The sequence below is a fragment of the Odocoileus virginianus genome, chromosome 23, assembly GCF_023699985.2.
Source record: "Odocoileus virginianus isolate 20LAN1187 ecotype Illinois chromosome 23, Ovbor_1.2, whole genome shotgun sequence".
Taxonomy (NCBI): Eukaryota; Metazoa; Chordata; class Mammalia; order Artiodactyla; family Cervidae; genus Odocoileus; species Odocoileus virginianus.
Genome location: NC_069696.1, coordinates 34,006,554 through 35,159,986, shown reverse-complemented (window position 1 = coordinate 35,159,986; position 1,153,433 = coordinate 34,006,554). Strand labels below are relative to the sequence as shown.

General features: G+C 38.6%; 5 protein-coding genes, 2 long non-coding RNA genes, 2 other non-coding genes and 1 pseudogene across 19 annotated transcripts; 7 read left to right on the top strand and 3 right to left on the bottom strand.

The window, feature by feature from the left end:
* Positions 1–316,313: 316,313 nt before the first annotated feature.
* On the top strand, positions 316,314–605,202 carry TMTC1 (transmembrane O-mannosyltransferase targeting cadherins 1). Of its 2 annotated transcripts, XM_070453868.1 has the most exons (20): positions 316,314–316,805; positions 338,327–338,504; positions 346,252–346,325; positions 349,435–349,611; positions 355,653–355,844; positions 447,586–447,667; positions 451,485–451,588; positions 469,858–470,047; positions 500,602–500,723; positions 515,835–516,002; positions 525,002–525,115; positions 542,447–542,590; positions 567,049–567,157; positions 584,794–584,896; positions 586,952–587,087; positions 587,682–587,826; positions 588,755–588,892; positions 590,219–590,341; positions 592,682–592,759; positions 599,250–605,202. In XM_070453868.1, the coding sequence occupies exons 1-20, from the start codon at positions 316,504–316,506 to the stop codon at positions 599,388–599,390; spliced, it is 2,820 nt and encodes a 939-aa protein (XP_070309969.1). In that variant the 5' UTR covers positions 316,314–316,503; the 3' UTR covers positions 599,391–605,202. The 2 variants fall into 2 exon arrangements, with proteins under 2 accessions (XP_070309969.1, XP_070309970.1); XM_070453869.1 differs by lacking the exon at positions 525,002–525,115.
* Positions 605,203–609,055: 3,853 nt separating this feature from the next.
* OVCH1 (ovochymase 1) lies at positions 609,056–675,787 on the top strand. The gene is made up of 19 exons (XM_070453069.1): positions 609,056–609,190; positions 609,478–609,575; positions 610,315–610,487; positions 613,183–613,278; positions 613,885–614,036; positions 615,357–615,543; positions 626,836–626,910; positions 628,176–628,356; positions 636,708–636,780; positions 637,425–637,620; positions 644,615–644,769; positions 652,589–652,745; positions 653,068–653,163; positions 659,456–659,680; positions 664,689–664,814; positions 666,484–666,619; positions 667,366–667,505; positions 675,008–675,153; positions 675,611–675,787. The coding sequence occupies exons 1-19, from the start codon at positions 609,056–609,058 to the stop codon at positions 675,785–675,787; spliced, it is 2,724 nt and encodes a 907-aa protein (XP_070309170.1).
* A 13,514-nt stretch (positions 675,788–689,301) lies between these two features.
* LOC110146598 (chymotrypsinogen A) lies at positions 689,302–704,174 on the top strand. The gene is made up of 7 exons (XM_070453068.1): positions 689,302–689,305; positions 692,008–692,181; positions 694,564–694,822; positions 696,378–696,538; positions 701,509–701,607; positions 703,018–703,151; positions 703,823–704,174. Exons 1-7 carry the CDS (start codon positions 689,302–689,304, stop codon positions 704,039–704,041), a joined length of 1,050 nt encoding a protein of 349 aa, XP_070309169.1. The 3' UTR covers positions 704,042–704,174.
* Positions 704,175–719,817: 15,643 nt separating this feature from the next.
* Positions 719,818–759,314, top strand: ERGIC2 (ERGIC and golgi 2). Its single transcript, XM_020907512.2, has 14 exons — positions 719,818–719,923; positions 728,586–728,728; positions 730,432–730,540; positions 732,395–732,441; positions 733,677–733,747; positions 738,999–739,039; positions 745,092–745,193; positions 746,268–746,363; positions 748,430–748,485; positions 749,314–749,412; positions 752,527–752,624; positions 755,857–756,019; positions 758,575–758,657; positions 758,819–759,314. The coding sequence occupies exons 2-14, from the start codon at positions 728,623–728,625 to the stop codon at positions 758,879–758,881; spliced, it is 1,134 nt and encodes a 377-aa protein (XP_020763171.2). The 5' UTR covers positions 719,818–719,923; positions 728,586–728,622; the 3' UTR covers positions 758,882–759,314.
* On the bottom strand, positions 735,421–735,492 carry TRNAC-GCA (transfer RNA cysteine (anticodon GCA)). The gene has a single exon. It is a non-coding gene; the product is annotated as a tRNA-Cys (tRNA).
* Positions 759,315–765,095: 5,781 nt separating the features above from the next.
* FAR2 (fatty acyl-CoA reductase 2) lies at positions 765,096–934,818 on the bottom strand. Of its 9 annotated transcripts, XM_070453861.1 has the most exons (13): positions 933,844–934,272; positions 818,829–818,916; positions 815,335–815,563; positions 799,812–799,987; positions 796,740–796,919; positions 786,896–787,073; positions 785,581–785,625; positions 783,276–783,394; positions 782,108–782,175; positions 779,205–779,376; positions 773,645–773,774; positions 767,957–768,084; positions 765,096–767,066 (listed from the first exon to the last, which is right to left on the bottom strand). In XM_070453861.1, exons 3-13 carry the CDS (start codon positions 815,521–815,523, stop codon positions 766,904–766,906), a joined length of 1,548 nt encoding a protein of 515 aa, XP_070309962.1. In that variant the 5' UTR covers positions 815,524–815,563; positions 818,829–818,916; positions 933,844–934,272; the 3' UTR covers positions 765,096–766,903. The 9 variants fall into 9 exon arrangements, with proteins under 9 accessions (XP_070309962.1, XP_070309963.1, XP_070309965.1 ...); XM_070453862.1 differs by lacking the exons at positions 818,829–818,916; positions 933,844–934,272 and adding an exon at positions 934,479–934,818; XM_070453864.1 differs by lacking the exons at positions 818,829–818,916; positions 933,844–934,272 and adding an exon at positions 934,494–934,818.
* On the top strand, positions 790,073–831,686 carry LOC110146595 (uncharacterized). 2 transcript variants are annotated; one of them, XR_011483011.1, is made up of 3 exons: positions 790,073–790,298; positions 794,828–794,925; positions 831,405–831,686. It is a non-coding gene; the product is annotated as an uncharacterized lncRNA (long non-coding RNA). The 2 variants fall into 2 exon arrangements; XR_002316596.2 differs by lacking the exon at positions 831,405–831,686 and adding an exon at positions 799,613–799,818 and having other exon boundaries at positions 790,074–790,298.
* LOC110146597 (large ribosomal subunit protein eL32-like) lies at positions 849,037–879,636 on the top strand (annotated as a pseudogene).
* LOC110146594 (uncharacterized) lies at positions 928,024–935,163 on the top strand. The gene is made up of 4 exons (XR_011483010.1): positions 928,024–930,800; positions 931,252–932,979; positions 933,220–933,347; positions 934,932–935,163. It is a non-coding gene; the product is annotated as an uncharacterized lncRNA (long non-coding RNA).
* A 79,002-nt stretch (positions 935,164–1,014,165) lies between these two features.
* Positions 1,014,166–1,014,237, bottom strand: TRNAF-AAA (transfer RNA phenylalanine (anticodon AAA)). Its single transcript has one exon. It is a non-coding gene; the product is annotated as a tRNA-Phe (tRNA).
* Positions 1,014,238–1,153,433: the final 139,196 nt, after the last annotated feature.

Sequence of the window (1,153,433 nt, the reverse complement as noted above, 5' to 3'; positions counted from 1 at the left end):
GATTGTGCTTCATCCAGTCCAGCATTTTGCATAATACTCTGCATATAGTTAAAAAAAGCAAGGTGACAATATAGAACCTTGAGGTACTCCTTTCCCAATTTTGAACCAATCAACTGTTTCATATCAGGTTCTGTTTCTCATTGACCTGCATACAGATTTCTCAGGAGTCAGGTAAGGTGGTCTGGTATTCCAATCTCTTGAAGAATTTTACACTATTTGTTGTGATCCACACAGTCAAAGACTTTAGTGTAGTCAATGAAGCAGAAGTATATGTTTTTCTGGAATTCTCTTGCTTTTTCTGTGATCCAACGGATATTGGCAATTTGATCTCTGGTTCCTCTGCCTTTTCTAAATCCAGCTTGAACATCTAAAGTTCTCCATTCACATACTGTAGAAACCTTGCTTGGAGAATTTTGAGCATTACTTTGCTGGCATGTGAGATGAGTGCAATTGTGCAGTAGTTTGAACATTGCTTGGCATTGTCTTTCTTTGGGATTGGAATAAAAATGGACTTTTCCAGTCCTGTGGTCACTGCTGAGTTTTCCAAATTTGCTGGAGTAAGGAGTGCAGCACTTTCACAGTATCATCTTTTGCGATTTGAAAGCTCAGCTGAAATTCCAGCACCTCTACTAGCTTTGTTCGTTGTGATGCTTCCTAAAGCCCACTTCACTTTTCATTCCAGGAAGTCCAGCTCTAGGTAAGTGATCACACCATCATGGTTATCTGGGTCATTAAGATCTTTTATTTGCATAGTTCTTCTGTATATTCTTACCACCTCTTCTTAATATCTTCTGCTTCTGTTAGGTCCACAACGTTTCTGTCCTTTATTGTGCCCATCTTTGCATGAAATGTTCCCCTGGTATCTATAATTTTCTTAAAGAGCTCTCTAGTCTTTCCCATTCTATTGTTTTCCTCTATTTCTTTAACTGATCACTTCAGAAGACTTTCTTATCTCTCCTAGCTATTTTTAGGAACTCTGTATCAGATGGGTGTATCTTTCCTTTTATGCTTTGCCTTTAACTTCTCTTCTTTTCTCAGCTATTTGTAAGGTCTCCTCAGACAACTATTTTGCCTTTTTGCATTTCTTTTTCTTAGGGATTCTCTTGACCATCATCTCCTATACAATGTTACAAACCTCCACCCACAGTTCTTCAGGCACTCTATCAGACCTAACTCCTTGTGTCTATTTGTCACTTCCACTGTATAGTTGTAAGGGATTTGATTTAGGTCATACCTGAATGATCTAGTGGTTTTTCCCTACTTTCTTCAATTTAAATCTGAATTTTGCAACAGGGAGTTCATGATCTGAGCCACAGTCAGCTCCTGATCTTGTTTTTTGCTGACTCTATAGAGCTTCTCCATCTTTGGCTGCAAAGAATATAATCAATCTGATTTTGGTATTGACCATCTGGTGATGTCCATGTGTAGGATCGTCTCTTGTGTTTTTGGAATAGGGTGTTTGCTATGACCAGTGTGTTCTCCTGGTAATACTTCATTTTGTACTCTAAGGCCAAACTTACTTGTTACTCTAAATATCTTTTGACTTCCCACTTTTTCATTCTAGTCCTCTATGATGAAAAGGACATCTTTTTTGGGTGTTAGTTCTAGACGGTCTTGTAAGTCTTCGTAGAACCATTCAACTTCAACTTCTTCAGCATTAGTGGTTGGGGCATAGACTTGGATTACTGTGATATTAAATGGTTTGCCTTGGAGACAAACAGAGGTCTTTCTGTATTTTTGAGATTGCACTCAATTACTGCATTTCAGACTCTTTTGTTGAGTATGAGGACTACTCCATTTCTTTTAAGTGGTTCTTGCCAGCAGTAAGATTTTGCCAGCAGTAAATTTAATGGTCATCTGAATTAAATTCACCCATTCTGGTCCATTTTAATTCACTTATTCCTAAAATGTCTATGTTAACTCTTGCCATCTCCTGTTGAACCACTTCTAATTTACCTGGATTCATGGTCCTAACATTCCAGGTTCCTATGCAATATTGTTCTTTACATCATTGAACTTTACTTCCATCATCAGTCACAATAACAACTGGGCATTGTTTTTGCATTGGGTCATCCTCTTTATTCTTTCTGGAGCTATTTCTCCACTCCTCTCCAGTAGCATATTGGGCCCTACTGACCTGGGGAGTTCTTCTTTCAGTGTCATATATTTTTGCCTGTTTATGGTGCTCTTAAGGCAAGAATACTGAAATGGTTTGCCATTCCCTTCTCCAGAAGGTCATGTTTGGTCAGAACTCTCCACCATGACCTGTCCATCTTGGGTAGCCCTACATGGCATGGCTCAGAGTTACATTGAGTTAGACAAGGATGTGATTCAAGTGATCAGTTTGGTTATTTTTCTGTAATTGTGGTTTCCATTCTGTCTGCCCTCTGATAGATAAGGGTAAGAGGCCTGTGGAAGTTTCCTCATGGGAGGGACTGGCTGTGGGGAAATCTGGGTCTTGCTCTGATGGGTGGGCTCGGTAAATCTTTAATCCAATTTTTTGTTGATGGGTGGGCTGTGCTCCCTCCCTGTAGTTTGGCCTGAGGCCAAACTATGGCAGGGGTAATGGCAGTAAGGGCAACCTCCTTCAATTATGCCAGGACTGTTGTATTTAGTGCCCCTGCCACCACAGCAGGCCACTGTTGACCCACACCTCTGCTGGAGACTCCTGGACACTCACAGGCAAATCTGGCTCAGTCTCCTGTGGGGTCACTGCTCCTTTCTCCTGGGTCCTGGTGTGCACAAGGTTTTGTTTGTGCCCTCCAAGAGTCTGTTTCCCCAGTCCTGTGGAAGTTCTGTATCAAATCTCACTGGCCTTCAAAGTCAAATTCCCTGGGGGTTCTCAGGCCCTTTGCTGGAGCCCCAGGTTGGGAGATCTGTTTTGGACTTAGAACTTTCACAACAGTGTGAGGACTTCTTTGGTTTAATTGTTCTCCTGTTTGTCAGTCATCTGCTCCGTGGCTCTATGGTGGGGCTCACATGCCGCGCCTCCCAAATCTGCTTCAGCCAGAGGACCTGTCTCCGTGGCAGGCCACTACTTACCCATGCCTCTGCAGGAGACACTCAAACACTCAAAGGCAGGTCTGGCTCAGTCTCTTGTGGGGGCTCCCTGGGACCTGGTGTGCACAAAGTTTTGTTTGAGCCCTCTGAGCATCTCTGGTGGGTATGGGGTTTGACTTTAAATACGATTTTGCCTCTCCTACCATCTTGATGGGGCTTCTTCTTTGCCCTGGTACTCAATAGATTTAGACATTTTTGTGTATCTTCTTGTGTTATTTGGGGCACAAGAAGCAAGTAATTTCTGTAGTCATATAGGTTGAAACAGTTATCTAGTTTTAAACTTTGTCTTTCATGAAGTTAATATTTATTTTCTGATATTTTATCATCACATTATTTTGTGTTGTGCATGTGTGGCTTTTAAACATAAGTGTGTTTTAGGCATATATCTGCCTTGTTAGACATTTAGGGTACTATTCAATCAATTTCTGTACTTGCTGAATTAAATCTTTTAGTGAGAACTATAGTTCACTGATAGAATATTATGAAAATCAAATTCTCATGGTTATTCTCACTCTTTCATCCAAAGCTTCTTTAAGAATATGTGGAATCTGTTTCTATTTCATATTCTAACATGATATTTGCGAGAAAATCTGTGATCTCTTAATATCTCATGACTTTTTTTCTCTTTTGAATATCTTCCCATGTTGCCTTCAGGTATTTTTAGAAGACAAAATGTAGAGATTTTGTGGCATTGTTATATCACCTTGCAAAAAACAGGGAGTTAAAAATATCATTCTCAAAGAGACTTTCCCCCACTTTTTGTATCAATATAATGTAGTATTTCTCAGTGCAGTTCCTGTTTTATTTATACCTCAATTCTGTACTAAGTTGATTATTTAAATACGAGAGCATCTGAATCGTTATCACTCTGTTTACCAGCTCTTTTAAATGTGTGCAATTTATTTTAATACAAAGCAGCTGGAGAACAATCAGGTGAAACCTCTGTTGGCATGAGAAATAATTACATCATCCTCATGCTAATACCTACCATCCTCTGTTGCAGATGGCAACGCTGTCACCCTCCAGTGAGCTTTCTCAGAGATGGCTCTAAATGTGGAATCTCTGCTTGCTTGTATCAATCTGACTTATTTCAAAGGGTAAGTGGAAAAGAGGACATGATAGCATCTCCTTGTCTTTAGGTCTGTGTATTATTTTGTTGAAATTGTAGACAGATGTGTAACACAGTTTTGTAAAGCACTCAAGCCCAGAATTGTAAGTGGTCTAAGTTACTAATAATATACTCAGTGTAATCCATCAGCCTCCTATGTGAAGAAATGTGGCTGCTTTCTATGAAATGCATTTTGAAAAAGTCAACTTGAAATTTTGTGTGTGGTAGTTCTTGAGAAGATGGTGAGTTATGCTACATACAATCACCGGATCTGATAGGCAAGCTACTAGGACATTTTTGTGCTCATTTCAAAATCTCATTTGCCCAGATGAAATATTTTGTGTTTCAGTGAATCAAATCAATGAATCAAAAAACTTTGATTCGTTAGATAAGAATAAGTGAGTTTATATGGAAATAATTATACTTTTTTGTTTCAGCTTATATTACCCTTCACCCTCCCTCTGACTGTCAGCTCCCCTCCCCCTCCCCCATTATTGATTCCAGGAATATTTCTCTTGTGTGGCTTATTTATTCCACACTCTTCTGTGAGTCATTTCAGGAAAATCTGCAACATATAATCATCCAACTCTTTCCCACCTACCTGGGAAAGTCTCTTCATGTTGAAAAAATGGGAAAATTTTAATATGAAAAGCAAATATGTTCATCCATGCAAATGAGTGCCAGGCACTGGGCTAGGTCCAGAATATAAACCTGTAAAGTTGGGGTCTTATTCTCAGTGGTGGAATCATCTTTGGCACAGAAATAGACACAAAACCAGATAGAGGCACAGTGTGGTGGCCACAGTAATGGCAGGAAAGAAGACACACTCAAGTTAGGATAATTGGAGGAGGGTTTGTTCACAGGACTGGAAAAGGTCAGTTTTCATTCCAATGCCAAAGAAAGGCAATGCCAAAGAATGTTCAAACTACCACAAAATTGCACTCATCTCACACGCTAGCAAAGTAATGCTCAAAATTCTCAAAGCCAGGCTTCAACAGTACATGAACCATGAACTTCCAGATATTCAAGCTGGATTTTAAAAAGACAATGGAACCAGAGATCAAATTGCCAACATTCATCGGATCATTGGAAAAGAAAGAGATTTCCAGAAAAACGTCTATTTCTGCTTTATTGACTACATCAAAGCTTTTGACTGTGTGAATCACAACAAACTGTGGAAAATCTTAAAAGAGATGGGAATACTAGACCACTTCACCTGCCTCCTGAGAAATCTGTATGCAGGTCAAGAAGCAACAGTTGGAACTGGACATGGAACAATAGAATAATTCCAAGTTAGGAAAGGAGTATATCAAGGCTGTATATTGTCACATTGCTTATTTAACTTCTATGCAGAGTACATCATATGAAATGCTGGGCTGGATGAAGCATAATCTGGAATCAAGATTGCTGGGAGAAATATCAGTAACCTCAGATATGCAGATGACACCACCCTTATAGGAGAAAGTGAAGAAGAATTAAAGAGCCTCTTGATGAAAGTGAAAGAGGAGAGTGAAAAAGTTGGCTTAAAGCTCAGCATTCAGATAACTAAGATCATGACATCCAGTCCTATCACTTCATGGCAAACAGATGGGGAAAAAATTGAAACACTGAGAGATTTTATTTTGGGGGCCTCCAAAATCACTTTGGATGGTGACTGCAGCCATGAAATTAAAAGAGACATTTCTTTGCCAACCAAGGTCTGTCTAGTTAAAGCTATGGTTTTTCCAGTAGTCATGTATGAATGTGAGAGTTGGACCAGAAAGAAAGCTGAGCACCAAAGAATTGATGCTTTTGAATTGTGGTGTTGGAGGAGACTCTTGAGAGAGTCCCTTGGACTGCAAGAAGATCCAACCAGTCAATCCTAAAGGAAATAAGCCCTGAATATTCATTGGAAGGACTGAGGTTGAAGCTGAAACTCCAACACTTTGGCCAACTGATGCAAAGAACTGACTCATTGGAAAAGATGGTGATTCTGGGAAAGATGGAAGGCAGGAGGAGAAGCGGACAACAGAGGATGAGTTGTTCGGATGGCATCACCAACTCAATGGACACGGTTTGAGCAAGTTCTGGGAGTTCGTGAAGGACAAGGAAGCCTGCAGTCCATGGGGTCACAAAAAGTCGGACATGACTGAGCGACTGAACTGAACTAAACTGAACTTGTTCACAAAGGCAGGTATAGACCCCAGAGGAGTGGTACCCCAGGGTAGCGAGGGCAGAGTTACTGTTATCACCCCCAGGCCTGAAGGGAAGAGGGGTGACACTTTCTCAAAGCCAGAGGAGAGAATCCTGTAGAAAACCTGAGTCTTGCAAAGAATGACACACCCATCCTGAGGAAGGCTTGCAGGACTCTTCCCTGACCTCCCTTCCTCCCGCCTCCTGGCAGAGCTCCCCCATGAAATCAAACTAAAAGGCAGAGGCCACAGGGACCAGTTGTAGCAAACAGGGCAGGGTTTCTATATAGAACAGAGAGAAGCAGGATGCAGAAATTGTCCCGGGGATCATGGAGACCTGGAGCACATACAGGTAAAACTTCCTGTCAGTAGGAGCTCTCGAGCATAGAGGAGGAAGAGTAAATAGAAGTGGGCCCCCAGCTCCATATGTGTTTAAGGAGGATGCATGCAGTGTGCAATTGGAGCACTGAAGACAGACATCCAAACCTGGGTGTGGAGGGCGGTTCACAGGTGCACTCCTGGGTTTTAAGGGAGGAGGGGCTTTCTTGTTGGAAAAACTAGCCACTGCCAGCTGGTCACTGGCCTGTCACTCACTGTCAGGCCTGAGTGTCTTGCTGCATATAAATCATTTCCTAGAACAGCAACATCTGAAAATGTTGACAGATCTGAGCTCAGATGAATCAAGTCAAAAACAAGGGTACTCTAAAATCACATCTGAGCCAGAACATTGTCTAAAGTGCAAGATGACCAAATATTCCTCCATCCTAGATAATATGGGTGAATGCTGCTTCCTTAACAAATTACAGATTTAGTTTTGCTTCAGTTCTTCCCCATTGTTAATAAGGTACACAACAGCAAGTCTTGAGCAATGCCCTTCCTTGCTACCTGTATTCACCTAATACTAATTCCAATCCTTTGATAGGTTCCTTGAAACCCTCTTCCTAAGGCATCCCAGAGTTCCAAGGTGTCATTCCCCTTTCTGCAATGAGCAATAGGCTCAATTGTCAATAGTTGAGTATTCCTTGTAGTTTTCCATGTAGGAAAACTTCCTTGTAGGAATACAGTGTATTCCTTGTAGTTTTAAGCTGAAAAGTATCCACAACAGTTAAAACTGAGAAAGAACATGTTAAGTATGTAAAACAATCCATAAGATGGAGAGAATCTGATAAACTGAAAAAAAAAAAATCATAAGCAGTTCACAATGACTGGAGCTATCTTAGTCTGTGAGAGGCTGTAAACATGTCCCTATGTCTGTAATCAAATCTGAATTTCACAGTTTTCCGGTTTGTGTAATTTGGTGAGGAAGAAGAATAACACGCATAAAAATTGGAGAAAGATCTTATATTTTGACATAACACCAAAATTACCTGTGAAGTAAAGTGAAAGTCACTCAGTTGTGTCCAACTCTTTGTGACCCCATGGACTATACAGTCCATAGAATTCTCCAGGCCAGAATACTGGAGTGGGTAGCCTTTCCCTTCTCCAGGGAATCTTCCCAACTCAGGGTTTGAACCCAGGTCTCCTGCATTGCAGGAAGATTCTTTACCAGCTGAGCCACAAGGGAAGCCCAAGAATACTGGAGTGGGTGACCTATCCCTTCTCCAGTGGATCTTCCCAACCCAGGAGTAGAACTGGGGTCTCCTGCATTGCATGCAAATTCTTTACCAACTGAGCTGTGAGGGAAGCCTTACCTGTGTACCCATATTAAATACTTAATTATCTGTGTGGACATGTTAAAATAGCTTTATTCCCCTTAGATTTTCTGAGTGCAAAATTGCAACAGATTCATAGAGCAGTGCTTCATAAGTTTTGTGGAGTGAGGTGGAAATGTGGCTTGTTTGTGGGTATCTTCAGCATGTTCAGTTGACCTACACTGGGTAACCAGGACTTGGGGACACTTTGGGAGGAGAGATAGTGGGGAAAAAATCAATAGCATCTCCTGGTCTCTAAGGAGTTGGTATTTTAATGAAAGTTTCAGGCAGTTGTGGAAAGATGATTTTGCAAAGCCTCAAGCTCAGAATTTTAAGTGACACATGTTGCTAATGAGACATTTGGCTTAATCCATCTGCCTCCTAAGAAATGTGGCTGTTTTTGTTTTTCTCATTGTGGCAAGAAGAGACTGGATTAGGAAGCATGGATAAGATACTCAGGCACCCTTTTATATGGAGCCTGGGAGTTCTTGGTTCTTTGAAGACACCAAGGAGTCTATATCAAGTCTTGCAAAATTGCCTTTTGCAAAAAAGCAGAGGCATTCCCTGACAGCTCAGTTGGTAAAGAATCTGCCTGCAATGCAGGAGACCCCAGTTCAATTCCTGGGTTGGGAAGATCCGCTGGAGAAGGGAAAGGCTACCCACTCCAGTATTCTTGGGCTTCCCTTGTGGCTCAGCTGGTAAAGAATCTTCCTGCAATGCAGGAGACCTGGGTTCAATCCCTGGGTTGGGAAGATTCCCTGGAGAAGAGAAAGGCTACCCACTCCAGTATTCTGGCTTGGAGAATTCCCTGCGCTGTATAGTCCATGGGGTCGCAAATAGTTGGACACAACTGAGTGACTTTCGCTTTCATATATATGCAGAAGTTGATAGCTGATAACTTTCAGATGTTTTTCTTGTCAAATCGTCATAAATAAAACTAATACTAAAAAAATAATTGCTGAAATTTTGTAGAATTTATTTTATGCCAGGAATCATACTTGGCACTTTCCATACATTCATTAGTTTACTCTCAACAAGAACCTTGTGAAGTAAGTATTGTGAGGATTTTGCATAAGAAATTGAGAGCCAGAGAGTTTAAGCAGTTCACCCAGGATTACACAGCTAGTAAAAGTTTGCTGGTGAAGTCTGAGCTTTGCTGGATTGCAGGAATTAAGTTGTGTGGTGTGGAGCAGTGCTTTCTTTCCAAACCTTAATATACATGAGAATCTTTGGGGCTCTTTGAGAATAACTCCTGGTTCAACAGATCCTGTCACAGGGCCTGAGAATCTGCATTTCTGCCAACTGCTGTTGATCTGCTTCTGGCAGCGAGGGATCCAGGACCTGCAGTTAGACGTGGAGTCCGTGTCCTAAGGGTAAGACTCTCAACCTGTGGTCTCTCTGCTCTTCCTTTTCTGATGTGTCACATGAGCAGGTCAGGTGATATTCAGGCCCAGCCAAGCTTGTGAACCCCGCGCCCCCTGATTTCAGCCTGGAAGCTCCTTCCAGCTGTCCTGGTGTGGTCTCCTGGGTGTGACGGCCTAGGAGGCCCTGGAGGGGAGCAGGCGTGGCAGCCTCCTCCCCACGGGCTGAGTTCAGGTGACAGCGCTGGAGCTTTTGGCCACATAGGGGCTGCTCCTTCTCAGCCATTCCTTCTGGAACCGAGCCCCCCCCAGCATCTGGCGCTGCTCCCTTTTGCCTCTTGGGTTCTCATTCCTGTCACACTGATGAAGGCTGGATCTATAAATGGAGCCTGATACTCAAGGTACCACATTGTGTCATTTTTGTTGCGCCTTGTAAATGGAGCCCCAAATTGTAATATTCCTGTGAAGAAACCTCTAGCATCTGAATAAAACTCCTTCTTCTTTTAGAAGGTTTTCTACTATCAGACTAAAGGAGAATACTTAATTCAGTGTGACCAGTCAATGCTGTGCTTAAAGCCCATAATTTTGAAACTCCTTTTGCTTTTGTAATAGCTGTGAGGACCTGTGAATAGAAAGTGATAAACCCTGTTATAACTTAAGCTTCAAAGAAGGTTTCATTGTTATGGTTTCCTAAATCTCACAGTCTTGTACATGTGGTTTAGGGTTCCACTTCCCTGTAATCCTCATTCCTATATTCACTATGCAAATCACAACTCTGTGTTTTAGATGATCAGTCAATGTCCACTGTTGTGGGCCTTTCTGCTTTTTCTTTCTTTTGCTTTGATCATGCAGTGCTGTAGCACAGGCTCAATAAATTATGCAGAGAATTTCTCCAGATGCAGAGCTTCTATGACATTATGCATTATGGTTTCCTTTGCTGCATTTTGACATTCATGGAATTTAATTGCATTCAATGATGCTCCTAGCCTAGCTAGACCAGAGCAGCAGTATTATCCCCCTGCTGTGCTCAGCAGTGCTTTCTGGAATGTTGTGGAGTAGGGTGTTTGCTGTCCTGTTACCATGTTCATGTAATTCATTGTCTTAACTACATCCAGGTTGGTTACAAGTCATGAATGGACTGGGTAATCTTTTAAGCACATGTTTAACTTCCAACTACAGAAACAAGTCTTTCCATCTTTAGAATGATCTCTATACTAGAATTATTGAATGATCTGGCTTCTGCACTTTTCCTAATCTATGGTTCAGGATGCTTTTCTTATGTGCCATTGATACTCAGTGATTATTCCAGTCATGATTTAGGATGAATATGTATAATACTTAACCAGGGATGAGATGTTTAGGATAAAAGGCACAGAGTTTCAGAAATTATTATAAATCTTGTGATGACCATGGTGAGATAAGGATGGTGGTTCTAAAAACCCCGAAGAGAAACACAGTTGGTCTGTATTTTTTTCTGTATATCTGTCTTGGCTAAAGGCTCCATTCCCACTTGTATTGAAGATCTGGAAGTTTTTTTTTTTTTCTTTTCCAGAAGAAAGCTATAAAAATCCGTGAAGCGCTTCTTTGGGATTTTCTTAATATTGGAAAGATGGTGGAATCCTTGTTACTAACAGAGTAAGTACTGTATTTAAATGTCCCCCATGAAAGCAAGAAGCTTTCATGTTAATTGCTTTTGGATTATGGTAAAAACATTAAAAAATACCTATTTAAACAGGCCAAAGTTAGGGCAGAAATTTAGGCAACCTCACAAGACAGGCTGCCTCTCCCTTCCCAGGCCTTACTTCCTATATTCCACCCACCCTTTGCCTTGCAGCTCAGGAATTTAGGCAGTAGCTCTCTCGGGTTCGTGGGGTTGAATGGTACTCCCTGAGATTCTACTGTGTTTCCTGGAGCAGTGTTAGATGAATCAGAGCACAGTATATGGTTTTCCTTTTCCTTTTGGACCAATAATTGGTTACTCAGTCAGGCCATGGAATCCTGGCTCTGTATATGAAAGCTTATGAAAAAAAGTAAGAGGTCATTGTGGGATTTGTCTCTCTCTACCAGATGGCCTATTTGGATTCAGATTCCTTTTCTGAAATGTCACTTTCACATTTGCGTGCATTCATGCTCAGTCGTTCAGTTGTGTCTGACTCTGTGATTCCATGGACTGTAGCCTGCCAAGCTGCTCTGTCCATGGAATTCTCCAAACAGGAATACTGGAGTGGTTTGCCATTTCCTCCTTCAGGGGGTCTTCCTGACCCATGGATCGAACTTGTGTCTCTTGCATTGGCCGCTGACTCTAAACCACTGAACCACCCAGGAAGCCCCACTTTAATGATTATGTACCTGCATTTTGAATTTGAGTATTTGGTTTACAAAACTGGAACTCATGTACATTGTTCCCTCCCCACCACATCAATTCCAGTGTAGTTCTGATGACTTTGAAATGTTATACATGGAAAATGGAATATACTTTCACATAATGTGAAAACAGGTGGATCATGTGTCCTAATTTTTTACTTTACAATATTGTAAAATATTAATATTTTACAATATTTAACAATACTTAACAAATACAATATTTGTTAAATATTAAATGTATAACAAAAATTAAAATAAAACATTTGATACATTTTAGAGTTTCAAATGAATTCAGTGAATATATCTGTATTGTGTGCCCCTCCCCCAAACCATTCTGCCTCAGAGGCACTGTTATCCAGAATTTTATGTGTATTTTTCCTTTATGGCTTAACCATGTGTTTGTATCCTTAAAAATATTTTTTAGTTTTTCATATTCTTGAAAGTTATATAAATCAAATCATCATTTTTAAGTGTTTTTTTGAAATTGTTTTTTTTTCACTTACCTTTATGTTCCTGAAATTCATCTACATTTTTGCTTTTAGCTGTAATTGATTCCTTTCAGTGGATGTTGAATACTTCATTATAGGATTGTACTATAATGTATTCATAGTGCCATTGATAAACTTTGGTTTTCCATTGTTTTGTTACCTACCACAAATAGTCCTAGTATGAACAATTTTTACATGCTCATTGATGTAAATGTAAAGACTTTCTTTAGTTAATATTCCTAGAATTCACAATCCTGAAACTTAAGGCATAGACACCATCAGTATTGCTGATGGGCGAAAAAATTAAGGTCATTAGCTTAATTTTCAGTCTTATCCTTGAATATATGCAATCCAATTGGTCCATATCTTTGCCAATACTTGATACTACCAGCTTTAAAATCCTGACCAATCTTGTGGGTGTGAAATGGTATGTCACTGTGGTTTTTAACTTGTTTTTCTATGAATATTAATGAGATTCAGCATATTTTGATAGTGCACTATCAGTCACTGGGGTTTCTTTTTTTGTGTGTAGGGCTTAAGTCTTTGCCCATTTTTATAGGCTAAATTGTGTCACTCCAAAACTCACATGCTGAAGCCCTAACCCCTAGTACTTCAGTGTGTGACCATATTTGGAAACACAACCTTCAAAGAGGTAGTTAATAGGACCTTGCTAGGGTGAGCCCTAATTCCATTCAACTAGTGCCTCAGTGAGAAGAAATTTGGACACAGACAGGTTCAGAGTGAAGGTAATGTGAAGAGCAAGAAGATGGCTGTCTGCCAGCCTAGGAGAGAGGCTTGAGAAGGAACCAACACTGATAATGCCTTGATTTGAATTTCTAACACCCAGAACTGTAAGAGGATGCATTTCTATTGTTTAAACAATCCAGCCTGCGGTTCTTTGTTATGACAGCAGGAAGATGAAAACTATTATTAATTTTAACAACTTCCTCTATGGTTTATACTTATTGTGTCTTATTTAAGAAATCTTTCTCCATTCCAAATACATGAAGGTCCTCCTATATTCTATTTCTAAAAGTTTTTAGCTTTGCTTTTTCATAGCTGTTTTTTTTTTTTAATTTCTTTTTTATTGAAGGATAATTGCTTTACAGAATCTTGCTATTTTCTGTCAAACCTCAGCATGAATCAGCCATATGTATACATATATCCCCCCTCTTTTGAAACTCCTTTCCATCTCCCTCCCCGTCCCACCCTTCTAGGTTGATACAGAGCCCCTGTTTGAGTTTCCTGAGCCATCCAGCAAATTCCCGTTGGCTATTTATTTACTCATTAAAGACCGTGTAATTGACTTTTTTAGTACACACAGTGTAACCTTGGAGTACAGTTCCTTTTCCACTATGTCAAAAATCACTGATCATCATGTGACTTAGAAAAATGTCCAGCCTTTCCTCACTGAAGTTTCCATGCATCTGTGATTCTCTTTTTATTTTCCCTGTGCTAATATTACATGGTTTTTAATATTATAGCCTTATAATAATTATGAATTTGGTACAATAACAACTATTTATTTCTGTTTTTTTCCATGGGTTCTTAGCTATTCTTAGACATTAAATATTCCACATTTATACAGTTTTGATTAAAATCATATTGAATTCGTAGGTCATTTAAGGAGGCTTGATTTCATTAAGATATTCAGTCTTTCTACAACTACAAAGTTAATGTAGGCTGCAACTTGTAGTGTCTCAAGTAGCAGTAGTCAATAGCTCTTGAACCAAGCATTCCGATCTTAAACAACAGTTCCATTTTGGTGAATCAGCAAGCTGATTGATTGCCTGGAAATGAATCCCAATCAAGAGCCCTGGCTGTTTAAAGTATTTCAGGATCCGCTTTCTCCTGTTGCCTTTCAAAGCGTTCTGTATTTTTGGACTAATGCAGTTAGGGTCATTGTGATGTCAGGAATCTATGCAGTGCAGGATAGGTATCTTTGTCACAATGAAGCTTTTTACTTCTATTTTAGAATAAGTTACCTTTTCCACTGAGCTTTCATTCATCTTGAATCTATAATTTTTTTTCTTTAAATACCCTACACATATTTGTTTCCTTAGTCCTTCAGTTTGGGCATCATGGAGCATAGACAGACATGAGGGCAGCTTGGTTGCCTTTTCACAGAGTGGTAGGTCATAAACATTCTAAAATCTACCAACTTTTCATCTTATCTATTAATTCAGATATGCAAAGTCTAATCAAGTGCCTAAAAATTATAAAAGAGCAAAAGATCTGTTCACAAATTGTGTCACTGGTTTTTAAGCTTGGGATTCATGTCAACACTGTTAACCCTTAACAATGATAGCAGGCAGCTATCAATTGCTTGTTGTGTGGCTGGGCTGTTTTGCATTTGATGTATACTTCCTCATTGATCCTTGCAGCCACCATATTAGGTAAAGTTTGCCATTAGTCTGTTTTCCTGATCTGGAAATGTGGGTGAGAGGAGTTAAGCACTGTACCCAAGGCCACTTAATAAGTGACAGAGACTTAATTTGAACTTTAAGGGCAATGTTCTTAACCTCTACACTTGTTTTCTTGCAAGATAATCATCTGAGGGAAAAAGGTACTACTGAGAGTTAAGCTGAATCTTTCAGCACTGAAACCACCATTTTTTCCCAATCAGCCTCCATATACCCTCAAAATAGAAAGTGATGAAACAATGAGTAAAAACCCAGATTTCTTTCTTAATTCCACATTATCTATTTTTTAATTCACATTGTGAATTAAAACTTATCCTTTTCTTCTTACCAGTATTGTTTTTATTTTGGTTTTGCTGATTCCCATTACCTATCTCTTGTTTTCCTTACATTGATTTACTAATGTTCAAGGAGATCCAACCGGTCCATCCTAAAGGAGATCAGTTCTGGGTATTCATTGGAAAGACTGATGCTGAAGCTGAAACTCCAATACTTTGGCCACCTCATGAGAAGAGTTGACTCATTGGAAAAGACCCTGATGCTGGGAGGGATTGGGGGCAGGAGGAGAAGGGGATGATGGTGGATGAGATGGCTGGATGGCATCACTGACTTGATGAACATGAGTTTGAGTAGACTCTGGGAGTTGGTGATGGACAGGGAGGCCTGGCGTGCTGCGATTCATGGGGTCACAAAGAGTCGGACGCGACTGAGCGACTGAACTGAACTGAATTGAACTGAATGTGTATTCAAAAAACAGTAGGTAATTTCATTAGAAATGTGACACCTGAGTTAATAAGAAATATGTCTTCATAACAGATAGAAGATATTTTCCATCATTTTATACTTTAAAATTATTTATTCTTTTGGAATAGTTAATACATGCATGTGACATTTAGAAGGTAAATTCTCACTATCCAAAAAAGTAACAAGTGAAGAATGAGGCCCTCTTTGGCCCTTTGTCCTCCAACTACCATTTCTCTAAGAACCACTTAGACCATGTTTGGGCACTTACTGAGCTGTAGAAAGGAGAAATTCACTACCTTGTAAAATGCATTTATCTCTTTTATAAGCTTTAATGTTGTTGCTCTATATTTGTTTTGATACTTTACATATCTCCTGCATAGTAACTAGTACAATAATGAGATTTAACTCATCATCAGTGATCTGCAACTTCTTTAGAGTATTTAATCTTGGTAAGTGCCTGTTGTTACTTTACCATAAATCTCTTGAAAGCTGAGGAGGCAACTTGCCTAACTAAAGTGCAGTTATTGGTCTGTTAGACTGTAATAAAACACATATTTTAGAAAGAGTTGTAGACCCCAAACATCATAAATTTTTGAAAATTCCAGAATAATTGCTAAATGACTGTTACTTGCTACTTTCTAATTTTAAGTGGGTATTAAATCATATGTATAAGAACAGTCTTATACCTAATAAAAAACATCAAAACTAAAGAATGCAATTGGTAGCCTAATTATAACCTTTAGAAAATTTTAAGAGTATTCAGTTCCTATTTTGTGTGTGGGCAAATTTAAGTAAGATGTAATAGGATACAGAACACAACTATTTTTACTAAAGCTGTGTCATTCTAGGAAAAATCAGCAGGCATGATTCCATTCAGACCTGGCATATTTCAAATGATTATGGGACAGTTCTCTAGGCCTAGGACTTTGATCTTGAAGCTTTTCTTTTATCTAGGGCTGGGAGTTTAAACCTTTAAACTTTTGGTTTGTGTACCTACTAAATTTTTACAAACTGCACATGCCCTCACAATTTTTACATTGGTATCTTAAATTTTTAATCATGTTAATAGTTAAAGTATGTCATTTCCTGTATACTTTTAATGTTGATGATTTACACAAAGCTGTTTTTATCTCTCTTTTAAATATACCTAATAGAATATAACTACTGGAGTGATTTGTTATCCATTAGCATCCATTTTAAAAACACACAAATAAGAGGGCTTTCCAGGTATGGCAAAGTGAATAGTTTGGAGAAATGCCTCCAAAACAAGACAGTATAAAACCACAGATAATTAAAATAAAAAAACAACCACTTCCAGGTCCATGCAAATTCAATGGAACCAGACAGAAAATTGAGAAGCATTTACTACTGAAATAATTCTAGAGCTTCAGGTAATAACATCAGGATATCTGCAGCCTTCTTGCCTGGGGTCTGTCCCAGTCATCCTTCCAGCTGTAGTTTTGTCAGCTTATCAGAGTAAAGATGGATGCAAAATAAACAAACAAACAGCTTCACTGCTAGAAGGAGCAAACAATTTGAGGTAGAGTGGAAAATCACTATTTTGTCAACTAAAGCTTACAGACTCAGTGTAAACTTTGATGGTCCAAAGTCCTGTTGAGTGAACTGTGGATCATCCAGAGAATTAACAGTGAGAATCTGCAAAAGAGAGTGTCATAGAAGGACTGACACAACCTCTACACTTGTGCCCATGTAACCAAAACACTATATGCAAACAAGCAGTAAAAGGCAAGGCAGATCTAAGAACAGGCTGTAATTTTGAATGTGCTCCCCAAATCTCACAAAGATTGACTCATGGAAGATGGAAGGTGTACAGTTCAAGGTAGTTAGGCAATATCTGCCCAAGTCATTAGGTAACCTCTAAGGTATGCAGACCCAGAAGCAACTCCTAGGAAACAAAACCAAAAAATAAAGACAGAATTATAAATTAAGCAGAAACATCAGTGGCTACATACTGCAGGGAACCAAATTCCAAAGTCCAAACAAGTTACAACAAATAACAACAATGAGACCTTCAGAAAAAATAAAATAGAGTTCATGATTTCTACAATATATCATCAGAAATGACCAGTTTTCAACTGAGATCTCGTGAAACTTACATTTAGGGGAAAAAAGGACATAACAATGAGAAGGTCCAAATATTGGATTTATCAGAAAAATACTACAAAGCAGTCCTTATAATTCTAAGAATTAAAATAAACTATATTCTGAGAACTACAATATGACAAATATGGAATATCATTAAAGAAATAGAACCTAAAAAAGGAACCAAGAGATATTCTACAGTTGAAAACAACTTAACTACTCCTAGATTGTCTCAATAGCAGATTTCAGATGACAGAAAAAAGAATCATCAAACTTGATGGTGGATGAATAGGAATCATTCAATCCAAAGATCATGAGAAACAAAGATTGAAGAAAGTGAGTGAAAAAAAAAAAAAGTGAACAGAGCCTCAGGGATTTATACAAAACTGTCCTGTGGGTCAGTATATGCTTCATGAGTGAGACTTCCAGAAGGAGAGGAGAGAGAGAAAGAGACAAAAGAAAAACTAGAACTTAATGATTGAGGGATTCCAAGTTTGAAGAAAGATAATAATCTGCAGATGCAATGAATGCCAAGTTTAAAAAAATAGAAAGGAATTCACACCCAGATATATATTGTGAAACTACTGAAAGCCTGCCTGGTTTTAAAACTAACTGCATAACACCATAGTAATTAAGATCATGTATTATTGGTATAAGGGCAGATGTATAAGGACAGATGTATAGATCAAGAAAGAGCTTCCAAGGTGGCTCAGTGCTAAAGAATCTGCCTTCCAGTGCAGGACACACAGGAGACCCAGGTTTGATCCTTCAGTTGGGAAGCTCATCTGGAAATGACAACCCACTCCAGGAATTTTCTTGCCTGGAAAATTCCAGGGACAGAGGAGCCTGGCAGGCTGCAGACCATGGGGTTGTGAAGAGTCAAACAAGACTGAGCGACTGGTCACACACACATGTAGATCAAGAGACAGTATAATGAGTGCAGAAAAAAAAAAAAAGACTTGTTTACAGTGAATTGACCCCTTCATGGATCGTAGTCTTATGGTGATGGGACTTGCGAAACTCAGTGAAGCACTGAGCCATCTGTGCCATACAGGGCCACGCAAGATGGGCAGGTCATGGTGGAGAGTTATGGCAAAACATGGTCCACTGGAAGAGGGAATGGCAATCCACTCCAGTATTTTTGCTTCAAGAACCCCATAAAGAGTATGAAAAGGTAAAAGAAAAAAAAAAAAAAAGAAGAGCATGAAAGGTGAAAAGATAAGCTCCCAGGTGGAATGTGTCCAATATGCTACTGGGGAATTGTGGAAAAATAGCTCCAGAAAGAAAGAAGAGGCTGGGCCAAAGCAGAAGTGAGGCTCATTTGTGCACGTGTCTAGTGGTAAAAGTAAAGTTTGATTCTGTAAAGAACAATATTGATAGGAATCTGGAATGTTTAATCAATGAATCAAGGTAAATGGACATGGTCAGCAAGAGATGGCAAGAGTGAACGTCGACATTTTAGGAATTAGTGAACTAAAATGGGTATGAATGGGAGAATTTAATTCAGATGACCATTATATCTATTACTGTGGGCAAGAATTCCTTAGAAGAAATGGAGTAGCCTCCATAGGTAGCAAAAGAATCCGAAATACAGTACTTGGGTGCAATCTACAATAAAACAGAATGATCTTGGTTCTAAGACAAACCATTCAACATCTCAGCAATCCGAGGACATGAGTCAACCACTAATGCACAAGAAGCTGAAGTTGAGTGGTTCTATGAAGACCTACAAGACCTTCTAAAATTGACACCAAAAGAGAAGTCCTTTTCATCCTAGAGGATTTCATCCTAGAGGCCTAGAATGCAAAAATAGGAAGTCAAGAGACACCTGACATAAAAGGCAAGTTTGTTCTTGGGGTACAAAATGAAGTAGGGCCAAGGCTAGCAGAGTTTTGTGAGAGAATACACTGGTCATAGCAAACACCCTCTTCCAATAACATGAGATGACTCTCCACATGGACATCACCAGAGTATCAAAATCAGGTTGATTATGTTCTTTGCAGCCAAAGATGGAGAAGCTCTATGCAATCAGCAAAAACAAGACCTGGTGCTGACTGTGACTCAGATCACAAGTTCCTTATTGTAAAGTTCAGTCTTAAATTGAAGAAAGTAGGGAAAACCACTGGGCCATTTAGGTAAGACCTAAATAAAATCCCTTATAATTATACATTGGAGGTGATAAACAGATTCAAGGGATTAGATCTGATACAGAGTGCCTGAAAAACTAGACAGAGGTTTTTAACATTGTATAGGACAGTTCAGTTCAGTTCAGTTGCTCATTCGTGTCCGACTCTTTGCGACCCCATGAATTGCAGCACGCCAGGCCTCCCTGTCCATCACCAACTCCCAGAGTTTACTCAAACTCATGCCCATCGAGTCGGTGATGCCATCCAGTCATCTCATCCTCTGTCATCCCCTTCTCCTATTGTTCCTAATCCCTCCCAGCATCAGGGTCTTTTCCAATGAGTCAACTCTTCTCATGAGGTGGCCAAAGTATTGGAGTTTCAGCTTCAGCATCAGTCTTTCCAATGAATACCCAGAACTGATCTCCTTTAGGATGGACTGGTTGGATCTTCTTGCACTCCAAGGGACTCTCAAGAGTCTTCTCCAACACCACACTTCAAAAGCATCAATTTTTTGGCACTCAGCTTTCTTCACAGTCCAACTCTCACATCCATACATGACCACTGGAAAAACCATAGCCGTGACCAGACAGACCTTTGTTGGCAAAGTAATGTCTCTGCTTTTTAATATGCTATCTAGGTTGGTCATAACTTTCCTTCCAAGAAGTAAACGTCTTTTAATTTCATGACTGCAATCACCACCTGCAGTGATTTTGAAGCCCCCAAAAATAAAGTCTGACACTATTTCCACTGTCTCCCCACCTATTTCCCATGAGGTGATGGGACCAGATGCCATGATCTTAGTTTTCTGAATGTTAAGCTTTAAGCCAACTTTTTCACTCTCCTCTTTCATTTTCATCAAGAAGCTTTTTAGTTCCTCCTCACTTTCTGCCATTAGGGTGGTGTCATCTGCATATCTGAGGTTATTGATATTTCTCCCGGCAATCCTGATTCCAGCTTGTGCTTCCTGGCCAAAGTAATGCCAAAGAAAAAGAAATGCAAGAAGGCAAAGTGGTTGTCAGAGGAGGTTTTAAAAATAGCTGAGGAAAGAAGAGAAGCAAAAGCAAGGGATAAAGGGAAAGATATACCCAAATGGATGCAGAGTTCCAGAGAATAACACAAAAATAAGAAAGCTTTCTTTCCCTCCAAAGAAACAGAGGGAAACAATAGAATGGGGAAGACTAGAGATCTCGTCAAAGAAATTGGAGATATCAAGGGAACGTTTCATGCAAGGGTGGGCACAATAAAGGCCAGAAATGGTATGGACCTAACAGAAGCAGAAGATATTAAGAAGAAGTGGCAAGAACACACAGGAAAACCGTACAGAAAAGGTCTTAATGACCTGGATAACCATGATGGTGTGGTCACTTGTTGAAGTCCTTTAATGGACCGGAACTTGGTGGTCTGGAGTTGATAATAAGAAAGTAAAAGAGAGAGAGAAAGAAGCTGATATATCTTGGTTTACGCAGAAAACCAATAAAACCCTTGATACAGGGCTTGCACTGCTTCACGTAGGCACAGAGCGCCCTCTCGAGGGGGTCTTACAAGCCCGGGCAAGAAAGTGAGCTCAGGGGGCTTCTGCACTCCAAAGAATTAGCCTGAGAGAGAGAGAGAGAGAGGGAGAGAACAAGAGAGAGAAAGAAAGAGACACAGGGACCCAAGCTCTGATGGAATAAGGGTGTTTTATTCAACGTAGTGTGGGCATATATACTGTCTTACAAGGTAGCTTTTTTCAGCAAAGATAAAGATCAAAAGTCCAGACTTTAAAATTATCAAGGAAACATAAGATGATCCATATCAAAGAGAGAGGGTTGTAAATAATCACTTTTACCATATGGCCCATAAAAAGGAAGAGGGTCGTAAATGGTTACTTTTCACCTTATGGAAAAGCTAACAAAGGAAATGCATGCATTCCTCAGCCTCAGGAGTGGTTTGCCGCTCCTCTTAATTCCTGAGTATTCAGGAATTAATAAGGAACAGAGGATTCATGACAGATCCAAAACAGCACACAGGACGCCTCCTGTTAAATGCTTCCTGAGTCACTCACTTAGTGCAGACATCTGGAGTGTGAAGTCAAGTGGGCCATAGGAAGCATAACTATGAACAAAGCTATAGGAATTCCAGCTGAGTTATTCAAATTTCTAAAAGATGATGATGTGAAAGTGATGCACTCAATAATATGTCAGCAAATCTGGAAAACTCAGCAGTGGCCAGAGGACTGGAAAATAACCACTCTAAAGGCAGAAAGCGAAGAGGTGCTCAAGAGCTTCTTGAAGAAGGTGAAAGAGGAGAGTGAAAAAGCTGATTTAAAACTCAACTTTCAAAAAACAAAGATCTGGCCCCATCACTTCACGGCAAATTGAAAGGGAAAAAATAGAAACAGTGACAGATTTTATTTTCTTGGGCTCCAAAATCACTGTGGACAGTGATTGCAGCCATGAAACTAAAAGATGTTTACTCCTTGGAAGGAAAGTTATGATGAACCTAGACAGTATATTAAAAAGCAGAGACATAACTTTGCCAGCAAAGGTCCCTATTAGTCAAAGTTTTTCCAGTAGTCACATACAGATGTGAGAGTTGGGCCATGTAGATGGCTGAGCACCAAAGAATTGATGCTTTCAAACTGTGGAGCTGGAGAAGACTCTTGAGAGTTCCTTGGACATCCAGGAAATCAAACAAGTCAATACTAAGTGCAATCAACCCTGAATATTCATTGAAAGGACTGATGCTGAAGCTGAAGCTCCAATATTTTGTCTACCTGATGCGAAGTGCTGACTTATGAGAAAAGACCCTTATGGTGGGAAAGACTGAGTGGAAGAGGAGAAGGGGTGACAAAGGATGAGATAGTTGGATGGCATCATTGACTCAATGGACATGATGTTGAACACACTCTGGAGGATGGTGAGGACAGGAAAGCCTAACCTGCTGCAGTTCATGGAGTTGCGAAAAGTCGGTCATGACTTAGTGACTGAACAACAAAATTAGAATCTTTTATCACCAAATGTTGGCAAGAATATGGAGAAACTCTCCTGCATTACTAGTTAGGAATAAAAAATGCTACAAACTGGAAAACAGGCACACACAGTTTTTTAAACAGATGTTAATAAATACACATTTCCCATTCTACCAGCAACTACACTCCTAGGTATTCATCAAAGAGAAATGGTAACATATATCCACAATAGACTTTCATGTGAGTGTACCTAAAGGCTTCATTCATTGTTACCAGTCAAAAACTGGAAACAAACTAGTTATCCTTCCATCATTTGGTGAACGAGTACACAAAATATGGAATATCTACACCATGAAGTACTACCCAAAAACAAAAAGGAATGAACTACTGAATAATCTACAATCTGGATGAGATTCAGACATCACTCTAAGTGAAAAAAACCAGCTGTGAAATACACATAATAGATGAGTCAAATTTATTGAGATAATAGGAGAATGGAAAGTTATACAGGTAGAAAGCATGTCAGTGTTTGCCAGTGACTGGAGGTGGAATTGAGGATTGGTTGCAGACTGTGCATGAGGATTTTGGACAGATGATGGAAATATTTTAAAACTGGCTTGTGAAAATCATTGCAGAATTTTTGTAAACCTAATAAAAAAAGACCTCATACTTTCCATTTAAATTATTGTATTCAATAGAGCTTTAAAAAAACAAATTGAATGAATCGACGCCTTTGTGATAAGAAAGTATAAAAGTATAATAAAATATTAATGTAGAGTGTATGTGGTGGGTTTATGAATACTCCAATAAAAATTCTTGTTTTTCATCATAATAGCATTTTATTTTTTAAATATTTAATTGGGGGAAAATTGCTTTACAATGTTGTGTTGGTATCTGCCATACAACAATGTAAATCAGTCATAGTTTGATATAAATATAAATATATAAATATATATATCCCCTCCCTCTTGGGACTCTCTCCCCTGACCCTACCCCATCCCTCTACACCGTCACAGTGTTCCCAGGCTGGGCTCTCTGTGTTATATAGCAACTTTGCATTAGCTAGCTGGACGTCACAGGTAGCTCAGTGGTAAAGAATTACCTGCTAATGCAGAAACTGCAGGAGACACTGGCTTGATCCCTGGGTGGGGAAGATCCCCTGGAGGAGGAAATCACAACCCACTCCAGCATTCTTGCTGGGATAATCCCATGGACAGATGAGCCTGGTGGGCTATAGACCGTGGGGCCGCAAAGAGTCAGACACAACTGAGCAACTGTGCATGTATGTATGCACTATCTATTTTACACATGATAGTGTATATATATATATCAATACTACTTTCTTCATTATTCCCACCCCTTCTTATCCTGCTGTGTCCACAGGTCTGTTCTCTACATCTGTGTCTCCATTGCTTCCCTGCCAATAGGATCATTAGTAACATTTTTCTAGATTCCATTTGTATGTGTTAATAAACGAGATTTGTTTTTCTCTTTCTGACTTACTTCATTCTGTATAAGAGGTTCTAGGTTCATCCACCTCACTACAATTGACTCACACTCATTTCTTTTTATGGCTGAGTAATATTCCATTGTATAACTGTACCACATCTTTATCCATTCATTTGTCTGTGGATATCTAGATTGCTTCCATGTCCTGGCTATTGTAAATATTGCTTCAGTGAACATTGGGGTACGGGCAGTCCATTTGTGGTTTATTTAGTGTATATGCCCAGTACTGGGATTGCTGGATCATATTATAGATTTATTCATTGTTTTTTAAAGGAATCTCCATACTGTTCTCCACAATAACTGTATCAGTTTACATTCCCACCAACAGAGCAAAAGGGTTCCTTGTTCTCCACATCCTTTCCAGCATTTACTGTTTGTAGATTTTTTGATGATGGTCATTCTGATCAGTCTAAGGTGATAGCTCACTGTAATTTTGATTTGCATTTCTCTAATAATAAATGATGTTGAGCCTATTTTTATGTGTTTATTAGCCCATCTGTATGTCTGTTTTGATTGCTTTTCTGATATTGAGCTGTATGAGTTACTTATATATTTTGAAGATTATTCCTTCATCAGTTGCTTCATTTTCAATTATTTTCTCCCATTCCAAGGGCTATCTTTTCATTAGGTCTTATTTGTTTATTTTCATCTTTATTTCCGTTACTCTAGGAGGTGGGTCAAAGAGTATCTTACTGCAATCTAGAGAGTGTACTGCCTATGCTTTCTTGTAAGAACTTTATAGTTTCTGGCCTTACATTTAAGTCTTTAACCCATTTTGAATGTATTCTTGTATATAGTGTTAAGAAGTGTTCTAGTTTTATTGTTTTATAGGTGGCTGTCCAGTTTTCCCAGCACCACTTATTGAAGAGACTGTCTTTTCTCCATTGTGCAGTCTTGCTCCTTTGTTAAAGATGAGGTGCCCGTATGTTTGTGGATTTATCTCTGGGCTTTCTATCTTGCTCCATTGGTCTATATTTCTGATTTTGTGCCAATACCATACTGTCTCAATGACTATAGCTTTGTAGTATAGTCTGAAGTCAGGGAAGTTGATTCCTCCAGTTCCGTTTTTCTTTCTCAAGATTGCTTTGGCTATTTGAGGTCTTTTGTGATTCCATTCAAATTGTGAAATTTTTTATTCTAGTTCTGTGACAAATGCCATTGGTAATTTGATATGGATTTCATAAAATCTATAGTTTGCTTTGGGTAGTATAGTCATTTTGACAATATTGATTCTTCCAATCCAAGAATATGGTATGTCTCTCTCCATCTGTTTGTATCATCTTTGATTCATTTACTGAGTGAAGTAAGTTAGACAGAGGAGAAGAAATATCATATGACATACCTTATATATAGAATCTAAAAAATAAAAGATACAAATGAACATACAAAACAGAAAAAGTCTCATAGACTTAGAGAATGAATTTATGGTTGCTAGGGGGAAGGATGTGGGGAAAGTACAGTTAGGAAGTTTGGGATGGACATATACACATTGCTATATTGAAAATGAATAACCAACAAGGACCTTCTGTATAGCACATGGAACTCTGTTCAATGTTATGTGGCAGCCTGGATAGGAGCAGAGTTTGGGGGTGAATGGATATATGCATATGTATGGCTGAGTCCCTTTTCTGTTCACCAGAAACTATCACAACATAGTTAATGGCTATGCCACAATACAAAATAAAAAAGTTTTTTAAAAATCAAATGACTTTCATTGACTACTCTATCATATTTATTCACAATAAAAATTTGTATATACATTTTCAAATTTTAAATTATGACTGTAAATTTCTAAATATGGAAAAACATTTGTGGATTTGGTTATTAATACAAGTAACCTAAATATACTTATTATAAATGCTCTGAGACAACACAAAGGTATGGTTAAGAACACACACTCTGGAATCACACTGCCTAGATTCAAAAGCTAGCTCTGCCCAGATATGTAGCCTTAGAAAAGTTTCTCAACCTCTCTATGTTTGTATTGCCTCAACTGTAAAATGCAGTAAAAATAATATCAAGCTTGGAGATCTTAACAGAGTCCAATGAGATAAAAATATATAACACTTAATGTCCATGGTAAGCACTATATATATATTATTTTCATGTTGATACTTTTACACAGAAAATAAATTTTATTGGAAATGCATGATAAATATCAGTTATTTCTCAACATCAGTGTTATCCCTATTTTCCATTGCAGTATTACAGAGAGAAACTTTTCTCATAAACCAGTAAATGGTTTTTAAAATTTTCTAAATGTATAATAAAATAATCCAAGTTACATGCCCAAAAAATCACTTCCCATTTTCGATCAAATATTTTAAAATGATCCTTCACTAGATGACCTGGTTCAATTATATTGAAAACAAGGATTTGGAAACCATCTGCCTTGCAAAGCATTTCTTCTCCATGTTTCCAGTCATTTTTCCTTGTAACGACAACAGAAATTTTCTTTGTGATGACTCATCAGCTTTTACCCTCCAGGGCAGTGGACTTTTGTGATGTTCTTGAAGAGGGGAAGTTTTGCCTTCCCTCTAGCAGGTGGTAGGAACAGCTATTGGGAAAGAGAAACAACATAATACATGGACTGCTTACTATCTCAGGCAAACCTAAGGAAATAATATATGTAGAAAGCCTTTATATGTGGTCTGAGGACAAGGACTTCAGTCTAAGGACTCACTCTACAGGGCCTCTTTTCTGTCTCATGTTGAATTAGGAGCAGATCATGCTCAGCATCTGCAAACTTGAGTTTCCTGTTCTTGTTCCCATTGGTTGTGGACACTGAGGGTCACCTGTGAGCCAACAGTAGGGAAATGAAGTTCGGAAGAAAAGAATTGCTATTGTGGCTGAGAACATATTGTGGTTTAAATTTTGTCTTTAGGATTAACCTATTTGGATGTTTTTGCATAGAAAATAGTTTCTTACACAAAACAATACTCTTTTTTTATGTGTATATTCTTTTTCTGTGCATAAGTCAGTAGCCGCCCAGGCTCCTCTGTCCATGGGATTTCCCAGGCAAGAATACTGGAGTGGATTGCCATTTCCTTTTCTAGAAGATCTTCCTGACCCAGGGATGAAACCCGCACCTCCTGTATTGGCAAATGAATTCTTTATATCTGAGCCACCAGAGAAGCCCCTATAATACTATTATCACCCTAAAAGAAAAATTCTGATTTTTCTATTAAAGTTATATTTATACAATTTATTTATTTTCTTTTTGATGATCTTAAATTTAAAAAAAATTGGGAATATTTTTGACTTACAGGAAAGTCATTATGACAGCCCAGTGTTCCCATATACCTTTCACAAGCTTTCCCCTAATGTTTCCTCCCAGGTTTCATTAAGGTAAAAATGACAAATTAAAATTATATATATTTTACCAAACCAAACTTGGGTCTGCTTACCTGTACACAGTAAAGCCAATTTACTGGCACTGGGTTGTAAAGGAAAGTGTACGGTTTATTACAAGTGCCAAAGAAGGAGTCTGTGTGACAAATGCTGAAAAGACCCTAACTCACCAATGGATTTCAGGGAAGAACTTTAAAGGCAAGGTGAAAGAGGGGAGGTGCAGGTGTGTGATCAGCCCACACATAATTCCCTGGTTGATGGTGAGGTACTAGGGTGGTTTCACAGGGACAATCACCAATCTTCAGGCTCCAATCTGTCTTGGGACTACATGTGCATGATCATCATGCAGTTAATTTCTTTCATCAAGTACGGGTTTGGGGATCTATAAAATAAGTGAAGAATGTGTATCAGACACTAGTATCTATGTCCTTCTGGGAGGAACTAAAGATTCTGTGACTCTACCATATGGCTGATCTGTTTAAATTGTCACCAGTTCTTCTGGCCCGAGTACTATCTTTTGTTACTACATGTTCACCGTCTTCCAATCATTAACTCTTGAGCCAGGTTTTTGTGACTCAGGGGAAGTCTGAGTGACTAAAGCTTGGGGAAGGTCCTGTCCTGGGAAAGCCCCATAGGGTCCTGCTTGGTTGCATGTATTTAAGGACAACTTGATGATTTGATGTACATATATATAGTGAAATGATTGTCACAATCAAACTAATTAAGAAATCTATTACCTCACATAGTTACCAGTTTTCTTTTTTGTGATAAGAACACTTAAGGTCTATTATCTTAGCAAATTTCAGACATACAACACAGTACTCTTAACTGTAGTTGCCATATTACACATTAGATCCCCGGAATTTAGTCATCTTATAACTGGAAGTTTGTACCCTTTGTCTGATGTCTCTCCATCCTCCAGCCCCATTCTACTCTTTGTTTCTATGAGCTCACCTGTTTTAAAATCCACATGTAAGAGAGATCATACAATATTTGTCTTTCTACACTGTTGATTCTCTTAGTGTGTTTTCTGTTTGTTGTAAATGATCTGAAAGTGCCATTCATTTTTAGGATTCTCTTCCATGTATTGTTTTTTCCCCAGGGCTGGCTGCAGTACATTTGAGAATGGTGGTGCCTTTTGAAAAGAGTATCTTGAGATGAGCCAGCAGATATAGGGCAGCTTTGTAAAGTGGCTTTGGGAGAATTTTGTCAAGAGCATGCAGAAGCTCAACAGTTTTTCTTTCGTGCCCTCCCTCTCAACCCCATATCCCTGAGTATTTCCTATGTATACTCCTCTGATTTCATTAACTTCACTCATTTTAGCCATGTTAGAAATATATTATCATTTTTAGTTTATAACTTGGGTTAAAAAAAACTAGGGGGCTTCCCACGTGGCACAGTAGTAAAGAATCTGTGGGTTCAACCCCTGATCAGGAAGATCTCCTGGAGAAGGAAATGGAACTCACTCCAGTATTCTTGCCTGGAAAATCCCATGGATAGAGGAGCCTGGAGGGATACAGTCCACTGTGTCACAAAGATCTGGACACAACTTAGCAACTAAAAACAACAAAAAATTGACCAAACCCTAGCTCAATGTGTTTAATTTTTTAGCATTAAAATTTATGGAGCAATGAAGAACATTTCATTAGGTTAAAGGGAATAGAAAAACAACATTTGGACTAAAACCCAGAAATCTATTTACTTTGAATGCTTGTTTACTCCATCCACATCCCACAATCATCACATAAAACTTCTAGTGTAAATACTTCCTCTTCTTACCTTGTAAAATAGGTAACTTTCATAGTACCTATTTTGAAAATGGTCTGCTAAGGGTTCAGGGTTTGCCAAGGCCATTTGAGGTCCAGGTTGATGACAGATACTGGGCATCAGCTTCATTTGGTATCTCAGTCATGTGGTTCCTGACACATCCCTGATTCAGGAGTGTGGTTCTGATGGCTGCAGAGAAAGAGAAGCCTGCAGACTAATTGGCATGCCGCAGGAACACGAGCAGCCAAGTGACTTACAAGGCATCCGCTGTGTCCTAACAGGCCTACTGATTCCCGGTAGACCCCAGCCAGGGGGTGCAGGCTGTGTTTGGAGTAACTCAGTCTGGAAGCCAGCTAGCTGTGTGGCAGCTGCTTGATTAAGGAACATTGTTCAGTAGAATCAACAGGAACAGAAGTCAGCTATAAACTCTGCTTGCTTCTCTGAAGAGGGACAAAGTGTGCTCGGCACAGCAGACCAGTGAGGGGCCCAACTTGTTTAGTGCAAAGTTGCCAAAATAGCCTTTAAGCTGGTCCTATCATAATGTTGGTCCCTCCCTTAGCAAATCAGCCATTTCAGACTTACTCAAGATACCTTGCCTCATTATGGGAGTGCCTGTCTTTTTGTGCATAATTTTCTTCACTTATGTTTTCATAAGATGGTGAGACATTTGACAGCATTTTTAACTTTTCATTGTGATTTATGTTCAATTATGTATATTATAAACCTCGTACATTTATGTATATTGTAAATCTTACATGTCAGCATCAGTAAACATAAAGCTGTTCAAGCTGTTTTTTTTTCCTTAGTGGAGTGTTAGTTGCTCAATTGTGTCTGGCTCTTTGGGACCTTATGGACTGTAGCTTAACCAGGCTTCTCTGTCCGTGAAATTATCCAGGCAAGAATACTGGAGTGGGTAGCCATTCCCTTCTTCAGAGGTTTTTCCTGATCCAGTGATTGAACCTGGGTTTCCTGCATTATAGGCAGATTCTTTACAGTCTGAGCCTCCAGGGAAGCCCCAAGAATATTGGAGTGGGTAGTCATTTTTGTGGCTCAGACGAGTTCAACTATCAGGGCTCTCTGGTTTCTTTTCCATGTTTTGCTTCTTTCTTTTGGACATCTGTGAAATTTCATTTCCTCAACCTTTGTTTCTGATATTTTAAAAGTGTTTTAAAAGATACAGTTTTATATGGAAGCATCTTATTCTCTTCTTACTCAGCTCTCTCTATTGTGGAAATATTTTTTCTTTCTTTTTTCTCTTTTCTACTTTCTTTCTTGCATTTTTGAAATGTGTCAAGTATCCTTCTAAGTATTTTATGTGGATTATTTTTTATTTAATATTTACTGAGCTCTACATGAGGCTATTTTATTGTTATTGTTATTATTATTATTTTTCCCATTTTGCAGAAGAGGAAAGTATGCTCTGAAATGTTAAATGCATAGGCCAAGGCTGTTCAATTCAAAAAGGATTCAGATTTATTTGTATGCAGCAGTTTGGGTCCAAAACCTATGTCTTTATAACCACTCTATAAAATGGGTTCCCTACATTTTGAAACTTTTCTCTAAATTTGAAACTTATGTTTTTCATTATGTGTTGTAAAAAGAAACAAAAACAATGATTTCATCTCTCTCATTTTGTGTTTCTACACTTGTTCAGTATCCTTTTATGATGATTTTTTTCTCCTACTAGAGAGAACTAGTCTGGAAGCATGTACCCTTGGCAGACACAGTAATCTCTTTTATTCCCATGTTTACAAGAGAAATAAAATAACTCACTTTACTCAAAAGAGAACTAAGATAACGTTTTGTTTTGACTTGTTCCTACTTAAGGTATGGATTTGATTTGTAAATGTTCCAAATATCTTGAATCTGTCTTTTTAACTGATTTTTCTCCTTTTTAGCATCTTCCCCCTGCCAAACAAAGTTTAAGAGAATATATTCTAGATTTGTCTTTAGACCCTTGTGGATTTTTTTTTCAAGGAAAGCTTCTTTTCTTAGGAGTTTATTGAACAAATCAAAGTTTTGGGGAGGACCTGATCTTCTGGGTATGCTATAGCTCTGACTAGAAAACTATTACCTACCCTGACTGTATATATGTAATATATCTAAAAGTATTGTGAGAAAAATGCTTTTTAACTCATCATGAGCTTTAGTGGGGGTCTGCAATTATCTGCAAACATTTGTTTGTCTTAGAATTCTAAAGTGTCCTTCAAATGCTAATAGTACAGATTTGGATGATGTCTAAAGTTGCAGCCATGAAACTAAATGACGCTTACTCCTTGGAAGGAAAGTTATGACCAACCTAGACAGCGTATTAAAAAACGGAGACATTACTTTGCCAACAAAAGCCTGTCTAATCAAGGCTATGGTTTTTCCAGTGATCATGTATGGATATGACAGTTGGACTGTGAAGAAAGCTGAGCACCAGAAAATTGATGCTTTTGAACTGTGGTGTTGGAGAAGACTCTTGAGAGTCCCTTGGACTGCAAGGAGATCCAACCAGTCCATCCTAAAGGAGATAAGTCCTGGGTGTTCACTGGAAGGACTGATGCTAAAGCTGAAACTCCAATACTTTGGCCACCTCATGCGAAGAGTTGACTCATTGGAAAAGACCCTGATGCTGGGAGGGGTTGGGGGTAGGAGGAGAAGGGGACGACAGAGGATGAGATGGCTGAATGGCATCACCGACTTGATGGACATGAGTTTGGGTAAGCTCCAGGAGTTTGTGATGGAGAGGGAGGCCTGGCATGCTGTGATTCATGGGGTTGCAAAGAGTTGGACACGACTGAGCGACTGAACTGAACTGAAAGTTACTTCCAGTCAAATTATCTATTTTATGATTTTTATTGATTATGATTAGTAGTTTTTCTTTTTGAATTTCACATGGGTTTTTTAATAAAGAAAGTGTGTTAGAGTTGTTGGGAGCTTCCTTGCACATATTTCCTGCTCTTCTTAGCTGTATTCATTCATTCATTTGTTAAATTCACACTGTGCCAAAGCAAAACACATTCACTCAAACTAAGTAAGGTGACCCCATTACAAGCTCATTATAGCATTCTATAGCTTTTTGAGGTAATCTTACCACTCTTTGTAAATTAAATATTTGTATGGCATCTCCATCACTGGACTGAAAGCTGCAGGAGGCCAGGGTCCCTCAGTGTTGGCCATACTGCATGACACATAAAAAGAATTTAAAATATCACTGTGGAACGAATTTATCTGTCTCTTTACAGTGTCTTGTATCTAACTGAGACTCATTCTATATCTGTTGTAAACAAGTTATCACCTGGAGGGGTAGAAAAGAAGACACATAAAATGATTGCTACCTCAGGGTGAATACAGTTCATCCCAGGAAAATGAAGCATCAAACCCATAGATATCAGTGTAGTGATGTAGGAGTTGGAAAAAAGGGGAAACGGGACTAGGCAGCTAGAAAGAAGGCTTCTCAGTGAAGGGAGGCCTGACGTGGAAAATAAGTTGTGAGGAGAAACCCTGTCAAGGTCACCTGAAGAGCAGAATCAGCAAGAAAGGTGATGATAAAACCAATGCAAGGATAACATAAACATCAGAGGAACTTCCCCAATTGCTCTTTTGTCTCAACTTCTCCCCTTGTGGGGCTTCCCAGGTGGCTCAGTGGTAAAGAATCTGCCTGCAGTGCAGGAGACCTGGATTCGATCCCTGGGTTGGGAAGATCCCCTGGAGAAGGAAATGGCAACTCACTCCAGTATCCTTCCCTAGAGAATCTCCTGGACAGAGGAACCTGGTGGCTGCAGTTAATGGTGTTGCAAAAGAATCACACACCATTTAGTGACTAAACAACAACAACAGCTCCTCTTGTGAGAGAAACAAGTGCTTTGCCCAATGTCAGTAGGTGAATAGCTGCAGCCATAGACAAGCTGGGAAGAGGAGGCTGTTGGAAATTTGTGATGGGGACAAAGGCTTTTAAAAAGAATAAAGGGCAGCCCTGAGACCAGTAGCAGGGCTCTGAGTGATAGCCTTGGAGCACAGGATGTCCTGGGTGGAGAGCAGAGGAGGGTGAGATTTGTGTGGGAGCACAAGGGTGAGAGGCTAAAAGAAATGCATAATGGCAGCTAGGCAAGCTCTGTTCTAGGAGACACAATACCCACGAGCCAAGCATCATCTTTTTGTCTCATGAATCTCATCAGGATGAAAATAAGCATGGTTGGTGAAGAAGCCAAGCCAAGGAAGGACCATCACTGTGTCCATCATGGGGAGGGCCCTTTGGTGTTAGCTGACTTGCATATGTGATTGATACTGCAGAGTAACTAAAACCAACACATCCCAATATCACCCCCCAAATATTTACTTTGTATCTGTTCGGGATCATTTTGCCTTCAGTCCAGTAACTGTTTTCTCTCTAATCCTCCCCACTTCTCAGTTCAGTTCAGTTCAGTTGCTCAGTCATGTCCGACTCTTTGCAACCCCATGAACTGCAGCATGCCAGGCCTCCCTATCTATCACCAACTCCTGGAGTCTACCCAAACCCATGTCCATTGAGTCAGTGATGCCATCCAACCATCTCATCCTCTATTGTCCCCTTCTCCTCCTGCCCTCAATCTTTCCCAGCACCAAGGCCTTCTCAAATGAGTCAGCTCTTCGCATCAGGTGGCCAAAGTATTGGAGTTTCAGCTTCAACATCAGTCCTTCCAATGAACATTCAGGACTGATCTTCTTTAGATTGGACTGGTTGGATCTCCTTGCAGGCCAAGGGACTCTCAAGAGTCTTCTCCAACACCACAGTTCAAAAGCATCAATTATTCAGTGCTCAGTTTTCTTTACAGTCCAACTATCATATCCATACATGACTACTGGAAAAACCATAGCCTTGACCAGATGGATCTTTGTTGGTAAAGTAATGTCTCTGCTTTTTAATATGCTGTCTAGGTTGGTCATAACTTTCCTTCCAAGGAGTAAGCGTCTTTTAATTTCATGGCTGCAATCACCATCTGCAGTGATTTTGGAGCCCAAAAAAATAAAGTCAGTCACTGTTTCTCCGTCTATTTGCCATGAAGTGATGGGACCATACCATGATCTTAGTTTTCTGAATGTTGAGCTTTAAGACAACTTTTTCATTCTCCTCTTTCACTTTCATCAAGAGGCTTTTTAGTTCTTCACTTTCTGCCATAAGGGTGGTGTCATCTGCATATCTGAGGTTATTGATATTTCTCCCAGCAAACTTGATTTCAGCTTGTGCTTCTTCCAGCCCAGCGTTTCTCATGATGTACTCTACATATAAGTTAAATAAGTAGGGTGACAATATACAGCCTTGATGTACTCCTTCTCCTATTTGGAACCAGTCTGTTGTTCCATGTCCAGTTCTAACTGTTGCTTCCTGACCTGCATACAGGTTTCTCAAGAGACAGGTCAGGTGGTCTGGTATTCCCATCTCTTTCAGAGTTTTCCACAGTTTATTGTGATCCACACAGTCGAAGGCTTTGGCATAGTCAATAAAGCAGAAATAGATGTTTTTCTGAAACTCTCTTGCTTTTTCAATGAGCCAGTGGATGTTGGCAATTTGATCTCTGGTTCCTCTGCCTTTTCTAAAACCAGCTTGAACATCCAGAAGTTCAGAGTTCATCTATTGCTGAAGTTTGACTTCTAGAATTTTGAGCATTACTTTACTAGCATGTGAGATGAGTGCAATTGTGCAGTAGTCTGAGCATTCTTTGACATTGCCTTTCTTTGGCATTGGAATTAAAACTGACCTTTTCCAGTCCTGTGACCACTGCTGAGTTTTCCAAATTTGCTGGCGTGTTGAGTGCTGCAGTTTCACAGCATCATCTTTTAGGATTTGAAATAGCTCAACTGGAATTCCATCATCTCTACTAGCTTTGTTCGTAGTGATGCTTCCTAAGGCCCACTTGACTTCACATTCCAGGATGTCTGGCTCTAGGTGGGTGTGAGTGATCGCACCAGTGTGGTTATCTTGGTTTATGAAGATCTTTTTTGTACTGTTCTTCTGTGTATTCTTGCCACCTCTTCTTAATATCTTCTGCTTCTGTTAGGTCCATGCCATTTTTGTCCTTTATCAAACTCATCTTTGCATGAAACGTTCCCTTGGTATCTCTAATTTTCTTGAAGAGATCTCTAGTCTTTCCCATTATATTGTTTTCCTTTATATCTTTGCATTGATCACTGAGGAAGGTTTTCTTATCTTTCCTTGATGTTCTTTGGAATTCTGCATTCAAATGGGCATATCTTTCCTTGTTTCCTTTGCTTTTCATTTCTCTTTTCTCAGCTATTTGTAAGGCCTCCTCAGACAGCCATTTTACTTTTTTGCATTCTTTTTTCTTGGGGACGGTCTTGATTCGAACGGTCTTGTCACGAACCTCCATCCATAGTTCATCAGGCACTCTGTCTATCAGATCTAGTCCCTTAAATCTATTTCTCACTTCCACTGCCCCACTCCTCACACACACACACATATTCACTTCATGAGACCCAACATGGCCCCCAGGTATGTTTTATCTTCTCAAGGACAGAAATACTGACATCTTCCACAACTCCTAATCACACTTCCCACAAAAAGGTCCACTTTTCTGCTAGCAGTGTTTTATTTTCTCTCATCATTGCACTTCCCTCCACATCACATTTCATAAATAAAGCCTGATCTATAGCCTTCATTTCCTTTGCATGAATGCTCAGTTGCTTGAGTTGTGTCTGACTCTTTGCGACCCTATGGACTATAGCCATTCAGTTAATGTATCCCTCAGTTAATGGGATTCTCCAGGCAAGAATACTGGAGTGGGTTGTTATTTCCTTCTCCAGGGAATCTTGCTGACCAAGCAATCAAACCCCTGTTTCCTGCATTTCAGACAGATTTTTTACCGACCTAGCCACCAGGGAAGCCCTCAGTTCCCTTACTTTTCTTCTTACTTTTTGATCACAATTTTAAAAGCAAAACAAGAATTATTGCAAAAAACTCCATCAACTTACAAAAAAAGGGAAGTGGTGCTTTGCAAAGTGAGAAACCACAGCACAGAAACTAAAGTTTACCAAAAATGCCTTTAGAGAGTGTCATCAGCAGTGTCAACAATACAATCCAGGGAACTGGGAATCTGATTCTAGTCATTAATTTTGCACAGAAATAATCATTTTTATGGATAATCATCCCTAAGTGTTTGATGATTCCTGGACTCAGTGTTCCAGATGAAAGCATCTGTGCTAAATCCTATTAAAGTACTTCCAGAATCACTTCTTCACATCCCCTTTTTTCAGTAAAGAAGCCAAAATGTACCTCAAAGTAATTACTTCAGACTAAGCCCTGATGCTTAATGGCACTACCTAATTAGCATTGTGGCTCAGTGAGGAGCCAGAGTGTATTTTTAATGGCTTTAGAATGATGATAAAATTAAAGTGGAATTGTGCAGAGGGAATATGTAATCCTATTACACTAATGTCTCAACATAAAGGGAATAGTGAGGAGGGTTGTATAGAATTGCATTACTTTTGCTCTTGTCTCTGCCTTTAATATTCCCAGTTTCTTGAGCTCTTGCCCTTTGGGAAATACACACCTCCCCCCACTAAATCCCTTCTTTCCTGCAGGTGTCAGGTCAGTTTCAGTCTCTCCATGAAGCTCTTTCTGACTATTAGGTGCATCTTTCTTTGAAAGCTGGTGGTGGCATTATTTGGGCACCAAAAACTCAGTTGTTTCAAGCCACAGTTCTATCTCCTCCTGTGGTAGTGCCTCATACAAGACAGCTTCAAAAATTGATTTCTGGGGACTTTTCTGGTGGCCAAGACTCCACTTTCTTAATGCAAGAGAGCTGAATGTAATCACTGGTCAGGTAACTAGATACCAACCACATGTTGCAAATGAGAGTTCGCATGTCATAACTAAAGGTTCTACATGCCACAACTAAGACTTGATGCAGCCAAATAAGTAAATACATAAAAATAAATCTTAGAAAAAGACAAGAAAATTGATTTCATGTCTAGAAAGCATATGAAGAGGATACGTAGAAAATAGCAGAATTCAGTTTTGTTCAATCTTTTTGAGAATTTATTGTGAATAGAGCACAATAATTAATTAAATTAAATTAAAACAATTAATCTGGAATTCTTGCTCTTATTCAAAATGTTACTGAATTAACAGGTATGCAGATAAATCAAATTTCCCAGAATTCCTTCCAGAAGAATGAAATTATCCTAATAAACATCATATGAACTCTTTCTAATGAGAGTGCCATCAATGAACAATGAACAAAGTCCTCAAAAACTTGAAATTACTCATTCATTCACTCATCCACCCATCTATTTAGAAGCATTAAGTGTTTGTGCCAAGTGTTAGGACACAGAAATAAAAATGTCATGGGTAGAATTCTTGACCTCATAAAGATACTGCCTCTGTAAATGCAGGAAGACAGAAATGCTGTTAGAACCAAATCATGAAGGATGGTGTATGCCATGGGAAGGTATTTGAATTTTATTATGAATTCTATGGGGAAGTGTTGAAGATGTTAAACAAGGAAGTAATGAAAATGATTGATGTTCTTGAAAGATCCTTCTGGGACTTTTTGAGAGTGAAGACATGACCAAACAATTTTCAATATAGGAGGATTAGAAGGAGACCATCAGATATTTAAGATATTTTCTCCTAACAGAATTAAATATAGGGATCTGGACCACTGGTTGGGAAGCTGAAAATATTTCTTGATGAATACTCAACCAGTTTAAAAACTTTTTGGTCATGAATTAAAACAATCATGGACTTCTTGGCTTTTGAAAATAATTTGTTTAAAAACAAAATTTTGGTTAGTTATATGAATTTTTATTAAACTTATGTGCAAAAAGAAGCTATATTTATCTGATTTGTTGACTTAAACATGGAGCCTTTCAGAATAAATGATCATTCAAAGGGAATTAAAAGCGTTTTGAAAGTGAAGTGAAAGTGTTAGTCACGTCTGACTCTGCAACGTCATGGAACTGTAGCTCGCCAGGTTCCACTGTCCATGGAATTCTCCAGGCAGGAATACTGGAATTAGTAGCCATTCCCTTCTCCAGGGGATTTTCCCAATCCAGGGATCGAACCTCAGACTCCTGCATTGCAGGCAGATTCTTTACCAACCACCACAGAAGCCTATATGATTTAATAAAATTTTTTGTTCTTTCATATAGGTTCTTATTAAGAACAAGGCACTCTTAAAATTTCATCTGTTTCCTTCACCTTTACTGTGTTCTCTGCCAAAAGCTGACATACTATTTTCATGTAGAAGAATGTATACAAAACAATTCATAAAATTCAGTGAAACTAATAAAATCTTGTCTAGACATATAAAGGAAAGAATTTACATAAGCAAAAATTCTTTGGTTGACATGCCAGAGAAATTACAGATTTTGCTTTGCACAGCTGTTACCTGCCCTATTGTAAATTTGGTTAAAATAAGATAATTTCTTAGTCCATATCTAATTCTTTCATCTCCTCTCACTCCTACCTTGGAACAAAAAGGACATTCCTAAGTTAGCATCTTGTGGGGTCCATAAAGATTGTGCTTGTGCACATAGCTCGTCCTTTCCAGTCTTAATGTTAGATTTATAGCCCCAAGTATCAAAGTGTCAAAATTCCATTGCCTATTAGTCCTAATAAAGCAGCAGGCGTTTCCTGAAGGGAATGCTGACAAGCCTAATTGTTCACAACTGGAGGGTGAAGGGTTCATTCTAACAATGAGATTTTAACCCTCTCTTTACTCATTTCCTTCTTGACTTTACAGATAACAACTGGATTCATAACAGAGGTATTCAGATTTTCAAGATAATGAAAGACTGTAGCAAGGCTGAGATATTTATTTGGATTTGGCAATACAGTGATGGGTAATGTGCAAGAGTGTCAGTGTCTGAAACAAGAATCAGTGCTGAAATGTGACTGTTTTGGAGGGTCAACCAAATGGGATAATGGATCAGCTACAGAAGAAAGGTCTCTTCCTGGTTTTCCTAAGAATTCTGAACAAAATATAAGAATGAAAAGATAGCTTATATATAAATGTCTTCAGAAAAATATGTATCATGCAAGTAGAGGACTTTGGAGACCAAATTTCTTAGAAATACTAGAGAAGTCTTCACAAACTACACTTTCTGTCATCCTTAAATACTTCCTGATATCTGTTGTGAGAGGATGCTGTGCTGGACACTGACAATGCAAAAAGAGTCTTATGATAGAATCTAGGGAGGCAGGCTGTGTTCATGTCAAGTTAGGAGACATAACAAGGTATAACCTATGACAAGTGCTACAAATCTAGAGGAAAAGGGGGTACCCATAGTAGACTCAAAGGACATCACAGAGAATGATATGTATAGTACAAGGAAGGTCAGGAAAGCAGAGAATGGGAATTTCAGGAAGGAGAAGATGACCAGCACTATCGATTATTCCAGAAAGTTAGTGAGACTGAAGACTAAAAATGAGTAAGAAAATTGTGACAGGAATATGTGGTTTTGGTTGAATGGGGATGATGAATGAGAAGAAGTAAACATGGTTTGACATGGGACAAATTTGAGAGTATAGTCATCATGTGTAAAAAAATATTAGCAAATAGAATTCAATCATACATATAAAGATAATACACCATCATGATCAAATTGGGTTTATCTCAACAATACAAGATGGTGGTAAATACACATACCCATACACAAGGACTCACATATGTGTAAATAATTGGTTTATCTATTAATGACCATATTAATATAATAAGAAAAAATTTAAACATACTCACATGATCATCTGAATAGATGTAGAAATACATTTGACAAAAATCTATTATACATCCATTCATGATTTAATGAAACAACTCTCAGAAAATCAAAAAATCAAAGGGAACTTTCCGATAAAATGCATCTATAAAAACTATACAACTAATATCTTCTTGGAAAGTCTGAACAAAATTAGGGAAAACATGAGAATGACTACTTTCATCATTTGTATTCTGCATTGTACTGGAGGTCCTAGCAAGTGTAAAACAACAAAGAAAAACTAAAATGCATACAAACTGGTAAAGAAGTAAAACCAGATTTACTCACGGACAACGTGATCATGAAATTAGACGTTCTAAAAAAAATCTATATATAAAAAAGCTGTTACAACTAATAAGTGAATTTAGGAAGGTGACAGGATAGAAAATGAGTGAAGTATTTCCATATACTAGCAATGAACAACTACAAAATGAAATTAAGATAATATCATTTACAGTAACCCCAAACATGACATATTTAGGGATAATTTTTATCAAAATATATGCCAAAGCTATACACTGAAATTTACAAAACATTGCTGAGCGAAATCAGTGAAGAAAAAAATAGATGCAGACATATACCATGTTCATGATTCAAAACATCAAATGTGGTTAAAATGTCAATTCACTTCAAATTGATCTAAAGATTCAATGTCATTCTAATTAAAATGCCACCAGGCTTGTTGACAAATTTTTTTTTTTTTAATTTTACAATGCAAATTTTGGGAATTCAAAGGACTTTGAATGGTTAGAGCAATTTTAATGAGAAGAAAATATTGGAGATCTTATATGTAATCTCAAAACTTACTGATTTGGCCTATGACACATGGACCAACACAGCAGAGTAGAGACCTGAAGCAGACCCACACATGATTTGTCAATTGAAATACCAAAGTGCATTACGGGGAAAGGATTATTATGTCAGTAAATAGTGCTAGGAAATGGATAGCCTTATAGGGAGAAAACTTCAACCCCAGTTATTCCCTTATGCCATGCCTGCATGTATGCGAAGTCGCTTCAGTGGTGTATGACTCTTTGTGACCCTATGGACTGTAGCCCACCAGGCTCCTCTGTCCATGGGATTCTCCAGGCAAGAATACTGGAGCGGGTTGCCATGCCCTCTTCCAGAGGATCTTCTCGACCCAGGCAATCTTTACCTTTGAGCCACTGGGGAAGCCCTCCCTCACCTTATATCATATTCAGAAATTAACTCTAAATGGATGATAGACATAAATGTAAAAGCAAAATCTATAAAACTTTTAGAAGAGACCAAAAATGGTGTTTTTGTGACATTGAAGTAGGCAAAGATTTCTTAGATAAGAGAGTTAAAGCCCTAAACATAAAAGAAAAAGAAACTGATAAATTATCTTTCACTAAAGTGTAAAGCATTATAAAGAAAATAAAGATGAAAAGGCAAGACTTAGACTGGAGGAAAGAAGACGGCAACGGCACCCCACTCCAGTACTCTCACCTGGAAAATCCCATGGATGGAGAAGCCTGGTAGGCTGCAGCCCATGCGGCCACCAAGAGTCAGACATGACTGAGGCGACTTGGCAGCTGCAGCAGCAGACTGGAGGAAAATACCATAGAGTAGATATGTAGGACTTGTATTCAGAAAGATGAAGACAGTTTACAGCATGATAGTAAGAAGCCACACAACCAACTTGAAAAAATGGTCATAAGATTTGAACAGGCATTTCAGAAAACTAGACCTAAAAATGACCAATAAACATATAAATGATGTTTGACATCATGATTCATCAAGAAAATACAAATTAAAACACAAGAGCACGATTTGCCTGCTAGAATGGTCAGATTAAAGACTCACAATATTAAGTGTGAAGAGGTGAGGCAATTGGACCTCTCAGGCATTCTTAGTAAAGGGTAAACTAGTACAAATATTTAAAAAATAAATTGGTCGTTTTCAATGAAGTTAAATATACACTTAGCATAAGACTTGTCCACAAAAAGACACATAAATGTATATTTATGAAAGGTTTGTTCATAATATCCAAAATGGAGACAATCCAAAATGTCCATCAACAAGAGAATTTATGAACAAATTGTGGTATATTCATGCAATAGAATGCTACTTAGCAATAAAAATCTATGAAATGCTGATACATACATTAATATGAATTCATCTTAAAAATATAATGCTGAGTGAAAAAAGCCAGACCAAAAATGCTGTTTGCATGAAGCTGTTCCTCATGCAGGGGAAGATAGGAATGAATATAAAGGGACACTTCTAAGGGAGATGGAAAAGTATATATCTGACCAAAAGTATCTAAATGTATGCATAAAACTTGTACATTCTATTTCATGTAAATTAGACCCAATAAAGTTGACTCATAAGTAAAAACATGGTATACACAAATGGTATGGCTTGGTTTTGTCTTTTAAAATAGGATTAATATTACAGGTACCAAGCACAGTGTTCAATATAGCAAGATATGATGTATTTAAAACTAATGGGAGAATCCTTTAGTTGTTCAGTTGTTCACTAGCTAAGTTGTGTCTGACTCTTTGTGACCCCTTGAACTGCAGCACACCAAGTTTCCCTGAATTCTTTTAGTCCATGATGTATATTATATTTGAGTTCAGTTCTGAAAATGTGAACCTCCACTGTAAATAACTAAGCAACTTTTTGGTTCACTAAGTGAATGTTTTTTAAAAAATTTGTTTTCCATTTATTTTTATTAGTTGGAGATAAGTGAACTCTTAAAACCATTGGATTGTACATAATAATTCATTCCAAATAGCCTTAGAAGTTATGAAACTGTTGTTTCTTTCATTTCTTCTTGTTATTTTTTTAAGATTAAAATGTAAAGTGTGTTATATTGGATAGCTTCAGTGTGCTGAGTTTGTCTGATAGCAATAAAGTATGGATGAGTACCGGACTTCCCTGGTGGCTCAGGCGGTAAAGCGTCTGCTTACAATGCGAGAGACCCAGGTTCAATCCCTGGCTTGGGAAGATCCACTGGAGAAGGAAATGGCAACCCAACCCAGTATTCTTGGCTAGGAAATCCCATGGACAGAGGAGCCTGGTTGGCTATAGTTATGGGGTCTCAAGAGTTGGACACGACTGAGCGACTTCACTTTCACGTTCATGAATGAGAAAATTCTAGCTCTATTTGCAGAATGAATGAGCTGAAACCAGTTAGTATTTACTTTTCACCAGAGAAACACTTGCTTTTGGTACATTTTTTAATAGACAGTGGGTGAACTGCAGATCCAAAAGACATGTTCAAGGAAAAATGAAGGAAGTACTGTTGGTTTTTTATTTGCACTTTTGGTTAGTCTTTATTGCTTGTGTTGTACCTGCTATTGGAGGATGGCAATTTAGTTTCACTAGTAACCTTTTAGAAGCTACAACTTCATGGTAGAAATTTTTCAGAGAAAATTTGATTATCCATGGACTCAGATTTAGGCCAAAAAGTGCATCTTTTTAAATATGACTATTTTAAATATGATCATGATATTATTAAGATTTTGAAAGACAGGATATGAATGAAATTTTTTTCATAAATTCAGATGAATGAATTAAATGCTTACTGTGTAAAGCCCTGGGTTGGAATGGAAACACAGATAAGACACTCATTGCTCCTACATAGCTAGAAAAATTAAATGATCTTCTTATTTGGACATTAATTTACACATGGTTTGGTGATTGGAAATACAGCAACAGTGTGATAGCATATCAGTGAGAAAATGAAATTGGCTGTAAACACAATGGAAGCTTCCCCAGTGGCTCAGTGGTAAAGAATCAGCCTGCAGTGCAGGAGACGCAGGTTCGATCCCTGGGTCAGCAGGATCTCCTGGAAGAGGAAATGGCAACCCACTCCATTCTTGCCTGGAGAATCCCATGGACAGAGGAACCTGGTGGGCAACTGTCCATGGGGTTTCAAAGAGTCAGACACAACTTAAGAGACTCAACACACACACAAACAAACAAGCCTCTGTGAAGTCGTTAGTAATATGAAGCTGTCTAGTCCCTAAGCGTTAAGCGTTAAGGTCAGGACACCCATATGTGCTTTAGAATGAAGTGTGGGCACAGAACCCGTGATTGCTGTGTGGAGGACACCTTTTGTACATTTAGTATATGGGCTTCCCTTCTCCAGGATAGATGCAGGTTCTGCCTCATTTGTCCCCTCAGCAAGGCACAACTGCACTGTGATGGTCTGACCTCAATATAAATGCTGAATTAACGAGGAGAATGTTGAAAGTCAAATAAAATTTTATCTTTTGGAACAAAAGTGTGTTTCATTGCACTTTTCCTTCCAGTAAAGAGAAAATTACTAGGTTTTTGAGAGCTTAGAATGAGAGGAAGCAGTAGAGATCACTGTGGAAACAGGCCCAGAAGGCCTAGGAACTTACCCAGATTCACAGAGCACTGAAACTAAAAAGTGTCCAAAAAAAAGTCCTGATTAAAGTATTTTAAGAATCAGAACACCACCATCATTAGGAAGCCCAGTCAGAGAGTAGCTTGGACCAGTATGATGTTATTAATTCAGGGCTAGAAAGAGACAGATCACAGCCATGGATAAAGGCTTAGGCTTCTGGGGTCAACTGGGCCAGAGTGACATTTCAGGTCTTCTGTTCAATTGCTGTGTGACTTTGGGCTGTGTGACCATCTGTTTTCCAGCAGAGGATGGGATAACAGCTCCTGCCTGCTTAGAGTGAAGATCACTAATCACTACTGTTATTTGCAGTCTGAATCATACAGGAAACCAGAGACTATGTCTGAATTAAAAACTCAAAAAACTACTTTTGATAAAGACACAAAGGTTTGGGGGAGAAATTTGGTTTTTGTTTTCTTTTTATCTGCATTTGCATTTTAGTGTGTGCCCTTTGACTTTGCAGCCATGTAATGGCTATTCACTCCCACACCCAGACCGCCTGGAGGACCGGGGTGGGGGCTGGGGCTCTGCAAGCAGGATTTGCTCATTCTCAGGATTCAGCACAGTGTGGACCACTACAGCTGGACAAACTGGGGTGTTTTCTACTGATTCCTGGTTTTCGCATTGGAAATATACTTTGGTTAATTTGATCAGAAATGTGAAAAGCAAATATGCAAACATACAGCATAATAAAATAGGCCAGAATTTCTAGATTTTTAACAGCTTTCCAATGTATACTTCCTTTCCACCAAATACAGACTTATGGGTCTATGGAGGAATTAGGTTTCAAAAACTGCCTAACCTAAAGAAATGTATGGTTTACATGTATATAAGCCAAGATTAAGCTGTATACATTATTTCTGCAATACTGATAGCCATGGTAACCAAAGTTTTATATCCTGACATGAATAATGTTTGTATGTATGTCTTGAATACTCAGTGCTGGGCTCAATGTGGTTCTCGTTTCTACTTCAAAATGTTATTTATGGCATTCCTCTAAGGAGTTAGCTTTCCACGTGAGTGAAAATTCAAAATAGAAGAAAAAAATCAAATTGAATATACATTAGAAAGTAAAGCCTTACAAAAAAAATCTACAGGCTGTTTTTAACATAACACAAGTCTTTATCCTCAAGGTAAAAATAATCTGAGGTTCAAGTGAAGACCTACAAAGCACTTTGTCCAGGTAGCTCTCACCTCCATGTGCCCTCTGCCCACTGTCAACTGCTGGGATGTCCAGTTCAAGTCCAGCTCAGGAGACCTTTCTCACTCTCCACTGTGGTCTGGATGCATTTTCCAGGCCAGTAAGTTGGGATGATTGCTTCCGTCTCAGGAGTCACTGGCTTTCATTGCCTAATGTTTTAGGTGGGTTTTTTTTTTTTTTTTGGAGGAAAAATTAACTTTAAAGGTGCTGGCAAGATTGTGTAGAGAATGACTTATTCCTGACTTTCTAGCCCCATCTGCAACAATGATCAAGTCATCATACCTTAAATATAAACCTTAAACACAAAGCTACATTGAGAGCAAGATGGGGAATGTGACCTGTTCTTCCGATGAGTTTTGTTTGGGCTAAAAAAAGATATATTTCTTCTTGTATCAGCATTATTTATACCCTTTAAATTGCACTGTGTTCTGTAGGGGCTGCCTCTGCTGAAGGACTTGACCCAGCTATGAGGCGATCTATTTGAGGACAAGCTGTGGTCTGTGGGAAGCTGAGGCTGCAAAACATCTTCCATGGCCCCTGCGTGAACTCAGCTCAACAAACTGATGGGTTTTAGTTTTTTTTTAACTCTTCAGTTTGAAATTATTTTAGCCAGAAAAAAATTGGGAAAAAAAATCATACCAACTAAGAAACTAGCACTGATACAATGATATTAACTAATCTACAGGTCTTATCAAAACTTGGCAGTGTTTCCACTAATGTCCTCTCTCACTTCCATCATGTCCGACTCTTTGTGACCCTCTGGACTATAACCCACAAGAATGCTTTGTCCATGGGACTCTCCAGGCAAAAATACTGTAGTGGGTTGCCATGTCCTCCTCCAGGGGATCTTCCTGACCCAGGGGTTGAACCTGCCGCTCTTATGTCTCCTGCATTGGCAGGTGGGTTCTTTACCACTACCGCACATAAAAATGCATCCATCCTAAGTGCATATTTCAATGAACAAATTTATATACTATGTGACCACAACCAAAATTAGTAAGTAGAACATTTCTACCCATCCCCAAAGTATTCCTTATAGTATTCCTTATACTTCCATCACCCTGCAAAGTCTATTGTATTCCTTCCTGGCTAGTCTCCACCGACTTGCTGCCCTGGTAACCACTGGCCTGCTCTTTGTCACTACAAATGATTTGTCAAGTATTTCAAATAGGTGGGGTCATATAGCATATATGCCTCAGCATCTGGCTCTTTATGTTCAGTGTAGTTACTCCTTGTTGGAATTACTGATGCTGAAGCCGAAGCTCTAATATTTGGTCACCTGATGCAAACAGCCAACACATTGGGAAAGTTCCTGGTGCTGGGAAAGATTGAGGGCAGGAGGAGAAGACAGCATCAGAGGATGAGATGGCTGGATGGCATCAGTGATGCAGTTTACATGAACTTGGGCAAACTTTAGGAAATGGTGAGGGACAGGGAGGCCTGGTGTGCTGAAGTCCACAGGGTCACAAAGAGTCAGACACAAAAAGGCAACTAAACAACAATACAGTTACTTAGAGATTCATCCATGTTGCAGGATCAGTAGTTCTTTTCTTTTATTACCAAGTTTGGAAATACCCTACAATTTATCTATTTGCTTGCCTGCTGATGAATTTTTGGCTTGTTCCTTTAAGATATCCAGAGGTGGAGTCATAGGGGAAGTGAACCCTTCCATGCCCTTCTGCTTATTCCTCTAGGTAAAATTTTTGGCTAACAAACATAAGTAGAGAGAACAGTAATAGACTGGACATCAGAACACCATTAGATACCTCTGGTTCATGTTCCTCTCTTTAAGGTTGCATTGAGGTGAAATTGCTTTGGGTTTAGGGCTTCTTCTTCCCCTGCTTCAAATCTGAGATGTAGGGGCTGGGAGGCAGGGGGAGTGTACATACAGCCCCAGACTAAATGATTCACACAATTGCAAGTGTAAAAGTAGGACAAAGAGAAAGAGTGTGGTTTCAGGAAACTAGACCCACACAGGTTCTGCTCTCTGTTCTGCTAATTACTGAACAGGTGAATTCATGGGTCTGTGTCTCAATTTTATTTTCTCTAAAATGAGGATTACAATAGCACCTGCTTCCTCAGATTTTTATGAGGTTTAAGAAAATTATACACATGTGTTTAGAACAGTGACTGGTCCCAGTGTGCATTCAGTAACTTTTAGCTATTGCTTTCCAAATACTCAATGTGTATATCTCTTTCAGGTTTTCCTGGATGTTCCTGTGGAAGAAATTCATTGATGTGTTTTTTATCTTTTGTATTACCTCCAGGTCCACCACAAGGCTGGGCAGACAGTAGTGTTTATAGAATATTCATGTTTGAATTGTTCATCATTTTCACAGTGATAAAGTAATAGCTGTTCCTTTGTTTCTCAGCTTGAGCAGTGATATCCTGTTATCCTGAGTTATAATTCTTTCCAAAATATTATCATTGATCTATGTTTCTCAGAATAGTATTTGAAGTTCAAGTACCCTCCTGGGAAGGTTGAAGAAAGAGAAATTTGTTGATAATTGAGAGGTAGCAGTGTATCGGACACAAGTTCTGGTTCAACATGGCCCAGGTTTAAATATGACTTTCAGTTCAGTTCAGTTCAGTCACTCAGTCATGTTCGACCCTTCAAGACCCCATGGACTGCAGCACGCCAGGCTTCCCTGTCCATCACCAACTCTGGGAGTTTACTCAAACTTGTGTCCATTGAGTCGGTGATGCCATCCAACCACCTTGTCCTCCGTCGTCCCCTTCCCTTCCCGTCCTCAATCTTTCCCGGCATCAGGGTCTTTTCCAATGAGTCAGTTCTTCGCATCAGGTAGCCAAAGTATTGGAGTTTCAGTTTCAGCATCAGTCCTCCCAATGAATATTCAGGACTGGTCTCCTTTAGGATGGACTGGTTGGATCTTCTTTCAGTCCAAGGGACTCTCAAGAGTCTTCTCCAACACCACAATTCAAAAGCATCAATTCTTTGGCACTCAGCATTCTTTATAGTCCAACTCGCACATCCATACACGACTACTGGAAAAACCATAGCTTTGACTAGATGGACCTTTGTTGACAAAGTAATGTCTCTGCTTTTTAGGATTCTGTCTAGGTTGGTCAGAACTTTTCTTCCAAGGAGCAGATGTCTTTTAATTTCATGGCTGAAGTTACCATCTGCAGTGATTTTGGAGCCCCCCAGAATAAAGTCTCTCACTGTTTCCACTGTTTCCCCATCTATTTGCCATGAAGTGATGGTACCAAATGCCATGATCTTAGTTTTCTAAATGTTGAGTTTTAAGCCACCTTTTTCACTCTCTTCTTTTACTTTCATCAAGAGGCTCTTTAGTTCTTCTTCACTTTCTGCCATAAGTGTTGTACCTACTCATCTACTAGCTGACAGACATTTGAGCAAGTTATCACTCAGAATCTTACTATCACCTCTGTAAAGGTAATAATACTGTCCATGTCATTGATTTATACTGAGGATTGACATATGAATTCAAGTAAAGCACTTAGAAAAGTCCCTTGCACAATGTAATCATTTGATAATGTTATTATAACATTTGATAAATTATTATAATAATTATTATTATAAAGTGGTATATATCCAGATTTACAACAACGTCCCAATGTCAAATAATCTGTTTCATTAGCTTAATTGTCCTGTATCCTAACTAAGGATTCAGAAACTATCATTACAATGGTTTTCACTATTTTTAATCTTCTTAGCACTGTTTCCTTACACACCTGTGTGAGAATGTGTTGCAGTGATTTTATTTGCATGGATTCCTTGAGTCCATGCTGTGTAACAAGGTTAGACAGATGGAGATAAAAGAAAAAGCATGCTCTATTCCATATCTTTATGGTCATATAGCTAAGAGAAATATGTTCAGAAGACTCAAATTCTTGTTCACTGTTCACTGCCTCTGGCCATTTTAGCTCTGTGAGCCTCACTTGTGATATGGGAACCACGCTTGCTGTCCTGCCAACATCACAAAGATCCTTCAAGGATAACATAAGAGGGATAGAAAAGCCCTATATAAACTATGAAATGATATACAAATACATAATGGGTCTATTTATGTATGTTTAAATATTCTAGCAAATTAAATGTTACAATAATAGAGAATTTTTATACAAAACAGGTTACTAACCCATTAGCAGAACATTATTTTGAGAAAATACTTAGAACCTAAATCATATTGGTATATACATATTATATAATTTTCTCATTTCATTCTTTTCCACAATTAAGGGAGAATTGTGCATGTTCAGTCACTTCAGAGGTGCCTGACTCTTTTCGACCCCATGGTCTGTAGCCTGCCAGGCTCCTCTGTCTGTGTAATTCTCCAGGCAAGAATACTGGAGTGGATTGCCATTTTCTATTCCAGGATCTCCCCAACCCAGGGATCGAAACTACGTCTTCCACATTGGTAGGTGGATTCTTTACCACTGAGCCACATGGGAAGCCCAAGGGAGCCTTTGCTTCCTAAAATTACAACATTCTCAATATTTCTAAAAGAGTCCTTGATGTTTCCCCAAAGCGCTGCTGTCTACTTTGTTTCTGGCTCTCATCCCTGATGTCTCTGGTCCGTGGGCCTTGCTTTGCCATATCTTGTCCTATACCATGGCGATTCTTTCTGCCATGGACCCAGAGTGGCTGTGCACCAATGTTGTACGCTGCAGATGCTATATTGCTTGAAATCTGATTGTGTCATTTATGTGCTTAAAGTCCTTTCCTGGCTCCTCACTGCCTTCAGAATAAAGGGCAGACTGCTCAATAGGCCTCAAAGGTCCAGTTTCTTCTAACCTTTCTCTTTTTCTTTCCCTGGCCTCACTTCTCACATTTAGCCAGTGGTTGATACTCCCACTATATTTGATCTCCTTGAGTTATTCCCTTGTTCCCTGCTTTCTTTCAAGCCTAAGCTTTTCTATATGCTCTTCTCTCTAAGTCACCTGAAGTCATCTCATGAATTCTTCATCATCCTTCTTGTGCTAGCTGCAACCTGGGTTGCAGATTTGAGTCTTTGGGGCTGGTTGGCTGATTCCTCACAGAAATTATAATGCAGCCAACTGGCCTAGGGTTTGTCTTCTCCTCTGTGTATACTCTCTGTGTTCAGCTGTTTTCACTTAGGGGTTCTGAATCAGACTCTTTGGATTCTGTTTTACCTTTCAGTATCCAACATGTGAGGCTTCCCAAGTGGTGAAGAATCTGCCTGCCAATGTAGGCAATGTAGGAGATACAGGCTCAATCCCTGGGTCAGGAAGATCCCCTGGAGGAAGAAATGGCAACTCACTCCTGTATTCTTTCCTGGGGAATCCCATGTCCATGGGGTTGCAAAAAATTGAACATGACTGAGAGACTGGGCACACACGCGCACACATCCGATAAGCATATTTATACTTTAAAATAGTTTGTAGAAGGCCTTTCAGGGCTGCACACTGCCTAAGTTCATTCTTTTTTATTTTATTTTATTTTTCCATTTATTTTTATTAGTTGGAGGCTAATTATTTTACATCATTCCAGTGGTTTTTGTCATACATTGAAATGAATTAGCCATGGATTTACATGTATTCCCCATCCCGGTCCCCCCTCCCACCTCCCTCTCCACCCAATCCCTCTGGGTCTTCTTTTTGTGATAAACTTTTATTCTGTACTAGCTATGTGTCAGGGACGATTCTCATTTTGGGAGGCATCAAAGATACATGAATGATACTGCTGATTTGCATCAACATGAATGGACCTGGAGGGCATTATACTAAGTGAAATAAGTCAGACAAATACTGTATGATATCATTTATATGTGAAATTTAAAAAATAAAACAAATTATGAATATAACAAAAAAAATAGACTCAGATATAAAGAGCAAATTAGTGGTCACTACTGGGGAGAGGAAAGGAGGGAGTGGCAATATAGAGGTAGGGAATTAAGAGGTATAAACCAGTAAGCATGAAATAAGGGATAAAGATATGTTGTACAATGCCAATATTTCATCACTATAACCTTTTAAAAATTGCAAATCATCCTATTGTAGACCTGTAACATATATAACACTGTACATACATCATACTTTTTTTAGGAAAACAAATAAATAATAATCATTGTATTATAGACACTCAGAAATACCAGTGAATAAAAACATGCTAGATAAGCAAAACTTTGTTTTATTTGCAGAGGGTATAGATTAGTTGATGGCTTTGTGTCCTACCTCCATCACTTTCCAGAGTCCTGATAAGAGTTTCTTAACTCTATAACTCAAAACTCTGAACCTCATAACTCTGTGAAACAGAGTTATGACTCTGTTATGACTCTGTGAAGTACATTTGCTTCACACAGGGACCAATAAATATTAAATGCAGTAAATATCAGATTTTCTAATTAAATTGAAGCTTCTCTGACAGAAGTGGTCAGCAGCACCAAACTGATTAAATCTATTAACTAAATTTTTGGCCATGCCATGAGACTGGGGATGGAACCTAAACTCCCTGCTGTGGAAGCTTGAAGTCCTAACTACTGGGCCTCCCAGGAATTCTCTAAAGCTATTAATTTATAGAGGATAGATATTATTATTTTGGCATCTCTGACTAAATTGATCATATAGTATATTGAGGAAAAAAGCTGAAATAAACATAAAAACCTGAACCCCAGTTGACCTTTGACACTTTGACAATAAATGATGAAAGTTTCATGCAAGTCATTTTTCATTTTTCTTACCTGTAAAACTACAAGAGCTTATATGGTCTCTTCTAATTATACTAAAATTTTGTCATCTCTTGAATGATTTTCAAATTGGATTAGAGAACTAAAATTATATTCTACTTGATACTCACATCTATCTCTATATTTCCTAGTAGAATAAAGGGAAATATTTTCTTATACATAATCCTTTCTCTGTAAGTAACTTGCTAGGATAAGAGTTTCACAGTCCAGGAAGAAACTTAACTGTAGCCGTGGAACAATATATTGAAGGTTAATTTGAGCTTTGGTGCAGTGGAGACATTTACGAGTGCATTCTTTGACTGGTTGAACAGCTTCTTACCTTCAGACTCTGCCTTTGACTATCAAAGGAGACATCAAAGGTCGTTCTGCCTCTCTGTAGATGCTACTGGTTATTAAGGTTTACATGAAGCACTTCATTTCTTCAAGGGAGTGAGTTCCAGGGAGAACCCATAGACACAAATTCTCTTCGTTGTTTTTGTTAAACTGTAATTTTTCTCAATGTGAGCTGTGTCTTTGTTACTTTGGTCAGCTGAGAAATCTCTTTTCCTACTGTTGAAAAGGAAATCATATTTTTGAACTTTTATTCTAAAAACTTTGAATTCAAATTGCTTCTTAAAGCTCTGAGTCTCTTCCTATTCTTTATTGTGTAAAAGAACAAAGAAAATAATCTTACTATGATTCATATTTTAGAAGAAATTTTATATAAAGCTATATTGCAATTTATGGGTATAATGTAGTTACAATTCTTTGCAATGTGATTATTTTGGTTACTGTGGGCACTATTTAGGCAAAAAGTTATTAAGTGTTTATATATTCTGTGAAGGGCTTGAGACTCTAATAGGATATTTTCATTTCAAACACCAGAATTAAGATGAGGAAATGATACTTTCCAAGTGGTTCTCCTTGATTCTTCTGTCCATATACCAAACTTAATTAGCCTTAGATGGTAAGAAAACATAAAGGGAGAGCAAGACAGAGAGAGAGAAAGAGAGTTAGCAAGGGTGGTGAGAGAAAATTTTAATTGGAAGAGCAATAAAGGTCATGTAAATTCATTTCAGCTTGGTAAATATTCATTGATCGTCTTGTTATATTTAAGGTATATAGCCATCATTTGGGAGTGCAAATGGATAAGAAAGAAAATTCCTTGATTACCCAGGTACTCACAAACTTGTGAGAGAGATGGATAGACACATTTTTTACTACTACCATGCTGATTATGGTAAGGGCTGTTATAGACACTGAGGTGTCTGTACGCAAAAGTTAAGGGCAGAAGCTCTTAAAGATAGACCTGGCCAAATCAAACTCTGTGCTATATATTTTGTGCAACCTTGGCCAAGATACTGACTATTCTAAAGACCCAGTTTCCTTATCAATAAGTGGAGATAATAATGTTGACCTCTAAGGGTCAGTGTGAGGATCACAGGCATAAAAAGATTATATAATTTTACACACAGAAGATTATAAGCATAAGTAGTTACACGCATTGGCACAATGTCACACATTTAGTAAGAGTTCACAAAATGGTAACTGTGGTGAAACTCCAGAGAAGGAAGAGATCAAGTCCTACTGGGGCTTTGCAGACACCTTCTCAGAGAAGGTGATGTCAACTACAAACTGGCGCTTGTCAAGAGCATTTGCCAGTGACTGAAAAACAACAAGGGCATTTGCCATCTGCCTCTGCAGAGACTGAACCTTGTGCTGCTGCAGCTGCCAACCTTCAATGCCTCCTGAGGGGAATTCAGGGTGGAGGGTGAGGCATTTTCCTGTGTTCCAGGGAAACTGGTGGAACACGTCGTTAGATAGTTAGATATTTTCAGGAACTGATATCATGATCCCAATCCTTGCATCTCTTCATATCTAGAAAATCACTGAATCCCTTCATGGTTACATCAGCTCCTCATGACTAGCTGAGAAACTTTTGTAAAGTAAGCACTTGATTACATTGAACTCCCCTTCACCAAAATCTCATATATTGCTCTTCCCCCACTGCCCCTTTGGATCTGGGTCTCAGAGCTCTGGGAGGTGCTGTCTCCTGAGCTGCAGCCCTCGTTTTGCCCCAAAAAACTTAACTTGCAACTCTCAAGTTGTGCATCATTTTAGTCAACAGTGAGATTTTATTTTGGTCCTAAATATTGAGCAGGTCTCAGGAGCCATGGAAGGGAAAGGAATTCAGGGCACAGGAAACTGTGTATTCAGAGGCAGCAAAATATACAGAAGAAGAACCTAGACAGCATTGGTAGAGGAGATTTGGATGTGTCTGCCATTTGGATATATAGCTCATGGTTAGATTTTGGAGGCTTTGAATGACAATGCATTCAGTCCTTAGTGAGAGTTACATATTTGGGATGAGTTTCAAAGCTTTCAAAGAGCCTTCTCAAACATTAAAAAAAAAAACTTTATGAGGTAGGTCAGGCAAATATTACATAATCTCATTTTATGCCTAAAGAAACTTAGCTTCAGAGAGGTTAAACATCCTGTTCCAGACCACAGAATCAGTACATGGTAGATCTAGAGCTGGGTCGCAAATCATTTGACCTAGATAAATGTTTTGCCCAAGAAGCTACCTGTGATTGCTGTGAGGACTACGGCAGGTGTTAAGGGGGGAGATAACAGGGGCCTGAAATAAGGAACTTCCATGGAAAGTAGAAAAGGAAGCACAGACTGAAGAGCCTTTGTGAAGGCAGAATCAACAAGCTGGAAGGGCTGGTTAACCATGGAGTGTAAACTAAGAAGAAGCAGTTTAGGGCTCTGAGGCTTGGAATCTGATTAACTGAGAAGGTGAATGTGAATGCTCAGGGAGTTTGAAGTGCTTTCATTGTTGGAATGCTGGCTGTCTTTTCAGCAGCAAATCTTGGAGCAGTTGGCAGAAATTGAAAAGTAACTAATGGCATTTGAATAGTGTCTTATGTTTACACATCACAATCAGGTTCTTTATCTCGTGATTTATTTAAGTAGCTGAAAACACCTGATATAATGATTAAGTATTGTTTCTAGTTTTTTGTTCTTCTCATCTATAAAATGGATATTATAATGATTTGCCCCCTGGAATTATATTGTATGAGAAATATATTTGAATTACAACAGTGTCTGGCACATAGAAATTATTTTCCTTCATTGCTTTGATTTTGTTGTTAAATTCCAGTTCTGCAAATCATATATAATGGATTGATGAGGAAAACCCCAAAGGCCAGTTTTTATAGGGGTGAGGGGCAGAGTGAAGAGATTAAGCAACTCAACTCCTGGAGGGTTCTCTGTATTAATTTATGAATTTCAGCCTCCAACTAGAGGGGGGAAGCCAGATCATTTTTGACTTATTTTCTGTTTTACTATGGGTTGAAAAAGAGAAATAGAAACCTTGAAACAGAGGTTGTTTATTTAACAATTGATCACTCTACTCCTTCATTTCTATGAGAAGCTAACTTTTAGTTGAGAAATTATTTGATCCCCTTAGATTCACTTCTTGAGGGAATGGAATTTTTCATGGAGGAAGAACTGTCAAATAAGGGAGAGCCTCATACATAAAATTCCTTAAAATAATACCCCCAATATACTTTCCGGGAAGTAGAATACAAGAAATTTACTTCAATACCACATTTTAAAAGAAATCACCAAACCTGGAGTTTGTTGTTTTAGGAAAAAAGAAACCACTTCTGATTTCATCCGTTATGTTAAAATTAACAGAAGTTGAGAAAATGAGCCTTCAGGGGCTCTTATCCATTCAGCTCCACCCTTTCGAGCACCTTATCCCACCCTGTCATTCTCTCTCTTCCTAGTGTTTAGCTCCTAAAGAAATTTCAGGAATATCCAGAGTTTAGTCTTTGTGGTGTTGAGCCAAAAACAATGCCCATAAGGGAGTCTGGGCTGAGAGGGAGATTATGCTTAGGAGAAGTTTAGCAATTTAGGATCACAGATCCTGTTTAGACTGAAAATCAAAGTTAGACTTTTATCTCAGGAAAATGTGTGTGTGCACATACATGCAAAATGTTACTAATCACTTCAAGGGCTGTGGACTCCCTTACCCCTTCTTTTCGCAGGAACTGTGCCTGTTTCCTGAGTGCTAAGAGTATCTCAGGGCTTGCCAAGCTCACAATTAGGAACTAACAGAGAAGTGCTAAGTCACTTCAGTTGTATCTGACTCTTTGCAACCCCATGGACTGTAGCCCATCAGGTTCCTCTGTCCATGGAATTCTCCAGGCAAGAATACTGGAGTGGGTTGCTATTTCCTTCTCCAGGGGATCTTCCCAACCTAGGGATCGAACCTGTGTCTCTTATGTCTCCTGCATTGGCAGGCAGGTTTTTTTTTTACCAGTAGCGCCACCTGGGAACAGAGAAGAGAGGAAGATAAAAAGTAAATATGGTGCTGATGGCTGAATCTAGTCCAGGTCTTGCTGAAAGAGACTCAGTTTGGTGTATTCCAGATTCTTCTCATTTTCTCCATTCCCTAAACACTTGGACAGTTTTCTCAGTACATACCACTTCTGTCAGAATTGTTGCTATAGTAACAGAGGACCTGATGTTAGGAGAGATATGGAGAAAAATGGGGAAAAAAGACATGATCTGAGTTGGTCATTTGCTCTCTGTGCCAGTTAGGCACATTTAACTATTAGAAAATATATGAGGCCATGGATATTTTCTAAGTATCAAAACAAGTTTCTTTTGGAGTTGTTATTTCATTAGGCCTTACAGGAGGATTTTCCCAGAGGATCTCATTCAAGTTCAAAATTTTGAGGGAAGCAGAAAAATATCCTCTGAGGAAAAATATTATTGAAAAACAATAAAAGGATAGAGGAAAAGTAAAAGTAGGTGGACTGTAAGGGTGAGGGAAATGGTTACAAGATTTTAGGATTAGATACAATTCTTTCTGTCTCCTCCCTACCCTTTCAGTTCAGTTGAGTTGCTGAGTCATTTCTGATTCTTTGCAACCCCATGGACTGCAGCATGCCAGGCTTCCTTGTCCTTTACCACCTCTTGGAGTTTGCTCAAACTTATGTCCATTGGGTTAATGAAGCCATCCAACCATCTCATCTTCTTTTGCCCCCTTCTCCTCCTGCCTCTGTCTTTCCCAGCTCCAGGGTCTTTTCCAGTAAGTTGTCTCTTTGCATCAGGTGGACATCTACCCTTTAATATGTAGCTAATTTGCATGCAGTTTGTACATGGAAATTACCTCTGGATATAACCAAAGAACCTATGCAAAATTTGATATTGAATAGAGAGTAAACAGTCACATATTCTAAAGTCGTGAGGCTTGCAGCCTCCTGCCTCTCCCCTTTACTTGCCCTTGGTCAGTTGGCAAGCCAATATATAGACATGGACTGAGCCAGTGCAATTATAGACTTGGGGGCCTTACCCTCTGTCTGCCCATTCTGGAAGGTCATATTCTGGTAACCAAGGAGGAGAATTCTCTGCATATCATCAAAGAATTTATGCAAAAGTTGACATGGAAAAGAAAGTAAATTATCACATAATTTAAAGTTGTGGCCTGAAGATCACAGAGAAAATGACACATGATGTAAAGCAGGCGGCCACTGAACCCACCTTTGATGCTTATTAACTTTGTGATTTTGTAGAAATCACATAACCTCACCTGACCATGGTACTTCTTCCTTTTTTAGTATAAGATAGTGAACCCCCAATCTTTTTGGCACCAAGGACTGGTTTCATGGAAGACCATTTTTCCATGGACCCAGGAGGAGGGATGGTTTTGGGATGATTCAAGGGCATTATATTTATTGTGCAATTTATTTCTATTTATTATTGCATCAGCTCCACCTTAGATATCAGGCAGTAGATCCCAGAGGTTAGAATCCCTGGTATAAAAATAGACTATTTGGAAGCTATTCAGTAATATAAAATAACTCATTTACTCTTCTGAACAGAATTATCCAGCAGATGCCATTTCAGAGTTGAGAAAAATATGGAGGTGTAAAGAAATTATGAAACTTGCTCAGGTCTCCTAGACAGGGCTGGGGGGCTGAAACTCAGGCAATCTAGCTTCAAAGGCCATGCTCTTACCTTTGGTCATTGGTTGGTTGGTTTGAAAATTGAGCACAAAGGCAAGTAAAGAAAGATATGGATCACTCTAGATGGGAAGGCATTGAGTTTAATAAGTAAGGGAATTCAGGTTCAAGACTTGTCTTAGGTGGCTGCAAGATGAATAGATCTCTGTCCCCACCTGCCAGAAACTTAAAAAAAAATAGAGATACCTGAATTGGGTTCAGTCCACATGGCCTCAACAACACTTTACACTCTCAGGGCTGTGTCCTTGGAACATCTCCCACTGTGGGAACCCTGGGCAGAGTGTATATTCCAAGCACAGGGGTTGGGGGGACAGCGAGGGGATGAGCCTATGACTGCCTAGGTCTAGTTCATGGTCAACCATCAGTTAATCTTCCAGTGACCTCCTGTGATGGTCTTTTTCATTAACTGCAATTAATGCAGATTGAATGAAACAGTTTTCAAGACCAAGGTATACTTCTTTTGAAAGAAGAACATTACATATGTGGTAGACTCTTAGCATTATTTCGGGGAAATTTTTTCTTTCCTGTTTCAGACATATGGCTAAAAGCAGCATGCATGCTAAGTCGCTTCAGTCATGTCCAACTCTTTGTGACCCTATGTTCTGTAGCCCACGAGGCTCCTCTGTCCATGGGATTCTCCAGGCAAAAACACTGGAATGGAATTGTCATACCATGACAATTGGAATGGGTTGTGATACCCTCTTCTTCCTAGGAGTTGCCATACCCTCATCCTCCTAAGGGATCTTCCCAACCCAGGAATTGAACCCCTGCCTCTTTCATCTCCTGCAGGTGATCTCCTTACATCTTACATCTCCTTACATCTTCTCTTACATTGGCAGGTGAGTTATTTACCACTAGTGCCACCTGGGAAGCCCAAAAACAGCATGAGACTGTTTTTAAAAAGACTGTTTTGGTCATAAGCCATGTAAATACATATATGTTTTTGGACTGATAGAGACTGTTTTTAATTTAATTGATGGGGTGGAGAGGGAGGTGGGAGGGGGGACCGGGATGGGGAATACATGTAAATCCATGGCTAATTCATTTCAATGTATGACAAAAACCACTGCAATGTTGTAAAGTAATTAGCCTCCAACTAATAAAAATAAATGGAAAAATAAATAAAAATAAATAAATAAATTAATTAATTAAAAAAAATTTAATTGATTCAGAGACATGACCCAGGGTATTTAATAAACTCTACACTGGAGTCCAATAACGTGATCTAGTAACATGATCTAATAGCAAACGATACTTCCACATCCACTTCAAGTTGTTAAATCAATAAATAGTCCTATAGACCCAGTCACTGTCTTCTGCTGTTAGAGTATCTTAATTGACCAGTTCAGGAGACCAGCCTCATGAGATGCTGCTCTTTATCATAAATTTCCTATTAAAAGTTATACATAAAAGCATCCTTCTGGTTACATGTAATTGCAGCCACTCACATAATTAATTATTTACCCAACATTAAAATACATTTGTGAGATAAGAGGATTATCCTAAAAATGGAATAAAATGAAGATTTTTTTTTTGAGAGACATTGAATTTATTTATTTATTTTTAAATTTATTTTAGTTGGAGGCTAATTACTTTACAATATTGCAGTGGTTTTTGCCATATATTGATATGAATCAGCCACAGGTGTATATGTGTTCCCCATCCTGAACACCCCTCCCACCTCCCTCCCCATCCCATCCCTCTGGGTCATCCCAGTGCACCAGCCCTGAGCACCTGTCTCATGCATTGAACCTGGACTGGCGATCTGTTTCACATATGATAATATACGTGTTTCAAGGCAATTCTCTCAGATCATCCCACCCTCGCCTTCTCTCACAGAGTCCAAAAGACTGTTCTATACATCTGTGTCTCTTTTTCTGTCTCGCATATAGGGTTATCGTTACCATCTTTCTAAATTCCATATATATGCGTTAGTATACTGTATTGGTGTTTCTCTTTCTGGCTTATTTTTTAAAAGAAGCAGAAACATGTGTCTAGAGAATACTCTTGCAGATAGAATTAGGATGCCACTGCCTGCACTAAAAATCTTTATTGTGTTTGCTTGTGTGTGAAGTGGGAATGTGTGTGTTATGACGATGAAAACTGTCAAATTTCAATCCATCTGTTCATTGAATAGCTTGTGTCTCAAAAGCCCCTTTTCTACTTGATTTTCATTCACGTTTTTGCTTCTATTATCATATTTTTTCATACTGTTTTCAGTGAAATCATGTTCTTTGAAGATACTTTTCCTGACAGTTTTGTAGTTGGTGTTGCCTCTAAAATGTCTTAAAGAATTTAAATTTAATCTGAAAATTTGTCAATTATTTCGATCCACCGTAAAAGAGGACTTTGCATAAGTGTGAAATTGAGATGATGTTAAATTTATGCATACCCACTGTTACACTGATGAGAATTGGATTGATGCCACATATTTATTCCAAGTTTTGAATTTGGGCCACTTATTCAAATAGGTCTATGATATTCATTTTTAAATATCTAGTCATGACTACTTCAAAATATAATTTTTTACTTTTATTCCACCAAACATGGCCCAGTGACTTCAACATTGGCAGTGTAATTGGTCCTGACTGAAATGAGAAGAATGTCCAGACACTATGAACAGAATTTATCCTGGCATCACTCTCACCTCAGTCTCTGTAGTTTTCTTGCCCAAAGTGGCCACAGGGCCCCATTAGTCAATGAGGTTAAAAATGAAAAGAAAAATCTTTCCTTGACATCTGTTGAAATAATGCTTTGCTAGTGTTTTGTCTCAGGACATTCAAGATTTGGAGTTCTTCCAACTGTTTTCATGCAAAAACAAAAACAATCAATGTTATGAATCACATTAAAATTACTTTCAGAGGCTGTGTGAGCAGAATGGTTGAGAGCTTTGTCTTTGAGTTTTAAAGACTAGCCCCTGCAGTTTACTAGCACTGTGCCCCTGGACACATCACCTAACTTCTCTATGCCTTGATCTGTTTGTAAGAGGGAGGTAGAAACAATGGTACTTAGCTTCTAGAGTGCTATGAGGATAAAACAAAACATGAAGCATTCAGCACACTGACCGCAGGGGCAGAGTGACCAGCAGCTGTTCCCTTGACTCAGCTTTGCCTTTGCTCCATCACCTCATTACTGATTCTCTTTTGGCCCAGCTACTTCCACTTTTCCTACCCAGTTCATCATTGGGATAGAAATGCTCACCATAAGAAGTGTTTGTAAAGTGTATTGAAATGTCCACTGGGTGGTTATTTACTCACCACTTTTTTTGTTCTCTGCTGTGATTGTGCTCAGGATATTTTATTTCTGCCTGTAGGTAATGTAAGGGTCCATTCTACTCTTTCCAGAGAATCCAGTCTTTCTGACTTACATTTTTGCAAAGTCATTAGAAATCACATTTTTGGAAATTTACCTTGGTATTCATCAGATAATCTTTAATAATCCTCCCATGTTATCTTTTGGTTTTGTACTTTGAGGAAAGAAAAATCACATCCTATTCAAGGTGAGGAAAGATTAGACTGGCAAATAAAAATGAATAGTTATTTTGTAAGATACATTTGGTTATGTTACCATTTGTCTGCAAGAGTTATAGATATACTAGGACAAGGGGGAAATGTCTGATTCAATGACAAGGCTTTCATAGAAATTGATGGCATTATTGGTTTGGTTAAAGGGCTATTTGAACATTTAAATATATAGTATACCTAGCATATGGTATTTATGTGGGAAGCTGTATAAATAATGCAAAACGAGTTTATTTTGTGGTACTTTTTGTTTCTTTACCTTTATCCTCATTTCCAGGTTAATCTTCTAAAAATAGGAACTCAAGAGTTTTTTCTGTGGAGTAGATTATTAACTGCCAACATGCTATCAATATTGATTGTAACAAAAACTATGAAAAATATGTTTAGGCTCTTTCTTTCACATTCTTTTGAAACTTCTAAAATCAGTTTTGAAGAGCATATGGAGAGCTAGAGACAGTTATTTGAAGTGAGACTAAAGCATAGTTGAAATTCATTTGAGAAAGTGAAATATTAATGAATATCAACATCTTAATTTCTGTACCATTGAAACTGTTTATAAAAGCATGGTGTCTAATACAAACAACATGATGTCATATTTAATAAAATGCCACACTTCAGATTCTTTCCCTTTTATCTTACAACCAGTTTCTTTTTATGTTTGTTTTAGCTGCTTTAGAATGACTTAACTTTTCTGTTTGTCATTCAAATTTATCATTTAACAAATGCCCCCTGGCAGTGTAATGCCAGCCTTCTACCCTTCCTCTCCTTCATAGGCCAGTTTCTATCACATGTTATTTGGTAGAAGCTGAGAGTAATAAGTGGTATAGGTAATGGAGAGTTGGATGATAATGAGATAAAAATGAAAAGTGTTCAGTACTGTGACTGGTCTAGATTAAATGTTTCATATATGAGACTTCTATTGCTTCTTCTTATAAATACATTTATAATATTTTTTGTCTCCAAAGCCTTGATAAATCTTATGAAATACACTCACACAGAGCAAAGAAATTTGCCTCCTTTGGATCTTACTTCCACAGGACTATACTCTGTGATTTTTAATAAATTTAAGCACCTCACTAGGAAAAAAAATAAAACAATGAGCCTTAGATTCTATTTATATCTCTTTAGCATTTACTATGGAGAAGGCAATGGAAACCCACTCCAGTACTCTTGCCTGGAAAATCCCATGGATGGAGGAGCCTTGTAGGCTGCGGTCCATGGGGTCGTTAGGAGTCGGACACGACTGGGCGACTTCACTTTCACTTTTCACTTTCATGCATTGGAGAAGGAAATGGCAACCCACTCCAGTGTTCTTGCCTGGAGAATCCCAGGGACAGGGGAGCCTGGTGGGCTGCCGTCTATGGGGTCACACAGAGTCGGACACGACTGAAGAGACTTAGCAGCAGCAGCAGCATTTACTATCCGATGATAATATTGTATTATATAATATCAATATATACCTAGTAGTATGTTTCTTATTCTGTATGTAAATTTTATATACATATATCCTTTAAATGATACTTTATTATAGTCTGGATTTTTTCCATGACATAGACATTAGGGTATAAGTTTTAAATGCTTACATAGTTGAACAATTTTAGAGTCTGCTTTTGTTATTTATCATATGGCAAGGTAATATAGGATATATATATATATATATATATATATATATTCTCTCTTTCTGATATTTATTGTATTTTTCTTTTCTAAGCAAGTCTAAAAAATAATCTGTATGGACTTAATTTAAAAAGTTATTTTTCTGTCTTGTCACTAAATTTTTACTATTACAGGGTTAGTTTTATGTCACTTGTTATTTGATACAGATTTTAAAATTGTATTGACCTTCACTTTTAATTTCATATTTACTAAAGTTGATATTATAAACTGATAAGGCTTCCAGGTAAAACTATATTTTTCATTTTTAATAAATAATTCTTCAGAATATATTATTATATTGTTTGGAACTGACACATGTAATATTGTTAGATATTCTCTTATTTAATATGACTTCATGAAAATTTATTTAACATAATTATAACCTTATTAATTTGTCATAGTTTTTTGCCATAATAGAAAACTCTAGATTTTTCCTTTTTGTATTTGCACAGATACTGCATGCTTTAAATTATTCTGTAGATTTTAGCCCACATATATTTTCATGTGTCTAGTATAGGCATTAGATTGTTGGATTTTGTTTTAATGCCAATCAGTAAGCTGTGCTTTATATTAGAGTTTAGTTCATTTGCTTTATACACTTTAATTGATAACTTTCTTCTAATTCCTTTGTCCTGTAAGTTTTTCCTCATTGTGTCTTTTTTATTCTATTTTATTATGATGTTTCTGATTATTTCCTATTGAAAACTCACATATTTTCAGCAACAGTACATTTTGACACAATTGTTATCATTGCTTTTAATATGTATTTCAATTAAATAAGTTAGTATTGACTACACTTTGTGGGATGATATGATATCTAAATTCTTTTCTGGCATTTCCATTTAACATAATCTGAAACACTTTATTAAGCATTGTTTATATTTTATTCTTCTCAACATGTGGTTGAATTAACCATTTTGTGTGGTATTTCTAACCTTCCCTTTTATTAATCTTACAATCCATTAGTTCTTAATAGTTATCTGTCATTCTTTTTAGGTCTTCGTTTCTCATCACTGGAATATTTCTAGCTGTGAGACTTCACTTCCCCACCCCCCCGCCCCGCCCCCAGTTTTCTGAGGTTTTCTGTTACCTTCAAAAGCTATCTTTTGTCACCAAAGAGAAAAATCATATTTACTAGATTCTGTTTTTATTTTTCGTGGAACTAGCCTCATGTCTCAAGTTTGAGCATCAGGGCATTCTTAATTTTATAGTAATATACGCTACCCGTCTTTCTTGAGGTTACAGTTCCTAGAAAAGTAAAACGTGTAGGCAAAAAAGACAGGAGGACTGGAACAAGTATAATCTGCTATACCAGACTGGTCTCAACTCACCAGAGTGATTTCTATCAAATGTTCTGTCATCAGTATGGAAGTGCTTGCCCTACACTCCTTCGAGCTCCAGCTTACTCTTCTCTAAAACATCCCATCTTAGCGGCTCAGGTGTTGTGTTGTGGCTTCTTCCCATATGGAGACCTAAAAAGAAAAAAAAAAACACAAAACTCTTTTTTTGGTGAATCTCATGGCAAAATTAATACCTCAGGACATACACCAGGCCCTGGTCTTTATTTCTCAAGAATCCGGACATAAACACACCCAAAGGGATCGGGTGGAGAGGGAAGTGGGAGGGGGGACCGGGATGGGGAATACATGTAAATCCATGGCTAATTCATTTCAATGTATAACAAAAACCACTGCAATGTTGTAAAGTAATTAGCCTCCAACTAATAAAAATAAATGGAAAAAAAGAAATAAAATTTCTTTTCAAGACCTCAGATTCTTTTGTTTATGTGTTTCATTCAAACTTTAAAAACGTGACAAGTAGGCACCCAGGTATATTTCAGTGAAGATCATGCCCAGCTGGTTTTTCATACTTCTTCAAGATCAATAGATATAATATTGATATCTATTAATATAAATTAATATTCTATTATTAATCTATATTAATAATCTATTAATATCAATAAAACTAATAATGATCCTAATAATTCTGTATTAGAATTCTATATATTGACACTCCAAGTAATTTATTTCTTGGGTAAGACTTCCCACTTTGCTTGCATTTTTACATCCTTTAGTACACAGATTATTTTCAAATTGGATATGCTTTTTTCTTAAGGTTTCTCTTTCTTTACAATGGTGTAATGGTGTTGTGTTTTTACCGGTTCAATTAACCTGTTTTTATTATCCACAGTTTTTTCATTCAGGATGTCAGTTCTCCTCCTAATGGTCTCCTCTATGCTTCACTTCTTTTCTAGCGTTTGTAAATTTCACAAAAATTTTAATATCCTTGCCCCTTGTTTTGGTAATAATTATCTCTTCTTTTAAAGTAGAGAGAGTAAATTGCTCTACAACCATATAAAGCAGATTCAGAAGATGGATGTTTTCTCTGACTTCCCATCCTTTTAGTAGTTGCTCTACTATTAAACTTGGGTTTTCTAAAATCTTTGTTTCTGTATGTAACTTGTTGACACTCCCTATTATATTTTCCTGGTTCAAATATACTTTTATGAGTTTCTCTCTGAGTTTCCTTCTCCTTTGGATTTTCTCTTTTTCTGAATTTAGCTAGGAGAAAGTACTCTGTCATTTGATAGTTTTTCTCAGAAAAAATTTTTTTTCTTTTGCTTTAACTGAACTGAGGAGAAAGAAAATATGGGGTATGTAGAAGGCAGAGAGTATTCCCTCACAATTAATCTTTCCTTCATAGTCATCTTAAATGCATTTATGTGATGGATTCTAGAATAATCCCTTCCACCATATTACTTTCATTGAAAAGGTCAAGATAATAATAATGACAATAGTACTTATGAAAATTTGTCAACAATGAAAAATTATGTAACTATAGAGTGCTTTCCATTTATCATCTACTTTATAATCTTGGGTGGTAAGATACATGGGTGAATGATTTCCCAAATTTACCAATGTGCAAACTGAATTCAACAGTATATTGAAAGGATTATACACCATGATCAAGTGGGATTTATCCCTGGGATGCAGGGTGATTCAGCAGTAAGACTGATACACTCATTGGTAAATTTGGTTCAATGACTTACTCTTGGTTACTCAACCTGGCCTGACTGTGAACTTATATATTCTGGCTATAAAGATTGATATCTTTCTACTCTAACATCCTAATTTTAAATTAATGCTAGGACTCACTACTAAGCAGAAAAGATTCTCTCTTAGTCCAGTAAAGATAATGTTTTCCTAGTAGGGTCATTCTAATGCGTGGATATCATGCTGAGCTAGTAACTAATCACGTGGCTTATAAGTAAAACAGTCTGAAGATCAACCAGCATAAGGCTTACCTAAAAAGAGCATGATTGAGAAAAATTTATGTTACCAAAAAGTTTGGATGCCTTTTGGAACTTACTCCTTAATTTTGATCAGTTGGCCTGTCAAGTCACACAGAGACCCACTACTAATTAGGGATCACCATTCAAGATATGCTAGTGACAAGAATACTTTTATCGTTCACATTTCTATTTTATCTCCAGAGGCCAACTGTAGGCTGTCAGCACTTCTATGTGTTTGATCAATAGCTTTTCTGGCCTGGAGTGAATAGAGTGTGCTGATCAATTGAATAATGTGACATTGAATGGCAAATGTGTCTACTTTCAAGTTGTGTAGGAATCTGTAATTAAAAGTTAGAGGATAAAGGAGTCATTGCATTTTGATTGAAAGGAAAGTGAAAGGCAGCCTCTGCTTTTATTGCCCTATGAGGAGTGAGGTATAGTCTCTGAACAACTTACCCCACCCTATAGAAACCTCTAAGGTTCAGATCACGATAATGGTTGTTTTACTAGAATACCTGGCAATCATTTTATCAACTGTCTCTTTCACCTCTCATAGTCAAGAAGTCACCAGGCCTGTGGTTCTGATCTTTCAGTTTCTCCAGAATTTGACCACTTATCTCCAACACTCTGGCATCATCTTGGTTAAGGCCCGCATCCAATCAACCATCTTACCTGGGTTACTGCAAATAGACTCCTACCTTGTCTCCCTGCCCCCAGTTTTGCACCTCTTCAGATCCATTCTCCACACTGCTAGTACTTGATCTTCCTAATTATCTTAAAATAGTGAGTGGTTTCTAGTAACATTTAGAATGGAGACTAATACTTCTGTGCAGGGTATATGATTTTGATTTGGCCCTTGCTGATTTTTTGGCCTTACCTCTTGACATCTCTCCTTTTAATGTTAGGCATTATCCATCCTAAATTACTTTCAGTTCCCCAAATATACCAAATTTCATTTGGCTCAAAGCTTTTTCATAGGCTTCTTCCTTTTTCTGGAATGCCCTTTTCTTCAACCTTAGCTCATACTGCTTCTTTAGGTATTGTTTCTAGGACTCCTTGCCAAAACTTTCTTATCCACAGTGTTTGATACATCTGATGCTCCGATAGTGTTTACTTCTATCTTATTATACTTATCATTGTTTCATTGTTTCTTAATGGCTGTGACTCTCTTCTGCTTTGAGTGAAGTCTTCTAGGGCTGGGACCATGCCTTCCTTTTTATCTCCAATAGATATTATAGTGTTGAACCCAGAATAGACCTACAGTAAGTGTTTTTTCCCCAGCTTTATTAAGCTATAATATACAAATAAAATTATATATATTTAAAGCATACAATGTGATGATGCATATACATTCTTATACATTGTTAAATAGTTACAAGAGTCAACATAATTAACATAGCCATTACCATCACCTCACATAGTTAACTTTTGTGGGGGGAGTGCAAACACTTAATCTCTACTTTCTTAGAAAATTTCAAGTATACAATACAATATTTTTAACTATGTTCAGGGCTTCCCATGTGACACTAGTGGTAAAGAACCTGCCTGCCAATACAGGAGACATGAGATGCAGGTTCAATCCCGGAGTCGGGAAGATCCCCTAGAGGAGAGCATTGCAACCCACTCCAGTATTCTTGCCTGGAGAATCCCATGGATGGGGGAGCCTGGTGGACTACAGTCATAGGGTCGCAAAGAGTCAGACATGACTGAAGTGACTTAGCACAGCACAGCACAACTACATTCATCATGCTGTACATTAGATTCCCAGAACTTATTCATCTTATAACTGAAAGATTTTACACTTTGACCAATGTCTCCCCATTTTACCCACTGCACAGCCCCCTGGTAGCCCCCATTCTACTCTGTTTTTATGAATTTGACTATTTTTAAAGATTCTACATGTAAGGTAGATCATACAAATTTTCTTTCTCTCTCTGGCTTATTTCTTTTAGCAAGGTGTCCTTCAGGTTCATCTGCATCATTGCACAGGACACGGTTTTCTTTTCTCTATGGCTGAATAATGTTCCACTGTGTATATATCTATATCTATACATCTTCTTTATCCATTCATCCATTGACAGGCACTTAGGATGTTTTCATGTCTTGGCTGTTGTGGCTAATGCTGTCATGAACATGGAAGTGTAGATCTCTCTTCAAGAGAATAATTTCCTTTCCTTCATATATAAAACTAGAAGTGGAATTGCTGGGTGATATTAGTTCTGGATTTGTCACATGTGACCTTTCTTATGTTGAGGTACATTCCTTCCATGTCTAATTTTTTGAGACTTTTTACTGTGAAAGGATACTGAATTTTGTATTGACTGAGATGCTCATCTGAATGTTATCCTTCATCCTCTTAATGCAGTGTATCACTCATTTAATCTGTGCATGTTGAATCACCCTTGCATCCAGGCACAAATCCCACTTGATCATGATGTATGGTCCTTGTGCTGTTGAATTGTTTACTTTGTTGTTGTTTTCGTCTATGTTCACCAGTGATATTGGGCTGTAGTTTTCTTTTCCTGTAATATTCTTATTTGGGTTTGTTATCAGGATAACATAGGCCTTGTAAAATGAATTTAGGAATATTCTCTCCTCTTCACAGTTTTGGTAACAGTTTGGGAAGGATTGGTATTAATTCTTATTTAAGTATTTTATAGAATTCACCATTAAGCCATTCAGCCCTGGGTTTTTCTTTGTTAGGAGGTTTTTGATTACTGATTTAATCTCCTTACTCTATTGATGTGCCAAGATTTTCTGTTTCTTCATTATATAGTCCTGATTGGTTTTATGTTTTTAGGAACTTATTTGTTTCCTTTAGATTATCTAATTTGTTAGATAGTTCAGTTTTTTAAAGTTTTTAGCCACCCTTGCCCTGGGTTATTTCTTGGTTGATATATTTTTTTTTCTGTAAGTCTCTTCACTTCCATATGCTGTCCAGCTTTTCCCTCTTGCCATCAATCCCCTTCTCTGTGCTGTGCCTTCCCAAATTCCTGCTAGTTTCTTATGCAGTCAGTTATTTTATATATTATCTTTTTGTCTATCTCCAGACCATATAGGGTAACTATCTTCAAAATCAGCTCTGTCTACGTGTTATTCAGGTTAGGATATACCGACATATCAAGCAACTCCCAAATCTCAGAGAATAACACACAAAGATTTCGCTCCTGTTCACACTAGATCCACTTTGGGTTATCACAACTACTCTGTTCTAAGCAGTGATCTGGGATTTCATGCTGTGATGTCCTACAGCCTTGCCTCTGAAATAGATAGTTTATTGGTTATAGGAAGGTAAATATTTCCTTCTATTTAGGCAGTATTGCAGAAGGGGAAGGCAAGAGGGTCTCACACCAGCTCAGCTTTTAAAAATGTTTTATGATAGTAAATTTCAATTATATACAACAGTAATCAATCCAGGGCCAATTTTGCTTCACTTGTACTCCCACTTACCCTTCTTACTCTCACTGGACTGTTTTTAAATTGGTCCCAGAAAGTTCTTCTGTATCTACCTTTAAAAGATATGGAGGAACTTCCCTGGTGGTCCAGTTGTCAAGAATCCACCTGTCAATGCAGAGGACATGGGATTCTATCCCTTGTTCAGGAAGTTGCCACAAGGCAACTAAGCCTGTGCTCCACAACTGAGACACATCCTAGAGGCCAAGACCTGCAACTACTGAAGTCCCTGCACCCTAGAGCCCGTGCTCTGTGATGAGAGAAGACACCATGATGAGGAGCCCATGCACCGCAGCTAGAGAGTAGTCCTCACTCACCGCAACTACAGAAAGCCAGTGAGCAACAACGAAGACCCAGCATAGCCAAAAATAATTAAATAATTAAAAATAAAAGATATGGATTCTTTCTAAAAGCATCATCTGGATATCATTATCACACCTAAAAGATGACACAATCTCCTAATATTATTAAGCATTCAGTTAGCCCCACCAGCTGTTAGATATTTTAGCTAGGAAGGGACACATAACAGTTCTGCTCACATCTATTGACTAAAACTAGTCACATGGCTCCAACTAAATGCAAGGATGCTGGGAAATGCAGTCTTTTGGTGTACCCGGGAAAAGCATTATGAAGCAAGACTTGGTGAATGCAACCTAACATTAGACACATTTCTGAGCTAGCATTGCCCCTTTTCAAGTATGTTTTTCTTCCCTTTTATTTAGATATCAATAAATGTTCTCAAACATGTAGAGTGATGCTGGATTAACTACTGGAACAGTCTGTCTCAGAGATTTGGGACAGACACACATTGTTTATTTAATCCATAGGTATTCCATTCTGATTCCTGCCCATAAGTTTCACCCATTCATAACGGTCCAATTCGAGTATTCACCTCTTTCAGAGAAAGGTTTTCCTGACATAAAACTCATAGCGAACTTTCACTTCCCGATTGTTGAAACACACTAGTTATTTGTACCACTTGTGAATCACTTCAATCAGATTGTTTTCTTTTTGAAGTGCATCTAGGATCTGATCCCTGAGTATCAGGGTGTTCTAGTTGGTGATTTTGCAGCATTAGCCCTCTCTGGGAGAGCAGGTCGAGGCATAGGTGATGTGATAAGAGGTCTGGGGCAGGCATATGCTCTGAGGGAATGCAAGTCTTAAGAGAAGATACCCTCCCATTCACAGAAACATATCAGTAAGTTAAGCGGGAGGGTGTGCTAATGACAAACATATTGCTCAATTTTTCTTATATTCCTAGAAGTAGCAGTAGCACTATAGGCACCCAAAACTTAGAATACTTATTGGTTTTGGCTAATTGAGATGATTTAGCTGATTATGCAGTGACTAAATCCTCTGTCTTATGCAGTGAAGGAATGATGACACCTGTGATACATCTAGCACCAAGACAGGGGTGAGATTTGTAGAGATATTTTCTGAAGGAATGTCACCTACCTGCTGTTTCATGCTGCATCAGAATTTTGATAATAATTTAAAATGTAATATCCTATTCCTTGTCCTGTTTTCTGTCTTAAAATATAGTATCTTACAGAAGTTTGTGCACTTGTAGGTTTGTTTGAGAGTTCCTAAACTTATGCAATGGAAAGGGAAACATGACTTTCTAATTAAGCTTAATTTCATACAAAACAAGGTAAAAATTCTCTAGAGGTTTGGTGGTCCCCTCTGGCTAACCCAGTCTGTCTTGATCTCTGCTTTTGTCAGGCTGTTTCTGTGAGACTCACCAAGTGGGTTCTACAGATTTCTCCCATCTTGAAAGACTGAAGAAGTGAGGCTGCTTCTGTCTAATAGCATGGTTAAATTAATATGAGATTTCTGTATATCTTGCATGCAGTTCTTCATCAATTAGCTATTAAGTCATTTTTTCCTAATTAAAATGTTTAACTCTCACATGTCCAAAGATCTGTATCTTTCCTACCCCAGAAGGATTTTTTTTTTTAAGAAGGAATTTCTATAGGAGCAAGTGCTAGGTGAGAAATTTTCACCAACAACAAAGGAAGTGAGTGGGGGAAAAGAAATGCATGAAGACTGAGGGAACAGAAAGCCCAGATGCTTATCTGCAGACTCTTGAGAGTGCAAGGAGGTGAAAGCCAGCTGTTGAGAGTGAGTATAGAGTCAGTAACCCTGAAGTAAAAATTTGGAAAAGGGCCTATAAAAATGACTAAAAGTGGAGGATAAGGATGAGAGCTGGGTGATTGTCAAGAACAAACTCTGGGGTTCTTGGTTTGAGTTTATGAGCTGGAAGGAACTTGGTAAGTGGGTGGGCCGGCAGGTGAAAAAGTCAGTGGAGCAGACACAGTATGCTCTTCATTCCCATGTCTCCCTCTGGTTTGGATGTTCTATACTCTGCCAGCTTATGCTTTGTTCAGTTTATTCTGGGTGGGAACTTTGGGTTTCATTGCTGCTATTGTTGTGATGAATAACTCAGAATTATAGTTCCATCTGAAAATGTTTCTTTCATGACCCAGAAACATGGTACAATGCCACTTCCTGAGCCTGATCATCCAAAATCACGCTGTGGTCAAAGCCACACAGGCGCTCTGATTCACTTTCTAAACAACCACAGTTTAGAGAGTGGTTTCCAAAGTTGCCCGGGCCTCTAACTCTGGGTGCTGTGCCTAGAGATTCTGACAATATACTCAACGGACTTGAATTTGGGAACTGACATCATAGATTAATTGTGTAACATGTCCTGTTTAAGTAGTATCATGTAATTGCTGTGGTTATTAATCTTTAGAAACTGGACACTTAGAACTTAACTGTGGAAATCCGAGATATGGATGGACCTTAGAGCACCCATCAGCTCAGGGTGTGGTGATGACCTAGATGGGTGGGATGCAAGGGGAGGTCTATGAGGGAGGGATATTTGTATACATATGGTTGATTCACCTCGTTTTATAGCAGAGACTAGCACAGCATTGCAAAGCAACTATACCCCAATTAAAAAAATAAAGAGCCTGAGTTAACTACGAATCTTCAAAGGATTACAGCCTGCAGTGGTTGATGCAGTTGGCACTTTTCCAGACTAAATGTTGTCCAAGTAGTAGTCAATCTCTGCCTCCTAATACTTGAAGGAAAGGAGTAATGCAGTGTATGTTTGATAAAAATGTTCTGCTTTTATAGTACTGAAAGTCTTGGCTTCCATAATGGGTAAAATTGGACCTATAGGGAAAGAACAGAAAGACCTTTTGTCAGCATCATGCTATTTTCATGAAGTGTGATATGGGAGAGAAGACAGTATGTATATATTGTGTATATATATATATATACATATATATATATATGTGTATATATATATATATATGTTAGTGGTCAGATCTGTTTCTGCTGTAGAGAAATGGAAGAAAAGACATTGCTACTCTTTAGGAAAAGAACAGAATAGGAAGTGACCAAAAAGGCTATTTAAGACAGAATCAAACATTTTTCTTTTCAAAAAACTTTCTCCTGACTTTTAAGTTTCTATTGATGACATTACAGAGATTTTCAAACCCTCAGACTTCATTAGTTACTGCCTTACTGACTTTACTTTAAAGGGAACTACCATCAAAGGACAATTCTGTCCCCTACATGTTTATGCAAGACTTTTAAAATCATTTTTGCATTTTTAAATTTTTGGGAAAAAATTCTGAGATGAGTGATATTTCATGACATATGAAATTGACTACATGAAATCCAAATGTTTGTATCTATAAAAGCAGTTTTATTGGAATGAAACCAAGCTCATTCATTTACATGTTATCTCAGACTGCCTTGATGACGGCAGAACTGAGTAGTTACACAGAGGCCAGGTGGCTCATAAGCCAGGAACCGTTTCTCTCTAGCTCTTTACAGGAAAATTTTGTTTAGTAGATTGTAAGCTCCTTGAATCCAGGAACTATGTTTCAAATCCTAAGAAGCCTCTAACAGAGTGTTTAGCACAGAAAAATTTCAACCAATGTTTGAAGAACTATACTTCAAAAGTATAAAATGAGCTGCTTTTTTCCTTGCAGCAACCAACCCGGGGACTTTACCCAAGGGGATTTCAGTATATATTTCTTTTAATTGAAATTTAATTACTCTTTTTCTTAAGTCAGTGGTCCTCAAACTTTACCTTGCACCAAAACCACTTGGAGGACTTAAAAAAACACAGATTCTGTGGCCTTGCCCTGAGAGTCTGATTCAGTAGGTCTGGGGCAGGACCCGAGAATTTTCATTCCTAAAATGTTCCCAGGTGATGCTGCTGCTGCTAGTCCAGGCATCACACTTTGAGAACCATTGATTTCATTAATACTTCCCAAACCAGGATGAAAACCAGCATCACGTGAGGAAGTATGTTAAAAGTACAAATTTCTAGGCTTCCCTGCCAGATATTCTGATTCGGCACATATAAGATTGGGGCTGGTAGTCTGTTTATTTAACGAATCATTCAAGTGTTTTTGAGATTTCTGGAAGGGTCACTTTTTGGAATCAATAGGTGCAGCAACATCTTCTGAGGCATGATTTCTGCTTAATATTCATACTTAGTGTTTTATTCATAGAATAATAGTTTCACGGGTTTAGAAGAGATCATCTATCTAGTTTACTAGTTTGGTTTTCAAAACTCAAGTGACAAAATGGTTGGGTGAAGTATTTAATTAAAAAAAATCCCAATTAGAATTGAGATGAGAGGAGGTACTATGAAGTAGAGTGAATAGGAGGGCTGAGCAACCTATCTAGTCTCTGGGAACGGTGTCTGAGAGGGAGCTGTTATGGGTGACAAAATGTGCCTTCCAGCAGCTGGGAAGTACTGATTTAGTCTAACAACTGGCTTTTTAATTTTCAGAGAAAAATGACATAATCCTACATACTAATATTTTCATTGAATTTTCAGTTGCTGAGAAACCAATGGAAGTTAAGGGAACAATTCTTTTCTTCAAAAATTGGAACATAATGACAAAAATAGTTTTTATAATGACAAAAGTGCCAGGCTCTAGTGAATGCTCTGTAGAGCTTTTAATTTACAATTTTGTTTCTGGCTGTGTGATGCTCTAACACAAATTTTCAGCAGGGTAGACGTCTATTGACCATGCTGTTTGAAAAGATTATACACTCATTGTAAGCTCACGTGAGCCCTGATTTAGGCCACATGGAAGCTCAAGTTCACCTGGGCTGCACTGCTGGACAGCCTGGGGCTCAGGCAGGTGCTTCTGCAGAAGCAGCATTTGACACAATATATTCCCTGTCCATTCTCCACATTAATAAAGAAGTGAGAATGAAAGACCACGTGAGGCAGCACAGAACTGGATTTGGAGCCAACCAACCCAGCGGGACTCTGCTGTGCACTTGGAGTGACCTCAAGAGAATCACACAACCTCTTAGCTGTCTCTTCCATCATAAGATTGAAGGGATTTGTTGGCATCACATGATTCTTACGTGAAGGTGCTTCATAGACCAGACAGCCTTGTCCCTGCTTATAGCGTTGCTGATGTGCTCCAAATGTGTCACTATGAGATATGCAAGGTTCTTGTCTGGAAGTCTTAGAAACATGTGTCTGGTGCAGACTATACAATCTGTACATGTTTCCTGAGTGCAACTGAGAGAATAAAAGGAGAGAAAGAAAACATATCAGTTTAAAACAAACTTAATAAAAGCTTTATAGAACAGAACTAGACCACAGGTAAGAAATGGACCAAGTGGATATTTTGAAGAAGGGTTCATTTACTTTTTTCAGGCCTGTGACTTAGAATTCATGGTTAGCAGTGTTAGATACAGAACTTCACCTTTTAAAAATCCCTATGACTCTGTCTCTGTTACTAAGATAATTGTATTACTGTCATGTTAGAAAAGTCAGTCTTAATGGCATTTCAGTTCCATTTTAGATTTACCCAGGGTAAGAAAAATTCTCATTTAGACTATGTTTTTGTTCAGTGAGAAATAAAAAAGAGTCTGGCATGTTTATTTATATGTTGATATTTCTGTAGCCTGTAAAGGGAACTGCATCCTCACTCATTGCTCACTGGCTAATGCTGCTGAGCAATAAAGGGCTATACAAAAGAAGCAGGTCTTCAATATGTGCTCTCTGCCAGGTGCCCAAACAACTGGAAAGATAGCAGGTGCTTTGGTAGAAATATCGAGATTTACAAGGTGGCCTCAGCAAGAACAAAAAGTATAGGTAAAGTATTTCTGTATTTGTAAGTGTTGCTTTAATATAGGTTAATTTATCAAAACATATTGAATCTATATTTAGTTATTCAAAGATCTCGGAGCTGGGAAGATAACTATACTTAAGACATAGTTCCTGTCCCCTGAGCTCCTGATTTAGTGGGGAGACAGGCACATTAATAGGCATTTATGGGGCTGTTTGTATGCCTCGAGCCTGTAGGAACTCACAGTGAGGACACCAGCAGGGCTAAAGAGGGGGCTGTGACCAGGAAGGTTGGTCAGAAGAAGTGACACCTATGCTGGCACTTGAAAGATCAAGAGGAGGTGATGCTTAGCAATCTGTGAGATATGTTTCCAGATGAACTGAGCTAATGCGTGCTGCTCTTAAGAATGTGAATCCTAGGAATGAGCTGTGAGGACAGTAGTGACAGGTGTGCAAAGACAAGAGGAGAAGAGAGAGGCTAGTAGAAGCCCAGAGGACCCTGCTCCAGCCTTAGTTATGAAAAGGAGGAAGCCTATGAACAGTTCAGTTCAGTTCAGTCGCTCAGTTGTGTCCAACTCTTTGTGACCCCATGAACCACAGTACACCAGGCCTTTCTGTCCATCACCAACTCCCGGAATCCACCCGAACCCATGTCCATTGTGTCAGTGATGCCATCCAACCATCTCATGCTCTGTCGTCCCCTTTCTCCTGCTGCCCTCAATATTTCCCAGCATCAGGGTCTCTTCAAATGAGTCAGCTCTCCGTATCAGGTGGCCAAAGTATTGGAGTTTCAACTTCAGCATCAGTCCTTCCAATGAACACCCAGGACTGATCTCCTTCAGGATGGACTGGTTGGATCTCCTTGCAGTCCAAGGGACTCTCAAGAGTCTTCTCCAACACCACAGTTCAAAAGCATCAAATATTCTGTGCTCAGCTTTCTTTATAGTCCAACTCTCACATCCATACATGACTATTGGAAAAACCATAGCCTTGACTAGATGGACCTTTGTTGGTAAAGTAATGTCTCTGCTTTTTAATATGCTATCTAGGTTGGTCACAACTTTCCATGAGCATAGGGAGAAAGTAAAGCCAGAGGGAAGTGGGTGGCATGAAGGAGGGAGAGTGCTGCCTAGTGTTTGCAGGGACTGCCCAGTTTGATTCCCAAGATAACTGGAGTTACTATTATTCCCAGTCTTTGGCTTCTGTGAGATTCCTCAGTTCTCAAAGCAACCTTATCTGTACTTGAACAAGCTTGAATAGACCTTTGTCCTCCATGAGCCAGAAGATCTTGAACTGAGTGGGAAGCCAGTCAGAATGTCTTATCGTGTCTCTTTCTGAACAGTCTTGCTTTCCCTACCCAGATGCAGAGGCAATATGCTCCTGTTGAGTCACGACCTTGGAAGCCTGCCCACCCCGCACCCACCCCCGACTCCAGGAGAGCTGCACCTCATGTCTGGACCTGCTCCTCCTCTCCAAGGGTTCCAGAGACTCTTCTGCACCCTCCTGGGGGATAGGTCTCTAAGGACCTCCTTCCTCTATCTTATCAGTTGACAGGGGATCACCTGGCCTGTGACCCTGCGGTTTGCCTCACTCAGGCCAACGTTAGCTATATACCACTTTCCTTAATGAGCATCCTTTGTTGCACATTCATAACCTGTTCCCAGAGCTTCCAAAGTACCATGGTCTGTGCCCTTCATCTTGATGCCTGATTTGTGGTTGCTAGAATCGGCCATGGCTCTACTTCAACTTTATTTATGATTGTTACCCCCTCTCAAGGTGACATTGCTGCTGCAACACTGCCATGTGACCCTTACAAAGTCCCTAGGAGACAATCTGAGCACCACTGTTTTCCCAGTTTAACCTTTCCATGTCAGTTGATTAAGCTTATTATAATATATAAAACTCTCAGATATATAAAATTTCAGCAGAAAAAATTATATATATTATAATATATTAAAACTCTCATATCTATAAAGCACCACATTTATTTCTATTTTTCTCTTCCAAAATAAGAATGGAGCAAAAGGGCAATTATCGTTGGTCACTGCACGATGTGAGATAGTGTCAGTGAGTGGGGAATGGATAGATGACAGGTAAATGTGAGGCCAGTCAGCATAAAGACACAGGCTGGGACATTCCCAGTGAGAACAGGATGGAAATAAAATCTCATGGTTTGCAAGAAGGGAAACTTGTGCCCAACTGAAATTGTGATTTGATTATCTATATCTGACAGATTTAAAAGCCTGGAGGTGACAGAGATTTAGTCGGTAACAGAACCCACATCTTCTGGTTCTTGAAGCGACTCAAACTTCTGAGAAAATCAAGAAAACAACTTCTCCTCTAACTCCACACACACCAACTACTGGGCTAGACATGTAAGAATTAGGCAGGACCTGGGGTGCATCTAGTCGGATACATGTACTGTCTGAAGCAAATATTCTCACTACAACATCCTTTAGCAGTAAGCTTCTTGCCATAATTCCATAATTCCTGTAATTCCAAGCTCAGGTTACTAATGAGAGAACCTTTTCTCTTCCACCATGCTCTATTCTATAAACTTGAATTTCCTTCCCATAGACTCTATTTTGGCAATACACTACCCATTCCCAATCACCTAAGCCAGAAACAGCCATCTCTGATAAACTCTTTTACTTTTCTGTATGTTAATAACAGAATCCTGGTTTGATTTGTTTTGTCCTGTTTTTTTTTTTTGGGTGCAGTTTTTCTCCTCTTCCCTTTTCCTCTGTTATTGTTCTCTCTCCCTATCAAGAACTTCATTATTTTGTGCTCTGTTGATAAATTTCATGCCAGACTGATTTCTCTATCTCAATGATAGTCAGAGCTCTCCTGTTCTTTTCAAAATCTCCAGAGAAAGGTGCCAAAATCAGTTTTATTGTGCCATCTGGATTTTAAGGCTCTTTGTAGCTTTTATAAATGGCAACCTGTCCTATTTAATTTCGCATGTATATAGTTTACAATTTGACAATATTTTTACTATTTCCAGAAAAATATCACATTTGTTCATAATAAGAAGCCTTTTTTACTCAGTGGTTCTTGCTAGAGCTGGCTGTGTCCCGCCCTTCCAACTAAATTGTCTAGGAAATTGACAGATCTTCTCATAGTCTCCCTTTTTTCATTGATTTCTCATTTCTTTGTTGACAGCTGATGTTGGTGACATCCAACCACTTAGTTATCCAGTGAGAGTATGCGTGTGTTTGAGATCATTATCACCGCAGTGTAAGCGTGAGCATAAAGGGGGCAGATTCGGAGTTGTGCTTCCATTGAGGAGAGAAGTGCTGAGTAACTTTCTTTAGTCCTAGAGAAGACAATTGACAAGGAAATGGGAAGGGAGAAATGTAAACAAGTAGAGGGCAGGTGATACCCGCATAGAGTTATTGTAGCTGGGACAAGGCCTGGAAGCCCTCTGAAGCATCGGTGCTTAACTCAGGAGGACTGGGGGCAAAAACAGAGGACAGTCTTGGCAGGTAGCTCAGATCACCAATACCTGGTAAGTAGAAAACAAGGAGGTGGGGCAGAGTGGTGGGCTATATGCTTGTCTTAAAGGTTTTAGATATTGAGACTGATGTCTTTTCCCAAGAAAGCAAGTTTTGTGAAAAAGATCAACCTTCTGTGTCTTTATAGAAGAAAGAAGTTTTCAAGTGAAAGAATCAGAGGGATCTTTTGGCTTTAAGCAGTAACATTCTGATACAGGACAAATGTTGATGTTTTTGTTTTTTCATTTTTTAACATCACAGGCATCTTCCTATGCTGAGGAAGTATTTTGGGCTCCTATAATTTCTTCCCTGAAAAGAGTTTCTCAAAGGCAAAAGAACAGAGCTCTGATTACATTTCTTAAGTTAATGCATTCTGGAATTTTTAAAACTTTCTTGATTAAAATGACAATTTGAATTCAAAGGGGCACACAATATTACGTGCCAACTGATGGATGAAATTGCCCCATAGTCTCATCTCCCCTTTCCCATTCACATGTTTTTGTTATGAATTCCTTTACTCCTTCCTGATTAATAAATGGAAACACATGACTAAATTGTTTAAGCTTAATTCATGGCTTATTTTTGCTGTATATTCTATTTTATTGGAAGATATTTTAATGGTTTTTCTTCCATTAGCAGAATTTGTGGTAGAAACTTGCTTCTGCTTTGAAAAGGAGACCTGGCAGAGCAGACATTTTAAGCTGATCACTTAGTTTCTGAAATTTTAGAGGAAATAAACAAGATGATTAGTTTGAAATGTAATTCATAGTCAGTGAGTTAAAAAAAATACTTGAGTCGCTGATTACAGCTAGCTCAAGCAGATCTTCTGAAATGCCATTCACTTTTGGAGAGATTCCAAATGGATTCTTTCTGCTTAAATTTGCAAAATTTCCCAATGCTGTGTCAATATTTCAAAGAGCATTGAAAAAAAGTTTGTAAGCAGAATTGATCTGACTTCAACTGCTCTGAATGTAGGCGGTGTCTTGCATTTTCTGAGCACAATATTCACAGGTTGAAAAAATTTTGAAACAGATCACCAGCCCAGGTTGGAAGCATGAGACAAGTGCTCGGGCCTGGTGCACTGGGAAGACCCAGAGGGATGGGGTGGAGAGGGAGGTGGGAGGGGGGACCGGGATGGGGAATACATGTAAATCCATGGCTAATTCATTTCAATGTATGACAAAAACCACTGCAATGTTGTAAAGTAATTAGCCTCCAACTAATAAAAATAAATGGAAAAAAAAATTAAAAAAAATAAATAAATAAAATAAAATAAAAAAGAAAGAAAGAAAAGAGACTCGAGTTTAGAGAAATAGTTCTGATTCTCCCGGCTGCACTTGCAGCTCTATTGCTGCCCTCCCATAATGCTTTTCTTTTTCTTTTTCCCTTTTGAAATTTTTATTATGGATGATTTCAAATATATACAAAAGGAAAGACAACAGAATAGTAAACCTCCAAGTAACCAGTGCTCAGCTTCAAGAATCATCGTCTCGATGGCTGTTTTGTTTCATCTGTACTCCAACCAGTTAATATTTTCTCCTTTCCCCTATGGTCAATTATTCTGAAGCAAATTCTAGACATTCAAGTCACTTCATATTTAAGTATTTTAGCATGGTCTCTAAATTAGGATTCCTTTAATATTATTACCATATCTTTAAAAAATTCAGAGTCATTTCCTTCAGGAAATATCCAACTAAAATTCTCTGTTTTGTCTCATATTGTTTTTAAGAGTGTATTTATTCAGATCAGGATCTAAACAAGGGCTCGTATGTTGTATTTGGTCAGTATGTCACTTCAATCCTTTTCAGTATAGGTTTCCCTTTCTTCTTTTTTCCATTACAATACATTTGGGGGGGGGGGGTGGAAGAAACTGGTCATTTATTCCTGTAGATATTCTCACAATATGGATGTTTTTATTTAACATCTTGCTTCGCCTCTTGCATTTCTTTAATAATCTGATCATTGCATGATCTACCCCTGCCTGATTCTTCACTCTCATCTTACACAGAACTGTCTGCACTCCACCCACATCAGCACTTACTCACCTGTACTTGGAAGGGTCTTTGATTGCTTGGCTGAATCTCTTTTATTTGTTTATTCATTTGGTTGCATTGGGTCTTAGTTGCATCATGAGGAATCTTTCGTTGTAGTGCATAGACTCTATAGTTGTTTCTTGTGGACTCAGTAGGTATGGCACATGGGCTTACCTGCTCCATAGCATGTAAGATCTTAGTTCCCTAAACAGGGATCAAACTCAGATCCCCTACAATGCAAGGCAGATTCTTAACCACTGGATCATCAGAGAAGTTCCTGAAATATCTCTTATAGTTTAGTTGCAAAGTCATGTCCAACTCTTAGCAACCCCATGGGCTGCAGCCTGCCAGGCTCCTCTGTCTATGAGATTTCCCAGGCAAGAATACTGGAGGGGGTTGCCATTTCCTTCTCCAGGACTTTACCTTATTAAACTATATTTAATACAAAGGATGGAATCATGAGTTGTGTTTTGATTATTTTTTACTTTACTCCTATCTCCAGGCCTTCTACTTGTGGTCACTGTGGTTACTTTTTATTCCCAGTATCCTGTGGTACTACTCACAGGTAGTTAGTATTCTGGCAGAGATCATAACTGACATGTGGAATTCAGTCACTTCTTCAGGTCTTGATGGCTTGGGGCCTACGTTGCTTAACTGTCTTCACAGAGTTTCTCAAAATTCAAATAATTCTCCATGTTTAAAAGGAGATGCTTATGCTTATTTATTAGTCTGCTCGGGTTGCCATGACAGAATGACACAGACTGGGAAGCTTAAACAACAAAAGTTTATTTTCTCAAAGCTCTGGAGGCTGGAAGTCCAAAATCAAGGTGCTCGGAGGGTTAGTTTTTGCTGCGACTTCTCTTCTTCACTTGCAAACAACTGCTTTCTGTTTTTCCTGTGGGCATGCAGAGAAGTCTCTGGTGTTGCTTTCCTTTTTTATAAGGACAACAGTTCTATTGGATTAGGGCCCCACCATCATGACCTGAATTAATTACCTCCTGAAAGACCCATCTTCAAATAAATTCATACTGTGGGTTAGGGCTTCAACACATGAGCAGCCACAATTCAGTCCATAACTATCCAAATAACACATTCCCCAGGAGTCTGGGTCTAAACCGAACCTACTCTGCTAGCTACAAAACATTTCATTTCATTGCAATAGGTGACTCATATTTTATTTTATTTCATTTTTGAATTCAGCTTAATAATATACTTCCATGGCTATTCCTTTTAATAATTAAATTGTCCCAAAGCAGCCTGTTCAAGGAGGTTTCCATTGTTTTTGACACAGATTTTTCCACCACTACTTCCTTATTTTTGCTTTCTGACACAAGATGTTCCAGAATCGACTTCTACTTTTCTCAGTCCCAGCCCTAGAGTCAACCACTTCTCCAAGGAACCCTGATTCATTTTAGTGAAGAATGATATTTAGAAACCAAGATCTGAGCACTAGATGGACTCATCATTACTGGGATGGCATTTAGTTAGTGAACCTCTGTTCACTGACAACTCTTTTCTGAATCGTGGAGTCATAATGTTACAACCAGTCCAATCCATTACTATTGGATTATGTTCTTTCTTTCCGTATTCATATCTCTCCTTCACTGAGAATCCTGATTTCCAACATCAACATTCTCATCCCTTTGCTCAAACTGCATCACACAGTACAGTTCCAGAATTACACCAATGTCACTACTAATGAATACTAAGTTTGAATTTTCTCTGTAATTTTTTTTCTGTCCTTAGAATATATCCTATTCACAATACGCAAAGTGCTATGTTCTAAAGTCTGTGAATTAATTCTTTCCTCCATGTGGTCAACAATTTGACAAAAAGTTAGGTTAACTTGTTTCTGCTTGTATTCAATTTTAGGGTTTGCTTTTCTTCATTCTTTTAGATTTTATATTTTGAATATGTTGAACAGTTTTCACAGTTTAAAAGTTAAATGATATAGAGAGGTATATCAGGAAAGTGTCACTCCCATTACTATCCCCTACACCCCCAAATCCTACTTGCCCATCACTGTTAACCATTTAATTAATTTCTATCTTATCCTTATTTCTTCAAACATACATACACACACTGTTTGCAACTTACTTTTTCAGGATATCCTGGAACTTTATACCAGTTCATGAAGATATTTCTCATTCTTTCTCAGAGCTGCATAGTAATTCATTGTGAGAGTATAGTAGCCAGTCTCCTACAGATGGGCATTTAAGTTGTATTAAATATTTTGCCATTACAAATTACACAGTTGTAAAAATATTTTTGTATTTATTTTGCAATTATGAGATTATATCTTCAGGGTAAAATTTCTAGAAGCAAGCTTGCTGGATCAAATGGTAAATGCACATGTGCTCTAGATATTGCAACATTCCTCTTCACAGAGATTGAACTATTTTCACTCCCGACAACAGAATGTTACAGTGCCTGTTTCCTCACAACTTTATCATCAGAGTGGCTTGTCAAAGTTATTTTTTCTCAGTCTGACAAAAGAGAGAAATGGTATCTCAGAAAGCTTTAGTTTCTACTTCTATTATTATAAGTCAGTCTGATGATCCTCTCATATAGCAAAGAATCACCATATAACATTTTTGTGAACTGTCTTTTCATGTCTTTTGCCTTTTTTCTAGACAATTTTTGATGTTTTTAACTTTGATTTTTAAGAGTTCTTTCTATATTAGTCACATTAAAACTTATCTATGGTATGTGATACTTTCTTCAGTTTGTCCTTTTCATGAATATTTTTAAGATGCAAAGCTTAAAATTTTGAAGATATTTAATGGCATCAAATTGATCACCACTTTATTGTTCCTGGATTGACTCTCAGTTAAAAAGTCTTTCTACTTAAGAAGGAATGTACCCTTGTTTTATTCTAGTGGTTATATAAATTCATGTTTCTTACACTTGGATCTCTAATCCATCTTGAGTTGATTCAAAGAAAACTTTTTTACTGAAGGCAAGTGTAACCTTTATTTTCAAGGCCATGGTATTCTAGTCTTACCAGTAAATATCAAAATTATACCAACCATATCAGTCAACACCTCCAATTAGGTACACTCCTCAGCAGGAAGCAGCCCACCAGCTCCTCTCCCAGCTCCACCCAGGAGGCATCTGTCCAGACAGGGCACAGGGATTTGGGGGGCTGGTTGGGTACAATTTTGATAACCTCCTTTTTAAGCTATCAGCTATTTCAGGTATAGTGTCAACTATTTCAGGTCAAGAATTTATTTTACTACTTAATAATCTAGCCATTAACAGATAAGCACTAGGGAATTCTTTGGGGTGTAGCAATGCCTTGTTTGTTGTGGTGGTGGTTTTTACACATGGATAAAAACTCATCTAACTATACATGTGAAAAGGGGTAAATTTAGCTGTATGTCAATCACCCCTCAATAGATAGGACTTTAAGAAACTGTGTCTATAAAGTGTCTTTATGGTAGAGGAAATGGGGAGAGGATGATAACATATTTCTTAAAACACTAGAGCTATGTCAAAACAAATAGTTAACAACAACAACAAAAAAAAAGCCACAAAATTAAAGAAAAGGAGAAAAGAAAGAATAAAGAGTATCTCTCTGGGTATTTGATGAGAGGCTCTGTTGTTTACTCCCTGTTCAGTTCAGTTCAGTTCAGTTGCTCAGTCCTGTCTGACTCTTTGCGACCCCATAAAACGCAGCACGCCAGGCCTCCCTGTCCATCACCAACTCCCGGAGTTTACTCAAACTCATGCCCATCAAGTCGATGATGCCATCCAGCCATCTCACCCTCTGTCGTCCCCTTCTCCTCCTTCCCCCAATCCCTCCCAGCATCAGGGTCTTTTCCAATGAGTCAACTCTTCACATGAGGTAGCCAAAGTATTGGAGTTTCAGCTTCAGCATCAGCCCTTCCATTGAACACCCAGGACTGATCTCCTTTAGGATGGACTGGTTGGATCTCCTTGCAGTCCAAGGGACTCTCAAGAGTCTTCTCCAACACCATAGTTCAAAAGCATCAATTTTTCGGTGCTCAGCTTTCTTCACAGTAGTGCTGCTCTATCCCCGCGCACCTTTCACCAGGCAGTCACCTGCCTGCATCCAAAAGTTGTCTGCAGCAAACTTGTGATACTAATGCAGAAGAAAATGGACCCACTGAACTGGCTGGAGGCCCATTGGTCACATCCCACTCACATGGATTTGGCCGGTAGAAAGGGTATAGCGATCACGACGCTGAAACCTGTCAGGTAGGTCTACAACCCCAGAAATATGCACAGGTACCAGGGAGGAACGTCTTCTATGGTGTAAACCATGTCCAGTCTCTGGGAGTCTAGACTGCCAGTACTATCCAAGGACTCTCAGCGAGAGAGCTCTTTTCTATGATGCTGTTTTCCATGGGGGCATTTGCCATGAGCTTGGGGTCTTCATTTTCATGTTCACCATTGGACGTGGCACCCTGGTTGATCACCATTGGTAGAGTAAAGAAAGCGGGGCACTTCACTCCATCTTTGTATTTCCCTTTAGTCGAACTTACAGCCTCTGTGGATTTGGACGTAGTGTTATTAATACTCACTCGCAGTGTACTTACTAATATTACTAATATTTTTACTAATCATTAAGAGAAAAGGAATAGCCTGGCGTTTGGACTGAAGTGGCTGGAATTTGTCTTGCTTAAGCGAGGAGCCCAGGATCAGAGTCCAGTCCCTGGAGCCTTCGATTCTCAGGCAGAGATGAGCCCTACTGCAGGCAGGCTGGGAGGCTCCAGTCCTGCTCCTGCTCCACAGTCCTGCCGCCACCTCCAGGTGACTCATTTTAAAAGATGCGATTGGAGGTTAAAAGGCCACGTTAAGTATAGCCTTATTTCATCTGTTTCTACCAACCCTAGGAAAATTGGATCAAAAATTTAAATTTAATACATATGAACTATATTTTTCTGTGATTAATTTTTAAGCAGTTGATTTAATATAATGGTCAGATTAGTTTTAAGTACTAAAAGTACTTCCCAGGTGGCGCTAGTGGTAACGAACTCGCCTGCCCAAGCAGAAGATCTAAGAGGGTCGGTTCCATCCTTGGGTGGAGGATATCCCCTGGAGAAGTATACGGCAACACACTCCAGCATTCTTGCCTGGAGAATATCATAGACAGAGGAGCCTGGCAAGCTACCTTCCATGGGGTCCTAAAGAGTGGGACAGGATGGAGGGACCATTACTTTCACTTTTCTTCAAGTAATAACAGGGATAAATTTACAAATTTGAATACAAAACATAATGTGTATTTCTGAGACTTTTTGAAAGGTACTTAAAATATACTTACTTAAAAGGAACACTGACATCAATACATCTGTAATCAATTTATAAATGGGCCTTATAAAGATGATATAAAAAAGCTCTAACAAACTCTGACATACTAGTTTTATGACCCAAAGTTCAACTTTCACCTATTCAATAATGCACATGCTGACCACCTTATTCACGCTTCTCATCAATTTCCCATCTTCTTTTCATTGCTTTATTTCTTCCACAACAGATCATCTTCTGAAATACTGTATATCAGATGTGTCAAGATTGAACTTGCTTATTTTGTTTTTCTGCCTACTTCAACTAGAATGTAAACTCCATGAGGTCAGAGTTTGTGTCTGTTTTGTTCACTGGTATATCTTGAGCCTCCAGAACAAGGCTTATCACATGATGGGCACTTGATATATATTGGTTAAATACATTAATGAATTAATAGGATGTCAAATTATTCTGTCCAATAATTGTCCATTATTGACACACAGATCTTTTCTTTTAATGTAAGCTAAATAGAAGCATGGCATCAGAATCAATTGAAGAACTTGTTACAGCACAGATTATTGAGCTTTACTCCCAAATTTTGGATTCTATAACTCTGGCATGAGGCCTGAGAATTCGCATTTCCAATGAATTCCTCCATCATGCTGATGCTGGAGGTAGAAGGAACACTTCAAAAAACACTGCTTTACATAAACCAAAACTCAATAGCATCATGAAATTTTGGGGATGGATGTGAATTACTAGCATCTGGCCTTCGCTTCGGGCTTAGTACATCTGCTATATTGTGATTAACCTGCAGGAGCAAATGTGGTGGGGCATAAGCTTGGTATGGTAGTAACTAGTTTCCTTGACTCTCTCCCAACAAATTAAGAAGCATGCTGAGTCCCCACAGGCTGTTGTCTTGTTCAAGTGTGTTTTGAGCCTTCGTGATGGCAATAGACTCTCATAAGGCAAGCCCTGGCCTTCCCTGGAGTGTCTTGGTTAACATGATGAATGATTGGGAATTTTCCCATTGGAAAGTTGTTATGGCTTTTCTTTTGGTGAAATCTTCTTAAAAGATTCTCTAATGCAACATAAAAAAAAAAAAAATGCATTCCAGTTACTGAGACAGTAAGCCCTTCCACAGTGGCTTTCATCCTGATAAGTCTTTGCAAACATCAATGCCTCAGGCAATCTTTGGAGGCAAGTTATACTCTCTACATTTTGTTCTTTTAGAGATTGGAGACAGAGGTTTGGCTTCCAGCTAATGTATCTGTGGTCTGGCTTCTCTCCTTTTTGGTCTGTTTATTCGCTGGAAGAGGGCTGAGAATTAGGCCTTAAAAACCAGATTCTCTGCTGCTTAGTAACCTCCTAAGGCAGGTTATTTCCTGCCTTAGTTGTTATTTCCAACAATCCTGTTTTTCATGTGCAATGATTAATTACTAATGATCTGAAGGACTATGACACTGTTTATTATTCAGTAGGGATGAAGTTACAAGAAAACAGAAATATTGGTTTTATGGACATTCTTCTGTGTTAAATAGAACAATGAAAGAGATATATGCAAAATTGTCAGCAGAATAAACACAACTCTGTTGACCTAGAAGTGTTTTCAGTAACATCAGTACATATTCAGTAAGTACCAGGTTAAATTTATCTTATAATTTCTAAATATGTTCTTAAATTTTAATAAGGTGGCAAGTCCATTACTAGAGAGAATACCTTTTATTGGGTAAGAAAGCACATACACTGAGTCTAGAGGATCAGACAAAGTATTTCTTTGATTCTCAATCACACTAAATCCATTATTACCAGTAAAGAGAAGGCAGCCTCTGTTTCTAGTCTTTCTTCTTTTTTCTTCCCTCATGTAATATTTTTTAAGTGCCTTGTATAGGCTAGGTCCAGTTGCTAGGATTAAAGCAGTGAAAAAACAAAGTTCTGACCTCAAGGATTTAGATTATAGTAAAGGGAAATCACTAAACAATACCGTATATGTATATCCGAATGAAGAGTGATAAATACTGTGTAGACATCAAGAAGGAACTCGCAAGTAAGATGACACTTGGCACACGAAGGAAGTGTGGGCATGAGCCAATGAATATATGAGGGAAGAGCATTCCATCAGAGGGAAATTAGGTGCCGGTGCTCTGAGGGAGAAGCAGGGCTGACATGTTCAGGAGCAGCAGGGTGGCAATGGGTTGCCGGAGAGTGAGTCAGGGGTGAAGAGGCACTAGATGAAATGAGAGAGGTGCCTTAAGTATACCGAGATACAGATCAGGCCTCCCATTCTTTTTAAATTTCCTATGAAAAACACTTGTATTAGATGGAGTGTTAGCGTGGGTAGGCGATCCAATGAGTAGATATTTGAATTTTATAAGATACTGTCCAGAATTGGGTAGAAGAACTAAATTATGTTAGTTTTTCTCTAGAATAATTACAGATTGAAAATAAGTATTGTTTCAAATATGTGTTATATTTCATAAAGTCAGAAATTTAAGACCTCAAGCTTAACTTATTTATCAAAAAGCTCAGTTTGCTTCTTTAAGGATTATGCCCCTTAAAGTGAAGTGAAGTCGCTCAGTCGTGTCTGACTCCTTGCAACCCCATGGACTGTAGCCTGCCAGGCTCCTCTGTCCATGGGATTTTCCAGGCAAGAATACTGGAATGGATTGCCATTTCCTTCTCCAGGGGATTTTCTTGACCCAGGGATCAAATCAGGGTCTCCTGTACTGCGGGCAGGCTCTTTCCATTGGAGCCACCAGGGAAGCCCATGCCCCTTAAAGGGAATCATAATGAGAATTTGTGTAAAGAATTTGGCCCATTCCGTGCCTTTCCATCATATCCTCCTACTATTGCCATTTTGCATTCACTAAGATTGAATTTGAATTTATATTAGCACATGTGCTAACTTATAGCACAAGGGAACATTTCATGCAAAGATGAGTTCAATAAAGGACAGAAATAGTTTGGAACTAACAGAAGCAGAAGATATTAAGAAGAGGTGGCAAGAATACACAGAAGAACTGTACAAAAAAAATCTTCACAACCCAGATAATCACGATGGTGTGATCACTCACCCAGAGCCAGACATCCTGAAATGTGAAGTCAAGCGGGCCTTAGAAAGCATCACTATGAACAAAGCTAGTGGAGGTGATGGAATTCCAGTTGAGCTATTTCAAATCCTAAAAGATGATGCTGTGAAACCGCAGCACTCAATATGCCAACAAATTTGGAAAACTCAGCAGTGGCCACAGGACTGGAAAAGGTCCGTTTTCATTCCAATCCCAAAGAGAGGCAATGGCAAAGTATGCTCAAACTACCGCACAATTGCACTCATCTCACACGCTAGTAAAGTAAGGCTCAAAATTCTCCAAGCCAGGCTTCAGCAATACATGAACCGTGAACTTCCAGATGTTCAAGCTGGTTTTAGAAAAGGCAGAGGAACCAGAGATCAAATTGCCAACGTCCACTGGATCATCGAAAAAGCAAGAGAGTTCCAGAAAAACATCTATTTCTGCTTTATTGACTATGCCAAAGCCTTTGACTGTGTGGATCACAATAAACTGTGGAAAATTCTGAAAGGGATGGGCATACCAGACCACCTGATCTGCCTCTTGAGAAACCTGTATGCAGGTCAGGAAGCAACAGTTAGAAATGGACATGTAACAACAGACTGGTTCCAAATAGGAAAAGGAGTACGTCAATGTTGTATATTGTCACCCTGCTTATTTAACTTATATGCAGGGTACATCATGAGAAACGCTGGGCTGGAAGAAGCACAAGCTGGAATCAAGATTGCTGGGAGAAATATCAATAACCTCAGATATGCAGATGACACCACCCTTATGGCAGAAAGTGAAGAGGAACTAAAAAGCCTCTTGATGAAAGTGAAAGAGGAGAGTGAAAAAGTTGGCTTAAAGCTTAACATTCAGAAAACTAAGATGATGGCATCTGGTCCCATCACTTCATGGCAAATAGATGGGGAAACAGTGGAAACAGTGTCAGACTTTATTTTTGGGGGGCTTCCAAATCATGGCAGATGGTGACTGCAGCCATGAAATTAAAAGATGCTTACTCCTTGGAAGGAAAGTTATGACCAACCTAGATAGCATATTAAAAAGCAGAGACATTACTTTGTCACAAAAGTCCATCTAGTCACGGCTATTGTTTTTCCAGTAGTCATGTATGGATGTGAGAGTTGGACTGTGAAGAAAGCTGAGGGCCAAAAAATTGATGCTTTTGAATTGTGGTGTTGCAGAAGACTCTTGAGAGTCCCTTGGACTGCAAGGAGATCCAACCAGTCCATCCTGGGTGTTCATTGGAAGGACTGACACTGAAGCTGAAACTCCAATACTTTGGCACCTCATGCGAAGAGTTGACTCATTGGAAAAGACCCTGATGCTGGGAGGGATTGGGGGCAGGAGGAGAAGAGGGTGACAGAGGATGAGATGGCTGGATGGCATCACCAACTCGATGGGCACGAGTTTGAGTAAACTCTGGGAGTTGGTGATGGACAGGGAGGCCTGACATGCTGCGATTCATGGGGTCGCAAAGAGTCAGACACAACTGAGCAACTGAACTGAACTGAACTGAACTTATATTAGCACGTGTTCCTAAACAATAATTTAAGAATTTAGTTTTGGATTGAATCCTTTGTTAGCAATACATTTTTAATTAAACTAATTTGTTGCTGACCATTAGGATTAGAATAATCACCCCATTGGAATGTATGTATAGTAGAGATAAAGGGAATTAAATCTATGAAGGCTGATTATTCCACTTCCTTTCACAAATAATTAATGTTATACCCCAAGAGGACCATAGTCTGAAAATACACTACGGTTTGTTTTATGACTTGTACATATTGAAGTTGGACTAAATATGTTGGTTTGTAATAAATAGTGACATAAATCAGGAAAATAGCCAGTTTTGATTGGCAGCCAATTTTGATTGGCAGAATTAATGTCCTTAAATCTATTTCTTATAGTTCTCTGTTTCCTATGTCTTCTAGTGTGGTTTCTCTGCATAACATGAAGAAATATCATTGAATTTTATTTATGAGTATTTTATTTTGTATTAATTTTTCATTGTATTCTCACAGGGTGTCTTGAGGTTGTTTTCATTATGCATTTACATTATTATGTTTATTTATTAATTATATTATAAAATATATATAATTTATATTATATTATTTTCATTACATTATTATTTTCATTATACATTAACATTCATGTGGTGTACTTATAACTAGAGAACTTTGAGTAGGGTTGTGTGTACAACAAAAGGCTTAACTTGCCTAAAACAATGATATGTCCTTTGATATAATGATATCCTTTCAGTCTCTGTCACTGCAACACTAACTCCAGTTACTATCATTGCCTGAGACAGTTTTGTGAAATGGTTGGCCTTTTACATTTTCACAGCAATGTATAAGAGTTCCAGTTTCCTAACTGATATTTGCTTTTATCAGTTATTTTCATTTGGCCAATTTAGCTTGCAAGAATTTTTATTTAATTGTGCTTTTAATTTCCATTATAAATAATACTGTTGAGCAGGTTGACCATCACATTTAATTGCAACTCATCCATGCCCATGCTACCTTCCAGATATTCTTTATCTATTTAATTTCTATTTTTGTTCATAGCACTTATCACATTCTAACACATAATTTACATATTATATGACATATATATATTCTTTCCTTTTTGGATTGATTTTTATTTATTTTTGTATTGAAGTATAGTTAATGTATGATATCATGTTAATTTCAGGCATACAGCTCAGTGATTCATTTATACATACATATATGAAAGTGATCCTTGGGTTGGGAAGATCCCCTGGAGGAGGAAATGGCAATGCACTCCAGTATTCTTACCTGGACAATCCCATGGACTGAGGAGCCTGGCAGGCTAAAGTTCATGGAGTCGCAAGAGTTGGACACAACTTATCAAGAGTCAGACACAACTTAAACCACTACCACCATATGAAAGTGAAGTGTTAGTAGCTCAGTCACGTCCAACTCTTTGTGACCCCATAGACTGTAGCCCACCAAACTCCTCATCCATGGAATTCTTCAGGAAAGAATACTGGAGTGGGTAGTCATTTTCTTCTCCAGGGGATCTTCCTTACCTAGGGATCGAACCCAGGTTTCTCACATTGCAGGTAGATGTTTTTACCATCTGAACTACCAGGGAAGACATATATGTGTGTGTGTGTGTGTGTGTGTGTGTGTGCGCGCGCGCTTGTGTGTGTATACTCATTGATACATATATTCTTCAGATTCTTTTCCTTGTATATTATTACAAAATATTGAGTTGTATTTTTTACTTGTCTATTACCTTGACAGCCTCCCTTCCCAACTAGAATGTTAACTTTTCCCATTTTGCTCACTGATGCAGCCCAGAGAATCTAGAATAGAACCTGGCATTTATTTTATATTTGATGTATACTGGCTGGGAAAATGAATGATCGATAGCCTTGTATTACTTGGAACACCATTGCTGAGAAGGGAACATTTTCAGGAGATTATTTCCCTTCATCATCCATCTGTTTCTTGTGCTTTCTGTGTCTCATGAGCCGAGGCCAGGTATCTGAGTTGTGTGACTGGTGGCAGTTAACAGCTATGTATATTGCTGTATGTACTAAACCATACAGGGATCCTCACTTGGTGGAAATGAAAAATTAATGTGAAAATGGCAAAGTAGTCAAATAAAGCAGAACAGTTTTTGCTGGGCACTGTCTTTGCAGAAAAATAAAAAGGTAAAATATAAGACAAAATCTTAGATATTTTTCTGACAGTGGTGATTAAAGTTAGAATAAGACCTAGTAGCTGCCTTGAGGAACTTGGCTTTCCCTACTTATATTCCATTCATTCTACTATGGATATGATCTGAACATACAACACTTATCCCAAGAAATTGCCATGGTCTCTTTGTTCTCTATTAAGTCCACATTCCTTAGCAAAGTTTTCAAGGTCTTTCACAACCTGAGCTCAGCCACCCTTCCAGTTTCAGTTCTTGTTGTTCCCTTACAACAGCATAAGGAGCAAAGTTATAGATTGTGGGCTCTTCCTTTGACATACTTTTCACTTCAAGTCTATTTGTCTTTTCTCTTGCTTCATTGGTATAAAATTTGTCCCCTCCCTATATATTTGGACATGAACACACATGCGCGTGCGTGCACACACACACACACACACCCCTACCTCTTTCTGTATTTAGAAAAATCCTTCTCATTGTATAAGGCCTGACTGAAAGGTCACTTCTAAGGGCAGTATTAGACTTAGATAGAATGAATTTCTTCCCATTCTATACTATTATGATACTTAATGCAATCCTATTTGGATTTTGGCTTTTATAATTTTGTCCATCAAATATGAAGTACTAAACCAAGGGTTGGGTCATGTTCATCTTTTTGCCCAACAAGTCCCCCACTTTTTACAAACAATAATTTTTAATTGAATATTTACTGAAGGAAAATAAAGCTAAATAAAAATAATGATTCTTCTTCCCTTGTATTTCAAAGATATTGAATAGGTTTTTAAAAAAATTAACTACAGTGATAATCAATACATTTTGACATATAGCTATTTGCATCATAGGTACACTTATACAAATTCAACTACACGATCAAATTGTTTTGTTTTTTTGCTTTTTAAATTTATTTATTTTTAAATTCACGGATAATTGCTTTACAGAATTTTGTTGTTTTCTGTCAAACCTCAACATGATATACATAGGTATATCAAACCTCAACATAGGTATACATACATCTGCTCCTTCCTGAACCCCCCACCCATCTCCCTCCACATCCGCTCCCACCAGGTTGATACAGAGCCCTTGTTTGAATTTCCCGAGACATACAGCAAATTCCCGTTGGCTATCTATTTTACATATGGTAATGTAAGTTTCCACGTTACTTACTCCGTACATCTCACCCTCTCCCTGTATCCATAAGTCTGTCCTCTATGTCTGTTTCCTGATTGAAAGTTAAAGAAAGTGAAAGTTAAGTCGCTCAGTCGTGTCTGACTCTTTGCGACCCTGTGGACTGTAGCCCACCAGGCTCCTCAGCCCATGGGATTCTCCAGGCAAGAATACTGGAGTGGGTTGCCATTTCCTTCTCCAAGGGATCTTCCCTACCCAGGGATCGAACCCAGGTCTCCCACATTGCAAGCAGACGCTTTAACCTCTGAGCCACCAGGGAAGCCCATTTCCTCATTGATGCTCTACAAATAAATTCTTTGGTACTATCTTTCTAGATTCAATATATATACGTTAGTATATGATATCTACCTTTCTCTTTCTGACTTACCTCACTCTGTATAATAGGCTCTAGATTCATCCACCTCATTAGAACTGACTCAAATGTGTTCCTTTTTATGGCTGAGTAACATTCCATTGTGCATATGTGCCACATCTTCTTTATCCATTTATCTGTCGATGGACATGTAGGTTGCCTCCATGTTCTAGCTTTTGTAAATAGTGCTGTAGTGAACATTGGGGTACGTGTGTCTTTTTCAATTTTGGTTTCCTCAGGGTGTATGCCTAGGAGTGGGATTGCTGGGTGATATGGTGGCTTTATTCCTAGTTTTTTTTTTTTTTTTTTTAAGGATCTCCATACCATTTCCATAGTAGCTGTATCAGTTTATACTCACACCAACAGCACAAGAGTGTTCTCTTTTCTCCACACCCTCTGTATCATTTGTTGTTTGTAAACTTTTTGATGATGGCCATTCTGACCAGTGTGACGAGACTCATTGCAGTTTTGATTTGCATTTCTCTAGTAATGAGTGATGTTGAGCATCTTTTCATGTGTTTGTTAGCCATTCGTATGTCTTCTTTGGACAAATGTCTGTTTCGGTATTTTTCCCTGTAAATTTTGATTGGATTGTTTGTTTTTCTAATATTGAGTTCTATGAGCTGCTTGTATATTTTGGAAATTAATCCTTTGTCAGTTGTTTCATTTGCTATTATTTTCTCCTATCCTGCGGGTTGTCTTTTCACCTTGCTTATAGATTCCTTTGCTGTGCAAAAGCTTGTACATTTAATCAGGTCCCACTTGTTTACTTTTGTTTTGATTCCCATTACTCTAGGAGGTGGGTCATAGAGCGATCTTGCATTGATTTATGTCATCAAGTGTTCTACCTATGTTTTCTTCTAAGAGTTTTATAGTTTCTGATCTTACATTTAGGTCTTTAATCCATTTTGAGTTTATCTCTGTGTATGGTGTTAGGAAGTGTTCTAATTTCATTTTTACATGTAGCTGTCCAGTTCTCCCAGCACCACTTATTGAAGAGGCTGTCTTTGCCCATTATGTATTCTTGCCTCCTTTGTCAAAAATAAGGTACCCATAGGGGCATAAGTTTATTTCTGAGTTTCCTCTCTTGTTCCATTGATCTATATTTCTGTTTTTGTGCCAGTATCATACTGTCTTGATGACTGTAGGTTTGGAGTATAATCTGAAGTCAGGAAGGTAAATTCCTCCAGCTCCATTCTTCTTTCTCAAGACTGCTTTGGCTATTCAGGGTCTTTTGTGTTTCCATATGAATTGAGAAATGTTTCGTTCTAGTTCTGTGAAAAATGCCATTGGTAATTTGATAGGGGTCTCATTGAATCTGTAGATTGCATTTGGCAGTATAGTCATTTTCACATTATTGATTCTTACTACCCAGGAACATGCACTATTTCTCCATTTCTTTGTGTCATCTTTGATTTCTTTCATCAGTGTCTTATAATTTTATGTGTACAGTTCTTTTGTCTCCTTAGGTAAGTTTACTCCTAGATATTTTATTCTTTTTGTTGCAATGGTGAATGAGATTGATTCCTTAATTTCTCTTCTGATTTTTCATTGGTAGTATATAGGAATGCAAGTGATTTCTGTGTATTGGTTTTGTTTCCTGGGACTTTTTGGAATTCACTGATTAGCTCTAGTAAATTTCTGATAGTATCTTTAGGGTTTTCTATGTTTAGTATCATGTTATCTGCAAACAGTGAAAACTTTATTCTTTTCCCATCTGGACTCCTTTTATTTCTTTTTCTTCTCTGATTGCTGTAGCTAGGACTTCCAAAACTGTGTTGAATAATAATGGTGAAAGTGGATAACTTTGTCTTGTTCCTGATCTTAGGGGGAATGCTTTCAGTTTTTCACCATTGAGAATAACGTTTGCTGTGGGTTTATCATATGTGGCCTTTACTATGTTGAGGTAGGTTCCTTCTATGCTCATTTTTTGGTAGAGTTTTCATCATAACCTAGATAGCATATTAAAAAGCAGAGACATTACTTTGCAAGAGATGTCCGTCTAGTTAAGGCTATGGTTTTTCCAGTAGTCATGTATGGATGTGAGAGTTGGATTATAAAGAAAGCTGAGCACTGAAGAATTGATGCTTTTGAACTGTGGTGTTGAAGACTCTTGAGAGTCCCTTGGACTGCAAGGAGATCCAACCAGTCCATCCTAAAGGAGATCAGTCCTGGGTGTTCATTGGAAGGACTGATGTTGAAGCTGAAACTCCAATACTTTGGTCACCTGATGTGAAAATCTGACTCATTTGAAAAGACCCTGATGCTGGGAAAGATTGAAGGAGGGAAGAGAAGGGGACGACAGAGGATGAGATGGTTGAATGGCATCACTGACTCAATGGACATGGGTTTGGGTGAACTTCGGGAGTTGGTGATGGACAGGGAAGTCTGGCATGTTGCAGTTCGTGGGGTCACAAAGAGTTGGACACAACGGAGCGACTGAGTTGAACTGATTCATAAATGGGTGTTGAATTTTGTCAAAGACTTTTTCTGCATCTACTGAGATTGTCGTATGGCTTTTATCCTTCAACTTGTTATTACCGTGTATCACATTGATTGATTTGTGTATATTGAAGAATCCTTGCATCCCTGGAATAAACCCAGCTTGATCATGGTGTATGAGTTTTTTAATGTGTTGAATTCTGTTTGCTTAAATTTTGTTGAGGATTTTTTCATCTATGTTCATCAGTGATATTGGCCTGTAGTTTTCTTTTTTGAGTTGTCTTTGTCTGGTTTTGGTTTCAGGGTGATGGCAGCCTTATAGAATGATCAAGTACACTAGATCAATTTTTTAAAATCAGAAGCAAAAATAAATAGAGAAGGAGAAAAAGAGAGAAAAACAACAACTTCAATAGTGTGGGGTTGATCTCTCACTATTGCCTGCGTTAAGCACAGTCCCAGGGGAGAGCAGAATATGAGAGATATGGCTTTGTCCTCTTAGTCAGTTTCAGTTCCTGTGATGCCTCATGGTGTGAGCCTCTGCTGTGGTGAACAAGATTCTATTGTTTAAAGATGCACATTTTTCATGCTACATGGCCTCTGAGAAGAAGCCAACTACTTTATTTGGTACAGTCATCTAACCCAGATCTGGACAGTGACCCATCTCTTTGATTCTTTAGAGATGGCTTGTCCTAATCCACCATCAAGAATTTTGAACAGGATTTAGGAGTCATTTTGACTTTATATAGGCTTCCTTGATGGTTCAGATGGTAAAGAATCTTCCTGCAATGTGGGAGACTCAGGTTTGTTCCCTGGGTTGGGAAGATCCTGTGGAGAAGGGAATGGTTACTCACTGCAGTATTCTTGTCTGAAGAATTCCATGGACAAATGAGCCTGGCGGGTTACAGTCCATGTGGTCACATTCAGACACGACTGAGTGACTAACACTTTCACTTTTTTGACTTTATATAATTTTGCTTCATTTCCTGACTTTTGAACTCAACTCCCACACAATATATTCAACTTCACAGTAATCTGTAAGCACCATGGTGCAAAGAACAGGTCATATTTTGATAGGGTAACTAAAATGGTTTTTATAACTTAAAAACATAATGGAAAAAGTAGGTAATTTTAAGTAGAGACACAGAAATTGTTAATAAATAAAAATTATGGAGGATGTATATCTAAGAAAGATTTAATAATTGTACTTGTTCCTTCTGTTTTGGCAAAGAAGGTTAGATGGCTGTCCCAAGAAAGGTCTCTAAATGGATTATGATTTCTTAGACAGAAAGTGGTGACCAGCTGTTTTTCTTCATTAAAGACACAGCAGCAGGAAACATTTAAAATGCAGCGTGAAGGATTTATCACAGATACAGAACAGTTTTTTGTTTGCTAGACACTGAGACAACTTCTTGAGAGATGTTATAGAATCTCCTACTGTGGAAACTTCTATTTAACCTCATTCTGTCTGGAATAGTTTATGTCAACATTTTTCAAAGTATGTTTTAGTGTTTTATGGACTGTTAAGGGAAGTTACTCAAAATAAAGGTTCTGTTATCAAATACATTTCAGAAACACTACGTTTAATATAAACAAACTTCTTTTCTTTGGGCTTCATGGGCTTTTATTCTGCTTTATGTTTTATGAGTATCTAATGGAAAGTAAAGGTATGTGTAGTAAAATGCATTTATAAAATTTATTTGATAATACAACCAATGTAAGAGGCTTTTACAAAAAGGATTGCTATTCTGTGTTACTTTTTTGGAGATATATTGATGTATATTTGAAGTGGTAAATTAAGTGAACTTTTGTAAAATGTTTAAAAAAAAATTTCTCACCTGCTACATTCCTCCTCTTAAAACAGTAAATATTTCCACAAAATATCCCTCATTTAAAGATTTAAATAAAGGTGATGTGCAGTATTATGTCAGCATCAGGTGTACTAAATGCTGACTTGACATTTGCATACTCAATGATATAATCACAAGTCTAATAACCATCGATCCCCATGCAAAGCTATTGTAATATTATTGACCATGTAATTTATGCTTTATATCCCCATGACTTATTAATTGTATAACTGGAAGTTTGTAATCTTAATCCCTTATACCTATTTCAGCCAACCTCTAATCCCTTGCTTCAGGCAACCACCTCTTTGTTCTCTGTATCTATGATCTATTTTCATTTTGTATTATTTGCTAATTTTTTATTCCAACTTAAGTGCAGTATTTGTATTTCTCTGATTTATTTCACATAGCATAAAATCCTCTAGATCCATCCATGTTGCCACAAATGGCAAGATTTTATTTTTCTTTACGATTGAGTAATATTCCATTGTATGTGTATATACAAATAACATCTTATTTATTCATTCATCTATCTATTGAGGAACATTAAGTTGCTTCCACATATTTGCTTTGCACATAATGCTGCAGTTGGTGGATACAACTGCAGTGTGTCCAGCAAAAGACACACTAATCTTTTCAAATTAGTGTTTTTCACTTTCCTTCTGTAAGTACCCATAAGTACAATTGCTGTGTCACATAGAAGTTCTATTTTTAATTTAATAGATGAGCCTCTATACTGTTTCCAATAGTGGCTGCACCAATTTACAATCCCACTAACAGTGCACAAGGGTTCACTTTTCTCCGTATCCTCACCAACACTTTTTATTTGATGTCATTTTCACAATCATTTTGACAGGTGTGAGGTGAAATCTCCATGTGGTTTTAATTTGCATTTTTCTTATGATCAGTGATTTTGAGTATCTATTTATATGACTGTTGACTATCTGTATTCCTCATTTGGAAAAATACATATTCAGGTCCACTGCTCATTTTTTAATTGGGCCATTTCATGGTTTTGATGTTGATTTGTATGAGTTCTTATATAATTTGAATATTAATCTCTTTGGGGATATATTATTTGCAAATATCTTTTCCCATTCAATAGTCTGCTTTTTCATTTTGTTGATAGCTTCCTTTACTGTGCAAATGCTTTTTAGTTTGATGTACTTTCACTTGTTTGCTTTTGTTCTTGTTTCTCTTGACTGAGAAGATATCCAGAAAAATATTACAAAGACCAATGTCAAAGAGCATACTGTCTATGTTTTCTTCTAGGCATTCTGTGGTTTCAGGTCTTACATTTAAGTCTTTCATCCATTTTGAGTTTATTTTTCTATATGGTGTGAGAAAGTACTTCAGCTTGATTCTTTTGCATGTAACAATCCATTTTCCAATACAAGTTCATTGCCCATATAAGCATGGGTTCACTTTTGTACTCTCTCTTCTCTCCTGCTGATCTATAAGTCTGTTTTTATGCAAGTAACATTTTGTTTAGGACTTCCCTATAGCTCAAATAATAAAGAATCTGCCTGCAATGCAGGAGACCAGACTTCAGTCCCTGGGTTGGGAATATCCTCTGGAGAAGGGAACACCAATCCACTCCATTATTCTTGCCTGGAGAACTCCATGGACAGAGAAGCCTGGCGGGCTACAGTTCACGGGATCGCAAAGAGTCAGACACGACTGAGAGACTGACACACATGACATCTTGTTTTGATTCCTGCAGCTTTGTTGTTGTTCAGTTACTAAATCGTGTCCAACCTTTTGCGAGCCCATGAACTGCAGCACATCAGGCTTCCCTGTCCTTCACTATCTCCCAGAGTTTGCTGAGACTCATGTCCATTGAGTTGGTGACGCTATCTAACCATCTCATTCTCTACTGCCCTCTTCTCCTCCTGCCCTCGATCTTTCCCAGCACCAGGGTCGTCTCCAATGAGTTTGCTCTCTGCATCAGGTGGCCACAGTCCAAGGGACTCTCAAGAGTCTCCTCCAATACCACAGTTCGAAAGCATCAATTCTTCAGGTGCTCAACCTTCCTTATGGTCCAATTCTCACATCTGTACATGACTACTGGAAAAACCATAGCTTTGACTATATGGATCTTTGTCAGCAGTGATGTCTCTGCTTTTTAATATGCTGTCTAGGTTGGTCATAGCTTTTCTTCCAAGGAGCAAGTGTCTTGTAACTCCATGGCTGCTCTCACCAACCACAGTAATTTTGGAGCCCAAGAAAAAAAAATCTGCCACTATTTCCACTTTTCCCCTGTCTATTTGCCATTAAGTGATAGGACTGGATGCCATGATCTTAGTTTTTTTTGAATGCTGAGTTTTAAGCCAACTTTTTCACTCTCCTCTTTTGCCCTCATCAAGAGGTTCTTTAGTTCCTCTGCTTTCTGCCATTAAGGTGGTATTACCTGCATATCTAAGGTATTGATATTTCTCCCAGCAATCTTGATTCCAGCTTTTGATTAATCCATCCCAGCATTTTGCATGATATACCCTGCAAGTAAGTTAAATAAGGAGGGTGACAATATACAGCCTTGACATACTCCTTTCCCAATTTGGAACCAGTCCATTGTCCCATGTCCTGTTCTAATTGTTGCTTCTTGACATGTATATAGGTTTCTCAGGAAGCTGATGAGGTGGTCTGGCATTCACATCTCTTCAATAATTTTCAACAGTTTTTTGTGAGCCACACTGTCAAAGGTTTTTACAAAATCAGTGAAGCAGATTGAGATCGAGAAGCATGATATCTCCAGCTTTGTTCTTTCTCAGGATTGTCTTGAGCTATTTGGGGTCTTTTGCATTCTCTTACAAATTTTAGAATTATTTATTCTAGTTCTGTAAAAATGCCATTCATATTGCATTGAATCTGTAGATTGCCTTGGGTAGTATGGTTATTTAATGATATTAATTATTTCAATCAATGAGTATAGTATATCTTTCTGTTTGCTTGTTTCATTTTCAAATCATTTTTATCCATGTCTCATAGTTCTCTGACTACAAGCCTTTTACCCAGTTGGTTAGATTTAGTGATAAGGATATGACTCTTTTTGATGCAATCATAAATGGGGTTGTTTTCTTAATTTCTCTTTCTGATAATTTGTTGTTAGTATATAGAAATGAGACAGATTTATGTATACTAATTCTGTATCTTGAAACTTTACTGAATTTATTTATTAGTTCTAATAGGTGGCAGCTCTAGGATTATACACACACACTCACATATATGTGTGTGTGTAAATATATATATATATATATATATATATATATATGTTTAGTCACTCCCGTTGTGTCTGACTTTTTTGCAATCCTATGGACAGTAGCCCACCAGGCTCCTCTGTACATGGGATTCTCCCTCCTGGCAAGAATACTGGAGTGGATTGCCATGCCCTCTTCCAGGGGATCTTCCTGGCCCAGCGATCAAACCCTCGTATCTTATGTCTCCTGCATTAGCAGACGGGTTTTATATATATATATATATATATATATGTGTGTGTGTGTGTGTGTGTGTGTGTATACCATCTAAACAGTGACTGTTTTATTTCTTCCTTTCTGATGTGCATTCCTTTTACTTCTTTATCTTGTCTGGTTCCTATGAGTAGGACTTCCAGTACTAAGTGGAGTAAAAGTGGTGAAAGTAGGCATATTTGTCTTGTTCTTAATTTTAGAAGAGATGCCTTGGAACATTAATCCATTTACATTTAAAGTAATTATTGGTGGGTATGTACTTGGTGCTTTTCTTCTTTTTTTTTTTTTTACTTGGTGCTTTTCTTGTTAATTATTTTCTAGTTGTTTTTGTTTGTTGCTGTTGTTCCTGTCTTCTTTTTCTCTCTTTCCTTTTGATTTGATGACTGTTTTTAGTGCTACATTTGGAGTCCTTTCTTTTTTTCATGTGTTTATCTATTATAGATTTTTGGTTTGTGGTTAGCAATCATGTATACCAATCTATGTATATACGTAATTAATTTAAGTAGTTGATCTCTTAAGTTTGAGTGCATTCTAACAGCCCTTCTTTTTTTACCCCCCCCCACCTTTATGCTTTTGACATAATATCTTAATTCCTTTTATTTTGTGTGTCCCTTAACTATCTAATGTGGATATAGATTATTTTACTACTTTTGTCTTTTAATCTTCTAGCTAGCTTTATCAGTGGTTGATCTACCAACTTTATATATTTGCCTTTGCAAATATATATAAAGTCCCTTTAACTTCTTGTAAAGCCAATTTAGTGATACTGAACTCTTTAAGCATTTGCTTATCTGTAAAACTCTTTATCTTTTTTTTTTCTTCAAAGCTGAATGATAGCCCTGCTGGCTATATTGGCTTAGATTATTCTAGATTATAGACTTTTTTTTTTCCCCATCATTTTGAATATATCACATCACTCTCTTCTGACCTGCAAAGTTTTGGCCAAAAATTCAGCTGATAGACTTGCAGGAGTACCTTTGTGTGTAATTTGTTACTTTTCCCTTGCTGCTTTTAATATTTCCTCTTTAATTTTTGCTATTTTAATTATAACGTGTGTTGATGTGGATCTCTCTGGATTCATCTTGTTTGAATTCACTGTACATCCTGGACCAGAATGTTTCTTCTTTCCCACCTTAAGAAAGTTTTCAGGTACTATGCTTTCAAATATGTTCTCTGTCCCTTTCTCTCTGTCTTCTCCTTTTGGGGCCCCTATAATGCAAATATTAGTATACTTGATGTTGTCTCAGAGGTTTCTTAAACTAGCTTCATTTTTTTTTCTTTTTCCTGTTCAACTTGTGATTTCACTACTCTGTCCTCTAGTTTGCTGACCTACTCCTGTATATCATCTAATCTACTGCTGATTCCATCGAGTATATTTCTAAATTCCTATTATTTTGCTCTTCAGTTCTGTTTGATTCTTCTTTATGCTCCAGCTCTTTGTTAAAATTCTCACTGTGTTTGTCCATTCTTCTCCTGAGTTCACTGAGAATCTTTATAAACATAGTCTTGCACTATTTATTGGGTAGATTGTTTATATCTCAGTTGGTAAAGAATCTGCCTGCAATGCAGGAGACCCTGGTTCAATTCCTGGGTCGGGAAGATCTGCTGGAGAAGGGATAGGCTACCCACTCCAGTATTCTTGGGCTTCCTTTATGGCTCAGCTGGTAAAGAATCAGTCTTCAATGTGGGAGACCTGGGTTTGATCCCTGGGTTGGGAAGATCCCCTGGAGAAGAGAACAGCTACCCACTCTAGTATTCTGGCCTGGAGAATTTCATGGGCTGAATAGTCCATGGGGTCACAAAGAGTCAGACATGACTGAGCGACTGTCACTTCACTTCACTTGTTTATATCCATTTTTATTTATTTATTTTTCTGAGATTTTGTCTTATTCCTTTGTTCAGAATATATTCTTCTATTACCTTATTTTGCCCAATTCTCTTTCTTTTTTCTATGTATGACGTAAGTGTGTTACATTTCCTGATTTGGAGAAGTGGTCTTCTATAGGGGACAACCTATGGAGCCCAGCATCAGACCCCATCCTGGGCTGCATAGGTCCTTCTTTTGTGGCAGGGCCAACTACTGTATGTGTACTGATAAGCAGTGATGAGTCCCAGCCTAGCTGGCTGTCAGACACTGACTTGTGTGGCTGTTGCTGGGTTCCAGTGTGACTGGGTGTGTGGTTTGGAGTTCCTGGGACTTGTGTTGACTTGGTAGTGAGCAGGTAATTTCTTAGCACTAATAGGCTAGAAGGAGGATTACCAAATGGTACTAACCAGCATCAGGATTTTTATGATAGAATTACTTCTCTGTCTTCTCATTTTGCCCAAATGTCTGTGTTCATTTGCATGTTTTAGGTAGGTCATTACATCTCCTGATATTGGAGAAGTAGCCTTGTGGCACAGATATTCTGTAGGCTCCAGCAGAATATGCCCCTCTGGTCACCGGAACTTTATGATCAAGAAATGGCCCCTATTTGGGGTGCTTGGATCCTTCTTTGGGGGCCCAGGTCAGCAAGGCCGACAACTCTGAACAACTCTGAGTGAGGCTGGTTCCCAGCCTGGTTGGCTGCCTGGTCTTGCCTCCTACGGAGGTTGCCAACTGCTGATGGGTGGGGCCAGAACTCAGCCCTACTGGCTATGGTGCCAGGAGGTCCAAGTGCTGTTGCTGGCCTACTGGTGCACAGGGTTAGGGCCTTGAAAGTCCCAGAATTGGTGCTGGTCCTCTGGTGGGTAGGACTAGGTCCCCATGCGATTGGCTGCTGAGCCTTTGAAGGTCACAGGGCTAGTGCCAACCAGCTGTTAACATTCTAGAGGAATGATTCCAAAATGACACTCACCAACATTGGTGTCCTTGTGCTAGAACAAGCCCCCCAAATAGCTGCTGATATTGTCTGTCTCCATAGAGAATCGCTCTGGCCTCCTTCTTCTCTGAGAGTTTTCTCCAAGATCAATAAATGGACCATATGCAGACTCCTGCAAATTACTGCCTCTGAGCTGGGTCTCAGAGTATAGAGGATTTTGTTTGTGTCCTTTAAGAGTGAAGTCTCTGTTCATCGCAGCACTGTTTATAATAGCCAGGACATGGAAGCAACCTAGATGCCCATCAGCAGACGAATGGATAAGAAAGCTGTGGTACATATACACAATGGAATATTACTCAGCCATTAAAAAGAATACATTTGAATCAGTTCTAATGAGATGGATGAAACTGGAGCCCATTATATAGAGTGAAGTAAGCCAGAAAGATAAACACCAATACAGTATACTAACACATATATATATAGAATTTAGAAAGATTGTAACAATAACCTTATTTGCAAGGCAGAAAAAGAGACACCGATGTATAGAATAGACTTTTGGACTCTATGGGAGAAGGCAAGGGTAGGATGATCTGAGAGAATAGCATTGAAAATGTATACTATTAAGTGTGAAACAGATCACCAGTCCAGGTTGGATGCATGAGACAAGTGCTTGGGGCTGGTGCACTGGGATGACCCAGAGGGATGGGATGGAGAGGGAGGTGGGAGGTGGATTCAGGATGGGGAACACATGTAAATCCATGGCTGATTCATGCCAATGTATGGCAAAAACCACTACAATATTGTAAAGTAATTAGCCTCCAACTAATAAAAATAAATGAAAAAAAAAAAAAAAAAGAGTGGTCTCTTATTTCCCAAAGCCTTCTGAGTCTCCCATTTGCAAGCCCTGTTGACCTTCAAAGTCAGAGATACTAGGGACTTGTTTACCTGGAAGGACTCCTGAGCTGGGGAGTCCAATGCAGGACTTAGATGCCTCACTCCTTGGGGAGAGCTGGTTAGTACCATTTTGTAATCCTTCTAGCCTATTAGTGCCAGGAAATTATCTGCTTATTAGCAAGTCAACACAAGTCCCAGGAACTCCAGATCACACACCTAATCACACTGGAAACCAGCAACAATCACACAAATCAGTGTCTGGCAGCCAGCTAACTGTGATTATCCAGTCCATACTTTGGGTTATAGATCTTGACTCTACTGAGTCTCAGCCCCTCCTATCCTTCTTGTTGTGGTTCTTTTTATATCTTTTGTTATGGAAAATGATTTCTGTCTATGTTCAGTTTGCTCATTGATAATTGCTCTGTAAACAGTTGTAATTTGGTGTGCTTTTGGGAGGGTGTGAGTCAGGGTCTTATTTCTCAGCCATATTTGAAAGTGAATCAAAATATCCTTTTTAATAAATCATCTAAGTATCTATCCCTTTGGAATGATTTCTTTTATAGTGTTAACTATTTTTCAGTGAGCCATAAAGAAGTGACATCCAATAGTTTTCAGAATTAGAAGTTGATTCATGGAATCTTAATTCTTATTTTGGTTTCTGAACATATTATTTTTGTTTTCAGTGGAGGCAGAGGCTATAATTAAAATTTGCATATTTTTTTCTAATGATGAATGCAACTCTGAAGTCTCCTAATGAAATGAGACATAAGTACAAGGCCATTCATAAGATGGCATAATTTTGACAGAATTTCACCTAGAAATCCTACTCATCAAAATATTAAGTGACAGTGTCCCCATTGAAAGTGAAAGCATCATAACTCTTTACATACTTACAGTTACCTTAGCCATATATTTATAAGTACCTTAATAGGTTCTCAAGTTTTTGAGTGCATCTTTCAGAAGCTATATATAAATAACAGAAATATCTTCTGGGGAGAAGTTATCTCTGCATCTACCTGTGTGTCAATTTGAAATAAGGCAGAAGCATTAAATAGAAGGGACAATGAGGGAAAAGACCCATAGAACAAGGTGATGTATTGTTTGGGTGGTAATTTACTTTAACATTGTGTTGAATATGTATGAAATTAAGTGAATTTTAGTGTTAACTCTAGAGACTGTGTATATATTATATATATATATATACATATATATGCATATATGTGTATACTTATATATATGTGTGTGTGTATACTTTTATATGTATATATAAAAAGTATATATATATACTTTCATATATATATATATATGAAAATGTTAGTTGTTCAGTCATGTTCAACTCTTTGCAACCCCATGGATTGTAGTCCACAAGACTCCTCTGTCCATGGGATTCTCCAGGTAAGAATACTAGAGTGGGTATTCATTCCCTTCTCAGGGGATCTTCCTGACCTAGAAATTGACCCTGGGTCACTCACATTATAAGCAGATTCTTTACCATCTGAGCAACTAGGGAAGCCATATATTTATATATGAGAAAGATTTATAAATTTATACATACATATATATATGAGAAAGATTTATACATATTTATATATATGTACGTGTGATATATATATATATATATATATATATATATATATATATATATAGGAAAGCTTTAAGTAACTGGCTTATGTGATCATGGAGACTAGAAAGTTTGAAATCTCCTGTAAAATAAACAAGAAGAATTTCTATGTTGCAGTCTTGAGGCAGAGTTATTTCCTTTGGAGATTTCGGCTTTTACTCTTAAGGCCTTCAACAGACTGGATGAGGCCCACCCTCATTATGGGGGGTAATTGCCATTACTTACAGTCTACTTATCATAAATGTTAATCACACTTAAAAAATTAACTTCACAACAATATATAGACTTATGTTTAAGCAAACACTGGACATCATAGGTTAGCCAAGTTGCTGTATGGACACTATAGCAATACAGTGTTATATATCAATTATATCTCAACAAAAAAGAGTTAGTATTTCAGTAGAATTTTATTTAACACTTGCTTCATGATTACATCCCATCTAGCTTTTATCTTTGGGGGCTTTTATAAAGACTATGGTTGTTTTTAGATGGCCAAATTGGTCTATCTTATCTATCTTTGACAACAGGAGGACTTCAGAATGCAATATCAAAAGGCAGCCCATTGGGTTTGCGTCTCCATCCCAGTCAACTGTAGTCCGTTTTTTATGTAAGTGACTTTGGTCATTGAATACTATTCTTTGTCTTCTTTCATATTTAGTTTCATCACTATAAATAGGTCTTCCCATAGGAACGACTGAATGCCAAGAGTTGTAGGAAAAACAGTTTCACTCTTTTCATTCCCTGACACTCTTAAAATTCCCAAAAGAACTTATCAGGGAAGAAATAACTCTTAGTTAATAATTAATGTTATGGGCTTTCACTCTTATCTTTAATGTCATTTCAAGCATTATATGAGTCATACAACCTCCTTTTGATTGGATTTAAGAATATATTCTCCATACCATGCAAATAAGTGTAATGATATCTGAATTCAGAAAAATATAGATATTTAAACAATTTTAAGGCATAGGACTTTTACCATATTTTATTAGCTCTTTGGAATTTCTCTTTTAACCTGTGGAAGGTGGGCATTTTCAGTTAAAAGTAGAGAAAGGGAGCTATTTAATCAAGTAAGTTTTCTCTCAAAGTAGTGTTTTAACCAGTCTTTTAAGAAGCTAAATAATCCATCATGCTTTATCACCATAAACTTGGAAATCAGAAAGTGGATATTGTCCAAAGAGACACACTGTATTTTGATTTAGAAGATATTTTACTTTTGAATGAATACATTGATTGATAACAAGAATCAACTACTTAATAATAGTTCTCTCAAAGCTCCACTATACAAATAAATCTTTCACATAGTTTTTAGCAACTAACATAGATGCTTACTAAATTTATCTCTCCTTTCATATATTGTGGCCTTGAAGTAAGCCAAGAATTTCACTGCAAGTTTGTTTGATAAAGTATGGAGAATTCTTATCTGCCTTCAGGAAATGTTGCTATAAACTATTTGGATCTTGGGTCTTCATTAAGTGAGTGGAACTGTGGAGGTTTTGCCACTTTCCTTTATTTATTTTAGATAATAGAACAACATTACCCCTTTCTATGTATCAAAATTTAGTGACAGATGAAAGAGAAGTCATTCCTTGAGTAAGGTTGACTGGGAAGATTTTGCTTGACAAGTTTTTTCCTAAAGCAATGCTAAGCATTGGTAGAGCTACTTGTCCAGGTATATAGCTTTTCATAGAAAGAAAACTATTAACACCTGCATTTGATTTACATAAATATATGTTGGCTCTCTTCTCATTTTCTCTGCCCCTGTTTTCTTCATGTCATCAGAGCTAACTTCACTGATGACTCCATATTCAAGCTTAAGTGTCTGGACCTAGGAGTCCATACCCAGGTCTTACTTAAGCCATATTCATCTCCAACCAGAACCAAGGTATGGTGAGTGAGGTGCAAGGTTGGGCTTCTGGGAAGCCCTTGAATTGTTGCACACCCTCCTCTTCCCTCTCAGCTCTTGATGGGCTCTGAGCACAGGAATGGGGCTTTGTTTAGGCTTTCTCTCCTTAGTCCTCATGGGTTACCCTGTAGAGTGCCCTGCCTGGTGCTTATGCCATGGCTAAGCCTAGTGGGCCTGATGGGGGTCCTGCTTGACCACCAGTTCACCCCAGTTGGCTTTGATACTGCATGAGTCTTCAGGGATTGCTTGGATTTTACAGCTCTGCCTACCAGAATGAATACCCAGCACTGGATACTCTGAAAGTAATATGAAAACCTAGCCATCCTCACCCAGTGAAAGTTGGTAGCTGAGTGGATTTTCTCTCCCCACATCTGTCTGGTTTCATCTCCTCCCCCAGTGGCTTCCTGTTGCCTTAGGAACCATACTGCTTATGATGATTAATTTTAATTGCTAACTTGGAGGGGTTTTGGGATGAGACTAACATTTAAATTAATGATCTCTGAGTAAAGCAGATTGTCCTCCATAATGTGGGTGGATCTTATCCAATCCATTGAAGGCCTGAGTAGACCAAAAAGATAAGCCTCCCCAAGCAAGGATTCTCCAGCAGAATTGCCTTTGGACTTCATCTGCACCACTAGCTCTCCTGGGCCTGGAGCCTCCCAATCCACACTGCAGGTTTGGACTGGGCCACCTCAGTAACTGCATAAGCCAATTCTCTATACTAAATCTCTTTCTGTAAATATATACATCCTATTGGTTCTCTTTCTCGAGATTTGTTGTTGTTCAGTCACTAAGTCGTTTCTGACTCTCTGTGACTCCATGAACTGCAGCATGCCAAGCTTCCCTATCCTTCACTATCTGCCTGAGTTTGCTCAAACTCATGTGCATTGAGTCAGTGATACCATCCAACCATCTCATCATCTGTCACCTCTTCTCCAGCCCTCATTCTTTCCCAGCATCAGGGTCTGTTTCCGTGTGTCAGCTTTTTGTTTAAGGTGGTCAAAGTATTGGAGTTTCAGCTTCAGCATCAGTCCTTTCAATGAATATTCAGGATTGACTTCCTTTAGGATTGACTGGTTTGATCTCCTTGCTGTCTAAGGGACTCCCAAGAGTCTTCCCAAGAACCACAATTGAAGGCATCAATTCTTCGGCAATCAGCCTTCTTTAAAGTCCAACACTCATATCCATACATTACTACTGAAGAAAAAACATAGCTTTGACAATACAGACCTTTATAGGCAAAGTAATGTCTCTGCTTTTTAATATGCTGTCTAGGTTAGTCACAAACAAAACCATGCAGGAACAGATAAAAACTTGAGGGCACAGACAAGACCTTTTGCACACCAGGACCCAGGAGAAAGGAGCAGTGACTCCACAAGAGACTAACCAAGGTTTGCCCGGGAGTGTCCAGGAGGCCCCAGTGTAGGCGTGGGTCGGCGGTGGCCTGCTGCAGGGATGGAGGCACTGGGTGCAGCAGTGCCAGCATGGGGCCTTTTGAAGGAGGTCACCATTATCTTTTCTCCTGTGCTTTTGGCCTCTCTTCTTTTCACAGCTATTTGTAAGGCCTCCTCAGACAGCCATTTTGCTTTTTTGCATTTCTTCCTCCTAAGGATGGTCTTGCTCCCTGTCTCCTGTACAATGTCATGAACCTCCATCCATAGTTCATCAGGCACTCTGTCTATCAGATAGAGTCCCTTGAATCTATTTCTCACTTCCACTGTATAATCATAAAGGATTTGATTTAGGTCAAACTTGAATGGTCTAGTGGTTTTCCCTACTTCAATCTAAGTCTGAATTTGGCAATAAGGAGTTCATGGTCTGAGCCACAGTCAACTCCTGGTCTTGTTTTTGCTGACTGTATAGAGCTTCTCCACCTTTGGGTGCAAAGAATATAATCAGTCTGATTTCAGTGTTGACCATCTGGTAATGTCCATGTGTAGAGTCTTCTCTTGTGTTGTTGGAAGAGGGTGTCTGCTGTGACCAGTGCATTCTCTTGGCAGAACTCTATGAGCCTTTGTCCTGCTTCATTCTGTACTCCAAGGCCAGATTTGCCTATTACTCCAGGTGTTTCTTGACTTCCTACATTTGCATTCCAGTCCCCTATAATGAAAAAGACATCTTTTTTAGGTGTTAATTCTAGAAGGTCTTGTAGGTCTTCATAGAACTGTTCAACTTCAGCTCCTTCAGCATTCCTGGTCAAAGCATAGACTTGTATTACTGTGATACTGAATGGTTTGCCTTGGAAATGAACAGAGATCATTCTGTTGTTTTTGAGACTGCATCCAAGTACTGCATTTCAGACTCTCTTGTTGACTATGATGGCTACTGCATTCTTCTAAGAAGAATGCATACTTCTTGCCCACAGTAGAAGATATAATGGTCATCTGAGTTAAATTCACCCATTCCAGTCCATTTTAGTTCGCTGATTCCTAAAATGTCTATGTTCACTCTTGCCATCTCCTGTTTGATCACTTCCAATTTGCCTTGATTCAGGGACCTAACATTCCAGGTTCCTATACAATATTGCTCTTTACAGCATCAGATCTTGCTTCTATCACCAGTCACATCCACAACTGGATGTTGTTTTTGCTTTGACTCCATCTCTTCATTCTTTCTGGAGTTATTTCTCCACTGATATCCAGTAGCATATTGGGCACCTACCAACCTGGGGAGTTCATCTTTCAGTGTCCTGTCTTTTTGCCTTTTCATATTGTTCATACTGTTCAGAGCAGGAATGCTGAAGTGTTTTGCCATTCCCTTCTCCAGTGGACCACATTTTATCAGAACTCTCCACCATCACCCGTGTGTCTTGGGTGGCCCTACACGGGCATGGCTCATAGTTTCATTGGGTTAGACAAGGCTGTGGTCCATGTGATCAGATTGGTTAGTTTTCTGTGATTGTGGTTTTCAGTCTGTTTGCCCTCTGATGGAGAAGGATAAGAGGCTTATGGAATCTTCCTAAAGGGATAGACTAACTGAGGGGGAAACTGGGTCTTGTTCTGATGGGCAGGGCCATGCTCAGTAAATCTTTAATCCAATTTTCTGTTGATGGGTGGAGCTGTGCTCCCTCACTGCTATTTACCTGTATGCAGGTCAGGAAGCAACAGTTAGAACTGGACATAGAACAACAGACTGGTTCCAAATAGGAAAAGGAGTACGTCAAGGCTGTATATTGTCACCCTGCTTATTTGACTTATATGCAGAGTACATCATGAGAAACACTGGGTTGGAAGAAGCACAAGCTGGAATCAAGATTGCTGGGAGAAATATCAATAACCTCAGATATGCAGATGACACCACCCTTATGGCAGAAAGTGAAGAGGAACTAAAAAGCCTCTTGATGAAAGTGAAAGAGGAGAGTGAAAAAGTTGGCTTGAAGCCCAGCATTCAGAAAACTAAGGTCATGGCATCTGGTCCCATCACCTCATGGGAAATAGATGGGGAAACAGTGGAAGCAGTGTCAGACTTAATTTTTCTGGTATCCAAAATCACTACAGATGGTGACGGCAGCCATGAAATTAAAAGACGCTTACTCCTTGGAAGGAAAGTTATGACCAACCTAGATAGCATATTAAAAAACAGAGACATTACTTTGCCAACAAAGGTCCATCTGGTCAAGGCTATGGTTTCTCCTAATGGTCATGTATGGATGTGAGAGTTGGACTTGAAGAAAGCTGAGAGCCAAAACATTGATGCTTTTGAACTGTGATGTTGGAGAAAACTCTTGAGAGTCCCTTGGACTGCAAGGAGATCCAACAAGTCCATCCTGAAGGAGATCAGTCCTGGGTGTTCATTGGAAGGACTGATGCTGAAGCTGAAACTCCAATACTTTGGCCACCTCATGAGAAGAGTTGACTCATTGGAAAGGACCCTGATGCTGGGAGGGATTGGGGGCAGGAAGAGAAGGACAAAAGATGAGATGGCTGGATGGCATCACTGACTTGATGGGCATGAGTTTGAGTAAACTCTGGGAGTCGCTGATGGACAGGGAGGCCTGGCGTGCTGTGATTCATGGGGTTGCAAAGAGTCGGATATGGCTGAGTGACTGAACTGAACTGAACTGAAACTATGGTGCAGGTAATGAAGATAATGGTGACCTCCCTCAAAAGAACCCTTGCATGTACTGCTATGGTCCATGGCCCCAACCCTATAGCAGGCCACCACCAACCCACACCTTTGCCAGAGACTCCTGGACACCCACAGACAAGTCTCCTGTGGGGGTCACTGTTCCTTTCTCCTGGCTTCTGGTGCAAAAGGTTCTGTTGTGCCCTCCAAGAGTCTATTTCCCAGTCCTATGTAAGTTCTGGCAGCTCTGTGGTGGGGTTAATAGTGACCTCCTCCAAAAGGACTTAAGCTGCACCCACACCCAGAGCCCCCGTCCCTGCGGCAGTCCATTGCCAACCCATATCTCCACAGGAGATGCTCAAACACAGTTCTGTCTCAGTCTTTGTGGGGTCCCTGGGTCCTGGATGCACAGGTTTGTTTGAGCCCTCTGAGCATATCTGGTAGGAATGGGGTTTGATTCTAAACATGAATTCGCCCCTCCTACCATCTTGCTGGGGCTTCTCTGTTTCCTTTGGATGTAGAGTATCTCCTCACAGCCATTCCAGTGCCTACTGTCTTATTGGGATTTCTCTGACCTTGGACATAGGGTTATCTCCACACTGCCGGTTCAGCAAAGCACAGGCACCGCTCCTGACCTTGGACATGGGGTATCTATTCATGGCTGCACCAGCGAAGCCCTGGCACCACTCCTGACCTTGGACATGGGGTATCTGCTCATGGTCGCTGCTCCTGACTTTGGACGAGGGGTATCTCCTCTAGGCCGCTGCTGCTCCAGCAAGGCAAAATGGCTGCCTGAGGAGGCCTTACAAATAGCTGTGAAAAGAAGAGAAGCCAAAAGCAAAGGAAAAAAGGAAAGATACACCCATTTGAATGTAGAGTTCCAAAGATTAGCAAGGAGAGATAAGAAAGCCTTCCTCACTGATCAGGCAAAGAAAAGAGGAAAACAATAGAATGGGAAAGACTAGAGATCTCTTCAAGAAAATTAGAGATGCCAAGGGAATATTTCATGGAAAAATGGGCACAATAAAGGACAGAAATGCTATGAACCTAAAAGAAGCAGAAGATATTAAGAAGAGGTGGAAAGAATACACAGAAGAACGGTACAAAAAAAGATCTTCACAACCCAGATAATCACGATGGTGTGATCACTCACCTAGAGCCAGATATCCTGGAATGCGAAGTCAAGTGGGCCTTAGGAAGCATCACTGTGAACAAAGCTAGTGGAGGTGATGGAATTCCATTTGAGCCATTTCAAATCCTAAAAGATGATGATGGGAAAGTGCTACACTCAGTATGCCAGCAAATTTGGAAAACTCAGCAGTGGCCACAGGACTGGAAAAGGTCAGTTTTCATTCCAATGCAACAGAAAGGTAATGCCAAAGAATGATCAAACTACCACACAGTTGCACCATCTCACACGCTAGCAAAGTAATGCTCAAAATTCTCCAAGCCACGCTTCAACAGTATGTGAACCATGAACTTCTAGATGTTCAAGCTGGTTTTAGAAAAGGCAGAGGAACCGGAGATCAAATTTCCAACATCTGCTAGATAACTGAAAAAGCAAGAGAGTTCCAGAAAAACATCTATATCTGCTTTATTGACTATGCCAAAGCCTTTGACTGTGTGGATCACAATAAACTGTGGAAAATTTTGAAAGAGATGGGAATACCAGACCACCTGACCTGCCTCTAGAGAAACCTGTATGCAGGTCAGGAAGCAACAGTTAGAACTAGACATGAAACAACAGACAGGTTCCAAATGGGAAAAGGAGTACTTCAAGGCTGTATATTGTTACCCAGCTTATTTAACTTAAATGAATAGTACATCATGAGAAATGCTGGACTGAAAGAAGCCCAAGCTGGACTCAAGATTGCTGGGAGAAATATCAATAAACTCAGATATGCAGATGACACCACCCTTATGGCAGAAAGCAAAGAGGAACTAAAAAGCCTCTTGATGAAAGTGAAAGAGGAGAGTGAAAAAGTTGGCTTAAAGCTCAACATTCAGAAAACAAAGATCATGGCATCTGGGCCCATCACTTCATGGCAAATAGATGGGGAAAAAATGGAAACAATGACAGACTTTATTTTTTGGGGCTCCAAAATCACTGCAGATTGTGACTGCAGCCATGAAATAAAAGATGCTTACTCCTTGGAAGAAAAGTTATGACCAACCTAGACAGCATATTGAAAAGCAGAGACATTGCCAACAAAGGTCTGTCTAGTCAAGGCTATGGTTTTTTCCAGTAATCATGTATGGATGTGAGAGATGAACTATAAAGAAAGCTGAGAGCCAAAGAATTGAGGCTTTTGAACTGTGGTGTTGGAGAAGACTCGAGAGTCCCTTGGACTGCAAAGAGATCCAACCAGTCCATCCTAAAGAAATCAGTCCTGAATGTTCATTGGAAGAACTGATGTTGAAGCTGAAACTCCAATACTTTGGCCACCTGATGTGAAGAGCTGACTCATTTGAAAAGACCCTGATGCTGGGAAAGATCTAAGGCAAGAGGAGAAGGGGATGACAGAGGATGAGATGGTTGGATGGCATCACCGACTCAGTGGACATGAGTTTGAGTAAACTCCGGGAGTCGGTGATGGACAGGGAGGCCTGGTGTTCCATGGAGTCTCAAAGGGTCTGATAGGACTGAGCAACTGAATTGAACCATTATTGTCATTACCTCCACCATAGTTTGGCCTCAGGTCAACCAATAGGGAGGGAACACAGCCCCATACATTAAGAGAAAATTGGATTAAAGATTTACTGGGGGGGGAGGAGCCAAGATGGTGGAGGAATAGGACGGGGAGATCACTTTCTCTCCTACAAATTCATCTAAAGAACATTTGAACGCTGAGCAAATTTCACAAAACAACTTCTGATCGCTAGCAGAGGACATCAGGAGCCCAGAAAAGCAGCCCATTGTCTTCGAAAGGAGGTAGGACAAAATATAAAAGATAAAAAGGGAGTCAAAAGAGCTACGGACGGAGACCCATCCCGGGAAGGGAGTCTTAATAGAGGAAGTTTCCAATCACCAGGAAACCCTCGCACTGGTGGGACTGGGGGAAGTTTTCGGCAATCTAACTGGGAGGAAAAATTAAATAAGGCCCGCAGATTACGTGCCTAAAAGCAACTCCCAGCAGAAAAGTACCCCAGATGCCCGCACCCGCCAGCAGCAAGCGGGGGCTGAACGAAGAGGAGCGGGCGGCATTGCTTAGGGTAAGGACCGGCCCGAAGACCCTGAGAGCAATCAGTGGGAGTTTTTTTAAAAAGCTATCCCTGCGGGATAGCAAGGGACAAAATTAACCAGCCCGAACACACTGCCGGCAGTTCGCAAAACAAAGGGACTGAGAAACTCCAGAGAAGAGCCGGCCCATCCCCGCTGGAGGTAGGAGGCAGGGGGGAGGGGAAAAGGGCAAACTCAGCCCCTGAGAAGCCACCCCCTCCCACACTGCAAACAGGCCCCCGGTTCCTATCTAAAGACTTCCTGAGACCCGACTGGCGGCGCGCGCTGGGGCCACGGAGGGAAAAAGCGCGCCGTAGCCGGGGAGAGTGCACCCAAGCCTCTGGCTGCCTGGGCCACTCGACGCAGAGGGAAAAGGTGCGCTGCACCGGGGAGAGTACGCCTGAGCCCCTGGCTGCCTGAACCGCTCAGGCCGGGGAAGGCACAAAACGCAGGCGCAACCAAATCCGCGCTTTTGTGGAGTACCCGAAAACTGGAACCACATTCAACACAGGGCCCGCTCCATATAGAGCAGCCAGGAGCCTGAACAGTGTAGACGGGGAAAGCACTGACACCCGTGAGCGGGGCAAACCCAGTGTGGCCGGAACACGGTGAGTGCTATCCACACAGAGCGGTATCTGTCTGCAGCGCCCTTCCCGCCCCGTAGCAGGACTGAACTGAACTGGCGAACCTAAATAAGAGATCACCTTCGCCCGCCTGTGTCAGGGCGGAAATTAGACACCGAAGAGACGGGCAAACAGAAGCCAAATAAACAAAGGGAACCGCTTCAGAAAGGACCCATGCAACAGATTAAAATCCCTGAAGGTAACACCGACTACACCGGAAGGGGCCTATAGATATCGAGAAGTGTAAGCTGGAAAGAGGAGCTATCTGAAATTGAACTGAACCTACGCTGACCGCAACAACTCCAGAGAAATTCCTAGATATATATGTTGGTTTTTTTTTTTTAATTAAAAAAAAATAAGGTATTTTTCTTTCCTTTTTTAAAATTTTTTATTTTTCTCTTTTATTTTCTTTTAAAATTCCCTATTACTCCCCCATTACTCAACTTTCATTTTCATATATTTTTACAATTTTTTTAATTAGGGAAAAATTTTTTTTTTCTTTTTCTTGTTTTTCTCTCCTATTTCCTTTTAAAGCCCTCTAATACTCCTCTGTTATTCCTTAATTTTCATTTTCGTTTCACTATAACCTTGCCAAAAAAAAAAAAAGAGAGAGAGAGAGAAACCCTATTTTTAAACCAAACTACATATACAAATTTCTAAATCTTTTTTGTGTTTTTGTTTTTGTTTTCAAATATTGTATTTCAAAGAGTCTAACCTCTACACTAGATTTTTAATCTTTGTTTTTCAGTATGTGATATACATTTTGGACATTTAAGAATCCAATATTCAGTTCCCATTTCTACTCAGGAGTGTGGTGATTACTCTCCCACTTTTGACTCTCTGTTTTCTACCTCAGAACACCTCTATTTCCTCCTTTCCCCTTCTCTTCCCAATCCAATTCTGTGAATCTTTGTGGGTGTCTGGGCTACAGAGAACACTTTGGGAACAGATAACTGCGTAGATCTGTCTCTCTCCTCTTGAGTCCCCTTTTTCTCCTCCTGCTCACCTCTATCTCCTTCCTTCTTCTCCTATTCTTCATGTAACTCTGTGAACCTTTCTGGTTGTCTCTCATGGTGGAGAATCTTTTCACCATTAACCTAGAAGTTTTATTATCAGTGCTGTATAGTTGGAGAAGTCTTGAGACTATTGGAAGAATAAAACTGAAATCCAGAGGCAGGAGACTGAAGCCCAAAACCTGAGAAAACCAGAAAACTCCTGACTACACGGAACATTAAAGAATAAGAGACCATCCAAAAGCCTCCATACCTACACCAAAAACAGCCACCACCCAAGAGCCAATAAGCTCCAGTACAAGACATACCACACAAATTCTTTAGCAATGCAGGAACATAGACCTGAGTGTCAACATACAGGCTGTCCAAAGTCACACCTAACGCATAGACCCATCACAAAACTCATTACTGGACACTCCATTGCACTCCAGAGAGAAGAAATCCAATTCCACACACCAGAATGCTGACACAAGCTTCCCTAACCAGGAAACCTTGACAAACCAATCGTCCAACCCCACACACTGCGTGAAACCTCCACAATAAAAAGGAACCACAGACCACAAGAATACAGAAAGCCCACTCCAGACACAGCAATCTAAACAAGATGAAAAGGCAGAGAAATACCCAACAGGTAAAGAAACATGAAAAAAGCCCACCAAGTCAAACAAAAGAGGAGGAAATAGGGAATCTACCTGAAAAAGAATTTAGAATAATGATAATAAAAATGATCCAAAATCTTGAAAACAAAATGGAGTTACAAATAAATAGCCTGGAGACAAAGATTGAGAAGATGCAAGAAATGTTTAACAAGGACCTAGAAGAAATTTTAAAAAGTCAATTAAAAATTAACAATGAAATAAATGAGATCAAAAACACTCTGGAGGGAACCATGAGTAGAATAACAGAGACAGAAGATAGGATAAGTGAGTTAGAAGATAAGATGGTGGAAATAAATGAAGCAGAGAGGAAAAAAGAAAAAAGAATAAAAAAAAATGAGGACAACCTCAGGGACCTCTGGGACAATGTGAAACGCCCCAACATTCGAATCATAGGAGTCCCAGAAGAAGAAGACAAAAAGAAAGGCCATGAGAAGTTACTCGAGGAGATAATAGCTGAAAACTTCCCTAAAATGGGGAAGGAAATAGCTACCCAAGTCCAAGAAACCCAGAGAGTCCCAAACAGGATAAACCCAAGGCGAAACACCCCAAGACACATATTAATCAAATTAACAAAGATCAAACACAAAGAACAAATATTAAAAGCAGCAAGGGAGAAACAACAAATAACACACAAAGGGATTCCCATAAGGATAACAGCTGATCTATCAATAGAAACCCTTCAGGCCAGAAGGGAATGGCAGGACGTACTTAAAGTAATGAAAGAGAATAACCTACAACCTAGATTACTCTACCCAGCAAGGATCTCATTCAGATATGAAGGAGAACTCAAAAGCTTTACAGACAAGCAAAAGCTGAGAGAATTCAGCACCACCAAACCAGCTCTTCAACAAATACTAAAGGATCTTCTCTAGACAGGAAACACAGAAAGGTGGTATAAACGTGAACCCCAAACAACAAAATAAATGGCAACGGGACCATACCTATCAATAATTACCTTAAATGTAAATGGGTTGAATGCCCCAACCAAAAGACAAAGGCTGGCTGAATGGATACAAAAGCAAGACCCCTATATATGCTGTCCACAAGAGACCCATCTCAAAATAAGGGACACATACAGACTAAAATTGAAGGGCTGGAAAAAAAAATATTCCACACAAACGGAGACCAAAAGAAAGCAGGAGTCGCAATACTCATATCAGATAAAATAGATTTTCAAATAAAGGCTGTGAAAAGAGACAAAGATGGACACTACATAATGATCAAAGGATCAATCCAAGAAGAAGATATAACAATTATAAATATATATGCACCCAACATAGGAGCACTGCAATATGTAAGGCAAACGCTAACGAGTATGAAAGAGGAAATTAATAGTAACACAATAATAGTAGGAGACTTTAATACCCCACTCACAACTATGGATAGATCAACTAAACAGAAAATGAACAAGGAAACACAAACTTTAAAGGACACAATGGACCAGCTAGACCTAATTGACATCTATAGGACGTTTCACTCCAAAACAATCAACTTCACCTTTTTCTCAAGTGCACACGGAACCTTCTCCAGAATAGATCACATCCTGGGCCATAAATCTAGTCTTGGTAAATTCAAAAAGATTGAAATCATTCCAGTCATCTTTTCTGACCACAGTGCAGTAAGATTAGATCTCAATTACAGGAAAAAAAATTATTAAAAATTCAAACATATGGAGGCTAAACAACACGCTTCTGAATAACCAACAAATCATAGAAGAAATCAAAAAAGAAATCAAAATATGCATAGAAATGAATGAAAATGAAAACACAACAACCCAAAACCTATGGGACACTGTGAAAGCAGTGCTAAGGGGAAGATTCATAGCATTACAGGCCTACCTCAAGAAACAAGAAAAAAGTCAAATAAATAACCTAACTCTACACCTAAAGCAACTAGAGAAGGAAGAAATGAAGAACCCCAGGGTTAGTAGAAGGAAAGAAATCTTAAAAATTAGGGCAGAAATACATGCAAAAGAAACTAAAGAGATCATAGCAAAAATTAACAAAGCTAAAAGCTGGCTTTTTGAAAAAATAAAAAAAATTGACAAACCATTAGCAAGACTCATTAAGAAACAAAGGGAGAGAACCAGATTAACAAAATGAGAAACAGAAATGGAGAGATCACAACAGACAACACTGAAATACAAAGGATCATAAGAGACTACTACCAGCAGCTCTATGCCAATAAAATGGACAACTTGGAAGAAATGGAAAAGTTCTTAGATAAGTATAACTTTCCAAAAATGAACCAGGAAGAAATAGAAGATCTTAACAAAACGATCACAAGCAAGGAAATCGAAACTGTAATCAGAAATCTTCCAGCAAACAAAAGCCCAGGACCAGATGGCTTCACAGCTGAATTCTACCAAAAATTTAGAGAAGAGCTAACACCTATCTTACTCAATCTATTCCAGAAAATTGCAGAAGAAGGTAAACTTCCAAACTCATTCTATGAGGCCACCATCACCCTAATTCCAAAACCAGACAAAGATGCCACAATAAAAGAGAACTACAGGCCAATATCACTGATGAACATAGATGCAAAGATCCTTAACAAAATTCTAGCAAACAGAATCCAACAACATATTAAAAAGATCATACACCATGACCAAGTGGGCTTTATCCCAGGAATGCAAGGATTCTTTAATATCCGCAAATCAATCAACGTAATACACCACATTAACAAATTGAAAGATAAAAACCATATGATTATCTCAATAGATGCAGAAAAAGCCTTTGACAAAATTCTACATCCATTTATGATTAAAACTCTCCAGAAAGCAGGAATAGAAGGAACATACCTCAACATAATAAAAGCTATATATGAGAAACCCACAGCAAGCATCACCCTCAATGGTGAAAAATTGAAAGCATTTCCCCTGAAATCAGGAACAAGACAAGGGTGCCCACTCTCACCACTACTATTCAACATAGTTTTGGAAGTGTTGGCCACAGCAATCAGGGCAGAAAAAGAAGTAAAAGGAATTCAGATAGGAAAAGAAGAAGTGAAACTCTCTCTGTTTGCAGATGACATGATCCTCTACATAGAAAACCCTAAAGACGCTACCAGAAAATTACTAGAGCTAATCAATGAATACAGTAAAGTTGCAGGATATAAAATTAACACACAGAAATCTCTTGCATGCCTATACACTAACAATGAGAAAACAGAAAGAGAAATTAAGGAAACAATACCATTCACCACTGCAACAAAAAGAATAAAATACTTAGGAGTATATCTACCTAAAGAAACAAAAGACCTATACATAGAAAACTATAAAACACTGATGAAAGAAATCAAAAAGGACACAAACAGATGGAGAAATATACCATGTTCATGGATTGGAAGAATCAATATTGTCAAAATGGCTATACTACCCAACGCAATCTATAGATTCAATGCAATCCCTATCAAACTACCAACGGTATTTTTCACAGAACTAGAACAAATAATTTCACAATATGTATGGAAATACAAAAAACCTCAAATAGCCAAAGTAACCTTGAGAAAGAAGAATGGAAATGGAGGAATCAACCTGCCTGACTTCAGACTCTACTACAAAGCCACAGTCATCAAGACAGTATGGTACTGGCACAAAGACAGAAATATAGATCAATGGAACAGAATAGAAAGCCCAGAGATAAATCCACGAACCTATGGTCACCTTATCTTCAACAAAGGAGGCAAGGATATACAATGGAAAAAAGATAACCTCTTTAACAAGTGGTGCTGGGAAAACTGGTCAACCACCTGTAAAAGAATGAAACTAGAACACTTCTAACACCATACACAAAAATAAACTCAAAATGGATTAAAGATCTAAATGTAAGACCAGAAACTATAAAACTCCTAGAGGAGAACATAGGCAAAACACTCTCCGACATAAATCACAGCAGGGTCCTCTATGACCCACCTCCCAGAATTTTAGAAACAAAAGCAAAAATAAACAAATGGGACCTAATGAAACCTAAAGGCTTTTGCACAACAAAGGAAGCTATAAGCAAGGTGAAAAGACAGCCCTCAGATTGGGAGAAAATAATAGCAAGCGAAGCAACAGACAAAGGATTAATCTCAAAAATATACAAGCAACTCGGCCAGCTCAACTCCAGAAAAATAAATGACTCAATCAAAAAATGGGCCAAAGAACTCAACAGACATTTCTCCAAGGAAGACATACAGATGGCAAAAAAACACATGAAAAGATGCTCAACATCACTTATTATCAGAGAAATGCAAATCAAAACCACAATGAGGTACCATTACACGCCAGTCAGGATGGCTGCTATCCAAAAGTCTACAAGCAACAAATGCTGGAGAGGGTGTGGAGAAAAGGGAACCCTCTTACACTGTTGGTGGGAATGCAAATTAGTACAGCCACTATGGAAAACATTGTGGAGATTTCTTAAAAAGCTGGAAATAGAACTGCCATATGACCCAGCAATCCCACTTCTGGGCATACACACCGAGGAAACCAGATCTGAAAGAGACACGTGCACCCCAATGTTCATCGCAGCACTGTTTATAATAGCCAGGACATGGAAGCAACCCAGATGCCCATCAGCAGACGAATGGATGAGGAAGCTGTGGTACATATCCACCATGGAATATTACTCAGCCATTAAAAAGAATTCATTTGAATCAGTTCTAATGAGATGGATGAAACTGGAGCCCATTATACAGAGTGAAGTAAGCCAGAAAGATAAAGACCGTTACAGTATACTAACACATATATATGGAATTTAGAAAGATGGTAATGATAACCCTATATGCAAAACAGAAAAAGAGACTCAGATGTATAGAACAGACTTGTGGACTCTCTGGGAGGAGGCGAGGGTGGGATGTTTCAAGAGAACAGCATCGAAACATGTATATTACCTAGGGTGAAACAGATCACCAGCCCAGGTTGGATGCATGAGACAAGTGCTCAGACCTGGTGCACTGGGAAGACCCAGAGGGATAGGGTGGAGAGTGAGGTGGGAGGGGGGACTGGGATGGGGAATACATGTAAATCCATGGCTAATTCATTTCAATGTATGACAGAAACCACTGCAATGATGTAAAGTAATTAGCCTCCAACTAATAAAAATAAATGGAAAAAAAAAAAAAAAGATTTACTGGGCATGGCCCCGCCCATCAGAACAAGACCAGTTTCCCCCCCAGTCCTTCCATAAACCTCTTATCCTTTTCCATCAAAGGACAAAATGAATGAAAACCACAATCACAGAAAATAAGCAATCTGACCACATAGCCCACAGCCTTGTCTAACTCAATGAGACTATAAGCCGTGCCGTGTAGAGCTACTGAAGATGGACCATTCATGGTGGAGAGTTCTGACAAAATGTGGTCCACTGGAGAAGAGAATGGCAAAGCATTTCAGTATTCTTGCCTTAGAACCCCATGAACAGCATGAAAAGGCAAAAAGACAGGACACTGAAAGATGAACTCCCCAGAAGTCGGTAGGTTCCCAGTATACTACTGGAGATTGGTGGAGAAATAACTCCAGAAAGAATGAAGAGACAGAGCCAAAGCAAAAACAACATTCAGTTGTGGATGTGACTGTTGATGGAAGTAAAGTCTGAGCAATATTGCATAGGAACCTGGAATGTTAGGTCCATGAATCAAGGTAAACTGGAAATGTTCAAACAGGAGTCAGCAAGAGTGAACATCCACATTTTAGGAATCAGTGAGCTGAAATAGACTGGAATGGGTGAATTTAACTCAGATAACCATTATATCTACTACTGTGGACAAGAATCCCTTAGAAGAAATGGAGTAGCCATCACAGTCAACAGAAAAGAGTCCAAAATGCAGCTCAATTCAGTCACTCAGTGATGTCTAACTCTTTGCCACCCCATGGACAGCAGCACTCCAGGCTTCCCTGTCCAACACCAACTCCCGGAGCTTACTCAATCTCAGTATCCATTGAGTCAATAATGCCATCTGACCATCTCATCCTCTGTCTTACCCTTCTTCTTCTGCCTTAAATCTTTCGCAGCATCAAGGTCTTTTCGAATGAATCAATTCTTTGCTTCAGGTGGTTAAAGTATTGGAGTTTCAGCTGCAGCATAGTCCTTCCAATGAATATTCAGGACTGATTTGCTTTAGGATTGACTGGTGGTATCTCCTCGAAGTCCAAGAGACTCTCAGGAGTCTTCTCCAACACCACAGTTCAAAAGCATCAATTCTTTGGCTCTCAGCTTTCTTTATGGTCCAACTCTCACATCCACACATGACTACTGGAAAAACCATAGCTTTGCATAGATGGACCTTTGTTCGCAAAGTAATGTCTTTGCATTTCAATATGCTGTCTAGGTTGGTCATAGCTTGTCTTCCAAGGAACAGCGTCTTTGAATTTCATGGCTGCAGTCAACATCTGCAGTGTTTTTGGAGCCCCCCCCCAAAAAAAAGTCTGTCACTGTTTCTATTGTTTTCCCATCTATTTGCCATGGGAAGTGATGGGATCATATCCCATGATTTTGACTTTCAGAATGCTGAGTTTGAAGCCAAATTTTTCACTCTCCTCTTTCACTTTCATTAAGATGCACTTTAGTTCTTCTTTGCTTACTTGGAGGCAATCTCAAAAATGATGGAATGATATCTTTGTTTCCAAGGCAAACCATTCAGTATCACAGTAATCCAAGTCTATGCTCTGACCAGTAATGCTGAAGAAGCTGAAGTTGAACAGTTCCATGAAGACCTACAAGACCTTCCAGAACTAACAGCCAAAAAAAGATGTCCTTTTCATTTCAGTGGAATGGAATACAAAAGTAGGAAGTCAAGAGATACCTGGAGTAACAGGCATATTTGGCCTTGGAGTACAAAACGAAGCAGGACAAAGGCTAACAGAATTTTATCAAGAGAGCACACCAGTCATAGAAAACATCCTCTTCCAACAACACAAGAGAAGACTCTACACATGGACATTACCAGATGGTCAACACCCGAAATCAGATTGATTATATTCTTTGTAGCCAAAGATGGAGAAGCTTTATATAGTCAGCAAAAACAAGACCAGGACCTGACTGTGACTCAGAGCATCAGCTCCTTATTGCCAAATTCAGACTTAAATGGAAGAAAGTAGGGAAAATCACCAAACCATTCAGGTATGACCTAAATCAAATCCCTTAAGATTATACGGTGGAAGTGAGAAATAGATTTAAGGGATTAGATCTGATAGACAGAGTGCCTGAAGAACTATGGATGGAGGTTCCTGACATAGTACAAGAGGCAGTGATCAAGACCATCGGCAAGAACATAAATGCAAAAAGGCAAAATGGTTGTCTTAGGAAGCCTTACAAATAGCTGTAAAAGAACAGAAGCTAAAGGCAAAAGAGAAAAGGAAAGATATACCCATTTGAATGCAGAGTTCTAAAGAAGAGCAAGGAGAGATAAGGAAGACGTCCTCAGTGATCAATGCAAAGAAATAGAGGAAAACAATAGAATGGGAAAGACAAGAGATCTCTTCAAGAAAATTAGAGATACCAAGGGAATATTTCATGGAAAGATGGGCACAATAAAGGACAGAAATGGTATCAACCTAACAGAAGCAGAAGATATTAAGAAGAGGTGGCAAGAATACACAGAAGAACCATACAAAAAAGATCTTCATGACCCAGATATGTGATGTTGTGATCACTCACCCAAGAGCCAGACATCCTGGAATGTGAAGTCAAGTGGGCCTTAGGAAGCATCACTATGAACAAAGCTAGTGGAAGTGATGGAATTCCAGTTGAGCTATTTCAAATCCTGAAAGATGATGCTGTGAAAGTGCTGCACTCATTATGCCAGCAAATTTGGAAAACTCAGCAGTGGCCACAGGACTGGAAAAGGTCCATTTTCATTCCAGTCCCAAAGAAAAGCAATGCAAAAGAATGCTCAATCTACAGCATAATTGTACTCATCTCACATGCTAGCAAAGTAATGCTCAAAACTCTCCAAGCCAGGCTTCAAAAGTACGTGAACCGTGAACTTCCAGATGCTCTAGCTGGATTTAGAAAAAGCAGAGGAACTAGAGATAAAATTGCCAGTATCTATTGGATCATTGAAAAAGCAAAAGAGTTCCAGAGAAACATCAGTATCAGTTCTTACAATGACTATTCAGGACTGATTTTCTTTAAAATGGACTGGTTTGATCTTGCAATCCAAGGGAATCTCAAGAGTCTTCTCAAACATCAAAATTCAAAAGCATCAATTCTTCAGCGCTCAGATTTCTTTATAGTCCAGCTCTTACATCCATACATGATTACTGGAAAAACCATAGCTTTTCAAGAGAGACCTTTGTTGGCAAAGTAACGTCTCTGCTTTTTAGCATGCTGTCTAGGTTGGTCATAGCTTTTCTTCCAAGAAGCAAGCATATTTGAATTTCATGGCTGCAGTCACCATCTGCATTGATTTTGGAGCCCAAGAAAATATAGTCTGTCACTGTTTCCCCATCTATTTGCCATGAATTGATGAGACTTGATGCCATGATCTTAGTTTTTTGAATGTTGAGTTTTAACTCAGCCTTTTCACTTTCCTCTTTCAGTTTCATCAAGAGGCTCTTTAGTACTCTTCACTTTCTGCCATAAGGGTGGTGTCATCTGCATATCTTAGGTTATTTATTTCTCCTGGCAATCTTGATTCCAGCTTGTGCTTCATCTATCTGGCATTTAGCATGATGTACTCTAGAAGGCAAAATGATAGGGTACTGAAAGAGGAACTCCCCAGGTCGGTAGGTGCCCAATATGCTACTGGAAATCAGTGGAGAAATAACTCCAGAAAGAATGAAGGGATGGAGCCAAAGTAAAAATAATACCCAGTTGTGGATGGGACTGGTGATAGAAGCAAGGTCCGATGCTGTAAAGAGCAATACTGCATAGGAACCTGGAATGTAAGGTCCATGAATCAAGGCAAATTGGAAGTGGTCAAACAGGAGATGGCAAGAGTGAATGCCGACATTCTAGGAATCAGCAAACTAAAATGGACTGGAATGGGTGAATTTAACTCAGATGACCATTATATCTACTACTGTGGGCAGGAATCCCTTAGAAGAAATGGATTAGCCATCATAGTCAACAAAAGGGTCCGAAATGCAGTACCTGGATGCAATCTCAAAAACGACAGAATGATCTCTGTTCGTTTCCAAGGCAAACCATTCAATATCACGGTAATCCAAGCCTATGCCCCAACCAGTAATGCTGAAAAAGCTGAAGTTGAACTGTTCTATGAAGACCTGCAAGACCTTTTATTTTATTTTTTTTCCACTTATTTTTATTAGTTGGAGGCTAATTACTTTACAATATTGTAGTGGGTTTTGCCATACATTGACATGAATCAGCCATGGATTTACATGTATTCCCCATCCCGATCCCTCCTCCCAGATCTCTCCACCCCATCCGTCTGGGTCTTCCCAGTGCACCAGCCCCGAGCACTTGTCTCATGCATCCAGCCTGGGCTGGTGATCTGTTTCACCCTTGATAATATACATGTTTCGATGCTGTTCTCTCAAAACATCCCACGCTCTCCTTCTTCCACAGAGTCCAAAAGTCTGTTCTGTAAATCTGTGTCTCTTTTTCTGTTTTGCATATAGGGTTATCGTTACCATCTTTCTAAATTCCATATATATGTGTTAGTATGCTGTAATGTTCTTTATCTTTCTGGCTTACTTCGCTCTGTATAATGGGCTCCAGTTTCATCCATCTCATTAGAACTGGTTCAAATGCTTTGTATGGTGAGAGTATTCAAGAACAATTATGTAAGACAGCAACCCTGAGAACCATGAGGCCTGAGGCCCCTGAGGCCCCTGAGAATGTAAAGATGATCTATATGAACTTCATCAGGCAAAGTGCCCCAGAGATTAAAAATTATGGAAATTAGATGGTGTATTTGAGATGAATCATTCTCAATTAGTAGATTTGTTTTAACAAATCTAAACAGATCTAAGTACTCAACCATAAGGGACAACAACAGAAGCAAGAGGATGCATAATGGAATGCAGCTTGTCCGGTAGCAGCTTTGAAAGTGAGTAATCTAAAGGAAGGCTCACAGGCGGCTCAGTGGTAAAGAATCTGCCAGCAATCGAGGGTGGGATGTTTCGAGAGAACAGCATCGAAACATGTGTATTATCTAGGGTGAAACAGATCACCAGCCCAGGTTGGGTGCATGAGACAAGTGCTCAGGCCTGGTGCACTGGGAAGACCCAGAGGGATCAGGTGGAGAGGGAGGTGGGGGGGGGACCGGGATGGGGAATACATGTAAATCCATGGCTAATTCATTTCAATGTATGACAAAAACTACTGTAATGATGTAAAGTAATTAGCCTCCAACTAATAAAAATAAATGGAAAAATAAAAAAATAAAAAAATAAAATAACATTCTCCATCACCCTGTAAATTCTTACTTTAATTGATATTTCTTCATAGTGCTTACAGCTACTTGACATTTTACTATGCATGTATTAATTTCTTTGTTGTCTAGCTCTTCACTTGTATGTGAAGGCTATGGTCTTTATTCATTGCTGCCTCCCTGCTGGCAGGATAGGGTCTTGCACAGACTAGATGGTTGGAAATTGTTTGTTAAGTGAATGAATAAATGTTCTATATAATAATAGAGGAATTCACACGAGGCTTATGAGTTTATGTACTACTTAATTTTGAACAAAGTCAAAATTCTATTACAAATACTTTATTATTTCAGTGAAAAATATAATTTATTATAGCAAATACAAGCTTGAGAGATCATGATAAGATTACATTGCTTAGTAGTTATAGGAAGTTTTTGGAGTATAGAATTTTGTATTAAAGAGAAACACTGTGGTTGTGATGACAAGGAATAGAATATGTATGAACTTAGAGTGTAAGGAGAACTTTGACCCACCTGGCTGATTTCCAACTGTGTGGTTTGTTCATGGGCCCTCTGTGGTCCCTGGAATGTGAATGTTCTCCAGCCTTCTCTGGCTTTTCTTACTGATAAGTGCAATTTCAACAAAGCATTTGAATGTGTAAGTTGAAGTAAACTGGGGGCAGGGAGAAGCATTTGAATGCTCAAGTTGAAATGCCTGGGAAGGGATACACACACACACACACACACACACACCTGATTCACATCCTTATACATCAGAAATTAATGCAATATTGTAAAGCAATTATACTCCAATAAAATAAATGTATAAATGAGAGAAGGATGTTAGTATGTAATTTTTTACTCCTAAGGTAACATATTTTGGCTAGTGCATAACATGGGTCTCTATTATTCCAGTGCTAGAATAAGCAGATGATCCATACAAAATAATGGAGTTGCATCTGTCTAGGTATAGCTTTGTTTACATTCAGTCGGCAAAGTGAAGCAGTTGATTCTCCATGTTAGAGACCCAGAGAGTGGATATAGTCCTAAAACATCACTGCAGTCTTACCTGGCAGCCTCTGATCACTGCATCTCATCCGCTGGCAGTCAAGCAGTGGAAAGGCTAGAATTTCTTCCCATATTTGGGAGTAGCTTTGGGGTCCAATGCTAGATGAGCTGTGGGAAGAGTATAGGCTTTAGAGTCAGTCAGACATCTGATTGAAACTTGGACTTGCCTCTCACTGTTTGGGTGAACTTGCCTCATGCCTAAGTTATTAGGTCTCTTTGAGCTGTAATCTCTTCATCTTTATTATAGAAATAATTGTACTTACCTGGTAAGATTACTATGAGGATTCATCTGGCATATGGTAAACACTTGAGAGATGATAATTTTTCTCCTATTCTACAATCATTTACAGTTTATTAGGTGTCTTGAGTTTTTGTTTGTTTTTCCTGTGACAAGTCTACCTCTCACAGCACATATAGAATAGATAATGTGAAAGGGATCTTATAGATCATCAAGGCCAACCATTTCTTTCCATCCATCACCTTTTTTCCATTCTTCTCTTAAGACACACATACACACAAGTTTTCTACTTCCTTTCCCACAACTGGTCATAACCATAGATGATAGAGAAAGTTCGTGTTGTCAGATACCCTCCAGATGTCCGTAAAGCCCTATAATGGTTTCTTTCCAACTGGAATAAGATTTATTTGTTTCTAATTCCCTGAAACTCTCTTCCTTCTAGCAATTGCTTGCTTCACACCATAACTGAAGTTCAACATAAGCCCCTGTATTTTTCCCATCTTGCTGCTTCCAAAGAAGTGATTTTTTAAAAGGGGGTTGACTTGTTTTTCTTTGAATATTTGAAAGCCTATAAGCAGAATGTATCCCACATTTCCAAAGAGAGCCTGTTCATTTATGTTTATAGTATAAATTTTTGTTCATAAAGTTGTTCCTTCATGTTTATAGTAAAAACAAAATCTTAGAGCTGCAGTATTCTACCTCACTTAACCCAGAAAAGTAAATTTTTGTTCTTGTAAGATTAAAGAATTCTGCTTTTAATTGAGTTGTAATTTACACACAATAAAATGCACTGATCATAATTTTTATGACATAATAATTTTTAACTCATGGCCTAGTTTTTGGGAGATTTAAGACTACCAATTAAAAACAAAACAACACCAAAAGCACAATGTAAAGCATCTATGCCAGAACTCCAAACCAAAAATGTAAAATAGTATATGAACACTCAGAATTTTCCTCTGCATTCAGCTCCTTGAACATTACTGCATGGGGTTGTGCCTCTTGCAAAAGAAGTTGGCCTTTGAAAAGTTCATAGTTGTAAATTATAAAATCTGTAGATTGTAAAGGCTTATTGTAATCCTAATTAGCTTCACCACTGGTAGTATTAACATGAATAAAAAGTTTCTTGGATTCAAAATTCTGTGCTGTCTTAAATAAACCTGACCCCCTGATTTGCTCCATTAAAAACTCCCTGTTTCATTTTCTGTGTTCAAGACAATAAGGGGATTGGACTGTGGAAAATTTTGAACAAGGACACAGCAGTTCCTGAGTTTTTCTGTTTTCAGAACTTTCACAGTCTTCTCATTTGCTGGCTTGACATTTGTTATTAAAACTATCTGTGAGGGACCCAAAGCTCTAAGATATATATTAGTTTTGAATGGTAATAATAATACTTACCTCCATCACAGAGCTTATGTGGATTCTTTTTTGTACCTGGCATGAATTTGGATTGCTATGCTCAAGATTCACACATGAAAGCATTTAACTATTGAATTCTTATCTGATGGCCCATTTTTTTAAAATTTATAAAAAATGTTTATACTTTTGCTTTATTGAATCCTTTTAACAGTCCCAAGAATTAAAAATAGTTCAACACCCCCACCCATCTAACTGGGATCAGAATACATTTCTCATGAGTTTCAAAGAAGGACTGTGCAATCATATGTGGTATACAGATTTCAGGTGAAGAAGACTTAAGATTTTCTAATTTAAAATTATTTTTATAATGAAAACAGTAAATATCTCTGAAATACGTTGGTTATTCCAAGCATGAAAATTAGAAAACAAATAGTAACAAGGAGTAATGAATGTAATTTAAAAATTTCAGACAGTGGACATTTTATCCTGATGAAAAACTCTCCTAGAAGCATCAAATCTCTCAGACTGTCTGAGACATTCCTGTGTGCTCAAGGCCTAAGAACTTGCCGCCTCAGCTTCATGCCCCATCTACTGTGGTATTTGTGGGTTATCAGTAATAGATTAGCTTTATGGAAAGACCTGTAAAGTCACACATATGCCTGAAAATAATCCCAGTGATAAACATGCAGCATTAATTGTGAATTTTTCCTAACACATCACACTTATTTCTTGAGTACCTATTTTGTGTGTGCCTGAACCTGAGATAACAGATTTTAATACATTGGGCATATCCCTAAGGAATTCAAGTGTAATGGGAAAAACAGCCACATGGATACAAAACAGGGGGTTAAGGGTAATGATAGAAGTTTGTAGAGGATGGAGAAAGTATTCAGGAGATGGACATCGAATCTCGACCATGGGTAAGGAGGTGTGTATAGTGTAGTCAGCGAAAGTTTCTTGGGGAAGAGAAACTGAATCTCGAAGGATGACTGGGAGACCAGAAATGCCCATGATTTATTTACTCAAAATTGCCAACTGTCTTACAAAGCATAAAAACATAAACACAGTGATAGAAAATACCCATAAATTTATATCTGTGTCTACCATGTTTCACTCTGGATTATAACAGAAAGCATGAGGAAAGACACAGTATGTTTATTCCCAGAGGACAGGTAGAAAGGAGAGGAAGCCCCAAACAGGGATACTGGGACCCTTAATTGCAGATTTGGCTGTTTCCTGGTTTGTCTCACACCTGTTGGACACGCCTTTCCTGGATGGCTGAATCTAATATTTGTCAGTGGGAAAGATTATGAGTTTTCTGAATCTGTGAAATGCTCTGATGTGAAGGCAGCAGGGAGTCTAAGTAAGCAGAGATGCAGCCCTGCCAGTTGTCAGCTTGGCAAGTGTCTTAATCCGGGGCTAAAGTGGGGAGATTGACTGTCATCAGCTTCCCGGAAGATTGATAAATTAGATGCAGACAGCTAGGGCCTAGGGCTGCCAAACTCATCTTTAGTATCAAAATATAACTGCTATATGTGGAACTGTGAGAAGCACCCCCATGCCCCAAATGCATGAGGATCCTGTTTAAAGTTAAAACGTGTTATATTAGAAATGATAATAATCAACAGCCTGCAGAGGAGGGCATCTGCACTGGGTGGGCAAGAGGCCTCTTCCTCTCATGTACACTCACCCCTACACTGCCTACCACAGCAGCATCTGGAGAGAAAGTATCATGTGTGCACATGTGTATTTGTGTGTGTCTACCTTTGTGTAGGTGTATACTCTGTGTGTGTGTGTATGTAGAGGATATTGTGTGTATATTGGGTGTGTGTGTATATATGGGGAGTGTGTGTGTATTTGTGTGCATCTGTCTGTGTACACATGTGTGTGTCTGTCTGTCTTGTCTGTGTGTGTGTGCATCTGTGTGTATATCTTTAGGTGCATGTGTGGGGACTGGGCATATATCTGTGTATTTGTCTTCATATACAAAAGTGTGGGTGCGTATGACTCTGTCTCTGTCTTGTTTGTGGGTATATGTGGAGGACTGTGTGGGTATCTGCATGTATATGCGTGCACATCTGTGGACCTATATGTATGACTGTGAATCTGTCTGACTACCTCTGTGTGTGTGTCTGTATTTCCCCCACCTTGCCCCATGCTCCAGAAGCTGAGCATGCAGCCCCAGACTGGGTTTCCTCTGTGATCATTTACAGCACAAGCAAGGCCACTGCTGTTCTATTTGCTGCTTGGCCAGATGCACGGCTGCACCAATGGCAGCTGAGATGCTTTCTGTGCTGACTTTCCATCAACCCAGAGACTCTAACAGGAGTGCTGAGAAAATGTATTTACCTCCTTACAGCCCAGAATGACCCACTGCAGCCAGAAAATGAAATTCAAGCTGAGTAATACCTGCTACAGGGAATCTTAATATCTCACCAGTTGTTTTCACAGGTTTGCTAGGATGTAGACTAGGTCTATAATTACAGTATTTTTTAACATGCACTATGTGATAGAAAGTATAGAAAGTCTAAAGCCACATAGGTAATCAAAGGCAGAAATACTGTGTGCCATTGGTGGCAGTGCCGTTAGCTGTCTTAATTCTAATGTTTCTTCCATTCCTTGTAGTTGGAATATCTACCTTTCTTTTGGTCTCTTTTCCTAGAAACAAATGCACTATGTTTATTTTGAAGAATGTCACAAATACCTCATTTATGGTCCTTTGCATTTTGTTTGAGTTTCATCACAATTTATTTGGTTAAAATAAGCTATAATTTTTTAGACAATTTTGTCAAATAAGCTACAAAAAAGTTCAGCCAATGTTTGATTCCCCAGTTTTAAAACTGGGCTCCTTTCCCAGTCTTTCTTGTCCTTAGAAATTCAGACTTATCTCAGTGACATGTTTTTGCTTAATTTTCCAACTTTCTACTTGGCAGATGCATGTGCAATTTAAAGAAATATCACCTTAAATATTTTAAATCCAACTTGGGGAGAGAGGTGGGCAAATAGTGTTAAGAACAGTAGAATTTGAAGTTAAAGAAACATTGTTGAATATTATTGTTTTCAAAATTAACCACATGGAATGTGGGTATTTTGTCATGGTCTTTAATATTTTAAAAAGAAAAAGAAAAGCATAGATCTGTTCCTCCCCAATCAGGAAGGTGCTCTGTAAAGTGTAGACATGGTGCCCTGTAGCTTACAGTCATGCTGTACAATCTCCACTTCCTTCACCCCTCCTGTCTCAGGGTAACACCTGAGGGTAACACCTTATAGCTCAGATAAGGTGAACTCTCAGAGCTGGAGAATCTTTGCAATCACTTAGCCTCACTGAGCCCTGAGCCTCATCAAACACCTGAAACAGGAAGAACCAGGAGTTGATTCCCAGTCTGCTGACCCTTGACCTGGACATTTTCCTCCACTGCTCATGGGACTCCTCTGTAGCTTATGAATGACTCCAAGGTGGGAGCTGACGGCACCACAGAGCCTGCGAGACACTCCCTGTCAGTTGCCCGCCCACATGTCTAGTCTGATTTCCTGCCATTCCTCCCTCGTCGTAGTACACTCAAGAAATACAGAATGGCTTCTAAAAACACTTTTGCGTTCTAAGTCTTCCTGTCTTTGTACTTTTTGGAGCTTCTGCCTTAAATGTTCCTGGTGGAATTTGAAAAGTGCCAAGAGAACTCTCCAGCTTAAACACTGGGCACCTGAAACAGCCATTAATTAATTCTCTCTATACTTAACTTTTATTTTTTATTATTATTTTATTTATTTTTTAATTTTAATTGGAGGCTAATTACTTTACAATATTGTGGGTTTGCCATACATTCAGATGAATCAGCCATGAGTGTACATGTGTTCTCCATCCTGACCCTCCCTTCCACCTCCCTCCCCATCCCATCCCTCAGGGTCATCCCAGTGCACCAGCCCTGAGCACCCTGTCTCGGGCGTTGAACCTGGACTGGTGATCTGTTTCACATATGATATTGTATTTTGCTTCTCTTTGTCCTCCCCACCCTCCACCCCTACACCCGCAGCCCCATAACTCATCTTGTTGCTGAGAAGGACCTAAATTTTTGCTTGTACCTTCATGTGATTGACTTTTCCAACTGCTTTATTGCTGAGGAGGACTAGTGCCTGGTGGCTGGGGTGCTCAAAGGGGCAGAAAGCAAGAAACAGGAACTGCGGAAGGCCATCTCTCTGATTAGGGTTTTGCGCAGACCCAGCCCTAACTCTCCCATAAAAATATCATATGTTTCTGCCATATTTCTGCCATAGAAATATTGTATGTCTCTGACTGCATCAGAGGTACAGCGTGTGAATGTTGTGGTGTGCCGAGTTCTCACAGTGTGGACTTTCCTATGTTAAATTCAGCACACTGATCTAATCTATTCATTCCTTCAGTGAGAATTTTAAAATGAGAGAGATGGTTAAAAACCAGTAGAAGAGAATTCAATGAAATGGTAACTTGGATGGACCCAGAGAGTGTCATATTGAGAGACGTCAGACAGAGAAGGAGAAATATCATATGACATCCCTTATATCTGGAATCTAAAGAGAAATGATACAAATGAACTTACTTACAAAACAGAAAGAGACTCACAGACTTAGAAAATGAACTCATGGTTGCTGGAGGAGGAGGTGATAGTTAAGGACCTGGAAAGATCATGTACACATTGCTATATTTAAAATGGATAGCCAACAAAAACCTATTGTATAGCAAATGGAACTCTGATCAATGTTATATGCCAGCCTAGATGGGATAGGGGTTTAGGGGAGAATGGATACATGACTGTGTGTGGCCAAGTTCCTTCGCTGTTCACCTGATACTATCACAACATTGTTAATCAGCTATACCCCAAAACAAAATGTTTTTGGTGTTAAAATAATAAAAATTAATTTTTAAAAAAAGAATTCAATGGAAATTCATTTGTAGTTCATGATCGTGTCTTTCAAAAACTAGGTGCTCTGGCTATCTATTGCTGACTAGCAGACCACAAAAGCAGTGGCTCACAAAGACATTTACTTTGCTCAGAAATCTGTGAGGTGGGCAGTTCCGTGGGATGAGCTCGTCTCTGTTCCACTAGGTGTTAGCCAGGCAACTGGAAGGCCAGGCTGGAATTATCCAAAGGCTCCTTCCTCATGTGTCAGCAGCTGATATCGACCGTCAGCTGAGACCTCCGCTGGAGCTGTCACTTGTGTCACCTACAGGTGGCCCCTTTCTGTGGCCTATGCTTCCTCACACAATGTGGCTGGATTCCAAGGTGAGCATTATGAGGCAGGGAGTCAGGCAGAAGCATGTCTCTTTTATGATCTAGCCTGAGAAATTATACAGAATCATTTCTGCCACATTCCATGCATCCTGGCTGCCACAAAGCCCTGCTCAAATTCAAGACGAAACATGTGGGACAAGAAATATTGCCATGGTCGTTTTTAGAAATTACAATCTGCTACCCTGAAGCATAAAGAAATTTTAATTGACGTGTTATTCCTGGTTTTCTTGTTCTTTCCAGCCAAACTCTTTTTCAGGGTGGGTTTTGTGGTGGCCCAGAATGTTTTTTACATGCCTAAGTGATTACTATATTTTGTTTCTTTTTTAATGAGACCTGCCCTCCATAACCAACATCCATTTGTCCAGAGAGAAAAACCTTTGTGCATGGAACAATTAGATCCATGTGGAGCTAAGGTTTTTATTACAGCAGCTTTAAGAATAACATCACAAACTTTTATACAAGATTAAATTCAGGCCCATCCACTTTAGTTTTTAATGTTTTGTACAATTAAAAGATTTCCAGGAAATTTGAAATATTGATTTGAGTACATATATGTTCTTAGCAGCAACAGCTTAACGCAAAGTCTTTGACCAAACATCTATGTTTTCTGAAATGCAATTAAAGTAGTTGTCTAGAAACATGTTGATTTGCATAAAATCTTTAATTGTTTTTAATTGAGCAGCTTAGTTTTAATGAAACTTCTCTTCTTTAAAAATTAAAGGTAAGAAAGTCTCATAAGACTTTAAACCTTACAAGGTTTAAAGTTTTTAACAGTATACAGGTATTAATGATTAGATAATTGCCACTATTGATAATGACCATTATCAATGTCAATTGACTATTGTGATAGATTAAATATGACTTCAATGAATATTCATGATCATTCTGGACAGCTTTGACTTCAACCGATATTTATAGACTACCTACCTTAAAGTAGGTGCTTAGTGTTGGAATCTGAGCAACAAAAGTAAATGCTATTCCTTGTGTTTCTAAGGAATCTAGTCATTGTCAGTGTGTAAGCAGAACACCATATAAGCTGTAATATCCCTTAAAATGTTATTTTATTAATTTTCCTTTTATCAATTGAAACATTCTTTTGATATTAACAAAAAATAGCAAAGTTTTACTGAGTCCTTATATATGTCAGATATGCCATGCATTTTATATTTATTGTCTCATACAATACTCAGTTTAAGTCATCTTTTTCAGCATGGCTTCTAGAGTCAGAGATTTCAGATTTGAATTCCAGCTTAAACACTAATTGTGATAGCTTCAAACTTCATTGTGCTGAATATAAAATATTAACATTCAACAATATCTGGAATACAATTTAATAGATTTTGGATATTTATCATCACTTTTGTCATTGTCAGGCTATTAGATAGGTAATACAAAAGAGAAAAGTATAGTTTTGGATAGTGAAATAACTTACCCAGTCACACAGCTCTTAAACAGCAGAGTTTGGAGCGTTAACTGGTATTTAATGACAGATTTCTTACGTTCTACGGTACATTTCTATCTAATAGTGAAAAATGATAAAACTTTAAAAAATTATTTTATTTATTTTAATTGGAGAATAATTACTTTACAATATTGTAATGGTTTTTGCCATATGTCAACATGAATCAGCCACAGGTATACATATGTCCCCCCATCCTGAACCCCACCTCCCACCTCCCTCCCCACCCTGTCCCTCTGGGTTGTCCCAGAGCACTGGCTTTGGGCTCCCTTCTTCATGCATCAAACTTGCACTGGTCACCTATTTTACATATGGTAATATACATGTTGCGGTTCTATTCTCTCAAATCATCATCCCAACCTCGTCTTCTCCCCCAGAGTCCAAAAGTCTTTGCTTTACATCTTTGTCTCCTTTGCTGCCCTGCATGTATGATCACCATTGCCATCACTCTAAATTCCATACATATGCATTAATATACAGTATTTGTCTTTCTCTTTCTGACAGACTTTACTCTGTATAATAGGCTCCAGTTTCATCCACCTCATTAGAACTGCCTCAAATGAGTTCCTTTTTATAGTTGAGTAGTATATATGTGTACCACAACTTCCTTATCATTCATCTGTTGATGGACATCTAGGTTGCTTCTATGTCCTAGCTATTGTAAACAGTGCTGCAATGAACATTGGGGTACATGTGTCTCTTTCAATTCTGGTTTCCTTGGGGTGTATGCCCAGCAATGGGATTGCTGGGTCATATGGCAGTTCTATTTCCAGTTTTTTAAGGAATCTCCACACTGTTCTCCATAGTGGCTGTACTAATTTGCATTCCCACCAACAGTGCAAGAGTGTTCCCTTTTCTCCACACCCTTTCCAATATTTATTGTTTGTAGACTTTTTGATGACAGTCATTCTGACCCATGTGAGATGATACCTCGTTATGGTTTTTATTTGCATTTCTCTAGTAATGTGTGGCGTTGAGCATCTTTTCATATGTTTATTGCTATCTGTATGTCTTATGTCTTCTTTAGAGAAATGTCTCTTTAGTTCTTTTGTCTATTTTTTATTGCATTGTTTGTTTTTCTGGTATTGAGTTGCATGAGCTGCTTGTATATTTTGGAGACTAATTCTTTGCCAGTTGTTTCATTTGATATTATTTTATCCCATTCTGAAGGCTGTCTTTTTACCTTGCTTATAATTTTCTTCATTGTGCAAAAGATTTTAAGTTTAATTAGGTGACATTTGTTTATTTTTGTTTTTGTTTCCATTACTCTGGGAGGTGGGTCATTGAAGATCTTACTGTGATTTATGTAAAAGAGTGTTCTGCCTATGTTTTCCCCTAAGAGTCTTATAGTTTTTGGCCTTACATTTAATCCATTTTGAGTTTATTTTTGTGTATGGTATTAGAAAGTGTTCTAGTTTCATTCTTTAACACTTGGTTGACCAGTTTTACCAGCATCGCTGTTGAAGAGAATGTCTTTTCTCCATTGTACATTTTTCCCCCTTTGTCAAAGATAAGGTGTCCATATGTGCGTGGATTTATCTCTGGACTTTCTATTTTGTTCCATTGATTTATATGTCTGTCTTTGTGCCAGTATCATACTGTCTTGATGACTGTAGCTTTGTAACATAGTCTGAAGTCAGGCAGCTTGATTCCTTCAGTTTCATTCTTCTTTCTCAAGATTGCTTTAACTGTTCAAGATTTTTTTGTGTGTCCATACAAATTGTGAAATTATTTGTTCTAGTTCTGTGAAAAATACTTTTGGTAGTTTGATAGGGATTGTGTTGAATCTATAGACTGCTTTGGGTAGTATACTCATTTTCACTATATTGATTCTTCCAATCCACAAGCATGATCTGTTTCTCCAACTATTTGTGTCATTCTTGATTTTTTTCATCAGTGAGAAACAATAAAATTTAGAGAAACATTTCAGTTTTTTAAGTTCAGTTAAGTGATCAAAACTTGATACCTCCTAGTATGTTGCCATCAAAATCCTAGTGGTCTAGTTTTGTATAACAAAGATTTGAAAGTGAACAATCTCAGCTTTCTCATATAGAGTTTCCATATCCAAGAAAATGGTTTGTGATGGGGGAGAAAGAAAAAGCAGGAGACTTTGTGGCTTGTATTATTCTTTCTGAAACTTTTGATCTCTTATTCTTTCCCTAAGAATAAAATATATTTAAGCTCCTTTTCTGTCTTTTAAGAAACTCATGTTAGAATAGGTCAAATGTTTAAAATTTCTTAGGATTAGTGAAACAGAAATAGCTGATGGGAACTGTCAAAATAAAGTCATAGAATGTGGTCAGCTATTTATTCACATGACAAATTAAGGGTGATTTACTCATTTTATGGCTCATGAGCAAATTCCTAAACTACTTTTTAGGAAAACATGAATGAGAAGAATGTGGAAAAATAGACTGGAAGGAGAAAAGCTGAATTCATATCTCAAGATAGAACTGCTCAGAAATAACATAGAATATGGTAGTGGAAATTAAATAATGTTGTTAGGGAAAGAGAGGAAAAATTAAAAATAGCCCTAAACTTACAAAAAGATGCTGTCTGACTGCTCAGTCCCCTAGCCTGCATTCATATAAGATATGAAAAAATTTGAAAAGAATTGCCTCTGTTATTTTCAGCTTTGAGTAAAATCTTCAAATCATGTTGCTCAATTTAAAAAGAAAATTTTTATCAAATAAGAATCTCTACTAAAATGATTCTGCAGTATTTATTCCTCGGAATTTCAAGACCAGGGGTGTTGCTATTAAAGTCACACTATTTTTGATATCTAATATGTGAGATCCCATCTAATGAAATATCTATGGATATGAACTTCTGATTCTCAAAGTTGCAGTGATTCTAGAGAAGAGAGATGGGTAATTCAGGTTAAATAATGTTGTTCATTTAACGTGATGAGAAATTTTACTTAGCAATGTTGTAAAAAGAACATTGAACTTTTGAAATTGTTATGCCTCAACATGCCATTGACTGGTTAGCAACCTTTGGTAAGTCAGTCATTTTCTCATCTGTAAAACAAGAACCTTGGGCTTACTCAGTGGTTCCTAAATACTGGTTAGGCCCATGAAAGAGTTTTCATGAGCATGAGACCAAATAAAACAAAAAAAGAAGAAAAAGTAGGACAGATGTTTACTAGATTGCAGTGGTAATCATTTCATAATGTATGCAAATATCAAATCACTATGCAGTACACCTAAAGCTAACATAGTATTGTACATCACCTATATTTCCATTTTTAAATTGGTAGTAGCAATTTTTGCCTGGGATTTCTGGCCAAGGTAGGGTACTTATTGTCTCATAGTGTCCTGTCTTGCCAGGGTGCCCCTTCCTGATCCTTTGGCTGGAGAGAGTAGATTTTGGTGGACATTTTGTGTCTGTACTGTTAGCATTTCTGAGTTGCTGCTTTCTCCATTTCTAAAGTGGGATACAAAAGGCAAGGAAAGAGCCCAGGAAATTATTACCAGCCATTCCCTGGGTCTTGAAGTCCCTAGACAGTCTGTCTTCTTCTTAACATCTTTCAGTTTTACTTGTTTTATTTATAAAGCTTAGGAATTTTAGTTGTACTTAACAAGCAGAATAGGGAAAAGCGTGTGTATTCCATTTTCCCAGAAGTGGAAGTCAGTTGTTTACATTTGATATGAAATTAGTTAAAAGACCCATCCTTCTCCTTGCACTGTTTATTTACTTACTCAGTCACTCCAGTGCTGATTGAGAGCAGCCACTTAGCGCCTGTCAGTATAGGAAGTCTTTGTGCTGGGAGGAATAGCCCCGGGAATGGGGGAGGCCATGTTCTGGCCTCTTTCTGCCCAAGCGTCTTGATGTCTCTGGCTCTGTTGCTAGCTGCCATTGTGACTCGGCCAGGCTTCCCCAGACTCAACTGAAACTAATAGGATTATAGTAGGGCAAGGAAAGTAAATATTAAATATTTACTTATAGTACATAGCTAAGCTTGTGAATAATGCATGAAAGAATTTTCCAGGGGGAAAATGTTCTAAGGGTTTTTTTTCTCTGTAACATGCCATTTAAAAAACTTCCTACTAGAAAATAATCTCCAACTTACCAAAACATTGCAAAAATGAGAATAATAAAAGGAAACTCATAGTGTCTTATCCAGATTCACCTCTAACTAATACTTAACACTTTATTCTATTTTCCTTATTATTTGTATTCTCTCACTTCCTGCACGTGCACCCACCCACACACACACACACACACTAATTTAACAAGCCACCTGTGCTCCAATTTTGTCAGTTGATCCAATAATGTCCCTCTGGTACAGGGTCTAGGATAACATTAAGTATTGCACATATTTGTAGAGTCTCTTTAGTGTCCTTTAATCTGGAAAATATTCCTGTGATTTTTTTTTTAAACAATAAGATGGTAAAACTGTATCTATCTCATGTTATTAATGTTATTTATAGGTACTCTCAGCACATTGTGAACTTATTTACATGCATAAAGGTAGGATTTCAGTAATCTGTGGAAGAAAGAGTCTCTTTTAACAGCAGGTAATTAACTCAAAAGTGAAGCCACAGCAAAACCATGAAAACCATAATATGTCTGACCCAAAACTAGAAAGTTGTTTATGTAAGTTAGAATGGAAATCGTTGTTCTTTTATTGCTTAAAAGCTTCTGGAGATAATTAATGAAAGTGTCTTTGTATGATTTATACAGAAACTAAGTGTTCACAAACTTCTAAGATGACAGATTTTAAAACTTAGCTAGAAAATTTGTTTTATTCTAACTTGAACTGTCAAACGTTGCTAATTTGCTTGTCGTGATAAATCCCTTTTTTGGTATTACTGTAAATGTATAAGCCAGAGAAGCACAGTATTCTTATTTATTCTAAGTGCTTAATTCTGAGCAGCCTGTTGACACAATCATGTTCAACATTAGAGGCACCATTAGCCTGCAAAGCAATGATCACCTCCATGTGCCAGAGACAAGCTTCATTCCCTGAGACTGCAGTGGTGTTTCTTGAAATGCTTTGACAATGCATCTTATATCCATATTCTTTATATGGAGCAAAACCAAACATTTGCAACCAGAGTTTATTTATGGTTCTCTCGTGTCGGTGGCTTTCACGGGCTCTTTTGTGCTCTGGACAAAGATCTCTGGCCAGAGCCCAAAGTTTTCCTCACAATCAGAACCAGCTGAAGTCTGGTTTCATCTCCCAAGGGGCTAGAAAAGCACACTGTTGCTTATTCACTTGAATTTCCATTTTCAAGAAGAGGCCCTGCTCCTACAGATGGAGAGAGTACTTCTGTCAATACCTTGGGCTTATGAGGTCTGGATTAAATCAGACATTGAAATATCTTTCGTATTGGAAAAGCATCTTAATCTCTGTTATTTATGCTTGGGTTTTAAGCCATGTGACTCCCATAAAGATATTTTCAAAACTGAGTAGTGATTATTTTATTTTAATTACAGTTTCTTTAAACCACATCTTCCATATCTCATCTCAGTGGTTTTGAAAAAGTTGTCTCAGTTTTACTCTCTACATACTTCTCTAGGTTATGTATTGTGTTGGGGCAGGCTCTGGAAGTGAGACTGCCATGATTTCATCCTACTATCAGTGGGCATCTAATTCTGATTCATTGACTACACTAAAGCCTTGAGTGTGGATCACAACATACTATGGAAAATTCTGAAAGAAATGGGAATACTGGACCACCTTATCTGCCTCTTGCGAAACCTGTATGCAGGTCAAGAAGCAACAGTTAGAAGAACGGACATAGAAAAACACACTGGTTCAAAATTGGGAAAGGAGTACATCAAGGCTGTATAATGTCACTCTGCTTATTTACCTTATATGCAGAGTATATCATGAGAAATGCTGAGCTGGATGAAGCACAACTTGAATTAAGATCGCCAGGAGAAATATCAATAACCTCAGATATGCAGATGACACCATCCTTATGGCAGAAAGTGAAGAGGAACTAAAGGGCCTCTTGATGAAGGTGGGGAAAAAAAAAAAAAACCTGGCTTAAAACTCAACATTCAAAAAACTAAGATCATGGCATCTGGTCCCATCACTTCATGATAAAAACATGTGGAAACAATGGAAACAGTGACAGACTTGATTTTCTTGAGCTCAAAAATCACTGCAGATGGTGACTGCAGCCATGAAATTACAAGATGCTTGCTTCTTGGAAGAAAAGCTATGACAAACCTAGACAGCATATTAGAAAGCAGAGACATTACTTTGCTATCAAAGGGCCATATAGTGAAAGCTATGGTTTTTCCAGTGGTCGTGTATGGATGTGAGAGTTGGACCATAAAGAAGGCTGAGTGCCAAAGAATTGATGCTTTTGAACTTTGGTGTTGGAGAAGACTCTTGAGAGTCCCTTGGACTGCAAGGAGATCAAACCTGTCAATCCTAAAAGGAATCATCCCTGAATATTCATTGAAAGGACTGATGCTGAAGCTGAAACTCCAATACTTTGGCCACCTGATGTGAAGAGCTGACTCATTAGAAAAGACTCTGATGCTGGGAAAGATTGAAGGCAGGAGGAGAAGGGAATGACAGAGAATGAGATGGTTGGATGGCATCACTGACTAAATGGACATGAGTTTGAGCAAGCTCCAGGATATGGTGAAGGTCAGGAAAGCCTGGCATACTGCAGTCCATGGGGTTACAAACAGTCAGACACAACTGAGAAACTGAACAACAACAACTATTACTGGAAAAACTATAGACCCCTCTAAGTTTCCTCATCTGCAAGCAGATAATAGTTACGATTTCATGGGAGGTTAGGAGTAATAAATATTTTAAATTAGAAGTGAAGTGAAGTGAAAGTAGGTCAGTTGTGTCTGATTCTTTGTGATCCCATTGACTATACAGTCCATGGAATTCTCCAGGCCAGAATACTAGAGTGGGTAGCCTTTCCCTTCTCCAGGGGATCTTCCCAACCCAGGGATCAAACCTAGGTCTCCCACATTGCAGGGAGATTCTTTACCAGCTGAGTCACAAGGGAAGCTCAGGATGCATTTAAAGCCATTGTACCTCAAACCCAAGCACGATGTCCCCATCCTTGGCCTTAGACTTCAGAGACTCCACTCTGGCCTTCCTGTAGCTGAGCTTTCTTACAATGTGAGGAATCTGGGAAGAGTGGAGAGGAGGCAAGGAAGTGATCTCTCCGTGCCAGTCTCCAGTTCATGCTACCCCTTCTGGAACTCTAGACCCCTGCCCAAATGTCCAACACCTCCTTGCAGGGCCTTGCTGCCTTCTCTTCTGCATTCATCCTCCTGAAGGCTCACCCCTACTGTTGGCAACACAGCCCCTCCTGAGAGGAGCCAAAACATGGCAGCTGGCAAGGTTGTGGGGGATGGTGGATGGGGGAGGTTTGGCCTGACGATGTGGGTGTTCAAGTGTCACATAGTGAGTGGAGGAGAAAGGGGTGAGATGGAGGTTGCCTTTTCCTGGGCCCCTTTGATCCACAGAATGTCAGGGAGTCTGAGCCTTATAGCCCCCCAGGTTGTTATGAGGGTTATGTTATGTCCTCCTACTTGACAAATAGGAGAACAGTCGTATTTTAAGGGTTTAGCTTGATTAACAGTTTTTTTTTTTAATACACAAACACAGAGCATATGTCTGCTATTTGTACTCTCACCCTGCACCCTACAAATGTGGGGCATGAGTACATGCTGAGTCAGTGACTGACTCTCAGCGAAAACTCAGTAAAAACCAGCTACCACCATCAGCATCAGCACTGTCATCTTCTACCACATGTGGCATATAGTTATTTCTCTGAGATGGGTGGAAACCAGCTCCTTCCCTCATCCTTGCATTATCAGATGCCCATTTGGTTTCTTCCAAGAGGCAGTAAATGACTGCTGAGACTCCAGGGATGTAGAGAAGGCAGTGGGAAGCTGTGTCATAGTGGCTGGAGTGAACAGATCACCCAGGATGGCTCACCCAGCCCTTTGCTCTGGGTTCTGTTCAGTCACTATGGTCCTGTAGGTCTCTGCTCAGCATGGTTCTCATATTTAAACACCGGTTTCTTTAGACTGTGCCTTAACCAACGTCATTCAGTAAACAGTTATGCTGACATTCAGTACTTCAGCCTCCTCTTAACTTCTGCTTAATTTTTTCTTCTTTAAGTATTGGTGCTTTTAAAAGAAACTTAAAGGTGGTTCTGTCCTGGGGCAGGCTGCAGCCTGAACAAAAGTACCCAGAGTCTAAAAGCCGCATTGCCATGGGGACTGAATCTTTGTCAGACAGCAGTTTATTTAAAGGATCAAGGATTGGGGTTCAAGTCCTCCACAGAAGATACCAGTAACCCCAAAATATCTCACTGATATCTCAACATTGCATCTAGGATGGCTCTGTACTAGAAGCAATCTTACAGAATACCCTGGCATAATCCTTTGTGTGGAAGAACATACAAAATTTCAGATCCCAGCCATTTTCAAATGACCTTTGCACAAAAGAAATCCTTCTGTCTGATGCATTTTCAGGAGAAACAGATATAAGATCTGTCTCCTCAGCCTTGTGAGTGATGTGCCACCAATGGTAAGAACAACAAGGACAGGAACACAGCACTTAGGGATTATCAAGCTGGGTAATGCTAATGACAGAGACCATTTACAGGGGTGCTGCCTGCGTGCCAGCCTTGTGATCAATGATGTACACAAAGCGTTTAATCAATGAAGGCAATTAACAGTCCAAATTGACAAAGCTAGTAAAACAAGACACCAAGATTTGAACCCACATCTGATTTAAAAGCTAAAAAGATGTTAACTCTCACCCCTTTTTGCTTGGGAGAAGGGCATTTTCCAACCAAATCTATGCCTGATAGAAATAAAAGATTTTATCTTCCCTCCTGGCTGCTCTCTTTACTACCTCAGTCTGCTGGGTACCAGCTGTGTGTCCTCAAGACAAATAACTCCATCTCTCTGTGTTCAGTTTTTGATCAGTAATTCAGGAATGATAGTACATAGTTCATGGGGTCAAAAGATTAAAAATAGATAATATATTAAAGAACTTGGCATGTTGCATAGTATAACTGTCTCTAGCCTCAGAACTACAGTCTTATTAAATCAACTAATTACTCAAAGCCATTTTAATTTTTACCTCATTTGCCAAGAAAATTATCTAAGACTTATAAGTGGGCAAATAAAGTTTGCTGACTGCCCTTTCAGTGGAGTGCTGGTATCTCGTCCAGTGGGCCCTCCAGGGGTCTTCTGACTCTAGAGCTGTGGACAACTTTGACCATTTGGATTGCTTAGACCATTTCACAATATTGCATGGAGAGAAGTTACAGAAAACTCAACATCTTTGTAATCTAAACATCTTTGTCATCAAAAATGGCAAAAGATTTTGTCTTATGACTTCTTCCCTATGGAAATGATACCCTCAAAATATTTTATTTCTCTGCCCTATATGGTACTAACCACTTTTGCCTCTATTAGCAAATATATTTCATCCCTGATTTATGTGTGTGTGTGTTTGTGTGTGTTCATGGAATTCTCCTTTGAAATAGTTTTAACTTCTACTAGTACCTTCATTAATTATTGAGTTAAATAAAATATTTGAAATGTGCAAAGCTCCCAAACAACAAAATTCAGCCAAATGTGTACCTCTGATCAAAAGATTTTAAATATTTTTAAATCTCACCATTTTCTAAAACCCATGAAAGGGCCCCAAGATTGGCTTAAGGCAAATAGAACTGGTAACCTTACTGTTAGTACAGTAAATCCCAAACATGAACTTTCAAGTTGCAAACTTTCTAAGATGCAAACATGCATTCATTCCATCAATGTCAAGCGTGAATGAAATTGTAGCTTGCCCTCTGTCCCCTATTGCTGATGACCCTTCAGCTCTACCATCTCTCACCTCCTCTCTCTCCTCCAGTCAGTAACTCTTCTTATCTGTTCACTCAGTGCCAACTTCTGTATACCAGATCTTGTACTGTACTACTGTACATTTCAAGGTACTGAACTGTAAGATTAAAAATGTTTTTTTTTATCATCTGTGTTTGTCTTTTGGGGCTTCCCTCATAGCTCACTTGGTAAAGAATCCGCCTGCAATGCAGGAGACCCCGGTTTGATTCCTGGGTCAGGAAGATCTGCTGGAGAAGGGATAGGCTACCCACTCCAGTATGCTTCGGCTTCCCTTATGGCTCAGCTGGTAGAGAATCCTCCTGCAATGCGGGAGACCTGGGTTCATTTGTCTATTATGTATTATTTGTATGAAAATGTATTATTATAAACCTATTATAGTACAGTACCATAGCCGATTGTGTTAGTTGGGTACTGAGGCTAACTTTGTTAGACTTACAGACATATTGAAGTTATGAACACGCTCTCAGAACAGATCTTGTTCATATGTATGGAACTTACAGTATTTTTTCCTTTCTTTCTGTGCTCTACTCCTTCCTGCCAACTAAAAATTGGCACTTGCCAACTGCCTCTACAAAATTAAGTCACACACTATTGTAGTTGCTGACCTTCAACACCCCCTGAACGGAGTTCAGGGTGGAGATCAAGAATGAGGCACTCTGTGCTCTGGAAAACACTGGCAGAACAAGCCTTTAGATAGTTCAATACTTACAGCAGAAGATTTTATGAACCTAATTCTTACCTCCCCTTATTTAGAAAAGCACCAAAATCATTAATGGTGACACTGCTCCTCATGACTAACAGCAAGCTCCTGCCAAAATTTGTGCTTGACTGCATGTACCCCCTTCATCAAAATCATATTGACTGCTCCCCCTGCCTATTCCAAGCAGTGTCTCAGAGCTATCTGAAATGCTTTCTCCCTCAGGGTTATAGTCCTCATTTTGCCCCAAACGAAATTTAACTCACAGTCCTCAGGTTTTTCTTTTTTCTTTTTTTCCAGTGGGCATTTTCATGTTGCCCTTCTTCTCACAGAAGATGCCTCGTATTCTCTGGGACTGAAGAACACCCCATTCACTGCAGTGACCCAGCCCCCACCCGAAACCCACCAGGTGTCCCTCCTGGATTCTCACTTTATAGCAATTTGTGTCCTGAATCTTCCCTCATCAGCAGCCTCACCTATCCCACAGAGTAAGACTTACCAGTTCTGATCCTCACTTCCACAGATCCTTCATACCTGAGAAATAATAAGAAAGAACTCTCCATTCATTGAGCTCCTACTAAATGCCAGGCACTCTGCTAGGTGCTAGAGACAGAAGAGTGAGGAAGATAAGAGTTTGTAGCCCCAGGAAGCTTCCTGCCTATGGATGGATGTAACAAACCAGAGATTTGGCTAGTCTCTAGGGACTGACTGTGGTGGGGACAGTAATGTGTGGCAGCAAAGGGGCCAGTTTCATGGAGGTGACACTGGGACCTGAAGACAATGGGAGATGTGGAAGAGGGCATTCTAGGAAGTACAGATTCTAGGACTTGGTCCCCAGGAAAAGGCCAACGGGGTCCTTGAAGCTGAAGCATCTCCAAATGACCTGCAGACCTCTCTTGTGTTGTCTTCAAGAGCTCAGACTTAACACGTAAGTAAGGACTTAGCACATTAATAGGCTTCCCCAATGGCTCAAGCGGTAAAGAATCTGCCTGCAATGTCAAAGACTCAGAAGCAGCTTCAATCCCTGGGTCGGGAAGATCCCCTGGAGAAGGAAATGGCAACCCACTCCAATATTTTTGCCTGGAGAATCTCATGGGTGGAGGAGCCTGGTGGGCTACAGTCCATAGGGTCGCAAAGAGTCGGACACGATTGAGCATGCACACATCAACACATCAATGGGTTAAAGACTTAATGTATATTTTATCATTTAATCCTCACAACAACTTCTGATGTAGAAACTATTTTTCTTCACCCATCTTACAAATCAGTATCTCTAAGACTGAGGCACAGAGAAGTCAAGTTACTCATTCAAGGTCTCACAGCTAGTAAGTGATGAAACCCATGGTCAAATTCCAGCCATCTGGCTCCAGGACTGTGTACCCAGACACTGTGCTACTAGATGGGTGGATGTATCTAATACAATGTCTTGAATATACTGAGCATTCAGTTAACTAGATCTGAACAATTCAAGCACAAACCTAGCATTCCTATACAACCCAAAGACCTCAGCACTCAATACCAGGACTACCTGTGCTAGTCAATGAAAATATATTTTAATAAAAATATATATTATTAACAAAATACCATGCTGTCACACCTGGACTAAAATAAATTCACAATAAACCTTCACATAATAAAATACAAAAAGGAAAAAAAACGAGAGAGAAATTAGTCCCTCAGCAGATGGGCTCAGCCTGGAGGAGCAGAGAGAAAAAAACCTGTAGACTCCTATTTTTGTTCTCATGTCTCAGTGTCCGTCCTGATGAAATATTCCACAAGAAATGAGATGAAAATGGAACACTTGGTTCTGTGTGACCTGAGAAGAGCCTGGAGGAGGGTGGTTCCTTCACTTGGGGAGAGCTTTAGATCCCTCTTCTGCTAGGAGGAAACTCCAGTGGTATTTGGGTGACTGTACTTCTGTGCTTGACTAGAGAGCATTTTGCTCTTGCTACTAGGTAAGGTAGCTTCCCAAGTGGCATAGTGGTAAAGAATACACCTGCTAATGCAGGAGACACAAAGAAGTGGGTTCTATCCCTGGGTCAGGAAGATCCTCTGGAGTAGGAAATGGCTACCCACTCCAGTATTCTTGCCTGGGAAATTCCATGGGCAAAGGAGTCTGGTGGACTATAGTTCATGAGGTCGCAAAAGAGTCAGACACCAACGAGCACACACACATAGTAGATAAGGCTTCAAAATAAAAATGAGGTTCAGATCCTAATCTCTCATTTTTCGGTTGGTGATCTCATTGAGTAAGTCATTAAACCACTCTGAGAAAAGTCTCCCTTTCCTTACCTGCAACTCAAGGGGTGATCATACCCACCTTTATGAAGGTGCGTGGCACAGTGCCTAGCACATGGGAAATCATATTATGCCACCTTTCAGATAAAACCTTATCAACAGTCTACAACAACACAATCTGTGCTGTGGTTTGCGAAGTTATGTCCAAACACCCACACAGAGCCATTTTTCACATTTACTAGTTTGGGAATATGAGGTGGTAAGTTCAAAATCTCTATGTCTATGTGGATGGCAGATTCTAATGTACTGAGAAATTTAGTGATACTGAAAACTTCATCTCCTACACCGTCCAGGTGTTTTATATCCCATTCAAAACTAGTCGCCTCCATGTTCTTTTCCTGTGTGTCTCAGCCCAGTGCATTCGTGGTCCATGGCAGAGAAGAGCCCGTTCACAGCTCTGACTGTCTGACACTCATGTCCCAGGTCATTTCACTAATGATGTAAAGGGATTCAATAGGACTGCTGCAGGACTTGTGCAGTTTCTCTTTTTCCTCCAATTTTATTGAGATAATTGACATATAGTGTACATAAGTTTGAAGTACCATATAATGATTTAACTTATGTACATCATGAAATGATTACTGTAGTAAGTTACTGAGCATCATCTCATATGGGTATAAAATTAAAGAAATATAAAATGTTTTTCTTGTGAGGAGAAACTCTAATAATTTTCATACATAACATATAGCAGTTTTAATTATATTTATCATGCTAAACATATTACATAACATCCCCAGTATTTACTTATCTTAAAACTGGGAGTTTGTACCTTTTGACTGTTTTCATCTAGTTTCCTCTCACCTCAGCCCTTCCTTTTAACAAATCTAGTCTCTTCCTATATGTTTGCTTTTTTGTTTGCTTTTGAGATATAATTGACTTATAACACTATAATAGTTCCTGTTACTTCCTCTTGTACTACATAGTGATTCCATATTTCTACACATTTCAAAATGATCACCATGAAAATCTATTTACTATCTGTCACCATACAAAGACATCACATGATTACTGACTATAATCCCCACACCATGTATTTTACACACCCACGACTAGTTTATTTTGCAACTGGAAGGTTGCACCACTTAATCTCCCTCACCTATTTCTCTCCTTCCCCTCTACTCCCTCCTTGCTGGCAGTCACCAGTTTGTTCTCTGCATCCATGACTCTGTTTCTGTTTGGTTAATTTATTTATTCTGTTTTTTAGATTCAACATATAAGTGAAATAATTCAGTATTTGTCTGGTTTATTTTACTTAACATAATATCCTAAAGGTCCATTCAGGTTATTATAAATTGTAAAGTTTCATTCTTTTCTGTAGCTGGCTATATTCCATTATATATATTCTATATATTTTTCACATCTTCTTTATCTGTAAATTTATTGATGAGCCCTTAGGCTACTCCTGGACTTTCCTGGTAGCTCAGTGGTAAAGAATCCACCTGCAATGTAGAAGACATGGATTTGATCCCTGGGTCAGGAAGATCCCCTGGAGAAGGAAATGGCAATCTATTCCAGTGTTCTTGCCTGGAAATTCCATGGAGAGAGGAGTTTGGTGGGCTACAGTCTATGAGGCCACCAAAGAGTTGGACATGACTTAGTGACCAAACAATAACAGGTTATTTCCATATCTGGCTATTGTAAATAATACTACAATGTACATAAGGATTCATGTATCTTTTTTCTTTTTATTGAAGTATAGTTGATTTATGATATTGTGGTAATTACTGCTGTACAGCAAAGTGACTCAGTGATACACACACACACACACATATATACATTCTTTTTCATGTTCGTTTCCATTATGGTTTATCATAGGATAGTAACTGTAATTCCCTGTTATACAACCGGATCTTGTGGTTTTATGTATCTTTTTGAATTAATGTTTTCATTTTCTTTGGATAAATACCACAAATGGAATTGCTGCAACTAACACACACACACACACACACACACACACACACACACACAGTGCTACTATTCTTAATTTTTTGAGGAATCTCCATCTTGTTTTCCACAGTGGCTACACCAATTTACTTTCCCACCAAGTGTGCACAAGTGTTCCCTTTTCCCCACATCCTTATCAACACTTGTTATTTTTTTATTTTTTGAAAATAACCATTCTGACTGTTGTGAGGTGACTTTAATTTGCATTTCTGTGATGATTAGTTATGTTATTTTATGTGCATGTTGGTCATCTCTATGCCTTCTTTAGAAAAATGTTTATTTAGGTCCTTGGCCCATTCTTAATTGGGTTATTTGTTTATTTGATCAGGTTGCATGAGTTCTTTGAATTTTGTGGATATTAACCCCATATTGGATAAATTGTTTACAAATATATCTAAAAGTACAGCTGAATCCAGGTGAAATCCCTGGCTGAGTGAGCAAGGAAGACAGGAGGAGAAGTTGAGGGTGTTCACAGGTGAAGTCCAACATCTCAATACAGGGTAAAAGAAGTTTTCTGAGAGCAAGAAAATGAGGTAATTAAGGCCCAAGAGAAAAGCAATACATATTTAGATAGTTGATTTGGAGAATTCAAAATATAGCTGGTGGAAAGTGCAGAAATAGCTGACCAGCATGTGTGCACATGTGATAAGTTGCTTCAGTCATGTCCAACTCCTTGCAACCCTATAGACTGTAGCCCAACAGGCTCCTCTGCCCATGGGATTCTCCAAGCAAGAATACTGGAGTGGGTTGCCATCCCCTCCTCCAGGAGATCTTTCCGACCCAGGGATCGAACCCACATCTCTTATATCTCCTGCATTGAGGGGGGCGGTGGGGTAGGGTGGGGTCTTTATCATTAGCGCCACCTGGGGAGCCCAGCTGACTAGCATTGATGTCTAAAATGAAATGTGAAACCATGGGGTTTTTGAGTGTCATGCTCTTCAAGTATATAGTTTCTACCAATGCTGTTTGACCACTGAGGAGAAAGCAGAAAGTTGGACTGATTCAGAGCTGGGGACTGATCAGGCTTGTGCTACAGAAAATCAGGTTGAGTTTTCTACTTATGCCACAGTGTGTGATTTCAGTGTTTACATAGCCATCCCAGATGAAGCTATCTAGCTGTATTAGCAAGAAATATGTGACTGTGTGACAAAGGAAAAAACTCAAACTGATTAAGATAATAGGAGGAATTTTTTTAAGTAACATGATTCAAGGCTTGCAACATATCTCACTGGATTGTTATGGGGATTAAATAAATTAGTCCTATAAAGTACATCAAATATCTTCTGGCTTCCTTGGTGGTTCAGCTGGTAAAGAATCTGCCTGCAATATGGGAGACCTGGGTTTGATCCATGGGTTGCAAAGATCCCCTAGAGAAGGGAACGGCTACCCACTCCAGTATTCTGGCCTGGAGAATTCCATGGATTGTATAGTCCATGGGATCACAAAGAGTTAGACTTGACTGAGTGATTTTCACTCAACCTTGTATTCATCACGTAGCACATAATAGCTGCTCAATAAAGAATCTGTTTCATCAAAAATTTCATTGTGAAACTATATCTTTGCATCTTTCCTTTCTGTTGACCATGTTGTTAGCCTTTTCCTTGTTCATATCTAGTAGGAAGTTACCTGCCTCCTAGTTTCTCTCCCAGGATGGAAAACTATCTAAATGTCTCAGAATTCATCAGTCTGATTCGGGTCTATACTAACTTCTTTGGCAAAGGGAATGTCATTTGCTTATTAACACAATCTGCCTTTACTAGGATAATCATTGTGATTGAAGAAACGGATTTTCAACCTGGATAGAAAAAGAAGAGCTTACACTGAGTTTGAGAGGGGGTCCAGTTTCTAATCTAGATTACACGATTAAAAATATTTTTTATTAATTTATTTTAATTGGAGGGTAATTACTTTACAATATAGTAGTGGTTTTTGCCATACATTGACATGAATCAGCCATGGGTGTACATGTGTTCCCCATCCTGAACCCCCCCCACTTCCCTCCTTTTCTCATCCCTCTGGGTCATCCCAGTGCACTGGTTCTGGGATGCTCTGTTTCATGCATCAAGCTTGGACTGTGATCTATTTCAGATATGGTAATATACATGTTTCAGTGCTATTCTCTCAAATCATCCCACCCTCAGCTTCTCCCACAGAGTCCAAAAGTCTGTTCTTTACATCTGTGTCTTTTGCTGTCCTGCACATAGGGTCTTTCTAAATTCCATATATATGCATTAATATATTGTATTGGTGTTTTTCTTTCTGACTTATTTCACTCGTATAATAGGCTCCAGTTTCATCCACCTCACTAGATTTGACTCAAATGTGTTCTTTTTAATAGCTGAGTAAGATTCAATTGTGTATACATACCAAAACTTTCTTATCCATTCGTCTGCTGATGGACATCTAGGTTGTTTCCATATCTTAGATATTGTAAAAGTGTTTCAATGAACACTGGGGTACATGTGTCTCTTTAAATTCTGGTTTCCTTGGTGTGTATGTCCAGCAGTGGGATTGTTGGGTCATATGGAAGTTCTTTTTCCAGTTTTTAAAGGAATCTCCACACTCTTCTCCATAGTGGCTATACTAGTTTGCATTCCCACCAACAGTGTAAGAGGGTTCCCTGTTCTCCACAACCTCTCCAGCATTTATTGTTTGTAGATTTTTTGATGTCAGCCATTCTGACCAGGGTGAGATGGTTTTGACTTGCATTTCTCTGAAAATGAGTGATGTTTAGCATATTTTCAGGTGTTTGTTAGCCATCTGTGTGTCTTCTTTGGAGAAATGTCTGTTTAGTTCTTTGGCATCATTTTTTGATTCAGTCATTTATTTTTTTGGTATTGAGCTGCATGAGCTCCTTGTATATTTTGGAGATTAGTTCTTTGTCAGTTGTTTCACTTGATTATTTTCTCCCATTCTGAAGGCTGTCCTTTCACCTCACTTATAGTTTCCTTCGTTGTGCAAAAGCTTTTCAGTTTAATTAGATCCCATTTGTTTATTTTTGCTTTTATTTCCATTACTCTGGGAGGTGGGTCATAGAGGATCTTGCTGTGATTTATGTCAGTGAGTGTTCTGTCTATGTTTTCCTCTAGGAGTTTTATAGTTTCTGGTCTTACATTTAGATCTTTAATCCATCTTGAGTTTATTTTTGTGTATAGTGTTAGAAAGTGTTCTAGTTTCATTCTTTTACAGGTGGTTGGCCAGTTTTCTCAGCACCACTTGTTAAAGAGATTGTCTTTCCTCCATTGTATATTTTTTCCTTCTTTGTCAAAGATAAGGTATCCATAGGTGCATGGACTCATCTTTGGGTTTTCTATTTTGTTCCATTGATCTATATTTCTGTCTTTGTGCCAGTACCATACTGTCTTGATGACTGTAGGTTTGTAGTATAATCTGAAGTCAGGCAGGTTGATTCCTCCAGTTTCATTCTTCTTTCTCAAGATTGCTTTAGCTGTTCAAGGTTTTTTGTGTTACCATACAAATTGTGAAATTATTTGTTCTAGTTCTGTGAAAAATACCATTGGTAGCTTGATAGGGATTGTGTTGAATCTATAGATTGCTTTGGATAGTATACTCATCTTCACTATGTTGATTCCGCCAATCCATGAACATGGTATATTTCTCCATCTATTTGTGTCATCTTTGATTTCTTTCTACATGTTTATTATATCTCAGGGGGCAGTGGGATTTTTGCTAGAGAGACAAACATGAAATTTACTGTGATCCCTGAAAAATTTTTTTTTTTTAAGTACAGTTAGCTTAATTAGGATTGAACAGTAACCATTCTCCTAGGCCTCCAAGGACTCATTTTATTGTTGCAAGATAGAGACAGGATTGTTCTAAACACACACCTGGTCTTGCTGCATAATTACTGTCAAGAAAACTTGTATTAGTTTTCTGTGGCTGCCATAACAAATAATCCAAAATTTGGTGGCTTAGATTTATGTCCTCACAGTTCTTTAGTCTAGAAATTCAAAATCAGTATCACTAGTCTGAATGAAAGTATCAGCAGGGTTACACTCTCTCTGGAGTCTCAAAGGAAAAATCTTCTTGCCTCTTTCAAATTCTGGTGACTGCAGGCATTCCTTGGCTAGTGACTGTATCACTTCAATCTTCAAGGTCTACATCTTCAAATTTCTCTCTACTTTGTACTCACATCACCTTCTCCTCTGTGTTACATCAAATCTCCCTCTTATACAACTACCTCGGTTGCATTTAACCACCTCACTTGCCCCACCCTACTCCAGTTATTCAAGATAGTCTTCCTTGCCTCAAGACCCTTAACTTAATTACATGTGCAAGGATTTTGCCACATGAAGTAACGTTTACAAGAATGGGGGATGGGGACCTGATACATTTTGGGGCCAAAATTCAGCCTATTACAACTACATTTAGCTCAATCACTTTAAAATAATTATCTTCAGTGTGGCAGAAATCCTTATATAACTAGTAACCCAGTAAAGCAGGACAACTTTAGAAGGGCATTTCATGGTTACTATATTTCCTTAATTGTAAGATAACATCAGCTGAAAATAGCTTCTGAGAGGAAAAAATAGTAACCACATTAAATGTTTGCATTCATTTTGATCTCAGAAATATTATAGTGTAGGGAAATTGTGTGTTTTAAAATCGAGGCTTTGTGGTCATTTATCTTGGTTATATCACCAGGAAATTACATTGTTTAAAACTAAATGTTTCATGGGTAATTTATTGAGATATTTCCAAAGAATTATCAAAGGTGAGTGGTAATGTTTCCTTGAAAAGTTCTCAGAGTAAAATCATCATGGCTATAAGTGAAGCATAGAAACCACTCCTTTGTTGGGAATATCAGAACTATTGCTAGAGGTAAATTCAGACTTTTCCTTGAGCTGCTTCTGCTTTCATCTCTTTTTCTACATTTCCCTTTTGTTAATGATTCTGTCAGCCACCTTGATTTTTTTCCACCAAATAATGTGAGGCTATAGGTGAATGAAGGAAACAAGAGAGGAACAAACCATTGACTGAGGATAAAATGTTGATCTCTGAGGAATCATTTATCACCAAGTGGTGTTACTTCAGCTTCCTGAATATTTCCTGAATCCTTCTCCCAATACTCCCTGTGGGAAGAGGATAATCATCACCCAAAGATGCTGACATCCTGATCCCCAGTATTTGAATGCATTATGTTTCATGGCAAGGGAAGATTAATGCTAAAGATGGCATTAAAGTTGCTTATCAGCTGGCCTTAAAAATAGATTCACCTGAATTTTCCAGACTTCCTCAATGGCTCAAGTGGTAAAGAATCCTCCTGCAATGCAAAAGACACAGTAGACACGGGTTTAATCCTTGGGTTGGGAAGATCCCCTGTATGAGGAAATGGCAACCCACTCCACTATTCTTTGCCTGGAAAATCCCATGGACAGAGGAGCCTGGTGGGCTACAGTCCAAGGGGTCACAAAGAGTCAGACATGACTGAGCATGCACTCACACTTCATTATCCAGGCAAACCCAGTGTAATCACAAGAGTCCATAAATGGGAAGAGGGAGAGAGAAGATTCAGAACCAGAGAGATGACATAATGGGAAAGAGTTGACCAGCCACTGCTGGCCTTGAAGATGGAGGAAGGGGGCCATGGCACAAGGAATGTGTCAACCTCTAGATGCTAGTTAAGGCAAGGAAATGGGTTCTTCTCTAAAGTCTCCAGAAAAGAACACAGCCCTGCTGATGGCTTGATTATAGCCCTAGGGGACATATTTTGAACTCCAGGTCTCCAGAAATGTAAGATCATACATTCATGTGGTTTTAAGTAACTAAGGTTGCAGTAATTCTTTACAGCAGCACTGCTGTAGTTCTGGACTTTCTCTTTCGTAAATTACAGAAGCAAACCCTGATGTAACTTCCAATCTTGTCTCCTTCTGATCCATTTCCACTCTGCACTCAGAGCTGTCTTTCTAAAATGTTTACAGTTGGTCTCACTCATCTGTTCGTCACCTTCCACTGATCATTCCATCACCTTCCACTCTCCATTGCTCTTAAAATAAGGCCCAAGGTCTCAAATGTGACCACAAGGCTCCTCCAGGACCACTGCACTTCCAGATTGTCCTTTAGAGCCAGCCAGCCTGAATTCCTCAGTCTCTCAAACCCTCAATACTCTCTTCTCCCTGGATTTCCTGTCCAGAGAATGCTCCGCCCTCCCTAGGTTCTCCTGCTTCTCCAGAGGCCAATTTCTACCTAAAATTTCAGCTCAGTTATCCCTGTCTCCTGAAAGGCTTCCTCAGTCCTCACATCTAGTTAGATGTCCCTCTCTTTGCTCCCACAAGGCTCTGGTTACCCTTCCTGTAAGCTCCTTGAGGGCAGGAGCCAGACTGTCTCCAGCACCTAGCACAGTGCTTGGCACATAGCAGGCTCTGAAAAAATATTGTGGCTCAGTTGGTAAAGAATCCACCCGCAATGCAGGAGACCTGGGTTCAATCCCTGGTTTGGGAAGAGCCCCTGGAGAAGAGAAAGGCTACCCACTCCAATATTCTGGCCTGGAGAATTCCATGGACTGTATAGTTCCTGGGGTCGCAAAGAGTCAGAAACAACAGAGGGACTTTCACTTTCACACCTATTACTCAGATCCCACAAATGCTTGAAATTAACTTGACCAAGCCATTTCAACTTCGGAATTTCCCCCTTTTAATGGCTTTGTGATGGCTCACAGATTTTTTTTTTTTTTACCTTTTTTCCTCCTTTCTCCATAACTTAAACTGTACTCTCCCCACTATTGTCCAGACAAGGCACATGATAATTACATCAGCTAAACCCAACTCTATCCCCTACCATAATTCTGTACTTGGGTTGCTTTACAAATTCCCTGCACAGCCTCTGCTCTTATATTTTCTCTCCAAGCATGATCCCCTAAGATTTATACAAATAGAAGTGAAAACATGGAGAGGAAGAGAGTGAAACTTGAAACTTCATATATGCTAATTGAATTTATCCTAATGTTGAAGGAACTAGAATGAAGGTCAAGAAAGCAGAGAAGGAAGACAAACTGCTTATTTTTGGTTTGCAGATTTTATGCTATTTTCATGTTGTAAAAACCATTTAATCCTTTTTTTCATTGTGCTCACATCCATCAACTGAGGCTATTCTTCAAATCTCCATGATTAAAAAGCTACCCTTTTTTAATGAATAGATATGAAAGGAAGAAAGTGTTTGCCTAATGCCAGCTCACCTAGCAGGATGATTACTTGTCATTGACCTCTGCAGGGTCTAGCTCTGCAGCACTGGAGACCCAGTGTCATCATGTTTTCTGCTCACCATACTCTAAGTTAAGAAAGCCAGGCTGGCCAGATAATTTTGAGTTCCATGCTGGTTGTGTGATGTACCCTTGGGTCTGTAACTGGGCCCCATTCTGCTCCTGGAGATGCTCAGGAGATCTTTGGATGAGACAACAGAGTACTGAACAGGCTCCAAGGGTGTTTCTGGCACATATAAACCCTTGTATATACATGCTAGCAGCATTTTGTTTGTATGCAGTCAGCATGTTTGTTCAGATGGGCACTCTTGCTTTCACACTTTTGAGCATGGGCATATTTAATAATTCAGGTAGCTCACTCTTTTGGGAAGTCTTACCTTAGCTAGAGATAATGACTCATTTCAAATATAAGTACACAAAGCCATGAATTTAAAACAGAGGTAAAATGACAAATTCCTAATTTCACTCTGTTTTCATTATTTTCAGCTCAGAAGTAATTTATGCCTCACAATGCCCAGGTACACTACTTATATGATAATTTCCTAAAAGCTCAAGGTTGAAAGAGTGAAGTAGTCTTCCACTATCCTCTAATAAGCACATGTTAAAGATTAATGCTTTTCAGACTTTGTTTATTTCATTTGCTTCCTATCAATATAGGGGATGATTTTTGTTTGTTTCTCTTGACAGTGAACTTACCCTTGCAGGTGGTATAGTTCTAGGGCCCCAAGTCTTTTGCTCAAGTTTCAAGTCTATTATTAAATACAGTTGTATTTAATAACTTTAAATTATATTTTAGTCCTTTATATTTACTTACAAAAGTTTATGTACTTATAGCTTAAGAAATGAAGAAGTAATAGTTTAATACATGGAAGTAAACAGAAAGTGGTTGTCAAAATATCTTGGTGAGTTCTCTGGACATTTTTTCCCCAAATCACTAACACAAATATGATGTAGTTTAGGCTTCCACAGTTTGATAAGGATTTCTGTAGAGATATTTGAAAACAGTTGAAATGTTTTATCTTGCTAGTTATATTATGTCAAAAATAAAATGAGACAGCACTTTGTTGCCATAATGGGAATATGAAACTTTAAAAAAAAATTATTTTACCTTTATAAAAATAAATAGTTCTTATATCTCTCTTATAGTCTTCATTGGGAGTCAAGACACCAAGCCAGCTCTGACTTTATTGGGGAAACAAAGACTTAAAAACTGTGTTAGTCCACAGCTAATGTAGTGCTCATGAGCACTCCACTCATATCATGACACTGACTTTTCACAATAATCATCTCAAAAAGATTTCAGATTAGAAATGTATTTACCCTTAAACATGTTAGACACTTGATAAAAAACATAGTCTTTGAATGTTGCAGATGTGAGCAAGACAAGGCAAGATAAATCCTCTTCTGTACTTAATAATATGTAATAAATCATCTATATTTAATACGTTTGTATGCTAAACACTAGAGCAGTCCTTAAAATTGAAAAACAAAGAGCTACTAAGCCAAAAGAAGAAATGAAGTAGAATTCAAAAGGGCTTCAATTATTTCAAAAGAAAGCAGGACAAGGGAGTGGGATGCAAAGAACAGAGAACAGAAGGGGTAAATAGAAAGTACAGAAAGATAATAAGTTTCAATCAAAAAAATGATAATATCACTAAAGGAAAACAGTCTAAACACTTATATTAAACAGCAGATATTGTAAGATTGGGCTTTTGTTAAATCAAGGCCAATTATATGATATGTATTAGAAACTTACTTTGACTATAAAGATACAGATCAGTTAAAAGAAAAAGAATGGAAGGAGATATACTGTACATATATAATCAAAATAAAACTGGATTGACTTTATTAAAATCAGACAAGAGTTTAAAACAAGGAATGTTACTAGTGATAAATAAGGAATCTTCAGAAATGATAACTGGATCAATTCAGAAGACACAAAAATTCTAAATAGCTTTGCACCTAATAAAGAAACTTAAAAGAAGAAATTAGACAAATCATAACTTTAGCTGAAGACTTCAGCTGTCTTCTAGCAATCAATATTTGATAGATTACAAAGACAAAAAATAAGTTCTTGATCTGAAAGCCTTGAACAACACAAATAATTTTACTTAATAGACATTTATATCAATAGTACACTTACCTCAGCAATAGCAGAAAACAGATTTTTCAAATGCACATAGAAATTCTCTAATAAGGTACATAATCTGGGCCATAAGATGATTCCCAAGAAATTTAAAATACTTAAAATTATATACAGTATGTTCTTTGACCACATCAGAATCATATTAGATACCAATAACATCTAGTAGGCATGTACGGATGTGAGAGTTGGACCATAAAGAAGGTTGAACACTGAAGAATGATGCTTTTGAGCTGCGGTGTTGGAGAAGACACTTGAGAGTCCCTTGGACTGCAAGGAGATCCAACCAGTCAATCCGAAAGGAAATAAATCCTGAATATTCACTGGAAGGACTGATGTTGAAGCTGAAGCCCCAATACTTTGGTCAGCTGATGCTAAGAGCCAGTTCATTGGAAAGACCCTGATGCTAGGAAAGACTGAAGGCAGGAGGAGAAGGGGGGTGGCAGAGGGTGAGATGGTTAGATGGCATCACTGACTCAAAGGACATGAGTTTGAGCAAGCTCCAGGAGACGGTGAAGGACAGGGAAACCTGGTGTACTGCAGCCCAGGGGGTCACAAAGAGTCGAACACAATGGACTGAACAACAACAATAAACAGAAAGACATACAAAATTACCCAAATATTTCAGAATTAAATGATTCACTTCTAAATGATCTATTTGTCAATTTTTAAATATTTCAAAATAAATGATTAAGAAACATAAAAGCATATCATGATTTGAGTTAACATTTAAAATGTTAACTATTTATGTTAGAAAAGAAAAAAAGTCTAAAGTTAATTATCTGAAGTTCCACCTTAATGAACTGCAAAACATTAAGCCCAGGAAAGGTGGGAAAAGATTAAGAAAAATGAAAAGAAATATCAATGAAGTAAAAAATGAATTTAAAAAAAAAGGTGAGGAATTGTCAGAGAAACCAAAAGCAGTTCTTTAAAAAGATCATTAAAATGTATACACATCTAGCCAGACTGATGAAGGAAAAATGTGAGGAAACACAAATTAGCAAGATTAAAAGAGGGAGCATCCCTCTAGATCTTACAATGTTGAAAGGCTATTAAGGGAATACTATAAACAATTTCATGACAAAAAATTTTACAAATTATACGACATAAGCAAATTCCCTAAAAGACATAGACTATCAATATTCTTTCAAAATTAAATGGATAATTTAAATGGCTCTATATCTCTTATAAAAATTGAATTCATTGCTTAAGATCTTCCCAGGAAAACCTCCAGGCCCAGATAACTTTACTGATGAATTGTATTAAATAATAAAAAGATATAATCCTACTTCTTCACAAAGTCTTTCAGAAAAATAGAAGACAACAGAATTCCCAACTTATTTTATAAGGCCAACATTTCTCTGACAACAAAAGTAGACCTAGACTGTTGAAGAAAATGGGACTACAATAAATATCCCTCACGAATATGAGGGCTTTATATTAATTTTAAAAAAAAAATTATATCCAATAACACAGAAAAAGACTAATGCACTTTGAGCAACTGGAGTTTATCGCAGGTATACAAAGTTGGTTTACCATGTATAAATAAACCATAGTTCAACACATTGAGATAGAAATATCATATAATCATCTCAATACATACAGAAAAGGCACTTTACAAAATTCAACACTTATTTGTGAAAAAATTCTCAACAAACAAGGAATAGAAGATAATTTTTACAACTTGATGAAGAATATGTCTTTTAATAAAAACACTTGAGTGACAGACCGCATATTTTCTTGATAAGGTTAGAAGAAGGTTAGGATGTATGCTCTTTCTACTGTTACTCGACATTCTACTGGAGTTGGTAGCCAGTGCAACAAGGCAAGGAAAAACAAGGACATTCATATTTATTATAAGACAGAAAAGGTGACTGTCTGTGTACAAAATCCTAAGAACTAAAAAGTAAGTTTAGCAAAATACTGGGACACAAGTTCAGTATACAAAAATCAATATTACTATATATTAGCAACCAATACTTGGAAATTACAATTAAAAAATAATATTTATAATAGTGACAGAAATAAATAATTAGGGTATTTTTAACAAAATATATGCAAAACTTTGTACACTGAAAACTCTAAAACATTGCTGAGAAAAAATTAAAGTAAATTTAAAGAAATGGAACAATATAGCATATTCATTGAAGAAGAGTCAATTTCATTAAGATGTTATAAAATCTCTCAAATAGATTTACGAATTTAATGCAATCACAATAAAAATCTCAGCAGGGCTTTCTGGAGAAATTTACAAGGTGAATGTAAAACCTATACAGAAATGCAAAGAAACTGGAATAGATAAAATCTTTCTGAAAAGCAAGAAAAAAAAATTGGAAGAATTACACTATCAAGTTTAAAGGCGTCTAATGAAGTCACATTAATTATACAGTGTGGTGTTGATTTAATCATGGATATATAGATCAATGAAGCAGAACAAAGTATCCAGAGATAGAGCTAAACATATAGAGTCAATGGATTTTTATAAATCACTCCAGGGTAACTGACTCGTGGAAAAGCTTGTCTTTTTGATAAATCTTTTTGATAAATGATACTGATAAAGGGGACGACAGAGGATGAGATGGCTGGATGGCATCCCTGACTCAATGGACATGAGTTTGAGTAAACTCTAGGAGTTGGTGATGGATAGGGAGGCCTGGCGTGCTACAATTTATGGGGTCGCAAAGAGTTGGACACGACTGAGTAACTGCACTGAACTGAACTGACAAATTGGGTATTTGTGTCAAAACAATGAGCATTAACCTTTATTTCATACCATATATAAAAATTAACCAAAGAAGAGATATCAATGGCCAACAAGCACATGAATAATTGTCGACATCTTTATTGGTTGTGTGCATGCATATTCAGTTGCTTCAGTTGTGTCTGACCCCTTGCAACCCTATGGACTGTAGCCCATCAGACTTTCTCCGCCCATGTGATTCTCCAGGCAAGAAACAATGGAGTGGGCTGCCAGGCTCTCCTCCAGGGGATCTTCCTGTCCCAGGGATTGAATCCATATCTTTTGCATCTCCTGCCTTGAGAGTCAGGTTCTTTACTGCTAGTGCCACCTAGGAAGCCCCTTTAGTTGTCAGGTAAATTCGAATTGGGTTTCCCTGGTCAGTATTAAAAATTAGCCTGCCAGTGCAGGAGATGTGGGTTCAATCCCTGGGTCAGAAAGATCCCCTGGAGAAGGAAATGGCAACCTACTCCAGTATTCTTGCCTGGGAAATCCTATAGACAGAGGAGCCTGGGGGGGCTGCAGTCCACGGGGGGTCACAAAAGGTTAGGACACAACTTAGTGACTAAACAGAAACAACAAATTCACATTAAAACCCTAATGATATAGCACCGTACACTCACCAGAATGGCCAAAACTTTGGGGAAAAAATTCTAACAAATATATTTCTGATGAGAATGTAAGTGGCCTGCATCACTTTGGAGGTCACTTTGGCAGCTTTTTAATCCAGTCAGACACATATTTACCCAGTATTTGCACCCAACAATTCCACTCTTAAGTACTTACTGAAGAGAATGAAACAGAATTCTCCACACAGAATTTTTACAGAAATGTTGATGGTAGCTTTAAACATAATGGTCCTAAACTGAAAACAACCTAAATGTCCATCCACTTGCGAATAAATAAAACATTGTATAACCATATAATGGACTATTACTTACTAATGAAAATAACCTTGTACTGCTGCATGCAACAATATGGATGAATGTCAAACTAGATGTCAAGTGAAAGAAGGCAGACACAAAAGATCATATACTCTGATTTCATTTATGTGAAACTCTAGAAATGGCGAAGCTACAGCAATAAAAGGCAGATCAATTGTTGCCTGGTGCCATGAATGAATAAAAGAGATTGGCTGCAGAAAGGCACAAAGGGATTTAACAGGGGTGATGGAAATGTTTTGTCTCAATTGTGCCATGATTACATGAGTGGATCAAGAGTTATCCTTTCCACCATATTCCACATGAGATGTTGTTAAGTCAGCCTGGCAAATAATTTAAAACTGCATTCACTAAAACTTTTCTCAAAGATTACAAGAAATATAAATCACAAAGAGATAATCAGACCAAAGTTTGATGTTTTATTGAGGAATAAAAGATATGCTTAAGATTGAACAAACAGTCATATTCCCTCACTGGGAGACAGTTTATCAAAATTTACAGTGATTAACTCAGTTATGAGATTATTTTTGGCTTTTATTTTCTTTTTAAGATTTTCTTATTTTCCAGGCATTCTATAATGAATGCCATTACTTTAGCTATTGGAAAATGTCATTTTGAAGTGAAAGGACATAGATTAGGTAATGTTGATTTTAACAATTAATATTTAATAATTTTAGGTGGTATTCTAGAATGAAGAAAAAATCCTAAATTTATATAAAAACTGTAGGGTGGAAGGAAATGTTTTAGTCATTTCCTTTTATTCTACAAGTTTATTTTTCTGTTAGACTAAAACAGAAAAATAAAGCAGCCCTTAAAGCAAGGCTAAGAATAATGATATAAAATGAAAGAAAATCACTGGCAGTTAATTTTACAGGATTATTGAAGCTGGCTAGGTATTTTCAGCTTCTTTCTGCTGAAATTATAAAAATAAATCATGTTTTGTCAACTGTGCTTCTGGAAGAAACATGACTCTTGAGAAATGAAAAAAATATAAATGAAAAAAAATACTGCATAGTAATTTTTGAAATATTTTATCTTCTCATACCAGGCTGAAAATATTTTCTGCTTTGAAAATATTAACATTTTGGTATAAAGCCCCCTGTTGCATATATTCAAATGATGTTGGTCATTTTTGAAATAAATTGTCATTTTTTAATGTGCACTGGAGAGAAAAGAGAAAATGCAGGTGGTTCATCATTTTAATGATTATTTACACAAATGATTAGAAGATTGTTTTTACTTTGATATTGCTGGGATTTGTAGCAGTTCCTGAAGGAGGGATTCCTCCTCTCCCATTTGTCCCATTCCAACTCTAATTGCAGGTTTCTAGTGTTTTCCATATTCATACACAGCAGGGAGGAGAATAATTGGAGAATACAGGGATGAGGTGATAATATGAAAATTACTTCTAACAATGGTCCTTTGCTGCTGCAGTGAGCACACTGATTCCAAAAACAATAGCTACATTTGTCATCAGGGTTGTATTTCTCTAGCAACCAGTCTATTTTGTCTGACTTATATTTTTCAAATTAGCACAATATTAAATTGGCATTCATAGATTACATGGCTATTCTGCTTCTTCATCTTTTTCGTTCTAAAATAATGTAGAACTACCACTGCCCCCTCTCTTTTTAGCATAGCACATTTTATTTCTGCAGTTTAAGCAAAATCACTCTTGGAAAATGCTGCTGCTAAGGTTATGGATTTAATTTTAAGCCTAAATCAAAGAAAAATGTCAGAACCCTTTTCTTAAAACTTCAACAAACATGAGTGCTAACTTTCTTCATTAGTGAGGCAGCTTTCCTATTTTTACTGTAGCTGGTGCATTAAACCTTGTGATTATGTATTTCTGGAAATCAGAGAAGCACCGGAAAATCTGCCATCAGCTTCCAATATTTGTGACAGTTACTTATTATTGTCTAACAAACCAGCCCCCAAAATCAATGGCCTAAAAGAACAACAAATCATTTATTTGCTCAAACTTCTGCAAACAGACTGGGCTCAGCCAGGCAGCCTGTTTCCACTCCATGTGTTATTAGTTGGGCAAACTCATGTGTTTGCAGTCCACTGGAGTTGTGACTGGGTCCATCCAAGATGGACTAACACATGTTTGGCATTTCATCTGTGATAAGTGGAACAAATGGATGCTAGTTTGGCCGCTGTTTCTTCAAACTGGTCTTTTATCTTCCAGACTCTCTCTTTACATGGTTTGCAGTCCATGAGGAAGTTGGCTTGGCCGTTCTAGTATAGCATCTCATGACAGCAAGAGAGCAAAAGATTTGAGGCTTCTTCAGGCTAAGGCTGAGTTATGCAGCATCGCTTTTGCCATATCCTGGCAGTCCAAGAAATTAACATTTGAAGATAGTTACACCGAGAGCATGAAATCAAAGAGGAGTAACTCAATTGGAGCCATTTTGTAACAATAAACTCCAGTTATCCTGAGGAATGTTTCTATCATTTCATTACAGTGGATGGAAATAATGTTTTACATATTTTCTCTTTCAGTGACCATCTAAAATCAACTAACTCTTCCAACACAGAGCAGTCCTCCAATAAAACCACAAAAGAAATTCAATGAGCCTGCCTGAATAAAGTACAGCAGGAACTCTCTAAGTGAAGGGTACTTGGCCCATAGTCAATTGCTTAATTTTAAAAGTCAGTTAAAAATGTGGAATCATAAAACAAATTGTACATAATCTTACACATTTTGTTGTAACTTCAAATGAGCACATATGCATTCATCCATCAATATTTTAGTGTCAGATCAAGGGCTTTCCATAAGAGTCTATTGCTTAGAATACACTTCATCTTTCTTGTATTAATATATACCACTGATAATGATAACTAGTGATTATCAGTCTTGATAGCTTTGAAGTAGAATGAAAACTTAAGCACAGTTGCATATCAATCTGTTTAGAGAATCTGAGATTTTCACATTTTCTTCTAGGCTCTTACAGTTGTCTCTCCCATACCTTATTCAATAGCAATTATTTGACCAACTTCCTCATCATGATATTATCTTTCCATACCACTTATGTAGTTTTTGTGAAAATAGCAATGGTCCTTTTCATATGTATATTTCATCAACTTATGGATAATTTAGCTTATTAAATTTTGATCGAAAAGTACAACCAGGATAAATTCAGGAATAAATTCAGCTGATGCTGAGCAGCCATGCAATTTAATACATTGGGAGCAAAAGTGCACAAGCTACTAGAAAATATTTATTATATTAACACTGAGGCCTTCCAAACACCAGGCAATAAAGAATTTTATTTTACACTCATAATGCAGGGTTTTTGATTACCAGTCCACATTAATACATTAATAAGTAAGGCATGCAGGAGTTTGAATAATAGTAAAATTCAGAGTTGGTATTAATTTACCTATGATAGATGCATTTCACCCGTAGTGAAAACTCTTTTAAAAAATCTCTCCTTCATCATGTCACCAGGTGAATAGACATTCCTTGCATGACTCAATTATTGATTTATTAATGTGCGCTGGTCATCAAACACCCTGCATCTAAGAGTGTAAAATAAAATTCTTTACTGCCTGGTGTTTGGAAGATCTCAGTGCTGTCACCATAAAATTATCCACGTTTCCTTGAATGTTTGTTCACCTAGACACACTTTCTCCAATCCCATTCCCAAAGGCCTTGCTGCACCCAATGGTCTGAGGCTGGGTGGTACTTCCCAGTTGTTTGGTTATCAGCTATGTGGAGGATTCCTACCTGAGGAAAGGGCTGTGATCCTCAGTTAAACCTGAAGGCCATTTTCTTCTGCCAAAATATCGGTTTCAGGATAAAAATGTGTAAATCAAACAAGATTTATTTCTTCCCTGCTGTTTTGGACACAGCAACAAGTTGTGTCACATCTTGAAGGAAACACAATTGTACTTACACAGTCAAAGGACTGTGGAAATGACTGATCAATTTGAGTAGAAACTACAAACTGAAAGAAAATGTGTTTGATGAGTCTGAAGTCCTTGATATATTATTAGTAAACTAAAGGAAGGAATGTTCTCCTGCACTAAAAGAATTCTGCTTCAATTTTTAATTTGCTAACAGCGGAAAGGACTCCAAGAGTTTTGATTACAATTCACTTAGTACATAGAGACTTGTCCTGAGAATGGTGCCTCCTATTATCCTATTGTGTCATTACTCTGTGTGTGCTCCGTCCTGTCAGACTCTTTGCAACCCCATGGACTGCTGCCCACCAGGCAGTCCTCTGTCCATGGAATTATCCAGCCAAGAGCACTGGAGTGGATTGCCACTTCCTCCTCCAGGGGATTTTCCAGACCCAGGGACTGAACCGGCATTTCCTGTGTCTCTTGCATTGGCATGAAGATCCTTTACCACTGAGCCACCTGGAAAGCCATTGTGTCATCCCTGCTGTATGGAAATTTCACTAGGCTAAAAAATGTACATTGAGTTAACAAAGGAACATATGAATGGATGTTGAAGAACCAGAGTGATTTGTGTTGTAATGAAATCCTTGAAACTCAACATTCAGAAAACTAAGATCATGGCATCCAGTCCCATCACTTCATGACAAATAGATGGGGAAACAGTGGAAACAGTGACAGACTTTACTTTTTGGGGTTCCAAAATCACTGCAGACAGTGACTGCAGCCATGAAATTAAAAGAAGCTCGCTCCTTGGAAGGAAAGTTATGAAAACCTAGACAGTATATTGAAAAGCAGAGACATTGCCAACAAAGGTCTCTCTAGTCAAAGCTATTATTTTTCCAGTAGTCATGTATGGATGTGAGAGTTGGACTATAAAGAAAGCTGAGCACTGAAGAATTGATTCTTTTGAACTGTGGTGTTGGAGAAGACTCTTGAGAGTCCCTTGGACAGCAGGGAGATCCAACCAATCCATCCTAAAGGAAATCATTCCTGAATATTCATTGGAAGGACTGATGCTGAAGTTGAAACTCCAATACTTTGGCCACCTGATGCAGAAAACCGACTCATTGGAAAAAACCTTGATGCTGGGAAAGATTGAAGGTGGGAGGAGAAGGGGATAACAGAGGATGAGATGGTTGGATGGCGTCACTGACACAATGGACATGAGTTTGAGTAAACTCTGGGAGTTGGTGATAGACAGGGAGGCCTGGCATGCTTCAGTCCATGGGGTCGCAAAGAGTTAGACACGACTGAGCGACTGAACTGAACTGAAGTGAAATCCACAAAAAATATTTAGTCTCATGTATAAATTACCCTACTGCTCAATGATATCTTATGATATCATTTATAAGATTACAAATGAAATAAAAATGAGAATTTATTGAATATTTTTTAAAAACCCACTTCTTTACATTGCTTACTTGAAAGAACCATGTGCGTCAGCCTGGTACTCACTCTTCAGGGCTGTGGAGCCAGCTGAGTATCAGTGCCCAGAAGTCCTGCATCCAAGGGTCCTCCCTGCAGGGGGCAGGTTCAGAATAGGCACAACTACAGTTAATGCACATACTGTAAATGTGGAAGAGTGAGTGGTTTTACATAAATCATATCATTTGTTCACAAAGCAGCCCAATGAGATGTCATTGGCTCAGTTTTTCAGAGAAGGAGTCTAAATTGCAGACACAAGCCCAAATCATGTAACCCTAAAGTGTTATAGTCAGAAAGATTACTTAGGGCTTCAGAATTCAAATCCAATTTTCATTTTACTGTTTCACCAAAGCAGTTTTCCTTCATCCTGTCACAAAGATGGAGGCTCATTATCCTCACCCCAAGTCACCAAGAAAAGGTTAAATTGGTGGTCACCATCATCTGCTTAAAAGAGCAGAGAATTTGTGTAATTTAGAAAAAGTTTCACTCAATGAAATCCCTGTGCATTGGTATTTACAGGATTATGCCCTCAGCTCTCAGCCAACTCAATTACCTATCAAGACTCATTTCCTGAGGAAATATTGTGGTCTTACTGTAAATTATCTTGAAAAACAAACAGGATAGAGTCTTTTTAGGTAATTCCTAGAAGTCATCTCTATTTCTGTGAGGTCAGGCTACTTAGCAGACTCCTCATTTGAGAATATGTCACATTTCCCTAAGTCATCTTATAGTTCTTTCAGGTCTATCCATTATGGACCAAAAGTACAATTAGAGCTGAGAGTGACTTTTGAATCGTTCACAGGAATTCCAAATTGTGTAAGAAGGAAGCCAGTAGGATTAGCTAGGTTTATCAATAGATATGATAATTCAAATGTTATGACAGGAATTTAAGTTCAGGTCAAAGTCATAGATCAAATGTTAATCAAGGAAAAGGAAATATGCAAGTGTCTAACAAATGGCAGAGACTAAAATGAATGAGAGAATTTCTTTTTTAGTTTTTTAATCCTGCGAAAGTCAAGTTTATGAATTTCCAGTCATATTTTTCCTTTGATTTATTTTTTAAAAATGAAACAAAAAATAAGTATCTTAACTTTGTTGTTGTTGTTCAGTCACTAAGTCATGCCTGACTCTTTGCCACCCCATGGGCTGAAGCATGCCAGGCTTCTCTGTCCTTCTGTATCTCCCAAAGCTTTCTCAAACTCATGTCCATTGAATCAATAATGCCATCCAACCGTCTCATCCTCTGTCGTCCCCTTCTCCTCCCGCCTTTAATCTTTCCCAGCATCAGGGTCTTTTCCAAGGAGTTGGCTTTTCACATCAGGTGGCCAAAGTATTGGAGCTTCAGCTTCAGTATCAATCCTTCCAGTAAATATTCAGTATTGATTTCCTTTAGGACCAACTAGCTTGATATGCTTGATGTTCAAGGGACCTCAACAGTCTTCTCCAGCACCACCATTTGAAAACATTGATTCTTTTGCGTTCAGCTTTCTTTATGGTCCAACTCTCACATGCATACATGACTACTGGGAAAACCATGACTACTGGGAAAACCATAGCTTTGATTATACAGACTTATATTAGCAAAGTGATGTCTCTGCTTTTTAATGCTGTCTAGTTTTGTTATAGGTTTTTTCCAAGGAGCAAAAGTCTTTTAAATTTACGGCTGCAATCACTGTCTACAATGATTTTGGGGCCCAACAAAATAAAATCTGCCACTATTTCTACTGTTCTCCCCATCTATTTTCTATAAAGTGTTGGAACTGGATTCCATGATCTTAGTTTTTTGAATGCTGAGTTTTAAGCCAGCTTTTTCACTCTCCTCTTTAACCTTCATCAAGAGACTCTTTAGTTCCTCTTCGCTTTCTGCTGTTAGAGTGGTATCATTTCCATATCTGAGGTTGTTGATATTTCTCCCAGCAATCTTGATTCCAGCTTGTGCTTCATCCAGCCCAGCATTTCGCAGGATGTACTCTGCATGTAAGTTAAATAAGCAGGGTGACGATACACAGCCTTGGTGTATTCTTTTTCCAACTTTGAACCAGTCAGTTGTTCCATGTCAGTTTTAATTGTTGCTTCTTGTCCTGCACACAGGTTTCTCACATACAGTTAATTTCAAACAAATTTATGTGTAAGAATGGAAGTAAAATAAATGATAATGGGCTACACATTCAGAAATAGAATCGCAAAGAAGTGCACACTTTGCAATAAGGAAATTATGAAAACAATAAAAAATTGGCTACAATCTTTGAACTTTGAACAGAGGATAAAAATGCCTAAAGGAAATCACCTAAATAAAACATTAAATTGAACTTTTAATCATATAAATTTCACCACTGTTTTCTTTGTCTGTTGTCTGAATTATATACAATTGTATTGCTTTCCAGACTTCAGCATTTGGACCTTTGTTTGAGGTTAAGTATAGTAGAGTTGAATTGTGTTATATTTTAATTCTTACTTTCTATAATACTTATGAAGCTAAATTTTATACACTTTCTAAATATCACCTATTTTAAATGGCTTTTAAATAAACAGCTTCCATAATGTCATACTTTTCAGAAATGTTGATTTCATTTAATAGGAAAGAAACATTTTACTTAAAAACAATCTCAGTATCCCAGTTTTCTGAAAATTCACTTTATTTGACTTCTGTGTTTAAGAACTTGACTTTAAAAGCTGAATAGACTGGCCAATAGATTGGCCAATGAAACAAAATGAAGCAGTTATCCCAGTGGAAGTTCTAATTAGTAACTACATGTTTCCTATTTCCTTAATGAGCTATTATCCCTGAAATTTTAACTGAATTGTTTTCTTTTTCTTTTTTTTGAAATTTCTTAGATTGACAGGAGACACTGGCCTCCTTGAATTTTCTTTTAAGGACATCAATTCTTAATAATATAGTTGAAATAATAATTATTTGGGATTCTTTGGTGGCTCAGATGATAAAGAATCTGCCTACAATGCCAGAGAACCAAATTCAATCCCTGGGTCAGGAATATACCCTGGAGGAGGGCACAGCAACCTACTCCAGTATTCTTGCCTGGAGAATCCCATGGACAGAGGAGCCTGATGGGTTATAGCCATGGGGTCACAAAGAGTCAGACATGACTGAGTGACTAACAATTACAATAATTATTTATATGCTTTTTATTTTACTTTATCTTTTTATGACTTCCCTGGTGGCTCAGATGGTAAAGAATCTACCTGCAATAAGGGAGACCCAGTTTTGGACCCTAGATTGGGAAGATCCCCTAGAGGAGGACACGGCAACCCACTCCAGTATTCTTGCCTGGATAATCCCACGGACAGAGGAGACTGGAGGGCTATAGTCCTTAGGGTAACAAAGAGTTTTACACAATTGAGCTACCAACACTTTTCCAGACATTAAGCTCCCTGCTGAAAGTAACAAACAATAGACCAATTGTATTGCTTCCCAGACTTCAGCCTTTGGACCTTTGTTTGAAATTAAGAAGAGTAGAGTGGAATATGTGTTTTATTCTAATTCATACTTTCTCTAATACTTAGGAAGCTAAGTTTAATATACTTTCTGAATGTCACCTATTTTAAATGGTTTTCTTAGTGTCATACTTTTCAGAAATGTAATGTTCATTTTATAAAATAGAAAGGAAACTTTCTACTTAAAAAAACTCACAAGCCCAGTTTTCTGAAAATTAAGTTTATTTGACTTCTGTGTTTGAGAACTTGTCCTTACAAGCCGAATAGATTGGCCAATGAAACAAAATGAAGCAATTATACCAACAGAAGTTCTAATTAGTAGCTACATGTTTATTGTTTCCTTAATGGGCTATTATCACTGAAACTGAATTATTTTTTCTTTTTTTTGAAAATTTTTAGATTGACAGGAGACACTGGCCTCCTTGAATATTCTTTTAAGAACATCAATTCTTAATAATATAATTGAATTAATATCTATTTATATGTTTTTCATTTTACTTTATCTTTTTAATTGCAGGATAAATGTTTTACAATTTTGTGTTAGTTTCTGCTGTACAACAATGTGAATGAGCTATAAGTATACATTCATCCTCTCTCGTGAGCCTACCTCCCACGGAACCCCATGCCACCCATCTGGGTCATCAAAGAATACCAAGCTGAGTTCCCTGTGCTGTTCAGCAATTTCCCCCATCTATTTTACACACGGTGGTGTACATATGGGGGGGTGGGGTTCCTAGTGTATATATGCCAATAATCTATAGTTTACTTAATTTCTTCCATCAGTGACTTCCTCAAGGGTAAAGTTGTTGTTCATTTGCTAAGTTGTATCTGACTGCTTGTGATCCCATGGACTATAGCTCGCCAGGCTCCTCTGCCCATGGGGTTCTCCAGGCAGGAATACTGAAGTGAATTGCCATTTCTTTCTCCAGGGTATCTTCTGGAACCAGGGATTAAACTCATGTCTCCAGATTTGGCAGGCAGATTCTTTTTTTACAACCAGGGACGCTCCAATAAAATTTTGCCTTAAAAAATGTGAAAATTATATAATCTAATGAATGAATAGCACTTCATAAACTATAAAATAGAGTACAAATATAAAGTGTCAGCTCTGCTAACCTAGGTTATTTGGACCTATTATTTTGTCGTCATTCTTGCCTTGAGTTTTTCCTGGCACATGCTCCCTCCCAAAGACTGCCCTATTCACACATCACAAACTCAATAGTTAGGGTGGAAGGGAGTAAACGTGTCCTTGCCTAACAATGTAAATGCTATTTGATAGAAATTAAGAATTCTCTTAAATGATCAAATAGTTGTTGTAGGTATTAGACATTTAGGTTTTCTAATGTTTTAATTAAAAGGGTTAAAACTCAGTGGATTAGAGATTATTTCCATGACAACTAATTTTTCCCTTTCCACTTTAGCACATTAAACTGTATTTCTGTATTTATTCTTTTATTTTTTTTTTATTCTTTTAAACGAAAATTAACTTTTTTTCATCTCGGACTACTTAAACATCAAACACTGCACCATATAATGAATTTGAACTTCAATCCTACTACAGAAATCTTGGCAATTGCTTCAGAAAGCATGAAAGAAGCAGTCAGACTGGTCCATCTTCCTTCCTTTACAGTATTTTCAAACTTCCCAGTTGTTAAAAAGAAGAATATTTCTCTTATTCATACCATGGATTTTTCTCCCAGAAGTGGGTATTTTGCCTTGGGGAATGAAAAGGGGAAGGCCCTGATGTATAGGTTGCATCATTACTCAGACTTTTAAAAAGATCATTCAAAATCCAGTTGAGCCACAAGAAAAACCCATCCTGAAATCTCAGAGACTTTCCAGAGACTTTCCATGATAATATATAGATAATGATATATTGAGTCAGATGTGCTTTTCTTTTCTTTTCTTTTTTTTTTGTGTGTGTGTGCTTTTCTTAAGTTACTAGGAATGTTTTAATAAACTCACACTAACTTTTGTTTGAAAAAAAAAAAAAATTCAATTCACAAGAAAGAGTGGAAAAAGGGAGTCCCCATAAATAATATAAATATTGAATAAAACTGTAAGAAGGAAAATACAGTGAGGTCTGTTTACTACTGTTCACACTGTCTTCAAAAGAGGGCCTGAAAATCTCTAATTTGCTGCAGTTTGGTGAAGTTTTTGTTAAGTTATATCAATAGGACTCTGCTTTGTGTATGAGGGCAGCTTCCCTGGTGGCTCAGATGGTAAAGAATCTGCCTACAATGCAAGAGACTGAGATTGATCCCCAGATCAGGAAGATCCTGGAGAAGGTGTCTACCCACTCCAGTGAATTCCGTGGACTGAGGAGCCTGGTGGGCTACAGTCCATGGGGTCACAGTCAGACACAACTAAGCGACTAACACTTTTGCTTTCTTCAGGGAATGATTAACATCAGAAATTTTTGTGTGACACACCTATAGAAATCAAAATCAAGAAGAGCTTCAATTTATTCAGAAAGACATTTTTGCATTAATCATCTTTCCAAAAGGAAATACCCTTACTTGATGCATCTTGGAGAACTCAAGTCCTATTCCAGCTCAAACACATGTGTAAAAGGGAAACACAAAGTGTGTTTTGTTTCTGCCTGAGTCTGTGGTAAATAAATAAAATAAATAAATGTGTGCATATGTTTTAAGAAAATATAATATAAAATCAAAATAAAATGTGATACCTTTCCTGACATGATAGTTAAGAATTCTTTTAATGAAATTGAGCTTGGTTTCACAACTAATACAATGCTTTCAAGTGAATAGATGAACCCCAAGGGAATTTCCACCTAATTAGATACCTGGTAAGAAGCCATTACTTCCAGACCTTTACAGTTACCAGGAACAAAAAATACCTGCACTTTATCCATATGGAGGGCTACGCTTGGTAACAGAATCACTTGTTTGTGTATCCTCAGTCATGTCTGACTCTTTGCAACCCCATGGAGTGAAGCCTGCCAGGCTCCTCTGTCCATGGGATTTCCCAGGCAAGAATACTGGAATACGCTGTCATTTCCTTCTCCAGGGGACCTTCCTGACCCAGGGATTGAACACACATCTCCTGCATTGGCAGGTGGATTTTTTGCCACTAGTGTCACCTGGGATGCTTAGGGTCATAATGCTGCTATGAAAACTAACAATCCCACTCTGACAGTTTGAGGCTATTTATTGAAACAAAGTCTTTCCTTCACTGTGGTCATCCTGAAGTCCGCACCGTGTAAATTTCATGATTCAGCAGCTGCAGACCGTGTCTTTGTGCAAGCCATACATGAAAGACCTTCTCTGCTGTCAGAGTTTACATTTGTTTCCCTTCTAAGGAAAAGATTAGCCTTTAAGAAGCTACTTCTGTGATGAGGGAGCAAAAAGTCCCAGGCAAGTTTCTATTACTGCTTGTAATCCAGGAAGCTATCAGCATGGGAATAGCCTCACCATGCTCACTGGACATTTCTTAAATCTGTCAGTGGTCAGAGAGCTTAGTTTAACTAGGAAGGTAGATTGATATAGATAAGATAGATAGATAGATAGATAGGAGAAATTTTGAGTGACAATCCTGGCTGTGCTGTGGATTCCAAGACATGGCAAGGTAATTCATAGACACAAGCTGTCCAGGAAAGTTTCGAGGGCAAGGGTTGTGTGATTTAGCACAAGGGCATTTTGAGCTGCAGTTATAGCCTCTCAGAGAAGGCACCAGGGATTTGCTGTCCCCTAGTTATTGCCCATAGTGTGGTTGGCTAAGAACTGTCTCTGCCAATTACAGATGTCTGGAGAGAAGCAGCAGAGCTCTCTGAGGCTCAGTGTGTTTGCTTTGTCCAGCTGCCTCTCACACTTCTTTCAAAACAGCTTCCTAAGCTTTTGTGTGGGCCTTTTAAACTAATGCAACTTGTCTTCCTTGGCCTTTTAATAGAAACTGCTTCTGCTCCTTATTAAATTGATCTTCTTAGATGGGGCAGTGCAGGGAGCAAGCTTGGTATTTAATTGTCCAGAGACTTGACAAGCCCTAATCCTGCTTTTATTACTTGGGCATTGTCTGTCTTGGCTTGTTTACATTAAAAGCCTTGTTTCTCCTGCTTTGAGTGAGACAAATGGAGAGAACCCATTAAATACTGAATATGTCTACTCTAAATGTAACAAAAACAGCTAAGTCACATAGGAGTGCTGATTTGACTTTTTTCAAAGTTTTGAGTTAAGGAAGTAGGTAATTCTCTTGCTTCCTTAATTGGTACAATCTTTCTTTACTGATGTACATACAACCAGTCCTTATTTGTAATTGCTTCTGAACTTGGGGAATGTTGGCCTAGTTTTGGGTTTTGTTTTTTTGTTTGTTTTATTTTTTCTCCACATAATTGTGCATTGCTTAAATATTTTTAATAATGTTTTGCCAGAATTTCAATGCTAAAAATTATATCATGCCAGGCAGAGTCTACTGGCAGAAGAAGGGGGAAATAAAACAAAATAGGAAATCAAGAGAAAGAACCATTTTGGCAGAAAGTTTCGCCACTTTTTCTTCTTAATGTAGATCTTTTAGCTAAGGAATTTCTGCCATCTTGTGAAAACAGAGAGCACTGTATGAGCAAGTTGCCAGCAGCCCTGCAAAAGCCAGAAACTCAGGATCAGAAGCAAGGGGACTTTCTAATGTATGGACTTGATAGTAATGTTAATACCAAGTGAACTAAAATTTATTTAATGCTGGTAGCTTTTGCCCAGTAGCTCCAAATCATGCATGTAGGGAAAAAGCAAGTTAGCCAAGATGGCATAGTCAGTCTCTCTCTCTCCACAGCCTCTGGCTCTTGCCCCAAGTTTTGTAAATAATTATTACGTAAGAGCTGAGGTCACTTACATCACTGTGCATGCGCATCACGAGGTACTCACTAGGCCATGGGCTACTTTTGTCCTGTAAGTATATATGAGAGTCACCGGGAAAAAGCCCTGAAGGGTTGTGTGCAGTTATGTTGTGTTATGTTATGTCTGCTGCTGTGGCTGCTACGCCTGCCAGGAGAGAATAAACACATCTGCAGTTCCTATGGCTCCTTGCATTTTCTTCAGCCTCCTAGCTCATGCCTTGCCTACCACAGGTTCAGCAAATAGTGCACACAGTGAGATACAACTGGACAACTGGTGCTGGGAGCAGCATCAACAATACACTGCATTATTGAATGGTGATTTATCTTAACACTCTGTGTCAATTGGTTTTCTCATTGAGGGGAAATTTACCAATGTTTTATTTTGATAATGGAATATGTCAGGATAAAAGAACAAGCAAACCATGCCTGATTTAGAGCTTTTTGTACAGTCAAATGACCTAACATGTTTACTTGAAGGGTATGTCTCCCTCAGGTGAGTGCCCTGAACAAGCATGGGCACCTTAGAGAAAGACAGGTACCATCAGAGGGCTCCCCAGCTAGATCCATAGCATGACCAGGCCATTTTAAATCTTGGAAATATCCTTCAGGAAGTAGAAGATCCAGGGGCATTGTAATTTAAGTGCCGTTTTAGTTATGATGTCACAGCCTCTGACTAGGGCAGAATAATTCAGGTTTTCAAACTTTAGGAGGATGTGATGTCCATCTGGATTCTTTATTTTCCTTGTGGGTCAACATTTCTCAAAATACCTTCCTGAAAATACTAGCTTTGAGGGATTTTTACAGTTATTCTTAAATGGGCAGAGTGGGAGCGGGCCGTTTTCCTGTCAAAAAAACAAAAAACTTAGCACATGTTAGGTTAAGCAAAGATAAATAGATTTCTTTATTGCAGGAGCCTTTAACATACTAATGAACTCTGCAAAACTTTAAGAAATATGGATACAGGGTCTCCTGAAGAATGATTTTAAGGGAAAGCATTTCTCAAGACCAGCATTCCATTTGGGGTCAAACATGCAGGATTATGTCCTGTCCTGTGTGTGTGCTCAGTCATGTCTGACTCTTTTGTGACCCCATGGACTGTAGCCTTCCTCTGTCCATGGGATTCTCCAGGCAAGAATACTGGCGTGGTTTGCCATTTCCTTCTCCAGGGGATCTTCCTGACCCAGAGTTGGAACCTGGGTCTCCTGCATTGCAGGCAGATTCCTTATCACCAGCGTCACCTGGGAAGCCCATGCAAGATTATAACTCAGTTATAATGCCTAGTTTATGCTACAAAAAAGAGTGAGCTGGAATTAGCAGTATAACCTTGACTCTTAGGAATAATGTTTGGTTTTTGCTTGCTGCCATGTTATGCATTAGGAATACAATCAGGTCACTGAAGACTGGATTAGAACCGGATGAATCTTTTGTATTTATTAATACAAATCTTAAGATATGTGGGTATTACTGTTAGGGATGGTAGTGGTGGTGACGGTGTTTCTTCCAAGCTAGTCAAAACAACAAAAAAATAGAATTTTTTAAAAAATGATTAGAATCAAAGAGAAGTAATGAATTCTTTTTTATATGTCTTATTTAGAAGCCAAGAATGCACACAAATGATAACATTTTCTGAATTTATAAATTTCTGGAAAGCAAAGAATATTCTTACTCATATTTGTACATCCTATAATGCTTACTCTGGTCTCTTGCATCTATTATATAATTGATGATGCTTTTAACTGAATTTCTCATCAGAAAATAGTCAACACACATCATACTATTAGAATGTCCTAATTTATCTGCAAAGATGAAAAACTAAAATTAAACTTTTCTCTAAAACATTTTGAGTTTGAAGTTTCAGAAATAAAAGCTAAAACATTTTGAAAGATTTTCTTTTAAAATTTGAAATGTACCAAACTAATTTTAATGAGACAATAGGATTACTTTTTATTTGCTGTTATAAATGTTTTTGTGCCATCAGCATAAGTAATAATCCTAAGCCTTCTGGTTATTCTAAGTAGACGTAATCCTATCTCATTCCTTCTTATAAAGCCACAGACACCCAAGAGAGATTTGTGCTTCTTTATGTTTTCCTTTAATTCTATTAAATGGAAGCATTGAAAGAAAGTGAAAGAGTGAAAATGAAAGTCTTATTCTGTGAACCCATGAACTATACAGTCCATGGAATCCTCCAGGCCAGAATACTGGAGTGGGTAGCCTTTCCCTTCTCTAGGGGATCTTCCCAACCTAGGGACTGAACCCAGGTCTCCCGCATTGCAGGTGGATTCTTTACCAGCTGAACCATAAGGGAAGCCCAAATGGAAGTATTGGTGTTTTTCAGTTATGGGATAATTGTAATAGAGTATATGGTGATAACATTTATCATGGATATGAAGTAAGTTGTATGCTTAACCTAGATCTCAAGATGGAATACAAAATAAAGGGGACATATGACACAAAAAGTGAATGCCATTATTATTTGATTGAAGAACATTTTAAAAGTAAAAATAAGTTAACACTAGGTACAATTTATTAATAACAGAAGTTGAGAAAGACTAACACTGAGGATGATTGAAGAATTAGATACTGAGGCAGAAATGTCATTTTAGCACCATGAAGCACCTTAAAAAAAAGAAGAAGAAGAAGGAAATTTAAAAATGAAAGAAAAATAAGTATAGTTATTGTAGTATTTATTTAGAATTCAGGACTAGGTGGTATTTATTATTTTACTTTACTATTGATACTTTAGGATTTTTATAGCCACTTATTTCTTTGGATATAGTTCTAAGGACTCATTTTTTAAAAATTATTGCTGTTTTTTGATCTGCTTTATTTAAAGCTGAAACAATAGAAAGGCTGGGAAAATTCCTTCTTATACTTTCTTGGGTCTCTAGATCATATAATACAATAAAAAATTGATCTCAAGTATCATGTAGATGTGTATTTTTTTTGTTGTTGTTGGCCTTTTTTTTTTTTTTCCAGGAAAGTGAACTTTAGTGGCCTGAAATGAAAATAATGTTTCATTCTAATGAAGGATACCCTGCGGTTATATTATAACATTGTGCTACATGTGACTCCCCAAGAGAAGGATGGCAGAGATTCTTTTAAATTTCATTTTCCAAGACCTAAGCAAGAGATCAATACTATAATCTTCCCTTTTCAAGTCACATAAATTTCCAGTAACTGCTTTCTTGAATTAGTACATATGAATTCAATTTAGAAAAAAAATTATTTTGAAAGTTAGAAGAGACTTCTTTTCACAATAAAAGGAGTTCAAGAAAAACCAACATAGGAATTCTTTTCTCCAATTCCACTGCATCAGTTCCTGATGACTATCCCAGCTAATGACTATACTGTACACTTGTACAGTACTTTATTTTCAAACTATGGCATTTTCTTTATTTCATGAGAGCTGCACAATGAGTGTGCAAAGCAGATCAGAATGAAGAGAAAGTGAGGTCCTGAGAGAATAAACTGACTTGTAGAATGTCACAAAACTAATTGATGACAAGACCTGGATTGTCACCTTGGTTTAAAGTCTGGTTTTTTTGTTCGTTGCAAGCAGAATGTCTGCATTTCAGGGTAGATAATTCAATCCAGTAGTTTAAAATAATTATAATAGTTAGCATCTATATAATACCTTCCACTTTTCAGAGTTTCTCTTATTTAATGTTCAAGGCAATGTTAGCCATAACAAGGTTTTCATCCTCATCCCCATTTTACAGATGAGGGAAACTAGGCTCAGAGATCTCATATGACCTTAGCCTAGACTGGAACAGACTTGGGATTGAACTTCTGCATTTAAAGTTCTGTTCGCTTTTCATTACTCAGCTGGCCAGTAGCTCAGTAATCCAAAAAAATGCTTATACTCAAATTGAATGGTGTGCGTTTTTCATGTTGGAGAAAAAGTACACTCCTAAGTCTGTCTTTCTGAAGGAGACATTAAATTTGGTTTACATTCCCCTGAGCCACTGTCTCTAAGTGCAGAGAGAACTGACCCAGAAAATGACAGGACTAAGCCACATTTAGATAACTCTGAGCTTTATTTCCACTTTCCTTAAGATATTTATATTTCTAAGTAGCAAAGGGTCAGAGTCTAGAAGCCGGGGATAATATTTCAAATTTGACTTGATTTGTTTTAGATGTGTTTTGTCTCTCTGCCTTACAACACCACACTGATTTTGCTTGGTTTCTTTCTTTAAAGTATGTCCTTTAAAATTGTTGTTCTTTTTAAAAAGTTTTTTTGAAAATTTGTTCATTCTAAGACCCAATGTTTTTTAATGAGTGAATTAGATTAGATACGAGCACCTCTACAAAGTAGAGACTATCTTTATTCCTGTTTTAAAAATAAGCAAACTATGCCCCAGACTCCAGGAAGAAGACCAGGGTGTAGAATCCAGAGCTATTCACTCTGAGGACTCACATTCTTTACTACCTCATCCCACTGCTTCCTGGGAGTCACCCCAGAGCTGAAATATTCCCCAGAATCCTTTATTAATGACTCTCACTGAAATAAATGTGAGATTTTTGACCAGCCCAAATGCTCTAAAAATGAGGGCCTAACAGAACATTCCATTCCTGTGAGGAAAGTTCTGTAGTGCTGGGGACATATTGTATTTGGATCCTTGGACCTGTAAGACAGATAACTATGTTTGAGTCTTTTCACATCAAAAGATTTTCTGAATATTATTCTAGTACTTTGGCATCTTCCACAAACATGGTTCTTCCATGAACCTAGATCAGACAAGATTCTGTGCAGTAGTGTTCCAGTGGAGAGATTGATAAGGAATATCTTTTTGTATGATATTCTTCATTTATATTAATTGCCACTGGCTTTGTTTAGAAATTGAAATATAAAACAATGTTTGTTTTTTTTCCTGAAAACTGACAAAATTAGAAATTGTTTTTATAGATAAGCAGAAGCGCATATATACCCAGGTGGATATAGTAGACTATTGCAAATTGGGATGTTAGAAAAGCATTTTGTGGATCCTCGGATGAAGTATTGCTGCTTGTTTTTGAAGCCAAAGATGAAAGGTACATGATAGAATCACATCTTCCCCCACACCTAAAACTACCTTTTCACTATATAAAACATGGTCATTGTAATATATTAGAAGCCAAACTTAGAAAAAAATATAGTAGTTTAATAATTGAAAAATACAGGCATACCTTGTTTTATTGTGCTTCACTTTATTATGCCTTGCAGATAGTTTTATTTGTTTATTTTACAAATTGGAGGTTTGTGGCAATCATGCATCAAGCAAGTCTATTGACACTATTTTTCCAATTGCATTTCACTTTGTCTCTCTGTATCATATATTCATAATTTGTACAATATTGCAAACCTCTTCATTATCATTATATTTGTTATGGTGATTTGTGATCAATGATCTTTGATGTTTCTATTATAATTTTGGGAGGCATCCCGAACTGCATCCATATGAGATGGCAAACTTAATTGATAAATGCTATGTTCTGACTGCTCCACCAACTGGCCATTACTCTGTCTCCTTCTCCTTGGGCTGTCCTATTCCCTGAGATACAACAATATATGACATTAGGCCAGTCAATAACTCTAAAATGACCTCTAAGTGTTCAAATGAAAGGAGGAGTTGCACATCCCCTATTTTAAATCAAAAACAAGTGTCAAAAACTTAGATAGACTAAAAGTGAGGCCTCTTGCATTGAACCATTAGCCAAGTTGTGAATGAAAAGGAAAGTTCTTGTAGGAAATTAAAAGTGCTACTTCAGTGAACACACAAATAATAATAAATAAATAAAGTGAAATAGCCTTATTGATGATATGGAGAAAGTTGTAGTGGTCTGGGTAAATCAGACTGGCCACAGCATTCCCTTGAATCAAAGCCTAATCCAGAGCAAGGTTCTAACTCTCTTCAATCTAATAAAGGTTGACAGAAGTGAGGAAGCTGCTAAAGAAACATTTGAAGCTAGCAAAAGTTGGTTCATGAAGTTTAAGGAAAGAAGCCATCTCCATAACACAACAGTGCAAGGATGAAGCAAGTGCTGGTGTAGGAGCTGCAGCAAGTTTACCTAGAAGATCTAGCACAGATCATTAATGTAGGTGGCTGCCCTAAACAACACATTTTCAATGTAGACAAAAAAGCCTTCTATTGACAGAAGATGCCATCTGAGACTTTCATAGCTAGAGAGGAGAAGTCAATGCCTGTCTTCAAAGCTTCAAGAGACAGTCTAACTCTCTTGTTAGAGGCTGATGTAACTGGTGACTTGAAGTTGAAGCCAATGCTCATTTATCATTCTGAAATTCCCAGGGCCCTTCAGAATTATGCTAAATTAATTTACCTGTGCTCTATAAACAAAACAACAAAACCTGGATGTCAGCACATCTGTTCATAGCATGGTTTACTGAATATTTTCAGTCCACTGTTGAGACCTACTGCTCAGAAAAGAAAAAAAAATCCTTTCAAACTAATACTGTTCGCTGACAATGTACCTGGTCATTCAAGAGATGAGAGTTATACTGCTTTCATGGCTGCTAACACAACATCCATTCTGTAGCCCATGGATCAAAGAGAAATTTTGGCTTTCAAATCTTATGATTTAAGAAATTCCTTTGATGGATCTGGGCAAAGTAAATAAAAACTTGCAAAGGATTCACCCTTCTAGATGTCATTAAGAACATTCATGATTCAAGGAATAAATCAAAATATAAACATTCACAAGAGTTTGGAAGAAGCTAATTTCAATCCTTATGATGACTTTGAGGGGGTTAAGATCTTAATTGAGGAAGAAACTGACAATATGGTAGAAATATCAAGAGAAATAGAATTAGAAGTGGAGCCTGAAGATTGGACTGAATTGCTAAAATCTCATGATAAAACCTGAATGGATGAGGAGTTGCTTCTAATGAATGAGCAAAGAAAGTAGTTTCTTGAAATGGAGTGTACTCCTTGTGAAGATGCTATGAAGACTGCCAAGTATTTAGAATATTATGCAGGCTTAGTTGATAAAGCAGTGGCATGGTGTGAGAAAACTGATTCTTCTTTTGAAATAAATTCCACTATGGGAACAATACTATCAAACAACATTGCAGTCTACAGAATTATTCATGAAAGGGTCAATAGATGCAGCAAAACTCATTGTTGTCTTATCTTAAGAAATTGCCACAGCTATCCCAACCTTCAGCAGCCACACCCTGATCAATCAGCAACCATCAACATCAAGGCAAGATCCTCCACCCACAAAAGGATTACTGGTCTCTGAAGGCTCAAATGATGTTTAGCATTTTTTAGCAGTAAAATATTTTTAAATTAAGGTATATAAATTGCCTTTTGACATAATGCAGTTACACACTTAATAGACTACAGTATACTGTAAGCATAACTTTTATGCACTGAGAAATAAAATCATTTGTCTGACTTGCTTTATTGTGATATTCACCTTACTGCAATGGTCTGGAACCAAACCCATAATGTATCCAAGGTATGCTAGTATAGAAAATTGATTTGATAATTAGATATACTAAATGTTTCTTAATCTCATTCTTTGGTAAATTGATTTTCAAGAGGATAAAAGATTAAGAAAAGGATAGCAACCATTCAATTTGGGAGAAATTTTTAAATATATCTTTGGAACAAGCCACACCACTTTTCAGTTTAAAATGTATGTTCAGAGACTCAAGACAGCAGATCTCTCTTTTCCAGCTCTTTCCCTGAAGGCTCAAAGAATCTAAAACTCCAGTCCCAACTGATATGACCAGATTGCAATGCTGATACTCCAGCTAGAATCTACGCTTGGCAAGTTCTGCACATATATCACCACTTGATGGAAACATTAATATTCAAGCTACATCCAACCTTCCTTCTCCTTCTTCTCACCCTCCTTATGTTCTTTTCATTTCTTCCTTGTCCACATTGTATATAGCCCTTGACAGGGCTCTTTGAGCAAATTTTTGAAGTTTACACCTCATAGCATCCCATCATCCTCTTCAATGACATCTCACACTGTCCTGAACTTACACATATATCTTCAAGCATTCAGCCTCAGGGCCACCATATTCTGTTGCTATCCATCTTATGCCGTTGTCCTTGATGACTGTCAATACTGATCCCCCCTCCTCTTCTGCACCCTTCACTCTGGGGCCTTTCATTTCTATTCTTTCTTAGACACTCACCACTATGGTCAAGCCGTTGACTTCTTTATCACTGAATCACTGAGACCTTTTATTCTTTTAATACCTGAATATTGAAATGTTCCTTTTGACCATAACATCTTTTCTCTTGTGTTCCTTCTTTCCAACACTCCTTATCCCATACTGACTGGTATCTGGGTCATGATTAAGATTACATCCTCCACCAGCATGATAGGACTTGGCCAACCTGAGATGGTAACTCCATGCATGCCTGGAGACAAAACTGAAGCAAATAAGCAATATATGTGAAATGTCAGAATGTTTAGAATTCAGACATTGGATTTATGAATGTGCATGGGGGAAAAATACCTAGTTGGCTGTTAAGAAGAACAGTATTAAAGAAACTTTAAAAGAAAAAAATAATTGTTACAACATAGCTTGGAAAAACTAATGTAGAAAGACAAAGAAAAAAAGGGTCTAAGAGCCTATCAGTCCCTGTAGCCATTGGCAGTGACAGCTCACATAGTGACTTTTTAAAAAGATAGTGAAGAAACATCTACCTCATTCTTCTCAGAGGACACTGACACAATGAAAACTCCTCCAATTTATCATCTTCTTCCACAAGCTCTTCTTTCTTCTCTGATTCTGATGCAGATCCCAGCTCTCTCAGTAGCATCAGCACCAGCACAGATGACAATTCCAAGAATGAACCACCAGAAAGATAAAGACCATTACAGTATACTAACACATATATATGGACTTTAGAAAGATGGTAACGATAACCCTGTATGCAAAACAGAAAAAGAGACTCAGATGTATAGAACAGACTTGTGGACTCTGGGAGAAGGCGAGGGTGGGATGTTTCAAGAGAACATTGAAACATGTATATTATCTAGGGTGAAACAGATCACCAGCCCAGGTTGGGTGCATGAGACAAGTGCTCGGGCCTGGTGCACTTCCCTCTGGGAAGACCCAGAGGGATCGGGTGGAGAGGGAGGTGGGAGGGGGGACTGGGATGGGGAATACATGTAAATCCATGGCTAATTCATTTCAATGTATGACAAAAACTACTGTAATGATGTAAAGTAATTAGCCTCCAACTAATAAAAATAAATGGAAAAAAAAAAAAGAATGAACCACCAAAGAAGAGATGAAATTGCTCCAGCCATATTGGACTCATGAGCTGAAAACACTCATGTGATTCTAGAAGGGAATTTAAATGTGCGTTAAGGCCAAGTAGGTAACTGCTCAAAATTTCTAGAGTTTAAAAGTTTCTAAATTTTTGCATAGTAAGAGCATAATAATAATTAATAGTGGAGTACTTATATACTTTTTATTTTAAGGGTAAATCTTGATTTTCTTTTTCATCTTTAAAATGTATCTTTAGAACTTAAAACTGAATTCCAGAAAATTTGTTTTTCTGATGAATTGTTATCTTTTCTCCCTGTGAATCAAATGTTATTGGTATATATCAAACATATGTTTAGTATATCTTAGTGGTATTTATCTGATATGTTTTCAGGATAATACATCAGAATATCTGGCAGTGAATTCCTAGTGAAAGGCTGACTATTTTTTCTCTAAAATGATGAGCAAGACTAGGGCACTCACTTTCAACACTCCTGTTTAACGCAATGCTGGAAATCCAAACCGGAGCAATTAGGCAAGAAAAAGAAAGACTTTCAAATTAGGAAAAAAGAAGTAAGATTGTCTCTGTTTCTAAAGGATATGATCTTATATATAGACAAGTCCAAAGATGCCACCAAAAAACTGAACTAATAAATTCAGTAATGTTGCAGGATATGAAAACCAGATGCGTATTATTCAATCATAAAACGAAGGAAATCTTGCATTTGAGACAAGATGGATGAACCTTGAAGGCATTATGTTAAGCAAAACAAGTCAGGCAGAGAAAGATATATACTGCATAATCTCACTTATATGTGGAATCTAAAATTTCAAACTCATAGGAACAGAGTGGCTGTCACCAGGGTTTGAGAGGTGGGGAAAGTTGGACGATGAGAGTCGAAGGGTAAAACTTTCAGTCATAAGATGAATAAGTTCTGGGGACCTAATGTACAGCATGGTGACTAAAGTTAACAACACTGTATTAAATACTTGAAATTTTCTAAGAGAATAGATTTTAAATGTTTTTAGCACAAATACATACACAAGGTTTAAGGAGACAAACTTCCTAGATGATTAGTTTTTTAGGAGTTACTGAAATCAGAAACAGGAGAGGGTACTAAAAAGACATACAGGAAATTTCAGATAATTATTATGCTCTTTCTTAATATGAAAGAAGCATTTACTCTGACAACAGAGACAATCCCTGAAATGGCATCAGCACTATGAAAAACTTATTAATGCATGTGTTTAACTGTGCAATAAATAATTTAGGGAAACTGGAAGCAAGTATTGACTTTGGCTTCATCTATAACTAAATATCATGGAGAAGGAAATGGCAACCCACTCCAGTATTCTTGCCTGGAGAATCCTATGGACAGAGGAGCCTGGCGGGCTACAGTCCATGGGGTCGCAAAGAGTCAGACATGAATGAGCAATACACACAATAACTGAGTATCATATGAGCCGAGTGAACTGGATTGAGAGATATATTCAGAAAAGAAAAATAATAAAATATAACTTTCCCTGAATTAGTCAGGTGCTTGTGATATGTAACAAAATCTATTTTCTACATTACATTGATAAAGCCTGAAATCCATAGGTGATATGTGTTGAACAAATGGAAAAAATGAAAATGAATGAAACTACTGTACAAGTAGGTAACACTATAGCGCATATTCAGTCCAGTTAGTCATGGATCCACTTTAGTCTGAAGTTAGAGAAAAGAATGCTTGAATCCCTTGTGAAAAGCATGTGAAATTGAGGGCAATATACTCTGAACCCATACTTCTGACTCTAAGGACTTCTGTTAGGGATGTGCAGTTGGCACTGAATGGACCTAGGAAATTCTAGTTGCTATGGTCTGAACGTTTGTGTCCTCCCAAAATTCATGACCAACCTAGACAGCGTATTGAAAAGCAGAGACATCACTTTGCTGACAAAGATCCACGTAGTCAAAGATATGGCTTTTCTAGTAGTCATGTACAGATGTGAGAGTTGAACCATAAAGAAGGCTGAGCACAGAAGAATTGAGGCTTTTGAAATGTGGTGCTGGAGAAGACTCTTGAGAGTCCCTTGGACAGCAGCAGGAGATCAAACCAGTCAATCCTAAAAGAAATCAACCCTGACTATTCATTGGCAGGACTGAGGCTGAACCTGAAGCTCCAATACTTTGGCCACCTGATGTGGCCAAAGTGCTGACTCACTGGAAAAGAACTTGATGCTGGGAAAGATTGAAGTCAGGAGGAAAAAGGGGATGACAGAGGATGAGATTGTTGGGTGGCATCACCGACTCGATGGACATCAGTTTGGGCAAACTCTGGGAGATGGTGAAGGACAGGGAAGCTTGGCATGCTGCATTTCATGGGGTTGCAAAGAGTCAGACATGACTTAGTGACTGAACAATAGCAACAAAAATTTCAGACTCTGAAATCCTAATTACCAACATGATGACAAATAGACAGGAACTTTGGGAAGTAATTAGGTCTTGAATGAGATTAATGCTCTCATCAGTTCTGTCAGTTCAGTTGCTCAGTCGTGTCTGACTCTTTGTGACCCCATGAACCACAGCACACCAGGCTTCCCTGTCCATCACCAACTCCTAGAGCTTGCTTAAACTCATGGCCATTGAGTCGGTGATGCCATCCAACCATCTCATCCTCTGTCGTCCCCTTCTCCTCCCGCCTTCAATCTTTCCCAGCATCAGGGTCTTTTCCAATGAGTCAGTTCTTCACATCAAGTGGCCAAAGTATTGGAGTTTCAGCTTCAGCATCAGTCCTTTCAATGAATATTAAGGACTCATAAAAAGCTCATTAAAAACACTTTCATAAAAGAGACCTAAGAGAGCTCCCTTTCCCCTTCCACTGCATGATGATGTAATGAGAAGTCTTCTACCCAGACAAGAGTCCTCACCAGTCCACATTGGCACCCTGACCTCAGCCTTTCAGCCTTCAGACCATTTGGAATAAACGTTTGTGTATTATAAGCCACCCAGTCTGTGGGGTTTTGTTATAGCAGTCTGGACTAAGTTGCTGGTTAAATAAGATAAGCAAAGAAAAACAATTATTCTAGGTTAAAGCAATATTACTTTCCTCTAGTAACCTCTGGCACTTCCTTAGCCAATAGTGCAAACAGGTACTAATACATAGTTATCTTTGCCCTTTCCTCTAGATCTGCATTTACCAAATTTTAGTGTCATAAGTATTACTTAGAGTGCGTATTACAACTCCTGGCTCTAGGCTTTTCAATGATATAGTGGAAGTGGGGCAGGGCCCAGAAATCAGTATTCATCATCAGAACCAAAGGGGATGGCTATGGAAGTGTATTTAGGCTATATTTTGAAAAACACTAGTATGTGGGATTTCCATGACCACTTAGTACTTGATATCTTACAAAATTTATCAAGATAGTAAGAGCAGACACATTAAAATAGATTTCCCAGGAGAATTTGAGTCAAGGTCAGAGTGATTGGTCCACATTTCATGATCATAATAACTGTAGTTACTTGGTGAGGTGAGGAGGCTGGGTATGAGATGACCTTGGGAAATTTTTCAATGATGAGAACTTTCTCTCTGTCATAAAAATTCTGTCCTGACTGTTCACTTTTATTTAGGTGAGAGGCAACCAGGTCTGAGCTGTCATGGATCCAAATGTCCACCACAACATAAACAAAATTTTTAATATTTTGGTAGTAAACCCCACGACCCACCTCTATATTCCTCCCAGGAACCCCTAAAAGGTCACATCTCTCAAAGAGGGTTACTGGAACCAAGAACAACTTTATCACAAATTTTTTAAGAGGAACGTTTACAAGAAATTAGATTGCATTCAAAGCATGCACATTTTCCCAGTGAACATTTGTGGCTTCAGAGGGAATTTTCCATTTGCTTATCATCAGTGACACCTCTTTCTCATGTGTTGAATAAAAGCATTTGCCTCAACTCAGTTTCCTGGCTCCATCATAAAGACAAGAAATTTAGTGAAAGCAAATAAAGCTTTACCACATATTTTCAGTAATTAAGGATAAACTTGTTAGTTTATCTATTTAGATCAACTTTTCAGCTCTCTGTCTAAAGTGTTTGACACATTTATTTAAAATGAAAGCAGATGCTTGTTTTCTAAAATTATTGACATTTGGGGAAATTTTAAGAAATACCAGTCGCAGAAATAAAGGACTTTCATAATTCACTCAACAGCAGTGATCCTTTTGTGCTAGAAACTCCCTTAATTACTATGCCTTGGTTAATTTTTGTTACTGTTGTGGCTGGAGTTCAAAATAGCATCTCTCAGTTGTAAAATATTGTTTTCTTTTGTCTGACTGGCTAAACTATATATAGACTTAGACATTACCACTTTTCTAAATTACTATTTTTTGAGAATTAAATTCTAAATAGTCTGATAAGACCCAGAGGGATCGGGTGGAGAGAGAGGTGGGAGGGGGGACTGGGATGGGGAATACATGTAAATCCATGGCTAATTCATTTCAATGTATAACAAAAACTACTGTAATGATGTAAAGTAATTAGCCTCCAACTAATAAAAATAAATGGAAAAAATAAAAAATAAAAAAAATTAAAAAATAAAAATAAAAAAATAAATTTTAAAATATAAAAAAAAAAAGAATATTTTTCTAAAGCATCCATTTTTTTCCATGACTGGACCACACAGTTTGAATATGTTCTCCTGTTCAGAAAGAGGAAAATAGAATCATACTCTATGCAGCTTCCTTCAGGTTCAAGTTTAGTGAGTGCATTTTGAGACATGCCATGGAAATAAAGCATTTGCCCCAATGTTTCTGCTTAACTCTTTATGGAATTGTGTTGAGGATGGCTCCATTATTACATGAATTCGAAGCCACACTCACTATAGTTAGCACTGAGAGCAGATCACCTGCACAATTCCCCCCACCCTGGCAGTGGGGGGCAGTGTGGACTGCCCACAATGAGGGGCAGTAAAGGCACCTGACCTGTGTGGTGTGGGTGGTCTTTAACACCTCTCTCCCCAGCTGAAAGCTGAGGGAGGAAATGATGGACAGTTCTGACGCTGTCTAGTCACCAAGCTGCAGACAGAGATACCAGAGGCAGGATGCTTCCACCCGGTTGGCCTTGCAGTTCTGCACCACAAGCACATGGAGCTGGGCGAGGGAAGAGTTCCAAGCCAGCATCTCTTCAAAGCACACAAAATATTTATGCTAAGCTCTTTAGTGATATGAAGGAAAGTGTAGAAATAATGTCCCCAGGTTGGTTCCTGGAAGAGAAGGCAGTTGAGACCAGCCTGATTTACCTACCCAGTAGATAAAGAGTCATTTGAAAACACGCCCATGGTTTTGGCTCAGGAAGATTGCTGCCAAACCCCAGCTGTGCTCTCACCAGATGTAGGATTTGGGGTAGGTGTTCCACCTCCATGAACCTCAGTGGCTGAATCTATGAAAGATGCACACTAATCTCTACCTCTCCAGGTTCCTCTAAGAGTGCAATAAACATGCACACACGGTGCGCTTAGTGGGCGTGGAGCACGTGAATCAATGTTAGTTCAGTGTGCTCCACTCACCCTCTCCACGTGCTCTACCCACCCTCTTCACCAATTCATGCTGAAAATTTCTGCCAGAAGCTTGATTAGCTGATTGCCCCCACCGCAAAGGAAGAGGCTCTTATTATAAAGATGCAAATGTTGCTCCTTGAAATGGGATAAATATTCCATTTTTCCCTAGTATCAGAGCCAAATATTTTACATCCATTCCTTTTTAATACTTAAAACATTTTTAGGATGCAGGCATTTTTATTATTTCCTTCTGTAGACTTTCTTCAGGCTCTATCTGCTGTACTTTATTTTCCTGAGATGAAAATTAAAATCACTGATTTTCAATCTTTTTTCCTAACATACATTTAAAACTTAAATTCCCTCTAACACTTTTTTAGCTGTATTTGACAATTTTAATCTGTCAATCTTTATTTTTACTGCTTAAAATATTTGCTAATTCCCAATGTGATTCTTATTTGAACCAGTTGTGAAATTTAGCCATGTATGCTTAATTGCTAATCAGTTGGAGACTTCTAGTTATGAGATACCTAGCTAATGATATTTATCTTAATTTCTTTTTTATTAGAAAAAATACCCTAAATGATGTCGAGCTTTTAAAATTTGTTGATGCTTGCATTATGGCCTGGCATATGGACTGGTTTGGTAAGTGCTCTATTGTGTACTTGAAAAGACTGTTATCTGCCGTTGTCAGCTTTGTTGTTCATTCATTCAGTCGTGTTAGACTCTTTGTGACCCCATGAACTGCAGTACACCAGGCTTCCCTGTCCTTCACCATCTCTCTGAGCTTGCTCAAACTTATGTTCGTTAAGCTGGTGATGCCATCCAACCATCTCGTCCTCAGTCATCCCCTTTTCCTCCTGCCTTTAATCTTTCCTGGTATCAGGGTCTTTTCCAATGAACTGGCTCTTTGGGTCAGGTGGACAAAGTATTGGAGCTTCAGGTTCAGCATCAGTCCCTCTAATGCATATTCAGGATTGATTTCCTTTAAGATTGACTGGTTTGATCTCCTTGTAGTACAATGGACTTTTAAGAGTCCTGTTCAACTCCACAGTTCCAAAGTATAAATCTTCAGCACTCAGCATTCTTTATGGTCCAACTGTCACATCCATACATGACTACTGGAAAAACCATAGCTTTGACTAGATAGGCATTTGTTGGCAAGTGATGTCTTTGCTTTTTAATATGCTGTCTAGGTTGGTCATTGCTTTTCTTCCAAGGAGCAAGAGTCTTTAATTTCATGGCTGCAGTCACAATCTGCAGTGATTTTGGAGCCAGGAAAATAAAGTCTGACAGTGTTTCCACTGTTTCCCCATCCATTTCCCACAAAGTGATGCGACCAGATGCCATGATCTTAGTTTTCTGAATGTTGAGTTTAAAGCCAGCATTTTCACTCTCCTCTTCCACCTTCATCATGAGGCTGTTCAGTTCCTCTTCACTTTCTGCCATTAGGGTGGTGTCATCTGCATATATGAGGTTATTGATATTTCACCAAGAAGCCTTGATTCTAGCTTGTGCTTCATACAGCCCAGCATTTTGCATGATGTTCTCTGCATATAAGTTAAATAAACAGGCTGACAATATACAGCCTTGACGTACTCCTTTCCCAATTTTGAACCAGTCTGTTGTTCCATGTCTGGTTCCAACTGTTGCTTCTTGATCTGCATACAGGTTTCACAGGAGGCAGTAAGGTGGTCTGGTATTCCCATCTCTTGAAGAATTTTCCAGTTTGTTGTGCGCCACACAGTCAAAGTCTTTAGCATACTCAATGAAGCAGAAGTAGATGTTTTTCTGGAACTCTCTTGCCTTTTCCATGATCCAACATATGTTGGAATTTGATCTCTGGTTTCTCTGCCTTATCTAAATCCAGCTTGAACATCTGGAAATTCTCAATTCACTTACTGTTGAAATCTCACTTGGAGCATTTGGAGCTTTACTTTGCTCATTTCAGCATGTGAAATGAATACAATTGTATGGTAGTTTGATCATTCTTTGGCATTGCCCTTCTTTGGGATTGGAATGAAAGCTGACTTTTTCCAGTCCTGTGGCCATTGCTGTTTTCCAAATTTGCTGGCATATTGAGTGCAGCACTCTAACAGCATCATCTTTGAGGATTTGAAATGCTCAGCTGGAATTCCATCACCTCCACTAGCTTTGTTCATAGTGACGCTTCCTAAGGCCTACTTGACTTTGCATTCCAAGATGTCTGGCTTGGTAAATTTGTTAATGTGTTATTCTGATTGTTGTTTTCTTCTTGATTCTATGTGGTGCTTGCTCCACAGCTATTGAAAGAAGTGTATCAAAGTCTTAATTTGAGTGGACTGCATCCTACTGAATTTGAAGTGGTATCATCTTATGGTTTGGATTTATGTTTCCTTGTGACTAATGATTTGGGCATCATTTCACATGCTTATTTACTACTTGTACATGTTCTTTGGAAAAATATCTGTTCAACTCCCTTGCCCATTTTCATTGTTTTTCTTACAGTTTTGTACAGATTTTCCTTGATTTATGATGAGATTATATCCCAGCAAATTCACTGTAAATTGAAAGTGTCATAAATTGAAAATGTGTTTAATATACCTAGCCTACCAAACATCATATCTTAGCTAGCCTACATTAAATGTACTCAGAACACTTGTTTAATCTACAGCTTTGCAAAATCATCTAACACAAAGCCTACTTTATAATAAAGTAGTAAATACTCAAAAAATGGAAATATTAACTATTATTATTATAATAAGTGAGGCTAAAGATTACTCTATTTTCTTTAGGAGCATGTATCTATGATTTGCAGTGTACTACAATCCAGACAGATGAATTATTAAAATGTTCCTCAACAGCATTCAAAGATAGGAAAACATACATAGGAAGATTTATGAGGAGCTGCTGCTGCTGCTGCTAAGTCACTTCAGTCGTGTCCGTCTCTGTGCGACCTCATAGACGGCTGCCCACCGGGCGCCCCCATCCCTGGGATTCTCCAGGCAAGAACACTGGAGTGGGTTGCCATTTCCTTCTCCAATGCATGAAAGTGAAAAGTGAAAGTGAAGTCGCTCAGTCGTGTCCGACTGTTAGCTACCCCATGGACCGCAGCCCACCAGGCTCCTCCGTCCATGAGATTTTCCAGGCAAGAGGACTGGAGTGGGCTGCCATTGCCTTTTCCATATGAAGAGCTAGAAATACAAAAAATTATAATATTGTATTTTATTTGTTTAGCAAATGTTTATCAAATTGCTACTATGTGGAGATCACTGGAGTAATCTCTAGATTAGAGAGCTAGATGAAATTAGTATGATATGGATCTTCCCCTTGTCAGAGTTTATCCCCTAGCAAGGATCATAGATAAGTACATAACAAAGTAAGAGAGTAAATGAAAGAAGGGAAATGCTGAGTGTGGCCTGCCCATGAAATTGGTAAGATTTGATGTTGCAGGTGAGAATTGTGATGCTGTAGTATTTAGGGAGTTACTGCCATGCAGTGGTTATGGAATTGGAGTCAGACGTGCCCAGGTTCAAATCCCAACATTTTCACTAAGTAGCAGGGTTACTGGGCAAATGCTTTGACCTCCTAAACATTTTCTTTCTAATTTTATAATGAGAATGATCTTTCCAATTTCAAAATGTTTAATGGGAATTAAAACATATTATGTAATACTAAGCATGATACCTGGCAGAAAGAAAATAGTCAGTGATTAGGGAAATTTCTGGAGTGCTGGAAATGACTGGGATGATGGTCACATGGGTGGGTGGATGGGTGTGTGTGTGTGTATCAAAACTCATTGAACTGTAGTTGTTCTTAATTGTATGTAAATTATCTAAATAATTTTGATTTGAAAAATTATCAGTTATCTCTCATAGAGGTAATTCTTGGGCTTGATGACATCTTTTTAGAAAAGTTTTATAAACCATTTCCAAAGTGGCATGGACCAAATTTGTTAGCCTGAGTCTTCCAGTACCTAATGACTCCCTAAAAGCTCCCAGGCAATAATAGAGTCTTCCTGCAGTGCAGAACCTCCACACCTCAAGGCTCTACATCGGGTAGCACTGCTACACTGTGATGGTTTGTCTTATGTGTCAACCAAGAGGGTGTTTTTGGATGAGATTAACACTTAAAAAGATGAACCTTGAGTAAAGCAGATTGCCTTCCATAACGTAGTTGGGTCTCATCCAATCAGCTGAAGGCCTCAATAGAACAAAAGACCAGCCTCTCCCAAGCAAGAGGAAATTCCCCAGCAGACTGCCCTCAGACTTGAAATGGAACATCAACTCTCCTGGGTCTTCAGCTAGCTGACCAAAACTACAAATTTATGAGTTTCCAGCCTCATTATATGAGCCAATTCTCTTCTTTCATATATACACAAGCTATTGGTTTGTTTCTCTAGAAAACTCTGACTAATCCATATACTAAATTAAATTACATTATGAGCTGCATAACTTTGAGGTGGTTCAGTCCCTTAGGACTTTTAGAAGCAAAGCTTCCTGGGAAAAAGTAGTTTCTAGTGAATGACTTTGATGACACTTTATGATTTGGAAAATGAAGGTGAAAGGGGGACCTGAAATATTTAAGTTCATCATCTGTGTTTACTGCCAGATACTCTACTAGAGTCATTATATAAAAAGTCAGTTCATTGTATAAAATCAAATTAAGCACTATTAATGGCTTCCCTGATACCAAAGAATCTGCCTGCAATGTAGGAGACCCCAGTTTGATCCCTGAGTCAGGAAGACCCCCTAGAGAAGGGAGAGGCTACCCACTCCAATATTCTTGGGCTTCCCTGTGGCTCAGCTGGTAAAGAATCTGCCTGCAATGTGGGAGACCTGGGTTTGATCCCTGGGTTGGGAAGATCCCCTGGAGAAGGGAAAGGCTACCCACTCCAGCATTCTGGCCTGGAAAATTCCACGGAGTGGCAAAGAGTCAGACATGACTGAGCAACTTTCACTTTCTTTTTAAGCACTATTAAACCTTTACTGTCAAGTTACTATCTTTTCTTGTTTTCCTACTGATTTTGAAAAATTTACAAAATATTATTATAAAGACAATAGACTTCAGGAATTTTCAGCCCTGGTTTTCTAGGTCTACTCCTCCTTAGAATAGATTTCCAAAGAAAAAATTGATTAAAACTTTCAAAACACTTAAATTAAAAAACTCAGCCGTAAAACCCATGATAAATTTACCAGCACTTTAAAAACAATAACAACAAAACTTCACTACAAAAGGCTATTCCCAGTGAAGAATTACTTCAGGGGATATTCTAGTGTAAAAGCTGAGTATGTATAAACATGATGAATTTCTACAATGCTTTCTTTGCATGCACACACTCTTTAAATATTTGTTGACCAAATAAATGAGTGAGTCCATAAGAAAGCAACATTAAGAGAGCTGCAGATGCAATTTTATTATAAACATGCAACTTTAAAACCAGGAATTGGCTGAATCACACAAGCAGCGAGTATGGCCACTTCCCATGGGAAATTACTAGGACCTGCCTCACAGACAGCGCCTGGCAAGCTACAGACAACAATAAATGTTTGCTAAACTGAGTCATGAATATAAAATCTGTGTGGGAAATATATTTTTTCAATGCCTGTAATAGGAAACTGCCTCCTAGGTGATATTGCCTTGTAATAAGCTGCTCAGCTCTCACAAACCAAAATTTATGGAGTCAAATTAGTTTTCCCTGTATATAACTTCATCCTGCAGAGACTGGAGCCAGAGGAATTCTGTAGCAGTAGGTGCTCCCTGCTGCCTTGATGAATCTTGGGACAGTTCTGCTGAAATCAGTGTGCAGACCAACTGCCTGGAGTTTTGTTAAAATGCAAGGTTTGAGTCGCTAGGTCTGCATGGAGCAGATTCTGCAAGATTCTGCATTCAAACAAGCTACCAGGTAGTGCTGAAATGGAGTCTACAGGCCATCCTTGGAGCATCAAAGTCAGAGCAGGGGAGAATTTCTTAGTAGCCAAGCAGAATAAGCAGTTATGGGGTGACTTGTGGTCTGAAGACTGGTTGTATGATCTGAGAAGAGTCATTTAACATCTCCGTATCCAAATTGTCTCATGGGAAGAGAGAATCGTCATAATAATAAGGTGATAATAACCACTTTATAGGATCCTTGTGAGAACCGGTGGGTGCATGTGTGAGAAGTCACTTCAGTAATGTCCAGCTCTTTGTGACCCCATGGACTGTAGCCCACCAGGCTCCCCTGTCCATGGGATTCTCCAGGCAAGAATACTGGAGTGGGTTGCCATGTCCTTCTCCACGGGATCTTTCAAACCCAGGGACTGAACCTGAGTCTCTTAAGTCTCCTGCATTGACAGGTGGGTTCTTCACGACGACCACGACCTAACTTACTGTAAACATGTAGGGGTGCACTCTAGACGTAGGCAGTGCTCAGTAACTACTTGCTGAGTGGATGGTAAACACAGGTCCTTCACCATCTGTTGTTCTGAGGGCTCTGCTTCTCAGAGCATGTGCCCAGAATAGTCCTGGCATTAAGCAAGTGCTCAGGCAGTGCTTGGTCAACTCAGGTAGTAGCAGAGCAATGGATGTCTGGAAAAACATTACAGCCTAGAGGGGGGCTCCCTGTGGCACCAGTAAGAGGGCATCTTCACTAAGAGAGCAGGAACTTAGAGGCCTTGGGTAACTTCCAGGCTCCTCTGAGCCAACAATGGGAGAACAAGGCAGCTTGTTCCAATAAAAATGTAGTATTCAAAGAGCTGATCTTCCACATTCTTCAACATAAATTGTGTATAAAAAAAAATCGCCAGCCTGTGATCCCTGGCCACATTGGTCCGAAGCAGGTAGTTCAGCCTCCATGGGGCACAGCCTGCAATGATGTTATCAGTACCTTAGGGACCTATTCATCCTCCACATCACCATGACTCTGACTCTAAGCCACTGGGCCTGCCCCGAACAATGCTCTGCTGAAGGTCAAGTGAAAGTATAGTGAACAACTTGTGGAATACTGAACAAAACTTCCAAGCAGCACAATAGGAAGGCAGATAGAAAACAGAAAATAACCTGCAGCTCCACTTAAATCTTAATCATCTTTTTCTAGTGAGGATTTGGAGACAGACTCTATTGACCCCTTAAGAAAGCCTGTTAATCAGCTTTCAGTGAAAATCTAGACTAAATAGCTTAATCTTTGCTAAAAGAAATTAGATATTGAAATCTAATCAAAGTATTTAGACTAAATGTTTTAAAAGTTTCTCTTATCCACCTCTCATAATCTATACATCCCAGTAGAAAAAAGAAGATGCTACCATCTTACTGAAGGATTCCACTAGATATGGTCTAGGGTTGGCAGATAGTATTCAAGTTTCAATTCAAGCTGGGCAAGAAATTTTTTCCATTTAATTTTACACAAAATTAAAAAAGAATTCTTTGTCAGATTTATAATCTAAGATTGCAAACACATTTTCATAGAATGGCTTTAATTTGTAAGCTCATAACTGGCATCTAATCTACATGGCTGTTTTCTTTTGATAAAAATTACAAACAGGCTTTTTATATACAGGGTAGGTCAGTCTCAGGCCAGTACAATCCATTATACTGATGTATTCTCTAGCACCTTGGGGAAAAAGTACTTCATGAAAAATATGAAATTGTTTGCAACTTTTATTAGTCTTTCTTTAGACTTTGCTTAGAAACTAGTGATGTCACAATTCAAATGAATACAATTACTGATAATCTTACAGAATCTCTTTCTTATTATCCCTGAGAAGATTAAGAGCTGATGTGATGATTCTTTTTTACTTTCATCCAAATTATTTCACACTGCTTTTCAATGTCCTGAACATGTCTCCTGCTATTGAAATTAAAAATATAAATTGTCTTCATTGTTGCCTGCATTATAATTGCATAGTTTTCTTAATGTCTAGAAGTGCCCAAACAGACAACAGATCTTTTTTCTTTCTTGTTTTTGCAGAAAGAATATCTTTAAAATCAATCTCAACATTTTGACAGAGGCCCACAAATTCAGCTGGTTTAGATCAATGGTTCTATCTCTCGGATCAGTTATGCAGGCTGCGATCTGTTGCCAGTTAATCCTGGAAGAATCACCAGGAAGCAAAATATCTTTGATATTGCAGGATATTTGTCTCTGACTGTGTATGTGATTTTAAAGAATGAGGATTTTAAAAAAATATTTTAACTGAAATAATGTTGGTTGTGCTCCATGGTAAACATTGTCAGGTGTCCTTCCCCCATTTGTTCCTGTATTGAAGCAGACACAGAACTTCAGAGGATGAGATAGCTAGATGGCTGTGGATGCAATGGATGTGAACTTGGGCAAACTTTGAGAGATGGTGACAGACAGGGAGGCCTGGTGTGCTGCAGTCTGTGGGGCTGCAAGAGTTGGACTGGGAAACTGAACAACAACATATATATATATATGTGTGTGTGTGTGTGTGTGTGTGTATACACACATATATATGTATACACACACATATATATACATATACATATACATATAATAACAAGTGTATTTTTATATATACACTATATATATACAGTGTGTGTGTGTGTGTGGTATATATATATATATATAGTGTGTGTGTGTGTGTGTGTGTGTTGTGTAAGGATCCATTAAGTAACCTAAGGATCCACCCTAATGGATACTTCGGTAGTTTCTGTATCCTAGCTATTGTAAATAATGCTGCAATGAACACTGAGGTACATGTATCTTTTTGAATTAGTGTTTCTATTTTCCTTGGATAGATAACCAAGAGTGGAATTACTAGATATGGAAGTTTTATTTTTAATTTTTGAAGGACATCCATACTATTTTCCATGGTGGCTGTACCGATTTACATTCCCAAAAACAGTGTACCAGTGTTCCCTTTTCTCCATATGCTCACCAACACTTGTTATCTCTTGTCTTTTTGAGAATAAGAATTCTGACTTGTATAAGGTGATATCTCATTGCTGTTTCAATTTGTGTTCCCATGATGATCAGTGATATTGCACATCTCTTCATTGCCTGTTGGCCACCTGTATGTCTTCTTTGGAAAAATGTCTATTATTTTTAATTGGATTGATTTGTTTTTGGATTGCTATTGAGTTGTATGATATACATTTTGGATATTAATCCACAATCAGATATACCATTTGCAAATATTTTCTCCCAATCAGTAGGCTGGCTTTTGGTTTTGTTGATGGTATCCATCCCTGTACAAAAGCTTTTAACCTTGATTACATTCTTTGTTTTTGCTTTTGTTTCCTGGTCTGAAGAGACAAATCTGATAAAACTGTATTTCTAAGATCGGTGTCAAAGGATGTACTGCCTATGTTTTCTTCTAGCAGTTTTATGATTTCAGGTCTTGCATTTAGGTCTTTTAATCCATGTTGAGTTTATTTTTGTATGTGGTATAAGAAAGTGTTCAAATTTTGTTCTTTTATAAATAGTTGACCAGTATTTCCAACACCTCCTATTAAAGAATCTCTCTTTTTCCAATTGTACATTCTCGCCTCCTTCTTTGTTGATTAATTGACCAGACATGCATGGGTTTATTTCTGGGCTCTCCATTCTTTTCCCTTTATCTCTATGTTTGGTTTTGTGCCAATACAATACTTTTTTTGATTACTATAGCTTTGTAGCAGTGATTCCTCCTGCTTTGTTCTTTTTTCCCTAAGATTGCTTTGGCTATTCAGGGTGTTTTGTGATTCCATATAAATTTGGGGGTTATTTGTTTTAGGTCTATTAAACATGTCCTGTGTACTTTGATATGAATTGCATTGAATCTGTAGATTGCTTTGAGTGATATGGACATTTTAACGATATTAATTTTCCAATCCATGAACATGGGATATCATTCCATTTATTTGTATTATCTTCAGTTTTCTTTATCAATATCTTACAGTTTTGAGAATATAGTTTTTTACCTCCTTGGTTAAATTTGTTTCTAGGTACTTTGTTCCTTTTGATGCAATTATATTTTATTATTTTAATAATTATTATTTATTTTTATTATAATTGTTTTCACTTTCTTATAGTTATTAATGTATAGAAATACAATAGATTTCTATATATTGATTTTGGATCCTGTAACTTGACTGAATTCACTTGTTAGTTCTAATAGTGTTTCTCTGGTGGAATCTTTAAGGTTTTCAGTGTATAGAATATTGTGACATCTGCAAATAGTGCTATTTTTCTTCCAGTTTGTATGTATTTTATTTCTTGTCTAAGCTCTGTGGTTAGAACCTCTAATACTATGTTAAATAGAAGTATTGAAAATGAGCATCTTTGTCTTGTTCCTGATTTTAGAGGAAAAGCTTTCAGCATTTCTCCATTGAGTATGATGTTAGTTGTGGGTTTGTCATAAGTGACCTTTATTATATTGAGGTATGTTCCCTCTATTACAGCTTTGATGAGAGTTCTTTTGATGAGTGGTTATTGAATTCTGTCAAATGCTTCTTCTGTACCTGTTGAGATGGTCATGTGGCTTATATCCTTCCTTTCATTGATGTGTTATATCACATTGATTGATCTGCAGATATTGAACCATCGTTGCATCTCTAAGATAAATCCCACTTGATCATGATGTATGGTCTTCTATGTATATTGCTGAATTTTATTTACTAATATTTTATTGAGAATTTTTGCATCTATATTCATCAGTTATATTGGCCTGTAATTTTCTTCTTTGTATTGTGGTTGATGGTTCTGGTATCAGACGAATGCTGGCCTCATAGAATGAGTTTGGAAGTGTTTCCCTCTCTTCAATTTTTGGAATAATTTAAGAAGAATAGATATTAACTCTTCATTAGATGTTTGGTAGAACTCTCCTGTGAAGCCATCCAGTCCTGGGCTTTCATTTATCAGGAAGTTTTTTAATATCTGATTCAATTTCAATATTATTAATAAGTCTGTTCTGATTTTCTGTTCTTCCCAATTCAGTCTTGGAAGATTGTGTGTTTCTAGGAACTTTATTAATTTCTTCTTGGTTGTTCAATTTGTTGACCTATAACTGTGCATAGTGTTCTTAATGATTGTCTTTCTGTAACATCAGTTGTGACTTCCTTTTTCATTTATAATTTTATTTATTTGGGGTCTCTCTTCTTTCCTTATTGAGTCTGGCTAAAGATTTATGTTTTGTTTGTCTTTTCAAAGGACAAGCTCTTAGTTTCATTCATCTTCCCTATTTTTTCTTATCTCAATTTTATTTATTTCCACTCTGGTATTTATTATTTTTTTCTTTCCGATGAATTTTGACCTTTGTTTTGTTCTTCTTTTTCTAATTCCTTTAGATATTATTAGAAAGATAAATTGTTTTATTTGCAATTTGTCTTGTTTCCTGAGGTAGGACTGTATCACCATAAACTTCATTCTTAGAACTGCTTTTGCTTTTTTCCTATGGTTTTTTTTTTCTTTTCATTTATTTTTATTAGTTGGAGGCTAATTACTTCACAACATTTCAGTGGGTTTTGTCATACATTGACATGAATCAGCCATGGAGTTACATGTATTCCCCATCCCGATCCCCCCACCCACCTCCCACTCCACCCGATTCCTCTGGGTCTTCCCAGTGCACCAGGCCCGAGCACTTGTCTCATGCATCCCACCTGGGCTGGTGATCTGTTTCACTATAGATAATATACATGCTGTTCTTTCGAAACATCCCACCCTCGCCTTCTCCCACAGAGTCCAAAAGTCTGTTCTGTACATCTGTGTCTCTTTTTCTGTTTTGCATATAGGGTTATCGTTACCATCTTTCTAAATTCCATATATGTGTTAGTATGCTGTATTGTTCTTTATCTTTCTGTCTTACTTCACTCTGTATAATGGGCTCCAGTTTCATCCATCTCATTAGAACTGATTCAAATGAATTCTTTTTAACGGCTGAGTAATATTCCATGGTGTATATGTACCACAGCTTCCTTATCCATTCGTCTGCTGATGGGCATCTAGGTTGCTTCCATGTCCTGGCTATTACAAACAGTGCTGCGATGAACATTGGGGTGCACGTGTCTCTTTCAAATCTGGTTTCCTCAGTGTGTATGCCCAGAAGTGGTATTGCTGGGTCATATGGCAGTTCCTGTGGTTTTATCTTCTTCTTTCATTTGTAACATAGTCCTTTATTTTCTTATGATGTTTCTATCAATTATAGTTTGTTTTCTTTTTAATTAATTAATTTATTTGAATTGGAGGCTAATTACTTTACAATTTTGTGGGGTTTTTGCCATATGCTGACATGAATCAGTCACAGGTGTACATGTGTACCCCATCCTGACCCCCCTGCTACTTCCCTCCCCATCCCATTCCTCTAGGTTGTCCCAGTGCATCAGCTTTGCAATTATAATTTTTAAAATAATTATGCTATTCCATAGCAGTATCTTGCATAATAGCTGAATATTTCCAAGTATTTTCTCCCATTTATCTTTAATAATATTTAGAAATTCCATGGAAATAAGTGTCAAGATAATCTGGAATAAATTGTCATTAAATTGACAGGTTTGAACAAGAAAGGGTCAAACAGGTGGATGGGTGCACAGCGTGGGGGTAACCTAGAAAATGTTGCTTGGCCAAAGTAGAGAATTTCTAATAGAAAAATTCTTAAAGTAAGGTAAGAGATTGAAGAAATGTTATGTAAATGGAATAGTAAGACACACACTGGGTCCAAATTTGAGTTAGCAGAGAACAAAAAGCAAAAGTATGTTTTTAGGAGGTAACTTTGAAGCAATATACGAGGAATAATTTGTCGTTCAGTTGCAAAGTCACGTCTGACTCTTTGGGGCCCCATGGACTGCAGCATGGCAGGCTTCCCTATCCTTCACTGTCTCCTGAAGTTTGCTCAAACTCGTCAATTGAATCAGTGATGCTGTCTAACCATCTGATCCTCTGCCATCTTCTCCTTTTGCTTTCAATCTTTCACAGCATGAGGGTCTTTACAAAAAAGCCATCTCTTTGTATCAGATGGCCAAAGTATTAGAGCTTCAGCTTCAGCGTCAGTCCTTCTAATGAATATTCAGGGTCGCTTTGCCTTAAGATTGATTGGTTTGGTCTCCTTGTAGTCTAAGGGGCTCTCAAGAGTCTTCTCCAGCACCACAATTCAAAAGTATCAGTTATTTGACTCTCAGCCTTCTTTAACGTCAAACTCTCACATCCATATGTGACTACTGGAAAAACCATAGTTTTGTCTATACAGACCTTTGTCAGCAAAGTAATGTCTCTGCTTTTTAATATACTGTCTAGGTTTGTCGTAGCTTTCCTTCCAAGGAGCAAGCATCTTTTAATTTGATGGCTGCAGCCACCATTTGCAGTGATTTTGGAGTCCAAGAAAGTAAGTTCTGCCACTGCTTCCACTTTTTCGCTTTTTATTTGCCATGAAGTGATGAGACCAGATGCCATGACCTTAGTTTTTTTAATGTTGAGTTTTAAACCACCTTTTATTCACTCTCTTCTTTCACCCTCATCAAGAGGGTTTTCACTTTCTGCCATTAGAGTGGTATCATCTGCATCTCTGAGGTTGTTGATAATTCTCCTGGCAGTCTCGATACCAGCTTGTGCTTCATCCAGCCCAGTATTTTACATGATGTACTCTGCATAGAAGTTAAATAAACAGGATGACAAGACACAGCCTTGTCATACTCCTTTCCCAATTTTGAACCAGTCAGCTGTTCCATGTAAGGTTCTAATTGTTGCTTCTTGACCCATGTAGTTTTCTCAGGAGTCAGATAATGTGGTCTGGTATTGCCGTCTCTTTAAGAATTTTCTAGTTTGTTGTAATCCACACAGTCAAAGGCCTTAGTGTAGTCTATGAAGCAGAAATTCATGTTTTTCTGGAATTCCCTTGCTTTCTTATGATCCAACAAATGTTGGCAATTTGATCTTTCATTCCTCTTACTTTTCTACATCCAGCTTGTACATATGGAAGGTCTCAGTTCACATACTGCTGAATTATAGCTGGAAGGGCTTTGAGCATAACCTTAGTAGCATGTGAAATGAACACAATTGTATGACAATTTGAACATTCTTTGCCACTGCCCTTCTTTGGCATTGGAATGAAAACTGACATTTCCCAGTCCTATGACCACTGCTGAGTTTTTTAAAGATGACATATTGAGTGTAGCACTTTAACAGCATCATCTTTCATGATTTTAAATAATTCAGCTGGAATTCCATCACCTCCACTAGGATTGTCCTAAGGTCCACTTGACTTCACACTCCTGGATGTCTGGCTCTAGGTAAGTGACCACACCATCATCGTTATTCTGGTCATTAAGACCCTTTTTGTATACTTTTCTTAATCTCTTTTGCTTCTGTTAGGTCCTTACCATTTTGTCCTTCATTGTGCCCATCTTTGCATGAAATGTTCAATAATATCTCCAATTTTCTTGAAATGATCTTGAGTCTTTCCCATCCTATTGTTTTCCTCTACATTTTTATTGTTCATTTAAGAAGGCCTTCTTATCTCTCCTTGCTATTCTCTGGAACCCTGCATTCCATTGGATATATCTTTCTTTTTCACCCTTGCTTCTCATTTCTCTTCTTTCCTCAGCTATTTGGAAAGCCTACTCAGACAACAACTTTGCCTTCTTGCATTTCTTTTTCTTTGGGATGGTTTTGGTCACTGTCTCCTTACAATGTTACAAACCTCTGCCCATAGTTTTTCAGGTACTCTGTCTACCAGATCTAATCCCTTGAATCTATTTGTCACCTACCCTGTATAATTGTAAAGGATTCAATTTAGGTCATACCTGAATGGCCTAGTGGTTTTCCTCACTTTCTTCAATTAAGCCTGAATTTTGCAATAAGGAGCTGATGATCTGAGCCACAGTCAGCTCCCAGTTTTGTTTTGCGGACTACATAGAGCTTTTCCATCTTTGACTACAAAGAATATATTCAATGTGATTTTTATTTTTGCTTCCCTTTATGGCTCAGCTGGTAAAGAATCTGCTTGCAATGTGGGAGACCTGGGTTTAATCCCAGGGTTGGGAAGATCTCCTGGAGAAGGGAAAGGCTACCCACTCCAGTATTCTGGCCTATAGAAGTCCATGGGCCTTCCCTAGTAGCCCAGACAGTAAAGAATCCACCTGCAAAGCAGGAGACTTGGGTTCAATCCCTGGGTAGGGAAGATCCCCTGGAGAAGGAAATGGCAATCCACTCCAGTATTCTTGCCTGGAGAATCCTGTGGACAGAGGAGCCTGGCAGGTTACAGTTAATGGGGTCGCAAAGAGTCGGACATGACTGAGTGACAAAACACTCAAATAGTCCATGGGGGTCACAAAGAGTCACAAAGATTTTGATTTTGATCATCTGGTGATATCCATGTGTAGAGTCATCTTTTGTGTTGTTGGGAAAGGGTGTTTGCTATGATCAGTGTTTTCTCTTGATAAAACCATTAGCCTTTGCCCTGCTTCATTTTGTACTCCAAGAGATACTCTGGGTATCTCTTGACATCCTACTTTTGCATTCCAATCTTCTAGAATGAAAATGGTGTCTTTCTGGTGTGAGTTCTAGAAGGTCTTGTAGGTCTTCCTACAACCAGCCAATTTCAACTTCTTTGGCATTAGTGGTTGGGGCATAGACTTGTATTACTGTGATGTTGAATGGTTTACCTTGGAAATGAACTGAAATCATTTTGTTGTTTTTGAGATTGCACCCTTCTACTGCAATTTGGACTCTTGTTGACTAGGAGGGTTACTGCATTCTTCTAAGGAATTCTTGCACACAGTAGTAGATATAATGGTCCTCTGAATTAAATTTGCCCATTCCTGTCCATTTTATTTCCCTGATCCCTAAAATGTCGATGTTCACTCTTGCCATCTCCTGCTTGACCACATCATGGATCTAACATTCCAGGTTACTATGCAATATTATTTGTTACAGCACTGGACTTCACTTTCACTGCCAGACACATCCACAGCTAAGTATTGTTTCTGCTTTGGCCCAGCCACTTCATTCTTTCTGGAGCTATTAGTAATTGCCCTCTGCTCTTCCCCCGTAGCATACTGGACACCTTCTAATGTCATATCTTTTTGCATTTTCATATTGTTCATGAGGTTCCCATGGCAAGAATACTGGAGTGGTTTGCCATTCCCTCCTCTAGTGGACCATATTTTGTCAGAACTCTTCACTATGACCTGTCCATCTTAAGTGGCCCTGCATCATATGGCTCATAGCTTAAGCCATAAGCTTAAGAAGAATAAGATACTTTGGAAATATTTAGAATATGTGGAATGTGTTAAACACATTCTGGTGAGAGTGGCTAAAAGGTTTGCTTTAGGCAGAAAGTATTGAAATGGATGGAATCCATTATGGAAGATTTGGTTGCACTTGAGGAGTTTGAATATGAGGACAGAAAAAGTAAGAAATAGAAAATCAGGACAAAGAAGGAACTTAAAGAGGACTGAGAAGAAGTGCAGCCAGTGATGTCACTGATGGGGAGACTAGGGAGGGGCAAGGTTTTAGGAAGGAATGAAACAAAATAAGAATAGGTTTTCATTTATACAATAATATAAAAACACAATGAAATATTTGAAAAAAGAGAAAGTAAAATAAATAGCCCTCCCACCAACAGCAATATATGTATACATAACATTTATTATTGCAGCTCTTTCCTATGGAATATAAGCATGTGTAGCATCATTAGCCCTTCCATCTGAATCAAATTTTACATGTGGTGTCACTGCTCCTTTTATGGGGAAATAAAACTAAGTAACTAATCAGTCAGGGTTCTCCAGAGAAGCGGAACCAATAGGATATATAAAGTGATATAGATAGCTTGATTATAAGATATTGGTTCACACTATTGTGGAGGTTGAGAAGTCCCCCAATCTATCTACTGCATGCTGGAGACCCACAAGACCCATGTTTGGGGTCAACAAGAAGTCAGTGGTACAACCGGCAGTCTTGAGAGCCAAAGAGCCGAGGGTGTAAATTTCATTCCAGGTCTGAAGGCCTGAGAACTAAGAGCACTGAGGGCAGGAGGAGATGGACATCCTGGCTCAAGCAGAAAAGGACAGACAGAGCAATTCCACCTTTCCTTTGTCTTTTTGTTCTGTTCAGGCCCTCAGTAGATTGGATGCTATCAACCCGTATTGGAGATGATCTTTTGCTTTAGTCATTCACCAATTCAAATGCTGATCTCCTATAGAAACATCCTCACAGACATCCCCAGAAAAAATGTTTAACCAGCCATCTAGACATCCTTTGGTCAGTCAATTTGACACACAAAATTAACCATCTCTTGAGAGATAGATAAGATTCTACAAAGATAGCCCTGCTAAGTTATCCACCCCCAGCTTATTTAGTCAAACACGAATCTAGGCAGTGCTGCTGAGATGGGATTTTACACACTTAATTAAAGTCCCAAGGTGCTTGACCATAAAACACAGAGATTATCTGAGTGAGCCCAATCTAATCACAGGAGACCTTCAAAAAGCAGAAGGCAAAGTCAGGGAGATTTGAAATGTGACAAGGATTCCATGAACCATTGCTTGTTTGAAGATGAAAGGGTTCACATGAGAAGAAATGTGGATTTTCTTGCAGAGAGTAAGAAAACGGTGAAATTGATCCAATAAACACAAAACCTGAATTCTGGCAAATACTTGAAGTAACTTGTAAACCACTCCTATAAACAGGAATCCATGCAGTCGATATATTAACTTTGACTTTATGACTCTAAGCAGAAAAGTCAATTGAGCCCCAGACTTGTGACCTAGAAAAGTGAGAAACTAAATGAGTTGTTTAAAGCTGCTAAAAGTGTACTATTTAGTCACAGTGCAGTGTAAACCGGATATTCTCTTTATATATGCAAACATAGATATTAAATTGCTTACAAATTTATGTCCTTTTCTAGTCACTTGTCATCATATTATATAAAATATTGCACATCCTTCATATTGCTACATGGCCTTCATAAATACTATCTTTGTGGCTGTTTACTATTTATCAAATTCATGTATTAGAGATTATTTAATAACCCCCCTATTGTTGATCATTTAGATTTCTTTCCACTTTTTGTGGAAATGAATATCTTCATGCATATGTCGACTGAAAAATGCACAACTTAAAAGCTGAGGATATTGTTTTATTCGACAGACTAAACTGAGGACTTAAGCCTAGGACACAGCATCTCAGATCACTCTCAGATACTGCTCTGAAGAAACAAGGGAGAAGCCAGGATATATGCGAGTTTTTGTAACAAAGACCAACTAGTAGAACATCAATAAATTATTGAAAATCAGATATATCAAGGAACTTAGCACTTTTCTATATATGGGAAAACGTACAGAAATTATTGAAACAATTCCTTCGATATGCACCTCTGCTATCTGGAGCCAGTATCCTGTTCTCTCTCACCCTGAGGCTCCTCAGGGTATACTGGCACTGTGAGCATCGGGAAGAGGGGTTGGCTGCAGCTACTGACTGCTAGATGGTGGGCATCCTGTCTCCGTCCTGAGTTCCCTCAGAGTTCAGGATCTGGGTGACTGTAATACGGTGGCTCGATGGATACAACAGCCTTTGTTTACTGATACAACAGGCGACATTTTTTCATTGACACATAAGACTTAATAATGGGTTGAGGATGATCACCTTAAGAGAGATTACTAGAGAATTCCTGGGTTAGAGGTATATATTTAATAGTCCTTCAAATCACTATACGAATGACCATGCCAATCTAATTCTTAGCTAAAGGTATTCAGGAGTACAAACAGTTACTGTGCCTGAAAGTAGAGAGAGAATGAAAGTGCCTTGAGATGAATCTGGAGAAATAGAAAGTTGCAAGTGTATGCAAATTGCAGAAAGCCAGTTTTGTTTTTTTACCTCTTCATGGATTCCTGGTAGTACTGTAGTCCTGTGCTGCTGGTTTATATCACACCTTTTCTTGAGCTTTTGCTCCATAATGGTTGGCATTTCCTCTTTAAGGTGATAATTTTCACTTCCTTAAATTGTCACAGTTTGATATTGATCACACTCTGCTAGCTGCTGAGAAAAGCCCAGACTAGAAAAGCACCAGTATTTACTGAGTAGCGGGTGAGGAGAATGCCAGATTAAACGATTCATTTCAGACATATGTGAAAGATAAACTAGAGAGGGAATACAGAAAATGCCCACATTGATCACAGATGAGTTTGAGAGCTATTTTGTAGAGGAAATTAGTGCAAAGGTAGAGGATATAAGAGGATGCATGCCTATTGCATCTTTTGAAAAAATGGATCTTGAGGGGGTGTTTCTTAAAAAAAAAATTAGAATAAATATTATTCCCATTGGTCTTTGCTCTAGTTTCCTGTGGCTGCCACAACAAATCACTGCAAGCAAGTGCCTCAGAACAACTCTAATTTATTATCACAGATTTCTGGAGGCCAGAGTCTGAAATCAAGTGTCTTCAGGGCCACAGTCCCGCTGGAGACTCTAGGGGAGAATCCTTCTTGCCTCTTCTAGTTTCTGATAGCTCCATGCATTTCTCAGCTACCTTGGTTGATTCAATCTTTGCCTCTGTCTTCACCTGAACGTCCTTCCTGTGTCCTCTTCTGTATCTTGAAGTATGCTCGTCATTTGATTTAGGGCTTACCAGGAAACCCAAGATGATTTCATTCTAAATTCTTTAACCAATTACATCTTCAAAGCCTTTATTGCAGATAAGGATATATTCAAAGATTCTAGGGACTGGAGGGTGGAATTGTCTTGGGGGGGGGGGGGGTGCAGCCACAGTTCAACACACTACAGTTCTTTAGTTTACCAGAGGGCTATTATTTCAGGGGAAAAAAAAAACTGTTTATGGGAGATAATTTATGGCTCATCACTAACTAGGGTGAAAAATACTTCCAGAAACTGGTTCAGCACCAGAACAGATTCCCAGTGGTGGCAGGCCAAGTCTCCCCTCTACAGCACCTTCAATATCACCTCTCCTCTTCTAGGCAGGAAGCATGTGTTATCAGAAATGATCCATTAAGCAATATTTGTATGTACACTCAACATTTCTGAGTGTAGCATCTGTCAAGTTCCATGGTGTAAGCACTCACATGATGTCACTGAACACAAAGTTGAAAGTGATATGCCCAGATGGATCCAGCACACCACTATCAGTAGACAGTACTACTATCAGAACCAGTTTCTATGTCACATGCATTTTTAATTCAAGGTGACTTGTAGATGTTTTATCATTTTTTTCCTGTGAACTCACAATAAATGTAGAAAGCAAGAATGGCCATGCTTAGTTCAGGAATGTCTAACTTGATCAATTAAATAGAACTGCCTGAAATTAAATTTCAATGCATAGATGACACTATTATTTAAGATAAGTGCACTTCCTGTATAGAGAACAAAGGAATAAATTTATTTTCAATATATCATGTATTTTTCTCCTGCAGTAATTTCTATTCATATTTTTTAAAGTGAAGTTTTAGGGGAGGGAGGCGGGAGGGGGAATCGGGATGGGGAACACATGTGAATCCATGGCTGATTCCTGTCAATGTATGGCAAAAACCACTACAATATTGTAAAGTAATTAGCCTCCAACTAATAAAAATATATAAAAAAGAAAAAAAAAGTGAAGTTTTAATGCCTCCTTGAAATTCAGAAGCATGGGCAAAAGGAAAAGAAAGACAAGTGTGCAAGACTGTTCTTTGAGTCTAAGGATTTTAGAGATGTAATTACATGATACTGATACGTGTGCTAATTTGAATACCTTTGTTAAAATTCTGGACTTCAAAATTTTCATTTCTAGTTAAAACCTAGTTGAATAATTCAGTGTAAGAAGGAGGAATAGCTCAGTTTGGGAAAGAGAAGTTTTAAATGGAAAACAGTGCTCTCTTTGATGATTTCAGGGAAGCAAAAAAAGTCAGTGAAGTAAAGTTAATTCAGGTAGGAAAGTAATTGCACTAACATTTACTATTATATTCTGTCTCAGTAAGTTACTTTGTCAGGGAATTGACTTTAATTCTTTCAGGAAAATACTTCCCCTGAGTCTATAAGGATGCTTTTTGAGATCTGAAGCTTCCACGGGGTTTTTTAAAGCAGGTATTCATACTGCACACGATGCTGGGATTAGTGTGCCCCAGAAATGGGAGGTGGGTCTCTGCAGAGTTTGGTGGCCCCTTTGTTCCTTTCTACTAATTAGTCTGCAGATATGGAGTGGTGACTGCTCTCCTCCCCCTGCAAGCAGTATACAGAAGGATTCTCCTATTTCTCTTCATCATCTCTCCTGTGAAATCCTAGTCTGGTCACTACCTTGTCCTAGTTATAAAACTGAACAATCTCATATCCTGGGGTCCCATCAGTCCCAGGTAAAATGGGAGAGGAAATCTGGTCACCCTAGAGCCTGGTGGGGTTCCTGGAGGTAAACCCAGCAAAGAGATCAGGTGTTCCCCATGTCTTGGATCCCCAGAAGGCCCACCCTGTCCGAGTTAGCCCACACTCAACCTTAAGCAGTTGCTGACATTTCTGGTTTAATGTTCCTACACAGGTGGCACAGTGGTAAAGAATCCACCTGCCAAGCAGGAGACGGGTTCGATTCCTAGGTCAGGAAGAGTCCGTGGAGAAGGAAATGGCAACCCACTCCAGTATTCTTACCTGGAAAATCTCATGGACAGAGGAGCCTGGTGGGCTGCAGTCCATGGGATCCAAAAGAGTTGGATATGACTGAGTGCGTGTGTGTGTGTGCACATGCGCGCGCACACACACACACACACACACATATACTGGTTTATTTGGTGTTTGATAGCATCTTCCCTCATGCTTCAAGCATCTGTCTCTTATGTTGGTTGTTTGTCCTAGGACCTCAGTCATCTAATAGGCACAAGAAAAGTCATTAATTTGCAGTTTGTCCAGGTTTCTTTCTTCCTGTTGCAGCAATGGGAGTAATGTTCTTTCCAGCTCTCTACATCTTCCAGCTGACACCAGATATCCACTCCCATTGCTGCAACAGGAAGATATGAACTGTAGGTATCTTTGCATGGTTAAATTTACATCAATGCATCCAAATATTTAAAGCATGGACCATCATGCCTGGCATAGAGTAGATGGTCTGTGCTGCATGTTTATTTGGTCATGTCTGACTTTTTGCAACCCCATGGACTGTAACCCCCCATTCTCCTTTGTCCATGTAATTTTCCAGGCAAGAATACTGGAGTGGGTTGCCATTTCCTACCCCAGGAGATGCCCTATAAACATTAGTTTTCTTCTCATTTTACCCACCCCTCAGTGGAGATGATAACGTTAAAATCTTTAATCTCTCATGTATTTTCTCTGTTATTCTCTTTTAAAAGAGTAACTTAAGGAAGATAATGAAATGAATTAGGCTGGAATAATGAATTTTCTAGGGAGCTCAGACTTATACAACTATGGGTTTTCTTAGTTGACACTGGCAAGGGAGACGAATGAGAGCCTGTTCTGTTGAAATGAGATCTTGCTGATCAGGTCTACCTATCAAACAGATGACTGTAACACAAATAATGCCCCAGAAATCAAATTCATGGGGCCTGGCAGAAAGCTCACAGTGTTGACAACCATATTGAATCTTGGGACCACGATTTCTCTAGCTCTCCAAATTCATCTCAAGAAAATCTGCCCAGTGCTTGTAATAATATCTCTAAGGAAAACTCTCCAGAGTGCAGCAAGTAGTATTGATGATTTATTGAGTGCCAGACTTCTTTTTACATCATTTATAGAAGCTTTTATAAATCCACAATGAGGAAATGTTCCTGTACAGTGATAGAAAAATTTCATCTACACTAGACACAGAGTAGAGACTAGCCTTCTACAGATGTTTCAAGCCTCCATTACTGTTTTTTCTTTATTTAATATACATGATATAACCACATTTATAATAGACAGAATGCTCTTAGATGGCAGGCACTCTGTAAAATGCTCTCTTGTAGCTTATTTAAAGCAACACAGTATGAAAAGCGATTCTCTTTTCTTTGTTATTTGGGCAGGACCACAAATAAGGGCATATAATGAATACTTTATAAATAATAAAAGGAAAAACCTCAGATTTAATGCAAAAACATAACATAATTCTCATTGCCCAGTAGACTCTCGGCCCTGCAGTATGATTTCTTATTAACTGTTTTTCCAAACTGAAATGCACACAAGGTTTTTTACTATCTGGTAAATTTGAAAGTCTTGTTTTCAAGAATATAAAATTATATCTTGAATTTATTTAATATAGATATGCTTGAAAGTGAAAGTGAAGTCACTCAATCATATACGACTCTTTGCGACCCTGTGGACTGTATGTAGCCTACCAGAATCCTCCGTCTATGGGATTTTCCAGGCAAGAATACTGGAGTGGATTGCTATTTCCTTCTCCAGGAGATATTCCCAACTCAGGGATTGAACCCCGGTCTCCCGCTTTACCTTCTGAGCCACCAGGGAAGTCCCATAGATATGCTTAAATTTGCTTAATTTATACTTAAAATTATTCTATAATCCTATTTGCTGACCTATTAGCAACATAATACAAGTTAGGTGTTACACACATTAAGAAATTAACAGAATTAGCACATTAACAAAAAGCAGAAGAGAGTTCAGAAGGGCTTGGCCCTCTTCTTTTTTATTGTTGTTGTTTAGTCTCAAAGACACGTCACAATCTTTGTGAACCTGTGGACTATAGCCCACCAGGCTCCTCTGTCCATGGGATTACTTTTTCTTCTTCAGTAACAAATAAATGCCCCCACACAGTCCTCTAACTGCTCTACTTATCTTGACAACAATATTTTTTGTCTTTGTGTATTTAGACTTGTGAAGTTCCCCAATTCTTACCCTGCCACCAACTGTGTATCTGTATATAGATTTCACTCTTACCACCTGCCAGTCAAACTAGCATTCTAAAATGGCAACCCTGATAAGATTACTATGTAGAGAGTAAACTTCACACTAGGGCAAATGTACACCAAGTTCAGTTATCTCTGTATAATCCCACTTGGATACTTCTTTGGAGAAAGTTATCTAGACTAGAGAAATTGGTTTCTACTGTTTCTCCTGAAACTCACTTGTCCTGGGATCTTTGCCACAACATTTAACCTCTTTATGTTTTAGCTTCTGTGTTTGTAAAATTGTAGTTTTGTCTAGGCAGGTAAGTGATTTTAAAAAAGAGAAAAAATTAGGATTTTATGAGATCACATAAATGAAAGGTTTTTAATCCATATATTTCACTAGACAACTGTAAGTTGGCTTATCAATGGCTAAAAGTCCTGTCAAACTGAACACCAGCAAAACAAAAATGTACAAATAGAAAAGAAATTTTCAAGCTTCAACTCATATACACTTACTTAGCACAATGTGTCAATTACCATGTCCTAGTTTAGTAATTATGGCAGACTCGTAAAATTTTCTGCAAGATGATTTTCTTTCCAGAGTAGTCTATTGTTTTTCTTAATGTAAGATAAGAACAATGTGTACACATAACAGCCACTGATAATTTAAAGTATATTTGCTAGAACACTGGTGAGCAAACATTTTTATTAAACTTCCACAAATAAAAAGAGATATCGAGGTTTTGTTGTTGTTGTTTTATTTTTGTTATTATGTTCTTCAATGATTGAATAGTGAATGGTCCAAAGTTAGGCACTGTCAAGGAGAAGAAACTGATAATGTGACCCCCTAATAACAAGTAAACATCATATAACAAGAGAGATCAAGGAGTTGTTTTATCGTTAAGAAAGCTCTAGTATTACCAAACCTTCACTGGTACAAAGTTTCCAAAGAAGGCAGTGGCCCCTTATCAACAAGCCATCAACCTTAGCTCAAGTTAATAAGTGTCTACCACATTACTAGGAAAGTTACATCCAGTGGGAGAGAACTGCCGAAAATGGTGAAGATCATTTTCTTCACTTTGCAATTTGCTCAGAAACCTACACAATACTGCATTAACTTTGATCAGCCTCCTAAGTGTTAGCAGATTTCAAAAATTTAGGTGACACTAACTCTCTTCCTCAAAAAGAAAAATTAAACACTATGAATACAATACTAATTAATAATGACTGAGCAGCTTGCTGAGTCCAATATGGAGTTAATGAAGCTCAAATTGGAATTTGTCTATATTTCACATAAGCCCATTGTTTTCTACATCCCCAAGAAAAACTATCAAGTTTTAAAATTGGAGTAGATGAGAGACTGTGTATTAGCTAACAAGTCTATCATCACTGGTGGGAATGACCCTTCGTTCCATATTAATCACCCAGTAGAGGGATCCACTGCGTGGATCACAATGAACTGGAAAATTCTTAAAGCAATGGGAATGCCTGTCCACCTTACCTATCTCCTGAGAAATCTGTATGCACGTCAAGAAACAATGTGTAGAACTGGACATAGAAAAACTGACTGGTTCAAAATTGGGAAAGGAGTACAACAAGGCTGTATATTGTCACACAGATTATTTAACTTCTATGCAGAATACATCATTCGCAATGCCAGGCTGGATGAATCATAAGCTGGAGTCAAGACTGCCAGGAGAAATATCAACAACCTCAGATAACGCAGATGATACCATGCTAATGGCAGAAAGTGACAAGGCTCTAAAGAGCCTCCAGATGAGGGTGAAAGAGGAGAATAAAAAAGTTGGCTTAAAACTCAACATTCAAAAAACTATGCATGGAATCCAGGTCCATCACTTCATGGCAAATAGAGGGGGAAAAGTGTAAGCAGTGACAGATTTTGTTTTCTTGGGCTCCAAAATCACTGCAGATGGTGATTGCAGCCATGAAATTAAAAGACATTTGCTCCTTGGAAGGAAGCATTGCAGGTGACTCTTCACTGTCTGAGCTACCAGAGAAGCCCAAGAATACTGGAGTGGGAAGCCTATCCCTTCTCCAGGAGATCTTCCCAACCCAGGGATCAAACCGGGGTCTTCTGCATTGCAGGCGGATTCTTTACCAGCTGAGCTACCAGGGAAGCATCACAAACCTGGACAGCATATTAAAAAGCAAAGACATCACTTTGCCAACAAAGGTCCTATAGTCAAAACTATAGGTTTTCCAGCAGTTCTGTACAGATGTGAGAATTTCATAGTAAAGAAAGCTGAGCACCGAAGAATTGATGCTTTTGAATTCTGGTGCTAGAGAAGACTCTTGAGTGTCCCTTGGACTGCAAGGAGATCAAATCAGTCAGTCCTAAAGGAAATCAACCCTGAATATTCATTTGAAGGACTGATTCTAAAGCTGAAGTTCCAATACTTTGGTCACCTGATGTGAAGACAATTCATTGGTAAGGACTCTGATGCTGGGAAAGATTGAAGGCAGCAGGAGAAGGGAGTGACAGAGGATAAGATGGTCAGATAGCATCACCTACTTAATGGACATGAATTTGAGCAAACTCTGGAAGACAGTGCAGGAGAGAAGAGCTTGGTGTGCTGCAGTCTATCAGATCACAAAGAGCCGGACTCGACCTGGTGACTAAAGAATAGCAATAAGATGGAGGCATCCTTATATCCAGAGAATAGTACCATAAGTTTTTACTCTTTTCTTCATGAAAAACTCAAAAATCATGTTAAAGCATAGTTTTAGTCTCTGGATAGTTCCCCAAAATTTTTAACAGCTTTTAAAAATGTACTCTTTGAAAGAAAAGTATTGATTCTTAAAATTTGCCACACCAGAATTTGCACATGGTTGGGTGACGTTCTCTGGGAGCAGTCTACCACAGCACTGGCAGTACAAACGAGCTTTGCAGATTTACTGGGAAGTTGCAGCACACTGGGACCTTGGTCTGATACTGGTGAGTGGAGAGACTGCAGAAAATAAAGCTAGGAAAATGAGCAATATAGGGAAGCCTTAATGAGCCTCAAAGCCTGGAACCAAAATGTTTACAGTAAATCTATTTAATAAATATTTATGTGACACCAGTATTAGGTTCATTCACCAATATCATAGACACCAGAATTGCTTTTTTATCTGTTTTCAGTTCTGTGCACTTCCTTCTCATTAAATATGCAGTCTATGAATTTTTTCCTCTACAAATGTGCTCTTCTCTTGAAAACATGTGAAATAATTTGGTACTGCAGCTCTGGATCATGATTTGACATACTTTGTCAATTTTTTATTAAAAAGCACAAGTAATTTTTCTGAGTTTCCTTTGGGCATCCTTATAGTCACACACACACACACACACATGCTATAAACATGGTAATTCAATCTCCTCTAGTGTCACAAACAGATGCTGAACACTTTTGTTGAGAGAATTTCCTGAATGTTGCTATTCAGGGATGATTTGTTAAGCTAATAACCAAGTGTCTTCTAAGCCAAGGTCAGTGTGGTTTTGCAGCCTCAAGTTTTGGCCATGATGGGTTAGACGAAAGACGTTGGAACGATAACCAATGACTTTGCGTGTCAGAGGAGTCTGATGTCTTGAATGCTATTGTCTGTTGTCCATCACCTACAGCAATCAGGAGCAGCACAACAAGGTAGAGGGTAATTTTAGAAGTTGTTTGGATTCATAGGTAGAAAATGGGTTATATCTGAATGATCCTTTGATCTACACACTCACAAGACTGAGCAGTCTTGAAAATCATCAGTTGGCAAAACCTATTTTATAAACACTTTTGACAGATACCCACTTAATTCCTTAGTCTTCCATCTTGAAATAAAATTTTCTTGGCTCATGTTTCGTACAAAATTTTATGGGTTATTATTTCAGTTTGGTTTTAGCTATTTCCATTACCAGAGATGCTCACATTTGTTTGCTTTATCACTTCCCATGTTTCTCCTAATATATTGTCTCATTTTTCCCTTACAAAAGACTTGTAAAAATCTTGTTAGGCAGATGAACCACTTTGTGTAACAGCTATTATCATCATCTCCACTTTAAAAGGCACAAAACCATTAAATTCATGAAATAATTCAACAAATGTTTTCTGAGCAAATGTTTTCCACTGTGCACTCAATATTGCAGGAAGCAATAGGAATAGAGTAGCATCAACAACAGCAACAAAACAAATGGCACATGTTGTCCTCATGGAAGTTATAGCCCAGATGGGGACAGATGTCAACCACAGAATCACACCCTAGCTTATGTAAAATTATGACCACATTCAACCATGACATGAAGAATAGTGCGATCTCCAAAGAGCAGAGGCAGTGGTTTAACATTTCAGGCAAAGACACGAGTCCTCACAATGCCCTGTTGGAGGAACTGAGGGTGAGGAAGGTGAGACGCAGGGCTGTCAGGGGGTGTGTTAGTCATCCTGGGAACAATGGAAAGTTTAGGAGTTTGAAGAAGAGAAATGTAAGCAATTTGTGCTTTGAAGGATCTCTGGCTGCAGAGGGTGGGGCAGTGGGTGCTGGGGGCAGAGTGGGCACTGGGATCCCCAGGAGGCTGCTCGAGTAGTCCAGATGGACATGTGGTCATGGCAAAATGTCCAACCCCAGATCTGGTCTTCTTTCAGTTTTATCACATTAGTTCAGTTCAGTTCAGTCACTCAATCATGTCCGACTCTTTGCAACTCCATGGACTGCAGCACGCCAGGCCTCCCTGTCTATCACCAACTCCCGGAGTTTACCCAAACTCATGTCCATTGAGTCGGTGATGCCATACAACCATTTCATCCTCTGTCGTCCCCTTCTCCTCCCAATTTCAATCTTTCCCAGCATCAGGGTCTTTTCCAATGAGTCAGTTCTTCGCATCAGGTGGCCAAAGTATGGGAGTTTCAGCTTCAACATCAGTCCTTCCGATGAACACATTATCTCCTTGTAAACTGATCTATACATTTCACTGTCACTAATTTATAGATGGGGAATCTATGAATTTGTCAGGACCACATCTCAAAGAGAAAGACAAGAACAGTATGAGTGTTCTAATGCTCACTTCATTGCATTTGTTTCACACCATGACAACTAATTTATTTTCTTTATAGGAGATTATAGGTGCAAATGTAGAGAAATTTCTATACTAGGAGATTATATATATACTCATATGCATTATGATTATGTGTATAATATAATCTAATACAATATATGTAATTCCCTAAACAGGACCAGAAATTCCATGAGGAGACAGATTCTCCCTGTGTTTATAAAACTGTTCTTTCACATTATAGTCTTTGCATCTTATAGAATTTAAATAAAGTTCATAGGGATTCCTTGGTTGTCCATTTGCACTCCCAATGTAGGGGCCCTGGGTTGGATCCCTGGTCAGGGAACTAGATCCCACAAGCCATTAAAGAGCCTGCATGTTGCAACCGTGATCAAAGATCAAAGATCCTGGTCCCACGACCAAGACCCACTGCAGCTAAATAAATACTTTTTAAGAAAAGAAATAAAATTCACACAAGTGCATATTGATATTTATATGTGTGCTCAGTTACTCATTCATGTCCAACTCTTTGTGACCCCATATTCCATAGCCCGCTACGCTCCTCTGTCCTTGGGATTCTCCATGCAAGAATGCTGGAGTTGCCATTCCCTACTCCAGGGGATCTTCCTGACCCAGGGATTGAACCTGCTCCTCTTGTGTCTCTTGCACTGGCAAGTAGATGCGTCACCTGGGAAGCCTCAGGATATTTACTGCTCATGCTCAGTGACTTCAGCCATTTCCGACTCTATGTAGCCCACCAGGCTCCTCTGTCCACGGGATTTCCCAGGCAAGAATACTGAAGTGGATTGCCATTCCCTTCTCCAGGGGATCTTCCTGACCCAGGGGTCAAACCCACGTTTCCTGTGTCTCCTGCATTGCAGGCGGTTTGTTTATCACTGAGCCGCTGGGGAAGCCCCGTGATATTTACAAATAAATGTAAATGTTATAAAATACCCTAGCTTTTCCATTTTTTTTTTTTTTTTAGTGAGGTAACTAGTCGAAGTTATTCAAGTCACAAGAACACACAATTACTATAGGCAAGGAAAAATCCCAAATGACAAACTATATCATAAAATTGAGAATAGATTTACTTTTAAAGTATTATTTAAAAGAAAGTGGGCTTCTCTGATGGCTCAGCTGGTAAAGAATCTGCCTGCAACGCAGGAGACCTGGGTTTGATCTCTGGGTTGGGAAGATCCCCTGGAGAAAGGAAAGGCTACCCACTCCAGTATTCTGGCTTGGAGAATTCCATGGATTGTATAGGCCATGGGGTTGCAAAGAGTTGGATACAACTGAGCAACTTTCTCAAAAAGAAATGACATACACTTCAAGGTGAAAAGGATTTAAAATTGAATGCTCAACACAGAAAAACATGACAGACTTGAAACAAATTATCTAAATATTCCTTACCTAAAAAATCTTTTTAACACCTGCCCTTTTATGTCCTATAACTAACGGTATAATTTTCTTTTTAAATATCTATATCTATCTATATATATACACACACACATATGTTACTAATTGCATTAATACATTGCTTGTGAAAACAAATATATTCGTGATCATTATATAGAGGACAGATACATAGTGATTAGCATATTGGGCTATTAATAATAAAGTATACTTACTGTGTATCAGGCACTAATCTAAGACTTTTACATGCATTAATCTAATCTTCACAAGAGTCCTGTAAGATAGGTATTACATTATCCTCATCTTAGAAATATATACCTTATCTAAGAGAGCAAACTCTGGGAGATAGTGAAGGACAGGGAGCCTGACGTGCTGTTATTCTTGGGGTCACAGAGTCAGACACGACTGAGCAACTGAACAATAACAAATAGATGTATCAATTTATAGAGAAGTAATTTGTCCAAGGTCACACAATCAGGGATACAACTAAGATTCCAATCCAGGATTTTGCCTACTATATTCTACCCCCAGTCTTGTTCAATATTTGTTAACCTAAAAATACACATTTCACAATCTATTTTAACAATTACTTTTAAATGAATGTTTTCTCATTTGTTTGCTTTATATAAAACTAAAGGGGGTGGATTTGATTTTGTTTATTTGATGCATCTGTTCAGTTATATGTCTGATGATTAAAATATAAAGAACATTAAAGCATATTACTAATTTTTTAAATGTATAATCTATATTTCAATTGATAATAATGATTAACCTTTGGCTTTAATCTGAGTTAACATGTTTATGGTGATCATGCTATTAAAATTGAACACTATTTGAGTTTCTTTACTGCGAGTCAAAGGAACTATTTAAAGAAACCCTCATAGATATTACATTTAAGATATTTGTTCTTTAGATAAAACTTTAACAGAAAGATATAACATATTGCAAACATTTGAGGATGTTTCACAAGAAAGGAAAACTTCATTGCATATTGATTTGGACCGAGCAATAAATTTTGGCTTAAAATGAAAATGTTCTAGTAATTAGCACTTCCCCCAGTGATTAAACAGGCGTATGGAGTAAAGAGCATGAGTCCATGGAGACACTCTGCACAGACTGGATAACCACGTCAGTGATGCTGTTAAAGGGTGACTGCATTGAATGCTGAACTGGGTTAGGCAGCTGCTCTAAGATTCTATGGTATAATAATAAGAAATTTTGATTACAAACTCCATTTATATGAAAACAGTGGGAAAACCAGTTTTCTAACAGGTCAAATCCAGTGGGAATTGATGTACTATAATAGAAATCACCTGCATTCCCTGCAGGCAACCTCAGCCTCTTTTCATCCACAAGGTTAGCTCTGCAGGGAAATGACACATTTCAGCTTCCTCCACTTTGGAATCAGCAACTTATGCTGTGTTTGGGACTTTAGAAAATAATAGAAAGAAAATGGGTCATTTTGTGAGCTGGTGGTGGCTGGTTCCATCATGATGATGATTTGTGTTCATCATTTAAAGTTTTGCATGTGAGGAGAGGGCTTTCTACAAACCTGCAGGAATCTAATTTTGTGACACAATCTTCATGTATCTGTTTTACAGTTTTTATTTAGAGTTATAAAGCAGTCATAGAAACAAATCAAGATCAAGCACAAACCCGGATGAACATGGGTAGACTCCAACATATCAGGTCTATAAGAAATGATTTTTATACGGAGTGAGTTTTCTTGGTTTTTCCTTATATCTTTCTCCTCTCAAAAATTTAAAGAAATAGATTTTTTTCTTTGACTTATTTTAAAACCAAAAAGAGATTTCTATAAAGTAAATATAGTGCAGTTTGTGTTTTGCCACAGGTTAATTAAGTACTGAATATCGTGACTCCCTTGTCTTGTTTTGTTTCAAATATGTCTGTGTAAATTGAATACCAGGGTATCATGATTTTACTGATCATAAAAGGAATTGTAGGTACTTATGGGAAGTATCACTTAACATCAGTTAAGATCCATTATATTGAACCAAAGTCTTGTTAGGGCAGTGATCCTCCACTAATGGGGTTTTGGCCCCCAGAGAATATTTGGCAATATTTGGAGACATTTGCGTTGTCATACTTGGGAGTGCTAATGGAATCTAGTGTGTGGAGGTCAGGGATGCTACCAAACACCCTAAATCACACAAAAAGTCCTATCCAGCCCCCAACATTTATATGCCCAAGGTTGAGAAACCAAGTATTAGAGCTTGACGTGGTTCCTTTTCTTCACTTCTTGACTTAAGTGTTACTTCAAATATTGTCTTCCCATTTCTTATGCATAGAATAATTGTTCTTCCTGATAAATGATCTTTATTCCATAGTAAAAGCTATTCTTGATGAATCTTTCTGTCCAGGAGACATGAAAGCAGGTGGACCACATTGGTTATATCTAATAAAAGCCAAGCTTCCTGATTCCTTTATTTATCCATTTACTCAACTAACATTCATGAAAAGTATTCTAAGTATAGAGAATACAGAAATGAACACAATTCTGAGTTCATAGGGATTTCATTTAACAGAAGAGGACCCAGCAATCAAAATTTATGTGCATGCAGTCAGATGTGCTTGCAGAGATACAGACACAAATGCCACAGAGAATCATAAAGCAGAGCAGAGGGATAGGAAGCAATGGAGGTAGGAGGTTGCAGTTAAAATTAGGGTGGTCGAGGAAGACCTCGGGGAAAAGCACATCTTAGTAAAGACCTAAGAGCTACAAGGAAGCAAGGCATTTGCTTCCTAGATTTCTTTCCCTCTCTATTTTCCACCTTCTTGAAGAGTGAAGCTATAAGGAACAGACACTTTGATATAGTGCCTGGGCGGTGATGACAGGACCAATGATGATAGCAGAACACTGTGTGCTCTCTATGAGTCAGGCTCTGCTCTGGACCGTCACATGTGGTCCCTCCCATACAAAACAAGCATCAGTAAATGTTAGTCCTTAGTCACACAAAGCACTTTTACTCCAAGATATACTGTTACAGTCTATGGTTGAAATATAGGAAATTAGTATTTCATATCCATAGGGGAGCTTTAAACAGAATAAAGTGGAGAGAACTCATATTTCTTTGAAATAGGGAAAACTAAGAGGCACTCTTTGAGACTTTACAGGAAATGGAGGGTAAATCAGATAATGGAGAAAATGGATTTAGGGCTGGACAGGGCTTGGAGAACACTAACAGTTGCCTCTGATTGGCAATGACCTAGGGCCTGGAAGATCTGATGATGCTGGTTAGAGCGGCAGTTAGGTGGGGCCAACAGAAGGTGGTGCAATGTGTCTAGTAGGTCAGGGGACAGATGGGATTAGAGCACCGTGCCTTCCCTCCTGCATCAGGCATCCTGTGTGTCCACTGCAGACTTCCCAGGTGGTACTAGTGGTAAAGAACCCACCTGCCAGTGCAGGAGACTTAAGAGATGCGGGTTCAATCCCTGGGTCAGAAAGATCTCCTGGAGAAGGAAATGGCAACACACTTCAGTGTTCTTGCCTGGAGAATCCTATGGACAGAGAAGCCTGGTGGGCTACATAGTGTTGCAAAGAGTCAGACATGACTGAAGTGACAGCATATACACATGCAAGTACATTCCACCACATGTCTTGGGAACTGGACAAATATGCTACTGTTATTCTATATAGTCTTTTCATTTAAGAAAATGACATTTCCAGTTAAACTATACCATGTAAAAATTGCTTATATGTACAGATTTTTAAGTGGAAGATTAGAATAACTCCACTCTCCAGGTATGATACTTAGATGCTTTCATTATCTTCCAGTTTCAGAAACTATTTTCTCCCTTCCTTCCTTCTTTCCTTCCAATAATATGAATCTCTAGCCAAGACTCTAGCTGATGAGAACTCTATGAAATGTTAGTCCAGCTGTTACTTCCAAAAGTTTCGACTGATGTCCTTACACCTTTCATAAGCAGAATAAAAATCTGCTCCTCTGTTGCTTAACCTTGGCGTATAACTCTTTTTCTTCACATTCTCCAGCTGGTCAGGGACTTAAACTGAAAATGAGTTTTTCAAGACTTAAACTGGCCAGGATAACATAACTCATACAGTCAGCATTTTCTTGGTTCACCCCATCCCATTGTGAGAACAGTCTGAGGGATCAGGATATAGCTGTTCTCTTCCTCTTCTTTCTCAAGGGGTCCAGGTGTCTGCAAGGGATCATTATAAGAAAGTCTTACCTCTGATTTCAGATGGCAAATTACTAAATGAAAATCTCGCCAAACTGGAATGCCTAGGGGGAAAAAAAATGGTAAGAAATTTTTTAAAAAGAGTCAGACATAGCAGTTACTGTACCTAGTCACATGAGAAAAGGGATAGCAGGTCTAGTTCTGACATGCACAAGGACAAAAGCAATGAAGATTGCTTCTCATACCGAGTTCAAGGTGATATATTTTGGAACATGTGCCCAAAATCCTGTTGCTGAGATATTTACATTTCTATGGCAGAGTATATAAAATGCAAGAAAAGATAAAAGATAGAGGAGGACTGAAAACAATTTTTTTTTAGTATGATTTAGCTTCTGGTTTACGACAGACATTACTCTGCACTTGCAAATGAGACATAGAATTCCATTTCTGAGTAATTTATGTCCAAAAATGCAAAAGCTTAGAGGATTTTAGAGGTTTGAACCTTTACTTTTTATGTAGTAAGATATTTCCAAAAAAAGCAGATCATCCAGGGATAAGTCATTTGGGAAATATTATCAAGAAGAAGTGCATGCAGTTCTCTAGCACCAGAAGTAGTGTCTACAGTCTTCGTAGAAACTTTGGGATGACGTGGGGTGAAGGGATGATGTTAATTGAGCCAGGAGTATATTATTAGAGCCTGTTATGAAGTAAACTAAATTTCACTCTAACAGAAGCTTTTCCATTATCCCAATATATCATAAGGAAATTACAAAATCATAAACGAATGTCAAAGAGCTTGGTATCACTAATTCTTTATGGAAATGTTTCAACTTATTTTAGGCTTATTACAAGTATCACTGGAATATTTTTTTTCACCTGGAGTTTCAAAAGTGTTTTTAAGATCATAAATATTTCTCCTCCAACATATTATCTTAAAAGGAAAATAGTGTAATTCCACAACAAAAATATACTATAAACTATATCTATAGTTATAACTCTGATTTCATTCCTAATGATGTTTCTTTGGACCTTCCTTGTGCTTTCAAAATTATTTTGGCAGAAGACATTGATCTTTATTAATCTTTATTCAAAACACCAGCTTTTATTTGATCCTATTGTATTAGTTTTTCCTGCTTTATTAATTTATGTTCTTATTTTCATTTATTATTTCTTTGAGTCAATTCTATCCTAAGTTTAACTACTTCTTGAGTTGGACTTTTAGCTCATTGACTTTATAGCATTTCTTAATTTCTAATACAGTCAACCTCTATTATCTTAGTCTTTATTTTGGGAGCTTTCTAATTTTTACCAATTAAGAAAATTGGTAAAAAAAAAAAATCCAAATTTTATATCTGAACATGCTCATATATACAATGCTCATTGTTTATAGCAGTGAAAAGATCTAATAATAATAAAACTGCCTAGTGTATTTTTTATTCACCTACTAAGTTATTATGTAATCTAAAATGATCAGAAAGCCCATGTGGTAAAATGGGGAACTGTTTTTAATTGAAAAGTAGAGAATATTAATTTATGTTTACCTTTATGAGAAAGAATTATATGTAGACAAGGAGTTAAAAGAACCAGGAAAATTGTCTCATTGAATAGAAAGTTAATTTGTTTTTAAATCATTTTTTGGTTATAAATTTTAGATGAATAATTTTCAGAAGTATGTGGAAAATTTCTGCCTTCCAGGGGAAATGCTAGTTATCTGCACAATTGTTATAGTGCTTATATACTTCATTTTTCCAAAGATGGAGAAGTAAATTATTGTTATTCATTTTTATGGTGTTAGACTAGAGAGGATAGAAGGACTTTTTATTTTGATTTTCCCTCTTTGGGTTGCAAGCTAAACTTGCAAAGCTAGGAATCTTTTAACTAAGAATATGTGAGACAAGTGCTTCACATGAAGTTGGTTAAGCTATATGTAACTTCTAGTAATTACTCAGATATCAAATGAAGATACAGGAAAAGATGCAGAATGCAGGCACTAATAATAGGAGACTAGAAAACACCATTTGACACGTGGATAAGAAATAGGTATAGATATCAAACATCTTTAGAACTTAGTAGGACAAATCTTTTGGATTTATATAAAAGACTACACCTTGACAATAAAGAATATATCTCTTCACTGTTGGGGAAAGAAGTTACAAATATGGTAATGGGGAAAACTAGAATGAACCCATCTAGGGCTGGAAACAGTGATGCCTAACAATAATTTAAGTGCCTTAAGAGGCACTGATCTAAATTCTTCCAATTCTATACGCGTGGCTTAAATTCCTTCTCCACAAGACTTCTTAGAGAATCCCTTCCTCCAAAATTTTTGTCTTTGGAGTTGATAGTGCTTATTGCCTTTACCAGTCGCCTGAGAATCAGGTGCTCATTATTTATTCCTAGTGAAATTTGACTCTCACTCCAAACTGTTTCCTTGGAAGTTTTCACCATCACCAAATTCAAGAGTGTTTTTCTCAAATCTTAACCTCTTAACACCATTACCTCTGAAGGCTCCTTTTAAAGGTTGCTGATTCCAGACTGCAGAAGGGTAAGTAATAAGACAAGGAATATTTTGTTATACAACGAAGTAAAGAAATAAACTGATGGAAAACATTGTAAGCATAGAGGGTTCATTTTGAAGAGACTCTTGATGACCAAATATGAAATAACTTGAACAGCAAAATAATTAGGCAATGAGTTATAAACTACTAACACAGAGTTATAATTTATTAAAAAATTAAAATTTATACTAATGACGGGAGGGGAGGGAGAAGAAAGAGGAGGAGGAAAAGCTAGAAGGGAGACAAGGAGGAGATGGAGAACTCTTGTGTATGTTACAATACCATGCATCAATGGTAAATATGGAGAGAATGCTAGAGCTCAAAAATCATCATTTTGCAACTGTCATTATAAAGCTTGGATCAGGCAAGGATCACCAATAAAAGGTAAACCCAGGGGAAGTTTCTGATAATGAAGGTAATATTTGTACAGTCTTAAAAGTGTCTCTCCACAGACTACTTATAGTTACAAGAGAGAAAAATATAGTCATATATTGGAGACATTCAGCAATGCTGACAGGTTACCAAATGAAATCATCAATAAAGAAAATGTAGACACCATGTGTCTACCCACAGATGTGATACCTGAAAAGACTGAAAAATGAAAGTGAAAGTCACTCAGTCATGTCAGACTCTTGGACAGTATAGCCCGCCAGGCTCCTCTGTCCATGGAATTTTCCAGGCAAGAATACTGGAGTGGGTAGCTGTTCCCTTCTCTAAGAGATCTGCCCAATGCGGATCAAACCCAGGTCTTCCACATTACAGGCAGATTCTTTACCATCTGAGCCTCCAGGGAAGCCCACCTGAAAAAAAGATGACATTAAAGCAGTTCTCTGAGAGAGGAAATATAATGTGAACATTTCTAGGTATGTATTTCATATGGAGGCTATATAAAAATGTATATTTTATTTATTTGGAATATATACATACATACATATATATATATATATATATATATATATATAGTTCAGTTCAGTTCAGTTCAGTCGCTCAGTCATGTCCAACTCTTTGCGACCCCATGGAATGCAGCACGTCAAGCCTCCCTGTCCATCGCCAACTCCCGGAGTTTATATAAACTCATGTCCATGGAGTCAGTGATGCCATCCAGCCATCTCATCCTCTGTCGTCCCCTTCTCCTCCTTCCCCCAATCCCTCCCAGCATCAGGGTCTTTTCCAATGAGTCAGCTCTTCACATGAGGTGGCCATAGTATTGGAGTTTCAGCTTCAACATCAGTTCTTCCAATGAACACCCAGGACTGATCTCCTTTAGGATGGACTGGTTGGATCTCCTTGCAGTCCAAGGGACTCTCAAGAGTCTTCTCCAACACCACAGTTCAAAAGCATCAATTCTTCAGCACTCAGCTTTCTTCACAGTCCAACTCTCACATCCATACGTGACCACTGGAAAAACCATAGCCTTGACTAGACGGACCTTTGTTGGCAAAGTAATGTCTCTGCTTTTTAATATGCTATCTAGGTTGGTCATAACTTTCCTTCCAAGGAGTAAGCATCTTTTCATTTCAAGGCTGCAATCACCATCTGCAGTGATTTTGGAGCCCCAAAAAATAAAGTCTACACTGTTTCTACTGTTTCCCCATCTATTTCCCATGAAGTGATGGGACTGGATGCCATGATCTTAGTTTTCTGAATGTTGAGCTTTAAGCCAACTTTTTCACTCTCCTCTTTCACTTTCATCAAGAGGCTTTTTAGTTCCTCTTCACTCTCTGCCATAAGGGTGGTGTCATCTGCATATCTGAGGTTATTGATATTTCTCCCGGCAATCTTGATTCCAGCTTTTGCTTCTTCCAGCCCAGCATTTCTCATGATATACTCTGCATATGTATATATATATACACACACATATATATATGTATGTATGTATGTGATATATATACCATGTCTTTTTTCTAACTTTCAGTTCAATTCAGTCACTCAGTCATGTTCAACTGTTTGCAGCCCCATGGACTACAGCACACCAGGCTTCCCTATCTATCACCAGCTCCTGGAGCTTGCTCAAACTCATGTCCATTTAATCAGTGATGCCACCCAAACATCTCATCCTGTCGTCCCCTTCTCTCCTGCGTTCAGTCTTGCCAAGCATCAGGGTCTTTTCTAATGAGTCAGTTATTCATATCAGGTGGCCAAAGTATTGGAGTTTCAGCTTCAGCATCAGTCCTTCCAATGAACACCCAGGACTGATCTCCTTTAGGATGGACTGGTTGGATCTCCTTGCAGTCCAAGGGACTCTTAAGAGTCTTCTCTAACACCATAGTTCAAAAGCATCAATTCTTCAGCACTCAGCTTTCTTTATAGTCCAACTCGCACATCCAAACATGACTACTGGAAAAACCATAGCCTTGACTAGATAGACCTTTGTTGGCAAAGTAGTGTTTCTACTTTTAAATATGCTGTCTAGGTTGGTCATAGCTTTTCTTCCAAGGAGCAAGTGTCTATAATTTCATGGCTGCAGTCAACATCTGAAGTGATTTTGGAGCCCCCCAAAATAAGATATGTCACTGTTTCCATTGTTTCCCCATCTATTTGTCATGAAGTGATGGAACCAGATGCCATGATTTTAGTTTTCTAAATTTTGAGTTTTAAGCCAATTTTTTCACTCTCCTCTTTCACTTTCATCATGAGGCTCTTTAGTTCTTTGTTTTCTGCCATAAGGGTGGTGTCATCTGCATATCTGAGGTTATTGATATTTCTCCCAGCAATCTTGATTCCAGCTTGTGCTTATTCCAGCCAAGTGTTTCTCATGATGTACACTGTATATAAGTTAAATAAGCAGGGTGACAATATACAGCCTTGATGTACTTCTTTCCCCATTGGAACCAGTCTGTTGTTCCATATCCAGTTCTAAATGTTGCTTTTTGACCTCCATACAGATTTCTCAGAAGGCATGATGGTAGTCTGGTATTCCCCTCTCCTGAAGAATTTTCCACAGTCTGTTGTGATCCACACAGTCAAAAGGCTTTGGCATAGTCAATAAAGCAGAAATAGATGTTTTTCTGGAACTATCTTGCTTTCTCGATGATCCAACAGATGTTGGCAATTTGATCTCTGGTTCCTCTGCCTTTTCTAAATCCAGTTTGAACATCTGGAAATTCATGGTTCACATACTGTTGAAGCCTTACTTGGAGAATTTTGAGCAATATTTTGTTAGCGTGTGAGATGAGTGCAATTGTGCAGTAGTTTGAACATTTTTTGGTATTGTCTTCCTTTGGGATTGGAATGAAAACTGACCTTTTCCAGTCCCGTGGCCTCTGCTGAGTTTTACAAATTTGTTGGCATATTTATTGCAGTACTTTGACAGCATCATCATTTAGGATTTGAAATGACTCAACTGCAATTCCATCACCTCCACTAGCTTTGTTCGTAGTGATGCTTAATAAGGCCCACTTGACGTCGCATTCCAGGATGTCTGGCTCTAGTCCAGTGATCACACCATTGTGGTTATCTGGGTCATGAAGATCTTTTTTGTATAGTTCTTGTGTATTCTTGCCACCTCTTCTTAATATCTTCTGCTTCTGTTAGGTTCATACCATTTCTGTCCTTTATTGTGCCCATCTTTGCATGAAGTGGAGAAAAGAAAAGATATAAGCATCTGAATGCAGAGTTTCAAAGAATAGCAAGGATAGATAAGAAAGCCTTCCTCAGTGATCAATGCAAAAAAAATAGAGGAAAACAGTACAATGGGAAAGACTAGAGATCTCTTCAAGAAAATTAGATACCAAGGGCTTTAGGTAGTATGAACATTTTAATACTAAGTCTTCTGATCCATTAACATGGGATATCTCTCCATTTATTTGTGTCTTCAATTTCTTTCATCAATGTCATAGTTTTCATCATGAATCTCATCTCTTTGGTCAAATTTATTCCAAAGTATTTTATCACTTTGATGTTATTATATATAGATTATTTTCTTTATTTTTTTTCAGATCAGTATTAGTGTATAGAAATGAAACCAGTTTTGTATGTTAACTTTGTACCCTGCAACTTTATTGAATTTGTTAGTTTTATGAGTTTTTAGTGGGTTCTTTGGGGTTGTTATATATTATATACCATCTATGAATAGAAACAATTTTACTTTCCTTGTTGATTTGAATATCTTTTATATCTTTTTCTTACCTCACTGCTCAGTTCACATCTTTTTATATGGTGTATCTATTAACAAATTTTTGGAATTATTTCTATTTTTAATACTTCAGTCATTTAACCTTTATACCATAGTGACTAACAGACCACAATATTACAGTATTAGAATATTCTGAATTTGACTATACAGTTACCTTTACCAGTATATATTTTTTTTCATATGTATATTACATGTCTTCACCCTCACATTGTTGCTGTCATTTCTGGAAGATATTCCCCAAATTTACCTCCCAGTGTTACATTTAATTTTTAATTTTTTGCTAGTATATTTTTTAAAACCTAAAGTTTTTTTGGTTCTTTGATAATCCTTTTATATCATCTCCTCTTGTTTCATGTATGCAATATCTATTCCTGTCTGTCTGAGGACATGAATGAAATTTCAAAGCTATCTTTTTCTCCCTGAATCATCTGCTTCTGTCATGATCCTTTCATTTGCTGGTCTTGGTCTGTGTCTTTTATGTTAGAAGTTTTCTTTTCTAGTGTCTCAATTGTATCTCACAAAACTGTCTCATTGTGAAATATTTTCAGCATATTACTGATCGCACAGTTTGTACCATATGTACCATATGTACTCTACAATGTACCATAGAGGATATGAGAAAGAAAAGGAAACCTAATCTCTATGCCAATGCAGTAGCTGGAAATCCAGGAAAAGACACATGTAAAACACAAACCAAGTGGCTACACAGGAAGCCTTCTTGCATCATATACTTTGTTTATTAAAAAGGAGGAGGACATAAATAAAGAAGAAGAGGGAAAAGAAGGAAGAAGAAAAAGATCTTTTAAAAATGAAAGCTAAGTATAGAGTTTTACATATTAAGTGAAAAATGAGTAATCTCTTATGTACTATAGGAATCAAAAGCTGAGAGAAATTTTTATGGCTTGGCTGATTGGTGGAATTAGGTAGCAAGCCAGGTTTAATCCAGTCGTTGAAGGACAGATACACTTAAAGGCAGAGAGCAAAAGGAATGATATTTCAGAACATGAGGGGAAATAAGTTTATATATGAATTTGGGATTAAGAAGTATTTGTTATAAGATAGTGGATTCCAATCATTGAACCATTGAAAATCAGGAGGCTTTTAAATTATGAGTGAGGCTTGAAAAAATGTGTATTTTAAACATATACACCATGGAATATTACTCAGCCGTTAAAAAGAATTCATTTTAATCAGTTCTAATGAAATGGATGAAACTGGAGCCCATTATGCAGAGTGAAGTAAGCCAGAAAGATAAAGACCAATACAGTATACTAATGCATATATATGGAATTTAAAAAGATGGTTACGATAACCCTATATGCAAAACAGAAAAAGAGACACAGATGTATAGAACAGACTTTTGGACTCTGTGGGAGAATGCGAGGGTGGGATGTTTCAAGAGAACGGCATCGAAACATGCATATTATCTAGGGTTAAACAGATCATCAGCCCAGGTTGGATGCATGAGACAAGTGCTCGGGGCTGGTGCACAGGGAAGACCCAGAGGGATCAGGTGGAGAGGGAGGTGGGAGGGGGGATCGGGATGGGGAACACATGTAAATCCATGGCTGATTCATGTCAGTGTATGACAAAAACCACTACAATATTGTAAAGTAATTAGCCTCCAACTAATAAAAATAAATGGAAAAAATATGTGTATATATATATATATATACACCTCAGATGCTTCTTTGGTTGACAGCCAAGAATGGGTTCTTGTAAAAGAATGGAATGAAATTGGTTTGGAAAAGCAATTTGGGGACATATTATAGCACGCTTGAATTCTGGACTGAGAGGATCTTATGCTACATCCAAGAGAGTACTGATGATGCTTTTCCTAAGGACAATGACTTTATGCCCTTGTGACTGTTACCAGCACTGTTATCAGGCAATTTTATGCAAGAGGAACTAAAGGGACATAGACTAGGAGGCCAATAGCTAGGGGGTTACTTCATTAATTTAGGAATGAGCCAATAAGGAACTACCCTAGTATTGGAAGCGTAATTGATAGGAAGAAGCATATAGGAGAAAGACATTTTAAAGCTCAAGGTGAATGATTGTGGAGAGGATATTGTTGAAGATGAAAAATATTTAGACTCATTTACTGGGAAGATGATAAAACTAATGACAGAAATGGGGAGAAAGACAGTTTTGGGGGTTAAAAGTTAAATCTGGGTTTAAATGTGCCAAATTTGATGTGACTAGGAAAACCAGAGTTAACTAGCAGCACGTTTCCAAAGTGTGAAGTGGAAGTAAAAGTGTTAGTCCCTCAGTCTTGCTTGACTCTTCGCAACCCCATGGACTAGAGCCTGCCAGACTCCGCTGTCCATGGAATTCTCCAGGCAAGAACACTGGAGTGGGAAGCCATTCTCTTCTCTAGGGGATCTTCCCGACCCACGGATCAAACCCAGGTCTTCCACACTGCAGGCAGATTCTTTACCATCTGGGCCACCAGGGAAACCCTTCACTTTTCCAAAGTGAAGGAAAAAACAGGTTTTAGACTCATTGGTTGATGCCCCAGGCTACTCCTTAGTAGCCCAGTCTTATAATTGGGTTGTAGTTGACATTAAAACCCTCCATCATTAAGAGGCTGAACATCATTTTGGAAGGCAGAAACAAATGGACAGAGTTCTTATACATGTTCAGGTGTGTCCACCTGAAACCTGAGCTTTCTACCAAAAAGATGAGGTATCCTAAAGCAGCCACACCTGAAGGTGGTTCTCTTCTTTCCCCACTGCTTCTTCATGATCTCACCCACCCCACCGGTGGGTATCCTTTGTTTGGTTACTACACTACAGACTTTGGTGAGATGGGATGCCTTGCCTTTCAATAAAGTCTGAAATACTGATTAATCTTTTGGACCAGATGTTCTAATTGCTGACTCTATATCATGCTTTGCAAATTAAAGTGATTTACTACTGCTTAAGAGTGACAAGGAAAGTCATTGAGCCTGCCAGAAATTTTATCCAATGGAAAGGGATAAACAACTGCTAAAGGGACCATGGAAGGCAGAATTGCATTTTGAATATCTACCATGAGTTGTACTCACTTAATGCACCTTCTACAATAGTATAAATAGTGTCTAATGCAAAATACCATGTTGTATTTTAAATTTAGTGTACCATTCAAGAAGCGTTTTTTGAGTCTCTGCTCTTTGCTGAGTACCATTTAGACACTGCAGGTACCGTTGTGAACGAAACAGACTCTGTGCCTACCCAGAAGTATTTTATCTATTCAGGGATTTCACATCCAAGTGCCCTACCACCTAACCAAACTTGAGAACCACAGTAGGCAGGTAAAAAGGGGATTCTTCTCAAGTCCAGCTTGTCTGAATTGGGATCATGCTTGGGAATAGAAGCAGTTGTTCCAGTTGGAAAAATCTGATAGAGCTGACTGTTTTAACAGGTGACTTTCCCCTCCAGAGGAGACAGCAAAGACTACAGTTTTCTCCTTATCTAAGAACTCTAAACTGTATATCAAAATTTGGCTAACTGTTTCTGTGAGAGCCACTGAGGGGATGTAGTTGACATCTGCCACTTTGACAACTAGGAAATCCCAATTTCAAGGGAATGCATGAAAAATTCAAGACTCATTAGAAATTATTCATGGCAACAGCATCAGAGGTCAAGCAGCAGAATCTAGCAAAAGCAGCATGGAGTGCTGGGCAGCATCAAGGGCCCCAGGCAATGAACTTCAGTGACAGGAGGGGAGGCGATGCCTCCAGGGCATCCTGTGCTGCAGTCTCAGTGCTGGCTCTTGCTGCCCAGCTCTCATACTTCCAGACATTTTGCAGGCCTTGTTTTCCACCTTCCTTTCACTTCTGTGAACAATCTCAAGCCTTTCTAGTAAATTCCTTTTGTACTACATTAGCCAGCATTGGTTTCTGTTGCTTGCAATCAAGAATGCTATAGGAAACAAACTGGTACTTTGCCTCTAGATGGGTGGCCCCAGATGAATTACTGTTTCTGTTCATAAACTCAATTCAAGATGAGACAAAACAGGAGCATTTTCTCCTTCTCATGGTTCTGGAGGAGCAATTTGTCATGCATGCCAAGTATAAAGAACTGGATCGAATCATTATCTTTAGGTTTGGGCAGCCTGTTGCAGACTGATGTATCTGACAACTTAATAAGGGTACCAGCATTTATTGAAGACCTACCATCAAATAAGCACTTTGTTAGATGTTATCTCAAAACTGCCTGAGTTCTTACCTCTATTGTTAACTTAAGCATTATTTTTTTTATAGAAGCTCAGAGAAGTTATAGTACTTAGATAAAATCATGCAATTAGCATGTGGTAGGAAACTACTTCAAATTATATTCTCTTTCACTGCATCTCAGTGTATACACAGAAAATTAGGTTCACCCTGTTCAGAATGGATCTGGTCTGATGCATCAGACTAGTGCTCTAAAGTTAATGTTCAAACCACCTCTGAGGCATGACCTCAAGGACAGATTAAGGATGGGCGAGAGTAGACAGTTCTCCCAGTCTGCAAATATCACAATCTTAAGGTACAGGAATGATTCTGGGGGTTGGTGATTCCATCAGTCTGTGACTCTGCTTCCTGGAACCTAATTTGAAGAAAAAATGCAAGTGTGAGTTGCTCAGTCATGTTCAATTCTTTGCGACCCCATGGACTATATTCCGCCAGGCTCCTCTGTCCATGGGATTCTCCAGACAAGAATACTGGAGTGGATAGCCATTCCCTCCTCCAAGGGATCTTCCCAACCCAGGGATCAAACCCATATTGAAGGCAGATTCTTTACCGTCTGGGCCACCAGGGAAGCCTCCAATTTGAGGGAAACTGGTTTCTTATCCTCCCATTTCCTGAAATAGAAATCTGTAGTAAACAGAAGTCCAAATGCCTTATAGTATGTTTCTGCCTCTATCATTGCTATTTATGTTTCTTTTTAGAAATGATCAGATCAACTTTAAGAAAGTCTATTCAGTGTTAATGACCTGTGGCATTTTAAGAAATATGAAATTCTGGAGCTTTAACATTTTCTTCAAAAATTTATGGAAATGTAGATATGTATGAGAAATATGGAGTTGTCAATATTAGAAATAAAATGGGTCAGATTATTGTCTTTTGAAAGAGAGAAATATTAAAAGATCATTAGAAAATGGACAACAGCAAATGAATTAGCCAATGTATGTATGACCAGCATGGTTTTCATTTTGATATGTAAGGTAGCAGTTAGCTTATTTGAGAATACAGAAGGGATAGCTTGCATTGCTTGAAACTGGGTTCTTCTTAATTAGGGTCATGTAACCTCTCCTACACTTTCAAACATAAATAAAGACGTACACACCCTGAACTATTAATAAAAGTGTAGGTGTTGCCTGCACAGGAGAACAAGAAAGGGAAAGTCAGCTTCAGACCTGAGAAAGAAATAGCTTATCTCTAAGATTCCACCCCCTGAGATACTGTGAGGGGTTATATAGAAAGAGTAAATGATACCTGGATTTTTCTAGAATGGTGTATCAAGTGTACTTGTAAACTATTGTGCTGAAAAATAGCTCTGACACGAGCCCTTTACATCTGTTCAGTGTTTGATCTTGCGGACCCTCCTTCTCCACCCTCACCATTTTTTTTATTGTCACTTACATTTTTAACATACAAAACTTTCTACAATTGAGAAGGTATCATCAAATTTATAAGTTATATTTATATGGCCATAAATACTCTATTTGGAAACTTTTTTAAAAAAACATTTTCAGGTGTTATTGCAAGTTCATACTTGTTGATGTACTCATTTGTAGCAATAATAGATGTGTTTGCTCTTGGCTCAGTGGTCACCTCCACCACCACAGGTGACTGAAACTGATAACTGCAAAAGCTTATAAATGCAGAACAAAAACAATTCCTCAGTAGATCAGTTCAACATGTATGGAGGTCTTGCATTGCTGCAAAACTGTTCTTCAGAATGATTCAATAGCATTTGTGAATCTAGACATGCCTTTCTGCCGTTTGGTTATATTCTCAACATCTCATGTTTACATTCAACTTGAAATCTAATTTTCATAAATGTCTGGGTTCAAAATAGGCTGCAGGGTTTAAATATAAGAACAAGATTGTTTGTATAAAATGATAACCAGGCATATGACTCCCCAGGTCTTTTATTGAGCTGTCATTTTCTGATAGCTATTAGGTGATACCATTAATTTTATTCTGCCTTTAAGACAAGCAGTAAATTAGAATAATAGATTCTGCTTTCAGTGAGGCTCCAAATAACCTTGTATACCTTAATAACTGAATATGAGAAAATGCTGTAAAGTACTATTCCTTACAATGGATCTATTTTCCTACTGCTTGTTTTCATAAGATTATAAATATGATCCCAAGGGAAAGTAGCCCCATGACACTCTCCCAGTGAACATTAAGTGTTGGATTCTGAAACCTTTGGTTAATAAACAACAAAAAAAATCAAGTCATAAGAGAGTATGTTGGAGTAAAACATACTTTGGCTTAATTTGCTCTCTTTTCAAACAGGTAAAAATGAACAAGCATCACCAGACTTAGAGATTATTTATTAAGGAAGAATGTTATTAAATAAGAATACAGAAGTGACCTTGGCCAGCGCTGATTCTGCCCTGTGCCCCTGCACACTGTGGGTGGCAGAGAAGGACCCATCTTCACCCAGGATTCAAATCTGTGTCACTGGTATTGCAGGCAGATTCTTTACCATCTGAGCCACCAGGGAATGGTAATAAGAGGTAATTACTGCTTTCAGATGAGTTTCCCTGGCGACTCATCAGTAAAGAATCTGCCTGCTAATGCAGGAATCACAGGTTTGATCCCTGGGTTGGAAAGATCCCCTAGAGAAGGAAATGGCAACTCACTCCACTGTTCTTGTCTGAAGAATTCCAGGAACAGAGGAGACTGGTGGGCTACAATCCATGGGGTGGCAAAGAGTCTAACATGACTGAGCAACTAAGATTTTAAATCTTTAAAGATGGAAAGCTTCTTAATCTGATAAATACATTCTGAAAATTGTACTTTAGAGATAAAACAAGGAAAAGATCCAGAGAGAAAAGTGGGGGAAATAAAGCTGGTGAAAATTATAAACACTAGGAAACTAGGAACAGTGTCAAATCTTTAAAGTAACTAATAGTAATAATAATTTAAATGATTTCCAAAATTCTGCATATTTTTAGCTCTAAAGTCAGGCATGCAATGTTATATAATGACATCATGTTGAATATGCAGGGACTGGAAAATGGTACTGATGCTGGAAATTAAATGGTAAAGCACCTTGAAGATCATACATATATTTCTTCAAGATATATATATATATATATATATATATATATATATATATATATCAGTTCAGTTCAGTCACTCAGTCATGTCTGACTCTTTGTGACCCCACAGGCTGCAGCACGGCAGGCTTCCCTGTCCATCACCAACTCCTGGAGCTCACTCAAACTCCTGTCCATTGAGTTGGTGATGCCATCCAACCATCTCATCCTCTGTCATCCCCTTTTCCTCCCTCCTTCAATCTTTCCCAGCATCCGGGTCTTTTCAAATGAGTCAGTTCTTCGCATCAGGTAGCCAAAGTATTGGAGTTTCAGCTTCAGCATCAGTCCTTCCAATTAATATTCAGGACTGATTTCCTTTAGGATTAACTGGTTGGATCTCCTTGCAGTCCAGGGGACTCTCAAGAGTCTCCTCCAACTGCTTACCTGGTGACTCAGTGGTAAAGTATCTGCCTTCAATGTAGGAGTCACAGGAGATGCAGAATTGATCCCTGGGAAGATCCTCTGGAGGAGGGCATGGCATCTTGCTCCAGTATTCTTGCCTGGAGAATCCCAGGGACAGAGGAACCTAGTGGGCTATGGCCTGTAAGGTCGCAAACAGTTGGGCACAACTGAAGCAACTTAGTATATATATAACCTTCTCTCCTTCATTCTTTAGTGTGTTTATACATATATATATATATATATATATATATATATATATATATATATTTAACCTTTTCTCCTTCATTCCACCTTTTACTCCAGTATTTAGTATTGGGCTGGGCCTGGACACACACTCCAAGTATTTAGTCAGTACTTGCTGATTTCTGATTCTTTAATTCTCTGTTTACTTTTCTCAGTAACTACAGAACACAGCCAAGAAAGTGATCATTTCTATTTCCCTGAAGGGCAAAAAATGTAATTGACTTCATCCATTTCTTATGCACCTCAATCTTTGGAAGATGAAAAGAAGCTGGAGGGTAAATGTATGGCAGAGTTTTGTACATGACGAGAATGCCAGAACTGCTGCAAGATTTCTTTTTTATTATTAGCTATTTCAGATGACAAAAAGTGTTGAGGACAACACCTGAAAGTCACAAGTTGTGCATGTGCTAAGTCACTTCAATCATGTCTGACTCTGTGCAACCTCATGGACTCCCCTGTCCATGAGGATTCTCCAGGCAAGTATACCTGCTTTTATTCCTCTGGAAGCTCATAACTCCTCTTAACTCTGCTCACTGACACAACAGAAATCAGCAGAATGTGCATAGTTTCAAATTTTAGGTGGACTCGGTAAATCAAATTAAGAGCAGCAATATAATTGTGAAAAAAAAATGTCTATTTAACACTTCATTTAGTTGAAAAATAGAAGTGAGGTTGGCATTATTATTGTGTAATTACACTAGAAAATGAAAGCTTTTGCATTTTAAGTGCAAAATTAACCTCTCATCTTGTATTTGCTTTGTAGCATGTGCAGAAGAAGCTGGTCTCAGTACACTGGTCCTTATGACTAGGTGATGCAGGAGGCAGATATGGGGCCGAGTGTACTTCTAGCCATTTTATATAAGGGCTTGAACATATGCCAGTTTCGGAATCCAAAAGGTCTCCTGGAACCAACCCCCTGCAGGTGCTGAGGGCCAACTGTGTGTGGAGACTTAAATAAATCATTGCAATGATCTTCCTTCTAGGCATGCTGGTTTTATCGGAGGTGTTTCCATTACTCCATAGTTACTTATCCATCATGAACCTAAAGGTTCTCAATAAATGCCTGTTGAATGTATCTGGATGTTAAAGGCACCAAGTAAAGGAATCAGGCTAGAAACTGTCTCCCTATCCTCTTTTAGAATGGCTGCCCTTGGAGTAGGTGCTCATTTGACAAAATAAAATCAGAGGACATCACACCACGTGAGTTTGGTTTGGTTCATTCTGACAAGAAAATTCCCAGTGATTCATCTGAGCAATATTTCTCTTTTTATCACAGCTCTGATGAAAGACAGTTTCTATTTATAAATGTTTTTGATCCACTTGCTTAAGCAATGGTGTGCTCAAAAGAATGTTATCAAAGATGCACAGGGTGTATCTACACAAAGGGTGTAGTGCGTTCATCCATCCATTAGCTTCACTACAAGTTTTCCTACTCTTGTTAGAAATTATAAAAAGCATGAATAAAAAAATGTCTAAGTCAGAATCAGAACCCCATAGAGGTCTAGAGATAGAGTCCTAAATTGTTGCCAGTGTCAAAAACAAAGAGTAACTCAGGGCAGGAGGGTTAATTCCTTCATAATAATCTCACAAAGTTTATGTGGAGCCTAAAAAGCATGATTCATTATTCTAATTTAATGGTTCTGAGTACAAAAGAATAAGTTAACAACTAAGTGGATTTAGGATTTGCTAGGCCCTGAGGTCATAGCAGGAAACAAAGAGAAAAATCCTGCCCTTTTCAAGTGTACCAGCTCATACAAGGAGAGTGGCAATAAACAGATAACTAAAATATCATACTTCATTTATTTTAAGGTTATATTTTTGCACATTTTCACACCTCAGACTTTGTGTCTTACAGTTGCTGTTGGCCTGGTGTCAGTCAAGATGTAGTTGTTACTGCCTGTTCATGTGCCTCAAAAATTATCAAGTCAGCATTTGGGGACAAAATCTTGCATTCACGTGCAGAGCACCTTGAAAACTGGTGCGGCACCAAAGCTCCTGGTGCCACAAAACATAGTAATGAGTAGAGACACACAACATCTACAGGTCTGAGTTATGTGAGCCAGAGCAGTTGAACTCTGAATATATTGATGTTTTAGGAATATTTTAAGCAATGTATTTTGCTGATATCTTCCCATTTTGTTTGCACAATAGTGATTCATAATAAAAACCAATGTGTGGATAAGTGTAAAACAGTTCCCTCAGTGAGTGTAAAATAATTTTGAAGTAATAAAAAAACAATGTGTCAGTCTTATAGGTAATAATTTTTAATTTAATTAATTTCCTGGTGGTACATAATATTATAATGTTGCTTCTAATGGATGGTTTCTTTGGTGTGAGGAAATAAAATATTTGTATATTATTTGGTAATAAGTGCTTTAACATGAGTTTCCCAGGTGGCTCAGTAGTAAAGAATCCACCTGCCAAGCTGGTGATTTGGGTTCGCTCCCTGGGTCAGGAAAAATCCCCTTAAGAAAGAAATGGAAATTCACTCTAGTATTCTTTTTTTTTTTTTTTCAATTTATTTTTTAATTGAAGGATAATTGCTTTACAGAATTGTGTTGGTTTCTGCCAAACATCAACATGAACCTGCCATAGGTATATATATGTTCCTTCCCTCTAGAACCTCCCTCCCACCTTCCTCCCATCCCACCCCTCTAGGATGTTACAGAGCCCTGATTTGAGTTCCCTGAGCCATACAGCAACCTCCCATTGGCTATGTATTTTACTTATGGTAATATAAGTTTCCATGTTACTCTAGAGAGTGTGGGTATAGAGAGAGCAACATGGAAACCCACTCCAGTATTCTTGCCTGGGAAATCCTAAGGACAGAGGAGCCTGGTGGGCTACACTCCATGAGGTAACAAAGAGTTGGATAAGACTTAGAGACTAAACAATAATAACAAAAGACAGGGAAGGTCTTGAGAAAGTTATATTTAAATAAGACTTGAAGAAAGACTGGGCTGTGCAGAGGGCTGAGAAGAGCATTTCAAGTAGAGTGGACAACCAGTGCAAAGGCCCTAGGCAGGAGTATGCCCAGTTTATTTGAGAAATAGCAAAGAGGCCATGCAGCTGAACTGGAAAGAGAAAGGGATAGAGTGGTAGATGAGGTTGCAAGTTAAGGGGAACCAGCTCACACAGGACCCTGTAGGACATTAGAAAGATGTATTTTGAGAGTATAAGGATTTTCACATTTAAGTTAGATAGGAATCCATCTGCGCATTTAAAGGATCACTGAAGTGCTAGATGAAGAAAAAGACTGAAGGGAGATGAAAAATCAGGGAGAATGATTGATGGCTATCATCATGAAGCAGATGGAAAATTATGGTGGCTTGGACCAGGCAATGATATGGAGATCATGAGAAGTGATCTTTCTAAAGTTGAATCCAAAAAGTTTTGCCGATAATTTGAATAAAGTATGTGAGCAAATGAAGATTCAAGGTGACTCCAAGTTTTGCTGTCTTAACACCTGCAAAGATGAGGCTGGCATTACCTAAGATGAGAAGACATCTAGAACAGACTTGGTGGGGCTAGGAGAAGTTCATCTTTAAACATGTTATGTTTCAGATGTCTATCAGTCATCCAAAGGAAGATGTCATGGAGACAATCAGATATGTGAAACTAGAGTTCTAACTACCAGTCCTTTGCCAAAATTTTCTCAATCATCTATTCATTGGCTGCAGTGTGCCTTCTTGTAGTCTCTTTTGCAACAGTAGTTTTCCACTGAATACCATGTTCATATGAACAACAGTCCCTGGATTCGTACGTGTTCAAACTATCTGATAATACCACATCCTGGATATCTTACAGTGAGATCTATTAATTGCGGGTTAAAATGTAGTGTTACAACTACTAAGGAAGGCTTGGTAAAATATTTTAAGATTGAACATTTACAAACTCTAAGAGCCAGCAATTCACAACACTTACAACCAAGAGAAACTCTTGACAAGTGTATGGGAAGACAAGCTTAGAAATATTCATAATATTTACAGTAGCAAATCCTGGAAACAATACAAAAGCATTCCAACAAGAGAACAAATAAGTCACAGTTTATTCCCATAGTGGAATATTATATAGCAGAAAAATGAATTGTCTACAGCAAAATCCAACAATATGAACCAATCAGCAATGTACCATGTTTCATCTATTCTAACATGGGCAATATTTCTCATGACATCTCAGATATCTTAGCTTACTTGGCAGAACTTTTTTTAAATTAATGGTTGTGCCTCATTAATAAAATGTGCTATACAGTGAAGGAAAGTTACATGGCTCAAAATAGCCTGGAGTTAAAACTCCGCTCCAGGTCCTCCTCACCATTCTATGCAAAACAAAGAACTCTCTCACCCAAAGGCAAAAAAAATGGGACTTTAAGGTTGATTATGCCCAGCTCCCAGTCTGTCCAGCTTCTGGTCGAGCTCCAAAATTCCTTGCCCCAGCCGTTTCAGAGATAACTACTCCAAACAACCTTGGAGAAGAACAGGATCCCTTAAGACAGTAGCTTTCCACACATATGCCTATATATACTTACTCTTTCCTTGGGTTAGTGCAGCAGCTCACTCCTCTGACAGCTGCCCCTTCTCTCCTCATTAAAGGTGATCTATAAAGTGCCGGTCTCGTTCTTTTTCTGAACCTCACCTTCTCTAACTCCCTTACCCTACATAAAGATACCGTCCCTGAGCTCCAAATTCACTCTTCTATAATCAGTCTCGTTATACAGGCACTGAGAGACTGCAAAACACACTGTGCTTTCCTAGAGGTCTCCACTAAAAGTTTTGTCAACAGAGGGGAGTAGACAGGGATTCAGTGCTGGAGGAAGAATGGACTCCCTCCTCCTGTCGGCTTCCGGTTTCCGGTGCCTGCAACCTCACCCGCAGCAATCTTCCTTCACAGCAGCAGTGACAATTCACTCCCATGGCAGTAGCTGAATCTGTCTTGTAGTTTTCCCATCACTTGAAGAACCAGTTTGATAACAGCGCCTCAGCAGAAGCAGCCACCTCCTCAGAGGCCTGGAATACCCTTCTATGGGCTCAGAGACGCCTGCATCACCCGAGCAGCACTTGCTTCCTCCTCAGAGATCTCTGTTTCAGACCCAGAAGATCCCTTCTCTAATCTTGGGCCTTAGTTTCCTTTGTTTTCTTAGTCATAAGGGAGGGTAGCACCCTCCTACAGTTTCCACCTCCATGATACCTTGAAATTCTTTTACCCTTTCAGTGGAAAACAACGTTATACCCGATACCAGTGGTTTAGATCAAATCTCTGTTATCAAATATCTGCTGTGTTTTCTGTCTGACTAATACAAGTTAGGTATATAGTTACAGTTAGCTATAAAGACTAACTGTACATGCACGCATGCTTGGTCGCCAAGTTGAGTCTGACTCTTTGCAGACCCTATGGGCTGTAGCCTGCCAGGGAAAATCCCTACCCATGGGGTTTTCCAGGCAAGAATACTGGAATGAGTTGCCATTTTCTCCTCCAGGGGATCTTCCCAACCCAGGGATAAAAACCGCATCTACTGTGTCTCCTGCATTGGCAGGTGGGTCCTTTACCCATGAGCCACCAGGGAAGTCCATAGAGACCAACAGTACCCCTTAGAATTCTTGGGTATTTTATTTGAGATCTCAGAAGATCATATACAAAAAATAGCTCTTGCACAAAGTTAAAAGCAAATAAAACTATATGTTTTAGGAATACACACTCTCACAACACACAAACATACACACATGATTTAAGATAGTTTTTACCTCTGGTCTAGGGAGACACAGATATCACACCTATATATCTATGCTTACATACATGTGTAAGATACTGTGTCGAACTTTGATGAGACTATAAAGAAACTCTGACTAATCACATTCCCTAAATATGACCTCAAAATAAAGTTCTTTCCCTTTTTACTTTAAGTCTTGGTGGAGTTAGGATTCTTTTTTATCATTCTTTTTAATTGGAGGATAATTGCTTTACAATGTTGTGTTGTAAATGTTGTGTTTCTGCTATACAACAATGCAAATCAGTCGCAACTATATATAAACCCCCTCCTTCTTGAGCTTCCCTCGAACCCTCCCCCTATCTCACCCCTCTAGGTCATCACAGAGCGCCAGGCTGGATTCCCTGTGTTATGCAGCAGCTTTCCAAAGAGGAGCATGAAAAAGCTGGCTTAAAACTCACCATTCAAAAAACTGAGATCATGGCATCCAGTCCTATCACTTCTTGGTAAAAAGAAGGGGTAAAGGAGGAAACAGTGACAGATTATATTTTCTTGGGCTCCAAAATCACTATAGATGGTGACTGCAGCCATGAAATTAAAAGATGCTTGCTCCTTGGAAGAAAAGCCATGACCAACCTAGACAGTATACTAAAAAAAAGAGACATTACTTTACTGACAAAAGTCCGTATAGTCAAAGCTTTGGCTTTTCCAGTAGTCATGTACAGTTGTGAGAGTTGGACCGTAAAGAAGATTGAGCACAGAAGAATTGTTGCTTTTGAACTGTGGTGCTTGAGAAGACTCTTGAGAGTCTCTTGGGCAGCAAGGAGATCAAACCAGTCAATCCTAAAGAAAATCAACCCTGAATATTCATTGGAAGGACTGAGGCTGAAACTGAAATTCTAATACTTTGGCCATTTAATGTGAAGGACTGATTCATTGGAAAAGACCCTGATGCAGGGAAAAATTGAAGGCAAAAGGACAAGGGGTTAGCAGAGAATGAGATGGTTAGATGGCATTACCAACTCAATGGATATGAATTTGAGCAAAGTCAGGGAGATATTGAAGGACAGGAAAGCCTGGCATGCTGCAGTCCATGGAGCTGGCAAAGAGTTGGATCAAGTTAGTGACTGAACAACAACAGTGTGCATATGTCAAGGCTACTTTCTCAATTTGTCCCACCCTCTCCTTCCCACGCTGTGCCCACAAGTCCTTTCTCTACATTTGCATCTCTATTCCTGCCCTGAAAATAGGTTCATCAGTACCATTTTTCTAGATTCCATATATACGCATTAATATATGACATTTGTTTTTCTTTCTGACTTACTTCACTCTGTCAGGCTCTAGGGTTATCCACCTGAGTTTAACTGATTGAGTTAGAATTCTCGACTCTCTTTTTTGAATGTAGTGTAGATGTTTCTTCACTGCTTTTGGTACTGAATGTTTCTGTAACAGAAGTATAATGCCATTCTGTTTTTATTTCCTTTAAAAATGAGTTCATCCTATTGTCTGGCTTCTCAAAAAGCAAGGATTCTTTCCACATCTTTAAAGGATTACAAAAGTGCTTTGTTCTGTATCTTTAGACAACAATTTCAGAAAAGGGTGACTTAACATTGATGATTCTGGGCCAAATCCCTGTTGCTTAGTGTGCCCTGAACTTTAAATATATGTTAAAATATTCATTCTGTTGTTTTCTTTTGGGTTTCTTCTCTGGAATTCCAATAAAGAATATAGACTCTGCCTTGTGTCTCTTCTTCACTTCTATAACTGTCATTTATTGCTGATTTTCTCTCTTTATTTCTCTTTTATTTTGTTTGTTTTTCCCATTTTTATCCTCTGTGTCCTTCATTGTTGTCAAAGCTCCCTTGTGCCCTTTCTAATATTTTTATTTCTCTAACTTTTTCTCTTAGCTTTCTTTCCTGAGTTCTGACATCACCATCTATAGTCTGTTCCTCTTTTCCTTGGTTTTATCTATCTTGGCTTCCATATTTGGTATTCAATTTTTTTTTCAATTAATGATACATTGTTTAGTTATGACTCTTGTCTACAGCAATTTTCCCTGAGAACTTTTCTTTGTCTATAGAAATATATTGCTATTCTTTCTCAAATAATTTCTTAGAGGATTTTTTAATTACTGCCATGAGAGCCTCATGCTAAGTAGCCTCAGTTCAGTTCAGTTCAGTTCAGTCGCTCATTGGTGTCTGACTCTTTGCAACCACATAAATCGTAGCATGCCAGGCCTCCCTGTCCATCACCAACTCCCGGAGATTACTCAAACTCATGTTCATCGAGTCGGTGATGTCATCCAGCCATCTCATCCTCTGTCGTCCCCTTCTCCTCCTGCCCCCAATCCCTCCCAGCATCAGGGTCTTTTCCAATGAGTCAACTCTTTGCATGAGGGGGCCAAAGTACTGAAGTTTCAGCTTCAGCATCAGTCCTTCCAATGAACACCCAGGACTGATCTCCTTTAGGATGGACTGGTTGGATCTCCTTGCAGTCCAAGGGACTCTCAAGAGTCTTCTCCAACACCACAGCTTCAAAAGCATCAATTTTTCAGCACACAGCTTTCTTCACAATCCAACTCTCACATCCATACATGACCACTGGAAAAACCATAGCCTTGATTAGACAGACCTTTGCTGGCAAAGTAATGTCTCTGCTTTTTAATATGCTGTCTAGGTTGGTCATAACTTTCCTTCCAAGGAGTAAGTGTCTTTTAATTTCATGGCTGTAATCACCATCTGCAGTGATTTTGGAGCCCCAAAAATAAAGTCTGACAGTGTTTCCACTGTTTCCCCATCTATTTCCCATGAAGTGATGGGACCAGATGCCATGATCTTAGTTTTCTGAATGTTGAGCTTTAAGCCAACTTTTTCACTCTCCTCTTTCACTTTCATCTAGAGGCTTTTTAGTTCCTCTTCACTTTCTGCCATAAGGGTGGTGTCATCTGCATATCTGAGGTTATTGATATTTCTCCCGGCAATCTTGATTCCAGCTTGTGCTTCTTCCAGCCCAGGGTTTCTCATGATGTAGTCACGTCTAACTCTTTGCAACTCCATGGACTGTAGCCCGCCAGGCTTTTCTGTCCATGGGATTCTCCAGGCAAGAATACTGGAGTAGGTAGTCATGCCTTCTTCCAGAGGATCTTCCCAACCCAGGGATCAAACCAGTGTCTCTTAAGTCTCCTGCACTGGCAGGTGAGTTCTTTACCAGTAGTGCTGCCTGAGAAGCCCCTGAATTATTACTACACAGTTCCTCTAAGCTTTGTTGTTGTTTTGCTGTATCGTACTGAACCAGTTTTTGTAAGAGATTAGAGGTGGAGGGATAAAGAGGAGGAGCAAGGGTTAGGGTAGCTTTCCTGGCTTAGCAGCTTAGTGCTCCACCACGTGTGAGTATGGTGAGGAATGTTTCCTTGCAACAATGACACTTCTGTAGCCACATCTTGACTGCCCCTCTAAACTTATTCTGGTTCAAGGTAGCTCTTCCTTCACCAACTGCAACTAGGAGACAGAATCTGCCTTCCACTTTCCAAGGTGGTCCACACAGTTTCTGTCTGCTTTGTTACATTTTCTGATGCCAACAGATCCCTCAGGTGCTTTAGTAGTATTAGTCGCTCAGTCGTATCTGACTCTTTGCAACCCCATGGGCTGTAGCCCACCAGGCTCCTCTGTCCATGGGATTTCCCAGGCAAGAATACTAGAGTGGGTTGCCATTTCCTTCTCCAGGGGATCTTCCTGACCTAGGGATCAAACCCTGGTCTCCCACATGTGAGGCAGATTCTTTACCATCTGAGCCACTGGGGAAATGCTTTACACACCTTTATTTCTCACCCTTCCCCAGCATTTCCAATCTTTCTGATCTAATCCCGACCTGCAGCCGTTCCTTAGTGCACTGGGTGGAGCATTCCCCTCTGAGGGAACAATTCTCTGGACCTTTCTGAGGTTCCCTTCCACAAGGCTCCCTGAAGTTCCCCACCTGGCTTCCAGTGATGCTGTACTGGTCTCAGCTGTACACGCAGCTCTTACATGTGAATGGGGTGAACAGGTTTTCTCTGTCCCCTGGTTTCACTGAAAAGAAATTTTGGGACTTTTCAAAAAATTCTCTGTGTGGTTTCCAAGAGAAACTGAAGCAAGATTCAGAATTAAACTGGCACCACATGCCTACCACAAGTTCTACAGCCGTATTTAAAAGGGAAAAAAACAAAAACAAACCTGCCATTATATTCTCTTCAAAATCTGTTTTCGATCTTTCAAAGAAAGATGTGAAAAACAAATTTGGCCTGAGGCTTGAAGCAGCAGACATGGAGACTGACTTCTGTTCATCTTGCCAACTGGTTGGGTTGTTGTTGGTGTTGTTGTTTGAGGGTTTGGGAGCAGAGGGGTGTGGCAGGAATTGAGTGGGCTTGGCTAAATGGAATTTGGGGATGGATGGGCAAATGGCTTCACAAGACCAAATCTGGCACACCATTAGCATGATTTGTTGGTGATTTTCTTCAAGTAAATATGGTGAGAGAAATCAACGGAGCAGAGAAAGAGAGAACACAGGGGGACTTTGCCATTGAGCTTGTGAAAGAGAATAGAAAAAGAAAAGTGCCAGAGGAGACTGGGCTCTGAGCCTTAATGCAGTCAGAAAAAAAAAAAAATCTCTCTCAGTTGCATAAAACTTTGTTCAGAAATATAGTTTCAGAGCTGTACATTCTTTAGGAAAATTTTGTCTTAATTTTGGAAGCCAGAGGAAGTAAAATTGCAATTGATAAGACATTTTAACGTAAACAGTTATCATGCTATTCATTTGAATCTACTAAACAAAGTAGCTCTTGCATTTACTAGTATGTTTTTTGGGTTTTTTTAATCAAATGGTGGGAAAGGGTTAAGCACCTGGATCATTAACCTCATCACACCTTAGGGTTGTCCAGGCTGAAATCATTGCATTAATTATGTGCTGAGCATATATCACATGCTTAGTTCAATCACCATCCATCTAGTGACAACAGTTAGAATTGCAAGCCTGGTATCATGAGGAAAGTATCAACCAGTCTCTTTAGCAAGAGAAACGTTGAAAAATCTGGAAAACTCATAAGGTCCAAAGGCCTATAATCCTGTCAGAGGGCAGAGGATATTATTTTGTTAAGAGGCTCTTTCCAGAATCTACTGGATCACAGTTAGCTAGTTGTCTACTCACTTTCTGCCTCTAAGTAGGGCCCCTAATAACGCTGACATTCCTGGCCAGATGCACTGTTACCACATTCCAGGGGCCAATGCAATGGGTGTCAGTGTGACAGACAGCAGGAAAGTTTAGCTGAAATGGATCTCCCAGTCCCAGGATTGTGTTCTGCTTTCAAAGGCAAAACTTTGCAAAGGCAAAGGCAATGCTTGAATTTATTGTAGGGATTAAGTGATGTAACATCAACAATTCTCTGATAATCCAATAATGATTCAACAACTGCTCTTAAGATCCTTTGATTTAGTGAAATGTAATGGGGGAGTTTGTAGATTCCTGAGTTCCAACCACATTAATTGCTATACTTAGACTGCAGCTGTCGAGCCTTTAATCCTTCTTTACTGCAATGATATTTAATTGAATTGAATTAGATTAAATTACCCTGAGTTTGTACTATCTTAATTAAAAACTTTTTTTTATTTTGAAAGCAACCAAACTTTGAACTATTGACCAGATTGTTTCATGTTTTCTTATATAAACATAAAATATAGGATATAAAATAACACACTGGCAAGACAAATAGGACAGTTTCTAAATATTGCTTTTTTTTTTTTTCAGGGAAATTTCTCACTCTAATAATAACTCATACATTTATGTATGCTGTTTTCAATTGCTACTATGATCATTAAAAATTAACATATATCTCTCCTTACTAGATGAAAACTGCAACAACACATTGTGAGTTGCAAAACAGAGGGACAGAAAAGGAGAAATAAAGACTGAAACTAGTGCTGCTGAGAAGGCGGAAACCTAAGAGAACATGAGGAACTGAGTTTCTCTTGCGCTTGGGTAAGGGCTGAGGCTACGACAGTGATTTCATAGAGCCCAGCACTATGGCAGGGCTTCTGGGTGCTATTCAGCCTCTGGGACACAGTCTTCCTTTCCTGTCCCTCACTGGTCTAGTCCCTAGAGAAAAGTCCACAAGGTCATCTGCACGGCCACTCTATGCCCTCTTCTGAAGAACACAGCTCCAGAGCTCTTTCTCTTTCCACAAGTTATTATGGCCTGAGCCAAGTCTGGGGAGTGAAACCAGCCCTGCCCCTCTTGGCACCATCAACTGACCAGAGACTGTGCCTAAACCAGAGTCACCCATGGGGCATGAGGGAGGGCAAAACCTCCACCGGGCTTTGGCCAAACTCCACCCCATCGAGTACTTCATGTGGAATGAGAGACTGCCGCTATCAGATCTTCTTTCTCCCGAAGAGGGAATTCCCAGAGTGAGCAGAGATGCGGATAGAGCCCAAAGCTCTGGAGATACTGGTCTTTCTCCATGGTGCCTGCTCCCCACCCAAGTGTTAAAGTGTGTGTGTGTGACCAGGAGTCAAGAAGGAGGTGACAACACAGCCCAGCATCCCCACCCTTGTCACAAAGGTAACCTGAGCACCTCTCTTTCTTGTGATCTTTAAAACCCCACCTGGTACACTAGCAATTAGCCCGCTGTCTCAGGTCCTCTGTCCATTTCCCATTTCCCTGCCAGACTGTGGGAAGTATGAGAAAGCAGAAAGGGACCAGTGGACAAGGGATCTATGTATAACCTGCTGCTTACAGGTGACAGCCACCATCAAGTGTTCTCTGACCTTCAGATTCCTAGCTCAAAAGTGGGAATAATCTACATATGACCAGGGCTATAAGGTTCCCTTTCAATCATTTAAAATGGACAGCTTTGTAAGCTCTAAACTCATGGATGGATATTGCTCTTTCAATCCTTCCCTAAAACACAAAGTGCCTCTCACACTGTCATTTATTTATTTTTATCCCCTATGTTATATTCCTGTATTTGAGATCACCAGGTAAGTTTACCACATGCTTGTTGCATATGTAATTGTGTTCTAACCATGACCCACAGAGGTCATTAGAGAGGCACCACATCCAAAGATAGTCCGACAGAAACACCAACCTTCCACTCAATTTCTTGAAGCAGGGAAAGCTGAAAAGTGACTCGCCAAAATTCCCTTCCCCTCATATGATTTCACGTCCCACGTCTCCCAGGGCCTATCACCTGCCTTCCCACCTTTAATCCCCCATGACCCTTCATAGTCACCCTTTCTCTCACCCTTCCCAACCTCTACCCCAAGCTCATCATCACCATCACATGCCTCCACATTTTCGTAGTGCCAACTCCTGACACTCAAGGGCCTCTGAGCAAGTTTGTTCCATGTTCTCTTTCAGTACTATTTATAGGAATGGGGTACTTATCCCTCAGCCCATTATCCTGATTCTGGTTCACAAAAGGACCAATCAGTGAGTCCTTCAGAGGAGGAGGAGGGGACGGAAATGAGCTGTGGCAAAAACAGAGCCTAATTGACCTGGCAGAGAGAAAAGCTGGAAACACTCACCTACATTGTCACTGTAATCCTATCCCATGTAGAATAACTGGGTGAGAAATAGGCAAGTTATTGCATTCCCAATGGGTCTCAGGCTCTAGTAACGGCATGATAAAATTGGGCTACCTGCCCCTGTCCTTGAACGCCTTGAGTATCAGCGATGTGTCTGCCTTATACGTGGTCTCTAATGGCTTGAGAGAGTCATGAGAATGAGATGCTTTCGTGGGTCCAATCTGCAAAGGGTTTTCTGGGGAACAGGAGTTTCTGAGATCACAGTGATTTCTGGGAATCTTTAGGGAGTTTTCTGATGTCTGTGACAATTAAGTTGTCAATGGAGTAAAGAGAGTCTGCCTTGTTTGCCAGCAGAGAGGAGAAACTAATTTGGGTGAAATAAAAATCTATAAAAGTTTGGCATATGTCCCTCTGTAATTTGATGGGTGGAGAAATGCAAATTTTTTTGGATGAGAAGCTGCTGAACCATCATTTTTTTGGTTCTATTTGAATAAATTTCGCAGCTTGTTCATAGCTGGTACTCAACAGAAGTATTTAGAATTAAAGAAGAAAGTGCTAAGGGAACAACGGCTGCAAGCTGAGGACCCAGTAGCATCCTTCTGGTAGCATCTTTCAGCTCAACTGATTTTGTCATAAATGTGTTCAAGTAAATTCACCTAGAATTGATGATGGACTCACTGTATACCCAGAAATGTGGGAGATGCTGAAATAATTTCTTCTTTATAAATTGGGGACAATGATACATCTCAACAATACAGTGATTGAGATGCTTAAAAGGATAATGGTAAAAATGGTAAGAACAGTACTTTATACAGAGCAGGAGCTCAATAAATATTTGGGAATGAATGAATGAATGAATGATAGGAGTGGATTAGCCTTATTGCTCTCTAAGCAATACAGCTTTTTGATTCTCTTAAATAAATCTGGGCCTGATGAGTCGTCATGAGTTTTGAACTGATATCAGCTTAGAAAAGTCAGCTCTAAAGTCAGGTTGTCTGACCTGAATTCAGGACCCACCGTGTCTCAGCTCTATACTTGGGGAAAGTTACTTTACTCCTTCACCCTTTGCTTTTATCACACATAAATAAGAATAGCAACAAAACCTACCTGGTAAGATTATTGTTAAAAGCATTTGGAAGGTCTACCATAATGAAAACTCCCCTGTCCACTGGGAGCAGTCATCATCCCGCCAAGTCATGTTCTCTTCATTGTCCTGTCAGGCTCAGATGCCTCCCTCCCAATCATCAGACTTGAACACCATGTTCACAGTCTGTCAGGAACCTCTCCTACCATAATATTTTCCTGCACACAGAGCTCAGAGCCAGTAGCCTGGCCTCACAGGCCCCTGGTCACTCACACTGGTGACCTTCACCTCTGGTCCACGTCAGCAATCCATTCTGATGGTAGCACCATGGACAGTTTTATTGCCAGCTCCTTCCCTCTGAAACTTTGAATTCCAGTCATCCCCTGCGGTCTCCCACACTTTACCCTCCCAAATGTCCAACATCCTCCTCCTTCTTTACCTACCATTCAACCTCTAACTGGTCTCAGTAATCTTTTCTCCTCGTTTATTCCTAGTCCAGTATTCATTTACTCAGTCTCATGAATTGAGTCCTCACTACATGTCAGACATTGTTCCAACCCTGGGTTTGCAGAGATGAACACCACTCATGAGGCCCCTGTATTAGAGCAGTTTACCTGAATAACAAGGAGAGGAAACAAAACAAAAATAGCAAGACTTTTCCAGGTGACAGTTTATGCTATGCACATAGTAAAACTCAGAATGGAGTTTTAACAGTGAGATTTGGGGAAAGAGTAGTCCAGGAAGTGAAAGAGCTATGAAGTAGAATAAGCTTGATGGGTCCTAAAAACAGAAATAATGCAAGACAATGGAGTATCGTGAATGCAGAACAGGATGAGAGAGGAGCATGATTCTGCCTGTAGCACCTGGGGATTCATCCTTGAGTAGTCTCTCAGCCTAATTTTCAACACTGAATTCACAAGTCCTGCCAATTTCACCCACATCTGCAATAGTTCTCAAATACATCTGCTCTACCTCAGCCCTCTCATCATAATCCCATTTGATGCCCTCAGCCCTCATCATCTGTAATCTAAACTCTTATAAGAACCTCCTAAATTGCTTCTTGCTATTGGTCTTACTTCCCAAATCCAATCCAATAGCCAACTAATGTATCTGAAATGAAAATCTGATCCTGTTACTTTCCATCATCTACAGGATATAAAGCAACCTTCTCCCAATAGGAAGCTGTTCATAACCTGGTAGTAAAGTATAATGGTTAAAATTATGGGTTTTAGAAACAAATGGACCAGAATTTCAGCTCTTCTTACTTGTGAGGACTTAGACAAATCACTCAACCACTCTGTGGCCCAATTTATTTTTCTGATGAACAAGGACGTAACATTTGGTTGACTAAAAATTTCTTTTGGGTTTTCCCAAACACCTTATGGAAAAAACTTGAACACTTTTTGGCCAACCCAATACTAGTGCCATAGTGAACTGACTCTTAGACCTATCAGTTCCCATCTCCTGGCACTCCTGGCACTGATGTAATCCACTCCTTTGAAGGTGGGTGAGATGGCAGTGATTCTAACCAATAGAGTCTTTTAAAGGGACAAGATGCCACTTCTTTTATTACATTAGATGGCAACATCAGCCTTTCTGGGAGATTCTAGCCCTTGCTCACTTTAAAGAGGGAAGCTGCTAGGTTGGGAAGATCCTTTAGGCAAAGGACCAAGGGAGGCTTCCGACTGAACAGCCAGTGAGAAACTGACAACCTCAGCCAAAGACCACCAGCACCTGGATTCTGCCAACGACTGGTTGTGCCTGGAAACAGACCCTCCCCTAACTAAGCCACAGATCCCCAACCCCAGCCAACACCCGGACTACAGCTTCTGAGACTCTGAAACAGAGGATACAGTTAAGTTGTGCTTGAACTCCTGACTCACAGCTAGAGAAATAATAATATGGATTGTTTTGAACCACTAGATTTGTGGTAATATTGTTGAAAATGAAAGTGTCAGGTCTGACTCTTTGCAATGCCCATGGACTGCAGCCAGCCAGGCTCCTCTCTCTATAGTGATATTGTTATGTGGTAGTAAATTACTAATGCAAGGACCTGCCCAGACCAGGGGCAGTTAGTGTTTGCCTGATATCCATGTGCTTCTCTGTACTTCCCAGCCTGTCTTGAAGTGAAGTCAGGGCTATGTGACTTTTTGACTGTACATAGTTAGGAACCAGAGCGCCTCCCTTGTCTTTCTCTTCCTCTGCTGTGGTAGCCCAGGAGATGGTTCAGATATCATGGCTAATAGATGTAAGAGGCTACTTGGCTCACACTGAACTTTATGAGATGGAAAACAGACCTTTATTGTTTACCATCTGAGAGAACGATAGCAACGAGGTTCCAGAGTTTATATATTAAGGTTGAATGAATTATCTTGACTAATAAAGTGATCCCACAAATGGTATCATAGGATTAACCAAGATAATGTACAAAATCAACACTTACTAAATTATATAACTTTACCTTGTCTTGTACTCTACCTGCCTACACTTTAGAGATATTCTTCAGTTCTACAAACACTCCATGCCATCATGCTGCTCCTTCTGACTGAAATGTCCTTTCCTGACTGACATATTCTTCAAAATAGCATCTTTCCCGGGTTAGGTTCCCTTTCTTTCCATAGCAGAATGTTTAGTTCACCCTCAGCACTGACCACACTTTTCTCCCCACCTCCCTGAACAGGTGGTGAGCACTTGAAGTGAGGGGTAACATTCTGGGCACTAGATAAATGTCAGATTGACACCCTTCCTTATTACATATCTAATTTAACTGTGTTTATTTAAATTTAAACCATTCCCTTAAAGTATCTTCCTATGAAACCCCCCTGCCCAGGTATAGGGCGAGAGATTTTATTTACATGAAGATTATTAATTTCCCTTTTTTTTTCTGTTGCTTTCTACATTAGACTGAGTTTAAGTTCTCTTTTCAATCTTTCTGTCATAAATCCTCAACACTATAGTCATCTTCCCAAACTCTCTACTTATTTGTGAACATATGAATCACACAGTTTGTTCTAGAAAGAGTCCATCATGACAAGAGGGACTGGCAGATTCTGAACTCTCTGTGACTTCTTGTTCTTGAAGTCGAGGATACTGTTTCAGTCAGATGCTCGTCTCTGGAGTCCCAGCACCTGTGTGTCTTGTATCTCCTTCCTCCAGCATCTCAGGCTCAAGGTCAACTTGTTGAGGAGAAAGTTAATTTGATTTCTGCATTTTCTCTAATTGAGATACATAATTTGAAAGTCTAATTCTAAACTTCAGTGTGTTCCTTCCATAATGGCCCTTGATAATTATGAGCAGAATCTCATAAAAAAGATTTAGCTTATATTGTGCTCAGTCTCCCTGAGTCTCAATTTTTGCACCTCAAAGTTAGCATAATAGTAATTTGCTAATCCTCGTGTAAAACTCACAATGTTCTCAGGAGCTTGAAAAACAAGACTTGCAAATGAACCTTACAGGCTTGTGAATGTGTTTGCAACAGATTCTCAAGTAGAAATCAAGACAGCTATTTTGACTTTTTGCTGCATTTCATTTCGGTGTTGGATGTGACAGTATTTTCCTCCTTAAGATGCGTTCATTTTCTTAGTCACTGTTCACATCAGCTATGCATTTAAAATAGTGTTCTCTGTAGACCTGCCATGGTCAGTGACCAGGGAAAAGGGAAAGTATCTCTCATTTAGAAAACTGCTCTCCAAATATGATAAATGACACTCAAGTATCAGTGAAGAGCTGAGATGTGTCTAAAAGCACCTACATCATGCTCTGGGAGCTTAATAATGGTAGAATATTATCTTTAATAATATTAATGAAAATAACTTTAAGTAGCATTCTCCAATTTTCCAAGCATTTTCACATTATTGCATTAGATCTTTGCGTAAGTCCTGAGCTTAGGCATATAGTGTAATTCCTATTTTAAGATGTGGACCCAAAGAGAGAACTTCTTCATGATGTGGACTCAAAGAGAGGACTTCTTCACGTTCTCACAGTCAGAGCAAGTAGCCTAGCTGAAAAGATCGCCCAGTATTCTCCATCCTGAAGCCACTTCTATTTTTGCATACTATTTTTTTCACTATCTTCTCTAGTCACTAATAAAACTCTTTCCATGTTATGTTTAATTTTGTTGTACAGAGACACCTCAGCAGTGATCTGTCACTGGAGGTTTTATCCAGTTTCCATTGGCCATTGTTGACTTGTGCTGAGGGCTACAAAGCAGCGGCCACCCTCAGCTTCTGGAGACTGCTCTCTGGGCCCTAGCTGAGGTCCTGCACTTCAGAGTCAGCATGTTGATTCTTTTTCATTCCAGTCTCTCTGACCTACCTTTCTGCCTTATCTCTTCTGACTTCTTCCAGCATAAGACTGTTTTCAGTTCTTAAGAGCAGAAATTTTTCTTTGAGTTGGCTCTTCCAAGGTTTCAAAATGACAGCAGGGACAATTAGCAAGTCTACTTGGTTAGCAGATCCAAGCCCTCTTCTCCAATATCTACTTTACAAATAATACATGACATTAATATTGTCATCTCTTTATATTTTTAGATTCCCGCTGCCCAGCTCCTATGTCTAACTTGCAATTGGTTCTGAACTCCAGTGAGGAAAAGAATGTTATCTACTGTTTTCCCATACATAAAACATGAACAAGACCAGTATCTTCTTTAGAATTTTTTCATGATTATTTTGTTTGTTTGCTATGCCCTCTTATTAGTTTTCCATTGCTGCTGTAACAAATTAGCTCAACTTTAGAAGCTTAAAATAACAAATATTTTGTGATCTACCTAAGAATTTCTGTCTACTATGAGGTCATCCATATTTTCCCATATGCTTTCTTCTAGAGTTGGACCATAAAGAAAGCTGAGAGTTGAAGAATTGATGCTTTTGAACTGTGGTGTTGGAGAAGACTCTTGAGAGTCCCTTGGACTGCAAGGAGATCAAACCAGTCAATTCTAAAGGAAATCAGTCCTGAATATTTATTGGAAGGACTGATGCTGAAGCTGAAATTCCAACACTTTGACCACCTGATCCAAAGAACTGACTCACTGGGGAAAACCCTGGTGCTGGGAAAGATTGAAGACAGGAGGAGAAAGGAACAGAGGATGAGATGGTTGGATGGCATCACCGACTCAATGGACATGAGTTTGAGCGAGTCCGGGAGTTGGTGATGGACAGAGAGGCCTGGTGTGCTACGGTCCATGGGGGCGCAAAGAGTCAGACACAACTGAGTGACTGAACTGAGTTTTATAGTTTTCATTTTTATGTTTAGATTTATGACTCCTTTTTAAATTGATTTTCATGTGTGACATGAGGTAATGGTATGGTTTGGTAAAGGGCAAAATTCATTTTTAATTTTCTAATGTGTATCTGGGGCTACCCTGGTGGTTCAGTGGTAAAGAATCTGCCTGCAGTGTAGGAGACATGGGTTGAATCCTTGGGTTGGGAAGGTCTCCTGGAGAAGGAAATAGAAACCCACTCCAGTATTCTTGCCTGGGAAATCTTATGAATAGAGGAGCCTGGCAGGCTACAGTCAGTGGGTTCACGAAGTGTCATTCATGACTTAGTGACTAAGCAACAACAATAACAATGTGTATCCAGTTGTTCTATCATCATTTATTGAAAAGACTATTCCTTTCCTGTTGAATTACCATGACAGTTTGTCAAAATTCAGTTGACTAAAATACAAAGAATATGTCTAAAATACAAAAAGTATGTCTGATATGCCACCCTTTAAGAAAAAAAGGGATATGAGAAAGTATACATGTACTTGCTCACTTGAACAATAGACACACAGGAAGGATAAACTGGAAACTACTGAGATTGACTAAAGGAACAGAAGAGAATGGAGTGGAAAACTTGGAGGAATGGGAACGCGTCAGTAGGGACTGGGAGGAGAGGACTTTCAAATCATAACTTCCTGACTCTTAGATCCATAACTGTGCTTCACATAAGGAACACAAAAGTAATTGAAAATCACAGTGGATACAGGAGAACTCAAAATGGAATATAAACAGTAAGCACTCAAACTTAACTGTATTACAAATGAATAACATAATTACCCTAAAGGGATATGGGAAAAATACCTAAGCAACTTTGGAAAATAGCATTTTGACTGTTTACTCTAAGGCCCAAAGCAAAAAAGAACTGGAACTATACACAAATACTAAAAGAAGTGTCAGATTAAAAAATGCAAGACCCCATGGTACAGGATTGGGATTACAGATGTCAGAATGTGAGCTCATGATTTTTATATACATACATATAGAAAGATATAGAATGAATATATGCATGTGTGTGTGTGTGTATGTGTTTGCATCTATATATATATTCATGTGTATGGGTGTATCTATGTGTGCGTGTGAGGGTGTATGCATGTCTGTGTGTCTGTGTACTCTTCTGGAAAGGGTCAGGACTGGAAAGCTGCACTTGGGTCTCCCACTACAGACCCCACTCCCTCCCTCAAGTACCCTGCACCCCCTCTCTGCCCACACCTTACCCTGCTCTCTGTTATCCTCCACATTCTTGGTGATGTAAACAGATCTCCCAGACTCCAATGCTAAAGACAAAGAGTTGAGGAATATTACTGGGGGTGGAGAATCTTTTGCAGTGTTTTTGGAGTAAATTCTGTTTTCCCTTAGATTGATTAGCTGCAAGTTTAAAATTTCCAAGCATAATTGCCTTTAAAAATTGGTTAAATCTGGAAGAGGGTGGGAGACTTCAGCAGGCTGGCAGTTGTTTGCAGATTGTTTGACTTTAATATATTTAAAGAAGCTATGTCTGTCACCAGCCCTCTGGGAACACTTGTACTATTTAAAATATAAATTGGAAAAATATGCTGATGTAATTGTCTGCCCTAAGGAATTTTCCCCTAATCACAGTCTTCATGCCAATGTAAAAATTCCCATTTGGCTGTCCCTTTCTTGACAGAAGTTGGAGTATGCAGATAAAACTTTAAAGTTAGCTTATGCCTAAAAGTTAGCCTGAAATTCTTCATCTTACACAAGTTCACTTCACAGAAGAGCTCCCAGTAGACAGCATGTCCATCCTGCCATCTCCTGTTTTTCCCCAACCAGGAGCCAGGTCCACCACCCACTCCCCTTCCCTACCTGCATGCATCTGTGACTTCACTGTGCTGTCCTCTCTTGGAATCCATAGTAGTCCTCTGTACCCCGACTCCTCCGGCCATAAGATTCCACCAGGATCTAAATCTAATCAATTCCGTAGGCTTCTGGTTGTCCCTGGTCTCCGCATTGTTCCCACATTGTGTCTGCACTCTCCAGATCCCCAGTTACTTCTGAGGTCTGGGATCCACTGCTGCTGTCTGGGGTTCACTGCTCAGCCCTCCAGTTTTGGTGAGGACTCAATGGAGCCCCTATCAGAGGAGACCTGAAATGGATCACAAAGAAATCTGGAAGCCAAGGTGCTTTATCTGTAAGATCTGGCATCCTTTTATAGAGTCCTCACTGCTAATTGATGCACGTTATATTCCCTATTAACTCAAAGCTCTAGGAAAGCGCAGACTCTGAGACAGCAGAGATGAAGAGCCTGGCACCCCACCTGGCAGGCGCACAAAAGGCTTTTTGATAGATAGCAGTTTTCACTTCTTTCTCCTTCTACATTAAAAAAAAAGTTACCCACAATGTCTGGCTTTTAGTGAATGATCAATAAATATTTTTAAATGAATAATGTGTTGTGGCAGAACTTACTAGAGAGAAATATGAAACAAGTAGGTATTTAAAAAACAATCTCTGGACTCAGATTTTCTATTTGTAGACTCCAGAGCCTAGATATGAGTCAAGTACTCTTCTCAACACAGTAGTCATGTAATGTTGTTAAAAATCACAATTTTAGGCAGATCACAATTGAGTTTTAACCCCAGAACACACCAGTGCCAAAGAGACCCATATGATTTGGCTCCCCATCCTCTCCAACCTCATCTCTTGCTTGTTGCCCTCTTTTGCAGTCTGCCCCGGCCATTCTGGCCTCTTTGAATTTCCCTTAACCTATTAGGCTGGGCTTCCCTGAGAGCTCAGCTGGTAAAGAATCTGCCTGCAATGCAGGAGACCCTGGTTCGATTGCTGGATGAGGAAGATCTGCTGGAGAAGAGATAGGCTACCCACTCCAGTATTCTTGGGCTTCCCTGGTGGGTCAGATGGTAGAGAATTGCCTGTAATGCGGGAGACCTATATTCGATCCCTGGATTGGGAAGATCCCCTGGACAAGGGAACGGCTAGCCCACTCCAGTATTCTGGCCTGGAGAATTCAATGGACTGTATAGTCCATGGAGTTGCAAAGAGTTAGACATGACTGAGCAACTTTCACTTTACTAACCTGTTAGGCAAGGTTCTGCCTCAGGGCCTTTGCACATTCTACTTTCCACCCACAATACTCTCCTCTAAGAGATTTACATGACTCTATCCCTTCCCTCAGTTAAGTCTTTTTGCAGTGTTACTTTCTCAGTGAGGTCTTTTGTGACTATTCTGTTTAAATTTGCCCGTACATATTCATACACACACATTCCTTATCCCTCCTTTCACGCTTTTCTCCCTAAAAGTGAGTGTTGGTTGCTCAGTCGTGCCCAACTCTTGGCAACCCCATGGACTGTAGTCTGCCACGCTCTTCTGTCCATGGAATTCTCCGGGCAAGAATACTGGAGTGGGTTGCCATTCCCTTCTCCAGGGGATTTTCCTGACCCGGGGACCGAACCCGGGTCTCCCGCATTGCAGACAGATTCCTCACTGACTGAGCCACCCGGGAGATCCTAGGGGTCCTGGAGTGTGTTGACAGTGCCCTCCCCCAGCGGCTCTTCCCCACCCAGGGGTCACACCTGCGTTTCCACCTCTGCCTGCGCTGGCGGGGCGGTTCTCTACCACTAGTGCCGCCTGGAAGCCCTATAGTCTACCTAATGTATTTATATTGCATATTTCTCTTTACCTTCCTTTCACTTCTGTGAAGGCTCTCTAAGAAAAGTGATTTTCTTTCCCACTTTATCATCTTCTCTATCTGCTAAACTGTACCTGGAATGTAGTAGATCACCCATAAATATATATTTATCACATATAGATGAATGAAATAAATGAAAGCAGTCAAGAAGAATACCAATTTCCCCTAGTTCTCTAAAGAGATAACCCTGTCATACATGGCCATCTCTGTGTTACTACTATAGTCTCCCAATTGCATTGACTAAAAAGCAGCATTTGCACTGTATTCAGATAAATCACTTTAATTAATTACCTTAAATTCATTTTACTTAAATTAAGATAAATACTTTCTCACCTCCATGTGTCTAAGCATTGCTACCCAACTTTATTGTTACAATCATAAGTGATAAAACAGAAGTCCAGAAGATGTCAAAATTGTAGAAAAGATTATAATTTCAAGGAAGGCCATAAACACATAAAGCAGAATAAAATATACAGTATTCATCAATTCAAAAAATATTTTCTGAGAGCCCATCATAGGCCAGCCCTGGTTCTGGTTGGAGTTACAGTGGTGAGCATAGCAATTTTAGTCCTCATGGAACTATATCTACAGTGACCCACCATGATTCAGGTAGGAGTGAATTCTGGAAATAAAATTAATGTGATGAGGAAGACAGAGGGTGATGGAATGGAAAGCAGAGAGAATCTGAACAGAGATCTGAAAGAAGTAAGGCAGAAAGTCCTGTGATGATAAGGGTAGAGGTGTTTTCTGTTTGTTTTTCATTCTATTTTTGGCTAAAGAATGGGCTTGAGGCAGGAATGAGCTTAATGTGTTTGCCAATCTCATCTCACTCACTGCTACTAGGAGTTTTGTATGTGCATGTTTAGTTGTGTCTGACTCTTTGAGACCCCATGGACTATAGCCCAGGAGTTTTGTGAGGGAGGCACAAAAGGCTAAGGGACCTGCCCATCTTCAGGGTAGAAACAGAGCCAGTCTCAGCCCTTCATCTTTAAACAGATGAAATCAGTGCCTTTCTAATGTAGTCCTAGGGCTTGCAGCATCAGCATCAGGACCACTTGAGAGCTTGTTTTACAACAAAGCCTCAAGCCGCACTCCATGCTTAACTGGATCTGAAACTGTGGGGACCGAAATTGTTTAAGCGTTTGTATTATTTGTTTATGCATTTGGCTGTGTCAGGTCTTAGTTGCAGCACACAGGATCTTCACTGCATCACATGGAGTATTTCCTTGCAGGGCATGGACTCCCCAGTTGTGGTGCAAAGGATTAGCCACTCTACAGAAAGTCGGATCTTATTCCCCGACCGGGTATCAAACCAGTGTCCCCTGCATTGCAAGACAGATTCTTAACCACTGGACTACCAGGGACATTCCAGAGCTTTTTAAAAACTTAAGCAAGTCTTCCGCATGATTGTGATGCAACAAAGCTTAAGAAATTTTTAAATTGATAATCTCAAATATCTAAGATTGAAGTAGCCTCCATACTAGAATGGCAGAGAGGAAGATCTGGAAGGCACTGTTAACTCAATTCCCACTCTGCATTTCTCTGCTGCTTCTCTCAAGAGGCATCATATAGATCATTTCTAGACAGGCGCTTCCAGTGCTGTCTTTTTAGAAGCCCTCTCTAAATGCACAAATTATGCAAATATCCATATATGCTTATAAGTAGCTTTAGAAAATGAACAAAAATTAAAGAGTCAGAAAAACTGGATGTATCTCTGGAATCAGCTGGCCTGTTGAATAACCCTCAACATGTACCTAACCTTCCATACCCCAGGGGTGTCATGTTGCTTTGTTCATTTGGGTCCATGGTGGTTCAGAAAAATGATAAGCTCCTTGAAATGTTATGCAAAATGGTGTATGTATGTTCATTTTTCAGAGGAGAGGGTCAATAGTTTTCATACAATTTTCAAAAGGGCCCATGATTCAAAATGTTTACAGACCACTGTATAAAAAGGGTGGTTACTGAACTCTGGCCAAATTGTAAATACAACGTGAAAACCAAAAAGACTGGCTTTCTTATCCCAGAGTGTTTCAGCCTAAATTCAAACATGGAAAAGAATCAGCTCCGTGGGTGGCATTTTTTTTTTTTTTTTTGTACATACAGTATATATCCTTTTAGGACTTATAACCTCATAAATAGCAATTTCATGCCTGTCAGTATTGTTTTGGCTTAAGAGGGTGGGGTTACAAATTCTGCGGTCTTCCTTCCAGACCCACCTTCTTCTCAAGGTTTTTGGGGATGACAATAGGCCTTAGAATCTACCTTTAAAAAAAATCTATCTAAGGATGGAGAGGCTCACAAAAAGTATTCTTTTGGTCCTAATGCTTCTTTTTTCCTCCATATATAAATTCCCCACCTTCTTTTATTCCATTGTTTCCCCTCTGTAGTTTTTGTGTTCCATGCTTTTCTCCCTAATGCCTTTATTTTCTTCTTATTGTATAGTGTTTTAGAGTTTTCCATGTAAAATCCAAGTGTCATAAGCAGGCTTGGTATTGCCTTGTGGTCATATAAGAATTCTTTTTTTAGGTAACAGACGCGGGCCACTAGAGAGGGAGTTATTGGAAAAACAGTGGTAAAATTTTAAGGGTATGGTCTGTACTATTTGTGGTCTGATTCAGAATCTCTTCCCCAGTAACTCAGACAGTAAAGAATCTGCCTGCAATGTAAGAGACCAGGGTTCTCTCCCTATGTCAGGAAGATCCCCTGGAGAAGGGAATGGCTACCTACTCCTGTATTCTTGCCCGGAGAATTCCATGAACAGAGGAGCCTGGTGGGCTACAGTCCATGGGGTCACAAAGTGTTGGATACAACTGAGTGACTAATACTCAGACATCTCTCATTTAATGTCTTAACTGAACAAATTTCATTCCTTATTCTGTGCCAGATTGATCTAGATTTCTGGGAGGAAAGACATGATCAGGCTATTAGCTATGGATATTTATTGTGGAAAAGAACAAGGAAAAGATGTAAGCTGCTGCATCCATAGGAACCAGAACCATATTCATAGTTGTTTATTTATTTGCAATTGTATTAATGGGCTAATGGTCCAACAGCCACTTTGGAGAAGATGTTGCTGATGAAAAGAAGCCAACCCAAGGTGTACAAGTCCACTGTATCTCTGATGAGCTCTTGGGTCCCTAGTCCTCCCTCTCCCGCTCTGTCTTATGAAGCACCTGTAGCCTACCCAAGCTTCTCTCAAACCCAAGGCTTCTAGTTACGGCCTTCATTTCTTGCATCTCCACCACTCTAACAGACCAACCTCTTTGTGTGTCTGCACTTCAAGCAGTGAAAAGGACAGAGTTTGTTGGCTTGATCTCTCTCCTTCTTGAACACAACGTCTCCACTGGGAAGACCTCTAGAAGCAGTCGTTCTGTGGACAACCACTGAGTAAGAGGCCCATTCCTGAGTGAGTGTGGCTATATTTATCCTGATTAAAACACCTATGAATACTCCTACCATCCCAAGAAAGAAGTTATGAATGGAACTAAATGCATGGCAAGCTGTGATAGATAGAACAATGTCCCCCAAAGATGTCCATGGCCTAATTCCAAGAACCGTGAATATATTGCCTTAAGTGGCAAAGGGGACCTTGGATATTTGATTAGGTTAAGAATCTTGAGGTGAGAATATTAGGCTAGATGATCTGAGTGAGCCTATTAAGAAAGAGAGAGAGAGAGAGAGAGAGAGAGAGAATTCTGCAGTCTTGGCTTTGAAGATGGACGAAAGGTTCATGAGTCAGATTTCTGATCCGCAGGTCACTGCAGCCTACTACCTGGACTTCCTGCTCTGCCATTGTTCCTCTTCACTCTGTTCTCAGCCCAGCAGCCAGGAAGATATTCTAAAATCTCAGATCACATCACTCCTCCATCATGTCCTCATTTTACTCAGGGTCAAAGTCCTTGCAGTATCCACAGGACCCCATATCATTGACTCTCCCCTGCCTCTTACCTCTCTGACTTCACATCCTTCCAGTCATTACTCAGAGACTATGTTGATCATGCTTCAACTTTCTTTACAGTACTATTATGATCTAACACACTAACTTTATTCTTTTGTCTTTATAGACATATTTGGTGCCTTGCTGCAAATTACGAAACAGTGACCTTTCCTCCAGTCTAACAGCGCAGCCCACTGGGATTCAAGTGTGGCTGTAGAACTCACATCTGATTTCAGCCCCGAGTACCCTGTCATCTGGGTGTCATACTGAGCATCACACAAATTGTACAATGTGTAGTTATAGAGATAGATCTAGAGATAGACATGGAAATAAAGATATATATCAGCCTATATATTTTTTATTATGTTTCCCTACTAGAATGTATACCTCATGAGATCAGAGATACTTGAATTTTTTGTGTTCTGTTAATTACTATATCCCCAATATTTAGAATAGTGCCTGATACATGGTTGGAACTCAAGAAATGCTTTGTTAAAACAGTATGTTTGTAAGTTTTCTAGTTTGCTTAAGCTAGCCTGAATTGTCTTTCTGTCACAACCAAAAGAGTCCTAATATACCCATGAAATACTTAAAATATTTATGTTGAACAGCACTAGTGATATAGATTGCTGTCCTTCTGAACCATTCATTTAATGTTTCAATATTTATGCTTCTTTGAAAATTCTTTTTGATGTTGAACTGAAATCTATCTTCCTGAACATTCCATACATTTTTTGCTTACAGATTAGGCAACACAAAAGAAATTTAATTACTTTACCATATGACAACCCCCTGCATTATTTGAAGGAACTCCTTCAATATTTGAAGGCAACTATTATTACTTTGTTTCTTTTTTCTTGATTAAAACTCCTACTTTCTTCAACTATTTCTCCTACAAAGTTGTCTTAAAAAATCTCACTGTCCTTGTTAACCCTCTTTGAAAGTCTTTTCTTTAAATTCCTCCAAATCAGAACTGAAGGCAATAATCTGAGTGATATTTGACCACTATGGCAAAGAGCAAAATCATTACCTCTGATCTTGAAGATATTCTACTTTGATTAATTGCAATCTATGACTGAGTTAATGCTTTCGGAAAGTCAAAACATAGTAATAAATTATTACTGTATAATGTATTAAATTATATACAGAACTATATAACTATTAAATATATTATATATTATAGTATTTGGTAGAGTGTCTCTCATATCTGCAGAGAGAAGTGTTAATCCCAATCTTCAGTACAATGGGGCCTAATCATCTCACATCTTGAATACAGGTTCAAAGCTGTCACCTTTGTTGGATTGAGTCAGTCTGTCCTTGGCACAGCTACACTGACCTATCCCAGGGAATCACATCAAACCTCCAAAAGAATGTAATAGAAAACTAGAATTACTATTCATTCTGACTACCTGCAATTGACAGAATGAGTAAACTATTGCTTGCAGGAGACAGAAAATATCTAGAAACTCTTACACTTATTCTACATAATTAGTATACTCATGAGTCTGTGAGAGAGATACAGGCTCATCAGGACTTCTCAAATCTAAGCACGAAGGAAAAGGCAAAGAGCTGCTAATGCAGGTCCAGCATAACAAGCGATGTTCTCTGGAAGATGCCTCTGGGAACAGTAGCTTCAGCTGGGGCATTAGCAGGGTTGGGTTGGAGGGGGATGCAGTGGGTATTTAGCACTTTTCTGCTATGCAACATCTATTTTTTCCTTTTGATAACACTGTCTGCCCTCATCCAGCCAAGGGTGGAAGAGTAGTTCATACAGAAACTTTGACTTTTTTCCCTGAAATTTTGAATCTTGAATGCAGTATAACAAAGATTGAAAAAACAAACAAAACCTGCTGATGTCCATTCATTGCTCTGATAGAATTATGAGGTTGTCCGGGCTCCTGACCGGCTTAAGGCTTCTTTTTCACCCTATCTATAAGAGCTACCCACTATTCTACTAATATATTTATTCCTGCATGATAGTCAGAGTTGGTTCTGTTGCTTGCAGTGAAAGAACCCTGACTGACACAAATACCACACCAAGAAGTAGCTTCTTTTTCATGCCCCAAACCCCAACCTGTACTGCCCTTAAGGAAGCCTAGAGAACAGAAAATCCAGAGCTCATCCTCCCTCCTTCTTCTGCTCATAGTATTAAAGCAGCTGTTCCTCCTCTGACCCTGATTCTCTTGAAGCCATTATGCACTCTTTTCTCACATGTTGTAGCTTAAGCCACAGCAGAAAAGAGAAAGCCTGAAAATCATTTAAACATAAATTGAATTTGTAAATGAGACAAAATTAGATATACATCCATGCTATATACAAGGGTTGGTAATGAAATAAGAATAAACCACATGAGTCAAAAACAATATAATGTGTTCCAGAAAGAAATAAGGTGATAGTTTTACCAGAAATCCCAGCTATAAAGAGTACATCTTCATTATCACTTTTCTGGCAGTCATAAACAGCCAAATTCTGAATGAATGCTGGAATATATTACGTTACTTTCTTTTTGGATTATAGTCAGACATTGTTTCTGTTTACAATTATATTTTTGGAAGGCCTTGTTAATTAGCACTGCCAAAACCAATCATCTAACCCCAAATCTGATCAAGCTACAGTATGCAATTGTGGTAGATCCTAGGACACATTGACTTTCCATCCAGATTACCCTAAACTTAAGCGGCATCTGTTTGATCAGTGAACATCCAGAGGGCATACTCAATGCTCAGGTTAATTAAAATTTGTATGTTTCATCTTGTCAACAAATTTGTAAGCTTTGAGAAGACAGGAACCATAGCATAGTGGGAAAAGCATAGACTTTGGAGACAGACCTGAATGTGAGTCTGTGTTCTGTGCTCTGCTACTTATCACCTGTGTTAAATAAACTAAGGCAGGTTACTTAACCATCTGAGCCTCTGTTTCTTCATCAGGAAATGGAGAAAACAGTCACTGTGTGGTTGTCAGCTATATTACTGTATGTTAATCCTCATCCTGCTTCTTCTGTTTTCTTATCACAATGCCTGATGTAGTCCTAAGTAAATATTGGGCATCATCCATTCAACATTTATTGAATACTTTGTTCCAGAAACTGCTATTGGTCTTAGAGAGACATCCATGAAAAGAGCAGCCTTTGATCAGCCTGCATTCTCTCTCCATCGTCAGGAAACATGGCTTGTGTTTGTGGTACACAGACTTACATAACATCTGTCAAAATGAACTGAAACTTGTTCTCCATAGTGAGATTCAAAACATCCAAGGATTTCAACTGATCAAACTTAAGTAGGGTTTCCACCTGGTTCTAGTTAACTGTGACTAGAGATTTAAGCTTCTTTATTGACTGTCTCAACTTGGATCTGTTTCATACCTCATAGATAAGTAGTGTCTATGAAACAGCAGGTTCCATAAGAAAATTATGCCTCCATTTGATTTGTTCAGCAGGTAAAGGGACATGTCCCAGAAGAAGGGGTGTGTATGAGGAGAATAGGCTGATGTCCATGTCATGTCAGCATTTCTTTAGAGTGGGAACTTTGTCTTGTTGAGCTTATTCATCTCCATTCATCTAGTACCCAGCACAAAGACACATGCATATGTGGATTTGTAAGTGTATGTGGAATGGAAGAATATATAAAAACAAGAGAAGAATTGCTAATTAATTAATTAAGCAATTAATTAATTGCTACAGGGTGATGACTGTAACTGCAATGCAAGTTCAAGGAAAGGAAGAACAGTGTGAGACTGAACAGATCAAGGATGGGACTGTACTTTCATTGGGTCTTCAAGAACAGTTTAACTAAGATTTGGTTAAGTAAGGGAGAGGGGAGAAGGCATTATAAAAATGAGCACAGTGTGTGTGTTTATGTGAAAGGGGAAAGTGTTAGTTGCTCATAGGTGTCTGACTCTGCAACCCCATGGACTGCAACCTGCCAGGCTCCTCTGTCTATGGGATTCTCCAGGCAAGAATACTGGAGTGGTTAGCCATTCCCTTCTCCAGGCAACCTTCTCAATCCAGGGATCCAACCTGGGTCTGCTGTATTGCAGGCAGATTCTTTGCCATCTGAGCCTCCAGGGATGCCGTGGTGAGAAGTAGGGGAAAGCAATCGGGGTGCAAATAGGGCTTCCTGGAACAGTGAGGAAACAGTAACTAAAGATGAAGAAACTGTTGGAGGCAGACTATGGGAATCCCAAGAAATAGGCATAGGAGTCTGTTCTGAACATATTAGAGAAGGGAGCCATGGGAGAGACACAGAAATTGGAATTTAAGAGGAATTGCAGTTGCAATGGTAAGGAGATTGGTTACAGAGATGTTAACCTGGGAAATAAGTGAGCCCTGAGGTGAGGCCCTGAAGCAATGACTGAATTTAAGACAGATTATATTTAGATGTTCTACTATTTCAGCAAAGGGAAACTCAAAAATAAGTACCAAGTTTCTAAAATAAACACGGTCCCATGGGTAAGTGTTGGATGGTATGAAAATGAGCCAATCTTGTAAGGATTGGTGGGAGTAACAAACTGCATGTTCAGCATGCTGAGTTCTGGGAGCGGAGTATCCGAATGGAGAAGATCAATAGATAGCTGGAAATACTAACCTGAATTTCAAGGAAAATCTGAAAGTTTATTTTAGGAGTCAAAATAATTTTCATAAATTTTTTTGGCCTACAACATGCAGAATTTTTGTTCCTTGACTAGGGATCAAACCCATGCTCCCTGCAGTGGAAGATCAGAGTATTAACCACCAAAGTGCCAGAGAAGTCCCCTTGATAATTTTATTTCACAACAATGCATTCAGTCTTTACTAAATGGAAGCTTCTGGACTAGGTGTCTTGTCAATACGAGAGGATACAATCTTTGCCTTTCAGTCACTTCTCTTGAGTGGGGGGATAACCACATACTAATAAGACTTTAGCTTCAGGCATAGGTCTGTGCATCTTATTTTTTAACTGAAAAGTGGGATTCTACACTAAAGGCAACATTAGAACGGGTTCCTAGAAACAATAAGGCAGCAACATTTATTTTCATTAGTTGCCATGGCAATTGAACTTAGCATTTCCTGAAAAAAAATGTGCACTTAAGACTGAGCTAAGGCATTCTGAAATGGCCTTTGTCTGGCTCCAGTGATTTCTTAGATTTGCTATTATCTTTCACATCATGACCCCAAGTGTGTGAGCTACTCTGATAAAAATAGTTTCCATTTATTAAGCTCTTGATTTTTGGAGCTATACGCTCTATGTACACATCTCTTTTAATCCTTGGAATAGCCCATACTATTCTCAAAAGTGAATAGTAGCCCATACTAGTCTCAAAGTGATGTGTAGCTAGGTTTAGATTACACAGATAACCTTCCATTCATCCACTCACCCAGAAGATATATATTAAGCACCCACTCCTAGCAGGGCACTGTAATAGGCCCTAAGGTTAGATGCTCTCTGCCCTTGCAGTACTCACTCTCAAGGGGGAATGAAGACATTAAAGAAATGAATTACAGCCCGTAGTATACTGGGTACATGTATGTTCCAGGGAGATACAGGAACATGTATCAGGGGGAATCTAATCTGTTGAGCAGAAAGGCTTGCTGAAAAAATAAGTAACCTTCCTATAAGTTGAGACTTGAAGGACGAGTGATATTAGCTGAGCTCAAAGGGGCAGAAAGAGTATTCCAGGCAAATACATTGAAAAACATGTCTGCAAGCTTGGATGTGAGAAAGGACCTGTCTGGTTAAAGAAAGTGAAAAAAGTTCTGTGTATTTAATTGTATGATTGGAGGGAGAGAGTGGGCCCAGCTGAGCCAACAAGTTATTGAGCCAAGATTAGAATTTATTCTTGATGGACACAAATGTCTGCTTTTGACACTTCTCCCCAAAACCCACTGAAGCTTATAAAGAATCTGGATTAAAATGCCATTTTCAGATATCTTTAAAGCCAGGAAGAAATGGATTTCTCATTTCAGGATGGCAGTATAGCCCCACTGTTCAGGTCTGAAGCTCTGAAAAGCAAGAATGAGTTTTTGAATAATGCCAACTCTGGTAAGTCAGGACTTGCCACAAGCAACCATACTTTAAAGTTCAAAGAAAATTCCAATGGGTTGTAAGAAAATTCAAAGAGGAAGTATCCGATATCCAATGTTTTCTCCTGTTGATCATTTGAAACAACTTGCTGTCTATGTTCACTGTAGAGATGAATACTTTAAGATTGAAGTTCTAGTTAATATTTTTTTCCTCTGTGAAAATTATTCTCTTTTCAGAGTGGTCCCTCTGAAAACTGATACCTTATATCAGATGCCATTCTGGTGTCTTTAACCAAGAAAGAAAGTGAAGTCGCTTGGTCGTGTCCGACTCTCTGTGACCCCATGGACTGTAGCCTGCCAGGCTCCTCTGTTCATGGGATTATCTAGGCAAGAGTACTGGAGCGGGTTGCCATTTCCTTCTCCAGGGTATCTTCCCAACCCAGGGATCAAACTTGCGTCTAATTTGTAATGATAATATGATACTTTTCACAAGCAATGTTTTTATAGATGTAGGTAAAAAAGGTTTAGATAAAAAGATTTTATACCATATCTCTCTTTAGTCACTAAGTTGTGTCCAACTCTTGCGACCCCATGGACCATAGCCTATCAGGCTCCTCTGTCCATGGGATTCTCCAGGCAAGAATACTGGAGTGAGTTGCCATATCCTTCTCCAGGGGATCTCCCTGACCCAGGAATTGAACTGGAGTCTCCTGCATTGTGGGCAGATTCTTTACCAACTGAGCTACTATGCATTATGATTAATAATTGATTAAAACATATTCAGTAATGAATATCTCATTTTTGATTAAAACATATTCAGTAATGAATATCTCATTTTTAGTAGTAATATCTACATTGAAGATTTCATTTTTGTTTTGCCCTCACAGTAAATGAATAAACCTAATATCACAAATTCTCAAGGCAACTTAGGGAAAGTTCAGTCATTAATCATATTGTGAAAGTAGACATATCAGAAAAAGAATTGAAACAAAACTCACTGGACCAAAAGTAATCCACATTGGAAAGTGTAGATTTGCCTAATCAGATGTGAGCATTGGGTAATATTTGTTTTTCTGAGCCATCTCTTGCTCTAAAATAGATAGCCACAGTGAACAAAACATTATACATTTCTTTTCTGGGCCCAGTAAATTGGGAATTTTTTTTTAAAAGCTTCATAAGCTGGAAGCACTTAGTCAAACATTCTTATAAAATTCAGCAGTTTAAAGTTAAGGTAAAGTGATCATTCATATTGGCAGAATTAAATATTATGAGTGTTAAATAAAAGCAATGATTTGTACTCTGAGGTTAAATATATAATGTAAATACAAAGTGATGGATAAAATCAGAGATTACTGAAATAATTAAACATAATAAATGGATTCTTCAGAGATTTTCACTATCAATGAGCTTTAGAAATTTTAGCTTTAAAATTGCTAGAAAGGATTTCTAGATAAAAGTATCAACTATTTTAGGAATGTCATAAATGTAGAAGAGCTTGATAAAATTGGGACTTGCCACAAGTAGATTTCCTGTAATATTCCTAACAGTTAATGTGCTTCAGAAATAACACATCAAGAAAGGCCTATTGGCTTCATTCCCTCCTCAGTGACGGTCCTAAGACTCATGAAATCATTGTGAATAGTTTTATTTCCCTTTTCCTTTCATTCAACCTTTCTCCAAACCCCTAAATTGTCTCCCAGAGAATGTTTCTTGTTCAGCTACCTGGCCACTCAGAGCAGCCCCGCCCTCGAGGGCAGTCCCTGTCCCTCTTTTTGTGCTAGCATTTTCTACACAAAACATTTGGAAGTAGTTTTTCTCAGACAGTTTTTATCATGTCACTTCCTGGCTGAGTCTCCACTATTTATTCTCTCCCCTACACCCACCCATCACTTCGTTTCACCAACGATCAATTCACTGACAGATGGACTCTAGTGCACTTTTCCATGCATTCATTTAGCAAATATTTATCAAGAGATAGGTGACATCAGATCATCTTTTGGAAGGGTAAGCAGGAATTGGCTAAGTGTGAAAATTGCCTAAGGGACCCGTGGGGTTGTCTGTTGGAGGTCAGTGTAGGAGCCCCAGCATGAAGTGGCCATGGCTTGAGGTGGGGTCTGGGTAGTGGCAGTGGAGTGAAACAATCATTTTGCCATCTGTTTTGGGGGGGGGAGGGGGACGGTGTGCATCCCCTATTACTACTAAATGTGACTTGCCAAACATTCAGGAGTTTGTCTCCCCAAATTTTTACCTCCAAGATCCTCTTTAAAAAATTGCTATTAGATACATGACCCACCATTCTGGGTAACCTACAGAGAGGACTTTAACCCCCCCATACCTAGTTTCTTTATCTGTAAAGTGAGCCTAAGGACAAAACCTGCTTCATAGAAATGTTTTGAGGATAACATGAGACATTTTTAAAGTATTAAGCTCAGGGTTAGGCCCATAGTAAGAGCACAATCAATGTTAGTCCCTATATAAGTACTGCTACTAAATTTAACTCTGATTAATCCGCAATATCCTGGATGTTTGTTTTTAATGCCTTCAGCTATATTTATCCTGTTTTAATTTATGTTCCTTAAATGTAAAATAAAGCAACTTGAAGGTGTGGCTCCTCTTCTGGTGGTTGGCCCAGGGCTCAGCCAGAGGCCTCACACATATCTACTTCCCTGTATGATAATGTGGAAATGAACTCTGATGCCTTATGCTACAAATTAGGTTAAATGGATTTAGGGGTTAAGCCATTTTCAAGTCCTGCTCACCTAATGAGAGAGATTAAAGTATCATAAATGATTAATACTTTATCTAATGATCATCTTACCTGGAGTTCAGTCTTCTTAAAATAATCATCTAACGCTCTCAGAATTGAATTATTCCTTGGGCAATCTAAGGCCGTGAAGATAACTCAGTGAAGGCACTCATGTACTCAGATCAGCACGTCCAAATGGGTTCTTCCTATTCACTGGGCTCTGATAGAAAATCGGGCTTCCAGTCTTTACATTGGCATAGTTCTTGTGAAACAAGAATTCTTTGCAAAACACAGACGCATGTCACACTTCACTGGGGCAGAGGCTGCTTTCTAATAACCTTAACTGTTCAGCTTCTTCAACCCATCAGGAGTGTCCTTTCAAAAGTTACAGAAAGAATCCAATAGCGGGTTCTCCATTTCGAAAATTTGGTTTTTCTAGCATAACAAGTTATTGTTTGCCTTTTGTAATCATGCAAAATATTCCTCTTAAGTGGCCTAATTGGAAGAATGTTTACTTTCCCCCTGGCCTCAGACCAGCAGGTAAACCGTCATTGAATCAGTTACTTAAGACACAGCAATAGAATCGATAGTTTTGAATCTCTTGGTGAAGAATTAAATATAATCACAATGTCTTCTTGGAACACCAGTAGACCACAGTTCACTGTGGTTTCATAATTTTTATATTATTCATATATCTGTTTTGACCCACTCACCCATCTTTCTTCCTTATTCTCATTTTCTTAGATTTAAACTTAATTTTTCTTTTACTTCATTTCCTCACCTGTTTTTAACAATTTATCCTGATGAAACTTTGTTGTTAAGAAAGTCCTCTACTATCTTTCAAATTATAATGCCAATTAAAACAGGAAAATAAAATAACCGTCATCTTTTTTATTGGCCACACAACGCAGCATGCAAAATTTCCCCAACCAGGGGTGGAAAACCTTGAATTGGAAGCATGGAGTGTAAACCCCTGGTCCAAAATTACCATCATCTTATTCTTAAAATATGTGGCTCAGGAAACATCCATTTACTTAGAAATATAAAATTTTTAAAATAAAAAGGAGTCTTAGAAAATTTGACAGTTAAAACACAATTTGGAATAACTAGAATGTTTTATGAACATTAGTTGCTCAGTCATGTCCAACTCTTTGCGACCCCTTGGACTATAGCCTGCCAGGCTCCTCTATCCACAGAGTTCTCCAGGCAAGAATACTGGAGTGGGCTTCCATTCCCTTCTCCAGGGGAACTTCCCAACCCAGGGATTAAACCTGAGTCTTCTGCATTGCAGGCAGATTCTTTACCATCTGAGCCACCAGGGAAGCCCTTTTATGAATAGATCATTTTAATTCAGTGGAGAAGTTTCATTTCACTTGTCAGAAAAGTTGTCAAACCTTGGAAATGGACAAGAGAGATTACTGAGGTATCCATGAAGCGCTTGTGGAATTGCCTACCAGAATTTCCAGGAATTTCTGATTCTACAGGGTATGGATCTTTGATTGTATTTTACCAGACTGTTCACAAACCTGTGGTGATAGAGTTTTACTTGGATAAAAAAGTGATGATAAGGCAAGCATTTCTTGTCCATAACAAAGTGATGCAAATGAGTTTTATCCAGTAGAGAATACAGATATCTGTAAGTTAATTCCTCCTTTGACTCAGTTTTGATATCTTACTGGTTTCCTCATTTATCAACGAATTGAGTAAAATATTTAACAGGGGCTCATTTTGTACTTGTATGAAAATGATGATTTGGCCACTTTGAAAGTTATGCTTTTAACACAATTTGTTCTGAATAAGTATGCTCTCTTAGATTTTCAAGGATTTTGCAATGTTTCAGAGTTTTCATGATACACACCAATTTGCAGCTACTTAGGAGCAACAGTATAACGTAATCGCAGGTTAAAAATCCTGAATCTGTTCCCTTAACAGCTGCTCTCTGGCCAGTTTCTTAGCCACTTTGTGTTCCAGTTTATCTTTAATATAAATGTGGTATGATAAATAGATATATGTAAAGCACTTGGGACAATCACACACTATTTTATTGTGATCTGTATTAAGTCATTGTGGGAAACTGTGGAGTCTTATCAAGCATCCTAGATGCTTTAACTTCTGAATGCTTAATCCTGTTATAGGCAGAGAGAAAACCATTTTTACTATGTGGGGGATTCTTGCCTGCCCAGGGCCGTGTGAACAAGTGTGTCTGATCTGAATCCAGGGTCAGTGAGCAGGCAGCCCTTGGGTTCTCACCTGAGCTACATACCAATTTGGCCTCTGTGATAGCTTTGCAATGTGTACACTTGGCTTCCATGAAATACATACCCAAGGATTCTTCTTGTGTATTTCTGGATAAGGAAGATCACAGGGAGAATCTGGCAAGATTGTCAGCAAGCAGAAGGGAAGCTGCAGCCACATGTAGTTGACATACATGGATGCTGACCTGCTGACATTCCACTGAGACAGCTCCTAGGCCTGTAGAGGCTCTACCTTCCTCTGAATCCTCCTTCAGTTTTCCCAGAGGTGGATGTGTTCAATTCTATGACAAAAGGCCCCACCTCCTGCAGGATACCCTCATCAGCAAGGAAAGGCAAGAAGAGACACAGGCTTCAGTTCGCCCTTGTGGGATTCCAGCCAGTCGGTGAGTGACCCTTCCTGACTGCCTGTCCTGTGAACTTCAAACTCCAGTCCTGGTCTGGAAAAGAAGTGAAGTCACTCACTCGTGTCCGACTCTTTGCAACCCCATGGACTGGGGCCTGCTAGGCTCCTCTGTCCATGGGATTCTCCAGGCAAGAATACTGGAGTGGGTTGCCATTTCCTTCTCCAGGGGATCTTCCCAACCCAGGGATCAAACCCAGGCCTCCCACATTGTAGGCAGATGCTTTTACCATCTGAGCCACCAGGGAAGGGTTTACTTAAACAGTCTCCATAAGGCTGTATGCCTGTTTAAGCAAGACTTGGGATAGCATAAGACAATCTCCTGTAACAAATCTCCTTATTTATAGTTTATAGATGATAGATAGATGGGTGGATAGACAGATTTCAATATTGATATGCATATATCCTGCTGATTCCACCCTTCTTGGTGAGCTATGACTCATGCAGAATTTGATACCATAAGTAGGAAAGCCAAGGAGAGCTCATTTAATTATTTACCTACTCACTTAAAAATGGAATCGTGCTACACACACATACATTGCACCTTTTTCACTTAAAAATGTATGACGAATATATTGTTCCATGTGAGTACCTCATCCATTTTTAATAGTCAGATAATCCCTTTCAAATAGGTACTATAATTTATTTGATAAACTACCACTTCATGTAAGCAGTTTGCTTTTAATGACAATACCACAACAAACAATTCTATGTATCTATCTCTGTATATTTTTCTGATTATACTCTTAGAATAAATTCCTAGAAGATAAATTACTTAGTCAGATGATATGCACAATTAAGTTTTTGATTTATTTCATCAGAAGAGTTGTTCCAATTTACTCTTCTACTAGCTGTGTATAAAAGAATCTGATTCTTCCAAACGTCCTCAATATTTTAAATTGGCACATCCCCCAGTGCATTTCAGTGGTTTGTTTTATGGACTAAGCTAGATTTGCTGGTTCTTTTAGAGGTCTCTTAATTGCCAAGAATTCTTATTAAGCCAGTTGCCTGCTTTCCATTCAGTTGACATCCCTATAACCAATCTTTGAACTCTCGGGGTCAGGGACAGAAGCCAGAACCACTCAAGTTTCAGTTCTCCGGTTCACCTACAGGAACTTCCATCAAGGCCATCTCTGAGCCTCCCAGACTGTGCTCATAGTGAGCTGATAGCCCACTGCTAGCTGCAAACGTTTGTCGAAAGCAGCTTACTTGGGTTAGTGCTGATGTGCTTACATTCACCAGTGTTTGCAAAGTACTAAAGTAATTGGAGATCTTTAGCAGAAAATTCTTGCTGACTGAGAGAGGAGGAACTGCTAAAAATCCTCTCAACTCCCACAGCTCTTACTCAGAAGCATGTGAGTGCATTTAGAGTATCTTTTAGAGGATGCTAAGAGGAGTTTAAAAGTTATCACCAGAGCCTACCCTGATGGCTGTGCTCACACAACTGTTTATTTTCTATCCTGTTCAAAGGGATGTTTTCGCACTGCAGGTTTCGAGAAGGCGAGGGGTCTCAATAAGACTAATCTGTTTTAAATGTAAACCACAAATATCCTTTAAAATCTGATCCCACCCATACTCTTTTCCTTTCCAAATGTCAAAGAAAACAAGCCTACTCTTACAAAAACTCACTGTGAAACCTATTCCGTATTAAGTATATAGCAGTTGAAATAGATTTACCCCATAATCCATGGCCTTTTCTCCTCAATCTTTCTTCTCTGATTCTTGATTCAGGTGAAGAAATTCCTTATCTGTTCTATAGACAGCCACATACAGAAGAACTTCACATGGGAAATTACAGTGTTTTAGTGAGAAATGGCTTAAGGAAGTACTGTTGACCCCATGAGTACAATTAAGTGATTAGTCACTGGTATCGATGTTAATATTAGATGAATACATTTAAGAGGTCTTATATCTGTCTTGACAATCAGAAAGAATACTGAACCGGTAGACTAAGACACTGAAAGCTAATTAAAATAATGGATACACGACAAAAATACAGTAGCACTTTTTTATTTCAGAAATGTGAATCAGAAAGTCTTAGCAAGTGAGATTTATTTAAGACACTTGGGAAGTGTCCTACTCCTGAGTGCCTTCTTGGATGTAAGCCTGCTGTGTAATTATTAAGATGAATTTTAGGGCATATCATTCTGTGTGGATATGTTTGCGTATTGGCAATCGTTTAGGTGAATGTGTCCCTTCTTATCAGAGGAAAGCTCCTCTGTCATTTGGAATCACCTGAAACATCTTTTTGGTTTCCTTAAAAATTTCTGATCTCTGTTATCCAAGTGATCCATAAATGAAGTGCTTTTTCTTCTAACAGCTTTTCTACTGAGCAATGGCTTTCAAGTTGCAATCTGTCAACAATATCAATTATTTCTGAGACAAAACTTTCAGCTACAGAAATAAAGGGGCTCCTTCATTCTCAGACATGCAGTGCCACGTGGTCAGTTGGTGGTCAGCTCTGGAGACAAAGCAACTTCTCATTGTCTTGGGGGGACTGTTGTTAACAGGTGATAATCATTAGGATATTTCAGGATCTGGATCCAGTCACATTTTAAGAAGGGCAGTTAGGCAGGAAGAAGGAAATGGGTTGAGAAGAGGGGACTTTACATGATTATTTTTTAAATATTTATTTGCTATTATTTATTCATTTGTTTGGCTGCATCGGGTCTTAGCTGTGGGATGCAGGATCTTTGTTGTGGTTCACCGTCTCTCTAGTTGTGGTGCACAGGCTCAGTAGCCCCATGGCATGTGGCATCTTACTTCCCCAACCAGGGATCAAACCTGCATCCCCTGCATTACAAGTCAGACTCTTAACCAACTGACCACCAAGGATGTCCCTAGATGATGATTATTTTTTTAACTTCAGAGCTTAACTAACTTGATTAATCGGAAGGCAACTGGGCTGAGTGCCAGAAACAGATCTCTGTTAGGAATTTTAGAGGGCACTCTAGTTCAATTCCCTCACTTTATAGATAGGTTATAGAAGTGAGGACTTTGACATTCTATTCATCTATAAGCTTTGCCTGTTCACTCAATAGGTGTTCAGTAAGTACGTGTGCAGTGAATGAAGACATGGATGGAGAGATTGGATGGGTGATGGAACAAAAGAAATACAGAAAAATGTGTGCTAGAGGAAGCACTCAAGTTAATGAAATTGTTTTCTAAAATAGTGCTTCACTGTTCCAAGAATATATAAAACAGAGCAGTGGAAATAATCTGCAATCTTCTGGTTTGACTGAGGAGGTAGTGTGACTGTATAATCCTTCACTTGTGAACATGCATCATCACTCTATTGGTGGAGCTCTGAAGTGTAGATACTTCTGCTAGGCAGGATGTGGGAGTTACAGTCAACTATCAAGCCAGAGCCCTGCCCTCTAGGGATGACCAGCTAGGGTGAGTGACTTCAGTAACCCTATTTACTCAGGGTATGTAAGCACGGGCCTTTAGATCTGGTGCCAATGATGTGGACTCATTGTTTAAGCAGGAAACATGTTCTACTAGGGTACCTTCAATTTCTTACCATCTATAAGATGGTAGTGAATGGTGGAGTAAACACAGCCTATGATTTTGTGGCACAGTGTCCCTATTTGCAGAACTATAATGAGTAGGGGACAAAGTTATAGTCCTGATCTCTAAACAACTATGCTCTAACCTCATGATCACCAAATTTTTTGATCATGTATCCTTATCACGCTTCTTCAGCATGAACTCTGTTGTGACTGTACTTATCTACTTAGAAATTGTTGTTCAGTCACCAAGTCATGTCCCACATTTTGCGAACCAATGAACTGCAGCACACCAGGCCTCCCTGTGTCTTACCAAACCCAGAGTTTGCCCAAGTTCATTGCATAAGTCAATGAAGCTATGAGCCATGCTGTGCAAGGCCACCCAAGACGGATGGGTCATAGTGGAGAATTCTGACAGAACGTGGTCCACTGGAGAAAGGAATGGCAAACCACCCCAGTATCTTGTCATGAGAATCCCATGAACTTAGAAATTATAGGTGTTTTTTTACTCATACATAATATGCTTCCAAAGCAGAAGTTTAAAAAAATAAGGCAAAAATAAATATAAGTAGATATCTAATGGTTTCTTCCTGCACACAATGGAGTGGGTAAAATCCATGCTATAAACAATTTCTAGTCATCTCTAAAGCACAGTAATTATACCTTACTTTCAATCCCAATCATATATACATATTTTGTTCCCTAAATATCAAATCATGGATTTAACCTTTAATAAAACATGTTAAATAGGAAAAGAAAGACAAAGAAGGATAAAATAGGTAATATACTCACAGGATAAAGAAGGATAAAATAGGTAATATACTCACAGACCACAGTAAACAAAGAAGAATCTATGTGAAGCTGCTACAGTACTCATGTCTGTAACTCACCACAGCTGAAGCTGATATCCATAACTTCTTTCTTCCATTACTTGGCTCACATTTCCTCCTCCACCAGTTAGGACCTCAATTGGTGAAGGTTTTCCCCTCAAAATCAGTGGGGCTTTCTTTTATCAGTTGATGTACTTTTCAGTTAACTTTTACTATAGGAAATGATGATATTAAGGGTCATCACAGAGAATCCCCCTGGGTTCCAGAAATGGTCCTCTCTGGTCACATTTTCTGGCATCAATTGAATGTTCTCTTGATAATTAGGATCAACCACCTAACAGAGCAGCCCCTTTCTTTAACTGTTGGTGTAGTGGTAAGAGGAACTCAGAAAGATACAATAGCAGAGCAGAGCTCCAGTTCCATGGAACCAATGTTCTAAGGATTTCTCTTTTAGAAACCAAGACCTCCAAACTTCAGAAATGAAATTGTAGACATGGATATAAGGACTCTGTAAAGTGGAATATTAATGAGAGGAGCCATTCCTTCTTGAAAGCACTGATTCTTAGACAATCCATGTATTCTGAGAGAGACAGCACCCATTATTGTTCCCTGATTAAATGTACTAAATCATATATAACAGAATCATAACTCCTCCAAGTTTTGTGGGATTTGATGCTATTGTATATGGAATACTGAGATTTAATTATCATTTTGTTTGCTGTATTATATAAAGATATAACTGATTTTAGTATACTAAGCTTCATCTTGTGATTCTGACAAGTTCATTTACTAGTTCTTGGCCATTGCAATACAGTAAAATATAAAAAATGATCAAGAAGGAAGAAGTAAAACTCTCTGTAAATAATCTGATTGTTTCTATAGAAATTCCTAAAAATCTAAAAAGCAACAACTGCCTTGTGATGTTGGATCTGGGACTCTGCAAGCGACATCTCTTTTGCTGGCTGATTCCATGTTAGACTCTGTTTGCCAGTAAGGGACCTGAGGGAGATGAAATTTTGTTTTATAGATTCTGAGGAATTTCTGTAGAAACAATCACATTATTTGCAAAGAGAGAGAGAGAGTTTTACTTCTTCCTCCCTGATCATTTTTCTTTTATATTTCTTTTTTATGGTTTACCATATTGCAATGGCCAAAACCTCCAGGATGATGTTGAAGAGAGGTGGGGAGAGTGAGTATGCTCAGTTGGGTCTAGGATCTCTGAGCTCAGAGAAGGGGTCTGGGATCCAGACCCATAAGGGGAGTGGGTGCCGACTGGCACAGGTGTCTGCAAGGGGTCTTAGGAATCTGCATCTGCAAGTGTTACATATTTGCAAGAAGAAACTGCCACCACTAAAGTGAAGAAGGTTTTGGCAGGTGATACTCATAGGAATAGGAAAGTTGGTGGGAAGCAAACGAGTCAATCCTTTCTTCCTCCTCAAGCTTGCATCCCTACTGGCAAACAGAGCCTAACATGGAATCAGCTAGCACAACAGAAGTATTGCTTGCAGAAACTTAGTCCCTCCCAGCTTTCCTCCTTCATCCACCCCTCCCCAACTTTCCCTGATTATTGTAACTCCCTTCGACAAAAGTGTTTTATTCTTGGCCCTAAAAGCATTCTTTTTAAGCAATTCCCATGTTAAATAGTATGTTCCATTCAATATTCTATTAGTGCGGCCCTTCCAGCCCCACCCTCCTCCTCACATATGCCTGCATACACATGCATGTACACCACAAGCGTGCACACACATGGAAACTTCAATATAAAGCTTGACAACTTTTGCTCAAAGAGTTTAAGAGAATTTCTCAGTCATACAAGTACAGAGAGGCAGAGTTGATATCCAGCCTCCACACTGGTTCTTAAGCTCTTACCCTTCCTATTTCCTTATCCTCTCTCTTCTTTTTAATACTAAAAATAATAACTCCACTTACATCATTTCATTTTTGAAGTGTTTTCACATATCTTGCTATCCTGACAATCACAACTCCTCTGGAAAGTAGGACAGGTCATATTATTTTCTCTGTGTTACAAGATATGAAACTTGGCTTATAATATTTCCCAGTGGAAAGAGGAAAACATTTCTAAAAGGAAACATCCAAGCAGTTTTGATTCTGTCTTCATTTCAATGTACTTTTCATTAAAGCTCCTTTAAAATTTTAAAAAAATAAATCCTACCTTTATAACACCTGTAGTCTGTCACTTTCACTGTATACTGTTGACCACTGTTTGTATTTTTATGGATGGTTTTACTTTCAGGGGACTGGGGCATGTGTAGAATGTGAATATATTTGCTGAGTTCTTTTAAGCCTGAAATATCAGATTCAGGCAAGATCATTATCAGTAATCAAATCAGGATGAAATGTGTTTGTTTCCTTGTAGGAAACTTTAATATTGCAAAAGTTGGTTCCCCACGGTGCTAATCGGGGCATTTACATCTTTGTTTTGTATTTTGTACTCTGTTCTCTACTTGCACAATTTGGGGGCATATCTTTTGTAACATCTTTTTGGTGGTTCACTTTGTGTACTATTTAAAAAAGAATAATACAAATGATGAGTATGTACTTATTTCTTACTATGGTGTTGGCCTTGCATTACTTCAGAGCTAGGAGCATACAGCTATTTATCTCTGATAAATCATCTTAAACACTCTTTTTAATTGAAGTAAAGTTGAGTTACAATATTATATTAGCTTCAGGTGCACAACAGTGGTTCAATAATTTTATAGTTTATACTCCATTTAAAGTTATTATAAATACCTATATTGCCTTGTGCCTTACAATATATTCTTGTGCTTATTTATTTTTTATGCAGTAGTTTGTATTTCTTAATCCTTTACTCTAATCTTGCCCCTCTCCCCTCCCACTCCCCGTTGGTAACCTCTAGCTGTTCTTCATATTTGTGAGTTTGCTTCTGCTTTGTTTTGTTCATTTGTTTGCTAAGAATCTTCTCTTTTGTTTTACATTAGTTATGTGAGAATTTGTAGTTCCACATTCTTCCAGGGTCTTCTTTTGCTTTGTGAAATGTATTTGTTCAGTTACAAACAACTCTGGTCTTAAGCAGTAAATTGGCCATTGCTCCACCCTGTCTTAGGCATTGCCAGCTGATCCTTATCAGAAACTTTGAACAAAACACTTCTCTTAAACCAGCAATGTTATCCTCATCCTTATTCCACTGGGATACATAAAATAATAAGTTTGTATTGAATGCTTATTAACTATCTGCTCCTCCCTCTTTTAAAATGTGCTGGTTCATTTTAATATGTCACCTTGGCTGAGCCACAGTACCCAGATATTTGTTCAGTCTTCTGCATGTTGCTGTGAAAGTATTTTATTAAATGAATTTTTAAATTTGTATATTTTGAGTAAAGCTAATTGCCCTCACTAATGTGGGTTGGCCTCACCTAATCAGTTGGCAGCCTTTACCAGAACAAACATTGACCGCTCCCAAAAAAGAAACAATTCCCCCAGAAGACTGCCTTTGTATTTGAACTGCAATTCTTCCCTGAGCCTCCAGTCTGCTAGCCTGCCCTTTCTGATTTTGAATTCTCTCCCCACCCCCCCTCTCTCTCTATATATATATATATACACACACACATACACACACACATATATATTTTTTTCTCTCTCTTTTTTTTTGCAGAATCCTAATGTGTGCTCAGTCACTCAGTCATGTCCAACTCTTTATGACCCCAGGGACTCCTCTGTCCATGGAATTTTCTATGCAAGAATACTGGAATGGGCTGCCATTTCCTCCTCTAGGGGATCTCCCTGACCCAGGGATTGAACCTGTGTCTCCTGCATTGACAGGTAGATTCTTTACCACTGAGCCACTTGGGAAATCCCACTGGCATCTTAACTTCCAGAATAATTTTTGAGTTACATGCTACAACACACATACTATTTGGCATGAAGTGATTGAACAGTAATATCAGAGGTCCTGTTTCCTAGAAATGCTTAATGGTACCTCTCAGGAAATGCCACTTTACTTGGTTGGGAGATCCACTTTCAGCTTGGACTCCAAACAGAAAGAAACTATTTCCCCAAAGGTTTTAAACATCACTCTTCCTCACAGATTTCAAAATAAACTTATAACCATCTTACTATATAAGAGATATGACAGATTATATTAATCATACTAAATTTTACTAAAATTATAATACTCTAGAGAAAAATTTGTCTCCAGTTTTGCTACTCCAGCAAACCAAAGGTTTCATCTTATAGTCTTTCTTTCAGTTTGCCTCCAAAAACATTTTTTCAAGTTATAGTGATAATAGAGCTATAATTTTATATTTTCCTTTTATCAAAAAAAGTATCTAAATAGAGAGAAGAAAAATGTTTTTCTTTTTCTGAATTTCAGAAGGAAATTCCAAACAAAAAAGAAAAAGTTGGTGTTGAAACTTGATTACTCTGTATGACTAGGTACCAAGGGATAAAATAAAAATGAATTGACCACATCCTGGCTATTATAAACAGTGCTGCGATGAACATTGGGGTGCACGTGGCTGATTCATGTCAATGTATGGCAAAAACCACTACAATATTGTAAAGTAATTAGCCTCCAACTAATAAAAGTAACTGGAAAAAAAAAACAAAACAATGAATTGACCTCATTGACTCGATCATTTTCTTTGATTTAGTTCACATAATTGGAACCTGATTTACACTGGGAGTGGGTAAAGAAAAATCAGGAAACAATGCGTGCTCTCCAAGCCATTGAGAACATCATCTTCTCTAAAGTTAAATTTTTAACCATTAGGTAAGCCTCACAGTCATCCAGTAACCTACTGATCTGCATACAGCACCCTAATGCTAACCAAGTAGATGAACTGAAATTAGAAGTTTCTGTCAAATTGATTCACTTTACTGCACACCTGGAACTAACACAAAATTGTAAATCAACTTTACTTCAATAGAAATTAACTTTAAAAAAGAAGCTTCTGTCAAATAGAAAGGGTAAATCAATGGAAAGGTGCGATGATGGAAAGGCATCAAAAGCTTAGAGGATTATAGCAGAAGGACATAATCCTTCTGTTCTTCCAGAGACAAAAGAGAGGGGGTAAAGGAGCCTGCACTGTCTGGTTAGTGGGCCGAGATTTTGTGGCTGTCTGTTTTTTGCTGTTTCATGCAGCCATCTGTTCTGATCCTGAATTAGGGGTTCCTTGGGAAAGCACTAATTTTTACAACATTCTAAGTGTTTCTTGCAAAATAAGCTAAAATTGGTTTGGAATAATGAAGGCACCTGTATAAGAGTGATGAATGTCTCCCCAGGGATTCTCAGGGATGCCAGGCCCAAGCCCTGGTAACTGGTACCAGGTCCAGTCAGAAGCTGACGTCTCCACTAACGATCTGGAAGAAGGAGTCAGTGGCTGATTAATGAAATTCACAGTTGAAGTGAAATGATGGATTGGATGCAAGAAAGCAAAGAAATTAGTCATGTTGGTCAAATGAGATGCATCTTATGGAAATGCTTGCTCATCCTTTAAACAGAAAATCAGCATCTGAAACTCATTTAATGGGATCAATCAGTCCAGAAAGCACCACTTCCAGCAGAGGCGCTGGAGGCGATGCCAGGAAGCAAATTAGACAGGAGATGGGAGGCTGAGCCGGCACAATAGGAGCTTCTCTGGAAAGACCGCAGGATATTTGGCCAGTGTTCACTTGCTTCCCACAGCTCCTGACACTGAGCCACAGCCTCTGAAGTCCACTCTGCTTCTGCCTTGTCCAGCCTGTCCTCTGCCTTCTAGTTCTGCCTGGAAAGATGGCTCCACATGGGCTTCCTAGCCTTGTTTTCAACAAGACAAAGTTGACAGTGTGCAATGTCTCGTTCCTCTGCGGGTAATGACAGGGCCAAGGCCAGAGGTGTGGGTCCAGCATCAAAATGGAAGCCTGGCAAGTATTATGGTGGGAATTGTGGTCTTCATCTCTGGCCCATCCTCCATTCTAAGACGAGTGTCTATTCACAGTCCTTCTGCTCATGGAGTTTGTTGCTTTCAGGCTCCCAAGGTCGGGGCATTTTGAATTCATTTCCCTGAATCCACACGCACCCCTTCACTGTCCTGTGAACTTCTGTGGCAACATGTGGGACTAAAGAAAGTAAGTGTCCTTCAGTGAAAACCTATGGTTTTTGAAAGTCCTATAGTTTCAATCATCTGTTTTCTTTCAGTCTCATAAGAACCTAGTTTATATCCTCAGGTCTGGCTGCACCCCTCCCTCTCATCCCCTCACTCCTTCACTGTCTCCAGTGTGAACTTAACACGGACTCCTAACCTTGCCCTGAGGTAAAGGGAGCTCAGGCTTCATGGATTAATAGTCCCTTTTCCATCTTTAATAATGTCTCCATCACCTGTAGGGTAATATGGCACAGCAAATTTCCCTATCACATTATAGCATTGTATAAATTAATCTCATATTAAGTTTTTAAATCAAAATATAGCTCCTTTTCTTATGAGAACAAAAAAATTATTAAAAGAGACTTTTCCAACATTATTTTGGGGGCCATTCAGAGACCTTAAGTTTATATTAATAATTATTTAACATTCAGAATAGTTATGGATTACAGGCTGAAACTTGAAAGCAAATTGTTACATGGTTGTAAGGTTACCCAAGAAGAAATAACAGTGGTAGGCAGAATTATCATTTGATGTATTTAAAATCAGACAGTATCCCATGGGCTATGGATTTAGATGGGGGACCCAGAATCTAGGTTCTTCAGGGTTAAAGTTAATTGATTATTATTACAAAACTGTATTGGAAAACCAGAATCTCACTAGTAACCTCTCACATCACTTTGGTCTAATTTTCCTTAGTGTGAATCTCTCTTTAGGGTGCTGAGTTCATCCCTTCTGGTAACATAAAGAGACCCAGTTTCGAGGCACAACCCTCTAAGAATGCAATGGTGTGGACGACCCTCAATACGAACTTCAAACAGTCTGGCTCAGCTGTGACTGACTTTAACTATGGAGATCCTTCTATTGTTTTCTAGCTGCTACTGAAGCCAAAACCATTACTTGTCAAATCATGATTGAATCATCCTATCCAGCTTCTGAGAGAAAAGATCTGACATACCCCAATGCCTGCAGCCTTTGCTTCTGTTGTTCATGACGGGAAGCCTCCACTCTAGTCAGACCGTATCCCAGCTCTCTGATTCCTGCTTCAGTGTCTTTCCCTAGGAGCCCTCACAGCGGCTGCTGCTGAGATTACATTTAATGTCACCCTCAATTAACCTGACAGGATCCAGGCTTCCCTAACCCCTCCGGAACTGAGAGAAAAGAAGAGGCTTTGGGTGGGAAGCTGAAACAGGCTTTTCTGTTGCTGGCTCTTTTGCAGGTAAATCTCTCAGAAAATTGCCATTTTATTGTTTCCAGGCCCTGAGCTCACATTACACCAACCGAAGCCTGGAAATATCTGTCAGGTCATCCATCAGCTTTTACAGGGTGAAGACCTTTGAGAAACATGGAAAGCACTCAACTAGTTGGAAATGTTACTGACATAGTCCAAGTAAACACCAAGTCTTCATGCCTGGATGTTACCTTCCAATTTCTTCTTTCAGATAAAAATAACATGGAACTCTACTGCAACAGCAAAAACCAGGATGGTGTCAGAGTAAAATGCTTTGGAAACTTTCCAAAGGAAATTAAAATGCAGTTCCTGTCAACCTTTCTCAGAGAAGCCATTCTTTCTTCCTGGAAGTTGGACCATACGCAATCCAGAATCATTACAGTCTCTACTGAAGTAATGGGGTATTGGATATTTCTTCACATACAAATGTTTTATTACTTAATTACTTTTTATCCATACTACAGTTGAGTAACATTTGTTATCCAGAATACATCAACAAAATAGCTGAAAAATAAGAAAAGAATTCTGCTGGCTTGTTCAACCCCTTTTAATTTAGGAATACATAAATATATTTTACAAAATCCTTGATGAATTATGAACTATTATTTCACTCAGTTAGATTAATCATTACAAGAGCAAGAGATAGAGTTGACAGATAAAGCAAATGAAAATACAGAGCACCCAGATATTTTTGATTTTCAGATGAATAACAGACGTTTTTACGATATACAGATATTACATGTGATATACTTATAGTAAAAAAAATGTTCTGAAATACAAACTTAACTGGCCATACTGTACTTAACCTAGCAAACCGAGAAGAAACCAATTTTATCAGAAAGACTTAGTGTTTCAAATACTCTGGCTTGCTACTCCTTGACAATTAAACTAGCCACTTGGATGTCAACAAAGAAATTTTTAAGAATGAATTGAAAAAGATTAGAGGCTGACTATGTAGTCATTGTTTTCCAGATTGTCAAGGTCACTTTACGGCTCTTAATTCTTCATTCTTTTTTACAATTGCTGCTTTTTAGTCGCTAAGTCCCATTCTCTGTGACCCCAGGGATTGCAGGACTGAAGGTTTTTCTTTCCTTCACTATGTATGTCCTGGAATTTGCTCAAACTCATGTCCATTGAGATGGTGATGAGATACAACCATTTCATCCTCTATCACCCCCTTCTCCTCCTGCCTTCAATCTTTCCAGCTCTTCACATCAGGTCGCCAAAGTACTGAGGCTTCAGTGTTAGCTCTTCACATCAGGTCGCCAAAGTATTGAGGCTTCAGCATTAGCATCAGTCCTTCCAATGAATATTCAGGGTTGATTTCCTTTAGTATTGACTGGCTGGATTTCCTTGCTGTCCAGGGGACTTTCAACAGTCTTCTCCAACATCACATTTCAAAAGCATCAATTTTTTGGCACTCACCCTTCTTTGCGGTCAATGCTTACATTCATACATGACTACTGGAAAAACCATGGCTGTGACTAGACAGACATTTGTTGCCAAAGTAATGTCTCTGCTTTTCAATGTGTGGTCTAGATTTGCCATAAGTTTTCTTTCAAGGAGCAAGCATCTTTTAATTTCATGGCTGCATTCACCATCTGCAGTGATTTTGGAGTCCAAGAAAATAAAGCCTGCCACTGTTTTCACTGTTTCCTCACTTATTTGCCGGGAAGTGATGGGACCAGATGTCATGATCTTGGTTTTTTGAATGCTGAGTTTTAAGCCAGCTTTTTCACAGTCTTCTTTGACCCTCATCAAGAGGCTCTTTAGTTTCACGTTACTTTCTGCCATTAGAATGGTATCATCTGCATATCTGAGGTTGTTGATATTTCTCCTGGAAATCTTGATTCCAGCTTGTGCTTCATTCAGCCTGGCATTTTGCATGATGTATTCTGCATATAAATTAAATAAGCAGGGCGACAATATACAGTTTTGAAGGACTCCTTTCCCAGTTTTGAACCAGTCCATTGTTCCATGTCTGGTTCTAACTGTTGCTTCTTGACCTGCATATAGGTTTTGCAGGAGGCAGTTAAGGTGGGCTGGTATTTCCATCTCTTTAAGAATTTTCCACAGTTTATTGTGATCCACATAGACAAAGGTTTAGTGTAGTCAGTGAAGCACAAGTAGATGTTTTTCTGGAATTCTCTTTCTTATTCTGTGATGTGATGGATGTTGGCAATTTGATCTCTCGCTCCTCTGCCTTTTCTAAATCCAGCTTGAACATCTGGAAGTTCTCAGTTAATGTATCGTTGAAGCCTAGTTTAGAGAATTTTCAGCATTTCTTTTCTGGAGTGTGAAATGAGTACAATTATGTGGCAGTTTGAATGTTCTTTGGCATTGCTTTTCTTTGGGATTGGAATGAAAACTGACCTTTTCCAGTCCTGTGGCCACTGCTGAGTTTTCCAAAGTTGCTGGCCAATTGAGTGCACCACTTTAACAGCATCATCTTTTAGGATTTGAAATAGCTCAACTGGAATTCCATCACCTCCACTAGCTTTGTTCGTAGTGATGCTTCCTAAGGCCCAGTTGACTTTGCACTCCAAGATGTCTGGCTCTAGGAGAGTGATCACACCACTGTTGTTATCTGGGTCATTAACATCTTTTTTGTAAAACTCTTCTGTGTATTTTTGCCATCTCTTCTTAATATCTTCTGCTTCTGTTCGGTCTATACTGTTTCTGTCCTTTATTGTGCCCATCTTTGCATGAAATGTTCCCTTGGTATCTCTAATTTTCTCGAAGAGATCTTTCCCATTCTATTGTTTTGCTCTATTTCTTTGCTTTGATCACTTAGGAAGTCTTTCTTATCTTTCCTTGCTATTCTTTGGAACTCTGCATTCAGATGGATATATCTTTCCTGTTTTTTGTTGTCTGTTTCTTCTCTTCTTATCTCAGCTATTTGTAAGGCCTCCACAGACAACCATTTGGCCTTTTTGCATTTCTTTTTTGTTGTTGTTGTTCTTTTTCTTGAGGATGGTTTTGATCATGGCTTCTGGTACAATGTTACAAGGCTCTGTCCATAGTTCTTCAGGCAGTCTGTCTATCAGATCTAGTCTCTTGAACCTTTTTGTCACTTCTACTGTATAATCATAAAGGATTTGATTTATACCTGAATGGCCTAGTGGTAGTCTCTACTTTCTTCAATTAAACCTGAATTTTGGAATAAGGAGCTCATGATCTGTGCCATAGTCAGTTCCCGATCTTGTTTTTGCTGACATATAGAGTTTTTCCATCTTTGGCTGCAAAAAATATAATCAATCTGATTTCAGTATTGACCATCAGGTGATGTCCATGTGTAGAGTCTTCTCTTATGTTGTTGGAAGAGGGTGTTTGCTATGACCAGTGTGTTATCTTGGTAAGACTCTGTTAGCCTTTGCCCTGCTTCATTTTGTACTCCAAGGTCAAACTTGCCTGTTACTCCAGGTATCTCTTGAATTCCTACTTTTACATTCCAGTCCCCTATGATAAAAAGGACATTTTTTGGGGTGTTAGTTCTAGAAGGTCTTGTAGGAATTCATAGAGCCATTCAACTTCAGCTTCTTTGGCATTAGTGGTTGGAGCATAGTCTTGAATTACTCTGATATTGAATGGTTTACCTTGGAAATGATCAAAGCTCATTCTGTTGTTTTTGAGATTGCACCCAAGTACTGCATTTTGTGCTCTTTTGTTGACTATGAGGGCTACTCCATTTCTTCTAAGGGATTCTTGCCCATAGTAGTAGATATAATGGTCATCTGAATTAAATTCACCCATTCTGGTCCATTGTAGTTCACTGATTCCTAAAATGTCAATGTTCACTCTTGCCATCTCCTGTTTGACCACTTCCAATTTACCTTGCTTCATGGACTTAACATTCCAGGTCCCTATGCAATATTGTTCTTTACAGTATTGGACTTTACCTTCACCACCAGACAAATCCACAACTGGGTGTCATTTTCACTTTGGCTCCATCTCTTCATTCCTTCTGAAGCTATTTCTCCACTCTTCTCCAGTAGCATAATGGACACCTATTGATCTGGGAAGTTCATCTTTTCAGGTTATATCTTTTTGCCTTTTCATAATGTTCATGGGGTTCTCAAGGCAAGAATGCTGATGTGGTTAGCCATTCCACATCTCCAGTGGAACTCCAGTGGAGTTCCTGTCAGAACCCCCCACCATGAGCCATCCGTCCTATGGGGCCCTGCAAGGCATGGCTCCTAGTTTCACTGAGTTAGACAAGGCTGTGATCCATGTGATCAGTTTGGTTAGTTTCCTGTGGTTGTGGTTTCCATTCTGTCTGTGCTCTGATGGATGAGGATAAGAGGCTTGTGGAATCTTCTTGATGGGAGGGACTGGCTGTGGGAAAAACTGGGTCTTGCTGTGGTGGGCAAGGCCATGATCAGTAAATCTTTAATCCAATTTTCTGCTGATGGATTTGGCTGTGTTCCCTCCCTGAGTCTTCTTAATTTTCAGTGACTTCTTATGGCAAAGATTAACTCAGGCAATATGAGGTTCTGAGTGAAGAAGGAAGTGTTATGTAAATCACAATACATTCTGAGTTGACAACTGCACACTTAACAGAGATGGTACTGTAGTTTTAGAGCCCCCTTTTAGCTATTCTCTGACCTGTCCAGAGGTTGGCCATAAAAGTAGTCTCACTCCAGATTTTTGCTATTGTCAGAACATGCAGATGATCCTGCACCTCAGAATAAGAGTTTGGTAGTAGAAAGTGTTCTGCCCTTATTGATCGTTTTGTCAAATGACAGTAACTGCATGGCAGCACTTAAAACTCTAGGTTCTATACTAGGCAATTGTATTAATAATACAACATGAAGAATATAAGAAAGAGGATGATTAACCTTTATAGAATTCTTTGAAAACACACTCCCAAACTAGTGAACACTTCTAGAACACTTCTCCCAATGTCTATTTGGATTTCACCTTGGAGATTCAGACACCACCTCCTTTAATTTAGAGGTAGCTTTTTCTTTCTGACCAGTGCATCACAAATTGTTAGCAAAGCACAGACCCTGCCTAGATTAGCTAATAGGAAGTCAAAAGCAATTGGATTATCCAAAACTATGTGTTTAACTGCAAAGTGTCTTTTATAACTTTGGCTAAGTTATATTTATTTCTGACAATTTTTCCAGTTATATCACCCTCCCACACAGTATGTGCATTAAAAATTGGCAAATCTCTAGAGTATGTAGTTAGTTCTTCACTTTGTAAATTACTGGATACACACTTCAATGAGATATGGTCCATATATCATGGAGGGATCTGGAATATGTTAGCGTCTCCAAAAATTGGGGCTTCCCAGATGGCACAGAGGTAAAGAATCCACCTGCCAATGGAGAGATGCAAGATACCCAGTTTCAATTTCTGGGTCAGGAAGATCCCCTGGAGGAGGAAATGGCAACCCACTGCAGTATTCGTGCCTGGGAAATCCCACAGACAGACAAGCCTAGTGGCTTATAGTCCAAAGAGTTGCAAAGAGTCAGACAAGACTGAGCACACACTCCAAAAATTGCCCCATAGTCATAAATCAGATTTGTGTGTGGTAGATAAGTAAAGGCTTAGTGTCTTTACATAAGAACAGTATCCTAGAAAGGTACAGGTACTCTTGGTGTTATAGGTATTGTTTAAGATGATTGACATTTGCCAGTTGTCTATCTCTCAAGGAGAGCAGAGTTCTTGGTAAAGTTGAAAGCTCTGAGGATAACAAGTGAAGAAAAGATAGTTCCATTATTTATTCCATACTCTTGTGTTATCCCTAGCTTCAGAAACAGTGCTATAATTATTTTTGCAGTACTTTACTGTTTGGGGTCAGCATCCAGTATGTATGTGTTTGGAGTGTAAGGTTAATAATACGGGAGTCAGGAGAGTCTGAGGACAGTAAGAGATGCCTACTATCTTGGTCTCCGATTTTTAGGGTGAACAGAATAGTTGGTTTTATTATCAGCAGTGTAGCACTCATTGAAAACTGTCCTTAATAGTTAAGGATAAGTCTTCTCTAAGTTTGAGAGAAAAAATGAAAGTCAGGTTCCACATTATTAAATTAGTAAAGCTATTATTACTTGTTCTAAGAACATCTCAAAATATTTGCCCTAATCTGATGAGTGTATTAGGGAAGCAATTCTAACTTTTGCTTATGTACAAAATTCCAATTCCCTATTTCTAGCTAGAGGCCATGCACACAACGGAGAGTAATGCAGCAGAAGCAACTGCCTGTGGATGAATGCAGAATGTTGTCAGATAAAAGTGAAAAGATGATTTTCAAAATTTCCCATGGATTTACCCTTTCTTTGCTTATGAAGTAAGTTAATATCAAATCAGTCTTTACTGGAAATGCAATAAGCCTTGTCCCACATCTTATGTCTTCTAATGTTTCTCTTCTGTCTGAAGAAACCAGGAGATGCTAGAACCTTTTCTAAGCCTTCCACTCAACATTATAGAACCAGATATTCGCATTTAAAAAACCTACTAATCTATTTCAGTTGATTTAGTTCAGGAGGCTAGAATTCTTAGTTTCCAGTAGTGTAAAATCTTGGTAATTTTTTGTCTTTTCTCTTGGGAATTGAAGAAAACTTTTTGCTTAAAATCTACCTATTACTCATCCTATTTTGGTAGATTTATTTTTAGAATAACTTGTTACTCATCCTATTTTGGTAGATTTATTTTTAGAAGAACTTGTACTTCGGGGAGGAAACACAGAAGAAGGATGTATAAGGATATTGGGCTTTGGCAAAAGGGAAAAACTTGTGGAAGAAGTGAGACAGAAGGAGTCGGCAGCTGGGGGGCAGTATTTAAAGGAAGAAGAGTTAGGGTGGGGTTAGGAAATGACAAGAATTTAGCAGAACCAAAAATTCTTAAGTTGTTCCACAGTTTTTCGTTATCTTTGGACAAAAAAAATCTTTTAATGAAGCTATATTGAAGTCTGAATTTTGGTTAGAAGCTTTTCACAAAAGGCAACACAGTGGATATTAGAAATTGTCTTGCCCTTTTGCCCTTAAGTTATGTCCAAGATGAATAATTGTAATCATACTAAAAGTTCACTAAAGTGACCACTTACATTCCAAATTATCCTTAGTGAAATCATTTCATTTTATAAGATATGCACAAGAATTTCGGTTATGACTGGAATACACATCGGATGAAGACATTTGGCCTGGGAAGTGTTAATATGTCATGAGAGGGTCCCATCAGACTAGAGGTTAGTAACAGGTGCCACCTCTGCGACTCCTGTGTCAGGCCGCCTCCAGTCTTCAGCTATCTCCCACTTTAGACCTGACCACTGTCGGCCTCCAGTAGGTGGAGAGTTTGGAAACTTCACCTCCCAGATCAACTCACAGGAACACAAAGATGGATCTGAAAGAAAAACAGAATTTGCAAGGTTTCCAGATAGTGACCCAGAACAAAACTTATTAAGGGATGCTGGCCTGACCAAACCTTAAAATTGTCAGTTATTACAACAGGTATTGAAAAAAAAATGACCAAGGCTCACATCACTGAGTTCTAGTAGGGACTTAACTAGCCAGACTTGTGAGAGTCCTTCCCTTTTGTTTGTCACTGATATACTCATGCTTTGGATACATACTGTGGTCAGGTGGGGTTAGGGGTGGACTAGAAAAGAGTTGGCAAACCCATGGCACTTATTATTGCCATTACTCTTTCATCGCCTGTGGAGTGTATTGTTAATTAATCACAATCATTTTTTTTTTCTGGTCTGGACAGTTTTCCAGATAAGCAATACCAATAGATAATATTGGCTAAAGCAAGACCTTACTATGTGTCAGACATTCTTCTAAGCACTTTATAGGAATTAACTCCTGTAATTTTGACCTCAGTGCTCTTTACAGATTATGGAACTTGCCCAGAGCCACACAGCTAGTCATGGCAGGTCTGGGGTTCAATCCCCAGTGAGCTGTACCCAGAGTTGATGGTATCAGGGTGCAGTGTAAAACAGGTTGTTAAAATATTTAAATTATTCTGTAAGGTATTGCAAATAGCACCCCTCTCCTGCCTTAGCCTAGCACCCGTCTTGGGACCTCCTCTCCTAATTCCCTAACAATAAGGAGTTCATTTAACCGGCACAGAGGAGGCTTGCGGATGCCAGATCCAGAACTAAGGCCGGATCCTCTTCTGGTTGTACAGTGTTGGCCACTGCCCATGTCTCACATATCATTAAAGATGGAATTTCAAATATCATCTCTGGGTGTGACCCTTTCAGATTTTGGCTGATACAGTATCAGTATTGCTTACATAAACTATTTTTAAAGTAACATTAATTCACACATCATACTACATTAAATAAAACCATAGAAAATATAGAAAAAATTTAAAGTAAACATATGAGAATATTACTCTTTTCTAATGAACCCTTTTCATTATGTTCATGGCCATCTGATGTGAAGAGCCAACTCATTGGAAAAGACCCTGATGCGGGGAAAGATTGAGGGCAGGAGGAGAAGGGGGCGACAGAAGATGAGATGTCTGGATGGCATCACTGACTCAATGGACATGAGTTTGAGCAAATTCAGGGAGATGGTGAAGGACAGGGAAGCCTGCTGTGCTGCAGTTCATGGGTCACAAAGAGTCAGACACAACTTGGTAACTGAACAACAGCAACAATTCCTAATTCCACTGATTCCAAATTCCTCAGTGGAATGAAATCTCACTTTTAAGACTTTTATTTGTGATGTAGACTTTCCTGTTCAGGATGATTTCCCCATGTGTCTCTGAGCTGTGTCTTATTGTTTATCAGAACCTGTTGGGTATCTTTGAGATGCCTGAGGACATTGTCCTTCAAGCCAGCAGGTCACTGAAGGCTGGTCTCACTACAGCCCTGGGAGGCAAGGTAGATCCTGGTGGCATGTTCTGGAGTTCACTCTGCTTCTGTTGCTCTGAACAAACACCCAGCTCTGTTTCTCTGCACAAACACCCAGCTCCCCTTCTCTTCCAAGATTCCGCTTCATTCCAGGGCTCTGATTTTCTGGCTCCTGCACTGAAATAACCACTGGCATTTCCTCCTGTGAACCTTGGCTGTGGACCCATTCTCTGTCTTAATTCTTCCACTCCTCCGTTTGCTGCGGACCCCTTCTTGTGGCAGCTCCCACCACTGACCCAAGCAGGCCTGGACTCCACTTTTGCCAAGCCTTGTGGGGCAGAACTGGCATTCTTTGAGCTCATTCCTTTTGAGATATAGTTTAGAGATGGTAAAGCTTCTATGAGTTCAAACTCCTCAAGTTGAGGTGAGACTGACAGCTGGCAAAACTGAATTTTACAAAGACCAAGTTTATTTTGACATTCAAGCAACATTGTTATATAAGAAGAGAACCATTTAACAATAACTGGAAAAAAAAAACAAAAAAATGCATATTAGGAATTGTTCTCTTTTAACACTTGAAGAATAATGAGAAATGCTGTTAAACTGGAGATATTGATTAATGTGAAAGCTTCTCTTTAAGTTTTTCTTTTGAGTAAGAAATTGTGAATATTCTTTCTTTGGAGCTCTTAGATTTGCAAGGTATCTGAAATAAAAGCACTGATTTTAAGAGATTCCTTCTAAAATGCATGTATAACCAGTTCTAAATCAGAAGTCAGGATTTATATCACTCAAAAGAAGTAACAATGTGGAAAATGAATCGTATTTCTAGTGTGGCCTATCTCCAGAATATGAATCAATTCAACTTCACTTAGAAATTTATGAAATTATATAAATGTGTCACTTTCCCTTTTTTTTAACTTTGATGATCTTTATAATATACATTATAATAAAGACAAAAGTGAATTTCCCTCATGCCTTCAGGAAATCCTGAATATCCAGCTTCAGAATATCCTGTCTTCTATCCACTTACTAATGCATTCAAGCATTTATCCATTCCATCAATTAACAACTATCTGATTTGTTATGGTGTGCAAGCAATTTGCTAAACTCCAAGGGCAGACCAAACAGTGTTGGTCCTGCTTCTGTTAATTTAAAGCCACTGAAAATGGTTTACAACAGTAAAACTTTTATAAAATAGTTAAATATTTGTATAAACCTAGCTGTCCTCCTGTAAGTCAGTCATCTTATTTAAGACTTATTTTTCCTTGTCTATGGTAATCTGTACCTACTATGTTTACTAAGGTTATTCCTACTGTACTGGTTGACTCATATATACTATTTTAGGCAGAAAACATAAAAATTTTATCTTTCTACTCTGTATACTTGGAATCCGCATCACTGTTTTCTTAGGGACTCTTTAAGAAGGAACTGACTAGCAAACTGGACTGTTTGTTGTTATTAACTCCTTTGGCTTAGTTGCCTCTCATTCTTTTTAAAAAGTGTGTGTGTGGCATGACACTCCTATAGAATGAGCATAAAGCATAATTGTAAAGCCTAATGACTGTTTCCAGACAATTTAGTGACCTCAGAACACTTCAAGTACCTCCTTTTAATTTGCATGCTATTGATGTCATATATTTTGTCTTCTTTTTAAAAAAGTGTTCCATTGGGAGATAATTTACATACCATCAAATTCACTGTTTTAAAGTGTAAACTTGATGGATTTTAGTGTACTCTCAGAATTGTACAAGCATCACCAAAATATAATTTTAGAACATTTTCATGACACTAAAAAGAAACTCTGGGCTCATTAGCAGTCACTCCTCATTATCATGCTCCCAGCCCCTGGCAACTGGTAATCAGCTTTCCCTCTCTGTAGATTTGTAAGTAGGCAATTTTCAACTAGATTTAATCACATAGTACCACATTTACCATTTAGATTGCATTCTTTTTCTCCCTCTATCTCTATACTTTCATCTAGAATCATTTTCATTCTGCTGGAACACCACCCATACTTCTGGCTTTGTTAGTAAAATCTTCTTTCACCTTTACTGAGATGACCCAGATCCCTGGAAGCTGGGCTGGAGTCAGAAGCAGTGGTCGACTTCCAGTTCCCCTTATTGCTAGGGTGCCTCTACAGGGCCCCACCCTTATGCACAGCTAGGGTCACCAGTGTGGGTGGAAACTGAACTCTTCTTTAGTTCCTAGAGCACTAGCTCTTCCTCTCACTCATCCCTGGATGAAAAGGACCCCAAGTGCTAGGCTTATCCTTTGTCTTCTCCTGGTGCTTCTCTACTCCTTAAGATCTGCTGTTACGAGGCAAGTGCTGTGACTTCGTCTGAATGTCTTAGCCTCTTTGGACCTGATCCTCCACCACAGTGAGGAAAAGTCAGTGGTGTTTTATATCCACAACTCTCCTACTTCCTCCAAGGTTAATAAGGATACCAGTTCACTGTCTCCCACCTCAGAGTTAACAACAGGATCTAAGGTGCACAAGCTCCAGACCTGTAACTTTAAAGAAAGAAATCCAGGATTTACTTGAAAATCCTAGGAAAAGAATATCCTAGGAAAAATAGGTCTTTTTAGTATCTTCTTAGCTTTTTACTAGTTCATTTTCACTATACCTACTTAATTTTTTTCCTAGTTCATTTTCACTTTAAAAGTTTCACAAGGATTTTAAAAAAATGTTTTAAGCAGACTGAAGGAAAGGGTAAGCATTAATGATAAAATGACCAAATAACTGCTAGTAATTCCTTTGTAATGATGATGAAATCTAAAAAATTTCTTAAGAAGTAATTTTTTTTAATGTATGCACTATGATGTTAAAAATTAAAGATTTGGAAAGAAAATGATTAAAGTTTCCCTGAGAAGCAATTTGATACTGGCAGTCAGATTAGAAAAAAAAAAAATGAATAGCTGCGTGACTCATTGGTGAGAGAGGCATTCTCTGGCACCAAGATTTGAGAGGATTGATAATCTTGATCCTTCAACTGCAATGAGGCAACGGTGAGCAAAGCAGACTATGGTTGTCCAGAGTAAACCCAAGTTTGTCTGATAGCCACATTCTCAGAATAAATGAATGAATGAGATGATCAGTTATTGGGGAGCAGATATCTAAGAGTTGCTTGACAGTGGGTTTTCTATTTTTCCATAATGGAGAAAAATAGAAATAGCAAGAAATTACTGAGAGAAAAATCACCACCACCATTATCATAATCTTTCATTTTAGCTAATTTCTATTGAGCAGACTTATTCTGTGTCCTTTACAGCAGGCACTAGGAAAGCTCTTGATTAAGCTCATTCAGTCTTCTCTATTGCCCTCTGAGGCACTTTCACCAGGTAGGAAACTGGAACCTTGTACAGTTCTGGGGCCCAGTTTTCTGTGCACATTTTTGCTCCTCCCCAACCCCCACCCCCACCCCGACCCCCACCCGACTCGGGAATCTCAGCTCCCTGACCAGAGACTGAACTCAGGCCATGGCAGTGAAGCCCTAAGTCCTAAGCACTAGGCCACCAGGGTACTCCCCATTTGTGCACATCTTGACTGTAAACCATTTGAAGCAAAATACAGTGATCCGTTCAAGAACCAGTGTGAGTAGCTGGAGCATCAGATTGTGCTACTTCTAGAGAACACAGATTAAGTGGAATCCTCCTTTATTCATAAGTGAGTAATTTTCAATTTGGGGACAGACAGTAACACTCGAGATTAGACCTAGTGATGATAAATTACAGCTAAAAGTGTATGCACCATTAGGGTACTTGTTTGTGCCTAAGTTATTGACTTCCTTTACAAATGGCTCTAAATAGCATTTTTTTTTCATGAATTTTCACATTTTCTAAGCATCATAGTCATAGAAATACTCCAATATGGCAATTTAGTTCTTGTGTGATGATTTTCACTTATTTGGTAATATACTTTCAAAATAGCGAAAATTGTTATGGGAAACTCCTAAGAAACACTCCAAAATACAACAGAGGTATGATCTTCTTAGACCTACTTAAAAATTAATCAGAAATACATTTGTTCAAATAGAAGTCATAACATCTAAAGCTAAAAATGCTGTATATATATTTACTTCATTATGAGATTAATATAGAGAACATACTCATATATTATATTTATATATAAACATGAAACCACTTTTTAATGCTAAACTTTTATTTTTATATGTTCACATTATTGTTTTGGTTTCCATGCTGCCAGATAGCCATATTCCACTGGCTCAGTATAATAGAGGAGTTTCAACTCACAGGCCAACTTGTCCACAGAGTGGCAGCCTGGAGGGCTGTATTATGGATTCTAAGATTGCATCTGGAGTTCATGTGCAAGACTATCACAACTGATTAGTCACGTTTTTTCATGACCATAGAAAGGAGGAGGATTTATGGTGAGTTTCCTGAGTTTGTCATTCATGATACCACCTCTCAGTAGCTGTTACTGGAATTTTGGGTCAAGTATGAAGGAAAAAAACAGCATTTGGGTGTTTCCATAAATACAATTCAGCATTGCCAAGACATTCTGATTGTTAGATGGTAGGTGTAATTTTCATTTTCTTTAAAAAAACTTTGCCAGATGGATAAAACTGTCTCCTAATCCTTCCAACTAAGAGGGAAAGAATGAAATCACTGAATGAATGGGAAATTAAAGTGACGGTGTTTGTGAAACAGACTATGAAGCAAGAATCGTCTATTTTGTCTTCTAACAGGAAAGGGCACAATATTTAGTAGTCATCCAAGATGTACAAAGAAGACTCAAAATTATTTAAAAACCACCACCACCTCTAAAACCACCACAACAAACACCTCTGGTTATCTTATTCATAGAAACATGGCCAACAATAAAATCCAAAGAGTATTTTTCTTATTTTTTTGTAAGCTGCAGTGGGGCCTGAAAAGATTCATTTATCCCTCTAGATAAATTCACATGTGGAAAAATAGGCTAAGAAATAAGACTTAACAGCACAGTGAGGAAAGACGGGAGACTGTTATTTCTCGAGGGAAACTGTTTATCTCCACACATAACCTTCACTTCTTGTCAAAGCAAAACTGGCTTGGTAGGTTCTCCAACTACTTTAATAATATATGATGTGAGCAAAGAGGGCTTTTACAGGTATTTTATTAAGTCCCTTGTGCCATGAACCTACTAATTTTGGCGGTCCCTAGACCCTCTAAAAAAGGTGGGGACAATCTGTGAGGTCAGGAAATTCTTAGCAAACTAATTTTTATAATTTAATAAAACATAAAGAAATGTAACACAGAAGCAAAGTGTTACTGTACCATACAAAATGCAAAACACTTACCACTGATGAACAATAAATAGTTCATATAGAGCAGCCAACTCTCAGATTCTTCTCATTATTTGTCATCTCTTTTCAAAAATAGTCATTAGTTTTGAGCCTCATCCTCTACAAACTGACAATCACACAGAAGTTCCTGAGGTTAACCCCCCAGCAGTATTTATACAGTGGTTCCAGGTTTTTATCGTTTTCTTGATGAATTCACTTCCTTTCCTTTCTTCCTCTCTCTGTCCTCCCTTTCTTCCCTCTCTCTGTCCCTCCCTCCTTCCTTTTTCACTCTCTCTCTCCCTCCCTTCCTCCCCCCTCCCTTTTTTCTCCCTTCTTTTGGTTTTGTTTTGTTTATTAAGCTTTTTACTTTGAAGCTTTTTAGTGAGAAAAAGAAGAGAACTTAACATTACAGCTTTGAAGATGCCTACCATTTCTTTCATTCTTCTTGGATGACAGCTATTACATCTTTTAAAAGAAAAAAAAATTGTATTAAAGAAAAATTTAAAAGTAGAAAAATAGTATTAAGGGGCATTTGGGCACAATCCTCACAAGAGTGTCCTCACTTTAACAATTGCAAGTTTAGGGGTGAGTCCCCAGACCACCCTCAATTTCAAAATTTGCTAGAAGGTTTCACAGAACTCACTGAAAACTTCTGGATTATTACAGGGAAAGGATGCAGACGGAAACGAGCAAGCAAAGTTCAAGAGGCAGAGCCCATGAGAAATGCCAAATGAAGCTCATGTTGTCTTCTCTCCATGAAGTCAGGACATGTCCCACTCCTGGCATTAATCTGTGACAAGAAGCATGGAGACAGCCAACCAGGGAAGCTCACTCGAGCCTTTGGCACCCAGAGTTTTTATTGGGACTCATCACATTCATTCTGCCCGCATGGCTGACCTTTTGGCATCAGTCCTTCCCAGAGGTCAGGCTAATGTCTTTCGTTTCCGGTTCCCCCAGCAGTCAGAACTGATCTTGTGTGACCCAAAGCTCCCATCACAGACTGCATTATTAGGCTGCCTGGCACCCAAAGCCCCCAGCAAAGATCCTCCTGTCAAGTAGGACATTCCAGGGACCTAAAAATTACCTCCTAGTAGCCCAGGGTAAAGGCTAGACCTCTCTCAAAAGTGAAAGTGAGATCACTCAGTCATGTCCGACTCTTTGAGACCCCATGGACTGTAGCCCGCCAGGCTCCTCTGTCCATGGGATTCTCCAGGCAAGAATACTGGAGTGGGTTGCCATTTCCTTCTCCAGGGGATCTTCCCAACCCAGGAATCAAAACCGGGTCTCCCGCATTGCGGGCAGACGCTTTATCCTCTGAGCTACCAGGGAAGCTCTCAAGGTAAGGTTAATTCCTCACTACACAAGTATAATGACCTCCCTGCCTCTGCCCATACTTATCACTGAAATTCAAAACGATAATACCAACAGTGGCCAATCTTATTTCATCTAAAAGTGTGCCAGAGTCAAACTCATACTAGTTCACAAAAGCTGTTAAATATTTAGGAATTCTGTCAGCTAGTTGTTAAACACAGACATTATACAAAGTTTAATTACATAAACGTATAACTGTTGGGTTGGCCAAAAAGTTCATTCAGGTTTTTAAACCCAAACAAACTTTTTAGCCAACCCAATATATAAATTGGGCTTCCCTGGTGGCACAGTGGTAAAAAATATGCCTGAAATTCAGGAGATGTGGGTTTTATCCCTGGGTCTGCAAGAACACCTGGAGAAGGAAATGGCAACCCACTCCATTACACTTGTGCCTGGGAAATCCCATGGACAGAGGAGCCTGGTGGGCTACAGACCAATGGGATCGCAAAAGTCAGACACAATTTAGTGACTAAAAGAACAACAGCAAATATATAAATTAGATTAAACACAATGGTAATAAATGTTCAAAACTCATCTTTTTCTAATTATTTTACTATATTATATTATTAATATGCTCTTGATCTACATCTAGTGTAACTATATGGTGAAAATTCTGTAGAATCTCATATTACTATTCATCTCTTACTATCTCTGTGTGCAGTGATGTCCCATTGGTAGCATGAAATTAATGATGATTAAAATATTTACACCATGAAATTCAGCAAATGCTAGGAATCAGACTTTTTTGGGTACTCTTTGATTTTGAGAAGCATCTTTCTGCTGATCCAACTCTTACTAGAGATGTTAAAAGTATTTTGTAGGTTGTAACAACATTGGGATAAATTTCTGATAAATTATTTCAAAACATAGTATTTCTAGAGCTGATGATTCTGATGGAATGATTTTTCTAAAAAATTAACTCTTCATACAAATGTTTTAAGTTTGAATTTAATTTTATGTTTCCTCTGACATTACCTGTAAATTGTGCAGGTTATACCAGAAACCAGAAATGACTTTAAAAAAAAACACTTTATTTTATATTGGAGTATGGCTGATTAGGGGCTTCCCTGATGGCTCAGATGGCAAAGAATCTGCCTACAATGCAGGAGACTGGGGTTTGATCCCTGGGTCAGGAAGATCCCCTGGAGAAGGGGATGGCAATCCACTCCAGCATTCCTGCCTGGAGAATTGCATGGACAGAGGGCCCTGGCAGACTAGCCCATGGGGTCACGAAGAGTCAGACATGACTGAACGACTAACACACACACACACACACACACACACACACGGCTGATCAACAATTTTGTGATAGTTTCAGGTGGACAGCAAAGGGACTCAGCCATGCATATTAAAAATGACTTTTTGATTTGTAAATAATTAAAATGTGAAATAAAAATGTATGCAAGTAAAATTTCATTCATATGAAAAGTTGTCTTTCTGTTGTATACAATAATCTTACATTTTAATTTCCATTTCTAATTGTGAGGATATGTGGTTTGCAATGGTGTGGCAGTTTTCAACTAAAGGTTCTAGACTCTGAAGTCTAGTGAGTACTTCATATGCTTTATCGCAATGTACATATGTATGCTTTTGTCTTGTAGTAATTTGTTGACAAAATTTATTGCCTGAGAGACAGAAATTGCAAGATCACAGATACTTTTTTATATTCTTTAGTTTTAACTCTGTGCAGATGCCACAGTTGTATTGCAGAAATGGAAAGGAAAGACAGTTTACCTCCATGAGGAGGCCCTCCTGTCTCCTGGGGCCAGTCTGGAACCAGGTCTGGGAGTAGGCATTCCTCAGATCGTTTGGCAACCCTGATCCCCCATTTGCCCTCCAGGTGCTGGGTCAGCTTCTTAGGGAGCATGTTGCCTGTGCTACCGTAACCCAGGGGTAATGGGTAGCTATATTTCCATTTTCTTTTTTCCCTATTTCCCTTCATTTTCTTCAAGAACAGAAGAAATAGTTAGTAGGTAATAGTTAAATAAGTTTGCAGGTAATAGTTAAATAACTAGGCGACAAAAATTTTTTGATGTAAATTATGTTATCAGCTCTTTTCTTGAATTTTTATTTTGTAACATTGCATTTGTCCTGCCAACTATAGAATGTTGCTCACCACCCAGTTCTAGGGAAAAAAAAACATCAAGTCTTTAGCCACTATAGTTACTGACCCACAAATCACCTTGAAAGGAATTCAGGGTGAAGCTCAGGATGAGGCACTCTGTGTTCTGAGAAAACTGGCAGAACAGGTCTCAGAAAGTTGGATATTTTTAGGAGAACATTCAATAGACCAAGATTCTTGCATCTTCCCATATTTAGAAAAGCACTAAAATTATTGACTGAGATATGTTTCTTGTGACTAGCGGTAACCTTCTACAAAGATCTGTACTTGATTGCATATACTCCTTTTTTTAAATTGATGCCTTTTAATTTTTATTTACTTTCAGTAATTAACTTTTTATTGGAGTTAGTTGATTTATGATGCTTTGTTAGTTTCTGCCATACAGCAAAGTGAATCAGTTAAAAATGCACATATATACACTGTTTTTTAGATTCTATTCCCGTATAGTTCATTACAGAGTATTGAATATAGAGTTCCCTGTACTATTCAGTAGGTTCTTAATAGTTATCTATTCTATATATAGTGGTGTGTATATCTCCATCCTAATCTACCAATTAGCCTTCCCCCTACTTTCCTCTCTGGCAATTACAAGCTTGCTTTCTACATTTCTGACTCAATTTCTCTTCTGTAAACAGGTTCATTTGTGCCATTTCTTTAGATCCCATACATGTGATATCACGTGTCTTCTAGGTCTGACTTACTCCTTTGCACATACTCCTTTGCCAAAATCACATGTATGTGGACTTCCTCCCACACCCCCGCCCCGCCCGTCTCCCACTCCACCTAATCTGAGTAGTTCCTCAGAACTATCTGGGAGGTTTTCTCTCTGGCTATAGTCCTCAGTAAGTTCCCAGATAAAACTAAAACCCATAGCTCTCACATCATGAGTTTTCACTTCAGTCACCAATTTCTTTATATCTGTGTTCCCAAACAGGGTGTAATGTGCAAAATAGCACAATGGGCAGTCCCTTGAAATTTATTTTATTAAATTATCTACTTGTCTTTGATTTCCTTTTAGTTGTTAGTTGTGTCCTATGTGTCCATGGTCTTTCAGAACTATGGTTCACTTTAACTTTCCTGAGTGACTTAATCTGTATGAGCCTTAGAGAAGCCCTTTGTAATAATTTATGTTTTAAATTGCTCTGAGTGGACAAAAGGTGTCTTAGAAGGTAGTATTGCTCTAATTATAAATCCTTTAAAAATAATCAGAGACTAAGTAATAAGAATTAACTTAATTTGCTTTGGGACCTCTTCATTAGGCAAGATGAGTACTTTACACCTTAAGAGAGAAGCAGAGGGATGACATGTCAGCATATCAGTGTAAACCTCCTCTTGGTGACATCAACACTTCCACAGTTTTTCGGTAACACAGAATACTATTGGATCAGGGAATGATGGGACTGCAAAGGAACTGTTTACTTTTAAAATGTATGTACTTACTTGCTTGTCTTTGAGAAGACTTGAGGTATCTCATTATTTCAAAGTACATTAAACCCAAATTCATCATCTGAACTAAATAGAATGGAGATGACAGTCAACCTAGAGCAAACCTGGAGCAAAGACTGATGAAACTCTCTGTGCTCAGAAACCTGGAACCCCACTTCCAGGTTTCCTTCTTTTCTCTGTAGAGTTCAGTTTTGCCTTTCTTCATTTCTCTCCATTGTCATGGAGAATTATGGAAAGTGTTTTCTTCTAAAAGAGAAAATAACTCAGAAGAGGAGGCGGGCAGGCTGTACCTACTACAAGAGAGATTTAAGGGAGAAAAAACTTTACAAAAATCTACCATGAGAAGCACTCTTTGGGACTAAAATAGTGTCTCAAGAAAGCCTTTATTAACTGTAGATAATGACTGATACATTGGTTTATTATAGTTACTATCATTTCAGTCAGCACAAGTTCACTGTCTTTTATGGTGTTGATCTTACATATCACCACAATTTGAGAAATTCTGGTCATACAGTGCAGTACTTAGCATAATGTAGTACAACATAAACATTCACACATTTTAATTAAGTTAATGGGCAGGCAAAGAAGAAAGACTGTAATGTGTCCTGTGGGGGAGATGGTAGACTCAGGTGTGTGTGGGGTCTGGATATGAAGGCTACCCAAGGATTAAAAAGTTTTGATGCAAGGATGAACACACTTCTCAGTCACTAATTACCAAGTCACTAAAAACCAAAGTGAAATGGATAAAAACATCCTGACTTGGAATATGTCGTCTTAATTCATTGAGTTTTCAACTGCTCAAATGTAGCTTAACTTTAGTGGTGTCCTAGAGTCACATAAGCTTTTAGTCAGTGCAAGAATTTTTGGTGTTCCCCCCCCCCCACCTTACTCTTCTTCCTTTCTAGATCATCAAAACTCCTAGGGATTTTGGAAGGATAAGAAGAATACGGTGAATTTTGTATTTAAATTTCTCTATCTGGATGTGTCAAATTACAGGTAACTTCAATATTACATAGCAATAAAAATTCACAAGGTCCACTGAAGAGTTCACAGATATTTCAAACATGGAGAAATTCTACTGAACTTCATCACAACGGTATACTTAGCTTATTAATATATTATAATTAGCAATATTAAAAAAAAAAAAAACCGAAAACAACCTTTCAGAGAAACGGTAAGATGGGGAGCCAAAGCCAGAGGCCTTAAAGCAGTTTGGTTTTTGTTTTGAATCCTACTGACTTATCAGGAAGAGTTCAAATACACTCACAGAGTCGGAAGTAATAATCAGACCCAAGTGATCCACTCATATGGAGACAAAAAGTAATTTGCTTGGCATCTCCCGGATTGCTTTAAGAACCGCAGTAAAAAACGAACGAGGAGAAATGTTTCAGAAGCCAACTCGGCTCCCAAACCCAAACCCAAAGTCGAACCTGAGACTTTTTATAAAGGCGAGCAGAGCAACGGGCGGTAAAGGAAAACAGCCGGTGAACAACCCCGGGCAGGGCGGGCAGGAAGCCCACCTCAGGGAGACCCACTCTTGGTTTTCAGAAAGACGTTTCGGAAGCTCCATTTCCCTGCGGTTTCCACCCCTGCCCCGAAGCTGCAACAGCGGGACGCGGGGCGGCGGGGACAGAAAGCCGGGGAAGCAGACAGCAGAGGCGGAGACGGGACAGGAGCGCGGAGCCGGACAAAGAACGTGGCCCGGGGCCGCCGCTGTTGTCCGGGGTGCTGAAAAGCCGGGGACGTCCCGGGCGGCGGCGGCCGCCACTTGCCTCTCCCGGAGCGCGGGCGGGGGTTCCGGCTGCGCACCTGCTAAGCCCGTCCTGGCCCGGGGCCTGGAGGTGCCCGCCGGTGAGGTCCTCACAGCAGACCCTTAATGGGGAAATCATGAGGGGGGGAGGGCATCGCGGGCACAGCGGAGAGGACCCCGGTGCCCCTTCCCCGCCGCTCCGGGCGGCCCCACGCAGCGACCTCTCCACCTGCACGCGGACTCTCGCCGTCTCTTACCGCCGCGCCGGCAGGCTGAGCGCGAGACCAGCCCGGCACGGGCGGAGGGTGCGGGGCGTTGGGGGGAACCGGCGCCGGTCCCGGGATTGGGTGGGGGGCGGGGGGTGGAGGCGATGGCGAGCGGGGCATGCGCAGTGGGGCGGAGGAGGTGGCGATGGCCCGGGGAGGCGGGGGGACTGCTGTTTATCTGCAGCTGGGCCAACTCGGCGGCGCAGGCGGCGGCGGAGCGCGGGACGCCAGCGGCCGGTCCAGCTGCCGCCGGCCATGCCCGAGCCCATCTCCCGGCAGCTGCCGCGCACCGTCCGGGCCCCGGCCGGGGAGGATGCCAGACACCCGGGAGAGACCAGGACAGCGGCGGCGGCGCGATGGTGGTGACCAGCTCTGCCCGAGGCGGCGGCGGGGACCGCGCGCCCTCCCGGCGGCGGGACTGCGGACTCGCGCCGGCGGGAGCCGCGGCGCTGCTGGCCGGGGCGAGCTGCCTGTGCTACGGCCGCTCCCTGAGGGGCGAGTTCGTGCACGACGACGTGTGGGCGATCGTCAACAACCCCGACGTGCGGCCCGGGGCCCCGCTGCGCTGGGGCATCTTCTCCAACGATTTCTGGGGCAAGGGCATGGCCGAGAACACCAGCCACAAGTCTTACCGGCCGCTCTGCGTCCTCACCTTCAAGTGAGTCCCTCACCCTGGGCTCGCAGCCGCCGTTTCTCCTCACCCTCTACCCGGTCTGGGAGAAGTTGAGGGACCCGCTTGGGGGGCGCGTTTCTTTTCTTGCTGCCCCTTGCCCTCCACGCCTCCCTGCTCTCCAGGTTGCCCACGCCTCTCTGCTTGGTGGTCCTCGGCCCCGCTTCTCCGGGCTCCCGGGGCGGCTCGGAAGGCGCGGGCTGCGAGTTGGGATCGAGTTTCTGGAGAGTCTGCGCTCAGGGCGGGCTGGTCTCTGGGGCCAGGGCTGGAGGGGCCGTGGAGCCGCCTGCGCACACCTCACTCCAGTGGGACTGTGGGCAAGTGAGACCAGCGCGCGCCCGCCGAGGCGGTGGCTGTGGTGGTGAAGCCCCCAAGTTGAGCATTTCTCGGCGGCTGCTCGGCAGCTTTGCAGATGGGGAGTTAGCAGCCCTGAGCTGCCGGGGCGCGGGGGTTTGGGGAGGAAAGGACGGCGGGCAGAAGCTCTCTCCTGACCTGCAGCCTTGACTGTTCCTGGCGCCTCTCGGATCTTTGGGAAGAGCTCCAGATTTAGACTTTAAAAGATGCAAAGCAAAGGAGGGCAGGAAAACGTGGGGTCCTCTCGGGATCCCGGCGTCCCAGTCGAAGTAGTTTTTCTTTTACAACCTCAGAGTCATGATTCAGCATTTCAAGTGTGAATGAGGTGCAAAGGGAGTCAGATTTCTGATGGATGGAGTATTTTCTTGAATTTAAAAAGAGGGCTAGCTTCAGATGGGAGGGGAGAAAGGCTGATTCCAGGGAGTGCTGGCTCGTGTGTCATGAGCTTGACTCAACCCATTATGATTTGGCTCAGTATTTAAGCTTATAATGTGCCGGACAAAACTGTTGACATAATTCTGGTTCAGTATCATCAGCGTTTTAAGCCTTCTCCAACGGGTGTAATATGAACCCGTCCTTATGGTAGTGGTCATATGAGACAGGGTAGGCAGCTTGAAAAGCCTGCTCAGACCAGGAGGCCTAGGTCTCTTGACAGGTGGCTGATGACTTAGAAAAGGAAACCAGAGCGATTGGACTTAATTCTTCTACTGAAAGTTGAGTGTTTTCAGGAGGGTAAGGAAATTCCACATTTGACTCTGAAGATTATTTTATCAACATTTATCCTGTTGGAAAGTGGTCTTGTTTTTCAGTTGAAGGATAACCTCAGCTACTAAGTTGCTCATTGCTTTTTCCCCTAAATGCTTTTCAAAATGGCACGTTCTCAGGTAGCACAATGTGTGTACCTTCTAAGCCAGCTTGCCTTTTCATTTATTACAGAGAGAGTTGTTGGTTACTTTAAGGTGTGGAAGCTCACAGCAGGAGGTGTGCTGGGCTTATCCTAGCCTTTGGAGACTGCCTAGGTCCCTCCTTTGAATGTTCTCCATATACAAAGTGAAGTGAAGTGAAAGTCACTCAGTCCTATCCAACTCTTTGCGACCCCATGGACTGTACAGTCCATGGAATTCTCCAGGCCAGAATACTGGAGTGAGTAGCCTTTCCCTTCTCCAGGGGGTCTTCCCAACCCAGGGATTGAACCCAGGTCTCCCACATTGCTGGCGGATTCTTTACCAGTTGAGCCACAACGGAAGCCCATATACAAAGGTCAGGGTCAAATGCTTGTGCCCGGTTGGTGGAGAGAGGAGTGTCTTCACTTCTTGGCTTTCTAAAAACTTTGTTTAAAATTCGTGCAGGAAAAAAAAAATAAAATTCATGCAGGAAGTGGCAGAGGCAGAAGACAGAGGAGGCGAGGAAAAGAGTAGACAGTGAGGCAGGACCATCGATGAACAGGAACAGGCATTGAGCAGAACAGGGGCTAAGGAGGAGAATTGAGGGGGCAGAGGGCAACTTCACTTGTGATACTCACTGGTTAGAAAAAGCAGTCTGGTTGCTAAGATGCATTGCTCTTTGTGGAGTATATCCTACTGACTGTGTAAGATACACTGTTTTTTTTTTTTAAGATGATTGAGTTGCAAATCTAGAGTGCAACGGAGCACTAACTGGAAAGGAATAGTGCCTCCTCAGAAAGAGAAATTTAACTAATCTTTTTGTTCTCATAGGCATTGATTTGAAGAAGTTGTGAAGACTTTCTCATCACAGTCACCCCTGGTGCAACTGCATATTCTAGTGCAATAGTGCAATAGTGTGAGGCTGGGCGTATATAAAGGATGATGTTAACAATGTTAGGCCCACACAACTCTGAAGATTGTTTGGAAGAAGGACAGAAAATCATGTTTATTAACTGTTTAGTGTGAATCAAGCATTGGCCTAGGAACTTTACCTAGGTCATGTCTTTATGATTTTTAATTTAGGTAATAGGGCTTCCCAGGAGGCTCAGTGGTAAAGAATCCACCTGCCAATGCAGGAGGCACAAGAGACTCGAGTTCGATCCCTGGGTCAGGGAGATGCCCTGGAGAAGGAAATAACAACCCACTCCAGTATTTTTGTCTGGGAAATCCCATGAGCAGAGGAGCCTGGCAGGCTATAGTCACAGGAGATCCCAAAGGGTTGGACAGGACTGAGCACATGAGCACAATTGGTGCAAACACAAAGTGGCCTTTGAGATATGTGCAAACTATCTTACCTGTATCTTAACCTTTTTAAGCAAAAATTTTGAAAATTTAAAGCCATTTAATTAGTAGCTAATTAATTAATATTGTAAGGACACCTAACATGAGATCTACCATCTGAACAAGTTTTTGAGAGCATAATATAGTATTTCAACTGTAGGTCCAATGTTGTGCAGCAACTCTCTAGCACTTATTCCTCTAGTATAATTGAAACTAGGTACCTGTCACAGAGCAACTCTGGATGCTGCTCTCACCTCACCCTGCCCTTGGCAACCAGCATCTTAGTATCTGTTCCTATGAGTTTGACTATTTCAGGGACCTCACATAAGTGGACTCCTATGGCTGGCTTGTTTCATGTAGCATAATACTCTCCAAGGTCTTCTGTGTTGTTGCACATTGCAGGATCTCCTCCTTTTTAAGGCTGAATAATATTATATATAACTTTTAGTATATATCACTTTTCCTTTATCCATTCATCTGATGATGGGCACTTGATTTGTTTTTTATCTTGATTATTGTGAATAATGCTGTAGTAAACCCAGGAGTACATATATGTTTTCAAAGTCATAATTTCATTTCTTTTGGTTGGATATAGACCCAGAAGAAGAATTGCTGAATCATATAGTAATTGTATTTTTAATTTTTGAGGAACCTCTATCCTGTTTTCCATAGTGGCTGTACCATTTTACTTTCTTACCAATAGTGTACAAACATTCCCAATTCTTCACATCTTTTCTGATGCTTACCTTTTGTTTGTTTTCATAAAAACCAATCTAAGAGGAATGGCATGGTATCTCATTGTGGTTTTGATTTACATGATTAAAGCACAATTTGCCTGATTAGTGATGTTAAGCATCTTTCCCTCTACCTATTGGTCATTCGTATGTCTTCTTTAGAGAAATGTCTATTCAAGTTGTTCTTTGCCCATTTTTAAAATCAAGGTATTTCTTTTTAAGTTGTAAAACTTCCTTATATATTTTAGATATTAACAACATGTCTGATATTTTGTTTGCTATATATTAACATCATGTCTGATATTTGGTTTGCAAAATTTTTCTGCTATTCTGTAGGTTGTCTCTTCACTCTTGATTTGTTTCCTTTATTCTGCAAAGTTTCTTTAGTTTGATATAGTCCCACTTGTCTAATTTTTGCTTTTATTGTTTGTACTTTTGTTATCATATCTTAGGAACCATTGCCAAGCCTAACATCATGAAGTTTTTCCTCTCTATTTTTCTTATAGGAGTTTTATAGTTTCAGGTCTTATATTTACATTTTAGCTATATTTTGGGGTTGATTTTTGTATATGTTGTTAGAGTCTAATTTGATTCATTTGTATGTGATTAGCTAGTTTTCCCAATACCATTTATTGAAGACTATCCTTTCCCCATTGTATATTCTTGGAATCCTTCTCAAAGATTATTTGACCATATATACATGGGTTAATGTCTCTGTTCTTTTCCATTCATTTGTAAGTCTGTTTTTATGCCAGTACTGCACTGTTTTAATTCTTACAGCATTGGAGTATATTTTGAAGTCAGGAAGTGTGGTGCCTCCAGTTTTGTTCCTGTTGATCAAGATTGCTTTTTATATTCAGGATTTTTTGATTCAATGTAAAATTTATGATTTTTTTCTTTTTCTGTAAAAAATGCCTTGGGATTTTGATACGGATTACATTGAATAGATAACATATGGACATTTTAACAACATTAAGTCTTCCCATTTATGAACGTGGCATGTCTTTCCATTCATTTGTGTCTTCTTTAATTTCTTCCATCAGTGATTTGTAGTTTTAAGTGTGTAAGTCTTTCATCTCTTTGGTTAAATTTGCTGCTGCTACTCAGTGGCTTCAGCCGTGTCCAGCTCTTTGTGATCCCATGGACTATAACCCGCCAGGCTCCTCTGTCCGTGGAATTTTCCCTCCAAGAATGCTGGAGTGGGTTACCATGCCCTCCTCCAGGGGCTCTTCCTCCCGTGTCTCCTGCATTGCAGGCAGATTATTTACCGCTGAGGAGACACCTGTGGTTAATTTTATCCCTCAGTATTTCATTCTTTTTGTTGCTATAGTAAGTGGGATTTTTTTTCCCTTAATTTTGGATAGTTTATTATTGTGTGTGCTTAGTTCTCAGTCGTGTTTGACTCTTTGTGACCCCATGGACTGTACTGTAGCTTGCCAGGCTTCTGTATCCATGGGGATTCTCCAGGCAAGAATAGTGGAGTGGGTTGCCATGCCCTTCTCCAGGAGGTTATTATTGCTGTATGGAAATACAGCTGGTATTTTATGCTGATTTTTGTATTCTGTAACTTTACTGAATTATATTAGTTCTGATAGATTTTTGGTAGCATCTTTAGGGTTGTCTATATATGACATCATGTCATCTGTAAACACAGATAATTTTATTCTTCCTTTCTGATGTAGATCCCCTTTATTTCTTTTCCTTGCCTAAGTGCTCTCCCTAGGACTTCCAGTTTTATGCTGAATAGAAATGACAGGAGTGGGCATTTATACCTTGTTCCTAATCTTGGAAGAAAAGTTTTCAGTTTTTTGCTGTTGACCATAATGTTTCCAGTTTTTGGGTATTGCAAATAAAGTTGCTACAAACATTCATTTGCAAAGTTTTGTGTGAACAGAGTTTTTCTTTCTCTAGGGTAAATGTCAGGAGTACAATTGCTGGGTCATGTGGCAGTTACATGTTAGTTTTTTTGAGAAACCGACAAACTGTTTTCCATCCCATCCCATCAGGAGTGTATGTGTTATCCAGTTTCTCTGCTTCCTCACCAGTTTTTTGTCACTGTTTTTGATTGTAGCCATTCTGATAGGTGTGTAGTGACATGTCATTGTGTTTTTAATTGGCTCTAATGGCTAACTGATGGTGTTAAATATATTTTCATGTGTCTATTTGACTTCTGTATATCCTCTTTGTTAAAATTTCTCTTCATATTTTTGTCAATTTTCTAAATAGATTTTTTTAAAGTTGAGTTTTATGATTTCGTAATATATTCTAGATATAAATTCTTAGTCAGGATTTCCTTCTATTCTGTAGTTTGTTTTTCCTTCATCTTCTTCACAAGTTTTTTCCCAGTGCAAATCTCAAACTGATTTATTTCATTAAAGGTAGTTTGTTACCTTCGAATAAGTGAATGAATGTCACACATATTGACAGACAGAAATTCCCTTATAGTAAATGCTACATAAATTTATTTATAAAGAAATTAATGCTTGTTATTGTAAAGGTGCTTGCTTGTATAGAAATATATTAATACTAATCACAGTTTTTCTTATGTAAGAAATGGGTAGAAGTTGAAGTGGGGAAGTGGATTATTAGAGTGTCTACTTTGACCAGTTTGGGGGTCCAAGCACAATGGAAGATGAAGGCAGCTTCCCAAGATGCGGTAACTGTACCGTATCAGTTTAGCTAACTGGAACCTCATCTTGGAAATTTCTTTCCTGTGTTGTACTGGGTTAGAGGTGGACAGGAGAAATTTGTTCGAGGTTTGGACAGTGTAAGTGAAATGGCTGTGTTACCAAAAATGCAGTCCTGCTGCTCATTGGTATAAAGCCTATACTTGAGAGACAAGGTTGGTTGAAAGGAAAGTTTGCTTTATTTTGGAGGCAGCAACTTGAAGAGAGGGTGGACCTATGTCCAAAGGCTGACTCTTCACTGACAAATATTGGGCAAGAGTTTCTAAAGGGGCATTTCAGGGGTGTATAGGTGGAGGGAGGTGGCTATTTGTAGAAATAGCACAGTCAGCTCTGATAGTCATCTTGAAATTGGTCATCACATGTCTGATCAGCTTCATTTTGATCGTTTGAAGTACAGTTGATCTTCATTTCCAGGTCGGTTTGTTCCCATTTCCTTGAGGCCCATTCTTGGAATCACGGCAGCTTCTGTCCTGGCTATAGTCTGGTCATCATGTAATTATCTTCTTCCACCTGGTGGAGGGTTTCAGTATCTGCAAAGGATATGGCTTAGAGTATCATCTATAGCCCTTGAGGAGGAACTAAAAGTCTTTGACTTGTTTAATGGCTAAACTATTTAGTCTTGTTTGACTGCTTTCCTTTGTTTGTACATTCTCTCACCTCTGATTAAATTTATTCTTCAACTGAAGTTTTTCTACAGACAGAAGGCAGGCTGAGGACACTGGAGGTGGGAGTCTCTCCTGGGAACGTCCCCCAGTGCCCTGCTGTTTCAGCCATGTCCTCACTCAGAAGGTGGGGGTAGGTTTTGGCGTGTCACAGCTCATGCTGGTTGTCCCAGACTTGCAGACTCATCTGCTCTGCCATGCAGCAGAGCTGATTCTGCAGCTCCTCCAGAGTTTTCCGTATCTCCCGTAGCTGCTTGAAATCCTGGTGCCCGTGTGTGGTCAGCTGTATGGAGACTGCTGGCCTGTTTGCAAGCCACCTCCCATCATTAAAGTTGGAGCCTAGGAGGCTGCAAGAAAGAGAAGTGTATTCTAGTTCTTCTTTGTGGATTCCAGCCCCTTTTTCTTTCCCCTACTTCAGGTTCCATCGCTCCTTCTGGAATGCCTGCCTCCTGCTGGCTTTTCACTTGTTACAGACAAAGTAGCAGCAGCCCTGCATAGGCTGTTAAATGAGTTTCTCTGGATTGTGAAAGGTCAAATCTCTGTAGCAGATTCCTTTAGCTGTATCATTCCTGGTGGTTCTGCTTCTCTGGTCAAACTTTAACTGATACAAATGATCATTTCTTTGTGTTGCTTGGAGTGAATGTAGAATTCTAATGAATTTCTGTCTCTAGTCAAATCTTCTATTGAGTCTTTCATAATCTCATTTCCAAGGGCACACAGGAATATTTTTGGGCTGTTGTAGAGCAGAATCAAAACATCTGTGAAAACTTAATCTGCAGCAATAATCTTTTTTATTTTCTTTCTTTATCCTTCACTGGCCATGACCTGTTTTTAACACTGGAATCAGGAGGAGCACATGAAGTCACTTTGTAGACGCTGAACTGACCCAGAACCAAACCCTGTAATGCCCGCATTGAAAAATGGTCCTGATTGATTTAAAAGGTGCTTAGCTTTTTAACTTTCATGGAGAAGCAGCTCCTGCTGAATTCTTGGCTGTGCCATTCCATATTGAAAAGCAAGGAGAAGCTTCCTTCAACAAGAAAGAACTGGTTTTTCCATGATAGAGAAGGAGAAGGAAGGCAAATAAAAGACCTTGATCTCTTCCATGCTCAGGCTATTAGATCATAGTGTTCTACTAGTTTGCTGTAAAGTTTTATTTTATTGAATGCTTCTGATGGTAATATAAACCATATGAGTGAAAGTGGGTGGTTTAAATGTCAGAGTTAAAAAATAGAATATCTTAATATGTGCAGCTGTAAGGATTTTCAACATTTTAATATTTGGATCTTGAGAGGTTTTTTTTTTTCTTTTTTGTAGCACTTCGCAACTTTAAGGCACAAATGATATGCCAACCATGAAAGTCAGCTCTAGCCTCTATGCCCACAACCTAAAACAAATAGTGGCATGTTCCTTTTGGTTCTCTTCCTTTTGATTTGACCTCTCTGGGCATTCATTTTGAAATAGTCTATTGCTACAAGACTGATAATCTTAAGTCTGTGATAGGAGACAAGTGAAGACTGTTTAGGATGTTTGACTAGGTTTTCTAGGATGTTCGGTAATGGATGTAGGTGTAGCTAAGAAAAAATGTGATTGGAGGCAATGAAGAGTTTTATGGAAAAAATGAAAAAAAGATCTCTGAAAATTTCATTCCAAATGAAGGTTATCTTAGAAACTCCAACAGAAGAAGATTATGATCCTTGTCTGTTAGAATATGCTTTAGATGTAAAATAGACTTTAGACTACAGTCTGATGGTGTAGGAGGGATGGAAAATGAGAGGAATATATTTCTGAATCATGAGAGCTTTTAATAGGTAAGTTCTTCAAATCATTGAAGGTTTGGAAAACATCTTCTGAAGCAGTCATTTTTGTTTTAATAAAAAATGTATTTTCTATCATCCTTAGGAGCTACATTCAACTTTTTCAAACTTTGATTATGTAATCTCCCCACTTAAAAGGGGGATGAGGAATGCTGATCATGCCTTGTTCCTTTTCCAAATGATAAGAGATGGTTCCTGTTTGATCTGACCCTGACCACACCCTGACCTATAGTCTTCAGTCTCTACCTCATTCTCTCTGTGTCACATTGTAGAGTCTGTATTCCTGATACGGGCCAAACTTTTGGCTCCCAAGGGATTTTGCACTTGCCTTCTTCTTCCTGGAATGCTCTTTCCCCAGGTCCGTGCATTGCTGCTTCTCTCACCACCTTCAGTCTCTGCTCAAATGTCGCTTCATCCCAGAGGCCTTCCCTGGCCAGCCGATCTGAAATAGCAGGCACTTCTCCATGCGCCATCCTTACTCTCAGACTCTCCTACCCTCTTTGCCTTGGTAGCCCTACTGTTACCTGGCATCATGTATTTATTGTTGCTTTTTGTGTCTCCTCACTACTATGTGAGCTCCGTGAGGTTTATCTTAAGCACCTGGAACAGTGCCTGACATGCAACATAGGAGCTTGATAAATTAATTGTTTAAATCATGTTTGTGAATGCCCATCTTCTTCAGGTAAGTGTTTAGGTAGGTAAATATTCAGGTAATGATTTAGGTAGGGCTACACCCTTACACAGAGAAGGCAATGGTACCCCGCTCCAGTATTCTTGCCTGGAAAATCCCATGGATGGAGGAGCCTGGTAGGCTGCGGTCCATGGGGTCGCCAAGAGTCGGACACGACTGAGCAACTTCCGTTTCACTTCACTTTCATGCACTGGAGAAGGAAATGGCAACGCACTCCAGTGTTCTTGCCTGGAGGATCCCAGGGACAGGGGAGCCTGGTGGGCTTCTGTCTATGAGGTCACACAGAGTCGGACACGACTGAAGCGACTCAGCAGCAGCAGCAGCACCCTTACAGGGCTTCCCACGTGGCTCAGCAGTAAAGAATCTGCCTGCCAATGCAGATATCCCTGGGTTGGGAAGATTCCTGGAGAAGGGAATGGCAACCCACTCCAGAATTCTTGCCTGAAGCATCTAATGGAGAGAGGACCTGATGGGCTACAGTCCGTGGGGTCACAGAGTCGGACATGACTTAGCGACTAAACAACGGCAACAACACCCTTACAAGGTAGAGGGAAAAGTCTGCTGGACTTATTTCTTGGCTTATGTGTCTTTTTCCCTTCCTCTGTCAAAGACAAAAGTAGGAGCAGACGGGGAATGTGCTGGACTCGCAGAGAGTTGCAGTGGGTCCTACTTACTAGGAGGTGAAGGGGCAGCTCTGCTCCTGAAAGGACTCCTATGGGTCTGCTGTAACCTGCTGAGACTGTGATCCTCTGTGGAGAATGAGATCTTTAGCACTTTTAAATCATGAGCTTCCTTTGTGGCAGATTGAAGCATTATGTTTGGGGGGTGCTTGCTGGAAACTGGACACAATGCTGGCAAACCCCAGAATTACACAGGATTCTCTCCATACCCTGCTTGTGGAGACCCAAATTCCTCCATGTCAGTGTCCTGCTATCTGTAATGAAAGGCCATTTTTGTTTCCAGTTAATGAGTTAGACAATGAAATATCATTTCTGGTTGGATTAAATGGAGTATGCATGCATGCATGTATGCCAACTTACTTCAGTCGTGTCTGACTCTTTGCGACTCCACAGATTATGGCAGCTCGCCAGGCTCCTCTGTTCATGGGATTCTCCAGGCAAGAATACTGGAGGGAATTGCCATGCCCTCGCCTCCTCCAGGGGATCTTCCCGACCCAGGGATCGAACCTAAGTCTCATGTCTCGTGAATTGGCAGGCGGGTTCTTTACCACTAGGGCCACCTGAGAAGCCCACATGGAGTGTAAGGACCTGAAAATACTTTCTCAAGGGTGCTAGGGTTAAGTGGGAGAGACTGCCTCTTCCCCGCAGCTGTGCAAGAATTTGTCTGGCCTTTCCCCAGGTTTCTGGGAAGATGCGTCTAAACCATTCGAGTTTCCAGAGTGATAGGAGTGATTTTGTTGTTCTTGGGGATTCTCTGGGACCATACCTGAGTTTATGCTAAGGAGGAGTTGACTCATGGTGGGCCTCCAGATAACTTTAGAATGCAGCTGTCCTGCTGGAAAGACTAGTCTTATGATTAAAGAGTTGGGACTTGGAGCCAGATGATTTTTGTTTCTAAGCCAGGCCTGCTGGTAATGATGCGGTGGCACTGGCTTTTGAGAAAAGGACATTATTGTGAGGCCAAGCAGCAAGGAGACAGCAAGCAGGGTTCAAGCTTTTAGGGTTAGTGGAGGAGGGTCGGTGTGCAGAAGCACTGTTGGGTGGTTTGGATCGGAGGACTTTGTTACTTGGCCACTGATGCTAAGGTGTGGTGAAGGGGTGTCATACTGGATCTTCCTAGACAATGGATCGTTCATTTCTGAAAGGCGTTCAGGTTGCAGTCATATTCCTGTCCTTTAGTTCCCTGTTGGGGGTTGGGGGGTAGGGTTGAGGGCAGAGAAACTTTGGTTCTGGGTGTTATCTGAGGTCACAGTTTTCTCCTCAGAGCATGCTTCAGCTGCATGACTTGTGGTTTTATTCTGTTGTCTCTGAAAAACAACTTGGTGTCTTGTTAAAAACAGCATGGGGCCAGTTTGAGTTGGTTCTGCAGTTCCAGTATCTAGGAAGGCCCTACCTTCCAACCTCTGGGAAGGGAAAGGGGTGCTGAAGTGGCCAGTGGTGGAATCAGTTAGCTTCCCCACTGAAACCCTGGTTAAGCTTGATTGTGATTTCCTGGCCAGCATTTCTACATCAGTGTGCTGAGGGGCTGATGTGTCTTGAAGACACGGAAGGCTCATGCTTAGGACCCTTTCAGATTGTCCCCATGGGTCTTTTTTTTTTTCCTATCAATTTTGGTTCATATCTTTTATATTAAAACTGTAATCATAAAAGTATCATGCTTGAAGTGGGAGGTAGAAGGGAGGTCCAAGAGGGAGGGGACATACGTATACCCTTGTTGTTATATGGCAGAAACCAGTACTATATTGTAAAGCAATCATACTCTAATTAAAAATAAAGACATTAATTAAAAAAAATAAGTATCATGCTTTCCTGAATTCTATGAGTCATTCTTACAAATTGTTGAATCTAAGGGAGTCGTGGGGACCCCTGAATTTGTGGCTGGGAGGTCGGATGTGCAGGTGGTCTGGTGTCTGAAGTAAGGGAGTCTCGTGCAGGGCTGTGTCAGGTAACTGGTGTCTGAATGGCATTGCATCCAAGAATTCCACCAAACATACATACCTTGAAAAGAAAGAAACCCATTTTCTTAAAATTGACAGGTCAGTTCTAACTAACTATACTATTTTTGGTATTGATCTGTTAATTTTTATTCTTTGCAGACCCACATTTTCTGGGACTCCCTTCCTTCTATGGCCTCTGATGATCTTCCTGCCCTGTTTCCCCACCCTTTCTTTGTTCAGTTTCTATTCTGAATACTCATGTGACAACAGTGACTGTGGCCTCCTTCTGACCAGCTCCACACAGCCTGGTCCCTCCCTACAGCTTTTCCTCGGAGTTGGAGCCGGGGTGGGAGGCGGGGTGGAGGGGGTAAATCTTGCTTTTGCCTCAGGGCACTGTCTCCTCTCAGCACTCTTGTTTGCACCGGTGCCTGTGAATCACATCCTTTGGTTCTTTAGAGACATGAAGTGATGCTGATTTGTTGATTTATTCCCGGTACTGGGGGAATGCAGAAGAAAAGCAACCAAAATGATGAAGGGCCTAAGGGACAGGCCTTAGAGGAAAAACGAGAAGATCCAGATGTTGTTGTTTATTGGCTGAATGATCTAAGAAGACTATGGGAAGCACTTAGAAGCATTTGAGAGCTGTAATGAAGGCAGGAGATGAGAAGAAGAAAAATGAGTGGTGAGAGAGGAAGACAGGAAAATTAGTACTGGGCTGTGGAAAGTCACCAGGGAAGTGTGGGAGAACCAATCACTTGAGACATCAAAAACAGAAGACAAGGGGTACATTTAGTTTTTTCTTTCCCCCATTTATGGTTTTTACTGGAGAAGAATGTATGTTATGTTATTGCTGAGAAAACTGGATTTTTTCTGGTAAACATAGCAACCATATGCAGCTTTCCCTTAAGCTTTGAGACCTGAGCATTACAGTTCTGAGTATCACCTGTCTTGAATTATTGGGTTGCTTAGGGCAGATCTCTGGGCCCTGTCTCAGATCTATTGGCTTAGAATATCTTGGGATGGGATCAAGAAATCAGTGATTGTAACCAGCACACTGGTGATTCAGAATCCCGGGAAGCACTGCGACTCAGTGGGGCCTATGTTTAATGAGGTTGAGATGCCAAAGTCTGCCTGGCATAACAGAGAAAGGAATCCAGAAGCTCGTTGAGGTCCATTCATCACATTGTCTACACACCCCTTCCTGGTACCCCCTATCCTGCATCCCCTGAGAGGGCCAAATGCTTCTCTCTGCACTGAGGCATTGAGAAATATATAAACAGGAGAGTGCCTTCAAGGTTGGAAGCCCTGTGGCACTTCTTTTCGGCTGGCCAAGTGTGATATGGGAGATGCTGCCACTGCGGGGGGCTTTCTGACCAGTGGGGGTGATGGGACCCTGGAGTTCCAGAGGCCAGGTGGCAGAGCTAAGCAGCCTAAGTCTAGGTGAGAGCATTGACATGGCAGGTATGAGGGTGTGGTGAGAACTGGAATGTTGTGACCCACAGGAATGGTGATGTGAAGGGGATAGGCAGCCCTTTTGAATGTTATTTGGCCTATTTATATAACCAGGAAAACTCCAGGTTCAGGGCCCCAAACTAGACTTGAGTCCCCACAATGGAGAGCCAAGACCTCACGAAGTTTCCATACCCCTGCCAGTTCACTAAGGTATGGCTTTTTGACTGAAATAGAGTTAGGGTCCCCTTGAGGATGGACCCTAGTATATTCTCGAGTAGAAGTCTCTTCCAGAGATATACCTGCTTTTATTTTCTTCTAAACCAGAGGTGTTTTTCAAGAGGAAAATTAAAGTGATGGGCTTTATCTGGAGCTCTAGGCTGTAAGAGTGTGCATTCAGTTCAGTTCAGTCGCTCAGTCTTGTCTGACTCTTTGAGACCCCGTGAACCGCAGCATGCCAGGCCTGTGTTCATCACCAACTCCTGGAGTTTACTCAAACTCATGTCCATTGAGTCGGTGATGCCATCCAACCATCTCACCCTCTGTTGTCCCCTTCTCCTGCCCTCAATCTTTCCCAGCATCAGGGTCTTTTCAAATGAGTTGGCTCTTTGCATTAGGTAGCCAAAGTACTGGAGTTTCAGCTTCAACATCAGTCCTTCCAATGAACACCCAGGACTGATCTCCTTTAGGATGGACTGGTTGGATCTCCCTTCAGTCCAAGGGACTCTCAAGAGTCTTCTCCAACACCACAGTTCAAAAGCATCAATTCTTCGGTGCTCAGCTTTCTTTATAGTCCAACTCTCACATCCATACATGACTACTGGAAAAACCATAGCCTTGATTAGACGGAATTTTGTTGACAGAGTAATGTCTCTGCTTTTTAATATGCTATCTAGGTCGGTCATAACTTTCCTTCCAAGGAGTAAGCGTCTTTTAATTTCATGGCTGCAATCACCATCTGCAGTGATTTTGGAGCCCAGAAAAATAAAGTCAGCTACTGTTTCCACTGTTTCCCCATCTATTTGAAGTGATGGGACCGGATTCCATGATCTTAGTTTTCTGAATGTTGAGCTTTAAGCCAACTTTTTCACTCTCCTCTTTCACTTTCATCAAGAGGCTCTTTAGTTCTTTTTCGATTTCTGCCATAAGGGTGATGTCATCTGCATATCTGAGGGTATTGATATTTCTCCCGGCAGTCTTGATTCCAGCTTGTGCTTCATCCAGTCCAGCATTTCTCATGATGTACTCTGCATATAAGTTAAGTAAGCAGGGTGACAATATACAGCCTTGATGTACTCCTTTCCCTATTTGGAACCAGGCTGTTGTTCCATGTCCATTTCTAACTGTTGCTTCCTGACCTGCATACAGGTTTCTCAAGAGGCAGGTCAGGTGGTCTGGTATTGCCATCTCTTTCAGAATTTTCCACAGTTTATTGTGATCCACACAGTCAAAGGCTTTGGCATAGTCAATAAAGCAGAAATACATGTTTTTCTGGAACTCTTGCTTTTTCGATGATCCAGTGGATGTTGGCAGTTTGATCTCTGGTTCCTCTGCCTTTTCTAAAACCAGCTTGAACTTCTGGAAGTTCACAGTTCACATATTGCTAAAGCCTGGCTTGGAGAATTTTGACCATTAGTTTACTAGCATGTGAGATGAGTGCAATTGTGTGGTAGTTTGAGCATTCTTTGGCATTGCCTTTCTTTGATTATTCACGTATGACCTAAATCAAATTCCTTATGATTATACAGTGGAAGTGACAAATAGATTTAAGGGACTAGATCTGATAGATAGAGTACCTGATGAACTATGGATGGAGGTTCGTGACATTGTATAGGAGACAGGGATCAAGACTATCCCCAAGAAAAAGAAATGCAGAAAAGCAAAATGGTTGTCTGAAGAGGCCTTACAAATAGCTGTGAGAAGAAGAGAAGCGAAAGGCAAAGGAGAAAAGGAAAGATATACCCATTTGAATTCAGAGTTCCAAAGAATAGCAAGGAGAGATAAGAAAGCTGTCCTCAGCGATCAATGCAAAGAAATAGAGGAAAACAATAGAATGGGAAAGACTAGAGATCTCTTCAAGAAAATTAGAGATACCAAGGGAACATTTCATGCAAAGATGGGCTCAATAAAGGACAGAAATGGTATGGACCTAACAGAAGCAGAAGAGTGTGCATTACTTGGGGGGCAAAACCAATGAGTCTTTTCCTCCCCTCCTCACCCCTCCTCCTGTGACTCTTCGATGTCACCCCTTGTGACCCTGTGGTCTTTCTTGGGAATTGGTCCTCCTATTGCTGTGTGCTGCATGTGCCCCCTCCCTTTTCTGGGCAGTTTTACAAGGAGGCAGAGGAGCTCAGAGGAGCTCAGAGGGAGAAGGGGCTGTTTGCATTTTATCTGCCAAAGTCTGGAAGGCTTTCAGTCAGGCAGACATGACTATTAAGATTTTTTTAGGAAAAAAGTTTTATTTCCTACTGCTTGGCCTAGTTTTAAATTAGAAATGAAAGTTAAATCAAATAAACTTAGAGATTATTTGAGTTGAAAGGAAAAGATGGTTTTTTTTCCAACTTCCAGCTTAATGTCAGTTTATTTGTTCATTCATAAACCTCCATTTAGAATCTACTGTGTTCCAACTGAGATAGATACAATGACAAAAAAGTTAATTTCTAACAATGAATGAAAAATTCTCATAACACTTGAAGAATATAGTAAAAGAGTTAAAAACTGATTAAATGCTGTAATGGAAGTACATTCATGGTGACATGAAAACTGAGATTGTTCTCTGTAGATGGTATTTAAGGTAGGCTGTTGTCAGGCTTCTCTGTGAACATTCCTGCTTATCCCACCACTGATTTTAGTTTTAGATTACATTTTTCTTTGAGCTGAAGTCTGCCCCCCAGCAGTTGGAAGACCCCGTGGCAAATTATGAGTACTTGACCCACCTAAATTGGCACCCAGGTATTTCCATGTGACCATGGAGGCCCAGAGTTGCCACATCTTTTAAGATTTGAAGAAAAGTTGGAAATTTTTATGTGAAATCACATGTTTTATTGCGTAATAGCACATACCAGGGATAGACACTGGGGATAAAGCTATAAATTTGCCAAAGAGCCTTTCCCCTGAAAAACTTGGTTTCATATGTGTCTGTCATCTTTCTGCAGGCTGAGCATTACCCATTCCTCAAACCTACCTCCCTGAGACATCACTTTGAGACTCCCTCCCCCAGCATCCTGAAGCTGTCCTGTGAAGGTGCTCCAGCATTTAAGTAACACCTTGAGGGGCTGCTGCCCCATGTTGGATATCACCCCCTTCCCTCTCCCATTCACAGGGAGAACGCCTTTATCTTCTTATCTCAGTACCTGGTAGGTTCTCCTGCTGGAATTCTCTTATATGAATTACTTTTCTCTCTTTCTCCTACCGTGCCATTAACTCTTTGGTGGAAGTGCCATGTCTTCTGTTTGTTCATGTGGGCCCTGCGTTACACCCAGCAACTAGCAGGTGTTCAGTAAATATCTGTTAGAGTGCATTGATGTGAAAAATACTGACTTTGGCAGTTCCCTGACTAACGGTGTTGGTGCTTTGGTCTGTTTTGATAGCTAGGACACAGTAACTCTGACTTTCGGGTAGACTAACAACCCTTGGACAATACAACGTGTAGAGTTTTAATCTGGATTGCAAAGATTTTGTTCTATTTTGTGTCTAAATGTGGGTCTTTACTGTTACCCATATTCTGTCTAATTCTGTTAGAGTTAGCTCTCAATTTTAGTCATTTAAGCTCTTTGTGAAGCTCAGTCTTCAGTATAGTTACTCTCCTTCCCTGATACAGGCCATGTGCAGGCTTGGTTAGCATACACTACGGATTCATTTAAGCCTTTGATAAAAATATTGGACAGACCAGAGATATTATCAGAATGCTGTGACATACCCTGGAGGTCTCCAGCCAAGGAGATATTGATTTAGTATTCACCACTCTCTGTTAGCTCATATCTGTTTTATTCTGTCTTGTATGCCAGGAGATTCTGAGAGAGCCTATTTAATGACATTGTTAAAGATGTAACATGTCTATCACACCCCTCTCCCGAAGTTAATCAGTTAAATCCCTTTTTGTGAACCTGTAGTAACTCTCAGAATTAGAGATTCTTTTTCTAGTGCTCACACATAGGATATATTCAAAAATTTTGTTACCATTTCATCTTAAGCTCACTTATCTATCATTTAGAGAGTTCAAGCTCCATGTTTTTAGATATTTGGGAAATTCTCATAACTAGATTTTTGTTGATTTCTCAAAGCTTAGATTAAGGTACCAGGTGAGGGGCTTTCACACTGTTACCTTATCTCTACAGTGGTTCCCCATTCACCAACTTATTTTATACTTTTGGATCTAATTGAATTCATTTACAACACCAAGCACTCACTCCTAATCAATTTCCAGAAATAATCTATATGGATAACATCTGCCCATTTTTAGATATGATACATATAGACACATGGATGAGTCATGCCTCCTATTTTATATCATTTTGGAAGGGGAAAGGAGTGTATGTTAAGTATCTCATAAACATGTCATAACATAGTAATAACATCATCTTTAATGATGCTTTTGCTTGTTAAATGGTTGAATAACAAATAAATTGGAAAAATAACAAGTCCTTTGTCTTTTTTTAAAAAACAGTGCTATATTTGTAATCCAGAGTTATGATCTAAAGTATATCATCGTGGGAATGTGCTCAGTCACTCAGTTGTTTCTGACTCTTTGTGACCCAATGGACTGTATATAGCCCACCAGGCTCCTCTGTCCATGGGATTTCCAGGCAAGAATACTGGAGTGCATTGCCATTTCCTTCTCCAGAGAATAGATAAATACATAAAGGTTTATTAGATGTTTTGCCATCTCTGTGTTGCCATTTTTTATAATTAACACAATGTTTGTACATTGACAGGAAAATTCCTCTTTCTGCCTCTACTTAAACTCACAAGATTTCTAACACCAGATATGTGGGTTTATCCTACACCAAACAGTTCTCTCACACTTGCTGGGTGTCCTGGAATTCAGTCAATTTGGACACTGTCTGCCTGGAGTTAACATCAGAGCCCCCAGGTCAGGGCTCAGTTCTACAAGAGTGCCCCCTCTTCAGACAGCAATCACAAGTACTGGTCCTCAGGTTACTCACATTTATGCCTGACTTGGTTGCAAGTTGGGTCTTCCCTGGTGACGCAGATGGTAAAGAATCTCTCTGCGATGCAGAAGACCCAGTTTGATCCCTGCGTAAGGAAGATACCCTAGAGATGGGAGTGGCTACCAGCTCCAGTATTCTTGGCCTGGAGAATTCCATGGACAGAGGAACCTGGCAGGCTACAGTCTCTGGGGGTCTCAAAGAGTCAGACACGAATAAGAGACTGACACTTTCACTTTTGGGCTACAAGTTGGGGTTTCCCATGACCTCCCCCTTCAGACCTGATAAGTTGCTATAATGGCTCACAGAACTCAGGGAAACCAGTCTATTATATAAAGGAGGGTGTGATAAACGGTACAGATCATAGCCAGATGAAGAAATGGATAGGGCAGAGCCTGGAGAGTGCTGAATACAGGAGCTTCTGTCCCTCTGGAGCTGGGTTCTGTCACTCTGCTGGCACGGTGAAGTGTTCACCAACCTGGAAGCCTTCCAAACCCCACAGTTCCGGGAATTTTTTTGGAAGTGTCATCATGTAGGCGTGATCAATTATTAGCTCAGCCTCCCTCAACTCTCCTCTTCCTGAGGATGGGGGTGGACTCAAAGTTCCAAGCTTCTAATCGCTTGTGGTCTTTCTCTTGACCAGCTCCCATCCTGAAGCCACCCAGGAGCCCGCTAAGAATCAGCTTGTTAAGACAAAAGTCACTCCTATCTCCCAGGGAATTCTAAGAGATTTAGGAGCTCTGGGTCAGGAACCAGAGCCAAACACCAAGTATTAAAACAAAAGGTGCTTCCAGTGCTCTTATCACTTAGGAAACTGCAAGGAATCTAGGAGAGTGGTGCCAGGAACTTGGGGGCAGAGACCAACTATTAAAACAAAAGATATTTCTTGCACCTTTATCGCTTAGGAAATTACAAAGGTTTTAGGGTCTCTAACCAGGAGTTGGGATGAAGATCAAAATACATATTCTTACTGCATCACAGTATCACATATGTATATATATATATATGTATCTTTGAATACTTTTCTGTTTTTTCCTTACAGAAAATTTCTAGAAGTGGAATTTTGGGGCAAAGGGTGTGCAATTTGTAAAGCCTCTTATTATATATATTGACAACCTAGAGACCTATCGCATATGAAATTGCCTATTTTCTCTCACTGAGATGAATGTGAATGAATTTTAAATGAATGGCTTAGCTGGTCTGGAAAACTCAGCCTGGTGAAGTGGAAACAGAATAGAATCAACGTCAGGGGAGTGGGCTGTCAGGGGACCACCCCACCTTCCCCAAGGACAGGGACTCGGGCTTATCCTTCTCACAGCTCCTCCATCCTGTGCTTTCTTTCTTTTTTTACATCTTATTTATGTAATTTTGGCTGTACTGGGCCTTCATTGCTAAGTGAGCTACTCTCTAATTTTGGTGCAGAAGCTTCTCATTGTGGTGGCTTCTCTTGCTGGGAGGCTTGGACTCTAGGGATCACAGGCTTCAGTAAGTGGGCTCAGGAGTTGAGACTCTTGGGCTCCAGAGCACAGGCTCAGCAGTCGCTCTGCAGCATTTGGGATCTTCTCGGATCAGGGATCAAACCCACGTCGCCTGCATTGGCAGCTGGGTTCTTTACCACTGAGCCAGCAGGGAAGCCCCATCCTGTGCTTTCTGATTTCCAGCAGCTCTCTCACCATGTGTATGTAGGTCCTCGTGTCCTGGAATGGCAGGGATGCTGTTCTCCCTTCTTTAGCCGACATACCAGTCCCCTTGTTCATGGCCCTTTCTTCTTTCCCTCTGAAGGAGGTATTTCACACCAGGCTCCTATCTTAAGCACCTTGGGGTGTACGCAGATGCATAGGTCTGCAACACAGCTGTCTTGGATTTTGCATTGGGCCCCTGGAGTTGGCCAGGAATTCATTTTTTTAGGCTTAGTTGGGACCATGATTACTTCAGTGGAAATGAAAATTGAGTTGATTAGTAACTATGACATTTAGATTCGTGTGTCCAAATAAAGCTTGAGATGTTTAAAATTCTGTAAATTAAAGCTGAATCAACTCAAGTATTTAGAATATGCGTATGCCATCGCTAAAGTTGACTTTTAGATTCTCAGCTGTTTTTGGCAAAGCGGAGGTAGCTGTGTAAGAGAAGCAGATCAAGAGTGTGAGGATAAAGATATGGAATTACTGTTTTGGTAAAATGGACTGGAGTCTAGATGGCTATAGACAATACCACTTAGGGTGTGTGTGTTCTCCCAAGAGAACCATTCCCTATGCAGTTGCATTTTTTTCTATAACCCCACAGACTTATTTGAGGACATGATGTCCTATTCTTAACTTAAAGGCTACCTTCAGAAGTCTCTCTGTGAAAGTGTTTAAAATTTTGAACAACAAATTTCTCTTCTGATTGTGGTTCTCTTTTTATTTTCTTTTTGTTGTAGTCCTGGAATTCAGATTCTGAGATTCTATAGGAATTGCTGTTAGAGAACATTTAATACAAATTCTGAAATGCTATGCTCATTCTCACCCTTATATTAATAATTTCAGCTACAGCTGGTAATGGTGGGTAGATACCCTAGAGATGCCTTGTGGGGTGGTAATTAACAATGATTCCTTGTGCATAATCTGGAAATTTGTTTCCTGGTGGCACTGTGGGTGAGAGAACACAGTCATACCTGGTTTATCCCAACCTTGACCTAGAGGTGCCAGTTTCTTGGTCTCTTTCTCATCGCTGGTGACCATGGCTCCAAGCTGCAGCACCGAGGACTTGCCTGTGAACACTCAGCTGCTTAGGAAGAGGTGTTAGTGAAACAAGAGTACTGGGAGGTGTTTGCACCAGCCAGAGAGTGAGGGGAAAAAGCGAGTGAGGGAAGAAAAGCATTCCACACCTGTCTGCCTTTTCAGTGAGGCCACCAAGTTTTCTGAAGTAATATCATAATGCATTTACAAAGATTTCTGCAGCTAGAAAATTTTTTAGATAGGAAAAAACTTAGATATATAGAGTAACCTGATAGTAGAATCATTTAAAAATAATTAAATAACTTTCCTTTTAAAGCGATGGATTCCTTTGCTTTCCTTGTGCTTGCCTTCTGTTTGTAGCTAATTCAGTTTTTATTTGTTGTCACAGGCTAAACATCTTTTTGACTGGCATGGACCCATTCTACTTCCACGCAGTAAATGTCATTTTACACTGCCTAGTGACCCTTGTGCTGATGTACACCTGTGACAAAACTGTCTTCAAGAATCGTGGACTTGCTTTTGTTACGGCGTTACTTTTTGCTGTGCATCCTGTTCACACAGAGGCGGTGAGTGTCACTGGGGCTCAATGAAATAATGAAACCAAAAGTCATCTTTTTCTCCTCTCAAAACCATGTGAATTTAAAGCTCTCCTGAAGTGTTTATCTTTATATATAAATCATTTCTGCTTGACAACTTTTCTTTTTAAATGTTCTAATGGCCTTTATTGCACCTCCAGGACTTAACTGCTTTTCTAAATAGCCACTGTCATTATTACAGGTAGTCATAAATGACCACAGTTCTTTATTTGTGGAAAATTTAAGTCCTAATGTGTTTTAAAGAGCGAGGGGCATTTTGAGATACTTAGCATGCTGAGTTTTTGTTCCTGCTCTATGATTTTTTAACCTATTCTTGCTCTGCTTAATATTTATAACATTTATGATCCAGAACTCTTAAGTGCTAGAGTTGTTTAGTCGCTAAACTCTTGGCGACCCCATGGACTGTAGCCCACCAGACTCCTTGTCCATGGAATTTCCCAGGCAAGAATACTGGAGTGGGTTGCCATTTCCTTCTCCAGGAGGCTTTCATGACCCAGAGATAGAACCCATGTCTCCTGCTTGGCAGGTGGATTCTTTACCACTGAGCCACATAGGAAGCCCAGGAGCTGGGGGAAGACCATAAAAAGTTGAACTGACATTCTTCAAATTAAACACACTTTCGAGACTTCCCAATAGTTTTCCAAGTTATTTAGTATGAGCTAAGTTATTTGGAGGATGATGAGAAATGTGTTTAGAAAGTATAGATCTGGAGTCTTACTTAAAATATGGGCTTAATTATGCACCAAGATGGTGTCATCTAGCCTGGCTTCACATCTCAGTAGCCACAGCTGGTTTAGTTTATGTATTGCTCAGGGTGGGTGAAGACTTTGCAAGAAGTACATGGGTACCACAGTTTTATAAGAATTGTCTCAAGAGTCACAGATTGCATCCGGACATTTTCCTACAGTTCACATCCTACAGTTTACATCTAGGTCTGAGAACCTGGGGGAAAAGTGTCAAGTTGATTCTCCTCTCCCTCTTCCCCTTTCAGTTGCCTTTTTCTTATATTAAAAAAATAAGGAATGTCTTGCATACATCAGAATCTTACCATGCCCAGGGGTACAAATGGCACCATACAGTGAACCAGTTTGATATTTTGGTGTCAGCCAAGTCTCCTCTAATTAAGGCATCATAAACCCAAAGTAGGTTTATGTCCTTTTCTGTCTATACATGTTTCTGTGAAGAAGGCAGCATGGTATTAGAAGTAAGGTATGGTGGCCTGCAAGATTCTTGTCATGGGGATGCATAATACTTTCATTTGATCTGAAGCAAGATGTCTGATTTGGCCAATTGGTTTGATAATGAGGGCTGGTAAGGCCATGTGATGGACATTTGCCACAAACAAAATTCTAAATCTGTAAGCCCCAGGTTTTGACACAAGTATATTTAGAGTGATAAGGGAGAAAATTATTTTATAAACAATTACTTTGTTAAGTGTAATTTTCCCAGTTCTTCCTGAGTATTTTGAACTGAACAAGGTGCCTGTAGGTGGAGAGCTGTAAAGTATAAGTAATAATCCTTTTCAAAGTCTCAGTCAAGGCTTTTTTCCTTAGTTTTGAGAAACTGTGAAAGCAAATGAATCTAATGACAGGTAACTCTAATGATTGGTACACTTCATTTATTTACTTTCAACAAGGTTAAAGGAGAACCTGGTAGAGTTGTCAGCTCGTAGATCATTAAACATTATGCAAAATGATAGATTGCTATGATTTTGCAGAGAACTTGGGTGTTCAAAGAATTGTCACTGCTTTAACATAGTTACTTCTGTCCTCATTTATGTGAATTGTGTTTAAATACAAAAGCTACAAATAGAATTTGATGCCGCATACTTCCTTTTTCTAACAAAAAGTAATATTCAGTCATAGATAACTGAATTTATTAAAAAAAACCTACACCTATATATTGAGGACTATTCTTTATTCAATAATTTTCATCATTTTTTCTAACTTACAATATATTTAGCAATTGAAAATAATACTAATTGGAATAATAATACAAAATTGAAAATTCAACAATTTTGAAAATTCAGAAAATTTAGGTGCTTTTGATCACAGGAACTTTAAAAAATTAATCTAATTATATATACATTTTTATTATAGAGTGAGATGATAAATAGAATTTTTAAAATGTAATTACAAAGCATATTAAGAAAAAATTGCTGAGGGGGAAATAAAATGGAAACATGATTTCAAAGGGAAAGGGCACGTGAAATGTCTCATTTAAAGAAGAGCCTGTTCATATTTGTGTAAATGTAAGATGGTGAGCTTCAAACTGCTGTGGTATGTTTCAGGTTCATTTGGTACATTAAAAACAGTAACTTTATGGCCCATTTAAAAATATCAATTTCTAAAATGCACAGGAAGTTAAATCCTTTGAACTATTTAAAGTTATGATGAAATATTTTAGATATAAATTTTAAAAGATAAAAATGATGCATAAATTTTCAATATTATTGTTAAATGAAGAGAAATAATCAAGCACCACCTACTCCTAGCCATATAGAACATATGACACTGGGTCAATGGCAATGTTTTAATCTAAGCCCATTGACTTCATTATGTTTCTGACAGTTTCTTAGATAGATTTGAAAATTCATGCTTAGAGGGTCTTGGAAAAAATTTGTGTAGGAAAGAACAAATGAGTAGAATAAGACCAGTCCTAATTCTGTGCTTGCAGAAAAGGAGAGCATAAAATTCAGTGTGATCATGAGCTGATAGAGTTAGGTTGAAATCTAAGAAAAAGGGAAAATTCTGTTAGCAAAATGACCTTTAAGAAAGAGTTTCAACCAACTTTCGTACTAATCGGAAAAAAAGAAAAAATCCATGGTAAGACAATTATGGGGACAAAAGCAGCCTGAGAGATGGACATTTATTTAGGGAAAAATATTAAACTATTTGCATTTACAAGGAGATAGGGGAGGCATAAGAAAGTAAAGAAATTTGACCTACATAATACACTATACTGGAAAGTAAAATCTAGAAACCATTATTTAATTATAGATATTAGTTTAGGTTTCTAAAAAGGAGAACAGAGGAATAGTAAAAAAAGAATTGTGCATTATGAACACAGTGATAAATGGTTAAAAAAAAGAAAAACAGACCATAGTGTGGTGAAAGAGGGATTTAGTAGAATATATCCCCCCTCTGTTAAACAAGAATAAAAATGGGACCATCAATTATGACAGGAAGGATAGAGGGTTTGAATTGGAGGGGAGGAAGGTTTAGTTTAAGCATGTTGATATGATTAACAATTTGCTTTCTTAATTATATAGTCAACAAATTGTTAATGAGTCCTTGCTTGGTACAGGCCCTTTGCCAGGTGCCAAGGGGATATGTGAGTGGGCAGTGGATTCCCTACCCACAGTTTGTTCATAAACCTCTAGAAAGCCAAAGAGCATACACATAAAAACATAGAAGACAAAGCAATATGTTGTGGTAAAACTAGAATTCCAGTGAAGGGAAAAATTATTTCCAACTTAAGTAGAGATGAACAAATTCATTTATTAATTTTTAAATAAATATTTGAGTGACCAGAATATAGTCAATCAATGCAGGACTATACAGTGAATAAGGTAGACTTTCCTCATTGAAAATCTGTGATTCTTGGGTTTCCTGACAGTATATTTCTTGGTAAATTTATGGGTTTTACTTAATTCTGAATCATGAGAAAAATCAGTGGAGAAAGTAGGAAGATGGGGGAAATCATTGAAATTCTCCTATGAGAATTAAAACTTAACAGTCATCACAAGACATTACTGTTTGAAGGAATGTTTATATGTCAAGTCAAAAACAAGAACAGGAAATGCTTACACATGGAGCTGAAAGTTAGGATGAGCATTTCCAAGGCTGGAACAGAGTACTCAGGGAAAAAATTGGTCATGATCTAATCAGCCCGTCTAGCTTTCAGCTGTGGCCCTGTGTTAAGTGTGTGTTCCTGCTCAGTCTGATACCGGGAGAACTCATTTTGCAGATAACATAATTAATCACTTTATACATATAGTATACTTCATACAAATCCTACGAGTGATAGTCCAAGCAGTAACAAGTTCTAGGGGCAAATGAAGTCCTTAATTGGCAGCTCCCCCTTGTGATTCTGTAAAGCTTTCTAGGAGATCTGAACATTACATTATTTGAATTCAACTCAATTAGGTTCACTAATGTTTTTCAAATGTTTAAATATTTCTTAAAGGAATACATTTCCCAGGTTACAACTTCCCGATTGGTGATGGAAACCTGCAGTTTGAGGGCAGAAATAATTGCTGTCCGTCTCTGTATTGATATCTTTGACCAGTCTTTCTGTACTTCCCAGCACCCTATGGTTCAGCCTACATTGTTGTGGAATCAAGCCCAAGGGGATCCAACTTAACATTTCATCTTTGCTTTCTGTTGCCCACTGCTGCCCCCCTTTCACTAATCTATGCTGTCATCACTGTCTTGGCTCAGTGGGTAAAAATCCTCCTGCTATACAGGAGATGTGGATTCGATCCGTGGGTCAGGAAGATGCCCTGGAGAAGGAAATGGCAATCCACTGCAGTATTCTTGCCTGGAAAATCCCATGGACAGAGGAGCCTAGCAGGCTACAGTCCATTGGGTCACAAAGAGTCAGACATGACTGAGCGACTAAACACACACACACACACACACACACACACACACACTCTCATCACTTTATGCCTTCCCTGCCAGAAACACCCACACGCTTACAGACCTCTCTTTCCTCTCCCTGGAATGCTGCATTCCCTTTCTGGCCCAGAATTCACATCTCCCTGTCTCGAGTTTCCTGAAGTCCTCCGTGCCAGACCTGTAAGTCCTGGTGAATACAGCCAGCCTTTCCATGAAGCCTTCTCGGATCCTGCAGTCCAAATTAATCCCTTCAGTCTTCTCATGGCTGTGATTTCTCCCCTTTACAATGCATGCAGTTTCCTTGTAACCTCTTAATACCCTTTTTTGACTCCCCACCAGATACTAACTGCTTGGGACAGGCTTTATCCCTCCAGCTGGCCTAATACCTGGCAAAGAGGAGGCGTTTGGAAAATGTTTGTTGAAGGGAGTGATACATGCAATTACTGAACAAGATGACATTGACAAATTGACTTGCAGCGTTTGGCTGGTCTGGACATATACTAGCTGATGACAGTCACTTTGTTTTTAAGACACTAGCCTTCTTGCCCCCAGAGACCCCAGCTTAACAGGGATGTAGAATAGGGGTTCAGTGACTACATGGGGGTTTGGAGCTGGCAACAGAGTCTTCGATGTTAGCACCAACTTTTCAACACCCCTTCTGAGCTTCTGCTCCAAGGGACACTGCATTCTTTATATCTGGGCACGTCCAGCTGGCACATGCTGCTGTTGCTGCTGTCTCCCAGCAGAGCTGACTGACTACAGCTCGAGAAGCAGGGCTCCAGGCGTCTTCCCAGTGTCGGTTTCACTCGCCCAGCTTGTGATTGCCTCGTTCCAGCTTGGTACCCCCACTACCAACCTGGGAGTCTCGCTGTGTCCGAGTTGGCCACAGTCCATTCTGCTGTGATGGCTGTCCCTCTGGGCCCAGATGCCTGGCCTCATCCCAGGACTTTGCTGCTGGGGAGCTGGGCTCGCTGTTGAACCTTCCAGAGGTCTTGCAGGTGATGCTGAGCTCAGGGCTCTAGGAGGCAGTGGTGTAGATGAGCAGAGCTAGGCTTCAGAAATGAATCGTATGCAGTGGTAGCTTTACAGACTGCGAGGCTGAGCCGGGCCTTGACACTGAGGTGAAACCACACTGTCACTGCCTACTTCCCTCACGCATTCTTCCTGATGTGTCACTCAAGTTCCTTATAGATTAAGGGATCAATGAACAGCCTGAACAGCCACTTTAGGTAAGAGCTTTCAGTTCTGTATTGACAGTGAAATTCTTTGGCCATGTCCAGGTTTCTCTTGATGTGGATTAGACTAGAATTTTTCTCAATTATGTGACTCGCTATCCATCCAGATGCAGGTTTTTAATTGAATTATTTTTTATTTAGATTTTAACTAATAGATATATTGGATTATCTAGCAAGGTTAACATAAAATATCACACAGGTAAACCTTAATGTAAAAAGATGATTTCTGTACGTCACACGGGAAAACCTCAGTGATAAGAGTCTCCCTCCCTTGCTCTGCAGAGAAAAGGAAGACAGAAGGGCATCAACACCGAGTGGGCACTTTATGTATATTGGGCTGGCCAAAAAGTTCATTTGGAAAAACCCAAAGAACTTTTTGGCCAACCCAATATATCATTTTACTTATTACAGCAGTAACATGAGGTAGGGGGTGTAATACTCATTTTAAAAATAACAAAACCAAATCTCAGAACTTAAAGATGACAAAGTTGAGTCTCACTCACATGGCAAGAGGAGTCTATATTCAAGCCTTGGGTGGTCTAGCTCCATGGGTGTGTCATCACCTCTCCTTCATGACTGCAAAGTTTGCTCATTATTTGAGGATATTTATAGGTATATTTCCCAGAAATCTATTTTCTGCTATGAACTGTTGATTGACTCTTCAACAAACCATGGGCTTCAGGTCCTCTGTGATTTGGGTGAAGCTGTTTTCTGTGCCTGAATGTCAAATCTGTTCATTTCTCTTGCAAACTCTTCCTCCCCATGTGAGCTTTTCTTTGAAACTTTCTTTGAACCATACCCCAGTTTTTCCTTCATAATTTTATTTCTTGGATTTAAAAAAATTAAGAGAAATGTACACATGTTTTAGATAGTGGAATAATACAAAGATATATAAATAGGCATTTATCCCCCCACCCGTCTTCCATTTCAGTCCCTTTCTGAAGTAACACATTAAAAACAAAATTTCAAACTTAAGAAGTGTAATGACCATATTACTCTTTATCCAGAGTCACCGATTTTTAACCTTTTGCAGCATTTGCTTTATCATCCTTGCTCTCTTTCTCCTTCAATATATAGAAATATTTTTTATTGTCTGAAACATTTGACAGTAGGTTGCGTAATTCATGCTACTTTATACCTTAATAATTTAGTTGTGATGTGTATTTTCTAAAACCATGGTCATTAGTCACTGTTTCTTTTTAGCCTTTTTCAATCTTAAGTTTGTAACAGTTACCAGTCTTCATTGTCTTTCTATTATATTATTTATATCTTTAGATGTAATTAAAATGATATATTATGATGTATATAATGTTATTATATGTTATTAATGTGATATTTGTTATAATAATGTATACTGTGTTGCATAATTATAATATAAATACATAATCAAGTTTATAGTATATAATTTATAACATGATTTACATGTATGGCATATTATATTAAAATTTTATAATATAAATAAAATAATGAAATATATGTAGGTACAAAAATGTAAGAACATCTGAATATAAAATAGGAATTTATAATGTATATAGTATATTTTTAAGTATATGTATGATATTGAAAATATGTTATATGCAATAATATATTATGATAGATTATGAGTTGTATTATAGTCAAGAAAGGTTAAAATAAAGTTAAGCATGAAAATCTTGCCCCTTTCTTCCTCTCTATCTCCTTCTCTAAAGTTATTGTTAAATGTTTAGGATAACCAGAAGTGATTAGTCATATATCAGAAATTGAAGAATAATGTATTTTCTAATTTATTGTTTCTTTCATTCCTCTAAAAACAAATACATTTCTGTTATGGGTCTCTGAAAAAGTGGTTTTCTAAGGTTTTTATTTTTTCAAAATTTGTAGGTAGCTGGAATTGTTGGCAGAGCTGATGTGTTGGCGTGCCTGCTGTTTCTTTTGGCCTTTCTCTCTTATAATAGGTATGTATGGCTAAGAACGCACTTGTCTGTGTTTACAGGCATGCTCTTGCCTGGGAGTTTCTGCTGTGTGTGTGTGTTTGTGTGTAGATTCTGAGCTCCTTCCTGAGAGAGGAGGGAAGCTTCTTGGCTGTGAGATAACTGTGAGCTTCCTGGAGACCTGGCATAGGAAACTGTCTCTTAACCAAAGACTAGGCTGTTCTGTTTTCCAGCCATATTCTGAACTATGTCATAGCCTCTTAGAAGGACTGCTCTCCCAATGCTGGGAAGATAAGCTCTAGCTTCTTGATTCCTCTTACTGAGAATGGAATTTGAAATCAGCTCTGAGCCAAATTATACTGGCTATAGTCCTCTCCTCTATTTAACTATGATTTGTTTAATTTGTCCTTTTCATTTTGGTCTTAGTCTTTTGCCCCCTCTTTATTATATTCATTAAAGGAGCTTAAAGCTTAAAATGACAAGGCTGAATTGAAAGTACTATTCTCAACTGTGATTTTCTAATTCGCACATCCTTTCATCAAAATACAGAAGCTTCTTGCTTTGTGAGACTGAAAAGCAATAAAACAATCTCCCATTATATTGCCTCTTTCCCCGCAAGATGATCAGATTCTCACCTGAGTTGTGACATAACCATATAGGCAAAGGGGTGGGTTAAAAATGGGATGTAATACACAATGGAATATTACTCAGCCATAAAAAGGAATGCATTTGAGTCAGTTCTGATGAGGTGGATGAACCTAGAACCTATTATACAGAGTAAAGTGAGTCAGAAAGAGAAAGAGAAATATCATCTTCTAACACATGTATACAGAATCTGGAAAAATGATACTGAAGAATTTATTTACAGGGCAACAATGGATAAACAGACATAGAGAATAGACTTATGAACATGGGAAGAAGGGAGGAAAGGGTGAGATGAATGGAAAGAGTAACATGGAAACTATGTTACCATATGTAAAATAGACAGCCAATGGGACTTTGCTGTCTGGCTCAGAAAACTCAAACAGGGGCTCTGTATCAACCTCTAGGGGTGGGCTTGGGAGATGGGAGGGAGGTTCAAAAGGGAGGGGATATATGTGTACCTATGGCTGATTCATGTTGAGGTTTGACAGAAAACAGCAAAATGCAGTAAAGCAATTATCCTTAAATTAAAAATGAATAAATTAAGAAAAAATCTTAAAAACAAAAAAAGAATGTAATGGGGGCAGTGACTCAGTGGCTGGCCCTGATAAAGGGGGACATTGAACCATTGTCCTGCTTCATGGAGTGATGCCTGGTTAAGGATTTATAAACCTTGATCTTTGGGTCAGTTCATTGGCTTATAGTCTTACAAAACACAGTGACTGCGAGGAACACTGTTCTAAACCAGTGGTTCTCCATATGGGACAAATTTGTCCATGTTGTCCCCAGGGACATTTGCAATATCTGGAGATATTTTTGCTCACCTGGCATGTGAGTGGAGGCCAAGGATTCTGAAGCCTGCAGGACAGCACTTGTACCAAAGCATCATCTTCCCTGAGCTGTGCTGAGAATCCTTGTAAAACAGCTTAGACTTTGGATCAAGGATGAACTGAATTAAACCTTACAAAGTTTTGGTTTAAGAGCAGAACCTTTTCTTAATGTATTAAGACCAAGCTTCTAGTCCTGACTCTGTAGCCTCCCACTTCATTGCATGAGTATGTGCTTAGTCGCTCAGTTGTGTCCTATTCTTTGTGACCTCATGGACTGTAGCCCACCAGGCTCCTCTGTCCATGGGATTCTCCAGGCAAGAATACTGGAGTGGGTTGCCATTTCTTTCTCCAGGGGATCTTCCTGATCCAAGGATCGAACGCATGTCTCTTGGGTCTCCAGCATTGCCAGGAGGATTCTTTACTACTGTGCCACCTGGCAAGTCCCTCATGGCATTGTTAGTTATATATGAGTGTTGTGAAAATATTAGAAATGTAAACCCAAATTCAACAATTGTTTCCTGTTTGCTCTGGTATCAAAACAAGATTAACCATCACTTTTGAGTGTGAACTTGATCTCTCAGGCCTTTTCTGTGTGTTGATAAACTTGGGAATGTGAGTGGGCCTGCAGCCTATCCGTACCTGTGTGATAATAAGCCACATTGCTACAGCTTTCTGTTGTGCAGGTCACTCGCACTTTGAGTAATTTAAGCTGTCAACCAGCTTCGGAGAAAAAGCCTGTCTCCTACAAATTTGGAATATAATTTAGGCAATTATTCCAAGACATAACAATAAGGGGGAGACGTCACAACTGCAGATGTATTGGCCTACCGAGGAGAGGGAACAAATTGGTGTGTCACCCGCAGAAGGAGCTGTGAGGTTTCATGCTGAGGAGCCGATTCTTTTTTGTAAGGTTAAAAAAGACTTTACAGCAACTGGAGGGTTTTAGAAAATCCCTGCTGGAAATTATGCTGAGAAAAAAAAATGTTTTCCCTAAATATTCTCACATAAAATACACTTAAAACTACAGATTAGAAACTGATACAACATTGTAAGTCAGCTATACTTCAATTAAAAAAAAAGAGAGAGATCAGCCAGAATAAAAGAAAAATACTAAGGTATCTATATTTTCATCACATTAATGATGATTGTGTTTTGGTATCTATCCAGTGTTTTCTTTGTACAGAAACATATAAAACACCTTCACAATAATAATAATAATAATGATAAACAGGATGAGGTACAGGGAGGCATTGACCTGCCCCCAGTTACCTTGTTAGTTAGCAGATCTGTGATCTGAACCCAGGAAACCTGGCACCAGAGTTCATGCATGTGGCTTATACTCTTCACTTTATATATATTCACCTAAACATCTTTCCATGTCACTAAGTATATCTCTATATACTAGCATTTTAAATTGCTTTTTAGTGTTCCTGTTATATGCCATATTTTACCATAACTTATATGCTTTTATCTAAGTACCAAATTCAGCATTATCAGTCATTTACTTTTCCCCATCTTTGCAAATTTTATTCTTAAAGATATCTTTGCTCATCTACTTAGAATAAAGTGAAATCTGTGTTGGCTCTTACCTTTAAAAGGTGGCATTTCTTAGCAACCCATATTTCTTCTTGGAGTAAAACCATCTCAACTTTATTTTTCAGGAGTGTGGACCAGTGTTGTGTTGGGGAAAGTTTCCCTGCCACGGCTTCTCCCTTCTTCCTGCTGCTCAGTCTGTTCCTGGGGACCTGCGCAATGCTGGTCAAAGAGACGGGCATCACGGTGTTTGGCGTCTGCTTGGTTTATGATCTCTTTTCTTTATCCCACAATCATGATAAATCGTAAGTCATGTCAAAGTTTTGCTGTCAAGCAGTGCACGATGTGCAGAGAAAAATTACTTAAATCAATAGTTTGAAAATTTTCATTAAAAAAATAGAGATACAACATTCTGTTAAATGTAACCTCATCTTGGGGGCTTTCCTGGTGGCTCAGTAGTAAAGACTCCATCTGCCAACACTGGAGACACAAGAGATACAGGTTTGATCCCTGGGTTGAGAAGATCCCCTGGAGAAGGAAATGGCAAGCCACTCCAGTATTCTTGCCTGGAAGATCCCAAGGAGAGAGAAGCCTGGTAGATTGTAGTCCATGGTGTCACAAGAGTCAGACAGGACAGAGCGACTAAACAAAAACAAACCTCACCTTAGACCATGATATAGTAAGGCTTATTTCCTTAAGATAGATGCATTGTATGTGTTCAAACTCTTCACACTTGTGTAAATGAGGATTATAAAGTTTTTGTGAGCACCAAATTTGGAATTGAAAAGTACCTATGCTAATTGCAAGTTTATATCACTAGATTGTTTTGGTTGTATAATACTGAGAAATCTTGATTCACACAGGAGAGTGGTTACAAATGGTAACAGTTTGTTAACAGCTTGCCTGGAATCTCTGCATTCACATAAGTGCTATCCTTCAAAGAACACCGCTAAATTGGAGTCTGTTTACTAGCTTGAGGGGTGGTGTATTTACCTAAGTTTTGAATGGGGCAGGGTGGTGGTGGGGGTGTTGTTTTTGGAATTCCACAACAGACCAGTCTAAACCATACAGGAATAATTAATTGCATATCATATTCAAGTTAAAGAACAAGTTTAGTAGCCTGTTTTCATTTAAAAAATGTAGGCACTTCCATATTGTCCTGTGGGTTATAGATGCTAAGAATGACTAAGGCATTTTAAAAGTTCAAGCACATACTGTAATTTTCTTCCTCAGGGTTACTAACAATGTGATGTGCAAACCCCATTTTTCAGTAATTATAAGGTCCTTACATTTGAACTTTTAATAAATGCAGCTGATTTATTCTCCGGCCTTGTCTGGAAGAATTTTATCTTAAAAAAAAAAAAAATCCTGCCTTTTTATCCCATTCCCTACCTCTTTATACTTCTTGACACAAAGATAAGAGCAGTGCTATTGCATGTCAACAAGCTGAGATGAGTCATTAAATTCCTGCCTGGGCATACTTGGAGATAATTTAAATAGATTTTAGTACTCTGCTAGCTCTCTGTGAATCTCAGAGGCGTGTAAAAGGAAGGAGCCTAGTTATCATTTTGACCCAAGCTTAGACCAAGAAAGCTGTGAGCCAGAGGACCTCCCCGTGGCTTATATGAGCGTGCCTCTCCTCGATATCCTTTTAACCAATCGCAGTAATTGCATTCCTGACCTTCCCATCAGCTCCTCTGGCTTTCCACTTGCTTCTGCCTCCTCTTTGTGTTTGCCGCCTTTGCTCTGTGACAAGTGACTGCAGACCTTCCCCTCTGGTCCCATCCAGAGATATTTTAACCTCATATCGACTGAAAAAAAAACACCCACAGAACTTGAAAGTTGAGAATTACGTTTTATTTGAGACCATTACTAAGGATTTATAACCTGAGAAAGCCCCTTAGATAGCTCTAAGGGAACTGTTCCATAGAGGTGAGGGAGGAACTAGGATGTATGAGTTTTTGCTGCTGGGGGGAAGAAAAAACCTATAGTTGAAACTCAAAGGAGTGCTAATCACAAAAAATCAGACATCTCAAGTTAGTGATTTAGTGCTTTTCAATATATTAAAAGATGCAAGAGTCTGGGTTCATTAAAATTTTTCCTTTGATATGCATCTCAGCTGTCTAGGGTCAGTATCCTGTTTTTCTCCATTCTGAATTCCCTCAGTATGCACCCTGGAGCCAGCTGCAGTGGCTGATAGCTTGATGGCAGGCAGCATTCTTTTGTCTACATTCAACTTGAAGTCTTATCTCCTTTGGTCTTAGGACTCCCCAACACATGGTTGCTTATAGTCCTTTCTTCTTCATCTGGTCACTATTGAGCTAGGCTTTTTTCAAAGAGGATAATTATCTCTTTTAGTCCTTTAGTAATTTTCTTGACCTTCATCATACCAGACTGCTGGAAGTTTTATGAAAAAATAATAATTGCTGATATGTAGCTTGGAAGTTGCATAGTTCATAGTCTATGGATTTTTGTTTGTTTGTTTTAGTAACTTTTAGCTCTCACAAACACCAGCATCTCTGCATAGGTGGAGGCGTTCTTTCTTTCCTGCATCGTTTTCTCCACCTGTTCAATGCATTCCCATTTTGTGCCTGGCCACAAATAAGACAGATAAGATTCCTTCCCACAAAGGGCAGTGCTGGGGAAGACAGACATTACGTGAGTAATTACATGAGTACCTGAGTGCAACTGTGAACTTGGTAGGAAGGGACTGAGAACAGGTAACAGCGACTCAGTTCAGTTACGTTCAGTCGCTCAGTCGTGTTCGACTCTTTGCAACCCCGTGAATCTCAGCACGCCAGGCCTCCCAGTCCATCACCAACTTCCAGAGTCTACCCAAAACCATATCCATTGAGTCAGTAATATCATCCAGTTGTCTCATCCTCTGTCATCCCCGTCTCTTCCTGCCCTCAATCTTTCCCAGCATCAGGGTCTTTTCAGATGAGTCAGCTCTTCACATCAGTATTGGAGTTTCAGCTTTAATATCAGTCCTTCCAATGAACACCCAGGACCCATCTCCGTTAGGATGGACTGGTTGGATCTCCTTGCAGTCCAAGGGACTCTCAAGAGTCTTCTCCAGCACCATAGTTCACCAGCATCAATTCTTCGGCGCTCAGCTTGTTTTATGGTCCAACTCTGACATCCATACATGACCACAGGAAAAACCATAGCCTTGGCTAGACGGAACTTTGCTGACAAAGTAATGTCTCTGTTTTTTAATATGCTATCTAGGTTGGTCATAACTTTCCTTCCAAGAAGTAAGCAATTTTTTAATTTCATGGCTGCAATCACCATCTGCAGTGATTTTGGAACCCCCAAAAGAAAGTCAGCCACTGTTTCCCCATCTATTTGCCATGAAGTGATGGGACCGGATGCCATGATCTTAGTTTTCTGAATGTTGAGCTTTAAGCCAACCTTTTCACTCTCCTCTTTCACTTTCATCAAGAGGATCTTTAGTTCTTCACTATCTGCCATAAAGGTGGTGTCATCTGCATATCTGAGGGTATTGATATTTCTCCAGGCAATCTTGATTCCAGCTTGTGCTTCCTCCAGCCCAGCGTTTCTCATGATGTACTCTGCATAGAAGTTAAGTAAGTAGGGTGACAATATGCAGACTTGATGTACTCCTTTTCCTCTTTGGAACCAGTCTGTTGTTCCATGTCCAGTTCTAACTGTTGCTTCCTGACCTGCATACAGGTTTCTCAAGAGGCAGGTCAGGTGGTCTGGTATTCCCATCTCTTTCAGAATTTTCCACAGTTTATTGTGATACACATAGTCAAAAGCTTTGGCATAGTCAATAAAGCAGAAATAGATGTTTTTCTGAAACTCTCTTGCTTTTTTGATGATCCAGTGGATGTTGGCAATTTGATCTTTGGTTCCTCTGCCTTTTCTAAAACCAGCTTGAACATCTGGAAGTTCATGGTTCATGTATTGCTGAAGCCTGGCTTGGAGAATTTTGAGCATTACTTTACTAGCATGTGAGATGAGTGCAATTACGTGGTAGTTTGAGCATTCTTTGGGATTGCCTTTCTTTGGGATTGGAATGAAAACTGACCTTTTCCAGTCCTGTGGCAACTGCTGAGTTATCCAAATTTGCTGACATATTGAGTGCAACACTTTCACAGCATTATCTTTTAGGATTTGAAATAGCTCAACTGGAATTCCATCACCTCCACTAGCTTTGTTCATAGTGATGCTTCCTAAGGCCTTCTTGACTTCACATTTCAGGATGTCTGGCTCTAGGTGAGTGATCATATCATTATGATTATCTGGGTCATGAAGATCTTTTTTGTACAGTTCTTCTGTGTATTCTTGCCACCTCTTCTTAATGTCTTCTGCTTCTGTTAGGTCCATACCATTTCTGTCCTTTATTGAGCCCATCTTTGCATGAAATGTTCCCTTGGTATCTCTGATTTTCTTGAAGAGATCTCTAGTCTTTCCCATTCTGTTGTTTTCCTCTATTTCTTTGCATTGATCACTGAGAAAGACTTTCTTATCTCTCCTTGCTGTTCTTTGGAATTGCATTCAGATGCTTATGTCTTTCCTTTTCTCCTTTGCTTTTCACTTCTCTTCTTTTCACAGCTATTTGTAAGGCCTCCTCAGACAGCCATTTTGCATTTTTGCATTTCTTTTTCTTGGGGATGGTCTTGATTCCTATCTCCTGTACAATGTCAGGAACCTCCATCCATAGTTCACCAGGCGCTCTGTCTATCAGATCTAGTCCCTTAAATCTATTTCTCACTTCCACTATATAATCATAAGGGGTTTGATTTAGGTCATACCTGAATGGTCTAGTGGTTTCCCCCACTTTCTTCAATTTAAGTCTGAATTTGGCAATTAGGGGTTCATGATCTGAGCCACACTCAGCTCCCAGTCTTGTTTTTTGCTGACTGTATAGAGCTTTGGCACCGTTGACTGCAAAGAATATAATCAATTTGATTTTGGTGTTGGCCATCTGGTGATGTGTAGAGTCCATGTGTAGAGTCTTCTCTTGGGGATACCTGATTGATAAGGGTATCTCTTGAGTGAAGGCTATGCTCCAGGAATGGGACCATGCCATTTACAGGTATGAAGTGACTTACTGCTGACAGCTGTTACCCTTGTTTCACAGAGCAGAAAGTACAGACATAGAAAGTAACCTCTCCAGGGTCACCCATCCCTGATTTGGATTCTGTCTGTGTAACTCCAGAGTCACAGGGTTACCCCTGAGCACCTGCCTCCTTGGGGCACATGTGACTGGGGCCAGTAACCTCCTAGGGCATCTGCAGCTCAGAGCCTGGGCTCACATTAGTAGCAGGAGATGATCTCAGAGGTTCTGCCTATATTGGAGGGTCTTGACTCATTGAGAATCTCACATAATTGTGTCTCCTTTTCCCAGAAATTCTTATCTGCTAGTTTAGAATAAGGGCTTCCCAGGTGGTGCAGTGGTAAAGAACCCATCTGCCAATGCAGGAGACATAAAAGATGTGGGTTCAATACCTGGGTGGGAAAGATCTCCTGGAGGAAGACACAGCAACCCACTCTGGTATTCTTGCCTGGAGAATCCCATGGACAGAGGAGTCTGGCGGGCTACAATCTATAGGGTCACAAAGAGTCGGACAGGACTGAAGTGACTTAGCATGCACGCATCTATCCTTTTGGATTCTGAATTTAGGTTGTTTTCACTTTTTTGGTTATTATATACCATGGTGGAGTTAGGTTTTGTGTGCACATACCTGCCGGTTTTCCAGGGCATAACCACAGAAGTGAGGTTGTGGGCCCACAGATAGATACATAGTCACTGTGTTGATGTGGAGCTATTCTCTTGAAATAACTGCAGCAGTGGATGAGAATCCTCTTGTTCCACATTCTCCCCATCCCTGAGTAGTGTCAGACTTTCAAATTTTTGCCCAGCTAATGTTATGGAATATATCTCAGAGGATTCATGGAAGAACATGTGAGAATAAGTTTCATGGATCATCTGTAAACACAATTTTACAAGAACATAATAATGTAAATCCCAAATATCCCTTCAGCTAGGTTATGAGAATTCAACTTATATATATTATGAGAGAAATGTATGAGGAGGATGAGAAGTGGAGAGTGTCTGTATGTGTATTGGTGACCACATGAAAGGATTGAATCTTCATCTTCTCTTGTAATGAGCCAATGTGACAAGTTCTAAAATTGGAAATAAAATTATTTAGTGTTATTTTAAAAATATCATGATAAATATCAGAAACAGAAGAGCTCAAAGATTTAGGAATAGTTGCTTCCAAGGAACAGGGCTTGGGGAGGGGATGGGGACCGCTGTACCTTGTTGCAGGTCTTGTCGCTCCTTTTAACGTTGTTTCCTCCTCACAATTAGGAGCAACGGGGTCATCCATCAGCGCAACCCACAGCAGCCTGGAAGCTCCCCGACAGCACACCCTTTCCGGGAGAATGGGAAGCAGCAGCGGTTCCCTCACAAAGGAGCTTGGGGTGGCTGCCATGCCATGCCGTCTGAACCCAAGAGCAGTGGATTCCCCGTGTCTCCTGGAGCTGTGTGGTCCTTGATGAGGTACTGGACTGGGCTCCTTGACCTTGTGTGATTTTACCATCCAGCATCACCTGTTGCAGGGGGATCACTGGAGAAGTGAAGCGCCGAGTCAGTTCTTTGTGACACCCCCACTCTTGTCAGCCTCCTTTCTTTTCCCTTCCCCATTTCCCTTCCTCTTTCTTCCTTCCTTCTCTTCCCTATCCCGGGCCTTCCGTGTCATATCAGATAAGAAAGGAGTAGCTGGAAGAAGTAGAAGCCCTGCTGGCTGCTGTTATTTGGAAGGAGAGATGAGGCTGTGAAGCCTCAGTTAAGCAGTACAAGCATTCTGCTGCTTCCCTGGGGGAAGAGCCCTGCACATCAGAGCGCAGGCCCCTCGGTTTTCTTTGGGAGAGCTCTGCCTTCCCCTGCCCAGACTCCCTGCTTTTGGTGTATGATAATGAAAGGTTGTTGCTGAGCCATGAAAAATGCCAGGATTCATTTTTGGTCTTGGATTCAAAAATAGCCTCTGGAGGAGAGGAATCCAGGGCCAGTGACGAAGCTTGATCACTCAGAGCTTTTGTATATTAAAGTTTTATTAAAGTATAAAAGAGAGAGCTTCTGACATAGACATCAGAAGGGGGCAGAAAGAGTGTCCTCCTGCTAGTCTTTAACAGCAAGTTATATACCTACTCGCAGGCTGCTAATTAGAGAAAGGAAATGTCTCGTAACTCAGAGAATGGCACCAGGCCCCTCACCCACAACATGCATTTTGAGATAGCATTGGCACAAGGTGAGTCATCCCGGGCCATAAAATGTTTGAGATGAATCTTGAAGAGGCAGGTTTCCAAGCAAATACATGGTCTCATTAACATAGATTAGGAGAACAATGTATGAGTAAAACATATTGCTTTTTTGAGCCATTATCATTTCTGAGTCTTAGTCTTAGGCGGAACCAACTTGAGGAAAGACAGAGTTTAAGGTAAATACATTGTTCATTAACATAGCTCAAGAAAAACATTTCCATAGGAAAAAAAAAAAACTGCACTAGTTAGCTCAAAGTTTGAGAAAAGTTAAGTTCAGGTGGAACAAGGTGTTGTCATAGCAACACAGAATTTTGAAAGAAACCTCCTTTTAATTTTGTATAAAGAAGGGAAAAAAAAATCTGACACTTGTAGTTTGTTTATTCCTGCCACTTAAGAGAGATTAAAAAGTCTGACACTTCCAGCTTTTTCCTCCATTCGGGGCCCCTAGTCTTCCTGCCTATTACCCTCTCAATAGGAATTTATTACAGCGCAGGTATATGAGGTAGCCCAGGGGACACTGCCTCTCAGGAATGTTTCTGAGGGTTCAGGAAGATCTTCTTTAAAGGACAACATTTTCTTTCTTTAAAAAAAATCTTTGGACCTAGCCATGAAAATTATCATAGATTTATCAGAACAGGTACTTGGCTAAATTAGCTTGCCACTAAAAGAAGGAAATGGCAACCCACTCCAGTACTCTTGCCTGGAGAATTCCACGGACGGAGGAGCCTTGTAGGCTACAGTCCATGGGGTTGCAAAGAGTCGGACACAACTGAGCGACTTCACTTTCAAAATAACTCAAGCCATAGGCAAGTAAGAATTTAATAAAGATGGAAATTTGACTTATACTATTAGCACTTAAGTAGCAGATTGCTATTCTTACTCTTCTCTCCAGTCCCAGAAAACTCCCTGTTTTGGGGTGTCTTTGTTTCCAATTAGTCCTGCTTTTACCTGTCTCTTAGATCATACTCCATTTATTCATTCATCAGCAAAGATCTACTGAATGTCTGCCATGTGCCTGGCATGTTCCAGGCAGGCACCAGGGCTGTACTGGGGTTTAAGGAGGACGAGATCCTTGGCCCTGTGTAGCTTTCCTTCCAGGAGAAGAAGACAGACTAAGTAACCAACAAGGTGCGAACAGTGTGGTGGAGAGTGGTGGGTGAGCCTGGCTGGGGCGAATTCCCATTGGTTGGTCAGGGAAGGTCTTTGAATTCTTGTGGATGAGAGGAGGCGCTCACCCTGCCCAGATCTGCACAGAGGGTTCCAGCCCTGGGATAACTGGCAAGTGGGGATGGGAAGGGGCTAGTTCAGGGGGTGGGCAGGCCTAGATGGTGAAGAGTGTGTTGGCCATGGGAGTGAATTTGGATTTTATTCTGAGTGGAATGGGGAGACTTTGGAGGGCATTGCTGTTGTTTGCTTGTTTGTTTAATGTGGCAAGATGTGGTTATATTACAAATGTTCAGTCTTGTTTCTTGTGGTGCTTTATTTAGGGGCAAGAGCAAAGCAAAGAGACTTTCATACAGACTGAGGGGAGAAAAGAGGTCTTGGCTGAGGGTGATGGAGCCTGAGATGTAGGCATACGGTGGATTTTGGAGACGTTTTGTATATAGATTTAACAGGACTTGCCGATTTAGGAGAAGGGGGTGAGGGAATGGCAGGAAACGAGGGTGTTCAGGTTTCTAGCTTCAACAGCTGGGTGGGTGGTACTGAGATGGAAAGGCTAGAGGAAAAGTTGGTTTGGGAAAGGATAAAGTCACAGAAATGCATGAAATTCCTGAGCAAGAAAGAAGAGTGATAAGCTGTCAAAACCTTGAACTAATCTTGACTTTTTAGTACAGGGCATGAAAGAAAAGAGGGTAAAACATTTGGGGGAAATTGTAAATTTTTTTAAGGAAGGCAAAGGAGAAGAAAAAAGAACAATAAGTAGAGCATTGGAGACTCTCATGAAGGGACAGAAGGCAGGCTGCAGTGTGACTGACTTCCACCAGTCAGACTGGGTACATACAGTGACTGAGTTCCATACAGATATGACTGTACTGGCTTCTGCTCTCAGTTGTATCCCCAGATCCTCTTATAGTGTCTGGTTAATTGTAGTTGTACAAGTATTTGTGAAATGAATAAATTAATGAGTAGATGGTAAGAAAGTATTGAAATTAAGCAAAAATAGAACATTTTAGTAAATTTGGCAATAAAGAAATGCGGCAAAGGATGTTAACTGCAGGCATGTGAGGTTTTTGTTTTTATTTTTATTTTAAATTTAATGGATGTGTGTATGTGTGTAAATAACTTGTAGAGAATATAGAGGTAGGTGCAGGAGCAAAAAGGAATGAGATGAAGTATGCATACCAGTGGTGTGCTGATAAATGCTTAATCATTGGCTGTCCAAAGAAAGTAAATCCCCACTTGTTGTGTTTACAAATTTCCATGTAACTCCTACCCTGGCTGATTTCAAGCTACAAACGTGACATAGCTGAAACTGGAGTTGGGAGAGGTGTGCCTTAACCCTCCATCTTGAAGCATTTCCACTGCCCAATAGACTGTAGATGTAAATAATCTCAAGAGCACAGACAGAAGTAAAATGAAGGAAACTGATTAGGAAATGATATGATTTGTGTACTTATTACCTTTATTTTTAGCTTGATTTATTTAAGCTTATATAATTCACTTTATTATAAAAGTTATAATATTATAATTGATATAAATATAGATTATATGTACATATAATTTATTATAAGTTATATAATTTAATTTTAAATAATGGCTGTCTTTAATAACTGGCCTGCAAAATTCCTGAAAATTTAATAGTCATTTCTTATAGGACAGTATGAGCTCTAGTACTCCAGTGAAGACCGTCCTTCAGGAGGGGAAGAAAGCGTTACATCTGTTATCTATCACTATGTACCAGGAAGCGGGCTTGCACTGCCCACGTGTTATTCCATGCAGCCATCACAACATTTGTTTAGGGTAAATCTTACAGTTTGCTTATCAGGTGGAAATGGAAGATCTTAGAGAGGTTAAATGGTCATTTAACACATTTACATCGTGGGTAAGTGGTAAAGTCAGGATTGGAATTACAACTGCACAGCCACGAACCCCGTGTTTTGCTTGTTTGCTGTGCTCTGAAGTCTAGAATCCCAGGTGAGAACTTGGCTTTGGGGAGGAGGCAGGACAGCGGTGTCATGCTCTGTGCAGCTGGCCTCCCTGCTCAGCTCTCAGGGATAGAAGATTCTTGCAGCCATCCATGGGTCCACAAATAAGGCCTCTCCTGATTGGCTTTAATGTAGACTGTTGGTGCTTATACATTGAATTAGGTGCTATGCTTTTTAAAAAAGTTTTTTTAAACTCTGAGCCTCAGCCTATTTAGAAAGAATGTTGCTTGGAGAGCAGTGCACAATACAAGTGGAACTGGGTCAGGATCTTACTAAGTGAACATGTTTGTGAGCAAGAAGGACCATTATCCTTCCTTGAGAGGAAACTTGTCATAAATTTTCCTTCTCAGGAAAGGAAAGGTATCATGTATTTGACTACAAATTTGATTAGTGTCAAAATTAGTTTTAAAAACTATGCTTGCCCTTTTTTCAGAAGGTGATCAGGTAAAGAAAATAAAAGCTCAAAGAGGCAATGTTATCTTAGTTCTGAAGATATCTGCGGACAGTGTTTAAATCAGGAATCCTTCACTTACCAGGTCCTGGACAAGTTCTTTTATCTCTGTGAACATCAGTTTTCTCATCTCCCAAAAAGGGGAACTAATTGTAACATCTTACTCTCAGATTGCTTGTCAGGACTCAGAGCTACAGTAAAAGCAGGTAATAAGTCTGTAAACAAGTGCCTGGCACACAGTGGCCATTTGGTGCGGCAGCCAGCAGCATCATTAGTAGTAGTTCAGAATTATAAATACTATTATTCCTTATGACTTTCTAAACACTGGAATGTGACTTCCTAAACACTGAAACTGGTGAACCCTCAGTATACAGGCAAGGAATGTGTTTTTATGGAATTTTTTTTTTCTTGCTAGTATGTATTTGCATTGCATGGATGGCATTAGGCTGTCAGAAATTAGTCTGCATACTATCAGATAAAATGTATTCAGAAGTTACCAAACACAGGGGGACCATCCCAACCCAGGGAAAAATCATACTGTAAGTCATTTATTTAGTTGCCTGTTTTTCTGCATGGCTTAGTGATTGTCTTATAGGTAGCAAGTGGCAAGTGCAGTGAACCTAGGACTTAGGGTAGACACTCTGGAATCAGATGAAATTTCAGTTCATTCCATCTTTTGCTCAGTTGCTCCATGTGAAGTGAGAAGTGTAAATCTTCCTTCTCCCACCCTCTTCATTACATACAGTTCATTCACACATGAATATCCTTTCCCTTTCACCTTAGAAAACTCAGTGAATTCTACCTGAAATCTTATTCTCATAACTCACATCTGTTTCTATAACTATACATAGTCATTTTTCATATATAGACCTGATATTTAAATCACAGTGATTGCAATTGGTATTGAAGAGAGTTCTTGGCTCAAGAGCTGTCTCCTTTATTCTGCTGCTCTGCGACATCTGTCATGAATCATCCATTCTGTCAGTATTTACCAAATGCCTCCTATGATCAGGCACTGTTTTGGGTGTTGAAAATATATGATAGTGAAGTGAACAAAGCCCTGCCTTTATGGAACTTAGCTGGATGATGATCATGGTGTTTTCACTTAAAATGGGCTCATTTTCAATCTTTGTGGGCAAGACAGTGGTTAGATTTTTCACTTCCATGTGTTTTAAAAGTCTTTATTGTATTCCTTGCACAGAGGCCTGCAAATAAAGGCAAGCTTTAGGACGAGAGAACAGGTTGTCACTAAAGTGAAACTGTGACGTCATTAAATTCAGGGGAATTAGAAAAGCATATAAATATTTTGACCTTCACTGATGGAATGGATCACTGACCTTTTAAGTGTTGTTTTAATACTTTGGGGTTTCCCTGGTAGCTCAGATGGTAAAAAGCCTGCTTGCAGTGCAGGAAACCTGGATTTAATCCCTGGATCAGGAAGATCCCTTGGAGAAAGGAATGGTAACCCACTACAGTATTCTTGCCAGGAGAATTCCAGAGACAGAGGAGCCTGGTGGGCTATAGTCCTACTTCTGCAGACACTGCACTGTACTCTTCTTCCCTGAAGTAAGAAGTGTTTTGTAGATTAAACTCCTGAAGTCGGATTTTGAACTTCCCACACATTGATCTTGTGAGTAGGGCAAAAGTGTTTCAGATCATTATTAATAGCCTCATGTCAGCTTTGAGAGAAACTTAGTAAGCTAGTGAAATGAGATTTTTAGGTGACAGCAACAGATCTATGTTGAAAGCCATCTGTATTACTTGTGAATAATTGGGCTCTCCCCCCAACCATTTTACACACTTTTCTGGCTGACTGATCTCAGGTGAGCCATTTTCAATTTCATTCAGTTACTGCTTTAATAAATGAAATAACCAAATGAAAGAGGGGTGGAGTTAACTAATAGATCTACAGGGGAAATACCTCCAAAAGTAAAAAGTGAAGTTTGTGGGTTCATAATGAGAAATCCCCTTTCCTACTTTAAAATCTCTTAATGCAAGTGTAAACCTAGTGATGAACCCACCTTAAGAACACAGACACCTCATGGAAGTAGATATGAACTCAGATCTTATTTTATAGAGACTTGGTGAATTATTCCACTGCTGTTGATCATTTTTCCTCATTTCCTTTGCCTTGTTTAAAGGTGAATTCTTTCACTGCTCTTCATTTTTCCTCATTTCCTTTGCTTTGCTTTGGAATTTTATGTCTTCTTCAATGGTGTAAATACTTCTGTCTTCAGATGTAGTTCTTACGTGGCTGCAGCCAGATCACTATGACTTATTTGGCACATGATGATAGTGGACCCAAGAAAGCAGTAACTCCCAGGCTATATTTTATAAGGACACTGACCAGCTTAACTAGCCTAACTAATGTCAAAGTTATTTCCTATTAAACAACTTTATAACTGTTTACACTCATGATTCTATCTTTTGTATATAACATCCAAAGGATATCCTCTTCTTACCTTTGTTCCATACACCCCTGAACTTTTTCATAGTTTGTCAATTTCTTTTTAATGTACTGAGCTGACTGTAGCTTTTACTGAGACCCTATAGTGGCTCTTGGCGTGACTGAACTGCCGGCATGCTTAGTGGCTGGAAAGGGTCTGGAGAAGGAAGGTGGGTAATGACTGCATGCATTTGTCCTACCGAGGACACACTTTACCAGGAAGGGTGAACAGTGCTGTTTTGATATAGGAATGATGGAAATAGTGGGGAATTTATTTTTAAAAACTGAGGTAAAAAAGTTATTTTTCAAATGAACTGTCAGTGTTATCAGGCTTCTTAATTTTGAACTGTTTATTGATACAGTGTCATTAATATGGCTTTAATGTTCTTTGGGAGTTTAATTTACCAAAGCTTGGCTCCCAAGTTCTTTTAAAGTAGCTTTTCTAGAATCTGGAATTTACCAGAGAGGTGTTCACTTCTGTGCATAGAGAATGGAGTTTTTTCATTTCTGTTTCCTAACCACTAGTTGATGATGATGTTATTCCTTCTGAACCAGACCCAGAGTATATGGGAGAGCAGGAATTACTTTGATAAGTTTGTCTCAAAGCTTATTGAAATCTTCTTTGCTTCTTGAACCGAACTGAGCACTAAAATGAATCATTTCAATAAAGTGTCTCTTGGCTTCATTCAGAACGTAGCACTAAAATCTTCTTCCAAATAAATCACATGCTAAAGAGGTAAAATTCCTTTTAATTTATGGACAGCACTTTGTCGAGTTCCTAACTGCTGACAGACCCTGGTTCATTCTGCTTAATCTTGACTGGGTACCAATTCTTGGCAGTCTTCTATCCCCTGTGAATTTGAGTCAGTGGATGATAAGTTCTTTCCTTTCTCAGTGTAGAACAATCAAGCTTGGGCATCTGCTTTCCAGTTGGATGCATGGGGACATATGTTGAAAGAGAAAACTATCAGAATGTAGGCATTTCTGGTTGGCATCCAGTTGTGTCACTGCCTCCGTAAGCTCTTAGAAGAGGATGCCAGGCCTCGTTTTCCATCAGCTCATCAGTCACCATATGGATACTCGATCTCTGTCTTATGTGGGTTAGAGCTTGGGTGACTTCAAGGACACCAAACATCTCTCCCTTCTTTTGCAGAACACAGGTAGGGCTCTTAAGGTGTTGTAGGGAGTTTGCTGCCAGTTTCTTTGCTCTTTTAGTTAATGCAACTGTCATCCAGCTAAATTTTTTAAATTTATCTTTTTTAATGTAGCCTGCTGAGAGGTTGTAGAATGACTGTAATAAAAGCAGTATCAGTTCATCTTAACTTTGTAAACAGAGTGTACATAAATAATTCTTTCATAGGAACATTATTCTACAGCAGGCAATAGATCATGATGGTTTCAGGTAATTTGGTGGGATTTCCAGTTTTTTGCTGTGAAAATTGTCTGCCATGAGTTTTGAACTGGTACTATGTTTTCTAGATTAAATGTGATGGAATTTTTAAAATGTAAATGCTTGGAAAAAATGCAGAAAAAGTGCTCTATTGGGTTATTGTGAGGAACGATGAGTGAATACATGAAAAGAGCTTAACATGGCTTTTAGTTGTGGTTTTTCATAAATGGTAGGGCTAGGACTTAGCTTTCCTGACCACCATGTTTTATGCCAAAGCCAGTGTGGAAGAATTACTGTTTAGAAATCTTTTTATAGTGATCACTTTTCCTTTGCTGTATTTATGAAAGTGGTATAGTCTTGATTTTATTTGTTTATGATATTTAGTTATTTTTTCTCTTTTTATGAGCTTACAGTACTTTAGGAGAAAATGATTGTAAAAGAGAAAAGCATTCTTATAGCAAAGATGAAAAGTTCATCAAAATTTAGCAGGAAAACAGAATGCCTGTGTTAACACATTCATAACCGATGAATACCATCCTCATTATAAGTTGTGTACTTAGAGTTATTATTCATTTCTGGGACTAAGAGTGGGCTTTTTTAATTAAAAAAAATTATGTATTTAGAATTACTATTGAATAAAACATTGCTTTAATAAAAACAATTCACTAGGTTTTAGATTGATGACCTTATAGCCATATAGGAAAATGTGTTTCATGTTGTAGATTTATGAATTTTTAATACTCTTTGCATTACTGAAACCATGATCTTTACTACTTTATATATAACCTAGAAAATGCATATTGATTTTGAAATCACCCTAAGCAACAGTCTCCATGAGGAACCTGGCATTTAAGGTTTGCTCTTAATGATTTAACCTCTAAAAGTATTGGTAAAATGTTTACAGAGAACATAGTATGGGTTTTTAGGGGATGAAGGCAATTCATATATAATAATTTAGGGAAAAAAAAACAACCACATGCAAACAATCAGCCAAAGTTGAACAGAGGGAAGGAATAATGTTTGTGTCTTATGTTAAGAGCTAGACATGCCTCAGTTCCTAATGAATAACCAATGTGTTTCAGTTTTCAAGTGGTAGAGCTTTTATTTCCTGACAGTTAAGTCTTTATCATAGATTTCTTTTTATACTCTACCTTTGGTTCCCTTAAGTAATTTTCTCTTTATGAGTTTTGAGAGGAATGTCACTTTATGAAAGCACTTATTCCATACTGCATTTATAATGAAAAATTTTTTATTTAAAAGTTGTTTAATTATAAAACTGTACTTTTGGTTTTCATGTAGAGTCAGGGAGAAACTTTACATATAACCTCAATACAGTTTGTTTCTCTCTTCTTTAAAAAAATTTTCTATTAAAAAACAATTTTTTATTAAAAATCTTTAAAAATTGAAGTATAGTTCACTTACAATGTTGTGTTAGTTTCAAGTGTATAGTAAAGTAATTCAGTTATACATATATATATATATCTATTTTTTTCAAATTCTTTTCCCTTATAGCTTATTACAAAGTATTAAATGTAGTTCCTTGTGCTATACAGTAGGTCCTTGTTGGTTATCTATTTTATATATAGTAGTGTACATCTGTTAATCCCAAACTTCTAATTCATCCCTCCCCTCCCTTACCCTTAGTAGCCATAAATTTGTTTTGCCTGTGGATCTGTTTTTGTTTTGTATATAAGTTAATTTGTGTCGTTTTTTTAGATTCCACGTATAAGTGATATCATATGACATTTGTTGTTTCTCTGCCTGCCTTACTTCACTTGGTATGATCTCTACATCCATCCGTGTTGCTGCAAATGGCATTATTTCATTTTTTTTATGGTCGATTGACATTTCATTGTATAAATATACCATGTCCTTCTTAACCCTTCATCTGTTGATGGGCACTTAGGTTGCTGCCATGTCTTGGCTATTGTAAATTGTACTGCAGTGAATGTTGGGAGAGCATATATCTTTTTGAATTATAGTTTTCTCCAGATACGTGCCCAGGGGAAGTATTTCAGGATCATACAGTAGCTCTATTTTTAGTTTTTAGGAACCTCCATACTGTTCTCCATAGTGGCTATAGCATTTTACATTCCCACCAACCCTGTAGGAGGCTTCTTTGTTTTTCTCTTCTTTACAGCACTTAAATTATAGCCACAGTGGTTTAGGTAAACTTTTAAGACAAGTTGAGGTTGGATACCAATTCCCAGATATTTTTAAACAGAAAACACATGTGTGAACATAGTCGATGACTAGGAGTACATGATGAATTGAACAATAAAACTCACATCATGTGCTCATAGTTGTTTGTGAAAAATCTGAATATTGTATAATTGCTGAATTCTTCAAAAGAGAAGAACTATTTCCTACTTCATGCTGGATGTAAAGAAATGCATGGTAGTGTCAGTAGCCATGGCTTGGTTGGAAGTAAACTGAGTTCTGCTCTGATTCTGCTTTGCTCTGGTCCTTGGGCCGGTTGTTTTACTTCCCTGGATGTTTGTTTTTCTTATCTGTGAAAGGACACGAGGAAGACAGGTAGTCTCATGTCATTTGGTACTCTGGTCAAACTCTTATGAGGCAATGCTGTCACTTTTCTCTTTAATTGCTCCACTCTGTTGGTGTGCATGTAGTTGGAACTTGTGTGGGAGTTGGAGGCTGGCCCCGAATTGATATACCATAATGGTACCCCCTTATAAGTGACCAAGCAGACTGTGGAGGAAATTTCACTAATGTGCATTTTGCTATTTTCTTTTCCTTTTCCATCTTGAATTCTTAAGTACTTAGGTCTTTGGAATTTTAGTCAAATGTATTGATGAAAAACATTAATATAAACAAGATTAAATTTTGCTTTCTAAGTATTTTTGCCTTCAACCGTCATAGAGGTCGTTAAAGCTGTACATTCACAAACTGATAACTGTTGACTCTTCAGAGACAGTTGGTTGATTCATTTGATTAATAAACATTTATTAAACACTTACTGTATACAGATGTTATAGTGATCATTTGCTTACAAAGAATAAAATTTTTAAAGGAATTATTTCAACAAATTGAGGTTTTCATTAGAAAGATACATTGGACTCTAATGGCACCCCAGTCTGGTTATTGAGCCTAATTTCTGGACATAGGAACTGGCAATCTTAAAACTTTTTTTTTTTTTTTAAACCTTTGGGGCTTCGTGGTCTTTCTTTTGCTTTTATAAATCCATGTTGCTTTCCTTTCCTCCTGTTTTTAAAGACTGACTTTTCTTAGGGCCACCTCAGTCCTGACTCAGTAGAGCCTCTCAGTTCAATACTCTGTACAAGATGGACTGTAATTAATGTTCTGGCTCCAAATTCTCAAACACAGAAATTCACACTGGCCCAGCATGGATAAGTCTACATCCCAGTGGGGAAGTCGTGAAAATAAAAAAGATAAACTTACTGAGGGTGGCAGGTGTGTATACTGAATCATGGGACTCATAGAATAGGATACCTTAGTCAGCCTGGGAAGTTTTGTAGAAACTGAGTCTTTAACAGATGTGAAGATGAGCTAAAGAGAGGGTGGTCTTTCAGGCGTAAAGCACAGCAGGCGGGAGAACACAGGAGGCATGTACCGGTAAAGTGTGCATGCCTGTGTTTGTGTGTGAGTGTGTAACTACAGACAGCTCAGAACACAAGGAGTGCAGGTGACGCTGGGAAGGTAGGCAGGAGCCCTGTTACGGAGGAGCTTGGAGAGATGCCAAGGGGCTGACTGGCTCCTGTAACAGAGGGCAACCAGTGCAGGGCAGGCTCATCTTGTTTTCAGATTTATAGGTAAGAAACGACTGATGGTAAAGCCAATTATTAAAGTATAAAGGTTTAAAAATTCAAACTACTTCATGTTAATTATTACACTTTTGAGAATAAAAAACGATAATGCTGAGATTTTTAGCTTAATTGAATCCTGAATCTATGTTTGTGAAAGTTCAGTGTTTTCTCTTTGTCTTTTGAGACAGTATCTTATATAAATATTTTTGTACATTTTTGTAATTTTAGAAAAAATTCTCATATTTAAGAAAAATTGACAGGTGACCCAAGAGTACATTTGCCCATAATAGGGAGAAACAATGCTGTTTATACACACCTTAATTAATTTAAAACTTTTCATTGTATGATTTTCCTCCAAAGGACAGAAATTAATGAAAAACTTCATGGAGGTAATAATCTCTTTCTGTTATGCATTCAGTATGCTAAGCTTATAATTTTGACTTCCAATTTCTGATTAAAATAATGACTTCTTCTTGTCTGTATTGTGCCCAAGCAGTTGCATTTTGTATTGCTGCAGATAATTGCTTTTCTACTCGGCAAAGAAAATGAGCAGATGCCAAATAAGTATCTTTTTCTGGCATGATCGATTGGTAGCTCTGCAACCTAATGTTGACTGTGTTTTCAGAAGTGATGTAGCAAGCACAGTTTAGCATTAAACTGCAGCTGTTAGCTGTCAAGAATTCACTTTGGCAGAGATAATTTCTGACCAAATCTATATATTAGACTCTTAGAGTTTGAATATAAGAAACAGTTAAGTTTTCACACAAGGAAAATTGTGTGCTGACTTGAAGGCCTATATTGATGCAGTTTTCTCCAAAAGTAATTCTAGAGTTCTTACCTTGTTTACCTTTAATGATGAAACAATGGCATGCTCAGGGGTTAGGTGCATGGTTCCTAGAGTTACAAAAAGTGGATTTGCATTTGAAATTTACTGCCCTAAAAATCCTCTGTGCTCCACCTAGTAATCCCCTCCCCTCCCCAGCCCTTGACAATCATTTATTTTATTGTCTCCATAATAAGGTAAGACAGTTTTCTTATTGTCTCCATATTGTCTTTTACCTTTTCTAGAATGTCATACAGTTGGAATCATATAGTATGTAGCCTTTTTAGATTAGCTTCTTTCACATAGTAATGTGCATTTAAATTTGTTCCGTTTTCATGATTTGATACTTTTATTTTTTAGAGCTCAAATGATATTGTATTGTCTGATTATACCATAATTATATATCCATTCATCTACTGAAGAACATCCTGGTTATTTTCAAGTTTTGGCAATTATGAATAAGGCTCTGTAGTATTTATGTGTAGGTTTTTATGTGAACATAAATTTTTCACTCTTTTGGATGAATACTGGGGAGTGCAATTAGTGGATCATATGGTAAGATCAGGGCTTCCCAGGTGGTGCTAGTGGTAAAGAACTCACGTGCCAATGCAGGTAGATGTAGGAAATGTGAGTTCAATCCCTGGGTTGGGAAGATTCCCCTGGAGGAGGGCACAGAAACCCACCATAGTATTCTTGCCTGGAAAATCCCATGGACAGATGAGCCTGACATGTTGCAGTCCATAAGGTTGCACAGAGTTGGATATAACTGAGTCAACCTAGCATGCACACATGGTAAGATCATAGGAAAAGACCCTGATGCTGGGAAAGATTGAAGACAGGAGAAGAAGGGGATGACAGAGGATGAGATGGTTGAATGGCATCACCGATTTGATGGACAGGAGTTTGAGCAAGCCCCAGGAGTTGGTGATGGACAGGGAAGCCTGGAGTGCTGTGGTCCATGCGGTTGCAAAGAGTTGGACACAACTGAGCAACTGAACTGAACTGATGATAAGATCATGTTTAGTTTTGTAAGAAATCACCAAACTGTTTTCCAAAGTGGCTGTACCATTTTGCATTCCCACTAGCAATGAATGAGAATTCCTGTTGCTCCATAATCACCATCAGCATTTGGTTATTGGACAGTGTTGTTGTCAGTGTTTTCAGTTTTGGCTGTTCTAATAGGTGGTATCTCATTGTTTTTATTTTCATTTTCCTGATAACATATGATGTGGAGCTTCTTTTCATATGCTTGTTTGCCATTTGTGTATATTTTTTGGCAAGGTCTCTGCTAAGACCTTTGACCAGTTTTAAATTGGGTTGTTTTTTAATTGTTGAGTTTTAGTAATTCTTTGTATGTTTTAGGTAACAATTTTCTACTAGCTATGTCTTTTACAAATATTTTCTTCCAGTTTGTGGCCTGTTTTCTTATTTTCTTGACATTTTTCATAGGGAAGAAGTTTTTAATATTAACGAAATCTAGTTTATCAATTATTTCTTACATGAATTGTGCTTTTGGTATTTTATCTAAAAAGTCATCACTGTAACCAACTGTCATAATCTCGGTTTTCTCCTATGATGTCTTCTGAGAGTTTCATAGTTTTATATCTTACACTTAAATCTGTGATCCCTTTGAGTTAGTTTCTGTTAAGGGTGGGAGATCTGTCTGTATTTATTTATATTTTTTGCATGCAGATATTTAGTTGTTTCATTACCATTTTTTTTTTTTTGGCAAAGATTATCTTTGCTCCGTTGTAGGCTCTTTTGTCAATCAGTTGACTGTATTTATGTGGGTTTATTTCTGAGCTCTCTATTCCATTCCATTGTCTAATTTTTTTTTTTTAATTAGTACTGTACTGTCTTGACAACTGTAGCTTTATTGTAATTACTGAAGTTGGGTAGTGTCAGTTCTCCAATTTTATTCTTTTCCTTCAGTGTTGAGTTGGCTATTCTGGGCCTTTGGCCTCATATATAAACTCTAGAATCAGTTTGTCAGTATCCCCAGTATAACTTGCTGGAATTTAAATCAGATTGCATTGAATCTATAGGTAAATTTCGGAAGAATTGAAATTTTGCCAATATTGAGTCTCCTTGTTTGTTGATATAGGCTATCTCTCCATTTATTTAGTTCTTTGAATTCATTCATCAGAGTTTTGTAGCTTTTCTCATATACTTCTTGTACATATTTCATTATATTTGTATCACAGTATTTCGTTTTTTGGTACTTATGTAAATGGTATTGTGTTTCTAATTTAAAATTCTACTTGTTCATTGCTGGTATTGATAATATAGGAAGGCATTTGACTTTTATATATTAATCTTGTACCCTGCAACCTTGCTATAATTGCTTATTAGTTTTAGGAGTTTTTTTGTCAGTTCTTTCAGACTTTCTACATAAACCATGATGTCATTTTTTAGGCCATTAGTCTTTTATTTTTATTTTTTAGGAAGGACACTTTAAGTAATAAAGGCTGCTTTTCTTTTTTCCCTGTTTTTGGTCTGAGAAACTTAAAATACACAGGCAGACATGAATAATAATATAACAAACATCCATACTATGTATGGTCATATTTATTTCCAATCCTTTTTTTGCTTCATACCTAAGGCATGAAGCTGTATTGGTAGAGTTGAAGTCTATCTTAATATTATCTTTGATCTCATTCCCTTCACTGTCTCCTCAGGGGTTATGCCTGTCCTGTGTTTTGTATATATCTAAGATGTTTTTTTTATTACCATATCTATTCCACCTAATTTATATGTCAGCCTCCAGTTAATCTGGTCATATAGTCAGTTTTCACACAGAAGGGAATTAGCGTTATCTATGTACTACCCATAACAAGCTCCAGTTTCACCTTGTCTTGATCTCCTTAACTCATAGTCTATAATAGACCTGAAGAACATCTGAAAGGTCTGGATAACCTAGGGAGCTTCTCTTATCAATACTCATCTCATGTTTTAAGGTTTTGCACCTGAGTTACGGGTATAGTCAACTTTCTTTCATGCCCATCAACTTATATACTAGAGTGTTTTATGAAATGTCATCAATTTAATGAGTGTAATTTCACAAGTATTTATTGAACACCTGCTAAATGATGAGGTAACTGTTCTCTTATTGGATAAACTACTGAATTCCAATACTTAACCCTCCAGAATATACTGAGTATAATTAGTAATAATAGCTAACATTTATTATATTCAAACACTGCTTTAAGAGTTTTATGTATGCTAACTCACCTAATCCATGTAACAACTCTGTGTGCCATTTGACACCATTATCCACATTTTCCAGTGTGATAGTGGAGATACAGGGAGGGTAAATAACTTATGCTACATCATCAGTGAAGAACCTGGATACCACACTTGTGCAGTCTGGCTCCTGAATCTTTGCTCTTAAAACCAATTCCTGTATGTTTCCTCTACAAAGAGAAAGCTGGTTTTGGTGAGAAATCTCATAAAAGTGATCAGGTTGTCAGTGTAAGGATAGTACCTCCTTGCAGAAAGCTGAGTTCGCCATCATGAGGATCCAGCCTTCTGAGTGGGTCTTGGTATTTCCTTCTGTCTTGGCCTTTCCTCTGCTTACTTAATCTGGACTCAGTTTAGTTCTGGGGTTTAATGAGAATATGGTGGGTATTTTATTGGCTGCTTTACAATTAGATATTTTTAACTAGCATAGAACAGGCTAATTCTTATGATGGAACTGAAATACTTTTGAGAAGCAGAGCCCACACAAACAGATCTACCCAATTATGTTCTGACTATTTACTTAGACTTGGAGCTGCCCGAGAGGTTTCAGGTAATCCCCTTAATCACACTACAGATTAAAGTGCAAATAGATGTCTTGAGGCAGAGGGATTCCTGCCTTCTAGAAATATCTGTCATAACAACTTCTCTTGTAAAAAGGGAAAGAAGATAAAAATCTCAAGAAACCAATTATTGAAATTAAAATTGTTACTTTTTAAAATGAGCTTTGTGAAAAATTGCTAGTGCCAGTCTAACATGAAAGGCATGGTAAATGTATATTCTTAAAATCAAAAATTGCTCAGACTTCTCTATCATGTGATTCATAATGCATATATTTTCTACATTTGGATTGTAGAACTCTCAAGATAATATAGAGTCTTCTGGCTTCTTGGTGCAGGCACTCATCTGCTTGCTGGGCCAGCTCAAAGGAAGGGCGTGCCCAATGTGAGGAAACTCAGGGGAGGGCCCAACACTGTGGGAAGGGGTCAGAGGTTCAACCTCATGAAAAATATCAGAGCTTGCCAGTTATTCTTCAAGTTAGAAAAGGCATGTGTCCTTGTTAGCGACAGGCAAACTCAGCAGGATGTTCAGGACAAACAAATCGCCCCTGTGGATGTCACAATTGTTCTTTCCTGAAGTTTAAGAGACAGGTGAAAATGTAAAAAGACAAAAGGCAGTACTGGAATAGGAAAGAATGAATCGTACTTTAAATAGATGCCTTTTGTCTGCTCAGTGAAAGCAGACCTAACAACATGTATTTTAAAGAGCGTAAAGTTCCTCAGTTAAGTGAGAGAGCAGGGCCTCTTTGCACGGTGAAAAGGTAGAAAGACTCTAGCAGTAATATCAGAAGCAAATTATTTTTCCCAGTGAAGTGTTGATTATATGTTCTCAAAGGGAAATAAGTAAACAACTTCATGTGCATTTATATTCTGTGGAAACTACGTTGAAAAAAAATGGCCTTGGGTTGTCAAAACAAAGGAATGGGAAGCTTCTCGAGAAAAACAATAGAGTGAGCAGACCAATATTGAAGCAGGTAAAGAAAAGAACATAATGTGTTGAGTAGAGAAAAATTATTGATGGCACAGACTGAGGAAGAGACTGATAAGGAGTGAATAGAGAAGTAGATCATAAGAAATTCAAGCTCACACTGAGGCATAAAGCCAACCTGATTACCATGTTTTGTCAGGTTGCAGCTCAGAGAGGAGAAGGCAGAATGTGTTCAGAAGACGAAAATTTTTATCAAAATATGTTAATTCTGAAAGAAAAAAAAAAAGAGACATGAATGTGGTAACAGTTGGGAGTTTAGCTTAACTCTTAAGTCCTCTCTATACCATCGAAATGACTCTTAGTCTTTTGTATAAGGGATAAAAAAAATGTGATAATAAGTAAGCAGCTTCCTAGAGAATGTTAAGGATTTCCCTCTGATTATGGCTTTTATGTCAACCAAAGACATTCTCACAGAGACTGAATGAAGTCAGGGCAGTCCTGAGCCTGGTGAGGTTGACACTGGTCAATGTAATTACCTTTGTGGAGTTTTGAGAAGGTGGGGAGGAGTGAGACAGCTTGATTCTGCTGCTCTGCCCTGCATATCATCTGTGACTGGCAGATTAATCTCTTTAAGTCTCAGCTGTATTCATAAAATGTGAGTAAACAGAAGCATGTACCTCATAGCGTTGTTCTCAGTGTTGACTAGATAACAGTACCAGAGAAGGTACTGGCAACCCCCTCCAGTACTCTTGCCTGGGAAATCCCATGGATGGGATTAATCCCATGGATGGAGGAGCCTGGTAGGCTGCAGTCCATGGGGTTGTGAAGAGTCGGACACGACTGAGTGACTTTACTTTCACTTTTCACTTTCATGCACTGGGAAAGGAAATGGCAACCCACTCCAGTGTTCTTGCCTGGAGAATCCCAGGGACAGGAGCCTGGCGGGCTGCCATCTATGGGGTCACACAGAGTCGGACACGACTGATGTGACTTAGCAGCAGCAGCAGCAGATAACAGTACATGCCTAGCATTCTGTGTTAAATGATGTGCTGGTTGCTTTTGCTTTACTTATCTTATTTAAGCCTCACAAAAATATATCCAGGTTAGTTTTATTATTTCCATGTATTACATGTGAGAAAAATTGAGCTCATAGGAAATTGCTTGTCAGGAGGAACACATATAGTCAGCATTTGAATCCAGGTCTTTCTTGCCCCATGTTCCGTGTTTACTGCAGCATGAAGGTTAGCAGATATTGGAGCATATTGGGAACCTACAGTTGTGAGTAGGTGGTAAGGGGATAAGAGCTTGGTACTGGAGGCCTTTGGGTGTAATGGGGTGATGTGGCTGGGTAAGAAGTTGGTTCAAATCTCTGTTGTTGGATTGACTTTACACTGTGTTAAGAGAGCTGCATACAGTGCCTTTATGAAGAGTGGCCCCCTCCCTTTGGTCAGGACAGTGCTCATTATTGGTCAAATGAGTGCTGCATCACATTGCTCTACACCAAGACCTCTTTAACAGTGACACATGATCCAGGCCCTTCAGCGTGACTAACAGTAAGAACAGATTTAACATTAAAAAAAAAAAAAGAAAGAAAAACAAAAAAAAAAAACCCTCTTGATATGTGATAAGCACTGTGAGAAGAGTGTTAAAATTTATTGCTTAGAGAATCTCTTTGAGACTGGTGCTGTTATTATCAGCATTTTATGGATGTGGAAACCCAGGTGGTAGGTAGCTGAACTAGATTTAGAACCGGATCTTTTTGACCCCAGAGGCAATTCCTGAAGCTCCCATCAGTTCAGTTCAGTCGCTCAGTCGTGTCCGACTCTTTGCAACCCCATGCAATGCAGCACGGCAGGCTTCCCTGTCCATCACCAGCTCCCGGAGTTTACTCAAACTCATGTCCATTGAGTCAGTGATGCCATCCAACCATCTCATCCTCTGTCATCCCCTTCTCCTCCCTCCTTCAATCTTTCCCAGCATCAGGGTCTTTTCCAATGAGTCAATTCGTCGCATCAGGTGGCCAAAGTATTGGAGTTTCAGCTTCAGCATCAGTCCTTCCAATGAACACCCAGGACTGATTTCCTTTAGGATGGACTGGTTGGATCTCCTTGCTGTCCAAGGGACTCTCAAGATTCTTCTCCAACACCACAGTTCAAAAGCATCAATTCTTCGGCCCTCAGCTTTCTTTATAGTCCAACTCTCACATCCATACATGACCACTGGATAAATCATAGCTTTGACTAGATGGACATTTGTTGGCAAAGTAATGTCTCTGCTTTTTAATATGCGGTCTAGGTTAGTCATGACTTTTCTTCCAAGGAGCAAGCATCTTTTAATTTCATGGCTTCAATCACCATCTGCAGTGATTTTGGAGTCCAAGAAAATAAAGTATGTCACTGTTTCCCTTGTTTTCCCATCTATTTGTCATGAAGTGATGGGACCAGATGGCATAATCTTAGTTTTCTGAATGTTGAGTTTTAAGCCAACTTTTTCACCCTCCTTTTTCTATCATCAAAAGGCTCTTTAGTTCCTCTTCACTTTCTGCCAAAAGTGTGGTGTTATCTGCATATCTGAGGTTACTGGTATTTCTCCCAGCAATCTTGATTCCAGCTTGTGCTTCATCCAGTTCAGCACTTCTCATGATGTACTCTGCATATAAGTTAAATAAGCAGGGTAACAATATACAGCCTTGACATACTCCTTTCCCGATTTGGAACCAGTCTGTTGTTCCATGTCCAGTTCTAACTATTGCTTCTTGACCTGCCTACAAATTTCTCAAGAGGCAGGTCAGGTGGTCTGGTATTCCCATCTATTTAAGAATTTTCCACAGTTTGTTGTGAGAAGCTCCCGTAATACTTTTGTTTTCGTGTTAATAAATTGATTGGCTTCAAGCCCATCTGTTTATCTACATCTCCCAATTCTTTCCTACTGGAAAGATTTATTTCAGCCAAATGGCTGTCTCATTTCCACTGAAATACACTTTGTGTTTCTGGTTGCCATCATTTTCTTCTCTGGTCATTCACCTCTGTGCCTTCTCCTTTTCCACTCACCCAACAATTTCTTCCTGCCTTTGAATATCCTTTCCTGAGTAATACCCAAAGGCCCATGGCATTTGGTAGTGCTTTACTGATTTTGCACTTATCACTGGCAACCAAATATTTGCAACATTTGTTATGTGTGCCCTTTTCGAAAAGGTTTCAAAGTTTTGTGTGAATCATTTTTTTTTTAATCCCAACAGTGTTTAATACCATACTCTGCCTAGATAATATTGACTAAGTGTTCTTCAGTTAGCCATCTGGGAAGCCTGAAAGAAAGAATATTCTGAGCAAGTGAAATAATCACAATACATATCTTATTTTATGGAAATTAGAAAAAAGTTGCTTGAATATTGTAGTAGAGAAAAAGGAATGAACAAAAGAAAATAATAGCCAAGATGGGATTTTCCTGGAGGTGCCCCGAAAGAGTCCGATTCCCTGTCAGGGAGCTAAGATTCTGTAGTGCCATGTGATGTGGTTAAAAAAAAAAAAAATAGCCAAGAAAAACTGCATAGAACTAGAAAGAGTATGCCGGAACCACATGGGAATTGATATTCTGGTTTAGAAGAATTAAATTAGTTAACTGTGTGCCCAAAATCTTTAAACGTATAATAAAAAGTGGTAACAAAAGTGACTGGAAAAATCGGTATCCATTTGTAGTGATACAATGCATTTTCCTTTTTGTATTTTAATGGATTCCAAGCATAAACATTTTTTATATATTAATATTATTTGGTTATCTTCTTTCAAGTGAATGATAGGAGAAAATAACATTAATATCAGATGCAGAGATCTTAAAACACTTTCTTTTAGTCCTTATTTTATAAAGGATCAGTTTCTGAATAGCTTTTTCTTTTCTTTTTCTTTTTGTTCCAAGGACATAAGCTTTACTCTCCATTGCTTTGCTATTATGTTGTTAAAAAATCCACTTTGCTAGACTTTTAGACTATTATTCAGATTGTTCCTCTGTTGAATTAAATTCTCCTGTAGTAGGAGCTAGAGTTCCCTGACAGAAAACTGCAGAAAATATAGATTTTCATTAGTTTAAATTTACTACTAACAAATTATTCCTTCCTCCAAATTTTCATTCATTACCGTCCTCAAGAATATGCAGAATCCACTCCTATTTCATTTAGTGTTAATAGAGATGATCCTTGCAGAAAGACCTACTGTACTTACTGCATAAATCCATTGCATAAAGTAGGGAGTAAAAAACTGTGTTTAATGCTAACAAATTCGAACAAAATACCAACAGAGTAAGAACCTTCCCTCTTTTTTGAACAACTACTAAATGAAATTCCTCGTTATGATTCTTCCCCCTTTTATATCCCAAGTGAGCCAGTACTAAGTTGACCTTTAAAAATTTAGAACCTAAGAAACATTTTTACAGGTTTATTGGCCTTTATTCAGATTTGGGAACAGCCAAAGGAGGAGCTGGTGAAAACCTTTGCTGTCATCAGGAAGTAATTACATGGTCTTAGAGCTAATCCCCACCAGCCTCTCCTGCAGGTGGCAATGCTGTCAACCTCTGGTGATCCTTCTCAGAGACGGTTCTAAGGGTCGAAACCTCTCTCTCCCTCCTAGGAAGTGTGGCTTTTTTCCACAAAATACATTTTTTTTTTTTATAAGGCACCAGCCAGGATCTTTGTGAAAGGGATTCTTCTTTGGCAGATCATGGGAATTATGTAGCTTGCAATGGTTTGATATTAGGGAAAAGCTGCAAAACTCACCTTCTTGTGGTGTTTATCTTTTAAGTCTCACTTTCTCAGGTAAAATATTTTCACAGCCTTTGATTTTATTAAATGAAAATAGCGGATTTGGATTCAAATCTGTAGAGCACTTGCTTTCACTGTCGCTTCCGTGAGACTCTGATTCCCTTGTTTGGCTAATCCCCTGCCCTCGTTTGGGTCTTGTTGGCATGTCTGCTTTTGTAACCAGCAGGCTTTTGGTGTGCTCTGGGGCAAGTGCTTCTGATACAGGCTTAAGGAAAAGAGGAAATTATATTTATCCATTTAAAAGATTGTCTTCTCTGTGTCAGTCACAGTGTGAGATCCAAAATATAACTTCCACGAGTGCCAGGATTGCCATTTTAATTTTACTTCTGTGTCTTCAGCCACTAGCATGGGTCTGGCCGGGTTGACATGCAGGAATAGTTATTGGATGAGACTTGGTGTGCTGGTCAGAGTCACACCAGTAAAGAGATGACACATTCAAAATAGGACGATAGGGGGAGGATCATTGACAAAGGCACTGTGTCCTCAGGTGAGGGCAGTAACATCAGAGGAGCAGTTATCACCCAGAACCTGGGAAGCGAGTGTCCTACAGGAAAGGTCACCTTGAGACCAGCACCCACCCACCTGAGTGACCCTGGGCAATAGGCAGACTTAGTCCAGGGCTCCCTGCTTCGAACTGCTATGAACGGTGGGGTGCGGGGGGCGGTCAGGCAGCTGACTGATGTAGACCATACAGGTGAGCCTTCTAGGAAAGGTGGGCTGGAGGACAAGTGGGAGAGATCTGGAACACACAGATGAACTGCCCAGCCACTAAGATGTTCCTGATCCATCAGGGAGATAGAGGAGTAAGCAGACATTTTAATGTAGTTAGAATAATATTTAAATTATTGAGTACCCTCACAAGATCCCTATGAGATAGGTATTGTGGTGATTTTTACAGATGACGGAAACTGAGGGTTTAAGGGTTTAACTGAAGGTTTAAGAGTTTAACTGAGGGTCAGACTGCTAGTGAGCTGAGACTTGAACCCAAGAAGTTTGTCGGTAAAGTCTGAGCTTTGCTGGATTGCAGGAGTTAAGCTGTGTGGTGTGGAGCAGTGCTTTCTTTCCAAACCTTGATGTACGTGAGAATCTTTGGGGGCTCTTTGAGAATAACTCCTGGAACAGATCCTGCCACAGGGCCTGAGAATCTGCATTTCTGCCAACTGCTGTTGATCTGCTTCTGGCAGCGAGGGTTCCAGGACCTGCAGTTAGACATGGAGTCCATGTCCTAAGGGTAAGACTCTCAACCTGTGGTCTCTCTGCTCTTCCTTTTTCTGATGTGTCACATGAGTAGGTCGGGTGATATTCAGGCCCAGCCAAGCTTGTGAACCCCGTGCCCCCTGATTTCAGCCTGGAAGCTCCTTCCAGCTGTCCTGGTGTGGTCTCCTGGGTGTGACGGCCTAGGAGGCCCTGGAGGGGAGCAGGCGTGGCAGCCTCTTCCCCACGGGCTGAGTTCAGGTGACAGCGCTGGAGCTTTTGGCCACATAGGGGCTGCTCCTTCTTAGCCGTTCCTTCCAGAACTGAGCCTCCCCCAGCATCTGGCGCTGCTCCCTTTTGCCTCTTGGGTTCTCATTCCTGTCACAATGATGAGGGGTGGATCTATAAATGGAGCCTGATACTCAAGGTACCACATTGTGTCATTTTTGTTGCTCCTGTAATTGGAGCCCCAAATTGTAATAGTCTGGCAAAGCCACCTCTAGTATCTGAATAAAGCTCCTTTATTCTTTTTAAAAGCGTTTCTACTATTGGGCACGCCTAAAAGATGCCTAACATTGTGTGGCTTAAATTTTAAGCAGAGGCATGCTTAAAACTCATGATTTTCCAGTCCTTTTTCCTTTTGTAATAACTGGAGTGTGCTGCAGCCGGCACCAGCACCTGTGGATGGAGAGGGATAAACCCTCTCACTATATAGCATTCATAACAGTGTTTCGGTTCCCCAGGTCCCCAAGTTTTCTACCTGTGATCTGGGGCTCCAATTTCTCTGTAATCCACAGCTGTATACACAATATGCAAAATTGCAGACTTCATGCTTCAGAAAATCAGATGGGGCCGCAATGCTGAGCCCTCTTCTCTTTTCGTTTCCTCTACTTTGATCATGTGGTGCTATAACACACATTCAGTAAATCATGCATCGATTTTTTCCAGGTGCAGAACTCCTGCAACATTATGTGTATGGTTTCCTCCTCGTATTTTGACATTTGGGGTGATTTAATTGCCTCTGATGATGCTCTCAGACTAATCAGGCTGGAGCAGTGGTGTTACTCTCCTGCTGTGCTCAGCAGTGCCTTCTGGAAGGTTGTGGAGAAGGATGTTTGCTGTCCTGTTACCATGTTTACGTGACTCATTATCTCTTAACTGCATCTAGTGCTACTTGCAAGTCAAGTAGATATTTGGGAGGCATAATCATTATGTGTACATTTAATTTATCAATATAAACAAGTCTTTATGACTGTCGAATGATCTCTATGTTAAGGATTTGGCTTTCCAATTTTTTTTTTATCTGTACTTTGGATTGGTTTTATTTTATGCTGTTGTGTGTGTGTGTTAACTGCTCAGTTGTGTCCAACTCTTTGTGACCCTATGGACTGTAGCTTGCCAGGCTTCTATGTCCATGGAATTCTCCAGGCAAAAATGCTGGAGTGGATTGCCATTCCCTTCTCTGGGGATCTTTCCAACAGGTATCCAACCTGGATCTCCTGCATTGCAGGCAGATTCTTTAGTCCGGGCCACCAGGGAAGCCCCATTTTATGTTGTTGACACCCAGTTAATCATCCTGTTGTGGTTGGAGAAGACCATGTTGTTATGGCCAGCACTTTACCAGCCACGGGGTTTTTAGGTCCTTGAAGAACAAGAGGTGCAGTAGTGTCAGATATCCTTCCAAGGCTTGTGATGAGCGTACAGTGAAAGCAGGAAGGATTCCAAAAGAAGCGCAGAGAGTCTAGGGCTGGCTGCCCTCCTGGGGAAGCACAGTTGGTCTGCACCTCTGTTTATGTTTTTGTTGGCCCTTGCCTTATTCCCTCTTGAGCTTAAAGAATCAAACTTAGGTGGAAGAGAGCTTTATTAAAAATCTAAGGAGAGGTTTTCTGGGTTAATATTAAGATTGGGAGATGGCATAAAACCTCTATTATTTAGTGAATCACTGGTATTTACTAAGAAAGTAAATACTCTGTTTCAATGTCCCTGGTGTTTATAAAAAGCAGCTTTCATGTTAACTGCTGCGACTTATGGTAAAGATATCAAATACAGCTGGTGAGCTGGTTGAAATAATGAGCAGGCACAGGACAGAAACCTGGGGTGTTGTCCTGAGACAGGCTGCTCCCCTCCACCCTCCTTAACCCTCTGTCTCTGGCTCAAGCGCTCAAAGTGCAGGCTGCAGCTCCCCCAGACTTAGGAGGTGGGTGGTGTCCCCTGGGACCGCATTGTTTCCCAGAGCAGTGTTGGAGGAACTAGAACATGGTGTCTGTTTTTTAATTCCACTCAGGCTGAATACTTGGCAGCCAGCTCAGTCTAGCTGTGAAATTCTGAGCTTAGGTGGGTCTGTTTATAAAGGCTTAGGTCTTAAAGAAGTTGGAATTCTGCCTCCAGCTGACAGCCCATTCTTTGGGGTCAGATGCACTTCTTTTGAAATGTCATTGACAAAATTTAAAGTTTTGAATTTAAAGACTGGGTTTTAACAATTGGGGGTCTTAAATATCATGTTTCCCCCCTGGAAGTTAGCTCCAATGATGACTTTGAAATGCTATTTATGGAAGATTAAATGCTTTAGCAAATAGTAGACTACTGTGAAATGGCAGATCAAATAAATATCTTTCCCAAAGTGACAAAAAACTTTATTACTGGAGCATCTTGTCTCTTTAGGGCATATAATTAATTGTGAACCAGACGTAAATAATGTATTTTATAGTACTTTTGTCATTTATCTGGTTTCTGTTTTATAAACACAATTATTCACTGGTAGTCTTTCAATTCTGCCTTTATTACATGATCTGATAATTCAAAATGAGAAATTACTATATTAAGAACTTGGCAGAGACACAGCCAAGTTTTATAATGAATTTTAGGTTATCATTTGTAATAAAAAATGTGCACTACCTGTCATTTTAGCTTGTTTGTTGGTACACTTTTATGTAATCTTTCTATTCTACTTTAAAAGTTAACTTTTGATTAGATAAAGAGTTTTGTTAAAATTTATTGAAAGAAGAAGGAATTAATAATACAGTGTAACTGTGTGTGTAAGCCGCTTGGTCATATCCGACTCTTTGTGACCCCATGGACTTCACAGTCTCCAGGTCAAAATACTGGAGTGGGTAGCCATTCCCTTCTCCAGGTGATCTTCCCAATTCAGGGATCGAACCCAGGTCTCCCACATTGCAGGTGGATTCTTTACCAGCTGAGCCACAGGGGAAGCCCAAGAATACTGGAGTGGGTAGCCTATCCCTTCTCCAGTGGATCTTCCCAACCCAGGAATCGAAGCGGGGTCTCTTGTATTGCAGGCAGATTCTTTACTAACTGAGCTACCAAGGAAGCCTAGCAATACAGTGGTTCCTATAAATTGGGCATCCTTCTTTCAACCTATTCTCCCTCCAGCCTCCTCAGAGGTAACATTATCCTGAATTTTGTGTTTATTTCCCCCTTTCTATTCTTTATGATTTTACCACATATGTTTATATCCCTAAACAAGAAATTTTTGTAAATTGAATCATACTGCATATATATATATATGTGTGTATATATATATACACACATATATATATATTTTTTTTTTAACGAGGCTGCTTGTGCTTTTTATGGTTAGTATTTTTGAGCAATGAAGTACTTTTTAATGAAGGTATCTACATTGTTCTTTTAGATATAATGCTACTGCATGCTTAATTACAGTATAGGGAAAATAACTTTTATACATGCACTGGGAAACCAAAAAATTTGTATGGCATACTGTGTGATATTTGCTTTTATTGTAGTGGTCTGGAATGAAGCCCCAAGCATCTCCAAGGTATGCCTGTGCCTGTAGGCCATTTGTATATCTTCTTTGAAAAAATGCTGACTTTTGTTAAACATTATGTTTTTATGGTTACTCTTTGTTATTATCAGTAGCTATATTCATTTTCATAACTGTATAATATTCTGTATCAGTTCAGTTCAGTCACTCAGTCATGTCCAAGTCTTTGTGACTGCATGGACTGCAGCATGTCAGGCCTCCTTGTCCGTCACCAACTCCCGGAGTTTACTCAAACTCATGTCCATTGAGTCGGTGATGCCATCCAACCATCTCATCCTCTGTCGTCCCCTTCTCCTCCCTCCTTCAATCTTTCCCAGCATCAGGGTCTTTTCCAGTGAGTCAGTTCTTTGCATCAGGTGGCCAAAGTATTGGAGTTTCAGCTTCAACATCAGTCCTTCCAATGAAATTCTGGACTGATCTCCTTTAGGATGGACTGGTTGGATCTCCTTGCTGTCCAAGGGACTCTCAAGATTCTTCTCCAACACCACAGTTCAAAAGCATCAATTGTTTGACTCTCAGCTTTCTTTATAGTCCAACTCTCACATCCATACATGACTGTATTCTGAAATATTCTGTATAATGTTGTATAAATTGTGTAATGATTCTATTACTATTTATCTAGAGTATGATGGAAAGAAATTCAGATTTCTAGTTTTTTCTATTGCAAATAATGCTTTTGTGAACATTTTTGACATATGTAATGCATATATATGCACATGAATTTGAGTAGGTTGCGTTCATACAAAGGGTGATTTTCAGGGTGTAGGGCATTTGTATCTTCATCATTAATTAGGCCATTTCCCCCCAAACTGATTATAACAATAGATACTACATTCAGCAGAGTGTGTATAATCAGAGTGCTTTATATTTTTGTCCACACTTGATATTGTCAGACTTTAGCATTTTGCCAAATTAGTGTGTTGTAAAATATTGTCTCACAGTGTTTTAATTTCTCTCCTAAATGCTAATGGGATTACTCTTGTGTTTTTATGATTATTATTGTCTACTTTTTTTTCTGTGAAGTACCTTTTCAAGTTTTTTGCTAATGTTTTAATAAAGTGGTTAATTTTAATATAGTTGAATTTATCAATCTTTTCTTTTTATGGAAAACCATCTCTACTCTGAAGAAACAGAGAAATCCTTCTCTGCCCTGAGAACATGAATATGTTCTATGTTATTTTCTAAACATCTTTAAAATATAATTTTGACTTTTTATATTGTCTTCACTTTAGCTAAATCCTCTCTCCTAAATCTTATTTTTCATGCAAGTGATCAAGTATTGCATTATGATTTGTTGCAAAGTCCAGCCTTTAACATTGATGTACAAGGTAAGCTATTCTTGCCTGGAAAATCCCATGGACAGGGGTGCCTGGTGGGCTGTAGTTCACAGGGTCACAAAGAATCGGACATAACTGAAGTGACAGCAGCAGCAACAGGGCCAGGACTGTCACAAATTAAATTTCCACATATTTGTGTCTGTTCCTGGTTTCTTTGTTGTGTTCGTTTGTCTTCCCAATGTTAATACTACCTACTCTTAATTATTGTAGCCCTAAAATAATTCTAATATCTGTCAAAATAGCTACTCTGTAGTTCTTTATCAGTTCAGTTCAGTTCAGTCGCTCAGTCATGTCGGACTCTTTGCGACCCCATTGAATTGCAGCACGCCAGGCCTCCCTGTCCTTCACCAACTCCCAGAGTTTACTCAAACTCATGTCCATCGAGTCAGTGATGCCATCCAACCATCTCATCCTCTGTCATCCCCTTCTCCTGCCCCCAACCCCTCCCAGCATCAGGGTGTTTCCCAATGAGTCAACTCTGCATGAGGTGACCAAAGTATTGGAATTTCAGCTTCAGCATCAGTCCTTCCAGTGAACACCCAGGACTGATCTCCTTTAGGATGGACTGGTTGGATTTCCTTGCAGTCCAAGGGACTCTCAAGAGTCTTCTCCAACACCACAGTTTAAAAGCATCAATTCTTCGGCACCTTAGCTCTCTTCACAGTCCAACTCTCACATACATACATGACCATTGGAAAAACCATAGCCTTGACTAGATGGACCTTTGTTGGCAAAGTAATGTCTCTGCTTTTTAATATGCTATCTAGGTTGGTCATAACTTTCCTTCCAAGGAATAAGCATCTTTTAATTTCATGGCTGTAATCACCATCTGCAGTGATTTTGGAGCCCCAAAAAATAAAATCAGCCGCTGTTTCCACCATTTCCTCATCTGTTTCCCATGAAGTGATGGGACCAGATGCCATGATCTTAGTTTTCTGAATGTTGAGCTTTAAGCCAACTTTTTCACTCTCCTCTTTCACTTTCATCAGGAGGCTCTTTAGTTCTTTTTCACTTTCTGCCATAAGGGTGGTGTCATCTGCATATCTGAGGGTGTTGATATTTCTCCTAGCAGTCTTGATTCCAGCTTGAGCTTCTTCCAGCCCAAAGTTTCGCATGATGTACTCTGCATAGAAGTTAAATAAGCAGGGTAACAATATACAGCCTTGACGTACTCCTTTTCCTATTTGGAACCAGGCTGTTGTTCCATGTCCGTTTCTAACTGTTGCTTCCTGACCTGCATACAGGTTTCTCAAGAGGCAGATCAGGTGGTCTGGTATTGCCATCTCTTTCAGAATTTTCCACAGTTTATTGTGATCCACACAGTCAAAGGCTTTGGCTTAGTCAATAAAGCAGAACTAGATGTTTTTCTGGAATTTTCTTGCTTTTTCGATGATCCAGTGGATGTTGGCAGTTTGATCTCTGGTTCCTCTGCCTTTTCTACAACCAGCTTGAACATCTGGAAGTTCACAGTTCATGTATTGCTGAAGCCTGGCTTGGAGAATTTTGAGCATTACTTACTAGTGTGGGAGATGAGTGCAATTGTGTGGTAGTTTGAGCATTCTTTGGGATTGCCTTTCTTTGGGATTGGAATGAAAACTGACCTTTTCCAGTCCTGTGGCCACTGCTGAGTTTTCCAAATTTGCTGGCATATTGAGTGTAGCACTTTCACAGCATCACCTTTCAGGATTTGAAATAGCTCAACTGGAATTCCATCACTTCCACTTTATAGTTTTTGATAAATCCATCTGTCTATATACACACCCCTTCAATATTTGATGTCAGTTCTTTATTTCTTATGGACCTCAATCCTCCTATCTATAATCACGTTTTCACCTGAAAAATATTGCTTAGCATTCCTGAAATAAGTGTTTGATGGTAGCATACCCCTTTGAGTGTGCATGCTCAGTCACTTCAATCATGTTTGACTCTTTGTGACCCCATGGATTCTTCAGGTAAGAATACTAGAATGGGTTGCCTTGCCCTCCTCCAGGGGAGATGCCTTGCCTGCCTCCAGGGAGGATCTTCCTGATCCAGGGATCAAACCTGCATCTCCTGTGGCTCCTGAATTGCAAGCAGATTCTTTACTGCTGAGTCCCTGGTGGAGCCCTGGCATACCTCTTTGACGTGAAGTGTAGTGAAAGTTGCTCAGTCCTGTTAGACTCTTTGCAACCCCATGGACTAATACAGTCCATGGAATTCTCCAGTCCAGAATACTGGAGTGGGTAACCTTTCTCTTTTCCAGGGGATCTTCCCAGCCTAGGGATTGAACCCAGGTCTCCTGCATTGCAGGCAGATTCTTTACCAGCTGAACCACAAAGGAAGCCCAAGAATACTGGAGTGGGCAGCCTATCCCTTCTCCAGTGAATTTTCCTGATCCAGGGATTGAACCAGGGTCTCCTGCATTGCAGGAGGATTCTTTACCAATTGAGCATACCCCTTTAGTTTTCTGTAAATTATCTTTATTTCAGTTTAATTTTTAAGATATTTTTATCTCATTTATCTAAACATCTATCTTTCTGGATTGAGAGTTATTTTTTCTCAGCAGATTGAAGATAATGTTCTAACTTCCATTTTTGATTGTAAGAGGTCACCAGTCTGTCACTCCTTTGCAGTATAATCTATATTTTCCTTTTGCCTGCTTCTAATACTTTTTATTTGGTCATCTGCATTTTCATCTTGATAGTTTAAATGTGGATTTGTTTTTACTTATGCTGCTTGGGATATGTTAGGAGTTCTGAACCCATGGATTAGGCTTTTCAGCTATTTGTATGTTTATAATATATGTATGTGTATGTGTGTGTGTTTATATGTATGTGTTTGTGTGTGTAGATGAATTTGTAGCCATTATCAGCTTAATTATTATCTCTATTTCATCTTTCTTATCTTTCCTTTTCCATCTCCTATTGTTAAACTTTTTTACTCTTCCATTTTGGTTAACCCTGCTTTCATATATTTTTTGTCCCTTTATATTCTGGATACTTAGGTTCGATTCTACTTTACCAATTCTCTTGTTATTTTGATTTTTTGTGTTTGTAAAACTGTTCATGGAGTTTAATATTTCAAAACATACTTAAAAACATTTTCCTGAGATATAATGACATATATAGAAAGTGATACATATTTAATATATAACTAAGTCAGTTTGAGAATAAATATTTACCTATGGAACCATCGTTGCCATCAAGTCCATGAACACCCACCACCTCCTTTATTATAGTTAGTAATTTATGTGTGTGGTAGGAACATAAAACACAAAATCTACCCTCTTTGCAAATTTTAAATATACAATATTCTATTATCCTTTTCCAGAAGTTCTCTTTAGTTTTTCTTCAAATCTTCTTAGTCTTTTAAGTATGCTTTTTCTTCTTACAATTATTTATAGATTCCTTAGACATTACAGGGCAAGAAAATGTGAAATACCTGAGAGTACACACCTCAGACTTCCTGGCAGCATTTATATTGGGGGATATTCGCAGAAGAGGATTCCATGTAGACATGTTCATTCCCCCGCCTTGCCCATTATTATGCAGTATGCTCCAGGATCTAGCATGGAGAGTTATAAGACAATAGGAAAAAGAATATGAATCTAGGGCTGTGAAATGTCTAGGCTGCAAGATTAGAGTAATACCACTCCCCTGCTAATGTGATAAATGAATGGCGTTCAAACCTTTGGGTATAGCATTATGACAAGGCTAAACCTTGACCTTCATCTCTGTTCTGCCACCTCAGTATTCAAGGGTCAGGGGAATACCAGTTCCTTGCTTGGGCTGATGAGGAAGGAGTCTGAGGTCCAAGCCTGGTTCCCAGCTTGATAGCAGACCATTGTGTTGATCCATAGCCTCAGTACTGTACCAGGATTGACCCTGAAGTCAGTTGTAAAAGGATTTGATTGAGCTTTGCAGGAAGTCAGCCTTCAGGGAATCAGTCATAAGATCATTCTTACTACACTCTACTAACGTGTGTGTGTTCAGTCGCTTCAGTCATGTCTGACTCTATGTGACCCTATGTGGCCCTATCGACTGTGTAGCCCACCAGGCTCCTCTGGGATTATTCAGGCAAGAATACTGGAGTAAGTTGCCATTCCCTCCTCCAGGGGATCTTCCCAACCGAGGGGTCAAACCTGCGTATCGTGCATTACAGATGGATTCTTTAGCCACTGAGCCACCTGGGAAGACCCAGTACTAACATACTGACATACTAAGTGCATATCAGTCATCCTAGGATAAGTATTTTCCCCCTATGTTTGGCATCTCTGAAGTTGAGATGCAGCTTACAGTTATAGTTGTCAGTGTTGTTTTCCTCTTTGTTTTAGATAAAATAATGATGCATTTTAAAATGGATGGCTTTTTAGATTAATAAAATATGGAAGTTTGTATTCTGATTCAGATAATTTTTATTTATGAAGCCTTTGTGGGTCTAATTTTGGCTTTTTTCCCCTGCAGGCCCTCTCATGGTGCTTTGTTTACTTGCATATTTTTTGTGATTTACTCTGAGCGCATCTTTCTTGGAACATTTTCCATGTGAATACTTAGATGCCTGGGTTGCATAATCTGTATTTGCTTCATTTGCTTGGAGGACAGTACAAAACCCAGGAGTACTTTAAATTTCAACTTGTAGTTTTTTTGAAAATGCAGTGATATGAATTCAAGCTGTGAAATCTTATGCTTGTCCGTTTGTGATTATGAATTCTCAAAGGAGATTTTCTTCCCCTATTCATTGCCATTGTTTGTATCAGTTAAGTTTTCTTGCAGTGCCCTTACCTGAGAGCACAATCCTTTAGAATCCCAGCTTTATGCAGGGGAAGAGTCCTTTGGGGCTTCCCAAATAAAGAATCTGCCTGTCAGTGCAGGAGCTGCAGGAGCCACGGGTTCAATCCTTGCATTGGGAAGATCCCCTGGAGAAGGAAATGGCAACCCACTCCAGCATTCTTGCCTGGAGAATCCCATGGACAGAGGAGCCTGGCGGGCTGTAGTCCATGGGGTCACAAAGGATCAGACGTGCACTCAGCACGTGTGCACAGAGTCCTTTACTGACTTCCCATCTTGGGTGGTCACTGGGTTATTTTCTTTTATTCTTATAGTACCTATAAGACTAAGGACTAGAAAGTTCTACTATAATTTTGCTTGCAAATGCTTTCCTAGTCCCCTCACCCTTTTGATGTTCCATTTGCACCTAATATTTGGTCTCTGAGAAGTTCTTAATGCAGCTCATCAATATATTTACAAACTGGATTTTAAAAATATTTTATCTGACATTTTGTTTTTCCATGAGAGGATCTAACTTCCGCACTACCAGAATGAGAAATTCGCCTCTATCTGTTCCAAACTATGGAGACAATGCGGACAGAGCCCTGTACTGTTTTACGTGGGAGCTTCATGGCTTTGAATCAGTTTCCTGTTTGAAGGAATATTTGAATCTTGGAAATCCCATCTGCAGTCTTGAAATTGGGACACTTTAAACACTTTGAGTTTATTTATGTTTGAGAAAAGCCCTGATGGAGGGTATATCTGGCACTGTGTGGCAAGGGAGTTTCCTTTTTCTAGAGCAACAAATTGTAGCCATTCTAAAACTAAAATAACTTTTGTATGTTATTCCAGTAGCTTATACTTATCAAACTTAATCAAATACAAAGATTATTGAAGATATTTTACAGAAAAGCGAACTGATTTTAAGCAACAAAGTTTATATTTAAACTTGTAATTCTTAATTATTATGTAACATTTATAAACATATAGAAACATTTACACTTTATTATGTGTCAGGTACTGTCTCAAAAACTTTAATACTCTGCTACCTCATTTGGTCTTTACAGAAACTACATCAGATAGGCACTATTATTATTCTCCTTTTCTTTCTTAAAAAATTAATTAATTTATTTTTAGTTGCTCTGAGTCTTTGTTGCCGCACAGGGCTTTCTTTAGTTGTGGCAGGCAGGGGCTACTCTCATTCAGGAGAACGGGCTTCTCCTTGCAGTGCCTTCTCCTATTGCAGAGCACTGGCTCTAGGGGCGGGTTTCAGGAGTTGCGGCTTGCAGGCCTATTTGCTGCAGGACCGGACTAGGGATTCAACCTGTGTCCCCTGCATTGCCCGCACTCCCATCCACTGTACCACCAGGGTACATTCCTATTCCTATTCCTCATTCCTATTTTCTGAATGAGGCAACTGAGGCATTGATTCAAGGTTGCACAGCTAATAAGCAACAGAACCATGATCTGAAGCCATTTGGGCCAGCTTAAAACTGTGCTATCAACCATTCTGCTAAGCTGCTTCTCTGGTAAAATAGTACAGGGGATTAAATTGTGGCTTTTAAATATGAAATTATACTTTTTCTGAGTCTGTTATACATCCTGTAAATGGAAGTTATTGTTAAAATTGAATGCAGGTTAAGCTTCCAACCCAAATTCCCACCTCTCACTATCACAGAGCTTCACAAAGTTTGTTCTTGTATTATGCCCCCTTCCATTTTGTTGACTTTTCTTATCTGTGAGGTGCTTATTTTCATTATTTCTAGGTTTATTAAGGCATATTTTAATTGGGGAGCATGTCACTTGAAAAGGCAAATTCATAAGGAACATAGTTTTTATATAACAGAGAGAAGCACTAGTCTCCCTATTCTGAAGCTCAGGCTTGTTTTTTTCTTGTGTGGGTTTTTTTCCTTGCCTCAGTTTATGGACTTCACTGACTTCTCCCTTGGATGCTTACTTTCATTTCCTTTAGATTTATGGATATATATTTTAATAACTCTTGACCACATCGCTAGGCATGAAGTAGCAAATTAAAAGGAACAGAGGTTTTATAACAGATATATGATGTATTTTTTATTGTTAGGCTTTAAAATATTTAGCATTTTTGAATAGCTGGATTGTATTCAGAAGCCTGTATGAAAGGATACAGAGGGGCATTTGGTGGAAAATGAGTCCCCTTGTTGTTTCTGTTCTGCCCCTGATAGAATTGACCACTGTTACTGTGTTATTACCATATTGTGGGAGAGAGATTTTATCTTCGTGAAATCATTTTGTCCTTCGCAATTTCTTAGACTTGCTTTAAGATGACTGCTCCCTACTTGTTTTGTTTCAGCATTTTAATGGTAATAGTGCATTGCCTTATGCTCTTCTTTCTTTTCAGTAATAGATCATCGGATATTATATTGTTATTCTCTTGTACTTATTTTCCTCTAGGTGTGGCTTTCTTTGCATTTATACTATATTGCATTTACCGAATTCCTTGAATCTTAAATTTATACCGTTCACAAAATTTGGGAATATTTTAGCCATTATTTCTTTAAAACTTGTTTTACTACTATATTCTCTCTCCTTTTTCTCTGGGGCTTCAGTTATACTGATCTTAGATGTTCCATACTATCACTGAGATGCTGTTGATTTTTCTTTATTTTTTCTTGTTCCTTCAGATTAGATCAATTTGATTAATTCTTTGGATATATCTTCAGTTTTACTCTCTTTAACATATCATTCAGCTCATTCAGAAAATTTTTGTTTTATGTGTTTGTGTGTGTGTGTGTAGGTATTTTAGTCATAGAACTTACATTTAGTGCTTTTTAATATAATTTTGCTTAGGTGTCCTATTGGTTCATTAGTTATGAGCATATTTTCCTCAGTTCAGTTCAGTTCAGTTCAGTCGCTCAGTCGTGTCCGACTCTTTGTGACCCCATGGATTGCAGCACGGCAGGCCTCCCTGTCCATCCCCAACTCCCGGAGTTTATTCAAACTCATGTCCATGGAGTCAGTGATGCCATCCAACCATCTCATCCTCTGTCATCCCCTTCTCCTCCCGCCTTCAATCTTTCCCAGCATCAAGGTCTTTTCCAATGAGTTAGTTCTTTGCATCAGGTGGCCAAAGTATTGGAGTTTCAGCTTCAACATCAGTCCTTCCAATGAAATTCTGGACTGATTTCCTTTAGGATTGACTGATTGGATCTCCTTGTAGTCCAGGGGACTCTCAAGAGTCTTCTCCAACACCACAGTTTAAAGCATCAATTCTTTGGCTCTCAGCTTTCTTTATGGTCCAGCTCTCACATCCATACATGACCACTGGAAAAACTATAGCCTTGACTAGACAGACCTTTGTTGGCAAAGTAATGTCTCTGCTTTTTAATATGCTATCTAGGTTGGTCATAACTTTTTATCCAAGGATCAAGCATAGTTTAATTTCATGGCTGCCATCACCATTTGATTTTGGAGCCCCCAAAAATAAAGTCTGTCACTGTTTACACTGTTTCCTCATCTGTTTCCCATGAAGTGATGGGACCAGATGCCATGATCTTAGTTTTCTGAATGTTGAGCTTTAAGCCAACTTTTTCACTCTCCTCTTTCACTTTCATCAAGAGGCTTTTTAGTTCCTCTTCACTCTCTGCCATAAGGGTGGTGTCATCTGCATATCTGAGGTTATTGATATTTCTCCCACCAACCTTGATTCCAGCTTGTGCTTTTTCCAGCCCAGCATTTCTCATGATGTACTCTGCATATAAGTTAAATAAGCAGGGTAACAATATACAGTCTTGACGTACTATTTTTCCTATTTGGAACCAGTCTGTTGTTTACATGTCCATTTCTAACTGTTTCCTCCTGACCTGCATACAGATTTCTCAAGAGGCAGGTCAGGTGGTCTGGTATTCCCATCTCTTTAACAATTTTCCAGAGTTTGTTGTGGTGCACACAGTCAAAGGCTTTGGCATAGTCAATAAAGCAGATGTAGATATTTTTCTGGAACTCTCTTTCCTTTTCGATGATCCAGCGGATGTTGGCAATTTGATCTCTGGTTCCTCTGCCTCTTCTAAATCCAGCTTGAACATCTGGAAGTTCATATTTTCCTAAAAAAGAGCATGTTTTCCTAGCATAATTATAATAACTGCTTTCAAATTCTTGTCTCCTAATAATACTTGGGTGGCCATGGATTGCTTTTTGTCTTGTATTTGAATCACATTTTCCTGTTTTTCATATGCATAGTGATTTTGGATAGTATTCTTGATATTGGTAAATGCATTGTATAGTAGCAGTTAGCATGGCTAAACAAACTTTTCAGCTCTTTTGTCTGGTATGGGATGTCAGCTGAAATCTTTGTATCAATCTTATAGTCTTAAGGTCTGTTTGGAGATCTGCGTTGCATGTGTACACTGGCTGCCAGCCAGAAGTTTGGGCAGAAGTTTTTACACAGAATTTGGGACAATCTTCTGGGATTCTCCCTGACATCATGGCTACCTTGGTTGTCTTGGACTCTGTCCTCAGCTCTTCAAGTTAGTAGGGCTGGGGCTTTCTGTCAGCATTTCAGCTGCTCCACCAAGCAGAGCTGGTTTTCCCTCCCTTCAGATGAAGAACCATTAAAAAAAAAAAAAAACAGGAAAAATAATACAGCATAAAAAATGTGTTGTTCCCTTCAAATTTCCCTCTGATTTCTGCCTGCTTTTGATCACTCTCTAGTGCCTCCAATAGTTATTTTTGGTATTTACTAAAAAATTTTAAGTTGGTTTTCGTGGAAGCATTGGACCAGTACAGAGTACTCCACGACTGTTAGAAACAGAACCTTCCTGTACTTGACATTTTAACTTAGAACATGCATAGTAATTAGGAAAACAGTTGTTTGAGTGGGCTTAATTTATTGCAAGTGATCTACATTGTGTTATAGAGTATTTCCTTTTGTTAAGTGCCTGTCATTACTTAATCAGAAATCACTTGCAAGTTCAACATTGTTGCCTAACTGAAGAGTAATTATTGGACCATTAATTTATAATGAAGTGTGCAAGCTTCCACTTACAGAAGGAATTATAAGTCCCAATATGACAAAAGTTTTAAAATCCCAGTTTTTACCAATGATTTTGCTGCTATCTAATTAAAAGTGAAGGGTATAGGATAGTACTACTTCATATCTAATATGAACATTTAAATTAAAGATTATAATTGCTAACTCTCTTCAGACTCAGACCTTGTTAAATTTATTTAATTTTTATTTAGGAACACAGGTGCACTGAACTTTGATCATAAATAAAGCTGATCCCATTTCCAGTGGAACCACAGTTGGTAAATAAACAGTGATGGGATTCGTAAAGCTGAGCCATCCCATATGAGTTCCACAGACCTCACTCACTTTAGACATGTGGACTTCAAGTCAATCTACCAAAGCTCTTCAGGAGATGATTCTGGAAACGTACTCCTCATCGAGGACTGTATTATAAACATTTTGATCCACTTACTATCGAAATTAACTTGGAAAATCCATGGACTCTCTCTACATTTAGATTAGCATCTAACATTTTTCTGCATAAGTTTGCACCACTTACAAAGACTGTAAAATCCCTGTTGTTGCTGTTGAGTTGCTAAGTTGTGTCCAACTCTTGGCTAAGTCTTGTTTGACTCCATGGACTGCAGCACACCAGGCTCCCCTGTGCTTCACTGTCTGCCAGAGTTTGCTCCATTGAGTTGGTAATGCTGTCTAACCATCTCATCCTCTGCCACCCCTTTTCCTTATACCTTCAATCTTTCCCAACACCAAGGTCTTTTCCAGTGAGTCATCTCTTTGCATCAGATGGCCATCCCACATATTATATATATCAACAATTAAAATAAAATTATCACTATTTTTAATATGTCCAATGGAATATAAATGCTAAAAGTGATTTGTCATCTACCATCATGCATTTTTAAAACACATCATTAAGCTTCCTTTTTATCACTTGAAATTTTACATTATTATTTTTCACTTTGAGTTCACATTTCCATTCCATTTGACATATAAAGTCTCATTCTAATGTAATACAGTTTTATGTTTTTATTAATCACTATATCATATTTCTTTGCAATAAAAATCTGCAAATATATTAATATGATTTAAAAATTTTCCATTTCCCTAGTGTCTTAGTATTAAAACTGTATATTAGTATTAATATTCAGTTTATCAAAACATTTTAACTAATGTTTAAAGTAGCATAAAATAGTAGTTGAAAATAGACTCTGCCTTCAGTTGCCTTATCAGTAAAACAAGGATTAATGTAATACAAGTGTTATAAGGATTAAGTGAATATATATTTATATATAAAATATAAAAATTTTACATATAAATACATGCTCATAATGAACAAACAAACAGATCTAGTGGAGGTGATGTAATACCAGCTGAGCTATTTCAAATCCTAAAAGATGATGCTGTTAAAATGCTGCACTCAATATGCCAGCAAATTTGGAATACTCAGTAGTCGCCACAGGACTGGAAAGGGTCAGTTTTTATTCCAATCCCAAAGAAAGGCAATGCCAAAGAATGTTCACATTGCCACACAATTGCACTCATTTCATATGTTAGCAAGTAAGTGAGTGTGTGATTGTAAGTCGCTCAGTCGTGTCCGACTCTTTGCGACCCCATGGACTATACTGTCCATGGAATTATCCAGGCCAGAATACTGGAGTGGGTATCCTTTCCCTTCTCCAGGGGATCTTTCCTACCCAAGGATCAAACCCAGGTCTCCTGTATTGCCGGCGGATTCTTTACCAGCTGAGTCACAAGGGAAGCCCACGTTAGCAAAGTAATGTTCAAAATTCTCCAAGCTAGGCTTCAGCAGTATGTGAACTGAGAACTTCCAGATGTTCAAGTTGGATTTAGAAAAGGCAGAAAAACCAGAGATCAAATTGCCAGCATCCACTGGATCATAGAGAAAGCAAGAGAATTCCAGAAAAACATCTGCTTCATTGACAATGCTAAAGCCTTGGATTGTGTGGATCACAGCAAACTGTGGAAAATTCTTCAAGAGATGGGAATATGGGACCATCTCACCTGCCTCCTGTAAAACCTGTATGCAGGTCAAGAAGCAACAGTTAGAACCGGACATGGAACAATGGACTGGTTCCAAATTGGGAAAGGAGTACATCAAGGCTGTATGTTGTCACTTTGCTTATTTAACTTACATGCAGAGTACATCATGCGAAATGCCGGGCTGGATGAAGCACAAGCTGGAATCAAGATTGCCGGGAGAAAAATCAATAACCTCAGATATGCAGATGACACCACCCTATGACAGAAATCAAAGAGGAAATAAAGAGCCTCTTGATGAAAGTGAAAGAGGAGAGTGAAAAACCTGGCTTAAAACTCAGCATTCAAAAAACTAAGATCATGGCATCTGGTCCCATCACTTCATGGCAAATAAACGGGGAAACAGTGTAAACAGTGGCAGACTTTATTTTTTTAGGCTCCAAATTCACTGCAGATGGTGACTGCAGCCATGAAATTAAAAGATGCTTGCTCCTTGCAAGAAAAGCGATGACAAACCTAGACAGCATATTAAAAAGCAGAGACATTACTTTGCCGACAGAGATCTGTGTAGTCAAAGCTATAGTTTTTCCAGTGGTCATGTTTGGATGTGAGAGTTGGACCATACAGAAGGCTGAGTGGTGAATTGATGCTTTTGAACTGTGGTGTTGGAGAAGATTCTTGAGAGTCCCTTGGACTGCAAGGAGATCCAACCAGTCAATCCTAAAGGAAATCAATTCTGAATATTCATTGGAAGAACTGATGCTGAAGCTGATGCTCCAATACTTTGGCCACCTGATGTGAAGAACTGACTTACTGGAGAAGATCTTGATTCTGGGAAAGATTGAAAGCAGGAGGAGAACAACAACAACAGAGGACAAGATGGCATCACCAACTCAATAGACATGAGTTTGAGCAAGCTTTGGGTGATGGTGAAGGACAGGGAAGCCTGCCGTGCTTCAGTCCATGGAGTCGCAAAGAGTCAGACATGACTGAGTGACTAAGCAACAACAACAAACAGCTTAGAATAATTTCTAGCCCCAAATTAGCATTATAAGGTGTTGCTATATTTATTCTGTTCATACTTATTAAAAATTGAAAGTAAAGTATTATTGGAAATGCATCTCTTAATGAGATGGAAATATCTTCTGAAATTATTTTACAATGAAATTCGTGTATTAAATGATGAAATTATTTGTTAACCAGAAAGAATCTGGGTTCAGAATCATGTTTATACTAATTTTTCATTTATATGCTTAGATGAGAAAATTTTTTATGTGAATGAGTAGATGAGATGAAAGGAGTCTTGCTGTAACAAACTTTCTCAATTCCTTGAACTCTTTTTGGATTATGTGCCAAAAAATCACTTACTGATCTTTTATCAGATATTTTAAATAATCCTTCAATGAATGACTCCATTAGATCCTGCTTCAATTTGTTGAAAGCGTTCAGTTGGAAACCTGCTCACTTGTAAAATGAGTTTTCTCTTGTCTTTATAGTCCTTTTCTTTTGCAACACAAATACCGGCATTTCTAATTATACTTTTGTTGGATGCCCAGAGAGGACATACCATCCGGACAGTATATTATTCTAAAACAGGTACTGTTTCTTTTATAAAGAAGGAGTCAGAAGTAATGTGAAAGGAATAGTGGACCCCGAGAAATAGAAGTACCATCTGGCCTTTAGTGCTTCTGAAGGGAAGTAATCTTAGAGAATTTTTGTGTACCCTGGTCTGTGTACCCCGGTTTAGAGATGATGGCTCCTAGGGCCATCCGCTTTCAGTACACAGTATGACCAGGAAATTACCCAGCCCAGCATCTGCATACCAGCTTGAGTTTCCCCTCTGGAACTTGGTAGGTAAACTCGGGGGAGGGCCGGTCACTTCTGTGGTTCCTAAACTGCTCTGAAGATCCAGGCCCTTTTAGGGGTCTGTGAGGTCCCACCCATTTTGATAATAATAAAAGCAGCTTTTTGCCTTTTTTACTCTGCTGATATTTGCATTGATAATGTAAAGGCTGTGATAGGCAGAACAGTTGGCCTTTTATCACAGATCAAGACAGTGGCACCAAACTGTGATAGCGGTCATTGTACATACTGCTGCACACTTGCAGTTTAAAAAAATATGCTCTTTTCACTCAAGAATGTTCTTGATGAAGCAATAAAAAGTAGTTTTGTATTAAATGTCAACAATGGGGTATATTTCATCTTAATATTCTGTGTGGAGAAATTGGCAGCCTGCACAAAGCTCTTCTGCTATGCACAACAGAGTGATGTCTGGAGGAGAAGTGTGTGATTGAGTGGAAAGCCATACTAACTTCTCTTTTAAAAATGAAACATTGTTTTTAGTAGAAAGACTTACTGATATGGTTATTCAGATTCTATTTTTTAATAAGCATTTTCTCCAAAATGGGTAGCGAAACCCATAGTTCGAAGAAAACAACTAGCAATGTTTATTACTAGTGCTAAAATTCAAGTTTTCCAGCAGAAATCAAAATTTTGGAAAACTTTAAGCTGACATTGTGAGCTTAACAAACTTTCCAGTATCAAAAAGCTTTCAAAGATTGGTTGTGATGGTAGCAAATAGGCTTTTCAAAATGTTGTATAATGTGTAAATATTTTGAAAGTTTGTTTAATTCAGTGCTAGGTCACTATTTTCCAAATGACCTATGCATGATATTATAAAATCATGCATATATTTGTCAGAGTTCTCCAGAGAATTGAACAAATAGAATATATTGATACATAGCTAAAGAAAGAAATTTATTTTAAGGAATTGGCTCATGCAGTTGTGAGGGCTGGGTTAGTCTGAAGTTTGCAGCAGGCTGGTAGGCTGGAAATTCAAGAAATCGTTTGATGTAGTTCTGAGTACAAAGGTTGGAAAACTCAGGAACAGTTTTCATGCTGCAGTCTGGAAATAGAATTCTCTTTTTTTTCTGGGGACCTCAGTCTTTTTCTCTTAAGCTCTTCAACTGAATGGATGAGGCCCACCCACATCCTGGAGATTAATCTGCTTTATTCAATATCTACTTATTTAAATATTAATCAATTTTACAAGAAATGTTCACAGCAAAATCTAGACTGGTGTTGGACCAAATAACTCAACATCATAGCCTAGACAAATTGGCAATAAAATTAACTATCACAGTTGGTGAAAAAGATTTATTCAGAGTTCAAGATAGACCAGTGAAATCTACATTGCAACTAAGCTCTAAGTAACTAACACTTGTTGACTGATGTAGTATCAAAAGATACCCACGATTACCTAGAAAACTATGAAAATGCTCTTTTTCCAGACACACTTAAGGAAGGACAGACTGTCTTCCCATACTTCCACCCAAACAGCATATAGCAGCAGATTGAATGTGGAAGGAAATATAGAAATTTAGTTTCTGTTCTCTTGTATTGAATCAACTGTTTTAAAAGATTTGCAAAAAATATTTTTAAAAATTCTACTCTTTTCACTAATTCTTTTTGTTTAGAAAATTAGATTTTTAAACTAAAATATCTTAATAGGCAATGGACTTATTGCTGAGGATTAAAAGTTAATTTTTTCTTCTTAGATACAAAATGTAAAAGTTTTTTTTGTTTCTTCAGTAATTTTTGAATGAAAGGTGTCCTCGGGTAAGAAATTGTTTGATAATTGCTACTTAAATAAAAAGGAGGTGATAGGTTGGGGGAAAAAAAATTCTAATTAAGACAGCAGCACATGTGAGGATTAAACTTTCGAGATGCTCACCTGTCTGAATACCTGAGTGTTTAGTGAGTGTCTTTACGTAAGAGTGATTTGCATGCCCCACAGTAGTTTTGGCAATGGTGCTGCCTGATGTGAAATGATGAGTCTGCTCTGAGATGGTCAGGCTGGTCAGTTGGGGGATTCTCTTCCAGGTGGTATTTGTTTGAGAAGTCCATGTTCTTCTAGAGGTAGTGACCTCCCATGAAAAGCCTCCCAGATACTAGCGCACCGACTAAAACAGGGCTGCTTTGCAACGTGACTCCAAAAACGTTTGCCACGTGCTTGCAGAATGTCAGCAGCTTTTTAAGGTCCTGCCCCCAAGACTCAAATCCCTGACTCTCTGCTGCTTCAGTCTTTCTCAGTCCTCCTCACTTCATTAAAGCAATGTTAAAAATAAGTTGCCATGTGCAGTTAATAGCTTGAGTTAAACTGGTGACACCAGTGTTCCAGTTCAATGTCCATACATTTTGGTATTAAGAACATAAAGGATGATGTAGATAGCAGTGATATATTTCAGAGGAAAGGAAAGCACAGTCCTAATGCATGGGAACTCATGGAAACCCGTTAATAATCCTATATAGTGTTCCTTTCTAGATCATCACATAAAACTGGCTCCTGTGTAGAATATGTTTCCTTCTGACCTTGTAAAATATCTAACTGTTACATTTTCTTCCATAAGAATGATCTTTTAAGGGTTCAGGTGTGTTGTGCCAAGGCCGTTGGAGGTCCAGGTTGATGACACACACTGGGCATCAGCATCATTTGTTGTCTCAGTCACGTGGTTCCTGACACATCCCCGATTCAGGAGTGCGGTTCTAATGGCTGAGAGAAAGAGCAGCCTGCAGACTAATAGGCCTGCAGCGGGAACACGAGCAGCCAAGTGGCTTACAAGGCATCCGCTGTGTCCTAACAGGCCTACTGATTCCCGGCAGACCCCGGCCAGGGGGTGCGGGCTGCTTTTGGAGTAGCTAGGTCTGGAAGCCAGCTAGCTGTGTGGCAGCTGCTTGATTCAGTAACATTGTTCAGTAGAAATAAGGGAAACAAGTGAGAAAACAGAAATAGGCACAAATTCTGTTTGAGCAGAGGTAGAGAGAAACATGTTTCAGTGATGGAGTGCAGGAGAGCCCTGGCCGATCCTATCCCTCAGTCGACGCCTCTCAGCAACTCCTCTCAAACTACTCCTCTCGGTGTTTTGCCCTCACGTATAGATTGTCTCCATGATGACAGGGTGACTCCCCTTCTGCCGTTGGATCGCACTTCTGGCTTTGTGTTGTCTCCACTGTGTCGTTAGACTGTAGCAGAAACTTCGAGAAGCCCCCCTCACAAGTGAGTGTGCAGGAAAGAACAAGACTTAAATTTGTAGAAGCACTTTTTAGAACGTGACTATAAAGGTATTATAAAATTTTTAAGCACGTTTTAGAAGGCATGTGTGTACCTGACACAACGTGCTCCTGTTGTGACTGGCTCCGTTCGTCTGGCATTTAATTCCTGCAGAGGAGAGAAGGGCAGAGAAAGGTAGGCAGGCTCTAGGAGGTTCAGAGTTTCTCTGATTTCTCTTCCATTTTTTTTTCTCTCTTTTGAAAGTCTTGAGAGATTTCATTCACAGTTTTTCTTTTAAATGTACTTGTATTTTAAAAAGTAGAACACGGAAGTGACTTGTCATTCCTTACTTGTATCTAATGTGGAAATTTTTATTTTTATTTTTTTAGTGGTTTTTGCCATAAAATGTAGAAATATTTTATCTTTACTTCCTTTTTTCCTATTTCACGCTCCTGCCTAAATTAATTTCCTGACACACCAGGTATTGAATATAAAATCGTTTACATAGATTCTGGATGGATGTTTGGTTTGGTCTGGTGTGTGTGTGTATGTGTGTGTGTATGTGCTCTAACATGAAATGTATCTTGTCTTTAGAATGTATTCTCCTGACCCAAGTTTTCCAAAGGACCTGCCAGTCTGGGTCCACTGGGGTCTGCTTGGAAATGTATAGTGTGGTACTGCCCTGAGTGGGATTATGGGTAAAATATTATTAAATTACAAGTCCTTAATGGGGTCCCAGGGCCTGGAGTGTGCCACTGAAGTTCTATGCAGCTTTGGTTTGTTTTCAGATTGTTAGAGGGGCCTGGTGGTTAGTAACCACTTTTGGTGGTTTTAGGTGGCCTCTGAAATAACTTCCAACCAAATTATTTGTTCCTATGAATTTCAGTGTTCATTTTAATTGGATTTGCTCTGTGCCTTTCATATATATTTATTTAGTAAATAAAGTATATTAAATTGTTGTTACCTTTCTTGTCTTTAATTATTCATCCCTTAACCATACTCATTCATTCACTTATTTATTAAATCCGTAATGTGTAGGCACTGTACAAGAACAAAGTCTATGTCTCCTTAAAGTAAGTCAGGTCACCTTCTTATACAGTCATTATGCAATCCTGTATCCTTCCATTTCAGCTCTTAACACAGTCCTTGATTGTGTATTTGTGTGACATCTGCTTCAGGAAACTGAAAGCTCCCAGAGGTCAAGGCCTGTGTCTGCTTTCTGCTTTGGTGTGTACCTCACTGCTGGGCACGCTGAAAGGTCTGGGTTAGTGTATGTTGAATGAAGACATCTTTGTGTTACTTGATTGAGCCAAGTATCTGAACAGATATCTGAACAGCTGTTTTCAACCTCTCTCTCCTCTATTCCCTTCCTCCCGCCCAGTGTTTTTTTTTTTTTGGACATAAACACACAGGCAACATCATCAACAAAATTTCTCTTTATGTATGTAACTAAATATATAGAAATGAAAGTTTACCAAAAACACCTACATGGAATGTCATCTACAGAATTAACAGAATTGACAGTGAACTGATTCTCGCCATACAGTGTGAAAATTATTTTTGTGGATGTCTGTCTCTGTGTGGTGTAAGATTCTTGTAGTGGGTGTTTTCAGATGAAAACATTTGCTCCAAAGACTGTTAAAGTACTTCCAGAATCACCCCCTTCACTTTCCCACGTTTCAGTGAAGAAGTCAAAATGTGGAAGTAATTACCTCAAACTCCATCATGGCACTAACAGCACCACCTCACTGGCATTGTGGCTCATTCACGAGCCGAGATACACTTTTCTTTTCATTCCTTTCGAGCAGAGAGAAGATGAGAGTGGAACAGTTGGGCAGAAGGAAAATGCAGTTCCTTTAGATCTCAACATATAGGGAACCACGAAGTGGAGTGTGTTAGTTTTGTTCTTGTCTCTGCCTTTAATGTCCCTGGCTTCCCTTTGGGAAATGCATGTCTCCTTTCACCGTTTTTTCTTTCTGCAGGTCCCAAGTCAGATTTCACCCTCTCTATGAAGCTCTTTCTGTGAATTCTGGTGGCATTGTTTGGGTAACACATGCTGACTTAATGTGGGGATGACAAAATTCTCTGCCTCCCTTTGAGTCAACATCCCTGGTAGATTGCTTGTATTTCTGGGACATTTAGGGAGAATTGTAGGACAGATATCCTGGGTCCCAGGGGAGCCTGTGAAAACTTTAAAAAGAGAGAAATGGTAATGAGAATTACAGTGCTACTTTTTATAGCATTTTATAACTTATATGATGCCTTTTTTCTGGCCAGAAGCAGACACATCTTCGGTATTAGAATGTCAGTAATGCAAGAAACAGATCACATGATTGTGATTCTTTGGGATCAACCTGTACATGGTTATGGTTCTTTGGAACCAACCTGCACATGCTGAGGTTTCTCTCGGACAGGCTGGATCTAGCAACCAATAACCAGAGGAGAGCTCCCTGAGTTTGCTCAGTGCACCAACTGTAGACTCTCAGGCTTGGAAGAGACCTTGGTGGTTGATCATAGCGTTGACCCCTCCCATAGGACCGTCTTCATCTGTGTTTTTCCTCTACTCTGAACTCTGAGCAACCCTGGCCTCACTGCTTCCTGAGGCTGCCCATTCCTCTGGGGTGAGGAAAAGTTGACCCTTCTTCTACCAATAGCTCTGCACATGTTTTCAGGCAACATTTTCTCCTCCTATATCATTTTTTTTTTTTTTAAAGGAGAAACACCTTCACATTCTTTAGCATTTCTTCGTATACCAGTTTTCCGTATTCCATATGCCATATCCCACAAACCAGTTTTCTTCATATACTAGTTATTATTCTAATCACTCTTCCTTTGACATGCTGTAATTAATGAACATCTCTAGTAAGTGAGATGACCAGAGTTGAATTCTTCTCCAAGAGGAATAGAACTTTCATTTTCTTCCTTATGGACTAGGATTCTATTCATGCAGCTATATTGGAGGAAAAATAATGTTCCTTCTACTTTTCTGAGTTCTTGAATGAGACCCTACAGTACCAGACACGTTAATAAGAGAAAAGCAAATGGAAGTTTATTAACACATATACCTCACATATTTGTGGAAGATATCCAGGGAAAACTGAGTAATTCAAAGCAGTTGCTTAGAACTGTGGTTTATATAGCATCTTCAACAAAAAAAAGTAAGTTCACAGAGAAATGATAGAATGAAGGAAAGTAGTTTCAGGATTCCAAGGGCAACAAACTATAAGGTAAATATACTGGAGAAAACTAATGGTGGAAAAAAGCTAATTAGTCAAGTTTGTTATATAGTTTCCTCCCGTGCTGTCTCCAGGTTGGTAAAGGTCTGCAGTTGTCTCCAGTGATGAACTTTTGTCCTGGAGAGGGGAGGAAGCATGCCTTTGAAGATTTATCTGCTGCTTTTAGGCAGATAGAAGGAGAGCAAGGAACTTTGCTTGCATCTGCTGCTTTTCAGTTGCCTTCAGCTCCAAATAATTCTTTTGCCAAATGGCACATTTTGGGGTGTTATATTCTGCTGTTCTTTGTGGTCTACTCTTAAGTCCTGGGGCCAGACACACAGATCATTTGAGGATTACAGTAAATGTACTATCTGCAATACCATCCCCTCAAGATCTTCCATCCCTGTTAAACTTCATTTTCCTTCACTTCTTCTCATTGCCTATAAAATTATAAAGTCTTAAATTTGGATACTAAAAAAATTGTCCTATTAAATTTCAGCATTTTAGATTCAGCCTCATTCTTGTCTATTTGAGATCTCTTTGAATTTGGATTTGATTGTAGATTTTCATTATGGTAATTACTGCCATCTCTCCCCCAACCTCCAAAGTTGCAGCATCTCTAAGAACTGGGGTGTTCAAGTCACCAGCTAGGCAATTTCCTTGTGAAATGATTTTATCGTCTACACCCCTGAGATTCATTCCTTTTCATTTTGACTTTCCATCATCAATTCACTTTTTCATTTGTTTATATTAGTCCTTCTGGTTGTGTGGTTTGAAATTAAGCCACTTTAGTTTCTGATGCTACAAAGCTGTACTTGGCATTACTTTCTATTGTATTTTTAAAAAAATATTTATTTATATTTACTTAGCTGCTTTGGGTCTTCGTTGCGGCATGCGGATGTTCGTTGTGGTGCATGGACTCTCTAGTTGTGGCATGCAGGCTCAGTAGTTGAGGAACATAGGCTTAGTTGCTGCAAGGCATGTGGTATCTTAATTCCCTGACCAGGGTTTGAACCCATGCCCCATACATTGCGAGACAGATTCTCAACCGCTGGACCACCAGGGAAGTCCCTGCTGTTATATTTTTAATTAAAATAATTAATATATTTTAATAAAAGAGAAATATTTTTTCATCAACTGTCATGTTATTATATTTGGTTATATATAACCATTAATTGGTTATGAAAACCAAAAATTAATTCTCAACATAAAATTGGTTTTAACTGAGATCAGTGAAATCTATAAAATTATCATTTTTAGCTGATAATCAGGTACCAATTATTATAACAATTCAACCTAAGTAAAGCCAGGAGTCTTGGACAAAAGTAATAGTGACCGCAGATTTAATGTTCCCCAACGGTGGCAGGAAATTTAAAAGGGTTTCAAAGAGTTTGTACAAGTTTATGAAGAACTGAGCCATGAAAGTTTAAAGAGAAGATCTGCTAAAGGTAACCTCTAAGAGTGACATCCAATACATCAAACAAGGGGGCTGGACTGGGCAACTTCTAGTCCTTCTTAGCAGAATAAGTTATGATAATTATACAACTCTCATTGCTTCTTCGTGGGATTTGTTGGCAAAATAAATGCAGCTTGGGGTTGAGCAAAATCTAATCCACATTAGTGATGCTTTTGACAAACCAACCAAATTCTTTATCAACTTATTTTAAATCAATAAAGCGAAAAGTTTACCATATTTTACAGGCTGAATTGGATGCTGCCAACAATAAAAAAATGCTATAAGAATTCTTAAACCAATCATGGACATTTGCAGTGAAATAATTACTTTTTAAAAAGAATATTCTCTTGATAATGACAAACTTCTGGGCTTAATCGATTAAGAGAAAATTCTTCCCTTTTGAAAGAAGATTTTCTAGGTTGCTACGTTTGAGGAAAACACTGACTCCCTGAGGACTTCACATGACTTGTTCATGCTTTTGAGAGGCAGTTTTCCTGATTATGTTTCTCCTCCTACAGGTTCATGTTGTACATCTGGATCTCTGGCTGTTGGTTCATACTGTTGGTTTATTTTTTTAATTTAAAAAAGGGCCACAGTCTTTCACTGCTTGGTATGTCTGTTGTTGCAGATTTCACTGAATGCATTGTGCTATGTTCTGGATATTGCTGCCATTATGTGATGAAGTCTTAGAAGCCAAAAGGAAAAGAAAGAAGGTGCACAAGCAGTTCCCATATTAGAAAAATTGTACTTTATATTGGTAAAATAGAAGGATTCTGTCTCATGGAGTAGAGATTGGGAAGTTTATTGATTAATCTGTAGTCAAATCCAGGTTCTTGGTATGTCCTCCTTTGAAAAATTCAAATTAAGTTGCTTTCACCTTTACTATTTTCCTTGAACTGTATCACACATTTTCATGTCAAAGAATAATTTTTTTCTTTAAAGATTAGATACAAAACTCAGAGAAAATCATAAAATCATAACCAGGCAGAATTGTGTATGAACAAAACTTGCAGATTGACACAGCATGAATATTTAGGGACCTTGCTTTGCACAGCTGTTACCTGTCCTTTTATATAATTCCATTTAAAGAAAGTATTTCCTTAGTCACAAACCTAGTTTCTCCATCTCCTCCCATTTCTGCCTTGGAGCACAATATGACATTCCTAAGTACAGCATCTTGTGGGGTCCAGAATTAGAGATCCAACTTGTTCAGATAAACTCTGAACTCCTGGCGGTCTTCATGGTAGATTTATAACCCTACCTATCAAAAAGTCAAAATTCTGTTTCCCATTCAACCTAATAAAGCCGCAGGAGTTTCCTAGAAGGAATGCAGATCAGCCTGATTGTTCACAGCTGGAGAGTAGAGGGTGGTTCCAGGGAATGAGATTTTTAACCCCTTCTTTCCCAGTTTCCCTCTTAATCTTATAGAGACTTGTCAGGGCTCCAAGGGTGAGTAACAGAAATCATTCAGTTTTTCATGATAGTAAGGGTCTGTTCATACTTTGGCAAGACTGTGGGATGCTGATTTGAATTTGATAATATGGTGGTGATTAATACCAGAGATCTATGTTTTAGGTAAAAGTGTAGGTGCTGAAGTACAGCTGTGTTTAAGGGGTGAGGGGGTGTGTCAGATGACACATTGGAATGGCAACCCTCCCTTCTACAACTTAAAAACATGAGAAGAAAGAGGGCATTATTTGTAAGCATCTCTAGCAGAGATATGGTGGGACACATATGCTAGTTTATCTGTAAAGGTGGTTGTATAGACACTGCACCCCTTAAACGTAGAAAAAGTTTTCCAGCCCCCCAGCATTGTCATCATCTTTGGATACTGTCTGAGATGTGAGAGGGTGCTGTGGTGGACACTGGGAATGCAAAGAGGCTTACAGTAGAATCAGGGAGGCAGGATATACATGCTCACAAAAAGGAAAATAATCTATTCAGGCAGGAGCTATGCAGAGTACTAAGGGATGAGGGAAGAAGTGAAAGTAAGTTAGTGTGCAGTAGAGAGTGGAACCGGTACTCAGACTGAGTGCTCCACGCCTGTGCTCTTGGATTCTTTCATTTCTTCCTTTGTTCATTTGGCACGTGCATGGTGAGACCCTAGCACCAGTCAGGCACTGCTCGTGGTTCTGGGAATAAATTGGTAAACAAACCTATGAAGTCTGCTTGCATGAAACTTCTAGTTCTAGTTTTTATAGGGCATGTGTGTGATTTCTAAGCAAGCTTTCAGTGTACTTCAGTAGACCTTTATGGTTTTCAGAAACCCTTTTACATCCTTTCATTTTGTTTTTCTATAAATAAAAGTAATACTTCTTATGTGTCAGTGTATTTATAAAGCTCTTTTATAAAATTCTTCAAGTGCAAATTAGAAACAAAAAAATTAAAAATTTAAACATTTAAAAATAAATAATGTTAATTTGCACAAAATAACCTTTTCCATGTGTTAAGGGTTTGTTTGTTTGTTTCCTTTCTGTATATCATCCTACCCAACCCCAGCAGAACTTAAGCATCTAATCTAGCAAGTTAATGATCCTAAGGAAATACTAGCATATGTATTTATAAACTTTTAAAATTAAAGGTTATAGATTGATAAAATATAGTAAGTTTCTATCTTTTTAAATAAGAAAAGTAAATTGGCAAATAAAAATAATGTTTTAATAGTAATTTTTAGGTTTATTTAACTCTTTCATTATGTATGTTATAGTACTTGAATCATGCAAATTAGAGGCGATCACCTGCTATCTTTGGAACAAAATGAGGCAGAAGCTTTAAAAAAAATTTAAGATTAATGACTTTATCTTTAGTTTCCTTGGAAATGTGTATTATAGAAAGCTTCAAGATTATCTGCAAATAGTGGTGAATTTGGTGGTGTAATTGGGAGAAAAGAGAATAACATTGAGGATAGAGATTGCCTCTTTACAGACAAAAAGTTTTCTTTTGAGTTTCTCAGGATTTTTAAAAGTTTAGATGGGGAATTCGCTGGTGGTCCAGGAGTTAGGACTCTGTGCTTCCACTACAGGGGGAACAGGTTCCATCCCTGGTCCTGGAACTAAGATCCCACAAGTCTTGCAGCACAATCAAAAAAATAATAATAAAATTAAATTTAAAAATAAAAATTTAGATGAGAAACTGTACAAATGCATTACAGTATTGGCAAGGTTCCTTGTTTAAATGTGGGGTAGTCAAGGTTGACTGTTTTTGACTTCTAGATACATCCAGAAGTTAGGTTTATTAATAAAAAGCTGTTGGCTCATTTTAAAAACATTTAATAATATGTTATTCTTCTGTTCTCCGTTCATCCCCATTAAAGCGGTAGAACTCTGTGCTCATGTAAACTGCAGTGACTCAGATCTAGATGTATGTGACTGGGCCCATCCTTTCCCCAAACACAAACTAATATATATATAAAAGATTGAGATAACAGTGCTTCTGATCCTAAAGGCTGTGATAAAATGTCCAGATAAAGAGAAAAATTTCTTTTTATATTGCTCCACAGTTAATTAAATTATTTTATTTCAGTCCAAGATGATTTCAAATATGCCTCTTTGGAAAAACACCTTCAGAAACTTATAAGAACCACAGAAAATAACTGCTATCAATAAAAGGAAAAATTTGAAAAGAGCTAAAAGCATGGGAGAATATCTGCCTCATGCTTCAGTGAATTATATTTGTTTCAGTCATGGAACAGCTCGCCTCGTATTTTCCGTTTAGGCCAAAGTCAATGTCATCATAAAATCTACCATCAGGCTTTAGGTTGAAGATATAGGTGAAAAAAAAAAGAAACTATTTTCCAGTCAAAACTTAATCAGTAAGGTGGCAAAACTGCTTTGTTTTAATGTGGGTATTGTCAAGTTCTTTAAAAGACTTTTAAATTAATCTTTGGATTATGTAGTATAATGAGTAGATTGTGGCTTTCCTAGAAAATACATCCTCATTCAAATCCCTGGAACCTGTGAATGGGATTCTTATTTGTGAAAAGTGTTGCTCAGTTGTGTCCAACTCTTTTGCGACCCCGTGGACTGTAGTCTGCCAGGCTCCTTTATCCATGGAATTCTCCAGGCAAGAATACTGAAGTGGGCAGCCATTTCCTTCTCCAGGGGATCTTCCTGACCCAGGGATCGAACCCATGTCTTCTACACTGCAGGCAGATTCTTTACTGTCAGTGCCACCAGGGAAGCCCATTCATGAAATGGGTCCTTGCAAATCTAATTATCTTCAGATGTGGTCATCCCAGATTATCCAGGTGGGCCCCAAATCCCATGATAAGCATTCTTATAAGAGACCTAAGAGGAAAAGATCCTGTGAGATTGGAGTGACAGAGCTTGGAGTGATGTGGTTGAAAGCCAAGGAAGACAAGGAATGTTGACAGCACCTAGAAGCTGAAGACACATGAAGAATTCTCCCCCAGAACCTTCAGAGGGAGACTGGCCTTGCCAACACCTTGAATTCAGACTTCTGGCCCCCAGAAATGTGGGAGAATAAATTTCTGTGGTTTTAAACCAGCAGATTTGTGGTTATTTGTTGTTGCAGCCACAGGAAACTAATACATAAAGGGTTAACCAAGATTCATTGAGTAGCAATGATGTGTTGTTAGTTGTGATACAGTCCATTGAAAACTGTCTCTCCTGCAAGAAACTTACACAAGATTAGTGAGTCAGATATGGGATGTACCATTATAGCACAATGTGAAAAGGTTTATCACAAAGGTAGAAAGATACACAGGGGAACATGGAAAGAATGCTGCCATTTTTCTGAAAAATGCTGAATTTAGGTCAGCGGCAAGCAATGCTTTATTTTAAAATGAAAGTATTTTTTATAAAATAAGCTATTCATAGTATATGTTAATAATATGAAAAATGTTTCTGTTATTACATACATAACCTTCAGTTTTGAATTTGATGAACTTATAAACTGGGGTATATATCCCGCATGAAGGGGATATTTCAATCTGCTCTATAAATACTAGGAGAACTAAAGTGTAACATCCAATGTGCTATGAATCTGCCTGGGCATTTTAAACACCTTTTGGAACTCAGGTTGTCAGATTTTTTTTTCCCATATTTTTTTTCAAATATATCTCTAATTTTACAGTGGAATTCACTGAATAGATACCTGTCATAGTAGTATTTATCACCACTATATAAAAGTTGATATAGAGTATTTTTAAAGCCATATTGAGACATAATTTACACACTGTAAAATTCACCTATTTTAAGCATGCAGTTACAATCTTTTAAATAAATTTGTTGAGTTGTGCAGACATTACTACAGTCTAGTTTTAGGACATTCCCACCTCCCCAGAAAGACCTCTTGTATTTATTTGCAGTCAGTCCAGTTCCAGCCCCAGGCAACCACTCATCTGCTGTCTTTTTGTATTTACCTTTCATAGACATTTACATTAATATAATAATTAAATTTTTATTTGTATCAGATGTCTTTAACTTAGATAATATTTTTTAGATTTTTCCATGTTATAGCATATTTCATTATTTCATTAGTTTTTACTGTTGAATAGTATTCAGTTGTATTTTGTTTATAAACGTCTTATTTATCCATTCACCAAGCAGTGAATATTTGGATGGCTTCCTTTTGGGTCATTATGAATAATACTGCTATATGTATTTGCATACAAATATTTGTGTGGACATATGTTTTTATTTTTTTTTTTTTTGGAGCAGTAGATAAATATCTAGAAGGGAAATGGCTGGATTATATAGTAAGTTCATGTTTTCATTTTTGCAAAACTGTTTTACTAACTGACTGTGCCAGTTTACGTTTCTCACTAGTAACGTAAGAAGATTTCAGTTACTCTGCATCTTCAGTGATACTTATTTATATTGTCTGTCTTTTTGATTATGGCCATCCCAGTGGCTGTGAAGTGGTATCTCATTTTGACTAATGGCTAATGATGTTGACTGTTCCTCTAAGGCTGTTCAGGTGAACTTTGGCTCTTAACCTCTGTCACTGGTCTTTAAGACTCAGTTTTGTATTGTTTTTTAACCAAGAATGCCATAGAACACACAATAGGAAAAGATAGAAGAGAAATTGAGGAGAAAAAATGAAATAAGAGAGATGGTGAGAGAAGAAATGATAATAAAGTAGATACATGTTATGGAAAAGGAGAAGAGAAGGAAAAGTATATTAAAAACTTAAAAAAAATTGTTGTTTGGAAAGCCAAGTCGTATTATAATGGTATCAGTGAAATAAAAAACATATGAGCACGTTAGAACCATTGGTAACACTTTGAACATTCTTTGTCTAGGGTAATGACAGTGTCATTAATTTAGATCAAAATGTGCTCAGAAACTGAGAGTGCTTTTGAGTTATTATCCATTACGCTTGTCTAGTTTTGCAAAAAGAGCATTCTCATTTATTTATAGCTTCTTTCCTTGATGTATTAACGCCTTCTTCTGTTACGACTTTCCCTTTAGTGACCTGTCACTTTTGGATACAGTGTTAGGCCTTCTATGGTCATTAGTGTACATCTGAGCTTCGTAATGTCAAGCCTGAATAATCTTGAATTTCATGTCCTTTCTTTTCACTAACACAAATGCATCTGGGCAGCCCACTTACTCTTGCTTTTTTCTCTGCTTCTACTACCTTCATCAAAGACCCAATTATGTGATTTGGGGAGCATGGGATTTATTTTTACTTTTAGGCTTAGGAGGTGTTAACACATAACACAAACTCCCCTATGAATACAAATACTTTATTGATTGAGAGTAGTTTCTTCAGTTTTAGCTTCAAGTGATGGCCAGTTCAAAAGTCATGGTGAATGAGTAATCCAAAACTTAGCATTTTCATTTTAGCCAACTGTTTAATCCTGGTCTCAAAGGGTTATATAAAGATTTTTCAAAAATGTAGTTGAATAAAATGTATATTCACATTTGAAAGACTTCCTTAAAAATCTCAAAGTATACCAGGAAAACACACATATTCTTCAGTGTTTAATTTTGTCACCAAATTAGCAGTACTTGATCTTCACAGTTCATTATATATGGTTTTAATAGAACAGAGCTTACATATATAAATGAGTGCCGTGTATTTTCAAATAAATGATCTTGGCTTTAAACCTGTTTCATCATTTTGCAATTCCTCTGTCTTATTTTGAACTTTCCATCAGTGCCAGTTTATGAACCAAATTAAAAAACTTATCTCATTATTGTCACGCTTCTTATATAAAATGTGAAAGCAATATTCCTTAAGTAATTGAGATTATAAATAAATTGAGATTCTTATCTCATATATTGCCTGGTGCTTGGTTCAGCCTGTTTTGAGATATGAACACATGTTTTCCTTCCATTTTGTATCATAAGAAGAGCAATATAATTCAAACGACATATGCACTGATTCTAGCAGTTACTTCCTGAGTCTATTGCTGTCTTTAGAATTTAGTCCCAGGACCTGTTTATCCACATTACTAGAAAATTCTCTAAGGGGTTATAAGATGAGTCAATATGCATTGTGATGATAAACACATTATTGTCTTTATGGGAGGGATTGGTTTCAAAAGACATGCATTCATTCCATCTGTTTTATCTGTTAAGTTATCTTTTAGATTATTAAGCAGGGCCAGCTTTGATATTTGTGAGTGGCTGTTGGGAGATGCAGTCTTGTTCAGGTAAAGGTCTTGGTTAAATATGCACTGATAGATCCTACCATAGTCAACAACATTTTCAAGAAAACAGTTGTTACTTTGAGATAGAGATGAGAAGATTCAAGCAAGGTCATACCATTTCCTGGTAACTGAGCAAGCTGTTGGTGAATGACTGACTTCAGAGCAGACAGAAAGGGGTACATTTACTCATTTATTCGTCATAACAATCCTGGAAGATAATTATCACTTAATTTTAAAACATCCAGCATTTTATTATACATTTATGTTTCCAGTATTCAGGGAAGTATTAAAAATCTCTGTGCCTTGAGTTTTCTCAGTCGTATGTTGTAAAAGTTGTCACAGTTAGATAGCAGAGAGAAGAAATTCAGGGTCCAGGGTCAGTCACATTGTATATATTTCACTAGGGAAAGGGTGTTTTTGGTAGAAGTTCAATTGCATATATTAAACGTACACACATGCTGTGGATTAAAACAAGATAGTAGCTTATTTTTCTTACATTTAAATAAAGTCTAGATGTAGGCACTGTAGGGTGTGTATGATGGTGCCACAAAGTCGTCTAATGCTCTTTGTTCTGCCAAGGGTTTTGAAGTTCTGTTTTTCTTCTCCTTATTTGGTCATATTGTGTGGCTTGCAGGATCTTAGTTCCCTGACGAGGGATGGAATCTCTGCCTGCTATGGTGGAAGTGTGGAGTCCTCACCACTGGACCACCAGGAAATTCCCAAGGCCTCTGTTCTTTGACTGCTAGCCCTTATAGTCTAAGGGCTTCCGTGATGGCTCAGCTAGTAGAGAATCCACCTGCAATGCAGGAGACCTGGGTTCAATCCCTGGGTTGGGAAGATCCCCTGGAGAAGGGAAAGGCTACCCACTGCAGTATTCTGGCCTGGAGAATTCCATGGATTGTATAGTCCATGGGGTCACAAAGAGTCAGACATGACTGAGCAACTTTCACTTATAGTCTAAAATAGTTGCTAGCACTCTGGCCATTACATCCAAGTTCAAGGAATCAGGACTGATGCACATAGGCTCTTCTCTGTTCCTTAAGAAGATTTCTTAGTAGGTCCTCCTAACATTTGTGTTTATGTTTCGTTAGTCACATGCCACACATAAGGGAGGGAAATGTTCATCTTTTTAGTTGGTCAGTGAGTTTAGTAAAAATTGTTGCTGTTACTAAGAAAATAGGGAGAATGGGTACTAGACGGAAGGGTATAATCAATCATAAAATATAACTATTATTTTCCTGCTTTTTTACTTAGCAGCTTTGTCAACTCATTGAGCCTTAGTTTTCTCATCTATGAGGTGAGTATAGTCCTAACCTCCACGAGTTGTTACAAGTAAGCAGTAAAAGAGATTGCACATGCAAAGCACCTCTAGGTAGCTGCTCTATCCTGTAACTGGTGGTACCTGACTTAGGAAAGGCCCAGACTTGGAGCTTCCTGATAAGGGGCCACACTGGTTGGGTGGGGACATGGATGCGGAGACCTGGCAGCCCCGAGGCTGGAAAATCCATGGACAGAGGATGCAAAGAACTCATTGGAAAAGATCCTGATGCTGGGAAAAATTGAGGACAGTAGGAGAAGGGGGTGACACAGGATGAGATGGTTGGATGGCATCACCGACTCGATGGACATGAGTTTGAGTAAGCTCTGGGAGTTGGTGATGGACAGGGAAGCCTGGCGTGCTGCAGTCCATGGGGTCTCAAAGAGTTGGACGTGACTGAGCGACTGAACAACAACCACCTTAGCAGTGGAAGTTGGGATTTTTTGTCTTTTTGTATCTTGTTGTTCATAAGTTGCCCCAACAGCACATTCATGTATAGTTGTGTTTTGTTTTGTTGCTCAAGGAGATGCTTTTCAAGGTGCAAGCACTGCAGCAAAGGGTCCCAGGTCCTAGTCTTTCTCAGGTTGACATTGTGAAAATCCTAATCCAGGGAGAGATGGTTCGATGTGTGAAACCGAAGCTCAGGGATCATGCCTGGCAGGAGATACAGGTTGGAGAGCAGATGTGTGCCAGAGAAGAGAAGGAAGTGGAATTGCCAGTTGCTCAATCCTGTCCGTCTCTGTGCAACCCCATGGACTGAAGCCCGCCAGGCTCCTCTGTCCATAGGATTTTCCAGACAAGAATACTGGAGTGCATTGCCATTCGCTTCTCCAGGGGATCTTCCTCACCCAGGGATAGAACCCAGGTCTCCTGCATTGCAGGCAGATTCTTTACCATCTCAGCCACCAGGGAAGCTCACCAGAGGAGGGAGTGTCCTGCTAATTCAGCGAGCAGTTTGCACATTTCTTCTCAACTCCATTTTAATGCCATCATGTGGAAGGCTTGAACTAAAGTCATGGAGATAGTGTTTACACCACATAAATCAGCAAATGAAACAAATCAAGTCTTTCTGTCCCCCTTCTCCTCACCTCCCCACCAGAGCAGTATACTGATCGACCACTGTTGGGAGGCATTGGCATGTCTGTGAAATCTAAAGTTGTGAAACTGAATGAAATCATTTAGTGATCGTGTTTATTAATTTGAGAATGAAACATGGTAGTGAAAGAAGTCTGGGAATGGTGTTATTACGGGAGGGCAGAAGAAGAAAAGCTGCAGAAGAGTTTCAGGAGAAATGCAGAAATGTTTAGGGGGAACCCAAGGGTATAGCGATTTCTAAGAAAGATTGATAAATACTGTCATATATAGGCACGATGTCCGTGTGGGTTAGCCCAGCAGTCTCCAGCCTTTTTGACATGAGGGACCTGCTTCATGGAAGACAATTTTCCATTAATGGGGAAGAGCATGAGGGAGGGGGTTAATATGAGCAATAGGGAGCAGCTGTAAAACTTGCTCACCCTCTGCTCACCTCCTGCTGTGTGGCCCAGTTCCTAATAGGCCACAGGACAATACCGGTGTATGGCCTGGAGGCTGGGGACCCCTGGGTTAGACTATTAGATTGTTTACGGACTTTAGTAGAAGTTTTAGCTGAGTGACTTGAGCAGATGGCAGATGGTATTTAGTAAAATTCAGTAGCTGTGGATTGGTCAATGGATAATAATGGAGCTTTGGGAGCTGAGTAAAGTGAAACTTTTTTTTTTTTTAAAGTCTACTATATAACATAGTCTACAGTTTTAGATCATAATAAACATGAGGTGAAAGAATGGTTTGTTCACTTTCTGTAGATGCTGTAAAGTGAAAGGGTTAGTCGCTCAGTTGTGTCCAACTCTTTGTGACCCCATGAAGCTGTCCTGCTTTGCTTATAAAGGAGGGAACTGATTTAGGAAGTTTGAATTTGCTAAATTTTAACCTTGGAATTGTGATTCCCCATCAATGTTGTCAGCATATACAGAATAACCTTTAAAGACCATTTTCAATAAATAATTATTCTCATTTACCAAGCTTCTCAGTAGTATTATTTGCTATATTGCCTACAAGACTTCTTTGTCTTTTTTTGTTTCCAATTGGAAATAATGGTCCTTAAAACAGTAATTTGCACTTTTAAAAATTAGTTGTCAGGTTTGTGAAAGTTTTTTTGAAAATCGTTAAGTGTATAGAATGAAATTCTGTTCCTTTTTTTATTTTTTTAACAAAAACAAGTTTTAATTTAGGTGGCAAAGCAAAAATGAGTCTTAAAGCATAAAGATCTTCATGTATTACATTGTTTTAATATTGTGTCTTCCTGGAAAGTTTTCCCTTCTAAAGTAAATTTGGAAATAATGGATACTATCCCATTGCATTTGACTAGAGAAGCACAGGAAAAATTACATAAATAGAGTAATTTTAAATTCTAGAATAGAGACTGTTTTGTACCATGCCTGGGAATTGGTTTTCTGAATCTCAGTGCCGACAAAATAGCCTTAGTTGATTTATTTTGATGTTGTTGAATGATACTCTCAAAAATATCATTGAAAATCTTTTCCTTGAGTTGAACTAAGTTTCACTCATAGTATCTGCGAAAACATTTTGATTTAAAAGTAAAAGCACATATTGTGAAGAGATGATCTTTTCATCCTATGCCCAATTACTTTAAAAAAAAAAATAGTTTCTCCAAATGGCAATGGAAAGTACTGTTTATAGTAGAAAAAAAAAGTCTGGAGTTTTATTAAAAATAGCATGACATATCTGAACAAAACGAGGGACTTGTTAATGCATTCTCTATGTAATTATTGAGTTGGAAATTTCTCTGTGTTCACTGTAACCTGTCATTTGCAATAACAGTATTAGAAAATGATGATGATTCCCCTGCCCCGTGTGTGTGTGTGTGGAGGCGGGGTGGTGGAGGGGGCACGCCTTGTGCTAAGTGTTCTCACTGTGTTTTCTTTCTTAATCCTTGCAAGTTCAGCTCAGAGCTAGGAAATAGCAGAGTCAGTATTTGAATACAGGTCTATCTGTCTCTGGAACCAGAGATCTTATATACCGTTCACTCCAAGGTCTGAGTGGTGTATCTTTAGCAGAGTGAGAAAGAGGGTCAAAAAATAATTAAACAAATGAAACATTTCTCAATGACCCTAATCTGATATATCTTAATGTTAGAAAGTGAATAGATATGAATTTGTTCAGAGCAATTTAGGACTAATGTAGGGCTAAAAAGAAAGACAAGGCCATCTTTTTTTTTTGTTATAATTGTAATGTTTGGATGTGATGTATTGAATATACATTCTAATGAGATAAACTATATATATCTACTAATATGAGAAAATATGGCTGAAATTTTTTAATAATAGTTTCGCTCAAACCTTTAAGAATTCACAAACATTTGAGGTTCAGATTTTCTTTTTATCCTTCTTTTTCTGTAACTAGTCAATAGCAATAAGACTGCTCTGGAAATCCCATATTTTACTCAGAAAAAGAATAAAAATGAAAAATTGACTGGATGTTTCTTTTTTTTAACCATTCTATGACACCAATACTGTATTTTTCCTGTTTAAAGTGATAAGAAATTAATTATTTTCAGTATAATAATCAACTAGCTGCCCTGTTAATGAAAACATTGCAGTTTTTTAATAGGAGAGGTTATTTGCAAGTTTTGCTTTTTTTCAGGTATGTTAAATTCTTTTTATTTCTCATCTTTTGTTGGACTTTCTGCTTTCCATGAACTTAAATATATCTAATATATATATATTATCCATATATATATATGGACATGTTTAGCTGTTGAGGTTTATGTGGAGTTTTGGTGAATATGATTTAGGTTCAGACATTTAAAGGTTTTCTTTAAATTATTTCTCTCTGGTTTAGAATAACCATGCTTATCACAATTTTACACAACTTCTCTTTTCTATTTTTGCGGGTCTTACATTGAGTTTCTGAATGCTTTTCGGAAGAGTGATGCACATAATTTTGACTTTGCTTCTTGGAAGTCAAAGTTTCCACGACTTCAGTTGTAAACCATCTGGGCAATTGAATCCCAAATCTGGTATATTAAGGAAAGGAAGCCAGGAGTTCCAAAGATTCATTTGCTTACAACAGTAACCAAATCCAACTTACACTAAGCTTCTCAAAATAAATTAACTGCAGATGCTGAATCTATGATTTTTTAATACTTGTCATGAGTGAGTGAGTGAAGTCGCTCAGTCATGTCCAACTCTTTGCGACCCCATGGACTGTGGCCTGCCAGGCTCTTTTGTCCATGGGATTTTCCAGGCCAGAATACTGGAGTAGGTTGGCATTTCCTTCCCCAGGGGATCTTCCCCACCCAGGGATCGAACCTGTGTCTCCCACATTGCAGCAGACTCCTTCTGCTCCTTTGTCTAAGCCACCAGGGGAGAACACCACTGTCATACTTTGAGCTTAATGCTCTTCAGTGAAGCATCATGACACGGAAACAGACATGGGCTTTAGAATTGGATTAACTTGATATTTCTAAATAAACTTTTTTGTTTTAAAATACATATAAGATTAACAGGAAGATCCAAGGATGGTACAGAGAGGTCCCTTTCACCCTTCACCCAGTTACCCCCAAAGATTACACTGTAAATAACTGCAGTACAATATTAAATCTAGGATTGACATTGATGCAATGTGTATATAGTTTTATTGTGTCTGTAGATTCATATAAGCACCATCACAATCAAGGTACCCAATTATCATGTCAATACAAAGATGTCTATTATGCTGTCTCTTTGTAGTTGTACCCTCTACCCTACCACCAACCCCAAACCCTGGCAGTCACTAGTGTATTTTTCATCTCTATAATATTGCCATTTTTGGGAACACTATACTGTGAAATTGTGTAGCATGTGGCCTTTTACAGTTTTTCTTTTTAGCATAATGTCTTTGAGATCCATCCAAGTTGGTGTGTATATCAATCATTTGTTCCTTTTTATTGCTGTGTAGTATTACATGGTGGAGAAGGCAATGGCAACCCATTCCAGTCCTCTTGCCTGGAGAATCCCATGGATGGAGGAGCCTGGTAGGCTACAGTCCATGGGGTCGCTAAGGGTCGGACTTGACTGAGCGCCTTCACTTTCACTTTTCACTTTCATGCATTGGAGAAGGAAATGGCAACCCACTCCAGTGTTCTTGCCTCGAGAATCGCAGGGAAGGGGGAGCCTGATGGGCTGCCGTCTATGGGGTCACACAGAGTCAGACACGACTGAAGTGACTTAGCAGCAGCAGTATTACGCTGTATGGACGTATGGACTTACTAGAGTTTGCTTTAGCATCGTCTGTTGATGTTCTAATGTCCGTCTGTGGTCAGTGGAAGCTTGCTTCAGGTTGGTTCCTCTGTCCTTCTGATGAGGCCTCAGCTGTCCTCCCTGATGTTCCAGACATTCCATGTTTATCTTATCCATTTTCTACACTATTCATTCTTCCAAATGCTTTTGGTTCTTCCAAGATGGGAGTGATGTTTAGGACCAAAATTAAGGCTTTTGCAGTGCTCATTGCTACTGAATAATTACTGTTTCTAGGACTTCCCAGTGGCAAGTTCTGTCAAAATCAATTATCTTTCAAATATGAAACTAGGTAATGAGTTCATCCTGATACTTTCGATTCACATTTAGAACTACAAGGATTTTGACCTCACCTCTTCCATGGTGCATCTCTGTCTCCCTTTCTGACACTGAAAATTGTAGTTCCTAGGGACAGAGCATAATTACGTATTAATATTTGTTTTGCCCCACATTATTCACATGATAGTCTCAAAACAACAAAACCAATGTTACCAAGGACAAAATGATTATTAAAAGTAGTTTGTGACTTTTTAATAATTCTTTTTGTTTTTCAAGGATATGTATGAGATGTGTGGGCTTCCCAGGTGGCACTGGTGGTAAAGAATCTACCTGCCAATGCAGGAGAAATAAGAGACATGAGTTTGATCCCTCTGTTGAGAAGACTCCTGGAGGAGGGCATGGCAACCCATTCCAGTATTCTTGGCTGCAGAATCCCATGGACAGAGGAGCCTGGTGGGCTACAGTCCATAGGGTTGCAAAGAGTCAGATACGACCGAAGTGACTGAGTATGCGTGCATGAGATATATAGGGTAAAATTGCTATTTCAGACTCACTTGATATAGTTCCTTTTGTATAGTTATGGCTCATTTGTTTCATGCTGCTTTTGATTTTTAGGGTTTGTTTTTTTCTTGCCTTTGATTTTGTTTTATAATCATGTGAACACTGCTTCTGAATCTACAAGGCAGTGTCTATTCAGGCAGATCTGTCCAATGCTCTCTACCCCATTGCCTCCCTCCATCTGTAGGTAACTCTTGCTTCTCTTTTCCTCCTTCATCTCCTTTTCCTTCTCTTTTCAGTTTGCTTTTGCTCTAATTTAAAATATCTTTCTTCCCATCTTAAATAAATGCTAGCATATTTTATACCTTTTTCTCAGTGAATAATATATCCTAGAGATAACTCCATAGCACTAGGTTAGGGTCATCACTACAGGCTTTGGTTATTGAACATTTATTATACTGTAATAGCTCCTTAAGAATTGCTGATGTAGCCCAAATGATTTCATTTTTGTTTGCTCTTTAGCCTTTAATTCTCATACCTGCTTTTGAAAATTCTATCTTTTCATATTTTTCACTTACTTTTAAAAGCACTTTGTTTAAATAATAGAATTAGTTGATTTTTCTCTGATTTAAAATATTTTTAATTAACTGTTGAAAAGTTTTGAACTGCAGAAAATTATGGGGAAGAAATTAAAGGATGCATAATATCATATCCAAGGATAGCCTCTATTTACGTTTTGCTGCTGCCTTGATCAGGCTTCCTTGGTGGCTCAGTGGTAAAGAATCTGCCTGCCAATGCAGGAGATGCAGGTTTGATCCCGGGGTCGGGAAGATCCCCCGGAGAAGGGAATGGCAACCTGCTCAGAATTTTTGCCTGGAAAACTCTATGGACAGAGGAGCCTGGCAGGCTATAGTTCACAGGGTCACAAAAGAGTCCGACATGAAAGAATCCGACATGACTTTGCAACATGACTAAACAACAACAACCGTAACAAGTGTCATAGACTAGGTGGCTTAAGCTATAGACATTTATTTCTTATAGTTCTGGGGGCTGGGAAATCTAAGAGCAAAGTGCTGGCAGATTCAGTTCTTGGTGAGGGCTGTTATTCATTTGCAGATGGTCATCTTTGTATTGTATCCTCATGAGACAAAAAACAAAGAGAGAAGCTTTCTCATGTCTTTTCTTATAAGGGCACTAATTCCATCATGAAGGCTGCACTGTCATGACCTAGATACCTCCCAAAGCCTTCTTTTTCAAACACCATCACACTGGAGATTAGGGTTTCAATATGAATTTTGGGGATTATAAGCATGCAGTCTGTAACAGCTTACCAGTTTTGACATTTTAACAACTGAATTCATATTGTATAATGCTGCTTGTTCTTTTATTTTTGGTCATGTTATTTTATTTTTATTTAAGAATATATAGTGAGTCTTTACACATGTCTTTAAATATTCTTCTAAATGTAATTTAAAATAATTTAATGGTATTATTCCCTTACATGGTTATGCTAAAATTTATTTAAGCTTTCCATTATATATAGGTTATTTCCAGGTTTTTACTAATAATTCTTTCTGTGTGCCTCTGATTTGAGTGTGATTACTAAAGGCTGAGCAAATGTTTTAGGCTTTGATGCATGATGCCAATTGCTATTCAGAAAAAAAGTGCTCAGGGTTATATAAATTATCTCTCACATGAGAAATCCATGATTTTGTCTGTCTCGTCGTATCCAAGCCAACATGGTATTCTGCTCTTTTAAAATTTAGCATTTATAAAAAAAGAGACACTAGTGTAAATCTCTCAGAGTGTCTCAGATCTGTTTTCAAAAGGTGAATCTCTAGATCTCTCTTTGCTTGTGAGAAGATGACGCTTCTCACTCCTGTCAACATCTGTATGAGTTAACGTAACAGTGGCTCACATGATACAGAAATGTATTTCTTGTTCTCATAAAGTCTGAAATAACTGTTGCTGATTGGTGAGCAGCTTATCTCCATACTGTGTGCTGGGAAGAAACCAGGTTTCTTCCATCTGTGGCTCTTAGCAATAGCGTTAGGTCCATGCTTGTCTTCATCCAGCAGGAAGAGCAAAGTGCATGGGTATTCAGATTTTATACGAAGAGTATAAGGACCAGGCCTGGGAACAGTGCCTGTCACTTCTAGTCACCTTCCTGTGGCTAGAACTTAATCTCATCGTCATCTCTAACTGGAAGCGAAACAGAGAAGTTACGTTCTCAGGAAAAAGAAAAAAACAGTTTGAGGACCAGCAAACCAGTCACTGCCACAACACACTTGTCTGCAGCAGCACTTCTGTGTGGCTTGATTTAGCTTCAGGAATGAAAACTGAAATATTGGAAACCTTGGTTTTGGTTGCTCAGAAGCAATTTTTGTTCACCTCTGCTTTGTGTATATATAACCAATAGAGGACATTGTTTGGTAAATGTTTCTGAGTGTTGCTGAAATATTGGTTTATTACATTTGAGAGTGTAATGATGGAAATAGTTGTCTTTGGAAAATGAAAAGTCAAATTATCTAGTTGTGGAAATGACTCATCTAATATGGTTTAACTTACATACTTTATTTGGATTACTTGTGGTCCTGTGCATATTTTACGGCACATATCATGTATGGGGATAGCTATAGGGTCAGTGTGTATTAGTGGGTAGGCTCATAGGTACTGTTCAGATGTGGTAAATACAAAAAAAAAAAAACACAATGAAAATACAGTGCACAAAGCAGACATACAAGAAAAGGGTTATTTATGCTGCAAGTTTGATTTCACTTTTATTTGCATTAACGTCAATCCTGAAATCCATTAGAACGCCTAGCTAAGAAAGAGGAACATAATAAAATAGGAGGCCAGTTAGGCTTCCCTGATGGCTTAGCGGGTAAAGAACCTGCCTGTAATGTAGGAGACACCGGAGACAGTAGTTCGATCCCTGGGTCGGGAAGATCCCCGGAGAAGGAAATGGCAACCCACTTGTGTATTCTTGCTTGGGAAACCCCATGAACAAAGAAGCCTGACAGGCCACGGCCCAAAGTGTTGCAAAGTATCAGACCTGACTGAGAGACTAAGCACATCTTAATATGTTCATGCTGTTTTCTAGGAGGGTAGGCCTGAAAATTCTAAGGGCTGAGAGTAGTAAAGGATTTTAGACAGATGGATATGGGTCCCAGTTTGTACCTCTTATTTCTGCAGAGGGACCAGATTTGAACCTCTGTGTGTGTCTCATCTTGAGGGCCTCATGTAAATCATGTTACCTGAGGACAAGATGCTTTTCTTTTTCATACACAGTGTCTTACCAGGCAGCTCTGACAGGAGTTTTTGATTCACCAGTTGTCCATGCTGCTGGGGCCCAGGTTCAGGTCACCTTACAGCAAGTCCAGGGAATGCTTCATTTGGCCATCTCTGGGTGCCACCTTCTATTAGTTTCTCATAAAGTGCTAGTTGGGGAATTTGTGATCAGGCATGATTCTTAATCACCTGTCTTATAGAATTAGCACTGGCTGCCACCTCCTCACGTATTTTTAAAAGTTTTTTAATTACTTAATTAATATTTGGCTGCATTGGGTCTTCATTGCTTGGAGTGGGCTTTCTCTAGTTATGGTGAGCAGGGGCTTACCTTCACTGTAGTGCACTGGCTTCTCATTGTCCTGGTTTCTCTTGTTGCAGAGCATAGGATCTAGGGCACACAGGCTTCAATAGTTGTAGCACACAGGTCCGTAGTTGTGGCACACAGGCCTAGTTGCTCCACAGCATGTGGAATCCTCCCAGACCAGGGATCGAATCTGTGTCCCTTGCATTAGCAGGCGGACTCTTATCCACTGCTCCACCAGGGAAGTTCACCTCCTCACATCTTAAAAAGTCTCTGCCTAGTCTATCACCCTTGGAATTGGCCTTTCTTTGCAGACAGAGTGCAGATGAGACTCCTGGGAATTGATTGCCAACTGACTATGACAGGGATCAGGTTTCCTACTTGAACAAAGGACATATCAAAATAGATTCTTCTGGAGTTTCTTTTGCTCATGATGAATGTCTGTTGTTTTTGTCAGTCTGAAGTATTTGCTTAACTTTTATTACATGGTTCTTCTACATGAGTGGATCATCAAACAGTGGGAAAATGTGCTTTTAGCTTTATTAACTTGTGTTTACAGTAGTAGAGGGGCTTCCCTGGTGGCTCAATGTTGAAGAATCTGTCTGCCAATGCAGGAGAAAGGGTTTGATCCTTGGATCAGGAAGGTCCCCTCGAGAAGGAAATGGCAACCCACTCCAGTATTCTTCTCTGGGAAATCCCATGGACAGAAAGCTTCGTGGGTTGTAGTCCATGGGGTTGTAAACAGTTTGGCACAATTTAGTGACTAAATAACAACAATGATAGTAGGGTCGAGAATATTGAAGCTTTAGTGTTTAAAGAGTGAGAATGATTTTAGATAATTTATATGGAAGTCATTAATCCTTGCATATAAAGAAAAGACAATAAGAGAGTCATGCTGCTGCTGCTGCTAAGTCGCTTCAGTCGTGGCCAACTCTGTGCGACCCCATAGAGGGCAGCCCACCAGGCTCCCCCATCCCTGGGATTCTCCAGGCAAGAACACTGGAGTGAGTTGCCATTTCCTTCTCTAATGCATGAAAGTGAAAAGTGAAAGTGAAGTCACTCAGTCATGTCTGACTCTTAGCGACCCCATGGACTGCAGCCCACCAGGCTCCTCTGTCCATGGGATTTTCCAGGCAAGAGTACTGGAGTGGGGTGCCATTGCCTTCTCCAAAAGAGAGTCATATAAGATAGGAAAACTTTCATAAGCTTTTAAACTAAATTTTACCAATATTTAAAAATAAGGATGAACATACAATATTTACCTATAGCAGAATATAAATAAATGTATCAAAATTTCAGGTTATGAGGATTTGGAACTCTAGTTTTGTTAGTGTTTGATTTTGTTTACAGCTAAGATTGATCATTTTAAGTACCATTTATAGACATGGGGCTTCCCAGGTGATGCAGTGGTAAAGAATCTGCCTGCCAGTGCAGGAGACGTCAAGAGACCCATGTTCGATCCCTGGGTCAGGAGGATTCTGGAATAGGAAATGGCAACCCACTCCAGTACTCTTGCCTGGAAAATTCCATGGACAGAGGAACCTGGAAGGATACACTCCATGGGGCCACAGAGTCAGACACAACTGAGCAACTGACCACACATTTTAAAATCAAGATTGTCAAATTCCTTTTGATTCTGGTGCAAGCTTGATTTGAATTTAGTTTTAATATATTAACCTCTACTACAATCAGTTAGGCAGCTTTGTATAGTCCAGTAATTACAGTGATTGCAATTCCATTGACTGTACATATAGGGGACTCTGTACAGTTTTAATGATTGTAAACTCTTGCTTCTTTCTGTCCTCCTATTCTTTTTGTTGTTTTAACAAAATGATACTATAAAAAATAACTTATATTGGCTTATCCAAGTAGAAAAGATTTATCTGACAGCTAGAAAATATGGGTGAGAAAACTCTAGTTCTCATGTTTTCAGAATTAACAGTTCAACCAATTAGTAGATATCTTCCACCAAAGAAACACTTGTTTTTGATTAAACTCTTACTCATGAGGAACAGCAAGTCATGGATTAAGACTGTGTGTGTGTGTGTTTGCGTTTGTGTGTCTAGAGAAAGGGGAAAAAGAGCTAATTCTTTCCCTTTTAATTTTGCAGAATTTGTGGTTTGTTTACTCCTTACCATTTTATTCTACTGTACTCTACCAACCTGCTAGACAATGGCATATGGGGTGACCTACTCCTACTTTCCCAGGACATTTCCATGTTGAACCCTGAATGTCCTATGTCCCAGCAAGCTGCTCAGTACTAGGAAGATTGGATTGGTTGGTCACGCTTGATGACAATCCAGCTTTGTTTATGGAAATCTCTTGGATTGGGAAATGTCACGCTGGACAATTTTCAGAAGGCTTATAGCTGGGCTTAAACTTAGTTCAGGAGAGAAAAAAAATGCATTTGTTAAAATAACAGTCTCAAATTGGGCCCTGATGTCTATCAGTGTGGTTTGTAAAGGGAGTATTATATAATTAGGATTCTAAACATTTCATTTTGATGAATTGAATGCCTACTGTGCAAAACTGTGCTAAATCTGCCTGAAAACTTAGCTAACACAGAAAAAACACTATTTTTTAAATTGAATATTAAGTTACTTTGCATATGATTTGATGACTAGAAATAGAGCAACGCTGTGATAGTATGGCAGTGAGAAAATGAAATTGGCTGCAAAGAAAATGGAAATATGAGATTTAACAAGTTGTTCTGGAAGTCGTTAGGACAATGAAGCTGTTCTCAGTTCAGTTCCATTCAGTTGCTCAGTCATGTCCAACTCATGGCAACCCCATGGACTGCAGCACCCTAGGCTTCCCAGTTCATCACCAACTCCTGGAGCTTACTCAGACTCATGTCTATCAAGTCGGTGATGCCATCCAACCATCTCATCCTCTGTCATCCCCTTCTCCTCCTGCCTTCAGTGTTTCCCAGCATCAGGGTCTTTTCCAATGAGTCCATTCTTCACATCAGGTGGCCAAAGTATTGGAGTTTCAGCTTCAGCATCAGTCCTTCCAATGAATATTCAGGACTGATTTCCTTTAGGATTGACCAGCTGGATCTCCCTGCAGTCCTAGAGACTCTCAAGAGTCTTCTCCAACACCACAGTTCAAAAGCATCAATTCTTCAGGGCTCACCTTTCTTTATAGTCCAGCTGTCACAGTCATATGTGACTGGATCAGGGCTGCTGCTGATCAATAGCGAAATTTATACTAAGTAGAGAAAGCTGTGCGGGCATGAGATGTGGTGGGTGGATGATGCTTTAGTCAGGACACTGTTTATTGTTTGGGGCAAATTGGGAAAAGGCTACCTTCCTCAGGGCAGAGGCAGTTAGTACTAGAGCACAGAGGTTGTTGAACTGAGCGTGAACTGGATTTCAGTCCTCTCAGTCCCCTCAATTCCTCCTCAGCCAGCTCCCTCTTGCACAGACAACCTGCATTTGGGTATCTGCCTTCAGTACCCAAGCTGTGTTAAAGGAGCCCCATGAACAAGGAGAATGCTAAAAGCCAAATTAAAACTTTGTATTCTAGGAAAATATTTTGCTCTCTTTCAGGAAGGAGGGAGATGATAGAACTTGAGAGAAGAGAAACCCTTTCTTATCCTTATCTTAGAGGAACTTCGCATTTTTTTTTTTTGTAGCCATGAAGGATAAGTCACAGGGTCTTCGTATTTTCAGCTGAGTTGTGGTCAGTCATAGTGGTGATGACTTTGGGTGCCTTTATGAGCTGGGCACTCTGTTGACCACCTTATATACCTCACCTCATTGAAATCCTGCCCACAACCTTGTAAGGTAGAAATTATGATGAGTATCTATGGCTGAGGTACCCAAGACCTAGGGTGCCTTATCTTTTAGGTTCACCACACCCAGTAGCCCCTGTAATATTAAGGGTGCCTTACTTGGAGAGCTTAGGGCAAAGGACTCAGAGAGATCCTTCTGCAACCAAGGCATTGTACACAGAGGTAATGAAAACCTAGCAAATTGCTATTATAACATTGTTTTCTTAATGGTAAATGGTTAGTTTGGAAAGTATAAGCAAAATAAAAATAAATGTAATTAAATATGTGAATATATGTATGAATTATTTGACTGGGAATGGAGTTTCTAGTTCCTTTGGTGACTTTTCTAGTTAGGCTTTTTATATTATGTTTTAAAATGGAACTGTTAGATCCAGAAGGATATTAAGAGAAAGTTTTAAAAATTATATAACCAAAATAAATATTCATTTGAAAAAAATATAGGCTTGATTATTATGGATTCCTAACTTATACAGTAACAATAGACATTTTATGCAAACATTAAAACTCTGACAGTTATCTGAATAATGGTTGTTTCTATGTTATGTGTACTCTGTGCTAAGAACCACTGTGATTCATATTTTTACTGTGAAATCTTAGTTATAAGCTGTCTCCTCAGGAATTTTTAGTGTGCATGAGCTTTGGAATTTAAAAACAAAACCAAGTTACTCAGAGGTGAAGCATTACATTTTTGAATTTTTAATAAATATCCTGTTATGTTTACTTCAATGTAAAAAATAGAGTTCCAAGGGAAATAAAGCTTGATCCCCCGCAAAATAAGATTCTTGTAGGAAAAGTGAATTTTTGAAGATGTTTGCCCAAGTCATGCAGGAATGACTGACATTCACTTTTTGGTCTTTGCAAATCTGACAGTCAACCCCCCTGCCTTACATATGAAAGGCTTGAGGAGTTGGAGCCAGAGCAATGGGCTGTCTCTGGATGTTTGTTTCTCTTCTCCTGTGTCAACACTGCTTATGTCCCTGTGAATGGTGTTGTGTTTCCTTAGGCCACTTACTCTGCTGCAGGCCTTTGACCACATTAAGGGCAACGCTGCAGGGAGGTAATCTATTTCAGGAGAAGCTGTGGTCTGCAGGAAGCCCAGGCTGCCAAATGTCTTCCTTGGCCTCTACATGAACTCAGTGCATAGCACCTGCGTGCTTGGGACTTTCTGGATTTACTGCCGTTGTTACAGGTTGCTACAGAGCATGCGCATGAGGATGGGGGAGGAGTGATGAGTAGGCCATGCAAGGCCTTAGATGGAAAGCTGGATTGGAGAAAGTGGCCTTGTTAAGGTCCTCTCCCTACCCTAAATCTAAGCTGCCTGGATCTGTAAAACAGTACCCAGCCTAAACTACTTCCCCAGTTATACAAGCTTGCAAGTGGAACAGAAAAAGACCTGGTTGAGCCAGCCTGTCCTATGTTCTACATGGATGGAACAGTAGAGGAGACACCAAGAAAGAATACTGATGTTCATCACAAGCTAGCCTCTACTATTAGCGATGGTGGCCCTTTTATGTTCTGGGTACTTAGGAAGCAGGTCAGAGTTGAGACTATAGAAAGAGGTGATCTTGCTCCAGATACTAAAGGGGCCTTGGTGACAGGGGTAACACCAGGTAGGCAAGTTTAGGGGAAATGGAGTTGCCTGGGTGAGATCTTTTTGCCCATATGTGTCTGAGCAAAAGGCAAATGGAATCAACATCAATCATATTTAGATATATTCTTCTGCTGTTCAAGTCATCAGGGTTTTATGGTTTCAGTTTAACTTTTCGTTATGCAGATTTCAGACACTCGACTTTGACACTGAGGAGTGTACCAGGGAGAGGAGTAGGGGCTGCTTGGCTGTGTTTTTGGGGAGACCCCATGCCTAGGGCAGGCTGTGTTCACTCCAGTGCCTGTGCAGCAACGTGGGCAGTTCTCCTTTTTGCCCCTCCTGCCTTCCCCTACTCTCCCATCTTTCGTCCCTCTAGATCCAGGTCAGGGTCACCTCTTCCCTGCATCCTCCCTTCCTTTCCCAGTCCATGTTGATTTCTTCATTTTCTGAACTCCTTTAGTCCTTTAGCATGTGAGCTGCTCACTGAGGCTGTGAAGAAAGTACAGGAAGGTTGGTGTAATGATGAGAGGTGGGCTAGAGAATTAGGATGCATAGGTTCAAGCCCCAGTTCTGCTAATTACTGACTTTATGACCTTCAGCAAGTTCATTCACTTTTTTATGCCACAGCTTCCCCATCTATCAATATAAAATGAGAATAGATATAGCACCTGCTTCATAGTTTTTATTTGTTGTTTTTGTATATTTAAAGAGCTAATACATGTGCTTATGACAGTTTCTAGTTATGCACATAAATGTTAGCTGTTATTTAAATGTTGAACATATGTATTTATTTCTTTCATACGTTGATTCTAGTGTTCAATATTTACCTTGTTAAATTGAATATTGCTGGGGAGAGGACTTAAGATGGCAGCATTGAAAGACCCTGAACTCACCTTCTCCCGTGGAAACAGAAAATCTATAAGCACATGTAGAATAATTCCCTCTGAAAGGGACCAGAAAACTTGATGAACAGAGTCTCAATAATAATAAAGGGTGAAAGGACACTTGGATTCTCTGAGGAGCCAGGGATCCAAACTCCACATCAGGTGCCCCAACCCTCTGATTCTGTATAGGAAAGACAAGGCCCCAAACACCTGGCTTTGAAAACCAACTGGGAATACATCCAGGAAAGCCATAGAGCTACAGGGAATGGAAATGTGCTTTGCAGGGGCTTGTATATAGACTTGTCTAATAAAAAACCAGTGTAAAAACACTAAATTTAAAAATGTGTGGGACATAGGTAAGGGCTTCCCCTGTGGCTCCACCTGCAAAGCAGAGACACAGGAGACCTGGGTTTGATCCCTGGGTTGGGAAGATCCCCTGAGGAATGTGATGGTTACCCACTCCAGTATTCTCACCTGAAGAATCCCATTGACAGAGGAGCCTGGCAGGCTACAATCCATAGGTTCACAGTGTCTGACATGGCTGAAGCGACTGATCACACACACACACACCCACACACACCCACACAGACACAGGTGAAAAGAACTCACTTAGTAGGCTTGAAACATCTGCTGGAGAGGAATACTCCCTGAGAACTAAGACAATGGTGGGAATCATTTGTTTGACTTCAGGCTACCTTGCTAATACTGGCATTGGCAGGTACCATTTTGGAAATCACCATCTAACCTGTTAGCGCCAGTGCACAAGCCTTACTAAGAACCCCATCCACCCTTGCACAGCCAAGTCTCATAGTCCACCAGGCCCTGCAAATATTTGGGGAGCCAGCCCTAGCCACCAGCATACCGCAGCAGCAGCCACAGCTCCACCTCAGCTGAAGGACATATCACCCACATAGGGTGATTCCTTCCCATTCCTTGAGTGGGAAGATTTAACGTTTATAAATATATATGCATTCAACCAAAGGATACCATGATGTATAAAGTTAATATTAACAGTCTTAAGGGAGAAATTGAAAGCAATACAGTAGTAGTAGAAGACTTTATAACACTCCATTTACATTAATGAATAGATCATCTGGACAGAAAATCAATAAACATCAAAATAAATGATACACTAAATCTCATTGACTTAACTAGGTATATAGAGAATTTTCCTCCTAAAAACAGCAGAATATAGATGCTTATCAAGTAAATATGGAACATTCTCTAAGAGAGATTACATGCTAGATAACAAAACAAGTCTGAATAAATTCAAGACTGTTGAAATCGTATCAAGCACCTTCTCCAGCTACAATGGTATGAAATTGGAGATCAATCACAAGAAAAAAATGGAAAAAAACACAAATCTGGAGATTAAGCAATGTGCTACTGAATAACCAACAGTTCATCAAAGGCATCAAAGGCAAAATAAGAAACCTAGAGACTAAAGAGAATATAAATTCAACATATTAAAATCTGTGGGATGTAGCAAAAGTGGTTCTGAGAGGAAGGTTCAGAGCAAAAGTTTCTTCAAGAAACAAGAAAAATTCCAAGCAAACAATCTAAATTTATACCTAAAGGAGCTAGAAAAAGAAAAACAAATGAAGGAAATAAAGATCAGAATGGAAGTAAATGAAATAGAGTCTTAAAAAATAGAAAAGATCAATGAAACAGAGAGCTGTTTTTGAAAAAAATGAACCAAATCAATAAGCTATTAGCTAGGTTAACCAAGAAAAAGAGAGTGAGCTCAAATAAATAAAATCAAGAATGAAAGACAAGTTACAACTGATATCACAGAAATACAAAGAGTCATTAAGAGACTACTACAAGCAATTATACACCAACAAACAGGACAAAGTAAAAAAAAAGAATAAATTTCTATAAACATATAGTTTTCTAAGACTGAATCATGAAGAAACAGAAAATCTGAATAGGCCCACTACCTAACAAGGAATTTGAAACAATAATCAAAAAGCTCCTAACAACATATGCCCAGGACCAAATAGCTTCACTGGAAAATTCTATAATATATTTAAAGAAACTTTAATGCTTATTCTTCTCAAACTCTTCCAAAAAGTCGAAAAGGTGGAAAACCTTCCAAATGCATTTTACAGAGCCAGCATTATCCTAATTCCAAAACCAGACAATGACATCATAAAAAAAAGAAAATTACAGGCTAGTATCTTTGATGAACATAGATGGGAAACTCCTCAAGAAAATATTAACAAAGTGAATCTAACAATATATTCAAAGGATCATATACCACGATAAGGTGGGATTTATTCTAAGCAAGCAGGGATCATTCAACATATAGATCAGTCAACATGATATACTACAATAACAAAATGAAGTATAAAATTATATGGTCATCTCATTAGTTGGAAAAAAGCATTTGACAAAATTCAACATCCATTTATGATAAAATCTTTCAACAAAGTGGGTGTAGCGGGAATGTACTTCAACATAATAGAGGCCATATATGACAAACCTATAGCTAATATCATAGTCAACAGTGAAAAGCTGAGAGTGCTTTCTCTAAGATTAGGAACAAAACAAGGATGTCAACTCTTACTGCTTTTATTCAACAAACTATTGGACGTCCTAGTCACAATAGTTATATAACAAAAAAAAATTTAAAAGGCATCCAAATTGGAAAGGAAGAGGTAAATCTGTCACTATTCACAGAGGATGTGAGTTACTAAGTCATTGTCCGACTCTTTTGCACCCCCATGGACTGTGTAGCCCACCAGGCTCCTCTGTCCCTGGGATTTCCCAGGCAAGAAGACTGGAGTGGGTTGCTAGTTCCTTCTCCAGGGGATCTTCCCGACTCAGAAATAGAACCTGTCTCCTGCACTGCAGGCGGATTCTTTACTGCTGAGCCACTGGGGAAGAAAATTCTAGACTGCACCAAAAAACTTTTGGAACTAATAAATGAATTCAGTAAAGCTACAGGATACAAAATCAATGTACAGAAATCTGTTGTTTTCATACACTGACTAATAATGAACTGTGAAAAAGGGAAATTAAGAAAATAATTCTATTTATAATTGCATCAAAAAGAATTAAATATTAGGAATAAATTTAACCAAGGAGATAAAAGACCTGTACACTGAAAGCTATGATACTGATGAAAGAAATTGAGCAAGATACAAAATATGGAAAGATATTTCATGTCCAGGGACTTCAGGAATTAATATTATTAAAGTACCTGTATTACCCAAAACAATCTATAAATTTGGTGCAATTCTTATCAACATTTCAACGGCAAATTTCACAGAACTAGAAAAAAATCATTCTAAAATTTGTATGGAAACACAGAAGACCCCTGTTAGCCAAAATAATGTTGAACAAGAAGAACAATGCTGAAGTTATCACACATCTTGATTTCAACCTATACTACGAAGCTATATTAATCAAAACTGTAAGATACTGGCGCAAATACAGACATAGATCAGTGGAACAGAATTGAGAGTTAAGGAATAAACCCACTCATCCATAGACAATTAATCTACAACAAGGAGCAAAGAACAACATATAGTGGAGAAAGGACAGTCTCTTCAATAAGTGATGTAGGGAAAACTGAACAGTCACATGCAAAAAAAATCAAATTAGACCATTATCTTACACCATGCACAGAAATCAAGTCAAAGTGGATTAAAGACCTGAAGGTAAGACCTGAAACTATAAAATTCCCAGAAGAAAACACAGGCAGTAACTTCATTGATATTGGTCTTAACAATGTTTTATGGATATGATTCCACAGGCAAGATAAAAAATAAACAAAATACAAAATACAAATACAAAATACGAAATAAAACAAAACAAAAAATAAACAGGACTAAATCAAACAGAAAGCCTTTACATAGTGAAAGAAACTATCATAGAAACAAATAGGCAACCTATGGAACAGGAGAAGATAATTGCAAATTATATATTCAATAATCAGTTAATATCCAAGATATATTAGGAACTCATAAAACTCAACAGGAAAGCAAGCAACCCAATTAAAAAATTAGAGAGAGGATCTGAATTGACATCTTACTCAAGATGACCAACAGACACATGGGAAAATCTTCAACATCAATAATTATCAGGTAAATGAAATCAAAATCACAATGAAATATCACCTCCCACCTATTAGAATGACATATCAAAAAGACAAGATATAGCAAAATGTTGAAAAGAATGTGGAGAAAAGGGAGCCCTTGTACATTATTGGTGGTCTGTAAATTGGTGCAGCCATTATACAAAAGAGAATGGAGATTCCTCGAAATAATTAAGAATAGAACTGCTATATGACCCACCTATTCTATTTGTGGATATTTATCTGAATATCACAAAAACACTAAATCAAAAAAATTAATGCACCCTTCTGTTCATTGCAGCATTGTTTACAATAGCCAAAATGTGGGAGCAATCTAAGCTTTCAGCTTAGATTTTAAAAGATTTAGATTTTAAAAGTGTTCAGCTTAGTCATTAAAAAGAATGAAATCCTGCCGTTTGGACCTTCTTGAGGGTATTTTGCTAAGTGAAATAAATCAGATAAATAAAAGACAAAAGTAATGTATGATTTCACTCATGGAATTATTTTAAAAAGAAATGAACAAGCAAAAAATAAAAGCAAGCATAGATACAGAAAACAGATTAATTGTATCAGCCAGAGGAGAGGAGGAGTTGGAGGGTAGGGGAAACAGGTGATGGGGGTCAACTGTATGGTGATGGATGATAACTAGACTTGTAGTGGTGATTACTCTGTAGTGTATACAGATGTTGAACTATAATGCAATACACCTGAAACTTATAAAAATATTGTTGTTGGAATAACTTGTCATTTTTCATAGTTATATAGTTGTAGCAGCTTTTTTGTTAATTTCCTGAATTAATCCGGTATCTTCTGGTATCTTGAATTAACATCCTTTAAAACATGTAATTGATATGTTTGTACTTCTGAGAGTAGCTTTTGAAATTTAAGCATACCCCTGGAAGGTGAAAACAGATTTAGTTGGCAATGACTAAAAGGCAGCAGAGTTGGTGGTAAGGTCACCGGGTGAACTTTCTGAGTCTTCTTGCTTCCTACATGTGGGACCTTGGGACAAGTTACTTGACCATTTCTGCCTTAGTTTCTCCCTGTGAGAGGAAGATATTGAGAGTTTACATCTGATAGGAATGTGCTAAGGGTTATACATGTAAGAACTATGCACAGTGAACTTTCACTACTATTATTGTTGTTAACAGAATGTGTGTTTCTTCAGTTTACCAGGACAGTCCGATAGTAAATACTGCTTTTCACTAGCTTAACTATACTTGATTTATCAGCCCGTTTTTCTTAATTGTTGTTAGTTGCTGAGTCATGTCCTACTCTTGGCAACCCCGTGTATTCTAGCCTGCGGCTCCTCTGTCCATGGGATTTTCCAGGCCAGAATACTGGAGTGGGTTGTCATTTCCTTCTCCAGGGGATCTTCCCAACCCAGGGATGGAACCCAGGTTTCCTGCGTTGCATCTGTTGAGCCACCATATAAGCCCCATTTATCCCAATACAGGGGATAAAACCAGTAAAGTATTATTATTGTTTTTTTTAATCTTTTTCTTAGTGTAAAAGTTTACTTGTGTGTCTGTACAAACATGTATTGCAATTAGCAGTGATTTCATTTCCATGGATTTCTTAAAGACTCCAGTGTGCAGCAAGTTTGAAGGATGGGAATAAGAGACAACCTATAGCAAATGTTGCCTTTCAGCGTCTTTGGAGAGGAGACCACAGGCACAGCTAAGAGACATAGAATCAGGCATCAGCAAAGTCATTTCTGGTTGGATTCACTAGGTCTCAATCTGTAAGATGGGGCCAGTGCAGTCTGTTCTGCCAACTGCATGTGGATCTTTCAAGGATTAAATGCTAGACTGGATTGAAAGACCTTTTGACATAGAAAATGCCATAAAAATATTTAATATGCATCTGATGCAGGGAGGAAGCCAATTCTGATACCATGTTGGATATTGTTTCTTTGACTTGCTTTTCGTTGCTTTTGTACACCTTGTCTGGAGGACCCTGCTCCTCTGCCTGACTGTAAAGTGCCTTTGTTCAGCTGATAGGGAGATAAATTGCCCCAACCTACCTGGTGGCTCAGACAGTAAAGAATCCACCTGCAAGGCCAGAGACCTGGGTCTGATCCTTGGGTTGGGAAGATCCCCTAGAGAAAGAACGACTTACCCACCCCAATATTCTGGCCTGGAGAATTCCATGGACAGAGGAGCCTATCAGGCTACAGTCCATGGGGTAGCAAAGAGTCAGACATGACTGAGTGAATTTCACTTTCTTCACCTGTGAATAGAAGAGATTAATACACCTCTTCCAAAGGCTGGCTGGCCATTCACTTGGAGATGTTTTGCAAGACTGAAGACTCTTTCACTCTACTTCCCCACTGTCTCTCCCTCTCTATTCCGCCTTTTGAATTTAGTTCCTCATTGCTTCTTTCTCTCTGATCTATTAAAGAACCTGACATCCAGACCCCAATGAGTTGGCTGTTTTGAGGCACTAGCCTCATCTTCTCAGTCTGCTAGCTCCCCGATTAAAGTCTCTTTCTTGCCTCAATACCTTGTCTCGGATTTATTGGCCTGTTGTATGGCGAGCGGAGTGAACTTGGACCTGGTTAACACATCTTCTTGTAATAAGTGCTTATTTTGGCAAATTGAATATCCTAGTTAGTAAAAAGATTTTATACCAGCACTACATTAATGACTGATTAACATAAACTTAAAAGTATGTTAAGAAGAAACTGAACACCTAAATCATGTTGCTAAGTGGATGTAACAACACAAGCTTTTCTTATTTATCCTTATGAATGGTCTCCCTGATAATGTGGATTAGATCTTCCCACTTAAATTTGATATCTCAGAAACTTCCAGAATAAATTCTGTCCATCATTTGCCCATTTGGGCTTTTGAGCCCTTTGTTCTTTGTTACAGATCTCAGTGTGGATACAATACCAATGTCACACAATGCTGATGCTCCTCTTCTAGAAATCAGATTAGATCATCTCTGCCTTAAGCCCTACATCTGGTGCTCAGGGCCATCAGGACAAAGCCCAAATCCCATAATGGGATAAGGCCTGTAGTGATGTGGTCCTGTTGCTGGTGAATTTGAGGTTCTTTCTTCACTGTGAAAGAATTCAGAGATGAAGTAGAGTGGTTAAGAAAGTAAAGTGAAAGTTTATTTAAACAACGATACACTCTTAGAGGGGGCTTCCCAGGTGGCTCAATGGTAAAGAATCTGCCTGCCAGAGCAGGAAACACAAGAGACTCAAGTTCGATCCCTGGGTAAGGAAGATCTCCTGGAATAGGAAATGGCAACCCACTCCAGTATTCTTGCCTGGAGAATCCCGTGGACAGAAGAGCTGGCAGGCTACAGTCCATGGGTCACAAAGAGTTGGACGCAACTGAGCAAGTGGGCACACATTCACATGCTCTCAGGGAGAGCTGGCAGGCAGGTGAGGAACTGCTGCTCTGGGTTTCTTTGGCAAGCATGTTATGAGGGGTGTACAAAAGAAGGGATGGGGAAGGAGTTCATTCACTGGGGAAGGAGTGTCATTCCTAGGCCTCTGTAGATGCGTGTTTCACCTTTTTGCCTCACCCAGTTCACTCTTGCTCTTCCTCACATGTCAATTTCATTGTGCCTCCCTTGGGGCATCCTTATCTCCCTCTCTGTTTCTGCTTGCTGCTTCTTCCTGTGGAGTTGGCTGATGGTATCATACCTTCTCAGTCCTGTTCACCTTCTTCTTGTAGCCATTTCTTCTCATTTAGAGTTTCTGAATCAGTCCAATGAATATGGAGTTTGCATTTTGACCTGTGGCAATCACTACATACATTAACCTTTAAATAGATACTTCTTCAAAGATCTCTCAAGAATTATTCACTGCCTCAGACTGTTCATTGGTATGAAAAACCTTTATTGTAGGTTTCATTGTAGATCTGTACAAACGGATGAAGGCATTGAAGTTTGTAAACTTTATCATTTTTAATTAATTAGAAGTCATTTTGCTGTTAACATGCAGAAATGTTGTTTAATAAATGATTTATGTTGTAAGTGTGCTGAATAAGCAGCTCCAGTTTATGTTTAGGCCTTTTCAAGTAGTGGGTGCTGTGGATTTGGGTTTGGGTATCACATCTGCTCCAAAATCACTGCAGATGGTGACTGCAGACATGAAATTACAAGATGCTTCCTCCTTGGAAGAAAAGCTATCACCAACCTAGACAGCATATTGAAAAGCAGAGACATTACTTTGCCAACAAAGTTCCTTCTAGTCAAAGCTATGGTTTTTCCAGTAGTCATGTATGGATGTGAGAGCTGGACCATCAAGAAGGCTGAGTGCCAAAGAATTGATGCTTTTGAACTGTGGTGTTGGAGAAGACTCTTGAGAGTCCCTTGGTCTGCAAGGGGATCAAATCAGTGAGTCCTTAAGGAAATTAGTCCTGAATGTTCTTTGGAAGGACTGATGCTGAATCCAAAGCTCCATTAGTTTGGCCACTTGATGCGAAGAGCCAACTCATTAGAAAAGACCCTGATGCTGGGAAAGATTGAAGGCAGGAAGAGAAGGGGGTGACAGAGGACAGGATGGTTTGATGGCATCACTAACTCAATGGACATGAGCTTGAGCAAGCTCCAAGAGATGGTGAAGGACAGGGAAGTCTGGCGTGCTGCAGTCTGTGGGGTAGCAACGAGTTGGACGCAACTGAGCAACAACAACTCACCTCTGCCACTTGCCAGCTTTGAGATCTGGAGTGAGTACTTCCTTCAGCCTCACTCACAAGATGGGGACAAGTTTGGATTCACAGACTGGTATGCAGATTAAATGAAATGATAAAGTCACTTAGCACAGTGACTGACATATATTAAATGCATTATGTATCTCCTATTTTTAATGTGTATGCACACATGCCAAGTTGCTTCAGTTGTGTCCAACTCTGTCAGACCCTATGGAATGTACCCTACCAGGTTCTGCGGGCTCTTTACCACTCATGCCACCTGCGAAGCCCATTTTTAATGAATTGAAACTAACATGGAACTTAGACAACAAGCAAGAGTGATAATCACCAAAACTGAATTTTTGCTTTATATGTAGAAAGAATAAGAATTGGTTCCTCTGACTAAATTCATTGCAGCAGCAATATAAATTAGCCCCTCTGACTAAATTAATGAAGCCTAAACTCATTGACCTTTGACCCTGAAGGGATGTGACCTTTGGCAAGTCAGATAACATTTCTGGGCTTCTTTTTATTCACCTGTGAAACTACTTGAACTGTTTTGATCCCTTTCAATTCTATCTTTGATTTTCAGAATGGTTAAGAGAACTGAAATCATATCCCTCTTTCCTTTCTCTGTCGGTATTTCCACTGTTCTGTGTGTGATAATCTAAGTAAATATTTCTTTGTAAGTAGCATGCTGAACTAAGAGTTTAAAACTTCAAGAAGAAATTTTACCACAGGTATTGGGGTATTGAAAGTCAATTTGGGCTTCTGAGTAGATTGAACTTAGAAATTATTCATTGTCTTAAAATAGCTCCTTCTCTTTAGAATCTGCATTTGAAAAACAAAGAAAATACCAAAAGATAGTTCTGCTCCTCTATAGAATGCCATTGGTTATTGATGTATAGAGGAGGCAATTTATGGGTTCAGAGAAAGTACATCAAAGAGAGAGACTAAAGGCTGCTTAAATTTCTTTTGTTGTTTTTGTTAATTTTTTCATCTTTTCTAGTGTGAGCAAAGTCTTTGTGACTTTGGTCAAATGTGAGATCTTTTCTCTCTCTGTTTCAAAGAGAATCAGGATTTCTAAACTCCTGAAAATCTCTGGATTCAAATTCATTTTCTTTCTTTCTGCTTTTGGTCATATTATATGACTGTGGAAAATTCTTAAAGAGATGGGAATGCCAGACCACTTTGCCTGCCTCCTGAGAAACCTGTATGCAGGTCAAGAAACAACAGTTAGAATACCATACATGGAACAATGGACTGGTTCCAAATTGGGAAAGGAGTACTTTAAGCTGTATATTGTCACCCTGTTTATTTAAATTATATGCAGAGTACATCATGCAAAATGCTGGGCTGGATGAAGCACAAGCTGGAATCAAGATTGCCAGAAGTACCAATAACCTCAGACATGCAGATGACACTACCCTTATGGTAAAAGGGGAAGAGGAACTAGAGAAAGTGAAAGAGGAGAGTGAAAAAGTTGGCTTAAAACTCACCATTCAAAAAACTAAGATCACGGCCTCCAGTCCCATCACTTTGTGGCAGATATATAGAGAAACAATGGAAACAGTGAGAGACTTTATTTTGGGGGGCTCCAAAATCACTGCAGATGGTGACTGCAGCCATGAAATTGAAAGATGCTTGCTCCTTGGAAGAAAAGCCATGACCAACCTAGACAGCATATTAAAAAACAGATTTTGCTTTGCTGATAAAGGTCCATCTAGTCAAAGCTATGGTTTTTCCAGTAGTCATATATGGATGTGAGAGTTGGACCATAAAGAAAGCTGAGCACTGAAGAGTTGATGTTTTTGAACTGTGGTGTTGGAGAAGACTCTTGAAAGTTCCTTGGATTACAAGGCAATCAAACCAGTCAGTACTAAAGGAAATCAATCCTGATTGTTCATTGGAAGGACTGTTGTTGAAGCTGAAGCTCCAATACTTTGGGCACCTGATGAGAAGAACTGACTCTTTGGAAAAGATCTTGATGCTAGGAAAGATTGAAGGCAGGAAGAGAAGGGGACGACAGAGGATGAGATGGTTGGATGGCATCACCAACTTGATGGACATGAGCTTGAGCAAGTTCTGGGCATTGGTGATGAACAGGGAAGCCTGGTGTGCTGCAGTCTGTGGAGTCGCAAAGAGTTGGACACGACTGAGCAACTGAACTGACTGATTGACAAATCTTTTTCATTACCTTGAAGGAGCAAAGAGAGATTAAGTTAGTATGACAGGTGTTACTGAAGTAATTTTGTTTATAGTTTTTAAATAATTTATTGGTACATTATTAAATGGTAATAACTTGTAGCTGAGATGTTTGCCACTGCAGCTGTTGTTTAGGCAAAAAATTAGGAGGTTTTTGAGAAGAACCAGAAAATCTAATGTAATATTCTTATGTAAACCACCAGGACTCTTTCAGCTTGCTGTCTACATCCCAAGCTGTGAGTTTTTATTTTGTATCCAGTCTAATACTTGAGGGTAAGAAAAATACAGACAAAGAAAAGAGGTTGAGTGGAGGCATATATTTAAAATTTTATTTGAGTCCATGAGCATTTATTGATCATCTTGCTATGATATATCAGCTATCTATTAACACAATAATTCTATGTTAACAAAGTTCAATGACTTAAAATAATAAGCATTCATTTTACCCTCAAGTTTATGGATTGGTTACTTTGTTACCAAACTCAGATCTGGATACAAGGAATGAGTGCTGTTAGAAGGGAAATAGTTGCTCTGATCAAACAACTGGCAATCTGGAAGAAAGGTGGACTAGTGTCCCAAAACCATCTATGAAGTTTCTGTGTGGCTATGAAAGACTTTCAAGGGAAAAAGGGGAAGTAATCTCAGTTGATCATTGAGACAGGTGGTTAGAGTCATCACCATCCCCCACTGTGTGCAGGCTTGTCCACTCGTGTGATCTTTTTATTTTATTTTTTTTCCATTTATTTTTATTAGTTGGAGGCTAATTACTTTACAATATTGTAGTGGTTTTTGCATACTTGACATGAATCAGCCATGGATTTACATGTATTCCCCATCCCAATCCCCCCTATGATCTTTTTTTAGATGCTATCTTATTCTCACAGTTTATTTGTGAGAGTCCTGAAGGGGAGGCTGGGGAAGAGATCTGTCATCTGTTAGTTACATATTATTCATTTCTATTTCTTTGATCTAAGGAAAGAACCAACAGATTAGGCAAAGTATTCTGTGATCAAAAATTTGAAAGGTGTTTTAGGGCCAGAGTTTAGTTAAAATATAGCTTTGCTAAAGTGACAAGACAAAAGGACCTCCTGCAGACAGATATTTCCTGCAAAGAGCCCTTTCCTAAAAAAAAAAAAAAGCCTCTCACAGCTTTGGATGGCTGGTTGTCCTGGCCTCAGCTGAGATCTCTCAGTGGGATTTGAGGACTGAGTAACTATGGAGGGTAACTTCAGGAAGAAGACCCATTTAGCTATGAATATTTGAACATGATTAACTAGGGAGGTAGATGTTAGTAGTTAGTAAGTTTGCAGTCGGAAAAATTAGGGCGTGGGGAGCACAGTTTAGAACATTTATTTTGGATAGTTTTGATCTTTTGCTTTTATTTTCCTAATATCAGAAATTGTTAAAAATACAGAACTTGATAATGCTACTACCCCTGACTAATGTTAATGTATTTTTTTAATGTGCAACAGCAAATTATCAAAGGTCTACCTAAAAGTGAAGCAATCATCTTTTTGCCCCACCTTAATATTTGTTTCACTTTTATCACTTGGTGTTCCTTTTAAAATTTTTCAGTAATTTTTCTGTTTTTCTTTAGTTGTCATCTTTGATGTCATCTGTTGGTGAGAACATCCAAGGATCATAGTATTTTAGACCTGAAAGGGACCTTGAAACCATTTAGTCAACTATCACTGATGTAGGAAGGAAATGAAACCCCTGTAGATTTGTACCAACTACTTTGCCAACAAAGGTCCGTCTGGTCAAGGCTATGGTTTTTCCAGTGGTCATGTATGGATGTGAGAGTTGGACTGTGAAGAAAGCTGAGTGCCAAAAAATTGATGCTTTTGAACTGTGGTGTTGGAGAAGACTCTTGAGAGTCCCTTGGACTGCAAGGAGATCCAGCCAGTCCATCCTGAAGGAGATCAGTCCTGGGTGTTCATTGGAAGGACTGATGCTGAAGCTGAAACTCCAATACTTTGGCCACCTCATGTGAAGAGTTGACTCATTGGAAAAGACCCTGATGTTGGGAGGGATTGGGAGCAGGAGGAGAAGGGGCCGACAGAGGATGAAATGGCTGGATGGCATCACTGACTCGATGGGCATGAGTTTGAGTAAACTCCGGGATTTGGTGATGGACAGGGAGGCCTGGCATGCTGTGATTCATGGGGTCGCAAAGAGTCGGACGTGACTGAGTGACTGAACTGAACTGAATGTGAGAGATTAGCTGGATGCACAGGGATAGAATCTTGGACTCTTGCTTCTATTTTAGTGGTTTCCTCAGTGGTTCAGTTTTGTTGTTGGCATGTTCTCTGGCTTTGCAGGGAAAATAGTGGAGAATTTAAGTGAAGTTGAAAATTATCAATGATGACATTTGCATAGTTCTTTGTGTTTGTAAGGTACACTCAGCTATATTAGCCTGTGATTGAAATGAGTAGCTGAGGTAATCTGATATTATGGTTAAGTATTAGTTCTAATTTTTCAGTATCTTCCTCTATTGAAAAGGAGTTATAATGTTCTTCCTCAAGGAATTGTTGAAATTACAAAGAAATTGTAAAGGGATTAGTACATTTATTTCACTTATATTTGTGTCTGACATATTTTTTACTATTTTTACTATTGCTACTATTTGTTGTAGTTTGGTTCTAATTCACAGGTGTTGTGGACTAAGGAGGAAAAATTCTACTCCAATTTTTATAGTAGGAAGGAGAGGGAAAGGAGTTGCAGAAAATTCAGCTCTCTGTATGAACTTAGGAATCTCAGCCTCTGACCTAGTGTTTACCAAAAAGGAGGACCATGTCATTTTGGCTCATTTTCTCGTTTAGTTTTGGTCAACAGCTGGAAACGGAGGTCTTGAAAGGTCATTTTTTTCCAACTACTGTCCTCTGTATCATCCTAGGCTTTGTTACATTTTAAGAGTAAATTATTTGGTACTTTTTTACGGAAATAAGAGTTTTTCATGGAGGAAGAATTTCCAAACAAAGGGCTCTTTTAAATATATCTCACTGAACTAGCCATCATATTGAGCTTTCAGTGAAACAAAATACCAATTACCTAAGTTTGACTTCTAAAACCCTATGATTTGTTTTATAGAGAGGAAACCGCTCCTAATTTTTCCACTGTGTTAAAATAAACAAGCAACAGGGGGAACCTGAGAAGTGTAGTTTCTAAAAACAGGCCAATCCAAGAAGGGCTTTTTATCCAGATGTGTTGCCACTCCAGCCCTTTTCCTTCCCACACTGCCATTCCCTTTGTCTTCCTGTTGCCAATTATCCACATCCCGTCAAGGAATAGTGGAAATGTCCACGGTTGGTCTTTGTTGAATTGGTCCGAAAATGATAGTGATGGTAAAGGCAAAACTAAGGAAAGGCCCAGAGCAGTGTTTTAACCGTTTTGGAATCACAGACCTGAGCTGACACTGAAGATCAAAGCCAAGGACTTTGCTTCAGAGAAATGCACAGATGCAAACATACATGAAATCTCGTGTACAGTTTTAGGAGGTGATGGACTCTCTCAAGCCCATTTTAGGGTGGAAGAGATCACCAATGTCATGAAAGCTGACAGTATCCCTGACCTTCCTCCTCGCCGACTCTCTCTTGAGGGCTAAGGGAAAACAAAGGATTCAAACGTCATGCTTGGGGGTGCATCCAGTCCAAAGCTTGCTAAAAGGTGACTGTGAATTGCTTTTTGGAAAAAGAAAGGGAAAGCAGAAAGGAAGGGATCTGCCTTGGAGTGATACTGTTTTCTCCTTACAGAGCCACTTGAACACATTTAGCTGTTACAAAATGGGAAGCACATGTATTTAGTAAGGAGTTCAAGTTAGACATTTTTGTGTGAGATACTGACCAACCTAGATAGCATATTAAAAAGCAGAGACATTACTTTGCCAACAAAGGTCCATCTAGTCAAGGCTGGTTTTTCCAGTGGTCATGTATGGATGTGAGAGTTGGACTGTGAAGAAAGCTGAGCGCCGAAGAATTGATGCTTTTGTTTAGTTTTGTTTTGTTTTTGAATTTTTTTTTTTTTTTGAATTTTGTTTTGAATTGATGCTTTTGAACTGTGGTGTTGGAGAAGACTCTTGAGAGTCCCTTGGACTGCAAGGAGATCCAGCCAGTCCATCCTATAAGGAGATCAGTCCTGGGTGTTCACTGGAAGGACTGATGCTGAAACTGAAACTCCAGTACTTTGGCCACCTCATGCGAAGAGTTGACTCATTGGAAAAGACCCTGATGCTGGGAGGGATTGGGGGCAGGAGGAGAAGGGGCCGACAGAGGATGAGATGGCTGGATGGCATCACTGACTCGATGGACATGAGTTTGAGTAAACTCTGGGAGTTGGTGATGGACAGGAAGGCCTGGCCTGCTACGATTCATGGGGTCTCAAAGAGTTGAACATGACTGAGCAACTGAACTGACTGACTGACTGAACCCACTCAGGTCTCACAAACAAAGCTTTCTTTTTGTAGAACATCCTTACTGTGTGAAGATAACACATTCATATACAGATTTTAAGAAATTCTTGAGGAGGATACCTTTGAGGAAAAATTAGACTAAAAGAAGTAAAAGCAAAAAGTGAAAAAGGGCCAGAGAAATAAAGATGAGGTGGGGAAATGTTTGCTGGATTATGCGGTTTGATTTTTTCCCTACAGTTTGTATTTTAAAATGCAGAAATTTGTCTGCAGGTGAAAAGGACTTGTTTTAAGTTTTTCTGTGGAAGTTTGTTGACAGCTTCCTCTTGCTTCCCTGTGATCATCTTTATTAAAATCAGCCAATCACATGTCTTCTGTGTGGACATTTAGTGCTTCCACTTTGTACAAGTGGCAGATGCAGGCTCCACACAAGTTGCTGCCCCAAAGAAGTGGCATTCTCATTACCTGGTTTGTTTCTAAGGGTCTTAGGCACATGAAGTAATTTTCCGTTGCATATTCATGAGGTCTGATCTGACCGCTGATGTTCATAACTTTGTTTTTCTCTTGTTGTTGTTCAGTCACTCGGTCCTGTCTGACTCTTTTGCAGCCCCATGGACTGTAGCCTGCCAGGCTCCTCTGTCCATGGGATTTCCAGGCAAGAATACTGGAGTGGGTTGCCATGCCCTCCTCCAGCGGATCTTCCTGAGCCAGGGATTGAACCTGCATCTCCTGCATTGCCAGGCGGATTCTTTACTACTGAGCCACTGGGAAAGCCCAATAACTTTGTTACTTTGGATAAGTTACTTAATCTCTTACAACCTTAGCATCTTTTTTTAGAGGTAAAACATTTGTGAGATGTTTTGTGGGTGAAAGACACTGTCCGTCTCAAGTTACATTCAATAGGCAAATGAACTCTTGTTTTGTTTAGGATCATCCCTGTGACTAGGGTCATCATATATTAATAGTTGCCAGAATGCTTCTGTTACTTGGGGTTAAATAGGATAGTAATATTTATAGCTAACTGTACTAGGTTGTATTCCCTGTATTATTGTACAGCTTATTATTCTTCACAACTTTCCTGTGAAGTAGACACTACTCTTATCCCCTCTTTTATAAATGAAAAAAACAGATGTGCAAAGGGATTAAAAAAAAAAAACTTGTCCAAAATCTTCCAGACAGAAACAGAGCTGGGGATTGAAACCTGCGTGGTCTGTTCCAGAAACCATTCTCTTAGCAGCTATCTTTTCCAACTTTCTTTTGAGCTAGAACCTATTCACATTGAAAAGAAAATGTTACATATAGTGAACTCTGACACTTATTTAATATGCTTTTTCTTTTCTGTTTCAGGTATCTGACAGCAAGCAGCAATAGAAATTTCCTGCTTACCATGAGGCCCTTCTTAAAAAGGGCCACTTTGGTCATAAGTTATGTAAGTACATATATGCTTTTAAAATATCTAATAAGAAATATTTTACTTTGACTCAGAGACATGATCCAGATTGTTTAATAGAATCAGCAATCGAGCCTAACAATATGATCTTAAGATCAAACAGTTTACATATCATAAATGTTACAAGGCCTTGGAATGTACGTATGGAAGCATTCTAGGGATATGTGAGTTCAGTGACACCAACAGCATGAACTGTACCTTGTGAGTCCTTTTTAGGATGCTGGTGCTGAGCTGTTTCTGCAACACAAACCTGGCTGTATCAATTATCTGTTCCTGCATTACAAAACACCCAAAATGTAGTGGCTTAAAACAAAACCACCACATTAGCTTCCCTAAATGCTTTAGTTTGGGTCACATCCAGCTGGCTGGTTCTTCTATGTTTTTGGCTGGAATTACTCAAGCAAGTTTGTGCAGTTATGAGTCAGAGCAGGTAACCTCTCTGTGATAACTCATCCTCTTAGGCCTCTCTCTGTGGCTGCTCTCTCTAATTGGATGGACAGAATCTTTTTACAACCTGACAACTGGATTCTAGAACAAACTAAATGTTGCAAGACCTGTGAAATTTCCACTAGATCCTTTTGTTCAGTGCAAGTCACAAGACCAGATTTAAAGGAAGGCGAAGTTGACTCCACTCTTGGTAGGAAGAGCAAACAGAAGGTGCATACACAAAAGATAGGGGTTCTTGGTCCTGATCTTCAGTGACTATCACATTGGTCATTTTCTTACACAGTTGAATGCCTCTATTCAAAGAAACTAGGAGATCAGTCTCTTATGCTGTTGCTGTTTTTCATAAATTCTAAGTCCAGAATTATAACAGTTTGATTGGAAACTTATGAAAATATTTTTAAATTGTAATATTAACAATTAATGATATTTTAAATCAACATTAAGGCACGTTTAAGCACTGCAGATGGTGACTGCAGCCATGAAATTAAAAGACACTTGCTCCTTGGAAGAAAACCTATAACCAACCTAAACAGCATATTAAAAAGCAGAGCCATTACTTTGTCAACAAAGGTCCATCTAGTCAAAGCTATGGTTTTTCCAGTAGTCATGTATGGATGTGAGAGTTGGACTATAAAGAAAGCTGAGCACCAAAGAATTGATGCTTTTGAACTGTGGTGTTGGAGGAGACTCTTGAGAGTCCCTTGGACTGCAAGGAGATCCAACCAGTCCATCCTAAAGGAAATCAGTCCTGAATATTCATTGGAAGGACTGATGCTGAAGCTGAAACTCCAATACTTTGGCCACCTGATGAGAACTGACTCAATGGAAAAGACCCTGTTGCTGGGAAAGATTGAAGGCAGGAGGAGAAGGGGACGATAGAGGATGAGATGGTTGGATGGCATCACTGATGTGATGGACATGAGTTTGAGTAGGCTCTCGGAGTTGGTGAAGGACAAGGAAGCCTGGCATGCTGCAGTCCATAGGGTAGCAAAGAGTTGGACACAACTGAGCAACTGAACTCAACTGAACTGAAGCAAGAAGGTGTGCAAAAACTGAATGAGATGGAGAGCTTTGACTGGACAATTTCAGCACAAGGGGCAGATTTCTCTAAAGAATGCCCCAGTATCTTTGCATAGAATAAAGACAATTCAACTTTCATTTCAGAAGTGATTTATATTCTTTGTGTTGTTTGGGAATGCAAGAACTTGACAGTACTGCTGTGATGCCCTGTACTTCCTTCTATAGAACAGTTATTTCATTTAGGCCGTTAACGGAGAGGTAAAAAGCTTTTCATAAGTCTCTTGAGTCTTAATTGCTTTCAGTTCAAAACTACCTATATGCCAAAGTAGCATATTTGGGGATGACATATTCTGTTACCTCTCAGTAGTTTACAGAATTCATATTCTTTCAGGATATTTTTCCTGTTACTTTTATAGTTGACATTTTCCATTGCAATATCTTTAAAATTTTAAATTTAGTTTATGTGAGTGTTAATTAAAATGATTTTTAATTTCTTCTTCGGCATTATTTACTGCTGATATGCTTTTGACTGACACAGTATGTTCATTTTAGATTTTTGGATTTTGGATTTGGATTTGGGGTCACTTATATAAAAAAGCATTCATGAAATAAGTCAGTGATATTCCTTGGGAAAAAAAATCCAGCCTTAATTCCCTCCTCATATTAATCTTTTAGCTTTTAGTGAAGCAGAGATTTCCCTCTGACAGACACAACATAATTGGTCCTGCTTAAGTGAGAATTGCATCTAGAAGGTCTGTGTGGGTGAATTCTATAAACAAATGTCATCCCTACTGAAGTGTCTTTGGCGTCTGGTTTTCTCAACCCATCTTTGGAACGGGATAGCACCATTCCGTGATAAAATTCCATTGAGTGGCACAAAAGTTGTTTCTTGGGGTTGTTGAAATAACTCTGTGTGGGTGGTCTGCTTCAGAGCTTTTGAGGGTTGAGCATTTCCAAATGTGTTTGTTCAGGGCAAGGAAGTATCATCTACTGTAGCTGAAGTTAAGTTTCATAGGGTTGTATGAGACCAATGGTTAAGACACAGGGCATTGGAGACAAGTGACATGAGTCCAACTCCTAGATCCGCTAGTTTACTAGCTGTTGGATTCTGGGCAGATTACCTTTAAGCTTCAGATTCCTCATCTTCCTCTAGGACTGGGAGGCCTCAGGTGGAAAAGTCTTTACAGTAAGTCCCCTACATATGAATGAGTTCCATTCCAAGAGTATGTTCCTTAAGTGCACTTTTTTGTAAGTCCAACAGAGGTAGCCTAGGTACCCAGCTAGGCCATATAGTACTGTACAGTGATAGTTTTATACTTTTCATGCAAATAATACTTTAAAAAAAACACTAAAAAATAAGGGAAACATATTTAATCTTACAGTACCTTGAAAAGTACAGTAGTACAGTACAATAGCTGGCATACAGCAGCTGGCATTGAGCAAACAGGCTAGAAGAGTACTGTCTGGAGGAGGGAGAGAAGGTGGGAGATGGTATTGAACTACTATTTTTTGTACAATACTATACAGTTGTTTGTTTTAAAAGAATGAGAACTAAATATGAATTTAGATATATCTTAGTGACTATATATTAATGTTCCTAAATAGTGGCTTCCCACATGGCTCAATGATAAAGAATCCACCTGCCAATGCAGGAGACATGGGTTCGATCCCTGGGTCAGAAAGATACCCTGGAGAAGGAAGTGGCAATCCACTCCAGTATTCTTGCCTAGAAAATCCCATGGACAGAGGAGCCTGGCAGTCTACAGTCCAGTTGCAGACAATTGGACATGACTTAGCAACTAGAAAACAACAACAAAAGTGCACAAAAGCCCAACCACTTGTGGAGGATGCACACACACGACCCTGTACACCAGACATGTGAACTAACTTACATGATTAGACATACAAATGCATGTCACATCTTTGAAATTTCACAACTTGAAGGTTCATATGTAGGGGATCTTGTTGTTGTTCAGTCACTAAATCATATCCCACTCCTTGCAACCCCATGGACTGCAGCACACCAAGTTCCACTGTCCTTCTTTTGCTGTAGTGGATAGCAATGGATGAGAACTAATAACTGCTGGGAACTGACAGCTCTTATTAAGATTTATGTGCCTTTTCCTCATCACCTTCATTGTTTTCTCTCTCCTCTACCTATTTCCATCTTTCCTACTCATCTTCAATGATAGGATTTTATAAAAATGCTCACTAGAAAATGTGCTTGTAGGACATAATATTTGTAAAGCATCTGAAAGTATTTTCCATAAAGACAGGGCTTATTTCCAACAAGCAACAATTTTCTCAGCAAATCTTCCTTTCTCCAAAGGTGATCGTTGTTCTGTACTTTCGTCTGTGGATAATGGGAGGATCTATGCCCCTCTTTTCAGAGCAGGATAATCCGGCTTCATTTTCGCCTTACATTCTTACAAGGTCAGTAGAAGTGAATTTTTTTAACTTTACTTGGTATTTATCTGATTGTTTTAAGTAATCTTAAATAATACATTGGCTTTGCATTTTAAGAAAAGAAAGGCTGTGTTCTAGCCAGGGTGTATGGAAAAAAGAAACCACTGTTTAGACACTTGGAATTCTTTTCAATAAATGGTGCCATTTTGCCAATACTATTATAATTTTGTCATTATTATTGCTCTGATCTTGGTATATGTTTGTTTACTCAATAAGCATTTTATTGAGCACTTAATAATAAATATCTAGTGAGTGGCTCATAAGGCAAATATTACAGAACAATACACTGAGAGGTATTTAGAGGTTAATTGACCATCATAACTATTTGTGAGATTGAAATCAGTTGGAAAGTTGAAAGTAACAAACAGAAATCAACAACAATTTTTGCCAAGATATAGTCAGTTATGTATAACCATTTGTCCTTAAGAGATTTAGGATAGTAAGTAAGAAGTGATGATGACCAGTGGATTTTGTTCATCTAAATTCCTTATCCAACCTGCTGTGATGTACTTCTGAGGCTCTCAGTTATAATTATATTTGATAGTTTTCATAACTTTACTTCAGGAAAATATTGCTATAATATTTGTACATTAAGGTTACTACTCTTAAAATTTCATAGTTTTAAATACTTTTTTAATATCTAATAATTTTCAAATTAGTAACTTACCTTCTCTTTTTTGTGTTTGCAAAGACATAATAAATCTTAAACCTTGACTGATAGCACATATGTATTTTAGCTGGTTTGTATATCTTAGGTATAGAATATTGTTGGATTTTGTTTTTATAAAGCCAGACAGTGATCTCTGTTTTACTTCACTTATTTAATTCACATGTTTTAATTGGTAAATTTCTAGTCTCTTTGCATTTTATGTTTTCCTTCTTTATTCTTAGTGTTTTCTTCTTTTTAAAGAATATTTTCATTCAAAAAGGATACCTTCCAACTTGATTGACCCTTTTTTATAGTAAATATTGTGTCACAATTGTTTTCATTACTTGCAATATCTATTTGTATTAAAAAATCTTGAATCTCCTTTAGAAACCATATGGTATACAGCCTTGAGTGTTGACTTATCTCTTTGAGGTAATCTAGAGACTTATAAATTATTGTTTATGTCTTATATTCTTCAAAAACAATTCAATTAGTCCATTTACTAAGCTTGACATCTCTAACCCAGATTTTTGTTAATATTTCAATCTACTTGTCCCTTTTAGGTTTCTCTCACCGGCTTTCAACCTCTCCAGGGTTCCTTGTCTGGGTATTTTTAGTTCATTGATAAATTGTTTCAGGTTCTGCAGCTCCTTCAGTAGCTATTTTCTACCTTTAAGAGAAAAAAGCAACTTTGACAGATCCTGTTCTTGCTTATGGCTCCATTTCCCTTAGCCCTCTTTTGGTCTCCCTCCAAGCTTTCTTGTCTGATGAATTTAAGTGGTCATTCCTTATAGTTGGATGTAGCCTATTCATCTGGAGATTGAGCATACCAGTCTCCAAAAGCCAAGCTTCATGAAGGAGATAGACAGACAAGAACTAGAACAGATTGCTCTCAACTCACCAACCAATCATTTCATTTGTAACTCTGTCATCAGCAAACACATGCCTGCCCCACAGTCCCTGGTGTCTGGACAAGGTGCCTTTGGTCTCCGGCTCACTTGTCCTCCTGCCTATACCATCTTAGCTGCCAGAGTGGTCAGGTTGCATTTTTATTCCTGCCAGTGGTAAAAAAAAAAAAAAAAAAAAAAAAATCTTTAGTGGAACCTCTGGCAGAATTAGGATCTTGGGGGCCGTCATTTGCTAGATTCTGCCTTTCACTTCCAAGGTATTTACATATGTTTTCTGAGGCAGCTGATATACCTTTCATCCAGGACTTTCTGTCTGTGAATCTGTCTGAGTTTATCTAAGTTTATCTCAATCACTCAGTTGTGTCCAACCCCTTGTGACTCCACAGACTATAGCCTGCCAGGCTCCTCTGTTCTTGGAAGTTTTCAGGCAGGAATACTGGAGTGGGTTTCCATTTCCTCCTCCAGAGGATCTTCCCAGTGTCTCCTGCGTTAAAGGCAGATTCTTTCCGACTGAGCCACTGGGAAAGCCGAGTGACTCCTCAGGCAATTCAGTCAATACAAAGTGATAGAACAGAATGTCCTAACACCTTTATTTTATTTATCTTAAAAAGAACAAGCAAACACATATCTTTTAGTTCTTGTGTGTCATACTTAAAATACTCTTTCAATGATAGTTGCTGTAAATGGCCTTTCACATTCCTCTAAGATAGCTGCATTATAACTGACTCTTTTGAGCATCCAGAAAATTGTCTTTAGTACCTTTCCTGAGTAAAGTTTGTACACTGCTTGCATAATTGTTTGACTTCTAGTACAATGATGATTTTAAACTGGGTTAGCTTAGTCTGTTTCCAGTTCTCTTTTTTTCCCCTCTTCTCATCAGCTGTACAATTTAGCTATGACTTGGCTGGCTTTGTGAGTCTGTCTTTACCAATTAGAGGATTGTCAGTCAGCTAAGTCTTGTTAATGCTTCACCTCTTTTAGTGGATTTGTAAACTGAATAACTTTTATAACATCTTTGCTTCCATCTTGCAAGGATGAAAGTGAAAAGTGAAAGTGAAGTCACTCAGTTGTGTCTGACTCTTTGTGACCCTAGGGACTGTAGCTCCCCAGACTCCTCTGTCCATGGAATTTTCCAGGCGAGCGTACTGGAATAGGTTGCCATTTCCTTCTCCAGGGGATCTTTCCAACCCAGGGATTGAACTCGGGTCAGGAAGATCCCCTGGAGAAGGGGATCTTAATAACTTTATTATCAGGTGAGAGTTTTCAAACTACTTTTCTCTTCCCTTAATAATTGTTGAAGTTAATGATTACAGATAGTTTTTAAAGTATCCTAAAAGCTTTTAAGGGTTGCTTGGTCAACTTTGTTTTTTGGTTTCTTTTAAGTGACTTCTTATGACTTAAGTTCTGAGATTCCTTCGCTTTTAGATGATCTATTCCCATGTGTTTAGCTAAGAGGAAACACCTGCCATTTTCTGCCTAACAAAACTGAGATTCAAAATCGTGGTATACTCTTGGGAAACCTTTGTTAAGAAAAAGTATCTAAGACTTGGAAAAGCAAAGTGTAACTGTGGCATTCACTGTGATGCAGAGCATTAGCTAACAAACCTAGAGGCATCCAACTTTGGTTGACTTGCTACTTACATTCACTGTATTTTACAACTCTATTCACTTAGAATTTTACATATAGAAATCTGACAGGTGTGATTACTTCTTTTCTCTCTAGTAGACAATAAAATTTCAAATGTTAGTTTTATTCTTTGCATCTAATTTGCCAATTTCATTACTTTTTCATGAACTGTGAAAACTTTTTGAAATTAACTTTATATAGATACATATATATTATGTTTCTGGAGTTCAGTTCAGTCTGACTCAGTTCAGTTCAGTTTGCTCAGTCATGTCTGTGACTCCTTGGACTGCAGCAGACCAGGCTTCTGTGTCCATCACCAACTCTTGGAGCTTGTTCAAACTCATGTCCATCGAATTGGTGATGCCATCCAACCATCTCATCCTCTGTTGTCCCCTTCTCCTCCTGCCTTCAATCTTTCCCAGCATCAGGGTCTTTTACAATGAATCAGTTCTTCATATCAGGTAGCCAAAGTATTGGAGCTTCAGCTTTACCATAGATCCTTCCAGTGAATATTAAGGACTATATTTCTTATACAAACTCAGTTTGTATCTGTATTTAATAATAGCTTTATTGAGATATCATTTACCTGCCATACAATTCATCTATTTCCAATGTACAGTTTGGTCATTCTCAGTATACTCACAAAGTTTAGTGCAACCATCATCACAATCAAATTTAAAACATCTCTCTAGAAAGAAACCTCATATCCATTAGCAGCCACCTCCCATTTCAGTCCAGTCCCCCAACCCTAGGCAACCACTGATCTATTTTTATCTCTATAGAATTATCTCTGTAGAGTTACTTATTCTGGACATGAACCAGTGAAAATTATATGAAATGTGATCTTTCGTGACAGACTTCTTTTACTTAGGAAAATGTGTTGGTGATTCATCCTGTTATAGCATACATAGATAAGTATTTTTTTTTATTCTACAGTAGTATGCCATTGCATGGATATATCACTTTTTATCATTCATCTGTTGATGGACATTTGGGTTGTTTCTACTTTTTAGCTGTTACATATAATGCTGCTATGAACATTCAGGTACAAGTTTTTGTTTGAATATAAGTTTTTGTTTCCCTTACATATGTAGCTAGGAATGTAATTGCCAGGTCATATATGTTAACACTGTATTTTACCTTTTGAAGTACTGTGAGACTGTTTCCCAAAACAATCTCTACCAGTAGTATATGAACATTCTGGTTTTTCTACATCCTCTTCAACACTTGTCTTTTTGATAGTCTTTCTGTTGTTGATTTGATTATAGCCCTACAAGTGGTATGAAATGGCATCTTATTGTGGTTTTGATTTGCATTTCCCTAGTGAGAGTGACATAGACAACATTTATATGTGCATGTTAGCTGTTTGTATATCTTCTTTGGAGAAATGTCTATTCAGATCCTTTGACCGGTTTTTAGTAGGGTTATTTGTCTTTTTGTTATTGAGTTATAATAGTCTTTATGTATTCTAAATGTGATATTTATATAGTCTAGTTATATGATTTATAAACATTTTTTACCTTTCTGTGGGTTGTTGTATCACTTTCTTGATGCACAAAAATTTTAACTTTTAAGCACACCCACACAAACAATGCTTTGAATCACAAAAGATTTTAACTTTGATGAAATCCAATCTATCCACTTTTTGGTTGTTGTTCCTTATGCTTTTGATGTTATATCTAAGATGGTTTTTGCCTAACTCAAATTCTTTTTTAAATTGGCTTTAAGGGTCTGTTTCCCTAATTAATACATTATGTAAGTGTTTAGTCTTCACTGTGCATTTGTACAGGATTATGTTTTTAATATTTTAAATTGTACTTTGGTCCAGTTAACATTAACAGCAGTTCAGAAGTCATTTAGAATTTGGCTTTATATTTTTGACTTTTGGGTGTATCCAGCCGACAAGATAGATCCATACAGAATGGAGGAGTCATGATCATTTACCATATGCTGTCAACAAAAACCCTTAATCTTTTTCCTTTTCATTTTATCCCAGGCATTCAGATTGTTTGGAGATCATACTAACTGTCAGGAATTCTGTGACTGATCAATGACTTTTCCAATCTGTAATTGAGATTGTGTGGGTCAGCTAAATGACATGATGTTGAATTGTACATGTTTCTGCTTTTGACTTGAGAAGAAACATATCTGTATAAGTTGAAGAACAGGGAGAATATTGCATTTTGATTGCCCAACTTTCTCTTGACAAGCAAATTTAAGAAAATTTTTGCCTCCCATCCCACGTGGAATTTCTATTGTAACAAGAGCTGGAAGTTTTCACCAGAGGTAGAAGGAAGTGAATGGAGACAAAAGTCATGTGCTAGAACAGAGACAACAAAACAAAACAGGTTAGCAATTTGGGACACCTGAGATTAAAAAATTTTGAAATGGGATTTGAATGTAGAAAGGGGCTAAAGCCCAGGATTGCAAGTGAGTTTAGAGTAGAAGTTCCAAATTAAATGTTAAACCAAGAACAACTGTGTGTGGGGAGAGGTGGAGGGTGGGACTAAGGGCCAGAGTGATTATGTAGATCTGTGGTGTCTACTACTAGGGCCACGTGAGGTTACCAGCTAGTCTGAATTGAGATTTGCTTTAAGTATAAATCAAATATGCACAAGATTTTGAAGATAAAATCCTATAAGAATGATAAGATGCAAAACATCTCATTAATAGTTTTATATTGATTATATCCCATTAAATATATACATGTTGAAATGATATTTTGAGTATATTCTTGAAACAAAATATACTATTAAATTAATTTGGCATGCTAATTTCCGCTTTTTATCATAGCTAATAAAATGTTGAAAATATGCACACTTTATTATATTTCTATTGGATAGCACTGGCCTAGAACAAACGGTTGGGTTCTCGGCCTAGCTCTTAGAAGGATGTGTAGGCTGGTGAGTGGAGTTAGACACAGCCTACTCTGCAGCCTGCCTCTGCCTCTGATTTGGCTGTTTTCCTCTAATCTGCCAACATCTGTTTTATTCAGCTGATTCTCAGTGGTGGAGATTTTGCACTCTGCCTTTTGGTGTCAAGACTGACTTAGTGCCATCTGAAAAAGAAGTCCTTTGGGGACCAAGACTATGGATGCTTATGTTGCTTCTTATAAATTATAATACCACCCAAATTTATGCCCTGGTTACAGCTGTCCTGGGCTTTATGATTTTACTCCAAACAGCTTGCGAAGCCTGCATGTGTCTCAAAAACACTTGTAAATCATGTTGAAACATCAGTGCTTGGGTCTGGTACCCAGAGATTCTGTTTCTGTGGTTATGGAGGACTCACATTTGAGGAGTGAGAGAGTAGGTCTCTGAGCAGCTTGTTTTGTCAGAGAACTGTCATTTAGCACAGGATTTAGTCATATGTTTTATATGTGTCTCTTTAGAAATGTGGTGCTTTGACTTTCAATTTTGTGACTTAACACACTTTTGTAAATCTTGGATTAAAAATAAAAACAAAAGCCTGAGTTAAGTAAGGCTTCCGCATCGGGCTACAGCCTGCAGAAGAGATAACGTTGTTTTCACTATTAAGGTACCGCCTGCTGCCTAGTAACAGGTTTTCTATTTTACCTGATTCAAAGGAGACAGAACATAAAGCAGTATATCCTTAACCGAAGAACTGTGGCCTTTCTAATATTGAAAATAGTTGTCTTTCAAATCCAGGAAACAGATAAAATTGGATTTTTCAGTGAATTTAAGGCCTCCTATCAGCATCATGTTTTTTTCATGAGATGTGATTCTGGATAAGCAGGTGAAATATATCCATTTAGGTGGGTAGATCTGTTTCTGCAGCTCAGCTATACAAGAAAAAGCATGTATTATTTTGTAGAAAGACATTAAGATATGAAATAATGAGATTAAGATAGAAGTCAATATCATCCTTCAAAAGAAGCTTTTTTTCTCTGTCTCCATTTTTAATTGGTAATTTCAAACAGGCATGAGACCTTAGGTTTTGATAGTTACAGCTTTAGTGCACTATGCCTTACAATGTTTGTAGTTCTTTAAGTCCCTAACATGAGTACTAATAATAAACTCTGAACAAGTGAAATTTTAAGTTATTTTTAAAAACAAAACAACTGGGTGCTTAAAGAGAGGTAGGCAAAAGGCATTGCTCTGTTCTTGCTTCAGCAACTAGCAGTGTCTCCATACATGAAATGAAACTGAAGTTATTCTGATTTTTAAAGCAATAGTCACTGAACTAGAATGAATATCAAAATCAACCTGGCAAGTATGCTAAAAATAAGACTTTCTGCTTCAGGTTGCAGAAATTCTATTTGAATAGGTATAACATTGGGTGAGATAATTCTTTATTTGATCAGCACCTTTGTGGTGGTGGTGGGGTGAGGTGTTACTCTTGAAATCTTCAGGTATGAACTGTGTCCTCTGTAGCTAAAGAGCTCTCTACAAGGTGGGCGTTGTCCCATTATATATTTTGTATTATGTTCTTAGAAAAATAGCTTGGAGATGAAAGAGATGATCAAAGTCACTGAGTGTAGTTTCCCCAACTGAAATGACACTGTGTAATAGTAATTCCTCTAATTTGTCTTGGACCCTGGGAATGAAGGGGAGAGAAGCAAGGAAGAAGAAAGAGGAGGGAATCAGAAGGGGAGCCTGTGGAAGTGGAAGATTCTACCTGTGGACTAGGGAGTGGGGTTGAAAATGCTGGATCACTGATTGACACTTCTTTGCTTCAAGAAAAAATACAATCCTTTAAATTGACTTATTGTGTTTCCATTATAATATTAAATCCATGAGAAGCTGATAAAAATTAGAGATGAATCTTCTATTTTTTTGCTAACAATGGAACATAAAGGCAAAAATTGCTTTCCTTAATGAATAAAATGCCAAAGCCAAGCTTTTAAATTATGGATCCTGTTTCTTGCTGTGTGATGCTCTAACAAACATTTCCATCAGTTCAGGCATCTGTTTGCTGTGCTATAGAGAAGACTGCATGCTGGTTTTAGGTTTGTCAGCCCTGCTTCGACTAAAAGTTAATGGCTTAGGTTTTGTGGTATACATACTCAGGTTCTCCCAGGTGGCACTGTCCAAGGAATAAGTCAGAATCTCAAGCAGGTGTTTCTCCATGAAATACCAGTATTTGACAATCATGTTTCCATTCAATTTTCTGCATTGTACGTGGGTCAGAAAATCCTGCCTACTAGGCAGGGTCTCCAGAGGGTCTCTTGCAGTGAACTGAACAATCTGCCTCTCTGTGGCTGTTTCCCTTGCTGCAAGAATGAAGGTAACACTCACCTCATAGAGAATGAGTTGGGATCAGATAATCCTTATATGCAAGCACTAGAAAATCCTGTTCACACTTAAAGTACGTTCAGTGTAATTGGATGTAGTTCATTAGTAGACCACCAGGATTCTGTGTGGAATATGGAACCTGCACCTGATGTAAGATCAGCGGCTCATGTGCAGATTGTTGACACCTGCTGTTTATACCTGTGCTCAATGAGAAGCAAGCATGTTGGTCTGAAATAAAGATGTTAAATGCTTTATAGAGAGAAACAGACTCTAGATAAGAAATGAACCCAGTATTTACTTTGCAGAAGGAATTATTTAATTTTTTGCAGATAAATGAGTAAGAAGTTGTTACTGACAACCTTGGATGTTGAAATTCATGTTTTCTGCTCTGAGGAGACTGTCTCTGTTAATAAGATAATTGTATTAATGGTGCATTAAAAAGATCAAAGAGACTTAGTGACATTTTAGATTCACTTTATATAGTTTGTCATGTAGCAGGAGTTCTCATTTGAACTATATTTATCACAGTTTAATGCAAAATAAGAAAAAGTTAGCCTAGCCTAGTTTTATGATGATGCTGTGTGACATGTGAGGGGAGTGAGTGCCTTTACTCAGATTCTTCTCAGTCCTGAATGGTGTCCCAGGATCCAGTTTTGCACAAGGTGCTAAGGGGGCCACATGAGGGCAGAATCTTCAGTCTGTGCCCTTTAGCTATAAGCCTGGACAACTAGAAGCCTAGCAGGTATGGTTGCCTCAGGTCAAAATAAAATAATCAAATTTAAATATTTTTAGATTTTTAGGCATTATTTTACTATCAGACTAATTTCTTAAGACCTATTTCTTTAAAGAGCTGGGTGCTGGGGAGATAACTATCAGTAAGACCCAGCTCTGTCTCTGAGAGGCTTCTGTTTCAGTGGGAAGTCAGGCATGTTAACAGGAACTTACAGAAGATGTGTACGCCCCAAGGCTGCGGGCACTCACCTAGGGGACTCCAGCCTGGCCCTGGGAGGGGCAGTGACAGGGAACACTTGTCAGGAGAAGTGACATCTTCACTGGGACCTGAAGGATCAGGAGTTAGAGTTCAGCCAACCTGTGAGAGTTGATTCTAAGAGATGAGGTGACCCAATCAGGTCTTAGGGCTTTGAAACCTAAGAGTAAGGCAACTGGCCACAAAACTGAAGTGACAGATGCGTGAGGGCAAGAGGACAGGAGAGCTGGGCAGCCTTGATGGTCACACCAGCCCCAGTTATGAGAAGCGTGAGTGAGGAGCCCAGGAGCAGAGGGAGGAGGTGGAGCAAAGACCGAGAGAAGCAGTGCAGCCATGAAGACGGCCTGGGGCCTAGAGAGGGGCCCACCTTGTAGCCACTTGGTTCTGGTTCCCAAGAAGTCTGGTTTAATTCTTAATTTCTGATCTTTTGATTCTTACAAGGGTTGTCTAGCACTTTCTACTCTGTTGATACCAAGGAGCTAGGAGGTGAGGGCCATAGACAAGCTTCTACTCCAGTCATTCAGCTGGACTTGGCTTTCGGTCCCAGCCCTAGGGGGGCTGTGTGCTGGGGGTCAGGTCATGCTTCTGGTCACCCCATCCTTATCTATAAGTGGTTTTCCTGATTTCCTTTTCTTTTGTGTCATCTGTTTTTGTTCCACATCACCCATGATAACATTCATCCCTGTTGCATTTGTTGTCATTGCTGGATGGATTTCCATTTAGTGAATATATAGCAATATAGGTATTGATCTTATTGTGGATGGACATCAGTTTGAAAATGTTAATATATACTCATGCACACACATCATGGAATATTACTCAGTCATAAAAAAGAATGAAATAATGCCATTTGCAATAAGATGGATGGACCTAGAGATTCTCATACTAAAGTGAAGTAAGTCAGACAGAGAAGGACAGGTGTCATATGATACCACTATGTATAAAATCTAAAAAGAAAATGATGCAAATGAACTTATTTATAAAATAGAACTGGAGGCACAGACATAGCAAACAAACTTATGGTTACCAAAGGGGAAAGGAAAGAAGCGATAAATTAGGAATTTGGGATTAACAGATACATACAACTATATATAAAATAGATAAACAACCAGGACCCACTGTATTGCACGAGAAATGTATACCTGTAATAAACCATAATGAAAGAATCTGAGAAGGAATATATATACACATAATATAAGTATGTGTAAATATATATACATCAAATCAGTTTGATGTACACCTGAAATGTAAATCAACTATAGTTCAATAAAATTTAAAAATAATAATAGTACTGCTGTGAACAATGTTGTAAATGTCTTTTGCTTAAAATATATGTATATCACTGTTGGAATAAACTTAGGAGTAGAATTGCTGGATCATAAAGTAGACTCAATTCACAGTAGTGTTTCAAAGTCCCAGTTTTCCCACATCCCCACCAACACTCAACATAGTATTTTTCATAATATTTTTCATTTTAGCAGAGGCAGCTTATCATTTTTATATTAATCATTTTAATCCTACACTCTAGTTTACCCATGGGCTTCCTTGATGGCTCAGATGGTAGAGAATCTGCCTGCAATGCAGGAGACCTGGTTTCAATCCCTGGGTTGGAAAGAGCCCCGGGAGAAGGGAATAGCTACTCACTTCAGTATTCTTGCCTGGAGATTTCCATGGACAGAGGAGCCTGATGGGCTATAGTCCATGGGGTCCCAAAGAGTTGGACATGACTGAACACCTAGCACTTTCTAGTTTACCCATATTTTTAACTGTCCTCAGAAAGTCATACTCATTTACAATTTGAAGCCATTTTTATTTGTGGTCCTGCCTGGATTCTCTGTCTGCTGTCTTTCCACTTATTTAAGTTCCTCATAGATTATAGGAAGGCATTCCTTAATCCTCTGTTTTCCATTACATTTCTTAGAACTCCATTGAAATTTGCTGTCTGTATTTCACTATTTCCCAACCATGTAATATGTACATGTCTTCTCACCACTGATGCTGTCCATATGGAGGACAGGGGCTAGCTCTGATTACCCTTCAGTACCTCTAAAAGTGCCCAGAGTAATTATTCAACATTTACTGAATTCGTGTGAGGGTCTCCTATTCACTGAGAACTTAGTTCAGGAAATGGCTTTCTTTGGCTCGTCCTGGAGAAAGTTATAAGCAGGAAAATATGCTAATAATGGTAATAAGCAGGTTTTGCCTATAAAGGCCTGTCGTTAGACCCTTTTGAGGCATCAGTGGAATAGAGGAATTATGAGGATGAAAGTAAGGGACAGTCTGGGGAGGGGTAAGACAGATCACCAGAATCTGGAGGGCAGAGGCAGAGTCAGAGAAAGATGGGGTACTCCACTGTGGAGGTACCATGGTTTACACCTCAGCTATTTAGACAGTGTTAGCCAGTGCCTTAACTGAGAAGATGCACTGTGTATACAGCAGACCCAGTGACCTGTATTTATGAAATGATGGAGGATTTTGTAAATGAAAGAAAAAGGATCCTTTGAGCAGAAACATTTTATATAAAATAAACAAGTGCTGTACATTTCTGCTTGCAGTGTATGATTTTTTCAAATGTACCTATCACATGCATCTTACTAGAACAGGGAAATATGTTAAGCTCATGATATTTACTTGCCAAAAGGTTTTTTCAAAGACAAACAACAGATTCTATGTGTATTTTTTTGCACTTCAGTTCAGTTCAGTTTAGTTGCTCAGTCGTGTCTGACTCTTTGTGACCCCATGAACTGCAGCATGCCAGGCCTCCCTGTCCATCACCAACTCCCAGAGTTTACCCAAACCCATGTCCATTGAGTCGGTGATGCCATCCAACCATCTTATGCTCTGTCGTCCGCTTCTCCTCCTGTCCCCAATCTCTCCCAGCATCAGGGTCTTTTCAAATGAGTCAGCTCTTCGTATCAGGTAGCCATAGTATTGGAGTTTCAGCTTCAATATCAGGCCTACAGATGAACACCCAGGACTGATCTCCTTTAGGATAGACTGGTTGGATCTCCTTGCAGCCCAAGGGACTCTCAAGAGTCTTCTCCAGCACCACAGTTCAAAAGTATCAATTCTTCAGCACTCAGCTTTCTTTATAGTCCAACTCTCACATCCATACATGACCACTGGAAAAACCATAGCCTTGACTAGATGGACCTTTGTTGGCAAAGTAATGTCTCTGCTTTTTAATATGATGTCTAGGTTGGTCATAACTTTTCTTCCAAGGAGTAAGCATCTTTTAATTTCATGGCTGCAATCACTATTTGCAGTGATATTGAAGCCCAGAAAAATAAAGTCAGCCACTGTTTCTCCATCTATTTGCCATGAAGTGATGGGACCAGATGCCATGATCTTAGTTTTCTGAATGTTGAGCTTTAAGTCAACTTTTTCACTCTCCTCTTTCACTTTTCTCAAGACACTCTTGATATTCTAGTGAATTTCCTCTTGTTTGTAAAATTCATGGTAGAAAATTGATAAATAATTCATTTTATTTTTGTTCCTGTTTTAAAAAAGAAAACCCAACAGGACAAAGATACTCAACAGATTGTTTCATATCTGAAATTTTAGCAGAAATAAGCAAGATGATTAGTTTGAAATGTAATTCATAGTCAGTGAGTTAAAAAGAAATACATCAGTTGCTGACTACAGCTAGCACAACTAGCCTCCTAAAATGTAATTAGCTTTTGGCATGATTCCAAGTGACTTCTTTATACCTAAATTTGGAAAAATTTTCCAATGCTGTTTCAGGATTTCAAATAGTATTTAAGGAGTCTCCTTGCAACATTGATTTGAATTCATATGCATAAAAGGTAGGTGGATGCCTCAGAGTCTCTGGAGACAATGTTTATGTATTAAGAAGGGCAATCCCATTCCTGTGTATATATAACAAAAAAAACCCAAAAACACTAAATTGAAAAGATACATGCACCCCTATCTTCATAGAAATATTATTTCCATAGCCCAAATATGGATGCTACCTAAAGTGAAGAAGTGAAGTGAAGTTGCTTAGTTGTGTCCAACTCTTTGCGACCCCATGGACCGTAGCCTGCACCAGGCTCCTCCATCCATGGGATTTTCTAGGCAAGAGTACTGGAGTGGGCTGCCACTTAAGTGTATATCAAAAGATGAATAGATAAAAATAAAAAAGCTGTGGTATATACATACAGAGCTTCCCAGGTGGCACTAGTGGTAAAGAACCCACCTGCCAGTGCAGGAGACATGAGAGACTCAGATCTATCCCTGGGTCAGGAAGATCCCCTGGAAGAGGGCACGGTTGCCCACTCCAGCATTCTTGCTTGGAGAACCCCATGGAAAGAGGAGCCTGGTGGGCTATGGCCCATAGAGTTGCAAAGAATTGGACACGACTGGTGACTTAGCACGCACACACCCATGCCTATACCTACAATGTAATATTACTCAGTCGTAAAAAAGAACAAAATTGCCATTCACAATAGATTAGGTATGCCTGGAGCGTACTATGCTTAGTGAAATGTCAGACAAAGGAAAACAAATACTGAATGTCGTCACTTATATGTGAAACCTAATAAATAAAGTAAAACAACCAGTATAATGAAACAGACTCACAAACGCAGAGAGCAAACTAATGGTTGCCAGTAGGAAGAGGGAAGGGGAGGGGCAATTTAAGGGTAGAAAATTAGGTACAAACTATTATGTGTAAAATAAATAAGTGGCAAGGATACACTGTATAGCACAGGGACTATAGCCAACATTTTATAATAACTTTAAATGGAGTATGATCTACAAAAATTTGGAATCACTGTGCTGTACACTTGAAACTAATATATTATTATAAACCAGCTATACCTAACAAAAATAAAGAAGGGTTAAGTTAATAGTCTTGAGTCAAGTGAATAGTTTCTAGTATTATAAGAAAGGGAAGTTTGTTTTTTTTAGTTCCATGGTTTGCTTTTATTTTTAAATCTATTTTTGTTATAATCCATGTAAAAAGTCAAAATTGAGCATTTAAAAAATATGTAAGTAACTATATTGAAATTGTAACTTTTTAAAAATGTTATCCTTAATATTTGTTTTTTATCATTCAGTTCAGTTCAGTTTAGTCGCTCAGTCGTCTCTGTTTGCGACCCCATGAATCGCAGCATGCCAGGCCTCCCTGTCCATCACCAACTCCCGGAGTTTACTCAAACTCATGCCCATTGAGTCGGTGATGCCATCCAGCCATCTCATCCTCTGTCGTCCCCTTCTCCTCCTGCCCCCAATCCCTCCCAGCATCAGGGTCTTTTCCAATGAGTCAACTCTTCGCATGAGGTGGCCAAAGTACTGGAGTTTCAGCTTCAGCATCAGTCCTTCCAATGAACACCAGGACTGATCTCCTTTAGGATGGACTGGTTGGATCTCCTTGTAGCCCAAGGGACTCTCAAGAGTCTTCTCCAACACCACAGTTCAAAAGCATCAATTCTTTGGCACTCAGCTTTCTTCACAGTCCAACTCTCACATCCATACATGACCACTGGAAAAACCATAGCCTTGACCAGATGGACCTTTGTTGGAAAAGTAATGTCTCTGCTTTTGATCATTATGGTATTGCAAATCTAGAAAGTATAAGAGACTGAGCACAACTTTCAGGGCAATGGCAAAATGTGGCCTGAATATTAAAAGTTTCTGCATAGCATTTGCATCTACTCCATAATCAAGTTGCAATCAAATACAAGATAAGAAAGCATTCCTGCAGCAATTCTGTTACCTTTACCACTACTTAAAATTAATTTTTATTATGAAAATATTAAGTAAGTACAAAAGGAGAGAAAATAGTGTAAAGAACCTGTACGTACCCACTATCCAGTTTCAACAATAATAGTTCATGTCTTATTTTATTTCATTCATATTCCCACCCAGTTCTTCCCCCTGGTTTTAGTCTATAATTTTGAAGCAAATCCCAGTCATCATGCCGTTTAAATGTGTATATTTTATGTGTATTTCTAAAAGACAAGAACCTTTAAAGAATAGAACTATAGTACTGTCACCACACTTACAAATTAACAATGATTCCCTATTAACATGTTTCATCAGCATTTCAATTTTGTCTGTCTCATAAGCAGTTATTTTTAAGAGCAGTTTGTTTGAATTCACAGTTAAACAAAATCTGCGTTTTGTTTGATATGTCTCATAAGTCTTTTTATTTATTTGTGCCCTCTCCCATTTTTTCTTTGCCACTGCAATGTATTTGTTGAAGAAACTGCCATATTTTGTTCTGTAACACTCTGAATTTAGTGTGTTGCTTCCTTGTGGTATAATTTAACATGTTCTGGTGTTTTCTGTATTTGATATAAACTAGTAATACAGGGCTTGATTATATTTAAGTTTAATTTTCTTTTTTAAGACTGTATTATAGATGGTGATGCACATAATCCATCAAGAGGACATCAAGATGTTAGTTTCCTTTTCTGTGATTTTAAAATTGATTAATAAGTTTTAGGCACCTGATACAGCCGGATCATCCATTATACAGTACCCATCAACTTTTCATCTAATAATTTCAGCTGTCATTTATAATCATAGCCTAGATCTATTACATCAAGAAGGGGATACTGTTTTTTAAAATAATTTCTTAAGAGCCGGAATGTAACTGAGTGACACAGCTGCATAATTTTCCTGCTAAGCTTGTTGGTTGAACATTCTCCTTTAAAGCCAAGTCGTGAAGAATCTTTACTGAGCTAAGAAGTAAATAACATCAGCTTAGAATCTCTATGAAAAGAAGCCTTAAGTAACCAAATCATCTTTCTATGGAATTGACATTCTCATAGGCCCAAACCTAAATGGGATATGGTGAATTTTTGTTTGTATTTTTGTTAAATAACAAAGCATGGGCTTCATCAAACCACATGGACTGTAACCCACCAGGCTCCTCTCTCCATGGAATTTCCCAGGCAAGAATACTGGAGTTGCCATTTCCTTCTCCAGGGGATCTTCCCGACCCAGGGGTCGAACGCACGTCTCCTGCATTGGCAAGTGGGTTCTTTAGCATTGAGCCACCAGGGAAGTCCCTTATACTGCACTGTCTGTGCATTAATATTTTATTTAAAATAACAACAGAGAGGAGAGTTTTGAAACACCACTGAAACATCTAGTGCATTTCTCTGCTGGGGTTTGACAGTGAAGGCAGTGAATAACCCCTATTGCTGAGCCTCTCCTGATCATTGTTAATGATTTTTCCACTGCCAACCTTGGAACAAGAGGGAAGGAAAGGAGATACTTTGGGAAGGCCTGGGAAGGGTATTTTAATCCAGAGCTACTTAATTGAAAATTTAAGGTGAACTAACTCTTAGCATTGGATTTGGCCCATTTAAGATTTCCTCTAAAAGGACCTGGTGATACGGGAGGTCTTTTCTTCACATTCTGCACCCTCATGACTCTTTAATTCTATATATCTTGTTTTCAGTATTGGATTTTACATTCCTTAAGAACAAGGGATTTATCTAGCTCTTTGGTTTAGTTCCATATAGAATTTTAAAGATAAACCCAGCTAGACATGAGTCAGAGCAGTAAGAGCACACTTTATTTAGTAATTCCTGAGAACAGGAGCTGAGCTCCATCCTGATTTGCTCAGAGGTGACTAAGTATTTTAAAGAGAGAATGGTCGGGGGCTAGGGGCAGTTTGCAAACTGGGACTGATCCTCTAAGTGCATTCAGGCTGTGTCTACTGGCTGGCAGTTATCAGTTAGGATTTTGTCCTCCAGCAGACTGGAAGCCAGGCCCCATGCTCCTGGTGATCACATTTTAAAGGAACAAGTCTCAGGTCCTTGAGAACTACTTCTGAGTTTTAGGAGATACATATCCCCAGTCACAAGTGCTTTGCAGTAAATACTCTAGGAAATGGAAGTTGGGGGCCTTTTGTCATGGTTTGGCCAGAAAAGAAGTCAATTCTCCAGGCAATGATGATCTGTCTTTCTCAGGCTGGCATTTTAATGGAGGGGCTGGGGTCATCCTGCGGACATGGTCTTCTGCTGCTGGAAGCCATACTAGGGTTCAGTCATCCCTTAGTGCAGAGATGTGGATGGAGCTTGCTGTATGCTGGGGTTCTGCAGTTCTCGAGGGTCTTGAACACTACTTAATGATTTGTGTAGATTGAACAAACTTAAATAAATTCCATTTCCTCTGTGCAGAAAGGAAGGGGATCAGTTCGGATGCCTTCTGCTTTACCTTACTGCCTAGACACAGTCAGGAAACGGGAGTAATATCTCCATTCATTATTTTCCTTCCTGAGGTCCACCTGGCTATTCTTATTATCAGGGACAGCTGTATGTCCCTCCTCTTGAAGGTTAGCCCCTTGATTTGTGAGAGACTTTATCTCCCTATTAGAGATATTTTGATTTTTTGAGATGGTTCAAAATGGATCACTCTATTTTAAATCGTTAATATTTTCATGTCTAGTGCAGGATTTGAGGCATTATTAAAAAGAGACAATCCAAATGTCTCTTACCCACGGAATTGTACCCAACGAGGCAGCATTTCATGTCATATATTTTCATCAAACTTTTATACCATTTATCTCAGTTGTTATGTATGTATTTATATGATAATTTTTAAAAATAGGTCATGAAATCTCTGTATTCTTCATCAGTGAAAGGCCAGCACCTACCACAGTGACTAGCAGCTGTTAGATGTATTCCAGGATGGTCAATTTCATGACTAAATGAATGAATGATCTGCCATCTTACCTTCTCTTTTTATAACATTCTTAGCATAGACTATTCAGTAGAAACATGGTGAATGAATGTTTTCAGAATGTCATGGATCTAGAGTTGTGTTTTAGTGATTCTTCTTCTCTTTGTAGATTCCTTACTTATTCCTACCTCTTGGCCTTCAACGTGTGGCTTCTGCTTGCACCAGTTACCCTGTGCTATGACTGGCAGGTGGGCAGTATTCCTCTGGTAGAGACCATATGGGACATACGGAATGGAGCTACCATCCTTCTAGCAGTTGTGATGGCCTTACTGAGTCTTCATTGTTTAGCAGCCTTCAAGGTAATTTTCTTAACATTCAAATGAACACTGCATTGGAAGAGAGATTCTGTATACTCAGTAATGCTTTTTTTCCTCAAGGAAATGTGGGTCTAAATTGAATTTATCCTTCTGTCTAAAAAAAGCTTTATATTTAAAAATTTTCCAGAAAGGTAATATTTATTTTGAAGACTTTAATGGGGTTAGGAGATCAAGGCTATCTTAATTATGTATTTTATTGTTTCCACGAACTATTTAGAAATTGGATCTGAAATTTAATGTTCACAAATGAGAAATTTTTTTTCCTTCAGTGGTTGACTATTTTTTGATGCAATTGTTTTATTTCATGTAATGATAAGTGAGATATTGACAACATAGTCGTAAGTGCTTAAAATATGGTTGAGACTCTACTTACATTAATGAATGCCTGTCTGAGTTGGTTGGGTGATTCTCATTACAAAAAATACTACTACAAAGCTTTATTAATAGTTTTATTATTGGAAACTTGGGAAAATATTGGAATATGGAAAATTATTAACTGTAACATTTAAAAATGATCAAAGATGGCAAAGAACTCGAAAATATTTACTTGTTAAAAATGGCTACAGCCTTGGGCAAGATGCTTCTTGTTTCAAGATGTTCCTATACCCCCAGAGAAGATGTTAAAAATCCACAGGTTTACTGACTGAAGGTGGCTGATTTGGTTGGAAAAACAGCAGAGCAGCTAAAAATTTAAGGCGGAGGTTTAGGAGGCAAGAGAGCTATAGAAGGGCTGAGATGATACACTCTCCACACATTCATGGATGACTGTAAAAACAATTAGTGCACATAGGATGCCCTAGAAAGCACAAGCAAAATTGAAAGCCTGGGAAGGCTTACTTATTTGCTGCAAATTTGAATGAATTCTTTAGCACATATACAGGTTGGGTGGTAGAGGGTAGAACTTTCACTGGCTGGAGTTGTCTATGTTTGATCTCTGTTGAAATCATTGGCTGATCTCAAAGATATGCTGGCACAAAAGATACTCCCCCAGAGATTCAGGCAGAAGAAAGAAAGAAACCCAAAAGAAAGTCAGTATACTTCAGTTTGCCCCCAGCACCTGATACAGGATGCTGATATCCATGCTCAGCCTAGTGATGGGACAAGACATTTGTGATGTTGGGCAACCCACTGCTGATCAGGGGAAACTAGCAAGCCCAGGAACAAATTGTACACAGCTGGGAAAGACCATAAGCAGAGACGGAGCTCAAAACCTATGCCAATCCACTACAAAGCATCAAATAAAGGTAACCCAGAATCAAATGTGGTTTTACTTCATAGTTCCCAGGATCCCACCTGCAAAGATAGAATAGCAACCCAGCACTGTGTTGGTGTGGCTGTGGAAAACTTTAAACTGGATGGAATAGCAGTTCAGGCCTGCCTCCTGTCCCTACCATCACTGATGCCTCACCTGCTCCAGCAGAGACCTCAAGGCCTCTCTAGTCTTACTCTAGTTGAGTTTTTCCTATGCCCCTGGTATAGGATTCTTGTCAAAATCAGCTCCAGTGCATGGCCTTTGGAGGCACTGAGCTTGCTATTCACTGGTCCCCAAGAAAAAAATAAACGCTGACAGCTCCAGTGGTTACTAGAACTGAATGTCCTCTAATGCATGGTCACCCGCAGGATTTCTCTGTCTCACTCAGGGCTATGGATGAGTATGGAGGGCAGATGGTTAGTCAGCAAAGTCACAAAAAAAAAAAAAGAAAAAAAAATTTCAGCTGTCTATAGATTTTCAATTTGTGTCCAGGCAAGTTTATCACATATTAAAACGGGAAACCATCAGGTTTCAGAAGAGCAGACTAGAATAGAGTTCATGGACAGAGGAACCTGGCAGACTGTAATTCATGGGGTTGCAAAGAGTCGGACACTACTAAGCGACTGAGCACACAGCAAAAACAGCATAGTGTATGGCATACTATATATGGTTTTTAATCAGATTACTGGACATGTAAAGAAATAGGATAGTATGACCCAAAGTCAGGAAAAAAGAGTCAGTAGAAAATGGCATAGAATTCAGATTCCAAAGTGTAAATGTAAGTAAACTCATACAAGCTTAATTGTTTTTTGACAGTTACTAAGGTAATTCAATGGGGAAAGGATAGTCTTTTAAATAGCAGATACTGAAATACCAAATTAATCCTTACCTCATACTATACATTTAGAAAGTAGTTTTAAGTGAATCATGACGTGTCTTGTGTCGTCACTCAGTCGTGTCCAACTCTTTGTGACCCCATGGACTGTAGCCAACCAGGCTTCTCTGTCCATGGGATTTTCCAGGCAAGAGTACTTGAGTGGGTTGCCATTTCCTCCTCTAGGGGATCTTCCTGACCCAGGTTTCGAACCCAAGTCTCCCGCATTGCAGGCAGACACTTTACCCTCTAAGCCACCAGGGAAGCATAGTCCTAAACAAAGGAGTTAAGCAGAACCAAAGATTCTAAAAGGAAATAGATGAAGATCTTTGTGAATTTGGGTCCAACAAAGATTTTTATGATACATAAAGTGTAAATTATTTTTTAAAAGTTGGTAAATTAGACGTCGTTAGGGTTAAAAGCTTTGTTCCTCAAATGATAATGTTAATTAAGTCAAATGGCAAGCTACAAATTGGGAGAAAATGTTTGCTGGGATATTTAAAGAGTTGTTAAAATTTAAGAATAAGAAAAACAGCTCATTTAAAATGTTCAAGAGATACAAATGGATACTATACAAGAAAAGATACACAAAGGTTAATAAGCACATGGAAGGATGCTTGGCATCATTAGTCATTAGGGAAATTCAAATTAAAACCACAAACAGAACTACTCTACATCCTCTAGAATAATTATAATTTAAAAAATTCACAATACTAAGTGTTGGCCAAGAATGGGGAGCAGCTGGAGGCCTCATGTATTACTGGTGAAAATGAAAAATGGTTCAGTCATTTTGGGAATATTCAGCAGTTTGTTATTAATAAAAAGTTAAACATAAAAACAGATAATTCTACTCAGTATTTACTAAAAGGAGATGGAAACTTCTGTCTATACAAAAGTCTTACAAGTAAGTATTCATAGAAGCATTATTTGTACTAACTGAAAAATAAAAATAATCTAATGACTTTACTTTGTAAATGGATAAACTTAATGCAGTAAATTATTGAAAATTTTAAAGGAACAAATAATGTACTGATGCATAAATTAACATAAATGAACCTCAAATACTAAGTGAAAGGAACCTGGCATATAAGATCACATACTGTTTAATTCCATTCATGTGAAATGTCTGTCATTATAATTTTACCTTTCCTAGAGTTTTGTATGTCTAGAAAAGGCAGAATTATAATGACAAAAAACCTGGGTTTGGGGATTGACCATAACTTTTGAAGGAACTGTTGGGGTGTTGAATGCTTTCTAAAATTTGACTGTTGTGGTTGTTGAACTACATACATTTGCCCAAACTCACCAGAATATACGTATAAAATGGGTAGATTCTATTGTATGTGAATTGTATCAATAAAGCTATGTTAAAAAAACACTAAAATGTTGCAACTAGATTAAAGATTGAAATGAATATGTAACTGAAAGTAAAATATAAAACATACTATGTGATCCTAAAAAAAAGTCTTTATTTTTTCATTTGAGGTGAAACTTGCATGACATGTATTTAACCGTTCTAAAGTACACAGTATTGTGGTACTTAGTGTGTTCACAGTCTTGAATACTTCACTGCTCTATTTCAGAGCTCTTTCATAACTTCATTAAAAACACCCATGCATATTAAGTAATAACTCCCAATTCTCCATACCCCATCACCTGGTAACCTCTAATCTGCTTTCTGTCTCTATGGATTTGCATATTCTGGATATGAAATAAATTATACAATAACTGCAAAAATATAATATGTAACCTTTTATGTCTGACTTCTTTCACTTGGCATAGTGTTTTTGAAATTCATGCTAATTATAGTGTGTATCAATACTCTGTTCCTTTTATGGCTGAATAATATTGGATTTTGTATTATTTTGTTTAAAGTATGGTGGGCATGAAGAAGTATCTCCCAATAGCTCTGATTTGCATTTCCTTAATGATCAGTGATGAACATCTTTTCACTTGCTTATTGGCCATCTGTGTATCTTTTTTTGGAGAAATGTCTATTCAAATCCTTTGGTCTTTTTTTTTTTTTTTAATTGGGTTGTCTTTTTGATGTTGAGTCATAAGAATTCAGAATAGTAAATTCCCAACAGATAGATGATTTGGAAATATTTTCTCCCATTCTTTAGGTTGTCATTTCACATTGTTAATAATGTCCTTTAATGCACAAAAGTTTTTTTAATTTAATGAAGTCTGATTGCTTTCTTTTGTTATTCATTACTTTTGGTGTTAAATCTAAAACTCAGTTATCACATTTGAGGTCATAAAGATTTCTGACTTTGTTCTCTTCTAAAAGTTTCATAAGTTTTAGCTCTGATATTTAGGTTATTAATCCATTTTGAGTTTATTTTTTATATGAGCACAAATTTTTCCTTCGTGGTACCATAACTACTCTGTTTAAAATGCCAACATATACCCTCTACTCCACATCTTATCTCCCTTTCACTAAACTTTTTCTTCACTATACTTCCAATTTCTAAAATGTTATATAATTTTGTGATTTTATATAATGTGTTTCTGCCAATTAGAGTAGTAAACTCCCTGAGAACAGAAATTATTTTCTATTTTGTTTAATGCCATGTTTCTAACACTAAGAGTTGCTATCTTCAAAATTTATTATCTAAATTTTATTGTTATCTAAATGAATAGAACCATAAAAGTTAGCAACTCTATTTATATTTTGGTAGGCAGAATCTTTTTCTTTTTTTTCTTTTTTCTTTTTTAGGCTTTATATCTAAAGCCTATAAAAAGACCATACTCAATACCAGTATGAAGTGTTAGGGGGTCAATATAAGGTTTGTTTTATTAGAGTCAGCCTTTCCTTGTGGTTTGACATGCCTGCTATATTGGTATTGATCTGCAGGAGCAAATATAGTGGAGTGCTGGACCGGTATGTCAGGAAGGGTTTTTCTTGGCTCCCTCCTAACTAATTAAAAGGAGTGTTGCATGCCCACAGGCTGCCGCCTTGATCACATTATGTTAAAGATGCACCTTCATGATGGCAATAGAGCCCTACACACAGGCAAGCCTTGGCTGTCCCCAGGGTGTCTTTGATAACATCATAAGTGAGTAGAAGCTTCTCTGTTGCAAGACTATTAGTCCTTTTTTTCATGGAATTTGTTCCAAAGTCACTTTCTTGCATTAGGAAAAATATTAGCAAAGCAGTCCAGCTGTGGTGATAGTAAGATTTAGCTCTTCTGTGATGGCTTTCATCTTGAAAATTCTTTGCAGACATAACTAAAGCCTCGGGCAATTCTTGGAGGCTACTTGCACTTTCTACATTTTCTTCTTTCAGAGCTTGAAGTCAGAGGTTTGGCATCTAGCTTGTGTTTATGTGGCCTGGCCTCTCTGCTCTTGATCTACTTACACACTGGAAGGTCTTAAAAGTCAGATTGTCCTGCTAGTTAGTAACTTCTTGAAGTGGGGATAATCCTGTTTATTCTATGTGATGATCAGTTACTAAGGATATGATCCTCAGGGCTTTGACTCATGACACTAAGCAGTAGAACCAAGATTTTATCAAAATAGAGGTACTACTTACAGATATCCTTCTGTGCTAAAAAGGAACAGTGGATGAAATGTTTGCATTAATATCAGCAAAATAAACCCAACTCTCTCCACCTAGAATATTTCCAAATGATGCGTGTACTATATTACTGTATTGAAATTATTTTATAATTCCTGACTATTTCTTTAAATTTTGAGATAATAAGTCCATATGATACATTACTAGGGGGAAAATGCTTGGATAAACAAACATAGACATTGAGTCCTGGGAATCATGGAAAATATTTCTTTTATTTTTACCTTTGTTTGATTCTCAATCATACAAAATCCACCCTGACTTATACTCAGAGGAGAGTATGTTCTCTTTAGCCTCACTACTTCTTCCTCTTTAATTCTCATAATGTTGATTGAATATCTACTTTTTGCCAGGATTACAGCAGTAAACAGAATGAAGGTCTTGCCTACATGGAGCTTACACTTAATCACTTGAAATTTGTCGTTACGTGCCAGGCATCGGTAGGGGCTGTGAGGAGGTCAGGGTTGAGCTCACAGATGTTATGACACTTGAGCAGAGACATAAAGGAAGTGAAGGAATGGGCCATTTGGTTGCTTGGGGAGGATTATTTCAAGTAGTAGGAAAGCAAGTGCCAAGGCCCTGAGTCAGGAAAGTACTAGAGAGTTTACAGAGCAGCAGGGAGGCTGACATAACTGTAGCAAAGTGGGCTGAAGTCGAGCCAAATGAGATGATTTCAAGGAGATGATGGTGTGTGCGTGTGTGTGTGTGTGTTTGTGGAAGGCAGGAGGCGAGGGCTGAAGTTAAAGGGCAATTTTAGCATCCACAATGCATGTGTAAGACATACACAAATTTCTTTTGCTAATATTTATTAACCAGTTTTAGGGGGAGGGTATAACTTTGGGGCAATATATATGCTTACGCTCTTTTTTCTCCTCCAGTTTACCAACATCACTTCTTTTGTCTTACCTTGTCATCAACCAGGACACTGGAGGAGGGGGACATAACCTACCCTGTTACAGTTGTATTTACACTTAATGAATTTTTCTGGAAAACGTGTTGACATTACAAAGCTACAAAGTACCACATGTTAAGAAATAAAACAGCCATTATTTCCCAGCCCCCATTCACAACCAGAGTCCCACTCTCTGCAGGCCTGCTTTGAATATTTGTCCTTGCACATTTCTTGCACTTATTGAAAGCAAAAGCAAATTCTCTCTCATGCAAGTAAGTTAAGTTGCACATCATTATAAATTGGAGGCCTTTCCAGGCCACTTCCACAGCCAGTTGGAGTGTCCCTGTAGGTAAAGGAACTCAGAGCTCCTATGTTAGAATTTTTTTGTTGTTGTTATTGGAATATCATTGTTTTATAGTGTGATGTTTCTGCTGTGCAACAAAGTGAATCAGTTATACATGTGCATATATGCTCTCTTTTTAGAGTTCCTTCCCATTTAGGTCACCGCCGAGCACTAAGTAGAGTTCCCCGAGCAGTGTCGTAGGTTCTCACTGGTTATCTATTTTAAACATAGTGTTAGTAGTGTATACATGTCAATCCCAATCTCCCAATTCATCCCACCTCCCCTTTCCCCCCTTGGTATCCACACGTTTATTCTCAACATCTATGTCTCTATTTCTACTTTGCAAATTGGTTCGTCTCAGATGTTTGAATTTTGACAAGCTCTTGTCTAGGGTTGAGTGGGAGAACTAGGGCTCAGAATCTAAAGGTTTAAAGATTGTTTCTAATTTGTCCCATTTTTATGGCATAAGAAATGTAAGACCTCAGGAAGTCTCTTATTATTCATCATAAAAGAGCTTTCTTTTGTCTGAGAGTTTAAATATGAACTTCATCTTATTCTGTGTCTTTCCATCACCTTTTCCTATTTACACCCTTTGTTCATGAGGAATGCATCTGGGTCCATATTCCCTAATGTAGAGAACAATCGAAAAATTCATTATTGGATTGAATTCTTTTTAACAATGACTTTTAAAATGAACTAATTTGCTCTCACTCATTGTGATGAGGATACTCACTCTGTTGGAAGGTGTGTACAGTAGAGATTAAGAGCGCTTAAGACATGAAGGCTGGTTATTCCATTCTCACCTGTGATTAGTGTGTCTGTATACCAGGAGAATAGGCCGAAAATGTACTTAGTTTTTTCTTACAGATTGTGCATCAGATTATTGACTTGTAATAAATAGTGACATAGATCAGGAAAGTTTGGATTAATTTGGATTGTTTAAAGGAGTTAATACCATCGGTCCTGCTCTTTAGGCTTGTCCTTTCCCATGTCCTTTCATGTTACAGAGGAAACACCACTAAATTATATTAAAGAATAATTTATGCTATTGATTCTCCATTACATTTTCAGAAGGAATCTTGAGATGTTAAGTTTTTGTATATTTTATAATAATGAGGATGCTTGTAAAAGTTAAAACCTAAGGGAAAAAAGAGGGAAGTTAATGATAGCCAGCTTTCCTAATAATGACCTCAACAAAAAGGTGTGCTTTGAGAACACACATTAAGCAGGGAAGTCTCCTCCCTCAGGTATGAGTTTTTAAGGATTGGTTTTGTTTGGTTGTTTTGTTTTCATTTTCAGTAGGGATCACAGCTTTGTCCCAGGTTTTCCATTCATAGTCTTCCACATCACTCTCTTGAGACAAGCACAAATCACTGGCTGTATCTCTGGGCCTTGAAAACCAGTCAGATTCTCAGGTTTGCCTGGGAATGAATGTGCAGCCTGCCCTGTGAAGGTGACCACTAGTGATGACTTGATGGAAATGGAAAGGTGGGGCTAGGTGGGGTTCTCTGGGAGGCAGCTGTGGGATTTCTGGGATCTCCCTTCATGCCCGTTTCTAACCTTGCTCTTGAATAGCCACGCTAGCAAAGTAATGCTCAAAATTCTCCAAGCCAGGCTTCAGTAATACGTGAACCGTGAACTTCCAGATGTTCAAGCTGGGTTTAGAAAAAGCAGAGGAACCAGAGATCCAATTGCCAACACCCACTGGGTCATCGAAAAAAGCAAGAGAGTTCCAGAAAAAAAAAACCTACTTCTGCTTTATTGACTATGCCAAAGCCTTTGGCTCTGTGGATCACAGCAAACTGGAAAATTCTTAAAGAGATGGGAATACCAGACCACCTGACCTGCCTCCTAAGAAATCTGTATGCAGGTCAGGAAGCAACAGTTAGAACCAAACATGGAACAATAGACTGGTTCCAAATCGGGAAAGGAGTACGTCAAGACTGTATATTGTCACTCTGCTTATTTAACTTATATGCAGAGTACATCATTAGAAATGCTGGGCTGGATGAAGCACAAGCTGTAATCAAGAGACTCAGATGTATAGAACAGACTTGTGGACTCTGGGAGAAGGCGAGGGTGGGATGTTTCAAGAGAACAGCCTTGAAACATGTATATTATCTAGGGTGAAACAGATCTCCAGCCCAGGTTGGGTGCATGAGACAAGTGCGTGGGCCTGGTGCACTGGGAAGACCCAGAGGGATCGGGTGGAGAGGGAGGTGGGAGGGGGGACCGGGATGGGGAATACATGTAAATCCATGGCTAATTCATTTCAATGTATGACAAAAACTACTGTAATGATGTAAAGTAATTAGCCTCCAACTAATAAAAATAAATGGAAAAAAAAAAGAGGAATATTGATAACCTCAGATATGCAGATGACATCACTCTTATGGCAGAAAGGGAAGAAGAACTAAAGAGCCTCTTGATGAATATGAAAGAGGAGAGTGAAAAAGTTGGCTTAAAACTCAACATTCAGAAAACTAAGATCATAGCATCAGGTCCCATCACTTCATGGCAAATAGATGGGGAAACAATGGAAACAGTGATAGACTTTATTTTGGGGCTCCAAAATCACTGCAGATGGTGACTGCAGCCATGAAATTAAGAGATTCTTGCTCCTTGGAAGAAAAGTTATGACCAACCTAGGCAGCATATTAAAAAGCAGAGATATTACTTTGCCAACAAAGGTCTATCTAGTCAAAGCTATGGTTTTTCCAGGAGTCATGTATGGATGTGAGAGTTGGACTATAAAGAAAACTGAGCACTGAAGAATTGATGCTTTTGAACTGTGGTGTTGGAGAAGACTCTTGAGAGTCCCTTGGACAGGACAGGTAGGAGATCCAACCTGTCCATCTTAAAGGAAATCAGTCCTGAATATTCATTGGAAGGACTGATGCTGAAGCTGAAACTCCAATACTCTGGCCACCTGATGCGAAGAGCTGACTCATTTAAAAAGATTCTGTTGCTGGGAAAGATTGAAGGCGGAAGGAGAAAGAGATGACAGAGGATGAGATGGTCGTTGGCATCACTGACTCAATGGACATGAGTTTGAGTAAGCTCTGGGAGCTGGTGATGGACAGGGAGGCCTGGCATGCTGCAGTCCACGGGGTTGCAAAGAGTTGAACATGACTGAGTGATTGATCTGAACTGAACTGAATTGATGCTAGTGTTACCACAGGCCCCATCAATATACTCAGTGAAAGAGCAAGCCGATGGACAAACAGAAGATCTCTCTTTTATTAAACCCCCCACACATGTCAACAAGGAAGGAAGATTGGAAAGTGATTATTTTCTCATTGACATTCTTGCCTTATTCCCCAAAGTACTTGGAACAGGAGTAACTTATGAGAATAAATATAATACAGTATGACAGAGCAAGAGGAAATGGCAAACTTTTCTCTCTTTTTGCCAAAGAACTAGGTATAAATATTTGAGGCTTTGTCATATAGTCTGTCACAACTATTCTACTCCACCATTGTTGCATAAATTAGCTGACCCCTGGTATACTACTGTAGATTCACATGGTTGAACTAAAACGTGCTTTCAGATTTCTGGAAGTTAGTTTTCATTTAGCTTAGCCAAACAGTATGTTAAGGTATTATTGTGTCATATAGATCACTGTGAAATAACTCTTTTAAATTCCAGAATAGCCATTATGAAGCCTGGTAAAATAAATATCATGTTTTAATATTCCAAATGGTAAAATAAAATTGAACTTGAGGAATGAAGATTGCAGTTAATGGTGAATGGTTCTGTGCCAATATTGATGGGTATTTTCCTTTTCTTCTGGCCTACATTTCTCCTTTCCGTTCCCATTCTCTGAAGTTTTCAGAACTTCACGTTCTCCATCCTTTTTCTGTCCTCAGTTTATGAGAGTCCTCCTCATACTATTACAGGTCCAATCTTTCCAGCCTGGTTTGTCCTGCTCAGGGTCCCCTGCAGGCGCTGAGAGAAGAGGCCCTGTGGCGTCTTGCCGCGGTCCATCTGTGTGTGACCACCAATACTTCAGGGCAGCCATTGTCTGAGAGGTCTCCCTGTCTCAAATTTGGCCAGCCTAGTTGATCCAGCCTCCTCTTACTGCCCTCAGCTGACTTCTCCACTTGCCTCTTTTTGCCTGTAGTGATAACAGCCTGCTACTTGGGTCACAGTTTTCCAAGTCTGCTGTTGTTCAGTCGCCCAGTCCCGTCTGACCCTTTGTGACCCCGTGGACTGCAGCACGCCAGGCCTCCCTGTCCCTCACCTCACCTAGCGAAAGTTGTTCAAGTCAGTACTTGTAGTCAATTTTGACCGTGATCTAAAGCTCAGATTTCAGCTTCTACCACTTTTCTGATGAAAGTTGGAATTAGTTTACCGCTTCCTCAGATGTGATGTTGGAAAGTAGAGAAGTTGAATCTGCACCTTGTTTTAAAATGAAACACATTCATAGATCCATTGCTGCTGCCTCTTCCCACATGCTTTTACATCACTGCTTTGCCATATATGATACAAGTTGTGACTTATGTTCAGTCATTATAATTTCATCTGGTAGTCTAAGCTAAATTCATAATGACCATCTTCAAGTGGGAGCTAGTCCCCTCCAGGTTGGAGGCAGCCCAGATATGGAGGAGTACTGCCCCAAGTTCCAGACCCAGAGTCCCAGGGCTGGGATGAGAGAAGGCTGCAGACTACAGTGATTAGTGCTGACCTGAGTCAGGCCAGGCTGTGGCCCTGCCCACTGTGAGCTCACCTTGTTTAGCCCTGTTCTTACACCGTAGTGTCAAGCCATTGTGAGGTTGAACCAGGGCAAGCCATGCTGGACACTCAGCACAGTGGCCGGCACGTGGGGGACACTGAGTACCTGGCAGTTGTTTTTTTTTTTTCTTTGTCATCATCATCACCATTATCATCATCTAGAAATTGTCACAGTTCAAAGTCAGGAGCACAATCAGGGCTCTTATTTCCATTTTGCAGGAATAATCAGATTTGAACAAAATGTAAGCCCAGTTGACTGCTTTTTAAAAATTATATATATTTCAACTTACAATTACACTTTAGATCTTCAAAAATATTTATAGTACTACCACAGATTGATCCTGCTCTCCCACTCCCCCCTTTTCCCCCATCCTAGGTAACAGGTCAAATTCTTGGCCTGAGATCTAATAGTAGTAACATACTTGAAGATTTTTCATGATTAAGCATATTTTAGAATTTGGAAGTAGGTATTTTCAAATCTAATAGAAAGACAGAATCCTAACATAAAACTACTTAGTTAAAAAAATGAATATTAATCAAGAGAAAGAAAATAGTGACAAATATCACCAAGTTATTTACAAATGAGCATTGGAGTCATCACCTAAACCTCCAAATTATAGAAATATTATCGATTTTAAAGATATTTGAAAGTTTACCAGAATAGGCAAGATAATAAGAAAAGAATCATTTTCTTTTATTGTTGTTTTAAAACCTGTTACTGTCATTGCTAGATGTCTCCATTCCACTCATTCCTGGGTACTGAAACAAAATAGCCTTTGGAAATGCAAGATTTTATTCAGTGGCTACCTGAAAATCAGAGATCCCTGTGCAAAGTCTTCCCAAGGCATGCTTGGTTGTCCATTCTTAGTACCTCACCTGGGAAGTCATTTCTCTTTGTGGTGTATCTGAACCGTGTGCAGAGTTTTCCTACAACCAAACTGTAGGAAACAGTTTGGTTGTAATGCTCTGCTTGGCTTTTGATTCGGCCTGACAGGAGTTTTTTCATATCATTAAATAATTTGTTTTATTCTTTGCCTTCACAGGGCAGTTACATTTTCACAAGTCACACTCTTTAATAAGAAAGTGACTTTCTCACTCCTCTGATGTTTACACCTTAGTTTGAAACCTCACTGACATTATTAATGAAAGAACTAGATAGTTGTGTAATGGGGAAAAGGAGTTTCAGACATCAGTAACAGTTTTATTTTTCTTGATTGTATGCTTTATGATTCTCAGCACGATTTTATAGTCTATATTATTATTTGCTTTTACTCAGAATAATTGTCACCTTTTAAGTGATAATCTTAATTTTTAACACATCCTATTATTTCTTTTAACTTAATGATTCATACTGCCATAAAAGCAATTTATTACCACCTAGCCTTGCAATACTTCTGATTGTTTTAAACACTTAAAAAGGTCAAAAGACATTTTTGTAACTCCTGGAGTCATTCTGTCCTTATTATTTCCATTGAGAACATGACATTTCTGTTTAAAGGAGCCTACCCTTTCCATACTGTTTGAAGAAAACCATGAAATATGTAATTAGGATGACCTGAGATAAAGGCAGCTAAAGTAAGTTTCTCTAAACAGAAAACCCATTGGGAATAGCTTTTCTGTATTAGAAGATAGAAAGGAGGCTGAAGTGACTGATAGCCAGATTCTGTAGGTGGTTTGCTCCAAGTTCTATGCACAAGGAACTTATAAAGGGATCGCAAAATGATAAATGCAACCTGGGGAGAATCACTCACCCCATTAAAAAAATAAATAAATGAAACTAAAATGCCTTACTTTTGCACATGCTTCGCCTAAAGAGGCGGCACAGGGTATGAGGAGGAAAACAAGTTTGTCATATGAGCTTCTGCATTTCTATATTTACATTATTACACATTAAAGTGTCGACAAAGGGTCTTCAAACTTTTTTTCTCATCTAAAATGTAATAAGTGAAATAATATATATGATACCTGGGGTTGTTCAGCAAGGAAATTGCTGTATAAATGCATTTCCACATGGCATTTCAAACCAACATTCTGAAATTCAACTCCTGAACTGACTTGTTCATTGTTTCCCTGACAATTTTCCACCTCTGTACATTCTACTAGTTGCCAAAGCCAAAATTCTTGGGGTTTTCTTGTTGCCTCTCTGTCTCACTCTCTAATATCATATTCAACCCATCGATAAATCTGGTCAACTCTTGTTTCAAAATATATCCAGAATCTGACCATTTCTCACTGCCATCACTCTGGGTCCAAGCCATTCTCTCACCTAGATTGTTGGCATAACCTAACTAGTTGGCCTGCATCCACCCTAGTGCCAGTGATCCATACTACTCTCAATACACTGACCACCATGATTCATTAAAATGCAAATTAGATCCTGCCCTTTTTGTACTTAACATCTTTCAGTGGCTCCTTATTTTTCTCAGTGTAAAAGTCATAGTGGTCAGTATAGTGGCCTAAAGATTCTACATGGTCTTGTCCCACCCCATTGTTTTTCTTGTGTCTTGAACTCATGTCTTCCTATGAAGTGAATACTGCAGCTGACTTCATCTTTTGAAGTCTTTGCTTAACTGCCACCCTCTCAACAGGGCTTACTCTGTCCACCATGTTTAGAATTGCATCCCCCTTCTTGTCCACTCACTCTCCGTTTCAGATATCCCTCACCAGATTCTTAATTTTTTTCCTCTCTGGAAAGGCAAGAGTTTTGTGTGGTTGGTTGGTTTTGCTAACTGATGTATGCCAGAGAGCCTAGAATAGTGCCTGGAAAATACAGAGAAGATGGAAGTGATTGACTGCTAAATTGTTTAAGTGATTGTCTATAAGCATATTGCCCAAAGGGATTATAAAAGAAGGCAGTAATATGTTTGTTGAATGAATGAGTAATCTGTGATAGTGTTATACCAAGAGACTCGTTGTTGAGGATGGAAAAGTTACCAAGAACACATTGAGGAAGAAAATTAATTAGAGGAGGTATCCTGTGGTAGCCTTGATGCTCAGGCACTTTGTCTGTCTCATGGCAGAGGCCAGGGGTCTGAGCAGCATGACTAGCTGCAATTAGCAGCTACCTATATATAGCCGTGTGTTGGAAATGGAAGCTGGTCTTAAAAGCTAACAAGGTATTCAGAGACAAGCAGAATAAATTTGTAGGTGCAGGGTGGTGTGTTTAGGAAAGAAAAGCCTAGAAGAAATGATAAGTTGAAGTAGTCAGTATTTAATTTATTGATCATTCATTGGTTTCCAACAATATGCTGAGTATGGACAATAAAAATAGGAGAAAATCAGACGGTAAAGAATCTGCCTGTAGTGCAGGAGACCTGGGTTCGATCCCTGGGTCGGGAAGATCCCCTGGAGAAAGAAATGGCAAGCCTCCCCAGTATTTTTGCCTGGAGAATTCCATGGACAGAGGAACCTGGTGTGGGCTACAGTCCATGGAGTGGCAAAGAGTCAGATACGACTGAGCTACTAACACTTTTTTCAGAATAAATTTGTAGCTGAAGGATGGTGTGTCTAGAGAGGAAAAGCCCAGAAGGAATGATAAGTTGAAGAATTCAGTTTTTAATTTATTGATCATTCATTGGTTCCAAACAATATGCTGAGTATGGAAAATAAAAATAGAGGAAAACTCTATTTTTACCTTGAAGAGCTGTTTTCTCCACTTTCAGTCCATTACCCCACCTCTGAGAGAATTATCCTTCTAAACACAGACGTGCTTCTCCACTGCCAAGAAACCTTCCTAGTCTCAGGATTTATCCTGGCAGAAACCAAGGCTATGCTGATGGATGACTCAATAAAGTTCTTTAGATGTGTAGTGATTTTTTTTTTTTAACATGGAAAGTGACAATCAAGTATTCTACATCTATGAAGGATAAATAACAGAAAATGTGTTTCACCTATAGTGTGAAAGCTCTAAGAAGAGATGTAGGGAAAATTTCTGTTTGGCAGAAATTTGATGAGATGATTTGGGGGACAGGTTGCAAGGTGGTACAGAATCTACCTGCGATGCAGGAGACGCAAGCTTGATCCCTGGGCCAGGAAGTTTCCCTGGAGAAGGAAATGGTAACCCACTCCAGTATTCTTGCCTGGGAAATCCCATGGCCAGAGGAGCCCGGCAGGCAGTACATGGGGTTGCAGAACACACGCACACACACATGTACACACAGAAACTCCTAATATGGAAGCTTTTCTTTCTAACTTCATTCTGCTTGAGCAGTTTTTTACTAGCATTTCTCAAAATACGTTCTATCATCATACAGATCATTAAGTAAGGTTACTCTAAGCAAAGATTCTGCATTTCAGATACATTTGGTTTAGAGTTAAACATATTTTTCTCTACTGAGGGACTTTATAAACCCCTTTACCTTGTTATAAGCATTTTGAGTTTCTAAATGGGGTATATGTAGTAAGTGGCACTTCTTAAATTTATTTGAATTTGGAGTCTTTTTTAGGGCTTTCTTGAAGGATCAGTGCTCTGGTGGCATGTTTTGGGAAATGTTAACTTGGAGATATCAGGGTGGGTGGCTAAGTGAATGCTGAGAGTCCTTTCTTGGACAGTGTTAGAAAACTTTCTTGCTGCCAATATTTGTACTGTCAAAAACAATAGCCACCACCACAGCATCAACAAAACAATTTTTGTATTACAATCCCTTTAGCAATACCATCTGTGAAAGGATTCCTTTGAAACCCTTCCTTTTAGAGGTATAGTTTCTGAATGTCAACAGCAAGGGAGAGGTAAGACCTTGGAACAGATTCCTGGAGCCTTGAATTTTCATCAGATTGAGGTTGTAGTTAGATTTGAGGCAGTGACTATCATTTCTAAGGGTCATGATGAGATGAGGACACTGCATGGCCATCCATCAGATGCCACAGTTTGGGGAAGTGAATAGCACATCAAGTAGACAGTTTCCCAAGGGAGACCAGAGTGACGTGCATGTATCTCTGCACATATGCTGCTTGTAACTGGAGCAGTTTAAAAAATATCTTTATTTGCTTCACGGTTGTTTTGTTTTTGTTGTTTTAGTTATTTAATTGAAGGATAATTGCTTAGCAATATTGCGTTAGTTTCTGCCATACATCAACATGAATCAACCATAGATATACATATACCCCTCCCTCTTGACCCTCTCTTCCGTCTCCCACCCATCCCAACAGAGCACTGGATTTGAGCTCCCTGAGTCATTTAACAAATTCCCACTGGCTATCCAATTTTGTATATGATAGTGTATGTTTCCATGCTACTCTCTCCATTCATCCCACCCTCTTCTTCCCTTCCTGTGTGTACAAGTCTGTTTTCTATGTCTGTGTCTTCATTGCTGCCCCACAAATAGGTTTATCAGTACCATCTTCCTAGGTTCCATGTATATATGTGTTAAGTGTTAATATGCAATATTTGTTTTTCTTTTTTCTTACGTCACTCTGTGCCATTGTTTTAAAAAGTAGGTGCTTGACAGAAGACTATGTGCCCTACCTAAGTGGAAAGTGAGCGGTTCTTCCTCGGAACAAAGCTCCTTTCATGGTAGGTTCTTGTAGAAAGACTGGAGGACAGAGAAAAGACTTCCTGGAGCTTCATGATAAGCCAGTGTGTGACTGTTTGATATAAATGGTTGCACTTTTGGCAGAATTTCTTGTAAAACTTGTGTTCATTTTTGTGTCCTGTATGGCTCCGATTGCCAGAGGCCAGGGTATTTTACAGAAGGGCCTGGCAACTTTTGATGACCAAACTGGCCTAGTCAGTTTGTGCCCTGGCATTTGGTATTAAGAAGTGGTTAACTGGGAATAGCATTATTAACATCAGCCTCCCTGGCGTTGCCTTGAACGTTCTCTCCTTCCAGGGCACCGCAGTTCCTTTTGATGTGGGTGACTCGGGCCAACGAGCTCTTAGATTTCTGCCTGTTGCAGAGGTGCTCGCTCTGTCAGTGTCTTCACTTGGAGTTAAAACACTTTTACCCTTTGTTTTTCCATCTGAAAGGTTTCTTCTTTTACCTTGTAAGAATTTCTCAAGGAAAAACTGACTCTTAGTCCGTGATTGGGGGTGGAATTCGTACTTTTATGTCCAGATTCATATAAGTCCTGTGCTGCTTCTCTCTTCTCTGCTGTTTAGAGATTCATGCTGTTGTGGTTTAATAGAAAGGCGGCTTTATCGAAGCAATGATAATAGGTGTTGGAATGTCTGAACTTCGAAAATTACAAGCACTTGATACTATATTAAAACCTCGGGCCTCTGTTTCCATCCTTTGTTGCATTCACTAATCCATTAAATTTGCCCTTTTAGGCTGTGGTAAATAGGCTGTTCAGATGCACAGTTCAAGGTAAGGGAAGAACATTATTTAATCATGTCAGTTACTTGTTAAAAAAAAAGAGAGCTTTAACAACTTCTGATAAAGCAAAGTGATCCATCAGGCTTTTATTGCCATATGTTTCAGAAGCAGGAAAGTGGGTCTTATCAAAGAAATCCAACATATTTTGATTATAGAAGATGCTTTGATTTTGGAGGAGTACACTAATGGATAGTAGGATCATATCCATTATTAGTAGCAGTTACTTCAGAAGCTCAACTGGACAAGTTAAAACCCACTTTGTTTTTAGCTATTGAGAGAAGCCACTAACTTTCTTATTACTTTCACGTTTGTAACCTTGAAGTAAGCCAAGCTACAGCTTGGTAAAATATGATGAATTATAATTGTCTTTAAGGAATGCTGCTCTAAAACTTTTGCATCTTTACTGTGTGGAACTGTGTGGGGTTTTTGTGGTTCCTTCTCCTTGTTCATTTTAGATTACAGAAGGGAGGGACTGTCCTCTGTGTGACAATCCAAAGTGGGAATATGAATCATACCTCTGAGTGAGTGTGAGTCACAGTGTGAAAAAAGTAAAATTCGTGTCTCTTTTTTTTTTTTTTTCGTGTCTGTTTCTTAACAGAAAATAAGTCTATAGCATCCTGCTTTGAAAAGTTTTGGCAGAGGGACATCTTAGAAATGTTTAAACAGTAGTCATAGGTGGAAGAGCACTTCTGCCAGGTGTGTATATTGCCATAGGAACAAAGTTATTTATAAAAATGCATCTAATTTATCCTCTGCCTCCGTTTCCTTGTCATCAAAACTGAATTCACTGATGACCTCACTTGCAAGGTTAAATCCACCCTGGTTCTTAACTGAATTCTTACAGAGGGAAAAAAATGGTTAATTGTTTCTGCCTCCCTCCTACCTAAGGTCACTTACTGTTCTCCACAGAGAATTCAGTAGCATTACCTGAGACATTTTTGTTTCACTAGCCGGAGCTGGATGCGGGGAGCATGATGGAAGATCCAGACCCCTAAGTGGTGGCTTTTTCTCCTTTCTACCCTGGACAAGCTCCAGGCACAAGAGTGAGCTTCTGCTGACAGTTTTCTCTTCTTGGACCCGCAGGGCCCCTGTGTAGTACACCACTCACCCTCCCCTGGACAGGGCCTCCCCGGAAGCCAGCAGCGTCTGCTGGGCATTTTTGGTGCCTCCTCCCAGCTCCTCCTTTCTTCTGAGTCCACCCAGGTAGCTTTAGTCTCAACACATATGAACATATAGCTTTTAGAGCAATACTACTCTTTTGATTTTCCAAATTTACCCTCCTGAGCAAATATCTGATATAAATATGAATATCACAGGTGTTACAAGAGTAAGTGGTTATCAGACAAAGAGAAATACCACATGATATCACTTTATTTGGAATCTAAAACTTCAACAAACTAGTGTTTACCAATGAGGAGAGAGAGAAGGGAGGGACAACATTGGGATAGGGAGTTAAAAGATACAAACTATTATGTATAAAATAAGCTACAAAGCTATATTGTACAACACAGGGAATATAGCCAATATTTTATAACTATAAATGGAGTATAAACTGTAAAAATTATGAATCACTGTATTATACACCTATAGCTTTTGTAATGGGCTTCCCAGGTGGCTCAGCAGTACAAGCTTGATCCCCGGGTTGGGAGGATCCCATAGGGAAGGGAATGGCAACCCACTCCAATATTCTTGACTGGAGAATTCCAAGGAGCCTCTTGGGCTACAGTCCATGTGGTCGCAAAGACAGACACAACTTAGTGACTGAGCGCAAGCATTGGCATGAACTTATATAATATTAACCACCAATTATATTTCAGTTAAAAAATAAATTTAAAACAATTCAAAAAGTAAGTTGTTATGACAGTATTACTTTCTTGCAAGATTTATACATAAAATAGTTCATAGATCTTAACTCAAGCCAAACTACAGGGAGGGATCACAGCCCCACCAATCGGCAGAAAATTGGATTAAAGATTAACTGAGCATGGTCTTGCCCACCACAACAAGACCCGGTTTTCCCTGAAGCCAGTCCCTCCCTTCAGGAAACTTTCACAAGCCTCTTAGCCTCTCCATCAGAGGGCAGGCAGAACGAAAACTGCAGTCACAGAAAACTAACCAAACTGATCACATGGATCACAGCCTTGTCTGACTCCATGAAACTATGAGCCATGCCTTGCAGGGTAACCCAAGACTGATGACTCATGGTGGAGAATTCTGACAAGAACTCCACTGGAGTTCCACTGGAGAAGTGGAATGGCAAACCATGTCTGTAATCTTGCCTTGAGAACCCCATGAACATTATGAAAAGGCAAAAAGATATGACACGGAAAGATGAACTCCCTAGAACTGTGGACAGAAGTTCACGATATTGTGCAAAGATGGGCACAATAAAGGACAGAAATAGTATGGACCTAACAGAAGATATTAAGAAAAGGTGGCAAGAATACACAGAAGAACTATACAAAAAAGATATCCTTAATGACCCAAATAACCACAATGGTGTGATCACTCACCTAGAGGCAGATATCCTGGATTGCGAAGGCAAGTGGGTCTTAGGAGGCATCACTACAAATAAAGCAGATGGAATTGATGGAATTCCAGCTGAGCTATTTCAAATCCTAAAAGATGATGCTGTTAAAGTGCTGCACTCATATGCTAGCAAATTTGGAAAGCCCATAGGCCACAGGACTGGAGTAGGTCCATTTTTATTTCAATCCCAAAGAAGGGTGATACCAAAGAATGTTCAAATTACCTCACAATTGTACTCATTTCACATGCTAACAAAGTAATACTCAAAATCCTTCAAGCTAGGCTTCAACAATATGTGAGCTGAGAACTTCCAGATGTTCATGCTGGATTTAGAAATGGCAGATAAAACAGAGATCAAATTTCCAACATCCACTGAATCATAGAAAAAGTAAGAAAATTTCAGAAAAACATCTACTTCTGCTTCAACAGCTATGCTAAAACCTTTGCCTGCGTGGATCACAACAAACTGTGGAAGTTTCTTAGAGAGATGGGGATACCAAATCACTTTACCTGCCTCCTGAGGAACCTGTATGCAGATCAAGAAGCAACAGTTGGAACCGGACATGGAGCAACAGACTGGTTCCAAATAGGAAAAGGAGTATGTCAAGGTTGTATATTATCACCCTGCTTATTTAACTTATATGCAGAGTACATCATGTGAAATGCCAGGCTAGATGAAGCCCAAGCTGGAATCAAGATTGCCAGGAGAAATATCAATAACCTCAGATACGCAGATGACACCACCCTTATGGCAGAAAGTGAAGAGGAACTAAAGAGCCACTTGATGAAGGTAAAAGAGGAAAGTGAAAAAGCTGGGTTAAAACTCACGCATTTACATAAAACATTTACAGGGATCGTAGCATCCAATTCCATCACTTCATGGCAAATAGATGGGGAAACAATGAAAATAGTGACAAATTTTATTTTCTTGGGCTCCAAAATCACTGTGGACGGTGACTGCAGCTATGAAATTAAAGGACGCTTGCTCTTTGGAAGAAAAGCTGTGATAAACCTAGGCAGCATATTAAAAAGCAGGGACATCACTTTGCCGAGAAAGGTCTGTAGTCAAAGTTATGGTGTTTCCAGTAGACATATACAGATGTGAGAGCCGGGCCATAAAGAAGGCTGATGCTGGGAAAGATTGAAGGCAGGAGGAGAAAGGGATGACAGAGAACAAGATGGTTGGATGGCATCACCTATTCAATGGATATGAGTTTGAGCAAACTCTGGGAGATGGTGAAGGATAGGGAAGCCTGGCATTCTGCAGTCCATGGGGTCACAAATAGTTGGACATGACTGAGTGACTGAACAACATCAAGTTCATAGATAAATAGGTGAATATAATAAAAGGAGTTTAGAGCAACAAGCTACAGAGCATGTATAGATTTAACATTTAGAAGGTCTTTTTCCACTCAGCTTATTCACTGTGTCTCTCTGGTCACTAGAATATGAATGCACTCTTATTTTCCTTAATAAAAAGGGCAATCTCATCATAATATTTGATTTCTTCTGTCAGAAATAATCCTTATTCTTTTCTCAAGCCTTCTTAAATATAATTTTGACTTACAATTCAGTAACTAAAGAGCAGTCAAATGAATGGCATCTTCCCTTATTGTGGCGGTGGACACAGATATGTCCAGAGGCAGGTTGTAGGGGTGAGTACGTGGGCCACCTGAAAGTAGTTTATTGAAATGGAATCCGTGACAAGGAGTACACGTTTCGTGCCACACATCCTACTTGATCCCTGCAAACTGGAAATTTGTGTCTGTGTTTATGTGTCAAAGGGGCTCAGTGGTGCCCTCTGTCACAGACCTCAGTGGTGAGATTTCTGGATCAGCCTAGCAATACCTTGCTAGGTAACCTCCAAATTGCTAGGTCTTGTCTTCTCTGTGTGTTTCTGCTACAAACCTAGGAAGAAGAAAAGGGTTGAAATCTCTCCCATGCACACTCCCTTGACCTTGTCTTTGGATCCCAGAGCCCTAGGGATTGTGGGGAAAGAACAGGCTTTGGGCTGAATCAAACCTCAGTTTGAACCCCTTGATTTTCACTAATTGGATCAGCATAGATGTGTCTTTAAGACCTCTGAGCTTCAATGTCCTCATCTGTATAACTGGGGATAATTACCTATCTTGTAATAGTATCATGAAACATCAATGGGACAGGCCAAGTCAAATGTCTGGCATATGGTATTGCTTAAGAGTATCATGTTTTTCCTTTACCCTCTACCATTTGCAGCTTACCAGCTGGCTTTTATTTGCCCTTCTGCATGAGCCTTTCCCATAGCACATGTATAATAATCTATATGTTGAACACAATCTGAAAAGAGATCTTGTCTTGCCCCTACATTTCATCTCTCTAGTCTTCCTCACAATTTAAAAAAAAAATACACAGCTTTATAGTAAGTACTTTTCCATTTTTGTTCAAAACCACAGATAGAGATGAAGAAAGTTCATTCTTTTCTTCTCCCATGTCTCTATGAATTCCTATGATATTTACATTTGAATCAGGAAAAAGATTTCTTGAACAATATTTTTCTAACTTACTCAATTCCCTTAACTCCTTACTAGTGCTTGTTTGTGAAAATGAATGGTGTTTTCGTGCATTAGACTGGTGTTTTCCAATCACGCTTCTTCTAAAGTGCCTTTTAAAAGATGTTTGCTTTTATTTGCCTTTGAACATTTAAAACACACTTACACAGAATGTAAGGCACATTTCCAAATAAAGTTTGAATTAGTTTATTCTCACTTGAGTAAAACAATCTGAGTGCTTCAGTCTTCCACCTGATTTGACTCTGAAACAACGTAATTGTGTGCTCTTGTGAGATAAGAAGTTTCAATCCCAGGAATTTGTGTTTGCAGGAAGATTCAGACGATTGATTAAAAGCAAATGAAACAAAAACTCTGCAAAAAAAAAAAAAACAACAAAAACAAAGTCCAGAACCCAAGACCAGAAATCAGAAGTGTTGGTTTAGAAATGCTCTGATTTTAATCTCCCTTCGACTCTGTTCATCAGCGCGACTGGCAGAGCTCCTCGGTGAGGAAAGCTTGGCATGGGACAAGCAGTGTTTAAATTGGCTCAGAGAAGACAGTGTACAAATCTACTTTTGTCTCCAAGGAGATATAATTTCTTCATTCATTTCCCCTTTTAAAATTTTTTTCCCTGAGCATTTATGAGTAAATTTTAGAGCACATGAAAATGAGGAAGTGATATCACCAGCTCGAGCCAAGTGTAGAATGTGGGTTGGCAGCTATGTTATTGAGATCCTGAATCAAAGCTATTTTTTCCCCCAGCCTGGCTTATTCTGTTGATTTCAGACCAGTGAAGGAAAAATTTGCAAGTGGTACCTTTCCACACTTCTTTATGAGATGTGAATTGTGTTCATGTCATGGGCAGACTGTCCTTCAGTCTCTTGAGCATGACACTGTGGTCTAACTTGGGGTCCCAGTTAACTGTATAATCACCAAAGAGTTTGGCAGCTGTAACTGAAGCTCTGAGAATAAGCTTTCAATTTTTCTTATTCTCCTTGTCTTTAAAACTGTCCCAAAATTCCTCTCAATTCCTCCATATGTTGATCATATTCTAGATCTTGTTTGAATCATTAAGAAGTGGACTGTTGCATTTGATATAACAATAGCAGTAAAAATTCAAAACTTTCTCTTCTCCCACTATTTGGTTTCCTTTCTGTCCAAGAGACTCTCAAGAGACAAAATGTAGTCCCCTGGAAAAGGGAATGTCAAGCCACTTCAGCATTCTTTCCTTGAGAACCCCATGAACAGTATAAAAAGGTGGAAGAAGGAGGGGCTGTCCAATTCAAAGGAAGATACAGACAAGAGTGAAGATCAAGCAGACAAGAGAGCAGCCGGGGGGGAGGAAGGAAGTTCAAGATACATTCGTACAGAGCTCAGACAGAACCCCATTGCCCCAGACAACCAAGCTCTTTCTGTCCTTCCACTTCTGACTTGCCCCTTCTCATGCTGGTCCCGAGTTAGCCTTCTGAGGCCAGCTCTCCATCCACTTCATGCAGTCTGTATTATCATCATTTGAAAGCATCGAAGGACATCTGTAGATTCAAAGCTCATGATGATTTAAATAAGCCTGAGCCTCTGATTTGCTCAAGTGGAGGCTCACCGATGCATTTCCTCTGGACAGTAATATAAGGAGTTGGGTTTTCAAAAAGCTATTAAAATATACACAAGCAGCACAGAGAGAGCCCAGGTTTCCTCTTGCAGGAAGGAGACCTGGAGTCCTGTGCAGCTGGGAGGAAAATTTCTCACAGAAATAATGCAATGCATTTTTGCTGATTTGTAGTTGCAGTTATTTGTGAAGGACCCAAAGGTCTCAGCATTTGAGTTTACAACAAGGATAATAATACTCATCTCCACAGAACTGTTGCGAAGATGAAAGAGAATTTTTTAAACTGGCATAAATGTGTTGCCTGCTACTGGGTGGAAATTTGAGAGTCACTTAGCGAGAGAATGAGCGTAGCTCACTGCCCAGCGCCCCCAGCTCAGTACAAGAGATGAGGATTCAGAACAAGAGATGAGGCAGTGAAGTGCGGTCAGATAAAGCAATGGAGAGTTCAATTGATTAAATAACTTGTCTTCCTCAATTAAAAGAATTTCCATAATAATATAATAGTGATAAATTATTGAGAATTTTAATACACTGAAATATTCACAAAATTAAAATTGAATTTCAGTAATGTGAAAGATGTCATTTTCCTGAGCATGAAAGTCCCACAGCCTTTCAAGAGCAGGTAGTAGTTAGTAGCAATGAATGGAATGAGAGAGGCATAGAAGGGTATGCATGCATCCTGATTAAAAGTACCTGATTAAGAATGCAGTTGGCCAACTCTGGCAGACGATCATAAGACACTTTGGATATTCAAAGACTGAGGACTTCTCAACCCAAATTAGCATTGCAAATATTATGTTTCAGAGGGTGGCAAAAAGTGCAAGATTTCCATAGTGAGAAGTCTCTAAATTGAACCCCAGAGATATATATGCAGCTTCTGTCACTAATCTTTCTTATTGCAACAGTTTGGTGAATGCCAACTATGTTTGTGCAGAAATCTGGATAAATTTAAGTAGGATGGTGACTCCCATCAGGGAAGGCATAGTCTAATGGAGGAAGTAGACCCATGAACAGATGAGAAAAGAGGGCCTCATATATAGCCCTGCCAGTTGTCAGCTTGGAGATACCTTACTCCAGGGCTGAAGAGGGAGCTTTATGGTCATCATCTTCCCTGAAAACTGATAAATTAGATGCAGACAGCTAGAGCCTCGAACTGCCAAATGCATCCTTAGGATTGAAATATAACTGTGCTGTTTGTAGAACTGTGAGAACATGCTGAATGCACTGTTTTATTTATCTGTAACCTGTTTAGAGGTAAAAGAAAATATGATACTAGGAATGATGGCAATAATTACTATAATGAGGCCTGTTCTCTGCTGCTCTGGGAAGGAGCAGACTATGGTTGAGGTTGTCTAGGTTGAATGAGAGAGGAGTTGTCTTCTTTTCATGACCACTTGTGCACACAATGCTGGCCACGTGCATGTGCATCTATCTGTGTGTGTGTGTGCGTGCTGTGTACGTTTCCTCATCTATGATTTGTTCTTTGAAAAGGAAACTAAGGGTAGGAAGGGGATGGGATAAACCAGAAGCCACTAGGCTAGGCTCACATTTTGGAGCTGGGACTTCTCTGTTTCTGGGGAGGTCACTGCTTTTCCATTAATGACTCCCGCAGATACATGGCTGTGCAATGGTGGCCGAGTGATTCTCTGGGCACCCTGACAGGTGTGTTAAGAGATTGTCATCTCTTTGCAACTCAGGGAAATGCTTTTCTGTCTCCCCTCGAGCTAGAAGAAAATCAAGCCTAACACCCGCCACAGTGAATCTATCACACGTTTTTTTCCACAGATACAGTAGGTATCGATAAACTTTCTTTTGTTTAACTGATCAGAGAAGTAAATTAATTTGTTGGAAGTTGCACAGTTAATCAGACAAGTAACATGTATTTTTAATGGCTATATTACTAACTGTTTTAATTCTTCTGTCTTTTCACTCCCTAGTATATTTGGGATAAATTTCCAGTTACCTCTTTCCTAGAAATGAATGCACTTCATGTGCTTTGGAAAGTGACACACATCTTATTTTTCCGCCACTCATATTTTGTTTGCATTTCATCTGAACCTATTAGGTTGAGATAAGCCATAAATTATTTAGCCAACTCTGTCACATCTGTGATCCACAAGATACAAAATTGGATTCCCTTCCAGTCTTTCCCATTCTAGGAAGTTCAGCCACATCCATGGCATGTTTTTCCCTAATTTTACAACATTCTGATTGGCCGATCAACTTGCAGTTTGTATCAATATTTAGTATATTCTTGCATATGTTCTATCTCTCTTGACTGAATGGGGAGGAGAGAAGATTATCATCATCAGTTTGATTTGAGAATCAAGAACTTTTTTCATATATATTCTTTCTCTTGAGATAAACAGTGGAACTTCATTGAGTTTGGGCACTGTGCCACTGTCTTAAGTTGAACATTTTGAAAATAAAGAAAACACCACATAAGACAACTCTTCTGGTAGCACATTCTGTGGAGTGGTGGCCTCTGGACTCACAGCTCCAATGACACGGACTTTAACTGATCAAGAAATCTTTGTGCTGATCCAGCCAACCCCACTGAGCCGTGAACTGCACTCATGTCATTTTATAGTTGAGGCAAGGAAGGGCTAATTACTTGCCTGCCCAAGGTGGCTAATGATGGCAGGGCCCCAACGTAAATCTGGACATCAGCTTTGGGTCACTGACTTGCTTTCCCTTCTATGTGTGTGGGATGATTAACTTGTTCCTTGTTGCCTGTAGGTAAAAATCAGCTCCACTCAGGGAATACCAAATCCTTAGAATTTGTCACCTGCTAACATGCACAGGGTTATTCCCTGCTTTGTACTTTCTCCATCTTCTGCCTGAAATGCACCTCGCTGTGACCACTTCCTTCCTCTCCTAACACCACCACATCTACCTTGTGAGCATTCACTACTCAGTCTTCAACCCCAGATTGTCCCCTCCCCCAGGAAGCCTTCTCCATCCTCTCTCTGTTTCACACCCAGGTTCCTCTCTCACCTGGAACATTTATTCATTTATTGATTTATTCAACAAATGTTTCTAAACACTCACTAAGTGCCAGGCACTGAGCTGAGCAGAAACCACACACCTCTGAATACAGCTGACCAGCTCCTGTCCTCATAGAGCTTAGAGTCTGGTGGAGACATTAGAAAAATATGGTGAGCACACAGAAAAATATGTAATTACAACTGGGATGAGGGCCAGGAAGGAAAGAAAGTTGGTGCCTGGAGCCTGCAGTCCCCAGCTCAGCGTCACCACCACCTGCAGCAGTGGCATTCAGACTATCCACTGCAGAGGCTCCAGGACTGAGAGGGGGGATGGCCAAGGGGGCGTCTGCATGCCCAGGATGCCCGCCTCCTCTCCACCTAGTGGCTCCCAGAGCCTCAGGCTTCTGCTGAGTAAAGGACATAAGCATGTGCCACCACAGTGAGGAAGGCCTTTGGTCAGGCAGCAAGGGGTGACACTGGGGGTGTGAAGGCGATGCCTCTTTCAGAGCTATGAGAGATGTTCACCAATAACTGCGATCAGGTGGGGAGGCATCTCATAGAGTAAAACACAATCAGGGACGTGGCTTATGACCTGGTCAGAATTCCATCAGTCCCTCCCCTTGCCTTCATTCTTAGGATTAATGGAGATTTTACATTCTCTTTACAAATCTCTTTAGGAAGACACACTAATACTTTTGTAAAAGTATTTCAGTTTTTGAATAGTCCAAAAAAAAAGAGAGAGAGAGATCATCAGTAGTAGGCTCAGAATTCATAAGGAACACTGGGCAAGAGACTCATTCTCTGGGATTTATTTTCAACTTTGTCAAGAAATACTTGGCTTTGTCGACTTAAAAAAATAGTCACAACCTAAAAGTTGAGAGTTATGTTTTAATTGGTGGGAATTTTTAGGACTTTAAACACAGGAGACAGTGTCTCATGTAACCCTGAGAGAATTGCTCTGTTGAAGCAGAGGGAGTGGGAGGGGGGTGGTGGGCGGAAAGGGAAATGAGGGGAAGTTGGTTATATAGAAGTTTGCAACAAAGGACAAAAGTATTGAACATTGAAAGTATTTTATGAATTAAAGAAAACCAGATAGCCCAAGTTAAGGAATTTAGTACTTTTCTATCCAAGGGAAGAGGTAAGAGTCTGGGCTCATTGAAATCATTCCTTTCATATGCATCTCAGCTATCTGGGTCCAGTATTCTGTGTTTTTCACATCCTGAGTTCCTCAGTGCTCACTGTAGGGAGTGGCTGCAGCTTCATGGCTGCCAGATCGCACAGGTATTTTCTTCCTTCCTGAGTGACCTTAGGGCTCAGGGATTCATATTTGGAAGGCCAGAATCACTGATGACAGTGATATCCTTGTTTACTGATATGAAGGAAATATTCCGTTTCTCACCTTCATATTATAGGATTCTTAGGGTGTTTGTTCCTTATATAAACTTTAAGTTCTTGCACTGAAATATACTTTGTAAACTGAAAGAATAATCTAAATTACAAAGAGAGTTTTCAGCTTTTAAATATAATGAACTTGCCACTTCTTACCTGTGTTTTTCCTTCAATTTAAATGCACCATAGAATATATAACATGGCATTCATTTGAGTTGAAAGCTTGTTATGCAACTTTTTTTTCTTTTTCTTTCATCTTTTAATTCTAAAGAGTATGGTTACTTTAGGTAAGTAAAAAAAAAATGAGGTAATTACTTACAGGACCATTAATTGTTCAAGGGAAATAGTCCAAATCACATTTGCTTACATGGAATTACTCTCAGAAATTTTATTATTCAATGTATTGTAGTCAGCAAAACAAAGATTTTAATAAAGTCCAGGTATCAAATGTCTCAACATGCTTAAAACCTTTTACTTTGTCTACTTAAAATTTTAGTAGTTTGTGTTAGGGAGCCTTATTTATGTTTTTGAAATTTTTTGTTCAGTGTTTTGCAAATATTTAAAGTATTAGGCTATTTAAAATGTTTATAAGAAAAAGTTCAAAACATTAATATGGAAAGTTCTATTTGGTTTTCCTCTTCAATTATTTTTAAAAGAAAAAAATAATACCATCCAGTACATCTAGATTTGTATTAAATGGATTTTCTTTCAAATGTGTCTATTTGGAAATACACACTACCTTTTACAGTGCCCATTACACTACATTATTAGTAATAAATAAAAAATTTTTGTTAGTTGTGACAAAAATCTGTACAAATTTTTTATATACAATATAAGAGAAAGGTATTCTGTCAGTTTAATGAATTATTGTAATGAATTTTTATTCCAAAAAATGTCATGGAATCAAGTAATTTCATGGAATCAAACAAGTAAATGCTTACTGGCTTACTTTGAAAGATGCTAAAAACACCTCAGCTCAAGGGATCTCCCTCTCTGGTGCCCCTTATTTCACCCTTTGCATTTTATTTCCTTCATGCGAAGATTTGCCTCCTCTGGTGGGCTTTGTGTGGGTTTTTTTCTTTGTTTATTCATTTGTTTTTAATGTGTTCTATTTTGAGAGGACAGTAATTCTCCATGATGCCTTAGTGAGCTTTATCCTACCCAGCTGCCTTGCTCCCTGGAATGAGTTGCCTGAGGGCACAAGACTCTGAAAGAAACCAGACCAAGCAGTGTTGCTGTAGGGCCAGCCCAGAACAAGGAGTAATGGTCACTGATTATGTTATGCAAATTGCAGATGTTCTGGGTGGCAAATATGTGTCAGGCAAACATGCGAATGTTTCCATGAGCCAGAGGTTTTAGCCTGAGGGCTTTCTCTGATGAATCAGTACGCTGATCAAAAGGGCCACATTGGTCTAGTTTATTCATTCCTTGAATAAAAACTTGATGGTTAAATGCTGACTGAAGTGGAATTAAACCCAGATTAATTTGTCCTCCACTGTTGTGTGTTTCAGAGACTGGAGCACAGGGAAGTTTTGGTGGGCTTGTTGTTCCTGGTTTTCCCGTTCATCCCAGCCAGCAACCTCTTCTTCAGGGTGGGTTTCGTGGTGGCCGAGAGAGTCCTATACATGCCTAGGTAATTACTGTTTCTGGTTTCCTCTTTACGAGACCAACACTGATGGTTCCAGAGAGACTGTTCTTTGCGAGCATCACAGTTAGATCCTTGTGGAGCTCAGGTGTTTATTACCTCAGCTTTAAAAACAGCCACAGAGGAAGCTGAATAAGAATATTAACTGGAGTATATTCAGGATTTTAGCAGCAATCATTTTACCGTAACTTCTTTGTTCAAGTATCTGTGCTTATTAAACGTAATGAGTTACTTTCTAGATATATTTGTTAATATGCATAAAATTATTAACCGTGTTAAGTAGCATGAATTTAATTGACTTCTATCTTCTTTCTCTGTCTCTCTTTCTTTGTCCTTGAATTTAAAAAGAGGAACAATCTCAAAGAAACTTGTCCTTGAGAAAAACATTGGTTAAAAGTTATAAAGGGCATTCAGACATGTATGATTACATAATGCCACTTAGCTTTGAATATTTGAACTGTGTGGCGCTTGTCTGTTCTCTTTGTCTTATTCAAATGTCAGCATTGCAAGGCCATGTTTCTTTTCAGAAGCCTGAAAATGTCCCTGAAATGGTTCTGCCATTTATCCATTGTGTGACCTTAAGCAGAACATGATTTTTTTACACTCATTTTTTTTTTTAACTTTAGAAAGTTATTTCTTTATTTTTATTTTGGCTGTGCTGGGTCTTCACTGCCACACGTGGGCTTTATTGCCACATGGCACGTGGGGTCTTAGTTTCCTAAGTATTTAACCCCCATCCCCTGCATTGGAAGATGCATTCTTAACCACTGGACCACCAGGGAAGTCCACAAACTGAATTTTTTTTTTTTAATTTATAGAGCTTTATTTATTTATTTTATTTACTCTTAGCCACATTGTGCAGCTTGTGAGATCTTAGTTCCTGGACCAGAGATTGAACCTGACCCTTAGCAGTGAAAGTACAGAGTCCTAATCACTCGATTGCCAGAAAATTCCCTCTCATTTTTAAAACAGAGATTTTAATAAGCTTCCTAAAAGTAAGTGATTTTATGAATTATAAGTAAGAATGAACTTTTCTAAAAGGCAACAAAATAAATACAACAAACCAAAATATTATCAGGAAATTATTCATGTATTCATATTGAGTTTGAAATTTGTTAACTTTAAATTTAATTTAAATAAAATTAATTTAAGTAATAAATAAGAAGATTTAATTTCATTTATGGATATTGATTGAGAATTTTTAAATGCATATATAATTAGAAGTGAATTTCATAACCCTTGACTCCTCTCAAACTAGGTACCTCACAGCATTCCTAAGACTTTACTTGTTTTGACTTGGTTAGTGAAAAGGTGGCCTTTAATTTTCTTTATGTGTCTACAGCACAATTTGGGAAGGAGATCATTCCTTGATAAGAACTACTTGATAAGACAAAAATACAGCACAATTTCTTTGCATTCTGTGTTGCCTTAAGATAACAAGCTTGTGAGGCTTTGTCGGTACTAAGGAATATGGTCAAAGGCAGACTTCAGGGTCTCTTCTGCATGTGTTTGTGCTTAGAGCAGCTGAGAGTGGCTTCAGTCAGCTTTTGTCTGCAGTACTTATGATTCCAAGTAGAATCTGTATTCATTCTTCACTTAACAGATACTCACAGAGCACCTGTCCCAGGCATGCTCTACTAGATTTGAGGCTACAAAAATTAAATCTCTGGGTTGTTTTTTTTTCCTACCAAAGATTTTAACTGCTGATTAAAAACAAAATGGTACCTTTCATTCTAAAACTTGATGGTCTGGATATTTTTTTAAATAATATCAGAGTCTAATTGTATCAGAACTTTTGTTGAATCTTTATTGTATGTCAGTCACAACACTAAGTGTGTTATATTTATTTTCTTAGTTAATTCATGCTGTATGTGGTGGTTCAAGACATGGTCCTGCTGTCATAGTGTGACATGAGTGTGACATCCCTAGGTCTGTTTCCTCATCTATGTAAAATGAAGATAATGGCACTGAACTCAATGAGATATTATAAACATTAAGTGAGATGGTCATATAAAAAACTATAAAATGCTTTGTATTGTACATGACTAGTAAGTATCAAGTGTTACTATTGTTGATATCAGCTGAGGTAGCTGATACCATTATACCCATTTTACAAAAATAATGCCTGGGCTCTAAGTTAAGTAACTTGTCCAAGTGACATAGCCAGTAAGTGGCAAAGTGGTAGATTATGGATCCTTGTCTACTGATCTGTCTTGTCACCTTCCAGATTACATTGCTTCTCTGAGAGTAACCTCAGGATTCTGCTCAGTTGAACAAGATGAAGAAAATCTGAGCATAGTTAAGTACTCTCAGCTCAACTCCATTTGGAATCAGCACTTGATACTTTAGGAGTCCTGAGATCTGAATCCTCAGCCATTGAGGTTCTGAGTGCATGGGCAGTGAACTTTTCTAATCCAAATACAAGAGAAAATCTTTTGAGGAAATGAAGGGCTGGAATTTTAAACAAGAGGTTAAATTTCATTCTTCTGGAAGAGAAACTTAGGTAAACATTATGAAAGAAAAAGTGAAAGTTAGTTGCTCAGTTGTGTCCACGTCTTTGCAATCCCAAGAGCTGTAGCCCGCCAGGCTTCTCTGTCCATGGAATTCTGAAGGCAAGAATACTGGAGTGGGTTGCCAAGTCCTCCTCCAGGGGCTCTTCCTGACCCAGAGATTGAACCTTGGTCTCCTGTGTTGCAGGCAGATTCTTTACCATTTGAGCCACCAGGGAAGCCCATAATATTGTCATCAACCACGTGTAAGCTATCTTATTTAAAGTCAGCAGTTTCTGTCGCCCCAGTAGATGCGTCCTCCACCCACAGAATCATCCAGCTCTGGCCCTCCCTGCGCCGCCATGTCATAACTAGGCCTCTCTCTGACTCCATTCCTTTTCTCCAAAATAGTCAGAGTTGTACCCCGGCCCTTTTCCCACTAGGAATAAGCTGATTTGGATTAAAAGTTTGAAACATAAAGAAAACATCAATATTACCAAGAGCAAGTGCCTGCCTCTCAGAACCTATTTGAATGTTGCTGCATTTGGCAAACTGGATGCAAAGTCATCCAAAAATCAGTTTCAGGAAACTGATCTTTAATAAAAGATGACTGGTCTTTCCTCTCCAAGTTCCTGCATCTATGCATTGTAGTGCTGATGCCAAGTCATCGTTTTCTGAGGGTTTGTCTTTGCTGCCCAGCGTCTCCTGTATTCAGATCCATATTATCAGTATGTCCAGCCAGGACTCTTTCCCCTCCAAAGCGGTAATCTCAGCAGATGCCAAGGCCATGTGAGAGGGAGGTGGTCCTGGGGCTGATGAAGGGGGCAGGTGACCAGGCCAGGTACACAGCTCTGAACACACACCTGAGAGTTTAATTCTGATTCTGGGAGCCCGGGGTCGGAGGAAGCTGAGGAGTTTTTGACAGAGACATTGTACCTCTCATGGACCCCAACCTTCATGGTCCCTGTTGTAATGAGTACCACAGGGGAGCCATTTTAATTATGGCACTGGATTTCATTTTATCTAAAGTTGTACAGCTGAGTCAGAAATGAAAGTTTTTGTGGTGAAATTTCTGTACTATGATTTAAGAGACTTTAATAACTTCATTGGAACTAGTTACCCATGTTGACAGTTCTCATGAAAACGGGGACTTTCTCCTAAAAAGATTTTACCCAGCAGAGACCAGCTGCCCCGTCTCAGTGGAATATGGTAGACAATTGGATAAGGAGCTGCTGGAATCTTCCTCAGCGCTGCGGAGAATGTTATAGACACTGCAAGTGTCCCTTGGAAGGTGCCAGAGCACCAGGTGAAGCCGGTGCATTTAATAAACCTGCAGGCTGGCTTCCACGATGCGGAAGCATGTGTCCAAGCTTTTTAAACACACAGGAAACCTCTCTGCATGGCTCTCTCCCATTATTGAGCTCAACAAGAAAAAGCCATTTCCCTCTGCATTCATACCCAACTGCTTTGAGGAAAATAGGCACCGCATATTCTGGCCTTCTTGAAGATACAGATCATCATCTTTAACACAGAAAATCATCAATGCAGAAAATCTGTGGTATCTCCAAAACTTTAGCAAACAAAAGGAAGATGAAATTAAATGTTCAATTGATAGGTGAACTTCCTGCTCACTGAATGTTCAAGTTAAGGATCCCATTCCGAGTTTTAAGATCCCATCCATAAACACTACAGAGGTCATGTCCACCCTCACTGAATCCCAGGTGGATCCCAGTAGCCCCAGGGGGCTGGTTTGGCCATTTTACAAGAAAAACCCAGAATGAGTCATATTCACAGTTCTCTTTCATCCTCCGCCTTTCTGCCTAACAACGAACAAGTCACTTAAATCTTTTGGCTTCTGTTCTCCCTCCATGCTAAACTAGCGAAGACCCAAAATCTCACCTTCCTCTCACTTGCACTTTGAAATCTGTGGATAAAAGGAACAGAAATTGGCTATCTATTTAGCACACTGTTGCATGGCTTAAGGGTCAACGTTTTACCACCAAAAGCAATTGGAATAATCTTTTCTTCTGGTGATAAATGCCAACTTTATGGATATCTTTTTTGAACAGGCAGGGGAGTTCGGGGCTTAAATCATTCTTTCACAGAAGTTTTGATCTCTTGTTCTTATCTCAAAAGAAGCATATAATTTAATGGCTACTTTTTGTATTTCATAAAAACCACTTTATAATGCTTCAAAGGACTAAAATTTCCTAGAATCGATGAAGCAGACATAGTTGTTGAGAGCTCTCAAATAAAGTCATAGGATGTGATCAGAGATCCATTCAGATGCCGGATTAAGGATGATTTATTTACTTTAGTGTCAAAGAGCAAATTCCTGAACTATTTTAAGAAAACACGTATGAGGGGAGAGGGAAGAACAGAAAGGGGTAAGTGAAGGCAGAAACAAGAATGTGGACAGAACTGATCAAGAAAAACTGCAACCATGGAAGGAGAAGTTAAATAGATAACATGTGTTTGAGGGGAAAAGAGATACTATTTGAGTTGTGTAGTTCTTCAGTTAATGGACACATCAGACATGGAAAAATGGAAAAAAGGTGACTCTTTTCCATTTTCAGTTTTGACAAATACTTTCAAATCATACCTACTAATTCTAAATGGAATTTGTAATCTTACACAAGTTATTTATTTCTCAGGATGCAAAATGAGACATGGTACCTCTAAAGGAACACTAGTTCTATTATCTGACATTGGGGACCCCTACTGATATGCCCTCTATGGGTATGCTCCTTCAGATTGTTGGAAGAGAGTGATGATTGAGAGTGAGTCAAAATTTTGCCAAATACTCAAATCAACAGAAAAATAATTTGCTATCAATAAAATCTTACTTTAGCACATTCAGTGGAAGGAAGACTTACCTGGGAATCAACACGCTGCCTGGCCGTCCTGGGGAATGCTTTCCTATCTGTAAAACCTGAGTATTGGCCTTGCCTAGTGGTCCCCAAATGTTGCTTATATCTTCATGCCACAGTTATCCCTGCCTATGGCCACACTGGGGATTGAGAGTGCAACCCTCCATTCGTTCCTTCTCCCCCACTCAGCTCCTCCTTTTTGGACATTTTGCACTTTGGGAGATCTAAACTCCAGTTATCAGGATCCCACATGGTCTCGAAGATCCCTTTCAGCTCCAAAGTTCCACTCTTTGTAACTTGGAATGACCTTGGGTAAAGCATGAATTTTCCGTCTTAAGGTTTGAAACACATGTTTGTCCTGTATTGGAAGGGGACCACTTGTGTCTGCTTAATTTCAGCATGATGCCCAAGGAGGGAAAGGGAGACGTGTCCCCTGAGGGTGGGGCAGGAAGAGGAGGAAGTCCATCTGCCATGTGGATAGGCCCTCTGCAGGGTCCGGCAGAGGGCACTGGGAGACGGTCCGGGCAGCCCTGGCGCGGGGCCTCCTCGTGAACTGATGGGGAGTCCTTGCTTAGCAGCAATAAGGAGTACTTGCCAGGAGGAAATAGGACCCTAATCACTGGAGTGGGACAACAAGGGGCGATGGCAGATGCGCCTGTTCAAGCGGCGATGTGCAGGCAGCTTATCAAGAGAAGTTGCAGGCATGAGAAAGGTCAGATATGTGCATATCCATACCAAATCATGAGAAGAGACTCAGGAATTGTGCTGAAGCCTAATATCTAAACCCAGGCTCAAAGCACAGGTCAGATTGCTCACAAGCAGACTGGTACTGAATCCAACATGTTGAGTCCCTCTGCCGCCCTGCATTGGGGTTTCAAAAGTCAATTAACGTTGGTCTTCAGAATACCACAGGGTAGGGATGGGAAGATTTGACTTCAGTGTGTTTGTTTCTCTGCTCTTGCTGTGCCAGCATGGACTACTCCATCCAGCCCCTTGAGACCTCAACTAAGAAGAGAGGTGAGATCTAGAAGCTGGATCTTGTCTTGTGAGGGCTACTCTCCAGAGCAGGGTCCAGGTAGGGAGGGTACTGGGCTGCACCAGGCTAGTGGTCAGTCACAAGTCATCATGGGAGTGAGTGGGCTAGGTGACTGTCGTGACCAGAAAGGAAGCAGCAGGACTCTGCAAAAGGACTCAGATGAGTGTGTTATAAATCTAGAGACTGTAGATCACATATAACAGAATAGTAGTGAGAGGGAGTTAGTGAGCTGAGAGGAGGTCAGTGTGCTCCTGGGCTGAGAATCAGCTAGTCAGTTCTGTTGTGTTCAATTAATTGTCCTCGGCTATTGGCATGGAGGGAGGATAAACTTGAACAGTTATTTGTTAGGCTGGAATCAAAGCCTTAATATTATAGAATCTTCCTTGTTAGTTATAAAAGATAAATGTTTATTTCTGAGTTTTAAATGGAGAGCAGTAAATGTCTTGGAAACCATGATTTGAAAATAAAATTTGGAGAGTAGAATCTGAATTCAGATGAGACTGAATGGAATAATATATGTGCAAAATGTTGTAAGCTATGTCAGGTAATTGCAAGTCATTATTTCAGTCTATCCTGTACAAATGACGAGACTGGGGGAATCAAAGTGGAAGGAAATCAATGCAACATAGTATAGGCCTCTCCTTCCCCAGCACTTTTCTTCCTCTTCCTTTACTTCTACAAAGCTCTTTGTCTCTTTTCTAATCTCATGTGCTCAAAAGTAAACAGCCCTAAAAAGAAAAAAAAATTAATATGTTGAATCTAGACAAATGGTACAGATAAATCTATTTCCGGGGCAGGAATGGAAACTCAGGTGTAGAAAACACACATGCGGACCCAGAGAGAGAAAGAGAAGGTGGGAGGAATTTGGAGATTGAGATTCACGTGTGTGCACCACCGTGTGTAAGAGAGCTGGTGGGAAGCTGTTGCATAGCTCAGGGAGCACACTTAGTGTTCTGTGACAGCCGAGATGGGTGGAATGGCCGGGATGGGGGTGATAGGAGGGAGGTCCGAGTGGGAGGGGATATATATATGCCTACACACAGCTGATTCACTTTGTTGTATAGCAGAAACTAACGCAACACTGGAAAGCAGTTATACTACATTAAAAAAACTGAGCTCACAGACACAGAGAACAGATGGGTGGTTGCCAGAGATGGGGAATGAAGGGTGGGCCAAATAGGTGAAGGTGGGCAAAAGGCATGAACTTCCAGTTATAAGTTAAGAAGCCTGGGTATGTTATGTGTAGTTAATAATACTGTATTGTATAACTGAAAGTTGCTGAGAAAATAGATCTAAAAAGTTCTTATCACAAGAAAAAAAAATGTTGATGTATGTAAGCTGATGGATGTTAACTAGACTTATTGTGGTGATTGTTTTACAATATATAGAAGTATCAGATCATGATGCTGTATATTAGATGACACTAATATATCACTCATATCTCAAATTTTTTTAAAAAGTGAGCAGCCCTAGCTTAGCCGGCTAGCGTTCTGAAACATAATACTGAAGGAAGTTATGAAATGTTCCTCTGGGAGTGGAAGGGAGAGTAACATGTAGGTGTCACACACCCAGTGTCCTGCAAGGTTTGCCTGGAGGATGTAAGTGGACTTAAGTGTTGCTATTTCAACCTCCCCTCCATTAAGACTCCCTCGTCTTTATTAGTGAATCTGTTTCTTTCCTTTGTGCCTGGATTCTGTGCTGGGAAACATCTCAAATCAGGGACTTCTATAAATTTTAGTCACAGTCACCTTAAAATATCCTCTCCACTCATTTAGAAACCCCAGTTGTCAGAGGTGGGACCACCATTTTGTACATCTGTGTTTTCTCATAATACCCAGAAAAAGACATGCTTCTTTAGAGAGTATTGTGTAAAATTAAAGAACATTGGATGCTCAGAGGTAGAGTCCACCTGCCAGTGCAGGAGATGCGGATTCCATCCCTTGGTCGAGATCCCATGGAGGAGAAAATGGCGATCATACTAGTATTCTTGCCTGGGAAATCCTATGGACACAGGAGCCTGTTGGACTACAGACCACGAGGTTGCAAAGAGTCGGAGTTGCCTGAGCAACTTAGCATGCATACAGCGATATGTGACACAGCCTATGCATTCAGGTCTATGTTAGTGTGGGGAAGAAACAAGGGTGTAACAGCAGCTAGTGAGTTGTCTGTCCATTATGCTTTTGATTCAAAGGTGAAGATGCTTGACTCTAGAATATGGTGGTTTGTGGAAGAATTAGTGGCAGAATTCAGGTCCTAATGCTGAGTATGCTGTAGGAGGGTTGAGAAGGTTGTTTTTCTGACTTTTTAGATGTAGATTCAGTTACTTTGGAGGTGTTTGCCTTTGATCAAAAGGCCTTTCAGTCCAGATGGAAAATTCGGTTGTGGCCACTTGAACCAGGGTGAGAGGGAAATAAGCCAGGCTCGGGTGAAGGCGCCTTCAAAGGGAAACATGACACCTTGAGTATGGACGGTTCCCCTGGTGATAGTCATCTTTGGGCTCCACTTTGGATTGATGCATTTTTAAGTTCACTTTTGTTTCCATGTTAGCTTTGTTGTCAAAACTTGGCTTCTGTTCACTGGTGCTGAATAGAAACACGGAGACAGAGTTTTGGGTGAGGTAGAGAAGAGCAGCTTTTGTTGCTCTGCCAGGCAAAGGGGACCACAGTGGGCTAATGCCCTCAAGGCTGTGTGACCCACCCTGGAAGGGGTAGTAAGGAGTTTAACAGTGTTTAAGGAGAGAGTGTGATCAGCTCGTGGACAGTTCTTGAATTGGCTTGCATCAAGGTGAACTTTCAAGAATCATCAATCTTCTGGTTTCAACCAGTCAAGGGTCTGTGTTCTGGTCGTCAGCAGTTTTCATCTGGAGGGGGTCTGCTTCCAGTAAAAACAGCTTAAGAATGTATGTCAGACCTTTATCTATATATTTTAGGGAACTGGGAGTTGGGTGATTCTGCTGTGTGGCAGAATCATAGTCTAAATTTTTACCAGTTCCCTAGCCCAAGAGTTCTTCTTTGTTTCTATATCTTCCTATTTCCCAGTCATTAACTCTGAGTCAACATTTTACTTCAACAGACAAGGACACAGGGGCTTGTGCACAATTTCAGTTTCTGATGCCTTCAACCAGTGTTCAATCACACTTATGAGGCAGGTCCTGTTATCTGCCCAGTACTTAGTCTGAAAAAAGGAATAAAACAATATTCTATCCTTAAAAACCAGCCCAAACTTCCAGTTAATACTTTGTCTCATCAGAGTTGAATACAAAAGCTTTCTCATTACGCATTAATTCACCGAAGCGTTTATACTTTTCTTTTCCTTCACTTTCACAAAGATAGACCCAATAGAGGAGGGTTTGACATGGGTCTAAGGGAAGATTTGCTTAGTGTTTTTTGTGTTCAAAGTCTATGGATGTTCATTGTTGTAAATACATGGCCACATGTATTTCACATAGGACCAGTGTACCTTATTTTCTGCAGTATTATGTTCTATAAAAATGATATGTAAATCATACCTTTCAGAAGCAAACAATGTTGTATAAAAGTATTTTGAAGTTTTAAAGGTGTTCTTGTTGAATGCTCTTAAAGACTTATAACTGGTCTGTAAATTAGACAGTTTGGGTCAGTCTAGGCTTTGATAAATTATGTTTCTTGAGGTGCATTTACAGATCTACCACATTTTATTGATGTATTAGAGTTCTAAAATACACGCATGAACACATAGACATTGTCCTTGAGAACACTGATACCTGTATGCAGTTCAGAAAACACATCCATGTGTTATTTCATTTACTGTGTGCAACAGCCTTTCAAGGTGATTGTAGTACAAACAACTTCGCTTCATGGATCAAAGCCTTGTCATGGCAAAGGGACATGCGCAACTCAGCAAAGCTAGGAGGCATGCTGTGCAGGCCCACCCAAGACAAATGGGTCATAATGCAGAGTTCTGACAAAACATGGTCCACTGGAGAAGGAAATGGTAATCCACTCCAATATTTGTGCCGCGAGAACCCAATGAACAGTATGAAAAGGCAAAAAGATATGACACTGAAGATGAGCCCCTGCCCCTAGGTTGGAAGGTGTCCAGTATGCTACTGGGGAAAGCAGAGGGCAATTACTAATAGCTCTAGAAAGAATGAAGCAGCTGGGCCAAAGCAGAAACAACACTCAGTTATGGATATGTTTGTCAATAAAATTGAAGATATCAAGGGAACATTTCATACAAGGATGGGCACGATAAAGGTCAGAAACAGTAAGGACCTAAGAGAAGCAGAAGAGATTAAGAAGAGGTGGCAAGGGTACACAGAATTATATAAGAAAGGTCTTAATGACCCAGATAACCGCAGTGGTGTGGTCACTGGCCTAGAGCCAGACATCCTGCAGTGTGAAGTCAAGTGGGCCTTAGGAGACATTACTATGAACAAAGCCAATGGAGGTGACAGAATGAACATTAAGAAGTTTCTCGATACCTATCCCAGCACCCCTGGGATGCGGAGCTAAGGAAATACACAATAGATGCCTTTCTCTAGACTATGAGTAAACTTTCACCTCCAGATACATTCCATCTTTTGGGATATTTCCCCATCCATCAAGTGTTTGAGATAATAAATGAAGTGGCAATAAATAGGGACACTGATGAGTCTGGGCTCACAGAACTTCCAGCTTCTGGATTCAATCTGATCTGAGGAGCCCCCATTGACTCCTGGTGCTTCCTTTGCTAGAGCATCAAACACTTGTTTTGGGTCTAAGGTTCCAGGGCTTTGTTGTTGGGGTCAGCATTCGTGAGACCAAAATAAGATCTTAAGGCCAAATAATTTTCCAGACAGGGATTCAACAGATCAGTTTGAAGTTAATCAGGGATGTGTTTCATTTAAACTGTCTAAAGTTGGGACTTTTTTAGAGTAATAAAATAGGAAGAATGTGTCTGTCTTGTATCATTAATGCTACTTATAGGTACACCCAGTGGGTAATTTGAGCTTGTTAAGTTAAAAGGTAGAATTTCAGTTCTACCTTAACAGCATAAAGATTCTCTTTGCTGCATATAATTAAACAAAAAGTGAAGCTAAAGCAAATTTCATTAAATGTTTGGCCCAGTCATAGAGAACTGTCATCTCTCCAGGTTGATGTAAATGGGAAGGGAAAATGTTCTTTTATCACTTAAGAACTTCTTTCACTTAAGGTTCCTGAAAGTACATTTGTACTATTTACAGGATGATTAACTGCTCACAAAGTTCTCAAACAACTGGTGTAAACATTTTTTTTATTCTAATTTGAAAGGACAGACATTGTTGCTTCCTATTTCCTATTCAGCTCTCTTTGGATTTGCATCTTTTAAGGGAGAGATGCAAATTTCTTTCCTTACTACAAGTGCTGCATGCTGAGTGGCTTGTCAATAAAATCCATTCAAAATTGGAGATACCTGTGGCCTGTGAATGAGAGAGCATTTCTATGCTGTCTTCTCTGGGACAGTCACGGTGCTTCTCAAGCGTGCTTTGAAAATGCCTCTCTGTACTGAGCTAAGCCTTTCCGCAGCCAGTTGGGTTCTTGGTTCTCCAGGTTATGATGTTGTCAGCTGTCAATGGTTTGCACTGACTCCTTTGAGCTCTCTGTGGCCATCTCTAGTCAGAGTCCACATTTTCCTTCAACAGGTTAACTGGACCAAACTGGAGTCTGGTTTCATTTGCCTGGAGGCCAGAAAAGTATGTAGTTTCTCATTTGCTTGATTTTTCCAGTTTCAAAATGAGGGCTTGCACTGCCCCAGCAATGAAGAGAGCAGTCGTACCCCCTGCAGCTGAGAGCTGCCATAAAGCAGATGTTGAAAGATGAAATGTCATAACAGAGAAGCATCTTAATCTCTGATATTGTGTTCAAGTTCTTAAGAATGTGATATCCTCTAAGAAATTTGCAAACCTAAATGGAGATTATTTTATATGGCTTAACATTTCTTTAAACCATATGTCAACACAAGGACTTCTGAAAAGAAAATGACTGTGTTACTTGATCCCAAGGCCTGTGCTGAGTGGAAGGAATGCTGTTCCCCTTCGTGTTGGCTGTAGCAGGTCTCAACGACAGGCCTGAGAGTGGAATCTGGCCAACCGCCTGTTATTATAAATATATTTTTTTGGAACACAGCCATGCTCATTCGTTTACATAAGTGTCGATGGCTGCTTTCCTGCTACGTAGAGTTGAGTAGGAAGGACAGAGGCCATATGGCCTGAAATATACTCTCTGGCCCCTTAAAGAAAAAGTGTGCCAACTCCTGAATTACAACAGAATGTTAGGGCCGTGGGACCTCTGATCTGACTCTATTCCTAGCTTTTGGAGCTGTGGGCAAGTTATTTAAATTCTCTAGGACTCTTGAGAGTCCCTTCAACAGCAAGGAGATCAAACCGGTCAATCCTAAAAGAAATCAACCCTAAATTTTCATTGGAAGGATTGATGTTGAAGCTGATGCTCCAATACTTTGGCCACCTGATGTGAAGAGCCGACTGATTGGGAAAGACCCTGATGCTTGGAAAGACTGAGGGCAGAAGGAGAAGGGGACAACAGAGGACGAGATGGTTGGATGGCATCATCAACTCATAGGACATAAGTTTGAGCAAACTCTGGGAGATAGTGAAGGACAGGGAAGTCTGGTGTGCTGCAGTCCATGGAGTTGCAAAGAGTCAGACACAACTTAGCAACTGAACAACAACAATGAAAGCTTTAGTTTCCTCATTTATGAAGTTGAAGATACTGAAGGTTAGGTTTTTTAGTTAGATAATATATTTAAAGCCAGTACTATCCTTGTTCCAAGCCCCACAGATATTGTGGACAGGTCCACATAAAGCTCTTAGCACAGCACCTGACGTGTAGGAAACACTCAACAAGAGTGCAAACGTATAAAATAGTTCATTTGGCTGCCGTTATCTCAGTCATCCTTGTCTTCTGCCACGTTCCCCTGGAGTTGTTGGGATCCCGGTGTTTCCCTTCCCCACCGCTGGCAGCTCTGTTTCCCACAAGGAAACGGTTAACAACCATTGAGATTTCGTGAATGGAGTGCTTGGGAAGGGAGTAGGCAAAGCTATGTGATGAGGTGTGAGGAACACAGGCATCCACCAGTCAAGGCAGAACCCCAGTGTCAGGACAGTAGATAGAGTGTGGACGCTGGAATCCAGAATCCCTGGGGTTTTGTGCATGAGCTGCGTGACCAAGTTCAGCAAATGTCTTTGTCTCTCTTCTTCGGTATCAGGAATTCAGCGCTGCTAACAGTGAACCCTAGGGATGTGAGGATGAGCTGAGTTCCTGCCAAGAATGTGCTCAGCACATCAGATGTGCTCAATAAATATTGGGCCTCTGTGGTGCTGCTTTATGAAGGCAGGGGGAGAAGACAGCTGGTCTTGGGGACAAGGGTGCCTTCAGAGTGCACCTCCTGCGTTTCAGCACCTGGTCCGCATGTCACCTTTTCAGTGAGGCCTTCCCTAACCATCCCTATGAACAGCTCATCTCCCCTGCAGCCTGGTCTCCTGCCTTCTCTTTCCTACTTGATTCTTCTCTGCTTAACGTATTGTATCCTGTGTGTTCTGTTCTGTGTTTTACTTGCCTCTTGGCTATTTTTTCCTTCCATGTGAGTTCCAGGAGGAGAGGAATGATTGTGTTATCCACTGATATGTTCTTGATGCTTGTAACTGTAGGAGGTACATATTCTGTGTTTTACCTATAATTGTATTTTTAGTGCCCAGCATACTGCCTGTCACATACTAGTGAGAGAACAAATAAATAATTGAGCCAAGTAAATGAGTTGTATTGATCTAGGGCTTCTTATAGTATTAGTGTCTGACTCATATAGGATTTCTTTATACAAGCTCCCTTCATTGTTAAAATATTCTGTAATAATTTATATTGTCATCTTAGGAAAACAATGAGTATTGACTGAAATGTACAGGCTAAATGTTTCTGTTTTTCTGAGGCCAGTCAGTAGGCAGGAAGCCTCTCTGCGGGTGCATAGATGATGGGAGGGATCATGTTCCATCCACCAGGCCGAAGCTTTCAGAGATGTGACAGCAATGTGCCAGAGTCCCACTCTAGGATTCTTCTTTTCTCTTGGGAAAGCCAGGCCACATAGTCAGCATGAGAATCAGATCAATGAAGCTTGTCCATGATGAGCTCCAAACTGCCAGGCTCTAGAGCTGGCCTGTGGGAGGGTTTTCCTTCCCACAGGAAGGAAGGCTATAGGACTTTGGCCAGAGTGGGGACTTACCAGGCCGCATTTTCTGGAGACCAAACCCAGTGCTCGTTAGTGACCAGAACCCCCCTCAGGCTCTGAGAGTCCCTCGGGGACTGGGTCTCTCCAGCCTCAGGGCCCAAACTTGAAACATGGCGCCCGAAGGGCTATACAATGTTAGGAACACGAGGGAGATTGGACTAGAGGGTCCAGTCAAGACCCAAGAGCGTACAGGATGGACTTTTCTGGATGCATGAGCTGATGACATATAGGAGCGGGAGCCTACAAGATGAACCTGTGGTTCTCCACACTCGGGCAGAGAACTAGCAAATGTGCTGGTGGAGCCCACTGGAGCATTGACGTGGAAATGTTGTATCTGACCAGGGAGGTTATGTCTGTTTTTCTATCATAGCACAGGCTCTGTTTGAAAGTTAGTTGCATGGGATGGAATGCTCAGAGGCCTCCGTCACACTCTCAGACCCACCTGCTTCTCCACTTTCTTTTCCAGCATGGGCTACTGCATTCTTTTCGTGCACGGACTGAGCAAGCTGTGCGCGTGGCTGAATCGTTGTGGCGCCACCACCCTGAGCGTGTCCACGGTGCTGCTCCTGCTGCTTTTCTCCTGGAAAACCGTGAAACAGAATGAAATTTGGCTGTCGAGAGAGTCCCTATTCAGGTATGACTAGCGGGATAAAAGTGAATCTCTTCCCCTTTATGTCTTTGCTTATGTATTTGTTTCCAAACAAACCAGGTGACATGGATCTGGTGGTATTTACTACTCCAGAACTGTTTTTCAATGAAGTTATAAATGGAAGGTGTCCTTTTATTTGGGGTTTTAACTTCAGGTTTTTTTTTTAATAGTATATAAAGTTTTATGGGAGCTCATTCTAACCGAATTGATGAAAATAAGGATCACGGGAAGTTTTGGGGAGGTCTGTGAATTGAGATGGAAAGTCTTAATGATAAGCTGGGCTGTAAAATCAGCTATAAACAAAATGAAACAATAAGTCTAATTCCATTGTTCAGCCGAGTGAATGGGAAAGGTGAGCGCACAGCAAGAAGGAAGAGAAATGCAGTACATTTTCTTTAAAATGTTTCAGGACATTAAGTCATGATCTGTGATCTAGTTGCTTTATTTTGAACATTAATTGTGAACAGGAAATGGTTTCTCATCTCCTGGTAGGTTTTCATATGGTGTAGAAGCTGTTTCAGAATATAGTGAAGTGTTAGTCACTCAGTCGTGTCTGCCTCTTTACAACCATTGACTGTTGCCATTGACTGTAGCCTGCCAGGCTCCTCTGTTCAAGAGATTCTCCAGCCAAGAATATTGGAGTGGGTAGCCATTCCCTTTTCCAGGGGATCTTCCCAACCCAGGGACTGAACCCTGGTCTCCTGCAATGCAGCCAGATTCTTTACCATCTGAGCCACCAATATAACAATGTCCTAAATTTTGTAAACTATAAACATCCTTTGGGTCACTCATTATGCTGTGTTTCTGGACTTGATTTGTCTCACTGATGCCACAGTCCTGGAAACCTTCACCTGGGCTCCTGGCTCAGCCACACCTGACCTCCCAGGAGTATTTCCCAGTCTCTAGGAGTTCCTAGTTTTTGCCTGCCTCCAGCTTCTGTCCTCATTGTGGCCCAGTTGGCCAGTTCAGTCAATGTGGTTTTATTTGGTTCCCTGACCACCTAGTACCCTACACTTACTCTTTGGAGGCAAACAACTGAAAGTGTGTAGCAGACTGGTTGTCTGAAGAGTCTGTCTTGAGGGGACCTGAAAACTTGCAAAGAAATGAATGGAGGGTAAATGAATGAATGAAGAGTCGGGATTACTTTTTAAAACAAGAAAATATAGGAAGAACATAGGGGAGCACCCAGAATTGGGGAGCAAGTGAGGAAACTGGTGTGTAGCAGACTGGTTGTCTGAATAGTCTATCTTGAGGGGACGTGAAAACTTGCAAAGGAATGAATGCAGGGTAAACCTACCCCAGTTTTCTCTCTTCACATCACAGTCCCGGGAAGATAAAGTCTTCTAACTGAGTCTGAACTTAGGTCATGTGCCTGCCCTTTGTCCCCCATCAGGGCACTGAGATGACAGAACTGGTCAAAAACTCTCCTCTGACTTCCATGGGGGGTGGCGCGGGGAAGTTAGGGCAGGAAGAGCCCCTGGGCTTCCTCTGAGATAACACAGCAAAAGGGAATTCTCCACAGGAAGTCCACTTAAAACAATATATCTGATTTTGCTTCTTGGCAGTTTAACTTTTTTAATAGAAAAAAATGTAATTTGGCATGCATGTCTTTATTTATTATTACATGTCATTTATTCTCATTGTCATTATCATTGTCACCATCATTATTTCCATGGGTCCTGTAGGGACCTGTTGCTGTGTTTTTTGTTTTTTCTTTTCCTCCTCTATGAATTGTTTTTAATTTTTAGGCTGCAGAGCCTGTTCTGTTCCTGTCCTACCCCTGACTTCAATGCAGTGCTTACAGATGACAGTGAACTCGTTCCCTCTTACTGCCCAGTGCTGAGGTCATTCTGTAAACACAAGGGCATGGAAGTTCAGGAATATAACTTCCTCCTGGTTTCTGTTAATTCATTTTTTCTTTCACTTTCAGTAGTCAGTGATTTTATGAGAAATGTTTAAATGGTTCTGCCCTGTGTTAAACCTTCTTGAGTATAAGTACTGAGTGATTACATTTTATAATGATGTTTACTGCTTAATCAGAGCAACTCTGGGGATGGATTCTGGCAGACAGTGGTTTATCTCAAGGATAACAAGTTAGTGTTCAATTCCTATACAACTGATGCCAGCAATTTTAAAAAAGGAAAACAAAAGAGCAAAACACTCATTGACCTTGCATGCAGAGGCTTCTGGTTTTTTAGATGGGAGCATGTAGGAAGTGAGCAGTTGATTACTAAAACACTCCACATGTGTACATAAAGAAACTTTGTGTCTGAGATGCCTTTGGTGATCAAATGGAGTTTTGTGTAATATGCAAATCAAAACTATCAATAGGTTTTAGAAAACTTTACCTATTATAATTTATTTATATTCTGAGAAAATTTTAAGAATCTGAGACTTTAACTTTTTTCTTTTTCCTTTAAGACCAGATGTTTGTATATATTCATCTTTCCTGAGCAATGTTCAAATTAGTTGAACATTTACCAGGAATCTTTGAGTCATGATAGGATTAGTGGTTGGTGTGGAGTACGGAATTAGGCTTTTTAGCTTTGCTCCAAGTTCCACTGTTTAATAGTTATGTGATCGTGGGTGAGTTACTCAACCACTTCATGCCTTACTTCCTTTATTTTAAAATTTAGGAATTTGGGATTAACATATATATACTTCTTTATGTGAAACAGATAACCAACAAGGATCTACTGTATAGCACAGGGAACTATTCAATATATTTATTCAATATCTTGTGATAAACCATAATTATATATGTATACACACACACACACACACACACACACATATATATGGCTTCCCTAATGGCTTAGCGGATGAACAATCTGCAGCCTACAGTGCAGGAGACACAGGAGATGTGGGTTTGATCCCTGGGTTGGGAAGATCCTCTGGAGAAGAAAATGGCCTGAATCATTTTGCTGTACACCTGAAACTAACACAACATTGTAAATCATCTAAATTTCATTTAAAAATTTTTTTAATAAATTTTTAAAAATTTAGAATAATGATAGTGTCTATCTTCTGGTAGGGGCTTCCCAGGTGGCACTGGTGCTAAAGAACCCATGTGCCAATGCAGGAGACATAAGAGAGGTGGGTGGTTTGATCCCTAGGGAAGATGTCCAAGAACATCACCCCAGAGAAGATCCCCGGGAGGAGGGCATGGCACCCCACACCAGTATTCCTGCCTGGAGAAACCCATGGACAGAGGAGCCTGGTGGGCTACAATCCATAGGGTCACAAAGAGTCAGCACGACTGAAATGACTTAGTACGCATGTGCACCTTCTGCTGTATTTATAAGAATAAAAGAGTGTGTTAAAGATGCCCAGGGCAGTATGATAAACACTATGTAAGGTTATTGCTCTGCATTGTGTTCTAGGACATGAGCAAGAAGTGGGTTGGGGGAGAGACTAGAGGAGCCTGAAGTCTGGATGGGAGTCAGATGCATGAACACATTTTAATATAGTGTAGCTGGTGGTAGAGTCTTCCCTGGTGGCTCAGTGGTTAAGAATCCGCCTGCCAATGCAGGAGATATGGGTTCAATCCCTGGGTCAGGAAGATCCCCTGGAGAAGGAAATGGCAGCCCACTCCAGTATTCCTGCCTGGGCAATCCCATGGACAGAGGAGCCTGGCGGGCTACAATTCATGGGGTCGCAAACAGTCGGACACAACTTAGCGGCTAAACAACAACAAAGCAGGTGGTAGACAAGAGGAAGGGCAGGACACTGTGTAAGTGCAGGCAGGTGACTGTAATCAACCCAGCCTTCAAGGGCTGTTCCCCTGTGGGCCTGAGCTCGGTATGGTAGGATGAGGAAAACCTAAAGTAGCTGCAATGGTCAAAACCAAGAGCTGGCCCACTGAGTAAGAAAAAGTTCTAGATAAGCTGATGTCCTTACAGAGGTCCTGATTCTGTTTTCTCCTCTGTTCCAAACTATAAACTCATTGACCATCCTGGGTCATATGGTCTCAAGAGCTCTCTAATTATATGGAGTGGTTTTGCTTGGCAATACTATGAGCAATCTTACAGAATATCTTAGGACAGACCTTTGTGTTAGAGAAAATCCAAATTTCAGTCAAGTCCCAGTGTTTCCAGCTAAGGCCTCCTCCCACAAAAAAGATGGCACTGAATGATGTATTTTTAGGAGATACCAATGCAAAGTCACCTCACATGTTTGTACATCTATTCTTGAAAACCTCTCACACAAAAGCATAAGAATCCGGTACTTGTGTCTCACCAGGGTCTCAGAGAGAGAGAGTAGTTTGTCCAAGCCAGACTAGCTGTGAAAAGGCGGAGCCAGGATTTGAACCCAAATCTAATGTAAAAGCCAAAGAATGTATATACTTCACCACACCTATAGTTTGCTTTATGTTGTCTAACTTAATCTCAGCCCAGTGTAAACAGAGACAGACAGACAGAGAGAGAGACAGATGGAGACAGAGTGAGAGATATTTGTAATCATAGTTGCAAGGTACATTTTCTTTAATCTCTTAGAACAGGAAATTATTCTGCTCTCTAATCTAAGGAGATGGAAACTGCGTACATCCAGCTGAACTGAGTGATACCCCAGACTCATGCGTGTTTGCAGGAAATTGTACCAAAATAACACAATTTGATTAAATATTTTCTTCCTGTCCCCCAAATCTTCAAAATACCTCGAATGACAAAGATAGCATATTTTGTTTTGCATCCAGTTTGGGGTCTCTCTGAATCCCATTCATGAACTGTTTAAATGATCCATGGACCACCCTTAAGAATTTATGGCCTAGATCTTCCTCCCTTTCTGTAGAAAACACATTTCTTTTTCTTCCTCTGGAATTGCTGAGCCAGAAAGATAAGCAGACCTCCCAGGGCAGAGAACAGAAACCAGAGATTGGCAGATTCCTTTGTAAAAGCCAGACTATAAATATTTGAGGCTTTGTGGGTCCTCTAGTCTCTTTTATAGCTACTATGTTGCTACCTCGGGAAAGAGGCCGAAAACATTTTTGTAAAAGGGTAAACCTGTGGATGTGTCTGTGGCCCGTCAGGCCGTAGTTTATTTATCAATGATATAAACATAGTCACAGTGACATTCTAATATACCTAGTATCTTGTGGTACCTTTTTAGTTTATCCAATATTAACCAACTTCAGGAATGATTCTGACCATATATTGGCCTTGGTTGAAATCTCTGCTCAACTGTTTACTCAGTCTGTAACCTTAGAAAATGGTCTTCATCTCTCTGAGCCTCAATTTCCTCATCTACAATATGGAAGGTACAGTATTCTACCCATCTGATAGATTGTTGAAGGAAAGAAAGGAGATAGCCCTTGGAAGTGGATGCTTAACTCAGTGCTTGATTTAAAATGAACCTGCATAAGCACTGGCCATCCTGAGTGTGGTGGTGGAAACCTCAGGTTAAATAGGGTCACAATCGAGGAGAACCACAAATTCTTACTTTCCTTTCCTGTTAACCTCTGGCTGAACACTACTTGTTTTTTAAAAATGTTTGTTTTCTAATCAGGAATTTGGAGATGCTTTTCCTGACCTATTGTTCCATTAATATCAACAAAACAAATGTTTCTACAAACTTGGAGATGTACCTGAGAGAAGTGGCTTGATATCTCTGGTATTTTTCAAGTCTTCTGCAAATGAGAGGTGTGAGGGAGAAATGCAAAGTGCATGAACACAGACCCTGCATTCAGAGGGAGACTTTTATTCATAATCCTTGTTGTGGTTATTAATAGGGCTTCCCTTGTGACTCAGTGGTAAAGAATTCGCCTGCCATTGCAAGAGATGCAGGAGATTCGGGTTCAATCCCTGGGTTGGGAAGATCCCCTGGAGAAGGAAATGGCAATCTGCTCCAGTGTTCTTGCCTGGGAAATCCCATGGAGAGAGAAGCCTGGCAGGCTACAGTCCATGGGATCGCAGAGTCAGACACGACTTAGCAACTAAACAATAGCATTAACAGCAGTCATTAATAGGGCTTGAGATCCAGCGCCATAACTTATGAATCCTACATTCCCTTGTGGAGTAAGTATGTGTAAGGCTGCACATTCTGTTAAGACAGTTGGGACGACTGAATCTCAGCGTCTGGGTAACAAGCTGAGGAGGCTGGCCCGGGAAGGAGGGGCAACCTGGCAACTCAGAGTGACACTGAAAGTTTTGCCTTTGGCTAGTTTATCTTTCTTTCTTCATAAACTGTTCATTGTAAAATGAGAGACTGGAAAAACATAGCAGGAAAAGATTACGTAGAGAACATAAAGGTCAAAAACAACAATGGGAAATAACAATGGGAAAAGCAGTATAGTCACAGGATTTCAGTTACTCCAACCACACCCGTTTGCCTGCTACAAATGTTACTACTTCCTACTGCCATCCTTGAACATGCCCTCATCTTTGCAAGGACGTGTTTTCACAGATTGAACTTGGGTGAAACAAAGCGACTATGCTAATTGCACAAAGGGAAGGATCAACTCCAATAAATATTACAGTTATATCTATGCTGAAATCAAATTTATCTTTAAAATCTCCCTGTCCCGTGCACTATATAGTTTTGGAGAGAAAAGTCAGACATTTTCCTGTATAAAAATTAAATTTTTAAAAAGCCATCACTATCACTCTGACCTTGGTCCTGCCCTGTGACTAAATATACTTTGGGTAATGTCCATTTGAAATGTTATACTAAAATTCTAGCTTTGTTTGTTAGCTAGTGAGCTGCACTGTGGGGGTAATTGAAGAGATCGATGACTTCACTGGAGCACCCAAATGGCAGCGTTTGTAAGTCTTTTGTTTTGGGTTAGTCATCTTACAGTAAGAGGATTCCTCCAGTCTCCTCCATAAGACTCCAATCCTGGCTACCAGTGTGCAGAGCTTTGCATGGATACCACAGGGTTAGGAGGATCTACCGTCCAGAATGCATATTGTCACTTAACCTACTTTGGAGGCCAGCTCCACTGGCCCTAGCTGTATCTGCTGTTTCTGAATGCAGGATCTCTGATTCAGTTCTCTAGAGAGTAACATGCATGCGTGCTAAGTCGCTTCAGTGTCCGACTCTTTGCGACCCCCTGGACTGTAGCCCACCAGACTCCTCTGTTCATGGGATTCTCCAAGCAAGAATACTGGAGGGGGTTGCCATGCCCTTCTCCAGGGGTCTTCCCCACTCAGGGATCGAACCCAAGTCTCTTACATCTCCTGCATTGGCAAGCAGATTCTTTACCACTAGCGCCACCTGGGAAGCCTCTAGAGAGTCAACTTCCTGCCTTTTGCTGGGAAGGGAAAGAATAGTGGAATAAGTCACTGGAATGTGCCGGGCCAGGAAGAGGTAGCTAGGGCCATGTATTTGACCTCACCTCAGCAGTTCCGCATAAAGCGGAGTCTGCTGCTTTCACAGGATGTTGCCCTTGGCTTGGTCTCTAGCTTCACACACTCCCTGTACGTTCTGTCCTCTGGAGAGTTCCTCAAGGAGCCGGCCGGCGGGTTTTAAGTGAGATAATCTTTGCTGGTCCTGCTGCTGCTGCTGCTGCTAAGTCACTTCAGTCGTGTCCAACTCTGTGCGACCCCATAGACGTCAGCCCCCCAGGCTCCCCCGCCCCTGGGATCCTCCAGGCCAGAACACTGGAGTGGGTTGCCATTTCTTAAATGCCTGAAAGTGAAAAGTGAGAGTGAAGTCGCTCAGTCTTGTCCAACTCTTAACGACCCCATGGACTGCAGCCTACCAGGCTACTTCATCCATGGGATTTTCTAGGCAAGAGTACTGGAGTGGGGTGCCATTGCCTTCTCCTAAGGGGCTGTTAATTTTTTTTCTTTCATTTATTTGTTTGCCTTTGCACATTTTTCTTTATTTTAAAATTAAAAGCAATTTTTATTGACTTATAACATTAAATGGCTATTTCAACAGAAGTTCAACAAGGTCATAATACCCTGGCATATTTCGCTAACAGATTTAACACTTTGTATGGAATTTCCCTAGTGTTCTTACCTTTAAACTAAATGAAAATAAATGAAAAAATTAAATGAAAATATGTCACCTAGAAGAGGTACCGCATTTGAAGTACAATTGCCCAAAAACTAGATTGTCATCCTGTCTCCTTCCTCTTACCTTTAGCCTATTCCCCTCCCACATTTAACCCACATAAGTTCTGGAATTTTCTTCCCAGATAGCTCCCAAACCCATCTACCTTCATCACTTCCCTGACACCACCTCCTTGCAGGTAAGGGAACAGACACTCTAGAAGCAAATTCCTTGGGTCAGAATCCCATTCTTGGTACTTACTACCAGGCTTATCTTGTGCAAAGTGAATTTGTGATGCAGTTACAAGCGGCTACAGATATTCCTTCTTGTATCACCTTCAAAACTTCAGTGTTACCCTCTGGGGCTCCCAGGGTATTTTGTTTTGCCAGTCTGAGCAGACTAATACCCTCATCACTTAAGAAGATTTTAACTTTTCTGAGCCAAACCTCCTTTCCTTACCTGCAACTTGTAGAATACTTATTAATAATTACACCTGCCTTTAAATAAAATTAGCCCTGGCTTTGTACGTGGGAAATGTTTATTTCCAACAAACCTTAGTAAGGAGGCTAGTCTACAGTTATCCTTCTTGTAATGATTTATTTTTATAGACAATATCAATTTTTTTTAAAAAAGAGGAAGGCCATAAGTGAAGGAAGTAAGGAAAAAGGAAAAAGCTGAGTTAACCTGAGCACGCGTGGTTGTTCCCCCAAAGAATCATCTGTCACCACTTCCTGCTCCTCTGCTTCACGTGCAGTTAGTGTATTTCACTTGTGCATAGCTGTGCACAGCCTTCACTGTTTTCCACAGAAGCATATTTAGTAATTCATAAGGTCTGCAAGTTTTGGAAGAGGCTTTGATGGATGCAATGAACATTTCAAATACAGGTTCATAAATCCATGATTAAAACATAAAAGAAACTGGCAACATTCCTAAGCAGTACTCTTTGTTACTCATTTTTCTTTTTTTTTTTTTAATTTATTAACTTTTAGGTCTGGAGTTCAAACTCTGCCCCACAATGCCAAGGTTCACTACAACTATGCCAATTTCCTGAAGGACCAGGGTCGGAACAGGGAAGCCATCTACCACTACAGAACGGCCCTCAAGTAAGCTGCGGCTGGGTGTCTGTGCTTTTCAGACCCTTGTTTATTTCACTCACCCCTCCCAGTATATAGAGGCCTTGTTTCTCTTGACAGTGAACATCTCCTTGGAGGTGGTATAGACCTTGGACTCCAAATCTTTTGGCTCTTTGTTCAAGTCTGTTATAAGCCTACTTTGCTTCTAACTTTTGGTGTTTTCTTATAAAAATTTCCATTGCTACACATTATGTAATGAAGTGACACAGTTAAATACATATATACAGACCTGTAGGAATTGGTTGTAAAAAATATTCTCGTACGTTCATAGGATATTTACTGCAATGAATTCTTCCCAGTCTAGGCTTCCCATTATCTAAAAGGATTTATATAAAGACTTTTGAGTATAGAAGTAAAATACTCTGATAATTGTGTTAAATAAAAAAAAAGAGTAAGAATTCACTTGATTACTCTGTTGGGAATATGTTAATAAGGTATGTATATACATAAATATATATATATAGTATATTTTTCAATGTTTTAAAATTTTAAATATGAGCAGCCCTGACACTCTCTTTGTATTCATCTACTGGAAAAGAGTATACCATGCATGGCTTTAGAGATGATTTTACTGCATGCCTGTTCAGACATGTCTGACTCTTTGCAACCCCATGGACTATAGCCTACCAGGCTCCCCTGTCCATGGAATTTTCCAGGCAAGAATACTGGAGTGGATTGCCATTTCCACCTGCAGAAGATTGTCCCAACCTAGGAATCAAAATTGTGTCTCTTACATCTCCTGTGTTGGCAGGCAGATTCTTTACCACTGCACCACCTGGGAAGCCCCAGAGATGATTTTAAGGGGGATTCAAATTTAATTTCTGCATTACCAGCAGCCATCTGTATTGCTTTTAGGTACCCAAACTGCAACTCTGATTTTCATGATGGTCTTTCCCGTCCCCCCCAAAAAGAAGGTCTGCCCTAGAAGATCTCAGATAATAAATGTGTTTAACCTGGAAGGAGTAGAGACCTGATAACTAAACACAGCCTCAGAATCTCCCCATGTGAGCTCACAGAAGTGTTTTCAAGAAGTTTCCATGCATCTACAGTGTGTCCCACATTTGGCTGAATTTTCTGATACAGTTCCACTTTGGGACATGCTCTAAAATATGTGTACCAAACAAAGCATACATTTCACTGAAGCACCCTTCTTGGATTGTCTCAAGGTTTAGTTCGAAATTATTCTTAAAGCAACTGACCTAATTTTTAAAAGTTATCCTTTTGAATAGTGTTCTACATAAGTATATTTGGTCATCAAGCCAAGTCTTTTAGACTTAAGGACTTGTTATTTAATATTCAATAAGGGGAAAATGTTAAACTGTTAACATCAAGTTCTCTTTCCCAAAGATTTTAAGAAATATGAGCTCCATAGGAATAATTGCAACAAAGCTTATGATTGTGAAAAAGAAGTTTTTATTAAGGAATAGAAAGCATTTTGAAAGATTTAATAAGGAATTATATTTTTTTCACTGCAAGCCAGTTTATCCAAATGTTTATACTGCTTATCTCTGGTTAGTGAGATTATGCTTTAATTTCTTTCTTTATTCTTTCCTTTGTGTTCCAGATGTTTTATAATGAACATGCATTATTTTTGAATTGAGGAAGTGTCATTTTTTTTTTTAAAAGGCATGTTCTTTCAAGGGACATTCAAGCCAATAAATTATGTTTTGTCTTCAATAATGAATTAGTGTGTTGTGATTTCAGGTGGCATTCTTAAAAGGAAGAGAAGAGCAGTAAGTTTGCCTGAAAAATATTGGTGCAAGGGAAATGTACCCATATCTTTTTAAGCTTGTTTCATTCTAACACACTATTTTCTGTCAAGTTCAAACAAAAAAATAAGGCAGATCCTAAGGCACAGCTTAGGGCAAAAGTATAAATTAAGCGAAATTCTCCTGCAGCTGATTTTACAGAATCACAGTACCTGGTTGGGACTTCTGCCTGTTTCCTATGAAACAATAAAGAGAAATGTTTGCTTCAATAACTGTGCTTCGGGAAGAAACATGTCCTTTGAGAAATGCGGTAAAAACAATTAAAGCTAAAAATATACTGCATAGTAATTAGTGAAATAATTCATCCTCTCCCCACCAGGCTCACAATACTTTTGATTTAAACTATTATTATTTTTGTGTGAATACCTCTGTGTGAATTTTCAGTGGATATGGGTTTGTTTTTTTTTTTTTTTAATTTAAGTAAATTGTCACTCTTTATGTTAAAAAAAGGAAAATACTACAACTGTTCATCATTTTGATGATTATTTATCCCCGGTGACTGGAAGACTGTCCTTCCTATAATATAACTCTTTGTGGAGGTTGCAGACTCAGGGGTCCTGCCCTGTCCTGTTTCATGCTACTGCACCTTTGGTGTATCTGATGTTTTCTGTATTTGCACACAGCAAGAAAGAGAATAATGAGGGAAATGCATGATTAAATGTGGTGTTATCTGAATTCAGTCCCAAAAGTTATTCATTCCTGTTGTAATAACTGTATAGATTCCAAAGATAATGGTGAAACTAGTCATAAAGTTTGTATCTGTACCTATATCTTTTTGGCTGGCTTACAGTTCTCAAAATAACACTATATTAAATTAGTAATTATATATGGCATGAATACTGTGATTCTTTTAAACTTTATTCTGTTTTTTAAACAATGTAGATGTCCATTAACTTAATTTTGGTGTACCTCTTTTATGACATTTCTGTATTGCAAGGGAGGTTGCCCTTGGATAATGCCGCAGCTGAGGTCATAGATTAAGACTCAGATCATCAAGGGAAATTGTCAGAACCATTTCCTTAAGTCCTCCACAAAGACAGGTGTAAGTATTCCTTTGCTGTCAGGGTGGTTGTCATGTTTATTGGCGTGTTATAAAGGTTGGGATTCTGTATACTGGAAAATCAGAATACTGCTGATGGAGCTGCCATCTTCCTTCAAAACTTTTTGACCATTGAGTTACTCTGGAGAAGGTTCCTACCATTTCACCTCATATGATGGGAGTAGAAAGTCCAGAGACAACCCAGCCATTAAGCTCTTTCTATACAAAACCTCTCATGAAATGACTCCCTTGGTAAGCCCAAAAGCAGCAAGAGTGGCACTTCCCAAATAAAGTGCAGTTAATACTATATGTATAGTTAGCCAGTGGCTTCTTGATTAGTTTAAAAAGTCAGTTTAAAGTGAAGAAGGCTAATAGAGTTTTTCCAAAAGAATGCACTGGTCATAGCAAACACCCTCTTCCAACAACACAAGAGAAGACTCTACACATGGACATCACCAGATGGTCAACACCGAAATCAGATTGATAATATTTTTTGCAGCCAAAGATGGAGAAGCTCTATACAGTCAGCAAAAACAAGACCGGGAACTGTCTGTGGCTCAATCATGAACTCCTTATTGCCAAATTCAGACTTAAAGTGAAGAAAGTAGGGAAAACCACTAGACCATTCACGTATGACCTAAATCAAATCCCTTATGACTATACAGTGGAAGTGAGAAATAGATTTAAGGGACTAGATCTGATAGACAGAGTGTCTGATGAACTATGGATGGAGGTTCATGACATTGTACAAGAAACAGGGATCAAGACCATCCTCATGGAAAAGAAATGCAAAAAGGCAAAATGGTTGTCTGAGGAGACCTTACAAATAGCTGTGAAAGAAAAGAAGCAAAAAGCAAAGGAGAAAAGGAAAGATATACCCATTTGAATGCAGAGTTCCAAAGAATAGCAAGGAAAGATAAGAAAACCTTCCTCAGCAATCAATTCAAAGAAATAGAGGAAAACAACAGAATGGGAACGACTAGAGATCTCTTCAAGAAAATTAGAGATACCAAGGGAATATTTCATGCAAACATGGGCAAAATAAAGGACAGAAATGGTATGGACCTAACAGAAGTAGAACATATTAAGAAGAGGTGGCAAGAATCAAGAATACACAGAAGAACTGTAGAAAAAAGATCTTCACAACCCAGATAATCACAATGGTGTGATCACTCACTTAGAACCAGACATCCTGGAATGTGAAATCAAGTGGGCCTTAGAAAGCATCACTATGAACAAAGCTAGTGGAGGTGATAGAATTCCAGTTGAGCTATTTCAAATCCTGAAAGATGATGCTGTGAAAGTGGTGCACTCAATATGTCAGCAAATTTGGATAACTCAGCAGTGGCCACAGGACTGGAAAAGGTCAGTTTTCATTCCAATCCCAAAGAAGGGCAATCCCAAAGAATGCTCAAACTACCACACAATTGTACTCATCTCTCACACTAGTAAAGTAATGCTCAAAATTCTCCAAGCCAGGCTTCAGCAATACATAAACCATGAACTTCCAGATGTTCAAGCTGGTTTTAGAAAAGGCAGAGGAACCAGAGATCAAATTGCCAACATCTACTGGATCATCGAAAAAGCAAGAGAGTTCCAGAAAAACATGTATTTCTGCTTTATTGACTATGCCAAAGCCTTTGACTGTGTGGATCACAATAAACTGTGGAAAATTCTGAAAGAGATGGCAATACCAGACCACCTGCCTCTTGAGAAACCTGTATGCAGGTCTGGAAGCAACAGTTAGAACTGAACATGGAACAACAGACTGGTTCCAAATAAGAAAAGGAGTACATCAAGGCTATATATTGTCACCCTGCTTATTTATCTTATATGCAGAGTACATCATGAGAAACGCTGGGCTGGAAGAAGCACAAGCTGGAATCAAGATTGCTGGGAGAAATATCAATAACCTCAGATAAGCAGATGACACCACCCTTATGGCAGAAAGTGAAGAGGAACTAGAAAGCCTCTTGATGAAAGTGAAAGAGGAGAGTGAAAAAGTTGGCTTAAAGCTCAACATTCAGAAAACTAAGATCATGGCATCTGGTCCCATCACCTCATGGGAAATAGATGGGGAAACAGTGGAAACAGTGTCAGACTTTAATTTTTCGGGCTCCAAAATCACTGCAGATGGTGATTGCAGCCATGAAACTAAAAGATGCTTACTTCTTGGAAGGAAAGTTATGACCAACCTAGATAGCATATTAAAAAGCAGAGACATTACTTTGCCAACAAAGGTCCATCTGGTCAAGGCTATGGTTTTTCCAGTGGTCATGTATGGATGTGAGTGTTGGACTGTGAAGAAAGCTGTGTGCCAAAAAATTGATGCTTTTGAACTGTGGTGTTGGAGAAGACTCTCTAGAGTCCCTTGGACTGCAAGGAGATTCAACCAGTCCATCCTAAAGGAGATCAGTCCTGGGTGTTCATTGGAAGGACTGATGCTGAAGCTGAAACTCCAATACGTTGGCCACCTCATGCGAAGAGTTGACTCATTGGAAAAGACCCTGATGCTGGGAGGGATTGGGGGCAGGAGGAGAAGGGGACGACAGAGGATGAGATGGCTGGATGGCATTACTGACTCGATGGACATGAGTTTGAGTAAACTCTGGGAGTTGGTGATGGACATGGAGGCCTGGCGTGCTGCGATTCATGGAGTCGCAAAGAGTCGGACACGACCGAGTGACTGAATTGAACTGAACTGAATGTCAGCAGGAATCACCCCATATTCCTCTGAACATTTGTTCACTTAGATGTCCTCTTCCTTCCAGCCCCTGACAGTAAGCCCCTGCCAAACCCCGACTGGCTGATACATTCCAGGTAGTTGGATATCAGCCACATTTAAAAAGGCTGTGATCCTCAGCCACCGAGATAGCTATTTTCTTTTCACAGTTATTGTTTCACATGAAATTCACGGACATAGTCTAAGATGTTGTCCTCCCGTAAGTTATATTGAGTAAGAGATGCATTACTTACAGGTCCCTGACCTGAGAGACATCTCAAATGTGTTTGGGTCACCTTGACCCCTTAGAGGCGACTTGTCCACACCTAATATATCTATTTTTGATCTTTTCAATGGAAAATCTGAAGAGGAGGGAAACTGTTAGTGGGGGATGGTGGTGGTGAAGTCCCTGACCAGGCATAATTAAAAGGAAAGGAATGTGCTTTTAAAACTCTTGTACAAAAGAAATATTTAACTGATATATAATTGGCTAACACATGGGAAAGGAGAAACTAAAATCTTTCTGTCTGGGATTTTTTTAATGCATAAAATAGAGACTGTCATAAGAACAGTTTCCACTGCTTTCATTCTCTGTATTCCCTCATATGCAGATAACTGGAAGTCTGAAAAGAGACTCCATGAGATTGTAATAAGTGTATGTGGAAAAAAGGAAATCATAAGACAGTGATTATTGAAGAAAACCATATCATTGGACTGTAAAGAAGTCTATGTCTAATTAACCCACTGTTCATTGATGTCCTGAGTCTGTCAATAAGATTATTATAATTCCTTTGAAAAGTGTTGTCTATAAAACTGGTAGAGTTTGAACATTTTTTTTAAAAAATCAGGATTTAATGATTACTTAAAAGTCCTTCTTTACCCAGGCTATTTTTGAATGAGCATTTAAAATAACTCCCATGACTACAGGTGGCATTAACTACCAGCTGCCATGTATTTCTGGAAAGAATAAAAATTGTGATACCATTTGTTAACCTAGTTTAACAAGTGGTGATGGATTCTTCTGCTGGTGTGTCATTTTCATTTATAAAAGTCTAAATATGCTTTCCAGTAGCACAATTGAAATTATTTTTGTTCCTTTTTGTTGAAATTATATTCTCACCACATGCATTTTGTGTTAATTAAGTCTAGCAATTTTATTCATTAAATCCAAGACATTATACATTTCCTTTAGAAAACTAGAATTTTAGTCATATTGTGATCATACTTATGGACTATATTTCACCATGAATGTTCTATAATTTATATTCAAAAACATTTGCTCTCTTTTTTTCTGCCTTCAACCACCATGTCACTTTAAAACCTCACTGTAGTTCCCCAGGAAACAGAATCCAAGGCAGAGATTAACAAACAGGAAGATCATTAATGCAGGTCAGAGAAACAAAATGGGCAGAGGGAGAAGCTGAGATGCAGTGTACTCCCAGGAGCCTTTAGTGTGCTCCGGAGCTGGGCATCCTCAGAGTTGTCATGAAAGGAATGGAAGATTTATACCCTCTTATCAACCAATCACTGGTGCCAGGCAGAGAGAGTAGCAATGCCCAGAGAAGAACTCAGCTGAGTGCCAGGTGCCTCAGACACTTGATGGTGTAAGACAGCATATCCTGCACCAGCTTAATTTATGATGTCTTACACGAGAATATATGACAGTTTGAACAGGATATTCATATAGTCAAAGCTGTGGTTTTTCCAGGAGTCATGTATGGATGTGAGAGTTGGACTATAAAGAAAGCTGAGCACCAAAGCATTGATGCTTTTGAACTGTGGTGTTGGAGAAGACTCTTGAGAGTCCCTTGGACTGCAAGGAGATCCAACCAGTCCATTCTAAAGGAAATCAGTCCTGAATATTCTTTAGAAGGACTGATGCTGCAGCTTAAACTCCAATACTTTGGCCACCTGATGCAGAAAACCGACTCATTGGAAAAAACCTTGATGCTGGGAAAGATTGAAGGCGGGAGGAGAAGAGGACAACAGAGGATGAGGTGGTTGGATGGCATCACCGACTCAATGGACATGAGTTTGGGTAGGCTCTGGGAGTTGGTGATGGACAGGGAGGCCTGGCATGCTGTAGTCCATGGATGACAAAGAGTCAGACACAACTGAGCGACTGAACTGAACTGACCTGACCAGAATATCATTTAGATTTTCTGTTAAAATGAGAATAGTGGTGTTACCTACTTCATAGTGTTGGTCGCTCAGTCATGTCCAACTCTTTGTGACGCCATGGACTGCAGCCTGCCAGGCTCTTCTGTCCTTGGGATTCTCCAGGCAAGAATACTGAAGTGGGTTGCCAGTTACTTCTCCAACCTACCTCATAGGGCTGGAATATTAGAAGATAATTCACAAACAAGGTGTAAAACAATGTCTAAATACCTGGCCATGATAAACTCAGTAAATATTAATACATCCTGAATCAGACCCCTTCTCTCTGCCTCCACTGCCCATCTTCTCTCACCTGGATTGCTTCAGTGTTCTCTGGTCTCCCTATTTTCACTTCTCCCTTCTGCCCTCCTGCCATCTGTTCTCAACACAGCAGCGCAGGGGAGTTCATAACAGTCCTGTGCTCAGAACATTCTGCTTGCTTCCTTCAAGAATCAAGGGCCCTGCAGTGGTCTCCATGTCATGCACTGTCTGACCTCTGCCACTCAGACCTCACCTCCTATTGCACCTATTGCTGTCAGCTCCAGGAATGCTGGACAGCAGTTGCCATATTCCTACATCAGTTGGAAAAAAAAAAAATGCATGACCTAAAAGTAGAGTATTATGTTTTATTTGGCAAATGAGACTGAGGACTTAAGCCCAGGACACAGCATCTCAGATAACTCTGAGAGACTACTCTGAAGAAGCAAATGGGAGTTGAGGATATATGAGTTTTTGCAACAAAGACCAGGTAGTTGGAGCAACAAAAGATTACTGTTTATTAAAGAAAATCAGATATCTTAAGGAACTTAGTGTTTTTTAATGTAGGGAAAGATGCAAGAGTCTGCATTCACTGAAAATCATTCCTTTGATGTGTACCTCAGCTATCTGGGGCCAGTATCATGTGTCTCATCCTGAGTCTCCCCAGGGTGCACCATCAGAGGTGGCTGCAGCTGCTGACTGCAGGATGATAGGCATCTGGTTTCTATCCTGAGTCCCCCAGGGCTCACCATCTGGGCAACTGTAATGTGATGATATGACGGCTGCAACATTGTTTGTTTGCTGATATGGTGGTCAGTATTTTTTCATTCACATCTATTACAGGAACTCTGCATTTGTCCTTCTTTCTTCCCAAGACACTTTCCTCCTTCTCTAAATGGCTGTCTCCCTCCCTTCAGGGTGCCTTAGGTAATCTCATCTTGTCCTTGAGTCTATCCCTGGTCTCCCGGCCAATCCCAGCATACCCTATTCTGCTTCACTTCGTTTTTCTCCACTGCAGGTTTCAAGCTCTAATACACTTATACACTTTTAACACCCCTAGATATTGTCACCCTGCTTATTTAACTTATATGCAAAGTACATCATGAGAAATGCTGGGCTGGAGGAAGCACAGGCTGGAATAAAGATTGCCGGGAGAAATACCAATAACATCAGATATGCAGATGACACCACCCTTATGGCAGAAGGTGAAGAACTAAAGAGCCTCTTGATGAAGGTGAAAGAGGACAGTGAAAAAGTTGGCTTAAAGCTCAACATTTAGAAAACTAAGATCATGGCATCCAGTACCATCACTTCATGGCAAATAGATGGGGAAACAGTGGCTGACTTAATTTTTCTGGGCTCCAAAATCACTGCACATGGTGACTGCAGTCATGAAATTAAAAGACACTTACTCCTTGGAAGGAAAGTTATGACCAACCTAGACAGCATATTAAAAAGCAGAGACATTAATTTGTCAACAAAGGTCCATCTAGTTAAGGCTATGGTTTTTCCAGTGGTCATATATGGATGTGAGAGTTGGACTATAAGGACAGCTGAGCACAGAAGAATTGATGCTTTTGAACTGTGGTGTTGGAGAAGACTCTTGAGAGTCCCTTTGACTGCAAGGAGATCCAACGAGTCCATCCTAAAGGAAATCAGTCCTGAATATTCATTGGAAGGACTGATGTTGAGGCTGAAACTCCAATACTTTGGCCACCTGATTCGAATAGCTGACTCATTTGAAAAGACCCTGATGCTGGGAAAGACTGAGAGCAGGAGGAGAAGGGGATGACAGAGGATGAGATGGTTGGATGGCATCACCAACTCAATGGACATGGGCTTGGGTGAACTCCGGGAGTTGGTGATGAATAGGGAGGCCTGGCTTGTTGCAGTTCACGGGGTCGCAGAGTCGGACACGACTGAGCGACTGAACTGAACTGAGCTGTTGCCCATTATATGCCAGTGTGTGTGTGTCCGCTCAGTCACTCAGTCATGTCTGACTCTTTGCAACCTCATGATCTGTAGCCCACCAGGCTCCTCTGTCCATGGAATTTTCAGACAAGAATACTGGAGTGGGTTGCCACTTTCTACTCCAGGGGATCTTCCCAATCCAGGGATTGAACCTTTGTCTCTTGTGTCTCTTGCATTGGCAGGCAGATTCTTTACCATTAGCACCACTTGGGATACCCCATTATATGCCAGTGGTGGCCCCCAGTTCCTAAGGTGAGTCTTCAGGATATACCCTCCTTTCCCTCCCCTCCCCTCATGACCTCCTAGGCTGGCACTATAAACTGTAAACATGGACACACTCCTCCTGCCCACCACTGTCTTTTTTTTTTTTTTTTCCTGTCAGTCTAACATTCAGAGTGCTATACATGCTGTGAAGTGTTATTACAAGAAGGATTCTATGAGTACACTGATCTGTCATATAGGACTTTGAATCTCCTTATAACCTTGGGTGTCACTCTTAAAATTGTGCGTGTCTGGAATTCCATTTGATGTTGAGCGTGTCAGAAAGGTTTGGAGGAAATTACCCTGGTGCCTGTGGGAATCATTTGTTTCAGATGACGAAAGATTGACAGACTCTGTTGGAGTGAGTGCTTGACAAGGAACAATCCTACTTTCTTAAAATGGAGTGGGCCAAATGTCCTTCACATCTGAAAACCCATGATGTGGGAGAAACAGATGGATATGAGAAGACTTGAGTATTCACTGTGTTAGTGGTGAAGAAATAATGGATGTTATTTTGACTGATGGGAGCAAGTCAGATGCCTTTGACAGCAGTGAGAAGAATGATTTTTTGGAGGATGAGAAATATACATGAAAGAAGAGTGGCAGTTTCAGCCTGGCATGGGTTCATTAGGGCTGTGGAGGGAGCCAGGCACACCCACCCAGAGGTCCTGCAGCCAACCCCGGAGCATCAGATGTGTGGAATGTACCAGGGATGATGGTAGGCATCTCATACCCACCATCCTTTTTGGTCACAGGTTAATATGTTATGGACCTTATTGTTACAGAGAGAGCAACTAAAGCACAGGCATGAGTTCAAAATCACCCAGGAAGAAAGTTCCCCAAGGCTTTTGACTCCCAAGTGCAGTTATTTTTCCACTCCACCAAAATAATTTCCTATTCTTCTGCCACAGAAAACCAAAGTTCACCATGGTCACCCCAAGCCCTTGAGAAAAGTTAAATGACGTTGACTACTTTCTATTTAGAAGAGCAGAGAAGTATTTAGTTCAATGCATTTCCCCGCCTCCTGAGGAAAATTCCCGGGAATCAGGAAATTTCAGTCACTTAAAATGAGTCATTTCCTGAGGGCATGGTTTTACTCTAAATTGTCTGGAAAAGTCAGGTGGGCGGAGTCCTGCTGAATCCTGACTGGAGGTCATCAAACATCCATTGTGAGAGGTCAGATCATTTAGTTGGCTCCTCACTGCAGAGCGTGTCTTGTTTCCCTAAATTGCACTTGAGGTTTTTATTTCCCCAAGGCTATCTAATGAATGGGAAGAAGTACAGAACCAAAACAAAATGGCAAGACTTACTTCTGGGTGTCAATGGTGATTTCAGACAATTAAAGAAGCAGACTGGTAGATGATCAATGCCATTCTGGCACAATTTAATGACCTGATGATTCATATTTTATAGCATGAAGGAACCAGGCACTTGAGAAATGCCAGGAACTAATGTGACTATGCTGCTGCTGTAGACTCCTGAAATAAAACTTACTTTGGGTACTTTTTAGTTCAGTGAACTTTAGGTCTCGTGATTGAATTTTTCCCCAGTCATGTTTTTCTTTCAGGTCCTTTTTTTTCCCCCTCTACAGGAAATAGAAAATAAACATCTGACCTTAGCATACTTAACCTCAAATAAATTAATGTGTGGAATGAAAATCAGACAAATAAATCAGGGTGTGTATATTCGAAAAGGAAATTGCAGATTGGAGCACATGATACAGTCTTGGTTGAACAATGAAATGCCTGTTTACTGTTTCTCAAACAGTAAAAAAGGAACATCATTCTTAACTTTTGAACAGAGTGTACAAAATTTGAAGTAAATGACTAAGTAAAATATAAAACTAAACTAGAATCATGTGAATCTTATCTTCATGGATCTTTGAAATGAAGTGAAGTCGCTCAGTCGTGTCTGACTCTTTGCAACCCCATGGACTGTAGTGTACCAGGCTCCTCCGTCCATGGAATTTTCCAGGCAAGAGGACTGGAGTGGGTTGCCATTTCCTTCTCCAGGGATCTTCCCCACCCAGGGATCGAACCTGGGTCTCCCACATTGCAGGCAGATGCTTTACCATCTGAGCCCCCAGGGAAGCCCAGCCACCAGGGAAGCCCTGGATCTTGATTAAAGCTTGAGACCAGTAGATCCATGAGCATGTATCTGTGCCTTATATCACACAGTAAACCACAATGTTAGTCGTCCAGTCATGTCCGACTCTTTGTGACCCCATGGACTGTAGCCCACCAGGCTTCTCTGTCCATGGAATTTTCCAGACAAGAATACTGGAGTGGATTGCTATTCCCTTCTCCAGGGGATCTTCCTGACCCAGGGTCTCCTGCATTGCAGGCAGATTCTTTACCATCTGAACCACCAGGGAAGCCCCACTGCCTTGCATACTTACTGAATATTGTTGGTTCCAAATAATTTCCCACAATACTGTGCTTTGCAGAGATAACATGAGTATTTTGTCTGGCAGGAGACAAGTTTTCCCAGGGAAGGAGAACCTCAGCCACGTTTCCTGAGTATTGACTTTATTTTGCTTCTGTCACCGAGTAGTTCTATAAGATCATAGCTGAATGAAATGGCCCAAGGATACAAGGGAAAATTCTAAGTGGAAGCTCTAATTGTTAGCAGTATATTTCTTTACTGAAGGTTGAGTGACTCATGGATTATTTGGGAAAATAAATAGATTTATTGTAATTATCTGACTTTCAACACTTAACATGACTGCTTCTGAGATATTTCTTTTTTTAAGAAAGTCATTTATTTTTTCTTTAATTTCTCCACCCTCCCTTTCCACAACTGTAAAACAGTACAATAATTCTACTTGAAGAATTAGAATGAAGTTAGATAGTGTATGAGAACGCACTCTAAAATGTAAAGTATCATTAATACATGCTCAGTATCTGGGGCCCATTTTCTTCTCTTCCTGCTTTCTGTTTGTCACTTAGGCAGTTGCTACCTCGGTGGTTCCTGTTAATATATTGTTGATGTTCATTCTCCAGAGATAAGATGACTGGGAATGAAAGGGAATAATAATAGTGTCCTTAACTACCTGCTTTATTAATTCTGCTTAAGGAAAGGCTACCAGATAAAAAGTAAGAAGCCCTTCAATGCTCAAATGGATGTGTCCTTATCAGGAATGTAAATCAACCAATATTTGAAACGATTTTCTCTTCGGCTCGTAGAATTGTATTTCTATATCTAGATTTCTTTTTTAAAGAGAAAGAATACACTTCCTTATCCTAGTGGCTGTTCACACTGGTTTTTTAAAAATGTGTTTGAAAAGAAAATCACGACTCTCCTCCAGTTCAGTGGAGCTTTTGTAGAGATTGTTTAGCTGGGGAAGGGAATAATCACTACCAGAACTTTTGTAAAACATAACTGTAGTTGTCAAAGTCAAGGCACACTTCATATATTCTGACAATTGATGTAGCTATATAGACAGCTCTTAAATTATTCATCTTTCCAGTAGGAAATTCCTCTTATGGAAACCTCAGGATTGAATTAGACCTGCATTCATTTAAATACAAGTTAATTTAAAAAGTAAACACACAAAATAAGTTTTGTCCTTGCATAGATCTTCTGTAAACAAGAGCAGAGTATATGTTTTAAGAAAATGTCTACATATATATAAACATCAAAATTAAAAGTGACTTTCTTTCCTTGGCCCTCTTGAAGAATTATTTTTATGAAATTCAGCGTTGTTTCATAAATAATGCAATGCTTGCTCGTGATTAGGCGAGCCTAACCAGCTCAGAAAAAGAGGCTACTGCTAGCAGACCTTTACTACTACCAGGAATAAACAGTATCACACATTTTCGAGGTGGAGTGCTGTTAGTGGTAACAGAGTCAGTGTGCTAAGTTGTTTTAGTCATGTCGGACTCTTTACGACCCTATGGACTGTAACCCACCAGGATTCTCTGACCTTGGGATTCTTCAGGTAAGAATACTGGAATGGTTACCATTTCCTTCTCCAAACGATCTTCCTGACCCAGGGATCAAACCTGAGTCTCCTGTGGCTCCTGCATTAGATTCAGTAAATCACTGTAAATGCCAGCAATCCCCTTCCTGGACAGGTTAGGACTTTGTTACGGCAGAGCTGCTTTGCGCCTGTGGCTGACCATGAAGCCCTGTCCTAAGCTTCTTGGAGCACAAGACATGCGGAAGACATTTTTCCCCTCATGGTATTTATATTTGTTTCTCTTTTATTTCCCTTCTCACTGTTTCTGTTTTAGAGAGTTCAGTGTAGGCTTATGTTCTGTTTCTGGTTTGAAAAAAACAGAGAGAAGAAAGAAACATTTTTGTAGCCAGTAATCTTTGAAAGTGCCTGCAGCTGCTTTAAATGGCAGTGAGTCAGTGATAAAGTCAAAAAAGGTGGACTGAGAACCTCAGGAGAGGCTGTTGTGTGACAGGGAACCCATGTAGACGCTCTTAGTGAATTTAGACTGTCCTTTCCCGTCTCTGGGCTCCCCTGGTGGCTCAGAAGTAAAGAAGCCCCCTGCCAATGCAGGAGATGCAGGAGACTCGAGTTCTATCCCTGGGTTGGGAATATCCCCTGGAAAAGGGAACGGCAACCTGCTCCAGTATTCTGGAAATCCCACGGACAGAGGAGCCTAGTGCGCTACAGTCCATGGGGTCGCAAAAGAGTCAGACACGACTAAGCAACTAAACAACTTCCTAAATTTAATGTTTTCATCTCAGACATTTATTTTGAGGTGTCCAAAACCTAAAGAAATAAGAAAAAGACCAAGTTTTAAGAAATGACCTCTTCTGAGAAGGCAGAGTTTCCTAGGACCTTCTGTTGCTGTTTGTTATCAGAGAAACAATTACAACTGTTTCATCATGTTCATTGGACCCATCCCCACCTTAAATCTTTAGGACATCAGAGAGCTTTGCTCAGCATCCAAAAAAAAATTTCTTTTTTCCATTGGAAGAACTTAAGTCCTGGCTCTGATGTGCTCTCCATTACCTTTCCCAAAGTAATTTTTAGACATAGCTTCCCAGGAGGCTGTTCGGGGCATGGAATGAGTAGTCAGGCATGAGAGCACCTTCTCTTGGCTCTGATGTCCTATAGAGGCACTTCAGAGACCTCCAAGAGCTTGCATCTCCATGGAGACCCCCTAGGAACTGTGAGGCTGGGAGTTAGGGGATTGGTACCAGGTACCTGTAGATTGTCTTTGCTAATTAAAGGAAACAGTGTGTGTGTGTGTTTTCTCTTCCCAACTTCCTCTCATAATGTATGTCTCCCAGCAGCCTCCAAAGCTGTTGTGAAAAATTTAGGGTTTTCAAGCCTTGGGAGGGTGTAGCATTCATCTAAATTGATTCTATCCTTTGTCAGTCAAGGGGAGCACTACTGGGTGTGTCTTCCTGAAAGTACTGAGGGATGCTTATAGCTGAGCTTTAAGGAAGTAGGGAAGGGAGGATTACATGGTGAATGAACTCTGGGTTATGCAAAGGTTTTTTTTTTTTTTTTTTTTTAAAAAAAAACTATGCAACTTGTCCTCCTTGGCCTTTTAATAGGAACCCCTCTGTCCCCAGATTATATTGATCTTCTTAGAAGGTATGGAACAGGCTGGGAGAGGGGAAGCATGACTTTTGATCATCAGGAGATTTGACAGGTACAGATCCTGTTTTTATTACTTGGGCTTTATCTTGACTTTCCTACATTAAAAGCCAGCTCCACAGGCTTATACAAAGTCCTGTGGGTGACAGAGACAGGACGACCTCTTTTACAGCTAAATACGCCCGCTCTGAGCACAGCAGAAACAATTCAGCAGTGGCTGAAGAAGCAGTGCTGATTTGCCTTCCTTATAGTTTTGATCTAAGGAAGTAAATTGATTCTCTTCATTTCTTACTCAGCATAAATTTGGTTTGCTGATGTACATGCAGTCCTTTACATTTGCTTCTGAATATTAGGATTTCTATTTTCACTTCATTGTGCATTTTTAAATTTTTAAATATTTGTCAGGATTTTCATTCCCAGACTCTATCAGGGCAGGTGGTGCCAAATTACAGTAGAGGGGGAAATGAGATAAAATGGTAAAAGAGTCAAGACAGAGAGCCATTTGAAGGAGGAAGATTATTTTTGTGGGGAGATGTTTGTATCACCTTCTCAGTAATGGCGGTCTCACTGATGCTTCAAATATTCAGATATATTCATGAAGATCCCTCAGCCGAGGAATTGCCAGCATCTTGTGTGAATAGTGGGCATTATCCAGGCAGCTGGTCAGCAGTCCCCTAGACCAGAAACTCAACACCTGAAGCAATGAGGATTTTCTATCAAAGGAAGTTGAAAGTAACTGTAGGCTCCAAGCTAAGTATCTTACCCTGATTGATCAGCATATTTATTTTTGCAGTCTTTGGGGGTAATTTACTTATACCACTGAATGTCAAATATGTGCTTTCCTGCCATCTTTACATGCGTGTAGCTGCACAGTTGATCGTTAAGATTTGACATAGAGGGACTTCCCTGGTGGTTCAGTGGTTAAGAATCCATATGCCAATGAAGGGACACAGGTTCAATACCTGGCCCAGGAAGATTCTACATGCTATGGGTCACCTAAGCCCAGGCGCCACAACTACTGAGCTCATGCTCTAGAGCTCATGCTCCTTAACAAGAGAAGGCACCTCAATGAGAAGCCTGCACACGGCAGCTAGAGAGTAGCCCCTGCTCGTGGCAACTAGAGAAAGCCTATGCACAGCAACAAAGACTCAGCGTAGTCATAAAGAAATTTAAAAAAGGTTTCACATAAACAGATCACCAGCCCAGACTGGATGCATGAGACAAGTGCTCGGACCTGGTGCACTGGCAAGACCCAGAGGGATCGGGTGGAGAGGGAGGTGGGAGTGGGGACCGGGATGGGGAATACATGTAAATCCATGGCTAATTCATGTCAATGTATGACAAAAACCACTACAATATTGTAAAGTAATTAGCCTCCAACTAATAAAAATAAATGAAAAAAAAAAAAGGTTTCACATAGACATACTGTAAAATAAAGGAGGAATTCAGTGTTTCATTTTGGTTCTGGCATACCTGGGGTGGGGAGGGGTGAAGAACAAGTAAATCATGACCAATGTAGAAGTCTCTGAACAATCATGGCTTAATACTTCTAATTTTTCAGGTTGTATCCACGCCACGCAAGTGCCCTGAACAACCTTGGAACCCTGACTAGAGACTCGGCAGAGGCAAAGATGTACTATCAGAAGGCTCTCCAGCTAAACCCTCAGCATAATCGGGCTCTTTTCAATCTCGGGAACCTCCTTAAGTAAGTAGAACAGGTACCTTTGATCAGAAGACCTTGTAATTTCAAGAAATCCTTTCCTCTTTGGCACTCATTCGGTTGTGCTGTTGTCTTCTCTTCCTAGGGCAGAATAGGTTTTCCAAGCTTTGAGAGGATGTAATATTCATCTGAATTAATTCTGTCCCTTATCAGTCAAAAGGGTATTTCCCAATGTCTCTCTGGAAGTATTAGTTCTGGGAGATGTTCCTAGATTGCCTGTAGAGAGATATGAATACAGAATGGTTGCATAGTCAAATGAACTCAGGAAATGCTGAGCTAAGCAGAGATAGTTCCTTTGTTGCAAGCATTTTTAACATGCTAAATGCTCTGTGAATATTCAAGAAGGGAATACGGAATATAGCACTTTCCATAGTCAATCATTTTTAATAGGTGTTACTCAGGTGTTTCATGAATATACCTTAGGGAAAGTGCTGGTCTAGGATAAGCAGTGTACTCTAAAGGTGCAGCCAAAAGGCATAACCACAGTTTGTGTCCAGTTTGTGGCATAGATAAGAAGCAAAGTGCGGCTTCCTTGGTGGCTCAGTGGTAAAGAATCTGCCTGTCAATGCAGGAGACACAGGTTCAATCCCTGGGTTAAGAAGATCCCCTGGAGAAGGAATGGTAACCCACTTCAGTATTCTTACATGGAAATCCCATGGACAGAGGAGTGTGGCATGCTACAGTCCATGAACCTGCAAAGAGTTAGACAGACTAAGCAGCTGATCATGTAAGAAGCAAAGTGAGCCTAGCTTGGAATTAGTGGTAACTCTTACTCTCGGAAGACCTTCCAGGTGTAATCACTGGTGTTCACTTTTCACTCACCACCCTGGAAAAGGTTAATAGTGCAGTTAGTCTCCTTGAAGACAAAGGAGTACTTTTGTATCTTGTATTTTTGTTAATGTAAAGTCTAGGCATGTTGATGATGGTGTTGACAATGGTAGTTAAGGCAGTAGTCATAGTGGAAATGGTGGTGGCTGTGGCATTTAACTTTTACATATTAAAAAACAGGTTTAAAATACCAGAAATGGAAATAAAGGGTAAAAATGATTAGAGTCAGTGTTGGTGATGTATTATCTGTGCTTCTTAGGTTACTGACAATCCATACACTTCCTGAATTGGTTTCTATGTCTCTGAACCTCTGGAGAGCACACTTGGTACTTTTAGGGCCACTGGTTTACTGTCTTATTGAATCTTTTCCTTGTCAAGGTTGGCTTAGTTGCCTTGGTACCTCAGTGAAGGCATCTTCTTCACTTTTCTTTTTACTCCTTGAATTTTCCATATGCACAGAGACACTAGTTCTTTTCCTTAGTGGGTTCATTTGTTAAGTCAGGTTTTTACTTAATCCCATTTGAACAGAAGCATTGTGTAAAGAATAGGTGACATCCCAAGTCTGAAGTTTTGTTTAAGAAGGGCTTTATCCATATACTGGGATAGTAAATCAAGAGAGTACTACACAAAAATTAATAAATGCAAGGAAACTACATATAAAATGAAAAAAATAAAAGTATAAGTCAGTATAAAAGTATAACTAAATGAGCTTAATTTTAAAAATTAGATAGTTTAGGTAATTCCCTGGTGATCCAGTGGTTAGGGTTCCACGCTTCCACTGCAGGGGGCATGGATTTGATCCCTGGTTGGGGAACTAAGGTCCTGCAGGCTGTATGGTCTAAAAAGAATTAGAAAGCTTGTTAAAATTCTGTATAAATTGAAAGTGATGAGAAACAATTAAGAATGAAGAAGTACACACTGACAGAAAAGCCTTTTAGTACCAGTATGTTCTCCTTAGTAAATAACATGAAATCAAAAGATGTGAGGAAAATGTGTCAGTTATGTAGGTAGCTATTTACAGGTCAATAGGATGCTTTTATTTTACTCTTATGTTTTTATGAGTTCTTATTTATTTATGTGAAGTTTTAAGGACTCATTTATAGAAGTCATTGTTGCATCTGTATATGTCCAATTTAAAGCCCTAATAATTAATGGGTGGATAAAGCCTGTTCATGTCTTTTAGAATACTTGCATTTCAAAAATAGTACTGATTTAAAAATTACTGCAGATGAGTTTCTTTCTTTTTTTTTTTTAACAAAGAAGCCACCTTTGTCAGCCTGAATACAAACTGATAGTACTTGTTGGGAATGATCTCCTGCAGTTGTGATTATCACACTGTGCTGAATGTGGCTCTACTTGAAAATGATGGCACAGATGCTTTTAAATTTCATCTTACCCAGGCCTGAACAAGACATGCATACTGCAACTTTCCTTTTTCAATTGGCGTATTATTGCCCCTATTATCTTGAGTTAGTGTATGTGAGTTAAGGGCACAAGGAAATATTTTTTGGAGCATAGCAATGGCACTTTTCACAGTAGGAGGGACTCCTAGATATTCAACATAAGATTTTTCTGTCTTTTTCAGTAAAATCAACTCAATGATTATCCAAACCAATAATGCTTCATACCTGTATAAGAATTTGAGTGCTTTAAAAAAAAAAAATAAAGCCTTCCCAATGATTTTTTAAAATACATAGGGAAGAATAGGAACCAAGGTCCTGATAGGTTAATAGTCAGGTACAAAGTCACCCTTGTTTACCTTCTGCTCTTTATATTAACCAGAGAGCACAGCGGCTCCGTCTGTGTAGATGAGTCTTAGAATCCAGTAGAATAAAATCATGATAGTAGCTAATACTTATGTAATATTTTCCAGTTTACAGACAAGTGGGTTTTGTATCCACTATTTAATTTAATCTTTAAAACTATTGTGAGAGGCATTGTCATCCTCATCCCCATTTTAATTATGGATGAAAAAAACCAAGATTTGAAGACTTCATGTGACATTGGCCCAGGCTGTAGCTGATCCAGGATTGAGTGCATGCCCTGTCTTATTCACTTTCCATTACCCATGCTGCCCAAAGAGCTTGCCAATCCAAATATTACTTAATGTTTAGTTATTAAATGGCATGTGATTGATTACCTTTGGGGAGGAAGGAAGACCTTCCTGTTTTTCATCAGGAAACTGTAAAGTTTGTTTTCATTATGTCCTTTAGTAGCAGAGAAAGGTGACCCAGAAAATAGCAGAACTAACCCACATTTAGGTTTGGAGTTTTACTTCTGCTTTCCTTAATATATTTCTGTTGTTAAGTAGCAGTAGGTCAAAGGCATAAGTTCAGTTCAGTTCAGTTGCTCAGTCATGTCTGACTCTGCGACCCCATGAACCATAGCACGCCAGGCCTCCCTGTTCATCACCAACTCCCGGAGTTTACCCAAACTCATGTCCATTGAGTCAGTGATGCCATCTAACCATCTCATCCTCTGTCATCCCTTCTTCTCTTTGCCTTCAATCTTTCCCAACATCAGGGTCTTTTCAAATGAGTCAGCTCTTTGCATCAGGTGGCCAAAGTATTAGAGTTTCAGCTTCAACATCAGTCCTTCCAATGAACACCCAGGACTGATTTCCTTTAGGATGGACTGGTTGGATCTCCTTGCTGTCCAAGGGACTCTCAAGAGTCTTCTCCAACACCACTGTTCAAAAGCATCAATTCTTCTGCGCTTAGGTGTCTTTATAGTCCAACTCTCACATCCATACATGACCACTGGAAAAACCATAGTCTTGACTAGATGGACCTTTGTTGACAAATTAATGTCTCTGCTTTTTAATATGCTGTCTAGGTTGGTCATAACTTTCCTTCCAAGGAGTAAGAGTCTTTAATTTCATGGTGGCAGTCACCATCTGCAGGATTTTGAAGCCCCCAAAAATAAAGTCAGCCACTGTTTCCCCATCTAATTTCCATGAAGTGATGGGACCAGATGCCATGATCTTAGTTTTCTGAATGTTGAGCCAACTTTTTCGCTCTGCTCTTTCACTTTCATCAAGAAGCTCAAGAAGATGAGAATATTTTAAATGCTTTTATTTGATCCATTTTACTATTTAAGGCTCATGCCCTATCTATTTCTCATTAGGCAGATAACTTTTAAAAACTGTGTCCTCCTGGAACTCATGCTCATTCTGAGAACCCAAGTGGTCTCCTTAGATGTGGGCAGTTTAGACTCCATCAACCCTAAGTGAAAAGCAGTATCACTTTTCCTACTTTATAAGTGAGAAAACTGAGACTTGGAGAAGATAATTTAGGTGCCAAGGTCCCTTAGTGAAGAAATAGAATTTGTGGGAATTAAATGTCAAACTTCCTGACCAAGTACCCTTGCTCTTAATCACTGCACTCTACTGCCTCCTAGTGGCTCATCTCAAAACTGGGATAAAGCCCAGACCAGCCCAGAAATATGAGAACCAGAATCTATAATTTAAAATTTTCAGGTAGCCGTATTTTAAAACATAAAAAAGGTGAACTTAATAATATATTTTAAAACTCAATATATATAAAATATTATCATTTTAGTGTGTGTGTGTGTTAGTCACTCAGTCGTATTTGAGTCTTGCAACCCATGGACTTAGCCTGCCAGGCTCCTCTGCCCATGGAATTCTCCAGGTAAGAATACTGGAGTGAATAGCCATTCTGTTCTCCAGAGGGTCTTTCTGACCCAGGTATTGAACCCCGGTATCCATGTAGTTATTAAAGTTGATTAAGTTAAACATGTAATAATATAAATAGGATAATGTACATTCTTTTTATAATTAATCTTTGAAATCCAGAGTATTTTTTATACATACAGCGAACCTGAGACTAGTCATATTTCAAGTGCTCAATAGCCACTTGTGGTTAGTGGTTTTTATATTGAACAGGACAGACTTTTATTAATAACCTTGACTTTGAGAGAAATGAGTCTTTGTCCAAGCCAGGAGGTCTAACTAAAGATGTGATTCTGTGAGAGCATCCCAGAAATCTTAGAGCACTGAGGACCAGTTTCATCTGAATTCTTGGAGTTATATGACAGACAGTTTTAGACCTGTTCACAGCAGTGCATGTCACTGACTCTTATCTAAATATATTTGACCTCTTCATGACCACTTCCCCGGACTTGGAAGCTTATCTGTTGTGATTCTGTGCAGCACCTTTATGGTGTGACTGATTGATAAGGAGCAGTTGTCCATGCCAGCATGCTTAATTTACATTAATTATTGTTGGCTTTGCTTGGAACCTAAAAGGTAAAAGAAACTAGGCAAGATTAGCTCAAAGTTTTTATGGATGTAAAGAGCAGAAGTCCCTCATGGCACAAGAGAACATAATAGAATTCTTTAATTCAGGGCATGGGGAAACACTTCTTTGACTGCTTGGGTAAAATAGTATCTGGTGTTTGTTAGTATAACAGAATATTTTCATATTAAAGAATCACATTGTCCCTTTGCCAAAATTGCCTTTCATTCACATAATAGGATATGGATGTTATAAAGGTGTTACAATAAATTTTATAAAAGTCAGAAGAAAATGTCAAAAGTCAAAAGTCAGGAGAAAATGAAATTCAGTATCCAAAATTGAGCTATTTAGAAGATGAATTTGATAACAGTATACATTTTATTTTTTATTTTCTTTAGTCTGATCATTAGAATTGAATTTCTAAAGAGTAAAAGGATGTGGAAAGAATGGTAACCATTAGCTTCGATATAAATGTAAATATTTGGGATTCATTTCCTTTATAGCTTTGGCACTAGGTGCACTAGCTTTTATTTCATAGTAAGGATATTTACACACTCAAGATAGTCATTCTCCCCTTTCCTGCTTCTTACTTGAAAACCTAGAGAATCCAAAACGCCAGCCCACTGGATAAACAAAAACACTTTGAGGTCCTTCTTACCATATTAGGATGTCAACTTTGGATGGGCTCCTTCTTCATCCTCCTCTTGGAGTGAATCCTCCTCCCCACCAGCAGCCTCATGGTGACCTATTAACATCCAGATTACTTCCAACCTTCTCTGTAATCTTAACCACATTGCGATTTTTCCTCCCTCATCTTTAGGCAGCTCACACCTGTCTCTCTCTAGGTGTCCTTCTCCAGCTCCTTTGAAGCATAGTCCATCAGCTCACTGACACCATCTTCATCCTTATCAAGGCCATGTCACTGTCTTATACATTTTCTCATCATCCTTAGGGATTTGAGCACCAGGTCAATGACTTTGCCTTGCTATCCAAACTGTGCTGCCTTCTTTAGTGAATTCGGTTTTATCCATCACACAGTTCCTCTGCTGCATTCCCTCCAGGCCCTGACACTTCTGCTTTATCTTCCCCATTCATTGATGTGACCATCCCATGGGCTTTCTAATTACAAACATCTTTGCATTCTCTAGTGTCTGAATTCTGAAATGTTCCTCTTTGACTTCATCACCTCTTCCCCGCCTTTCTCTTCCCCCCTCTGTCATTCTTTCTGACCTTCGGAAGGTGTCATGGGATAACAACTTGCACCTCTAAGCTCTTCTCTTTGCTCATGTTTGTCTTTTAAGACCTTGAGATTGACATGCCTTCCTTCCAGGACAAGTGTCATTCCCCACTTTATCTCTCATTCCTGGATGTCCCTGCTGTTTATCATTGTTAGAATCTCTATTCTCTCTGAATTTTATGTTTATAATTTATACACCCATTTCAAAGAAGGCCAAATGGAAGGATAGGAGCTCACTCTTTCTTACAATGACACCAAAATCACAACTAACTGCTGAACAATTAACAAAAAAAAAGCCCTGTAACCTAGCAAGAAAGATACCCTACTTCCAAAGACAAGCCATAGCGAGTTGGTAGGAGAGGCACAATCACTGTTAAGTCAAATCCCATACCCACCAGGTGGGCAACCCACAAACTGGAAAACAATTACACCACAGAAGTTCTCCCGCAGGAGTGAAAATTCTAAGCCACAATCAGGCTTCCCAGCCTGGGCATCCAACAACTGGAGTAAGAGCCCCTAGAGAATCTGGCTTTTAAGACCAGCAGGGTTTGATTGCCGAAATTCCAAGGGACTTGAGGAAACAGAGACTCCACTCTTGGAGGGTACACACAAAGTCTCATGTACACCAGTACCCAGTGGAAAATAGCAGTGACCCCGTAAGAGACTGGACCAGATCTACGTCATAGTATTGAAAGGTTTCCAGTGGAGATGCGGAGTGGCTGCAGGAACAAAGACTGGGGAGTTTTCATTCATTGCCATGAGCCCACCTAGAGGCTGCCATTAGCCCCACCCAACAGCCTATAGGCTCCAGTGCTGGAAAACCTCAGGCCAGACAACCAATAGGACAGGAACACAGCCCCATCATTCAGCAGACAAGCAGCTTGAAATCTTCCTGAGCACAGCCCTTCTACCAGAGGGACAAAACCTAGGTCCACCTACCACTAGGCAGGAGCCAGTCCCTTCCATCAGGAAGCCTGCACAAGTCTCTTAGATAGCTTCAAGAGGATAGACAGTAGAAGCAAAAAGAACTATAATCCTGAAGCCAGCAGGATGGAAACCAATCATAAAAAGTTAGACAAAATTAGATGGCAGAGGAACATGCCCCAGATGAAGGAAAAAGATGAAAACCCAGAAAAACAACTAAGTGAAGTAGAGACAGACAACCTACCAGAAATAAGATAAGTAATAATAATTCAGAATAATGATAGTGAAGATGATCCAGAATCTTAGAAAAAGAATGGAAGCATGGATCAAGAGGATACAACAAATGTTTAACAAAGACCTAGAAAAACTAAAGAACAAACAGAGGTGAATAATAAAATAAAGGAAATGAAAAATAAACTAAAAGGAATCAATACTAGAATAACTGATACAGAAGAATGCATAAGTGACCTAGAGACAAAATAGTGGAAATCACCGCCATGGAGCAGAATAGAGAAACAAAAATGAAAAGAAGTGGAGACAGTCTAAGAGACCTCTGAGATGACATTAAACATACCAACACTTGCATTATACGGTCCCCAGAAGGAGAAGAGAGAGAGAGAAAAGGGACCTGAGGAAATATCTGAAAAGACAATAGCTTAAAAGTTCCCTGATATGGGAAAGGAAATAGACACCCAAGTCTAGGAAGTGCAGAGAGTCCCAGACAGGATAAACCCAAGGAGGAATATACCAAGACACATAGCAATCAAACTGACAAAAGTTAAAGACAAAGAAAAAAATATTAAAAGCAACAAGGGAAAAACGACAAATGCCATACAAGGGTACTTCCCTAAGGTTATCAACTAATTTATCTGCATAAATTCTGCAGGCCAAAAGGGAGTGATACAATATATTTAAAGAGATGATAGAGAAGAACCTGCAACTAAGGATACTCTACCCAGTAAGGCTCTCATTCAGATTTGAGGGAGAAATCAAAAGCATTATAGACAAGCAAAAACCAAGAGAATTCAGCACCACTAGATGAGTTTTGCAACAAATGATAAAGGAACTTCTCTAAGTAGAAAAGAAAAGGCCACAACTAGAAACAAGAAAATTATGAACGGGAAAGCTCACCAGTAAAGGCAACCATACAATAAAGGTAGGAAGTCATCCACACACAAACACAATAACAAAACCAGTGATTGTGAGAAAAAGAGAGTACAAATGCAGGATATTGGAACTGCATTTGAAATTAAAAGAACAGCAACTTAAAACAGTCTTCTTATATTTGTTGTTCAGTCCTTAAGTCATGTCTGATTCTTGGTGACCCCAAGAACTGCATGCTAGGCTTCCCTGTCTTTCACTGTCTCCTGGAATCTGCTGAAACTCATGTCCATTGAGTCAGTGATGCCATCCAACCATCTCATCCTCTCTTGCCCCCTTCTCTTCCTGCCCTCACTCTTTTCCAGCATCAGGGTCTTTTCTAATGAGTCAGCTCTTTGCATCAGGTGGCCAGAGTATTGAAGCTTCAGCTTAAGCTGATTTTGTTTATGATTGACTGATTTGATCTCCTTGTTGTCCAAGGGACTCTCAGGAGTCTTTTCCAGAACCACAATTCAAAAACATCAGTTCTTCAGTGCTCAACCTTCTTTATGGTCCAACTCTCACATCCATACATGACTACTGGAAAAACCATAGCTTTGACTGTATGTACCTTTGTCAGCAAATTGAGGTCTCTGCTTTTTAATATGCTGTCTAGATTTGTCATAGCTTTCCTTCCAAGGAGCAAACATCTTTTAATTTCATGGCTGCAGTCACTGTCCACAGTGATTCTGGAGCCCAGGAAAATAAAATTTGCCACTGTTTCCACTTTTTCCCCATCTCTTTGTCATTAAGTGATGGGACTAGATCCCATGATCTTAGTTTTTTGAATGTTGAGTTTTAAGCTGACTTTTTCAGTCTCCTCTTTCACCATTCCTCATCAAGAAGCTCTTTAGTTCCTCTTTGCTTTCTGCTCTTAGAGTGGTATCATCTGAATATCTGAGGCTATTGATATTTCTCCCAGCAATCTTGATTCCAGCTTGTGATTCATCCTGCCCAGCATTTCACACATGATACTCTGCATATAAGTTAAATAGGCAGTGAGAATACACAGCCTTGTCATACTCCTTTCCCAGTTTCAAACCAGATAATTGCCCATGTCCAGGTCTACCTGTTGCTTCTTGACATACATACATTTTTTCATCTCAAAACCTCACGTTAACCACAAACTGAAAATCTACAGTTGATACCTGCACAAAAAGGAATCCAAATACAGCAGTAAAGTTGGTCATCAAATCAAGAGTAGAGAACAAAGGAGAAAGAAAAAATAAAAAAGACCTACAAAAACAAATCCAAAACAATTAACAAAATAACATAAGAACATACATATCAATAATTACCTTAAGCATAAGCAGATTAAATGCTCCAACCAAAAGACATAGATTGGCTGAATGGATATGAAAATAAGACCCATCTATATGCTGTCTACAGGAAACCCACTTTCAGATCTAGGGACACATGCATACTGAAAGTGAGGGGATGGAAAAAGGTATTCCATATAAATGGAAATCCAAAGAAAGCTAGAGTAGTAATCATCATATCAGATAGAATAGACTTTAAAATATAAAGACTGTTACAAGAGACAAAGAAGGGGCAGAAACGGATCAATCCAAGAAGAAGCCATAACAATTGTAATTATATATGCATCCAACATAGGAGCACCTCAATATATAAGGCAAATACTAACAGACATTAAGGAAGAAATCAACCATAACAATAATAGTGGAGGATTTTAACACCTACTTTCATTAATGAACAGATCATCTAGACAAAATCAGTAAGGAAACACAGTCCTTAAATGATACATTAGAGCAGGTGGACTTAATAGATATTTATAGAGCATTCCATTCAAAAGCAGCTGAATATACATTTTTCTGTGTGTACATGGAACATACTCCTGGATTGACTGCATGCTGGCCAACAAAGCTAGCATTGGTAAATTTAAAGAAGTTTAAATCATATGAAGCATCTTTTCTGACCACAACACTATGTGTTTAGAAATCAGCCATAAGAATTTATAATCCCATCTCTCATGTATCTGCTCTATTTCATTAGTGTATGTGACTTCAGGTTAGACTCACACCTTGAACATCATTTACTTGATCAACTGTACCCCCAACTCAGGGTACCCCCCCTTTGCATGCATTTTGCTTTTCCTCAGACCAGTACTTCTCAATTTTTTTCTCATTATCACTCACCTCCCCACCCCAGGAGCCATTTAAGCATTTTTTTTTAAATCACCCCCCCCAAATTAAATATTCAGTTATAAATTTGTTATGTATTGTAGAGTTTAAGAGATCACAAACCATTGTAATATCTAATTTTATTTTTATAGTAATCTAATACTATTTTTCATTGCACCACTCCCACTCCAGGATGTATATGTATGTATAGTTATCATCTCTGTAAGTATGTCCTAGACCTTCATCCAGTCTACCAAGTGTTGGAGGTAAAAACATGCATCTGAATTGAATGTGATCCTTACAAAACTCTAAAGACACCATCATGGAAAAAAACACAAGCAGAGGTTATAGCTGTTAGAAGTTCCTCCCTTATGGTCTAGTAATATCTCCCAAATATTTTCTGTCTTCCTAATATATGTATCCTTTGTTCCTCTCCTCAGTGCCTATACACACACCTGGAAGATGACACAATGTTTTACTTACTAAGAACACTTAAGTCATTCAAGGTTAATTTTTGTAGCTTCCCTTGCCCCTGTCTCATTTCCTACATGTTCATAGATGTCCTCTTTAAATTTTGCTCTTCCAGGGGAAGAAGAACTGTGTTGTCTCCCTAATAAGCCTAGTGGTCACACCTGTGTTTCTGTGGCTTTTTAACTGAGGCATAATTAACATGCAAAAATCCACAATATTTTTTGTTTGGTACAATTAGTTTTGACATTTTTTATATACTCTTGTATTTACCTCCAAAATAACATGTATAACATTTACCCCAGAAAGACCCCTCCTGCCTCTTTCCAGTAAGGTACTCCCTTCTCTGAGGCAGTCATTGTTCAAATCAAAATTTTTCACCACAAACTAGTTTTAGCCTGTTACAGAACTTCATTTAAAGGTGAACGTTTAATACTTTGGGGCATCTGGATAATTTCACTTAGCATGATTTTTTTGAGCCTTATCCATGTTGTTACATGTTACATTTTTTAAAATTGATGAGTAGTAGTGTCTCATTGTATAAATTCCTGAATTTGTTTATCCATTTTCCTGTGGGTAGATACTTGGTTTATTTATAGGCTTGAGTCATCATGAATATTCATGCTGTGACTAGTTATGTCCAAGTCTTTGTATATTTATTTTTCTTGTGTAAATATCTGGAAATAGAATTGTGGGTAGATAAATATTTAATTTTTTTTTTATTTAATGTTTTAAGAACCTGCCAGATAACAGTTCTCCAAAGTAACTGTACCACTTTTCACTCCATTGGTGAAAAGATCCATTTCCATTGGTGAGAGATCCACTTGTTTAGCATCCTCACTAACATCTGGTGTTGTCAGTCTTTTGTTTTAGCCGTTAGTCATTAGTGTAAAGTCCGCATGTGTTATTGGTTCTTTTTCTCTCCCTTTCCCTGCCCATTAGCCTGAGCATTCGCTTCGGTCTTCAGATTCTTCCCATTCCACAGACTTCCACATGCCCCACTTCTTCTGGGGAATGTCTCCATTCAGCTACTCCAGCAAGTGGTTCTCTTCACTCCTTCCGTTCTCTGATCAAATTGGCAAGACGAATAGTTAGCACTTACTGCTTCTTTTTCCCCCTTACCTGTTCATTCAGCTTCTGCAGCTGCTCTCCTAATACCAGCTGTGAATTCTAAAGACTCTCTCAACTCTCACTCCCCTTGATTTCTCTGAAGTAAAGAATACGATCCCATTGACCTCCTGGTGCTTTGAAGCTGTCTATTTTGTTGCTCATAACACATTATCTTTCTTTTCTATGTCCTGCATCTGCTCTTCTTCTACCCTCCCACTACATTTAGAACTGAGAAATTCATTGATTGTCCATTGCATACACACGTATAGTGTGAATATACAAAACTTCCCACAATCCTGCCCCTTTTTTCTTTATTTTCTGCCACTCTCCCACACTGTATAAACAAACTCCCAGCTAAACTGACTCCTTGTCACCATTCAAGAAAGAGAAATGCACAGACTACATTTGAGAGAACATTACAAAGATTTTTAAGTGACAATTCTTCTAGTTCACCCAAAATATTATTTCTTTGCATTTTATCATCTTATATTCCATGTCTGTACAAAAGTGAATTATCAGAGAAATGATGAGAATGTTTACCCACTTTCTTAAGATTTAGGTGTTATTTATATATATACATATACACAGATTGCTAACTGTTCAAATATTTTCATAAGTAACTTTCCCCTGACAAAAACTCTTCTCAGTCATGCTGTGATTACTAATGATGAGAGCATGAGTGAGTTGTTTTAAATCTGTAGCATGATTTGCAAGGAAGAAGGAAGGGTCCCTTTTCTCAGTCCTTTCTTTTGCTGCGATAAACACTCTTGAGGACAGAAAAAAGCTGTGCACTGTTGGGGAAAGCAAGCTTTCAAGAACCCCAGTTTTGTTTATATTCTATTGAAAGTGTTGGGTGGTCATCATTTTTGCCTTGCATAAATATTTCTAACAGAAGATAATTAAACAGGCCAAACCGCTTTGTCCAGCATAGGATTTTCCAGTGGCCTTACCTTCCCTGAAAATCATGTTTCCACTCCTTTAATTCTCACAATCTTTCCTGGCCTCACTTTCAATCTAGTGCTCTTTAACTGCTGTACTGGGGAATGGCTTGGAACAACTCTTGACTCATAGCTTAAAACAGGTAGAATTCAATAAAAAGAATACTAGAAGTGCAGGTGTTCACTGGAAATAAAAATCAAGCAACTGTTTATCTCAAATTCAGTTGGAGATCGACTTTGCCTTGACATAGAGGTTAAATTCAGAATTTAATGTGGTAGAAAGCCTCAAAAAATTTCAAATCTAAAAATGCTCTGTGTAGGCCAGGAAGAGAAATGCCAGGGATAGGACTATGCATGCTGTCTGTGTCCCCTCTGGCCCATGCTTGCCTGTGACCTGCAGTTCTGTCCTGGGAAGTACCTTGAGGCCTTTGAGACTTCCTCCCTTTTTGCTGACTTCTTACTAATTCTGCCAACCTCCCTGCCTTGAGCAGGGCCCACTCTGGTGCTTTCCTGCTGGGCAGCATTGTAGGGCTGTATGCCCTCAACCTTTCTGCCACCTCTTTTCTTCCAGGTAAAAAGAGGGGTGACTGACACTTCAGTGACAAGTTACAGAGCACTTCCTCACATCTCATGCACCTGCCCACTGAAGGTTTCCAGAGGGCAGGCACCTTCACTCCCTCATTGCCAGCTGGGAGATGGTGAGGGACGTCACATGCCATGAGCTGCGAAGCGAGACCTCCAGAGCCAGATGCTTGCTTGCATCACATGGCTGCCCTCTGTGCTGTCCCTGCGCTTTCTTCAGGACTAGGAGCTGTAGAGCTTAGTGAGTGTGGATCTCTGCTTGACCGCATAGGAGTGTGTGATCCTGGGAAAACAATTTGATCTTGCAGTGGCTCCAGTTAATCATTTGCAAAGTAAAAATAGGGCTTCCCTGGTGGTTCAGATGGTTAAGAATCTGCCTGCAATGCAGGAGACCTGGGTTTGATCCATGGGTCAGGAGGATCTCCTAGAGAATGGAATGGCTACCCACTCCAGTGTTCTTGTCTGGAGAATTACATGACTGTAGCCTAGCGGGCTACAGTCCATGGGGTCGCAAAGAGACACAACTGAGAGACTAACCCACACACAAAGTAAAAATACTGCTAATAACCAGGTCCTTCATGAGTACTAAACAAGAGAATGCATGTCAGTACTTAATGTAGGACCTAACCCCAAATAAAGATAAAATAAGCCTTAGTTATTATTACTACTAGCCCAGGGATGTAATTTTTCACTTCAATTTGAAGCTCATATTCTTGGCTAAAATTAATAATAAATCAGAAGTGGGTGGTACATTTTCTGTTCCTGCTGTTGAACAGCTTTAGTCAATATTCAACCTCCTTGAGACTCCTTTTCAAAATAAGAGATGGGACCTGATGATTCTGTAAGGCTCTTTTGCTGCAATAATCAGTGGTTTTCACTGTGACTCCAAGTTTCTCAACTCTTTGCTGAAATGGAAATAGAAGATCAGAAAGGAATTTGAAAGTCCCTGTTCCCTTCAGAGGCAATCCTGCCTTGGAGCAGCACCGCGCCTTTGCTGAGAGATCAGTGAGCCTTCAGGTAGAAATTCCAGATGCTAATTCAGCTGGAGAGGAAGGGAGGAGCACATGGAGCTAGCAGTTACCGCATCCTCCCATGTGCTCCATGCTCTGGTAAGTGCACTGTGTGTGCGTGTTTATTCCACTCTTTAGAGGAACCCGGAGAGGTAGAGATAACTGTGCATCTTTCACAGATTCAGCCACTGAGGCTCATGGAGGTGTAACATCTAACCCAAGTCCTATAGCTGGTGAGAGCAGAGCCGGAATTTAGACAGCAATCCACCTGAGCCTAAACCAGGGACATCCATTCAACTGCATCTTCCAGATGATCCTTTATCTATGGGGTAAATGAATCCTGCCTAAACCAGGCTAGTCTCAGCTGCCCTATTTTCCAGGAACCAACCTGGGGACATTATTTCTCTGCCTTCCTTCAAATTGCTAAAGAGCTTAGCATCAGTATTTTGTTTGCTTCGAAGACGTGCTACTTGAGACTTGCCCCACCCCTCAGCCCACCTCTATGCACTCATGGTGCAGAACTGGCTCCATGCATGCAGGCGCAAGGCCATCGGGAATAAGCATCCTGCTGCCAGGGTTCAGGGCAGGGACCTCACCAAGCAGATAAAGAGCCAAAGGAGCGTAAGAGGAGGGGACTTGGGAAGAACCTTCTCTCAGGACCCACTCCTGCCAGCCCTGTGTGAGGTCTTCTTGTGAGCTGTGTTTCCATGTCTATAGCTCGGTGACTAGACCATGTCAGAACTGTCCATCATTCCCTCCCTTGGCTTTCAGCTGGGGAGAGAAGTGTTAAAGACCACCCACACCACACAGGGCAGCCGCCCCACCCGGCCCCATCCCTCCATACACTATGGCTCCAGACACCTGACTCTGGTTCTGCAAACCTACTGCAAGCAGGATGGGGATGTTCAGGGGATCTACTCTCATGATTCTAACTATAGTGAATATGGCTTTGAATTGAAAAAAATTCACTCTTCACCACGAATATATATGAATCTGTCCTCCAGACAGTTCTTCTACATGGCTTCCATAAAGAATGAAGCAGAAAAACTAGGGCAAGCGCCCATAAACTAGGTTTCCATTGCATCACCCAGTAAACTAGAACATAAAAGAGGCTACACAGGGCAGGATCCAATTTTCTTCTTTTCCTTCTGCTAGGAAAGACAGTAGAGTCACAGAAAAACATGCACTCTATAAAGACAGCCTTTTAGTCAGACATTCGCAATTTGACTTTCACAGTTCAGTTTTTCTGAGGAGCTGGTAAAGATCTGTCAGCATCCCCTGCCCCTCCCTTAAAGTCAACATCTTTTCCCTTTGTGAGAGACACCATTTCTGGATCCAACAGCAAAACACCCCAGCAAAGGAATGGTAGTTAAGAGACTGCCCAGCACTCCAGGTTCACACTGTGGTTAATAGGAGATTTTACTGCATGCAAGGGTATTGCCAAATCCATTTATTTCTGTTATTGCATTTCCTAAATTCTCCCCAAATGTCAATATTTTTTTCAAAGCAAGCATCTGCTTTCAGTTTAAATGAATGTGTCATGAGATTTTGCACAGGAATTGAAAAAGTTTTCTAAATTGATAAACTTAACAGGTCCTTAATTACCAGAGGAAAACGTGCTGAAGCCTTATTTGCTTTTGCTAAATATCTGTCACTGAGGCAGAGCCAGGAAAGTGAGATGAGGCAAATGTTGTTACTTAACACGTGAGAAAAACAGTCCCACTGCTGTATAACCAAAGGGAAATTTCCCTGTGAAACTACAAATGTTTAATGGCAAAATTTGCACATTATGAACAAGATCTAATTTCTAGTTAATGTTTCTCTTATGAAAGCAGTGAGGAAGATGTTATTGGTCCCAGGATCCCCTTCTCAGGGATTTTAGCCTTTTGGAAGTTCCTAAGGGAGACCTAAGAGAAAGGAGTTTTGCTTGCAAAATATTAGGAGACTTTTACTTCTGTCGATGCCTATATGGACAGTACAGGCGCTGAGACTTGGACACACAAAAGTACCTGGCCACAGAGCTTCTATAAGCAACACAACTGCTCTTCCAATTGCAGCGTCACCCTCCAGGCACCCCATCTACCGTCTCCCTGTATCACCTGGCATCTGGAATGTCGCTCATCTAGGCAAATCAGCTGGCCACTGTGACCCTTTTGCTCCATTTGCTCAAGAAAATCTTCTCTTTCCTCTTTTTAGCTTTCCTCATCCTTATATGTGTAGCCTTATATCAAGGATCAACTGATCAGGCCAATCCCACATAGTAAGCAGGACAGAGTTTTTAAATCATAGACTGAAGACCACCCTCAACAGAATCACCTGGGGGGCTTACTAAGATTCCTGAACCCTACCCCTGACCTACTGAATCTTAGGAGGCCTGGGATCCTTCCTTATACCAAACCCATATTGATTTTTTTAAGGATGTTATTGAATTTGTTATAATACTGCTTTTTTGTTATATATATATATATATATTTTTTTTTTTTTTTCTTTTTGGTGGGGGTGCTGTGAGGCATGTGGGATCTTACCTCCTTGACCAGCATTGGAACCCACACCCCCTGCATTGGAAGGCAAAATCTTAACCACTAGACCACCAGGAAAATCCTTTCCTGTACTGATTCTTAAGCACTAAAATTTAAGAACAGTAGATCTAAGGGAAAAGTGAAGACAGAATATTTTAAGTCCTGGAGGATTATCAGTCTTCAGCTGGCGACTGTTTGACGGATGAGGACATTCAGGATGCAGAGAGGAGATAATATTGCCTAATCCAGGAGCAGATTTACTTCTCCCTGGTTCTTCCACCTTTTTGGAGATCTCTAATAGTTCTATCAGTGCCTGCAGAAGCCTTCACAGAAGCTCTGACAGGCCTCACAGTGTGATATGAATTTCCACATCAATTGTTGTTCAGTCACTAAGTCGTGTACTTTACTCTTTGTGACCCCATGTACTGCAGCCACCAGGCTTCCCTGTCCTCCACTATCTCCCAGAGTTTGTTTAAACTTACGTCCATTGAGTTGTTGATGCCATTCAACCATCTCATTCTCTGTTGCCCTCTTCTCCTCCTGCCCTCAGGATAAAGAAGTGTGTCCATGCCTAATTAGATGGGGGATGTACTGAGATTTCATTTTGTCAATTTATTCACCTGTTATGAAAAGCTAGACTGCATATTAAAAAAGCAGAGACATTACTTTGCCGACAAAGGTTCGTCTATTCAAAGCTATGGTTTTTCCAGTAGTCATGCATGGATGTAAGAGTTGGACCATAAAGAAAGTTGAGCACTGAAGAATTGATGCTTTTGAACTGTGGTGTTGGACAAGACTCTTGAGAGTTCCTTGGACTGCAAGGAGATCAAACCAGTTGATCCTAAAGAAAGTCAGTCCTGAATATTCATTGGAAGGACTGATGCTGAAACTGAAGCTCCAATACTTTGGCCACCTGATGCGAAGAGCCAACTCATTAGAAAAGACCCTGATGCTGGGAAAGATTGAAGGCAGGAGGAGAAGTGGATGACAGAGGATGAGATGGTTGGATGGCATCACCGACTCAATGGACATGAGTTTGAGCAAGCTTTGGAAGTTAGTGATAGACAGGGAAGCCTGGCATGCTGCAGTCCATGGGGTTGTAGAGAGTCAGATGTGACTGAGCGACTGTAAATTGAACTGATGAGTTACTTACTTAAAGCTTTTTCTCTGAAATTCAGAAAAACAGCCTGTGGACTTGCTTGGTTGTTGAGAGGAAATACACATCCTTGATGAATCACATGCTTGGTGAAAATGTTACTTTCATATTTTCCATCTTTTGAATTGACTTGTCAATTCCGTCTAAAGGGCTAACAGAGTATTCCTATATAGATGGGGGCTTACATTGATAATGGGCTTTGGATTTCCCTAAATTGCCTATTATAGAGCCAAAAGAATACATTAGGGAGTTTTAATACTGTTGAATTCTGGCCCAGAGGTGATCTGTACTGTCAGAATACATAGGTAATTCCCATTATTAAGCATTTTGTAATGTCTATTTGAAATTTTCTGCCTCTCTTGTTATTCCTTTTTACATGGAAATAACTGCTTAAACCTTTCTTTTCTAAGAAGCTTTCCTGGCATGACTGAAAAAGAGGCTCAAAATTGCTCCCGATTCTTTCTTGCCTAAATATTCACCTTTAGCCATCACCGCTGCAAAATGAAGCCCCTCTCCTTTGTGTGGCTCCAACATTAGCTGAGTGGGTTCTGAACTATCAGTCTGCCATTTAGGCCTTCTCAGCTTGGCATTTGCCTGAGAGTGAGGTTTCCAGGGGGGTTGACTGTTTCAGTTACTGGGGTTTTTTATATTCAGTGCAGTGCTATTCATTTGTGTACTTAGTGACAATTGTTACTCTAAAAATCCTTTGTAATATCAGACCAGACACAGGAAAAATGACTCTACCATCTAACTTAAATTTCTTATGAGTAGTTTGAAATGTGACTGTAAAACTGTTTGGTGGCATATCAGGGGAGGGAGAGGGGAGGCTCTGAAGAGCTCCAGGACCATAGTCCTTTATGTGTCAGCCCAGAAAGAATTAACCATGAGGCAAAGCAATAGATAAGTGATTTATTAGAATAGGATGTTTGTGAGGCTTACAAACAGGCTGGTGAGAGAGTGCCACACCTGAGAACTTAGTGGACTACAATTTTTTAATCAAACAAAAAGTGGGGAGGTGGAGAAGACCTTCTTTGACTTTCTTGAGTAGACATCATGCTTCCATCATCACCTCCTCTCCCAGTTTGAGCAGGGAAGTTTTCTTGTCCCTGTGTGGTCAAACAAGGTCCGCAAATTATTGTTTTTTTATGTGTGCAGAGACGGTGTCCTAGAGATCATTAACTTACTGAGTTCATTGGGCAAGATGTAGGTCTTATACCACCATTGTTTTGTTGTTTTGGGGCATGTCTCATGCTTCGGTTGCATGGTTTTATTGCTAAGCAAGTCTGCTTGGTTTTGTTGTTAAACGAACCTGCTTTCTTGAGTAATCATTCATTTACAGGGGTCTCCCATATTTTTTCTGCTTACAATCCCCTAGTAGGATTAACTATTTAACCACCTACTTTGACCCTTTACTCTCTCCCTATCAGAAGTATATTACTTGGAAGGAATTTCAAAAGCACTACATTCTCCTTAGTTTGAGAAATTAATTTTTAAAAAGAGGATGTAAGTTTAATGGATGATTTTAGAAACATTAACAAGCTGATAAAGTCAAAACATTTGGTAGCTACTGTGTGCCAGAGACACAGGGTAATCAGACAATTGCCTAAGGAAGCAGTAATAGTGGAGGTAGAGTCAGAACCCAGTCATTTTGGTTTTTGAGTCTGTGCTTTTAGCTACTATGCAGAGAAGCTGCCTAGCAGTGCCTGGTAAATAAGAACTGCTCAATAAATGGAAGATATACTGTAATTTTCATATGAGTCTAAGGCTTGGGATGCTTCTCTATTCCTAGGATCACTTCTATAATATTGAAAGAGCTGTAGAAACAGAGATATAAAATAAATAATTATATCACTTGCCTCTGTTATTTTTTAAAAAAGCTTAATTGAGAAGAAATAAATATCTAGGAATGAAGAGAATAGTAAAACCTTGGATTAAAAAATAACTTAGTAATTATTGGATTTGTGTTTATACAGATTACCTTACTAGTCTCTGGGATGAAAGAAGTAACTAAAATTAGTAAGACATGGGTTCTGCCTATGAAGGAGCTTACAGCCTAATAATGGTCACAGAGAGTGACAGAGTGGATGCAGAAATGCCAATCATGGCCCAGTGATGGAACATGCTAAATTTGAAGTTCCAAAGTTGAATCCTAGTATTATAGTAGCTGTGTGCTAAGAGCAAATCCTGTGAGCACTCCAAATCTCAGGGTTTGTTTTTTTTTTTTTAATTTTTCTTGGACTGGTGGTAACTAGTATTGTTTTCTAAATCTTTAAAATGGAAATAATTATGCATAATTCAAAATGCTTAATGGGAATTAAATAATGCAAAGTAATCACTTACTCTGTCTTTAGCAGTGAATAAATGTTGAGCAAAGAGCTACTGTGCCACATGAAGCTTTGAAAACTTACCTGTATGGAGCACTCACTGACAGACTCCCACCCTCCTGCTGGAGGCAGTGGGGGTACCCTTTAGGTGCAGTGCCAGGGCCTTGCAGAAGCAAAGTAGGCTCAAGCCTAGTTGCTCTTCAGAATGTTGAGCTGAAGAACAAGGGGCAGTTGCCCCTTTGGAGGCCAGAGCAAGGCTTTTATTCCCCTAATATCTTTTTTTCTTAAAGGAGACTCAAAATAAAGTAAAAATTTAAGAAAGGTAGCATATATATGGTCTCTGCTTGTGTTACATGGTTAGGAGCTCTGATGAGAGGATCATCAGAGCTATTAAGAACACCACAATCTCAGAACACTAAGGTCTTTATATGAGTACACCAAGTGATTTTAACATACAGTGAGGAGAGAGGTGCGCTGGAGTAGTGATCTCTTAGGTTCTGTAGGGTAGATGTCAAAGGTCTGCCTAGACTCATACCCACTAGTCCACACCACTGGGTATGTTTGTTAACAGTGCTTAGAACCATATTATAGAGGGTTTTAAACTAAGTAAGTGTCTGTGAGCAGTAGGGAATTAATGAAGATTTTTATATAAGGCAATGTGTTGAGAGCAATGCTCTAGGGGAAAAAAAATGTATCCTTTAGTTGTCTCTATATAGTAGAAGGAGGGCAAAGAGGGAACTAGAAGTGGGGTATGAACTAAAGTGTTAACAAGTGAAACTGAGTAAGATGCACTCCAAGCTGTAATAATATTCCAATAGAATTATAGGAATATCGTCCTTGTTTTTTTTAATATAGGATAATTAACAAAGAAACATGGGCCATAATGCAGATATGAAAAGGATGCTATTGAATTCAGAAACAGGTTGAAATGAAATTTAATTCTCACATAGTAATTACATGCTATATGACAAGGAAGGTTCTATCTAGGTGAAGGTTCTATTTGCTCTAAGTTAATGTGTCAAAAGCACACCAGTTTCATAACTCCTACCAACGGGTGAACAAAAAAGAAACTACAGGAAAAATATATCTTTCCTATTAGTCCTCTCCCTTTAAGAAACATAAATAACAGCAACAGAACTACCACTTACCAATTTCTTGGGCTTTCTTTAAAAACATTTATAATTATCTGTTAACTTGGCATGTGCCTGACCCCTACTGGGGACTAACGACTTTCAGAGGCTCCCAGGGAAAAGCAGAGGCCTCCAGGAATGCAGAGTCAAGGCGAAAAGAGTCTCCTCTGCCCCAGTCTTTGCATCTTGTAATGCTTACACACCACATGAAATTACAGGATGAGGTGTTTTCTTGCAAATTATCAGTCAGTCCCTGAAGAGATTAATAGAGGTACAGTTTTTCATAAAGAATTCAAAGTTCCCTGTGAATAACTTGGATGCTAACTTTTCCAATATGTCACGTGAATGTGAATGGACAATCTCAAGTATTTAGATTCATGGACTGCACATGGTAATTAACCTCACTGAGTTTATATACAAAAGGTTAAGCTGTCATTCTTATTGATGTGAGTCGTAACAAATGCAAGTCATTAAATCTTTGCTATCAAATTGTTGTGGCTTTTTCTTTGCTGATTTTAAGGAATATCCGAGCTAAATTGTGTCCTGAGAGGCTTGATTTTCAGCCTTAATTTTCTAAATCCGTATCTTCCTTTGGATTTTGGGGAAATTTCCAAATTAATGTTAATAAAGATTTACAAAATCCTTGGAGGAAGAGTTCTTCTAACCATGAAATCAATAGTTAAATTACCAGGATTAAATATATGTTTTCATTTAAAAACATGTGCCCATGGAAGAATTACTTCAAAGTTTATTTTAGAAGAGAAACCCAAGTGTATGTAAACATAGTGAACTTCCATAGAGTCTTATAGATAATGACTAAATGAATGGATCAACAAGAAAGCAGCTTAGTGCTTTAAGAGCTTTAAGAACTGTAATGCAGATTTGTTAAACTTTGCATCTTTAAAGCCCCATCCCAAGGACGAGCCACTTAAGGAGGCAGATGTTACACCTTGATATCAAGAGGAGCCCAATAGGAGTTAGCTAGATCCCCAAAAGGGAGAGGCTAGCATGGACAGCCACATCCCCTGGGAAATAGCTACAATTTATGGTGATAAATGTTTGCTAAATCGAATGGTAGTAAACACAGTGTCTGTGCTGGAAACATGACTTTTTTCCCAAGGTCTTTGATGGAAGACTGTCTTCTAGGTAAAACAACCTTGTAGCATGCTACTTTTAGCAGTTGGAACTCAAACATATGGAGTCAGCACTGGGTTTCCCCTATAGATCTTCATCCCATAGAGCCTGAAGCCCTGCATAGAGGTTCTGTGGCAGGAGTTACTCTCAGGTGCCTTTGATAATTCAGGGAGCAGCGCTGCTGAAATCTCAGTGTGTGTACAAATTACCTGAGAATCTTTTTTGAATGAAGGGTCTGAATTTTTTACCTCCAGATGGGGCCTGAGACTGCATTGCTAACCAGATGCTAGGTGATGTTGAAGATACTGATCCATGGATCACACTCTGAGCATCAAAGTCATAAGAGGTGGATTTTAAGCAATTAGAATAAGCAGATATGATATGAGGGAAGAGCACTGGAACTTGACTCAGAGTCCTAGTTATGTGAACATGATGAGTCACTTAACTTTTCTGAATCCAAATTTTCAGATTAGAAAAATGAGTATGATAAGACAATAATACTTGCTGCATGAGATTGTTGTGAGAATTAAATTAACGTTATGTAAAAACTGACCAGAGCATTTGGTATATATTCTTTGCTGAGTAAATTATTGTTGATCCTATACAGTAAAAACATAAGAATACAATTCAGTGTTGGTAACTGATAAAGCTGAGGGACCCTTAGGCTATGTGCCCTTCATAGTTCTAGGGGCTCTATTCTTTATTCCACCTCTGTTGTCAATTACAGTGTCTAGAGTTTAGCAAGTGGTCAGTGTTTGTGACATTGTATTGACAGCAAATTTGATCACTGCCAGTGTACATTTTCGGCTTCTAAAACACTGATGTCATACTAATGACCCAGTGTTTCCCCATGGCACTAACAGGAAAGAGAATTTTCACCCAAAATAATGATAATAACTTTCAGGCCTTGAGCCCTCTTTGAATGAAAAATGTAATCACTGGGAGAAAACTAAAATAAAGAAGACCATCAGACTAATTTTCAATAAAAATAGGAGGATAAAATAGCCGGTCATTCTTTGCCAGCCAGTATCTCATAATTTCACAAATTATGTGTAAGAGCTATCTCTCTTAGATAGAAAAGCAAAGATGGACATGGGCAGTTTGGCTGGCTTGCTTCTATTAGGAGCCCAGCCTGCAATGGTGTAGTTAGTATGAGAGGGGCTCGAACCATCCTCCACATTATAAGGTGACTCCCGTGCCGCCCAGGTCATGTGCCCAAAATTTCTCCTCTGAAAGTTAAACTTTCTATTTAATCAATTTATAAAATTTTAAATAGAATTCTCAAAAAGTACATAGCAGGAAATGGAAGGTAGACAAATCAGTGAATAATCTGCAGCATCATTTACATCTTAACATTTCTTTCCACTGAGAATTCAGAGACAGAAACTTGTTAGCACCTGGAGGAAGTCTAGTTTAATTTATTTGCAGTAAAATCCAGAGTGAATCCGTTAATCTTTGTTAAAAGAAATGAGATTTTCAAGTCTAATCAGAGGATTTAAAGTTTTATTAAAAGATGTCTTTTTTTTCCCCCTCTTATAATCTATAGGTCTCAGGAGAAAAAGGAAGAGGCTATCACCTTACTGAAGGATTCCATTAAATATGGTCCAGAGTTTGCAGATGCATATTCAAGCTTAGCTTCATTATTGGCTGAGCAGGTAATTGTTTCCATTTAGTTTCACGTAATATTTTCTTAAGTGTTTCTGTTGAAGGTATAAATTAATGTCATAATACACAGATTTTTATATCATTTAATTTGTAAGTTCATAATGGACAACTAATCTGTATATCAGTTTTCTTCTTGATAGAAATCACAAATCTAGGTTTCTCACTCCAGTATTCTTTGTGCACGTATGGGGTCTCTAAACTAAGATGGTCCATTATAAACCACTACTAAATTCTTCATCACTTTGGGACAAAATACGTCATGAACAGTACATGATATTTGCTTGTTTAATTACTACTCATTTATATTTTTCTGGGGAATTGCTAATGGACTAAGATCTCTGAACTCAATATGGAAACAATTACCAATAATCTTATAGATCCTATGTCTTAATACCTATCAGAAGATTACAGAGTCACATAGGACAGGCTCCTAAGAGAGAACATTTTTCATGGCATAAAACAGAGAAGTATTTTGATTTCCCCACTTTTCACTGTATCTAAAATTCCCAGGTGGCTCAGTGGTGAAAGAATCCACCTGCCAATGCAAGAGATGTGGGTTCAATCCCTGGATCAGGAAGAGCCCCTGGAGGAGGAAATGGCAACCCACTCTAGTATTCTTGCCTGGGAAATCCATGGACAGAGGAGCCTGGCGGGCCACAGTCCATGGGGTTGCAAAGAGTCAGACACAACTGACTATGCATGCAAGCTCCTGGCTGCAAACCATTTGATCCCACATTTCAGTGTTCTGGATGCATGCCCCCTACTGTGGGAAAACAAATATAAGTTGTCTTCTCTAAATTGATGATAGAGTTTTGTTGACACACATAAGTGCCCTCAATAGAAGGTAGATTCTGCTATTACATAATTTCAGATTGTCTTTAAAGTTAAACTCAAACTCAACACGTTTGAAAGATGCCCTCCAGCATGGACTTAAATGAAATGAATGATTTGATGTTGTCAGGTACAGGGGGGTGCAATTTGCATTGGAAAAACCTTGGAGATTTCACCAGGAAACAAAATTAGGACATTCAGTTGCTATTTAAGTGTCAGAAATGATAGATCTAGTTGTCTTGCTCTGCTAGTCTCCATATAGTGTAGGTGGGCTTTAGACAAAGGCCCGTATCTCCAGTGGGTGATTTTAATGCATGTTTTAGCACAAAGTTTAAGCTAAAATGATGATGCTCATGTTTTATGGTAGACATGGCTGTCCTCAGCTGCCTTGGTTTGTGCTGAAGCAGACACAGTTGGAGTTTTCTGGAGAAAAGATTCCATCATTATTCCCTTTTCTCACTTCATCCTGGCTCCTTCATTTTCATAGGAAGACCCTCCCCTACCTCTGCCTGGCTGGGTGGCTTGCAGCTACTCAGACAAGCCGCACACAGAGTTATGGCCTTTGTACTAACTGTGCCTTTTGCCTGAAGCACTGTTCTCCCAGATATCTTAGAGTTTCTTTCCTCATCTCATGCTGGTTTTATTTCTGTATGGGAGGACTATCTATGATTACTCTTTTGAAACAACTCCTTCACTGCCCCACACGTTCTTTGATTTCTTTTCAAAGCATTCATCACCATCTAACATACATTTATTTATGTCTGTGATCTTTCTCCCACCACCAGAATATTTCTGTGATCCAATCTCCTTGAGAATGGCTGTCTTGTTTATTCATGACTCTCCCCCCATGTCTGTCACATTGTATGCAGTAAGTAAATACTGAGTGAATGAAAAGTGAAAGTCACTCCATCTTGTCTGACTCTTTGTGATCTCATGGACTATACAATCTGTGGAATTCTTCAGGCCAGAATACTGGAGCGGGTAGCCTTTCCCTTCTCCAGGGGATCTTCCGAACGCAGGGATCAAACCCAGGTCTCCCGCATTGCAGGCGGATTCTTTATCGGAGCCACAAGATGAATGGATATGATCTGAAGACCATGTAAGCCCTCCAGTCCGCACATGACCAAGGTTTCATTCATCTTTAAAGTAGGGCTGGGCACGTGAGCCACAGTGTTTCGTGTAATGAACTGTGCCTCAGGGTCATGCCCTTGTCCCTGCAATGAAGGACAGTGTGAGAACAGCCAGGTGAAGTTTCTTCCGGCCGCAGACCAGGGTGGGGTTGAGGCCAGCACCTGCTCCATTGTTCAGTGGCTTCTGGATGAGGACTCAAGGGAAAATTTCTCTCATGGTTCAATATTCGGAATAGCTAGGTTTCTCCTGAACTACAAGTTTTTTTGCTTTATTTTTTAATCTAACGCATGAAAAATCTTACAAATGCTAAGAAAATCAATTCTAGCTTTGTCTCCAGTGGCCCCACCCCCAAATAACTGCCATCGACAGGATAGGCTACTTTTCTGTGTGTACTGCTTTTACTGGGTTTATCATTTTCCTTAACAGTTTGTTTTATTCAATTTGTGTTTTCTATTTTTGAAAGCTGCTTCAATTTTCTGTAAATGAATAAAGCACTGCATTAAAATTGGGCTTTCCTAGTAGCTCAGTTGGTAAAGAATCCACCTGCAATGCAGGAGACCCTGTTTCAATTCCTGGGTCGGGAAGATCCCCTGGAGAAGGGATTGGCTACCCACTTCAGTATTCTTGGGCTTCCTTTGTGGCTCAGCTGGTAAAGAATCTGCCTGTAATGCAGGAGACCTGGGTTCGATCCCTGGGTTGGGAAGATCCCCTGGAGAAGGGATTCAGTATTCTGGCGTGGAGAATTCCAAGGACTGTGTAGTCCATGGGGTCACAAAGAGGTGGACACGACTGAGCAACTTTCACTTTCAAGATAGTCACATCTTTTTTTTCTTCACAACTTGCCAGGACATACAATAAACATTTAATTGTTCTTCTTGATGATAATTACCCTGAAGGTAAAAGACAATGTCACTCACCTAATACCAGTGATAACAAGGTATGTTGTTTTAGGGGGAGCTCTTTACTGACACTGACACAGTTCCATCTCCCTGTAATGCCATTTTTTTCTTTCTCTCTTTCTAAATCATCCCCATTTTTCAAGATTCAATTCAACTTTCACTTCCTCCCCCAACACTCACCTGCCTCCCCATCTCATGGGGAGTTAGATTTCCTTGGAGCTTCTATGAAATCTTCAGGAACATGCATCAACTCACAAACCAATCACATATTTTTATTTCTTGAATTAATATCTGAACTATATAATGTAAACAGTTTATCAGGTTTATTTTTCCTCACAAAACTGCAAGTTTCTTTAAGAAAAGCCATGTCTTTGTATGCATATTGCTTCCCTAGGGTTCAGGGTACTTCACTGTATAATACAAGCCAGGCAAGCATACATGCATCATCTCTGGACTTAATGCACTTCGGGGTCAGTTCCCCAAATTAGGAGAATTTGACAGTGAATCAGGTAGCCTATTCTAGATCCCACTTCCTAGCAATACCTGTGCAAACTTGAGTGAGAAGTGTTCTACCTCTATGGGCCTCAGTTTCCAAATCTAAAATTGATAACTACTCTAAATAACCTTCCCTAACTCTTACTGATCTAACATTTTAAGAGTGTCTAAAAGTACCTCCTTTAAAGTCAACTAAGTGCTAATGAACTTTTTCCTGAATAACTTAAGGCTTCACTTCCATTAGTGCTGTTGTTTCTATACAAATAAAGTATTAACATATTAATATTGTGAAAAGCGATTTGCCTTAGTAAATATCCAAAAGTTTCAAATTGTATTCCTTTTGTAAATTGGTGAACTCCAAGTTCATGAAAAGTTACTTTATTAAAAATGATGACAATGTTTGGTGACACTGAAATTTGAGTCCATTCATCAATATCTTACTATTGCCAAATTTTATAGACATATATATCTATAAAACATAGTATTAATATATATCTTTAAAAAGGACAACATATATACATTTCCCCACTTAAAATCTTTAAGTGCCTTATTTAAAATCAATTATGTGGTAAATTTAATTTTTGAGAACCATAATGGCAAATTGATGTAACATTATTGCATGCCACATAGTTAAAGTTATAAACAAGTTTTAAGAAAAAACAAATTATGACTATGGCCACGAGCTTTCCTTACATACAAAGATCACATCTTTTGCCAGCCTTTCTTATTCTCGATTCGAATGTGAAATACTATGAACTTGAAGAATGTAATTGAAAGATTGAAAGGTCCTTCTGCTCCTTTGGGCAATTGATTTTAACATCAGAGAGAGCTCACAAGAGAGTAGCTGTTGGGCATAACTCAGGATTGCTTTCGCTCTCTGACTTTCAGCATCTTACCTTCATGCTTTGAAGTATTTAATAAAAGAATGCTTCAGATGCACAAGCATCAAGCTCGTATCCTTTGTTAGCAAATAAATTCATTTCTTGATAGCACAACTTTATTTATCCCAGAAAGCAAACCATAGTCGATCTGTAACACACTGGTAAGCCTTCCGTCACTTTGCTGGTCATCTTCCAGGACCACCACATGTGCACGTGCCCAGCCCATGCTCACTGTGGTTGCGGTGGCCCACAGTGTTAGAGAACCCTTTTCTGTATGGAGTTGAAATCAACAGTCCTGTGATTTGCTCCCCCTGGGCTGAGCCCAAGGGATAGCTTATTGAGCAGTTTTTAGATTTTGGGGTTTTTTAATCTATTTAGTCTTAATTGGAAGGTATTGCTTTACAATACTGTGTTGATTTCTGCCATACATCAACATAATCCAATCATAGGTAGACATATATCTCCTGCCTCTTGAACCCATTAGAACTGACTCAAATGCATTCCTTTTCATGGCTGAGTAATATTCCATGGTTTATGAGCACAACCACCTTGTCATTTTTCTGAACAGCTCTTTTCTATAATAAACTTGCTTCTAGTTGACCCTGATTTCTAAATACTTTCCTTCCGGTCATGTGCTTTACACAGGCTCTGGATTGTCCATTTTCTCTGTGACAAAATGGCTCGCAAATGGAACTGGTTTCTTAAATTATAGTTCAGTAATTTCAGGAGGACAAGAAATACTTTCCTGGCTTGAGACTATGTTTCTATTACATAAAACCCTAAAATTCATGATATTAACAGTTTCAGACTTTGTCTGAAACTAACACTGTGCTCCTTATTCTGTTGGAACTTAAAGGTAGCAAGTAAATCTGTTTGGACATAATAGAGAATTTGAGAAAGGAAATCTGTAAAGGAGGCCAATAATTTGAAAACACCTTATATGAAGGAGCATATTAAGGCCCGTGGTAGAGCACAGATTTGAAAGTGGTATATAATAGGAAGAAAATTAGGTGTCTGAAGAAAGTATTTTAAACATTGTAGAAATATGGCAGTATTTTGGAGAAGGCTTTAAAATGCATAGTTGAGAGCCATGTTTCAGGAAGATAGCATGGGAGTGGATAGACTCTACTGTGGAAGACGTATCCTTTTGTACTTAGAAACTGTGTACATGTGAAGGCTGAAAGAGAAAAATATTAGAAAATTAAAAACTCCAGAGCAGAGCACCTAAGGGACTTAGAAGATATATGCCCAATGAGAGCTCTGGGGAAGCCAAGGAGAAGCAAGATTTCAGAAACAGAGAATTGCACTAATAATATAGAAATCTAATGGAAAACATGGAAAGATCAAAGAAAATAAAATTCACCTTTCACCCCTAATATCTGGAAACAACAAATTTTACCATTCTTAATATACTGCAGTTCTTTTTAATATACTTATTTTTTCCAGTGGAGGTATAATTGAGATATTGGGGGTTTCCCAGGTGGCAGTAGTGCTAAAGAACCCACCTGCAGGAGAGTAAGAAACACGGGTTCAATCCCTGGGTTGGGATGATCTCCTGAAGGAGGGCATGGCAACCCACTCCAATATTCTTTTTTATTTAAACTTTTAGCTACAGTTATTTTCTTCTTTTGTTAAATGTGTATTTTTTAATTGAAGAAAAATTGCTTTACAGTGTTGTGTTGGTTTCTGCCAAACATCAACATGAATCAACCATAGGTATACCTATGTCCCCTCCATCTTAAGTACCCATCCCACCCCTCTAGGTTGTTACTCAGCACCAGTTTGCCACTCCAGTATTCTTGCCTGGAGAAATCCACGGACAGAGGGGTCTAGTGGGCTACAGTCCATAGGGTTGCAAAGAGTTGGACGCGACTAAAGTGACTGAACTGAACTGAACTGAAAGTGACTTAGCATGCATGCATGCATAATTAACATATTTGTTTCAGATATACAATGTAATGAATGATATACAAATATACAATATTTGTATATCTTGCAAAATGATTATCACAATAATTTCAGCACCATACATAGTTACAAAATATTTTGTGTGTGATAAGCACTTTTAAGATTTACTGTCCTATGCAAGACAGTGCTATTAACTATGGTTACCATACTGTACATTACATCCCTAGGACTTAATCACCTTATAACTGAAAGTTTGTGTCTTTTGACCCCCTTCACAGATTTTATCCCTCCCTTTCCCCTGCCTCCAGGAATCTATTCTCTGTGTTTATGATCTTGGTGGTCTGGGTTTTTTTTTAATTTTTAATTGAAATATAGTTGATATATGATATTATTGGGCTTTTCTGGTAGCTCAACTGGTAAAGAGTTTAATTCCTGGGTTGGGAAGATCCACTGGAGAAGGGATAAGCTACCCACTCCAGTATTCTTGGGCTTCCCTGGTGGCTCAGATGGTAAAGAATCCACCTGCAATGCAGGAGACCTGGATTCTATTCCTGGGTTGGGAAGATCTCCTGGAGGAGGGAACAGCTGCCCACTCCAGTATTCTTGCCTGGAGAATTCCATGGACAGAGGAGCCTGGCAGGCTACAGTCCATAGGATTGCAAAGACCCCTTTCTCCTGCTTCTGGGAATTTATTTTCTGTGTCTATGATTTTGGTGGGCCAGGTTGTTCTTTTTTTACATTTTTTAATTGAAATATAGTTGATATATGATATTATATGTTACAGGTATACAATATACTTATTCACAATTCTAAAGATTATGGTGTATTTATAGTTATTATAAAAATTGGCTCTATTCCCTGTGCTGTGGAATATATCCTTGTAACTTATTTCATACATAATAGTTTGCATATATTAATCCCCTGCCCCATATTGCCCATCCCTCCTTCTTTCTCCCTACTGATAACCACTGGTTTGTTCTATCTATGAGTCTGTTTCGTTTTTGTTGTATTCACTAGTTTGTTGCATTTTTGAAATTCCACATATGAAAGTGAAGTGAAAGCACTCAGTCATGTCCGACTCTTTGCAACCCCATGGACTGCAACCCACCAGGCTTCTCTGTCCATGGAATTCTCAAGGCAAGAACTGAAGTGGGTAGCCATTCCCACTCCACAAGATCTTCCCTACCCAGGAATTGAGCCCAAGTCTCCTTCATTGCAAGCAGATTCTTTGCCATCTGAGCCACGAGGAAAGCCCAATTCCACATATAAGTGATATCATACAGTACTTGTCTTTCTCTGATTTATTTCACTTAACATAATACCCTCTACGTTATTGCAAATGGCAAAATTTCATTCTTTTATATGGCTGTGTAATATTCCATTTCTATAGATAGATAGATAGATATAGATGTAGATATATTAATATGATGTATTATTTATCCATTTATTGGTTGATAGACTCTTAGATTGAGTCCATATCTTGGCTGTTGGAAATAATGCTACTATGATATTAGACTGCATATATCTTCTCAAAATAGTGTTTTGGGGTTTTTTGTATATATAATCAGGAATTGAATTGCTGGGTCATATGATAGTTCTATTTTTAGTTTTTGAGAAACTACTAGACTGTTTTTCACTGTAGCTGCATCAGTCTTTTTTAGATTCTTTTTCCATATAGGTTATTACAACCTATTGAGTATAGTTCCCTCTGCTATACAGTAGGTCCTTATTGTTTATCTATTTTACATATAGTTGGGCTCTTTTTTTTTTTTTTTTTGATAGCCATCCTGATGGGTGTGAGGTGATATCTCATCATGGTTTTGATTTGCACTTCCCTGATGATTAGTGATACTGAGCATCTTTTCATGTGTCTATTGGCCATCTGTGTCTCCTCTTTGGAAGAATATCTATTTAGGTCTTCTGCCTATTTTTCAATTAGGTTTTCGTTTGTTAGTTTTGATACTGAGTTCTATGAACTCTTTATATGTTTTGGGAATTAACTTCTTATCAATCATATCATTTGCAAATATTTTCTCCCATTCAGAAGGCTGTCTTTTTGTTTTGTCAGTGGTTTCTTTTGATGCAAAAGCTTTTAAGCTTAATTAGGTTACCTTTGTTTATTTTTGCTTCTATTTCCTTTACTGTAGGACACAAATCCAAAAAAATACTGCTATGATTTATATCAAAGTGTGTGCTGACTATATTTCCTCTGGAGTTTTATGATTTGTGGTCTTATATTTAGGTCTTACCCATTTTGAGTTTATTTTTGTACATGTTAGAGAATGTTCTGATTTCATTCTTTTATATGTAGCTGTCTAGTTTTCCCAGCAACACTTATTGAAGAGGTTGTTTTTCTCCACTGTATATTCTTGCCTACTTTGTTGTAGATTAATTGATGTAAGTGCGTAGGTTTATTTATGAACTCTCTATCTGTTCCATTTACCTGTGTGACTGTTTTTGTGCCAGTACCAAACTGTTCTGATTACTGCAGCTAGGTAGTATATTCTGAAGTCATGGAATATGATTCATGCTTTTGTTTTATGTGGGGTTTTTTATAGTGAGATTATATAATATTTATCTTTCTCTGACTTATTTCAGTTAACATAATGTCCTTAAGTTCTATCCATGCTACTGCAAATGGCAAGATTTTGTTCTTTTTTTGACCAAATAATATTCCACTGTGTGTATGCATATATGTGTGTGTATATGTTATGGATATATTATTTGTTATATGTTAATGGATATGTTATTTATCCATCCATCCATCAATGGACACTTTGTGTAGCTTGGCTATTGTAAATAATGTTGCAGTGAATATACAAGTGGAAATATCTTTTCAAGTTAGCATTTTTTGTTTTCATACTTACTAGTCACATATAGTTTATATCCTGTTCTTTTGACTTGCCATTATGTTATATATAATATTATACATATTTTCATACTGTTAAATGATCTTCATAAATACCATTTTAATACCTACTTACTAGTTTATGAAATGATGAATTATAATTTATATGATAATATCTCAACTGTTGGTCATTCAGGTTCTTGTGTGTGTCTGTGTGTATGTGTGTGTGAGTTTTTCTTCTTTATGATCCAGTATTTTGGATCATTTCCTAATGATAGATTTCCAGAAGTATTCCCATATCAAAGTGTATCTGCATATTTCATGACTCTTGAGATGCATTACTAAGTTGGTTTCTAAAAGAATGGTACTAATACAGTATGCCACCAGTGGTCTGTAGCCCCTGTCTTGAATGTTAGTGGAACATTTAAATGGAAATAACATGTGGACAGGTGACAGTGCAAGAGATCAGGACTGGAAAGATAGATTTAGGACTTCAAGTAAATGCATCTATACTATGGTTAGCTAATTTCTCTTAGGAGAAAATGGAAGAACAGTGTGTGGAGGAGAACCTTAAAGAACTGTTCAATTCAGTTCAGTTCAGTCGCTCAGTCGTGTCTGACTCCTTGCGACCCCATGAATCGCAGCACGCCAGGCCTTCCTGTCCATCACCAACTCCCGGAGTTTACTCAGACTCATGTCCATCGAGTCAGTGATGCCATCCAGCCATCTCATCCTCTGTCATCCCCTTCTCCTCCTCAGCATCAGGACCTCCTCATTTTGCAGATAGAAATATGAGGTGCACAGAATTAAGTTTGCTCAAGGTCATACAGATAACTAGTGTCAGGACCAAGTCTGGAGCCTGTAACTTGACTCCTCTCCCACTGTTTTCAGCCTATGATGCTGGGGTCCCATGATTGGACTATGGCAATAGGCTGTAGTTAATGAGGTTAGGTATACAAGTATCCATGTGGAAGAGGGGAGGAAAAATGATAGGGGAAACCCCGCAGGGTGGGTTGTCACAGATGTTAAATACATAAAAGGATGCAGAAGAAAGTTGCCACTCTGAGTCTACTGCAGCACAGAAGTCAAGAAAACAGAATAGAAAATAAACTCGTAGATTCAAAGTCTGGGTAGTCTCTGACTTACTAGTCTCTTTTGGTTCTCCGTTAGCATTCATAACTGGCGATACTCCAGCTTCACAGATAAGGTTGTAAACATTTACAAGCCCACCATCATTTTTAACCAGCCTCCTCTTGCCATAGATTATATAGCTTGCATTACACAGCAGTAAGGGAAATAAAGTTAACATTATCATCCTATAAATTATAACATTATCACTGTAAATTATTGCCAGCCTATGAAAAAACTCAATTAATTAATTTGATAACACATAAAATATGTTCCTTTAAGTGTCTGGGGATATGACTTTAACTGATACAAGAATGGAAAGAAAATTGGAACAATAAAATATAAATTAGAAGTATAGATCAAAAATAAGGTCAATTTCTCTTGTTTGACAAGTGTCATCTTTGGGGCAGATTCAGGCACATATACCATTGCATGTATGGTCAGGTCACCATGAGCTGAACCCTAGCGTAATAATTTATCGATTTAAGTATTCAACACTTATTTATTGAGCACTTAAGTATCACCAAGTATTAGAAGAAGTCGCAAGGTATGGGCCTTGACACATGGAACTTAGAGTCTAAAAGGGAAGAATACTCTTAGGGGAATAATTACTACCCTCTGCCCAACACCTCACCCAGTTGTGACAAATGTGTGAGAGTGTCACAGGGACCTGATCTCATGTGAGAATGGGTGTTTGGGGAGAGGGTCACTGCCCAAAGAGTGAAATTCAGCCTGGTACCTTAAGAACATATAGATATCAACGAGATAAAAAATCATTAGGAAAAGCTTTCTGGCTACAGAAATTAGATCAGGTGAGGACTGTGTGGTGGGGAACAGTGTGATTCCTTCCTCTTAAGGGAGCAAAGTCGTGTGCCTGGAAGTGCGTAGAATGAGGACAAAAGAACAGAACAGTTTGGAAATGGAGAAAGCTGTGGTTCCATGAACATGTAGCCCCCCTTCCACTCTTCCTGGTCTCTTTTTTTTGGGGGGGGGGTTTCTTTGGCCACCCTTTTCCTGGTCTCTCAACTGTTACACACTGTCACTTCCATTTGTCATACTTTCTCTTTAGCTTTTATGATTCTTGGCATTTCCTCCTTAAAGTGATCATTTCTTTCTTAAATTCACGGGGTAATGTTGATCACAGTCTGCTGGGTGAGGAGAAAATTGAGGATTAGAAATACCTAAACTTCTTGGTGAGGAGGAATGCCAAGTTAATTGATTCATTTCAGTCAAATGAGAAAGAGGATCAAAAATGTTGGCAGCACCTTTCTCATAAATGCCCATGTCAGTGACTGATGGGGGAAGAGCTGTTTTATAAAGAAAACAAAAGCAAAGGAGAGGGCAAGAAAAGAGGCATCTCTGCTTTACGTTCTGAGCCATTGTGTCTTAAAGAGCTGCTTGGAGAAGTCACTGACCTGAATTTAAATGTCAAGTGGTCCTACACTTGCCAGGCTTGTAATGGTAAATAGTCATTTGGCTAATGGGGAGATCCCTGACAGATCTGTGTGCTCACATCATCGGTCAGAGTCAGAGTACTGGGAAGCAGGCCAGACGCACAGCCGTGATGTCAGAGCACACAGCCTTCCCGCTCCATCTCTGTAGGTCCTTCACCACTTTGGAACATCACACCCTACACCTGCAGCAGTAAGAACATGTTACAGGCCATTCATTAAGCAGCTGTTCACAAAGGGTTGACTAGGCCCCCTGCGGTCCAAGAAGGTTTGTGCAGTTTTTACAATAGTCAGAGGTAATTTGCCTTTTTAACTCTCATTCTTTCTCGAGTGTACAGTAGTTTTTTATAAGCTACATGATGTATTCGCAGTCATGAAAAGAATATGAAAATATTCTCCCCTTTCCAACTGAATGTCTGTGTGAGACCACATTCCTTCACATACTTCAGCTAAAAAACATACAGAAATAGATTAGTATAAAAGGAGATATAAGAACTCAGCTTCTATCAATCCAGATATTTAAAATACTTGGTTTGAATCAGTTCTAATGAGATGGATGAAACTGGAGCCCATTATACAGAATGAAGTAAGCCAGAAAGATAAAGACCAATACAGTATACTAACACATATATATGGAATTTTAAAAGATGGTAACGATAACCCTATATGCAAAACAGAAAAAGAGACACAGATGTACAGAACAGACTTTGGGACTCTGTGGGAGAAGGCGAGGGTGGGATGTTCTGAGAGAACAGCATTGAAACAAGTATAGTATCAAGGGTGAAACAGATCACCAGCCCAGGTTGCATGCATGAGACAAGTGCTCAGGGCTGGTGCACTGGGAAGACCCAGAGGGATGGGATGGAGAGGGAAGCGGGAGGGGGGATCGGGATGGGGAACACATGTAAATCCATGGCTGATTCATGTCAATGTATGGCAGAAACCACTACAATATTGTAAAGTAATTAGCCTCCAACTAATAAAAATAAATGGAAAAAAAATAAATTAAAAAAATAAAATAAAATACTTGGAAAAGTAAAAAATAATACCAGTCTTCTCACTAATTTTTTTTTTTTTTTTTGCTTTGGAAAAATGTATTTTCTTATGAATGTGTTATGTTGGTTTATTATTTTAAGTAAATATAGTTTATTATCAGTTTATTAAAGAAACATCTCTGCTTCATTTCTGTTGTGGTAAACGTTCATAAATGTACATCATATAAACAAAGCTCTTTGGGGTCCTCGGTTGTTTTAGAGTGCAAACCAGAAGCTTGAAGATAGCTGCATTGAGCCCATGTCCATTTGCTCTCCTGATTGCTGCGGTTTGAACTATAAGAAATCTTTTCCAGACATATCAGTTGGCCCAAGAGAGTAAATGCCAAAAGGCCCCTTTTCAGATCTACTTCTCACCCTCCTTTCCTTGAGGTAAAAAGCATGCTATGCCAGTAATTACAGCAGGTACAACATGGAGATGTTGACAGTATTTTATCTCTCCCCCCGGGCCCTTTTATTTCCACCCCACTGAAAATTCTTTTGAGCCTTGGAGTGGGGCCCAAGGCTGCACACTGCCCATTTTTAACCACTGTCCTCGAAGGCTGACTTCATGCTGAGACGGCGGTTGGCTGGGGACTCTGGTGGCCGTATTATTTGTCAGAACTAATCTCCAGGTCACAAACATTTTTAATTAAAGTTGTCCTGTAAATAGCTTATATTCATTTCCTCTGGCTCTCACAAGTCAGTAGAGACTGGGTGTGATCAGCTTAGGTCAGGACATCTAGCCAGATGAGGTAAATGAAATTGAACTTGAAGGATTAAGAATACTGCTTTTGAAGATAAATGCACTGCCCTTCCAGAGAAGGTGAAATTTGTTTTAAATAAATACCTAGAAAGCATTTTTCTCCTGCACTGGTGGTTCCTTTTCGTTTTTTTAATAAGTGGAGTTAATCATTCTTTGAAATTTACAGTCAAGTGAAAGGACAAGAAAGACAGATATTGAAAGCATTTTTCATTGAACCCAAGTCTGGAGGCAGCCCTTGGGGATACCAAAGGCACAGGAATGTGATTACTTGCTCTAGACATGGATGGTCTTTTAAATCGCATTACTTCTTTGGACTTTGAAAATTGCATTTCTAGTGGAGACTCAGCTCATAAATCCAAAAATGGATTTTTAGATGAAAAAGGTGATCTCTTTGCCTTTTTGGAGCAGCCAGGAATACGGGGGAAAAGTAAAATTAAATCAGGCACAGCAGTAATTGCACTTGAAAGCTCTTGTATTTGACTTCAGCAACTTAGAATACAAGGACATCAATTTTATTCCTTTCAGGAAAAATATCTTTCAACTCTCTCACAGTTTAGTTATAAGGATATTTTTAAGATCTCAAATAGCACAGATTTTTTTCAAGCATATTTTCATATTATACAATTGCTGGGGTTAATGGTAACCTGCATTTCCCGGCATTTGAATCTTGGCAGGTGTAGAGACTCTATAACACCAGTCTGGGTGTCGCTCCTGTTTGCTTCCCAAGCGCCTTGCTTTTGTGACACTGTTACCAGCCATCACAGTGTCTCCCTCTTGCCCAAATCTCGCTGTCTTGTCTGTGAGGGTAGGATTGTCTGTTACCCACTCTTCTGTCTCCGCTATATACTTGACACGTGGGTGGTGCTACTACTTATACCCCTGGGAGACAGATGCCCAAGACATGGGGAGGAATGAAACAAAATGTGTCTATTTAAGGAGCTCAAAGACAACGAAACTACAGAATACAATTCAATGTGAGCAGTGTAGTAAAGAGGTAAGCGCAGTGCTCTTGAGTCCAGGTTCCCTGGCATCGTTACTGTGGCCGTATCAGGTGTCACAGCCCTGTCCACGAGGCATTTCCCATCCAAGCTCTTTAGTTAACCCTATATGAGAAAAACTAAGTAACTTGAATGTTCTTCCTTTTCATTTTTTTAAATCATCTCTGATTCAGAGGTCAGTAAACAATTTCTTAGAGGCAACCAGAGAAACAGTGCCCTGGCTAATCTGAACCTGGGTAACCATTTCTTTAAAATCTTGATTTTCTTGGGTTTTGACCAGTGTTAGTGTTTGATACGAATGCCATCTTTGTATTTAAATGTGCTCAACAAATACTACTCCTAGTAGTAGTAATAAGGGTAGAGGCTAACATGACAAAGCATGCTAGGCATTGTCCTGAGGGCTTCAACTGTTTTAATCCACTTGATCTTCAGAACAACCTTCTGAAATAGGTTATTCCTTTACACTTGGCAACACAGAGGGGAAGTAAAGTCACAGGGACAGTAAATGGTGGGGTTGGGATTCCAATCCATGTGCCAAGCACTGACAGCCCAATTCTTTTTTCTAATTTTATTGATGTACAGTTGATATACAATGTTGTGTTAATTTCTGCTGTATAGCACAGTGATTCAGTCGTGTGTGTGTGTGTGTGCGTGCGTGCTTGCACGCGCACATGTGCTAGGTCATTTCAGTCATCTCCAACTCTTTGCAACCCTATGGACTGTAGCCCACCAGGCTCCTCTGTCCATGGGATTCCCCAGGCAAGAATACTGGAGTGGGTTGCCCTCCTCCAGGGGATATTCCTGACCCAGGGATCAAATCCATGTTTCTTACGTCTTCTGCATTGGCAGGTGGGTTCTTTACCACTAGTACCACCTGTGAAGCCTATATATATATATATATATAAAACATTTTCATTTTTATATTCTTTTCCATTCTGGTTTATCATGGGATATTGAATATAGTTCTTTGTGCTATACAGTAGGACCTTGTTGTTTATCCATCCCAAACTCCCATTCCTTCCTTCCTCTCCTCCCCTACCCACCTCCCCCTGCCTTGGCCACCAAAAGTCTGTTCTCAATGTCTGTGAGTCTGTTTCTTTTTTGTAGTTATGCTCATTTGTGTTTTATTTTATATCCCACATACCATAGTGATGTCATATGGTATTTGTCTTTCTCTTTCTGACTTACTTTGCTTGGGATGATAATCTCCAGGTCCATCCACATTGCTGCAAATGGTATTATTGTGTTATTTCATTCTTTTTGATAGCTGAGTAATATTTCACTGTATAAATATACCACATCTTCTCTAGTCATTCATTTGTCAATGGACATTTAGGTTTTTCCATGTCTTGACTATTGTAAATAGTGCTACTATGAATGTAGGGGTACATGTATCTTTTTAAATTATACTTTGTTTGGATATATGCACAGGAGTGGGATTGCTGTATCATATGGTAACTCTATTTTTAGCTTTTTTGAGGAGCCCCCATATGGCAACCCAATTCTTAATCACTATGCTATGCTTTCTTTATCTATTACTGAAAACATGTGCTGAATGAATGGGCAAATGAATAAATATCTGATACTACTCTCTATTAATTCAACTGGGATCTTATGTATTTTGTGACTTACCTGTCTCCATTTAACACACACACATGTACACTCACCAATTTGTGAGACGTTCAGTGGGTGATGGGCCTTCCCAGGTGGCACTACTGGTAAAGAGCCCACCTGCCAATGCAGGAGATTTAAGGCATGAAGGTTTGACCCCTGGGTCAGGAAGGTCCCTGGAGAAGGGCATGGCAACCCACTCCAGTATTCTTGCCTGGAGAATCCCATGGACAGAGGAGCCTGGCAGGCTAGGTCCATTGCCAAACTGTGGCAATTGATGTGGGCCTTGCCACAAAGGGAGGAGTTGGAGGTATGCCTTTGAGGGAGCCTGTATTCCTATTGGAAGGATGCAGCTCAGAGATGGAAAGCGGAGGGTGATAAGGGAAGTAGCAAATGGTTTGGTAAGCTATAGAAATATTTTAAAAAGAAAAGGATAGGCAAAGCCCTCCCATAATCAGCATCAACCTCCACACCCACTTCCTTCAAAAACATCTCCCCCCAAAGTCAGACAGTATAGGTAAGAGCTAGCCATGCAAATGCAGCTGTTAGACAAATAGCCAGGCCTCCCATGAGTTTGAGCAAACTTCGGGAGATAGTGGAGGACAGGAAAGCCTGGCGTGCTGCAGCCCATGGGGTCACAAAGAGTCAGACAATAGTACTTAAGTATGTAGATTAAGAGAGATGGCATTGGTCATTCTAGTGAGAGTTAAGTGTCTTTAACTCTCTGTGTCAAATCAGATTTAGACTTCTTGACTTCTTGTTCAGTACTTAGGGCATTTTTACTCATAAGCTTAAGGTGTCATGTCTGAGAAAAATGGTGCTGTCCATTCCCTTTTCCTGTGTCTGTTTGAATACTTAGTAGTAGTAACTTCTGATAAAATTATGGACAGTGTCCATGATCAGAGTACACGAAAGGAACAGTTGCTCTGTGTTTTATGCCAAACCATTGCCTTTCACCTGACGTTCATAGCAGTACTAGGAAGTGGTTTACTTGAGAGTTATTGTTAGAACCTGAGTGGCTTTGAGTCATTAATTATCCATTACCTTCTATATTGTAAAAGAAAGTGTGACATGACAGTCTCAGATGGTCGTGGAAAATGTGCCTAAAAGCTAATTCAGAATTATTGAAATGTGTTAAAGTGGATCATTGAGCAAACTCCGGGAGATAGTGGAGGACAGGAAAGCCTGGCGTGCTGCAGCCCATGGGGTCACAAAGAGTCAGACACAACTTAGCTACTGAACAACCACCACCACCCTGTCTCACAGTAAGATCACCCACCTCGGGAGACATTCCTATATGAATGGATCACCTGTTTTCATCCAGAGAGTTGCTGGAATGGAAGGCATCCCATTCAGACATCCACTTTGAGGCTTTTTCTGTAGGGCAAATCCTTTCAGATGTTCCTTCTTAGTAAACATCAGCTGGTTTGTGCTGAAGGAACTAAACACAAGTATGATATCATTGATATCCGTGCAGTTGGCACTGACTTTAACTCAAAGTAAGTAGTGTTTGATCTTGGTGCCTATTGCATAGCAGATGTTCAGTAAGTTATTTTCTGCTTTTCCCACTTCTGTTATTCAATGTATTGCTGATTTAAAAGAAAAAAAAAAAACTCTCTCATGTATTTTTCTTTGTTCTTTTTTAAAGGAGAGATTTAAAGAAGCTGAGGAAATATACCTGGCTGGAATAAAGAAATGCCCAGACAGCTCAGACTTACACAACAACTATGGAGTTTTCCTAGTTGATACTGGTGAGATTAAAGAGAACCTGTTGAGATGAGATAATACTATCTAACAAGCGAAGTGGCAATCCACCCAAATAATGCTTCAAAAGTAGACCTAACCGGGCTTGGCAGGAAACTCACACTGACAGTCCCATTGTACTTGCTGTCAGTTTCCTAAATCTTCAGTCTCAGTTCGGTAAAATCTGCCCAGTTCTTATAATCAGATCATTCAGGGAAACTTCCCAGGTGGCCAAAAAGTGGCTTTGATGATTTAATGAGTAGCTGTCTCCTTTGAATAGCATTTATACAAGTTTATAAATCTATAATGATGAACTGTTCTCTACAATGATGTAGAAACTGCCTCTGAATCAATTTACAGGCAGATGGTAAATACTTTTCTACAGCTGATTTAAAAGTCTCCAGAATTATTTCATCATTCCTTATGTGATACTAAGGAACTGTTCCATTATAATTGATATACTCGTATAGAACAGGTGCTATATAAAATATACTTGCTTTATCTCATTTAATGTAAAACTTTACTGGGCAGGGATCCTGCTTTCTTTATGATTTGCACTCCCACATACTGTTGGCATGTGTTGAATACTTAGAAAGGATGAAAAGATACTTGAATTTAATATAAAAACACCACTTTGTTCTCATTAACTATTAGACTACCTTTCCTGCAATCAAATTCAATTTTAATTATTTTGTCGATATGAAATGCTCAAGAGGGTTTTTATTTTCTAGGATATTTGAAGCTCTTCTGTTCCATAGGACATAAATTTACATTCTGATATACCTAGGAAACATCCCTTATTTTTGCATGTAAAACTGTTTCAAAATTGTTTCATGGTGCCACCTGCTGGTTCATTAGCAACATAATAATAAATTAGGTATAAAAAATTTTACAAAAAAGGAAGAGACCTCCTATTGGCCTGATCTAGCCCTCTTCCTTCTACTTCAACAACAAAATATCCCACCCCAACTCCAAACCCCCAAATCTCCTAACCACTGTATACCTTTCCACACTCCCACTATATTCATGCTTTTGTTCTGGTATTATTCTCCCTCTCACCTGTGACCTATACATAGACCCTTACACATGCAGAGGTGTTTTTTGGCACCTCCTGGTCAAACTTGCATCCAAAGAAGATAGACTTGAGAAGATGTCTGTGCAGGTAAACACACCATGTAGAACTTTAGACTATTCCACAATTCATTCACTTACATACAATTTCATGAGGAAGCTTCTTTGGGGAATCTCATCATACTGGAGAAATTTGGTTCCAGTTCTGGCCTTTATCCTCACTTGCCCTGGGATTTTTGTTGAGTTTCTTAATGTCTTTGCACGTCTGCGTCTATATCTGTAAAGTGATAATAATTTTTAATATCATTTAAATCCCAAGAGGGAACTAAGTGCTATCAAAAGACAGCTAAATAGGATCAAAACATCTGCAAAAATCATATGAGGTTATTTCACTAAAAGGTTTTAAAATATACAAAGCATTGGAAAAATGCAAGTTGGTATTATTATTATTATTAAAATCCCATTCAATAAATACCATCTAAACAAAAACATACTATTTTAAAAGATATTTTCAAAATACAGCAGCTGCCTGCTTATTTAAAGGAATGTCTCAATTACTAGGTTGCAGTAGACTAATTGTGGTAAACCCTCAGAAGTTGCTTCAGGACAGTTTTCTTTCTATAATAGCACATTCTACTTTGAATATAATGAGAAGCAACAGTAGCTTGTGTAAATAACAATCACTGGTAATTTCAAAACATCCTATCAGCTACAGCAATAGCCAGAAAACACTTTGATGAAAATAATATATTTAATAAAAGAAAGAGGTTTTAAGTGAAAATGAATAGTGAAATGGTCCAAAGTTAGGTGCGGGCAAGAAGCCAAAATGTGTGCTAATTTACAAACTGAATAATTGATGGTATGGCTGTAAGAAAAATAATCATCACCAGAAGAGAAATTAAAGAGTTCATATGTTAAAAAGAAAGAAAAAGGGTCAGTCTGTTTTATAACTAAGGCATGATCTGCTCTTACCAACCTACCACTGGTTGCAGGCTTTCCAGAGAAGGCAGTGGCCCATTACCAACAAGCCATCAAACTTAGCCCAAGCCATCACGTGGCCATGGTGAACCTGGGGAGACTCTACAGGTCACTGGGAGACAACGGTGTGGCTGAAGAGTGGTACAAACGGTAAAGTTTCTATTTTTCACTTTGTAAGTCACCCAAAGCCCCTGCAGTTGGCTATCAAAGTCTTAGTTAATTGGAAGAGATTCTTTCAGAATGCTAGCAAATTTTGCCAATGCAGACAAAACAGATTCTCCTCTCCAGAGAACAGTACCATAAATGGTACTATGAGGATAAATGATATCCTGATTAATGACATTTTTGCCTGCTGGTTAACATATGGTGCTAAACCAAGTTTGGAGTTTAATTCTCATTTTAGTTAGTCCATTGTTTTCTGAAGCTATGGACTTAACAACCGAAACTACAAATAGCAATTTCAAAAATGGATCTAAATGAAAAACTGCATACATCCAAACAAGCCTGTCTCGGTGAATGGAAAAGATCCTTGGGGCTCAATTTACATATTGCTAGGTCACTAGAAACATTCTTATAGTAAGAGGATGATGATCTTTTTTTAAACATTCTTCTTGATATATATAAAAAAAAGACCAGGTTGGAGCAGAGTCTCAAACCATAGACAGTGGTCCCTGAATCTAAATTTCAACCTCTGGAAATGTACCTATTAGAAGAAAAATGTCCATTTGTTTTCTCAAAATTCAGCGCCCTGCAGGTGGCACGCAAAACTGAGATACTGTCGCCTCTGGGAGCGCTGTATTACAACACTGGCAGATACGAAGAGGCTTTGCAGACTTACCGGGAAGCCGTGGCCCTTCAGCCTTCCCAAAGGGAGCTCCGCCTGGCACTGGTGAGTAGACAGAGGAAAGAAAGAGGATGGAGCAGAGAAGAAATGCATGGCATGCAATAGAGGAAGCTGTAGTTAGTAAGCCTCAGAAGCGGAACGAGAATGATATACTATATCCATTTAATGAATATTCACATAACCAGTGTTAGACCCATTCACCAGACACATGGACCCTAAAGACACTTTTATGTTTTTTTAAAAAAAAAATTTCAAACCTACAAAATTTTGCAAGAATTCTATATAGCATCCTGTAAATTATTTCACTCAGATTGATAAATTTTTAGCACTTTGATGCATTTATCACCCTCTCATGTATGTATTTATGTATGTATGTATACATGCATGTATGTGTATATTTAGATATGTGTGTGCATATACATATTATTAATACATGTTATTTTTTTCCTGAGCGATGTGAGGTTATCGATCTCTTACTCTTTATTTCTCAATGCTTCAGCATATAGTTTCTAAGAACAAGGATATTCTCTAATATAACCACAGAACAGTTAGGTATCAAATTTAGGAAAATTAATATTGACAATATTTTTTATTTCAATTTTGGGATCATTACTCTTCCTTTTCCTTAGATTTACAATAAAACAAACTTGTTTTCTTGTTTAAAACACAGTGTTCTGATGAGACCATAGGGAAAATTTCTCTTTCACATAGTCACCTTTTTTTAAAAGGCACAAGTCATTTCATTGAATGACTTTGATGTTCCGGCCATGCATGCACAAATGCAGGCACATGCCTACATAAAGAAACAAATGACAGAAAACTAAAGCCTATTATTAATAACTGTGGTAAGTCAGCCCTCTCTGTGAGTCACAAATAGATGCTGAGCACTTTTGTGGGAAATGTTTCCTGAATGATTTCTTTGATAAGATGATAACCAAGTGCCTTCTAAGCCCAGGTCCGTGTGGTTTTGTAGGCTCAGGTTTTGGCCGTGATGGGACAGACAAAAGAAGCTGAAAAGATGACCAGTCACATTGTGTCAGAGGAGACTGGGTGCCTTGAATGCTATCGCTTGCTGTCCGCCATCCACAGCAAGCAGGAGCAACACGACAAGGTAGAGAGCACGCTGTTTGGAATTGTCTGTGTTCATGGTACCTGTTGGGTGTGGCTCAATGAGCCTCCAGTCTGCACCCTCACAAGGGCGAGCAGTCTTGAACATTACCATTTGGCACTTTTCATAGATGCCTACTTGATTGCTTAGATGACCCCTTGAAATGCTGTTTTCTTGGTTTGTTCTGGGTCTGAAGGTTTTATGTGGTGTCATCTCAGTTTGTTTTCAGCTAACTCAATAAGGACTAACACTGGTATGTTTTATAATTTTGCATGTTCCCTCAAATATATCTTATAGAATCCTTATAACAACCCTTTAAGGCATGTCAATGGCCCTGTGTTGCAACTGTACTGTTTATCTTCATTTTTAAGTCACATAACCAGTAGATTCATGAACTGATTCAACAAAATATTTATCAAATGGAAATAAAGTGGTGTTGGGAAAAAAAAAACACACAAAAATTATTGCCCTTGTCCTCCTGAGTTTACAGTCGAAGAGGAGACAAAGATTGAACAAGTAATCACAAAACCAGTGCGGAATTATTGTTGTGCCCAGCGATGTCGTGAAGAGCAGCCTGGTTGCTAACAAGCATATCCAGGGAACCCGAGTAGTCTGGGCGGTCAGGTTCCCTCTAGAGTGACGTGAAGTTGAGGGTTGAGTGACGAATAGGAGGTATTAAACAAAAAAGGGCAGTGAATATCATTCCAAGCAAGAAAAGGCACATGCAAAGGCCCCAAGTCAACAGCAAATGACCCCGTCTGAGGGATGGGCTTGATGGATGGAGTAGGGGGCATGCAAGATGTAACCACAGCGGTTGCTGGTCACTGTATCCTAAGGCTTGGGACCAGGACAAGGGATTTTTTCCTTATACTGCAAGAAGCTTTGAGGCTTTAAGGAGAAGAGAGGCTTGTCAGATTTGTGCTTTGAAGGGACCTCTGGCTGCAGGGGGTGGGGTAGTGGGTGCTGGGTGCAGAGTGAGCACCAGGCCCCAAGATGAGGCTGCTGGAGTGGTCCAGATGGACATGTGGCCAGGGTGAAACATCCAACCCCAGATGTTGTTTCTTTTCAACAGGATCACACAATGTTCCTGTAAAGTGATCAAGGATATTTCATTTTCACATAAATAGGAAACCTGGAGTATAGGGAAATTATTTGGTCAGGGCTGCATTATTCCTCAATGAGAACATCAGATAAAATGAAGAATGTGTTTTGATCACCACTCATCACACTAGCCAATACATAAAAACAAAAAAAATGGAAGATATTGTTTAAGTTGGTTTTTCTTTATCTAATCTACACTTATTGTGTCTTAATTTCCAACCTATACAGGCACTTGATGCTATAGACAAGGCTCTCAAGCTGAAACCAAAGGACCCAAAAGTTATATCTGAACTTTTTTTCACAAAAGGAAACCAACTGAGAGAGCAGAACCTCCTGGACAAAGCTTTTGAGGTATAAACACTTAATGAAGTTGTTATTAAATATATGGATTAAAATTAATACTCTCTCAATCTTTAATGAAACATATACCTTGAAAGCTAAGATCAATGGCATGTTTGTAGAGTGAATTTTCTGATTACTTGACATTGGAAGTTTATTTTTTTTAATAATTGAGCCTCTAGTGTTTGACTAGTAGGAGTTCTACAATACCTCTGCATTGTTTTCAGAATTATCACCTTTAGCTTGATGTTTAAAGCATTCCGCATTTTGCCCTCAAGTAAGCTTTCCTTTCTCTCACTCTTTCACTCTCTGTTTGCCTTCAGTAACCCTCTGTTTCAGCTAGACTAGTGCCCCAAGGAACTTTGGCATTCCACAGGTCACTGTCCACCCCATCCACCAGTCCCTGAGGAATCCCACTTATCTACCAACACAGGCCTGTGTCTCCCTCAGGAAGCCCTCCAGACCATCCTTTCATCCAGTTACTTGTTTCCTATGAACTTCTAAAACACACTTCTGTCTCTATCAGTCATTTGAAAGCATTATTTATTGTGTTGTTAGATTTCTCTCTCTTCTCCATCTCCCCATCCTCTCCCCTCTGTGCACCTGCATGAGTGCTGGTTAGTTCCCTGTTTCGACTGCATTTTCCTTGTAGAAAGGACTGCTTCCTTCTGTGTTCTAAAGCATAATATATTGCATCTTAGAGGTGTTCAATGTGTGTATCTTTGGAATGAAACTGATAACCCACTTTGAAATAAAAAGACATTTACAAGCATAATGAAATGTTACAGAAATGCCATATATTTTCCTCAATAAAGCCACAGGTTATAATTAATGAAGTCATAGAATTATGCAAAAAAGTAAAATTTCAAATGATAAGATTGTTTTTGAAAATAAATAGTAAATGGCTTTTAAAATATTATTGGAAAAGCACATAAAGATATTTGGAGAAACTAATTTGAATGTGAATGTCAAAACAGAAATGGTGGCCTATTTGAGCAGAAACTGAATTCCTCTCTGCCTTGTGAAACTTTCAATGCTCTTTCTTTGATTATTTATAACTTACATGATCATTTGTATGAGTATTTATATGGTATCTCTATCTGTCTGTATTTTATATATTGTATTAAAAACAAAAGTATTTTCTAGTTACTTGACTAATGGATTAAATAGTCATTATGGCTTGATTTGTGAGTAGGAGTAAAGCCATTGGCCAATAATAGCAGCTACAATGTTAGCTTTTTAATGTATAATTCACACGTATTAAGTAATTTAATCTTCACAACAATCATATAAGAAAGACATGCTCATTGTCTTCATTTTATGACTGAATTGAGACTTAGAGCTTTTCTAACTTATTCAAGGTCACACAGAGGACAGAAATAAACATTTTATTCTGCTGATAAAAATTAACACAAGACATACTCTTCAGTTTATTTTAGCAACTTTTTAGCAACACAGTTTCTTAACATTTGCTTCTTTCTCCTCAAACTGAAGTAGAGGAGTGATGGCCAGATTCTAGTTATTTATGGATCTGTTCAGGTGGATTCTTATTCAGGAAAATAGCAAGGAACATTAATATATACACATGGATACTTAGCTTTGTAATTGAAGACAGTACTCTTAGGCTTTAGTTTTATTTAAAGTGACAACTCTTAAAATCAAAGCTCAATGGTGAATATACCCTTTGATTCAAAACTACATGCAAAATGTTAAAAATGTACTTCACAGATATGACATTGTGATACATGTTATTCAGACAAAAATTATTTGAGAAACAAGTAACTCTATTCAAACACTTTAAGATCTTTCACGGGGCAGAAGAAAAACAAAGGCTTTCTAATGATTAAAACTATCCTCTGGTAAAAAATTATTAGATGTCATTAAAGAAATACAGAATACCAGTCCCTGTAAGAATTTAAGCATGGGCTGAATAATCAGATCAGATTTTGTGAGAGGGTTAAGCTGTTTAGGAAACAAAGATTCTGTGATTATATTTTTCTTGCAAAGTCCATTTACAGTGAAAAGGTCTAAGAGCACCATTTTCTCGCAGATCGAGGCCAGTGGGAAATGATGCATGTAATAGGAATCACCTGCATGCCTGGCAGGCATCTTCAGCCTCTTTAAGTCCAAAGGTTAGCTCTGCAAGGAAATTACACATTTCAGTTTCCTCCACTTTAGAATCATCAGCTTTGAAAAATCATAGAAATAAAGGGAACACCTGAGAACTAGACATGACTGTTCATTTTATCAACTATTTAAATTTCCACATATGTAGAAAATGCTTTTGACAATCCTACAGTGTTAAAGATGGGTTCTCGTTTCCCAGCCTGAAGATATTTCTTATGTATTTAGAGCTATAAAGCAGCCGTGGAGTTAAATCCAGATCAAGCACAGGCCTGGATGAACATGGGCGGAATTCAGCACATCAAGGTAAGAAAATTATTCCCATTCATGTGAATCGGGTTTTCCTTTGTGTTTTCTCTTTCTTCCCTTTAAAAGTTGGGAAAACTATTGTTAATTTCCTCTTTGAATTCTTTGAATACTGAAAACATAGGTGCTTAAAAGTGTTATTAGCAGGGTTTATGTTCACTTTATATTATCTAGACTTTGAATATCATGAAGCCCTTTTAAAAAACAAATCTATATAAATTAGATGTCATAATTTTATCATAAAGAAAATCATACATTAGGTATCATCATATAATAGATAAAGTCTGCTGTGTGAACTAAAGTTTTGTTGAAGCTACACTAATACAGCTTATTTTTCTGTAGCTTAACTCACTGTCAAGACATGGGGTTATTCTTTCTTATACTTACTGTATCATTTATTACCTGACATACTGAAAATCATGGTTGGTTGGTTGTTTTCAAGAGAAGCAGCTACCTTTGAGTTAATAACTGGAAGCTACCCTTGACAGGAAATCAAAGATTCATGGACGCTCATTCATGCATTCATTCATTTGATGAGCATTGCTAGAGAACATCCTATGTACCAGGTACATGTCTAGGTATTGGGAATAATGCAGTGAACACAAGGCAAAAATACCTGTTCTTGTGGAGCTAACATTCTAGTAGGGGAAAACAGGCAAAAACTAAATACGTGTGTGTATGTGTGTGTATGTGTGTGTGCATGCTCAGTCATGTCTGACTCTTTGCAACCACAGGGACTGTAGCCCACCAGGCTCTTCTGTTCATGGGATTCTCCAGGCAAGACTACTGAGTGGATTGCTATTTCCTGTTCCAGGGGATTTTTCCAACCCAGGAATCAAACCCACATCTCCGGCATTGGCAGGCGGATTCTTTACCACTGTGCCACCTGGGAAACCCACATATATACATATACACATGAAATATATCAGATAGTGAAAAATGCTATAGAGAATAAAAGAATGAAAGAAGATAGCAAGTGCTGGGGGTAAAAGCTGAAATTTTAAATTGAGGTGGTTAGGGATGGCCTTAGTTAAAAAGTGGTGTTTCAACAAAGATCTGAAAGGAGCAAGCCACATGGCAAAAGTAAGACAGTGTATGTGCAGAGGTTCTGAGGTATGAGTATGCCAGTGAATCTGAAGAATAGGGAGGAGGCAGGTGAGAGAAAATGATAGAAGGCAGGGCGGAGAGGTCACAGGAACAGATGATGCAGGGCATTGAAGGAAGGGACTGTGAGGTCTTCAGCTCTTATGCCAAACAAGTTGGGGTCCTTGGAGGACTTTGAGCAGAGAAATGCAATGGTCTTACATGATTTTAAAGGATCACTCTTATTTAGCTAGCTTATTTTCAGGCTTCTCTCAACCTTTACCCCGACAAAATAGCAAGATGGTGATTATAATTTAAACAAAGGATAAATAGGGTTTATGATTAAGTGGGAACTGATCACTCCCAGAAACACAACAAAATGAAAATGTGATCCAAAACTATACAGATGGAAGGGAATAATAGGATAGGATAGTCTGTAGCTATTAGCCTCGATCTAACAGAGGAACACAGGGCTTCCCAGGTGGCACCAGTGGTAAAGAATTCACCTGCCAATGCAGGAGATGCAAGAGACACAGATTTTATTTCTGGGTTGGCAATACTGCCTGGAGGAGGAGATGGCAACCCACTCCAGTGTTCCTGCCTGGGAATCCCATTGAAAGAGGAGCCTTGATGGCTACCGTCCATGGGGTCGCAAAAAGTTGGACACAACTAATCAGTCCAATACAGATATATAGATCAGGCACATGGCTTGGATGTGGTCATTTTGATGTCTCCATCAGGATGCAGGATTATCATCCTGAGGCCTTCAAGAACAAACATTAACTTTCTGTGACCTTTGCCTTGCCAGGAAGTATGTGCCTCGAGCAGTATTATCCCAGTCCTGGGCCCTACTCCTTGCCTGAGTCTGGGTGAAGCTTAGGAAATACTGAGGTCTGAAGCAAGGTTGATAGTTGGAATAAAACTTTGCAAGGAGATGACACAAACATAGGGAAGGAAAGACTTGCTCATACTATTGGCAATAAAAGATGATATTTTTCATAAATTTCTATTTAAAATGAAATGGATGAAGTAGAAAACCTGTAATACATTTTTTATTACTGGAGTTTCCCTTGTGGTTCAGATGGTAAAGAAAGTACCTGTAATGCAGGAGACCTGGATTTGATTCCTGGGTCGGGAAGATACCCTGGAGAAGGGAATGGCAATGCACTCCAATATTCTTGCCTGGGGAATTCCACAGATAGAGGAGCCTGGCAGGCTTCTGTCCATGGGGTTGAAAAGAGTCAGACGCAACTGAGTGACTAACACTTTCACTTTCATAATCAGAGCTCCAAAGAATAGCAAGGAGAGATAGGAAAGACATCCTAAGTGATCAGTGCAAAGAAATAAAGGAAAATAATAGAATGGGGAAGACTAGAGATCACTTCAAAAAAATTAGAGATGCCAAGGGAACATTTCATGCAAAGATGAGCACAATAAAGGACAGAAATAGTATGGACCTAACAGAAGCAGAAGATATTAAGAAGAGGTGGCAAGAATACACAGAACTATACAAAAAAGATCTTCATGACCCAGATAACCACAATGGTGTGATCACTCAACTAGAGACAGACATCCTGGAATGCAAAGTCAAGTGGACCTTAGGAAGCATCTCTACGAACAAAGATGGTGGAGGTGATGGAATTCCAACTGAGCTATTTCAAATCCTGAAAGACGATGCTGTGAAAGTGCTACATTCAATATGCCAACAAATTTGGGAAACTTAGCAGTGACCACAGGACTGGAAAAGGTCAGTTTTCATTCCAACCCCAAAGAAAGGCAATGCTGAAAGAATGTTCAAACTACCACACAATTGCACTCATCTCATACGCTAGCAAAGGAATGCTCAAAATTCTCCAAGCCAGGCTTCAACAGTATGTGAACCATGAACTTCCAGATGTTCAAGATGGATTTAGAAAAGGCAGAGGAACCAGAGATCAAATTGCCAACACCCATTGGATTATAAAAAAGCAAGAGAGTTCCAGAAAAACATCTACTTTTGCTTTACTGACTACACCAACGCCTTTGACTGTGTGGATCACAACAAACTGTGGAAAATTCTGAAAGAGATGGGAATATCAGACCACCTCACCTACCTTCTGAGATATCTATATGCAGGTCAGGAAACAACAGTTAGAGCTGGACATGGAACAACGGACTGGTTCCAAATAGGGAAAGGAGTACGCAAGGCTGTATATTGTCACCCTTCTTTTTTATCTTATATGTAAAGTACATCATGCAAAATTCTGGGCTGAATGAAGCACAAGCTGGAATCAAGATTGCTGGGAGAAATATCAATAACCTCAGATATGCAGATGACACCACCCGTATGGCAGAAAGCGAAGAACTAAAGATCCTCTTGATGAAAGTGAAAGAGGAGAGTGAAAAAGTTGGCTTAAAACTCAACATTCAGAAAAACTAAGATCATGGCATCCAGTCCCATCACTTCATGGCAATTAGATGGGGAAACAATGGAAACAGTGAGAGACTTTATTTTCTTGGGCTCCAAAATCACTGCAAATGGTGACTGCAGTCATGAAATTAAAAGACACTTGCTCCTTGGAAGAAAAGCTATGACCACTCTAGACAGCACATTAAAAAGCAGAGACATTATTTTGCTGACAGAAGTCCATCTAGTCAAAGCTATGGTTTTTCCAGTAGTCACGTATGGATGTGTGAGCTGGGCTATAAAGAAAGCTGAGCGCTGAAGAATTGATGCTTTTGAACTGTGGTGTTGGAGAAGACTCTTGTGAGTACCTTGGACTGCAAGGAGATCAAACCAGTCAATCCTAAAGGAAATCAGTCCTGAATATTCATTGGAAGGACTAATGCTGTAGCTGAAGCTCCAGTACTTTGGCCACCTGATACGAAAAGCTGACTCACTGGAAAAGACCCTGATGCTGGGAAAGATTGAAGGCAGGAAGAGAAGGGGATGACAGAGGACGAGATGGTTGGATGGCATCGCCAACTCGATGGCCATGAGTTTGAACAAGCTCTGGGAATTGGCAGTGGACAGGGAGCCCTGGCTTACTGCAGTCCATGGGGTCACAAAGAGTCGGACATGACTGAGCCACTGAACTGAACTGAACTGAATCAGAGTTGTACCAACTGGGCCAAATCACCAAGTACTATTTTCAATTCTGCCTTATGACATAATGCATTTTCTAGGATGGAACTGGCTAATAGAACTTTCTTCAGTGATGGAAATGCTCCATGTATGTACTGTCCAAGGCAGTAGTCACTAGCCCATTGTGGCTGCTGAGCACTTAAAATGTGGTTGGTGCAATTGAGCAACTCAATTCTTAATTAATCATCATTAACTTAAATTTAAATAGACACATGGGACTAGTGGCCTTCATAGTAGCTAGCACAGTTATAGAAATTGGATAATTCAAATTCCCCACCTAGTACCTTTAGAAATTGGGGACATTGAATTAAGGGATATAACTTTAAAAAGATTACCAGTTTCATTATGAAAAGGGCAATTTGAGGGAGAGAAAATAACTCTATGACTAGATTTTGTTGAAAAGACAGAGAAAGCTGGTGATCCGAGATGGTGATGCCTGGTACCAGGCTGAGGCCTAAATACAGAGAAACCTCTTGGGTAAACAATTTCAAAATCAACCACAGTAAGAACACAATTTGAGAGCAATCTGAGAGCCACAGATGTTCGGTTGTCTGCATATATGTGCTATGCTTAAGAAACGTCAAGAGGCAATCTGAAGATTAAATACTTGAATTTTGAAAAATAGTCATGTAGCTAAATCCAGGTTCTTATTTGTTCAGAATTCTGTTTAGCCTCTTATCAGAATCAGTGTTAATAATCTGAAATACTTTCATTTATGCACATGCCAGTGCCTAGATTCCCAATGTAGAATTACCTGTTCTGTGATTTTTACTCTCCTTTTCACCAATATGACAAGTGAATATCATAAGAAATAGTGTTTACTCATTTACACACAAGTAGTCATTTAATGGGCTTCCCAGTTAGTACTAGTGGTGAAGAACCTGACTGCCAATGCAGGAGACATAAGAGATGCAGCTTTGATCCCTGGATTGGGAAGATCCCCTGGAGGAGGGCATGGCAACCCACTCCAGTATTCTTACCTGGAAAATCCCATGGACATAGGAGACAGGCAGGCTACAGTCCCTAGGGATGCAAAGAGGCAGACATGACTAAAGCAACTTAACACACATACACACAGTCATTTATAATAACAGTAATGATGGCATCAGATTGAGTGCTCATTATATGGCAGGCAGGTGTCTAAGGTCCTGACACTCAGGAGGTAGTTCATTTAAGCATTCGATAAATATTGGTTGATATTGCTACCTAGTACTTTTACTCTAAGAGGTGCTATTTTAAGTTGTAATGAAAATTTAGAGAGTAACTGATCTTTATCCTCATGGAGCTGTAACTGAGAATAAAATGGAACAAATTCATGGTTTTTTAGAATGAAGAGATCTCTATCGATCTTAGGGCTAAGACTTGGCAGCACACAGATCTTAAAGAGAGTCAACCATACAGAAGGAATACATTTAGTGGCAGAAAAGAATCTGGGAAAAAAGTTAATAATTCTGACTTGTTGTCAGGGAGCTTCTGGGACCAGGCACATGTGGTTGCCAGTTAAACTGAAATATTTAATTTATTCAAAAACAAAACAGGTGGGGACCAATAGAGTGTGGAGACAGGGGTCTTTAGCAGATCTGGAGCAACATGCCTTCTCTCCTACCTTTAGAGTATTCAGCAGACATATATGGTCACACACCTTGAGTATGGGATAAATTTGACTCCATATTATTTATTATCAGTTCTCTTCATTTTATAAAAACATATTTGCACTAAAGTCTGTATTAGGCAAAAGTTGCTTTTGTGTTTTAAGGTGAAGATTAAAATATTTACTGTCATTAAGTAGGTATAATAGATTCCTAAACTATCTAGTTTTTAATCATTACTCTTGCAATCTCAAAAATATTTCTCTCTCTCTCTCTCTCACACACACACACCCCTTTCCCCAGACTCAACCTTCTCTTTCTTCCCTTCGCTCTAATTATGAATTTTCAGGGCTTTGGTTCCATTTGATTACAAAGGCATAGTGTTAACCCTATGAGAACACTGAGATGATAGCTTCATACACTGTATTAATAGAATTGAAAATCTGTTTTCCTGCCATTTAACCTTATGGCATAACCCATATCTTTCACATTCTCCATCTGGTCTGTTACTTAAACAAATGGATTCTCCAAGAGCACCAACAGATAAGGATGAAATTATACAAGCAGACAGGGTCTCCTTATGAGGACATTAATGTTAAAATGGGCCAGAAGGTCTGTTTCTTAGTCTCCCCATTCTTCAAGCAAGCATTCTGATGGATCAAAACATAATTATCCCTTTTCTTTTTCTCTGCAGGGAAACTACGTGTCTGCAAGAACTTATTATGAAAGAGCCTTACAGCTGGTTCCAGACAGCAAACTACTGCAGGAAAATCTCGCCAAACTGGATCGCCTTGAGAAAAGATTACAGGAAGTTCGAGAAAAGAACCAAACGTAGCAGCATTTGACCCAGTCTCAAGGGACGCTGCTGGTGTCTTTGGAAGAGGAAGAAGTGACGGAAGCTTTGCTTTCACCTCAGTTGGGCCATGACCAATGGCATTTTCCCTGTCACTCCGAGTTCAGGGTGACACATTTTGGGACACCTGCTGGTAACGCTGTGCTGGGGACTTGCATTTCCATGAAAGAAGAAAAAAAGAGCAAGCAGAGGCTAGGAGACCTGAGATGGAAGGAAAACAACAGCTGCACATTTTACAGAATTTTTTCTTGCTTTAATTCTAGATTTCCTTTCATATATGTGTCTGCTTTTTCAACTTGGAAATCTAATTCCATTTCTTAGTGTAGATATTTCTTGGTATAGCCTCCCAGAAATAGAGGCTTGAAATGCTACAAAGGCATGGCATCTCTTTCTTTATGAGATGAGATATTTCAGAGAGGATAAATCCTCTGGGATAAACCATTTGGGAAATTCTTCCAAGAGGTAGCTCATTTAATTCTCTGAACTGGAAATGAGCATCTCACAGTTTTTGTAAAAACCTTCTGGAATATATGGGGAAAGAGGCTGTTGTTAAGTCAGCTTTATCTTATATCCTTTTGAGGATATTGCTAGAGCAAGTTATACTATTGAGAAGTAAATTAAATTCCACTCTGATACAAGCTGTTTTCCCATTGCCTAATATATCAATAAGGAAGTTTCTGGAATTGTGTGTGGGTATTCATATTCCTATGGGAAAATCAAGGATCTTAGTACCCTGATTGTTTATGGAAATGTTTTAAATTATTTTAATTTTATTACAAGTATTATTGGAGTAGTGGTTCTGCTCTAAGATTTCATAAGTGCTTTTAAATATCATAAATGTTTCCACCTCCAAATATATTGTTATTTTGGTGGAGAAAAAAATAGTATATTCTACATGAGAATTATTAAAGGTATTAATTGAGAGAAATGTTCTACTTTATTATCTTAACTTTCAGAGATTATTTTTTGAAAATATATTTAATCACTGAGGAATATTTACAGTATATTACAGAAATCTTCATAGACTCTAAATGGGTGCAAAGAAGCTCTATTGATTGATCTTCCTAGGCTTAATGAGAATTTTGTGCTTAAAACATGAATGCTAGAACCTGCAGTTCTTGGTTCTATGTTTGGAATTTTGGAGATTTCATGGAAAATGCTCAAAAAAATCTAGGAAAGAAAATCTAAATTCATAATTTTAAAATATATATATTTATATTTAAAAGGTATGGATGGCAAAGTTGAACTTACAATTTGACATTTGTCTTTTAGTGTTATTTATTTCATAACTTATAAAATATTTAATATATGCACACATTTTTCTCTGTACATAGTGGGTTTAGTAGCAGCTTTTACAACTGATCATACAAAAATTATAAATCTAAACTACAAAATAATTACGTTTCCACCGTCCCTCAAAAATTTTGTATTGATTATTCACTTGCTAAAGTTAAAGAAATTAGGAATCAGCCATCAGTGTTTGGGTGGTAATATATTTTGGAGTTGAAGAAATTGGAATATGTGATTCTAATTTGGTTTTCATCATAAACTTAAATAAAAACAAACAAAACCTACTCTGGATAGTGCTGTTCCTGGTGCTAAGCCAGGTGTCATACACATTTAGTAGCTTGAGGCACACGTATGTCACATGCTCCAGCCAGAGCAAGAAGCCTGCTGCCTCTTTTCAACCCCAGAAGCAGAAAGCACTGCCTCTGTGTTGTTATTATTACTTTTTGTCAAGGTAAATCTAGATAAAAGGAAAAAAAATTTCTTTGGAAAGGGATGATGCCAGGAATATTTTAAATACAAAGGATTATGGAATTTAAATTAGCATACATGTTTGTGTGTATCAGTAATCCAATAATGTATATATTAAAACTATGATCTTCTGTTTCTAATAGTCTTTAATGTTATAGATCATAAATGTATCTAAAATTTCATTTCAAATATTTTTAGTTCCCCAAATTATACTTCTGTAGTCCTAAGGTCAAGAAATGTACTATAATATTTATTATAAAATAACTACTCCACCCCCAAAATTAAAAACATGGAACCCTAGCTAAAAACAATATCTAGTACTTTAATTACAAACTTTTTAGAATAATCAGTAACAAAAATTTATACTTAGAAAGTTAATAGAAAAGATCAAGCCCCAAATTTTGAAAAGCAATTATGCCTTATCTGAAGGGCTGCTAAAGATATGAGAGTACATTTGTTGGAATAATTGCAATGGCTATTACAGCCTAAAAGTTTTTGAGAGAAAAGGGTCATGTGGCCTTCAGGAGACTTTTTTTTGCCTTCTTTTGGATGCATTTCTCTCTCCCCATCTGTCTCTGTTTTCTGTCTTGTGTCTCTCTCTCTCCCCTTCCCTTCCCCTCTCCCCCCAACAACCCCTTCCATCTCTCTCCCTCCCTCTCTTTGTCTTTCTCACTCTGTCACTGTCTCATTCTGTCTGCGCACACTGGCATCTCTTTGAGCATTAGAAGTAAGCACTTCTTGTTGGATCAGGTATTTCTGTCCTGAGTTAATACTTTCACTTAGATGTGGCCAGTGAAATAGCTTTCATAGTTGCATGGTACCTATAAAAAAGTAAATCACACATTATTTTTCAAAGATATTAAGTGTATTTTATAACTATTTTTATTTGCTTTTATAACATGAAATATTATGTGGAACTCATCCTTATCAAAATAAGAATGGGGTGCCCTGGCTAGTCATGGAGTTCATCCGGGTTTGCTTAACAAAAGCTGGCTTGGCTATGAGTTCGCAGCCTCTTTCCGAGATGGAACTTCGGAGCCAGCTTGGTGGACATGCAGTCTCTGCAGGCCTCAGGCTCTTGCGCTCAGATGCACCATGTGCTTGGCTGGGTGCTCTGCTTGAAATTCTTAGTAATTTTTTAACAAAGGGTCCTACAATTCTATTTTGCCCAGGACAGGAGGGAACATCAAACAAGGCTGGAGTTGGTTCAGTCTATCTAACCTGTCCATCTGTCCTGCATAGAACCAGTTCTGCTTGCCTTCAGATTCTCCAATAAGTGGCAGCCCTTTCACACGCCCTTTGACATAGAAGCCACCAGAATGGCTTTACAAATTTATGTTAACCTTAAGGATTATTCAGGATTTTAAAGCTGACTCATGTTTTCAACCTATTAATGGTATTCATGAAATATGGTTCATTGATTAACTGTAGCGAACTAAACCAAAGATTCAAATACCTTGAAGGAAAGGAAATTTTATTTTAGGGACTCCTGAGATATATTCTTTTAGGTCTGTTTATTTTAAAGCCCATCACAAAACAAAGAGGATTGTCAGCACTTGGATTCCAGCTCCCCACAGCACTTCACAGCCCCCAGTGTAGGCGTCTGATGTGCCTAACACGTAGGACCTTATTCGGTGTAGGGGTTTGCAGTGGTGGTGCAGCTGCTTTTCAGCAAGGCTAAATGAGAAAATGCAAAGCTTTGCACACAAACCGACTTGAAAAACTAATTTGAGGAGGAGTAAAAAGCAAATGTGGGTTTCACACTGTTTCTTTCAAACCTTCCAAGCCCCTCAAATTGAAACGCCACATTCAGCTGACAGCTGAGATCTCACACCTCACACACAGGTGCTCTAGGCTCTAGCGGACTTGAAAATAACCATGCTCACTTTGGGAATCACTGGACCTCGGCCACTCAGGTTGAGATTCTGATATGCAGCCAGGCTGGAGAACCACTGCAGGCTTTAATAAGAGTTTTAACCTTTTAACCTTTAATAAGAGTTTATGACTTTTACCAGGAGATGTTTACAGTCTTACAATTTTCACTTTTAAATTTAGACTAAAGCGAGCCAAAGAATTTCAAAGAATGACTTAACAGCACAATTGGTTAGTTGAAGCTGCCATGCCAAGATTGACAAACAGGTGGGTTGGCTGAGGTGGTTTTGCATTTGTGGCAACAGGACAATAATTTGATCTTATATTTACAGAACTCTTGGTTCTCAGATGGCAAATGGCCCTGCTACTTTCATGTACCAGACGAGGAGTCCAGTATATAAAACTCATGTTTTGTTACGGCTCATAGAAGGGTCCATGACATAAGTTTATGCCTACACCTATATCTCTTTTTTTAAGTTACACATGTCAACTTTTGTTAATTATTTCTTAATTGTACTCATTACAATAAGCTTTTAAAATGTTTTTCTCTGATTTGTGATAGATTTGTACCTTAGATCAATAAATCTATAGGTTATAGTAACAGCACTCAAAGCAAATGTAGTTATAGGCATTTGTTTAATTTTTTCATAGTTTCCAAATCACATTTACTTTGATAAAAGAGTATGTTGGTATTTCCCATTAATAACAACAAAAACAACTCTCTAAATGGCATCTTTTGACATTTTAAAAGAGTTTTTAAAAAAAACCTGTCAAATCTTATGTTTAGGCTACAATTGAATAAGATAAAAACTTACAATGCCAAAAATGTAGGGAAATATAACTTTGTATGATTATTCTTAAAGTTTTTGATGTGACAAGTATGTTGAGCAATCCTTACAAAAATAGCACTTCCTTATTTTTGTCTGTTAGTAGCCACATAACTTAAAACAAATGAAATAACTTCAATCAAGCGGTTTATTATCAGTAAAATATAATGTCACAACAGAATTGGTATCTATCAATTGGCTTATATAAAAATGTTCTAATTTTATCACCAAGGATCCTTTCCATAAAAACTTTTAGGGCACATAACTGGTAAAATTAGCATCATCACAATATGGGGTCATTATTAGTTTGTAAGTTTAGATCAACATTTGCCACAAACTAAAAAGAGCACTCTATGTCCAGAAATCCAGGACATTTTTTCCCATTCTCAGTGGTGCACATGTGTATTTGTATCACGGTGGATACGAGTAATACAAATGTGCATAATGTCCTTTTGGGGTTGTCTTGCTGCTCCATAGAAGGGGAGACCCAATCCAAGAATCTGGAGATCTGGAATCTAGTCCTGCTCTGTCACAAAGGAGTTGCCTCACCCGGGACAAGTTACCAATTGTCTCAGTTACGTTTACCATACATTAAAGGAGTGGTTAATTCTATGGACCTATCAAGCTCTGTGAGTCCCCCGAATCCAAATAGAAAGCCCACTGCCTCCGAAGAGGTAACTGTTGAGTGTGGCTCTTAGTTTTAGAAATTCTTAAGATAATTATTGCAGCAAAACACAGACCCTATAAGTGACTGAACTGCCTGTATACTTTAATGTGACAGAGGTAAATACTCCTGTTTTGCAGTCTCCATTCCCTTCTCCAGGGGATCATCCCTGGGTCAGGAGGATCCCCTGGAGAAGGAAATGGCAACCCACTCCAGTACTCTTGCCTGCAAAATTCCATGCACAGAGCCTGGCAGGCTACAGTCCATGGGATCACAAAGAGTTGAACACAACTGAGTGACTAACACTTTCACACGTAAAAATTAGCGATTTTGTTGTGTTTCTGGGGAAAAAAAAATATTTTTAAATTTCCTCCAAAGGCATTAAAGTATCTGTAGAAACCATGGCCTGCTTTTATAATGTGGAAATCAGCTGACTTGCTGTGACTCACCCATCCTTCCTTTTGTTAGATGGAAATACTTGTATCATGTTTTTCAGATTGCTTTGATCAGTTGTATATAAATGTACATTTTTGTTACTTTTGCTGTGCCAGTTAGAAATATATCTCCCATAAAGGATTTCTCCCATTTAAGTCTGATTGTGTACACTTTGCCTAGGTCTTTCCAAAATAAAATTATGTAAATGTATATTTTATATAAAATATGATGAAAATAATTGTCTGGTTTCAATCTCTCAAGTGGTCTGTGGTTAGTACCCACTGAAATTTATGTCACCATTAGGTGCCCACTTTTAAAATAAAAAATACCATCTTTCTTCCTTTCCCCCATCATTCATTCATCACATTGTTCTGTGTGCGCTGTGCCTGCTGTCCTTTTCGTGCCACACAATGACCATTTCAGTACTTACCCATTCCAGATACCCTCCCCTCATCTTACTGAGGAGATGCCTTCACCTCTTTCTTGATGGTGTAAATACAAAGTAGAAAACAGATACTTCCTCAGTATCCTGCACTCTGCAAACTTACCTGCATCTAATCCTCCCCTCTCTCCTGTTGCTACAATGGAAAAAGAGGATCCTGGGCCCTGGATGTCACTTTTTTAACCGCTTTCTTTTTCTTCTTTAACTTCTTCCTTTTGCTGGCTCTTGTCAATTCAGTTCTATTTTAAAACACGGATACTGGTAGCCATCATGAAGATCTCTTGGAAAAAACCTTTCCTTTATTCCTTTTCATCTCTAGCTACTACCACATCTCTTTATCTCCTTCACAGCCAAACTATCAGAAAAAATTGTCTCCACTCATTCTATCTCCGTCCTTCACATTCTGTCTGCATCCTAGTGAAATCTGTGCCTGCAACAAATTCAAAGGAAATTGCTGTTTCTAATGTCATCATTGATCACTTTACTGCCCATTCCTAGGCCTTGTGGGACTTGGGAGAGGGTTCTAGTTCTAGAGTTTGGACCAGTGTTTTAGTGGGGATGGAAAAACTTATTTTTTAAACAAGATATTATGTACCCATGGTTTACTTATTGGTCCTGGGTTAAACTCCTAACACTCCTAATTTTTCCACTATCCTTAGAATTGGGGCATCCATCAAGTGTCCTGGAAGGCCTCCAGTAGCAGATCACGATTATGCTGCCCTAATGAAATTATGTTCAAATTCAAGGCAGGTTTCTCAATCCAATTTGGGATAGTCCAGCTCACTCTGCTTGACATCCTTTCCTTTTCTATAATTTTGTGGTTTTTCTTTAAATAAGAGAATACTTCCATTTCAGCATCACCACAAACTCAATTTATATTTAAACCATCATCTTACTAGCAAATTTACATCTGAAACTAATGACTTGGCTTTTGATATATATGCAATTCACAATGAATGATTCTTTTTCTATTTAATGGAAAGGTATTATTTTTTTAGGCCTGTAAGGGAACAATCCTCTGTATTAGAAGGACAAGGTCTCACTTAAGGCTGGGAGTTTGAACTCTGGAAACAAAGGGAGCTGTGCTGTAACAGGAAATGATGTTTCATGGAAACATGGAACCCCATGGAAACTTCAGGTCTGAAACAAAACACTAATGATCCTGCAAAGCTGTGTGTGTACCATGTATACAAGACTGCAAGGAGACATGGTTTCTGAGCTTCATGAGAAAGTTAGCCATGAATTTGAACATTGTGTATCCAACTTGCATTTTTCCTTTCCTTCTCTCTCATTTTGTAAGAGTTTTGTAGTAGCTTTAACATGACCCTCTCTTGCTAAGAAAAAAGAGGAGTTTGGGTCCATTTGGAGGATCTGAGCTTTTTTGGAGAGTAGTGAGTCCCTGAGGCCACAAATGGTTATGGTAATACTTGCGGGATTACTATAGTAAAAACGAAACTCAGAGATAAGCGTGTTGAGGGCTACTACCTGGAGATTCCCTGGAGAACTCAGGTGTAGTTGTACATATTCAGGAAAGAGCTGTTTACCTTACCAAGCCCCCTCCCGGTATTGCCTCAACACTCAAGCTCAAAACCCAGGAGTCATCTACTCAAACTGTCATCCAAGGTGTGTTTGCTCAAAACGATGCTACTCTCAAAAACAATTCAGTCCAACAGAACTATATGATGATGACAGTGTTTTGTATCCATGCTGTCCAATATGGTAGCCACTAGCTACAGGTGGCTGGTGAGCACTTAAGGTATAGCTAGTGTGACTGAGGAACTCAATTTTTATTTTAGCTAATATTAATTTGAATAACCACATATGGCTAATGTCTATTGAATCATGCAGCTCCAGAGCTTTTCGGTGGTCTAAGACTTGAGATATAAAGATCACAGAAACTCCTTTCAGGTTCATGAAACAAAAAGGTTTGAGATGGTATGTCTAAGTTTGGGTGCCAATCCCATTCTTTGAGTTTTTTGCCCAAGGTTCCCACTTCACCTTCTGCTGCTTCTTCCCTCAGCTGTCACCTGCCCGTCCCTGTATCTGCATTCCCTCCACTTTGACCACCTCTTTTCCTGTCCTTCTGTCTACCATGTGTCTCCCTAATTTATTTACCCTTCTACCTCAAGGAGCTTTTATTTCTATTTTATACAGAGGTGAGACAATTGGGCCTGGGTGTCTAGGTTAGTTAATATATATATAGTGTTCACTTAACTCTGTCCTCATTTTTTGATAAATTATAAATCAATGACAAATTCTAGCTTAATTCCTCTTCCAACCTCAAGCTATTTTGTTACAAATTACTTACCAGAAAATAATGTTGATTGAAAAAAATGCTGACATGCCAGTGAATTCATTTTAATAATCTTAAATGCTGGATCCTACAGCTTTGGTCCATTCCACTGCAGCTGATGATAACACTGACACCCAGAAAAGGAATAGGGCAGAAACCTGATGGTTCATATCCAGTCCTTTTGAAAACTCGGGAGTGTCAAGGTCTTCAACGAGCTTCTTAGAAGCTGGATGGGATCTTTAATACACAAACTTCCAAGAGTCTTCCTCCTTTCAGGGTCAGCCTGCCTGTGTCCTGCATGGGTACCCAGCTTCCTTGACCCTGGGACTTGGGCCACATTCCCTGACTGGGAACAGAAATCACCCGCGCCGAGCATTCTAGACCATTGATCCCCTTGGTCCCGCATCTGTCCTAGCATCTCCTGCATCTGACTCTGGCTCGCCTGCAAGGTTACCTCGCTCCTGTCTGCAGGGGTGGATGGCGGGGACGCGATGACACCTGGGTGGCCGGAGAGCAGCTGCGGCTGGTCTGGTCCTGAGGAGGGACACCTGTGAGCCCCCCACCCACCCCGCTCCCGGCTCGGAAGGACGGAGTGATGCAGGCGGGCGCTTCCGGGAGCTCAGAGCTGTGAGGCCAGAGCGCTTCTCTTCCCGGGTTCGCAGCGCCTGCGTCTGGCGAAGATGGCCGGGTCGTCACGCGAGGGAGCCCTGCGGGCATTGCCCGGGGCTGGCCCGCTCCTGCTGCTGCTGCTGCTGCTGGCGGTCCACTCCCCGCCCAGCCGAGGTGAGCCGCGTCCTGGGCGCCTTCATTACTCCCCGGGCCCACAGAGACAACGGCCAGATGTGCCCACGAGGTGCCTGGGCCGAATTTTCTCCTGAAATCCTTTAGATTCTGGAGTTCAAGTTTTTAGGCACATCTGTTAACCTTGCTTGTGCTAAAGATCTTCCTCCAAGGAAAGATAACCAAGTGGAAGTAACTTAAAACCCAGTGATTCTGTTTCAGAGCAGCGTATGTTCTCCAATACCTTTCATTCCCCCTAAATTCTGCCATGCTTACCCTCCCAGGGAAAGCCCCAAATCTCTCCCGGAGGGAGAGGGGCCTCGTTCAGTGGCCTCGTTCAGTTTTTGTTGAGGCAGCTCAGGTTGCAGAGGGCAGGGAGAGTCGCCAGGAAACTGCTAGTCAATGAGGTGTGAGTGGGGCAGTTTCAGGTCGGGGATATTTTGAGAAAATGGGGTAACCTCCAGCTGAGTGAACATTGGCACTGGCAGAATAAAACCCCAGAATGGAAGTCTTGATACAATGAACCCTGACATGAGGAGCTGTGTGTGTGTGTGTGTGTGTGTGTGTGAGACACATATGCTCTCCCACACAGGACTGAAGTACAGAATTCATGCGGTTAATTTGAAAAGTATAGAAACTGTCTTGGAATCTGGGTTCTTCTCTAGAAGTAGTAGTTGGAGAAGTTCAACAGTTGGTGGACACCCATGGCAGGTGAGTGTGATAAAGACATTGATTTCTTAATGAGCTAAAGGTGAATTATTTCCCTATTTTTAGATACCATAACTCCAGCTTAACAGTTAATTTTTCTATGGACCCCCACTTGACCTCACTGTCAAAAAGTTTGCTTCATAAGAAATCTCTTACTAACCAATTTATTGAATGTATCAGTATCTTAATGTGACATCATATTAGAAGAGTTGATTTCAAATGTTTCTGAAGGAGATGACATCTATGTGGAGATGTATATCAGTTGTGTTCCTAACTTTTTTCTTGGGCAGGTCTCCCTGAAATTAGGTGGACACCACTTCTGTGGAGGAAGTTTGATTCAAGATGATCTGGTTGTTACAGCGGCACATTGCCTGATTAGCCTCAATGAGTAAGTTGTGGATTTCCATTATTTATTAAACCTTGATCCATGGCAATTGGACTAGGAGATTCAATACCCTAAATACCATGCAGGGTTCAACCTTAGTCCCTTTCTTAGTTTTTTCCATCTGGTCCACCTGCTGACTTTCTGATTCCCAGACACTTGTGTGTAGCCCAAGATTTCTTGTGCTTTCTACTCTACTAATCAGAGACCTCAAAGATTCCACACATAACCTATGATTTATAGAGTTAGTGGAGGGTGGGTTGATGGTTACTGATTCTAATAAAGTATTAACATCAAATGTTAAATGGATGAGCCAATGTTTTAATAATCTACTTTTCAGTAATTAGAAGGGAAAAATAATATTAAAAGAGAGTGCTAATAGGAGAAAAAGAAGGACAGTAGGAACAACTTTTATATCTTGTTTAAAATGGTAGAACATATATATATAGAGAGAGATTGGTTTATGTACAAAAGATATCTGAATATTTTATGCAGAAAGATGAGTGACAATAGGAGAAAGAGTTCCCAGAATGTAAACACTCCATGATTGAAAACCATGACTTTTTATAGATAGCTACAATTTATAGAAATTATAGCAATAGTAATAATCACTAATAAAAGTACATCTTCTTTTAAGATTTGAAAATCCCTAAAGATACATTAATCATGTTAATTACATGAAATCAAGACAGTCTTTCCTGGAGGAAAGGATTATACTTACTGAATGATTTCTGTTTGGTTTTAGGAAGCAAATTAAGAGTCTGACAGTGACTGCTGGGGAGTACAACCTCTTTCAGAAGGATAAGGAGGAACAGAATATTCCTGTCTCAAAAATTATCATCCATCCTGAATACAACAGCCTTGGGTATATGAGTTTTAATATTGCACTGCTGTATCTAAAACTCAAAGTCAAGTTTGGTAAGTAGGGAGAGTTAGAATTCAAAAGATGTAATGGAAAAAGCTATATTTATTAATTTTTACCAGTTAACTTTCTGCATGTATATATATACATCTAGTAATATTAGAATAGCTAAATTTTGTTCCTTAAAAATAATTTTGTTTAATCTATAGCCTGTAAAAAGTACTGCACAGGCTATAAGTACCAGCCACAACTTATATATGCTTAATCAGCATTTTAAGTACTCCAGTGTCTTGGCTGGGCAATATTCTAGACCATCTACCTGTACTCATCTCTAACCAAGGAGTATGGGACATTTGAAAATGTCCTCAGATTTCTCCTTTCTGTCATTATTATGGACAAGATATTTGACACCATTCTCAGTACAGATAATCTAAGCATTCTGGACAAAATATTAAAAGCCTACTTTAGAAAAAATACAGGAAAGGGAAGTGTTCAGTGACCAAAAACAATGAAAGAACAAATTCAAAGAGTTAGCCAGACACTGAAGTTAAGGGACTGCCATTGAAGCATCTAAATGATCTTCAAGAACCTATAACCTTAACTATCTTTGCAAGGAGCCTACGTGGGAGTAGGATGTGGAAGCAGAGAGTCTGATTGGAACCTCCCTTGGATGTAACCTGGGACTTCTTGAAAGGCGATACTTTAAAAGATGGAGGGAAAGAGACAGGAAAATATGCCACATAGAGTGAGGGAATAAGGAAAATTTACCTGCTTGAACCTTGGCCCTGGATGGAGGGCTCTCAGAAATATCTATTTTCCTGAGCTAGCCTTCATTCAGATTTGAAGCTGGCATTCACATTACCTGTCCCCAAAACTCTAAGCCAAGATTTTAAAATTGTTCCAGGTGAGTAATTGGGTTTCTGGCAGAAGCAAAGGTAGTAAATTCTCTTTGAAGATATAAACCTTAAATCTCAGCTTGAATGTACTCCCATAAAGCTTTAATGATTGAGAGCACACACAATTAAAAAGCATGCAGAGAAAGTTGCTTGCAGAGAAAGCACCAGAGTCCAAAGTAACATCAACCAGAATCAGACATTCCAAGATTACAGATGTTAAAATGATATACATACTACAAAGTAAGTTTTAAGTTTAAATAAGTAAAGTCTATCAAAAATGACTAAAGAACAAGAAAATATTAACTGAAAAGGAAGGCTTGAAATGGAGTCAATAAAACTTAAAGGTAAGAACATAGTTGGAATTGGTAACAATAGCTGAATTAAATAGAGGCATTGACCTTACTCATTGCTCACTCTTCTTTCACTCACACTCAATATTGAATCCATCAGAAAAATTCTGTTGCTTCTGTCTCACCCTCTCCTCTCCTACATCCTGCTACAAGCTCCCATCATTTCTTGCCTGGGTCAATTTGAACGGTCTCTTGAATCATCTCCAACTTCTCTCTTGCATCCCTAGTTTTTATTATTAACCCAGCAGCCAGAATAATACTATTGAAATGTAAATCAGATTATATTACTCTGCTCAAAACACTTCAGTGATTCTCCATTACACTCAGATGCAAATCAGTGTTCTTAGCTTCTTAGCTGACATCACCCAGCATCCTAACCCTGTAGCCAACCTCTGTTTTTGTTCATTTTTTACTAGAATTTCTTTTGTTTAGTCTGCTCCAGACATCCTAGAATCCTCACTGTTCCTCAGACATATATGACATGATGCCACTGCAGGAAATTTCCATTTTGTTTTTTTCTTCTTCAGATACTTTCCACGGAGATGACTGCTGATTTCTTCCTTCAGCTTCTTCAAGGCTCTGTTCAATGGAACTTGGCATGACTGCCATTTTACAAATTGCATCTCCCTTGCCATATTCCCTAATCCCCAGACTTCTCATCTTTCTTATGCTTTCCTGATTTTTTGGAAAAATCAGAGCACATATTACCTAATAGCTAAATTAGTAGATTTATTGCTTGTATTTCACCCCAGACTCACTCACTCTCTCTTTCTCTCTCACTCACACTCACTCATGCTCAGATCTACATTCTGTCAGGGCAGGAATTTTTCCTGGTCATTTACTGAGGGCTAGAAGACCGCTTGCCACCTAACAGTGCTCAATTACTTGAGTGAAAAACTATCCCTTAAGAACAAGTGAAGTGAAATGAAAATTTCCCAGTTGTGTCTGACTCTTTGCAACCCCATGGACTATACAGTCCATGAAATTCTCCAGGCCAGAATATTGGAGTGGGTAGCCTTTCCCTTCTCCAGGGGATCTTCCCAACCCAGGGATTGAACCCAGGTCTCCCACATTGCAGGTGGATTCTTAACCAGCTGAGCCACTAGGAACCCAAGAATGCTGGCGTGGTTAGCCTATCCTTTCTCCAGAGGATCTTCCTGGCCTAAGAATCAAATTGGGGTTTCCCTCATTGAAGGCAGATCCTTTACCAACTGAGCTATGAGGGAAGCCCCTTAAGAACAAGGTCACATCCTAAAATGCTGGTAGTTGGGGAAGGTCATTTTGGTACTTTTAACAGTGAGTTGTTTTCCTTTATTTGCACTTTTTAAATTTCTATAAATATGGGATAGTTCTTTTGAGAGAGAAAAAACCTTTCAAATATTGTTAATTACATTTAGGAAGAAACTGTAGAAGCTATGACATCAACCAGATGTCAGTTTCCAAATATATTTAGGATCACTTGTCTGTGACTCTTATGATTTTTTTGTTATTGTTGTTTTCTTCAGGAACTACTGTTCAGCCAATCTGTATTCCCCATAGAGGTGATAAATTTGAAGAAGGGACTCTTTGCACTGCCAGTGGATGGGGCAAGACTTCAGAGAGTAAGAGACATCAAAAGAATGTAATATTTCTTCTAGGCTTATTTACAGGCCCATTGGAATCAGTAATTTTGTTGGTCTTAAATAATACATTTATCCTTGTTTTATCTTCTCTGCGTTCTAACTCAGGGAAGACTTCTGGTTGTCTTCACCAAAAAAAGGCTATACTTAAGGCTCTACATAAAATTCCTCCTGCTGCCATTTTGGTTAGGTGTATCAGGGTCAGGAACAGGAAGTAAATATAATAGTTGAAGAAGAATACAGTAAAGTAACAATAGTTCAGCTTCCTTATCTTTGATATTGTGATTTTTAAAAAGCAAAGAACATTACAAAATATCACTTTCACTGACTAAAGTTTTCCTCTTGAGGAAACATTTAAACATATATTCAGAGAAGCTACAATTGCCTATGTTACATTAAAAATCTGATTTAAAAAAGGCCTTTGTCACTAGTGTAAGATTTTAGGGAAAAATATCATTCAGAGCTATAAAAAAAAAAATTACTTCTACATTTTGGTTAAACATCTACCAATTCTAAACTTGTAAGCTTCTTGTTGGTTTCTTTAAGTGGGGACAGTTGTTGACCAACTTACCAGTCCCTTCTCCACAGCATCAGAATATTCAAATATCCTACAAGAAGTGGAAGTTCCCATCATGGATGACAGAACATGTGGTACCCTGCTCAGGGGCATGAACCTTCCTCCCCTGGGAAGGGACGTGTTGTGCGCCAGTTTTCCTGATGGGGCAAAGGATGCCTGCCAGGTAATAAGCATTGTTGTTGCTCAGTTGCCCAGTCATGACCCTATGACTGCAGCACACTAGTCCTCCTAGCATAAACCAGTCCCGTTTTTTTATTCAGCCACTATCACATGGGTGAGAGTGGCTTCTAGGCTGCTTTTGAGGGGTTACTTCTTTAAGATTTCGCTCTTCCCTCATCCTTCCATCTTATTTCCACTGAAAAACTTTCCTTGACCAGAGCTGAGAGAATTCTTTTCTGTCCCATATGCATTATTACCCCTTGTACCTACTTGTGGGGGAGTGAAGAGGTCAGGCAGGGAAGATGGTTTCAACATTCCCAGCCTAACAAAATCAAAGGCCAACACAACAACTCCACAAAGAAAACCAACTCTGACAAGAAAGGAAAGGGATGCCAGTTTGTGATAGATGTGAATTTTAAGTTTTAATTATAATTGTTTTTCTTAAAGTGGAGGAGCAGGGAGTCTTTATTCTTTGCCAACAAGCAGCTTGAAACTGCCATGGGGAGCTCTCTAAAATTTTCTGTTAGGAAAATGTTTAATTTTTCTTCTAGGGGGTGACAGAATAAGGGCCAGGAAGAGTTTGGTAGGAAGGAGATAGAAATTTACGATTATTCTGCTTTCTAAATTGGAATGTAGGTAGACTTACTGTCTCATCCTTCACAGGTAAGTATTTTCTGGATAAAGTTGTCAAACAATTCTGTGCCTTTTGAGGGGTTTCAATCTGATACCAATTGGCATGTGTTTTCAAAGCAGCACATTGTTATGAAGAATTATTAAAGAAAAGATCCTGAAAGTGTGGCTCCTTTATCCTCTAGTGTGAGAGCCAGTGGATCCTTTATATATAGCCCCGGCATAAAATAAGTTTCCCAAGCATTCTGTTTTAAAATCCTTGAGCCATTGCGTGAACTTGGGTACTCTATTCACTGGTACTGTGGGCTTGGAATGTGATCCAGTCTTCCCTAGAATACTATGGTGGAAGCATTATCTGTGAACTATCTAAGCGTTTATCTGTGAACTCCCCCTCCTTCTTCCATTGATTTTGAATTGTTCTCAAAAAACTAGGAGGAAGAGAGAAATTAAGGGTTAGCTTGACAAGATTGCATGAAGTGAGTGGAAGGAGTTTCCATGTGAATAAAAGGATAGTCCTTTGAAACCAATGATGGAGAAACAAAATGATGAACACAGAATGTTGATGAATAATGACCATTGAGTTTTTGTGCTTCTACTACTTCTCTCTCTGAGATGAGGGCTGATCTTTTTGCACCTGATAAAATATTTTTAACTTGTAACTGTTTTAAAATTTCTGCTTTCTCTACCATAAAAGAGGGACTCTGGAGGCCCACTTGTCTGTAGAAGAGATGATGGAGCCTGGGTTCTTGCTGGGATCACTTCCTGGGCAGCTGGTTGTACTAGAGTTTGGAATCCTTTCAGAAATAAGCAGAGGAAGGCATCACCTGGCATTTTCTCCAAGGTATTTGTGTTGATGGATTTTATCACGCAGACCATGACAGGTGAGTGTAATTTCTGTGGATTCTTGCTTCCTCATCCACTGCAACTCAAAAAAAAGATCATGCCTATTTCAAGGATAGTTAGTCTATGTTGCAGATATAATCAGAAATAAGCTTTAAAATGAGAAGAATATGGCTGGTTTTTGTTCCTAATCCAGTGTATATAAATTTTTAACTCTGATTTCATGAACAATGATACCTGTCAATTTAACTTGAACATCAACTGGATTGTCAAGTTTATGGTCATGTAGATTTTCATGAGATATGCTTTTTGTACTTATGAGATTTTAAAATAGTTTTTGACAATAGTCTCATTAGGAGATTCTTTTTTATAAATTTATTTATTTTTTAATTGAAGGATAATTGCTTTACAGAATTTTCTGTTTTCTCTCAATTTTCTGTTTTCTATCAAACCTCAACATGAATCAGCCATAGGTATACATATATCCCCTCTCTTTTGAACCTCCCTCCCATCTCCCTCCCCATCACACCCCTCTAGGTTGATACAGAGCCCCTGTTTGAGTTTCCTGAGCCAGACAGCAAATTCCCATTGGCTATCTATTTTACATACAGTAATGTAAGTTTCCATGTTACTCTTTCCATACATCTCCTTCTCTCCCCCCTCCCCAAGTCCATAGGCCTATTCTCTATGTCTGTTTCTCCACTGCTGCCTTGTAAATAAATTCTTCAGTACCATTTTTCTAGATTCTGTATATATGCATTAGAATATAGTATTTAACTTTCTCTTTCTGACTTACTTCACTCTGTATAATAGGTTCTAGGTTCATCCACCTGATTAGAACTGACTCAAATGCATTGATTTTTGTGGCTGAGTAATATTCCATTGTGTTTATGTACCACAACTTCTTTATCCATTCATCTGTCTATGAACATCTAGGTTCCTTCCATATTCTAGCTATTGTAAATAGTGCTTCAGTGAACAATGGGATACATGTGTTTTTCAGTTTTGGTTTCCTCAGAGTATATGCCTAGGAGTGGGATTGCTGGGTCTTATGGTAGTTTTATTCCTAGTTTTTTTTTTTTAAGGAATCACCATACTGTCTTCCATAGTGGCAGTATCAATTTACATTCCCACCGACAGTGCAAGAGCATTCCCTTTTCTCCACATCCTCTCCAGCATATATTGTTTGTACACTTTTTGATGATGAACATTCTGACTGGTGTGAGGTAATTTCTCATTGTAGTTTTGATTTGCATTTCTCTAATAATGAGCGATGTTGAGAACCTTTTCATGTGTTTGTTAGCCATCTATAAATCTTCTTTGAAGAAATGTCTGTTTAGGTCTTTTTCCCTCTATTTGATCGGGTTGTTCATTTTTCTGGTATTGAGTTGTATGAGCTGCTTGTATATTTTGGAAATTAATCCTTGCTTTGTCAGTTGTTTCATTTGCTATTATTTTCTCTGATTCTGAGGGTTGTCTTTTCACCTTGCTTATAGTTTCCTTTGCTCTGCAAAAGCTTTTAAGTTTAATCAGGTCCCACTTGTTTACTTTTGCTTTTATTTCCATTACTCTAGGAGATGGGTCATAGAGGATCTTCCTTTGATTTATGTCATCGAGTGTTTTGCCTATGTTTTCCTCCAAGAGTTTTATAGTTTCTGGTCTTACATTTAGGTCTTTAATACATTTTGAGTTTGTGTATGGTGTTAGAAAGTGTTCTAATTTCAGTCTTTTGCATGTAGCTGTGCAGTTTTCCCAGAACCATTTATCGAAGAGGCTGTCTTTTCCCCATTGCATATTCTGGCCTCCTTTGTCAAAATTAAGATACCCATAGGTGTATGAGTTTTTTCCTGGGGTTTCTATCTTGTTCTATTCCCCTATATTTCTGTTTTTGTGCCAGTGCCATCCTGTCTTGATGACTGTAGCTTTGCAGTATCATCTGAAGTCAGGATTGATTCCTCAAGCTCCATTCCTCCAACTCTGGTCTTTCTCAAGACTGCTTTGATTATTCGGGGTCTTTTGTATTTCCATATGAATTATGAAATTTTTGTTCTAGTTCTGTGAAAAATGCCATTGGTAATTTGATAGGGATCAAATCTGTAGATTGAGTTTGGTAGTATAGTCATTTTCACAATATTGATTCTTCCTACCAAGGAACATGTAGTATCTCTCCATCTGTTTATGTTGTTCTTTGATTTCTTTCATTAGTGTCTTATAATTTTCTGTGTACAATTCTTTTGTCTCCTTAGGTAAGTTTTTTCCTAGATATTTAATTCTTTTTGTTGCAATGGGGAATGGAATTGATTCCTTAATTTCTCTTTCTGATTTTTCAGTTAGTGTATAGAAATGCAAGTGATTTCTGTGTATTGATTTTGTATCCTGAAACTTTGCTAAATTCACTGATTAGCTCTAGTAATTTTTTGATACTCTGCTTAGGATTTTCTATGTACAGTATCATGTCATCTTCAAACAGTGAGAGCTTTAGGTCTTCTTTTTCAATCTGGATTCTTTTATTTCTTTTTCTTCTCTGATTGCTGTAGCTAGGACTTTCAGAACTATGTTGAATAATAGTGGTGAAAGTGAATGCCCTTGTCTTGTTCCTAAATTCAGAGGGAATGCTTTTACTTCTTCACCATTAAGAATAATGTTTGCTGTAGGTTAAACATGTATGGCCTTTATTATGTTAAGGTAGGTTCCTTCTATGCCCATTTTTTGAAGTATTTTAATCATAAATGGGTGCTGAATTTTGTCAATGGCTTCTTCTGCATCTACTGATACTATCATATGGTTCTTATCTTTCAATTTGTTAGTATGCTGTATCACATTAATTGATTTGCATATATTGAAGAATCCTTGTATCCCTGGAATAAGCCCAACTTGATCATGATGTGTGAACTTTTGGATGTGTTGTTGAATTCTGTTTGTGTGTGTGTGTGTGTGTGTGTTGTCTTTTTCTGGTTTTGGTATCAGAGTGATGGTGGCCTCATAGGATGAGTTTGAAAGTGTTCCTTCCTCTGAAATTTTTTGAAAGAGTTTTAAGAAAGATAGGCATTAGCTCTTCTCTAAATGTTTGATAGAATTCCCCTGTGAAGCCATCTGGTCCTGGGCCTTTGTTTTTTGGGAGATTTTTTTTTTTAATCACAGCTTCAGTTTCAGTGCTTTAATTGGGTTGTTCATAATTTCTATTTCTTCCTGGTTCAGTCTTGGAAGATTGAACTTTTCTAAGAATCTGTCCATTTCCAGGTTATCCATTTTATTGCCATATAGTTATTCATAATAATCTCTTATAATCCTTTGTATTTCTGCATTGTCTGTTGTAACCTCTCCTTTTTCATTTCTAATTTTGTTGATTTGATTCTTCTCTCTTTTTTCTTGATGAATCTGGATAAAGGTTTGTTAATTTTGTTTATCTTCTCAAAGAACCAGCTTTTAGTATTATTAATCTTTACTATTATTTCTTTCATTTCTTTTTCATTTATTTCTGCCCAGATCTTTATGATTTATTTCCTTCTACTAACTTTGGGGTTTTTTTGCTCTTCTTTTTCCAGTTGTTTTAGGTATGAAGTTAGGTTGTCTATCCAATGTTTTTCTCGTTTCTTGAGGTAGGATTGTATTGCAATGAACTTCCCTCTTAGAACTGCTTTTGCTTCATCCCATAGGTTTTGAGTTGTTGTGTTTTCATTGTCATTTGTTTCTAGAAATTTTTTTTATTTCCTTTTTGATTTCTTCAGTAATCTGTTGGTTATTTAGAAACGTATTGTTTCATCTTCATATGTTTATGTTTCTTACAGTTTTTTTCTTGTAATTGATATCTAGTCTCATAACATGTGGTCAAAGAAGATATGATTTCAGTTTTCTTAATTTTACTGAGGTTCGATTTGTTACCCAAGATGTAGTCTATCCTGGAGAATGTCCTGTGTACACTTAAGAAGACGGTGTATTCTTCTACATTTGGATGGAATGTCCTGAAGATATCAATGAGATCCACCTCATCTAATGCATAATTTAAGATTTTTGTCTCCTTATCAATTTTTGTTCTGATGATCTGTCCATTGGTGTGAGTAGGGTGTTAAAGTCTCCTGCTATTATTATGTTACTGTCAATTTCTCCTTTTATGTCTGTGTTTGTCTAATGTATTGAGGTGCTCCTATGTTGGGTGAATAGATATTCACAACTGTTATGTCTTCCTCTTGGACTGATCCCTTGATCATTATATAGTGTCCTTCCTTATCTCTTGTAATCTTCTTTATTTTAAGGTCTATTTTGTCTGATATGAGGATCGCTACTCCAGCTTGCTTTTGCTTCCCATTTGCATGGGATATATTTTTCCATTCTCTCACTTTCAGTCTATATGTGTCTTGGAGTCTGAAGTGGATTTCTTATAGACAGCATATAGATGGGTCTTGTTTTTGTATCCATTTAGCTAGTCTGTGTCTTTTGGTTGGAGCATTTAATCTTTCATTTAAAGTAATTATTGATATACATTGCTATCTATTGCCATTCCTATTGCCATTTTCTTAATTGTTTGGGATTGATTTTGTAGATCTTTTTCTTCTTTTGTATTTCTTGACTATATAAGTCCCTTTAAGATTTGTTGTAAAGTTGGTTTGGTGGTACTCAATTCTCTTAACTTCTGCTTGTCTAAAAAGCTTTTGATTTCTCCATCAATTTTGAATGAGATCCTTGCTGGATATAGTAATCTTGGTTGTAGATTTTTCCCTTTCTTCTTTAAATGTATCCTGCCATTCCCCTCTGGCCTGCAGAGTTTCTGCTGAAATAGCAGCTGTTAAACATATGGGATTTCCCTTGTATGTTACTTGTTGCTTTTCCCTTGCTGCTTTTAATATTCTTTCTTTGTGTTTAGTCTTTGTTAGTTTGATTAATGTGTCTTAGTGTGTTTCTCCTCAGGTTTATCCTGTACAGGACTCTTTGCGCCTCTTGAACTTAATTATTTCCTGTTCCATGTTGGGGAAATTTTCAACTATAATCTCTTCAAAAATTTTCTCATACCTTTTCTTTTTCTCTTCATCTTCTGGGACCTCTATAATTCAAATGTTGGTGTATTTGATATCATCCCAGAGGTATGCTACAGCTTCAGATATTCTGCTATTGATCCCTTCTAGAGTATTTTTAATCTCAGTAATTGTATTGTTTGTCTCTGTATGTTTAGTCTTTAATTCTTCTAGGTCTTTGTTAACTGATTTTTGCATTTTCTCCAATCTGTTTTCAAGGTTTTTGATAAGGTGAGATTTGTGCTGTGTGAGTTTGTTTTTCCTCCGATGGGCAAGGCTGAGTGAGGTGGTAATCCTGTCTGTTGATGATTGGGTTTGTGTTTTTGTTTTGTTTGTTGTTTAGATCAGGTGTCCTGCACAGGGTGCTACTGTTGGTTGGGTGATGCTGGGTCTTGTATTCAAGTGGTCTCCTTCGTGTAACTTCTCACTGTCTGATACTCCTCAGGGTTACTTCTCTGGTGCCTAGGGTTTGGAGTCAGTGCTCCCACTCCAAGGGCTCACGGCTTGATCTTCGGTCAGGAACAAAGGTTTCACAAGTGGCTTGTCATGGCATTAAGTGAGATTAAAACAAATACCCCAAAATGAGAAACCAAAGATGAACCCCAGAAAATGGAAGTTACAAAATCAGGCAAATAATAATTAAAATAATGGAATATACACACATGTATATATATATATATATACGCACCTATAAGTGAAATCAAAGTACAATAGATTGACCCGGCAAACAAAGAAAACCAAAAATTATATCTACCAGTTAAGAACAAGAAGATTAAAAAAAGAAGAAGAACAAGAAGATTCTTTTTTAATTTATCCAGTTAACATTTTTTTTTTCCCTAAACTAGTGAAGAGCACTAAAAATAAATCACTCCTCTTCTCCTTCTCCCATTCACTCTTATTAATTTTACTTCGCAAGAGTGGAAACATAAGACATGCTTTGAAGAGTTATTTTTGTTCTGTGGCACTAAAATCGAGATTAGGAAAATAAATATGGGTCTGGAGATGCCAAACCTGTCCTCAAATATTTGGGAAGACAAAGAAGTAAGTGAACGGTTGTGATAAAAGGTAAAGTTCTAACTCTACTGGCTATCTATTTTACTTATGGTAATGTATATGTTTCAGTGCTATTCTCTCTCTCTCTTCTTTTTTTATTCATTTATTTTTATTAGTTGGAGGCTAATTACTTTACAATATTGTAGTGGTTTTTGCTGTACATTGACGTGAATCAGCCATGGATTTACTTGTGTTCCCCATCCTGATCCCCTCTCCCACCTCCCTCCCCATCCCATCCCTCGAGTCTTCCCAGTGCACCAGCCCTGAGCACTTGTCTCATGCATCCAACCTGGGCTGGCAATCTGTTTCACACTTGATAATATAATGTTTCAATGCTATTCTCTCAGATCATCCCATCCTCTCTTCTTCCCACTGAGTCCAAAAATCTGTCTCCTTCACTGCCTTGCACATAGGTACCATCTTTCTAGATTCCATATACATGTATTAATATGCAAAATTTGTCTTTCTTTTTCTGACCTACTTCACTCTTCACTGTATAACAGGCTTAACCTGGAGGGATGGAGTAGAAGGGAGCTGGGGGAGGGGGTTCAGTAGGGAGGGGACACATGTGTGCCTATGACTGATTCATGTTGATACATGCAAAAACCATCACAATATTGTAAAGTAATTATCCTCCAATTAAATAAATTTTTTTTAAAAGGTGAAGTTCACGTAAGCTCAAAGAGCTGTATTCTCACTGAGGAGGAGTCTAAGGAGCTCAGTTCTAAGGGACCCAGAAGGTTTGCCATAAAAAGGGGCAGCATCTGCTTAAGAAAATTGCACAGCGGTTAGCCTCTGAAGAATAAAGAGGCATAAGGAAACACAACTTACAAGAATAAGTAGTTTAGTAGAACCAAATTTGTTAAAGGCCAGGACCCAGAGCTGCAGAAAATAGTGTTCTCTCCCTCCCTCCATCCTTCCCTCCTTCCATTTTCCTCTCCCTCCATCCTTTCCCCCCTCCACCCTTCCCCCACTCCATCCTTCCCTCCTTCCATCCTTCCCCCTCTCCATCCTTCCTCCCCCACATCGTTCCCCCGCCTTGCTCCTTCCATCCCTTCCTCCCTCTCCCATTCCAGTCCAAAATCAGCCACCTAGCTGATAATTCAAAAAGCAACTCTGCTGCTTGTCCAGCTGAATGCAAGAGCTCACCTCTCAGTTCACTTTCATTTGTTCTTCAGAGTAAATGTGTTCTGTTCATTGCCATGACCACAGGGAGAACTTGTCTCCTGGTAGCAATTCTATTTAGTTTTCATCACCTAGAAGAGAAAGTTAAAAGGTCAGCAAGCCCTGAACAAAGGTTAATGATACCAACATTTTAAAATGGCAATGAAATCAGGCAATAACCATCAATTCCATAGTCAAATGAATATCAGAATGTGACAAGTAACTTAGTTAAACAGCATCTGCTTGATATCATTCTTCTAATCTTCTCACTCCCTAGTTGCCTGTCCTTCTCAGTAAGTTCAATTCAGTCACTCAGTAGTGTTTGACTCTCTGCCACCCCATTGACTGCAGCATGCCAGGCTTCCCTGTCCATCACCAAATCCTGGAGCTTACTCAAATTCATGTCCATTGAGTCAGTGATGCCATCCAGCCATCTCATCCTCTGTTTTCCCCTTCTCCTTCTACCTTCAATCTTTCCCAGCATCAGGGTCTTTTCAAAAGAGTCAGTCTTTACATCAGGTAGCCAAAGTATTGGAGTTTCAGCTTCAGCATCAGTCCTTCCAATGAATATTCAGGCTGATTTCCTTTAGGATTGACTGGTTGGATCTCCTTGCAGTCCAAGAGACTCTCAAGAGTCTTCTCAAACACCACAGTTCAAAAGCATCAATTCTTCAGCAGTCAGCTTTCTTTATAGTCCAAATCTCACATCCATACAGGACTACTGGGAACACCATAGCTTTGACTAGATGGACCTTTATCAGCAAAATAATGTCTGTTTTTTAATATGCTGTCTAGGCTGGTCATAGTTCTTCTTCCAAGGAGCAAGCATCGTTTAATTTCATGGCTGCAGTCACCATCTGCAGTGATTGTGGAGCCCCCCAAAATAAAGTTTCTCACTGTTTCCCCATCTATTTGCCATGAAGTGGTGGTACTGGATGCCATGATCTTTGTTTTTTCAGTGTTGAGTTTTAAGTCAACTTATTCACTCTCTTCTTTCACTTTCATTAAGAGGCTCTTTAGTTCCTCTTCATTTTCTGCCATAAGGGTGATGTCATCTGCATATCTGAGGCTATTGATATTTCTCCCAGCAATCTTGATTCCAGCTTGTGCTTCATCCAGCCCAGAATTTTGCATGATGTACTCTGCATATAAGTTAAATAAGCAGGATGACAATATACAGCCTTGACGTACTCCTTTCCCAATTTGGAACCAGTCTGTTGTTCCATGTCCAGTTCTAACTGTTACTTCTTGACCTGCATTACAGATTTCTCAGGAGGCAGGTAAGGTGGTCTGGTATTCCCATCTCTTTCAGAATTTTCCACAGTTTGTTGTGATCTGCACACTGAAAGGCTTTGGCATAGTCAATAAAGCAGAAGTAGATGTTTTTCTGGAACTCTTTTCTTTTTTGATGATCCAACAGATGTTAGTAATTTGATCTCTCATTCCTCTGCCTTTTCTAAATCAACCTTGAACATCTGAATGTTCACGGTTCACATACTGTTGAAGCCTAGCTTGGAGAATTTTGAGCATTACTTTGCTAGTGTGTGAGATGAGTGCAATTGTGTGGTAGTTTGAGCATTCTTTGGCATTGCCTTTCTGTTGGATTGGAATGAAAACTGACCTTTTCCAGTCTTGTGGCCACTCCTGAGTTTTCCATATTTGCTGACATATTGAGTGCAGCACTTTCACAGCATCATCTTTCAGGATTTGAAATAGCTCAGCTGGAATTCCATCACCTGCATTAGCTTTGTTTGTGGTGATGCTTCCTTAGGCCCATTTGACTTTGCATCCCAGAATGTCTGACTCTAGGTGAGTGACCACACCATCATGGCTATTTGGGTCATGAAGATCTTTTTTGTGTAGATCTGCTGTGTTTTCTTGCCACCTCTTTTTAATATCTTCTGCTTCTATTATGTCCTTACCATTTTTGTGCTTTATTGTGCCCATCTTTGTGTGAAATGTTCCCTTGGTATCTCTCATTTTTTTGAACAGATCTCTAATCTTTCCCACTCTATTGTTTTCCCTATATTTCTTTTCATTGATTGCTGAGGAAGACTTTCTTATCTCTCCTTGCTACTCTTTGGAACTTTGCATTCAAGTGAGTGTATCTTTCCTTTTCCCCTTTGCCTTTAGCTTCTCTTTTTTCCTCAGCTATTTGTAAGGCCTTCTCAGACAACCATTTTGTCTTTTTGCATTCCTTTTTCTTGGAGATAGTCTTGATCACTGCCTCCTGTATGATGTCATGAACCTCTGTCCATAGGTCTTCAGGCACTCTGTGTATCAGATCTAATTCCCTGAATCTATTTCTCACTCCCACTGTATAATCATAAGGGATTTTATCTAGGTCATACCTGAATGGTCTGGTGATTTTCCCTACTTTCTTCAATATAATCTGAATTTTTCAATAATGAATTCATGAGCCACAGTCAGCTCCCAGTCTTGTTTTTGTTGACTGTATAGAGCTCCTCCATCTTTGGCTGCAAAGAATATAATCAGTCTGATTTCAATATTGACCATCTGGTGATGTCCATGTGTAGAGTCATCTCTTGTGTTGTTGGAAGAGGGTGTTTGCTATAACCAGTGCGTTCTCTTGGCAAAACTCTGTTAGCCTTTGTCCTGCTTCATTCTGTACTCCAAGGCCAAAGTTGCTGTTTTTCCACATATCTCTTGACTTCCTACTTTTGCATTCCAGTCCTCTATCATGAAAAGGACATATTTTTGAGTGTTAGTTCCAGAAAGTCTTGTAGATTTTCTTAGAACCATTCAACTTCACCTTCTTCAGCGTTACTGGTTGGGGCACAGACTTGGATTACTGTGATTTGAATGGTTTTCCTTGGAAACAAACAGAGATTATTCTGTCATTTTTGAGATTGCACCCAAGAACTGCATTTTGGACTCTTTTGTTGACTATGAGGGCTACTCCATTTCTTCTAAGGGATTCTTGCCCACAGCAGTAGATATAATGGTCATCTGAGTTAAATTCACCCATTCTAGTCCATTTTAGTTCACAGATTCCTAAAATGTCTATGTTCACTCTTGCTATCTCCTATTTGACCACTTCCAATTTACCTTGATTCATGGACCTAACATTCCAGGTTCCTGTGTAATATTGTTCTTTACAGCTTTGGATTTTACTTCCATCACCAGTCACATAGGATGTCTAGTTAATATTTATTGATTATTTACCCTGTACCATGTGTGGACTAATCACTTCACATACAGTATTACTTTATTCCTCAGTACAAACCTAAAAGGTTTGTATACTGTTCTGCTTTTCACAGATGAGGGAATAGAGGCTTAGAGGAGTTCGGTAACTTTCCCAAAGATGCATAGCTGGCAAGAGGTAGAGCCAACATTCAAACCTTAGCAGTAACATGGAAGATGGCAATCGAGGTTAGGGGTAAACTCACTTGCAAGGAGAGCGTGAGCAAGTCATTGTAAGAATTTATTCTGACATTTCCTGATTAGTTATGTTGTAGGAGAGGAGGTAATTGAAGAAAATTTCCAGCACGATTTTCAGGATACTAGCTTGAGTGGCTGGATCGATGGTAGAGTCATTAAATGATACAGGGAAGCATTGTAAGACCATCTTGACTGTTAAAATCAATGGATTCTGTTTGAGATACCTGGACTTTTATGAGGTTGTGGGAGATCAAGATGGACATATCCAGCAGTCCTAGAATTTGTAGTTCTAGGTCTAGTCTAGACCTCGAATTCAGGAAGGAGATTTAGATTGAAGAGAGGTATTTGGAACTCATATATATGTAAACAAATACAAATAAAGCTATGTACAGTACTTTCATGGAACATTTTTCAGACTGAAGAATAGATCCTGAAAAAAAGACTGAGATTGGGAAGAGATGACCATAGATATATATATATTTTTTAAAAAGAGTAATGTCATGAGGCCAAAGAAGGAGATAATGCTTAGAAGAGTCAGATACGACAGGCATATTAAAAGGTATACAACCAAATCACATATATGGCATCTGGCATTTAGCATTTGAAAGATCAACTTAAGAGTGGTTTTATGATTGACCACATAAGCAAGTAACTCAGCTAGTTTAGGCTACTGTAAATACTTTCAATTATTTTTTTTCTCTACAGACTCTTTAAATAAAATTGGATCAACATCATTTCCCAAAACCAATCCTATATCTTCTGCAAAAGTTATTCCATATGGTGAGTTGATAGCCATGTGATTATTATCCATTGAATCTTCTTTCTTCTTTAACTAGATGTCTCTTTTCAAAAGCCTCATCTCACGTTGATAATACTTTGCAGTGAGGAAGAATGGGTTTTATATTTAGGCTCATGAAAGTTTTAGAATTCTGTTTGGGTTTTTGCATGGACTCCCTAAATGAAGGAAGAAGAATTAAGCTTTGTGATAGGAAGAAGGAGGTACAGAGAGCAATCTTTTGTCCTCATCTATTCATATGCAAATTTCATATTTAAAATATCTTTCCAGATCCTGTAATAAGATTTTGCATGTAGGGGCAAAGGGAGAAAGCAGAGTTTTTTGGTTTTGTTTCTTAACACACTTTTAATTTTTAATTTCATTATAACTTAAGTGTTATGTTAAATATTATGATCTTTCATTGCTGTGTATGTATGTATTATACATATTACAGTTGATGATTTGTAATAGAAAATTGCACAGGGAGCTGTAAAGAAGGAAGAATGTCTGTCTCTTGAAGGGGAGTCAGAGAAGGCTTCATGGGGAAGACAGTATTTGATCTGAGTCACAGCAGCATTCTAGACAAGAGAATGGCATTCGGATGTCTAAGCAAATTTGGAGTGTCTGGGGATGGGTAAATGGTTTCACACAATGAGAAAGAGACATAAAATAAGAACATATAATAAAGAACCGCATACCCTTTGCTCACAAATAGAATTTTCCTGCTAGAACATAAGTTCCGTGAGGGCGAGGATTTTTGTCTGTTCTATTCACTGATACAACACCAATGTCTAGAGCAGTGCCTGATAACACCAAGTACTAATTATTTATTAAATGAATGAATAAATACAATTCTGTAGTTATTGTTGTTCACTTACTAAGTCATGTCTGACTCTTTGCAACCCCATGGACTGTAGCCCACCAGGCTCCTCTCTCCATGGGGTTTTCCATGGAATACTGGAATGGGTTTCCATTTCCTTCTCCAGGGGACCTTCCTGCTTTGGCAGGTGGATTCTTTACCACTGAGCCACTCGGGAAGCCCATAATTCTGTAGGCCAGTACCTATAAAACCTGACTGGTTAGCAGAGTCACTTAGGCAAGCTTTTAAAATCAAATTCTTCAGAGATGGGTCTTAGGAATCTGCATCTTCTTGAAACTCATCTGGTGTTTGGTAATTGCTACTGTTGACTATAGCAAGACATATTGGGAAGGGGTATGTTCTTAATTATTTCAGTTGAATGGGTCATTAGTTTGATCTCTTTTTCTGTAGGTGTCTGTGGCATCCCTCCGTTTAGTCCCCAGTGGCTTTCTAGAAGAATTGCAGGAGGAATAGAAGCCTGCCCCCACTGTTGGCCATGGCAGGTGGGTTTGAGGTTTCTTGGCAATCACCAATGTGGAGGTGCCATCATCAATTCGATTTGGATTCTGACTGCAGCGCATTGTGTGCAATCGTGAGTGAGGCTGATGATATTTTATTAATGTATTTATGTACCACGTTGTTTGCTGAAACTGAAACTCCAATTCTTTGGCCACCTGATATGAAGAACCAACTCACTGGAAAAGACCTTGATGCTGGGAAAGACTGAAGGCAAATGGAGAAGGGGACAGCAGGGAATGAGATGGTTAGGTAGCATCACCAACTCAATAGACATGAATTTGAGCAAACTCTGGGAGATAGTGAAGGACTGAGGAGCCTGACTTGGTAACTGAACAACAACAATAGTCATGTTGTTTGTTGTTTTAGTCACTAAGTTGTGTCTGACTCTTTTGAAACCTCATGGACTGTAGCCTGCCAGGTTCCTCTGTCCAAGGGATTTCCCAGACAAAAATACTAGAGTGGGTTGCCATTTCCTTCTCCAGGGGATCTTCCAGACCCAAGGATCGAATCTGCATTGGCAGGTGGCTTCTTTACCACTGAGTCACCAGGGAAGCCTTTTTTGTACCATACCTAGGACATAAGTATAATTGTGTAACTCCTAAAACCATGCAGACTGATTCTAAAGCATGATTCTTCCTTTCAGTGTTTCTGACCCATGTCCATCTAGCCTCTTTTTAAACAAGGTTGGTGAAGAAAAGCAAATCAAATCTTGAAATGGTTCATCCCATTTACAGGGATCTCTGATTATTATGTTGAGCCCAAGTCTGCTTCTCTATAGCAATAATTTAATAATCTAAATTTATTGCAGTTCCAGAAAACAAGAACTCAATCTCTTTCTACTTGCATGTAATCATCCTTCCTAGACTTGGAGATCCCTCTCACATTGCCCTTAACTTAATCTTTAAGCTGAATGCTTACTGTTTTAGTATTTGTAACTCCACAGCCCTCGTCATGCAGTGCATTATACCCTGGATTGATTTAGGATCATTCCTCTTAAAGTGGGATCACAACAGTGGAGAACACTGTAGGATAATTCACCACCTTGATCACTGAACTCTCAATGTTTTTAAATTGTAAACTATACCATGATGTGAAAAAATATACAAAATATACACATGTAGTCTAAAGAATGGTCCTACTATTTAGTGTAAGAAGGATTTTTACACTATCAAGCCCTCTCAGTGCCCCTCCCAGAGAGGTAAACATTATGTTAAATTTTGCATTTACAATTCCTTTGCTTTTTGAGGGGTGGTTTTAACATCTGTGAATTCCTAAAACCAGTCTATTGTCTTGTTTTTCCTGTATTAATGTAAAAGAATTACAGTTTATATTCCTCTGTGATTTGCTTTTGTCTTTAAAATATATCGTATGGATTATCATGTGGATGTGTGTAACTATAATTAATTCATTTTCAATCCAGACTAATTAAGTTAATCATAAGTTAATCACTTGTAGACATATTCTGGACTCTGTGTGTATATATATATATATATATATATATATGTATATGTATATATATATATATACACACACACACACACACATATATATATATATATATATATATATATATATATATTTCCATTTGTTTTTATTAGTTGGAGGCTAGTTACTTTACAATATTGTAGTGGTTTTTGCCATACATTGACATGAATCAGCCGTGTATTTACATGTGTTCCCCATCCTGATCCCCCCTCCCACCTCCCTCTCCATCCCATCCCTCTGGGTCTTCCCAGTGCACCAGCCCTGAGCACTTGTCTCATGCATCCAACCTGGGCTGGTGATCTGTTTCACCCTTGATAGCATACTTATTTCAATGCTTTTCTCTCAGAACATCCCACCCTCACCTTCTCCCACAGAGTCCCAAAGTCTTTTCTGTACATCTGTGTCTCTTTTTCTGTTTTGCATATTGGGTTATCATTACAATCTTTTTAAATTCCAAATATATGCATTAGCATACTGTATTGGTCTTTATCATTCTGGCTTACTTCACTCTGTATAATGGGCTCCAGTTTCATCCATCTCATTAGAACTGATTCAAATGAATTCTTTTTAATGGCTGAGTAATACTCCATAGTGTATATGTACCACAGCTTTCTTATCCATTCATCTGCTGATGGGCATCTAGGTTGCTTCCATGTCCTGGCTATTATAAACAGTGCTGTGATGAACACTGGGGTACACATGTCTCTTTCAGATCTGATTTCCTTGGTGTGTATGCCCAGAAGTGGGATTTCTGGGTCATATGGCAGTTCTATTTCCAGTTTTTTAAGGAATCTCCACACTGTTCTCCATAGCAGCTGTACTAGTTTGCATTCCCACCAACAGAGTAAGAGGGTTCCCTTTTCTCCACACCCTCTCCAGCATTTATTGCTTGTAGACTTTTGGATAACAGCCATCCCGACTGGTGTGTAATGGTACCTCATTGAGGTTTTGATTTGCATTTCCCTGATAATGAATGATGTTGAGCATCTTTTCATGTGTTTGTTAGCCATCTGTATGTCTTCTTTGGAGAAATGTCTGTTTAGTTCTTTGGCCCATTTTTTGATTGGGTCATTTATTTTTCTGGAATTGAGCCTCAGGAGTTGCTTGTATATTTTTGAGATTAACCCTTTGTCTGTTTCTTCATTTGCTATTATTTTCTCCCAATCTGAGGGCTGTCTTTTCACCTTGCTTATAGTTTCCTTTGTTGTGCAAAAGCTTTTAAGTTTCATTAGGTCCCATTTATTTATTTTTGCTTTTATTTCCAATATTCTGGGAGGTGGGTCATAGAGGATCTTGCTGTGATTTATGTCAGATAGTGTTTTGCCTGTGTCGTCCTCTAGGAGTTTTATAGTTTCTGGTCTTACATTTAGATCTTTAATCCATTTTGAGTTTATTTTTCTGTATGGTATTAGAAAGTGTTCTAGTTTCATTCTTTTACAAGTGGTTGACCAGTTTTCGCAGCACCACTTGTTAAAAAGGTTGTCTTTTTTCTGTTGTATATTCTTGCCTCCTTTGTTGAAGATAAGGTGTCCATACATATTGCAACAAAGAGAATAAAATACTTAGGAGTATATCTACCTAAAGAAACAAAAGACCTATACATAGAAAACTATAAAACACTGATGAAAGAAATCAAAGAGGACACAAACAGATGGAGAAATATACCGTGTTCACGGATTGGAAGAATCAATATTGTGAAAATGAGTATACTACCCAAAGCAATCTATAGATTTAGTGCAATCCCTATCAAGCTACCAACAGTATTCTTCACAGAACTAGAACAAATAATTTCACAATTTATGGAAATACAAAAAAACTTCAAATAGCCAAAGCAATCTTGAGAAAGAAGAACAGAACTGGAGGAATCAATCTGTCTAACTTCAGGCTCTACTACAAAGCCACAGTCATCAAGATAGTATGGTACTGGCACAAAGACAGAAATATAGATCAGTGGAACAAAATGGACTCTGTATATTTATATACACCCCAGGATTAATAACAAGATCCTACTGTATAGCACAGAGAACTATATTCTCTGTTATATATATATATATATATCAGTATCCTATGACAAATCATAGTGGAAAGCAATATTTTTTAAAATACATGTATATGTATAACTGAATCACCTTGCTGTACATCAGAAATAAACACAACACTGTAAATCAACTATACTTCTAAATAAATATATACTCCCCAAATGATTCCAATGTACAGTCGAAGTCCAGAACCACGCCCTTTCCATGAGTCCATCTTGACCCTTTCTTGCTTGTCCCCAGTGAGCCCACCCCGTTTCTCAAACATGCTGTGCTTGTTCCTGTTTCAAGGTCTGTGTAGTTGTTCCCTCTGCCATTTGGAACACCAAGTTACATTTAGTTGTCCTGTCTCCTTGGGCTCCTCTTGGCTCTGAGTCTCACAGACCTTGTTTTAAATGGTCTTGACGGTATTTTGGAGTACTCATCTGGTATTTTGTAGAAGGTACCTCAGTTTGAGTTCATCAGATATTTTTTCTCATGGTTTTTCTGGGACTCCACAGGAAATCCACAGAGGTGACATGTCCTTTTCATCACATCATATAAAGGGTACATGCTACCAGCATGATTTCTCACTGATGATGTTAACCTGGTATTTGCCAGGTGTTGCCACTGTAAAGTGACATCCTCCCATTGTTACCTATTCTTTGCAAGCAAGTGGCTAAGGGTGGCCCACACTCAAGCAGTTGGGCATTAAGCTCTATCATCTTGAGTGCAGAGTTTTCTGCATAAATTAAAGTTATTCTGTATGGGAGATTTGCCTCTTCTTTTCCTTCTATTGGGGCTTCCCTAGTAGCTCAGTTGGTAAAGAATCCGCCTGCAATGCAGGACACCCCAGTTCGATTCCTGGATTGGGAAGATCTGCTGGAAAAGGGATAGGCTACTCACTCCAGTATTCTTGGGCTTCCCTGGTGGCTCAGCTGGTAAAGAATCCACCTGCAATGTGGGAGACCTGGGTTCGACCCCTAGGTTGGGAAGATCCCCCTTGGAGAAGGGAAAGGCTACCCACTCCAGTATTCTGGCCTGGAGAATCCATGGAATGTATAGTCGATGGGGTTGCAAAGAGTTGGACATGAGCAATTTTCACTTTCCTTTCACTTATTGTGTATTAAACCAGTATGGGCTTGAGGACATTTACTTTTTGTTAATACTACATATTTATTTTGTTGCTTGAATTGTTCCAGCTTTGATCCCTGTGAGTTCTTTCCGGGTGAGTGTTCCAGTTTTGACCACCACTAGTTCTTGTCTTTTTGACATGCCGCCATCCTTTTGGGACAAAGATGCTCCAAGTTCATCTTATGTGTCCCCTCTCAGTCTTAGAAGCAGCCATTTCTCCCATAAGCTGCATGAGAAGTTAAGATCTGGGTGCTGAGCATCCCAGCTGCTACTAGGGTGTTGTTATTGCTTATAGCACCTCTTAGCTCACAGAGTTAGAAAGTGTAAGTAGGCATACTAACTCACTTACATAAACCTATTTTTCTGTCTGTACCTATATTAAGGTAAACATTAGATCACACAGATATTTCCAACTCAACCACATGGTTCATTCTAGCACCCCCCAGCCCTTGGAGAAATTCAATTTATAAGAATTCTATCAAAGTGCATTTTTATGTACCATGGAAAAGCCTCAATCACACCTGACTAATTAATGAAAATTAATGTATTGGAGAAACCAGCTATTAGTACTGATGCCAGAGGCACAGAAGAAGCTTTGTCAGACTCCCTTGTCAAATAGTTTATTCTTGAATTTATGTCATAGACTATGATTCTTTGCAGCAAGATATAGACCACACCAAACCATTCTTTACAAGATGAAATATTCAACTTGAGGAGTCAATTGAGATTAATAAACACAGTCAGCTATAAATGTTTGTGAACCATTTAAGTTAACCACAAAAAGATTTGTATGTAATTTTAGTTTCCCTTCTTGTTTTCTTTGTAAAATTTTGCTTAAGCAGTAGTATTGTCTGTTTTTAAAAAGACAGTTCAAATAAAGTTATCAAGTAAAATCTAAACTACCCTCTCTGTTTCTCTAATCCATTCTTCCTCTCTAGAAGTAATCAATATTAAGAATGTTTTAATTATCTGATTTTACCTTAATGTTTATACATATATATTTTATGTAGTATTTTATAATTTTTACACAAAACATTGTGCCTTATATTGATGTGGAATATAACTTTAACTTTTATAGTTGTCTAATTTACTTGACCAGAAAAATATCATTTTTGAAGTTGGGACTGTGTATATCTTTACCCCAGAAGCATTTGGGATGCTAGTGTAAAGAATTAGTATGTTCACTCATGCCTTGCCTTTGGGAATCCTTCAGCTGATTCCTTCAAGAACTTTCTTCTCCTTGTCTCATCCTCACCAATCTTATGGATATCCAGGGCTCCAGCCTCCTTTGAACGGGAGTACCCAAATCCATTGGGAAGTTACTGCATGGAATGAGCCAGCTGGGGAAATGTACAAAATCTGGGAGCTGAGATAGACATCATTTTTGCTGAAGGTCACCATGTGCCAGGCTGGCTGACATTGCTACAAAAGATGATGAGGACAGCTGACAGCAACATTGTGCTACATCCAATATGCTACCGTCTCTAGCACTGGTTACCCTTAGTATTAGCCCTAGCAAATGCCAGAATTGTCTGGAAGGTTTCTGACTTAAAGTCTGGTGTGGAGCCAGAGAATCTGTGTTTCTAACAAGTTGCTGGGTACTGTTCTATTTTTAGGGAAAACCCGGCATGTTCTCCTTTTGTTGACTCCACATTCTTCTTCATGCTCATGTGGGGTTTTAGGTCCTAATGTATAGCACAGGAAACTCTTCTCAGTGTTATGTGGCAGCTTGGATAGGAGGGTAGTTTGGAGGAGAATGACTGGATGCATGTATATCTGAGTCACTTTGCTGTCCACGTGAAATTCTCACAACACTGTTTATCTACTATACTCCAGTATAAAATAAACAGTTAAAAAAATAAACTTAATTTAGGGGAATAAACTCACTTTGCAGTTGTACATTGGAATCTATCTCAAACCTAAATCAGTAGGTTTTTTCCAGTTTCAGCCACCTTTATTTTCTTAGAAGCTGCCTTTTAAAATACTTATTTATTTGGGCTTCCCAGGTGGTGCTAGTGTTAAAGAACCCACCTACCAATGCAGGAGATGTAAGAGACATGAGATGTGTGGGTTCCATCCTTGGGTCAGGAAGATCCCCTGGAGGAGGGCATAGCTACCCACTCCAGTATTCTTGCCTGGAGAATCCCATGGACAGAAGAGCCTGGCAGGCTACAGTCCGTGGGATCACAAGAGTCGGACATCACTGAAGCGACTTAGCACACATGCATGCATTTATTTCTTTATCCATTTATTTTTGGGTGCGCTGGATCCTCTTTGCTGTGTGGGCTTCCCTGTAGATATGGCAAGCGGGAGTTACTTTTCATTGTAGTATGCGGATTTCTCATTGCAGAGGCTTCTTTTGTTGCCGAGCTCAGGCTCTAGGGCTCTCAGGCTTCAGCAGCTGTGCTCCCAGGCTCTGGAGCACAACCTCAATAGTTGTGGCAGATGGGTTCAGTTGCTCCACAGCATGTGACATCTTCTTGGACTACGGATGGAAACCAAGTTCCACGTACCAGCAGGCGGATCATTTACCACTGAGCCACCAGAGAAGCCCTTTCTAGGGTTAACCAGTTCTTGTTTTTCTCTTTGCAGCTTCCTTCCAAAACTTAGATAAGAGCAGTTGGTTTCCATCCAAGGGAGGGACAGGGGTATGATTCTAGGGCAGCAGCCTTGGTAACAGCTTTAAGAAATAAGTTTCTTTACTACCAAGTACTGATTCAGAGAGTGACTTTGAAAATAAAGTTGATCCTTCCATTAGAGTGCATGACAGATAATAACAATGATAATGGCTACCATTATGGAGTCATTACTATCTCCCGTATACTTGCTAAGCACTTTACTCTAGTCGGCTCCCTTAATAAAGGCACACAGAAACACATCAGTGAGTCAGACTCATCATGCAAGGAACTGAAATGAGCATCGTTAGGATTAGAGAGAAGATGCCTACCCGTATTAAGAAACTTTTTTCACTAAGTGTATTGAAAAAATACTTTCCCTAACTTTACTTTTACTGAAGAAACAGTTTTGAAAAATGAAGAATCAGTGACAATATATTTGTGGCAATTGAGGGACTCTTTCCTTGGATATTTTTTCAGCTGTTAATGGATGTAGATTCAAATTTTTAAACTTTTTTGGAAACGTATTAAATGTGTGCAAAACATTAGTGCAGTTAGAGGAATTTATACAAAGCAAACAACCATGTAACTAGCACCCAGACCAAGAAAAGAAATGGTTCCAATACCTTGGGGTCCCCCTTATGCCCTCTCCCCTTTAAAAGTAGTCAGTGCCCTAATCTCTGATATCAGATGTGAATTTTACCTATTTAGGAATTGATAAATTAGCCTTAGCTTCATAAATTCTGGTTATTTTATAAAAGGTGATAATTTAAAAGATATATTCCTATAATATAGTATTTGAATATTTTTAACAGTAAAGCATAGATCTCATTAGAAATGTAATTTTCTTCATGTATTCCTAATGTCACTATGAAATTAAAATAAGTTCTAGGTTTCTTTTTTCCTTCTCAACTTAAAAATAAGCTGGTGATATTTGATAAATGCTCCAAAAACATTTTATGGACAAAAGAAGGGGGCAAGATAGACAATTAGGAACTTGTCCTCAGATAGATCAGAAAGCATGGTGCAGCTTTCCTGGTTACACAAAGATGCCAGACAAGGTGGTGGGTGGCCCCTGCCTGTACTGAACAGTGGATGTTGGTAGGGCCAGATAGGATTAGACCAAATGGTGAAAAATGTGTTTTCATATCAAACTTTGGTTGTTCTTCCTCCAGGAAAAATAATCCACTCTTCTGGACCGTTGTTGCTGGAGACCATGACAGAACCTTGAAGGAATCAACTGAGCAGGTGAGAAATGTTTTTAAAGGTCACTCCGCCTATTCTCTAAATTGTCACATGCCAGGGAATACATTTGGACTTCCCTTGTGGCTCAGCTAGTTAGGAATCCACCTGCAATTCAGGAGACCTGGGTTCGATCCCTGGATTGAGAAGATCCTCTGGAGATGGGAAAGGGTACCCACTCCAGTATTCTGGCCTGGAGAATTCCATGGACTGTATAGTCCACAGGGTTACAAAGAGTCAGACATGACTGAGCGACTTTCATTTTCAAGGAATACATTTATCTAAAACATGAGATCAGTTATTAATCTCCTAATGCCCTCTTATACTTATCATTTGTACCAACATTTAAAGATACAATTTGAGATCACATTTAATCTGAGAATTAGGCTAAGTGAGTTAGAAAGTACAAACTGAGGTCCGTGTACACAGGTCCACAGAGTCTAATTTTCCCAGGACCACCATTCTTCAGAAAGTGCTTCATGGATTCCTGCAAATTATTAATAGATTTCCCTTTTAAATTTAGTACAAAGTCACCTTCACTGGGTGACATGTGGAAAAGCAGAGATTTAGGATTATTTCGGACCAGTATACAAGGAAGTTGTTTGAATCATTGACTCTGTCTTGTAATTTCTTGTTTGCTCATGATGCAGGTGAGAAGGGTGAAACACATCATGATGCACGAAGACTTTGACACACAGACCTATGACTCTGACATCGCCCTGATACAACTGAGCTCTGCCCTAGAATTCAACTCAGTGGTGAGGCCAGTATGTCTTCCCCACAACTTGGAGCCTCTGTTTTCTTCTGAGATTTGTGTTGTGACTGGCTGGGGAAGTGTTAGTAAAGGTAAACCTTTTACTTTTGCTTAAACATCACTACTGATTGCTGGTTTTGAGAGCATGTCATGGAAACGATATCAACCAGTATCTGCTTTAGCCCTTCTTCCTTCTGAAAGATAAGAACCATGGTTTATTTAACTGTAATAGTTCATCAGATTAGAGAATGAACTATTTTATAATTTTTCCATCAGGATGGCTTAATCAGAGGTAGGCTAGATCTGTGAAAGGCCAGATAGAATATCTTATCCCTTGTAGGCCATATGGTCTCTGTCACAGCTATTCAAATTTGCCATTGTACCACAAAGCAGCCTTCGACAATATGTTACAGGATGGATGTGGCTTTGTTCCAATGGAATTTCTCCATGAAATTGAAATTTTATGCAATAGTCCTGTCACAAAATGTTATTCTCTTTTTTGGATTATCTTTTCAACCATTTAAAAATGTACAAACCATAATTAATTCATGGATTGTAATAAATAGACTCAGAGTTGGTGTTGGGAGATGGTAGTAGGGGCCGACATGGAATTGGCCTGCTGACTGCAATCTGAGGAGGCCTGGGCTAGATTCTAGAGTTCTTAAAGCCATAGTGAAATGCCAAAAGACCTGAATGAGTTGATATTGTTGTCCTGCTTCTGTCTATATGTCATTTAAACTCTGTAAGCTTGCAGATGAAGAAGACAAATTTATGGTTAGCAAAGGGGTAAGGGGAAGAGACGGATAAATTAGGAGTTTGGGATTAACATGTACACACTATTATATACAAAATAGATAAACAACAATGTCCTACTGTATAGCATAGGGAGCTATAGTCAATATCTTATAATAATCTGTAATGGAAAAGAATCTGAAAAAGTATATATGTCTGTGTGTGTCTGTGTGTGTATGTATATAAAACTGAATCACTTTGCTATATAGCAGAAGCTAACACAACTCTGTGAATTAAACATTGTTGCTATTGTTCAGTTGCTAAATTATTTCTGACTCTTTGCAGCCACATGGAATGCAGCACACCAGGCTCCTCTGCCCTCCACTGTCTCTTGGACTTTACTCAAATTCATATCCATGAGTCGGCAATGCTCTCTAACCATCTCATCTTCTGCATCCCCCTTCTCCTTTTGCCTTCAATCTTTCCCAGCATCAGGATCTTTTCCAATGAGTCAGCTCTTCGTATCAGGTGGCCAAAGTATTGGAGCTTCAGCTTCAGCATCAGTCCTTCCAAAGAATATTCAGGGTTGATTTCCTTTAGGATTGACTAGTTTGATCTCTTTGCAGTCTCAAGGGACTCTCAAGAGTCTTCTCCAGCATCACAGTTTGAAAGCATCAGTTCTTCACTGTTCAGCCTTTTTTATGGTCCAACTCTCACATCCATACATGACTACTGGAAAAACCATAGCTTTGACTAGATGGGACTTTGTCAGCAAAGTGATGTCTCTACTTTTTATTATGCTGTTTAGGTTTGTTTTAACTTTTCTTCCAAGGAATAAGTGTCTTTTAATTTCATGGCTATAGTCACTGTCTGCAGTGATTTTGGAGCCCAAGAAAATAAAATCTGCCACTGTTTCCAGTTTTTCCCCATCTACTTGCCATGAAGTGATGGGATGCCATGATCTTAGTTTTTTTGAATGTTGAGTTTTAAGCCAGCTTTTTCACTCTTCTCTTTCACCCACATCAAGAGGCTCTTTAGTTCCTTATCACTTTCTGCCATTAAAGTGGTGTCATCTGGATATCAGAGATTGTTGATATTTCTCCCAGCAGTCTTAATTCCAGCTTGCGATCCAGCCAGCCTGCGATTTCTCATGATGGACTCTGCATAGAAGTTAAATAAGCAAGGTTACAATATATGGTCTTATCATACTCCTTAACCCAATTTCAAACCAGTCAGTTGTTCCATGTGTGGTTCTAACTGTTGCTTCTTGTCCTGCATACAGGTTTCTCAGGTGATAGGTAAGGTGGTTTGGCATTCCCATCTCTTTAAGATATACACAGTTTACTTGTTTTTCTGGAATTCCCTTGCTTTCTTCATGATCCAAAAAACATTGGCAATTTGATCTCTGGTTCCTCTGCCTCTTTGAAACCCAGCTTGTGCACCTGGAAGTTCTCAGTTCACATGCTGCTGAAGCCTAGCTAGAAGGATCTTGAGCATAACCTTGCTAGCATGTGAAATGAGTGCAACTGTACAAATGTTTGAACATTCTTTGGCATTGCCCTTCATTGGAATTAGAATAAAAACTGACATTTCCAGTCTTGTGGCCACTGCTGAGTTTTCCAAATTTGCTGACATATTGAGTACAACACTTTAACAGTATCATCTTTTAGGATTTGAAATAGCTTAACTGGAATTCTGTCACCTCCACTAGTTTTTTGGTTTTGTTTTTTTGGTAGAAATGCTTCCTAAGGCCCACTTGACTTCACACTCCGGTATGTCCATCTGTGGTGCGTATGTAGTGAGTGACCACACCATCGTGGTTATCTGGGTCATTAAGAACTTTTTTTGTATAGCTCTTCTATGTATTCTTGCACATCTTAATCTTTTCTGCTTCTGTTGGGTCCTTACTGTTTCTGACCTTTATTATGCCCATCCTTGCATAAAGTGTTCCCTCAATATCTCCGATTTTCTTGAAGAAATCTCTAGTCTTTCCCATTATGTTTTTTCCCTCTACTTCTTTGCATTGTTCATTTAAGAAGGCCTTTTTATCTCTCATTGCTATTCTCTAGAACTCTGCTTTCAGTTCAGTATATATTTTTCCCTTTCTCCCTTGCCCTTCACTTATCTTCTTTCCTTAACTATTTGTAAAGCCTCCTGAGACAACCACTTTGCCTTTTTGTATTTCTGTTTTGAGGGGATGGTTTTGGTCGCTGCCTCCTGTACAATGCTATGAACCTCCATCCATAATTCTTTATGCACTCTGTCTACCAGATCTAATCCCTTGAATCTATTTATCCCCTCCACAGTATAATCAGAAGAGATTTGATTTAGGTCATACCTGAATGGCCTAGTGGTTTTCCCTACTTTTTTCAGTTGGAGCCTGAATTTTGCAATAAGGAGCTGATGATCTGAGCCACAGTCAGCTCCAAGTCTTGTTTTTGCTGACTGTATAGAGCTTCTCTATCTTCAGCTGCAAAGAATGTAATCAATCTGATTTCAGTATTGACCATCTGGTGATATCCATGTGTAGAGTTGTCTCTTGGGTTGTTGGAAAGGGGTGTTTCTATGACTAGCATGTTCTCTTGACAAAATTCTGTTAGCCTTTGTCCTTTTTCATTTTGTACTCCAAGGCCAAACTTGCCTGTTATTCCAGGTATCTCTTGTCTTCCTACTTCTGCATTCTAATTCCCTATGATGAAAAGGACTTTTTTTTTTTTTTTTGGTGTTAGTTCTAGAAGGTCTTGTAGGTCTTCACAGAACTTAAGTCAACTTCAGTTTCTTCAGCATCAGTAGTTGGGCATAGTCTTAGATTACTGTGATGTTGAATGGTTTGCTTTGGAGATTAACCAAGATCATTCTATCATTGAGGGATTGTACCCAAACACTACATTTGTGATGCTTCTGTGGATTGTGAAGGCTACTTCATTTCTTCTAAGGGATTCTTGTCCACACTACTAGATATAATGGTCATCCGAATTAAATTTTCCCATTCCCTTCCATTTTACTTCACTAATTCCTAGGATATTAATGTTCAATCTTGCCATCTCCTGCTAGACCACATTCAATATACCTTGATTCATGGACCTAACATTTCAGATTCCTGCGCAATATTCTTTACAGCCTTGGACTTTATTTTCACCACTAGACACATCCACAACTGAGAGTTGTTTCCACTTTAGCCCAGGCACTCCATTCTTTCTGGAGCTAATAGTAACTGCTCTTGCCTCTTCCCCAGTAGCATACTGGACACCTTCCAACCTGGGGGGCTTATCTTCCAGTGTCATATCTTTTTGCCTTTTCCTACTGTCCATGGGGCTCTCTAGGCAAGAGTAGTGGAGTGCGTTGCCATTTGTGCAAGCCACTTCGCCACAACAAGGCTGTGATTCATGAAAGGGAAGTTAAATATACTTCAAACAAAACAGTGGCAAAGTCTGTGAGCTTGAAGGAGAGGGGAATTAATCTTTGACCCTGTACAGCCTTCATCTTCTCAGTTTACTGGGGTACCTGCAGCCAAACTGCATTTTTCTAAAATCTTTACAACTGCCATATGAGGCGATTTTATCCTCCTGTTTTGCAAATGAGGGGGTTTTGGCCCTGAAGTTAAGTCATTTGCTAAGAGTCCATGGCTAATAAGTATCAAAAGGGGATTTAAATCAGTGTGGCTCAGCTGATAAACCTTGAATGGCTTTTTGTTACATTTAGAAACAATTTCCATCCCAAACTGAATGTTAAGAATGTTGCTGAAATATTTACTTTGGGGTAATAATAACAATAAGTTTTCAATGAGAAAAAAAGAAGAAGAAATCTGACCTCCTATCCCAGCACTGAAGAACCTGCATGGGACCTCCCCGAACCTCTCCAGCATCCTTTCCTCCCTTGTCCCGTTGTTGGCTGACCTTCAGGCGCTGTGTCTTCTTTCTCTCTCAAGCTTTGTACTTTGTTTCCTTGGCCTCAGAGCACTCCTATTTCAGTCTCCTCACAGCCTCTTCTCATCACTCCATCCTCAACTCAAATCTTCTCAGACTGTTTTCTTGCAGCAGGACTGTCCTGCTTCACTCTCTTCACTGCCTTCACTCTTCTTCACTTTATCATCTCCTTGCACATAAAGGGACTTGACATTGTTTTACAGACTCGTTTTCTATATCTCACCCCTTAGAGCGGGAGCCTCTTGGAGGCAGATCTCTGCCTAATTTACTGCTCTCTCCCCAGGGGTCAATATCTACCTAGCTTAGAGGAAACAGTAAATTTTTATGAACTGGCTGGCTTCAGTGCCCTTGAGTAAATGTGCCTGTTCTTTAATACCTTCAGCCTTCACCAACTCTGTGACCAACAGGTGATAGAGGTAGTTAAAGTTTACTAAAGGTGAATTCAGCCTTTCAGTCTCAGAGAGATAACAAGTTCTCCATTTTGAGACATGATAATAAACAGCACTTTCAGGGATGTTAAAATGTTAAAATCCTGTTAAAATCCTCTGGAAAGAGGATTTTAAATACATTAAATTATTTTTGTATTAGGTTTTGGCATTAAAAAAGTAAGATATAGAGTCAGACCCAGGCTAGTTCTTAGTCTGTCCCATAGTTGCTAAAAGATCAAACCTTCAGAGTTCTGGCTTTTTCAGGCGTGAAATCAGTGTCACAGCCCACCTCACAATGTTGTGAGTATTAATAGCTTGGAGTAAAAAGCATAAATACCGTACATCTTGTATTAGTCGTTCAGTCATGTCCAACTCTGCAACCCCATGGACTATATAGCCCGCCAGGCTCCTCTGTCCTTGCTGTCCATGAAATTCTCCAGGTAGTAATACTGGAGTAAGTAGCCATTCCCTTCTCCAGGGGATTTTCCAGACCCAGGGATTGAAACCAGGTCTCCTGCCTTGCAGGCAGATTCTTTACCATCTAAACTGTAAATCTAAATCTACATCTAAATCTAAATCTAAATTTATATCTAAATGTGAATTAATTTTAATATAATTTTTAATTAATTTTAATATAATTTTTAAAATGTTTATTGGAGTATAGTTGCCTTCCAATGTTTTTTTAGTTTCTGCTGTACTGGAAAGTGAATCAGCTATATGTATACATATTTGTTGTTATTTAGTCACTGAGTTGTGTCCTACTCTTTGTGATCCCATGAACTGTAGCTCTCCAGAGTACTCTGTCCATGAGATTTCCCAGGCAAGAATACTGGAGTGGGTTGCTGGCAAGAGGATTTTTTACCGCTGAGCCAGTAGGGAAGCCCCATATGTATTTTTTTTTTTTAATTAAAAAAAAATTGTTTCCAGAAAGTTACAAAACTATCAATTACTAAACTTAGCTTTTTTTAAATGAGTCATAAATCTAAAGTGATAGAATAAGTCATGCAGAACACTTGTTAACATAGGCCTGCCTGAGAGTCAGGCCAGGGAAGAAATACTTTTTTTTTTTTAATTTATTTTTTTTTATTAGTCGGAGGCTAATTACTTTACAATATTGTAGTGGTTTTTGTCATACATTGACAAGAATCAGCCATGGTTTTACATGTATTCCCCATCCCGATCCCCCCTCCCACCTCCCTCTCCGCGCGATCCCTCTGGGTCTTCCCAGTGCACCAGGTCCGAGCACTTGTCTCATGCATCCCACCTGGGCTGGTGATCTGTTTCACCCTAGATAATATATTTAGTATTCATCATCAAAGTCATTTTAAATTGGAGTTGGAATTAGGCCCCAGTGTTATTAAAGGAAAAAGAGAAACATGATTTTGGTTTATATTAGGAAATCCTATAAATGTATTGTTGTTATATAGTTATATTTACATAAAATATTTACAGTTGACCTTTGAATAATGTGGAGGTTAATTCAAGTATCATTTATAGTCAGCCTTCCATATCTGCAATCCCGCATCCATGGATTCATCCAACCACAAGCGATGTAGTACTGCTGTATCTGCTATTGAAAACATATCCAAGTGGACCTGTACAGTTCAAACCAGTGTTGTTCAAGGGTCAACTGTACATGTATAAGTATATAGTCATATATATTTATAATATGAATTATCTGACACCAAGTCATATATTACTGAATTTCTGTTTCTGAATCTTACATGTAGCAATCTTTGAAACACTAAGATTTAAATCAGAATTAAACTAGAAAAAAGGTGTTTTTGGTCTTATTCTCTTGCCAATGGATTTTCTTCCCCAAGATGCCACATCTGGAAATAAAGATATTCTGCACAAGACACTGTGTTTGGATTCAGAATTCTGCATCGACTTAGGCAAAATCGAATGATGGTGTAGAGAAAGCTTGAACTTAAATATATTTCTTTAGCATCACCTGTTGTTTACCTCACAATCAAGCTCTTTCTCAATCTCTTTTTTAGAAGGTGGTCTAGCAAGTCGCTTACAGCAGATTCAAGTGCCTGTGTTAGAAAGAGAGGTCTGCGAACACACTTACTATTCAGCCCATCCAGGAGGAATCTCAGAGAAGATGATCTGTGCTGGCTTTGCAGCATCTGGAGGGAAAGATGTGGGCCAGGTGAGAGGATCCTGATTTTTCCAAGGAAGATAGGAAGTTGTTATCTGCTGGAGATTCTCCATAGACAAGAAGAATCCACTCTCAAAGCCATAGACAAGCGTGCCCGCAGCATCACACCACACCCCTATTTAAAAGCCAGACCGAAGCAGGCATCAGTCAGAGGACAAGTGGGTACGTAGGGGAGCCCATGAGAAGGTAGGAGAGAGCCGCACCACTCAACTGACCTGCTGGTGAGATGTGTTCAGATATGCTTAGGACTTTGCTAAAAGGGCAATGAACAAATAAGCATTCTCAGTTAATCCATCCCACTTGGGATATAAGAATTTTATTGTTTCAAATTATTACTAAATCCCTGTGTACTCACACAATTTTCTACCACAGAATAAAATAAAACAATCATGAGGAAAATGAGAACCTTTGAAAAAATGGTTTTCATATGCAATGGAAAACAAGTCACAAAGCAGTAGTTGAATTTCAGTGATACCACAGAGGTACAAAGCTACACAGATGGACTCATAAGGTCAGTTGGGCAAGCATGCTGTTGGCGAGTTCAGCATTAAGTAAGAAAAAGACAGGATGTGTGCAAGAGGATTGCAAAATACCAGCTTTAATATCCATGTAGCCAACTGAGAAATGTGACTTAGGTATACAACCGAAAAGCATTTCCAACAGGAAGTAGCCCTACTTTTAGTTCCTAGGCTGGATTTGAGGGAGGCTGCCTGAAGGAAGGCAGACACATATCTCCAAATTGGTATTTCCTTTCATGCTGGGCTAGAGAGGGAAGAAAGAATGAGTCTTGAATCGTTGTAGCTCTTTAATGGTACACCCCAGCCCCCACCATCAGGAAACATGAACCAATGGGTATCACCTCTAAAGAGAGAAAACTGGGCTATAATCTGGGTAGAAGTCTTTCCATGTAAAAACATGAGGACAAAAGGAAGGAGGTCCGCTCTTAACTTTAAATATAAATTTATTGTAGCTAAGCCTTTTATGATGTCAAGTTCTATACAAATTCTGTTTTATGTTGTACATTGTCCTAATTTGCATTCTCCAGGAGCCAACCCTAAGAGGAGGATCCCATGGCAGTGGTCTGCTTAGAAGTGCAGATATCAGCTGTAGGAATGTGAGGAGGTGGTACAGGGAAGGGGAGGCAGCCAGTCTAGGATGTGCAATTAAGCCAGATACCAGGTGGGGGGCTGAACTGAATCCTGCAGTGATAAACACAGACAGTATACTTATTCCCTTGGAGGAGTGAGGCAGCCTCCCCAGAGTGATGGCTGGAGCGCTGCAGGGGCACCTCTCATATTCTGGCTTAGCTCGTGGGTGAGGTGGATAGGGCAGGATCCCTGCGGCACAGAGCCAGACTCCGACTGGAAGGCCTGAGGAGTATGAGAAGGGTTTCACACCCTCTGCTAGAGGATATTACTGTTATAGAAATCAAATAGAAAAGTGTTCTGAATTAATGTGTTCATTCTCCCTTTTTTGAGGGATGGTTTTTCTATTTTGAATCAAGAAAATTACAAATAGCTCTGCTGTCTCTGTCATGTTTAATAGCATCTAACATTAAGGAAAGACCTTAATCTATCAAGAGATCATAAAAGAACTAGAGAGGGAAATAGATCCATGTAGCAGTGAGCCAAATACCATGACCTCACTTGGCACTTATTCTTACTTCAGCTACATCCAGCTGTCACTTTGGCTGCAGTGTGACCAGATTTATAGCCAATACAAGGAAAGGAAGATAGGAGTTGAGATTCTGACCACGTGTGGCTAGCTTTCTCTTACAAAGAATACTGGATTACTGAAAGGGTAGCTTCAGAAACTTGCTTTGACAGAATGGACTCTAATATTTCTGTCAGGTAATTGGGTTTTACCCTCCCGTGTATACTTGGAGGTAATGGACCTGCTAATGTAATTTCTCATCCAGGAAGGTGAACATCAGAAGGTTGAAATGCAGGAACATGGGAGTCTCAGATACATGGTGTGGAATCCTGTGATTCTTTACTCACCACAAATTTCAGATGGTTTTAAAAATTTCAAGTTTTCCGACCTATCGAGTGATTTCTGTCTTCACAGAGTAGATACTTGTCTGGTTCTTCCTGACTTTTCCAATGTATTTCTTATTTCTCTCCCCTTGCTTACTATAGTCCAGCCACACTGATTGCCTTCTGACCTTCAAACTTGCCATATCCATGTCTAAATTGGGCCCTTAGCCCCAATATCAGTTCTGCATATAATGCTGTTCCTCCAGATTTTAAAAAATACAGCTCCTTCTTATTTTTCATGTGTGAGCTCAAATGCTCATATATATGTATGAGCTCATATATATATATATACATATATATATATATGTAAAATACATATGTGCATGCTAAGTTGCTTCAGTGATGTCCAACTTTGTGTGACCCTATGGGAGTTTGTGATGGACAGGGAGACCTGGCATGCTGCAATTCATGGGGTCGCAAAGAGTCAGACACAACTGAGGGACTGGACTGAACTGAACTGATGGACTGTAGCCCACTAGGCTTCTCTGTCCATGGGATTCTCCAGGCAAGAATACTGGACTGGGTTGCCATGCCCTCCTCCAGGGGATCTTCCCAAACTAGGGATGGAACCTGTATCTCTTGCACCTCCTGCATTGGCAGGTGGGTTCTTTACCACTAGCACCACCTGGGAAGCCCTTAACAGTCACATCTGAGTGTTAATATGTAGTTTATTTTATGTAATTTATTTGTTATGTAATATATCTATTATATAAGTTAATATGTAATTTATATATGTATGTGTATATATGTATATGAATATATATATTTATATATGCAGGTGTAAATGTACACACAACTACCTTTGTTCTCAACTTTTTACTCAGAGTATCCCTTTTATGGGTATCATTACAATCTAATTTATTTATACTCTTTTCCAGAATAGCTAGCCCACAGTAGGCACTGAATAATTTCTTTTAAGTAACTAATAGGCACCATTTGTTTATTAAAGATTTACTATGTACTAAACCCTGTGATAAGCACTGACAAAAGAAGATAAATCAGACAGACTTTTTCTGTATCATTAAATGTTTGTAATTGCCTGAAAAATTATATATTGGGTATGTGCTGGTACTGAATTAATGAGTGAATAAAAGACACATCAGACCAATTTCAAACTGGAAGGGAATCTTAAGTATAATCTTATGTGGGAAGAAAAACTAGGCCCAGAGAAAATGTTAATTGTTCTACAATACAAATTAGGGAATCTATTTCCTATTCCCAATACAGGATATCTACTGTGAAATTCTTCATATAAAATAGACAACTGTGTTATCAGCTCAGTTTATTTTATAAGAAGATAATTAAAACTTTACTTAGGGTCTAAATACACTTGTATATATTAAAAAAAAAAGCCCTGATTAAAAACCAGAAAGGCTGTCTTTAAAAAAATGCAAATCCTATATTTTAAGGTCTGAATTTTTTCAGCTTTCAGTTCAGTTCAGTTCAGTCACTCAGTCATGTCTGACTCTTCGTGACCTTATGAACCGCAGCACTCCAGGCCTCCCTGTCCATCACCAACTGCCGGAGTCTACCCAAACCCATGTCCATTGAGTCGGTGATGCCATCCAACCATCTCATCCTCTGTCATCCCCTTCTCCTCCTGCCCTCAATCTTTCCCAGCATCAGAGTCTTTTCAAATGAGTCAGCTCTTCACATCAGGTGGCCAAAGTATTGGAGTTTCAGCTTCAACATCAGTCTTCCAATGAATATTCAGGGTTGATTTTCTTTAGGACTGACTGGTTGGATCTCCTTGCAGTCCAAGGGACTCTCAAGAGTCTTCTCCAATACCACAGTTCAAAAACATAAATTCTTCAGTGCTCAGCTTTCTTTATAGTCAAATTCTCACATCCATACATGACTACTGGGAAAACCATAGCCTTGACTAGATGGACCTTTGTGGACAAAGTAATGTCTCTGCTTTTTAATATGCTGTCATGGTTGGTAATAACTTTCCTTCCAAGGAGTAAGCATCTTTTAATTTCATGCCTGCAATCACCATCTGCAGTGATTTTGGAGCCCCCCAAAATAAAATCAGTCGCTGTTTCCACTGTTTCCCCATGTATTTGCCATGAAGTGATGGGACCAGATGCCATTTCCTTCTCCAGGGGATCTTCCCAACTCAGGGATCAAACCCATGTCTCAAAGAACTGGCAGGCAGATTCTTTACCACTGAGCCATCAGGGAAGCCTGATTTGTGAGTTTAGTTTTTTAGATTTCACATGTATGTGATATAACATAGTATTGTCTTTTCCTATCTGACTTTTCACTTAACATCATGCTCTCAAGAGTCATCCATATTGTCACAAATGGCAGGATTTCCTTTGTTCTCAAAGCTGAATAATATTTCATCTTAATATTTAGTATTCTTATAGATAAATAACAAATAAACATGTATCTAATATATATGTGTGTATATATGTATATATTGCTTCCCAGGTGGCTCAGTGATAAAGAATTTGCCTTCCAATGCAGGAGATGTGGGTTTGATCCCTGGGTTAAGAAGATCCCCTGGAGGAAATGGCAACCCACTCCAGTATTCTTGCCTGGAAAATCGCATGGACAGAGGAACCTGGCAGGCTACAGTCCACAGAGTCACAGAGGGCCAAACATGACCTAGCAACTGAGCACTCTTAAAGTATCCATAACACACACACACACACACTACATCTTTTTTATCCATTCATCCTTTCACAGAAAAATGGATTGCTTCCATATCTTGTTTAATGTAAATAAAGCTGCAGTAAACATGGGAATGCAGTTACCTGTTCTGTATCCTAATTTCATTTCCTTTGGCTATATACCCAAAACTAGGATTGTTGTATAATATAGTAGTTCTATTTTCCATAGTGATGTATCAATTTATATTCCTACCAGTGGTACAAAAGGATTCTCTTTTGTCCACATCCTTGCAAACACTTTATTTCTTGTATTTTTGATGATATATGATTAAACAGGTATGAGATGATATCTCATTGTGATTTTGACTTTCATTTTCCTGATGCTTATGATGTTGGGCACATTTACTTTTACCTATTGGTCATCTGCATATCTTCTTTGGAAATATGTCTATTCAGATCCTCTGTCCATTTTTAAACTATGTGATTTTTGTTATAGATTTGTATGAATTTTATAATTTTGAATAATAACCCCATATCAGATATATAGTTTGCAAATATTTTCTCCCATTCCATATGTTGCATTTTGATCTTGATTGTTTCTTGTGATGTGCTGAAGCATTTTAGTTTGATATAATCCCACTGACTGATTTTTGCCCCTGTTGCTTGTGCTTTTGGTTTCATATCCAAGAAAAAAAAAACAATGCCACAAGCAAAGGAGCTTTTCCCGTGTTTTCCTCTAGGAGTTCTTCCATTTGTGGCCTTATGTTTGTTTACATCTTTAATTTATTTCAAGTTAATTTTCTGTGGAGTAAACAGGAATTCAATTTTATTCCTCTGCATATGGTTATCTAGTTTCCCCAACTCCATTTACTGAAGAAATTAGTCTTTCCTCACTGAACACTCTTTCTTCCCTTGTCAAATATTAGTTAGCTATGTAAATTAAGGTTTTTTCCTGGGCTCACAATTCTGTCCCTTATTCTGCCTACATATCTGTTTTAACACTGATTACCATACTGTGTTGATTACTATAAATTTGTAATATATTTTAAAATTAGGACATGTGATGCTTCCAACTTTATTCTTTCTCAAGATTGCTTTGACTGTGTGGGGGTCTTTGTGGTTCCATGTGAGTTTTAGGATTTTTTTCTTTTATTTCTGTGAAAAACACCATTAAAATTTTGATATGGACTGCATTGAATCTTTAGGTGGTTTTGAGTAGTATGGACATTTTAACAGTATTAATTCTTCCAATCCATGAACATGGGATATTTATTTGTGTAAATAATTTTCAATTTTTTTCATCAGAGTGATAGTTTTTCATATAGAAATCTTTTGCCTCCTTGGTTAAATGTGTTCTGAAATATTTTATTCTGATGCTATATCATATATGACATTTTTTAAAAACTATGTGTTTTGTTGGTGTATAGAGACACAATTGATTTCTTTTTTCTATTTCAAAGAAGTTTATATTTGAGCCTTAAACTTTTGAAAATAAAGTTTAAAGACACAGCATATGAATATTACTCTAATACACATGAAGTACCCTATCAGATCCTTAAAATTAACATAAACTATCTCATAGTCAACAAAATAGGGGCTAGGTGCCAATTTTATTAGATAAGTTGGTACAGCATTTTAATTATCATTTTATGTCTATCTAGGTATAGCTGAAATTCAAAATTCACATCAAAGAAAAACTATATCATAACTCAATGCCATACTAAATGTACTTGGCCTTTGCAGTAAAATTCTAGTCAGATTTCATTTTGATTCCCTTCTCATTCATGGCCCAGGTGGCCTTGATAGAAACACAGGACTGATCATCACACAACATACCACTGTCTCTTTTTATAACCTCTACAAAATTTTAAAGGGGAGAGGTAGCATTAGCCCTGTGGAGCAGATCTCGCTTGATTGCCTCAGTAACACTGGCCCAGTATTTGTCCAGCAGAACCCACTGTGAATTAGTGCAAGGTGCATAGCCCTTCACTGATTATAGGCAAGAGACAACTGATTTTTGTGTTTGTTTTGTATCCTTAAACTTTACTGTATTCATTGATAAGTTCTAACAGGTTTTTGGTGAAGCCTTTAAGATTTTCTGTATAAAAGATTGTATCACCTGAAAATAAAAACAACTTTACTTCTTCCTTTCTAGTTTGGGTGCCTTTATTTTTTTTTTCTTGCCATATTGCTCTGACTGGGACTTTCGGACTGTATTGAATAGGCATGGTGAGGATGAGCACTTTTGTCTCGTTCCTGCTTTTAGAGGAGCAGCTTTCAGCCTTTCACTGTTGAGTAGGATGTTAAGTGTGGGTTTGTTATATATGACCTTTATTATGTTGAGTTATGTCTTGTTTATACCCAAGTTCTTGAGAGTCTTTAATCGTGAAAGAATGTTGCATTTTCAAATATTTTGTTTGTACTATTGAGATGATACAACTTTTAACTTTCACATTTATTGATTTGCATATATTGAAAAACTCTTACTTCACTGGAATAAATCCCATTTGATTATGGTGATTGATCTATTTAATATACTGCTGAATTCAGTATGTTAGTATTTTGCTGGGGATTTTTACATCTATATTCATTGGGGATATTGGCCTGTAATTATCCTTTCCTGTAGTGTTCTTACCTGGCTTTGGTATGAGGATAATACTGACTTCATAAAATGATTTTTGGAGTATTCCCCCCTCTTCAGTTAGAGAAGGATTCTTTATTTAAATGTTTAAAGAAATTCACTAGTAAAGCCTTCTGGTCCTGGACTTTTCTTTTTTATGATATTCTTCATTATTGATTCATTCTCTTTTCTCATATTAGTCTATTGTCATTTTCTTTTTCCCCTTAATTTGTTGTTAGTAGGTTGCATGTTTTTAGGGATTTATTTCTTATAAATTACCCAATTTGGGGTTTATAAGTGTTCACAGAGGTCTCATAATCCTTTGTGTTTCTGGAATACCAGCTGTACTGTCTCCTCTTTCTTTTGTCATTTCATTTATTATGTCTAAGTATTCTAAGGTATACCAAATGACAAGGAGTAAATCTTTTAAAAAATTAAAGAAATATGTCATGAATAAATTAATTATTCATGTTCCAAAATTGAAGTCAGGACTTCTGATTAAAGCAGTTTTAGAACATGTTTTCTTGGTATTCCAGGGAGATTCTGGTGGACCATTAGTGTGTAAGCATGAAAAAGGTCCTTTTGTTCTCTATGGCATTGTCAGCTGGGGAGCTGGCTGCAGCCAACCAAGGAAGCCAGGTGTGTTTGCCAGAGTGAGTGTCTTCCTGGACTGGATTCAATCCAAAATCAAAGGTAAATAGTTTCATATATTATAAAAAGTTTCTTCTGTTTTTAGAGTGGGCTTGGGAGAGGTGAGAGTGATAGAAACGGCGTTAGAAAAGACAATAACATAGTATTTTATTTATTTTAGTTTCTAAATATATTAAAAATATACATTAAAATTCTATAAGAATAACTTCTTCCTTAGGCAATGTTATGGTAAAATTGACTTTTCCTGAGGCTGCTTTAATCCTAGATTTGCATTCTCTTTTGAAAATCTCTGATTTGGGACAGACTACATTTTGTCCTTAGGCTTTCATCTTTATTTACTTTTAACATGTCTCCCCAGATGCAGGACCTGTTTTACTCCAGATAAAAAATGAAAGCAAAATCTTAACAAGACAACAATCGCCACCACCCACACCCTCAAGAGACAGTGCATCTGGGCCAGGTAGTAGATGTTCACATTATCCCATTAATAGCACTAATAAGAATTTAGCAAAAAGCATTGCTTATCGGGGATTCACTAATTTTCTTTGGAATACCATAAACTGTTTTCATATTGGTTGGTAGTTTAAGTTGAAAGACAGGAGAGTTATTTATTGTTGCTGTCTCTGGATCTTTTCTAGTTCATAGACACAGCTATTACAGGTTAAAAAAAAAAGTCTTATGGTTATAAACAGTGCTTGAATTTTGGAAAAGTTCACAGTATTATTCTGATCTCTGAACTGTTATTCCTGCATGAACAAAGGTCCTTAGACTTTCAGATATCCTGCTAGAAAAAGATTCTGGCTATGAGATGATTAAGACCAGCATTGGTGTTAGTGTCTGTCTTAGTTCTTCCACACTGTCAGTGTCTGTTTGCTAATAGGATTTTATTTTTAGTTAAAAGCTAAAAGCACCTGGTCTTTTGAAAAGACTCTGATGCTGGGAAAGATTGAAGGCAGGAGGAGAAGGGGACGACAGAGGATGAGATGGTTGGATGGCATCACTGACTCAATAGACATGAGTTTGAGTAAACTCCAGGAGTCAGTGATGGACAGGAAGGCCTGGCATGCTGCAGTCCATGAGGTCACAAAGAGTCAGACACGACTGAGCAATTGAACTGAACTGAACTGAAAAGCACCTAGAGATTTAGAAGTCTATGAAAGATTTATAAGAAGATAAAAGTTCCATGATACCATCATTCTTGGTTTCCAAATGGTCAGGGTCTTTCCCTTTTCACCCATCTCTGCTTCATCCACTCCTACATACACTCAAGTCCAGGAGACAATGAGGAAGAGTTGGAGAAAAACTTAAGAGGAGTCCAGAGAGAAGAACAAGACTTGCTAGAGTGATAACTTTCAGTAGAAGAAAATGGGTGAGATCTATTGTCCAGGTGGAAGGATTGGTCTTGGGCAGGAGCAAAGTGCAGTTCATCCATTGTTGCCAAATGGAAAGCAGAATATTTAGGCACGGGTGCTCTTGTGTGGGTACATGTAGGAATGAGAGCTTCTGGCAGTTCTCTAATTGCTTATTTCCTCAGCAGGTTAAACAGAGGATTGTAGAAAAGAGTTTGAGAGTTTTGAGAGAAAAAAAGAGAAAGTATTAAATAGCTTTTGAATAACTATCAGGGAAGCCCTATGGACCAGAAAAATGTAGTAGAATTTTTTGGCAGCATAAAAGCCTCTGAGATTAATGATCATAAATTTAGAGGAAGACTAATCAGTTGGTCCGGTTGTCCCCCTCTGGAGACACTGAGGTGTACCACATAGAGGCAGCACAGGTGCAGAGAAGATTCAATCACAGTGGGTATTTCCAAGCATACAAGAGTATAAGGGAATTGAGAGTGTGTATGTGAGGAAGGGATTAAAATGATACATGGTTGGAATTTAAGCTGGAGGAAAGAGTAAAACAAGGAAGAATGATAAGTTGAAAAATAAGAAAAGGTGGTGGGATAGATGAATTACAAGTCTCAAAAGGTATGTTGGTGTAAGCTGAAAAACAGAGGGTTGTGGTTGGAGATGGTGGTTCTTGAAACTGAGTTTATACAAGGCTTGTAATTACTGCTAATGACCAGGTCGGTAGGGGCTGATCACTGGGATGAGTGAATGAGGTCAGGTGAAGGATAGGATTATTGGAGGCAAGTTGAGAATTGAGAAGCTTCAGTGCTAGAGTCATCATGTATGTGCCTATTGAAATCAGCAAGATATAAGACAAAAATAATGTTGGAGAAAATGACTGCTAAAATCTTCTAGGAATGAAGTGGAGTAACTCAGGGATCTGTTACCTTACGGGTGGTGTGTTCTGACATCACAAGTGTCAGGAGTCAAAACTAGAGTCAAAGAGTCACATTTAGATTAAAATTAAATATGGAATTGGGTTTGGGATGGAGAGCAGACTTTAAGATCATAAAACCTAATGATTTTGATGATTTAACAATTTTAATGAGTGCTGAAAGACGTAATATATGCTAAGCCCTTAGAATAGGGATGGTATGACCTATAAAAAGAGTCAATAAGTGTGGGAGTGGTGATAGTGACCATCAAATGTATTCTTTGTTCTGTCTCATTCAGACTGTTAGAAAGTGGGGACTTCCCTGGTGGTCCAGTGATTAAGACTCTGTGCTTCCAATGCAGGAGGTGCGGGTTCAATCCTTGGTCCAGGAGCTAAGATGCCACATGCCATGCGGCGTGTCCATGCAAAACAAAACAGTCAATTAGAAAATGAACATTGTTAAAATGTAGAGAAGATATTGCTCATTTGCATGTGTTCAGAAATAATTATGCATACCAAAGAACTTTGAAAGCTTTACATATAAAAGGGTATTATTTTGTTCTACTTCTTTGAATATTCTGTGAGAGAAAGTATTAGGACTCTGCCATCTTTAACACCCACCCACTCCCACCACTTGCTTTTCGCACAAGGGAATAAATGAATCTTAGCAATGGTTTTTTGAAATTGTTACCCTATTTATAAAGAATAGTGATTGCTTGGGAATTCATGACTTTATATGATTCAGTTCCTTTTCCAGGCAGATTTATAGTGGAGGATTCATGTAGAGAGGAAAAAAGATTGCAAAGACACATTGGGACTAGACTCTGAAAGACCTTGCAAGCCACTGTAGTTGGCTTTGAGCAAGCGAGAAAAGAGCTTAATTCTTCTGTTTCGTCATTCTCTGATTGAAGGACATGGTGGGGGAAGATTAGAGACTGAAAAATCAGTTAGATTACTATAACATCCAAGTAGACCTAAGAAATAACCTAAGTTAGACCATAATAGCCATGTAAATGAAAAAGAGAAAAATTCACAGAAATAACAGAAAACCAAGCAATTGAATAGAATCCTGAATTCTTGGAATATTTCCTTTCATCTCTGCCACTTATTTCTATTGTTCAGTAAAGTGTATTAACATATGGGTCTCCTCAGTTGGAATGGTATTTCTCTATGGCAGTGCATGTATGTATTGCTGCAAAGGACCACACCGGAGAAGAGACTACCCTCTGAGGTGTAGGCCCCAGGGGTTGGACTCTTAAGACAATCTGGACTGAAGGGGTGGCAGACTGGTTGGTCTACAGGTTACAATTCTCGCCTCTGGCGCAAGAGGTCCCAGGTTCAGATCCCAGACACGCCCCCCAAGATGATAGCTTACAGTGAATGCTGTCGGATTCATGATCTCCAAAGATTTAACTTCGGGACCAGGGACCAGGCTTGATGACTCAGGAGCTTTTGTAGAGCAGAGTTTTATTAAAGTTTTAAAAGGGACAGAGAAAGCTTCTGACATAGACAATCTGAAGATGCCCAGGGATCCCCACACAAGCTCCCATCCTAATTACACCTGAGGAACCCCAGGTATTAATAACAGGGGAGGGCCAATCAGTTGACTTCTTTTGGACACTGGGGCAACTTTCTCTGTGCTCACTGAAGCCCCTGGTCTGCTTTCCTCCTGATTCACTACTGTAATGGGACTGTCTGGATGAGCCAAACATTGTTATGTCAGTCATCCTTTAAGTGGCAACTTTCTCTGTGCTGTTTTCTCACAAGTTTCTAATCGTGCCAGAGTCTCCCTCACCCCTTCTGGGGAGGGATATATTAAACAAGGTCCAGGTCTCTGTTTTCATGAATATTGAACCAGCTCTTTTTAATGGAACAAACTGTATATCCTGAAGTGTGGGCTGATGAAAAAAACTGTGGGCTGAGGACAAAATGCTGTTCCTGTCCTTATCAAACTCAAAGACCCTCACCTATTTCCACATCAAAAGCAGTACCCCCTAAAGCCTGAGGTTAAGGAAGGGTTAAAACCCATCATTGAGAATTTAAAGGAGTAGGGGCTATTAATTCCCTGTAACAGTCCATGCAACACTCCTATTTTGGGTGTGAAAAAGTTAAATGATAAATGAAGGCTAGTTCAAGATTTACAAGTAATAAATGAGGCTGTGGTTCCTTTTACTCATATGCCAAAAACAAATGGATTTTCTTGCTTACAGGCCTGGGTAGACACTTTTACTGGATATGTAGCTCTTACCTATGGGTGTGGCTTGCCATTGGCTGGATAGGGAGATGCACCCTAGGTCTAGCTTTTACTCTTGGCTTCATATTTTCAGAGCTTCCAGAGAAGCCTACTAATCTGCCACACCTTAAAACTCATTGGGCAAGATCTGTATTTCACTGGTATGATTATCTGGCTACAATATTCCGTTCCCTCTCTGGGAACTAAAGATCATATGTTATGCTATGAGTTGATGCTCTGACTAATTTTCAGCCCCTAGTGCTGAACAAATACAAATTAGAAAGGTGGTTTTACAAATCAGATTGGCCTTAGATATTCTAATGACTGCACAAGGAGGAACTTGTGCCGTTATTCATACCCAATGTTGTACGTATATACCAGAGGTGAGCAGTAATGTCACTCACTTTACTAAACACATGAACAAGATAATTCAGGCTATGGATTCTCTTAAAGCCTCAGTCACCTCACTTTGGGAAACTTTAACTAGCTCCCCATGGTGGAAAACTATCTTAATTGTTAATGATTCTAATTGTTCTGTTTTTACTGTCTGCTCCCTGCATATGTACTTGTGTAAGTGGATTTGTTTTTAACCATTTGAAAGCTTTTAAGTTACAAATGGTTGTTCAGGCTCCTACCAGGACCACAGACTCCTCCAGCTATTATCTGGGGCCCCTGGATTAGAGACCCTCAATATGAGGGTTAGGAGAATATGTTACCTCAACAATTTAGGGACCACACCCCTCAACAGCAGGAAGTAGTTATGGAATGAAAACAACACCCCTTTCCCTTGGCAACATAATTCTCCTAAAAGAAAAGGGGGGAATGAGAGAGTCAATTCCTAGGCAGGTTGATAAGAAGTCCGGGGTTCCCTGAGGTGGTGGAGAAAGTGGCCTGGGGTTCTCGAGGAGGAGATAGGGGTCTGGAATTCTCAAGGAGGAGGAAAGGACAAACATCTTTTTTTTTTTTTTTCTCTTCGTTCCTTAGTCTTAGTCACATGAAACTGCTTTTTTCTTTAAATCTGAAACTGATGGTTACACAACAAACAACTCAGTTTAAACACTGTACTAAGGTTATATAACAACAGTGTATCCTGCTTGAGAACAGTTTCTCCTTCCTGAAAACCTTCTGACTAATCCTGATATTTTAGAATGTATAATATGGGACTAGGTCTGGTAGGATCTTTCTATTGTTAAATTCTAATCCTGTTATCCTAAAATGTAAATTGTGGGAGTGGGTCTGGTAAAATTTTCACAAACCTGAGACATTCTTTTGATTTATTGTAATAACCAATTAAAAAAGTATATAACTTCCTTGCTGACACTAGTAAGGGGGGCACTCTCCATCCCCCTTCTGATGTCTATGTTAGAAATTTTCTCTATCCCTTTTTAAACTTTAATAAAATTCTCCTCTACAAAACTCTTGAGTGATCAAGCCTGGTCCCTGGTCCCGAAGTTAAATCTTCTTCAGAGACCACAAATCCAACACTGTTCACCGTAAGCTGTCATATTCATCCATCAAAATGTGAAATCAAACCACTATTATAAACCAATCATCAACCAATTAAAAATAAATATTTAAAAAATGTGTTCATCTGAATACAGAGTATTTCAGTTTTAATTGCTCAAAAAATTGTTATCAAGGGAATAGACATAGGGAAAGAAGGGAGAGCCAAGGATGTCACTTGAAGGAAGAGAAGCCAATGGCAGGGTCAGTGGGACAGAGCGCTCCTAGCATCTGAAGTTCTGCAAGTACCCATGCAGGTACAACAGTGTGCTTAGACTTAAGAACAAATTGAAGATGACCTTCAAAGTGTATTCAGCAAATTCTCCTGTCCTGACCTCAATTGCAAACTTCATGAATATAGTCATTTGTCCCAGCAAGATAAGTGCTTAGGGAAACCAATGAAGCTTTTAAGAACATATCTTCAGTTGTATCTCAAAGAAGGAAAGAAATGAAAACAGACTGCCTTTAGAGAATACAATGCAGTCCACTTTGCATTTTTCTAAGAAATTTTAAAAATTCAGTTAAAAGTCATTTTGAATAATTATTATTTAAATTCTACTTTTACAGTCTCATTTCACAAAACTAGGACACATTAAATGGGATGATCATTTTATCTAAGAACTTATAACTGATGATAATTAAGTTTTATTTTTCTTTTTGCAAGCCTAAATTATTCAAATGTATGATAGAATCTCGCTTTTCTTTGTCTTATTTGAGTTGGACAGTGGTATCTCTGTGTTCTGAATCATAGGCTGTTACTCTGAAGTGGAGTTAGAAGAGCCTAGAGGCTTTTTTTCGTCTCCAAGATATCCACTGGATTATAGAGGAAAACTGGAATGTTCTTGGGTGCTCCGAGTTTCACCAAGCAGTATTGCAAAACTTACGGTTGAGTATCTGTTACTCCCTGGGTCTCATATGTGTCAAGATTCAGCTCTGATTATTTATGAAGAAAACCACAGTGAGAGAAGGATGTCAGGTAAGCCTTAGGGGCATTTATATGTGTGCATTTCCTGTGTAAGCAGCTTAAGTTCAAAGGGAGAGTTAAACTTGGTAATAATACCTCTGAAATGTTGATTCATGTAATATAGGCATATTTTTATGCCTTTATGTTTAGACATGTGTAATATTTTCAAGTTTGAATTTTCAAAACAGGTATACTAAAGGTTGAGTGGGTGTGTTTGCATGTATGTGTATTTAGAAGAAAAAAAAGGCAAGTGAGCCCATCTTCAAGCATAGCAGAACCATACCAGAATGCCAGAAGTATGTATATGACCAAGGAGGGATTAAGATAATTAAAATCATGTAGGACATAGAGTGTTGAATTTTAAAATACAGGAAAATGCATTAAAGGTTTTTAAAATGGTGGAATTGAAAAGTTTGCTAATAACATACCAACTGTCATTTCATGTATGGGCAAACCTATTTTGTTTAGCAAAACAAACTTGCCAACTCTTGTTTGTGTAGGTATAATACAGGGTTTTTAGCTCTCAGTAAAGGGGAATGGCGGTAGTGGTAAAGAACCTGCCTGCCAGTGCAGGAGACATAAGAGATGTGGATTTGACCCCTGGGTCAGGAAGATCCCTGGGAGGAGGACATGGCAATCCACTCTAGTATTCTTGCCTGGAGAATCCCTTGGACAGAGGAGCCTGGTGGGCTATAGTTCTTGGGGTCACAAAGAGTCAAACATGACTGAAGTAACAGCATGCACACAGCAGGAGGTGGGAAGGCGCTGGAAATAATTTGGTTGATGGGGACACCTGGACAGAAAAGTTTATGTTGTTACTGTGAGTGTGTGTGGTTGACACGCAGATGTACATGCTTGATTCAGGAGTGTATGGAGACCAGGGAAGTGCTTTGAGGTTGAGATTGTTTTCTTTGGAAAACTTCGGGGAGATTGAATTATTGACTTAGAAGACACAACCATTTATTTAAAGATTCTTTCTTTAGAAATACTGTCTCATTTAGACTGCAGAGGAGACCATTAACTGGCCTGTCCACTGCACATTTTCCCCCTATGATCAGATCACCTCCCCATCCACCCTGATTGAAATGGCTTGAGGTCTCCTTGTAGCCGCGGTGAGGTCCAGAATGCATAGCATGACATTTGCCTCCCACTCCCTGAGCCCATCACACTCCGCTGTCAAGGCCCTTGTCCATCTACCTCTCCCAGCTCTTCAAAGAGCTCTTCTCCGGCCAGTCAAGTCTTGACTAGAATGTGCTTTCATTTTTTTATTTGACATTTTTAATACAATTTTAAAGATTACTTTCAATTTACAGTTGTTATGAAACAATACATCCTTGAGCCTGTCTTACACCCGAACAGTTGGTGCCCCCTCCCCCATCCCTCTTTGGCTCCTCCCCCTTCCCCACTGGTAACCACTAGTTTGTTCTCATATCTGTGAGTCTGCTTTTTTTGTTATATTAACTAGTTGTGGAGTTTTTAAAATTCCACATATAAGTGGTATCATACAAGTATTTGTCTTTGCCTAACTTATTTCACTTAGCACAATGCCTTTCAAGTCTATCCATGTTGCTGCAAATGGCAAAGTTTTGTTCTTTTTAAATGACTGAGTAGTGTTCCTTTATGTGTGTGTGTATCACATCTTCTTTATCCATTCATCTGTTAATGGATGCTTAGATGCTTCTATATTTTGGCAAGTGTAAGTAATGTGCTATGTACTTTGGGGTGCGTGTGTCTTTTTGAACTTGTGTTTTTGATTTTTTTGGATATATACCCCAGGAGTGGAATTGTTGGGTCATACGGTAGTTCCATTTTTAGTTTTTTGAGAAACCTAATACTATTTTCCACAGTGGCTGTACCAATTTACATTCCCACCAACAGTGTACAAGAGTTCCCTTTTCTCCACAGAGAGCACACTTTCTTAATGAGGCCTACCTGATTGATGTGAATTGCATCACCTCCCACCTCTGTAATTCTTAATGGCCCTTCTCTTGGCATTATTGTCTTCTAACCTACGATGTTGTTTCATGTTTTCATGCCTGTGTCTTCTCTATTAACTTGAGCTTCTCAAGGACTGAAACTTGTCTCTTCATGTCAGGAATCCCGTGTTTAGAACAGTCCTGGATACACAGAAGGCATTTAGTAAATGACTGACTGACTGAAAGGTTACCTCCTCAAATAGACATTCTAAGTCTAAAGGACCATCAACCTTTCCTTCTCATGATCTTTTTCTATTATATTCTGCTGTTATTTCATGTGTAGCAGTGGTCTCTATTTGAAATCATCTTCATTTACCTGACCAAAATGAAAGTGCCATGAGAGCAGGGATCCGGCTATTTTCTTCCCCTCCCATATTTTCCCAAATTGAAATAATAGAGACTCAGAACATTTGTTTTGCATGAATCCATACTACCAAATTATTCAGAAAGACTTTTAGCAATAATAAGAGCCTCTTTCACCATGCCTTTAATCTGATATTATCAATTTAATAAGCACTTTTACTTTTTTAAATCATTAATGGGGGTAATTTTTTTCCATGTATTTGTTAGCTATCTGCATTTTCTAATTCCTTGTTACTACCATTATTTTTAAATTTGAGTATTGATCATATTATTGGTTTATAAGGGCTATATATATGTGTGTGTGTGTATATATATATATAAAATTATATAAAACAATTTTTCCTTTGTCATAAATTACAAGTACTTATTTATAAGGTTGTCATTTGCCTTTAAATTTTGTGTCTTTGTATGTTGATATAAATATTTTTAAATTTATTGATTTAAATATATTTCTATGTATTTTCATCTTTGATTTATCTCATTGCTTTTATTTTTCAAAATTAATTTCCCAACTAAGGTCAGAAATTTTTAATTAAAAAAGCTTAATCCTCCTGAAATATATTTTCTTATATGGTGCTAGTGTTGTGTTAATGTTAGTCGCTCAGTTGTGTCTGACTCTTTGAGACCCCATGGACTGCAGCCCACCAGTCTCTTCTGTCCATGCAATTCTCTAGGTAAGAATACTGGGGTGAGCACCCATTCTTTTCTCCAGGGCATCTTCCTAACCCAGGGATCAAACCCAGGTCTCCTGCATTGCAGGTAGATTCTTTATTGCTGAGAGACCAGGGAACCCCTCTCATATGGTAAAATGATCTTATGACTGATTCCTTTTTTAGAAAAAATGACTTCCTGAATTTATATATATCTTTATAATATACCAGGGCTTCTCTCATAGCTCAGTTGGTAAAGAATCCACCTGCAATGCAGGAGACCCCGCTTCGATTCCTGGGTCGGGAAGATCCACTGGAGAAGGGATAGGCTACCCGCTCCAGTATTCTTGAGCTTCCCTTGTGGCTCAGCTGGTAAAGAATCTGCCTGCAATGTGGGAGACCTGGGTTCTATCCCTGGGTTGGGAAGATCCCCTGGAGAAGGGAAAGGCTACCCACTCCAATATTCTGGCCTGGAGAATTCCATGGACTATGCAGTCCATGGGTTCGCAAAGAGTCGGACATGACTGAGCGACTTCACTTCACTTCACTTTATCACATACCAGGCTCTCGTATAGAAATAAATGATGTCTGGAAAAAACAGGATTCCCTGGTGGCTCAAGCAGTAAAGAATCTGCCTACAGTGCAGGAGCCTGGGGTTCGATCCCTGGATGGGGAAGATCCCTAGAGAAAGGAATGGCAACCCACTCCAGTATTCTTGCCTGGAAAATTCCTTGGACAGAGGAGCTTGGTGGGCTGTAGTCCATGGGGTTGCAAAGAATAGGACAAGACTGAGTGACTGACACTTGCCTTTTTCATTGTTACCTACTGAAAACCATGCTTGACTTTGTTGTAGATTAACTGTGAAAACCCTATAATTTTTCAACCTAGCATTTCTTTGATTTGAAATTGTCAGCTTGAAACCTGTTAAATTGTTCTGTCCTTCAGATGATAGCTAGCAGAACTATAAGGCTATGATAGAGATATTACCTCTTACTCAAATTGAATAGTATCCTTGTACACTGAAAATGCTGTGTTTTTCCCTGTGGGAGCCAGCAACTGTTCAAAAGCTGCATTCATTTCTATTTGCTACAAATAAATATTGGCTCATCCTTCAGATAGTATTCCAGCATCATATACTCTAATGTATTATGCCAACTAATGATTTTTTTCTTCCTCTAAGTAATCTTTTCCCTTCCTTACTGCCTACAAATATATGTGGAGCACCTACTATGGGTCAAGGATTGACTTTTCGTGGTTGTGGGCATCCAATAGTGAACAAAATGGACAAAAAAATCCCTGCCCTTACCACCATATATTCTAGGAGGAAGAGGACACATGATATGATAAAATATATAATACATTAGACAGAAGGACTAAGGGAAAATGAGATGGGAAGGGAGAGAAAAAACATATGGGATTACAGATGCCATAGAATTGGGTGCAGAATAACCAGCTATCTGAGCAGATGACATTTAAATAATTATTACAGAAAGACACTGAATTATTCTTAATAGTAGGTGAGTTTGATTCTAAGAAACTCATGGGTTCTTTTTATACCTTCTTAATCAACCCTCTGAATCATTTTAGAATTATGGCTATAGTTTTACATTCTGTTTGATTTAGGTTCTCAAAGTAAAGCAATCAAAAGAAGATTGGCTGTAGGGAAAGAATAAATTTTCAGGTAGAAAAAGTTTCCATCATGGATTTTCGCAGTGATGTATTTTTAATAAATAGGTTATTTTCCTAGGAGAGAAAAGGCATATCAGCCTTATATTAAAGATAAAATAACTTGCTACCTACTGTCCTTCATGGGAGCAATGGGACATAGCAGACTGTAACAGGTATTGAATTTTGGGACCTAGGTTCTGCTCCTGACTCCCAACCCCCTAGTCCATGACTTTGGGTCAGTCATTTGAATTCTAGAATGCTGTTCCTCACTTTGCAGAGTGGAGTTTAGTTACCATGCCTAGACTAGAGAAAGTTTTTAAAATGTTTTTGTTTTTTATCAAATTTGATTTTTTTTTAACCTAGGTAAATTATGTGGAAGAAGGCTTTATCCAATGGTTTTCATGAGCTCTGGACCACTGGTGAGGGTGACATTTCATTCCAGTGTGCGAGGTGCTTTTGGCATAAATTATATTGTCTTTAGAGTCCAAGGTATGTTCTAACTTATAAAGTTAAAACTAGCATTAAAACATGTATGTTATCATATGTGAATAGATAACCAGATGCAAGTCTGATGCATGAGGCGGGCACCCAAAGCCAGGGCTCTGAGACAACCCAGAGGGATGGGAGGGGGAGGGAGGTGGGAGGGGGTCTTCAGGACAGGGGGACACATGTACACCCGTGGCTGATTCATGTCAATGTATGGCAGAAACCACCACAATATTGTGACGTAATTAGCCTCCAATTAAAATAAATAAATTAACTTAAAATACTCCATGTTTTTCTTTTTAGGGATATTTCAAAACTTATACACTGTTTTGTAAGAAAAGTTATGTTTCTGTGGGGAATGAGTTTATGTTTGAAGGGAAAATCTTTTTAAATGATCTGATATTGGTCTGATCCAAGAGAAAAACTACTTAGTGAATAACTTGACTGACTTGTCCATCATTCAGAATTGTGACTCATGGACATGGCGATATGATATATTAATTGCAAAGTAGTATTAATATTTTTATCATGATTGTGATTTTATACCACATTTAGCCTTTCCTACAACCATTATCCTTGTGCGTTGAAAGATCTGGGTTCTAAATCTTAGCTGGCTGATTAGCTCTGGACAATTTTTTATCTCTATTGGAGTTTCCTTTATAGTGATATTATAAAAATAAAAGGTTAGAATGAGTTTTGAGGACAAGCTAAATAAATAGTAGAGGCTGATATTATAAATGTAAACTGTATGCAAATCAGAGTTATTACATTTTCAGACATGTAATTAGTGTGATTTTTGACTCTTGACGAGTACAGGTAACCAAAAGCTAGTTTCTCTCCTTGGCACTGAAAAGCATTGCAGAGATATACCTGGAAAAAAGTTAAGTGAGAAATAAAAAGAAAAGCATGTATATCATGGAATTTGTTTTCCTAAAGAACTATAGTATAAATATTGCTTTAACAATATCATATGATATCATTTGTATGTGGAATCTAAACTATGATACAAATGAACTTATAAAACATAAACAGACTGACAGACATGAAAAAACAAGCTTATGGTTACCAAAGGGGAGATGGGGTGGGGGAAGGAAAAGTTAGGAGTTTGGGATTAGCAGATACAAACTATTATATATAAAACAGATAAACAGCAAGACCCTACTGTATTGCACAGGGGAATATATTCGGTATCCTGTGATAAACATTAATGGGAAAAAAATATGTGTGTGTGTATATATATGTGTGTATATATATATATATGTGTGTGTGTGTGTGTGTGTGTATATATGTGTGTGTGTGTATATATATATGTATAATTGAATCACTTTGCTGTATACCAGCCACTAACACAGCATTGTAAATCAGCTATAGTTGAATTAAAATTTTTTTTAAAATATTCCTTTTAAATGGACTTGTGTAGGGAACCTGCATCATCTACAGTTATTCCTCTTTATCTCCCACAGACCCTCGGCTGTGCCAAATATAATTTGAGAGAGGTTCTGGTTTTCTGTAACCTTTGAGTATTTCAGATAGAAAAATTTTACGGAAACTAACCACCTCCTGTTAACTTTTTCTAAAACGGAGGAAAACTGACAGCTCTGATGATGAAAAGGCATATAACAAGCCTCTTAAAAATTAGTTTTACCTCATTTTTTTTCTTCTTCATTTCTAGGTCCAAAGGGCAGTAAAAGCACCCAATTTCTTCAGAGTTCAAACCAAGAGCATGTGGCCACCTATGAGGATGTTATTCTGACCAAACCAACAGGGGTCATACAATTCCCGAGATATTTTCACAGAACCCCTATGAGGTGAGGAAGGAATTTTTATTACAGTGAAAGTTTTTGAATGATCACTTGACAAGCAGCAACATTTGTTATCTCTTTAAGGAATTATTTTTCACCTGCTTTCCTTAAAGAATGGACTTTGAGACAATTCTTGATATGAGGTCTTCAGTATACAGAACCTGAATGTGAGATTACCCCTGCTGATAAACTGTACTTTCTCAATAAGAGAGATCACTTGTTAGGTAAAGTGAAAAGCTGAATCTCTATCAAAGAGCTTTGGAGATTGAAATAATGTATGTAAAACCTTCTGGCACATAGTAGTACTCAATAAGTGGTTCATATAATCCCACGGTAAAAAGAGAACTTTCCCTAAATTAAACATTAGAATAAACTTAAAGTGAGAAACAAAAGTGGAGATTTATATAGTATCAGTCCTAACTAACTGTGTATGATTTGGGGGAGTTTAGGGCAAATTGACACAGGAATACTTTATTAACTCTTATAGATTGCCAATCAGAATTTAGAATAATACATGTGCTTGACCAGCCATTCACATAATGGGTGAACTTGGTTAAAACTTTTGACAAATTCAAAAGTATTAGAGAATATTTTCACTGTTATAATTTAAAATTTTCTTTCACCTAAGCACAAAAGAAGCAGGTACAGTCAATAACAGTAACTCACTGAGTGATGCATTAAATTCTGAACAAAGTAAATAACAACATATGCTGCTGAGAAATCGTTTCTAACTTTCTTTCATTGCACTGTAGCTGCCACTGGAGATTACTAGCCCCTGTAAATCATATCATTCGCCTTGATATTATCAACTTCCAGAAGCAACCAGTGCCCTTTGCCTGTCAGGGTCACCTGTGGATTTATGAAGGATTTGGATCAGGAAAAAAATTAATAGGTAACAAATTTCCCATGAAGAACTATGCTATTGATTTTCTTTTTAAAATATTCTTAGATCATTTTATATTCAGTGAGTGAATTACAGATGACGTAAATTACTCTCTTCTTAAATGTGATATTGAAATAGCCTGTTGCTGTTACTATTTTTTATATTTGTAATTGAAATTAACCTAATACTCTGATTAATTAAAAAATGAAACTATGTGCTGTTTACTTGGGTCATACCTAGATGAAACTTGGCCAGAAATACTAAAAATAAAGGATGAGTAAACAGTCTCAGATAAATACAGCACAAGAAAATGAGAGTATAATATTATCAGGCAAAATAATATTCACAGGGAAGGCATTAAATGGCCTTATTAATTAGATAGTAGTTAAAAACCTGATTACAGTGACTTAAATTTATTATTGTGAAAGAAAGAGAAATGCCGAGGCATGCAGATGCGCCACCAACTCAGTAGTTCAACTCTGTGAAGACTGGAATTATTGCAGTTCTCTTGGCCTTTTCCTAGTGGTTCCATAATGGCTATTTCAGTTGTGGCCATTGCAATGGAGAGAAAAGAAGAAAGGGCCCAGGGAAGGGTTATCACTGTGGAGAAAGCAAATACATCTCCAGGAATCCTGTAGCTGATTTAAGTCACTTTGGCCAGATTTTTCACGTGGCCACACCTGACTGAGAGTGAGATGACTAGAGAAAAGGGAAATGGAAACAAAGTTTGGGCTGGCTGACCAAAGTTGCTCAATTAGATAGGATATAGCAGCCTAGGGTTCTGGAATCTGATGATCCTGGGTCCAATAGATTGCACTTCTACCAGTTGGTAATTCAGTGACTTTGGGAATACTTCTGAAGCCTTCTCAATTAGTCACTGGCCTCACTGGTAACGTGAAGATAACTACCTGTAACTTTTCATATGATTTAAGCGAGAAGACAGCATCACTAGCACACACATGTATATGGGTATTATAAATTCCCAGTGTGCTTAAGTCAGAGATGTAGATGCCTAATGTAACAAGGTGACTCCCAGAGAGAGAGGAAGTACAGCATTTTGCTGGCCTTTGTCTCTCTAGGAAGGACCCAGATGTCAGTGTCCCTCTCCACGTTGGAAGAGTCCTGCCAGAGTTGATAAAACAGCCAGTTGCTAAACCACTGTTCTTTTATTCTGTAGGCTTACATTAACATCCCAGAAATAGGTGCACTGACAATCTTTGTGTTTCTACTTAAGGGAATATTAGTAAACATGGAGCTTTTACATAACATCAGAAGGGCATAGCTTTCTGTGGGGAGAGTGCAGCGTCTAGGCTAGTATCTTTGGAAATTATCTACGCTTCTTGCTTTCTTGCCTTACAGAATACCTGTAACTTGTACTGCTTCATGAGGATACTTTGATAATTAAATAACAGAGTGCATGTTAATCAATATAAAAGAAACCAAGCAGCTGCTGTGTTTGAATTAGAATTGCACCTCTAAATTTGTATTTTTAAAATTGTGCTGCTTAGAAGAAAAGATTAGGCTATTATTTCCCTATTGTCCCTCCATCAACAGAGAGTTGAAAAACACAAGATTTGAAAGAACAAAGAAATACAGAAAAAGGGAAAAGATTGCATTAGCTATGTCAGTGATAATTTATAATAATAATGAACTGTATCTCTGTTGTTCTTATAATTTGTTCTTCACTTAGAATTTGTTCATAGAATATATGTATTATTTCCTATCTTCTTCCACAAAAAGTTTTTTGACTCTTTCAATTTTTGCAAAGAACACAGCCTCTAGGGGTTAACTCAATTTTTGAGGTCAATTAGGTTATTGAATGAATATTTTAAACATAATCAAAAATGCTATATCCCCAGAATGCACAAATAGTTTAATATTGAAAATGTATTATCTAAAAACTAGGTCAAATTAGGAAAAATAAATATAAACCAATGATAAAATAATCATATCCTTAAAACCATCCCAGTAAAAATTAGGTAAAAGTTATAATGTAAAAACCACTTCGGTTATAATTAGTCACAAAAACCATGTAGCTAGGAATAACCTTGAAATGTGAGTTTTATTGCACAAATATGAAATTTGCACATGCATGCACACACACACACACACATCTGAATAGAGAAAAGTACCACGTTCTAAAACTGGAAGACAAAATTAACATTAATCCACCCCAAATTAATTTAGAAATATAGCAAAATCCCAATGGTAATTGTCTTTGGAGAGCAAGGAGGAAATTGATAGTAACTCTAAAGTTTATCCTTTAATAGAACTAGCTGAGAATGTTTTGGGGGAAAAAATGACCAGATGATGAGGTGACTTATCAATATAAAAATGTGTTTTGAGGTAGCCATAATTTAAACAGAGTAGTACTGGTACAAAAAGAGACACACATGATAGACCAGAGGGGGCCCAAGAAACTGTAAGGCATTTAAATGTGATAAATTTGGCATTGCAGATCAGGGAGGAAAACATATATTATATTCTCCATCACCTCATAGAACAGTTGAGTAAAGGGCTAAGCATTTTTCTTAAGGCATTAAAAGTTTAAAAAATAAGCAATTATCTTAGTTATGGATGGAGAAGGATTCTCATATAAAAACAGTTGAAGACAACAGGAAATTATCAATAAATTCCTATGTAACTAAAAACTTTCTTCAACAGAAACAAAATTTAAAAACAAGTAACAAATCGAGAATTTTCAACAACTCTGAGAAAGGTTTAAGGTAATTAATATAGGGAATGTGTATAAATCAGTATTAGAAAAGCCCAAATCTTTAAAAAAAAAAAAATTATAACAGCCCAAATATGTTTGATTTAGCATTGAAAAAATGTTAGGTTAAAACCAGAGTTCCCAAAGCTTTTGAGTCTTTTGTTCATTTTCCTGAAGAATTATGAACTATTGACCCAAGTGATTTTGAAAAAGCAAAAGCACTGGATTAACCTTTAACCTCTTTTGATCAATAAGGAAAGTTAATGAATATTTATATATCAGTTACTATACAATCTAAATTAAATCTCTCTTTATTTTGTTTCTGTCACAATGAGGTTAATCCTCTGGCCATCCATTTACTAAGAAGGGCAGTTTTCTTATAATAGTGACAAGTTTAATAGTTCTAAAATTGTTGACTTGAAACTATGTGTCCATAGCAAACTACCTTTGTTAGAGTGTTTGTTTCAGAGAATACTATGTATGATCAGTTAAACTTAGAAATGGTTTGTCACAGGAAGCAGACTTGTATAATCAACCCTATAGTAATTAACCGTGACTCAACAATTATAAAACACAGGTGCATTCTTTTAGAATTAAGAGGATCCCTAATACAAAACAATTTAAAAATAGTACAATAAATAATAGTTTAACCAGCTGATTTTAAAATACAATTCAGAATTACTGTTTTCCTAGGGTGGTTCCATGGTAAAGAATCTACCTGCCAAGCAGGAGACGTGGATTCGATCCCTGGGGTCAGGAAGATCCCCTGGAGAAGGAAATGGCAACTCACTCCAGTATTCTTTTTATTTTTTTTTATTTTTTCTTTTTAACATTTTTTTTCATTTATTTTTATTAGTTGGAGGCTAATTACTTTACAATATTGTAGTGGTTTTTGTCATACATTGAAATGAATCAGCCATGGATTTACATGTATTCCCCATCCCGATCCCCCCTCCCACCTTCCTCTCCACCTGACCCCTCTGGGTCTTCCCACTGCACCAGGCCCGAGCACTTGTCTCATGCATCCAACCTGGGCTGGTGATCTCTTTCACCCTAGATAATATACATGTTTCAATGCTGTTCTCTTGAAACATCCCACCCTCGCCTTCTCCCACAGAGTCCAAAAGTCTGTTCTATACATCTGTGTCTCTTTTTCTGTTTTGCATATAGGGTTATTGTTACCATCTTTCTAAAGTCCATATATATGTGTTAGTATACTGTAATGGTCTTTATCTTTCTGGCTTACTTCACTCTGTATGATGGGCTCCAGTTTCATCCATCTCATTAGAACAGATTCAAATGCATTCTTTTTAATGGCTGTCACTCCAGTATTCTTGCCTGGGAGATCCCATGGACGGAGGAGCCTGATGGGCTCCAGCCCAGGGGGTCACAAAGAGTCGGACATGCCTGAGTGTCTAAGCAGCAGCACCACAGTAATATCAACACGGGCAAGTGATCTGAAGGAGCCGTTAATAGACAAGTACATGTGAGAAAAAAATACCTAGCCTCTTTAAAACATAAATGAAAAAAAAAATGTACTTACTTAACTGACAAAAATATTTGAAGAATGATTATACTTAGTAAATAAAATGCAGTGTAACAGACATTTTCATGTCGTTGTTTAGGTGTAATACATAGTTTCTTTCTGGAGCAAGATAGAGAAATGTTTTTCAAAAGTGATAAATCTATAACCTTTCATTCAGTGTTTCTATTTTTATCCATACTTTTAAGAAATACACTTTACATTTATGTACAAGATATTCATTCAGCTAGTGTTATTTATGATAATGGCAAAAAAAAAAAAAGGATCGAAATAGGAAATTAGTTGAGAAAAGTATAGCAAATCCATAGGATAAAATGTTATACCACCACTAAATGAAATATTTTCACCTAACTTTTTTAGAAGACAGGAAAATCCTATTGTAATATTAAGAGAGAAGATTGGACTGAAAAAAATTACATAGTATATTTTAATTTTTTTAAAAAAGCACTGTATGACTAAAGTAAAGGTCTAATAGACACCATTAGGTGTCATTTTCAAGGCTGTCCCTGAATCCTTGAGGAAGTTAGCCCAGGTTTATTGTCAGGTTTCTTTTGTTTCTGGGCCTGTCCACTCAAGGACAAAAAGGAATTGATTTCCTGGGCAAAGGGCATGCAGAAAAAAACATCCTTTGGTCTTGCCTGATAGCTCAGTTGATAAAGAATCTGCCTGCAATGCAGGAGACCCCAGTTCGATTCCTGGGTTGCGAAGAATCCCTGGAGAAGGGGAAGTCTACCCACTCCAGTAGAATTCCTGGAGAATTCCATGGACTGTATAGTTCATGGGGTTGCAAAGAGTCAGACTTGACTGAGTGACTTTCACTTTCACTTAAATCTAACACAGTAAACCAATTGGCTTCCCCTAGGATTTGAGTTAGGATAGTATTAAGGATTAGGCACAAAAGGATAAATGGATCCAATAGCTTCATTAATAGCCCTTAAGTGAAAGTGAAAGTGAAACTGAAGTCACTCAGTCATGTCCGACTCTTTGCTACCCCGTGAACTGTAGCCCCACCAGGCTCCTCCATCCATGGGATTCTCCAGCCAAGAATACTGGAATGGGTTGCCATTTCTTTCTCCAGGGGATCTTCCTGACCCAGGGATCGAACCCAGGTTTTCCGCATTGCGGGCAGACGCTTTAACCTCTGAGCTACCAGGGAAGCCCTAATAGCCCTTAGGTCTTGTACAAACTGATAGTCTCCAATAGGTTTAAGAATAGGTAATATCAGAGTATTACATGGTGACTGACAGGGTACCAGTAATAATCCATATGCATCATACTTCTTCAGTGTAGGAGAAATTCCTCTTCAGGCTTCTAGCTTTAGGGGATATTGTTTTTTATAGGCATATTCTCATCCACATCTTAGCCTGGTAACTACTGGTCAGATGTCTTTGTCTAAGCCCGGAACCTCAGTGTTCCAAACTTCAGGGTTTACTAGGACTTCTATCTCAGTTGTAGACTCAGTCTGTTCGTTTTCATTCTCTGTTAAAGAATGAAACTGTTTCATTCTCTGTTTATTCATTTGGTGATGAATAAATTTTCCTAAGGGCTTCCCTGATGACTCAGCAGGTAAAGAATCTGCCTGCAGTGCGGGATACACAGGACATGCAGTTTCCATTCCTGGGTCGGGAAGATCGCCTGGAGGAGGAAATGGCAACCCACTCCAGTGCCTGAAAATTCCCGTGGACAGAGGAGCCTGGCGGGCTACAATCCAAAGGGTTGCAAAGAGCCAGACACGACTGAGCGGCTAAGCGCAATGTGACACAAGGTTTCCTTGTCCTTTAGGAACAGAGTGGTCTCTAACTAGTTTAATAAATCTCCTCCCATTAAAGGGACAATCAGGCACAAACAAAAAGGAATGTAAAAGTAGTTGGCCGTTAATGATACACATAAATTGTTCCAGGAAAGTGTACCGTTGTCTTTTTCCTGATATTCCCACTACATATTCTTTATGATTGTTAAGATTTCCAATCCTTTAGGTTAAGACTGAGAAGATTGCACCAGAGTCTATGAGAAATTCTATCAAGTTGCCTGCTACTTCATTAAGACTCAGCATTAATTATATAGATGGTATCTCTAGGCAAAGCTCTTCTGGCCTCAGGCCCCTCTATCTTCCAATTGTGAAGCCTAATGGGCCCCATCTCCCACTGGCATCTGAGGTATCCCCTCTGCCCAAGCACTGACTGTTGGCAAAGGGTAGACTGATCAGAATCTTTCTTCCAGCATCTCTTCTGTCCACACAGGGCACAGTGATTTTGTTTGGGTGCCCGTAGGCCTTATGGCCCACCATGGTCAGATTGGCCCAAAAAACCCGGCCTCTCCTTTGGTCCCTGAGTGGGCAAAGCCTTTGTAATCTTTTGAGCCTTTTGTTTGTCTCTCTTCAGGCATTCAGCCTTTTTGGCTGCATCCATATTATTGAAAACTGAATAAGCCAATTGGAGTAAATCATTCATAGGGGTTTGAGGACCAGCAGTTACCTTTTGAATTTTGTGCCTGATGTCTGGGGCAGACTGGGCTATGAAATGCGTAGCCAAAAGGACAAAGAGTCTGTCCCTTGGGGGAAGGGGTTCCTCATTTGTATACTTTCTAAAAGTTTCCTCTAATCTCTCTTGAAAAACTGCAGGATTTTCATTTGGTCTCTGTGGGACTTCTTTTACTTTCTCATAATAAACAGGCTTTACCATAAGCTTCTTCATGTCTTCTATCAACAGTTAATCATATTGTCCTGTCTGTCCCTGTCAGTAGAATTCATCTGGTGATTCTACTGTGGATCAGCCTCAGGGACAGTGTCATTCCCCACTTGAAAAACTGCATGTCCCTGTTGGGGCCTAGTTGCCGTTTGGTCAAAACTGTCTCTGGCTGCTAGTATTATATACTGTTTCTCCTCTGGGGTGCAGCAGTGGGATAGTAAAAATCTGCAAATCTCCCCAGGTGAGATCAAAAGTTCTCACTGACCTGTTAAACTCCTTAGTGAAAATTTCAGGGTCCTCCGAAAAACTTCCCAATTTATCCTCGGCCAGACTTAGATCAGACATTTTGAAAAGGGCACATGGACTGTTACTGTTCTGAAATGACAGAGCAGTAACAGCCTGTTACTGTTACTGCGTGTGGGGACAGGTGGCTAGTAATTTATGCCACTGTGGGTGCCAGCTGGGCTGAGATTGTGTTCCTCGGGTAACTTGAGGTACAGAGAAGGAGTTCTGGAATATGGTGCTGACCTCTTCTCACCTTTGCATACACTTTCCCCTGGGATTTTAGCCTCAGCTAGAGCAGTAACTCTCTCAGATCTGGGAGCTTCTGTTGGCACAATAGCTCCTCCAGGAGGCTGTGGAACAGCTCCCACTGGGAGCTGTCGCAGGAGCAGCAGCTTCTTTCTGTGGGGGGTCTGGTCTTCGCATGGCCCTGTACACTGGGTCAGCTAAACTGTCCTCTGATTGCTTCCTTAAATGAGCCTTCTGGGTTATGCATAATATTAGATTCCTTCCAATTACAGTTCTCAAATACAAGGTCATAAAAACTTGAACATGTAGTATTTCACTCCCTTTTGAGTCCCTTCTACAGTGTAAGTCTAGTTGCAATATTGTATTATAATTTAGAGACCTATTCAGTGCCCACTTTTCTTGGCTCTCTAACTTATATTGCAGCCAAACATGGTTACATAGCCTGGGAAGTTTTTTTCTTTTTCAAATCTTGTTCAATATTTTTCCAGTCTTGGAGTACATGTCCCAGACGGGTGTCAACTGGAATTCATTCAATTTGACCCATCTTAGACCCAAACCTGAGGAGAGGTCTCTGCTTCCTGGGTTATCCAAAAGTTTTGTTCTTGTGCAATTTGATCAAGATTTGCAGTTATGATTTTAGATGGTATCCCTTCCAAAGAAGTCTCCCAACCAGATGTTATTGCCCAAGAAATTGCCACAAAGGAGTAGTACAGAAGATGTCCCCAATGGTGCCGATGATGATCTGGAACTTGTCTGGCTGCAAGTCAGAAATAAAAGGGTTAACACTCGCAAGGGCCTGGAGGGAGGAAAAGACTGACATCAGGGCCTGGTAGGTGCTCAACTGGGCACTCCTAGTAATTAAGGAAAAGTACTTTGAGTCTTGTAAGCTGGTTCTCTGCCAAATTGAGAGAGAAAAGTGAATTGTTACACCTCGGTGATCATATGGGTCTTTTGGAGTTAAAGGATACGGAATTGATAGAGAGCATAGAAGGAAAACCTCAGGGTGAAAGAAAAGAGTAGAGATTGCTAAATCCTGCAACATCATATAGTGCCTGTATGTGTACAAGCACAGCCATTCCACTGCCATAGATATATATATCTATGTAGCTAGGGCTCAAACCTGGTCAAAGCAACCCAGACAGTGAAATTCCTTCTTTTTCACATACCATTTCCCTTGTCTCCTGCACCAGCAATAAGATTCTTTCTGTATTTCCATACCACCTCTCCATGGCAACCCATTCTGATTGTCATCATTCCTCCAGTTCTTTAAACATCCATATCATTGTTCCCCTGGCTTGTATCTCGGAACCCAATCAGAGCCCTAAAGCTCTGGGGTTGATTGGCCTGACTGAAATGGGCTGTCATCAGTGGAGTGTCCTCCCCAGAACTTCTGACCTGTGGCATCCCATGGCCCTTCTAGGACCCAACCCCAGACCTTCTTATCTCAGCACAGTCCTGCTCTGGTCACCAGCTGAAACCATTGGGTGTTGTTTCCAGGGCTCTGAAGAGCTCCGGCACCACAGTCCTTTATGTCTTAGCCCAGAAATTAGTTCAGTGAGAGGCAAAGTGATGGATAGGAAGTGATTTATTAGAACAGGACATTTGTAAGGTTCACAAGCGGGAAGACAAGCATCGCGCTGCCCAAGTACTCAATGGGTTACATTTTTGTAATCAGAGAAAGAGTGAGGGGAGGGAGATCTTCTTTGTGTTTCTTGAGTAGAAAGAAAGTAGAACTTCCATCATCAGCTTCCTGCCCCAGGTAGGGCAGGGAAGTTTACTTCGACTGTCAGAGCACTTGGAAAAATATTTTCAGGTCTCAGTACAATGAGGGCCTTTCATTGTGAAAAGTCATCTTTCCATAAATGATTATTTTCTTGTGTGCACAGAGCCTGTTTTGGTGGTCATTAATTCGATGATATCACTGGGCAGTTTGTAGGCCTTATTTTCTACTATTGTTCTTTTGTTCTGGGGGCATTGTGCAAAGAACATATCTAGGCCAAAGAACATGTTTTGGGGGTTACTAACTCACTGGCCTTACTGAGCAGGATGTAGGTTTCATGCTGCCATTGATTTTGTTGTTTGTGGGCATGTCCCCTGTTTCTGTTGCATGGTTTTGTTGCTAAGTAAGTTAGCCATGACCAATTTAGACAGCATATTAAAAAGCAGAGACATTCCTTTGCCAACAAAGATCTGTCTAGTCAAGGCTATGATCTTTCCAGTAGTCATGTATGATGTGAGATTTGGACCATAAATAAAGCTGAGAGCCAAAGAGTTGATGCTTTTGAACTGTTCTTTTGGAGAAGACTCTTGAGAGTTCCTTGGATTGCAACGAGATCAAACCAGTCAATCATAAAGGAAATCAGTCCTGAATATTCATTGGAAGGACTGATGTTAAAGCTGAAACTCTAATACTTTGTCCACCTGATGTGAACTGACTCATTGGAAAAGACCCTGATGCTGGGAAAGACTGAAGGTAGGAGGAGAAGGGGACGAGAGGATGAGATGGTTGGATGGCATCACTGACTCAATGGCTGTGAGTTTGAGAAAGCCCCAGGAGTTGGTGATGGGCAGGGAAGCTTGGCGTGCTGCAGTCCATGGAGTCACAAAGACACGACTGAGCAACTGAACTGAACTGAAGTTAGCTTGATTTTATCATTAAGTAAGCCAATCTGACTTTGATGTTAAGTGACTTGTTTTGCTTTATGAGTCAAGCAAGCCCACATTGTGTCAGAATTTTCTTATTACTTTCTTGAGTGTTCATTAGTCTTATGTGGTCTCCCAAAGCCCCCTATAGTTCCCTCTCTATCTACAGTTCCCTAATGGGGAACTCACTATTGTGCTCACTATTTGATCATCCCATTCTGTCCCTATCATAGGGAGAAACACACCAATATGTTCAAGTGGATATTTCTAGACTGTAAGGTTATAAGTAATTATTTTTTAAATTGTCTAGATTTTTTCTAGTGAAGGATTAAACATTCTGATCATAAAGAAAACTATAAAAATCAGAAGATGAAAGAAAAATATTATATTCCAGAAGTTGAACTAGATTCATAGGGTAGCAGTTACAGAAAACTTTATAACAGCAGTCTGGCTATTACCAGTCAGCCTTACAAGAGAGAGAACCATGGGTAAAGATCAGTCTCCATCATCTTCTGAAGGATGCTTTTAGAAATCCAGGGGCAACGGGAGGTTGAGTGAAACCATTACTAATTAGCCCTAGGATTCTGACTCACAGGAGACGTCTAAGAACTGTTGCCTAAAAAAATCTCATTTAGACCAGCTAGTGGTTTTGACTTTTATGCCAATTACTGTACCTTGCCTCTTATTCATTTGGTTGTGCTGTGGATAAATGAAAGTTGTATGTAACAAAAGCTCAAATATATTCCTTTATATATGGTTATTTCAATCTGGTGACAAAATATATTTTAGTTCCGTGATGATCTAGCCAGACCATGTTACCTTCTTTTTATTATATAACTTTAAAAGATCTACTTAAGTCTTTCAGACATTAAGAGAACTGGGTACAATGTCCTAGTTGGTTTGGAACCACTTTCTTAGCACTGCTTACACTAGAACAAAACATATCTATTCTAATTTGGTTTTGTTTTGCTTAATTTCCCATTATTAAATTGTTGGTAGTAGATAAAGTATAAATTTGTATTAAAAATAGTATTTTTTCCTTTTACTTTGTTCAATAACTTTTGCCTTGATGAATAGTAAGAATGTTGCTTTGTGGGGGGTGGGGTTGTTTTGTTGTTTTTTTCTTTTTGGCTAGGAAATCTATGTGAAAGAGATTCACCTTCATTAAAATCTCATGGTCCTCTTATGATGTTGATTTTCACATACAATGCAAGTTTGGCCATGGAAGAATTTTCTTTGAGATATTCTTTTCATATGTCTGGTAAGTCTGTTACTTTTTTATATTTTTATCTTTATCTTTTTGCTTTATTGTGCTTTATTAGAAAAATATGTGTCATAAAATAAAGAAATTTGTTCTTCATTTCATTTGTAAGCTTTAGAAGAGAAGAAAAAGATAGTATTTAAGGTTGTGACTTCTATAATCTGTGGAGACATCAAAGTAAACCTTCATAAAGCATAAGATTTATCAGATTTTTCAGTTTTTATTATAGTACCTAATAATTCTGTCTAGTTTTCTGTATATTTGGAATATTTTAACAATACAGAAGGAATTTTTATCCCTAGCCTAAAAGTTTCAAGTAATTTTTCTATATTGAAATTGGTTTCCTTAATGTACTAATATCAAGAGTAATTGATTCCTTTTTTAAAACTTGTTTGGTGGATAGTTCATATGTATTATTTGTAACCAGATTATTGACAAATATGCTTTGCCCAGCATTCCTATAGTTTGAGTGAAGGCACTGATAGCATTATGAAAATTGAGAGCTATTGCAAATTATGGAAATTGAGTATTATAGAGAAAACATTTGCAATTATGCTTAATTCTGAGTTAAGCATTAGAGTTGCTCTAGTCCTTAAGATTTATCTATTAATATTCATTAAAAATGTTAATTGGAATATAATTAGAGAGTTATTTCTACAAAAAGAATTTACTTTCTTAGTTGGTAATGTGAGAAATGTTGGATGGAAAAAACGAAGATTTGCATCAAATTCAAATTACATAAGTGAAAGGTGTACCATAAGGAGCTAACATAAACAGAATCAAATTTACCATTTAAGCTTTTAATTATTCAGATTATCAACAAATGGTTTTAAACTTATGCTATACCATGTTTAAAGCACTGAGGGTTCAGTGATGAGCAAGACTGTCCCTGCCCTAGAAGAGTTGACAGTCTAGCATGGAGATAGTCAATAATCTATAAACAGAGAAGGACAGAGACTGTTGCTTATCACCCAGTTCTTCCAGGATTAAACCACTGTAGTAGCTGATAGACAGTGCACTCTGTGCTTCAGAGAGAGGAAATTAAGGTGGTAACAGGATGCTCTGTGCTTTGAACAAGCAGGCCCCTTACATAGCTAGATGCATATTTCAGGAAGAGTTTTAGTGAACCCAGATTTCATATTTTCATGTAAAAGCACTAAAATCATTAGCTTGAGATCTCTGTTCCTTGTGACTAACAGTAATCTTCTTTCAAGACATGTGCTTGACTGTCCCTACTCCCTAGCCAAAATGACATTTAGAGTGGCTTCACCCCCTACCTCTTTGGGAACATCTTGTCCAGAGGTACTGAGTGGTTGTCTCATGGATATAGCCCTCAGTAAGACCCTAAATGAAACCAAACTCATAGCTCTCATGTTGTGCATTTTTCTTTCAGTCAACTAATCAAATAATCTCAGAAAAATATACAGTGAAAAAACAACTATATTAAGATTTGACAGAGGGGTCTTATTTAGTTTGATAAAGGATGGGCATGGAATTCTGGGAAATCTTTGTTCTGTTATAGCGAAACGCCTTCAAATGCATTTCTAGTCACTCTCTCCCCTTTTACCCTTTCACTTTTTCTTGAATCCATTCCTGTAAGGCTTTCTTTCTTATCCTTCCCCAGATGGTGTTCTTGCCAAAGGTACCAGTGACCCCACAAGTTCAGATCTGACAGTTACTTCTCGGTCATAACAGCTGCATTTGGCATGGATGACCTCTTCTTCCTTCTAGAATTTCATTTGTCATGACCTCCAGGAAACCACTGTTACTTGACTGTCCTCTTTCTTCACTGGTCTTAGAGTCTTTTGGCTGGTCGCTCCTCATTTGTCCTACCATTAAAAGTTGAGGTGTGCCAGGATCTAGTCCTTGACTCTGTTTTCTTCTTTACCTGTACTCACTCTTAAGTGATCTCACCCAATCCCTCGTTTTAAATACCATCTTTACACAGATAACACTCAAAGTATATCTCCAGTCTTAACTTCTGATTTGAACTTCAGGACTGTATATCTAATTGCCTCCCTCTTCATTTGGGTATCTAATAAGTATCTCAAATTTAACATGACCAAAATGCAACTCTTGATTTCCTACCTGTTTCCAAATTCTTCCTCCATCAGTCTTCCCCGCCTCAGTAGATGGCAAATGCAGTTTACTAAATAAGTGTTCAAGCTGTTATATTGTTCATCCTTGACTTTTCTTCTCTCATCTGTCATCAGATTTAGTTCATCTATGGACCTGCAGCAAAATTAATCTAGAATCCAACTACCTCTCAACAATTCCACCATAACATTCTGATACAAGCCTTTGCATAGTCTGTTTTACTCTTAACAGCCAGAATGATCATTTTTTAAATATTTAAAAAGTTTTTGTTTAATTATTTGACTGTGCTCGGTCTTCTTTGCTGCGTGGACTTTTCTCTGGCTGTAGTGTGTGGGCTTCTCATTGCGGTGGCTTCTCTTTTGCAGAGCACAGGCTCCAGGCAAGGGTCTTCAGTAGTTGTGGTATCTGGGCCACATAGTTGAAGCTCTGGGGCTCTAGAACATAGCAGTTGTGGTGCACAGGCTTAGTATTCCTCAGCATGTGGGATCTTCCCAGACCAAGGACCTGTCTCCTGCGTTGGCAGCCGGATCCTTTACCACTGAGCCACCAGGGAGGCCCCAAAATATAATCCTTTGAAAATGAATAATTCACATCATGTTATTCCTCTGCTTGAAACCTTTCAATGTTTTCCCAGCTCACTCTTAGTCGGCCTCACAGTGACCTATGAGATTCTGTATGATCTGGCTCTTGGCTCCCTCCTTGACTACCTCTCCGATCATTTTCCCCAGCCACACCAAGCAAGGCCCCCTGCTGTTCTCTCCAAGCCATACAACCACGCCTACAAATAGATGATGCTCAATAATTGTTTGAGTAAAGGAAATGACATCCTAGCTGCGGTAGATTAGTAAGCAGACAGCAAGGTAGTAGCTCTTTACCTAGTAAATGAGTAAGAAATACATCTGTCTTGCTTATGAAAATCCCTTCGGCTGAGAGCCAAAGAATGAGTAGGAGTCAACACAGAAGACTTCTTACACGTGTTCAATTTCTGTTTTCAGATAAACAGAAACAACCTTTAGTGCAGACATTTTTCCAACAATAGCAGAAATGTTATAGGTTCACCCTGTGTGTGAAGCTTGTTAAAAACCTGACTCATTCGGCTTTCCCTGGTGGTTCAGTGATAAAGAATTTGCCTGCTGATGCAGGAGATGCAAGTTTGATCCCTGATCTGGGAAGATCCCACATAGCGTGGAGCAGCTAAGCCCGGACACCACAACTATTGAGCCTGTGCTCTAGAGTCCAGGAGCAACAACTACTGAACCCACATGCCACAACTATTGAAACACGAGCCCTGGAGCCCATGCTTTACACCAAGAGAAGCCACCACGATGAGAAGCCCATGAACTGCAACTAGACAAAAGCCCACGCAGCAACAAAGACCCAGCAGAGACAAAAATAAATATTTTTTAAAAGGTCTGACTCATCATTCATACTCATGAGATTACAAATCAAAATATATCAGTGGAAACTGTAATATTAATATCTATGAGTAAGAAATATAAAACCCACTAAAATGTGTGTGTAATATTTAGTCATATGGAAGAATATTCACAATTGGGAGAAGTTACAATGATGTAAAGTGAAATACAGTTTTTAAAAAGTGTATACTATAGCTTAGGGAAAAGCAGGATTTACATTAAAATATGAGTATTGGTTACTTGTAGGATGGGATTACAGGTGACTTTATTTCCTTTTTTGAAATCTGTCTTTTGGAAATTTTCTCCAATGTAAGTGTATCACTTAAACGAAAGAATAAAAAATATAAAATATGAATTAGGATATATTGACCTTGAGAATTCTCTTATTCTAGGTTCCATGAGAGGAAACATTAAAGTTAATGGTAAAGAGAATAAAGGAGGTAAGGAATTGGCTTTGTTGATCTGCCTTTGGTTACTTGATATTATAGAAATAGAGTGAGGAATTTCCTTCTGCTAAACACTGTTCAGGAATAAGTATACTCTGGCTGCTATCAAAGACTTCTAAGTGTTGTGTCCTTATTCTATTTGCTTTATAATGAGATAATGAACTTATATTAATTTTCTGAGTGTCAAGCTCTGGAGGTAGTGGAGACCTAGGGCAGATTAGGGAGTAGAGAGTAAGAAGGTAGCACCTTATCTGATTACTGTGTAAGAAATACATGTTTTATTTATGAGATCCCCCTATTTTAACTCTGTTTTCATTAACATTCCTTCCATATACTTTATATCCTCTGGATTGTCCTTGGACACCCCTCACCCTCTCTTTTTGTTGGGCCATTGCACAGTTAACTAAAATGACAAGATTATTGATGAAGTAAATCACTTTGGGGGTGGCATTAATTTTATACTGAATAATGCCTAGAGCATTTGGAGTAAATCCAAAATGTCATTAAATTCCTCAGTTCTCTTCTTGGTGCAGTAGCTTCTTGGCCCCTGTGAACCTTAATATCCTGATTTCAACTATCTGAGAGTGATCCAAATTTCCTTACCAAATAAATGATTATAATTTTTAGTGTAAGCTGAATTTTAGGAGTATGTAATTTACTCAGGGATTTAGAAGGCTGCGTGCTAAAGATAAGCAACAAAGCTACATCACAATGTATATATGGGTGACTTAGTGGTTCATAGTTTGTGAGTTAAAGTCAAAGAACTTTGTCTTCTTTTAGGAAGGGTCAGTTTCTCAAAACAAAACTCATTTATACCCTGTGTTATCATATATAAGGAGCTATGGAAGTAAAGAAACAGTATATAATATACTATATTATATACATAGTTATAATTATTAATTATTACAATATTGATTGTAATATTTATTATAAAAACACAATGTTTTGTATAAATGTTTATTATATAAATATAATTATATATAATAATTATTATAATGTTAATTATATTTATAACAAATATTATATTAATATAACAATATAAGTACACTGCAGTTTAAGGTTTTAATACCTGTTGTAGACATTAAAACCAGATCCAAAAAGTAGTAACTCTGCTCTTTGACTATTGCATACAACATTTTTTTCTTTTTGCCTTAAGGGTGTCCAATATTGGATCTGATTGCAGTTAATTCTTTTGAGATCACATCTCCCAATTATCCTAACATTTATCCTAATATGTTGAACTGCACCTGGACTTTTTATTCTATGTCTGGAAATAAAATGAAGGCATTGATTAAAGATTTTATAATGGAAGAATCTTGGAACTGTGAATGGGATTATTTCAATATCTATGATGGACCAGATCAGCAATCAAGATTACTTGGTAAACTGAACCTTCTTAAATGTCCTATGTTGAGGAGCATTCATATGAGCATTTATATAATTATATATATGGCAAACATGATCTACATTTGCTTTGGGAGCAATATCATTTGCTGTCAGAGACTTTCCATCAGATCTTTCATCAGAATCCTGAATATTATTGAACACAATGGGATGAGCATAAGACCACACACAATGGTTCTTCACCTTTAATTCCAGGTTTTCTTGATTTCAGTGATCCCTATCTCATTTTATCATCAGAGAGCACACTAATTTTGTTTTTCTCAGGAAGTCATATATTTGAAGAGTTTCTGTTGCCTAAACTGCATTTTTAGGCAGCTTTGGAAATTTGTTTACTCAGATTTCATCCTCACAATAAAGGTAGCTCTCTTTAGATCCAAAGTAAATTACAAAAAAAAAAAAAAAAAAAGCCAATTAGCTTGAATAATCTTTAGAGATTTATTGACCACATGATGTCTACTATGTTTGAATGTCAGACAATGTCCTGAGACTGACTCATAGAGGGAACTTTTCCAAAGATTTTGTAACTCAATATTGTATCCCATTCTCTAATTTCCAACCAGTTCTGCCAATCAGGATGCCACTACAATCCACCTATCACAAAGGACAGGAGAAGAGGTTTGATGCTATGTTTTTACAAAGACCTTAACCACTGATGTGATAGTCTAGGATTTATAACACCAATAAGCTTAGCAAGGTACTCTGAAATTCCAAAGCTACTTAAATTTTTTCTTATCAGTGAGTTTGGCTCCTGCCAAGGATTCTAGAGCGATTAGAATATAGAGGTGGTGGAGACACAAAATATCAAGCTATTAGTTCTCCATAAGATTAATATGAATCATCTATGGTATCAGATCCAGAATTATCTGGTATAATTCTCCAGAATGCCTTGCAGCCTAATACCCTTGGAACACACCTGGAATTGAACAAGTTGGATTTATTACTCATTGTGGAAAAGGAAAACCCATACCCTTGAAAACCATGGAGTGTTAATAGGATGGTAGAAAGAACCTATTATAGGATTTGGGTTTTGAATGAGTAATTTTGGAGAAGGTCTAGGGAAGTGGACTTTCTTCAAAATTACCCATTCAAAGCCCAAATCCTAAGTTCTAGGGAAGCGGAAGGGCTTACCAGGTGGTGCAGTGGTAAAGAATCTGCCTGTCAATGCAGGAGATGCAGGTTCAATTGGGAAGGCCAGGAAGATCCCCTGGAGAAGGAAATGGCAACTCACTCACTCCAGTATTCTTGCCTGAGAAATTCCATGGACAGAGGAGCCTGATGGGCTACAATCCATGGGGTGGCAAAGAGTTGGACATGACTGAGCACACACACACTGAGGAAGTGAAAGTTGCTCTAGATTGCTTGCAGGAAGTGGGTGAGAAAGTGGGGCAAATTTATGATTAGGCGTGACTAGAGTATGGGTAAAACTGTAATTGGTAAAGAAGTAGCAACTCTTCATTTTAGCCGAGAGGTCAGTGTTTGGTGTTTTGTTGGTTACAGATGACCTTGTTTTTGTCTCATCACAGATTCAGAGACAATCTGATGTTGGTGTCCGGTGAGATTGTTTGTATCTAACAGGAGACCCTGGTTCAGTTGTGAGTACTGGACCAGTTTCTGGATGTCAGGACTGCTTTCCTATTTCTCACTCTACTATTTTTCAACCTGGCAACATTATTCATCTTTAAAAGTTCTCATTAATCAAAAATTCATGGGTAAAAACATTAAAAATGTAACAACTTGTATTTCTATAATTAGCTTATACAATTCTACATAAAAGTGAGGCCACTACCATTAGTTTGCTAGTTTACACAGTTTTATTTCATATAATTTTATATACTTACAATAGTTTTAGTTCAGTGAAATATGCAATTTTATAAGCATTGTTAAACTGTTGAACATTGAACCCTATTGCTATTCTCCCAGCTGGTGAGAAAAGCTAGCCCAAATATGGATCCACATTGTCTATATTGTCTCAGTTATCTTTTCTTACTGAATATTTTCTCACTTAGAGAGTTATTTTTTAGCTACTTTTTAATTATTTCTGAGATGGAATGGTACACAGCCTCCAGATTGGTTTCATTGCAATGGTTTTACAATACATTAATGAAAATAATTAGCAAAATTAAGGTTCATCTGGTCTTCATTCTTTCATTTACCCCATAAAGGTAAGACATCAGTAACTATTTAACACCATATTAAATGTACATGTCAGATTAATTCATGACTGAGCATTTTCTAATGGCTTGAAGACACAATGATGAACAGTTCAGAAGTGATCATTGCCACCTTCTTCTGAAAAGACATAATAAATTTTAAAAAACTAATAATAGTATTTAACAATGAATAATTATCAAATAATTACTGATTGTCAACATGTGTGCTGTGATTAGTTGCTCAGTCATGTCTGACTCTTTGCGACCCCATGGATTGTAGCCTGCCAGGCTCCTCTGTCCATGGGGATTCTCTAGGCAAGAATACTGGATTGGGTTGCTATGCCCTCCTCTAAGGGATCTTCCCATCCCAGGAATTGAACCCAGGTCTCCCACATTGCAGGTGGATTCTTTACCAGCTGAGCCCCCAGGGAAGCCCAAGAATACTGGAGTGGGTAGCCTATCCCTTCTCCAGGGGATCTTCCCCACCCAGGAATCGTACTGGGGTCTCCTGCGTTGCAGGTGGATTCTTTACCAGCTGAGCTACCAGGGAAGCCCTATGTCAACATAGTCTGAAGGAAATTAGTTGCAGCAGCAGTATGGAATAATAGTGGGTACACAGTTGCTTTAGTTAAGATGGTCATGGGAGGCCTCATTGAAGGGGTGCATTTGAGATCCAAAGAATGACAAGGAAACAGTGAGGCAAGGCCAAGATAGCATGTGCAAAGGTGTCTAGTACCTCAGGTCTGACCTTACCTCCTACTGTTCTCCTTCTCCTTCACCCAAAACCGGGCACACTGGCTTCTTTATTCTTCCTTGGACTAACTGAGCGTATTCTTGCTTGGCCCCAACGTGACTTCAAGATTCACTTCCTTAGTTTGTTCAGTTATCTGTCCAAATATTACATAATCTAAGGCCTCTTATATCACATCATCTAAATAATCCTCTTACACTTCTCCTTCTTGGCATTAATCATGACCTGGCAGCATGTATGTTTATTTGTTTAGAATCTGTTTTCCTCCACCATAATGAAAATATCCTGATAACAGAACTTAATCTCCTGTTCATTGCTTTATCTCCGATGTCTAAAGTACTACCTGAAAATAAATATTTGATGAAAAAATAAATGAAAAAAAGGCCTGGAATATGGGAAGAGTTTGGTAACTTGGGGAACTGTCAGAGTGGCTAGAGGTTGGGTGAGGACAGACTGGAATGAGGTGAGGTTGTAGAAGGTGAAGGTTTTGCCCTCAGATCATGCAGCTCAGGTTATTGTAATGAGTGGACTTTATTCCCATCCAGTGGGAGGTCTTTAAAGGTTTTGGACAAGGAACTAATTTGAGAGCTGCTGTGGCTGCCATGTTGGGAGTGGATTTTAGAGTAACAAGTGAATTATTTTAAAAAAAAAACTTTTTATTGTGTATTGCCGGATAATATATTAATGATGTTGTGATAGTTTCAAGTGAACAGTGAAGAGACTCAGTCATATATATGTGTGTTTAGTCGCTCAGTCGTGTCTGACTCTTGTGGCCCCATAGACTGTAACCTGCCAGGCTCCTGTGCCCATGGGATTTTCCAGGCAAGAATACTGGAGTGTGTTGCCATTTCCTTTTCCAGGGGATCTTCCTGACCAAGGAATCGAACCCAGGTCTCCTGCATTGCAGGCAGATGCTTTATCGACTGAGCTACAAGGGAAGCCCAACCATAGATATATGTGTATCCATTCTCCCCCAAACACCCTTACTATCCTGGCTGCAGAACATTGAGCAGAGTTCCATGTGCTATACAGTAGGTCCTTGTTGGTTATCCATTTTAAATATACCTGTGTGTACATGTCCACCCCAAACTCCCTCACTATCCCTTCCCCCCTTGTCAGGGTGAATTACACCTGCAGTTATGAGGCTATTATGATAATCTAGACCTATCCTGTCTAACCCATGTTGTTATTTAAATTCAAATTTTAAAATGAAATGGAATGTAGTATTAGCCACACTTCAACTGCTCAACTGCTACATGTAGTGAACAATTACTATACTGGACAGCACTCATATTGAACTTCCCATCATTGCAGAATGTTCTTTTAGTACTGTTTAGGTATAGGTAGGGAGAAGGAAATGGCAACCCACTCCAGTACTCTTGCCTAGAAAATCCCATGGACAGAGGAGCCTGGTAGGCTACAGTCCACGGGGTCGCAAAGAGTCAGACAAGACTAAGTGATTTCACTTGAACTTTTCACTTTCATGCATTGGAGAAGGAAATGGCAATCCACTCGAGTGTTCTTGCCTGGAGAATCCCAGGGACAGGGGAGCCTGGTGGGCTGCCATCTATGGGGTCGCACAGAGTCAGACACAACTAAAGCGACTTAGCAGCAGCAGGTAATAGGTAATGTTGCCTTGCAAGAGGATGGCAACAAGGGAATGCAGGTAGAATGGACAGATCTGGAGAACTGATAGGCTTTCTTGATGGTATAAATGTGAAATCAGATCTGCAGATCAAGAAGGGCTCCTAAGTTTATAGTAGGAAGTTTTCAGAGGTGGTGGCATTTACAGAGAAGGGAAATACGAGAGGGAGAAATGGATTTGTGGTGAAAGATCTATTTGGGTCATGTTAAATTTTAAATGCCATGATACATCTAAGGTTGAGTTGGCAGTAGGGAGCTAGAAGTAGAACTCCTGAAGTTTGGACTTAAGATATAGATTTGAGAGTTATCAGCTTGTCATAAATTTCCTTTAGTTATTCTTTCTCTGGCATCATCACTCTCCTTTATCATTCTCATCAGTTTCAAACATATTCTACTATTACCCATAGTTAAAATCAAAATAGAACAAGAAAGTTAGCTGTTGCCCCATTTCTCTGCTTCCCTTTACAGTAAAATCTCTCACTTCCTTAGAGAGTGATGAATATACATAGTTTGTGGGATTATGGGTAAGAAGTCATGGAGAGATCAGTTATAGCAAGGGAATACTAATAGATTAGGATACATAAAAGTGGTAATTTGGGAAGCAGAATGTCTGAAATCAAATTTCAAAAGTCTCAAATGATTCCAAAATTTCAACGCAGTGTTGTTAGTAAAGAATTATGACAAAAGAGGTAAGGTCCCTTGTATGGTTAAATTTAGTGTTGGCACTGAGCTGGCGTTCACTAACTTGGTCTCACGAGTCTTCATTGTAAATATCCAGTCTGTCTGGTTGTTGTCCCTGACATACTGGTTATGAAATATCATCTTTGGTCAAGCAACAATTTTAAGGAACACTAACAATTTGGAACACATCCATAGAACATAATGACCAGGATGCTGAAGGGTGTGGACACCTGGGAATGTTTATCTTAGAGAAGAGAGAAGACAGCAGGATCACAATTTCTCCTCTTCAAGTATTTATGGAATTTCCATAGACTCTCAGCCATGTATAAAACGTGTTCTGCCTAATAATATCTAATAGTTATGGAATGTTTACCATTATTCATGCATAGTCCTGAGAACTTATAACTCAATCTTCTTAACAGTCCTATGGAGGTAGGTTGTGTTATCCTCGTTTTAAATATAAGGAAACACAAAAATCTTGATTAACTTGCCTCTGGGAAGATAATTAGTAAGTAAAGAAAGCTGGTTTAAAGCCTAGGCACTCTGATTCAAACATTTATATCCTTGGCCATCAGTTAACCATATGGTTACACTGATGCCTTTTGATTCAACATAGGGAAGAACTGTCAAGCAATTAGAACTGTTTAAAAAGAGAAAATAAATGCTCATAAGTTCCACATAATATCTTCAAATCCAGCTAACATATGTCCAAGGTTATTTTAGAAGGAACTCAGTGCTAGATGAAAGATTAAATTATCACTAAGATTCTATATTTGACCTAGCTCTTTACTTCTCATCCAGCTGCCCATCTCAAACCTACACGTTTTGTAAATGTGTTATCTGTATTTCTACCTAAGCCATTAACAACAGTACTGTACTTGACAGAACTGAGGGTGGTACTATTTTCATACCCATCAGATCTTCCCTTCAGGTTAATGTTGTATGGTTACTTAATCAGCTGTGAAGCTCCCTAGTCATATAATTATCCACTTACACTTTATATCTGTTCACAGGGACATCATAAGGTACTTTATTAAGTGCTCCACTGAAATCAAAATTCATTAAGTTTATCTCATTCCCCCTAGCCACCATCTAATTAGCTCTTTCCAAAAATTAAATTAGGTTAATTTAATATGGCATGTTGAGGATCCCATGCTAGTTGCTCATGACCACTAATTCCTTCTTAAAGTGTTCAAAAACCACCTAATAATTTGCTATAACATTTTACTGAGGTTTTGTTAGTTAGTAAATGTTTATAATGCTTCATAAATATAACTTCATATAATCCCATATTTTTTTTAGTCTAAGTTATACAAAAGAGAACTGGCAGAGAGGTTAAATAACTTGCCTTGGGCCACAGAGCTCATAGAACTAGTCCAGACTAGCAGTTTGACTTGGAATCTGAACCTGTAAGGACTAAGCAACACTACTTCACTGATGTGACTTTGCAGATCCTTTAGCCTCTTTGTTTTTCTTGGTCTCCTACCCTTCCCCCTCTGCCGACCCTCAATCTCCTTTTTGAAAAGCAGAATAACATTTTCCCATTTTCATTATGTTAAAACTTCCAGAGTGTTAGTTGACTTTACACAGATTGCCTTTATTTGACATGGTGCCTCCCCAAAGCTACCCACCACATCCAGGTCACCAAACAGATTCTTCAAGTATAAGAATGATATAGAGAGAAACTTTCTCCTATTCCCCATCTCTCTTTCTCAGATTCCTCAAGAAACATTATCTTTAAGACAAATCAATAGTGTATCATTTAGTTTGAGAGAATCTCAGTTACAGCTTATACAGATAAAATACAGCAAATGTCCTGTCACTTATCAGGACAATCTTTGTGACAACTTTTGAGTTTCTGTATTAGGAAAGGACCATCATTAGTCTGTATTTCGGCAGACTATATGTCTTAGTTTTAGCTACTATAATAAAAATGCCTTAGTTTGGGTAGCTTAAATAACAAGTATTTATTTCTCACAGTTATGAAGACTAGAAGTTCAAGATTTGCTGTCTGGTGAGGGTTTGCTTCCTGGTTCATAGCTGTCTTCTTGCTATTTCCCCACAAGACAAAAAAGGGAGCTAGAGAGCTCTCTGGGTTCTCTTTTATAAGGGTTTATAAGGTTCCACCCTCATGACCAGATCACCCCCAAAGGCCACCCCTCCTAATACCATCACACTGGGGATTAGGATTTTCACATATGAATTTTGAGGGCACACCAACATATACTTCCATTTCTCTGTCCATTTATCTTCATTGAAATGCTTCTTTAACCATCCTTATAATCAAAGATTGCCACACAAATTTATATTGTTTCCATATCAATTGCTAGCCCAGTCTTTTCCCTTTGATCTTTTAAAATCTATACCCTTTTATTGTCTCAATCAAGTCATGAATTTCATCCTCAAAATCTTGATCTTCCATTATTGATAATCATTCTTTTGTCAAGATTTGTTTGGAATTTAATGTCCCCTCTCTTCTCCCTCTTTTACCTATGTAATTACACAGAAGAAGTATTTTGATTATCGAGTATATCTCACATTGCAGCTCATTTATGTGGCTCCAAGAAAGAATTTGTCTGGATATCCAGTGGTGCTTACCTAACTGTGAACTTGAAAACTGATGAGTCTGTGGGAGACAGAGGTTTTAAACTGATTTTGGAAGATATGACTCAGAAGCCATCACAGAAAAGCAATATTGGGATCCAACTGCCTATTAATGGTAAGTAATTGTTTTAAAATATCTACTAAAGCAGGTACCATATATGCCTTAAAACAGGACCTGGAGCCCACTGGTTTAGGGATCAGTGGCAATCACTTTACTCTAATACTAAAAAAGGATAAACTCATTTCAAACCATTCCTTAAGGACTGAAACTTTGGCAGTTCACATAGATCATGTGAGGTAATTAAGTTAATTGGGGTGTGTACATGTCTATATGTGGTATGTTGTTTTTAATTAAGAAATAATAATAAACATGAAAGACAGTCGCTATTTAAAAGATCCTGTGGGGCCTTTCAAGCTGAAACAAGAGGAGAGTTCAATGTGTTTCCATGTCTTTGTTTACATATCTCTTTTATTAAGTAACTGTCTCCTCACCACCACGAAGAGCCCTCAAACTATTTCAGATATACTAACTTTTCTGCATAAAATAGAAACTAATGTACTGATTTTTTCCTACTTAGTCTATCTAATTTTAAGCTAGAGTTCCATTAGTTGTGCTTAAGACTAAACCTAATGAATCTATTATTAGGAGATCTTCTTGATTAGAGTGTAACAGCAGGAAAATTCAAATAATCCACATAAATGCAAAGTTTTTTTTTTTTTATGACACTCTATCTAAAGATTCCAGGTGGCTCTAGTGGTTAATTCACATGAATGCAAAGTTTTTTTTTCTTTTTATGACACTCTATCCTAAGATTTCAGGTGGCTCTAGTGGTAAAGAATCCACTTGCCAGTGCCAGAGACTCGAGACATGGGTTCGACCCCTGTGTTGGAAAGATTCCCTGGAGAAGGAAATGTCAACCCACTTGAGTATTTCTTGCCTGGAGATCCTATGGACAGAGGAGTCTGGTGGGCTACAGTCCATGGAATCACAAAGAGTTGCCACACAACTTAGTAACTAAGCAACAACAATCTTTCTTAGGATGGTGAAATGAATAGGCTCTCCTAAGAGCCCTGAATTTGAGTCCTAGACTAGTGAACCACATTGTCCTATAGGTGTGATTTTTTTTTCTTTTTTTGGCTGTGCCACAAGGCATGTGGCATCTTAGTTCCCTACCCAGGAAGGGACCAAACCCGTGCACCCTGCAATTGAAGCACAGTCTTAACCACTGGACCACTAAGAAAGTCCCCTATAGATGTGATTTTTAATTGTTAAAGACCTGCTCACCTAATTGACCCTTCTTCTGTGTCCATTGCTTTTGTTTTTTCATTGCTATATCCTTAAACTGACCCTTTATTCTCACAGTAAAAATATTTAGCCTCATTTCTTTTTTAAAGTATTGTAAAGTAAGTTGAATACTAATAAAGTATTGCTATTATACATGTATACAAACAGCCCAAAAATCTGAGTTACCATATAAAATGTGGATTACAATGCAATAAAAACATATAGTAATGCAGTGAACTTAATGCATAAAAAACATGTTTGAGTAAATACCTTTTGTGGGTTTTTTCCCCCTAAAGTCCAGGATAGTCTTAATTTTGAAGAGTTTGCATATTTTTAAAGGAAGAGGGAATCCATGTTTTATACATTTCTGAAAATAGAAATGATTTTACTTAAGTATTGAATAAACAAGTACAAATCCACTGTGCTATAAACTTTTTGTTTTAAATAGCTTTCTGGTGTAAAAAATAATCTCAAGTAAAGAATTAACAAGAGAGCATATCTTAGGAGACATGGGTTTGATCCCTGGGTTGGGAATATATCCTATCACTCCAAAATTATAAGATTATGGAAAAATTTAGCTTTCTTCATATTTAAGGAAATGCTTAACTGTCTCTTTTTTACTTTCTGGTAAATTTCTTTTTAAATCTGAGAATGGAGTAAACATATTGCTATAAATTTTCCTTATGGTTTTCCTTCATATATATAACTTATTTTGAATACACGGAGCATAAAATATTTTGATGTGTCTAAATATATGTACTGGGATAACACAAATGATGCTACAGAAGGAACAGTCTCCAATAATTTCATGATTAAGTGCAACATTTTTATTTGTTTTTTAAAAAGTTGATTTATGTTCCAATTCATCAAAATTATGTGTATTAATATGAGTATATTAACATGGTGTGTATATTAGTACCTTAGTAAACTGTCGACTTTTGCTCATTTAAAAGCATTGGAAGAAAAGATGAGTCTCATCTCTTGCAAATAATGCTAGTTTTGAACCGACGAAAGGAATAACTGCCTTCTGAGATTTAAATAGATCTTCATAAGTATTGCTATCTAATGTTTTGCTGTTGTTTTTTCTAAGGGCTTTGGAGAAGGAAATGGCAACCCACTCCAGTAATGTTGCCTGGAAAATCCCATGGACGGAGGAACCTGGGGTCACACAGAGTCGGACACGACTGAGTGATTTCACTTTCACTTTCACAGTAGAAAACAATACCAGAAGACAGCCAGCTCAAGACTCGTGTGGAGTTCCACTTGTTGACCCTCTTCTCACTGAAGGGTTTGAGAGGAATACAAATCTCTTGTCTGCAGAGGTCGGGGAGCCCAGGGTGGTTGGTGGCCATGCAGCCCCTGTGATGTCGTGGCCCTGGCTGGTCAGTTTGCAGCACCAAGGACGTCACTACTGTGGAGGGGCTCTGATTGGGAGGCAGTGGGTCCTGACAGCGGCACATTGTAACTTCAGGTGCGTGCCTGGATGGGGCTTCTGGGGTAGGGCGGGTGGTGATGAGGAGCTATTTGAGGACCCATGGTGGGTGCACTCCTCCTCTCCCCACATCATGAGAAACATTAAGCACCAGCTCCCACTGATACAGTCCCCAACTTGCAAACGAATGAATGTCTTAGGTTGATGAAACTTTCTGTGCTTCACTAATAAAATTACTTCTAATAGCTTTTAATTCTAAGAGCAGCTTTCTGCTTCTAGGTATAATTTAATTAGTAAGTAACTAACAACACCCTCCCTTCCAACCATAAAAATGGAGATCTCACACTTTTGCATCAGTTTCTCAGCACGGAGCCTAGAGCCCAGGGGTTGCTCATACATGGCTTCCTTTCCTTCTTACTCTCCTATGGATTGTCTGATGATCATCAGTTCAGTTCAGTTCATGAATCGCAGCACGCCAGGCCTCCCTGTCCATCACCAACTCCAGGAGTTTACTCAAACCCATGTTCATTGAGTCAGTGATGCCATCCAGCCATCTCATCCTCTGTCGTCCCCTTCTCCTCCTGCCCCCAATCCCTCCCAGCATCAGGGTCTTTTCCAATGAGTCAACTCTTTGCATGAGGTGGCCAAAGTATTGGAGTTTCAGCTACAGCATGCCCAGTCCCAAAATAAATCTGTAAAGTGTGAAAGAATTTCAAGGAATGTCCTTTAAAAAAGGAACATTTGTTTTCTTTGATTTTATCTGACCTTTGATCTTAATATGATACGGAGATGTCTGAAAACTCCCTCAGAGGAGCCTTAGCTTGACGTTTTTAGTATTATCTCCCAGAAGTAGCATGACAGCTGATGCTGTTGAACAGTGTCCCATATTTGAGCAAGTAGATGCAACATTTTCAGTGTCTCTAGATTGGCTTTACAATAAAAGCATCTAATCAAATAATGTGGTGGTCATGAGCCTTCAGTGAACTAAAAACTCAGTATCTATACTATCCCCCAACTCTTACTTTTGATACAGATAAATCATAAGAAGGCATCCTTATTAAGACAGTTTCAGACTTTCATGTGCTTAAAATTACCTGGGGAGTTTGCTGTAAATGGAATCTTAGAGTACTAATTCTGAATTTTGATTTGATGAGTTATGTTTGGAATTCTGCACTTTTAATACCTGTGCTAGACTTAATGCATGTGATCCCTAGACATTTCTTTGAGAAACACTGTATTAGGGAGTAAATATAACTTTCAGAATAGTTTCAGTGACCATTACATAAGTATATCATATAATGCATAATATTATGATTATAATACATATGATTATTACATTGAGGCAGCATGAATATTAATTGTAATAAAAAATACTGAATTGTTTTATCTGACATTATGAAGACAAGGAAGTAGATACTTTAAAATTTTTCTCAAGGGCTGAATTAATAAGAAACCTCTGTTTCCTAAGAATTCAAGGTAATAAGGATTTTAATGTGGGTTAGAAATGTAAAAGAATATATTTTTAGTAATTCTGAGAAATGATGGCCTAATTAAAAGTGGAATCTATTTCCTCACTCCCTTTTCTTGTGACAAGTACTGTCACAGACTACCTGGTAATAGGAAGAAGTTACCTGGGGAATATAAGAAATAGTGATTTGATACCAGTGAAAGCTGTGTACATTCACCCCAGCTTCACACAATTTCCTCCCAATGATGATCTGTCTTTGCTGCATCTGGAAAAACCTGTTGAACTAGGTCAGTATGAATAACTTTTTTCCGTTTTGAACCTTTGTCATATAGTTTTTATCTTCTGTCTTGCTTAGAAGTGCTTTATGTACTTTTCTTCCCCCAAACTTATTTATTTTTAATTGAAGGAAAATTGCTTCACAATATTGTGTTGGTCTCTACCATGCATCAACATGAGTCAGCCATAGGTATACATGTGTCCCCTCCTTCTATAACCTCCCTTCTCAGCTCCCACCCCTTCCCACCCCTCTGTGTTGTACCAAAGTCCTGGTTTGAGTTCCCTGAGTCATTAAGTTAAATAATTATTTTTAAATGTTCTTTCATATTAACTTAACTTACTTTCTCTAAAAGCTGAAGTATTTGTGTAAACATTTTACCTTTATGTGTATTTAACTGACAGGGGTCTAGAGAATATTTCAAAGAAATATGTTTTAGGGATTTTACTAGCAGTCCAGTGATTAAGACTGTGTTCCCAATGTAGAGGTGCAGGTTTGAGGCCTGGTTGGTGAACTAAGATCCTGCATGCTGCACAGTGTGACCTAAAAAAAAGAAAGAAATACATTTTTAACTTTGTCCTATATACATATTTTTGAGACTCTTTATGTTCTCAGAGGTTAATTCAAATACCTAGAGAACATCAGTTTGAACTATGAGATGTTCAATTTTCTATGCCTTTATAATTTAGCAAGATATTGCATTTTTTAAATTTTTATTTAAGCCAAAGCTAAGTAAAAGTGTGGAATTATTAATTCTCACATTGTCACAAAGTAGTCATGTGATCTTGGGCAGTTTATGTAACTTCGGTGAACCTCAGCTTTATCATTTGTAGACAGGGAATGACAATAACCCACCTACCTTCTTAGCTGGAAGTTGTATTGGGGGAAATGTAACTAAGATCCATGGATAGTCCCCACCCACACATCCAAGCTTTTTCATGAAATCACAGGGCCCTGGACACTTTTCCTGCATTGCTCCAACTCTCTCCTCTGTTTCTGCCTATAGACCTCACTTTTTATGTTGTTTCGGTGCATCCATTCTACAAACCCCAAATCATTTGCTCTTTATGCTTTTATAACTGAATCAGTGACAGCATTCAGAGCAGTGCTTCTTAACCTTGACTATGACTTATTTTTTCTCCCTATCCTGCTTTTAAAATTTAGTTTTAGTTAAACTATCAATGCTGAGAGAATTGTAGATTCACATGTAATTATAAGGAATAATACAGAGACACCAAAGTACTTTTTACCTTGGTTTTCACCAGTTGTAACAACTTGCAGCATTTGACATTTATACAGTTGAGATACAAAACATTTCTATCTCCATGAAGATCGTTACTATTGCCTCTTTATAGCTACACCCATCTCCTTCCTCCTCACTCTGCCCTGCCCACTGAGATTTCTGTCAATCAGGATCTGTTCTCTTTGTTTCTATAATTTTGTCAGTTTAAGGATTTTATATAAATGGAATCATATAGTATGTAACCTTTTGTGATTGATTTTTTTCACTTACCATTAACACTCTGGAGCTTCATTCATGTTGTTGCATGTAATCAATAGGGCATTCCTTTTAATAGCTGAGTAATGTTCATGGTATGAATGTTTAACCACTCATAACTATTTAGCCATTCATTTGTTGAAGAACATCTGGATGGTTTCTAGTTTTTAGATGTTACAAATAAAGCTGCCATGAACATTCATGTAAAGGTGGTTTCCTTTTTTTACTTAAATAATGCTGGATTGACTATCTTTTTATGTACATTTTTCTTTTTTTTTTCATTTATTTTTATTAGTTGGAGGCTAATTACTTTACAATATTGTAGTGGTTTTTGTCATACATTGACATGAATTAGCCATGGATTTACATGTATTCCCCATCCCGATCCTCCCTCCCACCTCCCTCTCCACCCGATCCCTCTGGGTCTTCCCAGTGCACCAGGTCCGAGCGCTTGTCTCATGCTTCCAACCTGGGCTGGTGATCTGTTTCACCCTAGATAATATACATGTTTCGATGCTGTTTTCTTGAAACTTCCCACCCTCGCCTTCTCCCACAGAGTCCAAAAGTCTGTTCTGTACATCTGTGTCTCTTTTTCTGTTTTGCATATAGGGTTATCATTAGCATCTTTCTAAATTCCATATATATGTGTTAGTATACTGTAATGGTCTTTATCTTTCTGGCTTACTTCACTCTGTATGATGGGCTCCAGTTTCATCCATCTCATTAGAACTGATTCAAATGAATTCTTTTTAATGGCTGAGTAATATTCCATAGTGTATATGTACCACAGCTTCCTTATCCATTCGTCTGCTGATGGGCATCTAGGTTGCTTCCATGTCCTGGCTATTATAAACAGTGCTGTGATGAACATTGGGGTGCACATGTCTCTTTCAGATCTTTTTTCCTCTGTGTGTATGCCCAGAAGTGGGATTGCTGGGTCATATGGCAGTTCTATTTCCAGTTTTTTAAGGAATCTCCACACTGTTCTCCATAGCGGCTGTACTACTTTGCATTCCCACCAACAGTGTAAGAGGGTTCCCTTTTCTCCACACCCTCTCCAGCATTTATTGCTTGTAGACTTTTGGATAGCAGCCATCCTGACTGGCATGTAATGGTACCTCATTGTGGTTTTGATTTGCATTTCTCTGATAATGAGTGATGTTGAGAATCTTTTCATGTGTTTGTTAGCCATCTGTATGTCTTCTTTGGAGAAATGTCTGTTTAGTACTTTGGCCCATTTTTTGATTGGGTCATTTATTTTTCTGGAGTTGAGCTGGAGGAGTTGCTTGTATATTTTTGAGATTAATCCTTTGTCTGTTTCTTCATTTGCTATTATTTTCTCCCAATCTGAGGGCTGTCTTTTCACCTTGCTTATAGTTTCCTTTGTTGTGCAAAAGCTTTTAAGTTTCATTAGGTCCCATTTGTTTATTTTTGCTTTTGTTTCTAATATTCTGGGAGGTGGGTCATAGAGGATCCTGCTGTGATTTATGTCGGAGAGTGTTTTGCCTATGTTCTCCTCTAGGAGTTTTATAGTTTCTGGTCTTACGTTTAGATCTTTAATCCATTTTGAGTTTATTTTTGTGTATGGTGTTAGAAAGTGTTCTAGTTTCATTCTTTTACAGGTGGTTAACCAGTTTTCCCAGCACCACTTGTTAAAGAGGTTGTCTTTTTTCCATTGTATATCTTTGCCTCCTTTGTCGAAGATAAGGTGACCATAGGTTCGTGGATTTATCTCTGGGCTTTCTATTCTGTTCCATTGATCTATATTTCTGTCTTTGTGCCAGTACCATACTGTCTTGATGACTGTGGCTTTGTAGTAGAGTCTGAAGTCAGGCAGGTTGATTCCTCCAGTTCCATTCTTCTTTCTCAAGATGACTTTGGCTAGTCGAGGTTTTTTGTATTTCCATACAAATAGTGAAATTATTTGTTCTAGTTCTGTGAAAAGTACCTTGGTAGCTTGATAGGGGTTGCATTGAATCTATAGATTGCTTTGGGTAGTATAGCCATTTTGACAATATTGATTCTTCCAATCCACGAACACGGTATATTTCTCCATCTGTTTGTGTCCTCTTTGTATGTACATTTTTGTAGGTCTATTGCCTTAAGATAAATTTCTCAGACACAGAAATGCTGGATTTGGGCCATCACTTAACTGTTTTCAAGATTCTTGACATACTTTTCCGATATAAACACAGCTGAATGTAGAGTACAAGTCAATACATCTCCCCACCCCCATCCTGCAATTTGGCAATATCTGACAATTTTTGAAGTGCAGGCCTTATGGTCTAGCAACTCAACTATCCAGGAATACTGGCACTGATGCACAGATATGTAATCTGGAAAACTTGATGCAGTTTATAAAGGAAAAAATTGAAGTCTAAATATTTGCCAATGGGATTTAATAAATTGCAGTACATTCATTATCTGAATACTGTGTGCTGTTAAAAGAATGATGTAGTAAATAAAAATATGCAATGATATAAATAATATGATCATAATTTAGTCAATGAAGAGTATAAGAATAAGAAAAAACAATTGATGGGAAAAATATGTTGATGGAAAATGTTTTAGCTCAAGGAAATTTGGGAGGAGATTATGATAGAGCAATGATCATCTATGACGGCAGTATAACATAAGATTTGCTACACATGTAGAGAGATGAGTAGGAAAAGAATAGACAAGTTACAAAGAGTTTTATGTAATTTTGTTAAGAGATAGCAGTAAATATAAAGAACATATCATTGAAAGTAATGGCCTATGATAGCAGGTATGCTGAAGCACTGAAGTATGTAAAAGCCCAGATGAAAATGAAGTGAAACGGCCTGGGAAAAGGGAAAACAAACACAAGAGCACTGCATTCAGTGTGTGTGTGTGTATGCGTGTAGCATATATATACACAGAGACACAAACCCATAGTATTTATATATATACAAATTTTGGTGATTAAAAAAAGTGAATGTGTAATATATCAATATATTTTATAATGCAACTGTGAAGGTAGATATTTGCTGTAAAAATACTTCAACAGTTTAAATTGCTACAAATATATTCTTCTCCATTCTTCATGTAATATAGTTGAAAAAGAAGACAGTTTTATCCTTCTCCATTGTCGTCTCAGATTCAGCATGGTGATGTCCTCAAGGCACACAGGTTAAGAAAACAAATGCATTTTTTAAAATGGTTATGGATGAGAAGCCCCACATATCAGTGCAGGGCGTGTGTTTCTGTTTTCCTAGGAGGATATGGAAATACTTGGAGCAAAATGGTATCATGTACATTTATTGGGATGCTCCCCTCTGAGTAACTAATAGGTGAAAGCTTCTGAAAGAATTTATTTATTAAATTATAGAGTTACAGAGGATAGTGTCAGGTCAAAATAGACATTTCTAGAGCTATCACCTAAGAGCAAGCAATATAGACAATGTTAATATGAATCTTATAGACGAATTGATATTTGTCTTTTTCATTCTCATCCTTTTTATTAGGAGAGTTTGTATCTACAATCTGTTTGCCAGGGAAAGATGATAAAATAAATTTACTTTCCAAATGTTTAACTGCTGGATGGGGAATAACTGAACCTCATCGTGAGTATATTTATTACCTCTTCTAAAATTAGAATCTAAACAATTATATGTGAAATCTGAGTATACCGTTTATTAACTTTCTGTATTTTTCATAGGAATTATAGTAGAAAAACTTTTTTCCATGATAGATCTAAAGGTGACAGCTTGAGTTTTAGGCCATCATATTCATGAACACAAGTTCATTGATTCTAGTTCATTGATACTTCTAAAAACTTGTGTTGGTAACTATCTAATGATGTTATTACCTAATAAATATTTGTGTATATTTACTCCCCAATTGCGCTGTGAGTGCACACATAGATACACACACACACAGTTTATTTTCACAATAGTGTAGTTATTACTATTGTAAAAACCCATACTTGAAGATGTATGTGCCTGTTCTTAAAGCTTTCAGGCATTTTTCTGAAATGATAGGGTGGTATAAAAGGTAATTGTGTAGATATGATATTACTTACATGTGGAATTTAAAATGTAACAAAAATGAACTTATCTGTGAGACAAAAACAGACTCAGACATAGAGAACAGACTTTTGGTTGCGAAGGGAGAGGAGTGCAGCGGGGAGGGTTAGATTGGGAATTTGAGACTGGAAGTTGCGAGCTATTATATATAGGATGGATAAAAAACAAGGTCTTGTTGTGTAGCACGGGGAACCAAATTCAATATCCTGTAATAAATCATAATAGAAAAGAATATGAAAAAGAACATATATATACATTATATATATGTGTAAAATGTATATATGTGTCTGAATCACTTTCCTGTATACCAGAAACTATCACAGTGTTGTAAATCAACTATACTTCAATTTTTTAAAAAAGGTAAATGGGTGGAAAGATTATGTGGAAATATTCTAGTTGATACAAAGATCAAACCCATGTCTCTGGTCTTACCTACACCCTATTTTCCAAATGAATTAACTAGTTACAAATATCCAACAAAGTAAAGAGTTAGAATGTGATTTCAGTTGTCAGCTTCCAGGCAGTGTCAGTACTTAAACAGAATGTCCTGCTCAGCAGAAGTCAAATCAAAAGAATGAAAAGATGGCAATACCAATGAAGTTAAAGTATAGACTTCATACGTAAAAAGTGAATTATGTTGTTTGCTTTATCAACAACTGATTTGGGTATAAATTTTGTCATTTTTTTCATAAGGTGGTATCATTTTTATATCTTCTGAGGACTATACTAATGACAAAAGAATGTACATAAAATGTTTTTTGTTGTTTCTGTTGTATAAACCACTGTAGAATAATTAGTTTTTTTACAAGTCACCTAATGGCATCATGGAAGTGCTGAGAGAGGAGATTGAGTAGGATTTACCCCTTGGAGTCTGTGTATATGTAAGGCTAATTTTGTTTTATCCTTTAATAGCATTTGCCTATGTATTTTTTATTTCTTTTCTACTAGAAGATGAATTTCCTAAAACTGTGCAGCAGGCAGAGGTACCACTGATCAGTAGTATATCTTGTCGAAGCTACTGGGGACTGGAAATTAAAGACACTAATATATGTGGAGGGGCTTCCGGATCATCCTCCTGTATGGTAATTAAGGCCTGTATTCACGAGGGTAGGAGGTTCTTTTCAGTGTTGTCTTCTGAATGTTTGTTTGCTGACCAGAAAGAGGTACAAACGTATGGCAGTTTTAAAGCAAAGAGTGAGAGGAATTAAGTCCATTGCTAAGTTGATGTACTGCGATTGCTAAGTTGATATTTGCATAGATTCAGTTTTCAAAAGGAATTACTTGTTCCATTGCTAGGTTGAACTATGTGAAACTGATGATTTTCAGCTATTTTTGACCTACAAAAAATGATGATTTCTTATGGTTTGACATCATAGCTGAATTAGGTAGCTCAAACTACATATTTCCAGTAGCACTGAAAATATAAAAATGCTGTTGTGTAACTCAAAGCCATCATTTGCTCATTTATATTTATTAGACACATGAAACTTCCTGCATGGTAGTCTACGGTCAGCATAAAATGAATTTATGTTTCTTTCAGCATTGCTTTGAAAATATAAATTTTGAACTGAATCAGAGATCTGTAACATCAGCCAACAAATTCTGTGGCCCTAGTTCCTTAAGCTGTTGTGAGCAGAAATCAGAGATGGGAGAGTGACTTACACTCTGTCTGACCATCCGCTGCAGTTGGGGGTTGGCGCCCTGCATGAATCATGCAGTCGGGAGAATGAACTTCTCTTTTTGCTGGTTGCAGGGAGATTCTGGAGGACCACTGCAGTGTGGCAAGGGTGGGCAGTACAAGCTCATCGGTATTGTGAGCTGGGGCAGCAGTAACTGCCATCCTGCCGCACCAACAGTCTTCACCAGAATTTCTGCCTACACAGACTGGATCACATCCATCACTGGAGAAGCAGGATCACTGGAAGAGCAGCCTGGTGGAACTGTGATCACAAGTGGGAAAGGAAATAGATAACCACATATCTGGAAAATATGTCTCTTGTCATTGCTAAAAAACTCAATGTCACTTCTCCCAACTTTTGTGATTGAGGAGCTTGGATTTGGTATGTAAATACATTCAATATTAAACATTGGTCACAGAAAGTTAAGGTTGGTTCATGCCTCCTGGGAACTTATAAATCTTAAATGCCATTAAATTCATATCTATGTACTATGTATATGTCACATTTGAATACCACCATATATACTTTTGGGGTTTCCCAGGTGGCACTAATGGTTAAGAACCTGCTTGCCAATGCAGGAGATATAAAGAGGAGATAAAGACATGTGGGTTCATTCCGTGGGTCTGGAAGATCCCCGGAAGAGGGCATGGCAACCTACTCCAGTATTCTTTCCTGAAGAATCCCGTGAACACAGGAGCCTTACTATGGTCCATATGGTTGACTATGGTTCATATGGTCCAAAGGAGCTGACTGCAGGTCCATATGGTCCCGACCATGGGCTATGGTCCATAAGGTTACAAAGAGCAGGACATGACTGAAGTTATTCAGCACAGAACAGAAGATGGTGCTAATGGTAAAAAACTGCCTGCCAATGTAGGAGACACAAGAGTCGTGGGTTTGATCCTTGGGTCTGGAGGATCCCCTGGAGAATGGAATGGCACCCCACACCAGTATTCTTGTCTGGAAAATTCAATAGGCAGAGGAGCCTCACATGCTACAGTCCACGGGGCCACAAAGAGTCAGACACGACTGAGCATACATATATACTTTTACTATTTTTTCTAATTGGGTTGACATTGAAAGATATGACGAGAAATGCTGCTCCCTCCTTGTAATTCTTAATTTTACTCACACAGATAAGCACAAATATAGGAACGGTCCCTGTAAGTTTCAAAATTTCAATGAGCAACTGACATTTAAGAAATGATTTATCAGGCTTATCACTTGAGTTTTAACTTTTTAGGTAAAATTTAAGATATTTCCATTGTTTTCAAAACATTTATCTGAATTTCAGCTGACCAGTACCATTACCCTCATCTTTCAAAGCTTAGCCAAAAACTAAGGAAGGCCGTTGAGACCAGAGACAATGCCAGAGCCCATCACAAAGATATATAATATAGAATGAGAACGAGCTTGAAGCAACTTTTTTTTTTCTTATTTCCCACCAATATTTACCATTTTGTTTCCAAAATTACAGCATTCAGGAAGGGAGGATAGTTTAACTTTTTAGGTAAGCACAATATAAACAGAGAACAATCTATAAAGAAATAACCAAAAGAGAATTTTTTTTCTTTTTCTGATCTCCCTTTCTCTTACCCCATTGTTTCCACCCCTTCTCTATTTCTCTTTCTGTCTCTCTTCTCTTTTGCAAATGCTGCAAAAGGAAAGTGTTTTAAAATGTCCTAGTATTTACCGGAAACATCTTTTATGAATTTTGGTCTAAATTGCTTTCATTGATTTAAATTATACTGTTTGACAGAAACTCAGTAAATTGAAAGATGAGATTTATAATGAAGATTCTCTCATTCTTATGTTAATTTGTTTGTAGTATTTTTACTTTGTCTCATTAAATTTCTCTCATCTTTTCAGTTAGACGACATTAAGGGGAGTTAAAGATGGACTGTATTAAAACAGCAGGCCTGTCTAAAGCATTTTTCTTCACGGTGTGATCTGCAGGGGGCTAATTTGGGTGCCTGGACAATCTCTGATCTCCTGGGACAGTGATCTGGTGGTGATGCTTGAGGGCTCTGGCAGCAAAGATATGGGTTAGCATTCCATGTACTACTTGGGGAAGCTGCCTGACTTTTCTGCAAGGGTCAGAGATTAATTGGTGATCTCTTTTCAGCTTCAGTTGGCAGTAATTTTTAAATTGTTCTGTATTTAATCTTTTCCGTGTTGAATAGGACTGTGTTAGACTATTTTACTGTTAGACTGCTTTACTTGTCCATTTCCTAGTTGAAAGCCAGTTTCACTCAGGAGTGACATAAGCTTTATTTCTTACTTTGTTTCTTCTTCCCAAAAGCTCTTTTTTGTTCTTTCATTTCAAGGTCAAGCTCTATGTGTATTAGATTGCAATCAACTGTGTACATTGATATAGTCTGTAAGAGTTATGTAGCCAAATTAAAAAAAAAATAGAGACCTAATAACCTAAGATTTTGCTCATGTGTTTATTTAAAAATGTCCTCCATGAGCACCTGCTGTATGGCAAAGAGGGGCACCTTGAAAGAGGAAATTTCCCTCATCTTTAGAATCTCATTCTAGGGGAGAATGATATACAAAGTTAATTACGATTCTGTATGCCATGGAGCTGCCAGCCTAGGAGGAAACAACACTTTTGGCAAAGATGGGTGGAGGTTTTGCAGGAAGAGTAATATATGAACTGAGTTTTAAAGCTCTAATATTAGTTGACTTGATTTTTGCTTTATGTCTTAATGTTTTATACACTGGTATCTGATGTTAAAGAAATCTGTATAAAGCTGTTTTCCTATGAACAACTCCACATACTCTGAGTTTCTCCTATCATTTGGATTCTTGGAACATTTTTATTGTTATTTATCCTTCAGCCATAAATTGCATTACTTCATTTCCTATAACTCACCATCTTATCTTTTTCACAAAATTTTCAATAACATGAAGTGAAGTGAAATGAAGTTGCTCAGTTGTGTGTCCGACTCTTTGTGATCCCATCGACTGTAGCCCACCAGGCTCCTCCATCCATGGAATTCTCCAGGCCAGAATACTGGAGTGGGTTGCCATATTCCTTCTCCAGGGGATCTTCCCAACCCAGGGATTGAACCCAAGTCTCCCACATTGCAGGCAGATGCTTTGCTGACTGAGCTACCAGGGAAGTAGTAATAACATAGTTAAATAACATAGTTCCAGTTATTCATACATATTCTTTGTCAATTTAACAGTCAACTTAGACCCAACAAGTACCTAATTCTCACCAAAGATTAACTGAGGAGTTAGTGTGATATAAAAGGCTTTGGGCACTTAACTGATTTCATCTTGGTCTCAACTTTATTATCAAAGTATAACCACTTTCATTTTTCTATTCCTTATAGATACTTATAAAATAAGAGTAAATTTTAACCAAAGTTTCAGTTAGTGGCAACACAAACCACTGTTGGGACCAAAATATCTAATACATTCTTAAAGAAGCAGAATAAAGGGGAACATTACAACAGAGACAATTAAAACTATAGTAATTAAAACAGAATTCTCCAGGCCAGAATACTGGATTGGGTAGCCTTTCGCTTCTCCAGGGTATCTTCCCAACCCAGGGACTGAACCCAGGTCTCCCACACTGCAGGCGGATTCTTTACCAACTGAGTCAGCAGGGTGATGTTGCTGCAGAGATGAAGAAATCAATTAATAGAACAGAAAGCAAAAGCAAGAAGAAGTGCCATCTTACACTCTCTAAACTGGCAAAATGCATGGTGTGACAATATAAACAGATGAGAAAGTGGAATGAAGGGAACTCTCCTCACTGGTCAGGGGTGGGGTGCAACTCAGATAACATGGATAATATTGAAGATGCCAATGTCCTCTGAGTTAGCAATTCTACCTCTAAGGAAATGCCCTAGACAGTTGCATGGCTGCAATTAAATGAAAACATCTGGGGCATGAGTGGGGGTGGTGTAATTTATTTTTTTTAATTTCTTATGTTGATTGTAACATGCAGTTAGGTTTAACAGTGTCCTGGGAAAGTGACGCAGTCATGACAACTGAACATGAACCGGGAACTTTATAGAAACATGAATATCAGCAAAAGCTGGAACTCCACATACCCAATACAGAAGCATGGGTAATCAAAAGGTAGTATCCTCACATAGCAGTAAAAACCATAGGACAGTCCACAGGCTCTTTGGATGAATATTAAAAGCAATGATGGGTTTAAAAAGCAAATTTCAGAAGAGTAGGTACCATAGAAAGGTCAGTAACAGGCTAAATTAAACTGTTTAACTTCATATATGGTTGAAAAAATGCTAGGGAACAAGAATCCACCATTCAGAGCAGTGGGAAGATGGTGGGATAAGACAGAGGAACCACACATAAGTGGTTTTAATAATTTTCTAATTGGGTGGCAGTCTTATAGATGTTTATGATATTGCTCCATAACTTACATATATTTCTGTGTATATTAAATACTACAGAATATACATATACTTATCACTTGCACATACATGCAAGCTCCTAGTATAATTTCTTTGTAATATGTGACACTTTATTAATGTATTAAAGATTACAACTAGCTAAATTTATTGTCACCATGTATAGAATGTTTTGAAGTGACATATATTTTTGTAAAGTACTGGTTAGTTGGGAAAAAGTTGCCTTAATATTTGAAATGTGTGAATTTTTTGGAACTTGCTGGACAGGGCGATTTAATTTTTGGCTACATAATTTTCAGAATTAGTATTTTTAATGGTGTGCATATTTTGGTTCTTATGTTTTTTGCTTCTTAAACTAACAAGATCCTGACCAAACAGTTTACTCCTCATTTTCTGTGGATTACAACCCATGCATTCAAAAAGCAAAACTTTGATTCTGATTTTTACATCACAGGCTCTTCAGATAAAACATTCAGTTGCTTAAGCACTGCATAAAAACATTATAAAATTTTTATTTTCTAGTGTTCCCCTTACATAATTGTTGATATGGAGATGATCTGTAATGTATACATAATATTTAAATCATGAGTGATGTTGATAATGCCATTTATTGTGTTTTAAAAATAGTCTACAAAAATGTTGTCTCCTTCTGTATTTGCACCTCTCATACAGAGAGTTACCATATGCACCTTTTTCTGGTTAGATGCCACATCCAAAGACTCATGGCAATATGTTACATGACAGGTTAAAGCAAAATCAAACAATAAAAAAACCTGTGAATTTAATTTGAAATTGTATATGATATTATATATTTGATAGAAATTTGATATTTGGAGAGAAGAAGATGCAGTTAACCCTTCATATCTGCATATCCATGGATTCAATCGAAGGATGGAAAATATTTGGAAAAAAAAATTCCATGAAATTCCAAAAACCACAACTTGAATTTGCCACTCATCTTCAACTATTTACATAGCACTTACATTATATTTGGGCTTTCCTTGTGGCTCTGCCAGGAAAGAATCTGCCTGCAATGCAGGAGACATGGTTTGATCCATGGATCGGGAAGATCCCCTGGAGAAGGAAATGGCCACTCACTCCAGTATTCTTGCCTGGAGAATTCCATGGACAGAGGAGCCTGGCAGGCTACAGTCCATGGTGTCACAAAGAGTCAGACATGACTGAGCGACTAACATTAAAAGTCTTTTAAATAACACTTGCTATTCAGCATAGAACCTGTTCTTCTCTCCAGGTAATTAGAGTTCCACACATGCAGAGCACTAAAGTCTTGCATTTCTGGCAATCCCCTTTACCTGGAAAGCACAGGTTGTCACTGTGTCTTTTGTTCCCTGATATCACTTGATGTCACTGCTTGTTAACTTTGCTGGCAGTTACACTTTCTGCCATCCATTCTCTTCCATTCGAAAAGGGTTTAAAATTTGTGTTATCTTCTGTGTTAAATATTACCTGACGTTTCCATTTAGGTCATTTAACCATTAAAGCTAATCTTATGAAAATATTTGAATATCTTATTAATAACCCCTGGGCATAGGGATAAGTGTTGGTTCTGAAATCAGACTTCTTGGGTTCAAATCCCATCTTCATCATTAACTAGCATTATGATTTTGGGCAAATTAGCCTCATTATACTTTTAGTTTCTCACCTACAGAATGGAGGTAATAAACTATTCATCGAGATATCTTGTAGTTAAAAGAATTTATAAATTTATCTACTTAAAAGAGTGTCAGTCACCTAGTAAACTTTCAATTTATGTTAGTTACTGTTTTGTGCATTTTTTAAAAATAAAGCTTTTAAAGAAGATTCCCTCTCCCCACCAATCTGACCTTAGGTCCTTTAAAAAATATTTGAACAAAGACAACAGTTAAAAAATTGTCACAAAAATGAATGAACCTCAAAATCATTATGCTAACTGAAAAAAAGCCAGTTGCAACAGACTATATGTTTCAGTTACACTTATATGGAATGTAGACAAATTTGTAGATGGAAAGGAGAACAGTGGTTCCCTAACATTATGGATGGGATTCCCTAATAGCTCAGTTGGTAAAGAATCCACCTGCAATGTAGGAGACCCCGCTTCGATTCCTGGGTCAGAAAGAGCCGCTGGAGAAGGGATAGGCTGCCCACTCCAGTATTCTTGGGCTTCCCTTGTGGCTCAGCTGGTAAAGAATCCGCTTGCAATGCAGGAGACCTGGGTTGGATCCCTGGGTTTGGAAAATCCCTGGAGAAGGGAAAGGCTACCCATTTCACTATTCTGGCTTGGAGAATTCCATGGACTGTAAAGACCATGAGGTCACAAAGAGTTGGACACAACTGAGCAACTTGCACTTTCACTTTTCAAGATTTTGGGTAAATGCAAGAAATGAAATCAGGGTGATGGAAATGTTTTAAAATTAGATTATGGTGATGATTGTACAACTCCATACATTTAATAAAATCAGTAAATTGTACACTTTTTAAAGCTTTCTTTGGGTAATAGTTTCAGAATTTTTACTTCAATGACACTTTAATCAGGAGGGATAAAATCTGATTAAATTCTCATGTTTGAATGTAATCATAATTCAGCAATAAATCATTACATGTAGGAGAAAAAGACTATGTCATATGTTACTTGGGGAAAGATTGATTTAATTAAGCCTTGTTATTCAACAATATAGTATATCTAATTATTCAGTTCTTTCTTATGTCCTCCATTTTTTTCAATAATTCTCTTCATAAATTCCTTAAGGATTTAATTTAGGAATGACAATCCCATGAGGCTATCTTAGTAAATTTCCTTCTGCTGAATATTTTACATATATTAATTTAATTCTGAGCACAGTTGTATCAAAAAGGCATTCTCTTTCCCATTTTATCAATGAAGATGTTGAAGCTAGGGAGACTGACTTGTTTTATATCAAACACCTGGTTTCAGAGAAAGATTAATACATAGGTTTTTCTGATTACAGACCTTAATTACTATATCACGTGACTGATGGGTGTTTTCAGAAGATAATGCAAGCTAAAGTGTGGAGTTTGGACTGAGGAGATAAGATTAGGAGCATGGAGATATTGGAATTGGGCTGGCTTTCAATCATACACTTTAACATGAGAAGGAAATTCAAATGGACAGAGATAATAAGACCTACATGTAATAAGGGAGGTTCAATTTTCAGAGAGCTTAAAAATAGTATAAATTTCCTTGAATCCCACCAGGAATTACTTTCCAGCTGCTTGTTAAAAAGACTTTACTACAGTAGGTTGAAGGAATTAGTATTTTTATTCTCTTACTTAAATGAAGTCAGACAGCTGATAAGTCTAAAGGGTTAGAAGGCCTGAGACTTTTCCTGTCTTCCTCCTCCACCATCCTCAGTGTATCAATTCAATCATCAAGCCATAAGATAGCTGCGGGACTCAGGTCATCACACTCACATTCCAAGATGGGAAATGAGGAAAGGGCAAGGAGAAAAGGAGACAAATAGCTTTCATAAAAGCCCTGCTCAGTGACTTTACTTACATGTCTACCTGCCAAGCCTGAGAATTTCATTCTTCACGTGGGTTTAATTGTCCAGGATTCTGGTACTGAAGGAAGGACGAGTGTTTACATGCAACCAGAAATCTCTCTCACATCCCTAATTATTATATATTGCTTTTAATTTCACTTTTATCACCTTTTCTAGGAATAAGTACAGAAGAAATAGTGCCAATTAAAAATGATACTGTGGTTGTATAAAGAAAAAGCTATAATTCTTTATTCCACTGCTTTTGATTTCCTATTTCCTCTAGTTATCATTTTTAATAGTCCAGGGCATCTCATAACAATAAATAGGAGTTTCAGAATGAGAAAATAGAGAAAATGGAGGGGGAAAATTAATCAAGACAACAAGTCAAGAAAACTTCTTAGACTTAAGGGTATGTGTTGCCAGGTGGAAAGAAGGCATTGGATGCCCAGCACCAGTGTGAGGATGGACCCAGATCACAGATGTCACTGTGAGGCTTAAGAGCACTGGAGATAAGAAAATGATTGGTCTCATACTTTGGTCAAGAATTTGAGTGACTTGAGACTCATCAGAAATATTTAAAGCATGAAAGTGCTTTGCCATGTGGTCCACTCCAGGGGGTTTCTTGACTCTGCTGATGACAAAACAGCTGCATTTCCCCAACAGATGATGCAAGGTGGGGGGTGGGGAGCAAAGGGGAAGCTGCACTGTTCTTTATGGCTTTTGCTAGCACCTTTAAAACTTTAAAATGATTTTTTTAAAAAAATTCATCCTTGACAAATCATAGTTTAACTGAATCAAGCCTTTTTGCTTGGTGTATGAGTGAGTGAGTGAAGTCGCTCAGTCGTGTCTGACTCTTTGCGACCCCATGGACTGTAGCCTACTAGGTTCCTCCATTCTGGGATTTTCCAGGCAAGAATACTGGAGTGGGTTGCCATTTCCTTCTCCAGGAGATCTTTCCAACCCAGGGATTGAACCCCCGTCTCCCGCATTGTAGGCAGACGCTTTACAGTCTGAGCCACGGAACCTAGACTTGGTGTATATACCAAAAAATAAAAGATAGTACTAATTTCCCAACCTTATTTTTTCTATCTTTTGCCTCCAAATGGAAGACTCTAATGGGTTCCCTACATGTTCCTTCAGCTTGGACTTGGCTTAGAATAGACATGATGTTAATAGCTTTTCCTACCTCAGGCTCAGCAATCCCCATCTGTATTGTGATGAAAGTGCCAAGAGAGATCAATAAGTTATAGATCATCGCCCTTATAGATGGGTTAGATGGATGTGATACCAAAGTAGCAGCCTCAATCTGTGTCCAGGACTCAACTCTTCAGTGAGTTTCCCCCAACCTACTTCCTCCATTAGAGGAAAAATCAACTTCTGATCAAGTTTACTCATTCAAAACCTGGTTCATGAGAAAGTGGAGGGCAGGGGGGGACAGGTCTGACTGGCTTCTTCTAAGATCCAGACAGGGAGGAGAGGGACCTCACTATTGTTGGCTCAACTATGCTTTACTTACAAAAACAAATTTAATATGTAAGAGTATTTGGCAGGTTAGTCCTGTTGAATAGTAATAGTAAGATATATGAAATGTATTCATAATTTTTAGTCAAAGCATCTGAACTCTGACCATATATTTTTTATATATTTGGCTGCTTCTGCTTACATGATATGAAAATCACCTCTGGGGACATATCTTGTATATGGGATGGAAATTATTTGACCATTTTAAATCAACACCAATATTATATAATATCTATCAGAAAATGGAAAATAATCTTCTGTTGTGCTGTTGAAAGTTGTTTTTTTTTTCTGTCATGTTATCCTGTTTTTTTCCTCTGTAATTATGATAGTTTGACACATACATAAAAATCACAGTCTGGTGTGTAGCATGAAACTGGAAGTAGCTTTAATGAAAGAAATTGGTCATTGGGATTGGTAACTAGTGACTAAATCTGAGGTTAGTGGTGTCATTGACTTTCCTAGGTACAGTGGAGAAGAAATAGATTTGGGGGTAAATTATAAAATCCACTTGGGATATATGGAATTTGAGGTGTTTCTAGTGCACTCATATAGCAAAAAGTATTAAATTACCTTAATTTTGTTACTCACTTGCTAAAACTTTTATGCAAACTATAGAGAGCTAAAACAAACAAACAACAGCAACAACAAAAACCCAGCATGAAAACACCTTTAGATCATTTGTACAAAATACAGATTGGTTAGCACTGGCTGTTAATTCCCAATCTAATATCTACCTCCTGGTTCTTTTCTGCAGGCAACATTACCAAACCAGGTTCCTTTAATCTAACGTACAGCAAGCCCAAATGCTGAGATGCTGAGGTTTGCTGCAAAGGTAGGGTTTTTTTCACAAGACAGCCAAGCAAGGGGACTAGAAGACAAATCTCAAATCTGGCTTCCTGAAGGCAAGGGGCTTTGGGTATTTATGGAATAAAAAAGCAGGGACATATCTTGTATATGGGATGGAAATTATTTGGCCATTTTATCTCACCACCAATATTATATAATGATATCAGAAAATGGAAAAATATCTGAGTGGCAGAGGGTGGATAAAAGTGAGGTTATTCTGTGAAGGCATAACTAAGCTATAGGTCACTGTACCTTTAAAAGGTCACCAAAGAGACACTCCCACATGCTCAATTGGTGGTCCCATCCAGCCTTAACAACTGGGCTTGAACTAGACGCAGATGACCTCAAGTTCCTTAAAAATAACAGGTAGACATTGTTTAGGCTATGTACTACTTGGAGGACAAGCAAGTCTAAAAATGACCTCCATTAGTGAAAGCAGGTGAAATGGATTTGACTAATCATTACCCAATGGACATTTTTATTTTTGGAAACAAACTGTTTTCCAGATATAACACCACCATAGGATTAAGTACTCGCCCCTTTCAAGTTAAGTAAGGCTTTAATCTTCAGAAGGAAATTTAGTCTTCACTGAGTAGCTTGGAAGATCATGAGCTGTTTTTTAAATAAGCAAGATCAAATTAGTCAGTTTTGTTTTATTGGGACATCTGATTCTTATGGGATAGTAGTTACCTTGAAAGTAGACTATTCTAGAGATCAGGGATCAGGTGTAACTAAATGAACAACAACCAGTTTCTAGCCACACAAGAGCTCAAACAATCAGACCCACAAAGAAGGAAGGGCTGATGGTATCTTTGCAGCTAAGATAAAGAAACACTTTAAGCAAGGTGAAAAGACAGCCTTCAGAATGGGAGAAAATAATAGCAAATGAAGAAACTGACCAAGAATTAATCTCAAAAATATACAAGTAGCTCATGCAGCTCAATACCAGGAAAAAAAAAAACCAAAACAACCAACCCAATCAGAAAATGGGCCAAAGAACTGAACAGACATTTCTCCAAAGAAAACATACAGATGACTAACAAACACATGAAAAGCTGCTCTACATCACTCATTATCAGAGAAATGCAAATCAAAACCAAATTGAGGTACCATCTCATGCTGGTCAGAATGGCTGCTATCAAAAAAAAAATCTACGAACAAGATATGCTGGAGAGGGTTTGGAGAAAAGGGAGCCCTCTTACACTGTTGGTGGGAATGCAACTAGTACAGCCGCTATGGAGAACGGTGTGGAGTTTCCTTTAAAACCTGGAAATAGAATTGCCATACGACCCAGCAATCCCACTGCTGGGCATACACACCGAGGAAACCAGATCTGAAAGAGACACGTGTACCCTAGTGTTCACTGCAGCACTGTTTACAACAGCCAGGACATGGAAGCAACCAACATGTCCATCGGCAGACGAGGATAAGAAAGTTGAGGTACATATATACAATGGAATATTCAGTTCAGTTCAGTTGCTCAGTTGTGTCCGACTTTAGCAACCCCATGGACTGCAGCACGCCAGGCTTCCCTGTCCATCACCAACTCCTGGAACCTACTCAAACTCATGTCCATTGAGTCGGTGATGCCATCCATCCTCTGTCATCCCCTTCTTCTCCTGCCTTCAATCTTTCCCAGCAGCAGGGTCTTTTCCAGTGAGTCAGTTCTTCACATCAGGTGGCCAAAGTATTGGAGCTTCAGCTTTAGCATCAGTCCTTCCTATGAATATTCAGGGATGATGTCCTTTAGGATTGACTGGTTCAATCTCCTTGCAGTCCAAGGGACTCTCAAGAGTCTTCTCCAAAAGTTCAAAAGCATCAATTCTTCAGCACTCTGCTTTCTTTATAGTCCAACTGTCACATCCATACAGGACTACTGGAAAAGCCATAGCTTTGACTAGATGGACTTTTGTTGGCAAAATAATGTCTCTGCTTTTTAATATGCTGTCTAGGTTGGTCATAGCTTTTCTTGCAAGGAGCAAGTGTCTTTTAATTTCATGGCTACAGTCAGCATTTGCAGTGCTTTGGGAGCCCACAAAATAAAGTCTGTCACTGTTTCCATTCTTTCCCCATCTATTTGCCATCAAATGATGGGACCAGATGCCATGATCTTAGTTTTCTGAATGTTGAGTTTTAAGTCAACTTTTTCACTCTCCTCTTTCACTTTCATCAAGAGGCTCTTTAGTCCTTCTTCACTTTCTGCCATAAGGGTGGTGTCATCTGCCTATCTGAGGTTATTGGTATTTCTCCTGGCAATCTTGATTCCAGCTTGTGCTTCATCCAGCCTGCATTCCGCATGATGTACTCTGCATGTAAGTTAAATAAGCAAGATGACAATATACAGCCTTGACGTACTCCTCTTCCTATTTGGAATAGTCTGTTGTTCCATGTCCAGTTTTAAATGTTGCTTCTTGACCTGCATACAGATTTCTCAGGAGGCAGGTCAGGTGGTCTGGTATTCCCATCTCTTTAAGAATTTTCCAGAGTTTGTTGTGATCCACGCAGTCAAAGGCTTTGGTGTAGTCAATAAAGAAAAAGTAGATGTTTTTCTGGAGCTCTCTTACTCTTTCAATGATCCAACGGATGTTGGCAATTTGATCTCTGGTTCCTCTGTCTCTTCTAAATCCAGCTTGAACATCTAGAAATTCATGGTTCATTTACTGTTGAAGCCTGACTTGGAGAAATTGGATCATTACTTTGTTAGCCTGTGAGATGAGTGCAGTTGTGCGGTAGTTTGAATGTTCTCTGGCATTGCCTTTCTTTGGGATTGGAATGAAAACTGACCTTTTCCAGTCCTGTGACCACTGCCGAGTTTTCCAGATTTGTGAGCATATTGAGTGCAGCACTTTCACAGCATCATCCTTTAGGATTTGAAATAGCTCAGCTGGAATTCCATTATCTCTATTGTCTTTGTTCATAGTGATGCTTCCTAAGGCCCACTTGACTTTGCATTCCAGGATGTCTGGCTCTAGGTGAGTGATCACACCATCGTGGTTATCTGGGTCATGAAGATCTTTTTTGTATAGTTCTTCTTTGTATTCTTGCCACCTCTTCTCAAAATCTTCTGCTTCTGTTAGGTTTCTGTCCTTTATTGTGGTCATCTTTGTGTGAAATGTTCCCTTGGTTTCTCTGATTTTCTTGATGAGATCTCTAGTGTTTCTCATTCTCTTTCTCATTGTTTTCCTTTCTTTCTTTGCATTGATCACTGAGGAAGGCTTTCTTATCTCTCCTTGTTATTCTTTGAACCCTGCATTCAAATGGGTATATCTTTCCTTTTCTCCTTTGCCTTTAGCTTCTCTTCTTTTCACAGCTATTTGTAAGGCCTCATCAGACAACCATTTTGCCTTTTTGCATTTATTTTTCTTGGGGATGGTTTTGATCACTGCCTCCTGTACAATGTCGCAAACTTCTCAGCTATTGAAAAGAAAACATTTAAATCAGTTCTAATGAGGTAGATGAAACTGGAACCTATAATACAGAGTGAAGAAAGAAAGAAAAACACCAATACAGTATATTAACACATGTATATGGAATTTAGAAAGATGGTAACGATGACCCTCTACATGATACAGTGACAGAGACACAAAGAACAGACTTTTGGACTCTGTGGGAGAAAGAGAGGGTGGGATGATTTGAGAAAATAGCATTGAATCATGTATAATACCATATGTGAAATAGATGACAAGTCCAAGTTCAATGCATGAAACAGGGCACTGAAAGCCAGTGCACCGGGACAACCCAGAGGGATGGAGGGGGAGGGAGGTGGGAGGGGGGTTCGGGATGGGGGACACATGTACACCAATGGCTGACTCACGTCAATATATGGCAAAAACCACCTCAATATTGTAAAGTAATTAGCCTCCAATTAAAATAATTAAAAAAAGAAACACTCCAGCTATATATTAACTCATTTAGTCCTTGTAACAATCTCTGAGACATTATTGTGCCATTTTATAGATAAACAAAAGAGGATAAGAGAGATAAATTAATATGCCCAAGGTCACAGGCTAGTATGTGATTGAACTGGAATTTTAGTCCAAGAAATTCTAGCTGCAGTGTCTGTGATCTTAACCACTCCACTATGTTTCTCCTTAAATATCAATTTAAGCTTTAAATCAATTTAGAGGTGGTTTAAAGTTTTGGGGCTAATCCTGAGATGAAAGTCTGAAAGTGAAATTCCATCAGTGGAAATTCTTTGCCTTATTTTCTAAGATATTTTAAAATTTAGTAAAATTTTATATTTCTGTAAATGTTAATTCATTAAATAAAATGATTTCTCCTTTGAAAGGCAATTTAGTTTTGTGGTCAAGATTTTTCTGCCTCTCCTAGCTATCTGACTTTGGGTAAATTACTTAACTGCCATTTATCTCTATTTCCATATCTAGTAAGTGAATAATATTGTGAGGGTTAAATGAGATACAGAAAGTAAAGCATATAAATATTGTTTATGGGGAGGAGCGCTGTTTACCCTTTAAGAATTTGTCATTTTTATCTTTTTGTGAGAATTTTTGGTCAATAAATCTTAAAATTGGAATCTCAATATTTGGAAAATCTGGTAACATGTGGGCTATGGGCTTGCTCTTGAACCCTTTCTTTTCAAAGTCCCCTCTGTTGCCTCTTATGATAGGAAGTGTTAGGAAAAGCTGAATGAAGCATTAATTTTCTTTCTCAACAAATATTTGAGTGCATAGAAATGTACTGGTGATATAAGATTGACGGAGACAGATGTGCTTTTTTAAATTTAATTTTTATTTGGAGGATAATTACAATATTGTGATGGCTTCTGCCACACATCAACATGAATCAACCATGGGTATGCATATGTCCCCTCCCTCTTAAATCTCCCTCTCATCTTCCTCCCCATCCCACCCCCTAGGATGTCAGAGAGCACCAGCTTTGGGTTCCCTGTGTCATACAGTAAATTCCCACTTTACATATGGTAATATATCTGTTTCAATGCCACTCTCTCAAATCATCCCACCCTCTTTCTCCCCTACTGTGTCCAAAAATCTGTTCTCTATGTCTGCATCTCCATTAGTGTTCTATAGATAGGTACATCAGAATATTTGTAGATCAGATGTACTTTCTTATGGAGCTTACTAATTGTTGGCCAAGAAGTTCCTTTGCATTTTCCCATAAGATATTACGGACAGATCCGAACGAACTTTTTGGCCAACCCATAGACAAGAAAGCATTTAATAAATAATTGTTACCTGGTCTTAAAAGCAAAGTTTAAACGTTCTTGACAGAAGAAAATAAAGAGCTAAAGAAAGACTGCACAAAACGTGATGAGAGTTTTGGAGGAGTGATACATATAGGGCTGTAAATGTTAATTCCTGCGTGAGATTCCTTCTGTGGTCTCCCAAGTTTTTGTATGCGTGCTTATGCGGGTGTATAAGCCCCGCTCCCTCGCTCAGTGAAGTCCTACTCTTTGATACCCTATGGACTATATAGCCTGCCAGGCTGATTATCCGTGGAATTTTCCAGCCAAGAATACTGGAGTTTCTACACCGGGAGATCTTCACGACTCAGGGATTAAACCCGTCTCTTGCGTCCTACACTGGCAGGCAGATTCTTTACTCGTCGCGCCAGCTGGGAAGCCCCAGGTTTCCAAACTGGTAGATTACAAATCCCTTTCTGGAGAAGTTACTTCCGTATCAGCCAAATGGGCATAACTGAAATCAATTTAAATCTCTGTTCTACTTAGCCGCACCCCTTTAATTTGAACCACGCCTCTTGATTCACAGAGCGCGTCGTCAGCAAAGGGAATATCGCGAGAGCTCTACACCAACTCAATGTTGACGTTTTCAACGGTGGTAGTGGCTTATGTTCTCGCGATATTTCCGGGTAAATGGGAGCCCGGGCGACCCGGGCTTCTGTGAAACATGGCGGTCGGCTGGGACCGTAACACAAGGTAAAATACTGAAACCCCGCCGGGTGCTTTTCCCTCTCTTGCTCCAGGGCTGTTCAGGGCATGAATGTGGTTAAATAGTGAGCCAGTTATAGGATTGGTTCCCGGTCTTAATTTCTCTCTTCTGGAGAACGGGCCGGACCTGGGAGCCTCTCTACCTATCTTGCCGGGGGCGTTACTGGCAGGACCCTGGGCAGCGCTGCGCCGGGAATCTCTTTCTCCGGTCCAGTGTTTCTGCGCCGTCTTACAACTTGAAGGAGTTTAGGTACTTCCCCGTAGCTTCTGACCCTGGCCCATTGCTTCTTACAGCGCCCCGTGCCCCGGTGGCTCCTCCCGTCCGCAGGCGAGGAGGGTCCCGGGTTGTGAAGACCTGCCTGATGGTGTCCGGATTTCCCGGGTGTCTGGCTTCCATCCCCGTTCAGACAAATACCAAATTCTTTGCAGCAAGTTGCTCTCTGTCTGAGAAAGACCTAGATCTTCTTAGCCTCTCCTCAGGAGGTTCGCGCACCGCTTAGGAAAATGAGAAATGGGTTAGGGTAGGACGAGATGCTATAGGAGAGAGAGGTTCGAGTGGCAGTACTTTTCTGAAACCCTCGAGAGTTAAGAAACCCTCGTTAGGTAACAGTCAACTCGTGGTAGAGAATACCCTTGGATATTGGTAGTATATAGAATTAGTAGGTCATTGTTTGAGAAAAGGTATTCTTGTAACTTTTATATTTAGGATTTAATGCCCTCAGGACAACGCAAAGTTACATAATATCTGTTAAAATGTTGCAAGACGGGCCTTCAGAAGAAGTCAAAGATACAGTTAAAAATGGGATTTACTTGTTTGCAATTGTGTTTAAATATTTCACTGTACTCTAGTATACAGCCATTATAAAGAAATGAATTAGGTTGTTCACTGAAGAGTCTAGTACGTATGTTTGTTTACTTAATTTGTTTGTTGATATCTCCACATTGATGCAATTATTCCAGGTCTCTTAGAGGAAAAACATGAAAAAAAATTTCATGGTTTTCTCTGGGGGGAGAAGAGGGATTGAATTTCTTTCTTTGTGATGGTAAAATTCAGTCACAGCTGATTGTTATAATTGAGGGTACAAATCATAAAAATATAGCAAGCTTTAAAGTCTCAGAGGAAATTAGTACTAACTTGGAACAATAACAGCAAAAAGAAAATGATAAATTTCCTTGAGGGTTAATGATTTAATTGAAAGATGGTGAAACTTATTTTTAATAGAAGTTACTTTTTAAGCAGTCTATGCCTGCTACAAATCCCTTTCAACAGTTTTTCATTATTTATTATGATTCTCCCTCTTAATATCCTGATGGATAAAATAACCTCTTTGTGCTTTAGTTTCCTTATCTACAAAATGGGAGTAGTAATTCCAGACTCAGAAGGTGGGTGGTGATGCTCAAAGTATTAGCTCTTGTGAATTTTTAATTTTTGTTTTCTATCTTCTATGCCTACTCACACAATGTTGCTTTTGTACTTAGCCAAAATATAAAATGAAGAAGATACATTTTAAAGTAATTTCTTTGATTCAAAATTGATTATACTTTTCAGTCTATATGGTTAATTTGTGCTTAAACTCCATCTTCCAACTGCTTGCTTTCTTAAGCTGTTATCTTCTCTTTAATTACTCAGTTACAGATTTCTTCTTTCTGCTACTTCATGCAGTCTTACTACAGTCTAGGTCAGTGACCTAGTGCCTTGGTAACCTATTCTCCTTGCTTTTGGGGGCCTTCATTCTATTGTCAATATATTTCAGGTGTCACTGACCTTTTCTTCACACTTTCCTTACTTCCTTAATTCAATTTTGTGTGCTTTTATTGAGTAGTTACTAGAGTCAAACCTTGCTTCATCTTATTATTAGGTGTATCCAACTTGTGTTGCCATCACTCTAAATGTCTCTCAGCTTCTATTACATAATCCTCAGTCTTTTCATAGTATTATCAACTAATTCAGATACTCTTTCCACCTTCCTAAAGACGTTAATAAATCTCAGCTGTAAGTCTTTGCATTTCTTTTGAAAGTTAGACATTTATCAAATGACTCATTTTTATCTTGATTAAAAACTGTGAGGTAAACCATTATGTCTCCATCCCTCCTTTTAAAATAAAGTTGTAATAGAGAATTGTGAGAAGTTGAGGATCTTTTCAAATTTGTCACATAGCTAGTAAGTGCCTAGAAGAACACCAAGTATTTCCAATTACAGAAGTCGCATTTATACCATCTTATTTGCTTCCAAGTAAACATTTTTTAAAAATATCACTTGGAAGCTTATTAGATTTGCTTGAATTATGTTAGTGTAAATAATTGTAATTGTTTAACATTTTGCTCTATTGTAAAAAGTTTTAAAGTAAAAAGAATGAGTACTTTTTTGATATCTAGTGCTGTAAAGTGAAACTAAGTTATCTTCCATAATTTTTTTTTCCCTTTATCAATTGGCTTAAATTTACAGATAAGTAATAGTTTTGTTTTTCATTTCTGAAGTTCAGTGGCAGCATGGATAGTATTTATTCCACCTCCTTTCTCATTCTTGTTAATGACTTATGTTAATTTCACAGGGCTGACTTAGCAAATTACCATCTGCCTGGTTTAAAAAAATAGAAATTTGTTTTCTTTCGATTCTGGAGGCCACCAGACTGAAATAAAGGTGTCAGCAGGGCCATATTGCCTCTGACAGCTATAGGAAAGAAACCTTCCTTGCCTGTTTTAACATCTGGGTGATCCTTAGCTCCTTGGCTTGTAGACTCATCACTCTGATCTCTACCTGTCTTCACACGGCATAGTCCCCAGTGTGTCTGTGTATCCTCATGTGGCTTGTCATAAAGGCACCGGTTATTGGATATCCAACTCTTTGCCACCCCATGGACTAAATACAGTCCATGGAATTCTCCAGGCCAGAATACTGGAGTGGGTAGTCTTTCCCTTCTCCAGGGGATCTTCCCAACCCAGGGATCGAACCCAAGTCTCCCGCGTTGCAGGTAGATTCTTTACCAGGTGAGCCACAAGGGAAACCCTCATTGGATTTGGGGCCACCTTAACATGGTATGATCTCATCTTAACTAGTTGTTTTTTTGAAAACCCAGCTATTTTCAAATAAGACCCACTCACAGATACCAGGGATTAGGACTTAGATGTATCCTTTTGGGAGGCATAGTTCAGCTTACAACAATGCATATGTATTAACCAGTTAAATATTTTTCATATTGTCAAATATGTGTTAAAAATAGAAGTTAGCTCGTAAAGTGTGAGTAGCAGTACCACTTTCCTTGTTTTCTTCCTTTTTGTTTGAAGAAATGATTAAATGCAGTGGAGCCATAGAAGTGTCATGAATTCTGTATTTTAATTTTGGCAAAGCATCTGATAGTCTCATTGTATTCACATGGACACAGATGATGAAATGTGGCGTTACTTAGATTGAGTGTTGATAATATGTGCCTGTGTTCCAGCATGAAAGCTGGTTTCATACTTCTTATGCAGTTTTTCAAAGCATTGTTTTAGTCTCAGTTGTTATCAACGACTTAGTAGAGCTTATGTGTTTTATTTTTTAGTATACACAGCAGTATAGGAGAGAAATTGAAGATATGGTACTGGAGATTGTCAAATTATGAAAACCACTGGGCAGAGGAATCTAGCATAATGGCTCCTAAATTTTGTTAACCAGTACAAAAAGTATATAGAAATCAGGGAAAGGGACTGGACTTAAGGGCTAATATATAATTGCAATTTTTAATTTTGGGCTGGATTTAAGGGCTAATGTAGAATTGCGGTTTTTAATTTTGAGCTGAACTTAAGGGCTAATGTAGAATTGAAGTTTTTAATTTTATTAAAGAAAGACATCCAAAAACAAAACAAAAAACTTTGTCTGCTTTATCATTTCACCAAAGAAGGGATATTTGACACATTAAAAAAAAAGGAAAGGAAATAATTTCAGAATAAAAGATGTTAAAAAACTTGAATACATTTAATTTTTAAAATTCTTATACTATCATTGTTTTTTTCATTTAGTAGGTACAGATTAGAAACTTGTGACAGAATGGCATCCTGTGGCTCTGGAAATCACTGGTTTAGGGTCTTTCTAAATGTGTTTTGCAAATGGCTAACTGAGCTGGATGGAGAAGCAGATCCAGTGGGAACGGGAGCAGTGAGGCTGCTGATGGGGAGGAGTCCAAGGGAGTGAGAACACAGGGAACGAGAAGAGTAGGTTTTTCCCTAGTCAAGAAGTTAAAGAACTGCAAGGATAATTGTTTCTGCTCAGAGAAGAAAATTAGTGTTTTCGGTATTAGCAGCAGAGTAATTTTAAATTTGAGCTTCCCGGGTAGCTCAAATGGTAAAGAATCTGCCTGCAATGTGGGAGACCTGGGTTCGGTCCCTGGGTTGGGAAGATCCCCTACAGAAGGGCATGACAACTCACTCCGGTAGTCTTGCCTGGAGAATCCCATGGACAGAGGAGCCTGGTTGGCTATAGTTCATGGGCTCGCAAAGAGTCGGACACGACTGAGAGATTAACACACACACACAATTTTAAAAGTTCAGAGGAGCCAAAACGTGACCTTGTTCATGTGTGGCTTTATATAGAATTAAGATGGAAATGATTGGAGAATAAATGTTATGCTTACATGATAAAAGAGCTATCACTGTGAGTGAGTGCCTGAGTGTCATAAGATGGCAATGGGATGGGGAAGGAGAGAAGTATAGACCCGGGTTTGATCCCTGGGTTGGGAAGATCCCCTGGAGGAGGGCGTGGCAACCCACTCTAGTATTCTTACTTGGAGAATCCCATGGACAGAGGAGCCTGGCGGGCTGCAGTCCATGAGGTCTCAAAGAGTCGGATACATAATATGAAAGTTAGCTATATTCTGTATAGTACATGTGTTTATTATTATTAGAAGATAGACTTAAAAAGGGAAGATATGGTCAAGAAATCATGTTGAAACCTGCTGCTACTTTACCTGTGAGTCTCAGAAAAGAAGTAGGATTCAAAGAGAATTGCCCCTAGGAGAATGTCAGGTTTCATAAATAGCAGGTAGAAGGCTTGTTTTTAGAAAAACTAGAAGTTATCAGATGACTTGTTCATATCAAAATAGTGGCTCTATAGAGCAGACTGGCAATTGTTGAGGTGGAGTGAATTTCTCGGGTGTAGGTTAGTGCTGAGGTAATAAGAATGAGCTAAGAGCAGCAGAGTGGCAGGTGCTCAAGTGTAGAACAGAGCTGTCTGAGTGGAAGGGGAGACCCCTGCCAGTTCACCAGGAACATGGCCTCCTATTGTCAGCTTTTCTATTCTAGGTTTGAGGAGAGCCAAGAGAGTGCCCTCTATGTGCTCTCTGGGTCAGGCAGTGGAAATGTAGAAACTAGAGATAGCCAGGTAGTACACTAGTTAGATGATTAAGGGAGGAGTACTGGATAGGCTGTATGAATTATTCGAGTGTTGGTTAAACCAACTACTTGCTTGCCATATCTTTATACTTAGATACAGTTTATAAGAAAGCACTTGTAAGGCTTATTAAAATACATAGAACGTGTAGAAAATAAAATTCACAGTTTTATTCTTTTGCTCAACATTGCTGTTAGCTACTATGAGCCAACTACTGTTTAAGGTGCTGGGGATATACTACAGTGAATGAAATAAGAAAAATTTCTTTTTGTAGATCTTATATTATTATGTATTTATCTAAGTATAAATGTTTTGATTGGAAGCTGTGCTATCATGAATGTTAATGGGGAATTTCCCACCTTCCTTCTTTTCTTCCTTCGATAAATATTTATCAAGTAACCTCATGCACATCAGAGATATAAAGACTAAGTTAGACATGGTCCCTGGCTTAAAATTACTATGGAGAGAACAAGCAGGTAGAAATAGTGTGATAAAACTAGAGTGTTCTAGGAGCAAATGCTGTAAGTCATGTTTGAGGTCATTGAAGGTTTTTCCTCCTCGAGAGAGATGTTTAGACTGACACTTGAAGAGAGTTAGCCAAATGCAGAGGTGGGGTAGGAGGGGGAGGATATTTCTAGTAGACAGAATAGTGTTTTTAAAGAATAGAAAGTGATTAGTGAGGTTGGAGCTGAGACTTTGAGAAACTGGGTTTTGAAGAGAGGTGAACAGGGTCTTTGTTTCCAGTGCTTTGTAAACCACGTTGGGATAGATAGATTTCAAACTCTTTAAATGTGATGGGAACCTATATAAATATTTTACAATGAAACTTATATGATGAATTTTATGTATTATGTTAAAAATATTATTGATTGTCATATAGAGAGGGAATCGACAGTTTGAAGATCGTTTGAAGCAATGCAGAGATAGATTATGGCAGCTGAGACTAAGATCCTAGTAAGGAATTTCTTTGGGCCTGGAAAAGTTAGAATTGCGAGAAATTTAAGAAGACTTTAAGGATAAAATCCATGTTTCTAGCTTGTGCATTGGATGCATGTGTCATCATTAATTTAGGGACACAGGAGGATAAACAGGTTTGGTAGGGTGAAGTGTTTATTTTTAGGCATGTTTATTCTAAATTGTCTTTCCAACGATCCAATGAAAATGTAATAGAAGTCAGAAAGATATTCATGTCTGCAGAAAGATTTGGACTGGGAATAAAAATTTGAGAGGAATCAATGTGTAGATGGAAATGGAAGGCATGGGAAACCACTTGGGGAAAGTGTGGAGGTTGAGAGAAGGGCCTGGTGCAGAGTCTGAGAGGAAGAAGAATCTGCAAAATAAGCCAAATCAGGAATGTAGTATTACCTCAGCCAAGGTATGAGACTGTTTCAGGAGGAAAAGAAGTGATGAACAAGTGAGAAAATGTATTCTCTCAGAAGCAAAAACTGAATTAAGGCCAAAATTGTCCATTGGATTTGGTACTAAGGAAATGGTTGATGACCTTGCTGAGAACAAGTTTAGTTGAGAACTGAGGAATTAGTCTTAGGATATGAATGGAGACAACTCACTCCTTTAAGGTAGTGTCTTGTCTTTTTGCCTTTTCATACTGTTTATGGGGTTTTCAAGGCAAGAACACTGAAGCAGAAGCCAGAGACCTGTACAGTAGTTGAGTTGGATTTGAGCTTACCTGGAAAGTTTTGTTTTAAAGTTAAGTGGCTTGAACATATTTATTATTTAACTCCTGTAGGAGAGAATGAGTAGAAATTTGAAAGATGGAAGAAGGATCAGTCTTGGTACTATTACTGCTAAGTGAGCATAGAGAATAAATTTGATTACTGAGTTGAACAAATATGAGGAACCAAGGCTTATGCTTAATAAACACTCAGAAGCTTAATTTACATCTGTTGTGGGAATCAAACTGTCTTCTCTTTTGTCTACATGTTCTTTTTTTTCTTAGGAAAACCATCTACATGAAAACCAAATTATAATCTGAAGGCCACTTTTAAACATGGAATCAGCACAGGGAGTTAGTTGGATGTTTATAATAACAAGTGAAATCAACCCTTTAATGCATTCAGCTTCACTTTAGGGCCGTGGATCCTGCATGGACTGATTAAGTAATGCCCCTGGTTAGGGCCTGCTCTCTTTTGGGCAGTGTTTGTGATTCCTGCCAATTCTTAACTCTCTGGTCTCCTTTTTCTCCATGAATACTCTTTCTATGGTCTATTCTTTCTGTATTAATCCTATTTAGATTTTAGATAAGTCTTTCTGCTTTTTTTCTAGACACTGTTTTTCTTTTAGTGACTTCTACAACCAGTAGAATTTGACTTATTCTATTAGGTGTTAATTTTATCAATACAGCTTTGAGTTGGGTAATGCTTGTAGTATCACCTATAATATTTATATAAATCAGTAATATAAAATTATGTAAATATTTGTGATTTCAGTTATTTTATGGCTAGCATATTTTAGATATAGTTGGCATACTGATCAAAAGAAGAATGGCAAGCAGTCAATTTTTAAGTAATATTTATATTATAAAAATAGATAATTTATAAAGTTCAAAATTTTGTAAAGAGGACAAAATTCTTCCATGATCTACTTAAAACATTTTGTGTATAGGCTTTCAGTTTTTTTCCCAAATATCTTTTCCCTGCCTCTCGTAAAACTGGAATATGGCCTTCTAGTCTTTTCTTAATGTGTTACGAGTATTTTGTACATTATTGTATTTTCTTTTATAAGATTTTCAGTGCTTACTTAGATTCAGAACTTTTAATTCATTGAATTTGTATATTGGATATGAGGATTTTGTGAAATACCCTCATAATGAAATTTTTGTGCACAACACATATATTTTCCTTAAGATGCATTCCTAAAAAAGGAATTTACTTGGTGAAAAGAGGAGTGGTGAATATTTATGTTGTTGTTAGCAATATATGAGCATGTCTATTTTACTTCATTGTCATCCTTTAATGGGAATGTGTTATATGTTTTGTTAATTTAACAGAATAGCCATTTTAATTTGTATATTCAAATATTACAAATATGATTGAGTAACTTTTCACATTATTGGCTGTTAAATGTGTTAGTGTGTGTAAATTGCCTTTCATTAGTTCTTTTTGTCAGGGTGGGAGTGGAGAAAGGATAGTGTTAAGCTTTTTTTTTCCCTCGAGGAGGAATGAGAATGTTAAGTTGTTCCAAGGACATCTGTCAGTTATCTAAAAATATAATCAACCTTTTAATCTTTCTGAAGGATGCATTTATTCATTTTTTTTATTTCTTAGCATGACTATATGAAAGAAGAAGAAGGTTTTCCTGAAGATGAGGCGACTGAATCGGAGGAAAACCTTAAGTTTGGTGAAAGAGTTTGATGCCTTTCCAAAGGTTCCTGAGAGCTATGTGGAGACTTCAGCCAGTGGGGGTACAGGTGAGTGTCAGTTCAAACCAAACTTCAGTAAGTTCATCTTCTGTGTTATCATGGTAGTGAGGGTGGTGGGGGGCGTTGAAGGAATGTTTAAGGTGGGGTTGTTGAAGGAATGTCCGTGAGGGAGGAGTGTGTGCATACGTGTAGTTGATTCGCTTCATTGTACAGCAGACTCTAACACATTGGAAAACAATTATATACCAATAAAAAAAAAGAAAAAAGGTTTAAAGAAAACTTTCTTTCCAAATAAAAGAACTTACAGAAATGTAGCTATGAGGAAGAACTCATCAGTGAATTTTAAAGTAACTTTAAACGCATCAAAGTAACTTTATGGCTGGTCTGTCCTCATGTCACACTATTTGCCTTAAATTTATTCTTCTATATATGCTTTTTGGCATCCAACCTAGTGCAGCCTATGCATTTAGCAGTGTTTATTAAAGCATAACTGAACAAATTAATTCAATTATGCTGCTTTGGTGCTGTTGAATTATTATTAAAGATTTTTATATGTAAATATAATGGAAGTTATTTAATGATGTTGAAACTGCCTTAGTCTGTTTTGGTTAAGAATAAGTCACTTTAGACATCATAATAAAATTCTTAAATTTCACATTACTGAAGAAAGGTAGCATAGGGTAGTAAGTTAAGAGCTTAGACTTTGGCATCAGACTATCTGGATTTAAATTCCACCTCTGCCTCTTCCTAACTACTTGATCTTCAGGAAGTTACTCAACCTGTCTATGCTTAAGTTTCTTCTTACACAAAATGGGGATGTTATCAGTGTTTACCTGGTAGAGTTGCAGTAGCAATTAAATAAGTTAATATTTATAAAATACTCAGAGCAGTGCCTGGTACAGAGAAAGATATTTGTTCAATAAAATAAATTAATAATGAAATATATCAGAAAAGTATGCCATTATAACAGTTATTTACTGTAACTTTTTCCTATGTGAAGAACTACTAAAACAATATATTTCTTATAAGATTCACATTTCATTTGGTAAAATTTATAGTACATTGGTTGCTATTTCTAATCTCCTGTGATTAACTTTTGTTAATGAACATAGTACAAGTTCTTGTTACACCATCCATTTTAAATGTTTTTTGTCATAGTAGATGATAGTTCTTTTTCTTTTAATTAGATCTTTTAAAATGAAGTGAAATATTTGGGAGATTTCCAAGTAGATAGAATTTTATCTATCTACTTTGGTAAGTAGAGATGGAGATGTTATTTGACTTTCTGGCACAGATTGTGAACTCTCAAGATCTAAGAAATTAGGCTATTTTTTTGTTATTTTAATTGGACTACAGCATGGATACCATTTTTAATTATGAGGAGACTACTTTCAAATTTGTGTTGTGAAACTTATGCTTACTTTCATCATTTATCATATCTGTGACATTGCTATTTGTAACAAGGTAAAAGTTTTGTGTCTGTGTAATTTTGACAGATCCATTTAGTGAGAAATGTCCTTAATACTAAAGAAATAACATCCTTTCTCAAAAATGCAAATGTTTGTGTTCATTAAGTCTTCATTTTTAAGTTGTTTTAGAAAAAAATTATAATATTTTAAGAAAAATCTTTTACAGTATTCATTCACTTGGTAATCACATTAGGGTATTCTTTGCTAATTTTAATCCCAGTTTATCTTGTTGTTTACCTTTTAAAAATTGTTTTAATTCTTTCTTTTCTGTTGGTTTCTCAGTTTCTCTAATAGCATTTACCACTATGGCTTTATTAACTATAATGGAATTTTCAGTATATCAAGATACATGGATGAAGTATGAATATGAAGTAGACAAGGATTTTTCTAGGTAACTTTTTTTTTTGAAACGCCTTTAGATTTAAATTGTTCTGAAAATAACGTTTTAATTTTTATACATAGTTTATTTTAATTCTGAAGAAATAGTCCTGAAAAATTCTCATTATGCTTTAGGTCAAATATTTTAGAATCATTTGAATATTGGTTAAATTATAAAAGAGAGATTCTCTGATTGTTTATACATTTGTTTAAAAAGGTTAGGAGAACAGAATGTATTTTTCCTTAGAAGCTGAAAAGATGGAAATTGTCTGATATTTTGAGACTGTTTACTCTTTAGATTTTGAAATATCTTACTGATCTGCATGAGCTGGAAAACAGGTTATGGTAACATTGTTTATACTTAAAGCTTGATTGTTGTAAATTATGTATAAACTATATTTTAAGGTAAACATCACTTTTAAAGCTTTGAAAATAATAGTATCTTAATTAGGAAACAAAACATACTTTATTCATATCATTTGGATTTTTTAATTGATTGAAGATAACAGGTTTATAACATGTAGGTTGCACTACATGTTTCCTGTGATTCCAGTCCCAGATTTGCCAGTTACTTGGTGTGTGACTTTCGAGAACTGACTAAATCTATATCTGCATGTGCTTCAGTTTTCTTTTCTGTAAAATGGGGATAATTTTATACTATTTTCCTCTTCAGATCAATGAGAATTCAATCAGTCAACATTTGTAATAGGTCCTGTGTAACCCTGGGCAAGTCATATAGCTGGCTTCTTTTGGGCCTTAGTTTCGTGATTTGTAACGTCAATATTATTCTTAATGTCGTTAGTTTTTAAGGAATTTGTTGTTTTTCTTATTTGTTTATTTATTTTTTTAGCCCCAATGAAGCACTTTTTATTCTTTACAAATGAAGTCATGTAGTTCACTTCAAGTGTAATGGGGATGCCCAGAAGTCTGTCCACTGGCTTCATCTTCTGGTTCTTATAAAATCTCGTGAGCCTAAACTCCAGGATTATTTGAGTACAGTTTGAACTCTAGGCAACTTTAAGACTACATGAAATTCTAAAAATCCATACTCTCTGTTGAAACCAGATGAAAATTATTAGGGTGAAAAAAAGTTTTGATAGGAAGCACAGGACAGACAGAACTGATACTGATTGTACTCATTCTGTTATTCTTGGTGCTTAATTCTTTTTGAAAATTAATTTGATTTGAACTTATCATTTGAAAGTAAGGCATTGGGTGAGTCTTTTGAAAAGGCCATGCAAAACTTTAAGAATCAGATTTCTTTTTTTCTAGTAATTTCGGTACATTTATTTTGAGTCACACAGACCTAGTTTCCAATATGCCACTTCAGTGGTTATCTGGTCTTAAGCTAGGCGTTTGTTTATACTTCTGTAAACACCATTGCTTATCTGTAGAACTGAAGCTGTCCATTTATAGGTCCACGATAAAGAAGAAAGATTGTGGTGTTTGTAGCATGTCAGGCATAATGCTAGATGTATGGTATTTATTTGATAAGGGAAGGAAGACTTTCAATTCCTACCTTTTGATTTTGAAAGATTTACGTTCTTTGGTCACATAGTCAATATAAAATTTATGTAAACAGAGGTTAATACTTTTTTCTGAGTTGCTTAGACTTCTCAGTTGTAAACTTGCCATTAAATTAAAGGATACTGTGTTAAAAACTTGTAAGTCAGAATGGCTTTTGGAATAATTACAAAATAGAATTTTTACTTTTGAAGAGCCTTTGTTTTGGTCATATGAAATGCTATACAAGTTCTAATTGACATATTCTGTATGAAGTCCAGGTTTTTCATAGATCAGTTGATTTTTATTGCTCATGTTTTGTTGATCAATTAATAGATTATAATGTTTCCTTTTCATTTTTTAGCAAATTGAGAATCAATATAGATATTACTGTTGCCATGAAGTGTCAATGTAAGTACATCTTTAACTTGATGAATGCATATATAAATTATGGTTTAAATAATTGCTAGTAAAAAGTAAAAAATACTGTTTGTTTTAACTTTATTTTCCTTTTATGATATTGTAAAATACTGTTGTAGTGTTATTTAAAAATGCAAATAAGAATGTGTTTCTCTACAGCTTGTATTTTTTAAATTTCTTCTCCATGAAGAGATTTAACTTTTACAATAGTATGATTAAAATGAAAGAAAATTGGAGGAAATATAAATCAAAGTTCTAGTTGAGGTATATCCTGTTTGGAGGTATTTCTTGTTTGAAGTACCAGTCTTTACACCCACCTTCCACAAACATATTCTGTCGCTGTTTCAGTTCGCAGCCCTTTACTTTTACTTTTGCACACAGATTCAGGTCTTTTAAGTTAATGGTGGTGGTACCGTTTTCTATTTTCTGCACTGGCTTCACTTAATTATACTGATAGAAGTGAAAAAATGCTTTTATTCAAGATAGATACTGTTTGAATCAGTATTGCTCTCAGAAATGAGGATGCTTTTTCATCTTAAATTGTATGGTAAAGTACTGCTTGAAAAGTAGAGACCAAGAATTCAGTAATTCAGACAAAATTTTTTAAAGTTGTGAATTCATTATATCCAATTAAGGAAATTAAGTTCTAAAAGATTTCATCTAAATCTGTTTCCCCTTTCCATTTATATTTTCTTATGTTAGTGGTTTTAAGATAAAAGAAATATTTTTTATCTAAACTATTGATTTAGTGTTAATACTTAATTATCATATTTTGCTTTATTATAGATGTTTGAATACCATTAAAATTTTACCCTTTTCAAAATAAATTTTCCCTATTTGTTAACTATTTAAATGTCATCAGTAGCTTTGCCTTAAGATTTTAACCTCTAAAAATTATTCTTGTCATTAATATTTTGTTCAGCAGCCATTTAATACTGTGATTAGTTGATTGCCAAGTTTTGCAAAGTTCTTCAGTTCAGTTAAGTTTATACTATTTTTACTGTGAGATTCCAAGTCATCTTTCTTACTGAGTAAAAAGTAGAAAAAGCATTATTAATTTTTGGAGTTATTTCCACTGAAACTGAATAATACTACTGTTTTAACTTGAATAAGTAAGCAGTATAGGAAAGTGATCCTACATATTTGTGAGTGTTCTGTTATTCATCTTAATTTGTTAGTTTGGTTCTGCGCAAAGAATATAAAACTTCTAATTTTTTTTTATGCAGATGTTGGAGCAGATGTATTGGATTTAGCAGAAACAATGGTTGCATCTGCAGATGGTCTAGTTTATGAACCAGTAAGTTTGATTCACATATCATTTTCAGTCGTATGCTTTGAGGAATTTTTTTCTTGGAAACAGTTTTGATATTTGATTAGTTTTGTCTGAGCTAGTTTCTTAAAAATACATTTTCTTAATTCAGAAGTCATGTATGACAATGTAAATCAACTATACTTCAATAAAAAATAAAACAAGAAAATAAAAGTGATACATATCCTTTGTAAACATTTAGGGGAAGAAAAAAGTTATATTTGATACTAAAGCCTTGAGATAACTATTGTTAGCATTCTGGATAAGCCTCTATAACAATAACCTTGTACTTATTTTGTGTTTTTTGTTAATTCTTCCTAACAGTTTCCTTATCTCTTTTATACAGTTGCTAGAGTGATGACATTTCTTTTTTTCTGATGATTTAGAAATTCTGTGTCCTATTTGTATTCTTCTTTTACCAAATTTAAGTCCTTAAAAATGTCTGAGCTATATTTCTCATGTAATCAAGAATGAAGCAGTATCTAACAGGAGAATTTTATATGCATTTACTTTTTTCACCTACCTTCACACCTCCATTTCCCAGACCTAGTGAAATACTGACATTGTCTTATCGTTTTCATCACACAAGTTGTGTGTAGTAAAATTAATCTGTCAGAAGACACCAGCACATTACAGAGGCAGATGTCACATTTAGGGCAGGTGATAACAGGTCCTGATCAGAACTAGGCCTGAAGAAGCTTTAGAGAAGAAAGTACAGAACTCCCAGCTAGTTTGCCTGCTGGCTACTCTGTTGGCTTTGTGGTATGTATGTTTACTCATTCATTCTTGAGTTGTTTTGTTTACCATTGACAGTTGTGAACTCTCTATAAACAAAATTGGAAAGTGAAGACTAAAGGTGATGGAGGATTAGAAGTAACTGAATGTGTGGAGGAGAAAAAGGAAGCCCTTAGGTTAGTTTTGATTACCAAGTTATTTTTAGTTTATAGCCATAAAATGTATTTATGCCTTTTCATACACACTTTTTTAAATAAAATTTTCTAAAGGAAAAGTAACTGTTGTTAGTGCCACTCTGAACTTCTCTACTTCCTAACTCCTCTACTCCACTCAAAAAATTGGTATCACAGTAATTTTTAATGAGGTTAGTTACCTTACAAAGTCAGGTACCATGTTATTGCATACTTTTATCTGCAAGTTTAGATGGTGATCATTGTCAGGCACAATTCACATTTGCATTACATTTCGTACTATTTTAGGAATAATTCTTCAACTTTCACTGTGTTTTACTGCTTTTATTTTCTACTCTTTGTTTCTTTATTTTTGTTTATCATCTTTTAAGGGACTTTGGTGACTTCTTTATCATGGAAAGAATATTGGGATGGACATGTACACTCTGCTATATTTAAAATAGATAAACAGCAAGATCCCACCCTATAACACAGGGAACTCTTCTCAACGTTATGTGGCAGCCTGGCTGGGAGAGGAGTTTGGGGGAGAATGGATACATGTATATGTATGGCTGAGTCCCTTTGCTGTCCACCTGAAACTATCAGAACATTGTTAATTGGCTATGAAGTGAAGTCGCTCAGTCGTGTCTGACTCTTTGCTACCCTGTGGAGTATAGCCCACACAGGCTCCTCTGTCGATGGGATTTTCCAGGCAAGAATACTAGAGTGGGTTGCCATTTCCTTCTCTAGGGGATCTTCCCAACCCAGGGATCGAACCCGGGTCTCCTGCATTGCAGGCAGATGCTTTAACCTCTGAGCCACCAGGGAATTGGCTATAGTCCAGTATAAAATAAATTTTTTTTTTAAGAATATGTGGATTATGTTTTATGACAGGCTGCCATTCTGTCATTCTATTCTTCATACATGTAAAGTTGGTTGAGGATAGAATTCTTGCTTTATGATACTTTGCACTCAAAACTTTGTAGACATTCCTTTGTTGCCTTCTGGCACAGTATTTTTTTCCTTGTAGGGAATGTATTTATCTACTTACATGCTTTCTTTACTTTTGAAATTCAAATATTTATCCTATATATTCAAATGTAGATCTGCTTTAGTTGCTTTTGGCTTCTGGTTGTAATTAGTGATCTGAATTTTTAAGTCTTTTTTTGGTTGTTGGTTTGCTTTAAAGATGTTCAGAATAATACTTTTGCTTTTGCTTTTAAAAATTCTTACCAAATGATGTTGACTCTCCTGGAGTGGTTTTCAATATTTTATCAACTCCTGCATAAGATGCATATTTTGAACTTTGCCTCTGACTTCTCGATCACTCTTTTTTTTCATTGCCTTTATTATGTTTTAAAATTCAGTGATTATACTTCCCACCTCTAATATATTGCAGATCACTCCATTTTTGATGTTAAATCTCATTGAGAAATGATTAGAAAAACTTTTCTTCTTATTTTTAGAAATGGTATCATAGAGGAAAATTAGGCCTTGGACCTCAGATTGACCACATCCTTTAGATTAATGAATCTTTTTTGTCTGTTTTCTTGTTCTCCTTTGGGTGAGAGAATGCACAGCCATATGACTGACCGGGAGTTGGAGTAGACTGTTGGTCAGCTCCCTTTCCTCCCCACCCCGGCTTTTTTTTTCCCAGACCTAAATGAAACAAGAAGGATATATAGTTTAGATACGCTCTGTTTCTTCTAAGTAAAATTAAAGCTTCAGATGTTTTTGAAAAGAAAGGAAGAAGTCACACTGGGTTCAGGATGGCAGAGTGCTTCACTAGGGCATCACAGTATTTCTTTTCCATGTTTATTTTTTAATAGGTTAAATTTAGCTAAGGTAATTCCTTTTTTGTTTACCTGGTGTGACTGTCCTCACTAGCAGGCAGCTGTGGCAGTGATTTTGCTTAACTTATGTTACTGTCCAGGTCACACATAAGCTGGGAGTAGTGCTGCCGTGGAATGCAGTCTCTGGCGTGGATCGAATTCTTAGAAGTGTTCTTAGGATGACGCTGTCTCTTCCCCAAGTGTGTTATTGTCTTTTATCACCTGTTACCTGTTACTGTGAATTGGCAATTTAATTGCTGTTTCCAGCAATTTAATTGCTGTTTACATGAACTTTTCTTGTGTCATAAACTGTTTTCTCAGTTTAGTCTCCCTTGTATGCTGGCTTGCATAAGTTTTTAAAGATTTCCAGCAGATGGATGCTAATTTAAAATAATTTAAAACAGTGATATAGTTTGTGTCCTCATTTTTCTATTTCTTTGAACATTGTGAGGATTTGAGGAAATATCTTGAGCTTATCGTCTGAAATTTATTTATGTTATTTTCTAGCAGTCTCTCCATATTCTGAGTGTCTGTCACTCTTCACATTTATTAAGTCTCTGATTTTTTTTTTAATGTATGTTTTTTCTGGATAGCTTGTCTCTCTAGCTAGATGCTAAACTCCTGAGAAGAAATTGCATGATTTTTTTCTTTTTTTATAGCTCACAAAATGTAAAGCATAATGCATTACAGATACTAGACTCTGATGGATATGTTAGAATTATGTAATTGTGGCAAGATCATTGATTATTCCATTGTAACAGTTTCTGCCATTTCTTTCAATCATTTGTAAATAGGAAAGTTTTATTTTAACTGTCATATAATAAAAGTCATGTCTTAGTCATAAAGCTAGAAACTTAAAAATATGTACACTTCTTATATGTGTACTTAAAAACTATATACTTTTTATCAGTAATTTTTAAAATGTTTAACAATGTTTCTGGTAAATATTCACTTCCTTGTCCTAGTTTACATTAAAATATTTGAGAATATTATTAATGTAAAATTACTTGAGATAATTTTTACTTGTTTTTAAATTTTCACTCAATTCTTTTAATATGCAGTCTGAATATAAAAACTTAATTCTATTAATTTTATAAGTTTCTAAACCATGATCACATTATGCTATGTGATAGCTATTATTTATTTAAAGAAAAGAACCACTTTTAGGGATGTGAGAAAGTGATAAATCTGAGAATTGGGCTTATACACTGACCCTTACTTCCTGTGATTTTGAAAAAAGTTTTTAACCTTTTGAATTCTTTTTTATATATAAAAGAATAATAACAAATTCACAAGATGGTTATGAAGATTGAGGTACTAATTTAAGTAGCATGTGGCCTGGCACAAAGGCAGTCTGTGGTTCTTTACCTGCTGTGTTAATCACTATGTTGAGCAGTTTGGGGATACCAAAGGAAAAAATCGCATAGTCCCTGCTATCAACAGTTTTATTCACAAAGTAGTTGGGGAGCAGGTGCATGTAGCCTCATCTGTTTGCCTTGGTGTGTTTTTTAGATGCTGGCATTTTCTCTGTGTGCCATGGTGTGAAAAGGTTGCAGGAGGAGTAACCAAAGTAATTTCATTGTAATCAGGGAGAGGGGGGAAATTTAACCTGGAACAAATGGTGTATAGAATGTAGACTGACTTTAGGGTCACAATTACAGGAGAGGAAGGCTCCAGGTTAACGTAATTAAATAACCAACGGCACAGAGGGCTGTTTGATGGAATGAGGGGTTAAGACCAAGGATTTGTAGAGAAAGAGTAGTAGGTTAAGGCATGTTATGGAGGCATCATTAATAATAATGATGAGTTAGAACATAGAATTAATATGCCTAGTTATGAATTGTCTTTATAAATATAAAAGGTGGACTTGCTATTGGAAAATTAAATTATGAGTATTGCCACAAACCATGAGAAGCTGGCCTTTTTCCCTCTGAGTCTACAAAATAACAAAATTTGTCTTTGAATTGATGAAAATAGTGCCTAGATAACATTTCTTGAATTATTCTTTTTTGGTTAATACATTTGGGGATTACAGTGACATTGTTTAGCTCGTTTCAAAACTTGATTTTATCGTGGTAAAATACCATGATAGGAACGTAGGCTTTGGATGCTTGAATACTGTACTTAAGCTGTATGAGTTTTTCATTTCTTCTTCTTTTTTAAATGCTTAAGTTTCTTGCTGGCATCATTTAAGTGATTTTAAGCCCTAAATTACCATTTTGTACATGTGATAGATTACATTATATCCATTACTATAAATGTAGGTTTCTATAGCAGGAAAATATTTGCAGTTAGTAAAATTTCTGTATACTACTTTTGAGTATAAGTATCATATATTTAAATTTATTAGTTTGACTTATGGAAGATTAAATGTAAATTATGAATACTTATTTTTAACAGCACTATAAATTTGTTCCTTGCTCAAAGAAAATTGTTTTAAATTACGATATTAAAGCTGGGAGAAATTGACAGTTCTAGTGATTATGTTTTGCTTTATTTCAGGCAATATTTGATCTTTCACCACAGCAAAGAGAGTGGCAGAGGTAATAAGTAAACAAAGTACTGTGGTTCATAGAAATCTAGATCTTGCTTTGTTTATTTTGTCTACTGTGAATTATTTATAGATTCCTATAGGCATTTGTTTGAATGAAATATTAGCAGAATATAGTATATAATATAGTCTTTACAATGTCAAAAGTTTTTTGTTTTTTTTTTTAGCCCCCCCCCCCCCCACAATGTCAAAAGTTTTATCCAATCTTTGGAATGTCATATCTTTTCTCTAATCCGCTTTGAACCATAAATACATTTTATTTTACATTTAAAATTGTATTATTTATTTAAATATTTTAAAAAGCATATATGATCAACTTTGAATATAAAGGATATTAAGTGAAAATAGAAGCCTCCTCATCATTCTCTAAACCTAGTACCACTGACGAGTGCTAATAATCAGTTTTCTGCATGTTGCTGTATTTGCTTATGTTACTCTTTTCCTAATACAAATGGGGTCATTCTATCCATCTGTTTTATAACTTGCTTTTTCCAATCTAACCTTATATTTTAGACATCTTCCCACTTAAGTATATACAGTGGTACATTTTATTGACAAACTATAATAATTTTTGGATACTTATTGATGGGCATTTAGATTGCTTACAGGTTACTAATGCTCAGTGAAAATTCTTGAATCTAATTTCTCATGTGAATATATGTATATGTTCCTTATGTACTTGTGTGAATATATGTATATAAAATTTCTAGAAATGAAATTTCTCTTTTAGAGAATATATAATGTTTTGATAAGTTGTCACATAAGAATAAAACATTTGTAATGATGAGGTGGTGGTTGTTAATTAAACTAATTGTGGCAATCATTTCACAGTATATATGTTTATACCTTAATCTTATACAGTGTTATATGCCAGTTATATCTCAGTAAGATTGGTAAAAAATTTTGATAGATAATGCCAAATATCTTCCCCAAATAGTGTCATTTATATTCCACAACTATGTGAGAGTACTGTTTCTTTAACCTCACCAACAGTGGATATAATCAGACTATTTTTTTTTTGCCATTTTGATGGGTGAAAACTGGTATTGCACTTTTAAATTAGCATTTCTTTATAAATAACTGTATATCTTTGAATTTTTTTTCCCCCGTTTGTTTTTTTTGTATCAAACTCCTTGTTCATGCCATATGCCCATTTTTCTTGGTCATTGGGTTTCTTACTACCATTAAAGAGTTCTTTGTATATTAAAGAAATTACTTTTTTATGGTAAATGGTTACTACATCCCTCTCTGTCCTTTCTTTTTGGTTTCTAGGCTGTGTCTTGTGTTTAAAAAGGCATTAACCAATTTAAAATTATTAAAAATAATTTTTTTTATTCATCCTCTTCTTTCTTTCTAGTCCTAAGTATTGGTTCATTTCAAATGCCTTTCTCTTTTAATTTCCACTTTCATCATTTGGAGAGATTTTAAAATGAAAGTTGAAACAAATGTAGTTGAACAAAATAACTTAATATTAGGTGTCTCTGGGCTTCTAGTCCTTTTAGTAGAGAGCTGTCCAGGAATGAAATGTATTACTTTATTCTAGAAATGTTAAAAGTTATAAGTCTGCTTTCATCTGGAATTTTATTTAGTTTTCAAAACTAGTAATAAGTGAGAGACAAGATTGTGTTTTTACTATTAAAATTATAAATATGTTCGTGTACAGTTTTCTATTTTCCATCATAGTACACTTTTTCATATCCCTTCATCCATGGAATATTATCTCAGGTATTTACTGGCCTATTTGAGGCACACACACACACACATACACACACACACACACACACGGTTTGTTGTCATCAAGCTCTTTTCACACACAGACACACACACACACACACACACACACACAGTTTGTTGTCATCAAGCTCTTTTCACACACAGACACACACACACACACACATGGTTTGTTGTCATCAAGCTCTTTTCACACACACACACACACACACACACACACACACACACACACGGTTTGTTGTCATCAAGTTCTTTTCCCACTGTCCAAGCGCTAAAAGTTGAACTGTGGAAATATATGACATGCAAAAATATGAAGGTTTCAATTTCTGTAAGTTTTTGAGTTTCTGTACATACATATATCTAAAGATGAAATCTGACCTCTTGAAGCTTCCTAAATTATTGTGTTCTGCTTCCAAACAAATATTTGTGAATGGACTAGAGATGCCTAAGGCCTAACAACCTGAATAATGTGCATACCAAAATGTTCTTTTCCTACAGAATTTGCTTAAAGATATTTAAGTTTTCTTTCAGTTGTTCTGCTTTCTTAAATATTTAGGATCCCAACTAATCTTTTTCCTGAAGTAGTAAATCTCAAACTCTGGCCATAGCCTTCCTGATTACAGCTATTTATTTCTACTGATTTTACAGTGTAAAAATGACCTTTTATTTTAACTAGGCCTGTTTTACCAGTGTCCTCAGTGGGTGATACATATGTATTTCACCTCTCACTTGCCCTTCTAGAAAATGTTTATTATATCATGATAGGATGTAAAGTATATACTGATTTATATTTGCTTCTTCAGGTGCTTGTTTATATTTTTCAGAATTATTTATGTATGTTTATATATGTTTAAAAACTTTCTATGAGTATTTTTAGGTTCACAGCAAATTTGAGTGAAAACTATAGAGTTCCCAAATATACCCTGTCCCTTCATATGCATGGCCTCCACCATTATCAGTATCCTACACCAGAGTGGTACATATCTTCCAGTTTATGCACCAGTATGAATATATCTTTATTGCCCAGAGTCCAAGTTCACTCTTAGAGATGTCCATTCTGAGTTTTAACAGATACCTAATGACATATACCCACCATTATAGTATCTGTATTTTTGCTGCCCTGAAAATCCTGTTTTGTCTGTTCATCCTTCCTTCCCCTCTGGGTTATAAATTTTGTACTAGCTGAGTTGAGCTCTAATTGACTTTGGATGTTAGTTATATAAAGGTGTAGAGTTAAAGGAGGTAAAATAGGATCATATCTAAAGATACAAAGTTATTACTGAAAATGGTAGGAATAGAAGTAATACTTTTATTCTTGGTCTTGTTCAGAATAAGTAATTTCATGAGTTGTTGTAAATGTAAGAATTTAGTTTAAAAAAATGTCTTCAAACAACTCTTTTATTTTGGCTAAGTATATTTAAAAAGAAAATCTAAGCATGAGTTCTCAAATGTATAATAAACTCTATAATCCTATACCTTATATGCTGATACTCTTTTTAAAAATTACAGGTAGAATGTAATATTTTGTTTAGAATGGTCATATCATAGAATAAAGTTCAGATTACTTTGGGAAAGGCAGATACCAGGTGATGTTAAATTTCACTGTGGCCTGGTTTGTACTGAGAATTGGATGCTCATGTTGTGGATTTATACCCCAGTCATCTCTACTTTTCAGTTCAGTTGCTCATTGTATCTGACTCTTTGTGGCCCAGGCAGGACTGAAGCATGCCAGGCTGCTTCCCTGTCCATTACCAACTCCTGGAGCTCGCTCAGATTCATGTCCTTTGAGTCAGTGATGCCATCCAACCTTGTCCCCTTCTCCTGCCTTCAGTCTTTTCCCATCATCATGGTCTTTCCAGTCAGTCAGTTCCTTACAACAGGTGGCCAAAATATTGGAGCTTCAGCTTCAGCATCAGTCCTACCAATGAATATTAGGACTGATTTCCTTTAGGATGGACTGGCTGGATCTCCTTGCAGTCCAAGGGACTCTCAAGAGTCTTCTCCAACACCACAGTTCAAAAGCATCAGTTCTTTGGTACTTAGCTTTCTTTATAGTCCAACTTTCACATCCATAGATGACTGCTGGAAAAACCATAGCTTGGAATAAACATGTTTGTCAGTAAAATAATGTCTTTACTTTTTAATATGCTGTCTAGGTAGGTCATAGCTTTTCTTCCAAGGAGCAAGTGTCTTCTAATTTCATGGTTGCAGTCACCATCTGCAGTGATTTTGGAGCCCAAGGAAAGAAAGTCTGTCACTGTTTCCATTGTTTCCCCATCTATTTGCCATGAAGTGATGAGACCGGATGCCTTGATCTTAGTTTTCTGAATGTTGAGTTTTAAGCCAGCTTTTTCACTCTCCTCTTTCACTTTCATCAAGAGGATCTTCAGTTCCTCTTTGCTTTCTGCCATAAGCGTGGTTTCATATGCATATCTGAGGTTATTGATATTTCTCCCAGCAATCTTGATTCCAGCTTGTGCTTCATCTAGAGCAGAATTTCGCATGATGTACTCTGCATGTAAGTTAAATAAGCCAGGTGACAGTATACAGCCGTGACATACTCCTTCCTCAAATTTGATCCAGTCCATTGTTCCATGTCCAGTGCTAACTATTGCTTCTTTACCTCCTACAGATTTCTCAGGTGGCAGGTCAGGTGGTCTGTTATACCCATCTCTTGAAGAATTTTCCACAGTCTGTTGTGATCCACACAGTCAAAGGCTTTAGCGTAGTCAATAAAGCAGAAGCAGATGTTCTTCTGAAATTCTCTTGCTTTTTCTGTGGTCCAGTGTATGTTGGCAATTTAATCTCTGGTTCCTCTGCCTTTTCTAAATCCAGCTTGAACATCTGAAAGTTCTCGGTACATGTACTATTGAAACCAAACTTGGAGAATTTTGAGCATTACTTTACTAGTGTGTTACATGAGTGCAATTGTGTGGTAGTTTGAACATTCTTTTGCATTGCCTTTCTTTGGGATTGAAATGAAAAGTGACCTTTTCAGGCCTGTGGCCATTTCTGAGTTTTCCAAATTTGTTTGCATATTGAGTGAAACACTTTCACAGCAATCTTTTAGGATTTGAAATAGCTTAGCTGGAATTCTGTCACCTCCACTAGCTTTGTTCGTAGTGATGCTTTCTAAGGCCCACTTGCCTTCGCACTCCAGGATGTCTGGCTCTAGGTGAGTGACCACACCATCATGGTTATCTGGGACATGAAGATCTTTTTTGTATAGTTCTTTGTGTTCTTGCCACCTCTTCTTAATATCTTCTGCCTCTGTTAGATTTCTGTCCTTTATTGTGCTCATCTTTACATGAAATGTTCCCTTGGTATCTCTAATTTTCTTGAAGACATCTCTAGTCTTTCCCATTCTATTGTTTTCCTCTATTTCTTTGCATTGATCACTTAGGAAAGCTTTCCTATCTCTCCTTGGTATTCTTCGAACTATGCATTCAAATGGATATATGTTTTCTTTTCTCTTTTGCCTTTCGCTTCTCTTCTTTGCTCAGCTATTTGTAAGGCCTCATCAGACAACCATTTTGCATTTTTGCATTTCTTTTTCTTAGGAATGGTTTTGATCACCACTTCCTGTACCATGTTCTCCATCCAAATTTCTTCAGGCACTGTGCCTGTCAGATCTAATCTCTTGAATCTATTTGTCACTTCCACTGTTAGGTGCTCATTCGTGTCTGACTCTTTGTTACTCCATGGGCTGTAGCCCACTGGCCTGCTCAGTCCATGGGATTCTCCAGGCAAGAATATTGGAGTGGGTTGCCATGCCCTTCTCCAGAGAATCTTCCCGACCCAGGGATCGAATCTTTGTCTCCTGCATTGCCAGAAGATTCTTTACCACCTGAGCCACAAATGAAGCCCCAAAATCTGTTATGTGACCCTGTATCTGTCCTGTTCTTTTTATCTATAACACTTTATTCAGTATCTCACAAAAGCTAATAATTTTGTGATTGCTGCATATGTGCATGAAGAATGAATTTAGATATTCAGATGAACAGAAAGTCTTTCTTGGTGGCCCTCATTCCACCAGTGATGACATATAAACAGGATCCACACGTTCATTATTGGTAGAAATTAGATAGGATTAGGGACCCCAGCTTTTAGACCTCTAGCCATACTAGCTCTCTTTTCCTACTTTCCAGGAAGTGACCAAAGAATACTTGGAACTTTATTTTAGAATAAGTTTCTGTAATAATAAATACATGACTTAGCTAGGTCAACTAGCCATTGTTATTTTTCAAATACTGTTGACTTTCTTTTTGTGTCTTACTGTGTTTTTAAACTGCTGCTTGCTTATTTGTATTTAGGATGCTACAGCTGATTCAGAGTAGATTGCAAGAAGAACATTCTCTTCAAGATGTGATATTTAAAAGTGCTTTTAAAAGTGCATCAACAGCACTTCCACCAAGGTGAGATGTATATTTTAACTATGAGACTATTTACTATGGATTTACCATGACATGATTGAGTAATAGTTTAGTTCTCTGAATCTCATAGTTCTTAGAGAAAATATAATCATTCTGTATGATGATGCCTTTTTAACTCTTGAATTTATGGCCTGTGATACTGATCAGGATTATCATAAATAATAATATCTTATTTTTATTTAATTTTTCTCTTTTATGTGTGTATGGTATACCTTCATATAAAATTGTACTAAGTTTTCAAAACAAATTAATTGCATTTATCATTATGGTGATGTATAAACTTTGGTTAGGAATTTCATGTTTTTATATTACTTTTGTCTCTTTCATAGATTAGAAGAACTGATATTTGGAAATGCTGTTATCATAAAAATGATTATTTAAAACTATATAGAGGTTTTACATTTGCTTAGGAAGAAAATGTTCTTTTGTATATGAAGTTAAGTGTCATGCCCTTCCCTTACCTCATTCTTTTCCCCATCCCTTCCTGTCTCTGAAAGTACCAGAAACAAATGATGAAAGTGTCTTTGTTGGACTAACAATTCTTTACTTTTCATTTTTCTTCTCTCATTAGCTTTAGTGCTCTGATTAAATTTGAAGAACTATGAAATTTTAGGTTTGTGTAAATATATATTCAATAGTTGGGCTTTCCTGGTGGCTAAGATAGTAATATCTACCTGCAGTGCAAGAGACCTGGGTTCGACCCCTGGGTTGGGAAGATCCCCTGGAGAAGAAAATGGCCACCCACTCCAGTATTCTTTCCTGGAGAATTCCGTGCACAGAGGAGCCTGAGGGCTGCAGTCCGTGGGGTTGCAAAGAGCCAGACACAATTGAGCAACTAACACTTTCACTAACTTTTCACTTTCATATATAATTTTTTTCATTTTTGTAGTTTTTTAAAATAAATGTTTAGATTTCAAAAAACTGCTATTCTGCTTTTGACATTTAGAAAATTATGTAAAAATCGATCTTTAGGAGTTTTTTTCCTCTAAAATTTTCTCACCAGTAAATGATAACTACTGACTATGCTGTAAGTAATTGTAATGTATCTTGTAACAGGGAAGATGATTCGTCACAGCCTCCAGATGCTTGCAGAATTCGTGGTCATCTGTATGTCAATAAAGTAGCAGGGAATTTTCACATAACTGTGGGCAAGTATGTTCTTTTCACTTGCTGAAAATACTTTAGACAAGTTGGCAGTTTGGTTAAAAGTCAAATCTTTGCTAATTGAATAATATCTAACTAACAACTAAAGGAGTCTTCAAATGTTTATTTTTGATGTCTTCACATTGTTTTGGCCTTTAGCCTCAGGATAGAGAAGACTACTGACTTGAAAAACTTCTACTTTAAAACAGAAGGATAATAGTCATGTTATCTTTCATATGTTAAAGTATAGAAAGTATAGGTAAATGTGAATTAAAACCTTCAGCTTGCCAAGTGTTGGTAGCCACAAAGCTTTTGCTTAGACATTTTGTTAATATGTTCATTTTGTTGGATGATATTAGGTTTTTTGTTTTTCCTTTCAGTGATTCTCATCAAAATGGAATCCCTAATTCAAGACAATGTTTTGATGTAGGTAGAAATGTGTCTGGGATAAAGTTAAATTAGGTGAACGTTAAAGAAAAATCTCAGATCACCTGCCTTTATGAACAGAACCCAGCACAGAAACTGTCATATGGTAAACACTTGGTAAATTTCTCAGTAAATAAATAGATTCTCTGATTATCTCTTCCCTCTTTCTCTGCTGCTTTCCCCTCACTTCTCTGCTCCTAGCTAGTTTCAGAGCTGAACAGTTCTTCATTGTAAAAAACATTGAGTATTTGCTACATGCGAAGTACCATGCTACATACGATAGATGAAACAGTGAAAATCAGAGAAAGGGTTTGCCCTTATGATGCTGACATTCTATGAGAGAATCTGAACTTTAAACAGTGAATTACACTAATAATTACTTATTTATAGTTGTATTGTAGCTATAAAGGAAAACTGTGGCTGGTAAAAAACTATATAACAAGGTTGCTGGTCTGCTCTTCAAATCAGTGGAGGCTTTGTTGAAGAAAAGGAACACTAATGAATGATTTGACATTTTATATGTAAAGGAGAGAATAGCATCTAGGCTGAAGGAAAGATCATAAAACAGGAGCGAGCGTGGCTGGATGGAGATTTTCTTTAATGTACAGAGAAAACATTAGACTTTGTTTCAGTGTTTACAGTGATCAGGTCAAGCATTGCTTTGTTTTTGTTATCCTCCTTTTAACATTCATATTTTGTTACTGTAGCCAGGAGCTATTCTCCCCATCCCCAACCTGTAGATGGAAACCTTAGAATTTCTTCATATCATATAGTCCAACAGATAATTGTTGGCTCAAAGAAATTTAGAAGCGTTTTTTACATCTCTGGATACAAACAATACCTATTCCAAAATTAACTGAAAGAGGGAAACTGACAAATATAGTAGGAACCTCTATATTTTGGTCTTTGTTCTTAATTTCATTAAGGTCATTCTTAATTTCATCACACATCTTTCTGTGTGATAATTCACATCTTCAGTAAGAGAGGTAAAATGGAAAATCATTTGGTTTGTATCCTGTCCATATCGTATCTGGGATTTTGAAAATAAGGAATGCCAACTCTAAAGCCCAATTAAGCAAAATGTTCTCTCCCCAAAAAAATACCTGGATTCCAAAAAAGTACTCAGTTACTACTATTACAATTTGAAATTTATTAGTACGTTTGTGAAAATTTGTTTTCTTCTCATTATGTAACTACATAATATTTTCAGTTTTGCATCTTGGCCCACAAAACCTAAAATATTTACTGTCTGGGTCTTTCCAGGTGGCTCAGTGGTAATGAATCCACCTGCCAGTGCAAGAGACAGGGGTTCAGTCTCTGGGTCAGGAAGATCCCCTGGAGAAGGAAATAGCGACCCACTCCAGTATTTCTGCCTGGAAAATCCCATGGGCAGGCTGCAGTCCGTGGGGTCACAGAAGAGTTGGACATGACTTAGAAACTAAAAAATAACAACACCTTTACAGAAAATGTTTGCTAACCCCCAGTTTATTGCATCGAGATGAATAGATTTAACTCCTTAAATCATAGGTCAAGTATGTTATATTATTTAATTCTAAGAAAATCATATAGCTTAGGAAAGATCCCCTTTCTGATTTTAATTTGTTATGTATTTAAATGTTATTACTTTAATCTTTTTTCCTTCCTCTCAGGGCAATTCCACATCCCCGAGGTCATGCACACTTGGCAGCACTTGTCAACCATGACTGTAAGCAGTTTCTGAAATTTCTTTCTGGGAAGATATCCTCGGGAAAAGTTTGTTTTTAAATTTTTAGTGCAGGTGCGAGGTGGGGCTTTGAAAGTGGGCTGCTCTGAAAGAAGAAATCTACAGGAGAAAATAAATGATTGCACTTAATGACTAATCCATTTTCTCTTGTCTTTAAGTTATCTATAATTCTATTTAGTCATAGCTCAGAAGTTGCTGAAGTTAGGGGAAGAGCCTTAGTGTCCTTTATTTCACTCAGTACACATTTCTGTTAATTTTTACAGATAATGAGAATATATTTGAAGTTTCCATATGTAAATTTAAATAGGGACATTTACACACAGATATAAAGTATTCAAGTTAGTTTCATGTAATGGTTATCATAAAATTTAGTTTTTAAAGTCTCTGCTGGAGAATAAAAACAAGTAATAAATTCCATAAAAAACAAATTTGGTCACATTTAGCAGTGATGTGTATTAAAAATATATGTGATCAGTTTCATGGATATCACCCCAGTTCTTCTAACAACACAATCCTGTTTCTATATGATGATTTGGACTAGAAAAGAATTGTGTTTTTTGTTAACAGAATTAGATGTATTATTTCTTAGATGTTAATTTGTATATAGTTATGAAATTTGTGATATAGCACTCCTATGTATTCATATACATTTTTCTCAAAACAATGTGGTTTTAAATAGTGTTTTCATACCACTAAATTTTAGATACTTTCATTTGAGAATAGATAGATAAGAATGTGAACTAGTCTGTAACATGTAGTTTTAAATAATTTAATGTCTCTATTTAATAGTTTCATTTTTTTGCTTCTTAGCTTACAACTTTTCTCACAGAATAGATCATTTATCTTTTGGAGAACTTGTTCCAGGAATTATTAATCCTTTAGATGGAACTGAAAAAATTGCATTAGATCGTAAGTATTTAAAAATTACTGTTGGAATTTGCATGTATGCAAATTGTTCTTGTAACTTTGATAAAACATTTTAATTAATTCTTTTCCTAACCCCCTTGTAATAGATAAACAAATCTTTTAAGTGGTTTAAATGGTTGATAATCATTAAGTGACAATGTTTTGTGGAGAGAATGTCCTAGTAGTGGATGAATTTGAATGTTAAAAAATGTACTGTGAAACAGAATAAGGAATTAGTCAAAAGTAAGCAGGACAAGGAGTAGAATTTAAAAGCTCTCTAAATGTATGAAAGGTTAATATAAGAGGGTATAATTGCTTTTCCATATTCAACAAAGAAATAATAAAAGAAAATTTGAATATTATAAGAAGAATTTCTTTATAGATTCAGAGTTCTAAAATGCATGCTATACTTACCATATCAGAAACATCTCTGGAGAGGTTTACAAACATCAGAAACCTGGAGTTTTTCTAGAATGGTTTGTTGTTAATACAGAAGTAGTTCAGATATTTTTTATAACTGTTTTAACCATCTGTTCCATTTAAAATTTCAGCTTAACCAAATATGAATGGATTATTTTCTTAAATTTTGTAGCACGTTATCAGTTCTCATATTTCCTGAAGATTTTTGGTTGCTTTTCTCCTTAAATACTCATATTGTATGACACACCTTGAGGACTTCTAAAGCTTCCTATGCTTTCCTTTTGCAAAAGAAGTCTAGCCTCTGCAAAACTAATTAAGGATTTTATTTTTTTTAATTCAAATAGATTTATTAATGTACAGTATTTTACTCTGTTAGCACAGTGTTGTAATCAGATATATTAAAGATGCTTTATTTATAATTTTCACTTTCATGAGTATTTTATGTTTCTGTTTGGGAATGTTTCACTTAAGAAAACTTGACACATGTGAGTAGAAACATTCTGAGAGTTATAAGCTTTATTCTGTGTAACCTCATGTTAAGTATATGTTCATTCCACAGAGAAATACATTAAATATTACCTGAGGTGCACATTTGAAACATGTTGGTTAATACTTTGTTTCAGGATCCTAAAATGAACTATAAATTTTTATAAAGAAGTAGATTTAAAGATTAACAGATTACTTTTCAAAAGACTTTTGAAGTTCACTTGTTCCTAAGTTCAGGGAGACTAAGGTGTTTAGAGTTACTTTGTAAAATGCCATGAGATAAATGTCAGCAGGTTTTCAAATCTTTGAAGCATGTATGCTCTTCTCCTGCCTAATATATATTCTGTTGGGCCTCTTTTTAAAAAAAAAAAAAAATTAAGCATCACAGATTTGGTGGGATCAGGTAACTGCTCCCTCTGATATAGGAGTTTTCAAGGGTTTACTTAGCAGTGACATCTTTAATGCTGTGCAGATTTGGACAGCAAATCTTGCAACAGCATTTTCTGCCTTGCCTGGTCATTAAGTTATCTAGCAGTCTTATATATTAGACAAATAATCCGTATCTTAAAAAGCTCTGGCGTTTCTTTGACCCTCATGTGTTATTATTCATTGCATTGATACTTCACTCCTCATGGTATGAGATTTCATTTGTCTCTCCTTTTTTCCTTCAAGTCTTAATTTTCCCACACATGTGTACAGCATTGGTTGTAATCTCACCACTCTCAATTTTATCTTTTTTCATAAATACTTAACACTTGAACACCTTCTGTCATTTTCACATTACTGTTTCTGTTTATCATATAATAGAGTTATAAAACATCTAAAAAAAATAAGCACAGATTGAGCGGTTACTTGAACAACTCAAAGGATGAAAGCTCAGCTGACAAGCCAGTTATTGGTGGTAGACAAAGTTGACACCCTCTTGCTCTAATATTATCTGTGATAATATTTAGGATTTAAATTGAAATTGATTATAGAAGAACTGGCCAAAAACTGTTCGTGTTTTTGAAAATGATAGTGGTACAAGCATTAGATGAACTAAGAAGTGGTGAGGTTGAAACAGGCTTTGGTTTATTTTGTTGGAAACTTCTCTAATGTAGTGTTAAACAGACCATTACTCTTACTTCTCCCTTCTATCTATAGTTTTACCTTTCTCTCTTCTATTCTGAATTATGCTGTGATAAGAGACTGAAAAATTGAATTGATGGAAATAAAAATTTATTCATGCTGAGCAAAAGAAGCAAGACACACCAAAGTATATACATATACTTGCATTCATATGAAATTCTGGAATCGGCAAAACTGGTGTGTTTTGAAGATAGATTAGTGGTTGGGCTAGGCCAGATATGGAGAGAATGGACTGAAAGGGATTCAAAGGAACTTTGGGGGGGTGATTAAAATGTTTTATTCATGTACACAATTTTCATAGACAATTATTACCATATGACGTGAAGTATGTCACAAACATAATGAGGCCCTATCACTTACCTAACTGAAATTATAAATAAATATATCTAGTTCTACATTTTCTAGAGTATAAGACCTAGAGAATTAATATGCTTTTTATTATGTGAATTGTTTGAAATCAATAATTAGTAATATAATGCTTTTTCTGACATATTAAACCTAGAAAAGCCTAATGACTATGTAATTATAATCCCTTTAATTACATAGTGACCCCAGGCCATCATTGAGTAGTTTTTTTTTTTTTTCCTGCTATGGTATTGATTCTTTGTATTTATCCAAAGACTACATTTTGATTCATTTGGCTGAGTGGTACATAGTCACTCAGTCATGTCCGACTATCTTAAGATATTAGTAGAAACTGAAAATGTATCTTATGGTGGTTATATACTATTATAACTATTTTTATTAGTTTCTGTACTATAAGGAACTGCTTGTTTATTTTCCATATTTTATAAAAGGCAAATGACTGTAAAGGATATCTAACGAGGTCACTAGCTCATCTATTTTTTTGACATCTTCTAATAGATATGTGTGTGTGACTTTTATGCTTACTGAGAACTTACTTGTTTTATCAAGTGTGAATTATTGCTTTCATTGATTCTTTTATAATAGTTTTTTGTTAAACATTGTTATAAATAGCATTAAATCTCAGATTAGATGTGTTTAATAGACAAATGATATATTTGGAAGCAGTTTCATTGCTACTGGATTGATGGAAAAAACTACATTTTGTTTTTATTCTAGACAACCAGATGTTTCAATATTTTATTACAATTGTGCCAACAAAATTACATACATATAAAATTTCAGCAGACACCCATCAGTTTGCCGTGACAGAAAGGGTAAGTTGAATCCAACTGGTAAAATGATTTTTTAAATCTTGTATCCTACACACATATATTTAAAAGTTTGTATCATGTACATTGTTATTTGATGTTCATAGGACATTTAGAAAAACTGACAAAAAGATAAACATTAAATTTCAAATTTAAAAAAAAATGTCAATAAAGTTCAAAAGCATTAAATTTCAAAAAGTAAAATTATTTTTTTTTAACACATATATTATTTTTGAAATTATTTTCCATTATAGGTTTAAAATGAATTTTTTAAAGCATTTATAGTTCTGCTACAAAATTAGGTTGAAGTATCAGGTAATGTCCTCCCTCATTTAATATTTGGAATGCATTGATTGACCTTTTATTTTAAGCAAATAAAATATCAGAAATGGGTACTAAATATATGTTTTAGAAGAAGAAAAGAAGTAGATTTTAAAAATCTAGAATGTTTTCTGTCAATTAATAAAAAACTTAAACTATGATGATATTAGTTATTTTACTCTTAATATCTTAATTTTTAATGTTTTCCTATGTATTGGTATAAGCAGGTTTTTATCTGCCAACAGATTTTCTAATTTCACCATTTTTTAATTAATGCACCTACCCTGCGGCATGCATGGTTATTGTGACTTACATAGCAGGTTTAGAGGGTTTTCCTTCTTAAGTTAAGGCTTTGTATTCATCTATTAATAATTGAGAGGAAAAACATTCTGTAACCTTAGGGTAGAGTGGCTTTATAAATATTGACAGTGAGGAGCAGAGTTTTAGAATCAGACAGTTTAACAGATTTCTCATCTACTCTGGGACCATATTTTCTTTCTTTCCTTCTCTTTTTTCTTCTTTTGTTTATTTTTATATGTTATATTTACTTATTATATTCAAATATGATAAATATTCAAATAATAGTATCCAGAAAAATTCCAAAATTTAAGTGCTTTTAAAAATTTACTTTCCTGCATATGAGATTTTCCTTTGATAATCTTATGACTTGTGTTGATTATGCTCTCAATAACTGTAGAATTTTCTTTATTCTTAGGAATCTAAGTACTGAAGTTTTTATGGATGTAGTGTCATGTGTTTATAACTTTTCAAATGGTTCAGAAGAGAAAAATCAAGTGTGTGTGTGTGTATATATGTATATATATATATATAAAACTGTGTGTGTATACACATAGAAACTAGCTAAAGTGTTTATAAGTATATATTGTGCTTGCTTTTCTGTATGGCTGGGGAGATGCCATTTCTTACTAAGGTTGGCAACACTGGAAGATCAGGCATTCTACACAGTGACAAGGCTTTGGGGAAAATGAGTGATATACATTGCTAAGAAAGTGTAAAGTGGCATAATAGCTGGGAAGGGAGTTAGACAATATCTGGAAAATGATGTATGCGTTTACCCTTTGACACAGCAATCCTACTTCTATAAATTGAATCCAAAGATACAAGAGAATAGAAGTGATATGTATATGAGGCTATTAGTTGTGTTATTTGTAATTGCAGAGACTAGAAACAACCCACATGGCATCCATACATGGGGGAGCATGCAGCCTTAAAAAGAGAGAGAGAATGTACCTGTTTACTGATATGAAATTATCTCCAGGATATTTTTTTTTAATAATAAAAGTAAATCAAAAAGAAAAACAAATAGAATCCCAGAGCATTTGGCCTTTGCGGGGTGTGTTTGTACTGATAGGATAACTACAATAGTTGTGTTTCACTGTCAGAAAAAGTAACTGAAGTTGGCAGAATGGATAGATGATAAGGTCAGCACTGACCTTCATTGGTCCTGAACCAAAAGTGAACCGTTATGAGTCTTTTGTTATGTAGACACCGTGATCCCTGAAACAACATCCACTCATATAGATGGCGACAGTGTATTAATTATTTTGGCATTATATTTAACTTACCAGAACTCTCAAGATGAAGTCATTTTAAATTGGAAACTTGATCAATGGCTTATAAGGAAGCTTGTAAGGAGTAAGCTTACAACAATAGTTCTGTTGTGCTAACAGGCAAAGAGATTTTGTAGTGCCCACGTGAGTTGCTATAATTTTCCTTGTTATTTGTCTTCCTGAAGCTTGTAGTTTAGTTACAGTGTAGTAGAAACAGGTAAGGCTTGACACAAAAGTCATAACAAAGCTCTGGTTATCATAGTTGTTTCATGCTATGATGTTGTTGTTCAGTTACTCAGTTGTGTCTGACTCTTTGCCACCCCATGGTCTGCAGCAGGCCGGGCCTCCCTGTCCTTCACTGTCTCCTGGAGGCTGCTCAAACTCATGTCCATTGATTTGGTCCTCTGTCGTCCTGTTCTGCATTCAGTCTTTCACAGCATTAGGGTCTTTTTTGATGAGTTAGCTCTGTACATCAGGTTGCCAAAGTATTGGAGCTTCAGCTTCAGCATCAGTCCTTCCAATGAATATTCAGTATTGATTTCCTTTAGGATTGACTGCTTTTGAACTGTGGTGTTGTAGAAGACTCTTGAGAGTCCCTTGGAATGCTATGGTAGAAATTTATTAGAAGTTTGCAAGTTTGATTTTTGAAGTATAAACAGGATGAAACAAAACATTATTTTCTCACTCAGTGTGCACACTGTGGTAGGTTTGTAAATTTAGTTACAGTCCTTTCAAGAAAAAAATTTCATTTAAAAACTGAACCAGTAGTCAGTCTTTCAAATTAATACATTCTTTCTTCCTGTACTATATCTCATATAGTTTAAAATGAACAACAGAAAGTGAAATTGTTTTTAAATTTTTTCAGATGACAGGAAGTAAGTATAATTATTTTGTAAATTCTTAGCAAAGAAATATTACAAAAAAGTATGTTAAAATAGGAATGTATTGGGTTGGCTAAAAAGTTCATTTGGGTTTTTCCTTATGATGCGACAGAAAAACCCAAGTGAATTTCTTGGGCAATGCGATGGTTTTCAATGATTTGGCCATTGAAGAATGTACCATATAGTTTTTAAGTCTTGGGTTAGTAGAGACTTTGTATGTAAAGTGATTTTTTTGAGAAAATAGGAAAGAATGATTCAGTTCTTTTGATTGCTTCAAAAACCAGCCATACAAAGAATACAGAATAGAGAACTTGATCTAGTAGCACAATTCATGAAGAGATTTGGATGTCATTTCTTGTTCAGGAGGGCTGGAGGGCTTCCTGTTGACTGTATGCAAATAGCCTAATGACATGAATCCTGTTGTGTCTTCCTCCTCTTTTTTCCCTTCCTTTTGCCTTCCTTTAGGAACGTGTTATTAACCATGCTGCGGGCAGCCATGGAGTCTCTGGGATTTTTATGAAATATGATCTCAGCTCTCTTATGGTGACAGTTACCGAGGAGCATATGCCTTTCTGGCAGTTTTTTGTAAGACTTTGTGGTATTGTTGGAGGAATCTTTTCAACAACAGGTTAAGATTCATTCCTGTTTTTTTTGTCTAATTTCTAAAAGTATTGCTCACACTCAATCAAGATACTTTTGCTCCAAAGGGGCAAAAAATATATACATTTTCATGTTTTGATATTTAAAGAACTTTTTCTTTAAGATTTAATTTCAAATGTCAAAGATTGTATTGATTAAGTGTTAAACTTAAGTTCACTGCATTCAGTGACTTAAGGGAGATTACTTAGTGTGGTTGGGCTTCCCAGGTGGCACTAGAGGTAAAGAACCTGCCTGCCAAGGCAGGAGACAAGAGAGATGTGGGTACGTTCCCTGGGTCAGGAAGATCACGTCAAGGAGGAAATGACAACTTACTCCATTATTCTTGTCTGGAGACTCCCATGAACAGAGGAGCTTGGTGGGCTATAGCACATAGGGTCGCAAAGAGTCAGGCACAACTGAAGGGACTACACACACAGTGTGCTAGAGAGAGCCTAGAATTGAACCCAGATTGTGTCATTTACACGGTGGTAGCCATGTGTTAGTCACCTACATTTTCTAAAATTTTGTCTCTATAAAAATGGGAATAATAATATCTAACTTGCAAGTGTGTTGTAGGATTAGATGAGAAAATGCCTGGAAACAGTAGATAGTTTGAACATAAATTTTCTTTTTCAATTAAGGTATTTTTAGTAGTACAGAATATAAAATTGTATTTTATGATACATTGCACTATGAAATACGTGCAGCCAAATTTTAGTTAATAATATTTTATGAGTTCTGATCATTTTGCTTTAAGGTTATGGGATTTTCTCAAAGATAACTTGAAAGAAAAAAGAAGTGCTATATTGTGAAAGTTTAAAGTGTTAGTCACTCAGTCATGTCCGACTCTTTGAGACCCCGTGGACTGTAGCCTGCCAGGTTCCTCTGTCCATGGAATTCTCTAGGCAGAAATACTGGAATGGGTACCATTCCCTTTTGCAGAATTGTAATTGTGAAAATTTGAGTGTTAAATATAGAAAGAAAAATAAAAAGGATAAAGGAAATACTAGATTGGTGCAAAAGTAGCTGAGGTTTTTGCATTATTGAAATTTACCATTTGATATTAGAATACATTCTAAATAAATGTGCTTATGTATACATCATTTTAATGTGCATTTCTTGCTTTATGTTTTTGGCTAATGACTTATTACTTGCTGTTTATTTTATATATATTTTAGACTATGGAAATGATGTTAGACAAAAAGCAAATTTAAGCGATTTTCTTGAGTTCAAAATGGGTTGTAAAGCAGCCAAGACAACCTGCAACATCAACAGTGCACTTGGCCTAGAAACTGCTAATGAACATACAGTGCAGTGATGCTCCAAGAAGTTTTGCAAAGGAGACAAGATCTTGAAGATGAGGAGTGTCATGGCCGGCCATTGGAAGTTGACAGCTTCCATTGAGAGCCGCCATTGAAGCTGATCCTCTTAGAACTGCAGAAGTTGCAGAGGAACTCAGCGTCAGCCATTTTCTGCTCATTTGGCATTTGAACCCATTTGGAAAGGTGAAAAAGCTTGATTTAAGTGGCTGCCTGTGAGCTGACTGAAAATCAAAAAATTCATTTTGAAGTGTCTTTTTTTCTGTGCAACAAGCCATTTCTCAATCGGATTGTGATGTGCAACAAAAAGTGGGCTGTATATGACATCCAGAGATGACCAACTCAGAAGCTCCAAAGCATTTCCCAAAGCTAAACTTGCACCAGGAAAAGGGGCATGGTCACTGGTGGTCTGCCGCCCGTCTAATCCTCTGTAGGCGAAATCATTACATCTGAGAAGTATGCTCAGCAAATCAATGAGAAGCACCGAAAGCTACATCACCTCCAGCTGACACTGGTCAACAAAATGGGCCCAATTCTTCTCTACAACAACTTCTTCAAGCATCTTAACCACTTCTTACAGGGCAAATGCTTCCAAAACCAGCAGGAGGCAGAAGATACTTTCCAAGACGTCAATGAATCCCGAAGCACAGATTTTTATGCTACAGAAATAAGCAAACTTATTTCTCATCGGCAACAATGTGTTGGTTGTAATTGTTCCTATTTTGATTGAAAAAAGATGTATTTGAGCCTGGTTATAATGATTTAAAATTCAGTCTGAAACTGCAGTTACTTTTGTACCAACCTAAATAGTTCCTTTTTTATGCTAACTTCTGTTTAGTATTACATGGAGTCTATATTTGGAATTATATTTTTTAAATGAATGAGTAGCTTTCTTATGAAAGTTTTGGTTACTTCTTTGTTTATAACAGAGTCATTTAAATTTGTGGTAGTGTAAGATATATTAAGCACCTTTGAAAAGATTGCTTTGTCAAGGTCGTGAATTATGTGGCCTTCTGATTTTGAAAATAAGTTCACTTATTTTAAAATCCAATTGTCTTGATATTTTTAACTGTGGATGTCAGTAAAGCAAACTGTTTCCTTCCTTAACTTGTTCCATTGTAATTAGTTGAGTTTTTTATTCTGACTCACAAATTTAGGAAGTAAATAACATAGGAAGAAATTTCATTAAAAGCATAATTTAATTAAAAATGTTTTGTTGTTACAGGCATGTTACATGGAATTGGCAAATTTATAGTTGAAATAATTTACTGTCGTTTCAGACTTGGAGCCTACAAACCTGTCAGTTCTGTAAGTGATACAGTGATGTCCATCCTAAGTCATAGTATTATTGTTAAATCTAAATATTAGCTCTTGGTGCCTGAAAGAAATTGCCCAAAATAAAGCATTATGTTTAGAGGAAATAGTGTAAGAAAAAAAACTCATACTTTGGTCTTTTTGTTCCTCCCTAGGTTCCCTTTGAAGATGGCCACACGGACAACCATGTACCTCTTTTAGAAAATAATACACATTAACACCTCCCAAGTAAAGGAGAAGAACTTTTTGCCTGAGACATAAAACCTTTTTTAATAATAAAATATTGTGCAATATATACAAAGAAAAGAAAATATGAATGAGAAGCAGAAATCAGACCTGGGGGGGAAAAAAAACCCAAACTGAAATCCTGTATGTTTCGTGTCTGTTACAAATGTTCTAGAAGAAATTATGCAGCTAATCTAATCAGTGAACAAGCCCAACTGGAGTATTGCTTTGAACATGACCCCTTCTGATATTTTCATAGCAGATGGGCAGTATTGAAATCAGACCTTGCTTCTTGATGACAAAGAGCCTGAAGGAAGAAGTCAAACCACATCTAAAGAAAATGGCATTGATAAGTGCAAGTGTTTTCATCTCTTTGTTTTTTTAAAGATATGATGTCAGAATAAAATATGTAAAACATATGGAAAACTAGTCTAGACTTTAAAAAGTGTGGTCAGGTCACATTGTTAATAAAGGAAAAGGCGGGGTCCCTATGTTATAGCCATATTACTGTTAAGCCATAATGACAAGACCATTTTTCCAGTTTTGGGTCTTAGGATGGTAATCACTTTTCTTTAAACTCTGGCTATTGACATTTCTGATTGTTCAAGGCAAGGTCGTGAAAGACTAAGGTAAATGCTTGGAGGGGCAGATGCTGTAATATGTAACAGAGGTATCATTCACAAATTGAATAGTGGGCACGTATGCAGGGAGAAGAAAGCACATGTTTAAAAAAGATGCTAAGTTTCCTAATCTGATCCTTATTGTTAGAGTTTCCTAATCTGATCCCTATTCTTGTTAGAGTTTGGGAACAGGGGGAGATCCACTGCTAATGATGAAAATTATCAGTTTGTAAAATATTAAGAGGAAAAGTAGCATTTTTTATGTGTTGTGATAGTGGGCAACAGGGTAACTTTAAAATAGAAGTATGAGGCAAATATTTAAGTAAGACAAGACAATGTCAGATCTGAGAGATTATCATATTAAACAGTGTCATATTAAACATTAATGATTATATGTTTATCATATTAAACATTTTAACTGTAAAACTGTATTATGAAAGAACTATCTGCATTCAGAGTGTCCTGAATGTAATTGATTCTGTATTAGATTGTGTTGGTCTAGATTTCTTACTATTTAAGGATTAATTCTAAATTTCTAGACTATAAAAGATTTAAAAAAGAAGGGTATATCACTCAGGTGCTGTTAAAACCTAAATTTGAAATGTGTGCCAACATCATTTTTGCTTTTGTAATGCATAATAATGACAGTAGAAGAATCATCAACCAGTTCCTCGTGGTTTAAGTCTTTTAGGGAAATGGGGAAACAAAAATTCCAGGTAAGTAACAAGACCAAGACTAAAAGACAAGATTGTAAATGGTTTTTAGAGAATAGGACATCACAAGTTAGAGCTTTTCAAATTCCTTTCTGTTAAAAGGTAAAAGGAAAAAAATGTCCTGTTGAAAGCAGTTGGGGCAGATAATGGAAAGAAGAAGAAATACTGATAAAACTACTTTATAGTAAATGCTATTTTGCAAATAAGAGAAGCATCGTTGTTTAAAATATACAGTAATATGATTAAGAGCCATTAAGTTAACTAATATAAGTGACAAGTTTATGCTTTGAAAGATTTTTGAATTCAGAAAATTCCAAATAATGAATGGCCTTCTCATTATTTAGAAATTTCTGATTTCTTCAGATGTTATTTCCAATGAAGGTAGACTAGGAAAAGGAATTTTTAATTAGAATTTTAGCTATTTTAGACTGAATGTTGGTTCTGTGAATCTGCTTGTCAGAAAATTTGATTAAGTTTCAGGGCTATTTTAATAGGAAAAACTATTGATTTAGAGTTATTTTCTTTCAATTAGGATTATAACAGTTGAGTATCTTTAAGAAGGATTTTAAAAATTATTTTGGTACTTTATATGATTTTTAATTGTTACCGTTTTGTTTTCCAAATACCATATTAAAATTGTAATGGTATTAATCTGTCCCATTAAAACTGAGTATAAAAAGAATTTCTTTGAAGCAAAATCCTACTTTGCCATTGATTTCCATTTTAAAAGTTATAAAAGGTTTTCACCTGAAACTCCTTGAGTAGTCAGGGTCAGATTTTGGGTAATCAAAGTATTAAGATTCTTGACCAGCCCTTTGTATGATGGGTGATGAAGTACACTTGTGTATTGGGATTTAGTAGCAGTTTTTGACCTCACCAAGTGTTTCTTTTCCATGGCAGAGAACACTATACTGGCCTATCTATCTATTGACATGTACCTGGGGATGCCTCCAGTAGCATACCCAAGTTTATTACTCAGCTTTTTACTTTATTAGGGCATTCATAGTATCTATGTGTATATATTCCATCCTAAATATTTTAATATTGAGATCTGGAATTATGTGAAATGAGGTTTCTTTTTCATCTGTGTTTGCATACATTAGCCTATAAAAAGATGAAATGTTTAAATGAAAAAGATGAATAATTCTCTGCTGCAGTATTTGTACACTTCAGACTACCTCTTGGGAAAAGCTTAACTCCGAATTACACATTTCTAATTCTTGACTTAGATGATTAATATTATGCTTTTCTCATATACATTTTGATATAAAGCACTGAATTTTTGTAATAAAACTTTACTAATGACAAAGTTTATAATCTTTAATACAAGTTTTGGAATTCATAAAGGAATGACTAAGATCTAGTTTTTTTAATGGTATAAAGACAGATGTTGTGCATTGTCTTTTTGTGTCTTAGGTTAATAATTCAGGTACCAAAAATTAAATTTACATGCAGCTCCTTTGTTTCACAATTTAAAACCTTTAAACTTAAGTTTGAGATGTGTATATTTTTTAAATTACTTAACCTGAGCTTTAGGATCTTTAAAATCTCATCAGGCCTTTAACCTAGTACTTAAGCTCTTCCCTGTCTGTTTGGAGGTCTAGCAAACCTTTAAGCCAACATGAGTCACCCTTTGTCAGCACTATCCAAATAGATCACTACTTGTTTACTACCTTATGGTATGAAGCCTGGAGTAATATCCACGTACTATTTATTGTAATTCCTCCCACCCCTTTTGGGATATTTTAGTGATTAAATCAGCATTATTTTAAGAGTAGGAAACAAAATGCCTTGGATTTTTTTCTTGTCGTTTTAAAAATTGTTTTAACAGAAACAGAAAAGACTCATTCAGTGTCTCAATCCTAAAGATCTGGACTCAATAAAATAAATTGTACAGTAATTTTTTTGTCCTTTTACGATCATGTACCCCCAAATAAGCCTTAGTTCCTCATATCTAAGCTGCTTTTTCCTTCTAGGAAAACTACAGCAATCTTTATCATTCAATATCTTTCCTTTTGCCTCAATGGAACTAAATTGCTGTATCATATGGCATTTATATTTTTCATGTTACAAGTGAGTGAGGAAGAGTTGACTCCAATTTATACACCTGTAAACATTATAATCAGCAAAACATTTAATGGTTTTGTTTCAGTGACTGCAAGTTGTATTTATCAAAAGACATTGACAATTCTTTGAAATTCATTTATGCTATGTGTAATAATTTTAATGTAAAGCCCAGAATGAGGAGGTGTGGCAAAAGGTATACATTGATGTAAGATGCATACTACATCTAAAGCAGACCTTCAACAACATGGCACATAATTATGTAGTAAATATTTTGTAAATTCTCTTCTGCTTTCAAGCAACTATACAAATTAATTGGGTGATTTCTTGTACTCACCTTTGATTTAAGATATTTTTCTAGAATTGATGAAATTGACCCAACTTCACATCTTTCCAACCCGTTTACAATTCCAGCTTGGAACTGATATTTCAAATAAAGTAGGGATACACCTAAAATATTAATCTATTTTATATCAGAGAGCTCTTTCTAGCTGTTAACACTCAATTTCAGTTAAGTATCCATTGTCATAATTGTATCTGCACCTCACAGGGCTTCCTGTCTCTCAAGTCAGTTATATCTTAAAATCGGCAATTCTAGCAATTTCTTTTATTTTTAAACGGTAATCTAGATAGTGAGCATTTTTTCATATATGTATATGGTTCCCAAACATAATTTTTTAGATTTGCAGAGAAAATGTACAGGGGAAAAGTTATGTGGAAATTGGCATGTGACTCTTGTGAACTTTGAAACATTGATATTTTTAGAAACTGTTCAGTTCAACTTTGAAACATTGATATTTTTAGAAACTGTTCAGTTTATTCACTCAGTTGTGTCCGACTATTTGCAACCCCATGGACTGCAGCACACCAGGCTTCCCTGTCCATCACCAACTCCCGGAACTTGCTCAGACTCGTGTCCACTGAGTCAGTGAGGTCATCCAACCATCTCATCCTCTTGTCGTCCCCTTCTTGTGTATTCAGTCTTTCCCTATCAGAGTCTTTTCTAAGGAGTCAGTTCTTTGCATCAGGTAGCCAAAGTATTGGAACTTCAGCTTTATCATCAGTCCTTCCAATGAATATTCAGGACTGTTTTCCTTTAGGATTGACTGGTTTGATCTCTTTACAATCCAAGAAACTTTAGGCTGACCTAATTTAATTATTAATGCTCACTATGAGATAACACACTACTTGACTGTTAGTCCCTTCTCAAGTCAATTTTACCTTGAGATTCTAAATCAGTTATTTAAATGAGCTAAAAATTTAAATGAGTTAGTTAAATTTTATACTAACTGGAGATGTTAGGTTAGTATAAAATTGTGAGAAATGTTTTTCTGATTTGTGTGCCCATCTGCCTCAACTTTTTCTAGAATTAATTGCCTCATCTGTTGACTGTTTTTAATTCTGTAATGTTTGTTACTGTAATATCTTGTGGGTGCAGAATATAGGGATTACCAAAGCATTTTAAAAGTAACATTTTCTTACTGTCCCCTTCTCCATCAAAAATAGAAAGTTCTTATTGGATTGTATATATTAGACACTCAAATTATTGTTAATTGGTCTTGATATAAAGTAGCTAGGGGTTTTCTTTCATGCAGATACCTACTTTTACAGCTTAATCATCACAAGGGAACTTTGTGTCATTTCTCTGATACCACAGGTAGAACATTCTTCAGCATGTGTTACCAAATTGCAAGTCCATGTGCCTGACAGTGAGGTCTGTCAATTCTAAAACATTAGAGTTTGTAACAGAGAAAGATTTATTACAGATTCATACAAGGAGATGGGTGGCTCATGCCTTAAGAAACCCAGTTAGTGAAAGCTTTTAACAAGCCCCTTTAAAAGCAAAAGGTGAGGGAGGGGCGTGGTTAGTTGTTGCAAACTTCTTGGCATCAGATCCTTTGTTCCTGAGGTCAGGTCATGATCAGGGAACAATATTCCTGTAAATCTCTAGCAAACCAAAGTTATTCTCTGTCCTGTCAAGAAAGGGCAAGGTCCCAAGGCACAACTTGCATCCTCCAAGGTCCTGGTCCTGGCTAAGAGGAGGCAGATCTCAGTTGGCAGCTCCCTCAGGGCCCAGTCCCCAAACCCTGCCAAGCTGTCATCTCTGCCATGCACCCAACTCACCTTGCCCTCGGTCTCCTCAGGCTGCCCAAAAAGTAAGGGGAGACCAGGTCTCACAGAGTGCAACCCAGGCAGATGGCTGTGCTATTTGGTAGCAGAGACAGGGATGGGGGAGAGGGTCACTGCTCCTCAAGGTCTGGGCCAAGGCTAGTGGAGGGCCTTAGTGAGGGCTCTGGAGCCCCGCAGGACATAGTCCCCATCTGGTCCCTGGGTCCTCCAGTTCACTCGCTGGCCCAAGGCTGGATGAGCTGGAGGGCCTCCAGGAGAAGGCCTGAATCTGCCTTTCCACCTGGTGACCACCACACCACTGACCCTTGGCTGAATCACTTCCCTAATGGTCCCTCCTTGACAGTTACTTGTGGGGCGTGCCAACTGTGGCACTGACTCAACTGTGCAGGACAACTAATGGTTTCTCACTGACAGATTGCTGCTTACGGGTGGGGCCCACTGAGGCACTGACCAATGGCTGAGCAAGACCTGTCGCCTAGTAACAGGGTGCAGAGTAATGAGGCGCAGCAATGGCTACCTGTAAGGGCTGTGCTCCTCCTGCTCTGTACTCTATTAATGGTGTCTGAAAAAACAAAGCATTATGGGTATGTGTTCATTCATATTCATCTGGTAGTTTCTTTTTGGTTTCCTAAGGATGAGGGAGAAGATCTACTGCAGTAGTCAAAGATGCAACACTAAAAGAGAGGAAATCAGTCTTTAATTCAAATTTTCATTTAATCAAGTCAAAACTGAATGATCAGTGGAATTTATTGAATTGGTGAAACATAATAACCAAAAGATAGTAAATTCTTAGAACTATTATGTTTTGTCCAATTTCATTGAGTTATATCTTGATTTCATTTTTATCATCTATAGTTTTTATCTTAATCAACTCAAACATATTACACAGAAATCTCAAACTGAAGATAACCAGGTGCTTTCTTTCAGAGCTGGGTTTTCTGCCCTGGAAAGTAGTTGGCATAACTTAGATGAGATTGAGAAAGATATTGCCCAGAAAAGCCTCCCTGCCCCGACCCCAAGTGCATTTTATGGGGTTCAGAAAAATTTCCAATAATACTGGGCTAGAAGTTGCCCTCACAGTTCTAGTACACTTCTTCACCTGAATGTGCCTTTCTGAGTATTAACCAATTATCCCAGGAAGTGAGCATATGTATAACTACCACTGAAGGTTTTATGCTCATATAGTTTTCTGGTAGTTATGATTATTTTTAGTTACTTAGGCCCCAGGTACTGTTATCTGAATTGTATCCCATGTTTTTAACATGAAGTGCTGCAATCTAAAATGTACTCATTTCTCAAATATGAGGAAAGTTGGGATAACAGTTATTAATATAGGAATTTGAGAACAGATTTTTACTAATTCATTTGCATTATTCATAAAATATTTTTAAAACAACACCTGTTCTCTGAACTTTGAGTCACTTAATGAAGTCTGTCCACTTCTGCACATTGTACAGGTAACATTCTGCAACTGGAGTGATCAAGATACTAGCAAGTCCTGGTGAAAGAGTGAACTTCCCCACAGAAAATATGACTAGCATTTAAATTTTTATTTACAATTTTGCTTTTCTCAGTGCAAAGATCAGGAAAATGGGTTTTTACGTGATTTTAGCCTAGGCCTTCCTCTAACATTAGTCACTAATCAAAGGCCTGGGCAATATAAGCTTAAATATCAGGGATTTGGCCACTTTAATGAACAAGAAGAAAACTCTTAGGAGGTAATCAGGAAAATTGATGATTCAAAAGATTTAGAAATAATAGCTGTCAAATTCAAATTAAAAGAACCAATTTTTACTTAAAAGCATAATAATCAGCCATAATGAAAATATGCTTGAGCCCTCACTCTATACACATTATTTACACCTCTTGGTTCTCTTCAGGTTTCAGATGTGGATATAGTTAAGGAAAATGTTAGATGTGAACCCACTTTTCTAATTCCCCCAGCCCTCAACCAGGACTCCATAGTATAGCACAAAAAGAAAGCAGAAACCTCCATGGAGAATTGTTTCTCTTACAGCATTTATGACAATGTTGAGACCTTTGTCTACTTATCTTGATTTTCAGCCTTTATATTAAGTACACTATACTAAATGGTTCCAGTGACAACTGCCTTTCTTTAGCATATCTCAACTTCTGCCATGTGTCCTCTCATGTTTATTGAGTTGACATTACTCCTCTCAAGGAGAACAAAGCTAAATAAGGGAAGATGGGTGTCCTTTGGTGTTTTATATTCAAGAGCACAGAATAGTGTTAAGAAACAATCTGGAAACAATTTTCCCCTAAAATTTGTATGATAATTGGCTAGGATATGACTTTTCTTCTCTCACTGAAATGAAATGAAAATGTATAGTTAAGAAATAAGGATGAATACATGACAGCACATTTGACAGGTAATAACGGGCATATTTGTCACCTAATCTTGAGAACCACAGTTGCTGTTTTAGAGGTATCTGAGAGGTTCCAGACAAAGGGAGATTGCCAAATGTTCTTAGACCTTGAGTGTGCTAGACGCCCTAAAGTAGGAGAGGAATTTGTAACAGAAGCTCACGATGAAGAACCACACGTTCCGAGCCACCTGAGATCTTGCAATGAGGAGACGCCAGACGATGAGGAAGAGAGCAGTATTAAAGAGGTAGTGAATATTTCGGAGCCTGAAAACAGACAAATATAACCAAAGTCAACGCAGTGCCAAAGACCCAACTATATTACCTAAAAATAAATGTATCTTTTCCTGGCTATGACCAGCAAATAATTAAGTGTCCTCAGGCATGTGGCACTATCTGATAGCCTTTTGATTTTGATATCTTTCATTTCTACCACTTTCCTTCTGAGTAATCATATTTCTACAATATTCCCCTGACTAGTTTCCCTTTCTCATACCTCTCTGCTTTAACCTGTCTTATAAACATGGCTAATATAAGCTTTCTTAAATACACTTTGATCATGGTACTGTATATCACAAATCACTGATTCTTGTTCACTAGAGGGTAAATTCTAAAGTCTCGCCTTGCTTTTCAAGGTCCCTGTCTGTTTGCAATTAACTTTTCCCATCCTGATCATCTCTGCATTAAAAACCCTTTGCTTCTACCAGAATTATGCAAGGCTGCTATAACTCGATGTTTCTTAGGGATTAATTAATTATTGAAAAAAATTTCAGGCAGTCAATGCTACTGAAGATCAGTTAATTGATTCACCCATGTTAAATAGCATCATCAGGTTTCCTGCCTGTTGGGTATTCTTTATATCACATTATGACAGGATATGGTAGAAGAAACAAAGTTAGATACAAATCTGGCTCCTCCGCTTACCATGTGCGGCTTGCCCACTTCCCTCCTTTGAACCTAAATAGTTCTTTGATGGAAATGGGATAACAAAAATATTACCCGCCTCATAGAAGTGTGGTGAAGTCTAAATAAAACTGTATGATAGAATATATAGTATAAAGGCTGGAAAATATTAACTGTTCTGCTCAAATTTCATGCCTGGTATAAAATGAGCTACACAGGCTAAGTACTCAATAAATGTTAACTGTTATACTTACCTTTTTAAGTGTTGCTTTGCTTCTGGGATCCCAGCCATATCCTCTTTCAATAAGTACTTCTTAACTCCCAAAACATAATTTTCAATGTATTCTAACCAGTTCAACTGACGTACATCAAAGTTGAATACCTGAAAGGCAAGAAGAGATTATGGGTTGTCAGAATTGCTGGATGATCACTTTGCACATTTGATGAGGTTTCTTTTATATAAATGAGTGACATTCAGTTTGAAAGATTTATGTGATACCCCTCCAAATGAGATTATTTGAGCTGTTATTTTAAAGGCAGTGATAATATGGATTACCATGTACATAGAAATATTTAAACATTCAGTTCAGTTCAGTTGCTCAGTTGTGTTGGACTCTTTGTGACAACATGAAACACAGCACTCCCGGCCTCCCTGTCCATCACCAACTCCCGGAGTTTACCCACACTCATGTCCATAGAGTTGGTGATGCCATCTAACCATCTCATCCTTTGTCATCCCCTTCTCCTCCTGCCTTCAATCTTTCCCAACATCAGGGTCTTTTCAAAAGAGTCAGCTCTTCGCATCAGGTGGCCAAAATATTGGACTTTCAGCTTCAACATCAGTCCTTCCAATGAACACCCAGGACTGACCTCCTTTAGGATGGACTGGCTGGATCTCCTTGCAGTCCAAGGGACTCTCAAGAGTCTTCTCCAACACCACAGTTCAAAAGCATCAATTCTTCAGCACTCAGCTTTCTTTGTAGTCCAACTCTCACAACCACACATGACTACTGAAAAAACCATAGCCTTGACTAGATGGACCTTTGTTGACAAAGTAATGTCTCTGCTTTTTAATATGCTGTCTAGGTGGGTCACAACTTTCCTTCCAAGGAGTAAGCATCTTTTAATTTCATGACTGCAATCACCATTTGCAGTGATTTTGGAGCCTCCCAAAATAAAGTCAGCCACTGTTTCCACTGTTTCCCATCTATTTGCCATGAAGTGATGGGACCAGATGCCATGATCTTAATTTTCTGAATGTTGAGCTTTAAGCCAACTTTTTCACTCTCCTCTTTTACTTTCATCAAGAGGCTCTTTAGTTCTTCACTTTCTGCCATAAGGGTGGTGTCATCTGCATATCTGAGGTTATTGATATTTCTCCTGGCAATCTAGATTCCAACTTGTGCTTCATCCAGCCCAGCGTTTCTCATCATGTACTCTGCATAAAGTTAAATAAGCAGGGTGACAGTATAGAGCCTTAACGTACTCATTTTCCTATTTGGAACCAGTCTATTGTCCAGTTCTAACTGTTGCTTCCTGACCTGCATACAGGTTTCTCAAGAGGCAGGTCAGGTGGTCTGGTATTCCCATCTTTTGAAGAATTTTCCACAGTTTATTATGATCCACACAGTCAAAGGCTTTGGCATAGTCAATAAAGCAGAAATAGATGTTTTTCTGGAACTGCCTTGCTTTTTTGATGATTCATCGAATGTTGGCAATTTGATCTCTGGTTCCTCTGACTTTTCTAAAACCATCTTGAACATCTGGAAGTTCATGGTTCATGTATGGTTGAAGGCTGGCTTGAAAAATTTTGAGCATCACTTTGCTAGCGTGTGCGATGAGAGCAATTGTGCGGTAGTTTGAGCATTCTTTGGCATTGCCTTTCTGGGGCTGGAATGAAAACTGACCTTTTCCAGTCCTGTGGCCACTGCTGAGCTTTCCAAATTTGCTGGCATATTGACTGCAGCACTTCCACAGCATCATCTTTTAGGATTTTAAATAGCTCAACTGGAATTCCGTCACCTACACTAGCTTTGTTCATAGTGATGCTTCCTAAGGCCCACTTGACTTCACATTCCAGGATGTCTGGCTCTAGGTGAGTGATCACACCATTGTGATTATCTGGGTCTTGAAGATCTTTTCTATAGTTCTTCTGTGTATTCTTGCCACCTCTTCTTAATATCTTCTGCTTCAGTTAGGTCCGTTCCATTTCTGTCCTTTATTGAGCCCATCTTTTCATGAAATGTTCCCTTGGTATCTAATTTTCTTGAAGAGATCTCTAGTCTTTCTCATTCTGTTGTTTTCCTCTATTTCTTTGCATTGATCGCTGAGGAAGGCTTTCTTATCTCTCTGTACTATTCTTTGGAACTCTGTATTCAAATGGAAATATCTTTCCTTTTCTCCTTTGCTTTTTGCTTCTCTTCTTTTCATAGCTATTTGTAAGGCCTCCTCAGACAGCCAGTTTGCTTTTCTTTTTCTTGGGGATGGTCTTGATCCTTGTCTCCTGTACAAAGTCATGAACCTCTGTCCATAGTTCATCAGGCACTCTGTCTATCAGATCTAGATTTAAACGTTGATCAAGCACAAATATTTGGCTTTTAGGAAGTCTTAGAAATTTTAAGGAACTGGTATTAGTCTGGTGAAACCTAATTTAATTTCAAGTAAAGGAGAATTATTTTTTAAGAGATAATAACACATTAGGAACCAAGACAAATTTATGTTTTTCTTTCCATTATTAAATTTTGTTGTTGTCCCCATGGCCTAGCACCCTTTCCTGAAATATCACTACATCATTTTCCTGATTAAGGTAAATTTTGAGAAGCAATTCCTAAGGAACTAAGCTGAATTTATATCTGTATTTGCTTTAGAGATGTTTATCCACTGTCTCTTGGTATGCCACTAGATGGAGCCCTTCAGAACCATTTAGAGTAGAACGTGTAGAACACTAGTGTATTTCCTTCTCTTTAAGAATGCCTTTTCACGTTGCCACCAAAAATCTTAAGAACAAATTTCCTATTCAAATGTAGTGACAGTAGAATCTTGTAGGGCTTTCCAGGTGGTGCTAGTGCTAAAGAACCCACCTGCCAATGCAGGAGAAAAGAAGAGACACAGGTTCAATCCTTGGGTTGGGAATATCCCTTGGAGGAGGACACAGCAACTCACTCCAGTATTCTTGCCTGGAGAATCCCATAGACAGAGGAGCCTGGCAGGCTATGGTCCATAGGGTCGCAAAGAGTTGGACACAACTGAAGAAACAGCGGACACAGTAGTATCTTATAGACTAGACATGAATGTCAGGTTTTTTCATTCTTGCTCTTTAGTTCATATTTTAGTACATATTTTCCCTGGCTTATATTTTATTTCTGCTTTGTTCTTTTACTACATGTATTTACTGCAAGTTACCTCAAATCTTTGTGCATTAAATTGGAGTATTAACAAGGAAAGCAGACAAGACTAATGAGTTCCAGAAAGCTTCACAAACTTATCAAAAAACTGCTTTCTAAAAGTAAGTCTGTATCACTTTGTTTGGATATTTTTATTTTCCACAGTACCACCAAATGCTGCTTTTCATCTATATATGCAGAGAATTTTATTTTTATGCTATTTCATACTTCTAAATTAGATTTCAATGAAGCCCTAGTTTGGAATCCTCATTCTATATGGCAAATGAAACTGAATTCTGAGCCACACCAGAGTTTGGCAATTATGCAAGTATTCAGGACTATTACCATTGCTAAAATATTTTGCAAGCATATGTATATGTGAAATCCACTGCAGCTTTCTTTTTTTTACACAAAATTTTTATTTTAGGTTAAAATATTTGTAAAGTGTCAAAATTGAAACTATAAGCTTATTATCTTTTGCATTATTTAGGTGGGTATATTCCATGAAGAAAATGCAATAAAGATAAGTCACATGATATTTGAAGCTAATTTTAAAAGTACTTTATAATAGCATGATGGGTTTTTAAAAATAATCTGGTTTGATCCATGTATTTTAAACATAGGTGCTTTGAAGAATTTTGTCTATACAAGCTATGTAAACATTTCTGGGATAAAGGTTCTATTTCATGTCCATTTTAGAGTTACTTGAGCTTCCCCTGTAGCTCAGTTGGTAAAGAATCTTCCTACAATGTAGGAGACCCCAGTTTGATTCCTGGGTCAGGAAGATCCACTAGAGAAGGGATAGGCTACCCATTCCAGTATTTTGGGGCTTCCCTTGTGGTTCAGCTGGTAAAATATCTGCCTGCAATGTGGAAGACCTGGGTTTGAACCCTGGGTTGGGAAGATTCCCTGGAGAAGGGAAAGGCTACCCACACCAATATTCTGGGCTGGAGAATTCCATGGACTATATAGTCCATGGAGATGCAAAAAGTCGGACACAACTGAGCGACTTTCACTTTTCAATTTAGAGGTACTTAGCAATGATTTCAGTTAAAATATTCCTCTAAATCTCAACTGGGCTTTCCTGGTGGCTCAGTGGTAATGAATCCACCTGCCAATGCAGAAGACATGGATTCAATCCCTGGGTTGGGAAGATCCTCTAGAGAAGGAAATGGCAAGCCACTCCAATATTCTTGCCTGGAGAATCCCATGGACAGAGGATTCTGGCAGGCTACAGTCCATGGGGTCTCAAAGGGGTCAGCCATGACTTAGTGACTAAACAACAACAAAATCTCAACTAGTACACTTAATATAACAATTATTGTGTCTGACCACAAGTAATCCTTAGGTTTCCTGGTGGGAAGTAATTTTAGGACTTGCATTTGAATCACACACTATGAGGCTGGTAGATAGGAGCTGGCAGGTGAGGGTCTCTATCTAACATTTACTTCTCAACATGACTTGGTTTCTTCTACATGCTGTCAAGTACAAGATAAATAAGAAATTTGTCTTTTTTTTTTTTTTTTTTTAAGAAAACTTAGTGGAAAATGTCAGTCAAGAGATTGAAAACTTTAAAGCTTAATTGAAAACCAAGGAAGTGCTCAAGGAACAAACGGAGGAAAAACAAAGCTAGGAACATGTACAAAATACAGTTTTCTATATTTGTGGATTTTAGGACAACCATTTGTGACTGGTTAGAAGCTAATACAGAGAAATAAATTGTACTTATAAAGTAAAAAGTAAAGTGAAGTCACTCAGTCATGTCCGACTCTTTGCGACCCCATGGACTGTAGCCTACCAGGCTCCTCCGTCCATAGGATTTTCCAGGCAAGAGTACTGGAGTGGGTTGCCATTTCCTTTTCCAGGGGATCTTCCCAACCCAGGGATCAAACCCAGGGCTTCCGAGTTGCAGGCAGACGCTTTACCATCTGAGCCACCAGGAAGCCCAAGTAGTACTTACACTAAAGTACAGGCCCGTCTTGAGAGATAAGTGTCTGAATGGTCAAAGAGAAATCATTATAGGGAGGAAGAATGACAATCCTACAGAGAGGGGAATGCTGATGGTAGGAGATCTTAGCTGGGCTAGAATGCAGAGGTGAAAGGTTAGATTTTAAAAGGTAGGAAGAAAGGAGCTGTAGCTTTGGTGATGCAGAATGATTTTGATTTGACAAGAACAGTGGATGAGAGACTCGCTGAGCCATAAAATTATTATTTTTCATTGAAGGCATATGTTTGGGAGGGAAAGACAGAGGCACTGAGGATTTGTTGAAAAGATAACAGCTACCAAAGGTGAACAAAGGAGTGAAACAAAGCTTATGAGACCCAACTGCAGAATAGCAGGGAGAAGCTGACCAAAGGCTAAGAAACTAGATCTCTTCCCTAGGTTAAACTTGTGTCCTGCCATTGTGTTGATAGCATTCACTGATTTTCTTGGCCCCAAAAGAAAAATAATTCTGTGTATATAACTAAAATTGCCTTTATTGATCAGCTCTCCAAGTCAGATCGTTCTAAATTTTGCGTGGGGAAGGCTTTCCCATCGATGGTCAGGGCTGTACTCACTCTCTGGTCTTCCGGACTCAGCTCAGACATCAGCATCTCAGTGTTGTGCGTGCTCCACTCCCAGCTCCGGTTGATGAAATACTCCAACAGGGAAACTGTTCTTAAAAGCCGGTTCATGAGCTTCGTCATCCTGAGGCAAAGATCACATGGGGCGAGGATCAGTGCACCACTGCTAGGGGACGTTTAACAGGAGGACTCCTGCGTGCTGTTTCTCATAAACCCTCTGCTCCTTATCAGAACTGGCAACGGGAACGAGTGGAACGGCGCGCCGCTGCCAGAACTGAGGTCATAGGAGGAAACACATGCATGAATCTCCTTCAGCACACATTCTCCTTACAACAAAACTGCTCAGTCTCAATCCTCTTTCTTGAGATATGGATTGTCTCCTGACTGTGTGACCATTGTTAATCCCTTGTTCCCTTGGTAATGGTTGCTGGACCTTCGGTTTTCTGATCTTTATCACTGTCGAAAGAAATTCTTTGGACAACAGCCTATATATACTCACAGAAAGATCATTAAAACACCCTTGCTCCACCAGAGGCTTGGGTCCCCGTGTCTTTCTCTCTCTCTCTCTCTCCCTCCCTCCGGCAATTCTCTGGAGCGTGGAAACCCGCCGAGCTCTCTCATGCCCCGGCTTTCCAGACCTCCTCAAGAGGGCGCCCTGTGCCTTCGGGAGCTGTGCAAGCGCTGTTCTAGGGTTTTATTGGTTCTTGGCGTAAACCAGGGAATATTAGCTTCTTTCTCTCCTTCACTTTCTTATCCTCGACTCCGGACCGCCAGGTTCCTGTCCATTAAAGGACCCCAACACACCACAGATGGTGGCTTTCCTGCTACCGCATAGGGATATATGACAAATTAGGTCTGAAAAATATAGAAGTTATTTCTTCCCATTTTCCCCTCAGTTCCTCATTAAAATTTTTCTTTTTTCTCTTCCACATGAACCCTCTTTTGAAAGAAGGGATGTGGCTGAACCTAAAGGAGCTTGTTCTAGCAGGCATTTTAATACCACTAGCTACTTCTCTGTCTCTTTCCTACCATCTCTTTTTCAAGAGTTGCAAGTATTTTAAAAGCCGAGCAAGATATCTACCCCCAGTGACATACTCTTCGTTCCTGGAATTCTGAGGTAGACATGAAGAAAACCTATTTCTCTTCTTTAATGCAAGTTCTTGGATTTTTTTTTTTTAATTGATTGATTTGAAGTCTCAAATCAATGAGAGTTGTATATAACTCTGGGCAGAAGCGGAGACTATATTAGCATCTGGTGAACCAAAAACAGCTCTTAATGCAGATTTAAGGGGAAAATATTTTATTTGTTAATAATCTACTCAGGCACAGTGCTGATAACGTTTAAAAAAATATTGACTCCACTATTACCTGTAACATCCCTGTTAGGTAGGTTTCCCTGTTTTTATGAACAGGTAAAGTAGGCTTAGAAAAGATTCAGTAGCCATGATAATATCATGTGTCAAAGCCAAAATTCCAACCCAGTTTTGATGGACTTCAAAAAGTCTCTGCTTTTGCAAATGGGACCCCCTGGATCTCATTACTTAAAATGGACCGTATATTTTAACCCCGTGGTGAGGACCTGCTGTTTGAACTTCCCAATTTTGTAACAATTTATATTTTTAAAAAACATGCTTTCTTAATTTATACAGTATGATTCCATGATGTAGTCAGGGTCTATATTGTTTATCTTCATTTTGCAGAAGGATTAATAGGTACAGGGTCACATAGCTAATGCTCAAACCTAGATTTTCTGGCTACAAATCATATCTGGCCTAAAGATCATTTAATTTTTATCTTAATCAGTTAGGCTAATCTTGGTAACAGTGACTACTATAGTTGACCCCATAATGACTTATGATACTATTTTGGGAATTTGGTCTTATTTCTGGTCAAATCTTCATGTCCATATCCCTAATGACTCATGAGGTACTTCTCTCATTGTATTATAGGAAATTCTTAAGCAAGGCTATAGAATCATCATTCCCTAATTCAAGCATCATAATAGGGTTCCATTTGCTATTGTTATCTAACATCTTGGCTATAGACTGAATATTTATATCCCCCCACAATTCACATGTTGAAACCTATTCCTCCTAATGTTGTAGTATTGGAGAAGGAGACTTTGGCAGATGTGGAAAGCCCTTATAAAAGGGACCCCAGAAAGCTCCCTTGGCCCTACCAGATTGTGAGGACACAGAGAACATGGCTGTCAGAAACCAGGAAGTGGGCCCTCAGCAGATGCTGGATCCACCAGCACCTTGATTTTAGGCTTTCTAGTCTCCAGTTCTATGAGAAATAAATTTCTATTGTTTATAAACCACATAGTCTATGATATTCTGTTACAGAAGTCCAAACAAATTGACAATCTTTATTCATTTTACAACTCTGAAGTAACTGATATGATTTCAATAGATTTACTTTTAAAAAATAATCATTGTACAAGTGATTATACAGTGTATACAATGGTGTATCATTGTATGTACAGGACTGTATCAGCAAAATAGTATTTTTTTAGAAAGAAAGAATACACTTATTATTCTCATGTGGTGAAGATCTTAATGCATACAATGCAAAAGCTATAAAGGAAAGATGATTCATTTTATCATAGAAAATTTTTTTTGGTAATAATAGTGATTACTATATTCTATGCACTCTAATGTAAAATCCTGTAAAATAGGTATGATTACAATCTCTTTTTAATAAGTTAGTATTTAGAAAGGTAAAGTAATTTAGGGTTCATGTGGATAAATTGGTGAAGGCCAGGATTTAAGTCTGTAGGTCTGACTAAACTCCATGCTCTTAAGACCTGAATTATATGTAGTTTCCCTTGTATTAAAGAAAGTTTCATAATCAGAACTACAGGATAAGAAACTGACTTCAAGAAAACACATTAATTATATATTTACACATATATACATACACACACCACTTCCATAATAAGTACAACCCAACAGAAAAATAGAAATATTGTTGTTGATTAGTTGCTACATCATGTTCGACTCTTTGACCTGGTGGGCTGTAGCCTGCTAGGCTTCTCTGTCCTAGGGATTTCCCAGGCAAGAATACTGGAGTGGGTTGTCATTCCCTTCCCCAGGAGACTTCCTGACTCAGGGAATGAACCCGCATCTCCCGCATTGGCAGGTGGATTCTTTACCACTGAACCACAAGAGAAGCCCCTAAATAAACACACAGAGAGAATTCCTCCTTTAAAAACTATATATTTACACATATATACATATACACACAGCTTCCATAAATTAATAAGTACAATCCAATAGAAAAATAGAAATATTATTAGCCATAAAAAGAATGAAATAATGCTGTTGTAGCAACATGAATGGACATAGAAATTATCATACTAAGCAAAGTAATTAAGACAGAGAAAGACAAATATCATATGATATAACTTATATGTAGAATCTAAAAAGAATGATATGAATGAATCTATTGCGAAACAGAAACAAGATCACATAGCAAACAAACTTATGGTTCCCAAAGGGGAAAGTGGGGGAGGGATAAACTTAGAATCTGATATTAACAGATACACATTACTATATATGAAATAAGCAATAAGGGCCTGAATATATATATATATATATATATGCATATATATATATGAATTACTGCTATACATCTGAGCATTGTAAATAAATTATATTTCAATAAAAACAAAATTATAAAATAGGTGAGAAATAGAAGCAGGCAACTCATAACAGAGAAAACATGAATGTCCAATAAACAAATGAAAGCCCAGTCCCTCCATCAATCAAGAAAAATGCAAATCAAAGTGACAGAGATGCTATTTATCATTAGCTTAACAGTTCAAAATATTGATTTTTGCAAAGTATAAATGAGAGTGAGAAAGAAGAGAATTATACTTTCACATGCTGTTGTGATAATGTATAAATTGACAGAGGCTTCCTTTAAGGCAACCTGGTAGTAGTTATAATATCCATGTTGAATGTACCCTCCAATTTAGCAAGCCTACCCCTCAGCATCCTCTAGAGACCTAAAGGCACATTCTATAAAGATGCATGTGCAATGATACTTGTTGTCCCATTGTTTGTAATTGGGGTGAAGAAGACAGTACTAGCAGACTTGGATTTTCATGGAATACAAGTGAAAAAGAAAGTATGTACAATTGATTTAAACATACACAGAGACATACCTTGCCTCAAAGCAAAACCATACATGTGGTTGTAAAGGCGTAAGTGATCACACACAAACACACTTGGGGAAAGAAAGAGTCCAGAAGGATTCTAGCACTGTCTGCCATAAAGATTATTCTTAAGATTCCTATCACCAAATGAATAACCATTTCACATGAATATTACAATTTAATTTCTTACAAACAAAATACATAAAGATTTTTACTGGGCTTGTTCTTCCTGTGTTTTTCTTCTCTACTTACTGAATTTTGCTCTTCATCCAGGTCTCCTTCCAACTCTGATATATTTTAAAGGCTTCAGTGTTTCTGCCAGCAGTGTTTGGTTTCCCTTCTTTTCCCATCTTTATTTAATAAGCCCCTTATACAAATATTTTCCCACAAACATAGTGTCCCCCTTTTCACCTTACTCAAGAAGAAACTGACAGTGAGTTATGAACTCTAAGTAAGATCTCTGAAAATGTGGATAAACTCTACATTGCCTAAGCATCACTCATTTGCTCTACTAATAAGGATGGAGATAAACACACTGAGAGAGAATTTCTCCTTTAAAAGAGGCTAACACGCTTCTGATGGCAGGAAAGCCTTTGGTAATCTTGATAATGATGACTCCTCAGACACACAAAGCATTATTCAAGTGAGACCAGAGTAGAAAGGGACATGCCCTAAGTCACCCTGACACTCTACTTTGCTCTCTCCACTCTCTTCACTCTTCTCTAGGTGGCAGTAAGTCCAGTTCAGGTTTCTCCAGATCTTTCCTCTGTCTCTTCCTCTGAGACTACTTAAAATTCTTCCTCTAACTTCCATTTCCTCATCTGTAAAGCTGGGACGAGAATACCCTCCTTGGGTTGTTGTGAGAATTAAAAAGAGCTCGTCATGCATCACCCCTTGTTACCATTGTAGTACGTTGTAAGATTAACTGTCCTGCTAAATCATTGAGTCACATCCGACTCTTTGGGATCCTATGGATGTAGCCTGCCAAGCTCTCCTGTCCACAGGATTCTCCAGGCAAGAATACTGGAGTGGGTTGCCATACCCTCCTCCAAGGGAAATTCCTGACCCAGGGATTGAATCCAACAATTGACAAGCTCCCAGATACAGAATCTCAGTTGCTTTTCTTTTTAGGTGAATGATTACCTGCTGAATTCATCAAGCAAGTTCCTTAACATTAAGGTGGGGTTCCCTTGGGGCTCCCACTACTACTGCTTTGACTGTCCCTCTATAGAGATAAAATCATAACTATATAGAGATATAATTAACTCCCTTAGAGATATAATCATAACTATGATTCAGTTGTCACTTTGATCTGTAGGCGATGGGAAGGCAAAGGACTGGAATCCTTAACTTTCATGCAGAGACACTCCTAAAGCTATTGTCTCCGTTTCTCACCTGGGCTTCCTTCCTGTGAGACGAAGATAGAAGTCATAGATGATGGCAGGGGCCCGGTGACTGACAGCATTCCAGTAATGGGTTGAGATGTTGTTGGTTGTGAAGTCAGCGTTGGGTCTCCTGAAAGCTCTCTCAAATGGGATTTTTTCAAAGGTTGCCAAGACTTGGAATCCTGGAGGTGGGGGAGTGGGTGGGGGAGATTAAGTGCTAAGTCCAGGAGCATTGCAAATGCCACCCATTATGGTAGATGGCATTTGCAATGGGTCAAAACAATAAATAGTAAGGATTTGCTGTGTAGAGTCAAGAATAATACTAAGATTTTTACACCAGGCAAGTGGTCATCTGCAAATTTAAACAATGTAAATTGGTTAAGAACTGAATCCTTCTCTTGAAACCTTTACCCTAAAACAACTTCTTGGGAAAATAGTTTTAGTCAATACTAAAATTTCAATTCAATTTCAAGGCTATCTAGTCTATTCAGAAAGCCCAACACGGAACCTGGGGGTGTTATTTCTTTGGTTGGATCATTACTCGCAGAACAATCAGGAAAATTTCTTAACATTTTACTTAAACTTTTATAAAAATTTATGTAAAAGAGAGACTATAAAATTAGGATTCCTTCATATTGGTTCACTTTAAATACCAGTCTTTTACTTCTTTGGTATTTCTACTACCCTGGCAATATGTCAGACTCAATTGTTTTACTCTTCTCTCCAGAGTTTTCTTAAATAATAATCTTAAAAAGTATATCATTACTTATATAAAACCTGGCTTAAAGCTTTTAATGTACATCTGTAAATCAAATACTTCTTTTCAAAAGGCATTTATCCTTTTGAACTCAGTTTTGATTTTATTTATGTAGAATTTTGAAAGTTGCCTAAGTTCATTACTCAGTTATGGTGAAGTCATCAATTATTATGATAATATGATTACTGTCCTCTGTAAAAGATACTACCTGGAAATCTGTATGCAAAATATATACCCCATACAGAAAAGATTATCCAGAAGCATCTGATTCTGGGTCTTTTCCTCCCAGAGGGATTCATGTTGACTTTAGGAATCCCTAGTGGGGTGATCATTACACATTCATACCCATCATCTACTTCTATGTCAGGCTCCCGCATGTGAAATGAATAAATCATTTACTGTCTCTGGGCTTTGTGTGTAAAATAAAGTGAGAACACTGTTACTTTTTTTTAAAGAATTTAATTTTTATTGTACCAGTTTAATTTCAAAAATACAATATTTGTAATGGTTCTGTGAATGAAAGGCTTTCCTCTAAACTTCATCTTTCTTGTTGAGTGTTAAAGTTAGTAAGTGGCAAATAGAAAGCTAGATTTCTAATTTAAAAAAATTAGATACACAAAAAGCAACAAAGGTCTACTGTATAGCACAGGAAACTATAGTCAATATCTTGTAATAAATATAATGAAAAATAATTTAAAAAATAATATCTGTGTTTAGGTATAACTGAATCACCTTGCTGTGCACCGGAAACACTGTAAGTCAGCTATAGTTGAATTATAGAAAAAAGTTTATAAATGGCTATGTAACATGAAACAAGATGCAGTGATTTGACTGTCTGACTTTCACTGATTCAGAAATTTCTGTCAGAGCAAAGTTTATTTTTAAGACCAGAACAATACCTATCTCTATCTGAATCACTTTGCTGTATACACGAAACTAACACAACCTTGTAAAGAAGTATACTTCAATTTAAAAACAAGGAAAAGAGAGAAAAAGCAGAATGAGAGTTTTATACATACCATGATCAAAAGAAGTAAGCACTAGATTATTTTTAAGATCATTTTCAACTATTACATTTTGTATGTTCATAAAATAGACAGTAAGAATTTTCAGCAAGGAAGAAGACTATTTTGAATCCCAGGTATGGAATTTACATGTAGCATCTTCTGATTTAGAATTTAAGTATCTTGGTTGCTTCTACTATTGCCTCTTTTTATGAATGATACCTTAATTCTGTTATGAGATAGAGGAGATCTATTTATTTATTTTTCATTCATTGAGCCTTTAATAAACATTTTCTTTCTGCCAGGCTGTAGGAATAAAAATGATAGAATGGAAAAAATTTTATTTCCAAATATTTCCATAATTATTTAGCTATATGATCTAAATAACTGGATATGATGATAATAGATAATTTCATTTTATTTTTACTGAAATAATAACTTTGCAAATAGAATAGCCCAATGGGATGCCCTGAATTGGAAATAAGATTCTAACAAATTAAGCACATTTAATTTTTTTCAACATCTAGTAGCTAAACAGCAATTAGATGATCTAAAAGTTTCAGATATTCATAAGAAAATCAGAAGCAGAGTACAAGATTGGTTAGCTAATTTTCTATCACATGCAGGATTAATTCTAATTCAATCTAACAGGCTACTTTCAAGGTTACACTATGGCTCACTGCCTAAATTAATAAAGAGTATCACTGACTCAATGACACCAATTAGTATCATTGGACTTTTCTAAATCTACTTGGCCATTAATCATGGCACATTCTCAGTGATACGTCCAGGGGGACGAGGGCTGTGTGCATGAGCACAGTGGCTCAGGAGAAGTATTTTACCCCTGATATTGCTTATAATTACTGACTTTGGCTTGACTTTCTTTTTGAAATCTCTACAGCCAATGGACCCCTTATTGCTCACAGTCAAGCCACTGTTCCACTGGTCCCTTTCTTTGAGATACCACAGTGCATTCTAACTAACTCTACACATTTACAGTTTGCAGTTATTTTTCTGGCTTTACCTATGTTTTGTCTTTTCCCCCATTAGACTCAGAGCTCCATGACACACATTATTTTTCCCTGTGGCAGACACTAATCGTGAATGAGCATTCTCTAATGGTTCCTTAGGTACCCTGCTACAGGCACTTACCCATTTTGCCCCAGTTACAGGGATTGAGGTTGCCAGATGTACAGTGGTAGACCAATGTTGACTTAGGTCTGAAAAACAAGAGTTAGGGAAATATAAGAAAATGGAGAACTAATGAAAGAAAGATAAGGGAAAATAACACTTAAACAATTTTTTTTTTTCTTTCAATAATTCCCATGACTAAGGCACTCTTAGGTGGCTCAGATGGTAAAGAATACGCCTCCAATGTGGGAGACCAGGGTTCGATCCCTGGGTTGGGAAGATCCCCTGGAGAAGGGCATGGCAACCCACTCTTAGTTTTCTTGCCTGGAGGATCCCCATGGACAGAGAAGCCTGGCGGGCTGCAGTCTGTGGCGTCACAAAGAGTTGGGCACGACTGAGCACCTAAGCACCACCTGACACATGAGGCACTCTACGCAACACTTTCATCTTTTGTTCTTTCTTTGGGTTAAAAACAAAATGGAAAACTAGGAAAAGTGCAAGTGTGTGTGTACATTGTATAAGGAACAAAAATCCCAATAGGCTGACATATTTACGGAGCAAATGGAGGTAGCATGATGATGACAAAGCAAATTGTATTTCTAACTTCTTGACATCTTTACTGGGCAAAAATATGGGCTATGTTTTTTCCTAAATCCAATGAAGTGCTGTTGGATTGGACAACATCTAAATGTCTAACTTCAAATAATTAATAAAAATTTTGTTTACTAACAAAGCTAAACATACAAACAACCTATTATTTTTCTTTGTGCTAGAAAATACCTCTCTCACACACACACAGTGATCTGCACTTTTGACTTTTATTAGGAACTGAGAAGAGAAGAAAAATATGCTCTCATTTCATCTACTTTTATCTTCTTTGCCTTAAAAAAGGAAGCTGTATTTTAAGTTGCTGAATAGAAAGAAAGGCTTTTCAATTATTGAGAATTTCATGGTTAAATGATTTGAAGAATTTATTATTTTATGATCAACCAAGTACTAACTGGTATTTATAAAACAACTTAATGCCTATATTATGACATAATTGGAACTCTGTGAAATATCCAAACAGATACCCTCTCACATTTGGGGTCTTCTTCAGGAAAATTCATATATTTAGAATAGGTGCCCAATATAGCTACCCTCCTCCTCACCAAATCTTTGAAAGCCAGTTTAAGTATCCACTCCACACCTGTGAACTGCCGTGTACCATCCCACAGCCAACGTGAGATTGACCACTGTGTCTGCTGGAATCAAATCCGCCACCGCCATAGGAGTCGCTCTTATGGACCGAAGAAACCCTTTCCCAGCCTGCACAGGGAAAAGGACATAAATTATTGAACCAGGTGCTAAGTGACAGCTGGGGTTAAAGTATATATCAGACAGAGAGTATTACTATAGTAATATTACTATGCTGGTAGTAATAATAACTAACACTGATTCATTGCTTGCTAAGTTAATGTGCCAAGACTGACTGCTCTCAGGCCATCCAACCTCCCCAGCCAAGTTCAAGTGCCAACATCTCCAAGAATCACCAGTGATCCTCAGGTTCCTCTTCAGAGTGAAATTTCTGAAACTTGTGAGGAGTTTAATGTATTTAGTTAATTGATAAACACCAAGAGTAAAAAAAAAAAAAAAGAATAAGATTTAATATCTTAAAAATTAATTCATAAGACATTCTAAGAATTAAATTTTCCCAAATTTCCCATTAATTTAACTTACCATTTCTTAAATGATGTCATTTTTTGCTAGAGTCTACGAGTTTACAAGAAGTAATAGTTACTAGAAGTTTTTGTTTTTGTTTTTTTTTTAAATTTATTTATTTTAGTTGAGGCTTATTAGTTTACAATATTGTAGTGGTTTTTACCATACATTGATATGAATCAGCCATGGGTTTACATGTATTCCCCATCCTGAACCCCCCTCCCACCTCCCTCCCTATCCCATCCCTCTGGGTCATCCCAGTTAGGCACTAGAAGTTTAAGAAATACTTTTTTAAACTGATACAATTCCACTACTTAACAAAAACTTTTTATTACTTGTAGAAAAGGCCACAGTTATTTACTTTCTGTTCAGTATCTTTGTTTACCTCACAGATTACTGATGCTATATAGATGCAAGAATTGGGAATTGTTCATGTTAATAAATGCCATGTCAATAAATAAAGGAGCCAGTTTATTGACTTTTTGTAGTAATTGATCATTTACACCCTGCAAGTTTCCAACATCAATTTGCAGTGGTCAGCACTTTCTTATATTCCTAATTTCTGTCTTCTTGTAACTGATTAACCTTCCTTTGGACAAGAGTGCCTGCTAAGTCGTTTTAGTTGAGCCTGACTCTTTGCAACCCTATGGACTATAGTCCACCAGGCTCCTCTGTCCATGGGATTCCTCCAGGCAAAACTACTGGAGTGGGTTGCCATGCCTTCCTCCTGTCCTTCGGAATATGGGAAATCAATTTGGAAAATTTTAGAAAATCTGAATGCATGTGCAGATTTGCTCACAGTGTAATAAAACTCACCCTGGGATCATGTTAAAATAGCTATATTCTAAGTTACTAAACACTCACTTCCAACTCAGCCTCAAGAGTTGAAGGCAGGTAGGGAACAGAAAGAGAAAGAAATTAGAAAGAAGTTCATTGTCACTGTCTTTGACAAGTAGTCATAATTCACTGTCTTTCATTTGAATTGTAGCTCATGTTGGATCTAGTTCTGTGAAGAATAGAGGCACAGTCTGAAACATGAGATCCCTAACAAAATTTAAACTCATTTAAAGAGGTGAAGTCCATTTCAATGTCCAAAAGAGAAGAGTTGTAGTTCTCAGCCTAAAATGCTTTAGCGTGAACCGGAAAGCTCGGCAGCTCACAGGATCAGTCTCCACTGAGGGGAGATGCACACAAAGGGCTGCTGACCCAGAGGAATGAGGAATGGTTGATGTTTCTCCTTGTCTATGAGAGAATTAGTGTTGAAAAGTGTTTCCTATAGTCATCAATTTTTATATTTGAAAAACTTGCTCCAATTGGTAGTCCTCGTTCTTAGATATATTGAGAAATAGACGTTGATGTATTTATGCATTTATATACTTTCTATCCAAATGCATATAAATTTAATAATCTTTGGGGATATGAGTTTTATCACATCTCTAATTCTAGCTATGGCTAAAGAGCGAAAAGAAGGAAATACCCCCATCTTGTGTTAACTAAGGGGACATACAAGCATGGTACTAGAGGCTCAAAATTCTACCCAAAAATAAAACTCCTAAGTGGCAATTGATGATATCACAGTACTTCTATTTTCCTGATAATGATACTGACAGATAATTAAAGTAACTTCATTCTGCCTCTATTTTTCAATCAGCAAAACTGAAATAATTTGCATCAATTGTAGTGAGTAAAGGAACGCTTATGGTTTTGCATCAGTAAAGCTAAGCCAATACTAGCATTTTGTTACTGTCCCTCCACTACATTTGAAGTAATTATTTCCACACCGTTATACATACCGCAATAATGAGCCCACTAGGTCCATTTATGTTATCAACCCAACCCTAAAAAGAGAAAAGGGAAAAGATCTCTAGTTGGTTCCACATGTCAGAAAATCACAGTACCTTTGGAATAGCTGCAGTCTAACCTTAAACTTCAAACAAGAACACAGACTCCAGCTGATAAACTGTCTAGTCCACTACTTCCAAAATTACAAACAGAGATCAATGAGAAAGCACTGGATATTTTCTGCACTTGGTTTGTGGAAGAATTAAAATTCTGCTGGCATTTATTTCCTAGCAGGAATCAAGAATAGTTGCAAGCTGTCTATGACATCTTAGGAGCTAAATTGGCTCTCATCTTAATATCATAATCTGCTAATCAATTCATTTTCCTCACCTGGGCCTGATTTTAACTTCTCAGGGGAACATTTCAAACATAGTTTGCAGAAAATTGACTCTTACTTGACAGCTATAAGAGTCATAGCATCTTTCATTCATTCTATCTCAAGATCAACTTGTATTAGCTTGCTGTAGATGATAGAGAAAATATTATCTTTAGGAGCAGTTAGAGAAAAATGTCTTTATGAGTTTGTCTCCTAAGCCCAGAGCAAGCCAGTTGACCTCATTATGTCTGTTTATCTTTGAAAGTCAAAATGTATAAGATGGGAGAGGAGAGAGAACTTGAAGGGATTATTAGTTGAGCCTTTTACTAGGGACCAGGCACTGCAGTAGACATACCACTACACTGCCTCCTCTCATCAACCCTCCACAATGGGTATGGTTAGCCCAGTTGTACATATGAGACAACTCATATATAAAAGGCTGCATGTCAATAAGTAATGGAGCTTGGATTTATCTGGTGCAAAAGCTTTACAGAATTGCTTCAAAAAAGATGGTATAATTCAAAGTACTTTCAAAAAGATATAGAAGTATACACAGATTAAAATCATTATTCCTAAACTGAGGACTTTCTCTGAGCTTTGCAATTCCTATTTACCCTGGCAATTTGTTAACATTATCAATTTGGCCAGCAGGAATATTCTGGTATATTTAAACTATTGTGGAGAAGCCAAGAAATAAAGCTATTTCCCATGGGAATTTTGAGACTAGAGTTAATGAAAAACTAACTGAAGACTCCACCCAACTCTAGGACAGTCAGTGTAACATCAGAGGAGCCCGGTGGTGAGTAAATCCTGAACCAACCGTGCACTTTGGTCCTCACATTTGCTGTACTCAGCTATATATACTTGGGAAAAAAAGACATCAGAGAGTAGTTGGACAGGAGGGATGCTGGTTCAGAAGCAAAGCGTGGAATCCAGGCAAGTGGGCTTACTGGGAAGGGCTCCTGCCAGGTTGCTCCCACGATGGAGGGCCGTACGATGGCAATGTTGAGGTCGCCACCTTCCTGCTGCACCACCACCTCTCCCAAGGCCTTGGTATAGGTGTACGTGTTAGGCTGATCTCCGATCAGTTTAGGTGTGATCTCATCAATAATAGCATCGTCTAACCACCTGAAGGTAGTCAGAGTGAAAAAGAACGTTGTCAGCATGTGTTAGACAACATACCAAAAAGAAACTGTGAGACACCGACAAACAGAACTTCCCCGTTCTAACTTGAGTTCTGAAATTGGGAACTGAGAAAGGATACCAAGGCTTGAGTGTGAACCTATCCAAATGATGCAAGATGGATGAGATCTTTGCTCTCCACTGCTTAGCCCAACATTACTAGTTGAATCCTATGGCCTTCTGTCTCAATAGATTTATCCAATTGTTATGCAGTCTGCTACTTGATTGTGTGTGTGTGTGTGTGCATGCACACGCTAAGTCACTTCAGCCATGTCCAACTCTTTGTGACCCCATGGACTGCAGCACACTAGGCTCCTCTGTCCATGGGATTCTCCAGACAAGAATACTGGACTGGGTTGCCATGCCCTCCTCCAGGGGATCTTCCCGACCCAGGGATGGAATCTGTGTCTCATGTCTCCTGCATTGACAGGTGGGTTCTTTACCACTAGTGTCACCTGGGAAGCTCCCTGCTACTTGATTACATAGAGCTAATCTCTATTTTCAATTATAGCCTCTCAGAGGGAATATACCTATCAAGGTACATTCAATGAATGCATTGTGAGTGCCAGTTGGGTGTCCAACAGTGGGCTGGCTGCCCTGGTCATGGACTTGAGAGGCTGTCATCCGAAGTGGCAGTGGCAGCCCCTCTCATTCATTATTGTCCACTTAGAACCTTGGCACTAATCTTGAAAGCTTCAGCTTTGATTTTTGTTTTAAATTCTACTTAATGCCTTAACAAAGAAAGGCAACTACATTTATCAGAACTTACAATCTGTTTTAGCAAATCCAGGCACTGTATTTTGAAGATCTGTTTAGAGTCTATGCTAATAACTTGGTAATCATTTCCAGAGATTTCCAATGAGTTCTAAAGTGCTCTAATAACTATTAATAGTCTGTCAAGTGGGGTGAGAATAGCACAATGAAGTAACTTTAATATAATGACTATTGAATACCTCTACCTTCAAGATCTGTATCATGAATAACTGAGTTACCATGGCAACAATCTATTTTTTTTTAAAAAGATGTTAAAACCATTTTGATAATCCCAGAGTCTACCTGCTTTTCTCTAAGAAAGCAATGAAATTATTATTGATTAAATATTGAATGTTTCTCTTAGCTGCTAGATCTATTTGGTAAAACTTTGGATACAATACAGTTTTTAAAAATTAGATGACATGTCAGTGTGATTTTCTAATTCATGTGTTTGGTATATTTATTCCCATTTTATTGGACCCAACACAATCATACTATTTTGATTGCAGAAAAATCTTATTAGAGGTTATTGTTTTCCTCTCATGACAAATTATTGAGTATTTAAGAAGTGCTTAACGCCAAGACATTCAGAAATACAACTCTCAATTTCCGTATTGGAGAGGAATGTGAATACTGTCTGTTATGGTCTAGTTTTCCTTGCTTTGTGGCTATTAGTGCTGAATATCTTCTAGCTATCAAATACCTTCTGGTTTATACTGAAAAGAGAAAGGTTGAGAAGGTCTGAGAATTAAAAACAACTCCAAATACTTAGAAAAACAGAAGTTATTTCAATCATGTGGTCACTGAGTGTTGGGAGAGAGTGAGGGATAATCTAGGCACCTCTCTATTTTTTCTAATAATGTTACCTTTACCTCATCTTATTTGTGAGTCATCAGTGGATTAACTGACCTAAGACCATTTTTCTTTTCACCTACAAAAGCATACAGGTTACAAAAACTAGGTCTGAAGAAATACAGCCCAGTTTTAACAAAGCTGTGAAGAAAACAAGTTTAAGAAAGCATCAGAAGCCAGCAATACCCTCGGATCGTATGTCCCATGGCTGGTACCATGTGCTGTCACTGCTGTTGGTGTGCATGAAAAAGGTAACACCTGGAGGCTTCTCCAAGTTTGGTGAGTTAGCTCATCTTAGAAAATACTGGTTTCTAGGTTTCTAAGAACACAAAGCAAAAGAAGTTGCAGTGCTCTGTAGATGGTCTGCCTTTACTCTTTGTAGCTCCGCCGTATTCTACTGTATCATTTTCTCATTTCCTCCTCTGGCACTTGTGAAAAATAGCAATAATTGTATGTGTTCTAAATTTTCAGGTTATGAGGACAAACAGGAACATTCACAACTACACTTATAACTATTTGATTAAACAAAATGAGCTAACACATCCAACACATATTTAGTAAAACCGCCAAGAAGCATGTATCTAGAAAGCTCACAGTTGGTTTTAAAATATCTTTTCTAATACAGCCAAACAGATCATATCTTATCCTGCCATTTCTTGGGTTCAAAGAGATTAATGTAACATTCATTGGTTAAGTGATGCCCTTTTTAGGACCTAAGATTGATTGGTTCATGTTTTCCTGTATCAAAATTTGATTTGGAGCTGTTGCTTGTCTTTAAACTAGTAAATAAATTAGCATGAAAAAAGGACACCATATAAACCAAAACACATTTCTGAAACTAAGTCAAAGCACTTCAGCATACTCAAGGATATATCTGAACTCATGGGCTCCAAATTCTAAACTTCTACTTAAATCACTTTAAAAGAAGCAAAAAGTCACACACACACACACACACACACACACACAACACACACACACACACACAACACAGACAATTTCCTCTAAATATTACTATCTTTTTTCCCTCAATTTTCTTATGCAGCAAACAGGGCCAGCCTAGTAGTGTATCAGGAAAGCTTTCTGGAGAGTAAGTACTGGACATCCTGCCTCAAGGTAACCTTTGCTGTCTTTTCTCTGACCTAGAATATGTTTGTCCCTTGATTACAATTATCATGCTATATGTTCTTGCTTGGGCTTCCCAGGGTAGAGTCCACCTGCCAAAGCAAGAAACGAGGATTCAATTTCTCGGTGGGGAAGATTCCCTGGAGAAGAAAATGGCAGCCCACTCCAGTATTCTTGCCTCAAAAATTCCATGGACAGAGGAACCTGTACATTCCATAGGGTCACAAAGAGTTGGACATAACTGAGCAACTGAACACAAAAGTTCTTGCTCATGTCTGTTTCCCCACTTTACAATGAGTCTAGGAGTGCAAGGATTATATTTTTTTTAATCTCCATGTCCAATCACCTTACTCTGTCCAGGAACCAGCTAAATGTGCGCTCTTTTATAGGACAGTCATGATTGGCCAGTTCTGTCCGAAGTTTGGGAAGCTGAGATGGACAATGGTAGGAGGGAATGTGTGAACTCAGAAGAAGGTGTGGTTGTGGGGAGACTGTGGGAAAGTTAGAGAGGGGGTGTCTTTGAGGAAATGAAGAAAAATTGGAAGTTAAGGTATCCGGTGGCAGTGGTGAAAAGTGCTGGGAAGCTGAAAGGCTAGAGGTTGGCCAACTTCAATTGGGCTGTGATTTCAGAGTAAATTTAACTGACTTCAAAGTAAATTTGAACCTTTTCTTGGGGAGAAGGGTTTATCTGAGCATAATGCTTGTGGTGACTTGGCCTCTGTATTACCATATAGACTTTTATTGAGCACATATTCTGGTTACAGGGACCTGACACCATGGAAATTATTCAGCTTATTTAACAATTTTTTTTTTGGAGATTGATCAGGCACTTTATTTTTTATTTTTTTTTCTCTCTTTTTTTTTTAACAACAATTTAATCCTGCTCTGATTCATGTTGAAGTCTGGTGCTATTAAAAGTACACAGAATTTTCAGGTTTTTTTTTTTTTTTTTTTTTTTTTTTTGTCAGCTGCTTAGATGCCATCCTAATGCTATACAATCCTGATAATAAAAGCACAAATGTTGAAATTAGCTTTTTCCTTTCCCCTAGAATAGATAAACAGGGGTTTCCCATGTGGCTCAGTGGTAAAGAATATGGCTGCAAATGCAGGAGATGTGAGTTTGGTCCCTGGGTTGGGAAGATACCCTAGAGGAGGTAATGCAACCCACTCTAGTATTTCTGCCTGGGAAATCCCATGGACAGAGGAGCCTGGAGGGCTGCAGTCCATGGGGTCACAAAGAGTTAGACAGGGCTTAGCAACTGAATGAAAACAAACAAACAAAAAAGGTGTATGCAAGCCCATAGGCAAAGCAGTAGCCATGCCCTATTGGTTTTTCTTTCCACAGACACATAGCGGTTTACTACATGTATTGCCATTCAGAAAGCTCTAGTCCCCTTCACCATTCCATTTCAGGTAATGGGTCTCCATGCCTCTGGAGACTCCCCATGCTAATGTATCCCCTTTGGCTCCATAACCATCATGTTCCTAAAGCTCACTTTCATCAAAGTCTTTTCTTGATTAAAACAAAATGAAACAAATGGCCAAAATCACACACACACACACACACACACACACACACATACACACACATTCCTCCCTCAACAGATCTCTCTGTCTGTAGAATTAAACATAACCCTCTGCATGGTACTCAAAATGCCCACAGTGTGGCTCCATTCTATTTCTCCAGCTTGACCTCTAACGGCTTGCCTACATATAACCTATGTGATGCCCAAATGGACTTGCAGCTCTGTTCCAGGCAAGCCCTAGGTTTTCCTCCTTCACTAGCTCTGCCCAGTGTGTGCCCCATCTGACCTGTCCCCCACTGTACATATTCTTCCAGTTCTGTCTCCCACATCTGTCTTTAGAGTGCTTCAGCACCAGCAAGCCTACTACATCCCATTTCCTCCACCACACCTCTGAGGTCATTCTACTATGTTCTATTTACATTTGACTGTGGGCTCCTTGAAGGTACAGTCCCCATCTTAAGAAAGCACCATTTAATCACATGGCCAAGTATGTGCATATACTAGAAAGACCATAATCACGTGGCCATGGAAAACCTTTGTGTCTCTTCTACTTACTAGCTGAGAGACTTGTGAAGAGTTACTTAACCTTTCTGAGCCTGTGTTCCTTTGTTAGTACATTAGCCATATAGTATCAACCCTACAATATTATGTTAAGGAATTAAATGTCTGTGAAAGTGCCTTTGTTCCAAGTAATTGCTCAATGATGATTCATAGAATCCTTCCCTTCTTACTGCATATTTACTAGATTGGTTTAAGCATGCTAAATACAGCACTAAGTAATTATGGATCCATTTTTCTGGTTCCTAACTCTAGTTATTTCAGGTTTTATACAGATGTAAAAGCTTTTTTCTTCTACACAGCCCCAATAAGAGGATTTACCTTGGCCTAAAAAGTATGGGAAGCATAAGCCCCAAACTTCTGTCCTTGTTGGTCAGCTATGAACATTTTAAAAAATAAACATTCCACTTAAGCTGTTATTCTGAAAAACTGGAGTTTATTGGTCATCCCTGATCCATTTATACACATGAGTTTCTAAAGGTAAATATTACCAACTATGTAGAAGCTGGAAATATAAAGGCAGAAATTATAAGAATGGTGAATCATTACATCATAAAACGTCTGTGTTGGAATGAGGGGCAGAAAACAAGTGCATAGATAATCAGTTGCTGAACACGAAATGCCAGTCAAAAGCATCAAGTCCTAATTTATTATGAAAATATGTGTATACTAAAGTTTCCATAATAACATAGTCAAAATTTATCTTTTGGGAATGGTTAGGGACAAAGGTAATTCTGGATTTTCAGAGATGGGCTGAAGGAAGGGAGGGGTTGGGCTGTGAGATGGACAGAACATGTGGTGGGCTGAGGACAGAAGTACAGGGCAGGAATGAGAGGTGTCGGTTTGGTTCACAGTTCCATTCCCTTTGTTAACAATGCCAAGCAGGATCTTTTCAGCCTGCACAATTGGGAAAGTTCCTGGCAAAAAAGTGCAAACACTCTTTTATTTCCCAGAACTGTAATTCCCATTAAATTGCTTCTCTGGAAAAACAAAGGTTCATTTTACTGTTTTATGGGTGATTTTCTTTTCTTTCAGCTTTACTAAGGTATCATGAACAAAACTTTAGGACAGTGCATATTGTGATGATTTGGAACACATATACATTGTGAAGGGGCTTCCCCGGTGGCTTGGTGGTATAGAATACACCCGCAACACAGGAGCTGCAGGAGATGAGGGTTCAATCCCTGGGTGGCAAAGATCCCCTGGAGTAGGAAATGGCAACCCACTTCAGTACTGCTGCTGCTGCTGATAAGTTGCTTCAGTCGTGTCTGACTCTGTGCGACCCCATAGACGGCAGCCCACCAGGCTCCTCCATCCCTGGGATTCTCCAGGCAAGGATACTGGAGTGGGTTGCCATTTCCTTCTCCAATGCATGAAAGTGAAGTCACTCAGTCGTGTCTGACTCTTCGCGACCCTATGGACTGCAGGCTACCAGGCTCTTCCGTCCATGGGATTTCCCAGGCAAGAGTACTGGAGTGGGTTGCCATTGCCTTCTCTGACCATTCTTGCCTGGAAAATTCCATGGGCAGAGAAGCCTGTACAGTCCAAGGGGTCACAAAGAATTGAACACGACTGAAGCAACATAGCATTCATACATACATTGTGAAAGGATTTCCCCTCTCTCCCATCTAAAATTAATGTATTCATTACTCTTTTATCAGAGATTTTATTTGATCACAAAGCTTGAAGATTTTCTTGCTGTTTAACTCTTGGTTCCTTTTTTGTAAAAAAATGAGGACTACTGCAGTACTAAGAACAATGACAGTGGCTAGACCCCATAGGGTTACTGTTAATAAAAATTTCCAAGGGCAATTTTGTTTTAACCATGGGCCAATTACAAAATAAAGAAGAAATCAGAGAAAAATATTTTCTTAGAACAGAGCAATTAAACCTGGATTTAGGTGCAGTAGTATTTATTCAGAATAATTTTAATGCTGTCATTTTAAAACTTCAGAAAATTCTATTTGAGATAGGAATTGTTGAAACAGTCATAAACAATGGTCTAGTTGGCCAGGGGCTGCTGGGATTTATTCAAAGCATTATTCCAAACTTAACACATAGGTTTTATTCCAAGTTTAAGAAGAAAAAAAGAGCAATCCAAAACACAGATAAGATGAGGGCATATATATATTTTATATGTAAGACTTCACACTCTCAAATACCAGCTTGCTATGGAATTCTGTCTGTTCCTCCTTTGTCTAAACAAACAAGAAACAACACATCTTAGCCAGAGTGGTATGAACAATGATCATCCAGTTCCATCAAAAACTTTTCATTCATTTAGCAAATATTTGAGTTCCTATTATGTGCTGGCATTGAAGAACAAGAAGGAACAAGAGACAGTCTTCTCCTTTGAGAATCTCATTGGCCACTGGAGATAGAGACAAATAATCAGACATTTAGAATGACCTGTGCTAAATGTCATGATGAGGATGAGCACAGGGTACTCTGGGAGCATGGGAATGGCCACCTGAGTCCATGTGCTCCCAGGGGAAAGCTTTGATGCTGGATAAGAATTTAGCAGAGGAAGCAGAGGGAGAAGTAGCCTCTAGAGACAGAACGACCTAAGCCAAGACAGAGACGTATGAGAGAGAGAGAGAGCACTTTGTGTGACTGTGGCTCAAATGTAAGGCTGAGAGGGATGGTGCTGGACAGGTGGTTCTGAGTATAAAAATTTAAATAAATACATTGTGGTAATGATGTTCTCTTTGTTTAAAAAAAGGGCAACTTTAGTTCCTTAACTGCATTGAAATGTATTTTGTCGAGACAAAATATAATTTTTCTCCCAGTTCTGTTTGGCTACATATATGTATGTTTTAAAATACTTGTTCTCCTTGGAGAGCAGTACATGACAGACAGATATAAATTTTGTACTAATGTCCATTACAGTTTGATCATCAATCATGTAGCCGATACCTGCCTTTACCAGTTGACATATGCTGGGAAGTGGAGAATGCCTGTTGATAAACCAACTCTTCCTCTGGGAGGTGAGTTTATTCTTTGAAATGGGGTGTGGGAGGGTTTGAGCATCTAGACACAGTTTGGGAGGGAGAAAGTGGTATGGAACCTTTGGGTGAACTGAATCTCCATTTCCTACCTTTTTCTCTGGTGACCTCGCAGAAGAGTCAAAGGACGGGGGGAAGTCTGCTCCTTTCCTGGGCTTCTGTGTATGTGTGCTCATTTTCTCAGTTGTGTCTGACTCTTCTGCAATCTTATGGACAGTAAGTAGCCTGCCAGGCTCCCCTGTTCATGGAATTTTCCAGGCAAGAATACTGAAGTGGGCTGCCATTTCCTATTTCATGGGCTTATCACATCCATAAATACCACATTTACCAAAAGACAAAGCTGTAAGAGGATGGCTAAATAGCATACAAATCATTTCCATCCTGAAAACATGCCAATGCTTTAGACCTCGACTTTCCTGCACAGACTTTGGCATCATAGTGTCTTTTCTCCAACTATCCTGAGAAATTCTAGACTCTGAAAGGTTCCTTTGCACCAGTTAAGCAAATCATCATTTATTTAACCAACCTCCGTCTCCTTTAAATGACTTTCATTTTTCTTTTGTCCTGGTTATTTTAAAATGACAGGTAAAAATATCTGTTCTCAGAGCTGTATGAGATAAAAATGTTTGCCCTGAAGGGAATAAACTCTTGATTTAGCTAAAGTTAAACAGTATATCTAAAATAGAAATACAGTATTATAAAAAATTAAAATCTGACAAATCCACTGTGAGAGTATATTTCCTCTGCTATAATATGTTTTATGCAGAGTCTTTTAAAAAGCAAACAAAATAAGGCAAATTTGGTAAATGGAACCGAAGAATGAAGAGGCAGAACAGAAAAACATACTTATTTTGAGATCAGGGTGATGTCCTAAAAAGAAATTAGTTCCTGTTAGTTGGCCAAAGAGAAAAATGCTAGACTTCTGTCTCTCCTGCATAATAGGATCATAAGGGAAGTGTCTCTCAGCTGAACAGATCAAGAAACCTACATTTTCTGCAAGATTTGGAAGAAATTTCTCTTCCCTATTAGTTCTTCTTTATGAACTTTTTGATTAATTGCTATTAAGCACTGTAGTAACTGCTTTGTATAACTCACATTATCATCACAGCTAAAAAGACAGGCACTATTATTAGCCTCATCTCACACATGAAGAAACTAAGGCTCAAAGAGGCCAAAGATTTGCTCAAGGTCACAGAGCTAGTAAGTTGCAGAACCTTTGCCAGTTTAATGACAAAACCTTTCTTCTGGACGTTTATATACTATGTATGCTAACTTCCGTTGCATGCATGCTAAGTCGCTTTAGTTGTGTCTGACTCTTTGCAATCCTATGCACTGTAGCCCACCAGGCTCCTCTGTCCATGAGATTCTCCAAGCAAGAATACTGGAGTGGATTGCCATACCCTCCTCCATGGGATCTTCCTGACCCAGGGATCAAGTAAATCCACACCTCTTGTGTCTCCTGTATTAGCATCACCTGGGAAGCCCTGATACTTCCCTTGAAAAAAATAAATCTAGTAGCAAAGCTTAATTCACTAAGAAGTGAGAAACCACCTCCATGTAAAGTATTCTCAAGTACCTCACGGAATTCTAAGCAACCTAATACAGCTATCCTATCCCTGTTCTCCTCCATCAAGAAGCACTCTACTCCCCACTGGGGACAGAGAATAGCAAGGACAGAGAGCTGAAGCTAGTACCTTTTCAAAGCATGCTGCTCCCAGGGTATCTCAATGTGTCACCTTGTCAATGAACAACAGTCCGTCTCCCTTCACCCCCACCCGCCATGTAACCCAACTTACTCCATGGAGTCAATGATTTTTTTTGGCTCTACAGGACATGGATAGATGACTTCATCAATGTGCTTCAGGTTACAGTTTGAAAAGGCAGTAGAAATGTGTATGAAGGCCTCCAGCTTCGGCATCTGACTGGCCATGAGCAAAAGCTGCTGGGTGGCAGTGACGTTGAGCTGCACAGCATGTCTGCAGAAGGTTAGGCAGGAGGAAATACAGTGAGGCAAGTCACATCCCATTTTGCTGGAGCTGCACCTACTTCAGTAACTGGCATATCCATCTGCTTTTGTGGCTGCATCGAAGGACCAGGAAGAAAAGTATGGGTCATGGCCACACAGTTATATGATATTTGGAATACGTTATATGTTGATGATGTCTTTTGTGCACATAAATCCTGTGATACATGTTACATTTAGAAGTCATCTGATTCTAAATCAACTGGAAGGAAAGAAAATCACAATCCTCTGAATTTATACAGGGACTTCTTAAGCAGCCATTAAAAGAATAAAAAACATAAATTAGGCATCTAACTTAAGTTAGAAAATTCAAATAAACTAGAGGAGAGCAACGGTGAATATAGAATGAGAAATATGTTTCTATTGCAAAGGTATAGGTCAGATATAAAAATTGATGTCAACAGAGAACAGGTGAAGTCGCCAAGGGGGAAAGAGGTGGGGAAGGGATGAATTGGGAGTTTGGGATTAGCAGATGCCAACTATTATTTATAGGATGGATAAAGTACAAGTTTCTAAAGTATAACACAGAGAACTATATTCAGCATCTTATGATAAACCATCACTAAAAAGAATATAAAAAAGAACGTATACATATATATGTGTGTATATATATATAACTGAATCACTTTGCTATACAGCAGAAACTAAAACCACATTGTAAATCAACTATACTTCAGTTGAAAAAATGATGTCAAAACCCTACATTTTACCTAATAGAACACAAAGCTGCATAAACATATGGATATGATGACATTGAAGTAATTCTTTTTCTAGAAATATGTTTCATACAAAATTAGGAAACCTATTACTCTAACTCAAAAAAAGGAAAAAATATGTGATCATGTGTACATTTATATATAGAAAAATTCTAAAATGCATTCAATACCCATTTCCAGTTCAATTTTTTTAATTTCACTAAAAGAAGAAGAAAATGATTTAAAAATATATATACTTCAATTTGATAGCCTGTGTCATGCTTAATGGTTCAAAGTAAGGAGCACTGGTTTTAAAGTCAGAGTCAAGAAAAATGCTCACAATCACTACTGCTTAACACTGCTCTGAAGTTGCAGCCTTATAATTAGAGAGGAAAATAAAGTTAATAAACATCATCACTGCAAAGCCAACCATAAAATCACTATCAGATTATATAACTGTATATCTGAGAAAAAACAGAAGCAACTGGAAAAAACTGGGGTGAACAATAATAGTTCAATAATGTGTTCACTTCTAAAAGTTATGTGAAAAAATCACTAGCTTTCCTGTATAGAAACAAAAATTAGAGTCTACAATGGAAGAATGGCACATAGTCAAAAAAAGAACATTTAAAAGATATCAAATTAATAAGTAGGCTCTATATAAAGAAAATTATGAAAGTTCATTAAGGATCATAAGAGAAAAATTGTATCATAAGAGATATACATTGTTCTTGGGTAAGAAAAGTCAATGTCTAAATCATGCTATTTTTCTAAATCAATCTACATAGTCAAGGTAATCTCAATCAAACTCACAACCCTTAAACAAACTTGGCAGATTTATTCTAAGTTTAATCAAGAGGTGAGAATAGTCAGGAAAATTCCTTAAAAAGAGAAAAATGTGTGTATACTTGTCTAATAAAATAAGAATAGTAGTCATTAAAATATTGTGGTACTGGAAAAGAAAGTCTAATCAATGGAATGCTTTAAAAAAGGATTGAGAAAGAGGCATTTAATATACTATTTTCTTTTAAACAATAATGTGAAAATAAATAATTTAATATGTTTAAAAAGTAACCATCTGTTAATGTTAAAAAAATACTGTACATCACACACATATCACTCTTATTTTTATAGAGTTTTCCTATTATTCTTTAGAGGTAAGTAAATTTTAAATGAGTCAGATTTAAATGTAAACATGGAACAGTTTAAATACTAGAAAAAATTATGAAAAACTGTAAATAATAAAAACAGAGCTGAGGACAAATGATAAACTGTTAAAATATTTTGAGCCTTATAAAAGATGAAGAGTTGATATGCTAAATCTTCCAAGAAGCCTTAAAACAGACAAAAAAAGAATGTTTCAAGAGAAAAATAGGTGAAGAACACAAATAGGCATTTCACAAAAGAATAAACTGTCAGTCAGCATTTAAACATTCTCAACCTTTCTGATTATCAAAGAAATAAAAACCAAAATATGCAATACTATTTCCATTTTCATATTGACAATGATAAAAAGAATTAAAGAATTGTAGTATGGTACTACTGTGTTAGAAATGAGCACTCACATGCCCAAGAACAGTGTAAATTCATACCACCTTTTTGAAAAGCAACTTAGCATTATATGTCAAAATATAAACTGTTCATAACCTGGACATATCTGGCATGTGTCTAATAATTCTACTTTTGGGAATTTACCCAAAGGGGAAAAATGTATATACACAGATGTTCATTGCAGAACTGTTTATAACAGTGAAACATCTAAGCAATGTCCCTCAGTACAGAACTGCTTGAGTGTATTATATACATGTACAGTGGGATGCCACATAGTCACTACAAATGATAATAAATTATCAATTGACAATGAAAGATATCTAAAAATAAAACTGAACAGGTTGCAAAAAACATCATTTCATTTTTTGGAGAAATTGAACATAAGTCTCTTTTATTACAGATGCATAAAGAAAAGTTGAAATGGATGGTCTTCACAATATTAAATGGTTATCTGTGGATGGTAAGATTCTAGAAAAGATTTACTCCTTTGTTTTCATTGAGAATATCTCTTTTTTTAAAAGAGAAGTAATGAAGAAACTTACACATATGTGTGCACACACACGTGTAATACAAGTCACAAAAGGGGACTTGGACTGTACCTGAGGTGGTCATCAAAGCGCACGGTAGCGGCACAGTGGAAGATGATGTTTGTGTGTGAAAGAAGCTCCTGCACGTCCTCCTTGCTGATGGCAAAGTCATTCTGATTGAGGTCTGCAGAAATAGCTCGGATCTTCTCATGCACGTTTGGACAAACTTCTTTGACTTTTTCAAACAGCTAAAACATATAAATCATCAAAGATCATCATCACCAACAATGTTCTTATTTTCACTGACATTTCATTTTAATTCACAAAAACTGGTTGTTAGCTGTAATAATATGACTCAGCCATCTGCTATATTACATGCAATTCAAGGTCAGCTTAGAATAATTCTTGCTCCTCTTAATTTGATAAACATCCAGGAAAAGTCAGTTCCAGTGACCAGTAAGAGTGTATTTTGAACTTTTCCTGGGTGAAGGTCTGGTAGTAAGCCATCCATATCTTGCACCATCCTCTCTTCCCTTCCAAGGCAGCTTCATGTTTAAACATGGTGGTTATTTCCATTTCTGCCTTAGAGATACTGTTTTCGGAGCAAATTCACCAGCCTTTATATACCTTGACAAATTACCAGCAAAATCACCTGCCTTTAAGAAGGTCTCATAAGCACAGGTTCAAAACAACTTGGTTAATTGGACCAGATTTACAAGAGGTCTTAGAAGCAAAAAGATAATTAGAAAAAAAAAAAATTAAGCAAATTTGTAATGGGTAAAACAAATAAAATTTTTATATAATCTCATTCCAATATATAAATGGCAGTTATTGTCTAGTAAGAGGATTACATGAGCTCATGTATTTTTTATTGGATTTTAATTGATTTTTTATTATTCTAATTTATTTATAAAGGGAAAAGGAAAGAGTACTAGCAGATATAGCTTTTTTTTTACAGTTATTCAGATAAAACACAGCCTCTATTTTCCCTTCCACACAGAAGTTCTCAGGTTGAATTGGTATTTTCCATTTTCTCAGAAGATAACAATTTTAATGAAAGCATCTTGGTTCCAATCTACTTTGATAAAATAAAAGTTTATTGTAGTAATGGTTTGGCATGTGGAAAGTAAGGGCAAGAGAAGTAAGGTTAAATGTTTAGAAAGGTTAAGAGCAGAGAAAATTAGGATGTGGTTTTAATACTAATATAGTAGTGGAGACAAACAATCCTGCTCTCCCTTTTAACTCCAAAAGAATGTTTTCATCTGTTCCTTGATCCTTAGCAGAAGGCTTCTTCTTTCCAGTAGAGATTTACCCCAGGCTTCTCTGTTGGATAAGAAGAAGCTAATTTCAGATATTTACAGAAATCATGTCTCATTTGTATCAGGTAAGACCATGTTCAGGGGACATCCTGGAAATTTAATGAAGCCAGCTAGGGAAGGGAATTAAATCCACATACTGACCTGGCAGGGTAATACACATCTGTCTCCAAGCTACTATTTTCCTGCACTTAAGGCCAGCCTTTTTAATACTGTGTTACTATAATCCTGAAAATAATTCTAAAGTTAGGCCACTCTTCAACGCTTTTTCAACATCTAAGATTGATAAAGCAACTCAGGGACATTCTCAACAAAGTTCATGTCAATTCTTTTAAAAGACATTTAACAGCTCTCCAGTCATAATGGATCATAAGCATGCTAATATTTGTTTTCATAGTCAAATGTTTTCCTTTGTGTTGTTGTTGTTGAGTCATTAAGTCGTGTCCCACTCTTTGCAACCCCACGGACTGCAGCATGCCAGCCTTCTCTCTCTTCCACTATCTCCTGGAGTTCACTTAAATTCATGTCCACTGAGTCCATGATGCTATCTAACCACCTCATACTCTGTTGCCCCCTTCTCCTCCTGCTCTCAATCTTTCCCAGCATCAGGGTCTTTTCTGATGAGTCGGCTCTTTGCATCAGGTGGTCAAAGTATCGGAGATTCAGCTTTACCAACAGTCCTTCCAGTGAACATTCAGGGTTGATTTCCCTTAGGATTGACTAATTTGATCTCCTTCCTGTCCAAGGGACTCTCAAAAGTCTTCTCCAAAAAAGTCTTCTCCAGCATCACAATTTTCTTTTGCAGTTCATGCTAATTGTACAACAGACACAGGTTGGATAATTTTGGATAAGTTTATGCCACATTTATACAGTTATCCTCCTTTTTAACAACTGAATCTATACGAGGCTTTTTCTGAGCCGTGATAGATTTCATTCATGAGAAATCTATCTGGGGTTCTGTTGAGCCTGACTTTGGCCCATGGAGACTTCCGGCTGCTCGAGAGCAAGACATGGAAGATGGCCTCAGTGGCTACTCTTCTAGCAATGGGGCTGGTCACAGATGATGCAAGCTGCCATGCAAACATTTTCTGTTGCCTTTGGTTTTTATGACTTTATGTTTTAAATTTTCTTTGGCTGTGCCAGGTCTTTGTTAGGGTGTACAGGCTTTCTCTGGTTGTGGAATGGAGGGGCTTCCCTAGCTGTTGCACTTGGGCTCTCTAAGTCGCCCCATGGCATGTGGGATCTTAATTCCCAACCAAGGATAGAACCCAAGTCCCCTGCATTGGAAGGCAGATTCTTAACCACTGGATCAACAGCAAAGTCCCTGGTTTTTGTGACTTTAAAATTCAGAGGATATTATTAAATTGTACTATACTTTCAGACGACCTGTGCAATGTTGAACAGCACCAAGATACATTTACAGCATTACTGTTTTAGTAGATAATTACTATTTCAGGAAATAAAGTCCCAATCTTCATCCTATTTATGGATTTATATTTTCAAACAAGAGGGGATATCTGAATGAACATAATATAATTCAAAAAGAAGTTTCAGTATTCTGATTGAGGTGGTATTGATTACAATCCATTGGCATAAATCAATGAATTGGCTGCATCAACTGAAGCCACATTAATAATTAGGGTCCTATTTTACTACATTAGCCAGGCCTAATAATATGACCATTACCAAGTGGTCAATACTGAAATCAGATTGATTATGTTCTTTGCAGCCAAAGATGGAAAAGCTCTATTCAGTCAGCAAAAACAAGACCAGGAACTGACTGTGGCTCAGATCATGAACTCCTTATTGCCAAATTCAGACTTAAATTGAAGAAAGTAGGGAAAACCACTAGAACATGCAGGTATGACCTAAATCAAATTCCTTATGATTATACAGTGGAAGTGACAAATAGATTCAAGGGATAAGATCTAATAGAGTACCTAAAGAACTATGGATGGAGGTTCATGACATTCTACAGGAGGCAGTGATCAAGACCATCCCCAAGATAAAGAAATGCAAAAAGGTAAAATGGTTGTCTGAGGAGGCCTTACAAACAGCTATGAAAAGGAGAAGTGACAGGCAAAGGAGAAAAGGAAAGATATACCCATTTGAATGCAGAGTTCCAAAGAGTAGCAAGGAGAGATAAGAAAGGCTTCCTCAACGATCAATGCAAAGAATTAGAGGAAAACAATAGAATGGGAAAGACTAGAGATCTCTTCAAGAAAGTTCGAGATACCAAGGGAACTTTTCATGCAAAGCTGGGCACAATAAAGGACAGAAATGGTATGGACCTAACAGAAGCAGGAGATACTAAAAAGAGGTGGCAAGAATATACAGAAGAACTGTACAAAAAAGATCTTCATGACCCAGATAATCGCAATGGTGTGATCACTCACCCAGAGCTAGACATCCTGGAATGTGAAGTCAAATGAGCCTTAGGAAGCATCACTATGAACAAAGCTAGTGGAGGTGATGGAATGAATTTCAGTTGAGCTACTTCAAATCCTAAAAGATGATGCTATGAAAGTTCTGCACTCAATTTGCCAGCAACTTTGGAAAACTCAGAAGTGGCCACAGGACTGGAAAAGGTCAGTTTTCATTTCAATTCCAAAGAAAGGCAATGCCAAAGAATGCTCAAAGTACACACAATTGCACTCATCTCGCATGCTAGTAATGTTCAAAATTCTCTAAGCCAGGCTTCAACAGTACATGAACTTTGAACTTCCAGATGTTCAAGCTGGATTTAGAAAAGGGAGAGGAGCCAGAGATCAAGTTGCCAACATCCATTGGATCATCAGCAAAAGCGAGAGAGTTCCAGAAAAATATCTACTTCTGCTTTACTGACTATGCCAAAGCCTTTGACTGTGTGGATCACAACAAACTCTGGAAAATTCTTAAAGAGATGGGAATACCAGACCACCTGACCTGCCTCCTGAGAAGTCTGTATGTAGGTCAGGAGCAACAGTTAGAACTGGACATGGAACAAATGGTTCCAAATTGGGGAAGGAGTACGTCAAGGCTATATATTGTCACCGTGCTTATTTAACTTATATGCAGAGTACATTGTGAGAAAAGCTGGGCTGGAGGAAGCACAGTTGGAATCAAGATTGCCGGGAGAAATATCAATAACCTCAGATATGCAGATGACACCACCCTTATGGCAGAAAGTGAAGAAGAACTAAAGAGCCTCTTAATGAAACTGAAAGAGGAGAATGAAAAAGTTGTTTTAAAACTCAACATTCAGAAAACTAAGATCATGGCACATGGTCCCATCAAATAGATGGTTAAACAGTGGAAACAGTGACATACTTTATTTTGGGGGGCGCCAAAATCACTGCAGATGGTGACTGCAGCCAGGAAATTAAAAGATGCTTGCTCCTTGGGAGAAAAGCTATGACCAACCTAGACAGCTTATTAAAAAACAGAGACTTGACTTTGCCAGCAAAGGTCCTTCTAGTCAAAGCTATGGTTTTTCCAGTAGTCATTTATAGATGTGAGAGTTGGAGTATAAAGAAAGTTAAGCACTGAAGAATGGATGCCCTGGAACTGTGGGGTTGGAGAAGACTCTTGAGAGTCCCTTGGACTGCAAGGAGATCCAACCAGTCCATCCTAAAGGAAATCAGTCCTGAATATTCACTGGAAGGACTGATACTGAAGCTGAATCTCCAATACTTTGGCCACCTAAAGTGAAGAGTTGACTCATTTGAAAAGACTCTGATGCTGGGAAAGTTTGAAGGAGGGAGGAGAAGGGGATGACAGAGGATGTGATGGTTGGATGGAATCACTTACTAAATGGACATAAGTTTGAGTAAACTCTGGGAGCTGGTGATGGACAGGGAGGCCTGCTGTGCTGCAGTCCACGGGGCTGCAAACAGTCAGGCACGACTGAGCAACTGGACTGAACCGAGCTGATAATATGACTTGCCTTAGTCTGGAATGGGCTTCCCTGGTGGCTCATATGGTAAAAGAACTTTTAATCTGGAATCTCAGCATATGGCTGTAGCTTCTAACAAAATAATACTTCTTAGATGTTGGCAAAGCCTAAATAGAGTGCTAGAGATTGCTGCCAACTGCCATGCAACAGGTCAGTGCTTCTCAAAATGTTATCCCCAAGTGAACTGCATTGAAATCAGAAGATATGCATCTGAAAAAGTTCCTGGACCCCATACCATGCTCACAAAGTAAGAAATTACTGGGCCCTGCCCAGGAGTTTGCATTTCACATCAGGTTTCAAAGTTGATTTTAACTGATCCCAAGATGAGAACTTCCTTAGTTGCATTGTTAACACAAATAACTGATGAACAACTGTGTATGACTCATTTTCCTCTTTAACAGCCCAGGGCAGTTTCAAGACATCAGTGGTTTTCAAACTGTATAGGCAAAAGAAAATTCTAGGGCCTAATTAAAAATGATGCCTCTGTTGCTGATCCTGCCCACAGCGCCAACTGTCTCGCTGTTTAAACTGTTCACTGAATCCAGGGCAGGCAAGGTGCAAGTTAAGAGGCTGGAAGGAGACTCAAGGACCCATAGGAACTGCAGACACATTTATTGTCTCCTGACTGATGCTGCAGTCATAGCAGTAGACACGCTACATTCTCTCTGCTCGTGGCTGACCCAAACACAACAGACACAGCCAGGATGCAGCAGTAATGCCACCATGTTCTAGTGAAATGAAGTGAAGTGTTGCTCACTCAGTCATGTTCAACTCTTTGGGACCCCGTGGGCTGTGGCCCACAAGGCTCCACTGTCCATGGAATTCTCCAGGCAAGAATACTGAAGTGGATTGTCATTTCCTTCTCCAGGGGATCTTCCCGATCCAGGAATCAAACCCGGGTCTCCCACACTGCAGGCAGATTCTTTACTGTCTGAGCCACCAGAGAAATGCCACATTTGAGGTGGAGCTCATATATCCCTACAGCACAAAGTAGCTCATGACCAAGCGAGTGCCTTGTGTTGTGCATGTGCAGTGTTATAAATGATCTCCGCTGTTACATAGGCATTATTTACAAAATGTGGGGCCAGAGGGCCTGAACATGCCATCTTGGCTAATTTGCTCTCTCCTCACAATGCCCTTACTCCCCCGTAGGAGATCTTGACTCAGTAAGTCTGGTATGTAACCAAGAGTTGTATTTCTTAACCATCTCCATAGATAGGTCTGATGGTCCAATCCCATACTTAGAGAAACACTGACTCCAAAAATTCATGTCCATTTGAAAATTCTGCACTTAAATTTCACCCTCTGGTTTGTAAACTCCTTGATTCTTCTTTTATCACTTTATGCTTGACAGCACCCAGTTCACTGAAACAACTCAAAGTTTGCTTATTAAATTGAAAGTAATTACTCTAAGAATAGGCTTTCCTGATGGCTTGGATGGCAAAGAATCTGCCTGCAATGCCAGAGACCTGGGTTCAGTCCCTGGGTCAGGAAGATCCCCTGGAGAAGGAAATGGCAACTCATTCTAGTATTGTTGCCTGGAGAATTCCATGGACAGAGAAGCCTGGCAGGCCACAGTCCATGGGGTTGCAAAGAGTTGGACATGACTGAGTGACTAATACTTTCACTCTTCACTGTAAGAATAGTAATAGAACCATAAATGAGAGTTTGAGTCCTGAAATTGGTTATCAGTTCTTTTGTGTTGGTGGGATAAAAGATAGCAGGTAACTACTGTTAAAAGAAGACTCAAAGTGATCTATGGGTCCTCTGTATTAACTGCCAAGGGTAGGGGATGTGGACCCTTTTCTTTTGTAATAATGACAAGACTAAAGGACAGACAAAATGATGCAAATGGATCCTCAACAGATATCAGTTCTTCTGAAAGTTGTTTTTTCTTTCTTTTTTTTTTTTGGAGGGTTGAGGTGGGAGACAAAACATCAATTAAAGGCAAAAAATAGGTGGAATAAAAATGAGCTAAAAAATAAAATTTCAAAAATTTCACTGAAGGTCCACTAATAAAGAACTTAATATAATTATGTTAGATTCTAAGAGTTCATCATCTTCCTTCTCATATATTCTTTATTTAATGGCACAGGATTAAGAAGGTAAAGAGTTGAATAACTACTTGCTATGTTTGAACACTCAAGAATGCTGCTTTTTCATTTTAGTAAACCATGCTCTTGACAGATGAAGATATATTTCTGTGGTCACTGAAAGATAATAGCTGGGAGATGATCTAAACATTTTGATTTGATAATAAAACAATACATTTCTCTTAGAAAGTTTAGGAGTGTTTCATTGATTTGACATCACACAGACAAGTATTTCTCTTTCAATTTTTTTTTTAAACATGAGAGACTATTTTGGCAACAGTTACTTATAGCCCAGATGCAAGAGAGAAACTTGAAAAGCCTAAGAAAAAAACTCACAGAAAGAGAAATTTGGGGGTTCAATAAACTGAGGTATAATTTATGTGGCCAAATATTAAGATTGCATTTTTATTAAAAACAGGACTTGAGCAAAAATTGAGGGGCATGACATTTATATAATGCTCTGAAACAATGTAGAAACCCTGAACTTGGACTTCTACAGTCAATTTGTTATCCACATGATCTCACTTGGGAGGCATCAAGGAGGTTACTACTTTCTAAAGGCTACTATACATTATCATTCTTTTCTAATCATGAAACATTTTGATATTTATTCAGTTTAATGATTCCTCTCTTCAAATGTAGCTATTATTTAATCACAATAACCCACCAAAATTTGCTTAACATTTTTATTTTGTAAAAAAAAGTGGGTGAGTCTCTTAAAATAAAGGGCGATCTCTATAAAATATCTGGTATCCCAATGAAAAGGAGAGCCTGGAACATTTATCATTGAAATTTTAGAGTGCTAAGTTACAAGTCAATGAATTTTTCAAGAAAGACTTATTTTTAAAAGGATATATATAATCTAAGTTGAGTACAATTAAATACAAATCAGTACATGTAAATTAAGGTAAAAAATTATCATAACTAATGTAAAGATTCACAAAATGTTAGAATTTTGCTAGTTCGCTGCTAGCTTCCATAAGATATAAAGGATTAATCTAGAAGTTTTTACTGCTTTCATGAGGACTACTCTCTAGGACCACAAAGCAGTCTTAAGTGTAGTACTATGGTTGTTAAATTTTAGCATACAGTAGGGTTGCTTGAGAAATTGTTTAAAAAGACAAAAACCCAGATGTACCAATCTTAGATATTCTGACTAAGTTCTGAGTTGAAGCTTGGGCAACTGCACTTTGTACAGGCTCACTAGGGACACTGATATACACTGAAGATGAGAACCACTAGTGTATTAGAAAGATCCTAATTTGGATTTGGTGCTTTGGATTCAGGAAGGCCAGAGTTTGCAGCCTAGTTCTGCTATTTATTAACTGTGTGACTGGGGTAAGTTACTCATTTCTTGGGGCCTCACTGTCTTAGTGTGCTTATTTATCTAAAATGTCAGTCAAAGGACTGTAACATTCTAGGATCTCAGAGAAGTAATAATTTGTATATACTCTGCTATTCTTTCTTTTCTACTATTTGTTCTAGTTTTATTGAGAAATAATTGGAATACATCACTATATAAGCTTAAGAGGTAGAGCATGATGGTTTGATTTACATATATTGTGAAATGATAACCACAATAGGTTCAATTAATATCCATCTCCTCATAGAGATAATAATAAAAATAAAGAAAAAAAGGAACAAAAATATTCTCCTTGTGGTGAGAACCCTTAGAATTTACTGTTAACAACTTCTATATCCTACATATTCTGTTACCGTTGGAAACAATTTTGCATTTAGCAAAATTATAATTCACTTTACTTAAGAATCTGTAATAAATGCTAGAGGTGACTCAGTTCATCATCTTGTCAATGCTCTGGTCCCACATCAAAAGCCACTTTCACAGAGTTCTTTGAGAATAAGTACCTGGTTAGAGGAATCTCTGGGTGGTAAAGCAATGCAGTGGAGAAAAAATAGACTTTAGAGATAAGAAAACTGCATTTAAAATATGCTTTGCCACTTCCTTGGTACTTCCTTGGATAGGTGACAACTTTCTTGGGTTAATTTATCTGTGTTGCAGCAATAAGGCATGCCATGGAGTTTTGTGAAGATTAAATAGAGTAATAAAAGTCAGATGCCTAGCATAGTGGCTACCACTAAGTAGGTTTCTAATAATAGGAAAACTTCTCTTCTGTTTCCATCAGAAATTCTGCATTTCCAAAATGTGCTAATCAGACAGTATGCGTGTGTATTTGTGTGTGCTGGGTCACCCAAGGGCTCCCCTTGGGTCACCCAAGGTTTCTGATTATGCCATGTGATACATATATCTCTAAAAACTGAATATATTTCAGAGTCATGCTGAATCTTGTGGTTTGGTGACTTCTGGAGAGAAATCAGGTATAGGCAATATGAAGATTTTAAGAAAAAGACAGTATGATTGGAAGAAATTTTAAAAGAAGGAAAGAAGTTGGACATGTGAAATCATGCTAGTGATTGAATGAACCAGTGAATGGTATTGTGAAAGAAAACAAGAGATTGAGAAATAAATTACTTCTTTTTCTGGAACCTTAAAGAATATCCCTAAGACAAAATCAATTTTAAAAGGGTTTTGTTTTTTTTTTTTCTTAAAAGGTAGGAAATCACCCATTGAAGGGAGGCTTAACATGCGTCAACTAATTTGAGTTGAGTAACTGTCAAACTGAGAACCAGTTATACTCTTTCAAAAGTACGTGTCTGCTGTTTATAATAGCCAGGACATGGAAGCAACCCAGATGCCCATCAGCAGACGAATGGATGAGGAAGCTGTGGTACATATACACCATGGAATATTACTCAGCCATTAAAAAGAATTCATTTGAATCAGTTCTAATGAGGTGGATGAAACTGGAGCCCATTATACAGAGCGAAGTAAGCCAGAAAGATAAAGACCATTACAGTATACTAACACATATATATGGACTTTAGAAAGATGGTAACGATAACCCTATATGCAAAACAGAAAAAGAGACTCAGATGTATAGAACAGACTTGTGGACTCTGGGAGAAGGCGAGGGTGGGATGTTTCAAGAGAACAGCATTGAAACATGTATATTATCTAGGGTGAAACAGATCACCAGCCCAGGTTGGGTACATGAGACAAGTGCTCAGGCCTGGTGCACTGGGAAGACCCAGAGGGATCGGGTGGAGAGGGAGGTGGGAGGGGGGACTGGGATGGGGCATACATGTAAATCCATGGCTAATTCATTTCAATGTATAACAAAAACTACTGTAATGATGTAAAGTAATTAGCCTCCAACTAATAAAAATAAATGGGAAAAAAAAAAAAAGTACGTGTCTGTTAATCATGGGGAAATTTTAATTCCTGGCAAGGTTATATTACCTCTAGTTGTCCCAAGTTTATAAAAGCCTCTTGCTTTTTGTGGGATCATTACTTTCTTAGGAAAAAGAAAATATAGTAATGGAACAAAACTGACTTTGGGAATTTAAAATACAAACTTGTTTTTTTTTTTAAATTGCCTTTGCCTTAAATAGAGATCTAACAGAATCATTAATATCAATCAGAAATTCATGTTCTGGAAGTTGTGAACAAGCAACTTTTATAGAGAGTAGCCTGAACTAAGCATGAAAATGCTATTCTTCCCTATGAAATTCTATACAAACTAACAAGGAACTTTTATATTATATGAAATTAACTCTTCTGTTGTAGGGAGGAAGGGTGGAGCCACAGTATGTGTGCTGTGCTGTGCAAGTTGCTTTAGTCGTGTCCGACTCTTTGCAACCCTATGGACCATAGCCCACCAGGCTTCTCTGTCCATGGGATTCTCCAGGCAAGAATACTGGAGTGGGTTGCCATGCCCTCCTCCAGGGGATCTTCCTGACCCAGGGATCAAACTCACATCTCTTATATCTCCTGTATTGGCAGGTGGGTTCTTTACCACTAGTACCACCTAGGAAGCCCACTTTTCTGGTGGGTGCTTCTTAACAGTAGTGATGTCAGAGTGCTGATCTTTTCTTTGCAGATGTTATTTTGGTAGAAGTTAATCTCTTTAAATGAATTATTTTTCCCCTGAGGGATCTAATGTCTTCTAAAAACTACCAAACAGTGATAGTTTTGCAAAAGGATTCAAAAAGATATTTCATGGAATGTTGCTATCTTCTATTGTTTTAAATCTAATCAGTTCTATAAACCGAGGGCCCCATGTGTATCCCAGCTAATTCACTATCCAAAGCTCTCCAGGGTATTTCAAAGTAGGTTTATCTTAAAGGCACTGAAAGCTTATTGAGTAATTCACATTTTTCCAGAGAAGTTGACTTGAAATATCCAGTGCAACCTGCCAAGCTCCTGCAATGCAGGAGACCTGGGTTCGATCCCTGGGTCAAGAAGATCCTCTGGAGAAGGGAACGGCAACCCACTCCAGTATTCTTGCCTAGAGAATCCCATGGACAGAGGAGCCTGGTGGGCTACAGCCCATGGGATCGCAGAGACGACTAAGCAACTAACACTACACTACGTTCTCTCTGCACTGGAGATGACAAATCTATGGGTATGTTTTGGATCAGTTAAAATACAAAGCTGAGGGGCTTCCCTGGTGGTACAGTGGTAAAGAATCTGCCTGCCGGTGCAGGAGACAACAGGTTGGATCCCTGATCCAGAAACATCATGCATGCAGTGGAGCAACTGAGACCATGAGCCACAACTATTGAGACTTTGCTCTAGAGCCTGGGAGCCACAACCCCTGAGCCCATGTGCTGCAACTACTGAAGGCTGAAGGCCCTGGAGGTGTGCTCCACTGGGACAAGCCACCACGGTGAGAAGCCCACGCCCTGCAACTAGGGAGGAGCCCCTGCTTGCTGCAACTAGAGAAAAGCCCATGCAGCAGTGAACACCCAGCACAGCCAATAAACAAATAAATTTTTAAAAATTAAAAAATACCACAAAGCTGGTCATTTTCTATTTTACATTAACAAAACACAGAGAAATTTATCTGGCCTTGTCAACCCATATGTCAGCTTGGATCTCCCTAGAAACTTAATAAATTATGATTGTCTTTATATCCCTAATTTAAGATTCTCTGTGAGGTTATTGAGAATTTCCACGTGGCCAGTGATAGGTTATTAGTATATAGCATACCTCAGGCCACACAGGTTGGTCCAGAAATTGATACATAACCTAACCCTGACTGATGAGACGTAAGGCAAATTTTGCTGAGGGTTTCCAAAAAAGAAGTTCCATCAGTCTCGAAAGACAGCTTTAGAGAGAGCCAGCTCTCCTCATTCAAAGACTGCCATATATGTATGTGAGTAAAGTATTATCCCATTTTACAGATAAGGAAACTAAGGCTCAGTAAAGAATATATCTTGCACACTCTTCCACGGCTTATAATCAGTAGTGCTGAGATTCAAACCCAGATCAATCTGGTTCTGAAGCCCATACTCTCAAGCACCATCCAATAGCCACAGGTAGCTCCCAGGTGGTACTGATGCTGCTGGTTGGGAGACCACAGTCTGAGAACCACTCTTTATAAAAGTTAACAGTTGACAGTTATAAATAGCCCAATAGTGAAAACAGGGCTAAAGGTTTGCAAGTCAGTTTCACAAATGTTATTAATAGTATAATCAAGGATTCCATAACAAAAGTAATGTCTCAGAGTTATCAAATACAGCACATTGAATGTAATAGGAGGTGGAGACTAGGCTGACCACAAGATTCTCTGCCATAATATTTATCTAGAAATTCATAAGCTGACTACAGAGCTAAATGTGTGATGAAAACAAAGTCCATCAGGGATGTATAGCTGAGCAAAGCTGCATAAGAAGAGAGATCTGTGAGTTTCTTCTAGATTTTGGTTTTATGCCCTATCAGCCTTTTTTTTCTTATTCTTAAGGACCATTAGCTACAATGCATGCATACTTGCCCTGGAGCCAGACTGGGGAGGGTCTCTAAAGTCTAACTCTCTTATTTACTAACTGGATGACCTTTGGTGGGCTTCTCTGATGGCACAGATGGTAAAGAATCTGCCTGTAATGCAGAAGACTGGGTTCGATCCCTGGGTTGGAAGTCACAAAGAGCTGGACACGAGTGAGTGACTAAGCACAGATCTTTGGTAATTTAATACTTCTGGTCTCATTTATCTCAGCTATAAAATTTGGATATTAATAAATCTCACTTCACAGCATTGTTGAAAAATCAATGAGATAAGACATGAAAGGAGTTTCTCAGGAGGTGCTAGTGGTAAAGAATCTGCCGGCCAATGCAGGAAATAAGAAACATGGGTTGGATCCCTGGGTGGGGAAGATCCCGTGGAGGAGGGCATGGCCATCCACTCTAGTATTCTTGCCTGGAGAATCCTATGGACTGAGGAGACTGGGGGGCTATAGTCCATGGGGTGGCAAGAGTTAGACATGACTAAAGTGACTGAGCATGCAAGTCATGAAAAAGTCATTGAGTAATGTCTGCCATGTACTAAGTATCCAGTAACTGTCAGCTATTATTACTTGTCCTACAGCTGAGTTAGGCCATGAGATACAGAAGAGACTTCTGTGCTTCTCTTGATGATGGTTTATACAAAATCTCATGCTGGTACTAGCAGATAAAATACAGTCATCAAGTTTACTGGGTGTCTGTAATGTGCTGTGCTATCAGGTACACATCTCTGTTAGATGTCAGCAGGCCTGAACACTAGAAAGGAGACTGTAAAAAATTCATATTTAAATCTTCCTTTTGCTAACCTTGTACATTCCAGACACATATATTTAACTCCTATGGCAACCCTATGAGGTTATTGTTTTTAAACATTGCAAGCTGAAGGGTAAGAGGTATAAATTGACAACAAATTGATAAAGTGTTTCAGACCAAAGCTTTCAAATATATAAATTAAGACACGAGGTGATATATTCATAATCTGGGAAGGGAGTGAAAGAGATTGAGACTCAAATGCTCATTCATACATGTATTTCACTTGCATGTTTTTCCCTTAGAGGAATTTACAGAATAATAGATGTGGAGTAAGAGAAATATTAAGTTATCATAGATAAAGTATACAACTTGCAGCATTTAGACAACTGAAGGTATAACTGCATGGCTACTTAGTAATCATATCTGTTTATATTAATAATATGATATGATGTAATATGTAAATGACTCTCCAAAAATTTGAAGGAAAGCTACCCTCAATTTACAAGAAAATTAAGCAAGAGTTTGGATGAACTTGTGATAGATTTGAAGCCTGCTGAGTCCACTCGCTTACTCCTTGGAAGAAAAGTTATGACCAGTCTAGACAGCATATTAAAAAGCAGAGACATTACTTTGTCAACAAAGGTCTGTCTAGTCAAGGCTATGGTTTTTCCAGTAGTCATGTATGGATGTGAGAGTTGGACTATAAAGAAAGCAGAACACTGAAGAATTGATGCTTTTGAACTGTGGTGTTGGAGAAAACTCTTGAGAGTCCCTTGGACTGCAAGGAGATCCAACCAGTCCATCCGAAAGGAAATCAGTCCTGAGTATTCACTGGAAGGACTGATACTGAAGCTGAAACTCCAATACTTTGGCCACCTGATGCAAAGAACTGACTCATTTGAAAAGACCCTGATATTGGGAAAGATTAAGGGCAGGAGGAGAAGGGGATGACAGAGGATGAGATGGTTGGATGGCATCACCGACTCAATGGATATGAGTTTGAGTTGGTGATGGACAGGGAGGCCTGGTGTACTGCAGTCCATGGGGTCACAAAGAGTTGGACACGAATGAGTGACTGAACTGACCTGAACTGAGTCCACTTGGAGAGTTTTAGCATTTTGATTCTTACTCGGTAATTTGCAGAATATATTTAGATTAGCTGCTCATTTGCCCTTGACAGGGTCTAAGCACTCTTTCCCCTCTTAAGGGAAAACACCTCAGATTTCTTTTTTTTTTTTCCTTCAGGAGGTTTATTCAGTTACAGTATATTTTCCATCAAAGTCCCCCTCCCCCAAGGAATCTCAAATTTGCCCTCATTTTCTCCTTTATCCCACCAGCATATTCTAATCCAATCAAGAGCTGGTTTCAACATATAGCACATTAGGGAAAGGGCACAATGGCTCTTTCAAAGTGAAGTGAAAAAGCTTTTCAAGGTTCTTCCTCCAGTTAAACACCTTCCAGAAATGAAAGATGTTTCTTGCATCTGACCATAGATTTCCACGAGCTGTTGGTCGCTCTCTTGTTGTGTCTCCTCTCCTCTGCCTGCCCAGATATTCTGGGTCCCATCTGCAGCTGGGGCTATAAAGGAACATTGCAGTGAGTCACCATCCCACAAGACTCTTCCCATAAGGCATACCTTACTGTCTAGGACCTGGAAAACCCTCTGCTGCAGGGTCTGGCCCTCCTTGGGCCTCACCAGGATGTAAATGACTTTCAGGTCTGGGCTGGTACGAAATAGCTTCTCCATCAACACTTTGCCCAAGAAGCCTGTGGCCCCAGTAATGAGAATGGACTTGCCACCATAGAAAGCTGCAATCGTGGACATGATTCCTCCTTTTGTCTTCTGTAACTTCAGAAAGAGGTTCCTGAAAAGAGAGGAAATAACAAAAGATTATATTCTCAGAAGTGCTAAAATGCAGTCATTTAAAATGTTGCTGGCATTTCCAGGAGTTTTGAAGGCAGGAAAGGGTCAGATGGAGTGATAGCATCATGGTTTATTGGCAACTCAATTCATTTCAATCAATATTTATTGAGATTAATCTCTATGCCTGACATCATGCCAGCAACTGTGGGCAAGAAATGAGTAAGACATGGTTTCTGCTCTCAAGGAATTGCTTGTCGCCTAATGGAGGAGACAGATTCCTAGAAACTACTAAATATTATATGGTAATTCTAAGACCAAACAAAGCACAAAGGAAGGGTACATAGTAGGATCTGGAAATTTCAGGAAGGCCCCTATAGAAGGTGACACCAGTGGTCAAAATTGAAAAGAGATAAGGACTGGGGTAAGGGCATTCCAGACCAAGGAAAGATCAAAAGCAAAGATCCAAGGTGTGGTGTAGGATGCCATATGCAGAAATAATACAAGGAATTCAGTGTAGGAGAATGTAATTCATAAGGTTAGGAGTAGCCCCAAACCTGAAACACCAAAGATGAGAACCGTTATCAAATTTTAAAACTTATGATGTAATTTTTAAATTCAGTTAAAGTTTTATTAGAACAAAATTTTTTTGACGTGGACCATTTTAAAAGACTTTATTGAATTTATTACAGTATCAATTCTATTTTATATTTTGGTTTTTTGGCTGTGAGGCATGTGGGATCCTGTCTCCCGGACTAGGGATTAAACTCACACCCCCTGCACTGGAAGGTGAAGTCTTAACCACTGGACGCCAAGGGAGTCCCTCAGTTGCAGTTGTATTTAGAGAAAATCATTTCCAGGAGCAAGTCTGGTGGTGGGCTGCCAGATGCAGCACTTGGATGCTGTGACTTCTGAGAAAAAGCACTCCATGTTATACAAACGCAACCAGAAGTGTTTGGTCTTTAAGCCTGGCCTCAAGATGGTTGATTGGAAGCAGTGGAGCTTTGAAGGAAGCAAGGCCATAGTGTGAGAGCAGACCTTCCTTTCTGCCCTTGGCTGTGCTGCCTGCAGCTACTTCTTGGCCATTTGTGTGTATCTGATAGAACAAAACTCCGGGGACTGGCCTGGACATCGGGGCTTGTAAAGAAGAACAAAAAACAAGTGAAAAAGTCAACACCCTGCCTCTTTAGCTCTAGCCAAGTTAACTCCAGTGACTCCTTAACAAATAATGACTTTTCATGTTGTTGTTCAGTCACTAAGTCGTGTCTGACTTTGCAACTCCATGAACTGCAGCATGCCAGGCTTCCCTGTCCTTCACTGTCCTTCCCTCTAGGAGTCTACTTAAACTCAGGTCCATGAGTTGGTGATACCATCCAACCATCTCATCCTCTGTCACTCCCTTCTCCTCATGCTTTCAATTCTTCCCAGCATCAGGGTCTTTTCCAATGAATTGGCTCTTCACATCAGGTGGCCAAAGTATTGGAGCTTCAGCTTCAGCATTAGTCCTTCCAGTGAATATTCAGGGTTGATTTCCTTTAGGATTGACTGGTTTGATCTTCTTGCTGTTCATGGGATTTTCAAGAGTCTTCTCAAGTACCACAATTTGAAGACATCAAATCTTTGGTGCTCAGCCTTATTTATGGTCCAAATTGGTATAAATTATGGTCCAATAAGGTAGAAAGTATAGCTGTAATTTATACTTTTGAGCATCTTGAGTCTTTGTTCTTGGGAAGAACTCTTTGCCTTTGGAGGATTGCATTCATTAATGGATTTACTCAACAAATAATTTTGTGCACCTGCTATGCCAGACTCGAAGTTCTTAAGACAAACAGTTGGATAAAGCAAATAAATTCTTGCTGTCACTCAAGCAGAGGAGGCTGGGAATATACTGATAAATAAATACACTGACAAGTTAATTATAGACTGTTACAAACATAAATGTAATAAGGATCAATGAAAAAAATCACAATCATCAATGTCATTCCCTCTAGGGACCATTGTGGATTTCAAATATTAGCTATATTCACTGAGTTACTTAAATTCTATTTGTTAAAGGTTGATATGAGAATAATATTTTGAAGAGCATATTTGGACCTTGTGTAAAAGAGCAATGAAGGATACTTTTTGTCATGTTACATAAGGTTACTCATATTATAGTCTATCCAGTTGTTTTCTCAAGAATGTAACATGCGGGGAAAGTATTGAATATTCTTGCCTTGCCTGCCTTGAAGCTCAGAACAGTGATATCAAGTTTGGAAGGCAGTACATATTCTAGTTTAGCATTCAGGTTCAAAGCAAGACTGTCTAAAATCAAATCCCAGATATACCACTTAAGAGGTATGTCATCTCAGGCAAATTATTAATCTCTCAGTGCTGTAGTCTGTTCATCAGTAAAATGGGGATAAAGTACCCAGTTATGTGAATGAATAAATGTAAAACCCTTAAAAAATACAACTTACCTCTAGTACTGTCTATTAGTATTGTCACTGCTTCCACATTTTTCATCTTAATGGTTCCCGACATTTCCTTTTGACATGTATTTTATATGCCTTCTTTTGGAAATATGAGATGATTTATACTCAATCATCAAGCCAAATAAAGTGCTTTCCCCAAATGCAACTCTACTTAATGATAAATCTTTCCAACTCCTTTACATATAAAAATGTTTATGTTATTAGGCATAAATGAGCATGGTTGGCAGGAAAATATAGATGGGAAACTGAATTTGGAAAGTGCAACTTCCCAACCTCACTGGTTCTGAAGATGTTATGTGCCTGTTTTGTAATAATGTGTACTTTCATGGAGTCATATTTTCTAGAAATGCAAAGATACTGTTAAGATTTTTGGTCCCAGACAAGTTTGCAATGTGTGAGGAAAAACTTTAGAGAGCAGGTTGCATATCTCTAATGAACCTATTTCTTGTGGGACAAAAGAAAACTTGATGTGTCCCCAAAGAATGGAATGTGCCTGCCCACAGTCCAAGTATTTCTCAAACACAACAAAAACCATAGCACAATATAATGGGTGCTTTGAGAGGGAAACAAAACATAAGCCAGTATCTCCTGGCATTCAGTACCCAACTGGCAAAAGCAGGTGGCAGGGGAGTTGTGGTCAAGACTCTAATTAAAGCAAGTGATTCTGAAAAACGTCAAATCAAAGCGGCATCAGAGATGTTTCTTTAAACTTTTGCTTCCGTTTTCAAGCTATTGGCTAGGTTATAGAACCCAGAAACTCCCATATAAACTTTGGCCCTGGAAGCCCCATTTTACCTGTCATAGATTTGCAAGGTCCAGGAGTTGCTAATTCTTGATATAATTCATTTGGACTTCCCTGGTGCCTCAGACAGTAAAGATCCACCTGCAATGCGGGAGACCTGGGTTCAATCACTGGGTTGGGACGATCCCCTGGAGGAGGGCATGGCAATCCACTGTAGTATTCTTGCCTGGAGAATCCCCATGGACAGAGGAGCCTGGTGGGCTACAGTTCATGGGGTCGCAAAGAGTTGGACATGACTGAGTGACTAAGCGCAATATAATGTATTAAAATAATTAAATTGTTTCAGGACTTCCCTGGTGGTTCAGGGGCTAAGACTTGTGCTCTCAATCAGGTGCCCCCAGGTTCAATCCCTGGTTAGGGAACTAGATCCCATACACTGTGTCATATGTCACATGACACAACTAAAGATCCCACATGCTGCAACTAAGACCCAGCACAGCCAAGTAAATAAATAAATACTTAAAAAGCACATATTTTAAAAAATAGAGTGCAGAGAGGTCTGTGTACTCTTTCAGCTTCCTCCAATAACATTTTATATCCCCATACACATAATTTAAATAATTATAAAAAATAATTAAATTGTTTCAAAATTTAAATTATTTTACACTCAGAAGTGGAGGATATATAATTCTAGAAGGAAGAACATCTTTAGAACATGGCTTACCTTTCATATAGTCTTAGATTACTAATGCAGAAAGCAAAGGCCACTTTCCTATTCCTCATACTCATACATGGTGTGTGAGAAGCCTAAACTACTTTGACAATATCTGAACCAGCCTGTATAACGCAAGGCTGAATGACGAATAGGTTGACAAGGCTGACTGTGAGAGTCAGCCAATGCATTTTTAATGACTGTCTGCATGTGCCAGGCACTGCGACTAATAGTGAACAGGCCTTATGCAGCTTAGATTCTGTCTTCCTATATTCTGGAGCATTTTTTCTCCTTAAGATCACCAGTTATCCATGGTAATGAGTGGAATTCATAGTTGTCACTCTCCTTGTGTTTTCTAGAAGTGAGGCTGTTCTCATTTCTAGAGAATGGGTATTAAAACATTGAATCACAAACAGTTGTGCCAAGTTAAACATTTTTTGCAGGTTTAAGCATATGGGAACTTTAATTATTCTTTGGGTGGTTCCTCTGGAAAATAGAAAACTGAAGATTCAAAAAATCATTTAAGGTAGACAATCCATATTTCTTCGTAGCCCTTGAAAGGAAAAATTTTTTAAAAAAAACAGGTGTTTTGCCTCTCAGGAGTCATACTTTGTCAAGGATTTTTTGGTTTTTGCAGTATTAACATTTTGGGAGGGAAAAATATTTGTTGTGGGGGCTCTCCAGGGCAATATGGAGTGTTTACCAGCACCCTGGCCTCTTACTCACTAGAGGGTCATGATATCCTTCTGTTCCCAGCCAGGTGTGATAGCCTGACATGTGTCTGCATGCGTGCTCAGTCACTTCAGTTATATCCAACTCTTTGCGACGCTATGGTCTGTAGCCCATCAGATTCCTCTGTCTATGGGATTTTTCTGGCAAGAATATTGGAGTGGATTGCCATGCCCTTCTCCAGGGGATCTTCCCGATTCAGGGATTAACCCGAGTCTCCTGCATTGCAGGCAGATTCTTCACTGACTGAGCCACCAGGGAACCCCAAATGTCTCTAGACTTTGCTAACTGTGCTCATGGGGAAAAACTGCCTCCCCTTTCAGAGAGCCACTTCTTAGTAGTACTTTAAAAATTTCTCCGTTTATAATGTTCTGTCCATCCTACTAAGAGTCAAAATTCAAAGTTTAAATTTCTATTTGTGAAGCTAAGTAGAAATATAATCCACTTTTTCATTCTATTTTACCTATATTGAATCATTCACAATTACTTACATTTACCCAAGCAAATTACACATGTGGTGAATCTTGACTGAATTCAAAATGAAGATGAAGGAAGGTTACTCCAGATAAAGATTCTCTACTTTTTATTTATCAGTCTCTGTGCTATGTGTGCTAAGTTGCTTCAGTCATGTTCAACTCTTTGTGACCCTATGGATTATAGCCCGCTAGGCTCCTCTGTCCATGCAATTTCCAAGGCAAGAATACTGGAGTGGGTTCCTGTGCCCTCCTTCAGGGGATCTTCCCCACCTAGGGATCGAACCTGCATCTCTTACCTCTACGTTGCATTGGCAGGTGTGTTCTTTACCACTAGCACCACCTGGGTAGTCCCTCTGTGCTATAAATTAGACTATTAATCCCACCTTTAACACAGATTGAGCCTCTCAACTTCATTCATCTAGACCTATTTGGGAACATTTAAGAAAGAATGGCAATCAGACCAGCCTGAGATTGAGAAACATAAAGCTATTTAGTATTGGTTGCTGACTAGTAATAATTCTATGAACAATCAAATCAGTCTCATCTACTGGTAGTTGTGTTGCCTTTTTTTGAAGGTTCAAAGTATGTTGTATAATAGGAGAGATCTCATGTAGGCAAGTGGGGTTTTAGTTGGCGATGTGCACAGTAATATGGGCTATTGAAAAAAACCTTGTAAAACTCAGTAAATGAAAGTTGGTCTGCTTCATCAAAATTAAACACTGAAATTCTTTCAATAAGTATGCTAAATTAGGGAAATGCACTTGTAAAATAATATTCAATGAAAACAAAGGAGAACAAGAACTTGTAAAGACATCACAATGTTTATCACAAACCCCCATTGAAAGATTAGAAGGAAATAAATGACAGTGATTGTATAACAGTGTGATGGGATTAATGGTAAAGAGTTTTGCTTCATGTCTTTAATTTTCCCCATGATTTACAAGAGCATTTAATGATAAATATTAAATAATAAATACTTTCAAAAAGTGCATAGGAAGAAATAGCAGCTGGCATTTTTATAGTCTCTTTTTTTGTAGGCACTAGAAATACAATGAAACTTGGAAAACAAACTTCCTTATTTTAAGATATATTTAAAGTGTTTTTAAAGGTGTGGCTCAACTGACATTACACAGTGTTATGGACTGAACTGTGTCCCCTCTAAATTCATATGTTGAAGACCCTGTCTTTAATGTCATGGTATTTGGAGACAAGGCCTCTGAGAGGTATTTCAGGTTAAATGAGATCATAAGAATGAAGCGCAAATTGGACAGGACTAGTGTCCCGATTGGAGAAGGCAATGGCACCCCACTCCAGTACTCTTGCCTGGAAAATCCCATGGATGGAGGAGCCTGGTAGGCTGTGGTCCATGGGGTCGCGAAGAGTCGGACATGACTGAGCGACTTCACTTTCACTTTTCACTTTCACACATTGGAGAAGGAAATGGCAACCCACTCCAGTGTTCTTGCCTGGAGAATCCCAGGGACGGAGGAGCCTGATGGGCTGCCGTCTATGGGATCACACAGAGTTGGACACGACCGAAGCAACTTAGCAGCAGCAGTGTCCCGATAGGCAGAGGAAGGGGCACCAGAGAACAGTTTCTCCTGCAACGGCCACGAGGAAAGACCACGTAAGGACAGTGAGATGGCAGTTGTCTACAAGGTAAGAAGAGAGCTCCACCAGAAGTTGAATTTACTGGCACCTTAATCATGGACTTCCAGTCTTCAGAACTGTGAGAGATAAGCGCCTGTGGTTTAAGACACCCAGTTTGTGGTTTTTTCTCACAGCAACTTGAGCAGACCAACACACACAAACATGCATGGACAGCAACATGAACATTTTTGGATAAGTGTGTAAAGTCACTCAACAATAATCTATATCCACCTTTTCCATCCTGGAGTAAGACTATAATGGAACAAATATATCTGTCACATTGTTCCATCTTTGCAGCACAGAGGTGGGATACTCGTTCTTGATTTTTATACAGTTGTGAAAATATGGACAGATCTTTTATGATAGCCAACAGAGATCTCAATAATTCAAGCCTTAAAAATCCATATATAAGTCACTGAACCTACAAGTCTCGTAGCCTATTTCAATCTCTTCCATCCATGGGCTTCTGCAGCCCAATCTATAGTCCATCCTGCTGGTCTCTTAATTGATTTTGTATTTATTTGGATCTTAAGTAAATGTATGTTCCACCTTATCAGGATTCATAAAATTTTAATCTCAGGAATACATAATTCTTCCCCTACCTCCTCTCAGCTTTATTGAGATATAGTTGAAATATAATACTGTATAAATTTAAGGCATACAAATGTTCTGATTTCATACACTTACAAATGTATCAAAGTAATTAACCTCATTGTGTTAAGCTGACACCATCCTTAGCCTCACATAATTACCTTTTTTGTGGTGAGAACATTTCCAAATCTGTTCTCTTAGCAACTTTTGAATATATAATACAGTACTGTTAACCATAATCACTATCTGCACGTTAAATCCCCCAAACATATTCATCTTATAACTGAAAGGACAACATAGTGATAAAAGGGCTCTAATTAGATTCTGGTCAGAGCCCATGGGGGCTTCCCTGTAGTTCAGCTGGTAAAGAATCTGCTTGCAATGGGGGAGACCTGGGCTGGGAAGATCCCCTGGAGAAGGGGTTGGTAACCCACCCCAGTATTCATGCCTTGAAAATCCTCATGGACAGAGGTGCCTGGGAGGCTACAGTCAGTGATCCATGGGATCACAAAGAGTAGATACAACTGAGCGACTAAGCACAGCACAGGAGAGAGTCCATGGCTTTACATGGGTTACAGTGCCCAAGTCCATTCTAGTCACACACACATGCACAAAAGCCAGGACAAAAAGAAATACCTATGAAAGGCAATGATTTCCAATTTCTGAGTCAAGGAATATCTTTTACATTAGAAGAGTAAATATACAAATTGCTAGGCTTTCTCAACAGCTTAGAAACAATTTTAAAGAAATCAGCATATTTCTAACCAAACACAATATATAACAATATGTTTTAAAATAATATAAAGAGAAAAGTGACATCTGAAAGGGCTAGGAATGTTTGCATAATCAAATAGTTTCTTACTTGGGTAAGGTCTCCTAAGTAAAACAGGCAAGTCATCTATTCTTAGTTCCTTGGATATCCATCTATGTAAAAGAGGAAGAGAAAAAAGCTCCCTTCCCCACAGAAAAAAGTATGATTTTATTTTAGTACAAATTAGGAAAATTAAATACGCTGTCTCTATGAAAAAAATCCATATATAAGTCACATATCTGTTGGTCAAGAATTTAGTGAAAGAAAAGTTATCATCAGAGAGCTCTTTTTTTATAACACTGGTTTCCTGAGTATATCCCATTATGTAATTCAGCAATGAACTTAGATACTTTTCACTGTGCGCTTGTTATGTAAAGTTTTTCTGGGAGAACTTTTAAGATCTTGATGGAGGAATTAATAACCCCCAGGGGTGTTGGGGCACAGGCCTCACTAATTCAATTAGCAATGCTCCATCATCAAGAGAAACCAATTTGGAAGCTGTCCCAGCTGGGGAAGGATGGTCCAGGCTGGCTTAAAAAACAAAGCTTAGCAATCACCTCAACACATTCTTCCTAGTTTGCTTCTTAACTCCTTAGGAAGTCTTAAAAAAAAAAAAAAAACCTGCAATTTTAACAGAAATAATAAAGGAGAAAGATATAATTTTAAAACATCACTTCATCATAATTGATTCAATAGATGTCTTTGTACCTACTGTGTGCTATACCCTGTTACGTGTGGATAATTAATATGCAAACATTCTTGCTAACTGGTAAAGTATTATAAAAGTACCTGATATTGTTACTATTGTTTATAGGTAAATCAAACATCAGTCAGCATGTGATGATTCCAAAATCATATCAAGAGAATCACAATCAAATGTAAATCTTGATGCTTCCTATTTCCTCCTGGTGAAGTAAAAATTGAGTTGGGTTATGAATAAAAGAATGGTTGATCTATTAACCCAATGGAAAAAGGAACCTAACCAAATGAATAGTAAACCAACACACTTTTTCATGCTCTGCTTAGAATTAAAGACTATTTCTTTTATGAGATGTCATGACATAGATTTTCTATATTTTCTTGGGCTCCAAAATCACTGCAGAGGGTGACAGTAACCATGAAATTAAAAGATGCTTGCTCCTTGGAAGAAAAGCTATGACCAACATAGATAGCATATTAAAAAGCAGAGACATTACTTTGCCAACAAAAGTCTGTCTAGTCAAAGCTATGGTTTTTCCAGTAGTCATGTATGGATATGAGAATTGGAATATAAAGAAAGCTGAGCACTGAATAATTGATGCTTTGGAACTGTGGTGTTGGAGAAGACTCTTGAGAGTCCCTTGGACTGCAAGGAGAGCAAACAGTCAATCCTGAAGGAAATCAGTCCTGAGTGTTCATTGGAAGGACTAATGCTGAAGCTCAAACTCCAATGCTTTGGCCACCTGATGCGAAGAACTGACTCATTGGAAAAGACCCTAATGCTGGGAAAGATTGAAGGCAGGAGAAGGGGATGACAGAGGATGAGATAGCTGGATGGAATCACTGACTCGATGGACATGAGTTTGAGTAAGCTCTGGGAGCTGGTGATGAACAGGGAAGCCTCTCGTGCTGCAGTCCATGGGGTTGCAAAGAATCAGACACGACTGAGGGACTGAAGTGAACTGAACTGAAGGTTATAGCTGCCATAGACAGTAATTATGCTGATGGATCTGGGCAACATAAGTTGAAAACCTTCTGGAAAGAATTAATCATTCTAGATGCCATCAAAAACATCTGTGATTCATGGGAGGTAAAAATCTCAACACTAAAAATAGTTTCGAAGAATTTGATTCCAACCCTAAAGGATGACTTTGAGGAGTTTGAAGCTTCAGTGGAGGAAGGGCCTGCAGATCTGTTAGAAATAGCAAGAGATCTACAATTAAGAGTGGACCCTAAAGATGTGACTGAATTCAACTACTCTTGAATCTTGTGGCAAATTATATCTTTTTTAAAGGTCAATATAAAGGTTAGTTGATTATACATACATTGATAAGATATACTAAATCAGAAATCCTTATTTCTTCATTAAAGCTCCTGATCATAATCTGTGCCAATAAATTGACAGGAAACATCTGAATAAAGGTAATTATCCTATGCATTTGGAAATATACAGCTAGGGCTTCATGAAGGACTAAGTTCTGAAGTAAAGTTAACACTTTCTCTTTTACAATTCTCTCCCTGGGAATTTATCCCATGTCAGAAGAACAATAAATCACAAACAGCACTCCTATTTTTCTCTGACAATGTGCAATGAATTTTATCACAAAGATTTTAGGTACTTGTCTTTAAGAGAATGTACTTAAAGATGTGAAAAAATCATATACTTCATATTAGTACTAAGCCATGGGTAGTAGCTATTAAAAAAATGAGAAGAAAAATACAGGTTTTATACAACAAAGTACAAGCTATCAGACAGACACCATCCATAAAAACTGCATTTGGGGCAAATTCTTATGCTGACTGTTTGATGGTAACTTGAACAAAGAAATAAAAGCCAGTACCATACTGTCTTAATGACTGTAGCTTTGTAGTATAGCCTGAAGTCTGGCAGGTTGATTCCTACAGTTCCTTTCTTCTTTCTCAAGATTGCCATATGACCCAGCAATCCCACTGCTGGGTGTACACACCGAGGAAACCAGAATTGAAAGAGACACGTGCACCCCAGTGTTCATCACAGCACTGTTTACAATAGCCAGGACATGGAAGCAACCTAGATGTCCATCAGCAGATGAATGGATAAGGAAGCTGTGGTACATATACACAATGGAATATTACTCAACTATTAAAGAGAATGCATTTGAATCAGTTCTAATGAGGTGGATGAAACTGGAGCCTATTATACAAAGTGAAGTAAGTCAGAAAGAAAAACACTAATACAGGATATTAGCACATATATATGGAATTTAGAAAAATGGTAATGATAACCCTATATGCAAGACAGCAAAAGAGACACAGATGTAAAGAACAGACTTTTGGACTCTGTGGGAGAAAGAGAGGGTGGAATGATTTGAGAGAAAAGCATTGAAACATGTATATTATCATATGTGAATTAGATCACCAGTCCAGGTTCAATGCATGAGACAGGGTGCTCAGGGCTGGTGCACTGAGGTGATCATGAGGGATGAGATGGGGAGGGAGGATCAGAATGAGGAACACATGTACAGCCATGGCTGATTCATGTGAATGTATGGCAAAAATCACCACAATATTGTAAAGTAATTAGCCCCCAATTAAAATAAATAAAAGAAATAAAAGCATCTGTTTCCTTCTCCAGTTTCTATGTTATTTAAATGAATGTGGCTCAGATGGTAAAGAATCTGCCTACAATGCAGGAGACCTGGGTTCAATTCCTGGTCAGGAAGATCCCCTAGAGAAAGGAATGGCAACCCACTCCAGTATTCTTGCCTGGAGAATCTCATGGTCAGAGGAGCCTGGCAGGCTATAGCCCATGGGGTTGCAAAGAATTGGACATGACTGAGTGAATAACACCAAACTCTTTTATGATGCTGATTAACATATACTATCCAATCAAATAACCTATGTTTCATATGCTTTTCATAGTATTTACAGGATTTTTAAAATCCACTCTGTTCATTTTCATGTGGGCAGGGATAGAATATTTTTCATATCTTTTAAGCTGCTGTTTCACAGACAAACCTCTGCCATTTAGTTCTAAATTAGAACCATTATTTCAGCATGTATAGGCCAATGCAATTTATTATTAACCATTTTGTATCTAGTAAACATTGATGTGTACTTATCGATCAAAAATGAATTTTTATTTCCTTTTGAATTCTGTGTACCCCACTGTTATGATAAAGATGTGGGGCAAAGGGGAAGATACAAGAATTTCTGAGGCCTTCCCTGATAGTCCAGTGGTTAAGAATCTGGGCTTCCACTGCAGGAGGCACAGGTCTGATCCCTGGTCAAGGAACTAAGATCCCACATACCTGCCATGAGACATGACCAAAAAACCCAAACAAAAGAAGAATTCCTGAGTCTGGACTCTGGCCTATCTTCTAAGGGCCTGAATTAAATCAGGAAATGAATTCATATACCATGATGGTAAAAGGCAAAGTCTGGCATAGATATAATACTTTATAAAGTATAAGATACTATATGTTATTCATATACAACAATATAAAATATTAAAATGACTTTTTTGCTTCTTTTGAGGGTGAACAGTAAATCATCTATGTACTGTGAAACTGGTTTTTGAATAAGGTGTATGATGGGAGATGCAGACATTCAGAAGGTATTTAAGGTAGTGATGATAATACAGCAAAGGGATATGAGAAAGTCTGGTATGTACACTAAGAGCACACTAGTCTGGCTATAGGAGATAACATCTAAAAAGAAGTCAAGGAGTCCTTGGCCAAAAGAGTAGTTGACAACAGATTGTGGGAAAATCAGTGCCCAGATAAAGAGGTAGGCCTCTACAAGGGCAGAAGACTTTAAACAAGTGACTGATAATGCACAAGAGGGTCTGAGAATGGAGTCTGTTTCAATGGTCCAATCTATTTCAATGGCTGAAGGTAAGGAAGAATTCAATGAGGGGCAAGACAGTCTGGTTCTCACATGGTATTCTTTATTCAAACTGCAGATCCACAGCCTTCTCTCCACCCCCTATACCATTCTGACCCAGTAGATCTGGGTGGGAGTCTTCCACTGGTTATATGTGAAAAGCTTTATATAATTAGAGGAGTAATAACATCTAAATAGGGGAGATGTGAGTTTCAACTTTCACTATTTACTAGCCATGACTTTAGGCAAGTGATTTAGACATCACTAGATGCTGTTTTCTCATTTATAAAATGGGAACAATTTTTTGGTGGGGGGATTTAATTTAAAGAAAGGTTGGACAAAACCTGACACATTTTACTGTTGGGTCAATGAGGCTGAAAGGGAAGGGATAAATGGTAGAAACACTGCAAGGATTTTATTTTTTTTTTTTGTATCTTACTAAGTAACAATGTTCTCACTCTCATATTTGTGTATATGAGTTTTCTGCTGTACAGGAACTAGAGTTCTTCAAGGGCAGAAATCTTAGTCATCACTGTGTGCTCCAGATACTGTAATTGAATGAACGAACTCGGTCCGCTCCTGCCTCTAGCTGCATTTGTGTTCATGACCGATTTTATATCATACCCTTGAACTCTGTAAGGACAGTGGCTTCACTGTTTATCTCTAGTGCCTCGTAAACTCAAGGTGCTCAATGTTACTTAAGTGATGAATCAATGAACAAATTGATGTGCAGAGGATGAAGTGCACACTAATAATGGCTGGACGGTAATTCAGGTCCTTATGTCTGAAATCCTGGTCTCTGGGGACTCTGCCACACAAAATGCAAGTTGTTCTGCCTGTCACTTTGAGATGAACAGTTCCCAAGAGGCTGTGTGAACCAACTGGCTTGGAATATATTTCTGTGAAGTCATTTGAATAAGTTTAGCATTTAAAGTTCAAATTAGGCACCATTTCACATGGACACTTATAAGCTACTTTAAGTCATCTTTCCTTCCAGTTCACTGAACAGGGATTTAAAATTCCATTTAGTGTGTTCATTGACACATTCTTTCCAGAATTCAGCATTTCTGGAGAAGAAAGTGACCAAAGAGTGACCAAAATGATTTTTTTCTATCATTATAAATTAAGTGATCAATCACTTGATTATTTTTAGTTCAATCAGACTTTAAGGGTTCTAGTGAAGAATAAAACATAACAAATATCTAAAGTACATAGGAAATAACAGGCAAGGGGACCCCCTACTATCTTTGCAACAGCTACTTGATCTAAGTTGAGAAATTCATCCATTCATTCATTCAGCTGCTGAGTAAGTGTGTACGGTGTTCTGGGTATTGTGCCAGATGTTGGGGATACAAGGATGGACATGATACCCACCTGTTCAGGATAAAGTACTTCATCTCTCTTCAAATGAGAGTGTTTTTATTATTGAACTATTAACAGTCACAAGTGTCTTTAAGCTCATTGGCTTCCCCAGAACACATCTTAAACTCAGGATGAACTTAGAGACCTGTTAGGATCCTGGAGTTCCTTTTGGGCTTAGACAGTTCCTAGAAATGAAATTGATGGAATATACAGCTTTTAGGTCCTCCTAAGGTATTCATAGATGTTTTTCCCACAAGTAATAAAGTACCTGTTAACTCTGACATAACTCTTCAGAGAAGGACCTTATGCCAGCATCATCTGACTTCTCCCACATCTACCTAACACTGACATCAAGGAAAATGCACCAGACAGCACTGGTTTCAAATACTTGCAGAGACTGAATTTCTATTTATTGAGCATCCGCTATGTGGTTCCCTTGTGACGAATGTCATTCATGGGTATAACTGAGAGACTGAATATACCAATGAACCATGGCCAGAATATATAAAAAAATAGAACTTTGACTCATAACCTGCATCAACCTGCCCAAGATCCCAACCCGTTATCTATAACAAACAACCTGGAAAGCCAGCCAGCTAGAAGTCAGACTTTCAGAAAGTCAAATTGCTATCTCTAGGGACGATCCAGGAAGCTGAACAATAACTTCCATAACAGTTGGCCCCAAAGAGTCAGGGCTTGATTCATAATCAACAGTTCCCCTAATTTTTTGTCCCCCCTTCCACTTAGCACCAACCAGAGCAAGCCAAATACATAGCATTGGTCTATCATGCAGAATGCCCCATTCCTAGTGAGCCGGCCTACAGACTCCCCAACAGCCCCTAGTCAGGGCACAACTGCGGCTTCCCTTTTTCTACTATAATGCCTTCCTGGCTCCTGCACCTGCTTCTGAGTCTGTGCCAAAATGCAGGTGACAATTGCTGACTTTCTTGCTATTGCCAGCTCAGAATAAACAGACTTTGCTTATTCTCATTTGGTACGCCTTCATTTATTTCCACAAAACTATTCTACTCCTTTTACAGGTAAGGGATCTTTACAGAGATTAACTTCTGGATGGGGGCACATGAGTGGCAGAGCTAGGTTTTGAATCTGGTTTCATTAATTCCATAGATACTCCATTAACCATTACCCAAATGTAGAAAAAATAAGTTTTTCTTCTATTGTCCTCTGCTAAACCTAATTTGTATTTTGGGATGACTTTTATCTTTCCTTGTTCTTTTAAGTCACTTCCTTTAGTGACTTCAAGTAGTATAACAGTCATCTATGGGTCTGATGGTTTAGCCAAAAATTTCATAGATGCACTGTTAAGAGTTTAAGGAACTGCCTCAGATTATAATGGTAAACTTAATTCCATATTTCTTTATCATGAATTGAAAGTATGAACAGGTCTAGAGTCCAGCAGGTGAAGAAAGTTGAGTTGTTCACAGGGAAATAATCCATGTCTCTGATTCATGGGACCACAGTGCTGCCCATGTCTGCTGCATGCCAAAGACTGAATTAGGACATTTCATTTACAGTAAATTCCCTACATATGAACCTTCAAGTTGCAAACTTTCAAAGATGCAAAATCTGCATTCACATGGCTAATCATGTAAGTTAGTCCATGTGTCTGGTATACATTGTAATGTATGTACATCCTCTACAAGTGATTATGCTTTTGTGTACTTTACTGTATAGTGCTGTAAAGAGTACAGTAATACAATATCTTTATTTCAAGCCCAGGATATCATCTCTGACAAGAAAAAAAAAAAAAAGAGCTACTACCCAGACATCACTGGATCCTTTTTATAAGAGGATAGATAGAATTGAATCCAGCAAGGAAACAGAACTTTTACCATCAACATCAGGTGTGAATGAAATTGCAGCTTGACCTCCATCTCCTATTGCTGACGATCCTTCAACTTCACCATCTCCCACCACCTCTCCTTCCTTTAGTTAATAACTCTTCTTTCCTGTTCACCCAATGCCAGCTCCTGTATGCCAGCTGCTGTGCTGTACTTTTCAAGGTACTGTACTATAAGATTAAAAATGTTTTCTTTATTTTGTGCTTGTTTTTTAATGTATTACTTGTGTGAAAAGAATTATAAACCTATTACAATACAATAGGTTATAACCAATTGTGTTAATTGGGTACCTAGGCTAAGCTTGTTGGATTTACAAACAAATTGGACTTACGAATGTGCTCTCTGAACAGAACTCATTCCTAGGGGATGTACTGTACTGAGTGTGGGCCTCTATGTAACTTTAAAGGCCCTTAAGAATAACTTGCTATCTCCATGATGCAGATTTTTAGCATCTGTATATTCACTAATTTAGAGTGCAGGGTAAACTTGTATAAAAGTGCTCAGAGGTCAAGAAAGGGAGTTGATTAAGGACAATAAAATTTTAAAGGAAACAAGTTTTTTTGTTTTAGTTGCTACGTTTTGTCATTTGGATTATTTTTTATTTAGTCATGTCCGACCCTTTTGTGGCCCCATGGACTGTAGCCCACCAGGCTCATCTGTCCATGGGATTTCCCAGGAAAGAATACTGGAATAGGTTGCCATTGCTTTCTCCAGGGGATCTCCCTGACCCAGTTCTAAATGAAATAAAGGTGCCAAGGGTAAGGCTTCAAAACTCACAGAAACTTTGCTCTCCAGTTCCACAGAAATCCTGAAGTTTTGTGTCAAAGCCTGCATGAATCCTTTTGTGTAACATGAAATACTGTGCATTGAAATGGATGTGCAAAAAATATATGGAGAGGCAAGGCTCATGCTGAGTGTTCATACTCAGCATGCTAAGAAGCCAGGTGGCCTCCATGCCTGCCATCCTTCACCGTCATGGAGTGAGCAAATGCAAGTGATTTTTCTGGAGAGACCAAAGGGGGGCTCCTCACCTCTAAGGAACTCTGCCCACCATCAGCAACTCTCTCAGGATCAACTACTCTCTGGAGCAGCTGAGGTACCTCCTGGGGCATGAAAGGTGAGACAGGCAGTGAGCAGCACACGTCCCACTGCTGGGATGTGTAGCAGCAGAAAGCAGACTGTTTGGTTTTTAAGTCAAATATTCACACAGGAAGGAAAGCAGGGATTTTATATGTCATAGTTTTTTTTTAAAAAGCAGCTCAGAATACATCAAAGGACACACTGTCAGATTGCAGGGCAGTCTGCAAAAAATACCTCAGTATGTGAAAGTAAAAATAAATAAATACATAGATCTGGAGAGACAAGAGGAAGGGAAGAACAGGCTGAAGAAAAGAAAAGGAAATTGAGTAAAGACACATAAAAATAGAAACCACAATTTGCAGGCTATGTAGGTAAGATTAATCAAAAACTTCAGAAATTCCTCCTTCCTTTTCTTGAGAAAGTATACAGCGCTACTAAAGGACAAAAATGACAGAGAAGTGGAGGAGCATCTTAGCACATGTTTACACACATATATAAATAGCCATACATTATACATGTACACACACCTATACACACGTCATACATGCAGCATATATTGACCTTAACCTTTCTTTAGTACAAGTTCAGAATGACATTTTCAAAACTGTCCTTTAAAAATTCAATAACATTTCTAGCACTTTAAAAAAATGTATAACTTTTCTCAGTGAATAATTCCACAGTTTAATTACCCTTTTCAATTACATCATCTCCCCCACTCCTCCCACCAAAAAAAATTGTATCTGGAATTTGTGTTGGCTCAGATATGCCTAGAAACATTTTTAACAGATATAAAGCATTTTTCTCCTCAGAAAAAGCTTACAAAGGAAAAAAAAGCTAATACTAGTAAAATGTGAATTGATGATATTATACATAGAGATTTACAATTCGAAGTTATGAGGAAGGGAGAAATTCTGTTATACAGATCATTTCTTTTTACAACTACAGACATGTTTAGTCATGATAACCATCACATCTCACCCCTTCCACATGACAGAAAGTATATACATTATATAAAGGGGGGAGATATTCTAGAGAGAAGAGAGAGGACCTGACTGCAATGGTGGGAGCTCTCTGGGGAAAAGGAATGCGAATAAAAATTTGTGCTATAGATAATGAAGCAGTGAGATAAGTACAGTGAAGTAAAAAATTTTTTTTAGATTTTTTGGTATAATCTCTCTGTGTTAGCTCATGCCTTGAGGAAGTCCCTGCTATATATTTATGTTAGTGGTACTCTTTGTAAAGGCAACCTTGTCTGCCATCAGAAGAGGTAGGGAAAGAGTAACCACAGACTTTTGGACTCTGGGAGAAGGCGAGGGTGGGATGTTCTGAGAGAACAGGATTGAAACAAGTATACTATCAAGGGTGAAACAGATCACCAGTTTTTGGATGCATGAGACAAGTGCTCAGGGCTGGTGCACTGGGAAGACCCAGAGGGATGGGATGGAGAAGGAGGCGGGAGGGGGTTCAGGATGAGGAACACATGTAAATCCATGGCTGATTCATGTCAATGTATGGCAAAAACCACTACAATATTGTGAAGTAATTAGCCTCCAACTAATAAAAATAAATGAAAAAAATAATAATAAATAAATAGATGATTGGGGGAGAAATAAAAGGAAAAATTTTGCACATATGCACAAGAAAAAAAAAAAAAGAGTAACCACAACAGGTGATGAGCAAATAAGAAGAGGAATGAAGAATTCAGTGGGAGCAGTAATTCAGAATAAGAGGTAATCAGGAGAATATAAACCTTACCAAGCATTCTTGGAAATTTCCCAAAATGCCTGAGATGAGAGGCTAATGTTATTTGTATATTAAGGAAAGGTTGATTCCAACCAGACAGTGGGGATAAAAATACCAGAAATTTTACTTTGTATACACAGTGTTAAAATGATTTTTAGGAGGTGCTCTGGTCAGAAGCTGGAGTCAGAGGAATATAAACTTTGTCTTCTTGATAGAGGAAGAGCAATTTTGGATGAGGGCAGGAGAGAACATCTCAGGTATAGGATAAAAGGAACATTGGAAGGAACATTAAGACAACTGGATAGTCATTGGGAAGAACTAATATAATGAGGAAATAATTTCTAAATAATTTTTTTGCTTAAAACCCCAAAATGCTGTCCTTCTTTCATAGCAACAATAAATGAAATAAACAAAATATAATGTGAAACTACTCCATGTCATTAAAAAATGAGTCAATGGGAATATATAATAATGATGTATTCAGAAGTGTTTTTTTTTCCTGAAAACTTGAGCTCATAAGTATAAAAGATCTGTTAGATTTTACATCATAAGTATATATTATTGAAGGATAATATTACTCTGCCTTTGCTCTTTGAGAAGTTATACTACCTTTGATTCTGATGGCTTTTGTGGACACCTGTGTTTTGACCTTCCGGTATCTTTCACCTTCTACTGTCCCAGAACCTCCTTTTGAGGCAGCACCTCTTTCTCCATTGTGGACAGTTTTCAAGGGGCTGTCATTCAAGACCCTCCGCCCCACTGAGCCAAGGAGGAGGATCTTTAATTTTGAGTAAAGGGACACAACATTAAAAAAAATATGGAGTTGATTCACCTAGTGCTGGCATGTTGACTAAATAATTTAGTCAATTAATACTTGTTCTCTTGATACAAAAAGCAAGCAAGTCTTTGATAGCTTTCAGGATAATGGAAAAGGGCTTCTTGCTTTTTCCAAGACTGACTTTTAGCCATTCCTTTGACTGTGTAGCTACCTCATTTTCTTTTGATAAATTCTCTATTTGTTTACATTACTATGGTAAGCAGATCCTAAAATGATCCCCAATGATCTACTTTGTAATCCACTTCCCTTGGAAATGGGAAGGACTAGTAATTTGCTTCTAACCAGAAGAATGATGATGATTTACACTCCCATGTTTATGTTACCTTATTGCAATTAATGTCCTCAGTTAAGTGAAAAGGGAGATTATCCTTTTTGGGCCTAATCTAATCAGTGATTCCCTTATAAGAATTACTGTCTTCCTAAAGAAAGAGATTCTTCTACTGATTTTGAAAAACAAGTTCCATGGGTTCTAAAACTGCATGGAAACTATGAGATGATATTTACTTGTTGTTTTAGACTGCTTTATTTTGAGGAATTTGTTAAACAAAAATAGAAAAGTAACCCAGTTGTCTTAGTTGGTTTCTATTGCTTTCAACCAAAGAACACTGACTGATAAAACTTGCTGCTGCTGCCGCTGCTAAGTCACTTCAGTCGTGTCCGACTCTGTGCGACCCCATAGACGGCAGCCCACCAGGCTCCCCCGTCCCTGGGATTCTCCAGGCAAGAACACTGGAGTGGGTTGCCATTTCCTTCTCCAATGCATGAAAGTGAAAAGCGAAAGTGAAGTCGCTCAGTCGTGTCTGACTCTTCGCGACCCCATGGACCGCAGCCCACCAGGCTCCTCTGCCCATGGGATTTTCCAGGCAAGAGTACTGGAGTGGGTTGCCATTGCCTTCTCCAGAGAAAACTTGCTAGATCTCCTTAAAACTTCCTGGGCTGCAATCTGTGAAGCATATTTTAATCAATAAGCAACACAACCAATTACTTTTCTCTTAGGATTAAGTGTCACTATATGCTGTTTCTATGTACCTACAGTTTAGCATAAGTAAAATAGTCTCTCTCTTGCTAGGATCAGCTAAACCACCTGTTCTCTAACTTTTTTGTCTCAGAATCTTTTATACCCAAAATTACTGAATATCCCAAATAGCCTTTATGTGGTTATGACTACCAATACTTCACATATTTGAAAATAAAACTGAGATTTTAAAATACTTATCTTTTGAAACCATGATAAGCTCATTAAATGTTAACAGAAATAACATGTTTTTTGAAAAGTGACTGTTTTGAATAGTGACTAATATTTTCCAAAATTAAAAAAAAATCTATATTGAGAAGGTTGGCACCATTTTACATTTTTACAAACTTCTTTAATATCTGCCTTAGTAGAAGCAACTAGACTTCTATATCTGTTTCTGTATTCAATCTGTTATATTATTTTTGTCAAACATATGGAGAAAGTCTGGCCTCACACAGATACCTATTTGGAAAGGGAGGGATATTTTATAAGCCTTTCTAGATAATTATGGATATACTTTTTTATATTATGCCAAAAACTTGGCAAATTACACTTTCTTAAAGTTTAGTACAACGTGGACCATATCAATGAACTTTTTGTATTCTGTTGCACTAAGATCACTGGCCTATCTCACTATTTAGATGACTCTTTTACACATGCATAATTTTATAGTATAATGATTGGTCATTTGGAAAATAACAATTCACTGAATTATGCAGATCTTCCAAATATTAACACACTTCATTATATCATATTAGAAATAATATTTGTTAATATCATAGCCAATCTTATCAGGGAAGTCAGTATTTGTCTCTTCTCAGGGATAAACTACAAAATCTGAATTCTTGGATTTGGATTCTGCTGCTGCCGCTGCTGCTGCTGCTATGTTGCTTCAGTCGTCTTCGACTCTGTGCGACCCCATAGACGGCAGCCCACCAGGCTTCCCTGCCCCTGGGATTCTCCAGGCAAGAACACTAGAGCGGGTTGCCATTTCCTTCTCCAATGCGTGAAAGTGAAGTTGCTCAGTAGCGTCTGACTCTTCGTGACCCCATGGACTGTAGCCTACCAGGCTCCTCCGTCTGCGGGATTTTCCAGGCAAGAGTACTGGAGTGGGGTGCCATTGCCTTCTCCGTTTGGATTCGAAACCACCTTGAAATACACTCTTTTACAGCATCAAAGGCCCTAATAACATACCCGTCTCTTCTCTGACTTGTGAAAATCTAGGTTCCCAAAGTGCCAGGGTGTACATCTAGCCATGGCTGTACTCTTATGGCTCTCAGAAATTCTGTTCTGTTGCTACGCATGTATTCTCTCTCCTGTTTGAGAAATCCCTGAGAGAGAAGGCTGTTTCCTGTTTATTTTTGTATCCCCAGCAATTTGAGCTGTGATAGGTGATAGGTGTACAATGTGTGTTTGTTGAGTGAATCAAGCATACAAATAAATCTTGTATCTACACCCCTTTGGGATTAGCATATACACACCACTCTACATAAAATAGATAGCCAACAAAGCCCTACTATATAGCACAGGGAAATTCATTCAAAGTTTTGTAATAATCTATAAAAGGTAAAGAATCTGAAAAAGAATATATATACCATATATATATATATTTTAAATTATTTACCCTAAACATATATATATATGACTCAATCACTGTGCTTACACCTAAAACTAACACAACATTGTAAATCAACTATACTTCAATTAAAAAATAAACAAAATAAAATAAAAGCCTCAAAGTTTACACTACAAACTTTTGACGCCTTTACTTCAGCAACCAATTTCTTTTTGCTTCTCAGGACTATTTTATTTTTCATATAAGTGTTTTCTTTAATTTGAGAGATGAAGTTGTCAGCAGGCATATCATGAATTTAAAGTAGAATTGCTAGAATAGTGATGCCCATATGGACTACTTGTAGAACTTGTTCAAAAATCAGTTTCCCAAGCCTCACAACTGACTTTGGAACAACAGACTGGTTCCAAATCAGTAAAGGAGTACATCAAAGTTGTATGCTGTCACCCTGCTTATTTAACTTATATGCAGAGTACATCATGCAAAATGCCAGGCTGGGTGAAGCACAAGCTAGAATCACAACTGCTGGGAGAAATATCAATAACCTTAGACATTCAGATGACACCACCCTTATGGCAGCAAGAGAAGAGGAACTAAAAGCCTCTTTATGAAAGTGAAAGAGGAGGGTGAAAAAGTTGTCTTAAAACTCAGCATTCAGAAAACTAAGACCATGGCATCTGGTCCCATCATTTCCTGGCAAATAGATGGGGAAACAGTGGAAACAGTGACAGATTTTATTTTCTTGGGCTCCAAAATCACTGCAGATTGTGACTGTACCGTGAAATTACAAGATGCTTGCTCCTTGGAAGAAAATCTATGACCAACCTAGACAGCATATTGAAAAGCAGAGACATAAAAGCATGGAAAAGGTCCAAAAAGATGGAAAGAGTCCATCTAGTCGAAACTATGTTTTTCCAGTAGTCATGTATGGATTTGAGAGTTGGACTATAAAGAAAGCTGAGCACCAAAGAATTGATGCTTTTGAACTGTGGTGTTGGAGAAGACTCTTGAGAGTCTCCCTTGGACAACAAGGAGATCCAACCAGTCAATTCTAAAGGAAATCAGTCCTGAATATTCATTGGAAGGACTGATGCTGAAGCTGAAACTCCAATGCTTTGACCACCTGATGTGAAGACTGACTCATTTGAAAAAACCCTGATGCTGGGAAAGGTTGAAGGTAGGAGGAGAAGGGGATGACAGAGGATGAGATGATTGGATGGCATCACCGACTCGATGGACATGAATCTGTTCAACCTCCGGGAGTTGGTGATGGACAGGAAGCCTGGGGTGCTGCAGTCCATGGAGTCGCAAAGAGTTGGATATGACTGAGTGTCTGAACTGAACACCTGATTTTTTCATTTGAGACTGTTAAAATATGCCAAACACCTCTCAGGACCTCACACCTTATTTTGTTTCTCATCCTTAGAAGAATTAAAAACAGACTACAATTCCAAAATATATCAATTATCATACTCAGGTAAACTATAAAGGAAAACTCAGCATACCATACTCAGTGGGGAAGATGGGCTTTAGAATATAGTATATCATCGGTAGAAATGTTTCTAAAAACAACATTGTTGACCCAACTGCAAAGAATGTCAAAATTAAAGTAGCTACAGAAAGAACATTGCTGAGTTTCCGCAAATGAAGAAACAAAACCTTAATAGTCTCTGTGTTTATCTTCTGCTCAAGATAAAGACATTCTTTTATGAGTTTAACTCTCAAATACTTCATATGCCAACCAGAGATGTTCACTCTTCAGGGACAATGAATATTTTCTGCCAGAATGTGATGGAAAGAAATTGGAATAAATCACTATAAAAACAATTTTATAGCAAGTTTCCCTAAGGTTTCTGATATTACAATACTTAAAACATAATAAATAACTTGTTTAAAATTTAAAATAAAAGGTCTTATTTCATAGTGTTTCTGAAAAATTGATTGTCTTTCCTCTAACCTCTGTTAACAGAAGGTTTCTAATCTCTTATGCTTTGGTGCTGGCTCATTCTAATTGATTTTCACTCCAATAAACTCTTGAAAGTCTTAATATGCCTCAGTTTCTCTTTTAACACTTCTCAGTGAAAGTATCATTGAACCAAAGGAATAAATGGGTCACTAACACTTATTGAGACTAGTATTCAAGTATGTTAGACTAGAGAATCCCATGGACAAAGGAACTTGGAGGGTTACAGTCCATAAGGTTGCAAACAGTAGAACATGACTGAAGTGACTTAGCATGCACGACAGTTGCAGAAAATGTCCCACATGGCATGCAATTATTTTATGTAATCCTTACAATAACTACATGAGGTGACTAATGAAGCCTCTCCTCTCAGGGAGCTTAAGTAACCTATGCCAGTCTGATGGCAAGATAAGAAGAGGAATTTGAATCCAGGAATTCTGTCTCCAGAGCTTGCTTCCTTCTGCACAAAACTAGTGAGAAGCCCTTAAATACATAGGCTCAGGGTAAAGAGTGTGCATCTTCACCCCTGTAAGTTGTTCAGTTTGAAAATAAAGGAAACTGGAATGATTTTTGAAGTTCACTCAAGCTGAGGCCTTGTGAACAACTGCTGAGCAAAGCTGTGGTGGTCCCACTCCAGGGAGAGCATGATTGGTTCCTTAACTCTTGCAGCTCATTTTAAGATTTCCACATCAGCCTTTGTTCTACATTCCTACTATATAGCCAGAAAGGCCAGAGTCCTATATAAGTTCTCACTGACACTGTTATAGAGCAGTACAAAGAGTCCCTCCATCCAATTTTCCACTGGGAAAAATGTATGCTAATTGTTTACAGTAAAACATAACTGGAGCTGTCCTACAGTCCTGAACTTTGACTAACAACAGCAATAACAATAATAGCCGGGACCTTCTGTGCTAAGCCTTCTGGTAAGTGTTCCATGTGTATTATCCTACTTATTCCTACATCAATGGTTTGAGGCAAGCATGATTATTACAAATGAGAAAACTGAGGCTCAGAGAGGATAAGAAACTAGTCTGAAAGTGTCTTTTATTTACAAAGTTAACTGATTACAAGTTAATTAGCATTACTTTTATATCCCTTTACTTCAAAAAAGAATATGAGTTAATTAAGCATTGAGTAGTGACCTTTCAGTTAGTCTATACAATCATATGTCTTTCATACTATTGTACTAATTTCACTTTGCAATTTAAATGTGCTCTTAATATCTTTTTAAAAAACACTGCCAAAGTCTAACAAACACTAAGAACACGTCCCATGCAGAAGCCAGGTGAAGCAAAAATGTTGGCAAAATATTTATAGAATGAATGTATCAGTCCAATTCCCCCATGCCCAATGAAATACAACAAGCTGCCTTTTGAATACTTTGAAGTTGCTTATTTAATGAAAACACACACACACAAACACACACAAATCTATTGTCAGGCATGAGATGAAATGATTAACCTCTGCTCTGAGTATGCAAATTAAAGTTTCAAATTGATTTTTCCAGGCAAATTCAATAAAATAACCAAATGCACCTGAAATATCATATTCCTCCCTGGAGCTCTCAAGTTCCTTGCTACTGTAGTCTATGTTTGAACCCCATATAAAAACTCTTAGACTATCAACCTCCACCAGACATGCTGAAGTGACACTTGGTAATGCACACACTCAGGGCAGAATTGAATTTCAGAGATCAGCAACAACCACCTCCACCCAACCCCATTGGTCCCTGGCCTCCACAAAAGTTCAGCATTTCACGTCATGCAGTCATAGCAAAAAGCAATTTTTCTTCATTCAAACATTTAAATAACTCACAACCATTATTTGGGTTATACTTCACGGCCCCAGGTGAACCAAGTACTCATTTTTAAGCAATTTAGAACATTGCAGATTTACTGATTCTACTTCACAGGAAGTAATTGATTTCTTAGGATAAATGAGTTCTGATGAGTGATAGTGGAGAACATGGAAAAGTGAAAATGAAATAAAAGAACCAGTCTGTCACCCCAAGGCTCATTTAGCTTGTCACTCCTACTAATAACTTAAGCAATATCTGGGACTCTGTTCATTTCTTGTTTTCCTCTTACCTTCTGTCTTTTTTTCCCCCGGGCTTCAGGTTTCTCTTGGACAAAAAGTGAAGGTAAGAGCTGAGCAGAAAATGTAGCAGAAGAATTTAAATCAGGTCTAAGAAGCAATGGTAAGGGCATCCACAGCATCTCATGACCCAACAGCCTCTCATCAGTGGATATCCAAAAGCTCAGGAGAGGAAGGTTCATTTCACTGTTATATCCATGAGACCGAGGTCCAGCTCAGCCCAAGCTGACAGGAGGGCTCTGTGGGCGGGGCCCCCAGGAACTGCTGCAATCACCTGTGTATTGTGAAATGCACATAATGCTTTCTTGTCCTAAAATATTGCCATTGCAGCTCTCCTCGGTGTGCCAGAGTTTGAGAAACATTAATTTGGTTATCTCACTGGTGATCGGGAGCTGAATATCATGTAGCAATTTATTCACTCATCATTCATCCAACAAAACAAAATGACTGGTGACCTGCTATCTAAAGTACTGCACTAGGTAGTAGAGAGAAAGAGCTCTAAATGAAGAATGTACGAAAATACATGGACTTCCACAAACATATTAATATATCCCTCCACTGCCTCTTCACCAACTCCCAGTTGTCTGCCTTTGCTTGGGAAAAAGGAGGGCTAGAGATTTCATGGAAAAAGGAACGCACAGCAGTTAGGAGCACCATTCCAAAAGTTATGTTACTTAGGTTCCAATTGCAACTCTGACATATTTTAGTTAAGTAACTTTGGACATGTTTTGTAACTGCTATGTGCTTTAGTTTCTCTGCCTGAAACCCTGGGATGAGGATGATATTATAATAGTGCTTACATCAGAAGATTGCAGTGAGGATAGGCATGATTAATTTACATAAGTTATCCAGGGTAATGCCTGGCAAACCGTTCAATACAAATACTACAAATATTCTTATCATTCTCTGAATTTGATTGGATTTCCTGGATTTCATTTGGAACAAATTAGCAGTGTGGGTACAGTTGTGCTAAAAGACTTCATGCTGATAAAGACCTTGATTCCACTCACCTACAATAGCATTATGAATGATAACAGAGCTTATCTTCCACAGATATAGAACTAGGACAGTATTTCTAGCATTCTAAACTGAGCCACGTGAGTGTGTGTGCTAAGTTGCTTCAGTGATGTCCAACTCCTTGCGACCTCATGGATTGCAGCCCAGTAGGTTCCTCTGTCTATGTGATTCTCTAGCAAGAATACTGGAGTGGATTGCCATGCCCTCCTCCAGGGGATCTTCTCAACTCAGAGATCGAACCCCCATCTCTTATGTCTTCTGCATTGACAGGTGGGTTCTTTACCACTAGTGCCACCTGGGAAGCTCAAATTGGGCCACAGTTGTTGTTTTTCAGACAGTTGCTAAGTCAAGTCTGACACTTTGTGACCCATGAACTGTAGCACACCAGCCTTCCCTGTCCTTCACTATCTCCCTGAATTTGCTAAAATTCACATCCACTGAGTCAGTGATACCATCCAAACATCTCATTCTCTGTCACCTCCTTTTCCTCTTGCCCTCAGTTTTTCCCAGCATCAGGGTCTTTTCCAATGAGTCAGCTCTTCACATCAGGTAGCCAAAGTATTGGAGCTTCAGCTTCAGTCCCTCCAATGAATATGCAGGGTTGATTTCCTTCAGGATGGACTGGTTTGATCTTGCTGTCCAAATGACTCTCGAGTCTTCTCCAGTACCACAGTTTGAAAGCATCAATTCTTCAGTGCTCAGCCTTGTTATGGTCCAACTCTCACATCCATACATGACTACTGGAAAAACCATAGCTTGGATTACAAGGACTTTAGTTGGCAAAGTGATATCTCTGCTTTTTAATACACTGTCTAGGTTTGTCACAGCTATTCTTCCAAGGAGCAAGTGTCTTTTAATTTTGTGGTTGCAGTGGCCATCTGTATTGATTTTGGAGCCCCCCAAAATAAAATCTGCCGCTGTTTCCACATTTTCCCCATCTATTTGTCATGAAGTGATGGGACCGAATACCATGATCTTTGTTTTTTGAATGTTGAGTTTTAAGCCATCTTTTTCACTCTCTGCTTTTTCACCTTCATCAAGAGGCTCTTTAGCTTCTCTCCATTTTTTTTGTCATAAGGGTGATATCATCTGGATATCTGAAATTGTTTGTATTTCTCCCTGCAATCTTGATTCCAGCTTGTGATTCAGACAGCCTGGCATTTCACATGATGTACTCTGCATATAAGTTAAATAAGAAGGGTGAAAATATACAGCCTTGATGTACTCCTTTCCCAATTTGGAACCAGATTGTTGTTCCATGGCCAGTTCTAACTGTTGCTTTTTATTCTGCATAGAGGTTTCTCAGAAGGCAGACAATGTGATTTTTTCTGGTATTTTTTATTTTATTTTTTATTCTGGTATTTTTCTGGTATTTCCATGTCATTAAGAATATTCCACAGTTTGTTGTGATCCACACAGTCAAAGGTTTTAGCACAATCAATGAAGCAGATGTTTTTTTTTTAAAATTCCATGGCTTTTTCTATGATCCAAGTGTATTGTGGCAATTTACCTCTGATTCTTCTGCCTTTTCTAAATCCAGCTTGTACATCTGGAAGTTCTTGGTTCATGCAGTATTAAAGCCTATCTTGAAGGATTTTGAGCATAATCTTGCTACATGAGAAATGAGTGCAATCTGAACATTCTTTGGCATTGCCTTTCTTTGCGATTGGAATGAAAACTGACCTTTTCTAGTCCTGTGACCACTGCTGAGTTTTTCCAAATTTCCTGGCATAATGAGTGAAGCACTTTCAAAGCATCATCTTTTAGGATTTGAAGTAGCTCAGTTGGAATTCCATCATATCCACTAGCTTCATTAGTAATGATACTTCCTAAGGCCCACTTGACACTCCAGGATGTTTGGCTCTAGGTGAGTGATCACACCATTGGTTATCTGAGTCATTAAGACTTTTTTGTACAGTTCTTCTGTGTATTCTTGCCGCCTTTTCTTAATCTTGTCTGCTTCTGTTAGGTACTTGCCATTTTTGCCCTTTATTGTGCCTATCTTTGCATGAAATGCTCCCTTGGTGTCTCTAATTTTCTTAAAGAAATCTCTACTCTTTCCCATTCTATTGTTTTCCTTCATTTCTTTGCATTGTTCACTTAAGGCTTTCTTATCTCCTCTTGCTATTCTCTGGAACTCTGCATTCAGCTGGGTATATCTTTCCCTTTCTCCTTTGCCTTATGCTTCTCTTCTTTTCATGGCTATTTTTAAGGCCTCTTCAAACAACCTCTTTGCCTCTTGCATTTGTTTTTCTTGGGGACGGTTTGGGTCACCACCTCCTGTACAATGTTACAAAGTTCCATCCACAGTTCTTCAGGCACTCTCTCTATCAGATATAGTCCTTTGAATCTATTTGTCACCTCTATTGTATAACCATAAGAGATTTGATTTAGGTCATACCTGAATGGCCTAATGGGATTCCCTACTTTCTTTAATTTGAGGCTTAATTTTGCAATAAGGAGCTGATAATCTGAGCCACAGTCATATCATCATCCATATTAGTGAGTAAATCCAAATGTAGAAAGGTTATGGTCACAAAGACTCCCTTCTTGATAAAACTTTAGTCAGGCTCCTTTGAGCCCTCTTCTTGATAATGTCTCAATCTTGACCTGCTGAATCCATTTTTAGAAAAGAACTCTCCTTAATCAGGTTATTAAGAATCCTTCCCACTCTTGAAATCCAATCAAGCTCCTCATCCTCCACCTTGGTATCTAACCAAGTTCCTTTCCTCATCCCCACCTTAATATCATAAATATCTTAAGGAGCTCCTCTTAGTAATCTGCCATGCTCTCCCTCATCCTGTCACAAGCTATAAAGTCCTACTCAACCCTGTTCGTACTTGGAGTTGAGTTCAACCTCTCCCGCTATCACAATAGTCTGGAATAAAATCTTCCTTGCCATTTTTAACAAGTATCAGGATAACTTCTGCTTAACAATCATCCTAAAGGAGATCAGTCCTGGGTGTTCACTGGTAGGACTGATGTTGAAGCTGAAACTCCAATACTTTGGCCACCTGATGTGAAGAACTGACTCATCTGAAAAGACCCTGATGCTGGGAAAGACTGAGGGCAGGAGGAGAAGGGGACAACAGAGGATGAGCTGGTTGGATGGCATCACTGGCTCAATGGACATGGGTTTGGGTGAACTCTGAGAGTTGGTGATGGACAGGGAGGCCTGGCGAGCTGTAGTTCATGGGGTCACAAAGAGTCGGACACAACTGAGCTACTGAACTGAACTGAACAATGGAATGAAATATTACTATTGCTGACTTCTGTATTTTACTGAGTTCATCTTTGCATGAAATGTTCCCTTGGTATCTCTAACATTCTTGAAGAGATCTCTAGTCTCTCAACAAAGGACAGAAATAGTATGCACCTAACAGAAGCAGAAGATATTAAGAACAGATGGCAAGAATACACAGAAGAACTGTACAAAAAAGATCTTCATGACCCAGATAATCATGATGGTGTGATCACACACCTAGAGCCAGATATCCTGGAATGTGAAGTCAAGTGGGCCTTAGGAAGCATCACTATGAACAAAGCTAATGGAGGTGATGGAATTCCAGTTGAGCTACTTCAAATCCTGAAAGATAATGCTGTGAAAGTGCTGCACTCAATATGCCAGCAAATTTAGAAAAACTCAGCAGTAGCCACAGGACTAGAAAAGGTCAGTTTTCATTCCAATCCCAAAGAAAGGCAATGCCAAAGAATGCTCAAACTACTGCATAATTGCACTCATCTCACACGATAGCCAAGTAATGCTCAAAATACTCCAAGCCAGGCTTCAACAATATGTGAACCGTGAACTTCCAGATGTTCAAGCTGGATTTAGAAGAGGCAGAGGAACCAGAGATCAAATTGCCAACATCAGATGGATCATCAAAAAAGTGAGAGAGTTCCAGAAAAAGATCTATTTCTGCTTTATTGACTATGCCAAAGCCTTTGACTGTGTGGATTACAACAAACTGGAAAACTGTTAAAGAAATGGGAATACCAGACCAACTGACCTGCCTCCTGAGAAATCTGTATGCAGGTCAAGAAGCAACATTTAGAACTAGACATGGAACAATAGACTGGTTCAAAACAGGAAAAGGAGTACATCAAAAATGTATATTGTCATCTTGCTTATTTAACTCATATGCAGAGTATATCATGCGGAATGCAGGCTGGATGAAGCACAAGCTGGAATCATGATTGCCAGGAGAAATACCAATAACCTCAGATAGGCAGATTACACCACCCTTATGGCACAAAGCAAGGAAGAACTAAAGAGCCTCTTGAAAAAAGTGAAAGAGGAGAGTGAAAAAGTTGGCTTAAAACTCAACATTCAGAAAACTAAGATCATGGTATCTGGTCACATCACTTCATGGCAAATACATGGGGAAACAGTGGAAAGAGTGACAGACTTTATTTTGGTGGGCTCCAAAAGAACTGCAAATGGTGACTGCAGCCATGAAATTAAAAGACGTTTGCTCCTTAGAAGAAAGAAAAGTTATGACCAACCTAGACAACACATTGAAAAACAGAGACATTACTTTCCCAACAAAGGTCCATCTAGTCAAGACTACGGTTTTTCCAGTAGTCATGTATGGATGTGAGAGTAGGACTATAAAGAAAGCAGAATGCTGAAGAATTGATGCTTTTGACCTGTGGTGTTGGAGAAGACTCTTGAGAATCTCTTGGACTGCAAGGAGATCCAACTAGTCAATCCTAAGGGAAATCAGTCCTGAATATTCATTGGAAGGACTGATGTTGAAGCTGAAACTCCAATACTTTGGCCACCTGATGCAAAGAACTGACTCATTGGAAAAGACCCTGATGCTGGGAAAGATTGAAGGCAGGAGGAGAAAGGGATGATAGAGGATGAGATGGTTGGATGGCATCACCGACTCAATGGACATGAGTTTGAGTAAACTCCGGGAGTTGGTGATGGGCAGGGAGGCCTGGCATGCTGCAGTCCATGGGATCACAAAGAGTCAGACACAACTGAGCCACTGAACTGAACTGAACTGAACTGATGGTTGACTTATGATTCAGTCTCTAAACAGGGCATTTGTGAAAAAATTCTCAAAGATTAAAACATCTTGTGATGATCAGAGACACGTTTTCTTATGACAGTTGGATGATAAAGGTGAAGAGGGGCTGGTCATAAAAACAAACATAGAAAACTTAAAATACTTCCCTAAGTATCATCCCTAGGTTTTTTTTTTTCCCCCATTTAAAATAAATGTTAGGGGGGAGGAGCCAAGATGGCGGAGGAATAGGACGGGGAGACCACTTTCTCCCCTACAAATTCATCGAAAGAGCAATTGAACGCACAGCAAACTTCACAAAACAACTTCTGATCGCTAGCTGAGGTCATCAGGCGCCCAGAAAAGCAGCCCATTGTCTTCGAAAGGACGTAGGACAAAATATAAAAGATAAAAAGAGAGACAAAAGAGTTAGGGACGGAGATCCGTCCCAGGAAGGAAGTCTTAATAGAGGAAGTTTCCAAACACCAGGAAACCCTCGCACTGGCGGATCCGGGGGAAGTTTTTGAATCTGGGAGGGCAACCTAACTGGGAGGGGAAAAATAAATAAAACCCACAGATTACGTGCCTAAAAGCAACTCCCAGCAGAAAAGTACCTCAAATGCCCGCATCCACCACCAGCAAGTCGGGGCAGAAGGGAGAGGAGCGGGCGGCATTGCTTAGGGTAAGTACTGAGCCTGAGTGCCCTGAGGGCAATCGGAGGGAGCTTTTGTGAGTTACCAACTTAAACTGTGTGTGTGAGAGAGAGAGAGAGAGAGAGAGAGAGAGAAAATTAACCAGACCGAACACACTTTGTTCACAGAATAAAGGGACCTAGCAAGTCCAGAGGAGCTAGCCGGCTGTGGACCGGCCCAGCCCCACCGGAGGCAGGAGGCAGCGGGGAGGGGAAAGGGGCAGACTCGGCCCAAAGGACCGCATCCCCTACTGCACTGCAAACGGGCCTCCAGTTTCCAACCAAAGACTTCCTGAGAATCTGGATGGTCGACATCACCGGGAGGGTCCTGGCTAGACACAGGGCGCACGCACCCGACCAATGCGGGTGGGGACTGGGGCTGGGGACGCGGAGGGGAGAAGGTGAGCTGCACCCAGGGAGAGTGCGCCCATCAAGCTCCTGGCTGCCTGAGCTGCTTGGGCCGGGGAAGGCACAAAATGCAGGCGCAGCCGAGTCCGCGCTTTTGTGGAGTACCCGAAAACTGGAACCGTGCGCAGGGAATGCTCCATATAGAGCAGCTGGGAGCCTGAGCAGCGTAGACGGGGAAAACAGTGCCCCCACCCCCCCGCAGCACGACAGAACTAGCAACCGGAATAAGAGACCACCTCCGCCCGCATGTGTCAGGGCGGAAATTAGGCACTGAAGAGACCTGCAAATAGAAACCAAATAAACAAAGGGAACCACTTCAGAAGGGACCGGTGCAACAGATTAAAACCCCTGTAGAGAACACTGACTACACCGGAAGGGGCCTATAGATATCGAGAAGTGTAAGCTGGAACGAGGAGCTCTCTGAAACTGAACCGAACCCACACTGACTGCAACAGCTCCAGAGAAATTCCTAGATATATTTTTACTTTTCTTTAAATTAAAAAAAAATTTTTTTTTCTTTTCTTTTCTTTTTTCTCTTTTATTTTCTTTTAAAATTCCCTATTACTCCCCCATTACTCCTTAACTTTCATTTTCATAGATTTTTACGATTTTTTTAATTAGGAAAAAATTTTTCTTTCTTTCTTATCTTTTCTTTTTTCTTTTTCTCCGATTGCCTTTTAAAGTCCTCTATTACTCCTCTACTACTTCTTAATTTTCATTTTCATTTCACTATAACCTTGCCAAAAAAAAAGAGAAGCCCTATTTTTAAACCGAACTTCATATATATTTCCAAAACTTTTTGGTTTTGTTTTTGTTTTTAATATTGTATTTTTAAGAGTCTAACCTCTACTCTAGATTTTTAATCTTTGTTTGTCAGTATGTGATATAAATTTTGGACATTTAAGAATCCAATATTCAGTTCCCATTTTTATTCAGGAGTGTGTTGATTACTCTCTCCCAATTTTGACTCTCTGTTTTCTACCTCAGAACACCTCTATTTCCTCCTTTCCCCTTCTCTTCCCAATCCAATTCTGTGAATCTTTGTGGGTGTCTGGGCTACGGAGAACACTCTGGGAACAGACTACTGCGTAGATCTGTCTCTCTCCTCTTGAGTCCCCCTTTTTCTTCTCCTGCTCATCTCTATCTCCCTCCTCCCTCTCCTCTTTTTCATGTAACTCCGTGAACATCTCTGGGTGTCCCTCATGGGGGAGAATCTTTTCACCATTAACCTAGAAGTTTTATTATCAGTGCTGTATAGTTGGAGAAGTCTTGAGACTACTGGAAGGATAAAACTGAAATCCAGAGGCAGGAGACTTAAGCCCAAAACCTGAGAACACCAGAAAACTCCTGACTACACGGAACATTAAGTAATAAGAGACCATCCAAAAGCCTCCATACCTACACTGAAACCAACCACCACCCAAGAGCCAGTAAGTTTCAGAGCAAGACATACCATGCAAATTCTCCAGCAACGCAGGAACATAGCCCTGAGCATCAACATACAGGCTGCCCAAAGTCACACCTAACACATAGACCCATCTCAAACTCATTACTGGGCACTACATTGCACTCCAGAGAGAAGAAATCTAGTTCCATGCACCAGAACACCGACGCAAGCTTCCCTAACCAGGAAACCTTGACAAGCCAATCGTCCAACCCCATGCACTGGGTAAAACCTCCACAATAAAAAGGAGCCACAGACCTCCAGAAGACAGAAAGCCCACTCCAGACACAGCAATCTAAGCAAGATGAAAAGGCAGAGAAATACCCAACAGGTAAAGAAACATGAAAAATGCCCACCAAGTCAAACAAAAGAGGAGGTGATAGGGCATTTACCTGAAAAAGAATTTAGAATAATGATAATAAAAATGATCCAAAATCTTGAAGACAAAATGGAGTTACAGATAAATAGGCTGGAGACAAAGATTGAGAAGATGCAAGAAATGTTTAATAAAGACCTAGAAGAAATAAAAAAAGAGTCAATTAAAAACGAATACTGCAATAAATGAGATCAAAAACACTCTGGAGGGAACCAAGAATAGAATAACAGAGACAGAAGATAGGATAAGTGAGGTAGAAGATAAAATGATGGAAATAAATGAAGCAGAGAGGAAAAAAGAAAAAAGAATCAAAAGAAATGAGGACAACCTCAGGGACCTCTGGGACAATGTGAAACGCCCCAACATTCGAATCATAGGAGTCCCAGAAGAAGAAGACAAAAAGAAAGGCCATGAGAAAATACTCGAGGAGATAATAGCTGAAAACTTCCCTAAAATGGGGAAGGAAATAGCCACCCAATTCCAAGAAACCCAGAGAGTCCAAAACAGGATAAACCCAAAGCAAAATGCCCCAAGACACATATTAATCAAATTAACAAAGATCAAACACAAAGAACAAATATTAAAAAGAAGCAAGGGAGAAACAACAAATAACACACAAGGGGATTCCCATAAGGATAACAGCTGATCTATCAATAGACACCCTCCAGGCCAGAAGGGAATGGCAGGACATACTTAAAGGAATGAAAGAGAATAACCTACAACCTAGATTACTGTACCCAGCAAGGATCTCATTCAGATATGAAGGAGAATTCAAAAGCTTTACAGACAAGCGAAAGCTGAGAGAATTCAGCACCACCAAACCAGCTCTTCAACAAATGCTAAAGGATCTTCTCTAGACAGGAAACACAGAAAGGTTGTATAAACGTGAACCCAAAACAACAAAGTAAATGGCAACGGGACCACACCTATCAATAATTATCATAAATGTAAATGGGTTGAATGCCCCAACCAAAAGACAAAGACTGGCTGAATGGATACAAAACCAAGACACCTATCTATGCTGTCTACAAGAGACCCACCTCAAAACAAGAGACACATACAGACTAAAAGTGAAGGGCTGGAAAAAAATATTTCACGCAAATGGAGACCTAAAGAAAGCAGGAGTCGCAATACTCATATCAAATAAAGGATGTGAAAAGAGACAAAGAAGGACACTACATAATGATCAAAGGATCAATCCAAGAAGAAGATTTAACAATTATAAATATATATGCACCCAACATAGGAGCATCACAATATGTAAGGCAAATGCTAACGAGTATGAAAGAGGAAATTAATAGTACCACAATAATAGTGGGAGACTTTAATACCCCACTCACAACTATGGATAGATCAACTAAACAGAAAATGAACAAGGAAACACAAACTTTAAATGACACAATGGACCAGCTAGACCTAATTGATATCTATAGGACATTTCACCCCAAAACAACCAACTTCACCTTTTTCTCAAGTGCACACGGAACCTTCTTCAGAATAGATCAAATCCTAGGCCATAAATCTAGTCTTGGAAAATTCAAAAAAAAATGGAAATTATTCCAGTCCTCTTTTCTGACCACAGTGCAGTAAGATTAGATCTCAATTACATGGAAAAAATTGTTAAAAATTCAAACATATGGAGGCTAAATAACACACTTCTGAATAACCAACAAATCATAGAAGCAATCAAAAAAGAAATCAAAATATGCATCGAAATGAATGAAAATGAAAACACAACAACCCAAAACGTATGGGACACTGTAAAAGCAGTGCTAAGGGGAAGGTTCATAGCATTACAGGCTTACCTCAAGAAACAAGAAAAAAGTCAAATAAATAACCTAACTCTACACCTAAAGCAATTAGAGAAGGAAGAAATGAAGAACCCCAGGATTAGTAGAAGGAAAGAAATCTTAAAAATTAGGGCAGAAATAAATGCAAAAGAAACTAAAGAGACCATAGCAAAAATCAACAAAGCTAAAAGCTGGTTTTTTAAAAAAATAAACAAAATTGACAAACCATTAGCAAGACTCATTAAGAAACAAAGGGAGAAGAACCAAATTAACAAAATTAGAAATGAAAATGGAGAGATCACAACAGACAATACAGAAATACAAAGGATCATAAGAGACTACTACCAGCAGCTCTGTGCCAATAAAATGGACAACTTGGAAGAAATGGACAAATTCTTAGAAAAGTATAACTTTCCAAAACTGAACCAGGAAGAAATAGAAGATCTTAACAGACCCATCACAAGCAAGGAAATCAAAACTGTAATCAGAAATCTTCCAGCAAACAAAAGCCCAGGACCAGATGGCTTCACAGCTGAATTCTACCAAAAATTTAGAGAAGAGCTAACACCTATCTTACTCAAACTCTTCCAGAAAATTCCAGAAGAAGGTAAACTTCCAAACTCATTCTATGAGGCCACCATCACCCTAATTCCAAAACCAGACAAAGATGCCACAAAAAAAGAGAACTACAGGCCAATATCACTGATGAACATAGATGCAAAAATCCTTAACAAAATTCTAGCAAACAGAATCCAACAACATATTAAAAAAATCATACACCATGACCAAGTGGGCTTTATCCCAGGAATGCAAGGATCCTTTAATATTTGCAAATCAATCAATGTAATACACCACATTAACAAATTGAAAGATAAAAACCATATGATTATCTCAATAGATGCAGAGAAAGCCTTTGACAAAATTCAACACTCATTTATGATTAAAACTCTCCAGAAAGCAGGAATAGAAGGGACATACCTCAACATAATAAAAGCTATATATGACAAACCCACAGCAAGCACTACCCTCAATGGTGAAAAATTGAAAGCATTTCCCCTGAAATCAGGAACAAGACAAGGGTGCATACTCTCACCACTAATATTCAACATAGTTTTGGAAGTTTTGGCCACAGCAATCAGGGCAGAAAAAGAAGTAAAAGGAATACAAATAGGAAAAGAAGAAGTGAAACTCTCACTGTTTGCAAATGACATGATCCTCTACATAGAAAACCCTAAAGACTCTACCAGAAAATTCCTATAACTTATCAATGAATATAGTAAAGTTGCAGGATATAAAATTAACACACAGAAATCCCTTGCATTCCTATACACTAACAATGAGAAAACAGAAAGAGAAATTAAGGAAACAATACCATTCACCATTGCAACAAAAAGAATAAAATACTTAGGAGTATATCTACCTAAAGAAACAAAAGACCTATACATAGAAAACTATAAAACACTGATGAAAGAAATCAAAGAAGACACAAACAGATGGAGAAACATACCGTGTTCATGGATTGGAAGAATCAATATTGTCAAAATGGCTATAGTACCAAAGCAATCTATAGATTCAATGCAATCCCTATCAAGCTACCAGTGGTATTTTTCACAGAACTAGAACAAATAATTTCACAATATGTATGGAAATACAAGAAACCTCGAATAGCCAAAGCAATCTTGAGAAAGAAGAATGGAACTGGAGGAATCAACCTGCCTGACTTCAGACTCTACTACAAAGCCACAGTCATCAAGACAGTATGGTACTGGCACAAAGACAGAAATATAGATCAATGGAACAGAATAGAAAGCCCAGAGATAAATCCATGAACCTATGGACACCTTATCTTCGACAAAGGAGGCAAGGATATACAATGGAAAAAAGACAACCTCTTCAACAAGTGGTGCTGGGAAAACTGGTCAACCACTTGTAAAAGAATGAAACCAGAACACTTTCTAACACTATACACAAAAATAAACTCAAAATGGATTAAAGATCTAAATGTAAGACCAGAAACTATAAAACTCCTAGAGGAGAACATAGGGAAAACACTCTCCAACATGAATCACAGCAGGATCCTCTATGATCCACATCCCAGAATATTGGAAATAAAAGCAAAAATAAACAAATGGGACCTAATGAAACTTAAAAGCTTTTGCACAACAAAGGAAACTATAAGCAAGGTGAAAAGACAGCCCTCAGATTGGGAGAAAATAATAGCAAACGAAGCAACAGACAAAGGATTAATCTCAAAAATATACAAGCAACTTCTGCAGCTCAATTGCAGAAAAATAAATGACTCAATCCAAAAATGGGCCAAAGAACTAAACAGACATTTCTCCAAAGAAGACATACAGATGGCTAACAAACACATGAAAAGATGCTCAACATCACTCCTTATTAGAGAAATCCAAATCAAAACCACAATGAGGTACCATTACACACCAGTCAGGATGCTATCCAAAAGTCTACAAGCAATAAATGCTGGAGAGGGTGTGGAGAAAAGGGAACCCTCTTACACTGTTGGTGGGAATGCAAACTAGTACAGCCACTTTGGAGAACAGTGTGGAGATTTCTTAAAAAACTGGAAATAGAACTGCCATATGACCCAGCAATACCACTTCTGGGCATACACACCAAGGAGACCAGAATTGAAAGAGACACGTGCACCCAATGTTCATCGCAGAACTGTTTATAATAGCCAGGACATGGAAGCAACCTAGATGCCCATCAGCAGAGGAATGGATAAGGAAGCTGTGGTACATATACACCATGGAAGATTACTCAGCCATTAAAAAGAATTCATTTGAATCAGTTCTAATGAGATGGATGAAACTGGAGCCCATTATACAGAGTGAAGTAAGCCAGAAAGATAAAGAACATTACAGCATACTAACACATATATATGGAATTTAGTAAGATGGTAATGATAACCCTATATGCAAAACAGAAAAAGAGACACAGATGTACAGAACAGACTTTTGGACTCTGTGGGAGAAGGTGAGGGTGGGATGTTTGGAGAGAACAGCATCGAAACATGTATATTATCTATAGTAAAACAGATCCCCAGCCCAGGTTGGGTGCATGAGACAAGTGCTCGGGCCTGGTGCACTGGGAAGACCCAGAGGAATTGGGTGGAGAGGGAGGTGGGAGGGGGGCTCGGGATAGGGAATACATGTAACTCCATGGCTGATTTATGTCAATGTATGACAAAACCCACTTCAATATTGCAAAGTAATTAGCCTCCAACTAATAGCAATAAATGAAAAAAAAATGTTACTATTCACATTGATCCTAAAACAAACTCATTTCCTAACATTAGTGGTACTAATAATGACAACATTCTTAGACATACAGCACAATAGTAGGGCTAGCAAGGGGAGAAAACTGGAAGTCAATCATGCAGTAGAAACAAAATATTCAAAATAATTTGATAAATTGGAAACTCCCCAACATAAATTAAATAGAAGGGGTATTTATAGCAGTTAAATTTCAGGCCAGCTTGAATATATTTTGAAGAGAAGGAACCAATAATAATTAGCATAGTTGCATTTTTCTAATTGAAAACAGTCACTTGCTTTCAAAATATATCAGTCTCCAAAAATCCTAATTAGGAGATAGGACAGAGGATAAAGAGAGGAAATATTGGTGCATGGAGAAAAAATTGTGCACTTACACTAGTCATAATTTTTTTTTTTTTTTTTTTTTTACTTTTTAAATAGGTAAATCACCAGTTTTCTAAGGGAAGTACTAATAAATAGTAAAAAGTCCTTGACTTTAAGATCAAGTTGTAGATTTTTCCATATTAATGTCAAACTCATCCATTAGATGAATAGAGAAATATAGCAACTCATTTATGAGAACAAACTCTACCTCTATTTAGGATCACTGTAAATTAAAAATCTTTCCTATATACTCAAAAATATTTACCCATAGGATTCTAATTGCAATTTATGGTAAGAAACTAGTCTAAGCTTTCCCCTGTATTCCCCAAAAGAATACTGCTCTTGATCTAACGCTATAACTGACATCCATTAGCAAGGAAAATCTAACAGTGAAGGTGAAAAAGTGAAGGAGACCTTTAAATAAGAACTGCCAAGGCCAGAGTCCATTCAAAACTAACCTTGAATGTCAAAGACGAGCCCTGGGTTCTAGCCCAAGCTCTGTGACCAATTAGCCCTGTAACCTCAATGAGCTCAGTTTGCTCATTTGTAATATGCAAGGAAGTCCCCTTCTAGCTCTAAAATTGTCTTGATTCATAGTGAGTACCATGGACTCCCCCAGTGGCTCAGCAGTAAAGAATCTGCCTGCAATGCAGGAGCTGCAGGAGATCTCTGGGTTGAGAATCGATGGTTGGGTCGAGAAGATCCCCTGGAGGAGGTAATGGCAACCCACTCCAGTATTCCTGCCTCCAGAATCCCATGGACAAAGGAGACTCGTGGGCTACGGTCTATAGAGTGGCAAAGAGTCAGATACAACTGAAGTGGCTGAGCACACAAGCACGCAGTAAGGTACCATAATAATAAATGATTTGATCCTAAACATAATCCTCCAAAAGGAAAAAAAAAAGTTTTCTATATCTGAATAAGAAACACTGAAGCTTTTAGACAAAGGGAATCCAAAGGATGCTATCATATTCCTCCTTGGGGTCTTTTGAAAATGAAAGGGCTGATTATCTGCACTAGAGATATAAGCAATTGCAAAATTATTTATATTTTTCTAAATAACCCAATTTCAATTTTTAAGAACTTAAATGGGTATAAACTCTATTAATCAGTCCTCTTTTCTTTCTTGTGTACATAGTTGCAACATATATATTAGGAACTATTTTCAAAAAGTATTTTCTCATCTTCATGGTATGAGCTAATTTATAGAGGATGTAGGTACTGTTCTAGCTGCTGAGGTACACAGTGAACTATAGAAAGTCTCTGTTTTCATGGATCATACCTTGTATCAAAATTGTCTTGTTGTAATAATACTAGTAGTATATGATTATAGAAAGTATGAAGGAAAAAGTAAATGCCACATAAGTTACAGTGTTTGGTGTTGTCTCATTTGCTTCAGGAAATTTTTTCCCAAGAGATATTTTAACAATTTACAATACCAACCACCAAGTAGCTTTTATTTTACATAACAAACATTTATTTAGAATTTACTTTGTGCCAGTGTTCTAAGTGATTAATAATGTTACCCATTTAATTTCTCATATAAGCCCTGTGCATGCTAAATTGTTTCAGTCATGTCCGACTCTCTGCAACCCTATGAACTGTAGCATATAAGTATCCTCTGTCCATGGGATTCTCCAGGCAAGAATACTGGATTGTGTTTTCATTACTTCCTCCAGGGGACTTCCCTGACCCAGAGGTCGAACCCAAGTCTCCTGCGGCAAATGCAATGGCAGGCAGACTCTTTCCTGCTAGTTCTACCTGGGAAGCATTTGGTAGGTAATAGTGGTAACTATTTTGGATATAAATTTATTCTTTTTGAGGAGGAGTCAGTTGTTTTTCTTACTGTGGTTTTCCTGAATATAACTTTCCTCCCTTACAGCTGCTTTTTAACATTTTTCTCTTTATCCTTGTTTTCCAGCAATTTTCTAGATGTCATTTTTAAAAAATTTATCCTTTTCTGGGGATCTGAAAATAGATAAGGGCTGGACACAAATTTGAGGGTCAAATGCATGTGGAATAGAATAAACAGATAACTTTGCAAGTGATACTAAAGAATACAGAAGAGAAGAGCACCTGAGTAACTCTATGTGTAAAACATAAAAAATGAGTCGAGAAAAATCAGCTAGAGAAGTAAAAATAGAAATAAAGAGTAGAGGTCACAATCATGAAGAGAAACTATTAAAGACAGTGGTGATCAGTGGTAAACAGAATAGGCAGGTCAGCAAGAATGAGGACTGGAAAGTGGTTACTAGAATTAGCAATGACTACTTTTTTCTTCAAGAGAATGCATTTGTTTTATTTTTAGGGAAGAAGTAGAAGTCAGATTTTAAAGTATTTGTCTTATAACTGATTCAGGTTCAGATTCATATTTTTTATTGGTGGTATCTTGATGAGTATGAATTTATTTCCAATAAACAGATTTCTAAGCATACTTTGGGAATTTCTAACTATTCTTTAAGTGGTTAAACAAATACCACTAATGCAGAGGGTATGTTAACCACAGATTTGTAGTTAAAATACATTTTCTACTTAGATCAAGTGAAGCCTTGATAAGTACTCATAGGTTTCTCTTACAGCCAGGCACCTTCAAACAAGTAGAAAGATGGTTCTAGGATCACATTGGCAGGTAAACTGTATCTTGGACATTCTCATGCCCTTTCTGGTGCCCTCTTTCTTTCATTTTTATACCTCCAAGTATTCCCCCATTATCACTCAGACTTTTTTATTCTTTATTTCCCAAGACATGCGAAGGCTGATTTCCATCCTCTGTAATTTTCTACTTTTCCTAATAAAATATTGTCCCTATTCATCACTGCATTGCTTATAATAGGGGAAGAAAACTGTAAAAAAAAATCTGACAATAGAATAAAGAACAGAAGAATAAAGAAATAAGTTTAGCCATGTAATAAAATATTATGAGGTTATTTAAGAAATGGCTGGACTACAGAAAACAGTATGAAGGATCCTCAAAAAATTAAAAATAGAACTACCATGTGATTCAGCAATTCTAGTTCTAGCAATATATCTGAAGGTAATGACAACACTAACCCCAAAAGATACCTGCCCACTATCTCCATAGTAGTGTTATTTACAATAGCCAGGTCATGGAAACAACCTGTGTGTATTGATAGACAAATGGGTAAAAACAATATGGCACGTATATATAAAATGGAATGTTATTCCATTACTTATTTAATTCCATAAAAATAATGAAATCTTACCATTTGCAAGAACATGGATGGATCCTGAAGGCATTATGCTAAAGTGAAATCAGATAGAGTAAGACAAAATAATGTGTGATCTCACTTATGTATAGAAAAAAGTTAAAAACTCATGGAAAAAGAGATCAGATGTGATTATTAATGGTGAGGACTGGGGATAGGGGCATTGGAGGAAGGTATAAATAATGCAAACTTCAAGTTATAAGATAATTAAGTTCTGGGATATAATGTAAAATGTCATGACTAGAGCTATCATTGGTGTACAATATATAGGAAAGTTCTTAGAGTAAATCTTGAGTTCTTGTCACAAGATTTTCCCTTTATTCTCTTCTTTCTTTTCTTTTTACATATTTATATTAGAGGATGGATGTTAGTGGGACCTATTTTAATAATCATTTCACAATATATGTAAATCAAACCATCATGTTGTACACCTTAAACTTACAGTCAATTATGTCAATTACTTCTTAATGCAACTGGAAAAATGGCTGGGCATAATTTACATAAGAAAGTCAATGTATTAAGTGAAAAATACATCTGACCTGCATTCTGGTTCATAAAATAAAAACAAAGCAACAGTAGAATAGGATATTTAAGATTGGGTTTACCTGAAACTAACATATGGCCACAAGCACCATGTAAAATAGCCTGGAACAGGTAGTTCCATATTATTCCAAAATATACAACCATTTAAGCAATATGCTGTAGTAGTCGGCCACCAAATGGCTAAGTATGAGTCACTTTTCACTTCTCTGTCCTTTGAGTGATTTATAGGGAATGTCATATCCCAACACAAAGTTTGGATTTTCCATTAGGAAATTTAAAAACAAAATAACACTGGTATTTTTCTTTCACTAGCAAAGTTTAGTAGCTCTTCTAACAAAGGCATAATGTGAAACGCTTGATCAGTGTTCATTATCATTATATGGGCTATACTCTTGGTTGATTAATGTGATTTCATTATATGTCATTAAAATAAAAATCTTCTGAACTGTTTTATAATTTTTGATTGACATTTAAATACAAAACTGAAGATTTAGTTATGCTTCATTTAAAAAGAAAAACTAACATGAAACTGTTCCTCATGAAAATGACTATAGTTAAATTAATTTGACAATAAGGTAACTAAGAGAGCCAAAGTCTATCAAGTAGAAAGTTCAAACTACTCAAAATATTTCTTATGGAATACAACTTATTGAAATATTGATTTTTCTTGATATATATAACATTCATGTCTCCATCAAGATGTGGTCAAAGTTAGTTTTCCTCTAACTTGTGTAGCACTTTGTAAATACCTCTCATCAGTCTTTAACATTCCTGCAAGTCGATGAAAAAATGTTTCTTCATTCAATATACAGAACATCTAGCACAAGAGATAGAGTCAATTATTTTATAAGATTGAATTATTCATTTGGAAAATGGAAATAGAATGCAGTTGACACTCTTTCCTCCTTGACATAAAGTTATAGTTTGGGATTGTTATATAAACACTGAAGGAAAAGTGATCCCATAAGTCACTATGTTATAACTAAAACTATTAACAAAGGATTAAATACAGTTTTTTAAATAATTTTGTTTATTTATTTTTTGGCTGGGCTGGGTCTTTGTTGCTGCACAGGCTTTTCTCTGGTTGCAGCAAATGGGGGCTCCTCTGTAGTTGTGGTGCAGAGGCTTCTCATCATGATGGCTTCTCCTGTTGCAGAGCATGGGCTCTGGGGCACGAAGGCTTCAGTAGTTTTGGCTCCTGGGCTCTAGAGCACACGCTCAATAGTTGAGGCCCACAGGCTTACTTGCTTTGTGGCATGTGAGATCTTCCTAGATCAGAGACTGAACCCATGTCTCCTGCACTAGCAGGCTGATTCTTTAACACTGAGACACCAGAGAAGCCCCAGGATTTTTGTTAGTATAAAAGTCCTGATGATGCAGTCATCTATAAATATGCATACACACATGCACACACAATCAACTAAATTTACACACACAATATCTTATATTAGTACCATTTTACTGCTGGAGAAAACAGAAGGTTTAAATACTAGTCTGGAATACACAGCAAGTCTATGTTGAAGGGCAGATATAGACCAAGTCTTAAAATTCCTGTTTTCCTCAATGCTATCAAAGTGTGCAGAAGAAACAATTTGTGAACACATGGAAGGTGCTTGTTATCTGGAAGATATGTGACAAATAGTAGGATTCTTTACTGGTTAGAAGGTATTTATTTTCTGGTGGAGCTTAACAAAATAAAAAACAAACCCCCTCCTCCCAAATGGTGTAAATTCAGGAGGGAATGCATTGTTTAGCATTTATGTATATTATATGCACACACATATGTGTGTGTATACATATACATTCATTTATTAGATGATTCATCTAAGTGCCAGGCCACTTAGATATATATGTGTATATATATATATCTATGTATATGTATGTATACAATATATATGTATACACACATACATACATACATATGTATATGTATGTATACAATATATATGTACACACACACATATATATGTGGCATATATATATGTGTGTGTGTGTATACATATATATTCATTCATTTATTAGATGACTTATCTAAGTGCCAGGCCACTTATGGTTCTTGATGATCAAGCCAAAGCCCATCATTATGCAGCTTATTTGGTGGAAAAAATGACTCAGGAACTTTAGTTAATTTTATGCAATATTACTGAACATAAAGAGCCTCCTGATGAAGGTGAAAGAGGAGAGTGAACAAGCTGGATTATAACTCAACATTCAAAAAATGAAGATCAAGGCATCTGGGCCCATCACTTCATGGCAAAGAGATGGGGAAAAAATAGAAACAGTGACAAATTTTATTTTCTTGGGCTCCAAAATCACTGTGGGTGGTGACGGCAGCCATGATATTAAAAGATACTTGCTCCTTGGAAGAAAAGCAATGACAAACCTAGACAGCATATTCAAAAGCAGAAACATTACTTTGCCTACAAAGGTCCATATAGTCAAAGCTATGGCTTTTCCACTAGACATGTAGGATGTGACAGCTGGACAATAAAAAAGGTGGAGTGCTGGGAAGAATTGATGCCTTCGAACTGTGATGCTGGAGAAGACTCTTGAGAGTTCCTTGGACAGCAAGGAGATCCAACCAGTCAATCCTAAAGGAAATCAATTCTGAATATTCACTGGAAGGACTGATGCTGAAGCTGAAACTCCAATACTTTGCCCACCTGATGCGAAGAGCTGACTCACTGGAAAAGACCCTGATGATGGAAAAGATTGAGGATAGGAGGAGAACGGGACAATAGAGGATGAGACGGTAGTATGACATCATTAACTCAATCAATGGACATGAGTTTGAGCAAACTCTGGAAGATGGTGAAGGATGAAGCCTGGTGTGCTGCAGTCCATGGGGTTGCAAACAGGAGGACAGGACTGAGCAACTGAACAACAACAACAATTGAATATGGTGATGCTCCCCAAAGTTAATATAATCTTTCTAGCTAAGTTACTTCAGTCATATCTGACTCTTTGGGACCTTATTGACTGTAGCCTGCCAGGCTCCTTTGTCCATGGGATTCTCTAGGTGTGAATACTAGAGTGGGTTGCCATTTATTCCTCCAAGTAATGTTCCTGACCTAGGGATTGAACCCACGTCTCCTGCAGATCCTGCACTGCAGGCAGATTCTTTATCACCAAGCCACCATTAATTGAAGGATATTATCTAGAATAATAGTATATTTAATTCTAATCACTATTGTGACCATTAGCAAGATCTAGATATTCCACTCTAAAAGAGGTGAGATAAACTAGACCACTTTATGGAGCTGATCAGACTGTGTCATGTAATTAATAGTAGAAAGAACTCAAGAGCTATTTCAGGGAGCAAATGACTAAGGAGTGACACGATTGATGTGAAACACTGAAAGGACCCAACCTGTGAAAAGGAAATTAAATGCATTCTTTCTTGCTTTAAGAAATTAAACTATAATAAATGGGTGAAAGCTATACAGTTCAGTTTCACATAAGAAATCCTATTTTAATCATCAGAGCTGCTAAAGATAGAGTGGGTTGCCCTAGGAGTTAGCAGATGTATCCAAGCAGAGGCTAAAAAAACCAGTTAGCTAGTACACTGACAAAGATACTCAATTATCCACTGAAAGGCTGAGCTTGGTGACCTTACTATTTCTTCCAGACATGAAAGTGTATTAATCTATGATGCAAGTTAAAGCAATGTTGGGACAACACTGAATTTCTTTATCTTTTCAAAGTGTCTGATTCTGTCAATTAGCTATCTGGATGATCTTAATCAGCATTAATGTTCAGAGAAAGATCTTAAGTGTACTTGTTAAAATATATACTTTCTTCATGTTATAGTATAATATGTGGTATAGTATAGTATAATATGGTATGTGTTATCTTGTTGCTCACTCATTGCTCTATTAGATTTGTTCATCATGCTGCTGCAACAAAGTAATATAAGCTGGGTGGCTTGGAACAAGAAAAGTTGTCTCATAGTTCTGGAGGCCAGAAGTTCAAAACCAAGGTGTTGATAAGGCCACACTCCCCCTGAGATGACAGAAAATGAATTATTCCAGGCCCCTCTCTTAGCTTCTGGTGGTTTCTTGGATTGTGACTATATAGCTCCAGTCTTCAAATGCTTTTATCCCTGTGGGTCTCAGTGTCCAAAGTTTCCTCTTTTTATAAGGACTTTGGTCACCCTGGATGATGGGCCTGCCTTTCTTCAGTATGATTTCATCTTAACTAACTACATCTGCAGTAACCCTATTTCCAAATGTGGTCACATTCTGAGGCTCTGGGGTTAGGACTTCAACATATGAATTTGCAGGGGAGAAGAAGGGACATAGTTCAACTCAGAACACTCATACAACTCCATCTTTTCCAATTTAATTTTCTAAAGCTATGATTGGAAAGTTATACAGGAGTTATTAATAGTTCTCTAGGGATTCATGTGACAGCTGGATTTATTAATATTATAAGTTCCCTTGTTCATGATGGCATGGCTACTTCAAAAGGAGGGGAAAAACTGGATTCTCTTTCTCAGTCAGCCACTCACTAGAAATGTCACAGTTTCTCTGAATATAGTTTTCTCAATGTGTAGATATACTAACCTTGCCATAAAATACATGACGCGGTTGTTATCAGTCAAATACAGTGATGCGCATGTATTTGGTAAATGTGAAGCACTTGGGAAAAGTCTTAGAAAGAGGATGGAAGGGGCTTATCTAATTCTTTGCCAGGATTATTTAAGAGTATCTGCAGGAAAAATGTGAATTTACAGAGCTAAAGATTAGCCCCATCAACACCAGTCTGCTTCATATATGGATAAAAATGTATGTATAACTAATATAGACATGAAAGTAGTGGATGACTTTCCATACTTATATGAATTATATATTTTTACTTTATTTTTCAATTTATATAAATTAAAAATTAATCTATGTTGTCAAAAATAGAACAGTGGTTTCCTGGTGTCAGGGTTAGAAGAAGGGATGGACATTTAAAAAGGAATGAAGAACCATTCAAGGTTTGTGGAATTATTCTAGGTATTGACTGGTTATTTAATCAGTGTATACGATGACTGAAATTCATTCATTTTAGACATAGCTCATCATAAATAAGTCATTCCTCAATAAAGTTGATAAAGAAAAAAATACCAGCACATTTGAAGTTGACTTTCCACCTCTGCTGAACTGTGGTTGGTGGGCTGGTGTCTTTTGTCATTATTCTCTGTGTTTAAAGGGATTTGCAAACTTCTACAGTGGTGTCCATAAAGGGTTACCAGTACTGTGTCTTGGGAGGTTGGTGAGCTTGTTTTTGTTTTTCTAATTTGAATACACATTTTTATAAGAGTAAATCAAATTTGGACTGGCTAGCATAATACCCTGTTGCTGCTGCTGCTGCTGCTAAGTCGCTTCAGTCGTGTCCAACTCTGTGCAACCCCATAGACGGCAGCCCACCAGACTCTGCTGTCCCTGGGAATCTCCAGGCAAGAACACTGGAGTGGGTTGCCATTTAATACTCAGCTAATTGATATCAGATGGTGACTGTAGCCATGAAATCAAAAGATGCTTACTCCTTGGAAGAAAAGCTATGACCAGCCTAGACAGCATATTAAAAAGCAGAGACATTACTTTGCCAACAAAGGTCCGTCTGGTCAAGGCTATGGTTTTTCCAGTAATCATGGATGGATGCGAGAGTTGGACTGTGGAGAAAGCTGAGTGCCAAAGAATTGATGCTTTTGAACTATGGTGTTGAAGACTCTTGAGAGTCCCTTGGACTGCAAGGAGATCCAACCAGACCATCCTAAAGGAGATCAGCCCTGGGTGTTCATTGGAAGGACTGATGCTGAAGCTGAAACTGCAGTACTTTGGCCACCTCATGCAAAGAGTTGACTCATTGGAAAAGACCCTGATGCTGGGAGGGATTGGGGTCAGGAGGAGAAGGAGATGACAGAGGATGAGATGGCTGGATGGCATCACCAACTTGATGGGCATGAGTTTGAGTAAACTCCGGGAGTTTGTGATGGACAGGGAGGCCTGGCGTGCTGCGATTCATGAGGTCACAAAGAGTCGGACATGACGGAGCGACTGAACTGAACTGGTATCAAAACTGAATATTTAATAAAAAGCCTAGCTAGCCACAGAAAAGTCAGCAATTCTTGTGGTCATAGCTGATGCACCCAGGCTCTACCATTTTTTATTTATATACCTACAAGGACAAAAACTGCCAGAAATGACCTCACATAGCATAAGCTCTACTTGACCACATGCACCACTGGGGTGAGGTGGCATAAAGAGCTTAGGCTTTGAAATCAGTCCTGGAACAGAAACTAACAAGTGCCTTCTGTGGACAACTCTGTGTATTTCTGTTTCCTTGATTACAAGGAAATGTAATGTTTCTCTGATGATCTATCTCACAGAAATATTTATAAACTGCCTACCATACATTGACAATTGTTTTGATGCTGATGAGATGAAGCAAGAGAAATTTAGGAAACAAGAAGAAATTAAAAGACTTGCCAATGTCACAAAATTAGTATATGTGAACAAGGAGGTAGGGGGCAGGGTTGAGTTTGACATTAGTTCATCTGATTGAATTCATCATTTTTTCTTTTACACCTTACTGTATGTGTGTGTGTTCTTCTCTGTTGCAGAAAAGTCCTGATACGTTTTTTAAAAATTAGTGGCAAGGAGGCAGTCTTATACTATTCATTTCTACCCAGCCTGCCTAGCAACACTAACTTCCATATTTTCCACCAGCAGGATTAAAAGCTCATTGGCAGTGATGACTTCTTCCCAGTCTGAGGTGGTGACATCACGGCTCCCACCACTGGACCAATCTGGCCTTTGTAAACTACTAAAAAACCTATTCATCCTAAAGGAAGGCATCACTTGATGAAATGTACAAGTTCAGTTTCAGATAAACTGGAATACAGGGTAGTCCGATTCTCAAAATAAATACAGTGATGATTGATCTACTCTACTCCATCCTGATGGCTCAGACAGTAAAGAATCAGCCTGCAATTCAGAAGACCTGGGTTCAGTCCTTGGGTTGGGAAGATCCCCTGGAGAAGGGAATGGCTACCCACTCTAGTATTCTTGCCTAGAAAATGCCATGGACAGAGGAGACTGGCAAGCTATAGACCATGAGGACTCACAGAGTTGGACACAACTGAGCGACTAAGAGTTTCACTTTTCACTTTAACCTCATCTATGGGAAAAAAGAAGAAAGGCAGTGAGAGAAGGCTTTTTAGGAACATACTTGTAACATCAAAAGCATTTCTAAAGACAAAAATCTTTGCTGAAAACACTGATACCCAAGGAAAACATTTTGTTATTCATTAAACTATATGTTCTCTTTAAGGTTTCTTTTAAATTAGAAAGTTTATACGATCTTATACTCTTTTGATGAGATTCTTCTTGGATCTTTGTTTTCTTGTGCAGATCTTTGATTTTAGTTCAGGTCCAAACTACTTCCTGCTGAAATTTCTGCAACAGCCTTCTAGCTTGTCTTCTAGCCAGGTTTGTTCTCCTTTAGAGAGTCCTGTGTGTATCCTCTCCAGACTAAACTACCTAAAGCAGAGTGCTTTTCCCACATTCGTTTCTCTTTTGTCACACCAACGTTATATTTTGTTATTGGAACATTCTCCCATGATGTTGTTTTTTCTCCCATGACCTGCAAATTAAATCCCACTCATAAGTCAGTCCCATGTTTCAGATAAGCACTCCAGAGCACACAATCATTTCCTTTTCAGAACAGGTAGTGCAGCTGTTTTAAGTATTTCTCGCTTTAGCATTCATTTATTCTCTAATTGGTTCATATTTTATAATTCTGTCTTTCGAGCCACAATGGCCAAAAAAAATTTGTTTCTTCTCTCCAGCATTTTGCTTAAGACCACAGTTCTTCATAAATTCTTACTGCGTGTGTGTATGCTCAGTTAAATCCAACTCGGTTCGACTCAAGGCATGGTAGCCCACCAGGCTCCTCTGTCCATGGAATTCTCCAGGCAAGAATGTTGGAGTTGGTTGTCATGCCTTCCTCCAGAGGATCTTCCTGAACCAGGGATCAAACCTGTATCTCTTATGTCTCCTGCATTGGCAGGCGAGTTCATTACCATTAGTGTCACCTGAGAGGCGCTACCTGAAAAAGAGACGACTGCATCTCTTCTTACAAAGCTGGTCATAGTGAACCTATTAGTAAAATTGGATAGCAGGAGTATAACTGAAGAGTAAAAAAGGTAAAAACTGTGATATTTGCATGGCAACACACCCCATCCAATCAGTCAGTTCAGTTCAGTTGCTCAGTCATGTCCAAATCTTTGCAACCTCATGGACTGCAGCACACCAGGCTTTCCTGTCCATCATCAACTCCTGGAGTTTACTCAAACTCATGTCCATTGAGTCGGTGATGCCATCCAACCATCTCATCCTCTGTCGTCCCCTTCTCCTCCTGCCTGCAATCTTTCCCAACATCAGGATCTTTTCAAATGAGTCAGTTCTTAGGACCAGGTGGCCAAAGTATTGGAGTTTCAGCTTCAACATCAGTCCTTCCAATGAATATTCAGGACTGATTTCCTTTAGGATGGACTGGTTGGATCTCCTTACTGTCCAAGTGACTCTCAAGAGTCTTCTCCAACACCACAGTTCAAAAGCATCAATTCTTCAGCATTCTGCTTTCTTTATAGTCCAACTCTCACATCCATACATGACTACTGGAAAAACCATGGCTTTGACTAGATGGAACTTTGTTGGCAAAATAATGTCTCTGCTTTTGAATATGCTGTCTAGGTTGGTCATAACTTTCCTTCCAAGGAGCAAGTGTCTTCTAGTTTCATGGCTAAAGTCACCATCTGCAGCAATTTTGGAGCCTCCCAAAAATAAAGTCTCTTACCATTTCCATTGTTTCCCCACTTATTTACAATGAAGTGATGGGACCCGATGCTGTGATCTTAGTTTTATGAATGTTGAGTTTAAGCCAGCTTTTTCATTCTTCTCTTTCACTTTCATAAACAGGCTCTTTAGTTTTTCTTCACTTTCTGCTATAAGTGTGGTGTCATCTGCATATCTGAGGTTATTGATATTTCTCCCGGCAATCTTGATTCCAGCTTTGGCTTCATCCAGCCCAGTGTTTCTCATGATGTACTCTGCACATAAGTTAAATAAGCAAGGTGACAATATATAGCCTTGACATACTCCTTACCCAATATGGAACCAGACTGTTGTATGATGTCTGGTTTTAACTGCTGCTTCTTGACCTGCATACAGATTTCTCAAGACGCAGGTAAGGTGGTCTGGTATTCCCATCTCTTGAAGAATTTTCCACACTTTGTTGTGATCCAAACAGTCAAAGGCTTTTGCATAGTCAATAAAGCAGAAATAGATCTTTTTCTGGAACTCTGTTTTTCAATGATCCAATGGATGTTGGCAGTTTGATCTCTGGTTCCTCTGCCTTTTCTAAATCCAGCTTGAACATCTGGAAGTTCATGGTTCATGTACTGTTGAAGCCTGGCTTGGAGAATTTTGAGCATTACTTTGCTAGTGTGTGTGATGACTGCAATTGTGCAGTAGTATGAACATTCTTTGGCATTGCCTTTCTTTGGGATTGAAATGAAAACTGACCTTTTTCCAGTCCTGTGGACACTGCTGAGTTTTCCAAATTTGCTGGCATAGTGAGTGCTACACTTTCATAGCATCATCTTTAAGGATTTGAAATAGCTCAACTGGAATTCCATCACCTCCACTAGCTTTGTTTGTAGTGATGCTTCCTAAGGCCCACTTGACTTCACATTCCAGGATGTCTAGCTCTAGGTGAGTGATCACACCATCGTGATTATCTGGGTCATGAAGATCTTTTTTGTATAGTTCTTCTTTGTATTCTTGTGACCTCTTCTCAAAATCTTCTGCTTCTGTTAGGTCCATACCATATCTGTCCTTTATTGTGCCTATCTTTGCATGAAATATTCCCTTAGTATCTCTTACTGTGATGAAGAGATCTCAGGTCTTTCCCATTCTATTGGTTTCCTCTATTTCTTTGCTTTGGTCACTGAGGATGGCTTTCTTATCTCTCCTTGCTATTCTTTGAAACTCTGCATTCAGATGGGTATATCTTTCCTTTTCTACTTTGCCTTTAGCTTCTCTCTTTTCACGGCTATTTGTAAGGCCTCCTCAGACAACAATTTGCCTTTTTGAATTTCTTTTTCTTGGGGATGATTTTTATCATGGCCTCCTTTAGAATGTCATGAACCTCCATCCATAGTTCTTCAGGCACCCTGTCTATCTGATCTAATCCCTTGAACCTATTTGTCACTTCCACTGTATAACTGTATGGGATTTGAGATATTCCCTACTTTCTTCAATTTAAGTCTGAATTTGGCAATAAGGAGTTCATGATCGGAGCCACAGTCAGCCCCTGGTCTTGTTTTTGCTGACTGTATAGAGCTTCTCCATCTTTCGCTGCAAAGAACATAATCAATAGCAGCAGCTGCTGTGTGGTGCAGGAGTAACTTTGAGGAGATACCCCATATCCAAGGGCAAAGGAGAATCCCCAGCAAGACAGTAGGAGGGGTAAAGTTGCATTTAGAATCAAGTCCTATGCCCACTAGAGAAGCTCAAAGGGCTCAAACAAACCTTGTGTGCACCAGGACCCAGAGACCCCACAGAGACTGAGACAGAACTGTTTCTGAGCATCTCCTATGGAGGTACAGCTCAGCAGTAGACCTCTGCAGGGGCAGGGGCTCTGGGTGCAGCAGACCTGGGAAAGGCATAAGCCCTCTTGGAGGAGGTTGCCTTTAACCCCACCATAGAGCCGCCAGAACTTACACAGGACTGGGGAAACAGACTCTTGGAGGGCACAAGCAAAACCCTGTGCACACCAGGACCCAGGAGAAAGGAGCAGTGACCCCACAAAAGACTGACCCAGACTTGCCGGGAGTGTCCAGGAGTCTCTGGCAGAGGCGCGGATCGGCAGTGGCCTGCTGCAGGGTTGGGGGCACCGAGTGTAGCAGTGTGTGCATGGGACCTTTCGAAGGAGGTCGCCATTATCTTCATTACCTCCACCATAGTTTAGCATCAAGTCAAATAGCAGGGAGGGAACACAGCCCCGCCCATCGACAGAAAATTGGATTACAGATTTACTGAGCATGGGCCCTCCCATCAGAACAAGACTCAGGTTTCCCCTCAGTCAATGTCTCCCATAAGGAAGCTTCCATAAGCCTCTTATCTTTCTTCATTAGAGGGCAGACAGAATGAAAACCACAATCACAGAAAACTAACAAATCTGATCACATGGACCACAGTCTTGTCTAACTTAATGAAACTATGAGCCATGCTATGTAGGGCCACCCAGGACAGACAGGACATGGTGGAGAGTTCTGACAAAACGTCGTCCACTGGAGAAGGGAATGGCAAACTATCCTATCAAGGACGACACAAAAAGTTAGAGGAAATGTTTTTTGACTCTTGGTTTCTAATAAATCCTAGATTCCCTATTTCAGTGGATGAAGTAGCAGGGTTCAAGCCCCCACATCACTGAGGTTCGGGCAAAAGACTGCCCTGTCTAGCTTGTGGCTATTCAGTGCTAATAAGCCGAGCGACAGTAGATGGCAGGATCCCTGGGTCAGGAAGATTCCCTGGAGGAGGGCATGGCAACCCAATCCAGTATTCTTGCTTGGAGAACCCCATGGACAGAGGAGGCTGGTGGGCTACAGTCCATAGGGTCACAAAGAAACAAGCACAACTGAAGCGATCTAGCACACATGCACAGTGTAACATTTACCTTAAGATCTAATAGAATTTTATTTGCAAAGAATCTTATGAAATGCCAGGTGGAAACAGAATCATTTCCTTCCTATTAGATGGGCTTCTTAAAAAAAAAAAAATAACTCTAGCTAGCTAGCTATCATCCATCCATTCATCCATCAAACCGATCTCAGCCCACTAAGCTACGATATGATTGAAACATTACCTGTGCACATCTTTCAAACAAGGAGAAAGAAAAAGAAGCAGAGAGATACTAGAACAAATCAAAGTGACAAGTGGATCCAAGCCATAGTGAAAATATCTGTGTGATTCAGGGCTGACCAGTGCAAAAGTCCCCTCATCCTAAGTAAACAGGATGAGAGTGCCCTGCGTTGGGGATGCTAGCTTAGCTGCCTCAAGGGTGCCCCCTGCTGGCTGTTACTTGGGGGATTCCCACACAGCACTACTTTTGTATGAATCAAAACATTCCCACAGTAACCACCAGAATCCTGTATCTGAGAGAATGAGAAAGTGGTGAAGTATTAGTACATACATGCATGCGTGTTCAGTCGCTTCAGCCATGTCAAACTCTTTGTGACCTGATAGACTGTAGCCCACCAGGCTCCTCTGTCCATGGGATTCTCCAGGCAAGAATACTGGAGTGGGTTATCATGCCCTTCTCCAGGGGATCTTCCTGACACAGGGATTGAACCCATGTCTCACGTTTCCTGCATTGGCAGGAGGATTCTTTACCTTTAGTGCCACCTGGGAAGCCCATATTAGCACATATCTACACCTAATTTCTGTTAAGCTTCCAAGCAGGGAGTGAAAGTGGGAAGTGAGGAGCTATGTGATACAGAGGAATTCTAATATTCTTGTCCAGTTGTGAGAGTCAGGTGCTATGGCTGAAAATACCTTACTATTCTGAGTCAAATATGTTTCCAAAATTCCTTGGCCTGGCACACGAGGTTATTTAAAAATCAGATGAAACCTGACTTTTCTGCCTTCTCTCTTTTTTCTCCTCCTACACTAACTTTTTACAGCAACCAAACAAGCTTTGATTCTTTACACTTTCTTTCCTTCTCAGAGGCACCCTCTCTCCTCTTTTATGCCTGTCTAGTCGACCTTCTTTAGAACCTCCCCAGATGGCCCTGATAAGCAGGAAAGTTTGCAAACTACTGGCCTACCCAAGGCCCAAATCAAGTTTGACTTCATCCATGACCCCTTCCCGGGCTATTCTGGGATCCTGGCACATCTCCCTCTAACCATCCCCTCAGCTACAGTTTATATCAATCCTTGGCACATAATCATTGATTGCCTCATGTCATTTCATCTGATGATCTCTTTTTATTCTTACTTAGCACCTTCACTGTTCTTTCCCTTCCTTAAATGTCTGTGTGTCTTAATCCCCCAATTAGAGGTGAAAACAATGAGAGTTGAATCCCACTGTGTTTTCCTTTTAGTTAGGGATCAAGAAATATGTTCACTGCCTGGAAGAGGTCAGAGACACCGAAGCAAAGCCAAACCATTATTTAAGCCACACAGCCAAAGGCAAGCTTTGCAGGAGAGCTGCATGCCCCGCAGTGCCCTGAGGTTTAGCTCTCAGGGTCTGCGCCCTCTTGCCAAGTTGCATACAAACCAGAGTTTAGGAAATTCAGCACAGTTTCTCAATCAGTCTTAGTTCTGATGAGGCAAGAATCTGCATTAGGCAAACTCAGGTGTCACTTTTTGAATATTGTGTCTTCATGTTCTGAGTGTCAAACCTTATAGAAACATTGCAACAACCTGAAAGGGTTCAAGTAATATATAAAAGCTGCTAAGATCCAAGACTCAAACTGTGTTGAAAGAAAGACACCTTGGTCCAATTCTGCCCAAGGGTGAGGACCACTGGATCCTCTAGTGATCCACTCCCAGGTTTTGGGAAACAAGTCAGACAAACAGGTAGCGTGGGACTGTTCTCTTTGGGTAAGAATGTGCTTTCATGGAACATGCTTCCCAGTGATGCCTCCCAGTATAAACTTAAAGGAAGCACTATCATTTATAAAACTGCATATTTATCAGGCTTCTACTTTCAGGATGTGCTATCATTAAAACACCATCCTTGGCACTAATCAAAGCAAAGGGAATTTATTTATTTTTTTAAATAAGCTTTTTATAATGGACATTTGGTAATCACAAGTCAGTAAAACAGAATACAGGTTTCTTTTTAAGACAAATCAAAATAAGAATCAGGAAGTTCTGGACTGCTAAGTCTCTGTTTGCAGCCTCCTTTAGCATCCAGCTATGGTACAGCTGCTCTTTCCTGGAGACTAAGACTTACGAGAATACCATGGGTCTCTGAGTCCCTTTAAGACCTAAGGATGCTTTGTGTTCTGCCTTTTATATGAGATCCTTTGTGTTTGGCCAGTATCATTATCTCATTCAGATTTAAAGAATCATATGGGGCTTCTTCGCTTCATTGATCCCCTTTTATTCACAGCCTTCTCTGTACCTATCGGTATCACTTGGCTATTCTTTCTCTATGTACTTACCAAAATAGCGAGAGTTTAAAATATGGCATAGATTTTGAGATCTACATTTCATTCATCTTTTTTCCCCTGTCTAGTCATTCAATAAACACTGAGTATCAAACCTTGTAGAAACACTGTGACAACCTGAAAGAGTTCAAGTAAGCCATAAAAGCTGCTCAGATCCAAGACTCGAAATGTGTTGAAAGAAAAGCACCTTGGTCCAACTCTGCATAAGGGTAAGGACTACTACAAAGTGAAAATTTATTCCTTTCAGATCAGCAGAATAACTAGTGTAAAAAAGGCAAAAATCAGAAATAAATGAAAAAGAAACGAAGGAGACTAGAGCAAAAATCAACAAAACTCAAAGCTGGTTCTTTGAGAAGATAAATAAAATAGACAAGACAGCAGCCAGACTCATCAAGAAAAAAAGGGAGAAGAATCAAATCAATAAAATTATAAATGAAAATGGAGAAATCACAAGAGACAACACAGAAATACAAAAGATCACAAGAGACTACTATGAGCAATAAAATGCCAATAAAATGGACAACCTGGAAGGAACAGACAAATCCTTATAAAACTATAACCTTCCAAAACTGAACCAGGAATAAATAGGAAATCTTAACAGTGCTTAACACCACAAGCATATAAATCAAAACTATAATAAAAATATCTCTCAACAAATAAAAGCCTAGGACCAGATGGCTTCACAGGTGAATTCTACCAAAAATTTAGAGAAGAGCTAACACCTATCCTATTCAAACTCGTTCAGAAAATTTCAGAGGAAGGTAAACTCCCAAACTCATTCTGTGAGGCCACCAGCACCCTAATTCCAAAACCAGAAAAAGATGCCACAAAAAAAGAAAACTACAGGCCAATATCACTGACAAACATAAATGCAAAAATACTCAACAAAATTCTAGCAAACAGAATCCAACAACATATTAAAAAGATCATACATCATGACCAAGTGGGTTTTATCCCAGAGATGCAAGCATTCTTTAATATTTGCAAATCAATCAATGCAATGCACCATACTAACAAATTAACAAATCTCAATAGATGCAGGGAAAGCCTTTGAGAAAATTCAACACCGAGCTACAATCAAAACTGTCCAGAAAGCAGTCATAGAAGGAACATACCTCAATGTAATAAAAACTATATACAAACAAATCCACAGCAAATATTATTCTCAATGGCAAAAAACTAAAAGCATTTCTTTTAAAATTAGGAACAAGACAAGGGTGTCCACTGTCACCACTATTAGTCAACATAGTTTTGGAAGTCCTAGCCACAGCAATCAGAGAAGAAAAAGAAAGAAGAGGAATCCAGATGGGAAAAGAAGAAGTAAAACTCTCATGGTTTGCAGATGACATGATCCTCTATATAGAAAAGCCTAAAGATGTCACCAGAAAAATCACTAGAGCTGATCAACAAATATAGTACAGTTGCAGGATATGAAATTGATACACAGAAATCCCTTGAATTCCTATACACTAACAATGGAAAAACAGAAAGAGAAATTAAGGAAACAGTCCCATTCACTATTGAAATGAAAAGAATAAAATACTTAGGAATAAATTTACCTAAAGAAACAAAAGACCTATATATAGTAAACTATAAAACACTGATGAACGAAATCGAAGATGACACAAACAGATGGAGAAATTCATGGATTGGAAGAATCAATATAGTGAAAATGAGTATACTACCCAAAGTAATCTAAAGATTCAGTGCAATCCCTATGAAGCTACCAACAGTAATTTTCACAGAACTAGAACAAATAACTACACAATATGTATGGAAAAAAAAAAAAAAAAAAAACAACACCAAAAAATTCGAATAGGCAAAGCAATCTTGAGAAAGAAGAATGGAACTGGAGGAATCAACCTTCCTGATTTCAAACTATACTGCAAAGCTACAGTCATCAAGACAGTATGGTACTAGTAAAAAAAAAAGAGAGAGAGACATATAGATCAATGGAATGAAATACAAAGTCCAGAGATAAATCCACACACATATGGATACCTTATCTTTGACAAAGGAGGCAAGAATATACCATGGAGAAAAGACAATCTCTTTAACAAGTCATGCTAGGAAAACTGGTCAACACCAGTAATGAATGAAACTAGAACACTTTCTAACACCATACACAAAAATAAACTCAAAATGGATTAAAGGTCTACATATAAGACCATAAACTATAAAACTCTTAGAGGAAAACGTAGGCATAACACTCTCTGACATAAATCACAGCAAGATCCTCTATGACCCACCTCAGAGAGTAATGGAAATAAAAACAGAAATAAACAAATAGGATCTAATTAAACTTAAAAGCATTTGCACAATGAAGGAAAACTATAAGCAAGGTGAAAAGACAGCCTTCAGAATGGGAGAAAATACTAGCAAATGAAGAAACTGACCAAGAATTAATCTCAAAAATACACAAGCAGCTCGTGCAGCTCAATACCAGGAAAACAAACAACCCAATCAAAAAGTGGGCCAATGAACTAAACAGACATTTCTCCAAAGAAGACATACAGATGGCTAACAAACACATGAAAAGATGCTCAACATCACTCCTTATTAGAGAAATCCAAATCAAAACCACAATGAGGTATCATCTCACATCTGTCAGAATGGCTGTCATCAAAAAGGTCTACAAACAATAAATGCTGAAGGTGTGGAGAAAAGGGAACCCTCTTACACCATTGGTGGGAATGCAAACTGGTACAGCCACTATGGAGAACACTGTGGAGATTCCTTAAAAAACTTGAAATAGAACTGCCATATGACCCAGCAATCCCATTGCTGGGCATACACACCAAAGAAACCAGAACTGAAAAAGACACGTGTACCCCAGTGTTCACTGCAGCACTGTTTACATCAGCTAGGACATGGAAGCAACCTCGATGTCCATTGGCAGACAAGTGGATAAGGAAGTTATGGTACATATACACAATGGAATGTTACTCAGCTATAAAAAATAACACATTTGAGCCAGTTCTAATGAGGTGAATGAAACTAGAGCCTATTAAACAGACTGAAGTAAGTCAGAAAGAGAAATACCAATACAGTATATTAAGGAATATATATGGAATTTAGAAAGATGATAAAGATGATCTTATATGCAAGGCAGCAAGAGACAGAGATGTAAAGAAGACTTTTGGACTCTGTGGGAAAAGGCGAGGGTGGGGTGATATGAGAGAATAGCACTGAAACATGTATATTACCATATGTAAAATAGATGATGAGTGCAAGTTCAATGCATGAAGCAGATCATTCAAAGCCAGTGCTCTGGGACAACCAAGAGGGATGGGGTGAGGAGGGAGGTAAGAGGGGGATTCAGGATGTGGGGACACATGTGCACCTGTGGCTGATTCATGTCAAAGTATGGCATAAATCACCACAGTATTATAATTATCTGCCAATTAAAATATATAGATTAATTACCCCCCCCAAAAAAGGGCAAAGATTTGTATAGCACATCAGTGCACTGAACATTACCAGGCCTGTTCTGTGCTGAGAACAGAGAAAATAAAATTTCATGCCAAGTTTACAGATCTCTCTCCACTACCCCTGAAATCTGTGCAATGATATGATTCAGGTCTAGGAGAGGACACAGGAGCAACATTTCCTGAAGGTAGTAAAATGCATAAACTTTTACTACCCAATCCCAGGATCCCAGGTACTCATATTTATAATTAACATAATATTATAAAGGAGTGATTGGTATGATTCTGTCAAGGAAAAAAAAAAGAGAGAGAGAGAGAGAGAGAGACTTTGTAAAAGTCCACAGCAGCTATGTAGCTACACAAGCTCACCCCAGGGCCATTGCACAGACTTTTCCTTCCATGGAGGACACAGTTCACAAAGCTGGTTCCTGTCTTACCCTTCAGGTGTTAGATTAAATGCCACATGCCCAGAGAAGCCCTCCTGAACACCCCATGTAATAGTAACGAGTATGTTTCCTTCTCTCAGATTCATGTAAATTTCCTTCACAAAATTTATGATAATTTTCAGCTGTTTCCGTTTGCATATACTTTGTCAGATATTCCATTAGAATATCAGGTCTTCACTGTCTCTCCAGTGCCAAGCTAGTCCTAGCTTAGAGGAGACATTTAGGAAAAAAATGAGGGAGAAAAGCAAAGGACCTAGTTCTTATATGAAGAACAAATTCATTTCTTTTTTTATACACAGATGTTTTCCATTTGTTCTATGCCCAAGAAACAAATTGCTGTGAATTGACTGCACTGTTTGTCAAGTCACTGATTACAAAATTAAGCTGGGCCTTATCACTCTAGATTCTATTAAAAGATTATACTTTACCTCTGTCATATTTTCTAACTCAAAGTCTTCTGAAATTTGTAAGGTGCTGATGGTGATCAAGGTCCCACCCAGTTATAACCTTTATTCCTGCATTTACACAGTTCTCATGAAGGCTAAAAAAAAAAAAATATTGTGGGAACTGCAATAATTTTAGTAATCTCAGAGGTGGATAGTCATATAAACCTAATGCAACTGCCATAACTTAGAGATTGTCATTGGAGAAGGAAATGGCAACCCACTCCAGTGTTCTTGCCTGGAGAATCCCAGGGATGGAGGAGCCTGGTGGGCTGCCGTCGATGGGGTCACACAGAGTCGGACACGACTGATGTGACGCAGCAGCAGAGATTGTCATGGGGCCCAAGGGTTAAGTCTGCAGACACTTCCCACAAAATAAGATTCATACTAGGAGCTTACTCTTGGGTGATATCCCCATGGCAACCTAAAAACCAAGGAAATTTCCTGCCTAGGTAATAATTCTTTGCAAAGGAGGGTATATGTACAGCATGAATTACTTTCCTGAAAAAATGATAAAGGTGAAACAATTGTAAAAGAGCAACTATACTTCCATTTATTTTTCTGTGGTTCAAAGAGGAGATTTCTCCTCTCTTTCTCGGGGCTGCCCTAGGAAGTGGCAGCCATCTCCTGCTTGGCATTACTGCCGCTCTCAGACCCCTCCTGAAGCCCAAAATCAGGGTCAAAAAGAGGACCAAAGAGCTCATCCAGCAACAGTCAGGCCGATATGTCAAAATTAAACAGAACCAGCAGAAACCCAGAGGCACTGACAACATGGTGAGCAGGAGAGTCAACGGCCAAAGATCTTGATGTCCAACATGGTTATGGGAGCAACAAGAAAACACAGCGATTGTGGCCCAGTGGCTTCCGGAAGTTCCTGGTCCACAACCTCAAGGAGCTTGAAGTGCTGCTGATGTGTAACGTCTTCCAGTGCCGGGACTGCTCACAACGTCTCCAAGAACCCCAAAGCCTTTCTGGAAAGAGCAGCCCTACTGGCTGTCACAGTCTGCAATCCCAACGCCAGGCTGCGCAGCAAAGAAAATGAAGAGAGGGCTACTGCACAATTTTGTTTATGTTAATAACACCATAAAACTCGGGGGGGGGGGGGGAGGCGATTCCTGGCTTGTCAGAATAGAATGTCATACAAACCAAAGGCCACAGCTTTAGACCAAAACTTCACCAACATTAAGTTTTGCTAAGTATTTCTCTTCTCTGTAGAGTACTGAATATCACCTATCAGTTCTTTCTTCAAAAGTCATCTTTGAAATGAATTACAGAGTCATTCATACTATCTGTCCCCACGAATTCTCAGGGTCTAATGTATAATTTAACCAAAAGAGCATCCACTTTCTGTAAAAATATTACTTAGATCTTTTTCTTTTATGCTTTTCAGATTTTCCATGAAGATTTATCTAGAATGGATTTGGGGTCACTGCTTCACTAGAAAGTTGTAGACAGCTCATGACAGAACTTGGTTTTTGATTTAAAGAAAATAAATGAGGTCTTCCCTCATATTTCAGTTTGTAAAGAATCCACCTGCAATGCAGGAGACCCTGGTTCGATTCCTAGGTTGGGAAGATCCCCTGGAGAAGGGATAGGCTACCCACTCCAGTATTCTTGGGCTTCCCTTGTGGCTCAGCTGGTAAAGAAGCTGCCTGCAATGCAGGAGACCTAGGTTTGATCCCTGTGTTGGGAAGATCCCCTGGAGAAGGGAAAGACTACCCACTCCAGTATTCTAGCCTGGAGAATGCTATGGACAGTCTGTGGGGTCGCAAAGAGTCAGACACGACTGAATGTCTTTCACTTTCACTTTCTTTCACTTTCAAAATAAATGAAGTTCTCAAGAGTGTTGAACACCAATCTACTTATCAGCTAAACAAATAAATGTTCATTTGAGAATACAAATAGCTCCTTGAATGGTCTCAAATGTTCTGTCTTTATCATCTGTGTGCACCAAAATGCCCACCCATCTTTTACTTGGAGAAAATAAACTGTAACCATGAGATGATTTTCAGAAGGCATCAGATATAGACTTTGGACCAGATAGACCTGAGTTTGCATTTTGATTCTGAGTTTGCAGTACTTCCTTGGGGGATACTCTAGGCCCTTTTCAGTTTTCATTTTTCATATAGAAACTGATGACCTCATTCATACATACAGCTTCAACCACCACCTATACGATCTTAAGTCATTAAATTAGCTACAGCCAGACTTTCCTGCCGAGCACTAGACTCATCTCTAATTGGGTTTTACACAGTTCACCTCTGATGGTTCAGTGGCACCAAAAACACAACAGATTAAAAAGATGAATTGATTCTCAATCCTGATTAACAGCACTACCACCACTTTATAACTCAAGCCAGAATGTGAGAATTATCTCTATGTCACTTACTCTCCACAAAACATCAATCTATGGATCCTGGAGATATGCCTCAATTAACCTCTTTCCTGTATTTCCCTGCTATGTTCTCAGTGCAGCTGTTTGGGACCTTAGTGTGTGCTATGCTCAGTTACTCAAGTCATGTCTGACTCCTTTTGCAACCCCATGGATTGTTAGCTCACCAGGCTCCTCCATCCATGGGATTTCCCAGGCAAGAACACTGGAGTGGGATGCCATTTCCTTCTCTAGGGTATCCTCCTGACCCAGGGATCAAACCCGCATCTCCTGCATTGACAGGTGGATTTTTTTTAACACTGAGCCACCAGGGAAGTCAATTCTAACAACTAAAGATGTTGGGAATTATTCATGTGCTTATTGGCTATTAACATCAAGCTTTCATATTAGATGTGTGTGTGTATGTTCAGTTGTGTCTGGCTCTTTGTGGTTCTATGGACTGTACCCTGCCAGGCTTCTCTGTCCATGGGATTCTTCAGGCAAGAATACTGGAGTGGTTTGCCCTCCTCCAGGGGATCTTCCAGACCTAAGGATTGAAGCCATGTCTCCTGCATTGGCAGGTGGATTCTTTACCACTGAGGCATCTGTAAATCCCCTTGGGACCTCAATGGTCCCCTCCAATTCCCTGTCACCTTTTCTGTTAATGTCGTACATCGTACCTCCATCTAGCTTCCAGTGGGATCTTTGTGTATATCACCAGATCACTCTCTCACTGAAGCTTCTTCAGTTTTTATATCCTGTTAATGTGATTCACAATGAAATTTAAATTCTCAATTGTGGTATAAAACAAGGCACTGTAAGTGAGCTGATCTTGGCATGCTATTCCATTTCAACTTCTACCATTTGTGCTAACATATCAGACACTTCAGTCATACACATGATTTTTGGCTTCCTTAACAGGCCCAGCTCAACCCCTCAGATTGGGTCAGTGGTGTTTCCTGGAACTTCATTGTATTTACCAGGGGACTTTTCAATAGTTTCCAAATCTGTCTTTCCCTTAGAATTTAATTTAAGTACCTTGAGAAAGGGGATATAATTTTATCTTTATATCTCTAGTGTTTGCTACTCAGAATAATTGTTTGACAAGTAGATGGGTGAATACATAGGTCAAAGAGAAAGGAAAGGGAGGATGTTATGAACTTCAAATTATTCTGAAAGATCAGGAAAGGTGAGGAGCATAAAGAGGTAGGAAAGAAAATAGTGGCTGTAATACAGTCCATATGTTTAGATTTCAAAATCAATCAGACTTTATAACCAAGTAGGTAGAAGTGTAGCATTGATTGCATCATTATTTTACAAAGACATTTAACATTTTTATGCTTCAGTTTTTTTAAATCTTCAAAAGAGGACAAATTACTACAAAGCACTAGTACTCTAAAACCTGTATCAAAGTTATGGATAGATATTGGTGATAATACTTAGAGGAAAGGTGCTCTGATATTCAAATGTAAAAGAATAATGGGAGAGAATCCAATTTGTCTTTACACAATGCTATTTCAAAACAGTAAGCATAAATCACTGCAGATGGTGACTGCAATTCGAAGACATGAAATTAAAGGACACTTGCTCCTTGGAAGAAAAGCTATGACCAACCTAGACAGCATATTAAAAAGCAGAGACATTACTTTGCCAACAAAGGTCCATCTAGTCAAAGCTAAGGTTTTTCCAGTAGTCATGTACGGATGTGAGAGTTGGACTACAAAGAAAGCTGAGCACCAAAGAATTGATGCTTTTGAACTGTGGTGTTGGAGAAGACTCTTGAGAATCCCTTGGATGGCAAGGAAATCCAACCAGTCCATCCTAAAGGAGATCAGTCCTGAAAATTCATTGGAAGGACTGATGCTGAAGCTATAACTCCAATAATTCAACCACCTGATGGGAAGAACTGACTCATTTGAAAAGACCCTGATGCTGGGAAAGATTGAAGGCAGGAGACAAAGGGGACGACAGAGGATGAGATGGTTGGAAGGCATCACTGACTCGATGGACATGAGTTTGAACAAGTTCTGGGAGTTGGTGATGGACAGAGAAGCCTGGTGTGCTGCAGTCCATGGGGTTGCAAAGAGTCAGACATGACTGAGTGACTGAACTGAACTGAACTGAACTGAACTGAAACATAAACAGGAAACTCTCTAAGCATTAGTTTTTCTGCTATTTTCTTTTGAAGTTTGTTATTTTGAAAGTACATAGATGTTCACAGCTATAAAGAGGCAGCAATGTAACATCTATTTGAAGTATATGTAATGTCACCATTGTGGTTGTTGTTCAGTCACCCAGTCGTGTCTGACTCTTTGCAAACCCCTGGACTGCAGCACGCCAGGCCTCCTTGTCCCTCATCACCTAAGGTCATACCCATTGCATTGGTGACATCATCCAGCCATCTCATCCTCTGAGAGCTTCTTCTTCTGCCCTCAATCTTTCCCAGCATCAGGGACTTTTCCAATGAGTCAGCTGTTCGCATCAGGTGACCCAAAATACTGGAGCTTCAGCTTTAGCATCAGTCCTCCCAATGAGTAGTCAGGGTTGATTTCCTTTAAGATTGACTGGTTTGATCTCCCTGCAGTCCAAGGGACTCTCGGGAGTCTTCTCCAGCACCACAGTTCAAAGGCATCAATTCTCTGGCGCTCTGTCTTCTTTTCGGTTCAGCTCTCACAACCACATGTGACCACTGGGAAGACTATAGCCTTGACTATAGGGACCGGCAGGGTAATGTTGGCTGAGTGAGGTCTCTGTTTTTCAACACAGTTATGCTGTATCAATTACTTCATATATGTACAAACAAGGGAGATGAATTTGGGGCTTGTAAAAATTATCTTGCATTAAGTCAGATTTTATTTTGTCTCAAATTCAACAACTCTGTTTGAATGCCATCATCAGCAGAGCCTTATGATGGAATATATCATTGTTTAAATGAACATCCATAGAGTTTTCGAAAAACTTGACTGTCCATACCATTAGTTTGAGTTATAATTAAACCATAAGGCTGACAACTGCATGTCATAATTTCAAACAGAGATATTTTAAAATGCACTTAGGGGAGAGGAGAGGAGAGGGTGGGATGTATGGAAAGAGTAACATGGAAACTCACATTACCATATGTAAAATAGATAGCCAATGGGAATTTGCTGTGTGGCTCAGGAAACTCAAACAGGGGCTCTGCATCAGTCTACAGGGGTAGGATGGGGAGGGAGATGGGAGGGAGGTTCAAAAGGGAGGGGATATATGTATACCTACGGCAGATTCATGTTGAAGTTTGACAGAAAACAACAAAATTCTGTAAAGCAATTATCTTTCAATAAAAAAATAAGAAGAAAAAATGAATAAAATGCAGTTAATTAAAAGAAAACTTTTAGTTTTAAAAGTTTACTGAGTCTATGTTTTGTTTAATTTGTATCTTCCTCTACAGTATCATACATTCAAGGGATGCTCAATAAATTGCTTAGGCAAATTATTAAACCTTCTAAGTCTCATTTTTACTCATCAAAGAGATGGGATTAATACTCATATCAAAAGGTGTTGGAGGATTACATGAGATAGTGCTTTGCACTGTGTCTGGTACATAGTAACCAGTCAATCAAAGGTTGCTATTATTATGTGTATATCTGATCCTGGTTAAAGGGCTATTTTATCTTCAACATAGTCATAAAAATCTAAAACTGTGCATCTCAAATGTCAGTTCCATAAACGGGGAGTAACTAAACACAAAGCCAGGTTCAGAGACAAACTGGAAACTCACAAACTGAACCAGCCAGTAAGGAAACACTGCAGACTAAGTAGCTTATGAAACAAATTCTTGCCCTTTGGAATATCTTTTTATCTACCATGCAGGATAAGGTTAGTATGTAATAACAGTTTACATTATAGGTCTAAGGCAAATAAATGTTGCTTCACGAGAGTTTTTCTCTCCATCAAGGATTTTCATCAGGTCTCCCACAGACCTATGACTCCAAGTAGATCAAGGATCACCGGCCTAGACTATTGCAAGCATAGAAGGTAGTTTATCCTTCTTATAAGCAAATTTAAAAATAAACTTTTAAAAGGTTTCCTCCCAATTCTCCTCATATTTTCAGGTGTATTCTGAATATTCTCTCTGTGTATATTTTTTTGTCTCTTCTCAGCAGAGACACAGAACTGTTGTCTACAGTCATTCAGAACTGATCTCAACTTTGCTACTGTCCTATCCATCCATTAAACCATCATTTATAGCAATTTTCTCTGCTGTGACCAATATGCCACCTTATTCATATTATTTTCCTTTTAAATGATGATATGGAAGAATAAGGTCAGTGTCCCGGATAGAAGATGAGAACTTATAAACAATAGAAGATTCACTATCATTCAGTTTAGAGAAATAATTGAAAGTGATTGCAGATAGTGAACAGTAAAATTTTCTTAAAATACTATGAGTTAAAATAGTTTATCTCCACAAAAGATGAAATTTATTGATCTGAAGAAATCATCAAAAAGGTAAGTTGAATCTCAGGCTAAAAAATCAAGGACTGGATTTGTCAGAAAGCTTACCAAATTTTCTAATGTCAAAGAATGTTTTCAGGGAAAATATCATGAACAGAAGGAAAGAACAAGAATTTGTAGATTTTTTTCCTCCCAACAGTGATCAAACGGGAGAGACAAAAGCCTGACATTATGGAAGCCAGAAGGGTTTGTGCTATTGTGGGACAGGATTCTGCTTAGACTTCACTGCCTCATTTTATATGATCCACTTCACAAGTATTCACTGCATGTTGCACTAATTTCATGTTTGTTTGGACCCAAACATGGACCTAAACAATCTTTCTTTGGACCCAACATACCAGTCTGCTTCATGTTTGAATACAGATGTCTTTTATGCCTTACCCCTCCCTCTTCCCCTTCCCTCTCTCATCTGGGCATGCTGATAAGAAAGCCTAGGTGCTTTGTCACCAACAGTAAGTGTAAATCATGCACTAAAACCCTCACTCCAAGCCTCAGCCCCTAACTACCACAAAAACTCGAAGCTGGTCTCCCTCCTTTCACAGTTCTTTCAAGACATTTCAGATCAGCTTGAGAGACCTGTACTGCTCTCCCCAGAAAGCTTCATTATGGGAATAATAAACCTTTCCATACTTTCTTTTTTTTTTAGTTTTTTGTGAGTTATATTTTAAATGACTATATCCTCATTTTCTTTTCTTTTTTTTTATATTCTCATTTTCAAATGACATCAACTCAAAAGTTTTAAATGCTGGATAGAAAGAATGAAAAATGCCAATATTTTGAATAATATTTTAATTTAAATGCGATTTCAATTTTAGTGTATGTGCTGCCAAAGTGAGCACTTAAATGTGATTTCAAATGTGAACAAGAACAATTTGATACAGAAAAGATTCATTCATTATGAATTTGCTGCTGCTGCTAAGTCACATCAGTCGTGTCTGACCCTGTGTGACCTCATAGATGGCAGCCACAAAGCACCCCCGTCCCTGGGATTCTCAAGGCAAGAACACTGGAGTGGGTAGCCATTTCCTTCTCCAGTGTGTGAAAGTGAAGAGTGAAAGTGAAGTCGCTCAGTCATGTCCGACTTGTCCATGCGTTCTTGGTGTATGTGTATGTGTGTGTGTGATGATCAGTTTGGAAATCCAAATCAAATTTTGAGTGGGGATCCACCTCAACTCTTTGGACTGGCCATAGCATCCAGTCACCAAGATACTGGAAGGAGGTTTCCTTGCAATGAAGACATAAAAACTTTAGTAGCTAGGAAAATAATCTGCACCCAATAGAAACATAATAAACAGGGATTCTACTTCATAGATCAGTTTCTTATGAGTTCATATACTGGAAATTCATTCCATTGAATCTAATCAATGTTAAAATGATATTACAACTCAATTTCAGAAACTGAGAAGCTAAGGTTAGTCTTTGGAATCTGGTAATCCCTCCAACAAATCATGACAATACAATTTCTCTTTTTATTTTATTTAGTGTAAGGAAACACAATTTTATTCCTCTAAGAAATAAAGCACATTTCATTTGAAGGAACAATTCTATTTTATGGGAGGGAAACTTAAATGCCTGCAGGGGGCAGTAGGTAACTTAAATGGAGCAGGTTGTAATACAAAGAATTACAACCCAGAATAATCTGGCTCTATTACATTTCCTATTAAAACTCTTTACTGTGCTTTAAAAAGGCATTGCAGTCAGATTTTGACCCTGTATTGTAACTGCTCATGTGAAAAGTTGCATAATAGGAATATCAGCATTTTAATTTCTTTGTTGTCAAACAGAAACAAAAACAAAAAGATTTTGGTATCTGCAATGTAGACACCAACTTACAGGAATGTATATAAATGGGAGGAAAATGCCACTGAAGGAACCAAGGCCTTTACTTCAACTCTCTCTTGCTTTGCATTTCCACTTTCATTTTTACTTTATTCTGACCAGACCCTTATTATTTCATTAATTGCTATAAAATCTGATAAAAATGGACTTCACTCCTGAAGGATATCCAGATGGTAATTTCAGTATTTTCAAATGTTTTTGAAAATAGCAAAGTCAAAATTTCATGGAATATTTTATGGAAATTTTGAGCAATTTGATAAAAATCTAAAAACTATTTGCTGAACTAGAAATCTGCAAAAACAGCTTTTTTAAAAAGAATTCTGTGATTCTATAGTTATCTAGAGCTAGGTTCAAATAATTAGTAACTAACTGTGGGACTGGGGAAAATTCATTAACCTCATCTGTCCTGTGGAGAATCTTGTGAGGATTAAATGAGATTGCATATACAAAGCATCCACCATACAGCCCAGAACAGGAAGTGCTTCATAAATGTCAGTTCCTTTCATTTCCAATCTCGTCTATGTGAGTCCTTTGAGTTTTGGTACTCTGAAATCTTGTAGGGTCTTCATAAGCCTAACGGTTCATATTACACAGAATACTCAAATCTGCAAAATCATAAAGAATAGCTTAATTGATTTAACTTGTACAAGCACAATGATGAAACAATAGTAGAAATTACAGTAGTTTGTTGATGCACCCATATTTGAATTTGATGTAATGAAGAAGGTGAAAGAATTAATGATGGTTATTTCTCACTTACGGCTACTCACTGATTGCTTTTCTTCCCTTGCTTTCTGACAAACCACAGAAAATCTACCTGCTTAGAGGCTGTGAAGACAAAGTTTCAATCAACCAATACAAATAGCTAAGCAAGGAGTACTCTCTATATGGGAATTCATTGCCTATCCTCAAAAAGCATCATTAACGCACTGATTCTACAGAAATAAACTCGGATGCTAGCAGGGAATGAGATTGAAAGCAATTAAGCTTTCTGCTTTCAACCTCCTAAGGGATCTTTTCAAGTTAATCTCCTTGAAAGCCTAAAACAAAGCCACTTACAAACACAGGGTAAATTCAAAAGCTTGTTAACACAATGTTAGGGGTAAATATGTAAATATATCAAAGGTAAAGTTTCAGTCCCCATAGCAAAATTATAACTTAGCCACTTAACACGTGTAGCAACCCAGAGTATCCACAACCAGAGGAAAACATTTCTTCAGTGGCTCTAGGCCTTTCTGTCTTTGAAAACTTTTGGCTATTATGCTGCATTTGTTTTGGCGTGTTTACTCACATTAAGATTTCAAAAGCATCACATTTAAATTCTACAATTGAAAGCTCTTCAAAAAAACTTGGCCTCATTTTTCAGTGGTGATGGCTTCAGCCACGTTCATCCTGAAATTGTTGTCCATTTCAGCCAGGGGCATTATAAATTCATCCATACACTTTTATGGAGAAATATTTATGATAAATCATCTTTGGAAGGCTGTTTTTATGCTATAGTGTAAGTCAGAAAGGCTTCACTGGTGGCTCAGCAGTAAAGAATACGCCTGCAATGCAGGAGATGTGGGTTCGACTTCAGGGTCAGGAAGCTCCCTGGAGAAGGAAATGGCATCCACTCTAGTATTCTTTCCTGGAAAATCCTATGGACAAAAGAGACTGGTGGGCTACAGTCTACGAGACTGCAAGAGTCAGACACGACTTAGTGACTAAGCAAAAACAACAATACGTCAGAAAATTTAAGAGTGTTCACCACGTAGCAAGGCACTTCCTAGGTAGCACAGTGGTAAAAAAATCCTCCAGCCAATACAGGACATGCCAGAGACGCAGGTTTGATCCACCGGTCAGAAAGAGCCCCTGGATTAGGAAATGTCAACCCACTCCAGTATTCTTGCCTGGAAAATTTCCATGGACAGATGAACCGATCTGGCTACAGTCCATGGAGGTCACAAAGATTCGGACATGACTGAGCTACTGAGTGAACGCACGCACACACACACACACACACACACACACCCCGTATAGTAAAAGAACTCAAAGTGGAAAATAACTAAAACTTAAGGGCTAAAACCAGTAAACCTTAACCAAAGCTGAGGGATGCATTTTTATGGAAACTACCAAAATAAAACAACAATGTAAATATGGGATAAATTTTAAAAGCAGGGGTATAAATGATTTTTTATTATACATATAGCAGGAAAATAAGAACATCAAATACAGTTTCATAGTCAGATGAGAATTAGTGATGTCTGAAATTGTCTTCACTGTATTCAAAACTCAGTGTAACAACTCAACATTATGCCAGAATCAGGATGGGAGATTGAATGACTAGTTTATACAATCAGAGTAAAGTGAGTGATTCTAGAATATCTAGAACAAGAGCCAACCAAATCCCCGGGAGGAGGACATGGAAACTCACTCCAGTATTCTTGCCTGGAGAATCCCATGGACAGAAGAGCCTGGAGGGCTACAGTCCATAGGGTCACAAACAGTCAGACATGACTGAGGTGACCTGGCATGCATGCCGGCCAAATATAGCCTGATGTCTACTTTTGTAAAGTTTTACTGAAGTACAGTCAAGCTTGTACTCTTACGTATCATCTATGGCTGATTTCACACTGCAGTGACCGGCACATGCAGTGGTTATGACAGATACCGCTGAGTCGGCAAAGCCTGAAATACTTAGGGGCTTCTTCCCTCGTGGATCAGATGCTTGGGAATCTGCCTGCAATGCAGGAGACCAGGGTTTAATCCCTAAGGAAGGGAACACATGTGTGTGTGCTAACTTGCTTCAGTCCTGTCCATCTCTTTGCAACCCTGTGTCCTGTAGCTGGCCAGACTCCCCTGTCCATGGGGTTCTCTAGGCAAGAATACTGAAGTGGGTTGCCATGCCCTCCTCCAGGGGATCTTCCCAATCCAGGGATCAAACCTGCATCTCTATGTCTCCTGCATTAGCAGGTGAGTTCTGGACCACAAGAACCACCTGGGAAACCAAGAGAAGGGAATACTTATACTTAAAATGCTTATAATATGGACTTCTACAGAAAATTCAACCAAAAAACTTAAATAAAAGCAGATGTAAAGATCCATTGTCTGGATAAACAAGGTCCTAGTGTATAGCACAGGGAACTATATTCAGTATCTTCTGATAGACCATAATGGAAAAGAATATAAAAAAGAATGTGTGTATATGTATAACTAAATCATATTGCTATACAGCAGAAATTAATATGAAATTGTAAATCAACAGTAATTCAATAAAATAATGGAAAACAATTCTATCACCTGAAATATACAACTCTCTTTATTTTGGCTGAGGAGAAGTTGACACACACACACACACACACAATGTACAGACTAGAAATGACCATTTATTTTGACCACTGTATGACAATAAAGTTGCCAAATTCCAACTAAAATGTGGATATATCATCCCTTAAAAATCCTGAGAAAAGTTGATACGAGTGCCTCTTTTTCATAATCTAACCATTGATAGAAAATCTGCCTTGCTGAATTTAAACATTTAACGTTCAAATGTCTTGTACTTGAAATCCAAATAGTAAAAACTATGTTTTTTACTTCAGGGGTATCTTTATTGAAAGTAGAAACAGAATTTTTATAAAAAAATAATTATATAATACCCCAGGCAAAATTTTTTATCGTTTAATAACTAAGTTTTAGAGAAGTGAGAGGAAGAATGGACAAAATAGTTATATTCAATATAGCATGAAAAAATGCTTAGTGACATGCAAAACTGATCTTGTAAAAAAAAATGGGCAAGAAATAAATAGTTTTATTAGCTGGAGGAAATGTGTGAATATTTGTGGAAGTTTCAGTAAGAGGAATTTAGACAAACTACGATTAGAAAAGAAAAACAGAGACCTAAGAACAATCAAGCTACAAAACATTCTGGAAGGAAGACTGGAAATTCATGTTCAGGTAATATTCTGAATAATGAAAGCAATTATGGCAAATGGCAAAACAATTGCATATTTTTCAGAAAAAAAAATTAAGCCTGGAATTATAAAATGTTTGATTTACCTTCAAATATTAAAAAAAATACTCAAGTGGCTCATACAGAAATCAATTTCCAGCTCCTTAGATGATCAAGAGGTACGAAATAACAACCAACATGGCTTTAGCTTTCTGAAAAACACATTTAGTCAGACAAATCTCATTTCTTTCTATGATACAGTGACAAGAATGGTAGACGGGGTCAATTGAGGTCTTTTACTCAGTTGCTAATGACATGTATATTGTAACAAAGGAAAAATTGTTTAGAAAAACAGACTCTCCAGGAGCTGCAATATGGAAGCCACTAGCTCCTGGTGACTATTATGTATTTGAAATGTGGCTAATCTGAATTGAGACATATTGTTAAGTGTAAATACATGACAGATTTTGATGATTTAGTATTAAACCCCAAAAATATCTCATTAATAATTACATTTTAATTACATATTGAAATGATAATGTCTTATATATTCTGGGTTGAATAAAATACATTATAAAATTAATTTCACCAGTTTTAAAATACTTAAATGTGACTATTAGAAAACTTAAAAGTACACATAGTTTGCATCTGTGGTTCAAATGTAGTTCTACCATATAGCCCTGTCTGAAATATGAACACTAAACCCAGAATGGAGAATCTTTTGTCCTGTTTGAGCATCACTTTATTCTATGTAACAGAGGGTGAGAAGACTGGGAGATTGGTGGGTAAGATGGGGCAGGAGAGTTCCTTGTTGGGCTATTGGGCTACCCTCTACTGCAGGGTAGTCTAGCATTTCTAGGCTCCACCCACTCATGCTTCCCCAACTCTAGTCATAACAGCCCAAGCCGTCCTTCTCATAGTTTCAAATGCCCTCAGTTCGGTTCGGTCACTCAGTCATGTCCGACTCTGTGACCCTATGGACTGCAGCACACCAGGCTTCCCTGTCCATCACCAACTCCCGGAGCTTGTGGAAACTCATGTCCATCGAGTCAGTGATGCCATCCAACCATCTCATCTTCTGTCATCCTCTTCTCTTTCTGCCTTCAGTCTTTCCCAGAATCAGGGTCTTTTCTAATGAGTCAGTTCTTCCCGTCAGGTGGTCAGAAAATATTGGAGCTTCAGCTTCAACATCAGTCCTTCCAATGAATATTCAGGACCAATTTCCTTTAGGATTGACTGATTAGATCTCAAGGAGTCCAAGGGACTCTCAAGAGTCTTCTCCAACACCACAGTTCAAAAGCATCAATTATTCGGTACTCAGCTTTCTTTATGGTCCAACTCTCACATCCATACGTCACTACTGGAAAAACCATAGCTTTGACTAGATGGACATTTACATCTGCTTTTATGTCTCTGTTTTTCAATATGCTGTCTAGGTTGGTCATAGGTTTTCTCCCAAGGAGCAAGCGTCTTGTAATTTCATTGCTGCAGTCACCATCTGCAGTGATTTTGGAGCCCAAGAAAATAAAGTCTGTCTCTGTTTCCATTGTTTCCCCATCTATTTGCCATGAAGTGATGGAACCGGATGCCATGATCTTAGTTATTTTGAATGTTAAGTTTTATGCCAGCTTTTTCACTCTCCTCCTTCACATTTATCAAGGCACTCTTTAGTTCCTCTTCACTTTCTGCCACAAAGGTGGTGTCATCTGCATAGCTGAGGTTATTGATATTTCTCCTAAGCAATCTTGATTCCAGCTTGTGCTTCATCCAGCCCTGCATTTCACATAATATTCTTTGCATATAAGTTAAATAAGCAAGATTACAGTGTACAGCCTTGATGTACTCCTTTCCCAATTTGGAATCAATCCATTGTTCCATGTCCAGTTCTAACTGTTCCTTCTTGACCTGCATACAGATATCTCAGGAGGCAGGTAATGTGGATGGTATTCCCATCTCTTGAAGAATTTTCCACACTTTGTTGTGATCCAAACAGTCAAAGGCTTTGGCATAGTCAATAAAGTAGAAGTAAATGTTTTTCTGGAACTCTTGCTTTTTTGATAATCCAACAGATGTTGACAATTTGATCCCTGGTTCCTCTGCCTTTTCTAAATCCATCTTGAATATCTGCCAGTTCTCAGTTCACATACTGTTGAAGCTTCACTTGGAGAATTTTGAGCATTAACTTTGCTAGCATGAGAGATGAGTGCAATTATGCAGTAGTTTGAACATTAGTTTGCATTGCCTTTCTTTGGGATTGGAATGAAAACTGACCTCTTCCAGTCCTGTGGTGACTGCTGAGTTTCCAAATTTGCTGGCATAATGAGTGAGGCACTTTCACAGCATCGTCTTTTAGGATTTGAAATAGCTCAACTGGAATTCCATCACCTCCACTAGCTTTGTTCGTGGTGATGCTTCCTAAGGCCCACTTGACTTCACATTCTAGGATGTTTGGTTCTAAGTGAGTGATCACATCATCATGGTTATTTGGGTCATGAAAATCTTTTTTTGTATCATTTTTCTGTGTATTCTTGCCACCTCTTAATATCTTCTGCTTCTGTTAGGTCCATACCGTTTCTATCCTTTACTGTGCCCATCTTTGCATGATGTGTGTCCTTGGTATCTCTAACTTGACGAGATCTCAAGTCTTTCCCATTCTATTGTTTTCCTCTGTTTCTTTGCATTGATTACTGGGAAAGGCTTTCTTTTCTCTCCATGCTATTCTTTGAAACTCTGCATTCCAATGGGCATATCTTTCCTTTTCTCCTTTGCCTTTCCCTTCTCTTCTTTTCTCAGCTATTTGTAAGGCCTCCTCTGACAACCATTTTGACTTTTTGCATTTCTTTTTCTTGGGGATGGTCTTGCCCCTAGGGTGATTAAAAGCCAGTGGGCTAGGAAATTGTTACAGGGTCTTTTTCAGTACTAAATTTTTATGTCTGCAGTGTGATTTTTATAAAACTCCTTTTTGTTTGTTTGTTTTAGTTTTATGAAAATTTCTTTTTGTTAACATATGAATACAGTGTTTAATGACAGCCCACTTGAGGGATGAACACACAACCATTTTTAGTGTTTACCCTGTATAATTTTCTAAGTTTGTATGAGGTTTATTCATCTAATATTCTAGCACTTAACACCTGCCACTTTTCATTTCATTTGTGTACATGTCTTGTGCTCCAAATAGGATCAGAAGCTCTGATGGCAGAGTTTCTTATATAACCTTTCTCTCCCATAGCAAATGAATAATAGAAATCAGTGAAGCAAATGGATCCAGAGGTCAGGATAGCTTTCTGGATTGAGTTTGAATCTGGTGTTATTTAACATTTTCAACACAGACTATGACGGTCATTCATTTGATCTTAACCATATGCTGCCATATGCAGTATAAAAATTCATAGATTTAAATTTGACTGTCCAAATTAAACAAATTCTTTGAGAGCAGAAGATATGTGCTATTAATATATGGTAATATTTTAAAATAACTTTATGGTATCATATTCATTTTCTGATTTAGAAATTGAAAGAACCCTTAAAAGTAGACATTATCATCTCCATTTTACTGAAGAGTAAACTGAGGTTTAAGGAGATTGAAAACCTGATGGCAGAATGACCAGGATTTGAAGACACAACTTGACTTCAGGTCATCTGATGCTGGGCTGATGGTTTTTGTGTCACTCTACAACACTGTAACATACTTTCCTTTGTATCTGTCCTAGTCTGGCTTTCCACAGAAGTCAATCCTGAGAAAAAGATTTGAGTGGAAGTTTGGGCATGTGCAGGGGACACTTGAGGAGCAGGGATGTGTAAAGCACCCAGTAAGGCGTGAAATTAAGTCACTATAATCCCAGACGGTGAGGTGGTAAAGAATCCACCTGCCAGTGCAGGAAACTCAGGAGCTGTGGGTTCAGTCCTTGGGTCGGGAATATCCCCTTGAGGAGGGTATGGCAACCCACTCCAGTATTCTTGCCTAGAGAATCCTATGGACAGAGGAGCCTGGAGAGCTACAGTCCATGAAGTCTCAAAGTGTCAGACATGCACACACTTATGAAAAGAGGCCTCAGGTTTTCAGCAAACCCTGGAAGTGGAGATATTTGGAGCATTAGGAGATAGGGCCTTAACAGAGGTGATTAAGCTAAAATAAGCATGCTTGAGTGGGTTCTAATCCAATCAGTCATGTCCTTGTGAAAAGAAGAAATCTGGACACACAAAGAGACATCAGGGACATGCACATAAAAGAAAGATCATTTGAAGACACAAGAATGCAACCAAGCCAAGGAGAGCGAGCCTCAGAAGAAACCAGACCTGCCAAAAAATTGACCTTGGACTTTTATCCTCCAGAACTATGAGAAAATAAAGGTCTATCACTTAAGCCACCCACTTGGTGATAATTTGTTATTGCAGCAATAGCAAATGAATACATCATGCTTGAGAAGCTTTCTCCAAAGGAGTTAATAAGCTGGAGTACTTGTACTAGAGGTTCACATCTGTACTCATGGTTCTCATATAGTTTCCTTGCCAACTCAAGATCCCTAGCTAGGGACTCTGACATGTGAATCACCTGGACTGTCCTCACCATCTTTCTGTTTTTGCCCCTCATCCACCTATTCTGCTATGTTCCAGTATTGCTCGCAGCCACACACAGAAAATACACCCCATTTCCATCTGAATAAGACATTGGCAGGTTGGCCTTTCCAGGTTGGATTCAGGTGGATGAATATTTTGGAAATAGTTTTAGAATTCAAAAAGAGTTGGAAACACTGAAAGGAAGTATACAAAGTGAACTTTAATAGCAAATACACATAGAACACATAAAACATTTCAGAGAGACAAGAGCCATCAGTAATAGCTAAAGATTTTGAATTCAGACTGAATTCTAATGCAGAATATAGCATAATGACACATTATCAGTGTCACTGTTTTAAATAAAGAGAATATGGCTGACAGAACAAATGAGATACAGATGTGAACACACATTTTAATTCAGTGCACCAGTGGCATTTGATGATATTATTATGTTTCCAGAGGACAAGAGGATATGTTAGAAGAAGAAATTAATTTTCCATCATATATCTGGGTAAAAATTTTATCTTGTTTAGAAGTCTATGAAATGATACATGAAATGAAAATATTGAAAAGAGACAAGAGGTGAATAATAGAGATAGTTTAACATTTGTTTTCAAATCTTTGAAGAAAAGCTTGTGAAACTTGGAAAATGAAGATCAGTAACAATACTGAAGTTTCTGAAGTGCTATCTACTGGACCCAGTTCAGCTCTTATTTATTCCTATTGAGAATTTAAAAGAGAAGAAATGGGTATTAAAAGCAGAAAGAGAGATTTAACTGAGCCATATAAACTTTGAGAGTCAGAGCAAAATAATAGAAAACGCCACCAAAAGTTTAAAAAAAATTTCCTCTCCAGGGACTTTTAAGAACAAGGATGATAGCTCAACCTTTATAATGGATCTCAGGAACCAGGCTGCAGTTTGTCATGATGAGAACAAATATTTTGGAAGAAGTACAGTTCTTAGACACTTAAATGCTATTTAAGAATTCAGTGACAACTTAACTTGCCTACAACTTCTTTATTTAAAGCCTGATCTAATCTCTCTCAGAACTGCAGGTTCATTGATTTCTGTGGCCTGGATAGACACTTATCCTGCTACTTCTACTGCTAAGTCACTTCAGCCGTGCCTGACTCTGTGCGACCCAATCCTTGGGATTCCCCAGGCAAGAACACTGGAGTGGGTTGCCATTTTCTTCTCCAGTGCATTAAAGTGAAAAGTGAAAGTGAAGTCATTCAGTCATGTCTGACTCTTCGTTGACCCCATGGACTGCAGCCTACCAGGCTCCTCCGTCCATGGGATTTTCCAGGCAAGACACTTACCCTAGTGGAGTTAGTTTTTTTATAAAGGAGAGAGATGAAGATTTTCTATCTTTGTGTTGATTTTTTGTATTGAGGTGAAATTCACATAACATAAAATAAACCATTTTTAATGTGAACAATTCAGTGGCATTTAATACATTCAGAATGGTACACAACCATCACCTTGAAAAGTTCCAAATTTGTGTTGATATTTGCAGTTAAGGCAGTCTTTTGTGTATTTCTTTTTGGGGTTTCATAATAAAATAACATGGAACAGAATCTAGCAATCTGAGGGGTTTTGGTAAATTTTCATCTGGAATTAAAACAGTCACTTAATACATGAATGATACATGTTTGTGCTTGATAAATAAATAATAAGTTAGATTGCTAGTGGTTAATGTAAAATGCTAATTGGAAAGTGTTCTGCTAATTAGCTTCTGGAGAAATATAAAAATGTACTATACTCCAAAAGGCACATTTCAACTAAATTTTGATTACTGTTAGCTATAGAAAAATCAGTCTTTAATGGGCAATTTTGTGAATGAATTTCAGAAAAACTAATAAAAAACACTGTGTCTGACTCTTTGCAATTCCCTGGACTATAGCCCGCCAAGCCCCTCAGGAAATGGGGTTTTCTAGGCAAGTATACTGGAGAGGGTTGCCATTTCCTTCTCCAGGGGGTCTTTCCAACTCAAGGATCGAACCTGCATCTTTTATGTGTCCTATATCCCTCTAAGTTTGCCAACTGTTACATGATAGTTGAAAAATGTTAAGCATACTGGCAAGGTAAGCACTGCTCATTGAGGCAAGTAAAAATACACAATTACATATTTTATAGATAAGTACATAAGAATTAATGAACATTTAAGGGTAATAAATAGGCTTTGATGATGTAAAAGCATATATGCTTAGAAAAGAGCAAAAGGAGCTATCTTCCCACTCTGACACCAATAAGGTAGAGAGAAGATATATCAGAAGCTGATGTTTTACCTGCACACAGAAGGATTAAGATATGAGAGAACCAAGTGCTCTCTTAAGAAATCCAGACATTTCCAGCCCTTTGTATTTTGTGAGTGGTTTTTACAGATAAATAATGATAGATAGACAGACAGACAGACAGACAGATAGATATAATAGACAGATAGATACACTGAATAGAATATGTAAGCTTAGGAAAAGACATTCAGTTTAAAGAGAGGAAAGATTCTCTAGGCCACATTCTCTCTCCTAGAAGTCCTCCACGGGGTCTAAAACGCTTAGAAGACAATGAAATTTGGGGTTAAACTGTATATATATGCTTTAGAAGTGGTTACATATCAGTTGGTTATGGCATCTCTCCAATTTAAGAAACTAATTCAGTAGGACCAGGAGTGACTAGACATAACAAGATGGAGGAATTTCCTCAAGACCAAGGATGTGAGGTCAAAGACTTCATTGGAAGAGGGTAGTTTGGCAGACCTGACCCAGAGCAGCATGAGGGCACTGGAAACCCATCCTGAAAGAAAAACTCAGGAGCTTTCTGAACAGGTTTGGCTGTGTTCATGAGCTAGTCTATAACTGGTGGTCCTGAGCTCTCAAAGAGATGCCTTCTTAACACAACTGTTATTAATTGTGTGCATGCTATGTCACTTCAGTCATGTCCAGCTCTTTGCAACCCTATGGACTGTAGCCCGCTAGGCTCCTTGTTCATAGGATTCTCAAGGCACAGTACTGGAGTGGGTTGCCATGCCCTCCTCCAGGGGATCTTCCTAACCTAGGGATCAAACCCATGTCTTCTGCAGCTCCCGCATTGCAGGTAGATTCTTTACCATTGAGCCACTGAGGAAGCCCTAATTATTCATTATCACTCTGAAAAACATTTAGGGTTCAATGAATAACATTTCCTGTATTTGGAAGTGATAGCTCTTTTCTTTGATTGAGAAAAGTGGTATTTCAGCTTCACATTCACATCCTCTTATTTCACCAGCAATGCATCTGCCTTTGGGTTAGCTGCATCTATTACATTTTCACCAATAATATTGACCCTTTAAAGGCAGTTTTTGTTGTTTGATTCTTCTGAAGCTTTCCTTGACTGATCTTGTAAAGTATTGAATTGTCCCCAAATTCCTCTTAAAGAGAATTTTCCATTGAAATATGAGATAAACAGCAACATCTTTAATATTAACATTCCTTAGCCCACCTACTTTGAAAGGCATGATTTTTTTATCACCCACTTTTCTGTTCTTGGCAGTAGTCATAGCAAAGTTTTAAATTTTATGTGAAAAAGAACCCATTTCATTCCCATCAACAATGCTCCCTGCTGCAAAACTCCATGTCTGACTGAGGCAATTGTAGCTGACAATGAACTACTTGCTTAGGATGACAGATCACCGACATAGAGGAGTCAGAGGGGCCAGGAGAGGTTTGCTTCTCTTCAGCCCTCAGTTTTCCCACTCAAAACAGGAGAATGTTTCTGAAATTAGCTCATACAAGTTGGAATGGCCATGGGTTGCCTCTCAGGGATCTAGTTTTATTCAGGTGTCACTCTGGTGTCATGAAGAGTGAGCAAGGGATTCTTAGTCTGATATGCCTTGGTGTGAATCTCAGCTCAGAAAAGCATCAATCACTTCAGCTTTGTCTTCTGTTAAGGGGAGATCATCTCTGGCCTGAAGCTTCATTGTGAAGGCTGAAAAGTGAACATAAAGATCCTGGTATAGGGTGAGTATGCAGCAGGTGGCTATAGAGGCATCAGCCTCTGAACTACCTAGCCCAGTGCTCCACACACAAGAGAAGTATAAAAAAATCAATGTCGGTTTCCTTCCCATTTCCTTTTCTCATTATATATCTCAGCAACAACCTGAATTTTGGCATCAGGTTTCAGATGCAATATAGTTAAGATATTGTCATGGACTGAATTGTGTCTTCCCCCTTTGCCAAATTCCTATGTTAAAACTCTAACCCCCCAGTACCTCAGAATGTAACTGTATTTGGAGACATCTTTAACTAGGTGACTAAATTAAAATTGGGTTCTTTAGGGTGGGTCTTAATTTACTCTGACTGATTTCCCTATAAGAAGAGGAAATTTAAATATCATGTGTGTGTGTGTGTGTGTGTGTGTGTGCATGTGCAAGTGCACAAAGACAATGTGAGGACACGTGAGGAGGCCACCTATGCAAGCCAAGGAAAGAGGCCTCAGAGGAACCCAAACCTGCCAGCACCCTGATCATGGACTTCCAGCCTCCAGAACAATGAGAAATTAAATTTCTGTCATTTAAACCACCTGGTTTTGCTCTTTTATTATGGTATCCCTAGCAAAATAACCAGAGGTGAATATATTTCTGAATATGTGCATTTGGTGATATGTACAGCCCCTACCACTCTAATGGCAGAAAGCAAAGAGGAACTAAAGAACCTCTTGATGAAGGTGAAGGAGAGTGAAAAAAGTTGGCTTAAACTTCAATATTAAAAAAACTAAGACCATAGCACCCGGTCCCATCACTTCATGCTAAATAGAAGGGGAAAATGTAGTAGTGACAAATTTCCTCTTCTTGGGGTCTACAATCACTGCAGATGGTGACTGCAGCCTTGAAATTAGAAGATGATGAAAGTTATGACAAACCTGAACAGTGTGTTAAAAAGCAAAGACATTACTTTGCCAACAAAGGTCCACATAGTCAAGGCTATGGTCTTTCCAGTAGTTATGTACGGCTGTGAGAGCTGGACTATAAAGAAGGCAGAGCACCGAAGAATTGATGCTTTCGAACTGTGGTGCTGGAGAAGAATCTTGAAGGTCGCTTAGACAGCAAGGAGATCAAATGAGTCAGTCTCAAAGGAAACCAACCCTGAATACTCATTGGAAGCATGAATACTAATGCTGAAACTGAAATTCCAATACTTTGGCCGCTTGATGTGAATAGTCAACTCATTGGAAAAGACTCTGATGATGAGAAAGATTGACGGCAGGAGGAGAAAGGGGCAACAGAGAATGAGATGGTTGGATGGCATTACTGATGCAATGGACATAAACTTGGGCAAACTCAGGGAGATGATTAGGGAAAGCAAAGCCTGGCATATTGCCATCCCTGGGGTCACAAAGAGTCAGACATGACTGGACAACACAGTCCCTAATTTTTTTTAAATAGAAAGAGAAGAGGAAAGGGAGAAAAGGAAGAGGGAAGGGAGGGGAGGAGGAGAATTCCTGATACATTTTAAGAACAAAAAAAGAGTGACAGAATTGGAAATTAATGTTATTGAGAATTCTTTTTATAGTTATTTTTATTATTATAATTATTAGGACAGACTTAGGCCACTATTTCTGAGGTCATTATATTTATATATATATATAATGACCCTATATTCTGAGGGTCATTAATTTTATACTGATCACCAGATAAAAAACATTAGTTTAGCCTCCATGTTGCAGACCATGAGCAATATGTCTCATAGATGTAATGGACAGCACTTGAAATTTTGGAGGCAACATGCAGATTAATCACTGTTTTTGCATTGCCACACAGCCCCTTTGCATCAGCAGTATAGATAAACTCAATTTTCCTTACTTCTTCTTGCATGGTTCTTATTCATAAAGGCAATTGGTTTCCTGGGCAGAAATATGGTCGTTGAATTCTTCTGACTTACATTACAATTGCTATTTAACAATAAAGTTAATGAGTATACATAATCTTTGGGAAATTCTGCAACAGAGCTACAAAGTGAGCATAATTATACCTTTCAAAGTCCAGAGCAAGTGCCCACTTGAGGTTTTGTCCAGCACTGAGACCTATGAGTGTGTGAATTTGATGCTATGTCAGCTACTGTGTCATAGTAATGGCATTTCAATGCTTTATTCAACCCAATCTCCATTTTTATCATTTTCAAATGCTTTGCTATTTATCCAACTGTAGGAGAAAACCCTAGAATAGCCCTTCCTATATGAGTCACAGAAAAAATTGATTCTATCCCAGTTTGTGTCTGAAAAGATGCCACCATGAAATTAAGAGGATCCCTGGCCTAGTTCTCAGTGGCATCATTCTCCCATCCATGTTTTTCCACAGAAGCCTTTGTACAGTAAGACACTCTAGTAAAACAAACAGAAGCAGAAAGGAATCTCTAACCTGGACCACATCCCCAGCTATCTCTTTTACTTGTTCTGCGAATTTCTTGAAATTTACGCAACTCATCTCCATCTGTATTATTACTGTGGACTCAATGCACACACACACCCCAAAAAAGAAGGGCTAAAATAAGACTGATGAAATTTGCATCAAGTATCTGAAGGTCTGAGTGCCCAATGAAGGCAGTCAAACTTTACCTCTAAATGTTATACCAAACATAATCGTCCTCAGGCTTTTAGCTTGGGTTATTTTCAATTGACTGCACATTGGCTCTCAATAAGGTTCACCATTGCTTCATTTTATGAAGTAAGCCCTATGTGTAGGTTTATCTTGTTTAAGTAAGTTGACCAATGATAGGAGCACAACATGGTTAAATACAATTCACTAGTCATCGGTTAAAGAATAATTTAACCTACAGTTTCTGCTCTTTCCACAACCAAAACTATTACTTCTTCTCTGAAAACGTGTTCAATTTAGTTATGTAAAACTTCCCTTTTGCCATTTTCTGTGCATTGACATAGGTAAAAGCCTAAGTGAACCTGGAGTGGTTAACGCAGAATCAAAACAGCCTAAATGATTACACATGACCATTTATAATTGAGGGCAAGGGCCGAACATCTGTATTTTATATACATAACATTTGTAGCATCATTTCCTCAGCTTTGTGATTATATATTTCAGATTTTCTGTTTAATTATAACAATTCTTAATGTTGTGATAGTTTTAGCTATAGTTCCTATTTCATTTTCCTCTAGATCTTTGAATTGCTTTATCTATACTTCATTTTCATTAAATTTTTTTTCTGAAATTACCTTTTCTTTTCTATGTAAAAGGAAGTAATGCAAACTAAATAAAAGTATTCAAAATGTTGTCTTTGCCATTAGCAAATTAACTGTCTGTTTTTGCTGTTCTTACCCAAACACAGCTAGAATTCCGATAACCGGTATATCAGAGTGTTTAGCTGCAGGCCAATGGCCCCAGTGAGATGATGCACACAAGTTAGCAAACTGGCTGAGGAAAACACACACACACACACACACACACACACACACACACACACACACACACACACACCTTGATTTATTAGCAATTGTCATTTACCACTTTTGCAATTATTGAAAAATAAACAGCCCTGGTAGTTCAGTGGTAAAGAATCCACCTGCAGTGCAGAAGGCCACTTGCAATGTAGGAGATGTGGTTTCGATCCCTGAGTGGGAAAGATTCTCTGGAGAAGGAAATGGCAACCCATTCCAGAATTCTTGCCTGGGAAACCCCATGGACAGAGGAGCCTGGTGAGGTATAGTCCATGGGGTCACAAGAGTCAGACACAACTTAGAGACTAAATCACCACCACAATCTATTAGGAATTAAACCTTCACTTTAACAAAGTTGGTAGACATTTTCCCAAAATTTTCATATGGCGAAAGAGCAATCTGGGGAGTTTAAAATTAAATTTTACAATGAAGATCATATAAATGGCCTACAGTTATTGCTTTTGAAAACTTAAGCAACATGTATATAATTTTATAAAACTAAAGGAGCATAATATTTAAATTTACTATCCTTTAAATTTCACAAACTGAAGTCATCTAGTTTTTACTCATCATATTAATTTTGGTATTTTGTTTTAGTTTTCAATTTTTTACTCCATTTTTACAAGAGGGATTTTGTTGTTGTTCAGTTGCTAAGTCATGTCCAACTCTTTGCAACCCAGTGCACTGCAGCACAACACACTTCCCTGTCCTTCACTGTCTCCTGGAGTTTGCTCAGATTCATGTCCACTGTGTCAGTGATAATATCTGACCATCTCATCCCCTGCTGCCCTCTTCTCCTTTTGCCTTCAATCTTTCCCAGCATCAGGGTCTTTTTCAATGAGTCGGCTCTTTGCATCAGGTAACCAAAGTATTGGAAGAATACTATATATAACATATTATATATATTATATATACTAAGAGGAATACTATGTTATTATTATTGAATTACTTTCTATTCATTTCTTTCTCAGCTTGGTCTTCTGGAATCAGCTTCTGTAGCATCCAGACATGCACAAATTTAGTTTCCCTAAGGGTCCTCATCCATTAGCAAACATACCATTCCCTACTCCCAGAAATGAGTTGACCAGGAACATCATTGGGGTAACTTGACACTTGCTAACAGTAAAAGGTTCCCTATACTCCCTCATAGCATCATAAATCTTAGTAATTTCTGTCAACAGAGGCAGGTTCATCTAATTACACAATCTCTTCTTTTATGGAGAAAGAACCAAAGTTCTCTTCTTTTATGGAGAAAGAACCAAAGTTCAACAACTCCCAATTGGTCTCTGGTTTCAAGCCAAGATAAACCATACACAAAAGACTTCCCCTGACATCTGTGTTTACTTTGAAGTGACACATTATCACAAACTCACCCCCTGGTACTTTCTGGAACTTTGAGTGCAAAATTTATTCATAATTCATTGATGAGGATATGCACATTTACTTTGACTACACTTTTTATCTTTGATGCACCATTTCCCTAAGAATGTCATATCAATAACTGATAATGAGGGATCTTTATTTCCCCACAATTCCCATCACTATCTTTAAAGTTTTCATTTCCTACCTGAGGTCTTACATTTGGTCCCCAGATACCATTCGCAGCCATTGGTCAAAGTAGCAAGTTACATTCACATACTCATCCAAAGAAGGCGTCTTTATTGAGTAAGGTAAAATGTCAACATAGAAGAAAAAAGTGACTAAATAAAGCATCAAATTGTGTTGGAATAATGCATGAACTGTCTTTGATCATAATATTTATATGACAACTCTGGACAGTTCACTTAATTAGAATGGGAAGTGAAAATTACCTCTGGGAGAAAGAGAATAGGAAAAGAAAGAAAAGTAATGTAGGTGACAAGGTAGCAACAGAATAGAAGAACATACAAATAAGGAAGAGTGGGGAAAGTTCATTTATTGGTGACAGGGGATGTTTGAGTATATGCAGAATCTGAGAGGAATTAGAGAGAAAAGAGAGAGAATGAAAACAAATGTAGGTGAGGTTTTAGAGAAGCTGGGAAGCATAAGATTAGTAGAAAAGACAGTGAGATCAACACTGAACATAGCAAGGTCACTTCATCCTCTGAAAAGGAAGGAAAGAGGTATGGGAGAGGGGAGGTAAATAAATGTAGGTCAGAACAGAATCTGAGCGAGATCTTTGGTTACTTCTGTTTTTCTTCTAAGGAGTATAGGGCAAGATCATATTTTTCCAATTAAAGAGCTAAGGAAAAGTGCTCTTGAGAAGGGATAAATATTCATAACCATTGCTCTAGGTAAGAAAGAAAACAGACCAGAAACCAGTGAAGAAGCTGAAGCTTCAGAGTGTCAAGCAGAGGTTAAAGATAGATTTGTACTATCCCACTTCATACAAATACTTACTTGGTTTTCTGCAGCAACACCCGAGTGCCTGCGGTTGAAGCAGGAAAAATAGGTTGTTGGCAAAAATGCAGCTTTGGGGGTATAAACAATGGACTTAGAGGAAACAAATAGAAAAGGTCAGCAGCTGGGAGATGGGTAAAGTAATGGACCTGGTGCTCAGAGAAGGATGTGAAACCAGGAGGAAGCTCATGATGAGTAGGAGAAAGTATATGTGTGCATGCATGTGTGTGTATGGGGCCGGGGCCGCCGGTGGGGTGCGGGTGGGGGGTTGGGGGGGGTGGGGAGATGGGCAGAAAGGAGGCAAATGACTGGCGGTCCTGCCAAATTGGAACAGTAGCTCTGGTGCGAGAAAGAAAATGAGAGAGCTGGAATAAAGAATGTCACTGTCCCAGTGTGAACTGTTAGATTTAGAGATTTCAGATACAGCAGTCTGGAGCAACATGAAAGCCCAAGGATTAGCCTTGGAAGTAGGTGTCTAAAAACAGGGTGCTTTATTTAGTGTTTGATATGAAAGTTGGCAGAAGTTTGAAAGGAATGGACATTTGTGAGCTGCGGGTCTGACAGATACTGGAGAATGATCTGGAGGTGAAAAGTAATGGCAACAAGGACTGGCAGAAGCTGCAGAAATTGCACAAGAGGAGAGGCTTGCCTTTGGCGAGAAAACAGACACCTGCATGAGCAACATGGAAAGGTAGGATGACACCTGGCCCAACTCACATGGGAGGCTGATGTGAAAAATGGAAAGATCCTTCATGGGTTATAAAATTTAACTTAAATTAAAGGTGTTATTATTACTATTTGTGTACAAAATTATATATAGACATGGATATTGGAATCTATCCACATGCATACAAAATTATGCCTCATATGCTATCAATATTACTTGCTATTAAAATTTTAGCAACTCTTGTCATATCTTGCACTTTGTCTTAACAGTTCTTAAAACATTTCATATGCACATTTCAGTATTTTCTCACCACAATCCTGGGAGGTAAATAGTAGATACAATTATCCATGGATATGACAACTGAAGAGACAGTGAGTGATTTGGCTAAGGTCAAATCAAATTTTTTTTTATTTGGATAAAAGAAAGTGAAGTTTTCTAACTCCCAAAGGTAACAAGAAAAACAAACAAACAAACAAACAAACAACAAAAAAACTTTACCAGGTGTTCATTTGCTTCCTGCTTTCCCTATATAATAACATCTAGGATACATGCATACCTGATACCTCTCTGTTCTGTATTTTTTCTTAGCCACCACATACCAGAATATTAGAACTTTAAAGGCTCAAAGGTATTGAATTTGCAAGGTGATTCTATCTTCAACAGTCAATTTCCTTTCTGAGACTTCACATATTTACCTGTTGATACAATTATTTTCCAAACTGTTTCTTGGTAGTGAAGACAAACCCAGAATTCTGTGCCTTAGACACTGTTCACCAAAAATGAATACAGAATAATTTTGCACTTATTTTCAGGAAAGTAGGATGCTACTCTCAACACAAATATCTACTATATCTAAACCATGAGTGTTTTAATAACAAAGGCTTCTTTTTACTCTCTCTCAAAATAGATTTTTGAGTTGGAATTGTCTCTCTTAAATGATTATGCTTCAACAATAACTGTATTCTTGTGTTAATGCTTGCCTAATGACTGTATTTTAAACTTTGTAGATCTTAGTTTCCTCATCTGCAAAATGTGTAACCTCCATGATTGATTGGATATGGGCTTTATAAAGTGTCTTGCATAGTACCTTAACTTGTTAAACATTCAGTAAAATAAAAGTGATTTTAATCAGCCATGATTTATTAGCATGCAATTCACTCTTGGAGTATTTCCTTCCTTTGTGTGAACTGTATCATTGTATTGACACCAATAGGAGGAAACAGACTAATTGTAACCTTGAGTCAGACAAATTTGATAGAGTGCCTGAAGAACTATGGATGGAGGTCCATGACATTGTATAGGAGGCACTGATTGAGATGATCCCCAAGAAAAAGGAATGCAAAAAGGCAAAATGGTTGTCTGAGGAGGCCTTACAAATAGCTGAGAAAGGAAGAGAAGCTAAAGGCAAAGGAGAAAAAGACAGAGATACCTATTTGAATGCAGAGTTCCAAAGAATAGCAAGGAGAAAAAAAAGTCTTCCTCAGTGATCAACGCAAAGAAATAAAGGAAAGCAATAGAACGGGAAAGACTTGAGATCACTTCAAGAAAATTAGAGATGCCAAGGGAATATTTCAAGCAAAGATGGGCACAATAATGGACAGAAATGGTGTGGATCTAACAGAAGCAGATATATTAAGAAGAGGTGGCAAGAATACAGAGAAGAACTATACAAAATATCTTCATGACCCAGATAATCATGATAGTGTCATCACTCACCTAAAACCAGACATCCTGGGATGCAAAAGTCAAGTGGGCCTTAGGAAGCATCACTACAAACAAAGCTAGTGGAGGTGATGGAATTCCAGCTGAGCTATTTCAAATCCTAAAAGATGATGCTATGAAAATGCTACATTGAATATGCCAACAAATTTAGAAAACTCAGCAGTGGCCACAGGAATGGAAAAGGTCAGCGTTCATTCCAATCCCCCCAAAAAGCAAGAGAGTTCCAGAAAAACATCTATTTCTGCTTTATTGACTATGCTAAAGCCTTTGACTATTTGGATCACAACAAAGTGTGGAAAATTTTTCAAGAGATGGGAATACCCAACCGCCTTACCTGCCTCCAGAGAAATCTGTATGCAGGTAGGAAACAACAATTAGAACCGGACATGGAACAGCAGACTGGTTCCATACTGGGAAAGGAGTCCGTCAAGGCTGTACATTGTCATGTTGCTTAACTAACTTATATGCAGAGTACATCATGTGAAAAGCCAGGTTGGATGAAGCATAAGCTGGAATCAAGATTACGAGGAGAAATATCAATAACCTCAGATATGCAGATGACACCACCCTTATGGAAGAAAGTGAGAGGAACTAAAGAGCCTCTTGAAAAAAGTGAAAGAGGAGAGTGAAAAAGTTGTCTTAAAACTCAGCATTTAAAAAACAAGGATCATGGCATCCAGTCCCATCACTTCATGGCAAATAGATGGGGAAATAGTGGAAACAGTGGCAGACTTTATTTTTTGGAGTTCCAGAATCACTGCAGATGGTGACTGCAGCCAAGAAATTAAAATACACTTGCTCCTTGGAAGGAAAGTTATGACCAACCTAGACAGCATATTCAAAAGCAGAGACAATTACTTTGCCAACAAAGGTCCGTCTAGTCAAAGTTATGGTTTTTCCAGTAGTCACATATGGATGTGAGGGTTGGACTGTAAAGAAAGCTGAGTGCCTAAGAATTATTGCTTTTGAACTCTGATGTTGGAGAAGACTCTTAAAAGTCCCTTGGACTGCAAGGAGATCCAACCAGTCGATCCTAAAGGAGATCAGTTCTGAGTGTTCATTGAGAGGACTGATGTTGAAGCTGAAACTCCAATACTTTGGCCACCTAATGTGAAGAGCTGACTCATTTAAAAAGACCATGATGCTGGGCAAGATTGAAGGCGGGAGAAGAGGGGACGACAGAGGATGAGATGGTTGGATGGCATCACCGACTCAATGGGCATGAGTTTGGGTAAACTCCCGGAGTTGGTGATAGACAGGGAGGCCTGGCCTGCTGCATTCCATGGGGTCGCAAAGAGTCAGACATGACTGAGTGACTGAACTGAACTACTACATGAATGTGACAGTTGGATCATAAAGAAATCTGAATGCCAAAGAATTGATTTTTTTGAACTGTGGTGTTGGAAAAGTCTTGAGCATCCCTTGGACTGCAAGGATATCAAACCAGTCAATCCTAAAGGAAATCAGTCCTGAATATTTCATTGGAAGGATTGATGCTGAAGCTGAAGTTCCAATATTATCTGGACGCGTGACGGAAAGAACTGACCCCTTGGAAAAGACCCTGATGCTGGGAAAGACTGAAGGCTGGAGGAGAAGGGGACAACAGAGGATGAGATGATGGGATGAAACCACCAGGTCTAGGGACATGAGTTTGAGCGAGCTCTAGTAGTTGGTGATGGACAGGGAAGCCTGGCATGTAGCAGTCCATGGGGTCACAGAGTTGGACATGACTGAGTGACTGAACTGAACTGACTAAACATTGAGTCTGAAATCACAGTGTCACTGAGGAAGAAGTTTACAAACTGATTACTTAAAAAGCAAAACAGATACAGAAGGATCTCTTTAAACAAGACATAAAAATCTAGGACAAAGAGAAAACACTTGGTAAATTTACCAACATGTAGAGTTCTTCAAAACACACCAGAAAGAGAGTAGGAAGACAAATCACAAGGCAGGACTTACATCAGTCCAACCCCATGAATCATGGTTAATATACAAGTGATGCCAGGCAATGATTAATAAACAGCTTTGTAAGGAACTGTAGCTGGTATACTGCTTTTACTCAGGACATATTTTCTTCTTCCTTTTCAAAAAGAAAATGTTCTGTCTTTGTTACTTCTCTAGTATTCTTCAGTTAGCTCCTCCTTTGGGCCTCCATGCAGGGCCATTCTTAGAATCCCCTGCTCCTTTCACCTCGCTGAGGACCAACCTGGTGACTGTAATGTTGAGGGTCCTCAGATGATGGGTGGCATTACATTCTGAGGGAGGCAGAAACTATGCCTGAGGATGCCAATGGCTGGGATGGGGAGGGAGTGGGTGGTTTGAGGAAAAGAGGTAGAGAAAGCTATTTTCAACCCAGGAACTTTGATATTAAATTTCCCTTTGGAGTAATTATATGCTGTCTATATGAAAGCACTAGAAACAAGCAAAATGGTAGTGGTAGCCATCCTGAAAATAAATACAGTGGTACTTTAACAGACTAATTGCTTAACCAAGGCCTCATGCCTGCCTATATCTAAGGAAGGGAAAGAGGCTTAAATAGATGCATTATGCAATGCCTGTTGTTCTCACTAAATAAAACCTGGTGCAATAAATTACAAACAAGTAAAATAGGTTTAATAATGAGGGAACTATTTCTATGGCACCTTATCATGTATCAACTGCTGCCTTTAGATTGCTAGATTTTTATTTCTCTGTGTATGAGTGCTCAGTCACTCAGTCATGTCCAACTCTTGATGGCTCGATGGACTGTGGCCTGCCAGGCTCCTCTGTCCATGGGATTTCCCAGGCAAGAATACTGGAGTGGGTTGCCATTTCCTGCTCCAGGGGATCTTCCTGATCCAGGGGTTAAAACTGAACCTCATACGTCTCCTTCATTGGCAGGTGGATTCTTTACTAGTGTCTATTACTGGGTTGAAGCATGTGAAATTGCCAACAGTCAACTGTTGTGACCTACAAATGGCCATTGTGCACAGTTCAGCCTGAATTATATCTGCATTTTACAGATGAAGAAACAGAACACTTAAGTAACTTTCCAGAAAGAGTCAAGCCTGGGCCCTAATCACTGAGCTTCTGTTTCTATAATCATTGTGAGCCACCAAAACACACTGCCTCTCTACCACCCTGAATTAAAATGATAGAAATGGTTTCTTTCAACCTAAAAATTCTATCCATGAATCTGTGCTACATCGTTCCCAGTCTCCATACACCAGTCTCTTCATGCCTTGCTATTTCTTTTGAAATGAATCCCTGCTCACCTAGTCACTCAACTGGAAATCTCATAATAGAATTTTCTTTCTTTTTTTAATTTCTTTACCACTGGTGACTGCAGCCATGAAATGAAAAGACATGGGCTCCTTAGAAGAAAATCTATGATAAATCTAGATAGTATAAAAAAGGAAAAGACATCATGTTGCCAATAAAGACTCATATAGTCAAAGCTATGGTTTTCCAGTGGTCATGTACAGATATAAGAGCTGGATCATAAAGAAGGCAGAGTGCCAAAGAATTGATACTTTTGAACTGTAGTGCTGGAAAAGACTCTTGAGAGTCCCCTGAACATCAAGGAGATCAAATCAGTCAATCCTAAAGGAAATCAACCCTGAATATTCATCGGAAGAACTGGTGCTTAAGCTAAAGCTCTAATACTTTGCCCACCTGATGCAAAGAGTTGACTCATTGGAAAAGACCCCAATGCTGGGCAAGATTGAGGGCAGGAGGAGAAGGGGGTGACAGAGGATGAGATGGTTGGATGGCATTATAGACTCAAGGGATATGAGTTTGAGCAGAATCTGGAAGGTAGTGGAGGACTGGGAAGCCTGGCATGCTGTAGTCCATGGGGCCGCAAAGAGTCAGACATGACTGAGCAACTGAATGATAACAAGAAACCAGAACCCAAATGATATTTATTTAGCCTACCTCAGAAGGAACAACAGAACCCCAGGGCTTGCGAGCTGGGAAGAACTTGGAGATAATCCAGTCATTTTCTAATACAGACATAGTCACTGAGTGAGCAGGGGGCAGAATCAGGACAATAGTTTAGACCCCTGAGCCCTGGTCTGCTCTTCTCTCCCCTCTCTTCTCACACTGGACTCATATGTTATAGATCAGGGGTCCCCAACCCCCCAGTCATGGACTGGTAACCATCCATGGTCTGTTAGAAACTGGGCTGCACAGCAGAGGTGAGGGGAAGGCAAGCAAGAAAAGCTCCATCTGTACGTACAACTGCTCCCCATCACACACATTACTGCCTGAGTTCTACCTCGTCAGATCATTCTCACAGGAGCACAAACCGTACTGTGAACTGCACATGTAAGGGGTCTAGGTTGCATGCTTCTTATGAGACTTGAGTGCCTGATGATCTGATTTTGCATTATGATGAGTTGTATAATTATTTCATTATATATCACAATGTAATAATAGAATTAAAGTGCACAAGAAATGAGTTGGCTTCCCTGATGGCTCAGTGGTAAAGAATCTGCCTGTGACGCAGGAAGTGCAAGAGATGCACCTGGATCCCCTGGAGAAGGAAATGGCAACTCGCTCCAGTATTATGGCCTGAAAAATCCCATGGAGAGAGGAGCCTGGCAGGCTACAGTCCATGGTGTTGCAGAGTTGGAAATGACTGAGTAACTGAGCACACCTCAATAATAATAGAGTTAAAGTGCACAATGAATGTAATGTGCATGAAACATCCTGAAGCCATCTCATATCCCCAGTCTGTGGAAAAGTTATCTTCCACAAAGCTGGTCCCTTCTGCCAGAAAAGTTGGGGGCCACTACTATAGATAATACCTCTTTGCTTCTCTGCAGGGCCCATTTAACTCTCTAACTCTCCCACATGACAATAGCTCAACTCATTGGGCCAATCACTTTTCTAAATGGTTTACCTGTATTACCTCATGAAACAGCACAACAATTTAACAATACTTACTATTATAAACCTCATTTTACAAGTAGTAAACCAAGACACAGAAAAATTAAAGTGATTTACCCTAGTTCACATAGTTTGTAGACTAGTGCCAGAGGCCATGCCCCATTCACCCAATCGTATGCCCTTTGTTCTGTCCAAAGCACAGACTGACTTCTTTTGGGAAGTCAATTGGGAAGCGGTTCCCAATTGTTGCCTCACTGTTGAAAGTCGTTTATCTGCCAAACTCTCTGAGCCCCCAGGAAACATCAGCTTATATGGAACTGGCTATTTATTTGTCTGTTTTGTCTACTGGTTTGCAAACAACTTAAAAATGTTGATTGAATTCATGAAAGAATGACAGGCCAACTAAATCTCTCTATCTTTGATTTCTCCTTATTTCATCTCTCTTCCACATAGAAGTGAACTGGGGAAACTAATGAGACATTAGTGTATAGGTTCCGTGGAGGCTCGTAAACCCTTTGTTTATCTTCCTTAAAAACCAAAGACAAGCCTTTTGATTGTTTTTCCCCATGTTTGGTGATGAATTCATCATGCTATTAAGACAGCAATTTTCTTCATCCATAGTCACCATATCTAGGGCCCAAATTTGTTTTAAATTTTATACTTTGACTTATTTTTTCTTAATATACACATTTTATTGAAGTATAGTTGACTTACAGCATTTCAGGTGCACTGCAAGGTGATTCACTTATACTACACACACATTATATTTCAGATTATTGCATTATTGATTATTGCAAGATATTGACTATAGTTTCTGATGCTATACAGTAAACCTTTGCTGCTTGTTGTTGCTGCTTATTTAAAAAAAATAAGAAATCTAGCTTTCTATCCATACTAAGTCAAACAAGTAAATCAAAATGTCATAAATTTCTTAGGCAAAAATTCATAAGATTTCTAAAATATATATATTATACATACTATATATATATGTATACACAAACACACATGCACACACACAAGCTTTTCTACTATGCTTGATAAAGGCTTGAAAAAGAACATTAAAAAAAATAGAGATGATGAAATTGGAAAACATACACCAAATGAAATGGGAGCACTGAATATGAAATAGAAAAACTGAAACAAACTACACAAAAGTAAAAGATCATCATATAGTCCAGTTGTTCTTAAACATGGCTGCTCATCAGAAACATATCTGGAGCTCTGGAGAAAAAATAGCAATACCTGGGCATTTGTATTTTTCAAAAACATTCAAGATAATTCTGATATGCATCTGGATTTTAAAAAGTGATTACAAGTTTTTCTATTAAATTGTAATTTTGGAGATACAGAATTCTATTATTTTTCCATTGACCAATCATGATACAACAGCATTAAGTGAATAATAGTTACATGATCACAATAGTAAAAGATGTTTATCAGTTTTCACAGTCAGTAGCCAGACAAAAAATAAAGCCATAACGGGAACATTATTAACCTAACAATATGAAACACTTATATACAATTTGGGGGGTTAAGCTGAGTGATGCAGTAAATGGAAATGCATACATGTACATGTTTTCCCTGCCCAGCCAGTTGGCACATTGAATTCATTAACATTTAATGTAATTATCGATATGTATGATTCTATAACCACTTTCTTAATTCTTTTGGGCTTATTTTGTATGGATCTTTTCCTTCTCTTGTGTTTCCTACCTAGAGAAGTTCCTTTAGCATTTGCTGTAAAGCTGGTTTGGTGGTACTGAATTCTCTTAATGTTTGCTTGTCTGGAAAGCTTTTGATATCTTTATCAAATCTGAATGAGAGTGTTGCTGGTAGAGTATTCTTGGTTGTAGGTTCTTCCCTTTCATCACTTTAAGCCCTTTGGCTTGTAGAGGTTCTGTTGAGAAATCAGCTGATAACCTGATGGGAGTTCCCTTATATATTATCTGTTGTTTTTCTCTTGTTGCTTTTAATATTAATCTTTGTCAGTCTGATTACTATGGGTCTTGATGTGTTCCTCCTTGGGTTTATCCTCCCTGTGACTCTTTGCACTTCCTAGACTTGGTTGACAAATTCCTTTCCATGTTAGGGAAGTTTTCAGATATTATGCTTTCAAATATTTTCCCAGGTTCTCTCTCTCTTCTCCTTCTGGGACCCCTATCGTATGAACGTTGGTGCATTTAATGTTGTCCCAGAGGTCTCTTAGGCTTTTTTTTTTTAAATTCTATATTCTGTTCTGAGGCAGTGATTTCCACCATTCTGTCCTCCAGGTCACTTATCCATTCTTCTGCCTCAGTTATGCAGCTATTGATTCCTTCTAGTATACTGTTCATCTCTGTTTGTTTGTTCTTTATTTCTCCTAGGTCTTTGGTAAACATTTCTTGCATCTTCTCCATTCTGTTTCTGACATCCTGGATCATCTTCACTATCATTATTCTGAGTTCTTTTTCTGAAAGGTGCCTATCTCCACTTCATTTCTTTGTTTTTCTGGGGTTTTATATTGTCCCTTCATCTGGGACATAACTCTCTGCTTTTTCATCCTGATTAACTTTCTCTACTGTGGTTTTTGTTCTAGCTGTGGGATTGTGGTTCTTCTTGCTTCTTCAATCTGCTCTCTAGTGGACAAGGCTAAAAGACTTCTGTAAGCTTCCTGATGGGAGGGATTGGGTGGTGAAAACTGGGTTTTGCTCCGCTGGGCAAAGCCTTGCTCAGTAAAGCTTTAATCAGAGTGTAAAAAGGCAAGTGACGGATTGGAAGAAGGTATTCAAATTACATACATCTAATTAAGGAATTGCACCCAAGATAGAAAAAGTATATGCACAAATCATGAAAAAATTACCCAATAAGTAATAAAGCTGATAAACAAATGGGCAAAAACTTGGGCACCTCTCAAGAAAAGATATCCAAGTGGCCAATGTACAAAATGGTGCTCCTCTGTCAGTCACCAGAAAAATATAAGCAGAAGTACTATGTCATACAACTACTCTCCCACTGAAATGGATAAAATGAAAAAAACAGGCAAAGGACACATGAAGAAATGCCCATTTGTATTGACAAATGGAAAGAGTATAACCTCTTGACTACTGCTTCTGTGCGTACATACTCTAAAACCACTTTGGTAAACCCTTTGGCAGTTTTTATTAAAGCTTTCTACATAAATCAGTTCCATGTGGAGGTATTCCCATCTGCAATTCATACATTTGTTCAACAAAAGACATTCATAAGAAAGTTCCTATCAGCACTATTCCCAAGAACTCTATAGTGGAAACTACCCAACATTTCATCAACAGTAGAAGATAAATTAAATGTGGTATATTCACATACTGAATGATAGACAGCAATGTGAATGAATACACAAAGCCCTGAAAGAATCTTACAAATATAACGTTGAGTGAATAAGCTGGACACAAAATAACACACACTGTATTTTTCTTATATATAAAACTCCAAAAACTAGCAAAGCTAACCTATCTTTGAATCTTGCTAATCAATGACTTGGGCTTCCCTGGTGACTCAGTTGGTAAAGAATCCACCTGCAAAGCAGGAGAGGTGGATTCAATCCCTGGATCAGGAAGATCCCCTGGAGAAGGAAATGGCAACCCACTTCAGTATTCTTGCCTAGAGAATCATATGGACAGAGGAGCCTGGCAGGCCATAGTCCATGGGGTCACAAGAGTTGGACACAACTTAGTGACTAAACCACCACCACCCATCAATCAATGACTTAGAGGTCAGTATAATGGTTACTTTGGGTGGCAATAGGTAATGACAGGATGGCAGTGTGTGGAAAGCCAGTAGTGTTTTTCTTCATAATCTGGAAGCTGAAATCTGAGCTCTACTTGCTGTATTTATGACACATTCACTCTTTCACATGTAAGTTATACCTCATAAAAAAAATTTAAAACACATAAGAAGAAACTCTTGAAGAAAATAGTTATTACCTATGTTCACTATTAATCCGTATCTAAAATGTATAGTTTTGGAGGGTTCCTTTCTTCTTCTGTTTTTGGTTTTGGTTTCAGGTTCATGTTCTGTTTGTTCTTGTTTGATTTTTGTAGAGTTTTTGTTTTGTTTGAGTAACACTGAAGTGCCTTGTAGATAGAGTTTCATCACCACATTCCATCATAGTAAGGAAGAATCACCCCTGGTGGCTCGGTGGTTAAAGCGTCTGCCTGAAATGCGGGACCTGGGTTCGATCCCTGGGTCAGGAAGATCCCCTGGAGAAGGAAATGGCAACCCACTCCAGTATTCTTGCCTGGAGAATCCCATGGAGGGAGGAGCCTGGTAGGCTACACTCTATGGGGTCGCAAAGAGTCGGACATGACTGAGCTACTTCACTAATCACTCACTAAAGAAGAATCAGGTACTAGTTTCCTGGGTGTTATGGGTTGAATTGTGTCCTGAAAAATTCAAATGTTAAAATCCTCCCCTGTAGTATCTCAGAATGTGATATAATTTAGAAATAGGATTATCATAGAGGTAACTTATTAGGATGAGACCATACTGAAGTAGAATGGGACTCTAATCCAATATGACTGGTATCCTAATAAAAAAGGAAATTTGGACACACAGACATACCTGAGAGAAGGGCATGTGAAGATACAGAGAAGATGGCATCTACAAGCCGAGAAGAGGCTTAAAACAGTTGCTTCTCTCATAGCTTTGGGAAGGAACAAACCTTTTGATACCTTGCTTTTTTGAGTCTCCAGATTTCTGAGATGCAGGAAGGACAGGTGATGCTCAAAGTGCTTCTGCATTAGGGAGGCCTACCACGCACACCTACTTCAACTAGCATCTCACACACTTCGAAAGGCTGCTCTAGGGAATGCGGAGCAGCAGAGGGTTTAGGCAGGGGAATGACATGATCCTTTTTCTGTTTTGGAACAATGGAACCTTCTGGATTGTGTAACACACTGAAAATGGATCAAGAAAACCTAAGCATCCAGAACAGCTCTATGGTCCTTGTGAGGAATCCTCAGAAGGGATCTTTCCTGAGTCTGGAGGTCTTCAAGGAGGTAAAATGGTCATTTGATTGTTCCTAAGGTAGTGGTTTCCCATCTTGCTTTGATTATGACCCCTTTGAAAATCTGTTGAAAACTATAACTGTCCCCATCAGACAAATACCCTCATCCAAATTTAAGAGTATGGTGATGGTGGTTTAGTGGCTAAATTGTGTCCAACTCTTACGACCCCCTGGTCTGTAGCCTGCCAGCTCCTCTGTCCATGGGATTCTCCAGGCAAGAATACTGGAGTGGGTTGCCATTTCCTTCTCCAGGGGATCTTCCTCACCCAGGAATTGAAGCCAGGTCTCCTGCACTGAAGGCAAATTCTTTACCAACTGAACTATGAGGAAGCACTTAAGAGTACAGGTGAGGATTTTTTCAAACAGAGGATTGGTTTTTGATCTCACTTGTAGAAATAAAGTTGGATGGCTGAAGATAATGGGGTGTCCACGTGTCATCACACAGGAAGTCAGTGCCTAACTACTGGCCCTACACCAAGACTCACAGGTATCATTCTGAAACTATAACTTGCCCACATTGGTTGTTTCTGCTCTTCCATTTCTTTATTCCACTATGATTAGCAGTTAACTACTTAAAACACAAAGAGATTGTGTATCTAACTTAAAGGGCAGAAAGGAAAGGAGGAAGTATGAAGATTGATCTCCATCCATGGCAGTTTGGGGAAACAGTGAGTGACTAAGAGAAAGGTGACACAGGTTAGTTAATCCTCAGGACTTATGGTGGATACAAGAGAACACTGTTCCTTGGGGAGAATTTTCATTACCTTTCCTGTGGACTTTAATTCATTTTAATTCCATTTCCCATCACTCCCTTCTTGGTGTTAACTGCTCAGGGTCATGGGAAGCTAAATCATTTGCTGAAGCTGGATAGGAGGGGAAAGACCAAGAAATACAAATATATGAGTATCTTATATTTTTACATTGAGGGTCTTTGCTGAAAGATTTCACAAACTCCAAAGTTTTAACTGGCTAAAAAATGTTCAATGAATAGAGGGCACTAAAGCTTAATGGCAGGTACTATAACTTGTTGACCACTATATTTGCAGAGCCTAATACCCAATCTGACACATGGTAGATGCTCAGTAAGCTGAATGAATGAACAAATAGAATAGAATAATCATGGAATTTGCAGTCATAAGGTCTGGATAAAATTCTACACTTATTCATTAAATTGATATGTGAAAAGTCGCTTCAGGTCTTTGGGACTGGCTTGTTCTTTATTATAAAATGACAGATTTAGATCAAATATAGATACGGTACTTGAACATTCTACAACTTAGAATATGAATAGAGTTAGTTAAGGCAAAGCTGTTTGCTCACCATTATGTATGGTAGATTAGATGCCATATGTGCTAACATATAGTGTGCCTAAGAGTTCAGGGGAAGGCTAATTTGAGAAAGTTTCACTGTCCTAAAAGAAACTGAGACGTAAATTTACCTAAAGTGCAATCCTGTGATCAGCAGTGCACTCCATGGCACTTGCATAACCACTGCTTCAGGCGGGACTGGACCAAAATAGTAAGAAGAAAAGAACGAAGAAGCAATGTCAAAATTCTACTAAGGAGAGAGGTTTGACAAGTCCAGGTTACTGAGAAAGAAGGAAACTGCTCAGATCAAGAACTATTAACTCTTTCAAACTCTCCCTCAGCTTGGAGAAGTTTTGTAAGTAGATCTTAATGTTCTCAAAGCATTTTGGTGAGAGAATAAGAGTCCATTATTCAGAAGACACACGTATCTTCAGAACAGATGTGTCCTGAAGGTCTCATGTAAATAAAACACAATGGAAATGAGTCAATTCAGAACAAGACAACAGTTACAACATAATAGAACTAAAAATACACAGACTGACATAAAGTTGATTTCATTAATATTTATCAGGGTATCTTATCTACATTTATGTTTCATGTGGAATTAAGTGGACAATTTCTCAAGTTTTAGACAAATAGTTCCATTTTTATTAAATGAGTATTATCTATTTCTAAAATGCCTTTATTATTGGATAAAATTATGCTATTACCAACACACTATTTAGTATTAAATGTTCTTTCTTGAAAACAATAGTGAAAAAACTTTAATACATGCACACATAGTGAATTGTTATACAGAGCTTCTTTTGTTCAGGTTTTCAAATTCTTCTAGGCAGATTATTCCAGTTTCTTAACAATATTGGAGAATCTAACTCTGTTTGAAGTGCTTTAGTGGTTTTAAATATATTGGGACCAGACACATAATTTAATGGTCTTCCTAATTTCCAACTACCTTGCCTTCAAAAATACTGGGAATTTGCACTGACTTCTGTGGAATGTGTCCTTTTACTGACCTATGATAAATAAAGCACCATTTTTCTGAAATGATCTAAAATGTGGAGTGTCAGGAAGCACTTAACAGGAGACTTCCTGTGTGCTGTTTTGGGTCTGTCAGGAATCCTCTGGTCCTTACTAATTCCTGAATATTCAGGAATTAAGAGGAGAGGCACACCTTTCCCGGGTCTGAGGAATCCAGGCATGTCCTTTGTTAGTTTTTCAATATGGGATAAGTACCCTCTTCCTTCTTATGAACCTTATGGTAAAAAGTGATTGCCTACAACTCTCTCTCTTTAATAGGGATCGCCTTATGTTTCCTAAGTCTGGAATTTTAATCTTTATCTTTGCTGAGAATAACTACCTTGTAAAACAGTATATATGCCCACACCATGTTGATTAAAAAACCTTTGCTCCATCAGAGCTTGGGTTCCCGTATGTTTCTTTCTTTCATTCTTTCTTTCTCTCTCTCTGTCTCTCTCTATCTCTCTATTTCTGGTTGATTCCCTGGAGCGCAAAAGCTGGCTGCATAATCCAGGGAATATTAGCCTCTTTTGTTCTTTCACTCTTTCTTTGTCGACTCCGGACCACCAGGTTCCAGTCCAATACAGGACCAACAAGTGGAGCCCAGAAACAGGGACTTGGCACACGTGGATTCGAACGGAGTGACCCCAGAAGGCCTATTGAGGCCGGTAAGTACTAAGACATGGGTCAATCGGCTGGAAAGCCCCCTCACTTTTCTACTTTACTTTATCACTGATTTAAAGTTCAGGGATTTTTTGTTTCACACCAGCGAATAAAGGCTTGCCTTCACACAGTGGTTGCATGTAACCCTTGGTTCCCTGATGAAGGTAGTTTTGATTTAGAAATTTGGCATCGGGTCAAAGAGCATGTTGGACGAGCCATCAGACAGGGAAAAAATATTCCGATAGATTTCTGGCCCCTATGGGCTCTCATTGAAGCTGTGATTCTGCCATTTCAAGGTAATTCTAGCCCTCCTGATATTTGGCAACAGGCAGAACACTTATTACATGAATATGAATTAGACAATAAAGTCTTACAAAAGGCCCAATTAGAACAACATAAGGTATTTCAGAATTTTCCTGCTAACCCTGCCCCGGTTGCTCCAAGCGCTCCTCCCCTGCCAGAGGGCACATATCCCAAAGTCTCTCCCTTGATAGAACCTAAAGATTCTGGCAACAACTCCCTTAAGCCCATACTGTAATTGGGGGGGGGGGGGGGGGGGGGAGGAAAAAGCTAAAAGACAACTGAAAAAAACAATTACTTGTTTATGAAAATGCAAATCAGGAATGTCAAAAGGCTGTAGCCCCAATTCATGAGACAGGGACTATTTTTTGATTATTTGAAGGCCTGTCACCATATAAGATCAGAAACTCAAAAATTGCAAATGCTAGCTGAGACAATGGCTGCTTGCTTTAAAAAGGGAAATGAAGGATGCTTTACATGTGACGATAAAAACCATTTAAAAAGGGACTGCCCTAAGAAAGTTAATTAAAAAAACCTCCAAAAATCTGCCCTCATTGCTATAGAGGAAATGCATTGGGCCAAAGAGTGTAAATCTAAATTTGATATTAAAGGGAAACCTATTCCAGGAAACTCCAAGCAGGAGCCCCCCTCCCCCAAGGTTCCCTTTAACAAAAACCAGGGGCAAATTCCACCTTTTCCCTCAAACCCTCAACATCCGGCAGTGCTACCGTCAATATACCAGCCCTAAATGACTTTCTCCTTTACCCTCAAGCAGTCCCCTCTAGAATACCTACCGGACTTTTTCGGCCCCGCCCCCACAAACCTTCGGTCTTTTACTTGGCTTATCTAGTTTAACTTAACAGGCAAGAAGGCCAGGGGTCTCCAAATGGAGAAAATAGGCTGCAAGTGTCAGACATTTTTCTCTCTCTTAAGCGGCAGGAGGAAACAAACTAGCAATATTTCTTTTGTTTTCCTTCTCTATACAAATTTATTTTCTCTTTTTTTACCTCTTTTTTAAAAGATTTTATATTTTTAAAAACAAACCCTTGTGTCTAGGGCTGACTTTCAATAGATCGCAGCGAGGGAGCTGCTCTGCTACGTACAAAACCCCGACCCAGAAGCAGGTCGTCTACCAGTGGTTTAGCACCAGGTTCCCCACGAACGTGCGGTGCGTGACGGGTGAGGGGGCGGCCGCCTTTCCAGCCGCACCCCGTGTCCCGAGACCAAGGGCTCACCGCACCGGACACTGGTGCTGACGCACGGCGGTGTGCACCGCGCCCCGAGGGACAAGGGTGACGGCCAGCTGGCGGGGACGGCCAACAGAGGTTGCGGGGACGGCCAACCGAGGTTTCCGAGGCGCTGCTGTATCATTCCTCCTGGGCGGGATTCTGACTTAGAGGCGTTCAGTCATAATCTCACAGATGGTAGCTTCGCCCCACTGGCTCCTCAGACAAGCACATACACCAAACCTTCTCTATACAAACTTAAAAGGAGGTTTCTCTTAAAACACTGTGTTGCCATAATGACACCTGGTTTCACTTGAAGTTAACTATTCTCAAACCCTGAGTTAACCAATGCATTTTTCTTATGGAAATATTTGTCTTAAGCTAAGTTAACGAACTATCTATTTACCCCTAGATTCTTTATTCAAGTCGGTTCTGCCTAAGGCTCAGAACCGACTTGACAAACCGGTGTGTTTTACTCATGCAAATGTTCTCTTCAGCTATGTAAGTGAAACTGTATTTGCTTGGAAACCTACCTTTCTTCAAGATTCATGTCAATAATTTTGTGGCCCGGGACAACTCACCTGGTACCAAGGTTATCTCAAAATGCATGTTGTGGGTGAGGGGCCTGGTGCTAGTCTCTTCAGTTTTGAGACATTTCCTTTCTCTAATTAGCAGACTGCTAGTAGTTATATGACACCTGGCTAAAGACTAGCAGGGGGACACTCTTTCTGCCCCCTTCTGATGCCTATGTCAGAAGCTTTCTCTATCTCCTTTATACTTTAATAAAACTTTATTACAAATAAATCTCAATGTGAGAACACATTACAAACTTCTACTGATTTCCAAACTTCTAAAAAATTTGTTATTTCTCGCATTTCTTTTATATAGATGGGACTAAAAATGCCAAAGCTTCATTCTGGTCTCTTAAAAAATATAAAATCTTTTACACTAAATTTCATTCTGCACAACAAAATGAATTATATGCTCTTTTTCAAGTTATTTGCCTACATCTCTACCCCATTAATATAGTCTCTGACTCTATACATTGTTTTTATATTAAAAAATATAGAAACCTCCACCACAAACTCCTAGTTCTATTAAAAGACAATGGCCCTGCCTATATTTCTAGACACTTTAAACAATTTTTACAATCTTTTCTATTAAACATGTTACAGGTACTCCTTATAACCCACAGACCCAAGACATAGTCGAACAAACACATCACACACTAAAGTTACAAATAAAAAAATTAAAGAAGGGGGAATACACAGGTACACTACTGTCTTCCTTATCTAAAGCAGACTTTACTAGATCCCAACATATTTTCTAAACCTATAACTATTGTTAATACAGCTTTATTTGTTTTAAAAATTTTAAACCTACCACAGGGAAATATTTTAACAAGAGCAGAAAGACATTTCAAGGAATTGAAGGACAGTTCTCTTCCTCTGCCCATCTGGTACCAAGACGGGTTCAGTAAACAATAGAAATTTGGGAAATTAACCTTACGGGGAAAGGGATATGCTTGTATTCCCCCAGATGGATCTAACTTTTCCCTTGGAAAATTTGACCCAAGGCGGCCCCCAGCATTCAAAATGGAGACGAAACACCAAGAACCCCAGGAGGAAAAAATTCCAATACGGGCCATGGTGCCTCTAAAGATCGCCAAAAAGCACTGTCCTTGGCAGCATCAACCCTATGAACTCCCTTCTTGGGGGACAGATAAAAACCCTTACTAATAAGCTGAAAATTTGGTCTCTCAACAGGGAAGGTCTTGAAGTCCTGAATACATTTTCCTGCTAGCTTGTGTCTCCCAAACTTAACTGGACTTTCTTACCCAACTCCCCTTTATTACATGTCATAAAATGGACAAAGAAAAGACTGATGGTTATCAACCAATGACTCCACCCATATGCCCCCTCCCTGGAGCCCTCACACCCTGGGGAGGAAGGAAAACTAATTAACATTTCTTCAGGCCTTCCACTGTGCCTGGGCCCAGGAAAATTATGCATAAATGTCAGCCGACAAGCTTGGGCTTTCGTCCTGCCTCTAAAAGAAGACTTTCAGACATTGCTGCCCTTTCTCTGTCTGTGAACCATGTTTACTACTGAAACTTTAGGGAAAGAGTTAGGGAAAGAACAAAAAACATTATGTAAAAGGTTACTAACACTATGTTGAAGCATTACCTTGACAAAGGACTTCTTGGCTGGCTTGACAGTGGAATGACACCCCCTCCCCCTCAAATCGTCCTCGATAAACAGAGTGGGCCTAAACAATCGGACATAAGGACGTACGGAAACTTGCTGCCAGCACCGAAGAACTTGGGACTTAGAACGGACATTTCACAGGGACCAGTCGTGGTCACAGTAACTATTGCTTTCGCTATAATCAGTCATATTTTATACAGGCCTGTGTTCCACTTCCTTTTGTTATAGCCATAGGAAATTTACAATTTAATAAGACTTTAAGTTCTGTAACTTGTATTAATTGCCCATTTTGTGTTACTCCTGTTCATTTCAGTCATATTACCTACAACTGGGAACAAATCAAATTTCATTTGCTTGATAATGCCTCTCTAAATGTAAAATTACTACAAAAAGAAATCTTTAAAACTTTTTCTAAACGTCTGCCCTCTTCCACTAATTTAGAAACTTTAGCTGAACAAATTATTTGGGCTAGACCCACGAAAATGGTTTCAAAGTATTACCCACAGCATCAGGTCTGGAACTGTAACTTTGGTGACTGTCTTGATAATTGTATTTGTTGTTTATCATTGCCTTTCTATAAGGTTGGTTAATACTAACCAAACTCATTTGGTCAGGACCTTTTTTACAAATATAATAAAAGAAGGGGAATTGTCAGGAGGCTTCCTGTGTGCTGTTTTGGATCTGTCAGGAATCCTCTGGTCCTTACTAATTCCTGAATATTCAGGAATTAAGAGGAGAGGCACACCTTTCCCGGGCCTGAGGAATCCAGGCATGTCCTTCGTTAGTTTTTCAATACAGTGATAAGTAACCTCTTCCTTCTTATGAACCTTATGGTAAAAAGTGATTGTCTACAACTCTCTCTCTTTAATAGGGATCACCTTATGTTTTGTAAGTCTGGAATTTTAATCTTTATCTTTGCTGAGAATAACTATCTTGTAAGACAGTATATATGCCCACACCATGTTGATTAAAAAATCTTTGCTCCATCAGAACTTGGGTCCCCATGTCTCTGTCTCTCTCTCTCTGTCTCTCTCTCTCTCTCTCTCTCTCTATATATATATATATATATATATATATATATTCTATTTTATTTCTGGCTGAATCCTTGGAATGTGAAAACTGGCTATGTAACCCAGGGAATATTAGCCTCTCCTTCTTTCACTTTCTCATCATCGAATCCAGACAACCAGTTTTCGGTTCATTAAAGGACCAACAGTGGAGCATTTTCACAATGACTTTTTCTCATTTCTTGGCTCAGAAAATATCATTCTGGCCTCCTGTGGTCATCCTGTTATTCACCAGTGAATGTTACTGTGGTTAGCATCTCCACTGAGGTGGATGGGTGGGTAAGTGGATAGGAAAGGTCAGAGTTTTGCCTTTTCTACACAGATTCACAAGGCAAAGCTTCTTGTCCTTCCCTCAAGTGTGTGCTTCAACAATTGGGGGTCATCTCTGGAGGAGCTTGGGAAGTTAAAATGCATTAGAAAGCATGTCCAAAAGCCAGAGGAGATGCATTGCCAGCTGCTGATAGAAAGGGCTTTTGCTGGACTTCAGAGGTAAAGGATAAAGAATTATCTAGGAGTTTTAAAATAAACCATGACTAAAACAATAGATATATGCTATTCTTAGTGTCTGTCAATTAACGCAAGGTAATTTTTTTCACTGTCTACTTAATCACATTGTTGGTTATACAAAGAAATATACAATATTTTTTGCTTTGATACAGTGTTGACTTAAGTGGAAAAATTGGCTGTTGAATGAAGATCTCACCTGAAACCAAAACTTTTTTTAAAGACAGGTCTCTGAATTAGTCATGCAAAGTACCCTGATGAATGTGGCTGGCAAGAAGCCCCGTATTTCATCCTATTTGATTGATTTCCCCAGAATACTGACCTCTGGATAGACTGTGACCACAGTGACAGACCTAAGTACAAGCCTCCATCTCCATCTTCTAACTCCCACAGAAGCAACTGGACCAGCTGTTCTCACATTTGTACCTGTGCTGTGCTGGTTATCTATGAAGGAACCTGGGGAGTCTTGTACCAAAAATCCTGACTCAATAGGTGTGGGGTAGGGATAATGAAAGGTATAGTTGTCATCCCAAACTTAAGACTGTCACCCTTAAACCATCACTCTTCACAAAAAGGATGCATTAGTAAAATACAAATTTGCTTTACTGAAATAAAAATCAAAGGTGACTACTCACAGGAATCCCATGCTTAGCAGCAGCAGACTTCAACAACTAAGTAATACTGGGGTTAATTACCCCCTAAACTTCTTGGACCCTGGGTATGTTTATCTGACAGTCCATCCTTTACATATGAGTTCAAATGTCTGAGTAACTTTCAAAAGCTATCACCTCAAAACTATCTTCTGCTCTTTACATTGGCAGGTAACACTAACTATACTGTTGTTGTTCAGTCGCTAAGTTGTGTCCGACTCTTTGTGACCCCATGTACTGCAGCATGCCATGCTTCCCTGTCTTTCACTATCTCCCAGAGTTTGCTCAAATTCATGTCTATTGAGTCAGTAATGCTATCTAACCATCTCCACCTCTGCTGCCCTCTTCTTTTGCTTCAATCTTTTCCAGAATCAGGGCCTTTTCCAATGACTAGCTATTCTAGTCATCCACAATAAATGACATTGTCATGACTTCAATGACAATAATGTTCGAGGAGCTTCTAGTCCATCAGTGTACCTATTTGTATTTCTAGCTTTGACACAGAATGAAATGTTTGAATCCTTCAAAAATGTGTATGTTGAAATCTAGTCTCTAACCTTATGGTATTTGAAGGTGGGGTCTCTGGGGAGTCATTAGGTCACAAAGGGAGAACTCTGGTGAATGAGACTAGTGCCCTTATAAAAGAGACTCCTAAGAACTCCCTTGTGAAGTTCCACCATATGAAGTTACAATGGAAAGAAGGACATTTGTGAACCAGGAAGTGGTCCTCACCAGACATCACATCTGCTGGTGCCTTCATCTTGGACCACTAGCCTCCAGAACTGTTAAGAAAAATAGGTTTTTGTTGTTGTTTATAAGCAACCCATATTACAGTACTTTATTACAGCAGCCTGAACTGACTACCCCCTAATATAAAAAGAAGTCTATTAAAATTTCAACAGCCAATGAGTTAATAGCCTAGAGTAGGGGCTGACAAATGTTTTACGTAAAGGGTCAGATGGTAAATATATTAGGCTTTGCGGATCACAACTACTTATTATGTGGAGCACCAAAGCAGCTGCAATAGGATAATAGGATGAATTAGTGCATGGCATCAGCTGATTTCCAATAAAACTTCATTTATAGATACTAAAATGTGAACTTATGAAATCTTTCATGTGCCATGGAACATTATTCTTGCCTTTTAAAAAACCATTTAAAAATATAAACACAATTCTGAGTTCAATAGATATAGTAAAATAGGCAGGAACCAAAATTGGCCCTCAGGTCACTGTTTGTGGACCCCCTGGCTAGAGTACCGAGTGGATGAAGCCCTGGCCAGAGTCCATAGCTGTGTGAACTTGTTTCTTCTGTTCTGATCTGTTGGTTATTCTTTGGTCATAAATTGCACTTCTACCTCCAGCCCACCACCATGCAAATACACTGGGAAGCAGGAACAAAGATGAATGAGATTCACTGCAAAATCACTGTTCCTGCAGACATATTACGTGTTCACACTGTGTATTCTGTAGGGGATATACTACAAACATCAACTAAGGCTCAGACCTACCATCGGACAGGAGAGGCCCTTCCCCATTGCCAATGCATCAGCTTCCTCATGGATACATCTAAACTTGACAGAATGTACCCACGAGAGGTCCTGCATAGCCTTGCCAGGAAATAGAAGTTAAATTTTTAAATACTGTTTTTAGTCACACTGCAGATCTTGCTGGTGAATATCATTTTATCACTGATTCATACAGTGGAATTGTTTTCTTCATCAATTTTGAGCTTATTAACAGAGTCAATTCTGGTCTTCTGCTTTCTTCCAACTAAGTTGCATGAAAGAGGTAAGAGAAGTCAATGGTTAATAGAAAGCTATGGATGTTAAGAGGTTTAATCTATTAATATAGGGCAGCATTTCCCAAAGCGTGTTAGGCTAATGCTGACTCTGTCAGATGTTCTGCCAAAAAAAGCATTTCAAGGTCAAATAAGTTTAGGAAATGTGGCATAAAATCTCTCTTCTGTCTTGATGATTCTTAAAGAGCATTAATAGTGTATTAAAGGTTCCAAGGACTCTTGAAATAAAACTGCTTAATTAGGTTAAACTGTTCCTTACACTTACAAGATCAGGAAGCTTTTCTTTTTCTTTACTTGACTATTATTAACATCCCAAGAAACTAATGATCCATAGACTATATTTCTGGGAAACATTGATACAGAAAAGGTGGAAGAATGGAAAGCTTCTACGCAAGGGAGTAAGTTATGCTATAGAGCAATCACTTGCATAAGGATCAGGCCTTTCTGTCTGAGTTTTTGTCATTTTAGATTATCCCATATGCTACACATGTGTTCAAGTCAGAAAAACAGGAGTCACATTGGTTGTGGAGGAAACCTCTTAGAAAATTGTAAAGTGTGTGCACATTTCATAAATAATCTCAATATTACAAAGGATAATACAAAAAGCATATTATTTTCTTCTCTCTCACCCCATTGCCAACAGCCTGGCATATTTTTCAGAGGTACCAGGCAGTGTTATAAGTTTCCATGTCACTTTTCAGTTCTTCTGTGAAAACTCTAAATTCTATGCTTCAGGGACAATAGTTTTGAGTTATAAAAACTCAGCAATATCTACTGAAGGAATTTCTTCTTACACTTCTTTCCTCTGCCACCTCTCATCACCAGTCTTTCCCCAAGGTCTATCAATTTGACTTGCGAAATGCACTTCAGGTGTGCCCACTTCTCTCCATTTCCCTGGCCAGCACAGTCGCTGGCTGTGTCCTAACTGTATTCTACTTTTCATTCTTGATCCATTCTCTTTATTGCAGCCACAAAGGTATCCTTAAAATGTAAATTACCCTCTGGCTTCAAAATCTTCTCATTAAAATAAAATTCACCATCTTTATCAAGATCTGTGAGGATCTGCATGACCAGGCTCCTGCCTACCCACCCCCACAAAACACAAACACATACACACTCTCACACATTCATGTCTAGCCTCTCAGAAACTCCCTTATCCAACACACATGCCTTCCTTTTATCCTTGAACACTTCCAAGCTTTTCTTCTCTTTACAGATTTCCTACTTGCTATTTCCTCTACCTAAATTGCATTTACCTCCTTTTTTCTTTTTTTTTTTGCCACGTGAATCCCTGTGCCTCCTTCAAATATTAATTTAAATCTTTCCTTTTCAGAGACCTTCAGTTCAGTTCAGTTCAGTTCAGTCACTCAGTCGTGTCTGACTCTTTGCCTTCACAGAGCACCAAATCTGAATCAGCCCGTTTTTTTTTTCACAGCCCCTTGTTCTTCTCCACACTACTTCTAACAATGTGCTATTATATATTTATTTTTTACTGTCTGTAAGATCTAAGAGATCTTACACATCTTGTTTTATTCCACACTAAATGCAGGAAAACTGTCATTTGTGTCTGGTCACAGAATGGGCTTAAAATTACATATTACATGATTAAAATTAGCCAGTGGAAAGTTCTTTTTATCTCCTGCCTTTTTCTTATGTGAAACTTTAGACCCTTCCAGATTTCCATGTTTTGCACGCTTATCACCCAAAAGGCTCATTCATTCATCTCTATTAGAAGGCGAACTTTAAGGACCAACTCATGTAACTCTTCTCTTAAGCTTCACCAACCAGTTTGGTTTACTTTACTCTCTAGTTAGGAACTTATTGTATTTATTTTCTGTACCATTCATTTGGTGCCTAATCTCATATTGGCTTGTAACAACTTATCAGGTGTGTTAATTAACAACTTATATTTACATATGCGGTCTTGCCAATGATGTCATAAATCTATGGAGTACAGGGCTTGTTACTTAATACTCCACAGTTTACAGCATGCCTGCCTCTGCACAGAGCAGCTGAATGAGAGTCCCCATCCACCTGCTTTTAACGCCTCAACTTTAAGACTTTAATATGGAAATATGACCCATTTCCTTTCAGTTTATTTTCTTTCTCAACCCTGTGTGTTGCCATTTCCTTTCTTTCAGAAAGGACCCATTTCCTTTCAGGCTATTTCTTCCTCAATCAGTGTGTTGCCATCATGCTGGGAATGAAAGCTGTGGTAAGGATAAGTTCTGAGGTCAGAGGAAAGTAACTAAAGGAATGTGGGGACAGAGGACTTGTCTGGGGTTTCTCAGTTCCTCTCGCAATGGTACAGGAAGTGAAAACAACCGGTTAAGAGCCGAGGTGTAGTTTACATTGCCTAGTATCTCCCAGAACATTTAAAAAGAGTGCTTTGCTCAAGGTTTTGAAAATATGAGTATCTAAAAGTTAAATGAGGCAGAAAGGATTACCTTCTCAAAAAATTTCAATCATTGACTCAGTTTTTCATTGTTCAATTTTGGATGAACTTTCCCCAAATATCAATTTAATCCTAAAAGTATCTTTTGGATCCAGAAAGGTATTTTGTACTTTTAGTTGCCCATTTCAATCTTGCTCAAATAATGATTTTTAAGGAATACTTAAAATACTAAAAATCATAGCTACTTTGTTTTATTTTCTTCTTCCACCAGAACATGTTTATAATAGTTCTCCAACCCTTCTGATGTACTTAACCAGATTTCCTCAAGCTACTTCTGAAACACGGAGTAGAAAAGTAAGTCTGTAATAATACCATCTTTATTAGTATACAACTGTTCAAGGTAAGTAGACAGTTCAACAATTATTAGCTCTTTTTACCTGTATGTTTTCACAACAACCTGTTAGGATGATTACAGTAGTAGATGTTGTTCTGTTATGTTTACTTTATCAATGAGAAAACTGGGTGTAGAAGGACTTAGGGACAGAAGCATGAGGCAGCTAAATTTCAGATTGTATCAGAGAATCACCCACCACGTAGGATTGCTGAGACAGTGCTGTTATTCAGGAAGTAACAGAATAGGCTTGTCAACCTGTGCTCAGCACTGGCTACAGAATTTGAAGGGTCTAGTATAGGACGAAAATTTGGAGCTCCTGTTTAAAAATTACTAAGACAGCTGACAGTGACAGCAGAACATTAAACCAAGTACGGGGCCCTTCTAGGTACCGGACCTGTGAGCTGGCCTAGCCTGAGGTCTCTGGACCTCTATCATCTGGGTGACTGGGTATCCAAGAGGCTGCGAGCTCTTGAAATTGTAGATAAAATTCTGTGCTAATACACATAAGTTTATTTTTCATATTTTGTAGATTTTATCAGATCCTGAAGTGCTCTGTTAACAAAAGAAAATAAAGCATTAAGAATTCCTCTTCAAGAGTAATGAATGTTGTCAAAGAGACCAAACACAGTGTCACAAGAGACTGGCAGAGGAGGCATGCTGGTGCCAATGTACACTAATGTTCCTTCAGAGGTTGTGTTTGTTCACGCATAAGTTTTCATAAGCACTCAAGTATTAACACAAAGACAAAGAGTTCTTAGGGCTGCCCAGATGTTGCCAGAAAGAAGTAACATCTGATTGCATTTTTGGAAGATAGTAAAGCAAACGGTGAGACATTCAAGGTGACGTTGAGATGCTCAAGATGACTTTCTTCACAAACCCCAAAGTGATACCCAAACATGACCCTAATATGAGGTATTTTATTTTTTTCACCACCTTAACAGAAGCGTCTCCCTCTTCTGCAATTAGATGTTACACTCACTCTTTTAAGGAGAAATGTCTCACTGTAAGATTTACCAACTCATGCTGATTTATACTAATTTTATAGATAACTATAACTCAGAAATAGGAGTAAGGTGGGAATTTGTTAACAGAACAGGTGTAGAAGATGCTCTCAGAAAAGGGAAAAGAGTACTCTAAAGACCTGTGCCCTGAGAAATACAACAGAAGAAAGGCTGTGAGTCTTGAGTCTGGCTGGTAAAAACCGATCCCATCTCCTAGAAGATTCACATACAAATGGTCCTTAACATGGATTTTACTTTAAGACCTGCTCCTTCCGTTTGAGTGGCTGACTTAAAACTATATTTAGTCTCTTTGCCCTTTTCCATTAAATAGGCTTCTCAGCCAAATCTCCAAGTCATATGAATACAGATACAGAGAGATGGGTAATTGAAACCTCAAGATAATTCTCACATTTCCATTTGCACAGCGTGTCAAACAGTTCTTGATGCAGCCTTTAACAAGTAGGAAGACACGATTCACTTGAGATTTAGGTCACTCTGCAGTCCCCACTCTCATCCCTGTTCATGTCACAATGGGGCAATACATAATTCAACCGGCCGCCAAAGCTCCGGCAGATCCAGAAAGAACCTTGGTTGCTCACACCTAGTAAGTCCATCCATGGAAGAATAAGTGTTCATAATTCTACCCATCCCGAGAGGTGAAAGAGTAGGAGGCTGGCAGGTGGGATGCTTTACTAGGGTTTCTAGGAGGAAGGTGGTCATTTAGTCTTTCAACTGAAGGGAATTTCCCCGCGTGTTATCGTACTCGCCAAGGGTGATAGCAGCCTTCCCTCAAGCCCATCCGCACCTGTGGTAATCTGGTACCCGCTTACCTGCTCTCTCCAAGATGACCAGGCCCAGCAAGAAGAGGTGGAACACAGCTGATGGGGTGAGACGCCGCCCAGGCCCATTGCAGTCTAGGGGTCGGTAAGCGGCGACACCCGAGCAGGGGGATTCTTGCGGGCACAGCCCAAGGTAGGGCCCGGAGTCGGGAAGCGCGCCCCGACTGTCTAGCGAGCAGAGAGGGCAGCCGCCGCCCCCCACGTGGCCTGCTCTCTCCAGGAACAGCCCGGCGGGGGAGGGGGGGGGGTGCCGAGGAGGCCTTCGCGAGACCTGGTAGGTGCCTCTGACCCACGGGCCTGCGGCCACCGCGCGCCTCCAGCGTTAACCCAACCGTGCCCTTCCCGTCGCGCGCCCTTCCCGCCCCCGCGCGCCCCACCTCAGCTAGTGATGCCGGCGCCCGGCGCGCCTAACCCGCTGGCGGTTGACTGCGGACTGCCAGGGCAGCTCCAGGGCAGAGCAGCGGAAATCCCCCATCTCCCGCCTGGCCCTGCGCCCACCCTTCCTCTGGGCCTCGAAGGCGCCCCGCCCTCGCTTTCGACCCCGCCGCGTCCTGCCTGCGGGCCACCCCGGCCGGCTCTCGCCGGCACAGGCGTGGGCGCTCGCGCGACCGGGCTGCGACCCCGAGTACCTGCTTCTCCGGCGCGGGGCGGGCTCAACTAGTGGACCTCGAAATCCCAGTCCTTCCCCGGGGCTCCGGGAAGTGCTCCAGTCTCAAGGAAGCTGCTCTCGTCTTTTGGCTCCCAAACGTGACACTCTATATATCCGGCTCGGAGACTGGGTGTGGGGCGGGAGGAAACAACCCTCCCTCCGACCTTCCCCGCGGCCACCGCGGCCTGGGCGTCGGGCGCGAAGCCGGCGGCTGCTTCTACCCTGGGCGGAAGGAGGGCGAGGGGCTGGCGAGGGCCCTACAGGCCGCCGGGCGACCTCATCGTGGGCAGGGCGGCCGTGCGCGCAGGCCCGCCCGGCAGCTTCCATTCATTCATTCAGCGCCGAGCAGATCCACTAGCTATCACTCCCGGGTAGGATTTTTTTCCCTCTTTTTTTTTTTTTTTTCTTAAATCGGTGGGTGATGGGGGAAAGGAAGCAGGAAAGGCGCCCCTCTCCGGTCTGGAAAAGAAGGGGCGCTCCCATATCTTGAGAGAAAGGGGGGGGGGGAGGGGGGAGAAAGGGGGAGGTGGAGAAACAGACCAGGAAGGGAGAGACGGAGACAGAAGAAGGAGACAGAGGGTCAGAGATTCTATTGTTAACGCTTGGAGGACGCACCTTTCCCCCACCCACCCTAGCAGAAAAGGCAGCCAAAAATCCAAGTGTACTCAGCTTGTCCGTACTGCACGCCCAGTGGGAGGGATGCTCTCTTATCGGCTCCAAACTCTGCGGAGGCGCCTGGCAATGACCGACCAGCGCAGTGTCCTTTTAAAAATCCAGGAGGGGCTGGATTCACGGATCCCCTCGTGCTGGGCGGAGGCACGGTTCACTCTTGCTCCGGGTGCGGAGGGCACAATCAGGCTCTATCTGCGTCAGGTGGGAGTTAGGTAGGTGGATAGCAGAGTAGTGAGGATCAGAGATGGGGCTGCAAAAACGCTGCCGGTCAGCTTTGCTCAGCAGCACTTCTTAAGATTAGGAAAAGAGAATGAAGAGAGGTTTTGTTCATAAGCCTAGTAGCTTGGGGGAGGGGGCGGCGGGAGATTTGGTTTGGTCTCTGTTACGTTTTGAAAGGAAAAACTGGCGCCTTCATCAGGGAAGACTTGTAAGGGGACAGACACGCACAGGAGTGGCTTGTCACAGTTCTGAGCCAGGACGTAATCGAAAACAGCAGTCAACGCCCAGGCTCATTTCTTGGACAATATGGGATATAAGAAGAAAAGCCAAAAAAGGAATATTGTCCTATAAGTTGTCTTCATTTTCCTCATTACAACAATCAGCATACAAATAAATAAAATTTAATTCATGCAAGTTGGAGTTAATATGAACCACTTTTTGCATTCTAATAAAGATCACACTCATTTTAAATTCTTTTCTATTGGACTCTCTACAATTAAATGTATTAAGCAAAATGTAGTCTAAAGACACTGTGACTAGTTTTCTCTGGTGATTGCCTGAAAGCAAGGAGACAGAAAAAGTTAGGACCACATAAATATACTTTGTTACCCCCCCACCCCCGCCTCCATCCCCCCAGCCCTACCTCCATCCCCCCAGCCCCTCCACCCCCCACCCCACCCCCCTCACTGGAAAAATAAAGCTAAAAGTGTTGCCGAAACAGCTGGTATGACAGCACTTGAAGTGATACTGTCAAATGGTGGTGAGAGGTGTTGAAATCACTCATCACATAGGTAAACTGTTAAAACTCTGAAAAACAATTTGCAAGAAGTTTCCAAGGCTTAAAATGTTGAGTCCTTCAAACTTTTTTATAGTTCTGAATCTTTTGAAATAGAATTCTCATTCTTTAGAACATAACCAAAGAAAATAATCACAAAAAGGAAAATGCGATATGGACAAAGTTAAATGTTTATTATAGCATTATTTATAAAGTAGAAGTAAAATAACATACTTTCAATGGAGTGTTGATAAAATGCAACATTACTTGTTATTGTTCAGTTACCAAGTTGCGTCCAACTTTTTGTGACCCCATGAACTGCAGCACTCCAGGCCTCCATGTCCCTCATCATCTGGAATTTGCCCAACTTGATGTCCATTGAACTGGTGATGCCATCCAACCATCTTATCCTCTGTCACCTCTTCTCCTTCTGCCTTCAGTCTTTCCAATCTTCCAATGAATATTCAGGGTTGATTTTCTTTAGGATTGACTGATTTGATCTCCTTGCTGTCCAAGGGACTCTTAAGAGCCTTCTCCAACACCACAGTTAAAAGCATCAATTCTTTGGTACTTAACTTTCTTTATGGCCCAACTCTCAAATCCATATTTGACATTAGTATAAGTTCAGTTCAATTCAGTCACTCAGTCGTGTCCGACTCTTTGTGACCCCATGAATTGCAGCACACCAGGCCTCCCTGTCCATCACCAGCTCCCAGAGTCTACCCAAACCCATGTCGATCAAGTTGGTGATGCCATCCAACCATCTCATCCTCTGTCGTCCCCTTCTCCTCCTGCCCCCAATCCCTCCCAGCATCAGGGTCTTTTCCAATGAGTCAACTCTTTGCGTGAGGTGGCCAAAGTATTGGAGTTTCAGCTTCAGCATCAGTCCTTCCAATGAACACCCAGGACTGATTTCCTTTAGGATGGACCATAATTTTATCTTCACTATTTAAACTGATTTTTTTAATGGATAATGTATTAATTTGCTGGGACTGCCTTAACAAAGGACTCGGAGGGGTGAATTAAACAGAGATTATCTCACAGTTCTGGACTCTGGAAGTTCAAGGTCAAAGTATTGACAGGATTCTTTTTCTGAAAACTAGGGGGGAGAATCAGTTTCGTGCCACCTACCTAGCTTCCAGTTTTTTGCTGACAATTTTTCTGGCTTTTCTTGACTTCCAGAAGTATAACCCTAGTCATGACCTCCATCTCCTCATTGTATTCTCTATGTGCATGTATATGTCTGTGTCCAAATTTTCTTTTTCTATAAAGACACCAGTCATATTGGACTAGGGCTCATCCTAATGGTCTCATCTGAATTTATTACATTTGCAACAACACTATTCCCATCAGGGGGAAATGCCTGGCTGGATGATGCACAAGCTGGAATCGAGATTGCCAGGAGAAATGACAATAACCTCAGCTGTGCAGATGACACCACCTTTATGGCAAAAATGAAGAGGAACGAAAGAGCCACTTGATGAAGGTGAAAGAGGAGAGTGAAAACACTGGCTTAAAACTCAACATTCAAAAAACAAAGATCATGGCTTCTGGTCCCATGACTTCATGGCAAATAGATGGGGAAACAATGGAAACAGTGATAGACTTTATTTCCTTCAGCTCTAAAATCACTGCAGATGTTGACTGCAGCCACAAAATTAAGACGCTTGCTCCTTGGAAGAAAAGCTATGACCAGCCTAGACAGCATATTAAAAAGTGGAGACATCACTTTGCTGACAGAGGTCCATCTAGTCAAATCTATGGTTTTTCCAGTAGTCATGTATGGATGTGAGAGAGTTGGATCATAAAGAAGGCTGAATGCAAAGAAGTGATTCTTTTCAGCTGTGGTGCTGGAGAAAACTCTTGAGAGTTCCTTGGACTGCAAGGAGATCAAATCAATCTATCCTAAAGAAAATCAATCCTGAATATTCATTACAAGGACTGATGCTGAAGCTTAAACACCAATACTTGGGCCACCTGATGTGAAGAGCTGACTCGTTATAAAAGACCCTGATGTGGGGAAAGATTGAAGGCAGGAGGAGAAGGGAACACCAGAGGATGAGATGGTTGAATGGCATCACTGATGGACATGAGTTTGAGCAAGCTCTGGGAGATAGTGAAGGAGAGGGAAGCCTAGCGTGCTACAGACCACAGGGTTGAAAAGAGTCTTAAAGGACTGAACAACAACAAATTTGCAAGTCAAGTCACATTCTGAGGTACTGAGGGTTAGGACTTCAACACATGAGTTTGGGAGAAATACATAAATCAACCCATAAACATATAACAGTGAGAAGAGACCGTGTAGTCATTATTGTGTCCAAGCACATACTACTCACCCTGCAACAGGCCAATAATACAAAAAGTGAATTGGTAGGGAAGGTAATAGCAACTTTATTCAGAAAGCTGGCAGACCAAGAATATGGTGGACTCAAGTTCCAAAGAGCCAACTTGTCTGAGTTAGAATTCAGGCCTCTTTTATACTAAATGAGGAGAGAGTCAAGTCAAACATTTCCTGGCTCCAGTCAGCCTCAGAAAGGGATGTGTTTTTTTCCTTCCTGCAGTCATTCAAAAGTGGGCCTGGTAAGGATGTTTCCTGTGAGCTAAGCAAAGTTATTTTAGCTTAGTGCTCATCACCTGAGAGTCAGGGTTTCCAGAGAGGGGCCCCTATGTATAATTTAAGTTTATAGGCAACATCTTTTTAGTGATTAACTTGTAACAGAATACAAGGATTCTTCCCTATTACATAGTAGGTTGAATTGTGGCTCCTAAAATATATGTCCTGGTGCAGTTATATGAAACCTATGACTATTACCTGCTTTGGACGAAAGAGTCTCTGCGTATGCAATGAAATTAAAAGGCTTCAGAAAAGGTCTTACTGGATTGTCCAGATGGGCCCTAAATCCAATGGCAATTGCATTTATAAGCAAAAGGCAGAGGGACATTTGAAACACATAGAGTGATAGCATGCTTAGTTGCTCAGTCATGTCTGACTTTTTGCGACCCCAAGGACAGTAGCCCACTAGACTCTTCTTTTCATGAGATTCTCCAGGCAAGAATACTGGAGTGGGTAGCCATTCCATTCTCCAGGGTTTCTTCCTGATTCAGGGATTGAACCTGGGTCTCCTGCATTGCTGGCAGATTCTTTACCATATGAGCCACATGTTGGATAAAGTGATTTGAAGACAAGGCAGAAATTGGAGCAACGTGGGGGACAAGGTAAGAAAGCCAAGGAATGCAGACAGCTTCCAGAAGCCAGAAGACAAGGAAGGATTCTCCCCTAGAGCCTCCACAGGGAGCAAGGCTCTCACTTTGAGATCAGATTTCCATCGTTCAGAGCTGTGACAGTATAAAACTTTGTTGCTTAAGCTACCCAGTAATTTATTACTACAGCTCTAGAAAATCAATTCAGGCAATTTGGGGTGGAAACATGCTTAGTTACTTTTTTTTTTCTTGAAAGGGATATCTATGATTCAAGACCATTTCAAATGAGTATTTTACTAGAAATCTTAAAATTCTCATCCACTTTTGAAGTCATGGACAGAAGACTTGCTAAATATTTTATCCTCTTGCAATGGTAAAACTCTCCAATAGGCACAAGTGCTGATAAAACTGCAAAGGATTTTGATTTTATGAAATGGGTCCTATGGTTCTGCATCCTCACATATGCTGTACACACAACTCTTGTCAAGACAATTCAGCTCCATGCTGATTTGGTTACAGAATAGTCTCCAGGGTTGTATCTGAAAACCACCACTGCTCATGGTCAATGTTGAGAAATAGCCCCCATCTCATTCCATCTAAGGTGGGAAAAACTGAGAAGAATCTGTGAAGTTGACAGCCCAGGGGCACAGACTTACCAAAAGATTGAGACATAACCATAGGACCATACAATGCTTCCCTTCTTCACATGTAACTGTTGCATTACTAAATGCCTATTTATTGTGATTACTTTTACCCAGCACTCGGATCAGCTTTCAACCACCACCACCACCACAAATATTACAAGGTATACTAAAGGTAAAAAATACAGTGTGGAGACACTGAACAAGTATCAAAATCAATCAGATATGGCAGGAATGTTGGAATTATCAGATCAAGAATTTCTTTAAAACTATCATGAGGATGCTGAAGACTTTAGTGGAAAGAGTAGATAATATGCAAGAACAGATGGATAACATGAGCAGAGAGATGTAAATTCTAAGAAAGAATAAAAAGTAAATGCAAGAGATGGAAAATATTGTAGCAGAAATGAAGAATGCCTTCTGGGCTCTTTGATAGACTGGATATCACTGAAGAAAGAATTTCTGAGCTTGAGGGTATGACAATAGAAACTTTGAAAGCTGAAAAGTGAAAAGAAGAAAAAAGCAAGCAGAATATCCAAAGACTATAGGATAAAAACAAAATATATGTGCATAATGAGAATACCAGAAGGGAAAGAAAGAGAGAAAGAAACAGAGCAATATTAGAAGCAACAATTATTGAGAATTAACTCAAATTAGTTTTAGACACCACACCACAGATCCAGAAATCCCAAAAAAAACTAGGCAGCATAAATGCAAAAACAAACAAAAATAAAAACCAAAACCCCCAAAACCCACCAACCTACAAATCTATACCTAAGTCTTTCATATTCAAATGTTAGAAAATCAAAGGTAAAGAAAAAAAATCTTGAAGAAAGTCAGAGGAAAAAACACCTTATCTATAGAGAAACAAAAATAAGAATTCTTAAGTTCACCCAACTTGTCCTCAGAAAATACTCGAAGAATAGCATGAAATGAAATGTTTACCATTGAAAGAAAAAAAGATCATCAACCTAGAATTCTGTGCCACATAAAATTATATCTAAAAAGCAAAAGAGAAAAAAAGACTTTCTCAGATTAATAAAATTTGAGGAAATTTGTTCCCATTAGAACTACCTAGCAAAAAATATTAAAAGAAGTTCTTCAGAGAGAAAGAAAATGAAACAGGTCAGAAGTTTGGATCTTTGTAGAAAAAAGAGTACCAGTGAGTAAAAAAATTAAAAGTAAAATATATATTTTATATTTCATATTCTTAACTGATGTAATTGATTATTCAAAATAATAGAAGCAATATATTTGAATCTATCTATAAAATGTATAAATGGTACAAGATTTGGAAAAGAGGGAGATAGTGGGAATATATTGTTATTATAAGGTATTTACATTACCTGTGATGTGGTATACTGTTATTAGAAAAGGGACTTGGATTAGTTGTGAATGAATATTGTGAACTCTAGGGCAAGCTTTAAAAAAGCAAAAGTAGAAAGTATGATTGCTAAGCTAAGAAATGAAAAAAAAAAAATGGAGCCATATAAAATGCTTAATTAAAACCACAAAAAGGAGAAAAAGTGCAAAACACAAAAATGAGAACAAAGAATAAGGGCAAAAAAATAAAAAATAAAAACCAATCACAAATATGGGAGATATTTATACAGTCATATCAGAGGTCCTCTTAAATGTCAGTGGTATAAATATGTAATGAAAAGATTGTCAGAATGGATCAAAAAAACCCACAACCCAATTATGTGTTGTCTACAGGATTTAGACACTTTAAATATAGAGATACATAGAGATGAAATGAAAAAATAAGAAGTCAAGAGATACCTAGAGTAACAGGCAAATTTGGCCTTACAGTACAAAATGAAGCAAGGCAAAGGCTAACACAGTCTTGCCAAGAGAACGCACTAGTTCTAGCAGACACCCTCTTCCAACAGCACAAGAGACAGCTCTACACAAGGACATCACCAGATGGTCAATACAGAAATCAGATTGATTATATTCTTTGCAGTCAAAGATGGAGAAGCTGTACACAGTCAATAAAAGTAAGATTGGGAGCTGACTGTGGCTCAGATCATGAATCCTTATTGCCAAGTTGATACTTAGGTTGAAGAAAGTAGGGAAAACCGTGAGACCACTCAGGTATGACCTAAGTCAAATCCCTTATGATTGTACAGTGGGAGTGACAAATAGATTCAAGGGATTAGATCTGATAGACAGAGTGCCTGAAGAACTATGGATGGAGGTTTGTGACATTGTACAGGAGGCAGTGATCAAGACCATCCTCAAGAAAAAGAAATGGAAAAAGGCAAAATTGTTGTTTGAGGAGGCCTTACAAATAGCTGAGAAGAGAAGCAAAAGGCAAAGGAGAAAGGGAAGGATATACGCATTTGAATGCAGAGTTCCAAAGAAAAACAAGGAGAGATAAGAAAGTCTTCCTCAGTGATCAATGCAAAGAAATAGAGGAAAACAATAAAATGGAAAAGACTAGAAATCTCTTCAAAAAAATTAGAGATACCAAGGGAACATTTCATGCAGAAATGGTATGAACCTGAGAGAAGCAGAAGATATTGAGAAGGGATGGCAAGAATACAAAGAAGAACTATACCAAAAAGATCTTCAAGACCCAGATAACCACAATAGTGTTATCACCTAGAGCCAGACATCCTGGAATGAGAAGTCAAGTGGGCCTTAGGCAGCATCACTATGAACAAAGCTAGTGGAGATGATGGAATTCCAGCTGAGTTATTTCAAATCCTAAAAGATGATCCTGTGAAATTTCTACACTGAATATGACAGCAAATTTGGAAAACTCAGCAGGGGCCACAGGACTGGAAAATGTCAGTTTTCATTCCAATCCCAAAGAAAGGCAATGCCAAAGAATGCTCAAAATACCGCACAATTGCATTCATCTCACACGCTAGCAAAGTAATGCTCAAAATTCTCCAAGCCAGTCTTCAATTGTACATGAACTGTGAACTTCCAGATGTTCAAGCTGGACTTAGAAAAGGCAGAGGATCCAGAGATCATCAAAAAAGCATGAGAGTTCCAGAAAAACATCTAAGTCTTCTTTATTGACTATGCCAAAATCTTTGACTATGTGGATCACAACAAAGTGTGGAAAATTCATCAAGAGATGGAAATACCAGAGCACCTTACCGGCCTCTTGAGAAATCTGTATGCAGGTCAAGAAGCAACAGTTAGAACTGGACATGGAACAACAGACTGGTTTCAAGTTGGGAAAGAAGTATGTCAAGGCTGTATATTGTTACCCTGCTTATTTAACTTATATGCAGAGTACATGTTGTGAAATGCCAGGCTGGATGAAGCACAAGCTGGAATCAAGATTGCTAGGAGATGTCAATAACCTCAGGTACACAGATGACACCACTCTTATGGCAGAAAGCGAAGAACTAAAGAGCTTTTTGATGAAAGTGAAAGAGGAGAGTGAAAAAGTTGGCTTAAAACTCAACATTCAGAAAACTAAGATCATGGCATCTGGTCCCATCACGTCATGGCAAATACATGGGGATACAATGAAAACAGTGACAGACTTTATGTTCTTGGGCTCCAAAATCACTGCAGATTGTGACTGCAGCCATGAAATGAAAAGACGCTTGCTCCTTGGAAGAAAAGCTATGACCAGCCTAGAGAGCATATTAAAAAGCAGAGACATTTCATTGCCAACAAAGATCTGTCTAGTCAAAGCTATGGTTTTTCCAGTAGTCAGTATGGATATGAGAGTTGGACTACAAAGAAAGCTGAGCACCAAAGAATTGGTGCTTTTGAACTGTGGTTTTGGAGAAGACCCTTTAGAATCCCTTGAACGGTAAAGAGATCCAATCAGTCCATCCTGAAGGAAATCAGTCCTGAATATTCACTGGAAGGACGGATGCTGGAGCTGTAACTCCAATAATTCAACCACCTGATGGGAAGAACTGACTCATTTGAAAAGACCCTGATGCTGGGAAAGATTGAAGGCAGGAGGAGAAGGGGACGACAGAGGATGAGATGGTTGGAAGGCATCACATGAGTTTGAGCCAGCTCCGGGAGCTGGTGATGGACAGAAAAGCCTGGCATGCTGCCGTCCATGGGGTTCCAAAGAGTCAGCCATGACTGAGCGACTCAACTGAACTGAACTGAGAGATGAAAAGGAAAAGGATGTAGAAAGATATACCATGCTAATACCAAACAAAAGAAAGTAGAATTATCTATGTTAATTGCAGACAGATCAAACTTTAGAGCAAAGGAATTATTGGGGATAAAGAGGGAGCATTAATGAAGTTAAAGGTAAAGAGATAAATAACCTAAGAAGACATAATAATCTTTAACCCCTAGGGGGGCCATCCCCTAAGAAAACATAGTAATCTAACAAGAGGATATCAAAACACATGAGGCAAAACTTTATAGTACTGCAAGGAGAAATAGACCAGTATGTTGTTACAGTTGGAGATTTTAACATCCCTCTACCAGAAATGGACAGATACAGCAGGCAAAAGATCAGTAAGGAAATAGTTGAATTTAACAACAACATCAATCAACTGAATATAGTTATCTACATACAATGGCAGAATATATATTTTTATTAAGTTTACATATAAAACCAAGAGAGTTTGGGAGGCAAACTTGGCCATAAAGCACATTCTAACAAATTTAAAAGAATAGAAAGCATGCAATTTCTGCTCTCATACACCAATTGAATTAATTAGAAATCAATAACAGAAATAGATGAGAAATCACCAAATACTTAGAAATTAGACAACCCACATCTACATAACACATAGCACAAATAAGATTTTACCTAAATGAAAATACAACTTAAAATTTGTGGGATGCAGCAAAAGTAGAGCTTAGGGAAAATTTTAAAGCATTAAATATATATTTTTAGAATATAAGAAAGCTCTAAAATCACTTATCTAGGCTTCTACATTAGGAAACTAGAAAAAGAGAGTACATTAAATTTAATTAAGTGGAAGAAAGGGACTAATAGCAATTAAAGCAGAAATCAATGAAATTGCAACAGGAAATCAATAGGAAAAATCAGAAAAGTTGGAAAGATTAATAAAATTGAAAGAATTTTAGCCAGGCTAACTAAGAAAAAACAGAGACAACACAAATTACTAATATTGGAAATTAAGAAACGGGCATCACAATAGATCTCTTGGACATAAAAACAAAAATAAAAGGATATTATGAACAGCTCTGTTCACAGAGTTAATAATCTAATTTATTCCTATAGACCAATTCTTTGAAAAGCAATATTAGTCAAAACTAGCAAAAGAAGAAATAGGCAGTCTTAGTATACCTGTAACCAGTAAAGATATCAAATCGATAGTTAATGACCTTCCAAAACAGAAATCACCAGTTAGATGTGTTCACTAGTAGGTAGAATTCCAAATATTTAAGGGAGAAAGTGTACCAATTCTTTAGATCTTCCAGAAGATAAAAGTAGAGAAAATGCTTCCTTAATCATTTTGAGACCAGCATTACTCTAATGCCAAAAAGCAGGCAAATATATTAGAAAAAGAAAACAAACCTACAGACCAATACCTCTCATGAATGTGGATGTAAAAATCCCTGACAAAGTATTAATGAGTTTAATCCAACAATTTATAAAAAAGAATTATACACCACAGCCAACTAGGATTTATCCCAGGTATGAAAGGCTGGTTTGACATGCAGAAATCAATTATTGTAGTTCAACATGTGCGTGCTTGTGTGCTAAGTCACTTCAGTTGTATCCGATTCTTTGCGACCCGATGGATTGTAACCCACCAGGCTCCTTTGTTCCATGGGATTCTCCAGGGAAGAATACTGGAGGGGGTTGCCATACCCTCTTCCAGGGGCTCTTCCCTACCCAGGAATTGAACCCATGTCTCTTATGTCTCCTGCATTAACAGGCAAGTTCTTTATAGCTGCAGGCAAAAGAAGAAAAATCATATAGTCATACCAGTAGAAGGAGAAAAATCATTTGAGTTTTTATTTGATTCAATATTTATTCATGATTTAAAGAAAAAAACTTTCAGCAAACAAGGTACCCAGGGCACTTCATCAACTTGATGAAAGAACATCTGCAAACAACCTATAGTTATATACTTAGTGGTAAGAAACTAACAGTTTTTCATCCCAGATCAGAAACAAGGCAAGGATGTCCCCTGTCACTACTATTAACATTGTACTGGATGTCTTAGCTAAAGAGATAAGACAATAAAAGGAAATAAAATGTAAAGAGACTAAAAAGAAATAAAGCTGTCTTCACAGAATAAATGATTGTCTAGGTAGAAAATCCAAAAGAATTAACAAAAACTCCTGGAATTAATAACTAACTATAGCAAAGTTGTAGTATACAAGATTAATATACAAAAGTCAATCCCTTTCCTATATACCAGCAATGAACAAATGGAATTTGAAGCTAAAAAACACTTAGCCATTTACATTAGCATCCTCCTTAAATTAAATTCTTAATTAGGTATAAACTTAATAAAATATGTATAAGATCTATATAAGGAAAACTACAAAACTCTGATGAAAGATATTGAAGAAGAACTAACTAGGAAGAGATTCTATATCCATGATTATGATAATTCAGTATTGTCAAGATGTTCGTTTTTTCCAACTTGATTGTATATTCAATGCAATATCAATCAAAATCTCAACAAGGTATTTTTGTGGGTATCAACAAACTGATTCCAAGGAGTATATGAAGAGGCAAAAAGCTAAAAATAAGTAACTTAATATTAAGAAGAATAAAGTTGGAGGATTGACATTATTCAACTTCAAAATTGACTATGATTCCACAGTTATCAAGACAGTGTGATATTGAACCGATAGATCAATGGAACAGAATGGAGAGCCCAGAAAGAAACCCACATAAATAGAAAGTATAATCAACTGATTTTTGGCAAAGGAGCAGAGAAAATACAATGGAACCAGGATAATCTTTTTACCAAATGTTTCTGGGATAACTGGACATTTAAAAAGCAATCCAGACAAAGATACTATTCACTTCACAGAAATTAACTCAAAATGGATTATGGACCTTAATGTAAAACTCAAAACTATAAAACTTGAAGAGGATAAGTAGGAGAAAAACCTAGATGGCCTTAGGTTTGGCAATGACTTTTTAGGTACAACACCAAAGGCACAATTCATTAAAGAAATAATTGGTAAGATGGACTTCATTAAATTTGAGCGTCTACCCTGCAGAAGACAATGTCGAGAAAATGAGAAGGTAATACATAGACTGGGAGAAATATTTATGAAAGACACATCTGATAAAAGACTGTTATCCAAAATGTACAAAGAACTAAACAGTAAAAAAATGAACAACCTAATTAAAAAATGAGCAAAAGACCTAAACAGACATCTCACCAAAGCATATAGACAAATATCAATAGTAAGTAAACATATGAAAAGATGTTCAACATCATATGTCATTAGAGAATTTTCAAGTTAAACAATAAGATATCATGACATACCAATTAGAAGGGCCAAAATTCAAAATGCTAACTACACCAAATGCTGGTAAAGATGTGGAGCAACAGACACTCTCATTAATTGCTGAGGGGCACATCCACTTTGGAAGACAGTTTGTCAGTTTCTAAGAAAGCTAAATACACTTTTACCATGCAATCCAGGAATCATGCTCCTCGATATTTAACCAGGGAGCTGAAAACTGATATCCACACAAAACCTGAATGTGGATGTTTATAGCAGCTTTATTCATAATTGCCGAAACCTGGAGTCAATCAAAATGTTCTTCAATTGCTAAAAAGAGAAACTTGCACATCCTACCATACAACGAATATTATTTGCATGCTAAATCGCTTCAGTCGTATCCGACTCTTTGAGATCCCATGGACTGTAACCCGCTAGGCTCCTCTGTTCATGGGAGTGTCCAGGCAAAGATACTGGAGTGGGTTGCCATTTCCTCCTTCAGGGGATCTTCCTGACCCAGGGATCGAACCAGAGTCTCTTATGTCTTCTGCATTGCCAAGCAGGTTCTTTACCACTAACGATACCTGGGTTGCCCTGAATATTAATTAGTGATAAAAATAAATGAGATATTAAGCCAGTAAAAAAATGCAGATGAATCCAAAATAAATATTACTGCCTGAAAAAAAAAATCTGAAAAAGCTACATTCTCTATGATTCCAAGTATACAACATTCTGGAAAAGGCAACCCTGTGAAGAGTAAAAAGCTCAGTGATGAGTTGCTTTAAATTCTCAGAGAAGGACCTTGTAGTAGTAGCTACAATCAGATGGTTATAGGGCTACTGAAGGAATTTGCCTTATATGTCATGGGACAAAAGAATGTGAGAATGACTACACCCCAAAGAACAAAGAATTGTGTACATGATACTTTGTTATCTGTGCAACCTTAAATCAATGATGTTTCCATGTGATAACACTGTACACAAGTATAGCTCTTACCAGTAGGACAGGTCTCTCCAAATATTGCATCATTGATCTGTAGGGTTTGACTTTGTTCCCATGGTTTGTCTGGATCTGTTAGCAAGGCTTAGGGCCAGTTCTGTAATTAAAGAGTCAGAGAGTAACAGAGGGAAAAAATGAATGAGAAGGGAGAAGCTATAAAGAGAAAACCATAAATGTAGCTCTGCCTCTAATATTAAGAAGCCTGTTGCAAGAGTCAAATGGAGTTTGACTGAATATTGACTAGCTTTTATTGTCTAGACATTTAAATCACAAATCAAGCTAAAGCACTGTTATATATCTTCTAAACTTCTGTTTTGACAAATATACCTTGGAATAACAAAATAATGACAAATCTGTAAATCCAGGACTTTTATATGACTAAAAGTTGCCAAAGTAACAAGATGACTCAATATAATTTTTGTATGTACATGAATGCACACTTGGATGGACTGACAATGCTAAGGTGAATAAAAAATAAAGATGCACATAATTCAAAAATTCTTTATTATTTATTCTCAGAAATGATTTTTCTTGCCTGAGTTTAAAGAAATCACAAGTTACATTATTAATACCAAGACAATAGTATAAATTGTATTCTGTTTTAGTTTAGAATCAATTAAACAATAAAATGAAATTATATTTAAAAGGGATAAAGTTTGCATTTTTTTAACTAGAATTAAATGCAAAGTTTGAAAATAAGAAAAGTATTTTTAATACTGTTTACTAAAACATTTAAATGATCTTTTAATGAAAAGTCAAACTATTAGTTAAATTATTGAATATCAAAGTTTTAAATAAAAATAAAATTGTTTTGGAAAAAGTTAATGCATCATATTAAGAACTTTTATATAAATAAAATTATCAGCATTTTCAATTCTAGTGCTCAAGGTTCCTCTAGTTGCCAATTCAAAAAAAATAAATAAAACTGGTAGTGTGTTACATAGTATCACATTGAGATCTAGGTATATACAAGTTAAAGAGTAATATGAATTGTTTACTATGGCAAAATGGTCTTGAGCTGTGAAAAGCAACTGTTGGAAATTTGGAATCACTAATCTGGAATCAGATTGGAACACAAAGAGAAACAAGACACTTGACTTTCAGCACCACTAAGAAAAAGCACTTTATCATGCAGGAGTTTATTGTATTCACAGTATCTGAGGGGCAGGATTTGATGTTAATCATTTTGCTTCTTTTTTTATTTAGTCTTTTCCTTTGTTGCTTATGTGCCTCTGCCACTCAAAACCTCTTCATACTCCAAAGTAGCACCCATCTCTGACACTAACTAACACAACCTCACACCTTTCTGGCATTCAGATGCAGTCACACTGTGTTTTGAGGATACATGGCAAGAGAAACAGCATTTCCTAGGACATAATTGGTATTAATCATGAAAGTGGATGTTCAGGACAGTGTATCACGTTGCCACTGTCTCCCACGACAGAAACATTCTTGCTTACGTATGTGTGTCTGTGTGTGTGTGTGTGTGTGTGTGTGTGTGTGTGTATGTGTGTGAGAGAGAGAGAGAGAGAGAGATGTGGAAACCTCTGGAGGGCTAATCCAAGGGTGATTACCTGACTTTAGTGAGATCAATCAGATTTTCCTTTCCAGGGTTTTGGAATTATTGACCCAAAAGACACAGGCTCTGAAAGTTTCTGGAAGCTCAGTAAGTCTAGACAGCATTCTAGAAAATCCATGAATTTCTGCTACTGAGTCCCCAGAACTTCCTAAGATCCTGTCCTTTCCAAGGCATTTTCACTCTTTCTTGGATTCTAATAAATATCAAGTTTTCCCATAAAGTTATTTATTGTTGTTATTTTGTTCAAATAGACTTCATGGACTTTTATTTAAAAAAGAAGACAAAATAAACAACAATAAACAATCCCTTAACTGTAAATGTAATTTATCAGTTGGTAATTTTCTGCAGTGGCTACTCTTATATTTTGTTAGTGCTTTTAGAAACCTAAACCAAAGAATAAATATAGAAGGAAGATGAGTTGAGAGGATAATAATCTTGATGACATTTTTGATTGCCATTTTTGCTTTGTTAAATAAAGAAGATCTGAAGCTCTTTTTACTGAGTAAAGGACAAACTCTTCTCAGTTGATACACTTAGATCCTTTAAAAAAAAAAGATACCACTCAATTAAATCTGGAAAGTTAAAGAAGAAGCTTAAAAATTGGACAACTTTTCCTTTTCCTCTTTTTGTCCCTACAGTGAGATTTCTGGCTGTGACAGAAGAGTAGCATAGTCTGTGTCTTTTAGTAAGAAGCTCTGAGTGTTTTCAAACAAGAAGGCACATCTCCCATAAAGACCGTGTGTGTGCTCAGTGGCTCAGTCAGTCAGTTCAGTCAGTTCAGTCACTCAGTCACGTGCGACTCTTTGCAACCCCATGAATCTCAGCACTCCAGGCTTCCCTGTCCATCACCAACTCCCAGAGTTAACCCAAACTCATGTCCATTGAGTCGGTGATGCCATCCAGCCATCTCATCCTCTGTCGTCCCCTTCTGTTGCTGCCCCCAATCCCTCCCAGCATCAGGGTCATTCCCAATGAGTCAACTCTTCGCATGAGGTGGCCAAAGTACTGGAGTTTCAGCTTCAGCATCAGTCCTTCCAATGAACACTCAGGACTGATCTCCTTTAGGATGGACTAGTTGGATCTCCTTGCAGTCCAAGGGACTCTCAAGAGTCTTCTCCAACACTACACTTTGAAAGCATCAATTCTTCTGCACTCAGCTTTCTTCACAGTCAACTCTCACATCCATACATGACCACTGGAAAAACCATAGCCTTGGTTAGACGGAACTTTGTTGGCAAAGTAATGCCTCTGTTTTTTGATATGCTATCTAGGTTGGTCATAACTTTCCTTCCAAGGAGTGTCTTTTAATTTCATGGTTGTAATCACCATCCACAATGATTTTGGAGCCCCAAAAAATAAAGTTTGACACTGTCTCCACTGTTTCCCCATCTATTTCCCATGAGGTGATGGGACCAGATGCCATGATCTTAGTTTCCTGAATGTTGAGCTTTAAGCCAACTTTGTCACTCTCCTCTTTCACTTTCATCAAGAGGCTTTTTAGTTCCTCTTCACTTTCTGCCATAAAAGTGGTGTCATCTGCATATCTGAGGTTATTGATATTTCTTCCGGCAATCTTGATTCCAGCTTGTGCTTCTTCCAGCCCAGCATTTCTCATGATGTACTCTGCATATAAGTTAAATAAGCAGGGTGACAATATACAGCCTTGACATACTCCTTTTCCTATTTGGAACCAGTCTGTTGTTCCACGTCCAGTTCTAACTGTTGCTTCCTGACCTGCATACAGGTTTCTCAAGAGGCAGGTCAGATGGTCTGGTATTCCCATCTCTTTCAGAATTTTCCACAGTTTATTATGATCCATACAGTTGAAGGCTTTGGCATTGTCATTAAAGCAGAAATAGATGTTTTTGTGGAACTCTCTTGCTTTTTCAATGATCCAGTGGATATTGACAATTTGATCTCTGGTTCCTCTGCCTTTTCTAAAACCAACTTGAACATCTGGAATTTCATGGTTCACATATTGCTGAAGCCTGGCTTGGAGAATTTTGAGCATTACTTTACTACTGTGTGAGATGAGTGCAATCGTGCAGTAGTTTGAGCACTCTTTGGGATTGCGTTTCTTTGTGATTGGAATGAAAACTGACCTTTTCCAGTCCTGTAGCCACTGCTGAGTTTTCCAAATTTGCTGGCATATTGAGTGCAGCACTTTCACAGCATCATCTTTCAGGATTTGAAATAGCTCAACTGGAATTCCATCACCTCCACTAGCTTTGTTCATAGGGATGCTTCCTAAGGCCCACTTGACTTCTCATTCCAGGATGTCTGGCTCTAGGTGAGTGATCACACCGTCATGATAATCTGGGTCATGAAGATCTTTTTTGTATAGTTCTTCTGTGTATTCTTGCCACCTCTTCTTAATATCTTCTGCTTCTGTTAGGTCCATACCATTTCTGTCCTTTATCGGGTCCATGTTTGCATGAAATGTTCCCTTAGTATCTCTAATTTCTTAAAGAGATCCCTAGTCTTTCCCATTCTGTTTTCCTCCATTTCTTTGCATTGATCACCATGGAAGGCTTTCTTATCTCTCCTTGCAATTCTTTGGAACTCTGTATTCAAATGGGAATATCTTTCCTTTTCTCCTTTGCTTTTTGCTCCTCTTCTTTTCACAGCTATTTGTAAGGCCTCCTCAGACACTCAGTCATGTCCATCTCTCTGTGATTCTGTGGACTGTAGCCTGCCAGTCTCCTCTGTCCGTGGAATTTTCTAGGTAAAGAAAACTGGAGTGGATTGCCATTTCCTCCTCCAGGGGATCTTCCCAACCCAGGAATTGAACCTGAGTCTCCAGCATTGTAGTCAGATTCCTTATCACTAAACCAGTTGGGGAAATCCATTAAACCTTAGGTTAACAGGCTCCAAATTGTTAGAATTAAGTCAAGTTAAAGCACAGTATTAAATCTTTGCTCTTTGGCAGTCCTGTACCCTCATTCTTGAAAGATTTGGGATGTCTAGAGGGAAGTGAAGATGTCACATGTCAGGCATTTACCAGAGGGAAGCAGCGTGAATACTCACTGTGAGCAGTTCTTAGAAGGCTAGAGCCTTGGGAATTCCCTAGCAGTCTAGTGGTTAGCACTCTGAGCTCCCCCTGTCAAGGGCCCCTGGTTACTCCCTGGTCAAGGAACTAAAAATTCCTCAAGTTGTGAAGAGAGGCAAAAATACATAAATAAAATTCAAAACAAAGCACTGTATTTTCTTTCATTGTTAATGTGGAATTCATCATTTATGAAAATGTGAACAAAAAAGTGTTTACAATTTAATATGATCTTCTGGATTCAATATTATAAGAGAAGTAAACAATTCTAGATTCTTTGATCACATTTTAAGTGAGGATGACATTGCTAACTTTATAAGTATGCAATGAGAAGTTAATGAGAAAAATGTGTAACAGTGAAGAGCATAGTACATAAACCATTTTAACTTCTCAATGAAAATTTCCTTTTCTTTTCTTTCTAGCCAACTAAAAATTGTGTAAAATGAATTGCATATGTATCGATTAGAAGAATTACTTCAGAATCAAAAAGAGCATATCTTATAGAAAAAGAAAATTAAAGTAGATGCTTATTATCAAACAGGAAAATTAGACTATGGAAATAAAGGACATTCACAGAAATTGACTTTGTTAACTGTTGTTTCTTCACTTTGAAAGACATTCTTTTACTGTTGATTGGTGGCCTTATTAGGAGCTACATCAGAGTCGGATGATATTTTTCCCCCTACAAGTAACCTTAAAAACTAAATATCCAGTGTAGACACAAGTGCTCATTTCCTCAGATTCATTGGAGAATGTACTAATATGTCCTGGCAGTCCTGTATACAGCTGTTAAATAAACCAAATTGAGAAGGTTTAACCCTAAACTGAATCAAGCAATTGTTGGCCTTGATGTGTGTCTGTGCTGTGCTAAGTCACTTCAGTTGTGTCTGACTCTTTGTGACCCCGTGGACTGTAACCCACCACGCTCCTCTGTCCAAGGGCTTCTCCAGGCAAGAATAATGGAATGGGTTGCTGTGCCCTCCTCCAGGGGATCTTCTTGACCCAGGACTTTGGTGTACATTTGGCAATTGGTGAACTTTAGTTGTGATATGTGTCAGAAGCTACCTAGTGTCTAAGAAGGGAGAAAATGGATGATACGAGTCAATTTTTATAAAAGCAAATAGTGTATTTTTGACAGCCATTTACATAATGTTATGTTTATTCCTGGCTGTAAGGACATTACACATTTAATTCATTTAATCCTCATCACAGTCCCATGTAGAAGTACCAAGATTAACTCCATTTTGCAGATTAGGAAAACGAGGCACAGAGAACTGACTTGGCCAGGTCACTGTTGAATGAGTTTTGTTGGGGCTCCTCCTTAGGTTTCCCATTGTCAGTCTTTGGGATCTGATTCCTGTGCCGGCTCGTGACTCAGTTTTGTTCCTGGAATTTGCCTATGTCCTCACCTTATTAGCTATGAGCTTCTGGTTTCTGTCACAACCTTGCCCTCAGACTTTGGTCTTCTGGCTCTTCCAGAGAAAGGGGCCTTACTTCACCCATAGTTTTTTAGATTGCATGGAAAAAACCTACACATGTTAACGACATGTCAGGGGCTTATAGGGATTACCCAAAAATGTTGTTCAATCACTCAGTCATGTCCAACTCTTTGTGACCCCATGCACCAAAACCTGTTTTGTATGCTGTGGTTTAGGATGAGTCCCAGGGATTCCATGGCCAGACAATGGGAACAGCCAGTGTCAGGGAGAAGTGTCAACAGCTCATTGCTAAACAAGATATAACAGCTCCCCCACATACTTCGGTCATTTTATTGTTTCCCCAGAACAGGCATCTATTAATCCCTGCTGCTTTTTTTAGGATATGCTTACTTCTGGTAGATTATGCTAAGGGCATTTTATCAACTTCCCATACAAAGGGACCTTAAGAGTGGATTTGGGACCAAAGCACCTCTCTGGTAGTTGACTTCCCTTCAGCACCAACTCCTGGTTCCTTCAGTAATGACTAGAGGGACAGGCTTGGCAACTTTACAAAGACACACCAATGAGTGTTTTTCTCTGAGGGGAACTCTGAATATTAGAGGTTCATAGACTCCTGTGCAAGGCACGTCTCCACGGCCTCACATCACCCGGCTGACTTTTCCAAGGCAAAGAAATGAGTTTGGGGCCTGCTCACATAGTGTCTATCATTCCAGTGGAGTTTTGGAAATTCTCCTGGTGATTATAACAAGCCCGTGATGCTATTTCCATTTATACCTCTTACCTAAACCACACCAACCCCATCATCATCTTCCTCCAGACTTATTCTTCCTCCTGTATGACTTATCTAGGTGAATGGCATTGCCATCTTTCAGGCAGAGAGAGGAGTGAGCCTCTTAGGATAGTTATTGTCAATGCTTATTCAAGATTCCCTCCTTCTAGATGTCTGTGAACCCAGGCCCTTCCTCCCACACTGTCTACTCTGTATTTCATGTCACCATCCTTTTACCTGTGACTAAAATAGCCTCTTTTCCATGGGCATGGCCTTGATCCCTATCTCCTGTACAATGTCACGAACCTCTGCACTCAATATGCCAGCAAATTTGGAAAACTCAGCAGTGGCCACAGGACGGGAAAAGGTCAGTTTTCATTCTAATCCCTAAGAAACGCAATCCCAAAGAATGCTCAAACTACTGCATGATTGCACTCATCTCACACAGTAGTAAAGTAATGCTCAAAATTCTCCAAGCCAGGCTTCAGTAATATGTGAATGGAGAACTTCCAGATGTTCAAGTTGGTTTTAGAAAAGGCAGAGGAACCATAGATCAAATTGCCAATATCCGCTGGATCGTCGAAAAAGCAAGAGAGTTCCAGAAAAAAAAAACAAAACAAAACATCTATTTCTGCTTTATTGACTACACCAAAGCCTTCGACTGTGTGGATCATAATAAACTGTGGAAAATTCTGAAAGAGATGGGAATACCAGACCATCTGACCTGCCTCTTGAGAAACCTGTATGCAGGTCAGGAAGCAACAGTTAGAACTGGACACGGAACAACAGACTGCTTCCAAATAGGAAAAGGAGTACGTCAAGGCTGTATAATGTCACCCTGCTTATTTAACTTATATGCAGAGTACATCATGAGAAACGCTGGGCTGGAGGAAGCACAAGCTGGAATCAAGATTGCCAGAAGAAATATCAATAACCTCAGATATGCAGATGACACCAGCCTTATGGCAGAAAGTGAAGAGGAACTAAAAAGCCTCTTGATGAAAGTGAAAGAGGAGAGTGACAAAGTTGGCTTAAAGCTTAACATTCAGAAAACTTAGATCACGGCATCTGGTCCCATCACCTCATGGGAAATAGATGGGGAAACAGTGGAAACAGTGTCAGACTTTATTTTTTGGGCTCCAAAATCACTGTGGATGGTAACTGCAGCCAAGAAATTAAAAGACGCTTACTCCTTGGAAGGAAAGTTATGACCAACATAGACAGCATATTAAAAAACAGAGACATTACTCTGCCAACAAAGGCCCATGTAATCAAGGCTATGGTTTTTCCAGTGGTCATGTATGGATGTGAGAGCTGGACTGTGAAGAAAGCTGAGCGCTGAAGAATAGATGCTTTTGAACTGTGGTGTTGAAGACTCTTGAGAGTCCTTGGACTGCAAGGAGATCCAACCAGTCCATCCTAAAGGAGATCAGCCCTGGGTGTTCATTGGAAGGACTGATGCTGAAGCTGAAACTCCAGTACTTTGGCCACCTCATTCAAAGAGTTGACTCATTGGAAAAGATCCTGGTGCTGGGAGGGATTGGGGGCAGGAGGAGAAGGGGGAGACAGAGGATGAGATGGCTGGATGGCATCACCGACTCGATGGACATGAGTTTGAGTAAACTCCGGGAGTTGGTGATGGACAGGGAGGCCTGGCATGCTGCGATTCATGGGGTCACAAGGAGTTGGACACGACTAAGCAACTGAACTGAACTGAACTGAAAATAGCCTCTTAAATTCTTTGGTCTTGGCTCCCCAAGAGTTGTTTTCCCTCAAACAAAAATGTTATCCCACCAATCTGCTAGTGAGAATGGTTGATGCTTCACTAGAATTTTAGTTATTTTAAGCTTGTATTTAACAATTCTTCAAGATCTGTCCTTGCCCAGCTTCTCTGACCCTTCACCTGTCCTTCTCCCTCCTGCTCTCTTTATTCCAGCCCCACAGAGCCATCTTCTCATTTTCTGTGAGGATAGCATTCCATGCCTGCCCCCAGGGTCTTCACAATGGTTCTTTCCCTTCTGGAATGTATCCCCTAACTTCTCAGTCTCCTTTGCCTTGATATCTTCTCATCATAGGGTAAGTCACACCTCTGAAGTAGAAAGTCTAAGGAGGTGCCAATAAGTGCAGTGATAAAGAAAAATAATAAATTAAAAAAATAAAAACCACTACAATATTGTAAAGTAATTAGCCTCCAACGAATAAAAATAAATGAAAAAAATAATTGCGATAATCAAGAAAATTCAAACCTGAAATAAAGACAGAAATTGATCCTGCATTTCTATACCCCTTCCTTACCTCACCTAAAGGTGGCCTCTGCTCCAATACAACTTTATACAAATAAGCAGTCAACCTGCATGCTACAGTTTGCTAATTCAACTTTTAAAGTATTGCATTAAAATATTATTTCTATTGATTATTGAGTATTTGCCCCCTTCCCTTTTAGATTTTGTGCTTGAGGCTGGTGCCTCTCTGTTTCACCCTAAGCCTGACCCTCTGGTAGACTCCTACTCATCAAGATTCAGCACAAGCATCATTTCACTCAGGAAACCTGTCCCCTCCCAGTCTAATGTGTGTGCCCACCTCCAGGTTCCTAGAACATAGGTCTATCAGCACACTTTCTACACTCTGTATCATCATTAGCTTACCTGTCTGCCTAAATGGTATAATCGTTAACTGCATAATCAGCCATGTTATATCACCTCCCCAGTTTAACAATAATAACAGCTATTTTCTTTCTTTTTTTTTTTAGTTCTACCACTTTATTGCCTCCAACCCATCTCCCTCCACCCTCGTGCACACATGCTCAGTCATGTAACCCCATGGACTGCAACCCACCAGGCTCCTCTGTCCATGGACTGCAACCCACCATGCTCCTCTGTCCATGGACTTTTCCAGGCAAGGATACTGGAGTGGGTTGCCATTTCCTTCTCCAATAACAGCTATTTTCTGTTGTTGTTGAACACCTTATATCTGTCATACACTAGACACTTTAAAATTTCGTGTCTAATCCTTATAATGCATAGGGTAAGATTCTTACCCTTTTTCAGTAATTTTGGAAATAAAACACACAGTGATTAACTAATATACAGCTAATAAATGATGGAGCCAGCTTCCAAACTCTCTGGCTCAAGTTCACATATATTTCCTGTAAAACAATTTTACTCAGTGTATCTATTTAGAGGGGAAACAGCTTAAAGTTTCTACTGATGATGAGGGCTTGCAGACACATCTCTAGGTTTGTGTCCTCAAAATTATACCCCAGAAAAATTTTGCACCATAATGGAGCTGATTGTAAGAGTAAGATGGTATCACTGCCAGATGGGGGCAGTCCTCCTCAACCTGAGATGCCAAGCCCCTAAAGCAGGTTGTCAGATGGTGGAGGGCACTTTGAAGGCACGTGGGAGTAGGAACTACAATGTGTGAGCAGGAAATACAGGTTTGCCCAGGGAGCACCATCCTCACTGGCTTTTGCTTTGATTTTTTTTCTTTGCTTTTGGAAAACTGTCTTTTTAATCATCAAAATCAAATATTTATGTTTGAAAAATTTGGAAAATACATTTTGCAAAGGAAACCCTCAAATTAACCCCACTACCCTGAGATAAATTCTGTGCACATTTACTCCATGCCCATCTCAATATCTCTCTGTTGCTAAGTTTGGCGTTGCTATCCCAGTACCCCTCACCTCATCACCAGGACACCTTGCTTCTACTTCTCATCTGTGCCATCCTAGCTTGATTTCCACTTGTACAACAGCAGACAGCAGCCCCTTTCTGTCCTGGGCACACTGCTAGGTTCTCTTTCTGCAAGCTTCCGTTAAATAAGATGCAACAGGAATTTTGATGCAATCCCATAGATTGGGGCCTGCCAGGGTCCTCTGTCCGTAGGGTTCTCCAGGCATGAATACTGGAGTGGGTTGCCATTCTCTTCTCCAGGTGATCGTTCCGACCCAGAGTTCGAATCCAGGACCTCCACACTGCAGGCGTACTCTTTACCGTCTGAGCCGCTAGGGAAAACTTTGATGCACAGCCACGTTTTATTCTTGTGTGTGAGTACTATGGTATGAAACAGGCACTATTAACAGAATTTAATGTGTTAAAGTTTCATGTAGTTTAGGCAATTTCACCATGTTGATAAGCACTCAGTGACCCCACTGGGGATACAGGGGTGGCTCAGATATTAAGATTAAAGCAGTCCCTCCTGCTCGTCCCTTCCTGTGCTTCTAAGGCAGTAGGCCCTGCTCTCAGCCTGTTCTTAGACTGCATGAGTTCAGATCACTCTCACAGCCTCCATGTCCTCCATTCTACCTCCTGTTCACAGGTTTGCCCTTCTGCCACCTCTCAGTTTTCTGTCACCTATCTTTTCCTCTCATTTTTGATATTCTTTTATTTCCTTCCTATTATCCCACCTCTGTACATCTCTACCCAACTAATTATTTCCACTTTCTCCTCCTTTCCTTGTTCCCTAGTCCATCAGCTCTTGGTCTATTTCCCAGCCTGTAATTCTTCTGTAGGCCTCCAACTAGCCTAATTGAATCTAGGCCATTTATGTCTTTAATGCCATCTTTATAGTACACATCTTCATTTGCAAAGCAACACAAATAGATTTCTACCACTTTCAAAAATAGCTAAGCCTGCTTCTCAAGCACATTTAAAATTCAACCTAGACAACTCTAACCTCCTTACACAATCATCTTCTTATGGAGATGAGTTTTTTTGGGTACTCCTCACACTCCTATTTGTTACTGGTGAGGTTAGTTTGGTTTCTGATAGCCCAGGCTTTCATGCTATCTGAATTGTGAACACAAATTAGACAACATGTCTAACTTGTAAATATATCAGAGATTTTGAATGAATAGTAATATCTAACCCTTAAATAACACCAGCTGTGTGCTACATCATTGTCGGTGCTTTATATATATATATACATATGTGTGTGTGTGTGTATATATATATATATATATATGTTCATTCATTTCACACAACATATGTATACATATGTATATATGTTCATTCATTTCACACACATGTATACATATGTATACATATGTGTATATATATGTTCACTCATTTTGTTCATTCATTTCACACATATGTATACATATGTATACATATATATATATGTTCATTCATTTCACACAACATATGTATACATATGTGTATATATATATTTATATATATATATATGTTCATTCATTTCACACAACAAACCCAGAAGGTAGGCACTATTATTATCCCTACTTTACAGCTGAAATTATTAAGATGTTAATTGGAATAAATTGCATTTAGGGAAGATATTCAGAACTGACGGTGGTAGAGAATAGTAGCAGTACCTTGACCTGAAATTGTGTATGTGTGTGTCACTGTGAACAAAACTGCATCTCTGTATCCATGGCTTTGACATACTCGCTCTCTTGGAAAATGGTGTAACAATTGTTCTTATTTCACATTTTCTTATTTCACAGAAGGGAAAAATGAGTAATCTAAAAAAGTAATTAATTTAGAATCAATTTATTTAAAAATAAGGCTCTTAAATACCTTCTTCCACTGATGTTTGGACTTCCCTATTAGCTCAGATGGTAAAGAATTTACCTGCAATGCAGGAGACCTGAGTTTGATCCCTGGGTAGGGGAGATCCCCTGGAGAAGGGGATCTAGCCAGTATTCTAGCCTGGAAAATTCCATGGACTGGAATTTTCCATGGACTGGAGCCTGGAGGACTGCTGTCTGTGGGATGGGAAAGAGTTGGATACAACTGAGAGACTTACACTGATGTTTAACTATGATACCTTTTACATTTTGATACATTTTTTTCCCTGATTGATAAAAAGGAAGATGAGTAAACACTTCAATACCAAGAACTCTCTTCATTCAACATAAATCAGGAGTTATTCATGTCAACAAGCTTAGGAGATTATTTAGCAAGTTCCTTTCAATCTATTTTAAGGTGATATAATAAATGTAGGACTCAATACTTGCTTGTTGAGTGAATGAATTGAAATTAAAGTCAGCTAGGTTAATGTCAATAGCCTGATTTGGCACGCACACCTACAAAGAACTCACAATAGTAGGGTTTTACCTTCTAAAATCGATTTCTTAGGCTTTATTTTGAAGTTATCAAGACAGTTCTATTATGGGCAGCCTTCTGAGAAAACTGACACATTAAAGCAAGTGACTTGTTGTAACCAAGAAATAAACAAGCATTGTTAGGTTTTCAAAAAGGGAGACAGTGGCATTAAATCACACCGCATGCTTAAAAGAATTGGAGGGAGAAAAATAACTCTATCTTGTAAAACATGGCAACTGTGCCCTTCACTAGACTGCTTTGACTAAAAACAGGAAGCTTGTTGTATTAAGGTTTATGGCTTGGCAGTTTTGTGTGAGGGCATGATGTGAAATAAAACATGGATGTTTTCAGTTAAAACTTTTCTAGAGAAGCCATGATGCAGTTGGGAAATTTCACTAACACTGACTCAGCATCTTTTGATCCATGTGTTACCTAGTCTCTGGTCCTATCTCGAGACAGAATACTCAGCTTTATTATACTCTATGCCACTCCTTTCAGGCTCTGTTCATTTACTGCAAACTGGTCAAGAGGCTTGGTGAGCTCCCAGGAGCTGCAGGCCTCAGACTAGGCTCAGGTACCAAGCAGAGCCCCTGCGCCTCCCCCCTCCCACTCCTGAGTTTTCTTAGTAGTGATGACTCCATTCAAAAGTACCTGAACTGATTAACAGTGATGGAGAATTATTTAGGGGCCAGGGCTAACCACTAGATCACTCTTTCATTTCCCAGTGTTGGTCAAATTTTAAATTATATAACGTTTATATATGAACAGAAGGAATGAGGTCTATTCTGCCTTCAAAAACCCTGTAGTTTAAAGGCAAAGTTTGACCCCTGTATTATGACTCTAATACAGAATCCATAAATAAAATTCTAAGGGAGATTTGACTAGTGTAGAGAAGGGCTCATCCCCAGTGAAGTGTGTGGAGTTAAGAGGTGTGTCTGGTGTGGAAAGGATTCCTGGCCGTGGGTTGATGGGTGTGTCCCTGATGGAATGAGACTTTGGTCTCATGGGCAGTAAGAACTGCCCATATAGTCATGTGTTTCAGAAACTAATTAGAGATTATGGAGTGTGTGTAAGAAACTACAGACTGTTATCTGTTGCTGCAATGTCAATGTGGGAAGCTGTACAGAAGTTATGAAGCAGAGACCTGCTCACATAAAGTCTCTTGGATGTTGTGCTAAGGGACCTAGCTCTTCTTTTATAGGAGGATCAGGAAAGTTTGGGGCAGAAAATAACACAAGTAGGTTTCATTTTTGTTAAACTGCAGTGGTAGCTATGTGTGGGATGATTTTTGAGACGATCGAGTCTGAAATCAAGAAACCAGTTGGAGACCTGGAATCATCTGGAGACCTTGTGAAGAAATCACTGAGTTTCAGTTTTGTTATACTCTTAAGAAAACATTGTAGGAAGACTCTGTAGGATGGGCTCTGGAACCAGGTGGTTGGGTCTGGCCCACCACTATGTGACCTCAGGCGTTTCTCACACAAAAACCTGCCTAAGGATGTTTATAGCAAATTCATTCACAGCTACCAAAACTAGTACAATTAAGGTGTCCTTCGTATATATACACAAACTGCTATAACCATACAGTAGAATATTATTCAGTTCTAAAAAGAAATGTGCTATCAAGTCATAAAAAGATAAAAAGAAGCCAATCTGAAGTTTCCAAACTGTTTAATGCCAACTACATGACATTCCAGCAAAGGCAAAGCGTTGGAGACAGGGAAAAGTTCAGTGGTTGTCAGAGGATAAAAGGAGGAGGTTTGACTAGGTGGAGCACAGAAGGTTATCAGAGGGCCATCAGAGCATAGAGGGTACTCTGGGCAGTGAAATTCTAGGAGGCTATAATGGTGAATACATGCCATGATACATTTTTCAAAACCCATAGAATGCACGACACTAAGAGTGAAACCCAATGTAAACTATGAGCTTTAGTTAGTAATAATGTATAGGCATACTGCAGAGATTTTGTGGATTCAGTTCTGCACCACCACAGCAAAGCAAATGTGTCACACAAAGTTTTTGGTTTTCCAATGTATCTAAAAAGTTGTGTCTACAGTATACCATAGTCTATTAAGTGTGCAATAGCATTATGGGTAAGAAACAAGAAATGAATCCTATGTGCACACCTTTTTTTATTTTGCACACCTTAATTAGAAGTACTTTATTGCTAAAAAATACTAACCATCATCTGAACCTTTAGTAAATCAATCTTTTTGCTGACAGAAGGTCTTAGCTCGATGTTGATGGCTGCTGATGGATCAGGGTGATGGATGACAAAGGTAGGGTGGTTGGTGGGGACTTCTCAATATAAGACAACAGTGAAATTTTCCACATTGGTTGATTATTCCTTTCACAAATGATTTCTCTGTATCGTGTACTGCTCTTTGATAGCATTTTACCCACACTAGAACTTCTTCCAAATTTGGAGACAAGCCTCCCAAAGCCTACCTCTGCTTTATTAACTCAGTTTATGTAATATTCTCAATTCTTTGTTGTCATTTCAACAATCTTCACAGTGTCTTTACCAGGAGTAGATTCCATCTCAAGAAACCACTTTCTTTACTCATTCATAAGAGGCACCCCTCATCAATTAAAGTTTTATCGAGATTGTAGTAATTCAGTCATGTCTTTAAGCACCACTTCTAATTTTAGTTCACTCAATATTTTCATCATATCATCATATCTGCAGTGACTTTCTCCACTGAAGTCATGAAATTCTTCAAAGTTGTCCATGAAGTTTGGAATCAGTTCTAAACTTGGAATCTTCTAAACTCCTGTGGATGTTGATATTTTGACTCTTACTATAAATCACAAGTGTTCTTCATGGTAAATCTGTTACAGAAGGACCCTTTAGAGGAATAACTGTCTACTGAAGATTTAGCTTTATGAAATGTATTCCACTGGGAAGACCCAGAGGGATTGGGTGGAGAGGGAGGTTGGAGGGGGGACCAGGATGGGGAATACATGTAAATCCATGGCTAATTCATTTCAATGTATGACAAAAACCACTGCAATGATGTAAAGTAATTAGCCTCCAACTAATAAAAATAAATGGAAAAAAAATTAAAAAAAAAAAAAAGAAATGTATTCCTTAAAGAGTAAGACTTGAAAGCCAAAACTATTCCTTGATCCATGAGCTTCAGAAAAGATGTTGCATTAGCAGGCATGAAAATGGCATGAATCTCATCTTATATCTCCATCAGATTTCTTATGTGACCAGGTGCATTGTCATTGACCAAACCTATTTAGAAAAGAATGCTTTTTCCCAAGTAGTGGGTCTCAACAGTGGTTTTAAAATCTTCAGTAATCCTTGTCGTAAATAGATATGCTGTCATCCAGGTTTTGAGGCTCTGTTTATAGAGCACAAGCAGGTAGATTTAGCATAATTGTAAAGTGCCCTAGGATTTTCAGAATGGTAAGTGAGCACTGGTTTTAACTTAAAGTCACCAACTGCTTTAGCCTCTAACAAGATAGTCAGTTTGTCCTTCGAAACTTTGAAGCTGGACACTGATTTTTCCTCTATAGCTATGAAAGTCCTAGATGTCATTTTCTTCCAATAGAAGGTTGTTTCACCTACACTGAAAATTTGTCATTTAATGTAGTCACTCTCAGTAATTATCTGAATAGATCTTATGGATAACTTGCTGCAGCTTCTACATCAGCAGGTGCTGCTTCATCTTGCACTTTTGTGTTAATGGAGATATTTTCTTTTTGAAAGCCTTATGAATCAAACTCTGCTAGCTTCCAACTTTTCTTTTGCGGCTTCTTCACTTCTCTCAGCCTTTGTGAATTAAATAGAGTTAGGCCAATGCTCTGGGTTAGGCCTTGGCTTAAGGAAATGGGGTAGCTTGTTCAATCATCTATCCAGACCACTACAGCTTTCTGCATGCCGGCAGTAAGGCTGTTTCTTTTTTTTTTTTTTTTTTAATTTTTATTAGTTGGAGGCTAATTACTTTATATCATTACAGTAGTTTTTGTTATACATTGATATGAATTAGCCCTGGATTTACATGTATTCCCCATCCCAGTCCCCCCTCCCACCTCCCTCTCCACCCGATCCCTCTGGGTCTTCCCAGTGCACCAGGCCCGAGCACTTGTCTCATGTACCCAACCTGAGCTGGTTATCCGTTTCACCCAAGCAACCCAGATGCCCATCAGCAGACGAATGGATGAGGAAGCTGTGGTACATATACACCATGGAATACTACTCAGCCATTAAAAAGAATTCATTTGAATCAGTTCTAATGAGATGGATGAAACTGGAGCCCATTATACAGAGCGAAGTAAGCCAGAAAGATAAAGACCATTACAATATACTAACACATATATATGGACTTTAGAAAGATGGTAACGATAACCCTATATGCAAAACAAAAAAAAAAAAAAAAAAAGGCTGTTTCTTATTCGTGCATTTGCTGGAGTAGCATGTTTGATCTCCTTTAAGAAACTTCCTTTTGCATTTATAAGTTGGCTAACTGTTTTGTGCAAGAGACATAGTTTTTGTCTGTCTTGGCTTTTGACATGCCTTCCTTACTGAGCTTAATCATTTCTAACTTTTGATCTAAAGTAAAGAGAGAGATGTGATTCTTTCACTTTAACATCTAGAGGTCATTGCAGGGCTATTAACTGGCCTAATTTCAACATTGTTGTGTGTCAGGGAATAAGGAGGCCTGAGGAGAAGGAGAAGGAGAGAGAATGCTTGGTCAAAGGAGCAATCGAACACACACAGCATCTATTGATTAAGTTCACTATCTCATGTGGATGTGATTTATGGCCTCCACAAACAGTTGCAATAGTAACATAAAAGATCACAGTTCATAGACCATTGTGACAAGAAATAATAACTAAAAAATTGGAAATACTATGAGAATTACCAAAACGTGACACAGAGACACAAAGTGAGAAAATGCTGATGGGAAAATGACATCAACAAACTTGCTTAATGCATGCAGCATTGTCATAAACCTTCCCTGGAGGCTCTTATGGTAAAGAATCTGCCTATAATGTGGGAGACCTGGCTTCGATTCCTGGGTTGGGAAGATCCCCTGGAGAAGGGAACAGTTACCCACTCTAATATTCTGGCCTGGAAAATGTCATGGACAGAGGAGCCTGGTGGGCTGCAGTCCACGGGGTCACAAAGAGCTGGACACCACTGAGCGACTTTCACTTTCACTATAAAAACAGTGTATGTGAAGCATAGTAGAGTGAAGCACAGTAAAACAAAGTATGCTTATATCAACTTGGCTGATCAATTGTAACAAATGTACTACACTAATGTAAGTTGTTACAAATAAAGTAAGTTCTAAGTTAGAGGGAGAAGATGCAAGCTCTTATTTTTTGCTCATTTTTTTTCTTCAAACCTCAATCATCTAAAAAGACAAAGTCCATCAATTTAAAGAAATCATATTTAAAAAAATTTTAAATACATATCTAGGAATTTCCCAGATTTCCATGTGACATTTTATTCACTGGCACAGCCTAAATAAAGACTTTTGTTGTCTAGACATTTTACAATGTCATCCTTAAGGATTCTGAGATGTTTATGGGAGAAAATATTAAATAAGATTTGTAGATATCACCTTGGTCCACAGGTCAGGAGTAAGACTAGTTAGGCACACATATTTAGTGACCTCATATAATTCCAAGCTTTAGTTTACTGAGCTCCTGGAATTTGTGGTGGTGAAGTCAAAACCTTTAATTCTGCTTCTTCTATCATTTCTGTCTTTGGTTAAAAGATAAATTTGTATACACATAGATACTCTACTTCTTCTCACCAAGTTAGTGGGAGCTAGGCAGGATAGAAGAGAATTTCAGACATCAGACTTAACTGATGCTGAACCATGAAAGGGACATGTAGTTTAGAACTAGAGAAAATCATGCATTTTGTTGTTGTTCATCATCATATCTTTTAACTTTAAAACAAAAATTCATATATACATGAATTTTCAATATTGTAATATGGACCATATGGAAATGTTTACAAATTCTATAATGATTCAGAGCGTGAGCTTTGAAATTAGACCTTGTTTCTAATCCTCACTCTGCCACTGGCTACTGATCTCAGGCAAACTGGTTAACATCCTTTAAGCTTCTGGTTCTTTCACTCAGAGAAAATCTATGGCTGTATTTACCTAAGAGGATCATTGTGAGAATTAAATGTGCTCTCCCCTCACCCCCCACTGCTTTACTGAGATATTATTGACAAGTAAAATGTTAATACAATGTGTATAATGTGATGATTTAATATACATATACATTGTGAAAGGATTCCTACCATTGAGTTAATTAACACATTTATCACCACATATTCAACTTTTTTTTGATGGGAATACTTCAATTTTATTCTCTTAGCAAATTTCAGTTATATAATACAGTATTATACACTAGAGTCACCATGTTATACATTATATTTTAAGACTTTACACATCTTACAATGGAAAGTTCATACCCCTTGACTAGTCTCTGTGTGTCCCACACCCTTGGCCCCTGGCAACAATCATTCTCCTGTTTCTGTAAATTTGACTTTCTTTTATTCCACATAAATGTGATAGCATAGGAGTACTTGTCTTTCTGTGTTTGCCTTGTTTTGCCTCAAAATGGTGTATAGGTTCATTCATGTTGTGACAAAAACCAGAATTTCCTTCTTTTTTAAGGCTGAATCATATTCCGTTATACACATATACCACAGTTTCTCTTACTTTTCATCTGTCAGCTTACACATATGTCGTTGCCCGTATCTTGGCTACTGTGAATAATGCTACATTGAACATAGGAGTGAAGATATGCCTTTAAGATAGTGGTGTTGTTCCTTCAGATATATATCCAGGATTGGAATTACTGAATCATATGCTAATCCTATTTTTAACTTCTTGAGACAACTCCATACTATTTTCCATAGTGACTATAGCAATTTATATTTCTACCAATAATATAAACGGATTCCATTTTCTCTACAACTTTCCTAACAGTTGTCATCATTTGACTTCTTGATAATAGCCATCCTAACAGATATCCAGTGATATTTTGTGATTTTGATTTTCATTCCGTTAACGATTAGTAATGTTGAGTATCTTTTCCTGTGCCTATTGGCCATCTGTATGTTTTCTTTGGAAAATGCTTATTCAGGTTCTCTGCCCACTTTTTAATTTAATAAAAAATTGCTTTTTTAAATTTTGTTTTGTCTGGTATTGAGTTATGAGAGTTCTTTACATATTTTGGATATTAACTCCTTATTCAGACATAATGTTTGCAAATATCTTCTCCTGTTCAGAAAGTTGCCTTTTCATTTTGTTGTTGGTTCCCTTGTCCACACAAAATGTTTTAAAATTTATTAAGTTCCATTTGTTTATTTTTGCTTTTGTTTCTTGCCTGAGGGTACAGATACAAAACAATATTCTTAAGATTCAGTATTAAAGATCATACTACCTAGATTTAATTTTGAGAGTTTTACAGTTTCAGGCCTCATATCTAAATCTTTGAGTTTGTTTTTAAAATGATGTGAGATGTTCTAGTATCATCTGTTTACATGATGCTATTCAGTTTTTCCAACATTACTCTTGAAGAGCCTGGCTTTTGCCTATTGTATATTCTTGCCTTTTTTTGTTATAGGTTAATGGATCATGTATGTCTTGGTATATTTTCTGGATTCTCTATTCTGTTCCATTGATCCATTGATCCATATGTCTGTTTCTATGTCTGTACCATACTGTTTTGATTACTATAATTTTGCAATGTAGTCTTAAGTCAGGAAGTGCAATATTTTTTGCTCCCTCCCCCAACCCCCCAATATTTTTATGACTGTTTGGGGTTTTTGTGGTTCCATACAAATTTAAGATTATTTTTTTCTAGTTTTATGAAAAATGTCATGGGTATTTGATAGGGATTACATCAGATTTCTTTGGATAGTATGGACATTTTAATAATAATAATTCTTCTAATTTTTGAACACAGGATATCTTTCCATTTATTTTATTTTATTCAACTTACTTCATCAATGCCTCACAAGTTCCAGAGTATAGATCTTTCACCTCTTTGGTTATATTTATTCCTCAATATTTTATTCTTTTTGATTCAATTTTAAAAGGGATTTTAAAAAATTTCTATTTGTGATATTTAATCATTTGTGTATAGTAATGCAACAGATTTTTGTAAGTTGATTTTTTATCCTTTGACTTTACTGAACTCATTTATTAGTTCTAGTAGTTTCTGGTGGAAAATCTAGGGTTTTCTCTATATAGTATCATGTTGTCTATCAATAGTGGTAGTTTGACTTATTCTGTTCTAATCTGGATGCTATTTATTTACTTACTTGTCTAATTGCTCTAGCTAGGTATTCTACTTCTATGTTAAATTGAAGTGATAAGAATAGACATCCCTGCCTTGTGCCTTTTCTTAGAAGAAAAACTTTTAACTTTTCATCATTGAGTATAACATTAGCTGTAGGTTTGTCACAAAATGCCTTTATTAATTTGCATTTTTTTCTCTCTATACCAACTTTTTTGAAAGCTTTAATCATGAATGGATGCTGAATTTTGTCAAATGCTTTTTTGCATCTATTGAGATGATCATTTGATTTTTACCCTTTGCTTTGATAATCTGGTGTATAACACTGATGGATTTATGGATATTGAACCAGCCTTGTACCTTTGGAATAAATTCCACTTGATCATGTTGTAGAATTCCTTTTATGTATTGTTGAGTTTGGTTTGCTAATATTTTATTAAATATTTTTACTTCTATGTTCATCAGTGATATTGGCCTATAATTTTCTTTTCTTAGAGTATCTTTTTCTGGTTTTGTTATCCAGGTAATACTGGTCTCATAGGATTGGTATTACCTTCTCTTCAATTTTTTTTCAAATAGTTATGATAAAGATAGGTATTAACTCTTTTTAAAATGTTTAAATGTTTGGTAGAGTTCCCATGCAAAAACGTCTGGCCCTGGAATTTTGTTTTGGGGGAGTTTAATTTCAATACTAGTAAATGATCTGTTCAGATTTACTACTTTTTTTTTCTGATTCTGTCTTGAAAGACTGTGTATTTTAGGAATTTATCCATTACATCTAGGTTGTCCTGTTTGTTGGCACATAACTATGCAAATTATGATTGTATCTCTACTATATTGGTTATAACTTTTACTCTTTCATTTCTTATTTTATTTATTTGGGCCTTTTTCTTTTTTTCTTGATGAGTCTAACTGAAGATTTTTCATTTTTTCTCATCTTTTCAAAAAATCATCTCTCTCTTTCTCTCTCTGTCTTTTTGGGTTGTTTGGTTTCCATATTTGTGTCTTTCTTTAGTTTTTTTCTTGTAATGCTAGTTTTATGTGGTTGTGGTCAGAAAAAATACTTTATATAATTTTAGTCTTCCTGAAATTATTGGGACCTATTTTGTGGTCTAGCATGTGATCTATCCTGAAGGAAGTTTTATGTGCACCTGAAAAGAATGTATTCTGCTGCTTTTGGATAGAATATTCTGTAGTTACCTATTAAGTTCATCTGATCTAATGTGTTATTTCAGGATAACGTTTCCATATTAATGTACTGCCTGGATGATCTATTCATGAACATACATAGATAATTAAAGTCCCCTACTGCTATTGCTTTATGGTCAATCTCTCCCTTTATGTCTGTTAATTTTTGTTATATATGTTTGGTTCTTCTATATTAGGTACATATAGGTTTACAACTTATATCTACTTCTTGAATTGACCCATTTATCATTATATAATGCTTTTCTTTGTCTTCTGTTGTAGACTTTATTTTAAAGTTTATTTTGTCTGATATGAATATTGGTATACTAGTTTTCTTGTCATTTCAATTGGCATGAAATATCTTTTTTCATCCCCTCATTTTCAGTCTGTATGTGTCTTTAGCTCTGAAGTGAGTCTCTTGTAGGAGTATATATATGGGTCTTATATCTGTATCCATTCAGCTATGTTTTTTCTTTTAGTCAGAGTATTTAGACCATTGACGTTAAAAGTGATTATTGATAGGTATACACTTATTCCAGTTTTGTTACTTGTTTTCTGGTTATTTTTGGAGTTCTTATTTGTTCTTTTCATCATTTTTTACTCTGATCTTTGTGGTGTGATGATTTTCCTTGACATTATATTTGGGTTCCTTTCTCTTTATATGTATGTGTGTGTGTGTGTATCTATTGTAGGTTTTGATTTGTGGTTGTGAAAGTGAAAGTCTCTCAGTCATGCCCAATTCTTTGTGACCACATGGACTGTAGCCCACCAGGCTCCTCTGTCCATGGAATTCTCCAGGCAAGAATACTGGAATGTATAGCCATTCCCTTCTCCAGGGATCTTCTAGACCCAGAGATAAAACCCGGAACTCCTGCACTGCAGGCAGATTCTTTACCGTCTGAGCCACCATTTGTTGTTACCATGAGGATAGATAGTCACTTAAGGTCAAACACATTCCAAAAGCTCTACACTTTTTACTCCTCCCCTCCTCATATTTTATGCTTTGATATTTTATGTCTTTATTGTAACTATTTATTGAAGTTACAGCTGATTTTATAATTTTTCGCTTAATCTTCACACTAGCTTTTTGCATTTTTGATCCAATGCCTTTACTATATATCTACCATTATCAGAGAGATTTTTTCTTTATATATTTTCTTATTTCTTGTTACAGCATTTTTTTTAACCTTAAAAAATCCTTTAACATTTTTTGTAAGTCTGATTTAGTGGTGCTGAACTTCTTAAGTTTTTGCTTATCTAGGAAAAATTTTATCTCTCTTTCAGTTCTGAATGATAACCTTTCTGGGTAAAGTACTCTTCATTGCAGTCTTTTCCTTTTAGCATTCTATATATATCATGTAACTCCCTTCTGGCTTACAAAATTTCTGCTGAAAAATCAGCTGATGTCTTGATGGGTGGGGAGTTCCCTTGTATATGACTCTGTTTTTTTCTTGCTGACTGTAAAATTCTCTTTAACTTTGTCATTTTAATTATGATATGTCTTGGAGTGGGTCTCATCTTATTTGGAATTTTTTGTTTGCTCTACATGAATATCTGCTTCCTTCTTCAGGTTAGGGAAGTTTCAGCCATAATTTAATCAATACATTTTCTTACCCCTTTTCTCTTTCTTCTCTGTCTCTTCCCCAAGAATATGAATTTTATTATGCACAATACTTTCCCTGATGTCCCTTAAGCTATCTTCATTAAACAATATTTTTTCTTTTTGCTGCCTTAATTGAGTTATTTCCACAATTCTCTTACCAATTGCTTATGCATTCTTCTATATAACCTAATCGGCTCTAAATTTCCTCTAGCATACTTTTGTGTGTGTGTGTGTGTGTGTGTGTGTGTGTGTGTGTGTGTGTGTGTGTGTTTCATTTATTTTTATTAGTTGGAGGCTAATTACTTTACAATATTGTAGTGGTTTTTGTCATACATTGACATGAATCAGCCATGGATTTACATGTATTCCCCATCCCAATCCCCCCTCCCACCTCCCTCTCTACCCAATCCCTCTGGGTCTTCCCAGTGCACCAGGCCCGAGCACTTGTCTCATGCACCCAACCTGGGCTGGGGAACTGTTTCACCATAGATAATACACATGTTTCGATGCTGTTCTCTCGAAACATCCCACCTCGCCTTCTCCCACAGAGTCCAAAAGTCTGTTCTGTACATCTGTGTCTCTTTTTCTGTTTTGCATATAGGGATTATCATTACCATCTTTCTAAATCCCATATATATATGTGTTAGTGTGCTGTAATGGTCTTTATCTTTCTGGCTTACTTCACTCTGTATAATGGGCTCCAGTTTCATCCATCTCATTAGAACTGATTCAAATGTATTCTTTTTAATGGCTGAGTAATATTCCATGGTGTATATGTACTGTAGCTTCCTTATCCATTTGTCTGCTGATGGGCATCTAGGTTGCTTCCATGTCCTGGCTATTATAAACAGTGCTGTGATGAACATTGGGGTGCACATGTCTCTTTCAGATCTGGTTTCCTCGGTGTGTATGCCCAGAAGTGGGATTGCTGGGTCGTATGACAGTTCTATTTCCAGTTTTTAAAGAAATCTCCACACTGTTCTCCATAGCGACTGTACTAGTTTGCATTCCCACCAACAGTGTAAGAGGGTTCCCTTTTCTCCACACCCTCTCCAGCATTTATTGCATCTCCGACATAAATCACAGCAGGATCCTCTATGACCCACCTCCCAGGATATTGGAAATAAAAGCAAAAATAAGCAAATGGGACCTAATGAAACTTAAAAGCTTTTGCACAACAAAGGAAACTATAAGCAAGGTGAAAAGACAGCCCTCAGAATGGGAGAAAATAATAGCAAATGAAGCAACAGACAAAGAATTAATCTCAAAAATATACAAGCAACTCCTGCAGCTCAAATCCAGAAAAATAAATGACCCAATCAAAAAATGGGCCAAAGAACTAAACAGACATTTCTCCAAAGAAGACATACAGATGGCTAACAAACACATGAAAAGATGCTCAACATCACTCATTATCAGAGAAATGCAAATCAAAACCACAACGAGGTACCATTACATGCCAGTCAGGATGGCTGCTATCCAAAAGTCTAGCATATATTAGTTATCATCTCTTCAGCTCTGATTACTTATTTTTTTTTTTTTTAATCTTTTCTAGTTCTTTGTCAAAGTTCTCACAGTGTTCTTGTATTCTTTTCCTGAGCTCATTGAGCATTTTTGTGACTATTGCTTTGAATTCTTTATTCATAAATTACTTCTTTCCACTTCATTAGGGCTTATTTCTAGGACTTTATCTTGTTTTTTAATTTGGAATATATTCCTTTTCTCATTTTAGAGCCCAGGCCACTGTCAATCAACTGTCTCTGTTCTGGGACTTGCAACAAGTAGGTCTGTGTGAGTGGTCTTCAAGAGCACAGTCTCAGTTTCCTACAACCCTCGATTAAGCCCCACTGGTTTTCAAACCAGCCAAAAAGTTTGTTTTCTCAATGATGAACATCAGGGCTATGGTCACCCATGCTGGGCTAGAACCCCTTGCTCCTTAGAAAGGATATCTGAGCCTGTGATATCCCCCTCTTCTTCTGGGTTACTCACCAGGGATATGGGACTTGACTAGATTACTTCTTTTCCCCTTTACCAGTCTCCACATGGTTCTTTATCATGTTGGTTGGAGAAGAGCCATTCTGCTAGTTTTCATATCATTCTCAGGGACAGTTGCTGTATGTAAGTTGTGATTTTGATGTCTTCATGGAGGAAAGTGAGTTCAGGATCTCTGTACTCTGCCATTTTGATCCCCTGAATACCTGAAGTTTGTAACTTTTGAATCCATTAACCCATTTCATCCACTTCCCACCCTACATCTCTGGCAAATACCAGTCTGTTCTCTGTATTTATAATATTTTTTTCTTTTTCCTTTCCTTTCTTTCTTAATTCTAGATATAAGTGAGATTTTACAGTATTTGTTTTTCTCTGTCTGACTTATTGGGCTTCCCAGATGGTTTAGTGGTAAAGAATCTGCCTGCAATGCAGGAGACATAGAAGATGTGGGTTTGATACCTGGGTTGCAAAGATCCCCTGGATAAGGAAATGGCAACCCACTCCAGTATTCATGCTTAGAATATCCCATGGACAGAGGAGCCTGGTGGGCTATAGTCAGTGGAGTAGCAAAGACTTGGACATCACTGAACATTCACACGTGCACATATACATGCATGTCTGACTTATTTCATTGAGCATAATGCCCTCAAGGTCCAGCCATGTTGTTGCAAATGTCAAGATTTTATTCTTTTTAATAGCTTAATAATATTCCTTTGTATATATTTATATATACCACATCTTCTTTATCCTGCATTTGTTGATGGACACTTAGGCTATTTCCATATCTTGGTTGTTGTAAACAATGATGCAATGAACTTAGGTGTATATATACCTTTTTGAGTTAGTGTTTTCATTTCTTTCAGACAGTCACCCAGAAGTGGAATTGCTGGATCATATGGTAGTTCTTGTTTTAATTTTTTGAGGAATGTCCATAATGATTTCCATAGTAGCTGCAACAATTACCATTCCCACCAGCAATGTACAAGGGTTCCCTTTTCTCCACATTCTTTCCAGCACTTGCTATTGCCTATCATTTTGATAATAGCCATTCTGACAGGAAGAGGTGATATCTCATGGTAGTTTTGATTTGCATTTCTGTGATGATTGGTGACATTGGATACCTTTTCATGTACCTGTTGACCATCTGCATATCTTCTTTGAAAAAATATCTATTCAGATCCTTTGTCCACTTTTTAAATCAGGTTATTTTTTGTTGAACTGTATTAGTTATTTATATATTTTGGATATTAGCCTCATCATATATTTATATAACTTGCAAATAGTTTCTCCCATTTAGTAGTTTTCCTGTCATTTTGCATATGGCCCCTTGGCTGCACAGATACTTTTTAGTTTGATGTAGTCTCACTTGTTTGTTTTTGCTTTTGTTGCCTTGCTTTTGAACTCACACCCAGAAAATCATCGGTAATACCAATGTCAAGGATCTCACTGCCTGTTTTCTTCTAGGAGTTTTATGATTTCAGGTCTTAACATTGAAATCTTTATATTCACGTCTTGATAAATTGACTCCTTTGCATTTTATATAAAGACTCGCTAGTCTTCAGATTCAGGTGTTTTGGGTGCACATTCTTTGAGTAGGAACGTTAAAAGTTGGGCATGAAGATATGTGGTCCAAACCCTACCCATGTCAAGTATAAGCTGGAAGTTAGGCAATACCTTTCCATTGTACAGTGCTGTGTGGGTGCTGGATTTATGGTGAGAGTGTGTATCAGCCTTTCCTGTTCATTTTGATGTGGGAATTTTCTTAGTCACCTGATGTGTATGAGCAGCATCTAGTTTCTGGAATTCTCTCATATGGAGTTACTTCATATACAGGTGTACCTTTGGTGCATTCATGGGAGAAGGGAAATTCAGGAGCCTGCCATGTCACCATCTTGGTGTGTAATTCCTGGAGTAAATGTGGCATTTCTAAAATGTTTACCCTAGTGACTGTCATAAAATAAGTACATAAAAAATACTGGTAAATAATGTACACTCTACATTCTCTATCACTAATATCTTGAATGGACTTAAAATCACTTTTGAATGCTATATTTCTACACTTAGGCTATATAGAAGTGGAGGGAAAGATGCATCAGCTTTTGGGGAAAATATCTAAATGTGACTTCAGCTAGTTCTGTATGCACTAGTTTTTTCACCTATGAAGAAAGTATGGAAACATGGGGTTTTTTAAAATCTGAAGACAAAGCAAAATTTGTATAACACTTTATTCACTAAAGGTTGAGCACTTTAGAACCTAAAGATAAAAAGGCCTGGCTAATACATTATGGTGCTCCGACTTCTTTCTACTATTGGAGGATGGGTAAATTTTTAATGTGTCAGAACAAGGAAAGAAGTTCTAGTTTGAGGAAAAGCTGATCACATGATATTGTCCAGAAGTTAGTATAATCTTGTCCCTAGTCTTATAAATATTACTGTGGACCCAATTCTCCCAGGATCAACATAAATTCTGTCACATAATATGATGTCTTTTGAATTTTCCAGCTCTAAACCTGTGAGGCGTGTTAAGAGAGTTGCGGGTTGTCCAGTGATAGAAAACATTTCATGTAGAATCTTAGGCCTTTTGATCTCAGCGGGAGAGCAGTGAGCAGTCCTGGAGAGACAATTTAGTTCCCTTCCTAGGAATTCAGCCTGGGTAACCTGGATGAAAATGAAGAGTCCTCGCCACTAGACCACCAGCGGCTAGAGGTCAGAGTCAAAGTGGCCCTGGCTTTTGCCCCTGTTTGAAAGCAAGAATGTTTCAAAGGAGGAAAAAATATAAAAACCAGAATCAAATTTATTATTAGATACGCAGTACAATGTAGGGGAGAGCATATACAGGAAAACATTTTGTTATCCAACTGGGTGGGGAAGAAATACACACCCAGAAAGAAATGTGGGCATCTTGGATGAGGAGGAGCAGAAACTAGGCAGAGACAAATAGCCGGAGAGGAGTGCAGGTATCCTGAGTGAGGAGGAGCACAGTAAGGAGGCTGCGTAAATCACTCATATAGGAGAGTCCTTTCAGGTCTTTGTTTACCTTTGGCCAATCTTCTTGTTTCTTTCTTCCTGATGGTGTATGCTCAGGCAACTTTTTTCTAAAGTGTATTCCACCACAGAGGCCTACAGGTGAGTGTCCACAGATTATGGGATGGGGCACCCTCCCTTTCCGATCCCTTCAAATATTCACTGGAAGGACTGATGCTGAAGCTGAAACTCCAATACTTTGGCCCCTGATGTGAAGAACTGACTCATTTGAAAAGACCCTGATGCTGGGAAAGATTGAAGGCAGGAGAAGGTGATGACAGAGGATGAGATGGTTGGATGGTATCACGGACTCAACGGACATGAGTTTGAGTAGACTCCGGGAGTTGGTGATGGACAGGGAAGCCTGGTGTGCTGCAGTCCATGGGGTCGCAAAGAGTTGGACACGATTGAGGGACTGAACTGAACTGAATACTGATCCCACCACAGAGGCCTATGGGTGCATGTCCACAGATTATGGGATGAGGCCCCCTCCCTTTTTGATCCCCAAGAAACCTTCCTGTGCATGCGCAGACAGGGCACCTTATTTCATTGTTTTAGAAGAGCTCAGCTTTTACCACTAAATTTGGACTGTCTGAGTGAGAACAAAGTTTGAATTTTACTCCACTTGACAAATACCTGGTGTCTGGCCCAGAGGCCCAGTGTCTGCTACCTCACTTCAAACAAATAAAGACTTGAGAAAAGCAGGAAGTCCAATTATTTGCCAAATCTTAAATCAGATGCAACCATAATACTCCTGGACAAGGATCATTCAGTTAATTGTTCAACTTGGTTGTGAATTAACTTCATTGGAAACATAGTTCGAAACAAAGAGTCAAGTCATGTCTGATTCTTTGTGACCCCATGGACTGTAGCCCACCAGGATCCTCCTCCACTGAATTCTTCAGGAAAGAATACTGGAGTGAGTTGCCATTCCCTTCTCCAGGGGCTCTCCCTGACCCATGGATTGAACCTGGGTCTCTTGCATTGCAGGCAGATTCCTTACCACCTGAGCCACCCAAGGAAGCCCATATTGGAAACTCAGCTAAATAGAAAAATATATATAAACAAAGATTTTCCTTTCTTTGCTCATTAAAATTTTGATAATATATATATATATTTAACAAAAATGTTACTATTTTAACAATGTTAAATGTGCAAGTCATTGTTACTGAGAAGTTTCACATTGTTGTGTAATCATCACCACTGCCCACCTCCAGAATTTTTATATCCTCTCAAACTGAAACTCTGTTGTTATTCAGTCCCTCATGTCTGACTCTTTGCAACTCCATGGACTGCAACATGCCAGGCTTCCCTGTTCTTCCCCGTCTCCTGGAGTTTGTTCAAACTCATGTCAATTGAGTCGGTGATGCCATCCAACCATCTCATCCTCTTGTCCACTTATCCTCCTGCCTTCAATCTTTCCATCAGAGTCTTTTCCAATGAGTTGGCTCTTCAAAACTCTGTACACATTGAATAACAATTTCTTATTTCCCCTGACCCCTGGTAATCAGTACTGCATTTTCTGTCTCTATGAATTTATTTGTTCTAGGTACTTCTTATAAGTGGAATCATACATTATTTGTTCTTTTTGTCTGGCTTATTTCATAGAGCATAATGTTTTCAAGGTTCATATGTTGTAGCATGCATCAAAGTATTTTCCTGTTTTTTGTTTTCTTTTTTAATAGACTCTATTTTTATGGTAGTTTATGTTCACAGAAGAACTTAGGGCATAGTATTGAATTCTCATATACCTCCTGTGCTCCTCCTCTCAGCCTATCCTACTGCCAACATCTGGCACAAGAGTGGTACATTTGTTACAACTGATGAACTTACATTGACACATCATTATCACCATATCATTATTATCATTACTCCAGGGTTCACTCTTCCTGTGCATTCTATGTGTTTTGTCAAAGTATAATGATATATATTCATCATTATAATATCCAACAGAATAGTTTCATAGCCATAAAAATACTATTTGCTCTGCTTATTCATCCCTTCTGTCCCTGACCTCTGTCAATCTCGGAATTTTTTACTGTCTACATAATTTTGACTTTTTATACATAGTTGGAATTAGATAGTATGTAACAGTTTTTCACTTATTAATCTGATTTTAGGGTTTCTCCATGTCTTTCTACACCTTGATAGCTGATTTCTTTGCTGGTGCCTAATAATATTCTACTGTCCTAATACTGCAGTGTATCCATTCATCTAATGAAATACATAGTGATTGCTTCTAAATTTTGGCAAACAAAAATAAAGCTTCTGTAAATATTCCTTTCCAGGTGTTTTGTGTGTATTTAGTCTTGCAACTCATTTGGGTAAATACCAAGGAGCATGATTGCTATATTGCCTAGTAAGTATATGTTTAATTTTGTAAGAAACTGTCAATTTGTTCTCTAAAATAGCTGTGCCATTTTGCACTCCAATCAGCAATGAATGAGAGTTCCAGTTTCTCTACATCCTCACAAGTTAAAAGTGTTTTGGAGAGGTGGGGAAATTCTTTGTTCTGAGTTAACCTCAGTCTTGGGCTGAACTGGGTCTCTGCATCTCCAAAGCTGTAGATTTCACATATCCTTCATGCCCTCTTAGAACTGAAGTACTGGGCCTAAATAATGTTTGTTATCTGAAGGGATGACAAGGAAACCTTCTCTGCAAATTTCCACAGTAGCTGGTTTTCCCCTCCACCACCACAAGAAGAAATCCTCTGGAATTTTCCTCAATCTTCTGTGAATATCCCATAATTTTTGTGGAGGAAATGTCTGCAAAAGAGATCAAGCCCTGAGCCTTTGGAGTGGGAGCACTGACTCCAAGACCCTAGACTACCAGAGAACCCCTAATCTTAAAGAGTATCCAATAGTGAGAACTTCCACAAAGGAAACCACTTGAATACAAGACCCAGGACCACCCAAACACCAGTAGCACCCTGTGCAGAATGCCTCATCCAAACAACAAATAAGACAAAAGTACAAACCCAATCATCAGCAGATAGGATTACCACCTCACTCAGCCCTGTCCATCAGAAGAAAAACAAAACAAAATTGAGTACAAATATCACCCTATGTGAAGCTTACACAAACCACTGGACCAGCCTTAGGAGGGCAAAAAGCAAAAGGAAGAAATAATTCAACGTTGAAGCCTGGAAAAATGAGACCTCAAACACAATAAGTTAAAAAAAAAAAAAAAGAAAAAGCAGAGAAATACTGCACAAATGAAGGAAAAAAACTAGAAACACAGAAGTCCAAATAATTGAAGAGGAAATAGGCAAACTACCTGAAAAAGAATTCAGAATAATGATAGTAAAGATGATCAAAAACCTTGAAAACAGAATGGAGAAAATGCAAGAATAAATTAACAAAGACCTAGAAGAATTAAAGAGTAAACATACAGAGATAAACAACACAATTACTGAAATAAAAAATACTCTAGAAGGAATCAGTAGCAGAATGTCTGAAGCAGAAGAATGGATCAGTGAGCTGGAAGATAAAATGGTGGAAACAACTGCTAGAGAGCAGACTAAAGTAAATAGAATGAAAAGAAGTGAGGATAGTTTCAGAGACCTCTGGGACAATATTAAATGCACCAGCATTTGAATTATAGGGATTCCAGAAGAAGAGAAAAGAAAGGATATGAGAAAATTTTTGAAGAGATTATAGTTGAAGATTTCCCCAATATGGAAAAGGAGATAGTCAATCAAGTCTAAGAAGTGCAAAGACTAGCATATAGGATAAATACTAGGAGAAACATGCCAAGACAGTTACTAATCAAACTATCAAAGATTGAACACAAAGAAAGAATAATAAAAGCAGTAAGGTAAAAGCAACAAGTAACATACAAGGGAAACCCCATACATTTAACAGCTGATCTTTCAGCAGAAACTCTGCAGGCCAGAAGGGAATGGTAGGATATATTTAAAGTACTGAAAGGGAAAAATCTACAACCAGTATTTCTCTACCTGGAAGGATCTCAAGCAAAATTGATGGAGAAATCAACAGCTTTTCAGACAAGCAAAAGTTGAGAAAATTCAATACCACTGAATCAGCTTTACAACAAATGTTATAGGGGATTATATAGTCAGGAAATACAAGAGAAGGAAAAAGATCTACATAAACAAGCCCCAAGCAATTAAGAAAATGGCAATAGGAACACATATATCAATAATTCCTTTAAATGTAAATGGATTAAATGCTCCAGTCAAAAGACACAGACTGGCTGAATGGATACAAAAACAAGACCCATATATATGCTGTCTACAAGAAACCCACTTCAGACCTAAAGACACATATAGACTGAAAGTGAGAGGATGGAAAAATATGTTCCATGCAGAAGGAAAGCAAAAGAAAGTTGGAGTACCAATCTACTTTAGAAGTTTAATCTTCCAAGACTGAACCAGGAAGAAATAGAAATTATGAACAACCCAATGACAAGAACTGAAATCAAATCTGTTATAAAAAATCTCCCAACAAACAAAAGCCCAGGACCAGATGGCTTCACAGGTGAATTCTCTGAAGCATTTAGAGAAGAGCTAATGCCTATCCTTCTGAAACTCTTTTAAAAAATTGCAGGGGAAGGAACACTTCCAAACTCATTCTATGAGGCCACCATCACCCTGATACCAAAACCAAAGACAACACAAAAAAGAAAACTACAGGCCAGCATCACTGATGAACATAGATGCAAAAATCCTTCACAAAATTTTAGCAAACAGAATTCAACAACACATTAAAAAGTTCTGGTACCATGATCAAGATGGGTTTATTCCAGGGATGTAAGGATTCTTCAATATAAACAAATCAATCAATGTGATATACCATATTAACAAATTGAAATATAAAAACCATATGATAATTTTAGTGGATGCAAAAGAAGCCTTTGACAAAATTCAGCACCCATTTATGATTAAAACTCTTCAAAAAAAGGGCATAGAAGGAAACTACCTCAACATAGTAAAGGCCATATATGATAAGCCCACAGTAAACATTATTCTCAATGGTGAAAAACTGAAAACATTTCCCCTAAGATCAGGAATAAGACAAGGATATCCACTTTCACCACTACTACTCAACATAGTTTTGGAAGTCCTAGCTACAGCAATCAGAGAAGAAATAGAAAGAATCCATATCAGAAAAGAAGTAAAGCTCTCACTGTTTGCAGATGACATGATACTATACACAGAAAACCCTAAAGATACTATCAGAAAATTACTAGAGCTAATCAGTGAATTTGGCAAAGTTGCAGGATGCAAAATCAATACACAGAAATCATTTGCATTCCTGTATACTAGCAATGAAAAATCAGAAAGAGAAATTAAGGAGTGAATCCCAATCACCATTGCAACAAAAAGAATAAAATATCTAGAAATAAACTTACCAAAGGGGATGAAAGATCTGTATACAGAAAATGATGAGATACTGATGAAAGTAATCAAAGATGACATAAACATTTGGAGATATATTTTATGTTCCTGGATAGAAAGAATCAATATTGTGAAAATGACTATAATACCAAATGCAATCTACAGGTTCAATGCAATCCCTACCAAATTACAATGGCATTTTTCACAGAACTAGAACAAAAAATTTCACAATGCATATGGAAACACAAAAGGCTCCATAGCCAAAGCAGTCTTGAGAAAGGAGAATGGAGCTGGAGGAATCCACCTTCCCGACTTCAGATTATACTACAAAGCTACAGTCATCAAGACAATATGGTACTGGCACAAAAACAGAAATATAGGCCAATGGAACAAGATAGAAAGCCCAGAAATAAGCCCATGCACCTATGGGTGCCTTATTTTTGACAAAGGAGGAAAGAACATACAATGGGGCAAAGACAGCTTCTTCAATAAGTGGTGCTGGGGAAACTGGACAGCTACATGTAAAAGAATGAAATTAGAACACTTCTTAACACTATACACAAGGGTAAACTCATAATGGATTAAAGATCTAAATGTAAGACCAGAAACTATAAAACTCTTAGTGGAAAACATAGGCAGAACACTCAATGACATAAATCAAAGCAAGATCCCATATGACCCACCTCCTAGAGTAACAGAAATAAAAACAAATATAAACAAGTGGGACCTTATTAAACTTAAAAACTTTTGCACAGCAAAGAAAACTATAAGAAAAGTGAAAAGGGAACTCTCAGAATGGGAGAAACTAGTAGCAAATGAAACAGCTAGCAAAGGATTAATTTCCAAAATATACAAGCAACTCATATGACTCAATATCAGAAAAACAAACAACCCAATGAAAAAGTGGGGAAAAGACCTATACAGACATTTCTCCAAAAAAAGACATGCAGTTGGTTAACACACATAAAAAGATGCTCTACATTGCTCACTACTAGAGAAATGCAAATCAAAACTACAATGAGATATCATCTCACAATGGTCAGAATGGCCAATATCAAGTCTACAGACAATAAATGCTGGAGAGGATGTGGAGAAAAGGGAACCCTCTTTGGATTGTTGGTGGGAATGTACATTGATACAGCCACATGGAAGATGGTATGGAGAGTCCTTAAAAAACTAGGAATAAAACCACCATATGACCCAGCAATCCCACTCCTAGGCATATACACTGAGGAATCCAAAATTGAAAAAGACACGAGTATCCCATTGTAGCACTATTTACAATAGCTAGAACATAGAAGCAACCTAGATGTCCATGGACAAATGAATGGATGAAGAAGTTGTGGTACATATACACAATGGAATACTACTCAGCTATAAACATGAATGCATTTGAGTCAGTTCTAATGAAGTGGATGAACCTAGAGCCTATTATAAAGAGTGGAATAAGTCAGAAAGAGAAAGATAAGTATTGCATACTAACACATATATACAGAATCTAGAAAGATGGTATTGAAGAATTTATTTGCAGGGCAGCAATGGAGGAGATCCAACCAATCCATCCTAAAGGAGATCAGTCCTGGGTGATCATTGGAAGGGCTGGTGCTGAAGCTGAAACTCCAATACTTTGGCTACCTGATGCGAAGAGTTGACTCATTGGGAAAGACCTTGATGCTGGGAGGGATTGGGGGCAGGAGGAGAAGGGGATGACAGAGGATGAGATGGCTGGATGGCATTACCGACTCGATGGACATGAGTTTGGGTAAACTCCGGGAGTTGGTGATGGACAGGGAGGCCTGGCATGCTGCAATTCATGGGGGTTGCAAAGAGTCAGACACGACTGTGTGACTGAACTGAACTGAACTGAACTGAATGGAGAAACAGGCATAGAGAACGGGCTTATGGACATGGAGAAAGGGGAGGAGAGGGTGAGATGTATGGAGAGAGTAATATGGAAACTTACCAAAAAAATGATGCTATAGTGAAGTCAAACTTTTGGATACAATGGAACAGGCTAAATGTATTTTGCTTTGGGGAGGAACATGAATCTTTGGGGACCAGAAGGCAGGCTGTGGCAGACAGAACTCTAGAAATGACTCTCCCAAGATTCCAGTGCCTGTGGATTTTCAAACATTAAACTAGGTACTGCTTTGAATGAATTTTGGAAATATAATTAAAGTGCCACAAAACCAAAAAAAGTGTTTTGGATTTTGGCAGTTTTAATAGGTTTGTAGTAGTATCAATTTTAATGCTGTGATGACAAATGAAATTGAACACTCTATACACTTATTTGTCATTTGTGTTTTTCTTTGATTATGTGTCCAGATATTTATTTTATTTTTTAATTTTATTTTTTATTGCTGAGTTTTAACTGTTGTTTGTACATTTTGGACACCAGTTTCTTTTTTATTAGATATATGCTTTGCAAAAATGTTTCCCCTCTTTGTGGCTTATCTTCTCAGTCTCCATGCTCTTATTGAACCAGAATTTCATTCTCTAAGACTGAATAATATTCCAGAGAATGTATATACCACATTTTGTTTATCCATTCTTTATTAATGGATTTTTAAATTATTTTCATCTTTTGTGACTGTGCATAATACTGCCATGAACATTTGGTATTCAAACCCTTACTTTCAATTTTTTGGGGTATATACACAGAAGTAGAATTGTTGAATATCTCTTTGGTTTAAAAAAATCTTCAATAGTGCAGCCAAGCAATTATTCTCAATTATTACTTCTGTCAACAAAATAGTCAGGTAGCATTCACGATAAGGCACTATTAAAACAGTCTTTACTTTTTGTATCACCTTACTATTTCTTATTATTAAATGAAGAATGGAAATCAGCAATCTGCCAGCTTAAAGAAAGTAACTATGATCCTTGACTGCAAATAGCTTTGCCTAAAGGGAATGTGAACTGAATACAAGCAAATGGGAATTTATAAAATTCCTTTAAAAGTAAAAGTGATTCAGCTGAAAGGCTGAATCTTGATTTCAAATAGAAGCCTGATAAATGTAGATTAAAATAGAAAGTTCTGAGAAAGGACCACAAAGAATCCAAATGAAATCTTACCCCTTGCTTCCTCATAATTTATATATATCCAAAGCAAAAGCACTCATCTCACACGCTAGTAAATTCTCCAAGCCAGGCTTCAAAAGTACATGAACCGTGAAGTTCCAGATGTTCAAGCTGGATTTAGAAAAGGTAGAGGAACCAGAGATCAAATTGCCAACATCCGTTGGATCATCAAAAAAGTGAAGAAGAGTTCCAGAAAACATCTACTTCTGCTTTATTGACTGTGCCAAAGGCTTTGACTGTGTGGATTACAACAAAGTGGAAAATTCTTAAAGAGAAGGGAATACCAGAGCACCTGACCTGCCTCTTGAGAAATCTATATGCAGGTCAAGAAGCAACAGTTAGAACTGGACATGGAACAACAGACTGGTTCCAAATCAGGAAAGGAGTATGTCAAGGCTGTATATTATTATCTGCTTATTTAACTTATATGCATAATATATCATGAGAAATGCTGGGCTGGATGAATCACAAGCTGGAATTAAGATATCTGGGAGAAATGTCAATAACCTCAGATACAAGATGACACCACCCTTATGGCATAAAGTGAAGAGGAACTAAAAAGCCTCTTGATAAAAGTGAAAGAGGAGGGTGAAAAAGTTGGCTTAAGACTCAATATTCAGAAAACTAAGGTCATGGCGTCTGGTCACATCACTTCATGGCAACTTGATGGGGAAACAGTGGAAACAGTGGCAGACTTTATGTTTTGGGGCTCCAAAATCGCTGCATGTGGTGACTGCAGCCAAGAAATTAAAAGACGCATGCTCCTTGGAAGAAAGAGAAGTTATGATCAACCTAGACAGCATATTAAAAAGCAGAGACATTACTTTGCCAACAAAGTTCCGTCTAGTCAAAGCTGTGATTTTTCCAATAGTCATGTATAGATGTGAGAGTTTCAGTATAAAGAAAGCAGAACACTGAAGAATTGATGCTTTTGAACTGTGGTGTTGGAGAAGACTCTTGAGAGTCCCTTGGACTGCAAGGAGATCAAACCAGTCAATCCTAAAGGAGATCAGTCCTGAGTGTTCATTGGAAGGACTGATGCTGAAGCTGAAACTCTAATACTTTGGCCACCTGATGCAAAGAACTGACTCATTTGAGAAGACCCTGATGCTGGGAAAGATTGAAGGTGGGCGGAGAAAGGGACGACAGAGGATGAGATGGTTGAATGGCATCACTGACTCCATGACATGAGTTTGGGTAAACTCCAGAAGTTGGAGCTGGACAGGGAGGCCTGGTGTGCTGCAGTTCATGGGGTCACAAAGAGTCGGACACGACTGAGCGACTGAACTGACTGAAAGCAGAAGAGGTACAAATCATTGTATTTGTTATGCAACAAATAAACTAGCTTTCCATTTTATACTCACAGTACCAAGAAATAGGTAGAAGGTTCTTATGGAGATCTGCGATCTTAATACATGAAAAAGAAAGTTCTTTTAGATTCCTAACCTTTAACTGGAGTAACCTATCAACAGGTAGACAGAGAGATTGGATTGTTTGCTTATGATCTAAATATGAAACATATGTTTTGAATCTAGAATCAGAAGAACTTAATTATATTGCTTAAGCATACTTACATTTTTAGTTTTAGAAAATAGTAGGAATTTTCTACTTATAATTAAATTAAACCTTCTATATATAATATAGAAAATAAAATATAATTAAACCTCATAAAAAACATCAATCTTGTAAGATCTTTGACTATTTAGTCTATGGTGAAATATTTATCTTCAATAATTGCTTGAGGACCTTATGGCTTTATTATTAACTTCAACTATTTTTTTTTTTTCATTTATTTTTATTAGTTGGAGGCTAATTACTTTACAATATTGTAGTGTTTTTTGCCATACATTAACATGAATCAGCCATGGATTTCCATGTGTTCCCCATCCGATCCCCCACCCCCACCTCCCTCTCCATCCCATCCCTCTGGGTCTTCCCAGTGCACCAGCCTTGAGCACTTGTCTCATGCATCCAACCTGGGCTGGTGATCTGTTTCACCCTTGATAGTATACTTGTTTCAATGCTATTCTCTCAGAACATCCCACCCTCGCCTTCTCCCACAGAGTCCCAAAATCTGTTCTGTACATCTGTGTCTCTTTTTCTGTTTTGCATATTGGGTTATCGTTACCATCTTTCTAAATTCCATATATATGCGTTAGTATACTATATTGGTCTTTATCTTTCTGGCTTACTTCACTCTGTATAATGGGCTCCAGTTTCATCCATCTCATTAGAACTGATTCAAATGAATTCTTTTTAATGGCTGAGTAATATTCCATGGTGTATATGTACCACAGCTTCCTTATCCATTCGTCTGCTGATGGGCATCTAGATTGCTTACATGTCCTGGCAATTATAAACAGTGCTGTGGTGAATATTGGGGTGCATGTGTCTCTTTCAGATCTGGTTTCCTCAGTGTGTATGCTGAGGAGTGGGATTGCTGGGTCATATGGCAGTTCTATTTCCAGTTTTTAAAGGAATCTCCACACTGTTCACCAAAGTGGCTGTACTAGTTAACATTCCCACCAACAGTGTCAGAGGGTTCCCTTTTCTCCACACCCTTCTCCAGCATTTATTGCTTGTAGACTTTTGGATAGCAGCCATCCTGACTGGCATGTAATGGTACCTCATTGTGGTTTTTATTTGCATTTCTCTAATAATGAGTGATGTTGAGCATCTTTTCATGTGTTTGTTAGCCATCTGTATTTCTTCTTTGGAGAAATGTCTGTTTAGTTCTTTGGCCCATTTTTTGATTGGGTCATTTATTTTTCTGGAATTGAGCTGCAGGAGCTTCTTGTATATTTTTGAGATTAATCCTTTGTCTGTTGCTTCATTTGCTATTATTTTCTCCCATTCTGAGGGCTGTCTTTTCACCTTGCTTATAGCTTCCTTTGTTGTGCAAAAGCTTTTAAGTTTATTTAGGTCCCATTTTCTTATTTTTGCTTTTATTTCCAATATTCTGGGAGGTGGGTCATAGAGGATCCTGCTGTGATTTATGTCGGAGAGTGTTTTGCCTATGTTCTCCTTTAAAGAAAACTACAGGCCAATATCACTGATGAACATAGATGCAAAAATCCTTAACAAAATTTTAGCAAACAAAATCCAACAACATATTAAAAAGATCATACATCATGACGAAGTGGGCTTTATCCCAGAATGCAAGGATTCTTTAATAATTGCAAATCAATCAATGTAATACACCACATTAACAAATTGAAAGATAAAAACCATATGATTATCTCAATAGATGCAGGAAAAGTCTTTGACAAAATTCAACATCCATTTATGATGAAAACTCTCCAGAAAGCAAGCATAGAACGAACATACCTCAACATAATAAAAGCAATATATGACAAACCCACAGCAAGCATTCCCCTCAATGGTGAAAAACTGAAAGCATTTCCCTTAAAGTCAGAAACAAGAGAAGGGTGTCCACTCTCACCGCTACAATTCAACATAGTTTTGGAAGTGTTGGCCACAGCAATCAGAGCAGAAAAAGAAAAAAAAAGAATCCAGATAGGAAAAGAAGGAGTAAAACTCTCACTGTTTGCAGACGACAGGATCCTCTACATAGAAAACCCTAAAGACTCTACCAGAAAATTACTACAGCTAATCAATGAATACAGTAATGTTGCAGGATATAAAATTAACACACAGAAATCCCTTGCATTCCTATGCACTAACAATGAGAAAACAGAAAGAGAAATTAAGGAAGCAATACCATTCACCATTGCAACAAAAAAAGAATAAAATACTTAGTATATCTACCTAAAGAAACAAAAGACCTATACATAGAAAACTATAAACACTGGTGGAAGAAATCAAAGAGAACACAAATAAAAATATACCGTGTTCATGGATTGGAAGAATCAATATTGTGAAAATGGCTATACTACCCAAAGCAATCTATAGATTCAATGCAATCCCTGTCAAGCTACCAGCCGTATTTTTCACAGAACTAGAACAAATAATTTCACAATTTGTATGGAAATACAAAAAACCTTGAATAGCCAAAGCAATCTTGAGAAAGAAGAATGAAACTGGAGGAATCAGCCTGCTTGACTTCAGGGTCTACTACAAAGCTACAGTCATCAAGACAGTATGGTACTGGCACAAAGGCAGAAATATAGATCAATGGAACAGAATTGAAAGCCCAGAGATAAATCCACGTACCTATGGGCACCTTATCTTCGACAAAGGAGGCAAGAATATACAATGGATAAAATACAACCTCTTTAACAAATGGTGTTGGGAAAACTGGTCAACCACTTGTAAAAGAATGAAACTAGAACACCTTCTAACACCATACACAAAAATAAACTCAAAATGCATTAAATATCTAAATGTAAGACCAGAAACTATAAAACTTCAACTCTTAAAAAATATATGTGTCATATAATCTATATTACAGAAAAAGATGAAAATATGAATCAATTAAATTGAATATAAGTATGGTACCCAAAAGTAACAAAGATGGCCCACAATGGGATATCCTACTTATGAGTGTAAATGTATAGGGTTAAATACTCAGCAAATGAAGGTAAAGTAAAGGAATAGTCCAGCATGATCAAGTAGACTTTATTCTAGAAATGGTTCAATGTAAGAAAACCATTGCTATGATATGTCACATTTGTAGGTCAACTCACAAAACCATCTTTTTGGTAGATGCTTAAAAACTATAACAAAATTCAAACTCCACTCTTTGTTTAAAAACTTTTAAAAAGTAAATCAGAATTTAAAGTTAATTTCCTTAACCTAAAAAGGAATATTTTCTATAGTCAATAGCTAAAATAATATTTAAGGCTGAATTACTACACATAGCCTGGAGGAAGATATGGCAACCCACTCCAGTATTCTTGCTGAGATAATCCCATGGACAGTGGAGTCTGGCAGGCTACAGTCTGTGGGGTCACAAAGAGCTGGACCCTACTGAGCAACTGAGTTTGCACATTACAAATAACCTTATTAAAACCAAGGAATAATTAAGAATGAAAATTACTTTAGTTAAAACTCTACTTAATTTTCACAAAAGGGAAGTTGGTTAGAAAATTCTTAGGAGGCTCACAGATTTGTTGGCAGGCTGGAGGACCAGACTTAGAAACAACATGATTAGAGAAAGCCCCAAAGGTGTGGAAGCAGAGATACCCGGCAGGTATCTGGTCAGAAGTAGTCCTAGTGCAATTCATCTACAAGGGCTGCCTTGGTCACTGTGATTATTACCTCTAACAGTGTGCACACTGTCAAGTGACTGGCTCAAGATGAAAAGCCCTGGAGAGGGTCAGTCACCTTGCTCTAAGTTGGTGGGAGGACTTCTCCCACCAACATTGCAATATTGCATATATTTGGAGTGTTCTCCAAATTGAGGTGGGATGCTAATAGGAAGAGAAGATTAGAATGTTAGACAACTTTACATAACACATATGTACTACCTTACTATCACTGCCATTATTTATTAACATTACTTGCAGATTAAATTGTTTTAGGTCTAAAACATCCATAGTAAGCAACTGAAGTTGATAGCAAAAGATAATAACTTTGTGGGGAATCTGGATTTAAAAACTTACACACAAAAACATAACTTGCTTATGTAATATCATAACCAATTAGAGAACAAAATGAAAGGAACTATTATGTTCACAGTAGCAAAAATATAAAATTTATAGAAATTAATATAGAAAAATAATTATTTAAAAATGTTGCATTCCATTCCAGAAAATTTATTAATACTCTGAGACTTCCCAGTGGGTAATTCTATTGAAGTCTTTTTGTTTGTTTGTTTTTGTTTTTTTAAAGTAAAAATAATTGTATTTCCTTCTTCAGTTACTCAATATTTTCTCATAGCATATGTGCACTTGTTAGGCATGGAACAACTTCTCAGATCTTGGAGTGAAACTGAATACTTTCACTCTCATTTCTTGTTTCACACTGATTTTATCTTGGTCCTTTTCCCCCACAGAAACATCCATACAAAAACCTAGTTTCAAAAAAGAAATGATGTCTTCAAAAGGAAAAAAAACAATTCAATGTTGAAATCATGAACGGCCTTGAGCAAGCATTCCAAGCAGTATCCAACAGATGTTACTGTATTAGGGAAACTTTCTTAATCTTTTTTACCTTTGAGGGACTCCTTGCAGTAAAGGTCACATCTCAGGAACACCTGCATAAAACTATAAGTACAGTTTATGGTACATTAATGTGATTAGTAAGTTGTAGATATAAGAAGTCAGTTACAATTGTTAATGCTCTGTTGAGTAAAGAATGCTATTTTTCTCATGATCTCTTTCTTCTGGCTGAAGATTTAGTTTACTTTTTTGGTGTGACTTTCCCCTCTGCACAAAGAACATCAGCTTTAATGCATGTCAATAATATAGATAATGAAAACATCATTTTTTTCTTCTTGATTTTTTTAATCTACCCAAGTAGGGTAAGTCTTATAAAACATTTTTAGTATGCAACATGCTAATAAGGTATGGTATCTGGCATATGTTGTTGTTGTTTAGTTGCTAAGTCATGTCTGACTCTTTGTGGCCCCAAGGACTCTAGCCCTCCAGGCTCCTCTGTCCATGGGATTTCCCAAGCAAGAATATTGGGGAGGGTTGCCACTCCCTTCTCCAGGGGATCTTCCCAACCCAGGGATCGAATCTGTGTCTCCTGCATTGGGAGGAGGATTCTTTACCATACTGAGCCACCTGGCAAGCCCCATCTGCTATATGTAGTAGATGGAATACGTAAAAGTATTTTTTTTCTTTTTGTATTTAAAACAAAAGATGACATTTTAGCCAAACATTCTTGAAAAAGAACTAGGTAACAAAACCTTGCTTACATTTCCCATGATTAATCTTTTTTCCTTATTTTTATAAATGTAAAAATTCACAAGGAAAACCTAATAATTCTGTGGTAAGTTACTGCCTTAAGCCAAACTAAAATTTCAATTTTATATAAATGTTTCTGCTAGATTTATTTTAAAAAATGGTTACTAATTTATTTTAACTAATGCTATTTACAGCATTGGATAAGGAAATGGCAACCCACTCCAGCATTCTTGCCTGGAGAATCCCATGGACAAAGGAGCCTGATGGGCTACAGTCCATGGGGTTGCAAAGAGTCGGACATGACTGAGTGACTAACACACACACATTTACAGCATTAAAATTTATTGACAATGCCAAGCAGTAAAACTACTAAAGCCATAAGCTAAACCTATGTGAGTGAAAGTATAACTCAAGACACAATTTTATACTATTTTGACATTGAAAGATAGTTTCCTATATGATCAAGCACATAAACCTAGGTGTTTCAAAATTATTATACTAGCACTTTTGATCTTTTTAATAGAAATCAGTTCAGTTCAGTTGCTCAGTGATGTCCGGCTATTTGTGACCTCATGACTGCAACACACCAGGTTTCCCTGTCCTTCACAGCCTCCCGGAACTTGCTCAAACTCATGTCCTTGAGTCAGTGATGCCATCCAACCAACTCATCCTCTGTCACGTCATTCTTATCCTGCCCTCAATCTTCTGCAGCATCAGGGTCTTTTCTAGTGAGTTGGCTCTTCGCATCAGGTGGCCAAAGTATTGGAGCTGCAGCTTCAGCATCAGTCCTTTCAATGAATATTCAGTGTTGATTTCCTTTAGGATTGACTGGTTTGATCTCCTTATAGTCCAAGGAACTCTCGAGAGTCTTCTCAAACACCACAGTTTGAAAGCATCAATTCTTTGGCACTCAGCCTTCTCTGGACTCTAACTCTCATATCCATACATGACTGAATGGATACTGGAAAAACCACAGCTTTGACTAGATGGGCCTTTGTTGGCAAAGTAATGTCTCTGCTTTTTAACATTCTGTCTAGGTTTGTCATAACTTTCCTTCTTGAAGCAAGCATCTTTTAATTTCATGGCTGCAGTTATTGTCCGCAGTAAAGTTGGAGCCCAAGAGAATAAAATCTGTCACTGTTTCCATCGTTTCCCCATCTATTTGCCATTAAGTGATGGGACCAGTTGCTATGATCTTCGTTTTTTGAATGTTGAGTTTTAAGTCAGCATTTTCACTCTTCTCTTATTTTCATCAAGAGGGTCTTTCGTTCCTCTCTGCTTTCTGCCATAAGGGTGGTGTCATCTCCATATCTGACATTATTGATATTTCTCCCAGCAATCTTGATTACAGTTTGTGCTTCATCCAGCCCAGCATTACACATGATGTACTCTGCATATAAGTTAAATAAGCAGGGTGAAAATATACAGCCTTGATGTACTCCTTTTCAATTATTGTTCCATGTCCAGTTCTAACTGCTACTTCTTGACCTGCATACAGGTTTCTCAGGAGGCAGGTCAGGTGGTCTGGTATTCTCATCTCTTGAAGAATTTTCCACAGTTTGTTGTAATCCATGCAGTCAAAGCCTTTGGCATAGTCAATTCATTGACTGAAGGAGATATTTTTGTGGAATTCTCTAACTTTTTCTATGAGCCAATGGATGTCAGCAACTTGATCTCTGACTGCTCTGCCTTTTGAAAATCTAGTTGTACGTCTGGAAGTTCTCTGTTTGTGTACGGTTGAAGCCTAGCTGGAGGATTTTGAGCATTACTTTGCTAGCATGTGGGATAAGTGCAATTGTGTGGTAGTTTGATCATTCTTTGGCTTTGCCTTTCTTTGGGATTGGAATGAATACGGACCTTTTTCAGTCCTGTGGCCACTGCTGAGTTCTCTAAATTTGCTGACATATTGAGTGCAGAACTTTCACAGCATCATCTTTCAGGATTTGAAATAGCTCAACTGGAATTCCATCACCTCCACTAGCTTTGTTTGTAGTGGTGCTTCCTAAGGCCCACTTGACTTCACACTCCAGGATGTCTGGCTCTAAGTGAGTGATCACATCATCGCAGTTATCTGGGTCTTGAAGACCTTTTTTGTATAGTTCTTCTGTGTATTCTTGCCACATTTCCTTAATTATCTTTTGCTTCTGTTAGGTCCATACTATTTCTGTCCTTTAGTGTGCCCATCATTGCATGAAATGTTCCCTTGGTATCTCTAATTTTCTTGAAGAGATCTCTAGTCTGCCCCATTCTGTTGTTTTCCTCTCTTATTTGCACTGTTCACTTAGGAAGATTTCTTATCTCTCCTGCTATTCTCTGGAACTCTGAATTCAGATGGGTATATCTTCCCTTTTAGCCTCTGCTTTCACTCGGCTCCTTTTCTCAGCTATTTGTAAGTTTCTAAGTAGTGAAAGTGAAAGCTGCTGAGTTATGTCTGACTCTTTGCAACCCCATGAACTGTACAGTCCATGGAATTCTCCAGGACAGAATACTGGAGTGTGTAGCCATTCTCTTCTCCAGGGGATCTTCCCAACTCAGGGATGGAACCCAGGTATCCTGCATTGTAGGCAGATTCTTTATCAGCTGACTCACCAGGGAAGTCCAAGAATACTGGAGTGGGTAGCCTATCCCTTCTCCAGGGGATGTTCCTGAACCAGGAATCGAATTGTGGTCACCTGCATTACAGCCAGATTCTTTACCAGCTGAGCCTGGGAAGAACCTGGTAGCCAGGGAAGAACCATGGAAGCCAGGAAAGCTACCAGATAACCCTGAGTTAGTAGGTAGTTTCTATAGAAATATGTATACATAAAAGCACTATTTTTGACATTAAAAATGAAGAATGAAATTCACCTGTTTATTGTGAAAACTAACATTGATTTTTACTACACAAGCACTCAGTTCTGGGTTACACTTGAGAAAAGTACACACACACATTTCATTTTTAACTGAAATGAGATTTTTATTTTTATTTTAATTATTAATGGAACAAGAAAAGGTTTGATCATACATGTTAAGAAAGTAAAAACTGTAGCAAAGCATACATTGCTTTCCTATGATTTGTGTGATACTCTTTGTACACAAAAATCCAGACTATGTTGAGGAGCAGATTAATAAACTTCATATTAAGTGTAGTTCATAAAGGTATTTTTAATTCTGTCACAGTCACATTTTCAGGCTGAAGAGAAGATTCAGAGAAAAGAGTTGAAAAATTCATTCTCTTCTAATCTTCAGTTGTTCTGGCTGGTTTTCAACAATACTTGAAACTTGATATCTTTTCTTGCTTTCAAGTCCTAGCAGCAGTGGAAATATTTAAAGATTTCATTTTGCAACATTATTTTCTCAAAGACTGAGATTTTTTAAGTCCAAGAATTGTGTCACTTCAAGTTAAAACATTTTTTCCAGGCTTTGCAGGGGCTTGTTCAACTGGTTGTCCTGATAAAAATGTTTTCCAGTGAGCCTTGTTTCTGGAACTATTCCCCATCGAGCAGGCATGCTTTAAAATCTATACTACTAGCTTCCAGAAATTGCTTCTGAAATGCATCTTTCAACTCAAACAACTTACTAGGAGCACTTCATAATTTAAGCCAATGGATTTCTGTGTGTAGCAGGAGATTTTTATGTGTTGTTAGTTTAGGTTTTCATACTGTTTTTTCTCAAGGAAACTGGTCTTTCTTTAATGAGTCTAACCATTTAGTATCATCCAGATAATTTTTCATTTCATTTCAAAGAATGTTTGACACTAGAATCCCTCTGTGAAAAAAGAAATGGGACAAAGCCCACATTTCCCTATATTTCATGAGAGGTGAAACCTTTAATGAACATAATTGTCAAATACCAGTAGAATATTTTTTTGCTAGGTATGAAGACAAAAAATTAAATATATTTAGGACTTTGATTGTTTGGCGCAGGTCTTGCAGCAGATATAATTTCTTGAATTTTGCTAGCATATGTAATTTTTACAAATGTTATATATAATGACTTTTATTGGTCAAATCTGTTGATATCAAATTGGATAATGAAGCTGTTGTTCTTTAGTCTATTACAGAAGATCTCTTGAAATTCATTTGACAGGTTATCAAAAAATTGACTCATACTATTGGAGAATTGAACCTTTTCAATTTCTCACATTGCATCTTATCCAAGAATTTTACTCACGTAATTTTGCGCACTGATATTATTCTTAACCACCAAGTGAATTTTCCTTCTTGTGGCAACAAATTCTATTATGAAATAAATTGATTTATGAGCCTTTCACTGATTTTTCTCCAGCTTTATCAAGGCATGATTGACAAATAAAAATTACGTATGTTTAAGGTAAACAATGTATTATTTCTACATATGTGTACATTGAATGATTATCATAATGAAGGCAATTAGCATATATATATAATTAATTTTCTTGTGGTGAGAACTCTTGAGATCTATTTTAGTGAATTTCAAGTATGTAACAATGTTATCATTAACAATAACATTATCAATAACATGGTGTATATCATGCCTCAGAAAACTATTCATCTTGACTGAAAATTTAAATACTAGTGTCTTCCCTTTACTCCCAACTCCATTCACCAGTGGAGTCTCTGGTAAACACTGTTTTACTCTGTGCTACTTAAATTTGACTTTCCATTTTTAAGAAGTTTCCACATAAATGAGATTATGTGATATTTTTCTTCCTGTGTCTGAAAGACACTTACATTAATATCTTCCAGGGTCATCCACCTATATTGTTGCAAGTGGTAAGATTCTCTCCCTTTTAAAAGTTGAGTAATATATTATTTTGTATGTGTGTGTGTATCACAATATTTTATCCATCTGTTGATGGACAATTAAGTCATTCCCATATCTTATTTGTTGTGAATAATTCTGAAATAAACATGATCTACATTTTTACTCCCATCCTTCATATTTTGTGTTTTTGATGTTATATTTCATGTCTTCATGTCTATTCCTTAACTGTTTCTTAACAGTCATAGCTGACTTTGCAGTTTTCATTTTTTAGCTATTCAAGTGGTAGATCTCAGCCTCTATTATATATTTGCCTTTACTAGTGGGGTTTTTCCTTTCCTATAAGTTCTTACACTTTTTTGTAGCCTTTTTCTTTTTCACTTAAAGATTTTTTAACACTTCTTAAAAGTCAGCTTAGTGTATTTATTTATTTTTTTGTTTGAGAATCTCTTTATCTCGTCTTCATTTCTAAAGGCTAACTGTGCTGGGTAGAATTTACAAGGTTGTAGGTATTTCCCTTTCAGCATTTTAAATACATTATGCCATTCTTTTCCGGCATGTAAAATTTCTTCAGAGAAATCAACTGATAGCCTTATGTGGGTTCCCTTGTACGTGACTCTTTGTTTTTCTCTCTAACTTTAAATTTTCCCTTTAACTTTTGCAGTTTTGTTATTATAATGTGTCTTAATATGGTTCTCTTTGGGTTCTTCTTGTTTGGAACTCTCTGTGCTTCCTGTACCTGTAAATCTGCTTCTTTCTTCAGCTTTGAGGATTTTTCAGTCATACTTTTGTTAAATAATCTTCAACCCCTTTCTTTCTCTTTCCTTCTGGAACACTTAAAGTAAATGTTAGTATGATTGATGTTGTCCTATAGGTCCCTTTAACTATCCTCATTTTTCAAATTCTTTTCTTTTTATTGTTCTGATTAGTTGATTTCCATTATTCTACCTTCTAGATTACTTGCACACTTTTCTCTATCACCTACTCTTTTCTTAATTCTAATATATTTTTCATTTCTGTTATTGTATCCTTCAGCTTTGAATGTTTCTTTTTTAAAATATTTTCTATTATTTAAAAGAATTCTCACTATATTCGTATATACTTTTCCCAATTTCAGTTAGCATATGTATTAAATAATGGTTTGAACTTTTAGCTGGTAAATTCTTTATCTCTGTTTCACTAGGTTTTTTAGGAGTTTTTTCCTTATTGTTTTGTTTGAAACATGTTCCTCAGTCTTCTCATTCTGTTCAACTTTGTCTCTATGAAATTAGGTAAAGCAGTTACCTATCTTGTCTTTGTCTGGGAGCACCCCTGTGTGGTCTTCAAGTGTCTAGGGGCTTTGGTAGGAGAGCTGGATCTGAAGTGATCCAGGGTCATGCCTTCCCCTGAGTTATGCTGGCAGCCACCACCTTGGTGGGAGGTAGGATTAGAGATGGAGGAACTAGAGTCAGAACCAGGTATGACCTAGGGCTTCTCCTGTGCTTAATGACAGTCAGGGGTGGGATCAAGGCCCAGATCTGTTCCAGCAGATGCCTTGAAGGAGTCAGTTTACTCCTGTGTTTGTAATGGCTATCTTTGCTTTGGGTAGGGTAGTGGTGGAGGCCTAATAGCTTGGGGCTACATTTCTGTTCTGGTCTCATTTTTCCCCTGTTGAGGGTACACTGGTTAGACATTTGGTCAGGCCAAGAGGGACTGGTGACTCACTAATAGCTGTGTTAACTCCTGCTGGCAATGTCAGTCCCTGTCTTTACAGCTAATTTCACTCCTTTATATGTTGGCAGGGACATGCATGTTGGCAATGCCTTCCTCTACCCTTGTCAGAGGCAGGGTCAGGACTGAGCTAAGTGCATTTTTCTAAGTATGAGCACTCTATTTGGTGACAGCACCCTGTGCCCAAGTAGAGAGCAGCCCTAGCTCAGTGCGGACAGGAGCTGATGTCTAGTGTGGGCTGGGGTGCAAACTAGGTGTTCCTGGCCAAAGCCCCAAGCAGTTTCTAATCCATGCTGCGACCAGGAGTAAACAGGTGCGTGTGTTCACTCTTCAAGAGCAAAACCTTGGTTTCCTCCAGTAAGTCCCACTGGTTTTCAAAGGGATATAATCTTCCTGGTGTCAGACTCCAGGGCCAGGGTGACCAATATGTTTCAAACTCCTCACTCTCCTGGGAAGATCACAGAGCCCGTGAAATCCCCCTGCTCTTCTGTGTCCCCTTCTAGGGGTGCAGATCCTGACAAGATCACTTCCCCTTCCTTCCTGTCTTTACAGCCTAGGTTGTGTGTGCATGCTCAGGTGTGTCTGACCCTATGGACTTTAGCCCACCAGGCTCTTTTGTCCATGGGATTTTCCAGGCAAGAATACTGGAGTGGGTTGCCATATCTTTCTCCAGGGGATCTTCCTGACCCAGGGATCAAACCTGCGTCTCTTACACTGGCAGGTGAATTCTTTACTACTGAGCCACCAGAGAAACCTGCCTTGGCTGTAGAAGAGACTTTCTGCTGGTCCAAGTTGTTTTCAGTGAGAATTGCTCCATGTGTAGTTGTATTTTTGATGTGTTCATCAGAGGAGTTGAGTTCGGTGTCCTCCTAATCCACCATCTAGATCTCCACTCTCATATGACCTATCTTGTTTTAAACAAAATATTTATTTTGTTTATCTGAAGATTACAATAGTAATTTAAAATAATCAGCATCTTTACATGTCTGATGTCTATGACATACAGATGAGAGCCTTTTTAATTAAAAAAATCAACCTTTTTAGTTATAATTTGCATGCAATAAAATCCTGTGATTTTTAACATGAAATTTGATAAATGTTAACAAATAACACAACTGGGTAATAACAACTACAACTAATTATGATGTATAAAGCATTTCTATTGTCCTCCAAATTTTTCTCATGCTTGTTTGTCGTAAATCTTTTCCCCTCATTCCAGGACCCTGGCAATCAATGATCTATTTTCTGTCACTCTAGATTTATCTTTTCACCATTTCATATATAAGTGGAATCATATAGAGTGCAGTCTTTTATGTCTGGCTTCTGTCACTTAGGATAAGTCTTTTGAGAATGATCCATGTTGTTGTGCATATATTAGTACATTTCTTTTTATGGTGGAGTTTCATTTTATGAATATAACACACTTTGCTTATCTATTTACTAGTTGATTGACATTTGGACTGTTTACAGTTTTTGTTCTCCATGTTGCCGCTTATATTTTGTGGACATGTCCATTTTTTCCCTCTTGGTAAATACTTAGGTATAAATTTCTGTGTTTTATTGGAGTTTCATGTATACACTATAAAAGACTATGTTTTAAAGTGCCACTATCATTTTGAATTTCCATCAGCAATGTGTGAGTTTAGTTGGTCCACATTCTTGTCAACACTTGGTGTTATCAATCTATTTAATTTTTGACATTTTAATGATATCTCACTGTGGTTCTAATTTCCTAAAAATGATACTGATTTTTTAAAATAGACATTTGTTTGCTACATCTTCATGTGTTTGATGAAGTATCTTTTTAAATATTTGCCTGTCAAAAATTGAGTTTTTTTTTTAAATTGAGTTTTTTATCTTTATTATTGTCTTTTTGTTATTGAGTGATGTGTTTTTATATTTTTGTATACTAGTCCAATTTCAGATGAGTGCATTGCATTATTTTTTCTCAACCTGGGATTGTCTCATCGTTTTTGCAATATTTGAAAAGCACGGTTTTTAATTTAAATAAAATAAGCTTTATTAATTTTTTCTTTTATTTCTGTGTGTGTGTGTGTGTGTGTGTGTGTGTGTGTGTGTGTTTAAGAAATCCATTCCAAGATTGATGATCTGGCCTATTCCAAGTTCACAAGGATGTTTCCCCTGTGTTTTTCCCTACAAGTTTTATGGTACTAGCTCTCCCATAAGTTGTGAGCATGTGTGCTTAGTTGCTTCAATCCTCTCTGACTCTTTGTGACTCTATGGACTGTAGCCCGCCAGGCTCCTCTGTCCATGGGATTCTCCAGGCGAGAATACTGGAGTGGTTTGCTGTGCCCTCCTCCAGGGGATCTTCCCAATCTGGGGATCAAACCCACATCTCCTACATTACAGGTTGATTCTTTACTGCTGAGCTACTGGGGAAGCCCACATAAGTTGCATGATCTAACTCAAACTGCTTTTTGAATTTGGTACAAGGTTAGGTTGAGATTCATTTGGTTATATGGGTGTACCCACCTTTTTTAATCTGCTGAAAAGATTATCCTTCTCCTCATTGAATACCTTGATACTTCTGTTGAAAATCCATTTGTTATGTATGTGTGGTTTCATCTGTGGACTCTGTTGTATTACATGCTTTACATCTATATGGCAAGATTTCACTGTGTTATTTATTGTAGCTTTATAGTAAATACTAAAGTTAATTAATGTGAATTTTCTAATTTTGTTGGGTTATTTCTACCAAAAAGCCCTTGGAAATTTTGTTTGGAATTCTGTTACATATATAGACTAATTTAGGAAGAACTGATTTCTTTACACTGTTAAAACTTCTAATCCATGTATATTGCATATCCTTACATTTTTGAAGACTTCTTCAATTCCTGTCAGCATTGCCAGTCTTCAGTATGCAAGTCTTACACATACAGTTTACTGTTGAACAACGGGGGATTAAGGGATGCCACACCCCACCCCCACAGTAGAAAACCCATGTGTAACTTAGCAGTTGGACCTTCATATCCTCAGTTCTGCCTCCATGGATGCAATCAACCATGGATCACATAGTACTGCAATATTTATTTATAGTCTGTGTATAAATGGATCCATGCAGTTCAAATACATGTTCAAGGCTCAACTATATTTTCTTTAATTTATATCTATTTTTATAGTGTTTGATAATGTTGCAAATAATATTGCTTTTAAATTTCAATTTCCTAATGTTGATTTTTAGTATATAGAAACACAATTGATTTATGTATAGCAACTTTGTATTCATTGACTTTAGTAAACTCGCTTATTACTGCTAGCAGCTTTCTCTCAGATTTCTTAGCATTTTTGTACATGGGTGATCATGTCATCTTTAAATAAGAATAGCAGATTGAAAGAAAGAAAAGGAAGAAGCAAACATAAAACATTATAGAGCAACCAAAATTTTATAAAGCTAATAAACATTATTGAAACACTTTTAAAAAACTTGAAAAAAATCTCAATTAATTGTAAAAAATGAATACAAGCATTTTAATAAAAAATATGATAAATATGAAAGATGATAAAGAGATCCAACTTCCAAATTGGCACTATGCAAGAAGAGGCAAAACAAACAAATGGAATAGAAAAAGATGTACATAGCTTACATGCTCCACTTTATTTATATTTACTTAATTTGTGTTCTTGGGCTTCCCTAGATGGCTCAGCGGTAAAGAATCCATCTGCACTGCAGGAGATGTGGGTTCCATCCCTGGGTCAGGAAAATACCCTGGGGGAGGAAATGTCAATCCATTCCAATATTCTGACCTGAGAAACCCCATGGTCAGAGGAGCCTGGTGGGCTCCAGTCCAAAGCGTGTCAAATGGTCAGACATGACTGAGTGATTAAACAAAATTTATATTCTTACATTGTGTAAAAGATCTTTTTCAGAAAGAACTCCATCTACTGTTTAAGTATAGCTTTGGAATTAGATTTACTTAGTGTAAATTATTGCTCAATTTTTCACTAGCTGTGACTTTGGAAAGTCACATTATTTATTTCATCTGGGTCACTCAGTTATCTCATTTATAAAATGGAGATAATAATAGTACCTATTATGTAGGCCTGCTCTGATGTTTAATTAAGATAGTCCCCATAAAGAGCTTAGTATCATGCCTGTCACAAAACAAGCAATCAATAAATGCTATCTATTTCTATTACTGGCTATTTCTTGATCTCTTGTGCTTCAATTAGGAATGTTCCTAATCAGGCAATAAATACTGACTCAAATGGCTTATAACAACAACAGCAACAAAAGGTTAGATCTTGAAAAGACCAGGGGATGAGTTTAATCAGGACTAAAACTATGTGCTCAGGACCTATTTTCTTTCTTTCCCTCTCTCCCTCTCTTTCTCAACTTCTCAAATTGAATTTATTGGTATTGGTTCCATCCTTAGGCAAGAGCTCCCCTTGTGGTTATAACATGGCTATAAGCAACTTTCAGACCTTCATTTTTTTTTTATTCTAATGGCAATAAAGTAATAAAAGGCTTTTCTTTTTTAAAGAAAATTCAAATATTGCACATAAATAATTGCTTCATTGTGAGTTGACCAATTTATGTCACAGATCTGTTCCTGAACCAATCACTATGGCTGAAATGTTACCCTCTAGAGATGAGGGTAAAGTAATGCTTAAAATTCTCCAAGTCAGGCTTCAGCAATACGTGAATCATGAACTTCCAGATGTTCAAGCTGGTTTTAGAAAAGGCAGAGGAACCAGAGATCAAATTGCCAACATCTGCTGGATCATTGAAAAAGCAAGAGAATTCCAGAAAAACAATTATTTCTGCTTTATTGACTATGCCAAAGCCTTTGACTGTGTGGATCACAATAAACTGTGGAAAATTCTGAAACAGATGGGAATACCAGACCACCTGACCTGCCTCTTGAGAAACCTGTATGTAGGTCAGGAAGCAACAGTTAGAACTGGACACGGAACAACAGACTGGTTCCAAATAGGAAAAGGAGTACGTCAAGGCTGTATATTGTCACCCTGATTATTTAACTTATATGCAGAGTACATGATGAGAAACGCTGGGCTGGAGGAAGCACAAGCTGGAATCAAGATTGCCGGAAGAAATATCAATAACCTCAGATATGCAGATGACACCAGCCTTATGGCAGAAAGTGAAGAGGAACTAAAAAGCCTCTTGATGAAAGTGAAAGAGGAGAGTGATAAAGTTGGCTTAAAGCTCAACATTCAGGAAACTAAGATCACGGCATCTGGTCCCATCACCTCATGGGAAATAGATGGGGAAACAGTGGAAAGAGTGTCAGACTTTATTTTTTGGGTTCCAAAATCACTGTGGATGGTAACTGCAGCCAAGAAATTAAAAGACGCTTACTCCTTGGAAGGAAAGTTATGACCAACATAGACAGCATATTAAAAAACAGAGACATTACTCTGCCAACAAAGGTCCGTGTAATCAAGGCTATGGTTTTTCCAGTGGTCATGTATGGATGTGAGAGCTGGACTGTGAAGAAAGCTGAGCACCGAAGAATAGATGCTTTTGAACTGTGGTGCTGAAGACTCTTGAGAGTCCTTGGACTGCAAGGAGATCCAACCAGTCCATCCTAAAGGAGATCAGCCCTGGGTGTTCATTGGAAGGACTGATGCTGAAGCTGAAACTCCAGTACTTTGGCCACCTCATGTGAAGAGTTGACTCATTTGAAAAGACTGTGATGCTGGGAAAGAAAGATTGAGTGCAGGAAGAGAAGGGGACGACAGAGGATGAAATGGTTTGTTGGCATCACTGACTCAATGGATATGGGTTTGGGTGGACTCAGAGAGTTGGTGATGGACAGGGAGGCCTCGCGTGCTGTGGTTCATGGGGTTGCAAAGAGTCGGACACGAGTGACTGAACTGAACTGAGAGATGAGGGTGGAGTCATTTTCTTTCAAAGCACTTTGGTTGCCTGAGGGCTAGTTGCTGGCTGTACGACACTTTTATTAAAAGAAAGGGAAGTAGATGTCAAGAAGCAAAAGCAGCAAATATCTGTGACAAATACTATCTCATTCATGTTGTTTTTTTCTAAATAGCGATCATTGTGTTTCTGTACCATGTGGAGAACTATTCTTCATCTAGTTTATTAGGAAATTCCTCTGTTTTATTTGGGCGGAGTATACTTTTTGTCTTTTGCTTATCTGTTCCCTCTCCCTTTCTCTCTCTCACTGTCGCTCTTTCCCTCTTTCTTTGGCAAAATTTTTATGTATCAGTACATGCTGACTTCTTACCCATCTTAAAATGGAAGCTAGTCATTTGCTATAATTAATTATTTAGTTAGTTAAAATAGCAAAAATTGCAGTTAGGAGTGTTCAAGGATTCCAGCAACGTCTTTTAAGTCACAAGCTCTGTTGCAGTGTGGCTACAAAGTCTTCCTTTCCCTCTTCCACCCCACTTCACCTCCAGAGGTCTCCCTTGGTTATAACAGTACATTCAGAATTTTTTCCCTTCCATCTCTCCCCTTTCCTTCTGTTTTCTTCTCTTTCACACACCCAGACACCCTTCTCTTCCCCACATTTACATTTCTCTCACTCCTCACTGGTGACTCAGATGGTAAAGAATCTGCTTGCAATGCAAGAGACCTAGGTTCGATCCCTGGATTGGGAAGATTCCCAGGAGAAGGGAACGGCACCCACTCAAGTGTTCTTGCCTGGAGAATTCCATGGACAGAGGAGCCTGGTGGGCTACCCTCTATGGAGCTGCAAACAATCAGACACGACTGAGTGACTTTCCCTTTCACTCCTCACAGCATGCACTTGGTGGGTCAGCATGATCTGTCCTACTGCACTTTCCTGCATTCTGAGATGTCCTCTGGGTCTCTTTAAGGACATACTTCCTTTCTTATGGACTCCCGCTAAAAATAAATTTCAATTGAGTAAATTTGAAGATCTAATTGACTTTCTTTAGTGATTCATGACTCAGGCAGCATTCCTTCTAGCAATCAGAAAGGAGCTGAGGAGCTGTACCAAATGGGAGGTTTTCATAGGCAGAAACAAGGTGTGACAAGCAGCTTATTAGCAAAGGAAAAAATGTTTTAGGCAAAATCACTTTTCCTTAACTCAGGGAAGGCATGGGTCTTATTAACTAGTGTTGATCAGGAAATTCCTGGCAGAGTGGTTTAAAATTCCACTCTGGAGGAGGCTGAAACTCCAATAAGGTTAGGTATTGAGTCTTAGTTTTGCTGTTGTGGTGTTTAACGCAAGTGACTACATTTTGGTAGTCACTTTTAGGTCATTTGTTAGGTAGTTAGAATAGGAAACCAGAGTACAAAATGGAGGTTGCTAAAAGACAAGGAGGGGAAAAGCCCGCGAAAATAGAACAAAGGAAGGTCAAGGGAAGGTCCGAGGACCAGAGTGAAGACCTCAAGTAGAACAAACAGCACTCCTGGCTAGCTCAATTTGCATAGGGCAGGCCCAGGGGGAGGAAAAAACATATAAAAGGAGGAGCCAAAGCACTCTCTCTCTCACTCCCCCGCGTGTGTGTGTGTGCGCGTGCGTGTGTGTGGGTGCGCGCGCGCGCTCTCTCCCTCTCTCTCTTTCCCAATGAAAACTGTGAGCACAGGTCAGGTATTTAGCAGATTTTTTGGCAGGCTATGAAGGGGATCCCTTGGCACGTTTTTCCCACTGCTTTTTCCTCCTGCCCTTCAACTCTCTCCTGGGACTAGAGCCCAACCAAAACCCAGGATGCCTGGCTTCAGGACCTAATGAAGTTCAGGCTCTGATGTCTCATTGCAAAATTCAGTGAGAGACAAAGCAATAAGTAAGAGGTGGATTTGTTAGGATTCAGAGAGAAGCACACTCTTCAGGATGTGGGACATTGCCGAGGGCAAGGGCTGGGGCCATGGAATTTGGCCTGGCTAGGTTTTGCTATGGGGTGAATTTATATGCTGATGAGTGGGAGTATCATCCCAACCATTGGGGAACCACCCACTTCTCCATCTTTTGACAGTGCCTTAGAGCTGTCCTGCCTCCTCTGGGTGTGTCTTTTGCCTTTGGGATTAAGGTTTACTTGAATTTGACTTGTCATCTTGGACCCAATTGATTTTAATCAGTTTACGTTATGCCCTTGTGTGTGTCATTCTTTCAAAGGTTGTGCCCTGGCCCCTTCTCTCCTGTTTCATGCTCTTTCTGAGCCCTGTCCAGGCCCACAATGTCGCCTCTACAATCTTCTAGAGGGACAAGCAGAAAATAGCTGGCCCTTGTGAGGGAGAAATACTGTATAATATCCAACCCCTCTGATATTCAGCCCTTCATCTTCCATGTTTCCTACAACATGTGCAACATGAGCATCTCTCAGTGAACCCACTAGCGTGGGCGACAGGCACACCATGCCTGCTAGAAGTCCATCAGTTGGCATCCCTTCAAAGGCAATTGGGTTTCCAGGGATAATGTTTGCCACTTTGGGAGATAGCCCTGCAGGCCGTTTGGGCCCAAACCCTACCACGCTTCTCCTAAAGTTACGAGCATACCCATGGATCAAATCTCCACTCCACTTTTATGGAATATTTGGTCTGTTGCCTCTAAACAAATTTGTTCTTAAGCCAATTACTAACTCCTACAATCAGGACCCTTCCCCCTTGTAGGAAACATTGCTCCTCCTGGTCTATTATTAAAATACTTTAATGTCCCTAACAGGGCCAGATAACCCACTCCTTTGTCACTACTTCTGTTATTACCTAAAGTGGGTCTATGACAATGAAATGTTTACCATTGGAGACACCCTAACCTGCTCTTAAGGAGGACTAGGGGAAGAAATCAGTGACTTACAATCCCTTAGAACAGTAAGAGGATAAGGCTTATGACTGTTACACTGTTTTGCAGTCTCAGAGCACAGGCTTTGATTGCTTTACATCATATCTATTCCCATCCACGATGGACAAACCAGCAATGAGTTAAGATTACAACCCCTTAATCCTACCCAGCATTGGTCACACTGGAGACATTGGGGATGCCCAACTCCAGTCCAGGGGTCCCAGGAAATCAACCTGCCTTGACCTGCCTAGGGATCTGGTCCTCGAAAGGTTGTCACACCTCAACCTGCTCAGGGATCCGCCAGTCCAGGGGTCCCAGAGGTCGTCATACCTCGAACTGCCCAGGGACTCAATTCTTGGGAGGCCGTCATGCCTCGACCTGCCCAGGGATTCGATCTCCAGGAGGCTGTCATGCCTCAGCCTGCCTGGGGATCTGCACCCTGACCTGGGACACCTGGCTCTCAGGTTGCAACAGTACTGGATAGGAGAAGCTTCAGAAAGTCTCACCCTTAAGGAAGTCCACCCATGGAAATAGAAGGAAGCCTATTACTTGTGGGACTGTGCCCAGTCTCAACAATAACTCAGGAGCCCAATGAGAACCCCATTGCCTTTCTGGAAAGGCTAAAAGAGGCCCTCCAAAAGTTTACCAATCTGGACTTAGACTCTTACGAGGGACAGGTGATTTTAAAGGACAAATTCCTGCCCCAATGTGCATCAGATATCAGAATTAAGTTACAACAGATACAGCAGCAGGACCCTGCTGTCTCTTTAGATGAGATTGTCCAAACAGCCACCAATACCTTTCATAACAGAGAACAAGAGAAGGAGGCCAAGGCTCAGGAGAGAGCGAGAAGGAAAGAGACAAGGCATGTCCAGATGCTGGCCGCCCTCCAGGGAAGCCCTTTGGCAAACCCCGAGTCCTTGAAGGACAAGCCACAAGGCAAATGCCTAATCTGTAGACAGGTGGGACATTGGGCTAAAGAGGGTCCTAACCATGACAAGTCTCCTAAAACGGCTTGCTACAAATGCCATCAACTGGGACATTGGGCAGCACTCTGCCCTGGAGACCCAAGAGCCTCAAGGTCAAGCGCCAAGCCTTCCCTCACGATGGTTCAAGAGAACCGAAGCGTCCCACTCCAGCCAGCCTGCCTGTCACAGATAACCATCACGGGGCTGGAGCCAAGGGTGCAACTGGATGTGGCAGGTAGGCCCAAGAATTTCTTGGTTGACACGGGGGCTACCTACTCTGTCTTGATCTCCTACTCCGGAGCCTTCTCCTCCCAAACCTGTACCATTTTGGGTGCTACAGGAAAAGAAACTATTAAAAGACTCACCCAAGCACTTCTTTGTTGCTGGGATGGGCAAATATTTTCCCACCAGTTTCTGGTGGTCCCTGAGTCCCTGAGTGTCCTACTCCCTTAATGGGAAGAGACATAGTCACTAAACAGGGGACCACCCTTGTAATGGGAAGCTTTTTAAGCCCCTAGAGCTCTACAGCTCCTGGTTACTACTGAAGAACCCATTACACCTTCTCCAATAGAGAGGGACCAAAAACTATGGGAAGACAAAGTTAACCCCCAGGTGTGGGACCAGGGGATTCCTGGACGAGCCCACCAAGCTGAACCAGTCATCATTGTCCTCCGAGATCCCACTCGGTTTCCTAACCAGAAAAAATATCCCCTCAAAAGAGAGGCTTGGAAGGGACTATAGCCTATAATAAATAAATTCCTTGCTTGTGGGTTATTGGTCCCCACCAATTCGCCATGTAACACCCCAATCCTTTCAGTAAAGAAAAAGGATGGAACATGGCGAATGGTTCAAGATCTCTGGATTATAAATGGAGCTGTAGTCCCACTCCATCCCACAGTGCTCAAACCCTAAGTAATCTTGGGAGAAATCCCATCCAGTGCCAAGTGGTTTACAGTCTTGGATCTCAAAGATGCATTTTTTTTTTTTTTTTTTTTGGATACCACTGGCTAAAGAATCCCAATATCTTTTTGCCTTTGAGTGGGAGGCCCCAGGAGAAAAACACAAACAGACGACTTGGACACTATTACCTCAGGGGTTCAGAGATAGCACCCACCTGTTTGGACAGGCCCTTAGCCGGGATCTCCTAGATCTGGACCTGGGACCTAATGGGAAAATATTACAATAAGTAGATAACCTACTAATTTGCTCTCCAGATGAGAAAAGCGCCCAACAATATGCAATTCAGGTTCTAAAATTTTTGGCAGAAAAGGGATATAAAGTCTCCCGTGCTAAGGCACAGATGGTTGAGACAAAGGTCACTTACCTGGGAGTTCAGATTACACTGGGTCCAGGAGGCTGTCCTCTGATTGGGTACAAGGAATCCTCCAGTTGCCCTCCCCCACGACTCGAAAACAATCGCGAGCTTTCTTGGGGCTAACTGGGTATTGTAGAATCTGGATACCCAACTATGGTCTAATTGCCTAACCCTAACCCTAACCCTAACTCTTATATGAAAGCTTAAAGGGACGAGATGATTCAATCCCACCAATGTGGGGAACTCCTCAAAAGAAGGCAGAGGCTACACTAAAACAGGCCTTAACTCAGGCACCTGCCTTGAGGTTGCCAGACCCAGAAAAAACATTCCAACTTTATGTCCATGAAAGAGAAGGAATAGCCTTGGGAGTGTTAACTCAAAGGTTGGGATCTGAGCCCCAGCCTGTAGCTTACTTATCAAAGAGGCTCGATCCAACAGCCTGAGGCTGGCCTCCCTGCCTTCGAAATCTTGCAGCTATTGCAATCATGATAGAAGATGCTTTAAAACTCTCCTGTGGGGGCAAACTAACTATTTTTACCAGCCACCAAGTAAAACAACTTCTAAATGGGAAAGGCCATTTATGGATGTCTGATCAAAGAATCCTCAGATATCAAGTAATGCTGATGGAAAATCCAGGCCTCACTATATCCCCTTGTGAGGTTCTTAACCCAGCCACCCTCCTGCCTACCCCCAAGGGCTCTCTCCCTTTCACTCTTGTCTAGAAACTTTGGACCACAGGACAAAACCCCGAGAAGGATTATCGGAAGATCCTCTGAACAATTCTGAAGAAATCTGGTACACTGATGGAAGCAGCTTTGTTTTCGATGGAAAAAGAAGAGCCGGGTATGCAGTAGTCTCCAATTTTGAGACTCTAGAGGCTAAGCCTCTGCCACTAGGTACTTAAGCCCAATTAGCTGAGCTCATAGCCCTGGCTCGAACTTTAGAGCTGGGAAAAGGAAAAAGAATAGCCATTTACACTGGCTCCAAGCATGCCTTTCGGGTGCTACATGCACATGTGGCTATTTGGAAAGAAAGGGGACACTTGACCACCCGAGGGTCCCCAGTCAAATATGGGGATCAAATTCTTAGACTGTTAGAGGCAGTCATTCTGCCCACTGAGGTTTCAGTCTCCCACTGTAAAGGACACCAAAAAGGAAGCACTGAAGTGGCATGAGGGAACCAAGCAGCTGAGCAGGCAGCTAGGAGAGCAGCGTTACAGAACCATGACCTAATAGGGATTGCCACCTTAGTTCCACAGACTAATTTGCCAGAAACTCCTTCACATACTGAAGGTGAGACTCTTAAAGCAAAGAGTGAGGGCTTTCAAGATCATACAAGGTGGTTCCAAAATGAAGGACTCCTTTTTCTGCCTGGGAACCTCCAATGGAAGTTGGTTAACTCCTTATATGCCACTACTCATTTAGGGGAAAAGGCCCTCCAAAGATTACTAAAAAGGCCCTTTAGAGGAGCAGGCCTCCAAACGATTGTAAAGCAAGTGGTCTCCTCTTGTCCCACATGCCAGTTATACAACCACCAAGGAGCCTGAAGACCCCAGCTGGCCCAGCTCGTCCAATGACGTGGGGCCTACCCAGGAGAGGACTGGCAGATTGACTTCACCCAGATGCCAGTTTCTCAAGGGTATAAATACCTATTAGTCATGATAGATACATTCACAGGATGGACTGAAGACTTACCCACCCAGACTGAGAAGGCTGAGGAGGTAGTAAAAATAACTGCTCCATGAAATCATTCCAAGATTTGGTCTGCCCAGGTCATTACAAAGCGACAATGGGACACCATTTACTTCTAAGGTCACCCACAGGGTCGCTAAAGCATTGGGCATTACTTATTATCTCCATTGTGCCTGGAGGCCTCAGTCTTCAGGAAAAGTAGAAAGAGCCAACCAATTCTTAAAACCAGTGATAAAAAAGATAACCCAGGAGACCTCCCTGGGATGGAAGGAGGCTTTACGAATAGCCCTCCTCCACACCCATATTGCCCTTAAAGAACAGGTTGGTCTTAGTCCTTATGAGATGCTATATGGGAAACCTTTTGTTTATGTCAATGACCTCTCCCTAGATCCAGAGGTTCAGACACTCCAGTCTTTTACTATGGCCATTGGGAAATTCCAACAGGATATGTGCTTGTGGGGTATGAACCAGAACCCAAAAGATTCTAAGGAGTCACCACTATATGCTCCATGGACTCAAGTCCTAATTAAAGTCTGGAAAGACGGGTCCCCAAAGACTCAACTCCTGCCTGCAGGGAAGGGCCCCTACCCTGTAATACTTTCTACCCCCACAGCAGTCAAGGTAGCAAGACATGACTTCTGGATTCACTACTCATGAGTCAAGCCATGGAGGAAGACAGAAGAAGACACTCACACACTGTGAGCCCCTGGGAGATGGCTGATACCTGTTCAGAACAACAAATGAGTGCCATTCTAATGATCACCCCCAAAATCTTGTTTCTGGGGATAAGATTTCTCAGGTTAATTCTAAAGAGCCAACACAGCTTGGTAACGACTGTACTCCAAAACAGGCAGGAGATTAATCTTCTGATCCCTGAACAAGGAAGGACTTGAGCCAGCCTGGCAATGGGAATTTAGAATTGGCTAATGCCCCTACTAGTCCTTGTTACACCATACTGATGCTGCTTATGATTGCTCCATGCATGGTCAATTGTCTAACATGTTTTGTCTCTGCTCAGGGCAACAAGCTACAACATGCAGCGCCAGTTCAACAAAGATAAAACTACAGCCGACCACAGAAAATATCACTCACCCTTAGATGGACCCTGCTGTAAGGACTCTGAGGCCTGAGACTAGCAAGAGGGGGAGGCCCAATACCTCTCGCCATCCCAGTTCATCAGGAAGTAGCCAGAAAGACCTCTATTCCCAAAGAATTGGGCCTCCCATCTCTTGAGGGGGGAATGTTAGGTAGTTAAAATAGGAAACTGCAGTCCAAAATGGTGGTGGCTAAGACAAGGAAGGGAAAAGCCCGCAAAAAAATAGAACAAAGGAAGGTCCGAGGACCAGAATGAAGACCTCAAGTAGAACAAACAGCACTCCTGGCTAGCTCAATTTGCATAGGGCAGGCCCAGGGGGAGGAAAAAACATATAAAAGGAGGAGCCAAAGCGCGCGCTCTCTTTCCCCCCCGCGAGTGTGTGCTCTCTCTCTCTCTTCCTCTCTCTCTCTGTCTGTCTCTCTGTCTCTCTCTCTCTCTCTCTCTCTCTTCCTCTCTCTGTCTCTCTCTCCCTCTCCCTCTCTCCTGCATGCTGGCGCACTCCTCCACTCTCTTCTTCGTGTCTTTGGGTTGGAATGCCCTCACGCTTTGAGGATGGATTCTCCTATCTTCTAAATAAAATAGAGCTGTAACACTGATTTGTCTAAGATCTGTAACACAGTTTGTCCAAGACCCAAGAGCTGTGACACGTCAAGGGCTTTAATGTCCGTCACTCCAAATCTTTGTTGTGACGAGATAGAACTGAGGAGCATACACACGCCTGACAGGGCTGTTGTTTCTTTTTTCATTTTTTAAACACTCTTTATACTCATAGAGCTCAATATTCTAATCAAAGGAACTTTTAGGGTGTTGGTGACATGAAATTGGTTATCCTAATTTGGACACTAGGAAGCAGGGCTTGGCTTTCTGAGTTCTCTTCTCTCCTCTTAGTCTAGACACCAAGTATTTGGTGGATATGCCTCTTAAATGTGGCTTGTGGTTGTATCCTTTTCTATGTTTCATTGAAGATAGATTACTTTCCCTCTAACTCTTTTGTTTGTTTTTGGTGGGGTGTGAAGGAGTGGAAAAGAGTAAAAATGTTGCTACTCTCTCTTCTTTAACCAAAATTCATTCTCAGAATAATTTTAAACTATTCAGTGTTTTCAATTGACCATCCCTCAGAAATCTCAAAATTAGCATGTTAAAAAGTGAAAACATATTCCTTGTACTACAATTTTTTCCATTTTTAGTTTTTCCTACCTCGGGAAGAGGCACCATCATACCCAGTTGCTTTGACTCTGAAACTGTGGATATTTTCCAGACATCTCCCTCTCTTTCACCTGAAACATGAAACGGCTGCCCAGTTTTGTATGTTTTATTCCTTTTATACCTCTCAAAATCCATCTCCCTTTCTTGGTTCCCATGACCACTATCTGAGTTCTAGATACCATTGATTCTTATCTATTCTACCCCAGCAACCTTCAATCTGGTCTCCTTGTCTTCAAACTTATTCTCTTAGGAATATTGAAGCCAGGTGGAATGAGGTGGCTTATCCAATAGCCATTTAAGATGATTTTCAGCCAATTCCAATGTCTTGCTCCAAGCATGTGTGTAAAATCAGGATATGTGACTTCAGCCATTCCTTTCCAAGAGGTCTCCAGTCTCCAGTTGGTAATTACTTATCTTCTTCAAGGCTGACCTTGATGGTGTTCGAGCCTTTTTTACTGCTGTGTTGTGGTGCTAGAGAACAGGGATGGGTGATGAGGGCGGTATGGAGAATAAACTTTCTCTTTGAAATCTGTCCTTAACCAGCTCTCAGATGAATCATCAACCAGTCTCTGAGTGCGTGAGTGAAGTCGCTCAGTTGTGTCTGACTCTTTGCGACCCCGTGGACTGTAGCCTACCAGGCTCCTCCGTCCATGGGATTTTCCAGGCAAGAATACTGGAGTGGGTTGTCATTTCCTTCTCCAGGAGATCTTCCCAACCCAGGGATTGAACCTGGGTCTCCCGCATTTTAAGCAGATGCCTTACCAACTGAGCCACCAGGGAAGTCCAACCAGTCTCTGGTGCTGGATTAATCTTTGTAAAAAGATAAAGGCTACACTTGGTGCTCCTGAGAAGAATGATCTTTTTAACAATGTTTTTAGAAATAAAGAACAAACAGTTTTCATTTTTCCAGTGGATCTGTCTGTGTTTTAGTAATGACAGCAGGAGGGTGGAATCTTGGTCTAAATTTTTGTGAGTTCAGCCAGCACAGCTAAAGGAAACGGAAAAACAGTTTCAGACTGTACATCAGCAGCTCAGTGAAAATTATTAGTAGATGACACCTAGTGGTGCTTTGTAGAAATGCACTGAAGCTAATAAAGAGCACATGCATGTTAAGAGCCTTCACTATATCAGGAACTTGTAGCCGAATATAATGCAGGCTCAATAAGACAGCAAAGTACAACCCACTCCTGACATGAAGTCCAACTGTATTGGTTTGTATAGACTACCTGCTGTAGTCGACAAGCTTCAAGTTTTTACTAATTTAACATAGTGGAAGTTGACCTTATACCATCAAATAGTGCAGCTGTTCAGTGGGTGAGCTTCCATATAATGACACAAAAAGTGATTTGGTCACATGGAAAGAAATACTTTGTGCTTGGATAGGAAAATTCAACAACAGAAGGATATCACTTCCCCAAACAAAACAAAATAAATAAATCAAAACAACATTGTATGTTGAAATAGGCATGTCTGTATAAAATCTTTAAGATTCATTAGGTTAAGCATTTAAGAGCTATGTATGTCATGATATATAAATTATACATCAATTTAGAAAATAACAGCAACAAATCAGTAGAAAGTGGGAAAAGAAACAATAAAAGGGAAATGGAATAGCTAGGACATGGGAGCAGCCTAGGTGTCCATCACAGATGAATGGATGGAGAAGCTATGGTACATGTATACAATGGAGTATTACTCAGCCATAAAAAGGAATGCATTTGACTCTAATGTGGTGGAATAAGGTGTTCCAATGAGGTGGAAGAATCTAGAGCTTATTATACAGAGTGAAGTAAGAGAAAAACAAATATTGTATATTAACACATGTATTTGGAATCTAGAAAGATGGTACTGATGAATCTATTTACAGGACAGCAGTGGCATCTCCAGCATTTACAGGAGATGCAGATATAGAGAACAGACTTGTGGACACAGTGGGGGAAGGAGAGGGTGGGACATATTGAGAGAGTAGCATGGAAACACATGCATTACCATATGTAAAATAGATAGCCAGTGGGAATTGCTGTATGATGCAGGAATTTGCTATATTCAGCTCAAACTGGTAAACTCTGTGACAACCTAGAGGGGTGGGATGGATGGGAGATGGGAGGGAGGTTTAAGAGGGAGGGGACATGTGTATACCTATGGCTGATTCGAGTTGATGTAAGGCAGATACCAACACAATATTGTAAAGCAACTGTCCTCCAACTAAAAATAAATAAATTTTAAAAAAATAAAAGGGAGAGGGGAGACACCTTACATTAACCCTCATAAAATCTCAATTATTGAAACAGTGGTGATACAATTTAAAACCCACAAATTTAAAAAAGAGAATGGTGTGGATATATGCATAGATTAATGAAATAGAATAGAAAACCCAGAAGTATCCCCAAGTGCATACAGATATTTCATAAAAGATAAAGTACCCATCAGAAATCTAATCAACTGATCAGTGAATGTTTTGGAGATAAATGTGAATATATCTCCAAAATTTATCTCCATTTATCTCCATTTATCTCCAAAACATATATATATATATATATTCTTATTTGGAGAAAGAATGGAAAGAAAGTAAGAAGGGTAAAGTTAATTCATGAACTTTATTTCTTGAAGAAAGACAACCTCGAACATTGCATTAGTCAGGATTCTCAGAGAAAAAGAATTAGTAGGATCTGTGTACATGCATGTGTGTGTATTTGTTTACTTATGTATGTATGCATTCATTTATTTATTATGAGGAAAATAACATGCACTTATAGAGGCGGGTGTCTCAAGATCTTCACGGTGGATTGGCAAGCTAGAGATGGAGGAGCACTTATGGAGAGTTCCAGTCCTAGTCTAAAAGCCTGAGAGCCAGGAGAGCAGATGGTTCACTTCTAGCACAAAGGCCAGGAGGCTTGAGACCCAGGAATAACTGATGTTTTAGTTCAAGTCTGAAGGCAGGAAAGAGTTGATGCTCCAATTCAAAGCCAGTCAGGTAGGAGAAAATCGTCTTTAGCTGGAGCTGGTGGTAAAGAATTGCTTTGCTAATACAGGAGATGTAATAGATAAGGGTTTGATTCCTGGGTTGGGAAGATACCCTGGAGAAGGAAATGGGAACCCACTCCAATATTCTTGCCTGGAGGATCCCATGGACAGAGAAGCCTGGTGGGCTACAGTTCACAGGGTTGCAGAGTCAGACACGACTGAAAGCAGTTTAGCACGTACACACCTACATTAGGAAGAGCGATCTACTATTCTCAGTCAACCAGCTTAAATGTTAACTTCATTCAGCACACACTCAGAGACACATCCAGGATGATGTTTGACCAAATATCTGGATACCTCATGACTCAGTTAAATTGACATATAAATTTACCATCACAGGTCTCCTAAAAGATTTACTTTCTCTAATGACTTATTCACGTTTCCTGAAATCTTGATGTCACTCATGATATTCTGTTTAAAATGGATCACAGAAGAGATATTATTGAAGAACTATTCAACTTTATTTCCAATATGTATGTAGAATTTCCTGTTATTGGAAGTCCTCTACTTCTTACTGATTATGGGTGTGCTTCAAATCTACAACAAAATATTTTTTAATGAATAGAGAAATTATGGCTCCTTTAATATGGTGGAAAGGTGTTGGGTCATGTCACCTCTTGGTGTCCAGTAAATTAAAATGGTCACTTGCCAATGGTTTTCACTTATAAGTATGGCAATCCCTGGCAGCTCAGTGGTAAAAAATCTACCTGCAGATGCAGGAGATGTGGATTTGATCCCTGGGTTGGGAAGATCCCCTGGATAAGGAAATGGCAACCCACACCAGTATTCTTGCTTGGGAAGTCCAATGGACAGAAGAGCCTGGCAGGCTACAGTCCATGGGGTCGCAAAAGAGCAGGACATGTCTTAGCAACTAAACAACAGCAATGGCAATCACTGCCCCTGAGAAAACGGGGACACACTCCTCCTCATTCTCTGCTATTTTTCTTTGACTTTGATCAATATTTTGGGTAATCATTGGTGGTTGACACTACTTTGCTATTTTCATGCAATTTCGGTGGATGTAACTTAAATCACTTAAAGCCGCCTGAAAGAGTACAGTAGTAATAATATTAAGCATAACATAACACTCTTGTTGGATCCTGTATGGTCCAGAATTGTCCAAGTTATCTCACAATTTGAAAGGATCATAACATGGCAGAATTTGGAGATAAGCCTTTCTGAGTGTCCCAATCAGTGTCACTTTAATCACAAAGGCATCTTTCTGCAGAGCTCTTCAGTCCTGGGACATGAAGCACTGAAAGTGCTAACAAAGATCACCTTTGTAAGGTTTAGCTAATTGTCGTCAATAGCTTGCATCGTTTTCTTATTTTGCATCTTTTTTTTTTTTAAGCACTTCAAAACCATATCCTTTGGTATTGCAACTGAATCAAGCTATGAGAGTCTTTCCGGTTTGGCAGAAAAAAATCAATAGCCAACCTTCAGTGTTCAGTTAAGGTGATTTCCATTCTTTGTATGTTATAATGGTAATATTGAGACAAGCTGGGAACCTTTGCTGCAATGCTTCAATGCTTGCACCTGGACAAACTTCTTTTCCAGCAACAAAATACAGAGAAACTATAAGAGATTAAAAATTCCTGTGTGTGTGTTCAGTTGGGGCAAATTCTGGACAAGAAGATGCAAAAAGTCAAAACCCCCCAACTGTGGGAATGAAAACAGGGTGTTGGGAACAAAAGCAGGGTACTGCTCATGCCCCCTGCACACACCACCACCAAAGAGGTGGGCCAAACACATAAGCTACCCCTCCAGTCCAACCCCTCATTCCATATAAGCAACCAACTCACCAATTTCCACCCAGGGAACAAGCAAGTGAAGCTTACATGTTTTCCCTCCCTCCTGCAGCCACAGGAGACCCAGTAAAGCTTTGTCTGAATTTCTTGACTGGCCTTTTATCAATTTCTAGTAACTGGGGAAGGCCAAGAACATTGGTTGGTATCAATACTTTATTAAATGAATGTATCAAGTATGAATTTTTAAGTGATAAATGTCCTTATAATTTTGTCTCAGTTACCACGAATAGGATAAGAGCCTATTGTATCAGAAATCTTCTCTGTTCTTCTGTTCTTCCCTCAGTACAAATCATGTGTGTCTCTATGTGTAACTGGAAAAATTCACCTTTGTCTTTTCACTTGTGACTGCTGCTTCTGCCTTCTCCTCCTCTCACAAAAAAAATGAAAAAACTGATTTGAATCCTTACAAGAATACTGAAACTGAAGTCCCTCTTGGGTTTAGAAAGGAAACAGCTGTGGAAAGATAATGTGGTTCCTCTGTTTTTCTGAGAGGCCCTCAGGTGGATGAGCACAGAACTGAAATCTGCTCTGCTTGGTAAGGGACCATGATGTTGACAGGGAAGATCGTTAGGTAGTAGTTTTTAGGCAATAAAGGAAAACATTTCCTTCCTCACTATAGGTCTATGCTGCTGTGTCATTGGAAATCGAAATCTCTGCTAGATGGGAGTGTTTATGTCAGATTTAGGAAGCTCAATAAAGAAATAGGAATATCTGCTTGTCACACTTCTGTATTGCATATTCTAAGCCTGCAGAACAGAATAGTACTTAAGGAATGGCAGGTGATACAACACTTTTTAATACATGAATGAACACCTGACTTTGTAGACTGATTCATACTTGATGAAAATTACATATACATATGTATATATATATATATATATTTTTTTTTTTTCATGCTTAAATGTGTCTGACTCTTGTGACCTCATGAAGTCAAAAGAAAAATGGGCACAGGATATGAATAAACTATTCCCAAAAGAAACTCCAAATGGATAACAAATATAGCAAGTAAACAATTTATAATCAGGGAAATTAACAGAGCTTTACAACCAGACTGTAGCTTGCCAGGATCCTCTGTCCATGGGATTCTCCAGACAAGAACACTGGAGTGGGTTGTCATTTCCTTCTCCAGGGGATCTTCCTGACCCAGGAATCAAAGCCAGGTCTCCTGCATTGCAGGCAGTTTCTTTACTGACTGAACTATGAGGGAAGCTCTACATATACGTTTACATATACATATACATATATTTTCATGATTAAATGCATCCATGTAGATGTTCCAATAAATGAGACAAAGTTAACGTCACACTATGAATTCTGTTCTCCTTGCCCTTTTCTGAAGCTTTAGTTTGCCTCTTGCAAAGTGAATAAATCTTCCCCTTCACCCTTCCTCAAAATGAAGTTTGTGATTAAACAGAATTTCTCAGTTGCTCATGTTGATGTTGACATAATAAACCTACTGTTAGAATACATTTATAGATGTTATAAAAACCTCTGTCACAGTAGTGATCAAAGAAATGGATTCTTTGAGTTGTCTTTTTTTGATAAGCAAAGGCATTCCATCATTGCCCTTGATTACAATTAGTAGAATACGGTGACAACAAAACCAAATTAATCCAATTTATGACTGCTTTAAAATGATCTATAGACAATGTGCCTCTTTATTACAAGCCTTCTGACTGATTTAGCATTGTTCTTTGCAAATTTCATTTTTAAGACCTGTGATAATTACTAACTCTTCTTATAGATGGCTCTGGAGAAATAATACACTTTAAAATCATATTTTTTTGCTTACATAATGGTCTCAAACTCCTAGCCCACCAATATGCCCCCTAAGGATAATAATAGTTGATTATTTTCTTCTTCAATCAAAAATAGTAGTCAAGTAAATAATTTATGCAAATTGCAGTTACCTAGATTAAGTGTGAAACCATCAGAATATAGAGAAATAGAAAGGGTCCTGTATAATGTGCTGCTAGTTTGAATCACTTTTGTAGAGGATGTGGAATATTTAGAAGGGAATTATGGATTTTTCTTATGGGAAACATAAGGAAAGGTAGAGACTATTGTATATAAGACCACATAAACATTATGTTGTTCATCAATCAGAATAAGGATTCTTGGAAATAGTATTTTTTGATCATCAAAGAATTTGAAGATATCGTTATGACTCAGTTTTAATAAAAATTCTTATATGTAAACAACAGAAACATATTTTGGCTGGGTAATTTAAGCAGAAACATATCCTATTTTGGTGAAGGATGGATGTCATATTTGGATTTGGAGAAGATAATTACAATGTCTAAAAATGGCATTTTAGACATTTTAGATGGGAGCCTCGCATGCTGCAGTCCATGGGGTTGCAGAGTCGGACATGACTGAGCGACTGAGCTGAACTGAAAATTGGCATAGTTCTTAAAAATACAGATAAGGAAAAGAACCCAAAAGAAAAATGGGCACAGGATATGAATAAACTATTCCCAAAAGAAACTCAAATGGCTAACAAATATAACAATTTATAACCAAGGAAATTAACAGAGCTTTACAACCAGATTGTAAAAGATAATAAAGTAGAATGATATCAAGTAAGAACATAGAGAAACTTGAAAGAATGTAGAGAAACAGAAAGCTATATGCACAGATGAGACCAAAGACTAATACAGTTTTAAAGGCATATTTCCTAATTTACTATGATCCTTTAATCCTGTTATAGCATAAAATTCAGGAAAGCAAATACATTTGTCCATGAAGAGATATGCATGAGGATGTTTTTTGAAGTACTGTTTATGGCAGTGGGAAATTGGAGGCAACCTAATTTCCCAGTATAGGAGAAGGGATAAATAAAATCAAAGAAGGTTATTATGTATTATGGTATAACTGAGGCCATGAATTACAGGTTTATACAAAAACATAGATAGACTTCATGGTAATCAGAGATAATTAATTTAAAAATCCAACAGAATGACACTCAGCTTAACTAATGTAAATTAAAAACACATATAATGCCCCAAACAATGATATGGTTTTTTAATATATATCCCTGTACACATACCAAGGACAATAGAGTAGATTTATTTAGTGATGGTAGTGGGGAGAATGAAAGAATCAAAGAAATGAAACAATGTCATAAGACAAGAGAATGGTGTTATAGGATGACAGCATAAGATTATAATTGAATTACTTTTTGTTTTACTTGAAGTACAAAAGAATTAAAAAAGGAAAATTAATCAAAACATATTGGATAATTTATAAATACCCAGAAGAAATAGAGGACCACACTTAGTGGTTATGTGATTCAGAAAAATACCACAAATCATGTCACAAAACTGGTTCAGAGAAGCGGTAGCCATGTCCAGTGGGCACAGGATATTTTGACTTGCTCTAACCTCTGGCACTGGATACAGGATGCTTCCACCAGGACCTCTGCAGTGTCAGCCCATGAACTGTCTTCCTGTTCATGAGAATCCTTTTCATTGCCTAAGTAGCTTTCATTTCAATGTAGGAGTGAGAGTGTCAATTTGTGGTGTTTATTTCACATATCATAAAATAAATGACAGTTGTCCACCATAGATTTATTCTAGAACATTAAGCTCAATTTGCTATCAGTCATTGAACCATGGAACTGGAACAAGAAAAGGGGATGTCTTTACCTACTTTGCAGATGGAGGTCATGTGAACAATGGTAAAAGTATTTCTAAAAAAAAAATTTCTAAGATTTCTCTTGATAGTTCAAAAAGAATAGATTGATATCAGGAATAAAAATGAGATGAAGAGGTGGCTTGTGAACCTATGCCTTTACCAAATTATGCTAATATTATAATCATGTGTATTTAATCTTGGAGATGAATAATGGCAATTGAAGTTGGCACATGAAGACATGGTTGTCCCCTCTCCTTTGCTGTAATATGTCATGAAATAATCATCTTTAAATTATTTATAAATTGATATTTCAGCTTTCTCAAATTAGCTGTTGTGTTCATGTGTCCTTCCATGTGTAGAAATCATGTAATCTGGGAGGGTTACCCTAATATAAAGAGATGGGGGAAAAGGCACCCTAAGGACATGGCAGGCAGGACAGATGGTGTAAGACTAGAGTATCATTTAAAGAGTCACAGGAAGGAAAGGAGTTGAGGGAGAAAGGATTGTACTTGAGAGTGATTATTTTCAGTCTAATCAGAATTATCCAGGGGCTTATTGTCCTTTTTTATATTTTTTGGTCCAGAATTTGCCCCCAATATGCATGCACACAGTTATTTTTAGTCCCAAATAGTTTCTTTGTATTTTGTAAATTGGGGAGAACTGTGTCTGTGTCCAAGTGCAAACTCTATAGCACTGCAGCAAAAGGTTCTAAGCCTGGCTCACTGGTGCCTCATTATCATTTCTCCTTTTATTCTTATGAAATATTTCATTACCATTCTTTATAGATGAGTCATTTGCATTGAGGGGCTTCCCTGGTGGTTCAGTGGTAAAGAATATGCCTTCAATGCAGGAGATGTGGGTACAGTCTCTGGGTTGGGAAGATCCCCTGGAGGAGGGCATGGCCACTCCAGTATGCTTGCTGGGAGAATCCCATGGACAGAAGAGCCTGGCAGACTACAGTCCATGGGGTCAAAAAGAATCAGACATGACTGAAGCAACTTAGCACACATGCATTTGCACTGAATGTTCTGTGTGTGGTGTTTGTGTGTGTGCATATGTGTGGAAGTTAGTGTATGTTCATCCAGGGAACTGGCAATAACCAGAATTAATTCAGATGTCTCAAACAAAAGACTTTAGTAGGCAGGCAGACTGAACAGGACAAACAAGGCATGGTGTGACATACAGATGAGCAAAAATAAGAAGTCATTATTCCTTAACAGGTGAGGAAGAAAGAGTATTGACCAGAGCCTGGTGGGAGCTATGACTGAGAGGGACACAGCTGCCACCAGAGATAATGGTGCCAAGTGCCAGGGAATAAATGCCACAATACTTCTGTTCTCTACCTTCCAGTCATCTGCTGGTTTCTCCCCTTGGCCAAGTCTTACTAAGAGCCAGTCATGAGGGGAGATTCAGCGATGTGATTTATAAGGGTAAGTCTCCTTGACATAAGAAAGATAGGGGGTGAAAACTGCAAATGAGTGAAGAAATGGTCAGAGGCTGGTGCGTTCCCTGGTTCAGCCATGTAGCATCCATTTTGCCCTTTTTAGATGAAAAAATTATCATCCCAAACACTGAGGAGACACAATCGAATGATATCATTCAGTCATAACCATAATGTTCAACACTACCACAACTTCTCATTCTTACTCAGTATCAAGAAAAGGGGAGAAAAATAATTGACCAGCACAAAATATGAATACTTGTGACAGTTCTTGACTCTATTTGGTTATAAGGCCAAAGATTTTCATAATTTTTTCTTTCACTATTTCCCTTACCTTCTGTGAGATATGAGTTGGATGGGCATGGCATCACAAATCTCCATTCCTTAAATATTGAGATCATAGTTCAGTCCTTATTCAATTTTTACAGTTTCCTATTGAGAAAATGGCTGCATACCTGGCTTAATTGGGGAGTGATCAAAGGAAGCGATAGTGAGAAATAATGGGAGTTAACAGGGAAGGTGTGAAGGCAATGTACAGTGGGCCTGCATTATCAAATTAGCTCTTCTATGCATGACTAGTGCTCAGTCTTACAGGTCCATCTGAGGAGCCTTTAGAAAACTGGCTTTCCAGGGTTTAAATTGGCAAGAATGTATTCTTTGGTGCTTGTACCCAGTTGGTCAAATGATAGTCACATATGGTTAACCTCTATGAGTTGATATACATGAGTACTGAGTGGATACCCAAAGGTAATCCATGCTTTGTGTCTAAAGAACAAACAAACAAACAAACAAACAAACAACCCAGAACCAGAAGCAAAAGGCACAGAGCAAAGGCATGAAGTAAGTTTGCAGTTGCACAAAGCTGGTCCATGCCTTGTAGAAGTAGTCACAAGAGCAGTGGCTAGAGTAAGAGCTCTATCTAATGTTAAATAGGTAATGTAAGGATCAATAATTGAGATAATAAATGAATGACTAGCAATGTTGGGGAATGGATTCCAGGAAACCATTAGAAGGGCGTTTAACCTTAAAATGATTTTGAAAGATAATTATCATGCTTGGAGGGCATTTTCAAGGGATCTGCTTTTACAAAGGTCCACAGGAGTGAAACTATGTAATCTCTGAGACCATAAATATAAGGACTAATCTTTCTAACATCTTAGACCTAACTGTTCATTTCATTTAATCATCTTTTAATTATATTTTCAGTTCAGTTCAACTGTTCAGTCTTGTCTGACTATTTGTGACCCCATGAACAGCAGCATGCCAGGCCTCCCTGTCCATCTCCAGTTCCCAGAGTTTACTCACATTCATATGCATTGAGATGATGATTCCATCCAACCATCTCATCCTCTGTTGTCCCCTTCTCCTCCAGCCTTCAATCTTTCCCAGCATCAGGGTCTTTTCAAATAAGTCATTTCTGTGCATCAGATGGCCAAAGTATTGGACTTTAAGCTTCAGCATCAGTTCTTCCAATGAATATTCAGCACTGATTTCCTTTAGGATGGACTGGTTGGATCTCCTTGCAGTCCAAGGGACTCTCAAGAGTCTTCTCCAACACCACAGTTCAAAAGCATCAATTCTTAGGTGCTCAGCTTTCTTTACAGTCTGGCTCTCACATCCATTATGACTACTGGAAAAACCACAGCTTTGACTTGATGGACCTTTGTTGGCAAAGTAATGTCTCTGCTTTTGAATATGCTGTCTAGGTTGGTCATAACTTTTCTTCCAAGGAGCAATCATCTTTTAATTTCATGGCTGCAGTCACCATCCACAGTGATTTAGGAGCCCCTCAAAATAAAGTCTGCCACTGTTTCCACTGTTTCCCTGTGTATTTGCCATGAAGTGATGAGACCAGATGCCATGATCTTAGTTTTCTGAATGTTGAGTTTTAAGCCAACTTTTTCACTCTCCTCTTTTACTTTCATCAAGAGGCTCTTTAGTTCTTATTTGCTTTCTGCCATAAAAGTGGTGTAATCTGCATATCTGAGGTTAATGATATTTCTCCCGGGAATCTTGATTCCAGTTTGTGCTTCATCCAGCCCAGTGTTTCTCATGGTGTATTCTTCATATAAGTTAAATAAGCAGGGTGACAATATACAGCCTTGACATAATCTTTTCCCGTTTTGGAACCAGTCTGTTGTTTCATGTCCTGTTCCAACTGTTGCTTCTTGACTTGCATACAGGTTTCTTAAAAGGCAGGTCAGGTGGTCTAGTATTCTTATCTCTTTAAGAATTTTCCACAGTTTGTTGTAATCCACACAGTCAAAGGCTTTAGCATAGTCAATAAAACAGAAATAGATGTTTTTCTGGAAGTCTCTTGCTTTTTTGGAGATCCAACAGATGTTGGCAATTTGACCTCTGGCTCCTCTGCCTTTTCTAAATCCAGCTAGAACATCTGGAAGTTCACAATTCATATACTGCTGAAGCCTGTCTTGGAGAATTTTGAACATTACTTTACTAGTGTGTAAGATGAGTGTAATTGTGTGGTAGTTTGAACCTTCTTGACAATGCCTTTCTTTTGGATTGGAATAAAAACTGAACTTTTCCAGTCCTGAGGCCACTGCTGAATATTTCAAATTTGCTGGCATATTGAATGCAGCACTTTCACAGCATCATCTTTTAAGATTTGAAATAGCTCAAAGGGAATTCCATCACCTCCACTAGCTTTGTTTGGAGTGATGCATCCTAAGGCCTATTTGACTTCACATTCCAGGATGTCTGGCTCTAGGATGTCTGGATGTCTGCTGTGAATGATCATGCCATTGTAATTATCTGGGTCATGAAGATTTTTTTTGTACAGTTCTTCTGTGTATTCTTGTCACCTCTTCTTAATATCCTTTGCTTCTGTTAGGTCCACACCATTTCTGTGCTTTATTGTGCCCATCTTTACATGAAATGTTCCTTTGGTATCTCTAATTTTCTTGAAGAGATCTCTAGTCTTTCCCATTTTATTCTTTTCCTCTATTTCTTTGCACTGATCACCGAGGAAGCCTTCTTATCTCTCCTTGCTGTTCTTTGGAACTCTGCATTCAGATGGGTATATCTTTCCTTTTCCCCTTTGCCTTTCACTTGTCTTTTTTTCATAGCCATTTGTAAGGCCCCTTCAGACAACCATTTTGCCTTTTTCCATTTCTTTTTCTTGGGGATGATCTTGATCCCTTCCTCCTATACAATGTCACAAACCTCTGTCTGTAGTTCTTCAGGCACTCTATCAGATCTAATCCTTGAACCTATTTCTCACTTCTACTGTATAATCATAAGGGATTTAATTAGGTCATACCTGAATGGTCTAGTGGTTTTCCCTACTTTCTTCAGTTTAAGTCTAAATCAGGCAATAAGGAGTTCATGATCAGAGCCACGGTCAGCTCCCAGTCTTGTTTTTGCTAATTGCATAGAGCTTCTCCATCTTTGGGTGCAAAGAATATAATCAATCTGATTTTGGTATTGACTCTGGTGGTATCCATGTGTAGAGTCTTCTCTTGTGTTGTTAGAAGAGGGTGTTTGCTATGACCAGTGCGTTCTCTTGACAAAACTCTATTAGCCTTTGCCCTGCTTCATTTTGTACTCCAAGGCCAAACTTGCCTGTTACTCTAGGTGTTTCTTGACTTCCTACTTTTGCATTCCAGTCCCCTATAATGAAAAGGACATCTTTTTTTAGGTATTAGTTCTAGAAGGTCTTTTAGGTCTCCATAGAACCGTTCAACTTCAGCTTCTTCAGCATTACTGGTCCTTGTGCGCACCAGGACCCAGAGACCCCACAAAGACTGAGACAGAGCTGTGTTTGAGTGTCTCCTGTGGAGGCACGGGTCAGCAGTGGACTGCCATAGGGGCAGGGGCTCTGAGTGCAGCAGATCTGGGTATGGCTGGGTGCAGCAGGCTTGGGTATGACATAAACCCTCTTGGTAGGAGATCACCATTAATCCTACCATAGAGCTGTCAGAACCTACACAGGACTGGGAAAATAGACTCTTGAAGGGCACAAGCAGAAATTTTGCACACCAGGACCCAGGATAAAGGAGCAGTGACCCCACAAGAGACGGACCCAGACTTGCCTGTGAGTGTCCAGAAGTCTCTGGCAGAGGTGTTGGTCAGCGGTGACCTGCTGCAGGCCTGGGGATTCTATAGCAGTGCCTGCATGGGAACTTTTGAAGGAGGCTGCCATTATTTTCATCACCTCCACCATAGTTTGGCCCCAGGTAAATAACAGGGAGGGAAAACAGCTCCACCCATCAACAGAAAATGGGATTAAAGATTTATTGAGCATGGCCCAACCCATCAGAACAAGACCTAATTTCCCCCTCAGTCAGTCTCTCCCATCAGGAAGCTTCCATAAGCCTCTTATCCTTCTCCATCAGAGGGCAGACAGACTTAAAACCACAATCACAGAAAACTAACCAATTTGATCACATGGACCACAGCCTTGTCTAACTCAGTGAAACTGTGAGCCATGCTGTGTAGGGCCACTCAAGACGGATGGGACATGGTGGAGAGTTCTGATAAAATGTGGTCCTCTGGAGAAGGGAATGGCAAACCACTTCAGTATTCTTGCTTTGAGAGCCCCATGAACAGTATGAAAAGGCAAAAAGATAGAACACTGAAAGGTGAACTCCCCAGGTCAGTAGGTTCCCAATATGCTACTGGAGATCAGTGGAGAAATAACTCCAGAAACAATGAAGAAAAGGAGCCAAAGCAAAAACAATGCCCAGTTGTGAATGTGATTGGTGATAGAAGTAAAGTCCAATGCTGCATAGGACTATTGCATAGGAACCTGGAATGTTAGGTCCATGAATCAAGGCAAATTGGAAGTGGTCAAACAGGAGATGGCAAAAGTGAACATCAACATTTTAGGAATCAGCGAATGATTGATGATCATCAAATGAACTGGAATTGGTGAATATAACCCAGATGACCATTATATCTACTACTGTGGGCAAGAATCCCTTAGAAGAAATGGAGTGACCATCATAGTCAACAAAAGAGTTTGAAATGCAGTACTTGGATGCAATCTCAAAAACAACAGAATGATCTCTGTTCATTTTCAAGGCAAACCATTCAAAATCACGGTAATCCAAGTCTGTGCCCTGACCAGTAATGCTGAAGAAGCTGAAGTTGAACGGTTCTATGAAGGTCTACAAGATCTTCTAGAACTAACACCCCACCCCCAACCCCAAATTGTGGGGATTAGATTACTCTTTTGCTTACCCCCTTACTATCACTGACTATAGAAAACTTCCCACTTATAATGTGTAAGTAGTATTAATTGCTCATACAGCATCATAAAGTATTGAAACTTTTCATTTTTAAATTTTTTTCCCTTAAAATACAGTTTTCTTGGTCAAGTAGATTTTGAATTGGTCAGAATTATTTGAACTGGGAATGCTGTATAGCTTTTTAAAGACTCTATTACTCTCTGCTAACTAATACTCTTGTGGAGAGAATAGTCAGAGAAATAAGCTGGCTTACCCATAGGAATGGAATATTCTGCACTTTGAAAAATTAAAATTTCATGTTTGTAAGCTTTTTAAAGCACTATAATTAATAGAAATTATTTTGGATGCTTGTAAGGAGGGTAAAAAACATATGTGTAAAAACATTTATGTTACATGTAATAGGTTAGATATCACTTGCCATGAATTCTGTAAAACTATAATCTACTTCAGTCTTTCTCAGATCCATTTATGGTACAAAACGATTTCATCGTCGTTCGAAACACCTTTTAATCATTTCCAAGTTTGTCAGCTAGTTATCAATATTTTACTCATTGTGGCCATTATGATCACTGACAGGTATCATAGTTTATGTCAAAATGCATTATAGATTCACCTTTAGAGCTTTGAAAACTTGCAGTCTCTCCAAGTAAATCTGTAATATAAGGCTGTATTTGCTAGACATACTTTCACCTAAGTTGAAGGCAGTCTCTTTTGCTTTCTGGTGCTGTGGCCCAAGTATCAGTGAATTTATTAAATGTCATAAATGAAAATATTTAAAAATATTATTCTACCAGCAATGAACAAGTAGAATTTGATATTAAAAGCACATTATACCCCCCCAAAAATACTTAAACATAAACTTAATAAAATATGTTCAAGATCTACAAGAGAAAAAAACATAAAATTCCAATGAAAGATAAAGGAAGAACTAAATAAGTGGCGAGATATCTCATGATCATAATTAGGAAGACTAAGTATTGTCAAGATGTCAATTCTTTCCAATTGCTCTACAGATGCAATGCAATTTCAGTTAAAAAAATAGCAAAGTATTTGTGGGTATTAAAGAAAAACAAAACTAATTCCAAAGAGTATAAGGAGAAACAAAAGACCCACAATAGTTAACCCAATATTGGACAAGAATAAAGCTGGAGGACTAACATTATCCAATTTTAAGACTGTGAAGCTACAGTAATAAAGACAGCATGGTATTGATGAAAGAACAGACAAATATATCAATGGAGTAGAATAGAGAGGCCAGAAATAGACTCACATATATATACTTAACTGACAAAGCAGCAAAATCGATACAATGGAAAAAAGATAGTCATTTCAACAAATGGTGCTGGAACAACTGGACATTCACATACAAAAAAAGGTAAATCTGTTTTAGACAAATGAAACTTAAAAGAAATGGACTTAAAAGAAATGCTAAAAAGAGATCTTCAAATTGAAATGAAAGGATGCCAAGTATTAACAACACAAAAACATATGAAAGTATAAAAATCACTGATAAAGGTAAATAGACAAATTGATAATACTCTAATATTATAATGGTAGTTCATATATCACCTTTATTTCTAGTATAAAAGTTAAAAAACAAAAATATTAAAAACAATTATGGCTAAAATAACTTGTTAATAGAGACCCAGTTTAAAAAGATAGTATGCATCAATTGCATTGTGTGGGAGTGGGGAAGAAGTACAAGTGTAGAGTTTTGGTATAAGAGTAAAGTTAAGATGCCTAAGACAGACAATTATAAGATGTTTTATAAAAACTTAGCAATAACTGCAAAGAAGAAACTACTAGTAGATATGCAAAAGATAAAGAGCAAGGAATCAAAGTATACTGCCACAAAAAAAAGCCAACCAGTTACAAAGGTATATTGCAAGAGAGAAAAATAGGAACAGAGAAACTACAGGACAGACAGGAATCAATCAAACAAACAAACAAACAAAAAGGATGGCAACTGTAAATCTTTACTTATCAGTTGTCACTTTAAATGTGTGTGAATTAAGTTCTCTACTTAGGGACAATGTGGTTGAATGAATAAAAAACAAGATCCTAGTATAGATTGCCTACAAGAGACTTACTTTGGCTTCAAGGATTTAAATACACTAAAAGTGAAGTGGTGGAAAAAGATATCCCACTTAATAATCAAAAGAGCACATGGTTGAGTGTACTTATATCAGACAAGGAGACTTTCAGTCAAAATCCATTGCAAGACACAAAGAAGGTCATTACATAATGATAGATAAGTCAGTTCATCAAGAGTATATAACTATTGTAGGGGCTTCCCTGGTGGCTCAATGGTAAAAGATCCACCTGCCAATGAAGGTGACATAGGTTCGATCCCTGGTCCAGGAAGATCCCACTTGCCATGGAGCACCTAAGGCCGTAAGCCATGACTACTGAACCTGTGCTCTAGAGCCTGGAATCTGCAACTACTGAACCTATGTGCCACAACTACTGAAGCCTGCATGCCCTAATATCCATGATCTGAAACATGAGAAACCACTGCAATGAGAAGTCCACACACTGCAATGAAGTGTAGCCCATGCTCATCACAACTATAGAAAAGCCTGTGTAGCAATAAAGACCTTGCACAGCTAAAAATAAATAAATAAATGAAATTATATAAAAAGAGAATATATAACTGTTGTAAAAATATATGCACCCAACATTGGAGCACCTAAATAAAGAAAATATGAAGAAAAAAAAAAGAGAGAGAGAGAGAAATAGACAACAGTAAACTTGAATAACATTGTAGACCAAGTTTATCTAACAGATATATATAGAACATTCCACCCAACAGCAGCAGAATACACATTCTCCTTAAGGGTATGTGAAATATTTTCCAGAGTAGCTTATGCGCTGAATTACAAATCTAGTGGTAACAAATTTAAGAATCTTGAATTCATATCAAGTGTCTTTTCATAGCATAATAGTAAAACTAGAAATCAATTATAGGAAGAAAATGAAAAAATAACAAATATATGAAATCAAATAACACACTTCTGAACAACCAATGAGCCAAGAGGAAATAAAAAATATTTTCAGACAAATGTAAATAGAAATGCAGCACACCAAAACTTACAAGACGCTGTAAAACATTGGGAAGTTATATCTAGAAATGCCTACAAAAAGAAAAAAGGAAAGCCTCAAAAAATTAACCTATCTTTATACCTATTTTAATCTAAAGTTATCATGGAGAAAGAAAAACAAACTAGATTCAAAGTTAGCAGAAAGAAGGAAATAATAAATATTAGAGCAGAAATAAATAGAGGATAGAAAGACAATGGGAAAGATTAATATAACTAAGAGTTGGTTTTATGAAAAGATAAACAAGATTGACAAATATTTAGGTAAGCTAGGAAAAAAAGGAGGATACAAATATATAGGCTTATAAAATGAAAGAAGAGACAACTGTTACCACAGAAAGATAAAATATGAACAATTTTATGCCAACAAATATTTTATGCTTCTTAATAGAAGCAGAAAAACATTTGCTAAATTCAAAATTTTTCATAATCAAAAACTATTAAAATTTAGTTATAGAAGAAATATACCTCAACAAAATTGTTGTTCAGTTGCTCAGTCATGTCTGACTCTTTGCAACCCCATGGGTTGCAGCATGCCAAGCTTCCCTGTTCTTTACCATCTCCCGGAGTTTTCTCAAACTCATGTCCATTGAGTCGGTGATGCCATCCAACCATCTTGTTCTCTGTCATTCCCCTCTCCTCCTGCCTTCTGTCTTTCCCAGCATCAGAGTCTTTTCTAATGAGACAGCTCTTCACATCAGGTGGCCAAAGGATTGGAGCTTCAGCTTCAGAATCAGTCCTTCTAATGAATATTCAGGATTGTTTTCCTTTAGGATAAACTGGTTTGATCTCCTTGCAGAGAGATCAAACCAGAAAGAATATATCTTAATTAATAAATGCTGCATATAACAAGTCACAGCTAATAACATATTGAATGTAAAAAGCTGAAAGTTTTTACTCTAAGATCAGGAACAAGACTAGAGTGCCCATTTTCACTAGTTCTCCTCAGCATAATATTGGAAATCCTAGTTAGAGAAATTAATCAAGAAAGGCAATAAAAGGCATCCAAATTGGAAAGGAAGTAAAACTGGGTCTGTGGAAAACATGATCTTATATATAGAAAACCCTGGAGAAGAGGAGAAAGAAAGAAAGAAGGAAAGAAAGAAGGAAAGAAAGAAAGAAAACCACCCAAAATTGCTATAACAATAGTTAAATTCAGTGGAGTTTCAAGATACAGAATAAACATGCAAAAATTAGTTGCATTCTATACACTAGCAACAAGCTATTGTAAAAGGAAAATTAAATTTCACTTGCAATAGTATTAAAGATAATAAGATACTTATGAATAAATTTAACCAGGGAGGTGAAAAATCTATATGCTGAAAACTGAAAGATATTGATAGAAAGACATTGAAAAAGACACAAATAAATGGAAAGATATTTCATGCTACTGGATGCAGAGGTGCTTGGCAGGCTGCAGTCCATGGGGCTGCGCAGAGTCAGACAAAACTGAAACGACTTAGCATGCATTCACAGTACTACACATCCAAGTTTGGTTAAATCTGCAGATGCAGAACTATAGGTACAAATGGTCAACTATAAAGTTACACATGCATTTTCTACTTTGTGGGGGTGATACCTTAAGCCTCACATAGCTCAAGGGCCAACTGTACTCTTTTGCATACTTGAAATTTGCTGAAAGAGTAGATCTTAAGTGTTCTCACTACCAAAATGGAAAGATAACTATGTGAGACAATACGTATATTTGCTAAATGGATTCTGGTAATCATTTCACAATATATACATATATTAATTCATCAGGTTGTATACCTTTAAAAATCATGGTGTATAACCTAAATGTTTATCAAAAAATTTTAGATACAGACCTTGCATCCTTCACAAAAATTGACTCAAAATGTATCATAGGATTAAATGTAATGTGCAAAAATTATAAAACTCTTAGAAGGTCACATAGGAGAAAACCTAGATGACCTTGCATATGGAAATAACTTATTAGATATAACAGCAAAAACCATGAAAGAAATAATAACCTGGCATTTATTAAAATTTAAAAACTTTTCTGTGAAAGACAATGACAAGGGAATGAGAAGACAAGCCACAGACTGAGAAGAAATATTTGCAAAAGACATATCTGATAGAGGACTGCTATCCAAAATATACAGAGAACTCATAGTTCAGCAATAAGAAATTGAACAACTCAGTTTAAAAAATGGGCAAAAGATCTGAACTGACACCTCACCAAAGAACATACATAGATAGCAAATAAGCTTATAAAAAGATGTTCAATATTATATATCACCAGGGAAAAGCAAAGTAAAGCAATAAGCTGTCACTACATGCCTATTAAAATGACCAAACTTCAAAATACTGATACCACCAAATATCAACAAAAATGAGGAACAATAGGAATTCTCATTCATTGCTGGTGGAAATGCAAAGTGATTCAGTCACTTTAGAAGACAAGCACTTTCTTACAAAATTAAGCCTATGCTTATCATGCAATTCAGCAATTGCACTCCTTGGTATTTATCCAAAGGAGTTGGAAACCTACTTGCACACAAAAACCTGCACAGTGATGTTTATAGAAGCTTTATTCATAATTCATAATTGCCCAAACTTGGAAGCAACTAAGATATCCTTCAGTAGTTGAATGGATAAAGAAACTGTAGTTAGATATTACTATTAGACACTAGAATATTCAGTTCAATTCAGTCGCTCAGTCATGTCCAACTCTTTACGACCCCATGAACTGCAGCACACCAGGCCTCCCTGTCTATCACCAACTCCCGGAGTTCACCGAAATTCATGTCCATTGAGTTGGTGATGCCATCCAACCATCTCATCCTCTGTCGTCCCCTTCTCCTCCTGCCTTCAATCTTTCCCAGCATCAGGGTCTTTTCAAATGAGTCAGCTCTTCTCATCAGCTGGCCAAAGTATTGGAGTTTCAGCTTCAACATCAGTCCTTCCAGAGGAATCGGGTGGAGAGGAAGGTGGGAGGGGGGATTGGGACGGGGAATACATGTAAATCCATGGCTGATTCATGTCAATGTATGACAAAAACCACTGCAATGTTGTAAAATATTTAGCCTCCAACTAATAAAAATAAATGGTGGTGGGGGGGAACAACACATCAGTCCTTCCAATGAACACTCAGGACTGATCTCTTTAGGATGGATTTGGTTGGATCTCCTTGCAGTCCAAGGTACCCTCAAGAGTCTTCTCCAACACCACAATTCAAAAGCAACAATTCTTGGGTGCTCAACTTTCTTTATAGTCCAAATCTCACATTCATACATGACTACTGAAAAAACCATAGCCTTGACTAGGTGGACCTTTGTTGGCCAATTAATGGCTCTGCCTTTTAATATGCTTTCTAGGTTGGTCATAACTTTCCTTCCAAGCAGGAAATGTCTTTTAATTTCATGGCTGCAATCTCCATCTGCAGTGATTTTGGAGCCCCCCAAAATAAAGTCAGCCACTGTTTCCCCATGTATTTGCCGTGAAGTGATGGGACCAGATGCCATGATCTTAGTTTTCTGAATGTTGAGCTTTAAGCCAACTTTTACACTCTCCTCTTTCACTTTCATCAAGAGGCTGTTTAGTTTTTCTTATATTATTTAGTGCTAATAAGAAATGGGCTGTAGAGCTATAAAAGACAAGGAGGAAACTTAAGTACATATTACTAAGCAAAATTAGCCAAATCTGTAAAGTCTACATACTGTGTGATTCCAATTACATGGCATTTTGGAAAAGGCAAAACCACAGAGACTGAAAAGATCAGTGGTTGCCAGAGAGTGGGATGAATAGGCAGAGTACGAGGATTTTTGAGGGTGAAATTACTATGTATGATACTACAATGATGACACTACAATGATGGATACATGTTATCATACACTTATCAAAACCCATAGAATATACAATATTAAGAGTGAACCTTAATGTAAACTATGAACTTTGTTATTCAGTCATTTAAGTCATATTTGACTCTTTGCAACCTCATGAACTGCAGCAAGCCAGTTTCCTCTGTCCTCCACTATTAACCAGAATTTGATCAAATTCATATCCATTGAGTTGGTGGCCATCTAGCCATCTCATTTTCTACCCCTGCCCTCTCCTTTTGCCTTCAATCTTTCCCAACATCAGGGTCTTTCCCAATGAGTTAGCTCTTTGCATCAGTGGCCAAAGTATTGGCACTTCAGCTTCAGCATCAGTCCTCCCAATCAGGCTTGATTTCCTTTAGGATTGACTAATTTGATCTTGCTGTCTAAAGGACTCTCAAGAGTCTTCTCCAGCACCACAGTTTGAAAGCATTAATTCTCTGGTGCCCAGCCTTCTTTATGGTCCAGCTCTCACATCCATATGTGACTACTGAAAAAAACCATAGCATGACTATATGAACCTTTGTTAGTAAACTGATATCTGTGCCTTTGAATATGCTGTCAAGGTTTGACATAGCTTTCCTTCAAAGTAGCAAGCTTTTTTTTTTTTTTAATTTCATAGCTTCAGTCACTATCCCCTGTAATTTTGGGCCCAAGAAAATAAAATCTATCACTGCTTCCACTTTTCCCCCTTCTATTTGCTATGAAGTGATGTTACTGGATGGCTATGATCTTTATTTTTTTAATATTGAATTTGAAGCCAGCTTTAGATGATAGATAGCAATGTGTCAATGTAGTGTTTGTATGTATGTAGTGTATGTCAATGTAGTGTAAAGGTGTATGTAACAAATATACCACTGTGATGTAGCAAGTTAATAGTGGAGGAGTTTGTGTATCTGTGGGAGCAGAGAATATATGGGATCTTGGTAAGTCTCTCTCAATTTTACTGTGAACCTAAAATTTCTCATAAATTTTAATTTTGTTTATTAATAATAAAACCATTATCATGATTAAAACAATGTTTTCCCCAAGGAGCAGTCACCAGATATTTTCATTGTTTCCATATCTCAGTGTTTCACTACTTTCCTAGTACCATCATGGCTGCCTGATGAATTTTAACGGGAAAGAGTATGATATATTTGAAGAGAAGAGAAAAAAAATTGCTTAGCTAAAAGTTTTTAACTACATCTCTTCATTTCAATTGTAAACTCCCTAAAGGAAAGTCAAGGTTTTCTATACTATTTATTTCTTTCTGATGCTGCTTACATAAAGTGATATCTGCTCATTTCTTAAAGCATTTAGTGGGAATATTGAATAAAACACAAAATATGTGGTTTGGCCAAAATGTTCTTTTAGTTTTTAAGTAAAAATAAAAGACACACTTTTCACTTTCACCAAAAACTATTGAACAATGTATTCTCCGTTTTGTTTCACTACTTTCTGCCTTTTTTCAGGCTACTTCATAATCCTATCTTCCCAAAGTTTTTTTTTTTTTTTTTTTTTTTTAATCTTTTTGAGCAAAGAACTGTTTCAGGTGGCTTTTACAATCTTCCAGGGAATTGAAATTTTTGTTATTAAAATAATTTTGGAAAGACTGTAATAAATGGACATAAGAAGGTATGATGTCTGGTGAATACAGTAGATGCACCAGAACTTCCCAGCCAAGCAGTGACAGTTTTTGCCTGGTGGTCAAAGAAGCATGCAGTCTTGCATTATTCTGATGGAATGTTATGTGTTTTCAGTTGACTAAACCCAGATGCTTTCTGTGCTGCCTCAGTTGGTCTTATTGGGAGCAGTACTTGCTGGAATTAATTATTTGATTTTCCTGAAGGAGCTCATAATAGAAGACTCCCTTCCAGTTCCACCATATACACAACATTACCTCTGATTGAAGACTGGCCTTTGATGCTATTGGTAGTGTTTCCTTTCATTTGCCCTATGATCTCTTCTTTCCCATGTTATAGTACAGTATTTGCTTTTCATTGCCTGTCAAAATTTGCTTTAAAAATGGAAAGTTTTCATTATGTTTAAGTAGAGAATTGCATGCAGAAACAGAGTTAAGAAAGATTTTTTCACTTATGTGGACCAGTCTGGTACAAATGATTTTCAAAGCTTGATTTGGATATTTTAAGTATGTTGGCTATCTCCTGTGGGGTATAACTTTGATTGCTCTCAATTAATGAATTAATGTCTTGATTCAACCGCTATCAAATACAACTGGTCTACGCATAGAGTATCCATCCAGTGAGAAATCTCCAACAGGAAACTTTACAAACCACTTTTGACACATTCGATCAAACACATCAGTCATTTTCTCATTGCCTGAGGACTGAGGGAACTCCTGTATAATCAGACCCAGAACACACATGTAACCCTGAAAATAGATGGTTTGAGTAAATTACCATTTCAGAGATGTGAGTATTGATTATATCAACTTCAGAAAATTATTTCTCCCTAAAGCTTGCCTGTGTGGATCCTCTGCAGCTGTTTTATAGATTTTATGTCACCCAATCTTCCCAATACATAGATGTGATAGGCACTTGGATCCCTACTGTGCGTTCAAGGAAATTGAGGCTCAGTAAAATTAGGTTGACTTCCCTGGTGGCTCAGTGGTAAAGAAACCGGCTGTGAATGAAAGAGACCTGGGTTCTATCCTTGGGTTGGGAAGATCCTCTGGAGAAGAAAATGGCGATCAACTCCAGTATTCTTGCCTGGGAAATCCCATGAACAGGGGAGCCTGGCTGACTACAGCTCATGGGGTCAACAGAGTCAGACACAACTTAGTGACTAAACAACAAATAACAAAAATTAGGTCAATTGCCAAAAGCCAAACAGCTAGTGAGTGTCTGATGCCCAAGTTCAAGCTTTTTCCTTTCTATACAGTCTACTTCCTTCCTGGCTATAAGTGTCCACGTGTGCAGGTCAATAAAATATAAATATGCTTCAACTAGCTAGGCATTGCCCTTTGAATTTTGAATGAATTTTCTCTTTATAGAGGTTCTCCATGCTATGATTTATGGAAATCTTCATACCGAGAAACAATACACTTTCAAAAATGATTTCTCATATTCTTGTATTAATTTAAAGGACATAAATCTTCTGAATCTTTGTTCTGTAAATAGAAAAATCTCCATGTAAATAATTATAGTAAAGAGTTCAGTTAATTTTCTGCTCATTATCTTAAGACTGAATTATTCACTTATAAACTTATAAATGAGTTGTTACTCATTTATAAGACTATAAATTATTACCAGTATTACCTATTTTTGTTTCAAAATGAAAGAAATGCACTAATGCCTGGAAACAGAGACATAGTGGATAATATCTGGAGGATATTTTGAGGCTGCAGTTATGGGTAATGTTTTTCTCTTTATTAAACAAAGAAAATAAAGGCTGGTAGTGTCAGAGGGAATGTATAGCATACATTTGGTTTTAGCAAAGAAAAAAAAAACAAAATGAAACAAAACTATGTTTTCAAATGACTGGTTTGTCTCCAGTGTATTCACTATTTCAATGCTGTAAGTCAAACTTGGCATGTATAAATGAGTAGACCATGGATGCCAAGAGTCTCGGATGAAAATTAATAAAATTAAGAACAACACAGGGGCTTTTGGTTTGTGGTAATGTTGCCAATTCAGAGAATGGATAATAATAAATAGCAGTTTCCTTGACTGTCTGTAAATCCCAGTTTATGTTGATACATTCTTAGGAGATCAATATTTTAAGAGTTTTTCCCATTTCAAGGCCAGTTTTCATTCCAATCTAAATGAAATGCTGAAGCGTGTTCAGCAATGCTCAAGAATGTTCAAACTACTGTATAATTGTGCTCATTTCACCTGCTAATCCTTTAAGTGAGGCCTCAGCAGTACATGAACCAAGAACTTTCAGATGTACAAGGTGGGTTTATAAAAGGCAGAAGAACCAGAGATCAAATTGCCAACATTTGCTGGATCATGGAGAAAGCAAGGGAATTCCAGAAAACCACCTACTTCTACTTCATTGACTACATTAAAACCTTTAGCTCTGTGGATTATGACCCAGTTTCCCACTCCTGGGCATACACACCGAGGAAACCAGAATTGAAAGAGACACGTGCACTCCAGTGTTCATTGCAGCACTGTTTATAATAGCCAGGACATAGAAGCAACCTAGATGCCCATCAGCAGATGAATGGATAAGGAAGCTGTGGTACAAATACACAATGGAATATTACTCAGCCATTAAAAAGAACTCATTTGAAGCAGTTCTAATGAAATGGATGAAACTGGAGCCCATTATACAGAGTGAAGTAAGCCAGAAAGACAAGACCAATACAGTATACTAATGCATATATATGGAATTTAGAAAGATGGTAATGATAACCCTATATGCAAAACAGAAAAAGTGACACAGATGTACAGAACAGACTTTGAGACTCTGTGGGAGAAGGTGAGGGTGGGATGTTCTGAGAGAATAGCATTGAAACAAGTATACTATCAAGGATGAAACAGACCACCATTCCAGGTTGAATGCATGAGACAAGTGCTCAGGGCTGGTGCACTGGGAAGACCCAGAGGGATTGGGTAGGGAGAGAGGTGGGAGGGGGGATCGGGATGGGGAACACATGTAAATCCATGGCTGATTCATGTCAATGTATGGCAAAAACCATTACAATATTGTAAAGTAATTAGCCTTCTACTAATAAAAATTAATGGAAAAAAAAAAAAAAGAAAGAAACTGGAAAATTCTTAAAGAGGTGGGAATACCAGACCATTTTACCTATCTCCTGAGAAACCTGGATGCGGGTCAAGAAGCAACAGTAAGAACTGGACATGGAACAATGGACTGGTTCATAATTGGGAAAGGAGTATGACAAGGCTGTATATTGTCAACTTGGTTATTTAACTTATATGCAGAAATCATGAAAAATATTTGGCTGGATGAATCACAAGCTGGAATCAAGATTTCTGAGTGAAATATCCAGAATATTAGCTATGCAGATAATACCACTCTAATGGCAGAAAGTGAAGAAGAACTAAAGAGCTTCTTGATGAGGGTGAAACAAGAGAGTGAAAAGCCTGGCTTGAAACTCAACATTAATAAAACTAAGATCATGGCTTCCAGTCCTATCACTTCATAGCAAATAGAAGAGGAGAAATTGAAAGCAGTGACAGATTTTCTTTTCTTGGGCTCCAAAAGCATTGCAGATAGTGACTGCATCTATGAAATTAAAAGACCGTTGCTCCTTGGAAGGAAAGTAATACACACCTAGACAGCATATTAAAAAGCAGAGACATCACTTTTTTGCAATGTCCATATAGTCAAAGCTATGTGTTTTTTTTCCAGTAGTCATGTACATATGTGAAAATTGGACCATAAAGAAGGCTGAGCATGGAAGAATTGATGCTTTCGAATTGTGGTGCTGGAGAAGACTCTTGAGAGTCCCTTGGACTGCAAGGACATCAAACCAGTTGATCCCAAAGAAAATGAACCCTGAATACTCATTGGACTGATGTTGAAGCTCCAAAACTTTGGTCACCTGATGTGAAGAGCTGACTCATTGGAGAAGACCCTGATGATGGGAAAGATTGAAGGCAAAAGGAGAAGGAGACAGTAGAGGATGAGGTAGTTAGGTAGTATCACCAACTAAATGAACATGAATTTGAGCAAACTCTGGGAGACTGTGGAGGATAGAGGAACCTGGCATGCTACCTTCCATGGATTTCCAGAGAGTTGGACACCACTTGGTGACTGAAGAAGAACAATTTGCCCATTTCCCCAACCTGCCTTTTCTCTACACCTTTGCTCATGGCATTTTCTCTACTTGTACTGTATTCCTGATTTCCAGCTTCTTATATTGAAAGCTTCATGGACAACTTTAATCAACTTCTTCCCTGAAAACTTCCATGAGCAATAACCTTATTTAGAAGGTCTCTCTGCATTCACCGAACTTCTAGGGAAACATATGATCTTTTAATATCACACAATCTGTATCATTTGATTATGTTCTTTGACTAAGAGCATTTGATCCATATCTAAAGACAACTAGACTTATATTTCTTTGTACTTCTCATTATAGCTTAGAAAAAAATATTCAAAGAGAGAATGTTAATAATTACCTTATGAATAAATGACCATGTACTGAATGCTTTTTGCCTTCAATATTTTTTAGATCTTGTCACTTAGGCTTGAATTTTAATTGTTAGTGATACATTTCATGGACTTAAGTTCTGGAGATTTTTCTATGAAGGCAAATAGTCCATCATTACTCAGTTGACCCTGGTGGCTCAGTGTTAAAGACTCAGTCTGCAATGCAGGAGACCCAGGTGCGATTTCCTAGGTTGAGAAGACCCTGGAGAAGAAAATGGCAATCCACTCCAGTATTTCAGCCTGGAGAATCCCATGGACAGGAGGCTGGCAGGCTAAAGTCCATGAGGTTGCAAAGAGTCAGACATGACTGAAGCGACTTAGCACAGAGTGATACATCTCATGAACTTATGCTTTGGAGATTTTTCTGTGAAGGCAAATAGTCCAAGATTAGTTAGTTATCACTTACTACTTAGTGTGTGTACACACACACACACACACACACACACACACACACACACACAGTCTGGGGCATTTTGGATGATGAGGCAGTTGGGCAGTAGAGGAGAAGGGCTGCTGAAAAGAAGGAACACATAGAAAAAGGGAGGCAGAAGCTTTGTAGACAAGCTGGGGGCAGAACTATGTCTATACTTTCTCTAACACTTTACTAGGTATGGATATTCTCATTAAGAAACTCTTTAAAAAACATAGTTTTTGTCCTCAAACCTAATTTCAACAGTGAAATCAGTCAAATATAAGGCCTTTCTGGAACTTGGTAAGTATTGGTAAGTTTTATTTCTTCAGACCTTTTCAATCTGGCTGGATCATTTATTCGGAAGCAACGAGACCCAGGATTTGTCTTCACCACATTAAAACATTTGTCATCTTTCCGCCCATCTGCGGCAAGACACAGTTGTTATGGCTGTCCTGCCAATTAAGCCCATTTAGGGTTTTCTAACTGAAGCCTCAAATAGTGGCATCTGTTCTTCATTATCTTAATCTGTGGTCATTTTCCTGAAAGGCCAAAGGTGGCCAATTCATCCTTAGCCTGGAAATCAATATGCCTTTAGCCTCATGTGGCCCAGATTTTATGAATAACATCCGTGGTTTCATTCAGAAATGTTCCACCTTCCTTTGAATCTTGGAAAAATAGAGATCACTCTATATCTGCTTTCCAGATGGTTCTGCCTTTAGCCAGTGTTGAGCAACGAGCCAGAAGCCTGTTTTTCAGAAGAGTCCTGGGGAAAAGCTCTCACTTGGGCACTGTCAAGGATCACAGCTTCTCATCAGATACGACTACAAATGGCTCTGTACGCAAATGGAGATTCTGATAGGTTGAGCAATAACATATGTTTCCTGAGTTGCACAGCCTTGAAAGATTTTCCATTAAGGGGAGATTTTGGTAATAAGCTAATCAAACCTTTCTGAAGCCAGATTATATTCAGATTAGACACACTGGATGCTGACCCCAATCATAGATTCTATAATTGGCATCACATTATCTTTACCACATGTTCATCAATCTATTCTACTTTTCATCTATCAATTCATCTTGGTTTTTTGATGCATTTCAAAGTAAATAGCAGACAGAAGTATACTTCTCCCTGAACACTTCAACATGCTTATCTTTAAAGTTAGCATTTGTTTACAGTATTTTTTGTTTCATGATATAATTTATAAACAACACAATTTGCAAATTTTACATGAATACTAAAGTTTTGACACATAATATATCTACATAACTCAAACCTCTATTAAGATATAGAACATTACCCTCACCCTAGAAACTTCTCTCATATATTCCCTACAAGTTAATTCCTTCCTCTGCTCTATTTACAACAGCTCTGATTTTTTCCCACAGTGTGTTTTGACTGATTCCATTAGAATGGCTTCATGCAATATGCATTCTTTCATAAGTTTTCTTGTGCTCAGTATAATGTTTTTTGTGATTCATCTGTTGTTGAATATTTCAATAGTTCATTTCTTTTTTATTTTTGAGTAGCACTCTACTGTAAAAATGAGTCACACTTTGTTGATATGTTCCTCTTGATGGACACCTGAACTATTTCCAATTTCTGGCTAACAAGAATAGAGCTGCTATATTCTTATGCAAGTTTTTTTTAAAAAATAGATTGGTCTTTGTTATCACTGGTAACACCTGAAAGTAAATTTTTTGTGGTCACAGATAGCTGTATCTTCAGTTTTATTAAAAAAAGACTTTCAGAACTCTTTTTGTCCCCAAAGTAATTGTGCAACAATATAACAACAATATAGGAAAACTATGGTTTATCCATGTCTTTCCCAACACTTAATATTGTCAGTCTTTTTAAATTTAGCATTTCTGGTAGCTCTATTTCATTGTGACTTTAATTTACATTTCTTTCCTGACTAATAATGTTAAGAACTTTTAAATTACACTTACTGATCATTCATATACATTATTTTTAAAGTGTCTGTTCAAAAATCTTGGCCATTTTTAAAACTGGATTACTTGTCCTTTTATTATAAAATTGTATGGTCTCTGATTTCTTAAATCACCTCTGAGTATTTATTGGAAGGGCAGATGCTGAAGCTGAAGCTCCAATACTTTGGCCACCTGATACAAAGAGCGGACTCATTGGAAAAGACCCTGATGTTGGGAAAGACTTCAAAGGAGAAGGGGGCTACAAAGGATGAGATTGTTGGATGGCATCACTGACTCAATGGACTGAGTTTGAGCAAACTCCGTGAGATAAGGAAGGACTGGGAAGCCTGGTGTGTTGCAATCTAGGGGATCACATAGAGTTGGACATGATTTAGTGACTGAACAACAGCTACAACAATGGTCTTTTTATATATTCTAAATGCCAGCCTTGTGAATATTTTCTCTAGGCTAGCCTAATAATTTTTGTAATGGTATCTTTTGTTGTGCATGTCTTACATTTTTGTAAAATCTAAATTATCTATCATAACATTATTGAGTCACTGCTATATGTGATCTCTTTGTGAAACCATTGCTTAAACCAAAGTAATAGATATGTTCCCCTATGCTTTCCTTTTAAATTCTAATTAATTTTGGGAGTGGTATGAGAGGGCAGTCAAGACTTTATTTTTCCGGCACATGGATTTAGTTGTTTCAGCACTATTTGTTAAAAATATACACTTTGTCCACATCAAATTTCTTTGGCACATTTGTGAAAAGTTGAATGTCTACATAAGTGTGAGTTTGTTTTGGAGCATTCTGTTTTATTTTGTTGATCTCTGTATAGTTTGGCCATTTCATTGTGACTTTAACTTTTTATTACTGCAAATTTGTGGTAAACCCTAAAATCAGATAATGTAAATCCTGCAATTTTACCTTCCTTTTTAGGCTTGCTTTGAATATTCTAGGTCATTTGCAGTGCCATATGTGTTTCATAATCAACTTTTAAGTATCTACAAAAACCTACTGGAATTTCGACTAGGATTATGTTAGATATATAGATTAATTTGAATAGAATTAATATCTTAAGAGTATTCTCATCTATGAACATGGTACAGCTCTCCATTTATTTTGACCTTCATAATTTTTAATGGTATTATATTATTTTCAAGGATAACATCTACACATCTTTTGTTAAAGTTATTTCTAAATGCTTTACACCATTTGACACTCTTTTAAATAATATGCTAATTTCATTTTAAATTGTTTTCTCTTGGTATATAAAAATAAGATAGATTTTTATGTTTTAACATTGTATTCTACTACTTTCTAAATCCATTTATTACTTGTAGAAATTGTTGTGTAGATTCCTTAGGATTTTCTATAGGTCCAATAATGCCATCTGAAAATAGCATCAGTTCTGCTTCTTCCTTTTCAATGTATATGTCTGCTTTCTCTTATTTTTTTCCTGTTATACTTTTAGAATTGCATTATGATAAATACCCAATTAGTGGTGATGGAAGTGGACATCTTGATCTTAAGGGGAAATAATTAACTTTACAGTTATATATACATAATGTTAGTTGTACAGTTTTTGCAACTGCCCTTCATTAGATTGAAGTTTCATTTTATGACTTATTTGCTAAGAACTTTTATCATGACTGGGGCTTCCCTGGGGGCTCAGGCAGTAAAGAATCTGTCAGCAATACAGGAGACCCAGGTTTGATCCCTGGATCAGGAAGATCCTCTGGAGAAGGGAATGGTTACCTATTCCAGTATTCTTTCCTGGAGAATTCCATGGACAGGGGAGCCTGGTGGGTTACAGTCCATGGGATTGCAAAGTCAGACATGACTGAGTGACTAACAATTTTGTCATGAGTAGCTGCTGAACTCACTAGATAATTTTTCTGCAACTATTGAAATGATAACATGCTTTTACTCTCTTATTTTGTTAATATGGCGAATGTCACTGATTTCAAAGATTCAACCAACCTTGCATTCAACCAATCCTTGCATTAAGATATGATGTATTATTCCTGTTATATATTACTGAATTTGCTTGTGAAATATTTTGTTAAAAAATTGTTGTCTATAGAAGTTATACTGTTCTATAATTTTCTTCCTTCACCTTGTTGGTTATATCTTCTTCAGTTGTGCAAAGATTTTACTGGAAGATTTATCCCCTGTACAAATGTCCTCTCTAGACTCAATACCCAGAAATTGAGCCTATATTCACCCCCGTGTCAACCACCGCCAAAGGGATGGATGATTTCCTAAGCTTGATTTAGACTATTAAGGCTATACTCCTGAGAGAGGGGCCACTCTAAAGCTGTGAGATTCCCGAATCAAAATCACAGGTCTTTTGGGAGAGGAATAAGGAATAGTTCTTACAACACATTCACATAAGATATCATTACTGCCAACCCCTTTGATAGAAAGGGGAAAATAATTTAAGAGGTTAAATAGTCAAAAGTACACAGCCAGGAAGTGGAAGATCCATAATTATAGCATGATTAAAACAGTATTGCTCCAGATGCTAAGAAACTTGTTATAACTCTAGAACTTATAACTCTTCACCAAAATTCTCTGGAGTTCAATTTCACCATCTCAAAACTAAGCTCTAAAATAAGCCCTATCAATCACAAATTTCATTCTCAAAGACAGGTTTCCACACAGTGTGCCCCCAAATTTTATTGAATTGATTAATGAAACATTTGTGACCTGACATATCAGAAACTAAATGGTAGCATCACTTGTATTAGAACATAAAGCAACTAGAATATCTGTTTTATGTAAGAAACTTTAAGCAAGAAGAGAAGAAGTTTGGAAACTGAGTTTCCATGATATTCCATCTTCACTTTCTCTAAAAAAAAAATCTTACGATTTACAGATTTAAACTTCTACTAGTTTGTAATCAAATACATACAAAGAAGTAAAGCATCAAGAGATTTAAAATTATAAAGGATACATTATAGTAATGAAAAAAAATAAGTGTATCTCAGTCTGAATATTTGTTCTGCCTCTTTCTAGAAAGAGTAAAGACAAATCACTTAACTTCTTGCCACTCAGACTCTTCAACAGCAAAGGAACAAGAAAGTCTGGTGAAGATAAAAAAAATCTATCTCTCAAAGCTATATAAAAATTATAATATATATAAAATAATATCAAAAATATATACATAAAAGTTGCTCAATAATTATTTGTCTTTCCAAATAATGCTTGTGAATGATGATTATAAATGTGCTTCATTGTGAGGTGGATATTTCTGAGCTGGTTTAGATAAGTTAGAAGGTGAGATTTTGATTATTGTATATTTTGATGAAAACGGAGACTCTTCTCCATGTCTAAAATTAATACAGACATGGGAGAGGGATTAGAGGAGGGAACAATAGCAAGTGGAAATGCATATTTATGTTTTTTGCTGATGTGCCTCACTCCCATTCCCTCCCTATCCCAAAGCTGAGATAGTTATATTTAAAGAAAAATTCCCAATTGATTCTGACACCAGGCTTTTGTTATCAGGAATATTTTCAGCTGCAAATAACTGAAAATTCTGCTAATGGTGGCTTGAGTAAAAATAGTATATTTTCTCCCATAGCAAGAAATATATAGTAACTGGTGTGTGTTCAGCAGCTCAAAAATATCGATCTAGAATTTCTGAAGTTCTCTGGATCTTCATTTTTACAGAACAGATGTTCCTATTCTAGGCATCAAGTTCACTCTCAAGTCCTGAAATGGCATTGCCAACTCTATCTCCTTAATCACTGAAGCAAAAGTTTCCCAGATGCTTCTCAGCAGATTTCTGCTTCAGTTTCTTTGGCCAGAAGAATGTGACATGGCCATCCGTAGCTGTAAGGAAGGCTGGATAAGTCAGTTTTCATGCTCCAGCTTTTATGGAAAGAAGTTTAGTTTATAATGAATGTGGGCTAAACACCCAGTAGTAAATATTCCAGTCTCTCTTACCAAGTACTTGAGAACTTCTTCCTTAATGAGGATTTTTACTTCTACACGTTTATAATTTTACTCCTAGGAATTTACACAGATATGAAAGAAAAGTTCTACCTGAAAGGTTAAGGTACTGGGTAACACAGCAAACCTTAACCCTACACAGGATAACTGAGTTTAGGAATCCGGGAAAGCTTATTAATGCTCTTGCTAATATTCACCTACTGATTTATGCTTGAGTTCCCTGTTTCATTCTTAATAACACTTAAATTACACAGAGAAAATCTCTGAGATAACAGTTGAAGAAATTAACCAGAATTTGGCAATTATCCATGAAGTGAAAAGCTAGAAGAATATGTTAAAGAGGATTAAGAACCCTCATAATTTTGTCATACAGTGATTTAAGATTTAAGTACATTCTAATAATTTTATTAAAATGTACCAAATCTAATAAAAACAACAGACATTGAGAAAAGAGGGTTAAAGAAACTTTAGAACACTAAACAGGGAAGAGTGTGGGAACCAAACACAAATTTCATCCAGAGTTTTGTTCAGAACTAATTCTTATATGTAATCCATCACAATTGTTTACATGTTTCCTATTTCTATGGTAGCCAATAATTGAATTGGATTCTTTGCTTCTTTTTTAAAGAGAGGGGATACCAACCAATACACGTCTCTAGCTTATCTCTTATTATTCTCCTATAGATACTAAGAAGTCCCAAAATATGCTGTGTACTTTCCTGCTTCTCCATGGTGGCTCAGAATATGTCCCATCCAGAATGCCCTTGCAGTTCACTGAAATCTTGCTCATTGGTCAGTGCCATTTTCAAGTACTCCTTTTTCTGTCCCTCTCTCTTTGTGGCACTAAACATATGCTGCCTAAGATGGCAGATATTGTGTTAACAGCTCTGTTAAATTATGAGATACTTGATCTCAGAGAATGACCTTAGATATCTCTGTGTTAACCTCCATGACAACTTTCACATTATAAACACTTCATTTTAAACTTGTTTAGTTTTTAGTCTATTTTACAAATTGAATAAATTTGTAGCCTAAAATGAATAAATGGAGTTATACTCTGCCTTGAAAAAATTTTTTATATGTTATATATATATATAAATATACATACAATTTGCTTGATTTAAAATGGTATGCATAAGTTTTGGGGGAAATAGCTCACTTTTGATATTTTGTGTTTGAGTTGCTGTTATTGTTATATTTTAGAGATATCATGGAAAATAATAAATCAAGATGGACAGTGTTCTAGATAGGAAACCAGAAGTCTGAGCATTGGGCACCGAAATATATATTGGCCAGTAATGTGTTTCATTGACTTTCTCAGAGGGCTAAGTTGATAATCTTGGTTACTTGCTATGACAAGTGTCTGTTGGTTTTATTAGAGCAATTCTTCCATGTGTTTATGGCCAGTAGTTAAACTGGGTTTTTCTTTCTTTGCCAAGAGAGTAGATGACTTAATAAAACTGTGGTGTTTCTATATAATATTAATAACAGCTCATACTTTTCTTTCTGGTAGATCATTTTCTCCAAGCAAGAAGACTCATAGTTAATGTTGCCAGTATTTCACTAAAATTAATTCAAAAAAGACCCACACTAAATAGAAGAGCTACACTTTCGAAAGATAAGAGATAACCATTGACCAGATTGTGGTTCTCTGGTGGTTCTGAGTTTAATACAGACATGTCATTCCTGAGTCCTGTTGCTTTCTAAAGCCATTGCCAATACACTAAATCAGAGCCAGTCAGATCAAATAATTATGAACAAGATATCACTGGGAGATTATCAATTTTTAAAAAAATATTAATATAAACACATGTTAATTTTCAATTTTCATTCCCTTTGGAGTATATATATCTGATACTTTAAAAATTGCAAGTGATTTGCATTAAAAAATAGATTTCTTTCTATTTTGTTTTGTTGTAGTTATTTCTCACTCATAGAACCTAGAAATTCCATGATTTTCAGAAAAATCATTTGCAAATCATTAATTCAATCTTCAGAAAGTAAGAAACCTTGTGTTTGTGAAATAATAGCATCATGATTTTCAAGAGCAGAAACAATATTGGGCTAGGAATAAAAGAACTGCTAAAGATGTTACCAAAATTCAAAGTTGTTTTTGAACTAAAGGGGTGTTAAGTCTAACTAAAATAAAGTAGAATCTCTATCCAATATATTTCAGAGGTGTAGGGCTTCTAATTTACCCCTCAGCAACTGAAAATTCTTTGAGCCCCCCAATTTGGCTTTAAAGGGGAGACATTTTAGATCATTCCAAGAATTCAGAATGAAACTGGCTGCCTCAGCTCCATTCTCTAACTAAAGATTTTCCAATTGCAAAACTTCCATCCAATCTCTTTTCAAAATCCTTGCGTACACATTTTTATATTTCCATTCTTCCTCTTGTACCAGCTTAGATTCCCCTTAGATCTGTGATGCTATCTTTATTTCACAAACTCAGGATTTCTTACTTTCTAAAGACTAATTTAATGATTTGCCCAAATGATCTTTCTTTTGCCAGGGTGTCAACAAATTGTCCAAGACTTCCTGAAATAGCTGAATTCATTTTCAGGCCAAACTTCATAGACATTACATTTTATTATCCTAGAAAGAACCACAAGACATTAGTCACTGCTAGTTACATTCCTATGTTATGAAAGATTTTATTACTTCTGTTTCTATATTTACAAGAATGCCCTAGTTTTCCCAATATTATTTAGAACAACAAGTCATCATGTTCTTATTTTATCATTCGTTCTCTACCCAAAAGACTCTGATCAGTAAGGTAGACATTTCAGAAGTCCCTAGTCCTGAGTCAACTAAGGCTTCATTCATTTGTTACTTATGGCTTGTGGTTGTGGCCAGGACAAAATGTTTTAGTTCTTTAATCTCAGAGACATATTTGTCTGGGAATCCACCAGCAACAACCCTTGGCTCAGTCTTTATAAATGATCTTTCTTGTGAACAATCTCCTTCCACTTCATCATGGTCTTCTTGGAAGTTCCTCAACAGGAAAGTCAAGCCTATAGTGAAAGAAATACATACCACCTTACTCATAATGGAATAAAGGCTCAGTAATTGTGTATGCAATTTTGTTCTGCCTTTTCACACCTTCATTTGCACTGTGGTCATTTTTAATATCCTTATACTTTTAAAATGAGTTGAGTAGTACACAATGTTTTAAAATATTACTACACAACAATTTATGGAACAATTTGCTTAAATTTTGACATTTCGATTAAGTATTATAGGGTTTAAAATTTTTTTAGCATAGAATTACACTATGTATTGTATTCTTTTTTTTTTTTTTCCTGCTGTGGACCATTTCTAGTCTTTCTTGAGTTTGTACAATATTGCTTCTGATTTTTTTGTTTCAGTTTTTTGGTGTCAAGGTGTGTGGGATCCTAGTTCCCCAACCAGGGATCCAACCCATACCTCCTGGATTAGAAGGTGAAATTTTAATCACTAGACTGCCAGACTGTTTCTTATCCTTAATTTTTGTTTCTTTGCTTTTGACCTTATCATGGATGCATTTATAAAGTTGTAACAGCAGTTCTTTAATTTTCTCTTTATCTCATCTCATATTTATCATGAGGCTTTTTGAGAGTAAAATTGAAATAAAATAGGAGCAGGAACTTAGCATATTTTCTATGGATCAGTTTATTGGTTCTATAACACAAAACAAGAGAAATGGTGTAGGTGTTATTTACAGGGCTGGCTTGCTTGGCCCTAGCCAAGCAGAGTGCGTCTGAGCTATAGGACTGCCCTGAGCATATATGGCATCAATGGCTTCACAGAGATAGTCGAGGGAATAGTAGGTACTCCTCACTTTTATAGGCAGTCACACTTTTAGTGTAGTTGTTCAGTAAGAACTCAAACTTTTAGTGGCTGAAAACCTTGTATTATACAATTGGCTGTCATTGTGACATGAGAGGTGAAAGCCAGTTTAGATACTTGGTCTTAACTTTGGCTCCCATGCCCAGGATGGTGTGACTTTTCTACCTCATTGGCCTGCAATCCCACTCCACTCCTCTTCAGTGCTACTCTGAAGCTTCTAATTTATTGAGATGATTAGTGAAAAAGTGAAAGTGTTAGTCACTCCGTTGTGTCTAATTCTTCGTGACCCCATGGATAGTAGCCCACCAGGCTCCTCTGTTCATGGGATTGCCAAGGCAAGTATAGTGAAGTGGGTTGCAATTTCCTTCTCCAGGGATCTTCCCAACCCAGGGATCAAACCCAGGTCTCCTGAGATGATTAGTACTTGATGCTATATGTGAATTCTTCTTGATGTGCAATCTGACTATACCTCTGATATCCTGGTCACTTACCCTGGATCTTATTTCAGCCATAATTGTGATAAGCATTCAGCACAAAATAAAAGTCACTTTTACTGACAGCATCCCACTCCTAAGTGTACCACATGCTTTTTCAGTTTCTGCTTCAGGGCTTTGTCCAATGCTGTAGGAACCTTTGAGTTATTGTTAAGTTCATGAAAAAACTCAGTTCAAAAATTCAGTGTAGTTAATATTTGTCAACAAATAAGGGATGTGAGCTGGTATATAAGGATCACAACTTCCCAGTCTTTATACCATTACACGACAATTCCAGGAAATGTTTTGAATGCAGAGTATGCTGGGCTGGAGGAAGCACAAGCTGGAATCAAGATTGCTGGGAGAAATATCAATAACCTCAGATATGCAGACAACACCACCCTTATGGCAGAAAGTGAAGAACTAAAGAGTCTCTTGATGAAAGTGAAAGAGGAGAGTGAAAAAGTTGGCTTAAAGCTCAACATTCAGAAAACTAAGATCATGGCATCTGGTCCCATCACTTCATGGCAAATAGGTGGGGAAACAGTGGAAACAGTGGCTGACTTTATTTTCTGGGCTCCAAAATCACTGCAGATGGTGATTGCAGCCATGAAATTAAAAGCTGTTTGCTCCTTTGAAGGAAAGTTATGACCAACCTAGACAACATATCAAAAAGCAGAGACGTTACTTTGCCAACGAAGGTCAGTCTAGTCAAGTCTATGGTTTTTCCAGTGGTCATGTATGGATGTGAGAGTTGGACTAAAAGAAAACTGAGTGCAGAAGAATTGATGCTTTTGAACTGTGGTGTTGGAGAAGGCTCTTGAGAGTCACTTGGACTGCAAGGAGATCCAACCAGTCCATCCTAAAGGAAATCGGTCCTGGGTGTTCATTGGAAGGACTGATGCTGAGGCTGAAACTCCAATACTTTGGCCACTTGATGCAAAGAGCTGACTCATTTGAAAAGACCATGATGCTGGGAAAGAAAGATTGAGGGCAGGAGGAGGGGATGACAGAGGATAAGATGGTCGGATGGCATTACCAACTCAATGGACATGGGTTTGGGTGGACTCTGGGAGTTAGTGATGGACAGGGAGGCCTGGCATGCTGTAGTTCTTGGGGTTACAAAGAGTCAGACACGACTGAGTGACTGATCCGAACTGAACTTGACATCCTCCATGTTCAGCCATTAATTTGTGTCTGACTCTTTGTGACACCATGGACCAAAGCACACCAGGCTTCCCTGTCCTTCAGTACCTCCCTGAGTTTGCTCAAACTCATGGCCATTGAGTTGGTGAAGACATCCAACCACCTCATCCTTTGTCACCCTCTTCTTGTCCTTCCTTCAGTCTTTCCCAGCATCAGGGTCTTTTCCAGTGAGTCATCTCTTCACATCAGGTGTCCAAAGCACTGGAGCTTCAGCATCAGTCTTTGCAATGAGTATTCAGGGTTGATTTTTTTAGGATTGACTGGTTTGACCTCCTTGCTGTCCAAGGGATTCTCAAGAGTCTTCTCCAACAGCACAATTCAAAAGCATCAGTTCTTTGGCTCTCAGCCTTTTTTATGATCCAACACTCACATCCATACAAGACTACTGGGAAAACAGTAGCTTTGACTAGATAGATCTTTGTTGGCCAAGTGTTATCCTTGCTTTTTAATATGTTGTCTAGATACCCTGCACTCCCACATTAGAAACTTTCATGATGCTCTCATACTTCCTTCTCCTCCTCCTTATCTGACTCTCCTCATTACTTCACTCTTGTGTCCTGCGATTGTATCTTAAATGAAATGTCTTGGCCCAAGTTCTTTGTCTCAGCCTCTGTTTCCAGGGAGTCCAAAGGAAGAGAGTTGGTACAGAAGCAGTCCTTAAATGACAATTCTCAGACTTGGATTATAGTGAGGGGCAGTTATAGACGGCACTACTGATGTAAGTGGAGAGGGGGTAACCTCTAGGATGATCATAACTGTTGGAAAGTACTCAGATGCTCACCTCTGTTGGCTTCATAGGAGGTACAGGTATGAGTAAAAGGGATGGAGTACAGCAGAGGTCATCCGGCTATAAGCTTGAGTTAAAGCTGATCCACTGCCTAATTTGGTTCATAAGGTTTTATTGAAGCACAGTTACATGCATTCATCTATGTGCTGTCCATTGCTGTTCTTATGTTGTGTTTAGTAGTTGTGACAGAGGCCAAATGTCTCATAAAGACTAAAATATTTATTATCTGACTCCTTACAAAAAAAAGTATTGACTGAATTCTGGTGTATAGCATGGGTTAGTCTTAGCCAGACTGGATTGCATGCTTATCTCTGGAATTGCCTGAAGAATAGTACTGATCCTTGACCAAAGCCAAGAGGAAAGCTACTTGACTTCTAGTGACAAAAAACAAAACAAGCAACCACCACCACCACAACAAAAACACATGGTTTATGTGGGAAATGTTGTAGGACAAGAGAACATGGGGACCAGAGGATATAGTAAAGAAATTGAGTCACTTTATTGATGAGTACAAGCAATTCTCTGGGGAGCCACTGTTAATCTGTTACTTAGAATTAGTTATCACCCATCAGTGGGGGTGGATTCCTTGGCTCTAGACACTACTGAATGAGCTGAATGGAAAATAAATTTGGGTTGATATCAGAAATACAATTATCAGCCACTTTTGCAGAGATGAAAATCTCACAGGATGACAAACATTCAACTTATCATATTGGATTAAAGGAGGAGCACATCATTCCTCTAAGGAACAGTAGAACTACCCCACCCGGTCTGTCTAAAGTTGGTCACATAGCAGTAAATTACTTACTACAGAATGCATAAGACAATCCCACATCTTTACACTTCAAATCTTGTCCAGCATAATGAGAATGAGCGAGGAATCAAGCACCATCAAGGCTACTATTGCTTCCAGAAATATGAGTCAGTTAGTGTACTTAGAGGCACAGACAGTTAATTTAAAATAAATGATAGTTGGAAGGTAAAATAATTGCAGCTGCTAAGTTTTGAAGTATTTTTCCATGCAGTAATATGCAGCAATTATATAATGGATACAATATTCCATGGTGTAAATGTGGCATCTTTGGCAAGCTCTAGTAAGAGACTCACTATTTTTTACCTCTAAGGATCTGGAGTAAGGTTAGGCTAGAAAAGATCAAGTTTCAGGTCATGGGCACCAAGCAAGTTACTATAAACTCAAGATGTTCATCATGACCTGGATAGTATCAGACTCATGAGGTTTACAAGTTTGAATGGGTACAACCGCAATGTATCATACATATCTGAGATTGGGCCTGGAAAGGTACAGAAGGCACCAGAAAATTCTTTGAATTGGCATCTGAACCTCCATGACACCCATCTTTATTGAAGAGATGCTTCTTTCTCAACTCATAGCATGCCTCACAGAAAGTTTCCAAAGGACAAATGAAAGAAGTGGGAGAAACTGGAAACTATTGGTAGTTCATAGATGGGTTTAAATACGTATTCTAGTTATACTTTGACTGCTTCAGAATTATGTGTGTGCTTAGTTGCTCAGTCATGTCCAACTCTTTGTGACCTATGGACTGTAGTCCACCAGGCTCCTCTGTCCATGGGGATTCTCCAGTCAAGAATACTGGAATGCATTGCCGTGCACTCCTTCAAGGGATCTTCTCAACCCAGGGATCGAACCTAAGTCTTCCTCATTGCAGGCAGATTCTTTACCAATTGAGTCACCTGGGAAGCCTCATTCCTAAGTTCTGAAAGATAGTGGTGGGGACATATATCAAATGGGAAAATCTTTGAGTGGTACACTTGACATTTGCTTTGTGTAGTTTAAGGTAAGGGTGTAAACAGAATGCTGATTAGTGGCCAGTAGCTTGGAAAGAGCAAGACACAGAACAAGGAGATCTGAAAAAGCAACATGAAGGTTGATTTCTCAGAGGAATGGGCACAAAGTTTGAGGACTTCAAATTAACATTAGTTCCTAGAGACAGTCATCACTACAGAGAAGGCAATAAACTACCAGGCTGACTGACACAAATTTCAGCTAGTCTGTATGCTTGGGCTCCTCATCTCTGCAAAGGAGTCATGGAGGTAGCTAATGTGGCAGTGATGGGGATTATGTATGAGTCTAAAGCACAGGTTCCCTCTAGCAAAGAATGATGTAGTTATTTCCATAGCTGAATGCCCAGTATGCCAACAAAGAGACCATATTGGGCTCCTAATATGGTACATCCAACCTTCTACTTGAAAACAAATTGATTACGTTAGATCCCTTCTACCCTAAAAGTTGCAGTGATTTATTGCAAACAAAATTATCTAATCTGAATTTGGATTTGCCTTCTTTACTCTTAATGCCTTGGCTAGCACCACCATTTGAGAGCCTATAGGATAAGTTATCTATCAACAAGATACCTTACACAGGTTGTTTCAGGCTAGATGATATATTTTATGATAAAAGAGGTACAACACTGGGTGCATGGCAATGAATTCCACTCATTTTACTATTTACATATCTCAGCATCTTGATACAGATGGCATATTGCAATGGTGGAATGTCCAGTTAAAATCTCAACTAAGGTACCAAGTCAACATTGACCAAATGTTGACTTGGGGTGCTGTCCTGTAAGATACATTATTACATTGACTCCACTGTATATATATGGGGGCTATATCCTCAATAGGTAGACTAGATGGGGTCAAACAATCAAGAGATGGTAATAGGGTTAGGTCCTCTCACCATCACTTTCAGACACTACTTGTGGAATTTTGCTGTCTTCATAACATTAACTTCTTTTTGGTCAGAGGTCCCAGTTCCCAGGGGGGAAAAACTTTTAAACAGGGGACAGAGTAAGAATTCCATGGGTTCTACATGTCATGGAAACAGCAGGCAAAGAATGAAATGACCAAAAAGATGTCAGTTATTAATCTTATTTCAAGGGAGAACCAAGATTGTTCCACAAAACTTAGGTTCAGAGGGTGATTTCTGGAACTCAGGGAACTCTCTGGGTACATTTCTTGCTATTTCCATGTCCAGCATTAATAACAAATTTCAATTACAGCATTCAACTCCTGATAAGAGAAAGACAACTAAAGGTTTAGATAGCTCAGGGATGATGATCTAAATGTTTTCTCAAGGACATATTGATAAGTTGGAGTATTGACAATAAAAGTGAGAAAAGTCTAAAAAAGTAGTGATGAAGGAGATGATGACTATTATTGTAATTCTTGCTTTGGAGCCAGATGAACAGGGATGTCAGCTTTTCACCTAATCTCCTTTTATTAAATCTTTACAGATATTATAGCTGGCCACACCCTTGAAGTAGACTATGTGACATATTGGATTTATTGGAGTGCTTGAGCAGATTGAAGGGTTGTATCAGACAACTCTTATGCACAGTTTAATATATTCTGAGCCATGTTTTGCACCAGCCATTGTAGTAGCACCCGGATTTTGACAAGCTTCATGAAATTGAGACTTGACTATGCTGCGTCTTGAGCTTCATGATATGTATCTCTTGCTTTTTGCTCCATGGTTTCTCTGAAGCCAGAGTATGGGATATCTGTGGACTCTAAGTATGCAATTAGAAACTGCAGGAGAGTTATGTTGATGGGGCCACGCTTGACCAATGGAATATAGGAGCTAATGGATAAATTCATCTTTCATCGTCTGAGAAGATAGCTCTGAGACATATTTCATAAAATTCTTTGGGCAGTACCATAAAATTGAACAATTGCCTAAAGCAGTGGTCAACCTTATAATACATAATTCTGTTATTTATTGCTCTTTCCCTGTTGAATTCCCCTGTCCCTCATCCTGTTTCCTGGCTTATATTCTCAAATAAGCCACTTGCATGTAAGGTTTTATCTCATAGTCAGCTATAATAGAGGAATGTGTGCTATAATTATTTCTCTGTATGTCTTTTTTCCTAATGAATAGCAAGTTTCTTGAGGATAGGGACCACTATGTGCTAAATGGATGTTTATTGAATTAATTGAATCAAGAAAAATTCAACACACATAAATATTTTCCAGGTATAGCCTTGGTATGGTTTATTCTCTCAACAGAGTAAAGCATAAATATTTAAGGAAATAGAATTTATTTTAAATGTGGAAGATAATTTGTTAAAACAGAATTGTACCTCTTTACTATGATCAACTGTCTTAAGTTTATGATGTAAAGCACAGTGAGATAGATCAATAGAAGATGGAATATCTGAATATTAGCTGCCATGATGTGACCTCACTTAAGAGATAAATTTCATAAAAATAATTAAAATTGAAAGAAAACTACCAGTAAATGGAATTAGGTGGTCTCATTATAATAATATATGCCATTTATTGAGAATAAAGTATTGCTAGGCACTTTTCTAAGTGTTCTCCATGTATTCTCTCAATTAATTCTCATAATATGATACAATAGAGACTTTCAGTTCATGTATATGTGGAAACTGAAGTATGAAAATCTTATGTAACTTGCCCAAGTTCATACACAGGAAAAATGAGTTGAGACATGACCTCAGACAGTTACTCTAGGACACCTCTATCACTGTAGTAAAGATTGAAGATATGTGAGTTGTCTATTTAATCTTCACATGAACTTGAAGTCATATTTCAAAAACTGATTTAATATCACTTTTAAATTTCTGACCCAAGATTTCTGCCTCTATATTCAAGGTCAAGCAAAAATAATATTCCATACAAATTAAAAGATAATAAGTATGAACCTAGATACAGAATTCAGAAAAGCCCTCATTCATGCTTTATCTTTTACTAGGATATCTAATAGTAAAGGTACAAGTGAAGAAGTATGCAAAAAGTCTGTACTTAGAGCTGTCTGTCCTGAGTTTGTGCTTTTGTTCAGTCTAACACATGAGTGTAATTTAATAAGAAACATATAGCCATTAATACTTTAAGCAAATTATTTAGCTTCCTGTGCTTTAGTTTTCTTTAGTTGTCACATATTTACCTGATCTCCATTCAACCACTGGGTTCTTACAAGGTTAAAAAGAATGCGGTTTCAGAAAGCTGAAAGTCCTATTTAAATGTTTAGCTCTATTAATCATTATTTTCCATCATTAAATTTATTATGCATCTGCTATATGATCCAAAACTGTCCACTGCATAAGATCATCTTTCCTGTAATTAAAGTAGTCCTCAAACCAAGAATGTTATTATGACCCTTGGGGTTAATGCAATATATTCAGAGATGACACAGTGAAAGAATGCTTAAACCTCTGAGAATGCATAAATGTTTTCTTTTCCTGGCTGCTGATATTAAAGAAGTTATTGAGTGCTCTGGACAAATGCTCCTTTTGGGTGAGGTTCATAGCCTCATTGGTTCGGTTTCTCTTCTCTTGGAAACTTTGTGATGGTTTGTGTAACCAGAATCCTTAGAACACTTGTTCATGATGTAGGAACAACGTCAAGTGTAGCTGTTAGTCAAATTCCTATTTGTGTTCCAACCCAATTTAGCTGCCATAAAATGGTCAGCTTCTCTTAGAATGAAACATGGGCAATTTCCATACAAATGCTACAGAAGGACACTGTGCCCCTGTGTTCCCTTCACACCAGAGAAGACTGGAGAAAGGGAAAAAATTATTATTTCAGTGCAGAGAGAAGTAAATTTTTATTAGGCTTATTGAAAATCAAACTGAAGCTAAAACTTAGAGGAGTGTGAATTCTAAAGGGCCCAATTAGACTCTCTTTATTCTTTAATCCCAGGACCTAGAAAGGTGCATTGTAAGCATTTTAGTAAGCAATTTTAATGGAAACAATAAATAGAATAACTTATTCCTTTCACCCAAAAAAGGGAATAATTGTGAGGTTGAAGTTAGCAAAATCAGGGTTCAAGTCTAGTTTCTTCCTCTTATAATTTTTACTTATTGAATAAAAAATTATTCTATGTACTTACTGAACTTCTAAGCCTAAAACTTCTCATCTGTAAAATGGAGATGAAACTAGCTTCCATATGAATGATAGAGGAATATATTTAAAACACAAACACAAGTCTGACTAAGACACTCTTGCTTAAAACTTACTTTCTCCAAGATCAAGTATAGGCTCCCTAGTGAATCAAAAACCCTCTTGATGATCTGGCCTTTGGCTTTCTTCTGGATAAATAAACTCTTATAGTTGCTAAGTGAAGTGGCTGGTGGATTTATAAACCATGACAGGTTGTTGAAAAGAATAGTGATGAATACATAAGACAGAATAGTTCTTGTGATATCAGGTCAACAATGGAGTTCCAGGTATTAGAAATGCATCCATTGCAAATAATAGAAAGCCCTGCTACAGTGATTGAAGTAGATGAGAAGAAATGTCAAGTACAAAAGCCCTGAGGCGGGAAGAAGGTTGGCCTGTTCCAGGAAAAAAAAAAAAGCAACTAGTGAGGGATACAAGGGCTTCTCCGGTGGCTCAGTAAGTAAAGAATCTGCCTGCAATGCAGGAGACACAGGAGACATGGTCTGGATCCCTGGGGTGGAAAGATCCCCTGGAGGAGGAAAAATGGCAACTCACTCCAATATTATTGCCTGAAAAATCCCATGGACAGAGAAGGCTGGTGGACTTCAGTCTGTGGGGTTGCAAAGAGTCAGACATGACTGAATGACTGACACAGTGAGGGATACAAAACAACCCTGAAGAAGAAGGCAAGGTTCAAGTCAAACCACATACAACTTTGAATGCTCATATTAATCAGTATGAATTTTATGCTACATTCAATGGGATGAGGTTGCAAGTTTGTAGGCAGGTCAAAATAAATATGAGGTGAGAGATAGGATGAAATCTAGGTATTGGTTTCAAAACCAACTGAATGGCAAGGTCATTCATTACAAGGAGAAGATGGAGAGAAATGGATTTTATTGATTGTGGGAGTAAAAAGCAGAAAATCAAGAATTTTATTTAGATGTGCTTGAGATGCCTCATAGACATCACTGTAGTTTTGTTTAGTAAATACTAAATGTGGATTTCAGGAATGAGATGTAGGCTGGAGAAAGTCTTTATTTTTTATTTATTTTTTTATTTTTGGAGAAAGCCTTTCTTTCCTTAGAGTCAGGGACTTCCTTCTAGGGTTTGCTTTGGAGGATTTCAAACTTTTCTCCTAGAATTGTAGGATTCTTAGGATATGCCATGGGGACAATTCAACAAACTGAGGGACTGTCGAGATGGGACTCCTTCAAAAGAGCAGCTCTATCTTATTTCTAAAACATATTTATTAATTCTGGCTGCCTTGGATCTGAGTTATGGCACCCTGGATCTCTTGCTGCTGATGGGCTCTTCCTTGTGGTGTGTGGGCTTCTCTCTAGTTGCGGCTCATAGGGTTCTAGAGCATGAGCTCAGTAGTCATGGCGCACAGGCTTAGTTGTCTTGCAGCATGTGGGTCCTTAGTTCTCCGATCTGCATTGGAAGGTGAATTCATAACCACTGTACCACCAGGGAAGTCCGAAAACAGCTCTTTAAATTTGCTTTCTACATATAGATTCTACATAAGATTTCATTTAGAAAATGTTTGAAAGTTACAGCATCATAATAGTTAGCATGTGCATAGTGCCTGTTATACGCTAGACACTGTTCTAGTTTATATATATGCATGATAATTAGGTATATATTACTATATATGTTAGATATATGTAGTAATTGAAATATTACAACAACAACAATCTGGTACAGTAGGCACCATTATTAGTCCTATTTTATGATGGAGAAACCAAGATGGAGCACTTATGTGACTACCTAAGTCTCAAAGACGGGAACAGGTGGAGTCAGAGTTCATTGGATGCCTCATCACTACTGCAGAATAATATTGAATTTCTCTACACAAAACTTTTTAACTGACTTTGATGCCTCAAGTGAAGTGAAAGCTTCTCAGTCATGTCCAACTCTTTGTGATTCCATTGACTATTCATTCCATGGAATTATTCAGGCCAGAATACAAGAGTGGATAGCTATTCCCTTCTCCAGGGTATCTTCCCAACCCAGGGATTGAATCCAGGTCTCTGGCATCACAGATGGATTCTTTATCAACTAAGCCACTAGGGAGGCCCAAAGCTTACAAAAATACCCCAGGCAGTCGATGCTCCACTTAGCCCGAAATGTAATAATTTCTCCAACTCATTCATACTCTTGCTTCTGTGTCTTTGTTGTTCTAGCCTTCCAAATCCAGCTAAAGATAAACATTTTTATAAAGGCTTGTTTGAGCCCTCACTTTCTGAGGACAGAGTGAATCACGACCTCCTTTGAACTTTTATAATGCTCTGTTCATAGCCTATGTCCATTGATTATGATTTTTTTGCGTGTAGCCCATTCTCTTCCTTTTCACATACCCACATAGAGATTGTGAAAGCCACAATACACCTCCCTTGTTTACCTGAGTTTCATAAGGTATCTTCCTTTTTAGAACTAATGATCTAGAAAGAAAGGTAGACACAGAAGCAACTATAATCCAGTAAACAATTTCCCAAAAGAACTGGCATTTCACAGTTTAACTACTTATGATTCATTACTTGAGTTCAAATCCTGGATTTACCACTGGATTTCTAAACTTGGAGAAGTTATTTAACCTCCATTTGCCTCATTTTGTGTATGTAAAATATAGAGATAATGTTACCTATTTCATAATGTTGTTATAGAGGTTAACTAAACATGTAACACACTTGAAACAAAAACTGGCACACAGTGTATATTTGATAAAGGTTTGTTATTATTAAAAGACTCTACTGCATTACCTTTACTATGGAAACATATTCCAAGGTATCGCAGATGATTATATTTTGCATTTCAAGCACTTAAAAATAAGAGTGACATTACATGTTTTTTGAATAAATGACTCAATTAATGGATAGACTATATGCGTTGAATCAATCCATTAGTACAACAAATATTTACTATGTATGTACAATGTTCTACTACTATGCTAGTTTCTGGGGTTTTATTGCTGAATCACAAAAATAAAATCTCCAACTTTTCAGAGATTATAGTCTCATTCAGATGAAGCATGGATGGCAAAAACAAATAAATTGGCATTATATCACAAGATAATGACAAATGATATGATAAGGAAAGTTTAAAGCACTATGAAAATAGAGGAAATATCTCTTAGCATACATGGGAAGTCTAAATATTACCTACATTAATAATGATAGTCAATCAGGTCAGTGGATCAGGGGAAAAGGAAGCAAGACTGGATGTCTAAACAGAGAACATACAGATTGTTTTGGAAGCCAGGGAGAGCAAGGTCTATTGGAAGAACTTCAGTATAATTAGACAAGATAGCAGAAGGCTATAGGTTCAAATCATGAAAGACCTTGTGGCCATTTTAGTTAGTTTGGACTTCATTCTCATAGCAATGGTAGTTATTGAAGGTCTTAACTAGAAGAGTTACTTGATAAGAATTGTGTTCTAATAACATCATCTGGCTTCAGTGTACAGAGTAAATTGGACAAATCCTAGAGTGAATATAGGGAGATCAATTTGGAGGCTTCTGTAGAAGTCTAGCAAACTGAGAGAGACTGGCTTAAGTGAGTGGAAATGAGAATAAGACTTGAGAACTGGAGCTAAATCAACAAGACCTGGGGATATATTGGAAATGGGGGTTGGTGAGGAGGTGGACATGACTAATGTAATGTTTTGCTTTCTGAGAGACAGCTGAATAGGTAAGGTAGTGAGTATGAGGATACTGTGAGGATGACACAGCAGGCTACAGTTGGTGAGAGGGTGACAAGTTCGGATCTGGGTATACTCAGTTTCAGAAGCTTATGACACTCAGTGGGCTAAAGCAGCTAGTGGAGTTAACCCAGGGCTTGAGCTTTACCTGCTGTGATTAAATGAATAAGCAGCAGAGTGACTGAAGATATTGCAAGAATTGAATAAGAGTGATAGTTTATAAAATCCAACTGAATAGGGAGAGAAAAGAAGAGGAATGAGAAAGTCTGGATAAACAGAGAGAAAGTAGATGAGTGAAAAATACAGAGATACTGTCAAAGTAGAGGCACAATGACAATAAGTCAAAAGAATAGAAGGGCAGAAGTTATGGTTAAATTATTGGAATTAATGATTTCAGGGATGGAACCTTCCAAAGGGATGAAAAGGAACAAATTGTAGTCATGAGAGTGAAAAGTAAATGCAGTAACAGCAAAAGTCAACAGCGATGAGCAAATCAAGGGACCAAGGCAGACACTTAATTGTCAGCATCAGCAGGTTGGGGCCACCTGGGAGCATTTACCATCTCATGCAGTTCATTACTTCCCTGGCTTTGAAAAGTTGACACCTAAGGTTGGGAACAGTGAATACAACAGCCACCTCCCTCACCCCAGGAAAATCCAAATAAGAATTTATTCTTTCTGAAGGGCTATTTTTAAGATTAGAATTTCTTATTTTTTAAGGGGAAAAAAATATAAAAGGTTCAAGTTCCCCCACCCCCCCTCAGAATCTGGATGGAAGGAAATGCAAAAACAAATCAGTAAAAAGCATTGGAAATTCTCCACTTCCTTGATGTGTTCCAGCATAAATATCATGGGAGATGTGGAAAACTCCACAAGGCAATCTTTCACAGGATCATAGCATTTTTGAGCTGGAAGGGACCTGGATGAAATGGACCAGTGCTTTGTTTGAAATGAAGATGCCCTGAAGAGGCCAGCAGAGTGGAAGGTAGGCAGCCTGGAACATTGCTGATCAGGAAAGTAATTTCAGATTTCTCACAAAAATGACCTTTTTAAATTTTACTGGAAAAAATACTGATAATTCTAATAGTTTAAAAAAGAGAATCTTAGATAAATGTCATTGTGCGAATGTAACTGTAATCAGAAGCTTAACAAATAGAATTTATTGCCAATAAGATCTTGTTCATTAGTATTTTATATAAATGTGTTATATGATCTTGACTCTGAAACATTAAAAAACACTGTAACTTGGTAGGATGACAAATACTCTTAAAGGCAAAGCTATTTCTCTGTTGATGCAACTAGCAAATCAAAAATAATGTTAACTGGGAAGTTTGAAATGATTTACTCCATTAATATTATAGCCTATTATTTTTCTCTCAATAATTACATGATAGTCTAGATTTTCCTTCTTTCACTTTATCCACTGAGTGGCTTAGAATTGATACCTTTGAACCACAGTATTGGAGAAGACTCTTGAGAGTCTCTTGGACTGTGAGGAGATCCAACAAGTCAACCCTAAAGGAAATAAGTCCTGAATATTCATTGGAAGAACTGATGCTGAAGTTGAAACTCCAATACTTTGGCTCCCTGATGTAAAGAATTGACTCATTGGAAAAGACCCTGATGCTGGGAAAGATTGAAGGCAGGAGGAGAAAGGGATTATAGAGAATGAGATGGTTGGATGGCATCACTGACTCAATGGACATGAGTTTGAGTAAACTCCAGGAGTTGGTGATGGACAGGGAGGCCTGGTGTGCTGCAGTCCATGGGATTGCAAAAAGTTGGACACGACTGAGCAATGGAATTGAACTGAACCTAAAGATAACTAACACAATAAATTGGAGACAAGAAAAGGACACTTCCTTATCTCTGACAATGACTAAAGGAAATCAGGAAATCTGACACCCTCTTCTCTTAGAATCTGATAATAGCACCTGTATGCAGTGTGCTGCATGCTCAGTCCTGTTGGACTCTTTGCTACCCCATCGACTGTAGCCAGCCAGGTTCCTGTTTATTGGATTATCCAGAAAAAATATTGAAATGGATTGCCATTTCCTACTCCAAGGGATCTTCCCAGCCCAGGGATCAGACTGGCATCTCCTGTGTCACCTGCATTGGCAGGCAGATTCTTCATCACTGCTCCACCTGGGAAGCCTGACGATAGGGCATAATTTGTTAAATATATCTCACTTTGGCTTTGTTATGGTATCCAAGCATCTTCTGTGCTTTTTTTTTTTTAATTAGCAGAACTCTTCATTTAAATAAAATCTTACCGACTATGTAAAGTAGATAAAAACCAAAGTTCCAGTTGAAATAGTGATAACACAAAGCCCACATGTCAGCCCACATATGTTTCTGCTCCCACATATCATAGCTCAAAACGATTGTGTGAAACTGAGTTTGAAAACCAGTGCCATCGGTTCAGTTCAGTTTATTTCAGTCGCACTGTTGTGTCCGACTCTGCGACGCCTTGGAGGGCAGCACGCCAGGCTTCCCTGTCCATCACCAACCCCTGGAGCTTGCTCAAACTCATGTGCATCCAGTCAGGGATGCCATCCAACCATCTCATCCTCTATCATCACCTTCTCCTGCTTTCAATCTTTCCCAGCATCAGGTAGGGAGTCAGTTCTTTGCATCAGGCGGCCAAAGTATTGGAGCTTCAGCTTCAACATCAGTCCTTCCAACGACTATTCAGGAAGCCTAGTCAAATAAATATTCTTAGATTAATTGGTTTTTTAATTTATCTATTTACACACACATAAACATCTATCTATCTATAAAATCTATGCAAAAAGTGAGACTTGGCTGTTTAGAAAAAGTTTGCAACATAGGAACCAAACAGAAAACATTATTGTAATGCATTTGGAAACATTAATGGAGAATGGTTTTCAATAATTTACTAGGGTTTATGGTACATCACACAGTCTGGCTTGTACCAATTGATATTGCCTTCTTTTGACCAAGAACTAGGTTTTTATTGATGTTTATTTATTTATTTTTTATTTTTTCCATTTATTTTCATTAGTTGGAGGCTAATTACTTTACATCATTGCAGTGGTTTTTGTCATACATTGAAATGAATTAGCCATGGATTTACATGTATTCCCCATCCCGGTCCCTCCTCCCACCTCCCTCTCCACCCGATCCCTCTGGGTCTTCCCAGTGCACCAGGCCCGAGCACTTGTCTCATGCACCCAACCTGGGCTGGTGATCTGTTTCACCCTAGATAATATACATGTTTCGATGCTGTTCTCTTGAAACATCCCACCCTCGCCTTCTCCCAGGTTGTGTTGTTTTAATCTAAGTGGGTTGTGTGAGTATTTGATCATGTGAGTCAAAGGTTCCAACCAGAATATAAACATCAATAAATATGCAAAACAGAAAAAGAGACTCAGATTTATTGATGTTTATATTCTGGTTGGAACCTTTGACTCACATGATCAAATACTCACACAACCCACTTAGATTAAAACAACACAACAAAACACCCACATGAAGAAGATGTAATAGCTCACAGTGAATGGTGTTGGATTTGTGATCACTGAAGAAGAAGATTTAGCTTTGGTACCAGGAACCAGGCTTGATCAGTCAAGAGCTTTTGTGTAGTGGAGTTTTATTAAAGTGTTAAAAGGGACAGAGAAAGCTTCTGACACAGACATCAGAAGGGAGACAGAGAGTGCCCCCTCCCTAGTCTTAGCAAGGGAGCTATATACTTTTTAATTGGTTATTATAATAAATCAAAAGAATGTCTCAAGGTTGTAAAGATCTTACTAGCTCCGGTAATATACATTTTAAGATAACAGTGTTAGTCAGAAGGTTTTCAGGAAGGAGAAACTTGTCCTCAAGCAGGATATATTATTGTTATATAATCCTTACTAAGGGATGTAGAAGAAAACATTTGTCTTTTCTTCCTCCTTGAGAATTCCAGACCCCTATCTCCTCCTTGATAGCCCCAGACCCCTTTCTCCTCCTCAGGGACCCTGGACTTCTTACCAACCTGCCTAGGAACTGACTCTCTCAGTAGCATGTTGCAGTTACCTGTGTGGATTGTGGTTAGTGTAACAGGATCATGAACAAAAGGTTTACAAAACCACATGGTTTGGACAGAGGAACAGTTTGAAGCATCAGTTGCCCTCAAACCAAAAGAGTTCATAAAGGGAAATTGAGCATGTGTGTAGTTAGTATCCTAATATGACTTAGGTGAGGACTGAACCTATGAAAAAGATGAAGGGAGAAACACCTACTGTGTGTCAGAGGCCTTTTATGCATGAAAGTGAAAGTCACTCAGTCATGTCTGACTCTTTGTGACCCCATGGCCTATATATTCTATCGAATTCTCTAGGTGAGAATACTGGAGTGGGTAGCCTTTCCCTTCTCTAGGGGATCTTACCAACCCAGGGATTGAACCCAGGTCTCCTGCATTGCAGGTGGATTTTTTTTACCAGCTAAGCCACAAGGAAAGCCCAAGAATACTGGCGTCGGTAGTGTATCCCTGCTCCAAAAGACCTTCCTGGCCCAGGAATTGAACCAGGGTCTCCCCCATTGCAGGCAGATTCTTTACCAACTGAGTTGTCAGGGAAGCCCTTTTTTATGATACTCCTCTTTTATGCATATTACAAAGTAAGCTATCTCCTAGTTACAAAAAGGGGACCCAACAATTAGAAGAGGTTGATTAATTTGTCTAAGACTGCACAACCTGTGTTTGTTTTATTGTATTATTAATATATTATCCCTTTGCTGTTCCACAAACTAGCCAAGCAAGCTTCTACAATGAGGCCTTTGCTATTTGCTGTTCCTTCTGCCTGCAATTCTCTTCCATTAGACATCCTCATATCTCTGTCTTTTATTTCACACAGATCTCTGCTTAAGTGCACATCATCTTCTTAGTTGTGCTTTCGCCAACCACCTTTCATAAGATATCACTTCTTGTCATTCTCTATTCATTTACTCTGCCTTATTTATTTATTTATTTCTACTGATGTTATTGGAGGAGGAAATAGCAGCCTACTCCAGTATTCAGGCCTGAATAATCCTGTAGACAGAGGAGCTTGGCAGGTTATAGTCAACGGGGTCACAAAGAGTCGGAAACGACTGAAGCAATTGAGCATACACACATAAACCTGACTTTATATCACATAAGAACTTAGTCCTTGATTTATCATTGTCTTTTACACTACTACACAAACTCCATTAGAATCAAGAACTTGTTTTTGTATAATTTACTGCTCTAGCCTCAAGACCTGATAGAGCCTTTGTCTGGCACATAGTTGATGATCAATATACATTTGCTGATGAATGAATGTGAATGAATGGGTACAAAGAAATTAAATAATACTAATTAAAGTAAATAAGAATTAAACAATAGGCAAAGAGTTGGAGATTTTATTCCACTTTTAGGCCTTTGGGAACTTAATCTGTTAATTGTTTCCTATGTTAGTTTGTAAATGCCCTATATGACTCAACTGAATTTCCTGGACTAAAACTGCTAAGATCTTATCTTAAAGGTTGGGTTGTACTGTGGGAAGTTATAGGAGATAGTAGTGTGTAGATCACTTATTTTCATGGCAATTGCACCAGAATATTTCTTGGGGAATTACCTTTTCATATCCTTAGAAAATTGATTTGAGTGGATGCTTCATACCTTCAGCATTATGGATAAGTCTTGCTTGTCTTAAGACAATTAGTGAAAAATCATAATTCTAGCCAATATAATTGACTCAAGAGTAGTTACATGTTCTGATACAGGCCAATGAAATCAAGTAGACCTTTTTTTTTGGAGGGATACCTTTTTGGAGAAAAAACAACCTTATACTTCTGAAGGAAAGATAGGACACTGAAAGATGAACTCCCTAGGTCGGTAGGTGCCCAATAAGCTACTGGAGATCAGTGGAGAAATAACACCAGAAAGTATGAAGAGATGGAGCCAAAGTAACAATGACACCCAGTTGTGGATGTGACTGGTGATAGAAGCAAGGTCTGATACTGTAAAGAGCAATATTGCATAGGAACCTGGATTGTTAGGTCCATGAATCAAGGCAAATTGGAAGTGGTCAAACAGGAGATGGCAAGAATGAACGTCGACATTTAGGAATCAGCGAACTAAAATTGACTGGAATGGGTGAATTTAAATCAGATGACCATTATATCTACTACTGTGGGCAAGAATCCCTTAGAAGAAATGGACTAGCCATCATAGTCAAAAAGAGAGTCCAAAATGCACTACTTGTATACAACCTCAAAAGCGACAGAATGATCTCTGTTCATTTCCAAAGCTAGCCATTCAATATCACAGCAATCCAAGTCTATTCCCCGACCAGTAATGCTGAAGAAGCTGAAGTTGAACGGTTCTATGAAGTCCTACAAGACCTTCTAGAACTAACACCCCCAAAAGATGTCCTTTTCATTATAGGGGACTGGAATGCAAAAGTAAGAAGTCAAGAAACACCTGGAGTAACAGCCAAATTTGGCCTTGGAGTACAGAATGAAGCATGGCAAAGGCTAATAGAGTTTTGCCAAGAGAACGCACTGGTCATAGCAAACACCCTTTTCCAACAACACAAGAGAAAACTCTACACATGGATATCATCAGATAGCCAACACCAAAATCAGATTGATTATATTATTTGTTGCCAAAGATGGAGAAGTTCTATACAGTCAGCAAAAATAAGACCAGGAGCTGACTGTGGCTCAGATCATGAACTGCTTATTGCCAAATTCAAACTTAAATTGAAGAAAGTAGGGAAAACCACTAGACCATTCAGGTATGACCTAAATCAAATCTGTTATGACTATACAGAGAACGTGAGAAATAGATTTAAGGGGCTAGACCTGACAGACAAAGTGCCTGATGCAGGGTGGACAGAGATTCGTGACATTGTAGAGGAGACAGGATCAAGACCATCCCCAAGAAAAGGAAATGCAATAAAGCAAAATGGCTCTCTGAGGGGGCCATACAAATAACTAAGAAAAGAAGAGAAGCAAAAAGCAAAGGAGAAAATTAGAGATATACCCATTGAATGCAGAGTTTCAAAGAATAGCAAGGAGAGATAAGAAAGCCTTCCTCAGTGATCAGTGCAAAGAAATAGAGGAAAATAATAGAATGGGAAAGACTAGAGATCTCGTCAAGAAAATTAGAGATACCAAGGGAACATTTCATGGAAAGATGGGCTAAATAAAGGACAGAAATTGTATGGACCTAATAGAAGCAGAAGATATTAAGAAAAGCTGGCAAGAATACAGAGAACTGTACAAAAAAGATCTTCACAACTCGGATAATCAAGATGGTATGATCACTCACCTAGAGCCAGACATCCTGGAATGTGAAGTCGAGTGGGCCTTTAGGAAGCATCACTGTGAACAAAGCTAGTGGAGGTGATAGAATTCCAGTTGAGCTATTTCAACTCCTAAAAGATGGTGCTGTGAAAGGGTTGCACTCAATATGCTAGCAAATTTGGAAAAGTCAGCAGTGGGCCACAGGAATGAAAAAGGTCAGTTTTCATTCCAGCTCCAAAGAAGGCAATGCCAAAGAATGCTCAAAGACCACACAATTGCACTCATCTCACACGTTAGTATAGTAATGCTCAAAATTCTCCAAGCCAGGTTTCAGCAATACGTGAACCGTGAACTTCCAGATGTTCAAGTTGGTTTTAGAAAAGGCAGAGGAACCAGAGATCAAATTGCCAACATCCAATGGATCATCGAAAAAGCAAGAGAGTTCCAGAAAAACAAGTATTTCTGCTTTATTGACTATGCCAAAACCTTTGACTCTGTGGATTACAATAAACTGTGGAAAATTCTGAAAGAGATGGGAATACCAGACCACTTGACCTGCCTCTTGAGAAACCTGTATGCAGGTCAGGAAGCAACAGTTAGAACTGGACATGGACTAACAGACTGGTTCCAAATAGGAAATGGAGTACGTCATGGCTGTATATTGTCACCTTGCTTATTTAACTTATATGCAAAGTACATCATGAGAACTGCTCGGCTGGATGAAGCACAAGCTGGAGTCAAGATTGCCAGGAGAAATATCAATAACCTCAGATATGCAGATGACACCACCCATATGGCAGAAATTGAAGAAGCACTGAAGAGCCTCTTGATGAAAGTGAAAGAGGAGAGTGAAAACGCTGGCTTAAAACTCAACATTCTAAAAATGAAGATCATGGCATGCAGTCCCATCACTTCATGGGAAATAGATGGAGAAACAATGGAAACAGTGACTGACTTTATTTTTTTGGACTCCAAAATCACTGCAGATGGTCACTGCAATCATGAAATTAAAAGATGCTTATTCCTTGGAAGAAAAGTTATGACCAACCTAGACAGCATATTAAAAAGCAGAGACATTACTTTGCCAAGGTCCATCTAATCAAGGATATAGTTTTTTCATTAGTCATGTATGGATTTGAGAGTTGGACTATAAAGAATTTGAGTGCTGAAGCACTGATGCTTTTGAACTGTTGTGTTGAAGAAGGCTCTTGAGAGTCCCTTGGACTGCAAGGAGATCCGACCAGACAGTCCTAAATGAAATCAGTCCTGAATATTCATTGGAAGGACTGATGTTGAAGCTGAAACTCCAATACTTTGGCCACCTGTTGCAAAGAGCTGACTCATTTGAAAAGACCGTGATGCTGGGAAAGATTGAGGGCAGGAGGAAAAGGGGACGACCGAGGATGAGATGGTTGGATGGCATTACCGACTCAGTGGGCATGAGTTTTAGTAAAGTCTGGGAGTTGGTGATGGACAGGGGGGCCTGGTTGCTGCAGTCCATGGGGTCGCAAAGAGTCAGACATGACTGAGTGACTGAAATGAACTGATACTTCTGAACGAGGTATCAATACGTATGATCTTTTCTTTTTGAAGGCATGCACCAGTTGGGACAAGTTTAATCGGAAAAATTCTGAATTGTGGCTGGGACGTATTCAATTAATATTGATTATCTGATGTGTGTCACATACTGTTTTAGACACTGGAAATATCGTGGTTAATAAGACACACAAGGTTTTTTATATGGAAATTAAATTTGATGTAGGAGACAATATAAGTAATCAAATAAACTTGACAACCTCAGATACTGATACATGGTATGAAGACAATTAAGCTGCATTATATAATGGAGAGGAAATGAAGATAATAGGCAAAGCCTCCCTGGAGATGGCTTTCAAGTGTCCAGAAAAATGCCTCTTCTGTCAAAGTAAAGAAATATTATATTTTTGTAATAAATCATTTATATTATTTTGAGTGATTTTTAAACACATTCAAAGAAAATTTAATCTAAAATTGAAACGTGTGTTGCAGTCTATAATATTACCACACTACCATCTTGTATCTAACTTTAATCATGTATGTTAGAAAATATCTTTTCTCATCGCTGACCTGTACTGAGTGAATGTGACCCAGCTCCAAACTGATTGCCTTACCCAGGGTTGTTGATGTTTCTAACTTGCTTAATATTACTGATTGGCTTGAGAGTAAAGTAAATCCTACCAAACTGTCAAGCCAATTTATTTCTTTTTTTTTTGATAAGTTAGGATACTATTTTATTTCTTTTTTTCCCCTTTATTTTTATTAGTTGGAGGCTAATTACTTTACAATATTGTAGTGGTTTTTGCCATACATTGACATGAATCAGCCATGGATTTATATATGTTTCCCATCCTGAACCCCTCTCCCATCTCCCTCCCCATTCCATCCCTCTGGGTCATCCCAGTGAACCAGCCCTGAGCACTTGTCTCATGCATCCAACCTGGACTGGTGATCTGTTTCACACTTGATAATATACATGTTTCAGTGCTATTCTCTCAGATCATCCCACCCTGCCTTCTCCCATAGAGTCCAAAACTCTGTTCTATACATCTGTGTCTTTTTTTCTGTCTTGCATATAGGGTTATCATTACCATCTTTCTAAATTCCATATATGTGCATTAGTATACTGTATTGGTCTTTATCTTTCTGGCTTACTTCGCTCTGTATAATGGGCTCCAGTTTTATCCATCTCATTAGAATGGATTCAAATGTATTCTTTTTAATGGCTGAGTAATACTCCATTGTGTATATGTACCATAGCTTTCTTATCCATTTGTTTGCTGATGGGCATCTAGGTTGTTTCCATGTCCTGGCTATTATAAACAGTGCTGCGATGAACATTGGGGTGCACGTGTCTCTTTCAGTTCTGGTTTCCTCAGTGTATATGCCCAGGAGTGGGATTGCTGGGTCATATGGCAGTTCTATTTCCAGTTTTTTAAGGAATCTCCACACTGTTCTCCAAAGTGGCTGTACTAGTTTGCATTCCCACCAACAGTGTAACAGGGTTCCCTTTTCTCTACACCCTGTCCAGCATTTACTGCTTGTAGACTTTGGGATAGCAACCATTCTGATTGGCGTGTAATGGTACCTCATTGTGGTTTTGATTTGCATTTCTCTGATAATGAGTGATGTTGAGCATCTTTTCATGGGTTTGTTAGCCATCTGTATGTCTTCTTTGGAGAAATGTCTGTTTAGATCTTTGGCTCATTTTTTGATTGGGTCATTTATTATTCTGGACTTAAGGTGCAGGAGCTGCTTGTATATTTTTGAGACTAATCCTTCGTCGGTTGCTTCGTTTGCTATTATTGTCTCCCATTCTGAAGGCTGTCTTTTCACCTTGTGTATAATTTGCTTTGTTGTGTGAAAGCTTTTAAGTTTAATTAGGTCCCAGTTGTTTATTTTTGCTTTTATTTCCAATATTTTGGGAGGTGGGTCATAGAGGATCTTGTTGTGCATTATGTTGGAGAGTGTTTTGCCTATGTTCTCCTCTAGGAGTTTTATAGTTTCTGCTCTTACATTTAGATCTTTAATGAATTTTGAGTTTATTTTTGTGTATGGTGTTAGAAAGTGTTCTAGTTTCATTCTTTTACCAGTGGTTGACCAGTTTTCCCAGCACCACAAGCTAAAGAGGTTGTCTTTTTTCCATTGTATATCCTTGCCTCCTTTGTCAAAGATAAGGTGCCCATAGGTAGGTGGATTTATCTCTGGGCTTCTTTTGTTTCATTGATTTATATTTCTGTCTTTCTGCCAGTACCATACTGTCTTGATGACTGTGGCTCTGTAGTAGAGCCTGAAGTCAGGCAGGTTGATTTCTCCAGTTCCATTCCTCTTTCTCAAGGTTGCTTTGGCTATTCGAGGTTTTGTGTATTTCCACACAAATTGTGAAATTATTTGTTCTAGTTCTGTGAAAAATACCGTTGGTAGCTTGATAGGGATTGCATTGAATCTATAGATTGCTTTGGATAGTATACCCATTTTCACAATATTGATTCTTCCAATCCGTGAACATGGTATATTTCTCCATCTGTTTGTGTCCTCTTTGATTTCTTTCATCAGTGGTTAATAGTTTTCTGTATATAGGTCTTTTGTTTTTTAGGTAGATATACTCCTAAATATTTTATTCTTTTTGTTGCAGTGGTGAATGGTATTGTTTCCTTAATTCTCTTTCTGTTTTCTCATTGTTAGTGTATAGGAATGCAAGGGATTCCTGTGTGTTAATTTTATATCCTGCAGCTTTACTATATTCATTGATTAGTTATAGGAATTTTCTGGTAGAGTCTTTAGGGTTTTCTATGTAGAGGATTATGTCATCTACAAACAGTGAGAGTTTTACTTCTTCTCTTCCTATCTGGATTCCTTTTATTTCTTTTTCTGCTCTGATTGCTGTGGCCAAGACTTCCAAAACTATGTTGAATAGTAGTGGTGAGAGTGGGCACCTTTGTCTTGTTCCTGACTTTAGGGGAAATGTTTTCAATTTTTCACTGTTGAGAATAATGTTTGCTGTGGGTTTGTCATATATAGCTTTTATTATGTTGAGGCATGTTCCTTCTATGCTTGCTTTCTGGAGAGTTTTTATCATAAATGGATGCTGAATTTTGTCAAGGGCTTTTTATGCATCTATTGAAATAATCATACGGCTTTTATCTTTCAATTTGTTAATGTGGTATATTACATTAATTGATTTGTGGATATTAAAGAATCCTTGCATTCCTGGGATAAAGCCCACTTGGTCATGATGTATGATCTTTTTAATATGTTGTTGGATTCTGTTTGCTAGAATTTTGTCAAGGATTTTTGCATCTATGTTCATCAGTGATATTGGCCTGTAGTTTTCTTTTTCTGTGACATCTTTGTCTGGTTTTAGTATTTGGTGATGGTGGCCTCATAGAATGAGTTTGGAAGTTTACCTTCTTCTCCAATTTTCCAGAAGAGCTTGAGTAAGATGGGTGTTAGTTCTTCTCTAAATTTTTGGTCGAATTCAGCTGTGAAGCCATCTGGTCCTGGGCTTTTGTTTGCTGGAAGATTTCTGATTACAGTTTTGATTTCTGTGCTTGAGATGGGTCTTTTAAGATCTTCTATTTCTTCCTGGTTCAGTTTTGGAAAGTTATACTTTTCTAAGGATTTGTTCATTTCTTCCAAGTTGTCCATTTTATTGGCATATAGCTGCTGGTAGTAGTCTGTTATGATCCCTTGTATTTCAGTGTTGTCTGTTGTGATCTCTCCATTTTCATTTCTAATTTTGTTGATTTGGTTCTTCTCCCTTTGTTTCTTGATGAGTCTGGCTAACGGTTTGTCAATTATATTTATCTTCTCAAAAAACCAGCTTTTAGCTTTGTTGATTTTTGCTATGGTCTCTTATGTTTCTTTTGCATTTATTTCTGCCCTAATTTTTAAGATTTTTTTCAAAATAGACTTGCAAATAAAGGCTGTGAAAAGAGACAAAGATGGACACTACATAATGATCAAAGGATCAATCCAAGAAGAAGATATAACAATTATAAATATATATGCACCCAACATAGGAGCACCGCAATATGTAAGGCAAACACTAACGAGTATGAAAGAGGAAATTAATAGTAACACAATAATAGTAGGAGACTTTAGTACCCCACTCACAACTATGGATAGATCAACTAAACAGAAAATTAACAAGGAAACACAAACTTTAAAGGACACAATGGACCAGCTAGACCTTATTGACATCTATAGGACGTTTCACCCCAAAACAATCAACTTCACCTTTTTATCAAGTGCACACGGAACCTTCTCCAGAATAGATCACATCCTGGGCCATAAATCTAGTCTTGGTAAATTCAAAAAAAATTGAAATAATTCCAGTCATCTTTTCTGACCACAGTGCAGTAAGACTAGATCTCAATTACAGGGAAAAAATTATTAAAAATTCAAACATATGGAGGCTAAACAACACGCTTCCGAATAACCAACAAAGAAATCAAAAAAGAAATCAAAATATGCATAGAAATGAATGAAAATGAAAACACAACAACCCAAAACCTATGGGACACTGTAAAAGCAGTGCTAAGGGAAGATTCATAGCATTACAGGCCTACCTCAAGAAACAAGAAAAAAGTCAAATAAATAACCTAACTCTACACCTAAAGCAACTAGAGAAGGAAGAAATGCAGAACCCCAGGGTTAGTAGAAGGAAAGAAATCTTAAAAATTAGGGCAGAAATAAATGCAAAAGAAACTAAAGACACCATAGCAAAAAATCAACAAAGCTAAAAGCTGGTTTTTTGAAAAAATAAACAAAATTGACAAACCATTAGCAAGACTCATTAAGAAACAAAGGGAGAAGAACCAAATTAACAAAATGAGAAACGAAAATGGAGAGATCACAACAGACAACACTGAAATACAAAGGATCGTAAGAGACTACTACCAGCAGCTCTATGCCAATAAAATGGACAACTTGGAAGAAATGGACAAGTTCTTAGAGAAGTATAACTTTCCAAAACTGAATCAGGAGGAAATAGAAGATCTTAACAAACCCATCACAAGCAAGGAAATCGAAACTGTAATCAGAAATCTTCCAGCAAACAAAAGCCCAGGACCAGATGGCTTCACAGCTGAATTCTACCAAAAATTTAGAGAAGAGCTAACACCTATCTCACTCAAACTCTTCCAGAAAATTGCAGAAGAAGGTAAACTTCCAAACTCATTCTATGAGGCCACCATCACCCTAATTCCAAAACCAGACAAAGATGCCACAAAAAAAGAGAACTACAGGCCAATATCACTGATGAACATAGATGCAAAAATCCTTAACAAAATTCTAGCAAACAGAATCCAACAACATATTAAAAAAATCATACACCATGACCAAGTGGGCTTTATCCCAGGAATGCAAGGATTCTTTAATATCTGCAAATCAATCAATGTAATACACCACATTAACAAATTGAAAGATAAAAACCATATGATTATCTCAATAGATGCAGAAAAAGCCTTTGACAAAATTCAACATCCATTTATGATTAAAACTCTCCAGAAAGCAGGAATAGAAGGAACATGCCTCAACATAATAAAAGCTATATATGACAAACCCACAGCAAGCATCACCCTCAATGGTGAAAAATTGAAAGCATTTCCCCTGAAATCAGGAACAAGACAAGGGTGCCCACTCTCACCTCTACTATTCAACATAGTTTTGGAAGTGTTGGCCACAGCAATCAGGGCAGAAAAAGAAGTCAAAGGAATCCAGATAGGAAACGAAGTGAAACTCTCTCTGTTTGCAGATGACATGATCCTCTACATAGAAAACCCTAAAGACTCTACCAGAAAATTACTAGAGCTAATCAATTAATACAGTAAAGTTGCAGGATATAAAATTAACACACAGAAATCTCTTGCATTCCTATACACTAACAATGAGAAAACAGAAAGAGAAATTAAGGAAACGATACCATTCACCATTGCAACAAAAAGAATAAAATACTTAGGAGTATATCTACCCAAAGAAACAAAAGACCTATACATAGAAAACTATAAAACACTGATGAAAGAAATCAAAGAGGACACAAACAGATGGAGAAATATACCATGTTCATGGATTGGAAGAATCGATATTGTCAAAATGGCTATACTACCCAAAGCAATCTATAGATTCAAAGCAATCCCTGTCAAGCTACCAACGGTATTTTTCACAGAACTAGAACAAATAATTTCACAATTTGTATGGAAATACAAAAAACCTCGAATAGCCAAAGTAACCTTGAGAAAGAAGAATGGAACTGGAGGAATCAACCTGCCTGACTTCAGACTATACTACAAAGCCACAGTCATCAAGACAGTATGGTACTGGCACAAAGACAGAAATATAGATCAATGGAACAGAATAGAAAGCCCAGAGATAAATCCATGAACCTATGGTCACCTTATCTTCAACAAAGGAGGCAAGGATATACAATGGAAAAAAGATAATCTCTTTAACAAGTGGTGCTGGGAAAACAGGTCAATCACCTGTAAAAGAATGAAACTAGAACACTTTCTAACACCATACACAAAAATAAACTCAAAATGGATTAAAGGTCTAAATGTAAGACCAGAAACTATAAAACTCCTAGAGGAGAACATAGGCAAAACACTCTCCAACATAAATCACAGCAGGATCCTCTATGACCCACATCCCAGACTTTTAGAAACAAAAGCAAAAATAAACAAATGGGACCTAATGAAACTTAAAAGCTTTTGCACAACAAAGAAAACTATAAGCAAGGTGAAAAGACAGCCCTCAGATTGGGAGAAAATAATAGCAAATGAAGCAACAGACAAAGGATTAATCTCAAAAATATACAAGCAACTTCTGCAGCTCAATTCCAGAAAAATAAGTGACCCAATCAAAAAATGGGCCAAAGAACTAAACAGACATTTCTCCACAGAAGACATACGGATGGCACAAAAACACATGAAAAGATGCTCAACATCACTTATTATCAGAGAAATGCAAATCAAAACCACAATGAGGTACCATTACACACCAGTCAGGATGGCTGCTATCCAAAAGTCTACAAGCAATAAATGCTGGAGAGGGTGTGGAGAAAAGGGAACCCTGTTACACTGTTGGTGGGAATGCAAACTAGTACAGCCACTATGGAAAACAGTGTGGAGATTTCTTAAAAAGCTGGAAATAGATCTGCGATATGACCCAGAAATACCACTTCTAGGCATACACACTGAGGAAACCAGATCCGAAAGAGACACATGCACCCCAATGTTCATTGCAGCACTGTTTATAATAGCCAGGACATGGAAGCAACCTAGATGCCCATCAGCAGACGAATGGATGAGGAAGCTGTGGTACATATACACCATGGAATATTACTCAGCCATTAAAAAGAATTCATTTGAATTCATTTGAATGAATTCATTTGCGTGAATTCATTACAGTATACTAACACATATATATGGAATTTAGAAAGATGGTAATGATAACCCTATATGCAAAAAAAGAAAAAGAGACTCAGATGTATAGAACAGACTTGTGGACTCTGTGGGAGAAGGTGAGGGTGGGATGTTTCAAGAGAACAGCATCGAAACATGTATATTTAGGGTGAAACAGATCACCAGCCCAGGTTGGATGCATGAGACAAGTGCTCAGGCCTGGTGCACTGGGAAGACCCAGAGGGATGGGGTGGAGAGGGAGGTGGGAGGGGGGACCGGAATGGGGAATACATGTAAATCCATGGCTAATTCATTTCAATGTATGACAAAAACCACTGCAATGTTGTAAAGTAATTAGCCTCCAACTAATAAAAATAAATGGAAAAAAAAAACCAACAAAAAAAAACCAAAAACAAAAACAAAAAAAAAGATTTTTTTCTTCTACTAACCCTGGGGTTCTTCATTTCTTCCTTCTCTAGTTGCTTTAGGTGTAGAGTTAGGTTATTTATTTGACTTTTTTCTTGTTTCTTGAGGTAAGCCTGTAACACTATGAACCTTCCCCTTAGCACTGCTTTTACAGTGCCCCATAGGTTTTGGGTTGTTGTGTTTTCATTTTCATTCGTTTCTATGCATACTTCGATTTCTTTTTTTGATTTCTTCTATGATTTGTTGGTTATTCAGAAGCATGTTATTTAGCCTCCATATGTTTGAATTTTTAATAGTTTTTTTTTTTTTTTCCCTATAATTGAGATCTAGTCTTACTGCATTGTGGTCAGAAAAGATGACTGGAATGATGTCAATTTTTTTGAATTTACCAAGGGTAGATTTATGGCCCAAGATGTTATCTATCCTGGAGAAGATTCCGTGTGTGTTTGAGAAAAAGGTGAAATTGATTGTTTTGGGGTGAAATGTCCTATAGATATCAGTTAGGTGTAACTGGTCAATTGAGTCCTTTAGAGTTTGTGTTTCCTTGTTAATTTTCTGTTTAGTTGATTTATCCATAGGTGTGAGTAGGGTATGAAAGTCTCCCACTATTATTGTGTTATTGTTAATTTCCCCTTTCATACTCGTTAGCATTTGTCTTACATATTGCGGTGCTCCTATGTTGGGTGCATATATATTTATAATTGTTATATCTTCTTCTTGGATTGATCCTTTGATCATTATGTAGTGTCCATCTTTGTCTCTTTTCACAGCCTTTATTTGAAAGTCTATTTTATCTGATATGAGTATTGTGACTCCTGCTTTCTTTTGGTCTCCGTTTGCGTGAAATATTTTTTTCCAGTCCTTCACTTTCAGTCTGTATGTGTCACTTGTTTTGAGGTGGGTCTCTTGTAGACAGCATATATAGGGGTCTTGCTTTTGTATCCATTCAGCCAGTCTTTGTCTTTTGATTGGGGCATTCAATCCATTTACATTTAAGGTAATTATTGATAAGTATGGTCTCATTGCTATTTACTTTGTTGTTTTGGGTTCGTGATTATACAACTTTTTTGTGTTTTCTGTGTAGAGAAGATCCTTTAGCTTTTGTTGAAGAGCTGGTTTGGTGGTGCTGAATTCTCTCAGCTTTTGCTCCTCTGTAAAGCTTTTGAATTCTCCTTCATATCTGAATGAGATCCTTGCTGGGTACAGTAATCTGGGTTGTAGATTATTCTCTTTCATTACTTTAAGTATGTCCTGCCATTCTCTTCTGGCCTGAAGAGTTTCTATGGAAAGATCAGCTGTTATCCTTATGGGAATTCCCTTGTGTGTTATTTGTTGTTTCTCCCTTGATGCTTTTAACATTTGTTCTTTGTTAATTTGATTAATATGTGTCTTGGGGTGTTTTGCCTTGGCTTTATCCTTTTTGGGACTCTCTGGGTTTCTTGGACTTGTGTGACTATTTCCTCCCCCATTTTGGGGAAGTTTTCAGCTATTATCTCCTCGAGTATTTTCTCATGGCCTTTCTTTTTATCTTCTTCTTCTGGGACTCCTATGATTTGAATGTTGGGGCATTTCACATTGTCCCAGAGGCCCCTGAGGTTGTCCTCATTTCTTTTAATTCTTTCTTCTTTTTTCCTCTCTCCTTCACTTATTTCCACCATTTTATCTTCTACCTCACTTATCCTATCTTCTGTCTTCATTATTCTACTCTTGGTTCCCTCCAGAGTGTTTTTGATCTCATTTATTGCATTATTCATTTTTAATTGACTCTTTTATTTCTTCTAGGTCCTTGTTAAACATTTCTTGCATCTTCTCAGTCCTTGTCTCCAGGTTATTTATCTGTAACTCCATTTTGTTTTCAAGATTTTGGATCATTTTTATTACCATTATTCTAAATTCTTTTTCAGGTAGATTCCCTATCTCCTCCTCTTTTGTTTGGCCTGGTGGGTATTTTTCATGCTCCTTTACCTGCTGGGTATTTCTCTGCCTTTTCATCTTGTTTAGATTGCTGTGTTTGGGGTGGCCTTTCTGTATGCTGGTAGTCTGTGGTTCCTTTTTATTGTGGAGGTTTCTCCCAGTGGGTGGGGTTGGACGATTGACTTGTCAAGGTTTCCTGGTTAGGGAAACTTGCGTTGGTGTTCTGGTGGGTGGAGCTGGATTTCTTCTCTCTGGAGTGCAATGGAGTGTCCAGCAGTGAGTTTTGAGATGGGTCTATGGGTTTGGTGTGGCTTTGGGCAACCTGTATATTGACGCTCAGGGCTATGTTCCTGCGTTGCTGGAAAATTTGCATGATATGTCTTGCTCTGGAACTTATTGGCTCTTGGGTGGTGGTTGGTTTCAGTGTAGGTATGGAGGCTTTTGGATGATCTCTTATTAATTAATATTCCCTGTAGTCAGGAGTTCTCTGGTGTTCTCAGGTTTGGGGCTTAAGCCTCCTGTCTCTGGATTTCAGTCTTATTCTTCCAGTAGCCTCAAGACTTCTCCCTCCATACAGCACTGATAATAAAACTTCCTGGTTAATGGTGAAAGGATTCTCCACAGTGAGGGACACCCAGAGAGGTTCACAGAGTTACATGAAGAAGAGGAGAGGGAGGAAGGAGATAGAGGTGAGCAGGAGGAGAAAAAGGGGGGCTCAAGAGAGGAGAGACACATCTAGGTAGTACTCTGTTCCCTAAGTGTTCTCCACAGCCCAGAACACCCACAGAGATTCACAGAATTGGATTGAGAAGAGAAGGGGGAGGGAAGAAATAGAGGTGATCTGGGGGAGAAAAAGGAGAGTCAAAAGGGGGAGAGAGTAATCAAACCGGTAATCACAGTCCTAAGGAAAAATGAGTACTGAAGATTGGATTCTTCAATGTCCAAAATTGACACCAAATACTGAAAAACAAAGATTAAAAATCTAGAGGAGAGGTTAGGCTCTTAAGAATACAATATTTAAAACACACACACACACACACACACAAAGAAATTTATATGAAGTTCACTTTAAAAGCAAGGTTATAGTGGGTTATAAAAATGAAAATTAAGGAGTAATAGAGGAGTAATAGAGGACTTTAAAAAAAAGAAGTTTTTCTTTTATTTTACTTAAAAAATAGTAATAATAATAAAAATATATCTAGTAATTTCTCTGGAGCTGTTGCGGGCAGTGTGGGTTCAGTTCAGTTTCAGATAGTTCCTTTTTCCAGCTTATACTTCTCAATATCTATAGGCCCCTTCCAGTGTAGTCGGTGTTAACTACAGGGATTTTAATCTGTTGCACCTATCAGTTCTAAAGCGGTTCTCTTAGTTTATTTAGCTTCTGTTTGCAGGTCTCTACAGTTTCTAATTTCCGCCCTGACACAAGTGGGCAGAGGTGGTCTCTTGTTTAGGTTCGTTTGTTCAGTCGTGCTGTGGGGAGGGAGGGGCACTGCAGACAAATATCACTGGCGTGTGTGGGGAGCACGCACAGTGTTCAGGCCACACTGGGTTTGCCCCCGCTCGTGGCGTGTGTGCTTTCCCTGTCTACACTGCTCAGGCTCCAGGCTGCTCTACAGGGAGCGGGCCCTGAGTTGCGTGCACTTCCCAGGCCTAAGCCGCTCATGTTCAGGTTCTTGGGTACTCCACAAAGGTGCAGACTTGGTTGGGCCTGCGTTTTGTGCCATCCTGGTCGGTGCAGCTCCGGCAACCAGGAGCTTGACGACCACACTCTCTTCAGGTGCAGTGCGGCTTCTCCCCTCCCCGTCCCAGCCTCAGTTTCCGCCAGGTCCAATGTGCCTTGTGACTCTTCTGGGGAGCTGGTCTCTAGCTGCGACCCTCCTGGCGGATATCAACCAACCAGAATCTCAGGAAGTCTTTGGTTAGAAACTGGAAGCCTGTTTGCAGTTTGGTAGGGGATGCCATCTCTGGGGCCGAGTTTGCCCCTTTCTGGCTCTGGCTGGCACCCACCTGCCCCTGCCTCCGGTGGGGGATGGGCCAGTCCGCAGCTGGCTAGCTCTTCTCTGGTATTGCTCAGTCCTTTGTTCTGCGAACTGGCCGGCTGTGCCTTAGGTTAGGGCTTTTCGCAGGTTAATTTTCTCTCTCTCTCTCTCTCTCTCTTGCTATCCCACAGTTTAAGTTGCTATCTCACATTAGCTCCCTCCGATTGTCCTCAGGGCATCTGGGCCTGGTCCTTACCCTAAGCAATGCTGCCTGCTCCTCTCCGCTCCGCCCCCACTTGCTGGTGGTGTATGCGAGCGTCTGGGGTACTTTTCTGCTGGGAATTGCTTTTAGGCATGTAATCTGTGGGTTTTATTTATTTTTCCTTCCGGTTAGGTTGCCGTCCGAGGTTCAAAATATTCCCCCAGACCTGCTGGTGAGAGGGTTTCCTGGTGTTTGGAAACCTCCTCTATTAAGACTCCCTTCCTGGGATGGATCTCTGTCCCTAGCTCTTTTGTCTCTTTTTATCTTTTATATTTTGTCCTACCTCCTTTCGAAGACAATGGGCTGCTTTTCTGGGTGCCTAATGTCCTCTGCTAGTGGTCAGAAGTTGTTTTGTGGAGTTTGCTCAGTGTTCAAAAGTTCTTTCAATGAATTTGTGGGGGAGAAATTGGTCTCCCCATCCTATTCCTCCACCATGTTAGCTCCCTCTCCCCAATTTATTTCTTTGGCTGCTCCGGGTTTATGTGCAGCATGTGAACTCTTAATTGCTGCATGTGGGATCTAGTTCCCTGATTAGGAATTGAACCCAGGTCTCCTGCACTGGGAGCATGGAGCCTTAGCTACTGGAACATCAGGGATGTTCCCTCTGTCAAGCCAACTGATGGCAGTAAAGGAGGAGGTATCATGAGAATAACCTGGAAAATGGGGACTTGAAATAAAATGAACCATGGGACCTACTTGTTCTCCCCACTCCATGCAACCAACACACTGAATATGTGTATAAGTGAAATTCTAAGGGGGGGAAAAAAAAAAAAAAAGATATCCTTAGGTGTCAGAACTTAGGGAAAACTTAAGGCAAAAGAATAGCTGTTTATCAGCTTTTTAAAAAAATATGGATATTTACTTGGCTCTTGTCAATTTATAGAAAAAGAGACACAGATGTATACAGCACAGAATTTTATCAGCTGTTTATTGACAGCTGGTAAACATTACCCAGCTGTGAGATAGGGGAGAGAAGACAGAACCTCCTCACATGAGAAGGAAGGCTAAAACTAACCTCTTGCATGAGGCTGGAAGCTTTTAAACCTCACCCATTTATGGAAAAAGAACTGGAACAACTCTAGCAACAGCAGAACATGCTTCCAGGTCATCCACTTGGAAATGCGCACTGAGGAAAAAAATGTCACCCCTAGGCATTAGCATTCTATCAGAAGAAATTCACAAACATTCTGAAAGGAACACTTACAACCTAGGGCACACAGGACTCTCACAAAGAGGAGAACAAAGTAAAGATGGGCTGAATTTAGGTAACAGACAAGGAGATGTACCAGTTTGAGGGAACGTCACCAAAGTCAGCAATCACTTAAAAATGACAGTGATAAAACAAGCCTAGATTTTCTAGGGGACAGAGCCCGGATATTTATGGCCAGGAGCTGAGCTGGGAATACTTGGAAGCTGGACCAGTGTGGAATGAAGTCAATGCTCCAGAGGTTTGGAGCAATGGCTGGAGAGACTGAGTGAGAGTTACTAAACCAGAGTGGCAGAGACACTGTCTGGGCCAACAGGCAGTGAGAATTTCCTTAAAGCCAGCCAGATTCCTATAGCATCAGAGTCAAGGGGATATCAATTTTCAAAAAAGCAAACAGAGGAAAAGCTGAGTCTGAGACACCTGCTCAGAGCCAAAATAGCTGAAAAGTGTGAGATTAGCCCTGTAGAGGGAATCATCTGGCTGACAACAATTTTAAAAGTTGCTCAGAATTGGCTCAGAATAGGACTCTGAAAGATGAAAGTAAGTATGACTTCAGAAAAAAAAAAAAAGCCAAACAAGGTTTTCAAGCGGTCATTGTGAATGCTTCTCAACAGAAACAGCACACAGAACATGTAAGTATCAAAAGATAGACAGTATTAGAATTGGCAGATACAGGATGCAGAGAAACTATGTATAAAAATGTTTTACATAATATGATATAATAAAGTATAAAATTATATGAGTATACCAAAAATATAAAGAATGAACGGACTTTTCAAAAACAGGAACTCTAGGAATAAAAACTATTGTCTATATGTTTCAAGTGACAGTATAATTAATAACAATAACAAAAAACAGTATATACTATATGTGGTAAAACTCGTTAGAGAAGCATATGTTTCTCAGTGAGGGAGGAGATGCTGAGGGAGTCTGAGAAATGCCTAGACTCCTCTAGCTGCACTGTCTCTGGTAAATCACTTCAGGAAGGAGTAGGAGGCAGATTTTCTTTTCTTTTACTCTTCATGTTCTCTAATCTAGTATTTCTAGTGATAAAGCTGATATTAGGGTCCTTAACGTGACTGTTGTACATAATTTTTAGATTTACTTTTTATTTTTTATGCGCCTTCAACTTATAAGTTAGATTTTATTTTGAAAAATTTTAAAGTACAGAAAGTTCAAGAGTAAGGTAATGAACACCTTTATATGTTTCATCTAGATTCAAAAATTGTTAACATTTTGCACCTATAATTTCTCTCTTAATAAATATGTGCATATGACTGTAATTGTGAGTTTTTTCATAACCATTTGTAAGTTAATGAACCATCACTCCTAAGTACTTCAGTATATGCACACCTAGAACAAAGACATTCTCCTCGATAATCGCAATACAGTTACAAAATTCAAGGGATTTAGCATTGACTTAATACTGTTACCTAATGCACAGTCCATATTCAAATTTTACCAACTGTTCCAGAAATCTCCTTTATAAAAATTGTTTTTCCTGATCCATGTTCTAATCCTAGATTCACGTTGTGTTTGTGTCTTTTGCCTTCTTTAGTCTCGAACAGTTCCTCAGCAATTCTTTGGCTTTTATGACACTCACATTATTGAAGAGTACAGTTCAGTATTTTTATGAATGCCCTCTGAACTTGGGTGGTCTCATGGTTTTCTCATGATTAGACTTAGGTTTTATATCTTTATCAGGGATACTATATCAGAAGGCACATAATGTCAGCTTGTTCCATTCAAGGTTATGTTAACTTAATTAGCAGAATTTTGCCAAAATAAAGAAACCACCTTTTCTTTTGTAATTAATATGCAATATATAGGTACATAGTTTTGATCCTGTTCAACAGTGGGATCTGTGATGCATTGATTGTAGCTTCCACTGATGATTTTTAACTAAATCAACTATTGCTCTTTTGGTAGCCAAAAGTTTTGTGTCTTTATATTTTAACTGGATAAGAATCTGGACTGACAAGGAAACAAATTGTCTCTTGCAAATCCATTGCATGACATATTAGCCTGGCAACCTCAAGAAATCAACATACAAGGTAGAATAGGGAGAAAGCATGTCTTGGAGTGGTTTGGGTGAATGGCTTGCTAGTTTTGAATTTGTGGGCAGTAGAAGTTTATATTGTAGCTAGTATTTGCAGCCCTGTGGATTGTCTTTAAAAATCACTGCCAGATTTGAAGGATTAACCCATTGTTTTGTCTAGTGTCTTCAAGTGTGGGACCCTATCTGGGTTTATTTAGTAAATGAAGGGATTCAATTTAGGGACTATGGTAATTAGGGCCTTCACCTGAGTAAGAAACAGACCTTTACTGAAGTTCTGGTTCTACTGAAAAGGGTGGTCGGTGGGGGAAATATTTTTTAGGACATAGGTTTTATTCAACCTTTGAATTTTAAAAGCTGAAAAAATAAGATTTGGGGATAAGTATATGACCTGAGCCTCTGCATCTCATTGGAATTCTTAGAGAAACTCCTGAAGCAGTAAAGGGATAGTATACATGAGCTCTATAGAACTGGTGCTGACTAGCAAGGTAGGAAACAAAATGATTCATCCTTATTATAATTTTTTTTGCGTATGTTTTTTTCTTCAATTGATTATAAAGTTATAAATTACTTTTAATCCTTTCCTGCTTTCCCAGAGTTACTGAGGGGGGATATCAGGGTGAAAATACTCCAAAGAATAATTTTTAAAAAAATCAGCATATCAAACCCCTTTCCCTTTAGTTTATACAATAACAAAATAAAATAAAAACAAGTTGGGAGCAGTAGAGGTCATATCACCTTCTTAAGAAGAGCAAACTTCAGGAAATGGTAACTGTCCTATGGGTCAGAGTGCCAGGGAGCCGCCAAGAACCTGGCTTATCAATTTTGCAGGTGCCAGTAGAAAACAAAGGCTGTCCTCACATTTCATAGTGGGGTAACTGTTGAGAAAAAGACATGGAGATTTGGGGAAGTCCCAAAACAAAGAGGAAGACCCTTGAAGAGAGGATGCATTGCCTTCCTCATCCCACTCAAGCCTCCTTGGAAAGATGGCTCCACCCTGTGTCCACAGGTATTAATTTAGGGATACAAAGGGAAGATAAAATTAACACTCTGAAGGCTTACCAGAAATTTCCAGATCATGGGGGAAAGCCACACAAAATATGGGACTATAGACACAATATCTCCATCTGGTGGCTGGACAGAACCTCTAACTACATCTTTCAAGAGGATCAAGAAATCTTTGAAGGACTGGATCCCATAGCCTCCTATACAAACAAAATCCACAGACTGAGCTAGATGAGCAGACTGTCATTCACTCAACAAAATATTGACTAAGTACCTACTATTTGTCAAGAACTGCACTGACAAAAGGATAGAGTAGTAAACCAGAAAAAAGGCTCTGCTTTGCATTCAATTAGAAAGATAATAGACAAGTGTACAAATAAATACATGTCATGAAACAGGAAGTAATTTTAAAAACAGAGGAGATAAAACTTACCCCCATAAAACAATGGCAACTTTTGGCACAATCCTCACAAGAGTAAGAGAAAAGGCGGAGGAGAAGCTAAGAGGATGAGAGAGAAAGTTATACTCCAAAGCAAAAAAATTCCATGGCTCAATATAGCCTGGAATGGAAGGGGTTTATAGGTATGGGATTTAAAAAAAAGGAGGTTTTGAACTAAAATGAGACTCAAATGCTAATAACAAAACTTTAAAAAATGTCATTGGACTAGACTAATGTGAAACATAGGAAATAATTGCAAGGTTTAAGAAGCCTCATTACCCAATATGGTAAGATCTTGACAAGGCAAAGACAGCAACAAGTAATTTCAATCAAGACAGTGGAATAGGAGGACATGGAACTAACCTCTCTTTTTGAACGTGTCAAAAATACATCTACATGTGAAGTAATCCTCACTGAAAACTAACTGGAAACTGGCAGAAGGAATCCTGTAAAATCGAGGCTGTAAGAAAGATACACACAGAATTGTGTAAGAAAGGAAAATAATTGAACAGGTTGAGACCTGTTGGTGTGGGAGCACTCAGAGAAAAAGAGAGATTACCTGAGTGGAGATTTGCTATGGGGTGTGAGTGATTCAAGCCACTTTTTGGGCATCCTGGCCCTGGGATCCTACAAAGGGAAGCTGAGTCTCCTTGCCTGGTTGGAGGGACTCTGGAACTAATGGGAGGGCTTGCGGGAAGGTTGGACTCCACTCAGGAGGAGCAAGCAGGCTGGCTTGTCCCCAGGCACAGTGGAGAGGGTGGATTGAAGGCTGTTCTGATTGCTGCCTGATCTCTCTGACCACCCTGGTGCAGTGCAGCCAGAACTGAGTGAATGTTCCCAACCCTGCTTACTCTGTGCATTGGACAAGTTATCTTTGGAATAGCATCAAGTATACCAACATTCATTTTATTGGGGACCTGGAAGGAAAAAAAGGGGAGAGGGGATTGAGAATGTATTTGATGAAATTAGGACTGAAAACATCCCAAATCTGAAGAAGGAAAAAAATATTCAAATGCGGGTGTACCAAGTGTCGCAAACAAAATGAACCCAAACACATCCACACCAAGACATATCCTGACTAAAATGGTGAAAGTCAAAGATAAAGAGAGAATTCTAAAGGCAGCAGGAAAAAAAAAATGAAGAGCCACATGTGAGGGAACCTTCATGGCTTTCAGCTTATATTTCTGCAGAAAGTTTCCAGGCCAGAGGAGAGTAGCATGAAATAGTCAAATGCCAAAAGGGAAAGATCTGCAACCTAGGATACATTACCCAGCAAGGTTGTCATATAGAATCAAAAGAGAGATAAATAACATCTCAGGTAAGCAACAAGTAAAAGAATTCAATACTAAACTTACCTTGAAAGAAAAGTTAAAATGTCTTCTCTAAGTAGAAGAGAAGAATCTATAGGAAAGGGAAAATCTCACTAGGAAATGCAAATATATAGTAAGGGATAAGAGTCATCTACTTAAATAAGCTATCTTTTAAACTTCATGGTTAAAATATAAAAAGTTGTAAAAGCAGCTATCACAAAATAGTTAATATATATGAGGATATAAAATGACATAAAAATGCAAAATATTAGGGAAGAGTAAAAAAATCTAGATTTTTTAGAATCCGTTTGAACTTAAATGACTACCAGCTTAAAACAAGCAGATATAGCTACAGATCAACCTATAGTTATAGCTCTAGCTATGACAATCAACCAACACATGGTAACCACAAATAAAAAACTACACAAAAACTAAATACAAATACAAAATCTAACTACAATAGACACACACACACAAAAATCTCTATAGGCATAATGCTAAAAACAGTAAACCACAAGATAAGAAACAAAAAGAAAAGAAATAAACAAGAAGAAACATAAAAACAACTGGAAAATAAGTAATAAAATGGCAAAAAGAGCATGTTGCTGCTGCTGCTGCTGCTAAGTCGCTTCAGTCGTGTCCAACTCTGTGCGGCCCCCATAGACGGCAGCACATCAGGCTCCGCCATCCCTGGGATTCTCCAGGCAAGAACCCTGGAGTGGGCTGTTGTTTCCTTCTCCAATGCATGAAAGTGAAAAGTGAAGGTGAAGTCGCTCAGTCATGTCTGACTCTTCGTGACCCCATGGACTGCAGCCTACCAGGCTGCTCCGTCCATGGGATTTTCCAGGCAAGAGTAAGGGTGTGGGTTGCCATTGCCTTCTCAGAATTAGAACATCAGTTCAGTTCAGTTGCTCAGTCGTGTCCGACTCTTTGCGACCCCATGAATTGCAGCGCGCCAGGCCTCCCTGTCCATTACAAACTCCCGGAGTTTACTCAAACTCATGCCCATCGAGTCATTGATGCCATCCAGCCATCTCATCCTCTGTCGTCCCCTTCTCCTCCTGCCCCCAATCCCTCCAAGTATCAGGGTCTTTTCCAATGAGTCAACTCTTTGCATGAGGTGGCCAAAGTATTGCAGAAATGGTATGGACCTAACAGAAGCAGAAGATATTAAGAAGAGGTGGCAAGAATACACAGAAGAACTGTACAAAAAAGATCTTCATGACCTAGATAATCACAATGGTATGATCACTCACCTAGAGCCAGACATTCTGGAATGTGAAGTCAAGTAGGCCTTAGAAAGCATCACTACGAACAAAGCTAGTGGATGTGATGGAATTCCAGTTGAGCTATTTCAAATCCTGAAAGATGATGCTGTGAAAGTGCTGCACTCAATATGCCAGCAAATTTGGAAAACTCAGCAGTGGCCACAGGAATGGAAAAGGTCCGTTTTCATTCCAGTCCCTAAGAAAGGCAATCCCAAAGAATGCTCAAACTACTGCACAATTGCACTCATCTCACACGCTAGTAAAGTAATGCTCAAAATTCTCCAAGCCAGACTTCAGCAATATGTGAATTAGAGCATACCTATCAATAATTACTTTAAATGTCAATGGATTAAGAGCATCAGTCAAAAGATTTAGGATGACTAATAAGATAAAAAACAAGACCCACCTATATGCTCCTTACAGGAGGCTTTGTTCACAGCTAAAGTAGCACACAGACTGAAAGTGAAATTATGGAAAAAACTATTTCACACAAATGTAAATGATCAGAAAGTGGGGTTATATATGCTTTTCAGATTATTTTCCCTTATAGATTATTATTCAGTTCAGTTCAGTCACTCAGTCCAGTCTGACTCTTTGCGACCCCATGGACTACAGAACACCAGGCCTCCCTGTCCATCACCAACTCCCGGAGTTTACTCAAACCCATGTCCATTGAGTTGGTGATACCATCCAACCATCTCATCCTCTGTCATCCCCTTTTACTCCCACCTTCAATCTTTCCCAGCAACAGGGTCTTTTCCAATGAGTCAGCTCTTCGCATCAGGTGGCCAAAGTATTGGAGTTTCAGCTTCAGCATCAATCCTTCCAATGAACACTCAGGTCTGATCTCCTTTAGGATGGACTGGTTGGATCTCCTTGCAGTCCAAGGGACTCTCAAGAGTCTTTTCCACACCACAGTTCAAAAGCATCAATTTTTTGGCACTCAGCTTTCTTTATAGTCCAACTCTCACATCCATACATGACTACTGGAAAAACCATAGCCTTGACTAGATGGACCTTTGTTGGCAAAGTAATGACTCTGCTTTTTAATAAGCTTTCTAGATTGGTCATAACTTTCCTTCAAAGGAGTAAGCGTCTTTTAATTTCATGGCTGCTGTCACCATCTGCAGTGATTTTGGAGCCCCCCAAAATAAAGTCTGACACTGTTTCCACTGTTTCCCCATCTATTTGCCATGAAGTGATGGGACCAGATGCCATGATCTTAGTTTTCTGAATATTGTGCTTTAAGGCAACGTTTTCACTCTCCCCTTTCACTTTCATTAAGAGACTCTTTAATTCTTCTTCACTTTGTGCCATTAAGGGTGGTGTCATCTGCATATCTGAGGTTATTGATATTTCTCCCGGGAATCGATTCCAGTTTGTGCTTCATCCAGTCCAGTGGTTCTCATGATGTACTCCGCATATAAGTTAAACAAGCAGGGTGACAATATACAGCCTTGATGTACCCCTTTCCTTATTTGAAACCAATCTGTTGTTCCATATCTAGTTCTTACTGTTACTTCTTGACCTGCATACAGATTTCTCAAGAGGCAGGTCAGGTGGTCTGGTATTCCCATCTCTGTCAGAATTTCCCACAGTTTATTGTGATCCACACAGTCAAAGGATTTGGCATTGTCAATAAAGCAGAAATATATGTTTTTCTGGAATTCTCTTGCTTTTTGGATGATCCTTTGTATGTTGGCAATTTGATCTCTGGTTCCTCTGCCTTTTCTAAATCTAGCTTGAACATCTGGAAGTTCACGATTCACATACTGCTGAAGCCTGGCTTGGAGAAATTTGAGCATTACTTTACTAGCGTGTGAGATGAGTGCAATTGTGTGGTAGTTTGAGCATTCTTTGGCATTGCCTTTCTTTGGGACTGGAATGAAAACTGGTGTTTTCTAGTCTTGTGGCCCACTGCTGAGTTTTCCAAATTTGCTGACATATTGAGTGCAGCACTTTCACAGCATCATCTTTTAGGACTTGAAATAGCTCAACTGGCATTTCATCACCTCCACTAGCTTTGGTTGTAGTGATGCATCCTAAGGCCCGCTTGACTACACATTCTAGGATGTCTGGCTCTAGGTGAGTGATCATACCATCATGATTATCTGGGTCAGAAGATCTTTTTTGTACAGTTCTTCTGTGTATTCTTGCCACCTCTTCTTAATATCTTCTGCTTCTGTTAGGTCCATACCATTTCTGTCCTTTATTGAGCCCATCTTTGCATGAAATGTTCCCTTGGTGTATCTAATTTTCTTGAAGAGATATCTAGTCTTTCCCATTCTGTTGTTTTCCTCTGTTTCTTTGCACTGATCACTGAGGAAGGCTTTCTTATCTCTCCTTACTATTCTTTGGAACTCTGCATTCAAATGGGTATATCTTTCCTTTTCTCCTTTGCTTTTTGCTTCTCTTCTTTTCACAGCTATTTGTAAGGCCTCCTCAGACAGCCATTTTGCTTTTTGCATTTCTTTTTCTTGGGAATGGTCTTGCTCCCTGTTTCCTGTACAGTGTCACAAAGCTCCATCCATAGTTCATCAGGCACTCTATCAGATCTAGTCCCTTAAATCTATTTGTCACTTCCACTGTATAATCATAAGGGATTTGATTTAGGTCATACCTGAATGGTCTAGTGGTTTTCCCTACTTTCTTCAATTTAAGTCTGAATTTGGCAATAAGGAGTTCATAATCTGAGCCACAGTTAGCTCTCAGTCTTGTTTTTGCTGACAGTATAGAGCTTCTCCATCTTTGGCTGCAAAGAATATAATCAATCTAATTTTGGTGTTGGCCATCTGGTGATATCCATGTGTAGAGTCTTCTCCTGTGTTGTTGGAAGAGGGTGTTTGCTATGACCAGTGCGTTCTCTTGGCAAAACTCTATTAGCCTTTGCACTGCTTCATTCTGTACTCCAAGGACATATTTGCCTGTTACTCCAGGTGTTTCTTGACTTTCTCTTTTTGCATTCTCGTCCCCTATAATGAAAAGGACATCTTTTTTGGGTGTTAGTTCTAAAAGGTCTTGTAGGACTTCATAGAACCGTTCAACTTCAGTTTCTTCAGCATTACTGGTCAAGGCATAGACTTGGGTTACCATGATATTGAATGGCTAGCCTTGGAAATAAACAGAGATCATTTGTCATTTTTGAGATTGCATTTAAGTACTGCATTTCAGACTCCTTTGTTGACTATATGGCCAGTCCATTTCTTCTAAGGGATTCTTGCCCACAGTAGTAGATATAATGGTCATCTGAGTTAAATTCACCCATTCCATTCCATTTTAGTTCTTTGATTCTTAAAATGTCAATGTTCACTCTTGCCATCTCCTGTTTGACCACTTCCTATTTGCCTTGATTCATGGACCTAACATTCCAGGTTCCTATGCAATATTACTCTTTACAGGCATAGGACCTTGCTTCTATCACCAGTCACATCCACAACTGGGTGGTGTTGTTGCTTTGGCTGCTTCTCTTCATTCTTTCTGGAGTTACTTCTCCACTGATCTCCAGTAGTATATTGGGCACCTGCCGACCTGGGGAGTTCATCTTTCAGTATCCTATCTTTTTGCCTTTTCATACTGTTCATGGGGTTCTCAAGACAAGAGTAGTGAAGTGGTTTGTCATTCACTTCTCCAGTGGGCCACATTTTGTCAGAACTCTCCATCATGACCTGTCCCTCTTGGGTGGCCCTACATGGCATGGCTCATAGTTTCATTGAGTTAGAGAAGGCTGTGTTCCATGTGATTAGATTGGTAATTTTTCTGTGATTGTGGTTTCAGTCTGTCTGTCCTCTGATGCCCTCTCTCAGCACCTACCATATTACTGGGGTTTCTCTGATTTGGATGTGGGGTATCTCCTAATGGCTGCTGATCCTGACCTTGGACATAGGGTATCTCCTCTCGACTGCTCCCCACTCCAGTGCTGGGCAGCAGATACTGAATATCATTCTGTGTGATAAAAAGGATATCCGTTTTATACACACTAATATGTGTCTGCTAGTTTAAAACTCCTAATTTATCCCTCCATCACACCAGAAGTTGAGCCCCCCAAGTTGGAAGGTGTGAAATATGCCATGAAAGAAGAGCAGTGGCAATTACTAACAGCTTCAGAAAGAATGAAGTGCTAGGCCAAAGCAGAAATAACGATCAGTTGTGAATGTGTCTAGCAGTGAAAGTCAAGTCCAATCCTGTAGTTCAGTTCAATCACTCAGTCATGTCTGACTCTTTGTGACCCCATGGACTGCAGCATGCCAGGCCTCCCTGTCCATCACCAACTCCCAGAACATGCTCAAACTCGTGTACATCGAGTCGGTGATGCGATCCAACCATCAAATCCTCTATTATCATCTTCTCCTTCTGCCTTCAATCTTTCCCAGCATCGGGGTCTTTTCCAGTGACTCAGTTCTTTTCATCAGGTGGCCAGAGTATTAGAGTTTCAGCTTCAACATCAGTCCTTCCAATGAATATTCAGGACTGATTTCCTTTAGGATGGACTGGTTGGATCTCCTTGCAGTCCAAGGGACTTGCAAGAGTCTTCTTCAACACCACAGTTCAAAAGCATCAATTCTTCAGTGCCCAGTTTTCTTTATAGTTCAACTCTCACACCCATACCTGTCTACTGGAAAAACCATAGCTTTGACTAGATTGACCTCTGTTGCCAAAGTAAAGTCTCTGCTTTTTAATATGTTGCCTAGGTTGGTCATAGCTTTTCTTACAAGGAGCAAGTGTCTTTCATGGCTGCAGTCACTGTCTGCAGTGCTTTTGGAGCCCAAGAAAATAAAGTCTGTCTTTGTTTCCATTGTTTCTCCATCTATTTGCCATGAAGTGATGGGACCGGACGCCATGGTCTTCATTTTCTATGTTGAGTTTCAAGCCAGCATTTTCATTCTCCTCACTCACTTCCATCAAGAGACTCTTTAGTTCCTCTTTGCTTTCTGCCATAAGGGTGGTAACATCTGCGTATCTGAAATCAGTGGCATTTTCCCCAGCAGTCTTGATTCCAGCTTGTGCTTCACCCAACCTAGCATTTCACATGATGTACTCTGCATATAAATTAAATAAGCAGGGTGACAATATACAGCCTGACATACTCCTTTCCCAAGTTGGAACCAGTCCATTGTTCCATGTCTGGTTTTAACTGTTGCTTCTTGACCTGCATACAGATTTCTCAGAAGGCAGATAAGGTGGTCTGGTATTCCCACCTCTTTCAGAATTTTCCAGTTTGTTGTGATCCACGCCGTCAAAGTCTTTGGCATAGTCAGTGAAGTAGAAATATATGTTTTTCTGGACTCTCTTGCTATTTTGATGATCCTGCGGATGTCGGCAATTTGATCTCTGGCTCCTCTGCCTTTTCTATATCCAGCTTGAACATCTGGAATAGATTTAATGCATTAGATCTGATAGACAAAGTGCCTGAAGAACTATGGATAGAGGTTCATGATAGTGACAAAGACCATCCCCAGTAAAAGGAAATGCAGAAAGACAAAATGATTGTCTGAGGAGGACTTCAAATAGCTTAGAAAAGAAGAGAAGCAAAAGGCAAAGGAGAAAATGAAAGATATACCTATTTGAACACAGAGTCCCAAACAATAGCAAGGAGAGAAAAGAAAGCCTTCCTCGGTGATCACTGCAAAGAAATTTTTTCAGTTTTTTTCTTCAATTTTTTTCAATCAATGCAAAGAGTAAAACAATAGAATGGGAAAGACTAGAGATCTCTTCAGGAAAATTAGAGATACCAAGTGAATATCTCATGCAAAGATGGGCACAATAAAGGACAGAAATGGTATCGACCTAACAGAAGCAGAAGAAATTAAAAAAAGGTGGCAAGAATACACAGAAGAACTATACAAAAAAGATCCTCATGACCCAGATAACCACAATGGTGTGATCACTCCTTAGAGCCAGACATTCTGGAATCCAAAGTCAACTCAGCCTTAGGAAGCATCAGTACAAACAAAGTTAGTGGAGGTGATGAAATTCCAGCTGAGGTATTTCAAGTCCTAAAAAATGATGCTGTTAATGGGCTGCACTCAATATGCCAGCAAATTTGGAAAAGTCAGCAGTGGGCCATAGGACTGGAAAAGGTCAGTTTTCATTCCAGCCCCAAAGAAAGGCAATGCCAAAGAATTCTCAAATTATCACACAATTGCACTCATCTCACATGCTAGCAAAATAATGTTCAAAATTCTCCAAATGAGGCTTCAACAGTACTGCAAATGCTGCAAAGTACATTACATAGGAACATGGAACATTAGGTTTTGAATCAGGGTAAATTGGACATGATCAAGCATTAGATACCAAGATTGAACATCAACATCTCAGGAATCAGTGAACTAAAATGGGTAGGAATAGGTGAATCTAATTCAGATGACCATTATCCTGAGAAGAAAATGAAAGTCTAAAATTCAATATTTGGAAGCAACCTCAAAAATGACAGAATGATCTCGATTCCTTTTCAAAGCAAACCATTCAGCTTCACAGTAATAAAAGTCTACACCCAAACCACTGATGCTAAACAAGCTGAAGCTGACTAATTCTGTGAAGACCTACAACACCTAGAACTAACACCAAAAAAAGATATCATTTTCTTTTAAAAAATATTTATTTTTAATTGGAGGATAATTGTTTATAACATGGTGTTGGTTTCTGCCATATATCAACATGAATTGGCCATAGATATATGGATATTCTCTCCATCTTGAACTTCCTTTCCACCTCTCACCCCATCTCACCCCTCTAGGCTCTCACAGCACTGAATTTGACCTCGCTGCACCATAAAATAAATTTCTACTGGATATCTAGTTTTACACATGGTGGTGTATGTGTTTCATTGCTCCTCTCTCAATTCATCCCACCTTCTCTTTACCTCTCTGTGTCCACAAGTCTGTTGTCTATGTCTGTGTCTCGGTTGCTGCCCTGAAGATAGGTTCATCAGCATACCATCTTTCTAGGTTCCGTATATGCATTAATACATGATATTTGTCTTTTTCTTTCTGACATACTTCACTCTGTATAATAGGCTCTAGGTTCATCCGCATCAATGGAACTGAATCAAATGCATTCCTTTTTATGACTGAGTAATATCCCATTGAGTATATGTACCACAATTTCTTTATCCACTTATCTGTAGATGAACATCTAGGTTACTTCATGCCCTAACTATTGCAAACAGTGCTGTGATGAACATTGAAGTACATGTGTCTTTTTCAATTATTGTTTCCTCAGGGTATATGCCCAGTAGTTGAATTGTTGAATTATATGGTAGGCTTATTCCTAGCTTTAAAAAAAACCTCCATACAGTCACTATGGAGACATAGTGGCTATATCAATTTGCACTCCCACAAACAGAGCAAGAGGGTTCCCTTTTCTCTACACTCTCTCCAGGGATTTATTGTTTGTAGATTTTTTGGACAGTTTTTTTCTGGTATTGAGCTGAATGATTGGCCTTTATATTTTGGAGATTAATCCTTTGTCAGTTGTTTCATTTGTTATTATTTTCTTCCATCCTGAGAGCTGTCTTCTCACTTTATTTATAGTTTCTTTTGCTGTGCAGAGGCTTTTAAGTTTAACTAAGTTCCAACCAGACATGGAGCAACAGACTGGTTCCAAATTGGGAAAGGAGTACATCAAGGCCATATATACTCTCACCCTGCTTATTTAACTTATATCCAGAATACATCATGTGAAGTGCTAGGCTGAAGCACAGGCTAGGATGAAGCACAAGCTGAGTTCAAGATTGCTGGGAGAAATATCAATAACCTCAGATATGCAGATGACACCACCCTTATGGCAGAAAGCAAAGAAGAACTAAAGAGCCTCTTGATGAAAGTGAAAGAGGAGCATGAAAATGCTGGCTTAAAACTCAACATTCAAAAAACAAACATCATGCCATGTGGTCCCATCCCTTCATGGCAAACAGATGGGGAAACAATGGAAACAGTGACAGACTTTATTTTCTTGGGATCCAAAATCACTGCAGATGGTGACTGCATCCATGAAATTAAAAGACGCTTGCTCCCTGTAAGAAAAGCTATGACCAACCTAGACAGCATATTACAAAGCAGAGACATTACTTTGCCAACAAAGGTCTGTCTAGTCAAAGCTATGGTTTTTCCAGTAGTCATGTATGGATGTGAGATTTGGATTATAGAGAAAATTGAGCGCCAATGAATTGATGCTTTTGAACTGTGGTGTTGGAGAAGACTCTTGCAAATCCCTTGGACTGCAAGGAGATCAAACCAATCAATCCTAAATGAAATCAGTCCTGAATATTCATTGGAAGGACTGATGCTGAAGCTGAAACTCCAATACTTTAGCCACCTGACACATAGAACTGACTCATTTGAAAAGACCATGATGGTAGGAAGGATTGAAAGAAGAGGGAGAAGGGGATGGCAGAGGATGAGATAGTTGGATGGCATCACCGACTCGATGGGCATGAGTTTGAGCAAGCTCTAGGAGTTGGTGATGGACATGGAAGCCTGGCGTGCTGCAGTCCATGGGGTTGCAAAAAGTCAGATATGACTGAGAGACTGAACTGAACTGACAGATGTCATAAAACCGTTAGAACTAATAAATACTGTCTTGATGACTGTGGCTTTGTAGTAGAGTCTGAAGTCAGGCAGATTGATTCCTCCAGTTCCATTCTTCTTTCTCAGGATTACTTTGGCTATTCGAGGTTTTTTGTATTTCCATACAAATTGTGAAATTATTTGTTCTAGTTCTGTGAAAAATACTGTTGGTAGTTTGATAGGGATTGCATTGAATCTATAGATTACTTTGGGTAGTATAGCCATTTTGACAATATTGATTCTTCCAATCCATGAACACGGTATATTTCTCCATCTATTTGTGTCCTCTTTGATTTCTTTCATCAGTGTTTTATAGTTTTCTATGTATAGGTCTTTTGTTTCTTTAGGTAGATATACTCCTAAGTATTTTATTCTTTTTGTTGCAATGGTGAATGGTATTGTTTCCTTAATTTCTCTTTCTGTTTTCTCATTGTTAGTGTATAGGAATGCAAGAGATTTCTGTGTGTTAATTTTATATCCTGCAACTTGACTGTATTTGTTGATTAGCTCTAGTAATTTTCTGGTAGAGTCTTTAGGGTTTTCTATGTAGAGGATCATGTCATCTGCAAACAGCGAGAGTTTCACTTCTTCTTTTCCTATCTGGATTCCTTTTACTTCTTTTTCTGCCCTGATTGCTGTGGCCAACACTTCCAAAACTATGTTGAATAGTAGTGGTGAGAGTGGGCACCCTTGTCTTGTTCCTGATTTCAGGGGAAATGCTTTCAATTTTTCACCATTGAGGGTGATGCTTGCTGTGGGTTTGTCATATATAGCTTTTATTATGTTGAGGTATGTTCCTTCTATTCCTGCTTTCTGGAGAGTTTTAATCATAAATGGATGTTGAATTTTGTCAAAGGCTTTTTCTGCATCTATTGAGATAATCATATGGTTTTTATCTTTCAATTTGTTAATGTGGTGTATTACATTGATTGATTTGCGGATATTAAAGAATCCTTGCATTCCTGGGATAAAGCCCACTTGGTCATGATGAATGATTTTTTTAATATGTTGTTGGATTCTGTTTGCTAGAATTTTGTTAAGGATTTTTGCATCTATGTTCATCAGCGATATTGGCCTGTAGTTTTCTTTTTTGGTGGCATCTTTGTCTGGTTTTGGAATTAGGGTGATGGTGGCCTCATAGAATGAGTTTGGAAGTCTACCTTCTTCTGCAATTTTCTGGAAGAGTTTGAGTAAGATAGGTGTTAGCTCTTCTCTAAATTTTTGGTAGAATTCAGCTGTGAAGCCATCTGGTCCTGGGCTTTTGTTTGCTGGAAGATTTCTGATTACAGTTTCGATTTCCTTGCTTGTGATGGTTTTGTTAAGATCTTCTATTTCTTCCTGGTTCAGTTTTGGAAAGTTATACTTCTCTAAGAACTTGTCCATTTCTTCCAAGTTGTCCATTTTATTGGCATAGAGCTGCTGGTAGTAGTCTCTTATGATCCTTTGTATTTCAGACAGTATGGTACTGGCACAAAGACAGAAATATAGATCAATGGAACAGAATAGAAAGCCCAGAGATAAGTCCACGAACCTATGGTCACCTCATCTTCGACAAAGGAGGCAAGGATATACAATGGAAAAAAGATAACCTCTTTAACAAGTGGTGCTGGGAAAACTGGTCAACCACCTGTAAAAGAATGAAACTAGAACACTTTCTAACACCATACACAAAAATAAACTCAAAATGGATTAAAGATCTAAATATAAGACCAGAAACTATCAAACTCCTAGAGGAGAACATAGGCAAAACACTCTCTGACATAAATCACAGCAGGATCCTCTATGACCCACATCCCAGAATTTCAGAAATAAAAGCAAAAATAAACAAATGGGACCTAATGAAACTTAAAAGCTTTTGCACAACAAAGAAAACTATAAGCAAGGTGAAAAGACAGCCCTCAGATTGGGAGAAAATAATAGCAAATGAAGCAACAGACAAAGGATTAATCTCAAAAATATACAAGCAACTCCTCCAGCTCAACTCCAGAAAAATAAATGACCCAATCAAAAAATGGGCCAAAGAACTCAACAGACATTTCTCCAAAGAAGACATACAGATGGCTAACAAACACATGAAAAGATGCTCAACATCACTCATTATCAGAGAAATGCAAATCAAAACCACATGAGGTACCATTACACACCAGTCAGGATGGCTGCTATCCAAAAGTCTACAAGCAATAAATGCTGGAGAGGGTGTGGAGAAAAGGGAACCCTCTTACACTGTTGGTGGGAATGCAAATTAGTACAGCCACTATGGAAAACAGTGTGGAGATTTCTTAAAAAGCTGGAAATAGAACTGCCATATGACCCAGCAATCCCACTTCTGGGCATACACACCAAGGAAACCAGATCTGAAAGAGCCACATGCACCCCAATGTTCATCGCAGCACTGTTTATAATAGCCAGGACATGGAAGCAACCCAGATGCCCATCAGCAGACGAATGGATGAGGAAGCTGTGGTACATATACACCATGGAATATTACTCAGCCATTAAAAAGAATTCATTTGAATCAGTTCTAATGAGATGGATGAAACTGGAGCCCATTATACAGAGCGAAGTAAGCCAGAAAGATAAAGACCATTACAGTATACTAACACATATATATGGACTTTAGAAAGATGGTAACGATAACCCTATATGCAAAACAGAAAAAGAGACCCAGATGTATGGAACAGACTTGTGGACTCTGGGAGAAGGCGAGGGTGGGATGTTTCAGGAGAACAGCATTGAAACATGTGTATTATCTAGGGTGAAACGGAGAACCAGCTCAGGTTGGGTACATGAGACAAGTGCTCGGGCCTGGTGCACTGGGAAGACCCAGAGGGATCGGGTAGAGAGGGAGGTGGGAGGGGGGACTGGGATGGGGAATACATGTAAATCCATGGCTAATTCATATCAATGTATAACAAAAACTACTGTAATGATGTAAAGTAATTAGCCTCCAACTAATAAAAATTAAAAAAAAAAAAAAAAAAAAAAGAACTAATAAATATATTCAAGAGAATTTGAATTAAGAAATTCAATTAAGAAATTAAGAAAACAATCTCAGTTATAACTGTATCACAAAGAATAATATATCTAGGAATTAATCTAGCTAAGGTGATAAGAGATCGGTACCTGGAAAATTATAAAACACTGATGAAAGAGAATGGAGATGACAAAAACTATTGCAGAGATATATTGTGTTCCTGGACTAGAAGAATTACTATTGTTAAAATGATTATACTACCCAAGGCAATCTTCAGATTCAATGAAATCACGATCAAAATATAAATGGCATTTCCCACAGAACTAGTAAATACAATTCTAAAATTTATATGGAAGCGCAAAAGACTCTGATTAGCCAAAACAGCCTTGAGAAAGTAGAAAAAAGCTGGAAGTATCAGGCTCCTGGATATCAAGCTAAAAGCTACAGTAATCAAAACATTATGGTATGACCACAAAAAAAAAGACACATAGATCAAATAAACTGCATAGATAGCCCAGAAATGATCGCTCACTTTTATGGTCACTACTGTGGGCAGGAATCCCTTAGAAGAAATGGAGTAGCCATCATGGTAAAAAAGAAAAAAAAAAAAAAAAAGAGTTCGAAATGCAGTACTTAGATGCAATCTCAAAAATGACAGAATGATCTCTGTTCGTTTCCAAGGCAAACCATTCAGTATCATGGTAATCCAAGCCTATGCTCCAACCAGTAACACTGAAGAAGCTGAATTTGAATGGTTCTATGAAGTTCTACAAGACCTTTTAGAACTAACACCCAAAAAAATGTCTTTTTCATTATAGGGGACTGGAATGCAAAGGTAGGAAGTCAAGAAACACCTGGAGTAACAGCCAAATTTGGCCTTGGAGTACAGAATGAAGCACGGCAAAGGCTAATAGAGTTTTGCCAAGAGAACGCATTGGTCATAGCAAACACCCTCTTCCAACAACACAAGACAAGACTCTACACATGGACATCATCAGATGGTCAACACTGAAATCAGATTGATTATATTCTTTGCAGCCAAAGATGGAGAAGCTCTATATAGTCAGCAAAAACAAGATGGGGAGCTGACTGTGGCTCAGATCATGAACTCCTTATTGCCAAATTCAGACTTAAATTGAAGAAAGTAGGGAAAACCACTAGACCATTCAGGTATGACCTAAATCAAATCTCTTATGACTATACAGTGGAAGTGAGAAATAGATTTAAGAGACTAAATCTGATAGACAGAGTGCCTGATGATCTATAGACGGAGGTTCGTGACATTGTACAGGAGACAGGGATCAAGACCATCCCCATGGTAAGAAATGCAAAAAGCAAAATGGCTGTCTGAGGAGACCTTACAAATAGCTGTGAAAAGAAGAGAAGAAAAAAGCAAAGGAGAAAAGGAAAGATAGTCCCATTTGAATGCAGAGTTCCAAAGAATAGCAAGGAAAGATAAGAAAGCCTTCCTCAGTGATCAATGCAAAGAAATAGAGGAAAACAATAGAATAGGAAAGACTAGTGATCTCTTCAAGAAAATTAGAGATACAAAGGGAACATTTCAGCTAAAGATGGGCTTGATAAAGGACAGAAATTGCATGGACCTAACAGAAGCAGAAGATGTTAAGAAGAGGTGGAAAGAATATACAGAAGAACTGTACAAAAAAGATCTTCACGACCCAGATAATCATGATGGAATGATCACTCACCTAGAGCCAGACATCCTGGAATGTGAAGTCAAGTAGGCCTTAGAAAGCATCACTATGAAGAAAGTGATTGGAGGTGATGGAATTCCAGTTGAGCTATTTCAAATCCTGAAAGTTGATGCTGTGAAAGTGCTGCACTCAATATGCCAGCAAATTTGGAAAACTCAGCAGTGGCCACAGGAATGGAAAAGGTCAGTTTTCATTCCAATCCCAAAGAAAGGCAGTCCCAAGGAATGCTCAAAGTACCACACAATTGCACTCATCTCACACGCTAGCAAAGTAATGCTCAAAATTCTCCAAGCCAGGCTTCAGCAATACGTGAACCGTGAACTTCCAGACGTTCAAGCTGGTTTTAGAAAAGGCAGAGGAACCAGAGATCAAATTGCCAACATACAATGGATCATCCAAAAAGCAAGAGTTCCAGAAAAACATCTATTTCTGTTTTATTGACTATGCCAAAGCCTTTGTGTGGATCACAATAAACTGTAGAAAATTCTGACAGAGATGGGAATGCCAGACCACCTGACCTGCCTCTTGAGAAATCTGTATGCAGGTCAAGAAGCAACAATAAGAACTGGATATGGAACAACAGACTGGCTCCAAGTAAGGAAAGGAGTACATCAAGGCTGTATATTGTCACCCTGTTTATTTAAATTCTATTCAGAGTACATCATGAGAACTGCTGGACTGTAGGAAGCACCAGCTGGAATCAAGATTAACGGGGGAAATATCAATAACCTCAGATACACAGATGACACCACCCTTATGGCACAAAGTAAAGAACTAAAGAGTCTCTTGATGAAAGTGAAAGGGGAGAGTGAAAGCATTGCCTTAATGCACAACATTCAGAAAACTAAGATCATGGCATCTGGTCCCATCACTTCATGGCAAATAGATGGGGAAACAGTGTCAGACTTTATTTTGGGGGGTTCCAAAATCACTGCAGATGGTGACATCAGTCATGAAATTAAAAAATGCTTACTCCTTGGAAGGGAAGTTATAACCAACCTAGATAGATTATTAAAAAGCAGAGACATTACTTTGCCAACAAAGGTCCATCTAGTCAAGGCTATGGTTTTTCCAGTAGTCATGTATGAATGTGAGAGTTGGACTATAAAGAAAGCTGAGTGCCAAAGAATTGATGCTTTTGAACTGTGGTGTTGGAGAAGACTCTTGAGAGTCCCTTGGAATGCAAGGAGATCCAACCAGTCCATCCTTAAAGAGATCAGTCCTGGGTGTTCATTGGAAGGACAGATGTTGAAGCTGAAACTCCAATACTTTGGCCACCTCATGCGAAGAGTTGACTCATTGGAAAAGACCCTGATGCCGGGAGGGATTGGGGTCAGGAGGAGAAGGGGATGACTGAGGATGAGGTGGCTGGATGGCATCACTGACTCGATGGACATGAGTTTGAGTAAACTCCGGGAGTTGGTGATGGACAGGGAGGCCTGGCGTGCTGGGATTCATGGGCTCGCAAAGAGTCGGACACGACTGAGTGACTGAACTGAACTAAACTGATGATAATAGAGGAAAGAATATAGTATATGGAAAAAGAGATTCTCCAGTAAATGCTGTTGAGAAAAATGGACAGCTACATGCAAAATGAATCAAACTGGACTACTTCACCCTAGATGGAATCGGGTGGAGAGGGAGGTGGGAGAGGGGATTGGGATGGGGAATACTTGGAAATCCATGGCTATTCATGTCAATGTATGACAAAAACCACTACAATATTGTAAAGTAATTAGCCTCCAACTAATAAAAATAAATGGAAAAAAAAAAAACAAACTGGACTACTTATACCGTATACAAAAATAAATAAAATATAGGAAAATCTTAATATTAAAGGTTGAAACCATCAAACTCCCAGAAGAAAACATAGTCAGTATGTTCTGTGACATTGGTCTTTGCAATGTTTTTTTGGACACCTCTTCTCAGACAAGGCCAACAAAAGTAAAGGTATATTAAGGAGACTACATCAAGTTAAAAGCTTTTGCACAGCTAAGGAAACTATCAACAAAATGAAAAGAATATCTAGTGAATGGCAGAAGATATTTGCAAACAGGATATCTGATAATGGGTTAATATAAAAAATATACTAAAAACTCATTAAAAAAATGAAAAAAGCAACCTGATGGGCAGAGGCCCTGAATAGACTTTTTTCCAAAGAAGGCATATAGACAGTCACATGAAAAGAAGTTCAATATATTAATCATCAGGGAAATGCAAATCCAACTGCAGTTAGATATTACCTCATAACCTGTCAGAATGGCTGTTATTAAAAAGACAAGTAGCAAGTATTGGTGAAAATATGGAGAAAAGAATACATTGTGCACTATTGGTAGAGATGTACATTGATGTAGCCATTCCAGAAAACAGTATGGAAGTTCTTCAAAAAATTAAAAATAAAATAACATATGATACAGCAATTCCATTACTGGGTATTCATCTGAAGAAAATGAAAACACTAATTGATAAAGGTCAGGAAGATCCCCTGGAGAAGAGAATGGCTACCCATTTCAGCATTCTTGCCTGGAGAGTTCCATGGACAGAAGGGCCTGGTATCAGGGCAGGGTTAGGGAAGTTATATACAAATATTCATCTTACTTAACATAAGTTATAAAGTTATATGTTCTAAATGCCATCTAAATTCAAGACTGACTTCATGACTTAGCACTTATTGGATATTCACGAGGCAAAAATTGATGAAAAATTTCAAAATGAATAAAAATGTACAGGCACATTTAAAAATCATCAATCCCTCTTCCAAAGTTAATATACAAATAAGATCTATTATTGTGAGATTGATGTGCTTCAACAAATAGATAGTGTTTTGTGATTTAAGACATTAGATTCTTTTCATTTCAAATCCTTTCCACACAGCAGCCTGAATATTGATGAAAAGAGACAGTTAATTGTCTAAAGGAGTGTTTTCAACAGAACTTTCTGTGCTGATGGAAATGCCTGATATCTGCCGATCTAAAATGATCACCACTAGCTGCAGGTGGCTCCTGAGCAATTACAGTGTGACTAGTGCCGTTTGTTTTACTTACTTAAATTAAAAGAGCCAGCTGGTGACTACCACACTGAATAGAGCAGCTCTAGATGATATATCTTCAGATACCCTTGTCTCTTAGGCATTGTGTTCCAAGATTAATCAACAGTGTTTGGATTTTTTCCACACCAGTTAAATATGTGTTCTTTCAAGTTGTTTTAATTGTGTGAAAGAACAATTTTGATTACAACATAGACATTGCAAGCCATGATATCTATATTTATCTGTTGTTCAGTTGCAAACTTGTGTACAACTCTTTGTGACTCCATAGACTGTAGCTTGCCAGTCTCCTTTGTCCATGGGGTTCTTCTGGCAAGAACAATGAAGTGGGTTGCCATTTCCTTCTCCAATATCTATCTATATCTATATCTATATTTCTACACTACTGGTCTTTGCTTATTTCTATGTATTTTCCAATTTTGTTTTGCAATGTTTCTTTCAAACTTTTAAAGTAAAACCTTTGTTGAATATATTAGACCCAGGATATGACTGTAAGTTCAGAACAAATAAAGTGGGTATATTCAAGAGGGGGAGGAGGTAAGAAGAAAAGTACCATTTACTTTTTAAATTTAAAAGGTCACATAAGTAATAAAGATTGCCTTGAATTTTAAAACTGTTATCTTCAAAAACAACTGAGATATCTCAAATTTCATGTCCTGGGATATAAGTTTTATTTTTTATTGATTAAGATTAATTTCTTCTATTTTAAAAATAAACATCTAGCGTATTTCAATAAAACATTGAGCAGAAATGGAATAGGAATTCTTTAATTCTCCTTGAATGTTTCAAGGATAATTGCAAAGAGGGGGTCATAGAATTGACATCACAGATTTTTTTTTAAACTCTTGAAATCCCAACCCTGGACATGTGACAAGGAGACTGTCCCTTGGCAGTTCTGGGCAGTTACAAAGGCTTGCTGCTCTCTCTGGCAGAATTATTCAGCCAGCGTCTTGATGGATACCTCAACTTTAGATTCAGTAAGCAATAATCAGAGATGGGGTGGGAAGGACATTGAACTAAAGTTCAGGGGCTTAAAGACTTCACTATCACAAGAATACTTCTTGTTCACATGGCTGGATCTTTGTGCAGGATATTTCTTCTTCAAAAAGATCCATTATATTGTTTAAAGACAAGTTCAAATGTCACCATCCATATGAAGCCTTCTCTAATCTTGTGAATTAAAGCAATATCCTTCTCACTTCTGTAATACTTTGATTACATTTTTCTTGACCTTCCTCACACACCATCTTCACCCACCAGTCATCTTCTCTAATGATCTGGGAGATCACTGAGGCAGGGTTTACATGTCAAATACCTTCATGCAAGTGCAAGTATCCAGCACATGCTTATAATGTGAAGTTCCCCTCATCTTTGCAGTGGGAATACCACCAACTTCACAAATTGCTCTGAATACTGTTGATGCATAACAACTTCAGTTCAGTTCAGTTTCTCAGTCATGCTGACTCTTTGCGACCCCATGGACTATAGCACACCAGGCTTCCCTGTCCATCACCAACTCCTTGAGCTTGCTCAAATTCATGCCCATTGAGTCAGTGATGCCATCCAAACATCTCATTCTCTGTCATCCCCTTCTCCTCCTCCCTTAAATCCTTCCAACCATCAAAGTCTTTTCCAATGAGTCAGCTCTTCACATAAGGTGGCCAAAGTATTGGAACTTTAGCTTCAGCAGCAGTCCTTCCAATGAATATTCAGGACTGATTTCATTTAGGATTGACTGGCTGAATCTCCTTGCAGTCCAAGGGACTCTCAAGAGTCTTCTCCAATACCACAGTTCAAAAGCATCAGTTCTTTGGTGCTCAGCTTTGTTTACGGTCCAATTCTCACATCCATACACGACTACTGGAAAAACCAGTAGACAGACTGTTGGCAAAGTAATGTCTCTGCTTTTTAATATGCTGTCTAGGTTGGTCATAGCTTTACTTACAAGGAGAAAGCATCTTTTAATTTCATGGATGCAGTCACCATCTGCAGTGATATTGGGTCCCAAGAAAATAGTCTGTCACTGTTTCCATTGTTTCCCCATCTGTTTGCCATGAAGTGATGGGACCATGTGGCATGATGTTTGTTTTTTGAATGTTGAGTTTTAAGCCAGCATTTTCACTCTCCTCTTTCACTTTCATCAAGAGGCTCTTTAATTCTTCTTTGCTTTCTGCCATAAGGGTGGTGTCATCTGTGTATCTGAGGTTATTGATATTTCTCCCGGCAATCTTGATTTCAGCTTGTGCTCCATCCAGCCCAGCATTTTGCATGATATATTCTTCATACAAGTTAAATAAACAGGGTGACAATATACAGACTTGATGTACTCCTTTCCCATTCTGGAATCAGTCTGTTGTTCCATGTCCAGTTCTAACTGTTGCTTCTTGACCTGCATACAGATTTTTCAGGAGGCAGGTAAAGTGGTCTGGTGTTCCCATTTCTTTAAGAATTTTCCAGTTTATTGTGATCCATACAGTCAAAGGCTTTGGCATAGTCAGTAAAGCAGAAGTAGATGTTTTTCTGGAACTCTCTTGCTTTTTCTATGATCCAGTGGATGTTTGCAATTTGATATCTGGTTCCTTTGCCTTTCTTAAATCCAGCTTGAACATCTGGGAGTTCACAGTTCATGTTCTGTTGAAGCCTGGCTTGGAGAAATTTGAGCATTACTTTGCTAGCATGTGAGATGAGTGCAATTGTTTAACATTCCTCGGCATTGCCTTTCTTTGGGATTGGAATGAAAACACATTTTCCAGTCCTGTGGCCACTGCTGAGTTTTCCAAATTTGCTGGCATATTGACTGCAGCACTTTTAGAGCATCATCTTTTATGGTTTTAAATAGCTCAGCTGGAATTCCATTACCTCCCTGTATCTTTGTTTGTAGTGATGCTTCCTAAGGCCCACTTCACTTCGCATTCCGGGATGCTTGGCTCTGGGTGCATGATCACACTATCGTGGTTATCCAGGTCATTAAGATCTTTCTTGTATAGTTCTTTTGTGTATTCTTGTCACCTTTTCTTGATATCTTCTGCTTCTGTTAGAAACAGTTCATGACTGTGGCTCAGATTGTGGACTCCTTATTGAAAATTCAGACTTAAGTTGAAGAAAGTAGGGAAAAGCACTAGACCATGCAGGTATGACCTAAATCATATCCCTTACAATTATACGGCAGAAGTGACAAACAGATTCAAGAGATTAGATCTGATAGAAAGACTGCGTAACAAATTACATACCTCCAAATTAGCAATTTAAAGCAGAAATTTTATTGTGCTCAAAATTTGTGGGGACAAGATTCATCTGGGTAGTTCTCCCTTGAGGTCACCCATTGTTGTAGTAAGATGTTGGCTGGAGCTACTATCATCTAAAAGCCCAAATTGGCTGGATGTCCAAGTTGGTTCACTTAAGGGCTGGTAGTTGACCAGGGCAATGACATGTGGCTTCATTGGTGGGCAATGTAAGAGTAATCAGTCTTTTTACAGCAAAGTGTGGAGTGACAAGTGCAAGGTTCAAGCAAACAAAGCAACAAAGTGGCATTGCCCTGTAGGACCTGATTTTGAAAGCTCTCTGTGTCACTTCTAGTGGACTCTGTCATTGAAAGTGTCCAAAGATTCAAGCTAGGTAGGCAGGTATTGGACTCTACCTTTTGATGGGTGTGACAAGGTCACATTGTAGAAGAATCAGTAAGATGGGAGATATTGTTGTGATCATCTTTGGAAAGTGAAATCTGCCACATATAAATGATACATATGAGAACACTTAGGACTCCAGACAGTTATGGCCATGTTCATTCATATTTTTCTCCCTTTAAACACATAGAGCCTTACAAACTTTGACCTATTCAGTTATATGCCAGGTCTGATACTTAGCCAGTGAGTTATGCTCATGGGCTATAGCATAAATGCTAATATGCAGGGATTGGGAAATAGTCCTGAGAATTTCTTTGAGCTTCTCTGTCTTGCTATTCCACTCTTTTTTTCTTTCCTCTGATGTCTTTTCATTAGTCTTATCTGTTTTGGTGACCTTTTATCAAATTTGTCCTATGTGCTGTATTTCTCCTCACTGTACTCTCAGAGTATCCTCCTCTTCTCTTTTCACCACCACTATGGAACTGATGGAAAAGACTTGAGAACCGAAGAGCATAATTTTAAGTTTCAGACACTCCTAACAGTTTTTTGGGCTGCCAGGTAGCTCAGTGGTAAAAAATCCACCTACCATGCAGGAGATGCAGGAAACTCAGGTTCAATCCCTGGGTCAGGAAGATCCCTTGGAGTAGGAAATAGCAACCCCCTCCAGTATTGTTGGGCTTCCCAGGTGGTGCTAGTGGTGAAGAACCTTCCTGTTAGTGCAGAAGAATAAGAGATATGGGTTCGACCCCTGGGTTGGGAAAATCCCCTGGAGTAAGAAATAGCAACCATTCCAGGATTCTTGCCTGGAAAACTTAATAGTCAGAGGAGCCTGGCGGGCTACAGTCCCTGGGGTTGCAAAGAGTGACTAAGTGCAGAACAGAACAGCTCTTTACAGTATTTAGTGATAAACATGGAGGAAGAGAATTTTTATGAATAGAAACCTTTCAGCTGTCATAGCCAGAAGATTAATTTTAATTCTTCACTGTCCACACTGTGAATATCCACCTTGCAAAGAGTGTGGAATGAATAACAGCCCAAATCTTCCTAGGTGAGATTTTTTTTTGTTTTTGTTTTTACTTAAATGGAAGAGAGAGTAGGGGAGTATAAGAGTGAGAGAACAAAAGAGTGAGAGAATGCCTCTTCTTGCTGGGGATGCAGGTGAGTCTCAATCAAAGTGCCCCAGTGAGTAACTGATACAGGAGACCCTGGAGAAATATTTCTTATACAAACAGTGAGGTATAATCAGCATTCGCCCAGGCCTGACCATGTACGAGGTAGACACTAGTCTGTGACTATAAAGAAGTATGAAGAGCCAGTCATCAGGCAAGTTGGGAGGACAACACAGCAGAAAACAAACAAAACATTTCTGTTCTTTGTAATGTCCAAAGCTAATGGAATGACCATAAGCAACGATCTTGGGAAAAGTGGATGGAATGAGCATTCTTAGGACACCCCCTTCTAGCTGGTCAGCTCAGTAATTTCTCTAGATTCTTAGAACTACAGGAGGGCATCAAAAAAGGGGCTCAGAGAGTGGAGAGGGGCAGGAAGGGCCCAAAGTCACCCACTTGGCCAGAACAGACTCAGAAAGCCAACTTCAATGTCAACTCTTTCCCTCTTGTGACCTGAATCTTGAGGAAAGCAAGTCTCCTTTTCTTCCTCTTAGAGATCTTGCTTAGCTTCGTTTTAGATGCTGTTATATGACTGGGGATAATTAACAGATACTTTTTTTCTTTTTTTCCCATTTATTTTTATTAGTTGGAGGCTAATTACTTTACAATATTGTAGTGGTTTTTGTCATACATTGACATGAATCAGCCATGGATTTACATGTGTTCCCCATCCCGATCTCCCCTCCCACCTCCCTCTCCACCCGATTCCTCTGGGTCTTCCCAGTGCACCAGGCCCAAGCACTTGTCTCATGCATCCAGCCTGGGCTGGTGATCTAACGGATACTTTTAAAACGTTGATTGTAGAGACTATCTGATGCCCAAACTGACCAGGGTTCAATTTTTTTAATGGCCACTGGAGGGCTCCCCATGCTAAGCTTTATAGACAATCGCCAGGTTATTATTTAAATACATTTTTTTTTTTTTGCATTCTCTCTAAAGTTTGATTAATTCCAGGCCTTTGGGAGTTGGTGAGTGACTATGTCACTCTTAAAAATGAGGAATGAATAACATTTGGCTGGAACCAGATTGAGTCAACTTTGGACAGAGGTCATATGAGGATCTTGCCACACAGCTCTTTATGTACCCCTGAGGCCAGGCCGCCCACACTTTGCTTCTCAGGTCCTGAACCCACACATAATTCAACCAATACACCTGAACATCTGACCTACAGCACTGCATCTTCATTATGCCCCCTGTGCTGACCACCAGCTTCTCACTGCCCTCCATCATGGACTCTGCCCTAGGGCCAAGGCCTCAGCCAGGGTAAGGATCTAATTTGCTCACTGCTATAGCCTTGGAATATTTTTCAACGTGGGCCTCCAGGCTTCTTGCCCCTGTGCCATCTTAAATCAAGGGGAGGCCTATAAAAGAGATCAAGAAGGTTCCAGTTTATTCTCAGACAAAATGCTCTTTCTAGTCTCTACAGCTTTTCCCTGATGGTTGACAGGTCACCCTGCCTTTGCACTTTAAAATACTGAGAGACAAGAAGTGTTGAACTCAGTGGAATATATTGTGATGTCAGACTTTCATATTGCAGCAAGATAAAAATGAAGGGCAAAGCATCAGAGCCCTCCAAAATGTACTAAAAAGAATGACACTGCTGTTGGGCTATTCAGAAGTGCTTGAGATTTGGAATAATTTCAAAAATTATTTAGAGTGATTTCAGAGGATCTATCTTGCTAGAAAGCTGCTTGGGAAACTAAAATGGAACTTGAATAGCCTCTTCTTAATGAAAAACCCTGCCAAAGTTTAAACAGCAATTATTTCATTAAAAAGTAAGTTATTCCAACTCTGGTGTGAGTTATCAATAGAATATTGGCTTACATCGGAAGAAATCAGGAGAAGGTAATCATGTTCTTCATGACAAAAACAGTACTAATTATATGTTTCCCAGTTGTGTCAAATCAGCAACAGCAGAAAAAATGGACAAAGACGGAATGCTCAATATCAAGTTCATTATTATGTTTTCAAGACCAGAGTTCCAATGCAAAGCATGTCTTCAAGTTAACCCAACAAAATGCAAATTGTCTGTTAATATGGAGGTAGTTCATCTACTTAACCTTTCTATACCGCTATGAGTTGATATCATCGTTTCCATTTTAGACATGGAAGGACAGAGGCACAGAGCAGGCAAACAACGGACTCAGGGGCTGCCAGGCTGCGGCTGATGTGAACACAAGTGGTTTAGTTCATGTTTATTTTGCTCATGTGTAAAAAGGTCCCACTGATTTGTCCTTTTTCTCCTTACCCTCTCCAGCAATGATGTTAGAGGCTTGAGGGCTTTTGGCAAGAGACCTTTATAGGCAGGATTAGGTAGTGAGGTACTCCAGAGACCCCTTCCCCAGCACCCCTGCTCCTTCCGCAGCACCCCCTTTCTCCTCACCGCCCCCACACCCGAGGCGTTTAATGATCCGAATCACAGAAGTCAAAGAAAAGACTGTGAACCAAAACCTGAGAATGAGGCAGACACTCCTGCTGGCTTAGGTTTGACGAGTCCAGTCAGAAGTCTAGTAAATACCCACCAACCTACAGGCCTGACAGCAATTTTCCAGCCCAGCGGGAGAGAAGTAAGCAGCAAACTCTATGTGGTTTGGTTCTAATGACATTAAATTGCCAACACCAATCTCTACAGCTTTTATCTCAGAGAACTCCACCCTCAGAAGTCAATGGCCTGAGTTCCACCCATGGCCTGGATTCTGGGATTCTGCTTGGGTGGTATGTAGAATAAGTCCTACCCTGTTCCAGATCCCATCTGCTGTCTGAGCCATCATCATGGCTAAATAACTGTAGGTGGGAAGGTCTTTAAACACGGGCTGCTAAGTGCCAGGGCAACCGCCTCTGCACCGTTCAGTATTAATTATTTAATTGGCCAACAGAGGAAATAGATACATAATACCAGGAGAGCTTTAGCCTTATCCTAGGTTCAATTTAAGCTAATCATCAGTCTTTATGGAAAATGCCTATGTGGGTTTTTCTCAGTAAGTGCCGTCAGCAAGTCTGAACAAAATCCTCTTGGGCTGTCTGACACAGCTCTGCCTGGCCTCATACCCTGCACCACTGCGTGACCGAGAGGGCTTTGGTGCTGCTCTGGGTCACGTGCAGTGGGTGCAGTGGTAAACATATGCCTTCATGGAAGAAAATAGAAACTTCTCAGATGGAAAAGAATCTCAGAGAACTGGGTATTCCATCTCAAACCCGAAAGAAATTGAGTGTGGAAAACTTACACTCCTCAACTGTCAGGGGCATAGAGGAAGGGAAATATTTAAAAATAAAGACAGAAAGCAAAGTGCTAAGATGAATCATTTTTATACAAAACCAGTGTACATTTAGTCAAGTCAGAGGAGAATTTTTGTTGGTTCTTGACATTGCTTTATTGTGGCATGGTTGGATACAGAGGCTGAGATGGCATAGAAGACTAGAATAAGCCTGAAGAACCTCTTAGAACCGGTTCACAAGACCCAAGGGCTTAGGTGTAGTAGGGTCACAGTCATTTGAAGTACTCACTCTTTTGGAGTCATATGCAACATGAATGTTAACTCTGAGCCCAAGATCTAAAATCTGGAGCACTGTTGTTGCCAACTAGACTAAGCACCAGGTTAATAATTTTGTGAATCATGCAGTGTCCTTTGCATTTCCATTAGAGGGCATTCTTGCTTCATGTATTCCTTGATTTTCTCGTCATCAGAGAGCCTTTTCTTCCAAGGCAGGTCTGCAAGATAGGTGGTCTAAACTGGCAAATGGCATGCCAAGCAAGGTAAGAGAAGTTTAGAGGAAACAATATGGCATTTCTTTTTTCCTGCTTTCAAATCAGAAGTGCAAACCCAAGGTTAACAGAAAGTAGCTTGGGCCAAAACTGTTTGCCTGGTAATTTTTTCATTTCACAGACCTTATACACAGTACTTCATGGACTGCCAGAAACTTCCCCTGGGAAGACTGAAAGGGGAGACAGTTGATTTTTCAGAGAGATTGTGCAAAGGCAGCCAAGCAAACAGGAAGGTGCCTTGAGTCCTAGACGGGGGCCTTTCCTCTCTCTGTGCAGTCACTGGGGCCCTGTGTGTGGGGAACGAAGCCAAGGCTGAGGCAGTCTGAGCACCTTCTTTGGCCTTCTCCATCACCAGCACTGCCCTGCAGCCTGCTGCTTCTCTGGTCCTGATCTGCCCAGAGGAGATATGTTGTTTGTGTGTAAGTCTGCAGAGCGCGTAGGGATATGGCGTTTAATATATGCTCACATCCCTAGATGAGTTCTCAGAGCATGAATGTGGTATGGGGGTAGCTTTTAGAGGGTTCAAGCTTTGGACTGCAAGACACAGAGGATGATGTTGACAGAGAGGTTGGTACTTCTCCCAGCCATGTTCTGAACAGGGGGAGGCATATATGGAGAGTGTGGTTTCCGATGGAGTGCAAAGTACACTGTGGACATTACACATATTTCTGAGCACACATGTGGACTGGGGTCAGCCAACAGAAGTTGCTCCCTGCCATATAAGAAACTGGCACCTCTGTATCCTAAGCATGGTACTCCACTGGCTGGGGAGGGTCTGCCTCTGAAACTATGTGTCTTAAAGTGTGGAGTAGCTTATAAACAGCCAAAACTTATTTCTCACCCTTCTGAAGTCTGAGGTCAGAGTGCCAGCATAGTCAGGTGCTGTGGCAGACCACTGGCCTTTGGATGTGTCCTCATAGGGTGGAACAGGAGTGAGGACTTTCTCTGGGGTCTTTCTATAAGAGCACTAACCCCGTTCATGAAGCCTTCACCCATATAATCTAGTCACCTCCCAAGGACCATCACATAAGGAGCAGTCCTTGGGGCCTCAAAGAGTCAGACAAAACTGAGCGAATGAGCAACAACATATGGGTTTTAATGGAAGCGCGTACATTACCATGTGTAAAATAGATAGCAAGTGGGAATCTGCTGTGTGACACAGCCAGCTTAACCCAGCACTCTCTGACAACCTAGAGAGGTGGGATAGAGTGGGAAATGGGAGGCGGGGTTCCGGAGGGAGGGAACATATGTATACCTGTGGCTGATTTATGCTGATATATGGCAGAGGCCAACACAATATAGTAAAGCAATTATCCCCCAATAAAAAATAAAAAGAAATATGGATTTTAGGGGGGTACACACATTCAGATCATTGCACTATGCATACTCAGTGGGATGGGCTCCTAAGAACTATTGAGCTCTTCCTGGTCACACTCAGAAGGCTCTTTTTAGGTCTCCGTGCACATTTCCCCTGTTCCCCACACATGGGAGGGTTAAGTCAGATAGCAGAGGGGGTTTTTATCAAGGTTGGGAAGCCAGCCTGAGTGAAAAAGGGTGCAAACATGTGGTATCAGCTCTCCTCCACTGTGGGCCTAAGAGAACAGGAGCTAGGATTGCCCCCCAGACTTGAGCAGGATATCGGAGTTGCATTTTACTGTGATTAAAATTGTTTAATTTGGAGTGCTTTAAAAAAACCATATCAAGGCAGTCATGGTAAGGTAGTTTTTATGAAACTCTTAAAATATAAGGCTGGCAGAGGACAGAGGAATCTTGAGAGAAATCAGGTGACTCAACCTGCCTATGGTGGGCTTAAGCTAGAGATCCTGGACAGGGAAACAGAGCCTTCACCAGGAGGGTGGGAGGGCAGGGCTGAGAGCAGTTCCCTGGCAAGATCCTGGTGCAAAGTTATAGTAATTAGGGTCCTGGAAGGGAAAGTCCTTTTCTCCTTGTAGCTGTAAACCCCTGGTTTTACAACTGAAGCTCCTGGTCCTGATTTTCATTTTGGGCTCTGCAGCAACAAAACACCTTTGGCCCAAATCTCTCACATTCTATTTTTAAAAAAACAAGGATTTAAGGGTGCAGGGGAGCCTATAATTTACCCAGCACTTGAAACAATCAAATCCACCTCCAGGCACGGGTGAAGCTCAGATCCTCCTGCGCAGGTTTTGATGGTCCTACAAAAGCACTTAAAGTTTTCTTTTATGTGCAGGGCGATTGCCATAGTTTTCTAGCTGCATCCTTTTCTGTCTCCTGTAACACAGGGGTGGTTGTGCTCTTGCAGAGACTGTGGAACCTGACTCTGGGTTCTGTTTATAGGCTTTGGGTTTGCAAAACAGGGGATGGCTTGCCAAGTTTAGAACCCCTGGAAACCTGTGGATTTGAAACTCCAGATAGAATTCCAATTTTTTTTTTTTTTTTGAGGTTCAAGTTCTTTTAACTTTTGGCCCAAATGTGACTTCCTGTTTCTAAGAAAAAAAAGCTTTCAAAAGTTCCATGAAAAGAGCTCCTAAAGAACCCTGGACATCCAGTGGTTTTCACAAAACAATATTTTGATGAGTTAAGTGTAAATGTATCAGAAACATATGGATTAAATTTCCCTTGAAACACGTAGGGGTTTGAAAAAGAGGGGGGAAAGCAGGCCAAACACACTTTAGGGTTTTAGCGAACCCAAAACATTTGAAAAGTACTTTGAGGTGTTTGAATAAGTCCAAACCTACAGCGCTGGCCCACCCGGGAAGGGATGGCAGCAGCGCATGCAGCCAGGCAGACACCCAGTTTCCAAACTGGGAGGGGGGTGTTTGTACAGGCCAGGAAACAGCACAGCGCTACAACCCAGAACCAAAGCAGCGTTTGTGCAAACCCTGAGCAGGGCCCATGCCTCACCATCTCGCCTGAATATTCCAGTGCTGGTTGAGGCACAAGGAAGCAGTTGGCTGTATTTCGGGGAGTCTGACTACAAAGCACAATTCCTTGCATATGATACTGTGATAAAATTGATTCAGATTAAATGAGAGCCAATGGGAGCTGCACCAAACTCTAATGGAATCCTTAGCTGGGAGAGGAGACGTTCCCCCAGTGAAATGGTCCTCTCTCTGCCTCTCTAATCCACCTTCTGCTTCATCTCTTCTGGTCTTGGCTGAGACCAGAAGCAAGAAGTCTCAAAATCACCCTCTGGGAAACATATTCTTGCAAGATTTCCAGCCCCATTCACTGGAGGCAGATGTTCGAATATGGTCCGCAAAAGCACCACAGTTTGGCGGGCTTGGAGGCCAGAAATCTTTCCTGGGAATCACCCACTTGTTCAGGTTGACTCTAGGGCATGCGGATCATGCTGCATGCAACAATTGCCTTGGAAAGGAAACAAGGGACCCGAAGCAGCGTGGCGGCCAAGTCAGTTTTTCCAGTAAACCAAGAATCCCCAGAGAGAGTAAAGACATTTCTCCCTTTTTTCCCATCCTGTTTGCTTTTCTAGAAGATGATGTAAGTCTTCTCCCTTTGCTTCTCAAAGATCCCTTTCTTCAGCTGTATACTATGGCCCCAGTTACCTGAGGCCAGGCCACCTTTACATTGAAAACATTTCTAATAACTGTAGTGTAGATTGTCAGTTCTGGCCCCTCTGTCACATGCAGGCAGCTCTCCTCTTTTTTAAGCCTTTTGGGGGATTTCCAGCAGCGGGACTGTTTATTGGTGCTGTGTGTTGACCTCAGTTGCTCAGCTGTGTCTGACTCTGCAACTCCATGGACAGTAGTCCGCCAGGTTTCTCTGTCCATGGGATTTTCCTCGTAAGAATACGGGGGTGGGTTGCCATGCCCTCCTCCAGGGGATCTTCGTGATCCAGAGATCCAACCCATTGTTTCCTGTGTCTCCCGTATTAGCAGGGGGATTCTTTACTACTGTGCCACCTGGGAAGCCCATTTATTTATTGGTGGCAAGCTCAAATAATAGAAAAGCTGGAAACCAGAGGTTCTCAGCCCTTCTAAAGTCAAAATGGATTTGAACTAGCTTTAAAGAAGTATATTTTAGTTGAAAGAACATTTGGTGGGGCATCAAAAGAGATGGACCACAGGCTGACCTTTGTTCCCACTATTAAGTCAGTTATATTCTTAGTTCATCTGTTTCCCCATATTCCAGAAAGGACACATGTGTATGTTACCTAAATATTTGCTGGGAGGATAATACGAAATGCTTCCAACTCCTCAAGGGCAAGGCTATCAGATTAAAAAAAAGATAGTAATAAACTGCATTATACAAAGCTTAGAATTATGGTGAAATCAAACATAACTTTGAACGTGTTAGGAAAATCACTTCATTCATACATCCTGCTGGACTACAACCAATAATAGTAATTATTTTATGGAGCCCTTGCTATCTGCCAGGTATTTTAGGCATTTTGTGTATGTTAAATCACTCAGTCTTTACAACACTAATAAGTAGGTTCTTTTATTATCCTGATGCAGAAACCAAGGCACAGATAAGGAATTTGCCCGATTTGCCAACATAGTTTTGGCAAAACCGAGCTTTGAACCACAGCAGTAAACTTTGGAGCTCATATTCTTAACCTTCATAGGATTAAGAACTTTTATCTTCAGGCCAGATGAACCCAGTTCTACTTCTGTCTTCTCTGATCTTGAAAATATCCTCATGAATTTTTTTCCTCTCATGTGTTTTACAAGCAAATAATTATGTTGAAGTAAAGCAACGCACATACAAAAACATTTCCCTGTAATTTGCCATCTCGATAAGTCCTGCCAACAGAGACTTCTTCAAACAAGCAAGCTTTGTCTTCTTGTGGAAAAACTACTGTGAGGGTTGATAAAAACCTATTTTAGAAAAGATGTTCATAAAGGGAAAATGGTCTCCTTTAATTAAAAGCAAATCTCTAGAGTCGCTGGAAATGCAAAGAAAGTATCTAAAAATCTATTGAAGTTGGTGTAGAAATCAAGTTTGAGGAAAGTCCCAAGGTGAGCCTGGAGCCTTGGAGGAAAGTAAAACAGCAAGAAGTGTCTAGATTCATCAGGAGAAACTTGTTGCCTGCTTCTGAGGTGAATGTGGAGAGGAAGTTTCCTTTAATGATAGTGGTTGATTTCTGAAAGTTTTTTCTCCCTCTAGCAAAACCCCAGTGGAAGCAGGAGGGAGCGCTTAGGAAGAATATCCAGAGTGTAGACTGAATGGTTTGTCTGTCGGTCTTGCTAGCGAGTAGAATAAGAGATCTACTGAACAGTGCTTAAGTTTCAAAGTGCTGCTCACCCATGCAGCCTTGGAAGGCTATTTGGATGTTAAGAAAAGGCTTGTGAGTTTTGTTTCTATGGAAATTAAGCGATTAGTTAAACAGCAATTGAAAACTATTTAGTGAAAGAGATACCAAATGGTATTACTTCTCATTAGATACTATACTGTGTATCATTGTTTCAATTAACATGCAGACAATAATGAACATTTTAGGCTTATGTCTATTTTGAATTAAAAGTTCTTTTCATTTTCTGAAAAACACCATTTATTTGACTGGGTGCTATAACGTGAGACCCAGTTACGTTGCCAGAAGAAAGCCTTCCCAGGTAATTTTTGCAGTTGTTCATTAAACGCCATTGTTCTGCTGGAGGCACCTATTTGAATTTCAGATCAAATTTCTGGGATGATAACATATTCAGACTTGCCTTAAAAATAGCAAAGTGGAGTGTGTTGACTATTGTCTTATTTCATAGTTTTTTAGAGTATGAATGGTCCTCTCGACAGAGGCTGAAAATAGAGTTAGGAGGATATTCTCCAGCAATTACTATTCTTTTCCCAGTAATATGCCTCCTTTCTAGCTCATTACATTGTGTTTCTCCTTCCCCTTTTTAGGATGGTTCTAGGAAAGTCTTTCTCGAAAATGTATCTCGGCTTCATATGAAAATGCAGATTCTGCACCCATATGTCTAGGTGGAGCTCGAGATTCTGCATTTTTAAAAGTTGCCAGGTGAGGCCCATGCTTCTGGTCCAGGAACCACTCTTTAGAAAGCAAGCAGATCATGCCCGACATGTGTGTGTGTGTGTGTGTGTGTGTGTGTGCACGTGTGTGTGTGCGTGGGCATGCAAGAGCATGTGCACATCCTGTCTCTTTATTATGATTTATGTATGGTTTGTTATGATTTCAAATCCACTTGTTCACGGTAAATGAAGTTGTTTTGTTCTAAGGGTGAATTTGCTTACACTGGGAAGGTCATGTCAGGATGATGGCATTGAAGTGATGTGTAACTGAGTGCTTATTGATATGAATTCATGGAGGAGCAACTATGACATAAGGGACATTTAAACTTTAAGTACCAAGAATTAGTGAAGACTTACTGAGAGTATTAAATATGGACTAGGCTACTCTTTGCTGATTTAAGTAGCTCTTTGAAGACCTTGGGGCATTAGCCCCTGCCCTGGCAAGTTCATTTTTTCCAACAGAAATGAAAACTGTGTAGCGGCTCCATGAAGGAGATCATATTTTTCACCAACACTGGGGCCATTGTTCTGCTAGAGCATTGTGCTCTAGTGACAAGGAGCTTTTCATTTGTGCTGGCAGCATGATATCAACTTTTAGTTGGCTCAGCAGACTCTTCTGAGAACTAACTTGAAGAAAGGTAGATCTCTACTAAATTTGGACCAGCCTTTTGCCTGGAACAATAGTGTAGTTAATTGATCATTGGTTTGGGATATTATTTCATTTTTGGATTATTAAGAGATATTACCCTGCATGCTGTTGACTTGTGAATTAGTATTATAAATTTTAGTTCTATACTGAACCTGTGTTTAATTAATTATTGGCAAAGATGATCTCAGTCTCTGAGCATAATTTGCCTAAAATGAAACAAGTTGGTATAGTCAGCAAACTGACCCAAAGTAATAATGAATATTGGTTGGTGCTTTAGGTTAAACCATATATGCATGCTTGCTAAGTTGCTTCAGTTATGTCTGACTTTTTTTGACCCCCTAGACTGTAGATTGCCAAGTTCCTCTGTCCATGGGATTCTCCAGGCAAGAATACTGGAGTGGGTTGCCATGCCCTCCTCCAGGGGATCTTCCTGATCCATGGATTGAATCCACATTTCTTACATCTTCTGCACTGGTTGGTGGGTTCTTTACCACTAGTGCCACCTGAGAAGCCCAGGTTAAACCATACTCAATGTCAAATTTGAAATGCAGATTGATAAATTATGCTAAACTTGTAATTGACCAAAGTTTTATAAGAACCATTATTGAATCAATGAACTTCAAACTCATACTGTTAAATATCTATGGCATTCCCCTGAACTTATGAACAGCCCATGAATAGACAAACTTGATAGAGCTATGATAGTCAGATGCTAATGCTGGCTACAATGCTTATCTTAATACTGCTTTACTATATTATAAATGAGTTGGAATGCTCTATTAAGCATCTCTACAATAAAATATACTTTGGACACTTTTACTGCTGTGAAAGGCAAGAAGACCATAACAGACTTGCTCATTAACCCTACCAAAATTACTCAAGAAGTGGTTTAAATGTAGGTTGGGTTATATATTAATTTCTAAGGGTGCCTGGATATCTACTGAAGACCTACCTAGTCTGGACAAAAAATTAAGAAAACTGCAGATGTTGGCCTGATCATTCAGTTAATGAGTTGTGTGTGTGTGCATGCTAAGTTGCTTCAGTCATGTCCAACTCTTTGCAACCCTATGGACTATAGCCCTCCAGGCTCCTCTGTCCCCGGGATTTTCCAAGCAAGAATAGTAGGGTGGGTTGCTATGCCTTCCTCCAGGGATCTCTTATGCCTTCTGCATTGGCAGGCAGGTTCTTTACCACTAGGGCCACCTGGGGAGCCCTTATGAGTTGTATCTCATATTAAAAAGAGCAAGTAAGGAAGCAATTGGAGAAGGAAATGGCAACCCACTCCAGCGTTCTTGCCAGGAGAATCCCGTGGACAGGGGAGCCTGGTGGGCTGCTGTCCACGGGGTCACACAGAGTCGAACATGACTGAAGTGACAGCACGCATGCATGCATTGGAGAAGGAAATGGCAACCCACTCCAATATTCTTGCCTGGAGAATCCCAGGGACAGAGGAGCCTGGTGGGCTGCCATCTGTGGGGTCACATAGTCAGACACTACTGAAGCAACTTAGCAGCAGCAGCAGCAAGGAAGCAATTCCAGTGCTCTTATTAGGAGCAATTAACTCTTAGATGCAGACAGACAGAAAGCAAAGACTATTGTTTCAAAAGTATTTTCCAGAGTAGGAACCAAGACATTTTTGCTCCTAAGGGCACCAACCTACAACCCTCTCCCCCACCAAGAATGATGATTATTATAATCCCTTTGACTCTGGTAACTTTAACCTAATAGAAGCTAGGCTTGTGAAAATAGACGAAACCACAACAAATGATAATACGAAACCAGTCAAAGTCACTCAGCAGAGAACCTATGCTAGAGAAGAAATGACAGAAATTAGAATGAAATCCCAATAAGTTAATCTGGACAGAGAAACCCAGTGAAAGATTTATAGTCCAAAGAAGAATAAAACCTGACCTCCATAAGAGCAAAAGTTATGCAACTCAGACCCATTACCACTGATGTGAAATTTAATCACCACCTTGGCGTATTTGGAGAAAATTATACTAATATACGAAGATCACTGCTTTACTGGGTAGCAGTAGCCTGGGTATTAGGATAACCTAGAGCTAATATGTTATCCCTTAAAACAGCTCTTTGGAAAATATCTCAGTGGAAAACAGCAAGGGAAGTTACTTATATAATAATGAAATTAGGACTGTTGACTATGATTTATGATAGGGAACAGTCACTCTAACTACTAGATATAGAAGCAACAGATCAAATTATTGGATTGACCAAAAACTTTGCTTGGGTTTTTCCATAAGAGGTTACAAAACCCTAAACACATTTTTTGGCCAACCAAATACAATGATTGTCTTAAAAGCTACATTCTCACAAGATAGAACAAGTGCTATTTACAGTATTTTCAGGCACCAGAAACACAAGAGGACTGATTGAGTTCTTATATTAAGAGTTTGCAACATGGTCAGTGTGTACTAAAAACATCACAAACCTCAAATTTTGCCTGGTTGGGTTTTAGATTAAGAAGTTCCTGTAGTCCAAGAAGAGGTACCCACCAATTCACAACCTCAACTGGGTACTCTATGAAGCCCTATAAAATCCAGAGCCACTAACAGAAAATAAACCAGTTATACTTAGACTGCAAGAGACTATTTTGGATTGGGTAAAATAGACTCCTGGCAAACAGAGGGAAACACGCCCTGATTATGAAGCCCTGCCACAGAAATGGTATATTTCTGAATGGTATATTTGGTTGGAGGGTTGATCCTCTGTATTAACTCAGGAAATTTCAACAACACCAGAAGTGGACTTTTTGGAATTTCCAAGGGGTGTTCCTATCGAAGCTCTAGCAGTTGAGCAATGAGGACCACCCTGGTCCATGGCAATGGATGGCTTACAGATGGATCAACCTCCACGGCACCATCTGGAGTGCACTGGCAGCCTGCGGCCTTGAGTATTAATGACAGTCTAACCCTGACAGAATCAGGCTCTGGAGAATCAGTGCAATATGCTGAACTAATAGTCACAAAACTGGTGATTGAACAACCTCTTAAGGAAAATTAGGATGAGATATCTCTTTTTTCTGACTCACTGGGAGTAGCTAATGGAATAGTTATTAGGGCAGAAACATGGTAGGAAAATGACTGAAAAATGAGAACTAAGACTTAGAGGGTGACGATATAGGGCAGAAAATATCACTGGCTGACATTTCCATATTCATCACACATGTGTCTGCACATCAGAAGAACAACTTAGTAACCTCATAGCCAGACTTAATAATCAGGTAGGAAAATTCACTAGGAAAACTAATGAGGGGAGGATTTCCAGGATTTACCTTTGGAAACACAATGATTCATGGGTAAGGGGGAAACCAATTCAAAACATAAGCACTATTTATAAACAAGAAGGACAACAGGACACAAAACCTGCACATACAGGTATGTCAATTGACAGATTCATTGCATGGGCATGTCATCAAACAAGTCGTGATAGCACAAAGGGCACTAGCACATGATTAGAGAAAAAATATGTATACCTACCAAGTGTCTCCAGTTTCAAATTTTAAGAGATGTGATAATTGCCAGGAGTTTAAAGCTTGGGGTCATTAAATGGATACTCCAGAAAAGGTCAAAGCTGATAGAACCTTCCAAATTATATAAATTGATTACATAAGACCCTTGCCTATATCAGAGAATAAGCATATGCATGCACCCATAGTAGACACAGGATCAGGAATAAAATCACACTAAACCTGCAAAAACAGTGATCAACAGTTCAACACCAGAGCACTGGAAATTTGAATTGGTTGATTCTGAATTGCTGTGGTATCCTAACCATCATAGGATTAGATCAGGGGTCGTACTTTGTAGGAAAAATAATACAGGATTGGGCCAAAGAACATGGCATAAAGTGCAACTTCCACTTACCCTACAATCCAGGAGATTGCTGCTAGAAATATCAATAACTGCGATACTCAGATGACACCACCGTTATGGCAGAAAGTTAAGAACTAAAGAGCCTCTTGATGAAAATGAAGGAGGAGAGTGAAAAAGCTGGCTTAAAACTCAACATTCAGAAAGCTAAGATAATGGCATGTGGTCCCATCTCTTCAAGGCAGATAGATGGGGAGACAATGGAAACAGTGACAGACTTTATTTTCTTGGGCTCCCAAATCACTGCAGATGGTGACTGTAGCCATGAAATTAAAAGACACTTACTTTGGGAGGAAAGTTATGACAAACCTTGACAGCGTATTAAAAAAGCAGAGACATTACTATGCCAGCAAACGTCCATCTAGTCAAAGCTATGGTTTTTCCAGTACACAGGTATGAATGTGAGAGTTGGACTATAAAGAAAGCTGAGCACTGAAGAATTGATGCTTTTGAACTGTGGTGTTGGAGAAGACTCTTGAGAGTCCCTTGGATAGCAAGGAGATCCAACCAGTCCATCCTAAAGGAAATCAGTCCTGAATATTCATTGGAAGAACTAAAGCTGAAGCCGAAACTCCAATACTTTGGCCACTTGATGTGAAGAGCTGACTCATTGAAAAGACCCTGATGCTGGGAAAAATTGAGGGCAGGAGGAGAAGGTGACGACAGAGGATGAGATGGTTGGATGGCATCACTAACCCAATGGACATGAGTTTGGGTGAACTCTGGCAGTTGGTGATGAACAGGGAAGTCTGGCGTGCTGAGGTTCATGGGGTCACAAAGAGTCAGACACAACTGAGCGACTGAACTGAACTGAATCTTATGATATAGAAATTTTATTGTTCATTTCTTCATAGACATTTTATAAATTTTCTTTGGCCCAATATAATCACAGGGAAGTATTACTAATAACTTTTTTATTTAATATTTATTCACATTTTACTTAATTCCTATCAATGTAAATATGTCTAGATATAGTATAGGAATGTTGTTTAGTTGCTACTTTGTGTCTGACTCTTTTGTGACTCCACAGGCTGTAGCCTGCCAGACTGCTCTGTCCATGAGATCGTCCAGGCAAGAATATTGGATAGGGTTGCCATTTCCTTTCCCAAACAAATATCATATATGTGGAATCTAGAAAAATGTTGTGGGTGACCTTACTTGTAAAACAGAAATAGAGACACAGACATAGAGAACAAATGTGTGGATATCAAGGAGGTAAAATTGGGTGTAATTAATGTAAAAAAAAATACAATGATACATACTATATATATATATGTATATATATGTAGTATGGGGAAATTATAGCACCTGCCACTAACAAAACCTATGAAGTGATCAAAGGAAAAGGCATATTATATCAAACTAAAGAAAATTATACACTGCCTCTGTAAACCTTTCAGATGGCATCTTCTACTGTACCAACACTGGATGCTGGTGCTATAAACATTGGCATTTATTCTGTATATGATGGTAGGACACCAAGCAGTGGGTATTTTTTCCTTTGGCATCATTCAGTTCAGGTCAGTTCAGTCACTCAGTCATGTCTGACTCTTTGTGACCCCACAGACAGCAGCACACCAGGCCTCCCTGTCCATCACAAATTCCCGAAGCCTGCTCAAACTCATGTCCATCAAGTCAGTGATGCCATCCAACCATCTCATCCTCTGTCGTCCCCTTCTCCTCCTGCCCCCAATCCCTCCCAGCATCAGGGTCTTTTCCAATGAGTCAGCTCTTCCCATCAGATGGCCAAAGTTCTGGGGAGCCAGCATCAGCATCAGTCCTTCCAATGAATATTCAGGACTGATCTCCTTTAGGATGGACGGGTTGGATCTCCTTGCAGTCCAAGGGACTTGCAAGAGTCTTCTCCAACACCACAGTTCAAAAGCATCAATTCTTTGGCACTCAGATTTCTTTATAGTCCAAATCTCACATCCATACATGACTACTGGAAAAACCATAGCTTTGACTAGACAGACCTTTGTTGGCAAAGTAATGTCTCTGCTTTTTAATATGCTGTCTAGGTTGGTCATAGATTTTCTTCCAAGGAGAAAATGTCTTTTAATTTCATGGCTGCAGTCACAATCTGCAATGATTTTGGATCCCAAGAAATAAAGTCTGTCACTCTTTCTACTGTTTCCCCATCTATTTGCCATGAAGTGATGGGCCTGGATGCCATGACCTTCATTTTCTGAATGTTGGAGTTTAAACCAGATTTTCACTCTCCTCTTTCACTTTCATCAAGTGGCTCTTTAGTTCTTCTTCACTTTCTTCCGTAAGGGTGATGTCATCTGTATATCTGAGGTTATTGGTATATCTCCTGGCGACCTTGATTCCAGCTTGTGCTTCTTCCAGCCCAGGTTTTCACATGATGTACTCTGCATATAAGTTTAATAAGCAGGGTAACAGTATATACAGCCTTGACATACTCCTTTCCCAATTTTGAATCAGTCCATTGTTCCATGTCCAGTTCTACCTGTTGCCTCTTGACCTGTATACAGATTTCTCAGAAGGCAGGTCATGTGGTCTGGTATTCCCAACTCTTAAAGAGTTTTCCAGTTTGATGTGATCCACACAGTCAAAGGCTTTGGCATAGTCAATGAAGCAGAGGTAGATGTTTTTCTGGAACTCTCTTGCTTTTTCAATGATCCAATGGATTTGGCAATTTGATCTCTGATTCCTCTCCCTTTTCTAAATCCAGATGGAACATCTGGAAGTTCATGGTTCACATACTGTTGAAGCCCAGCTTGGAAAATTTTGAGCATTACTTTGCTAGTGTGTGAAATGAGTGCATTGTGAAGTAGTTTGAACATTCTTTGGCATTGCCTTTCTTTGGCATTGGAATGAAGGCTCAACTTTTCTAGTCCTGTGGCCCTGGCTGAGTTTTCCAAATTTGCTGGCATACTGAGAGCAACACTTTCATAGCATCATCTTTTAGGATTTGAAATAGCTCAGCTGGAATTCCATCATCTCCAGTAGCTTTGTTCATAGTGATGCTTCTTAAGGCCTACTTGACTTTGCATTCCATGATGTCTGGCTCTAGGTGAGTAATCACACCATCGTGGTTATCTGGGTCATGAAGATCTTTTTAGTATAGTTCTTATGTGTATTCTTGCCACCTCTTTTTATTATCTCCTCCTTCTGTTAGGTCCATACTGTTTCTGTCCATCTTTGCATAAGTGTTCCCTTGGTATCTCTAATTTACTTGAAGAGTTCTCTAGTCTTTCCCGTTTTATTATTTTCCTCTATTTCTTTGCATTGATCACTGAGGAAGGCTTTCTTATCTCTTCTTTCTTTTCCTTGGAACCCTGCATTCAGATGGATATATCTTTCGTTTTCTCCTTTGCCTTTAGCTTCTCTCTTTTCTCAGCTATTTGTAAGTCCTCTTCAAACAACCATTTTGCCTTTTTGCATTTCTTTTTCTTAGGGATGGTTTTGGTCACTGCCTCCTGTACAATGTCATGAATCCCTGTCTATAGTTCTTAAGGCACTCTATCAGATCTAATCCCTTGAATCTATTTGTCACTTCCACTGTATAATTGTAAGGGATTTGAATTAGGTCATACCTGAATTGTTTAGTGACTTTCCCTAATTTCTTTAAGTCTGAATTTTGCAATAGGAGTTCATGATCTGAGCCACATTCAGCTCCCAGTCTTGTTTTTGCTGACTGTATAAAGCTTCTCCATCTTGGGCTGCAAAGAATGTAATCAATCAATCAATCAATCAATCAATCAATCAGCCTCTACTGGATGTTGCAGGGCTGGGGATTCCCTGGTGGTTCAGCAATAAAGAATCTGCCTGCAATGCAGGAGCTTCAGGAGACTGGTTTCGATACCTGGGTAAGGAAGATCCCCTGGAGGAGGGCATGACAACCCACTCCAGTATTGTTGCTTGGATATTCCCATGGAGAGCGGAGCCCGGTTGGCTACAGTCCCTAGGGTTGCAAAGAGTCGCACACGACTGACGTGACTTGCCATGCATGCGTGCATGTTGCAAGGCCCTCTTGACTTTCCATTCCAGGATGTCTGGCCCTAGGCGAGTTATCAGACCATTTGGTTATCTGGATCATTAAGTTCTTTTTTGTATAGTTCTTCTGTGTATTCTTGCTACCTCTTCTTTATATCTCCTGCTTCTGTTAGGTCCATACCATTTCTGTCCTTTACTGTGCCCATCTTTGCATGAAATGTTCCTTTGGTATCTCTAATTTTCTTGAAGAGATCTCTAGTCTTTCCCATTCTATTGTTTGGGGCATTATTGACAGAAATAGCCACAATGGTTATAGATTTCCTTGAGTGATAAGAACAATAGGAAGAATGAATTGGGAAATTACAGATTATTTTTCTTTTGTTAGCATCTGTGAAATAAAGATAATCTGTAAAGTTTATAAACATCACTAAGTGGGTCAGGGCTGCATGATGCCTACTGGCCACACTGTTTTGCTTATTATTCACTACTGGATACTATGTTCATTGTAGCTATGGGTACTCCATAGATATCACCAACAATAGCAGTTGTGCAACTATTCCCATCTAGAATGCCACCCTCAGGTCAAGATACTGCTCTACTACTTGTGACACCCTCTGCTCTCTGTACATATCACTATCCTGGTCACATTATTGCAACTGAGGACTACCAACATCACCAGCATCATGAAGCCCGAACTCTCCTTTCTACTCCTTGTCATTGACATCAGTTACTCACCTTCGATCAATGGAGAAGTCAAGAACTGAGGGAAGCTGACAAGCAGAGGAAACTGCCACTTGCATCTCCACAGGAGTTGGCTTTATCTATCCATAGGATGGTTCTAGTAGTGGTTATTTGTCTTTAGCTTTATTCAAAACAATTTTGTTTGATTTGTATTATGGCAGCTGTCACAGCAGCATGCATTTAAAAAACATCAAAATTGATGAATATTTGTGTGGCCATTTTAATATTGAAAACTGAAGAAAAAAGCCACATTTCAGCATAGTTTGCTTTATTATTTCAAGGAAGGTAAAAACACAACTGAAATGCAAAAAAAAAAAAATTGTGCAGTGTATGCAGAAGGTGCTGTGATTGATTGAACATGTTAAAAATGGCTGGAGATTTTTCGCTGGACAATGTAACCCTATCATAAGTTGAAGAAGCTCTGTATTAGGGCAACTTGCTGTTCTGCTCATTCAAAATCTGGAGACTAGTTATCCACCATTTGGTATCTCCAGGTATCATGTGCTGCTTAAATTATTTCTTATCTTCTGTCAATAGCATCCTCTGCAACCTCAGCACCAAGTTCTAGTGTAGCTACATTTCCTATGCATACTTTGTCTGTTAGTGAAACACCTCGTTAGCCCAATTAGTACTAACACTGATCCTTCCCTAGTAGATCAAAATCTTGCACAATATAAAGACAAGTATTTGGCTTTAGCAAGCTCAAGCATGGCTACAAACTATCACACAAGTTTCTACATATACTCATGTTAATAAAGCATCATTACAAAAATATTTAAACCCCTTTTGCAGGGAAACGTAAAACATCCAGTTTAATATCTCATGCTATGAAAGGTGTCACAATGATAAACAACCCGCTTGCCATTGCCGAAGAGGCAAGAGATGTGAGCGTGATCCCTGGGTCAGGGAGATCTCTTGGAGGATGAAATGGCAACCCACTCCAGTATTCTTGCTGGGAAAATCCCATGGACACAGGAGCCTGGAAAGCTACAGTCCATGGGGTCCCAAAGAGTTGGACACGACTGAGCAACTGAGCACACACAGTCTGTGAAAAAATCAAACATGAAGTGGAAGGAAAATTCTATTTACCATACTGGTGGGAAGATTCCAGATACTTTAAATACCCAAAAAACGACAGGTTACATGTGCTTTCTAAACACAAGCCCCACAAGTGCATTTGCAGAAATGCAACAATGCTTCACCCTTGTAGGATGCGCTTTGAATTCATTTTAACAACTGGCAGGACAAAAGATGACAAATCTCATGACATATGCAGAACCACCACCTGAGACAACAGGTCATGTAGTTGGCACTTAAAGTACTCATCTAAAGGACTATCTCATCTGAGAAATCTCTCCCAGGACTATCTCTTTGGGAGACAGTGAAGGACAGGGAAGCCATAGGCCCTAAAACAGTCAGACAGGACTTAGTGACTGACAATAACAGGGTAATGACTATGGGGAAAAAAGAAATAAAGCACACAGTAGAGGAAATAGAAAACACGACACACACCATACAAAGTATGCTCAACTTACCCATGATGTATTTAATGAAATACTTACTGATCTCACCAAACAGGGACCTAAAATAAAGTACAAACTATCTCTACTTCCATATAAGTAACCTCTATACTTAGGAATTCCACAGGGACACAATAGCACTGATAGCACAGAGTTAGAATTCATGCCACAGAATGAATTCACCTGTTCCATTAGGGTAGCTGAACTATACCCGAGACAACAATTGCCACATTCACTACAGAATTTTACAATATGTATTTTTGAAGCCCTACACTAATTCTCTTTCATACTCTGAACTCAACTGGCAACACAGGATTTTTTCATTTGGTACTTCCAAATCTGAATTATGAAACAAATGAACTTGGCCTGTCTTATATATATAAGTATTCCATATGTTACCCAAATGGTAAGATTATGTCACAAGGTGTATCTGAAAGAAACTTTTTAAGCAATAAACATTACAGAGATGCCTGCAAACCTGGCAGTTTGACTAGATCTAAGAATATAGATAATCTTGGGAGAAGACCAAAATTTGTTTCTTGAACAAAATAACAGTGGTACAATAATAAGGAATGAAGCATAGTCAGGTAAAATTTTGTAAGTATGTCCATCATCATTGTGCTGCCCAAAGTCAATGTGAACAGAATCTATATTTACTGTTTACTCTGGGCCTGAGTGTATAAGACCATTCATATCCATAGTAAAGAGATACAAACTCTTAGTTTGGCACTATAACAAAACACATCAATATAACAGTGCCATCAACAAATTATAATCTAAGCTTTAGTTTATTAAATTATACTAAATCTCCATGTAATGAAGCACTAAGTAACAAAACCATGAACCAAACATTATAGTGACCTATGCCCCAAATTATGGAGTCCCATGGCCCAAGTCCCTTGGACAGCAAGGAGATCAAACCAATCAATTCTAAAGGAAATCAACCGTGAATGTTTGTTGGAAAGACTGGTGCTGAAACTCCAATACTTTGGCCACCTGATTTGAACAGCCCATTCACTGGAAAAGACCCTGAGGCTGGGTAAGGTTGAGGGCAGGAGGAGAAGGGTATGGCAGAGGATGAGATGGTTCGATAGCATCACCGACTCAATGGACATGAGTTTGAGCAAGCTTTGGGAGATAGTGAAGGACAGAGAAGCCTGGCATGATGCAGTCCTTGGGATAGCAAAGAGTTGAACATGACTGAGCAACTAAACAGCAACAACAATGACCCAAATTTCTTACTCTACTTTGATGTGCACATATTGTGAATATAGGCCACAATCTAATTATTCTAGTAGTGGTGAAACAAATTTTGCAGAACCAGTACAGGTAGTAGGATGCACAAAATCCAACTCAGATGTAAACACAACCACATTTTCAGTGCAGAAAATCTATATTATACTAATGACAACTTAAAGATTTCAAACTGGTCTAAAATAATAATTTATGGAACAGAAAGCACAAGGAATCTTAAAAAACTGGAAATAGAACTTCCATAAGACCCAGCAATTCCACTGCTGGACATACACCCAAGGAAACCCGAGTTGTAGGAGACAGATGTACCCCAATGTTCACTGTAGCACTGTTTACAATAACTAGGGCATGGAAGCAACATTCATTGCCAGATGAATGGATAATAAACTTTTAATACATATACACAATGGAATATTACTCAGCTGTTAAAAACAATGCATTTGAATCAGTTCTAATCAGGTGGATGAAACTGGAGCCTATTATACAGAATAAAAGAAGTCAGAAAGAAAAACACCAATGCAGTATATTAATGCATGTATATGGAATTTAGAAAGATGGTAATGAAGACCCTATATGCAAGACAGCAAAAGATACGCAGATGTAAAGAACAGACTTTTGGACTCTGTGGGAGAAGGCGAGGGTGGGAAGATTTGACAGAATAGCACTGAAATATGTATATTGCCATATGTTAAGTAGATTGCCAGTCCAGGTTTGATGCATGAGATAGAGCATTCAGGGCTGGTGCACTGGGATGACCCGGAGGGATGGGATGCAGAGGGAGGTAGGAAGGGGTTTCAGGATGGGGGACACATGTACACCCATGGCTGATTCATGTCAATGTATGGCACAAACCACTACAATATTGTAAAATAATTAGCTTCCAATTAAAATAAATTAATTAATTTAAAAAATAATAATACCAACCTCAAAAAAGAAAGAAAGAAAGCACAAGGAATCTATAGATGACTGGTGGAAACTTAGAGTTAAAAGTAAAAAAGTTGAGATCAAGCATATGGGACCTGTAAGCAACTTGAAGATTATACCAACAAGAATTTACCATTGAAATTCTACGTATCATACTGCAGTCATAAGCAATGATGATGTCTTAAGAATAGATATAGTTACAGCACACCCTCATGATAATTCATGGGATACTCTAACACTAAACATTCATAAGCCCACATTAGATCACTTACAATACCCATTACTTACATTATATAACCCATATTGACCCATTAGAAAGTGAACAATAGCCCATGGACACTATGCCTTGACTTCAAGTAAATGAGAATATCATGTAATGTATAGAGAGGATACATTAGAAATCTAATATATAATGCTTATTATTATCCATGGTGGTCCACTCTGGGACTTACTGTCTTGACTTCCCAAATATGGGAACTATGCTTATTAAACTTTTTATTGTAAAGAAGAGCCCTCTATAGTAGCATATACTCTAAAATTCAACACACAGGGTCTTAAAATCAGATATAGGCCCCCTATTTGTAGTCAATTTTATCCACCCAGTTGTATGCCTAATCTACAACCAATACTAAAGACTGATTCATTAAAGGTAAGAAAACCTCTTCCATTCCTATTGGACTTGTTGGAAAACTAATTACAGTCATGATGGCAGCAGCGTTTTAACAATTTTACATTGATTAAATTAATTTGAACTGCAAAAATTTTGAAAACAGACAATCCTAAGAGAAAATAGCATTGAAACATGTATATTATCAAGTCTGAAACAGATCGCCAGCCCAGGTTGGATGCATGAGACAAGTGCTCAGGACTGGTGCACTGGGATGACCCAGAGGGATGGGATGGGGAGGGAGGTGGGAGGGGGGGGGTCAGGATGGGGAACACATGTAAATCCATGGCTGATTCATGTCAATGTATGGCAAAAAACACTGCAGTATTGTAAAGTAATTAGCCTCTAACTAATAAAAATAAATGAAAAAATAATACACTTACAATGGGGACATTATCATCATTAGACCGCAGATGGATATGAATAGCAGCATTGTACAAAACACAATGATTTTCAGAGGGAAACAGACTAGGCACTAGAAAGCAATTGGAGATAATTCTGAAAGGAATGAGGTTGTGAAAAGATAAAGATATTTTTTAAAGATTGATGGTTAATTATAATAGGCCACGGAAAGGCCCCTTATGATAGAAGGAAACCATGTTCCTACAGATGTATTGATGGAATGGAACCAAAATACCATTACTACTGTTAGACCTTTCAATATACCTGTGGTACAAATACCCATGACCATGATGCCTCCTCAACCAGGTACCTATAATATGGGAAACTGGATCATGATGACATGCTTGAAGACAAGTTTTATCCTAATCTAATGGAGCCAAGGGGAAAATAAGGAACACAACATGATAGGATGTGTAAACTAGAATAAGTAATGAATATAACAATAGAAGTTGCATGGGCACTAATTCGCTTCAGTTGTGTGCGACTCTTTGTGACCATATGGACTGTGTCCCGCCAGGCTCCTCTGTCCATGGGGATTCTCCAGGCAAGAATACTGGAGTGGGTTGCCACTCCCTTCTCCAGGGGACTTACCCGATCTAGGGATCGAACTTGGGTCTCCCCCATGAAGGGGAGATTCTTTGCTGTCTGAACCACTACAGAAACCTTATAAATAACTGCAAGAATTTAAAAGAAAACAAAAACATGCATTCCCTAAAATAATGACAGCCTTGAATGCTGATGCTGCAGCTAGTGCTATGCAATGTGGTAACTCCTAGAGTTTTTTTAAAAAATGCCATTTACAAGGAAATACAATAGTCAAGGAAGCTTAACTGAGTGGGTGAACAAACTTAAATTTTGATCTTTTGGTGATTGGATGTGACACCATATTAAAGAATTATTCGTTATATTTTTGCTGATATATCAAATATTTATTTTATTTTATTTATTTATTTTTTCCATTTATTTTTATTAGTTGGAGGCTAATTACTTTACAACATTGCAGTGGTTTTTGTCATACATTGAAATGAATTAGCCATTAAAAATTTTGCAGTAGCAAAAACAGAAATTAAGGGGAAATTAGACTGTAAGTGATGTAGACTCACAGGGTGCACTGATATTTTTGTGAACTTAAGTTTGTTTGGGACTTTGGGTCCTTAGGGTTAATTAGTCTATGAGTGGTTTGGTCACAGGATGGATTGTTATGTATTGATTTGTTTACAATTTATAATCCACGTGTTCCTGGTTTAAGTGAAGTTGTTTTGATTTAAGGATGAATTTGCTCATATAGGTGAGGTCGAGTCAGGACGGTGTCATCAAATTGTGCTCCTGACTGCTTATTGACCTGAAGTCATGGAGGAGCAACTATGATGTCATGGGCATTTAAACTTTAAATTCCAAGAATATATGAAGACTTTCTGAAAGCATTAAATATGGACAAGGCTACTCTTTGCTGATTTAAATAGCTCTCTCAAGACCTTAGGGCATCAGTCCTTGCCATGGTGAGGCTACTCTTTGCCAACACTGGTGAAAACTGTACACTGGCTCCATGAAGAGGACAGTCTTTTTCATCAGCTGGGGCCTCTGTTCTGTTAGCATTGTGCTCTAGAGAAAAGGAACTTTTGATTTGCACTAGCAGCTGGATGTCAGCTCTTGCTTGTGTCAGCTGACTCTCCTGAGAAGCAACTCAGAGAAAGGTACATCTGTACTAAACTTGACTTTATTTCTTTTATCTCTCCTTCACTTGGAACAATAGTGTAATTAATGTGTCATTAATTTGGAATATCCTATTTCTTTATTGGTTTATTCAAAGGCATTATCCTGTATACTATCAGTTTGTGAAATATTGTTATAAATTATAATTCCACAGTGAATAGAAGTTAAATATATTCCTGGCAAAGATAACACTTGCCTGTCAGCATAATTTGGTGAAATAAAGTGATGTGTGTGTGTGTGTCTGTGTGTGTGATTTGTGATTAAAATGCTTCCTTTATTTTTCCTCTTCTTTTAATATTCAACCTAAAAGTTGAAATCAAAATCTATTTACCTCAGTTCTAATCTACACATATCCAGTGGATTAAAACAGTCAATCCAAGCGTAAGTCAAGGAAGAGGATCCTAAGAGAACCAAGGTTCATTCTCACTGCTGACCAATACATAATTGGGCTTTTATGCTTGTTTAATAAATGATGTTAGAAGGTAATAGAGCCATCAAAATTACTGAGGGAGTTTACAGCACAGAAACCAGATGCTTTCCTGATATTTCTCCTTCTACATCATCATTAATGGTGTCAGCTTTCATATCCTGAAGGCTTCCAAACGTGTATCTCAGTAGAATAGGTGCTTGGGATAGATAATCCTCTTTGTATTCACAGCTATCACACCCCGTCTGTCCTCACATTAAAGTTAAAATAACGTAGTTCTGCCTGATGAACATTCATGAGTTCACTCTGATACAATTATGTCAGTCCTTTTTATCCCTAGCTAAACTCAATGGTTCAAGTAAAGGGCAAGTTATACTTTGACTCATCTTCTCTTAATTTGTTCAAAGATGAATAGATAAAATGCGTACTCATCGTTTCTATCCTCATCTTCTTTCTCTTATTTTCTATACTCATTTTTTTCTGTTAATAAAAATAACCATATAACAGATAATTTGCATAATTGAATATATTATTTTAGCAACTGCTGATCACTGAAAAGACAGGCAGATTGTATTCTGTAACTGGGGCCTGAAGGGTCAGATGTCAATTTTCCCTAAAATTCTTAAGACTTTGAGGTACAATGAGAGTTTATTTAACACCTTGCTGTGCTGTGCTGTACCTAATTGCTCAGTCATGCCCGACTCTTTGCAACCCCATGGATTGTAGCCCGCCAGGCTCCTCTGTCCAGGCAAGAATACTGGAGTGGGTTGCCACTGCCTTCTCCAGGAGATCTTCCTGACCCTGGGATGTAGCCTGCATCTCCTGCTCGGCAGGCAGGTCCTTTACCACTGAGCCACCCGGGAGGACTAAACAATCCTCAGAGAGAGAAACAAGGCTGGTTTGTATGATTCAGAAAATTACCGTGAAAGTGACAAGGAAAGGAAAGAGAAACAAGAAAGAAGGGAAATTTACACCTTAGCTCTCAAAGGAAGAACTATACAAAAAAGACCATCACGACTCAGATAATCACGATGATGTGATCACTCACCTGAAACCAGACATCCTGGAATGAGAAGTCAGTGGGCCTTAGGAAGCATCACTATGAGCAAAGCTAGTAGAGGTGATGGAATTCCAGCTGAACTATTTCAAATCCTAAAAGATGATGCTATGAAAGTGCTACACTCAATATACCAGCAAATTTGGAAAACTCAGCAGTGGCCACAGGACTGAAAAAGGTCAGTTTTCATTCCAATCCTAAAGAAAGGCAATGCCAAAGAATGTTCAATCTACCATACAATTGCATTTATCTCATACACTAGCAAAGTAATGCTCAAAATTCTCCAAGCCAGGCTTCAACAGAATGCGAACCATGAACTTCCAGATGTTCAAGCTGGATTTAGAAAAGGGAGAGGAACCAGAGATCAAATTGCCAACATCCATCGGATCATCGAGAAAGCAAGAGAGTTCCAGAAAAGCATCACTTCTGCTTTATTGACTATACAAAAGCCTTGACTGCATGGATCATGACAAAGTGTGGAAAATTCTTCAACAGATGGGAATACCAGAATACCTTACCTACCTTCTGAGAAATCTGCATGCAGGTGAAGAAGCAACAGTTAGAACTGGACATGGAACAGCAGACTGGTTCCAAATCGGGAAAGGAGTACGTCAAGGCTGTATATTGTCACCCTGCCTGTTTAACTTACAAGCAGAGTACACCATGAGAAATGCTGGACTGGATGAAAGACAAGCTGGAGTCAAGATTTCAGGGAGAAATATCAATAATCTCAGATATGCAGATGACACCACCCTTATGGCAGAAAGCAAAGACGAACTAAAGAACCTCTTGATGAAAGTGAAAGAGGAGAGTGAAAAATCTGGCTTAAAACTCAACATTCAAGAAATGAAGATCATGGCCCTGGTCCCATCACTTCATGGCAAATAGATGGGGAAACAGTTGAAACAATGACAGACTTTATTTGGGGGGGCTCCAAAATGACTGCAGATGGTGATTATAGCCATAAAATTAAAACACGCTTGCTCCTTGGAAGGAATGTTATGGCCAACCTAGATAGATCATTAAAAAGCAGAGACATCACTTTGCCAACAAAGGTCCATCTAGTCAAAGTTATGGTTTTTCCAGTTGTCATGCATGGATGTGAGAGTTTGACTATAAGGAAACCTAAGCACCAAAGAATTGATGTTTTTGAACTGTGGTATTGGAGAAGACTCTTGAGAGTCCTTTGGACTGCAAGGAAATCAAACTAGTCAGTCCTAAAGGAAATCAGTCTTGAGTGTTCATTGAAAGGACTGATACTGAAGCTGATGCTCCAATACTTTGGCCACCTGATGCGAAGAACTGACTCATTTGAAAAGACCCTGATGCTGGGAAAGATTGAAGGTGGGAGGAGAAGGGGACAACAGAGGATGAGATTGTTGAATGTTATCACCGACACAATGGACATGAGTTTGAGTAAACTCTGGGACTTGGTGATGGACAGGGAGGCCTGGCATGCTGTAGTTCATGGGATGGCAAAGAGGCAGACACAACTGTGCGACTGAACTGAACTGAACTCAAAGGAAGCCAAATTTAAACCCACAATTTTGGCCAAAGATAGTTATTTAAAGAGATAAGATAGAGATTAGGATAAAGATAAGATAAAATTTGCTACTGAGGCAAAAATCAATCAATTGAAGCTGAAGCTCCAATACTTTGGCCACTTGATGCAAACAGCAAAGAGACTCATTGGCAAAGACCCTCATGCTGGGAAAGATTGAGGTCAGGAGAAGAAGGGGGTGACAGAGGATGAGATGATTGAATGGCATCACAGACTCAATGGATATGAGTTTGAACAAACTCCTAGAGATAGTGAAGGACAGGGAAGCCTGGTGTGCTGCAGTCCACGGGGTCCCAAAGAGTCAGACACTTTAGTGACTGAACAACAACAGTGGGAAAGGAGCTTACATTAGGAGTTCTTTAAGAACGTCTGCAGAGAAGGCAGTGGCACCCCACTCCAGCACTCTTGCCTGGAAGATCCCATGGATAGAGGAGCCTGATAGGCTGCAGAACATGGAGTCGCTAAGAGTCGGACACGACTTGGCGACTTCACTTTCACTTTTCACTTTCATGCACTGGAGAAGGAAATGGCAACCCACTCCAGTCTTCTTGCCTGGAGAATCCCAGGGACGCGGGAGCTTGGTGGGCTGCTGTCTTTGGGGTTGCACAGAGTCGGACACGACTGAAGCGACTTAGCAGCAGCAGCAAGAACATCTGGGATATTAAAGAGAAATGTGCTCTCTGAAAATGGTACAGAGACTGGCTGGGGACTGGAAAGAAAGGGAGGAAGTGGGATGGAGGCAGGGAGGGAGGGGATGGAGGGAGGTTGGAAGGGAGATAGTGTGGACACGGAAGGAGGTGGCAGGGAGCTAGGTGGTAGAGACAGGGGAGGAAAAAATGATTGAGGCAGGGTACTGCCTTTGAAGCTCATTCCTTCCCCAAACTTCTGTAGTAGGAATTCAGACTTACACAGGGAACTATTTGTGTCTAAACTTAGTTTGTCTTCCAATATCTGTCATAGAAGATACTAATTAACTGAGCTCTGAAAACTGAAGCATAAAATGGAAGTTCATTCTCTTAACATTTCAAGTTCTCCTCCTAGATCTGTCTGGTTGAGGGCATCCTGGCAAACCAGAAAAATAAGGCAGTCACTTTTCCATTGCCTTTGCTTAAAATAAATAGATTTTAAGGGCTCTTTGGCTTTAGATTATAGGAAATATTTTAGAGGCAATATGTTGTTTTGTTCTCTTATTTCATAGGAAAAAAAAAAGGAAGTACCTTTCTCCTGGTCACATGGTTGGTGAGTGATTAAATAAGAACCTGGCTATTATTCCATTTTTTAAAACTCTCAGCACAGTATTCTTTTCCCTACACCTTAAGAACATGTATCTAGTTTCTTTCAGTAATATTTTTTTTAAATATAGAATGAAGTATTCTCTCAAATAAGGATAGAGTTAAAAAAGGAAGGCCTATATAAAGAATGATTCTATATGTGACCATTGTTCTTCAAATATTGTTTTTTAAAGGGGCTCTTTAGAAAAAAAAATAATAAAGGGGCTACTCAGGGACCTCTAGCAACTTTCAGCACTCCAGCTTTGAGGCTGACTGATTTGCCTCAGAGATTAATTAGGAAATGATAGGGAAAGAATCAAGGCATTGGCTTTGGCATGCTTCCCAGTCACCCAAACTGCTTGTGTGTGTGTATTATGCCATGCCCATCAGGCATTTCTCACTTCAGAAAGAATTTGAGCTTGTGTGTTTTTTATTAGTTTGGACTTTCATTCTCGGCCAGTTACCTACGCAAGTTTCTGTGGGAATCACTCCTGATTACAACCACATCCATTAGGGGAGAACTGATCAATTACAAGCACACTGTTCTCTGCATGGAGCAATAAGACCCTTGGGACCCCAGTTGGTGCTCCAATTTTGAGATCACTTTGCTCTTCTCCCTCCAGCAGATTCCAGCAGGAGATACAATCTAGAGCCTCAAAAGGCAGGGCTGGAAACTAAACGACAACTTGGCTGTCAGTATTCTGGGCTTGAACCTGTTTTGGCATGAGGGTGGATAAGATGACCTCATAGGTCTTTTTCATCTCCAATTTCTGTGAACCATTGTTCTTGGGAATAGATGATTTAATAAGCTAATACACATTTGTGTTTGCCCATCCTGCTGTTCCTTTTATTTGTTATATTTTACTTGGTTACCCTGGGAAGAATAAATACTTTATGTAAGTCCAGAGGCACTCAGAGGTCAAAATCTACAAAGGGCAGAGTTTGAAGGGATGTGGTCAAGAAAGAGAGAGATGGTACATAGGAAATCTGAGCTCACAAGTACTTTCTAGATGTTCCTGGAACAAAGTTTGAGGGAAAGCACCAGGATGTAACATCTTCTGCTTCAGTGGAAAGAATATAAATATGGAGACAGAAGACCTAGTTTGAACTCTGACTTACTAGCTTCTAATGACTTCAGCTTCCACATAGATTATGGATTCAATAATAGTTACCCTGCTTATTTCAAGAGGGTTGGTTTAAGAATCATCCGAGAGACTATATGTCTGTGTGTTACAAGAGTAAAGAGATATATAAATTAGGGATATTATCATTATTTAATGAAATAATTCTTATGCTCAGAGCTGAATAGAGTACTTCTGTGTACAAAACTCTATGCCAAAAAAAAAAAAAAAAACAGCTATATTTTCTGAAAGTAATTTTGGGAGAAAGTACAAGAAATTAACAATGGGGAAATAAAGTTTAATCAGTGCACAGGAAGAAGGAGAAATAAAACCTCAAATGTTCCCATCTTCTGGTTTGCTTAGTATGTTAACCAAAGCACTTTTCAAGGTTAGAGAAATTGAAAATCACTATTGATTTTTTTCTTAAGACAAATGACTCCTAGGCATTTTAAAAGTAACAATCTAAATGGTTTAATATTCAAAGAAGCTGACTAAAAGAATGTACTTCAATATAGATTTTTCTCAGAAAGACCACGACTCAAACTTAGAAGGAAAAAAACTTTCCTGCCTTCAAGAATCACAGTTTAAAGGGAGAAAATGGCAGTGAGTATGCAGAGTCTTAACCACTGGACCGAAGGCAAGGGTGGGATATTTCAAGAGAACAGCATCGAAACATGTATATTATCTAGGGTGAAACCGATCACCAGCCCAGGTTGGATGCATGAGACAAGTGCTCGGACCTGGTGCACTGGGAAGACCCAGAGGGATCGGGTGGAGAGGGAGGTGGGAGGGGGGATCGGGATGGGGAATACATGTATATCCATGGCTGATTCATGTCAATGTGTGACAAGAACCACTACAATATTGTAAAGTAATTAGCCTCCAACTAATAAAAAAATAAAAAATAAAATAAAATAAAAAAATAAATAAATAAAGGGGGAAAATGAATTAGTGAATTAACAAATACATTCAATGTTTCCCATGGGTTAAAATAGGATTAAAATGATTCTCACAAAAGGGTTTTATTTGGTTCTACTTCTTCTCAAATTACTCATTGGTATCCAGGAGTTGTCTTATGAGTGATCCACCCACTAAATCATTGGCCACCATTTTGTAAACACTGTTTTTGTCCTTTCCTATGTCCCTTCATTGTAGTAATCCCTCTTGGCTTTGCTAAATTTCGGTGAAGCCCCTATTTCTGCTGACTCTCAGGGATGCCTTTCTACTGGTCCCTGTTTGAGTTGCCTCTGTGGCCCATAAGTGCCTCTTCTGACATTAGTACCAGCATAAGGAACATTAAATAAATAGGTCAGACAGATGTATAAACAAAGTGCAGTAGAAATGCCTAGTAGGAATCTATTGATTCTGCTTAGCTAGGGGAATGTGGTGGGTTCATAGAATGCTATTTCTGAAAGAACACATTTATTTTTAAAATACAAAGTATAAATGTGTCAACAGACAGAGAGGAGAGAAAAGACATCTGAGGATTATGGAAGTATATGGGCTTCCTTGATAGCTCACTTGGTAAAGAATCCGCCTGCAATACAGGAGAGCCCAGTTCTATTCGTGGGTCTGCAAGGTCTGCTGGAGAAGGGATAGGCTACTCACTCCAGTATTCTTGGGCTTCCCTTGTGGCTCAGCTGGTAAAGAATCTACCTGCAATGTGAGAGACCTGGGTTTGATCCCTGAGTTGGGAAGATCCCCAAGATCCAAAGACTACCCACTCCAGTATTCTGGCCTGGAGAATTCCATCAACTATATAGTCCATGGGGTCACAAAGAGTTGGACATGACTGAGTGACTTTCACTTTCACTTTCATGGACAAAAGCACAGGCATGTAAGAGTTTATACCATCTAGTTTAGAGGAAAAAAAAATAAAGCCTTTTCTCGAAGGCAGTATAATAAAGTACTAAGGTAATAAAAGCACAGTAGAACAAAGGCCAACCATGTCTATAAAAGATGGAATGTGTAGTTTTACTCCTCCACCAGTCTACCTTTCTATGGTAGCATAAGAGGTAGAGTTAATAGCATTTTTTTTTCTCATCAAACAATAAAACGGTTTGAATTAAAATTCCTCTAAGTGAGGTTCTGAGGTGGAGAAGAGCTGTGGTGACTTCAGAGAGTAATGAAGCATATTACTGAAATGCCTGGAGACCTAATCACTAAGGGCTTAGAAACCATAACTATAACCAGCAAGTTGTCCATTTGGTGGTAGCAAATATAAACTAGGCTCAGTGTCTGAGACTTTAAAGTCTCTTTACCGAGACGCATGTACCCAGCGTTCATTACTGCACTGTTTACATTAGCTAGGACATGGAAGCAACCTAGATGTCCATCAGCAGATGAATGGATAAAGAAGTTGTGGTAATCTGTTTCACTATAGATAATATACATGCTGTTCTTTCGAAACATCCCACCCTCGGCTTCTCCCACAGAGTCCAAAAGTCTGTTCTGTACATCTGTGTCTCTTTTTCTGTTTTGCATATAGGGTTATCATTCCCATCTTGCACTGGGAAGACCCAGAGAGAGCGGGTAGAGAGGGAGGTGGGAGGGGGGATCGGGATGGGGAATACATGTAACTCCGTGGCTGATTCATGTCAATGTATGAAAAAACCCACTGAAATATTGTGAAGTAATTAGCCTCCAACTAATAAAAATAAATGGAAAAAAAAAATAAACTCAGCACCAAAAAAAAAAAAAAAAAAAAAAAAGAAGTTGTGGTACATATACACAATGGAATATTACTCAGCTATAAAAAGGAACACGTTTGAGTCAGTTCTAATGAGGTGGATGAAATTGGAGCTTATTATACAGAGTGAAGTAAGTCAGAAAGAGAAACACAAATACTGTATATTAACACAAATGTATAAAATTTAGAAAGATGGTAATGATGATCCTATACACAAGGCAGCAAAAGAGACACAGACTTTTGGGCTCTGTGAGAGAAGGCGAGGGTGGGATGATTTGAGAGAATAACACTGAAACATGTATATCACCATATATAAAATAGGTGACCAGTGCAAGTTTTATGCATGAAGCAGGGCACTCAAAGCTGGTGCTCTGGAACAACTCAGAGGGCTGGGGTGGAGAGAGAAGTGGGAGGTGGGTTCAGGATGGGGGAACATATGTGCCCCTGTGGCTGATTCATGCTGATGCTGATATATGGCAAAAGCAATCACAATATTGGAAAGTAATTATCTTCCAATTAAAATGCTGAAGCTGAAACTCCAATACTGTGGCCACCTCATGTGAAGAGTTGACTCATTGGAAAAGACCCTGATGCTGGAAGGGATTGGGGGCAGGAGGAGAAGGGGATGACAGAGTATGAGATGGCTGGATGGCATCACTGACTCGATGGGCATGAGTTTGAGTAAACTCCAGGAGTTGGTGATGGACAGGGAGGCCTGGCATGCTGCGATTCATGGGGTTCCAAAGAGTCGGACGCGATTGAGTGACTGAACTGAACTGAATTAATTAAAAAAGATCTCTTTACCTTGACTCATGAGTGTCTAATGCAGTAATTAGTACATCAATTAAATTGGATCCTAAATACAACCACTTGTTTTCAGAAATTGTGTAGTTTCAGTTGAAGTTTCTGATTAAACATGCAGAAGGCACTCAGGTTTTATTCTAAGGTATAAAAAGCTGTGTTGAAACCCATGGTTCTGTATCCACGTAGTCTTTACACTATGTAAATCAGTGTGATTTTCGGCATCATCAACCACTATACTAGGACAACTTGAAGGCTATCTTTTTGTATAAAAAACATTGTTTCCTCTTTGAACCACAGTTTCCTATGAGTTGTTTGGTTTATACTACCATCCTCCCCCACCTCCATAAACCACTCAGTAGGAACAGATATGTTGAGCTATACTTTCCTCCAGCTGCTCCAGCAATGCTATTCTAGTTGTTTTTTTTTCCCTCACTAGTAGGTATATATAATATCAGTTGTGCTCTGAATTAAATGATAAGCTCTGAGAGGGTAGGGACTAGGGAACTATTTGGGAGTTGACTGTGAGCTAATGGGTTGTTTTTTGTTTTTTGTTTTTTTTAGCTAATGTTTTTAAGTGAGGTAATCATGTTGCTGTCTTATGCACCACATCATCAATTTTGTTAAGTTAGGGTCTAAAAATCCATGCTTTAGAGCAGCAGAGGGTTCTCATTGTCCTTTTTATGACTTTTTTTTTTTACATTTTCATAAACACAGGACAAAAAGATGATGATAAAAATAGTATTGAAAACATACTGTGTATTTGGGTCTGTATTAAACAATTTCCATAGAGATGGTGCTTACTCTTCCCTCATTGTAACTCAATGATCCCCATATTAAAGATGCAGAAACTAAGACTTTAGACAGAATAAGTAAACATTTCAAGGTTGCATGGTGAGAATGTAGCAGGGCTAGGACTGAAATCCAGGTCTGATGGCTCTAAAACCTGTGCTTTTCAGCAGGAACTCTCACAGTCTTCGCCATTCAAACACAAACAAGTCTAATCTGTGACAGGGGAGGACAGGACTTGGGGTTGTTACTGTGGACCTTGGGTTTGCTGTTATTTCATCCTTTTTTTTTTTTGCAATAATGAAGTGAAGTGAAAGTCACTCAGTCATGTCTGACTCTTTGCTACCCCATGGGCTATACAGTGCTTGGAATTCTGCAGGCCAGAATACTGGAGTAGGTAGCATTTCCATATCTAGGGGATCTTCCCAACCCAGGGATCAAACACAGGTTTCCCACATTGCAGGCAGCTTCTTTACCAGCTGAACCAATACCTGAATGATACACTTAGAAATTAGTCAAAATTCTTCTGGATGAAGCTATGAAGACAGATCATATTATCTTGGAAGATTGTTTTTCAAAAAGAGAAACATATAATATTAATAATGGAATGTTGGTTAATAGAAAAGTGCAAAGATTTAATCAATGTAATAAAATACAAAATAGGAATAACTAGTTGACACAAGCTAATCTGAAAATTATTTGGGTACCAAAACATATATTGTATTAGCTTTTTTAAAAAATGAAAAGTTAATACAGCCTAAGACTTAGAATTGAAGAAAGAGAGACTAGGAAAATGCACTTTTCTCATATACTCAGAAAGGTAATGCCTTTACTAACATATTGACTGAAATTTGATTTACCCTTAAAGAAAAGATAGAGAAATCAAAGATTATTTAGAGAAAAACTACCAAAAGATGGAAGACACTGAAGCTCAGAATTATGGGTAGGTATTAATAGCATTTGAGTTCAGTTTAGAGAGAGATCAAGATTAACACTCAGTATATACCTAAAATTGTTGTAAAAACTGAATTTTTTCATTGGCTTCTACTTTTACATAGAGGGGAAGAATCAGATTGTGTTTCAGATTTACCTCATTTTAGGCAAGGAAATTTTCTTTTCTGAAAAATTATATCTAAATCAAGAGTTTTCACTAAAACAAATCTATGAGTGAAAAGAGCCGAGGAATTCCATTAATAGATTCAAGTCTGAAAGAAGTGAAAACCCTGAGTTATTCTTTTCTATGGCACTGTGAACAGACCACAGGTCCCCCACTTCATACCCCACTTCCTCCAAAAAGCCTCTGTGAGTCAGTTAGTGCTGTGATTGACATTATAAATTTTTCTAAAGCAATTGAAATGGAACAAAACCAGAACATCAAAATGCTCTCCAAACCCAACCTGACCCAACCTGATATTTCACTTGGTTTGAATCCCTGATATTAAAAAAGAAAAAAGAAAAAAAAAAAGCTTTAAATGTTCTAGAGAGCCTTTCTATTTAAAAAAGAAATTCTATGGTGAATGCTTAGGGGAAAAAAGTCACTGATCTATTTGTTTTGCAAATGTTGATTTGGGGGTCTGATTTGCTTAAACCATCTAGTTATCTAGAAGTTTTGATTATATTGATGTGGTCAAAGTAGATATAGCAGCACAATTTGATTCCCATGCCCATAATTGTATCCACAAGACAACTTGGATGATTATTTTATATTAAAAATTAATTATACAATTAGGGTGATAAATGGCATGCTTAGTCTCCTTTACAGAGAGAGGTCTGGAAAATTGACACCCTTAGACTTTCCGCACTTAGAAAGTTTAGGAACTTCAAACAAGCATTTTGCCCATTTATTGGCCCATTCAGTTTTGCACTCCGTGCCAATGTCATCATGGTGCTGCTCCTAAGGTATCTGTGCTAGCCCCTTCTATTATACCACAGGAAGACTGGGCAGCCCTATTGGACAGCAGCCTTAGCCAAGGAATAGATGCCACTTCTGATTTTCCTTTACTTGACCACTGGGAAGGTTCTTAATAATTTATGATCTTGATACCTCAAGCTTGTGTCCCTTACTTCACATGGAAGCAAATATAGCTTTTTTATTTTTTTCCTGAGCCACTATGAGAAGGACCTTCCAGGCCATAGTTTCTTGTTCATAGTTTCTGTTTGTTTTTTTTTTTTTTAATTTGACTCCTCGGTGGGGTCCTGGAAATATGGAAACCTCATCATTCTTTAAGATCTGAGATATACTTAGAGGCTAAATTAAAATCAGTCTCCACACACTAGCAAAGGGTATGTGTTAGGAGTGGGTGGTGATGTTGAGTTAGAGATGGCTAGGTGTAGCTTCTATTCTGAAGGTGTGAGGCCAATTACCCTGACCTGCTAGACCAGGACACATTAGAAAGCCCCCAATAGAATATCTACTTAGATTCATTTCACTTCTACTTGTTACAGTTGACTCTTTGACATCTAGAGACTTTATCATCCACGGATTTTGGTATCAGGAGAAGATTCTGGAACTAACCCATACCAGTCCCCAGCAGTGACTAGTCTAATTGTAGGTTTGGATTCAAAAGGACATGATTGGAATTTGGGAAGGGATTGGTTGCTCAGATAAGGATAAGGCAAGAAATGTAAACCAAAATGAAGAAGTGGAACCTGAAAATTTTGCTGACCCTGAAAAATGGGGACTGTTTTATAAAACAAAAGGTCAAAAACCCATGGAGAAGGCATCAAATTTTATTGCCAGAAAAGTGACATTCCATTCTATTGTTTTTCTCTATTTCTTTGCATTGATCACAGAGGAAGGCTTTCCTATCTCTCCTTGCTATTCTTTGGAACTCCACATTCAAGTGGATATATCTTTCCTTTTCTCCTTTGCCTTTCACTTCTCTTTTTTTCTCAGCTATTTGTAAGGCCTCCTCAGACAACCATTTTGCCTTTTTTGCATTCCTTTTTCTTGCAGATGGTCTTGATCACTGTCTCCTGTGCAATGTCATGAACTTCTGTCCATAGTTCTTCAGGTACTCTATCGGACCTAATTCCTTGAATCTATTTGTCACTTCCACAGTATAATTGTAAGGATTTTGGTTTAGGTCATACTCGAATGGTCTAGTGGTTTCCCCCACTTTCTTCAATTTAAGTCTGAATTTGGCAATAAGGAGTTCATGATCTGAGCCACAGTCAACTCCTGGTCTTGTTTTTGCTGACCATATAGAGCTTCTCTTCAAGACTAGAGATCTCTTCAAGAAAATTAGTGATACCAAGGGAATATTTCATGCAAAGATTGACACAATAAAGGAAAGAAATGGTATGGACCTAGCAGAAGCAGAAGATATTAAGAAGAGCTGGCAAGAATACACAGAACTATTCAAAAAAGATCATCATGACCCAGATAACTGCGATGATGTGATCACTCACCTAGAGCCAGACATCTTGGGATGCAAAGTCAAGAGGGCCTTAGGAAACATCACTACAAACAAAGTAGAGGAGGTGATGGAATTCCAGCTGAGCTATTTCAAATCCTAAATGATGCTATGAAAGTGCTACACTCAATATGCCAGCAAATTTGGAAAACTCAGCCATGGCCACAGCACGAAAAGATCAGTTTTCATTCCAATCCCAAAGAAGGGCAATGCCAAAGAATGTTCAGACTACAACACAATTGCACTTATCTCACACACTAGCAAAATAATGTCCAAAATTCTCCAAGCCAGGCTTCAACAGTACATAAACTGAACTTCTGGATGTTCAAGCTGGATTTAGAAAAGGTAGAGGAGCCAGAGATCAAAATGCCAACATCCGTTGGATCATCAAAAAAGCAAGAGAGTTCCAGAAAAACATCTACTTCTGTTTTATTGACTATGCCAAAGTCTTTGACTGTGTGGATCACAACAAACTATGGAAAATTCTTCAAGAGATGGGACTACCAGACCATCTTACCTGCCTCCTGAGAAATCTGTATGCAGGTGAAGAAGCAACAGTTAGAACTGGTCATGGAACAACAGACTAGTTCCAAATAGGGAAAGGAGTATGCTAAGGCTGTATATACCATCACCCTGCTTACTTAACTTTTATGCAGAGTATATCATGTGAAATGCTGGGCTGGATAAAGCACAAACTGGAATCAAAATTGCCAGGAGAAATATCAATAACCTCAGATATGCAGATGACACCATCTTTATGGCATAAAGGGAAGAAGAACTAAAGAGCCTCTTGATAAAAGTGAAAGAGCAGAGTGAAAAAGTTGGCTTAAAACTCAACATTCAGAAAATGAAGACCATGGCATTCGGTCCCACCACTTCATGGCAAATAGATGGGGAAACAATGGAAACAGTGACAGACTTTATTTTCTTGGGATCTAAAATCACTGCAGATGATGACTGCAGCCATGAAATTAAAACATGTTTTCTATTTGGAAGAAAAGTTATGACCAACCTAGACAGCATATTAAAGAGCAGAGACATTACTTTGCCAACAAAGGTCCATCTAGTTAAAGCTATGGTTTTTCCAGTGGTCATGTATGGATGTGAGAGTTGGACCATAAAGAAAACTGAGTGCTAAAGAATTGTTGCTTTTAAACTGTGGTGTTGGAGAAGACTCTTGAGAGTCCCTTGGACTGCAAGGAGATCCAACCAGTCCATCCTAAAGGAAATCAGTCCTGAATGTTCATGGGAAGGACTGATGTTGAAGCTGAAACTCTAATACTTTGGCCACCTGATGTGAGGAACTGCCTCATTGAAAAGACCCTGATGATGGGAAAGATTGAAGGCAGGGTGAGAAGGAGATTACAGAGGATGAGATGGCTGGATTGCATCATGGACTTAATGCAAGCTTCGGGAGTTTGTGATGGACAGGGAGGCCTGGCGTGCTGCAGTCCCTGGTGTCGCAGAGTCGGACACGACTGAGAGACTGAACTGAACTGAGCTGATGACAATCCAGTTACTTATTCCAAAGAGAACTTTGTTGTAAAACAAGTTGTCTGATCTTTAACAAGTTATTTAATCTCTCCCATCATGTGCTTCCCTAATACCATTAACTAGAAATTATTTTTTCTCAGTAGTATTATTTTGTGGACTGAATTAAAATATAGAAGTTGGCTGATGCAGTAACTGAAGCATAGTAGACTTAAAGAATACTAGTTCTCTTCCTTTTTATGAACTTAACTGTTAAAACATGTAAGTATAGCACAGCAATTATATCATCCACTAATTGAGTGTCA

Bases quoted from the DNA above. Each gene is read 5' to 3' on its own strand.
- TMTC1 (XM_070453868.1), top strand. From the start codon at position 316,504: ATGGTGGTGACCAGCTCTGCCCGAGGCGGCGGCGGGGACCGCGCGCCC. The intron at 346,326-349,434 runs GTATGTATGGCT...TTTATTTTTCAG, and splicing joins GCCTTTCTCTCTTATAATAG to GAGTGTGGACCAGTGTTGTG. The intron at 592,760-599,249 runs GTAAGAAAATTA...TTTTCTCTGCAG, and splicing joins GCGGAATTCAGCACATCAAG to GGAAACTACGTGTCTGCAAG.
- OVCH1 (XM_070453069.1), top strand. From the start codon at position 609,056: ATGCTCTCCCACACAGGACTGAAGTACAGAATTCATGCGGTTAATTTG. The intron at 636,781-637,424 runs GTGAGAAATGTT...CTCATGATGCAG, and splicing joins TGAAGGAATCAACTGAGCAG to GTGAGAAGGGTGAAACACAT. The intron at 644,770-652,588 runs GTGAGAGGATCC...TTGGTATTCCAG, and splicing joins GAGGGAAAGATGTGGGCCAG to GGAGATTCTGGTGGACCATT.
- LOC110146598 (XM_070453068.1), top strand. The intron at 701,608-703,017 runs GTGAGTATATTT...CTTTTCTACTAG, and splicing joins GGGAATAACTGAACCTCATC to AAGATGAATTTCCTAAAACT. The intron at 703,152-703,822 runs GTAATTAAGGCC...TGCTGGTTGCAG, and splicing joins CCGGATCATCCTCCTGTATG to GGAGATTCTGGAGGACCACT.
- ERGIC2 (XM_020907512.2), top strand. From the start codon at position 728,623: ATGAGGCGACTGAATCGGAGGAAAACCTTAAGTTTGGTGAAAGAGTTT. The intron at 730,541-732,394 runs GTAACTTTTTTT...TTCATTTTTTAG, and splicing joins GTAGACAAGGATTTTTCTAG to CAAATTGAGAATCAATATAG. The intron at 758,658-758,818 runs GTAAGTGATACA...GTTCCTCCCTAG, and splicing joins CCTACAAACCTGTCAGTTCT to GTTCCCTTTGAAGATGGCCA.
- FAR2 (XM_070453862.1), bottom strand. From the start codon at position 815,523: ATGTCCACGATTGCAGCTTTCTATGGTGGCAAGTCCATTCTCATTACT. The intron at 799,988-815,334 runs GTATGCCTTATG...TATATGTTTTAG, and splicing joins TCCAGGTCCTAGACAGTAAG to CTGTTTGAAAAAGTCAAAGA. The intron at 779,377-782,107 runs GTAAGTGCCTGT...CCCCACCTCCAG, and splicing joins CTGTAACTGGGGCAAAATGG to GATTCCAAGTCTTGGCAACC.